Below are 1,153,433 nucleotides of genomic sequence, written 5' to 3' on the forward strand. Positions count from 1 at the left end.
CTTCAGGGAACAGGAGGCAAGCTCTACCCAAGCCCTTCGATAGCACTTCCCAGCACAGCCAGAGAGCAGCAAGGCAACAGAGCAACAGCAAGGCAGCAGTCCCTCTCAGAAAAGCAGTCCCAGTGAGTCCTTTGGGCAGCCAGGCAGTTCCTCTTGGCAGGTCTGGTTCATTGATTCTTCACCAGCAGGTTTCTTGTCCAGAGGTGGCTGTGAGGTAGTGTGTCTACCCCAAGAAGTGTCTAAAATCTGTGGTTTTGGGTGCTCTTTGTATACCCATTTTGGCCTTCGAAGTAGGCTTACTTCAAAGAAAAGTCTCACTTGTTTGTGAAATCCTGCCTTTCCCAGGAAAGGCCTCAGACACACACCAGGGGGTTGGAGACTGCATTGTGTGAGGGCAGGCACAGCCCTTTTAGGTGCGAGTGACCACTCGTCCCCTCCCTCCTATCACAGATGGCTCATCAGAATATGCAGGCTACACCCTAGCCCCCTTTGTGTCACTGTATGGAGAGACGTACAAACAGCCCAACTGTCAAACTAACCCAGACAGGGAATCCACAAACAGGCACAGTCACAAAAATGGTTTGAAAAGACTGCCGAGGTCGTAATGACCCCCATAGAGTACTAAGGCCCGTATCTATACTTTTTTTAGCGCCGCATTTGCGCCGCTTTTTGACGCAAAACGGCGCAAGCCTACAAAATACAATGGTATTTTGCAAGTTTGCGCCGTTTTTGCGTCAAAAAACGACGCAAATGGGGCGCAAAAAAAGTAGAAATACGGGCCTAAATATTGAAGTGTTGGAAAAGTTTCTTTAACAATGGCTGAGACATGTGGTTAGTGTATAGATTAAGATCCCTGCCAATCTCCATGCTCCAATTCACATTGTGCTTGAAATATTTTCTGATAGGCAGCTTTGGAGGTTTAGGGGAAAATTGTATTCATGAGGTGTGGGAAATTCCTTTCGATTACAAATATATGAGCATGAAAAAGGAAGTCTTTCTCGTGGTAGTGTTTGTGAAATTTCTGTAAGCCACTCTATTATTTGTAAACAAGTGACATTGCGTTTCTAATGCATCAGCAGCTAGTTTAGCTTGGTACTTGAAGGGAATTTCTGTCCCCTTGAATTGCCCAGTGTTTTAGATGATTCAGATGGAATGTTGAGTGATCAAGGCTACTGTGGGGTGAGATCAGGTGTCCCATATTTGATTTCTTTTTCTCAAACAGTGACCTTCTGTGGTAATGTGTTATTTCCTCAGAAGCATTAGGTTAGGGTAGCAAGTTTGTGGTCTTCCTTTCCTACATATAATGTTAACTTTGACAAGTTGAGGTGACTAAACAAGTTTCAGAAACAAGTGGCGCTTACATCTGCTGGTGAAACATTTGAATTGTAAGTGGCAAAGTGATCCGCCGAGATAGTTGGGGCCACTCGGGGTGATCATCGGACTGCCACGGTAGTGGCCGTCCGGTCCGCCACATTCTGACTGCGGCCAAAACACCACGGCAATACCGCCAACATGGCCAGGCTGGAGTCAGCCTCCTGCATGGCAGTCCCGCCGGTCCCGGAGGTTGTGATCCACCTGGGCAGCGCTGCAAGCAGTGCTGCCCACCGTTTTACGAGTTCCATTCCGCCAGCCTTTCCATGTCGGTTCACACCGCTGTGGAAAAGCTGGTGGAATGGAGTTCTGGGGGGCCCTATGCACAGCCCTGTTGTGCATTTCACTGCCCGAATTATGGGCAGTGAAATGCGCAACAGGTACTGCTGCACCCGCTGCACCGCCACATTGACACCAGCTCGATTCTGAGCCGGCGTCAATGTTAAGGCCCTCTTCACCGCAGGGGAGGTGGGCAGGAATACTGATTCCGCCTACTGGCCCTGCGGTGAAGTCGGAATAGGTCTGGCAGTATCCTGCCAGCACCAGCAGTCAGGTGGCGGCCTGCCAAACTCAGAATGACCCCGACAGTCTATCTTAAACTTTTCAAGGTCCTTCTGTGAACTTGTGAGACTCATTTTTTATGCTTCAAATGCTGCTGGTGTTGTGCATTTTTTTAAAGTAACTGAGTCTGTTTTTTCAGAACTTTCCAGTCTGTCTTTGATGTGATACCATTATTATACACTCTTTGTTTTCCAGTGTTTTGTGGGACATATTTTTCTATTGTTATTTTTTTTTGCTTAATGGATGTTCCATCTGTAAGCTGATTAATTTTGTCACTGCCAAATGTCCAGCTGTGTCATGAATGCATGGTAAAGCACTTTGGTGTGTCTTTGTTGCTGGAACTAAACAACAACTGGTCTTTGCCCTCTCAAGCAGTACAGTTCTACTGTATGCAACCTGTGGCCCACTGTCTTTAGTGCCCTTTCAAGTGTGCAGTGGATGTGTGTTTTACACAGCTAATCATATCATCTACAGACATGGTTCTTGTGCTGATCCCACTGAGGGTTAATTCCTGGAATTGTCCTAAGAATGTACAGTTGCTTTAAGATGCCTTTTATGAACCATCCCATGTGGATATGGCCGTTATGGCTTCAAGTATGTTTTCATCTGGCTCAACAACTGTGGCCATTGCACAGGATGCCACTTCTTCAGCGGACGCTGAGTTTCTAGATCATGTATGTTCTCTCGACTTGCTCACTGAGGCTTTGATGGTTGTGACATCTGCGGATGCGAGATCATCCTTGGACTCCCTTTCTACAGATTTTTGGATGAAATCATAAATGCCTCTGATTACTTTTAAATTTGCCCTTTGTTTTGGACCCAAATCAACTACTTTTAATTGGCTCTTTTAATGGTTTGCTCTGGTTGTTGGTGGTAACATTTTATTGCTTTTAGGATTTTAGATGTTTTTATTAGTGTAGTACTTTTAGATGGGTTTTTAGAATATGTCTTCTATAACTGGCAAGAGGAGGGTATCATGAGGACTTCTAAGGCTCGGGTTGGTCACCGCTGTTTTATCTTTATTTTTGTGTTCCTATTTTATTCATTTTAGTAAGACTGCTTTCAGGGATGATTATTACATATTTTCATCAGCTGTCTTTTATTCAGGAACATGAGGAACAAGCTGTTTGTTTAGTTAGCCTTTGCATAACATGTAATCTGTACCTTCTGTCCAAGGCTAAAGAACTCTGTAGATTATAAAATGATTTGTTTTGCCTGCTCAAAAGACAGCTTCTACCACCTAGACATAATATTGTATTGGAACTGTACTTCCAATTTGGCATGGTTTATTATATAAGTGATGCACTGACCCAGAAGGGGCAGAGGGCATTCCAGCCACAACTGTTCTCGGGCTCATGCTGTGCGACACGCAATGTGGCTGACACTAATCTACCAGCCTCCTGAGGTGATTGCCATCCACATCACTGACTAACTCCTGCCACTATTCCAGGTATGGGGTTGGGGCTAATCCCTTAGATCAGGCTTGGCAGATGGGTACACCCACTATGCTTTCAGTGTAGACATAGTGTTAGGTATTAACTTCTTGAAGCTCTAGAACATCTTGAATCACATACATCAGATTTGGATTAATTATCTTCTTTACCATGTTCGTGATGCTGATTACCTTACTTTGTTTTAGCTTCCTAATTATCGCAGCTCACTCTATATATGCTAGCTTGTGAGCGTTTCAATGCATGCATTGAAAACTCATCCAGCAGCTTTTGTGTCTTGCCTTGGCATGAATGAATAGAAGTAAAAATGGGGTAAGATCTTTTTCACGGCTTCTGTGGGGACGCATAATGCCATGTTCAGATTGTCATAGTCACCCTTCACCCCAGGAGGTTTGTGGCCTGGGTGAGGCACTGTTAGCTAGCCAGGAATTAGGCCAACAGTTATGAATGGGGTGGATAGTACCTAGTCTCCTTCACTATGCTGTTCTGCCATCCTAAACATGCAGTCCTATTACCAAATTATGAGCCGCAGAACAAAGTCCTGAAAATGCTTGACTCACACTCGGGCTGATGGTGGAAATCAGCTTTGGTAGATGAGTGGCTGCTGCCATGAGCTACTATGTTCTAAAATAATGTATTATCCCCTGTTCTGTCGGTGATCATCCATCTGCCAATTAGATTTTGCTTTGGGCAGCACTGACTTGTAATTTCTCCTTCACAAAATTATTTGGTCAAATCTTTGACTTTAATAAACTTAATTAAGGCCACCTTTACTTGACTACATTGGTTGGTGGGCCAAGAATGATTAGGTTTCTTTTTAGGCGGTCCTTTACATTCCCTGGTAAAGAACCTACGAAGATAGTCAAATAAAGTTTCATGAGATTCCAATAGTAGATTCACTCCTTCGCTCCTTTATTTCTCATTTACACAGTGATATCTGACACTTTACTATCAATTTGGAACATTGTACTTGGTTGGATTTTAGATGAGACCACTTTAGTGTCTGCTTATTATTCAACAGGCTTAAATCTTCATGATGTATGAAATTGTGAACATGAGGATTAATTACCAGGTACCCTCTCACCATTAGGTATAGGGTGTTCCGCTCACTGTCAAGTCTCTCAAAGATCTTCATCCTGTTCATATGTGGCAATGGTTGAAGGGCTAGTAAGATAGAGTATATTCTACTTGACTGGTGTAGACTCCTAAATATGTTAGCACCTACTACATTAGAGGGTCAGTGGCCATTGAAAGCTCTAAGTTCTAGAAGCATTGTCATACTCAGTAGTAGAATAGAAAGGACTGACTGTTTTTTTTACTAGTGGAAGTACAGTTGAGGAATGCTCCAAATGGCATCTTCGTCCTCTGTAATGGCCACTTGGGAATGACCGAATGGCTCAAAAACTGATGTTGAAGTCACCTGTAACTACTACTGGTCCTAATGAATTGTCTAAATCAACATAGACTCAAAATAAATGAGTGTGCTCCACATTCTGACCATGATTGCTATTGTAGACATTGAAATACATAAATTCTTGACATTGGGTGAATTGATCGATAAACTATCCAGGGAGTTTATAGAAAACCTTCTGATTCTACAATTAATTGTAATAATCATTCAGATCTTCAGCCCGCATGCTGATCTCCCTTTCCCCTGCAAAGCAGCTTCATTGGAAAAGCTAGTAAAACGTAATCCATAGACTGGTTCTACACACCAAGCTTCCTGCAATAGACAAATGTCAATTGAGTCAGTAAAATAACCCCAGTTTGGATCTGACTGTTTGAATTCGAGGCTGGCAGTATTCCAGGAAAGAATGTTCCATTCATCATCAGATTTAAAGAAAGATAGTCAGGACAGATTTTGGGGTCCCGACATGCAGAATCAATCCACTCTTTCTACAGTTGAACAGGATTCCTCTGAGAGGTCGTGGAGTATGATGTCTCTAGCGTGTTGGCACTCATCCCTTCACATGAGTGGGTTATACTTCAAACAGACAGAAGTGCATTTGTGAATGTCTTGAATCCAATGAATCACTTGGTTAATCAATGAGTCGCTACCGTCTCTTGGTCCACATGAAAGCCTGGTCGCATTGTGCATGTGTACAGCCCTCCCACTCCCTGTATGAGCATCATAAGTGCAAAAGGGCTTAATAGGGGAAGGGAGGGTTCTGGCACTCACACAGGGGTAATGACCCCTTGATCATATGTGAGTCGGGCGACTAATTCAAGCAGGTATGGGAGAGTAGGCATATTTTCCCTCACAAATTAATTAATTATTTCCTGGTGAATGATAAGTGGGTTTCTGTATGTGACCTGACTTTTACCAGTATTAGCAGTTTTCCTTGATGGAGGCACCACCTTTCGAACTGGCCTCAGGTATTCCAAATAGCCTTTTCGCTTGGAGCAGTGTGAGCAGTGGTTGACTATTGTTCCTGGGCTATAACCACCACATTGTTGGGAAAGCATAGTAGATTGATGGTTTAGAAAAACAGTTGTTGGAAACAAGGTGTGATCGCTCACAGTTCGTAGTTAATGACTTGACCTAGCCTTGAGTTCTGCCAGCTCAAACGTAAGGTCGTTCACAACCTGAGACATGTCGCAGATAAATCAGATTCATTGAGTGTTACTGTTGCTGGATGGGGAGTTATTTGTATTAATAGGATTTCACAATGTAACAGATTCTGGCTTGGTCATGATAGCAAAGAAGCTTTCAGAAACCACAGTAGGTTCATAAGGAATCAAGGTGGAAGTTGTCACACACAATGACTCAATTTGGAGGAGCTTTGTGACAAACATTCATAGCAACAGAAAGAGGGTTCTCTGCTGCATAGATGTCTTTCATAGTTTGCCTGGCTTCCTTGCAAATATTTTTGCTACTCAATTGCTTCTGGGAAGAGAGCTGCGAATAGTAGATGGATTCAGGATGGTCTACACATCCTCTATTAAGTCATTCATTTCTCTCAGTGTCTTGCTCTTAGAAGACTGCTTCTCAGATTGTTTAGATGATGTCATTTCCACCAGGGCATCAGCTGCATTTCTTTTCCCTATTTTTACTGGCAAACTCTCACTACGGACTCCACTCACTCACACCTCAACTAGAGATGTTCTTAAAGATTGCTGAAGCACAAAGCGTCCACCTTATCACTGAAACAATTGTGTATGTACAGAACACATGATGTTGGCAAACCACTAACCTTTCATGACCAATATACAACCAAGGGGTATGGCTAAGCCAAGCCTCCTCCAGTCAAGGACGGTGAAGACAAACCAACTTCAAGCCCGGTCTTCACCCAGGCATGCGCTTGGGGGCATCATGTGTTGAGGGCAGAAAGCTTTGGTACTGCCTCCTCAGATGACAGCACTATGGGCAGTATGGGCTTTGAAGTCCTGCCTCAGCCCAGTGAAGTGAAGGGTGAGTCCCATGCTACAGGCAAAAAGTGTTGGCTTTAAAGGGCCTAGGCCCACCTCCTGAAATGACAGCACTATGGGTAGTATGGGGTTTGAAGCCCTGCCACTACTCAATGAAAAAGTATGCAAAAGGCATTGAATATAATGCTTGATTTAATCTCAGCCACTGGTAATTACTTAGGCTGCATCCCAACCCATCGTTATTTTGCTCACCATGCTACCTCAGTTGAGACCCAACTATATGCAAATCAGCCTTGACCCTGCTCCAATGATAGCAGTGCTGCCCACACTGCCAAGCAAGGTCCTCCCTGAACTGGAGCACAAGCAACCCAGGACCAGTTTCACCATTCGTACAGGCTCATCAGCTGACTATAGCTTGGTTCCAAGTGACACTGTGTGCACTGGACCCACATCTGGGTATACTCATCCCACTTACGGGCGATATAATAAAGTATACAAAAAGTGATGGATGGAATGCTTGAAATAATCTCAGCCACTGGTAATTACTCTAGGCCACATCCCAGCACATTGTTATTTTGCACACCATGCCATCCTCTATTTTGACCCAGCTATATGCAAATCAGTCTTGACCCTGTTACAATGGGAGCAGTCCAGCCTGAACTGCAAGCCAGGTCCTCCCTGAACCTGAACGCAAGCAACCCAGGACCTGTTTCGCCTTTATTAAGGGCTCATCAGCTGAGTATAGCATGGATCCAGTGAGACAGTATGCATGCAATGTTTTCATTTCTCCTTTCTTTTCCGACTTTGCATGTGTGCTGCACTGTGCAGCACACATACAACATGGTAAACATTTTAAAGTGTTTCTAAGCATAGTATTTTGTACTGGAAGGGTACTCTTCCAGCAAAAACCCTATGCTACACTCATGCACACACCCTTGCACACACAGCAGCTAAAATCAGTGCTGACGCTAGGGAGAGGGTAGGAGAGAGCCATGTCTCTGTAGATAAGGCATTTTACTGCTCCCTCCCTGCCACACAGTGCAACAAGAAGACATTTGGTGCTGCCCTATGCCAATTCCCCATAAATAAGCCCCTCTGAGTCCTTAGACATAAAGTCAATGAAAGGAAGCCTAATCTCCAGAGAAACGTTCTGAGCCTGACTTTCAGCCTGACATAGTTTTAGAGCACCTGAAGCTTGTAAATCAGGCAGTCTGATAATGTCAGATGCCATGTAGTGCAATAATAAATATGGGCAGATAGGACAGCATTTAATATTACCACCTTATGCGAAAAGGAGAACAAATGGGGGATTCTTTTTGAAACATGAATTGGCCACTGCTTTAACTTGATCACAGAGTAAAAGCATAATCTACTTTATTTTAACCCCTACAAATTTTCAACAAGCCAGGGAAATTGTTGCCTGGTCACATTCTACTTTGCCTTAATGTGAACTTATGAAAGCTTCATGATAGCTAGCAAAGGAAAACCAACATTTCATTTTGTATTTCTCTGTAAAAACCTCCACAATATTTTTGGTCTCCTGCCTACATTCCACAAGTAGCTGAGAATAATACAGCATTAAAATATTTCCATTTCTGAGTTTAGGAATTTCTAGTTATGTTTCCTGTATTTCAGGCAGAATAAATATAGATTTATAAAATGTCAGTTTCTGTACAATGTAATCTGTACTAAATTTGTTTGTGTAAATACACCTGAATTGCTTCCAATAATGTTGCTGTTATGTCGCTGTGCTTTATCTATGATCTCTTGAGTAAGATGCATATTGCGATTTTTTTTATTGCATTCCCATTTCTAAGTCCACAGAGGGAAGTGTAAACTACAACATATTTTGTAACAGGCATAAATCCCAGAATATGCAATATTTATCTTAGGCTGGTATACAATTTTCATTACTAACTATTACTGTAGAATATACAATTATTTCTCAAGAATCTTCCTTCTACCTGTAAATGTCTTTTAAGTCTGTTATCTTTTTTATTCTGGTCAGTAAAGCCAATCTGGCTCAATGCCCTCAGGTAGATCAAGACATTCCCAGTGTGTTCCACTTTTCAAGCAGAGTAAAATAAAATAACAAAAGATTTTTCCTACAGCCTGAAATATCATGCATTGTGAACATCAACAGTAATATAAAATTGAAATGGATATTACATTGTGTTGCTTTTTGGATGGGTTTAGTTGTGTTGCGCTTCCATTCACATCAATATTGAGTGACCGCCCACTTTTTTATTTATAGACATCCCCAAAGGGATACAAGCAATTCTTTTACCAGCAAGCAAAAATGGGATAAAATTTGGAGATACTGTGTCCATGAGGTGTACAGTTACATCCAGTTACCCTTTTGTATCTGGATACACCTGGTACAAAGACGGGTATGAAATACAGACCCAATCATTGTCAGACTTGATGATGAAGAACTTGAAAGCCACTGACTTGGGAAACTATTCATGCGTGGCTCATAATGCCATTGGATCATCACTTTCTTCTCCTCCCATTAAAATCGATGTGAATGGTAAGTGCGGAATGAGTGGTGTAATACTGATCTCCATTTTTTAAAGTCGGATACTGCTTTGTCTAGGCTATTCTATATTATTAGCAAGCAGCCAAAGTCCTAGCTTCCTGCAGTCGTTTTGCTAATGGACAGTTATCCGGTGTTAAAAAAGGATTGTAGTCTTCCTAAAGTGTAAACTCCAAGATTAAGAACTGATCTGTGGATCACATTAGTCATTACAACCTCGGTACACCTTCACTGTTTTGTTTCTTGGTTACTGGCAAATGGATACTCCATGGAACTCGATGAATTGCATTAATATTTAGGTATACAGATTAATAGTCAATCATATTAAAGCCATTTGCATCCATGGGCATCTTGCTGTGCCCTCCAGACAAAATGTGACCCTCACCTAATTATAAGGAAATGCATTCTAGTTCCAGTTAACAGAAGAAGCCCTCAGTCAGGCATGCCCCACCCCAGTTCTTTCTACATATTCACTCATAGTATCTCATCCTCAGAAAAATGCCATTAATCAGTCATCTCCTTCAGTTCACTTTCCTGTTGTCAGTCAGAAGGACACCTACATCAAAAGGCGAGTGAAAATGAAATTTGAAACCCAAAGAGCAAGCAGAACTTAAAATATCTATCACCAGTAAACCTGCAAGGAACCTAAACAGCAAGTTAGCACTATCAATTCATATCCTTGAATCTTCTCAGAGAAGGTGTGAATCTCCACCTGTCTTCTTATAGTTTTCTTAAATCAAAACACCTGCATTCTACTCTTCATAACCTCCAACAAAGATATACACAGCCTTGCAGCTCTTAACAAAAAAAAGTAATTCTCTGTGGTAGTGTCATTGAACATTTAAGAGATCACAACCTCTACAGTCTCCTTGCTCAGGGCAGGATCTTGTCTTTCCTAACTCATCTCCACCATCTTGCCACAGTAGTCACCATCAGAAAGCCTTTCTCAATAGAAAGCACATCAGTGTGATTTCTTGGAAAACAGAGATTTACTTAATCATAAAATAAAGGGAGCTCCTAGGACCATATCTTTGAATCATAACCACTGTCATTGAGAAATTAAGACTGCATCATGTCCTAAACTTTGAATCCAGTCCATCCTGTATCTTAAACATAGGTGAGATTTTCACCTCAACTCCTTGAGGTGCAAATTACAATATTTGTCTCACTCTAGTATATATCACCAACGACATCTGGTAGAGTCAACTTAGAATCATTAGGAATAGTTAATAATCTTTGATTTATCACCTTCACAGTCTGAGCGTGAATGATGATATATCAAGATGGTAATATTTTATATGTCACATGGGTAAAAAGAGCTATACCCATCAGCCGAGTATAGCATGGATCCACTGAGACAGTATGCACACAATGTTTTTTCATTTCTCCTTTCTTTTCCGACTTTGCATGTGTGCTGCACTGTGCAGCACACATACAACATGTTAATTGTTTTAAAGTGTTTCTAAGCATAGTATTTTGTACTGGAAGGGTACACTTCCAGCACAAACCCCATGCTACACTCATGCACACACACGAGCACTATGGTGGAAAGGTGCATGCTTGGCACACAGCAGCTAAAATCAGTGCTGACGCTAGGGAGAGGGTAGGAGAGAGCCATATCTCTGTAGATAAGGCATTTTACTGCTCCCTCCCTGCCACACAGTGCAAAAAGAAGACATTTGGTGCTGTCCTATGCCAGTTCCCCATAAATAAGCCCCTCTGTGTCCTTAGACATGAAGTCAATGAAAGGAGGCCTAATCTCAAGAGAAATGTTCTGAGCCTGACTTTCAGCCTGACATAGTTTTAGAGCATCTGAAGCTTGTAAATCAAGCAGTCTGATAATGTCAGATGCCATGTAGTGCAATAATAAATATGGGCAGATAGGACAGCATTTAATATTACCACCTTATGCGAAAAGGAGAACAAATGGAGGATTCTTTTTGAAACATGAATTGGACACTGCTTTTACTTCATCACAGAGTAAAAGCATAATCTACTTTAACCCCTACAAATTTTCAACAAGCTAGGGAAATTTTTGCCTGGTCACATTCTACTTTGCCTTAATGTGAACTTATGAAAGCTTCATGATAGCTAGCAAAGGAAAACCAACATTTCATTTTGTATTTCTCTGTAAAAACCTCCACAATATTTTTGGTCTCCTGCCTACATTCCACAAGTAGTTGTTGAGAATAATACAGCATTAAAATATTTCCATTTCTGAATTTAGGAATTTCTAGTTATGTTTCCTGTATTTCAGTCAGAATAAATATAGATTTATAAAATGTCAGTTTCTGTACAATATAATCTGTACTAAATTTGTTTGTGTACATACACCTGAATTGCTTCCAATAATGTTGCTGTTATGTCGCTGTGCTTTATCTATGATCTCTTGAGTAAGATGCATATTGCGATTATTTTTATTGCATTCCCATTTCTAAGTCCACAGAGGGAAGTGTAAACTACAACATATTTTGTAACAGGCATAAATCCCAGAATATGCAATATTTATCTTAGGCTGGTATACAATTTTCATTACTATTACTGTAGAATATACAATTATTTCTCAAGAATCTTCCTTCTACCTGTAAATATCTTTTAAGTCTGTTATCTTTTTTATTCTGGTCAGTGAGGCCAATCTTGCTCAATGCCCTCAGGTAGATCAAGACATTCCCAGTGTCTTCCACTTTTCAAGCAGAGTAAAATAAAATAACAAAAGATTTTTCCTACAACCTGAAATATCATGCATTGTGAACATCAACAGTAATATAAAATTGAAATGGATATTACATTTAGTTGCTTTATGGGTGGGTTTAGTTGTGTTGTGCTTCCATTTACATCAATATTGAGTGACCGCCCACTTTTTTATTTATAGGCATCCCCAAAGGGATACGAGCAATTCTTTTAACAGCAAGCAAAAATGGGATACAATTTGGGGACACTGTGTCCATGAGGTGTATGGTTACATCCAGTTACCCTTTCATATCTGGATACACCTGGTACAAAGACGGGTATGAAATACACACCCAATCAATGTCAGACTTGATGATGGAGAACTTGAAAGCCACTGACTTGGGAAACTATTCATGCGTGGCTCATAATGCCATTGGATCATCACTTTCTTCTCCTCCCATTAAAATCGATGTGAATGGTAAGTGCGGAATGAGTGGTGTAATAATGATCTCCATTTTTTAAACTCAGATACTGCTTTGTCTAGGCTATTCTATATTATAAGCAAGCAGTCAAAGTCCTAGCTTCCTGCAGTCATTTGCTAATGGACAGTTATCCGGTGTTAAAAAATGATTGTAGTCTTCCTAAAGTGTAAACTCCAAGATTAAGAACTGATCTGTGGATCACATTAGTCATTACAACCTCAGTAAATCTTCACTGTTATGTTTCTTGGTTACTGGCAAATGGATAGTCCATGGAACTTGGTGAATTGCATTAATATTTAGATATACAGATTAATAGTCAATCATATTTAAGCCATTTGCATCCATGGGCATTTTGCTGTGCCCTCCAGTCAAAATGTGACCCTCACCTAATTATAAGGAAAGACATTCTAGTTCCAGTTAACAGAAGAAGCCCTCAGTCAGGCATGCCCCACCCCACTTCCTTCTACATATTCACTCATAGTATCTCATCCTCAGAAAAATGCCATTAATCAGTCATCTCCTTCAGTTCACTTTCCTGTTGTCAGTCAGAAGAACACCTACATCAGAAGGAGAGTGAAAATGAAATTTGACCTCCAAAGAGCAAGCAGAACTTAAAATATCTATCACCAGTAAACCTGCAAGGAACCTAAACAGCAAATTAGCACTATCAAGTCATATCCTTGAATCTTCTCAGAGAAGGTGTGAATCTCCACCTGTCTTCTTATATTTTTCTTAAATGAAAACACCTACATTCTACTCTTCATAACCTCCAACAAAGATATACACAGCCTTGCAGCTCTTAGCAAAAAAAAGTCATTCTCTGTGGTAGTGTCATTGAACATTTTAGAGATCACAACCTCAAAAGTCTCCTTGCTCAGGGCAGGATCTTGTCTTTCCTAACTCATCTCCACCATCTTGCCACAGTAGTCACCATCAGAAAGCCTTTCTCAATAGAAAGCAGATCATTGGGATTTCTTAGAAAACAGAGATTTACTTAATCATAAAATAAAGGGAGCTCCTAGGACCATATCTTTGAATCATAACCACTGTCATTGAGAAATTAAGAATGTATCATGTCCTAAACTTTGAATCCAGTCCATCCTGTATCTTAAACATAGACGAGATATTTACCTCAACTCCTTGAGGTGCAAATTACAATATTTGTCTCACTCTAGTATATATCACCAACGACATCTGGAAGACTCAACTTAGAATCATTAGGAATAGTTAATAATCTTTGAATTATCACCTTCACAGTCTGAGCGTGAATGATGATATATCAAGATGGTAATTTTGATTATGTCACATGGGTAAAAAGAGCTATACCCATAAGCCGAGTATAGCATGGATCCAGTGAGACAGTATGCATGCAATGTTTTAATTTTTCCTTTCTTTTCCGACTTTGCATGTGTGCTGCACTGTGCAGCACACATACAACATGGTAAATGTTTTAAAGTGTTTCTAAGCATAGTATTTTGTACTGGAAGGGTACACTTCCAGCACAAACCCTATGCTACACTCATGCACACACACATGCACTATGGTGCAAAGGTGCATGCTTGGCACACAACAGCTAAAATCAGTGCTGACGCTAGGGAGAGGGTAGGAGAGAGCCATAACTCTGTAGATAAGGCATTTTACTGCTCCTTCCCTGCCACATAGTGCAACAAGAAAACATGTGGTGCTACCCTATGCCAATTCCCCATAAATAAGCCCCTCTATATCCTTTGACATGAAGTCATAGAAAGGAGGCCTAATCTCCGGGGAAATATTCTGAGCCTGACTTTCAGCCTGACATAGTTTTAGAGCACCTGAAGCTTGTAAATCAGGCAGTCTGATTAATGGCAGATGCTATGTAGTGCAATAATAAATATGGGCAGATAGGACAGCATTTAATATTACCACCTTAAGCGAAAAGGAGAACAAGTGGGGGATTCTTTTTGAAACATGAATTGGCCACTGCTTTAACTTGATCACAGAGTAAAAGCATAATCTACTTTATTTTAACCCCTACAAATTTTCAACAAGCCAGGGAAATTTTTGCCTTGTCACATTCTACTTTGCCTTAATGTGAACTTATGAAAGCTTCATGAAAGCTAGAAAAGGAAAACCAACATTTCATTTTGTATTTCTCTGTAAAATCTTCCACAATATTTTTGGTTTCCTGCCTACATTCCACAAGTAGTTGTTGAGAATAATACAGCATTAAATTATATCCATTTTTGAGTTTAGGATTTTCTAGTTATGTTTCCTGTATTTCAGGCATATTAGATATAGATTTATAAAATGTCAGTTTCTGTACAATGTAAACTGTACTTAATTTGTGTGTGTAAATACGCCTGAATTGCTTCCAATAATGTTGCTGTTATTTCGCTGTGCATTATCTATGATGTCTCTTGAGTAAGATGCATATTGCAATTTTTTTTATTGCATTCCCATTTCTAAGTCCACAGAGGGAAGTGTAAACTACAACATATTTTGTAACAGGCATAAATCCCAGAATATGCAATATTTATCTTAGGCTGGTATACAATTTTCATTACTAACTATTACTGTAGAATATACAATTATTTCTCAAGAATCTTCCTTCTACCTGTAAATGTCTTTTAAGTCTGTCATCTTTTTTATTCTGGTCAGTGAAGCCAATCTTGTTCAATGCCTTCAGGTAGATCAAGACATTCCCAGTGTGTTCCACTTTTCAAGCAGAGTAAAATAAAATAACAAAAGATTTTTCCTACAGCCTGAAATATCATGCATTGTGAACATCAACAGTAATATAAAATTGAAATGGATATTACATTGTGTTGCTTTTTGGATGGGTTTAGTTGTGTTGTGCTTCCATTTACATCAATATTGTGTGACCGTCCACTTTCTTATTTATAGACATCCCCAAAGGGATACAAGCAATTCTTTTACCAGCAAGCAAAAATGGGATCAAATTTGGAGACACTGTGTCCATGAGGTGTACGATTACATCCAGTTACCCTTTCGTATCTGGATACACCTGGTACAAAGACGGGTATGAAATACACACCCAATCAATGTCAGACTTGATGTTGGAGAACTTGAAAGCCACTGACTTGGGAAACTATTCATGCGTGGCTCATAATGCCATTGGATCATCACTTTCTTCTCCTCCCATTAAAATCGATGTGAATGGTAAGTGCGGAATGAGTGGTGTAATACTGATCTCCATTTTTTAAAGTCAGATACTGCTTTGTCTAGGCTATTCTATATTATAAGCAAGCAGTCAAAGTCCTAGCTTCCTGCAGTCGTTTGCTAATGGACAGTTATCCGGTGTTAAAAAATGATTGTAGTCTTCCTAAAGTGTAAACTCCAAGATTAAGAACTGATCTGTGGATCACATTAGTAATTACAACCTCGGTACATCTTCACTGTTTTGTTTCTTGGTTACTGGCAAATGGATACTCCATGGAACTCGGTGAATTGCATTAATATTTAGGTATACAGATTAATAGTCAATCATATTTAAGCCATTTGCATCCATGGGCATTTTGCTGTGCCCTCCAGTCAAAATGTGACCCTCACCTAATTATAAGGAAAGACATTCTAGTTCCAGTTAACAGAAGAAGCCCTCAGTCAGGCATGCCCCACCCCAGTTCCTTCTACATATTCACTCATAGTATCTCATCCTCAGAAAAATGCCATTAATCAGTCATCTCCTTCAGTTCACTTTCCTGTTGTCAGTCAGAAGGACACCTACATCAGAAGGAGAGTGAAAATGAAATTTGACTCCCAAAGAGCAAGCAGAACTTAAAATATCTATCACCAGTAAACCTGCAAGGAACCTAAACAGCAAATTAGCACTATCAAGTCATATCCTTGAATCTTCTCAGAGAAGGTGTGAATCTCCACCTGTCTTCTTATATTTTTCTTAAATGAAAACACCTGCATTCTACTCTTCATAACCTCCAACAAAGATATACACAGCCTTGCAGCTCTTAGCAAAACAAAAGTAATTCTCTGTGGTAGTGTCATTGAACATTTTAGAGATCACAACCTCAAAAGTCTCCTTGCTCAGGGCAGGATCTTGTCTTTCCTAACTCATCTCCACCATCTTGCCACAGTAGTCACCATCAGAAAGCCTTTCTCAATAGAAAGCAGATCATTGGGATTTCTTAGAAAACAGAGATTTACTTAATCATAAAATAAAGGGAGCTCCTAGGACCATATCTTTGAATCATAACCACTGTCATTGAGAAATTAAGAATGTATCATGTCCTAAACTTTGAATCCAGTCCATCCTGTATCTCAAACATAGGCGAGATTTTCACCTCAACTCCTTGAGGTGCAAATTACAATATTTGTCTCACTCTAGTATATATCACCAACGACATCTGGAAGACTCAACTTAGAATCATTAGGAATAGTTAATAATCTTTGAATTATCACCTTCACAGTCTTAGCGTGAATGATGATATATCAAGATGGTAATTTTGTATATGTCACATGGGTAAAAAGAGCTATACCCATCAGCCGAGTATAGCATGGATCCAGTGAGACAGTATGCATGCAATGTTTTAATTTTTCCTTTCTTTTCCGACTTTGCATGTGTGCTGCACTGTGCAGCACACATACAACATGGTAAATGTTTTAAAGTGTTTCTAAGCATAGCATTTTGTACTGGAAGGGTACACTTCCAGCACAAACCCTATGCTACACTCATGCACACACACGTGCACTATGGTGCAAAGGTGCATGCTTGGCACACAACAGCTAAAATCAGTGCTGACGCTAGGGAGAGGGTACGAGAGAGCCATAACTCTGTAGATAAGGCATTTTACTGCTCCTTCCCTGCCACACAGTGCAACAAGAAAACATGTGGCGCTGCCCTATGCCAATTCCCCATAAATAAGCCCCTCTATGTCCTTTGACATGAAGTCATAGAAAGGAGGCCTAATCTCCGGGGAAATATTCTGAGCCTGACTTTGAGCCTGACATAGTTTTAGAGCACCTGAAGCTTGTAAATCAGGCAGTCTGAGAATGGCAGATGCTATGTAGTGCAATAATAAATATGGGCAGATAGGACAGCATTTAATATTACCACCTTAAGCGAAAAGGAGAACAAATGGGGGATTCTTTTTGAAACATGAATTGGCCACTGCTTTAACTTGATCACAGAGTAAAAGCATAATCTACTTTATTTTAACCCCTACAAATTTTCAACAAGCCAGGGAAATTTTTGCCTTGTCACATTCTACTTTGCCTTAATGTGAACTTATGAAAGCTTCATGAAAGCTAGCAAAGGAAAACCAACATTTCATTTTGTATTTCTCTGTAAAATCTTCCACAATATTGTTGGTTTCCTGCCTACATTCCACAAGTAGTTGTTGAGAATAATGCAGCATTAAAATATATCCATTTTTGAGTTTAGGATTTTCTAGTTATGTTTCCTGTATTTCAGGCATAATATATACTGTATAGATTTATAAAATGACCGTTTCTGTACAATGTAAACTGTACTTAATTTGTGTGTGTAAATACGCCTGAATTGCTTCCAATAATGTTGCTGTTATTTCGCTGTGCATTATCTATGATGTCGCTTGAGTAAGATGCATATTGCGATTTTTTTTATTGCATTCCCATTTCTAAGTCCACAGAGGGAAGTGTAAACTACAACATATTTTGCAACAGGCAAAATTCCCAGAATATGCAATATTTATCTTAGGCTGGTATACAATTTTCATTACTAACTATTACTGTAGAATATACAATTATTTCTCAAGAATCTTCCTTCTACCTGTAAATGTCTTTTAAGTCTGTTATCTTTTTTATTCTGGTCAGTGAAGCCAATCTTGTTCAATGCCCTCAGGTAGATCAAGACATTCCCAGTGTGTTCCACTTTTCAAGCAGAGTAAAATAAAATAACAAAAGATTTTTCCTACAGCCTGAAATATCATGCATTGTGAACATCAACCGTAATATAAAATTGAAATGCATTTTACATTGTGTTGCTTTTTGGATGGGTTTAGTTGTGTTGTGCTTCCATTTACATCAATATTGTGTGACCGTCCACTTTCTTATTTATAGACATCCCCAAAGGGATACAAGCAATTCTTTTACCAGCAAGCAAAAATGGGATCAAATTTGGAGACACTGGGGGTGATTCTAACCCTGGCGGTCGGTGATAAAGCGGCGGCCAACCCGCCAACAGGCCTGCGGTCAAAAAAATGCATTTCTGACCCTGGCGGGAACCGCCAACACAGGCCGCCGCTTTAACACTCCGACCGCCACGGCGGAACAAACAAACAGCGCGGCGGTCACCGCCAACAGCCAGGCGGCAGACAATGTACCGCCCACCCTATCACGACCCACCAATCCGCCACCTTTTCCGGGGCGGGAGCACCGCCGACAAAAACACGGCGGAAACAAACTACGAACGGGAAAACGCTCACCTCTACGCACTCCACGAGGAAGAAGGACAGCATGGAACCCGAATTAAACATCATACCTGCTCTCGTCTACCTGCTCATCTAACACGAGTACAAACTCCGGCGCAGACGTCAACGGTGAGTACTGCACCTACGACACACGGGAGGGGGAGGACGAAAGGTTACGGGCACACACATATGCGACCCCCCCCCACCCCCCCAATATGTACACACCAATGCAGAGCAAAAAGTCACAGTGACACCACACAAAACACCCGTAAAAAATACAATGACATAACCAAATTTGGAATAAATATTTATGTACAAAAAAAGCTCCTGAAAATTATTGTCCAACCGTGAAAAATATTTACAATAAAATTAAATATATACACATCAGTGTATAACTGAAGTAACAAGTCCTGCACATCCTACGAATTAAACATGTCCGTGGGCCAAAGTTTTGCGAAACAAGGGCAAAGCCCACACAGGAGACCTGAGTCCTTTGGAGAGAACACTGCAGGGGCATCTGATGTAAAAACTACAGGCACCTCAGGGGGAAGGGAAGGGGAGAGCACCACAGCCACATGAGTCCACGACGCCAGATCCACGAGGAGCCACCATGCCCACTGCACCATCCTGGGGAGTGCAAAGCCACAGTCTCTCAATGTCTCTACAGTGGGTGGGCTGCCCACTGTACCATCCTGGGGAGTGCAAAGCCACAGTCTCTCAATGTCTCTACAGTGGGTTGCCCACTGTACCATCCTGGGGAGTGCAAAGCCACAGTCCATCAGGTGGATGACAGTCTCCACTGGTCAAGGAGGAGGCATGGTGGGCACAGTGAACCATAAACAGTTCTTGAGATGGCAGTGCCCAGCGGAGCGGTGCTTGACAGGAAGGGCCCAGCGGAGCGGTGCTTGAGATGAAGGGCCCAGCGGAGCGGTGCTTGAGAGGAAGGGCCCAGCGGAGCGGTGCTTGAGATGAAGGGCCCAGCGGAGCGGTGCTTGAGAGGAAGGGCCCAGCGGAGCGGTGCATGAGATGAAGGGCCCAGCGGAGCGGTGCTTGAGATGAAGGGCCCAGCGGAGCGGTGCTTGAGACGGCGGTGCCCAGCGGAGCGGTGCTTGAGATGAAGGGCCCAGCGGAGCGGTGCTTGAGATGAAGGGCCCAGCGGAGCGGTGCTTGCAGGAAGGGCCCAGCGGAGCGGTGCTTGAGATGAAGGGCCCAGCGGAGCGGTGCTTGAGATGAAGGGCCCAGCGGAGCGGTGCATGAGATGAAGGGCCCAGCGGAGCGGTGCTTGAGATGAAGGGCCCAGCGAAGCGGTGCTTGAGATGAAGGGCCCAGCGGAGCGGTGCTTGCAGGAAGGGCCCAGCGGAGCGGTGCTTGAGATGAAGGGCCCAGCGGAGCGGTGCTTGAGATGAAGGGCCCAGCGGAGCGGTGCTTGAGATGAAGGGCCCAGCGGAGCGGTGCTTGAGAGGAAGGGCCCAGCGGAGCGGTGCTTGAGATTGTCGCGTGGGCTCTCATTATCTGAAATGAGACTACTGGATTTCTAGGCGGCAAGATCTATAACGGTGTGGGGGACTGAGTCTGACCCACGTGTAAAGAAATATGTCACCCTAAATCCGTTTTTTGCTCCGGCTAACTAGCAGTGCCTCATTTCTCCCACCGGGAAGAGATGATTGGGCAGCCGAGCGCATGACATCTTTGGAACTTCTCAGGGAAGTCGTGGTCACTCAGATCCAGACAAAACTCTCTCATTTACAATATGATCTCATATACAAATGACAAAGACAGTATAAGTTTTATAATGTTTTAATAAAACGACTGTATTTTAGAGAATAAGGCATGAGCCGCGATAACCAGAACCATACAACACAGTAGGATTGAGATAGTTACCAGGAGAGTAAAACATAAAAATAAAGCAATCATTGTATATTAGAATTTCTACTCTCCCTCTGCTTAATTTATTTAGAGCACTGCATGTTAAGTGTCTAACTTGCCTATCGGTATCACTGAGGAGACATTAGTCTTCATACCTGAGCAAAGGCCTGTGATCTTGGTTCAGCATCTGCAACGAGGCAATCAGCATCTAGTTGTGGTTCCCTGGTAGGAATCTCCCTCTGCCGTGTATTGGGACAGAGAAGTTATTTTATAACCTATATGTCAAAGTGATCACCAAATACGCAGAAATACCAAGTCTAAACTTCAACCACGTCTATCGGCAATGTACCAGACTATATCCTTGACTGAAGCACAGAGTGAGTGTGTTATGAAGAACATCAGTGCTGAAGTATGCAAAACAGTGTGATATGAATAAAAAACAACACCGTAGAACTGGCTATCTGAAAATAACAGTACTTAGAAAAATAAAAGCACGCAGAGCAAAGTGCACAGAGGCTCTAGGCTACTAGCAAATGAAATAAAATACATCCAGGGCAAAATGCACAAAGGCCTAATGCCCAAAGCTAACGCATAAAACCAACCATACTACACCCTCCCCTTGTCGGTAGCAAGTGGTTCTAAAAACATAATAATATGCCCTAAATATAAGTGAATTTTGAAATTACAGATCCATTTCGACAAGTTCAGAGAACAAAAAACTTTAAATTTTTTATTAATAAGCCTAATAGAATGTCAATTTAGTAGTGATTGAAAAAAATCCAATTGTTCAAATAGAAGCAATAGAGAGAAGGAATTCCTCCACTTCGACGTATGTTAAGATCGGAAGATTTACGCCACAAAGAATCATGGAGCAGGTATGTTCCAAAGTTCCAAAACCATTCAGTGCGGCACCCCGTGTAGGGTCAATGATCGAGACAAACCCATCTTCCTCCTAGAAGGGAATCTCATAAACTGCCTCACGAAGCAAACGCAACCGAAGTGCACAAGTCTGGGAATGAGCCCTAATCGGGAACATCAACAGATCAAGATTGACCACCTGAGGGCGCTGCAGTGAGAGACAGAGAGCCAGTGCATGTTCAAACGAGCACCAAAAGCACCGAAACACGGGTTGCACACAGTCCAAGACCGGTCTGAATGACAGAGACCAGTCACACTCCAGGTTGCCCAAGAGTGTTGCTCCAAAATGCTGCATCATGCGTTCGCGACACAGCTGTGCTGATGGGAGCAGCAATAGTGGATCTCGTTGCGGTGGGACAGCCATTGCGAAGGAAGAGCAACAGCAGCAAAACTCCAGCCGATATAGCCAAAGTAATTGGGAAACCCCCAAAAACGCTTCCGAAAATCGAATGTATAGCCGCAGGTATCAAACCGAATATAGAGAATATAGAGGAGAAGGTGTGAGCGAAACCAACACCAACGGCCTGGAAAAAATGTGCAATACCAGTAGCTCTGGATGCATTAAATATACGTCCAACAAGTTCACCGAAGTGACTCGGAAAGTTAGTATTCAAAAGGGACTGTATTTCTGCCGATGACCTTGCCACTTGAAGTGCGTAGGTCTCGCTAGCAGATGTAAGGGCTACATGCTTTTGAAACAATAAAGCTTTCAGTCGACTCAACTTGTCGAAATTAACCTTGGAAGTAGCAATATGAGGCCAGATGTCCGCTACCTCCCTAATTTGAGTGGGGGGATACAACACATTCCCGCAGCATGTAACGGCCTTGCTGACAACGACAATGTAAACTATTCCGGGACGCAAGCCACAGCAGCGCTCGCTGTTGAGAACAATGTAACTGCTGTTAGAAAGCACCTAGAAAGTGTTTTTAATCACGGGGACTGGAACTCCCTTCAGATAACAAGCTAAGTTAGCAATCGAAGCATTACAAGCTCCGTGCAGTGACAGCTGTTTACAAACCATGAAATGGCTGACAGAAGCTTCGCATTCGCTTCCACTAAGAAAAACCTCCTTCAAACCATTGACACATCTGTACTGAAAGGGAAGGTCCCACACCTCATGTATATAACTGTCTCCCAATAGTTCATATCTACCCACCGGAATATGTTTCAAACATGATGTAAATTGTAGAGTGGAAATAGGCATATTGATAACTCCATGTATCAACCATTCAGCTGACGGAATCTCAGCCACCGTAAAAGGCAGTTTTTCCAATTTTTCAATATTTAACATAACATAAGTCGCTTCCTTTTTAGCCATCAGTTGTTGTTGACAAGTCAAATTAAACGAGATAAAAATCTCCTTGGTGCGAATATGCTGCCATGGAACGCGACCTGCCTTCAAGGTCTGAAGAGTCCAACCCAGCTGCATGATGGACCGTGTTTGACTCTGCCCATGATATAAAGAAGACATATCTGATTTAATAATGTCGATAGCAGAGGAAACAATGTTGTCAATCGTGTAAACTCGGTCAGACAGCGTATGCATGCCATTGTCAACAACAGACAAAGCTTTCATCAAATTTTCTTGATCAATCTGCCGTAATCGGGCCGCAGCTTCCTGTTGTGAAAGTTTCCAAATCTCATTATAAACCTCATATATGAACCTCTTCTTTCGTGGCACCCTGGGACCTGACAAGAAATCTTGTAAATCAGTATCATTAGACAGTAACGTGAGGTGTAACTTAACTGCATCCAGCGTGGACGTCTTCAACCATTGCTGACAAAGCTTTCCCACGCTGTATGTAGTTATAATATCAGCATGCTCTGGTGAAACATAGCGAGGGTCTGCCCTACTAGTCCTGAACCCCCCTGAAGAGGTGACAAAACGTTGATGACACTCATTAGTGTCTACAGGCCATAGTAACCACCCGCCGGGATGCAACAATGAAGTGTTAAGCGTACCATTCTGGACCCAGTGTGTAAATTCACCAAAAGTAGCGTTCACATAGTGCTGCCAATTCTTTAATTTAGAAGGGACCGGTATTCCAGGCAAATTCAACTCTCTAATTGTAGCCAAGCCTAGACAACTAGTTTGTTGTACTGTGTCATTGAGGAAAATCATTTGCACAGGGATTATGCACGCCCTAAATAATGTGTCCCTGCCTTGCATTTGCCAATTTTTTGTTCCCCAAACACTTTTTAGATCAATAGTCCTAAACCAATACTCATATCCTTCGACCGAAAGTTTTGAAACAAACATATTGGAATATAACAATTTAGTATCGGTCAACAACATTTGCTTATTAGAATATGGAGTAACTTTCAAATAGTAAGACTTAGCATTACGTTGATCATGCCCAGAAAAATATGCAAATTTATCATAATAAGTTTCCGAACTTCCTTGTGGAGGAGTTGAACAATGTTCCCATTGCACATAATTAAAAATGGACTTAGGGCTACTAGCTTTGTGAATAAAATAGTGTCCATAATAGTTGTAGCAAAACATGTCACCATGATTATCTCTAAACTGGTAAGCATCTTCATCATCATAAACAGTATAATACTGCAAGTCTGATAACATCGAATCTACTGTCTTCACATCCCAATCATCAGAAACAATGCCTGGGATAACAATATCATTCATTGACAACTTGAGGACATACGGTATTTGAATTAATTCAGTCGGACCATATATATCAAACATTACTTTATCCCACACAATCCCATCCGGAACCGGTATCGCAGAAATGTTTACATTGGAAAGATCTCTTCGAACCATGTGAGATGAAAAATGTGGTTTTAGCACAGTCTTGACGTGTTCAATGTCAGAACGATCAGGAAGAAAATGACCATGTATTACTAGAAAAAAGGTAACTACAAACCCCAACCATAAAAATATAGTCATGAAGGCCATAAAAAACCACAAATAGTTCCAAGGAAAAACAAAATAATTGTATTTGAGCCAGGACAGTAGCTTACGTGGACCTCGGACCGAAGACACGGTGGACACAGAGTCGGACATGACATCATCAGTGTTATTAAAGCAGCCAGAGGCAGTTCTTGCAAAAGGTGCCACTGTGAACATAGAAGCAGATGGAGGCTCCCGCCGAGGTACACTATAAACCACATGTTCAGCAACATCAGTTGAACGAACAGCAATCTGATCGCAAGATTCCAAATTAATCGTTGTCTGTGGAACAATCGCAAGATCATCTTCCACCCTCCCCATGCACGGAGAGGTAACAGTATCGGTGTAAATCACCTGCAGCGGGACTTCTTCCTCAGTAGTGAGAGGGATTCCGGAACTACTGGGTGTCCCTCTTGGTCTGCTGTGCAGAATCGGCCACATGTTGTAACTTGACATTATCAATAGAAACACAACGATTTCCTTTGGCCCCTCGCAGCGGTGGTAAAATCACAGTTCTTGTGCCGCTTACCCCCAACACGGGTACTGGTGCTCGATAAGAAGGACCAAATTCTTTCTTTACTGCGACCTTTTCACGCACTAGATCCCCAATCCTGGGTATCCAACCAGTAGGTGTTACTGGCTCGTCCTTAATTCCTGAGGAGGCAGCATTCGCAGAAGAGTTATCTTCACGGAATTGTTGTAAATCCTGCAAAACAGTGACACGATCATTTATGTCAAAGGGCGTATCTGCCGCCTCCACACCAGGACCATCTAGATCAGGAACATACATTCGTGTTCCAAACAGGCACTCATATGAAGTACGACCCCCCAGTGACCTTCTAGGCAAGTTATTAAGTGCTCTTTGTACTCCATAAAGGTGGGCTAGCCAACTACGACCCGTACCTATAACTCTGGCCGTTAAGGATTGCTTTAAATCACGATTTAATCGCTCCACTACAGAATTTCCCGCGGGATGAAATGGAGACGAAAATTGGAGCTGGACCCCCAACGAAGCCATGGCGTCCCTGAATGCCTTAGAGGCAAAAGCAGGGCCCTGGTCCGAATGAAAAGCCGCAACTGCAAATGTATCGACAAAGATGCGCAAATCTTTAATAACAGTTCGAGCGTCAGCCGAGCGTTGTGGCCAGACCCACACAAATCTGGAGCACGAATCTACAGCAACCAAAATATATTTGTATGCACTATCTGGTGTCAGTGGACCACAGTGATCTAAGTACACGCACTGTAAAGGTTTATTTGAAATCAGAAGGGGCGTCTGCTGCGGGCGTTTAGCCGACGAAGCTTTAATTTGTTGACAAATGTCACAACAAAGGACATACTGCTTTGTCTCCTTATATAGACCAGGCCACCAATAACGGGCCTGTAACAGTGAAATTGTGGCTGCCACACCAGCATGTGCAGATGCCGCCCCCTCATGTGCTGCAGATATTAATCGAGATCTCTCAATTTTATTTGGTATTTCACGTACACCAACGCCTGGGATTTGAACAACAGCGTTCAGTGTACTATTTAAGCAGTAACTATATTTGGAAGGAAATCCTTTAGGAAACGGCTTGCCATCAGCAGAAGCTTGTATGGCAGCCGAAATCTCTGTGTCTGGTTTTGAACTTGAACGAGTTACAGCGCCCACAGTAGCTACAGCCACTGCTGATTTCGCGGCTTCATCTGCCATTGTATTCCCAGCAACGTGTATTCCAACACGCTGGTGTCCAAGTGTATGTACAACATGGACATTAGGAAGCGTCTCCTTTAGATCCGCAACCTTACCCCACAACAATTTATGTTTAATGGTGTTACCTTTGGAATCTCTAAACCCATTCATTTTCCAATAGTGAAGATATTCATTGAAAGACTGCACACAATAGTAGGAGTCACAGACCAACAAGGTCAACATCGTTGGCTCTGCATGCTCCAACGCTAACAATAGAGCTTTGAGCTCAGCCAGCTGTGCCGTACAATCTCCCAAGGTTTTAGTGTAAGTATGTCGGGGGCAGAACATGTCCCCCTCCATCGCGCCACTCACCACTGCACATGCAGCAAAATACTGTTGTTTAGTCCCCACCGCTGGCTGTGCAGAGCCATCAGTATACATGACCACCTGGTACTGGTCAATAGGCAATGTGCCAGCAGGGACTGGGTATTCTATTTCATATTGTAGAAATTCTTGAGTCTGCAGTTTTGGGTCAAATACATAATCTACATCAGAGGCTGTTAAAGACGTAGCCCATTGTATCCATCGCGGGTGTAAAGCTTTTGAATTAGGAACACTCGCTTTAGTAACAGCCTCTAGGGCCGGTACTGGGGAAACGACAATGATGCGTTGACCCTGGGCAAGCGGTCTTTCTTTAATCACAGCCATCTGTACTGCAGTGAGTATTTTTTCGGTTTGTGCAAAGCGTTGTTCTGCAGAAGAATACAAGTGAGACTTGTATGCTATCGGGACTGTCTCACCTTCATTAAAAGTGACATACGTAAAACCCAAAGCCCCAGGTATTACCCTGATGACTAAATGTGTCTTATTGTCCCGTGTATGTAAGTGTTTTACTGATAAAAGATCAGTCTGTAATTCTCGTAATATTTGTGTATGCTCAGTCGTCCAAAATCTACTTGAAAAATTCGGACGAATCAATTCGTACAAGGGTTTTATACGCATTGCATATTCAGGAATGTACGTTCTGCCAAAATTCAGAAACCCCAACAATGACTGGAGTTTCCGAACCGTATTTGGAGGCTGCAATAGAGCACACTTCTCCAGAAAATGTGGCGCTAAGCTCTTGCCCTCACTTGATAACTCATATCCCAGGAAAATGACACTGAGGAAGGCAATGTGTGATTTTTTTAAATTAAATTTATATCCAATATCTGCAAACCCCACAACAATGCGCGATACACGCCTTAGATGTTGTAGAATCTCATCGTCCGTCAGATATATGTCATCAACATATGATAACGCTTCAGGGTCCAACTCGTGCAGTATTTCTGTCACACGAGCTGAAAACAGTCCTGGGCTGTTTTTATACCCCTGAGGCAAACGACAACATTTTTTCTGGGAGCCAAACGCACTAAAACTGGTATAGTCCCGACTTTCGGGTGCTATATTTTGGCAGAAAAAACCATTCGAGATATCTAACGTAGTTTTGTATTTTTTACGCACTATATTGTTCATAAGCGCTGCACTATGTGAATTTTGTATCGCATATGTGCGTGTATGACTATTCAAATGTCTGTAATCCACCACTATCCTATATGAATGGTCCGGTTTAGAAACTGGAAATAAGGGATTATTATATATCGGCGAGACACAGGGCTGAATTACACCCTGATACTCTAGTTCTATCAGAATTTGCCTAACCGATGCCCTAGCCTCAAATTTGATAGGATATTGCGGTTGTGGCTGAGGTTCGCCTTTTACTGGAATTACATGATAAGGTGATTGTTTATCCCACCCCACGTTATTTCTATACAAGGCGGGAGCTTGTGCCAGAGCCCACAATTTACTATAAGACTCCACTAGTTCTCTTGGAACAAGTGGTGAGAAGGAAAGTTCAATAACATCCTCCCCAACCGAACAGTCGCGAACAAAGTCAGGTGGCCAATCCTGTTCGGCCAGTAGAACATCATATGATTTTACCATATGGTCCCAAAAAATGGCATGTATAATGCGGTCAATGTCCCCTTCTAATTTCAGAGTCACTAAATATACTCTATCAGGATCAGAGACTCGCATATCCGCCGTTTCGACCTGTATGAAGTCATCAGTTGCTTTCACCTCCAGATGCTCTTGAAGACTCCGGCGAACTATTGTGACCTCTGCCTCGCTGTCTAACAGTGCTAACGCCCATGTCTTGTTCGTCAAGAGAACTCTCTTCTTGAGCGGCATGTCTAACACAGACTGCTGCCACCTTCTTCTTTTTAAACTGCTGTTTTTGTTGCATCGGTTTCTCTTCTTGTTTAACAGAAACCTCCGCTGAGCGTTGTGAATCCTGTCTTGGTTTCACGTACTCCGTTCTCCGCTCTGACCGCCCACCTCTCTCACTTCTCTTCTCTGAGGAGTCCTGAAAGGAACGAGATTGGCGTGTATCAGTACTTTGATATCTATCAGGCGTTTTCAAATTATCCCTATTCCTGAGATTATACCTATTCTGTGGGGTCTCCGTTTGTGGAGACTGTCCCTCATTTTGTTTAGGTGTTTGCTGTTTCTTTTCCCAGCGCTTTTTTGTACCCTCAGATTGTTGTTGTTTAGCATTATCTTTACTATTTTTATTCTGCAACTGAGGTTTTTGCGGTCTAGCCCCTAGGCTATCGCGACCGATACTAGAATAGGTTTCTGCTATTATTCTCGGAAGTTCCCTCTCCTGATTAATCTGTGGAACCTCCCGAAGACGCATTCGCACAGCTAGCGCTACTGCCTCTCCCTTGAGATTACTCAAAATAATAGAAGAAACTGTGGCAAAATTGCCTAACAACTGCATACCCAAATCCAAGGCTGGTGCAGCTCCATATTCATCTTGAATTTGTTTAAGTACGTCCGGTAGATTAGCTAATGTCGGCGTACCATGTGCCGTTGTGTAGAGCGCAGCAAAAACCGTGCCCCATGTATTACAAAGGTCCATCGGAGGAACCATCCCATACGGCAAACACATCGTTAATATTCTATGTTTATCCTGAGGGCCCGTATGGGGAAACACTGCTTCCAGCGTATTGATTTTTTGCGCCAGCCAAAATGGAGTTTCCTCTCGCTTAGCTGGTATCTTACCCATAACTGAATGCACAGTGGCCGGATTAATACCCGGAACCATTGCCTGTGGGTGCGCTGGAGCAGCTCGGGCTGCATTTGTATTCAAGCTTTGCATTACAAACTGAACTAATCTTCTATATATATTTGTTAACTCTCCATATAAACGACGGACATCAACCACTGCCAAATTACCAACCGCAGGATATGGTGTATAAGTGGCCAATAAAGGCCAGGTTGGACCATCATTACTTAACGGACCTAGCCTAACTTGTGCCACAGTGTGGGGGAGGGCGCCATCAAGCCAATTATGGTGTTCTTGATAAGAGAGAGGTATCTCTAAATATGCATATGCCCTGTATTGTCCAGGGGCATTCGCAACTGTATATTCATGAAACGTATTCGTACCCCCATCAACTGCTGGAAAAACGACCCAAGAATAAAAAAGTTCTGATCTATAGGCTGCATGAGCATCCACCACAAAGGTGACTGGACCCCCTTGGACAGTTAGTCCATTTGCCAGCAAGTGTCCTGTGAGTGGGTGACGCATATTGATAGCTATATTAACTACAACAGGGTTCGCCATTTGTTACAAATAGCTCGAGATCAAAAAAGGGCACACCAATATCGGGGTTTTTTCCTTTCAAAGTTCAAGCTTGAACAACCAACCACTTTCGTGGTGGCGGAAACCCTCAGCCCACGGACGTCTCCGTTTACGGAACCGAGGAGGCAAATTATATATGAGATCGAGAGAGTCAGTCAGACCTAAACATTAGAGCCAGACCAAAACGTTGGCGGCGCCATGTCGCGTGGGCTCTCATTATCTGAAATGAGACTACTGGATTTCTAGGCGGCAAGATCTATAACGGTGTGGGGGACTGAGTCTGACCCACGTGTAAAGAAATATGTCACCCTAAATCCGGTTTTTGCTCCGGCTAACTAGCAGTGCCTCATTTCTCCCACGGGGAAGAGATGATTGGGCAGCCGAGCGCATGACATCTTTGGAACTTCTCAGGGAAGTCGTGGTCACTCAGATCCAGACAAAACTCTCTCATTTACAATATGATCTCATATACAAATGACAAAGACAGTATAAGTTTTATAATGTTTTAATAAAACGACTGTATTTTAGAGAATAAGTCATGAGCCGCGATAACCAGAACCATACAACACAGTAGGATTGAGATAGTTACCAGGAGAGTAAAACATAAAAATAAAGCAATCATTGTATATTAGAATTTCTACTCTCCCTCTGCTTAATTTATTTAGAGCACTGCATGTTAAGTGTCTAACTTGCCTATCGGTATCACTGAGGAGACATTAGTCTTCATACCTGAGCAAAGGCCTGTGATCTTGGTTCAGCGTCTGCAACGAGGCAATCAGCATCTAGTTGTGGTTCCCTGGTAGGAATCTCCCTCTGCCGTGTATTGGGACAGAGAAGTTATTTTATAACCTATATGTCAAAGTGATCACCAAATACGCAGAAATACCAAGTCTAAACTTCAACCACGTCTATCGGCAATGTACCAGACTATATCCTTGACTGAAGCACAGAGTGAGTGTGTTATGAAGAACATCAGTGCTGAAGTATGCAAAACAGTGTGATATGAATAAAAAACAACACCGTAGAACTGGCTATCTGAAAATAACAGTACTTAGAAAAATAAAAGCACGCAGAGCAAAGTGCACAGAGGCTCTAGGCTACTAGCAAATGAAATAAAATACATCCAGGGCAAAATGCACAAAGGCCTAATGCCCAAAGCTAACGCATAAAACCAACCATACTACAAGATGAAGGGCCCAGCGGAGCGGTGCTTGAGACGGCGGTGCCCAGCGGAGCGGTGCTTGAGATGAAGGGCCCAGCGGAGCGGTGCTTGAGATGAAGGGCCCAGCGGAGCGGTGCCTGAGATGAAGGGCCCAGCGGAGCGGTGCTTGAGAGGAAGGGCCCAGCGGAGCGGTGCTCTTCTGCACGGCGGGCCCTGTTCAGCGGTACCTGTCTTCACGGCGGGGCCCTGTTCAGCGGTACCTGTCTTCACGGCGGGGCCCTGTTCAGCGGTGCTCTTCTGCACGGCGGGCCCTGTTCAGCGGTACCTGTCTTCACGGCGGGGCCCTGTTCAGCGGTACCTGTCTTCACGGCGGGGCCCTGTTCAGCGGTGCTCTTCTGCACGGCGGGCCCTGTTCAGCGGTACCTGTCTTCACGGCGGGGCCCTGTTCAGCGGTACCTGTCTTCACGGCGGGCCCTGTTCAGCGGTGCTCTTCTGCACGGCGGGCCCTGTTCAGCGGTACCTGTCTTCACGGCGGGGCCCTGTTCAGCGGTACCTGTCTTCACGGCGGGCCCTGTTCAGCGGTGCTCTTCTGCACGGTGGGCCCTGTTCAGCGGTACCTGTCTTCACGGCGGGCCCTGTTCAGCGGTGCTCTTCTGCACGGCGGGCCCTGTTCAGCGGTACCTGTCTTCACGGCGGGGCCCTGTTCAGCGGTGCTCATCCAGTAGGTCAAGGGAGCCAGACCTGGGCTGGACTCCCTGCTCAGTCGCCCTCGGACCATGACGTTTCTGGACCCTTCGGGGACCGAGTCCTGGGCTCTTTAGTGTCCTCCTTCGCAGCTGGGATGTGACATGTGGGGCCCACCTGCTCCGCGCTCCTGCTGCCCTTCCGCTCCTTAGATGGGGCTCTCGGGCCCTTGCCTCCCCTAGATGTTGTGGCTGGTGAAGTGGGCGCACATTGCTCCTTGGGGGCAGCCGTGTCAGTCCTCGCACGGCGGCCCTTGTGTTTGCGGGTCCGCTTGCCGGGGGGGGGGCTGGATGTGTCCTTGCTGCTGATCGAAGTGTCACTGCTGGCAAAGGGTGGACTCCAGTACCCATGCACAACAGTGACACTCAAAGCTGGGCTGGTGGTGGCTGTGGTGCTCTTGGGACTCTTTGCAGATGGAGGGGGTAGGTCATCGGAGGGAAAGAGGTTAAGATTAGACAGGAAAACTTTTTTAGGTCCAAGGTAAAGGGTAGGAGAAGTGGTGATGGGAGTGGAGGAAGAGGATGTGGTTGTAGGAGAGTCAGGTGTGCTGTCATTGGGTGAAGGTGCTGGTGCTGTAGGCTGTCGTGAGGTGGATGGCTGTTCAGCGGTACCTGTCTTCACGGCGGGGCCCTGTTCAGCGGTACCTGTCTTCACGGCGGGGCCCTGTTCAGCGGTGCTCTTCTGCACGGCGGGCCCTGTTCAGCGGTACCTGTCTTCACGGCGGGGCCCTGTTCAGCGGTACCTGTCTTCACGGCGGGGCCCTGTTCAGCGGTGCTCTTCTGCACGGCGGGCCCTGTTCAGCGGTACCTGTCTTCACGGCGGGGCCCTGTTCAGCGGTACCTGTCTTCACGGCGGGCCCTGTTCAGCGGTGCTCTTCTGCACGGCGGGCCCTGTTCAGCGGTACCTGTCTTCACGGCGGGGCCCTGTTCAGCGGTACCTGTCTTCACGGCGGGCCCTGTTCAGCGGTGCTCTTCTGCACGGTGGGCCCTGTTCAGCGGTACCTGTCTTCACGGCGGGCCCTGTTCAGCGGTGCTCTTCTGCACGGCGGGCCCTGTTCAGCGGTACCTGTCTTCACGGCGGGGCCCTGTTCAGCGGTGCTCATCCAGTAGGTCAAGGGAGCCAGACCTGGGCTGGACTCCCTGCTCAGTCGCCCTCGGACCATGACGTTTCTGGACCCTTCGGGGACGGAGTCCTGGGCTCTTTAGTGTCCTCCTTCGCAGCTGGGATGTGACATGTGGGGCCCACCTGCTCCGCGCTCCTGCTGCCCTTCCGCTCCTTAGATGGGGCTCTCGGGCCCTTGCCTCCCCTAGATGTTGTGGCTGGTGAAGTGGGCGCACATTGCTCCTTGGGGGCAGCCGTGTCAGTCCTCGCACGGCGGCCCTTGTGTTTGCGGGTCCGCTTGCCGGGGGGGGGGCTGGATGTGTCCTTGCTGCTGATCGAAGTGTCACTGCTGGCAAAGGGTGGACTCCAGTACCCATGCACAACAGTGACACTCAAAGCTGGGCTGGTGGTGGCTGTGGTGCTCTTGGGACTCTTTGCAGATGAGGGGGTAGGTCATCGGAGGGAAAGAGGTTAAGATTAGACAGGAAAACTTTTTTAGGTCCAAGGTAAAGGGTAGGAGAAGTGGTGATGGGAGTGGAGGAAGAGGATGTGGTTGTAGGAGAGTCAGGTGTGCTGTCATTGGGTGAAGGTGCTGGTGCTGTAGGCTGTCGTGAGGTGGATGGCTGTTGGGTGGGTGTCTGCCTGCGTTTGTGTGTCTTGGAAGAGGGGGTGACAGACACAGTGGGAGAGGACACAGGGGACGTGTAAATGGCTGTGGGGGTGGTGACTGCATGTGTGAGGACTGTAGTGGAGGGTGAGGTGGTGATGGAAGCACTGGCTGATGTTGGGGTGCATGCAGGTGTGAGTGTAGACGTCACAGGGAGGGAGGAGGAAGACGAGGAGGAGGGGGACACAGAGGTGGTAGTGACTGTTGGAGTGTCTGCATCTGTGTGTTGCTTGGGTGAGTGTTTGTGGGATCTGTGGTGCTTGTGTCTGGATGAGCTGCCCTTGGGTGTTGAGGTGTGTGCAGGCTGGTCTGATGGTGTGGATGGGATAGGCTGAGGAACAGGAGACAGAGACAGGCTGGAGGCAGACAGAAGAGGGAGGCTGGAAACAGGGACAATGGCTGCCGTCAGTGCTGAGGCCAGAGCAGTGAACGCTCGTTGTTGGGCAGCCTGACCCGAATGAATGCCCTCCAGGTACGCATTGCTCTGTTGCACCTCCCTTTGCACACCCTGGATGGCATTAAAAAGGGTAGTCTGCCCAACAATGAGCGTCCTCACGAGGTCAATGAGCTCCGCACTGAGGGCAGCAGGGGTAACAGAGGCAGGGTCTGAGGTGCCTGGGGCGAAGGAGACGCGCGCCTTCCTGGGCGAACGGGCACGGAGCGAAGACTGAGGGGCTGCTGGGAGGGCGGTGCTGGTGCGCTGGGTGGCGGCTGTACCTGTAGAGGCGGGGGGCACGGATGTTGCCGCCACCGCTGGGGAGCACCCATCCGAGGACGTGTCTGTGTCGCTTGTCTCACCACCGGTCCCCGTTGTGGTGCTCCCCTCGCCCTCCGGATCACTGGTGCCCTCGTGTCTGTTCCTGGGCCCACCGGGGCCTTGTGACCTGCAGCTCCCTCGTGCTCCGATGCCAGATCTCCTCCGCCTGATGATGCTAATGCACACATGCACAAGAAGATGAAGAAAAAGGGTGGGGGGAGAAAAAAGAAGACCAGGTTGAGTGCATGCAATGTCAACACCGTTGGCGGAGAGGACAGACACAGGAGCCTCATGCACTAAGCCGCGCATTCGGGGTTCACTACTCAGTACTACTGACTAGGACAACAGGTCAAGAGACGTCAAACGCGCACATGGGTGATGCTGGACCATCAATGGCTGTACTTGTCACCCTACAGAGGTGGGGGCCGGGGGCACAGGGCCATGCCTAAGGGAGAGGACTACCCTACAGAAAGCGCCCTGGCCTAATGTCACCCACAGCCCTCCTCCCCCACCCAGACGCCTCCAGTGCGCATAAAGATAGGAGAATGTGCTGATACTCACCCCCTTGTGTCTGCTGTGCTGTCCTCAAGCGCCCATCCAAATCAGGGTAGGCCACCGCCAGGATCCGGGACATCAGGGGGGTCATGGTGCGACTGGCACCCCTCCTAGGTTGGGAGGCCATCCCCAGCAGTGTTTCTGCGGTCTTCCTTGTTCCGCGGCGGATGTCCTCCCACCTCTTGCGGCAGTGGGTGCCCCGTCTGTTGTGGACCCCCAAGTTCCGGACTTCCTTGGCGATGGCACGCCAAATATCGATTTTCTGATGGGCGCTCACCTGTTTGACATGTACAGGGTGGGAAAGAGAAAACGTCACATTTCTGCATGTTTGGAGTACCTGGCCCCCCCTCCCCAACCTTGCCATGTGGCCCATTCTCTCATCTGTTGTGCGTTGCACTCCTCATTTCCTCCCCACCCCAGCAACTTACATCCCCCCCACTCCACACAGGCATGACCCATTCAATGTGCACTCAGTGGACTTACCTGTTGGTCTGGAGGACCGTAGAGTAGCGCATACTGGGGGAGGACCCCACAAGTTTGTCCAACTCTTCAGACGTGAAGGCAGGGGCCCTTTCCCCAGTCGCAGCAGCCGTTGTCACTTCCAGACTGAGTTCACAGCAGCACTTGGAGTATAGGTCCTCTCCTGTGGATGATCAGGTCTCGAGTGATTAAGCAGATAGGAAATGGCGGTCACACCCGCGGCGGTGCGTACCGCGGCGGTGCGTACCGCGACCGCCGGCGCACATCGTCATTGGCTCATGAATCCCATAGGCTTCAATGTTAACCAATGCGGCTTTGCGTCGCGGTCTTCGACCGCCTACCGCCACGGTGTGCCCCGCCAGCGCAGTGACCTCACATCCCATTGTCCCACTTCACAGGTCAGGCAGCCGCCATTTCAAGGGCCCACATGGCTTAATTTCTAATGCGTCACACAGGGCTAGGCCTTGCTTTGGCACACATACAAACATAGCAACCCATACATTTACCTGTACTGTGCAAGCTGTGTTGTACGTACCTGTGAGTGGATTGACTCTGTACTCCATATTCTCCTTCCTAGGCACCGTCCGCTGGGACTTGCGATGAGAAGGAGGAATCCTCGCGTGTACCGGCCGCTGGTGGACCTGTCGACAATGGAAGAACGCCATATTATACTCCGATACCGACTTGACCGAGCCACCATCCATGAACTGTGTGCCCAGCTGGAGCCAGCCCTGATGTCCCCCATCCGCCAACCCACAGGAATTCCCCCTCTAGTGCAGGTTCTGTCTGTCCTCCATTTTTTGGCAAGTGGCTCATTCCAGACAACAGTGGCCATGTCATCTGGAATGTCTCAGCCTATGTTTTCCAAGATCTTGTCCAGAGTGTTGTCTGCCCTGATGAAACTCATGGGGAGCTACATCATTTTCCCAGAGGAGGGTGATTTGCCTACAGTGAAAGCTGATTTCTATGCCCTTGGACACATCCCCAACATCATTGGTGCAATTGATGGGACCCATGTGGCTTTAGTCCCCCCAAATGACGATGAACAGGTGTACAGGAACAGGAAGAATTATCATTCTATGAATGTGCAGGTGGTCTGTTTGGCTGACCAGTACATCTCCCATGTAAATGCCAAGTTCCCTGGGTCAGTGCATGACGCGTATGTTATGCGAAATAGCAGCATTCCCTATGTGATGGAACAGCTACAGAGACAGCGTGTGTGGCTAATAGGTGACTCTGGTTACCCCAACCTGCCGTGGCTACTGACCCCAGTGAGGAATCCCAGGACCAGGGCAGAGGAACGGTGCAATGAGACCCATGGGCGTACTAGGAGGGTGATTGAGCGAACCTTTGGCCTCCTGAAGGCCAGGTTTAGGTGCCTGCATATGACTGGTGGATCCCTAATGTACTCACCAAAGAAGGTGTGTCATATCATCGTGGCGTGCTGTATGCTTCACAACCTGGCTTTGCGACGCCAGGTGCCTTTCCTGCAGGAGGATGGTCCAGATGGTGGTGTTGTAGAAGCCGTGGAGCCTGTGGAGAGTGAAGAGGAGGAAGACGAAGAGGACGACACAGACAATAGGGACAGAGTGATACAACAGTATTTCCAGTAGCCCACAGGTAAGAATCACCCACTCCATATCACAATTGCTTATAGCCTCCTGCATCTGTACTTTCTGTAGTTCCCCCCAGTTCTTTTTAACTAATTTTTGGTTTTCCCTTCCCTTCTCAGTGCTGTATGACTCAGTGCGTGACTTCTGCTTGGTTTGCCCATGAACTACATCGTATTGAAATTGGTATGTTGTCATGACTAATTGACAGAACAGATATTGAACAGTATTGTGTAATTCATTTGTTAATAATACAGCATGACTCAAAACTGATTTGTGTGCAATATGTGATTTATTTACAGTGCTAGATATTGGTACATGTGATTATAAGGGTGATGGGTGGGGGTGGAGTAATGTCCATGGCAGAGTCCAGTTCTCAGTCTCACAGGTGCATTGTCCTTTTGCCTGTGGAAGGATGGAGCATAGGCAGTTCATGGTTGGACAGGGTGGCAATGTGGGACAGTGGGAAGACTTCAGGGGGTATGTCCTGCTGGCGGGGGTCTTGACATCCTACTCTGTCGTTTTTTTGGATCTCAGGCTCCTCTTACGGGGTGGTTGTTCTTCAGCAGGAGGTGGGGTTCTGGTGGGCTGTCGTGGTGTTGGGGCCTCCTGTCCACTAGCGCCGGCGGAGGAGGTAGGCAGTTCCTGGTCCGGGCTAGTGACAGGGGCCCTGTGTGGTGCCACATGGTCCCGCAACGTGTCTTCGATCCTGTTGAGGGCCAGGACGATGCTCCCCATTGCAGTCCCGATGTTTCTCAGCTCGTCCCTGAACCCCATGTAGCGTTCCTCCTGCTGTGCCTGGATCTCAGTGAACCTGGCCAGTACCGTCGCCATCGTCTCTTGGGAGTGGTGGTAGGCCCCCATGATGGTGGTGAGGGCCTCTTGGAGAGTGGGTTCCCTGGGCCTCTCCTCCACCCCCTGTCGCACAGCAGCCCTCCGAGCTGCCCGGTTTCCCCCGGCCTCTGTCCCCTGGACGTTGTGCCCGCTACCACTGCCCCCAGGTCCCTGTTGTTGTTGGGGTGGTGGGTTAGCCTGGGTGCCCTGTAGTGGCAGACACACCGCTGATTGACCTGTCCTAGAGACAGAGGCATGGGCCCGCTGGGTGGGAGCTGTGCTGGTGTTGGCAGAGGGGGTCGGGTCTGGTGTGGCCTGTGGCTGCCTGAGGGGAACCGACTGCCCAGAGGTCCCCGATGGTCCGGGCTGGTCATCAGGTTCAGTGTCGACAGAGCTGCTGTCCTCACTGTGGGCCTGTTCCGGGGGTGGGATGGACATTTCTGGACCCTCCTGAGCGGTGTGTTGGCGTTCGGGTCCTGCATGGGGTAAGAGAGTTTGGTTATTGTTTCTGTGTGTGCAATAGCGTGCGTGTTATGGGTGCCCTTGTCCCCCAGTGCAGGCATTCCCTTGAGGGAGGTGTTGTGAGGGTAGTTAGTGGGGGGGGATGGGTAAGTGCAGTGGTCATGCTTAGGTGATGGGTGTCCATGGTTTGTGTTAGCATGCAGGGGTTGGTGTTGGGATGGGTGGGTTGTGCTGGTGAGACATTGTCAGGGAGGATGTGTGCTGGGGGGTTGGGGGTGAGGGTGGGGGTGTGGGTTGGCATGCTGGTGGGGTGGGGGGGATAAAGTAGTTGAGATTGGACTTACCAGAGTCCTTTCCTCCGGCTACTCCAGCGAGGCCCAGAGGATGCAGGATGTTCAAGACCTCTTGCTCCCATGATGTAAATTCGGGAGGGGTGGGTGGGGGTCCGCCGCCAGTCTTCTGGACCGCGATGTTGTGCCTGGAGACCATCGAGCGGTCCCTTCCCCCGTAGGTCGTTCCATCGTTTGCGGATGTCCTCCCTATTTCTGGGATGCTGTCCCACCGCGTTGACCCTGTCCACGATCCGCTGCCATAGCTCCGCCTTCCTGGCTATACTGGTGTGCTGCACCTGTGAGCCGAAGAGCTGGGGTTCCACTCTTAGGATTTCCTCCACCATGACCCGGAGTTCTTGGTCCGAAAAACGTGGGTGCCTTTGGGGTGCCATGGGGTGGTGTGGGTGAGGTGTGGGGTGGTGTATGTGATGATGAGTATGTTGGTGTGTGGTGCTTTGTGCTTCTATGTGGTGTGTGTGATGGTGTAGTGTGCCTCAGTGTGTATTGCTATAGATTGTTTGCTGTGTCTCTCGCTCCTTCTCTCAATAATTGTGGTCGTAGGGGTTTGTGGGTGATGTGGGTGTGTGTTTTATAGTTGATTGATTGTGTGGGAGTGGTGTGTGTATGTGTATCAGGTGTGTGTATTTCGAATTGTCCAATGTGGCTGTGTTTTGGTGCTGGGTGTGTATTTTGACCGCGGCGGTGTGTACCGCCAATGGAATACCGTGTTTGAATGACCGCTGCGTGGATTCGTGGGTCGTAATGGCATGGGCGTATTTCTGTTGGCGTGACGGTGGAGGTTTGGTCATCTCCAGTTTATCGCTGCCCGCTGATGTGGCGGGCTGCAGTGGAGGTCGGATTTTTGGAGGTTTGGCCGTTGTGGGTCAGAATGACCGTGGTGGCTTACCGCGGCCGCGGCGGTGTTATGGCGGTCTTCTGACCGGCGGTAAGCGCCTTTTACCGCCGAGGTCAGAATGACCCCCACTGTGTCCATGAGGTGTACGGTTACATCCAGTTACCCTTTCGTATCTGGATACACCTGGTACAAAGACGGGTATGAAATACACACCAATGTGAATGGTAAGTGCGGAATGAGTGGTGTAATACTGATCTCCATTTTTTAAAGTCAGATACTGCTTTGTCTAGGCTATTCTATATTATAAGCAAGCAGCCAAAGTCCTAGCTTCCTGCAGTCGTTTGCTAATGGACAGTTATCCGGTGTTAAAAAATGATTGTAGTCTTCCTAAAGTGTAAACTCCAAGATTAAGAACTGATCTGTGGATCACATTAGTAATTACAACCTCGGTACATCTTCACTGTTTTGTTTCTTGGTTACTGGCAAATGGATACTCCATGGAACTCTGTGAATTGCATTAATATTTAGGTATACAGATTAATAGTCAATCATATTAAAGCCATTTGCATCCATGGGCATTTTGCTGTGCCCTCCAGTCAAAATGTGACCCTCACCTAATTATAAGGAAATACATTCTAGTTCCAGTTAACAGAAGAAGCCCTCAGTCAGGCATGCCCCACCCCAGTTCTTTCTACATATTCACTCTTAGGCCCTCATTCTGACCTTGGCGGTCTTTTCGCAAGACCGCCGAGTTACCGCCGTGGTAAAGACCGCCGACCGCGGCGGTATGCCGCTGCGCGTATTCCGACCGCTGGGAGCGTTCCGCCGGAATACCGCCAGCAGCCACACTGGCGGTCGGCGGGAAAGTGGAGACTGGTCAACCTCCACCGCCACGCCAGCAGAACACCGCCCCCAGAATTACGACCCACATTTCTGTGTGGCGGTCTTCTGTTGGCGGTCTTCTGTTGGCGGTCACGTCCCTATGGCTCCCGTCGCCTCCCGGAGGACCAACGCACAAAGTAAGTTGATCGTCCGTGAGGGGAGGGGGTGGGGGGGTGTTGTGTGATGTGTGCGTGCATGGGGGTGTGTAGAGGGGGTGTGTGAGTGCGTGCATGCGGGCGGGGGGTGCTGCTGTGCCTTTGGGCAATGTGTGTAGTTCGGCGGGTGCGCATGTCGGCATGTATGTGTGCGGGTATGTGCCCCCGTTGTGTATGTGTGTGTGTAGGGGGTGTGCATATGTGCATGTTGGGGGTGCGTGCATGTCGGGGTGCGTGTATGTGCATGTCGGGGTGGGGGGGGCAGGGGGTTCGTACCACCTCTGGGGGGTGGCAGGGGGGTGGAGGGTGTGGGGGGAGGACTCGTGGGGGGCAGTGAGGGGTGGGGGAGACCCCTATCAGTGCCAGGGAAGGAATTCCCTGGCCCCAATAGTGCCTACCGCCATGGTTCGCATGGCGGTTCCCGACCGCCAAAAACCGCGGCGGTAAGCAGGGTCATGATACGGTTGGCGGTCTAGGGTCGACCGCCGGGCCGGAGTGTGCAAACTCCAGCCCGTCGGTCATGACCGCCGTGGCGGTCGGAGTGGGGAAGTGGTGGTCGATCGCGGCGGTGACCGCCGCGGTCAGAATGCCATTTTTTGGACCGCCGGTCTCTTCGCGGTCCGACCGCCGCCTCTCCGCCGACCGCCAAGGTAAGAATGAGGGCCTTAGTATCTCATCCTCAGAAAAATGCCATTAATCAGTCATCTCCTTCAGTTCACTTTCCTGTTGTCAGTCAGAAGGACACCTACATCAGAAGGAGAGTGAAAATGAAATTTGACCCTCAAAGAGCAAGCAGAACTTAAAATATCTATCACCAGTAAACCTGCAAGGAACCTAAACAGCAAATTAGCACTATCAAGTCATATCCTTGAATCTTCTCAGAGAAGGTGTGAATCTCCACCTGTCTTCTTATATTTTTCTTAAATGAAAACACCTGCATTCTACTCTTCATAACCTCCAACACAGATATACACAGCCTTGCAGCTCTTAGCAAAAAAAAGTCATTCTCTGTGGCAGTGTCATTGAACATTTTAGAGATCACAACCTCAACAGTCTCCTTGCTCAGGGCAGGATCTTGTCTTTCCTTACTCATCTCCACCATCTTGCCAAAGTAGTCACCATCAGAAAGCCTTTCTCAATAGAAAGCAGATCATTGGGATTTCTTGGAAAACAGAGATTTACTTAATCATAAAATAAAGGGAGCTCCTAGGACCATATCTTTGAATCATAACCATTGTCATTGAGAAATTAAGAACGCATCATGTCCTAAACTTTGAATCCAGTCCATCCTGTATCTTAAACATAGGCGAGATTTTCACCGCAACCCTTTGAGGTGCAAATTACAATATTTGTCTCACTCTAGTATATATCACCAATGATATCTGGAAGACTCAACTTAGAATCATTAGGAATAGTTAATAATCTTTGAATTATCACCTTCACAGTCTGAGCGTGAATGATGATATATCAAGATGGTAATATTTTATATGTCACATGGGTAAAAAGAGCTATACCCATCAGCTGAGTATAGCATGGATCCAGTGAGACAGTATGCACACAATGTTTTCATTTCTCCTTTCTTTTCCGACTTTGCATGTGTGCTGCACTGTGCAGTACACATACAACATGGTAAATGTTTTAAAGTGTTTCTAAGCATAGTATTTTGTACAGAAAGGGTACACTTCCAGCACAAACCCTATGCTACACACAGGCACACACACGTGCACTATGGTGCAAAGGTGCATGCTTGGCACACAGCAGCTAAAATTAGTGCTGACGCTAGGGAGAGGGTAGGAGAGAGCCATAACTGTGTAGATAAGGCATTTTACCGCTCCTTCCCTGCCACACAGTGCAACAAGAAGACATGTGGCGCTGCCCTATGCCAATTCCCCATAAATAAGCCCCTCTATGTCCTTGGGCAAGGAGGTCTTCCAGCAGCGAACAGGAAGGGGTGCTGCTACTGCCAGCAGCGCCCCACCAGCAGAACACCGCCATGCTGCATTACTGGACATAATATGGCTGGCGGCGTTCTACTGGCGTTGCGGCACTGGTGGTAGCGGCGTTAGCTTACCACCGTCCACCACCATGAGCACTGCCAGGTTTTCACCCTTATTATGGCGGAAGTGAGGCAGTGCTCATAATATGGCGGATGGATGGTAGCCACGGTGGCGGTATGTTGGCAGCCATCCCCGAGGCGGTAGGTGGTTTTTACCGCCAATGTCATAATGATGACCTGTGTTCTAATGTATTAGTGTATTAATGGGATTAGGGGCACTTGTATTTTCATAATCATAAGCTCATTGTTTGTGTATTTTCAATTGCTGAGTGATCACTGCCATGGAGAGAAGAACAAAAAAAAGGTAAAATATTTTATTTACAAAGGTTACATCATAAAATTGCCCCTCATTGGTGCAAAATGTTAATTTACAATTTACTTACCTGAGCAAAACGTGTTTGACTTTGGAAACTACCTGAAAGTAACACATTGTGGCACCAAGATCCCCTTTACATTACTTTGTGTCAATGGGGCACACTGTGGGTGGCACAACCTATGATTTTGATGCACAATCCTGTTTACTAAATACAAGTAGACAGGGTTATGCATCAAAAATAATACCCTTTTAACATAGGTTCTATGTTTCTCCTTTCTTTTCCAACTTTGCATATAGTCATCTGGGGTCGATTTGAAATGTCTTCTCCTATGATAAGGTCATTCCTGAGAAGATGCCAATGTTAGATGAGTGCTTTTCTTTGACTTGAATATTGGCTGTGGAACGTTGTTATATGTCTGACTCCCTGCCTACTACTGGGGCTGTTTCTTTCATGCCTTGACTGAAAAGGAGCTCCTCGGTCTTACACTTGGAAATTTTAGATTTTGCTAAATTCAAAGTGTTCTAAGAATAGTTGCAACCTGAATATTGTGTCTTGCTATCTGTTTTAAAAAATGTTCTGATCGCTACAGATACGCTTGGTGCGCATTAGCTACCCAAACAGGATACTGTTTTTCAGAGCCACTTGGTGAAAGCTACTGGCATGCAATGTACTATTCCCAGCGCATTCCACAGCCAGCATGCATGTATAAGAAACACCAAACATTGGCATCTTGTCATGAATTACCCTATCATAGGAGAACACATGATCACTCTACCCCAGATAACTATAATAAAAAATATCAAAAAATATAAAAATATAATAAGAAAAATATAAATATATCATCTAGTCACCACTAGATGGTTATAGTTAGATACTAGTTTCAATAGAAAAAGTGTTTATGTACTTGCCTATATCTTTGGCGCTGGTTGACGAATCTTCACAGATCACATTTATAGTAACGCTCATGTGAGCTGCTGTCTGGAAGGTTTTGGGGGATCTATCAAGCGAGAACTGAGAAAAAGGGGGGTCCCAAAATGCTTCTTCCCCTTTCATCTTTCCATAGGGATTTTGAACAGCGATAGCGCCTGAACCACTGCACGGAATTACACGAAATTTGGCAGAAAGCTAGGTCATGGTCCAGAAAGCACAATCATGTGTTTTGATATGAATCCATTATGTGGTTTTCTTGTCATTAAGTGGAGAACAAATTTGTATGTATAGGGAGGTGGATCAGTCACGACTCCTATGCAGAGCATCGTGACTCCTCATTGAAGAAGAAGCAGAGTGATTGGCTAGCCACAATCTGTGCAGAAATTTGCAGGTACCATTTTGTGAACCGGGCAACGGTCCCGGGGGAATGGAATTAGAGGCTGCAAACAATATAAGGGGGTCGGAGTAGAGGTACTCTGACACCTTGAGGATGATTAATGGGTGTCTCCTGGACCACTTATTAGTTTAAACAGTTTAAAAAAAAAAATTTGGGGTCGTAATCATGGATTTGCGATTCAATTGTGGTTCTCAGCGCAACCCCCATCGTGTAACACTGCAACGGAGTTGCGAACCATGATGAAAATAAAAAACCATATCAAGATTCACACACTCACTCACACACTAATGCATGCACTGTCAGACCCATTTAGACGCTCAAACACCCACTCACAGCTCCACTCAGACACTTATGCACCCACTCAGAGACCCACTCAGTCACTCATACACCCAATCATAGACCTACTGACACACTCATGTACCTACTCACACACCCATTTATACACTCAGACACCTACTCACAGACCTACTCATGCACTTATACACCCACTCAGAGACCCACTCAGTCACTCATACACCCACTCACAGACCCACTGACACACTCATGCTCCTACTCACAGACACAGTGATACTTATACACCCACTCAAATACCCACTCAGACACTCAGATACCCACTCAGAGACCCACCCGCACTCACACGCACCCACTCACAGATCCACACAGATATTCAAGCAACCACAGAGAGATGTACTGACCCTCATGCAGCCACTCATAGACACACTCAGACAATCAGACACCCACTTACAGACCTGCTCAGACACTTATACACCCACTGAGACCTACTCAGTCACTCATACATCCACTCAGAGACCTACTGACACACTCAGTCACTCATTCACCCACTCACATACTCATGCACCTACACACAGACACAGTGACACTTATACATCCACTCAAATACCCATTTACACACTCAGACACCCATTCAGAGACCCAGTCACACAGACATACAAGCACCCACAGAGAGACATACTGACCCTCATACACCAACTCGACGACCATTCAAATACTCAGGCACCCACTCACAGACACGCTTAGACACGTATACACCCACTGAGAGACACACTCAGTCACTCATGCACCCACTCACAGACCTACTGACACACTTGTGCACCTACTCAAAGACACATTGACACTTATACACCCACTCAACTACCCACTTAGACACTCTTACACCCGCTCAAATACTCAGACACTCAGACGCCCACTCACAGACCCAATGACAGTCTCACATACTGTCAGGGAATCGAAATCCTCTGGGTTTGCGCCTGTTTCCAATATGTCCACCTCTTGGCAGCTCCAAACTGTACTAGCCATTATAGCACAGAGTTCAAGAATGGCCAAGTGGGGGAAGGGGTTTTAGGTTGAGAACAGCGTGGAAGGAGACCTGTGTAAGGAAAAGTTAAAAACACAATAATCAGATTATACACTTTGACTTTCATGAGCTTTGTTCAGGATAGCTATGGACTGATAACATGAATGATCAAGAGCCTTCATATATCATAACCTTATTAGCTCTGAGTACCTGGAAAATAAATAAGGATTATGCAAGCTTTCATATGAGTGATTCTTTAGAATACAATCTGAGGCTCTAAACCTTGAACTAACTCAAGTTATTCTTTGAATAGAAACTACTTAATAACAGTGATCAATAAACACATTAGTTTTCAGGAATAATCTGCGTTAGGTTCATGAATGATACTGCAAAGGCACACTATAACAGTAATCAATGAACACATTGTTTTTTTGGAATAAACTGTGATAAGCTCATGAATGAGACTGCAAGGAAACACTTTGTCTAGATCTTCAAGATTCAATTGCTTAAGAATTATTATACACTTTAAATATCAAAGCTGTGCATCAAGATTTCAATGTCTAGAAAGGATTGTGCTTTCCGCCGATCTGAAACACAAGGGTTAAATGGCAAGAATGACTTTGGCACTCTGCCATTGATTCAACCATCAGGATCCAAATGTCAAAATACGATCGCACACCCTGCCGATCTGAGTTGCAAGTTTTAATTGACAAAAGCGAATCGTGCACACTGCTGCCAATTCAATCAACAAATGTCAAAACATGATCGCACACACTGCCGTTCTGAACTACAAGCATTAAATGGCAAGAATGAATCATGCACACTGCTGCCGATACAACCACCAAGGTTTAAATGCCAGGATGCGATCAAACACTCTGCCGATCCGAACTGTGAAAGTTAAATGCCAAGAATGAATCGTGCACACTGTTGCTGATTCAACCATCAGGGTTCAAATGCCAGAACACGATAACGCACACTGCCGAACCGAACTGTGAAAGTTAAATGCCAAGAATGAATTGAGCATTCTGTTGCTGATTCAACCATCAAGAGTTAAATGCCAAGATACGATCGCGCACACTGCCGATCTGAACTGCAGGAGTTAAATGCCAAGAAAACCATCGCACACGCGATGTAACCAAAAGGCCCAAAATTCAAGTATTTCTGAAAACGGAGTCGGGGGCCGACCTCCGCCTTACCGCCCTGCTTGAAGATCACAAAGGAAATGAAGACAGGGCCTGGAAATCCTAGGTATGCCTTCGGAACAGAAGCTCAGGAAAATGCTGCTGTTCTGCACCAGGACCTCTGAATAGTGAGCACGTAGAGCTGGGCTGGGTCCCTTAAATAGACCCAGACCAAGCCCACGTGCCACACCCAGCCAGGCTGCAGGAAGGGATTCTAGAAAGGCTTTAAATAGGGACCAGACCCTAACCACACCCTGTAATACTGCAGATAAGCCTTGAAAATGAGCAATACATTGCAAACAGCATTAATGATTTTTCGACATGAATCTCTGCAATGCAAAAGGTTAACATACTGCATTAATACATAATGCATGAATTATTACATTTTATAAGAGTTAGTGTATTGCATTACATCGCCCGTAGAGCATGCACTGTCCTGATGTTGACACACACTCACTCACAGACCCACACTGACACTCATGCACCCACAGGGAGAGACCCACTGACCCTCATACACCCACTCACAGTGCCATTTAGTCACTCTGACACCCACTCACAGACCTATTCAGACATTCAGACACCCACTCACAGACCCACTCAGACACTTATAAACACACAGAGAGACCCACTCAGTTACTCATACACCCACTCACAGACCCACTGACTCCATCAAGCACCTACTAACACACATAGTGACACTCATACCCAAATACACACTCAGACACTCACACACCCACTCAGAGACCCACTCAGACACTTTTACACCCACTCAGAGCGCACTCCACAACGCCAGACCAGCCTACCTGAACAACAGACTCAACTTCTACGCCCCCACCTGCCAACTCTGCTCTGCCAACCTCGCTCTCGCCATCGTTCCCCGCATCCAGCGCAAGACCTCCGGTGGCAGATCCTTCTCCTACCTTGCCGCCAAAACCTGGAACACCCTCCCGACCTCCCTGCGACAAACCCAGGACCTTCTCACCTTCAGGAGACTTCTCAAGACCTGGCTCTTCGACCAGTAGCAGCTCCCCTCTCCCCCACCCTTCAGCGCCTTGAAACCCTAACGGGTACGTAGTGCGCTCTACAAATGTTGTGATTGATTGATTGATTGACTCATGCTCTCACACACCCACTTGCAGACCCACACAGACATTCATGCACCCACAGAGAGATGTACTGACCCTCATGCACCTACTCAGAGACTCATTCAGACACTCAGACAGCCACTCACAGACCCACTCAGTCACTTATACACCATTGAGAGACCTACTTAGTCATTCATACACCCACTCACAGACCGACTGACACGCTCATGCATCTACTCACAGACACAGTGACACTCAAACACCCACTCAAATACCCACTCAGTCTTACATCCACTGAAAAAACTTATCAGACACTCAGACACCCGCTCACATACCCACTCACACAGTCATGCACCCACTCACAGACATACTGAAATTCATACATCCACTGAAAGAAAGAAGTATGAACAATATGTTGGGTGGAGTGCTTTGAATTTGTGCTTTAGGCTTGCAAATCCGTGATGGAGTCGCAACGCTGAATTTTGTTTAAAACAAATCCGATTTTCATAAAAATTTGCATAGTGTTAGGGATAAAGGGTGGCTCTAAGAAGAGCCTTTGTGTTTAATATGTGTATATGATTAGTACACATAAGAGAGGATGCAGATTTTCAAGTTGCTCAGAAACACATTATTGCCTTCATCTGTGATGTGAACACCATCTTTTCTATATATCCCATCCATGTCAAAGTGCAGATTATTATTGTAGAACAAGCCCATGTTATGTTCTCTTGCTGAAATAGTTTTATTGATGTGTTTCCTGGCTTTGTCTATTCGTGGACAGAATTTAACTGACCACCTCCATCTCTGGCATATATTGAGAACACAAAGGAAGTGTGAGTGAAAGGATGCATTAATTGAACAAAGGTATCCTTCATTAGGATTTCCAGTCTTACCCCAGTCAGCGTGCCTAGGTCATTACCTCCACAGTGTACAATCATGATGTTAGGTGGTTGGCAATCTCCAATGATTTCAACCAATTGAAGCAATTAGTGTCTCTTTAAGCCTCTCCGGCCAACCCAAGTAATATCCACATTAGGCAAACCCAGGTCCCTGTCAATGTCACTCTTTCTAGCATACTCACTAGCCCAAAAAACATAGCTGTGACCTACAATCCACACTGTAACCTTTTATGAAAAGAAGGAGCAGGCTGGAGATGAATGCAGTAGTTTTCAAAATGTGAGGTGGGTAAAATGGGGGGACTAGTGGATTCAAAAAGCAGCACAATTTCTATTGGATATTGTAGATAGCTTGGTAGACAAAACAGGTTGTGATTAAAATTATGAAGTACATGTATCAGTGATTGGTTCTTATTTTTTATAATGAAGTAAACCCATTTTTGATATGCTAACATTGTGTAATAGTCAACCACACCTGCTACAGCACACATTGAAGCTACTATGCTGCTAAAAAATGCTATGAATTTTTGAACTACTTGCATTGTAGAGAGGTCTAGAAGAGGCAGCTAAGGCAGATGAGGAGAAACAGTGTGGGGGAAGGTGAATTTTTAAATCACACATATAAGTTTATAATAAGAGAAGTTTTGGTATGCAAGGAAGTTTGAAAAATAAATTTTCTGATTGAGTATTATCACTAAAGTTAAAATGTAGCTGAAACTGTGCCAGAAGATAATGGGAAAATATTTTCAAACCCCATACTGGATGTGGGATAACATTAATAACAATTAAAGGCCGTTTGTGATTTGCTAAATAGCACAGTATCAATGAGAGCAAAGGAGAGCAGGTTGCCATTACTGGTTCCTTGGTCTACGAGTGGTGTACCATCCTTCTTCTGAGATTTCATTATTATACAAAGAAAAGAGTCATAGTAATATTGTGACAGTACTTTATCTATTAATAAAAGCATTAATAGGTATGTGAATTTGAGTATTGGTTTAAAACCAAGCTCTATTTGTAAATAAGACTGCTAAAAGTGTGTATGATTTACATAAAACTATATTAACTTAGATATAGTCAGAGAGATATTGATAATTTTATTCATATGTGTAGTAATGTATTTATCATTTTAGAAAATGATTAAAAGTAGAAGATTTAAAAGCTTGCTTTTTCTGTAGTACTATAGATTTTATGTGCACACTTTAACTTGCAAGTTGAGTCAGAATTTTTACACACTTGGAAACAGTCATTGTTAATTTTTTCTATATAGAGGTCACATGTAAATTAGAATGTATCTTAGTTATAGGGAGGATGTTATGTGTTTTTAATGTAAGACATATGGGGCTCTACTTACAAGGCCCATGGAGTAGGGCAACATAGCAAGTGCTTGCTGGGACACTCTACCCCACTTTGAAAGGCAGAATATGTGCTGTAGTCACAAGATAGAGTGCATTTCTGTCCTCTCCCCCGTGCTGGTGCACAAATTGCTGCTAAGTGCTACAGCAGGCAGTCTTGAAGTATGGTGCGAGGTGGACTGCATTCTGGGGATGATTGTTTTTGTGCGGGGGAGCACCTTCCTGCACAAATACATTTACGAGAAGTGCATTCCTATTTCTCTGTGTGGTGCAGAATGTAGGACAGAATGTGGGACAGATAGAAAGAGGAAAAACAGGGAATACTAAAAATAAATAACAAAACACATTTAAAAAAAATGTGTTTTAGGAATCTGATGCATTCCTAGACTTGTGAATCTGGGAATGCATCATATTTCTGTGACTTCCACATAAAAACACCCTGATGGATAAAGTAATACACCATGGGCAGATTTATGTACACACTACCACATAAAATGACACACTTACATAGAGAGTGATACACCTAGTCATAATATAATCCATGCAGTAACTCAGGGAGCAAATTACTTATACATACAATTACACACCCAGGCATAAATGGACACATCTGCTGACACACCCAGGGTCACAGTTACGTAGAGGCTAATGTACCTAGAGAAAGAGTAATGTAGCTGATAAGATACCCAAGTATACACTAATACATACCATACCACAGCGAAGCACACATTCATGGATAAAGTGAAAGACTGACAGTCATGCCTATGATAACACAAAGAGGCGTACTCTTCTTTAAATATGAAAAGTAACACATGTAGAGAGTGAGAACATAGTAGTGCGATTGTTTTTATTGCATTGATATACCTATGATATATAACTGAACAGTATATGATAGAAAGGTATACATACTGCTACTTTTTTCATTTTCCGAGATCTATTCCTGCATTACAAGACCCTAAAAACTGCTGAAAAAACCACAAGCGCAAAAACAATTGAAGAAAATATACTATCTACTTACAACACAGACACAAAAAGGACATGTGGACAATTATACAAAGAGAAAAGAACTGCTTTTAAGAAAACCAAAACATTTTTTAAATCTGAATGTGGGAAACTGAAATAATTGCAAAATGAAGAACATAAAAAAGAATCAGCCAAACAAACAAAAAAAGCTTGTCAAATTATAAGCAATAAATCATTGAAGAAGGCCAATAGCTTAACCAGAAGACAGCAACAGTTCAAACAAATTAAAGTGAGAATGTTTCACACAAGTGTAATTCGGAAACTTATAAAAAATGTGAGACAATACAAAAGGAGAAGAGAGGTATTGAAACAAAAAGCATTTGTTAAGTCTGTAGTTGATACGGCATTTGCCTTGAAGAGGAAGCTTTTTATTTTGAATATTAGTAAAATGAGAACAGTGGATAAAACAGTACTGGTTATGAAGAGATGTAGCCAAAGAAAAACACTTGTTTATAAAAGTAATTTTTGTAAAACCTTTAGCATTGAATGGAAGCATACCCCCAGTACAGAACCCTTCTTTAATGAAGACGTTTATTTGGAAGAGAACATATTAGTTCATGCAGTTGACTCAACTGGTGAAGGATGAAAGTACCATGGAAAAAGAGATTAGTTCTCGAAATATCAAAGAGATGATCGCAGAAGAGGTTCAAGCAAGGCATAGACAGGGCCCTGTTTACAAATGAAACTGTAGCATTATTTGCAGCATTCAGCAGCAATCTATTGATTTATTACAAACTTTTGTACATGACTTTCCATGTAGCGGTCTCAAGCAAAAAAATTACATTTTGCGAGCCTTAGATCCATGCAAAGTAGGAAAGTATAATAATTTAAAAGGACATTTACTAGCATGTTTTTCCATGAAATTGTGCCAACGCACCTTTCATCACTTTAGAATGTTGGCAGTTCATCATTCAAAAATATGAAGTTTAGTTAGGAGGCTTTACTATGTGAAGACTTCAGCATTGTGTTTAGGAGAGATGAATAGAGTACTTGTGCATGGTACCATACAAGAGATAGAAAAAGTTTGTGAGGATGTGAAGTTTTGGTTCTTTGGTCCTGAAAAGGATTTTAGGGAGAACAAGGAATTTGTAGGAGCAGGTATTGAGGAAGAGAGCACAGGTATTGCTACTGGGAAGTTTGAACAAGAAATTATAAAGTTTAACACAGCTTATTCAGAAAAAACAAACTGTTTGCATTTCCTGCAGATGCACTCAAAAGTCAAACACGAAATGAAGTTGTATTTTCCAAAACAGAGAGAAGTGGCAAGAATGTCCTACTTATTTATTTGTAGAAGAGCACTTTGACCTGTCTAGGCAGCAGGTTATATGTAAGTATTGCTATGATAAGTAAGAGGATCAGAAAACACCAGATAGAGCAGTGCATAATAGGTTAGAACCGGTGACTATTCCAGTATAACTACAAAATGTAAATGTATATGAATCTATCCTTAACCAATCCATATATCCATTTCAAGCAATTATGACTGGATCCAAAACAGGTAAATTGCATCCAACTGAGTTATTGAAAGGCCTTAAATGAAGAGTAGTGTATTTGCCATTAGACGTTTAAAAATGGTGAAACTATAGGAATAGAGAAAGACAATGAAGAGCCACTTATTATCCTGGTAGACAAAGAATAAAACAATTTGTTAAGAGTTAGTTGTTCATCAATAAAGTTAAACAAGCAACAGTATACCTGACACAAAATAATTTGTACTATAAAAATGTTGATGTAGAACCTTATATACCAACTGTTGTTGATGATGATAGTTTGCCAGGAAGTGGACAAATAGAAAAAGTAGATTCCTCCCAAGTAGAACAAATTTATGAGTGCTATAGCATCCATCAGTTACATTCCAGAGAAGTTATTGATGATGCTATTGACCTTTTCCAAATAAAGCAAACTAAAGGAGCTCCTCTTAATGTTTGGGAAAAAAGTTTGGAGGCTCGCAGTTTTCCCCACTTGTTTCCCACAGTAGTAGGAGGTCGGTATGATGACTGGCCCATGCAATACCAGCAGCTGAATACTGATCAACGTGATTATATTCAGACGATCCAAGATCCAGACAGTGTATCCCATACATTTTCTACCTTCTCTTTGGGAGTGACTTGTCCAGATTTTCTCTTCAAAATCTCTCTGCAAGAGATTTTCTTAACAAACTTCATGAAAAGGACAAGAACTTAGAATACTACTAGATGTATTTAATGGCTTGCAAACAGGGCACTAACAAATGTTTCATCATGGAGAACTGAAGTGTATGCTGAGAAAACTGGGTTCACCAAAGTGGTTTCTGACACTGAGAGAAGCAAACTCTAACCTAAAAGACATTAATTTAAAGACAGTTGGACAACTTTGCTTATTAGATCCTGTTAATGTTTGTAGATATTTCAACCACACGTATCAAGCTATGCTTGCTTTTATCTGTATCAAAAACAAAAGCTATCCTCTTCTTGGAGAAGTAAGTGATTTCTTTTGGCGGAAAGAGTACCAGGCAAGAGATGCTCCTCATATTCATGTGCTACTATGGATAAAAGTGGCACCTAAATTTGGAGCAGGTCGTGATGAGTCTGTGTTATGTTTTATAGAACAGAATGTGACATGTACCATACCAAAACACAGAGTTGAAAAAGGCCTCAGAGAACAAGTTTTACGTTTTCAAACAAATAGATGTGGGAAGTACTGTCATCATAGATACAGGCCCTAAGCAAAATTTTACACAAGACGTCTATTTGAACTTCTATGACCTGTCAAAAGGAAGAGTAAACAGCTTCTTGACTTCAGTCAGGCATACTCTGACATAGCACTCACTAAAGAACATATATCACCAAAGATTCCATATATATTAATGACTACAATCCTATGATTTAAAAAATGTGGAATGCTCATAAGGAGATACAATTTGTTACAGACAATTCCATCGCTGTGGCTCGGCATGTCACATCGTACATCACGAAATCTGAAAAAACTGAGATGAAACAGATGTGGAAGGAGCTTTGGGCAGAGAAGACACTTAGCAAGAAATTTTATTCCTTCAGCCTGAAAATGCTTTCCCATAGGGAAATGGAGTCCTATGAAGCCTTTGACAGATTGAGTTCGGCCAATTGTCTGGGTAAGCCTTTGTCTAGCTAGTACAAGAAACATAGGCCCTCATTATGACATTGGCGGAAAATTCCACTTACCGCCATGCTGACTGCCGCCAGCTATACCGCTGCTGCGGTGGATATTCGTTCACCATATTATGACACACACACACCTTCCGTCACTATTCAGCCACAGACACAACTCCGCCACACCAAAGGTCAGTGATAAACTGGCGGTATCCAAACCCACATCGTTACACCAACAGAACAACGCCCATCACACTATGACCCATGAATCACCACAGCGGACATTCAATGGCGCTAAACCATTGGTGGTACATACCGCTGCACTCAAAATACACACACACATACAAAAAAACATTACATTGGACAAATCAAACTACACACACCTGATACACATACACACACCACACACACACACCCACATCACTATAAAACACCCACCCACATTACCCACAACCCTTCACTATTACAATTGCCACGAGATAGACACCACGACCACAGATAAGACCAGAGCCATACACCACCATCACCTATACACCACCCACACACCTCACAACACACACCCCAAAACATCACCCTATACACCCTCACCCACACTACTCACACAACACCCATGGCACCACAACAACACCCCAGATTCTCTGAGGAGGAGCTATGAGTCATGGTGGAGGAAATCATCCGGGTAGAGCCACAGATATGTGGAGCACATGTGCAGCAGATATCCATTGCTAAGAAGATGGAGCTATGGCGTAGGATCGTGGACAAGGCCAATGCTGTGGGACAGCGCCCAAGACCAAGGGATGACATCAGGAAGAGGTGGAACGACCTACGGGGGAAGGTACGTTCCTTTGAAGCAAGGCACCAGCTCGCGATCCAGAGGACTGGTGGTGGACCCCCACCTCCTCCCCCACAACTACCAACATGGGAGGAGCAAGTCTTGGCAATCATGCATCCTGAGGGCCTGGCAGGAGTAGGAGGAGAACTGGACTCTGGTAAGTCAACTCTTTACTACTTTCACACCCCTACCTGCATGCCATCACATACCCCCACCCTCACTCCCATCATTCCACTCCATCCCACACACCCCATCATCACAACTCACTCATCCCAATGCCAAGCCCTGCTTGCCATACCAATGCATGGACACCATTCACAGACCTGCATGGACAACTATCACTAAAGCATGCACACTAGAGGGAATCAGCTAGCCCAACACATACCAGCTCACACAAGTTAAGGCTGCCATGGCAAATACAAACAAAGAGGGCAACCCACCCATGCACAATATGGCAGACACATAAACAATAACACTGCATTTACATCCCCACATGTGTCCCAACCAATGTCAGCGGAGAAGAGGTGCCAGCACTATCCAGTCCCCCCCCAAAGAAGAGGCCCACAGTGATGACAGCGACTCTGGTCGCCTGGATCTGGATGACCAACCTGGCCCATCAGGGACCTCCAGACAGTCGGTTACCCTGGCACAGACACACACCACCACAGAGCCTCCCCCCTCAGGAAACACCACTACAGCACCCACCCAGCATACCATACCTCTGTCCCCAGGACAAGTCAATCAGCGGTGTGTCCACCTCTACAGGGACCCCAGGGCACACCTCGCACCCAAGACAATCAAGGACCTGGGGTCATTGTCAGTGGGCACACGGTTCAGGTAACAGAAGCACAGGACAACGGGAAGCTGGGAGGACTGCTGTGTGCCAGGGGGAGGACAAGCCCAGGGAAACGACTCTCCAGGAGGCCCTCACTGAGATCCTGGGAGCATACCAACATTCCCAGGATATGCTGGGCCAGATTCTAGACAATGTGAAGGAGAACAGGCGGCTGCAGGAGGGACAGTACCAGGGGATCAGGGAGGACTTGAAGGCCATTAACACCACCCTGGTCTCCATTGCAGGGGTGCTGGCAGACATGGGCAACATTATGAGGGAGGCAGTCTTACAACAGCGGGCCCCTGCCACTAGCCAGACATCTGAACACTGAACAGACTTCCACCTCTGCTGCCACAAGTGGACAGGAAGCCCGCCACAGGACCAACAGGGATCAGCACCCCTCCCCCTGAAGAAGGAGAACCACTCCGCAAACGCTCCCTGCGATCCAGGCAGAAGCCAGAGACTATTGCCAAGACCCCTGCCAGGAAATGAGACTCTCTGATTGTCACTCTAGTGTACCACTCTGTCACCCCGTCCACCTTGAACTTCCATTTCTCCCCTTCCTTTGGCCCCTTGAACACTGCACCTGTGCTACAAATAGACTGGAACAATACCCTGGACTTTCCTCCATCATCACCCCAGCCCATTGCACTTCCCCCTTTTCTTCTTAGCACTGCAATAAACACAAGAAGTAAATACAAGTATGGAGTATGTCAAATAATTTAAATATGTATTTGTTTAACAAGGTTCAAACATTGCAATTCAACTGTACAGTAATGTTCACACAGGAAAGACCTGCAGATGGCTGCAGTGAACACACCAGGAGTGATAGTGGGGCACCAACATCTGCAAAAAGAGTTGCCAAAAGGTACAGTGAGTGGGCATAGAAGTGGGAATTCACAGCCTGCAAGTGACAATGTTAAACAAAAAAATTACAATGAAATGTGAAGTTACACTGTCCTACCTGTGTGTCATTTGAAGTATTGACAAATTATTGCACTTCTGTTGTCCTCATCCTCTGCTTCCTTATCTTCACTGTCTACAGGGTCCACTGCTGCCACACGGCCATCTCCAGCCTCCTCCTCCTGCAGAAACGGCACATGGCGTCTCAAGGCAAGGTTATGCAACATGCAGCATGCCACAATTATCTGGCAGACCTTCTTGGGTGAGTAGCACAGGGATCCACCTGTTAGATGGAGGCACCAAAACCTGGCCTTCAGGAGGCCAAAGGTACGTTCAATGATCCTTCTTTTTCGCCCATGTGCCTCATTGTAACATTCCTCAGCCCTTGTCCTGGTATTCCTCACAGGGGTCAGTAGCCGTGATAGGTTGGGGTAACAGGAGTCACCTGCAAATATGGAGGGACAACATTTAGACACACACTATCCCTTATGGCCCACACCATACCCATACACCAACATCCACTGGGTGGGAACCAGGGATCACTTTTAGCCACACCCTGTGCCTCTGTAGTTGCAACACATTTGGGATGCTGATATTCAAAAGGATAAATGCATCATGCACGGACCCAGGATACTTTGCATTGACGTGGGAGATGTACCAGTCCGCAAGGCACACATCTGTACATTCATTGAGTGAAAACTCTTTCTATTTCTGAAGACGTGTTCATTTTGCCGGGGGTGGGAGGTGACAAATGCAATATGTGTTTCATCAATCACCCCACTGATGTTGGGGGTATGTCCCATTGCACAGAGGTCAGCATTCACTGTGGCCAAAACCTCCACCTGAGGGAAAACAGTGTAGCTGCACATGTGTTTAATCAGGGCAGACAACACGTTTGAGAACATTGGCTGTGACATTCCTGCTGCCAAGCCCACTATCACTTGGAAAGTACAAATTGCCAAGAAATGGAGCATAGATAGGGCTTGCACAAGAGGGGGAATCCCAGTGGGGTGACATATAGCAGATATGAGGTCAGGCTCCAGTTGGGCACACAGCTCCGTGATTGTGAACCTGTCAAGTCTGTAGGTGAGGATAAGGTGCCTGTCCTCCATTGTTGCCAAGTCTACCAGGGGTCTGTACAAGGGGGTATGTCTCCATCTCCTATTCATTCGCAGGGGTTGCAATCTATGGGGCAAAAGAGTGAGGAGCCGGTCTTAAACTGTACAATGCATGATGTTAAATTGAGATGTATAAGTGGCTTTTGTCCTCTATGTACAATTGTGAACTGTGACACAGTTGTAATCCAGGGCCTGCCCCCCCCCCGAATTGGCGTCCACCTGCCCTGTGTGGAGGGGCAGGTGGAAGTGAGGTAATTCCGCTGGCGTAGTGCGCCATTGCAGGAGGCGGTCAAGAACCAGAGTGCAACGCCTCATTGGATAATATTGGGCACTATGGGTTACAGTGGCCAATCGTGATGTACACCGGCTGTGACGATATGCACCACCGTGGAAGTCACCGCCATTTTCTATCTGTTCACTACTTGCTTCCTGACCTTCAACAGGAGAGGACTTGCACTACATGTGCTGCTGTGACTTGTGTCTGGAACCTACCATGGACGGTGTGACTGGGGTGAGGCCCCTGCCTTCACCTCGGCGGAGTTGGAGTGACTGGTGGATGGGGTCGTACCCCAGTACGGACTGCTGTATGCGCCTCACGACTAACCGGTGAGTACAGTGTGAGCACGATGCATGGGGCATGAATGCATGGAGTGGTGTGTGTGAAGGCCTCGTGTAGGGGGGATTGGTGGATGTCCCCTGGGCGGCATGCAGCTTGTGTGCTGGGCCATGTCTGTGCAAATTGGGATGGGAAGGGGTCGGGTGGGCCATGAGTGTAACAGGCAGGACGGTCTGACTAATACCTTTCCCTGTGTGTATATCCTCTGCAGGTCAACGGCCATCAAAAGAAGGGTATTTGGCGTGCCATCGCCAAGGATGTGTGGACCCTGGGGGTCTATGGCAGGTGGAGCACCCACTGTTGGAAACGGTGGGAGTACCTGAGACAGGGGGCATGGAAGACGGCTGTGGCCCAGTGGGGATGGCTTCCCATCGAGAAAGGGGTGCCTGTCGAACCCTGACACCCCTGATGGCCCGTATACTGGCGGTGGCCTATCCGGAGCTGGTTGGGCGCTTGAGGGCATCACAGCAGCAAAAAGGGGGTGAGTACAGTGCCCATCATTACAACTTACACATGGTGGGGTGGTATCCGGGTGGAGGATGTGTCTGTGGGTGCCCCTAGGCCAGGCCTGACATTGTAGAGTAGGTCCCATGTTGGGCAGGGTTCTGATTTGATATTCCTCCTACCTAACTAGTAGGCATCCACTACTGGGCAGAGCTGTGTGGGTCCCAGGTATGTTGCAGTTGGCGGTATGTGTCCCTCCCCATGCCCTGGTGACTAGCATTGTTAATAGTAGTGCATTGCATAGTGTGTAGGGCTGTTCCCTGTGTGTGAGGGTGCTGTGTATGCCAATGGTGGTGTTGGTGCAGCCATTGACCAAGTGTTTCCTTTGTCTCTTCTCCCCCCTTTTAGTTTTTTCATCATGTCCTTATGTGCATTAGCATCATCTGGCTGAGGAGCAGGCGCACTGGCGACGGAGGGAGCAGCATCCCACAGGTGCACCGACGGTGGGGGCACCAGTGGAACGGGGGCGAGGAGAGCACCACGGCGGAGACTGGAGGGGACAATTCGGACACAGATACCTCCTCCGATGGAAGCTCCCTGGTGGTGGTGGACACCTCTGTGCCCACTCCAGCTACAAGTACAGCTGCCACCCCAGTACCAGCACTGCACTCCCAGCAGCCCCTCAGCGAGTTGCCCGTGCCAGTTCACCCAGGAGGGTGAGCATCTCCTTCGCCCCAGGCACCTCAGGCCCTGCCCCAGTTAGCCCAGTTGCCCTGAGTGAAGAGGCTATTGACCTCCTGAGATCCATGTCTGTTGGGCAGTCAACCATTGTGAATGCCATCCAGGGGCTGGCAGCCGAAATTCAACAAACCAAAGCATTTCTGGAGGGCATTCAGACCGGCTTGGCGGCCCAACAGAGATCAATTCAGCCTCTGGCCTCCTCTCTGATGGCAGCCATTGCCCCTGTTTCCACCCTCCAAAGACCTCTATCCAATCCCATTCCCCTCAACCCCAAACTGTCCCAAGCACACAGGCAGACCAGCATGCACACAAGACAACACACAGGAGTGGCACAGGAAAACACAAGCATCACACTTCATCCCACAGACACTCACATAAACACCATGCAGATGCAGACATACCAACATCCACTGCCTCCACTGTGTCCTCCTCCTCCTACTCCTCCACCTCCCTCCGAGTTGCGTCTGCACTCACACCTGCATGCACTATATCCTCATCCACTCCCGCCATCACCAGCACACCTATCAGAACATACACCTCACTGGGAGACACCACCCGAACAGCCATGCACACGTCCCCTGTGTACTCTCCCACTGTGTCTGTCCCCCCTCCCAAGGTACACAAACGCAAGCACTCAGACACCCAACAGCCATCCGCCTCAGAACAGCATCCATCCCATGCACCTGCACCCAAACACAGCAGACAGACACCTCCTACAACCACTCCCTCTTCCTCCACTCCGAAACCTTCTCCCTCTCCCCACCCCAATGTGCCTAATACATTTTTCCTCTCCACCATTGACCACTTCCCTACCCCTACCCCCGTCCTTCACATCTGGCCAGGCTGGGTAAAACCCGGGCAAGCACCTCAGCCACCCAGTCTACGGGCCCAGTAGTGTCCACAACTCGTGGTGGGAAAGGATCCAGGGCACCAGGCAGCCTCACAGAAAGGGTGCCTGCCCCAAGTGCTGGCCAGAAGGGCAAGGAGCCATCCCCAGCTGCTGCCAGGAAGGGCAAGGAGACATCCCCAGCTGCTGCCAGGAAGGGTAAGGAGCTATCCCCAGCTGCTGCCAGGAAGGGCAAGGGGCCTGCATCAGCTGCTGCCCTGGAGAGCTATAAGCCATCCCCAGCTGCAGCCAGGAAGGGTAAGAGGCCTGCACCAGCAGGCAGGAAGGACAAGGGGCCTGGTATGGGACTCAGTTGGAGCCCCCACTACCAACCATGGTGGTGCAGCCGTCTGAGGCTGCAGGGGATGGGCAGAAGCTTCCTCCCACCACCACCACCACTAGCAGCAGCACCATCAAGGGGCAGCCGTCCAAGGCTAAAGGGGTTGGGCTGGAGCCTCCCCCCACTACCACCAGCATCAGCAGGAGCACCACCACTGAGCAGCCGTCCAAGGCTGCATGGGATGGGCAAGAGCTTCCCCCCCCACCAACAGCAGCAACAGCAGCAGCAGCTGCACCACCACTGAGCTGCCATCCGAGGCTACAGGTGATTGGCAGGAGCTTCCCCCCACCACCACCACCAGCATTAGCAGCACCACCACTGGGCAGCCATCTGAGGCTGCAGGGGATGGGCAGGATCTTACCCACACCACCAGAAACAGCAGCAGCACCAGTGTGCAGCTGTCCGAGGCTGCAGGGGATGGCCAGGAGCTCCCCCCCCCCACCACCACAGCCAGCTGCAGGAGCACCAGTGGGCAGCCGTCCGAGGCTGCAGGGGATGGACTGGAGCATCAGCAGAACCAACACTGAGCAGCCATCACCGCCGACCGACAGTCTGTAGTCCTGCATCCATAGGCTGTTGTGCGACCTGAGAAACTGTAACCTTGCACTCCCCAATATCTGCATCACAGGGCTCGATGCCCCCTCCAGAACTAGTGGGTATGGCACCCACTCACCCCATCCTCCACAGTATGAAGATCCCAAGGCACGATGCCCCCTCCAGATCCAGAGGGGAAAACACCCACTTACCCCATCCTCCCCAGGACGAAGACCACAGGACACGATGACCCCTCCAGAACCAGTGGGAAAAACACCCACTCGTCCCATTGTCCCCAGGATGAAGTTCACAGGGCACGATGCCCCTTCCAGGACCAGTGAGTATGGCACCCACCCGAGAGACTGTGGCCTTGCACTCCCCAGGACCAAGCAGTGGGCAAATCACCCACCCAAGAGACTGTGGCCTTGCACTCTCCAGGATCAAGCAGTGGGCAATTCACCCACACGAGAGACTGTGGCCTTGCACGCCCCAAGACCAAGCAGTGGGCAAATCACCCACTTGAGAGACTGTGGCCCTGTACTCCTCAGGACCAAGCAGTGGGCAAATCACCCACTTGAGAGACTGTGACCTTGTACTCCCCAGGACCAAGCACAGGGCATGTTGCCCCCTACAAAACCAGTGGGGAAGACACCCACCTCAGAGACTGTGCCCTTGCACTCCCCAGGAGCAAGCACAGGGCATGTTGACCCCTCCAGGAGCAGTGGTGTTGTTCCATCTGCCGGCTGAGGTGCCCCCCGTTTCGCCTCCTCCTGAGGTGCCTGCCTATTTTCGAACTGATGCCACTGCATTGTTCTTTCCAAGTTGTTGCAGGAGACAAGTGGGGCCTTGGACTTTGTCATGTGGCCCTGTGGCCTTCGCAGATTGAGGACTGGGCAGTGTCCCTTGATTTGTACATATGTATATACTTTTAGATTGGATGTGCGTATTTTTGATGTATTTATATTTTTACACTCACTTTCATCTATTCAGGTTGTCCTTGCCTTATTCCTGAGGGGGATGGAGTATGTATGTTTTCTTACTGCATCTGATTGTGTTTATGGTGTTCGTGGTGGGTGTGTGTGGTGTGTGTGTGTGTCAACATTGACTTCCGCCTGGCTGTAGGCGGCTACCACCGTGGTGGCTGTTGTTTCCGTCCTGGCGGTCGGTGTGGTAAAGTGGCTGGCTTTCTGAGCTCTTTCTGCCATGGTCATAATTTTGCGGTATTTACCACCAGCCTGTTGGCGGTATTACCACCATTTTATCACTGAATGCCAGGGTTGTAATGAGGGCCATAGTGTGAAAGTGTTCCTTGAAATTCAGTACACTCATCTCTTCTAAAGAAAGTGAAACTGTTTCTTCCAGAAAGGGACTTAAGAACTGCAGTTGTAATCCTTATACCCTTGCATTTGCACTGGCACCACTTCCCCGTAGGGCATTTTACACTTTGCAGAATGTCTCATCCAGGGCCCAGAGAAATATGACCTCATCATCCCATCCTGATGGAACTCCATTGCCCTCCTCTTGCTGGCCGCACCATCTTCAAAACCAGAATCATCATTTGCAAAGCCATCATGAATAACCCTCTTGCTTATCTTGCAGACAAACTCACCACCTCTTGTGGTTCTTATCACACCCTATGCAAGAACACCATCAGAGAGCAGACTAAGAAGTGTTTAAAAGAAAAAACAGCAGGTATTTTCCATCTACGCCACCAGCATCTGGAACCGCATCTCCGTTTCCACCAGGACCTCTCTCTGATGCTCCAATTTAGAAAAAAGTTGAAGATGCATTGATTTAAAGAAGATTACATCCCAATGTGTTAATAATCCACATACCAGCTACATCTTCTTTAATTCATTCACCTTGTATAGCACTCAGCTGCTTTTAGTACCTCATACATGCATACCTAATGTTAAAAGTGAAAACTCAAGCTTGGCTAAAAAGCATTTTTATATGTGATGTGGAACTACATGGAAGCTATGGCATGCATTCACTCAATAACTTGAGAAAACAATAAACTGTTTTTGGAAACACTGAGTCACATAGAAAAACAGTGGCTAACCCCTTAGTCACACAAACTGTCAGATGCGAACTAGGCCACTCAAGAGCCCAAACAAGTTGTTTATCCACAGCACAGAAACCCTCCTAAAATATTTTTACTGTATTATGCAGGCTTTAAGATCACTGTAAGAGACCTTGGGCTCAGTCACAGAATATTCCTTACACTTTCACAGCCCTACAATGCTTGCAGTGGAAGCTCCCAGAAGTGGGTACCCCCAATAAAGAATGCTTGTGTAATCCCCAATTGTTCATCAATCAATCAATCAGTGATTTCTAAAGCATAGCTAATCACCTTGGGCTCAGTCACAGAATATTCCTTACACTTTCACAGCCCTATAATGCTTGCAGTGGAAGCTCCCAGAAGTGGGTACCCCCAATAAAGAATGCTTGTGTAATCCCCAATTGTTCATCAATCAATCAATCAGTGATTTCTAAAGCATAGCTAATCACCTGTAGGATCTCAAGGTGCTGGGAGTGGTGCTCAATCAAAGAGCCAGGCCTTGAGGTCCTTCCTGAAATGCTTTAAAGGTGCTGTCTGCCTGAGTTTGAGAGGTAGCGTGTTTGATGTCCGGGCTGCAAGGTAGGAGAAGGATCTTCCTCCTGCTGTGCTTTTACGGATCTTGGGAATGGCTGCGAGGGTGAGCTGGGAAGAACGGAGATGTCTGTTGGGTATGTAGAAGGCGAGGTGGTGGTTGAGGTATGCTGGTCCTATGTTGTGTAGTGCCTTGTAGGTGTAGATCAGTATTGTGTATGTGATGGCCTTGGTGAATGGGAGCCAGTGTAGGTCTTTGAGGGGGAGGAGATGTGGCTATGTTGGGGGATGTCCTGGATGTGTCTGGCTGCTGCATTCTGGATTATTAGTAGTTTTGATTGTAGTTACTTGTGGATGCCAGCATACAGTGTGTTGCTGTAGTCCACTTTGCAAGTGACAAGTGCGTGGGTGGCTGTCTTCCTCATGTCAGAGGGGATCAACTTGAAAATCTTCCGAAGGAGTCAGAGGGTGTGGAAGCATTACAATGAGACAGCGTTGACTTGGCATGTCATGGATAGAGAGGAGTCCAGGATGATGCCCAGATTGCGTGCGTGGTCTGTGGGAGGGGGGCATTTCCCAGTGCAGTGGGCCACCAAGAGTCGTCGGGGTGGAGCCGAATATGAGTATCTCCATCTTGTCCGATTTGAGTTTGAGGCATCTGGCTTCCATCCAGGCGGCGACTGCTCTCATCCCATTGTGGAAATTTCTCTTGGCCTTTGCAGGGTCATTGGACAGGAAGAGGATCCGTTGGGTATCGTCAGCGTAGGAGATGATGTTTAGCCTTGTTGTTTGATAATCTTGGCTAGGGGGGCTAGGTAGATGTTGAAAAGCGTTGGGTTGAGTGATGATCCTTGGGGCACTCCGCAGCATGTGTCTTTGGGTTCTGACGTGAACTACAGTAGTCTGACACTCTGTGTTCTTCCGGTGAGGAAGGACCTGATCCATTCAAGTGATTTATCTCAAACGCTGGCATCATAGTCTGGTGCAGAGGATGGGGTGGGAGACGGTGTCAACCGCAGCAGAGAGGTTGAGAAGGATGAGTGCGACAGTGCCTCCATGGTCTAGTATGGTGTGTATGTCATTGGTGCTGCTAAGAGTGTTGTTTCAGTGCTGTGGTTGCTTCTGAATGTAGATTGGGATGGGTCTAGGATTTGGTGTGTCTCGAGGAATTCAGTAAGTTGCTGGTTGACGGCCATTTCTGTTACTTTGTCTTGGAAAGAGAGCAGAGAGAAGGGTCTGTAGTATTTCAGCTCCCTTGTGTCAGCGGTGGGTTTCTTGAGCAGCGGGATGATCTCGGTTTGCTTCCAGTCTGATGGGAATGGTGCGGTCTCAGAGGATCAGTTGATAGTTTGGCAGAGCTCGGGTGCTATGGTGGTGCTGGCCAGGTTGAAGATATGATGAGGGCACAAATCTGAGGGTGCTCCCGAGTGGATGGAGTTAAGCTGACATAGAATTCAAGGTAGTCAAAACAGTTCCCAAACTTTTTGGTAAAGAAAAACCTTTCCAACACAGTTAATGTCAACCTTGGGTTGCTTCAAGTTAAAAGCCAAGAAGTAAGCAACTTACACTGTGAAGATCAGTTTAATTTGTATTTGTTTTTCATATAAGGCGTGTGCATTATATTCTACATGCAGTTACCTTTAGGCTAAAGTTCAATAATATAGTTACAGAATGTTTATTATATTTTTTAGTTATCTGTATTACCCCACCCACTGACTCCACCCCCCATGTGCTTATGATCATATTTTGTTTATGCACTTTCACTGCTACATATAGGCAGTTAATGGGGAAGAAAGCATTGCACCTTGTGCCAAATACAGCGGTGCATAAGCATGAAGAAGTCTAGGTCCAATGAGCCAAACTCTGACTGTTTGTAACCTGAAGCTCACACGTTTGACACTCCAAGCAGCAGACTTGGCCTTTCAACCTGGTGAAGTCAAAATGAGTACCATTATGTAGGGAAATAAATGCAATTGTTATTTGCAGTGGTATGGAGTGTTAACTGTGGTAATAACTGTAAAACTGAAAAAGAGGCAGATATATTCACATTATCCTTAATTTTCTTTGCCAATAATAATAATATTATCAATAATAATGATGATGATAATAATAATAATAATAATAATAATAACAATAATCATCATCATCATCGTCATAATGGTATAATTTGTACTGCACAAAATGTTGCCTGCACAACATTATAGTCCACTGTATGACCCTCCACTCTATGCCACTCTACCTCACTCACAACACTCTATAACAATCCACTCCACAATATGCGACTCTTTTACAAAGCACTCTGTGACACTAGACTCTGCAACACTCTTCTCCACTCTATTCTATGAGATTCCACTCAACAACACTCCACTGTATGACACTCTAATTTAGTAAACTCGCCAGCTACACTACATAAACTATAACTGTGCCTTCTACCACGCACGTTGTTCTTATAAATTATGTCATTTGAGATGTCATGGGTCTTGTTTGGAATGCTATCATTTAAATGCTATAAGTAATGTAGGGCCTGATTCAGATATTGGTGTACGGGTTACTGTGTCACAACAGTGATGGATATTTCGTCCCCCAAAATATAAATCTAATACGACATAACGGGATTTAGATTTCGGCGGCTGGGATATCCATCACTGTTGTGACAGAGTAACTTGTCCGCCAATATCTAAATCAGTCCCTTAATATTAAAGGGTTTAAGCAGTACATGGGGAAGGTGCAAGTTATAGTTAATGTAGTGTGGCTACTGAGTGGACAAGATTGTGTGCAGAGGTGCCTGAGTTCTAGTATGTTTCGACCGTGGCACAAATTATAACTAAGACTTATCCCAAACAAACCTCTGCTCTCTCCAATCAAATGATATGTTAATACCTTTAGATAATACCTATGTTAGGGTGACAACATGCTTTGTAAAGTTCTGGGGTGTAATACTAACCATGAATTGTGACAAGTGAGTGAAGCAAGTGAGAAAGACCTCTTCCAAAAGGGTTCAGGGAGACTTGCCCAGGAGAAAGATTGAGAAAATGGGGTTTAGTATTGCATTTTAAAGTACACCTGCCACCTGAATTTCTTAAAAATGTCATAGCCTGTGAAAGAACACTTTTTGCATATATAAGTCCTTGCATGGTATTCCAAGCCAATGAAACTTGACACTACACAGAAGTTGATCCTGTTTGCCAAAATTACCTCCATTGTGCTAGGGTCAACATTTTGTCTTGGATGACCACTTTGGCCAGGAATTGCATACAATATGCCAGAGCCAGAATTTTGCCCTTAATGTCATCCATATACCATGACCCTTATGTCAAACATTACCTCAGTGTGTCAGGGCCAGAATTTTCTCATGGCTGCTACACTGCTATATGCCATGGTTGACCTTCATTATGACTATAATCACCTCCAATGTGGTAGTGCCAAACTTTTTACATTGGTGCCCTATATGCCAAGAATTGCTTTAGGTATGTGAGTATCTCTGTTTTCCCATTATCCCAAGAACTGGCTACAGTACTAATTATGTCCAATATGCCAGTGCAAGTAATTTACCTTTATGTTAGGAATTTTCTCCAGTCTGCCCGCATTTTGTCACAAGTGTGTGTCATGCTAAGAACTACCATTGCCAGTATTTAACCACGTTTGCCTTTATAAAAGAAAAAGTACCTTCACTATGTTAGGTCAAGCACAGACTCACAAGCATAACACTACATTCTCGCTCACGCTCACTGAGTTTCACTAATACTCCCATCTCACTCAATAATTTTCACTAACTTGTACTCACTGATTCATTGTCACTCACTCTCTTGCACTCACTCTTATCCTCACGCAATAATGCTCACTCACTGCCACTTATTATCACTGACTCTGACTCACACATACTCATTTTGATTGGAACTCACTCTTACTATGACTTAATCATACTTTGTCACTCACATAAACTAGCACTTACTCTTACTCTCTTTTCACTGGCACTCTCACCCATTCTTTCTCAGAGTGATTCTCAAACTCTCTCACACCCTTTCACCCTCCCTTATTCTCCCTCACTCACTTGCAGACACTCCTCATCTGACTCAAATTCACTTTCACTTACCCATACTCACCTACTGACACTCAATCTCACACATCACTCACTACTTGTCACCGACTCTCACTCATAAACACATCACACAAACACACACACAACACATACACACAGCTTCTCTCATAAAAACACAATCACTGGCAAGCATCCACACAACATACAATTAAAAGATGTTTTTACTCACCTCAGATGCCAGGGAAAGGTCCAATTCCAGCTACTTGAACTAGTAGTTATAATATAATAGTATTCATTCTTAGTGTAAAAAGAAAATGGCAGACACACAAGAAGAATAGAGGCCCAACTCACACCCATAAGGGAGAACTTTCTCTGTTTCCCTCACACAGATTGAGCCACCCCTGAGGCCAGGGGTCACAAAAGCAGTGCCCAGTGTTGCAATGGGCAAGCCAGAGGTCCCCTAAATTATGTCTTTGAAAGTGAGATCAGTGGACTGCCCAATGGAAAGTAATTCCTTCCAAAATCATTTCTTGCTTGTGCTAGGTATTGTTGGGTCAGCAGGGGCTTGCATGTTCACTGCAATACATGACCACTGTTTATTTCATAAGCATCATACTTATGACACCAAAGGCTCATTTTGATGTCTCAAGCCAGTGAAATGCGGAGAACACTCAGTGAGCTTGCATGAATACAAGCTCACCAAGGGGAAAATATAAAATACAGGGCCCAAAAATGTCTAAGAGAGGAAAGCATTGCTTACTAACTGTGAAAAAAGGCCTCTTTTGACATGGTTAGCCCCCCACGTTTTGCCTGGTAAATGATGTACCCTCAAAGGTGTTAGTGCCCAGGGCCTCAGCTAACCAGGTTCCCTGTGCCAGATGCCTTTCCCCAAAACTGTTGTCATGCACTGGCACAATTGGTGACACCTTTCGTTGCCACTACTAAATGGTACTTAGCTACAAATGGCATGGGATACTATGGGTAGGCCCCCTGAGGGCAGTAGCAGTAGCAGTGATTGTGCCACCCTCAAGGGCTGTGCACTCAGATGCACCAAGCACTGCCATTGGAGGCTGAGTGTCCTGATGAAAACCCAAAAGACACACTCGACATGGCACAATGCCTGTGTGCCCTGTCCACTACGCACTGCATTCAGTATAGGTAAGACACCCCTCTGGCAGGCCTTCCATCCCTCAGGCAGGAGGATGCACTATTTGCCATGTGTGGGTATAGAAGCATCAACAATATGCACCTACTACGTCCTTGCCCTATGTGGGACATAGTAAGTGAACAGGGAAGCCACTGTAATAAATCTGCTGGACACTGGTCAGTACGAGTTTCCCAGATACATGAGGGCTACCCTGAACCCTTGGTTGTTTGGTATCAAACAACTCAGAATGATAAATCCAAATTAGTACCAGTATTAGATTTATTACAAAATATATCTAGGGGTCACCTTAGAGGTGCCACCTGCAAAAGCTAACTACCCTGGCATGGCGGCTGGTCAATCACAACCAGCCTGCCACTACCAGATCAGAGTCTGAATCCCTGGAGTGAGAGTTCCTGCGCTCTGAGATCCAGGATAAAGCCATTCCTGGGTGGAGGTGCTAACACCCCTTCCCTCAGGAGCATGCACTGCCCTGTTGGTTAAGCTTCAAAGGGCTTGTCATCCTTGAAACCGTCCGGTGGCAGGAGCAACAGCGGGATACCAGACAAAGGGTAGAAGGAGTTGTCAGTCCATGCTTACACCACCTTTCAAGTGTTGCATGCAAGATTCATTTTCCTCCATCTTGCATGGAAATAAAATAGCCAATCAGGTGTAGGGAAGGGACCTCTGCCCACAGGAAGCGGCCACCCTAACGTAGATGACCCATTGGTCACTACTTGGTACCCCCTAAAACTCCCACTAAATAAAATATTTAGTAGGCATCCCAAGACCAGGAAATCAGATTCTAAGGGCAAAAGAAGACCAGCAACAACGAAGATCCAAGGTTCGAGAACTGAAGTCCTGCAGCATCAAGAAAAGGTGCTGAAGCCTGCCCAGGACACAACAATTGCTGCTGAGTGGTTGCCTGGATGTCAGACAGAGTCTACAAACCCCCTAAGGACTGCCACTCTTCAAAAATCACCAAAATACCCCTCCAAAGTGAAGGCATCACTCTGCAACACCAAAGAACCACATACCCATTGAAGGCCACTTCACTGATCGGCTGCTGACCAAGGAACCAGATGCTACAGCCAGACTAAACTCAGCCCGTCGGACCATGAGGACAAAACCTACCAGTTTGATGGCACTGCGCTCTCCAGTAGCCAGACCATGCAATAGCCCTAGGTACTGGTCACCTCACATTCGCCACCCAGAAGGACAGTCCATTTCAGACTGAAAAAGGACCAAGAGGGAGCCCCAGTCGAGGAACTTCAGTAACCAACTGGGCCTCCCACTAGAGTACCCTTGCTAATCTGCAAATGACCCTCAAAGTAACTTACCTCCTGTTTCAAAGGGCACCTTCGTGGTCAGCACCTGGCTCACCGATTTGCTCTGCACCTGGCCACCCTGTGCCCTTCACCAAAGACCAAGCTGTGGCCTAAGGGTCCCCCACCCCTTGCAACCTTGACACCCCAAGTGGACTCAACAGACTTACCTTTAAGTCCATCTGTGCATTGCTTTTCCAAGTGGTCCCCAGCAGTGGCCTGGCACAAGCTCCATCGACTTTCTGCAGGTGATCCGTCCGGAACCAGGAGTCACCCTAACTTCTCCAGCTGGGTGCCCACTGATTACCTCAATGTACCTGCAGAAGGAGACATTGGTAAATGCATTGCCTAATTTACTGTGAATTTTTAAAGTATTTTTACATTGATTCCTACTATGATGCGTGAGTACACTGAAAGAGACTAACTTTAGTAAAACTTAGAAAATTCATAACTTAAACAGTACTTACCCAATTTCTTTGGTCTTGGTGTTACAAATTTTACAAAAATCTGAAGTATTTTTGTAGATTGGTCTTGAGTTCTTCTTTTGAGTGTGTGCCTCGATTTACTGATGCTGTGAGTTCAACAAATGCTTTGCACTTCTCCAAGATTAGCCTAAGGAGGTCATTACGACCCTGGCGGCCGGCGGTAAGGTGGCGGTAACACCGCCAACAGGCTGGCAGTGTTCCGCCAGCAATTATGACCGTGGTGCAAAAGCCACGGCCATACCGCCGGCCCCTCCAATTCACCGCCAGGTTTCCCCCTGGCAGCCATAATCCCCAGGGCAGCGGTGCAAGCACCGCTGCCCTGGGGATTATGAGTCCCCGACCGCCAGCCTGTCCGTGGCGGTAAACACCGCCATGGAAAGGCTGGTGGTAAGGGGACTTGGGGTGCCCCCGGGGGCCCCTGTACTGACCATGCACTTGGCATGGGCAGTGCAGGGGCCCCCAGGCATAGCCCCGTCGCGCATTTTACTGCCCGAATTTCGGGCAGTGAAATGCGCAACGGGTGCTACTGCACCCGCTGCACATCAGCATTGCCGCCGGCTCTATTACGAGCCGGCAGCAATGTTGATGTGACATTTCCGCTGGGCCAGCGGACGGTAACACTGTTAATGGCAGTATTCTGTCTCCCGCAGCCTCAAGTCAAGACCGCCGAGGTTGTAATGACCCCTTAACTGCTTGACCAAGCTACCATAAAAATTAGAGCATTAGGTGGTCTAGTTTTTACCTCTGTAAACCAATGTGTGCTTGCCTGGACCCCCTGCACAGTGTGTGTAGCTTTGCTCATTACATAGAGGGCCACCCTACTACACTAACCGCTTTGTGGAATGCATATAAAAAGGCTTTTTGTTAGAAATGGCTGACAGTCAGGTTACCCCCTGTTCAAGCAAGGGCCCTCACTCTAGTCAGGGTAAAAGAGAATTACCGTCAGCTAACCCCTGCTTACCCCCTTGGTAGCTTGGCAGAGCAGTAGGCTTAACTTGAGAGTGCTCAGTGTAAAGTATTTGTACCAACACACACAGTAACTTAATGAAAACACTACAAAATGACACAACACCAGTTTAGAAAAATCGGAAATATTTATCTAAACAAAACAAGACCAAAAAGACAAAAATCCACAATACACAGGTCAAGGTATTAATAAAAATGCAAAAAGAGTCTTTAAGTAGTTTCAAACACACACTAACGCTGTTAGCATGAAAAAATACCTTGGGTGTGTCAAAAATAACCCCGCATTGGCGGGTGTGTGTCAAAAAGGGGTGGCGATGCATTGATTCCACTCAGGAGCGGGACCTTGCCTTGTTTCTCCTTTCGTCGGGTCCGGTGCGTCGTTTCTTCTCTCCGCAGGAGAGCGATGCGTCGATCTGGTCAGCACTCTCGGGTTCGGGCAGGCCTTGTGTTGTTTTTCCAAGCGCAGCAGTACTTGAGTCAGAAATCCAACTGCACGATGATCCGAAAACCCCGCAGCGCTGGTTGTGATCTTCCAGCCTCCGTCAACGATGCTGCGCGTCGTTTCTCCTGCTCCATGCGTTGATTCCTCAGTTGCATTTCCTGCGAGCATCGATTCTTAGCTGCAGAGCTGGCGGAGCGTCATTTCTTCAGCCGCAGATCGGAATAGCGTTGATCTTTTCCCCGCACAACACTGTGCATGGATTTCCTTGTCTTTAGGCTGCCAGCTTCTCCTTTCAGGGTCCTAGGAACTGGATGGGCACCACAGGGCGGAGTAGTAGTCTCTCCAGAGACTCCAGGTGCTGGCAGAGAGAAGTCGTTGCTGTCCCTGAGACTTCAAACAACAGGAGGCAAGCTCTAGATCAAGCCCTTGGAGATTTCTTCTCAAGATGGAAGGCACACAAAGTCCAGTCTTTGCCCTCTCACTCTGGCAGAAGCAGCAACTGCAGGATAGCTCCAGAAAGCACAGTCACAGGCAGGGCAGCTTTCTTCCTCAGCTCTTCAGCTCATCTCCAAGCAGAGGTTCCTCGTGTTTCCAGTAGTGTTTCTAAAGTCTGTGGTTTTGGGTGCCCTTCTTATACCCAATTTCTCCTTTGAAGTAGGCCTACTACAAAGTAAAGTCTCTTCTGAATGTGAAATCCTGCCTTACCCTGGCCAGGCCCCAGACACTCAGCAGGGGGTTGGAGACTGCATTGTGTGAGTGCCGGCACAGCCCTTTCAGGTGTGAGTGACCATTCCTCCCATCCCTCCTAGCACAGATGGCTCATCAGGATATGCATGCTACACCCCAACTCCCTTTGTGTCACTGTCTAGTGTGAGGTGCAACCAGCCTAACTGTCAAACTGACCCAGACAGGGAATCCACAAACAGGCAGAGACACAGAAATAGTATAAGCAAAAAAAATGCTCACTTTCTAAAGTGGCAGTTTCAAACAATCCAGGCCCTAATTACAACCCTGGCAGAAAATCCCACTTACTGTTGAGCCGACGGCCGCCAACATACCGTGACCGCGGCGGTATTCTGCTACGGGTATTATGACCCACACAGAGAAATCTGCCACAATACAGACACCCACACAAGTCTGCGAGACCAAAGGTCAGTGATAAACTGGCAATAGCAAAACCCACACTGTCACACCAACAGGAATATGCCCACAGTATCACGACCCACGAATCAATGCAGCAGTCTTTCAACCGCGGTAAACCATTGGCAGTACACACCGCTGCGCTCAAAATACACACACACTTACAAAACACAACCCCATTGGACAATTCAAAATACACACACTTGACACACATACACACACCAAACCCACACACCCAATCCAATATAAAACACACACCCACATTCCCCACAACTCCTTACAGCAAAACAATTTGAACAAGCAGAGAGAGAGAAAAGCAAAGACCACACCATCATCCAGAGGCACAGAACACCATCACACATACACCATCCGCGTACCTCACAGTACACACCCCAACACATCACCCCACACATCACCTCACACATTACTCACACCACATCAGGGCACCTCAAAGACACCCCAGGTTTTCTGAGGAGGGGCTCAGGGTCATGGTGGAGGAAATCATCCGGGTAGAGCCACTGCTTTTCGGATCACAGGTGCAGCAGACGTCTATTGCAAGGAAGATGGAGCTATGGCAGAGAATCGTCGACAGGGTCAACGCAGTGGGACAGCACCCCAGAACACGGGATGACATCAGGAAGAGGTGGAACGACCTACGGGGGAAGGTGCGGTCCGTGGTATCCTGACACCAGATAGCAGTACAAAGGACTGGAGGTAAACCCCCACTCCCTCCCTCAAACTAACAACATGGGAGGAGCAAGTCTTGGCAATACTGCATCCTAAGAGCCTAGCAGGAGTAGCAGGAGGACTGGACTCTGGTAAGTCATATCTTTGCTACTACATGCCATCACATACCCCCACCCTCACCCTCACCTCCATCACTCCAACACGTCACATATGCCCCACCATCACAACCCACCCATCCCAATCCCAAGCCCTGCATGCAACACCTCTGCGTAGACACTCATCACCAAAGCATGTCCAGTACAGATACCCACCCAGACCCCAAAATCACTAATCACACAAGGGCAAACACAATAATGCAAGCACAGCAGTAGAGGGTAACTAACCTATTGCACAAGATGGCACACACAGATACAATACCTATGCATTTACACCCCAACAGGACCCCTACCCAACGTCACTGGACAGGACATGCCAGACATATCCAGTCCCCCCACAGAAGAGGCCCACAGAGATGACAGCAGCTCTGCACGCCTGGATCAAGATGACCAGCCCGATCCATCAGGGACCTCTGGACAGTCGGTTCCCCTGCCAGAGTAACAAACCACCACAGAACCTCCCCCCTCAGGAAACACCAGCACAGCACCCACCCAGCGGGCCCATGCCACTGTCCCCAGGACACATCAATCAGCAGTGTGTTCATCACTAAAGGGACCCCAGGTAAACCTACCAACCCAGGATGATCAGGGACCTGGGGTCAATGGCAGTGGGCACACGTTCAGAGGAGAGATGCACAGGATAACAGGGAAACTGGGAGGACTGCTGTGCAACAGGGGGAGGGCAGGCCCAGGGAACCCACTCTCCAAGAGGCACTCTCCAACATCATGGGAGCATACCATCATTCCCAGGAGACCATGGGCACGGTACTGGCCGAGTTTCAGGAGATCCAGCGGCTGCAGGAGGGACTCTACCTGGGGATCAGGGAGGACTTGAAGTCCATCAACACTGCCCTGGTCACCATTGCATGGGGGCTGGCAGACCTGGCCAACACCATGAGAGACACAGTGGCACACAAACGGGCCCCTTACACTAGCCTGAACGATGAACAGCCCTCCACCTCCTCCGGCGCTAGCGGACAGGAGGTCCCGCCACAGGACCAACAGGCCCCCAGCACCCCACCCCCTGCAGAAGGAGAACCGCCCCGCAAACGGTCTCTGAGATCCAGGAACAAGACAGAGAATATTGCCAAGACCCCTGCCAGGAAATAACACTCTCCTGATTGTCACCCTTTTGTCCCACTTTGTCACCCTGACAACTTTGAACTGCCATTACTCCACTTCCTATGCCCCCTTGGACAATACACCAGTGCAGGAGGCTGGCCTGGCTTATAGTGGGTACCTGATGGTAATTACACCTTGAGCCAGGTGCAGCTATCCCTTATTAGTATATTAGTAGTGTTCTAGCAGCTTATGCTGATAGAGGTAGCTATAGCAGAGCAGCTTAGGCTGAACTAGGAGACATGCAAATCTCCTACTGTACCACTTATATCATATAGCACTATATTATAAGAAAACACAATACTCAGAGTTACTAAAAATGAAGGTACTTTATTTCAGTGGCAATATGCCAAAAGTATCTCAGAAGATATACTATCTTTGGAGGTAAATAAAATACACAAAATATACACACAAACCAAAATCAGATAAGTAAACAGTTAGAAAAGTAGTGCAAAAACTGTAGAATACAACAGGAGACAATAGGCTTGGGGGCAACACAAACCATATACTTCAAAAGTGGAATGCGAACCACAAATGGACCCCAGGCCAGGTGTAATGTGTAGAGGGTCACTGGGAGTGTAAGAAAACACTAAGAGTGCCCAAGATACCTCACCCCAAGACCCTGAAAAGTAGGAGTAAAGTTACCCTACTACCCCAGAAAGGAAGTAAAGTCGAGATAGGCGATTCTGCAAAGACAACAACTGACTGCAGAGCACTGAAGACGGATTCCTGGACCTGAGGACCTGCAAAGGAAGGGGACCAAGTCCAAGAGTCACGCAAGTGTCCAGGGGGGCAGGAGCCCACTAAACCCTGGATGAAGGTGCAAAAGGGTTGCCTCCGGGTGGTAGAAGCTGAAGATTCTTCAACAACAGAAGGTGCCAGAAACTTCTTCCTTGGTCAAAAGATGTCCCATGGCGAGCTGGAGGATGCAGAGTTGTTTCCACGCAGAAAGACCGCAAACAAGCCTTGCTAGCTGCAAGAGTCACAGTTGAAGATAATGGGTGCTGCCTGGGCCCAGAAAGGACCAGGAGGTCGCCCCTTGGAGCAGGAGACAGAGGGGGCACTCAGCAATAGGGAGAGCACATGCAGAAGCAGGCAGCACCCACAAAAGCACTTGAACAGGCGTTCAAGAAATCTGAGCACAGCAGTCCCACAAAGCCGGTGGTCAACTCAGTGAGTTGAGCAATGCAGGACGGAGTGCTGAGGGCCTGGGCTGTGCTGTGCATGAAGGAATCCTTGCAAAAGTGCACAGAAGCCCTAGCAGCTGCAGTTCACACAGTATACAGGATTCCTGTCTGGCGTGGGCAGGCAAGGACTTACCTCCACCAAATTTGTACAGAAGGACCACTGGACTGTCGGGGTCACTGGGATCCAGCTCCTGTGTTCCAGGGACCACGCTCGTCAAGATGAGAGGGGACCCAGAGGACTGGTGATGCAGAAGTTTGGTGCCTGCGATAGCAGGGGGAAGATTCCGTCGACCCACGGGAGATTTCTTCTTGGCTTCCAGTGCAGGGTGAAGGCAGACAACCCTCAGGGTATGCACCACCAGGAAACAGTCGAGAAAGCTGTCAGGATTAGGCGCTACAATGTTGCTGGTAGTCTTCTTGCTACTTTGCAGTTTTGCAGGTGTCCTGGAGCAGTCAGCGGTCGATCCTTGGCAGAAGTCGAAGAGGGAGATGCAGAGGAACTCTGGTGAGCTCTTGCTTTCATTATCTGAAGAGGAACCTACAGGAGAGGCCCTAAATAGCCCTCAGAGGAGGATTGGCTACCTAACCAGGTAAAAGCCTATCAGGAGGGGTTTCTGACGTCACCTGCTGGCACTGGTAACTCAGAGGTCTCCCTTGTGCCCTCACACCTCTGCATTCAAGATGGCAGAGGTCTGGGAAACACTGGAGGAGCTCTGGGAACCAGCCCTGGGGTGGTGATTGACAGGGGAGTGGTCACTCCCCTTTCCTTTGTCCAGTTTTGCAGTTTTGCACCAGAGCAGTGGCTGGGGGATCCCTGAACCAGTGTGTACTGGCTTATGCAAGGAGGGCACCATCTGTGCCCTTCAAAGCATTTCCAGGGGCTGGGGGAAGCTACTCCTCCCCAGCCCTTAACACCTATTTCCAAAGGAAGAGGGTGTAACACCCTCTCTCAGAGGAAATCCTTTGTTCAGGCTTCCTGGGACTGGTCTGCGAAGACCCCAGGAGGGCAGAAACCTGTCTGAGGGGTGTCAGCAGCGGTAGCTGCAGAGAAAACCCCAGAGAGATAGTTTGGCAGTACCCGTGGTCCATGCTGGAGCCACGGGGATGCATGGGATTGGCACCCCAGTACCAGATTTGGCTTGGGGGGACAATTCCATGATTTTAGACATGTTACATGGCCATGTTCGGAGTTACCATTGTGAAGCTACATATAGGTATTGACCTATATGTAGTGCACGCGTGTAATGGTGTCTCCGCACTCACAAAGTCCGGGGAAATTGCCCTGAACAATGTGGGGCACCTTGGCTAGTGCCAGGGTGCCCTCACACTTAGTAACTTTGCACCTTACCTTCACTAAGTGAGGGTTAGACATATAGGTGACTTAAAAGTTACTTAAGTGCAGTGAAAAATGGCTGTGAAACATGCACGTTATTTCACTCAGGCTACAGTGGCAGTCCTGTGTAAGAATTGTCCGAGCTCCCTATGGGTGGCAAAAGAAATGCTGCAGCCCATAGGGATCTCCTGGAACCCCAATACCCTGGGTACCTAGGTACCTAGGTACCATATAGTAGGGAATTATAAGGGTGTTCCAGTGTGCCAATTAGAATTGGTAAAAATAGTCACTAGCCTGCAGTGACAATTTTGAAAGCAGAGAGAGCATAAACACTGAGGTTCTGGTTAGCAGAGCCTCAGTGATACAGTTAGGCACCACACAGGGGACACATATAAGCCAGAAACTATGAGCACTGGGGTCCTGGCTAGCAGGGTTCCAGTGACACATATCAAATACACTGACAAATAGGGTTTCCACTATGAGCACTGGGGCCCTGTCTAGCAGGATCCCAGTGAGACAGTAAAAATACCCTGACATGAACTCACAAACAGGCCAAAAGTTGGGGTAACAAGGCTAGAAAGAGGCTACCTTCCTACAACCTGTGAGACCAAGAGACTGGACTCTACCATGGACATTCCTCCACCATCACCCCAGCCCATTGCACCCTCCCCTCCACTTATTTGCACTGAAAAAAAACAGCCTTGAATCACAAATCAATCTGTAGGTTCACAAATGTATAATTGCAACCTCTCAGAAATATAGCAATGTGAATGTTCATGTTCACATACCAATGTTAGACAGTTGTTTGGCAGCAGTAAAGATAGCAGAAGGCCGAAAGTGGGACCCAGATCTGTGAAATGGAAAGCCAAAGTGACATGTCAGGGTCCATACACAGAGGTAAAAAGGCAGATTTATGCAATGTCCTACGGTAGTATGATATGAGAGAAGCAGTGCCATCCTCTTACCTGTGTCTCACTGGAAGTATTACATGATGATGTTGTTTCGGTTGTCTATATCTCCTTCATCTGCCTCCTCTTCTTCACTGTCCACAGGCTCCACAGCTGCCACAAGACCAACATGAGGCCCATCCTCCTGCAGAAAAGGCACCTGGTGTCGCAAAGCTAGGTTGTGCAACATACAGCATGCCACGATGATCTGGCACACCTTCTTCGATGAGTAGTATAGGGAGCCACCTGTCAGATGAAGGCACCGGAATCTGGCCTTCAGGAGGCCAAAGGTGCGCTCTATTATCCTCCTAGTTTGCCCATGTGCCTCATTGTAGCGTTCTTCTGCCCTTGTCCGGGGATTCCTCACTGGGGTCAGTAGCCATGACAGGTTGGGGTAACCAGAGTCACCTGCAAATAGACCTCCCCTCTCCAACTTCCACTATCCAAGCCCAATCCCCTGTACCTCAGCCTATCCCAAGCACACCATCAGACCAGCATGCACACTCATCAACACACAAGAGTGGACATGGCAAACATAAGCACCACACAGGCACTCACACAAGCACCATTCCCATGCAGACACACCAACATCCACTGCCTCTACTGGGTCCCCTTCCTCCACGACCTCCTCCTCTTTGCCAGTCTCGTCTCCACTCACACCTGCATGCACAACATCCTCAGCTACTACCTCCATCACCAGCATGCCCATGACCACACACCGCTCACGTGCAATCACCACCCCCACTACCATGCACACGTCCCCTGTGTCCTCTCCCAGTGTGTCTGTGAACCCTCTTCCTAAAGTACACAAACACAGGCACACACCCACTCAACAGCCATCCACCTCACAACAGCCTCCAGACCATGCACCTTCACCCAACTTTAGCAGACATACACCTCCTACAACCACTACCTCTTCCTCCACTTACAAACCCCCGCCATCTTCCCGTCCCAGGTTGTCTAAAAATCTATTCCTGGCTAACATTGACCTCTTCCCTACACCTCCCCCCGTACTTCTCCTAGGGCCAGGATGTCCAGATCCCAGCCCAGAACCTTAGCCACCAAATCCTCCACCACCACCTGCACAGCCACCTGCACGTCTGCTGCCTCAGTAACAATCCCCAGCATCATCTTCAGTGGGCAGCCGGCTGAGGCTGCAGGAGACGTCCTGCTGTCTCCCCCCACAGGTGCTGACACATGCACCACCAGCAGCATCTCCGCCACAGACACCGCCGCAACCATTGCCACCAGCCCCGCGACGTGCACAGACAGTGCCACCACAGCCGACATGGACAACATTCCCAGTGGATAGCCGTCCGAGGCTGCAGGAGACTTCCTGGACCCTGCACAGCGTACATGAGGCACCACAACCAGCACTGTTAGTACCAGCAGTTGGCAGGCAAAGTTGCAGCAGGGTGGAGTGTGTCTCTGAGTCAGTGGAGTATCATGCTACCTGTTCCCAGGCAATGTCCTGGCATACACACCCAGGTGAGAGAATGGGACCTGCCACACAGCATGTGCAGCACTGTGGGCACAAAGCCCCCTCCAGACCCAGTGGAGAACTGCATCCACTACCCCAGTCCTTGGCAGGATGAAGCACTCTGGGTACAAAGCCCCCTCCAGAATCACTGGAGAACTGCATCCACTACCCCAGTCCTTGGCAGGATGAAGCATTCTGGGCACTAAGCCCCCTCCAGAACCAGTGGAACATGTCACACACTTGAGAGACTGTGGCTTTGCACTCCCCAGGATAAAGCAGTGGGCAACCCACCCACTTGTAAGACTTGGGAGACTGTGGCTTTGCACTCCCCAGGATAAAGCAGTGGGCAACCCACCCACTTGAGAGACTTGAGAGACTGTGGCTTTGCACTCCCCAAGATAAAGCAATGGGCAACCCACCCACTTGAGAGACTTGAGAGACTGTGGCTTTGCACTCCCCAGGAAAAAGCAGTGGGCAAACCACCCACTTGAGATACTTGAGAGACTGTGGCTTTGCACTCCCCAGGACCAAACAGTGGGCATGGAGCCCCATCGTGGAGCAGTGGCGTTGTCCCTTCATTTGGCTGAGGTGCCCCCCCTGCCGTTCCCCCTGAGGTGCCTCTTTATTTTGGACCTGATGCCCCAGCAGTGTTCTCTCTGTTTAGAGCCAGGTATCATGTGTGGGCTTCGCCCATGCATTTTGGGACCACTGGTCCACGGACAATGATTGGAACACTATCCGGACTTGCGTAGTTGCTGTACATATTTGTATATAATGATCTGTTACAGACCTGTTTCCATATCTGAATTTTCAATGATCACACTCGTTACAATAATTTAATTTTGTCCTTGCGTTCTTCCACTGGGTGACGGGGTGTATATGTAATGTTGCGGCCTGTATTTGTGTGTACGGTGTTGTGGGTGAGGGTTGGGGTGGGGGTGTTGCATGTTGCGTGTGTGTGTGTCACTCTCTCTTTCCTCCCCCCCCACTGTGTGCTAGGTGCAGTACTCACCGTGATCGTCGCTGCCGTCGTTGCTGCTCCTGGTAGAAGAGGAGGTGAGCTAACATTGGTATCATCCGTAACTCGGGATCCATGGCATCCTGGTTCCTCGTAGGGGTCGAGATGTGAGTGGTTTCCGTTCCAAAGACTGTTTCCGCTGTGCTTTTGATGGCGTTGGTACCGCCCCAGAAAAGGTGGCAGATTGGTGCCTTGTAACACAGTGGGCAGTACATTGTGTTCCGTCTGTCTGTAGGCGGTTACCGCCGCAGGGTTTGTTTCTACGGCTGTGGTGGTCGGAGTGTTAAAGTGGCTGTCTGTGTTGGCGGTTTCCGCCATGGTCGTGATTCCATTTTTTTTACCGCCGGCCTATTGGCGGTCTTACCGCCGCTTTAACACCGACCACCATGGTTGTAATGAGGGCCTAGATGTCCTACCTTAACCATACACTGCACCCTGCCCTCGGGGCTACCTAGGGCCTACCTTAGGGGTGTCTGACATGTAAGAAAAGGGAAGGTTTAGGCCTGGCAAGTGGGTACACTTGTGAGATCCAATTTACAGTTAAAACTGCACATACAGACACTGCAGTGGCAGGTCTGAGACATGATTACAGAGCTTCGTATGTGGGGGGCACAACCAGTGCTGCAGGCCCACTAGTAGCATTTGATTTACAGGCCCTGGCACCTCCAGTGCACTTTACTAGGGACTTACTAGTAAATCAAATATGCCAATCATGGATAAGCCAATTACATACTCATTTTGTAAAGGAGCATATGCACTTTAGCACTGGTTAGCTGTGGTAAAGTGCCCAGAGTAACAAAAACAGTAAAATCAGAGTCCAGCACACATCAACAACCTGGGGAACAGAGGCAAAAAGTTAAGGGAGACCACGCCAAGGATGAAAAGTCTAACAGCTTTCAGTGAGGAACCAGTATAACTGGTGAATTTAAGGATAGTTTTGGATTTTTGTTTGCTGAATTATAACTAACCTTTACTTTTATTTTTATTTACTATATAAGTACCCTCTGTTGTGCATTATATGGTTATTGCAAGTCACAGAGGAGTTCCATTACCATATAGGGGAAGGAGGCCAAAGGGGATGAAACTCTAAGATGGCTTGCAATATCCTCATAATGTTCTCGCATAAAATACATTGTCAAATCATCATCTTTCACATAAACCACTTAAAACCTTTGTGCATAGCTCTTTCATATGAATGAGTGAGCATGGCTGCAGTCATGAAGCATAGAACGTCTAGTGCAAAATTAATCACAACAAAAACCTGTCACATAGTTGTTGCAAGCAGATATTAGAAACTGTTCAATATGTCACAGGGAGTCTGCTTTTGGAGAACTGTGCCATGGGACAACTGAACGTCAGTGTGCAGTGTCTGCACCACTTCTGCCAAATCAGTATTATCATACCAAAACACCTGACTAGCTCACAGTGCCTTACCTGCCCTCCTAGCCTTACAGAGTGACAAGTAATTGTGGTAACCCAAAAGACACAACACTCTAGCCCCCTCTCAGGGAGCAATGGAAAAACAGGCCAGTACTTGTCATACATTACCTCAGTCATGCATTTCCATAGCAACATAAAAAAACACAATGAAAGCACACAATATTTTTATTGCAAATAATTTAGTCTATTATGAAGCAAATTAGATGTGATTACAATAATAGCAATAACTATAAAACTCATAATAGCAGTTGAAAAAATAACTTAAATAGTGCCACCATAAAGCAGGTCTAGTGGTTTGAGCCTACCCTGTAATTGTATGCTCAGGCAGACTATTATTATTATCTGTGATCTATGGGGCCGGAGAACCCCATACCTCTATTTGCAAAGTCAAGCAGTCCTCATAGGATAGTGTAAACTCAGTTTACATAGGCTGCATATCACTGAGGGCATCTGCTCCACAGACTAGTCAGCTCTACTAGAATCCTCCTCACTCGAAAATAAACACTATGGAACCTAATTTATTATGTTAGCTTGATACAGTGAAAAAATACTGAGTTAAATCTAAAGGAGCCTGGATGGACAGAAAACAACACCTGGCACTTGTTGTGCCCACTGAGTATTCGGAAAATGTACAGACAGAATCTCAGGCAATTGGATGCACAGCAAGTGACATTACACTGTGTTTCAAATCAATACCAGGAACAAAACAATGTGGAATGTACGACACTGCAAAGCAAAGACATTGTGATTTCTAGAGTGGTAAAAAGTAAGGCATTACTATAGTGAGTCCATGGATAGGCCTCATGACAAATACCGTTTTAAAAAAAATAAAAGCTGCAGTAGCTCTGAACGTTTAAATGGATAAAGAAAGATTCCAGATGTTCTCTATCTAAGGAGTGCAAAAATAAACATATTCTCTCTGCTTGGTACTGTAAGCTATTAAAATGGAGAACTAAGAAAACCAACATTCAGTTTTTGTTGCTTTAACCAGCTGCTCCATTTATGCTCAGTGACCTGGCCTGCCTTTCACCTTGGCCCTAGCTAGGGCAGCAGGCATTGTGATGTCACAACTCGGCTGGAATAACCTCATAATAGCCTCACAATGGACTTTTGATGTCTTTTCTTTATAATCGTTTACTTGGTGCATCATAAATCGCCGATTCCTTTTTATACAGGGATTACAGATTCCCATGTACTATATGTATAAATAATGGCCCTGATCACGACTTCAACAGTCTTTTCCAAGGCCAGTGCTGGTGGTCTTAAGACTGCCCTAATATGACTAATCATTTAATTCTGCCCGAAATTGGGTGGAATTCCGAGACCAGTCGTGCTCGTGGTAGGTAGGTACTGGCATCAGTACCGCCACGCCAAAAAGAAACTGCACACGGTATTACAACCCGTAGTACTGGAGTGGCATGTCCAGCTAGTGAGGCGCTGCCGGCGGTGGAAGCACCCGGACCCGTCCCCTTCCGGACAACCTCCTCGACAGACGAGGTAAGTGGATCATCCGACAGGGGAGGGTATGTGTGTATGTAGGTGCGTGTCTGCATGTGTGATTGCGTGTCTGAATGTTGTGAATGCGGGGGAGGGGGTGTTTGTGGGTGCATGTCTGCATGTGTGAGTGATTGTGGAAGGGGTTGGGGTGAGTGAGTGTTTGTGTAAGGGGTGGGGTGTAAGTGAGTGCTTGTGGATGGGGAGAAGGAGTGAGTGAGTGTGGATAGTGTGAGGGTGAGTGAGTTTTTGTGGATGGGGAGGGGGCGAGTGAGTGTTTGTGGATGGGGAGGTGGGTGAGTGGTTGTGGATGGGGAGGAGGGTGAGTGCGTGAGTTCGTGTGTACGGGTGTGAGTGATTGAGTGTGTGTGGGTGGGTGTCAGCAATTGAGTGCGTGAGCGGTATTGAGGGGATGGAATGGGTAAGTATGTGTATCCGTGTGCATGTGTATGTAAGTGGATGGGAGGGGGTGAGTGTTTGTGTAAGTGGGAGGGGGTAAATGTGTAAGTGGATGAGGAGGGGAGTGAATGTTTGTGTGAGTAGACAGGGGAGGGAGGTGCGTGGTTGTGTGAGTGAACGGGGAGAGCGGGTGAGTGCGTGTATGTGGTACATGGGGTAGGGGTGTAAACGTATGTATGCGGTGCAGAGGGGAGGGGTGTTATTCTATGTATGCGGTGCAGGGTGTGGGGGTGGGGGTGTGAATATATGCATGCCGTGCAGGTGGAAGGGGTGTATGAATGTATGTATGTGGTGCAGGGGGGAGAGGGTGTGAATGTATCTATGTGGTGCAGGGGGGAGGGGTCTGCTAATGTATGTATGCGCTGTCAGGGAGGGGGAGTAAATGCATGCATGAGTGTGGTGTTTGTGTATGTATGTTAGTGTGAATGGGGGTGTATGACACGAGTGCATGGGTGAGTGGGTGTAGGAAAGTACTGTGAGAAAGTAGCCTCTTTCTAGCCTTGTTACCCCCACTTTTGGCCTGTTTGTGAGTGTATGTCAGGGTGTTTTCACTGTCTCACTGGGATCCTGCTAGCCAGGGCCCAGTGCTCATAGTGAAAACCCTATGTTTTCAGTATGTTTGTTATGTGTCACTGGGACCCTGCTAGTCAGGACCCCAGTGCTCATAAGTTTGTGGCCTATATGTATGTGTTCCCTGTGTGGTGCCTAACTGTCTCACTGAGGCTCTGCTAACCAGAACCTCAGTGGTTATGCTCTCTCTGTACAAATTGTCACTAACAGGCTAGTGACCAATTTTACCAATTTACATTGGCTTACTGGAACACCCTTATAATTCCCTAGTATATGGTACTAAGGTACCCAGGGTATTGGGGTTCCAGGAGATCCCTATGGGCTGAAGCATTTCTTTTGCCACCCATAGGGAGCTCTGACAATTCTTACACAGGTCTGCCACTGCAGCCTGAGTGAAATAATGCCCACATTATTTCACAGCCATTTTCACTGCACTTATGTAACTTATAAGTCACCTATATGTCTAACCTTTACCTGGTAAAGGTTAGGTGCAAAGTACTTAGTGTGAGGGCACCCTGGCACTAGCCAAGGTGCCCCCACATTGTTCAGGGCCAATTCCCTGAACTTTGTGAGTGCGGGGACACCATTACACGCGTGCACTACATATAGGTCAATACCTATATGTAGCTTCACAATGGTAACTCCGAATATGGCCATGTAACATGTCTAAGATCATGGAATTGCCCCCTCTATGCCATCCTGGCATTATTGGTACAAATCCATGATCCCAGTGGTCTGTAGCACAGACCCTGGTACTGCCAAACTGCCTTTCCTGGGGTTTCACTGCAGCTGCTGCTGCTGCCAACCCCTCAGACAGGTTTCTGCCCCCCTGGGGTCAAGCCAGGCTTGTCCCAGGATGGCAGAACAAAGGACTTCCTCTGAGAGAGGGTGTTACACCCTCTCCCTTTGGAAAATGGTGTGAAGGCAGGGGAGGAGTAGCCTCCCCCAGCCTCTGGAAATGCTTTCTTGGGCACAGATGTGCCCAATTCTGCATAAGCCAGTCTACACCGGTTCAGGGACCCCTTAGCCCCTGCTCTGGCGCGAAACTGGACAAAGGAAAGGGGAGTGACCACTCCCCTGACCTGCACCTCCCCTGGGAGGTGTCCAGAGCTCCTCCAGTGTGCTCCAGACCTCTGCCATCTTGGAAACAGAGGTGCTGCCAGCACACTGGACTGCTCTGAGTGGCCAGTGCCACCAGGTGACATCAGAGACTCCTTCTGATAGGCTCCTTCAGGTGTTAGTAGCCTATCCTCTCTCCTAGGTAGCCAAACCCTCTTTTCTGGCTATTTAGGGTCTCTGTCTATGGGGAAACTTTAGATAACGAATGCAAGAGCTCATCAGAGTTCCTATGCATCTCTCTCTTCACCTTCTGCCAAGGAATCGACTGCTGACCGCGCTGGAAGCCTGCAAAACTGCAACATAGTAGCAAAGACGACTACTGCAACTCTGTAACGCTGATCCTGCCGCCTTCTCGACTGTTTTCCTGGCGGTGCATGCTGTGGGGGTAGTCTGCCTCCTCTCTGCACTAGAAGCTCCGAAGAAATCTCCCGTGGGTCGACGGAATCTTCCCCCTCCTACCGCAGGCACCAAAAAGCTGCATTACCGGTCCCTTGGGTCTCCTCTCAGCACGACGAGCGAGGTCCCTCGAATCCAGAAACTCTGTCCAAGTGACTCCCACAGTGCAGTGACTCTTCAGTCCAAGTTTGGTGGAGGTAAGTCCTTACCTCCCCACGCCAGACTGCATTGTTGGAAACGGCGTCTTTTGCAAATACTCGGGCTTCCGTGCACTTCCGGTGGAAATCCTTTGTGCGCAGCCAAGCCTGGGTCCACGGCACTCTAACCTGCATTGCACGACTTTCTAAGTTGGTCTCCGGCGACGTGGAACTCCTTTGTGCAACTTCGGTGAGCACCGTTTCACACATCCTTGTAGTGCCTGTTTCTGGCACTTCTCCGGGTGGTACCTGCTGTTAAGAGGGCTCCTTGTCTTGCTCGACGTCCCCTCTATCTCCTGGTCCAATTTGCGACCTCCTGGTCCCTCCTGGCCCACAGCAGCGTCCAAAAACGCTAACCGCACAATTTGCAGCTAGCAAGGCTTTTTGGCGTTTTTTTGGCGGGAAAACACTTCTGCACGACTTTCCACGGCAAGAGGGATCCGTCCACCAAAGAAGAAGTCTCTAGCCCTTTTCGTTCCTGCAGAAACCTCAGCTTCTTCTGTCCAGTAGAAGCTTCTTTGCACCCACAGCTGGCATTTCCTGGGCATCTGCCCATCTCCGATTTGCTTGTGACTTTTGGACTTGGTCCCCTTGTTCCACAGGTACCCTAGATTGGAAATCCACAGTTGTTGCATTGTTGGTTTGTGTCTTTCCTGCATTATTCCTCTATCACAACTTCTTTGTCTTTTGGGGAACTTCAGTGCACTTTGCACTCACTTTTCAGGGTCTTGGGGTGGGCTATTTTTCTAACCCTCACTATTTTCTAATAGTCCCAGCGACCCTCTACAAGGTCACATAGGTTTGGGGTCCATTCGTGGTTCACATTCCACTTTTGGAGTATATGGTTTGTGTTGCCCCTATCCCTATGTGTCCCCATTGCATCCTATTGTAACTATACATTGTTTGCACTGTTTTCTAAGACTATACTGCATATTTTTGGTATTGTGTACATATAACTTGTGTATAATTGCTATCCTCATACTGAGGGTACTCACTGAGATACTTTGGCATATTGTCATAAAAATAAAGTACCTTTATTTTTAGTATATCTGTGTATTGTGTTTTCTTATGATATTGTACAAGTGACACTAGTGGTACTGTAGTAGCTTCACACGTCTCCTAGTTCAGCCTAAGCTGCTCTGCTAAGCTACCATTATCTATCAGCCTAAGCTGCTAGACACCCTATACACTAATAAGGGATGCCTGGTGCAAGGTGTAAGTACCCCTTGGTACTCACTACAAGCCAGTCCAGCCTCCTACCTTGGTTGTGCAGTGGTGGGATAAGTGCTTTGAGACTACTTACCACTCTTGTCATTGTACTTTTCATAAGAGAAAAATATACAAAACAAGTTCGGTGTGTGTACACAGTGCTAAAAAGTTTTGCATTTCCTCTTTTCACTCTCTTCTAAGTGCTGAAAAGTACTTCTAAACTTTCAAAAAGTTCTTAAAAGTTTAAAAAGTTTTTTTTCTGTCTTTCTAAAAAGTTCTGAAAACTTTTTTCTCTTTTTCTATCACTTTAACTCTCTCTAAAAATGTCTGGCACAGGCCAAAATGTTGATCTGTTCAAACTTGCATATGATCACCTTAGCTGGAAAGGAGCAAGGAGTCTCTGCATAGAGAGAGGTTTGAGTGTAGGGAAGAATCCTTCCTTGGAATTGTTAGTTAACATGCTTGGAGAACAAGATAAGGCCATAAGTGCCCCATCTGTTGAAAAAGTACCTAATAGTTCCCAATCTGATTCAGGGTCTCCCCCAGGAAAAGATTCAGGAAAGAAACTTCCTAGCCTGCCCATTACTAGACAGTCTAGCATAGTTGGTAATGATGATGAGCCACACCATACAAATAGTGTTGTCTCACATCATAGCAAAAGCATTTATTCTCACCACACTGGTAGTAATGTTTCTGTTAGCCAAGCTGTTAGGGTGGCTTCTGTAAGGGACAGGTCTCCTTCTGCTCATTCTTCTGTGTCTAAGAATGTCCCTCCCACCAACCCTGTTGACAGAATGTTAGAGAGGGAACTCAACAAGTTGAGAGTGGAACAAACCAGACTGAAGCTTAAAAAGCAACAGCTGGATTTGGATAGACAGTCTTTTGAACTAGAGAAAGAAAGACAGAAGTTGGGTTTTGAAACCCATGGTGGCAGCAGCAGTATTCCCCATAGTCATCCTGTAAAAGAGCATGATTCCAGGAATCTGCACAAGATAGTTCCCCCTTATAAGGAGGGGGATGACATTAACAAGTGGTTTGCTGCACTTGAGAGGGCCTGTGTTGTACAGGATGTCCCTCAAAGGCAGTGGGCTGCTATCTTATGGCTATCATTTAGTGGAAAAGGTAGGGATAGGCTCCTTACTGTGAAAGAAAGTGATGCCAAGAATTTCCATGTTCTTAAGAATGCACTCCTGGATGGTTATGGCTTAACCACTGAACAATACAGGATAAAGTTCAGAGAAACCAAAAAGGAGTCTTCACAAGACTGGGTTGATTTCATTGACCGTTCAGTGAAGGCCTTGGAGGGGTGGTTACATGGCAGTAAAGTTACTGATTATGACAGCCTGTATAACTTGATCCTGAGAGAGCATATTCTTAATAATTGTGTGTCTGATTTGTTGCACCAGTACTTGGTGGACTCTGATCTGACCTCTCCCCAAGAATTGGGAAAGAAGGCAGACAAATGGGTCAGAACAAGGTTGAACAGAAAAGTTCATACAGGGGGTGACAAAGATGGCAACAAGAAGAAGGATGGTAAGTCTTCTGACAAGGGTGGGGACAAATCTAAAAATGAGTCTTCATCAGGCCCACAAATACACTCTGGTGGGGGTGGTGGGCCCAAATCCTCTTCAAATCAGAACAAGGAAAAGAAACCATGGTGCTATTTATGTAAGATAAAAGGCCATTGGACAACAGATCCCAGTTGTCCAAAGAAAAGCACCAACACTCCTACCACTACAACCCCTACTGCTACACCTAGTGTCCCTACTAATAGCAGTGGTGGTGGGAGCAAACCTACTAATAGCCAATCCAAGGGAGTAGCTGGGCTCACTATTGGTAACTTAGTTGGGGTTGGTCTTGTTAGGGAGACCACAGAGGCTGTGTTAGTCTCTGAGGGGGCTATTAATTTAGCCACCTTAGCTGCTTGTCCTCTTAATATGGATAAGTACAAGCAGCTACCCCTAATAAATGGTGTTGAGGTTCAGGCCTACAGGGACACTGGTGCCAGTGTGACTATGGTCATAGAGAAACTGGTCCACCCTGAACAACACCTACTTGGTCACCAGTACCAAGTAACCGATGCTCACAACAACACACTTAGCCACCCCATGGCTGTTGTTAATCTCAACTGGGGGGGGTTACTGGTCCAAAGAAAGTTGTGGTAGCCTCAGATTTACCTGTAGACTGTCTACTAGGAAATGATTTGGAGACATCAGCTTGGTCAGATGTGGAGTTGGAGGCCCATGCAGCAATGCTGGGCATCCCAGGGCATATTTTTGCTTTGACAAGGGCTCAGGCCAGAAAGCAAAAAGGACAGGGAAGCTTGGATCCTGGAACAATGGACCAAGTGCTCCCTAAAGCTAGGGCTAGTAGAAGCAAACCACTTCCTACTATCCCTCCCTCTACAGTGGATTCAACTTCAGAGGAAGAAGAATTCCCTCCCTGTGCAGAACCTACACCAGAGGAGCTGGAAGCAGATACTGCTGAGCTTTTGGGTGAAGGGGGGCCTGCCAGAGAGGAGCTGAGTGTGGCACAGCAAACCTGTCCCACATTAGAGGGTCTGAGACAGCAAGCTGTCAAACAGGCTAATGGGGATGTCAGTGACTCTCACAGAGTTTACTGGGAGGACAACCTCTTGTACACTGAGCATAGGGATCCTAAACCTGGAGCTGCCAGGAGATGAGTGATTCCTCAGGAGTACAGAAAGTTCCTCCTAACTCTGGCACACAACATTCCCCTAGCTGGGCATCTAGGACAAATGAAAACTTGGGACAGGCTTGTTCCCTTGTTTCATTGGCCTAGAATGTCTGAGGACACAAAGGAATTTTGTAAGTCCTGTGAAACCTGTCAAGCCAGTGGCAAGACAGGTAGCACCCCAAAGGCACCCCTTATTCCACTGCCTGTGGTTGGGGTTCCCTTTGAAAGGGTAGGGGTTGACATAGTTGGCCCCCTTGACCCTCCTACTGCATCAGGCAATAGATTTATCTTGGTGGTAGTGGACCATGCCACAAAATATCCTGAAGCTATTCCTTTAAGGACCACTACAGCTCCTGCAGTGGCAAAGGCCCTCCTGGGAATATTTTCCAGGGTGGGCTTCCCAAAGGAAGTAGTATCAGACAGGGGAAGCAATTTCATGTCTGCATACTTAAAGGCCATGTGGAAGGAGTGTGGTGTAACTTATAAGTTCACAACACCCTATCATCCACAAACAAATGGACTGGTGGAGAGATTTAACAAAACTCTCAAAGGCATGATTATGGGTCTCCCTGAAAAACTCCGCAGGAGATGGGATATCCTTTTACCATGCCTCCTTTTTGCCTACAGGGAGGTACCCCAGAAAGGAGTGGGCTTCAGCCCCTTTGAACTTCTTTTTGGACACCCTGTTAGGGGTCCACTAACACTTGTGAAGGAGGGTTGGGAACAACATTTAAAAGCTCCTAAGCAGGATATTGTGGATTATGTACTTGGCTTCAGACCAAGGATGGCTGAGTATATGAAAAAGGCCAGTAAGAACCTTCAGGCCAGCCAAGAGCTCCAGAAGCAATGGCATGATCAGAAGGCTGTTTTGGTTCAGTACAAACCAGGGCAGAAAGTGTGGGTCTTGGAGCCTGTGGCCCCAAGAGCACTCCAAGATAAATGGAGTGGTCCCCACACAATTGTTGAGAAAAAGGGTGAAGTCACCTACTTAGTTGACTTAGGCACTGCAAGGAGTCCCCATAGGGTACTCCATGTAAACCACCTGAAACCCTACTATGACAGGGCTGATCTCACCCTGCTCATGGCAAAAGATGAGGGACAGGAAGAAGACAGTGATCCTCTACCTGATCTCTTCTCTTCCACAGAACAAGATGCTCTAGTGGAAGGTGTAGTTTTGGCTGATTGTCTTACTGCTGAGCAGAAAGACCATTGCATAAATCTCCTAGATCAATTCTCTGAACTCTTCTCTACTGTGCCAGGTACCACTTCTTGGTGTGAGCACACTATAGATACTGGAGACAGTTTACCTGTCAAAAGTAAGATGTATAGGCAGCCTGACCATGTCAGAGACTGCATAAAGCAAGAGGTCCAGAAAATGTTAGAACTAGGAGTGGTTGAGCACTCTGAAAGTCCATGGGCTTCTCCTGTGGTACTTGTACCAAAACCCCATTCCAAAGATGGAAACTCTGAAAATACATCTTCACATTGTTGCTTAGCTAAAAAACTTCAAACAGGGTGGTTTACATCCCCACAGGGAAGTAACCATATACAGTAGTGGACGATAAAGGGAGTAACCAATCTATTGCAGAGCTACTCTCTACTTATCACCACTTAGACAATAAAGTCTCAACTGGCCAAGGTTAGCCTTATTGTCCTTCGTTTGGGGGGGGGGGTTGTGTGAGAAAGTAGCCTCTTTCTAGCCTTGTTACCCCCACTTTTGGCCTGTTTGTGAGTGTATGTCAGGGTGTTTTCACTGTCTCACTGGGATCCTGCTAGCCAGGGCCCAGTGCTCATAGTGAAAACCCTATGTTTTCAGTATGTTTGTTATGTGTCACTGGGACCCTGCTAGTCAGGACCCCAGTGCTCATAAGTTTGTGGCCTATATGTATGTGTTCCCTGTGTGGTGCCTAACTGTCTCACTGAGGCTCTGCTAACCAGAACCTCAGTGGTTATGCTCTCTCTGTACAAATTGTCACTAACAGGCTAGTGACCAATTTTACCAATTTACATTGGCTTACTGGAACACCCTTATAATTCCCTAGTATATGGTACTAAGGTACCCAGGGTATTGGGGTTCCAGGAGATCCCTATGGGCTGCAGCATTTCTTTTGCCAGCCATAGGGAGCTCTGACAATTCTTACACAGGCCTGCCACTGCAGCCTGAGTGAAATAATGCCCACATTATTTCACAGCCATTTTCACTGCACTTATGTAACTTATAAGTCACCTATATGTCTAACCTTTACCTGGTACTAGCCAAGGTGCCCCCACATTGTTCAGGGCCAATTCCCTGAACTTTGTGAGTGCGGGGACACCATTACACGCGTGCACTACATATAGGTCAATACCTATATGTAGCTTCACAATGGTAACTCCGAATATGGCCATGTAACATGTCTAAGATCATGGAATTGCCCCCTCTATGCCATCCTGGCATTATTGGTACAATTCCATGATCCCAGTGGTCTGTAGCACAGACCCTGGTACTGCCAAACTGCCTTTCCTGGGGTTTCACTGCAGCTGCTGCTGCTGCCAACCCCTCAGACAGGTTTCTGCCCCCCTGGGGTCAAGCCAGGCTTGTCCCAGGATGGCAGAACAAAGGACTTCCTCTGAGAGAGGGTGTTACACCCTCTCCCTTTGGAAAATGGTGTGAAGGCAGGGGAGGAGTAGCCTCCCCCAGCCTCTGGAAATGCTTTCTTGGGCACAGATGTGCCCAATTCTGCATAAGCCAGTCTACACCGGTTCAGGGACCCCTTAGCCCCTGCTCTGGCGCGAAACTGGACAAAGGAAAGGGGAGTGACCACTCCCCTGACCTGCACCTCCCCTGGGAGGTGTCCAGAGCTCCTCCAGTGTGCTCCAGACCTCTGCCATCTTGGAAACAGAGGTGCTGCCAGCACACTGGACTGCTCTGAGTGGCCAGTGCCACCAGGTGACGTCAGAGACTCCTTCTGATAGGCTCCTTCAGGTGTTAGTAGCCTATCCTCTCTCCTAGGTAGCCACACCCTCTTTTCTGGCTATTTAGGGTCTCTGTCTATGGGGAAACTTTAGATAACGAATGCAAGAGCTCATCAGAGTTCCTCTGCATCTCTCTCTTCACCTTCTGCCAAGGAATCGACTACTGACCGCGCTGGAAGCCTGCAAAACTGCAACATAGTAGCAAAGACGACTACTGCAACTCTGTAACGCTGATCCTGCCGCCTTCTCGACTGTTTTCCTGGTGGTGCATGCTGTGGGGGTAGCCTGCCTCCTCTCTGCACTAGAAGCTCCGAAGAAATCTCCCGTGGGTCGACGGAATCTTCCCCCTGCTACCGCAGGCACCAAAAAGCTGCATTACCGGTCCCTTGGGTCTCCTCTCAGCACGACGAGCGAGGTCCCTCGAATCCAGAAACTCTGTCCAAGTGACTCCCACAGTGCAGTGACTCTTCAGTCCAAGTTTGGTGGAGGTAAGTCCTTACCTCCCCACGCCAGACTGCATTGTTGGAAACGGCGTCTTTTGCAAATACTCGGGCTTCCGTGCACTTCCGGTGGAAATCCTTTGTGCGCAGCCAAGCCTGGGTCCACGGCACTCTAACCTGCATTGCACGACTTTCTAAGTTGGTCTCCGGCGACGTGGAACTCCTTTGTGCAACTTCGGTGAGCACCGTTTCACACATCCTTGTAGTGCCTGTTTCTGGCACTTCTCCGGGTGGTACCTGCTGTTAAGAGGGCTCCTTGTCTTGCTCGACGTCCCCTCTATCTCCTGGTCCAATTTGCGACCTCCTGGTCCCTCCTGGCCCACAGCAGCGTCCAAAAACGCTAACCGCACAATTTGCAGCTAGCAAGGCTTTTTGGCGTTTTTTTGGCGGGAAAACACTTCTGCACGACTTTCCACGGCAAGAGGGATCCGTCCACCAAAGAAGAAGTCTCTAGCCCTTTTCGTTCCTGCAGAAACCTCAGCTTCTTCTGTCCAGTAGAAGCTTCTTTGCACCCACAGCTGGCATTTCCTGGGCATCTGCCCATCTCCGATTTGCTTGTGACTTTTGGACTTGGTCCCCTTGTTCCACAGGTACCCTAGATTGGAAATCCACAGTTGTTGCATTGTTGGTTTGTGTCTTTCCTGCATTATTCCTCTATCACAACTTCTTTGTCTTTTGGGGAACTTCAGTGCACTTTGCACTCACTTTTCAGGGTCTTGGGGTGGGCTATTTTTCTAACCCTCACTATTTTCTAATAGTCCCAGCGACCCTCTACAAGGTCACATAGGTTTGGGGTCCATTCGTGGTTCACATTCCACTTTTGGAGTATATGGTTTGTGTTGCCCCTATCCCTATGTGTCCCCATTGCATCCTATTGTAACTATACATTGTTTGCACTGTTTTCTAAGACTATACTGCATATTTTTGGTATTGTGTACATATAACTTGTGTATAATTGCTATCCTCATACTGAGGGTACTCACTGAGATACTTTGGCATATTGTCATAAAAATAAAGTACCTTTATTTTTAGTATATCTGTGTATTGTGTTTTCTTATGATATTGTACAAGTGACACTAGTGGTACTGTAGTAGCTTCACACGTCTCCTAGTTCAGCCTAAGCTGCTCTGCTAAGCTACCATTATCTATCAGCCTAAGCTGCTAGACACCCTATACACTAATAAGGGATGCCTGGTGCAAGGTGTAAGTACCCCTTGGTACTCACTACAAGCCAGTCCAGCCTCCTACCTTGGTTGTGCAGTGGTGGGATAAGTGCTTTGAGACTACTTACCACTCTTGTCATTGTACTTTTCATAAGAGAAAAATATACAAAACAAGTTCGGTGTGTGTACACAGTGCTAAAAAGTTTTGCATTTCCTCTTTTCACTCTCTTCTAAGTGCTGAAAAGTACTTCTAAACTTTCAAAAAGTTCTTAAAAGTTTAAAAAGTTTTTTTTCTGTCTTTCTAAAAAGTTCTGAAAACTTTTTTCTCTTTTTCTATCACTTTAACTCTCTCTAAAAATGTCTGGCACAGGCCAAAATGTTGATCTGTCCAAACTTGCATATGATCACCTTAGCTGGAAAGGAGCAAGGAGTCTCTGCATAGAGAGAGGTTTGAGTGTAGGGAAGAATCCTTCCTTGGAATTGTTAGTTAACATGCTTGGAGAACAAGATAAGGCCATAAGTGCCCCATCTGTTGAAAAAGTACCTAATAGTTCCCAATCTGATTCAGGGTCTCCCCCAGGAAAAGATTCAGGAAAGAAACTTCCTAGCCTGCCCATTACTAGACAGTCTAGCATAGTTGGTAATGATGATGAGCCACACCATACAAATAGTGTTGTCTCACATCATAGCAAAAGCATTTATTCTCACCACACTGGTAGTAATGTTTCTGTTAGCCAAGCTGTTAGGGTGGCTTCTGTAAGGGACAGGTCTCCTTCTGCTCATTCTTCTGTGTCTAAGAATGTCCCTCCCACCAACCCTGTTGACAGAATGTTAGAGAGGGAACTCAACAAGTTGAGAGTGGAACAAACCAGACTGAAGCTTAAAAAGCAACAGCTGGATTTGGATAGACAGTCTTTTGAACTAGAGAAAGAAAGACAGAAGTTGGGTTTTGAAACCCATGGTGGCAGCAGCAGTATTCCCCATAGTCATCCTGTAAAAGAGCATGATTCCAGGAATCTGCACAAGATAGTTCCCCCTTATAAGGAGGGGGATGACATTAACAAGTGGTTTGCTGCACTTGAGAGGGCCTGTGTTGTACAGGATGTCCCTCAAAGGCAGTGGGCTGCTATCTTATGGCTATCATTTAGTGGAAAAGGTAGGGATAGGCTCCTTACTGTGAAAGAAAGTGATGCCAAGAATTTCCATGTTCTTAAGAATGCACTCCTGGATGGTTATGGCTTAACCACTGAACAATACAGGATAAAGTTCAGAGAAACCAAAAAGGAGTCTTCACAAGACTGGGTTGATTTCATTGACCGTTCAGTGAAGGCCTTGGAGGGGTGGTTACATGGCAGTAAAGTTACTGATTATGACAGCCTGTATAACTTGATCCTGAGAGAGCATATTCTTAATAATTGTGTGTCTGATTTGTTGCACCAGTACTTGGTGGACTCTGATCTGACCTCTCCCCAAGAATTGGGAAAGAAGGCAGACAAATGGGTCAGAACAAGGGTGAACAGAAAAGTTCATACAGGGGGTGACAAAGATGGCAACAAGAAGAAGGATGGTAAGTCTTCTGACAAGGGTGGGGACAAATCTAAAAATGAGTCTTCATCAGGCCCACAAATACACTCTGGTGGGGGTGGTGGGCCCAAATCCTCTTCAAATCAGAACAAGGAAAAGAAACCATGGTGCTATTTATGTAAGATAAAAGGCCATTGGACAACAGATCCCAGTTGTCCAAAGAAAAGCACCAACACTCCTACCACTACAACCCCTACTGCTACACCTAGTGTCCCTACTAATAGCAGTGGTGGTGGGAGCAAACCTACTAATAGCCAATCCAAGGGAGTAGCTGGGCTCACTATTGGTAACTTAGTTGGGGTTGGTCTTGTTAGGGAGACCACAGAGGCTGTGTTAGTCTCTGAGGGGGCTATTGATTTAGCCACCTTAGCTGCTTGTCCTCTTAATATGGATAAGTACAAGCAGCTACCCCTAATAAATGGTGTTGAGGTTCAGGCCTACAGGGACACTGGTGCCAGTGTGACTATGGTCATAGAGAAACTGGTCCACCCTGAACAACACCTACTTGGTCACCAGTACCAAGTAACCGATGCTCACAACAACACACTTAGCCACCCCATGGCTGTTGTTAATCTCAACTGGGGGGGGTTACTGGTCCAAAGAAAGTTGTGGTAGCCTCAGATTTACCTGTAGACTGTCTACTAGGAAATGATTTGGAGACATCAGCTTGGTCAGATGTGGAGTTGGAGGCCCATGCAGCAATGCTGGGCATCCCAGGGCATATTTTTGCTTTGACAAGGGCTCAGGCCAGAAAGCAAAAAGGACAGGGAAGCTTGGATCCTGGAACAATGGACCAAGTGCTCCCTAAAGCTAGGGCTAGTAGAAGCAAACCACTTCCTACTATCCCTCCCTCTACAGTGGATTCAACTTCAGAGGAAGAAGAATTCCCTCCCTGTGCAGAACCTACACCAGAGGAGCTGGAAGCAGATACTGCTGAGCTTTTGGGTGAAGGGGGGCCTGCCAGAGAGGAGCTGAGTGTGGCACAGCAAACCTGTCCCACATTAGAGGGTCTGAGACAGCAAGCTGTCAAACAGGCTAATGGGGATGTCAGTGACTCTCACAGAGTTTACTGGGAGGACAACCTCTTGTACACTGAGCATAGGGATCCTAAACCTGGAGCTGCCAGGAGATGAGTGATTCCTCAGGAGTACAGAAAGTTCCTCCTAACTCTGGCACACAACATTCCCCTAGCTGGGCATCTAGGACAAATGAAAACTTGGGACAGGCTTGTTCCCTTGTTTCATTGGCCTAGAATGTCTGAGGACACAAAGGAATTTTGTAAGTCCTGTGAAACCTGTCAAGCCAGTGGCAAGACAGGTAGCACCCCAAAGGCACCCCTTATTCCACTGCCTGTGGTTGGGGTTCCCTTTGAAAGGGTAGGGGTTGACATAGTTGGCCCCCTTGACCCTCCTACTGCATCAGGCAATAGATTTATCTTGGTGGTAGTGGACCATGCCACAAAATATCCTGAAGCTATTCCTTTAAGGACCACTACAGCTCCTGCAGTGGCAAAGGCCCTCCTGGGAATATTTTCCAGGGTGGGCTTCCCAAAGGAAGTAGTATCAGACAGGGGAAGCAATTTCATGTCTGCATACTTAAAGGCCATGTGGAAGGAGTGTGGTGTAACTTATAAGTTCACAACACCCTATCATCCACAAACAAATGGACTGGTGGAGAGATTTAACAAAACTCTCAAAGGCATGATTATGGGTCTCCCTGAAAAACTCCGCAGGAGATGGGATATCCTTTTACCATGCCTCCTTTTTGCCTACAGGGAGGTACCCCAGAAAGGAGTGGGCTTCAGCCCCTTTGAACTTCTTTTTGGACACCCTGTTAGGGGTCCACTAACACTTGTGAAGGAGGGTTGGGAACAACATTTAAAAGCTCCTAAGCAGGATATTGTGGATTATGTACTTGGCTTCAGACCAAGGATGGCTGAGTATATGAAAAAGGCCAGTAAGAACCTTCAGGCCAGCCAAGAGCTCCAGAAGCAATGGCATGATCAGAAGGCTGTTTTGGTTCAGTACAAACCAGGGCAGAAAGTGTGGGTCTTGGAGCCTGTGGCCCCAAGAGCACTCCAAGATAAATGGAGTGGTCCCCACACAATTGTTGAGAAAAAGGGTGAAGTCACCTACTTAGTTGACTTAGGCACTGCAAGGAGTCCCCATAGGGTACTCCATGTAAACCACCTGAAACCCTACTATGACAGGGCTGATCTCACCCTGCTCATGGCAAAAGATGAGGGACAGGAAGAAGACAGTGATCCTCTACCTGATCTCTTCTCTTCCACAGAACAAGATGCTCTAGTGGAAGGTGTAGTTTTGGCTGATTGTCTTACTGCTGAGCAGAAAGACCATTGCATAAATCTCCTAGATCAATTCTCTGAACTCTTCTCTACTGTGCCAGGTACCACTTCTTGGTGTGAGCACACTATAGATACTGGAGACAGTTTACCTGTCAAAAGTAAGATCTATAGGCAGCCTGACCATGTCAGAGACTGCATAAAGCAAGAGGTCCAGAAAATGTTAGAACTAGGAGTGGTTGAGCACTCTGAAAGTCCATGGGCTTCTCCTGTGGTACTTGTACCAAAACCCCATTCCAAAGATGGAAACTCTGAAAATACATCTTCACATTGTTGCTTAGCTAAAAAACTTCAAACAGGGTGGTTTACATCCCCACAGGGAAGTAACCATATACAGTAGTGGACGATAAAGGGAGTAACCAATCTATTGCAGAGCTACTCTCTACTTATCACCACTTAGACAATAAAGTCTCAACTGGCCAAGGTTAGCCTTATTGTCCTTCGTTTGGGGGGGGGTTGTGTGAGAAAGTAGCCTCTTTCTAGCCTTGTTACCCCCACTTTTGGCCTGTTTGTGAGTGTATGTCAGGGTGTTTTCACTGTCTCACTGGGATCCTGCTAGCCAGGGCCCAGTGCTCATAGTGAAAACCCTATGTTTTCAGTATGTTTGTTATGTGTCACTGGGACCCTGCTAGTCAGGACCCCAGTGCTCATAAGTTTGTGGCCTATATGTATGTGTTCCCTGTGTGGTGCCTAACTGTCTCACTGAGGCTCTGCTAACCAGAACCTCAGTGGTTATGCTCTCTCTGTACAAATTGTCACTAACAGGCTAGTGACCAATTTTACCAATTTACATTGGCTTACTGGAACACCCTTATAATTCCCTAGTATATGGTACTAAGGTACCCAGGGTATTGGGGTTCCAGGAGATCCCTATGGGCTGCAGCATTTCTTTTGCCAGCCATAGGGAGCTCTGACAATTCTTACACAGGCCTGCCACTGCAGCCTGAGTGAAATAATGCCCACATTATTTCACAGCCATTTTCACTGCACTTATGTAACTTATAAGTCACCTATATGTCTAACCTTTACCTGGTACTAGCCAAGGTGCCCCCACATTGTTCAGGGCCAATTCCCTGAACTTTGTGAGTGCGGGGACACCATTACACGCGTGCACTACATATAGGTCAATACCTATATGTAGCTTCACAATGGTAACTCCGAATATGGCCATGTAACATGTCTAAGATCATGGAATTGCCCCCTCTATGCCATCCTGGCATTATTGGTACAATTCCATGATCCCAGTGGTCTGTAGCACAGACCCTGGTACTGCCAAACTGCCTTTCCTGGGGTTTCACTGCAGCTGCTGCTGCTGCCAACCCCTCAGACAGGTTTCTGCCCCCCTGGGGTCAAGCCAGGCTTGTCCCAGGATGGCAGAACAAAGGACTTCCTCTGAGAGAGGGTGTTACACCCTCTCCCTTTGGAAAATGGTGTGAAGGCAGGGGAGGAGTAGCCTCCCCCAGCCTCTGGAAATGCTTTCTTGGGCACAGATGTGCCCAATTCTGCATAAGCCAGTCTACACCGGTTCAGGGACCCCTTAGCCCCTGCTCTGGCGCGAAACTGGACAAAGGAAAGGGGAGTGACCACTCCCCTGACCTGCACCTCCCCTGGGAGGTGTCCAGAGCTCCTCCAGTGTGCTCCAGACCTCTGCCATCTTGGAAACAGAGGTGCTGCCAGCACACTGGACTGCTCTGAGTGGCCAGTGCCACCAGGTGACGTCAGAGACTCCTTCTGATAGGCTCCTTCAGGTGTTAGTAGCCTATCCTCTCTCCTAGGTAGCCACACCCTCTTTTCTGGCTATTTAGGGTCTCTGTCTATGGGGAAACTTTAGATAACGAATGCAAGAGCTCATCAGAGTTCCTCTGCATCTCTCTCTTCACCTTCTGCCAAGGAATCGACTACTGACCGCGCTGGAAGCCTGCAAAACTGCAACATAGTAGCAAAGACGACTACTGCAACTCTGTAACGCTGATCCTGCCGCCTTCTCGACTGTTTTCCTGGTGGTGCATGCTGTGGGGGTAGCCTGCCTCCTCTCTGCACTAGAAGCTCCGAAGAAATCTCCCGTGGGTCGACGGAATCTTCCCCCTGCTACCGCAGGCACCAAAAAGCTGCCTTACCGGTCCCTTGGGTCTCCTCTCAGCACGACGAGCGAGGTCCCTCGAATCCAGAAACTCTGTCCAAGTGACTCCAACAGTTCAGTGACTCTTCAGTCCAAGTTTGGTGGAGGTAAGTCCTTGCCTCCCCACGCCAGACTGCATTGTTGGAAACCGCGTCTTTTGCAAATACTCGGGCTTCCGTGCACTTCCGGTGGAAATCCTTTGTGCACAGCCAAGCCTGGGTCCACGGCACTCTAACCTGCATTGCACGACTTTCTAAGTTGGTCTCCGGCGACGTGGGACTCCTTTGTGCAACTTCGGCAAGCACCGTTTCACGCATCCTCGTAGTGCCTGTTTTTTGCACTTCTCCGGGTGCTACCTGCTGCTAAGAGGGCTCTTTATCTTGCTCGACGTCCCCTCTATCTCCTGGTCTAATTTGCGACCTCCTGATCCCTCCTGGGCCACAACAGCATCCAAAAACACTAACCGCATGATTTGCAGCTAGCAAGGCTTGTTGGCATTCTTTTGGCAGGAAAACACTTCTGCACGACTTTCTACGGCAAGAGAGATCCGTCCACCAAAGGCAAAGTCTCTAGCCCTTTTTGTTCCTGCAGAAACCTCAGCTTCTTCTGTCCAGTAGAAGCTTCTTTGCACCCACAGCTGGCATTTCCTGGGCATCTGCCCATCTCCGACTTGCTTGTGACTTTTGGACTTGGTCCCCTTGTTCCACAGGTACCCTAGATTGGAAATCCACAGTTGTTGCATTGTTGGTTTGTGTCTTTCCTGCATTATTCCTCTATCACAACTTCTTTGTCTTTTGGGGAACTTCAGTGCACTTTGCACTCACTTTTCAGGGTCTTGGGGTGGGCTATTTTTCTAACCCTCACTATTTTCTAATAGTCCCAGCGACCCTCTACAAGGTCACATAGGTTTGGGGTCCATTCGTGGTTCACATTCCACTTTTGGAGTATATGGTTTGTGTTGCCCCTATCCCTATGTGTCCCCATTGCATCCTATTGTAACTATACATTGTTTGCACTGTTTTCTAAGACTATACTGCATATTTTTGGTATTGTGTACATATAACTTGTGTATAATTGCTATCCTCATACTGAGGGTACTCACTGAGATACTTTGGCATATTGTCATAAAAATAAAGTACCTTTATTTTTAGTATATCTGTGTATTGTGTTTTCTTATGATATTGTACAAGTGACACTAGTGGTACTGTAGTAGCTTCACACGTCTCCTAGTTCAGCCTAAGCTGCTCTGCTAAGCTACCATTATCTATCAGCCTAAGCTGCTAGACACCCTATACACTAATAAGGGATACCTGGGCCTGGTGCAAGGTGTAAGTACCCATTGGTACTCACTACAAGCCAGTCCAGCCTCCTACAAGTACCCTCTTTCTTGGCATGATTACCTCCTTTTCTGCCTGATGTCAGTGTGTTTGACTGTGTTAACTTGGATCCTGTTAAACCAGGACCCCTGTGATTTTGCTCTCTCTCCCAAAACTCTGTATTTCATCCCACAATTGGCATACTGGTTCCCCCATGTAAGCCCTAGGTACCCAGAGCATTGGGGTTCCAGGGGATCCCTATGGGCTGCGGCAGTTATTCTGCCACCCATAGGAAGCCAATGCAAAGGGTTCTGCAGGCCTGCCGTTGAAGTCTGCATGAACCGGGTGCATGCATCCATTTTCACTTTAGGTCACTGCACCAGGTCACTGTAAGTCACCCAGAACCTCTCAGTCAAAGGGCAGGATGCATGTATCTGTGTAAGGGCACCCCTGCACTAGCAGAGGTGCCCCCACAAACTCCAGTCCCATTTTACTAGACTTTGTGAGTGTGGGGATGCCATTTAACACATGTAGGTCACTACCTATGTGCAGCTACATAATGCTAACACTAAACCTAGGCATGTTTGGTATCAAACATGTCAGAATCATACCCCAGTACTTTTCCAAGTATTTCTTGTATGATCATATGCATTCTGGGGGCAACTTAGAGGACACCCAGCATTGCTCCGACAGCCTTCTCAGGTTTTCCAGGCAACACCAGATGATACCACTGCACAGACAGGTGTCTGCTCTCCTGTTGCTTGAGCAGCTCAAGCCCAGTAAGTCAGAACAAAGGATTTCCTTTGGTAGAGATGTGTTACACCCTCTCCCGTCAGAAATAAGTGTTACTGGACTTGGTATGGGTAGCCTTCCAAAGCCACTGGTATGCTTTGAAGGGATATTTGGTGCCCCCGTGCATAAACCATTCCACACCAGTTCAGGGACCTCCAGTCCCTGCTCTGGCATGAAACTGGAAAATGGAAAGGGGAGTGACCACTCCCCTCTCCATCACCACCCCAGGGGTGGTGCCCAGAGCTTCTCCAGAGGGTCCCTGAGTTTTGCCATCTTGGATCCAAAGTTGGCAGGGAACTCTGGGAGCATTTGAGTGGCCAGGCCAGGCAGGTGACATCAGAGCCCCCTCCTGATAGGTGGTCACCCAGCTAGGTGACCAATCCCCCTTTCAGGGCTATTTAGGGTCTCTCCTTTGGGTGGTTCCTCATATTCAGCTTGCAAGATTCAAGCATCCCTTACTTCAACATCTGACCAAAGAAACTGCATCTGGACTCTCAAGGACCCGATAATCTCCAACAATGACGAAGACTTCGCCTGCAACATTGTTTCCACGGCTCCTTCCAGCTTCGGCAACATTTCCCTGGTCATACATCCTCTGAGGACAGCCCGTCTCCAGTCAGCACAGGAAAAAAGAAGGAACTTCCCTTGGAGTGAAGGAGTCACTCCCCTGCATCTGCAGGCACAAACTGCATCGACAACCGGCTGCGTGGATCCCCTGTCTTGCTGACCTGCATTGATCCTTCAACACTGGTGGTGGTCGTAAGTGGTCCAAACAGTCCTCTCTACGAGCTGTCCAGCTTGGGCGGAGGTAAGCCCATGCCTTCCCATGCAGGACAGTAACCCGGGGCACCGCATCCTTTGCAGCTGCCAAGGCTTATTGGCATTATCCCCAAGGGGTCTTCAGATTCCCTGTAGATCCAGCCGCCAGCACTTCATCCTGCAAACACCCAGCTCCCTGAGTGGCTCTCCTGCGGCGCAGGACTCCTTTTTGTAGTGCTGCGAAGGCTCCATTTGCACCTTCTGTGTCTTCTTCCTGGTGGACACTGGTATGTGTTACCTGTTCTTCTGTGGGCTCTCTGTGACGCTGAGGGCCCCCTCTCACTTCCCCTCCCCGGGTTGAGTCCTCCATGGCCTTGCTGGTCACCGACAGCACCACTTTCCGCCAATTGTGAGTTTTGCCTTTGCCAAGGCTTGGTGGTGGAATGCAGACAAGCAAACCTGACTGCAATCTTCCTTTCAGCGTGGGCCATCACCTGCATCCTCCAGAAACTCAACTCCGACTCCAGGGCTGCAGTGCTGACTCTTCTTCCTCACCGTCGACCAACTCCTGCATCCTCAGCTTGGTAGGTAGGGGCTCCTACCCCCAGTGGACTCTCCTGTGTCTTCGGGACTTGCTCCCCTCTCTACACAGGTCTGCTGCTTTAGGAAACCACCATTGGTTTCTTGCATTCATCTCTGGTTTGCATTTCTGTTCTTTTCTTTTAAGTGTGTGTTCTGGGGAAATTCTAGTAATTTACTCCTACTTTCCTGGTTGCTGTGAGGTGTTGTGGTACTAACCTTTTTCCTTTCCTGGTTCCCCCATCGCCCCTCTACACACTCAACTTACCTAGGTGGGGGTACAACTCTCGTATTCCATTTTTTTAGTATATGGTTTGTGCTCCTCCTAGGATCACTATTCTCTATTGTGTTTTCAATTACTTTCCACTGTTTTCTAACTATTCTTATGCCTATTTTTAGCAACTAGTATATATATCTTATGTATTTCTTACCTTCTAAAGGAGTATTCCCTTTATAATATTTTTGTTTTTTTGTTACCATAATAAAGTACCTTTATTTTTGTGGCAGCTGGTGGTCCCTTCTTGCCCTTGCCAGCTGGTGCAGACACACTGCCAGTGCTGATGGGTGTCTCCTTGGAGCCTCTCACACCTGCAGTAGCTGCCAAAACTACAGTGGCCGTGGACTGGGTGGCTGAGGTGCTGGCCTGGGTTCATCCTACCCTGGCCGGAAGTGAAGGATGGGGCAGGGGCAGGGACGAGGTCAAGGGTGGAGAGGAAAAACTTTTTAGGGTCACTGGTGCAGGAAGAGGGTGAAGGTTTGGGAGTGAAGGAAGAGGGAGTGGTGTTTGGAGGTGTCTGTCTGCTGTGTTTGGGTGCAAGTGCATAGGCTGGATGCTGTTGTGAGGTGGATGGCTGTTGGGTGCCTGAGTGCTTGCGTTTGTGTACTTTGGGAGGAGGGGCACAGACACACTGGGAGAGGACACAGGGGACGTGTGCATGGATGTGGGGATGGTGACTGCCAGTGAGGGGTGAGTAGTGATAGGCGTGATGGTGATGGAGGTAGTGGATGAGGATGTAGTGCATGCAGGTGTGAGTGGCGACACCACCGTTGGCGTACACAACACACAGGGGACAGCCCTATGCACTAGGTGATGCACTACCAGTCACAATGCTAGTCACCAGGCCATGGAGAATAAGCCTAACGTCAATAGCAGCATACCTGAGACCCACTGAACCCTGCCCAGTAGTAGATGCCAACTAGCATGTGTGGGGGTGGATTTCAACAGACCCTGCCCAACATGGAAACTACCCTGCAATGTTCGACCTGGCCTAGGGGCACCCACAGGTCCACACCCCCCACCCAGATAACACCCCACCACGCGCAATTTGCAGAATTGGAAACTGTACTCACCCCCTTGTGGCTGCTGTGATGTCTTCAAGAGCCCATCCAACTCCAGATAGGCCACCGCCAGTATGCGGAACATCAGGGGGGTTAGGGTTCGACGGGCACCCCTTCCTCATTGGGAGTCCATCCTCAGCTGGGCCTCCGCTGTCTTCCTTTCCCAGCATCTCAGGTCCTCTCACGGTTTGCGACAGTGGGTGCTCTGCCTGTTGTAGACCCCCAGGGTCTGCACATTCTTGGCGCTGGCACGCCATATACCCTTTTTCTGATGGGCGCTGACCTGCACGGTAATAAACATAGAATAATGCTATCAGTCATACCGTCCGGCCTGTTACAGTCATGGCCCACCATCTCCCTCCCATCCCCTTACGCACATACATTACCCACCAAACATGCAGCACTCTGCCCAGGACCCCTCAACCAGCTCCCCCTTTAGACGAGGCCTTCGCACACAGCACTCCATGCATTCATGCCCCATGCATCATGCACACAGTGTACTCACCTGTTGGTCTGGAGGACCATATAGCAATCGATACTGGGGTAGGACCTCATCCACCAGTCTCTCCAACACCTCCGATGTGAAGGCTGGGGCCCTTTCCCCAGAGACTTGAGCCATGGTCGCTTCTAGATACAGGTCACTGCAGCACTTGCAGTGTAGGACCTCTCCAGTTGAAGGTCAGGTAGCAAGTGAGTGAACAGATAGAAAATGGCAGTCACATCCGCGGTGGTGCGTACCGTCACCACCGGCGTACATCACCATTGGCACCTCGAACCCATAGGGACCAATGATAACCAACTGGGAGTTACACGGCAGTTCTCGCACAACGTCGAAGTACCTTTATTTTTGTAACACTGTGTGGTTTCTTTCATGTGTATACATGCTTTGTAACTACAGTGGTATTGCATGAGCTTTGCATGTCTCCTAGATAAGCCTTGGCTGCTCATCCACAGGTACCTCTAGAGAGCCTGGCTTCTAGACACGGACTACATTTCACTAATAGGGGGTACCTGGTATGGTGTAAGTACCTTAGGTACCCACTACACATCAGGCCAGCTTCCTACAGTGGGGGTGTGTTTGTTTGTGTATGGGAGTATGTAAGTCCATGTGAGCGGGTATGTGGACATGTGTGCAAGTGTATCCTGATGACAGGAATGCTTATTCCTGCCTCCAGGGTGCAAGAGTGCCAGCTTTTTGTTCTGGTGCGACCAACAGAAAATGCTGGTCGGTCTCCCGCCTCGTGATACCACTAGCGGTATCACGCCTTCCGCCATGCTGGAGGTGCTCATCTGCAGCCCGGCGGAACACGGTGATGTAGTGGAACAGGTGGAGTCTCGGCGGTTTGGCTTTGATGGTATTCACCGCCAGCCTGTCGGAGGTGACACCGCCACAGCAGCACTGCCGTTCTTCGAACTGCCAGGCTCATAATGAGGGCCAATATCTAACTCCGCCTGGTTTGTAAGGAGGGCCAATATCTTTGAGTGGTTTTATTGCATTAAATACAATTGAATAGAAAGCCATATTTTTAAATAGTAATGAACAGAATATTACACGCAGCATATTTATATAAAGCTGTATATATACCTAGTACTGTTCATTTACAGTCTGTAGCCGTGTGTTTGTTCTTTTCCTACAACTGGCTGAAATGAATGCATCTGCATTAAATCTGGCAGAACTGTAAACATTTGAGCTCAATTGTGTTCCTCATTTTATGGTGTATTTTGGTAATAGGGTACAGCCATTATTACATAGTACCACTCACGGGCATGCATATTAAATCCCATGTTAATATCTAATCCCTCCCACCGCAAAACCTACTGGACATATTTTTAAGAAAGACATGAAAAAAGAGTGTGTATCACAAAAGTGTATGTACAATAGAACCCTCTTGTGCTTTTGTGTAAATATGTTTAGTTTTATTCTCTAGCTATTCTATGAAGTACTTTTTTAAATGATTGACTTTGTCTACCTCTCGTTTGTGAACTCACACTGATGGCTTGTGAACTGAAACCCATCAGGCTGGACCTGAAGGACTGCAACATTTTTTTGTCTGCCATTAGGAGGTTTGTTAACTGGCATTGAAGCACTACAAAATCTTTATAAATAATACATACAATGGAAATCTGGTCACAAATGAACTTCAAAGAGGATGAAGTATTAGAAAATGGGTTAAATCCATAAGAAATATGGTCAGAACATAGGATAAGATATCTCCAGGAGTGAAAAATATTTTCATGAGTCCTGACCCTAAGATATACGTTCATAAAGTAGAAGTCAGCGGAACAACAAATATTGTTTGTGATCATATAAAGGTCACAAACCAATTGAGTTGGTCTAAGAACCTCTGCCATATTTACAATTATAGCATTCATCGACTGTTTGTGAACAAGCATAAAAATGTTAACAAACTAGGGGGCAGATTTACGAGAGCCTCCACATTGGTGCCATTTTTTTACGCTAATGTGGCCCACAAAGCCAAAATTGCTGCGCCAGATTTACAAATTTGCGCAATGCACTGTGCAACTTTGATAGCCCTTGTGCCACATTATGCCTGCGCCAGGCATAATGTAAACAAGGGGGGTGTTTTCCCATTAGTTGGGCAGAAAAAATGGCACATGTGCCATTTTTTGCAGCATTTGTAACGCCTGTACATCCCTTGACAGTACATCAATAGCGTCCGAAATTCTGATGCTATTGCTTCCTACCCCATGCTGTGGTGTGCCATATTTTAAATACGGCGCACACATGGTGGTTGTAGGTGGGCGCAAGGGACCGCAAACAAATTGGGGTTAGATGTATTGTAGCGCCACTTTCCTTAAGCCTGGCTCCAGAAGTCATAATAAATAGATTATTGTTAGTCAACCGCAAGTTTACCCATCCTGAAAACAATTACAAAGAAAATATCATTCATATACTATGAAAGTACACTGAGGGAAAGAATACTGAGGGACGAACTATGATGTGATGCAATAAGTAAACTTCTTGGTAAAATTGTCCACTTGTGGATATTAACTTAGGTAACACAACTCCAGGCCAGATATCTCATAAGGAAGTGTGTGATTGTGGTGTGTTTGCAGGGTAGTGCTATCCATAATGCTAACTGCCTAATGTCATGATTCTTAATTTTTATATCTCTAACATAACATCCTTTAGCAAAGGTATTCACATTTTTTGCAGTGATTTCTGCATATCTATAAGAATTTCCTCACTGCCTTAACAATATTTTCTTGTGCTCTGTTCTAGATGGATTGTTCAGGAATGGTCATGGTTTGAAGAGGTCTAACTCAGCACTTTGGACTGGGATCTCCTTGGCAATGGTGGTGACAATATCCATTGTTGTGGCTGTGCTTATGTGGCGATATCTCAAGTACGAATTCATGCCATTTTTACTCTGTGTTTATCTCTGAAATAGCATAGAGCGCACATTAAGCACAGACATTTTCTTTACTATATAACCGAGTCCCTACCCACCAGCAAAGTAAATCAGTTTGTAAATGTTCACCCAAGTGTGGTAGCAGGGAACAAAATATGTTCTGGTGATAGCTGTATTTGAAACTGTAACAATTCTAAAATGATCCGAAAAAAGATCTTTCAGTGTAACAACTAATATTAATCAATGTACCAATGTATGTACTAGTGGCATCCAATGCACCACATGTAATTAAACAAATCATGTTATGTTATGTGGTTTGTAGAGTGCCGCTAATCACCTGTGAGGATATCCGTAGGGCAGGCCCATGGTGGTGTGGGGTGGAGATCATGCCTGTTCTGCCTGGAAGAGCCATCTCTTGAGGTTCCTTCGCAAGTTCATGTGGGAGGGGGAGGTTCTAAGTTGTTGCAGCAGGTCTTTCTAGGTGCTGGCTGCGAGGTGTGAGAAGAATCGTCCTCCGCTTTTAGCCTTCTTGATGTGAGGGAGGTGTGCTCTTCCCTGAGATGCACATCAAAGGTGTCTGGTGGATTAATAGAAGTTGAGGTGGTAGTTGAAGTACACTGAACTGGTATTGTGGAGAGCTTTGTAGGCATGGGTGAGTAGCTTGAAATGACATCTTCTCCTGGGATGGGAGCCAGTGGAGATTGTTGATGTGAGGAGAAATGTGATTTATTTGCAGAATGTTGAAGATGAGTCTAGCAGCGTTCTAGGTGGTTTGGAGTCAACATAGAACATGGGCTGGGATTCTGAAGTAGAGCACATTTTTGTAGTCAAGTCTACTTGTGATAATAGCCTGGTGTAAAGTGCGATCCACTTGAAAACCTTGCGTAGCTTCCGCAGGATGTGGAAGCATGATGAGGCAACAGCTTTAATCTGTCCTCTCATGGAGAGGTTGGTGCCCAGCACTGTCCCCAGATTTTCGGCATGGTCCGTAGGGGTACGTGGCAGGCCAAGAGGAGTCCTATGGGGAGCAGTTGTTGTCAAAAATAAGGACTTTAGTTTTGTCTTTGTTGAGCTGGAGGCAGTTGTTTTTCATCCTGTCAGCGAAGTTGCTCATGGAGTTAGGGAAGTTGCTTTGATAGTATTAGTTGAGTTAGTAAGGAGGAGGATGAGGTGTGTGTCATCGGCGTAGGAAATTATGTCAATCCTTACGGAACTGCATAGATGAGTTTCCTGGGTTCAGAGGTGTTGGGGGAAGTCTAACTCGTTGAGTTCTGTCCATGAGTAAGGAGAATATTTTCTTGAGGGTCAGTTCACAGATACCCAGGTGCTGAAGCTTTATGATGAGTGAGCTGTGGAAGACTGTCAAAAGCTGAAGAGAGGTCAAGGAAGCTGAGTCTGGCTGCTTCTTCTCGGTCGAGGATGATTCTGATGTCATCCATGGCCACAGTGAGGGCTGGATCCATGTCATGGTTGTTGCAAAAACCAGATTGACAGCTGTTTAGGAGTTGATAGAGTTCTAGATGGTCTACGAGTTGGGAATATCCTGGAAATTACCAGGGCCAACACCCCCCAAACAAGGGCCTCAGATGTTAAAAATGTAGCTATTTTTCTAATACACCAAAGCATATGAAAGATGTTTGCCACCACTGTTCCAATCTGAGTTTTCATTGAGCGACTATAGTCAGTGGTCACACCGAGGATCCAAAATGACTTCTTAGGGATAGGGGGGGATCCCATCTCAGAATGCCAAAATGATGCAGTCCAGTGAGCAATATTTCCTTTGATGATAACAATTAGTCTTATCAGAATTCAATTTGAGGGGGTTGCAATACATCCAATCCCAGATAAAAAGAAATATTTTGATTCTGAAGAGTTGTCAGTTTTGAATAGGACCAGCATATCATCTGGATAGGTGTTAATAATGCACTTCCTTTGATTAAGAAGATAATTAGGAGGGCAAATATATAGATTGAATAGATGTGGGGACAAGTATCATCCCTGAGGGACACCACAATCCAGTTGGCCCCCAACTGATCTATAAGGTGATAAGCAGACTGACTGAGTCCAATGGGTAAGAAAGGAGGCTTTACAATCCCTTGCTGAGCCCCCTCATCCTGCGGCCTCAACATGGTCCAATAGAAGCTTATGATCAACTGTGTCAAAAGCTGTGGAAAGATCTAAAGGAAAAAAGGCCACAGTGGAATCTTTATCACTCTCTTAACAAAGATCGTCTATCACTGATAGGATGACTGTTTCAGTGGAATGCGCTGGGCAAAAGCCGACCTGACGAGGGTCTAGATGTCCAGTATCCTCTAAGAAAGTGCAAAAACTTTTAGCTATATGAGCTTCTAATATGTTAGCCTAGAATGGCAGCAGGGAAACGGGACGGTAGTTTTTCAACAACTTCCGCAAGCTTCTTCTGCAGGGTTACCACAATTGCTTCTTTAACGTTGCTCAGTACTGACCCGGTACAGATGGAGTGATTGAATATGAAGAGAGTCATGTCAGGGAATTTGGAAAACACTAGTTTCAGGATTGTGGTGGAGCACACATCGTTTGTAGAGCTGGATTTTACTTTGAAAAGAATTTCCTTAAAATTATCCTTGTTAACAGGTGAAATGGGGGTAGTGTATTAGGGATCTTGTCTGTTGACAATAAGCTGCTTTTATGAGGACATATTTGGGAATGCTGTCTTTGATAATTTGTATTTTTTTCAATGAAAAAACTGTTCAGAAGGTCACATAGAGTATGAGAAGGTGTAACTGGTAGAGTGACTGTCTGGGTTGGACACACTATTGCAAAAATTGCTTTGGATTTATTTTGGACTGTAAGAGTTTTGCTGGTGAAAAATGTGGTATTTGCTTGAATAACACGTATTTTATATTCTTTCTAGCATTTAGAAAATATCTCCTTTGCTTCTGGGTTGTAGTTTCTTTGCCATTTCCGTTGAGAGCATCTTAGCTCAAGCTTTGCATTTCCCAGTTCCTCAGTAAACCATTATGTGGCATTATGCCGTCTAACTAGTTTGGAAAGATGAAGGAGAGCTTGACTATCACTGGCTATGGTAAGCCAGTCAAAAAGAGCTTTAGCCTGTGTGTCGATGTTATTAGGCGGCCCTGGTAAGGTAGTGGCTAAATCCTCACAAAAATAATTCAAGTGGACCTTAGACCAGCATTAGTGTTTTTGGTAAAGATGGAGGTTTTAGTGGGGACCTGACTGTTAGTGAGAAACAAATAAGACTATGATCGGACCACAGACAGAGGACCACTGTTAATTTAGCAATTGCTGTGTTAGAGGACCATACTTGATCTAATATGTGGCCCTTAATATGGGTAGGGGAGTGAACATGTTGTTGAAAATGTAAGTTTTTGAGACGGTCATCAAAGTTGACAGCTAGTTGTCCTTCTTTATCATTGTTAGCCAAATAATTGGAGTCTCCAATCAAAAGTATATTTGGAAAATGTACACAAAAAGGAGAGATACATTCATAGAACATCTGAATATAGTGTGGGGGTCTGTATGTGTGAATCCATTTTAATGTTAAGACCATCTACTGCAGTTATATCAAGAGGTTTTAGTTTTGTAAATCTTAGAGGTTTCTTTATTATTGGGGGTACACCGCCACCTATTTTACCCATTGATCAATTTGCATGAAGGATATAGTATTTATCAGGTGTCAATTCTACAGTTACCCGTGTTTTTGTGAATAATAGTATTTCTGGAGATTTAAAATCTAGTAATTGTAGATTTCTAATTGATGTTTCACCATGGATTGAGTACTTAGGTACAGGAAGGTTAGATGATCGAATGTGAAGCTGTGGGTGCAGGAGCTTACATCAGATGTTGTATTTCCCGTACCTGAGACAAGATGATTACTTACTGTGGATTTCAGGTCAAGATCTGAATTAGCCTATTTCATCCTTGAAAATCCTTTTCTGATTTGCACCAACAAAATACAGCACAATACAATTACACATCAAATGTTTCATTAAATAGAGATCAATAAGTCAATAGTTGGGTTGCTTGTATGACACGGTTCATGTTACGCAAGATGTGCCCATGCACTGAATGTACCCACTGCTCCTAGTCAGACTCTGTGAAAATGCAGTGTGCAGGGTAGAGTTGCACCATGTAGACTAACCATCCGTGTTCACTTTACAGACTGCAGAGGTCTGCCTATTCCCTTCCTCAACATCACCAGAGGATCCACTATCATTTTCACAGGCCTTAAATAATCTTGGTGTATTCATCTCTGCTTGTTGGCATTTCCTGAGTATTGTCCATAACGGTCTCTGACATGATTTAACCTATATCTTAATGTTAGCGGCCCAATCTCTAAACTGCCAATACACACCATAAACATTCACCCATACCTAAGAGGGTGGACCTTCATTAGACGTCACTCTTTTCATAAACTTCTTGAAACAAAATGATTGCCTAATCAGGTCTCCTCATAGTATTTGAAATCTTCCAAACTCTTCGTATTTGTGAGAATGGTTAGATCAACTGTGATATTTTTTTCATATTGTGTCTTTATTGAGGAACAAGAGGAAAGGCAATGCCACGGGTTCCACAGAAGTGCAAGTGCAGCAGAGGTCCAACCATGACGGGGTGAGTGCCGAAACATGTTACATGTGTACATATTTATTCTGTGTAATGCCATTAACAAATGATGGTGTCATTGCATTTACTCAAAGGTATACTGCTCATTCAGACAATAGTTCTAGAATGCATGTAGTGTGCACTTTGGGGCATATTTAAGAGCCCTTTGCGTCGCCTTAGAGTTTTTTTTTTTTACACTAAAGTGACCTTTTACCCACACCATATTTACAAAGTGGTGCAATGCATGCATTGCGCCACTTTGTAACCCATTGCACCACATTATGCCTGCACCAGACATAGGTGGTCATTCTGACCCTGGCGGTCAAAGACCGCCAGGGCGGAGGACCGCGGGAGCACCGCCGACAGGCCGGCGGTGCTCCAATGGGGATTCCGACCGCGGCGGTAAAGCCGCGGTCGGACCGGCACCACTGGCGGGGTCCCGCCAGTGTACCGCGGCCCCATTGAATCCTCCGCGGCGGCGCAGCTTGCTGCACCGCCGCGGGGATTCCGACCCCCCCTACCGCCATCCAGATCCCGGCGGTCCGGATGGCGGTAGGGGGGGTCGCGGGGCCCCTGGGGGCCCCTGCAGTGCCCATGCCACTGGCATGGGCATTGCAGGGGCCCCCGTAAGAGGGCCCCTACATGTATTTCACTGTCTGCTGCGCAGACAGTGAAATACGCGACGGGTGCAACTGCACCCGTCGCACAGCTTCCACTCCGCCGGCTCGATTCCGAGCCGGCTTCATCGTGGAAGCCTCTTTCCCGCTGGGCTGGCTGGCGGTCTGAAGGCGACCGCCCGCCAGCCCAGCGGGAAAGTCAGAATTACCGAAAGACCGCGGAACGGTAACCTGACGGCGGGACTTTGGCGGGCGGCCTCCGCCGCCCGCCAAGGTCAGAATGAGGGCCATAATGTATGCAAGGGACTACGATCCGGCACTAGGAGGCCCACAAAAATGTTGCAGTGAAATTTAACAGATTTCACTGCACCATTTTTGACGTCATTTTCAACGTCTGCTCAGAGCAGGCATTAAAATGACACACTCATAGAAACCTATGGGCCTCTGTGCACTTTGCGACACTAGCTTCAAAATTCAAAGCAAAGCGCCACAATAGCATCAAACGTTTCGACGGTATTGTGCTAACAACCGGCATGGTGCACCATATTATAAATACGGTGCTACCATGGTGTTGTTAGGTGCCAGTAGGGGGGTGCACAATAAGTGGGGCATCAGCTATGATGCGCCACCTTCTCATAAACATGGGCATTGCAGGAGGCTGGCCTATAATGGGTATCTGATGGTACTTACACCTTGTGCCAGATCCTGTTATCCCTTATTAGTAGATTAGTAGTGTTCCAGCAGTTTAGAGTGATAGAGGTAGCTATAGCAGAGCAGCTTAGGCTGAACTAGGAGACATGCAAAGCTCCTACTATACCACTTATATAGCACTACATCATAAGAATCACAATACTAAGAGTTACTAAAAATAAAGGTACTTTATTTTAGTGACAATGTGGCAAAAATATCTCAGAGGATATACTCACTTAGGAGGTAAATAATATACAAAAAATATACACACAAACCAAAATCAGGCAAGTAAACAGTTAGAAAGGTAATGCAAACAATGTAGAACACAATAGAATGCAATAGGAGACAATAGGCCTAGGGGCAACACAAACCATATACTCCAAAAGTGGAACGCGAACTACGAATGGACCCCAGGCCTAGTGTAGTGTGTAGAGGGTCACTGGGAGTGTAAGAAAACACTAAGGGTGTCCAAGATACCCCACCCCAAGACCCTGAAAAGTAGGAGTAAAGTTACACTACTACCCCAGAAAGACAGTAAAGTTGAGATAGGGGATTCTGCAAAGGCAACAACTGACTGCAAAGCACTGAAGATGGATTCCTGGACCTGAGGACCTGTAAAGGAAGTGGACCAAGTCCAAGAGTCACGCAAGTGTCCGGGGGGGCAGGAGCCCACTAAACCCCGGATGAAGGTGCAAACGGGCTGCCTCTGGGTGGAAGAAGCAAAGGATTCTGCAACAACAGAAAGTACCAGGAACTTCTCCTTTGGTCAGAAGATGTCCCACGGCGTGCTGGAGGATGCACAGTTGTTTCCACACAGAAAGACCGCAAACAAGCCTTGCTAGCTGCAAGAGTCACAGTTGAAGATTTTGGGTGCTGCCAGGGCCCAGGAAGGACCAGGAAGTTGCCCCATGGAGGAGGTGACAGAGGGGGCACTCAGCAACAGAGAGAGCCCACGCAGAAGCAGGCTTCACCCGCAGAAGCACCTGAACAGGCATTCAAGAAATCTGAGCACAGCGGTCGTCTCAGCAGAACAAAAGAGTGTCCCACGAAGTCGGAGGTCAACTCAGTGAGTTGGGCAATGCAGGACGGAGTGCTGGGGACCTGGGCTGTGCTTTGAACGAAGGAAGTCTTGCAAAAGTGCACAGAAGCCCTAGCAGCTGTAGATTACGCAGTACACAGGATTACTGTCTGGCGTGGGGAGACAAGGCCTTACCTCCACCAAATTTGGACAGAAGGACCACTGGACTGTTGGGGTCACTTGGATCCAGCTCATTTGTTCCAGGGACCACGCTCGTCAAGATGAGAGGGGACCCAGAGGACCGGTGATGCAGAAGTTTGGTGCCTGCGTTAGCAGGGGGAAGATCCCTTTGACCCACAGGAGATTTTTTCTTGGCTTCCAGTGCAGGGTGAAGGCAGACAGCCCTCAGAGCATGCACCACCAGGTAACAGTTGATAAAGCCGGCAGGATTAGGCGCTACAATGTTGCTGGTAGTTGTCTTGCTACTTTGTTGCGGTTTTGCAGGCGTTCTGGAGCAGTCAGCAGTCGATCCTTGGAAGAAGTTGAAGAGAGAAGTGCAGAGGAACTCTGGTGAGCTCTTGCATTAGTTATCTGAAGAGAACCCCACAGGAGAGACCCTAAATAGCCCTCAGAGGAGGATTGGCTACCTAACCAGGTAAGAGCCCATCAGGAAGGGTCTCTGATGTCACCTGCTGGCTCTGGCCACTCAGAGGTCTCCATTGTGCCCCACACCTCTGCATTCGAGATGGTAGAGGTCTGGGACACACCCCTCTCCTTTGACCAGTTTCGTGCCAGAGCAGGGGCTGGGGGATCCCTGAACCGGTGTAGACTGGTTTATGCAAGGAGGGCACCGTCTGTGCCCTTCAAAGCATTTCCAGAGGCCAGGAGAGGCTACGCATCCAAGGCCTTTAACACCTATTTCCAAAGGGAGAGGGTGTAACACCCTCTCTCAGAGGAAATCCTTTGCTCTGCCTTCCTGGGACTGAGCTGCTCAGGCCCCAGGTGGGCAGAAACCTGTCTGAGGGTTGGCAGCAGTGGTAGCTGCAGAGAAAACCCCAGAGAGTTAGTTTGGCAGTACCCGGGGTCCATGCTGGAGCCCCGGGGATGCATGGGATTGGCAACCCAATACCAGATTTGGCTTGGGGGGACAATTTCATGGTCTTAGACATGTTACATGGCCATGTTCAGAGTTACCATTGTGAAGCTACACATAGGTATTGATCTATATGTAGTTCACGTGTGTAATTGTGTCCCCGCACTCACAAAGTCCGGGTGAAATTACCTTTAACAATGTGGGGGCACCTTGGCTAGTAACAGGGTGCCCTCTCAGTTAGTAACTTTGCACCTAACCTTCACTAAGTGAGGGTTAGACATATAGGTGACATGTGTAAAATGGCTGTGAAATAACGTGGACGTTATTTCACTTAGGCTGCAGTGGCAGTCCTGTGTAAGAATTGTCTGAGCTCCCTATGGGTGGCAAAAGAAATGCTGCAGCCCATAGGGATCTCCTGGAACCCCAATACCCTGGGTACTTAGGTACCATATACTAGGGAATTATAAGGGTGTTCCAGTGTGCCAATCAAAATGGGTGAAAATAGTCACTAGCCTGCAGTGACAATTTTAAAAGCGGAGAGAGCATAAACACTGAGGTTCTGGCTAGCAGAGCCTCAGTGATACAGTTAGGTACCACACAGGGAACACATACAGGGCTCATGTTATGAGCACTGGGGTCATGGCTAGCAGGATCCCAGTGACACAGGCAAAAACAAACATACACACAAGTAAAAATGGGGGTAACATGCCAGGCAAGATGGTACATTCCTAAACTGCCTACCTGCCATGGCCCAGCTTGTCTGGTCAACATAGACTAGTGTCAACTCTTTTGTGAGTGTGCTCATGCAGAGACTTTGTGATGTGCCATAGGTGACAGCTCCTCTCACTCATCACATCAGAGATGGACTGTGCTGCCAACACCTATGATCCTTTGACTCACTGTCTGGGAGCAATGTTTAAAGAACACTGCTAGCTGAACCTAGTTATGTGACCCAGGAAACAGGCTGCAGGCACTAAATGGTTAGGACAAGAAAATGCCAACTTTCCAAAAGTGGTATTTTCAGAATTGAAACTTAAAATCCGACCTTATCACTAAAGAGGGTTTAAATTTCCAATTCTTTAGACACCAAACTTGACTTTCCTGCTTGCTCCCAATTGAAAGTTAGTATTTATTAAATATAATAAAGCTACAAAATTATCCCATGGGAGAGTTAGGCCTTGAAAGACAAATGTAAAAGTTTTTCAGTACCAGGACATGTAAAACTTAAAAGTACATGCCATACTATTTAAATATACTGCACCCCGCCCTCTGAGCTATCCAGGGCCTACCCTAGGGGGTGAGTTATGTGTATGAAAAGGGAAAGTTTAGGAGTAGTACAAGGTCTATTTTACCAGGTCAAAATGGCAGTTTAAAACTGCACACACAGGCTGCAATGGCAGGCCTGAGACATGTTAAAGGGGTACTTAAGTGGGTAGCAAGATCAGTGCTGCAGGCCCACTAGTAGCATTACATTTAGAGGCTCTGAGTACATATAGTGCTACTTTAATAGGGACTTAGAAGTAAATTAAATCTTCCAATTACAAGTAAATTAAATTTGCCAATTAAATCTGTCAGTGGTACTATGTTTAAAGGAGAGAGTACATCCACTCTAGGACTGTTTAGCAGTGGGAAAGTGCACATTGGCCTAAAGCCAACAAAAGCAAAAATGGGGAAGTAAGGGAAAAAGTTTAGGGGAAGTCCACTCTAAGGCTGACAGGTCTACCATGTGCTTTCCCACCGGCTTGAAAGTCGGGAACTGCCCATCCTCTTGGAGTTCTCATCACTAAGGTGGAAGAATCTGGGAGACCATCCCCACTGGTGTGGTCTGACCCAGGACGGTGTTCTACCATAAAGTCCATTCCCTGTTGGGAGATGGACCACCTGTACAGTTTGGGATTCTCACCCTATTATTTGCATGAGATAACTGAGGGCCTTTGCTCTATCTCAACCGAATGTTAGTCCTAGGTAGGTATGGTCTCCATTTCTTCCGTGCCCAGGCCACAACAAAGGCCTCCTTCTCAATAGCACTCCGTCTCTGTTGCCAAGGAAGTAACCTTGTGCTAATAAAGGCTACAGGTTGATCTAAGCGCTCCTCATTTAACTGTGCTAAGACAGCCCCTATGCCATGCTTTGAAGTGTCCATCTGCACAATGAACTCTTTGGAGAAGTCATCAGTATTGAGTACAGGTGCTATACACATGGCTTTCTTGAAGGAGTCAAAGGCTTTCTGACAGCCCTCTGTCCAGTTACCCTTTTTTTGGCTGCTTTTTGGAAGCCAGCTCAGTTAAGGAAGCAACAACGGTGCCATAGCCCTTAACAAACCTTCTGTAGCATCCAGTGAGACTCAGGAGGCCCTCACTGCAGTCTGGCCAGGCTGCCAGTTTAGGTTAGCCTCGATCTTAGCCTGGATGGTGCACCTTGCCTCCGCCCACCGTGTGGTCCAGATACACCACAGTACTCTGCCCTATCTGGTACTTACTGTCTTTGAGCAGGAATGTTCTTTTAACCAAAGGGCATCGCCCAGAACTGGAAATGGCCCACTGGAGCCAAGAAATGCTGACCACTCTTTTGCCCCATCAGTTGGAGCATCTCACTACCCCCCTTGATGTGAGATGAAAGGTACTGAGGAACTTGGCATGGCCCAGCCTGTCTATGAGCTCAGCAGTTCGAGGGATGGGGTTAGCGTCAGTGTATTAGTGACAAAGTTGAGGCCTCAGTAGTCTACACAGAACCCCAGTTGTAGGGTGGCACCTGGTGGGGCATCCTAGAGTGTCAGCACAACTGGGTGGGAGCAGGGACTGTTGGAGGGCTCAATCACCCCTAATGCCAGCATCTTGGAGACTCCTTCCCTGTTACTGTCCCTCACCTTATCCAACAACCTGTACATTTTGCTTTTGACAGGCATACTGTGTCCATTATCTATGTTGTGGTTACAAAAATGTTTCAGCTTGAGGGTGAGAGAGAACAGAGATGAAAACTGCAACAGTAACCGGCAACAGTCATTCTGCTATTCTGGGGTCAGAGTAGGGGAGAGGTTCACACCATTTACTAACCTATTGTGCTCCTTGGAAGCCAGCTTAGGGAGACGTTCACTCTCCTCTTCCATTCCGTCATCTGTCACCAAGAGCATGGTGACTTTAGACCTCTCAAAGTGGGATTTGAGGTGGTTTACGTGGAGCACCCTTAAGGGGTTTCTAGGGATCTTGTGATTTGTAAGTGGCATCCTCCTTCCACTACTTCACCTCATATGGACCTGTCCAATGGTCCAGAAGTGCTGCATCTGGTTGGGTAGTGTGAGCATATAACTGATTACATCTTAAGGGGGTTCCTTTGAATCTTGCTTCCACCCTTCTCATCACAAGTCTGAGGGGTTCCATAACAGGGCTCCCAGGGGGAGCTCAATTGGGCAAAACCCAACTCACTTCTTTGGCGCTCTCTGTAGGCAAACAGCAGACAAGAATGTCACACTTCTGCCACACTATATTAACTATAACTCACCCCTTCTCCATGCACCAGCTATACACTTTCATATTACAGAAGTTGGAGCATGTTAAATCATTGAATTAATAACAAAACTTTTAATATCATAAATGATATGATTTGCCAGAACACAGTGCATGGTACTGTAGTGAGTTATAGTTAATGTAGTGTGGCATGTGAGGTGACAAGACTGTGTACGGAGGTGCACGAGTTATAATATTTGAAAGTGGTGTGTAAGTATAAATGTGTTATAAATAACGAGAAAGTAGTGAGTAAATGATAAATTTAAGACATAACTTTAATTTTTTAATTCCTAATGTTTGCATAGTTGAAGTTGGGTTTGTCACAAATAATAAATAAACAAGTGTGTAAGTGGTGTGTAAATCAAATATTACAAGCAATAATTATAACTTGATTATTTGTAATGTTTGTGCAGTTTAGGTTGGGTTTTTATACCAACCATAAATACAGTTATCAATATACCAACTGGACAGTTATAGTTAGGTCTGCTTTTCCATAGACAGAACACATTTTGGTTTGTTAATTACTTTGGCGCTGTTTACTTTAAAAAAAAGTTTATCAACATCAGGGCCTTCCTGGAAAGTCTAGGGGTCATTCGTCAAGTGGGGCCAGGAAAATAAGGTGGGGGCCAAACATGCAGTCCCCATTCATTTTCCATCAACCTTTATAGGCAGTGGTACTTCAAAAACTGCTGAACAGAATAACACTAAATTTGATATTAGATATTGACCCAGAAGAATGTTTTTGTGGTTTGCTGTAAATCCATTCAGAAGTTTTAAATAAATTAAGATACAGAAATATTTGCCTGTTAGGGCAGCTGGGTTCAAGGGACTCCTGCAGAAGCAAAGCTCTGATTGGCTGCCAGCAACATTAGGAACATGAAGACAAATGCTTCTGGCAGCCAATGCAGGACTCAGAAACGTATTAAAAAAGAATAAGGGGAAGAGTAGGGATACCCTGCCCCCAGGCCTGGTTTAAAAAATGTTTACAGAGTAGTGCAATACTATCTAGAAAGTACTGTGGGACTTAAACATTTTTAAAACAATGACATTTGTGAAACAAAATCAAAAATATACTGTGCTACACTATATTTCATAAATGTAGTGTACTATGGTGTATTTTAATTTTTTTACATACGTTTTTCTGTAACTAGTGCAGTGCTTTCTAATACAGTAGTACTGCAATCTTTCCTAATACAGTAGTACACTATACTATACCTTGTAATGTGGCTGATGGGATATCTGTCACATTTTTGATAGATTAACCCCTTCGCAAAACTCTAAATCAGGCCCTAAGTGTGGTAAAAAAATATGACTACCTCTTAATTTTAGAATGGTTTTCCTTACCCAATTATATAATATGTTCTCATTGCAATATACTGCAGTATACTGTAAAGTTACCACAGTATATATAAATACTTGTTTGTGCCTCATAACTTTAACTGTACTGAACCAGTTTAGACCTACTACCAAAAAGTACCCTTTCCATTGCATAATCTATATTCCTGCAAAACGTCATCTACATCTGTCAGCCACTTTCTCACTAGGTCTGTTTAAACTACATTCAATGACACAACACGCCACTCCACTCCACTGTACGACATGTCACTCCGCCCTCTGACACATCACTCTGCTCTGCCATGTCACTCCACTCTACGACACGCCACCCCACTATGCAACAGTCCCCTCCACTCAGTGGCACTCTATGCCACTTCACTCTACCGCATGCCACTCCACTCTACGGCATGCCATTCTAATCTAACACAAATGTAACTTGTAGGAGGCTGGCCTGGTTTGTAGTTGGTACCTTGGGTACTTACACCTTAGATCAGGTCCAGTTATCCCTTATTAGTGAAGTAGTAGTGCTCTAGCAGCTTAGGCTGATAGAGGTAGCTAGAGCAGAGCAGCTTAGGCTGAACTAGGAAACATGCAAAGCTCATGCAATACCACTTATAGTTACACAGTACTTATACAGAAGTAAAGACAATACTCAGTGTTACCAAAAATAAAGGTAGTTTATTTGAGTGACACAGTACCAAAAATATCTTAGAGGCAATACTCCTTCTGGAGGTAAGTATTATACACAATATATACACTAGACACCAAAATAAGGTAAGTAATTAGGCATAGTATAGTGCAAACAATAGGAAATGCTATAGAATGCAATGGGAAAAAATAGGTCTAGGGGCAACACAAACCAAATACTAAGAAAGTGGAATGCGAATCACAAATTCCCCCCCAGTCAAGTGTAGTGTGCGCAGAATCACTGGGAGAGTAAGAAAACAGTAAAGGTAAGTAAATTACCCCACCCCAGAGCCCAGAAAAGCAGGAGTAAAGTACTGCGTTTCCTTAGGACACACTACACCTCATGATTGGAATTATTGCAAGACCCAACCAAGTCTGCAAACAACAAACAGTGGATTTCCAAGTCCAGAAGTCGAAAGAAGTTCCAGGAAGGACAGGAGCCCCTGCCAACCCAGGCGAGGGTGCAAAAGAAGAGTCCCTGGTTGGACGAAGACTGCAGAGAAGCACCCTAGGAAGATGCCAGCGGGTTCCTGCATGTTGCAAAGGATATCCCACATCGTGAAGATGGATGCAGGCGAGATTTGGCACTGGAATTCTCCAACAAGCTTTGGTTCCGGCAAAGTCGCGTTTAGCATCAACCAGTCACTATCTGGACCCAGGAGGGCCCTGGTGGCCTCAACTCTGTGTGAGGAGGAAGAGGGGTCTCTCAGCACTTCAGAGAGCCCTCAGAGCACCAGATAGCACCCGGGGAGTCCCAGGACACGGGCACAAAGGAGGAGCAAAATGCAGTTGGTACAGCACTACACAGGAAGCTCCCACACCGCCGGAGTTTAAACTCAGCGAGTTGAGCGTCACATGATGCAGTGCTGGGGACCTGGGCTAGGCTGTGCATGAAGGAATTTTGCAAATAATGCACAGAGGCCTCAGGAAGTGAAGAAGAAGCGGTGCACAGGGGTACTGTCGTTCTGGGGGAAGGCCAGATCTTACCTCCTCCAAATTGGCACAGCAGGAGCTCAGGACAGTTGATGTCGATGGAGTCAACCTCTGTGCTCGAAGGAGCACTCTCGTCGCTGTGAGAGGAGTCCAAGAGAAATGGTCGTCGACTTAGAAGGTGCCTGCATGAGCATCGGAGTGACTCCATCACCACATTGGAGATTTTGTCAGTCCTTCTGGTGCAGGGTGAAGACAGGGAGTCCTCAGAGCGTGCACTCCATGGAAACTGTTGCAGTTGCTGGCTGGAGCTGAAGTTGCAGAAGAAAAGTATCCCTTGTGGATACTTTTCTGCTGTTACAGCAGTTCCTGGAGCAGGCTGTGGTTGATCTGAGGTCAGAGGATGAAGCAGTAGTTGCAGAGGATTCCTGCTGGAAACTTGCAAGTAGATTCTGAAGAGAACCCACAGGAAAGACCCTAAATAGCCCTGAGAGGGGGATTGGCTACCGTATCAGGTAAGGACCTATCAGAAGGGGTCTCTGACGTCACCTGCTGGCACTGGCCACTCAGAGCGATCCAGAGTGCCCCCACACCTTGCAAAGCAAGATGGCTGAAGTCTGGGACACACTGGAGGAGCTCTGGGCACCACCTCTAGGGTGGGGATGGACAGGGGAGTAGTCACTCCCCTTTCCTTTGCCCAGTTTCGCGCCAGAGCAGGGGATAAGGGGTCCCTGAACTGTAGTAGATTGGCTTATGCAAGGAGGGCACCATCTGTGCCCTTCAAAGCATTTCCAGAGGCTGGGGGAGGCTATCCCTCCCAGGCCTGTAACACCTATTTCAAAAGGGAGAGGGTGTAACACCCTACTCCGAAAGGAAATGCTTTGTTCTTCCTTACTGGGACTGAGCAGCTTAGACCCCAGGAGTTCAGAACCCTGTCTGTGAGGTGGCAGCAGCTGCAGCTGCAGTGCAAGCCTCAGAGAGCTGGTTTGGCAGTACTGGGGGTCCACAGTGGAGCCCCCAGGGATTCATGGAATTGGCTCCCCAATACCAGATTTGGAATGGGGGTACAATTCTATGATCTTAGACACCTTACATGGCCATATTCAGAGTTACCATTGTGAAGCTACATATCAGTATTGACCTATATGTAGTGCACGCGTGTAATGGCGTCCCTGCACTCACAAAGTCTCGGGAAATGGCCCTGAACTATGGTGCAAGGGTGCCCTCACACTCAGTAACTTTGCACCTAACCAGCAAGAGAAGGTTCAACATGTAGGTGACTTATAAGTTACTTAAGTGCAGTGAAAATGGCTGTGAAATAGTGTGTGTACTATTTCACAGAGGCCGCAATGGCAGGCCTGTGGAAGGGTTTGTCTGAGCTCCTTATGGGTGGCAAAAGAAATGCTGCAGCCCATAAGGATCTCCTGGAACCCCAATGCACTGGGTACCTAGGTACCATATACTAGGAACTTATAAGAGGGTTTCAGTGTGTCAATTGAAATTGGTAAATGAAGTCACTAGCCTATAGTGATAAATTTAAAAGTGGAGAGAGCATAAGCACTGAGGTTCTGATTAGCAGAGCCTCAGTGACACAATCAAGCGTTATACAGACACACCCATTAGCTCATAAACTATGAGCACTGGGGTCCTGACCAGCAGGATTTCAGTGAGACAGGCAAAAACATACTGACATACAGGTAAAAATGGGGGTAACATGCCAAGAAAGATGGTACTTTCCTACATAACTCCTCTGTGCAACATGCCACTCCGCTCTATGACACTCTACACCACTTCACTCTGACACGTCGCTCCACTCTATCACCCACCATTTCACCATACGACATGCTACTTCACTGTACATCACTTCACTCTACGACATCCTAGTTTACTCTACCCCACTTAACTCTATTCCCCTCCACTCTAAGACACTGTACCACACCCCATTCTATGACACAGCACTACTGCCACTCTACTCTAGGCCATTCCAATATACAACATGCCACTCCACTCTAAGTCAGTCCACACCACAGTTTGACACTACACACAACTCAAATCTTTACCACATGCCACTCTACTCTATGTCATTCCATTCCAATCTACGACCCTCTACTCCAGTCTATGCCATTCTGAGACACTCTACTGCATTCTATGGCACCTTACAACACTCTTATCCACTCTACATAACTCCCAATATGCCACTCCACACTATTTACTTCAACCTACTATATGAAATACTACTCCAATCTACTCCACTTCTTCACTCTACGCCACTCCACTCTACACCACTCCACTGTAACACATTGTATTATGCACAGTGTTGTCACAAATGATGATTGTTTCAGATGTCATAAGTGTTGTTATGAATGCTATGCTTTCACATGTTATAAGTGATGTAATATGAAAGGGTGTCATTAGTTTATTGTAAAGGCGCAAGTTATAGTTAATGTAGTCTGGCCAGGGAGTTTACAGCACTTTGTAGGGAGTAGTGTGATTTATAATAATTTGAAGGCGGTGTGTGAGTTCTCAATTTGAAATACAAATATATCTTTAGAATTTGTAATGTTTGTGTAGTTTAAGTTTAGTTTGTATAGAAAGAATGCATACAATTATATTGAAGGTGGTGGGTATATTATAACGTTAGAGTTTATTATGTTTGTGTAAGTTAAGTTTTCCTAACTATATATATATATATTCAATGAAAAAAGAATGGTTAAAATGACATTATAGTTAGGTGAAAATGTCAGTTCCACAGTAAACTTTATCATTAATAACATTGCAGTGATATTATCAATAATGTCATAGAGTCATGTAATACGTGAGGTAATTAGGAGTGCATGACAAGGGTACGAGGTATAGTTACTACACCCTCCCTCCCTCTCCAGGGCCACCCCCCAACATACACGCACCTTCACGCACCATCACACACACTCATACACACGCTTATACCCACATGCACCCATGCATGCATCCATCCATTCACACACACATCCAAACACATACATACATACAAGCACACATTCATTCACACAACACAAGACAACATACACACATGCACACACACATACAACACGCAAATCACACCCGCATTTACGCACACACATCATATACACACAACCCCACACACACACAACACCCCCACCCCCCTCCCCTGTTGGAGCACCCAACTTACATGATTTCAGAGGGTCCTCCGGTAGGAGACAGGACGGGGCGACAGCAGAACACCGCCAGGCCATATCATGTGTCATGATACGGTCTGCGGCGGTCTACTGGCGTGGCGATGCTGCTGGCAGCAGCGCCACCTTACTGCCATCCACTGCCATGACCGCAGCCGGAAATCCGCAATCCTTTTGGCAGAATTCCAGCTACGGTCAGAATATGTCAGACAGCTGGTAGCCACTGCGATGGTCTTTTGGCGGCTGTCGCCACGGCGGTAGGCGGTTTTTACCGCCACTGTCATAATGAGGGCCTTAGTGTTTTTTTAGTTTAAAACATTATGTTGTCACTGAAATGTTTCCCTAACTACAAACTCACTTTAATCTTTAGTTTTTAAGTGAATTTCTAGTGTTTTTTCAATGTAGAGTAATTTTTTATTACCACACATAAAGCTGACCCTCTGCCTGTGGCCAGGTCTTATGGCCATCCTTTAACAGCAAGCAACCCCATGCCGCATGTGGCTTTTGGCCGTGCACGGCATGAGCCACATGAATTTGGCCACAGGACTTCATCTGCATTCAACTCCACGTGGGCGTGCACAGCATGGGGTTAGTCACCTGCGGCCAGGTCCAGTAGCCAACACCTTACGGGCAGCCAGTCCCCCACTTCATATGGCTTTCATCTGAGTGCAGTATGGGGTTAGCCGCAGGGTCTGACAAAGTCAGTAAGTCTGCCTGAGTGTGGCAAGGACCTTGTTGTGATGTTGTTCTTTTTACTTATTACTTATGTACTAGGGATACGTGTATGGAAGGCCTGAATTGGGTTAGGCCTGGAACCTCGTTGCCTTCTATGTTCCAGGACTTGATTCTGGAGCCTGGAGAAGCCAGAGGTTCCAGGAGCGACGGTTGGAGAGTGAAGACTGTGGTGAGACGGAGTTCACACGGATCCTGTTGGGTTGGCCATATATCTAATAAATCTAACCAAACTTCTACGATATTTGTTGTATCATAACACTGGCGACGAGGGGCTAACCCTGAACCCACGGAGTTACCTGTATGAAGATTGGATCCACGTTGTGGTGACAGCAGGAGGAAGGATTATTGCCGTGAAGACATCCTCGCTTCCAGTCCGGGCAGGAAAGAAGACCACCGGGCCCCTCCTTGTTACATGGGCGCTGATGCCTTGAACAGGCATAAATTCTATCCCGACGAGTGTGTACGTTTTTCTTTTCCTCCTGTTGCTGCTGGGCACGAGACAAGCTTGTGTTCCCTCCGCGCACACGTTCCTTTCCATTGCTGCCAGACACGAGACAAGCTCGTGCTCTTTCATCGTATTCTCATTCTCTCCTGACGCAGTGTTTTGTGGAATACTTACTTCCTGTTTCCTGTTTCTGCGGTCTGGGCTTGGAATCTAGACCGCTCACCGTGCTACGGCTTCAGCTGGAAGGAAAAAAAAAAAAAAAAAGACTACAATAAGACTGGTTTTATTTTCTTCATTTCATGAGCATCGCTACTCTTGTTAGTTTCGATGAAGGAAGTTGAAATTACATTATTATTATTAGTAATTAATTTGTTTCATTTCTGCATCATTTGACTCCTATGCAGAAGAATTTTTTTTTTATTTATTTTTATTGTTTTCTCTTTCACACCCCTGTTATAAGCATAGGAAAAAAAAGAAAAAAAAGAAAAAGAAAAGCTAACTTCTTCACTTCTACCACCATGGCTACACCTACTATGTCACAACCACCTCCTTTTTTGTCGGACAAAGGTGACCCCATTCTGCCCTGGAAACAGTGGAAAAACCTTTTTGACTCTTACTTAATAGCCATAGGTGGAGAAAAATTCTCTCCAGCCAGGAAACAAGCAGTTCTTCTATATAATCTTGGTATCGAGGGCAGGAACATATATGACAGTCTTGAACCTTTGAGCATTGGTGGGGAGGACGGTAAACCCAGGGATGTTTATGAGATGTCTATAGCAATTCGTGCGGCACATTTTGAATCCAAACTTAATGTAGTGTTGGAAAGACATAAATTCTTCGCCAGATCTCAGGGTAGTACAGAGAGCGTAGGGAATTTTGTTGCTGCCTTACGCACATTAGCACGCACTTGTGATTTTGGTGAAATCACAGATTCACTGATTCGTGACCAGCTTGTGCGTTGTACCAATAACAAAAAAGTCCAAGAGAAACTGTTAACAAAGAACCCTGATTTGAGAGAAGCAATTGCTATTGTCGAGGGAATGGAGAGTACCAGCAATTGGATCAAAGAAATGAACCTTACTGATGGAGACGGTCTCTCTGTTGTGCAATTACCAAGGAACCAAGAAGAAATTTTGAAGATTAGCAATGACAATAAAACTCAAGGGTCTTCCCAAGAAAAGAGGAGAGACATTAAAGTGTTATGTTGTTATCGCTGTGGCAACATGGGTCATACGGCGAATAGTACTAATTGTTTTGCACGTAATTCGTTATGTAGGAAGTGTGTGAAGAGAGGCCATTATGCTAGAGTTTGAAATAATGACAAAAATAACGTAGATCTGGTCACAGAAAATGTCAATAAGATGGTTTTATATGTAGGACAAGAAATTGATCATATCAAGCATGATTCTAAAAGTTGTAGATGAGGGACCTGTGATTATGCCTGAGTGCACCATAAAACTTGATGATAGAACTGTTTCTGTCCTAGCAGATTCAGATTCGCCATATACAATGGTTGGTGATAAGAACTGGCAAGATATTTTTGGAAAGTCTCCCATTCCCCTTATTAAGCCTAATATCAACCCGGTCAGTTATGGGGGTGCCAGAATTGAGGTGATTGGTTACAGAGTGATGAAAATCCAATTCCAAGATAAAGTCACCATTGGTAAGGTTTACGTAGCCAAACGTGATAATAATTTTAGGATGGCGACACCAGCGGGACATGGGTATTAAATTAGACCCTAATTCTGACAATCAAGTGATGGTGGTAAAGGATGCCAGTGACTCATTAGGGATTTGCAAAGAGTTCCCTGGTGTTTTCGGTGATAACTTAGGGTGTTTAGCTAATTTTGAACACAAAATCATTCTAAAAAGAAATACTGTATCCGTTGTACACAAAGTCAGAAGAGTGCCGAGAATGATGTTGGAGCCTCTGAAAGCAGAACTCAAGAGGTTACTTGAGGCAGGGGTTATCGAGGAGATTGAATCTTCGGAGTGGTTGGCTCCAGTAGTTTTAGCACCTAAGGACAATGGGAAGCGTATCTGCATGTGTGTGGATCTCAGAGACCTTAACAAAAACATATGGATAGATCCTCAACCTTTACCTAACATAACAGAAGAGTTGTCATGTTTGGGTGGTTCGAAGGTGTTTAGTGCATTGGATCTATCCTCTGCTTATCATCAAATTGTTTTGCACCCTGAGTCCAGGCACCTCACTTCCTTTGTCACACCTTTGGGGGCTTATCAGTTTTTGAGGATGACTTTTGGTCTAGCCTCTGCGGCTGCGTGTTTTCAACGCGTCATGAAAAGAATTTGGGAGGAATCGATGGTACGTTATGCTTTCAGGCTGACATTTTGGTGCATGGCAAAACTGTGGATGAACATGACAAAATATTAAGGTTAGTTTTGAGCAAGCTAGCAGAGGCCGGGCTTACTGTCAAGAAGGAAAAGTGTAAGTTTAGAGTTACCTCTGTGACTTACCTAGGACATACCATTTCTGGTGAGGGAATCAAACCCAAGTTATAACTTGTTGATTCTATAGTTCGCGCGCCTGAACCCAAAGACAAGGACGATGTGAGGTCATTCCTAGGTTTGGCGGAGTTCTACTCCAAATTCATTCCCAACTTTTGCTGACGCAACCTTTAAGAACTCTCTTGAAAAAGGGTTGTGAGTTCATCTGGGGGAAGGATTGTGTGGCAGCTTTTTCTTTTGTGAAAGACTGTATTGGAATGATGCCTACCTTAGGGCATTTTGATGTGTGTGCGAAAACCTTTTTGTACACTGATGCTAGTGTCAAGGGTTTGGGGGCTGTACTGATCCAAAAGGTAGGTCAAGAGGAGAAAGTAATAGCATTTGCTTCTCGTTCCCTCAAGGAGGCTGAACAACACTATTCGGTCATAGAAAGAGAGGCACTTGCCTGTATGTGGGCGATCAAACACTTTAAATTCTTCTTGTGGGGCCTACCTTTTGTTGTAAGAATAGACCACAGACCGCTCGTCCATATTTTTTCTCCAAAAAAAAATGAGGAGCTAACCCCGAGAATTCATAGGTGGACTGAAGGGTTGTTAGAGTACAATTTTGTTGTGGAATACGTACCTGGGCCGAAAAACGTTGTAGCAGATTTCTTATCCCGTTCTTCGGTTGATAGTGAGGAAGAGGTAGAGGATGAAGTTACTATCAACTGGGTAAGAGAGATGTCTATCAATAGAGAGGAGTGGGAAATGGCTCTGGAGAGGGATCCGGACAGGCATAAGCTTAGAGAATTCATTGGTAAGGGATGGCCAGAATTTAGAGATGTTCCTGATTCATTGAAGGGCTATTGGAATGTGAGAGATTAACTTTCTTTGAATGGAAGTGAATTATATAGGGGAGACAAATTCGTACCTCCTAAGGATTTAAGGAACAAAATTTTGAATTTAGCTCACGAAGGGCATTTAGGCAGGAGTTTAACCAAATCTAGACTTAGAGCCATTTATTGGTGGCCAGGGTTAGATAGTGAAGTTGAAGCGATTGTAAAGGATTGTTTGGACTGTGCGCGTAGCGATAAAAGCAAGAGGGTGGTTAGAGCGCCACTCTCCCCTGTTGAGGTTCCAGAAAAACCCTTTTGCCTTTTGCTTTTTGCTTGGCCTAGATTTTATGGGTCCTTTCCATCTTTTACCACCGAACGAACGTTATGTTTTACTCATGGTGGATTACGCATCCAAATGGGTGGTGACCAAATGTGTGAACGTAGTTGATACCAGTACAATAATTGAATTTCTGGAAGAAGAATTCTCTAGAGAAGGTATTCCCAGTCATTTAGTTACGGACAATGGGGTACAATTGACATCACTAGAAATGAAACAATTCTTAGATTCCCTGGCTATTGTACACTTGAAGACAGCTTTGTATTTGCCATTAACTTCACTGAATTAACTTCATCCAAATAGAAGTAGGAATTTTCCAGTTCTTCCAGATTCAGCCGACACGTGTTTCGTCCTGCACGGGACTTTATCAAAACTCCCGAAGACTCTGTGATTATCAATCTTCATTGCAAAAGAAATGTTGCTAACGGTGGAAGCCGTTACCGAAGGACCGACGTGAGGACGAAATACACCCTTTAGAGGCACTTTGGATTTGGATATCATGTTTAATTTGGACCTATAGCAACATTTCTTTTGTAATGAAGATTGATAATCACAGATTCTTCGGGAGTTTTGGAATTTAATGCGTCCCGACATTTCGATTTCAAATAATAACTATAACAATAAGCAAGGCACTTTGGATTTGGATATCATTTATAATTTGGACCTATAGCAACATTTCTTTTGCAATGAAGATTGATAATCACAGAGTCTTCTGGAGTTTTGGAATTTAATGCGTCCCGACATTTCAATTTCAAATAATAACTATAACAACAAGCAAGCCTTGATAAAGTCCCGTGCAGGACGAAACACGTGTCGGCTGAATCTGGAAGAACTGGAAAATTCCTACTTCTATTTGGCTGAAGTTAATTCTTTCCGCTTCTCAATCGTCCGAGTGGAATATTTGTATTCCCCTAACCATCTCTTTCATTTTAATGGACTTTGAATGATCATAATAGGGGACAAACCACTCTCTTGATGACTAAATGCTCAATTGTGTTTAATGTCGGTTAAATGTTTGTATATATGTATAAGTTAATTTTCATAAGACTGTACTTTGTGTTGTCAACTGTCTATGGCTTTCTCTCACATTAAATTCAATGTTTAAGATTTACTCATTAAAATCATAATTTTTGGGTTTTTTGAACTTTTGTAATGATCACACTTTGCACTGATACCTTTTTAGTGGAAATTTATATTATGTTTTCTTCATATGACTAAGTGTGCGATGACTATGTGACAATAGAGGGATACTACTCTTTGTGTGCCCCATTCTTATTTTTCTATAGATTTAACTTGTTGGTACGGGTATTCCCTGTCCCGATACACATGCTGGACAACAGGCATGTTTTGAATGTATGAGCACCTAAACAATACTCGTTATTATAGGAATGTGTGGCTAGTTCTAGGCTTTTTTGTTGTCCAAATCCTTTAATGATAAAAAGACCATACTGAACATGCCAGAAAGCTGTGCACGGCGTGGAGTTGGTGTACTGAGGGGTGGGACACAGGGCCTTGCGGCAGGGCAAGCCTTGTGGCCAACCCCATGGCGCATGGGGTCGCATGTTGGTTACGCATGGCATGGGGTTGTTGTTACACATGGTAGCAAATTATTACTTTATGTTATAAATCCCTAGAATTTCAATGAAAAAAACAAAGGTTAACGTGGTGCTATAGTTAGGAATTGTAATTATATCTTACTTTACAATATAAAAAAGGGTACAGTAACATTTTAGTTAGGTGAAAATTTCAGTGACAACGTAACGTTTAAAACACAGCAGCATTACTATGGAAGATTCCTTGTCAGGCATCTATCTCACATCATTTGAAAGAGTTGCACTGGCTGCCAATTAGGGAGATAATGCTAAAGTATTGGTCCTGATATGCAGAGTGATCTATTGTACTGCCCCTTCCTATCTGTCAAATAGATGAACCCAATACTGTCCTGCTAGGACCCTCTAATTCACAGATGCTGGAATGATGTGCATTCCTAAAATTAAACACAAATATGGGGAGACTCTGCCTTCTCCTTCCTCATGGCTCAGTCCAGGAATCACCTCCCCTTGCACTTTGCAAAATAGAAAGTGAAGGTCAAATTCAGAAGACCTTGAAATCCTGGCTTTTGAGGTCGCTTATTAAGGTTGGCATCCTGGGTTGATTGAGGTGGGATATGCTGGGGTACCTATCAGTGCTGGGACACTCTCTGAGTAGCCATGCACTTTAGGAATTTGTGATTGTTTGATTGAAAACACTACAGAAATTTACCAGTTATAGTTAATCTCTAGTAACTACGACTCATCCCCTCAACTATTACTCAAGCCTGCACAAAGCACTGCTAATTACCCCACATATAACAACACTCATGACCTGGTCTAAGACATCATTGATAACATGGTTGCAACATCTGAAATGGCATGTTTGATGACAAAACTGCGCATGGCAGGGACTATGTTCTAAAACATCTGTGTCCTTAACAATGCAGTGCAAATTTATTCACTGAAAAAACCTATTTAAGAACAGGGAAATGTCTAAGGGTTTTATATTTAACATTGTTTATAACATTTGAGCTTGTATGCCATATATTGTAATAGTACTTTAAGGATAGATAATTATTATATTTTAGCTTCATGCTTCATGTTTCTCATTTCTTGAAAGTCTCCCTGAATCTCTTAAGACTTCATTATATGCTAATCGTTGGGTTTAAAACATCTTGTTTCCACAGGGTATTTATGAAAATGTGGATGATCACTACATAGCACTGGACCAATCCCAGATCTCCCCTGAGTATGAATATCTTCAAAGATAGCACCATCATGAGCCTGTATACAAGATTATTGAATGTAAGAGTCAGCTTATCAGTTATCCTGGGACTTGCGTGGAGACATGAACAACACCTACATTTTTATTCCATGGACTAATCCTGTGGTTCTTTGTGTTATATATACTTTATACATTGTTTCAACCAATTAATGTCAGTTGGATGTGCCCACTTTGTACACAACTAACAGGCATTGGTCAATGTTTTCATTTTATCCAAATTCACTAGGAATAAAGATCTGCCTGAGGCATATGTGGAAATTGTTGATTCAAAGGGCCTGTGCTCATAACACATTTCAACATGGTACACCTTTACAAGCAATCAATCCTGATGAGAATTGACATCATAGTCAGTAACTGTCCTGATAAATCCATCCATCAATTTCACGCTTTGCGGGTCAACACTGGACTTTCCCTCTTTGCTTCTTTGTCACTGCACTTAGCAGCTCTTTACTTGCTTGGGATATTTTAGGGCATATTATAAGTGGACCATTAAGGTGTCAGATTTTGTGATATCTAGAATACTATTGTAGTGCATCTTTTGTATAACAATCCTTCTTAGAAATTACAAGTATACTAGGCATTTTAATTAAGATATTGTTAATAAAATAGCAAATAAAAAGCAAAACATGGATGAGAGGATGAGATTGTGGTTAACCTAATTTTCTCATAAAGCAATGCAGATAAATGTATTTTTTAGCATTTTAGAGATGATAGAATCAAGCAAAAGGAAAGGAAAAAATTAAAACGAATGCCTTTCAAGTTCAATTGTATTTTCACACTTAATCAATCAAGTCATGCTCATAGAGCACAGTGTGTCACCTGCAAGGGTATCCATGCGCTTGCTGCCATCTCAGTCAAAAAGCCAGGTCTTAAGCCATTTCTTAAAGATGGTAAGAAAGGGAGCAGCGCAGAGGTGGAGGGGGAGGGTGTTCCGGGTTTTGGTGGCGAGGTGGGAGAAGGAGCGTCCTCTGGCGTGGCTATGGCATATGGGGGTATCTCTGCCAGGATTAGGTGCATGGAGTGGAGGTTCCTGGGTGGTCATTGAAAATGCAGGTGTTGATTCATGTAGGCAGGTCCTAGGTCATGGAGGGCTTTGTAAACATAAATCAAGAGCTTGAGATGGCATCTCTTCTGGAACGGGAGCCAGTGGCAGTCCTTCAGGTGCTGGGTGATGTGGGTTCTTTTGAACAGGTTGAGAACTAGTCTGGCCGCTGTATTATAAATTGATAGGAGTCTTTTCATGAGTTTGGTGGAGGTGCCTGCATACAGTGTGGTGCCACAGTCACGTCGGCTGCTGATCAGGGCCTTGTTGGAAATGGGGTCTCTGGCTGACAGTCAGTTTGCACTCTGTCCAAGCAGGGACCCTCACTCTAGTCAGGGTAAGGTAGCTTGGCACATCAGTCAGGCTTAGCTCAGAGGCAATGTGTAAAGTATTTGTACCAACACACAGTAATACAGTGAAAACACTCCAAAATGGACACCACACCAGTTTAGAAAAATAGGTAATATGTATCTAAAGCAAACAAGACCAAAATGACAAAAATCCAACATATACAAGTACATTTCTGAATTTTTAAAATAATAGATTCTTACTCCATAGAAAACAATGGCAACATTGTTGTTGCACAAGGTACCTTGGCCCGTATTTATACTTTTTGACGCAAAACTGCGCTAACGCAGTTTTGCGTCAAAAAAATTAGCGCCGGCTAACGCCATTCTGAAGCGCCATGCGGGCGCCGTATTTATTGAATGGCGTTAGCCGGCGTTAGCCGACCGGCGCTGCCTGGTGTGCGTGAAAAAAAACGACGTACACCAGGCAGCGCCAGCGTATGGGAAAATGGCGTTTGGGCGTCCAAAAATGGGGCAAGTCAGGTTGAGGCAAAAAAATCGCCTCAACCCAATTTGCGCCATTTTTTTACGACGCCCAGGCGCCATTAACATGACTCCTGTCTTAGTAAAGACAGGAGTCATGCCCCCTTGCCCAATGGCCATGCCCAGGGGACTTCTGTCCCCTGGGCATGGTCATTGGGCATAGTGGCATGTAGGGGGGCACTAATCAGGCCCCCCTATGCCACAAAAAAAATATAAAAAAAATACTTACCTGAACTTACCTTAATGTCCCTGGGGTAGGTCCCTCCATCCTTGGGTGTCCTCCTGGGGTGGGCAAGGGTGGCAGGGGGTGTCCCTGGGGGCAGGGGAGGGCACCTCTGGGCTCATTCTGAGCCCACAGGTCCCTTAACGCCTACCCTGACCCAGGCGTTAAAAAGAGGCGCAAAAGCAGGTTTTTTTGACCCGCCCACTCCCGGGTGTCATTTTTGCCCGGGAGTATAAATCCGACGCATATGCATCGGAGTCATTTTTTTAGACGGGAACGCCTACCTTGCATATCATTAACGCAAGGAAGGTGTTCACGCTAAAAAATGACGCTAACTCCAAGAACTTTGGCGCTAGGCGCGTCTAACGCCAAAGTATAAATATGGAGTTAGTTTTGCGCCGAATTTGCGTCGAAAAAACGACGCAAATTCGGCGCAAACGGAGTATAAATATGCCCCCTTGTTTGTGTAAAAAATAAAGTCACACGGACGAGCGTGCATCGAAAAAGTCAGTGATGCATCGTTTTTCCCTCCCTCAAGGGAACGATGTGTTGATATCCTTACGGGGCACCTCAAGTCCATGCAGGTTCACGTTGATTTTGATGCCAAGCCATGATGCATGCGAAATCCAGCTGCACGGTGATGGAAAACCAGGCTGTGTGGGGTTTGCGGCGATTTTAGCAGCCGCAATGCAGGTGATGCGTTAATTTCCCAGAAACGATGCAGGTGGTGCTTCGATATCAGCTGCGAGGTGGTGGCACATAATTTTTACAGCCGCATTGAAGGTAGTGCCTCAAAATTTTCCCTGCACAGTTTCTTCTGAGTGGATTTCAGTCCTTGTTCTACCAGCTTCACCTCTCAAGGACCCAGGGACTGGATAGGGCACCTTTTGGCAGGGAAGGAGTCTCAGCGGAGAGTCTAAGTGCTGGCAGAGGAAGACTTTGATCCCCTGAGACTTAAAAACAGGAGTCAAGCTCAGTCCAAGCCCTTGGAGACACTTCACAAGCATGAATATACCACAAAGTCCAGTCTTTGTCCTCTTTCAGGCAGAAGCAGCAACTGCAGGCCAACCCAGCAAAACACAGTCAGGCAAAGGGGTACTTCTCCTCCTCCAGCTCTTCAGCTATTGTCATTGGCAGAAGTTCCTATTGAATCCAGAAGTAAACTGAAAATCTGGGGTTTTGGGTCCACTACTTATATCACTTTCTGCTGTTGAAGTAGGCAAACTTCAAAGGAAAGTCTCTGTTGTTCATAAGATCATGCCTTGCCCAGGCCTGGCTGCAGACTCACACCAGGGGGTTGGAGACTATATTGTGTTTGGGCAGGCACAGCACATTCAGGTGTAAGTGTCAGCTCCTCCATCCACTCTAGCCCAGATGACCTATCAGTATATGAAGGGTACATCCCAGCTCCCTTTGTGTCAGTGTCTAGTGGAGATTCAAAAACAGCCCAGCTGTCAGTCTGACCTAGAAAGGGAATATACAAGCAGGCAGAGTCAAAGAATGGTTTAAACAAGAAACATGACGACTTTCTAAAAGTGGCATTTTCAACCTGACAATCTAAAACCCAACTTCACCAAAATATGTATTTTTAAATTGTGAGTTCAGAGACCCCACACTCCTAATCACTATCTGCACCCAAAGGGAAACTATACTTAAAAGATATTTAAAGGCAGCCCGCATGTTAACCTATGAGAGGGATAGGCCTTGCAAAAGTGAAAAATGACTTTAGCAGAATTTTACTTTCAGGACATGTAAAACATATCAGTACATATCCCACCTTTAACATACAGTGCATCTTGCCTATGGGGCTACCTTGGGCCTATCTTAGGGGTACCTCACATATACAAAAAGGGAAGGTTTGGGCCTCGCAAGTGGGCACATTTGCCAGATTGAATTGGCAGTTTAAAACTGCACACACAGGCATTGCAGTGGCAGGTCTGAGCCATGTTTGCTGGGCTACTTATATGGATGGCACAACCAGTGACGCAGGCCCACTAGTAGCATTTGAGTTACGGGACCTGGGCACTTCTAGTGCAGTTTACTAGGCCTCACTAGTAAATCAAATATGCTAATCATGGAAAGGCCATTCATCACTACAATTTATACAGACAGCAAATGCACTTTAATGCTGGTTAGCAGTGGTAAATTGCCCAGAGTCCTAAAGCCAACAAAAACAGATGGGGTCTAGTGTGTGTCCTGCTTTGAGTGTAGGGTCCACTCCTAGCTGCTTGAAGCTGACATTGTCTAGTCTTTCCAGGAGGTCCATGTAGCTAGTGTCAGTTGTATCATCTAGGGGGAAGTTTAGGTCTCCCAGGAAAATGTAGTGTTCGGATTTGATGGTGAGCGGGGTGTTTAATCCTGTGATGGTTTCTCTGAGGCCAGTTCGCGGTACTAGCGGCCTGTATGTTGAGGGTGCCTTTGATGGTGGTGTTGGCGTCAGTGTAGAGCTCAAAATTCATGTGTTCCATGATTGTGTGGCGTCGTTGTTGGCAGTAGAGCAGGGGATTGATTCCTTGTGTATTGTGGCAATGCTGCCGCCGTGTCTGTTGGTGTGGTCTCTGTGTATTATTTCGTAGGCAATGTGAGTCGCCGTGGCGATATCTGGGTTGCATGCTGGAGTGAGCCAGGTCTCCGTGATGAAGGCTACAACTGGGGAGAGAGTGGAGATGGTGTCTCAGATTTTGATAGTGTGCTTGCAGAGCAATCTGGCATTGAGTAGGAGACAGGTGATATGTCTGGGTGGGATCTGGTTTTCAGGTGTGGGGCTGGTTGGAGTGGCGGTGTTCGGTGTTCTGGTAGAGGTGCAAGGCAGCAGTTGACATTGTAGCTGGAGTCCAGGGCACGAAGCTCTGCTGTGGAGTACCTGCGGGTGTTCTGAGCTCCAGGGTTCCTAGCAGTGGGCATGGTCCAGGAGCAGACAGGTACAGGCGGGCTTGCCTTTGATGTGCCTTCGGCATGCCAGTAGTGTGCTTCCTACACAGCGGCACAGCAGCCTCCATAAGGAGTCCTAGGGTTGGAAGGGGGTTAGCGGGAGGCAGGTGCGGGAAGAGTGGGAAACAGCACTCAACAGATGCGCACTACAGCCTAAACCGAACTGGCTACAGATTCATTAAATTAGCCGAAAAGGCATAATTTAAGAAATAAAATGCAAGAAGAACCTGAAAATACCAATGAGGCAAAAGATGAACTGCAGGCTCTAGCAGGGAGCTGTGTACCCAGGAGGCAAGTCCCGGTCTCGAGGTTCCAGACAGGGGGAGTGGCACACAGACCAGAGGTCAATGGTTAATATCTATCATACAATAATGAGAACAATAGTATTGGTATTGTTGTGTATGACATACACATTGTTCTCCCTTGTTCTCCAGAGCTGAGACCCGGATCATAATAATGAGTTTACATTTTTTTAATTATTTAATTAGTGTAGGAAGGTATCAGTTTAGTCCGTGCAAATATTGTAATGGACAAGTTCAAAGATGGTCAATGATTTTTTGGAAAATATGGTCAATTTTTTGTAAGCAAATCAAAGATTTTAGATAGGGCCAAAAACTAGGGCTGGTCTAGTTGCTGATAATTGACCCTTTCATGCATTGTTGTTATTGACATATATTTCAGCCAGTCCTCAGCCAGATCTTATCCGTAGGTGGAGATTATTGTCTTCATCTTCATCTTCTCAAGATACACATCCAGCTAAGGCTGCATCATATCAACCCATATCTTGAGTTGCCAGGTTATTCCCTTGTGTCACCAAGCTATTAACATTCACCTCACCACCTTGATCTATTTCAGTGGCATACAGCAATTGGTAGAATCTGGCAAACTCTTCTGAAATCTTGCGTGGTTGTTAATGAGCATGTCTGTTGAGGAAATGATAGCTGGAATGGAGTGAGTGAATTCAGATTTTTTTATTTACAGAGCCAAGAGTATGCTTGCTTTTTCACCTTCCTAATTTTGCTTGAATTTGACTCTGAACAATGTTTTTTTAGATTTTAAGGTTGAGGGCTATTTGAGCTCAAGTTTGGGTTGTACGAGAGATTGTAGTGCATCTTGTGAATTTGAAGTCCAATATCCAATAGTCCATTTCTGGATATGAATACCCAACTATTTATGTGGCCTTCCAGTTACTAACTGCAGATCAGTTGTGTATTCCCTGGGAGCAGAGCCACTGGAAATATGCAATTGTGTGGCGATTTTCGCGTACTTACACATTTTTCTCATTTGCCACATAATCTGCTGATTTTCACAAAAGAAAATCGGTTTTAGCTAAAACGGTTCAAATGTTACTAAAAATGTAGACAGGCATGTTGCCTCACAGTGGAAGGCCCTCTGCAAAGCTGGGATAATCACCTATTGCTTATTACTATCTTTGTATGTTAAACTGATACTATTAAGGTGTAACCAATGCCCATGTAGTGTGACCAAGTTTAAAAATGAGGAAATATTGAAGTACCACTGTTAGACCTGACAGCCTTAGGGAGGTCATCCCCCCAACTTTATTGCCTGCCTCACTCCATTTTTTACTTCATTTTTACTGGCTTTAGGACTCTGTGAAACTTACCACTGCTAACCGATTCGTTTTTCACTACTGTGAAGCCTACCTCTCTTATAGGTGAACATTGGGAATTGCTTATTCAAGCTGTAATTACGATTGAGAAAGAGTAGTTATATCATGTTTCATATAATTGGAATGGCAATGATAAATCCTCTTTACTGGTAAGGTATGATTTAACATTACTATTTTAGAAATGCCACTTTTAGGAAGTAGACATTTTGTGCTCTTACAGCTCTGTGTGCTTGCAGCATGTCACGAAAACACACCTGGGGTGGGTCACAGCTACCTTTGGTGCATTCCCTCTAGGCAGCCACAAATACAGGAAGGTTAGGTGTGTCTGATCACTCATCTGCATTCTGATGGCTCTTCCTGGGCAGGAAGGGAGCAGAGAGCTTCCACACCTGAATATGCAGTGCCTGTCCTCACAGAAAGGGCTGATTACCCCTACTGATAGTTTGGAGCCAGGGCTGGGAAGAAGGGACCTCTGTTCACTTCACAAACCCTTTTTTGAAGTCTCCCCCACTGCACAGGCACAAGTGGGTATAGGTACTGGGTCTCTGACTCCACCAAATCAGTACACTTCTGGACATGTGAAGTCCCTGCCAGGAAGAAGGGCTGCTGTGCTGCTTAAAGGACTGCTACTCTGCTGGATCCCTGCCTTGCTGGCAGCCCTGCTGCCTTGCTGACCAGCCCTGATATCTGCTATTCCCCTGCCTGGGTGAGAGGACTGAACCTGCACCACTTTAACCCAGAGTGACTCCAATGGCTTGCTGGTTTGCCTCCTGTTTCCTGAAGTCTCAGGAACACAAAAGAAGTCCAGCAACCATGCTCTAGCCCATGTACTCTGCCAAATGAGTGTCCTGCCCTGCCAAGTGATGCCATCCCAGTCCTGGCCCCTTGGAACTGTTTTTTGCTGCTCCTGCAAAGAACCCCACATTGACCGCACTGCACCAACCGTAACTGATGTATCACTTTCGCCGCCGACACTTCACTACTGCAGTGGCATGAGGATCAAGGACAATGCATCGCTTTTGGCGACAATGCGCCAATGGAGCGATGCATCATCCTCTCTGCGTTGGCCAGAATTGAAGCATCCCTCTCATCCTCTCATTTTCTGGATTGACGCTGAGGCATCGCTTTACTGCTTCTTTAGAGCAGACTCAAATCCGACTCATCAACATCATTGCGCCGGTCAGAACCAACACATTTGAAGGACCAGGTTACTCTTGTTCAGTTGGCCCTGCGTGGGTCTTGCAACCTACCTGCGTTCAATCATGGTTGGCCTGAACTCTTGACTTTGGCTTTGGCCCAGATGGCCCCAGTTGGTGCTTTCTACTTCTAACCACTATGGTTTTGTTTATTCTTTAAAAATTAATATCTTGACTTTTACTTTACCAGTAAAATAGTGCTCAATGTTTCAAGCCAGGTGTGGTGTCTTTTGTGTGGTGTTTTCACTGTTTTACTGTTTGAAGTGTTGCACAAATTCTTTACACATTGCCTCTTAAATTAAACCTGACTGCTCTGTGCCAAGCTACCAAAGGGTGAGCACTAGTTAATTTACGGTGTGTATCTGACTTAGACACTGACTAGAGTGGTGGTCACTACTTAGGGTAAATACCTCTGCTAACTACTGACCCTATTTCTAACAAATACTATTACAAAATATGTCTATTACAAAATATGTCACTTTATGCCGCATAAATTGGCTGTTCTTGTTGCATAATTTATTCTACCCTGCCCCATAATGTGACCCTCTCCTGCTGCATAATTCCAGTGGCCATGTCTGAGAGTCAAATATCTTTGTAATAGTAGATATAATTTCATTTTTTTACCTCTGGATTGTTGTATTTTAGCATTGGCATTTTCCAGTATTGGGTTCAGAGAGTTAGAATACCAAGTCCAGTTGCTACTTTTAAAGCCGAGTAGTCAGAAATGCCTTTCCCCAATATTTCACAAAATGCCTATCTTTTGGATAAAGTGAAAGCCATGGATCGAGAACAGCGAAGTCATTTGTTAAATTTATCAATAGTCTTCGTTCATATTCTGGACCGAATTAAGGGGAACCTGATCTCAGTCCGTAGTCCCTAGGGGCCGTACGGCTGGGAGGCCTCGGTTAGTCCATAATAATGTTGCCCCCTTAATCGACTCCGGCAGCTGAAGTTTCTTGCAAAAAAAACCTCCTCTAATGCACTGCATTCAACGTCAAACGAATACAGAAAAGCACAAAAGCTGTTCTCTCAGCGGTGTGTCTAGGAAGAGGTGGAAATTCATGAAAGTCTGGCTTTCCATCATTTATCAGAAGGGAGTTTGATTTCCCAGGTAGGCGCATTCAACATCTTTAATATCTGACTTTTTTCTGAATCTAGAGCATAGCTCTTTGTGTTTCTGGATTTTTGCATTGCAGCTCCCCCTTTGCATTTTCGATTTTTCTATGTCCGTTCGAATTCTTTTCTTTATGTTAACGTCATCTTGCCACTTTTCCGCATAGTGCTTGTTACGCAAAATGATTGTAATTCCGTTCGAGTAAAATGTCTATTGCTGGACTATGGAAACAACATGAACGAACATTGCCCCAGCTGCTATTTCATGTATCAAAGCAAGTCTGCATTGTTTTCTAATGAAATGGATGCTCGCTTCCAAAAATAAATGCAAAGCCTTGTCTGCAGTATTGCTGAGCTTCTTTTTAAAAAGAAAATAAAAAATCGAAGGCTTTTAGAGTTCCAAAAAAAAACAAAACCTTTTTTATAAACTTAGGGACAGATTTATAGTTTTTGCGGCAAACCTGCGTTAGCGCAGGTTTGCGGCAAAAAGTATAGCGCCGGCTAGCTCCATTACTAGACGCCAGCCAGACTCCATATTTAAGGAATGGCGCTAGCCGGCGCTAAGGCCCTGTTAGCGTTGTTTGAAAGGACGCAAACAGGGCCTGGGAGGCGTAGGGGGAACTGGGGCTTGTGCGCCAAATTATGGCGCTACACTGTTTAGAGGCAAAAAAATTACCTCTAAGCAGTGTAGCGCCATTTTCTGGCACACAAGCCCCATGGACATGAATCCTGTCTTAGTAAAGATAGTAGCCATGCCCACCACCCCAATGGCCATTCCCAGGGGACGAATGTCCCCTGGGCATGGCCATAGGGACCAGCGCAGTGCAGGGGGCCCCAAGTCAGGGTCCCCGAGGGGCATAGTATAGAAAAAAAGAAAAACCTACCCAGACTTACCTTCAGATGGGTCCCCCATCCGTGGGCGGTCTCCTGGTGTGGGTAGGGGTGGGTGGGGGTGTCCCTGGGGACAGGGAAGGGCACCTGTGGGCAATTTCCATGGTCTCTGACCATGGAAATCTGCCTCCAGGCCCCTTTACGCCTGCCCTGACCCAGGCATTAAATAATGGCACTGGGCAGGCTTAGTGCCATTATTTAAGGCCTCCCTCCTTCCGTGCGTGATTTTTGCATGGGAGGATAAATAAGACGCTAGGGCCTTTGAGGCATTTTTTGCCCAGGAACGCCTCTCATTGACACAAGGTAATTTTCCGCTGGCAAAAAATGTCGTTAACTCCAATATTTTGGCACTAGACATGTCTAGCGCCAAAATATAAATATGGAGTTACATTTGCGCCGGATTTGCATAAAAAAATGACGCAAATTCAGCGCAAACCGAGTATAAATATGGGCCTTAGAATCTATTAAGATTTTTTAAGAGACCCTCATTCACCAGAACCCAGGGGTGGCTTGCTTTGTCATCGACTCGGCACTCAGGCACTTATTGTGACTGAGTGCGCTCAACATCCTAATGGCAGGAGCACTTCTAAGTGAAAATGTCAGTCAGATCTGTGAAGTGTGTGTTACAATTACCTCTTATATCCTTATTTGGTTGTATTATGTTTCTGGGAATCAGGGTAAGGATAAGATACAATGGAGCAGATTTCAGCAAAGTGGCGCTGCACCTGGTGCAGCACCTCTTTCCTTGTGCCCCTTAGCGTCCCCTTCCTCCACCATGTGTGTGCAATATTTAATATACGACGCACCATGGCACAGGGTGGGGCAAAAGCGGCATTTTATATGATGCTATTGATGAACTCTACAGGAGTAGCACCAAAATGCTGGTACTAGTCCTGCAGAGTTCATAGGGGCCCATTTTAAATAATGGTGTGCCCCCTTTTAATGCCTGCTCTGAGCAGGCGCTAAAAGTGCTAGAAAAATGGCACAAGGAAATCTCATAGATTTCCTTGCGCCATTTTTTCAGTCCCCCTAATGGGGGAATGCCCCCTTGCATACATTATGCCTGGCGCAGGCATAATGTGACGCAAGGGTTTACAAAGTGGCACAAAAAAGCATAGCACCACTTTGTAAATACGGCGTTTGGGAAATGCCACCCTTAACGCCACATTTGCATCAAAATAAATGCTGAAAATGTGGCACAAGGTTGTTATAAATATGCCCCAATGGACATATATAGGAAAGACAATGGTTCCTGACACCATCTAGCTAATTGTGGTCTACATGTATCAGCAACCCGAAAAGGGTCTCATGGCTTTCCTAAGGACCTCTTTGTGACAGATCCTGAAGTGTTTAGGTATCGGACACTATCCAATACTAGTTATACCAGCGATCACTTCTTGTGAAATGTAAGTGAAAAATAAAGAGTGAGATAAATCTGCCAACTCATGCAAGTCGTTGACCTCCACAATTCCTGGGCACATTGTGGCCCAGTACTTTCAGACAGGGCTCAGTACGGCCCCATAAAGCAACTTAGAGACAGGTGGACCCTATAGACACACATTAGTCAAGGGCGTTGGCCTGACCAGAATACCTACTCACACCTGTACACCCTGCTTCTTTTTAAAAAGTTATTTCAGGCACTTCATAGCATAGGAAAGGCGCACTTTGAGAGTACAGATATTCCTCGACGTTTAAACTTGTGTGGACAACCTTTATACTTTCTCTGAAAAAGTGGTAACTCTTCTCAGAGCGTTACTACACAATCACTATAGAATTGTATCAACACTTTAAAAGAAAGGAGGGAATGTTGTACTTTAAAATGGAGAGTATTTTGAAAGTTTCTGCACTGGGCAATTCTGCAAGAATCGTACTTTGTTTGGATAAACAGATATTAAAGGTTTGGTCTTTGTCCTAACCTAAGCATCTCTCTGAAATAATTAAGTGTTTGATGGTTAAATCTATCTCTGCTAAGAAGCTCTTCGACATCAATCGATACTGAATATGTTGGATTTGTTTTTGCAGTGCTCAATTCTCCTTGGTGTAGTGGGGTGTTAATGCCATCCCATGATGCACAGGAAGTGACATCTCTGGTTTCCCATCAAAACCATCTTTAAAAGAAGGAGCCAAGCAAGAGGACTTAATTTCCCATCACCAGTCACTGGATTTCTCATCTTCCATCTGCACAAGCAGTGATTTCATTGGTTTTCTTCCCATGACACCTTGCACTTTTCAACCTCCCTGGACTGACTTAATGGTAGCCGCAGTGCAGACGCACCCTGCAGCACCCAGTGAGCTTGTCACTGGCACTCTGAAGACACGCCAAAGGTAAATCTGTCTGCACCTGTCAGGTCCTACTCTTCCTCACAGAACAATGGCTATACCCAGTCTCTACATCGAATATCATACAGTCATCTCTTTCGGCTACAAGATCGACAGGCAAGACCGTCAGCACATGCCAGAAGGTGGCGTTGCATCCCTCATCACAGACCTCATTGCACCCCTCATCACCAATGCTAGTACCTAGATCCTCATTGAAGACCTTAACTTTCACCTGGAAGACCACACTAACCCAACCTCTAAAGCCCGTCTACAAAACCTCTGACATTAGGCCACACTCTGCACCTTACCAACCCACCCACACCAATTGGACCCAATTTTCTCCTCAATCAGCAACATCACAGGCATCAAGTCAGCAACTATGACCTGGACAGAAAACACATCAGTTTCAGCATACCTATCCCACACCACCACAGACCTACCACTACTCGAACCACCTGCTGCTGCCGGAAAAACATCACAGAAGAAGAGTGGGCTTCCCCTGCTCTATGCTCACCAACCCAAGCACTCCAGCAACTTGCCCAGAGCCGTCAAGAATATCAACAGCTGGATCACTGCATGTGCTAAGACACTGGCTCCCCTCAAACACTACGCAAAGGCAGGAGCTGATGAAACACCACTGCAACCAACTTGAGGGCAAATGGAGAACAAATCAAGACACCACAGATAAAGACAACGTTAAATCTACCCTAAGATGTTACCACCAGCAGATACAGAACACCAAATACACAGCTTTTGCCAATCACAATTATGCCAGCAGCAAGGAAATGTTGGCCATCATTGAAGATTTCACAGTGTCTCCTGCTCCGTACACCCCATCACAAGTCCTTTATAACAAGCTCTCGGAATTCTTCTGTAATGAATCCACCTTCATCTATAGCAACTTTGACCCTAAACCGAACTCCGTCACCGCTGCAACGCAACTTTCCATCATGACCAAAGAATTAACCCTGACCTCGTAATCTGCAATCACCATGATAAAATTGCTGCTATGACGACCAGACACTTGTTGAACCTATCTGGACAGAGATCCTAGAGAAGCTAATCAACCAATGCCTCACCGACCACAGCAGCAACCACTAGCTCCTCGATGCCACACCTCCCTCATTCATTCTCAAGCACAGCACAGCAACAGCAAGGCACCCCTCATTTTCTTGGACCTCTCAACTGCATCTGATATGGACTCACATCCCATCCTTATGAGATGCCTGCACAAGATTATTATCAAAGGACCCGCTCTCCAATGAATCTGCTCCTTCTTAATGGATAGAGCACAGGCTGTTTGCCTGGCACATTATTACTTGGAAGCCCACAAACTTATCTGCAGAATACCCAAAGGTTCATCACTCAGCCCCCCCTCTTCAAAGCATGTGCAAAGTGAATGTCATCAGCGCACACAACTTTAAAATTCTCTCCTATGCTGAAGACAGACAACTCATACTCTCACTCTTGGATAAGACCCCAGAACAAGAAACAAGTTTACCAACAGCATACCCAAAGTCTCTAGCTGGATGAAAGCCAACAGTCTCAAGCTCTACACCTACAAGACTGAAGTACTGATCTTCAACAAGAACACCGGACTCCAACTGGTGCCCGGCTGAACTTGGACCCACATCCAGCACCCAGGCCAGGAACCTCAGAATAATCATCAACAGCAAACTTAACATGACCACACAAGTTATCACCGTCACTGCATCCTGCTACCACACCCTGAAAATGCTGAGGGTGATCTTCAAATGGCTCCAACCCAACACTAGAAAGGCTGTCACTCACATCCTACTCAGCAGGAAGGTGAACTACAGGTGCACCCTCTATGCCTAGTAATGCACAGCAGTCCCCCTGCAAGTAAATATTTTCTATTTTCAGTACACAAGGCAGACACCCATGCTTTCTAAATTTACGAATCAGAAAACTCCATCCCTGTCAAACCAACGTTAGCTCCCAAGTGGGTACCAACATGCGGAGTCTATGTATGGACCTTTTATTTGTTAAAAAGAGAAAGATATCTGCTCTTTATGAATAGTTGCACCTTGTCCTGCATACACATGAGAGGTAGAACGCAAGCAGCAGCTATAAAACAGGTCAACATAGAACATGAACCTGGATCCAAACCATGAAATCACAACCTTGTCTGTTAAGGTTCCTGTGATTGGAAATGGAACTAGAGTCCCCAGTCAGGCCACATGAATCTTCTGTACCTATCCCCGGTGCTGCCTGTAACTTTTGAGAGCACATGCCCACTGCCCTCATTACAAGCTGACCCAAACAGGGGGATAGCATTTACCATTGCCCTGGGGGGGGGGGGGGGACGGGGGGGGGGGATTTTCTGCAAAATCTGAATTAAACGCACCCACAAAACAATTTGACAGGTTTGACCTGCTTAAACCTATCCAGGGAAAACTGCGAGTGTGTGATATTTGTGAAATAATTCATAATTTTGCTCCCTGAGAAAACTGAGGTTCGCACAGTGAAAATAATTTAGCACTTAGCTTTTCACAAGGTCCTTGGTTTGTGGCTGCATTTACTGTATGTACTGCACTTACTTTCAAACACAAAAAGTGGAGAGAAAGGGGAAATATACAGAGCAGTCATATCTCCCCTTCTATCAACAAGCAAAGATGACTGTTCCGAATAGGGAAACCTAATTCCGGTTCCCAAATCAAGGAATCCACCAATCGAGGTTAGTTATTGCTCTCTCATGCCATTTATGGAAGAGGAAACCCCACACACCTCGACTTCCTCTCCCCGCCCCGGCAGGGACAATGCCACCAGTGTGGCTATAATGAAAGATAAGCAATTGTGGGCCACATTTACATGCGGCTTGCGCCGTCGGTGCATCACTTTTTTGATGCACTAACGGCACAGGCCCATATCTACGAGCCTACAAAAAGCCACTTTGTGTGGCTTTTCATGACCCTGTGGATATGGAGTAAGGTAATGCAGCACAAGTCGCTGCGTTGCCTTACTCTGCGTCAAAGAGGCGTTCCATTCACATCACCCATGGATTTTGACGCATTCCCAGATTTACATGGTTTTGTAAACCTGGGAATGCGCCAAAAAAAGCACATGCCTCCTAAGGGGAGTCTTAAGGGAGGCACAACGAGGAGAAATACCTTTATTTCTCCTCGCTTTTTCCTTTTTCTATGTGTGCTGCATTCTGCAAGGAAAAGGAAAATGCCTCTCATGATTCTTTCTGTACAGGAAGGTGTGCATTCCAGAACAAAAACAATCATCTCTGCAATACAGGAACCCTTGCACCCTTGTAAATATGGCCCTATGTTTTTTCCATTTGGAAAATGTATCTTTTATTTTATTCTCGCTTTAGTGTCTTCATGCAGTGAGCAGAAAAACAGCTTGTGTTTTGCCGCATCCAGGCACTTACACCTAGGGACTTTTTACAACAAGGAGAAATCCTAAATGACCAAACACAACACTAACACTCTAAGAAGAAATCATGCTTAGAATAACATTTTTATGTAAGGTGATTAGCACTCTGTAATCTTTTTTCATATTTAACAATAAGAGCCACATCACAATCGATTTAGTAATAAACTTTATAGGTATAATACAGCCTGCAGGGCCTCAAGTTAACATTCTCGCCATGTTGGCAAATGGACTGGAGAATTACTAACAAAAATTCGAAAAAATACAGGGATTTAAAAATTTAGAAGCGGTAAAATCTGGCAGTCAGGTGGAAGTGAAAATACTGAGGAAAATCGTGTTAAAAATCCATCTATTTTCTCACATATCTCCCCATACAAATCTTTTTTTCTAGCACCTAAGTGTTTCAATGATAACATTTAGGCCCAAATTTATACTTTTTTAATACCGCATTTGTGTCATTTTTTGACGCAAAAGAGGTGCAAACTTACAAAATACAATTTTATTTTGTAAGTTTGCACCGCTTTTGTGTAAAAAAGCAGCGCAAATGTGGCGCAAAAAAAAGTATAAATATGGGCCTTAATTCGTCATTAAGATATTTACCAGGGGAATAAACCTGATATTCTCTATCGAATTAACTATGGAATCATCTACCAAAAACAAACTCCTGCTTTGGGAGTTTGTTTTTGAAAAACAAAACAAAGTTAAAGGGTGGGTGATCTAATAACCTAAAAGCCCACCACAGTTTGCTATACCGACCCATAAAGTCCATCTGACTTGCTATATAACACTGGAGCAGGCATTTATTTATAAATATGGCATAAATCATACCTCAATCATAGAACGTTCCAAGTATTCGATGGTGACTGTAGATCAGATCCCAGGCCCTAAGGGATCCTCATTGAGCCCCACTCTTTTAAATGTTTATAAGCTCACTTTGGCTGAGGTCGTCCTTGCACATGGTATCTCGCTAGTATCGTATGCTGACGATACCCAATTTATGTTTTAGTGAGCCATGTAAAGGACGATCGACCTCCCTCTCTTGGCTCCTGCATTACGGATGTAGCTAATTGGATGAGCCGTTTCGCTCTGAAACTCAATGGAGAGAAAACAGCACTCCTGTTTCTAGGTAGCCCCTCTCCAAATAAGACAATTCTGGGATGGCCTAATGACTTAAGCACCCCTCCAACACCAAAGCCGGAGGTAAAAATTCTAGGGGTTTGGCTGGGCAAATATTTTACCATGAACACCCAAGCAACAAAAGTGGCTGCTACCTGCTTTGGGATGTTGAGAGCTCTTAGGAAAATGTTCTACCTTCTCCTGTCCTTGTCCAAAAGACTAGCTGTCCAAGCACTCATTCTAGCATGACTAGACTATGGAAATGTGCGATATTTGGGCCATCCAATTCAACAGTTAACAAATTATAAGTGGTGCAGAATGCTGCTATGTAACATCACCAAATTTCACTCTGCCCAACAAGCTCTAAAGTCGCTTTACTGGCTGCTGGTTACTCAAAGAATTAAATTTCCATCCCTATGCACTGCTCGCAGATCACTCACCCAGAGAGGCCCCAAAATGGGAATGCATGGATCACTTATTATATTCCTACAAGACGGTTGCTTTCTTCCAACTCCTGCCTAGCTATGGTACCACCGATCCAGAGAGTGAGAAGAGGCAGACAATCTTTCAGGTACAATGTTTCCAAGATATGGAATTCTATGCCTACTACCTTGCAGACTACTAAATTGGAATTGTCATTCCACAAACAGCTCAAAACCTGGCTGTTCACACACTCTTGTTGATCGCCTGGCTCTGATGGCAGATGTTTAACTTCATCACTGCTGTGTAATGTGTAGCACGCTATAGCGCTGTGATGCCCTAGGGTAGATATGTGCTCTATAAGTGCCTGATATATATATATATATATATATATATATATATATATATATATATATATATAGTTAGACCTGGCATCCTTGGAGTGGCCTCCCCTGTCTTTTTTGCCTCTGCTTCCATTAATGGACTCCGTTTTTGCTGCTTTTGGTGCTCTAGGCACTTTACCACTGCTGACCAGTGCTAAAGTGGAAGTGCTCCTGTGTAAAATTATATTGGTGATTGGCTTTTTCCTGATTGACATATTTGATTTACTAGTAAATCCCTAGTAAAGTGCACTAGAGGTGCCCTGGGCCTGTAAATCAAAAGCTACTAGTTGGCCTGAAGCACTGGTTGTGCCACCGCATTAGTAGCCCTGTAAACATGGCTCAGACCTGCCACTGCAATGTGTGTGTGTGCAGTTTTAAACTGCCAATTCAACTTGGCAAGTGTATCCACTTGCCAGGCCTAAACCTTTTCTTTTCTTACATGTAAGGCACCACTAGGTAGGCCCTAGGTAACCCCGTGGGCAGGGTGCAGTGTAGGTTAAAGGTAGGTCATTTACGTGTGTGGTTTTATATGTCCTAACAGTGAAATATTGCTAATTTTGGTTTTCACCCTTGCAAGGCCTAGCTCCCTCATAGGTTAACATGGGGGTTGCCTTTAAATATCTTTAAAGTTCAGATTCCCTTTGAGAGCAGATAGAAATATGGAGTCTGGGGTCTCTGAGCTCACAATGTAAACACACATCTGTTAGTGAAGTTGGTGTTTAGAATGTTAGTTTGAAAATGCCACTTTTTAGAAAGTAGGCAATTTCTTGCTTTAACCATTCTGTGACTCTGCTTGTTTGTGGATTCCCTGTCTGGCTCAGACTGGCAGTTGGGCTGTTTGTGAATCTCCTCTAGACAGTGACACAAAGGAAGCTGGGGTGTAGCCTGCATATCCTGATGAACCATCTCAGCTGGAGTGGAGGGAGGAGTGGTCACTTGCACCTGAATGGGCTGTGCCTGCCCTCACAATGCCGTCTCCAACCCCCTGATGTGTGTCTGGGACCTGACTTGGGCAAGGCAGGAGCTGGTAAACAACAGAGACTTTCCTTTGAAGTTTGCCTACTTCAAAGGCAGAAAGGGGTTTAAGTATTGGAACTGGTAACGCGTCCTTCTATGTTAATTTATACACATTAGGACTCGTTTTAGGCCGATGAATCTTTTGACCCAGTGGTGAGACACCGTAAGACGAGGTAACTGATCAATATGTCAAGCAATATATCTATAATATCATCAACATATATCACCACAATATATCTCACTTTAGACATTAGTTAAACCGTCGGCGCAACTATGACCTTTCAGTCATGAATAACCACACCTTTATTGAAATTTTGTGAATTTGATTCCCTATTGATTACAATCTAATAGCAAATGTATTAATTTCCAAACCAAGAAGCAAAAGAGCATAGTCACAATATGGCAACTGTGGTAAGATTTTGACAATTCGAAAATGACAAACATTAAAACACTAATATATGATATACATAGATCAGAGTACATAGAACATAATATACGTCCCAGTTCAGCATAGCACAACGTCAGTCACGTCCGTTTGTGTAAGTCAAGGTGAACCCCTAGTCTATCCACTAATTAGCATTAGCATGTTGGACTTCATGCAAACAATTTAGAACACCAATTTGGAAAACATCTAACTAAGGTGTCTAATCAAAAATACAGCAGTTGGTACCTAGAAAGGAAAAGCATGTAGACAAATCACAAATTGTCATAATTACCTTCCTCTGAATGAGTCAGCATTCAGGATCAGTCTTCGTCTTCAGGACATCAGTTAGATCATCCTCAGTCTATCTCGTTTAAAGGCTGGGGGCACTTTCCTCATAAGGAGGAAAAGTGTAATGGGGCAAACTAAGGGTGAGGATGGTTTTATTAAGTCTCAAGTCACCAGACAGAGTGACAGAGTTTCTGGATGCAATTGATATAATTCCCTACCTAGTTCTCTCGAGTCTTCTGTGTCATGGGTTTTTATCCCTTTTTCGCAATACCTTCCCCCAAATTTCTATTGGATAGTCGCTACACCCCACTATCTTTAACCTATCAAATTATACATTAAGTAATGCACTTGTCATTCCATGATAATTCATAACACTTTGATTGGTCTTCATAATTGACGTTTTTCGTAGGTGGCACATCCGGGGTTACTTCATTTTCTGGCACATTCTTCGGGTCAAAAGTTCTCTTTTCCATGGTCGAATGTCCTTGAATGTTTCAGTAAGTGTTGCAAAAAAGTATAAAACTTATACTAAAGCAGCTAGCATGCGAATGGGAGCAAACTTAAGTTTGCTACATAAAACAAAGAAAGAACGCATGCTGGGTCATGGCCTTTTGCGAGTCAGCACACTGGAGAAACAGAAAAATATGCTTTAATATGAGAGCTACACAGCTAAGTTTTTCAGCTCACGCTAACTTAAGACTTATGGATTCTAATAAATGCAATCTTCGTAAATGTTAACATATCTAATTAATGCAAACAATTATTTCTTATAGTCGACATTAGTATATGTGCACAATAATTCTCTACTATTATAAGTATGTTTAGAATACATTCGAATAATATTTTATGATTATTACTACAGCATTTGTTAAGTATAAGCAATTCACATCTAATGTATGTAATATTTAAACTACGCTCTCTCAGTCCCTCCTCTGATGACGCTCGTCATCACACCAATTTTCCTTTGATCCTCCATTTCTACTTTTTCACCTTGCGCATAATGCGCATTTCAACATCTTGCCCTTTATGTGAGCTTTCCCATATTTCATTGAACATTTTCTCTCTTTCACTTTCTTCACTTTGTCTTGTTCTTTTGGTCCAATTTCTTTTTACTTTATCATTTATTTTACATGCTCCCCATAATCCTAATAGACAGATCAAAATAATTAATAGACCCATTAATATTTTTGCAAGTACCCCATTCCAAATGTTGGTAAACCAGCTTCCCACTCGGGCAATTCCTTTCCCAAACTTCTCCCAAACACCAAGTTCTTTCAGATCTTTCAAGTCTGTACTATCTCTTGTAAGGTTAGTAAGCATGCTCCTAATTTTCTTACTGTTATCAGGTATGAATGAGTAACAATGACGCTCATTAAGTATTTTGCAGACACCTCCACTCTTTGCTAAAAGAATGTCTAAAGCAAGCCAATTTTGAAGAGTCATAGCTCTTTCTGCAGCAAGTTCAGAATCCATCAGGAGTATAGCCCCTGTAAAATTTGTCAGCATGTTATCCACTATAGTGGACAACTTTTGAATTTTCATAGAATTCAAGATAACCCCTACTGATGGGATTACGGCTCCAAATATATCCCCAATGACAGCCGCAACTGATTCTCGTTTTCGTCTAGAATGTTGTAATTCAGATGTTTTAGGTATTTGTTTTAAGTCATCAATCTGGTATATCTTTGGGAATACTATCCCCAAATAACATGTCCCATACCATCCCTTAGGGAGACGGTAATAAGCGTTTAGCCCACAGATGTAATAGATTCCAGGGATCGCTGGATCTTGTCCATTCAGCATAAAGGTCCATTTACTCTGAAACAAAAACACATGCCTACACTCACTCGTACCCACAAACAAATTGTCTTGATCAGATTTTGGTCTATATACACAGAGTCTACCTACGTGTAATGCATCTATAGCTAGTTTGCCTTGTGTTTTGATTGCAGTATAAGCATAATCATTTGCATATGTACGTTTTTCGAATCCTTTTTCTAGCCTTTCTTTCAATGCTTTGCGTCTATCATCTGTATGATCTAAAAACCTTTTCTCTACAGGTGACAATAAGCAAGTCAAATTATTGCGATGTGCATAAGCAGTCCCAAATGTAAGTGTTGGCTCAAAGAATCCTCTAACTATTTTTATATTGTGCTCTTTAGCTAATTTATTCAAACATTCAATCACAGGCACAAAGGAAAACACAACATCCAAGTTCGAATAAAAGGATTGCACATGCTCTTGATTATAGAATCTTGTTAGTAGCAAACTGCAACTAATTCCATAAGTGAGAGGGAGGCTATGATAGGTAACTCCCTCCTGTACAGACGAAGGAATATTAGTACATACATAACAATCTTTCGCATCCATGGTTTCCACATATTCGTTTAGTAAGCGATAGGAAACATTAGTAGAAAGTTTCCCCTTTGCATTAGTTCCCTCATGCATGTGTCTTGCATCCTACTCAAATCTCTCCCATGGTGTTAGTTTAGTAGTAGTTTCAGGTTTTGAAGTTGCGTTAATAGTTTCTTTCTTTTTCCACGGCATTCCCACAATCACTCCTACAATCATCACTGCGCACACAACACCTATTATAAGGCCTAACCAACCACACACCTTACTTCCCTTGCTACTATTTCTATTATAAGCCATGTTTGTATAGAATCAGAATAGCAGATCGACAATCAACTTAAGAATCAACTTTCTTTTTTTTTTTTTTTTCTTCGTATTTTACAGCGTCTTCACTCACTCCAGGACCCCCTTTTGTCAAATCAGGTTAGCAGCTTGTCGTAATCGGTTTCTTTAAAAGTCAATTCCGGGTTTAATGTTACTCCCAGTAGTTTATAAAGTCTCTCTTTCAGTTTTAAATTTCAAATTTAGCCAAATCTTCCTTGAATTTTTGTTCAGGTACCGTAATATTGGCCTGGTACTTCTCGATCAAAACAGAATGCTAGGAATTCTTGTTGCCATTCAGAGGTTGTAGCATACGCCCATTCAGGACCTGTATATCTTCTGTTCGCGATTCTTTTTCTTTTTAGTCTTCGTTCACCTTGTTGTTCTCCTTCACTCAAATCGTTTGCTTGTGAGGTATCACTCTCTTCTATTATTGTGTCATTCGATACCTCCCTTATCTTGGGGTGTTGCTTGTATGGCCAATTGTCACCTCTATGTGTCTTTACTCGATGTTTTCCTTCAGAACATTGGACGGCATCCTCTTCTTGTGATATGATGTTTTCTCTTGACGGACCTGCAACTGGTTCAGGAAACTCTGTTACGTTTTGATTTGTATCTATAGTTTCTCCTTCTCTCTCTTCTTCTGGTTCGGTGTTGGGTTCAGATTCTAACCCGTATTCGTCTACTTCTGGGAGAACCTCTCCTTGGCTTAGTTCTCCTGATGCTTCTACTGAGATAGGCACTCTGTCACCTCTCTCGAACTCATTGACTGTTTGAGGGACAAGGCTGTTCTCAGTGGGCTCTCCGGTAGTCTCAGTTCCTTCTTGACTGTTTTCTGACTCTGAGACTTCTCTTCCTGAAGTTGCTGTACCGGAAACTTCAAGTTCCTCTTCAACAGGACACGTTACCTTTTTCGTGTGACTGGCATGTATCCAGTTGGGAACCCCGGCACACTTCACAGCAGTGGTAGTCGTCAATATTACTTGATACGGTCCTTTCCAACGTGGTTCTAGACACAATTTTCTCACGTGCTTCTTGACAACCACCCAGTCACCGGCTTGTAGAGAGTGACCTGGATCGCCAATCGGTGGCAACGTGTTAGCTTCCACCTGGTGAGAAAAAGAGTGAATCACGTCAGCCAAACCTTTGCAGTAATCCAACACCATATCATCTGTAATATTCACTAGTGCATTTGCAGGTACTGCTGGTAATCTCATTGCTCTGCCCATGAGGATTTCATGGGGAGGTAGTCCTGTTTTCTTGTCAGGGGTATTTCTCATTGACATCAGTACTAGAGGAAAGGAATCTGGCCACTTCATATTTGTTGCTGCACACATTTTTGCCATCCTCGATTTCAGAGTACCATTCATTTGCTCAACTAGTCCTGATGCTTCAGGGCGATAGCTACAATGCAGCTTTTGTTCAATGTTGAGTGCGGCACACAGAAGTTTAATCACCTCATTGTCGAAGTGTCTTCCTCTATCTGATTCTATAGAAACCGGAAACCCGAATCTTGGTATCAGTTCCCTGAGTAGTAGTTTTGCAACTGTAAGACTATCATTCCTACGTGTGGGATATGCCTCAATCCAATGACTGAAAACACACAGAATCACCAACACGTACTTCAATCCTCCACAAACAGGCATTTCAATAAAATCCATTTGCATTTTGTTGAATGGACCTCCAGCTCTCCCAATGTGGCTCAAAGTTACCACAGTCCCTTTTCCAGCATTCATCTGTTGACAGATGACGCATCTGTGGCAAGTTATTTCTGCGGCATGTCTGAAATTTGGATTAAACCAATCAATCTTAAAGGCTCTGATCATGGCATCTCTTCCTAGATGTGCCTGCCCATGATAGAGCCGGGCAAACTGTGACAAAAGGCTATTTGACAAGACCAATTTTCCCTCCTCTGAAACCCATAAGTCATCAGCTCTTTGTACACATTGCATTCTTTGCCAAGATCGTTTTTCTTCTTTGCTCGCACGACGTAATGTTTTTAGTTCATCTAAGGTGTCGATCACTCGTAATGCCAGATTTAAACATGTGTCATTTTCAGATTGTGGTAATAATTCCCATTGTTCTTTAAACGATATACAGTTCAATGCACAAAATCTTGCGACTTGATCTGCATAGCCGTTTCCCATAGATACAAAATCTTGTGATCTGATGTGAGCACTGCACTTCACCATGGCAATTTCTTGAGGTAACTGAATCGCGTGCAAAAATCTCTTATTTGTTCACCGTTTTTCACAGGAGAACCACAGGAGGTCATAAAACCCCTCTGTGACCATAGTTGGCCGAAATCATGCACAATTCCGAATCCGTATCTGCTATCAGTATAGATAGTGACTTTCAAATTTACAGCTGCGTGGCATGCCTTAGTAAGGGCAATTAATTCTGCCACTTGTGCAGAGAACACTCTCTCGAGCCAGGAGGCTTCGACAATGCCAGTTATTGTACATACCGCGTATCCGGCTCTCAATGTTCCTGCCGAATCTCTTAGACAGGACCCATCAACAAACACAATGCAGTCATTTTCTTTTAACTGGGTATCCTGTATGTCTGGACGAGGTTTGGTACAGAGTTCAGTCACTTCAAGACAATCATGTTCGAATTCTTCCCCATCTTTGACTTCAGTATTTTCATTAGGAAGTAAAGTTGCCGGGTTCAGTACAGTGCATCTTTTAAGAGTGACATTCGGCGACCCCAGTATGATCGTCTCATACCTAGTGAGACGTGCATTTGTCATGTGTTGAGTCTTAGTTCGTGTCAACAGAATTTCCACTGAATGTGGAACCATTACTGTCAAAGGGTATCCCATGACTATGCCTTCACATTGTAAAAGGCTCTGACCAACTGCTGCAACTGCACGCAAACAACCCGGTAAGGCTGCTGCGACAGGGTCCAAGGTAGCTGAAAAATATGCTACAGGGCGATTTGCATCTCCGTGGACCTGTGTTAAGACAGACAAAGAACAAGCATCACGTTCATGACAAAACAACAGAAAAGGTTTCTCGTAGTCTGGCATTCCTAATGCTGGTGCCCTGCACATGCATTCTTTTAATTCTACGAATGATTCAAGCTCCTCTTTTGACACAGTTATTGTGTATGGTTCATCTTTGACTTCCTTTCCTGTCAATTTTATTAACGGCTTTGAGATGATTGAGAAGTTGGGTATCCACTGACGACAGTAACCCACCATTCCCAAAAACATCCTAACATCTTTTTTTGTTGTTGGGGGATTCATTTGCAAAACCGCTGTTATTCTTTCTTTTGATATTCTTCTGGACCCTTTCTCAATCAAATGTCCCAAGTATTTTACTTCTTTCTGACAATATTGTAACTTTCTGGGCGACACCTTGTGTCCATTCTTTCCCAGATGATTCAATAATGCAATGGTGGCGTATTTACAACTGTCTCTGGTTTTGGATGCAATTAGCAAATCATCGATGTACTGCACAAAAGTTGAATTAAAAGGCAGCACAAGAGGTTCCAAATCCTTCTTCAATATCTGATTGAAGATGGATGGTGACTCTGAGAACCCTTGAAGAATTCTGCACCAACTGTACACCTTATCCAGGAATTTGAAACTGAATAAGAATTGGCTGTCCTCATGAAGAGGTATTGAAAAGAAAGCGTGCAATAGGTCTACTACAGTAAACCATTCAGCATCACAGGGAACTTGGAACATTATTACTGCTGGGTTGGGTACCACAGGACAACATTTTATCACAATTTCATTTATTTTCCGCAAGTCCTGCACGATTCGAACTTTCCCACAGGGCTTCTTTAAACCCATTATTGGAGAGTTACATGGACTGCTCAAGACTTCCTTCAGGACTCCCTGTCTGAGAAAGTCTGCAATTATTTGTGACACCTCTATAAGGACGTCTTGGGTCATGTGATATTGTGACACTTGTGGGAATACTGCATTTGGTTTTATCTGAACTTTGACTGGGTCAACTCCTTTTATCAATCCAACTTCCTTCCCGGTCAAATCCCACACTTTCTCTGTCACTGTTCCTTGTAATTCGACAGGTAAGTCAATCAATGTATGCATCGGGAATAAAGTAATTAAAGGGTAGTCTTCATTTGTTCCTGCTTCTTCTTCTATAAATTGACTCTTATCTCCCTCATCGTCACTATTTGTCTGTACTTCAATTCCATCGTTGGAACAGGTAATTTAATATTTTGTCTTGCACAATAAGTCCCTTCCCAGTAGGGATACTGGACTTGAATCGCATACAACAAATCTATGCAGCCCTTGGAAATTGCCAATTTCAACTTGTACCGGATCGGTAATTGGGTTAGTCAGATACTGATTGGCTACTCCAACCCCTCGTATAGTACGCCCTGGGAGAGGTAACCTTGGGACTTCTGCACTTCGAACTGTAGAGCGTGTAGCTCCTGTGTCAACCAAAAATGAAACCTTATAGCCCATCACCTTTCCCTCTACATATGGGCCTCTCTGATCTACCTCTAGGGATGCTGCAAGCCTGCACTCTTCACTGTCTGAGCTATCATCTGACCAGTCCTCATTCATGGCATTTCCTCCCCGTAATGGAAACTGTTGTACAGTGTTGTTTTGATCTGTTAACTGACCTGTGACCTGTTGAGGAAGCATCACCTGTTGCTGTCCCATCGGAGCCATTGGTAATTGCATTTGCTGTCTAGCCACCATAGGAATCTGCTGCTGCATTGGTTGCACTTGTATTGACTGGAAACGCAGCATTTGCATCTGCTGCATGGGCTGTACCCCTTGCATTTGTACCAAATTATTCTGAAAATTTGGGTTTTGATGTCTCACCTTTGGACCTCGTGAATTTTGTAATGTACCAACATTAGTGCTCTGCTGAACTGCACCATCCTGCACCATATTCGGACATTCCCGTTTCCAGTGCCCCACGCCCCTCGCACGCGTGACATGGTGACATCTTTTTCACCCCTTGAACATCATTTTGGACAACAACATTATTCATATCCGAACCGCGGTTTACAAACCCTCGACCTCTGCCTCTTGGTTGTGTCTGAAACACACCATTCATTTGCGGTTGTTGTTGTATCATCTGCTGAACTCCATTTCCCTGTATTCCAGCCTGTGCAGCCCTTATCTGCATCACCATCACCTTTTCCTTTAACTTTTTCTGCTTCAACTCAATCTCATCACTACAGTACTTTGTATACTGCAAGACCTCATCAATCGGTTTAGCTTGCCAACAAATCAAATGATTCTTAATCATTTGGCTAACCTCCGGTCTCAACCCTTCGACGAATCTAAACACAAGGTGATTCATGTCTTTTGGTTCAATTGTCTCAGTACCACTGTAATGCTTAAACGCTTTCAACAATCTCTCGTAATAAGCATGAATTGACTCTTTAACCTCTTGAGAGGTCCGATCGCTTTTCTGCCAATCAGTCACCTTCGGCGACACCTTCTGTTTTAAAAACTCAATCACTTTATGGTAATATTTCATCACCTCTTCTGAGGGTGCTCCGGTCACTTTCTCTCTCGCCGGCTCCTTCGTCGGCCAATCTACCCCTCTCTTGCACTCGAGCCACAAATCAGGCGGAACAATGATCTCGAACAAAGTATTCAAGTCTTCCCAAAGACACTTTGCAAGTTTCACAAACCTGTCCGTTTGTTGATACCACTCGATCGGCTTCTCTCTCAGTCTAGGATAATCATTAGTAAAAGATCAAATGTCTCCTCTAGTCCATGGCACATGTACTAAAACACCACCAGCTGTCTCTCTCATAGGTAATATTTTTACTGAATCCAAATCAGGTGAGGTCCTAGCTTGATTAGACCCTGGACTATCACTCTTTCCCTTATCCCTTTTCTTTGCCCATCTGCCTTCCCACTTTTCCAATGCACCCCACATCTGTGCACTTTGCAGCAGTTCTCTCAAATGTGCTTTCATGCCCGCAGATCTCATGTGTTCAAAATCTTTTCAATCGAAATCTAATCTGTAACTCCTTTTCAAATGTTTAGTATTTCCAATATCGATATTGTATTTGTTTGCTAAATTTGCCAATCTCTGATGTAATTTGCCTACCTCCTTGGTAATTTTGGGACACAGGTATCTTAATTCTGCTTCTGTGTATGACTCCAATCTATTTACTCCCATTGTCCCTTCCACTAACTCAGCAGCTTCTGCCCCTAGTCGTACAAGGTTCAGGTATTCATCTGGTTTTTCTTTCTCAGGTTCAACTGTAGTCACTACAGCCTTTTGTGAAGTATAGGTTTTCTCTAGCCATTCATTTAACTGCTGTACTGTAAAACCATGTAATGAAATGTTTCCTGGATGTATCATTGGAGAGTGTGAAGTATTCGTACTCATAGTTTGGGGAGTTAAAACTCCCAAACCTGCTTGACGCATTGCTTAGAGAGGTGCCCCCACTGGACTAAGATCCATTAAAGGTCTCGGTGGCTCATTTACTTGCTCTCCAGGGGCCATTATCTGTGGAGTTCCCATAGACCCTCCTCTTATCGCTTCCTGAGTCATCACCCCCTGATCACACACCCCTGCTTTACCTTGTGCATACAACGGTACGGGTGGACCAACAGTAATGGGTAATGATATAGCGGCAGGTGTCTGACCTGGACCCAGACTTCTTGGAGCTTCGACACCATAGGTCTGTTCCAATGTACTCAGAACAGGCACTAACGGCGGTCCCGCTACAGGGTTATACCCTGGTATCAATTGTGGTGGTTGGGACATTAATTTCAGAGTTGATTCAATCTGTATTAATTTTGGCTTCGTGTATATCGGGTCTGGCGGTACTATCAGGTTTGTGGTAGTTTCAAGCACTGGGACATCAGGATAGATTCTCTTTATCTGTGGTGGAGGTTGTAACTGTATCGGCATGTCGGGTGCAGTGGGTACACTGACACTATTCTGTATCAAAGCTGTATCGCCAGTCTGTACCGTATCAGTAACTCCCTTTTCCTGCGTCTGGTTCCCAGGATCTATGCTAGTGCTTGGAGCACTGTCGCTCACCGCATATGGTGGCGGACGATCATGTAACAGTCTATCCATGAATTCTTCATCGTCTGAATCATCGTCCTCTTCCCAAGAGTTCTTATTTTCTTTAGATTTGCCTGAGTCTTTGTCGGTTTTACAAGAGGCTTTCTTTCCCTGTGTCTCTTCTCCCTGAGTTAATGCCGGGAGTAACTTCAACCCGTCTACAATTCCCCGTCTCCACATTTTGCTCTCATTATCTCATCTGGCCTCTGCATAAGATTTTTCTGCCCTTCTCAGTCTTCTCTGAAACCTTTCTTGTCTATGTTTAAGAGCCATCAAGTCCCAAATTGCTAAAGCCCCATATTGTGCCGGTCTCGGAGGTGGTTTTTGTGTACTTAACATCCACCTCAGATTTTCTAGTACTTTTGGATTGAACGTCCCATGTTCTGGGAACGCTAAACACCCTTCTTTCTCTGTTAATTTGCGCCACTGTTTCATCCATAAGCAAGGCGCGACACCTTTTTCTTCCATAACCGTATAAGCTGGTGTACCCTCAGGTGGTGTAGGTTCCCCATCGGTTGCTACAATATATACATCTCCCTTTAGAGCGCTCTTGAATGCTTTGACAAAATTCATTTTGCGATTCCCTTATTTCGTATTTAATCAGAAATGGCTTAGTTCCCAGGACACTCTTCACCTGCCTTTCCCAACCTATCGCCTCTCACGGACGGCAGCCAATCCGTGCGCGACCTCTCTCGACATCTGACCTATCTCAGCGCGGCACCATTGTCGTCACACTCACACACACTGCAGCTGACAAAGTCTTGCGGCTTGTCCGCTCTTCACTGACCCTTACAATCATACAAACTAATGCAAATTATTGCGAGCACCTTAAAATGTCAACACAAATCTGCTGGTTTACTACAGGAAGGGTAACACATTCGCTTCAGAACTTTACAGAGATTTCACTTGAAGCCTCGGCCGCTACTTTCTCCTTATCAGTCCCCACATACGCAAGCAGAATTCGACCCGCAAATTCTACTCTCGACTTGTCAATGACTCCCTCTAGTGCACTTTAGAGTTTGTCAAATCTCCATCGAAGGTTTCATACGCACATTATAACTCAAACTTGACTCGTCAACCATGCCTGATTGACCTATTAAACCGCACAGATTACAACAAAGACCACATTTATCTTCATACTCCGGAGTCTTAGACCTCGACAGGTCCGTACACAACAACCAACCATGTGGATAATTTTGAGCAATAAGCGCTACATTCACATGAAGTACGCCGACTTCCCTACTCTTATACTGTGGGGTACGCCTACTCCTACTAAACAATACTTAATATGGCCTAAATACACACACAGATTTTCACAATCACCTGCAAGTTTGCATAAGCTTAGGCAAGCGCAAAAACCCTAACCACATACATTATAGCGCCGAGAACATTCCCAACTCATTTAGGCAGGCTCCGAGGTCCCAGGAAAGCCATGGTGAGCTTAGAAACCCATCATACCTCCAAATTGCATTATCACAGAAAAACAAATTAAACAATGAATCTCCGTCTTAGGGCCCCCAAGGGCCAAACCGTTGCTCTGCTACTAGAACTGGTAACGCGTCCTTCTATGTTAATTTATACACATTAGGACTCGTTTTAGGCCGATGAATCTTTTGACCTAGTGGTGAGACACCGTAAGACGAGGTAACTGATCAATATGTCAAGCAAAATATCTATAATATCATCAACATATATCACCACAATATATCTCACTTTAGACATTAGTTAAACCGTCGGCGCAACCATGACCTTTCAGTCATGAATAACCACACCTTTATTGAAATTTTGTGAATTTGATTCCCTATTGATTACAATCTAATTGCAAATGTATTAATCTCCAAACCTAGAAGCAAAAGAGCATAGTCACGATATGGCAACTGTGATAAGATTTTGACAATGCGAAAATGACAAACATTAAAACACTAATATATGATATACTGTACACAGATCAGAGTACATAGAACATAATATACGTCCCAGTTCAGCATAGCACAACGTCAGTCACGTCCGTTTGTGTCAGTCAAGGTGAACCCCTAGTCTATCCACTAATTAGCATTAGCATGTTGGACTTCATGAAAACAATTTAGAACACCAATTTGGAAAACATCTAACTAAGGTGTCTAATCAAAAATACAGCAGTTGGTACCTAGAAAGGAAAAGCATGTAGACAAATCACAAATTGTCATAATTACCCTCCTCGGAATGAGTCAGCATTCAGGATCAGTCTTCGTCTTCAGGACATCAGTTAGATCATCATCAGTCTATCTCGTTTAAAGGCTGGGGGCACTTTCCTCATAAGGAGGAAAAGTGTAATGGGGCAAACTAAGGGTGAGGATGGTTTTATTAAGTCTCAAGTCACCAGACAGAGTGACAGAGTTTCTGGATGCAATTGATATCATTCCCTACCTAGTTCTCTCGAGTCTTCTGTGTCATGGGTTTTTATCCCTTTTTCGCAATACCTTTCCCCAAAATTCTATTGGATAGTCGCTACACCCCACTATCTTTAACCTATCAAATTATACATTAAGTAATGCACTTGTCATTCCATGATAATTCATAACACTTTGATTGGTCTTCATAATTGACATTTTTCGTAGGTGGCACATCCGGGGTTACTTCATTTTCTGGCACATTCTTCGGGTCAAAAGTTCTCTTTTCCATGGTCGAATGTCCTTGAATGTTTCAGTAAGTGTTGCAAAAAAGTATAAAACTTGTACTAAAGCAGCTAGCATGCGAATGGGAGCAAACTTAAGTTTGCTACATAAAACAAAGAAAGAACGCATGCTGGGTCATGGCTTTTTGCGAGTCAGCACACTGGAGAAACAGAAAAATATGCTTTAATATGAGAGCTACACAGCTAAGTTTTTCAGCTCACGCTAACTTAAGACTTATGGATTCTAATAAATGCAATCTTCGTAAATGTTAACATATCTAATTAATGCAAACAATTATTTCTTATAGTCGACATTAGTATATGTGCACAATAATTCTCTACTATTATAAGTATGTTTAGAATACATTCAAATAATATTTTATGATTATTAATACAGCATTTGTTAAGTATAAGCAATTCACATCTAATGTATGTAATATTTAAACTACGCTCTCTCAGACCCAACACCCCAGATTTCTTCAAGATCACTTCTGGATTCAAGAGGAACCTCTGCCAAGGAGAAGAGCTGAAGAGCTGAGGAGAAGTGCTGCCCCTGCCAGTGACAATGCTTTGTTGGGCTATCCTGCAGTTGCTGCTTCTGCCTGTGAACGGGGACAAAGACTGGACTTTGTTGTGCATTCCTGCTTGAGAAGAATCGCCAAGGGCTTGAACTGAGCTTGCCTCCTGTTTTGAAGTCTCATGGACATCAAAGACTTCCTCTGCCAGCACCTGGACTCTCTGCTGAGACTCCTGCCCTGCCAAATGGTGCCCTATCAGGTCCCTGGGCCCTTTAAAGGTGAAGTTGGCAGAACAAGAGCTGAAGCAGGGAAATTTTCGATGCACCATCTGCAACATGGCTGATAAATGACACACGGCTGGCTTCGTAGCTAAAATCAATGCTCCACCTGCATCGCGGCTGGGGGATCGACGAATCGCGGCTGGAGAAATGACGCACAACACCCGCTTGCGGCTACTGATAACGACACCAACGCCACCAACGCGGTTTTCTAACACTGTACGACCGGATTTCTCACTCATCGTCCCTGAACTTCAAAATCATCCTGACCCTGCACGGATCCGAAGTGCCCCGTGGGAGGCTGGCCTGGTTTTTAGTGGGAGCCTATGGTACTTACACCTTGTACCAGGTCCAGTTATCCCTTATTAGTGTAGTGTGGGAAGTGTCTGGTAGCTCTCTAGAGGTAGCTGTGGATGAGCAGCAGAGGCTTATCTAGGAGACATGCAAAGCTCATGCAATACCTCGGTAGTCACACTGTACTCATAAACATGAAATCAAAATAAAGGTACTTTATTTTGGTGACCCAAATAGCAAAAATACCATAGATGCTATACTCCCTTACACAAATTATAGAAACCAGTATGCAGAAATAGGCATAAAACAGTTAGAAAACAGTGCAATTAGTGAAAGTCACAGTAGTTAGAAATGGGCCTAGGGATAACACAAACCATATACTAAGAAAGTGGAATGCAAATGTCAGTTTCCCACCTAGGCAAGTGTAGTGTGTAGAGGTGAGATGGGAGTACTAGAAAACCCGAAAGGTAAGTTCTAGAACCCACCTCAGTGCCCAGGAAAGCAGGAGTAAAACACTGCAACTTTCCCAGAACATACGCAGAAATGAAAAGAAGGATTATGCAAGAACCAGAAGAGACTGCAAGACACTGACAGTGGATTCCTGGACCTGAGGACCTGTGGAAGAAGGGGACTAAGTCCAAGAAGCACAGAACAGTCCAGGAAGAACAGGAGCCCATGCTAACCCGGATGAAGGTGCAAAGGAGGAACCACTGGTGAGGAAGAACAGTCAGTACTGCACCCAAGAAGACGGAGTTGGGTTCCTGGTCGATGCAAATGATGTCCCACGCTGGATGGAGGATTGCTGTCTGGTTTATGTCGCTGCAGTCTGCCAACAAGCCTTGGCACATGCAAAGCTCGCGGTTAGTGAAAATAGAGGATACTTTCCTTCACAACCCACCCAAACCAGGGACAATAAGGCTAATCTTGCCCAGATTAGGCTTCATTGTCTAAGTGGAAATATATGGAGAGTCCATCTGCATTGGAGTGGTTACTCCCAGGTCTATGTTCCACTTAAAGTCCATACGCTGTAGGGAAATGGACCACCTAAACAATTTTAGGTTTTCTCCTTTCATCTGCTTTAGCCATAAGAGAGGTTTGTGGTCTGTTTGAACAATGAAGTGATTACCCAAGAGGTATGGTCTCAACTTCTTCAAGGCCCAGACCTCAGCAAAGTCCTCCCTCTCTATGGCTGACCAACACTTTTCTCTCTGGGTCAGCCTTCTGCTGGTAAAATCAACTGGTTGGTCCTGGCCCTCTGTATTAAGCTATGAAAGAACTGCCCAAGCCCCTACCTCTGAAGCACAGTTTGCACTATGAACTTCTTGGAGTAGTTTCCGCTTTTAAGGGCAGGTGCAGAGCACATGGCCTGTTTTAACTCCTCAAAAGCTTTTTGACAGCTGGCTGTCCATAATACCTTTTTAGGCATCTTCTTAGAGTTGAGGTCATTAAGAGGGGCAACAAAGGTGCTTAGATACTTGGCATATAACAGTGTATCTATTAGCTCATCTGCCCTGGGTATAGGCTGAGCATCAGTCTTAGTGACTGTATTGAGCCCTCTATAATCTACACAGAACCACATCTCCTTTTTCTCATTTTGTGAGTGTGTTTTTGGTACGAGCACAACTGGGCTAGCCCAGGGGCTGTTAGAGTGCTCAATCACTCCTAGGTCAAGCATCTTCTGCACTTCAGCCTTGATGCAATCCCTAACATGATCAGGATGCCTATAAATTTTACTTTTAACAGGCAATCTGTCTCTTGTATCAATGGTGTGTTCACACCATGTATTCTGACCCGGTGTTGGAGAGAACAGTTCAGAGAACTGGCCTAGGAGGTTCCTGCAGTCTTCCTTCTGAGATTCAGTAAGGCAGTCTGCTGGAACTAGTCCATCCACTGAGCCATCAGCTGCTGTGTTGAAGAAGAGATCAGGGAGAGGGTCACTCTCTTCCTCCTGTCCCTCATCAGTGGCCATGAGCAGAGTTAAGTCTGCCCTGTCATAGTAGGGCTTTAGGCGGTTCACATGAAGTGCTCAGAGAGGTCTTCTAGAAGTGCCACGGTCAACTAAATAAGTGACCTCACCCTTTTCCTCCACTATAATGTGTGGTCCACTCCATTTGTCTTGGAGTACCCTTGGTGCTGCAGGCTCCAGGACCCACACTTTCTGCCCTGGTTGGTACACTGTCAGGACAACCTTCTGTTCATGCCATTGTGTTAGAAATCTGGTCTTGGTTGGCAGTCAGGTTACCCCCTGTCCAAGCAACGACCCTCACTCTAGTCAGGGTAAGTCACACACAATCCAAATTATCCTGTGCCCACCCTCTGGTTGCTTGGCTCTGAGCAGTCAGGCTTAACTTTAGAAGGCAATGTGTAAAGTATTTGTGCAATAAATCATGCAATAACACAGTATAACACCACAAAAATACACCACACAGTGTTTAGAAAAATATATAACATTTATCTGGTTAAATGCAGGTCAAAACGATTTGATGAGTATGCATTAAAATATCACTTTAGAGAATGATAAAAGGAGTCTTTAAAAAGCAACAAGTGTCTCTTGCAAGCACAAAGTACCTGGTTTGGGTTCAAATTCTCCACACTGGACCGCAGAGGAGGAGATGCGTGGAAAACAGGGAGGTGTGCGTTGGTTTCTCAGGGTGCACACAGGTGATGCGTCAGTAATTTTCCACGCAGGGAAGGCTTTGCGTTGATATCCGGCACGCTGACTTGGATCCTCTTTGGGTTACAGGGTTTTCGGACGACCAGGGGACGATGCGGAGAAATCCTGGGCGTGCAGGACGAAGTCACAGGAGCTGCATCGATCCGGTGGAAGGCGCTGCGTCGATTCTTCTTGCAGGAAGTCGGGCTACATCATTCCGGCTTGGCTATGCATCAATCCAGTGGGCCGTGCGTCGAAGTTTTGGTTACAATGCTGGCGCTGAGTCTAGCTCCTCTCGGGGAGCTGGGCTGTGTCATTGGTTTGGGCGTACGGTGATTTTCTCACCACAATGCATGCTGTGCGTCTTTTCTGGCAGGCTGTGCATCAAATTTTCACCGCTGAAGGAGTTCTTTTGCAGGAGGAAGTCTTTTTGGTCCTAAGACTTCATGGAACAGGAGGCAAGCTCTATCCAAGCCCTTGGAGAGCACTTCTTAGCAGAGCCAGAGGGCAGCAAGGCAGCAGGGCAGCAGTCATTTGCAGAAAAGCAATCAGGTGAGTCCTTTGGCCAGCCAGGCAGTTCCTCTTGGCATGTTGCAGGGTGTGGTTCAGAGTTTCTTCACCAGTGGTATCTTGTCCAGAAATGTGTGAGTTGGTAGGGTCAGAGGCCCCGTTTAAATACCCAAATGTTCATCTGAAGTGGGGGAGACTTCAAGGAATGGCTTAGAAATGCACCAGGTCCCCTTTCAGTTCCATCCAGTCTGCCAGGTCCCAGTAAGGGGTTTGGCAGTCCATTCTGTGAGGGCAGGCCACTGTCTTTCAAATGTAAGTGTCAGGCCCGCCACCCTCCCAGCCCAGGAAGACCCATTCAGTATGCAGATGTATGCGGGTGTGACTGAGCATCCTGTGTTTGGGGTTGTCTGAGTAAAATGCAGAAGGGAGCTGTGAACTAACCCAGCCAGATGTGGATTGTCAGGCACAGAAGGATTTAAGTGCAGAGAAAGGACTCACTTTCTAAAAGTGGCATTTTTGAAATAGTAATATTAAATCCAACTTCACCAGTCGGCAGGATTTTGTATTACCATTCTGGCCATACTAAATATGACCTTGTTACTCCTTTCAGATCAGAATCTACCACTCAAACAGTATATAAGGGTAGCCCTAATGTTAGGCTATGAAAGCAGCAGGCCTCACAGCAGTGTAAAACGAATTTAGGTGTTCTACACTACCAGGACATATAAACTACACAGGTATATCTCCTGCCTTTTACCTACATAGGACCCTGCCCTATGGGTTACCTAGGGCCTGCCTTAGAGGTGACTTACATGTAGAAAAAGGGGAGTTTAAGGCCTGGCAAGTACTTTTAAATGCCAAGTGGAAGTGACAGTGAAACTGCACACACAGGCCTTGCAGTGGCAGGCCTGAGGCATGGTTAAGAGGCTACTAATGTGGGTGGCACAATCAATGCCACATGCCCACTAGTAACATTTAATCTACAGGCCCTGGGCACATGTAGTGCATTTTACTGGGGCCTTACAAGTAGATGAAGTAAGCCAATTGGGTATGAACCAATGTCACCATGTTTTAAGGGAGAGAAAATATGCACTTTAGCACTGGTTAGCGGTGGTAAAGTGCACAGCGTCCTAAAACCAGCAAAAACAGTGACCACCCTAAGGCTGTCAGGTCCAACACATGGCTTCTGCAATTCTTGGCTTGCCTGAAGGTTCTTAGTTGCCTTTTTCATGTACTCAGCCATTCTGGATCTTAGGCCAAGCACATAATCCACTATATCATATTTAGGGGGCTTCAGGGGCTGCTCCCAACCATCTTTTACAACAGCTAATGGACCAATAACAGGGTGAACAAAGAGGAGTTCAAAGGGGCTGTGGCCCATTCTCTTTTGGGGTACCTCGCTGTAGGCAAAACGGAGGCATGGGTATAGGACATCCCATCTCCTCCTGAGTTTTTCAGAGAATCCCATAATCATGTTTTATTAAAACACTCGACCAACCCATTTGTTTGGGGATGGTAAGGTGTGGTGAATGTATAGTTTACACCACACTCTTTCCACATTGCTGTAGTGGTCCTAAGAGGTATGGCTTATGGATACCTGGTGGCATGGTCTACCACCACCAGAATGCATCTGTTTCCAGAAGCTGTAGGAGGGTCAAGAGGGCCAACAATATCAACCCCTATTCTTTCAAAGGGTACCCCAACCACTGGCAGTGGGATTAAGGGGGCCTTTGGTGTGCCACCTGTCTTGCCACTGGCTTAACAAGTGACACAGGAGCGACAAAACCCCTTGGTATCTTCAGATATGTGAGGCCAGTGTACATGAGGGACCAGTCTGTCCCGGGTCTTACTTTGCCCGATTTGTCTAGCAAGGGGAATATCATGTGCCAAGGTCAACAAAAATTCTCTGTATTATAAGGGAATGACTAGTCTCCTGGTGGCACCAGATGTGTGGTCCTTTGCCTCAGAATATAAGAGATTGCTCTCCCAGTACACCCTGTGGGTGCCACTGATATCCCCTGCCTCAGCTTGCTGTCTCAAACCCTGAAGTGTGGGACAAGTCTGTTGAGCCACACTTAACTCCTCCCTGGCAGGCCCCCTGGCACCTAAGAGTTCAGCGGTGTCAGCTTGAAGTTCTTCAGGTGTAGGTTCTGTCCAGGGAGTTGACTCCTCCTCCTCCTCAAAGGGGGAATCATCAGTGGAGGGAGGGATAGTAGATAACATTTTACCCTTTTTACCCCTTCTTTTGGGAAGCTCTTGGTCCATATTTTCAGGATCCAAGTTTCCCTGTCGTCTGTTCTTGGCCTGAGCCCTGGTTGAAGCAAAGTTATGCCCAAAAATACCCAGCATGGCTGCATGGGCCTCCAACTCCACTTTAGCCCAAGCTGAAGTCTCCAAGTCATTCCCTAGTAAACACTCTACAGGTAGATCTGTGGATACCACAACCTTTCAGGACCAGTAACCCCCCCTCAGCTGAGATTAACAACTGCCATGGGGTGGCTTAGAGTGTTGTCATGGCCGTTAGTCCGTTAGTACGGATGACCAAGTAGGTATTGCTCAGGGGCCACCAGTTTTTCAGTCACCATTGTGACACTGGCACCTGTGTCCCTGTAGGCCTCAGCCTGAACACCATTTATTAGGGGTTGTTGCTTGTGCTTATCCATTTTAAGGGGGCAAGCAACAAGGGTGGCAAGGCCAATGCCACCATCAGAGACTAAAACAGCCTCAGTGGTTTCCCTAACTAAACCAACCCCCACCACATTTCCCAGAGTGAGCCCTGCTACACTATTGGACTGACTATTTGTAGTGTTAGTTTTCCCACCACCACTGCTATTGCTAGGGGCACTAGTTGTAGCAGTGGAGGTAGTGGTGGTGGGAGGCTCTGGCCTCCTCTCTGATGGCAGCCATAGTCCCTGTTTCTACCGTCCCCCCTCCAACTTCCACTGCCCAGTCCCATTCTCCTCAACCCCAACCCATCCCAGGCACACATACAGATGAGCATGCACAGAAGACAACACCCAAGAGTGTCACAGGCAAACACAAGCACCACACTTCTAGCCTTGCCTGAAAACCACCGTCCGAACCCACCAATCCTGCCCTCGCAGCCTGCAACCTCTGGCGCTGGATCGGCGACTGCGCCAACACTCTCAACCCGCTTAATAAACCCTCCTACAGAGGCACCAACAAGAGAGCCAGCTGGTTCACCTCGGACCTTCGAGCCTCCAAGCAAACTTGCCGGAAAGTGGAGAGAAAATGGCTCCATGAACAGACACTGGACAACCATGCTGCCTTCAAGAACGCCATCCACAAAAAAAATCACCTCATCAGATCTGCCAAGAAAACCTCCTTCAAAGACCGCCTTGACAACAATGCACACAACAGCTAGGAGCTCTTCAACATCGTGAAGGAACTCTACAACCCCAGATCCAGCACAAACGACATCCCACCATCACAAGACCTGTGCAACTCCCTCACCACCTTCTAACACCACAAGATCACAGACATCCATGACACCTTCAACAGCCAGACCACCCCATCAACCACCGACTCCTCAGACTCTCGACCCACCTTCAACTATGACCCCCTGCTCGTCTGGGCCAACATGAACGTAGACGACACAATCAAAACCATGAGCACTGTCCACTCTGGATCACCGTCAGACCCATGCCCGCACCACATCTTTAAAAAAGCAAGCGCCACCATCGCACCCCACCTCCACAAAGTCATCAACATCTCCTTCAAGACTGTGACCTACCCCGAGAGCTGGAAGCATGCTGAGATCAATCCCCTACTCAAGAAACCCATGGCGGACCTGAGAGATCTCAAGAATTTCCGTCCTTTCTTCCTGCTCCCATTCCCGGCCAAGGTCATCGAGAAGATCGTCAACAGACAAGTGACCCACTACCTTGAAGAAAACAACATCCTGGACCCATCCCAGTCAGGGTTCCGCAGCAACCACAGTACTGAAACTGCCCTCACCGCCACCACCGATGACATCAGGGCCCTGCTTGACAATGGCGAAACCACAGCTCTCATCCTCCTGACGGATGGGATCACTTTGCCTATTCTTCAATACTACGATACTCCCTCTCAGGCTACCAGCACAGTGGTGTAACACAACACAAAATGATTGCCCCCCTGCAGAACACAATGAGAGGCCCCTGAATCTCCTATATCTCACAGTTATACATGGGCCTTGGGAACAAATGGGGCACCCTGAAGAATTGGTGGTCCCCTGATGTCCTGGGGGCCCCTCTTGTGTTGCAGGGTCTGCAGGGGCATGCCTTTGGCCCTTGAGAACGGATATTTCTGAGTGTGAACCTAAGCTCATTTAAACATGAGTATATCTCCTTGAATTCTCAGATGGCGGGAGATTCTGCATATTCAGTGCATCCTAGAATGACTGGTAATGTCTGCACAAATAGACACTGCGCTAAAGTCCATTATGGGTTCAGTATTGTACTGTACTCTGACTCAGGAGGCCTTAAGACCCTTCTCAAAGCTTGGAGCCATCTGCACACACACACACACACACACATACACACACACAAGGAGCTGCGACCCCTGCCTGACTATATCCTGCAGAGTATAGCGAAGAAGCGCTTACTAACTCAGTTTGGAATTGAGGTGAATTTAACAATGCAGTGCTCGTTCCCAGCGTGCTTGTGGCAAATGTGGTTCTGGTGAGATATTGCTCAATCCAGTGCACCCCATGATCACCTAGTCCCAGGAGCTGAGTTTCTTGAGAACCCCAACTTGTAGAAGATCACCTGTAGTGACTGACTTGATTCCAGAAAAGAAGACAGGATTTAAGGCCTAAGCTTTTAGACACAGGGCACAGCGCCTGATTTAGTGAGGTTCATTAATAGGACTTAGGTCTAAAAAGGTGAACATCCTGCTTGGTTTAATCTCAGTATACCTGCCTCTATTACAGCAGTGTGGAGGGTGGTGTTCTTGATTGTGAAGACTCTGCTATTCTACCACTTGGTAGGCAAATTTCAGACCTGTCGACCAGTTTTGGGTAGCCAGCCTGCCACCATGTCATGCATTGTCCTTTCTGTACAAGACCATCATGGTGGGAGAAGGGAGGATTCTCAGCACCTCAGACACTCTCTTAATGTATGTAAGTAAATTTACCTCAGAATTGGGGGTGCATGTCCACTACCAACATTCATTATGGCAGGCTCATGACATGAGTCTTTCTTGACCTGCAGCCATCGACATTTTACTCAAGAAATGACCACAGCCATGGAGGGTGGAGAGGCTTTTGCGGAACAAATCTTTGGCAAGGAACCTAGATTTTGGAAGCCCATCTCCTCTAATATGCGTTCAGTGTGCTGGTTGTCTGCCAAATTTTAAATTAGGTCCACATGTCTGTAGTAAGTGCTTGAAAGCTAAATTCAGAAATGCAGGTACTCACTGTGCCGGAGTATCTGTTTTCTAATGAGAGGTCTGGGGACTGTGCCTTTAAGAGTATGGTAACCCCAGTGAGAACTGGTGGAACTTTCTCTTCCAAATTAAAGAGGTGCAGGTACTTAGGGGCAGATTTAAGAAAAGTGGCACTGCACTTAGTGCAGCTCCACTTTTCTTGCGTTCCTTAGCGCCATCCTAATGCCACCATGTGTGTGCTGTATTTAAAATACGGCATACTATGGCGCAGGCTAGGGAGCAATAGCGTAATTCTTTTGACGCTATTGATGAACTCTGCAGGAGTAGCATCAACATTTTGGCGCTACTCCTGCAGAGCACATAGAGGCCCATTATAAATAATGGCATGCCCCCTTTTAATGCCTTCTCCGAGCAGGTGTTAAAAGTGCAGAGAAAAAAAGGTGCAAGGAAATCTCTTAAATTTCGTTGCACCATTTTTTTGGCGCCCCTAATCGGGGAATGCCCCCCCTGCATGCATTATGCCTGGTGCAGGCATAAGGTGGCACTAGGAGCTCTTAAATCTGCCCCTTAGTGCCTGAGAGCATCTATATATTTAAAGCACTGTCTGCTGTACAGCCATTTGCTGGACCTTTGGCTCCACTCTTCCCCCTCACCCATGAATCATCTGAGGCTTTATCTCTGCTGAAGGACATCTAACAATTGCAAGTGACGACCGGCTGGAGAGCCTTGAAGGCTGCGTTCTGACACCTGCAGGAGACACAGAAAGCACACTCACCTTCTCAGATTCTCCGGATGTTAGACTTACAGTAGAAGAAACGCTTCAACGTCTTCTGGTGGGTCTCATGCAAACCACAGTTGCTGCTCTCATCTCCTAGGTAAATTATTTGCCAGCTACTGAGATGGAACGGAGCTACTTCCTCTTTCATTGAAACTGCTGAAGAAATTCTAGCCTCAGTGCCACAGAGTGAGCGGCGGTGGGGAGGCAGGTCTTGGACCTCCAGTGAGGAGGGAAGAATGGGACGTGAACAAGTCAGAAGGTAACCCATGACCATGGCAACCGTAGTTCTGTTATTGCTGTCTTTAACCCACCAAGAGGGGTCGTTTCTATCAATGGGTGAATGTTAGAAATGTGGAGTTCTCAGGGGCCCTGCGTCCTGATCACGGGGTGGAAATAGACGAAAATTGTGTGATCTTGGCTAGATCGAGGGCTAAAACTGGTGGAAATGCCACCCCAAACATTCCTTCAGAATGGAGGGGATCCCGCCTACGAATTCCCCACCTACCAGCAATTAAAGGGCTTTTAGAGCTCCCGGTCTGATAGTATTTGTGTATTTTGACAATCCCATCTCCATTTAGCCATATTTATTTTTAGCCCATGATAAATATATGTATCTATATTTATTGTATGTTTGGTGTAAAAAATGAAGCAGCAATTTGAATATTTCCACATTTATTTAACCATGAGGCTTCAATATCCAGCGACTTTTAGTCATTTACTGTATATATAGTGCCATCATCTGAAAACATTTATGTTGTAGAACATGTTAAAAAATAGTACCTCTGCAGTTATTTAAACTTAATTAGGAAATATTTTTCTCTCTTTTTTAACTACTTTACTTGCTAATCTGTGCACTTACCTGTTACTGTATCCGTGGTTGACAGTAATGAATATTACCAAAAAGAAGAGCTGTTTTCAATACTTTAAGGTATTTAAAAATAAATACAGACAGGGAAATAGATGAATTTCTGTCGGTATTTATCTGGAACAGTCAATAAAAATAATGTAGGAGGCCCTGTTTTAATTTACCATCTGACATCAGTTTCTTATTCTCTTATTCCTAAAAAAATACTAAATATGTTGAATGTAATTTAAAGTAGCTTAAATCTCATTTGACACACTAGAGGTCAGATTGTTTCCTCCCCCCAATGTATGTAGTGTGCTCTCAGTTCATCTCTATTAAAAAAAGCAACATAAACATAAATAAATGCTATTTTGTCCTTCATTTCAAGTCAGGCAGAGTGGTAGTCCCACGGGGTTCACTGCCACGAAATCAGAAATCGCATGTGGAGCTGCATCAGGTACTTCCAGATCCTCTATGTTATTCCTCATTCTGTGCCCCACATCCTGGAATGCCCTGTGTTTAGGGTAAAATACCATTGGAATCGGAGTCTGTGCACCTGGCATTTTCTCCTCCAACTGTCGAACATCTCTAAATGGGACTCATGGAGAATTCTTAGAACTGAAAATGACATTAAGATTAGATGGAGAGCAAAATTCTCATAACATATTCTTGTACTTTGAAAATGGCGATTTGTTCCAGGGTTTTCGGTTGTCAAAGTGTGCTTAAGGGCATAATTATTTTCATGTATACCTTCCATGAGCTCAACAAAGGATTCCTGGTAGGTGTAAATAGATCTACCACTGCAAATTTCTGCATACTTACTGCAGAGAAATCTGCAGTGGTAATTCACAGGCAATAGTTGGTAAATTGGTGCTAGAAGGCATGATTAGACTTGTGAATTTGTGTACACTCAAAACGTGTACATTCGTGGGCATTCACAAACTGACCCTAACCTGTCCCAATTTAGGGTATTTCTCCAACAAATGGATGTAGCAACTCCCCTTCCATTGGGATGGGAGAAGGGATTACCCCACAGGTTAGCTGGAGGTGGGAGGCACAGTTTACTCCAGAGGGGATCATGTGTTCCCTTCAGGTGTGCACATGCACAAGAGGCTCCATTCACCCTGTGCTTAAAGCCCTGTGATGAAGGTTAGCCCACAAGGCAATAGGAGTACCTGGCACGTCATCTGACTTTCCCAGTAGTAGGCTAGGACACCTCCACCTATCCAGCTGACCTGTGGTACTACTGGAAATGTTTGTGAATTCCCAAAAGTAGTAATCCCGAAGCAGTACGTAGGCATACTTCACACTTTTCCAGACTGTAGGGCCCAAGGTGTTCAACCCTTGGGCGCCTGATAAGTGTCACATTGTAAAGTTTACCTTGACAATCAATTCACACGACACGCATGATTCACCAGTGAATCCCCTCCCTGCGACCTACACAAACCAACACAAGACTTAATATATGAGAACAGACGAAGAATGTGTTACAAACTGAAGGGCAGGGTAAAAACTAGAGCTTTATGGAGAGGGTCGTGACTCTGTGAAGCATAACACAAACACCATATATTCACTAGTAAATGCTCACCCTGCTTCAAGGCTAGATTCCCCAAACTAAAATACAGACACTAGAAGGGGAAATCCACTGAAGGCAAACTGCAAAAACATCACCAGAAAACAGGAAGTAGGTGTGATGGGTGAGTGACTGCACTACTTGTAAACCGAAAGAAGAGTTTAGAGTTCCACTACCAAACTAACAAGTTGCACTGAGCGCTGCACGCAGCTTTCAAACAGAAGTTGGCTAATTCTTTTCATGTAATCCAGTGAAGGATCCAAATATCATGTGCTTCCTTCCTCAACTGGAAAAACAGAGCACAGGGCCATATCAACAGACTTTGGCCTGAAGCTAGTGTCATCACATTCACTGGTGCACAAATAGGTGAGTGTGCACTGTCTAGCATAGGATTTGTGTGGAAGCTTACTGTCCCAGTACACATTTGTACACAAAATGAAAAGATTTCCACTCATTGGCTGTGTGCTCTCCTGCAGCATGCATGAAATGAGTTATTTGGAGAAATGCCCGGGTTGGTTATCTCAGTAGATCCGGCTTTGCATCAAAACCGACGGATGTTTACATTGAGCGATCCTAGTAATGCCCCCCTTGATGCAAAGCCCACCTTTCCAGAGCAAAACAACTTTTGCGCTTGGTTGTGAATAGTATGCCCTTCTTTGAGACCACTTGCACCATGAACGTCAATTCATCAAAATGCCTGGGGTACCGGAAGTGACATCACACGCCCTTTCACCTCCATTCACACATACTTACAGATACACACAGGCCCATATTTATACTTTTTGACGCTAAACTGCGCTAACGCAGTTTAGCGTCAAAAAGTTTTGCGCCGGCTAACGCCATTCTGAAGCGCCATGCGGGCGCCGTATTTATTGAATGGCGTTTGCCGGCGCAAGCAGACCGGCGCTGCCTGGTGTGCGCGAGAAAAACCACGTACACCAGGCAGCGCCGGCGTAGGGGGAAAATGGCGCATGGGCGTCTTAAAATGGGGCAAGTCAGGTTACGTCGAAAAAATCATCGTAACCCGACTTGCGCCATTTATTTTCGACGCCCATCCCCCATCAACATGACTCCTATCATTGTAAAGATAGGAGTCATGCCCCCTTGCCCAATGACCATGCCCAGGGGACTTCTGTCCCCTGGGCATGGTCATTGGGCATAGTGGCATGTAGGGGGGCACAAATCAGGCCCCCCTATGCCAAAAAAAATTATTTAAAAAAAAAAAAAAATACTTACCTGAACTTACCTGAATGTCCCTGGGGTGGGTCCTTCCTGCCTTGGGTGTCCTCCTGGGGTGGGCAAGGGTGGCAGGGGGGGTCCCTGGGGGCAGGGGAGGGCACTCTGGGCTCATTTTGAGCCCACTTGTCCCTTAACGCCATGCCTGACCCAGGCGTTAAAAAGCGGCGCAAATGCGCCGTTTTTAGCCACGCCCACTCCCGGGCGTCTCTTTTGCCCGGGAGTATAAATACCACGTAAAGGCCTGGGAGTCATTTTTTAGACGGGAACGCCTCCCTTGCATATCATTAACGCAAGGAAGGGGTTCACGCTAAAAAATGACGCACATTCCGGGAACTTTGGCGCTATACGCCTCTAACGCCATAGTATAAATATGGCGTTAGTTGGCGTTAGTTTAGCGTCGAATTTGCGTCGAAAAAAACGACGCAAATTCGGCGCAAACGGAGTATAAATACGGCCCACAGATTCATACTTACATACACTCTCACTCACAAAAACACACTCTCACCCGCAAACATGCAGACAACGTATATTTAAAAGCATTTTTAACTTACCTCAGCTGCCACGGAAGGGCACATTCCAGCTAATTGTGCTCCATTTTTATTACACTAATGGTGAATAATGTTACTCACTATTAGTGTAACACAAAAATTCACAGAAAATAAAGATAGTGGAACCCTAACTGACGTTCATAAGGAGGAGCTGCCCCTGTTCCTGGCGTCGAATTTGCCACTTCTGGGGCCAGGGGTCGCAAAGGCAATGCCAGGGGTTGCAACGGGACTCATACATGACGTCAATGACTAGCTCCGCGAAAACCCTTAGTAACCCTATGCCGTAGTGTTTAATTGGGGGTACGACGAAGCTGTACAGATTGAGCCTCGTGCATCACTGAGGTGAGGCGTGGCAGCTCAGTGTGCCTTGTGTACATGCTGCAGTTTGATGGGTACACGCCTACATCATGAGATTGACATTTCATCATGAGTTTGACATTTCATAGTAATAAATACATTTCAAAGGGGGCGGGTTCTAGAATACTGCACTCATCTTGTGTGTGCAGGGGGCGTTGTTGGGGTGATGAGGCTAAAGGAATTAAGTTGGAGCGGTATGAACTGGCAAGTTTGATGTTTTCCACTATTTCGTGTAAAAGCAAGGCAAATTGTTTATTAACTTTGAAAATAATTTTGCAGAAGGGAGGAGTAAATTTGTTACCTAAATGACAACATAAAAGTTTTTTTTGGTGCAACAAATAATCTTAATTCCCGGAAACAAAAACTTGGGGCCGTATTTATACTCCGTTTGCGCCGAATTTGCGTCGTTTTTTTCGACGCAAATTCGACGCTAAACTAACGCAAACTAACGCCATATTTATACTATGGCGTTAGAGGCGAATAGCGCCAAAGTTCCCGGAATGTGCGTCATTTTTTAGCGTGAACCCCTTCCTTGCGTTAATGATATGCAAGGGAGGCGTTCCCGTCTAAAAAATGACTCCCAGGCCTTTACGTGGTATTTATACTCCCGGGCAAAAGAGACGCCCGGGAGTGGGCGTGGCTAAAAACGGCGCATTTGCGCCGCTTTTTAACGCCTGGGTCAGGCATGGCGTTAAGGGACAAGTGGGCTCAAAATGAGCCCACAGTGCCCTCCCCTGCCCCCAGGGACCCCCCCTGCCACCCTTGCCCACCCCAGGAGGACACCCAAGGCTGGAGGGACCCACCCCAGGGACATTCAGGTAAGTTCAGGTAAGTATTTTTTTTATTTTTTTTTATAATTTTTTTTGGCATAGGGGGGCCTGATTTGTGCCCCCCTACATGCCACTATGCCCAATGACCATGCCCAGGGGACAGAAGTCCCCTGGGCATGGCCATTGGGCAAGGGGGCATGACTCCTATCTTTACAATGATAGGAGTCATGTTGATGGGGGATGGGCGTCGAAAATAAATGGCGCAAGTCGGGTTAAGACGATTTTTTCGACGTAACCTGACTTGCCCCATTTTAAGACGCCCATACGCCATTTTCCCCCTACGCCGGCGCTGTCTGGTCTACGTGGTTTTTTCCCACGCAAACCAGGCAGCGCCGGTCTGATTGCGCCGTCTAACGCCATTCCATAAATACGGCGCCCGCATGGCGCTTCAGAATGGCGTTAGACGGCGCAAAACTTTTTGACGCTAAACTGCGTTAGCGCAGTTTAGCGTCAAAAAGTATAAATATGGGCCTTGGTATTTTTATCAACAAAGTGCCTGTTTTGTCTCAAAGAACAGCTTTTCATCTTTTCATTGAAACCTGTTGGTTCTCCAATTGTCACTGTGTTGTTTTTGAACTCACATGAATTATAGAGATTTCTTCTAGATGTCCTCATACCACTCTCCTATGCGATGAAGGCTCATCCCAGGATATCCTTCATTACACCAGCAATGGCTTTATGTGTGACACAGGCTCCACAATCCGAAACGAAAACTACCTTGACATGCCATGGGTGACCAGCATTATTCTGGGGTGGACACTGCCACGCTATGGATGCCTGACGTATGGCAATAATGACCACCACTATCCAAGGGCTAGCATTATGCAAAGTGTGTGCAACACCATTCTACTGATGGCCAAAATATGTGAGGAATAAACAGCATTATGCCACCGGTGGACACCAACATGACAAGACTGCTTGCAATATGCCACAACACACACACCGTCATAGTAGTTGCAGTATTATTTTAGAAATAGATTTCCTAAAGGAAAAAGTGCTCACAACATGGCAAGAATAAATGCCATTATGTCAGGGTTGATCTCCTCCATGCCATGAATGCTTGCAGTATATTCAGAAAGACTCCCACTAAGCTAGACTCAAGAATGCTTAATAAATGGTCAACAGAATTCCAAGAAGACGATGCTCACCATCATACTAGTGATGAAAATAATTTTCAAGGACACCCAGAGTTTTACCAGGAGCCAGTGCCATCGTTCCAGAGATACCTTCAATATTCCAAGAATGGCAGCCATTATGTCAGAGGTGAGTTCCACTATGTAGAATTGGAGTCAAGGAACAATAGGATGCCGTAAATAGTATGTGTGGGTGGCAAGAAACAATCAGATGCCATGGATGGTGAGGTTAGGAGTCAGGTGGAGGTGACTAGAAGGGAGGGGCTTTGCCAGACCAAACGAAGGCTACACCATGCACACTCTCTTTTTCTCATATACAAAAATGCAAAGAGGCATCCATGTAGAAACCCATCCAGATACACAACCCATAGTTATACCTCCTATACCATACCTTTTCATGACCCACTCAATGCATCTGACAAGGGCTAGATGGGAGAGCCTCTTGTGGGCTTATCTGTGGCTTGCCCCAAGTATGAGCGACTCCTTCCAGTAGGCACAGTTCCTTCATTCGATAGAACAGTTGGTGACTGCTAGAAAAAAAACACAGTTCTTGGAGGGAAAATCCTGGTGTCATTAAAAACTCCTGAAGAAACACCAACATTAGAAGAAGAGTAACATTAGAAGAAGAGTCTAAGGAATGAGAAAAAAGGGATTTGATCAGAGCAAAAAACAGGGAGAAAACTTTAAGACTTTAAAAGAGCATGAAACTCTCGAACTCCTACTGCATCACGATGTAGTGTGCGTCACAAAAAGGCCTCTTTTGTATGATCCAGGTAGCAATAGCAAGGTTATTTTTTTGCCTCACACTTTTTGCTTCACACTTTCTGCCTTTCAATAACGCTGCCACCCTCCGCGCCCTCAACACCGACCGCTCTCCCACCTGCCTTCTAGCCTCCCCGTAGACAACCCGCAGACCCTTTTCCTGCCAGAACTGCACCTTCACCAGCCTCCAGACCAACGACACACCCACCAAGGCAGTACGCAACCATCTCAGATGTATCGTCCTCAACTCCCACTCCGACCACAAGCACACAGTAGAGCTATGGAATCTACTCGACTCTGCCTCCCCAGACATCGCATTCCGGACCGAGACATGGATGAACCCATCCTCCGTGCCTGACATCACCATAGCCATCCTGGACAGCTACAAGATCACCCGCAGGGACCGCTCCAATAAACCAGGAGGAGGCATCACCATCATCCACAAGAACACCCTCAGGATCATGACCAACACCGAAGACACCCTCAGTACCGCTGAACTCCTGCACTTCCAAATCCACACTGACCCAAACTCCACCCTTTGAAGGACCCTCGTCTACAGGCCCCCCGGCCCACAACAACAGTTCAGCGACTCTATTACTGACATCATAAGCACGCATGCTCTCGCATCCACTGATAACATACTCCTTGGAGACTTAAACTTCCACCTCAAGAACACCAACGACAACAACACTGCCACCCTGCTCAACAACCTCTCCAACCTCAACCTTAAACAGCTCGTCACAACACCAACCCACACTGCAGGATACACACTCTACCCTATTTTCTCCGCCAGCAATCATGTCTCTTTCACCCACCACCGAACTCCACTGGACAGACAACCGCTGCATCCAATTCTCCTTCAAGATCCCACAACACACCACCACCCACAATGGATCCCCACCGCAGTTGGAACAAGGTCACCGAAGACCAACGTATCACGACCCTCTCCCAGAACCCCCCCATTGACACCACTGACACTGATGCAGCTGCCTGCAACTTCAGGCAATGGGTCAACACCTGGGCCAATACTCTCACCCCAATCAAGAATCCCTCCAACAGACGCACTGACAGAAAAGCCTTCTGGTTTACCACTGACCTCCACGGATCTAAGCAAAGCTGCAGAAGACTTGAAAAAAAGTGGCACCAAGATCAGACCCTGGACAACAACACAGCCTTCAAAAACACCATCCGCAGACACCACCAACTCATCCGAGCCGCCAAAAGAACCGCCTTCAAAGACCGAATCCACAACAACGCACATAGCCACAAGGAGCTCTTCAACGTCGTGAAGGAACTCTCCAACCCCAACTCCAGCTCCAACGTCAACGCCATCCCGCCATCCCAAGACCTCTGTGACTCCCTAGCCTCCTACTTCCACCGCAAGATTGCAAACATCCACGACAGCTTCAGCACCCAGACCCCCCAGCAACCACCAACACTACAGATTCACCTCCGACCAACCTCCTGCTCTCCTGGATCCCTGTCAATGGCAACAACACCATCAAAATTATGAACACCATCCACTCCAGCTCTCCATCTGACCCCTGCCCTCACCACATCCTCAACAAAGCAAACTCCGTAATCGCACCCCAACTACTGAAAATCATCAACAGCTTCTTCGAGTCCGCCACCTTCCCAGAGAGCTGGAAACGCACCGTGGACCCAAAGGACCTCGAGAACTTCTGGCCTATCTCCCTGCTCCCCTTCCCGGCAAAAGTCATCGAGAAGGCCGTCAACAGACAACTAACCCGCTTCCTAAAGGAGAACCGCACCCTGGACCCTTCCCAATCCGGATTCCGCAGCAGCCACAGCAACGAAACGGCCCTCATCGCCGCCACCGACGTCATCAGAACCATACTGGACAGTGGCAAAACCATGGCCCTCATCCTCCTGGACCTCTTTTGCCCGCATTCAACATCGTCTGCCACCACACCTTATGATCACACCTTAGCAAAGCTGGAATCCGCGACAGAGCCCTGCACTGGGTCACCTCCTTTCCCACCGGCAGAACCCAGAGAGTACGCCTCCCCCTATTCCGCTCGGAGGCCACCGAAATCATCTGCGGCGTACCCCAGGGTTCGTCCCTCAGCCCGACCCCCTTCAACGTCTACATGGCCCGCTCGCTAACATCACCCGATCCCACAACCTCAAAATCATCTCATACGCCAGCTGATCCTCTCCCTCACCAAGGACTCTGCCAAGACCTACTTCAACAAAGGAATGAAGGCCATCGCTGAATGGATGAAGAGCAGCTGCCTCAAACTCAATTCGGACGTCCTTATCTTCGGCTCCATCCCCTCCGCATGGGATGACTCCTGGTGGCCTGCCAGTGTCAGAACCGCTCTGACTCCCACCAACCACGCACGCAACCTAGGATTCATCTTGGACCCCTCACTATCCATGACCCAGCAAGTCAAAGCCATCTCCTCCTCCTGCTTCAACACCCTCCTCATGCTCCGAAAGATCTACAAATGGAAATCTCTGATTGATTGAATCAACTAACTATATTTCTTAGCAGCATTACCTTCTACCAAAACTCCTAGTTCTCAGAGTGATAGAAAGCCACTATGTTTTTGACACCCAGCCCCACATACATTTTCCCAGGCTGACTATAATCAGTCTCTAATTTATCCAGGCAACCTATAAGCTGTTCCTGCTACAGGCTGCCTCTCAGTCACTCGCGGATGGAACATGGCTGCCTGTACCCACTGTATTCTTCTGACTGCACCTCTGCTACTCATGGTGGGACCCTACAGAGCTTTTAGCCTGACTGCCTGTGACCAGCTCATGTTGTGGACTAATCATCTGTCGCTCCTGAGTAGACTCTAGCAAGCAGTTTAAAGTCAGCCTGCCATGGGTTGAAAGTTTTATGCATTAGCTGAACATTAGGTCATAGCCCCTTTGATTTGTGTTTGGCCTCAATTGTTTGCCTCAGTTTGTTTAGATTCAGTAAGGCCCAACACGTCCACCTGACCTTGGAGCCTTGGATGCAGATTACAATGCACCTATGTCAGAAAACAGGTTTGATTGCAGAGGCCCCCTAACCTTTTGCCCCCATTTTTTACTATTTGCTGGTGTTTTCCTGACTCTGAATGTGCCCTGGGTACTGCTAACCAGTCCCAAGGCCTGTGCTCTGTATAAAATGAGTATGCAAATTAGGCTAATTATAATTGGCTAAGTCAACCTACTTATAAGTCCCTAGTACATGGTAGGGCATGTAGGTTTAGGGACCCCAGCATAGATGGTGCACCCATAGGTGCACTGCTGAGGTGCCCAGTGCCATTTTAAAGGCAGGCCTGCGTTGCTGGCTGCTTTTAAATTAAAGTTACATGCAAATTAGACTTTGGAATTAAAAGTAGTTCCAAAGTCTTAAACTACCTCATTTTGACATATAAGTCACCCCTAAGGTGGGGGGCATGGTATGATCAGCAAGATGGCGGACGCGTGAAACTCTCGCTCCGCTCTGGCCCGATAAATAATCCCGCCATTACTGCCCCGCCGGGGACTGGGGACCGTCACCGACATCGGAGAAGGGACGGGTACCCAGCAGGGAGACCTGCAGTGCGGCTTGGGGCTCCCCGGGGCGCTCTGCAATTAAATCGGAAGCCCAGAGGAGCGGACTGCGACTTACGCGGTGCGCGTCTGGAGAAAGAGCCCGCCCAGGCAGGGACTGGCGCGGTGAGAGAGGCTCGGAGACAACAGCCGGAGAACAGGTGGGCTGTGGGGAGCCACCAGATAAGGAAAATACTGCACCCAATGGAATATGCGGAGGGCCGACGGAGAGGCGCAGCGCCCTCCCGTCGACAAACGTGGGGGACGGCGATGGCCCTAACGGAAATGGCCCATGACATGCAGAGGACCGGAGTGCCGTGTTGGATGTCAGTGGCTTGCAGTGAGGAGCGGAGGGGCGGTGGTTAACTACCCACGAGTCGGTGGTGCACGCCGGGTGACCGGGAAGTGCTGTGGATGTGGGGCGACCCTAATCGGGGGGGCCCTCTGCCCACAGGGGACTTGGCTGCTAAAATTGAGGACCTGGCCCCCTAACAGACCACTGAAATCATTGCAAGGTGGGGTGGGGGTCGGCGGGCCCCCCCCCTTATAGTCCTAGGCAACAGATCATACATACGCCCCCCAACCCCCACACCAGAGAGGAGTGAGCGGAGGACCGGGGAAGGGCCTCTTTAACGACGGTCCACACAGTAAAATTGAACCCCCATGGACTAGTCCAGTCCTGAAGGAATGACATGTACATCTGGAAAAAGACACAGGGGCGGCAACAGGGCGCTGTCTAGGGGTGCCGCTTGCGGTGGCGGATGACCACCAAAAATCGGAACAGGGTCAAGGCGCAGGGCCGCTGCCTCACTAGTGACATGGCCCAATCGGACATGACGGATCCCATCCCGCACTCCCTCCAAGTCACGTTGGACAAGATCCTGGGAGCCATAGAAGAGTCCAAGACAACACTACAGCGGGAAACTGGGCTGCTGTCAGCAGAACTGGGCCTGCTGAGAGATGACCACAAGAAATTAGTGGATAGGGTCTCGGGCACCGAGACCACACTTGCGGATCTCTCACCGGCGCAACAGGAAATCAAAGCCACCGTCCTCCAACTAACGGACCGTGTCCAACTCTTGGAATGCCAGGCTGAAGATGCTGAAATCGAAGGAACAATGTGTGAGTTATCAGCCTCCCAGAGGGCGTTGAGGAAAATGACATGGTGGCCTACCTGGAGAAGTGGTTCAAATCAGAGGGGGCTCCGGAACAACTTACTCCCTTCTTTGCACGGGAGAGGGCACATCGCGTGCCGTCGAGACCACCTGCCCCGGGCAGACCCCCGCGGGTAGTTGTGGATAAGCTACTACATTATACGGACAGAGACGTGCTACTACAATGAGCCAGGGAAGCCGGACCCTTCTGTGTGGAGAATGGAACAGTAACTCTATTCCCGGATTTCACAGCGGAGGTCCAGAGCAGGCGGGCCTCTTACGTAGCAGTGAAACGGGCACTCCGCGAGGAGGGCATTCAGTACTCCCTCCTATTCCCAGCCAGACTGAGAGTGATCATTGATGGGCACACCATCTTCCTCCAAACACCTGAGGAAGCGTGGGAATGGCTAGAGTCACAAAAAACGGGTGGGGACCCTCACGCCAAGCTGAGACAGATTCTGAACTGGCATCGGACCAACCCCAGTGCAGAATGAGTCGGACAGAAAGGCGGCCCTGGAGGCAGTGGCATCACTACGGAATGCAGACCTACCCGAAGATGTCGGTGAGAGAGATTCTGACCAACATACCAGTTCCTCAGATGCAGACTCCTGTCATACTGAGGAAGCCCAAAGAGTGACTCCACAAACAGCTGATGACCTAGTTGACTCTAACTGAGCGGTCCTGATCCCTCGGTGAGGGTCCACATCTGGAAATGGGGCCTTGTCGGCTACGGACCCTCTCCAGTTTCTCTGCCGCAGCAGCACGAATGGCGAGAACACAGCACGATCTAATGTGACTGTTATGTTTGTTTTGCACAAATTGGGCAACCATTGGTTGGAGTGTTGCCCTGGGGATGGGGGGTTGGGGATTGAAGTTCCACGTTTTTGTTAAGCGCAGGAAAATGGGCGTTCCTGATCTAAGGTTGACTCTGGTGCTGGGGGACTGGGTGGTGGAACAGAGAAGTGGCTGCAGTTGGGGGGAGTCGCTGTCACTTAACGATACTGTCCTCATACAATGGCAGACTATAAGCTGTTAACATGGAATATCCGAGGGATGGGGACGATGACCATGCGACATAAGGTCCTGACTTATGTGAAAAGAAGGGGGATACATATAGCACTGTTCCAGGAAACACACATCACCTCCAGGGAAGTAGACAGGCTCAGGCGTAGATGGAGAGGACATATATTCGCCACCACATACTCTGCATTTGCACGGGCGCGCTGATATGGCTGAGAGCGGGGGTCCGCTTCAAGGCCATCTCAATAAACATAGACCGGGACAGAAGATTCGTAATAGTAGAAGGCAGATTGCATGGTAGACATGTTGTACTGAGCTGCGTATACGCCCCTAATCAGGAGCAGATCCCTTACTTACAATCTCTTTCGGGCACCTGTCTCATCCCCCAGGAGAGCGGTTACTGATTGGGAGAGACTTTAACTGTGTGCTTGACACTGAATTGGACCATTCCCTCCCTCCTCTGCCTGGAGCGGTCTCGCACAAGACGGCTAAGGGACTGATGGAATGGATGACACACTGGGGACTGGAGGACATATGGCGGATACAACACCCAGGAGACAGGGACTCTTCATTCTATTCTGGTCTGCACCAGTTACATACTAGGATAGACCGGATGTTGAGTACTGGAAGCATAACCCCCGAAATACCCCACTCCGAGTGCTTAGGCCGCACTATCTCCGATCATAGCCCAGTGATTATTACCTGGCGTTGTGCCAAAGCTAAGGCTCCCATTACAGCATGGAGGCTCCAGCCGATAGCACTCGAGGACCCGGCCTACAGAGAGGCACTTAGGTCTCACCTTTCTGAACATATTAGTATCAACAAAGGCACCACTACAACACGACACATAGAATGGGAAACCTTAAAAGTAGTGACACGAGGCTGTTGTATGGGACAGACAGTAGGGGTTAGGTGGGCCCTAGAGCTTGAACTTAACCAATTGGAAAATATAATTCACGATGGAGATAATACCCAGAGCACAGATCAGGTCACACAGCAGAGACTCCTTGAAGCTAAGGAGTTCTTTGCTCAGACCCTGGAGAGACTACGATGTCACAGTTACCAGACACACCTAGCAGCGCTGCACGCAGAGGAGGGCAGACCTGGTAGAATGCTGGCATGGCTGGTGAGACCTAATGGGGAGGGTGCCCCGATCACAAGCGTCCGAGGGAGAGAAGGGGACCTAGTACATGCACCGTCCGAAATAAACGAGGCATTTGAACTGTACTACGCCTCACTCTATAGACAACCGGAAGAGGACTTGCCACGATCGTTGGGTCCCCATCTGCAGTCTCTGCCATTGAGAACCCTGCCCCCCAAGGACAGAGATCCCCTGGGGGGCCCGGTGACTCTGGAGGAGGTAACGGCCGCTATCACACAATTGGCAGCAGGTAAAACGCCAGGCATGGATGAACTCCCTATGGAGTTTTACAAGAGATACTCAGATTTTATTGCACCCCCTATTGGTCGAGCTATATACGGAGTCATTCAAGCGGGGGGTACTCCCGGAGACGATGAGAGAGGCATTGGTGATTCCTCTCCCCAAGACCACGTCGTGCGAGGCCTCGGTGTCTGACTTTAGACATTTGTCCATGCTGAACAGTGACTTCAAGATCCTAAGTAAAGTCCTGGCTGACCGTATGATCCAGCATGTTCCCCACCTCGTACACGAAGACCAAGATGGCTTCATACCAGCGCGCACTACCTCCCTGAACCTCAGATGATTATTCTCACTCCTCCACATGCCGCAGGCTAATAGACCCCCTGGCGTGGCACTTATCTCAGTTGACCTCGAGAAAGCGTTCGACTCAGTACGGTTGGATTATTTATGAGCGGTGATGCTTCAAATAAGACTGGGGGAGAAATGGGTGTGCTGGGTAGAATTGCTGTATTATCTCCCTGTGGCGAGGGTGCGAACAGGTAGAATAGTGTTGAATACCTACCCCATATTCCGAAGCACAAGGCACGGCTGCCCTCTCTCTCCCTTGCTGTTTGCGCTTGCTATCAAGACCCTTGCAGCTCGGTTCCGAGTGGAGGGGTGGGGCAAGGGGGTGGTGTGGGGTTCAGTGGAACATAACATATCTCTCTACGCAGATGACATACTGATTTACCTTTGGGATGATACGCCTGGGATCCCCTGGGCGCTCGCTTTGCTCGTGGAATTCGGTGGCCCCTCGGGCCTCCGACTGAACAGGAGGAAGACATATGTCTTCCCCTGGAAGGCAGGCGAGGTGCGTCCCCCCTCCTTCCCTACTGACATCACCTGGTCCCCCGCACTTTTAGATACCTAGGAATACATGTGTTCCATGATATAGGACCTTTGAGACAACAACTTGGGTAGGACGCTTAGAGCCTTAAGATCATGCGTGACGTTCTGGCGTTCTGTTAAGCTCTCCATGATGGCCAGAATCTCCTTTTCCAAGATGATTATGCTGCCCTGCCTTCTATATTACTTCTCCAATCTACCAGTTAACGTGCCGACGAGCTGGTTCAGGGATCTGAATGCGCTCCTCCGAGAGCTCCTCTGGGATGGGGGTTGACAACGAATGTCCCTTTCCATCCTGCAACATCCCACCTCTGGAGGTGGGCTGGAAGTACCAGATTTTGAATTATATTATTTGACGTTCCACCTCCAGTGGGTTGCCAGATGGTTCGCGGGTGAAAGTCGACTGGACCTGATAAGAGCCCCGGGGGAGGTAGGAAGCGACCTTTTACTGGCGCGGTTGATTAATCCTCGAATCACACTGCCGGCGCGAAATATTATGCTGACGGTAGCCCTCTCCTGTTGGAAAAGATGCCTAAGACGCACAGGTACGACAGTGGCCTATTCCCCTGAGATACGGCTGACGGCCTTGCCTTTGGGATCCCCGAACCGTATAACATTGCAGAACCAGATGAGGACTTTGACCCGGGCAGGTGTATTGACCCTGGGGGGCTGCTTCCAGGGCAATTTCCTGAGACCCTTTGCAAATCTGGTAGAGGAGAACGGAATCCCAAGAGGACAATTCCTCTTACACCAGTCACTAGCTCACGCTATAAGGGAATTATGGCCTATAGTGAACGCGGAACCTGAGATGCATAGTATTCTCCAACTCCTATTAACCACAGGAGACGACACGCACCTTATTACTATACTTTATAGAGCCCACAATGAGGACACACAGGAATCCCTGCAACCTCTGAGAACGAAATGGGAGGGGACACTAGGTAAGGAGTTGACGGACACAAAGTGGCAGAGGGTACTGGCAGGTCCCGGTAGAGTATTGCGCAACACACGTCTCCGTTACCTCCAATTCAATTTCATACACAGAACCTATCTCACCCCCACAGACTAAGGGTAATATATGGAGGCCAGGTCATGTCCCAGATGTAGTGCAATGGACGCAGACTTAGATCACATGCTATGGGAATGTCCTGAGATACAGAGTTGTTGGTGGAGTGCCCTAGACGACTTGGGAGGAACACTAGACTTGTGGCTGGACTTGGACCCCTCCTTCTGTTTGCTGGGCTTACACTCCAGACCTGCCTCTAAGAAAGTTGGCAGCAGGTTTCTGGACCTAGCCCTGGGGCTGCTCAAGCAAAGAGTTGCCATGGCCTGGAAATCCCCTAGGGGCCCCTCTCTGATGGACTGGAGACGGGATGTCTCGAACTCGGCTAGTACCGAGCTACATGCACTAAGAAGGGAGGAGGCTTGTGGAATCCGTGCACAACCGATTGCCCCATTGTGGACTGAGGTCCTAGAGGCCTGGGAGAAGCAGATATGTGAATCTGCTGTGACCCAGGTACCTGGGGAGAGTGAGCCAGACACTAACCAAACCGTCACCTGACCAGAGGGGGAGGGGAGATATGTAAAGAACGGGCTAAACGATGGGAAGAGGCCATGACGCTAGCACCATGGGAAGTGAGAGATCGAAACCACAGGGCAGATGCTAGCATGTCTGCACGAACCCCTCTGATTAACGGTGGACAAGGACCGTAACAAGCTGCTGTGACCGCGACCCACTCAACAGACTACAAGGAGAAATTGTAGCACTAACATTGACATCCCTAACCCAGCAGCTCGGGTAACCCAGACCACAATAACCACACCACAACACAGAAATGTTCCTCTAGCGCACTGTTCTTTCGTTTTTTTCTTTTCAGTTTCTTAGCATTAGTTAGATATGTTCTTAATGTAAATGGTACGTGCCTTGACATAAGCGACCTCCCACTAACTGCAGAAAGACAAGGACCACTGAACTGTATAATGAAAGGCAGACCTGTTGAATGTATTTCAATTAATAACATTGTATCTAACAGAACCACGATCATTATACATTATTGTTTATCATCTAGCTGCACAGTTTGAATATGTATTTTTACCATGTACAAAAAACTCTGTAGCCGGCAGCATAATATGATTTCATGAAAATACCAATAAAGAAAGTTTTTTTAAAAAAAAGTCACCCCTAAGGTGTGCCATTTACCATAAGCAGGGACCTTATAAAAATAGTTTATAAGCCCTGTTGAGGTAAAACAGCCAAATTCGTTTTTTTCCCCATTGTAGTGACCGCCTCCATAGTCTAGAATGGGGAGACTATATTTTAATGTATAAAGTCCCCTTAAGTGTCAGATACCTTAAGTTTGGTACCAAATTAACTTACAATTGTTGGATTTAATACAACTTGTTTAGGTAAAGAGTTTTAAACTCTACCTAAAAAGTTGCCGACTTCAGCCCTGTAGTGCTCTGCTCTGATTGGCCAGCCTCTGGCAGCCTGGCCAGGCTGCCTTGTTGAGGTGTGAAGTAGCCTGGGTTAAACACAAAGAGATGTGCCTGGGAGAGGAGTACTACCCTGAGCAGATGGAAAAGCAGGAAGGGGGAGGGCTGCCAAACTGGTCTTGAAAGGCAGGGAAGGACATTTGGCGCAACCCAGCACCTCCCTCACATCCTGCAAACCCAGACAAGTAGGTGTCCCCCTGATTAGATTAGGAGAGGCCAGGAGAAGGGTGTGTTTAAGATTTTTAGCCACACCGGTGAGTAGACTCAGCCAGATGTAACCTCCAAAAATCACTTTCAGCCATGATGGACTTTAGAGGAATGTTGCTCCCTGGCATAGATTTTAGTCACACTTCCCAGGAAGTGGTCATCACAGGGGGAAGGACCCGGCACCTGATTAGGGAACCAGGACTCCCCTGTTTTTCACCCAGGAGCAAGGATAAAAGTGGCAGACCTGCATCCACACATTCCAACAAGGAAGAACTACAGGAGAAGAAGGACTGCCCTGCTGGACCCCTGACCTGTACCTAGACATTGCACTCTGAAGGACTGCACCAGCTGCACACTTGGGCTTCCTCACAAGAAGGACTTTCCCTGGCTTGAACTGGTTCAAGGAGGGACTCCCAGTTTGTTACAGGTGGAAACATGCTAACCAGAGTCCCCTGCACCAACTCCTGAAGAAACTCACCAGCTGACCACTGTCCAGTGGCCAAATTGGAGTATGCACCATTTGCATTCTCGGAGTTGTAGTCTGCACCCTCAAGGAGCATCTCTGAGCTTCTGTAACCTTGGGATGAGCTGTGGACCTCAAAAGAACCTTAAAAGAAGATCTAGAAGTTTGGAGAACTTTTAGAAAAAATCTCCAAAAAAGGACTGACCCGTGGGGCAAATCTAGCCAGCTTGCCTCAACCGCAACCCAACCTAACTTGAAGGTTCATCCCAGTGAAGAAAATCTCCGAAAAAGTAACTAAGTCCGAACATAGAAAGTTGACCTCCCAGGCAGTGTATCTGAAGAGGGCTCCAGGGATGTCGGATCAAGATTCAGGTTTGCCCCGGTCGGAGGATTTTCACCTCGAAAAGACGACTAAGTCCGAAGATAAAAATCTCCATGAGGGCTCCCGTGACGCGTATCCGAGGAAGAGTTCCAGGAGGTCGGATTGGACTGGTGACTTGGTACCACTGAAGAAAATCTCCAGAAAAATGACTAAGTCCTAAGGCAAACTTTTGACCGAGGCCTCCTGCGGACTATAGCTAAGTAGGGCTCCTTCAAAATCGGCCTTAAACTTTGTCTTTGCTCTGGTCGATATGCGCCCAGATTGGCACTATTAATTTCTAGGCACTAAAAAGCAGTAATTCTTTAAAAATTCATATCTGCGATTTCAATTGTTTTGCTGTCATTTGAAAGATAAAAATAGAATCTATTTTTATAAATTGGTGTTGGATTTAAATTGTGTTTTGTGTTTTACTTATTTGCTGTTTTGTGATTTTTAAATGCTTTACACATTTGTCTCCTAAGTTAAGCCTTGTCGCTTGTTGCCAAGCTACAAAGGGTTGAGATGGGTTTAATTTATTGAGACCTAACTGGACCTAAGTGGAGGTTAGTGGCCTATTGCTAAGTGTAGGTACCTACCTGCCCTTACCAATAACCCATTTTCCAACAACCTAGACATACTCTCCTTCTCTTTGGTCTCTGTTCCTTCAGTGGTATCATCATTGAGCAGTTGGCCATCACCCTTACTTTGTTCTACTTCATCACTCCACCCATGGTGCCCATCATGGACAACCCATTAATTGGCATTGAATTTAGAGGCATCCTCCAGTGGTTGGCCACCTGTGTCCATTGCATCCTGTGGGTCATTCCCCTACTGCTTCAGTAGACCTTTACCTCTGCCTGCCTGTCACCAGTGTATCCCAAAGGGTTGCTTCTAGGTTGCCCCTAATAACATTTAGATGTGCTGGTCACTTTCTTGCACTGGGATGCACTCTCCTGATCATTTTCTTTGGCTGGTTGTATAAAGTCCATGCCTGCCACCACCCATATATCGCTGTGTGGGTATTATCCAAGGTTTGCAACATGACTGCCTCTATCAGGTGCATACCATGGTTGACTGCTACTCTGTTGCTCCTGGGTAGATTTTGCAGAGACCCCCCCCACCCACCCTCCACAACACACATAATGCACAACATTAATTTAAAGTGCATGCTTCCTAAATCTCTTGTCTATCCCACTATCACACCCCTACACCCAGTGCACCATGACAAGATGGGAAAACCCTCTGGCTTCTTAACACATGAACACAACATGCTTCACATTCAGGTCACACGACAATGCAAAACTGTTCCAACCAAGCACTACTTCTCATCTGCTAGTGCATTTCGCTATATGTAAATACTAATACAATTCAAAATTCTCTATGTCTCTCTTTTGGCATGCTCAACGCTGTGTTCACGGACTCAAGAGTTAGAGGTTTGCAGCACGGTCATTAAAGTTGTGGCAGTAGTTGTATGGTGAATGTCCATCTTATAGGCCTCTTGCTCTCAATCCCAATACCTGGATGAGTGTTGGGATCTGTCTTTGGCTGGTGGGCCTTCTAGTGTGAGGCACATCAAGTCCAGTACATGGTCACTCTGTAGGCAAGTGGGACCTGCCAAGCAAATGAGCCCTGCTCAAGCTCAATTGCTCTTTCACTATTATGTATGCCCTAATACCAGCCAATTTGTTTTAGATATGGATTCAATGTACTTAAGGACTTCTGGTGTTTAGGATTGTGGCTTCCACTCAGCATTGCTATTGCTTGTACCAAATGGTAAAGTCTTCTATTTTTGTAGCATAATCTGGGACTTTAGTTCGCTTACACCATTCTATTCTTGACATTTCTAAAGTGCATGGCTATCCCAGTGGGCCTCCCAGAGCTAAGCAAAATGTACAGACACTATTTCACAAAAATAGAATGTAACAGAACTTCCAATTACCTGAAGCAAAACCAAGGGACAATAAAAATAGCATGGGGGTTGAGGGCACAAAAAAGGCGTGAATGTGTTGCAATGCATTTTTCAATTGGAAGTGCTTCCATATACATGCTTGAAACAGGAGCTAACATCACATTAAAAGGCTCTTCTTCATCTTACATTGTGAACCTCAAATAACATCCTACGGACAGACCGTGATGGGAAGAATGGATTATGAGTCTGGTCATTGCAAATTTCCTGAAAGACATGGTGTCCGTTCAGTTAAAAAGAGAAACAACCCGTCATCCTTCATTTCATGATAAATTCTGTAGTCCTGCTGCCATTTATGTCTGGCATTCCGGACAGCTTGTTTTTGTCTAATAAATGAAAATGGGAACCTCGAATTACATCCTATGGAGAGATGATGAAGGGAAGGGCAGGTTATAAGGCTGGTCCACTTACATTTACTGAAAGTCATGGCATTTTATTGGTAAATGAAGAAGCTCCAGTTTCTCTTCAGCAGAATTATTTCGTCCCATTGCAACTCCATATACTTAAAGAACACCCCTAACGGTGACTGTGAGCATGGATGGGCCAGATTGGTCTGGGCAGTGGAGACACTCAACCATGTACTGGGCTCCACGAGAAATGATCTACACAGCAGCACACAGAATGTTTCATCCTTTCCTAGATGCTCTTAGCCTCTGGAAAGTTCTTTGCACTGCTATTGGCACAGATGTATCGGTTGTCCAGCGGCAAAAAAGGAAGCTTAGCCTTGAGATGAGCACTCAAAGTCTTGTAAGATCTTGAGAGAACTTTGTCACGCAGCTTGGAATCGAGCTGTCTGATCTTCAAGAAAAAACACCCCAAACATCTGGGGGGGTTAGGAAGGCACGTCCTATAAACAAGCAGTAGCAAAGTCAATTAGTCTGGTTTTAATGTTTAACACCCTGCCAATAGAGACATGCATAAATGAATGCAAAGGATTTCCCCCTTACCGTGCTTTCTATGGCTGTGACATGTTTTTCAATCCCCAATCTTGCGGGGTTTTAAATTCCCTAAGATAATGGTACTGGTGTCCTGCAATCAAATGCAATGGGTGCTTAAATCTAGCATTGTATTCTTCCATACATGCAACTTTTAATATTGGGTCCACACCATTCACTACCTTTAGGTTAATAATATAAATATATAAATGTATATACTGTAAAATGCAGTTTTAAGAGCTTTGTAGGTTATTTTATTTTTTGAGATAGTATAGTCATTATTCTTTACATACCACCAGGAGAGTAAGATACTATTAAATAGTTACGTTATATTATGCTTCTCTAATATGGCGGGGAGGTCATTCCACACTTTAGGAGTGATGTAAGAGAATGCCTATTCTCCTGATCTGGTTTGTGTATGTATAGAATGTGTGCGAGTAAGAGTACTGCAGAGCAGAGGTGTCTTGGTGATTGGTGGAAGGAGATGAGACTGTTCAGGTAGGTGAGACCTATATTTGTGATGAGTTTGAAATTAGTTTGATTGTGTATCAGGAACCAGTGGATTTCCCTATGGCATGGTGTTATGTGAGTTCTGTGTGGCATGTTAAGGATGAGGCTGGCTGGCAAGTTATGGATGGTTTGTAGTCTTCTGGTAAGTTGCTGGGTGATCTCGACTTCAAGGGTGTTCCCATAGTCCAACTTGCTATTGACTAGGGCATGAGTGACAGTTCTTCTAGTGTTGTTTGGGAGACATTTGAAGATCTTCATCAGCATCTTCAGTGTTGGACCTGGCTTTTTTTGACAGGGACATCCCCAAACTTTTTGCCTCCTTCCTCCTATTTTTTCAGACCTGTTGTTGTTGGCTTTTGACCTCTGAGCACTTTACCACTGCTCACCAGTGCTAAAGTGCATATGCTCTCTGTGTAAATTGTACTATTGATTGGTTTATCCATGATTGACTATTTAATTTACTTGTAAGTCCCTAGTAGAGTGCACTACATGTGCCTAGGGCATGTAGATTAAATGCTACTAGTGGGCCTGCAGCACTGGTTGTGCCACCGACCTCAGTAGCCCCTTAACCTTGTTTCAGGCCTGCCATTGCAAGGCCTGTGTGTGCAGTTTCACTGCCACTTCGACTTGGCATTTAAAAGTACTTGCCAAGCCTAGAACTCCCCTTTTTCTACATATAAGTCATCCCTAATGTGTGCCCTAGGTAACCCCTAGAGCAGGGTGCTGTGTAGGTAAAAGGCAGGACATGTACCTGTGTAGTTATATGTCCTGGTAGTGTAAAACTCCTAAATTCGTTTTCACACTACTGTGAGGCCTGCTCCCTTCATAGGCTAACATTGGGGCTGCCCTCATACACTGTTGAAGTGGCAGCTGCTGATCTGAAAGGAGCAGGAAGGTCATATTTAGTATGGCCAGAATGGTAATATAAAATCCTGCTGACTGGTGAAGTCGGATTTAATATTACTATTCTAGAAATGCCACTTTTAGAAAGTGAGCATTTCTTTTCACTAAAATCTTGTTGTGCCCTTCAATCCACGTCTGGCTAGGTTTAGTTGACAGCTCCTTGTGCATTCACTCAGACACACCCCAAACACAGGGTACTCAGCCTCACTTGCATACATCTGCATTTTGAATGGGTCTTCCTGGGCTGGGAGGGTGGAGGGCCTGCCCTCACACAAAGGACTGCCACACCCCCTACTGGGACTCTGGCAGACAGGATTGAACTGAAAGGGGGCTTGGTGCATTTCTTAGACACTCTTTGAAGTCACCCCCACTTCAAAGGCACAACTTAGTATAAAACAGGGCCTCTGCCCTACCTCATCAGACACTTGCTGGAGAAGAAACCTGAACCAGAAACTACATCCTGCCAAGAAGAACTGCCTGGCTGCTCAAAGGACTCACCTGTCTGCTTTCTACAAAGGACTGCTGTCTTGCTGTTGCTCTGCTGCCTTGCTGAACTCTTGTCTGGCTGTGAAAGTGCTCTCCAAGGGCTTGGATAGAGCTTGCCTCCTGTTCCCTGAAGTCTCAGGACCAAAAAGACTTCTCTCTTTTACTTGGACTCTCCGTGCTGCGAAAATTTCGACGCACAGCTTGTTCGGCGGCGAGAAAAACGCCGCACACCGACGCTGATCGACGCGACGCTCTTGGGACGATCGAAAATCCGACGTACGGCCTCGCAAGGACAACGCCGCCCGACCTCTAGAGGAGAAATCGACGCAACGCCTGCCGTGAGATCGTAATTTCAATGCGCAGCCCCGCAGATCGACATCCAGAGGAGAAATCGGCGCGACGCCTGCCGTGAGATCGTAATTTCGACGCGCAGCCCCGCAGACCGACGCGCAGCCGGAGAACAAGCAGGAAAATCCACGCACAGACCCAGGACATCTGGTAATCCCCGCGATCCACAGAAAGAGACTGTCCGCGCGCCGGAAAACGACGCCGACTTCCCCGCGTGGAATATAACGACGCAAGTCCGTGTGTGCTGGGGAGAAATCGACGCACACACCCCTTTTTCCGCGCACCTCTTCTCTTGTGGCCCTCTGAGGAGATTTTTCCACTCCCAACCAGGTACTTGTGCTTGAAAGAGACTTTGTTTATATTCTAAAGACTTAAGACACTTTATATCACTTTCCAGTGATATCTTTACAACTTCATATTGCAACTTTGATCGTTTTGACCTGCAATTACCCAGATAAATATTCTATATTTTTCTAAACACTGTGTGGTGTATTTTTGTGGTGTTATACTATGGTGTTGTATGATTTATTGCACAAATGCTTTACACATTGCCTTCTAAGTTAAGCCTGACTGCTCGTGCCAAGCTACCGGAGGGTGAGCACAGGCTGATTTTGGATTGTGTGTGACTTACCCTGACTAGAGTGAGGGTTCTTGTTTGGACAGAGGGCAACCTGACTGCCAACCAAAAACCCCATTTCTAACATTGGTGATCAGCGGTGAGGATAGGACTTGTGTTTGTGCAGTGACATACAGTAGCTAAGTATTTCACTACCTACCCACAGTTGAAGGTCAACTTGATTTTTCATCTTTTTTTGGCTTTTGGTTCTCTGATGTCCTCCTGGATATACTATTGATATTTTGGACTTTGGATTTTGGTTTTTGCCAGTAAGACTTTGTCAGCAATGAGATTGCTTACCTACTCATTCTTTGTGCCTACTGACCACCTCACTAAGGCTGACCTAAGGAAGCTTTGCAGAAAATGGGGCCTTCCTGTAGCAAGGAGATCTACAAAGGCGGAGATGCTACATGCCTACATAGTCTGGGGGGAAGAAAGATGGGCAGAGAGAGAGGCAGCAAGAAACCAAATGACTAAGTACCCCTCAGATGAAGAGGAGGACTACTCACATGAGGAGGAAGACTGCTCACATGAGGAGGAGGACTACTCAGATTTGGACAGTGACCCAGAAATAGAGGAATGGCTCCGAAGTCAAAGGTGACAGGAGCAACAATTAGGGAGTATCTTGCAGAGGTTGAGGCAAAAAGACTCTTAGCCCTGGAAGAAGAAAAGATTGCAGCTCAAGAGCTGAGCTGTAAAGAGCTGAAACTGGAGGCCGAAAGGGCTGAGTCCAGTTCAGATGGTGGCAGCAAAAATCTTGCATCCAGTACTGCTGAAGAAGGGCACAAGCCCAGAGATGTGGTGCCCAACTTGAAGAAGGGAGTTGACACACCCCAGGTGGTTCAAGAGTATGAGATAGTTCCCGTTATGCACAGGGTCCCTGAGAAGGATTGGGGAACTGGCACAGGGAGTCATATTCCTACTGGGGGGAGGGACACTTTACTGACTCTAGCAGAGAGTGACAGAGAAAAGGGTTCCCCCCTGGTGGACGACCTGGATATAGAGTGTAGAGACATCCCAGAAGAGTATGGGTTGAGTGTCAGGGACAGGCAGATACTGTCTCACCAGTCTCAGGAGGGTGATGTAGAGTGCTTTTCCAAGGCTGAGTTACTGGGTGGTTGGGTGAAGGGTACTGTGGTTAATACATGTGAAAGGCCGAGTGATGTAATTGCTGGAGAGCATATGTCTGGTCCTTATTTTCCAGAGCTACGCCAACACCAGGTGGAGTGTGAGTTCTCTGACCCCAGGGAACTTACAATGGAGGCAGACTTCTGGGTGAGTACCAGAGAGTCTGAAGAGGCATTTGGGGGTGCTCCTGAAGGGAGTGGTCTAGGTGGTTCCCGACCAAGTGAGTTGGGAGAGGATTGTAGTGTCCCAGGTAGGTCTCAGAGCCTAACCTGTACCGTAGGGCCACCTTTTGAGGGAAGCCCCGCAGTGTCAGAAGAACTTGGGGGGGTGACTGTAGACAGCATCCCAACAGTTCTGGTGTCTGGCAGTACCACTCCTAGTGAGGGGGTGCAGAAGTCCAGACATAGGGTTAAGAGGGGGTGGCAGACCCCAGTGGAGGATCTTGAGAGTCAGGGGTCAGCTCTGAGAGCAGAGCCCCCCAGGAATGACCCAGGTGAGACCGTTTCTGGTTTGGGGGAAACCCAGACTCTGCCGGATGGGCAGATGTCGGGAGACCTGCGCCAACCAGACTCTTGTGTGGCCCTTGGGGACGTTGTGTCCCTTGTGGGGGGTGAGAGTGCCCCCAGGAAGTCCTGGCATGCCAGGCAAAGATTGAACCTCAGGGTGGTGACTCTGGGTTGGATAACCGGGTTCAGAGGTTAAACTCTGACCTGGTGGGGGGTAGATGTGCCCCCCAGAAAGTCCTGGAATGCCAGGCAATGGCTCAACCTCAGGGTGGTGACTCTGGGTTGGCTAACCAGGTTAAGAGGTCAAACTCTGACCTGATGGGGGGTAGGTGTGCCCCCCAGAAAGTCCTGGTATGCCAGGCAAGGGTTCAACCTCAGAGTGGTGACTCTGGGTTGGATACCCCGGTTCAGAGGTTAAGCTCTGACCGGGTGGGAGGTAGGTGTGCATCCCAAGAAGTCCTGCTGTGCCAGGCAATTGTCCAACCTCAGGGTGTTGACTCTGGGTTGGATGGCCAGGTTCAGAGGTTAAACTCTGACCTGGTGGGGGGTAGGTGTGCCCCCCAGAAAGTCCTGGCGTGCCAGGCAGTTGTCCAACCTCAGGGTGTTGACTCTGGGTTGGATGGCCAGGTTCAGAGGTTAAACTCTGACCTGGTGGGAGGTAGGTGTGCCTCCCAGAAAGTCCTGGGGTGCCAGGCAATTGCCCAACCTCAGGGTGGTGACTTTGGGTTGGCTAACCAGGTTCAGAGGTCAAACTCTGACCTGGTGAGGGGTATGTGTGCCCCCCAGAAAGTCCTGGTATACCAGGCAATGGTTCAACCTCAGGGTGGTGACCCTGGGTTGGAGAACCAGGCTCAGAGGTTAAACTCTGACCTGGTGGGAGGTAGGTGTGCCTCCCCGAAAGTCCTGGCCTGCCAGGCAATGGTTCAACCTCAGGGTGGTGACTCTGGGTTGGATATCCAGGTTCAGAGGTTAACCTCTGACCTGGTGGGGGGGTAGGTGTGCCCCCCAGAAAGCCCTGGTGTACCAGGCAGTTGTCCAACATCAGGGTGGTGACCCTAGGTTGGAGAACCAGGTTCAGAGGTTAAACTCTGACCTGGTGGAGGGTCAGTGTGCCCTCTAGGAAGTCCTGGCGTGCCAGGCGATTGTTCAACTTCAGGGTGGTGACTCTGAGTTGGATGGTCAAGTTCAGAGGTTAAACTCTGACCTGGTGGAGGGTCAGTGTGCCCTCCAGGAAGTCCTGGCGTGCCAGGCAATTGTTCAACTTCAGGGTGGTGACTCTGAGTTGAATGGTCAGGTGCAGAGGTTAAACTCTGACCTGGTGGGGGGTAGGTGTGCCTCCCAGAAAGTCCTGGTTTGCCAGGTAGTGATCCAGTCTGAGGGTACAGACCCTGGGCTGGAAGACCAGGTTCAGGGTGTCCTTCTGGACCTGGAGAGAGTGCCCCTACCATGTTGTCTTCTGAGGAGGCCACTCCTAGTTGGAGGGTGCTGGACCCCAGAAGGGAGGGCAGGGGGAGGGAAGCCTCACCCCGGGCCCTAGTCCAACCTGAAGGTACAGACCCCAGGTTGGAGGGCCAGTTGCAGGTTAACAGCCCTGCACTAGTGGAGGAATGGTACAGGGCGACTTCTATAAGCACCCTGACCAGGTTGGACTCTGGGGGTATCGCTCCAGGAGGGAGGGTACAGAGCCCCAGAGGGGAGGACCAGGTTCAGGCTGTCATCCCTGACCTGGTGGAAGGGAGAGTGGTTAAAGGGTGCCCAGCACCTGGGGCTACCGCCCCCCACTCTCCACAGCCACAGTGGGGGGAGAGCTTTGAGAGGCCTGGGGCCTGGCTCTCATCCCTGGCAACTGTCAGTAACCACTGTGGCTTGCTGTCCGGGTGGACAGAGTTCTCCCTGGGGAGGGGACAAGTGTCACACCCCGGGGGTAGAGTGGGCAACACCACTGTGTTGGTCATGGTGGTACTATCCTGCTCCTGGGATCCATCTGTGAGCAAAGTAAGGTTAGGTGCTGCACAGATGGGATCCGCAGGTAAGGAGAAAGGTTCCCCATGGGTTGGCTTAGTGGGCCCTGAGAGTATGGACAGAGGGATCCAATTGGAGTCAGGAGGGCGAAGAACTGGAGCATGCCCCTGCTGTTGTGGGCCTGGGTCCTTGTTCTGTTGCCTCAAACAGGGAAGTACATCAGGATAGTGATTGTTCTCCCCTGGCTTTAGGCTGGTAGGGGGTCATGTTGGACCTGGCTTTTTTGACAGGGACATCCCCAAACTTTTTGCCTCCTTCCTCCTATTTTTTCTGACCTGTTGTTGTTGGCTTTTGACCTCTGAGCACTTTACCACTGCTAACCAGTGCTAAAGTGCATATGCTCTCTGTGTAAATTGTACTATTGATTGGTTTATCCATGATTGACTATTTAATTTACTTGTAAGTCCCTAGTAGAGTGCACTACATGTGCCTAGGGCATGTAGATTAAATGCTACTAGTGGGCCTGCAGCACTGGTTGTGCCACCCACCTCAGTAGCCCCTTAACCTTGTTTCAGGCCTGCCATTGCAAGGCCTGTGTGTGCAGTTTCACTGCCACTTCGACTTGGCATTTAAAAGTACTTGCCAAGCCTAGAACTCCCCTTTTTCTACATATAAGTCATCCCTAATGTGTGCCCTAGGTAACCCCTAGAGCAGGGTGCTGTGTAGGTAAAAGGCAGGACATGTACCTGTGTAGCTATATGTCCTGGTAGTGTAAAACCCCTAAATTCGTTTTCACACTACTGTGAGGCCTGCTCCCTTCATAGGCTAACATTGGGGCTGCCCTCATACACTGTTGAAGTGGCAGCTGCTGATCTGAAAGGAGCAGGAAGGTCATATTTAGTATGGCCAGAATGATATATAAAATCCTGCTGACTGGTGAAGTCGGATTTAATATTACTATTCTAGAAATGCCACTTTTAGAAAGTGAGTATTTCTTTGCACTAAAATCTTGTTGTGCCCTTCAATCCACGTCTGGCTAGGTTTAGTTGACAGCTCCTTGTGCATTCACTCAGACACACCCCAAACACAGGGTACTCAGCCTCACTTGCATACATCTGCATTTTGAATGGGTCTTCCTGGGCTTGGAGGGTGGAGGGCCTGCCCTCACACAAAGGACTGCCACACACCCTACTGGGACTCTGGCAGACAGGATTGAACTGAAAGGGGGCTTGGTGCATTTCTTAGACACTCTTTGAAGTCACCCCCACTTCAAAGGCACAACTTAGTATAAAACAGGGCCTCTGCCCTACCTCATCAGACACTTGCTGGAGAAGAAACCTGAACCAGAAACTACATCCTGCCAAGAAGAACTGCCTGGCTGCTCAAAGGACTCACCTGTCTGCTTTCTACAAAGGACTGCTGTCTTGCTGTTGCCCTGCTGCCTTGCTGAACTCTTGTCTGGCTGTGAAAGTGCTCTCCAAGGGCTTGGATAGAGCTTGCCTCCTGTTCCCTGAAGTCTCAGGACCAAAAAGACTTCTCTCTTTTACTTGGACGCTCCGTGCGCCGACAATTTCGACGCACAGCTTGTTCGGCGGCGAGAAAAACGCCGCACACCGATGCTGATCGACGCGACGCTCTTGGGACGATCGAAAATCCGACGCACGGCCTCGCAAGGACAACGGCGCCCGACCTTTGGAGGAGAAATCGACACGACGCCTGCCGTGAGATCGAAATGTCAACGCGCAGCCCCGCAGATCGACATCCAGAGGAGAAATCGACGCGACGCCTGCCGTGAGATCGTAATTTCGACGCGCAGCCCCGCAGACCGACGCGCAGCCGGAGAACAAGCAGGAAAATCCACGCACAGACCCGGGACATCTGGTAATCCCCGCGATCCACAGAAAGAGACTGTCCGCGCGCCGGAAAACGACGCCGACTTCCCCGCGTGGAAAATAACGATGCAAGTCCGTGTGTGCTGGGGAGAAATCGACGCACACACCCCTTTTTCCACGCACCTCTTCTCTTGTGGCCCTCTGAGGAGATTTTTCCACTCCCAACCAGGTACTTGTGCTTGAAAGAGACTTTGTTTATATTCTAAAGACTTAAGACACTTTGGGGGTCATTCTAACCCCGGCGGGCGGCGGGAGCCGCCCGCCTGGAGGGAACCGCCAGAATACCGCTGCGCGATCAAAAGACCGCCGCGGGTATTCTGGGTTTCCCACTGGGCTGGCGGGCGACCGCCAAAAGGCCGCCCGCCAGCCCAGTGGGAAACACCCCTCCATGAGGATGCCGGCTCCGAATGGAGCCGGCGGAGTGGAGGATGTGCAACGGGTGCAGTTGCACCCGTCGCGAATTTCAGTGTCTGCTAAGCAGACACTCAAATTCAGGGTGGGGCCCTCTGACGGGGGCCCCTGCAGAGCCCATGCCATTGGCATGGGCACTGCAGGGGCCCCCAGGGGCCCCACGACACCCCATACCGCCATCCTGTTCCTGGCGGGCGAACCGCCAGGAAGAGGATGGCGGAATGGGGTGTCTGAATCCCCATGGCGGTCCAGCAAGCTGCGCTGCCATGAGGATTCAGCAGGGCAGCGGAAAACCGGCGGGACACCGCCGGTTTTCCTGTTCTGACCGCGGCCATACCGCCGCGGTCAGAATGCCCTGCGGAGCACCGCCAGCCTGTTGGCGGTGCTCCCGCCGACCCCGGCCCCGGCGGTCCTTGACCGCCGGGGTCAGAATCACCCCCTTTATATCACTTTACAGTGATATCTTTACAACTTCATATTGCAACTTTGATCGTTTTGACCTGCAATTACCCAGATAAATATTCTATATTTTTCTAAACACTGTGTGGTGTATTTTTGTGGTGTTATACTATGGTGTTGTATGATTTATTGCACAAATGCTTTACACATTGCCTTCTAAGTTAAGCCTGACTGCTCGTGCCAAGCTACCGGAGGGTGAGCACAGGCTGATTTTGGATTGTGTGTGACTTACCCTGACTAGAGTGAGGGTTCTTGTTTGGACAGAGGGCAACCTGACTGCCAACCAAAAACCCCATTTCTAACATTCAGGTTGTGGAAGATGGATGCATTGAAGCTGTTGACTTGTGCGGTCATGTCCAGTTTGCTGTTGATGATAATTCTGAGGTTCTTGTCAGGAGTAGTGATCTTTGGCAAGAACACCTCACATTGAACTCTAACAGAAGACTGCCCAAACTCAGACACACAGCCACACCAAGCAATGTTGTTTGAATGTGCAAGATCAAAAGGATTACTATTTGTACTCTTCTCAAAGTTCTAATGTGTCCCTATGTATTGTGCAAATTCCACAATACTGAATACCTCCAGTTCCTCACTTACTCCTTTCTCTCACAATCACGGCCTGAATGGACAGGTTCTTCCACAGGTCTTACATCTCTTTCAATATTATCAATCCCTTCATATCATCCGCTTCCTTCTCTTCAAACGATCCATCTTTTATCCCTTACTTCCTCAGCCAACTACTATCATTTCTCTACTCCATATGTTTTTTCCTATGGTACCAAGCTCTCCCCAATAGATGTGCAATAGAAACTGTCACTGAGTGACACCCGCCACTCCCACGCAGGCATCTGTTATTTGAGTTACTAATCTCCTATATAAATTCATAATTTCTCATCAGTATTGAGGCCTACTGCCATTTGTCTGTAAAACAATTATATATCTTGATTCCAGTTGCCTCAACCTTCGAATCCTATTTCCTCCTCTTTAAGAACCATTTTTCAAATAAGGTGACTTGCCCTGGAGGGTACCTCTTCAGAAGAGAGCAAAGGGTCATAGTAGCATATGTGAAATCAAAAATAACACTAAACGATACACACGGCCAAGATAGCTGTCATGCTTGAACCTGCACCAGTAACAGGCACTTTGTTTTATGTGAAGGCTTTGTCTTTCTTTTACTTCTGTGTATTCATTACTGCAGAATTTGCACAGTGTGTAGGGGTTCATTAGAACTGCTGGAGGAGTACATACAGTAATCCTTTTGTTCTCGTACAGATTGCACTATAGTATGGAAATGCAATATGTACCTTTAATTATTGTGTCTTTATTATTACTGAATTTGCACTGAGGTTCATTCGAGCAGCACAGATTCCACTTCAGTATGGCAATGTCAAACCATAAATTTCCCTGCAAAATTTCATTTTTAAATCATTAATTGTGCATAAGACACCAATTTTGTGATTTTCTCTTTTTTTCTATTTAAGAACCATTGTTCAAATAGCGTGACTTGTCCTGAGAATGTACCTCCTAATGAGAGAGGAAATGGTCAGGATATCATATTTGAATACCACAAAACGATACACAAGCTAAAGATGGCTGCCATGCTTGAACCTGCACCAGTAACAGGCACTTTGGGCCTGATTTAAGAGGCCCTAGCGCCACCTTAGCCCCGACATAGCTTCATGTTTGTTACTCTAAGACGGAGGTAAAGTGGCTTATTACATGTGCCATAATTACATAGAGGTGCAATGCATGCATTGCTCCACTTTGTAAACCCTTGTGCCACATTATGCCTGCGCCAGCCATAATGTATGCAAGGAGGGGCATTTCCCATTAAGGGGGGACAAAAAAATGGCACAAGGAAATTTAAGAGTTTTCCTTGCACCCTTTTTTTGACCATTTTAATTCCTGCTCAGAGCAGGCGTAAAAAGGGGGCATGCCATTGAATACATTGGGCCCCTATGTACTCTGCAGGAGTAGCGCTAACATTTTGGCACCACTCCTGCAGAGTACATCAACAGCGTCAGGCATTCTGACGCTATCACCCCCTACCCTGTGCCATGGTAAACCGTATTTTAAATACGGCACACACATGGTGGTGGTAGGGTGATGCTAAGGGGCACAAGACTTTGTCCGTCATCTGTTTTTATGGTATTTACTATTGGATGAGTGTTTTAATAGGGCAGTGTGACTCTGAGCACTGACATTAATAAAGGCAGAGAGCCAAATGCATCTGCACCTCTGTACCTCTTTTTAATAAACTATTTATGAGACATAAGCCAGAGATCTTTTTGAAGCAGCCAGTGCACATATATATATATATATATATATATATATATACACACATATATATGAATTAATAATTCTGAATCAGACCATGTACACTACACACTTAGGGCCTGATTTAGAGTTTGGCAGACGGGTTGCTCCATCACAAACGTGACAAATATCCCGTCATCCGTATTACGATGTCCATAGGGCATAATAAAATCATAATACAGCTGATGGGATATATGTCACGCCTAACGTCTGCAAACTCTGAATAAGGCCCTTAGTCTCCAAATAAACCTCACAGCTTGATGAAATACAACAACCTGAATAATATAAGATTATATTATTTTATTATACTATAATATAAAAAATATTCCTAATTAAAATAATTTAAAATCATACATTAAAATGCAAATCCACACTACAATATTTTAGTATGCATTATCTTTAAAATTTATATTTTTAAAAATAAATGATATCCTTACCCTTGATTAACTCTCACTCGATATTTTCGAACCACGAAATTATATGCAACTGTATTTTAGAGCTAATCTTTAAATTCAAGAGTGATATTTCCATAGAAACTATTGTCCTTAATAATTCATGCTCTGAGTTTCTGAGTCTGGTAGGTAGATGTGCTGCCATTAATTGTTCCTGGCACCAGGCGCGCAGGATCCTATTACAAAAGTGTGATCTAGTTGTTTAAGCAAGAGACTACCACCTAACTATTCTCAGCATGCTTTTTACAGCTAACATGTATACTTGACATGCTACATATATGTCAGCAATTTCACCTTTGATAATTCTGTACCCCATAATCAATTTTTGAACTAAACCTGGATGTCCACATGTGCATCAGTGGACCTTATAGGTATTTTGCATATCAAATTAATTTACCGGCCTCTGCAGCCTAAGTTGTGTATGTGACCTCAATGTGTTACTGTGCTCATGAAGGGATGTTTTAATCAAATGATTACTTCAACAGAAGTTGACCGGAGTATAATCCTTCCTTGACCTCCATTCTGTCGTATCAAATAAGAAAGAAGAGGCCTCATGTGGAGGTTGGCGGTTTGGTTACTCTCTCACAAACGGGATGGATGTCCCTTCTCCCCTATTGGCGTAGGATATAATGTGCTTTTTAAAAGGCAGAGGAGATATGCATAACGTTTGTGACAGAGTAACCCGCCTGCCAAACTCCATATCAGGGCCAAAGTGTTAAGTCAGCAAACAGTATGCCCTAACCTAGCTTTCCGACTTACTCCATATTTCTATATATTACTCTCAAATCTTTAAAAGCCCCTGGGTGCTTTCCTATTTTGATTTGAAATCAATGTAGTTAATCTATAATACATGGGATTCTGCAATCCCTATATAAAAGCCTGTTAGACCTGGCATCCTTGGTGTGGTCTCCCCTGTCTTTTTTGCCTCTGCTTCCCATGTTTTGACTGTGTGCTGGACTCCGTTTTTGCTGTTTTTGGTACTCTGGGCACTTTACCACTTTTGACCAGTGCTAAAGTGCAAGTGCTCCCTGTGTAAATTGTATGTGTAATTGGCTTTTCCATGATTAACATATTTGATTTACTAGTAAGTTCCTAGTAAAGTGCACTAGAGGTGCCCAGGGCCTGTAAATCAAATGCTACTAGTGGGCCTGCAGTACTGGTTGTGCCACCCACAAGAGTAACCCCGTAAACATGTCTCAGACTTGCCACTGCAGTGTCTGTGTGTGCAGTTTTAAACTGCCAATTCGACCTGGCAAGTGTACCCACTTGCCAGGTCCAAACATTTCCTTTTTATTAATGTAAGGCACCCCTAAGATAGGCCCTAGGTAGCCCCATGGGCAGGCTGTAGTGTATGTAACAGGTGGGACATGTACTGATGTGTTTTACATGTCCTAACAGTGAAATACTGCCAAATTCAGTTTGCACTGTTGCAAGGCCTATCTCTCGCGTAGGTTAACTTGGGGGTTTTAAGTGAAGTTTCCCTTTGATAGTAGATAGAAATTTGGAGTTTGGTCTCTCTAAGCTCACAATTTGAAAATTTGGTGAAGTTAGTTTTGAAGTTGTCAGTTTGAAAATGCCACTTTTAGAAAGTGGGCATTTTCTTGCTTAATTCATTCTGTGACTCTGCCTGCTTGTGTACTCCCTGTCTCAGTCTGACAGTTGGGCTGTTTGTGGATCCCCTTTAGAATCCCCTTTGGACAGTGACACAAAGGGAGCTGGGGCGTAGCCTGCATATCCTGATGAGCCCTCTGGGCTAGAGTGGAGGGCGGAGTGGTCACTTACATCTGAATGGGCCTCACCTGCCCTCACACAATGCAGTCTCCAACCCCCTGGTGTGAGTCTGGAGCCAGGCCTGGGCAAGGCAGGATCTTGTGAAGAACAGAGACTTTCCTTATAGGTTTGCCTGCTTCAAAGTCAGACTTTCTCACGCATCATCGCTGGGTGTCAAAATCAATGTGAACCTTTGCCGATCCGAGGTGCCCCGTCCGTAAATAGACACACCGCTTTCTTGCAGGAGAGACCATCGCCTACCCGAACAGAGAAGAAACAACGCACAGCTTTATTTTTAACGCAAACCAGGCACTTTGTGTAACAACAACATTTCCATTATTTTCTGTGGAGTAAGACTCTTATTATTTTAAAAATTCATATCTTGACTTGTGTATGTTGGATTTTTTTCATTGTGGACTTGTTTGATTTAGGTAAATATTGCCTATTTTTCTAAACTGGGGTGGTGTCCATTTCGTAGTGCCTTCACAGTATTACTCTGTGTGTTGGTACAAATACTTTGCACATTGCTTTGAGATAAGCCTGAATGCTTGTGCCAAGCTGCTGAGCTGCGGTTGTCTTAAGAGTGTAAGCCCTTTACCCTGACTAGAGTGAGGGTCCCTGCTTGGACAGAGTGCAAACTGACTGCCAACCAGAGACCCCCTTTCTAACATTTCTTTTACTCGTGGGGAGCGACCCCTTAGGCAAGGTTCTCTCCCCTGGGGGCAAATTCTTTTTATGCCATTTCTGCCCCCCTTGGGCCTATTTTTATTTCCAATCTGCCCCACTGAGGGTCAGAAACCACTAGACACCAGGGATTTTTTTTTTAAATCAGTTTCGCTCAAGGGGAACAATGCTTTAGGCAAGGGTCGCTCCCCTGGGAGTCAAATTTATTTTAGGCCACTTCTGCCGGGAAGATTGACCCATTTTAATTAGGCTGATCTGCCCCCAGGGGGAAGAAACCACTAGCACCAGGGATTTTTTTTAAAATTATTTTTTACAGATGGGGAGCGACCCCCTAGTCAAGGGCCATTCCCCTGGGGAGCAAATTTATTTTAGGCCATTTCTGCCTCTCTTGAGGGCAGATCAGCCTATTTCTATTAGGCCGAAACCACTTAGGCACCAGGGATTGGTATGTGTCACCGAAATGTGAGGAAAAAGTTTTTTTTTTTGTCCAATTTTGAGGTTTGCAAAAGATTCTGTGTAACAGAACCTGTTGAGAGCCCCCAAAGTCAACCCATCTTGGATTCCCCTAGGTGTTTAGTTTTTAAAAAATCCACAGGTTTGGTAGGTTTCCCTAGGTGCAGGATGAGCTAGAGGCCAAAATCCACAGCTAGGCACTTTGCAAAAAAAAGCTCTGTTTTCTTTGGGAAAATGTGATTTGTCCACGTTGTGTTTTGGGACATTTCTTGTCGCGGGCACTAGGCCTACCCACACAAGTGAGGTACCATTTTTATCGGGAGACTTGGGGGAACACGGGTGTAAGGAAATTTGTGACCCCTCTAAGATTCCAGAACTTTCTGTCACCGAAATATGAGAAAAAAGTGTTTTTTTTTGGCCACATTTTGAGGTTTGCAAAGGATTCTGGGTAACAGAACCTGGTGAGAGCCCCACAAGTCACCCCATCTTGGATTCCCCGAGGTGTCTAGTTTCCAAAAATGCACAGGTTTGGTAGGTTTCCCTAGGTGCCGGCTGAGCTAGAGGCCAAACCCCACAGCTAGGCACGTCAGATTTCAATGTAAAAATGTGATGTGTCCATGTTGCATTTCCTGTTGCAGGCACTAGGCCTGACCACACAAGTGAGGTACCATTTTTATCGGGAAACTTGGGGAAAAACAGAATGGAAGAACAAGTGCTATTGCCACTTGTCTTTCTCAGCATTTTTTCCTTCGAAATGTAAGACAGTGTGTAAAAAAGACGTCTATTTGAGAACTGCACTGTAATTCACATGCAAATATGGGGACCCAAGAAATCAGAGATGTGCAAATAACCACTGCTTCTCAACACCTTCTCTTGTGCCCATTTTGGAAGTACAAAGGTTTTCTTGATACCTATTTTTCACACTTTATATTTCAGCAAATAAATTGCTGTATACCCGTTATAGAATGAAAACCCATTGCAAGGTGCAGCTCATTTATTGGCTCTGGGTACCTAGGGCTCTTGATGAACCTACAAGCCCTATATATCCCCGCAACCAGAAGAGTCCAGGGGATGTAACAGTATATCGCTTTTAAAAATCTCCAGACAGGCCTTGCAGGAAAAGTTACAGAGTAAAACGTGGAGAAAAATTGCTGTTTTTTTCACCTCAATTTCATAATTTTTTTTATTTCAGCTGTTATTTTCTGTAGGAAAACCTTGTAGGATCTACACAAATGACACCTTGGTAAAGTCAGAATTTTGTCTACTTTCAGAAACGTTTAGCTTTCTGGGATCCAGCATTGGTTTCACACCCATTTCTGTCACTAACTGGAAGGAGGCTGAAAGCACAAAAAATAGTAAAAATGGGATATGTCCCAGTAAAATGCCACAATTGTGTTGTAAACTGTAGTTTTCTAAATCAAGTCTGCCTGTTCCTGAAATGTGAGAAGATGGTGATTTTAGCACCGCAAACCCTTTGTTGATGCCATTTTCAGGGGAAAAAACACAGGCCTTCTTCAGCAGCCCTTTTTCCAATTTTTAAAAAAAAAAACATTTTTGCTGTATTTTGCCTAATGTCTTGGTCTCCTTCAGGGGAACCCACAAACTCTGGCTACCTTTAGAATTCCTAGGATGTTGGAAAAAAATGATGCAAATTTGGAGTGGGTAGCTAATGTGGACAAAAGGTTATGAGGGCCTAAGCGCGAACTGCCCCAAGTAGCCAAAAAAAGACCTGGCACCTGAGGGGAAAAGGCCTGGCAGCTAAGGGATTAAACTGATTCTGATATATCTTTGCATCAAAATGTAACTGCTTTTCACAATTTTAAATTAACACGAAGATATTCAAATGTTATTCTTCATGTTCTTCATGTTTACTGTTAGACCCGTCAGCTCTAGGTATTGGTTTCCCTGTAATTTTTTCTTCTTGTTTTTAGACCCTGTGCTATAATTCGTTTTTCCTGGTTTAGATACTCTGGGAACTTTACCACTGCTAACCAGTGCTAAAGTGCAAGTCCCCTCTGTCTAAATTGTATTGGTGATTGGTTATCAATGATTAACATATTTGATTTTCTAGTAAGTATCTGGTAAAGTGCACTAGAGATGCCGAGGGCCTGTAAATCAAATTCTACTAGTGGGCCTGCAGCACTGCTTGTGCCACCCACATGAGTAGCCCTGTAAACATGTTTCAGACCTGCCACTGAAGTGTCTGTGTGTGCAGTCTTGCACTGCTAATTTGACCTCACAAGTGTACCCACTTGCCAGGCCCAAACCTTCCCATTTTCTACATGTTGTTCACCACTAAGGTATGCCCTAGGTAGCCCCATGGGAAGGGTGCAGTGTATTTAAAAGGTAGGACAAGTACTGGTGTGGTTTACAAGTCCTGATAGTGAAATACTACCACATTTGTTTTTCAATGTTGCAAGGCCGATCACTCTCATGGGTTAACACGGGGATTGCCTTTAAGTATCTTTTAAGTGTGGTTTCACATTGGGAACAGATAGAGTTATGGAGTTTGGGGGTCTCTGAACTCACATTTAAAAAATACATCTTTTGGTAAAGTTGGTTTTTAGATTGTCTGTTTGAGAATGCCACTTTTAGAAAGTGGCATATTTTTGCTTAACCATTGTGTGTCTCTGCCTGCTTGTGTAATCCATGTCTGGGGCAGACTGACAGTTGGGCTGTTTGTGAATTCTTACTAGACAGTGACACAAAGGGAGCTGGGGAGTGTCCTGCATATTTTGATGAGTCTCCTGGGCTACAGTGGGAAGGGAGGAGCTGACACCTGCACCTGAAAGGGCTGTACCTGTCTTCACACAATGCAGTTTCAATCCCCCTGGTGTGTGTCTGGGGCCAGGCCTGGGCAAGGCAGGATCTTGTAAAAAATTAGAAATTTGCCTACTTCAAAGGCAGAAATGGGTATAAGTAGTGGACCCAAAACCCCAGGCTTTTAGTTCACTTCTGGACCAAGAGGAACCTCTGCCACGGAGAGGAGCTTGATGCTTGAGCAGGACCTGCCACTCTGCCTGTTGCTTTGCTGTGCTGGCCTGCTGCTGCTGTTTCTGCCTAAGAGGGAAAGGACTGAACTCTGCTTTCTGCAATCTTGCTGGTGAAGTGTCTCCAAGGGCATGGACTGAGCTTGCCTCCTGTTAAGAAGTCTCAGGGACAGCAAATACTTCACATACCAGCCTCTGGCTCTACTTGCTGTGGATACTAGCTCGCCAGGCGGTGCTTACTCCAGCCTCTCGGCCCCTGGAAGTAAAAGCTGGTTGAAAGACATGAAAAACCACTGCACCGACTCCAGACGACAGCCAGACCAACGCCACTGCTTCAGCCCTCAACATCGCCTGCAATTGAAGCAGTGGTCAGCGCTGGGGTGCAACGACCCTGCCAACATTGTAGGCCTGACGCCGCTGCAGCTCTGCTGACGTCCGATGACTTTGTGAGGCCTGAGTGTGTGTCACTGACGTCCGTGACACCCTACTCTGCCACGGTGCCCGCAGTCCCATGGCACAACCGTAACCCCGTGACACTGCATCTTGATCCGCCAGACCTCAACCCTGCCAGAGCCGAAGGAACCGATGCTTCGCACCATCACCACATCATCTCCCCTGCTCTGTAGTAACAAACCAACACTGCACCGGATCCAGCGACACCTTTCTACTCTGACTCTATGCACCGGGTTGTTTCATTACCAAAGGTACTGCACCTGGGGGTCCGTGTGACTACATGACCTGCGCCATTGATGTCAGGTTGTTGGGAACATCTCCGTAATGACACCGTGATAACTCTAAATTTAAGCATTTGTGTTTCTAAGTGCTATATTCAAGTTTAAAGTTTGAAAATTCATAACTTTGCTGTGTATGTTGGATTTTTTATTGTTTTGTTCTTGCTTGATTTAGTTAAATATTGGCTATTTTCCTAAACTGGTGTTGAGTCCTTTTGTGGTGTTTTCACTGTTTTACTGTGTGTGTAATACTTTACACATTGCCTTTGAGATAAGCCTGACTGCTTGTGCCAAGGTACCAAGGGGCAGAGCAGGGGTTATCTGAACTGTGTATCTCCCTTACCCTGACTAGAGTGAGGGTCCCTGCTTGGACAGAGTGCAGGCTGACTACCAACCAGAGGCCTAATTTCTAACATTGGTGATCAGCGGTGAGAATAGGACATGTATTGTTAATTGACATACAGTGATTGGTGTACATACTGTTTCATTGCAGACCATTACACAACCACATGTTGTTTTTTCTCCTTGGTATTTTTTTTTATTTTTCCTGTGTTGGGATTTTTACATCCTTTTAAAGTTTGCACCTTCGTTGAACCTTCTCACAATCATGTCTCAGTCTGGTTAGCCATCAGTTAGAGATGTAGTTGTATTGTTTGAGCAGAAGAGACTGGACACCTATATGGTGCCTCACCTCAAAAAGTTCTGTAGAGAGTTTAGATGTCCTGTTAAAGCCTCACTAAAACAGAGAAGCTGCAAAGGGCATTGAGGGCCTGGCTGGCAGCAAAGGAGGCTGATATGCCCACAGAGGAGGAGAATGGCACTGTGGAGGTGGAGGTACAAAACATCCATGATGTTTTGTTGGACAACCAAGGCCTGTCTGGAGGGAGGGACTACAAGACAGGCAGCTCTGTGAACTGGGGGACAGGTGGGAAATCAGGAGGTACCAACTGGAAATGGAAAGGCTCAAGCATGAAAGGGAACTGGAGCTGGCTAGGATGAAGAGGGAGAAGGAGAAAGAAGAAGTTGCTATGGAAAAAGAGAGAATTGCTATGGAAAAGGAGAAAATGCATTTAGCTTCGGAGCTGAGCTTGAAGGAGCTGGATTACAGGAGCAGGTCCAGCACATATAGTGGCAGCTTTTCTTCAGTGCAATCTGATAGGAGAGTACACCTTCCCAAGAGTGTAGGGAAGGAGCAAACTAAGTTGGTTTCAGGGCTGTGAGGCAGCTGTCCACATGTACGGGGTCCCTGAGAGGAATTGGGTGGGGAAGGTCTGTTGAAATACTTCACAGTAGAGGGAAGGGACACTTTGTTAGCACTAGGGGCAGTTAGGGAACTCATCTATTCTAACATAATGGATGCCCTCATCACCAGGTATGGCCTGGCACCAGAAATGTACAGATGGAAACTTAATTCCCAGATCTGGCTTGAATGTGTGGATTCTTTTTGCAGAGCACTGGATGGTTGGGTGAAGGGCAGTGAGGTAACAGATTACAAGGGGCTTTAAAATTTGGTTGTATTGGAGCACTTGTCTAGTCTGTGTTTTCCAGAACTGCACCAGCACTTGATTGACAGAAGGCTTACTGAACCCATGACCATTGGGTGATTACCAGGGTCCACAAAAAGTTGTATGGGGGAGACTTTGTCAAGGTGTGGCATGGCCCCAAACAAAAGAAGGAGGGGAGGAACAAGGATAGAAGTAAGGAGTTCTCTAAAGGCCTCCAAACTAGTTTCCAGGGTAAGGCTTCCCAGCCTCCCGTTGACAGGAAGAGTTGGTTCCCTTCAAGTGAGCTCCAAGGTAGGGACCCATCAGGTGCTTTTCCTGTTGTCAGGAAGGGCACATTAGAGGGGGTCTCAAGTGTCCTAATCGGGCACAGCCCCCCTACTGGTGGGCTGACACATGGGGTAGCCAGTGTAGTACTTAGGGAAGAGTTGGCCCCAGTTAGTGGTGAGGAGCCAGCTGAGGTAACTCTAGTCCCCCTGAGTGAGGCTAGGTGGTCCAGAGAACCCTCATGCATGATAATACAAAGAAGTACAGGCAGTGAGTGACCATCAGTGGAGCTGGGTGGAGGCTCTTAGAGACACAGGAGCCAGTATGCCAACAGTCTGCTTTCATCTGGTGTCTCAACAGCAGGTAGTCCCTAATGTGGTCCACCAGGTTGTAGCAGTAGCCAACAGTGAGTGCCAATGCTTGGTAGCTCAGGTTCCGTTTGAATGTGGGGGAGGTCTCAGGTTCCTTAAGGGTAGCTGTCAGTCCATCCATGGCTGCTGACTGTCTGCTAGGGAATGACCTAGAGCATACTGTCTGAAAGGAGGTGGAGCTCAGGTTCCATTTGGAAATGTTGGAATTGCCAGAGTCATTGTGCATGACCACACAGTCCATGTCTGCCAGAGAGGGTAGTCAAGAGGGCCTGGAGCCTGAAACAATGGCCCAGGTGCCTGCCAAGGAAGGAAAGGGTGTGGGAAACCTACTCCTGAAATTCCCATGGTCCAGGAGGAGGCTGAACCTGAGGGAGACGCCCTGGAACCTACAGGGGAATAGGTGGCTGAACTGGGGGACCTGCCTGAGCTGACCCATTGGCAGCAGGAAGGAGACCCCACCAGGGAAGAGACCTAAGCAGCGCATAAATCATGCCCCTCCATTGAGGGTCTTCGGAAACAGGCTGAGGCCCAGGCAGCTGGTGACACCTCTGGAACTCACCTACTTTACTGGGAGAATGATCTCCTGTATAGTGAGACCAAAGTTGCTGAGCCTGAGGCAGCCAGTGTGCTGGTAGCACCTCAGTGTTTCAGAGCCTTCCTACTGGGCCTGGCTCATGATATGCCACTGGCAGGTCCTTTGGGGCAGGGAAAGACCTTTAACAGGCTTGTCACCCACTTTTTCTGGCCTCAAATGAGAAAGCACTCAGATACATTCAGCAGGACTTGTCAGACCTGATAGGCAAGTGGCAAATCTGTTCAGAGGTGCAGGGCTCCTCTTCAACCCTTTCCTGTCATGGGCACCCCCTTAGAGTGGGTGGGCATTAACATTGTGGGGCCTCTGGATCCCAAGACAGCCATGGGCAACAGGTTTATCCTGGTTTTGGTGGACCTTGCCATCTGGTACCCAGAAGCTACCCCTTTGAGGACTGGGACTGCGCCCACAGTGCCAGGGCACTGATGGGGATCTTTAACCATGTGGGTTTCCTCAAGGAGGTGGTATCTGACTGGGGTACCAATTTCATGTCACTGTACATGAAGGTTTATGTGGAAGGCGTGTGGTGTAACATAAAAGTTTACCACACCTTACTACCCCCAAATGGGTTGGTTGAGAGATTTAACCGTACACTGATGGGCATGATTATAGGTCTCTTTGAACCCATATGATGTAAGAGGTACATCTTGTTACCATGCCTGTTGTTTACCTACAGGGAGGTACCACAGAAGGTGGTTGCCTTCAGCCCCTTCGAACTTCTGTATGGGTACCCTGTGAGAGGGCCTCTCAGTTTGGTGAAGGAGGGCTGGGAGCAAGCTCCCAAGAAGCCCGCCCATTATTTATTCAGTTACATGCTGGCCTTCAGGAACCAGACAGCCCGCTTCTGGCAACTCGCCCAAGAGAATCAGGAAGCTAGCCAGGAAGACATGAAATGCTGGAATGACCAGAATACCACTCAGGTTGAATTTCAGCCTGGCCAGAAAGTGTGGTTGATTGCTTCGTTAGTGCTCTGTGCTCTCCAAGCCCGTTGTTCTGGGCCATTTGAGGTGAAGGAGTGCAAAAGTATTGTCACCTACTTGGTGGACATGCAGGCTCCTAGGAACCCTTTGAGGATGTTACACATGAACGGCCACAAACAACACTTTGGGATGTCTGAGTTGACCATGCTCTTAGTCACAGATGATGGGGTGAAAGAGGAATGTGAACCTCTCCCCAACCTCCTATCTGCCAAAGAACAGGATGGGTCAGAAGAGGGTGTGATCATCTCCCCTAATTTCATCCTAGAATAGCAGAGGGACTGTCACCAGTTCTAATTCACTCCTGGGGTCAACCCTGGGTGCACCCACGATATTGACACTGGGGACAGTCTACCTGTCAAGCACAAGTCTTACAGGGTTACTGACAGAGTGGGAGACAGCATCAAGGAGGAGGTTCTGAGATGCTGGAGTTTGGGGTGATTGAGCACCCCAAGAGCCCTTTGGTCCAGTCCTGTGGTTCTGGTTCCCAAGGCGCTCCACCATTGGGTTTCGACCCTGAACTTAGGTTCTTTGTTGACTACAGGGGGCTCAATGCTGTCACCCGGACTGGTGCACACCCCTTCCCCAGAGCTGATGAGCTCATTGACCAGTTGGGATCTACCCAGTACCTCAGCACATTTGATCTGACATCTGGGTACTGGCAGATTGCCTTAACTGAGGTTGCAAAAGAGAGTTCAGCATTCTCAACACCAAAGGGATACTACCGGTTTTGTGTCATGCCCTTTGGGTTGAAGAACGCCCCTGCCACCTTCCAGAGAAGGATCAACCAGGTCTTGGCGGGGTTTTAGAACTTCAGTGCCGCCTACCTAGATGACATTTCTGTCTTCAGCTCCATCTGGGAGGACCACTTGTGCCACCTGCATGAAGTGTTGAAGTCCCTCTAAAGTGCAGGCCTCACTATAAAGGTCAGTGAGTGCCAAATAGGGCAGGGTTCTGTGGTATACTTGGAACACCAGGTAGACAGCGGCCAGGTGGCACCCCTACAGGCAGAAATTGATATCATTCTGGCTTGGGCACCACCCAAGACCAAGACTGAGGTGAGGGCCTTCTTAGGACTCACTGGCTATTACAGGAGATTTGTCAAGGGGAATGGCACCATTGTTGCTCCCTTGATGGAGCTGACTTCCAAGAAGTAGACTGTCAGGTGATCTGGAAAGAGATGTTCCAGACTGCTTTTGACACCCTAAAGAAGGCCATGTACAGAGCACCAGTGCTCAAGGCTCCTGCCTTTTCCAACGAGTTTGTGGAGTAGACAGATGATTCAGAGCATGGTGTGGGGGCTGTGCCTTCACAGCTAAATGAAGAGGACCTAGACTAACCTGTAGCCTTCATCCCAGGGAACAGAAGTGGAGCGCAATAGAAAAGGAAGCTTTTGCTGTGGTCTACGCACTGAAGGAGCTAGGACCCTACTTGTTTGGGACTCACTTCCTAGTTCAGACTGACCACAGGTCCCTCGGATGGCTAATGCAGATGAGGGGTGAGAATTCTAAACTGTTGAGGTGGTCCATCTCCCTACAGGGAATGGACTTTATGGTGGAACACTGCCAAGGAACAGAGCACACCAACGCTGATGGTCTTTCCAGATTTTTTCGTTGGCAGTTGGCAGCTCTTGGTGTGGTTTCCCTGTACTTTTTTAATCTGACCTCCTGTTTTTGGACCATGTGCTGTAATTTGTTTTGGCTGGTGTTGATACTTTGGGCACTTTATCACTTGCTAAAGCGCAAGTTCTCTCTGTCTAAATTGTATTGGTGATTGGTTATCCATGATTGGCATATTGTAAGTCCATAGTAAAGTACACTAGAGGTGCCTAGGGCCTGTAAATCAAATGCTACTAGTGGGCCTGCAACACTAATTGTGTTACCTACAGGAGTAGCCTTTTAAACATGTCTTAGACCTGCCACTGCAGTGTCTGTGTGTGCAGTCTTGCACTGCCAATTTGACCTGGCAAGTGTATCTACTGCCAGGCCCAAACCTTCCCTTTTTCTACATGTAAGTCACTCTTCAGGTAGGCCTTGGGTAGCCCCATGGGCAGGGCACAGTTTATTTAAAAGATAGGACATGTACTGATAGTGAAATACTGCCAAATTCGGTTTTCACTATTGCAAGGCCAATCTCTCTCACAGGTTAACATGGGGATTGCCTTTAAATATCTTTTAAGTGCAGTTTCTTATTTGGAACAGATAGATATGTTGAGTTTGGAGTTTCTGAACTCACAATTTAAAAATACATCTTTTGGTAAAGTTGTGTTAGAAATAGGGTCTTTGGTTGACAGTCAGGTTACCCCTTGTTCAAGCAAGAACCCTCACTCTAGTCAGGGTAAAAGAGAATCACCCTCACCTAACCCCTGCTTACCCCCTTGGTAGCTTGGCAGAGCAGTAGGCTTAACTTCAGAGCGCTAGGTGTAAAGTATTTGTACCAACACACACAGTAACTTAATAAAAACACTACAAAATGACACAACACCGGTTTAGAAAAATATTTATCTAAACAAAACAAGACCAAAACGACAAAAATCCGACATACACAAGTCAAGTTATGATTTTTTAGAGATTAAACTCAAAAATAGCGCTTAGAAACAAAAATGCTTCGATGAGATGTTAACACGGTGTCGTGACGAAATCGTTCCCAACAAGTCAACACCAGCGGCACCGGACATGGAGTCGTGTAAACCCCCAAGTACAGTACCTTTGGTGAAGAGTGAAAACAAACCGATGCACGAAGTCGGGGATCGCGGCGTCTGTGCGAAACGTTGAATCCGTGCACTTCGAGCGACGTCGTTCACGACGTAGTGCGGCGACTTCCACGGAGTCCTGAACTTCAGCGGGGCTGCAGCGGCGTCAGGCCTGCGAAGAGCGTTGCGTTCCAGCGAGGGTCACGGCGTCGGGTGCAGGCGGCGTTACCGGATTCGGCAGCGGCGGCGGTCGGAGTTGTCCGAAGTCGATTTCCTTGGATTTTCACCAGCTTTCCTTTCAAGAGCCCAGGAACTGGATAGGACACCACTTGTCAGAGCAGGAGTCTCTCCAGAGACTCCAGGTTCTGGAAGAGAGAAGTCTTTGCTGTCCCTGAGACTTCAAACAACAGGAGGCAAGCTCTAACTCAAGCCCTTGGAGATTTCTTCACAAGATGGAAGGCACACAAAGTCCAGTCTTTGCCCTCTTACTCTGGCAGAAGCAGCACTGCAGGAAAGCTCCACAAAGCACAGTCACAGGCAGGGCAGCACTTCTTCCTAAGCTATCAGCTCTTCTCCAGGCAGAGGTTCCTCTTGGTTCCAGGAGTGTTTCTAAAGTCTGTAGATTTGGGTGCCCTTCTTATACCCATTTTAGTCTTTGAAGTCACCTTTCTTCAAAGGGGACTCACACCTACTTGTGAAATTCTGCCTTGCCCAGGCAAGGTCTCAGACACACACCAGGGGGTTGGAGCCTGCATTGTCAGAGGCAGGCACAGTCCTTTCAGATGAGAGTGACCACTCCACCCCTCCCTCCTAGCAGAGATGGCTAATCAGGAAATGCAGGTTACACCCCAGCCCCATTTGTGTCACTGTCTAGTGCGAGGTGAAAAACAACCCAACTGTCAAACTGACCCAGACAGGGAATCCACAAACAAGGCAGAGTCACAGAATGGTTTAAGGAAGAAAATGCTCATTTTCTAAAAGTGGCATTTTCAAACGCACAATCTTAAAATCAACTTTACAAAAAGATGTATTTTTAAATTGTGAGTTCAGGGACCCCAAACTCCACATGTCCATCTACTCTCTAGGGGAATCTACACTTTAATCATATTTAAAGGTAGCCCCCATGTTATCCTGCGAGAGAGACAGGCCTTGCAACAGTGAAAAACGAAGTTGGCAGTATTTCACTGTCAGGACATATAAACTACATTACTATGGGGGTCATTCTGACCATGGCGGTAATTACCGCCATGGCGGAGGTCGGCGGTAGCACCGCCAACAGGCTGGCGGTGCACCGCTGGGCATTATGACCGCGGCGGTTCAGCCGCGGTCAGAAACGGAAAGTCGGCGGTGTACCGCCGACTTTCCGCTGCCCGTCTGAATCCTCCGCGCGCTCCGCCGCCATGGGGATTCTGACACCCCCTACCGCCATCCTGTTCATGGCGGCTCTCCCGCCATGAACAGGATGGCGGTAGGGGGTGCCGTGGGGCCCCTGGGGGCCCCTGCCGTGCCCATGCCAGTGGCATGGGCACGGCAGGGGCCCCCGTAAGAGGGCCCCAAAAAGTATTTCAGTGTCTGCCCAGCAGACACTGAAATACGCGACGGGTGCAACTGCACCCGTCGCACCTTCCCACTCCGCCGGCTCAATTCTGAGCCGGCATCCTAGTGGGAAGGTTGATTTGCCCTGGGCTGGCGGGCGGTCTTTTGGCGGCCGCCCGCCAGCCCAGGGCAAATGTCAGAATCACCGCCGCGGTCTTTCGACCGCGGTGCAGTGTTCTGACGGCGGTACCTTGGCGGAAGGCCTCCGCCGTCCGCCAAGGTCAGAATGACCCCCTATATGTCCTACCTTATCCATACACTGCACCCTGCCCTTGGGGCTACCTAGGGCCTACCTTAGGGGTGCCTTACATGTAAGAAAAGGGAAAGATTAGGCCTGGCAAGTGGGTACACTTGCCAAGTCGAATTTACAGTGTAAAAATACACACACAGACACTGCAGTGGCAGGTCTGAGACATGATTACAGGGTTACTTATGTGGGTGGCACAATCATTGCTGCAGGCCCACTAGTAACATTTGATTTACAGGCCCTGGGCACCTCTAGTGCACTTTACTAGGGACTTAACAGTAAAACAAATATGCCAATCATGGAGAACCAATTACATGCACATTTTAAACAGGAGCACTTGAACTTTAGCACTGGTTAGCAGTGGTAAAGTGCCCAGAGTAATAAAAACAGCAAAATCAGAGTCCAGCACACATCAACAACCTGGGGAACAGAGGCAAAAAATTAAGGGAGACCACGCCAAGGATGAAAAGTCTAACACGTGTCCCCTCAGCTAAAAGTGGGGAGCAACTACCCAACCTCATGGGAGTTCTCATCAATAAAGGGGGAAGAATCTGGACAGACCATCAGCATTGGCGTGTTCTGTACCAGGACGATGTTCCTCCGTAAAGTCCATCCCCTGTAGGGAAATGGACCACCTCAACAGTTTTGGATTCTCACCCCTCCTCTGCATCAACCATCTGAGGGGCCTGTGGTCGGTCTGAACTCGGAAGTGAGTCCCAAACAAGTAGGGTCTTAGCTTCTTCAGTGCCCAGACCACAGCAAACGCTTCACGTTCTATGGCACTCCACCTACGTTCCCTGGGTAGTAACCTCCTGCTAATGAAGGCTATGGGTTGATCTAGGCCCTCTTCATTAAGCTGTGAGAGTACTGCTCCAATACCATGCTCTGAGGCGTCTGTTTGCACAACAAACTCCTTGGAGTAGTCAGGTGCCTGCTGCACAGGTGCTGTGCACATGGTAGCCTTCAGGGCATCAAAAGCGTTCTGGCAAGCCTCTGTCCAGATCACTTTCTTGGTTTGCTTCTTAGAAGTCAACTCAGTTAAGGGGGTAACAATGGTACCATATCCCTTAACAAATCTCCGGTAATATCCTGTGAGACCTAAAAAGGCTCTCTTTTCAGTCTGGGTCTTGGGAGGCTCCCAAGCCAGAATCTTGTCAACCTTAGGCTGTATGGGTGCCACCTGGCCACTCACCACCTGGTGTCCTAAGTACACCACAGAACCCTGCCCTATTTGGCACTTGCGCGCCTTAATAGTGAGGCCTGCCTTCTGCAGGGCCTCTAACACTCTCCAGAGGTGTTGCAGGTGTTCCTCCCATGTGGAACTAAACACTGCAATGTCATCCAGGTAGACGGCACTAAACTCATCCAGTCCTGCCAATACCTGGTTGACCAACCTTTGAAAGGTGGCAGGGGCATTCTTCATCCCAAAGGGCATCACGTTGAAGTGGAAGTGCCCATCTGGGGTAGAGAATGCTGACCTCTCCTTTGCCCCCTCAGTTAAGGCAATCTTCCAGTACCCAGATGTTAAATCAAACGTACTGAGGTACTTGGCAGCTCCTAACTGATCATTGAGCTCATCAGCTCGGGGGATGGGGTGTGCATCAGTCTTGCTGACCACATTGAGACCCCGGTAATCCACACAGAACCTAAGTTCTGAAGTGGCACCAGGAGCAGCAGCCTTTGGGACTAAGGCCACTGGGCTGGCCCGAGGCCTGCTGGAGTGCTCAATAACCCCTAGGGTTAACATTTTGGAGACTTCCTACTTAATGCAAGCCCTGACCCTGTCAGTAACCCTGTAAACCTTATGTTTAACAGGTGTACTGTCCCCAATGTCCACATCATGTGTGCACAGGTGTGTGAATCCTGGGATCAGGGAAAACAGCGAGGCGAACTGTCCCAACACGTGGCGACAGTCCCTCTGCTGTGCCTCAGTCAGGGAGGGGGAGAGGATCACTCACTCCACAGACCCATCTTTCTCTCCTGCAGACAGGAGGTCAGGAAGAGGCTCACTCTCTTCCTCCACCCCGTCATATGTCGCTAGGAGCATGGATAGCTCAGTTCGATCAAAGTGTGGTTTGAGGCGGTTGACATGTAGGACCCTCAAAGGGTTCCTGGGGGGTCGCAAGTCTACCAGATAGGTGACCTCGCTCTTTCTTTCCACCACCTCAAAAGGCCCAGTCCAATTATCTTGGAGAGCCCTAGGCTCCACTGGTGCCTTGAACCACACTTTTTGTCCAGGCTGAAACTCAACCAGAGTGGCATTCTGGTTTTACCACTGTTTCATATCCTCCTGGCTTGCTTCCAGGTTCTCCTGAGCGAGACTCCTGAAGCAGGCAGTCTGGTTTCTTAGTGCCAGCATGTAGCTAAATACATCCTGGGGTGGTTTACTAGGAGCTTTCTCCAAAGCCTCCTTCACCAGACTGAGCAGTCCCCTCACAGGGTGGCCATAGATGAGCTCAAAGGGGCTCAAGCCAAGTCCCTTTTGAGGCACCTCCCTGTAAGCGAACAGAAGGCATAGCAAGAGGACGTCTCACTTACGCCTCAAGGGCTCTGACAGACCCTGAATCATGCCTTTCAAGGTGCGGTTGAATCTCTCAACCAGACCATAACTTTGGGGGTGGTAAGGGGTGGTGAACTTGTAGGTTACCCCACACACCTTCCACAGAGACTTCATATAAGTAGATATGAAGTTTGTACCTCTATCAGATACCACTTCCTTGGGGAACCCCATGCGGGTAAAAACTCCCATCAAGGCACGTCCCACCACAGGGGCAATGACCGTCCTTAGAGGAATGGCTTCTGGGTACTGTGTGGCATGGTCCACCAAGACCAGGATGAACCTGTTGCCCATGGCTGTCTTGGGATCCAGAGGCCCCACAATGTCAATTCCTACCCTTTCAAAGGGAGTATTGACTACAGGTAAAGGTTGTAAAGGAGCTTTGCATTTCCCCCCACTCTTGCCACTTGCTTGACAAGTCTGACAAGACCTACAATAAGCAGCTGACTGCTTGTGCATCAAGGGCCAGTAAAAGTGGGAGGCAAGCCTCTTATAGGTCTTGTCCTGCCCTAGATGTCCTGCCAAAGGCACATCATGAGCCAAACCCAGTAGGAAGGCCCTGAAGCACTGGGGTACCACCAGCATACGAGCTGACCCAGGCTCAGGAACCTTAGGCTCACTATAGAGGAGGCCATCCTCCCAATATATCAGGTGAGTACCTGGCGCCTCTCCGACAGCCTGGGCTGCAGCCTGCTGCCGCAGCCCCTCAAGAGTAGGGCACTCCTTCTGCACTGTGCAGAATGATTCCCTGGTGGGTCCCCCTTCCTGCTGCCACTGTGACAGCTCAGGGACCTCCCCCAGTTCAGCCACCTGCTCCCCTGTAGGTTCCGGGGTGTCACCCTCAGGTTCCGCCTCCTCCCGGACCGTGGGAACTTCGGGGGCCGGTTTCCCGTGCCCCATGCCCTTCCTCTTCCTGTCAGTCCCCTGGGCCACTGTTTCAGGCTCCAGGGGCTCTTGACTGCCCTGACTGGCTGCCATAGACCGGGTGGATATGCATACCCACCCAGGCAGACCCAACATCTCCAAGTGAGACCTGTGTTCCACCTCCTTCCAAGGGGAATCCTCCAGGTCGTTACCTAGCAAACAATCAACAGGCATGGTTGGACTCACAGCTACTTTCCAGGAACCTGAGACCCCCCCCCCATTCAAAGGGAACCTGCACCACTCTGCAGAGGCGCTCAGAGTTGTCTACCGCAACTACTTGGTGAAGTACCCAGGGATCAATCTGCTCTTCAGACACCAGGTGACTCCTCACTGTAGTCACACTGGCTTCTGTGTCTCTCAGAGCCTCCACCCTCTGTCCATTGATGTTTACCCATTGCCTGTACTTCTTAGTGTTTTCAGGCACTAGGTTTCTCTGGACCATCTCACTGTCCCCTAGTGAGACAAGGGTCATTTCTGCTGGTTCCCACCCACCTGAAACCAACTCCTCCCCAAGCGCTACACTGGCCAAACCCTGGGACGGTGCACCAGTGGGTACGGGTGAACTTTTGGGGCATTTGGGGTCCCCCCTCACATGACCCACCTGGTCACATGCATCACACTTACGTGGGGGACCACCTGCCACTGGCTTCCCTTTGGACAACCATGGCTTCTTTTCACTGAGGGGTTGGGAATCCTTACCCTGGGAATCAGTTTGGGGCCCTTTAGAGAACTCCCCCTGTTTGCCCTTACCCCCCCCTTTCTTCTGAGAGGGACCCTGCCCACCCATGGCGTGGTCTCCCCCATACCTCTTTTGGAACCTGGTGCTCTCCCAGCGGTCTGCTTCCTGTGCAAGCTTCCTGGGGTCAGTCAGCTTGCTGTCAATGAGGTGCTGGAGCAGCTCTGGAAAACATAAACTGTACAAGTGCTCCCAAGCAATTAAATTGTAAAGCCCCTCATACGTGTTTACCTTACTGCCCTTCACCCAACCATCCAGTGACCTGCAAAAAGAATCAGCACATTCCAACCATGTTTGGGATTCCTTTCTCTTGTAGGATCTAAACTTCTCCTTGTACTGCTCAGGGGTGAGACCATACCTGGTGAGTAAGGCCTCCTTCGTGACAGGGTAGGTGACATCCTGAGCATCCCCTAAGGCTGTCAGTGTGTCCCTCCCCTCTGCCTCAAAATGCTTCCACAGCTGCCCCCCAATGAGCTTCAGGGACCAGGTTCATGTGGAGAGCTGACTCATAACCCTTGAACCACAAGTAGATATCATCCTCCCTCTTATAATCCCTCACAAGGTCTTTTGGGATGTGTACCCTTCTATCAGGCTGCACTGTAGGATTGCTGCCACCATCTCTACTGGACTGGCTTCTATGATCCATCTCTCTCAAGCTAAGCTCATGAGCCATCGCTAACTTCCTCTCCTCAAGGGCTAGCCTCCTCTACTCCCTTTCTGCCTGTCTGTCCTGTAACTCCTCAGGTGTCAGACCCTTGGATGAGACACTGCTACCTGCCCTGGAGACCTTCTCCCTGGAAATAACAGGCCCACCCACAATACCACTGTGTACTGAACACTCTTCCTCATCCTCCTCATCTCCCTCATCCTCTGTGTGCCCTTCAGTGCTCTTGGCTGTCACCCAGTCCCTCAGCGCCTTTTGCAGCTCCTCCTTCCTGGATGAGCTCTTAATGGGACAGTCAAAACTTTTACAGAACTGCTTCAACTGAGCTTTGGTGTAACTCTCCAACTTCTCAAGGTCAAAGTCAGCTCCAACTGCCAACTGATGCATCTCCAGCATGGGACATGATGAAGATTCAAAAACAAGTGTAAAGTTCCAAAGGCAGAAAAACAAGTTCCCAAATGAAGTTCCAAAGAAAGTCAATCAATGAATCAGTGAGAAAAAAATGAATGCAGAGCAAAAACAGTCCAAATAGAAAAAATACAAAAATCACAAGACTAGTAGTATGTGGTCACGTAGTGGTCTGAGATCAAAACAGTAGTGTACACTTAATTACTGTATGTCAAGTATAAATACAAGTCCAAATCCCAACCGCTGATCACCAATGTTAGAAATGGGGTCTTTGGTTGACAGTCAGGTTACCCCCTGTTCAAGCAAGGACCCTCACTCTAGTCAGGGTAAAAGAGAATCACCCTCAGCTAACCCCTGCTTACCCGCTTGGTAGCTTGGCAGAGCAGTAGGCTTAACTTCAGAGCGCTAGCTGTAAAGTATTTGTACCAACACACACAGTAACTTAATGAAAACACTACAAAATGACACAACACCGGTTTAGAACAATAGGAAATATTTATCTAAACAAAACAAGACCAAAACTACAAAGATCCGACATACACAAGTCAAGTTATGAATTTTTAGAGATTAAACTCAAAAATAGCGCTTAGAAACAAAAATGCTTCGATGAGATGTTAACACGGTGTCGTGATGAAATCGTTCCCAACAAGCCGACACCAGAGGCGCCGGACATGGAGTTGTGTAGGCCCCCAAGTACAGTACCTTTGGTGAAGAGTGAAAACAAACTGATGCGCAAATTCAGGGATCGCGGCGTCTGTGCGAAACGTTGAATCCGTGCACTTCGAGCGGCGTCGGTCACGACGTGGTGCGGCGACTTCCATTGAGTCGCGGACTTCAGCGGGCTGCAGCGGCGTCGGGCCTGCAAAGAGCATCGCGTTCCAGCGAGGGTCACGGCGTTGGGTGCAGGCGGCGTTACCGGATTCGGCAGCGGCGTCGGTCCGGCGTCGTCCAAAGTCGATTTCCTTGGATTTCCACCAGCATTCCTTTCAAAGGCCAAGGAACTGGATAGGGCACCACTTGTCAGAGCAGGAGTCTCTCCAGAGACTCCAGGTGCTGGCAGAGAGAAGTCTTTGCTGTCCCTGAGACTTCAAACAACAGGAGGCAAGCTCTAACTCAAGCCCTTGGAGATTTCTTCACAAGATGGAAGGCACACAAAGTCCAGTCTTTGCCCTCTTACCCTGGCAGAAGCAGCACTGCAGGAAAGCTCCACAAAGCACAGTCACAGGCAGGGCAGCACTTCTTCCTCAGCTATCAGCTCTTCTCCAGGCAGAGGTTCCTCTTGGTTCCAGAAGTGTTTCTAAAGTCTGTAGATTTGGGTGCCCTTCTTATACCCATTTTAGTCTTTGAAGTCACCTTTCTTCAAAGGGGACTCACACCTACTTGTGAAATCCTGCCTTGCCCAGGCAAGGCCTCAGACACACACCAGGGGGTTGGAGTCTGCATTGTCAGAGGCAGGCACAGTCCTTTCAGATGAGAGTGACCACTCCACCCCTCCCTCCTAGCAGAGATGGCTAATCAGGAAATGCAGGTTACACCCCAGCTCCCTTTGTGTCACTGTCTAGTGCGAGGTGAAAAACAACCCAACTGTCAAACTGACCCAGACAGGGAATCCACAAACAAGGCAGAGTTACAGAATGGTTTAAGCAAGAAAATGCTCACTTTCTAAAAGTGGCATTTTCAAACGCACAATCTTCAAATCAACCTTACTAAAAGATGTATTTTTAAATTGTGAGTTTAGGGACCTCAAACTCCACATGTCCATCTACTCTCTAGGGGAATCTACACTTTAATCATATTTAAAGGTAGCCCCCATGTTATCCTATGAGAGAGACAAGCCTTGCAACAGTGAAAAACGAAGTTGGCAGTATTTCACTGTCAGGACATTTAAACCACATTACGATATGTCCTACCTTATCTATACACTGCACCCTGCCCTTGGGGCTACCTAGGGCCTACCTTAGGGGTGCCTTACATGTAAGAAAAGGGAAGGATTAGGCCTGGCAAGTGGGTACACTTGCCAAGTCGAATTTACAGTGTAAAAATACACACACAGACACTGCAGTGGCAGGTCTGAGACATGATTACAGGGGGTGGCACAATCATTGCTGCAGGCCCACTAGTAACATTTGATTTACAGGCCCTGGGCACCTCTAGTGCACTTTACTAGGGACTTAACAGTAAAACAAATATGCCAATCATGGAGAACCAGTTACATACGCATTTTAAACAGGAGCACTTGCACTTTAGCACTGGTTAGCAGTGGTAAAGTGCCCAGAGTAATAAAAACAGCAAAATCAGAGTCCAGCACACATCAACAACCTGGGGAACAGAGGCAAAAAATTAAGGGAGACCACGCCAAGGATGAAAAGTCTAACAAGTTGGTTTTTAGATTGTCTGTTTGAAAATGCCACTTTCAGAAAGTGGGCATTTTCTTGCTTAACCATTCTGTGCCTCTGCCTGCTTGTGTAATTCATGTCTGCGTCAGACTGACAGTTTGGCTGTTTGTGAATTCCCACTAGACAGGGATAAAAAGGGAGATTGGGAGTGTCCTGTATATCTTGATGAGTCTCCTGGGCTAGAGTGGGAAGGAAGGAGCTGACACCTGCACCTGAAAGGGCTGTACCTCTCCTCACAGAATGGAGTCTCCAACCCCCTGGTGTGTGTCTGGGGCAAGGCCTGGGCAAGGCAGGCTCTTGTAAACAACTTTGAAGTTTACCTACTTCAAACCCCAGACTTTTAGTTCACTTCTGGACCAAGAGGAACCACTTCCAAGGAAAAGAGCTTGATGCTTGAGGAGGACCAGTCACTCTGCCTGTTGCTTTGCTGTGCTGGCCTGCTGCTTTTGCCTAAGAGGGAAAGGCCTGGATTCAGCTTTCTGCAATCCTGCTGGTGAAGTGTCTCGATGGGCTTGAACTGAGCTTGCCTCCTGTTAAGAAGTCTCAGGGATAGCAAAGACTTCACTTACCAGCCTCTGACTCTCCTTGCTGTGGATCCTAGCTCACCAGGCAGTGCCTACTGAAGTCGCTGGGCCCCTGGGAGTGAAAGCTGGTTCAAACACAAGAAAAACAAGTGCACCAACTCCGAACAATGCCCAGACCGACGCCGCTGCTTGAGCCCGTGACATCACCTGCAACCAAAGCTGTGGTCCCCGCTGAAATGCAACGACCGTGCCAACAGTGCAGGACTGATGCCGCTGCAGCCCGGATGATATTCAGTGATTTTGTGGGTCCTTATTTGTCTTTTTAGGCCTGTTAGGCCTATAGATAGGTTCATCGGTCTTGAAACATCACATAAAAAAATACATACACATATACGTACATAAGAGGGCTTTGGGTCAGCCCTCTTCATCCATTGGTCTGTTCAACTATCATTCCCATTTTGTGTTTGCCCACCACTACATACAGCATGGGGGAATTGGGTCAGCCAACTTCAGCTGTTGGCTGTCTTGCAGTGTGAGTTTGCCTGATCAAATATGCACATCCACATAAAAAAAGTGCACGCACATGATACGTCTGGTGGTCTAGTACTTGCCAATTCTTTTTTCTTTCCATTCTGTTTTTTTTAAAGTCATCTTTGTCTCTTTAAACCATGTTTTAAGCGATAGTAACTCAAAGCATGAATCATATTTGCCTGTGATGTGCATTCCAACTAAAAACGTGTTTGCCTATCTTCTCTAAGTACAGCCATACTTTTCTATTAAAGTTACATACAATGATTAGCATTTTATTCAAATTTAAGAATTGTATTGAAACGAAAAGTGTATGTTCACCATGTTGCGATGGCAGCACACTTTCTTTACAGTGGCGGTCGGCAGTTTTAACAGGGATGGGGTGGGCGGGAAGCACACTCACATTTTCACACATGCATGCACGTACATCCATTAACAACACTGATCAACATTCAAACATACATGCACACACCAAACATTCATTTAAAATGATCACACACACCTCTCTTCAGCCCAGCAAAGTTCAGCTCAGGCAGCCAGGAGTCTGCGCAAATTGCACGTCTGCTCCTGCCTGCCTGACCTGAACATGAAGAGTGTTTGTCAGGCTGACCTTTGCTCAGCCTGACAGACACTCTTCATGAGGGCCGAAAGGTGGGTGGGGGCGTGGCACCTCCACCCTAAAGGACGGGCATTGTCTGTTTTTTAAATCCTTTAATTTCTGTCTAATATATGTTTCCAACACAAATAAATTAAAAATAATTATAACATCAGTTTACAAAAGTCAAAATTATTGGTTTAGCCTGTTCTTGATTTTTGTAACATCCACTTTTCAGATGCTTTTGTCCGCACTCCCTCTCCACAAATGCCGCACAAGTATCAAACTAATGGATTTGACAATGCTTATTTATATCCGCATTTAAGCTCTAACGTTCATCTTTGTTTGGACTATCTAAGCATAGGGCTGACTTCCGTCCAAATGGACCAAATGTACCAAAGGTGTTCTGAATTGACAGCTTGCACAAGCTTGAAGGCACTTCTCGTAGAGAGAGCTTCCGTCAGTGCACAAGGTTTTAATCTCTCAGTGGGCTTGGAGGCCTTCTCCATGAACTGTAACACTTCTGTAAAACTAAAACATGCCTTATTTATCTGTTTAGTAAAACTGTAATAGGTGCCTGTCCTTACCGTGGGGGTCTCTAGAGTGTGTGATTCTTCACTGTCCCATGGCACTGGATTCGCGTCAGCCTGTTGGAATTCTTGGGCCAGGCTCAGTCTGACTCTAGGCTTGAGAACGGTGCATGAAGAGGAAGGTAGAGTGCAAACCAGCTGTTACACGCCCCTCTTATCCACACCCCAGCTGCGCCCCAGCCTCTTTCGGAGGAGCTCAGGCATGGCCGCCAGCTGATGCGTGCTCTGGCAGGTTCATTCAAGCGTGGCCATTCAAAGACACTGAGCTCCGCCTCTGTGTACCAGTGCCAAATCTCACTTCCTTTTCCTGGAAACTGTGAGAAGAAGTTGCCTCCTAAAATAGCAGTGTTTCGTGCATGGGTCTCTTTGTCACCCACCATTGCATTCTGCACTAACCAGCAAATGGCTGCCCCAGAACACAAACCGCGATTTGACTGGCCCAGCACTAGCAGACACCATCTCAGAGACGCTAGCGTTGAGTGTCCACTCTTGTTACGGCTGATGCACGTCTGGTCTGCTCCAAGAGAACCCGCACTGAGTGTGACTGGCTGATAGACTTCTGCGAGCTGGTGACCATTGCAAGACTGCAGCCGGATTCTCAATGATGGAGCCGGAATTACATTAGGTGTTTGGTGACCTGTGATTGAAGATGTGGAGGTGATGAACCTGTAGATTTAACAGTGTGTTTTAGATATCCGAGGCAGCCCAGAAACAGGATAATGAAAATTATGGCACAGTGACTGTGACGAGCCCTTAGTTGTTAGAGAGTAAGAAGTATTTTCTAGAAATTAAGAGCTGTCCAGCCTCATCTATAAGGTTTCCTGTACAGTTAAAAGTAGACTGCGGTGGGAAAAGTATGTGTTTAATGGGCTAGAGCGCTTCTTGGGACTTTGCCTTCCAACACAGAGAGAAGGCGACTCTAGGCGGTGCACTGCATCTTTCGAAGAGGCTTCAGGGCTAGAAGGGAAGATGCCATTTAAAAGGTGACCCAAGTTCCTCCTTTGGGGATGGAGTATTAGTAGAGAGCAAGTATGTTTGAAGGGGTAATCTACTTTTCTTCCTTATATTTTGTCTTGTATCTTTTTTCCTCAAAGGCCAGCAATGCCACACCGGTTTTAGATTTTGAGTGAGATGTGTTGAGTTTAAATTTGAATCAGCTCTGGTTTCATGTGGTATTCACTGTGTTGGTATCACTGTGAATGTTTAGGTAAGGCAATATTTTGATGAATAAACATACTTAAACCATACACTAACCGGGTTGACCAGAGTTTGTTAAACAAAATGATTGTTAATTTGTTAGCAAAACCACATGCCTTCTTGTGTCTGCAATGTGTAAGAAAAGTAAAGCATCAAAGAGGTTATTCTCAGCTCACAGTTTTAGGGAAGTTACAGAATTTGAAGGATATAACTGGACATTTGTGGCTGGAATTGGACAACAAATAATGACTGGATGGAATATGATGGCTGTCCTATGGTATGTGATGGCTGTATCCATGACATATCATTGTATCAACTGAGTTACTATCTGTGGATTAAATAAAATAGACTTTACGTGTTCTAGCAAAGTTTTGGTTACTTTATTTTTGTATTTTTTTCTTTTACTTTTGAAATAGCAGTGATTGCATCAGGGTCAAAGGGTCACTTGACACGACTTCCTGAAATGTCACCAAGGCCGAGATTAATGTCATGTCACTCGTTGTAATGTCAACACAGGTCAAGTTGTAAGGTGTCGCTTCTGCTACATGCGTTATGTGTGCATTTTGGAGAATCACCATCAATGGCTTGGTATTGGCAATCAAATCTGTGCTAGACTTTAGTCATTTTACAGGACAATATTTATACCTTAATTCTACCTTCAAGATTATTACCACATTATTCTCAAACAAGTAATGTACTTGTTTAGGTATTATGCAGACTGTGCCAGTCTTGTAATTAGGCTGGAAAAAATATAAAGACCATGCAACAAGGGTACTGATGATAATCTTTAAATTCTCTGTGCTTGCTATCATAGGCACAGTACTGATGACGCTCCGAGCATTGTGTGTTTATTACTATTGGAACTAGTGGGGTTTCAGCAGGTTCATTCCCAGCTTTTTGCCTTTTATTGCTGAACCCGTTTTTTATTGGCATTATGACTTTGTGCACTTTCTTCCTGCTAACCAGTGGTAAAGTGGTTGTGCCCTCTCACAAAACATGGTACCGTTTCAGGGACGGCTGCCCTGCTAATGTGGAGGAGCGTCACCCCACTGGATTGTGGGAGAAAATAAAAATAAAATGATTATAACGATGTGTTATTATCATTTTATTTTTCCTGGGAGAAGGGGTGGGGCATGGCTGGGCTGGAGGGAGGGGGCTGAAGGTGGGCTTTGGCTGCACAAAGTGCGCATGTCTGTTTGGCCAGCCGTTTTGGGCCTGTCAAACAGACATGCGCACTTTGCATGTTCTCTACCCGGCTGTATTGCACATCTGAGTGGAGAACATGCTCAGGCTCCCAGTCTGAGCAACGAAGCAGGCCACTCAGACCAATCACGATGATGCTGTCAAGCTGGTGACAGCAGTGTCATGATTGGCTGGAAGCCTGTGTGAGCCAGGAAGAGGACGAGGATGGAGGGGAGACGAACGTGTCTCCCCCACAGGTAAGCGTTTTTTAATTTTTTTCACTCCGGACTCCCCTGCCGCGCCCCTCCGCCCCGCCACCTCCCTTGTGTGGCAGCTGCCACTGGACAATTTGAATATACATGCTTGGTACATTTAATTTACTTTTAAGTACCTTGTAAGTGATACTATGTGTAGTTACATACACCCAGGGCTACTAGGGCTACTAGTAGTGCCACCCACTAAAAATAGCCTTCGAAAACATGTTTCCGGCTTGGCACTGCAGCCTGTAGTGCTACTTTAAACTGCTGTTTCAAGTTGGCAAAATACACGTATTTTCCCAGGTCTAAAGCTTTCTTGTTTAATACTTATAAGTCAACCATAAGGTAGGCCCTAAAGGCTCAGAGGCAGGGTGCACTGTACTTAAAAAGTAGGACATGTGTACTTAAGTTCTATGGGGGTTGTTACAACTTTGGAGGAGATGTTAATCCATCCCAAATGTGACGGATATACCACCAGCCGTATTACGAGTTCCATAGGATATAATGGACTCATAATACGGCTGGTGGTATATCCGTCACTTTACCGTCACTTTTGGGACGGATTAACACCTCCTCCAAAGTTGTAATAACCCCCTATATGTCTTGGCAGTGAAAAACTTCTAAAGTCATTTTTCACTGTTGCAAGGCCTCTCTCTTCCACAAACTAACAATGGGTTTCCTTATTAAATTTTAAAAGTGCTAACTTTGGATTGCATGTAGAGATATGCAGTTTACAGTCAAATCCCTCTTGGTGAAGGCAGATATTAAGTTATAATTTTGAAAATGCCTCTTCTGCATTTTATTTACCTAACCATCTGTTCCTTTTGCTAGTGCCCTGGGTCACATGACTGTGAATGGCACTACTGTTGCGGTCTGTGTATTCTCTCTCTAGACAGTGATACAAAGGATGCTTTATTGTGGACAGGATACTGGGGAAGGATATGTAGCCTGCCTCACTTACACTTCAAAGGGCTTTGCCACCCTCACCCACGAAGGAAACTGACAGCAGACCTGCCTGCCTTTTGTTACCCCTAGAAAGTGTGGTACCTTGACGGGGAAAGGAGAAGAACTTTCCAGAACCAGATGTAAGGGTAAGACAGGGAGTCCCCCTACACGAAGGCTGGAAAGAGATATAAATGTTGGACCTCCAAAGCCACTCTTCAGAACATTCCTTACCTATGGAAGATACACAAGGACTGCTGCTAGAGAACTGCCCTGCTGCCAGAGATGGAAGAGTGGGCATGCTTACCTTCATCATTGGCTAACCCAGAGTGTCTCAAAATGTCAGTTGGCTGACCTCCTGCGCAAGATACAGGGACACACCAAGCTCCACAGACCTCCCTGCAACTACCCAGCTAACCTGCAGCATCTGGACCTGCAACTGAACTTGTCTGAGCCCTGCTGGCCTCTGGTGGAGTGAGTACCTGAACCTCCCCGGTGCCTCCCCAAGTTCTGGACATTTGGCTGGCATCAGATTGAACTCTTCTTCAAGAAAAGATGAAAATCCTGAAGTTGGGCTCTTTGGGACAGCAAACGGGCCCATTCACACCAAGACTGTGACGCACATATCGACTGACAACGTGAAGCTCCAGTGAGACCTGATCTTTAAGTAACAGCGGCTGCCAGCGATGACCAGCAACACAAGACCCACACTTTGCACTGCAACAACACCCCCAGTAACCGCCAACATGATGCCACCACAATGACTGACCATGACGCCTGACGGGCTCTTCGCGCTACATTGACAGCACCCCATGATGGCCAGGCTGCTCTTCATGATACCGTGACAATTATTTGTGAATCTCTATCTGCTCCTAATGGCCTCCCCTAATGGGAACAGAATTCTTTGCAATGTACTCAGAAAGTAACTCTTCAGTGGGACTAACCTGGTGCCTGTATATGATCCGCGCTCAAATGCGGTTGGCATTCCCATGGTCTAGCACGACCAGATGAGAGCCAGTGGCACTTGTGCTTCTAGGCATTTTTTTCACTTAAAGGTTTTAAAATGTAATATTTCTTGTTCTACTGATTGGAATTTTGTTATTCTGGTATAATTTTATTTATTACAATTTACTCTATTTTTCCAAATTGGTTTGAGGTGTTGTGTTTTACTTTAATATTGTGTGCCTGCTACATATATACTTTTCAAGTTCCTCTAAGTTAGGCATGACTGCTTCTGTGCCAAGCTACCAGAGGGTTCAGCACATGTTAATTTAGTTACTTTTGAAGTTCACCCAGACAAGGATTGTGGTTGTTGCCTGAGTGGGACTTCCACCCCCCTCAACCAGTGTCCCAATTTCTTACAGTTACAAGTAAGATACATGACACCATTACACCTACAAGTATTATGCACTTTTTGGCTTGTACAATACTCAGGAACAGCTTTGATAATTTGGCCATTAGCAACTTAATACAGACACTCTGGGAAGGTGAAAATACAGCTCTTTGTGAATCTCTGCACAACCCCTGGTAGGTGTGTGTTATGTTCAAGCAGGGCCAACAATTTTAGAGTACAGAACATAAGGCAATAAAATTTCCAAACAGATTTAGAAAAAACAGACAAAAAATTAATGAATGAAAAGACATCAAAATAATTCAGATCATGTGAGGGTAAGCCTATATATTATTTCTATATTGTAAGGCAAAGAGCACTTAAGAGAAAAGATTAGTGCTATTGTAAAATATCAGTTTGCCATTGACCCGGGCCTATGTGTGATTTTAGTCTGGCTGCAGTGGAGTGAAGGTGTGATACTCCAGGCAGATTATCCTGGTCAAACATTTCACCTTCAACTTAGTCTTTCCTATGGAAGTCAAAATCCTTGAGTGGGGCAAGGCTGTGCCCTGCGAGGGTCTCTCTAAGTCAAATGTCATCCTCAACATACTAGTAAAAACATTAGTTTTGGTGCCAAAAGTTCCAAGCAGGACAAAATTGAAATTTGGAGCCGCTGAAGTCGCCTTGCGGGTCAGATATAGTTGTCACCCCACCACATACCAAGCTGCAACTTGGCAGGTCTCCATAAGGCCAGATACCTTTACAGTGAGGTCCCTCTGAACCCTTCTCCACTGGAACTAGCCCAAGTAAAAAATAGTGAAAATGCATAGCAGAGGACAGTGCACCTGCCCAATTGGAAAGCAGTGAATCATGCATAGCAGAATACATGGCATCTGCCCAACTAGAAAACAATGAAACATACATAGAAGAGCACATTGCATCTTCCCAACTATAAAATGGTGACAACACATGGGGAACACACAGCACAGCAGGCCACAGTGCGACAAGCACCTTGTCCTGGTCCTCTAGAGAAGGAAACCAATTAAATCACACTTTTCTTTGACAGTTTGGACAGCTGTTTCTGGACCACCCTACAGCTGCCAGCCCGCCGAATTACGAGTCCATTTTATCCTATGGAACTCGTAATACGGCGGGTGGGATATCCGTCACATTTGGGACGGAGTAATCCCCTCCACCGAAGTCGTAATCAGGACCTATATCTCTCTCCAGCCAGGACTTTTTCATGAGTCAGGAGTCCTTCTGGATTTTAGCAAACAGGACGTCAGCCGCATCACTCTTGGGAAGCAGTTTCAGTCCTAGGGAGCTAACAGGAGTTAGAAGTCTCTGAGTGTTCTTCTTCCAGAAGGAGTCAGCAGTCCTTGAACCTTTTCTTTCAGCAGGAATCAAATGTCATTAAGTCATTTTATTCAGCAGAAGTCAGGTGTTTCTTTTCTTCAAACAGAGCATCTTCTTCAGATGCAGTTTCCCAGGTTCTATGAATGTTTACAGTAGATGGTGGTCGAGGTGTATCTTGTGCTTTAACCAGTGATTGGTTAATTCTGACATACAATTCTATTTCCTCACATTCCCTATCTCATTTTTCAGCACTTTGCCTTTGTTTTGCTGTTAAAGGACATGACCCTGTGCAGTTCTCCAGCCACCATCCTAATTAGATGTGCTCGCCTCAAATCTAAAGAGGTGAAGCCGGTTCTCTTGCCCACTGTGTTTGGAGCAGGGCAGTCTAGGAGGGTTCAGGGATGGTGGAAGATGCCCTTTTTGGTATCTTCAACTGAAAATAAAAAGGGCCAGGGCTGTCCATTTTTCTGCCAGGTGTTCCTGTCCACGTCCAGATAGTGAATACCTGCTAAGCGGTCAGTACTTAACAATTCCCTGTTCTTTCAGGCTCTTAGGTAGGCTATTGTCTTCTGACCCAGGGTTGTTAAAATTGCCAACTGGGTATGTATTCAAGCTCTGAGATGGCTGAATGGAAAATTGGCTTTGGAATAATCTTGTCTCAGGCAACACAAAGCATACATTTACAAAGATACTTTTTCTTTTAACATTATATAAAATCTGATTACATCATTAGGCCAGATTTTGATAATTAAGTGGGGAATGACTTTGAATATCTCCTTAGCATTTTCTCAAGTGGAGATGAAAAGTAAGGGCCTGACTTATCATAGTTTTATGTTGCCCTTGCACCAGAGCAACAGAAAACCTGGATTCACATTTACCAAGCCACGCAAGGCAACCCTGTATGGCCCTACATGGCTTGGTGAATCTGTTGTAACTCAAGGCAACAGAAGTCACTGCCTTGCGTGCACTGAATGTTGGGGGTGTTACATGGGTGGAGTGTTGGTGTTCCCATGCATCAACCTATGCATTCTGACACATTCCCAACTTTACCAACACTGGTGGACCTGGGAATGTAGCATAACTGTATGTCTTCCCACCAGAGGTACAACAAGGAGAAATACCTTCATTCTCCTCACTGTTTCCTCATTCCAAGTGTGCTGTATTCTGCAGGTTCCTTAGGAAGTGGAAAATGCCTTTGAGGATTGTTTTCGTGCAGGAAGATTACCCTTCCTGCAGAAAACAATTCTGCCTACAACCAAGGTACAAGGGTGTCTGCGGTGGCACAAGGCAGCTCATTGTGTGCCACTACAGGCAGAGAGCAGGTATGTGCAATAAATTGGTAAATATGGTGCATTCCTGCTCTCTCCCTTTAATGAAGTGCAGCAAAATGTATTGCTGGTTTGGATTGCATGAAAGTATGATAAAATTGCCCCATAATATTTCATCACACCTAGGCATGTTTGTGATAGCACAACCTCTACAGTCAAACTCGCTTTTGGGTTTGAACTCACTGGGAGGGCACATCAAACACAGTATGTAACTTGCTCCTATTAGCCATGTTTGTAGGTACATATGTGGATGGTTTACACCACAGCTCACATATAATTTCCCCTGCCATAGATCTATTTTCCTATGCACCATTTACAATGGTCGTGAACGTCTCAATTTTGTATTGTATGTATTGCTCCCATTATAGCTAAAGTTGAAAGTTCTATGTTTTCACTCCGGTACAATAAAGCATGGTTTATGGAATATGGTGATCACTAGGTTTTGTTTTCCTAACCCTATAAGTATATTTTGAATGGATCTATGGGTGTTGGAGCACTTTTTTATTATATGTTCTTGTTTTATAAACATTTGGAATTTTTTTTTTGTGGGGCACTAGGTGTTTTTGGGATAATGGTTTTTTCATAATTTTTACTCTTGGTAATTTTAGTATAGAAGCTTTTAGTGATAATCTGTGATTCGATAGACATATGGAAGAGGTTGTATAATAATATTTTCTCATATTGACATCTAATAAGTCTTGAGAAAGTTCTGGAAGGGGACGAAACACGTGTCGGCTGAAGTTTACATCCATTGGTTCAGAATTTAAAAAGATTTAACATTTGAGATCTGCAACCACTTTTCAATGAGATTCTATATGAATTGTTTATAATTATGTATTTGTATGAGATCATATATTTATGAACGTGAATATATTTATTTATAAGCAATTTTGTTATATCAACTATGAGTGTGAATATTTATAGTACTTTTGTAAATAGAATCAGTAAAGATAAAAAGAACCTTAACGTTTTACACCCTTTTGGTTATGTATTGACTTTTCTTTTTCATTTATCGCCTTTTTTATCTGTGCACATATGGTTATAACAAATACTATTCCACAGTTTGATGTTAAATAATTGTGTTACAGTGTGCTACACTATTTGTTTTGTGATTAACCGGTTTGGTCATCCGATTCCAGTTTGTACATGATAGCAACAGATGTATTTTAGGTTCTTTATACCACCCTTCTTTCCATGGCCCCATCCCCGGTACCATCCTTCCTCTCACCCTAACTTTATACCATCATTCCTTCTGTGGCCTATCCCCAGTACCATCCTTCCTCTTCTGTGGCCCATCCCCAGTACCATCCTTCCTCTCACCCTAGCTTTATACCACCCTTCCTTCTGTGGCCCATCCTTAGTACCATCCTTACTCTCAACCTAACGTTATACCATCCTTCCTTCCGTGGCCCATCCCCAGTACCATCCTTCCTCTCACCCTAACTTTATACAATCCTTCCTTCTGTGGCCAATCCCCAGTATCATCCTTCTGTGGCCCCATCCCCAGTATTATCCTTACTCTCACCCTAACTTTATACCATCTTTCCTTCCGTGGCCCATCCCCAGTACCATCCTTCCTCTCACCCTAACTTTATACCATCCTTCCTTCTGTGGCCCATCCCCAGTACCATCCTTCTGTGGCCCCATCCCCAGTACCATCCTTCCTCTCACCCTAATGTTATACCATCCTTCCTTCTGTGCCCATCCCCAGTACCATCCTTTCTCTCACTCTAACTTTATACCATCCTTCCTTTCGTGGCCCATCCCCAGTACCATCCTTCCTCTTACTCTAACTTTATACCATTCTTCCTTCTGTGGCCCCATCCACAGTACCATCCTTCCTCTCACCCTAACTTTATACCATCCTTCCTTCTGTGCCCATCCCCAGTACCATCCTTCCTCTCACTCTAACTTTATACCATCATTCCTTCTGTGGCCCATCCCCAGTACCATCCTTCCTCTCACTCTAACGTTATACTATCCTTCCTTCTGTGGCCCATCCCCTACACCATCCTTCCTCTCACTCTAACTTTATACCATCCTTCCTTCGGTGGCCCATCCGCAGTACCACCCTGTATCCCCAGACCGCGCTAGCTATGAGTAATCTGCAGACCCGGAGACTGAAGAAGCCCACTGATAACCAATGCAAGCCTCAGTGGGACCATCGGGTTTGTGTACCCCCAGGCTGTAGCTGCCGTGGTGTGGGCGCTGGGAAGGTTTATCAGTCGAATCTCAGGCCGCCTTGTTCACTTTCTTTTCTTTTCATTTTAGGGCTGGGCAGTTTCCGTGCAGCAGGAGAACAATGATTTCTTTGTTTCTGATGTGTTTATTCCAAGGTAAGTAAGGTTGCAGCTCCCTTCCTTTGTAATGTGGAAGTAAGGACCGCGTTAGAAGTGAACGCCACCTGGTCCAGTAGTTTGGTAACTCGCCGGGTGTTGTCGAGTTTTAAGGCTGCCGCTTGCAACATTCAACAGATATAAACAGTAGCGCCGAACAATTTCACTCACATTTTGGAAAAGTTGCACAACAGTCCACGCGGAGCCCAGGGATTCTTTCACACTTGACTTTTGTCCCATGCAAGTTCTGGCTCGCGGACCCCTGCCACTGAACTGTTGCAAGGAATACACACCGGCAGGTTCACGTGGGCGTTTTCTTCGTGTCACTATTGGTCCTACACATTTTTCACTGCAAGAAGAAAAGACTCGAGCACCCTCATTCGAGTTTCCTTTATAACTCCTTTGTCTCAAAAACTGACGAATGTTGTGTGGTCACAAGTATTTTTAAATGAAGAGTTGAGAGAATATTACTCTTAACTGTAGTGGCAATTCTGTGACAGAGCACACCCCCTTTTTTTGATTTTCAGGTATGTCTCTATCCATTTAATGACTTCCCTATTTTCTTGTCCTCCGTGCTCCGGGTAACATTTACTTCTAAAATTATTGATAGTGAGATGAATATAAACGTTCGAGTCAGCGGCGTAACAAAGGCCCCCGCAGCCCACGCGGTGAGGGGAGGCCCCGAGCTCCGGGGGTCCCCCTCCGCACAGTACTCTGGTCTCAGAGCTCCTGCGTGAGTCTGAAGGGGGACCCTCCAAATACTGTGCAGGGGGGCCCTTCCAGTTTCATTACGCCACTGTTTCGAATCAGCCACTTTTCATAGTTCAGTTTTTCACATATGGTCCGGATCATTGTGCAAACATATACGTTTCCTTATGCATGCAAGATGACGACAGGTTAAGGTATCTTTGCGTCCTGAACCTGCACCACGGTTGCCAGACTGTGGTCCAGTCCTCTCAGCAGCAGAGACAGTCTAGCATCATCAAAGCTGGGAAGCAGATTTCACCCACTAACCAGGTCACTGGTTCTCAGTCTCTGATATAAAGGTGGCGCCCAAGTCTTCTTGACTCTAAGGGTAACTTGATCAAGCAGCCCCGACCAAGCTCAAAGGGTTGAGTGCAGCGGAACTTACCCCTCTTGCAATAAAGCTGGACATGGCTAGACAGGGCTGTTATTTTACAATCATGACAACGTGTTAGTAATACCTCGAAACTGTTGTACTAACAATACTTCGCAAATATTGTTCAATTTACGAAAACATATAACTTAAATAAGCAATAAATCACATAATGAAATGCAGGAACAAAGCCCAAGTTACACAAACAGGAATACTTGTAATCTCCAACTGATCAAGAATGCTGACCAGGTCATGCAGAAAGAGAATAGGGGTGACCACAGCTTTCCAACCAGCTCTTAGCAATACTCTATACACTGTTTAATGTCTATAACCAATTACCAGCTATCTTCTGATGTAGTATATGTACAGTACAAATAGGACTACTTATAAAAGAAGTCAAGAAGGTCCTACAATAGTAAAATCACATAATTCAGAAACCAGCGCTGTTATGACACCTTCATGGCTAAGTTTAACAGGTCCCTTCAGATTTGGACATCTTGAGGACTGGGAATGTTAGCAATTCCAGGTCAGAGATTCTACACTCATAGAGGACCACCCTCAGCATACATAACAGGCCCTCAAACATGGCCTCCCCAAAGGAGTATACATCACCTTCTATTTGAAACCAAATCCAGACACAAAACATTCCATAGTGTCCATTAACTTCTGAAAATTTGGGCTGTGATCCCTCCACCATCCTGAATCCATTCCTAACTAATAAGATCCCTCAGCTTTGATCATGTTAGCTTTTTGAGAACTGTTGCTGACTCTTTCAAAAAATCCCCAACCTTCTAGATAGATCTCATGATTTGTGTGTAGGCGTGCATGCATACATGTGATGTTCATGAAGATTTTCAAACTAAGGGTTTGATTTAGAACTCAGCAGACAGGTTACTGTGTCACAACAGTGACGGATAGCCCACCTGCCGAAATCTAAAGGCCATAGGATAGAATGGGATTTAGATTTCGGTGGACAGGATATCCGTCACCGTTGTAATGGAGTAACCCCTCCGCCGAGATCTAATTCAGGCCCTAAATCTTCACTGGGTTCAAGGCATTTCCTATTCCTTTCCCCTTCATGCGAGTGAGACACTGCTTTGTCTTCTCTTTGCAAAAGATTGGGATATCTCCCAAGTTATCTGCTGTATCCAGGAGAGGCATTTCTCCTTCTCTCGCAAACTCTTTCCCACTGTTTATCTAAAACGTTTGCAGTATTAACTGATGCAACAGTCAATGAGTCTGTATCACACGTTTGACTTGCATGTGTAATGTTGTCGCTCAGCTTGTCCATCAAAAGTACAAACAGCAAGGTTGTGGTATTTGAGATGCACTTGCATGGATGTTTCAGTTTCAGATAAGCATGTTTATACACCACCACAGGGTCACTGAGTCAGATAATAACTAAACATTACCTATTTGATTTTGCAGGATGTACATGCAATACGTTTGTCAAGGAGGCAAGGTTTGCCCCATTCGTCTATGCCTGGGATGGTGCTTGTGCTTTACTGAAATGTGAATATATTCTGTACGGACAAGGGAAGCAACTGAGCAACTTGACCTTGTACAAGAATCCAGTCTATAATGATGAAGAAAAGAAATGGGAAGGAACTATAGTGTATACACACTGGGGAAATAGACGAACCAGCACAGAGTCTTTCAGGAACCGCGCTAGGTTCCTAGGGAATGTAGAAAGCGACTGCACACTACTCATCCAGGAAGTACGGGTGAATGACAGCGGCCAATATGGAGTCAGGCTGGAAGAAGGCACCAGCAACAAGTGGATGGTACAACCGTTTCTATCTCTTAACATCACTGGTAAGACTTCTGGCATGTGATTAATATCTTCATGCGTTTTTGTCTGTACAGTCAGGTATAGACAAAAAAAATTAAAACTGCATATACTGAAAATAAATGACGACATACTAATGACAGGAAATTATGTTGCTGGTATTTCACAAATGCCACAGCCCAAGTAACAGTTCCGATTCACTGATCCTATTTGAAACTTGGTGCACCCTTAACTGGGATCTCCCGGCACAAATGCGACAGTGCGCTTCATTACAACAAAATCGTTAAGGACCACAAAACTACCATTCAAAACTATAAGAAATGCTGGATGAATCAAAGGGACGGGAGTACCTTTCAGAAAGCATGGAAGTTTGCGAACTCCGCATTGCAGAAACCTTGAAGTGACACTTGCTTGCAGATCATTTAGGGCTAGAAGTATGAAATGATTTTGCACTCGCAAACGGTAAAATCGGCCGTTTGCAAGTGCAAAACCGTGGTCTGCGATGCATGAAATGCATTCACAGCCCACAACTAAGAAATCGCTAAAATAGCGTTTTTTTTGCATTGCGACCTGGAAATTGCGAGTCGCAATTTGCGATTCGCAATTTCCAGGTCGCAAGGCTATTCAGGAAAAAATCGCAAATTGCAATTTTCCCAAACATGGCAGGTGGTAACCTGGTTCAAAATGTAAAAATGCAGTTCAACTGCATTTTTAAAAAACATGTAAAGCACACATGCCCTTTTGGCATGTGTGTACCTTACATGTTCAAAATAAAAAAAATTGGGGTGCAGGAGAGGGGGCCTTAGGCCCCCAGCACCCTGGCATTTTGCATTTCCAAAATTGCGATTTCTGTTTCAGAAATCGCAATTTTGGAAATGCAAAACATTCGCAGCTATGGGCCAACAGACCCATAGCTGCGAATGGGGCCGGTATCGCAATTTGCGATTCGGTAATAGCATTTGCGATTTTTAAGAAATCGATATTACCGATTCGCAAATGTGATACATGGCCCTTTGCGAGTCGGTAATAGCGATTTCTTAAAGATCGCTAATACCGAATCGCAATGGGCCGTGATCACTAACAGTAGTCTCACATTCCCTTCCCCTGAGAAAGACATCTGTTTCGGAGTTCAGACATTTGAACTCAAAGGGTAAATCTCACTCTTCTTTTATATAGCTATCTCTGAGCCGCTCATATCTGCCCATAGAAAAATGTTTCAAACATCTGTGAAAGGAAATGTGGAAATTGGCAGATTTACAACTCCCTATACTAGCCATACCTTTGATGGTGTCTCTCCTACTGTGAAAGACAGTTTTTCTAACTTGTCTGTGTTAAGTATGGTGTAACTTACTTCCTTTTTAGCCATTACCTGTTGCTATCTGCCTAAAGTAAAAGCAGCAAACAAGTCACTACTGTTGATGTATTTTCATGGGACGTGGCCATTTTTCTGAATCTTTAATGTCCAACTCAACTGCATGATCAAATGCAGCTGACTTTCTCCATCTTGTAAAATGCAACTGACTTTGTTCATCTTGTAAAAGGGACTTGGCATTCTGAATGATGTCAATTGCAGAAGACACAATATTATTAAGTGTATATATTCTGTTGGACAGAGTATTCATGCCATTATCGACAACAGCTAAAGCCTTTTCCATATTTTCCGTTTCTATCTGCCTTAAACCTGCAGCCAAATCCGTTTGAGAAAGCTTCCAGATCTCATTGTACATGTCATACAGGAATTGTTTTGAGCATGGTTTTCTTGGACCTAACAAGAAATCCTGCAAGTCTACTTCCTCTGATAGGAGACTAAGATGTTCTTTAACTGCTGCTAACGTGTTAGTGTGTAACAATTGTTGGCACAGTTTACGCACACTGTTTGTAGTAACTATACCCAAGTGTTGACCCGAGACATAGCGAGGTTCTGGCCAGCTAATCTTGAAACCCCCTGAGGAATTTACAAAAAGTGCCTGACAATCATTGGTGTTCAAAGGCCACAATAACCGCTCGGTGGGGCATGAAAGTGTGGGATTATAGGTGCCATTCTGTACCCAAGCATTTAGGGTCAGATTTAAGAAAAGTCCAATCTTGTATGAGAGCGAGTCACTGCAGCAACAGAAGCGGCAGCTACTGCAAATTTGGCATCCAAAGTGTTTCTAATAATGTGTAATTCTACACATTGGTGGCCTAATGTATGAATTACATTAGCATCTGGTAGCTTATCCTTAAGATCAGCCACCCTTCCCCACTGATGTCTCTGTTGTATGGTGTTCCCCCTTGAGTCTCTGAACCTGTTTATCCACCAATATTACGATAGTCATTGTAGGACTAGACACAGAAGTATGAAGTCACACACAATCAATGTGAGCTGTTCTGGATCCGTATGTTCCACTGCCAAGATAAGAACTTTAAGCTCAACCACCTGAGTGTTGCAGTCCCTCAGGGTCTGAGTGTAGGTATGTTGAGGGTGGAATACACCATCGTTCATCACTCCGCTCACAACTGTGCAAGTGGCTGAGTATTGATGTTTTATACCTACAGCTGGTTGTGCTGAACAAAGTGTAAATTACAGTATGATATCTGTAAAGTGGCAAGATGTTAGTAGGTGCGGAGTACTCCTGTTCATATTGGGGAAAATCTTGTGTTTGAAGTTTTGGGTCAAAAATGTAATCAACATTAGTGACAGTCAGGGAGGTTGCCCACTGAATCCAGCGTGGATGTAATGCTTTAGCGTTAGGAACTCTTGCTTTGGTGACAGCCTCTAAGGCCAGCACGGGGTAACGTGAATGATGCCTTTCCCTTGGGCAAGTGTCCTCTCTTTGATGACAGCCATCTGTACAGCAGTCATACGTTTTCTGTGGATGCAAAGCATTGTTCTGCATTGGAGTACAAATGTGAACCCAATGGCACCAGCAATTATTCTGATGGCCAAATTTGTTTTGTTGTCACGTGTGTGTAAGTGTTTTGCTTCTAGCATGTCTTGCTGCAATCCTATAAGGATGCATATGTGTTCAACTGTCCGGTGTCTGGTTGAGAAATCTGGGCGAATTTAACCACAGAGTGGTTTTATGCATTGTGCATAATCTGTAATGTGAGCTCTGCCAAAGTTAAAGAAACCAAGTAAAGACTGCAGTTTCTTAATTGTGTTTGGTGGTTGAAGATGAGCAAATTTTTCTAAAAAGTGCATGTAGGCTATTGGCCTCATCTGATAGCTTGTATCCCAGGAACACTACACTGAAAAAGGCTATTTTAGTTTTCTTACAATTGAATTTGTTGGCAAGGGCTGCAAACCCTAAAACAATCCAATCAACCCTGGCAATATGAATGTTGAGATCATCATCTGTGAGATAGATGTCATTCACATAGGACAACGCTTCCGGATCAATATCATGCAATATTGATGTCACAAACAAACCTGGGCTGTTCCTATAGCCCTGGGGCAGACAGTAGAAAGAAACATTTTTGTTAGCCAAATGAAAATGCACTCAGGTCCTTACTTCCATGGGCTAAATTCAGGCAGAAAAAGACATTGGAAAGATCCAAGGTTGCTTGTATTTTTTACGCACTATGTTGTTAATTAGTGGGGTGCTGGGTGAGTTTTGTATTGCATAGGTGCATGTATAGTTCTTTAAGTGTCTGTAATCTAAGGCTATTGTATATAAATGGTCTAGTTTTGCAACGGGGAATAATGGATTATTAATTGCAGAGACTCTGTGCTCTGTTACTTCCTGGCACTTGAGCTGAGTGAGGATCTCTCTCACTGGTGCTTTAGCCTCATGTTTAACATGACATTGGCTCTGAGACGGGGGTGTAGACCTGATCGGTATTACATGGTAGGGATAGTGCTTATCCCAACCTACGTGGTTGCGGTATAGCATGGGTGCCTGCTCCAAAGCGCAGTCAACAGCATAGGCTTTTTTTACTGCATCCGGAACAAGATCTGAGAAAGAAGGCAAAATGACATCTTCCCCATGTGGGAGCTTGAGGATGTGTTCTGATGGCCAGACTCTTTCTGCCAATAGGATATCACAATTAGGTTCTTCCCCAAAAATTACACTAATAGTGCACTTTAGATCTCCCTCGATTTGAATATTTAAATCATAGAACATGTCGGGTGGGAGAACGTGCCCATCCACAGTCCTGACTGAAAGAAAGTTGTTAGGGACTGTCGCATCCAGATGATCCTTCAGACTCCGGCGACATATTATGACTTCTGCCATGCTGTCCAGCAGGGTCACCACCTACGTATTTTTCCTCAACAATGTTTTAAAGTTTGCTGGCATATTTTATAAAAATTGCTGCCACCTTTTTCTTTTTTAGGATAGACTGTAGTGTTTGTGGGTTAAATCCCAGTAATGACCAATTGGTGACTAGCTGGTACAACCCATGCTGGGGTGGTATCCAATGTTTGCATAGCGAATTGTACCAATTGTCTCTAAAGGTGTGCTAGCTCATAATAAAGTGCACATACGTCAGCTATTTACATTTTCTGTATGGCAGGATGTGGTGCGTGTGTAGCAAACATGGGCCACTTTGGTCCGCCATTATTATAGGGACCTAGGGCAAAGTTTAAGAAGGGCCTAGCACCACCTAGCATCACATTAGCATCATTTTTCGACACTAATGTGGCGTTAGGTTGGCAAAAACACTGCACCAAATTTACAAAGTGGCGTAATGCATGCAGTTGTGCCATTTTTCTAAATCCTTGCGCCACATTATGCCTGCACCAGGCATTCAGGGTATGGTCTCTGTTGTTGGCAAGATCCTGCTTTGCCCAGACCTGGCTACAGACACACACCAGGGGGTTGGAGACTGCATTGTGTGATAAAAGGCACAGCCCATTCAGGTGTAAGTGTCAGCTCCTTCCTCCCCACTCTAGCCCAGAAGACTCATCAGAATATGCAGGCTACACCCCAGCTCCCTTTGTGTCACTGTCTAGAGGGAATTCACACCAACCCAACTGGAGGTCTGACCCAGACATGGAATACACAAGCAGGCAGTGGCACAGAATGGTTTAAGCAAGAAAATGTTCACTTTCTAAAAAACAACTTTACAAAAAGATGTAATTTTAAATTGTGAGTTCAGAGACCCCAAACTCCATATCTCTATCTACTCCCAATGGGAAACTGCACTTAAAAGATATTTACTGGCAGTTTCCATGTTAACCTATGAGAGAGATAGGCCTTGCAACAGTGAAACAGAATTTGGCAGTATTTCACTGTCAGGACATGTAAAACACATCACTTCATGTCCTACCTTTTACATACTCTGCGCTTTGTCCAGGGGGCTACCTAGGGCCTACTTTAGGGGTGCCTTACATGTACAAAAAGGGAAGGTTTCAGCTTGGCAAGTGAGTACACTTGCCAGGTTGAATTGGCAGTTTAGAACTGCACACACAGGCACTGCAGTGGCAGGTCTGAGCCATGTTCACAGGGCTACTCATGTGGGTGGCACAATCAGTGCTGCAGGCCCACTAGTAGCATTATAGTTACAGGCCCTGGGCACCTCTAGTGCACTTTACTAGGGAGTTACTAGTAAATCAAATATGCCAATCAGGGATAAACCAATTATCAATACAATTTGCACAGAGAGCATATGCACTTTAGCACTGGTTAGCAGTGGTAAAGTGCCCAGAGTCCTAAAGCCAACAAAAACAGGTCAGAAAAAATAAGAGGAAGGAGGCAAAAAAGTTTGGGGATGACTCTGCAAAAAGAGGCAGGTCCCATGTGTGGAATCTATGAGTTTCCACTGCGCCATTTTTCTTCTAATGTTTAACGCCTGCTCAGTGCAGGTGTTAAATTGAGGCACACCATTGTTTATAATGGGCCTTCATGTACTTTGAAGGATTAGGACCAAAGGTTTTGGGGCTAATCCTTCAAAATACCACAATAGCATCAGAAATTATGAAGCAATTGATCCTAACAAGCAACATGGTGCGCCGTATCATTAATAGGGTGCACACATGCTAGCATTAGGAGGGGCGTAATGGGGCGCAAGAAATGTGGTGCTTCATGTAATGTAGGTCCTAATCTCACAGATTGTATTACATTGAACATTGCGCCATTGAACACATTTTGATGTTCTTGATATGAATGCGGTATCTCAAAATACCAGTAAGCTTGGAACCGCTGCGGTACGTTTGCTATTTTATATGTATGAAATGTCTGTGATCTGTCATTTTCTTCTGGAAAGGTGACCCAAGAATAGAATGTTTCTGTTTGGTAAGCTTCATGAGCTTCCATTATAATGTGACATTCCCGCCCTCATCTGTTAAGCCATGGGCTACTAAGTGATGTTTTAATGTGTTTCTGACATTTTCTGAAATGTCTATGGTGTTAGCCATGTTGAATAATAGGTACAGAGAGGGAACACCAAATGGGGAGAAAGTCCTTTTAAGAGTTAACTAGAACAGCCTACAGCCTAGTTAGGTACTCCTTATTCCGCTGATGATGATTATCCCTAAGACCAAGGATGTCTCCGTATAATGGTACTTAGGGTACCTGCTGTTTGTAAGACAGAGATACTCAGGATATCAGAAAATTAGTACCAAAACACCATTGTTGGTGGTACCATGTCGTAGTTGAACCCTCAATTCTAGGCGAGACTGCTGGTTTAGGGATGACAGCACTTTTGTTTGTGGACGACTAAGTCACTCCTTCAACAAGTCGCAACTGTCGCCCAACCCTCCCGGCTCACAAGCAGTACCTCACCAAAACTCAGAAAGCAAAGGTGTTTTCGAGCAGCCTTACGCATGGACTCTAGATAAGACCTCTCAGGAAGGTCGTGGTGGAATGAAAGTTACTCTCTTCTCTTGTTAGCAATAAGTCTCAGTCACACACAGGCAACAAAGGAGATGCAGGAAAGTTTTTAATATATTAATAGAAAAGACTGCAATCTTCAATAAAAATGCATGAGCTACAATGATTAGGATAATAAACAGTAAAAGGAGCATAATGCTGTGCTTGACCATGCTCACTAGTGTAGTATATCTTATCTAGGTATTTGTGATGAAGCTGTCTGCACCTTTTGTTTAAATAAACTTCTTTGATTTCATGAGTGTAGTACATCTTATCTAGTTATTTGTGATGGAGCTGTCTGCACCTTTTGTTTAAAGAAACCTCTTTGGTCTGCGCACAACAATAGTCCCATTGCTTGTCAGAGATCTCAATATCCAGATCCAAGGACCACAGGCCTGGGCAAGCAGTTCATAGTGCAAGTTGCACATAGCACAACATTCAGGTGATTAAGTGTTTGGGATTCTGGTTTGCGAATAGGAACAACAAGAGTTCCCAGTCTGTCGATCTCTACGGTAATGCAGGGATCAGGGTTTTCAGCATATATCTGAGACTGTAATACCCTAACATGTCTAAGGCTAGGGCCTGTGCCTCACCCAGAAAGTCCACAATGAGCCGGATCTTCTTGCACCTTAATATCGTGAGCAGTGTAGTGTTATGGTCTGAGTGAGCATGCAAGTATTGTGTGAATTTGGCATAGTCTGCTTATACAGATTGAACATTCACTGTGTGAATATTGCCGCCTGGGCAGAGTAGTCTCTATTACAGGTTAGCCTGAATATGAACCAGCTCTGCCAATCTGCACTCTAAGTCATAGTCTGCGGCCTGTCTGTGGTTATGGAGCCAATGGTGAGAGAAGTAGGCCTACACTACAAAATAATAAATCCCCAAATTCTCCCCTGTGGTTTAATGTTTGCAACCTGGATTAGCTATTAAGTAGTTGCTTGCTGGCCCAGGCCAGACTAATCACAAGTGATCGCAATTGAGTAAAGAACTCTCCTAAGAGATGTAGGAATGTTTTGGAAGAGGTACATCAATTTTAGCAGAACTATCATTTTCATCAGGGTGATCCTACCAGTTTTTGTGAGGGGAAGTTTTATCCACTTCTGCAGTAAGTCTATGATAGTAGATAGGAATGTCCCATTATGCCAGGGTGTCTGGCTGGGTCTGTAGTCCAGCACATCGGTGATTCAAGCTCTAGCAGGACTGTGGCGCCCATGAGTGGCTTTAGTATGAACTTGTTCCAATTTGTTTGTAACCCTGGCCATGCACAATATGCTGCCACATCTCATATAATAGGATGAAAGATTTGGGCCGGTTTCCCAATGGAGAGGAGAATGTCATCTGCATACATTGATAGGATGAGCTACGTCTAACAAATTGGATTCTATGATGATGGTGGCACTCCATCAGAAGGCAAGCTAGGCGCTCCATGAAAATCGCAAATAGGATTGGGGACAGCAGACACCCTTGTCTCTTCCCCCTAGTGAACTTGAACAGATCTGACAATAGGTTACTAATCTCTAGTCTAACCTTGGAGGGGCAGTATATTAATTTGATCCTCTGTAGGAAGACCCTCCCATTCCCATCCTCTCTATCACAATGAACAGGAAGGGCCACAGTTAGGTTCTTAGACTAGCGGGTGGCTAGCAGGTTGGACAGGAGGCTCAAGCTCTTTATGAGGGAAGCTAGAATGTTAGGAATGGAATGTGCTTGAAAAGAAAACTGTTACCGCTCTCCCAGCTTCCCCGCTGGTCAAGTATCTTGGGGCTTAATAAATCTCTTCTAGCGTACCTGTTCGGAGTCTTTTTTATTAACTGAAGACAACGCTTCAGTTGGCAACCACTTGGAGGACCTACTTGAGTGGACCAGCGGGGTGACAGACCTGATTTTACTTTGCGCTGCACCATTTTTCCATTGTTCAGTGATGCTGGTGCCTGCACAGCGAGGCAGAGGTTGATTATTGGGAGAGAACAAGAGGATCCAATTGTCATTGTTACCCGGCAGTAAAGGATCAGATTAATCAGATTTGGAGTTCCCCAGGAGGTTGGGATACCGTTGGGAACATGCATGTCAATGGCGCTGCGTTCCACGAGTAGGATGGTGGGCTGTGCCTACGGTAGCCTGGTGACGTCCGTCTTGACCGCCAACCTTCCCTGTATACCATTCACAGTTTGTTACTAAGCAACGTGTATGCTGACTGTTCATAAATATAATATCACTTGAACTGATCAGCTTTCGGCTGTGTCAGCATGAGCCAGTGTATCAAGTGTGTTTCACGGTGATGCACACCGATATGCATTGAGCCAGGTGCGTTCCACGGTGATGCGCACACCTATAATGGTTATGAGTTTTTCTGCAACTTTGTGAGTTTCACAGTGATTTGCACACACTAAAATCGAATTAACCACTTTGTTCCCAGTAATGGCACTAGTGATTTTTTAATTATTATGCACAGTTTTAAAGTACTGGGCATATTATTGACAGTGTGCTGTTGAATAAATCTGTAATTGTGCTACAGAATTTTTGGGCAAGTCACACTTCATTCATCTTGACTCACATTTCAGCTGTATTGGAGATTGTTTTGGTACTGTACTTGACTCTGATTCAAAGTGACTTCTTCAAACGCGTTTTATTCTGGTTACAGCAACATTAATAGTTGTGTTCTAGGTGGAAGGTGAGATTTACAGTACACCATGCAACAATCAGTCATGCCACCTAGTGTTTTTTTAGCATTGCCTGGGATACCCCCACTGTAATGGGAACACCGGATGGAGGGTTTAGATGCCTATTTGGATGCTATAGAAGGTGAAATATTTACGCAGAAAAAGAAGTTTGCGCTATTGAGACATTCCTTAGGTATGGAAGGAAGGAAAGTGTTAAAGAATTTACTGTATATGCCAATTTTAGGGGAAGGTGATGAGGTGGATGAGTATGCATCAGCCATGAAAGCACTGGAGGTACGTTTTGAAAAGACAAGAAATGTCATAATGGAACAAGATCAATTTTTTAAGAGACATTAACTGCCAGGAGAAACAGTAGAGAATTTCGTAAGTGTCTTAAGGATGTTGGCATCTACATGTGAATTTAACACCTTTGAAGATGAGGTAATTAGGGACCAGGTAGTGGAACAATCTAGTAGTATGAAGGTACAGGAACAATTATTGACCACTGAAAATCTGACTTTGGATAAACAATATAAATTGCAAGTAGCGTTTGAGTCAACAATGAAATTCATGGAACAAATGAGTGTGAAAGGAGAGGTAGACTTTCTGTCTCAAAACAAACAAAAGGAAAAGAAAAGAAAAAAGGGCCTACGAGTGAAGATAGAACTGATATGAGAAAACCTTTTGACTGCTATTGATGCGGTAGTAAGAAACATGTAGGGAATTCACCAATGTGTCCTGCAGTGGACAAATCGTACAGTAGGCGCAAAAAAAGGGCATTTCATGGTGGTGTGTAGGATAAAGTAGGATAAGTAAATAAAAAATGTTAAGACTGCCAGTACGATAGAAAACCACATTGAACAAAAGGGTCAAAGTGACCCATTGGAAGAATGGATTATATTCATGATTGAAGATAAGGAATGAAAGGACATTTCTGTAGATGGGGGACAGGTAGCTACTTTGAATGAATCACCCATTAAAAAAACATTTTGTTAGATTGGTGTAAATTTTAACATGAGGGCAGATTCAGGCTTCTGGTTTACGTTAATAAATGAGAACAAATACAGGAAAATACATGAGGTGCAATTGCGAAAGTCAAAAGTGAAGCCGGAGGCTTATGGAGGAAAACCCATAGAGGTGATGGGTGAAATTGATGCCAAGCTGGTATTTAAGGGGAATGAGGCAGAAGGTATTGTATATGTGGTGAATGATGGCACCAATTTATCTGGCTGGCTGGACCAATGAAATCTGGGTTTCATGGTAGACCCTAATAGTCCAGAACAGAAAGTGTTGCATAATGGCATGGTGGGAGAAATATCTAGAAAGGCATATGACTGAGCGGATGTCCAATGACACTTTGGGTAAGATCTAAGGATTTAGTCACGAAATACAGTTGAAGTTAGGAGTCCAACCAGTGTTCCATAAACCAAGGCATGTTCCTATAGCCATGAGGAAAGAGTTAAAAAAGGAGTTAGAAAACATATGCAGTCAAGATAAATAGAACCAATAGAAAGTTCTGAATGGCTGTCTCCGGTGATTCTTGCCAGGAAATCTAATGGAACTTTAAGACTGTGTAATGACTTGAGAGACCTGAAAGAACGGATATGGGTCGATAGACATCCGTTGCCTAATATCACAGAAATGTTGACCACCCTCAAAGGAGCTTTGTACCATCAGCTCAAATTACACAAAGAACTACGTAATTTAACATAATTTGTCACATCCAATGGTGCATATGGGTTCAAAAGAATGCTTTTTAGTCTGGGTTCAGCTTCATCTGTATTTCAACATGTAATTGAAGCTATATTCAAAGCGTTAAAATGTAATATGTTTCTAGGATGACCTTCCAGTTTATGGAAAGGATCTGAATGAGCAGGACAAAACTTTGGCAATGATGTTAAGTATTTTGAAAGCAAAGGGGATTAGATTGAAAGCTAATAAATGTCATTGTGGAGTAAAAAGTGTGGAATATTTGGAATACAAGTTATCTGACAAAGGGGTGGAAACGAAGGAGAGTTTGGTGAAAGCATTTAATGACTTTTCGCTCCCCAGGATAAGGATCAGTTAAGATAAAAAAAAATTTGGGGGGATGCTGGAGTTTTATACAAGGTTCATACCTAAGTGTGCAGAACAAACAGAAAGCATACATGAATTGTTGAGAAAGAATGTTAAGTCTTTTTTGTTTTTTTTAAAACTTCATTTTGGTTTTTGATTTGTCATCAAACAACAAACATTACAAACATGCGCACCATCACAGTGTTCATAGTAAAAATATCACTGTGGCCAACATCTGGAATTACATAGCAATAATTCCATAACAATTGAGTAGTGAATTGAGGGTAACATGACAGAAGGGGCAGAACATCTGTATCGCACATCAATGGTAAGTGTGGCTCATCCATTAGGAAGATTGAGAAAGTCTCATGTACTGGCCTCTGACCCTTCAGTAGCACTGTCTGCAAGTGTACCACCTAGTTGGAGGGTCTGGAAGGTTGTATCATGAAGTGTTGAATCAGTGTTGCTCGAGTCCGCCATTTGTTGGGAGGTTAGGGTCGATAGATAGTGGTTGCCATATAACCCTAGGTCAGAAGGACAGCGGCTGTAGAGCCACATAAGTGCCACAGGTGGTATCACAATAGGACAAATCCCACAGCCATGCAGACGAGTTAGTGATTATATTGCTACCACATCTGATCGTGATCTGTCTTTTAGCGAGAAGGAAGGCTAATGCGGCAAAGCACCAAGATGACTGAGGTAATGGTTGAACATAGCCCAGCATAGCGAGCCGTGGGTTAGGAGTGAGTTGATGTCTATTATTTGTGTGAGAATTGTATGCACTGAGTCCCACAAAGCAAGGGTTGGGGGGCAGTTCCAGATTAAATGAACAAAGTCAGCATTCGCCGCCAAACACTTCAGACAGGTATGCAGTCGGGATGGGTCAAGTTTGGCAAGTTTTTGTGGTATCATGTAGGTGGAGGTATTTGTAATGCAATAGTTTGTGCCTCTGTTTGCTGGAGATGAATTTGGTCTGTGCAATAGTACCACTGCTTATCTGATAAAGAATGCCCCAAATCCTTCTCCCATGCATTATCTAGAGTTCTGCACACCCACGGATTTTAGTTGAAGAGAAGCACAATAAAGTTGAGACATCAGTTGTGTGTTGTCTGGGGCTACTATAAGTAATGATAGTGGATGGAAGTCAGTAGGTTCAAGTGGGTAAGTAGACAGTAGAGTTCATAGGGTGCTGTGGAATCAGTGTAGGATAAAGGTATCTAAATATGTTGTAGCGTCACCTTCATTTAGCGTTGCAACCGTTTTCAGCAAGGCCTCTTTAAAAAGGTCACCTATCATGTGTAAATGGTGGGAAGTCAATACTTTCTGAGTAAGCCACTCCAATGTAAGTAGGAGTCATGAGTTTGCCAAAATTGGGAGGTGTGGAGAGTACAGCATATTATAAACTACGTACTGGCGTAGCTTGAGCCAAGCCCAACATGTAACTCAAATTGGCTGGATTTCAGCTGGGGTCCTGGGGAGGCCTTGCTGCAAAAGCGAGAGAAAAAGGGGGAGGGCTTGTGATTGTTCAGGTTTAAGAAATTGCAGCCGTGTGTCTGGATGGTAGCAGAAGTTAGCAAAGTGTGCCAGTGCTACTAGATAGTAGAGTCAGAAATTAGGGACTGAAAAACTGCCCCGTTCATACTCGAGTGTCAGTGTGTCCTAACACACCCAGGGGCATCTGCCAGCCCACACAAGTCATTTGAGTAGGCTGTGAAGCGTATCAAAGAAACTACAATATAGCAGAATCGGAATGTTTAAAAACAAAATATAAAAAGTGGGGGAGGACCACGATTTTTATAATAGCTATCCTACCAGCCATTGAAAGGAGGAGTTTAATCCAGCGCTCTTTTTGGGATGTGAGTTAATCTATCGCTGTCCCATAGTTTAGGCGAACCACTTCAGCGATGTTTCTATGCAAAAAAAACCAGGTTCCTAGGCGGATCCTCACACCAATGTAACGGATATTCCATAGAACAGGATGGCGTTGCATCAGTTAACGGAAACAATTCCAACTTGCCCCAGTTTATAGCCAGCCCAGAAAAGGCGTCAAATCGAATCATCTCCCTTATAAGGGGAGGAAGATTAAGGGAGGGGTTTCAGACAAACAAAAGAATAAAAGAAAGGTTCCTCTTGAATCCAGAAGTGATCTTGAAGTAATCTAAAGTCTGGGCTTGGGGTCCACTACTTACACCCCTTTCTACCTTTCAAGTTGGCAGACTTCAAAGGAAATTCTCTGTTGCTCACAAGATCCTGCCTTGTCCAGGCCTGGCCCCAGGCACACATCAGGGGGCTGGGGACTGCATTGTGAGAGGGCAGGCAAAGCCCATTCAGTTGTAAATGGCCACTCCTCCCTTCACTCTAGCACAGATGGCTCATCGGGATTTGCAGGCTACACCCCAGCTCCCTTTGTCTCGCTGTCTAAAGGGGATTCACAAACAACCCTACTGTCAAATTGACCCAGACAGTGAACCCACAAATAGACAAAGTTACAGAATGGTTTAAGCAAGAAAATACCTACTTTCTAAAGGCGTTAAAAGTGGCATTTTCAAACTAACAATCTAAAAATCAACTTCACTAAAAGAAGTATTTTTAAATTGTGAGTTCAGAGACCCTAAACTCAATTTTTCTGTATGCTCTCAAAGGAAATCTACACTTTAATAATATTTAAAGGCAACCCCCATGTTAACCTATGAGAAAGATAGCCCTTGCAACAGTGAAGACTGAATTTAGCAGCATTTCACTGTTACAGCATTTAACACACATCAGTACATGTCCCACTTTTAACATACACTGCACCCTGCCCAGGGGGCTACCTAGGGCCTACCTTAGGGGTGCCTTACATGTAGAAAAAGGGAAGGTTTGGGCCTGACAATTGGGTACACTTGCCAAGTCAAAGTGGTAGTTTAAAACTGCACCCACAGACACTGCAGTGGCAAAGCTGAGCCATGTTCACAGGTCTACTAATGTGGTGGCACAACCAGTGCTGCAGGCCCACTAGTAGCATTTGATGTACAGGCCCAGGGCACCTCTAATGCACTTTACTAGGAACTTACTAGTAAATCAAATATGCCAATCATGGATAAACCAATCAACAATACAATTTACACAGATAACATATGCACTTTAGTACTTGTTAGCAGTGCCTAGAGTCCTAAAACCAACAAAACCAGGTCAGAAAAAACAGGAGGAAGGAGACAAAAAGTTTAGGGATTACCCTGCAAAAAGGGCCATTTCCAACAGCGCCTGATATGGAGGGCGTAGTGGACGGAGAAAGAATGTTGAGTTTGAATGGACAAGTGAGAATAATAAAGAGTTTTGCACTATAGAGAAGTGGCTGAGGCTTTTCCACTTAAACTATTTAATACTCAGGATCGCAGCATTGTAGTAACAGATGCCAATCAATATGGACTGGGACCTCAAGGTCTTACTAGGGGCAGAAGCAACATGTTCAGTCAAAGAAAGTGAAGCGTGCTGGTGGGGAGTGAGTTATTTCAGGAAGTATCTATGGGGTACAGAGTTCACGTTACATATGGATCACAAACCGTTGGTTTAATTTGTTTTCCACAAAAGAGGCTAGAAAGGCAACTCCTAGGATCGCGAAACGGTACTATAGACTACAGGAATTTCAATTCAGTTTAGAGTATAATCCAGGTGTGAAGAATATTTCAACAGATTGTTTGTCGCATCTGCTGGTAAAGGTAAGCGAGGAGGATAACACAAAGGAAGATTTTGAGATGGTGGCGTGCAATATGGTAGAGGAAAAGGAATGATTAAAAGAAAAGAATTGTAAGGAGGTGTTAAGTCAGTATGACGTTCTACAGAAATTGATTTCATGGTTAAGTGTAAGATGGCCTAAGTGAAAGGTGCATGAGTATTTGAAGGGGTATAAGGAGGTTTTCAATCAATTTAGCTGTGTTGGTGGTGCCACAAAAAATGTGTGGTAAAGTAATGCATTTGGCTCATGAAGGACATGTAGGCATGAGTGCCAGGAAAAGGAGGTTTAGAGAAACATTTTGGTGGCCAGGTGTGGATAGAGAAGCGGAGTGAGTGAGAAGATGTGTAGAGTGTGCTTTGAGTGACAAATCCCAAGTGACAGTCGCATTGAAGCAGTACAGGTACCAGACAAACCATGGGTCAAATTAGGTATGGATATTATTGGACCACTCAATATATTGAAGGAGAATTGTTGATCTGGGACTGTACTGGTAGATTACTATTCACATTGGCCAGAGGTTAAATTTGTGAGAACAGACAATTTAAAGGATGTGATGACATTTATTTGTGGGTTGTTCTTGAGGGAAGGTGTTCCGTCAGAAATTGTAACGGATAATGGAGTCCAATTCACATCAAGAGAATTCAAGGAGTTCATGAGCAACTGGGGAGTGAAGCATGTGACAACTTCCACGTATCATCCTAGAAGTAATGGTTTCATAGAGAGGTGTAACAGGGTGATCAAGGACAATGTGCAATAGTTGTTGGTGAATGGATTAGCATGGAAAGAAGAGATGGAAGATCTTGTGTGAGAATTACCCACCACACCAAGCTCTGTCCCAAGAATGTCATCATTTGCCCTACTCAGGGGAGAGAGGCAGGAAAGAAGTTGGTGGACCTGTGGATGGTTGGTTTGGAAGTGTCAAAGGAGAAGCAGTTGAAGTAGAGTGAGAAACGAGCAAAAGCACAAAGAAAGTATGTGAGTGGAAGGAAGACTAGGGAAGGTGAAGGAAGGTGACTCGGTTAGAGTCAAATTACTGGGCATAATCACAAAAGGAAGTTCTAAATAGTTAGAGCCCAAGAAAGTGGTGAGTGTCAAGGAGATTGTAGTCAGGGTGAATGATGGTAAATGGTGGAACAAAGACAGGTTAGCCATACAGAATGAAGTAAGTGAGGTGGCGGGTCTCGCGTCGGAATGTGAAGTGGACGCAGCTGTGGTCGGTCCAATGAAGGGCGGAGGCGTGGCTGAAGAAGACGTGTTTGCTGGCGGAGAAGATAGGGTCGAGTGTGTGTCTGGCGATGTGGGTGGCAGTGTTCACCAGTTGTTTGAGGCCGAGGTTGGCGAGGTTGTCGAGCAGGGTGGTGGTGTTGGGGTCGTTGTTTTGTTCCACATGGAAGTTGAGGTCGCCTAGGAGGATGTAGTCCGGTGAGGCAAGGGCGTGCGGGGAGATGAAGTCGGCGATGGCGTCGCTTAAAGGGGCGCGAGGTCCGGGAGGACGGTAGACGAGGGATCCTCTGAGGGTGGTCCTCGGGTTGGTGCGAATCTGAAAATGCAGGTGTTCAGCGGCGAGAGGGGTGTCTTCGGTGGAGGTGGTGACGCTGATGGAGTCTTTGAAGACGATGGCGATGCCTCCTCCTACTTGGTTGGTGCGGTCTTTCCTGGAGATCTTGTAGCCTCCGGGGATGGCGGGTGGCGATGTCTGGAGCAGAGGAGGCATTCATCCAGGTCTCCGTGATGAAGGCGACGTCCGGTGCTGTGGAGTCTAGGAGGTCCCAGAGTTCAACGGCGTGTTTGTGAACGGAGCGAGCGTTGACTAGGATGCACTTGAGGTGGTTGATGGCGCGTGGGCTTGTGGTCGTGGTAGTTGCGTGGTGGAAGATGCGTTTGCAGGAGTTGCAGGCGAAGGGTCCATGGGTGCGTTTGGGGTGAGCTTGGAAGCAGGTGTTGGAGCGTCCTGGGTTGAGGGCATGGAGGGTGGTGGGGTCGTAGCGGATCAGCGGGGCTTGGGAGAGCTGGGGACCAGGGGTCGTGGCGCTGGGCGCGGGCCAGGCGCAGACGGGCTTGCCTCTGGCGGGCCTCCAGGGCACCAGCGGCGCGCCCGCTGCGCGGTCGCGGTGCGGCCACCATATGTTAGAAGGGGGGGAGGGGTCAGCTGGGGGTGAATGGGAACTGGGGGCGGGGGCGTGCAGGAGGTTGCGGTGGGAAAGCGCGAGGTAGGGGGGGACAGGTAGAGTGAGAAGAGCTGGGGGAGGGGGGTTAAGGGTGGAGGGGGGTGAGTGTTAGGAGGTTTAGTAGCTTAGGGAGAAAGATAGGTGTAGGGTTGTGAAGATAGGGGAGGGGGGGTTGTAGAGGTGGGTGAGGGTGAGAGGTAGAGTGAGAGGATAGGAAGATAGGTAATAGAGGGGGTGGCGGGAGGGGGGGGAGAGATAGAGAAATAGGTAGAGAGAAAAGGTAGATAGAGAAATCGATAGATAGGGAAATAGATAGAGAGATAGGAAGATAGGAGGAGGTGGAGAGTGAGGGAGTTGGATAGTGGGATAGAGAGATGGAGAGATAGGTAGATAGGAGGAGTGAAGGAGGTAGAAAGTGAACGGGTTAGATAGGGGAGATAGAGGGGGGGATGCGAGTGGGGGAGGGGGATGAGGCAGGAGCAGGAGGGCAGGCGCGGGGAGAAGAGGACGGAGGAGGCAGAAGAGCCGAAGGCAGAAGACAAGAAGAAAAGAAGAACAGAAGAAAAGAAGAACAGAAGAACAGAAGACCGGAAGGACTGAAGACCGGAAGAGCAGAAGACCGGAAGAACAGAAGAAACACAGAAGAACACAGAAGAACAGAGAAGAATACAGAAGAACACAGAGGAAGACAGAAGAACAGAGAAGAATACAGAAGAACACAGAGGAAGACAGAAGAGCACAGAGGAAGACAGAAGAGCACAGAGGAAGACAGAAGAACACAGAGGAAGACAGAAGAACACAGAGGAAGACAGAAGAGCACAGAGGAAGACAGAAGAACACAGAGGAAGAAAGAAGAGCACAGAGGAAGACAGAAGAACACAGAGGAAGACAGAAGAAGACAGAGGAACACAGAAGAACACAGAAGAACACGGAGGAAGATACAAAAAACGAAGAAACAGAGGGCAGAAGACCACAGCAGAAGATGAGGAAGAAGAGAAGAGGAGAGAAGACAGGGAGAAGAGGAGTACAGAAGAAGAATACAGACGAGGAGCGAGGAGGAAGAACAGAGAAGAAGAAAAGAGGAAAAGAAGCAGGAGAGAGGGTGAGTAGCGCGGGGCAGAGCGAGGGGCTGGGAGGTGGGGGGGTACTTACTGTGGGGTGGGTCTCAGGAACTCAGGAACCTGGAGGAGCTGCAGCGGCAGGGGGAGCGACCTACCCTTGGGTCAAGGGTCGCTACCACTGTCGCGCAGCGGCCGCCATATGAGGTAGGAGGGGGGGGAGGGGTCAGCTGGGGGTGAATGGGAGCTGGGGGGCGGGGGCGTGCAGGAGGTCGCGGCGGGAAAGTGCGAGGGAGGGGGGGACAGGTAGAGTGAGAAGAGCTGGGGGAGGGGGGTTTAAGGGTGGAGGGGGGTGAGTGTTAGGAGGTTTAGGAGCTTAGGGAGAAAGATAGGTGTAGGGTTGTGAAGATAGGGGAGGGGGGGTTGTAGAGGTGGGTGAGAGGTAGAGTGAGAGGATAGGAGGATAGGTAATAGAGGGGGTGGCGGGAGGGGGGGAGAGATAGAGAAATAGGTAGAGAGAAAAGGTAGATAGAGAAATCGATAGATAGGGAAATAGATAGAGAGATAGGAAGATAGGAGGAGGTGGAGAGTGAGGGAGTTAAATAGTGGGATAGAGAGATGGAGAGATAGGTAGATAGGAGGAGTGAGGGAGGTAGAAAGTGAACGGGTTAGATAGGGGAGATAGAGGAGGGGATGCGAGTGGGGGAGGGGGATGAGGCAGGAGCAGGAGGGCAGGCGCGGGGAGAAGAGGACGGAGGAGGCAGAAGAGCCGAAGGCAGAAGACAAGAAGACAAGAAGAACAGAAGAACAGAAGACCAGAAGGACTGAAGACCGGAAGAGCAGAAGACCGGAAGAACAGAAGAAACACAGAAGAAACACAGAAGATCACAGAAGAACAGAGAAGAATACAGAAGAACACAGAGGAAGACAGAAGAACAGAGAAGAATACAGAAGAACACAGAGGAAGACAGAAGAGCACAGAGGAAGACAGAAGAACACAGAGGAAGACAGAAGAACACAGAGGAAGACAGAAGAGCACAGAGGAAGACAGAAGAACACAGAGGAAGAAAGAAGAACACAGAGGAAGACAGAAGAACATAGAGGAAGACAGAAGAACACAGAGGAAGACAGAAGAAGACAGAGGAACACAGAAGAACACAGAAGAACACGGAGGAAGATACAAAAAACGAAGAAACAGAGGGCAGAAGACCACAGCAGAAGATGAGGAAGAAGAGAAGAGGAGAGAAGACGGGGAGAAGAGGAGTACAGAAGAAGAATACAGACGAGGAGCGAGGAGGAAGAACAGAGAAGAAGAAAAGAGGAAAAGAAGCAGGAGAGAGGGTGAGTAGCGCGGGGCAGAGCGAGGGGCTGGGAGGTGGGGGATACTTACTGTGGGGTGGGTCTCAGGAACTCGGGAACCTGGAGGAGCTGCAGCGGCAGGGGGAGCGACCTACCCTTGAGTCAAGGGTCCTTGGCTGGTACTTGGTGTGCCGGAGGTGTCTATCTCTGTGACCCCAGTCACAGCTTCAGGGAGGAGTGTAGACTCCACTAGGTCCTCTAATGGGGTGGATGGTGCCTCTGTGGTTGGACCGCCTCCTGTGCCCCTGGCCTCCTGCAGTCTTCTTGCCACCCTCTCCTTCGCATGGGACCGCAGGTCATACCATCTCTTCTTAATCTCGTCGACCGAGCACTGTGCCACTCCAGTTGCGCAGATTTTGGATTGAATATCTGCCCAGAGTCTCCTTTTCTCACTCTCCGGCACCTGGAGTGAGCTTTTCCCAAAAAGGCGTCATGGCTCCTGACCACCTCCTCTGTCAGCACCTCAAGCTCTTGCTCTCTGAATTTGAGCTTCCTCTTTCTCTCTCCCTTCTCCTTTCCTTTGACTGAGGTGTCCATCCTTGCTCAGGTATGCTGCCTCCTTCAGAGTGTTGCTCAGTGTGGCTGGGCTGCTCTCTCTGGATGCTGGTTTGGGTGTGGCACCTGAAACTGCCTGGGATGACTCACTTCCTGCTTGTGATGTCATCAGGCTCCTCCAGATGTGCTTTCTCAAACTTTCTCGCAATTTGCGATTTTCAATTACTGAATCGCTATTTGCGAAAATGCAAATTGCAATTCGGTAAATGGGCCTCGCAAACCACAAATAGCGCTTTTTAAGAAGTCGACAATTCTGATTCACAATTATGTTACATGGCCTATTGCGACTCGGAAATAGCGATTTCTTAAAACTCGCTATTTGCGATTCGCAAGGCCCTTTCTTCATACATATGGCCCTTTGTGGGGTAATCGCCAACTTGAAAATCGGCAACACACCTAAAAGCAACTGCTTTTGAGCTGAATTTTACAAACCATTTGCAGACGACCTGACCACGATGTTGTTCCTGCCTATGAGAAGGTGTTTCACAAAGGTAAACTTACCGACACAACAGTTGAAGCCACCATCATTATGCTCCTTGATCCAGAGGAGCCTGCCAACCGATGTAGGTTATATCGCCACTTATCCCTCATCAATGTTGACGGTAAAATGTTCACACCATTTCTGGCCATTATGCTATTGCCACTAATGCCTGCTGTGGTGCGCCCAGATCAGTCAGCATTTATCCAAGGCCACTCCACAGCGAAAAAGTTAACAACACTTTTTAGGCTCACTATCCAATTGGACCCAGGTCTGAAGGTGGTGGTGACATTCCTAGGCACCGAAAGGCATTTGATTCCATTCAGAGACAGAAACGATGTCTTCGGTTAATAAATAAGACTCCGAACAGGACGCTTGAAGAGAATGATTAAGCACCAAGATACATGACCAGCGGGGAAGCTGGGAGAGCTTTAACTGTTCTTTTTTCAAACACATTCCATTCACCGCATTCTAGCTTCCCTCATAAACACCTCAAGCCTCCCATTTCACTCGCTAGCCACCCGCTAGCCTAAGAACCTAACACATCAGAAAAACCGTGACCCACGCCCTCGTCACGAGCCGCCTGGACTACGGCAACACCCTCTACGCCGGGACCACAGCCAAACTCCAAAATCGCCTACAACGCATTCAAAACGCCTCGGCCCGCCTCATCCTCGACGTACCCCGCAGCAGCCACATCTCCGCACACCTGAGACACCTGCATTGTCTCCCAGTCAGCAAAAGGATCACCTTCCGACTTCTCACCCACGCACACAAAGCCCTCCATGACAAGGGACCGGAATACCTCAACAGACGCCTCAACTTCTACGTCCCCACCCGCCCCCTCCGCTCCTCTGGCCTCGCACTCGCTGCCGTCCCTCGCATCCGACGCTCCACGGCGGGTGGGAGATCTTTCTCCTTCCTGGCGGCCAAGACCTGGAACTCCCTCCCCACCAGCCTCAGGACCACCCAGGACCACTCCGCTTTCCGGAGACTCCTAAAGACCTGGCTGTTCGAACAGCGATAACCACCCCCTTTGTCCCTAGCGCCTTGAGACCCGCACGGGTGAGTAGCGCGCTTTATAAATGCTAATGATTTGATTTGAAGGTAAGTGCAATATTGAAATGTAACCCCATATGTGTATGCACAAAAACCCCTTAGGAATTAGCAAGTAATGTAAAACATTGTGAGAAGTAGTCCATTCCACATCTTAGAAGCAGCACAGCAATGCATTTTGGGAGTGGCAGTCCACAACCCAGAGCTGAAAGTAGCACGTACAATGTAATTAAGTAGAGCAACACCCAGAGGAACGCACCACCCACAACACAGTGAAGAGAAGTACCTGTACCTTTATTAACATTGTGTACCCTTACTTGCAACAAACCTAACTGACATGCTGAATATTGTTGTTGCAGGTGGGCCAGGCCCCGCAGCCACAGCATCAGCCAGCGTAGGCGAGACTGACACCCATCCAGCCTCTGATTCTAACACAAGTGGGTCTCTCACCATTGCACCAGTCTGACGCAGGCCCAGGGCACTGCCACTGCCAGAGCTCAGCCAAGACTCAGATGAGCAGCAGGAAGGGCCAATTACACCATCCCCAACTGGCAGGCGCACCCAGATGCAGGAGGCCAGTTGTCAGCAGACCACAGCACCCCGCAGGATGGCGACAAATGCCGGTGCACAGCAGAATGAGGCAGGTGAGGGTCCCTCCTTCTTTGGTGGACTGGAAGCTGCTATGTTGCAGCATCAGCGCCTACAAAACAAAAGGATCCTTGGTTTACAAAAAAATATCCAGCAACATAACACCAACATGGGGGACCTGCATCACCAGCTTAAGTGCCTGTGTGCTAACATAGAACTGCTGCATGAGGGACAGGTGCAGGCATCACAGGACACAAGAGAGCTCACTTGTGCTGTGCGTGAACTATGCCAGGAGCTGCGCCATGAGAGGGTGAGCCACCGCAGACAGGAGCACAGATTCATGAACATGTTCGGGGGCTTCTGTTGCTCTGTGAACAGGGTGGCTACTGCAACCTCACTGATTGCACGTTGTGCAGTGGCTGCACAGGTAGAGGCAGCACACAGCAGCAGGGATGTGGCTAACAGACTGGTACAAATCACTAATGTGATTGATAACATCATGGGACAGAGGTCAGCCACACCTAGTGAGCTTGCACTGGGGGACACAGAGGACACTTCCACCTCAGCAGTCTAGCTGTACCCGCAATGGACACCAGACGGCGCAGTGCCAGGCACAGCACTGCCACTAAGGCGGACAATCGAGGTGCCAGTGAGGTAACTGTTGTGGCCAGATGGGTAATGTGTTCACTATGACGTAATAGTGCATTACTCTGAACTTCTATTGTCTCTAGTTTTTTTACATCATTTTTTTTGCTATTCGTTGAACGAACATTACCTGACATTAAGGTAATACATTTAATTCACTACAGATACAGTTGTCAGTGCATTTGTGTTAGTCATACTTACATCTGAAATGGTTGTGTGTGATGTCAGCACGCCTTTGCCTTCCCTCTGCTGCACTGGTCCTGTCTGCTGGCTGTAGGGGTGGTATGGGATCATCATCCTCATCAGATTCAGTATCACATATTTCTACAGGTATGCCCCTGGTGGTAGCTATATTGTGCAAGATTGCACAAGTAGCCACTATTCTACATGTGGTCTCTGGGCTGTACTGTAGTGCCCCTCCACTTTTGTGGAGGCACTGGAAGCGACTCTTCAGCAGTCCAAAGGTGCGCTCCACCACGTTGCGGGTCGCCATGTGTGCTGCATTGTATCTCCATTCAGCAGGTTTTGCAGGATTGAGGTAGGGCGTCATCATGTAGGTGCGCACTGCGTAGGCACTTTCTCCTGGAAGGGACAGAGGGTATGATGAGTAACTGAGCCATCTGTCATCAGCACGCCATCAATGTGCCATTGTATAGAGGGACAATACCTAGTAGATATCCTTCTCCCCAGCTAGCAGTCTTGTGTGAATGCCGCTATGGCGAAAGATGTAGGAATCATGTGTGCTCCCTGGGTACCTGGCCACAAGATCAGTTATGATGTAGGAAGCATTGCAAATCACCTGTATATTCATTGAATGTTGGTATTTCCGGTTGCGGTACACATACTCTGTGGCTGATGGTGGGCAGATTGCAACATGTGTCCCATCTATGGCACCTGGGACGTGGGGGAACTGTGCTATCTGGTAAAAATACATTTTTGTTTGCTGTATTTCCTGTGGGGTGTGGGGGAATCTGATGTACTGGTGTAGTTTGCTCAGCATGGCATTGATAAATGCATTGAAAAATCTAGAGAGGGTACTCTGTGACACCACTCCAGCTGCTCCTATGCCCCTTGATAGCTCCCTGAAGCGAGTAGGTGGAGGGAGCATAATACCTGCACATGGGTGGGTATGCTGTGAGTCCTTAGTGTTCTGCGCTGCAGTATGGGTTGTAGCTCAGCTATCAGATCAAGTATCATGGCTGAGTTCAACCTATACCTCTCATATATTTCCTCCTCTGTCAGGTTAAAAAGTGCAATGCACACTGTGAAAATGCACTCCTGTCTCCTCCTCCCTCTCCTCAAACCTGCCAAGATCCTCATCCTCCTCGCCATGACGTAGAGTGCAGCCATTCTGGAAAAGAGTCTGAGGCATTCTGGGCCTCTTTATATTGCACCTGCTTACCACCTGGTTTCACTTAGTGGTATTTTGCATGTGCAAAATGCCATTCTGTGAAAAATCGCAATTAACGATTTTTTGATGCATCTATTTGCGACACGCAATTTTCTACTGGAAATACCGAATTGCAAAATGCGACTCAAAAAACCAGGTCGCAACGCAAAAAATAGAAATTTTTGTGATTTCTTATTTTTGGTCTGCGAATGCCTTTCATGCATCGCAGACCACGTTTTTGCACTCGCAAACGGACGATTTTTGCGATTCGCACCATTTGCGAGTGCAAAAAAGTTTAATACATCTGGCCCAAAGTTCCTTAGCTGTAATTGGGTGACAGAGTGCATCACATTAGTCAAGGTCTAGCAATTTTAAACATGCATCGTTAAGGAATGCATGGATTCCCCTTTCAGATTCCATGTATCTAGAACTGTATATGTGTTTGTAGAAGGTAGTAAAGTTCTCCAGGGAATAGCCTGAGCCATTTATCACCTGTCCTGTTGTGAGCCTGATTACATTATTTGCAGCCTAATTCCATTTTGTCGGACATGCCAGGGTATGTTGAGGCAACTCTCCCTCTCTAAATGCGAGTGCTTTCTTATATTTACTCCAAAATGGATTTTCCTGTTTTCGGATTCCCTGTATTCCTGGATTTTGGATTGCAGCGGTTCCAGCAGTGCAGTCCCACCTCCGGGGTCATATTGTTTCTCCAATACATAGGCCCTCATTCTAACTCTGGCGGGCGGCGCCATTTGGCCGCCACGCGGCCAAAATGCCGCTTCCCGCATTCCGACCTTCCCGCTGGGCCAGCGGGCGCTAACAATGTTAGCGCCCGCCGGCCCAGCGGGAAGGGGGCCTGCAACATTGAAGCCGGCTCCGAATGGAGCCGGCGGTGTTGCAGGTGTGCGACGGGTGCAGTTGCACCGTCGCGCTTTTCACTGTCTGCTAGGCAGACAGTGAAAAGCAGGCTGGGGCCCTGTTACGGGGCCCCTGCACTGCCCATGCCAGAGGCATGGGCAGTGCAGGGGCCCCCAGGGGCCCCAGGACACCCGTTCCCGCCAGCCTCTTCCTGGCGGTGTAAACCGCCAGAAACAGGCTGGCGGGAAGGGGGTCGGAATCCCCAGGCTGCCCTGGCGGATTCGCCCAGCCGGGGCAAAAACAGCGGGAAACCGCCGGCCCCGGTTTTCCGACCGCGGCTTTACCGCTGCGGTCGGAATGGGCTTTGAAGCACCGCCAGCCTGTTGGCGGTGCTTCCGTCGTTCTGCGCCCTGGCGGTCTTCAGAATGACCCCCATAATCTCTCCCTCTAACTTGGCCAGATCGCCCCAAATGGATTTTAGAATACCATTACTTTTAGCCATATATTCCCCATCAATAACTCTTTTGTATCCCTCCTAGACTGTGCTAGTAGGGTCTACAGAATCGTTGTTCTCGATTAAAATAGTTTCTAGTGGTAGTTCTTGAGTGCGGGCCTCGGCAGTGAGAGCAAGGCCCAGGACCACTGTGGAGTGATCTGATCGTGCACGGAAAAGGTGTTGACAGTGAGCAGTCCACCCCATGATATCATTTGTGCTAAACCTGGCATCTAACCTAGAAGAGTCATGTACTGATGAGTGAAAAGTGTATCCCTGATAATAGGGATTGTGTTCTCTCCAAATCCCTACCATATCCCTATCCAGTTGGATGGTGACAAGGGTGTGACCCGCCTTGTTATGTTTATGGTAGGAACTCTTAGTGCAAGGCAGTAATAGATCTAATACTGCTTTGTGGTCCCCTCACCATATGACTGAATGACTATCAAGGGAGTGGACCTGGGATAATAGATGGGTAAAGAATTTAAGACTGTCAGTGTTCAGAGCATAGAGGTTGACCAGTGTGACATGTATGTGTCCAAATAATCATTGATCTAGTAAATAGTGCCTTTCATGTCTGCAAACACATGAAGGTGGCATACGTTGCCTGACCTGTAATTAAGATCTCAAAACCCCTCGAATAAGTCAAGTAGGATGCAAAGCAGCAGTGTTCTCCCCAATATTTAGCTAAGGAGTGCATGGGAGCCAGGTATGTCTCCTGGAGAAACACTACATCAGTGTGGTGCAGTGATAGGTAAGCCTGAATCTGATGACATTTCCGTGGATTGCCTAACTCCTTAACATTCAATGACATACATTTTCGGGTCAAAGTGAGCAGAGTTTGCTAAATAGCGCGATCCAGCTGTGTTGGACCCTTGACCTGTTTTGAGGTCTGATCGCTCCCCACGCCCCGCAGCTCCACTTGACTGTGCCCGTGTCTGCTTTCCTGCTCTCGATGCTGCTGTGAGTTCGAGGCCCTCCTCCACCTGCAGGCTCCTGCCTGCGCATCATCCCTGGTGGCCAGTGGTAAGCCTGTAAGTATTTTTGTGTCTGCCTTTTTGTTTGCAGTTGTCTTTTTCTGCCTTCTTCACTGTTTTCTGCTTTTTGCCTTTTCACGGTTTCTGCTTCTCTCTCTGTGTCTTCTTTTGCCCTCCCCTGCCTTTCGCCAGATCCCCCTTTGTTTTTCCCGCTGCTGCATCCCCTGCGGCCCCGCCCCCCTTGTTCTCTCATTCGCGCTTCGCTCCTGCCTCCCAGCTGCTCCCCCCTCCCACCTCCCCTTCTTAATGGTGCGGTGAAGAGAGCGACCCTTGACTTGTTTTTAAGGTCAGATCGCTCTCCACGCTGCGCAGCTCCACCTGACTGTTCCCGTGTCTGCTTCCCCGTTCTCGCTGCTGCTGTCAGTTCGAGGCCCTCCTCCACCCGCAGGCTCCCGCCTACCCATCATCTCTGGTGGCCAGTGGTGAGCCTGTAAGTATTTTTGTGTCTGCCTTTGTGCCTGCTGTTGTCTTTTTCTGCCTTCTTCACTGTTTTCTGCTTTTTGCCTTTTCACGGTTTCTGCTTCTCTCTCTGTGTCTCCTTTTGCCTTCCCCTGCCTTTCCTCAGCTCCCCCTTCGTTTTTCCCGCCGCTGCGTCCTCTGCGGCCCCGTTCCCCTTGCTTGCTCATTCGCGCTTCGCTCCCACCTCCCAGCTGGTCCTCCCTCCCGCCTCCCCTTCTTAATGGTGGCCGCACAGCGGCTGCGCCACTGGCGTGCCAGAGGCGTGCCAGAAGCAAGCCCATCTGCATCCGTCCGCGTCTGGAACGCGCCCAGTGCCAGACCCCATGGCCCCCTCCACTCCCTCAATGCTGTCCGATCAGCCACCTGCTTCCATGCCACCCCGAATCTCTCCACAGACCCTTCTCCTGCCGGAGCTGCAGCTTCACCAACCCTCAAGCCGCCGTACCACCAGCCAGAGACGGACGCAACCACCTCAGATGCATCCTTCTGAACACCCACTCCATCCACAAGCACGCCATGGAACTCTGGGACCTACTCGACTCATCCTCCCCGGATGTCGCCTTCCTGACGCAGACTTGGATGAACCCCTCCTCAGCACCTGACATCGCCGTAGCCATCCCGGACAGCTATAAGATCACCCGCAGAGACCGCACCAACAGACCGGGAGGAGGGATCGCCATCGTCCACAGGAACACCATCAGAATCTTGACCAACCCCGAAAACACCCTCAGCACCGCCAAACACCTGCACTTCCAGATCCACATCGATCCCAAGACCACCCTCAGAGGAAACCTCGTCTACAGACCCCCCAGACACCGGCCGGAGTTCAGTGACTCCATCGCCAACGTCGTCAGCACGCACGCCCTTGCTTGCATAGACTATATCCTCTTTGGAGACCTGAACTTCCACCTCGAGAACACCAATGACAGCAACTCCACCACCCTCCTTGACAATCTCGCCAACCTCGGACTCAAACAGCTCGTCACAACAACCACTCACTCCACCGGACACACGCTCGAACCCACCACGCACCATCACCCGCAACGGATCCCCCGCCGCAGCTGGAACAAGGTCACCGAAACCAGCTGATCTCTGCCCTCACGAGCCCCACCAGCCGACACCACCATCACCGACACAGCTGCCTGCAACCTCAGGCAATGGATCGACGACTGCGCCAACGCTCTCGCCCCGATCATGAAACCCTCCAAAAACCGCACCGACAGAAAGGCCATCTGGTTCACCGCTGACCTCCATGCTTCCAAACAGACGTGCCGAAAACTCGAGAAGAAGTGGCGCCACAAACAGACATCGGTCACCCATATGGCCCTCAAGAAGGACATCCACAGGCACCATCAGCTCATCCGGACCGCCAAGAGATCCTCCTTCAAGGAATGCATCGACAACAACGCACACAACAGCAAAGAGCTCTTCAGCATTGCAAAGGAATTCTCCAACCCCAGGGCCTGCTGACCTTCAGGAGACACCGCAAGACCTGGCTGTTCGAGCAGTAGCAGCTACTCCCCCTGCTCAACGCCTTGAGACCCTCACGGATGAGTATCTTTGCTTTACAAATGTATTGATTGATTGACTGTGAGTGAACAGTGGTCTTTACTGGTAGTGTCCCAGTCCCTTTTGTGTGCTGGTCTTGTATGATGAAAATCATAAACAACCCCAACCACTTGCCATTTTGGGACTCAACAGCCTAGCGACGTCTCTCCAATTGACCCATCCAAATGGTCTAGGGATAAACACAAATACTAGCAAAAAAATGTAGCAATGAGATCAAATGGCTTCTTGCGTAGAGGGCCAGGAGAAGCAATAAATATGAGATATGTCCTCGCAGATGGAGTAGTCCAATTTAGACTCCATCCTTTTACACATTATCATTGCGCAATTAGGCATTTCTTTTTTACATTATATTTACTGTGCCTTAATAATAGTAACACGTGTGAACATTTAACCACAGGATGAAAAAACGGAAACACTATCAATGTGTGCACTAATGTTCACTTAAATTTCAATCATGTACTCATTATTCATGTGTCATATTTACACTTCAAGCTGTGTTTGCAGAAATAATATGCATTTCTTTTATTCATGTTTTGCATTTATATTGGAAGATATACGTCTGCATGTATAATCATGTATTTGAAATGCACATTTAGGCCCTCATTTCAACCTTGGCGGTCGGCCTTCGACCGCCAAGGCTGAACCGCCAGTCGGCCACCCATGCGCCCGGAAACCCGCTGGCCGCATTTGGACCTCCCTGCTGGGCCGGCGAACGTAACATTGCAGCCGGCTCCTAATGGAGTCAGCGGCAATGTAGCGGTGTCGGCGGGTGCATCAGCACCCGTCGCACTTTTCACTGTCTGCGGTGTCTACCGCCATAGACAGGCTGACGGTAAGGGGAGTCAAAATCGCCAGGGCAGCGCCGCAAGCAGCGCTGCCCTGGCAGATTCTGACCGCCGGGACATAGATGGCGGTAAACCGTCAGTCCCGGGTCATAATATGGCAATTCGTATCGCCAGCCTGTTGGCGGTACGAACGCCACTTTAACCCTGGTGGTCGGTGATCGCCAGGGTTGTAATGAGGCCCTTAATGTTTAGTTAAAGTTAGCTTGACTAAATACCTTATTTTTTTTTATGTATTTTGCTTTGTTAGTGTGTTTTTCTTTTGTGGGTGCATTTTCATGATTTCATTAGCTAGAGAAAATTAATTCTGTTGTATGGATTAGTTTACTGATAGTAAGGCCTGAGAAGAGACGTTTTGACAAGAGACGTGGAAACCCTAATGAGCAGATGAAGACTCCTATTCATCTCGTGTCAGGAACTGGAGATGCTAAATGTTGCAGTATCTATCCAAATTCTGTGGGACAGGAATTCAGGTGATTTTGCAAATGCACACCATGAGAAGTGAAATGATTGGTACCTAGCGGGGTGGAAAGAGATACGATTGTTGCTGAAGTTTCTGCTTGTTTCTAAATAATGTTCACATCACATCTGAAGTTTCCCTTAGCTTTTAAGGGGCACAGACCTCTCTGCTCCCTTTATTCTAGCAAAAATGAAGCTTCATGCTAAACACATTAATATTTTAGAAGATGTCTCTCACTTCACTATGGTGACACCTTCCCACATTTTTTGAAGTTCCTTGAGACCTCTTCTTGGACCATCCTCATACACTAATTTAGAACTTTGATTTGATGCATTTAGAACTTATTTATGTTTGGTAAAAAGAATCGGAGTTCCTTTATGGAACACCTTTTTCCAATTCTTAGTTTCTGTAGTGCTGCTGCTTGACTATTTTGTATCTTATTCTATTGAGACTCAACCTATTGCAATATTTCAGCTTGCCGGCTGTAATCTTGTATCTTTTGATCATTCTCTTGACATGCTTATACACTGGACTGATTATTATTTGGTAAAAAATAAGTTAGCTTCAAATACTGATTCTTGGTCCTTATTGTGTGTCCATGGAAATATTTTATTATTGTTAGCTCCCTTTGTGTTTCAAACAACTTAAAAAGATCCAACAAATGATGCACCTGTACGCTCTCGCAGTCAGTAAACAATAAGAGTGTATTAAGGCGAGAAGCCTGTGAGCGGAAATGGAAATGTCATAGTGGTGCATGTCCCTGGATCCTGCACAGAGTGAGGGACAGGGAGTCAATGCAGACATCTTCCAGGAGGTATCAGTAGCTGGCAGAGTATGGGTTTGAGGTTGGAGATGGAAGGCCACGTTGGTTATACAACATCATCCAGTCCATGTTCCAGTGTATTCTGTCTCACCAAAGGGAGCTTACCCTTTTCTTTGTTGTCTTCGTTGATAAGAGAGACTGCTTCTTTTAGTTCAGAATAGATCAAGGTTTTACTTTTCAGAGAGAAGCAGAGCCTGACTCTGTAGAGCATTGCGTACTGGACCCTCATGTCCTGTAACTTTTTCTTATAGAAGGTAAATTTTTTACAAATGTCTTGTATTCTCTGAGTGAACTCTGGAAAAAAGGACAGAGCCATACCTTCATATTCAATATTATTCTTTCCTCGTGCCAGTCTCAGTATTGTGTCTCTAGAGTTTTGGAGTTTCCCAATTTTGTGGAGTAGGTTGCTGCAGGGATTTGTCTGGCTGCCTGCACATCATGTGCTCTCTCCGCTGATAACACGTCCAGCCCTTATAAATTACCTGTACCTGGACACGTTGGAGGTCGGTGAACCTTTTAGCCGAGTTGGGCTCTCCTCATCCTAGAATAGTCAGATCACTTAAATCAATAATCAATAACTATTGTAATCGATACCCAATACTCTATTACTAGATCAAAATAACACATTAGGAATCAAATAACAGTCGATATTTGACGCAACATGACCTTTCAGTCATGAATACCCACACCATTTTTTAAAAAGTTAATGAGTTTATTTCCCTATATTAATAAAAATAAAACGATATATATGAGTCTCAAAATCAAATGGTATATGTATACAAACATTACTAGCTGTCCATAGCGGCAGAAGAAACGCAATCTACGCAAAATCTGAATTATAATACACTCGGTTATGGCAATGCAAATCACTAATACGAGTCATTGAATTTGACTAATTGCATACATCGGTCAGCATAACAAGATTTCAATTCAAAATGGTGCATTAAGTGAATACCTCGACTAACTTCTAATTAGCATTGGCATGTGGGGCTTCGTGCAAAATGAATTTAGTCAACACAAATTTGGAAAACTTATAGCTTGGGCCCTATCAAAATAGCAGTTGGTACCTAAAAGGAAAAACACAATGCATAATACAATTACCCTTTCATAATTACCAAATACAATCAGCATTCAAGAAAGTCTTCGTCCTTCAGGTACCAGTTCGATCAGCATGGGGCAGATTTCAAAGAGGGCAGAGTTAAGGGCAAGTTTCCTTGCAGCAGCAAGGAGAATGGGGCAAAGTTACTACATGGGCAAGACGGGGCAAATTAAAGTTAAAGTCTCTAGGGTGAGAATTCTTAAAGTCTCTTTCTCTGAAATAGAGAAAAGGGCATCAAGATGTCGTCCAAGATGGCGTCTGGCATTTGGCTTCAAAGATGGCATCAAGGAAAAATGGCTGACTTCTCTTTGTCCAGTGGGTTTAAATAAGAAACATTCCAAAACCTTCAGGGTCTTCCATTGGAGGGTTCATAGGGTGGCTTCAAATTGACCAATGAACAGTGTCTTTCTCCTAGTACTCATTTATGCATACATTGTCCTTGGAGCCTTGGAACACAAGTTGCAACAAAGTTTGCCAATTAATTTGGTATCAGTGCTTTTATTGCCGCACCTGCAGGATCTGACCTTGTATCAAAGGGGATGAAACCGGCCTAGCACGAAACCTTGGAGATAAGTGTATTAGTAATCTTCTACTGGAAAAATACAGAATAAGGTATTTTTTGTTAATCAAAGTGAAACCACGCAGTTATATTTGAGACCAGGTGACTAGGCCAAAGCCTCTACTACATTTAAGCTAAGCATAAGACAGTTTCAGCAAGAAATCATAGCACATATTTGCAATTATGACGGATTACTACATTTTTCAATTCTTCATGATTAATTACGCTCGTTTATAATAATGGCGAACTACTCCGAGGGCACAATTTCCCACGTACATTGTTTTCTTTACTAAAATCACACTACATTATACGATTTTGGTTACATGATATATGAATATATGTTGGTCCTTCTTTTTCTGCGTCATCACCGCCACTAGCTTGTTTGAGAGCGTGACCAATACAATAATGTCTCTGAGAAGTTTTCCAGCGTTGTCTTGCATTCTCCCCACTGCTGTTGATTTGGCCACATCAAGAATTCTGATGTTGCTCCTGTGCAAGCATGTTTCCAGGTCTTTGTTTTTCAGTTTGATTTCACAAACCATCTCTTTTAACACTATGCTGTGCTGTGCTGAGTCATCCTCCAGGTCTGAAATTCTGCATTTGGACATATCTATGCGCTCATGTGGACAGTCAAGCCGTTACATCATGTCAGCTGAATGGTGGGTAAGCAAGTCTATTTCTGAGTCAATCGACAATAAGCTGTGTTTCATCTATTGCAATAGTGTGGCGACTTCCTGAGAGGGAAGTGAGTCCTCTCTTAAGTGATCCCCCTACACAGTATCCCGATGATCAGCATCCTGTTGCTGTCCATGGCTTTTGCAGGCCTCAAAGTTTAAGCAGTATTGCTTATCAGATTTGCACATGGTAAGAGTAGGTATGGTACAAGGGAGCTCAGCTGATCTGATTAATTTGCATCATGGTGTAAACCTTTCCTTCCTTTCTAAAAGTATCTCATTTGTTGTGACATAATTTATGGAGTTAATGGAAAAGAGCAAACTCTTTGATTGAAGCCAATCAAGCTTCAGGATTGGATGCAGTACAGAAACAAGAATATGTCAAATTGACAATTCTATGTCAGGACCGGAGGCTCCAATTATGCTTTCTCTTTCTTTACTTACTTAAACAGCAGCCAATGAAATACAAGTAACAGAAAAAACTGCAATACCCAGGACACCTAATATCCTGTCACATGGTCCAATCACCATCCATGTCCTTGTTATAAGTCCTTTGACTATGAAGTCACTTCCTCTTTCTTTGCTGCTTCGCAGCAGATAAGTACATGATTCTTTTCTCTCAGACATTATCGATGTTTTATGTATGTTATTGCTTATATTTGTGTTCCTGAAGCGTCGCGATTCAGCGTGCTATTACTGTTGTAATTTAAGCGCTCTCGCGCTTCGTTTTATGGGCATTTTGCCGAAATTTAGCCCGAGTCATTGTGGAGTGGGAGCAGGAGCTGGACCGCCCTCGAGCAGTCTATTTTCCATGTTTAGCGCGCACACGCGCGCGCACGCATTTCGAGCTGATTTCTTTCTGTTTAAGAAATCGATCGACTCGTGTGTGCTGCATGCTCGTCTGGCTCTCCTTTTTCCCCACTGACAAATTGCTCCTGACGCCCAGCAGCCTGATAGCTGACTGGGTTGTAAAACAAGTACCAGGCTTCTGCCTAGAGTGTCTTTCAGGTCGCTCCATCCACACTTTATTTGAAGGGCTCATTTATTTCCTGACCTGATTTTGGGGCTTTTTGGCACTGCCTCACTTGGTATCTGCAAACAAATAGTATTAAATAATTTCTTTAAACAAAATTATTACTACTCACCACATCATGGCTCAATGGGATGAACATGAAGCTGAATACTACCCAGAGGAGCTGGGCAATCAACTTGAAGTTGATCTGGTCGAAGCCCTTGATACCAGGGTCCAACAATCTGTCAATGATGCTCTAGTGAGAGCTTTAGGCCCATTCTCTGGGCAAATATTTGATCTCGCTCAATCACAAGCTTGGTCTCAGAGACAACCAGAGCCAAAAAAGGTAAAAGATAAGGCAAAAAATCTGGAACCAGGTGCAGAGGTCAGTGCTATCCACGCGGACGCTTTTGAGAAACTGCAGAAAAAACGCAGTGGTGAACATAATTATAGTTCGAAAAAAGGAACTCCCCTTTCTACCTCTTCCTCCGATAAGTCCTCCTCTTCAGACGACTCAGATGACTCTGACGAACCGGTTCAGAGTAAGAAAAGCAAGAAAATGCCCCCCACGTCCCAAGTCCTGGACTTTGACCCTACAGAAATTATTCACCCTAGATCTTCTAACTGGCTTCCCCCTCCTGAAGTAGCACAGTATGTCCAATCCAACTTACGTAAAAGTTTTGATAAAGAGGTTAGATCGCGTCTGAAAGCTGAGTGTCCCAGACCTGATCTGGAAGGTAAAGTTTCTGAGACTCCAGAGATAGACCCCACTATGGTCACTTTTATGAAGAAGTTCGCTAAGGACCCTAAAAAAGGTTTAGACCCGTCATGGCGTAGCTGCCAAGACAAACTACTGGACTTGTCCGGACCTTTGACTAAGATCCTGGAACTGGCAAATATAGCCAAGGAATCTGGTACCCCGGTGGACACCGATGTCCTTATCGGGTGGGCACAAAGAGCGGTGTGTCTGTTAGGAAATTCCAACTGTGCCATTTTGGCAGAACGAAGGAAATCAGTGCTTATGCGCATTGATCCCAAGCTATCGGATCTGGCATCCTCAGAGGCGGGACCTTCGGCTGAAGGACTGCTCTTTGGATCCTCATTCATCAAGGACTTAGCAAAGTTCTGCTCCACTTTTTCTTCCCTTGACAAAGCACGAACGTCACTCAAGAAAGTTTTCAGGCGAGGCCTTTTTGGCAGGGCCGGTTGTTTCGGAGGACGTATGTCCGGCCGCAGCTCCTTTAACAGTCCCCAAAACTACTATCCTAGAGGCAGGGGTGGTTGGTACGGAGAACAGGATTCCACCTTCTACCCCACTAGACACAGAGGTGGTCGTCCCCGCTTCCGCAGAGGCCATCGCAGGGGGCAGCAAGGAGCCATCCAAGATTCTAGTTTCACAGGTGAGCATTATTCATTATTCTCAGGTCAAACTTGGGGGCAGAATTGCATCTTGCTTAATAAATTGGAAACGGATATCCAGAGATCCTTGGATTCTTCAAACAGTAGAGGGTTTTCGTCTAGAGTTTGTCAGTACCCCCAAACAACTCTTCCCTCCTTTACAAATTTGTTTTTCCCAAACAAATCAAGATTTTATAGACAAAGAAGTGCAAGCTCTCTTAGACAAAGGAGCCGTACAATTTGCCTCCCCTCACCCTTTCGGTTTCCTCAGTCCTATTTTTGTAGTAGACAAAAAGGGAGGAGGTCATCATCTAGTCTTGAATCTAAAAGATTTAAACCAGTGGATACTATACAGACACTTCAAGATGGAGGGTATCCACATGCTAAGAGACATCCTTTTAGAAGGGGATTGGATGGTGCGTCTGGATATAAAAGATGCCTATCTTTCAATTCCAATATTTCCTCCGCACCGGAGGTTTCTGCAATTTCAATGGAAGGGTCAATGCCTAGAATTCCTTGCTCTCCCATTCGGTCTATCGTCAGCCCCTTGGTGCTTCACGAAGTTACTGAGACCAGTGATGGAATATCTCAGAACCAAAGGAGTCAGATTGATTATATATCTGGACGATATCCTACTGATGGCTCAGTCCCCTCAAGTCCTAATCTTGCACTTGGATTGGACCATCAGTCTCCTACAAGATCTAGGTTTCCTGATCAATGTACAGAAGTCGTTGTTGAAACCTTCTCAGATAGTAGAATTTCTGGGATTCCAGGTAAATTCCATTTTATGCCAACTTCTTCTTCCCTCTCAGAAGATTCGCAACATCAAGCGGGGACTGAGATCAGTCTTGACATCCCAGACTGTATCATTGAGGACCATAGCCAGGGTAGTGGGCTTATTAGCTTCATCTATTCAGGCGATTTTCCCTGCTCCTCTGCATTATCGGGCACTTCAGAGGCTCAAAATCAGACACTTACAACAGGGTCTGAGCTACTCAGAACAAATTCCGTTGACTACCGAAGTGAGATCGGAAATTCAATGGTGGCTTCATCAAATGGAAGCATGGAATGGCAGAGCGATCTTCGGCTCTCGCCCGGAAGTAGTGATAGAATCCGATGCCAGCAGATGGGGATGGGGAGCTCGTTGCAACTCCCTAGTGACGGGGGGCAGATGGTCAGAATGGGAACAGTCCCTTCACATCAATTGCTTGGACCTTCTAGCGGGATCTTTTGCTATGAAGAGCCTCTCTCTGCAGAAAACAGATTGTTGCATACCACTACGGATGGACAATATATCAGCAGTGAGGTATGTCAACAAGTTGGGAGGCACGAAGTCCAGAATTTTGGCAGAGATTGCCAAAGATTTCTGGCATTTTTGCCTAACTCAACGTTTAGTGGTCATAGCGGAATATCTTCCTGGAGACCAGAATGTCATAGCGGATTGGAACTCCAGGTACCTATCAGATTCCAGCGACTGGATGTTGGACCCTCTGATTTTTGCCCAGATAGCTCAGGAATGGGGCAATTGCGAAGTGGACCTTTTTGCCTCTCGCCTCAATTGCCAGATTCAAAAATTTTACAGTTGGCGTCCAGACCCTTGTGGTCTAAAGACAGATGCTTTTCTGCAGGACTGGTCCCAGTTTCGAGGTTATGCGTTTCCTCCGTTTCTGATGATTGCCAGGGTCCTGGCTCAAGTGCGGAGACAGAAAACAGAGATTGTTCTGGTGACTCCGTTCTGGAGAGCACAGCCTTGGTTCCCCAGTGCTCTACATTTAGCTTGTGCCTCTCCTCTTCTGATTCCTCCTCATCCAAATCTTTTTTTGAGTCCAGAGGGCCTTCAACATCCTCGGATCTTGTCAGGGAAGTTGACACTTCTAGTTTGGTTAATTTCAGGTTGAGATGGAATACCCCAGATGTTTCGCAGCAAGCTGCGGACTTCATTAAACAGGCCTGGTCCAGTAGTACCCATAAGAAATATGATTCAGCCTGGCGCAGATGGTCTAGTTGGCGTGATGGTTTGGGTGCCAATCCTATGGAAGCACATATTGGCTTGATTGTTAATTTTCTCGCAGAATTAGCCAGCTCGGGATTGGCCTACCGGACGGTCAATAATTTTAGATCTGCCATTTCAGCAGGACATTCACAGCTAGAGGGTAAACCCATTGGTAAACATCCATTAATTTGTAAGCTTTTGAGGGGTATACGTCTTTCTAAACCGCCTCAAGCAAAATATTCTGTTTTATGGGATGTTAATATTATATTAAATTTCCTTGATTCTTGGCCTGCCAATAGATATTTGTCTCGTAAACAGATTTCAGCTAAGTTAACCATGCTGTTATGTCTTGTCTCTTGTAAAAGAGTATCGGACGTCAGAGCTTTAGATTTAGCAGGTAGAACTTTTTCACCAGAAGGTGTCTCATTTTCAGTGACAAGAAGAACTAAAACGAATTGCAGGTCAGTATCATATCCGATTTATACGGAAAATTCAAAATTATGTGTGGTTCAATGTTTGAAAGATTATGAAGTTGTCACAGAAGAATTTAGACAGGATTCTAAAGGTCAGTTGTTAATTGCTTTACAAAAGCCTTTTAAACCAGTTTCCTCAGCTGCTTTAGCTAAATGGATGAGATGGCTGATGAGTGAAGCAGGTATTGATACCTCTATATTTGGGGCCCATTCTGCTAGAGGGGCTATGGCTTCAAAATCATGGGCTTTAGGTTCTCGATTAGAGGACATAATGAAAGCTGCAGATTGGTCTTCAGAAAATACTTTTCGTAAGTTTTATCATAAACCTGTATTGGATGTAGCTAGTGTGGTGATGGAACAGCTTTAAACTAGCATAATCGGAGCCTCAGGTCCTGACATAGAATAAAAAAAATTCTAGCTATCGCGTCAAGAATTTTCAATTCTATTAAGGACACGGAGGCGAGGATTATCCCTCCCTTATTATATGTATGCAATATTTGTTATTAATTAATATTTATATCTGATGTGATATTGTCATTTATCCCCCCCATTATATACATTAACAAAGTTTGAGATAAGTATATTTTATGATATATTACCTACCTGTTTATTGTTACAGCTTCTGATCAGAAGAATGCCTGAAAGTCGTAGCTTCAAGAGAAGTTTGAGTTATGTATTCTACCGATTGTTCTCCGGCATGGAGCATTTCAAGTTTCGGTTCTTCAGTTTGGAGAAGAAGTTCATGACTCCAGATCCGGACTGGCGTAAGAAGTTTGCGTTTTCAAGTTGACATTATCTATATGAACAAAGAAAGAGGAAGTGACTTCATAGGTCAAAGGACTTATAGCAAGGACATGGATGGTGATTGGACCATGTGACAGGATATTAGGTGTCCTGGGTTTTGTAGTTTTTTTTGTTACTTGTATTTCATTGGCTGCTGCTTAAGTAAGTAAAGAAAGAGAAAGCATAATCCTGGCCTCCGTGTCCTTAATAGAATTGAAAATTCTTGATGCAATAGCTAGAAAATTTTTTACTCTCTCCAAAGCTGAAAGCAGCTCCTGTCTTCTGTCTCCTCAAACTTGTTAGTGACGTCTGCCAAATTAAACATCCTACATTTCTGAAAGTACTTGAAGAAGCAATGGCAAAACCAATGCGTCTGTTTTAATGTACCAGCAAATTCAAACAAAAGCCTTCACAAACGCTGTTCACATACTTTGTGTGCACAAATATTGTTTATCACATTAAAGCCTGACCTATTGTTTTTGCTAATGTTAGGAAAAAGTAGCACAATGTTCCTTCTACCTATAATACATATTGGGAAAAAAACGGAATTTAAAAATGATCACAGTTGAGTTTCCAATAAGATGTACAATTGTCCCTAGTTTTTGCATTCCAAGGAAAGCACTTTCTTGAAGGTGAAATTATACACTTCCATCAAGTAGCATACACTGAGAAAGTAATATCCCTCTGTGTGGAGCCAAGTCAAAGCCCACCTATATTTGAAAGAATTTATAATAATCTGGCATCCAGACGGATGTGCTATCAAGCCAGACCTACAAAGGGAAGTTTAGCTTACACAGATAGGCCCTTCCTACAGAAAATGTAGAATAGGCATACACCAATATTTGGTATATTTTTCTATTCACGGACATACTCCTTTGGGGGGTCACTTGGAATATGTCAGAAGTGTAATAAACGTGAAATGTATTTAAAGTGTTATCAGTGTATTTAATGCTATTCTTGCATTTAGAGAATAGTACTGCATTCTGTGCCCTTTAGACCTGGAGCACAAGCAAAATGTTGGTGCTAATTTTGCTTCAATAGCTGCAGAAAACCGACAGAAACAATGCTTGCATATATATCACAAAATTTACTGTAATGTCATAATGAATTGCTGGTTGTGGTAAGGCTGTTACTGAATCATTGTATAAAAGAGAAAGGTCAGAAATGCTCTAAAAGACTCCTTAAGTCTGGTGGTGCTCATTTCTCCTGAATGGAAATCAGCAGGGCTCCACTGTACAGACACTGCAGACTGTACTCCATCAGGATATTGAAAGTGCTTCCACTTATACCCTAAAAATAATTTGTTTAAAGAAGTAAGTTCTTTGTGTTGTTCCTGACCACAAGAAGCCCTATAACGACATCGCTGACATCAGTCAGTAACTCCATCCCAGTGTGGATGATAACCGGTGAATTGATAAGTGGCCTCAGGGTCCCTTTAAATGTGAAATTACTTGTGGAATCAATCATTCGGTTCTTGATTTTTTCAAATAATTCCCTCTAGGCTCTGATTTCTACAGTCCCTGATTGAAACACAGAGGGCCTCATTACGAGGCCCTTGCACCACAGGAGCGTCAGTTTTAGCGACACTCCGGTTGCGCAATGCTCTGCACCATATTTATAAGGTGAAGTTTAGCCACTTTTGGTTGGTTAACGCAGCCTCGTGAATACGGCCCCTTTACATGCATCACTGAAAGAGGCGTGTAATGGGTGTTGATGTGGGCATTCCACTGCAACACCCATTGCATTTTGACACTGCCCCAGATTTACGAGAAATCGTAATCCTAAGGCAACTCCAAAACCCAACGTCACCCCAGGGGTGGTGTTAGAATTGCTCAACGAGGAGTTTTTGCTTTTTCTATGTGTGCTGCTTTCCGCAGCACATGTAGAAAAGCAAAATGCCATGAATGATTGTTTATGTGCAGGAGGTGTGCCGCCTTCCTGCACATAAACAATCAGTAAATAATTACAATTTGCTACTTCTTTGTGTGCTGCATTGTGCAAGGGTACCTTCGTTGGCGCTAGGCAGCTAAATTTAGAGCCAGCGCTAAGGAAAACAAAGGGGTGTTACCATGGATCACCTAATCTCTATGTGGATTTTAACAGTGACTTTGTAACAAGGCCCTAAGTCCTCAAACAGTGTGTAAGGCACTTTTTCATTTCTAAATTTGGCTGGGGAAGCAAGCAAACTGAAGACAAAGTTATGGAACCAGGAGGTTAAGCCCCGTGACATACAAGTGAAGACAGATACATACTACAGACACTTGCTGCTCTGTAGAGCAGATTTGGGGCCGCAGATCATAACATTTTATTGTGCCAAGGGTCCCCCCGTTAATATGAAGTGTGCCATGCTGGTCTGTGTAGGTAGGAAGAGGGAGAAGAGAATGGGGTGTGGGTACCTGATACTGAGTGAGAGAGTGCAACAGTGAGTGAGAGTGAACATAGGTAGATGGGTATCTACGCCGTTAGATTCATAAATTAGACTCAGCACTAGCATGGTTACAATAGTTCATAAGGAATCAACACTGGGCACAGTGGGCAATGATCTGGGCACAGTATAGGCTAGCTACACAAAACTTACCAGATAAAACTGGTCCATGTAGGTGAGATGTTTATTTGAAATTTTAAGGAGATGCAGAGTTATTGGCAGCAATGAAAAGTAGCAATTTAGAGTTTCCACTCTCTGTTTTAGAAATAACTTCTAAACAAAATTATTGGCATGAAGATAGGACTATACTCTCTCTAATTTTTGTTTGGTTTGGTGTGAAATCATTCTGTTTTTGAGATAGCTGTGTAGCAAAACGTGCCGGATGGGGTTTGGAAGTGTAGATGTTTAGGCCCATATTTATACTTTTTTTGCGATGCATTTGTGCCGCTTTTACATCAAAAAAGTATGCAAATTCGGCGCTAAAGAAGTATAAATATGGGACTTAGTATTTTTGGAGCATGACAAGCCATTAACAAACCAACAGTCCATGAATGGTCATTTACATGAAAAATTATTCTGGTTGGCGTAAGATAGCTGTTTGGCTATTCAGGCACTTTCGAATCGGAGGACCTAAAAGGAGTTCGCAGAACATTGTGATCTACTGGGTTTCCATGGACAAAACATTTTGATGCAGCTGCTCTTCTCTCAATGTGATGAAATGCTGATGGCACACAACCCTGTGTTGAGAAAGGAAAAGAGTGAGCTCATGTCTGCAGTGAGACTGTACCGTCTATGTGGAGAGGGTAAGGAGGCCCAAAAATAAAAAAATCTGCATCTCCCAAAAGGCAATAGCTGTGGTTACATGACTGAAGGCCTGGGAGGCCCAGTTGCTGTAAGCACTTCCAGTAAGCCAGCTTTCCTGTTATGGTCACAACCATTTTAAAATGCCAGAACACAACTTCCATGTTTGAAATAGTAGCCATTACTTATAGTTCCTCAGTGGGTTCTGAAGAAATAGTAAATGGACTACGCTGACCATCTCCATCTAGGTCATTAAGTATATTGCTTTCAATCCTAGAATTGTGTGTCACAGTCTAATGAATTCTGGCTGTTGTAGTCTTGTTTGCTGCCTTTGACCAAACAAGATTAGGCACTTGAAGGCAATGATTTGTAGGTAAGAAGTTAAGGAATGAGGACAGTGCCCATGAGGACCTAGAGTGAGGTGGTCACTCTAAAAGTGCCTAGAGTGTTGTACCACGTTCTGTGCACAGCGCCAACTGTACACAGGTAAACATGGCTTGTGTCTTTCAGGGCACAGATATTGTGTAAGGGGCTTCTCTGAAAGTAATGCCCTGCAGAAGCAAGGGGCACAGCACCTCTACCCAGGGATTCAGCCACGCACCAAGCAGGTTCATCAAGCATTTTACAGTGCCCCAAGCATTAATACAGGGCCACTCTGTGCACTGTACCTGCTGCACACACTCCAACACCATGCGCTCACTGCCATATGCAGCATCCCGGCAATTCAAAGCCCACATCCTGCTCTCACAACCCATTTCACTTTGCCGAAGACCATGAGCAGTGGCACATGGGAGATGCTCACAGAAAATGTTCTATCTCCTGTGTTGACGTTTTTGTGGCATGGGGCATGGGATCAGGGGAAGTCCACACTCCTTGTACCAATACTGCAGACAATGTAGAAAGGGTTCAGACTTTGGCCTAGGGCCGAAATCGATTATATCAAAACAAAAAGAAATACACTGACAAAAGCATGGTTAGCAAAAAGTTATGATTCTTTACTCATACCTGTAAATAATATCTGTTATAAACAAAAGATGGAAACTTCCCTCAAAACTTTAGTTCAAGGGATATAAAAGTCATGATTTAAGTCCTAGAAAACACTGAAATTCACTGACATTCATCATTTTTGTTGAGTTACTCAATCAAAACTTTGCCCAGTCCCTCAGCAAGAATCACACACTATTGATGCCATCACTGGTGACATTACAAAACACATAATCAGCCATGGGGAATCAGGGATGATGAGAGCTGGCCCTTGCACAAGACTTGTGCAATTTCCCAGTCATGCTAGCGCCTGCAAGAACCCAGTTTGCTCTTGTTTCCTTGTCCTGATGAAGACCAGTGTTTAAGGTTTTTGTTGACCTCCTTTGTTTTTGGGTCGAAACGTCAATACTTTTCTTCTATAGCCTGTATGTAATTGATTATCCACCAGTGACAATATGACTGAAAAGATGTCTCTTGAGAGCGTTATGTATTTCTGTTAAATAATGTATCAGACAGGCAATATTGACAATAAGGTTTAATGTACATTTTGTTGCTTTTCTTCTCCTTTATGAACTTAAACACAAGCACTTTTTCTGAGCAATCTATATTTCTCTTTTTTTTTTGAGTGACATAATTATTTTTGTATGTAAATTATTGGCTTTGAATAATAACATTTGTCGTGATTAGATCAGTGTGATTTATCTACCCCTCTCTTTCAATATTTTGGAAAGGTTCTTTGTTATGGGATGTATTATTTAAGTTAATATACCCTGCTCATCTGTTTGGACCAGTTGTCGTGTGTACTTCTCGAAAGTGGGCATTTCTCTGTTCCATAAGTCTTTTTGTGTGCCTTATTAATTTAACTTCTTTCCACAGAAGGTTGGAGGAAGCACATCTCCGCATTCCCCAGCTACAGCTATAAAATATGGGCAACTGGAACTACAGACCTCTGCCATTTGAGGGCCTGGGTGGATAGATTGGAGGGAGAAGTTTTGACACTTGGCCTCTCGGAGCCAGATCATGGCCCCACTAAAGATTAAGATCTGCCTCCACAGCCCCATGGCAGCCAGGACTGACATTTAGGGGAGACATCTGTGATTCAAAGGGGAACCCTCTCAACCACCCCCAACTTCAAAGGCTCACTTAGGTACAACTACTGGTACAGCACTTCAGCGACTTAGAGTTACACTTGCAGGAACGTGGGACAGAGACCCTGGACTTCTTGAGGCATGCTATCAGAGGATCTGTTGAGCACAAGTAGCAATTACTGCCCTAGGAGGGCACCGAGCACATTGTGGCTGGCCTAGGCAAACTTGTTGCTGCTGTTTGCCACTCTTGTTGGCTTGCCCCCTGTTCTCTGGTGGAGGTCTCAGAGACATGAAAGACCTCCCGCCTACACCTTCTACCTGTGTCGTCTGGAGAGCAGTGCCCTCTTAAGTGCCTACATTGTTTGCTGGATGCCACCTGGTAGCAGCAGTGTGAGCGTGGAACTAAGTATTGTTTGTGGAGACTGGATTTGTCTTGTGCAGAGCCTTCAATTTTCACCCGCATCAAAGGAGTGTGTCCCTTCGTTGTGGGGTCATGACACGCATAAGCTTCTGGCTGGTAGTGAGCAGATTCACCGATTGCGGGACCCCGCATGGACTGCTTTTACTAGGCATGCCTCATTTCTCTTGTGCAAAATCTGACTGCATGCTCATTGTGTGTGGTGTCCAATGCACTGGTTGTGACCCTCGGAGGTGGGGGCATACCCGGAGCAGTGCTGCATTCTACATCATCCAGCACCGCTGAACCTGTGGCTCTGTGTGTGTGACCAGATTTGTCTGGTGTGGCTCAAGTCTTCATGCACCAGACGTTGTGCCTCATTCAAGGGAGGTAAAGGGTTGGAACTCTTCATGTGTGCAATCAGGACGGTCTGGAGCGACTCAAGTCATTGCACCTCAAACGTTGTGCCCCCTTCCAGTGAGGTGCGGAATTGGTAACTATTTGCGTATTGGAGTGCCTGGCTTTGCAGGACATCATAGTGAACAGCGTGTGTATCAAGGTGACCGTCCCCATGTGTTTTGCAGTCCCGGTACTGCATCAACTACCTGCTACGCTAACTGACCTACTGGATATAAGTGCACCACATTAGGGTGCTGGGAGTGAGTGTGTGTGAATGCCTATAATGCTAGAATGCCTGATATCTGTGGCACTGCTTAGTGGTGCAGACAAGTGTGCGGGAGTGATTGGCTGTGATTGATTACACCGCACAGCAGTGCTGCCTTCCACGTTGTTTCTTTGTCAGAGGACTATCATGGATGACATTGGGTTTTACCTGTGAGGCCTAGAAGTGCTGCAATTTTCTGTATGTACACATTGCTGCTATTGTTGTGAACCAGGGTGAACCCTATACCTGTGTGATATTGAATTGGGGTAATCACTAGGGTGGGTCTCATGCTGGCAAGGTTTTTGCACCACTCAAGGATCCTGGGAGGGAAAGTACAATTTTTTTCACATCTATATACTGCTGATGTTTTAACACAGTTGGGCCTAGTACTGCTAATGGTATTTCTAAATGTGATTTATGCCTCAATTTACATGATGTTCACTTCGCGTTAACTAAAGTGTGTGTTAAATACAAACTTGTTTTACATAAACGTTGTGTAATGTCTCTTTTGTGACACTCAGTGTATTTGTTGCATGGTAGTGCTGTGCCATGGCTTTACACATTGCCCCTGTGAAAAGCCTGACTGCTCTGTGCCAAGCTACCCAAGGGTGAGCGCAGGTTATACAGAGAGTGTAATTACCCACCCGAACAGTAGTGGTGGGTTCGGCCTGGCTAGGGCCTTATCTAAGCCAACCTGCCACCTCCAACATCAACTAATGGATATTAAATTAAAAGTCCAATTCAATGAATGGTGAAGTCAGACGTTGTCTAAATATTAGAGAACAGTAAATAAGTTACTTTTGCCTTGCCTGAAGTCACTGGAAGCTAAATCTGCATTTTGCTCTCCCACTTTGGCCAGCCTGTAATTAGCATTTAAATTAGGCACCAGTGAAATTGTAATCATGCTGGATTATTCAGAGTAATGCAAATTTTTATGAAAAATTAACAAAAATTACACGATTATGTCCGTTTGCATAATTATGAGTAATTTATCACCAAAGTCCTACCCCAGGAGTACAGGAACAATGAACTTAGTTGACATCGATGTATAGGGATTTATAGAGTGTGAAACTACTCAGAGAGTGTCCCAGCACTATACAGTCCAGTAACGGTAGATAGAAGCAGGGCTACTGAACAAAAAGACACTTTTTGAACTTTTCCTGAACAATCTTTCTTTCTATATCTGATGAACTCTAAAGGCAAATTGTTCCAGCCCGCGGGCCCAAGAAGGAAAAAGAACGCCAGCCAGACTTAGCCAGGTGAATCCAAGGAATTGTAGTCAGAAAGTTATTAGTGGAATGCAGGGTTCTGGAAGGGATGTAGTAGGACAATGATGAAGTGTTCTGTGCATCAAAAGGGATGTCTTGAAAAAGATCTGCTTATTGACAGGAAGCCAGTGCAAAGTTTGCAAAGGTGAAGAAATATGCTCTCTTTTGGACAGACTGAGAGCAAGCCTGGCAGCGGCATTCTGTACAGTCTGCAGTTTCCTCACTGGATACTGCGGCAGACCTACATATAGAGCATTGGCATAGTCCAGCCTGGAAATCATGAAAGCCAAGGCCACTGAAATCCTTATTGGGACTGAGAGGAAATGCAGGAATTTCTCTACCATGCGCGGAATGCCAAAGCACAAGCCTACCACAGAGTTTATCTGATTGTGAAAGAACAACATTTTTTGTCAAATTTGACCCCCAGGTGCTTTACTGTTTCAACTTGGGTATTAGGTGGGGAAGCTTCTTCTGGCTAGGGAACTTACAGATTAAGATCAAAAGTGCATCCTACGCTGAGAAACTCAGTTTTTACTATATTAAACTTCAAATGATTAAGGCTCATCCAGCGAAAGACAGCAGGAAGACAGGGCACAGTGAGCACAAGCGGTTGCTGTCTGCTGCTGTTCATGTTCTCTTGCATGTACCACTATTTTCTTAGCATATAATGCATCCTCTGGTCCACTTTGGACACAAGGGTGCATTTTGTTTTAAGAAAATTATTCTAAATGCTGTGTTATAATCCTTATATGATTCTGCATAATCTTGCATATTTTCCTGTAATTTTGCATAATTATGCTACAGCAAATTACATGAACTACACCCATCCATAATTTAAATAGGTGTGAATGAGGTGTGAACCCCTCCCCGGAATAAAAAATTAACTTACCTGAATGGGTAGAAAAGGCCTATCTGGGCCTTAAAGAACATGCAGGGGAAGCAAGGAAGATCCTTTTTGACTTTAAAGTGTCAAGTCCTGCTTGACTGTCTGCAGTAATAGGACACAACCTCTGGTAAGTTGGGAGAAGTTTACTTTTATTAGGAGTACAATCCTAGGCGTCCAGCAGGGCGGCTAACAGGACAGCAACTGCCGGCCCTACCAGCATTCTCTAAACACCCTTCCAGATTCCATTCCACTGTTGTCATGCGCAAGACATGAGCAAGGTAGCTCGTAGCATGTCACATGCCATATACAACACATATTCCCCTTTCAGAAAAATTGATAATTTAACTATAAAAAAACAAAAACACAAAAAAACATATAAAACATGAAGAAACAGTATCCTCAAAAAAATGTGATTCCCTGTGATGTAAAAACTGAACAACATTAGATACTAACACTATGATGAAACCTACTAATATACCTGTCTAATCTGCGTCCCACAAATGTAACAAAACATTGTATAAGCTGCACCCCACTATTCGACATACTCTTGTAACCATGTTGGTTTTCTCTTTTCCCTTCCTGACGTCCTACACTCCTCCCTAAAATCATCCACTACTTTCTTGTCCATTACTTCTTTCTCATTTACCATCCTGGAATTTCCACACTCATTCCTCTGAACAGCCACTCTCTCTTTGTTCCACCATTTGCCATCCTCCAACTTGACCACACACCTTTTCACCTCAACCACTCTTTTAGGCACTGAAAATTTAGAACTCCCTTTGACAACAATCCCAGGTAATCTGATGCAAACCCAATCTCCTACCTCACCATCTTTCTTCCTTCCCCTTCTCTCTTCCACATATTTACTCTGAGCCTGCTCACGTTTCATCATCACATACTTTTTTTCTCTTCCACACACTCCATATTATTCATCCATGGCTGAACCAACTTGTTTGCAGCCTCCCTGCCTTAGAGTAAATCAAACGGTGACACCCCAGTGATAGCATTAGGCGTTGTCCGCAATGCCCATATTAATTCCTCCAATTCTTCCTTCCACTCCAACCCATTCACCAAGGACAGCTGAATATTATCCTTTATAACTCGATTACATCGCTCTACCAAACCATTACTTCTAGGATGATAAAAAGACGTCAACACGTGCTTCAGTCCCCAGTTCTTCATGAATACCTCAAATTCCTTAGAAACAAATTGCACTCCATTATCAGTGACAATCTCAGTGGGAACACCTTCCCTCATGAACAAATCCCTTAAAAACCTCACCACTTCTGTAGCGTTGGGTACTCTGACCCATTTGACTTTAGGCCATCGTGAATAATAATCCACCAGCACAATTCCAAATCTGCAATGTTCACACAACATACTCATAGGCCCAATTATATCCATTCACAACTTACTCCAAGGTTTTTCTTGACACAAAACAGCCTCTATCGGACTTGGCGTGGTTATCTGCGACTTGTCACTCAAAGCGCATAATACACACTCTCTCACCCAATGTTCAACCCGTCTATCTACCCCTGGCCACCAAAATGTTTCCTTTACCCTCCTTTTCATTGCACTCATCCCAACATGGCTTTCATGTGCCAAATTCAACACTTTTTCCCCTACCCTTTGAGGCACCACCAGCACATTTCCCCTTCTTAAAACACCATCAGAACAACTCAACATCTGAAATATGTCCTTATACTTTTTCACCTCGTCACTCATTTAATTCCTGACCCGTCCATTACTTAAATTCTCAGTCAATTCCTGCAATACCTTATCTTGTCTCATGGCATTTTTCCACTCCTGCTCAACAATACACCCATTCTCATCCAGCATAGTGCACGCAACAACCTGAAGATCATCACTAATTACCACATCATTCACATTATCCACAGGAAAGTGCGATAAACAATCAGCAAAAACATTTTTAACGCCAGCAGTATATTCCAACTTGAATTGGAATTCCTGCAACCTATAATGCCACTTGGCAATTTTGGGTGTAGCCTTGTATGCCCCCTTCGTAGAAAACAAATAGACCAACGGCTTGTGATCAGTCCTGACAATGAATTCAGTCCCCCACAAGTACTTCCTAAAATGATTCACTCCCCACCAACACGCCAAAGCTTCTTTCTCAAAGAACGAATAAGTACATTCAGCCCCTCGTAACAGTCTAGAACCATATGCCACAACCTCATCTCTTCCATTCCTGGATTGCATCAACACAACCCCCAAACCATACTGGCTGGCATCTGTTACAATTATGCTAGGATCACTTGTATCAAAAGGTTTCAAGGGGATAGCAGAAGCCAATTCCACTTTGATTTTATTGAACTCCTGATTCCTCTCTTCTGTCCACTCAAACTTGGACTTACTCTGTAATAGTTCCCGCATTCCTCTCGTCCGATCAGCACTCTTTGAAAGAAAACGTGAAAAGAACTCTACCATTGCAAAAAATGATCTTAATTGATCCCTGTCAACTGGTTCAGGAAATTCTCTAATTGCTCTCACCAATCTTTCCTTTGGTTCAACACCCTTTTCAGACAACGTGTGACCCAAGTAATCCTCACTGTTCACACTAAATTTGCATTGCTTATCTCCAAGGTGACACCTTTATCTCTCAAAATACCTAACACCACTCTCAACCTTTCATTAAGTTGTTTCCTGTCCATTCCCCAAATCAAAATATCTTCTTGAAAACACTTGATCTTCTCCAAACCCTTGAACATTGCCTCCATAATTCTCTGGAAAACTGATGACGCAGACGCCAAACCAAGTGGCATGCGTTTAAAATGATATGCACCATTTAGTGTAACGAATGATGTCAAATGACGTGAATCCTTGTGCAAAACAACTTGATGGTAAGCTGAAGACAAGTCTAAAGTTGCAAATACTTTTGCCCCCTTAATCATGGACAGCATTTCAGTGATGTTGGGCAAAGGCTGCCTGTCAACCCATATCCTTTCGTTCAAATCCTTCAAATCAATGCACATTCGTAATGCTCCACTGGCTTTTTTTGCTAAAACAATGGGGAAAAGCCATTCAGAACACTCAATAGGCTAAATCACATAATTTTTACAAAGCCTTTCTAATTCTTTGGTTAATTCCTCCCTCATTGCTAGATTTATGGACCACAGGCACGACCCCAGATTTCAACTGTATTTGATGAACAAACCCTTTAATTCTTCCTAATCTATTACTAAAAACTTCTGGAAACTCCTCAGCCCATTTGATCTTCTCCTTAGATATTGAACTTATCACCTCTTGGCGTAACACCACTTGTTCATCAGTGTTAGGATCAAATAAAATCTCCAATTTTTTCTGGTCCATCCACCCCAACAAATTGTCTCCTGTATGTGCCACATAAACTGTTGTTTGGGTTTGGTTACCTTTAAAATCCAACAAAGCACAGAACTCTCCTACCACTTCAATAGGTTTACCCTCATACACCACCGGTTTGACCTTAGATTGTTTTAATTGGACACTTTGTAACTTATTATATTCCTCAAAATTTATCAGGGTGACGAAAGAACCAGAATCAGCCATCATGCTGTAATTGATTCCATTAATCTTCACCGAACACAAAGGTTTCCTGAATTGAATCTGTGACACCTCTACCGTGTCCTTACCAACCACTGTATCCTCCCCCACTAGAAGCACTATATTCTCATCACTTGAATCACTATGAATACTTTCCACAGAAGAAGATTCCTCGGCGTTCACCGACATTGGACATTTAGAATCCTTGGCCCACTCCCCCTTACAAACTCAGCTTTGTTCTACCAGACGTCAGTTTCTGAGGTTGTTGTGGATACAGAGACCACCTAAAACATGATTTTTCATGTTAGGTGTCAGAGGACACTAGGATTACCATAGTACGTCCCCCCCCCACACACACACGCTCACACTGAGCACACAGAGCCCAAATTTAGTGTTGTGGAATACTTCAGTCATTCATCTTGAAAAGTGGGGAGGGTTAGCCCATGAACCTTTACCTCATTGGTTAAGGCATCCGAGGGGTCATTCCCACCCACTATCTTAGTGGGTGGGAATGACCTTTACCTCATTGGTTAAGACATCCCAGGGGTCATTCCCACCCACTATCTTGTGTCAAGTAGGTTTATGGTATCTCCAGGCAACCAATTCAGAACACTCCTAAACCTATAGAAGATAAGAAGATGAGTGGACCTGCTATCTGCAACTTAAGAAGAGCATTAGAGGATTGGCCATGTTCTCTCTCTTGTACCCAGGACAAAGCGGTTGACTCCAAGGGTCATAAGACTGATCTCCTGTTAAAGCTACAGGGACACAATAAACTACAAGAGGCCTTTTCCTGCATATGCCCAGCTGACCAGTGGCAACTGGTGCTGGACAGGGCCCTCCTGTTGGCCCCTGCCACCCCATGAGTCTCTAAGGGACCCTTCCCCGAAGTCCTGTGGGGGTTTACAAGTGTAATCTTACAGAGGATTAGGACTTACAGGGCTAAAGTCACAAGGTAAAACTTTTGATCAGGATGCACCTGGTTAGTGTATCCTACTCGCGCTCCATTGCGGTCAGCATCAAATTGCACCTAGGTCCTATTCTCCAGAGATTCCTTTTAGGATTTTTATTGTTTTGCATTTCAACTCTATTACTGTTTTACTATTGCATTAAAACTGTACCCATTGCCTTTGAGTTAAGGCTGTGTTCTCTGTGCCATAGCTACCAAGGAGTTGAGCTCAGGTTTATTTAGTGACCTTGTGGTTAACCCTGACAAGGATTGTGGTTATTACTTGAGGTGGGCACTTTCTCAACTAATACCCCAACTTTTTACAAGCAGCTACAGATATTCCTGTTCTGTGAGGGTCGATTCTTTGGCCTACTAGAGACATCTTATTAGAGAGAATATGATTTGTCATCTGAGATGGTTATTCATGTTGTACTGTCAAATTCAAACTGCTTCCACTGCTTCCATCTTGATGGGTCAGGGAGGATCCTTCTCTTCTTTTATCAGCTTATGAGCTAATGCAGATTCCGCTCCAGCTGCACAGAATTGGACAGTTGATGGTACCACGCCAGGATAAGGATGTCATTCAGGGACATCCATGAATTATTAAGGGGTAGGTGCTAGAGAATGAAGGACCTGCATCCTTGAATCAACTGTGCTTGTATCTCTTTGGGGTAATTGTTGCTAGTGCAGGTACTGGCCCACTTCCTCATTTAGTCATGCATAAAAGCTGTTGATGGGTTATCCTTTCTTTTGCTTGGCCAGGCAAAGCACAAACCTCCATAATTTACATTATGCTGAAGGTTAGAGTGCACTTCGAAAGCACCAACTGCTGCTTTATAGTCATTGCTGATGTTAAGCAGGTTGAAGAAGGGTTTGTGGATTTTCTCACCCAAATAATGTAGCAAGAGGGATTATTTGAGCATGGGGTCATTTTCTCTCATGGCCACAAAGTAATTTTTTAAATGGCCTATCCAGATTGTATAACAGAGAGTAGGTATCCTTCTATTGTTTGCTGCACAAGAGAGTATTTTATTCATTTATATGTATGTGTTGTAAAGTGATTTGTTTGTTTCCCCAGTAGAGTAGCCACTGTCAGCACCTGCCATATACAGCAGTATTGGACCCTGATGCATGCTGTCTTGTTAGAGTTAGACAATTCACTCAGATCTCAAAGCTTGGTGGGTGCAGTAACAGGTGATGGACATAAGAGGGCACACTGACATGCTTCAGAGACTCGCAATTAGTTACGGGAGTGTCATGCAGCATCTGGCAATGTGGGCAAGGGCAGGCAGCAGCAGGGTCTATGAGTTATGAAGCACCAAAGAAGGCAGGTACTCATGGGTAATGCCCTATGAGGAATGAAGATAACACTTGCTGTATCTTAAAGGAAGGCTGCACTCCCTAATAAATGCCTATACTGTACACTCAATTCAGGTGTGAAACTACAGATTTTGTAAGCCAAAAAGGACACTATTTTGAATGTCCCGTTCTGAAATTGCCTCTTTTTCAGTAGAAGTCAATGGGAGAAATACAATTTCCTGATCATTTTTTTTTAATTTCCCACTTTTGTCTTCTAAAACTATTGGCATATATGCCTTCTGTTGATATTTCCATGCCTTTCCTCTACCTTGGGACATCAAGCCTGAGTAGGATTGCTGTAATTCAATCAATTAATCAATCATGAATGTTTATGTCTCACTTAGCACCTGTGAGGCTATTTAGGTGTCGTGTCGGCTGCATAAGACTCAGTTGGAGAGCTCGTACAAAGAGCCAGGTCTTGAGATGCTTTCTGAAATCCTGGATGGAGGCAAAGGTCCCTAGGTGGATAAGGAGATTGTTCCAGGATTTTGGTAGCAGGTAGGAGAAGGTGTGTTCTCTGTAGTTGCTCCTGCGGATGTGGGGTGTATAGACAAAGTAGAGCGAGGTGGAGTGCAGGTGTCTGGAAGGGTGGTGAAAGTTCAGTTGGTTATTAAGGCAAGCTGGTCCTTGGTTATATACGATGGTGTAGGTGATTGTCAGTAGCTTTTAATTGGCATCCTTTGTGTATGGGGAGCCAGTGTAGATTCCTGAGGTGTGGGTATATGTGGGCCCGTCTTGGGAAGTCGAGGATGAGCCTGGTTGCCTGCATTCTGAATCATTTGATGCCTTTTCGTGAGTTGTGTAGTGAGACCAGCATAGAGAGAATTTCTGTAGTCCAGGTGGCTGGTGATGAGGGCCTGTGATGTGGTGCACCTGGTGTCGATGGGGAGCCACTTGAGGATCTTCCGTAGCAAACGGAAGGTGAGGAAGCAGGTAGAGAATACTGCCTTGACCTGGTTCTTCATGCTTAATTTGTTGTTGATGATGAGCCCTAGGTTACTGGCATAGTCAGTCAAGATGGGGGGGATCCTACACCTGCAGACTACCAGGAATTGCCCCCAGGTGAGGTGAAATTTCGGATCAGCAGAACTTTGCTTTTTCACAGTTGTCCTTCATCTACTCAGATATGCTGTTCATGCAGAGATAGAAATTGGTCTTTGCTATGGAGTGGTCTTTGGTTAGCGAGAAAATGAGCTGCAAGTCGTCTGCGTAGGAGATGATGTTTAGTTCGTGGTCTTGTATGACATTGGTCGGGGGGTCATGTAGGGGTTGGGGCCTATTTAGTCTTGTCATCAGTATAGTTTTGTCGCTATGGCAGGAAAGCCACAAATAAGAGACACAGATGGTCGACAGGGCCATAGACTGGGCTCTAGTTTACCAACTCCTATATATATTGATGAAATTACATGCAATCTAGAGGTGCTAGTTGGCACACTACACTCCCTCCCCATTTTGATGGGAAACCACAAGTGAAGGGACAAAATCCTGTTAGTGTGGTGTGTGGCCCCAGTGGCTGATGCTAAATGCATGGTGGGTGGAAACAAAGTGTGAATGACACCATGTGACAGTGTAGATGAAGAGGTCATTCTCAAAAACTTTTCAACGTAACCAATAATTCTTCATTCTAGAGTAAGTTGACTGAACTTAAAATGCTAAACTGATACTCAACTGGCAAATTCGCAGAGGGTGGGGGTGGTTCTCCCTTCCTTTTTAGCTCTTTATTAGTATTTGATAACACACTGTGACGCAAAGCACCCGGCTATGCCACTGAACTAAAGCACTTATAATATGTACTCTAAAGTGTACTGCCTTAATAGAGTTCATCAGTGCAGTCTGATATGTAACTGACTGACTCATCCACATCATATTGGATTTCAAGGGACCAAAAAGTATGCTCTTGAAATATATCTTTGGGCGCGGAGACAGGTGGGATCAGAGACAGTGTTAAACCTCAATTTTATGAGGCAACGTGTCTCCCAGGTTAAGGCACCTCCCAGTACATGTAAAATACAGTCAATTAGGTAAGGGATCAATCACAAACTGAGTTCTAGATCAGTGGAATACATGTAATGAATGTATTGCAATTTTTAAAATCTATAGTACAGAGGTACATGCAAAATGTCAAAGTTAATGCAATGAAGGATCTCATCTCAGGGACAGGTCATACAGAATATAAAGCAGTCAGAATAATTATAATTCTCAATTGAGCAGGAAAATCAGTAGAGAAATAGAGAGCATACTTGGTAGCATTGGACAGTCTACTGGCATACCCACAACATCAGGGGATCATAAATAGCATTTTTGTTGATTAACTCATTAAACTGTAAAAACTTTATGGTGTGAGCAACAATGTTATCTTCTCAGCGAATCAGAGCACAACTTTAATAAAACGTCATATTGCCTTAAACCCTAAGCACTATCCCACTAGATGAATAATGATTCTGCCCACTCTATGTTAATGTCTTCACAAGATGGAAGACAGAGTAGCTCTGTGAATAACAGCAAACTCTAATGAATATATAGGGTGCAGCGAGTTAGTGGAAGGGCCATGGAGATGAAACATTATTGTGACCATGCTGGAAAGTTTTCATTGAGACCAACAAAAACATCATCGATGGAAATATACAAAAATGACTTTCTTTCACTGGGTTCTGCAAAAATAACGAACAGTGAAATGTGCAGGCGGATACATCCATTTGGAGCAAGACAGGATCAGGGCCTAAATTGAGGCCCAATGAAAAAGAGCAATGAAAACACACCTCTATGTGCCGCAGCATCATCATTTCAAAGGCATTACCACTATACCAGTGTGGTCCTGTAAAATCAACATTTTACACATTTTTAATAATGCAAAGAAATATAAAAAGCACAACAGCTGCTGTGCTCATGCTACAATGGATGCTCCTTGATTATCTATTGATTTACTTCATATTGAAACCTAGAATATTTTTCCTGATTTTGCTTATTATTGCTTTACTGATATGTGAATTACTCCTGTGACTGATAGCCTTCAAAGCAAGTGGTTTACATGCCATTTGACTGATTCAATAACATTGCTGCTGCATTTGCATGTTTCTGTTTTCGGTATTGCACTTACATTTTAATAAATCTCCATGGTGTATCATAATTACTGATCTCAAACTCCCTTTTTGAGCCAGCCTTTTCTTACTGACTGTATTTTGAAATGCTGTTTTGAATCTTGTCTCTAGGGGTATTTACCTCATAGTCCTTGAGGTGGACATCCTCCCTATGCTAGCCTCCACTGCACCCGCAGAAACATGAAAGCTGCAGCTACAAAGGGTCCCATGCCTTAGTGCAGAGGAGAAAATGGGACGCCATTTCCGTCTACATCTCTGTGATGGTGCTTACTGAGGTTGAAGACGAGACTGACAACTGTCAGTGTTCCCCCACAATGTAACAACCAATTAGATCTGACCACACTCTGTCGGAAATGCTAAATTATCAGATTTCTAACTCATTGGTATAGCTTGGAGGTAAATAACAAACAAACCATAACTTGATTCCTCCCTGGGTTGATAGCGAGCAGGAGTCCTCTCCACACAAAGGCGAACGTCCCTCTGGACATGGCCAGATCTGTTTAGACGGGAGTCAGAGAAACAGCATGACTGTCATATCAGACATAGCACACAAAACCATGTCTCAGTTATCAGCCATTCAGGAAGCAGAGGTGGCCAATTACATTTCAGCCATTCCAGTCGCTTTGTAGGTGCAAGGGATTGATGTCAAACCTTCCATTATCATTCAGACATCATTCTCAGAGGCAGTGTACAAAGGCACACAGCGGCACCCTGTGGTCGAGTACTTAGGCCAACTCGTTGTGGAAATATTACGGCAAATCTATTAAGCAGAATTACGCCAAAGTATCGTAACAATGGACTGCAGTAGGTAGGTAGTCAACCTTATTGCATGATTACTTAAAATCGTTGCACAGAATACAATCAACACACATAAAGTAAAATACATCTTGTCGTATGTTATGATGAAATACAAAAATCACAGCAATGAAAATGCAGATGCCAATGGAGACTGTCCTAAAAATCTAGTATCAAATCAATCATTATAAAATTCTGAATCTTAGAAGTGAAAGTGCAAGTGCCATAAAATACTATAAACACAGCAATAGAAGTGCAAGTGCCTATGAAAGCTATCCAGAGAGTCTGGTATCGCATCTGTCATAATAAAATTCTAAGAATCGTAGGGGTGGCAGAGCAGAGACCTAAGCCAATATTTCCATCCATTTTCACACTAAGAGATTTGTAGATAATTTCCTGTTGGTCAACTCTTTTATTATATAGTGTACTAAGAGTGTAGGATCGCAATAAAATAAAAGGTGAGTCCTACCTCCCATGGTAGTCAAATACTGCAGAATATATTCTGTCTGTCAATTCACTTGGACGTACAGTGATGGAGCTAAGCCCAGCTTGAACAATTATCATATTATCATATTGCACATCAACATATGTATCTAGAATCCAATAAATTGCATGTCATAGTACAGTGTGAACCACCAATTTCATTAATGAGCATATGTTATCCTAGACAGATTAAACAGAATATAAGGAAAGGTGATGGTGTTTCAGAATAGACACACAGAGAGGTGACTGCAAAATCAACACATTAAAACACAGAGGCATGTGCCATCATAGATATGATAAAAAGTTGACATAAGGGTGAAAACAAGATAAACAGGATATGAAGAGTAAAATTATGAAGTAGAATAAGACAATCCAAAAGTTCAAATGAGATTCCCCTATCATATCTGCTGCGCCATAGCCTTGAACATAGAGGTCAAAAGCCATTATAGGTGAAAGTAAGATTAGGATGGAGGTCAGAGCCATTTCTATGTTTCTTAATAACATGCATAGGAGATTGCAGGTAGTACTTTTGCTTTAATAACTCTCCCGATTGCCTCTGATGTTGGTGATGGGAGCCGGTGATGGAATTTTGCTAAAACATATGTAGTTCTCTCTGCCTCAGTTCTCAGTGCTGCTACCTGATAAGATATTTTCCCCGTGTTTGATAACCAAACTCCAAAGTAGAGATACTTTTCTTTTGTTTCTATTTTTAACGGGCTGAGTTTCCGAACTCTTTGATGTTTTTTGGTCTGACATCCAAAAACCAAGACCTTGCTTTTTGCCACGTTTGCCCTTAATGCATTTTTTTTGTTGGAGCTATGTAATATATCCAGGCCCCTTTTCAACCCTATCCAGATCTGAGCAATTAAGGGGAACACTGTCTTACACAATTTCGGGGGGAGTGTATTTCCTCTGACCAATTCCACGCTGAGGTCAGCTGTGTACAGATTAAAGAGAGTAGGGGCGATGACACAGCCTTGCTTTAATCCTTTGTTGGTATTCATTTTCTTGGTAGCATGTGTATTTGTGATCTTGATTCTCACCCAAGTGTCGGAATAAAGTGCAATTATAGATGCTAACAATTTCCTTGGTATTCCCCAGGCCGCCAGTTTCTTCCAGAGGCGGTAGCGTACCACACCATCAAAATCCGCACTATAATCAATAAAACAAGCAGAAAGTGGCTGAGCTATTGATTTCAGTGCTTTCTGACCTAGGTACGAGAGAGCAAGAACATTATCTAGGGTGGAAGAGCTAGGTCTAAAGCCAGTTTGGAATATAGGAATATAGGTATGATGTTATTTTCAGTGATCCAGTTTTCAAACTCTTGAAGCAGAACCCTGGCGTAGGTCTTGTCATCCACATCCAGTAGGGCTATTAAACTGTAGTTTTCTGGAAGAGTGGAGTCTCCATTTTTGTAGATTGGGTGCAATATTGAGCTTTTCCAGGCATCTGGGACCACAGAGTAGAGTAAGCAGTCATTAAAAATAGTGGTCAAAGGTTCAGCCCAAAGGTCTTGATGCTCTCTGAATATGCTCCCTGGAAGGCCATTTGGACCTGGTGCTCCATCCCGCCTAATGCTGCTGAGCACCACTTTCACTGATTTGACAGTGACAATTAATGCTGTACTTTCTAGGATGTCTAAATCATGTTGCAACCCGAAGTACCCTGGGCATCAGCATACTCTGGGTCCACATAGAGATTGCCCACATGGCTTTCCCAAACACTAGCAGATATCACATTGTCCTTACTTACAGATGCATGTAGCAAAGAGTTGACATAGTCCCAAAATTCTCTGCTTTTGTCGGGTGGCAGCAATGCATGTAAATGGGTCCAGCAATCTTTTGCTCCAATTTCCATATTTCTCCCTTGTACTTAGTCCAAGCTTGTCTTCTAAAAGCTTCCACTGCAGGGGTTTTATTCCTTCTTCATCACATTTCTGCCTGCCTGCATTTTCTTTTGCTCTGTATATATTCCCTAGTTGCTGAAAACTTGTCAGTTTTTTGCCTTTTGCTCCCTACAAACCCATGCTGCCCTGGACTACATAGAGAAACGTGTAAGTTCTTAATCACACTTGCCCAATGGTCACTCATCTTGCTTGTCTCGGTTTTAAAGTTTAATGGGCCATTGGCCTGCTTCCATAAATCATATTTTACCATCCAGGCCATGCTCCATTTGATCCTTTTTTTGTCAATGGGCATAAGCTAATTGATAATTTCTGTCCACTGGCCTTGTAGGACTGATGTGTCACTGCACCAATATTGATTTCTATTGCTACGGGTTGTGGTCACTTTCATATCTATTGATCATCTTATGACTTAAACATCTGCACAATAATGCTGGTCCCAAGACGATGTAATCTAGTGTGGGGATATTTTTGAACGTCAGGATGAGTGTGCCCACTAATGTGTTGCTGCAATTGGTCGTTCTCAGTTCATATTCCTAAAAAAAGGGCTAATCTTATAGACTCTCCAGGGAACCCCACCTCCAGACCAAGGTGTCGGATACTAAAATCTCCTGCAATCATAGGTTCATGATCCAGATTCTCGTATAAAAATTCCTTTAATAGGGACAATTCGATTTAACCTTCACCTGTTTATTTTCCAGAGTGGGATTTATGTACAAGTTTATATCTGATGTCAGCATTGTTTTTTTGGTGAGGGTGTTGGAGTGTGTAGTCTTTAAAGCAATATTAATACAAAGCTTGGAATATGATGTGCGATAAAGCTGCATAGAAATGTGTTACCATAGAAAAATAATGCGCTCACAGGGAGTGGCTACCAATGCACACGAATACTAACGAAAAGAGTTTATTAATGATGAAATGTTATGCAATGATGTTTGAATTTGTACTAATATATCATACTTTATTTTATATGTTAAGAGTTTGCTTTATTAATTAAAATGGGTTTAAATTAACAAGGGCTTGGGCCTAGCTGCCTGGCCTCATATTTTGAATTGCTTTTCTAATGTGTAGTGTGCTGTTTTGCTGAAGGACACGAAGCTGTACTTTTCCAGGAGTTATGTGTGTGTAACCGTAGTAAATTCTCATGAGAACCGACTTGCTCAAGGCTATGTTCTTGATAAATGCAACAGTGTAATTCATAACAGGTGCAATATTAACTTCCCTAGGCAAAGACAATGGAGACACTGACTGAAGCGCGAAGTGTAACTTTTTCTACCTGACATTCCAACCGTTGAAGACGTCAATAACCTGGACCAATCCGTGACATGAGAACTGCAAATTGAGGAAAATTCTAGTAGGGGACTTACATTGCGATTGGATAGAGATACTAACGCACCAAAAATTATCCAATGAGGAACTAGGGAATAGTTAGACAGTTTTGATTTAACGGCATGACCCAAGGAGGAAACAGGACATTATGCCATGAACATTTTGCCATATCCATATTGCCACTTATTCCTTGTGCTATGAGACTTTTGCTAAAGACTTTTGCCAGTGGCCATACTTTAGTTTAGTTTGACCCCTTCTGATAGGGGCCTTAGTTTAGATGTTTTCTAAATTCGTGTTCACTAAAACGTTTTGTATGAAGCCCAACATGCTAATGCTAATTTGAGGTTAGTTAAGGCGTTCACTAATATCTGATGCAAATAGATGAATGACTGGGTTCTTGCTTTGTTGAATCATGTACTAATGAGACTCTGCTAAATTGATTTATATTAATGATGTGCTTCAATTCTGAATGATCATAATCTATGCATTAATTAAGTTTTGTTCCGATTGCCAAGTAATAGTGGTTTTGATGTGCTTATTGCTATTGAGACTAATAAACATTTTATTAGATTGTAACAAATAGGGAAATAATATCCTAACACTTAACTAAACTGGTGTGGTTATTCATGACTGAAGGGTCATGGTGTGTTCGGTTATTGATTCTTATTGATTGGGTATTGATTAGTGATTAGTCTTATTGATTTGTATATTGATCTGTTGATTGATTATGACAAGAAAATAATTAGAACTGGGAAGTCTCCAAACGTGGTCAAAAGGTTTATTGACCTAAACGCGTCTCCTTGTAAGTTTACTTATTAAGGCTCTGATGCGCTAACAAGGGCTAGGCCACATATGGTTATCACATGGACATCACTAGTTGATGTTTTCCAAGGCACCAATTTAACCGCTAAGTCTCATTTAACATATTTTGAAAGACCTCCCAAATGTCTTCCAAACAAGTTTTTCTTTTGTGCTGGGGACGGAGGTGTTATGAATCCCAGTACGGTTTGTGGCTCCGTCGTCCAGGTTTCCTGAAAGCACATAATATCTGCGTTGTTTAAGAAGCCCTAGATGCTGGGGCTAGCAATGAGAAGGCCAGTCCAGCCACGTTCCAGCTGATTATCTTAATCACATTATTTGATTTGTTTAATGAGGGCCCTTTATGGTTAAAGATATATTTTCCCATTGGTGGTCAAAGCTGCTGGAATATTCTCTCAACCATGCTTTTGGTCAGTCCATGTTGTTAGTGTAGATTCTCTCTGGCTGATCCATGCATAAGTGTTGTAGTTTACAGCTGATTGTAAAGATTCACAAGTGATGGTATATGATGCAGCAGCCGCAGAATATTAGACCTATTAAGTATATCCCATGGTCCCTGTGATGCATATAAAGGGGTGAATATTATTGCGAGCTGTTCATTGGTTTCCTGAAAGTTTGCAGTGTTTGTGTTCAATGTTCCATTGTGCTCCTGCTCATACTCTGATCTATGTGTAATGGGATATTCTAGAGTAGTTATATAAACAGGCGATTGGTGGCTTAGTTCTCTGCTCCAGGCATGCTCCTGACCCCTCTCCATTACCTTTGTGAGTGGAATGATTTTTTGTGTAGGTTTATGTTCCTGGTAGTCACATTTTTGCTTTGCTTTACGTGATGTCAAGGGACTTGCCTCCCGCATCCCTTTAGATTCTGTCCTGTATGATCGATTATTGGATCCTTATGTGGATTCTTCCTGGGCTCGTTGCCAAGTTGCAGGGATCTTCATACTCTCTCTACTGCATTTTTTTGTAGAGTTGGATCTGCATTGTTTGTATATAAGGTTGACCCTGCTACCTTGGCCCCTTTGGAGCCCCTCCTCCCCTCCAGATCTGACTGATATATTGCGGGTTTCTTCTTGGGGATAGCCACTCCCTTAGACTCATCATCCCCCTCAGCCACAAGGAGCTGCTCTAGGCCCATCGCAGACTCTAGCTCACCAGTCTGTGAAGATGCTTGTTTTGTAATGGGATTGAGTCATCTATTTCCTCTTCGCAGCCTTTGCCTTTGGGGTGCACCTGGTCAGTATCTTCTGTAGGTCCTGCTAGCCGGGTGATATGAGTACTTTCCACATTTTTGACCGTTTGAGAATTATAACCTCCTTTGCTGCCTGAGTCTTCCCCAGTTACAGGGGTGATGTGTGCGTGGGAGAAGATTGCAGGTGCCAAAACAGATAACTGTCTCTGCTGGAAAATCAGGTATGTCTCAAACTGTACTGGCAAATTACCAGATACCTGTGTGCCTTTTCCAGTGCAGTTCAGTCTATTGTTTTTTTTGTGGCTTTGAGGGTTCTTTTTAACTTCTTCTTCTGTTTTCTTGTTAGTTGTAATGGTTGATTATTCCCAGTAACAAACTCATGCGGTGTCTTGGAAGTTCCTTCCAGTATTTGCTCTTCTGAGCTTTTTTCAGAAGCATTAGTGTCTGGAGAGATCAATAGCGTTGGATGTACAATGATAGATTGCCTATTGTTTGATTCTGTCTCCCTATTTCCTTCCTCATCTTCTATGGTTGTGGAAGATCCCCCTTTATGGGTTACTTCGATAGGCACTATGGGGGTCATTATGACCCCGGTGGTCAGCGTTAATATGGAGGAAAGTACTACCAACAGGGTGGCGGTACTTTTCTCCATATTATGACATTGGCGGTTTGGCTAAATCCAAACTCCGAATGTACCACACCGACCGCCACGGTGGTAATGACTGCCGGCTGGAGACTTCACTCTCCAGCCCGGTGGCCATCACTTGCCCACCTGCGGTATTATGACCCCACCTACCGCCATGGTTTTCATGGCATCCTTACTGCCACAAAAACCATGGTGGTAGGCACTATCAGTGACAGGGAATCCCTTCCCTGTCACTGATAGGGGTCTTCCCTGCCCTCCTCCCCCTCCTCAGGTTTCCCCCAATTCCCCTTCCTCTCCAGACCCCCCTCATACCCGCCCCTCCCTTCACACATGCACACACTCATAAACACACATTTCCAACATTCATCCACGCATGCATACATCCATTCACACACACATCCACACACACTTACATACATACATGCACTCACGCATTCACACAACTCAACATACACACGCTCACACGTCCTTACATGCACACACACAGAACACGCAACACACACCCACATACACGCACAGACATACACCCCCACCCCCACACACACACACAACACTCCCCGCCCCCCTCCCCTGTCGGAGCACCCGATTCTCATAACACGTCAGGCAGCGGTCTACTGGTGTGGCGCTGCTGCTGGCAGCAGCGCCACCTAACCGCCATCTCCCGGCATGGCCACAGACAGATTTCCTCCATCCTTCTGGCGGAAATCCAGCTGTGGTCATAATCCGGTGGACGGCTGGTAGCCACGGCAACGGTCTTTTGGCGGTCGTCGCCGCGGTGGTAGGTGTTTTTTACCTCCAGGGTCAAAATGAGCCCCTATGTCCTGCTGCTATTCCCCTGGGATCCCACCGCTAAGTTTTTTATTAGTTACATCGCCTACTTTACAATGATGGATGAGGCTAGTTAGCAAGTCTGGCAGAGCCGATAGCTTGTCTATTATTTCATAATTGTAGCTCCCTTTCACCTCATTGCCATCTTTCCATCTGTTACCCCACTTGTCTAGCTTTCCATTTAGTGAGTTCAATTTGTTATCTAACGTAAGTACACTTTGAGCCAGCATGCAGGTTAGTTCTAGATGGATCTCCATCTTGTGTGATTGCTAAGTACTTTAACTGCAGCTAGGAGAGAAGCACAAATGGTATTTATAATATAGTCTAATCTGCCCACTTCGCCCAGCCCCTCTCTGGATGGATTTTCCTCTCCCATGTCCTCCCCATAGGCCCCCTAATCTCATCTTCATGGCCTTGTACTTTCATGCTTGTTTCTTGCAATGTCCAGCCACCATGTCCTATTGCAGTGAGAAAAGCCTGGAGAAGTTCCTTTGTGCCTTGTAGGGGGGTAGAGCAGGACTGGCGATTGCCGAAGATTTCTTGTGCATGGGATTCCACTAGTTGTGATTGTGCTGACTGATGGATCTCTACCACTGTTTGCCATTTGTTGTTACTTGGAGATACAGGCTGCCCCCTACTCAGCTGTCTTAATGTTGCTTCCATGGGACCTGACTTGGTTACCTCAGATCTGCAGTCAAGTCCTACTGGGCTGATGTTGATGCTAGTTGTCAAATAATTGTTGTTATGGTTGTTCCTGCTTTCTCCTAGGGCAGTATCTGCCAGTTCTATCAATTCCTCAATAATTGAAGCATCCAGACTGGAGCCTGTAGCACAGCGAACAATGCCTTGTGCTTGCTCAGTTTGTGTAGATCTTAGTAAAGGATCAAGCTCCAATATCAGAGTAGGAGGAACACTGGAATGAGCAGTCTGTGTAACTTGATTATCCATAAGTTTGGTGGATTCCCCTACTCCACGCCTCACTCTTGTAAAGTAGTTATGTATATAAATTGTCCTAGAATGTGGAGCCTTTTGCTTAAGACCCGTCTTGTGATCCTTCTTGGCTTTAAGCCCATCTACCAGCAGCTGACCTGCCTCAGCGTCCGGCTCGTTGTCTTCGCTGTCATGTCGATTCATTTCTATGGGTTCTGTATTGATTGCAGTAATCTTGTAGAGCTTATGGAGCTAGTGGGGTACCCTCCTTCATCTTCTTTCACAGCTCTGATTTTGAGCATGTTGAAATGGTCGAGCGACCTCAGTACCTTGTGCATGGACTGAGGCTGGAGCTGAGGCTGTCGTGCTGTTACGGGTTGTCTCCTCAACTTGCCATAAGCCTTACATATGGAGACGATCCTATGAGCTGGTTTCCAGCTGCCCCTGAATATTTTGAGAGCCCTTTGTTCTTTAACATGTTTCAGTTTTTTCTGCACCCTTTGTACCTCAGATGCCAGCCTATGGGGATTCGAAGTCCCAGGCGGATTTAGTGTCGATGACTGGGTTGTCGTTATTTCTCCCCACCTTGCCTCCAACTCCTGCTCCTGTACGTGCCCCCCTCCCAGGGGAGACATAGGCCAATTTAGCACAGTGTTTTACTCAAGGATTTTATCTGGGGGCTGGCTGGAAGCCCTGGGAGGAGTCCTGAGTGGTGTGCTGAAGGTGAGCTATCAGTATGGCTTGTCTTACCGTAACACGTTGAATATTTCCATTAGATATTTGCTTGCTTTCTTAAGTGGTTGCATAGATTTTCACAGTAAAGAGAATGTTAATCAGTTTAGCCACTTGCCACTTGCTTCAGCACAAATTGAGCGCTGCGTCACCCCCTGCATACCGGCTCTCTCTGTTTCACCTTCTCACCACAGGCCGCAGGGGCACGAGCACGCTCAAAGCTACATTCTGTTCTGTTGCAATTGCTGTCACAGTTAACTACTGGCAGTGCAATGCAATGTTGCTGGTCTGAGGAGTGCTTATGGAGCCCATTATAGCTCCACTGGCTCTTCGGATTTGCAATCTAAGGCCACATTTATACTTTTTGAAGCAAAACTGCGCCAAAGCAGTTTTGCGTCAAAAAGTTTAACGGCATTTCTTTGCACCGCTCGGGCGTCAAATTTATACTTTGATGCACGGCGGCGCAAACCACTGGTGTGAGTCTTTTTTTTTAGTCAAACCAATGCGTCACAACCTAAAGAAAAACGACGTTAATGTGGCAAAAATGACTTTGATCTAGTTTACGATGTCGCAAACCGGATACGCGCCTTTTTTTGATTGCGTCAAAAAGCAGCACAAACACAGCAAAATGTGCAAAGGAGAGTCAAAATGGATCCCATGAGCTTTAAGAGACCCCAGGAAGATGACAACAGACCAGGAACCAGCCAGGAGGACCCACACAAGGCCCAGGATAGGGAGAAGAAGAAAAGGAAGTGTCGGTGGAGTCCAGAGGAGTAGGAAATACTGGTGAAAGAGGTGACGGAACACCAGAACCAACTTTTTGTCACCTCTAAATTGCCTATTAGTAGGAGAGAGGCAATAAGGCAACAAATTGTTGACAAGATAAACAGTGTGGCAGAAGTACAGAGAACAGTCATCAAGTGCAAGAAACGCTGGCATGACTGCAACCGCAGGTCCAAGGAAAAGATGGCCAGGAACAGGAAGGCAGCACTGCAGACTGGAGGTGGGAGTCCAGCACCACAGGAGTGGCAACACAGATGCAGGGTAAGTGTCATGGGGAACTAAAAAGCACAAATGTTAACTGTCAACGGGGGGTGGACATACCTACTACACAATGCATGTAAGTCATGATATTCAGGGAGTGGAATGGGTAAAGGGGCACGGCACGGGGGCATGGCCTGTTCAGAGGAAACCTGGGGCACAGTACTACACTACACCAACAACCTTTGCATGGGGGTATGCTGCCATGCCAAGGATGTTGGAAAGTTAAAGCCAGTCCAGGATGGTAGGGTACAACGTAAAACTGGCCTGCTGTCACACGACAGCTAGTATTCTCCCTACATGAACTAGGGCTAAATTAACAGTCTCAGCCAGATCCGCAAGTGGAATGTAACATTGACAACAGTTGCCACTACCAACTCTGCTGTGTGTGCAGATAAAGTAGCTAATGGCAGTTACATGCCTATGGACCAAACACACCCAAATTAGAGGGTTCAGGATGACAACTTTATCAATCCCCTGTAGTCAATACAAATGTGCTAATCCTGTCAAATGTGAATATCCATAGTTTCTACAAACATCAGACATTGTCATAAACATTATGAGGTACACAGCACTAATGTCATACCCATGCTGCATATGTCAGGGTCCACCCTGTGCCTGGGTCACAATAGCTGCAATGACACCATGCAACATCCCAACTGGTATACTGCTCAGACAACAGGATTGAGGGGGAGGACATATGTCACCGGCTAGTGAAATACACACGCACAATCAGAAGAGGAAATGGAACACTGCAAGGACCATCAGTGCAATCCTATGTAGCACACATTCCCCAACATCAACAATACTCACTACCAATGCTGACATTTGTAGCTTGCCATGCCAATGCTATACATAGTATATGCTAAGTCTCAGCATCATATAGCTGGATGTGAAATATCAGCGACTGGGGCAGTTCCAGATTGTTAAGTGTGGTGCAAGTGCCATCAGAACACCATCAGCCAGTGCAAGGCCACAACATGAGACTGGAAGTAGACGGAGGGTTGAGTAGGACAAGAAGGTGGCAACATACAATTTGGGCAGAACCTACACCTAGAGGATGTGACGCTGACAAGTCCCCAAACTGTCCACAACACATGTGACATGCAGGTGGGGCATAGGCCTGGGAGAATGCTAATATTAAATACAGGAACAATGAACAGGAACTAATATCACAATGTGAAACTAATAGGAAGGCAGGCACGTCACATTACAAATGCCACAACACAGGCACACTAATTGTACAATATCTCATGGCAGAGGACGATGGCTCTCCTGGGGATATGCCTGTACTGGACTTCCCTGATGACATTGATGACAAGCTGACAAACATCAGCCAGCAGTCCCTCCAAGATGTCCTGGGAACCCTCCAGACCCCACCTTCAGTCGCAAGGAGGAGCACAGATACAGCAGCCATCACAGAGGAAACACACACCACCCCAATTGTACAACCTGCCAGCTCCAACCCAGCTGAGGACTCTGACGACACTGGCACCAGCTTTGAGAGGACTGTAGTTGGAGTACAGCGGGAGCTGACCAAGGAGGTGCTGGTGGGGATGGAAAATATGGCAGCCAACCTAGAGGGGGTGCGTTCGTGCATGATGCGACCTGGCTGCCTAACACAGTGATATGGCTGCTATCCATAAGAACCAGCAGCTCCTCTTTGGTGCAGTACTGCCATTAATAGCCCCACAGTTAGCAGCTACCGGGATTTCTGAATCCAGGTCTTCAAACACTGAAGTGTGTGTTGCCCCTTCACACCCACCACCACCAAGGGCAGAGGAGACAACACACACATCAGAAGATGAAGACGTGGAACAGATCACCTTCACCCGTAAGAGTACCCAGTAGCACTAGTCCCTGCCACCTGGCCACTTATAATCAAGGTCCTGTGCTTTGTAACATGACAGTCTTGCAACAGCTGCTCACAAGCACTGTTCTCCAGCCCACTATTTATCTTGTCACTATGCCCTGTGATTGTCTCTCACTACCTCATTGGCAATTCATGTCCCTCTGCACTGTATGACACTTCACCCCAACATGTCCAATGATATGTCCTTTTGCACTTGTGTAGGATCACAATGGAAGGTGTCACACTAATGGACTCACAATCATGGACTATGTAAATATAGCACAACAGCACTTTAAAATAAATGGCACTTACGCAACCACTTGGTCTCTGTAATGTGACACATCAAACGTGAGGGAGATTAGTGATGTTTGTCTCATGTCAAGGACCATAGAATGTCAATACAACTGCCTTGAAAGATTGCGGGCTGATAACTATGCACAGGGGTCTGGATTGTACCATCATCTGCCCTTCCTGAGGGTTAATGCCGAGGAAAATAGAAAATACACAGTGTAATGCTGTGCCGGACAGAATAAGTCTTCGTCAAGGGATTTCTAAGCAGAAAAATATTGCCTTCTAATTTTATTTCCAGACAATCTTTACGTATGTGACATTTGACTCAAATTTTTCATCAAACACACCATACAGCAGGAATGGATGTGTATGAGTGTACGTACAAATAAGTAACCTGGCTGTACAATGTAACAAATGTTAGGTGTTAGTCATGTATACTATACTACATGAGATTATACCACCACTCACCTTATCAGGGTACAAATGAACATCAGGCTGCAGGCAGAGATATCACAGTGTCCTCAATACCAAATCTGGTCTCAAAGTATGTCAGATTGAAAACATACATCCAAACCTAACAACACATTGGGATCCATAGTTACTGTGAGTGGTGGGTTCAATGGATGGCAGATGCACAGAGAAGTAACTTTAGTGTAGCTGCCAATGTGACAGCTCAATTGGGATTTGGATGCAGGATGGAACACAAATGCAAATACTAAATTGACACTGTTCACCCATGCCAAGGCCCTGATCCCAAAGCATATGACACAAACTGTAAAGGAGTACCTAAATATTTATTGAACTGTAAAAAAGGATACTAAAACTAGGGGAAGCACCTTAACTAGCCTAACCTATCCTAATAACACATTACCCACAACTGTCCCTAACTACCCTAACCTAAACTTATTTATCACATTTAACTAAACACTCTAAACATCAAACCCCCACCCCAATTATATGACGGGACACATGGAGGACAGCATATACTAACCTAAACACATACTATTTTATGCTAAACAAATATATATGTATATATATATGTATATATATATATACATATATATATGTATATATATATTTTGTATACACAAAAACCCCTACATCATCCCCCTCCGACCCACCCACACACATAAAAAAAACATGTAGAGAGATCATACCCTCCACCCCGACCCACTACTACTAACTAAACTAACAGCCTATTCTAACCTAACACTAAGCCCTTTAAACCCACTAATTAAAAGAACCAGGAAAGAGGAGGGAGGGAAGGGAATCATGGGTGGGGGTATTATAGTCACAAGTTCACCCTCTGCAGGGTCTTCTTAATGGCATGCACCCTCTTATTTACTTGCAACACCTCCTGCTGCAGCCTGTCCAGTTGGTGCAGCATCTGTTGCATGTCACGTTGCAGAGCACGAAAATTAGCAGTGTCAATGACTGCAGCAGGAGTGGTCTGAGTCCCAGTTGTTGTTAGTTGTCCACTTGGTGGTGCCATGCTTGGAGGGGGAGGTGCTGCTGTCAGTGGTCCTTGAGCTGAGGAAGTTGAAGGTCCTGCAGTGATTCCTGAGATCCTTGGTGCCACCTGGGTCGAAATGGTGGTGCTGGTGGTGGTGGCTGTTGTGGACACAGAAGGGCTCCCTTGGGCAAATGCCCTCCACACCCCTGAGGCTCTTTCATGGCGATAACGCTGTGCCATGTGGCGGAACCCAGACTCCACATCCAGAATGTGGCGATAACGCATCGCCCGGCTGAAATTCACGGATCTGGCTGGCATCCATGTTGGCTGCAGTTAAAAAAGATAAAGTCAAACATTAGGTACATCATTGTGTGATACAGCTATTGATGAGAATCAGACAATACATCTAATGTCGCTGAAACAGGCCATATCACCATACAGATCACAGATTCTCCCTGAGGAAGTACATGCCAGCGCAGCCTACACATGTCCTAGCTAACAGCAGAGAAATGCTCTAAAAGATGTGTACCAACTTAAATGATCTAAGCATCATTGTTCAGCCATTAGTCACATAACAAATGCTGCAAGTCCTCCACATGTGCCAGGGCAACTAATGACTATCAAGGGCCACAAGATCTGTGATTTGTAAATGGAATTGCCAGGATGGTATGCAGTTGCAAATCAAGAGTGGGTATCCTAGGTTTGGACAAGTGATTTACAGATTTTACATGTCTGTGTACTACACTTGGATCATCACACCTAGGTACACATTTCATAACCCTAAGCCTGTGCCTCGGGGGGATGGACAAGAGACACATACTTTCAAACATCAAGGACAACCACAAAGCTTTGGACAGCTGTACATGGGTTTAGTAAGTCCACCACAGGTAAGGAGGGCGTCCAACTAGGATAGACACAAGCCTTGGACAATCCCATACACATTTGTTTGTAATTGCAGGCAATTGTCAACATGATTTGATACCACCAATACCTCTCCTACAACAAGAAGATAGATACAACCACACATCTGGGTAGGAGCTGCATGCACACCTATAACATTGTACTCAAGTGCCACATACACATAGCACAACATGTGGAGCTAGATGCTGCTAGGTAGTCAGACATACATATAAACATGGGTAGTGAGTGGTAAGAATGCCGCACTTCCGTTCCGTTACAATTCTTATTAAGGTAACACAATAAGTTAAATAAGAAAAAGAGGTGCCACTTGGTCGGGTGCCCCACTACCCTGGTGGGCACAAAGATTTGTGTATCAGGGTACACAAAAACAGTAAGTACAGTTAGACCAAGGCACACAGAGAAGTAAAAGTTCAACAATGTTTATGGGACGAAAGTAGAGCCCAAGTACAATGAATCCAAAGGCGAAGAGTAAAGCGATGATTCCGGGTTGGTGTTATAGGTAGAGTATTTATTCACAGGTGTAGGTTTGTGTCGTCTTACAGGAAACAGCCAACACGTGTTTCGTCACACAAGTGACTTTATCAAGGCTGTGAAGAAGTAATAAAAACACACCAATATGTACAGTTGGTCTGAAGACATAAAATATACAGAATTTTACAATGTATATTAAACCCGTAATCACCAATGAGAAGATGCATGTGCGATTAGATGTAAGTGAGAAAAAAGTCATGCGGCATGGCAAAAATGGATGCTGTTATGTGGATCCAAACACAAGTGCGAGTTAAAGCAGAGACTGTGTTCAGTGAGTTCGGTGCGACGCGTCTATATTGGATACCTACGAATATGGTGATCTTATCGTGAAGTGAACCCGAATACTAGTAAGATAGAAAACAAGGAGGTAAGGTTATAACAGTGGCAACAGTGATTATGTTGGTAGAATAAAGTATAGTACCACGTGAGTAGGTTTGACAAGAGACAACGCTCAGAGAGAGTGGCAAGATGGATATGAGGTAGGTTGCCGGAAAGGAATTAAGTTCAGAAAAGGGGAAAAACAGAAAAAATTGAAAAAGAGGGGGGACGTGCTAGGGGGTATTATAGGAATTAATGCAAAGGTAAGTCATGCTAAAACATACCTGGGCCCGTCCGGCCAGAGGCACAAGAAGACAGTAAGTTCAGTAAATAAAGAATCGATGATTCCAGTGGTCGAGTGTAGGGTGATATCAGAGCCCTGATAAGCCCAAATATGTGAACCTAATTGGGTAAACAGAATCGATGTCAGAGAAAGTTGAAGGGGTTAAGATCTCCAAAAATGGCTTAAGGTGTAAAGAGTGGGAAAAATTAAACCCCGAAATGGCCCGATTGCTGGCAGTGCGCATTGGACCGCTAATATATATGTTGCGAGGTAGTACTATCAATGCCCTGAAAAGATAATAAGTCAGAGCCAATGTAAGGCATTAGGTGTCAGCGTGTCCGTAGGTAGAAGTGAAAGCCGGGCAGAATCACCACATTTTATACTGGAGTATGCCTACGTTGCAAAAAAGTGGGTAACACCCCCTCGGAGAGTAAAAGCAAGAAGCTTGCTTGTATGTGAATCGAATAAGTCGATGACCGAGTTGTAGTGAACACGGAGTGTCAGTTTACATAATGCTGATTGACTCAGTATGGCGTATGAAATCATGAAAAATCCCCCCCAGCAGTATAAGCAACGTTAGAGGGGTCCCGAATACCTGATTGCTGGTCCGGGAGTGTCCTGTACGGCGAGGCGAGTCAAATGCTCTACGACGCGCGTTCAATTTGAGCTCATTTCAGAACGGGTAGAAATAGAAGAGGGACTATGCTAAACAGTGGTAGGGAGGTGGGTGGTTAAAACCATAGGAAAACGGAAGAGAACGAAGGCGGCCATATTGGGAAGGATACTAGTGTGAAAGAAATACAGTAGAAAAGTCTGAGAGACGATTATAAAAAATGGAAGTGCAGGAGAGACTGTGAAAGAAGCAAGTCAATGTAAGTGGGCAATCAGAAGCAGCAAAGAAAGGAAAAAGGATAGTGTGTTACAAAAAGGTATTTGTACTCATGATCGGAAAGGAGACAGGTATTTTTCAATGTAAGTGGACAATCAGAAGCAGCAAAGAAGGTAAACAGATAGTGTGTTACGTGGGTTAAAAGAAGTGAAGACTGAGATAAAGTGTGGTGTGTGTAGAACACCGAGAAAGTCACACGGCAATGTGGAAACGTATATGTAATAAGGGATGGAAAAGTTAAAGCAATTAAAAAATGTTAAAAAGATATATATATAGCCCGTGAGTGCTACTGAGCTTATACAGGATACATATTGTGTACCAGGTGTCATGTCGTATAGGGTGGTTACTCAATATTAGAAATAGAGTAGTGTAGCAAATGCAACTGCGAAAAACATTGGAAGAGTTTATAAGTTACATGGTGATAGAGAAGTCAGGGAAAACAGTTCAGACTAGTGGTAGAAACAACAATGTTGAGATATTCTAGGCCAGGTTTCCCTGAGCCAGTCAAAGCGTAAGGTACAGTGTATACACAAATATAGTCACTTTCTGTGTAAAGCGGGTACCAGGACAGAGCAATGTGTAACAAGTATTGGGAAAGCTGCAGTGATATGTATTACACAATACAAAAAAACATTACAACATAACATAACATTGATGGTAAAAACATTTTACGTGAGGAAGAAATGCAGTTCGTGGTCAGTGTTGAGTCCAAATTCAACTGCACGGAGTTTGAGAATCCATTTGGCCTCGCACTTGCGGAGGTCCCTGGTTCTATCACCCAGTCTAGGTGATCCTGTGACTTGAGCAATTCCGTGAAATTTGATGTTGAGGATGTCCCTCTCACCATGTGAGGTGTTGAAATGAACAGCCAGCGGGTACGCAATGTTGTTGTTTCTGATAGCCCTAATGTGTTCCTGAACACGTTCTTTGAGTGGGCGTATAGTACTGCCAATATAGATGCGGCCACATGCACAGATGATACAGTATACTGTGTATCTAGTATTACAGTTGATAAAGCTCCTGACATTGTAGACCGTCTTAGTATTGTAAGAGAAAGAAGTAGTTCTGTTGAGAGCCATTTGGCAGGAAATGCAGCCCCCACATTTGAGGAATCCATTGGGTTTCGTAGGAACCCATGTTGGGGGGCGTGTTTGTGTATGGGGCATGAGAAAGCTAGGGCATAAGATGTTCCTAAGGGTGCGTCCCCTGCTATGGGTCATGGTTGGTGAGCTGTTGATGTAGTTTCTAAGACCTGAGTCTAGGAGTAGTAAGTGCCAGTGTCTTTTAAGGATGTGAAGTACAGTTTTACTGGCAGGGCTAAACTGAGTAATGAAGGAAACGGGACGTTTGTTAGATGTTTTAAACGTTCTTTTTGGGCCCCTGATGAGAAGCGAGTGTTGGTTCATAGTAGAAACACGTTTGGTAGCCGTTGAGATGAGCTTCTCAGAGTACCCCCGTGCTCGGAAGCGGTGTGTTAGCTTCTTGAGTTAATCTTTGAAGATGTCAGTATCGGTGCAGTTACGTCGAACTCTAATCATTTCCCCATATGGAATTGCTTTGATTTGTGTCAAGGGATGGGCACTCTGCGCATGTAGGATAGAGTTGCAGGCTGTTGGTTTTCTGTATAGCCTAGAGGTAATCTTATTGCTGGTAGTATACAGAAGAAGATCTAGGAATTCAATTTGTGTGCGATCTGTCTTATGTGTGAAGGTTAAATTGAAGTCATTGTTGTTGAGGTGAACTATGAATGTGTCTAGATCAGGGATACTGCCTGTCCAACTTGTGTTTGGATCCACATAACAGCATCCATTTTTGCCATGCCGCATGACTTTTTTCTCACTTACATCTAATCGCACATGCATCTTCTCATTGGTGATTACGGGTTTAATATACATTGTAAAATTCTGTATATTTTATGTCTTCAGACCAACTGTACATATTGGTGTGTTTTTATTACTTCTTCACAGCCTTGATAAAGTCACTTGTGTGACGAAACACGTGTTGGCTGTTTCCTGTAAGACGACACAAACCTACACCTGTGAATAAATACTCTACCTATAACACCAACCCGGAATCATCGCTTTACTCTTCGCCTTTGGATTCATTGTACTTGGGCTCTACTTTCGTCCCATAAACATTGTTGAACTTTTACTTCTCTGTGTGCCTTGGTCTAACTGTACTTATAGTCAGACATACAGTTGAACATGTTCATTAGTGAACAGAAAGGCTCAAGTCTGTCGGAAAGACTTTGGCATCCCTATTCTGACTTGCTGACTAAATCATGGATATGGCCCTCTGCTAAATTTTCTTTACTATAAATTTAACAAGAAATGTCACCCCATTCACATGGCTATGCCTACAGGGCTGCTCATCAATCCCAAAATATGACTATACACCATTGTTTGTCCAACTCAAATATGGAATAAAAAGTGAAACTCCAGTCAAGTTACATTTCAGATCCTGTGCCAGCACATCATACCTTGCTATGTGTCCAACACACAGGAGTCAATCACACAACAGCTGCAAACACAACACAGAACAGAAATATCAACACTTACTGGATATGTCTGGGTCCGCAAATTGAGCCACTTCACCAGTTGTGTAAGGGGCAGGTGCACCTGTAAAGCATGGACGGGTGAAATGTGCTCAATGTCTGTGCACTGCACAACACTTTCAAATAAAATAACTGTGTGTGACAGCATATCTGAAAGTCCAGCCTCTCAGGCATGATGATACTCCAACATATGTAGCACAGCAAACATATATAGACCCTGTCACTCCAGTGGGTGATACACACACATATGCACACATGCAGTGTCCTTAACTATCATGTGGTGACAAACATGATCCATCAATTGGTTGCAGACTCATTTATGGAGTGTACTCCTTTCATCATTTGTAGTAATGAGAGACATGAAAAGCCACATTACTGGAGCACTGCAATACCAGTCACTCGGGTATTGAGGCTTGAGCATCAAGGGACAATCAGTTACTGTGTGATTCTCATGTGGGTTGATTGAAGGTCATGATTTATTACGCTTTCTATGGTCCCTTACATGTAGGGCCTGTGTTGTGTGTAGATAACATATGCTACATTAACAGTGTATCCTGAGCCACATATGCCCCCTATGACACCATAATGGCAGGGATCCTGTGCGTTACATGGTGACAATTTGAGGCAAAACATGGATTGGCCATTTTCAATATTTAGATACAACAAGGAAATATATACTGATAGTGTATATTGTGGTCATTCATGACAGAATGCAAGGGCACATATGTGGAGTGATTGCACCTGAAATGTGTCACTCATTGCCCTGTGTACACATAATGGGTTTTGGAAATCACAGTTAGCCACATTCATCATCTTACATTTGCCAAGTTGGGAGATCAGCAGGTATACATCAAACTGACACTGTCACAATATTGAAACATGGCTTAGCAAATGTACTACTGTGTCAATCATGATGATGTAGGTTTCAAATTGTACGTACCTTCAAAATGGCAGCAGTCACAGCAAGGCTAGTCGTCTGATCCTAGCATACACCCATGTCTGTGATAGCCTCCATACTGGGATGTTAGTTATTGTACACATGCTGCCCTAGATCAGCAGGGGTGTACCAAACGTAAACTAGCAAAGTATTAGGGGAGTTCATATGTATGATGGAATTGGTCAGTGGTCCCTTGCACGACATCATGCACGTAATACATTGTGACCATGCATTCCCCAACGTCAGGTATCCCATGATGACCCCATAACTTATGAGAAGTGCATGGCTATAGAGTAACACAGATGGGAAATGCATTAGCTCTGTTCCAGCTATTGTGCCCAAGATCAATTTAAAACACACAGGTACAATGAACACAGGGCCAGGGATAGTTGTTATTCCTCACTTTGTATCATTTGATTCATGTTATATGCTACAGCTATCTAAAGTAGCACCAGATATTTAGAGATGAACCCTTATGCATTACTTTGGCCTACATACCTAATTTAATTGCGGCACAGCCAAGTCAAACTTTCAGCCTTAGATATTACCAGAGGTTAGAAATAAATTGGTACGTATGGGCCAGAATACAGTTCAGACATGTATTCCAAATAATTTGGGAACACATTAATTCTTTGAATTAGCTGGTGAAAAACATCTCTTTCCTGGTACACTCACAGACCATGGATAAAACACGTGTTAGAGCCGCATTAGCATCATCTATTGACGTGAAGGCAGCACTAATTTACAAGCTCCAGTTGTATTTTGTAACCTAGTGCAGCTGTTGCGTCAACAAATGACGGTAATGTGTAGCAATTATTGTATGACTCAGGGCCACTGTATGTTTAACTTGCATTCCACATGTCCAAAAACATTGCCTGCAGCATATCAACAAATCTGCTACTGTCACTACAGAGTATTTAAATGTGCACATTACTCTGAATTGTACTCACCAACAGGTCCACCAATCACAATACCCAGGTGGTCCAGCATGTCTTGCTCTCTGGCAACAAGGTCAGCCCAGCAGTGCTTTAGTTGGTGGTCATTGCGCGGTGTGTTGTAGACGCAACGCAGATGGTACAACACCTTTGACCACCGGAGCCTACTTGCCTCTGTGTGATACCCCTGCATCACCCTGCCACCTGCTTCGATCATCAAGGGGAGGAAGTGGCACAACAGCCAGATGAATCCCCCCAGCTACTCCTCACCCATTCTCCCCAGATGTGGCATACCCAACATAACAAAAATAATATGAAAATTAAAGGGTACAGGGGATAATAAAGGGAAAGGAGGGAGGAAAATGAAATAAAAGTAACCCTAAAACAGCCCAACTATCCCCAAACTAACAAGACCCACAACAGACTCTCAACAGTACAAAGACAAAATTAGACACCAAAAATGACAAATAAACACTTACAATGAACAACTGAGACAATTACAAATAACACAGATGACAAATTGGATGGCACACAGGAGACAAGTTCACAATTGGAACAGACAAAGCTCTAAGCACAGCCACACAGTCTAGAAAAATCAGACTGCAAAGTGAAAGTGAAAGTACACCCACTGTACCAATTCTGTAAACAGGATTTCCTATTACATCACTTCCTGCCTCAAACGCGGTGCGTTTTTATTATGATGCGTCAAAAATATAATGATGCTTACAGTCTGTGCGTCAATTTCTTTTACGCACATGCTTAAAAATTACCCCGCATCCATAGTTCCAAATATTTCGCTTTGGCAACCAATTTCATGGGGTACAGTGTAGGAATTTCTGCTCGGAGCCAATGGATGTATCATGGCTGTGAGCGTATTTTTTCTACGCATATGCAGCGATTTTTGATGCATATGCGTCTTCTTTGACGCGCATGTGTCAAAATGTATGTTTTTGGCTGGGTTTGGGTCATTTCTCACATTATTATAGTACATGACAGCTGTAACTTTACAGAGATAGGCTGTTTGCACCTACATTGTGCATTCCAGTGTTTGGGCACATCTGGCAGATCACACTACTGCAGACCATGATCCTCTAGTTGTTGTACCGGATTAGCAGTCTTCACTGACGCAATAGATACCCAAACTTTTGGAATACAAATTGGTATTACCCAGTTTGAGCAGGTTGTGCATCAATAGGGGATAGCAAGGCTACGCAATTAATACATTAACTCATTGCCTGTGTGTCAATGTCTGTGAATTGGCTATTTCAATTTTAGTTGGCCCTCTGTGTGAACATCACAAGACGTGTTTTCATAAATGTGCTTGTATGCATGTGTTGTAAATGTGGATAACCATCAGATGCTATTCAGTGTGGACATGAGTCAGGAAATATGTTTGTCATACACGAAGCAACTAATGCTGTGCGAACTTCCCTGACTTTCGGGACAAAAGCATCTCCCATGACAAACTATGCACAGGATAGATAGAGGACGGTTGATAATGGCAATGTTACAAGACTAAGCCATCACATGTACTGGAATGTTGGATACCACTTCCTGGTCACTTGTTTGGATACTACCTATGAGTCAGGCATTTGAAAATGCTATGTAAGTACAGTGTTTGTGACACAGAGTCCCAAAACCAATCCAAAAATGTAATGTCACTCCACAGTTTGAGTCATATAAATGACCTATGTTTCTCTTGTGGCAGTGGAGGACCAGCAGACCAAGCAGCATGCGTTCACATATTTTCAGTGGTTAATTGCACAAAGGTGTCCAGTTCAAGTGTGTCACCATGTGTACCCTGTGTCATTATTGGGGTCCGTGTTGTCACAGTTACATGGAGTTCTAGTCATGAGTCTGTGAGCCATTCCCTGGATTAACAGAGTATCCTTTAAAGTAGAATTGAACGAAAGCCAAAGAGGAATTGAAAACACACATGGGGATAGTCCAGCTATGGCACTGCAGAAGTTTTATGAGACTGACAACAGGGCAACCTTGGTGTGCTCACAAAGTTGATGAATCAGTAATTTTAAACTGGCAGGTTTCATCACAACATTTGTACACAGGGTGGCCTCTAAAATTCCCACTGCAACTGGGAACATCAGTGCCTCTGTGCTGATTAATCTCACAGCTATTCACCACGCAAGCCCCATCAATAGGTTGGGGCCGACGTGAATCTGTGTGTGGACCGTCAGGGAACAAACATGGTTTGTCCTTTCATGCACATTAGCAAACATTGTTTGTTGTGCTGGAGGGACCATACCCAATCCATGCATACAGCCCTGGTACACTGTCACTGTTTGTCACTCATGCATACATGAAACCCAGACAAGGGATGGGCCGTGATTAGGCTATTGAAGACATGTCCCACACCATGATATGATAAGTAAACTGCTTATGCTATACAATCTATTTGAGGATTCATTGTAGACTTTCCAGACACAATACCCCAGGAGGAAAGTGAGGGCATCGAAAGCAACTATGAGACAAATATAGCCACAGGGAACCTTTATAGTAACAGAAAGACATGAACCAATCAGGCTAACAGGATGGAGGCCCTGTCAGGAACTAACATGAACAAGGCAAATACACAGTGAGCAGACTGAGACTGGTAAAAGCTGGAACAACACTGTGGAAAATGAAAACTGTATTTGTCATGTGGGCTGCAACATTACACAATCGCCCAAAGCCTGTGTTACAAGTGATTAATACAGCAATGCATAACAAGGATATACATATAATGGCAGCTTCTAAGCCGTTCCAGGCAGCAGCCAGGGCAGTGCAGGTTCAAATGGCTGGTCTGCATGGAAGTGCTCACAGGTGTGTGCAGCTTCAGTCTCTCACAAGTCCTGTAGGTGAGAATCAAGTTCAAAGGGCCAACAGTACCTTTCACATGGCAAGCAATAGACAGCTGATTACAGGTCCTATAGACTACCAGGCAGTGTGTTATCTGACCTGAAGTCCATGCAGACAGATGAACTGTGACTATGGCATGCCATACTAAAGAGGGAAGCACACTGGAGTCAGAATGTGAGTCTGGGTGTGTGTAGATGAAGGATTATCTGGGTACAAATAGTCCATTTACAGAGCCCCCCAGAGAAGGGTGGCAAGAGACTGAAAACATGGCAGGGACAGGACTTATGACCTTGGATGGACTGCGCAGGGCATGTTTTGTGAGCAATGCTTGTCATACCAGGGGGAACTCGTGCTATCCATTTCTTGTCAAACTTACCACTTGCAGAGATAGCTGATGTCACACTTACTTCTGTCAAGGGTCTGATCATACCTTCCTGTTACTAATGCAATAGCACATCCACTGCCTCATGTATGAAGCAGTTTTTTTACCTTATGAATGATGGTGTCTTAGTTGTGTGCCATATGCTGCAATAAACCATGTTGCCAACATGTATGTGTGCCATAGCTGTGGTCCTCTGATATTGACCTTCAAATGTGAAATGGACAGGATATATGTTATTTACACTGTGTGTGAAGTTGGGTGTACATTCATACCTATCAAATGTGATATGGATGTTTCAGTATCCTAATTTGTATATCTGCAATGCTCCATGAGGCTAAACTCTGATTATGAATCCTAGGTATAATGTGATGCATAAATAATTACCCAGACCATGATTTAGTGATTAGATTATGTGTTTAATGACATATGATAAGACAGTGGTGATGGTGACTAGAGTTAAAAGAAGTTTTGTACAAATGTGTTGTCTCTGACGCAATCCTGCTGCAGTGTTTGGATGGTCCCCCTCATGTTGATGGACAACATCCTCCTTTTCCTCCTCTTCAGGCATTTGTGGGTCTGGTTCATAGAGGAGAATGTTCCTCCTTACACAAATGTTGTGCAGGATGGCACAGGTCAAAATGATCTTGCAGACCATTTCAGGTGAGTATAGGAGGCTGCCTCCGGTGATGTCGAGGCACTGGAATCTTGACTTCAGGATGCCAAAGGTCCTCTCTACTATGGTGTGTGTCCTCCGATGTGCATCATTATAGGCATGCTCTGATGCTGTGATTGGGTTTGCAAATGGGGTCATGATCCATGGCTGGATCCCATACCCCTGATCAGCTGAAAAAAAAGAGAAAATGAGTGAAAAAGTTTAATGGAGCTTGTACCATGATTATCACTTTGCATGGCAGTTGTTCTCTTGTGTTGTCTGTGACTCATCTGTGTTTGTGTTATTGTGTGGAATCCTAGGCTCCTAGGATGTACCATTGGCATTGGGATGTTTAATTATCTGAACTGGTGTTTGTCTGATTGACCGGATGTCAGCGCTATTTTTGTAGACTTGCAGTACATTGTGTACGCCCATGCATTATGTCATGCGAAAGAGGTGTCCATGTGCCTTAACTGGGGGTGACATGATACTTCCATACACAGAATTAATTCCACAGTGGTGGTAATACGGTTGCATCTATATGGCCTGGAAATGCCATCCAATTTAACATATGAAATAGAATTTGTTAAACATCAGTGAGGCCCTCTGATTTGGCTAGGCGAACAATGTACAACACATCTCCATAAGTTGCCAGCACTGACGTGTTCACAATTGACAATGCACAAATATCCCATGTGTGGCAAGTTCTCTGCAGACCTATTTATCTGCCCTTACCGAGTTGACTCATGCTCAAACGTGTACCTACACTACTGAACCTGGTCCAGGATAGCTGGCTAACTTGGTTTTGGGGGTGAAGGTTTAAGTGTCAGAAGGTCCATATGCCTGTACATCAGTTGTGTATATGTGTTACTGTCCCAACCGTATTTGTAGGAATGTGCACATTGCAATATTGTCACATCAATATGTGTTCTTAGCACAGTCCACTTGCTTATTGGTAGTGGGCAATGTCAGACCAGGAGTGATGTGAGATGTTGGTACAGCCTCAATGATTCCATGTCCCATTCATTAGAGTCATCATCATCATGCTATGAGTGTCATGGTGTTATACCTGCAGCGAAACACATTGCATACCCCTTACACTGTACATATTGTTTGGAAGGGTGTGTGATTGAGTGGAATTGATGTGATATTGTAAGATTAATCTTCCAAGTTGTACTGGCAGTTAAGGCCATGTCATTGTCACTGTGTGGTTTTAAATTGTTCCCTTGTGTCTGGGGCCTAGCATCTGTTGTTATTTGCATCTGTCATTTGTCCATAGATGTGTATCCCATTGGGTCGGGATATCAAACATGACAAGCAGTGTCACAACCTCAGTGTCTTCCTGGCCAAGTGTCAATGTAGTGGTGTATGTGTTGTGTGTCCTACAGGGTTGCTGTGCTGTGTGTTTATATAACTAGGTTTCTGTACTTACCAACAAGTAGGTCATTGCCATATCGTCCATCCTGTAAGTGTTGATTGATGGTGCAGTGGCAAAAAATGAATGAATCATGTACACTCCCAGGATACTTTGCCGCGATGTTGGTGATCAAACACCGGTGATCGACAATGGCCTACACATTGATGGGGTGTGTGTGCTTCCTGTTGCAGTATAGATGCTCAGTTGCAGCAGGTGGCACAATCCATACATGTGTGCAGTCAATGGCACCAAGCATGTGTGGGAAGCCATTGATTTGGTAGAAGCCCTGTTTGGTCTCCTGCTGCTTCTGCTGTGTGTTGGGTAAGCTGACGGTAAGGGGTTTGAGGGAGATGATGGCATCCAATACCTTGGGTAGGAAGGCAGAGAATGAGGGCTGTGACATCCCAGCGAGCAGGGCACCAGTGGTTTGAAACGAGACACTTGCCAACATGTGGAGGACAGCTGGCAGCTTGGTCTCTGGTGGAATGATGTGGGGTGTCTGCAAGGTGGGTGCCAACTGTGGCTCAATGTGGCACTGCAGCTGCTGAATGGCTTGCCAGTTGAGTCTGTACATCTGGATGATGTCTTGTTGCCTGAGTCCCAGAAGGGTTGTCCTGGTCCTGAATATCCTCTCCTGCCTTCTGCGTTGCCTTTGGGGTCCCTGCTGGTGTGGTGGAAACTGCTGCTGTTGCTCCTGTGCTCTGCGTCTTCATGCATGCTGGATGAATAGCACCTCTATGTCTTCCTTTTGGAGCTCTGATATTGCTTCTGTGTGTTTTCCTTAAGTAGTGGTGTGTTTGCCCCATTTTAATGCCTGCCCTGACCCAGGCGTTATTTTTTGATGAAAATCGGGCTGTGCGTCATTTTCTGACTGCGCCTCCCAGCTGTGTGGGATTTTTGCACGTTAGGATAAATATGGCTCAAGGGTGTTTAAGTCATTTTTTGGACGGGAACGCCTACCTTGCATGTCATTAACGCAAGGCGGTTTCACGCATCCAGAAAATAACATACACGGCGGAAATTTGGCATTTGCGGGGTCGGGCGTCAAACTATAAATATGGTCTAGGGTTTGCGCCGAATTTGCGTCAAAATTTTTGATGCAAATTCAGCGCAGGCAGAGTATAAATATGCCCCAAAGTCTGTAATGTAACGTAAATTGCAAGATGCAAAGAGCAAAGAACAGAGTCTAATCACTGCGCTCTACTTGTTCCACTCCCCAGGCCCCCTCTGTGCTCCTTCTGTACCTTCTGTGCCCTTTATGTGCACCTCGGAACTGTCACAGAAGCAGCACCAACAGGCCTTGCAGGCTCAGCAAGCATGCCAAGGTTTGGTGGGGTTTATTGGGGTGTTGGCAGAATGTACTGCTCGTACATATGGCCCCTAAACCCTAGGCTGTGGACGGCAGTACACCACACACATACTCATAAGGGCCAAAACGAAATGTATTCATCCACTCCTTCATAAATTAAACCTCATTTTAACATGAACATGTTTGGGATGGTCAGTGTTCACCTATGTATGGGTTTCTATATAACGGCAATACGTGATGGATGAGTGACTCACAAGGGATTCCTCTCAGAGGGATAATATCTGTTACTTTATTTTCACAGATTATGCTCCAAAACCCCACATAGTTGTTGCAGCCGCCGGGATTACAGAGAAACAGCCCACGACAATTACTTGTTCCATAGATTATCACTGCCCGGAGTATCCAATACAGCTCCACTGGGAGGGGCCTGTGCAAGGAGCCAATGCCACTCAGTATCAGGGGTCCACAAGCGCTGTGAAGACAACAAATACACTGAGCTTTGTTCCTTCCTGGCAACACGATCAGAGAGTACTGAGATGCCTGCTGAGCAGCGTGAAGGACACCAGGACAAGCTCGGAAAGTGAGATAACGCTGGATGTGAAACGTGAGTCTTCCATTCATACTTGTGGAACACTGTTATATATAGAATGTAAACGTGTTTTATGTGCCGCCTCCTACTGCGCACCTGTCCTGTCAAAGTGTCTGCATAACATGTTGTAATTACGCAGTGGGAGTCAATTTACCGACCTCTGACCAATGGAAGTCTGATCGCCTCCTTGGGAGTCACTCTGTAGGCTGTGGGATGCGACTGGCCTACGGTCTCAAACGTCCAGTGTTCACACAATCCTTAACACCAGGTGGGGAGCGCTTAACCCATCACTAAAAGTGCCATATGTTTGCAGTTCAGATCATGATCAAATGGATCAGGAGAATGAATGATGCACCAAAATCAGAAAATGCTCTTTGCGTTTATATTTCTCACACACAGCAAGATGTGCACTTTGTTTCGTATGACGTGTTACTCTCAAGGAAATGTTTTACTACTTTCCAATGCTCTTCTAATGGACCAGGAGAATGAATGATGGACCAGAATCACACAATGTGGTCAAGTGGGGAAGATATGATTACATCCGGGGCATCCCGTGCCCACAGTGTAACTGCTCCCGTTATTTCCTATAACTATGAATCCCTTTTTCATCCCAAAGTCTGATATGGAGTTCAGTTGGGATGGAACATTCTCCAGCCTCTAGAAAATTGCTAATTCAGGAAGATCCACTGGTTGATTCTTCGTAATACTAAGTATTTTCTTCCAGAAAATAGAAACATTTCTCTCAGTGAGGAATGGGTGGAATGAGCTACTCTTGTGCCAGCCGTTACTGTCAGGGCCTTTAGAAGGTAATTTCCTTATCGGCAATTGAATTAAATTAATTACACAGCCTGACCACTGACTGCATCAAAACAAGATCCTAGCAGGGAAGCCTGTGTGTGGTGCCTTCTGCCTGTTAGGGTACAAGGAGGACCCCTCAGAACACGTTTCCCTGCTTGTGGAAGTTGATTTCAAAAGTACACTCAGGGGACCAGACAATTCAATTATCAGTAAGGTAACTCGACTACCATCTCCTTACATTGCTCCAGAAATCAAATGTGTTTGGTTTTAATATGTTTTTTGGTCTCAGCTCAACTCCAACACTGAGAAAATACCAAGGTTTGAGAGTGATCATGTTGCAGGTTCTAGTTAGTTCCCAGGTCTATCAACGGCACCCGGAAGTGATTTGCTGACAGGTCAGCTGGATTTTAAACAGCTCCTTACTCCTCGAAACACAGCTCAGGGGAAGAAGTGGATAAAGTAAGACAGTCTACCAGCTACTAGGTTTAACCCGAAAGGTGAGGTTTTTCACAACACAGTGCTCCTGCCAAAGGGCAATAACTACCAGAACATCAGGAACATTGATTTTTAGGCCTGGCTTGACAAGTTTATCTGTCTGTTATATGTCTTCTGAATAATACACAGAGGGCGTGCTTTGGGACTCCCCTCTTCAGCCATTAGCTGCTTTGGGTCAGTCTCCTTCATGCAGTTTTACGAGACAATTTCAATTCCCAGAATACTATTTTTTCTCTGGCATGCTAATTAACATTGTGGCATTATTTCTCTTCGAATGAGTCTTTGCATTACAATGCATAAGGTGTGCTGTTTTCAGGATGAGACATTAGTCTACTTCGAAGTTTCCTCTGCTCCAGACATCCAATATCTCAAACAGCCCTGCACATAATTTAGAGCTGATTGATAACATCCACCTGAAACTCAATGACACCAAGATAGCATTGGCTTGTTATTGCCAAGACTAACAAACAGTAGGCCTAATCTGGATCAGTGACATAAACCATTCCCAATATCCACCTAATGTCACGCCACTTGCATTAACCCTGGACACAGAACTCACCTTCAAGCTACACATTTTTAGAAAAAGAAAGATAGCTTGGTACTTGCTCTCTACTATAGAAAGTGAAATCATTCCTCCCAGCAAGCAACTGCAGAACTGGTGTTCACATTCTACTACCCCCAGACCTAGATGATGGCAGTGCCCTGCTCCATGGCCTCCCAGACTACATACTTCCATCCCTAAAGAGCATCCTACACCCCCAGCATGTTTCATCCAGGCCCTGAAGAAATCTGGACACGAGTCCCATCCTGGAAACTCTCCGCTGGCTTCCCTTAATGGCTCTCAATATCTGCAACCATATGCATCATTTACACCGCCATCACGAACAGCACCCCCACTTATCTGCCTGACAAACCCACCATCTCTGGTGGCTTCTGCCCAAAGCCAGCCCACCCTCAGACTGAATGTAAAGAAATGTAAAAAATAAATAAAATAATGAAACATACATTCTCCCATGATTTTGACCAATATGCCTGTATCCATCAGGATCACTCCAACCATGCTCTTATTCAGGAAAGAGCCAGAGAATTAAAGAAATGTCCAGAATGATGGACTAACACTCGCTTTCTGCTCCCATGAAACCTGCTACCACTTCAAGTATTTGTTAAATGTGTCTTTGGTTTTCGTCCTGTACAGTTTTTTTGGTAGGTTCATGTTATACAAACATCACAAATATAATAAGGACAATTGTTGAGTGAAGGAGCCATCACAGAAAAAATGCTTCCTCATTAAAAGCTACCCTTCCTGCACGATAACCATATATTTGCTTGAAGTATGTTGTGAGATTAATTGTTCTTTCTTCTAGTCTTGGGGTGTGATAGAGACTTCTGAGCCCCCCCATGTTATGTATGTATATATTATTCTATATATTATTCCAACTCAAAGTCAGAAGCTTCTGCCCAACCTGTTCCAGAATGGTAGTCCTGGAATTATCCTGTTAATCTGCTGCTGTGTACCTACTACTTCCTAATTGTGAATTCAGATACTGGTTGTTGGAGAGCCTCTATATTCACATTTTAGCAACCAAGCTAGTTGCCTCCAGGTATTATCTGACTCTTTATGACGTTTTGCCATGTATATTTTATAATCTGTATAATTTTTTTTTTTAGTAGGGCTGTGTACCACTCTCTTTTCTGTTGAAGTTCATCAAGGAAGTCAGGATCTTGAACAGTGTATTTCCTTAAGTTATCCAACAGTGTTTTCATCGCCCTCTCAGTTATTTACTGACTTCAGTTGATGTTTTTTATGCAGTGATCTTTGATCACCACTTTATAAGCCTCCTATTCATCAAAGCATCTGAGGTTGTTACATTATTATTTGTGAAATAATGTTGTATCTCATCCCCTATTCACCTCTTAAGGAATAACCTTCCAGTTCAGTAGCTTCTAAGCACCATGCAGGAGTGCCTCTCTACTTGTGATCTGACATAATTCTAAAAGGATCTTCAGCTTGTGTGACTAAGATATGCAGCTATGAAGGTATGTGGAGCAATTCTGTTGAAATTACCATCTTATTTGTGGTATTTACCCACATGTTTGCCTTATTCTGCTGAACTCATTTTTTGTTGGCCATAGGATTCTGCACATTCTACCCCGGCTAATTTGTTAACATTGGTCTACACGTGACTGGCATATTTTATTTACTTCTAAAACCCTGGTTTATTGTACTACATGTATCACAGGCCTGTAAATAAAACAATGCCAGGGAGCTGCATCACTCATTGTGTGACCACCTACTAAAGTAGCACTGCAAACCATACCTCTCGGCCTGGCACTGCAGCCTGGGTGGGCAGTTTTAAGATGTCATTTTGACCTTGTAAAATAACCCTTTTGGCAGGCCTAAACCTTCCTTTTCAATACTTCTAAAGTCATCCCTAAATTAGCTATTAAAGGATCATAAGTCACTGTTTATGGTATTTAAAAAGTAGGTGCTAGACCTGACAGCCTTAGGGCGGTCACCCCCCAACTTTTTGCCTGCCCGCCTTCCTCGACTTTTCTGACACAGTTGTTGCTGGTTTTAGGACTCTGCACACTTTACCACTGCTAACCAGTGCTAAAGTGCATTTGCTCTATCCCATAATAATGGTAACATTGCTTCCTACCCAATTGACATATTTCATTTACTTGTAACTCCCTAGTAAAGTGCAATACATGTGCACAGGGCCTGCTACTAGTAGTGCTGCAGCACTGACTGTGCCACCCACATAAGTAGCACCTTACCCATGTCTCAGGCCTGCCATTGCAAGACCTGTGTGTGCAGTTTCACTGCCACTTCAACTTGGCATTCAAAACTACTTGCCAAGCCTTAGACTCACCTTTTTCTACATATAAGTCACCCCTAAGGTAGGTCCTAGGTAACCCATAGGGCAAGGTGCTGTGTGAGTAAAAGGCAGGGTATGTACCTATGTGTTTTACATGTCCTGGTAGTGGAATACTCACAAGGTTGTTTTCCACTACGGTGATGTCTGCTCTTCTCATAGACTAGCATTAGAACTGCCCCTCATATACTTTTGAGTGGAAGATTCTGATCTGGAAGGAGTAGCCAGGTCATATTTAGTGTGGCCAGAATGGTAATAGAAAATCCTGCTTACTGGTGAGGTTGGATTTAATATTACTATTTTGGAAATGCCTCTTTTAGACAGTGGGCATTTCTCTGTACTTACTGCCATCTGTGCCTTACAGCTTGTCTCCAATCCGTGTCTGGTCTGTGCTCGTCGACAGCTCCCCTTGTGCATTTCACCCAGACAACCACAAACACAGGACACTCAGGCACAACTGCATTCATCTGCATACTGAATGGGTCTTCCTGGGCTGGAAGGGTGGAGGGGCTCTCACTTACATTTCAAAGGCCAGTGGTTTGCCCCCACAATAAGGACTGACAACCCCCCACAGGGACCCTGGCAGACATGACTGGGCTGAAGGGGGAACTTGTGCACTTCAAAATCACCCATTGAAGTTTCCCCCATTTCAAAGGCATTTTGGGGTATATACCCCACCAGATCAGACACTTCTGGACCTACACCTGGACTCTGTCAGAGAGGCTAGGTGGCTGACCAAAGGACTCAACTGGACTGCTTTGTTAAAGGACTGCTTTCCTGCTTGTTGCTCTGCTGCCTGGCACTCCTGAACCTGCTGGAAGGACTCTGCCTTCCTCCTATAGTGCTCTCCAAGGGCTTGGATTGAACTTGCCTTCTGTTTTTGAAGTCACAGGCCCAACAAAGACTTCACCTCTTCAAGAAATGTTCATGCATAAAAATATCAATGCATTGCTGCAGAAATTGATGGAACGACTGCATTGCAGCTGGGAAATCGCTACACTGCTGACTGGAACGAAGCAGCGCCTGCCTGCGATGGAAAATGTGACCGATTGCATACCGGATCAACGCAGCGCCTGCTCCTTCTACCAGCGCATCAAGGATTTTCATTGCATCGTCCCTGGGCGTCAAAATATCCCCACATCGCAGTGGAACCCAGACTGTGCTCCTGAAAAAACAATGCAAACCCTTGCAGCATAGAAAGAAATGACGCATTTTCTGTGCCGCGCCGGAAAATCTGATGCAACACCTTATTTTTCTATGCAACTCCTCAGCTGCGGTCCCTGTGCGTCCCTATTTTTGATGCATCCCAGGTACTGTGGGTTACAAAGAAACAACTATTGATTTCTAAGGATTGAGACTCTTTTAAATCTTTCAAAAGTGCCATTTCAACCTGTGCTTATCGGATCTTTGTCATTTTGACCATATTTTATTCAGATCAATATTATCTATTTTTAACCTGTGTGGTGTATTTTTGTGGGGTTTTCACTGTGTTAAAATATGATTTCTTGCAGAAATACTTTACACATTGCCCTCTAAGTTAAGCCTGACTGCTTGGTGCCAAACTATCAGAGGGTGGGCACAGGATAATTTGGATTGTGTTGTAACTTACCCTGACTAGGATTGTGGTCCCTACTTGGACAAGGGTGTACACCTCTGCCAACTAGAGACCCCATTTCTAACAGTAGGACATACGTAGTCAAGTTTTAAAGGTCCTGTCACTGTAATAATGCCACTAAATAAGTGATAACTTCTGTCTGGAAACAGATAGAGAAATGCTTTTTGCATTGTAATTTAAAATTCCCTCTAATGTTACGATTCAGAAAATACCACTTTTAGAATCTTGCAATTTTTCTGCCTAAACCAAATATGCCTTTCTGCTTTTCTGCCTTTCTGCCAGTGTACAGGGTCACTTGACTTTGAAGGACTCTCCTCAGGTATTTTCTGTATTCGTTCTAGATATTGGGACATAAGCTCCTTGATCCTTGGAGAGGGCAGTCCTCTCTCGAGAAGGATATCTGAAGGGTATTCACCCCTTCTTAAGCTTCAAAGAGTAGACACAGGGCTATACCCACCGCCTTCCTGACAATCCAGGCCTACCTGCCCTTTAGAACAAAACTCAGGAAAGAAGGAAGGTTAGGTAAAGAGGAAATCCCCACCCACAGCGTTGGCACTGGGTGTAAAAATAGGACCTTCTGAAACTCTCATCAGAACACTCCTGAACAGTGAAAGATTCAAATGAAGGGCTGCCCTGCTGTCTAAAGAACAAAGACTGGACCTGCTAGCCTTGAACCCAGGCTCCTCAGAAGAGACTCTAAGGGGCAGTTGGCTGACATACTTTTTGAGGTACAAACACACAACAAGCTTTTGGCAGTATTCTGCAACTAGCCAGTCGTCCAGCAGCACCTGGACCTGCCTGAGCCCTACCATTGGCCTCTGCTGGAGTGATCTCCTGATCTTTAAGCGGTGCCTCCCAGGTCCTGGTCCCTTGGCTGGAATCAGAGTCCAGAAGTTTTGGATTCTGCAACTGTGAAAAGACTCCTGGCAGCAAACAACAGCCATTTGTAGTGCCCACTTCCACGAATCTCGAGCGACAATAGCTTATTACACCCACCACAACAGTCCATGTCAGCAGCAACAGTTCACTTCAACCGTCAACACAAAGCACCAGCTATGACTGGCTCTTTGTGCCACATCAGCGACCATCTGCTTTCCTAGGCTTGCACATCATGTCATCAATTTACTCCTGGCTGTCCCTGCCAACATGAAGCTGCACATGATGCTTCTCCCATGGACACAAAGTCAAACAAGATAAAATGGTTCACCGTGATGAACCTGGTCCCTCTGCGCAACCCGCCCCCTATCGTTATAGACTGGAACTTGTAACTTTGACCTGGTCCACCACGACCAGATACCCACAAGTAGAGCTTTGGGCTTTTTGGCTCAATTTTCACCTACATGCTAAAAAATCATAACTCTGGTCAGATCAGAGTTTTATTATTTTGGTGTAATTTTATTTATTACTGTGAGTAACTGGGTTTTTGGTTGACTGAGGTGTGAACCCTGGTCAAACAACATGCACAATCCCTTGCAGAGTGACCACAAAAGGTAACTGATTCAACCTGTGCATAAGGTTGTGCATAACCTGTGCCCGGTAGCTTGCCACAAAAAGCAGGTAGGATAAACTTAGAGGCAATGTGGTAAGTAATTATGCAGTACACAGATAGCAACACAGTGAAAACACAACAGCATAAAAATCCCAGACCAGTTTAGAAAGATAAAGATCATTTTAATAAATTATTTGACACCAAAACAATAATAATCGAAATAGTAGAACCTGAGTTATTATTTTTTAAATTTTAAGGTTCAAAGTAGCAAGTCCTCGGTTTTAGAAAATGGCCACCTGGGCACCTTTAGAACCACTACCAAGAGTTCAGGAGTGAATGGAGACCTCTTGGGGGTGCAGTACTCACTCAGGCTAGGTTCAGGTGTAGGTTAAGGATGGTGCGAGCCTGTTACATCCCTGTGGCTCAGAACAGGAGGCCATCTACACTAGCCCTGGGAGTCACTTCTGAAGTCCTGGGTGTAAGTGGTGATGCAGGGCCCCGCAGCAGGGCTGGCCTTTGATAGTTCCAAGCAGGCAGCAATGCAGGTACAGTAGAAGTCTGGCAGAGTGCACAGCAGGTCACAGCAGCAGGTAATCCTCTGAGAGTCCTTCTGCAGGTCCAGTAGTGAACTGTGGAGCAGGTCTGAGAGTTCTTTTTTTATACCTTGGTGCCCTGCTCTTAGAAGTTGGGTGAGGTTTTCACAAAGGTTCTCTGAAGTTCCTGGAATTTCCTGCTTCCCCTTCCCTGGCGCCTCGCTGGCTTCACTGGCAATACAGGGTTGTTAAGCCTATTGTGTGGTGGCAGAGTTTACCTATTCAGTTGCAAGTGGGGCTGTGCCCCCCATTAAGTCAGTTAAAGGCCAATTCAGGCTCTGCTAATCCCCCTATTGTGTGACTCTCTTGGTGAATTCACAAAGTCCCAACTGCCAGTTACATCCACTCATGTGACCTAAGGCAGGGTACAGACTCAGAGAGCTAAGGACTGGAAAATGCCATCTTTCTAAAAGTGGCATTTTCAAACTTGTAGTAATAAATCCAAGTTTATCATTATAGAGGGTTTATTAGTATAAATATAGATACCAAAAATGACATCTATTACCTCTGGTTTGGGAATTAAAACTAATTGTACAATGGAATAAACCTCTCAGTAGTGAGAAAATGAATTTAGGAGTTTATCACTACGAGGACATGTGAAACTGAAAACCACATTTCTTACCTTTTAATTACACTGCTCCCTGCCCTATTGGCTACCTAGGGGTGATATTTAAAAAAGGGGAGTTTAAGTCTTGGTAAGAGGTTTTAAATGCCAGGTCAACATGTCAGTGGGACACCGCCTTCAGGCTGCAGTAGTAAGCCTGGGCCAGTTTTAAGGTGCTACTCATAGGGGTAGCACAACAAGTGCTGAAGGACCACAAGTGGTATTTAATTTATAGGCCCAGGCTATATGGTATACCTATCTACAAGGGTCTTGCATGTAAATTAAATATGCCAGTCAGGCATATGCCAATCAAACCATATTTAGGGGAGTGAGCACATGCACTTTAGCCCTGGTTAGTGGTGGCAAGTGCACAGAGTTCTAAGGCCAGCAAGCCAAAATCCAGCAAAAAGAAGGAGGAGGAAGGCAAAATGTTTGGGGGTGACCCTGTAGAGATGCTAATTTCCAATAATTACATTTTACTCGATTTTCTGAATTGGTTTGACATTTTTATTAGGATGTGTTTTCACACAAATAGTGTAAGACTGCTGCACAAATACTTTACACATGGTCTCTAAGTTAGGGCTTACTGTTTTTGTTGCAAGCTACAGATGGTTAAGCACATACTTAATTATTGACTTTTCGTGGTTCCCCCCCGGCAGTGATTGTGTGACTGGAGCATCCACCCCTCTCAATTAATAACCCATTTTTTACACAGGCCGTATTGCTATATAAAGCAGGGTTCATGACACTTAAAACTAGGGCATGTAAAAATGAATGTTCTATGTGTCTTGGCACTGATAACCCTTAATTGCAGTTTGGGAGCATCTAATAAAATGATCCAAGGGCTTGTTTTAATGATGATTTAAAATTCAAAGTAATCATAAACTCTGATTTTATAGTACTATTAGGGAAAATGTGGTATTATAAAGTTATCTATTTTCTGCATTACACCAAAAGGCCTTCGTGCCAGTGCCTAAACGGTGAACAATAGGCCTCAGGTGTGGGGAGGGAGTTGGCATCATCGCCTGGGGGGGTGGGGGGGCTTCAAATGATGCCTTCTAGGTCACTGCCAAGTGAAAATCATTCATAGGCCTACCTCCTTTTTGTTTTTCTAGTCTGACTGGCTTCAAACACAGTGGGAGGAGAGGAGCTGCCTAGAACTAGGTTAGAGGATGGACAAAGGATTGCCCCTAAACATAACAGGCTGACACTGGGAATAATTGTGCCATCCCTAAAATACTTGTGAAGAATCAGAAGAAGCACTGCTCTGCTTCCGTCTGAATAACCTTAAGGAAGACTGTATGTGCTTGCCTAGAACCCAGGTCCCCAGAAGTGGCCCCTAAGGTCAGTTGGCTGACCTCCTGCTTGAGGTACAGGGACACAAAAAGCTTCCAGAATAATTTTCAAGTTTTTCAGCTTCCCAGCCCCAAATGGACCTGACCTGGCCCCCTCTGCTACCTTCTTGGACCTCAAGTGCTGTCCCAAAGGTCATAAATGTGCCGGAATTGCATTTCACTCGCACTCCCGCCTGATTTCTTTCAGCAGACTATCACTATTACTAAGTTATCAAGTGAATCTATACATTATAAGGCCTTTAACTGACACAATTGCTCTGCCTCTCTGAAATATTGAAATTGAGATTGGTTCATAACTACTTCATTTTTTATTCTCATTGAGTCTCTCAATAAAACCCTATTAACACCTCTGTCCTGGGGATGGGCTTGTGTACATAGGACTTATAAGATCACAACGGCGATGCTGCTCCAACTCTCATTTGTGATATACTGTATCCTTAAACTTTTGGAGATAACTTGTGGACTTTCTCTCAGCTATCAGGAGAGTGGAGATCACATACAGTGGTCTATGCCCTTGGAAAAATCCTTGCAAACTGAGTGAAAGATTAATATGTATAGGGCTTTTGTTAAGTTTCTATGTGCCCTTGGACTTATGTTTTTGTATTTTATCCAAGCATATGATTTACGCTTATACTTTTGCTTACGTCTGTTTTTGTTGGTTTTCTGTTTTTTCATTAATGTTACTATATACCTATAGCTAAATCTTTTTATGAAATATTTCCCCTTTTTAGCATTTTTACCCCATATATCACATATACCGAGGCTTTATGGCGTTTTTGATCCGCCATCTTCATTTACATGAAGTGACTTCAAGGCGCTACAGAAGGCACATAACATAAACTTGTTTAACAGACTAGCACTATAGATGCTGGTTAAAGTCATGATGGGCAAATAAAACCTTCTTAGAAACTTTTCTAAATCTCAAAACTTTTGGTAATGTACTTCTACCATTGTAATTGGACTCTTACTTCCAGACGAGACTGCTGGTTTAGGGATGACATCACTTTTGTTTATAGGCAAGTAGGCCAATCCTACAACTAGTCACAACTGTCAGCCCAACCCTCCCGGCCCACAAGCAGTATCCCACCAAAAACCCATATAGTAAAAGGTGATTTCTGGCAGCCTTACGCATTTATTCTAAAGTCCATCTCAGGGGAGTCCTGGTGGAACAGAGATTTCCCTTTTTCACATTAGCAATATGTCTCCGTTACACACAGGCAATTAGGAAGATGCAGGAAAGTTTTCAATATATATATTGAAATGACTGCAATCCATGGTAAAATGCATGAGCTGCAATGATTATGATAATGAACAGTGCAAGAAGCATAATTGTGAAGATGAGAGTAGTGAATAAAAATACCCCAATCATCTTGCATAAACATGAGATTTAGAAACCCTAGCATGAAGAACCTAACCTCCAACCCAATGAGAGCTAAGTATGATAAACCTAATCTGCCAGTACCATGTCCATGAGAAGTGCCCCCTACCCTTGTTACCTTGGAATGAGATCTCTAGATCAGACTCCGTGCTGACACGAAGGCTGGGTCTGCATTAAGGTGACAGGCAGCTTAGATGGCATTGATACCATCTGGTAGGAATCCCTCTGAAAACGCCGTCTGTGTGAGGTGTATTTATACAGACCATGTAGGACCCTTGACGCAGGTATGTTCCCAAACAATAAATAAGAAGGCATACTTGTGCTGGCAATTATGTAATTATGTAAACAATCCACAACAAGTCTACATTATGTTCCTGTCACCCATAAGGGAGAAGGGGACATGATGTGAATACCTATGTACATCACTTTATTATGACGCTGATAGTGACGCCTTCACAGTGTGGCACTGATAAAGCAAATCAAAACATTTCTCTAACTGTAAACAAAGGCAGCCATTTTAAAAGAAATAATCAAATAAATAGGTTAAGACAGAGCAGGCTAAGTAGGTTAAAAGTCAGTAGGTGAAGGGGTTGCAGGCCTGCAAGCCAGAAGGCTAAGCTATTTCTAACAGTGGGCAATTGCTCAGGGCCCCCACTCAGGAATGCGCTCCCTTGGAAAGCGAGCATTCTCTCTTTTTGACTACATATGTTTTATATTATCTTTTTAAACCTCTCTCTGCTCACTGCTACCTTTGAATTTGCCTCTACCCCATGTCATATTACGGATTTTGGGGGTCTAAGTGAAGACATACTTTGTGTGGCTATGTTAAAGTTTAACACATTACTTAGTACTGTTTGGCTAAATGAGAGCTTGAGTTAAGAAGAAATGGGTAATAAATTAAAAATGTGCCTCTTGCAAGGCCTCAAATATGTCTTGCCTAGGGCCCCCAAAATCATTAAGACAACACTGCCATTTGCTTTCATTCATTTCCCTAAAACATGGAAGGAACCAGACGTTTTCAGAGATTCGGCTCAACTCCATTTGCCAAAAAAAATGTCCATGGTGACAATTCCTGCTCTTCGATAAATCCAGATGTGTATTAATTGGAAACTAGAGTGTCATGAAGCCTGTGAGGCAGGGACCGACCTTTGCAATTACTCGAGGCCCCACCATTAAACGAGATCGAGCCTCTTTTTGGGATTAAGCCCTGGTCAGTGGCTTCCAGAAACACCCTCCGGGCACCTATCATGTTGGAGATCACAGATTGGGCCTTCTCACTGCTACGGTCTGTGCTAGCTTGGGGTGTTTGGTGTTTGCTGCGTGTATTATTCAAAGTGATCCCTTGAAACCACACCTAGGACACTGGCAGTTGGGGTCCATGTGTTCATAGTAAAAACACTCCACAAAAACTTTACAGTTATTAACCAGTTTGACCCTAGAAAAACGTGTGCAACTCTCAAGGATACTAAGGTAGAAGGCAGCATTAAAACAGATCAGTGCTACAGGTGTATGTCTGTAACATCCAAGACAGATTTGAGTAACAGCGGGAAAGACTGACACTTTCACCTTTTTGAGGTGGATGAGTGTCCTTAAGTTGGATATCTTTTAATATCCATATTTCAACCTGTAAGAATTTCCGTGTGGTAATGCCTTATTAGCACGAACCGTGATAGTCACGACCACACGCCTGCGCACATCACATACGACAAACTTTAGCAACAGGGCATGATGCAAAAACATCTATCTCGGCTTTCAGGGGACAACAAAGAAAATAAATAAAAAATAGTAAATCATTTTGAATATTTATTCCAGAATATACGAAGCATTCAGAGTTCTGTCCAGCCTCAAACCATTAACATATTCGTTGTACAAAAAGAATCCCTGAGGCAGCACACATAGAAAGATATTTCTCCTTGTTATGCTTCCTCTGAGAAGGCATAGTATTTTGGTGCATTCCCAGGTTTACCAATTCTGGTTAACCTGGGAATGTGTCAAAATACATGGAAGTTGTGTGGGAATGCCCAAGCAACATCCACGGAATGCCTTCCCAGAGCAGAGCAAGACGATGCAGTGATTTGCTCTGAGTTGCTGTACCCCAGATGTATGGCTTCATTAATTGCATTTAAAGTTTGCACAGGGCATATACCACATTGTGAGATACAAAGAGGGGAGACCAGTACCAAAACTGGTTTTCCCGTGGGTGTGTAGCCCACAGGTACCCACACCTCTAGGGTGAGCTATCAAGCTCCTAACATCCAAGGAAGGGTGCACACATTTTAGGAGTAGGCAGATTAGTGCACTCTGGAATTGCTAAATGCCACACAGAGCCGATAGCCTTCAAAGGGTGAGAGGGATCCTTGTAGCTCATTGACTAGTGGCCGTGTCATGCCTCCAGTTTACTTTCTGGGCATCAATATGGCACCCTGAAACTCAGATCATGCCAAAATTAGAGAAAGGATCAAAGAAGGATCAAAGAAGTACTGCCTTGCTGACTACTGGACTTGGCAAGAAAGGCTGCACTGTCTGCTGGACTGCACATGCTGCACCTTGGGCTAGCAAAGAGAGGACTTTGCATGTGGCTCCTTGCTCATGGCTCCTTGCTCATGGAAAAGTCACTTTCGAGCCCCAGACCAAAGAAATGACTCCAAAGGTCAGTTGGATAGCTGCCCATAAACCAGGGCCATCAAAGCTAAAGAAGCCCAAGTCAGTAGCCACTTTGTATGAAGCACTGCTGACACCCCTGAGTCCCGCAAGAGACCGATCATTGAAGGCCCAACATTGCACCACAGTCTGCTTGACCCAGGAGTGTCATCTGAGTCCAGCCAGCCTTCACCAAAGAATACTGCTTGGCCCATTGAGTACTGAGATCGTTAGCCAGCCATAGCTAGACGTCCGCTGTCTCAAAGTGGACTTCAAGAAACTCTGACCCCTGTGGTCAAAGTCTCCCCATCTTACCCATGGACCAAAGAACACCCCATTGACCACACAGCACCCAGAGCATCCTTCAGCATCCTCAGCATCCTGCATCCCCATCATCAAGACCACTCCATTGAATCCAACGGTGGTCTTCCTGTAAAGTGTGGATTTGACTTGAGACTGCTTTGGTAACCATGTAACTGTCCAATACTCCTTTTTGGCTGCCCTGATGTTGTCCCTGCTGGATTTGGTCACCCAGATCAGTCCTGTGTAGCCAAACATAACTAATTCAAAGTTTTTAAAAGTTTTTAAACTTCACAGTTAGCCAATGCTTGTTTGCGCTTTGGACTAAAAAGCTGAGATTTAGATTTTACTTAAAAATCTATTTCTCCAAAAATATTGCTTTTTTGGTGTCTAAAAATTCATTAAAATGTAATCTATTGTTATAAATTGGTGTTGAATTGCTTTTGTGTTGTGTTGCTTTCTTATTTTATTGGTTGGTGATTCTAAATGCTTTTCACTAGTTCCTCTGTTTAAGCATTGCAGCTCAAAAGCCACAGCTACCCACAGTTGAGCTAAAGGTTTTACAAACTAGTCTGACTTGACCTTATTCACTCTTACAAGTGTATAACACAGTAAGGTCACACAACCACACCATGTAATACACCACAGTTCTCACAACAGCCAGTCTCTACGTACACTGGGTTGCCCTCCCTTTAAACATCCCTTTGTCAGGCTAACTGCATTTCTATGAATAGTGGCCGATTAGTTGAGACCCAAAAGAAGGCACAACCTCTTGTAGAGATGAAAATCTTCTTCCTTGGTGTCCTGTTGCTCATACCCTCTCCCTGTCAGTTTCTGACTGTCCTTTTACCATGTTGCAATTAGCTGCCTTCCTTTCTGTGCTGAGCCTTTTGAGGGCTCCCTTTACCCAGTTCCTCAAAGCCCACACTCTCACTGTGATCATCACTGTGCTCTCAGTCCCCAGGGTCCAGTTTGCTCAGTGTAGGAGGGGGCACAGTTTATTTATGCATTTATTTATTTATGCATATTTATATAGCTTGGAAATTACCCAAAGGTGCTAGGGCGCTTTACAGGAGAAATATTTTGTTACATGAAAATACAGCTGTAAGTAATTACAAGGTTGAGTGTACATAAAACAGAATGTGCAAAAGCTATATAAGGGTTAAGGTAGTATGCAGAGTGTACCAAATGTATATGTCTGTAAAAAGCTTGAGGTACAATTCAGGATTAAAAAGGTTGAGGAGGTCAAGAGGTCTGTGCCAGGAGTTGATTACTGTATTTTACCTAAAATACTGTTGGAAAAAAAGAGCTTTCAAGTCCATTTTGAAAGTTTTCAGTGTGGTGTTTGTGTGCAGATTTGGAGGTAGTGAACCCCAGATTCTATTTGCACTCCCTGATAAGTGTGCCATCAGTAATTTTCGTTTTAAATATATAGGGTTCAAGGTGCATTGCTTCAGTGTCTGTGATGGTCTGGAGCAGCCTGATGGCATAGCTTGAGTTTGTCCACCAGTTAATGGGGAGTGGACGTGTGCAAGGATTTATGGGTGATGCAGACAATCTTGTAGATAGCCTTTGTTTCTAATGGCAACCGTCAGAGAGTGATCAGCATGGAGGTAATGTGGTCATTTCTTTTGTGCCTGTAGACAAATTGTTTTTTAGTGGGTGAAATTTAAGACCTTTTTCTGGCATGTAACAAGGGATTCCCCACAGAATACCTAGTTGATAGTGAACGTTTTTGGCAATGATGCTGATTTAGAATGTAGGGTGAGTCTTTTGTCTAGGACAGTGGTTCCCAACCTTTTCACTTCTGTGGACCCCCACTTTATCATTACTGGAACCCGGGGACCCCCACTGAATCATTATTGGAATCCAGGGACCCCACAGTGAGTTATTACTGAAAGCTGGGAACCTAATCTGTTAATATTATTTAATTTTCAAAGCAGTCGTGGACCCCCGGACAAGGCTGTGCTGAACCCCAGGGGGCTCTGGACCACAGGTTGGGAACCACTGGTCTAGGATGATTTCCAGGGACTTGTCACTGTTGACAGTGGTGGGTTTACTGTTGAGGATATTTTGTGTATCCATCCAGGATTGCAGCAGAGGTGTTGATTTCAAAGGGGAGATAAGGAGAAATTCAGTTTTAGGGGGTTTAGCAGTAGGGTATGGGACTTCATCTAGTTGTGAACAGTGTTTAGGGTAGTGATTAGTGAGATGTCATTGTATGAGGAGACCCTTTCCTCTGTAACAGAACAAAATAGTTACCAAGTCCCTTTGGATTTGCACGCCAGCTGAGAGAACATCATGGTGAAGAACATCATGGTGTAGAAGCCTTTGAACACTGGACTTGAAAGAACTGTAGAAACTCTTCTGCTTTGGATGGTGGGTCTTCAAATTTTCTGGGTGTGGGGTTTTTGGCGGTTCTGATCTAAGAGTTACTTCTGTTAGGTCTTGGCTGAGTCCAGCAGGGTCCTATGTTGGTTGGATTTTGCCCAGAAGATATGTTTTTTCTACTAGGAACTAGCATTTTTGAGTCAGATGAAGTTGCTGGTGGAGAGTGGCTGTCTTCATTTCTTTTTTAAGATCCTTAATGTTGTCCCTTGCTCATAAGGCACCTTGTTGAACCATAGTGCTGATGGTTTAGGATGTTTCTTTCTGCTTTGGAGTGAACCTGCAATGTCAAGTGCATCAGAGAGGCATGAAAAGCTGTGAGGGAAGATGTTCACAATTGTGAAGGGGCAAGTGGGGGCAAGTATCTTCTGAACAGTGTTGCTAAGAGTAGTGATGTCTATGTTTTTGGTGTCTCGAAACAAGGTAATTGTTCATTTCAATAGACCCATTGTGCGGTATGAGAGAGTCATATGTGAAGGGGATGAGGGAGTGATTGGACCAATCTACTGGGATTGGATCATTCACTGAGGACATGTCATCGTTATTGCTTATTAGGGCTAGTATGGAGACTTTACTGTTTGTAGGCTTCAGGTTATGTTGGATCAAATTGTTGTTGAAGAGAGTCATGGTTCACTGTGGTGTTTTCAGTGATGCCCCTGTGAAGGTGGAAGTCTCCCAGAAGACTCACTGTGTGGTTTGGTCAGTTATGAGGTCAGTGCATTCTTCCACAAAGGCCATGGTTACCTGGTGGGATGGATATTGCATTTATTCTGAAGGGAGAGTTGTGTGGAGCATATATATCTAGAGTGAGGCATTTAAACATTGAGGAGGAGCCATTTGGTATATCCTTACATAGCAGTGAATCTTTGTAAATGACTGCATTACCACCCCGATCCTGCCTACTTTGTCTTTTCTAATGATGGAGTAGTTTGGAGATAATGGAAGATCGAATGTGTTTTTGGATGTATCATTGCACTAGACCTGAGCCAGAATTAAGAGATCAAGCTTTTATTTAGAGATGGAGTCAGAGATCTCCAGTTTGTGCATTATAACAGATCTACAGTTGTGAAGCATGGCTCTTAGAGAAGAGGTAATTTTCTGTAAAGGTTGTCAAGGTATTTCAATATTATAGAACAACTTTTCCTGAGAACAGGCATCTGTTTTGGGCGAGACTTGTGTTTGAATTGGGTGAGGAGGATAGTTGGGATTCTATGTTGGCTGGAGCTGTCTAGGGTTGAGGTGGTGGTATAGGAGATTGGAGTAGCTGGGTACTGTAGTTTATAAGAATGTCGGCAATGTTAGATTGGGAGACAATGGGCGTGAATCTTGTTGAGTGAGGTAAACAAATACTCCTAGGTACTGAGTGAAGATAGTGTGTCTTCAGCCGGGGAAGGATAGTCCAGAAGAGATGATAGTTTGGTGTTTAGCTGGAATACACTCTGTGAGAAAACAGGGCTGATTGCAGAGGCCCCATAACTTTATGCCCCCATTTTCCTCTTTTTGCTGGTGTTTTCCTGACTTTAAAGGTGCCCTGGGTACTGCTAACCAGTCCCAGGGCCTGTGCTCTGTGTAAAATCAATATGCAAATTAGGCTAATTATAATTGGCTAAGTTAACCTACCTATAAGTCCCTAGTATATGGTAGGGCATGTAGGTTTAGGGACCACAGCATAGGTGGTGCACACCTAGGTGCACTGCTGAGGTGCCCAGTGTCATTTTAAAAGCAAGCCTGCCTTGCTGGCTGCTTTTAAATTAAAGTTATATGCAAATTCGACTTTGGAATTAAAGGTACTTCCAAAGTCTTAAACTACCTTATTTTTACATATAAGTCACCCCTAAGGTGTGCCCTATGTGCCCCTAGGGCTGGGTGCCATGTAACTATAAGCAGGGACTTTATAAAAATAGATTTATAAGCCATGGTGAGGTAAAAACAGCCAAATTAGTTTTTCCCTCATTGAAGTAAATGGCCTTCATAGGCTAGAATGGGCAGACTTTATTTTAAATTTTAAAGTCTCCTTAAATGTTGCATACCAAGAATTTGGTATCAAATTAATTGTTGTAATAAATCCTACAACTTCCAGTTGTTGGATTTAATATAACTAGTTCAGGTAAAAAGTTTAGACTTTACCTAAAAAGTTGCCAATTTCAGCTCTGCATTGTTTTTGCTGCTGTGCTCTGATTGGCCAGCCTGCAGCAGCTTCTGCCAGGCTGCCTTGATGAGGTGTGAAGTGGCCAGGCTTCACACAAAGGAATGTGCTTGGGGGAGAGAATCTCCCCTCAGCAGATGGTGAGGCAGGAAGGGGGAGGGCTGCCAAACTGGTCTTTAAAGGCAGAGAAGGACATTTGCAGCACCCAGCAACACCCCCACATCCTGCAACCCCAGACAATTAGGTGCCCCCTTGATTAGATTAGGAGAGGGCAGGAGAGGGGTGTGTTTATGATTTTTAGCCACACCAGTGGGTGGGCTCAGCCAGATGTAACCTCCAAAAATCAGATTCATCCATGTTGGATTTTTAGAGACTGTTGCCTTCTGGGATGGATTTTTGCCACACTTCCCAGGAAGTGGTCATCACAGGGGGACGACCCTGTCCCTGATTGGAGAACCAGGGCCCCTCTGCTTTTCACCCAGGAGCAAGGATAAAACTGGCAGACCTGCACCCACGCCTCAGATCCCCTCCAGAATTCAACAAGAAAGGAACTAAAGAAGAAGAAGGACTGCCCTGCTGGACCCCTGGCCTGCACCTGGACCCTGCACTCAGAAGGACTGCACCAGCTGCACACTTGGGCTTCACCACAAGAAGGACTTTGCCTGGCTTCAACTGGTTCAAGGAGGGACTCCCTGTTTGCTACAGGTGAAAAATTGCTAAACCAGAGTCCCCTGCACCAACTCCTGAAGAAAGCGACCAGCTGACCACTGTCCAGTGGCCAAAAAGGAGTTTGCGCCAGGTGCATTCTGGGAGTTGAAGTCCGCACCCCCCAAGGACCATCACAGAACTTCTGGACCCTTGGGGTGAGCTGTGGACCCCAAAAGAACCTTAAAAGAACATATGGGTGAAGCCCCAGAAGTTTGGAAAAGATTTGAGAATTTTTGGAAAAAAGCTCCAGAGAGGGACCGACCCGCCGCGGAAATTCTAGCCGGCTTGCCTCAACCGCGACCCGGCCTGACTTCGTGGTTCGTCCCGGTAAAGAAAAACATCCAAAAAAGAGACTAAGGGCCTCATTCCGACCCGGACGGGCGGCGGACGCCGCCCGCCGGGCGGAAACCGCCCAAACACCGCCCCGCGGTCAGAAGACCGCGGGGGGCATTTCAACTTTCCCGCTGGGCCGGCGGGCGATCTGCAAAAGATCGCCCGCCGGCCCAGCGGGAAAGCGCCTTCCACGAGGATGCCGGCTCCGAATGGAGCCGGCGGAGTGGAAGGTGTGCGACGGGTGCTGTGGCACCCGTCGCGCTTTTCAGTGTCTGCTAAGCAGACACTGAAAAGCAATGTGGGGCCCTGTTAGGGGGCCCCTGCAGTGCCCATGCCATTGGCATGGGCACTGCAGGGGCCCCCAGGGGCCCCACGACACCCGTTCCCGCCAGCCAGGTTCTGGCGGTGTAAACCGCCAGAACCAGGCTGGCGGGAAGGGGGTCGGAATCCCCATGGCGGCGCAGCTTGCTGCGCCGCCATGGAGGATTCCCATGGGCAGCGGGAAACCGGCGGGAGACCGCTGGTTTCCCGTTTCTGACCGCGGCGTTACCGCCGCGGTCAGAATGCCCATGAATGCACCGCCAGCCTGTTGGCGGTGCATTCGCTGCCCTCGGCCCTGGCGGATTCAATCCGCCAGGGTCAGAATGAGGGCCTAAGTCCGAACGTAAAAAGTTGACCGGGACCTCCCAGCCATCGTATCCGAGAAGGGCTCCATGGACGTCGGATCAAGATCCAGGTTTACCCCGGTCGAAGGATTTTCATCTCGAAAAAACGACTAAGTCCGAAGGTAAAAGTCTCCACCGAGGAAACCCACATGGCGTATCCGGACAAGGGCTCCAGGAGGTCAGATTCAACTGGCAGGTTCGTCCCGGTGAAGAAAAACTTCAAAATAAAGACTGAGTCAGAAGGTAACTTTTTAACCGAGGCCTCCCGCGACCTGTAGCCGAGCAGGGCTCCATCGCGGTCGGCCTGAAAGTTTGACTTTGCCCCGGTCGAGGTGCAACCAGATGACCCGATTGGCGCTTTTTGTTTCTAAGCGCTAGAAAAGTAATAATTCTTTAAAAATTCATATCTCCGGTTCCCCTGAACCGATTTTAATCGTTTTTGTGTCATTTTAAAGATAAAAATATAAACTATTTTTATAAATTGGTTTTGGATTTTTAAACTGTTTCCTGTGTTTTATTTAATTACTGTATTGTGATATTTGAATGCTTTACACTTTGTCTCCTAAGTTAAGCCTTGACGCTCGTTGCCAAGCTACCAAGGGTTGAGCTGGGATTAATTTACTGAGACCTAACTGTACCTATGTGGAGGTTAGTGGCTTGTTGCTAGGTGTAGGTACCTACCTGCCCTACCAATAACCCATTTTCCAACATAATTGGAAGCAGCGACGGGAACCTGTACTTGTGTTCAATATCACGTTACAGTTTTAGGTAAAACAAATTAAAAATCCTTTAAATTGTCCTAGTGCAAAAATTGTTTTTAATTTTTAATTTGGATTAATTTCAATTATTGAATTTTTGTAATTTTTCTAAATTCTTGTTTCCAATTTTTGCAAAAAGTTTTTGTTGACACAAAACTAGGGAACCATGGAGCTTGATCTGGCTAGCCTACCCACACTGACAGTAGTCCAGCTTAGGGGGTTATGTATTGAAAGAGGGTTGCCTGCAACCACTGATCTCAGGAAGCAAATCCTGATCACATCCCTGACAGCATGGGCTGAGGCCCAAGAGGTAGAGTCAGAAGAAGCTCCAGAGAAGGGAGAAAGAAGGGAGGATGCAAGCTCTAACCACTCAGGGGAGGGAAGGCATCTGAGCCCAAGTGAGGATGAGGAAGAACGGTCCTCAGTAAACACAGTCACTAGGGGCAGATCCAAAGCTGGTGGTGGGAAGGGGGTCCTTTCAGGAGGAGAGAACCCATCCATCAGAGAAAGAGAGCTGGAGGCCCAGCTAGCATACATAGCTTTGGAAGCAGAGAAGCTGGCCCTAGAAAAGAAAAAGTGGGCATACAAAGAGAAAAGAGATGGAAGCAGCGATAAAGAAGCTGAGGTGTCCATGGGTGGGGGAGTTTGCCCCAGATTACCCAAGGGGGTAGTTCCTGCTTATGTAGAGAGGGATGACATAGATAAGTGGCTAGGGGCCTTTGAGAGGGCACTCCAAATGAGAAGGGTTAGGCCTCAATACTGGGGTTCCCTTTTGTGGGAGTTGGTCCCCAACTCAGGGAGGGATAGGCTTCTGACCTTAAGGGGGGAGGAGGCAGATTCATACCCTAGTATGAAGAGGTGCTTAGCCAAGAAGTTTGGTCTGACCCCAGAGCAATATAGAATGAAGTTCAGGGACACCCAAAAGGTCAGTACCCAGTCTTGGGTTGACTTTGTGGACATTTCACTAAAGGCACTAGAGGGCTGGATTATTGGTAACAAAGTAGATACTTATGAGGGGTTATACAATCTGATCATGAGAGAGCACATCTTGACCAATTGTATCCAAGAAAGGTTACGCCAGCATCTAGTGGACTCTAAGCAGACCAACCCTAGAGAGCTAGGGGAGGCAGCTGATGAGTGGTTGAGAACCAGGGTGGTTGTCAAGTCCCAGGGGGGAGACTCCAAGAAGGGGGGGACAGGTCCCCAAAAACCTAAGGAGGGAGGTGGTAAGCCCACCACAGAGACTCCCTCTGTACCCCAGAACCCTAAGAAGGAGGAGAGTAAATCCCACTCCCACTCTGACAAGCAGAAACAGGGAGACCCAGGGTTAAAAAAGCTCTTGGACAGTAGGGCTTGCTTTGACTGTCAGCAGACAGGTCACTTCAGAGGAGATGCAGCCTGTCCAAGGAAGGTGGTTAGCACTGGGCTGTCCAGTGTAGCCATAGAGGAGGATTCCTCAGATGATGAAGTCCTCCTAGCATTGTGCTGGGAGACAGGACCAGATGGTAAGCTGGTGATCCCTGAGGGTGGGAGTAGGCACTTCCACCACATTCAAGTGAATGGGATCCCTACCACTGGCCTGAGAGACACCTGTGCCAGTCACACTATAGTGAGTGACCGGTTAGTGACCCCAGACATGTATGTCCCAGGAAAGACAAAGAAAGTCAGGATAGCCACAGGGGAGGTCACCTCCAAACCTGTAGCCATAGTGCCCCTAGAGAGGGAGGGTATCCTTGACTGGATTAGGGTGGTAGTCAGTGCTGACCTTCCCCTAGATTGTATCCTGGGCAATGACCTCCCAGAGGTGAGTCTGGTCACAGATGGGGTGGTCGCCCAGGGCGCCCCCCCAACCCAAAGTCCTGGGGAGTCAGTCCCTACAGTTAGGAGACAGGGGTCCCCAAGAAAAGGAAAGAAGAAAAGGAAGGGTAGGCCACTCTTAAAGAGAGTTCCAGGGAGCCAAGGGCCTTCTGCCCCAGTAAGGGGGGAGCCCAGAGTTGGCACTGGTGAGGCCTCACCTGACCCCAAGGAAGTCCTGAGTAGTCAGGCAGCTGTCCAGATGCAAGGTGTTGCCCCTGCACTGACAGAAGAGAGAGTGGAAGGAGGGTGTCTGCCACAGGAGGTGGTAGCCCCCCACTCTAGACAGCAAGAGGGGTGCCAGGACCCCAAAGTTGCCCCTAAAGCAGCTCAGCCACCTGTCAGTGGAGAGCTTAGGGTGTGGTTCTGGGTACTGACAGCTGTCAGTAGCCTCTGCTGGGTGCTAGCCTTCCTGGCAGCACTGTACTTGGCCTGGGAGGCAGACCCCAGGGCCAATAGTAAAGTAGGCCCTCTGACCCTATTGGTCATGGTGGGGTTGCTCAAGTGTTGGGTGACCTCTTTGGGTAAGCTAGGTGTTGCCCTAGGAAAGTTTGGAGTAGGGGAGGTGGGCACCTCACTACCCAAGTTGGCAGAGAGAAAGGAGGAAGACCCCCCTAGAGGGAAGATTCAGTTTGAGTTGGGTCCTTTTACTGTTGGGATGGCTTCACTACCCATAGGGAGTGACCCTGACCGGAGGATATAAGGCAGAGTAGGCCCTGCAAAGGGACAGCCAGTTTTCTTCACTGTCTTCCTCGCCTAACAAGCCAGGAAGACTCTCCCAGGGTTGGGCTGAGTCTCCTGGGCGTGTGGGCTGGTGGGGGGTTGTGTGAGAAAACAGAGCTGATTGCAGAGGCCCCATAACTTTTTGCCCCCATTTTCCTCTTTTTGCTGGTGTTTTCCTGACTTTGATGGTGCCCTGGGTACTGCTAACCAGTCCCAGGGCCTGTGCTCTGTGTAAAATCAATATGCAAATTAGGCTAATTATAATTGGCTAAGTTAACCTACCTATAAGTCCCTAGTATATGGTAGGGCATGTAGGTTTAGGGACCACAGCATAGGTGGTGCACACCTAGGTGCACTGCTGAGGTGCCCAGTGTCATTTTAAAAGCAAGCCTGCCTTGCTGGCTGCTTTTAAATTAAAGTTATATGCAAATTCGACTTTGGAATTAAAGGTACTTCCAAAGTCTTAAACTACCTTATTTTTACATATAAGTCACCCCTAAGGTGTGCCCTATGTGCCCCTAGGGCTGGGTGCCATGTAACTATAAGCAGGGACTTTATAAAAATAGATTTATAAGCCCTGGTGAGGTAAAAACAGCCAAATTCGTTTTTCCCTCATTGAAGTAAATGGCCTTCATAGGCTAGAATGGGCAGACTTTATTTTAAATTTTAAAGTCTCCTTAAATGTTGCATACCAAGAATTTGGTATCAAATTAATTGTTGTAATAAATCCTACAACTTCCAGTTGTTGGATTTAATATAACTAGTTCAGGTAAAAAGTTTAGACTTTACCTAAAAAGTTGCCAATTTCAGCTCTGCATTGTTTTTGCTGCTGTGCTCTGATTGGCCAGCCTGCAGCAGCTTCTGCCAGGCTGCCTTGATGAGGTGTGAAGTGGCCAGGCTTCACACAAAGGAATGTGCTTGGGGGAGAGAATCTCCCCTCAGCAGATGGTGAGGCAGGAAGGGGGAGGGCTGCCAAACTGGTCTTCAAAGGCAGAGAAGGACATTTGCAGCACCCAGCAACACCCCCACATCCTGCAACCCCAGACAATTAGGTGCCCCCTTGATTAGATTAGGAGAGGGCAGGAGAGGGGTGTGTTTATGATTTTTAGCCACACCAGTGGGTGGGCTCAGCCAGATGTAACCTCCAAAAATCAGATTCATCCATGTTGGATTTTTAGAGACTGTTGCCTTCTGGGATGGATTTTTGCCACACTTCCCAGGAAGTGGTCATCACAGGGGGACGACCCTGTCCCTGATTGGAGAACCAGGGCCCCCCTGCTTTTCACCCAGGAGCAAGGATAAAACTGGCAGACCTGCACCCACGCCTCAGATCCCCTCCAGAATTCAACAAGAAAGGAACTAAAGAAGAAGAAGGACTGCCCTGCTGGACCCCTGGCCTGCACCTGGACCCTGCACTCAGAAGGACTGCACCAGCTGCACACTTGGGCTTCACCACAAGAAGGACTTTGCCTGGCTTCAACTGGTTCAAGGAGGGACTCCCTGTTTGCTACAGGTGAAAAATTGCTAAACCAGAGTCCCCTGCACCAACTCCTGAAGAAAGCGACCAGCTGACCACTGTCCAGTGGCCAAAAAGGAGTTTGCGCCAGGTGCATTCTGGGAGTTGAAGTCCGCACCCCCCAAGCACCATCACAGAACTTCTGGACCCTTGGGGTGAGCTGTGGACCCCAAAAGAACCTTAAAAGAACATCTGGGTGAGGCCCCAGAAGTTTGAAAAAGATTTGAGAATTTTTGGAAAAAAGCTCCAGAGAGGGACCGCGGAAATTCTAGCCGGCTTGCCTCAACCGCGACCCGGCCTGACTTCGTGGTTCGTCCCGGTAAAGAAAAACATCCAAAAAAGAGACTAAGTCCGAACGTAAAAAGTTGACCGGGACCTCCCAGCCATCGTATCCGAGAAGGGCTCCATGGACGTCGGATCAAGATCCAGGTTTACCCCGGTCGAAGGATTTTCATCTCGAAAAAACGACTAAGTCCGAAGGTAAAAGTCTCCACCGAGGAAACCCACATCGCGTATCCGGACAAGGGCTCCAGGAGGTCGGATTCAACTGGCAGGTTCGTCCCGGTGAAGAAAAACTTCAAAATAAAGACTAAGTCAGAAGGTAACTTTTTAACCGAGGCCTCCCGCGACCTGTAGCCGAGCAGGGCTCCATCGCGGTCGGCCTGAAAGTTTGACTTTGCCCCGGTCGAGGTGCAACCAGATGACCCGATTGGCGCTTTTTGTTTCTAAGCGCTAGAAAAGTAATAATTCTTTAAAAATTCATATCTCCGGTTCCCCTGAACCGATTTTAATCGTTTTTGTGTCATTTTAAAGATAAAAATATAAACTATTTTTATAAATTGGTTTTGGATTTTTAAACTGTTTCCTGTGTTTTATTTAATTACTGTATTGTGATATTTGAATGCTTTACACTTTGTCTCCTAAATTAAGCCTTGACGCTCGTTGCCAAGTTACGAAGGGTTGAGCTGGGATTAATTTACTGAGACCTAACTGTACCTATGTGGAGGTTAGTGGCTTGTTGCTAGGTGTAGGTACCTACCTGCCCTACCAATAACCCATTTTCCAACACACTCTAATGAAGCTGGGAAAGTTATGATCTACGTTGTGCTCTACGCTGTGGGTTTCAAGAGACAGGGGATAGAGAGAGGAGTTTGACAGGATAATGGGAGGCAGTGTGAGGTTCATCAGATTAGAGATGGAGAGAGGGTTTTGATAGGAAGATGGGGGGCATGTGACGTGTTGTGTTGGTGTATGGAAAGGGAGTGCATTGTGTGGGTGACTGTGGGTGATTGAGGCTGAGAGGAGTGTAAGGTGCAAGGATGCAGAGCACTGTGTTGTGATGTATACTGTGTTGTCTCAGTGGGTTGTGAAAAGTGTTGTTAGTGGTTATAAGTAAGTAAGGTGAGGTTGTTTGCCAGTTACTGTGTGCTGATGACATGTGAAGAAAAGTTAGCGATTGAGGGAGATGCGTAGCCAGAGTGAGTGAAGGGTGACAGTGAGGAAATCCAGAGGTGTGTTTGTAAGTGTGCGGTTTCAGTAAGGAAGGAGAGTTCTTGTGAGGTAATAGGACGTGTGGTTGGGGAGGTGAGGTGTTGAGATCTGGAGCCACCAGATGAGGCGACACAATAGAAGTATAGTAGTTAGGAAATAGACCACATTGGGTCAGTGAAGTGATGAGTGTGGAAAGTGGTTGGGTGTAGCTTGGTGGTTGTCATTATGGAGTAGGGGTGTTCTGTGTGTGGGAATGGAAGGCAAGAAGGAGTGTGAATTGGCATGAGAGGGTGAGTAATGGTAAGATAGGCTAGTCTTTGTGTGATCCAGCAGGATAGGAATGGGGTTATGTCAATGGGGTCTGCTTAAGGTTGTAGCCAGATGTGACAGGTTGAGGGGAAGTAAATTATTGGGGAAAGAGGAGGGTGTAGGGGATGGGAAGATTTTGGGGGGTGTAGTGAACATTGAGGGGTATGAGGATACCCTGTTAGGAGTAAATACCACTGGTAGTGTTTTGGAGGGGGTTGGGAAATCATTGGGTAGATTGTGTCGGGTTAAGTTATGACAATAATAACATGTTCTCAGTACATCTAAAACAAGGGCACAATATATTATAAACACAGCAAGAAAGAATAAAAACAACATTTCTAACATGTTTAGAATGTCATCTTAACCCTAACACCCTAAAACCTACTTCTATGTGCTACACTGAGAGAGTGTGGATAGCAGAGCAACTTGCAGTTTAGAGTTTCTTGGTAAGAAGAGATGCACTGCTTGCCCTGTTGACTGCAAGGGCTGTGGTCAGTGGAGGCGTGAAGACCGTGATCCCCGTGAAGGGCAAATATGGGCTGCGGTAGTGGCCTTCCTCTGGGCTTCGACTTTATCAGCACTGACCAAGATGTAGCATATTTGAAATGCGCTGGCAGCAGGTGAGACCGTCTTCTGGCCGAATACACTACAATTACCTGGACGATGGACCTCTCTTGACAAGTGGTCAAATGCAGTCCTTATATACTAGGGTTTTTACACAGGGCAGCACAGCGAAGGCCTAATTTAGGTCTTGGAGGGGAATACTACATCCACCTTATTATGATCACATAATATGGTATGCAGATTGTAATAAGGTGGACAGGATATTCATCTTGTTTGTGATGGAGTATTCCCTCCGCCAAAATCTAAATCATGCCCTAAGCCTCCTCGCTGGTCTGCCCTGCATTACAGGCAAAGGGCAGTAATGCGCTGTATTTAAGGTATACAACACATTCCTGTACATTGCAGGCACCATGATGCAAGGGTGCCTGTGTTGCAAGCAGGATTGTTTTTGTACTGGAAGTGACACCTTCCTGCACAAAAACAATCCTGGGAGTCTTTTTCCTCTTTCTATGTGTGCTGCATCTACATGTGGAAGAGGAAAATACAAGGATAAATAATGATATTTCTCCTTGTTGCACCTCACCTGGGGTTTTGGTGCATCCCCAGGTTTTCAAGGTCTTGTAAATCGGGGAATGTGTCAAAATCCATGGGAGTTACTTGGGAATGCCACTGCAATGCCCATAGAACTCCTACCTAGTGCTGAGTAGTGCTGAGTAGTGCAACGCAGCGACTTGCACTGTGTTGCACTACTCCAGATTTATGAAGCCACTCAAAGCCATGCAAAGTGGTTTTGAATGTCTTCATAGATCTGACTTGCGTCACATACGTACCACTTTGTTTGGTGCAAATGTGATGCAAAGTTCTGATTGATATGCCCCCAAATCTTACCAGAGATTGGAATTTCTGACACGTTTTGGAAAGTCTGACATAGATTATCTGCATCAAAGTGTCCCTTCCAGACATTTCCCTATGAACATATAAAGAGTGGCATCAATTCAGACTACACTATTTTGGCTATATGTCTGTACTTGTTCGTATTTGATCTTGAAAAGTAGACATTTAACCCAGACTGATGTTGCATCAGGTGTTATATTTATGTAATTATTTGAATGATTGGGCCCTTTCACAGTTACCTGTCTACTTATCACCATGTCAAGGTCAAATAAAAACATGCCCCTTTTTGTCTCTACTCTACTCAAATCTCTCCTCTTCTGAGCTGTCTCCTCCAAATCTCCTTCTTACCTGTCTATCCTTTTATTTCTGTCCTACTTACATTGCTTCTTTCTTATCATTTACTTTTTCTTCCCATTCCTTGCTCCTACCTTTTTCCATTTCTCTACCCTCCCATCTTTCTTTGCATTCTGTCCTTCTTATCTCCTTTGTGCACTTTCTCACAATGCCCCTCCTTTTTCTTTAGTCTCTCTGTTTCATATCTCGTCTCCAAATCTGCCCTCCTCCTTCCAACCTCTTTCTATCAATCTCTTTCATGTTCCACCCATCTGTTTTTTTCATTCCTGCTGCCTTCTTGCTGTATCTATCACTTTTCACCCTGTTTCATTTCTTTTATGTTCCTTTCATTTATTTTCCTAAGCACCTTGCTTGTCAGATGTCCTCAAATCTTTAAGATGATAATTTAGCACTCTGCAAGAATCATGAATAAATTATCTCTGCTAGAGAAGTTTTAGATCCTAAAACCCTGAAACATTTCTACTTAAATCTAGCATACTCAATGGCAGGCACAAACCATCTTTCTCTCATAATTTAAACGCCCTTGCTCTATGGCCTCCTCAATGCCTCCTGGTTTTACATAGTACAGCAGCATTTGCTCTGCATATGTTGTTTGGTAACCTTGCACTAACTTGCAGTAAGACCACCAATCTTAGTAGTAATATTTTGACAAGTACCACTTTATAGATCCTGGTCCAGATTTATTAATACTGCTCTGGGTTTGCACCACAAAAGTGAAACAAACCCTGGACAAAGTGTTGTGGGATTTACATTCCAATGCAAATTGTGATTTGAATTGGAAAACTGCCTAAAGCAATGTCACTCCCTACCCCTTCAGCTCACTCCTGCAGCTTTCTGCTTTTTCCCTTTGTGACACTTTTTAGTTTTTCTCTTCCTCCGTCTTTTCCATATGTGTCTTTTGCTCGCAGAAAGTGCTTGAGGCAGAAAAATAAGTGCTGGCCCTCAAAAATAAGTGCAGGTGCCCAGCACTGGAAACAGCAAGACAAATTAAGCACTGGGTGGAAGGGTATTTGTGTTGGCTCATGAGAGCCTAAAGTGCTCCAGTGGCTGGGGCAAGTGAAAAACAGTGCCACACCCAAGTACACATGATGGTTTTTCTGAACCTTTGATGCAACGCAATGCAGCAACTCGGTTGCTCTGCTGCTTGGTGTCATAACATAGTAAATCTGCCTCCTCCCCGGTATCTCAGCCCGAGCAGCAGAGTTACTAAATTGTTGGTTCTGCTATGCAGAAACCGCGCCTCCAGTTCCTTTAACAGTTTCAAACTAGCTTCCTCAGTTTAGGGATAACCAGCTTTAGAAATGGAATTTTCATTAAGGGGCAGCAAATCAATAAATATAATTATACAATAAGGACTGTGCAAGTCCAGAGTCGGATTCGGACAGAAAATAGGCCCAGGCCTCATTAGTGAATGAGATAGCTAGAAAACATTGGCAAAACCAACACACTTCAACTATGTGAGATCTATTGGCTTTGTCAATGTTTTGATACAAACAGCAGTGGGTCTTGGGGTAACGAAACAGGCCACTGGAGGGGGGTGCAAAACAGGAGGAGTGCAGTGTGATGAGAAAGGAAACGGACAGTGTTAGGAGGGCGGTGTTGGTGGCGAACAAAGCAAACAGTGGGGTGTGAACACAAGTGTGCTTTGGGGAGGGGAGGATCATCACTGGACAGTCGGAGGAGGGAGGGGATGGGAAGACCTTATAGTGCCATTCAGTCTGAAAGAGTGGTAGGATAAACCTAAAAAGTAGCTCATGTGGGCAAATTGTGGCATCTTTGAACTTGTAAGGGCATGCTTTAGAAGTCTTTTATGAGAGTTGAAAGACAGCACGGGGTTTGAGCTTGCTCAAGGCAATATTTGTTTTAATATCAGGGAACTCAAGAGTAAAAACCAGCCAGTAGTGCATAAAACCCTCCACAAACAGCTGGGCCCGTGAGGGTGAGGGCGGGATCAAAGTCATGGCCAAAAAGAACAAACAATTATCTAATTAAATTAGTTGGTATTTCACCTTCAAGTAACTGCACATAACATAGCACAGACCTTTAATGAAAAACCAATGCATGTTAAACTAATCACTGAGAGTTGCATTATTTTACATTGGTTACTGTGATCACTGCAGATGTCTGTGTGTGTAACCAGGAGAGCCACAGAAGGTAATTCTGGTTGGTGCAGTGGGAAATAATGATGTGTGTTTTTAACCTTACGAAGTCCCATTCTCTGACAGAAAGCACTGCAAATGTGTGCTTCATTATTTTAAACTCCCATTACACACTGTATATTTAGGATACTACAAAGTGCACAAAACGATTTAGGTTCAAGATAAAAAACTGCATCCAAAATGTATATCTGTGTAATAGGTAAACTGTGCCTAGTGCAATTTTTTTTAATAACTAACCATTAACAGGGCACACTCCACAGCACATCAGGTCACCTTACAATATCTCTCTAAAAGAATACTCTGATTGATCCATTAATTAAAGCCAATGGCAGCTTCCACGCAGCCTTTGCACTTGCAGACTAACCAATGTGTACATTTAAATTACTTTCAGGCAGCAGACACCCTGGCAAGAAGGTGTGTTTCTTTTTTATCTGACTCTCCCTTCCTTGGCTTCACAGCACTGAAGACTCACCCCCCATCCACTTCAGCTGAGGCATAGCAAACATCTGAATTAACCGTTTGCCTATCACACAGGAAACAAGAAGCGATCATGCCTGCCTCTTCCTTGAACCCCTTTGGTGCGGAAATCCTCTGCACAGGTTCTCATGTGCTGAGGACGGCTCCAGGCTGTCCTAGCACCTGTGGCAGGGAATCCACCCCTGAAGGGATTTCCTTTTACTTAATTCAGCCTCAGGAGCTAGAGAAGAGCTTACCCAGCACCAACACCAATAATCGAAGACGTCTCCTATGAGTACGTTACCACAACGTCGCCAATTTGTGAAGACGAGTAGCCAGTAAGTATTCTATATTCAAAGTATTTATTGTAATCGGGGGAGAGCACAGAAGTACCTCTGCAGCAGACAAGTACAGCCTTCCAACTGCCAGCCTCCCACTCTAACATTCCAACATATACCCTTAACAATGGTGCTGTGTACCATAGCAACCTAACAACACCACACCCTGTGCTGCTATGCCAACTGCTATTGGACTGCACCACATATTTTGGTTATCAATATTGCTACCTATCCTCACTTTTCACAATGGACGCTTATGGAACATAACTTTTATTGACAGTGGGACTTGCCTTTAGTGGAGTAACGTCAGCTATGAGGGATATACCATTGGGAATACATGTCTGCAACATGTGGGTCTTCCATGGTGATATATGTTAACATTCTACTTGCCTATTTGCACTAGGGAGCTCGACAATGTACTGCATTTGTGTTGGATGTGCAATATTGACTCCTATCATGATGGTTGTCCCTGTCTTGGTCTATTAGCAGGTCTGTTGGGTGGTGCTACTCTGGTTCCTGCCTTGACTAGTGGCTCCCTTGACACAAGATTTAGGAATATGTCTGTTCTACTGTCATACTACCTGCACATTGCACCCCCAGTAAATCTTACTTGTTACAATAAAGACAGATAAGCAGTAGCTGAGAACAATGCTGTTTATTGTGATACACAAGTGCAATGGGTGATGAGTGGGGCCATGGTGGATGTAGTGGGACCAGCTGTGATTAGTCCAGGTCCAGTGTCCAAGGGGCCATGGGAACATGGAGACATGACAGTGGACAGTCAACAGGGTGTCTTATTGGCACGCAAGGGAGGATGTTCGAAAGAGAGTCACTTCCTGACAGTGGTGTTGGTCTTGGCATCAGGTCCTGCAGGATGTCTGGATGGACGACCTTTTTTGCGTGGGGGCTTCTCAGCTACAGAGGGAGGGGTACTAGAGGTCTGTGGATCCTCTGGCAGGGACACCTTTCCACTAGCTGCAGCAGCAGTGGATGGCTCAGTTGGTATCTGGCTAGTGGAAGGGGCCTGCTGGTGGGTGGAGTACACAAGCAGGATGGTAGTAAGTTCCTTGAGCACCCCTGCAATGGAGGCCATGTTGGCATTGTGAGTCTTCCACTGCTGTATGGCCTCCTGGTGGTATTCCCTCTGCAGACTCTGGTTCTCCTGCAGGGTTGAGAGGATCTGGCCCATCTTGTCCTGGGATTGCTGGTATACTCCCAGGACTTTGGAGATGGGCCCCTGGCCAGTCATTTCCCTTTGGGGCCCCTTCCCTTGGCCCACAGGTGCCCTCGAACTACCTCTGGCCCGCTGTGCCTGTGCCCCTGGCACAGTGTGTCCACTCCCAGTTACACCAGGACCTTCATTGTCTTGGGTGTGAGATTTCGACTCTGGTCCCTGTACTGTGGGGCACACTGCTGATTGACCAGTCCTTGAAACACAGGTTTGGGGACAAGGGGTTGGCTGTGCTGTTGTTACCACTTGGGTGGGGCTGGTGGTGGACTGACCAGTAGTCCCAGATGGGTCAGGTAAGTCGTCATAGTCCAGACATCCACTGGGGCCTTCATCCTGGGGAGGGCTGGCTGTCTCTGGCATCCTCTGCAGGGTGGCAGTGACGGGGTACCCGTGGATGGAGAGGGAGAGAGTTACTTTTTGGAGGTGTACTTCTTTGTTTCATAGTTTGGTGCATACATTGGCTTGACTTGCTTCCCAGTGATGGCAATGACAGATGCAGCACTGCAGACAATGTCTGTGGGACATGGATTGTGACATTGGTTCAGTGTACAATTGAGGGTTGTGGATAGTGGATAGCATTGCTGTCATTACCATGTGGTAGTATGCAGTTGACACATCCCGTTGGTGTAGTTGGTGCAATGCTTTTATGTGCAGGTGTTTCACTGTGAAGTGGATATTGCAACTTTTCATGAGCTATGCATTGTGGGAGTTGTAGTGCTTGCCACTGTGTGAGCTATCCATGCACAAGGGAGGTACTGTGAGGGGATAGTGGCAGTGGGGTGGTTTAGAATGCTGAGGAGGGGCATTAGGGGACTGTGGGATGCAGAAGTGTGAGTTTGGGTGAATTGGGGAGTGATAGGGTGATGGGGACCCATGCTGTATAGGAGTCGGTGCCAGGGGAGCGTTGTTGACTTACCAGAGTCCAGTCCTCCGGTTATTCCAGTCAGGCCCTCTGGATGCATGATGTCCAGGACCTCACCTCCCACGATGTGAACTCTGGGGGAGGAGCTGGGGGTCCACAGCCAGTCTTGTTCATGGCAAACTGGTGTTGTGAAGCCATGGAACACACCTTCCCGTGAGGTCATTCCACCTCTTCATGATGTCCTCCCTTGTGCGTGGATGGGTGCCTACTGAGTTTACCCTGTCAACTATCCTCCGCCATAACTCCATTTTCCTGGCTATGGACGTTTGCTGGACATATGCTCCCAACAGTTGTGACTCTACACTGACGATTTCATCTACCATGACCCTCAACTATTCTTCTGTGAATCATGGGTGCTTTTGAGGGAACATGGTGGTTGTGATATGGTTTGGGGGGTGTTGTGTGCAAGGGTGGGGTGTTTGGGACTTGATGGGGGCTGGGGGTGCTTAGTTTTGTGTGCTGGTGTGTTGTGGTGTTTGTGTGCAGTTGTGATGTGTGTATGGTGTTGATGGTGCAGTTGTGTAGTGTTTATGTGCCCATGGAGTATTAGTGGTAGATGATGGGTTTGTGGCTCCTCACTGTCTGCCTGTGGCTGTGGCTGCAAAGGATTGTGGGTTGTGTGGGGGGTGTTTTATAGTGGTGGGTGTATGTAGTGTGGGTATGTGTGTCAGGTGTGGTGTATTAATACTGTCCAATGTGGTGCTGGGTTCTGGTGGAGGTGACAATTTGAGCATGGTGGTTGCACCGCCAATGGTTTTCCGCTGTACAATGACCACTGTGCTGATTTGTGGGTCGTAATATGGATGGCGGGATGTTGTCGGCTGGGTGGGGCTGGTGGTGGGGCCGCTTCTCTCTCACCCTTGGTCGGCCTGGCGGTCTCAGATTTGTGACTGTTTTTAGGTGGTCTTCAGTATGTGACTCGTAATACGGGGGTCGGGTACCACCAACACTAAAGGTCTTTAGGCAGACGTCAGCACAGTGGTTTTCCAAAAAGACTGCCAAGTTTGTAATGAGGGCCATAGTAATTTTTATTACTATATGTTAATCCAACCAGTACCGAAGCCGGCCTTTGGCTGTGCGAGGTGGCGGTTGGCCACAGGGCTTGGCCTTTGGCCAGACCCTGAGGCCAACCCCCTATAAGTAGCCAACCGTGCACATCCTTCACCCATGTGCAGGGGAGGTTGTCCTCAAGACCTGGCCTGCAGCCAGACCCTGCGGCTAACAACCCCCAACCACTCAAACCCTTGCTGTGCACAGTCCTTTCAAAGTTAGCCACAGCTTCTATGTGTGTGAGAATAGCTGTTGGAGGGTGTATCTGGGGATGAGAGTGGCTGTTAGATTGTCTGTCTGGGTGTGAGTGCATACATCAGTGTTTTTGGTGGATTTAACAGAAAAATGTATTTTATATTTTTTAAACAAATATAATTTTTACCCCCAGGACATAACAGGAACCGGCCCTGGTGGTGGTGGTCCCCAGGGCCATCTATGGCTCCACGAAACGGCCCCCATCCAACGAGAACTTAGCCCTGGGGGGTGGTGGTCTCCTGGGGTGCAGGAGTCTCATAGGGACCCCTTTTTGTTTTATAAACATTTGCCCCGGGGGTTGTGGTCCCCAGGGCAGCGGGGGGCCACGCAGCCCTCCCCCCAATTCAAATATAGTGTTGACCCAGATGGCTAGAAGGCTGACAACATGTCAACAGCTTCTGTTGCTGAAGTGTTATTGGCCAATCGGATCTTTGAACGAGATCATTGGGGGTCGCGAATCCTTCGCGTCCCTAGATATACAAATTTGTTTTCCCCTTAATGTCTCATAAACTACTAAATAGACTCACACCAAAACATAAAAGCACTCTTTCTGGACCGGGACCTACCTTCCTGACAATTTTAGTGTAATTCCGTCCAGTAGTTTTTGTGCTATCGCTGTTCAAAATCCCTAGGGAAAAATGAATGGGGAAAATGTGTTTAGGGACCCCCCCTTTTTTTCCATCCCCCTGGACGGATCATCTCGAAACTTTCCAGGTAGCAGCTGACGGGAATAGCACATTTTATGAGAAGGTTTCGTGCAGATTCGTCCAACGGTACCAAAGATATAGGCAGGTAAAAAAAAAGCTTTTGGTATAGAAACATAATCCTACCTATAACAGCCTAGTGGCGACTGCCACTAGGTAATATATATATATCCACCATTTATCTTTCAAACAGTCGTTGAAAGAAATGACCAGCACTCCAGATTTCCTTTGAAACACAACAAAGTTGTTTAATTCTTCATAAGTTCACAAGCATCTCTCGCAGCTAACGCACTTCAACCTCTCGGTCTTAATCATAGCCCGTGATTCAATGCAATGACTGCATTAAATCATACTTGCTTTTGTTTACTAATTAGGGTAGAGCCTGCGTCGCATGCGCTTGCGCATGCGTTTCGCTAGCGAGACGCTTTAGGAATTAAAAAGGGCTCGGAGCCCCGTCCACGTCACGTCAGTGTCTTTCATTAGTTCGTGGACTTGCCTGTTAGAATCTGTTTGCTTTCATTAGTGGAAGGCATGCACACGTCATGCCTTTTCCTTTTCCGGTGGTCAACCCTCGTTGAGCGCATCGACCAAGTACAGAAAACATGCGAGGCTCGCTGTTTTCTGTCTGGCTCATGGACTACTTTTTCTCTGTTTTCGCAGCGTGATCTCGCTTGGCAGAAGTTGAGCGCTTTGCATAATATTTTAACTTTTTGTTCATTTCTATTTTCCAAGCCGGAGTGCTTTGTTCACGAGCATTCTCTGTGCCATAGTCTTGACAGGAAGCTGGGTTTGTGAGGCTCGGCAAGTTTTTCCCCTGCACGACCTGGCTCCAGGAGCAGGCCCGAACTGGGTGAATGTTTTCGTTATAATGGCTAAAAGGAGCGCTAGCAGCGCTGTTTGAAAAAGCATGACTTCAGTTTACTAGGGTTTGTAGGGTAGAAAGGGGCAGAGCTATAAATCTTATCTGGGGCAGTACTGGTGAGTAAACAAAGGTGTGTGTAGGAGACCTAACTATGCCGCTGCTTGTAAATGATCGAACTCTGCAGCACAAATATTCGAGGCAGCACAGATCCTTAAAAAAGAAGCCGAAATTCAGGAATTGTGTATTCAATTTGGTTGAAAAAAGGCAAACTGTGCATCCTTACGCAGAACCTCGGCTTTCCTTACGCTTCCGATTTGATGATAGTGACTTGACTCCCTCTACTCATCAACTTGCCCCGTGTCCATTTTTTTAAGTTTATACCCATGGGAGCACATTCTTTGTGTGCACATTGGCATATTGGATTGAAGAAAGGGTTTACTGGCTGGGCTGCTTCCATGATTATAGTTTTAATGCAGGTGCCCTTTCACTGTTCATTCTGCAACTACGTATTCTGCCATTACAGTCAGTTAATTAGGACTTTAATCGGAGCCCGCGGATTTGTTCACTTATGTCAGTTGCAGAAATGTTGGCCCTGTTAAGAGTTACAAAAACGGGAATTTTTTCAAATGCAAGAAATGTTCAATTTAAAAAACTGCATGCAATTTTCTAAATGTTTAAAATCTTTGTGAAATCGTATGTGTTTTTCATTGAAAAATCAGAATCAATTATATGTGTAGGTGGGAGGTGAGGGGGAGCGAGGTGCCTCATCTCATGTGGCCACTCGTAGTTTTAAACTAGATTTGATGCCTGAAAAGCTGCCTTTGTTATGATGTCGTGAGGGGCTTGTGAGGCACACAAAATAACAAGCCGCAGACTGCGAAGAAAAGAACAAGCTTGAATGGCCTTCTCACATCTCTCAGGGGTCAGTCGTTTGAATGTCAAATTAGCAACAGCAGTGCCGCCAGATGGCGACATGTCACCGAGGGCACAACGTTCCACCTGACTACAGCTCCCGAAATGCAATATCGTGTTAACATTTTGGGAATGGAACATTTTATCCTATGTGTCATAAAACCACTTTCGAGCACTACTTTAGAAGCAGGTCATTAGTGGGGGAGATAACCTGCTCATGATTTTAGTTGCCTGAAACTTTCAACGTTTTCTTTAGTGCTGATGTGGTCAGTAACATCATGCTGGAGATGTATGGATTTCAACAAGAGGATCATAGCTGTAGGTTGTGTTTTGTAGCAATTTCAACCTGGTTGTTCAACTTTAAAAATAAAAAAAAAGACATTCTGTCATCCCCAGCAGAGAACAGTAGCTCTGGTCTTCGTTTTTATGGGCGAGCACAAAGTGCTCATCCATTCTGTTATATCTCTTTGGGCTTGAAACCACGCCCATGACACGTCAGTCACTTCTTTCATTGGTTCGTGGGCTAGCCTTTTAAAATCCGCTTGCTTTCATTTGTGAAAGGCATGCATACGTCATGCCTTTTCCGGTGTTTAGCCCATCTAAACAGCACCGGTAAAGTACCAAAAACATACGAAGTTCGATGTTTTCAGCTTGGTGTTCGGACTACTTTATCTGTTTATTTTCCACGCAGCGCGATGCATTTTTTGCTTTACAACGCTAATAGCTCTAACTCGAACAAATGCGAGACCCGTTGCATTGAAAATGCTTGTTTTTTATAGTGAACTCCATGCTTTTCTTTATTACGTGTGGTTTGAACCATTTTGGGGGGGTGGCAACAGGGTCTGGTTGCAGGCCAGGTCTTGTAGCCAACCCCTTCATTGCATTTTAAAAAAACCATAGAAATTCACTGAAAAAAACATGTGTTACAGGGACATTACAGTTAGGAAAGAGAATTAAAACAACACCTTAGAAAATCACTGAAAAAACATCAATGGTGTTACAAGGACGTTGTAGTTAGTCTGACGTTTCAAATGTACAAACACAACAGTTATAGTCACTGTACCCAGCTATAACTTACACCCCACAATGCACTGCTTATGACCTCACATATTACATTATTCATGACATAGTCAGTGACATCATTGATGACATCACTGATGACAGTTAGATCTGTATATACCCCAAATTCTTTTGAGATCACTATCACCAGTGTGGGGTCAAAGGGATCAATAACATTACTAGTTACATCCATTTTTATTTTACTGCTTAGTTCATGATGAGAATACAACAATTTGATGTCAACAGTAATACATTTAAAAGTTCCACTTGAAAGGTATTTGCAGTTTGAACAGTATCCTTTTTCATAGCATGTTATTTAGCTAGTTTTAGCTTTTGAGTGAAATTAAACAGATTCTACACACATTTGGGCATAGCCTTTTGAGACATCAGGGCAAACGGAGAGTGCCAATCTCAACCTCAGTTCATACCCACGGAGAAAGGGTAATTACTGTTAATTTTTCCTATTGTTCCATTACTGCTTTATCTGTCCTCCTCCTCTGGTCCCCATGATGGTTCAGCTGCCTTTTTCTGTGTTGTCAGTGTTTTTTTGTGTTTTTTTTTTTTTCACCTTTGACAATCCATTGCGTGTTTTTGTACTACTGTTCGTTGTTGTGTTGTCGTGTTGGAGGAGCCAGAAGCTGTTGTAAAAGGATATTTTATTTGAAGGAACTGGTGCCAAATCCTCATTTGACCCCAGATCTGTACTCCCAACTTTTTTATCCATTGATTGTAGGGTTTCTTCAGTTTGTTGATTTGAGTTGTCACTTCTTCTGTGTTCTTCTTAGGTGTGCTAAGTTAATATTCTCAACATGCCCTGCAAACACATTTTAGAGTTCACCGCCCACTCATTGAGCAATTGGGGCTTAGGGTTTAATAAAGTGGGGATAATAAAGATACGCAGTTCGTGAAGTATGTGCCCCACATCCAGGTACTTTTGTAGCAAGGCAGTCTCCAACCAACCATTAACCTCCTTTCATCACAGTCTCTCTAGTAGGTTTACTTGTTGCTTGTGGTTTAAATTGCCATTTGGTTCAACACCTGCACTTGAATTTGAAGGACATGCTGGTTCACAGTTTCTTGCTGCCAAAACAACAGATATATCTCAGGTAGAATATGGGGTTCAAACGCATCTTTGTTTTTCTTCTGCAGTAAAGTAGGTGCTGAAGATGCGCTGGCTGGTGTGGCCTATCTTTTCTACCTTGCAGGAGGTTGATGGAACTGTGGAATATATACAAGTAGGTAGTAATAGTTAGGACGTAGTTTCCATAAGAAATGCATTTTTTTGTTTGCTAATAACGTTGGCACTGTTTGAAGAATATTCACAAAACTTTCCACCTCTGCTCCTTCCTGGAATGTTTTGGGGTGATCTGTCAAACGGGGACCTAAGAAAAAAGGAGGTCCCCAAAATGCAAAACCCCTGTGCATTTTCATAGACTTTTTGTGACTGGTTTTAGTTCAAAACTAATTGTCTATTTTGAGAGTTGGGCTTGAGAGAGTCCTGCAATCCTCCTGTGAGAGTGTCAAAGTTATTAGCAAACCAAAAAACACTCTATCTTTGGGAAGCAGCCCTAACTATAACTACCTAGTGGTGACTGCTGATGTTGGGACAAACAAGCAGAGAAGAAAAATGGAAACACCACTAACTGATCATTACATCAAAGTTGTTCATACTGTAATTCTTCACCGTCCAATTGTATCAGTTAAACGTCTTCCATGTGACTTGATCTGATCAAGAGGCTGGGAGGAGCTTTGGTTCAGCATCAACATATGAACTCTCAGAATCCATGAATGCTGTAGCTATATATGGTTTTTATTTTGTGAATAATTTGCAGACAATCATTTGTTATTTAGAACAATACTCCAGTGGCTGTCTTGTTTCATCACCCACAGACCTCCTCTGATCAAATGACCCTGCTCTCTTAGATTAAATAGTTAATTTCAAAGAACCTATACCTTTGCTGACCTTGAGGGAACTGTACTGTGTTCTGACAATTGACTTGCTTTCAGGAGACTTTAATTTGGACACTAGAATGTTAATCTGTCTTTGGTTAGCTAAGGCACAAGGATTACTAGGTCCACATTTCTCATGTGCATCTCATATTGCTTGATTTTATTTCAGATACTCCGAAGCATGTTGAAATTTCCTTGGAAGGGAAAGCCCAAACAATTAAAGAAGGCGAGAGTCTGACTTTAAAGTGTCTTGTGATCAGCAGCAATCCACCTGTCAGTGAATATAACTGGTTTAAGGAAGGTGATACACGATCTAAGCAGAAAGGGCAGCTATTCAACATCAAACGGGTTTCTGCAAAGGATTCTGGAAAGTATTTGTGCGAAGCTAGTAATTCTTTTGGAACAACAAAGTCTTCATCAATGGACATAGATGTCCAATGTGAGTATCCTCTTCAGTCTACAGTCAGGAATATTTACCTTCTCACTGTCACAAGGTATTACTTGGTAACCATAAAAGTATGAGATACTGTATGTCCTTCATGAACATATGGCAGAGTTTGTTTGTGATTTAATTGAAAGAAACATTTTTTAAAGTACTAAATGAGAGATCACAAGATATTCTAGGAAAAAGTCAGCTTTTAGCATAATCAAAATTGAAAGTAACATGGTAAAAACATCACACGCTCAGGTAAGGAACACGATAAAAAAAATCCCAGAAAATTCAAATATTTACTCAAGAAGACAGAACCAGATTATATTCTTTTATAAAAGGAAATGTTTATAAAGGAAAACACAGTAAACAATAAAGGTGTACTCACATTCCTTTTCAAATTCCTGTTTGAGCTAAATAGTATTTATATAATGCTTTGATATAATCCTACTTCTTGAATGAAAGCTAGGATCAAATGTGTTCATAACATTAGATTAAAAAACTTGCTGAATGCCATTAATGTTGTAAATTTTGAAGAAACAAGTTAGATTAATTTGAGGACACAGTGACCTTGGGACCCACATCTGGTCATACACATCTCATTTAGGGCATCAACTGCAACAAACAACAAGGTGATGTAAGAAGTGCTAGAAGGAATCTGAGCAAGTGAAGATCGCTTGTGACAAAATCCAGTCCACTGTTTTCAGCCCGACTGTGCACTCTATACAAAGTCTCCTTACGCAAATCAGTGCTGACCCAGATCCTCAATGAATGTTCTATCCCGAACTGCCAAGCAAGGCCACCTTCAAAAGGGTACACAAGCAACCCACGACCACTCACTTTTTGGTTTTTCTCAGTACAACACCCTAAATGCAACTGGTGTGCCCAAACTTGGGTCCCATCCTCACTGTGCCACTGGAACCAAAATGCACCCAACTGATGAGTTCCCAATAGGCCAAAGGTAGCCTGGGTTTGCTGTATTTCAGTTCATAGCGGACTAGGCCTGGCAGATTGGGCTGGACTGTTCCTATTGCAACAAGACAAAGACTGACTTTCATATGGCTGGCTCCTATCTAATATGGCATGGTGGGCAATAAAATGATAGAATGAAATGCAGCTGAGTAGTTACCTGTGGCTGAAAGTAATTCAACCATTCTACCCCTCTGTTTTTTGCTTGTTTTTTATCAGTGTGACACCATACGCACAGGGCATGTGCCTAGAAATGGGTCCTGTGCATATTGTGCCACTCAAATCAAGCTGCACCCTACGGAAGAAGCCCAGATACCCTAAAACTGCCTGGGATATGCTTGTGCTCAGGTTGGGAGGGTACCTATCCAGTAGTTTAGGCTTAACATTTCCTGCTGGAGCAGTACAAAGGCTGAATTGCATTTGATTGGTTTCTGTTTTAAGTGACAAAGAAATTATGTACAGGAATATGTCCCCTAGTAAATACCAGTGGATAAGATTAATTCAGGAATTTCAGCCATCACCTTTTTGTTTCCTATGAAAAGTATTTTTCTTTCTGAAGCAGAAGCACTGTAAATTGACTTTGAGATATTTAATGGTTGATATTGAATGGTTTGTTGAGTCTGAAACCTAAAACCACCTCCTTGAGTAAGCCTTTGTTCACCTGACTATGCTGCTATGAGGGTAAAGTGCAAAGGGGTGTGTTTGGTACTTAGGTTTTTAAGAGTAAGGTGACGTTCAGGACACCAATGGTCAAAAGGCCTGATTGTCACAATCTCGATTGTGTATCCTGTCTTCCTAGAACCCTGAAAACATTCGCAAAGTTCTTGTCTTCTTACATGTCTAATTTTTGTGTTTATGTTTACCAATATATAAACTCTGCATGTAGCGTCTTCTGTACCTGGTTTCTACTGAATGTTATTTGTGTTTGTGATAACCATAATAATACTTTTGGTATCCATGTATTTTTCTTTACTCCATAGAATGAAATTCTTAGCTGTCTACTTATAGACTAGATTGGTTTTGATACTAGCTTTGAATTTGGTTATGTGAAATTCTCCTTTATTCTTTCTTCATCCACACAGACAATAACATAATCACACACAATGCTATTTATAATAAGATCTCTAAAGCAGCTCACAAGTAGTAGAAGGGTACAAGCATAATAATGTAACACAAGAAAGAGGATAGCATTAACATGCATAAATAAATGAGAGGAGGTGGTCTGATTTGGATGCATGATCAGATTCCTATTCTGTGCAGATATTGTACAACAGGATTGTGGTTGTCATAGTGTGCCTGGTTTTGGGTGATAGTGTTTTTGCTTCAGAATTTTGATATCATGGGGAAGTCAGCAATGAGTCTTTACTTATTGGTGATGGCTGGGCATAACATATTTTTCTTGAGAAGTATTATGAGGGATCTGCATTTTTTTCTTCTTCCGTCTGACTAGTACACAAGATGATTTGTGGGCAGGGCTAAATGTCCATACAAACTTCAAGCCTTTTGAGGGTACAATGTAAATGAGGGAGGAAATTTCCTTGAGTTTGAAGAAGATGTCTTGGTGGTGGTTTTATGGACTCACATGGGAGAAGGGAGATTTTCTCGGATTGTTTTATGTGGTATCATTCGAGCTATTGGGCTTTAAGTTGTCACCAACTTTAGGGTCATTGTCAATAATAGGATAGAAGCATTGTTGCAGAATTGTTCATTTGCATTTGGTGTTTAACAATGTGAGGCTTTCAGCATGAATGATAATTCACAGGGATGATTTGTGACATTGGTGAATTTCGTGTGATTTTAATTGCATATTCAAAAAATAGTAATTCAACTCACTGTCTATGCCAAGAATAAGCTAATGATTTATGGAATTGATGTGTGATTAAAAACTACATTTATGTAAAAGTTGTGTGATTGGGCTTCTGTGTCCAATAAATATGGCAATCACAGAATACAAATGGCTAGTAGAGGTCATAGTATAAACCATACAAAATATGGGGAAGAATTCTGTACATATGTAAGATGTGTGATTGAAACTCTTTATCTATAAACATTAGTATATAAAACACAACAACTGGACTTTGTGTATATAAAGGATTGTATTTACAATTCCATGTACATACACAATTTCATGATTGTATTTTCACACATTGCATGAAATTGGGTTGTCAGCTGAATGGGGTGTGATCCGGGTCAAGCGACTGCCACAATCTGTGGCTGGGTGAACTACAAAAAGTCATTAAATTAACCAGTGCTTAACAGTGGATAGCTTGGCACCAAAAGCAATCAGGCTTAACATAGTGGCAATGTGTAAAGTAGTTATGCAGCACACAAACAGCAGTAAGGGGAAAACACAAAACAAGAAGAATCCAACGCCAAATAAAATAAGTAAATATTAATAAATTATTTAACACCAAAATGAGAAAAGTCCAATCAGTAGAACCAGAGTTATGAATTTGTAAATGATTTAGTAAAATGTAGCGCCTAAAAGATCAAAGCACCAAGTGTAGACATCTAATCATGTGAGACTGGGTCAAAGTAAAAAAATATGGCTGAGTGTGATGGAACGCAGGTGGATACAAGAAGTTGATTGGGCCCCATCAGCGCTTACCTTTGGACTTTTCAAGAACATTTTTCGGAGAAGGTAAAGTTCAGTGGGGCAAAGCTGCAGGTGGTATTTGAGGAAGGAACGTCCTCATCGGGGAGCCACTAATCAGTGTTGCAGTGAAGAATTCTAGTTCAACTTAGGACCTGATGAAGATTTTGGCAGTGGGGTTACTCCATCACAAGAATGATGGATATCCCGTCCGCTGAAAGCTAAATCCATTGTTTCTTATAGGATTTAGATTACAGTGGATGGGTAGCCCAAGGTCGGCAGTTTTTTTTTAAATTACTATTCCGGTGAGTCCTGAAAGATAGCAGCAGAAATTGCCATTTTTTTCAATTTTTGCCCAGGATGGGGTCCCTTTGAGGAGGTCCCTCTAGGTCCCCTAATGGGGTTTAGGGCGATGGGTGTCTCTACTCTGCCCCCTTATATCACTGTTTTTTAAGTTCAGGATAGGGGGCTAATACCCCGAGCCCTGTAGTGGCTGGCAGCAACATTTTCTGATATTGCTGGCAGCCAATCAGAGCACTTGCTCCTGTGGGAGTCTGACTCCAGCAGGAGTGAGTTGGCCCAAGGAAAACAATGCTCCCAGGGTCAATCAGAATGCTACATTTTTTTTAATTGGATTTGAGGGACTCTTAAGAAAATCCCTCAAATCCAGTTGTCCAGATATACAAATGTTTTTAATCCAATGTCTCAAACACTACTGCACAGATTTACATCAAATCACATAGACACAGTCTGCAGATCGAGATCTACTGTCCTACCAAATCTGATTTAATTCCTTTCAGCAGTTTTTGTGATAGTGCTTCTTAAAGAAGTCTATGGAAAATGCATGGGCATTTTGAAATTTGGGACCCCCTCCACCCCTTTTAACTCAGCCCCTGCTTAACAGATCAACCTGAAACTTTCCATGAACAAATGGGAAAGCTTCATTAAGATTCATCAAACAGTGCCAAAGTTATCAGCAACTCAAAAAAAGAAATACATTTCCTATGGAAACGCTGAGCTAACTATAAATACCCAGTGACAGTGACTCGCATTTTCCTTTATCTGTAATTTAAGATTTTGGCGAGAGTTGTTGTTGGTGTTAGAGAATGGTTTGGCCAGTCTTTGGAGAGTGTTTGGTCTGCTGACTCAGGCCCTCATTACGGCTTTGGCGGTCTTTCTGAAAGCCGCTGCAGCCAACAGACCACCAGTGCTTACGGTCTGCTGACTGCCATATTAGGAGTCGTTGGAGGACTTCCGCCCATTTATGGGTGGAAGTTCGACTCCAAAGAGGCGGTGCATTGCCAGCACTGCCACGCCACCAAGACAGAGTTTTGACAGTGCAAAACTGCCAGGACCCATCCCCTCCCGGACGACCAGCTTGCCGGAAAAGGTAAGGGGGGGTGTTGGGTGCATGTGTGTGGTGTGTGTGTGTATATGTGTGCGAATGGGGGTGTATAAGTGCGTGTTTGTGAGCGAGTGAGTGGGGGTGTCTGAATGCAAGTCTGCGAGCGAGTAGGGGTTCATGTGTGCAAGTGTGGGTATGTGGAGGGGGAGTGTGTTAATGTTTGCGAGCGTGGAGGGGGTGGGGATCTGCATGAATGCGGAGAGGGTGGGGGTAGGGGTGTAAATTATTGTGGATGGGGGTGCGTGTGTGAGCAATTGTGAAGGGGAGGGGGTGAGTGAGTGTTTGTGGATGGGGAGGTGGGGGTGTTGGTGTTGGTGCGTGTGTGCATGTGCATATGTTTGCATAAGTGGACAGGAATGGGGTGCATGTTTGTGTGAGTGAATAGGGAGAGCGGGTGAGTGTATGTATGTGGTGCAGGGGGAGGGGGGCTAAAGTGTTTGTATGCAGTGCAGGGGGAGGAGGGAGTGAGGGTATATATGCGTTGCAGGAGGAGTGTGGGTGAAGGTGTTTGGATGAATGTGTACGATTGGGGTGTTTGTAAGTGTGTGGGCGGGCGGGGAGGTGCATGGAGGTGTGAGGACATGTGTGCATAGGTGCGTTACCGCCAGGGTTTTTGTGGAGGGCTGACCGCCACAAAAAGCCTGATGGTCTGCATGATTGTAATCCGGCCGGCAGGCTGAAGCCAGCCACCTGGCTGGAGGTGCTCACCGCCGGCTGCGTTGGTGCAACTGCACAGGCAGGCCAGACGGCGTTGTGTCAGTATGGCTTCTGCACAAATTGTAATGCAGCGGTCCTTACTGCTGGGTCCATGGCGGTAAGACCGTCACAGCGAGGCTGGCGATCTGATGACCGCCAGCCTCGTAATTGTAATAGTATTGTAATGTAATAGTATTTATATAGCGCTTACTAACTCTGACGAGGCGTCAAAGCGCTTTTCGGCGAGTAGCATGCTACTCCGAAACCCAACAAGAATTAGTGATGGATTAGTATTGGGAAATATGAGTACAGTTTTAGCATTATTATGAGTTAAGTTGAGCCATGGATATGAGAGTTTGTTAGTTAGATTGACTGGAGTAATAGAGGGGTGGAGGAGGAAAGAACTCCAGAAGTGTTAATTGGGAGTATATCCCTCATTTACTCATCACAAAGGCTTGGGATGAGTAAAGGGGGATGGAGGAGTGAAGATCCTGTGGAAGGGTTAGGGAGATCATAGTAGCAGGGTGAGATAAATGAGGGCGAATTTAGTAGGGTTGTTTGGGAGGTCATGGTAGTAGAGTGAGGTTTGGTGAGGTAGATGTGGAAGCGGAGGGAAGAGCTTAGGCAGAGTTATTTAGGAGATTAAATTAGTAGAATGGATTTAGGATGAGTCAGAGAGGGAATGGAGGATAGATTAATAGAGACATGACATATGATGATGAGTAGATAAGTGTGATAAGATGAGAGCAGGGATTCATAGATATCTAGTATAACAACCCACCCAGAAGTCATGCAATGACCCACGAACATGCCAAGCACAGAACAACATACACACATACATACATATATATATATATACACACACACACACATACATACACACATGAATACACACACATATGCACACATATATGTACATACAATACATAATTAGAACCATGGGTAAATATACTTAGTTAAACAGGTTTAAAGAGTGTGTGTGTATTTTATTGTTATGACATAGTAGCGCTACATATTTTCTAAAGAAGTATACATAACTAGAAATATACACATAATCAGAAAAAATATTTATCAACATAGGCGTATGCACTCCATAGTTGTTTGAATATAGTGGTTATGAAGGAAAGAGCCAACTCTTGAGTAGTTTTCGGAAGACAAGAAAGTTATCTGTGGCTCTCATAGTTGGGGGTAATGAACTCCATAGTTTGGCTGCTTGAATGGAGAAGGATGTATCACCTATAGTCTTTTTCTTGTATGGTGGTGTTCTAAGGCGGGGTGCCAATCTTGAGCGGAGATTTCTTTGTTGGAAGTATTTGGTTATTTTGTTTCTGATAAAAAGCGGTCCTGTTCCATGTATAGCTTTGTGGGTGATACAAAGCAGCTTGAAAGTACATCTTCAGGCAATGGGTAACCAGTGTAGTGCTCTCAAGGCAGGGGAGATGTGGGCTTGCGGCTTTACATGTAATAGTAGCCTGGCTGCGGAGTTCTGAATACGTTGTAGTTTTTTCATAATAGATAAAGGTGATCCATGGTATAGGCCATTGGCATAATCCAGTTTGGATAGTACAAGCGAGATAGTAGCTTGCACCTTGTGTGGAAATCCGAGGTGGGGGAAGATGCGCTGTAGAGTCTTCAAGGTGATGAAGCTTGTTTGTGCTAATTTTTCCACTTGGGCATTCATAGTTAACTTGGAATCCATGGTGATTCCAAGGTTTTTAACTTCCTTGGATAATTGAGGAGGTTGTCTGAGATCGTCAGGCCAGACGCACAGAGAGTCATAACTTTTCCAGTCACCACATAGGCGTATTTCTCTTTTGGAGGTATTTAGTTTGTGATGGCTCCAGGTCATCCACTGATCAACGGCTCTGAGGCAACTGAAGATTTCTGAGTTTTCTATGTTTTTGGGGCATTCTAATTTAAGTAGTATTTGTGTGTCATCTGCATAGTTGTAGCATGTGAGATGAAAATCATTGATCAATTAAGGTAATGATATCATGTAGCTGTTGAAAAGCAAAGGTGAGATGATTGATCCTTGGGGGACCCCTGCTAATGTGAGTTAGGGTTTGGATGAGAAGGGGGGAGAGTAGATGATATTAGATCTTTTTTGAAGATAGGAAGTAATCTAGTCAAGAGCAGTCCCTTGTATGCCAGCTTCGTGGAGTCTTTGAATTAGGGTGTCATGGTCAACCGTATCAAAGGCAGCCGAGAGGTCCAAGAGAAGTAGTGCAGGAACTCCATTGAGGTTGACTTTGGGGCTCATTCTGAGCCCGGCGGGCGGCGGGCACCGCCAAAAGACCGCACCGCAGTCAATAGACCGCAGGGGTAATTTTGACTCTCCCGCTGGGCCGGCGGGCGATCGCCAGAAGATCGCCCGCCAGCCCAGCGGTAAAGCCCCTGCAACGAGGAAGCCGGCTCCGAATGGAGCCGGCGGATTGCACCCGTCGCGATTTTCACTGTCTGCATAGCAGACAGTGAAAATCATGGTGGGGCCCTGTTAGGGGGCCCCTGCACTGCTCATGCCAGTGGCATGGGCAGTGCAGGGGCCCCCAGGGGCCCCACGACACCCGTTCCCACCATCCTGTTCCTGGTGGGTTTTACCGCCAGGAACAGGATGGCGAGAAGGGGGTCGGAATCCCCATGGCGGCGCTGCAAGCAGTGCTGCCATGGAGGATTCTCTGGCCCAGGGGAAATCCGGCGGGAAACCGCCGGATCCCCTTTTCTGACCGCGGCTTTACCGCTGCGGTCAGAATGGGCACTGAAGCACTGCCAGCCTGTTGGCGGTGCTTCCGTTGCCCGTGGCCCTGGCGGTTTAGGACCGCCAGGGTCAGAATGAGGGCCTTTGTTTTTAAGATCAACCCAGATTGCTATGAGTGCCAATTCAGTGCCTCTTCCTGGGTGGAATCCAGTTTGGAAGTCTGAAAGTATAGAATTGTCTTCAATGAATTGTGAAATCTGGGCGAATGCTGCTCTTTCTATCAGTTTGCCCAGGAAAGGTCCATTTGAGGTTGGTCTGTAGTTGTTGGGGTCCTGCGGATCTGGGTTTATTGTCTTTAAAAACGGTTGTATATATGCCTTTTTCAGGTCTACAGGAAAATTTCCTGTAGTTAAAGAGTTGTTGATGATTCTTCTTACAGGTGTGGCAACAGAAGTAGATAAAATAATGTTCTTGAAGATTGTGGTGGACAAGGGTCAGAAGGGCAACTGGAAGGCCTGCTTGCTTTGACCAAATCCATAAATTCACCTTGGGATATTTGTTGGAAGGACTGTAGAGGCTGGGTTGGTTTATTCTTAGAGGGTATTTTAGGAAAGGGGTTGGTGCTGATGGTTTTCTTCTGTTTTAAATAGGAGTCCAATGTGTCTGCCTTGGTTGTGTAGTGAGTTGCCAATTTGTTTGTGAAATCTTGAGTAGTAGGATGACTTCCTTCCATGCATGTAGGTTTTCAAAATTCATTGAGAATTTAAAAACATTCCTTGGTTGTAGATTTAGCATTTTGAATTCTGTCTGAGTAGTACCTTTGTTAGCTTTTTTGATTGATGATTTGTATATTCTGTTAAGTTTGTGTAGCTGCAGTTTGTCTTGACTGTTGCTTGTTTTGAGCCAGGTCCACTGCAACTTTCTGATTTGTTGCTTTATCTTTTTAAGTTCTGTGTTTCTCCAAGGTGTTGGTTTTCTTTTGTCGTGTTAATTTTTTTTGAGTGGTATTAGGATATCAAAATCTTCCTGTAGCCACGCATAAAGTTTTGGAACAGAATTAATTGTATCAGGATCTGTGTTGGCTGTTAGTTGTGTTTCTAAGTCATCAAAATTGAGTTTGCTCCATGGTCGATAGGTGCATGTATGTAAGTAGTTGTGAGGTGTGTTGATTTGTGGAGTTTTATGTTGAAAAGTTATCAAATGGTGGTCTGACCTAAGTGATTGGCGTGATGCTATGAACTGTAACTAGTTCAGGCTTAGCAAACATGGCATCTAGGTTGTGTCCAGCGATGTGTGTGGGACTGTGTACAATCTGATGTACGTTCAATGCAACTAGGCCAATGGTGATAGCTTTTGGAAGGGGTATATTGGGTTTGTCAAACCAAATGTTTAGATCCCCAAGAATGCATAGGTTGGAGTACAGTGTAATAAGGTTTCAGCATATATCTAGAAAAGCATCTGGGAATGTGGAGTTGTTAGGTGGAGGTCTGTAAAGGAGGAGAGAGTTACAGGAGGAAGTTGGAGTAGGGTGGCATCTGGTGAGGAGGGCTTCACAACCTCGTATGGAAATGTTGTCGGTTTTACTGAGGTTTATTGCCTGTTTGACTATAATAGCTAGTCTACCACCTCTCTTGCCTATATGGTTTTGTGTGATGGTTTGATAGCCCCGAGGAAGGGCTTCGTGCAACACTGGGGCCATGTAAAGAATAGTAAGTCAGGTTGTGTGTCTGTGAGCAGGTGGTAGATGTGGTGCTTGTTTTTTGAGAGTGATCGAGCATTTTTGAACTGGCAGTTTAGAAAAGGTATGTTAGTGGTAGTGTTGTTTTTTTTAGGAGAAGGGTAAGTAGTATAATATGAGCTTGAAGCAGGAGTGTTGCTAGTTGTGATAACTGTGTGAGGCTCACAATAGTCTTGCTTTTCAATATAGTGTTCCTCTTCCAGCAGGTTAAGGAGGCATTTTGTTGGGTCTGTGTATGTGGGTGGTGGACTTGGTGGCTGAGAGAGACATAAAGAGTGTACTATTTTTTGTAGGGTAGTCTTATTATGTAATAGACAAGGGGATGCGAGGTTGTTATGAGTGGCATGTTGTTTATTTTGTTTGTGTCTGTTTAGTGTGGATGGAGTATGGGTTAGGGGTGGTGGAGGAGCATGTGGATCATGATGTAAGGCTCTAAATTGTGCAATGGAGGAGAGGCAAGTGAATGAAAGTTGCTGGGTTGGGGTACTTGTGGTAGGTGTTTGTGAAGAGTGAGAAAGTATGGGTAAAGATAGGACGGGACTTGTATTTTTTGTGTAGTCCTGAGGGTGGGAGTGGGTGTGGCAATAAGTATATTGAATGGTTGTATTGATTTGATGTGCTGATGTGTGTGGTCTGTATTGTTTTTGTGGAATAGTGAGAGGGTATATTGATGTAGTTGTTTTTGGTGAGGGATTTGTATGTGAGTTAGTGCTGGTTAGTGGAATTAGAGTGTTAAATTGGGTGTTGATGTATTTTGGAGATAAATGTATGAGGTGTGCAAGAGGCATGGGATGTGTGTTAGGGGAGTTAGTGGTAGTTGTGATGACTGGAAGAGATAATATGTGTGGTGGAGTGAAGTGTGGGGATTGTATGGTTGTGTGTAATGGTTGAAAAGCAGGGAAGGGTGTTTCTATATGTGTGTTGGAAGGCTGGGTTTGGCTATTGTTATGATGAAAGGTGGTCTGTGTGGAGCAAACAGAGGATAGTGTTGTTGGTTAGTATGAACATGGAGTGTGTATCTGGAAGGCTGAGAGAAATGTATAGTGTGGTTTTGTGTTGTGTGGGTGATGGCAGGTTTTGTTAGTGGGAGTGGACAGAGAAGTGTTTGCTGTGAGAATGAAGGTGTTTGACTGTTATAGTTGTGGAGGATATGTGTATATGTGTTATATAATGGGTATTGTGTTGGGTGATGGGACATTGCAATCTGTCTGCGGTCAGTTTGTGATGCATGAGTTGGATGTCTTTGCAGATAATATGTTTGCATGTTGATGGATATGTAGGGACTGTATTAATTCCTGGTCAATAGAGAACTGGACAGCATTTCTGGCCCTAGTCCCTAGGCCCTACCAATCCCGAACAGGCCCAAACAGGCAACTGCCCGTGTCCTCTCTGGCCTTTGCTGAGACACCCGGGCTGAGTCGCCTTGAGGCCTATGCTTAAATAGCCGTACTGGCCAATAGGAACCTGGTCCTAACCCAACAAATCCGCTTTGTAACCCTGATTCAAGCAACTAATGGGAGGCCCAGCCCTAATCACCATTCATACCCCTAAATCTGACCACCAATCACAGCCCCAGCCCTAGAACCAGCAACCAATCAGATTTCCGGCCCTATCCACCAATTACAGCCCTAGAACCAACAGCCAATCAGAATCTCTGCCCTATCCACCAATCACAGCCCTAGAACCAACAACCAATCAGAATCTCAGCCCTATCCACCAATCACAGCCCTAGAACCAACAACCAATCAGAATCTCAGCCATATCCACCAATCACAGCCCCAGCCCTGGAACCAGCAACTAATGGAAAGACCAGCTCCCAACAACCTATCACAACAACATATGCAACAACCAATAGGAACCTATATAAGTAGCAGGTTAACTGAAGTCCAGTCCCAGTGGCCAGGGAGGAGGCAGCTGCTGCTCTATTCAGAATCTCCTCGGATACAGACAGGCTGAATCCACACTTCCAAGCTAGCAGAGTCTATTTTCCAGGTAAGGGAGAGATTGTTTAAAAACAAACACTGGAATACTGCTTGTCGCGCATTCTGAAATGTGGCTTTTTTTAAGGCAAAAAACAAGGGGAGCAGACAGTTTCTAAACACAATTTAAGTCACAGAAACAGATTAAACAGTTTCCTAAAACACACTCTGCAAGATGTATGTAGCCTTTTTACTTAGAAAAGAGGGGGGGGGGGTTATGAAGTCATGTGCCACAAACTAGAATGGGTATTGTGTTGGGTGATGGGACATTGCAATCTGTCTGCGGTCAGTTTGTGATGCATGAGTTGGATGTCTTTGCAGATAATATGTTTGCATGTTGATGGATATGTAAGGACTGTATTAATTCCTGGTCAATAGAGAACTGGACAGCATTTCTGGCCCTAGTCCCTAGGCCCTACCAGTCCCGAACAGGCCCAAACAGGCAACTGCCCTTGTCCTCTCTGCCCTTTGCTGAGACACCCGGGCTGAGTCGCCTTGAGGCCTAGGCTTAAATAGCCGTACTGGCCAATAGGAACCTGGTCCTAACCCAACAAATCCGCTTTGTAACCCTGATTCAAGCAACTAATGGGAGGCCCAGCCCTAATCACCATTCATACCCCTAAATCTGACCACCAATCACAGCCCCAGCCCTAGAACCAGCAACCAATCAGATTTCCGGCCCTATCCACCAATTACAGCCCTAGAACCAACAGCCAATCAGAATCTCTGCCCTATCCACCAATCACAGCCCTAGAACCAACAACCAATCAGAATCTCAGCCCTATCCACCAATCACAGCCCTAGAACCAACAACCAATCAGAATCTCAGCCATATCCACCAATCACAGCCTCAGCCCTAGAACCAGCAACTAATGGAAAGACCAGCTCCCAACAACCTATCACAACAACATATGCAACAACCAATAGGAACCTATATAAGTAGCAGGTTAACTGAAGTCCAGTCCCAGTGGCCAGGGAGGAGGCAGCTGCTGCTCTATTCAGAATCTCCTCGGATACAGACAGGCTGAATCCACACTTCCAAGCTAGCAGAGTCTACTTTCCAGGTAAGGCAGAGATTGTTTAAAAACAAACACTGGAATACTGCTTGTCGCGCATTCTGAAATGTGGCTTTTTTTAAGGCAAAAAACAAGGGGAGCAGACAGTTTCTAAACACAATTTAAGTCACAGAAACAGATTAAACAGTTTCCTAAAACACACTCTGCAAGATGTATGTAGCCTTTTTACTTAGAAAAGAGGGGGGGGGTTATGAAGTCATGTGCCACAAACTAGAAAGGTAATTCACATGAGGGCCTCAGTGTTTTTATGTGTATCATTTGTCAGTCATATACCCTATGTTTTCTGTTTTACAATTTGAGTCAATTTTCTCTTTGATAAGTAACTATTAGTGAGCTGTATTTGATGTTTGTTGTGTCTATGTTTTTGTCATTTGTGGCATTATGCCTTATGGGTACAGGGAAAGGAGTGCCCATGGAGGCATTTGCTCCATGTGAAAGAAAACAGCACTGAGAGAAAGGGCAGTACCTTCAATCAGATGGTTCCATGTTAGAGTAGGCCCTCTAGAAACTTCAACATTGAACAGCTGATGTGGTTTCAAAGGAGGGAGGCATTCTCCACCACCTTAGGAGTTTAATAAACAGCAACGATGATGAGTAATTTTTGTTTACCTTGTTAATTCTGTAAAACATTTTAGACTAAGATGTTCACATTATTGATCATGAATGTCACAAATATTTTAACTGCATTACTTATAATTAGAAATATGCTTTGAAATAAATAAAAAAATCTTTAACAAATTGTATTTTTTTTAAGTTAGGTTAATAATTTGTATTGACTGAAGTATAAATAGTATTATGAAATATGGAAGGGTTACTAGAATATTTTATAGAAGAAATCCATAAGCAAATCGCATCACAAAATGTTTTGCTTTATATTTTTGTAAATCCATAATAATTTGACCCTTAAGCATTATAACAAAGTAGAATATAACACTCCAGATATCATAATGTTAGTAACTAATTGGTAAATGATACGTGCATATACCATATTTATGTTCTACAAGTTCACAGCTAACAATGACAAATATTGGAATTTCAGAATACAAAGTTTTGTTAACATTTATTGCCACTCATAGGGCCACATAGGGCCATATGTGCAAACATATTTTCACATAGAAACAGAATGGGTAAAACTCTTTGATACATCTGGCCCATAGTTCAATGATCCAGCACCATACGCTCCCTCTACCTCTATTTCCCCCCTGCAGTTTGCAATCACTGTTTAAACCTTCCTCATTGTTTTGCTGCCTTTCAATATCTTGTTGATGGTTAAAGCCTAATGGTGAAAAATACTTCATGTCTAACAAACAGTTGACTGCAGGCATAACACTCCTGCAACCACCAGCAAACATTCAGAATTACTAAAAATATATCAAATTAAGTGAATCATGTTGTGGTAGATATCTCATTCACCTTAATGAAAAATTACTGTTAGGTTTAATTTACCTCTGTACATAGACATGAAACTAATACATACATCTGCGTGTGTGTGTGTGTTGTATTAAGATGTGTTTAAAATTCATGTTAATTCCATTATTAATTTACAATCATGTATTTTTTAAATTTAAAACAGTGATGTGTTTAATTGTTAATTAGATTTAATGTTCACATTTTCACTAAAACCAACACCTCCACATATATTATGGGGAACACTTTAAATATAATAAAACATATTACTTTAAAGTATGTTTTATATTTTGCCCATGCAGAGTAAAAACAATGTACAACTTTATATTTTAAAAACAGCTAAAAACATCCAAGGTCATATATACTTCTTAAATACATTTCAAAGAGTCAATTTATCAATTAGTATTTGTATAGCACGCCACTATCACCCGTAGGGATATCTTTATGTAATTTATGGAACTAGAATGATCAAAGCACTTCTGTGTAAACAATATTTAATGTGCCAGTCATCAATATCTATTTTTTAACATAGACTTGTGTGATCGTTTTGATTAGAGAAATTTAACATCAGTCTGATATACTCATACTATACAATTAATGTTAGCTTTTGTAATGTAATTTTAATGATTTATGTTTGATTTACATTGGTTAGTGAGTGTTGTTTCAGACAAAGATATTTTACAAAAATATATTATAAAATATTGGGGCTAATCTCAGGCCTGTAATTGCAGCTTGACTGCAGTGTCAGACTGCCATATTGACTTGAAATTGACCCCCCCCTGTCAAGCTTTGAACTCCCTTTTATTAAATTTGTCATCCCTAAGGTAGGCTGTAGGTAGCCCATAGGGCAGGGTGCTGTGTAAATAAAAGGTAAAACACATATTTTTAATGTTTACATATCCTGGTAGTGAACAACTCCCAATTTCATTTTCACTGCTGTGAGGCCTATCCTTCCCAAAGGCCAACATTGGGGATTCCTTATTAGATTTAATAACCTGTAATTCCTAAATGAGATGGGGTAGTTGTGTCATGTTTGGTACCTATGTAATTGTAATGATATATTATCTTAATTGGTAAAATCAGATTTATCATTATAATTTTGAAAATGCCACTTTTAGAAAGTTGGCATTTTCCTACCCTTAGCCCGTTGTGCCTGCAGCCTGTCTTGGGTCACATGAATGTGTGTAGCTGACAGTAAGACTTTGTGAATTCCTCCCAAACAGTCACAGAATAGTAGTTCTACCTTAATGGGCCATCAACTGGCTTGATGGGGTTGCGGAGCTAAGCACAGCCAGACTTGAATCTGAAAAGGCTGTGCCCTGTCTCCTCACAATAATAATAATGGTGTATTTTCACTGCAGCCAGCTTGAAGCCATGGCAAGGGAGTCAAGAAATGTAAAGGACTTCAAAGAACCTTTCCAGAAATGTCTCCCTCATTCTAGGTGAGGGGCACCAGGGTATAAATTTAGGGCTCTCATACCCACTTTTCAGTTCACTACTGGATCTGCAGAAGGACACTCAGACGGCTGTCTGATGCTGTGAACTGCTATGCCCTCTACCAGACTGCTGCTGTACCCCGGAAGGACTGTTTTGCTGCCTCGATCCTGCCTTCAACCCCCAGAGGCCAGCCCTGCTGTTGAGCCCTTCTTCTGCACCTGCACCCAGGAGTACCATATGTTACTCCAAGGGCTCGTTTTCAGAGCCACAGGGACATAACTGGCTTTCACCATCTTGAACATGCACCTGGACCCAGCCTGAGTAAGTCCTGAATCTCCAAGAGGTCTACATTTATTCGTAGACCGTTGTTTAAGGTTGTAAATGTGACCAGATTTCTGAAATGAAAAAAAAATCCAATCTGTAGAACAGGAATTAGGAATTGGTAAAGTTTTTAGCAAAGATTAGTGCCTAAAAATTGAAAGCACCAACTGCAGGCATCTAGCCATGTGAGACAGGGCAAAAGTAAAAGAACTATGGCTAACTGCAATAGAGCGTGGTTTGGATTTGCAAAGGGGATTAGGCACCGTCAGATCTTATCTGACCAAAAATGTCTGAGAAGGTAAAAATCAGAAGAACATGGCTGCAGGAGGTGTCTGGAGAGGGAGCATCATCGTCAGATAGCCTTGGTGGAAGCAACAATGAAGATTACAACATCATCTTCCTCATCAATATTCATGAGGTGGGTCACAATTTGCAACCCATTGAGAATGGCCTGTATTCACAGGGATGGTGGCCTGCTGAAGTCAGCAGACAACCACGCCTTTGATTGCTTTTTAAATGAAGTTTTTGTTAAAGGAAAAAAGGATACATTTCAAAAACAAAAGTGAACAGTTTTCTTTACATTTTTTAAGAGTAGGCATTGGCATGTGAGAAATGTTTGCACCCACATTCACAAAGGTGACAGGGTCCCTTGGGGACCCCTTCCCATTTGCAAATGAGTTATCACTAACTTGAAGTTGGTGGTAAATTGAGAATGTGTTGAGACTGCATTCCGGTCGCAAAACATTCAGACATCCCCCTGTGAATTGCTATTAGGAAGGGATGCCCTTAACATGCCCCATCCTAATACTGACTCACAAACCTATTTTGTGATTTGGTAATATATTACTGAATCGCAAAATAGGCTTTCTTCATCCCAAAATAGCTTTAGCAGTCGCAAATAGCCCAATTCTCTGAACTGGACCACTTGCGACCTCTAAAAACCTTTGCACATGTGGCCCTTAGTCTCTGAAATGAAAGTCAAAAATATACAGCAGGATGATGTAGAGGGCTGTACCCAAAGACAATTCCACGCGGTGGAATACCCTTTCTGGTAGGGACTACTGGATAGGATTTGCTGCTGCAGAGAAGAGCATAGCGGTAGAAGCTGCATAGTCAATCTGACCAGTGATGTGCCTAAGGCGGATAGGCGAGCAGTTTAGTCTTGAGTTCCTCCAGGTAATCAGAGCACTTTTTAGCTGAAAAGGTACTAAACTAAATTTTCTGGGTACATATATAACCACTTCCAAGGGTCCAGGACTAGTTCAAGATGGAAAAACCCATATGTGTCCCTGTGGCGCTGACCAGGAGGTGAGCAAGCTAGCCCTTGAGAGTCACCTCGGAACTCCTGGGACAGATGAAGATTAGTCCCTGTACCCAGGCAGAAGGTAGTAGCAAGGCAATAGGACAGCAATCCAGAAGAGCAGCAGTCCTTCTGAGGAGAATTCATGCACAGCGAGACTCCTTCCAGCAGCTCATCAGTCCTTCATCCTAGCAGAGTATCCACAGGTCCAGAACTATACTGAAGAGTAGATCTGAAGGTCCTATTTTTATACTCTGGTGTCCATCTCCTCAAAGGTGGGGGAAGCCTATTAGAAAGGTTCTTTGAAGTGCAGAGCATTACCTGATTCACCTGCCCTGGCTCGAAGCTGGTTGCAGTGACAATGTAGGTTGGCTAGGCCATTGGTGTGAAGGCAGAGAACACGCAATTCAGTTGCAAGTGGGGCTGAGCTAATTTCCGCCCCCTCCCATCCTGCCAGCAGATGGTCCATTCAGGTACACCTAATCCCTCTGTTGTGTGACTGTCTGGGATGAATTCATAAAGTATAACTTTAAGCTACATCAAGTCATGTGAACCAAGACAGTCTGCAGGCACAAAGGACTAAGGGGAGGAGAATGCCAATTTTGTAAAAGTGGCATTTTTAAAACTGTAATGAGAAATCAGATTTTACCATTAAAGAGGGTTTATCTTTACAATTTTGTTGACACCAAACATGACTTACCCACCTGCTCCTAATTGGAAATTACAGCTTATTACGTGTAATAAGGAATCCCCAATGTTATCCTATGGGAGCATTAGACCTCTCAGTAGCGAAACATTTATTTGGGTTTTTTCACCACCAGGACATGTAAACTTTAGCACTGGTCAGCTGTGGCAAAGTGCACAGAGTCCTACGCTCAACAAAAATTAATTTCAGCAAAAAATGAAGGTAAGTAGGCAAAAACTTTGGGGGAAAAAACACCCTAAGGCTGACAGTTCCAACACCGAATTAATTGAAAACATGCACTCCTATTTTGTTCTACTTAGTAAACGCTGCTTTAAAAGACATCACTAGTTTGCGCAAGAAAACGGCGACACAACAGGATGGCAAATGCAGCCTCAGTTTATTGTTATGATTGCATCATCAGTCTGTGGCAGAGACATGGTTCACTTCTGTGTTCTGAATCAGATAGCCCATTTTGGGAATGGCATCATGATTATTTCCAGGTTTGCATGATCCCCAGCACATTCTCCTCATACGAATCCATGGTGTTTCCAAACTAATACCATTTCAAATAATGTTAGTGAGTCTTCTCTACTACTCTTGGAGTATGGACAACTTGGTTTATAGGTCTTCAGCCCAGCAGCAGGGAAGCTTTTAGTGCATGCATAAGGCCATAACTGATTATGTCACCAACCTAGGTAGCAGAATAACCTCTGCTTCTTACGGCAGGACATGTTTTTTTTTTTATGCACAGTGCACAGTGATCTGATGACATAAAACAGATTTGCAAAAGCTACCAAGTCACTTCAGCAACAGATAGGGTATCAATTATTGGAGGCATTGTTCCGTCCCCCAGAAAGGGCCTCCTTAATGCCACATTAGCTTTAAACAATATGATGCTAGTGTGGCGCTAAGAGGCACTAGGGCCTTGTAAATCTGGTTTCTTTTGATTATGGCTGTAGTATATGTTCCTGGTATCGGCCAACACCTAGAGAATCATACCAACCCAGGGCATGTCTTATAACCCAGACTCAGGGGAAGCCAGAGTGGTGTGGCTTAGGTAACCCCAGCACGTCTGACTAATAACAAATTGCAGACTTTAAAACCATATCTAAAAAAGCTGAAATTCCACAAAGATTCTATAGAGGACAGCAGCAGAATTCGGACAATGGCTTGTCCAGCATCCAGGAACCATCCCAACTTTGGGAATTTCTGTAAACAAAAGACCCCTGTGAATTCCGTGGTGATATGGCTTGAATGAATCCCAGCATCTCTGATTACCCATAATGGCAATATCAAACTATGGGTAAAAAATCTTTTCTGTGGCAGAAAACCCTAGAAAATCTAACAAATTGCAAAGGTCTTACCGTCCAATATTCATAATTTTGTCTTATAACAACATCTACAATTCTGGGTGGGTCAATCATGCAGTGAAATAATAGGCTAAAACATTGACCATGCAAAGACCATATTGATGCTAAATTGACTCTATATTGGCTTCACATAGTCACAGTTTTGGCCTATTCCTGTCTGACAATAGACCTGCAATTGGTGTACTTATTTTACTGAGAGAAGTGTGAGAATGTTGGGTTGTGAGATGTTTGCTGTTAGTCTTAGAATCTAGTGCTGGGCAGAACTCATAAAGCTTCACTCTGTGGAATTCCGTGAAGCTACAGAAAAACTGTGAGACTCTGCAGAATTCAGCCAGTGGGTAGAAAATATGCAACTCACGCTTCTTGTGCTGCCGTTTAGTTTTGGTAGTGGGAGTAGTGGTGAAAATCAGTGCAAACTGCACCATGTGTTGCGCAAGAGCCTACACTCAATTGAGTTGATTTAGCTGCTGCTCGAGTAAAAAATCTACTAAGCGGCAGCAAATCTACTTCAATGGTAGCCCCTTGACCGCGACAGCTTGCGAAAACCAGTGACCACCCATGTTAGAATATCACGCTAGGGGATGCTAAAATCTCAGACATACCAGCCTGCATATTCTGGAGCCTTGCAGTAGAAAAAGTCTGCCGCATGGAATGTGGCCAACATTCTGCTAATTCTGCAGTGGAGAAGAATATTTCACCCACCCCTATTACATTCTCAAAAAGTCTATCTCAGAAATTTACAGAAAAATCTGATTCTTTGAACAAAAGATTAACGTTTGCAGGGTTTCTCTGTAACAAAAATGGGGGACATCCACACAATTCATACAACTCTAGAAATGTCTTTGGCTTGTTAGGTTTCCCTGAGTGGCGGGCAACCTCAAATCCAAAGACCACAATTGTACACATCCCAAATATAGACCTAATTACAAGCTTCTTTCTTGCCCATTCCATGGTTTCATAGCACTCCTGAGCCTTTCCTGCCCTAAGTGATGAGCTACTTACATGTACTGCTTTATTTAAAAGAATCATGGAACGAAAGGATAGTAGGACATCTGCTGTTATCTACTGAATTTCTTTAAATGTCTGACTTCCTAATCTATGTGAGTTTTCACAAAGATACTGTATAAGAAAAAAAAGCTCATCATAATCAACTAGAATTATGGGAAAGTGAACCATCTTCAAAAGGAGGCAAATACATTGTAAACCAAGACTTGATTGTTGAATCTAGCTATTATGAGTTTTCAAAAACATTCTAAGCACTATACATGTCTGTGGGTACAAGAGTCATGAATTAATGCACAGTGTATTATTTTCGGAGAATGACCATCTGTGCAAAAATTCGCAAATGAAAAACTTGTTCCATATTTAACTTTTGCTTCCATTTATAGTGCAGTTCATTTATTTGAAAAAAACTTCAGCAACCTACACAAATGACTCCTTTGTGAATTCAAAAGTATTTCTTCTTTTGAAAAATAAATAGATTTTTGGATCTTCCATGGGCTTTACACCTGTTCTGTTCTGCCCATGACTCACAAGTTGGTATGAAACACAAAAGTAAGAAATATTGTTTTCGTGGATAAGTAAAAATAGAAACTGAGTCTGGCTCCTTGTTGGGGCACGACACAAAGCTCTTCCTGCGCGCAGTGCATCTTGTGGATATGTGGAGAGCAAGACTAAGTGCAACTACCTCATGCCTCCTAAGTAGTGCAACAGGAGGTTGTGCATGGTAGCACATGCTGTCCCTTCCAAAGAAACAAGAGTTTCAGTACTGTGCCTCACACCACACAGTTCAAAGCGTCACAAATCCTTAAACTGTGTCTCACATGACCAATCCAATGTACCAACCACTGCCACTCACATCACCAATGCCAGGTAATTGTTATGATGCACCCAATGCTAATTTAGTCAGGGTACCTTGAGTCAGTATTCTGTGCTGGTACACTGCCAGGGACCGAACAAGAGGTCTTTATGTGATGTCTTCAACAGACCCTTGGCATAGTCACAATACCCGGACATATTCACCAAGAACCAGAACAATGTGGCCATTGCCAAAGCTTGTGCATAATGAAACAGGATGATGCGTTTTAAGTCCAAGGAGTGGACGACAAGTCTGTGAAATGCAAGATCCTCTACAAGGAATCTTTAAGCTGGAAAAACAATCTGTCTGATAGGTGGGGTACATATGCACCTTCTTCTCACAGTACTTCTCTCTCCATGAGAAGCATTATGAAAAGAAGGCGCTTTAGGTCTGTGCAAGCAGGGGCACACCCACACATAGCTCATTCCTCCCACAATGGTTCTCTTGCCATGACAAGTATTTCTAGAAGAAGGAGCTATGTGTCTGTGCACTTGAAAAGAACCATAGATTGTCTGATGTTTTCGTAGTCAAAACAGTGCATTTGAAAATCAATAAATCAATTAAGAAAAGCTGGAGGCAGTTACAAAGTCCCCTATCCTCTCTGACAATGTTGTTGACTGGCCCAATTCTGTGAAAGAAGACTACAGCTTTTCACTTTGTTCTCCGTAATGGCCTTCCGATGCCTCAGGGCATAATATGGGTATTTTCTAATGTCCTGCAATTTCAAACATGGCAAAATAAGATGATGATGCTAACAGAGCATTTTTGAATGCTCTAATTCTGAGGCAGATGACTCTTTGGATCCGTGCATGGGGTTTAACCGGGGAATCATGTAACAATCATTAAACAATTAATTACAGTTTAAACAATTTGGCCACATAATAAAACCGTAAATCAGAAATGAGGTTAAAGGGTGTCAGTACAAATTAACACTCAGGTTAATGTAAACAAATCTCAAGATAATACTGCAGCAATACAAAGTTACCATAGCTTAAGTGAAACATCTAAAGAAATTTAAACAAGTTAACATGAGGCACACTTACAGCAATGCAAAATATCAAAAGAAGGATTTGAAAGCAATTGATAGGCATTTCTCTTACACATGAGTACAAGTTAAGTTATCTAGCTAAGTTGAACTACAGACAATTGAAGTGAGTCCCTTAAGGATCTAACCTATTAAAAAGCCCGACAAACCTAACTAAAGGACATAAGGACTAAAGGTGAGAAAAAATAGGACAGCAAGGTTTTGGAAAAGTTAGTAGAAATGTGTCAGCATTTCAGAAGCTTGTTCAAGAGTCTTCTAAGCCACACTCAGGAAAGTATGGGACAAAAGGGGGAAATAAGAGGCCTGTACCACTCAAAGTCAGTCAGACTCTGCTCCTAACAGCGATTAGTAAAAGCCGTAGTTAATACAAAAGCTCTCTAGGTAACATCTTCTTGGGCACCCCACTACAAGCTCCTTCATATTCTCCTGTCTCACGGTGTAACTTTTTACATTACTTGCAGCTTTCTACAGCAGTCCTAGAAACACTGCTGTCGTTGGTCTTCTGGACATCCTTTGCAACATGTATGAATAGAGGACAGTCAGCTTACTCTCAATTTCCTCATGTTCCACCTTTAAGGACTTTTTCTCTGACTCTCTATTAGTAAAACAATGGTACATCTATTTTCAAACTAACCTTTCATGAGAATACACCTGCAATGAAAAGCAAAATGAAAAACAGTTTCTCCCGTTAACGAAATTCACTCCTAGTCAAGCTAACGTTAAGCTAATGCACGTTTAACTCCAAACTATACAGTACACATATTATTTTCTACATTAATAAGATTAGAAATTACATTCTCTCAATCAGGATTGCACAAAACAGTTAATATAAATGCAGATTTTACCCATGCATGAACATAGATGTGATGCAGACGGACTTTTAAACATTAAATTTGAACATTAGTACACACATTTCATAAAGTTTTTAAATGCAAATACATTCAATGAATATGAGGATGGTTATGTAAATATATTCATTGGTTACATTCCATTTAGTAAGCCTATGGCATATAATACATGATTTTCCCTAACACTACAGTGAATGCACTTTATCATTGACTTCAAGAGCACCACTTTACATTAGTGAACTTTTAAGGCACGCATTATTTTGTCATCATTAATGCACATAAGGCGTGAGCTATGGCTTCAGGGATGGCAGCCAATTCAACTCTGCTCCAGTCCCCCCCTTTGATGGAAATCAAGCTATCCCATAAATCTGTAATCTCTTATCAGAGAAGCAAATCAGAATCTCAGAGGCTCATCCAGAAAAGATCTTCTGGATTCCTCTAACTGTTATGTCACTATAATATATGTTTTGTCTGTTCTCAAGTGCTATTTCTGCTTTTTTCCGCTTGTCTCATTTCTTCCTCTGCTCTCTGATTTACAATTTTCAACATCCATAGATGACTAATTTACACAGGGCAATAATCAAACAAATTTCGCAAGATACCCTAAATATTCCACTGCCTAGACTTCCAAATCAATTGGTAACAGCTGAAAATCCTCTCCCTATAGCTTCTCATGCATCTAACTTCTGTACATCTCCTTTCAAGTCAGTAATGTTCTTAATGCGTTTCTTCAATTCCTTTCTATTAACTGGGATAAAAGTGCAACACTGTTGAACTTTCAACATCTTGCAGACTCATCAATCCTTTGGGAGAAGGATGTCTAACTCAAGTCTGTTTTGCAAAATCATTGATCTTATGGCAACCATCTCAGAACCCACTAGTAAGAAGGCACATGTTGAACTAGTGGACAACGTGTCTACAATTGTTGACAACTTTTTTATTTTGATATCATTCAGAATCAGTCCTACAGATATAGGGCCTTTCGACCCTAGCAGTTTCAAACCGCCAGGGTGGAGGCCAACGGAAGCACCGCCAACAGGCTGGCGGTGCTTCCTGGGCTATTCTGACCGTGGCGGTAAAGCCGCGGTCAGAAAAGGGGAACCGGCGGTTTCCCGCCGGTTTTCCCCTGGCCCAGGGAATCCTCCATGGCGGGGGATTCCGACCCCCTTCCCGCCAGCCTGTTCCTGGCGGTAAAACCCGCCAGGAACAGGATGGCGGGAACGGGTGTCGTGGGGCCCCTGGGGGCCCCTGCACTGCCCATGCCACTGGCCACTGGCATGGGCAGTGCAGGGGCCCCCTAACAGGGCCCCACAAAGATGTTCTCTGTCTGCTTAGCAGACAGTGAAAATCGCGACGGGTGCCACTGCACCCGTCGCACCCCTGCAAATCCGCCGGCTCCATTCGGAGCCGGCTTCCTCTTTGCGGGGGCTTTCCCGCTGGGCCGGCGGGCGATCTTTTGGAGATCGCCCGCCGGCCCAGCGGGAAAGTTGTAATGACCCCCGCGGTCATTTGACCGTGGTGCGGTCTTTGGGCGGTTTCCGTCGGAATAACCCCCATAATCATTGCACCAAAAATATATCCTACACTTTTTTAAGCACTAGCATCACTCTTGGTTCTTGTAAATGCTTTTGTTTCTCATACAGGATCATCTGTATCTTCCACGTGATAAATCCTTGGAAAACCTATACCTAAATAGCATATCCTATGCCATCCTGTAGGCAACCTAAAGGATGCACAATCTCCACAAATGAAATACAATCTAGGTATAGCATAACATAAAGGTCCAGCTAACATGAAGGTCCAACTGTTCTTGAATTCAAATACATGTTCACATTCACTCTTTTCCAAAAACTTTGTGTCAGTTGCTGATTTCACTCTAAATATGCATAGTTTCCCCTTAAACGTCCAATCTAAGGTCAAGGCAGCTTGGTTTCCTGAATCTGAGTGTGCTTCTTCTTCTCATCCCCAAATTTGGACCAGTATATCCCCTACTGTGTTCTTTTTCATTCCTCCTCTCCTGTCTTCCACTAGATTCAGAACATCATTTTCAACTTGTGTCAAGGCACAGGTTAAGTTGTTTTGATAGCATAAATTGTACCAAATGTCATGTTAGGCACAAAGAATCCTCCACATTTTTTCTATGTTCTTTGTTTTAGCAATCTTGTTTATATGTTTTTGCATTAATCCCTCTGCAGTTGATGCAGGCAATTATGTACACACGTAGCAATTCTTTGCATCCATAATATCAATGTACTCATAAAGCAATTTATAGTATACATTAAATGTAAAATTTCCTCTAAAAGTATCTACATGTAATTCTTTCTCACTTAATGAATACATTCTGCTGTCAGCCGGGACTGGGTGTAGTAGGGTCAATTGTGGATCAAATGTTTTCTACTCTTGAAAGTATAGGTAAGCTCAATCCTATAAGCAAAGCAATCAGTACTGTAATTGATACAACTGACACTCCTATACATAAGTATTTGCGTCTATTATGGTTTCTAGGTTCCATGGTTTTTCTCAATTTAGACTGTTTAATAAAAAGCATCAGTAATAGCAATAGTTTATTTTAGTCTTTCAGTTGAGCAAAGCAGTAGCAAGCAATTGTCTTTGTTACAAAGTCCAAATGTTAATTTCTATCTCTGCAGTAGTCTTCCTTACACCTATTCTGTGTTCTTCTAAATGACAACCCTACAATTAATTCTGCATACTTGGACTTTGATACTCTTCTTTCATTCTCTATAGAGTTTATCAAATGGCTCTAATAAATGTGCAGTTCAAATTCATTAATGTTCACATCCAGAATATTATATTTCAGTCTGACAAGTGGCAATGCAGTTTCAAAGCTCAGTTCTGCTTCAAAGTTCAACTCTAAAATGCTCAGCTAGATTAGAATTGTTAAAACAAAATATTGCAAATTATCTCTCCCAGTCATTGACAGCAAGATATGTTTATTCAGGTGTGGCGTACCTGTGGCAAGGTACCTTTGCTCACTTTGATCGTCGGACCCTTCACTAACACTGTCACTTTGGCCAGACTCCTCAATTTGTGGAACTTGGACTTCAGGCACAGTCTGTTCTCCAGGCCACTGATATCTAGGCACAACGTGTTTTGCTTAGCACTAGCACTAGGTTCTACATTAGCCTCTCAGTTTTGCCTAATCAAGCCTTTCATGTCTCGACCACCCTGAACCAATTAAACCTGTTGACTCAATCAGACCTCCCTAAGACTGAGCATGTGCTGTCCCACTCACTTGCTCATCCCCAGCAGTTTAGCTAGCCTGCTCCCTTTGTCTTGCTGTAATCAGCCCTTCAGAGACAGCTATGTTGTATCATTTAAGGGGACATGGGAGTCTACAAGTGTCTGCTGCATGTTTCCAGTTGGGAAGACCTCCACACTTAACAGCAGTCGTTGTGACCAATATCGCCTGCAAAGGCCCCTTCCACTGAGACTTCAAGCATGACTTACTCACATGCTTCTTCACCATAAAGCTTCAACCACACCTGAGACAGAACAGACTGAGTAGGCAGCTCTCAGGTTTCCTTCATGGTCTCTCAAGCAGGACCCATCAACAAACATCACATGATCTGATTCAGAAAGTGGCATATCTTGTATGTCAAGTTTCAGTTTGGTGCACAGTTCAGTGACATCTATATACTCATGCTTGATCTCACTGTCAACATTCTGGTAATTTACAGGCAATGGCAACAAATTGGCAGGATTCAATGTTGTACATCTTTTCAAAGTCACATTTAAAGCAGCCAAAATTGTCTGCTCGTAGCATGTTATCCCACTGCTTGTTAGGTGCGGCATCTTTGTTCAAGTCAACAGAATCTCAACAGAGTAGGGAACAAAAAACTTCAGTGGATGACCCACAACAATGCTTCTGCACTATTCAATGTTGACACCTGTGGCTGCCACAGCTTTCAGATAGCAGGGCAATGCAGAAGCTACTGACTGAAGTGTAGCCAAAATATAAGCCACTGGCCTGTAATGCAACTCAGTTATCACTGAACATTTGTTGTAATCAGGCATTCCCAGAGAAGGGTCACAATAGAGACTTTCTCTGAGCTCTGACACAATAGAGACTTTCTCTGAGCTCTGAGAAGGCATGCATGCAATTGTCATCCAATGATATGACATCCTTGTGTCTCAGCCTCTGTAAAGGCTTTGCCAAAAGGGAATTGTTGGGAATCCACTGATGGCAGTATCCCACCATTCCCTAAAACATCTTGACTTCTTTTTGTGTTGTTCGCGGATTCATTTTCAGAATTACTGAAATTCTCCCTTGTGCCATCTTCCTTGCAACTTTCTCAATATGATGTCCAAGGTATAGGACTTCTCTCTTACATTACTGCCATTTATTTGGGGATACTTCATGTCCATTCTTAGATAAGTGGTTCAACATGGCAATTGTGTCTTGTCTGTAAGCTTCTTTTGTACTTGGTGCCTCTAATAGGTCATCAATGTACTGAACCAGACTGGTAGGGCATCTCAAGGGTCTCCAGATTCTTTTTCAGAACCTGAATGAAGTTTAATGGATTCTCAGTATACCCTTGTGGGACTCAGCACCATGCCAAAACACAGCTGCCAAACTGAAATAGGAAGTGGAATTGACTTTTCTCTTGCAACGGTATGGAAAAAAAATATTTGGCATAGGTTGATCACAGTGAACCACTCGCCCTCACATGGAATCTGAAACAAAATCAAAGCTGGATTCGGTAACACTTGTGAAAAAGCAGCCACAATGTTGTTTATCTTTCTGAAATCCTGGACAAGTTGTTATTTTCCTTTAGGCTTCCCAGTCCCATGATGGTTGAGTTACATGGACTTCCTATAGTTTATTTTATTATTCCTTGCTCAATCATTGAGTCAGTCACTGAAGTAATCACTGCAATTGTTTTAGGGGTCATGTTGCATTGTGGGATTCTCAGGTATTCAGCACCTTTGATGAGACCAATATTTTTCTCTGAAAAGTCTCAGATAGAATAGTATCTCTCAGGTCTGCAGATAAATCATCTATTGCCAGCATGGGATACAATGTGACATCAGGAGTCTGAGTCACAATTTTAGAATTAGTCTGTATCTCTATGCCTCTTGGAGTGCAATAGATGGAGCAATTTAGCTTACATAGGAGATTGTGTCCAAGCAGACTCATAGGACTAGAATCACACACCACAAGTCGCGCTTCTTTTCAAATTACACAATTTTTACAGGTACAACGTCTGTGACGTGTCTTGACAATTGTTTATTCACAACTTGAATTCTTTTTCCTGAGAGGGGTTCTCACACTAGAGTGGGTAGCACCTATGTGGACTAAAAATGGCACATGGTGGCTATTCACCTCACTATCTACAAATGGATCACTCTGGTCTACCTCTAAGCTAGCACTGAGAACACATTCCTCCTCCCCTCTCAGACACAGTCATTGGGATTGATCAGAGTTGTAATTCTCATTCATCGGGCTCATAGGTTACTGATTCACAGAGGCATTGGTATTTGCCTTTGAGATTAGATTCAGGTTTGACCTTGGAAGATTTACGCTTTGCTGTGGCATCAAAGATTGTGGAACTTGCATCGTATGACCTTGGGATGCATCAAACTTTGTACTTAACTGTGTCTGTATTTGCTGTGACTGAACTGGACTGTGTCCCAGAGACTGCACAAATCCTCCATTGTTTTACCTGATTCTCATTTGCCAAATTATTCAGATTAAAACAACATCCCCTCTTCCAATGACCAACCTTGCCACCCATGTGGCACAGATTAGTCCCTTTCAGGGTCATCATACCCACACAACCTGCACATGGGTCTGTTGGTACACCTTGTCTTTTGCCCATCTTTTGGAATCCATTACCTCCTTGCATCATCGGACCTCCTTACTGATAGACTTGGTGTATCGCACCAGTATTCCTTACAAACTATGTATTGGATTCTGGCTCCTTTTTGCAGCTTTCAGCTGTGCTACCATTAAATTTCCAGCTCATCGCTTTAGTACTCAGCATATCTCAAAATCTCATCTATCAGCTAACTCTATCAACAAATCAAATACTGCTGAATCATTGAACTAACTTCAGGCTTAAATCCTTACACATATCTGAACACAAAACGTCCCATGATTTTCTCCTCAATTTTCTTTGTAACACTGTACTATTTGAACGCCTGCAACAATCTTTCATAATAGAAATGTATAGACTCTTGGTACTCTTGGGTCTTTCTGTCAATTTTAAACCTTTCAATTTCAAAAATAAAATCATCTGATGATACTTCTTCATCACTATCAGAGATAAAGCTTTTGTCACTGGGTGTTTCATAGGTACTTTCTCCGGCCAATCAACAGACACTTTTTATTCAACTCACAAATCACTTGAACAAATGTCAAGCAAAGAGTTCAAATCTTCCCTCAAACCTTTTGAAAGTTTCACAAATTGCTCAACCTGTCTGTACCATTCCACGGGCTTCTCTCTCAACTTTGGGAAATCCTTTGTGAATGACACAATATCTTTCCTAGTCCGGGGTGTATGAACACAACTTCCACCTGGAACTTCTCTCATTGAGAGCATTTGACATCTTTCTTATCCTCGTATGCCCCAGTCGGAGGCATCTCCAACTTCACTTTCTTTGGATCTGTCTTCTTAACCCATCTCCCTTTACATTTATATAATTCACTCTATTTTTTAATGTAACCAATAAATTCCCTGATGGGTAATTTCACTCCCAAATGTCTCATGTTTGTAATATCTCAATCACTAAAGTTCAAGCAATAGCTTCTCTGTAATGCCTTGGACTTATCCAAATCAATTCCATATCTCTGGGCCAATTCAGCTAATCTCTCAGGAGCTTGTCTTGTAATATCTTTACACATGAACAGTAGTTCATCATCTCGATAAGTGTCTAATTGAGCTGGGTCAAAAGTTCCCATTATCATTTCATTTAATTCCCACTTCAATTTGGATACATCTATTGTCCTTTCTCTCTCCGAGGTTTAGAATGTCCACCCATTTATCCTGGATCTGCAGCATCATTAGGAACATCATTTCCCTTAAGCCAATCATCTAAGTCTTGAGCACTAAGACCCTGTATTTCTGTTGAAGTATTGAGTAGTATCTCCTCTCAGGAAGTGTTTGGAATTGCATTGTCTGGGGTATTTGCAAAGGACCTTGCAGAATTGCGAGTATTGCACAGTATTCCTCTAATAGGAGTACTAGAGCCAGCATTTAGAATAGTATTACTTTGGGGAAGGAAAAATGGTGATGAACCCTGAGGAAACCTAGCATTGAGAGTAAATCCTCCCTGACTTGTTATCAGGTCTGGGCCTGTAGGGGTTACCTGTCTTGGGACTGAGGGAAGTCCCCTCATTGTCGGATTCCTTGAATTACTATTATTCGGGACACTCCTTTCTGCATAGATATTGGTAACAGCCAATGCAAGGGCCTCATTTACACATATTTGGTGTGAGGCAGTGCCACAAGCCTTTTTGCTGTGCTGCCCTGCGCCAAATCGAAAGGGCAGTAATGCACCATATTTACGAGATACAGTGCATTCTTGTTCATTCAGCCAGTACTGCCACAGAAATTACTGCAAAGTGCCAATGCAGGTACCCTTGCGCCATAGCGCATTGTTGGTAGGATTGTTTTTGTGCAGGAAGGGACATCTTCATCCAAAAAACAATCCATGGAGGTGTTCTCCTAGTGCTATGTGTATTGCAGAATGCAACACACATGGAAAGAGGAAACAACGAGGAGAAATTAAGAAACTTCTCCTCCCTACACCATCCCTGGGGAGGCATAAGGTTTTATAGCTGCCTGAGGTTTACATGATCTTGTAAATCTAGGGCAGCGTCAAAATTCATGTATGTTGTGTGGTAACACCCATCGTAACACCCATGGAAAGCCTCCTTAATGCAGAGCTAGGCAACGCAGCATTTTGCACTGCCTTGCTACATATCTATGCGGCCATGCAGAGCACCTCATGGTGGCTTTGTGTCAGCTCATAGATATGATTGAGAGTCCTGCATCACTGGAGCATCTAAAAATCATGCTCTGGTGGTGCAGGACTCTTGTGAATGAGACCATATGTGTGTGAAGTCCCTCTCCCTCCTGAACCATATAGTGGCACAACAGGACGAATTGTCATGGGAACTGTTAATGCGTCTGGATTAGCTAAAACATTTGGACTTGATTGATTGATTGATTGACTGGTCCCTTCTTTTTTATGATTTGGTTTTGTCCTTCCTTCTTCTTTCACTAGTCAATGCTGGATATAATCTAGTTCCATCAATTATATCTGCTCTCCAAGCTTTTTGTTAATTGTCCCATCCAGCATCTGCACAAGTTTGAAGCACTTTCTTAATCTTTCCCTCTTATTCATCTTTCTGTCTCTGGGTTTCCAAGCATTAAGTGCTTCAAATTGTGCAGGCCCAGGAGGCGGTTTCATTTTATACAATAGTCGCCTCAAATTTTTAATAATTGTTGTATAAAGTGTTCTGTAATCCCAGTGCACCCTCTATCTCAGTGATCTTTTGCCATTGTTCAAGCCAAAGACATATGTGAATTCCTACATTTGGCGCCATACAATGACCTGGTATACCTTCAGAAGGAGTCTCCACTCACTCTCTAATTGGTATAAATGCATCTCTCATCATCTCACTTCACAATCCTTTAAAGAATTTCATTTTTCAAATCAAATTGCAAATTTCACAATCATTTTTCATTTACGATCAGAAAATAATTCTTCACCCACACACCTCAGTTTGGCATTCACAACCAATGCCAGCACAAGTTTCTGTGACATACTCTACAAATACCAGCACAGCTTTACACCAACCGACCTATACTAGTGAGGTACAATGTGATGTCAACCTCATTCTTTGCAGCAGCGTATCCTGCTTTACAATTTCGCTTGCAATCACATTCTCACTCAAACCTAAATGCAAAAACAATGCAAACAACCTTTCACAATCCCACATAAGAATGTCCCTTATTGATGGTACTGTCGACGACGTCTCACGAACAGCATCTCTGACAAAGCAAACAGGAATAACAAGTGTTTTCTACACTTTTCCCAATATAACAGGGTCTTAGGTCATGACCGATCTAATACCCATCAAATCATCTTTGCAATAAGCACCATATTCACTTCACAACTTCAGATTTCTCCAATCAACCCGTCACAATCACCATAAATCACTGCAATCTAAGCATAAGCAATGCAACACGCAACGCTATTAATACTAACACTTCTGCTGCATTTGAGCAAGGCTGGAGCTCCATCAATCCTCCAAATGAGGTTTGGGCTGAGTTTGGAAAACTCTAATTCCCTATCTCTATCTCCCCAAGGACCAAACCATAACTTCCTATCTCTCTTTCCCTGAGGACCAAACTGTCCTCTGCTACTAGCTTTGATGGAGTATTTTTGTATGCTCTAATCTTTGGATTCATGCATAGGGTCAAACTTGGGAATCAGGTAACAATCAATAAATATTTAATTACAGTGTAACCAATTTGGCCACACAATAAAAACCCAAGTTGTAAATTAGATTAAAGGGTTTTATTACAAATTAACACTTAGGTTAATGTAAACAAATCTCAAGAATATAGTGCAAAAATACAAAATCACCATATGGTAAAAAAACATTTAGAAAAATGTAAAGAAGTTAACTTGAGGCCAACCAGAAATTCAGATACAGCAATACAGAATATCAAAAAAGTATCGGATGCTCTGAAAAAAAACACGGGGTATTTCTCTTAGACATGAGTGCAAGTTAAGATATCTAGCTAACTTGAACTACGGACAATTGAAGTGAGTCCCTTACGAATTTAATCTATTTAAAAGCTTGAAATTCCTAACTAAAAGACATAAGGACAAAAGGTGAAAAATAAAAATAGGACAAAAAGGACTTGGAAAAATGACAGGAAAGGTGTCGGCATTTCAGAAAATTGGTTAACAGTCTTCATAGAGAGTTAAGTGCAAGCCTAAACCACTCACAGCAAAGCATGGGTAAAAAAAGGGGTAAATCTCTCATTTTCAGTCAATACTCTTTCGGCAAATTGCTATAACAGAACATGTACATCAATAAAATCACAGTCAGATGAAAACATACCTAAAAAATACACATGTTCCAATTATTATTGATAAAACGATCAAATGTATATATGTATATATAAAAAAGAGAAAAAGAAAATCACAGGCTATTAGCTGACTATACTGTATTCCTTCTCCTGACTCTCCAGCCACCATAGATGAAACGCTATTTGTAAAGTACAGATGGTGGCAAAATAGCTCAAACATGAAATGCAGGTCAACCTTTAGGTGACTAGCAATCCATTTACAAGACGATATGGACCTATTTAACCGCACCATGGTTCTATCTCACTGACCCCTGCAGTCAGTCAGATAGAACACATCAGTTGTCACCAATAAAGAGTCCCGATTCCAGCGCAGAACTGATCTAACTGGTTATCCAAGCGCAAGGCAAACAGATCAACCGAGAATGAGCTTCACCTGTCCGATTGTGCAGCAAAAGCCTGAGGGCGCCTTTTTCCTCGTATTCGAAACGTGGAAGTGATGGGAGTGCCTGATTTTCCTGCCCTATGCTGTCACTGAAGTGTGATGGCCCAGGAAATATCACCAGAAATTATTTGCTAAATCAGACAGAACTTTGGACCGAGTGCCCTCTAGGTGGTTGGCGTAACGTACCACTGACATATTGTCCATCTTGATGAGGAGTGAAATGGGCTTTTACCATGAGCCGCCACATTGATAGTAGATATCTTGAAACTGTGAATACTATAAATTGACTATAGTCAGTTTGTAAAATTCTATAAACATCCATATGCTGACTGGTTTTTAAGTTCCTGAGTACAGGAATTATTCCCTTTGCCCTAATAATATTGTATTCTGGGCAGAAGAGCGCATGTGCCACTGTTTCTGTGTATGCCCCACATGACAGGCAAGCCCACTCTAGCAGTGAACATGTGCAGTGACAAAGTCCCATATCTGATTTGCATGTATTGCTTTTGGGCCTGGGCGAGTTCTATTTCTATTTCATCTAAAAACTCTTCTGCTTTGTTGTTGTCCTTGAAATGAAGTAAGAAATCTGTCAAGGAACCTGCGGCTGGCTTAGCCACTAAGTTAAACTCTTTAACATTCCTTTTAAGGCAGTTTTGATAATCAGAGGCGAACCCCCACAGGATAATCCCCCAGTCTATCTTTCCTGGTATTCCTCAGGGTCTCCCTAACATATTTTAACCAGGGGAGATCACCTGATCTCAGGAGACCAAGAAACGCTACTCAAGTCAATCTCTTCAGAGATTGGACTGAGCTCCACATCCAGCCTTAAAGGAAGCAGAGGGTACTAAGAGAAAGACTCAATTGGTGCCTCAAAAAATTATTTTCTGAGATCTGCAGAGCGTTAACATTCTTGTGTCCCCACAACCATGCACCATATAAAGCAGTGCCTAATGCTCGGTGAGTGTATATTTGACTCGCAGGGGAGATTGGTTAAAATAAGGAGTTTTTTTGTAAGTTCAGAAAGGATTTAATTATAAATCATTAGAGCAAATAAAAAAGAAATAAAAAATCACTTATGCAAATAATCTGTATGTATCTTACCTTTTGGGTGGGTGAATTTGGCCGTGGAAATCAAGGCTGACACTTCCCCCGCATGGACCATTTGTTTGTTCCTAAATCCATTTACCCGGGTCCACAGGTTTCAGGGTTTGTCCCTTATTTTGTTAGATAACCTAGGACAATCAGCACATATGGGAGAATATATTTGGCACTGTGCCTTTAAATCTAATCTAGCGGCCATCTCAGATTCACCTGGGACTCAGGGTGGTAGTCCGCTAGGAGCACTTTTCTAATAGCCTGGTGGACTGCCTGTCTCCTACTCCCCTCTTGTCATTGCCTGGATTTGCTACTTCCTTCCCTTTTTACCATTATGTGGGATCACGCTATTATCCACCAGTAACATTCAGTCAATCAACTCCTTCAAGCACATCAAATTGATTCTTGATGGGAATTTTGTATGCCACCCTGTGATACTGTGGACCAAATATTCTATCTACATCTGCAGTCAAGAATTATACTTAACAAAGGAGCTAGGTTTATATAAATAGCCCAGAGGTAAAAGAATAATTTTGTTCCCCCTTCCTGATTACTCGCATGATCAAAAACCAACTTGCGTACCAGGTGTGGGTCTTTGAAGTTAGTAATTATACAATCCCCTGGTTGATCCACCGGCCCACCCCTAATCCACCCTATGGGTAAAAAGTATCTTGTTAACTGGTTAGTTCTTGTTTTGAACTAGCCAGGTCAGTGTCTTGTTGGTAACCTCCTCATGGGATTCTCTCTGGTCTTCACGTAACCGTTGGACTCCTGTCATAATTGCCACATAGAGACAGGAGGCAGATGGTAAGTTTATCACAGGGAGATTGCAAATTCGAGATGGACCACAGAAGCCGAATAACCCACTGGTGTTTTCTTTTTGACAGGTTTCCCCTCGGAGTCTCCCTTTAGAGGAGGCTCCTGGTGATAGCAGGGAGGCACCAGATTGCACTGGGGGGATGGTGATGTTGTGCATGTGTAGTCACAAATTCAATCAATGCTTAGGGGAGGAATGTTAAAGTTAAAATTACTAGGCAGACTTTTCATTCTGCCTTTAGTGACTAATCTGAATGCATTCTGGAACTGCATTTTGGTAGTATCATTCAGCACTGGATCCATGACCTGAAGGTGCACCAATATTGGCATGAGTTCTTTGCACAGGATGACCTTAACCTTGGTTACCAGCTCCTCCCCCATTCGGCCAGCCAGGGGGGCTGAAAATTGGTGACCCTTCCTGATATGTTACTTGGAAACTGTGGATCCACTGGGCAAGACAGAACGAGGTCAACTTAGATGACAATTTCAATATATTTATTCCTGACCATCGTCTGAGGCCTCCCAGCTTCTGCAGGAGGTTGTTTGGACTCCACATGGCACCCCCTCGGGGGGGACACATTCCATGGGGTGCAGAAATTAATTGAGCTACCACCCACCACTCTCATTGTGGCCAACGTTTGGAGCACTAGTGGCAGTCAATGTGTCCGAAATGGGGTTGAGGGATGGGGAATCAAGCTTGAGCCCAAGGACAACCTTCTTTCAGTCACTTTAATCTTTGCTGTAATTACTCCCATTGTCATCTGCAACATTCTGTCTGCTGATGTAGTTTTGGGAGGTGAGGATACAGCTGTGGCCCCTCTGGCACATTTCCTCTTGCCCATGTTGCCTGTACTAGATAGGCACTAGCACTCGCATACGTTGAATGGTTCAGTGGTCCTTCATGGCCTCCAATGTTAGATCCAACAGGACCAACCACTTCCCTAGGGTAGCCTCCCTTCATGAGAGAGACACCCACACTGCCGGCGGGACAGGGAAAACAGGGAAATAGAGGTAGTCCGCTCAGCCAGGCAGCGATGCACAGCCTTATGTTAGACTTGGAAATGCATGTCATCTTGAAGTGTGCAAACCAGAATATTGGAACAGTGATAGAAGGATGCACTCCTAATTCTTGGGTAGATATTAAGGGGTGGCCCAGCCTAGCCTCCTCTGGGCTCTGATGGCACAGAGGGGCCCACTCTTGCCCGGTCCTCGTCTGAGCTGGAGTGCGGATGTGTCCCACACAATGGAGAGTGTGCAGCCTTTTTATTCTACCACTGCTGATGTTTGGCACCTGTTGTTGTCCAGCTGCAGTGCACCTTTGGTGTTGTAGACCGCCCTTCTGGTCCATGGCAGTGTGCCCCATTTTTAAGCTTGCCTCAATATAGTGCCCCCGTAGAAGTTGTACCAATGTCCCTGGATGATCGAGCACACACAGAGCTTAATCAAAGGTCTGTACCTCTCAAAGTCCAAAGGGAATCTGCTCCTAACATCGATCAGTGAAAGCCCTATTTAATACTTCAAAAGTCCATTAGGTAATGCCTTCCTGGTCACCTCACTACAAGCTCCTTTATAGCCTCCTGTCTCATGGTTTAACTTGCAACATCATTCACAGCTTCCCATACCAGTCCAGGGAACACTTCTCTCCTGGACATCATTTGCAACATCTATGAACAGAGGACAGTCATCTTGATCTCAAGCTCCTTAAATTCCACCTTCAAGGACTTTTTCTCAGACTCCCTATTAGTAAACAATAGCACATCTATTTCCAAACTAACATTTCATGAGAATACACCTGTAGTGGAAATTACACCTTAGCAATTGAAAAACAGTTTTTCAGGTTAAGAAAATGTAGTCCTAGTCACGATAACATTAAGCTAATGCACATTTCATTCCAAATTATACTGTCCACATATTATTTTATACATTAATAATAATAATAATGGGACTGACATTCTCTCGTTCAGGATTGCACAAAGGAGTTATATATACATTCAGATATTACCCATATATGAACATAGATGTGATGCAGACATGAATTTAAACATTAAATATTGTTTTCAATGCAAATACATTAAAAGAATATGAGGATAGTTATGTAAATACATTTACTGGTTACATTCCATTTAGTAAGCCTAAAGCACATAATACATGATTTCCCCTAACACTACAGTGAATGTACTTCATCATTGACTTTGAGTGCACCACTGTACATTGGTGAACTGTTAAAACACACCATTATGTTGTTAATGCTCATGACTTTAGGGGTGGCAACCAATTCTACGCTGTTCCAGTCCTCCACAGGGATCAGTCTGCAACAGGAGACACAAGTTTAAACTCTAAAAATGTATGAGGAGATATTGTGTCAAAAGGTAAGGAAAAGTGACTTAAAATTGTACAGAATGTCTGTGACATCTCAGCAGTTCAGAATCCCACATTGGTGGGGGCACAGATCACAGGGAAATGGTGCCTGTTATAAAAGCACAAGTTTGCTTCTGGTGAAGTCACATCATTTCATTCTGACCCGAATATCACCACCTATAGATTTACATTCTTATTTAATGTTTCTAGATCAGTTGGTCTTCTGAGGAAGAGGTGTCAAGTAAGAAATGCATAGGAAAAGGCACCAATTAGAAGTGATCCTAGTTGAAAACCTGTATGAATTTCTGTTGAGGTGAAGGATTTGTAGCAATGCTTTGGAATTCTGTAAAAGTAAGAAATATACACCAAATGCATAGAGAATTATAAATAAGTATTTTTTTTACTTTATTCAATGCTTGGAAGATGGATGTTGATAGTAAATTTTGTTATTTAAGAATTCACTTCTAGAGACATAACACAGTGACTCCATATGAATATGTCTGTGGACTCCCTATGATCATTATTTATTTCATTCGGAGCAATTCACATGACGTCTAGGGAAGTATGATGTAGACTAAACACAGAGAAAACACTTGCACTCTAAAAATTGAAATGATCAATCAATATGAGGTATGATTCTGTATCCGCTAATAATTGTCGCAGAACAGAGTATTTCCTAATTATTTTTTTTTTAATGAAAACCATATTTTCTTTAATTTCAGTTGGTCCAAAGAAAGCAGAGTTGAAGTTAAATGTGAATGGAAATATTAAAGAAGGGGACTATGTGACTATAACCTGCAATGTTCAGTCTAATCCTTCAGTCACAACCTATCATTGGTACAAAGATGGTCGTTACCTCTCCCAGACTACAAGTGTCCTGTCGCTTCAACAAGTCAGTGATGATGATTCTGGGTATTATGAATGTAGGGTTTACCACACTATGGGAAATGCCAGCTCCCCTCCTGAACGACTAAATGTGCTGTGTAAGTATGAAAAGCCTGTAGCAATCAGTTATGGCAAAAAAAAGACATTTGTAATGACACAATACAAACTTCACCAAAATATCTAAGCATTTCTATATTGATGAGAATGAATAAAAACAAAATATTAAATAAGGTCTTGATGTCATCAAAGGCCAACCCTCCGGTGCATCTCAGTGTTCAGAAGAGGTTTCTCCTTTCGGATAGTTTGGATCTGCAAGTGAGAATGAATAACACATATCCTTATCTCCGGACACTGGTACTCTGAATGAGGAGACCAAACTGTTGTTTCATCGGGAAGAAGGCAGCTCCAATCACATATTCAAGATGTTGAGTTTGAGAACAATAATTAGATAGGAAAAAGTTGGTGAAAACACTAAAAAAGTCCCAGATTCAAAATGCGGTAACAGGGTATTTCTTTTCCACCCCAGATATACCAGGCAACCTCACTCGTGGTCAACATGAACTGGATAATTTCCTCTCACTTTGTGAAATTATGTTCAAAACTATAATGATTGGAAAATATATAATATTTACATTCGTGGTTGTAATTATTCAGTTAGAGTTAACAAGATTCTCATAGATTCCTAATTCATTATATTATCACAATAATATTTGTGTGGTCTGTATGTATAAAATAGAAACCTGGCATGGCTACAGTCCTTTAAAACCATTTGAAGTGTCTATGGTCAAACAGTTCCTTTTCTCATTATCCGTTTATATCTAATCCACCATTTAATGTGTAGCACATACTAAGAAAGTTGATTATTTAGATCTTGCTACAACATCTAGTATATCTAGAGGTGGACCATTAGGCATAGGAAGAATGAAACATTCCTTGCTATTATTCTTAAGGCCACAAAGCCTTTTTTGTGATCGCAAACAGGCCGATTTGCAGAATCGGCTCATTTACAAATGCAAGAAGGCTTTTTTAAATATACAAAGCCCTATTTGTGATTCGGTAACCTATTACCAAATCACAACTTGGGTTTATGATTTGGTATTGCGAAGGGGCATGCTTAGAGCGTCCCTTCCAAATACGAAATCTCAATGGTATGTGTGAATGTTTTGCGACAAAAATGCGATCGTAGGTTGGAACCCATTCGCAAATGAGAAGATGTCCTCAATGGACCCCTTCATCTTTGTCAATATTTGGAACATTTTTTAAGAGCAGGCTGTTGTCCCATGCTGACCCCAGCAGGCCACCATCCCTGTGATTTTAGTGATTCCCAATGGGTCAGAGACACATTTGTACTTTGGTGTTTGTGATTACCAAATGGTGAATCTTCAAAAATCTGCTATTTGATAATCACAAACATGTTCACAAACTAGTTCTTAGTCATGTCGCTCTGAACCCATAAATAGAAGAATATTTTGCAAACTTGCAGGATTTCCAGAATACTTTTTAAAATATATTTTTTTCAAGTGAAAAAAAATGAAATAATAGACAACATTGAAATAAGAGCCAACACTTATTTCCTTTTTGTTTAGAAATGTTGCCTTTGACATAGGCTGTGCACACAAACTACATTCACCTTTAAGAATGTTTACAGCTACCAAAGATGTGGCTTATTACTGCATTTAGATGTTGAAGCTCACTCCCCCTCATCATTGAAGTAATGACCACAGAAAACCTACTTTCTATGACAGATGTTGGCCATCAGATTTGTTAATTGGTTCAAAAGGAGGTCCTGTTATCCAAGAGATAACAATATTTAACTCCAATGTGAAAGCATTCTAACACAAATGATAATTTTATTAATGCCTTCTAGAAAAATACTTTAGCACAAAAACAGTGCCAAAAGATTTCTAAGATGTTAATGTGAGCCTTGATCACAGAGAAAAAATGTCTGGACAGGTGAAATAGGTCTTGGTGCAGGTACCACTATTGTTCAGCCAAAGCACGATCATTGTTATTTTGGGTAGGCTTGACTTTGCAATCACTTTGTGAAGGAGGGAGGAAGCGAAGCTGAAAGTCTTCAAACCGTTGATCGAAAGGTTGTTATCTATGATTTGAGATTAAAAAAATCCAGATGCAAACCAGTGGCATTTCATGTTTTTGGTGATGTTGAACAAGTCAATGTGTGGAATTTCCCAGTCCTTGACAGGACATCATTGTCATGCTGCCACTTGAGCTCTGCCATGAGTATTTTGATGAGCTTGCCTGCCTCCCAATTCTAGAGACGTCAGAAGACTATAAGCATCAAAAGATGTCCCTTGCCAGACACCAGGGTCAGGTAATTTGTTCTTCTGTTAAAATGACTCCAGAACTGGTTCCCCCTTGTTTGTTGAACTAATGCACTGATGTCGTGTTGTTGGTCTGAAAGTAAATGCAGAAGGTGGATATTGATAGGATCGCTAGAATGTTAGTGCTAATGGACTTATTTCATTTCCACGTTGTACTGCTGTAGGAGATCTTTCCCTTGTGCGCAGCACTTGCCCCTGTGAGCAACCCATTCCACCCTCCCCATCCAGACATATATCACAATGGTTTGATTTACAGATGGGTTCTGATACAGGACCCCGTGATGCATGTTTCACTATGATAAAGAATGAATGGTACTGTTGATGTTTTGAAACTCCTCATCCCAGTTCTGTTGGATCACTTGTCCTATAAATACTCTGAAGAGGACATGTACAGCCTAGTGTAGAGGAGAATGCAGAAGCATAAAGCTATGTTGTCCAGATGAGAAAAGGCTTATCTGCTTGTTAGATTGGTATTCATCTTCAAGAACCAAATATTAATTTGTTTAAATCATCACTGTGTTGCCCCAAAGAAAAAATGTTTGTGCCCAGTGCTGTCTAACTACTGGATAACCTAGTTCGGATGTATTATTAACATGGAAGAATTGATTTGCAAGCCCATGCTCAGACGAAAACCAAGGGTCAACTGGAGGTTGTATTTTTGTTGAGAAACTGGCTTTTACCACCTAATTATTTAGGTATGGATATGTGAAAATGGACTTTCATCTTAGGGCTGCCCTATCACTGCCATTCACTTAGAGAACACTGAATGAACTGATTTGAGGCAGAATGGCAGGACCTTGTACAAGCGGTGAGAAGTCCATACCCAAACACTCAGCTTACTGTGATCCTTGCATTCTGAAATGTGAAAGTATGTGTCCTGTAGATGTAAGCATGCCAACCTTTCTCCATCATGAAGATGTGAGAAGGTTTGATTGAGAGCAAGAACCTTGAATCTTTCCTTCTTGACCCATTTTTTGGCTTACGTTTAATCTAGGAATCATTGCTATTCCAGGCCATGTTTATATGCTAATCTGTATCAAGTAAATGCTCTAGTTATGCTGGTGACTGGGAAATGGCTCCACAGGATCCTTTGTGTACCATAACAACAATAAGAAGAATATTTTACATAGAGGTTTGAATTGCATTTCTGCCAATTCTAGGCACTATAATTAACAAATGTTACTTTTATCAACTGTGATATGACTCCGGTCAGTATCACTGGAAAAATGAGAGTCAGCTTTTCTAGCATAGGAACTTGTGACCTGTAGAGAATTGCATATCCAAACAGCGAGTATTTGCCCCACTGAGTCATCAGTCCAATCTTTTTTCATAAGCATGTAGGCAGTAGAATAAAGTTCAATAAAAAGCCTTAGCCATTAAATGTTTTTGATTTTGGACAAAAGTAAGTTACATAGGTGAAACCAATAAGAGCATCTTCTGACAAATTCCCCTAGTCAGCCAGTCTGCAGAATCAAAATAATTGCCAATCCATTGGCGATCATGTGTGTTTGAAGTTGTCCCTCTTCAAACTTGGGGACAAGCTCCTTTAATCTGTCTTGGGAATGCCATAATTTATTGTTACATCCTACTAAAAGGGTTAATGAAAGTGCCAGTAGTTTAGGTTTCTTTTTTCCAATGTAGTGCACCTTCTTTCTCTCTTGTTTCTGTGGTGTGTTAGAAGTTGAGTTTAAGGCATAGTAGTACTTGTTGGATGCAGAGACGATTAGGAAATTTGGTGAGGTAGTCCCTCAGAAGAATGGGCTTGTCAGAAGGGCTCTAGTTTTTCTATAAGCATCTCTCAACAAGGTTTATTAAAAATTGTGTCAAGTGAGTGGATAATAGGCCATAGAAGCACTGGAAAAAAGTCACCACAGGCCTTACTTGAGGTATGGCGAGAAGAGTCTCAAAAACACGGCCACCTAATACACTGGAGAGATAGCTTTGTGCTGACCTCCTTCATTTTTCTGTTGATCATTTTATGGAAAATAATCCTTTGATTTTCCGGTGGCACCTGAAGTGGAAGGATACCTTAGGAAAAAATGGTATCGCCACAGTGTGTCAAGTGAAGATAATAAAAAATAATTTTCTGTCGCAATATAGGTTTGAGAATAGCCTTGTGAAAGACAGCTGCATTTGCGGATCGTTGTTAGCGGGCAAAAAAAATGTAACTGTCTGACCACAAAAATAGGCAGTTGTGGGAATTTTTAAATGTGCAGTCTCACTTGGTACTGTACATACAGATGTGTTGTAGGCTACATTTGTTCTTTACTTTTTATGATAGAAAATACTAAAAACTATTATTTCAGTCAAGTAAACTATAGGATTGATTATCACTTGGTAAATACACTTTCCTTTACTTTTCCCTCTATCTGGTGGAAGGGTGGCAAGGGTGGGCCTTTCCAGCACCACAATAATGTTCTTCAAAGTTTCTGGATGAACAGAAGGGACCATTGTTTATGGCACCAATAAACAGATCATTGCAGAATAGGATCTATACCAACACCTTGCAGAAAGATGACCAAGATGTTCACTGCAAGGTGATACCCTAAGAGAGGAAAGGGGCAAGCATGCACAATAAACCTATGACAAAATGTTCAAATATCAAAACAAAACAATGGTACAAAAAACACAATTAGCAAGCTTAATGACAATGATTTTCCAAAACAACAAACAGATAAATGTCAAATAGGAAGTTCTTAACAGAATGGAAACAAGGGAGTAAGGGCCAGAAGTACGAAGCAGTTTTCAAGTCGTGAATTGGCCTTTTTGCGACTTTAAAAATGCTATTTGGGATGTACAAAGCCCAAAATGTGGTTCAGTAACTTGTTACCAAATCGCAGTTTGGGTTTTGTGATTCGGTATTAGGAAGGGGCGTGACAAGGGCGTCCCTTCCTAATACGAAATCCAGATGGTATGTATGATTGTTTTGTGACCACGAATGGGGTTGCAAAACAATCGCAGTTAGCACCAGTTTCAAAGTGGTGCTAACCCTTTTGCATACGGGAAGGGGTTCCCATGAGACCCCTTCCCCTTTGTAAATGGTAGTGAAAATATTTTTTCAGAGCAAGCAGCGGTCCCACGGACCACTACCTGCTCTGAAAAAATGAAAAGAAAACTTTTCATTTTTGATTTTGAAATGCATCTCGTTTTCCTTTAACACCTTCTTTGCTGGGGATGTAATGGTTACGTCCACCGGCACAGTGTTCCTGTGCCGAGGACGTAACCATTATATACTCGGCATGGAGCTCAGAGCTCTGTGGGCTTTCCTCCCACCCACCCAAGGCAGGGATGGAAGGGGAAGCCCATCCCCTTCCACCCTGACCCCTCAATGACGTCTGATGCGCTGATCGGAAGAGAAATGCTTTGCTTTGCATTTCTCTTCCGATCATGTGATGGGGCCTGAGAGACTTCAAAGGGAAGGAAAGGAATTTCCTTCCCTTTGAAGTCTCTCAGAGCATTTCAGAAGCCAGATCGTAAAGTGATCCGGATTCTGAAATGCCCACTAGACACCAGGGATTCATTTTAGAAATAGAAATTGGCATATGGGGAGCGACCCTTTGGGCAAGGGTCCCTCCCGGGGGGGGGCATTTTTTCCAAGGCTTTTTCTGCCCTCCCCTGGGGGCAGATCAGCCTATTGTTATTAGGCCAATCTGCCTCCGGGGGGCAGAAACCACTAGGCCAAGGGATCATTTGTTTGTGTTTTTTTGTTTTTTAGAGTTGGGGAGCGACCCCTTAGGCAAAGGTTGCTCCCCTAGGGGGAGAATTATATTTAGGCCATTTCTGCCTCCCTGGGGGGCAGATCGGCCTATTTTTATGAGGTCAGTCTGCCCCCAAGGGGGGAGGAAACCACTAGACATCAGGGAGTCCCCTTAGGCAAGGATCGCTCCCTGTGGGGATTTGATCAGCCTATTGTTATTAGGCGGATCTGTCCCCGGGGGGGGCAGAAACCTCTAGGCGCTAGGGATGATTATTTTTTTTTTTTTTCAGAGGTGGTGAGCGACCCATTAGGCAGGGGTCGCTCCCCTGCCTAAGGGGTCATTTTTTGGTCATTTCTGCTCTCCTTGGGGGCAGATTGGCCAATTTTTGTTAGGCCAATCTGCCTCCAAGGGGGCAGAAACCACTAGGCACCAGGGATTGGTGTGTGTGTATGTGTGTGTTTTCTTTAGGGGGTAAGGGTCGCTTCCCATGTGCGGAACATTACTGTTGGCCATATCTGCCCCATCTTGGGGGCAAATTGGCCTATTTTTGGAAGGCCCATCTGCCCCCAAGGGGTGGCAGAAAGCCCACCAGAGACCAGGGAAGTTTTTTTTCCAAAATAAGAGGGTGGGGGTGTGGCCACAATGCCCACAATGCCCTGCAAACCTCCAACTTTGCTGAAAATCACAGGAATCCACAAATTTCCTACCACCCAGCATTGTCTCATCTATACCGGTAAAAATTCTGCTGTACTTGACAGCCTAAAAATGTTTTTTTTCAAACTGCCCTTTTGGACCCGTTTTGGTTCCCCCGCAATTTCAACATGTTTTTGGCTCTTCCCTGTCACCAGCACTTGGCCCACCTACACAAATGAGGTATCATTTTTACCGGGAGACTGAGTGGAACTTTGGGTGGTATGTAATTCGTCCCGGTGTGGGGATCCCACACAGAAATGTGGGAAAAATGTGATTTTTTAGCAAAATTTGAGGTTTGATATGGATTCTGGGTTAGAAAACATTGGGGGATCCACACAAATCACACCTCCCTAACTCCCTCGGGTGTCTAGTTTTCAGAAATGTCTGGGTTTGGTAGGTTTCCCTAGATGCTGCTGAGCCCAGGACCAAAAACGCAGGTGCCCCCCCCCCACAAAAACAGGTAGTTTTGTGTTTGATGATTTTGATGTGTCCAGATAGTGTTTTGGGACATTTCCTTTCACGGGCAGTAGGCCTACCCACAAAAGTGAGGTACCAATTTTATTGGGAGACTTGGGGGAGCGCTGGGTGCAAGGAATTTGTGACTCCTCTCTGATTCCAGAACTTTCTGTCACCGAAATGAGAGGAAAAAGTGTTTTTTTCGGCCAAAGGTTGAGGTTTGCAAAGGATTCTGGGTAACAGAACCTGGTCAGAGCAGCACAAGTCGCCCCCTCTAGGATTCCCCTAGGTGTATGTTTTTAAAAAATGCACAGGTTTGCTAGGTTTCCCTAGGTGCCAGCTGAGCTAGAGGCCAAAATCCACAGCTAGACACTTTGCAAAAAACAGCTGTTTTCTTTGTGAAAATGTGATGTGTCCACGTTATCTTTTGGGGCATTTCCTGTTGCGAGCGCTTGGCCTACCCCCACAAGTGAGGTGCCATTTTTATTGGGAGACTTGGGGAACTCTGGGTGGAAGGAAATTTGTGGCTCCTCTCTGATTCTAGAACTTTCTGTCACCAAAATGAAAGGAAAAGTGTTTTTTGGGGCCAGATTTTGAGGTTTGCAAAGGATTCTGGGTAGCAGAACCTGGTCAGAGCCCCACAAGTCACCCCATCTTGGATTCCCCTAGGTGTCTAGTTTTTTAAAATGCACAGGTTTGCTAGGTTTCCCTAGGTGCCGGCTGAGCTAGAGGCCAAAATGCACAGCTAGACACTTTGCAAAAAACAGCTCTGTTTTCTTTGTAAAAATGTGAAAGTGTCCACATTGTATTTTGGGGCACTTCCTGTTGCGGGCGCTAGGCCTACCCCCACAAGTGAGGTACCATTTATATTAGGAGACTTAGGGGAGCCCTGGGTGGAAGGAAATTTGTGGCTCCTCACTGATTCCAGAACTTTCTGTCACCGAAATGAGAGGAAAAAGTGTTTTTTGGCCAAATTGTGAGGTTTGCAAAGGATTCTGGGTAACAGAACCTGATCAGAGCCCCACAAGTCACCCCATCTTGGATTCCTCTAGGTGTCTAGTTTTAAAAAATGAACAGGTTTGCAAGGTTTCCCTAGGTGCCGGCTGAGCTAGAGGCCAAAATCCTCAGCTAGACAATTGGCTAAAAACAGCTGTTTTCTTTGTGAAAATGTGATGTGTCCACGTTGTGTTTTGGGGCATTTCCTCTCGCGGGCGCTAGGCCTACCCCTAGAAGTGAGGTGCGATTTTTATCATGAGACTTGGGGTCACGCTGGGTGGAAGGAAATTTGTGGGTCCTCTCTGATTCCAGAACTTTCTGTCACCGAAATGAGAGGAAAAAGTGTTTTTTTGGCCAAATTTTGAGGTTTGCAAAGGATTCTGGGTAGCAGAACCTGTGTCAAAAGCCCACAAGTCACCCTATCTTGGATTCCCCTAGGTGTCTAGTTTTTTTAAAATGCACAGGTTTGCTAGGTTTCCCTAGGTGCCGGCTGAGCCAGAGGCCAAAATCCACAGCAAGGCACTTTGCAAAAAACAGCTCTGTTTTCTTTTGAAAGTGATGTGTCCACGTTGTGTTTTGGGGTATTTCCTGTTGCGGGCGCAAGGCCTACCCCCACAAGTGAGGTACCATTTATATAAGGAGACTTAGGGGAGCCCTGGGTGGAAGGAAATTTGTGGCTCCTCACTGATTCCAGAACTTTCTGTCACCGAAATGAGAGGAAAAAGTGTTTTTTGGCCAAATTGTGAGGTTTGCAAAGGATTCTGGGTAACAGAACCTGATCAGAGCCCCACAAGTCACCCCATCTTGGATTCCTCTACGTGTCTAGTTTTAAAAAATGCACAGGTTTGCTAGGTTTCCTTAGGTGCCGGCTGAGCTAGAAGCCAAAATCCTCAGCTAGACACTTTGCAAAAAACAGCTCTGTTTTCTTTTGAAAGTGATGTGTCCACGTTGTGTTTTGGGGCATTTCCTGTTGCGGGCGCTAGGCCTACCCCCACAAGTGAGGTACCATTTATATTAGGAGACTTAGTGGAGAGCTGGGTGGAAGGAAATTTGTGGCTTCTCTCTGATTCCATAACTTTCTGTCACCAAAATGAGAGGAACAAGTGTTTTTTTGGCCTAATTTTAAGGTTTCCAAAGGATTCTGGTTAACAGAACCTGATCAGAGCCCCACAAGTCACCTCATCTTGGATTCTCCTAGGTGTCTAGATTTAAAAAATGCACAGGTTTGCTAGGTTTCCCTAGGTGCCGGCTGAGCTAGAGGCCAATATCCACAGCTAGGCACTTTGCAAAAAACAGTTCTGTTTTCTTTGTGAAAATGTGATGTGTCCAAGTTGTGTTTTGGGGAATTTCCTGTTGCGGGCGCTAGGCCTACCCACACAAGTGATGTGCTATTTTTATTGGGAGACTTGGGGGAACGTTGGGTGGAAGGAAATTTGAGGCTCCTCTCTGATTCCATAACTTTCTGTCACCGAAATGAGAGGAAAAGGTGTTTTTTTTGGCCGAATTTTGAGGTTTCCAAAGGATTCTGGGTAACAAAACCTGGTCAGAGCCCTACAAGTCACCCCATCTTGGATTCCCCTAGATGTCTAGTTTTTTAAAATGCACAGGTATGCTACGATTCCCTAGGTGCCGGCTGAGCTAGCGACCAAAATCCACAGCTAGACACTTTGCAAAAAACAGCTCTGTTTTCTTTGTGAAAATGTGATGTGTCCATGTTGTGTTTTGGGGCATTTCCTGTCGCAGGCGCTAGGCCTACCCCCAAAAGTGAGGTGCCATTTTTATTGGGAGACTATGGGGAATGCTGGGTGAAAGGAAATTTGTGACTCCTCTCAGATTCTATAACTTTCTGTCACCGAAATGAGAGGAAAAAGTGTTTTTTTGGGCCAAATTTTGAGGTTTGCAAATGATTCTGGGTAACAGAACCTGATCGGAGCCCCACAAGTCAACCCATCGTAGATTCCCCTAGGTGTCTATTTTTTTAAAATGCACAGGTTTGCTAGGTTTCCCTAGGTGCCGGCTGAGCTAGAGGCCAAATTCCACAGCTAGGCACTTTTCAAAAAACAGTTCTGTTTTCTTTGTGAAAATGTGATGAGTCTACGTTATGTTTTGGGGCATTTCCTGTCGCGGGCGCTAGGCCTACCCCCACAAGTGTAGTGCCATTTTTATTGGGAGACTTGGGGAACGCTGGGTGGAAGGAAATTTGTGGCTCCTCTCTGTTTCCATAACTTTCTGTCACCGAAATGAGAGGAAAAAGGTTTTTTTGGGCCAAATTTTGAGGATTGCAAAGGATTCTGGGAAACAGAACCTGATCAGAGCCCCACAAGTCACACCATCTTGGATTCCCCTAGGTGTCTAGTTTTTTTAATGCACAGGTTTGCTAGGTTTCCCTAGGTGCCGGCTGAGCTAGAGGCCAAAATCCACAGCTAGGCACTTTGCAAAAAACAGTTCTGATTTCTTTGTGAAAATGTGATGTGTCCACGTTGTGTTTTGGGGCATTTCCTGTCACGGGCGCTAGGCCTACCGCCACAAGTGTGGTGCCATTTTTATTGGGAGACTAGGGGAATGCTGGGTGGAAGGAAATTTGTGGCTCCTCACTGATTCCATAACTTTCTGTCAGCGAAATGAGAGGAAAAAGTTTTTTTTGGGCCAAATTTTGAGGATTGAAAAGGATTCTGGGTAACAGAAGCTGATCAGAGCCCCACAAATCACCCCATCTTGGATTCCCCTAGGTGTCTAGTTTTTTAAAATGCAAAGGTTTGCTAGGTTTCCCAAGGTGGCGGCTGAGATAGAGGCCAAAATCCACAGCTTGGCACTTTGCAAAAAAACAGCTCTGTTTTCTTTGTGAAAGTGTGATGTGTCCACGTTGTGTTTTGGCGCATTTCCTGGTGTGGGCGCTAGACCTACCCCCACAAGAGAGGTACCATTTATATTAGGAGACGTGGGGGAGTGCTGGGTGGAAGGAAATTTGTTGCTCCTCTCTGATTCCAGAACTTTATGTCGCCGAAATGAGAGGAAAAAGTGTTTTTGGGCCAAATTTTGAGGTCTGCAAAGTATTCTGGGTAACAGAACCTGATCAGAGCTCCACAAGTAACCCCATCTTGGATTCCTCTAGGTGTCTGGTTTTAAAAAATGCACAGGTTTGCTAGGTTTCCCTAGATGCCGGCTGAGCTAGAGGCCAAAATCCTCAGCTAGACTCTTTGCAAAAAACAGATGTTTTCTTTGTGAAAATGTGATATGTCCATGTTGTGTTTTGGGGCATTTCCTCTTGCAGGCGCTAGGCCTACCCCTAGAAGTGTGGTACGATTTTTATCATGAGACTTGGGGTTACGCTGGGTGGAAGGAAATTTGTGGCTCCTCTCTGATTCCAGAACTTTCTGTCACCGAAATGAGAGGAAAAAGTGTTTTTTTGGCCAGATTGTGAGATTTGCAAAGGATTCTGGGTAACAGAACATGGTCAGAGCCCCACAAGTTACCCCACCTTGGATTCCTCTAGGTGTCTGTTTTTCAAAAATGCACAGGTTTGCTAGGTTTCCCTAGTTGCCGGCTGAGCTAGCGGCCAAAATCCACAGCTAGACACTTTGCAAAAAACAGCTCTGTTTTCTTTGTGAAAATGTGATGTGTCCATATTGTGTTTTGGGGCATTTCCTGTCGCAGGCGCTAGGCCTACCCCCAAAAGTGAGGTGCCATTTTTATTGGGAGACTAGGGGGAATGCTGGGTGAAAGGAAATTTGTGGCTCCTCTCAGATTCTATAACTTTCTGTCACCGAAATGAGAGGAAAAAGTGTTTTTTTGGGCCAAATTTTGAGGTTTGCAAATGATTCTGGGTAACAGGACCTGATCAGAGCCCCACAAGTCAACCCATCTTAGATTCCCCTAGGTGTCTATTTTTTTAAAATGCACAGGTTTGCTAGGTTTCCCTAGGTGCCGGCTGAGCTAGAGGCCAAATTCCACAGCTAGGCACTTTTCAAAAAACAGTTCTGTTTTCTTTGTGAAAATGTGATGAGTCTACGTTATGTTTTGGGGCATTTCCTGTCGCGGCCTACCCCCACAAGTGTAGTGCCATTTTTATTGGGAGACTTGGGGAACGCTGGGTGGAAGGAAATTTGTGGCTCCTCTCTGTTTCCATAACTTTCTGTCACCGAAATGAGAGGAAAACATTTTTTGGGGCAAATTTTGAGGATTGCAAAGGATTCTGGGAAACAGAACCTGATCAGAGCCCCACAAGTCACCCCATCTTGGATTCCCCTAGGTGTCTAGTTTTTTTAATGCACAGGTTTGCTAGGTTTCCCTAGGTGCCGGCTGAGCTAGAGGCCAAAATCCACAGCTAGGCACTTTGCAAAAAAACAGCTCTGTTTTCTTTGTGAAAGTGTGATGTGTCCACGTTGTGTTTTGGGGCATTTCAAGTCGCGGCGCTAGGCCTACCGCCACAAGTGTGGTGCCATTTTTATTGGGAGACTAGGGGAACGCTGGGTGGAAGAAAATTTGTGGCTCCTCAATGATTCCATAACTTTCTGTCAGCGAAATGAGAGGAAAAAGTGTTTTTTTGGCCAAATTTTCATGATTGAAAAGGATTCTGGGTAACAGAAGCTGATCAGAGCCCCACAAATCACCCCATCTTGGATTCCCCTAGGTGTCTAGTTTTTTAAAATGCAAAGGTTTGCTAGGTTTCCCAAGGTGGCGGCTGAGATAGAGGCCAAAATCCACAGCTTGGCACTTTGCAAAAAAACAGCTCTGTTTTCTTTGTGAAAGTGTGATGTGTCCATGTTGTGTTTTGGGGCATTTCCTGGTGCGGGCGCTAGACCTACCCCCACAAGTGAGGTACCATTTATATTAGGAGACTTGGGGGAGTGCTGGGTGGAAGGAAATTTGTGGCTCCTCTCTGATTCCAGAACTTTATGTCGCCGAAATGAGAGGAAAAAGTGTTTTTGGGCCAAATTTTGAGGTCTGCAAAGTATTCTGGGTAACAGAACCTGATCAGAGCCCCACAAGTAACCCCATCTTGGATTCCTCTAGGTGTCTGGTTTTAAAAAATGCACAGGTTTCTAGGTTTCCCTAGATGCCGGCTGAGCTAGAGGCCAAAATCCTCAGCTAGACTCTTTGCAAAAAACAGCTGTTTTCTTTGTGAAAATGTGATATGTCCATGTTGTGTTTTGGGCATTTCCTCTTGCAGGCGCTAGGCCTACCCCTAGAAGTGTGGTACGATTTTTTATCATGAGACTTGGGGTTACGCTGGGTGGAAGGAAATTTGTTGCTCCTCTCTGATTCCAGAACTTTCTGTCACCGAAATGAGAGGAAAAAGTATTTTTTTGGCCAGATTGTGAGATTTGCAAAGGATTCTGGGTAACAGAACATGGTCAGAGCCCCACAAGTTACCCCACCTTGGATTCCTCTAGGTGTCTGTTTTTCAAAAATGCACAGGTTTGCTAGGTTTCCCTAGTTGCCGGCTGAGCTAGAGGCCAAAATCCACAGCTAGGCACTTTGCAAAAAAACTGTTCTGTTTTCTTTGTGAAAATGTGATGAGTCTACGTTATGTTTTGGGGCATTTCCTGTCGCGGGCGCTAGGCCTACCCCCACAAGTGTGGTGCCATTTTTATTGGGAGACTTGGGGAACGCTGGGTGGAAGGAAATTTGTGGCTCCTCTCTGTTTCCATAACTTTCTGTCACCAAAATGAGAGGAAAACGTTTTTTTTTGGGCCAAATTTTGAGGATTTCAAAGGATTCTGGGTAACAGAACCTGATCAGAGCCCCAGAAGTCACCCCATCTTGGATTCCCCTAGGTGTCTAGTTTTTTTAAATGCACAGGTTTGCTAGGTTTCCCTAGGTGCCGGCTGAGCTAGAGGCCAAAATCCACAGCTAGGCACTTTGCAAAAAACAGTTCTGATTTCTTTGTGAAAATGTGATGTGTCCACGTTGTGTTTTGGGGCATTTCCGGTCGCGGGCGCTAGGCCTACCGCCACTAGTGTGGTGCCATTTTTATTGGGAGACTAGGGGACCGCTGGGTGTAAGGAAATTTGTGGCTCCTCACTGATTCCATAACTTTCTGTCAGCGAAATGAGAGGAAAAAAGTATTTTTGGGCCAAATTTTGAGGATTGAAAATGATTCTGGGTAACAGAAGCTGATCAGAGCCCCACAAGTCACCCCATCTTGGATTCCCCTAGGTGTCTAGTTTTTTAAAATGCACAGGTTTGGTAGGTTTCCCAAGGTGCCGGCTGAGATAGAGGCCAAAATCCACAGCTTGGCACTTTGCAAAAAAACAGCTCTGTTTTCTTTGTGAAAGTGTGATGTGTCCACGTTGTGTTTTGGGGCATTTCCTGGTGCAGGCGCTAGACCTACCCCCACAAGTGAGGTACCATTTATATTAAAAGACTTGGGAGAGTGCTGGGTGGAAGGAAATTTGTGGCTCCTCTCTGATTCCAGAACTTTATGTCGCCGAAATGAGAGGAAAAAGTGTTTTTTGGCCACATTTTGAGGTCTGCAAAGGATTCTGGGTAACAGAACCTGATCAGAGCCCCACAAGTCTCCCATCTTGGATTCCCCTAGGTGTCTGGTTTTAAAAAATGCACAGGTTTGCTAGGTTTCCCTAGGTGCCGGCTGAGCTAGAGGCCAAAATCCACAGCTAGGCACTTTGCAAAAAACAGTTCTGATTTCTTTGTGAAAATGTGATGTGTCCACGTTGTATTTTGGGGCATTTCCTGTCACGGGCGCTAGGCCTACCGCCACAAGTGTGGTGCCATTTTTATTGGGAGACTAGGGGAACGCTGGGTGGAAGGAAATTTGTGGCTCCTCACTGATTCCATAACTTTCTGTCAGCGAAATGAGAGGAAAAAGGTTTTTTTGGCCAAATTCTGAGGATTGAAAAGGATTCTGGGTAACAGAAGCTGATCAAAGCCACACAAGTCACCCCATCTTGGATTCCCCTAGGTGTCTAGTTTTTTAAAATGCACAGGTTTGCTAAGTTTCCCAAGGTGCCGGCTGAGATAGAGGCCAAAATCCACAGCTTGGCACTTTGCAAAAAAACAGCTCTGTTTTCTTTGTGAAAGTGTGATGTGTCCACGTTGTGTTTTGGGGCATTTCCTGGTGCGGGCACTAGGCCTACCCCCACAAGTGAGGTACCATTTATATTAGGAGATTTGGGGGAGTGCTGGGTGGAAGGGAATTTGTGGCTCCTCTCTGATTCCAGAACTTTATGTCACCGAAATGAGAGGAAAAAGTGTTTTTTGCCCAAATTTTGAGGTCTGCAAAGGATTCTGGGTAACAGAACCTGATCAGAGCCCCACAAGTCACCCCATCTTGGATTCCCCTAGGTGTCTGGTTTTAAAAAATGCACAGGTTTGATAGGTTTCCCTAGATGCCGGCTGAGCTAGAGGCCAAAATCCTCAGCTAGACACTTTGCAAAAAACTGCTGTTTTCTTTGTGAAAATGTGATATGTCCATGTTGTGTTTTGGGGCATTTCCTCTTGAAGGCGCTAGGCCTACCCCTAGAAGTGTGGTACGATTTCTATCATGAGACTTGGAGTTACGCTGGGTGGAAGGAAATTTGTGGCTCCTCTCTGATTCCAGAACTTTCTGTCACCAAAATGAGAGGAAAAGGTGTTTTTTGGGCCAGATTGTGAGATTTGCAAAGGATTCTGGGTAACAGAACATGGTCAGAGCCCCACAAGTTACCCCATCTTGGATTCCTCTGGGTGTCTGTTTTTTAAAAATGCACAGGTTTGCTAGGTTTCCCTAGTTGCCAGCTGAGCTAGAGGCCAAAATCCACAGCTAGGCACTTTGCAAAAAAATTGTTCTGTTTTCTTTGTGAAAATGTGATGAGTCTACATTACGTTTTGGGGTATTTCCTTTCGCGGGCGCTAGGCCTACCCCCACAAGTGTGTTGCCATTTTTATTGGGAGACTTGGGGAACGCTGGGTGGAAGGAAATTTGTGGCTCCTCTCTGTTTCCATAACTTTCTGTCACCGAAATGAGAGAAAAAGGGTTTTTTTTGGGCCAAATTTTGAGGATTGCAAAGGATTCTGGGTAACAGAACCTGATCAGAGCCCCAGAAGTCACCCCATATTGGATTCCCCTAGGTGTCTAGTTTTTTTAAATGCACAGGTTTGCTAGGTTTCCCTAGGTGCCGGCTGAGCTAGAGGCCAAAATCCACAGCTAGGCACTTTGCAAAAAACAGTTCTGATTTCTTTGTGAAAATGTGATGTGTCCACGTTGTGTTTTGGGGCATTTCCGGTCGCGGGCGCTAGGCCTACCGCCACAAGTGTGGTGCCATTTTTATTGGGAGACTAGGGGAACGCTGGGTGTAAGGAAATTTGTGGCTCCTCACTGATTCCATAACTTTCTGTCAGCGAAATGAGAGGAAAAAAGTATTTTTGGGCCAAATTTTGAGGATTGAAAAGGATTCTGGGTAACAGAAGCTGATCAGAGCCCCACAAGTCACCCCATCTTGGATTCCCCTAGGTGTCTAGTTTTTTAAAATGCACAGGTTTGCTAGGTTTCTCAAGGTGCCGGCTGAGATAGAGGCCAAAATCCACAGCTTAGCACTTTGCAAAAAAACAGCTCTGTTTTCTTTGTGAAAGTGTGATGTGTCCACGTTGTGTTTTGGGGCATTTCCTGGTGCAGGCGCTAGACCTACCCCCACAAGTGAGGTACCATTTATATTAAAAGACTTGGGAGAGTGGTGGGTGGAAGGAAATTTGTGGCTCCTCTCTGATTCCAGAACTTTATGTCGCCGAAATGAGAGGAAAAAGTGTTTTTTGGCCACATTTTGAGGTCTGCAAAGGATTCTGGGTAACAGAACCTGATCAGAGCCCCACAAGTCACCCCATCTTGGATTCCCCTAGGTGTCTGGTTTTAAAAAATGCACAGGTTTGCTAGGTTTCCCTAGGTGCCGGCTGAGCTAGAGGCCAAAATCCACAGCTAGGCACTTTGCAAAAAACAGTTCTGATTTCTTTGTGAAAATGTAATGTGTCCACGATGTGTTTTGGTTCATTTCCTGTCGCGGGCGCTAGGCCTACCACCACAAGTGTGGTGCCATTTTTATTGGGAGACTAGGGGAACAATGGGTGGAAGGAAATTTGTGGCTCCTCACTGATTCCATAACTTTCTGTCAGCGAAATGAGAGGAAAAAGTTTTTTTTTGGCCAAATTTTGAGGATTGAAAAGGATTCTGGGTAACAGAAGCTGATCAGAGCCCCACAAGTCACCCCATCTTGGATTCCCCTAGGTGTCTAGTTTTTTAAAATGCACAGGGTTTCTAGGTTTCCCAAGGTGCCGGCTGAGATAGAGGCCAAAATCCACAGCTTGGCACTTTGCAAAAAAACAGCTCTGTTTTCTTTGTGAAAGTGTGATGTGTCCACGTTGTGTTTTGGGGCATTTCCTGGTGCGGGTGCTAGGCCTAACCCCACAAGTGAGGTACCATTTATATTAGGAGACTTGGGGAGTGCTGGGTGGAAGGAAATTTGTGGCTCCTCTCTGATTCCAGAACTTTATGTTGCCGAAATGAGAGGAAAAAGTTTTTTTCGGCCAAATTTTGAGGATTGAAAAGGATTCTGGGTAACAGAAGCTGATCAGAGCCCCACAAGTCACCCCATCTTGGATTCCCCTAGGTGTCTAGTTTTTTAAAATGCACAGGGTTTCTAGGTTTCCCAAGGTGCCGGCTGAGATAGAGGCCAAAATCCACAGCTTGGCACTTTGCAAAAAAACAGCTCTGTTTTCTTTGTGAAAGTATGATGTGTCCACGTTGTGTTTTGGGGCATTTCCTGTCGCGGGCGCTAGGCCTACTGCCACAAGTGAGGTGCCACTTTTATTGGGAGACTTGGGGGAACGCTGGGTGGAAGGAAATTTGAGGCTCCTCTCTAATTACATAACTTTCTGTCGACAAAATGAGAGGAAAAAGCGTTTTTTTGGCCAAATGTTGAGGTTTGCAAAGGATTCTGGGTAACAGAACCTGGTCAGAGCCCCACAAGTCACCCCATCTTGGATTCCCCTAGGTGTCTAGTTTTTTTTAAATGCACAGGTTTGCTAGGTTTCTGTTGGACTTTTGCTTATGCAGGGTCATCCCCAGTCTTTTTGCCTCCTGCCTCCTATTTTTTTCTGACCTGTCGCTGTTGGCTTTTGAACTCTGAGCACTTTCCCACTGCTAACCAGTGCTAAAGTGCATATGCTCTCTGTGTGAAATTGTATGTGATTGGTTTATCCATGATTGGCATATTTGATTTACTAGTAAGTCCCTAGTAAGGTGCACTAGAGGTGCCAGGGCCTGTAAATCAAATGCTACTAGTGGGCCTGCAGCACTGGTTGTGCCACCCACATAAGTAGCTCTGTAATCATGTCTCAGACCTGGCACTGCAGTGTCTGTGTGTGTATTTTTACACTGTAAATTCGAGTTGGCAAGTGTACCCACTTGCCAGGCCTAAACCTTCCCTTTTCTTACATGTAAGGCACCCCTAAGGTAGGCCCTAGGTAGCCCCAAGGGCAGGGTGCAGTGTATGGATAAGGTAGGACATATAGTAATGTGGTTTATATGTCCTGACAGTGAAATACTGCTAAATTCGTTTTTCACTGTTGCAAGGACTGTCTCTCTCATAGGATAATATGGGGGCTACCTTTAAATATGATTAAAGCGTAGATTCCCCTAGAGAGTAGATGGACATGTGGAGTTTGGGGTCCCTGAGCTCACAATTTAAAAATACATCTTTTAGTAAAGTTGATTTTAAGATTGTGCGTTTGAAAATGCCACTTTTAGAAAGTGAGCATTTTCTTGCTTAAACCATTCTGTGACTCTGCCTTGTTTGTGGATTCCCTGTCTGGGTCAGTTGACAGTTGGGTTGTTTTTCACCTCACACCAGACAGTGACACAAAGGGAGCTGGGGTGTAACCTGCATTTCCTGATTAGCCATCTCTGCTAGGAGGGAGGGGTGGAGTGGTCACTCTCATCTGAAAGGACTGCGCCTGCCTCTAACAATGCCGGCTCCAACCCCCTGGTGTGTGTCTGAGGCCTTGCCTGGGCAAGGCAGGATTTCACAAGTAGGTGTGAGTCCCCTTTGAAGAAAGGTGACTTCAAAGACTAAAATGGGTATAAGAAGGGCACCCAAATCTACAGACTTTAGAAACACTTCTGGAATCAAGAGGAACCTCTGCCTGGAGAAGAGCTGTTAGCTGAGGAGGAAGTGCTGCCCTGCCTGTGACTGTGCTTTGTGGAGCTTTCCTGCAGTGCTGCTTCTGCCAGAGTAAGAGGGCAAAGACTGGACTTTGTGTGCCTTCCATCTTGAGAAGAAATCTCCAAGGACTTGATCTAGAGCTTGCCTCCTGTTGTTTGAAGTCTCAGGGACAGCAAAGACTTCTCTCTGCCAGCACCTGGAGTCTCTGGAGAGACTCCTACTCTGCCCTGTGGTGCCCATCCAGTTCCTGGGACCCTGAAAGGAGAAGCTGGCAGCCTAAAGACAAGAAAATCCACGCACAGAGCGCCTTGCGGGGAAAAGATCGACGCAAATCCGATCTGCGGCTGAAAAACGACGCGCCGCCCGCTCCGCAGCTGAGAAACGACGCTCGCAGGAAACGCGACTGAAGAATCGACGCACGGAGCAGGAGAAACGACGCGCAGCATCGCTGACGGAGGCTGGGAGATCGCAACCTGCGCGGCTGGACCTTCGCCTCATTGTGCGGCTGGATTTTTGACTCGAGTACCGCCGTGCGGAGTTATTTTCGACGCACGCCCGCCCGTGCGGGGTTATTTTTGACGCACACCAGGTACATTTTCACTCTAGCAGCGCTAGTGTGTTTTTAAAACTACTTAAAGACTCTTTTTGATTTTTAATTAATAACTTGACTTGTGTATGGTGGATTTTTGTCGTTTTGGTCTTGTTTTGTTTAGATAAATATTTCCTATTTTTCTAAACCTGTGTTGTGTCATTTTGTAGTGTTTTCATTAAGTTACTGTGTGTGTTGGTACAAATACTTTACGCCTAGCACTCTGAGGTTAAGCCTACTGCTCTGCCAAGCTACCAAGGGGGTAAGCAGGGGTTAGCTGAGGGTGATTCTCTTTTACCCTGACTAGAGTGAGGGTCTTTGCTTGAACAGGGGGCAACCTGACTGTCAACCAAGGACCCCATTTCTAACATTGGTGATCAGCGGACAGGATTTGGACTTGTATTTGCACTTGACATACAGTGATTAAGTGTACACTACTGTTTTGATCTCAGACCACTACGTGACCACATACTACTTGTTTGGTGATCTTTTGCTTTTTCTCTTAAGGACTCCTTTTTGTTCTACTTCCATGATTTTGCTGATCCCTTGACTGATTCTTTTTACTTCATTGGGAACTTATTTTCTGCCTTTGGAACTTTGCACTTGTGACCATCATGTCTCAATCTGGAGATGCAACAGCTGGAGCTGTGTTTGAAATGGAGAAACTGAAGGAGTACTCAGTTGCTCAATTGAAACAGTTCCTTAAAGATCTTGACTGTCCCACTAAGAGCTCCACCAGGGAGGGGGAGCTGCAAAAGGCACTGAGGGCCGGGGTGACAATCAAGAAGGCTGGAGGGCACACAGAGGAGGAGAATGTGGGTGGGGAAGTGCAGAGGATACACAGTGGTGTAGTGGAGGTCCCTGTTACGCCTGGGGGGAGGGTCCCCAGGAGGGGTAGCAGGGTGTCGTCTAAGGGTCTGACTCCTAAAGATGTGCAGGACAGACAGGCAGAAAGGGTTCGCCGGTTGGAGGCAGAAAAGTTGAGGATGCAAAGGGAGTATGACAAGTGGGAAAGGGACTTCGAGATACAAAAGATGATTTATGCTTACAAGCTTAAATTGAAACCGCTGGAAGTCATGAGGGCTGAATCCAGCTGGAATGGTGGCAGCAACAATTTTATATCTAGTGCTGCTGAAGAAATGCACATGCCCAGAGATGTGGTGCCCTACTTGAAGGAGGGAGTTAACACACACCAGGAGGTTCAGGGGTATGAGGTAGCTCCAGTGATGTGCAGGGTCCCTGAGGTGGATTGGGGAACTGGCATGGGGAGTCATATTCCTACTGGTGGGAAGGACACTCTACTGACTCTAGGTGAGAGTGACAGGGAGAGGGGTTCCCCCCAGGTAGAAGTCCTGGTTATGGAGTGTGAAGACATCCCAGAAGAGTGTGGGTTGAGTGTCAGGGACAGTCAGGTACTGTCTCACCAGTCTCAGAAGGGTGATGTGGGGTGCTTTTCCAAAGCAGAGTCACTGGATGGTTGGGTGAAGGGTACTTTGGTTAATTCATGTAAGGGGCTGAGTGATGTAATTGCTGGAGAGCATATGTCTAGTCCTTATTTTCCAGAGCTACGCCAACACCAGGTGGAGTGTGAGTTCTCTGACCCCAGGGAGCTTACAATGGAGGCAGACCTCTTGGTGAGTACCAGAGAGTCTGAAGAGGCCTTTGGGGGTGCTCCTGAGAGGAGTGGTCTAGGTATTTCCCAACCAGGTGAGGTAGGGAAGGATTGTAGTGTCCCAGGTAGGTCCCAGTGTAGTGGGATGGGTGAGGGACCCCATGTCCAGTCTCTGAGGAGAGGGAATGGGGATGGGCTGAGGTACAAGGTGCCCGAGATCCGGTCCCAGGTCCTGGAGGGTTCCATGAGGGAACACCAGGAGGGGAGCCTAGCCTGTACCATAGGGCCATCTGTTGAGGGAGACCCCACAGTGTCAGGAGAACTTGGGGGGGCGGCTGTAGCCAGCGTCCCACCAGTTCTGGTGTCTGGCAGTACCACTCCTAGTGAGGGGGTGCAGAAGTCCAGACAGAGGGTTGAGAGGGGGTTGCGGACCCCAGTGGAGAACCTGGAGGGTCAGGGGTCAGCTCTGAGAGCAGAGCCCCCCGGGAATGACCTTGGTAAGACCATTTCGGGGTTGGGGGGAATCCAGACTCTGTCAGATGGGCAAAGGTCAGGAGACCTGCGCCAGCCAGACTCTTGTGTGGCCCTTGGGGACAGTGTGTCCCTTGAGGGGGGTAAGTGTGCCCCCCTGGAAGTCCTGGTGTGCCAGGCAGTGGTTCAACCGCAGGGTGGTGACCCTGGGTTGGATGACCAGGTTCAGAGGGTAAACTCTGACCTGGTGGGGGGTAGGTATGCCCCCCAGGAAGTCCTGGGTTGCCAGGCAGTGGTCCAGTCTGTGGGTACAGACCCTGGACTGGAGGATCAGGTGCAGGGGGTAAACCCTGACCTGAAGGGGTGGGCGGTTTGCCCAATCACCCCCCCTGGTGTGATTTCAAGGGGTACTCTCCCTGAGGGGGGGGTGCAGAACCTTGAGAGTAGGGACAGGGGAGAAAGAGCCTCACCCCTTTCCCTGGTCCAACCTGAAGGTACAGACCCCAGGTTGGCGGACCAGTTGCAGGTTAACAGCCCTGCACTGGTGGAAGAATTGTGCAGGAGTGCTTCTACAAGCACCCTGACAGTTTTTGAATCTGGGGGTGCCGCTTCGGCAGGGAGGGTACAGAGCCCCAGAGGGGAGGACCAGGGTCAGGTTGTCATCCCTGACCTGGTGGAAGAGAGAGTGGTCAAAGGGTGCCAGGCACCTGGGGCTACCGCCCCCCACTCTCCGCAGTCACAGTGGTTGGAGAGGCCTGAGGTCGGGCTCTCATCCCTGACAGTTGTCTGGGGCCACCGTGGCTTGCTGTCCTGGTGGACAGAGTTGCCCCTGGGGGGGGGACGAGAGTCACACCCCGGGGGTGGAGTGGGCAACACCACTGTGTTGGCCCTGGTGGTACTATCTGCCCATTGTAATTCATCTGTGAGCAAAGTAAAGTTAGGTGCTGCACAGATGGTGTCTGTAGATGTGGAGAAGGGTTCCCCCTGGGTTAGCTTAGTGGGCCCTGAGAGTATGGACAGAGGGATCCAACTGGAGTCAGGAAGGCGTAGAACTGGAACATGCCCCTGCTGCTGTGGGCCTGGGTCCTTGTTCTATCGCCCCAATCAGGGAAGTACATCAAGGTATTGATTGTTCTCCCCTGGCTTTAGGCTGGTAGGGGGTCGTGTTGGACTTTTGCTTATGCAGGGTCATCCCCAGTCTTTTTGCCTCCTGCCTCCTATTTTTTTCTGACCTGTCGCTGTTGGCTTTTGAACTCTGAGCACTTTCCCACTGCTAACCAGTGCTAAAGTGCATATGCTCTCTGTGTGAAATTGTATGTGATTGGTTTATCCATCATTGGCATATTTGATTTACTAGTAAGTCCCTAGTAAGGTGCACTAGAGGTGCCAGGGCCTGTAAATCAAATGCTACTAGTGGGCCTGCAGCACTGGTTGTGCCACCCACATAAGTAGCTCTGTAATCATGTCTCAGACCTGCCACTGCAGTGTCTGTGTGTGTATTTTTACACTGTAAATTCGACTTGGCAAGTGTACCCACTTGCCAGGCCTAAACCTTCCCTTTTCTTACATGTAAGGCACCCCTAAGGTAGGCCCTAGGTAGCCCCAAGGGCAGGGTGCAGTGTATGGATAAGGTAGGACATATAGGGGGTCATTCTGACCTTGGCGGTCTTTTCGCAAGACCGCCGAGTTACCTCCGCGGTGAAGACCGCCGACCGCGGCGGTATGCCGCTGTGCGCATTCTGACCGCTGGGAGTGTTCCGCCGGAAAACCGCCAGCAGCCACACTGGCGGTCGGCGGGAAAGTGGAGACTGGTCAACCTCCACCGCCACGCCAGCAGAACACCGCCCACAGAATTACGACCCACATTTCTGTGTGGCGGTCATCTGTTGGCGGTCTTCTGTTGGCGGTCACCTCCCCATGGCTCCTGTCACCTCCCGGAGGACCAACGCACAAGGTAAGTTGATCGTCCGTGAGGGGAGGGGGGGGGGTGTTGTGTGATGTGTGCGTGCATGGAGGTGTGCGTGTGAGTGTGTAGAGGGGGTGTGTGAGTGCGTGCATGCGGGCGGGGAGTGCTGCTGTGCCTATGGGCAATGTGTGTAGTTCGGCGGGTGCGCATGTCGGCATGTATGTGTGCGGGTATGTGTCCCCGTTGTGTATGTGTGTGTGTAGGGTGTGTGTATATGTGCATGTTGGGGGTGTGTGCATGTCGGGGTGCGTGTATGTGCATGTCGGGGTGGGGGTGGGGAGGGGGTTCGTACCACCTCTGGGGGGTGGCAGGGGGGTGGAGGGTGTGGGGGGAGGACTCGGGGGGCAGTGGGGGGTGGGGGAGACCCCTATCAGTGCCAGGGAAGGAATTCCCTGGCCCCGATAGTGCCTACCGCCATGGTTCGCATGGCGGTTCCCGACCGCCAGAAACCGCGGCGGTAAGCAGGGTCATGATACCGTTGGCGGTCTTGGGTCGACCGCCGGACCGGAGTGCGCAGACTCCAGCCCGTCGGTCATGACCGCCGTGGCTGTCGGAGTGGGGAAGTGGCGGTCGGTTGCGGCGGTGACCGCCGCGGTCAGAATGCCATTTTTTATACCGCCGGTCTGTTCGCGGTCCGACCGCCGCCTCTCCGCCGCCCGCCAAGGTCAGAATGACCCCCATAGTAATGTGGTTTATATGTCCTGACAGTGAAATACTGCTAAATTGGTTTTTCACTGTTGCAAGGACTGTCTCTCTCATAGGATAATATGGGGGCTACCTTTAAATATGATTAAAGCGTAGATTCCCCTAGAGAGTAGATGGACATGTGGAGTTTGGGGTCCCTGAGCTCACAATTTAAAAATACATCTTTTAGTAAAGTTGATTTTAAGATTGTGCGTTTGAAAATGCCACTTTTAGAAAGTGAGCATTTTCTTGCTTAAACCATTCTGTGACTCTGCCTTGTTTGTGGATTCCCTGTCTGGGTCAGTTGACAGTTGGGTTGTTTTTCACCTCACACCAGACAGTGACACAAAGGGAGCTGGGGTGTAACCTGCATTTCCTGATTAGCCATCTCTGCTAGGAGGGAGGGGTGGAGTGGTCACTCTCATCTGAAAGGACTGTGCCTGCCTCTAACAATGCCGGCTCCAACCCCCTGGAGTGTGTCTGAGGCCTTGCCTGGGCAAGGCAGGATTTCACAAGTAGGTGTGAGTCCCCTTTGAAGAAAGGTGACTTCAAAGACTAAAATGGGTATAAGAAGGGCACCCAAATCTACAGACTTTAGAAACACTTCTGGAATCAAGAGGAACCTCTGCCTGGAGAAGAGCTGTTAGCTGAGGAGGAAGTGCTGCCCTGCCTGTGACTGTGCTTTGTGGAGCTTTCCTGCAGTGCTGCTTTTGCCAGAGTAAGAGGGCAAAGACTGGACTTTGTGTGCCTTCCATCTTGAGAAGAAATCTCCAAGGGCTTGATCTAGAGCTTGCCTCCTGTTGTTTGAAGTCTCAGGGACAGCAAAGACTTCTCTCTGCCAGCACCTGGAGTCTCTGGAGAGACTCCTACTCTGTCCTGTGGTGCCCATCCAGTTCCTGGGACCCTGAAAGGAGAAGCTGGCAGCCTAAAGACAAGAAAATCCACGCACAGAGCGCCTTGCGGGGAAAAGATCGACGCGAATCCGATCTGCGGCTGAAAAACAACGCGCCGCCCGCTCCGCAGCTGAGAAACGACGCTCGCAGGAAACGCGACCGAAGAATCGACGCACGGAGCAGGAGAAACGACGCGCAGCATCGCTGACGGAGGCTGGGAGATCGCAACCTGCGCGGCTGGACCTTCGACTCATTGTGCGGCTGGATTTTTGACTCGAGTACCGCCGTGCGGAGTTATTTTCGACGCACGCCCGCCCGTGCGGGGTTATTTTTGACGCACACCAGGTACATTTTCACTCTAGCAGCGCTAGTGTGTTTTTAAAACTACTTAAAGACTCTTTTTGATTTTTAATTAATAACTTGACTTGTGTATGGTGGATTTTTGTCGTTTTGGTCTTGTTTTGTTTAGATAAATATTTCCTATTTTTCTAAACCTGTGTTGTGTCATTTTGTAGTGTTTTCATTAAGTTACTGTGTGTGTTGGTACAAATACTTTACGCCTAGCACTCTGAGGTTAAGCCTACTGCTCTGCCAAGCTACCAAGGGGGTAAGCAGGGGTTAGCTGAGGGTGATTCTCTTTTACCCTGACTAGAGTGAGGGTCTTTGCTTGAACAGGGGGCAACCTGACTGTCAACCAAGGACCCCATTTCTAACAGTTTCCTAAGGTGCCGACTGAGATAGAGGCCAAAATCCACAGCTTAGCACTTTGCAAAAAAACAGTTCTGTTTTCTTTGTGAAAGTGTGATGTGTCCACGTTGTGTTTTGGGGCATTTCCTGGTGCGGGCGCTAGGCCTACCCCCACAAGTGAGGTACCATTTATATTAGGAGACTTGGGGGAGTTCTGGGTAGAAGGAAATTTGAGGCACCTCTCTGATTCCAGAACTTTATGTCGCCGAAATGAGAGGAAAAAGTGTTTTTTTGCCAAATGTTGAAGTCTGCAAAGGATTCTGGGTAACAGAACCTGATCAGAGCCCCACAAGTTACCCCACCTTGGATTCCTCTAGGTGTCTGTTTTTCAAAAATGCACAGGTTTGCTAGGTTTCCCTAGTTGCTGGCTGAGATAGAGGCCAAAATCCACTGCTAGGCACTTTGCAAAAAAACTGTTCTGTTTTCTTTGTGAAAATGTGATGAATCTACGTTATGTTTTGGGGTATTTCCTGTCACGGGCGCTAGGCCTACCCCCACAAGTGTGGTGCCATTTTTTTGGGAGACTTGGGGAACGCTGGGTGGAAGGAAATTTGTGGCTCCTCTCTGTTTCCATAACTTTCTGTCACCGAAATGAGAGGAAAAAGGTTTTTTTTGGCCCAAATTTTGAGGATTGCAAAGGATTCTGGGTAACAGAACCTGATCAGAGCCCCACAAGTCACCCCATCTTGGATTCCCCTAGGTGTCTAGTTTTTTTAAATGCACAGGTTTGCTAGGTTTCCCTAGGTGCCGGCTGAGCTAGAGGCCAAAATCCACAGCTAGGCACTTTGCAAAAAACAGTTCTGATTTCTTTGTGAAAATGTGATGTGTCCATGTTGTGTTTTGGGGCATTTCCTGTCGCGGGCGCTAGGCCTACAGCCACAAGTGTGGTGCCATTTTTATTGGGAGACTAGGGGAACGCTGGGTGGAAGGAAATTTGTGGCTCCTCACTGATTGCATAACTTTCTGTTAGCGAAATGAGAGGAAAAAGTTTTTTTTTGGGCCAAATTTTGAGGATTGAAAAGGATTCTGGGTAACAGAAGCTGATCAGAGCCCCACAAGTCACCCCATCTTGGATTCCCCTAGGTGTCTAGTTTTTTAAAATGCACAGGTTTGCTAGGTTTCCCAAGGTGCCGGCTGAGATAGAGGCCAAAATCCACAGCTTGGCACTTTGCAAAAAAACAGTTCTGTTTTCTTTGTGAAAGTGTGATGTGTCCACGTTGTGTTTTGGGGCATTTCCTGGTGCGGCGCTAGGCCTACCCCCACAAGTGAGGTACATTTATATTAAAAGACTTGGGGGAGTGCTGGGTGGAAGGAAATTTGTGGCTCCTCTCTGATTCCAGAACTTTATGTCGCCGAAATGAGAGGAAAAAGTGTTTTTTGGCCAAATTTTGAGCTCTGCAAAGGATTCTGGGTAACACAACCTGATCAGAGCCCCACAAGTCACCCCATCTTGGATTCCCCTAGGTGTCTGGTTTTAAAAAATGCACAGGTTTGCTAGGTTTCCCTAGATGCCGGCTGAGCTAGAGGCCAAAATCCTCAGCTAGACACTTTGCAAAAAACTTCTGTTTTCTTTGTGAAAATGTGATATGTCCATGTTGTGTTTTGGGGCATTTCCTCTTGCAGGCGCTAGGCCTACCCCTAGAAGTGTGGTACGATTTCTATCATGAGACTTGGGGTTACGCTGGGTGGAAGGAAATTTGTGGCTCCTCTCTGATTTCAGAACTTTCTGTCACCGAAATGAGAGGAAAAGGTGTTTTTTTGGCCTGATTGTGAGATTTGCAAAGGATTCTGGGTAACAGAAGCTGATCAGAGCCCCAAAAGTCACCCCATCTTGGATTCCCCTAGGTGTCTAGTTTTTTTTAATGCACAGGTTTGCTAGGTTTCCCTAGGTGCCGGCTGAGCTAGAGGCCAAAATCCACAGCTAGGCACTTTGCAAAAAAAATGTTCTGTTTTCTTTGTGAAAATGTAATGAGTCTACGTTTTGTTTTGGGGCATTTCCTGTTGCGGGCGCTAGGCCTACCCCCACAAGTGTGGTGCCATTTTTATTGGGAGACTTGGGGAACGCTGGGTGGAAGGAAATTTGTGGCTCCTCTCTGTTTCCATAACTTTCTGTCACCGAAATGAGAGGAAAAAGGTTTTTTTTGGCCAAATTTTGAGGATTGCAAAGGATTCTGGGTAACAGAAGCTGATCAGAGCCCCACAAGTCACCCCATCTTGGATTCCCCTAGGTGTCTAGTTTTTTTAAATGCACAGGTTTGCTAGGTTTCCCTAGGTGCCGGCTGAGCTAGAGGCCAAAATCCACAGCTAGGCATTTTGCAAAAATCTGTTCTGATTTCTTTGTGAAAATGTGATGTGTCCACGTTGTATTTTGGGGCATTTCCTGTCGCGGGCGCTAGGCCTACCACCACAAGTGTGGTGCCATTTTTATTGGGAGACTAGGGGAACGCTGGGTGGAAGGAAATTTGTGGCTCCTCACTGATTCCATAACTTTCTGTCAGCGAAATGAGAGGAAAAAGGTTTTTTTGGCCAAATTCTGAGGATTGAAAAGGATTCTGGGTAACAGAAGCTGATCAAAGCCACACAAGTCACCCCATCTTGGATTCCCCTAGGTGTCTAGTTTTTTAAAATGCACAGGTTTGCTAAGTTTCCCAAGGTGCCGGCTGAGATAGAGGCCAAAATCCACAGCTTGGCACTTTGCAAAAAAACAGCTCTGTTTTCTTTGTGAAAGTGTGATGTGTCCACGTTGTGTTTTGGGGCATTTCCTGGTGCGGGCGCTAGGCCTAACCCCACAAGTGAGGTACCATTTATATTAGGAGATTTGGGGGAGTGCTGGGTGGAAGGAAATTTGTGGCTCCTCTCTGATTCCGGAACTTTATGTCGCCGAAATGAGAGGAAAAAGTGTTTTTTGGCCACATTTTGAGGTCTGCAAAGGATTCTGGGTAACAGAACCTGATCAGAGCCCCACAAGTCACCCCATCTTGGATTCCCCTAAGTGTCTGGTTTTAAAAAATGCACAGGTTTGCTAGGTTTCCCTAGATGCCGGCTGAGCTAGAGGCCAAAATCCTCAGCTAGACACTTTGCAAAAAACTGCTGTTTTCTTTGTGAAAATGTGATATGTCCATGTTGTGTTTTGGGGCATTTCCTCTTGCAGGCGCTAGGCCTACCCCTAGAAGTGTGGTACGATTTCTATCATGAGACTTGGGGTTACGCTGGGTGGAAGGAAATTTGTGGCTCCTCTCTGATTCCAGAACTTTCTGTCACCAAAATGAGAGGAAAAGGTGTTTTTTTGGCCAGATTGTGAGATTTGCAAAGGATTCTGGGTAACAGAACATGGTCAGAGCCCCACAAGTTACCCCATCTTGGATTCCTCTGGGTGTCTGTTTTTCAAAAATGCACAGGTTTGCTAGGTTTCCCTAGTTGCCAGCTGAGCTAGAGGCCAAAATCCACAGCTAGGCACTTTGCAAAAAAATTGTTCTGTTTTCTTTGTGAAAATGTGATGAGTCTACGTTATGTTTTGGGGCATTTCCTGTCGCGGGCGCTAGGCCTACCCCCTCAAGTGTGTTGCCATGTTTATTGGGAGACTTGGGGAACGCTGGGTGGAAGGAAATTTGTGGCTCCTCTCTGTTTCCATAACTTTCTGTCACCGAAATGAGAGGAAAAGGGTTTTTTTTGGGCCAAATTTTGAGGATTGCAAAGGATTCTGGGTAACAGAACCTGATCAGAGCCCCAGAAGTCACCCCATCTTGGATTCCCCTAGGTGTCTAGTTTTTTTAAATGCACAGGTTTGCTAGGTTTCCCTAGGTGCCGGCTGAGCTAGAGGCCAAAATCCACAGCTAGGCACTTTGCAAAAAACAGTTCTGATTTCTTTGTGAAAATGTGATGTGTCCACGTTGTGTTTTGGGGCATTTCCGGTCACGGGCGCTAGGCCTACCGCCACAAGTGTGGTGCCATTTTTATTGGGAGACTAGGGGAACGCTGGGTGTAAGGAAATTTGTGGCTCCTCACTGATTCCATAATTTTCTGTCAGCGAAATGAGAGGAAAAAAGTATTTTTGGGCCAAATTTTGAGGATTGAAAAGGATTCTGGGTAACAGAAGCTGATCAGAGCCCCACAAGTCACCCCATCTTGGGTTCCCCTAGGTGTCTAGTTTTTTTAAATGCACAGGTTTGCTAGGTTTCCCAAGGTGCCGGCTGAGATAGAGGCCAAAATCCACAGCTTGGCACTTTGCAAAAAAACAGCTCTGTTTTCTTTGTGAAAGTGTGATGTGTCCACGTTGTGTTTTGGGGCATTTCCTGGTGCAGGCGCTAGACCTACCCCCACAAGTGAGGTACCATTTATATTAAAAGACTTGGGGGAGTGCTGGGTGGAAGGAAATTTGTGGCTCCTCTCTGATTCCAGAACTTTATGTCGCCGAAATGAGAGGAAAAAGTGTTTTTTGGCCACATTTTGAGGTCTGCAAAGGATTCTGGGTAACAGAACCTGATCAGAGCCCCACAAGTCACCCCATCTTGGATTCCCCTAGGTGTCTGGTTTTAAAAAATGCACAGGTTTGCTAGGTTTCCCTAGATGCCGGCTGAGCTACAGGCCAAAATCCTCAGCCAGACACTTTGCAAAAAACTGCTGTTTTCTTTGTGAAAATGTGATATGTCCATGTTGTGTTTTGGGGTATTTCCTCTTGCAGGCGCTAGGCCTACCCCTAGAAGTGTGGTACGATTTCTATCATGAGACTTGGGGTTACGCTGGGTGGAAGGAAATTTGTGGCTCCTCTCTGATTCCAGAACTTTCTGTCACCGAAATTAGAGGAAAAGGTGTTTTTTTGGCCAGATTGTGAGATTTGCAAAGGATTCTGGGTAACAGAACATGGTCAGAGCCCCACAAGTTACCCCATCTTGGATTCCTCTAGGTGTCTGTTTTTAAAAAATGCACAGGTTTGCTAGGTTTCCCTAGTTGCCGGCTGAGCTAGAGGCCAAAATCCACAGCTAGGCACTTTGCAAAAAAACTGTTCTGTTTTCTTTGTGAAAATGTGATGAGTCTAAGTTATGTTTTGGGGCATTTCTTGTCGCGGGCGCTAGGCCTACCCCCACAAGTGTGGTGCCATTTTTATGGGGAGACTTGGGGAACGCTGGGTGGAAGGAAATTTGTGGCTCCTCTCTGTTTCCATAACTTTCTGTCACCGAAATGAGAGGAAAAAGGTTTTTTTTGGCCAAATTTTGAGGATTGCAAAGGATTCTGGGTAACAGAACCTGAACAGAGCCCCACAAGTCACCCCATCTTGGTTTCCCCTAGGTGTCTAGTTTTTTTAAATGCACAGGTTTGCTAGGTTTCCCTAGGTGCCGGCTGAGCTAAAGGCCAAAATCCACAGCTAGGCACTTTGCAAAAAACAGTTCTGATTTCTTTGTGAAAATGTGATATGTCCACGTTGTGTTTTGGGGCATTTCCTGTCGCTGGCACTAGGCCTACCGCCACAAGTGTGGTGCCACTTTTATTGGGAGACTAGGAGAACGCTGGGTGGAAGGAAATTTGTGGCTCCTCACTGATTCCTTAACTTTCTGTCAGCGAAATGAGAGGAAAAAGTGTTTTTTTGGCCAGATTGTGAGATTTGCAAAGGATTCTGGGTAACAGAACATGGTCAGAGCCCCACAAGTTACCCCACCTTGGATTCCTCTAGGTGTCTGTTTTTCAAAAATGCACAGGTTTCCTAGGTTTCCCTAGTTGCCGGCTGAGCTAGAGGCCAAAATCCACAGCTAGGCACTTTGCAAAAAAACTGTTCTGTTTTCTTTGTGAAAATGTAATGAGTCTACGTTATGTTTTGGGGCATTTCCTGTCGCGGGCGCTAGGCCTACGCCCACAAGTGTGGTGCCATTTTTATTGGGAGACTTGGGGAACGCTGGGTGGAAGGAAATTTGTGGCTCCTCTCTGTTTCCATAACTTTCTGTCACCGAAATGAGAGGAAAAAGTTTTTTTTTGGCCAAATTTTGAGGATTGCAAAGGATTCTGGGTAACAGAAGCTGATCAGAGCCCCACAAGTCACCCCATCTTGGATTCCCCTAGGTGTCTAGTTTTTTTAAATGCACAGGTTTGCTAGGTTTCCCTAGGTGCCGGCTGAGCTAGAGGCCAAAATCCACAGCTAGGCACTTTGCAAAAAAAATGTTCTGTTTTCTTTGTGAAAATGTAATGAGTCTACGTTATGTTTTGGGGCATTTCCTGTCGCGGGCGCTAGGCCTACCCCCACAAGTGTGGTGCCATTTTTATTGGGAGACTTGGGGAACGCTGGGTGGAAGGAAATTTGTGGCTCCTCTCTGTTTCCATAACTTTCTGTCACCGAAATGAGAGGAAAAAGGTTTTTTTTGGCCAAATTTTGAGGATTGCAAAGGATTCTGGGTAACAGAAGCTGATCAGAGCCCCACAAGTCACCCCATCTTGGATTCCCCTAGGTGTCTAGTTTTTTTAAATGCACAGGTTTGCTAGGTTTCCCTAGGTGCCGGCTGAGCTAGAGGGCAAAATCCACAGCTAGGCATTTTGCAAAAAACTGTTCTGATTTCTTTGTGAAAATGTGATGTGTCCACATTGTATTTTTGGGCATTTCCTGTCGCGGGCGCTAGGCCTACCACCACAAGTGTGGTGCCATTTTTATTGGGAGACTAGGGGAACGCTGGGTGGAAGGAAATTTGTGGCTCCTCACTGATTCCATAACTTTCTGTCAGCGAAATGAGAGGAGAAAGGTTTTTTGGGCCAAATTCTGAGGATTGAAAAGGATTCTGGGTAACAGAAGCTGATCAAAGCCACACAAGTCACCCCATCTTGGATTCCCCTAGGTGTCTAGTTTTTTAAAATGCACAGGTTTGCTAAGTTTCCCAAGGTGCCGGCTGAGATAGAGGCCAAAATCCACAGCTTGGCACTTTGCAAAAAAACAGCTCTGTTTTCTTTGTGAAAGTGTGATGTGTCCACGTTGTGTTTTGGGGCATTTCCTGGTGCGGGCGCTAGGCCTAACCCCACAAGTGAGGTACCATTTATATTAGGAGATTTGGGGGAGTGCTGGGTGGAAGGAAATGTGTGGCTCCTCTCTGATTCCGGAACTTTATGTCGCCGAAATGAGAGGAAAAAGTGTTTTTTGGCCAAATTTTGAGGTCTGCAAAGGATTCTGGGTAACAGAACCTGATCAGAGCCCCACAAGTCACCCCATCTTGGATTCCCCTAGGTGTCTGGTTTTAAAAAATGCACAGGTTTGCTAGGTTTCCCTAGATGCCGGCTGAGCTAGAGGCCAAAATCCTCAGCTAGACACTTTGCAAAAAACTGCTGTTTTCTTTGTGAAAATGTGATATGTCCATGTTGTGTTTTGGGGCATTTCCTCTTGCAGGCGCTAGGCCTACCCCTAGAAGTGTGGTACGATTTCTATCATGAGACTTGGGGTTACGCTGGGTGGAAGGAAATTTGTGGCTCCTCTCTGATTCCAGAACTTTCTGTCACCAAAATGAGAGGAAAAGGTGTTTTTTTGGCCAGATTGTGAGATTTGCAAAGGATTCTGGGTAACAGAACATGGTCAGAGCCCCACAAGTTACCCCATCTTGGATTCCTCTGGGTGTCTGTTTTTCAAAAATGCACAGGTTTGCTAGGTTTCCCTAGTTGCCAGCTGAGCTAGAGGCCAAAATCCACAGCTAGGCACTTTGCAAAAAAATTGTTCTGTTTTCTTTGTGAAAATGTGATGAGTCTACGTTATGTTTTGGGGCATTTCCTGTCGCGGGCGCTAGGCCTACCCCCTCAAGTGTGTTGCCATTTTTATTGGGAGACTTGGGGAACGCTGGGTGGAAGGAAATTTGTGGCTCCTCTCTGTTTCCATAACTTTCTGTCACCGAAATGAGAGGAAAAGGGTTTTTTTTGGGCCAAATTTTGAGGATTGCAAAGGATTCTGGGTAACAGAACCTGATCAGAGCCCCAGAAGTCACCCCATCTTGGATTCCCCTAGGTGTCTAGTTTTTTTAAATGCACAGGTTTGCTAGGTTTCCCTAGGTGCCGGCTGAGCTAGAGGCCAAAATCCACAGCTAGGCACTTTACAAAAAACAGTTCTGATTTCTTTGTGAAAATGTGATGTGTCCACGTTGTGTTTTGGGGCATTTCCGGTCGCGGGCGCTAGGCCTACCGCCACAAGTGTGGTGCCATTTTTATTGGGAGACTAGGGGAACGCTGGGTGTAAGGAAATTTGTGGCTCCTCACTGATTCCATAACTTTCTGTCAGCGAAATGAGAGGAAAAAAGTATTTTTGGGCCAAATTTTGAGGATTGAAAAGGATTCTGGGTAACAGAAGCTGATCAGAGCCCCACAAGTCACCCCATCTTGGGTTCCCCTAGGTGTCTAGTTTTTTAAAATGCACAGGTTTGCTAGGTTTCCCAAGGTGCCGGCTGAGATAGAGGCCAAAATCCACAGCTTGGCACTTTGCAAAAAAACAGCTCTGTTTTCTTTGTGAAAGTGTGATGTGTCCACGTTGTGTTTTGGGGCATTTCCTGGTGCAGGCGCTAGACCTACCCCCACAAGTGAGGTACCATTTATATTAAAAGACTTGGGGGAGTGCTGGGTGGAAGGAAATTTGTGGCTCCTCTCTGATTCCAGAACTTTATGTCGCCGAAATGAGAGGAAAAAGTGTTTTTTGGCCACATTTTGAGGTCTGCAAAGGATTCTGGGTAACAGAACCTGATCAGAGCCCCACAAGTCACCCCATCTTGGATTCCCCTAGGTGTCTGGTTTTAAAAAATGCACAGGTTTGCTAGGTTTCCCTAGATGCCGGCTGAGCTACAGGCCAAAATCCTCAGCCAGACACTTTGCAAAAAACTGCTGTTTTCTTTGTGAAAATGTGATATGTCCATGTTGTGTTTTGGGGTATTTCCTCTTGCAGGCGCTAGGCCTACCCCTAGAAGTGTGGTACGATTTCTATCATGAGACTTGGGGTTACGCTGGGTGGAAGGAAATTTGTGGCTCCTCTCTGATTCCAGAACTTTCTGTCACCGAAATTAGAGGAAAAGGTGTTTTTTTGGCCAGATTGTGAGATTTGCAAAGGATTCTGGGTAACAGAACATGGTCAGAGCCCCACAAGTTACCCCATCTTGGATTCCTCTAGGTGTCTGTTTTTAAAAAATGCACAGGTTTGCTAGGTTTCCCTAGTTGCCGGCTGAGCTAGAGGCCAAAATCCACAGCTAGGCACTTTGCAAAAAAACTGTTCTGTTTTCTTTGTGAAAATGTGATGAGTCTAAGTTATGTTTTGGGGCATTTCTTGTCGCGGGCGCTAGGCCTACCCCCACAAGTGTGGTGCCATTTTTATGGGGAGACTTGGGGAACGCTGGGTGGAAGGAAATTTGTGGCTCCTCTCTGTTTCCATAACTTTCTGTCACCGAAATGAGAGGAAAAAGGTTTTTTTTGGCCAAATTTTGAGGATTGCAAAGGATTCTGGGTAACAGAAGCTGATCAGAGCCCCACAAGTCACCCCATCTTGGATTCCCCTAGGTGTCTAGTTTTTTTAAATGCACAGGTTTGCTAGGTTTCCCTAGGTGCCGGCTGAGCTAGAGGCCAAAATCCACAGCTAGGCATTTTGCAAAAAACTGTTCTGATTTCTTTGTGAAAATGTGATGTGTCCACGTTGTATTTTGGGGCATTTCCTGTCGCGGGCGCTAGGCCTACCACCACAAGTGTGGTGCCATTTTTATTGGGAGACTAGGGGAACGCTGGGTGGAAGGAAATTTGTGGCTCCTCACTGATTCCATAACTTTCTGTCAGCGAAATGAGAGGAGAAAGGTTTTTTTGGCCAAATTCTGAGGATTGAAAAGGATTCTGGGTAACAGAAGCTGATCAAAGCCACACAAGTCACCCCATCTTGGATTCCCCTAGGTGTCTAGTTTTTTAAAATGCACAGGTTTGCTAAGTTTCCCAAGGTGCCGGCTGAGATAGAGGCCAAAATCCACAGCTTGGCACTTTGCAAAAAAACAGCTCTGTTTTCTTTGTGAAAGTGTGATGTGTCCACGTTGTGTTTTGGGGCATTTCCTGGTGCGGGCGCTAGGCCTAACCCCACAAGTGAGGTACCATTTATATTAGGAGATTTGGGGGAGTGCTGGGTGGAAGGAAATGTGTCGCTCCTCTCTGATTCCGGAACTTTATGTCGCCGAAATGAGAGGAAAAAGTGTTTTTTGGCCAAATTTTGAGGTCTGCAAAGGATTCTGGGTAACAGAACCTGATCAGAGCCCCACAAGTCACCCCATCTTGGATTCCCCTAGGTGTCTGGTTTTAAAAAATGCACAGGTTTGCTAGGTTTCCCTAGATGCCGGCTGAGCTAGAGGCCAAAATCCTCAGCTAGACACTTTGCAAAAAACTGCTGTTTTCTTTGTGAAAATGTGATATGTCCATGTTGTGTTTTGGGGCATTTCCTCTTGCAGGCGCTAGGCCTACCCCTAGAAGTGTGGTACGATTTCTATCATGAGACTTGGGGTTACGCTGGGTGGAAGGAAATTTGTGGCTCCTCTCTGATTCCAGAACTTTCTGTCACCAAAATGAGAGGAAAAGGTGTTTTTTTGGCCAGATTGTGAGATTTGCAAAGGATTCTGGGTAACAGAACATGGTCAGAGCCCCACAAGTTACCCCATCTTGGATTCCTCTGGGTGTCTGTTTTTCAAAAATGCACAGGTTTGCTAGGTTTCCCTAGTTGCCAGCTGAGCTAGAGGCCAAAATCCACAGCTAGGCACTTTGCAAAAAAATTGTTCTGTTTTCTTTGTGAAAATGTGATGAGTCTACGTTATGTTTTGGGGCATTTCCTGTCGCGGGCGCTAGGCCTACCCCCTCAAGTGTGTTGCCATTTTTATTGGGAGACTTGGGGAACGCTGGGTGGAAGGAAATTTGTGGCTCCTCTCTGTTTCCATAACTTTCTATCACCGAAATGAGAGGAAAAGGGTTTTTTTTGGGCCAAATTTTGAGGATTGCAAAGGATTCTGGGTAACAGAACCTGATCAGAGCCCCAGAAGTCACCCCATCTTGGATTCCCCTAGGTGTCTAGTTTTTTTAAATGCACAGGTTTGCTAGGTTTCCCTAGGTGCCGGCTGAGCTAGAGGCCAAAATCCACAGCTAGGCACTTTGCAAAAAACAGTTCTGATTTCTTTGTGAAAATGTGATGTGTCCACGTTGTGTTTTGGGGCATTTCCGGTCGCGGGCGCTAGGCCTACCGCCACAAGTGTGGTGCCATTTTTATTGGGAGACTAGGGGAACGCTGGGTGTAAGGAAATTTGTGGCTCCTCACTGATTCCATAACTTTCTGTCAGCGAAATGAGAGGAAACAAGTATTTTTGGGCCAAATTTTGAGGATTGAAAAGGATTCTGGGTAACAGAAGCTGATCAGAGCCCCACAAGTCACCCCATCTTGGGTTCCCCTAGGTGTCTAGTTTTTTAAAATGCACAGGTTTGCTAGGTTTCCCAAGGTGCCGGCTGAGATAGAGGCCAAAATCCACAGCTTGGCACTTTGCAAAAAAACAGCTCTGTTTTCTTTGTGAAAGTGTGATGTGTCCACGTTGTGTTTTGGGGCATTTCCTGGTGCAGGCGCTAGACCTACCCCCACAAGTGAGGTACCATTTATATTAAAAGACTTGGGGGAGTGCTGGGTGGAAGGAAATTTGTGGCTCCTCTCTGATTCCAGAACTTTATGTCGCCGAAATGAGAGGAAAAAGTGTTTTTTGGCCACATTTTGAGGTCTGCAAAGGATTCTGGGTAACAGAACCTGATCAGAGCCCCACAAGTCACCCCATCTTGGATTCCCCTAGGTGTCTGGTTTTAAAAAATGCACAGGTTTGCTAGGTTTCCCTAGATGCCGGCTGAGCTACAGGCCAAAATCCTCAGCCAGACACTTTGCAAAAAACTGCTGTTTTCTTTGTGAAAATGTGATATGTCCATGTTGTGTTTTGGGGTATTTCCTCTTGCAGGCGCTAGGCCTACCCCTAGAAGTGTGGTACGATTTCTATCATGAGACTTGGGGTTACGCTGGGTGGAAGGAAATTTGTGGCTCCTCTCTGATTCCAGAACTTTCTGTCACCGAAATTAGAGGAAAAGGTGTTTTTTTGGCCAGATTGTGAGATTTGCAAAGGATTCTGGGTAACAGAACATGGTCAGAGCCCCACAAGTTACCCCATCTTGGATTCCTCTAGGTGTCTGTTTTTAAAAAATGCACAGGTTTGCTAGGTTTCCCTAGTTGCCGGCTGAGCTAGAGGCCAAAATCCACAGCTAGGCACTTTGCAAAAAAACTGTTCTGTTTTCTTTGTGAAAATGTGATGAGTCTAAGTTATGTTTTGGGGCATTTCTTGTCGCGGGCGCTAGGCCTACCCCCACAAGTGTGGTGCCATTTTTATGGGGAGACTTGGGGAACGCTGGGTGGAAGGAAATTTGTGGCTCCTCTCTGTTTCCATAACTTTCTGTCACCGAAATGAGAGGAAAAAGGTTTTTTTTGGCCAAATTTTGAGGATTGCAAAGGATTCTGGGTAACAGAACCTGATCAGAGCCCCACAAGTCACCCCATCTTGGTTTCCCCTAGGTGTCTAGTTTTTTTAAATGCACAGGTTTGCTAGGTTTCCCTAGGTGCCGGCTGAGCTAAAGGCCAAAATCCACAGCTAGGCACTTTGCAAAAAACAGTTCTGATTTCTTTGTGAAAATGTGATATGTCCACGTTGTGTTTTGGGGCATTTCCTGTCGCTGGCACTAGGCCTACCGCCACAAGTGTGGTGCCACTTTTATTGGGAGACTAGGAGAACGCTGGGTGGAAGGAAATTTGTGGCTCCTCACTGATTCCTTAACTTTCTGTCAGCGAAATGAGAGGAAAAAGTGTTTTTTTGGCCAGATTGTGAGATTTGCAAAGGATTCTGGGTAACAGAACATGGTCAGAGCCCCACAAGTTACCCCACCTTGGATTACTCTAGGTGTCTGTTTTTCAAAAATGCACAGGTTTCCTAGGTTTCCCTAGTTGCCGGCTGAGCTAGAGGCCAAAATCCACAGCTAGGCACTTTGCAAAAAAACTGTTCTGTTTTCTTTGTGAAAATGTAATGAGTCTACGTTATGTTTTGGGGCATTTCCTGTCGCGGGCGCTAGGCCTACGCCCACAAGTGTGGTGCCATTTTTATTGGGAGACTTGGGGAACGCTGGGTGGAAGGAAATTTGTGGCTCCTCTCTGTTTCCATAACTTTCTGTCACCGAAATGAGAGGAAAAAGTTTTTTTTTGGCCAAATTTTGAGGATTGCAAAGGATTCTGGGTAACAGAAGCTGATCAGAGCCCCACAAGTCACCCCATCTTGGATTCCCCTAGGTGTCTAGTTTTTTTAAATGCACAGGTTTGCTAGGTTTCCCTAGGTGCCGGCTGAGCTAGAGGCCAAAATCCACAGCTAGGCATTTTGCAAAAAACAGTTCTGATTTCTTTGTGAAAATGTGATGTGTCCACGTTGTATTTTGGGGCATTTCCTGTCGCGGGCGCTAGGCCTACCACCACAAGTGTGGTGCCATTTTTATTGGGAGACTAGGGGAACGCTGGGTGGAAGGAAATTTGTGGCTCCTCGCTGATTCCATAACTTACTGTCAGCGAAATGAGAGGAAAAAGGTTTTTTTGGCCAAATTCTGAGGATTGAAAAGGATTCTGGGTAACAGAAGCTGATCAAAGCCACACAAGTCACCCCATCTTGGATTCCCCCAGGTGTCTAGTTTTTTAAAATGCACAGGTTTGCTAAGTTTCCCAAGGTGCCGGCTGAGATAGAGGCCAAAATCCACAGCTTGGCACTTTGCAAAAAAACAGCTCTGTTTTCTTTGTGAAAGTGTGATGTGTCCACGTTGTGTTTTGGGGCATTTCCTGGTGCGGGCGCTAGGCCTACCCCCACAAGTGAGGTACCATTTATTTTAGGAGATTTGGGGGAGTGCTGGGTGGAAGGAAATTTGTGGCTCCTCTCTGATTCCGGAACTTTATGTCGCCGAAATGAGAGGAAAAAGTGTTTTTTGGCCAACTTTTGAGGTCTGCAAAGGATTCTGGGTAACAGAACCTGATCAGAGCCCCACAAGTCACCCCATCTTGGATTCCCTTAGGTGTCTGGTTTTAAAAAATGCACAGGTTTGCTAGGTTTCCCTAGATGCCGGCTGAGCTAGAGGCCAAAATCCTCAGCTAGACACTTTGCAAAAAACTGCTGTTTTCTTTGTGAAAATGTGATATGTCCATGTTGTGTTTTGGGGCATTTCCTCTTGCAGGCGCTAGGCCTACCCCTAGAAGTGTGGTACGATTTCTATCATGAGACTTGGGGTTACGCTGGGTGGAAGGAAATTTGTGGCTCCTCTCTGATTCCAGAACTTTCTGTCACCAAAATGAGAGGAAAAGGTGTTTTTTTGGCCAGATTGTGAGATTTGCAAAGGATTCTGGGTAACAGAACATGGTCAGAGCCCCACAAGTTACCCCATCTTGGATTCCTCTGGGTGTCTGTTTTTCAAAAATGCACAGGTTTGCCAGGTTTCCCTAGTTGCCAGCTGAGCTAGAGGCCAAAATCCACAGCTAGGCACTTTGCAAAAAAATTGTTCTGTTTTCTTTGTGAAAATGTGATGAGTCTACGTTATGTTTTGGGGCATTTCCTGTCGCGGGCGCTAGGCCTACCCCCTCAAGTGTGTTGCCATTTTTATTGGGAGACTTGGGGAACGCTGGGTGGAAGGAAATTTGTGGCTCCTCTCTGTTTCCATAACTTTCTGTCACCGAAATGAGAGGAAAAGGGTTTTTTTTGGGCCAAATTTTGAGGATTGCAAAGGATTCTGGGTAACAGAACCTGATCAGAGCCCCAGAAGTCACCCCATCTTGGATTCCCCTAGGTGTCTAGTTTTTTTAAATGCACAGGTTTGCTAGGTTTCCCTAGGTGCCGGCTGAGCTAGAGGCCAAAATCCACAGCTAGGCACTTTGCAAAAAACAGTTCTGATTTCTTTGTGAAAATGTGATGTGTCCACGTTGTGTTTTGGGGCATTTCCGGTCGCGGGCGCTAGGCCTACCGTCACAAGTGTGGTGCCATTTTTATTGGGAGACTAGGGGAACGCTGGGTGTAAGGAAATTTGTGGCTCCTCACTGATTCCATAACTTTCTGTCAGCGAAATGAGAGGAAAAAAGTATTTTTGGGCCAAATTTTGAGGATTGAAAAGGATTCTGGGTAACAGAAGCTGATCAGAGCCCCACAAGTCACCCCATCTTGGGTTCCCCTAGGTGTCTAGTTTTTTAAAATGCACAGGTTTGCTAGGTTTCCCAAGGTGCCGGCTGAGATAGAGGCCAAAATCCACAGCTTGGCACTTTGCAAAAAAACAGCTCTGTTTTCTTTGTGAAAGTGTGATGTGTCCACGTTGTGTTTTGGGGCATTTCCTGGTGCAGGCGCTAGACCTACCCCCACAAGTGAGGTACCATTTATATTAAAAGACTTGGGGGAGTGCTGGGTGGAAGGAAATTTGTGGCTCCTCTCTGATTCCAGAACTTTATGTCGCCGAAATGAGAGGAAAAAGTGTTTTTTGGCCACATTTTGAGGTCTGCAAAGGATTCTGGGTAACAGAACCTGATCAGAGCCCCACAAGTCACCCCATCTTGGATTCCCCTAGGTGTCTGGTTTTAAAAAATGCACAGGTTTGCTAGGTTTCCCTAGATGCCGGCTGAGCTACAGGCCAAAATCCTCAGCCAGACACTTTGCAAAAAACTGCTGTTTTCTTTGTGAAAATGTGATATGTCCATGTTGTGTTTTGGGGTATTTCCTCTTGCAGGCGCTAGGCCTACCCCTAGAAGTGTGGTACGATTTCTATCATGAGACTTGGGGTTACGCTGGGTGGAAGGAAATTTGTGGCTCCTCTCTGATTCCAGAACTTTCTGTCACCGAAATTAGAGGAAAAGGTGTTTTTTTGGCCAGATTGTGAGATTTGCAAAGGATTCTGGGTAACAGAACATGGTCAGAGCCCCACAAGTTACCCCATCTTGGATTCCTCTAGGTGTCTGTTTTTAAAAAATGCACAGGTTTGCTAGGTTTCCCTAGTTGCCGGCTGAGCTAGAGGCCAAAATCCACAGCTAGGCACTTTGCAAAAAAACTGTTCTGTTTTCTTTGTGAAAATGTGATGAGTCTAAGTTATGTTTTGGGGCATTTCTTGTCGCGGGCGCTAGGCCTACCCCCACAAGTGTGGTGCCATTTTTATGGGGAGACTTGGGGAACGCTGGGTGGAAGGAAATTTGTGGCTCCTCTCTGTTTCCATAACTTTCTGTCACCGAAATGAGAGGAAAAAGGTTTTTTTTGGCCAAATTTTGAGGATTGCAAAGGATTCTGGGTAACAGAAGCTGATCAGAGCCCCACAAGTCACCCCATCTTGGATTCCCCTAGGTGTCTAGTTTTTTTAAATGCACAGGTTTGCTAGGTTTCCCTAGGTGCCGGCTGAGCTAGAGGCCAAAATCCACAGCTAGGCACTTTGCAAAAAAACTGTTCTGTTTTCTTTGTGAAAATGTAATGAGTCTACGTTATGTTTTGGGGCATTTCCTGTCGCGGGCGCTAGGCCTACGCCCACAAGTGTGGTGCCATTTTTATTGGGAGACTTGGGGAACGCTGGGTGGAAGGAAATTTGTGGCTCCTCTCTGTTTCCATAACTTTCTGTCACCGAAATGAGAGGAAAAAGTTTTTTTTTGGCCAAATTTTGAGGATTGCAAAGGATTCTGGGTAACAGAAGCTGATCAGAGCCCCACAAGTCACCCCATCTTGGATTCCCCTAGGTGTCTAGTTTTTTTAAATGCACAGGTTTGCTAGGTTTCCCTAGGTGCCGGCTGAGCTAGAGGCCAAAATCCACAGCTAGGCATTTTGCAAAAAACAGTTCTGATTTCTTTGTGAAAATGTGATGTGTCCACGTTGTATTTTGGGGCATTTCCTGTCGCGGGCGCTAGGCCTACCACCACAAGTGTGGTGCCATTTTTATTGGGAGACTAGGGGAACGCTGGGTGGAAGGAAATTTGTGGCTCCTCGCTGATTCCATAACTTACTGTCAGCGAAATGAGAGGAAAAAGGTTTTTTTGGCCAAATTCTGAGGATTGAAAAGGATTCTGGGTAACAGAAGCTGATCAAAGCCACACAAGTCACCCCATCTTGGATTCCCCCAGGTGTCTAGTTTTTTAAAATGCACAGGTTTGCTACGTTTCCCAAGGTGCCGGCTGAGATAGAGGCCAAAATCCACAGCTTGGCACTTTGCAAATAAACAGCTCTGTTTTCTTTGTGAAAGTGTGATGTGTCCACGTTGTGTTTTGGGGCATTTCCTGGTGCGGGCGCTAGGCCTACCCCCACAAGTGAGGTACCATTTATTTTAGGAGATTTGGGGGAGTGCTGGGTGGAAGGAAATTTGTGGCTCCTCTCTGATTCCGGAACTTTATGTCGCCGAAATGAGAGGAAAAAGTGTTTTTTGGCCAACTTTTGAGGTCTGCAAAGGATTCTGGGTAACAGAACCTGATCAGAGCCCCACAAGTCACCCCATCTTGGATTCCCTTAGGTGTCTGGTTTTAAAAAATGCACAGGTTTGCTAGGTTTCCCTAGATGCCGGCTGAGCTAGAGGCCAAAATCCTCAGCTAGACACTTTGCAAAAAACTGCTGTTTTCTTTGTGAAAATGTGATATGTCCATGTTGTGTTTTGGGGCATTTCCTCTTGCAGGCGCTAGGCCTACCCCTAGAAGTGTGGTACGATTTCTATCATGAGACTTGGGGTTACGCTGGGTGGAAGGAAATTTGTGGCTCCTCTCTGATTCCAGAACTTTCTGTCACCAAAATGAGAGGAAAAGGTGTTTTTTTGGCCAGATTGTGAGATTTGCAAAGGATTCTGGGTAACAGAACATGGTCAGAGCCCCACAAGTTACCCCATCTTGGATTCCTCTGGGTGTCTGTTTTTCAAAAATGCACAGGTTTGCCAGGTTTCCCTAGTTGCCAGCTGAGCTAGAGGCCAAAATCCACAGCTAGGCACTTTGCAAAAAAATTGTTCTGTTTTCTTTGTGAAAATGTGATGAGTCTACGTTATGTTTTGGGGCATTTCCTGTCGCGGGCGCTAGGCCTACCCCCTCAAGTGTGTTGCCATTTTTATTGGGAGACTTGGGGAACGCTGGGTGGAAGGAAATTTGTGGCTCCTCTCTGTTTCCATAACTTTCTGTCACCGAAATGAGAGGAAAAGGGTTTTTTTTGGGCCAAATTTTGAGGATTGCAAAGGATTCTGGGTAACAGAACCTGATCAGAGCCCCAGAAGTCACCCCATCTTGGATTCCCCTAGGTGTCTAGTTTTTTTAAATGCACAGGTTTGCTAGGTTTCCCTAGGTGCCGGCTGAGCTAGAGGCCAAAATCCACAGCTAGGCACTTTGCAAAAAACAGTTCTGATTTCTTTGTGAAAATGTGATGTGTCCACGTTGTGTTTTGGGGCATTTCCGGTCGCGGGCGCTAGGCCTACCGTCACAAGTGTGGTGCCATTTTTATTGGGAGACTAGGGGAACGCTGGGTGTAAGGAAATTTGTGGCTCCTCACTGATTCCATAACTTTCTGTCAGCGAAATGAGAGGAAAAAAGTATTTTTGGGCCAAATTTTGAGGATTGAAAAGGATTCTGGGTAACAGAAGCTGATCAGAGCCCCACAAGTCACCCCATCTTGAGTTCCCCTAGGTGTCTAGTTTTTTAAAATGCACAGGTTTGCTAGGTTTCCCAAGGTGCCGGCTGAGATAGAGGCCAAAATCCACAGCTTGGCACTTTGCAAAAAAACAGCTCTGTTTTCTTTGTGAAAGTGTGATGTGTCCACGTTGTGTTTTGGGGCATTTCCTGGTGCAGGCGCTAGACCTACCCCCACAAGTGAGGTACCATTTATATTAAAAGACTTGGGGGAGTGCTGGGTGGAAGGAAATTTGTGGCTCCTCTCTGATTCCAGAACTTTATGTCGCCGAAATGAGAGGAAAAAGTGTTTTTTGGCCACATTTTGAGGTCTGCAAAGGATTCTGGGTAACAGAACCTGATCAGAGCCCCACAAGTCACCCCATCTTGGATTCCCCTAGGTGTCTGGTTTTAAAAAATGCACAGGTTTGCTAGGTTTCCCTAGATGCCGGCTGAGCTACAGGCCAAAATCCTCAGCCAGACACTTTGCAAAAAACTGCTGTTTTCTTTGTGAAAATGTGATATGTCCATGTTGTGTTTTGGGGTATTTCCTCTTGCAGGCGCTAGGCCTACCCCTAGAAGTGTGGTACGATTTCTATCATGAGACTTGGGGTTACGCTGGGTGGAAGGAAATTTGTTGCTCCTCTCTGATTCCAGAACTTTCTGTCACCGAAATTAGAGGAAAAGGTGTTTTTTTGGCCAGATTGTGAGATTTGCAAAGGATTCTGGGTAACAGAACATGGTCAGAGCCCCACAAGTTACCCCATCTTGGATTCCTCTAGGTGTCTGTTTTTCAAAAATGCACAGGTTTGCTAGGTTTCCCTAGTTGCCGGCTGAGCTAGAGGCCAAAATCCACAGCTAGGCACTTTGCAAAAAAACTGTTCTGTTTTCTTTGTGAAAATGTGATGAGTCTAAGTTATGTTTTGGGGCATTTCTTGTCGCGGGCGCTAGGCCTACTCCCACAAGTGTGGTGCCATTTTTATGGGGAGACTTGGGGAACGCTGGGTGGAAGGAAATTTGTGGCTCCTCTCTGTTTCCATAACTTTCTGTCACCGAAATGAGAGGAAAAAGGTTTTTTTTTGGCCAAATTTTGAGGATTGCAAAGGATTCTGGGTAACAGAACCTGATCAGAGCCCCACAAGTCACCCCATCTTGGTTTCCCCTAGGTGTCTAGTTTTTTTAAATGCACAGGTTTGCTAGGTTTCCCTAGGTGCCGGCTGAGCTAAAGGCCAAAATCCACAGCTAGGCACTTTGCAAAAAACAGTTCTGATTTCTTTGTGAAAATGTGATGTGTCCACGTTGTGTTTTGGGGCATTTCCTGTCGCGGGCACTAGGCCTACCGCCACAAGTGTGGTGCCACTTTTATTTGGAGACTAGGGGAACGCTGGGTGGAAGGAAATTTGTGGCTCCTCACTGATTCCATAACTTTCTGTCAGCGAAATGAGAGGAAAAAGTTTTTGGGGTCAAATTTTGAGGATTGAAAAGGATTCTGGGTAACAGAAGCTGATCAGAGCCCCAGAGGTCACCCCATCTTGGATTCCCCTAGGTGTCTAGTTTTTTAAAATGCACAGGTTTGCTAGGTTTCCCAAGGTGCCGGCTGAGATAGAGGCCAAAATCCACAGCTTGGCACTTTGCAAAAAAACAGCTCTGTTTTCTTTGTGAAAGTGTGATGTGTACACGTTGTGTTTTGGGGCATTTCCTGCTGCGGGCGGTAGGCCTACCCCCACAAGTGAGGTACCATTTATATTAGGAGACTTGGGGGAGTGCTGGGTGGAAGGAAATTTGTGGCTCCTCTCTGATTCCGGAACTTTATGTCGCCGAAATGAGAGGAAAAAGTGTTTTTTGGCCAAATTTTGAGGTCTGCAAAGGATTCTGGGTAACAGAACCTGATCGGAGACCCACAAGTCAACCCATCTTAGATTCCCCTAGGTGTCTAGTTTTTTAAAATGCACAGGTTTGCTAGGTTTCCCTAGGTGCCGGCTGAGCTGGTGGCCAAAATCCACAGCTAGGCACTTTGCTAAAAACAGTTCTGTTTTCTCCTTGAAAATGTGATGTGTCCACGTTGTGTTTTGGGGCATTTCCTGTCGCGGGCGCTAGGCCTACTGCCACAAGTGAGGTGCCATTTTTATTGGGAGACTAGGGGGAACGCTGGGTGGAAGGAAATTTGTGGCTCCTCTCTAATTCCATAACTTTCTGTCGACGAAATGAGAGGAAAAAGCTTTTTTTTGGCCAAATGTTGAAGTTTGCAAAGGATTCTGGGTAACAGAACCTTGTCAGAGCCCCACAAGTCACCCCATCTTGGATTCCCCTAGGTGTCTAGTTTTTTAAAATGCAGAGGTTTGCTAGGTTTCCTAAGGTGCCGGCTGAGATAGAGGCCAAAATCCACAGCTTGGCACTTTGCAAAAAAACAGTTCTGTTTTCTTTGTGAAAGTGTGATGTGTCCACGTTGTGTTTTGGGGCATTTCCTGGTGCGGGCGCCAGGCCTACCCCCACAAGTGAGGTACCATTTATATTAGGAGACTTGGGGGAGTGCTGGGTAGAAGGAAATTCGTGGCTCCTTTCTGATTCCAGAACTCTATGTCGCCGAAATGAGAGGAAAAAGTGTTTGCTGGCCAAATTTTGAGGTCTGCAAAGGATTCTGGGTAACAGAACCTGATCAGAGCCCCACAAGTCACCCCATCTTGGATTCCCCTAGGTGTCTGGTTTTAAAAAATGCACAGGTTTGCTAGGTTTCCCTAGATGCCGGCTGAGCTAGAGGCCAAAATCCTCAGCTAGACACTTTGCAAAAAACACAGCTGTTTTCTTTGTGAAAATGTGATATGTCCATGTTGTGTTTTGGGGCATTTCCTCTTGCAGGCGCTAGGCCTACCCCTAGAAGTGTGGTACGATTTTCATCATGAAACTTGGGGTTACGCTGGGTGGAAGGAAATTTGTGGCTCCTCTCTGATTCCAGAACTTTCTGTTTCCGAAATGAGAGGAAAAAGTGTTTTTTTGGCCAGATTGTGAGATTTGCAAAGGATTCTGGGTAACAGAACATGGTCAGAGCCCCACAAGTTACCCCATCTTGGATTCCTCTAGGTGTCTGGTTTTAAAAAATGCACAAGTTTGCTAGGTTTCCGTGGTGCTGGCTGAGCTAGAGGCCAAAATCCACAGCTAGGCACTTTGCAAAAAACCAGTTCTGTTTTCTTTGTGAAAATGTGATGAGTCTACGTTATGTTTTGGGGCATATCCTGTCGCGGGCGCTAGGCCTACCCCTACAAGTGAGGTGCCATTTTTATTGGGAGACTTGGGGAAAACTGGGTGGAAGGAAATTTGTGGCTCCTCTCTGTTTCCATAACTTTCTTTCACCGAAATGAGAGGAAAAAGTATTTTTGAGGCCAAATTTTGATGATTGCAAAGGATTCTGGGTAACAGAACCTGATCAGAGCCCCACAAGTCACTCCATCTTGGATTCCCCTAGGTGTCTAGTTTTTTTAAATGCACAGGTTTGCTAGGTTTGCTAGGTTTCCCTAGGTGCCGGCTGAGCTAGAGGCCAAAATCCACAGCTAGGCACTTTGCAAAAAACTGTTCTGATTTCTTTGTGAAAATGTGATGTGTCCACGTTGTGTTTTGGGGCATTTCCTGTCAAAGGCGCTAGACCTACCCCCACAAGTGTGGTGCCATTTTTATTGGAAGACTAGGGGAACGCTGGGTGGGAGGAAATTTGTGGCTCCTCTCTGTTTCCATAACTTTCTGTCAGCGAAATGAGAGGAAAAAGTTTTTTTTGGGCCAAATTTTGAGGATTGAAAAGGATTCTGGGTAACAGAAGCTGATCAGAGCCCCACAGGTCACCCCATCTTGGATTCCCCTAGGTGTCTAGTTTTTTAAAATGCACAGGTTTGCTAGGTTTCCCAAGGTGCCGGCTGAGATAGAGGCCAAAATCCACAGCTTGGCACTTTGCAAAAAAACAGCTCTGTTTTCTTTGTGAAAGTGTGATGTGTCCACGTTGTGTTTTGGGGCATTTTCTGGTGAGGGCGCTAGGCCTACCCCCACAAGTGAGGTACCATTTATATTAGGAGACTTGGGGGAGTGCTGGGTGGAAGGAAATTTGCGGCTCCTCTCTGATTCCAGAACTTTATGTCGGTGAAATGAGAGGAAAAAGTGTTTTTTGGCCACATTTTGAGGTCTGCAAAGGATTCTGGGTAACAGAACCTGATCAAAGCCCCACAAGTCACCCCATCTAGGATTCCCCTAGGTGTCTGGTTTTAAAAAATGCACAGGTTTGCTAGGTTTCCCTAGATGCCGGCTGAGCTAGAGGCCAAAATCCTCAGCTAGACACTTTGCAAAAAAACAGCTGTTTTCTTTGTGAAAATGTGATGTGTCCATGTTGTGTTTTGGGGCATTTCCTCTTGCAGGCGCTAGGCCTACCCCTGGAAGTGTGGTACATTTTTTATCATGAGACTTGGGGTTACGCTGGGTGGAAGGAAATTTGTGGCTCCTCTCTGATTCCAGAACTTTCTGTTTCCGAAATGAGAGGAAAAAGTGTTTTTTTGGCCAGATTGTGAGATTTGCAAAGGATTCTGGGTAACAGAACATGGTCAGAGCCCCACAAGTTACCCCATCTTGGATTCCTCTAGGTGTCTGGTTTTAAAAAATGCACAAGTTTGCTAGGTTTCCCTGGTGCTGGCTGAGCTAGAGGCCAAAATCCACAGCTAGGCACTTTGAAAAAAAACAGTTCTGTTTTCTTTGTGAAAATGTGATGAGTCTACGTTATGTTTTGGGGCATATCCTGTCGCGGGCGCTAGGCCTACCCTACAAGTGAGGTGCCATTTTTATTGGGAGACTTGGGGAAAACTGGGTGGAAGGAAATTTGTGGCTCCTCTCTGTTTCCATAACTTTCTTTCACCGAAATGAGAGGAAAAAGTATTTTTGAGGCCAAATTTTGATGATTGCAAAGGATTCTGGGTAACAGAACCTGATCAGAGCCCCACAAGTCACTCCATCTTGGATTCCCCTAGGTGTCTAGTTTTTTTAAAAGCACAGGTTTGCTAGGTTTGCTAGGTTTCCCTAGGTGCCGGCTGAGCTAGAGGCCAAAATCCACAGCTAGGCACTTTGCAAAAAACAGTTCTGATTTCTTTGTGAAAATGTAATGTGTCCACGTTGTGTTTTGGGGCATTTCCTGTCAAAGGCGCTAGACCTACCGCCACAAGTGTGGTGCCATTTTTATTGGAAGACTAGGGGAACGCTGGGTGGGAGGAAATTTGTGGCTCCTCTCTGTTTCCATAACTTTCTGTCAGCGAAATGAGAGGAAAAAGTTTTTTTTGGGCCAAATTTTGAGGATTGAAAAGGATTCTGGGTAACAGAAGCTGATCAGAGCCCCACAGGTCACCCCATCTTGGATTCCCCTAGGTGTCTAGTTTTTTAAAATGCACAGGTTTGCTAGGTTTCCCAAGGTGCCGGCTGAGATAGAGGCCAAAATCCACAGCTTGGCACTTTGCAAAAAAACAGCTCTGTTTTCTTTGTGAAAGTGTGATGTGTCCACGTTGTGTTTTGGGGCATTTTCTGGTGAGGGCGCTAGGCCTACCCCCACAAGTGAGGTACCATTTATATTAGGAGACTTGGGGGAGTGCTGGGTGGAAGGAAATTTGCGGCTCCTCTCTGATTCCAGAACTTTATGTCGGTGAAATGAGAGGAAAAAGTGTTTTTTGGCCACATTTTGAGGTCTGCAAAGGATTCTGGGTAACAGAACCTGATCAAAGCCCCACAAGTCACCCCATCTAGGATTCCCCTAGGTGTCTGGTTTTAAAAAATGCACAGGTTTGCTAGGTTTCCCTAGATGCCGGCTGAGCTAGAGGCCAAAATCCTCAGCTAGACACTTTGCAAAAAAACAGCTGTTTTCTTTGTGAAAATGTGATATGTCCATGTTGTGTTTTGGGGCATTTCCTCTTGCAGGCGCTAGGCCTACCTCTGGAAGTGTGGTACATTTTTTATCATGAGACTTGGGGTTACGCTGGGTGGAAGGAAATTTGAGGCTCCTCTCTGATTCCAGAACTTTCTGTCACCGAAATGAGAGGAAAATGTGTTTTTTTGTCCAAATTGTGAGATTTGCAAAGGATTCTGGGTAACAGAACGTGGTCAGAGCCCCACAAGTTACCCCATCTTGGATTCCTCTAGGTGTCTGTTTTTTAAAAATGCACAGGTTTGCTAGGTTTCCCTAGGTGCCGGCTGAGCTAGAGGCCAAAATCCACAGCTAGGCACTTTGCAAAAAACAGTTCTGATTTCTTTGTGAAAATGTGATGTGTCCATGTTGTGTTTTGGGGCATTTCCTCGTGCAGGCGCTAGGCCTACCCCTAGAAGTGTGGTACGATTTTTATCATGAGACTTGGGGTTACGCTGGGTGGAAGGAAATTTGTGGCTCCTCTCTGATTCCATAACTTTCTGTCACCGAAATGAGAGGAAAAAGTGTTTTTTTTGGCCAAATTTTGAGGATTGCAAAGGATTTTGGGTAACAGAAGCTGATCAGAGCCCCACAAGTCACCACATCTTGGATTCCCCTAGGTGTCTAGTTTTCTAAAATACACAGGTTTGCTAGGTGTCCCTAGGTGCCGGCTGAGCTGGAGGCAAAAATCCACAGCTAGGCACTTTGCAAAAAATATCTTGTTTTTTGTGTGAAATTGTGATGTGTCCACGTTGTGTTTTGGGGCATTTCCGTTTGCGTGCGCTAGGCTTACCCCCACAAGTGAGGTACCATTTATATTAGGAGACTTGGTGGGCGCTGGGTGGAAGGAACTTTGTGGCTCCTCTCTGATTCCAGAACTTTCTGTCACCAAAATGAGAGGAAAAAGTATATTTTTTCTTCCAAATTGTGAGGTTTGCAAAGGATTCTGGGTAACAGAACCTGATCAGAGCCCCACAAGTCACCCCATCTTGGATTCCCCTAGGTGTCTGTTTTTCAAAAATGCACAGGTTTGCTAGGTTTCCCTAGGTGCCGGCTGAGCTAGAGGCCAAAATCCAAAGCTAGACACTTTTCAAAAAACAGCTGTTTTCTTTGTGAAAACGTGATGTGTCCATGTTGTGTTTTGGGGCATTTCCTGTCGTGGGCGCTAGGCCTACCCCTAGAAGTGAGGTGCGATTTTTATCGGGAGACTTGGGGTTACGCTGGGTGGAAGGAAATTTGAGGCTCCTCTCTGATTCCATAACTTTCTGTCACCGAAATGAGAGGAAAAAGTTTTTCTTTTGGCCGAATTTTGAGGTTTGCAAAGGATTCTGGGTAACAGAACCTGGTCAGAGCCCCACAAGTCACCCCATCTTGGATTCCCCTAGATGTCTAGTTTTTTAAAATGCACAGGTATGCTAGGTTTCCCTAGTTGCCGGCTGAGCTAGCGGCCAAAATCCACAGCTAGACACTTTGGAAAAAACAGCTCTGTTTTCTTTGTGAAAATGTTGTGCTTTGGGGCATTTCCTGTCGCGGGCGCTAGGCCTACCCCCACAAGTGAGGTGCCATTTTTATTGGGAGACTTGGGAGAATGCTGGGTGAAAGGAAATTTGTGGCTCCTCTCTGATTCTATAACTTTCTGTCACCGAAATGAGAGGAAAAAGTGTTTTTGTGGGCCAAATTTTGAGGTTTGCAAAGGATTCTGGGTAACAGAACCTGATCGGAGCCCCACAAGTCAACCCATCTTAGATTCCCCTAGGTGTCTAGTTTTTTAAAATGCATAGGTTTGCTAGGTTTCCCTAGGTGCCGGCTGAGCTAGAGGCCAAAATCCACAGCTAGGCACTTTGCAAAAAACAGTTCTGTTTTCTTTGTGAAAATGTGATGTGTCCACGTTGTGTTTTGGGGCATTTCCTGTCGCGGGCGCTAGGCCTACTGCCACAAGTGAGGTCCCTTTTTTATTGGGGGACTTGGGGGAACGCTGGGTGGAAGGAAATTTGTGGCTCCTCTCTAATTCCATAACTTTCTGTCGAAGAAATGAGAGGAAAAAGCGTTTTTTTGGCCAAATGTTGAGGTTTGCAAAGGATTCTGGGTAACAGAACCTGATCAGAGCCCCACAAGTCACCCAATCTTTGATTCCCCTAGGTGTCTGGTTTTCAAAAATGCACAGGTTTGCTAGGTTTCCCTAGGTGCCAACTGAGCTAGAGGCCAAAGTCCACAGCTATGCACTTTGCTAAAAACAGTTCTGTTTTCTTTGTGAAAATGTGATGTGTCCACATTGTGTTTTGGGGCATTTCCTGTCACGGGCGCTAGGCCTACCCCCACAAGTGAGGTCCCATTTATATAAGGAGACTGGGGGGAGCGCTGGGTGGAAGGAAATTTGTGGCTCCTCTCTGATTCCAGAACGTTCTGTCATCGAAAAGAGAGGAAAAGGTGTTTTTTTGGCCAGATTTTGAGGTTTGCAAAGGATTCTGGGTAACAGAACCTGATCAGAGGCCCACAAGTCACCCCATCTTGGATTCCCCTAGGTGTCTAGTTTTTTTAAAATGCACAGGTTTGTTAGGTTTCCCTAGGTGCCGGCTGAGCTAGAGGCCAAAATCCACAGCTAGGCACTTTGCAAAAAACAGCTCTGTTTTCTTTGTGAAAGTGTGATGTGTCCACGTTGTGTTTTGGGGCATTTCCTGTTGCGGGCGCTAGGCCTACCCCCACAAGTGAGGTACCATTTATATTAGGAGATTTGGGGGAGCGCTGGGTGGAAGGAAATTTGTGGCTCCTCTCTGATTCTAGAACTTTCTGTCACCGAAAAGAGAGGAAAAAGTGTTTTTTTGGCCAAATTTTTGAGGTTTGCAAAGGATTCTGGGTAACAGAACCTGATCAGAGCCCCACAAGTCACCCCATCTTAGATTCCCCTAGGTGGCTAGTTTTGAAAAATGCACAGGTTTGCTAGGTTTCCCTAGGTTCCGGCTGAGCTAAAGGCCAAAATCCACAGCTAGACACTTTGGAAAAAACAGCTGTTTTCTTTGTGATAATGTGATGTGTCCACGTTGTGTTTTGGGGCAATTCCTCTCGCGGGCGCTAGGCCTACCCCTAGAAGTGAGGTGCGATTTTTATCATGAGACTTGGGGTTATGCTGGGTGGAAGGAAATTTGTGGGTCCTCTCTGATTCCAGAACTTTCTGTCACCGAAATGAGAGGAAAAAGTGTTTTTTTGGGCCAAATTTTGAGGTTTGCAAAGGATTCTGGGTAGCAGAACCTGTGTCAGAGGGCCACAAGTCACCCCATCTTGGATTCCCCTAGGTGTCTAATTTTTTAAAATGCACAGGTTTGCTAGGTTTCCCTAGGTGCCGGCTGAGCTAGAGGCCAAAATCCCCAGCTAGGCACTTTGCAAAAAACAGCTCTGTTTTCTTTTGAAAGTGATGTGTCCACGTTGTGTTTTGGGGCATTTCCTGTTGCAGGCGCTAGGCCTACCCCCACAAGTGAGGTACCATTTATATTAGGAGACTTAGGGGTGCGCTGGGTGGAAGGAAATTTGTGGCTCGTCTCTGATTCCATAACTTTCTGTCACCAAAATGAGAGGAACAAGTGTTTTTTTGGCCTAATTTTGAGGTTTGCAAAGGATTCTGGGTAACAGAACCTGATCAGAGCCCCACAAGTCACCTCATCTTGGATTCTCCTAGGTGTCTAGATTTAAAAAATGCACAGGTTTGCTAGGTTTCCCTAGGTGCCGGCTGAGCTAGAGGCCAATATCCACAGCTAGGCACTTTGCAAAAAACAGTTCTGTTTTCTTTGTGAAAATGTGATGTGAACACGTTGTGTTTTGGGGCATTTCCTGTCGCGGGCGCTAGGCCTACCCCCACAAGTGATGTGCCATTTTTATTGGGAGACTTGGGGGAACGCTGGGTGGAAGGAAATTTGAGGCTCCTCTCTGATTCCATAAGTTTCTGTCACTGAAATGAGAGGAAAAAGTTTTTCTTTTGGCCGAATTTTGAGGTTTGCAAAGGATTCTGGGTAACAGAACCTGGTCAGAGCCCCACAAGTCACCCCATCTTGGATTCCCCTAGATGTCTAGTTTTTTAAAATGCACAGGTTTGCTAGGTTTCCCTAGTTGCCGGCTGAGCTAGCGGCCAAAATCCACAGCTAGACACTTTGCAAAAAACAGCTCTGTTTTCTTTGTGAAAATGTAATGTGTCCATGTTGTGTTTTGGGGCATTTCCTGACGCGGGCGCTAGGCCTATCCCCACAAGTGAGGTGCCATTTTTATTGGGAGACTTGGGAGAATGCTGGGTGAAAGGACATTTGTGGCTCCTCTCTGATTCTATAACTTTCTGTCACCGAAATGAGAGGAAAAAGTGTTTTTGTGGGCCAAATTTTGAGGTTTGCAAAGGATTCTGGGTAACAGTACCTGATCGGAGCCCCACAATTCAACCCATCTTAGATTCCCCTAGGTGTCTAGTTTTTAAAAATGCACAGGTTTGCTAGGTTTCCCTAGGTGCCGGCTGAGCTAGAGGCCAAAATCCACAGCTAGGCACTTTGCAAAAAACAGTTCTGTTTTCTTTGTGAAAATGTGATGTGTCCACGTTGTGTTTTGGGGCATTTCCTGTCGCGGGCGCTAGGCCTACTGCCACAAGTGAGGTCCCATTTTTATTGGGAGACTTGGGGGAACGCTGGGTGGAAGGAAATTTGTGGCTCCTCTCTGATTCCAGTACTTTCTGTCACCGAAAAGAGAGGAAAAAGTGTTTTTTTTGGCCAGATTTTGAGGTTTGCAAAGGATTCTGGGTAGCAGAACCCGTGTCAGAGGCCCACAAGTCACCCCATCATGGATTCCCCTAGGTGTCTAGTTTTTTAAAATGCACAGGTTTGCTAGGTTTCCCTAGGTGCTGGCTGACCTAGAGGCCAAAATCCACAGCTAGGCACTTTGCAAAAAACAGTTCTGATTTCTTTGTGAAAATGTGATGTGTCCATGTTGTGTTTTGGGGCATTTCCTCTTGCAGGCGCTAGGCCTACCCCTAGAAGTGTGGTACGATTTTTATCATGAGACTTGGGGTTACGCTGGGTGGAAGGAAATTTGTGGCTCCTCTCTGATTCCATAACTTTCTGTCACCGAAATGACAGGAAAAAGTGTTTTTTTTGGCCAAATTTTGAGGATTGCAAAGGATTTTGGGTAACAGAAGCTGATCAGAGCCCCACAAGTCACCACATCTTGGATTCCCCTAGGTGTCTAGTTTTCTAAAATACACAGGTTTGCTAGGTGTCCCTAGGTGCCGGCTGAGCTGGAGGCAAAAATCCACAGCTAGGCACTTTGCAAAAAATATCTTGTTTTTTGTGTGAAATTGTGATGTGTCCACGTTGTGTTTTGGGGCATTTCCGTTTGCGTGCGCTAGGCTTACCCCCACAAGTGAGGTACCATTTATATTAGGAGACTTGGTGGGCGCTGGGTGGAAGGAACTTTGTGGCTCCTCTCTGATTCCAGAACTTTCTGTCACCAAAATGAGAGGAAAAAGTATATTTTTTCTTCCAAATTGTGAGGTTTGCAAAGGATTCTGGGTAACAGAACCTGATCAGAGCCCCACAAGTCACCCCATCTTGGATTCCCCTAGGTGTCTGTTTTTCAAAAATGCACAGGTTTGCTAGGTTTCCCTAGGTGCCGGCTGAGCTAGAGGCCAAAATCCAAAGCTAGACACTTTGCAAAAAACAGCTGTTTTCTTTGTGAAAACGTGATGTGTCCATGTTGTGTTTTGGGGCATTTCCTGTCGTGGGCGCTAGGCCTACCCCTAGAAGTGAGGTGCGATTTTTATCGGGAGACTTGGGGTTACGCTGGGTGGAAGGAAATTTGAGGCTCCTCTCTGATTCCATAACTTTCTGTCACCGAAATGAGAGGAAAAAGTTTTTCTTTTGGCCGAATTTTGAGGTTTGCAAAGGATTCTGGGTAACAGAACCTGGTCAGAGCCCCACAAGTCACCCCATCTTGGATTCCCCTAGATGTCTAGTTTTTTAAAATGCACAGGTATGTTAGGTTTCCCTAGTTGCCGGCTGAGCTAGCGGCCAAAATCCACAGCTAGACACTTTGGAAAAAACAGCTCTGTTTTCTTTGTGAAAATGTTGTGTTTTGGGGCATTTCCTGTCGCGGGCGCTAGGCCTACCCCCACAAGTGAGGTGCCATTTTTATTGGGAGACTTGGGAGAATGCTGGGTGAAAGGAAATTTGTGGCTCCTCTCTGATTCTATAACTTTCTGTCACCGAAATGAGAGGAAAAAGTGTTTTTGTGGGCCAAATTTTGAGGTTTGCAAAGGATTCTGGGTAACAGAACCTGATCGGAGCCCCACAAGTCAACCCATCTTAGATTCCCCTAGGTGTCTAGTTTTTTAAAATGCATAGGTTTGCTAGGTTTCCCTAGGTGCCGGCTGAGCTAGAGGCCAAAATCCACAGCTAGGCACTTTGCAAAAAACAGTTCTGTTTTCTTTGTGAAAATGTGATGTGTCCACGTTGTGTTTTGGGGCATTTCCTGTCGCGGGCGCTAGGCCTACTGCCACAAGTGAGGTCCCTTTTTTATTGGGGGACTTGGGGGAACGCTGGGTGGAAGGAAATTTGTGGCTCCTCTCTAATTCCATAACTTTCTGTCGAAGAAATGAGAGGAAAAAGCGTTTTTTTGGCCAAATGTTGAGGTTTGCAAAGGATTCTGGGTAACAGAACCTGATCAGAGCCCCACAAGTCACCCAATCTTTGATTCCCCTAGGTGTCTGGTTTTCAAAAATGCACAGGTTTGCTAGGTTTCCCTAGGTGCCAACTGAGCTAGAGGCCAAAGTCCACAGCTATGCACTTTGCTAAAAACAGTTCTGTTTTCTTTGTGAAAATGTGATGTGTCCACATTGTGTTTTGGGGCATTTCCTGTCACGGGCGCTAGGCCTACCCCGACAAGTGAGGTCCCATTTATATAAGGAGACTGGGGGGAGCGCTGGGTGGAAGGAAATTTGTGGCTCCTCTCTGATTCCAGAACGTTCTGTCATCGAAAAGAGAGGAAAAGGTGTTTTTTTGGCCAGATTTTGAGGTTTGCAAAGGATTCTGGGTAACAGAACCTGATCAGAGGCCCACAAGTCACCCCATCTTGGATTCCCCTAGGTGTCTAGTTTTTTTAAAATGCACAGGTTTGTTAGGTTTCCCTAGGTGCCGGCTGAGCTAGAGGCCAAAATCGACAGCTAGGCACTTTGCAAAAAACAGCTCTGTTTTCTTTGTGAAAGTGTGATGTGTCCACGTTGTGTTTTGGGGCATTTCCTGTTGCGGGCGCTAGGCCTACCCCCACAAGTGAGGTACCATTTATATTAGGAGATTTGGGGGAGCGCTGGGTGGAAGGAAATTTGTGGCTCCTCTCTGATTCTAGAACTTTCTGTCACCGAAAAGAGAGGAAAAAGTGTTTTTTTGGCCAAATTTTTGAGGTTTGCAAAGGATTCTGGGTAACAGAACCTGATCAGAGCCCCACAAGTCACCCCATCTTAGATTCCCCTAGGTGGCTAGTTTTGAAAAATGCACAGGTTTGCTAGGTTTCCCTAGGTTCCGGCTGAGCTAGAGGCCAAAATCCACAGCTAGACACTTTGGAAAAAACAGCTGTTTTCTTTGTGAAAATGTGATGTGTCCACGTTGTGTTTTGGGGCAATTCCTCTCGCGGGCGCTAGGCCTACCCCTAGAAGTGAGGTGCGATTTTTATCATGAGACTTGGGGTTATGCTGGGTGGAAGGAAATTTGTGGGTCCTCTCTCATTCCAGAACTTTCTGTCACCGAAATGAGAGGAAAAAGTGTTTTTTTGGGCCAAATTTTGAGGTTTGCAAAGGATTCTGGGTAGCAGAACCTGTGTCAGAGGGCCACAAGTCACCCCATCTTGGATTCCCCTAGGTGTCTAATTTTTTAAAATGCACAGGTTTGCTAGGTTTCCCTAGGTGCCGGCTGAGCTAGAGGCCAAAATCCCCAGCTAGGCACTTTGCAAAAAACAGCTCTGTTTTCTTTAGAAAGTGATGTGTCCACGTTGTGTTTTGGGGCATTTCCTGTTGCAGGCGCTAGGCCTACCCCCACAAGTGAGGTACCATTTATATTAGGAGACTTAGGGGTGCGCTGGGTGGAAGGAAATTTGTGGCTCGTCTCTGATTCCATAACTTTCTGTCACCAAAATGAGAGGAACAAGTGTTTTTTTGGCCTAATTTTGAGGTTTGCAAAGGATTCTGGGTAACAGAACCTGATCAGAGCCACACAAGTCACCTCATCTTGGATTCTCCTAGGTGTCTAGATTTAAAAAATGCACAGGTTTGCTAGGTTTCCCTAGGTGCCGGCTGAGCTAGAGGCCAATATCCACAGCTAGGCACTTTGCAAAAAACAGTTCTGTTTTCTTTGTGAAAATGTGATGTGAACACGTTGTGTTTTGGGGCATTTCCTGTCGCGGGCGCTAGGCCTACCCCCACAAGTGATGTGCCATTTTTATTGGGAGACTTGGGGGAACGCTGGGTGGAAGGAAATTTGAGGCTCCTCTCTGATTCCATAAGTTTCTGTCACCGAAATGAGAGGAAAAAGTTTTTCTTTTGGCCGAATTTTGAGGTTTGCAAAGGATTCTGGGTAACAGAACCTGGTCAGAGCCCCACAAGTCACCCCATCTTGGATTCCCCTAGATGTCTAGTTTTTTAAAATGCACAGGTTTGCTAGGTTTCCCTAGTTGCCGGCTGAGCTAGCGGCCAAAATCCACAGCTAGACACTTTGCAAAAAACAGCTCTGTTTTCTTTGTGAAAATGTAATGTGTCCATGTTGTGTTTTGGGGCATTTCCTGACGCGGGCGCTAGGCCTATCCCCACAAGTGAGGTGCCATTTTTATTGGGAGACTTGGGAGAATGCTGGGTGAAAGGAAATTTGTGGCTCCTCTCTGATTCTATAACTTTCTGTCACCGAAATGAGAGGAAAAAGTGTTTTTGTGGGCCAAATTTTGAGGTTTGCAAAGGATTCTGGGTAGCAGAACCCGTGTCAGAGGCCCACAAGTCACCCCATCTTGGATTCCCCTAGGTGTCTAGTTTTTTAAAATGCACAGGTTTGCTAGGTTTCCCTAGGTGCCGGCTGAGCTAGAGGCCAAAATCCACAGCTAGGCACTTTGCAAAAAACAGTTCTGTTTTCTTTGTGAAAATGTGATGTGTCCACGTTGTGTTTTGGGGCATTTCCTGTCGCGGGCGCTAGGCCTACTGCCACAAGTGAGGTCCCATTTTTATTGGGAGACTTGGGGGAACGCTGGGTGGAAGGAAATTTGTGGCTCCTCTCTGATTCCAGTACTTTCTGTCACCGAAAAGAGAGGAAAAAGTGTTTTTTTTGGCCAGATTTTGAGGTTTGCAAAGGATTCTGGGTAGCAGAACCCGTGTCAGAGGCCCACAAGTCACCCCATCATGGATTCCCCTAGGTGTCTAGTTTTTTAAAATGCACAGGTTTGCTAGGTTTCCCTAGGTGCTGGCTGACCTAGAGGCCAAAATCCACAGCTAGGCACTTTGCAAAAAACAGTTCTGATTTCTTTGTGAAAATGTGATGTGTCCATGTTGTGTTTTGGGGCATTTCCTCTTGCAGGCGCTAGGCCTACCCCTAGAAGTGTGGTACGATTTTTATCATGAGACTTGGGGTTACGCTGGGTGGAAGGAAATTTGTGGCTCCTCTCTGATTCCATAACTTTCTGTCACCGAAATGACAGGAAAAAGTGTTTTTTTTGGCCAAATTTTGAGGATTGCAAAGGATTTTGGGTAACAGAAGCTGATCAGAGCCCCACAAGTCACCACATCTTGGATTCCCCTAGGTGTCTAGTTTTCTAAAATACACAGGTTTGCTAGGTGTCCCTAGGTGCCGGCTGAGCTGGAGGCAAAAATCCACAGCTAGGCACTTTGCAAAAAATATCTTGTTTTTTGTGTGAAATTGTGATGTGTCCACGTTGTGTTTTGGGGCATTTCCGTTTGCGTGCGCTAGGCTTACCCCCACAAGTGAGGTACCATTTATATTAGGAGACTTGGTGGGCGCTGGGTGGAAGGAACTTTGTGGCTCCTCTCTGATTCCAGAACTTTCTGTCACCAAAATGAGAGGAAAAAGTATATTTTTTCTTCCAAATTGTGAGGTTTGCAAAGGATTCTGGGTAACAGAACCTGATCAGAGCCCCACAAGTCACCCCATCTTGGATTCCCCTAGGTGTCTGTTTTTCAAAAATGCAGAGGTTTGCTAGGTTTCCCTAGGTGCCGGCTGAGCTAGAGGCCAAAATCCAAAGCTAGACACTTTGCAAAAAACAGCTGTTTTCTTTGTGAAAACGTGATGTGTCCATGTTGTGTTTTGGGGCATTTCCTGTCGTGGGCGCTAGGCCTACCCCTAGAAGTGAGGTGCGATTTTTATCGGGAGACTTGGGGTTACGCTGGGTGGAAGGAAATTTGAGGCTCCTCTCTGATTCCATAACTTTCTGTCACCGAAATGAGAGGAAAAAGTTTTTCTTTTGGCCGAATTTTGAGGTTTGCAAAGGATTCTGGGTAACAGAACCTGGTCAGAGCCCCACAAGTCACCCCATCTTGGATTCCCCTAGATGTCTAGTTTTTTAAAATGCACAGGTATGTTAGGTTTCCCTAGTTGCCGGCTGAGCTAGCGGCCAAAATCCACAGCTAGACACTTTGGAAAAAACAGCTCTGTTTTCTTTGTGAAAATGTTGTGTTTTGGGGCATTTCCTGTCGCGGGCGCTAGGCCTACCCCCACAAGTGAGGTGCCATTTTTATTGGGAGACTTGGGAGAATGCTGGGTGAAAGGAAATTTGTGGCTCCTCTCTGATTCTATAACTTTCTGTCACCGAAATGAGAGGAAAAAGTGTTTTTGTGGGCCAAATTTTGAGGTTTGCAAAGGATTCTGGGTAACAGAACCTGATCGGAGCCCCACAAGTCAACCCATCTTAGATTCCCCTAGGTGTCTAGTTTTTTAAAATGCATAGGTTTGCTAGGTTTCCCTAGGTGCCGGCTGAGCTAGAGGCCAAAATCCACAGCTAGGCACTTTGCAAAAAACAGTTCTGTTTTCTTTGTGAAAATGTGATGTGTCCACGTTGTGTTTTGGGGCATTTCCTGTCGCGGGCGCTAGGCCTACTGCCACAAGTGAGGTCCCTTTTTTATTGGGGGACTTGGGGGAACGCTGGGTGGAAGGAAATTTGTGGCTCCTCTCTAATTCCATAACTTTCTGTCGAAGAAATGAGAGGAAAAAGCGTTTTTTTGGCCAAATGTTGAGGTTTGCAAAGGATTCTGGGTAACAGAACCTGATCAGAGCCCCACAAGTCACCCAATCTTTGATTCCCCTAGGTGTCTGGTTTTCAAAAATGCACAGGTTTGCTAGGTTTCCCTAGGTGCCAACTGAGCTAGAGGCCAAAGTCCACAGCTATGCACTTTGCTAAAAACAGTTCTGTTTTCTTTGTGAAAATGTGATGTGTCCACATTGTGTTTTGGGGCATTTCCTGTCACGGGCGCTAGGCCTACCCCGACAAGTGAGGTCCCATTTATATAAGGAGACTGGGGGGAGCGCTGGGTGGAAGGAAATTTGTGGCTCCTCTCTGATTCCAGAACGTTCTGTCATCGAAAAGAGAGGAAAAGGTGTTTTTTTGGCCAGATTTTGAGGTTTGCAAAGGATTCTGGGTAACAGAACCTGATCAGAGGCCCACAAGTCACCCCATCTTGGATTCCCCTAGGTGTCTAGTTTTTTTAAAATGCACAGGTTTGTTAGGTTTCCCTAGGTGCCGGCTGAGCTAGAGGCCAAAATCGACAGCTAGGCACTTTGCAAAAAACAGCTCTGTTTTCTTTGTGAAAGTGTGATGTGTCCACGTTGTGTTTTGGGGCATTTCCTGTTGCGGGCGCTAGGCCTACCCCCACAAGTGAGGTACCATTTATATTAGGAGATTTGGGGGAGCGCTGGGTGGAAGGAAATTTGTGGCTCCTCTCTGATTCTAGAACTTTCTGTCACCGAAAAGAGAGGAAAAAGTGTTTTTTTGGCCAAATTTTTGAGGTTTGCAAAGGATTCTGGGTAACAGAACCTGATCAGAGCCCCACAAGTCACCCCATCTTAGATTCCCCTAGGTGGCTAGTTTTGAAAAATGCACAGGTTTGCTAGGTTTCCCTAGGTTCCGGCTGAGCTAGAGGCCAAAATCCACAGCTAGACACTTTGGAAAAAACAGCTGTTTTCTTTGTGAAAATGTGATGTGTCCACGTTGTGTTTTGGGGCAATTCCTCTCGCGGGCGCTAGGCCTACCCCTAGAAGTGAGGTGCGATTTTTATCATGAGACTTGGGGTTATGCTGGGTGGAAGGAAATTTGTGGGTCCTCTCTCATTCCAGAACTTTCTGTCACCGAAATGAGAGGAAAAAGTGTTTTTTTGGGCCAAATTTTGAGGTTTGCAAAGGATTCTGGGTAGCAGAACCTGTGTCAGAGGGCCACAAGTCACCCCATCTTGGATTCCCCTAGGTGTCTAATTTTTTAAAATGCACAGGTTTGCTAGGTTTCCCTAGGTGCCGGCTGAGCTAGAGGCCAAAATCCCCAGCTAGGCACTTTGCAAAAAACAGCTCTGTTTTCTTTAGAAAGTGATGTGTCCACGTTGTGTTTTGGGGCATTTCCTGTTGCAGGCGCTAGGCCTACCCCCACAAGTGAGGTACCATTTATATTAGGAGACTTAGGGGTGCGCTGGGTGGAAGGAAATTTGTGGCTCGTCTCTGATTCCATAACTTTCTGTCACCAAAATGAGAGGAACAAGTGTTTTTTTGGCCTAATTTTGAGGTTTGCAAAGGATTCTGGGTAACAGAACCTGATCAGAGCCACACAAGTCACCTCATCTTGGATTCTCCTAGGTGTCTAGATTTAAAAAATGCACAGGTTTGCTAGGTTTCCCTAGGTGCCGGCTGAGCTAGAGGCCAATATCCACAGCTAGGCACTTTGCAAAAAACAGTTCTGTTTTCTTTGTGAAAATGTGATGTGAACACGTTGTGTTTTGGGGCATTTCCTGTCGCGGGCGCTAGGCCTACCCCCACAAGTGATGTGCCATTTTTATTGGGAGACTTGGGGGAACGCTGGGTGGAAGGAAATTTGAGGCTCCTCTCTGATTCCATAAGTTTCTGTCACCGAAATGAGAGGAAAAAGTTTTTCTTTTGGCCGAATTTTGAGGTTTGCAAAGGATTCTGGGTAACAGAACCTGGTCAGAGCCCCACAAGTCACCCCATCTTGGATTCCCCTAGATGTCTAGTTTTTTAAAATGCACAGGTTTGCTAGGTTTCCCTAGTTGCCGGCTGAGCTAGCGGCCAAAATCCACAGCTAGACACTTTGCAAAAAACAGCTCTGTTTTCTTTGTGAAAATGTAATGTGTCCATGTTGTGTTTTGGGGCATTTCCTGACGCGGGCGCTAGGCCTATCCCCACAAGTGAGGTGCCATTTTTATTGGGAGACTTGGGAGAATGCTGGGTGAAAGGAAATTTGTGGCTCCTCTCTGATTCTATAACTTTCTGTCACCGAAATGAGAGGAAAAAGTGTTTTTGTGGGCCAAATTTTGAGGTTTGCAAAGGATTCTGGGTAGCAGAACCCGTGTCAGAGGCCCACAAGTCACCCCATCTTGGATTCCCCTAGGTGTCTAGTTTTTTAAAATGCACAGGTTTGCTAGGTTTCCCTAGGTGCCGGCTGAGCTAGAGGCCAAAATCCACAGCTAGGCACTTTGCAAAATACAGCTCTGTTTTCTTTGTGAAATTGTGATGTGTCCACGTTGTGTTTTGGGGCATTTCCTGTCGTGGGCACTAGGCCTACTGCCACAAGTGAGGTCCCATTTTTATTGGGAGACATGGGGGAACGCTGGGTGGAAGGAAATTTGTGGCTCCTCTCTGATTCCAGTACTTTCTGTCACCGAAAAGAGAGGAAAAAGTGTTTTTTTTGGACAGATTTTGAGGTTTGCAAAGGATTCTGGGTAGCAGAACCCGTGTCAGAGGCCCACAAGTCACCCCATCTTGGATTCCCCTAGGTGTCTAGTTTTTTAAAATGCACAGGTTTGCTAGGTTTCCCTAGGTGCCGGCTGAGCTAGAGGCCAAAATCCACAGCTAGGCACTTTGCAAAATACAGCTCTGTTTTCTTTGTGAAATTGTGATGTGTCCACGTTGTGTTTTGGGGCATTTCCTGTCGTGGGCACTAGGCCTACCCCCACAAGTGAGGTACCATTTATATTAGGAGACTTGGGGGAGCGCTGGGTGGAAGGAAATTTGTGGCTCCTCTCTGATTCCAGAACTTTCTGTCACCGAAAAGAGAGGAAAAAGTGTTTTTTTGGCCAAATTTTGAGGTTTGCAAAGGATTCTGGGTAACAGAACCTGATCAGAGCCCCACAAGTCACCTCATCTTGGATTCTCCTAGGTGTCTAGATTTAAAAAATGCACAGGTTTGCTAGGTTTCCCTAGGTGCCGGCTGAGCTAGAGGCCAATATCCACAGCTAGGCACTTTGCAAAAAACAGTTCTGTTTTCTTTGTGAAAATGTGATGTGAACACGTTGTGTTTTGGGGCATTTCCTGTCGCGGGCGCTAGGCCTACCCCCACAAGTGATGTGCCATTTTTATTGGGAGACTTGGGGGAACGCTGGGTGGAAGGAAATTTGAGGCTCCTCTCTGATTCCATAAGTTTCTGTCACCGAAATGAGAGGAAAAAGTTTTTCTTTTGGCCGAATTTTGAGGTTTGCAAAGGATTCTGGGTAACAGAACCTGGTCAGAGCCCCACAAGTCACCCCATCTTGGATTCCCCTAGATGTCTAGTTTTTTAAAATGCACAGGTTTGCTAGGTTTCCCTAGTTGCCGGCTGAGCTAGCGGCCAAAATCCACAGCTAGACACTTTGCAAAAAACAGCTCTGTTTTCTTTGTGAAAATGTAATGTGTCCATGTTGTGTTTTGGGGCATTTCCTGACGCGGGCGCTAGGCCTATCCCCACAAGTGAGGTGCCATTTTTATTGGGAGACTTGGGAGAATGCTGGGTGAAAGGAAATTTGTGGCTCCTCTCTGATTCTATAACTTTCTGTCACCGAAATGAGAGGAAAAAGTGTTTTTGTGGGCCAAATTTTGAGGTTTGCAAAGGATTCTGGGTAACAGTACCTGATCGGAGCCCCACAATTCAACCCATCTTAGATTCCCCTAGGTGTCTAGTTTTTTAAAATGCACAGGTTTGCTAGGTTTCCCTAGGTGCCGGCTGAGCTAGAGGCCAAAATCTACAGCTAGGCACTTTGCAAAAAACAGTTCTGTTTTCTTTGTGAAAATGTGATGTGTACACGTTGTGTTTTGGGGCATTTCCTGTCGCGGGCGCTAGGCCTACTGCCACAAGTGAGGTCCCATTTTTATTGGGAGACTTGGGGGAACGCTGGGTGGAAGGAAATTTGTGGCTCCTCTCTGATTCCAGTACTTTCTGTCACCGAAAAGAGAGGAAAAAGTGTTTTTTTTGGCCAGATTTTGAGGTTTGCAAAGGATTCTGGGTAGCAGAACCCGTGTCAGAGGCCCACAAGTCACCCCATCTTGGATTCCCCTAGGTGTCTAGTTTTTTAAAATGCACAGGTTTGCTAGGTTTCCCTAGGTGCCGGCTGAGCTAGAGGCCAAAATCCACAGCTAGGCACTTTGCAAAATACAGCTCTGTTTTCTTTGTGAAATTGTGATGTGTCCACATTGTGTTTTGGGGCATTTCCTGTCGTGGGCACTAGGCCTACCCCCACAAGTGAGGTACCATTTATATTAGGAGACTTGGGGGAGCGCTGGGTGGAAGGAAATTTGTGGCTCCTCTCTGATTCCAGAACTTTCTGTCACCGAAAAGAGAGGAAAAAGTGTTTTTTTGGCCAAATTTTGAGGTTTGCAAAGGATTCTGGGTAACAGAACCTGATCAGAACCCCACAAGTCACCCCATCTTAGATTCCCCTAGGTGTCTGGATTTTAAAAATGCATAGGTTTGCTAGGTTTCCCTAGATGCCGGCTGAGCTAGAGGCCAAAATCCTCAGCTAGACACTTTGCAAAAAAACAGCTGTTTTCTTTGTGAAAATGTGATATGTCCATGTTGTGTTTTGGGGCATTTCCTCTTGCAGGCGCTAGGCCTACCCCTAGAAGTGTGGTACAATTTTTATCACGTGACTTGGGGTTACGCTGGGTGGAAGGAAATTTGTGGCTCCTGTCTGATTCTAGAACTTTCTGTCACCGATATGAGAGGAAAAAGTGTTTTTTTGGCCAAATTGTGAGATTTGCAAAGGATTCTGGGTAACAGAACATGGTCAGAGCCCCACAAGTTACCCCATCTTAGATTCCTCTAGGTGTCTGTTTTTCAAAAAAGCACAGGTTTGCTAGGTTTCCCTGGTTGCCGGCTGAGCTAGAGGCCAAAATCCACAGCTAGGGCCTTTGCAATAAAACTGTTCCGTTTTCTTTGTGAAAATGTGATGAGTCTACGTTATGTTTTGGGGCATTTGCTGTTGCGGGCACGTGGCCTACCCCCACAAGTGAGGTGCCATTTTTATTGGGAGACTTGGGGAACGCTGGGTGGAAGGAAACTTGTGGCTCCTCTCTGTTTCCATAACTTTCTGTCACCTAAATGAGAGGAAAAAGTTTTTTGGGGGCCAAATTTTGAGGATTGAAAAGGATTCTGGGTAACAGAAGCTGATCAGAGCCCCACAAGTCACCCCATCTTGGATTCCCCTAGGTGTCTAGTTTTTTCAAATGCACAGGTTTGCTAGGTTCCCCTAGGTGACGGCTGAGCTAGAGGCCAAAATCCACAGCTAGGCACTTTGCAAAAAACAGTTCTGATTTCTTTGTGAAAATGTGATGTGTCCACGTTGTGTTTTGGGGCATTTCCTGTCGCGGGCGCTAGGTCTACCGCCACAAGTGTGGTGCCATTTTTATTGGGAGACTAGGGGAACGCTGGGTGGAAGGAAATTTGTGGCTCCTCTCTGTTTCCACAACTTTTTGTCAGCGAAAAGAGAGGAAAAAGGTTTTTTTCGGCCAAATTTTGAGGATTGAAAAGGATTCTGGGTAACAGAAGCTGATCAGAGCCCCACAAGTCACCCCATCTTGGATTCCCCTAGGTGTCTATTTTTTTCAAATGCACAGGTTTGCTAGGTTCCCCTAGGTGCCGACTGAGCTAGAGGCCAAAATCCACAGCTAGGCACTTTGCAAAAAACAGTTCTGATTTCTTTGTGAAAATGTGATGTGTCCACGTTGTGTTTTGGGGTATTTCCTGTCGCGGGCGCTAGGCCTACCGCCACAAGTGTGGTGCCATTTTTATTGGGAGACTAGGGGAACGCTGGGTGGAAGGAAATTCGTGTCTCCTCTCTGTTTCCACAACTTTTTGTCAGCGAAAAGAGGGGAAAAAGTTTTTTTGGGGCCAAATTTTGAGGATTGAAAAGGATTCTGGGTAACAGAAGCTGATCAGGGCCCCACAAGTCACCCCATCTTGGATTCCCCTAGGTGTCTAGTTTTTTAAAATGCACAGGTTTGCTAGGTTTCCCAAGGTGCCGGCTGAGATAGAGGCCAAAATCCACAGCTTGGCACTTTGCAAAAAAACAGCTCTGTTTTCTTTGTGAAAGTGTGATGTGTCCACGTTGTGTTTTGGGGCATTTCCTGGTGCAGGCGCTAGGCCTACCCCCACAAGTGAGGTACCATTTATATTAGGAGACTTGGGGGAGTGCTGGGTGGAAGGAAATTTGTGGCTCCTCTCTGATTCCAGAACTTTATGTCGCCGAAATTAGAGGAAAAAGTGTTTTTTGGCCAAATTTTGAGGTCTGCAAAGGATTCTGGGTAACAGAACCTGATCAGAGCCCCACAAGTCACCCCATCTTGGATTCCCCTAGGTGTCTGGTTTTAAAAAATGCACAGGTTTGCTAGGTTTCCCTAGATGCCGGCTGAGCTAGAGGCCAAAATCCTCAGCTAGACACTGCAAAAAAACAGCTGTTTTCTTTGTGAAAATGTGATATGTCCACGTTGTGTTTTGGGGCATTTCCTCTTGCAGGCGCTAGGCCTACCCCTAGAAGTGTGGTACGATTTTTATCATGAGACTTGGGGTTACGCTGGGTGGAAGGAAATTTGTGGCTCCTCTCTGATTCCAGAACTTTCTGTCACCGAAATGAGAGGAAAAAGTGTTTTTTGGGCCAAATTGTGAGATTTGCAAAGGATTCTGGGTAAAAGAACATGGTCAGAGCCCCACAAGTTACCCCATCTTGGATTCCTCTAGGTGTCTGGTTTTCAAAAATGCACAGGTTTGCTAGGTTTCCCTAGTTGCCGGCTGAGCTAGAGGCCAAAATCCACAGCTAGGCACTTTGCAAAAAACAGTTCTGTTTTCTTTGTGAAAATGTGATGAGTCTACGTTATGTTTTGGGGCATTTCCTGTTGCGGGCGCTAGGCCTACCCCCACAAGTGAGGTGCCATTTTTATTGGGAGACTTGGGGAACGCTGGGTGGAAGGATATTTGTGCCTCCTCTCTGTTTCCATAACTTTCTGTCACCGAAATGAGAGGAAAAAGTTTTTTTTTGGCCAAATTTTGAGGATTGCAAAGGATTCTGTGTAACAGAACCTGCTCAGAGCCCCACAAGTCACCCCATCTTGGATTCCCCTAGGTGTCTAGTTTTTTTAAATGCACAGGTTTGCTAGGTTTCCCTAGGTGCCGGCAGAGCTAGAGGCCAAAATCCACAGCTAGGCACTTGGCAAAAAACCGTTCTGATTTCTTTGTGAAAATGTGATGTGTCCACGTTGTGTTTTGGGGCATTTCCTGTTGCGGGCGCTAGGCCTACCGCCACAAGTGTGGTGCCATTTTTATTGGGAGACTAAGGGAACTCTGGGTGGAAGGAAATTTGTGGCTCCTCTCTGTTTCCATAACTTTCTGTCACCGAAATGAGAGGAAATTATTTTTTTAGGGCAAAATTTTGAGGATTGCAAAGGATTCTGGGTAACAGAAGCTGATCAGAGCCCCACAAGTCACCCCATGTTGAATTCCCCTAGGTGTCTAGTTTCTTAAAATGCACAGGTTTGCTAGGTTTCCATAGGTGCTGGCTGAGCTAGAGGCCAAAATCCACAGCTAGGCACTTTGCAAAAAACAGCTGTTTTCTTTGTGAAAATGTGATGTGTCCACGTTGTGTTTTGGGGCATTTCCTGTTGTGGGCGCTAGGCCTACCCCTAGAAGTGAGGTACGATTTTTATCATGAGACTTAGGGTTACGCTGGGTGGAATGAAATTTCTGTCTCCTCTCTGATTCCAGAACTTTCTGTCACCGAAATGAGAGGAAAAGGGTTTTTTTGGCCAAATTGTGAGATTTGCAAAGGATTCTGGGTAACAGAACATGGTCAGAGCTCTACAGGTTACCCCATCTTGGATTCCTCTAGGTGTCTGGTTTTAAAAAATGCACAAGTTTGCTAGGTTTCCCTAGGTGCTGGCTGACCTAGAGGCCAAAATCCACAGCTAGGCACTTTGCAAAAAACAGCTCTGTTTTCTTTTTGAAAATGTGATGAGTGCATGTTATGTTTTGGGGCATTTCCTGTCGCGGACGCTAGGCCTACCCCCACAAGTGAGCTGCCATTTTTATTGGGAGATTTGAGGGAACGCTGGGTGGAAGCAAATTCGTGGCTCCTCTCTGATTCCATAACTTTCTGTCACCGAAATGAGAGGAATACGTTTTGTTTGGGCCAAATTTTGAGGTTTGCAAAGGATTCTGGGTAACAGAACCTGATCAGAGCCCCACAAGTCACCCCATCTTGGATTCCCCTAGGTGTCTGGTTTTAAAAAATTCACAGGTTTGCTAGGTTTCCCTAGATGCCGGCTGAGCTAGAGGCCAAAATCCTCAGCTAGACACTTTGCAAAAAAACAGCTGTTTTCTTTGTGAAAATGTGATGTGTCCATGTTGTGTTTTGGGGCATTTCCTCTTGCAGGCGCTAGGCCTACCCCTAGAAGTGTGGTACGATTTTTATCATGAGACTTGGGGTTACGCTGGGTGGAAGGAAATTTGTGTCTCTTCTCTGATTCCATAACTTTCTGTTACCGAAATGAGAGGAAAAAGTGTTTTTTTGGCCAAATTTTGAGGATTTCAAAGGATTTTGGGTAACAGAAGCTGATCAGAGCCCCACAAGTCACCACATCTTGGATTCCCCTAGGTTTCTAGTTTTTTAAAATGCACAGGTTTGCTAGGTTTCCCTAGGTGCCGACTGAGCTAGAGGCAAAAATCCACAGCTAGGCACTTTGCAAAAAACAGCTCTGTTTTTTGTGTGAAAGTGTGATGTGTCCACGTTGTGTTTTGGGGCATTTCCTGTTGCGTGCGCTAGGCCTACCCCCACAAGTGAGGTACCATTTATATTAGGAGACTTGGGGGGGGGGGCGCTGGGTTGAAGGAAATTTGTGGCTCCTCTCTGATTCCAGAACTTTCTGTCACCAAAATGAGAGGAAAAAGTGTTTTTTGGCCAAATTGTGAGGTTTGCAAAGGATTCTGGGTAACAGAACCTGATCAGAGCCCCACAAGTCACCCCATTGTGGATTCCCCTAGGTGTCTGTTTTTCAAAAATGCACAGGTTTGCTAGGTTTCCCTAGGTGCCGGCTGAGCTAGAGGCCAAAATCCAAAGCTGGACACTTTGCAAAAAAAAGCTGTTTTCTTTATGAAAACGTGATGTGTCCATGTTGTGTTTTGGGGCATTTCCTGTCGTGGGCGCTATGCCTTCCCCTAGAAGTGAGGTGCAGTTTTTTTCGGGAGACTTGGGGTTATGCTGGGTTGAAGGAAATTTGTGGCTCCTCTCCGATTCCAGAACTTTCTGTCACTGAAATGAGAGGAAAAAGTGTTTTTTTAGCCAAATTGTGAGATTTGCAAAGGATTCTGGGTAACAGAACATGGTCAGAGCCCCACAAGTTACCCAATCTTGGATTCCTCTAGGTGTCTGGTTTTAAAAAATGCAGAGGTTTGCTAGGTTTCTGCCGGCTGAGCTAGAGGCCAAAATCCAAAGCTAGACACTTTGCAAAAAACAGCTGTTTTCTTTGTGAAAACGTGATGTGTCCATGTTGTGTTTTGGGGCATTTCCTGTCGTGGGCGCTATGCCTACCCCTAGAAGTGAGGTGCGATTTTTATCGAGAGACTTGGGGTTACGCTGGGTGGAAGGAAATTTGTGGCTCCTCTCTGATTCCAGAACTTTCTGTCATCGAAATGAGAGGAAAAAGGGTTTTTTTAGCCGAATTTTGAGATTTGCAAAGGATTCTGGGTAACATAACATGGTCAGAGCCCCACAAGTTACCCCATCTTGGATTCCTCTAGGTGTCTGGTTTTAAAAAATGCAGAGGTTTGCTAGGTTTCCGTAGGTGCCAGCTGAGCTAGAGGCCAAAATCCACAGCTAGGCACTTTGCAAAAAACAGTTCTGTTTTCTTTCTGAAAATGTGATGAGTCCACGTTATGTTTTGGGGCATTTCCTGTCGCGGGCGCTACGTCTACCCCCACAAGTGAGATGCCATTTTTATTGGGAGATTTGGGGGAACGCTGGGTGGAAGCAAATTCGTAGCTCCTCTCTGATTCCATAACATTCTGTCACCGAAATGAGAGGAATAAGTGTTTTTTGGGGCCAAATTTTGAGGTTTGCAAAGGATTCTGGGTAACAGAACCTGATCAGAGCCCCACAAGTCACCCCATCTTGGATTCCCCTAGGTGTCTAATTTTTTAAAATGCACAGGTTTGCTAGGTTTCCCTAGGTGCCGGCTGAGCTAGAGGCCAATATCCACAGCTAGGCACTTTGCAAAAAACAGTTCTGTTTTCTTTGTGTAAATGTAATGTGTCCACGTTGTGTTTTGGGGCATTTCCTGTTGCGGGCGCTAGGCCTACCCCCACAAGTGAGGTGCCATTTTTATTGGGAGACTTGGGGGAACGCTGGGTGGAAGGAAATTTGCGGCTCCTCTCTGATTCCAGAACTTTCTGTCACCGAAATGAGAGGAAAAAGTTTTTTTAGGCCAAATTTGAGGTTTGCAAAGGATTCTGGGTAACAGAACCTGATCAGAGCTCCACAAGTTACCCCATCTTGGATTCCCCTAGGTGTCTCGTTTTCAAAAATGCACAGGTTTGCTAGGTTTCCCTAGTTGCCGGCTGAGTTAGAGGCCAAAATCCACAGCTAGATACTTTGCCAAAAACAGCTGTTTTCTTTGTGAAAATGTGATGTGTCCACGTTGTGTTTTGGGGCAATTCCTGTCGTGGGCGCTAGGCCTACCCCTAGAAGTGAGGTGCAATTTTTATAGGGAGACTTGGGGTTACGCTGGGTGGAAGGAAATTTGTGGCTCCTCTCTGATTCCAGAACTTTCTGTCACCGAAATGAGAGGAAAAAGTGTTTTTTGGGCCAAATTGTGATATTTGCAAAGGATTCTGGGTAACAGAACATGATCAGAGTCCCACAAGTCACCCCATCTTGGATTCCCCTAGGTGTCTGTTTTTCAAAAATGCACAGGTTTGCTAGGTTTCCCTAGGTGCCGGCTGAGCTAGAGGCCAAAAACCACAATTAGGCACTTTGCAAAAAACAGCTCTGTTTTCTTTGTGAAAATGTGATGTGTCCACGTTGTGTTTTGGGGCATTTCCTGTTGCGGGCGCTAGGCCTACCCCCACAAGTAAGGTGCCATTTTTATTGGGAGACTTGGGGGAACGCTGGGTGGAAGGAAATTTGTGGCTCCTCTCTGATTCCATAACTTTCTGTCACCGAAATGAGAGGAAAAAGTGTTTTTTTGGCCAAATTTTGAGGTTTGCATAGGATTCTGGGTAACAGAACCTGATCAGAGCCCCACAAGTCACCCCAACTTGGATTCCCCTAGGTGTCTAGTGTTTTAAAATGCACAGGTTTGCTAGGTTTCCCTAGGTGCCGGCTGAGCTAGAGGCCAAAATCCACAGCTAGGCACTTTGCAAAAAACAGCTCTGTTTTCTTTGTGAAAGTGTGATGTGTCCACGTTGTGTTGTGGGGCATTTCCTGTTGCGGGCGCTAGGCCTACCCCTACAAGTGTGGTACCATTTATATTAGGAGACTTGGGGAAGCGCTGGGTGGAAGGAAATTTGTGGCTCCTCACTGATTCCAGAACTTTCTGTGACCGAAAAGAGAGGAAAAAGTGTTGTTTTGGCCAAATTTTGAGGTTTGCAAAGGATTCTGGGTAACATAATCTGATCAGAGCCCCACAAGTCACCTCATCTTGGATTCCCCTAGTTGTCTAGTTTTGAAAAATGCACAGGTTTGCTAGGATTCCTGTTAGAAATTGGGTCTTTGGTTGATAGTCAGGTTACCCCCTGTTCAAGCAAGGACCCTCACTCTAGTCAGGGTAAAAGAGAATCACCCTCAGCTAACCCCTGCTTACCCCCTTGGTAGCTTGGCAGAGCAGTAGGCTTAACCTCAGAGTGCTAGGTGTAAAGTATTTGTACCAACACACAGAGTAACTCAATGAAAACACTATAAAATGACACAACACCAGTTTAGAAAAATAGGAAATATTTATCTAAACAAAACAAGACCAAAACGACAAAAATCCGAGATACACAAGTCAAGTTATGAATTTTTAGAGATTAAACTCCAAAATAGCACTTAGAAACAAAAATGCTTTGATGAGATGTTAACACGGCGTCGTCATGAGTCGTTCCCAACAAGCCGACACCAGCGGCGCCGGACACGGAGTCGTGTAGACCCCCAAGTACAGTACCTTTAGTGAAGAGTGAAAACAAGCCGATGCGCGAAGTCGGGGATCGTGGCGTCTGTGCGAAATGTTGAATTCGTGCACGTCGAGCGGCGTCGGTCACGACGTGGTGCGGCGACTTCCACGGAGTCGCGGACTTCAGCGTGGCTGCATCGGCGTCGGGCCTGCTAAGGGGGTTGCGTTCCAGCGAGGGTCACGGCGTCGGGTGCAGGCGGCGTTACCGGATTCGACAGCGGCGTCGGTCCGGAGTCGTCCGAAGTCGATTTCCTTGGATTTCCACCAACTTTCCTTTCAAGGGCCCAGGAAATGGATAGGGCGCCACTTGTCAGAGCAGTAGTCTCTCCAGAGACTCCAGGTGCTGGCAGAGAGAAGTCTTTGCTGTCCCTGAGACTTCAAACAACAGGAGGCAAGCTCTAACTCAAGCCCTTGGAGATTTCTTCACAAGATGGAAGGCACACAAAGTCCATTCTTTGCCCTCTTACTCTGGCAGAAGCCGCACTGCAGGAAAGCTCCACAAAGCACAGTCACAGGCAGGGCAGCACTTCTTCCTCAGCTATCAGCTCTTCTCCAGGCAGAGGTTCCTCTTGGTTGCAGAAGTGTTTCAAAAGTCTGTAGATTTGGGTGCCCTTCTTATACCCATTTTAGTCTTTGAAGTCACCTTTCTTCAAAGGGGACTCACACCTACTTGTGAAATCCTGCCTTGCCCAGGCAAGGCCTCAGACACACACCAGGGGTTTGGAGCCGGCATTGTCAGAGGCAGGCACAGTCCTTTCAGATGAGAGTGACCACTCCACCCCTCCCTCCTAGCAGAGATGGCTAATCAGGAAATGCAGGTTACACCCCAGCCCACTTTGTGTCACTGTCTAGTGCGAGGTGAAAAACAACCCAACTGTCAACCTGACCCAGACAGGGAATCCACAAACAAGGCAGAGTCACAGAATGGTTTAAGGAAGAAAATGTTCACTTTCTAAAAGTGGCATTTTCAAACGCACAATCTTAAAATCAACTCTACTAAAAGATGTATTTTTAAATTGTGAGTTTAGTGACCCCAAACTCCACATGTCCATCCACTCTCTATGGGAATCTACACTTTAATCATATTTAAAGGTAGCCCCCATGTTATCCTATGAGAGAGACAGACCTTGCAACAGTGAAAAACGAAGTTAGCAGTATTTCACTGTCAGGACATATAAACCACATTACTATATGTCCTACCTTATCCATACACTGCACCCTGCCCTTGGGGCTACCTAGGGCCTACCTTAGAGGTGCCTTACATGTAAGAAAAGGGAAGGTTTAGGCCTGGCAAGTGGGTACACTTGCCAAGTCGAATTTATAGTGTAAAAATACACACACAGACACTGCAGTGGCAGGTCTGAGACATGATTACAGAGCTGCTTATGTGGGTGGCACAACCAGTGCTGCAGGCCCACTAGTAGCATTGGATTTACAGGCCCTAGGCACCTCTAGTGCACTTTACTAGGGACTTAACAGTAAAACAAATATGCCAATCATGGATAAACCAATTACATACAATTTACACAGAGAGCATATGCACTTTAGCACTGGTAAGCAGTGGTAAAGTGCTCAGAGTTCAAAAGCCAACAGCAACAGGTCAGAACAAATAGGAGGCAGGAGGCAAAAAGATTGAGGATGACCCTGCATAACCAAAAAAGTCCAACACGACCCCCTACCAGCCTAAAGCCAGGGGATAACATTCAATTCCTTGATGTACTTCCCTGTTTGGGGTGATAGAACAAGGACCCAGGCCCACAACAGCAGGGACATGTTCCAGTTCTATGCCTTCCTGACTCCAGTTGGATCCCTCTGCCCATACTCTCAGGGCCCACTAAGCTAACCCATGGGGAACCCTTCTCCACATCTGCAGACACCATCTGTGCAGCACCTAACTTTACTTTGCTCACAGATGTATCCCAATGGGCAGATAGTACCACCAGGGCCAACACAGTGGTGTTGCCCACTCCACCCCCAGAGTGTGACTCTCGTCCCCCCCGGGCATCTCTGTCCACCAGGACAGCAAGCCACGGTGGCCCCAGACAACTGTCAGGGATGAGGGCCCAACCTCAGGCCTCTCCAACCACTGTGACTGCGGAGAGTGGGGGGCGGTAGCCCCAGGTGCCTGGCACCCTTTGACCACTCTCTCTTCCACCAGGTCAGGGATGACAACCTGACCCTGGTCCTCCCCTCTGGGGCTCTGTACCCTCCCTGCAAAAGCGGCACCCCCAGAGTCAAAAACTGTCAGGGTGTTTGTACAAGCAGTCCTGCACAATTCTTCCACCAGTGCAGGGCTGTTAACCTGCAACTGGTCCGCCAACCTGGGGTCTGTACCTTCAGGTTGGACTAGGGCCAGTTTTGAGGTTTGCAAAGGATTCCGGGTAACAGAACCTGATCAGAGCCCCACAAGTCACCCAATCTTTGATTCCCCTAGGTGTCTTGTTTTAAAAAATGCACAGGTTTGCTAGTTTTCCCTAGGTGCCAGCTGAGCTAGAGGCAAAAATCCACAGCTAAGCACTTTGCTAAAAACAGTTCTGTTTTCTTTGTGAAAATGTGATGTGTCCATGTTGTGTTTTGGGGTATTTCCTGTTGGGGGCGCTTGGTCTACCCCCACAAGTGAGGTACCATTTATATAAGGAGACTTCGGGGAGCGCTGGGTGGAAGGAAATTTGTGGCTCCTCTCTGATTCCAGAACTTTCTGTCACCGAAAAGAGAGGAAAAACTGTTTTTTTGGCCAGATTTTGAGGTTTGCAAAGGATTCTGGGTAACAGAACCTGATCAGAGCCCCACAAGTCACCCCATCTTGGATTCCTCTAGGTGTCTAGTTTTTTAAAATGCACAGGTTTTTTTGGCCTAATTTTGAGGTTTGCAAAGGATTCTGGGTAACAGAACCTGATCAGAGCCCCACAAGTCACCTCATCTTGGATTCTCCTAGGTGTCTAGATTTAAAAAATGCACAGGTTTGCTAGGTTTCCCTAGGTGCCGGCTGAGCTAGAGGCCAATATCCACAGCTAGGCACTTTGCAAAAAACAGTTCTGTTTTCTTTGTGAAAATGTGATGTGAACACGTTGTGTTTTGGGGCATTTCCTGTCGCGGGCGCTAGGCCTACCCCCACAAGTGATGTGGCATTTTTATTGGGAGACTTGGGGGAACGCTGGGTGGAAGGAAATTTGAGGCTCCTCTCTGATTCCATAAGTTTCTGTCACCGAAATGAGAGGAAAAAGTTTTTCTTTTGGCCGAATTTTGAGGTTTGCAAAGGATTCTGGGTAACAGAACCTGGTCAGAGCCCCACAAGTCACCCCATCTTGGATTCCCCTAGATGTCTAGTTTTTTAAAATGCACAGGTATGCTAGGTTTCCCTAGTTGCCGGCTGAGCTAGCGGCCAAAATCCACAGCTGGACACTTTGCAAAAAACAGCTCTGTTTTCTTTGTGAAAATGTGATGTGTCCATGTTGTGTTTTGGGGCATTTCCTGTCGCGGGCGCTAGGCCTACCCCCACAAGTGAGGTGCCATTTTTATTGGGAGACTTAGGAGAATGCTGGGTGAAAGGAAATTTGTGGCTCCTCTATGATTCTATAACTTTCTGTCACCGAAATGAGAGGAAAAAGTGTTTTTGTGGGCCAAATTTTGAGGTTTGCAAAGGATTCTGGGTAACAGAACCTGATCGGAGCCCCACAAGTCAACCCATCTTAGATTTCCCTAGGTGTCTAGTTTTTTAAAATGCACAGGTTTGCTAGGTTTCCCTAAGTGCCGGCTGAGCTAGAGGCCAAAATCCACAGCTAGGCACTTTGCAAAAAACAGTTCTGTTTTCTTTGTGAAAATGTGATGTGTCCACGTTGTGTTTTGGGGCATTTCCTGTGGCGGGCGCTAGGCCTACTGCCACAAGTGAGGTCCCATTTTTATTGGGAGACTTGGGGGAACGCTGGGTGGAAGGAAATTTGTGGCTCCTCTCTGATTCCAGAACTTTCTGTCACCGAAAAGAGAGGAAAAAGTGTTTTTTTTGGCCAGATTTTGAGGTTTGCAAAGGATTCTGGGTAGCAGAACCTGTGTCAGAGGACCACAAGTCACCCCATCTTGGATTCTCCTAGGTGTCTAGTTTTTTAAAATGCACAGGTTTGCTAGGTTTCCCTAGGTGCCGGCTGAGCTAGAGGCCAAAATCCACAGCTAGGCACTTTGCAAAAAACAGCTCTGTTTTCTTTGTGAAATTGTGATGTGTCCACGTTGTGTTTTGGGGCATTTCCTGTCGTGGGCACTAGGCCTACCCCCACAAGTGAGGTACCATTTATATTAGGAGACTTGGGGGAGCGCTGGGTGGAAGGAAATTTGTGGCTCCTCTCTAATTCCAGAACTTTCTGTCACCGAAAAGAGAGGAAAAAGTGTTTTTTTGGCCAAAATTTGAGGTTTGCAAAGGATTCTGGGTAACAGAACCTGATCAGAACCCCACAAGTCACCCCATCTTAGATTCCCCTAGGTGTCTGGTTTTAATAAATGCACAGGTTTGCTAGGTTTCCCTAGATGCCGGCTGAGCTAGAGGCCAAAAATCTCAGCTAAACACTTTGCAAAAAAACAGCTGTTTTCTTTGTGAAAATGTGATATGTCCATGTTGTGTTTTGGGGCATTTCCTCTTGCAGGCGCTAGGCCTACCCATAGAAGTGTGGTACAATTTTTATCACATGACTTGGGGTTACGCTGGGTGGAAGGAAATTTGTGGCTCCTCTCTGATTCCAGAACTTTCTGTCACCGAAATGAGAGGAAAAAGTGTTTTTTTGGCCAAATTGTGAGATTTGCAAAGGATTCTGGGTAACAGAACATGGTCAGAGCCCCACAAGTTACCCCATCTTGGATTCCTCTAGGTGTCTGTTTTTCAAAAAAGCACAGGTTTGCTAGGTTTCCCTAGTTGCCGGCTGAGCTAGAGGCCAAAATCCACAGCTAGGCACTTTGCAAAAAAACTGTTCTGTTTTCTTTGTGAAAATGTGATGAGTCTACGTTATGTTTTGGTGCATTTGCTGTTGCGGGCGCTAGGCCTACCCCCACAAGTGAGGTGACATTTTTATTTGGAGACTTGGGGAACGCTGGGTGGAAGGAAATTTGTGACTCCTCTCTGTTTCCATAACTTTCTGTCACCTAAATGAGAGGAAAAAGTTTTTTTGGGGCCAAATTTTGAGGATTGAAAAGGATTCTGGGTAACAGAAGCTGATCAGAGCCCCACAAGTCACCCCATCTTGGATTTCCCTAGGTGTCAAGTTTTTTCAAATGCACAGGTTTGCTAGGTTCCCCTAGTTGCCGGCTGAGCTAGAGGCCAAAATCCACAGCTAGGCACTTTGCAAAAAACAGTTCTGATTTCTTTGTGAAAATGTGATGTGTCCACGTTGTGTTTTGGGGTATTTCCTGTCGCGGGCGCTAGGCCTACCGCCACAAGTGTGGTGCCATTTTTATTGGGAGACTAGGTGAACGCTGGGTGGAAGGAAATTCGTGTCTCCTCTCTGTTTCCATAACTTTTTGTCAGCGAAAAGAGGGGAAAAAGTTTTTTTGGGGCCAAATTTTGAGGATTGAAAAGGATTCTGGGTAACAGAAGCTGATCAGGGCCCCACAAGTCACCCCATCTTGGATTCCCCTAGGTGTCTAGTTTTTTAAAATGCACAGGTTTGCTAGGTTTCCCAAGGTGCCGGCTGAGATAGAGGCCAAAATCCACAGCTTGGCACTTTGCAAAAAAACAGCTCTGTTTCTTTGTGAAAGTGTGATGTGTCCACGTTGTGTTTTGGGGCATTTCCTGGTGCGGGCGCTAGGCCTACCCCCACAAGTGAGGTACCATTTATATTAGGAGACTTGGGGGAGTGCTGGGTGGAAGGAAATTTGTGGCTCCTCTCTTATTCCAGAACTTTATGTCGCCGAAATGAGAGGAAAAAGTGTTTTTTGGCCAAATTTTGAGGTCTGCAAAGGATTCTGGATAACAGAACCTGATCAGAGCCCCACAAGTCACCCCATCTTGGATTCCCCTAGGTGTCTGGTTTTAAAAAATGCACAGGTTTGCTAGGTTTCCCTAGATGCCGGCTGAGCTAGAGGCCAAAATCCTCAGCTAGACTCCTCAAAAAAACAGCTGTTTTCTTTGTGAAAATGTGATATGTGCACGTTGTGTTTTGGGGCATTTCCTCTTGCAGGCGCTAGGCCTACCCCTAGAAGTGTGGTACGATTTTTATCATGAGACTTGGGGTTACGCTGGGTGGAAGGAAATTTGTGGCCCTCTCTGATTCCAGAACTTTCTGTCACCGAAATGAGAGGAAAAAGTGTTTTTTGGGCCAAATTGTGAGATTTGCAAAGGATTCTGGGTAAAAGAACATGGTCAGAGCCCCACAAGTTACCCCATCTTGGATTCCTCTAGGTGTCTGGTTTTCAAAAATGCACAGGTTTGCTAGGTTTCCCTAGTTGCCGGCTGAGCTAGAGGCCAAAATCCACAGCTAGGCACTTTGCAAAAAACAGTTCTGTTTTCTTTGTGAAAATGTGATGAGTCCACGTTATGTTTTGGGGCATTTCCTGTCGCGGGCGCTAGGCCTACCCCCACAAGTGAGGTGCCATTTTTATTGGGAGACTTGGGGAACGCTGGGTGGAAGGAAATTTGTGCCTCCTCTCTGTTTCCATAACTTTCTGTCACCGAAATGAGAGGAAAAAGTTTTTTTTGGCCACATTTTGAGGACTGCAAAGGATTCTGGGTAACATAACCTGATCAGAGCCCCACAAGTCACCCCATCTTGGATTCCCCTAGGTGTCTAGTTTTTTTAAATGCACAGGTTTGCTAGGTTTCCCTAGGTGCCGGCTGAGCTAGAGGCCAAAATCCACAGCTAGGCACTTTGCAAAAAACAGTTCTGATTTCTTTGTGAAAATGTGATGTGTCCACGTTGTGTTTTGGGGCATTTCCTGTTGCGGGCGCAAGGCCTACCGCCACAAGTGTGGTGCCATTTTTATTGGGAGACTAGGGGAACTCTGGGTGGAAGGAAATTTGTGGCTCCTCTCTGTTTCCATAACTTTCTGTCACCGAAATGAGAGGAACATTTTTTTTTTGGTCCAAATTTTGAGGATTGCAAAGGATTCTGGGTAACAGGAGCTGATCAGAGCCCCACAAGTCACCCCATCTTGAATTCCCCTAGGTGTCTAGTTTCTTAAAATGCACAGGTTTGCTAGGTTTCCATAGGTGCTGGCTGATCTAGAGGCCAAAATCCACAGCTAGGCACTTTGCAAAAAACAGCTGTTTTCTTTGTGAAAATGTGATGTGTCCACGTTGTGTTTTGGGGCATTTCCTGTTGTGGGCGCTAGGCCTACCCCTAGAAGTGAGGTACGATTTTTATCATGAGACTTAGGGTTACGCTGGGTGGAATGAAGTTTCTGTCTCCTCTCTGATTCCAGAACTTTCTGTCACCGAAATGAGAGGAAAAGTGTTTTTTTGGCCAAATTGTGAGATTTGCAAAGGATTCTGGGTAACAGAACATGGTCAGAGCTCCACAGGTTACCCCATCTTGCATTTCTCTAGGTGTCTGGTTTTAAATAATTCACAAGTTTGCTAGGTTTCCCTAGGTGCTGGCTGACCTAGAGGCCAAAATCCACAGCTAGGCACTTTGCAAAAAACAGCTCTGTTTTCTTTGTGAAAATGTGATGAGTGCATGTTATGTTTTGGGGCATTTCCTGTCGCGGACGCTAGGCCTACCCCCACAAGTGAGCTGCCATTTTTATTGGGAGATTTGAGGGAACGCTGGGTGGAAGCAAATTCGTGGCTCCTCTCTGATTCCATAACTTTCTGTCACCGAAATGAGAGGAATACGTTTTGTTTGGGCCAAATTTTGAGGTTTGCAAAGGATTCTGGGTAACAGAACCTGATCAGAGCCCCACAAGTCACCCCATCTTGGATTCCCCTAGGTGTCTGGTTTTAAAAAATTCAGAGGTTTGCTAGGTTTCCCTAGATGCCGGCTGAGCTAGAGGCCAAAATCCTCAGCTAGACACTGTGCAAAAAAACAGCTGTTTTCTTTGTGAAAATGTGATATGTCCATGTTTTGTTTTGGGGCATTTCCTCTTGCAGGCGCTAGGCCTACCCCTAGAAGTGTGGTACGATTTTTATCATGAGACTTGGGGTTACGCTGGGTGGAAGGAAATTTGTGGCTCCTCTCTGATTCCATAACTTTCTGTTACCGAAATGAGAGGAAAAAGTGTTTTTTTGGCCAAATTTTGAGGATTTCAAAGGATTTTGGGTAACAGAAGCTGATCAGAGCCCCACAAGTCACCACATCTTGGATTCCCCTAGGTTTCTAGTTTTTTAAAATGCACAGGTTTGCTAGGTTTCCCTAGGTGCCGGCTGAGCTAGAGGCAAAAATCCACAGCTAGGCACTTTGCAAAAAACAGCTCTGTTTTTTGTGTGAAAGTGTGATGTGTCCACGTTGTGTTTTGGGGCATTTCCTGTTGCGTGCGCTAGGCCTACCCCCACAAGTGAGGTACCATTTATATTAGGAGACTTGGGGGGGCGCTGGGTGGAAGGAAATTTGTGGCTCCTCTCGGATTCCAGAACTTTCTGTCACCAAAATGAGAGGAAAACGTGTTTTTTTGGCCAAATTGTGAGGTTTGCAAAGGATTCTGGGTAACAGAACCTGATCAGAGCCCCACAAGTCACCCCATCGTGGATTCCCCTATGTGTCTGTTTTTCAAAAATGCACAGGTTTGCTAGGTTTCCCTAGGTGCCGGCTCTGCTAGAGGCCAAAATCCATAGCTAGACACTTTGCAAAAAAAAGCTGTTTTCTTTGTGAAAACGTGATGTGTCCATGTTGTGTTTTGGGGCATTTCCTGCCGTGGGCGCTATGCCTACCCCTAGAAGTGAGGTGCGATTTTTATCGGGAGACTTGGGGTTATGCTGGGTGGAAGGAAATTTCTGGCTCCTCTCCGATTCCAGAACTTTCTGTCACCGAAATGAGAGGAAAAAGTGTTTTTTTAGCCAAATTGTGAGATTTGCAAAGGATTCTGGGTAACAGAACATGGTCAGAGCCCCACAAGTTACCCAATCTTGGATTCCTCTAGGTGTCTGGTTTTAAAAAATGCAGAGGTTTGCTAGGTTTCCCTAGGTGCCGGCTGAGCTAGAGGCCAAAATCCAAAGCTAGACACTTTGAAAAAAACAGCTATTTTCTTCGTGAAAACGTGATGCGTCCATGTTGTGTTTTGGGGCATTTCCTGTCGTGGGCGCTATGCCTACCCCTAGAAGTGAGGTGCGATTTTTATCGAGAGACTTGGGGTTACGCTGGGTGGAAGGAAATTTGTGGCTCCTCTCTGATTCCAGAACTTTATGTCACCGAAATGAGAGGAAAAAGTGTTTTTTTAGCCAAATTTTGAGATTTGCAAAGGATTCTGGGTAACAGAACATGGTCAGAGCCCCACAAGTTACCCCATCTTGGATTACTCTAGGTGTCTGGTTTTAAAAAATGCAGAGGTTTGGTAGGTTTCTGTAGGTGCCAGCTGAGCTAGAGGCCAAAATCCACCGCTAGGCACTTTGCAAAAAACAGTTCTGTTTTCTTTCTGAAAATGTGATGAGTCCACGTTATGTTTTGGGGCATTTCCTGTAGCGGGCGCTAGGCCTACCCCCACAAGTGAGGTGCCATTTTTATTGGGAGATTTGGGGGAACGCTGGATGGAAGCAAATTCGTAGCTCCTCTCTGATTCCATAACATTCTGTCACCGAAATGAGAGGAATAAGTGTTTTTTGGGGCCAAATTTTGAGGTTTGCAAAGGATTCTGGGTAACAGAACCTGATCAGAGCCCCACAAGTCACCCCATCTTGGATTCCCCTAGGTGTCTAATTTTTTTAAATGCACAGGTTTGCTAGGTTTCCCTAGGTGCCGGCTGAGCTAGAGGCCAATATCCACAGCTAGGCACTTTGCAAAAAACAGTTCTGTTTTCTTTGTGTAAATGTGATGTGTCCACGTTGTGTTTTGGGGCATTTCCTGTTGCGGGCGCTAGGACTACCCCCACAAGTGAGGTGCCATTTTTATTGGGAGACTTGGGGGAACGCTGGGTGGAAGGAAATTTGTGGCTCCTCTCTGATTCCAGAACTTTCTGTCACCGAAATGAGAGGAAAAAGTGTTTTTTGGGCCAAATTGTATGATTTGCAAAGGATTCTGGGTAACAGAACATGATCAGAGCTCCACAAGTTACCCCATCTTGGATTCCCCTAGGTGTCTCGTTTTCAAAAATGCACAGGTTTGCTAGGTTTCCCTAGGTGCCGGCTGAGTTAGAGGCCAAAATCCACAGCTAGACACTTTGCCAAAAACAGCTGTTTTCTTTGTGAAAATGTGATGTGTCCACGTTGTGTTTTGGGGCAATTCCTGTCGTGGGCGCTAGGCCTACCCCTAGAAGTGAGGTGCGATTTTTATAGGGAGACTTGGGGTTACGCTGGGTGGAAGGAAATTTGTGGCTCCTCTCTGATTCCAGAACTTTCTGTCACCGAAATGAGAGGAAAAAGTGTTTTTTGGGCCAAATTGTGAGATTTGCAAAGGATTCTGGGTAACAGAACATGATCAGAGTCCCACAAGTCACCCCATCTTGGATTCCCCTAGGTGTCTGTTTTTCAAAAATGCACAGGTTTGCTAGGTTTCCCTAGGTGCCGGCTGAGCTAGAGGCCAAAAACCACAGCTAGGCACTTTTCAAAAAACACTCTGTTTTCTTTGTGAAAATGTGATGTGTCTACGTTGTGTTTTGGGGCATTTCCTGTTGCGGGCGCTAGGCCTACCCCCACAAGTGAGGTGTCATTTTTATTGGGAGACTTGGGGGAACGCTGGGTGGAAGGAAATTTGTGGCTCCTCTCTGATTCCATAACTTTCTGTCACCGAAATGAGAGGAAAAAGTGTTTTTTTGGCCAAATTTTGAGGTTTGCAAAGGATTCTGGGTAACAGAACCTGATCAGAGCCCCACAAGTCACCCCAACTTGGATTCCCCTAGGTGTCTAGTTTTTTTAAATGAACAGGTTTGCTAGGTTTCCCTAGGTGCCGGCTGAGCTAAAGGCCAAAATCCACAGCTAGGCACTTTGCAAAAAACAGCTCTGTTTTCTTTGTGAAAGTGTGATGTGTCCACGTTGTGTTGTGGGGCATTTTCTGTTGCGGGCGCTAGGCCTACCCCCACAAGTGAGGTACCATTTATATTAGGAGACTTGGGGAAGCGCTGGGTGGAAGGAAATGTGTGGCTCCTCACTGATTCCAGAACTTTCTGTGACCGAAAAGAGAGGAAAAAGTGTTGTTTTCGCCAAATTTTAAGGTTTGCAAAGGATTCTGGGTAACATTAACTGATCAGAGCCCCATATGTCACCTCATCTTGGATTCCCCTAGGTGTCTAGTTTTGAAAAATGCACAGGTTTGCTAGGATTCCTGTTAGAAATGGGGTCTTTGGTTGACAGTCAGGTTACCCCCTGTTCAAGCAAGAACCCTCACTCTAGTCAGGGTAAAAGAGAATCACCCTCAGCTAACCCCTGCTTACCCCCTTGGTAGCTTGGCAGAGCAGTAGGCTTAACCTCAGAGTGCTAGGTGTAAAGTATTTGTACCAACACACATAGTAACTCAATGAAAACACTATAAAATGACACAACACCAGTTTAGAAAAATAGGAAATATTTATCTAAACAAAACAAGACCAAAACGACAAAAATCCGAGATACACAAGTCAAGTTATGAATTTTTAGAGATTAAACTCCAAAATAGCACTTAGAAACAAAAATGCTTTGATGAGATGTTAACACGGCGTCGTCATGAGTCGTTCCCAACAAGCCGACACCAGCGGCGCCGGACACGGAGTCGTGTAGACCCCCAAGTACAGTACCTTTAGTGAAGAGTGAAAACAAGCCGATGCGCGAAGTCGGGGATCGTGGCGTCTGTGCGAAATGTTGAATTCGTGCACGTCGAGCGGCGTCGGTCACGACGTGGTGCGGCGACTTCCACGGAGTCGCAGACTTCAGCGTGGCTGCATCGGCGTCGGGCCTGCTAAGGGGGTTGCGTTCCAGCGAGGGTCACGGCGTCGGGTGCAGGCGGCGTTACCGGATTCGACAGCGGCGTCGGTCCGGAGTCGTCCGAAGTCGATTTCCTTGGATTTCCACCAACTTTCCTTTCAAGGGCCCAGGAAATGGATAGGGCGCTACTTGTCAGAGCAGTAGTCTCTCCAGAGACTCCAGGTGCTGGCAGAGAGAAGTCTTTGCTGTCCCTGAGACTTCAAACAACAGGAGGCAAGCTCTAAATCAAGCCCTTGGAGATTTCTTCACAAGATGGAAGGCACACAAAGTCCAGTCTTTGCCCTCTTACTCTGGCAGAAGCCGCACTGCAGGAAAGCTCCACAAAGCACAGTCACAGGCAGGGCAGCACTTCTTCCTCAGCTATCAGCTCTTCTCCAGGCAGAGGTTCCTCTTGGTTCCAGAAGTGTTTCTAAAGTCTGTAGATTTGGGTGCCCTTCTTATACCCATTTTAGTCTTTGAAGTCACCTTTCTTCAAATGGGACTCACACCTACTTGTGAAATCCTGCCTTGCCCAGGCAAGGCCTCAGACACACACCAGGGGGTTGGGGCCGGCATTGTCAGAGGCAGGCACAGTCCTTTCAGATGAGAGTGACCACTCCACCCCTCCCTCCTAGCAGAGATGGCTAATCAGGAAATGCAGGTTACACCCCAGCCCACTTTGTGTCACTGTCTAGTGCGAGGTGAAAAACAACCCAACTGTCAAACTGACCCAGACAGGGAATCCACAAACAAGGCAGAGTCACAGAATGGTTTAAGGAAGAAAATGTTCACTTTCTAAAAGTGGCATTTTCAAATGCACAATCTTAAAATAAACTCTACTAAAAGATGTATTTTTAAATTGTGAGTTTAGTGACCCCAAACTCCACATGTCCATCCACTCTCTATGGGAATCTACACTTTAATCATATTTAAAGGTAGCCCCCATGTTATCCTATGAGAGAGACAGACCTTGCAACAGTGAAAAACGAAGTTGGCAGTATTTCACTGTCAGGACATATAAACCACATTACTATATGTCCTACCTTATCCATACACTGCACCCTGCCCTTGGGGCTACCTATGCCCTACCTTAGGGGTGCCTTACATGTAAGAAAAGGGAAGGTTTAGGCCTGGCAAGTGGGTACACTTGCCAAGTCGAATTTATAGTGTAAAAATACACACACAGACACTGCAGATAGTACCACCAGGGCCAACACAGTGGTGTTGCCCACTCCACCCCCAGAGTGTGACTCTCGCCCCCCCCAGGCATCTCTGTCCACCAGGACAGCAAGCCACGGTGGCCCTGGACAACTGTCAGGGATGAGGGCCCAACCTCAGGCCTCTCCAACCACTGTGACTGTGGAGAGTGGGGGGCGGTAGCCCAAGGTGCCTGGCACCCTTTGACCACTCTCTCTTCCACCAGGTCAGGGATGACAACCTGACCCTGGTCCTCCCCTCTGGGGCTCTGTACCCTCCCTGCAGAAGCGTCACCCCCAGAGTCAAAAACTGTCAGGGTGTTTGTACAAGCAGTCCTACACAATTCTTCCACCAGTGCAGGGCTGTTAACCTGCAACTGGTCCGCCAACCTGGGGTCTGTACCTTCAGGTTGGACTAGGGCCAGAGGTGAGGCTTCCCTCCCCCTGCCCTCCATTCTGGGGTCCTGCACCCCCCAACTAGGAGTGGCCCCCTCAGAAGACAACATGGGATGGGCACTGTTAGCAGTAGCCCCTTCCTTCAGGTCAAGTGGGACAACCTGAACCTGATCCTCCAGTCCGGGGTCTGTACCCACAGACTGGACCACCGCCTGGCAACCCAGGACTTCCTGGGGGGCATACCTACCCCCCACTAGGTCAGAGTTTACCCCCAGAACCTGATCATTCAACCCAGAGTCACCACCCTGCGGTTGAACCTTTGCCTGGCACACCAGGACTTCCAGGGGGCACACTTACCCCCCTCAAGGGACACACTGTCCACAAAGGCCAAACAAGAGTCTGGCTGGCGCAGGTCCCCTGACCTCTGCTCATTTGACAGAGTCTGGATTCCCCCCAACCCAGAAATGGTCTCACCAAGGTCATTCCTGGGGGGCTCTGCTCTCAGAGCTGACCCCTGACCCTCCAGGGTCTCCACTGGGGTCAGCAACCCCCTCTCAACCCTCTGTCTGGACTTCTGCACCCCCTCACTAGGAGTGGTACTGCCAGACACCAGAACTGGTGGGACGCTGGCTACAGCCGCCCCCCCAAGTTCTCCTGACACTGTGGGGTCTCCCTCAGCAGATGGCCCTATGGTACAGGCTAGGCTCCCCTCCTGGTGTTCCCTCATGGAACCCTCCAGGACCTGGGACCGGATCTCGGGCACCTTGGGCCTCAACCCATCCCCATTCCCTCTCCTCTGAGACTGGACATGGGGTCCCTCACCCATCCCACTACACTGGGACCTACCTGGGACACTACAATCCTTCCCTACCTCACTTGGCTGGGAACTACCTAGACCACTCCTCTCAGGAGCACCCCCAAATGCCTCTTCAGACTCTCTGGTACTCACCCAGAAGTCTGCCTCTATTGTAAGCTCCCTGGGGTCAGAGAACTCACACTCCACCTGGTGTTGGCGTAGCTCTGGAAAATAAGGACTAGACATATGCTCTCCAGCAATTACATCACTAAGCCCCTCACATGAATTAAACAAAGTACCCTTCACCCAACCATCCAGTGACTCTGCTTTGAAAAAGCACCCCACATCACCCACCTGAGACTGGTGAGACAGTACCTGACTGTCCCTGACACTCAACCCACACTCTTCTGGGATGTCTTCACACTCCATAAGCAGGACTTCTACCTGGGGGGAACCCTTCTCCCTGTCACTCTCACCTAGAGTCAGTAGAGTGTCCCTCCCACCAGTAGGAATATGACTCCCCATGCCAGTTCCCCAATCCATCTCAGGGACCCTGTGCATCACTGGAGCTACCTCATACTCCTGAACCTCCTGGCGTGTGCTAACTCCCTCCCTCAAGTAGGGCACCACATCTCTGGACATGTGCACTTCTTCAGCAGCACTAGATATAAAATTGTTGCTGCCACCATTCCAGCTGGACTCAGCCCTTATGACTTCCAGCTCCTTCATTTTGAGCTCATAAGCCCAAATCCTCTTTTTGATCTCTAAGTCCCTCCTCCTTTCTTCCAACTCCTTCTCCCTTTGCATCCTCAACTCCTTGAACTTCAACCGGCGAGCCCTCTCTGCCTGTCAGTCCTGTAACTCTTCAGGAGTCAGACCCTTGGATGACACCCTGCTACCCCTCCTGGGGACCCTCCCCCAAGCGTAACAGGTACCTCCACTACACCACTGTGTATCCTCTGCACTTCCCCACCCATATCCTCCTCCGTTGTGTGCCCTCCAGCCTCCTTGATTGTCACCTAGGCCCTCTGTGCCTTTTGCAGCTCTCCCTCCCTGGTGGAGCTCTCAGTGGGACAGTCAAGATCTTTAAGGAACTGTTTCAATTGAGTAACTGAGTACTCCTTCAGTTTCTCTATTTCAAACACAGCTCCAGCTGTTGCATCTCAAGATTGAGACATGATGGTCACAAGTGCAAAGTTCCAAAGGCAGAAAATAAGTTCCCAATGAAGTAAAAAGAATTTGTCAAGGGATCAGCAAAATCATGGAAGTAGAACAAAAAGGAGTGCTTTGGAGAAAAAGCAAAAGATCACCAAACAAGTAGTATGTGGTCACGTAGTGGTCTGAACTCAAACAGTAGTGTACACTTAATCACTGTACGTCAAGTACAAATACAAGTCCAAATCCTGTCGCAGCTTCCAATGTTAGAAATGGGGTCTTTGGATGACAGTCAGGTTACCCCCTGTTCAAGCAAGGACCCTCACTCTAGTCAGGGTAAAAGAGAATCACCCTCAGCTAACCCCTGCTTACCCCCTTGGTAGCTTGGCAGAGCAGTAGGCTTAACCTCAGAGTGCTAGGTGTAAAGTATTTGTACCAACACACACAGTAACTCAATGAAAACACTATAAAATGACAGAACACCAGTTTAGAAAAATAGGAAATATTTATCTAAACAAAAAAGACCAAAATGACAAAAATCCGACATACACAAGTCAAGTTATGAATTTTTAGAGATTAAACTCAAAAATAGCGCTGAGAAACAAAAATGCTTTGATGAGATGTTAACACGGCATCGTGACGGAGTCGTTCCCAACAAGCCGGCACCAGCGGCGCCAGACACGGAGTCGTGTAGACCCCCAAGTACAGTACCTTTGGTGAAGAGTGAAAACAAGGCGATGCGCGAAGTCGGGGATCGCGGCGTCTGTGCGAAACGTTGAATCTGTGCACTTTGAGCGGCGTCGGTCACGACGTGGTGCGGCGACTTCCACGGAGTCGCGGACTTCAGCAGGGCTGCAGCGGTGTCGGGCCTGCGAAGGGCGTCGCGTTCCAGCGACGGTCACAGCGTCGGGTGCAGGCAGCGTTACCGGATTCGGCAGCGGCGTCGGTCCGGTGTCGTCCGAAGACGATTTCCTTGGATTTCCACCAATTTTCCTTTCAAGGGCCCAGGAACTGGATAGGGCACCACTTGTCAGAGCAGGAGTCTCTCCAGAGACTCCAGGTGCTGGCAGAGAGAAGTCTTTGCTGTCCCTGAGACTTCAAACAACAGGAGGCAAGCTCTAACTCAAGCCCTTGGAGATTTCTTCACAAGATGGAAGGCACACAAAGTCCAGTCTTTGCCCTCTTACTCTGGCAGAAGCAGCACTGCAGGAAAGCTCCACAAAGCACAGTCACAGGCATGGCAGCACTTCTTCCTCAGCTATCAACTCTTCTCCAGGCAGAGGTTCCTCTTGGTTCCAGAAGTGTTTCTAAAGTCTGTAGATTTGGGTGCCCTTCTTATACCCATTTTAGTCTTTGAAGTCACCTTTCTTCAAAGGGGACTCCCACCTACTTGTGAAATCCTGCCTTGCCCAGGCAAGGCCTCAGACACACACCAGGGGGTTGGAGCCGGCATTGTCAGAGACAGGCACAGTCTTTTCAGATGAGAGTGACCACTCCACCCCTCCCTCCTAGCAGAGATGGCTAATCAGGAAATGCAGGTTACACCCCAGCCCCCTTTGTCACTGTCTAGTGTGAGGTGAAAAACAACCCAACTGTCAAAGTGACCCAGACAGGGAATCCACAAACAAGGCAGAGTCACAGAATGGTTTAAGCAAGAAAATGCTCACTTTCTAAAAGTGGCATTTTCAAACGCACAATCTTAAAATAAACTCTACTAAAAGATGTATTTTTAAATTGTGAGTTCAGGGACCCCAAATTCCACATGTCCATCCACTCTCTAGGGGAATCTACACTTTAATCATATTTAAAGGTAGCCCCCATGTTATCCTATGAGAGAGACAGACCTTGCAACAGTGAAAAACGAAGTTAGCAGTATTTCACTGTCAGGACATATAAACCACATTACTATATGTCCTACCTTATCCACACACTGCACCCTGCCCTTGGGGCTACCTAGGGCCTACCTTAGGGGTGCCTTACATGTAAGAAAAGGGAAGGTTTAGGCCTGGCAAGTAGGTACACTTGCCAAGTCGAATTTATAGTGTAAAAATACACACACAGACACTGCAGTGGCAGGTCTGAGACATGATTACAGAGCTACTTATGTGGGTGGCACAACCAGTGCTGCAGGCCCACTAGCAGCATTTGATTTACAGGCCCTAGGCACCTCTAGTGCACTTTACTAGGGACTTAACAGTAAAACAAATATGCCAATCATGGATAAACCAATTACATACAATTTACACAGAGAGCATATGCACTTTAGCACTGGTAAGCAGTGGTAAAGTGCTCAGAGTTCAAAAGCCAACAGCAACAGGTCAGAAAAAATAGTAGGCAAAAAGATTGAGGATGACCCTGCATAACCAAAAAAGTCCAACAATTCCCTAGGTGCCGGCTGAGATAAAGGCAAAAATCCACAGCTAGACACTTTGGAAAAAACAGCTGTTTTCTTTATGAAAATGTGATGTGTCCACGTTGTGTTTTGGGGCATTTCCTGTCGCGGGCGCTAGGCCTACCCCCACAAGTGAGGTACCATTTATATTAGGAGACTTGGGGGAGCCCTGGGTGGAAGGAAATTTGTGGCTCCTCTCTTATTCCAGAACTTTTTGTCAACGACATGAGAGGAAAAAGTGTTTTTGGGCCAAATTTTGAGGATTGCAAATGATTCTGGGTAACAGAACCTGATCAGAGCCCCACAAGTCACCCAATCTAGGATTCCCCTAGGTGTCTGGTTTTCAAAAATGCACAGGTGTGCTAGGTTTCCCTAGGTGCCGGCTGAGCTAGAGGCCAAAATCCACAGGTATGCTCTTTGCAAAAAACAGTTCTGTTTTCTTTGTGAAAATGTGATGTGTCCACGTTGTGTTTTGGGGCATTTCCTGTCACGGGCGCTAGGCCTACCCCCACAAGTGAGGTGCCATTTTTATTGGGAGACTTGTGGGAACGCTGCGTGGAAGGAAATTTGTGGCTCCTCTCTGATTCCATACCTTTCGGGCACCGAAATGAGAGGAAAAAGTGTTTTTTTGGGCCACATTTTGAGGTTTGCAAAGGATTCTGGGTAACAGAACCTGGTCAGAGGCCCACAAGTCACCCCATCTTGGATTCCCCTAGGTGTCTAGTTTTTTAAAATGCACAGGTTTGCTAGGTTCCCATAGGTGCCGGCTGAGCTAGAGACCAAAATCCCCGGCTAGGCTCTTTGCAAAAAATAGCTCTGTTTTCTTTGTGAAAGTGTGATGTGTCCACGTTGTGTTTTGGGGCAATTCCTGTTGCAGGCGCTAGGCCTACCCCCACAAGTGAGGTACCATTTATATTAGGTGACTTTGGGGAGTGCAGGGTGGAAGGAAATTTGTGGCTCCTCTCTGATTCCAGAACTTTTTGTCACGGAAATGAGAGGAAAAAGTGTTTTTGGGCCAAGTTTTGAGGTTTGCAAAGGATTCCGGGTAACAGAACCTGATCAGAGCCCCACAAGTCACCAAATCTTTGAGTCCCCTAGGTGTCTGGTTTTAAAAAATGCACAGGTTTGCTAGTTTTCCCTAGGTGCCAGCTGAGCTAGAGGCCAAAATCCACAGCTATGCACTTTGCTAAAAACAGTTCTGTTTTCTTTGTGAAAATGTGATGTGTCCATGTTGTGTTTTGGGGTATTTCCTGTCGGGGGCGCTAGGCCTACCCCCACAAGTGAGGTACCATTTATATAAGGAGACTTGGGGGAGCGCTGGGTGGAAGGAAATGTGTGGCTCCTCTCTGATTCCAGAACTTTCTGTCACCGAAAAGAGAGGAAAAAGTGTTTTTTTGGCCAGATTTTGAGGTTTGCAAAGGATTCTGGGTAACAGAACCTGATCAGAGCCCCACAAGTCACCCCATCTTGGATTCCTCTAGGTGTCTAGGTTTTTAAAATGCACAGGTTTGCTAGGTTTCCCTAGGTGCCGGCTGAGCTAGAGGCCAAAATCCACAGCTAGGCACTTTGCAAAAAATAGATATGTTTTCTTTGTGAAAGTGTGATGTGTCCACGTTGTGTTTTGGGGCATTTCCTGTCGTGGGCACTAGGCCTACCCTCACAAGTGATGTACCATTTATATTAGGAGACTTGGGGGAGCGCTGGGTGGAAGGAAATTTGTGGCTCCTCTCTGATTCCAGAACTTTCTGTCACCGAAAAGAGAGGAAAAAGTGTTTTTTTGGCCAAATTTTGAGGTTTGAAAGGATTCTGGGTAAGAGGACCTGATCAGAGCCCCACAAGTCACCCCATCTTAGATTCCCCTAGGTGTCTAGTTTTGAAAAATGCACAGGTTTGCTAGGTTTCCCTAGGTGCCGGCTGAGCTAGAAGCCAAAATCCACAGCTAGACACTTTGGAAAAAACAGCTGTTTTCCTTGTGAAAATGTGATGTGTCCACGTTGTGTTTTGGGGCATTTCCTCTCGCGGGTGCTAGGCCTACCCCCACAATTGTGGTACCATTTATATTAGGAGACTTGGGGGAGCGCTGGGTGGAAGGAAATTTGTGGCTCCTCTCTTATTCCAGAACTTTTTGTCACCAAAATGAGAGGAAAAAGTGTTTTTTGGCCAAATTTTCAGGTTTGCAAATGATTCTGGGTAACAGAACCTGATCAGAGCCCCACAAGTCACCCAATCTAGGATTCCCCTAGGTGTCTGTTTTTCAAAAATGCACAAGTTTGCTAGGTTTCCCTAGGTGCCGGCTGAGCTACATGCCAAAATCCACAGCTATGCACTTTGCAAAAAACAGTTCTGTTTTCTTTGTGAAAATGTGATGTGTCCACGTTGTGTTTTGGGGCATTTCCTGTCGCGGGTGCTAGGCCTACCCCCACAATTGAGGTACCATTTATATTAGGAGACTTGGGGGAGCGCTGGGTGGAAGGAAATTTGTGGCTCCTCTCTTATTCCAGAACTTTTTGTCACCAAAATGAGAGGAAAAAGTGTTTTTTGGCCAAATTTTCAGGTTTGCAAATGATTCTGGGTAACAGAACCTGATCAGAGCACCACAAGTCACCCAATCTGTGATTCCCCTAGGTGTCTGGTTTTCAAAAATGCACAGGTTTGCTAGGTTTCCCTAGGTGACAGCTGAGCTAGAGGCCAAAGTCCACAGCTATGCACTTTGCTAAAAACAGTTCTGTTTTCTTTGTGAAAATGAGTGTTTTGGGGCATTTCCTGTCGCGGGCGCTAGGCCTACCCCCACAAGTGAGGTACCATTTATATCAGGAGACTTGGGGGAGCGCTGGGTGGAAGGAAATTCGTGGCTCCTCTCTGATTCCAGAACGTTCTGTCACCGAAAAGAGAGGAAAAAGTGTTATTTTTGCCAGATTTTGAGGTTTGCAAAGGATTCTGGGTAGCAGAACTGGATCATAGCCCCACAAGTCACCCCATCTTGGATTCCTCTAGGTGTCTAGTTTTTTAAAATGCACAGGTTTGCTAGGTTTCCCTAGTTGCCGGCTGAGCTAGAAGCCAAAATCCACAGCTAGGCACTTTGCAAAAAATAGATATGTTTTCTTTGTGAAAGTGTGATGTGTCCACGTTGTGTTTTGGGGCATTTCCTGTCGTGGGCACTAGGCCTACCCCAACAAGTGAGGTACCATTTATATTAGGAGACTTGGGGGAGCGCTGGGTGGAAGGAAATTTGTGGCTCCTCTCTGATTCCAGAACTCTCTGTCACCGAAAAGAGAGGAAAAAGTGTTTTTTTGGCCAGATTTTGAGGTTTGCAAAGGAATCTGGGTAACAGAACCTGATCAGAGCCCCACAAGTCACCCCATCTTGGATTCCTCTGGGTGTCTAGTTTTTTAAAATGCACAGGTTTGCTAGGTTTCCCTAGGTGCCGGCTGAGCTAGAGGCCAAAATCCACAGCTAGGCACTTTGCAAAAAATAGATATGTTTTCTTTGTGAAAGTGTGATGTGTCCACGTTGTGTTTTGGGGCATTTCCAGTCGTGGGCACTAGGCCTACCCCCACAAGTGAGGTATCATTTATATTAGGAGACTTGGGGGAGCGCTGGGTGGAAGGAAATTTGTGGCTCCTCTCTGAATCCAGAACTTTCTGTCACCGAAAAGAGAGGAAAAAGTGTTTTTTTGGCCAAATTTTGAGGTTTGAAAGGATTCTGGGTAACAGGACCTGATCAGAGCCCCACAAGTCACCCCATCTTAGATTCCCCTAGGTGTCTAGTTTTGAAAAATGCACAGGTTTGCTAGGTTTCCCTAGGTGCCGGCTGAGCTAGAAGCCAAAATCCACAGCTAGACACTTTGGAAAAAACAGCTGTTTTCCTTGTGAAAATGTGATGTGTCCACGTTGTGTTTTGGGGCATTTCCTCTCGCGGGTGCTAGGCCTACCCCCACAATTGAGGTACCATTTATATTAGGAGACTTGGTGGAGCGCTGGGTGGAAGGAAATTTGTGGCTCCTCTCTTATTCCAGAACTTTTTGTCACCAAAATGAGAGGAAAAAGTGTTTTTTGGCCAAATTTTCAGGTTTGCAAATGATTCTAGGTAACAGAACCTGATCAGAGCCCCACAAGTCACCCAATCTAGGATTCCCCTAGGTGTCTGTTTTTCAAAAATGCACAAGTTTGCTAGGTTTCCCTAGGTGCCGGCTGAGCTACAGGCCAAAATCCACAGCTATGCACTTTGCAAAAAACAGTTCTGTTTTCTTTGTGAAAATGTGATGTGTCCACGTTGTGTTTTGGGGCATTTCCTGTCGCGGGTGCTAGGCCTACCCCCACAATTGAGGTACCATTTATATTAGGAGACTTGGGGGAGCGCTGGGTGGAAGGAAATTTGTGGCTCCTCTCTTATTCCAGAACTTTTTGTCACCAAAATGAGAGGAAAAAGTGTTTTTTGGCCAAATTTTCAGGTTTGCAAATGATTCTGGGTAACAGAACCTGATCAGAGCCCCACAAGTCACCCAATATTTGATTCCCCTAGGTGTCTGGTTTTCAAAAATGCACAGGTTTGCTAGGTTTCCCTAGGTGACAGCTGAGCTAGAGGCCAAAGTCCACAGCTATGCACTTTGCTAAAAACAGTTCTGTTTTCTTTGTGAAAATGTGTGTTTTGGGGCATTTCCTGTCGCGGGCGCTAGGCCTACCCCCACAAGTGAGGTACCATTTATATCAGGAGACTTGGGGGAGCGCTGGGTGGAAGGAAATTCGTGGCTCCTCTCTGATTCCAGAACGTTCTGTCACCGAAAAGAGAGGAAAAAGTGTTTTTTTTGCCAGATTTTGAGGTTTGCAAAGGATTCTGGGTAGCAGAACCTGATCATAGCCCCACAAGTCACCCCATCTTGGATTCCCCTAGGTGTCTAGTTTTTTAAAATGCACAGGTTTGCTAGGTTTCCCTAGTTGCCGGCTGAGCTAGAGGCCAAAATCCACAGCTAGGCACTTTGCAAAAAACAGCTCTGTTTTCTTTGCGAAAGTGTGATGTGTCCACGTTGTGTTTTGGGGCATTTCCTGTTGCGGGCACTAGGCCTACCCCCACAAGTGAGGTACCATTTATATTAGGAGACTTGGGGGAGCGCTGGGTGGAAGGAAATTTGTGGCTCCTCTCTGATTCCAGAACTTTCTGTCACTGAAAAGAGAGGAAAAATGGTTTTAGGCCAAATTGTGAGGTTTGGAAATGATTCTGGGCAACAGAACCTGATCAGAGCCCCACAAGTCACCCAATCTAGGATTCCCCTAGGTGTCTGTTTTTCAAAAATACACAGGTTTGCTAGGTTTCCCTAGGTGCCGGCTGAGCTAGAGGCCAAAATCCACAGCTATGCACTTTGCAAAAAACAGTTCTGTTTTCTTTGTGAAAATGTGATGTGTCCACGTTGTGTTTTGGGGCATTTCCTGTCGCGGGGGCTAGGCCTACCCCCACAAGTGAGGTACCATTTATATTAGGAGACTTGGGGGAGCGCTGGGTGGAAGGAAATTTGTGGCTCCTCTCTGATTCCAGAACTTTCTGTCACCGAAAAGAGAGGAAAAAGTGTTTTTTTGGCCAAATTTTGAGGTTTGAAAGGATTCTGGGTAACAGGACCTGATCAGAGCCCCACAAGTCACCCCATCTTAGATTCCCCTAGGTGTCTAGTTTTGAAAAATGCACAGGTTTGCTAGGTTTCCCTAGGTGCCGGCTGAGCTAGAAGCCAAAATCCACAGCTAGACACTTTGGAAAAAACAGCTGTTTTCCTTGTGAAAATGTGATGTGTCCACGTTGTGTTTTGGGGCATTTCCTCTCGCGGGTGCTAGGCCTACCCCCACAATTGAGGTACCATTTATATTAGGAGACTTGGGGGAGCGCTGGGTGGAAGGAAATTTGTGGTTCCTCTCTTATTCCAGGACTTTTTGTCACCAAAATGAGAGGAAAAAGTGTTTTTTTGGGCCAAATTTTGAGGTTTGCAAAGGATTCTGGGTAACAGAACCTGGTCAGAGGCCCACAAGTCACCCCATCTTGGATTCCCCTAGGTGTCTAGTTTTTTAAAATGCACAGGTTTGCTAGGTTTCCCTAGGCGCCGGCTGAGCTACAGGCCAAAATCCCCAGCTAGGACCTTTGCAAAAAACAGCTCTGTTTTCTTTGTGAAAGTGTGAGGTGTCCATGTTGTGTTTTGGGGCATTTCCTGTTGCAGGCGCTAGGCCTACCCCCACAAGTGAGGTACCATTTATATTAGGTGACTTGGGGGAGCGCAGGGTGGAAGGAAATTTGTGGCTCCTCTCTGATTCCAGAACTTTTTGTCACCGAAATGAGAGGAAAAAGTGTTTTTTGGGCAAATTTTGAGGTTTGCAAATGATTCTGAGTAACAGAACCTGATCAGAGCCCCACAAGTCACCCAATCTTTGATTCCCCTAGGTGTCTGGTTTTCAAAAATGCACAGGTTTGCTAGGTTTCCCTAGGTGACAGCTGAGCTAGAGGCCAAAGTCCACAGCTATGCACTTTGCTAAAAACAGTTCTGTTTTCTTTGTGAAAATGTGTGTTTTGGGGCATTTCCTGTCGCAGGCGCTAGGCCTACCCCCACAAGTGAGGTACCATTTATATCAGGAGACTTGGGGGAGCGCTGGGTGGAAGGAAATTTGTGGCTCCTCTCTGATTCCAGAACGTTCTGTCACCGAAAAGAGAGGAAAAAGTGTTTTTGCCAGATTTTGAGGTTTGCAAAGGATTCTGGGTAGCAGAACCTGATCAGAGCCCCAAAAATCACCCCATCTTGGATTCCCTTAGGTGTCTAGTTTTTTTAAAATGCACAGGTTTGCTAGGTTTCCCTAGTTGCCGGCTGAGCTAGAGGCCAAAATCCACAGCTTGGCACTTTGCCAAAAACAGCTCTGTTTTCTTTGCGAAAGTGTGATGTGTCCACGTTGTGTTTTGGGGCATTTCCTGTTGCGGGCACTAGGCCTACCCCCACAAGTGAGGTACCATTTATATTAGGAGACTTGGGGGAGCGCTGGGTGGAAGGAAATTTGTGGCTCCTCTCTGATTCCAGAACTTTCTGTCACTGAAAAGAGAGGAAAAATGGTTTTAGGCCAAATTGTGAGGTTTGGAAATGATTCTGGGCAACAGAACCTGATTAGAGCCCCACAAGTCACCCAATCTAGGATTCCCCTAGGTGTCTGTTTTTCAAAAATGAACAGGTTTGCTAGGTTTCCCTAGGTGCCGGCTGAGCTAGAGGCCAAAATCAACAGCTATGCACTTTGCAAAAAACAGTTCTGTTTTCTTTGTGAAAATGTGATGTGTACACGTTGTGTTTTGGGGCATTTCCTGTCGCGGCCACTAGATCTACCCCCACAAGTGAGGTGCCATTTTTATTGGGAGACTTGGGGGAACGCTGGGTGGAAGGAAATTTGTGGCTCCTCTCTGATTCCATACCTTTCTGTCACCGAAATGAGAGGAAAAAGTGTTTTTTTGGGCCAAGTTTTGAGGTTTGCAAAGGATTCTGGGTAACAGAACCTGGTCAGATCCCCACAAGTCACCCCATCTTGGATTCCCCTAGGTTTCTAGTTTTTTAAAATGCACAGGTTTGCTAGGTTTCCCTAGGTGCCGGCTGAGCTAGAGGCCAAAATCCACAGCTAGGCACTTTGCAAAAAAACAGCTCTGTTTTCTTTGTGAAAGTGTGATGTGTCCACGTTGTGTTTTGGGGCATTTCCTGTTGCGGGCGCTAGGCCTACCCCCACAAGTGAGGTACCATTTATATTAGGTGACTTTGGGGAAAGCTGGGTGGAAGGAAATTTGTGGCTCCTCTCTGATTCCAGAACTTTCTGTCACAGAAAAGAGAGGAAAAAGTGTTTTTTTGGCCAGATTTTGAGGTTTGCAAAGGATTCTGGGTAACAGAACCTGATCAGAGCCCCACAAGCCACCCAATCTTGGATTCCCCTAGGTGTCTATTTTTTTAAAATGCACAGGTTTGCTAGGTTTCCCTAGGTGCCGTCTGAGCTAGAGGCCAAAATCCACAGCTAGGCACTTTGCAAAAAACAGCTCTGTTCTCTTTGTGAAAGTGTGATGTGTCCACGTTGTGTTTTGGGGCATTTCCTGTTGCGGGCGCTAGGCCTACCCCCACAAGTGAGGTACCATTTATATTAGGAGACTTGGGGGAGCGCTGGGTGGAAGGAAATTTGTGGCTCCTCTCTGATTCCAGAACTTTATGTCACCGAAAAGAGAGGAAAAAGTGTTTTTTTTGGCCAGATTTTGAGGTTTGCAAAGGATTCTGGGTAACAGAACCTGATCAGAGCCCCACAAGTCACCCCATCTTGGATTCCCATAGGTGTCTAGTTTTTTAAAATGCACAGGTTTGCTAGGTTTCCCTAGGTGCCGGCTGAGCTAGAGGCCAAAATCCACAGCTAGGCACTTTGCAAAAAACAGCTCTGTTTTCTTTGTGAAAGTGTGATGTGCCCACGTTGTGTTTTTGTGGTATCTCCTGTTGCTGGCGCTAGGCCTACCCCAACAAGTGAGGTACCATTTATATTAGGAGACTTGGGGAGCGCTGGGTGGAAGGAAATTTGTGGCTCCTCTCTGATTCCAGAACTTTCTGTCACCGAAAAGAGAGGAAAACGTTTTTTTTTTGTCCAGATTTTGAGGTTTGCAAAGGATTCTGGGTAACAGAACCTGATCAGAGCCCCACAAGCCACCCCATCTTGGATTCCCATAGGTGTCTAGTTTTTTAAAATGCACAGGTTTGCTAGGTTTCCCTAGGTGCCGGCTGAGCTAGAGGCCAAATTCCACAGCTAGTTACTTTGCAAAAAAACAGCTCTGTTTTCTTTGTGAAAGTGTGATGTGTCCACGTTGTGTTTTGGGGCATTTTCTGTTGTGGGCGCTAGGCCTACCCCCACAAATGAGGTACCATTTATATTAGGTGACTTCGGGGAAAGCTGGGTGGAAGGAAATTTGTGGCTCCTCTCTGATTCCAGAACTTTCTGTCACCGAAAAGAGAGGAAAAAGTGTTTTTTTGGCCAGATTTTGAGGTTTGCAAAGGATTCTGGGTTACAGAACCTGATCAGAGCCCCACAAGCCACCCAATCTTGGATTCCCCTAGGTGTCTATTTTTTTAAAATGCACAGGTTTGCTAGGTTTCCCTAGGTGCCGGCTGAGCTAGAGGCCAAAATCCACAGCTAGGCACTTTGCAAAAAACAGCTCTGTTTTCTTTGTGAAAGTGTGATGTGCCCACGTTGTGTTTTTGTGGTATTTCCTGTTGCTGGCGCTAGGCCTACCCCCACAAGTGAGGTACCATTTATATTAGGAGACTTGGGGAGCGCTGGGTGGAAGGAAATTTGTGGCTCCTCTCTGATTCCAGAACTTTCTGTCACCGAAAAGAGAGGAAAAAGTTTTTTTTTTTGTCCAGATTTTGAGGTTTGCAAAGGATTCTGGGTAACAGAACCTGATCAGAGCCCCACAAGCCACCCCATCTTGGATTCCCATAGGTGTCTAGTTTTTTAAAATGCACAGGTTTGCTAGGTTTCCCTAGGTGCCGGCTGAGCTAGAGGCCAAATTCCACAGATAGTTACTTTGCAAAAAAACAGCTCTGTTTTCTTTGTGAAAGTGTGATGTGTCCACGTTGTGTTTTGGGGTATTTTCTGTTGTGGGCGCTAGGCCTACCCCCACAAATGAGGTACCATTTATATTAGGTGACTTCGGGGAAAGCTGGGTGGAAGGAAATTTGTGGCTCCTCTCTGATTCCAGAACTTTCTGTCACCGAAAAGAGAGGAAAACGTTTTTTTTTTGTCCAGATTTTGAGGTTTGCAAAGGATTCTGGGTAACAGAACCTGATCAGAGCCCCACAAGCCACCCCATCTTGGATTCCCATAGGTGTCTAGTTTTTTAAAATGCACAGGTTTGCTAGGTTTCCCTAGGTGCCGGCTGAGCTAGAGGCCAAATTCCACAGCTAGTTACTTTGCAAAAAAAAGCTCTGTTTTCTTTGTGAAAGTGTGATGTGTCCACGTTGTGTTTTGGGGCATTGCCTGTTGCGGGCGCTAGGCCTACCCCCACAAGTGAGGTACCATTTATATTAGGAGACTTGGGGGAGCGCTGGGTGGAAGGAAATTTGTGGCTCCTCTCTGATTCCAGAACTTTCTGTCACCGAAAAGAGAGGAAAAAGTGTTTTTTTTGGCCTGATTTTGAGGTTTGCAAAGGATTCTGGGTAACAGAACTTGATCAGAGCCCCACAAGTCACCCCATCTTGGATTCCCCTAGGTGTCTAGTTTTTAAAAATGCACAGGTTTGCTAGGTTTCCCAAGGTGCCGGCTGAGATAGAGGCCAAAATCCACAGCTTGGCACTTTGCAAAAAAACAGCTCTGTTTTCTTTGTGAAAGTGTGTTGTGTCCACGTTGTGTTTTGGGGCATTTCCTGGTGCGGGCGCTAGGCCTACCCCCACAAGTGAAGTACCATTTATATTAGGAGACTTGGGGGAGTGCTGGGTGGAAGGAAATTTGTGGCTCCTCTCTGATTCCAGAACTTTATGTCGCCGAAATGAGAGGAAAAAATGTTTTTTGGCCAAATTTTTAGGTCTGCAAAGGATTCTGGGTAACAGGACATGATCAGAGCCCCACAAGTCACCCCATCTTGGATTCCCCTAGGTGTCTGGTTTTAAAAAATGCACACGTTTGCTAGGTTTCCCTAGATGCCGGCTGAGCTAGAGGCCAAAATCCTCAGCTAGACACTGCAAAAAAACAGCTGTTTTCTTTGTGAAAATGTGATATGTCCACGTTGTGTTTTGGGGCATTTCCTCTTGCAGGCGCTAGGCCTACCCCTAGAAGTGTGGTACGATTTTTATCATGAGACTTGGGGTTACGCTGGGTGGAAGGAAATTTGTTACTCCTCTCTGATTCCAGAACTTTCTGTCACCGAAATGAGAGGAAAAAGTGTTTTTTGGGCCAAATTGTGAGATTTGCAAAGGATTCTGGGTAAAAGAACATGGTCAGAGCCCCACAAGTTACCCCATCTTGGATTCCTCTAGGTGTCTGTTTTTCAAAAATGCACAGGTTTGCTAGGTTTCCCTAGTTGCCGGCTGAGCTAGAGGCCAAAATCCACACCTAGGCACTTTGCAAAAAACAGTTCTGTTTTCTTTGTGAAAATTTGATGAGTCCACGTTATGTTTTGGGGCATTTCCTGTCGCGGGCGCTAGGCCTACCCCCACAAGTGAGGTGCCATTTTTATTGGGAGACTTGGGGAACGCTGGGTGGAAGGAAAATTGTGCCTCCTCTCTGTTTCCATAACTTTCTGTCACCGAAATGAGAGGAAAAAGTGTTTTTTTTGGCCAGATTTTGAGGTTTGCAAAGGATTCTGGGTAACAGAACTTGATCAGAGCCCCACAAGTCACCCCATCTTGGATTCCCCTAGGTGTCTAGTTTTTAAAAATGCACAGGTTTGCTAGGTTTCCCAAGGTGCCGGCTGAGATAGAGGCCAAAATCCACAGCTTGGCACTTTGCAAAAAAACAGCTCTGTTTTCTTTGTGAAAGTGTGATGTGTCCACGTTGTGTTTTGGGGCATTTCCTGGTGCGTGCCCTAGGCCTACCCCCACAAGTGAAGTACCATTTATATTAGGAGACTTGGGGGAGTGCTGGGTGGAAGGAAATTTGTGGCTCCTCTCTGATTCCAGAACTTTATGTCGCCGAAATGAGAGGAAAAAGTGTTTTTTGGCCAAATTTTGAGGTCTGCAAAGGATTCTGGGTAACAGAACCTGATCAGAGCCCCACAAGTCACCCCATCTTGGATTCCCCTAGGTGTCTGGTTTTAAAAAATGCACATGTTTGCTAGGTTTCCCTAGATGCCGGCTGAGCTAGAGGCCAAAATCCTCAGCTAGACACTGCAAAAAAACAGCTGTTTTCTTTGTGAAAATGTGATATGTCCACGTTGTGTTTTGGGGCATTTCCTCTTGCAGGCGCTAGGCCTACCCCTAGAAGTGTTGTACGATTTTTATCATGAGACTTGGGGTTACGCTGGGTGGAAGGAAATTTGTTACTCCTCTCTGATTCCAGAACTTTCTGTCACCGAAATGAGAGGAAAAAGTGTTTTTTGTGCCAAATTGTGAGATTTGCAAAGGATTCTGGGTAAAAGAACATGGTCAGAGCCCCACAAGTTACCCCATCTTGGATTCCTCTAGGTGTCTGTTTTTCAAAAATGCACAGGTTTGCTAGGTTTCCCTAGTTGCCGGCTGAGCTAGAGGCCAAAATCCACACCTAGGCACTTTGCAAAAAACTGTTCTGTTTTCTTTGTGAAAATTTGATGAGTCCACGTTATGTTTTGGGGCATTTCCTGTCGCGGGCGCTAGGCCTACCCCCACAAGTGAGGTGCCATTTTTATTGGGAGACTTGGGGAACGCTGGGTGGAAGGAAATTTGTGCCTCCTCTCTGTTTCCATAACTTTCTGTCACCGAAATGAGAGGAAAAAGTTTTTTTTTGGCCAAATTTTGAGGACTGCAAAGGATTCTGGGTAACAGAACCTGATCAGAGCCCCACAAGTCACTCCATCTTGGATTCCCCTAGGTGTCTAGTTTTTTTAAATGCACAGGTTTGCTAGGTTTCCCTAGGTGCCGGCTGAGCTAGAGGCCAAAATCCACAGCTAGGCACTTTGCAAAAAACAGTTCTGATTCCTTTGTGAAAATGTGATGTGTCCACGTTGTGTTTTCGGGCATTTCCTGTTGCGGGCGCTAGGCCTACCGCCACAAGTGTGGTGCCATTTTTATTGGGAGACTAGGGGAACTCTGGGTGGAAGGAAATTTGTGGCTCCTGATTAAGCAGAAAATGAAGGTTTTGATTTATTAACGCTTAAACGTAGTGCTGGAATAATCATGTGTGACATTAACCGAACTAATTAAGATTGTACGGGGACAAAATGTGCCCTCAGAGTAGTTTGCCATCATTTATACGCGTGCTTTATATAACGTGGTGTATTAGAATTGCACTAATCCGACATAATCATAAACGTGTGCTACGATTTGCTTGTTTGAAATGTTTGAGCTTAGCATTACTTTAGCGGAGGCTTTGGCCTAGTTGCCGGGTCTCACGGTTTAGATGTTCGTATTTTTCCACTGTGCTATTAAACGTGTATCTTTGCTTGAAGCTGTACTTTTCCACAGAAACCATTCACATGCTTATCTTAAAGTTAGTGCCAGCCTGGCATATTTTCTCTTTAATTCAAGGTCGACTTGCAGGTGCGGACAATGGAGGCTCTGAGAGTAAGCTAATTGGGAAACAATGTTGCGATTTGCGTACCCATCTCCAAGGATAATGTATGCTTAAGTAAAAGCTTGAGAACTGTCGTTTTTGATTGGTCAATTTGAAGCTAACCTATGAACCCTCCAATGGAGACCCTACAGGACTCGAACTGTTGTCTATAAAACCCAGGTGCACGAGAAGAAATCAGATCATTACGGCCATTACCCGGACACTACGCCATTTTGACTTCGTAGCTATTATGGCCCACTTTGCTGCGACGCCATTTTGAGAGACTTTGATTCTTTCTCTAATCAAGAGAAAGAGACTTTAAATGATTCTTGCCCTAGAGACTGTAACTTTGATTTGATCCCTTTGCATGAAGTAATAGTTTTACCTTGCCGCCGTGAGGCATTTGCCCCGTTCACCCCTGCCCCTTTGTCCCGTCCCATGCTGATCGAGAAATGGTACCCGTGATGACCGAAGAATGGTACCTGTGAGACGAAGACTTCCTTGTATGCTGATCGTAATTGGTAAATATGAAAGGAAATTGTAAAATTGCATTGTGTTTCTTTTAGGTAACCAACTGCTGATTTTGGTAAGAGCCCTAGTTAGGAATTTTTCTAAATTAATGTTGCTAAATTGTTTTTGCATGAAGTCCCACATGCCGATGCTAATTTGAGGTTAGACGAGGTTTCCATCTGTTGCACGATGCAATTTGAGATCTTGTTATGCTGACTAAATGTATGCCATTAGTTCATTACAGATTATCGTATTAGTGATTTGCATTGCCATTATTGAATGCCTTGTGATTCAAATGCTTCATAGATTACACTTGTTTCGACGTTATGGACAGCTATTAATGTTCATATATGTTTATCATTTGGTGTTAAGACACATTTACATTGTGCTAGCTTTGTTAATATAGGGAAATAAATTCACTAACTTTGCAATAAACTGGTGTGGTTATTCCTGACTGAAAGGTCAGGGTTCGCCGAAATGTATTCTGGATTAATTGTTAAGTGTTATGTTGTTCAAGGTGTTGCTTATGTTCGTTATTGATTATTGATTTTGATGAAATCGATCGTTTAAGGGTACAGAGAGTTCCCACTAAGTCAAAAGATTCATCGGCCTAAAGAGCGTCCAAACGCAGGTAAATTTGTTACCACGTTTCGCTCTATCAGTAGATGGTAGCAGAGGATGGTTTCGTCTTTTGGGACCCTGTACTATTAAAGTACATGGTGTTGGATTGACGGTTACGCATTTTGAGACCCCACTCGGGAAGTTGAATTAGATTTTCTTGGATAAAACGAATTGACAAGATGATGATGGGCTAGGTCCACCGCGACTTTCCCGGGATCTCGGAGCTTGCGAATGGAGAGAAAGGAGGTGTGGAATCTGCGCTGGCGGTACTAGTGATGGTATGAGTGAAGTTAGGGTTTTGCGCTTGCACAGCTTATTGCCGCAGGGTGTGTGAAAAGGTTGCGAGGATTTTCTTTTTAAGGATAGCGGAGGTGCGACTCCGAGTGTAGAAGTAGAGAAGTCGTCGAACTTCATAGAGATAGCGGAGGTGCGGCTCCGAGTGTGAGAGTAGGGAAGTCGTCGAACTTCATGTGAGTGTGGCGCTTTGTGCATAAAAAGGTCCACGTGGTTGTTGTTGTTGAGATGGGCCCTGCGAGGTCAAGAGACTCCGGAGTATGTTGATCTATGTTGTGGTCTGGGCGGTGTAGTAGGTTGATCGGGCGTGGTCAACAAGTCGGTACGTGTGTTAGGGAGTGAAAGAAACTTCGACTTGGGGCTTTGACAAGATTCTAAGTGCACTAGAACAGATCATTGACAAGTTGAGAGTAGGTCTGCGGGTCAGATTTGCTTGCGAATGTGGGGACCGAGAAAGACCGAATAGCGGCCGAGGCTGGTGAAAGAGATCGAATAGTGGTCGAGGCTGGTGAAAAGTCCCTAAGGTCCTGAAGCGATTGCGTTACCCTTCCTGTAGTAAACCGACAGATCTGTTTTATTTTTGGTAGCTCGCAATATATGCAGAAGTTGTTACGAAAAGGGGTGAGTGAAGGAAGACTAGCCGCGAGGCTTTGTCAGCCGCAGTGTGAGTGAGTGTGACGTCACTAAGAGCCGCGCTGGGATAGGTTGGTTGCAGAGAAGGGTCGCGCACGGATTGGACGCAGTCCGTGGGACTCGATTGGAAGGGGGAAAGGCAGGTGAAGAGTATTCCGGGAATTAAAGTCACCTATTGATTACAAATTTTGTGGAACTAAACTTACCTATTGATTAAAGTTTGTGGAATTGAAGTCTAATATTGGTTGTAAGCTTGGTTAAATAAAAGACGAGAAAATGAAATTCTTTAAAGCATTCAGGAGCGCGATGAAGGGGGAGTCTTACATTAAAGCGAGCGTAGGAGAAGAGACGCCGCCTGAGGATACACCAGCTTATATTGTAATGGAGGAGAAGGGGGTAGCTCCGTGCCTTTGGCTAAAACAATGGCACAAGTTGACAGAGAAACATGGGAGCGTAGCGTTCCCGATATACGGGACATTCAATATAAAGATTTTAGAGAATTTGAGATTCACGATGTATGACATGAAGGTGCCTCCAAGGCCAGCACAGTTTGAGGCTCTAGCAATTTGGGAACTAATGGCCAGACAGCAACAGCAAAAGAAGTTCGAGACTAGAATGAGGAAGGTAGAAAAGACACTAACGGACGCTAGGTGGGATAATGCACAGAAGGTGTGGAGGTCAGATGTATTGCAGGGGATAAAATTGTTTCCCGCAATTACTAAGGAAGAAGAGGAGACAGGGAAGAAAGCCACCTGTAAGACAGACAGAAAGTGTTCCAAGGATAAAGAGGACGAGGAAAAGTTGAGAAGGGAAGAGGAGTTAGAGGATGAGGAGTTGATAATGCAATTGCTGAACGACCGTCCACCGCCTTATGCAGAGAATGGACAAGGTCCAAGTACCAGTTCTGCTCCTCCAGCACCGGTACAGAGCAATGAAACACAGAGTCCAGGAACGTCATCGGGATCTAAGGACCCGAGTTTATTGTTCACCCCGCAGATACCGCAGGTTAGGAGAATATATCCAGATGTGCCCGTGTTGAAACCAGCAGAAAATTATCAGCCGCAGATGCCAGGGTACTACAACAGTGATAACAGTGCAGGAATGATTCTAGATCCAACAGTAAAGGGAGTACAGAATGGTTACAACCCAACAATGGGACAAGCTGAGTCAACTCAGTTTTTGATGCCTCAAAAGCAGATGCAGGGAGGAAACGCACATGCTCAAATGACGGGGAGCCAGATGGGCATGTCGGCAATGATGACCCATGGTGTGGGAATGAACATGCCTCAGAACATGGGGAATGGACAGAACCCAGACGCGATATCCTTACCCATTACTGTAGGTCCAGTGGTACCTCTGTATAGTCAGCCTAATTCGGGTCTGAACAGTCAGGGATCAATGCTGCAAAATGGGACAGAAAGAAGGTGCATAGAAAACATTCCAGGGATAACTCCGATAGCGGCTCAGCCAACTGGGTCTGGGTCCTTGATGGAGTTTAGTCCCATATGTGCTCAGTCAACACTGGTGAGGTCGAGCCCCCCACTGATAATACCTCTCACATCGACCACTGAAAAGCTGCCGCAGCCATCGATGGCAGTCGATGTAAACGCTACCCTGATGGGAGTGAATGCGCAACAGTTGACACAGTGGTTCAACAGTCTGAATTCCACACAAAGTCCAGCTAGTGGGAAAGGAGAAGACTATATGAATAGGGTCAGGTTGAACATGGAAGCACAAGAATTGGTGGAAGGGACTATGGGTGTGAACAGGTTAGAGTCCTACACGGAAGAAGAGCTGAGGTATCTATGTCCCAGGATTACGAAGGAAGTGAACAAGATACACAGGAGCTTGCAGGAAGCAGCTGACAGAAACAGGGTTGACATAGACAAGACGAAACACTTGAGCAGGAGCTACAGGTTGGATTTTGGGACCACAGATTTTGAACACATGAGGTCAGCAGGCATGAAGACACACCTTAGAGAATTGTTGCAGAGTGCACAAGTGTGGAGGTGCTTAGACAAATGGGAAAGCAGGTGGGTAAAGAGGAAGGACAAGAGGAGGGACAGTGCTACAGAACACAATGAGAAAAGACCGCAGAGTAGTGATACAGTAACAATGTTACCAATGAGGGAGACAGCAGGGGGAAAATTAGTACATGTACCATGGCACAGAAGCGACATTCAGTCCTTTACGGATGATTTTCCCAAACTAAGAGAGAAAACGATTGAATGGTATCAGCAGACTGACAGGTTTGTGAAGCTTGCAAAATGTCTCTGGGAAGACCTGAACACTCTCTTTGAGATTGTGGTTCCGGCAGATTTGTGGGAGGATTGCAAAAGAGCTGTAGGTTGGCCGACAAGTGAACCAGAGAGGAACAGGGAGACAGGTGCACCATCACCTTTGGTGATGAGCTTGTACTATAAGGTGATTGAGCATTTGAAAACGAAGGTACCCGCGAAAAACGTGGATTGGCAGAAGATTGACCGAACTGCCCAAGAGACTAAAGAATCGATTCATAGTTACTATGAGAGGTTGTTGAAGGCGTTCAAGAATTACAGTGGCACGGAAACAATAGAGGCGAAGGACATGCTCCATTTTGTGTTCAGATTTGTGGAAGGGCTGAGACCAGAAATAAGCCAAATGATAAAGTCGCATTTGATTTGTTGGCACTCGAAACCGATTGACGAAGTCTTGACTTATGCGAAATATTGTAGCGATGAAATTGAGGTAAAACAGAAAAGGTTGAAAGAGAAGGTGATGATGATGCAGCTTAAGGCAGCTCAAACAGGTTTGCAAGGTCTGCAAGGCTTGCAAGGGATGCAAGGGTTCCAACAGCAGGTACCACAACCGCAGTTGCAGTTGCAGGGAAACATGGCGTTTCAGCCACAGGCCAGAGGCAGAGGTCGAGGAGGTTTTGTGAATAATGGTCCGGATTTGAACACTGTTGTGACAGGTGTACAGGCAATGAAGAAGGTGATGCCGTGTCACGTGTGCGGGATCGTCGGTCATTGGAAACGCGAGTGCCCGATGGTGGTGCAGGAAGGTGCAGGTGTAGGTGCAGGTGCAGGTGCAGGTGTAGGGGTTGGTCAGCAAAACAATGATGTCAATGCATTTCAGACAATGAGAGGACCGAAAATGAGAGGTCCATACACAAATTTTCAGACTGTAAATCAATTGCAGGGATTACAACCTATGCAGCCGCAGCAGATGCAGATGCCCCGTGTGCAGATGACGCAAATGCAGCCGATGCAACAGCAGTTACCTATGGTACCTAATCAGCAAATGCAAATACCCTTGGCACCAATGAGTCAGCAGCAAGTGATGGTTCCTCCACAGGTAACGGGTCAGGTAATGAGTACAAATGGCACCGTACAACAGTTCCCATTACACAGTGAGAGTGGAATAAACAACGTATGGGAGAGCGAAAGTTCAGGAGAAGAAGGAGATTGTGTGCTTGCGGCATCCTTGGAAGTTGATCAAAGGGGTCCGTACGTAGAGGGAAGAGTAATGGGTCATCGTGTCTCATTCTTGGTTGACACGGGAGCCACACGTTCAACAGTTAAGAGCAGTGAAGTTCCAAATTTGCCACTCTCAGGGAGGACAGTTCAAGTGGTGGGAGTAGCAAACAGACACCTGACGAACCCAATTACAGATCCGGTTCCAGTCAGCATCGGTAACTATCAAGGGGTACATCAGTTTGTGGTGTGTGACTCAAGCCCGATAGCACTGTTAGGAAGAGACCTATTGTGTAAATTGGGTTGTTCGATAATGTGTTCAAACGAAGGAATAACAATAGAAACGAGCAATGATGGGGAAGAAGAGGACAGTGTAGAGGGGGATGAGATGGAAACAGTCGACGAAGAGTATCCCTTGATTTGTCTTTTCCCGATGATAACTGAAGAAGATATCCCAGCAGAATTACGGGAAACAGTCGGAAAGGAAGTGTGGGACATGACAGGGAAAGAGGTGAGATTGATGAAAGGAGTGGAACCAGTAAAAGTGATGGTAAAACCCAATGCGATCTTTCCCCAGACCCCACAATACCACATGCCACAAGATACTCTCATGAAAGTTGCTCAACTCATTGACGAATTCGTAAAGCAGGGAGTACTGAAAGAAGTGCTAAGCAGTCCATGTAATTCACCGATAATGGGACTAATAAAGCCAAGTGGGAAAGTCCGACTTGTGCAGGATTTGAGGAAAATAAATGACATCATAATAAAGTGCTGCCCTGTTGTGCCGAATCCATCTGTGATAATGTTTCAAGTTCCTTGCGATGCTGAATGGTTCTCAGTCATCGATTTGTCACAAGCATTCTTTTCTGTGCCTCTTCATGAGGACAGCCAATTCCTCTTTTGCTTCAAATTCCTGGACAGAGTATACAGTTGGTGTCGAATTCCTCAAGGGTTTTCTGAGTCACCGTCAATATTCAATCAGATTCTAAAGAAAGATCTGGAAGCATTAGAATTGCCATTTGAGTCAACCCTAGTACAGTACATTGATGACTTACTGGTTGCATCAAAGACTGAAAGTGGCTGCACAGCCGATACCATTGCTCTGTTGAACCATCTGGGAAGGAATGGACATAAGGTGTCTCCTTCCAAACTACAGTTCTGTCAGAAGAAAGTGAAATACTTGGGTCACCAAATAGAGAAAAGGTCACGGAGAATAATGAAGGAAAGAGTTACAAGTATACTCCAAATGAGTCCACCAAAGACAAGGAAGGAGGTGAGGAAGTTTTTGGGAATGGTGGGATATTGTCGCCAGTGGATTCCCAACTTCTCGTCTCTAGCAAAGCCCCTACTGAAATTGACCCAAAAGGATGCCTTGGACGAAATTGAGCTGAAAGGAGACGAGATGGATGCTTTTGTTGAACTGAAAGAATGCATGTGCAGGGCTCCAGCTTTAGGTATGCCTGACTACACGAAGCCTTTCACATTGTTTTGTCATGAACGTGATGCATGTTCTTTGTCTGTCTTGACCCAAGCCCATGGTGGCGTAAACAGACCAGTAGCGTATTTTTCAGCTACTTTGGATCCGGTTGCAGCAGCACTTCCAGAGTGTTTGCGCGCCGTAGCAGCAGTTGGTATCAGCCTCACTCAGAGTGAAGGAATAGTGATGGGACACCCAGTAACAGTCATGGTCCCTCACTCAGTTGAGATACTTTTGACCCGCTCCCGAACGCAGCACATGACAGGAGCAAGACTTACAAGGTATGAAACGATAATTTTGGGCTCACCGAATGTGCAGCTGAAAAGGTGCACTACGTTGAATCCAGCAACCTTGCTTCCTGGAGAAAATGCTGAAATTGAGAACGCTGAAGACGTCGAGCATGACTGCCTTCAGGTGACTGAATTTTGCACAAAACCCCGACCGGACATCAAGGATACTAAGCTTGATGAAAATGACCAAATTCGTTTTGTTGATGGTTCATGTCTAAGAGACGGGATGGGGATTTTGAAAGCAGGATATGCTGTATGTACTGTAACAGGTGTCTTGGAAGCGGGATGGCTTCAAGGAGTCTATTCTGCACAAGTAGCAGAACTTGTAGCCCTTACCAGAGCATGTCAACTGTCTGCATTGATGAAAGTCACCATTTACACTGATAGTCAATACGGGTTTGGGATTGTGCATGACTTTGGACAATTATGGTCACAGAGAGGGTTCCTGACTTCTTCAGGATCTCCAGTAAAGAATGGGGAAAGAATAAGGGAATTGTTACATGCCATTCAAGTGCCAGCCGAAGTTGCAGTGGTAAAGTGTAGTGCTCACACGAAAGGACAGGACTATGTGTCTCTGGGAAATGCATATGCGGATCAAGTCGCAAGATTTTGTGCTTTGAACTGTATATTGCTAAGGGATGATTGGAACACAATAAATGAACCAGAGCTCGAACCAGCTGAAGCGTTTGCCTTGAAGGTTGTAGATACAATAGAAGAACTAAAAGCACTACAGAACAATGTCAGGGAGGATGAAAGAGATTCCTGGATTAAATCACAATGCATAAAGAGACAAGACGAGTTATGGGTTTCACATGAGGGAAAATTTGTTTTGCCAAATAGTCTCTTATCACAGCTTGCGCGGTTCTATCATGGGCAAGCTCACCTAGGGAGAGATGCCATGATAAGATTGTTCAAAATTGATTGGTTTAACCCCAGATTTCGCCAAGCTGCAGAAGCAGTTTGCCATCGATGTGTCACTTGCCAGCAGATGAACCCAGGAAAGGGAACAGTTGTGAGCGCGAGTCACATTGGTAGGGCAAGCGGTCCTTTTAGCCGAATGCAGATGGACTTTATTGAGATGCCTGTGCATGGGGGTCTGAAATATGTGTTGGTGATTGTGTGCATCTTTAGTCACTGGATTGAGGCATACCCTACACGTAGAAACGACAGCCTTACAGTTGCCAAGCTATTGTTGAGGGAGTTGATACCACGTTTCGGATTCCCGATCTCTTTAGAATCAGATAGGGGAAGTCACTTCAATAATGAGGTAATGAAGTTACTTTGCGAAGCACTGAACATTGAGCAAAAGCTGCACTGTAGCTATCGCCCTGAAGCCTCAGGACTGGTGGAGCAGATGAATGGTACGCTGAAATCGAGAATGGCAAAAATATGTGCATCGACAAATTTGAAATGGCCTGACGCATTGCCCTTAGTGCTAATGTCAATGAGAAACACTCCTGATAGAAAAACTGGATTGTCTCCGCACGAAATTCTCATGGGCAGGGCTATGAGACTTCCTGCAGTTCCCGCAAACATGCTTTTGAATATTACAGATGATATGGTGTTAGACTACTGCAAAGGACTGGCTGACGTGGTTCGCTCTTTCTCTCACCAGGTGGAAGCGACCACCTTGCCACCGATCCAAGGTCCAGGACACGCACTGAAAGCAGGTGACTGGGTCGTGGTAAAGAAGCACGTGAGAAAGTCGTGTCTTGAACCCCGTTGGAAAGGCCCTTTTCAAGTGATCCTGACGACAACTACCGCTGTGAAGTGTGCGGGGGTTCCCAACTGGATTCACGCCAGTCATACAAAGAAGGTGTTGTGTCCCACAGATGAGGAAGTTGAAGCGCTGAAAGTACCAGTGCCTGATAAAGCAGTGCCGAGTGCCGAGACAGAACAAAAGCGAACTGAAAGCGAACAGGCAGAAGCAGGAGAAAAAGAGATATTCTCTGACGACGAAGACACCAATTCACTTGGGGGAGACCAAGGAGAAAGTTCAGACAGCGACGAAGAAGCTGCAGGTGACAAAGAGCCTGAAGCAGCTGAGGGTAGCAAAAAACCTGAAGCAGCTGAAGGTGACAAGGAGCCTGAAGCAGCTGAAAGTGATAAAGAGCCTGAGGAAAGTAAAAGTGACGAAGGGCTCGAAAAAGGTGAGGAGGCAGGAGAGCCTGATCAGAGGAGGGCTTTCCCAGAAGCAGACGATACAGAAAAAGACAAAGAGAACATGATTGATTCCCCAGAAGGAGGGAACAAGGCAGAACAGAACGAAAGAGTTCAAGCCTCTACAGAAAAGATCGCAGGTCCATCAAATGGACATGGTGCAAAGAGAAGACTGAGTATCTCACCAATAAAAGAAAAGGGTAAAGAAATTTTGAACGAAGGAGGAAGGCCGAAAGTGAAAGAGAAAAGAAAAGAAGTGACTGTTGTGGATCAATCGTCAAGTGAAGAAAAAGACTTGACAAAAGAGGAAAGTACCAGCGAAGCAGAGTCGAAAAGGGAAGCAAAATTGAAAAGGAAAAGGATACCAAACAGGAAGTATTCTGGTCCTGAATGGGCATATGCAGTAAATGATGATTGGACTGATGAGTTTGTATCTCTAAGCATCGAGAACGAAGAAGAAGAAGAGATACCAATAGAAAAGAAAAGTTTCATAGACTCTGTCGATTGAAAGAGTAAATGATATTGCTTGCTACAATACAACGTGAAAGAAACAACAAGCTGAGACATTATTAAACCGGATGAGACACTTGCTAAACTGATAAAGACTGAGTTATTGCCGATTTGAGACAAATGCTGCTAACCGATAAGTGACTGGCCTTTTGAAGAAGACGGTGTGAACATTGTGCTCGTTCAGCTTTGTAACTGAATTGCTAAATAGTTTCATTTATAAGTGCTTCTAGCTCTCTGATTCTATACAGATCATGACGCAAACCAATAGAAAGAAATATTGTAAATACGTGTGTATAGGCTTGGTAGTTACATGCGTAATAATAATAATGGCAATTGTATTTGGAATGCATGGAAAGGGTGAAAGTGAGAATATCGAGGCTTCTACTATTGCTCCTGTTACTGTCACTGAACTAACACCATTGAAAAGACTAGCATTGGATGAGAGACTCTTGCACGATAAGAAAGAACTTTCGTATAACGTTTTCTATCGCTTACTAACAGAGTATGTTGAAACTATGGATGCGAAGGATTGTTATGTGTGTACACAGATACCGACATCAGTAAAGGAAGGGGTGACTTATCACCACATGCCTCTTACATACGGGATTACATGTAGTATAGTAATGTCTAGATTTTATGGTCAAACTAACATACAGTATTTTTACTCGAATTATGATGTTACCTTTGCTTATGTTCCTATAATAGCGCAGCTTAGCCAGACTGCAAAATATTGGGATTATAAAATTATGGGGGAATTTTTCGAGCCAATGAAACCTTTTGAAACGGCTCATGCTCATAGGGAAAACCTTACTTGCTCAGTCTCTGCTGTAGAAATAAGCTTTTTAGATCGCACGGATGATAGAAGGGCTCAAATGAAAGCGAAATTAGAAAAGGAGCTACATAAGAGGACTTCAGTAGATAATTATGATTTTGCTGCTATAAAAACACAAGGGAAAATAGCTTTAGATGCTTGGCATGTAGGGAAGTTTTGTATATATCGAGGTGAATCTTATTATGACAATATTTTTGTAGGAGCGAGTGAATGCAAACATACGTTTATTTTTAAGGCCAAATGGACATTCATGATGGACGGACTTGACCCTGTCATTCCAAGTGTATATTACATTTGTGGGCATAATGCCTATTATCGTCTTCCAAAGGGATGGTGGGGGAGATGTTATTTGGGAATAGTGTTCCCAAAGGTTTATCAACTGGATGACGTATCGATGATTCAAAAGACATCTGGATCCCATCGTATCCAGAAGAGAGAGACCGCAGCTGCTGTGGTAGGTGATATATTTGGAGCCATGATTCCTTCATTGGGAGTTGTGTTGAATTCCATCAAGATAAGAAAGTTGTCTACTATAGTGGATAACATGCTGACAAAGTTTTCAGGTGCTATAATCCTGATAGATGCTGAGCTTGCAGCGGAAAGAGCTATGACTCTTCAAAATAGGCTTGCTTTAGACATTCTTTTAGCAAAGGATGGAGGCGTTTGCAAAATGATTGGTGCACGTCACTGCTGTACCTATATACCGGATAATAGTGTGAAGATTAAAACCATGCTTGCTAATCTAACAAAAGAAAGTGCAGATTTGAAAGAACTGAAAGAACCAGGAGTGTGGGAGAAGGTTGGAAAGGGAATAGCTTCAGTGGGACATTGGATTGGGGGAATTTGGAATGGAATATTATTGAAAATAATAGAAGGAATATTAATAGTAATAATGTGTGTATTTGGAATTTGGGGAATAAAAAGGGGAATAATAATGATTATGGAAAGAATGAAAAGAAGAAAGGAGGAGACAATTATGAAAAGAATGGCAGAAGAATACAAAGCGCAAACTAGGGGAATTAAAAGGAAAAGGGAACTGACAGAATTTTAATGAAATAAAATTTGTGGGCGTGGTTTGGTGTGATGACTAGTAGTCATCAGAGGAGGGATTGATGAAGCAGAAAATGAAGGTTTTGATTTATTAACGCTTAAACGTAGTGCTGGAATAATCATGTGTGACATTAACCGAACTAATTAAGATTGTACGGGGACAAAATGTGCCCTCAGAGTAGTTTGCCATCATTTATACGCGTGCTTTATATAACGTGGTGTATTAGAATTGCACTAATCCGACATAATCATAAACGTGTGCTACGATTTGCTTGTTTGAAATGTTTTAGCTTAGCATTACTTTAGCGGAGGCTTTGGCCTAGTTGCCGGGTCTCACGGTTTAGATGTTCGTATTTTTCCACTGTGCTATTAAACGTGTATCTTTGCTTGAAGCTGTACTTTTCCACAGAAACCATTCACATGCTTATCTTAAAGTTAGTGCCAGCCTGGCATATTTTCTCTTTAATTCAAGGTCGACTTGCAGGTGCGGACAATGGAGGCTCTGAGAGTAAGCTAATTGGGAAACAATGTTGCGATTTGCGTACCCATCTCCAAGGATAATGTATGCTTAAGTAAAAGCTTGAGAACTGTCATTTTTGATTGGTCAATTTGAAGCTAACCTATGAACCCTCCAATGGAGACCCTACAGGACTCGAACTGTTGTCTATAAAACCCAGGTGCACGAGAAGAAATCAGATCATTACGGCCATTACCCGGACACTACGCCATTTTGACTTCGTAGCTATTATGGCCCACTTTGCTGCGACGCCATTTTGAGAGACTTTGATTCTTTCTCTAATCAAGAGAAAGAGACTTTAAATGATTCTTGCCCTAGAGACTGTAACTTTGATTTGATCCCTTTGCATGAAGTAATAGTTTTACCTTGCCGCCGTGAGGCATTTGCCCCGTTCACCCCTGCCCCTTTGTCCCGTCCCATGCTGATCGAGAAATGGTACCCGTGATGACCGAAGAACGGTACCTGTGAGACGAAGACTTCCTTGTATGCTGATCGTAATTGGTAAATATGAAAGGAAATTGTAAAATTGCATTGTGTTTCTTTTAGGTAACCAACTGCTGATTTTGGTAAGAGCCCTAGTTAGGAATTTTTCTAAATTAATGTTGCTAAATTGTTTTTGCATGAAGTCCCACATGCCGATGCTAATTTGAGGTTAGACGAGGTTTCCATCTGTCGCACGATGCAATTTGAGATCTTGTTATGCTGACTAAATGTATGCCATTAGTTCATTACAGATTATCGTATTAGTGATTTGCATTGCCATTATCGAATGCCTTGTGATTCAAATGCTTCATAGATTACACTTGTTTCGACGTTATGGACAGCTATTAATGTTCATATATGTTTATCATTTGGTGTTAAGACACATTTACATTGTGCTAGCTTTGTTAATATAGGGAAATAAATTCACTAACTTTGCAATAAACTGGTGTGGTTATTCCTGACTGAAAGGTCAGGGTTCGCCGAAATGTATTCTGGATTAATTGTTAAGTGTTATGTTGTTCAAGGTGTTGCTTATGTTCGTTATTGATTATTGATTTTGATGAAATCGATCGTTTAAGGGTACAGAGAGTTCCCACTAAGTCAAAAGATTCATCGGCCTAAAGAGCGTCCAAACGCAGGTAAATTTGTTACCACGTTTCGCTCTATCACTCCTCTCTGTTTCCATAACTTTCTGTCACCGAAATGAGAGGAAATTTGTTTTTTTGGGCCAAATTTTGAGGATTGCAAAGGATTCTGGGTAACTGGAGCTGATCAGAGCCCCACAAGTCACCCCATCTTGAATTCCCCTAGGTGTCTAGTTTCTTAAAATGCACAGGTTTGCTAGGTTTCCATAGGTGCTGGCTGAGCTAGAGGCCAAAATCCACAGCTAGGCACTTTGCAAAAAACAGCTGTTTTCTTTGTGAAAATGTGATGTGTCCACGTTGTGTTTTGGGGCATTTCCTGTTGTGGGCGCTAGGCCTACCCCTAGAAGTGAGGTACGATTTTTATCATGAGACTTAGGGTTACGCTGGGTGGAATGAAATTTCTGTCTCCTCTCTGATTCCAGAACTTTCTGTCACCGAAATGAGAGGAAAAGTGTTTTTTTGGCCAAATTGTGAGATTTGCAAAGGATTCTGGGTAACAGAACATGGTCAGAGCTCCACAGGTTACCCCATCTTGGATTCCTCTAGGTGTCTGGTTTTAAAAAATGCACAAGTTTGCTAGGTTTCCCTAGGTGCTGGTTGACCTAGAGGCCAAAATCCACAGTTAGGCACTTTGGAAAAAACAGCTCTGTTTTCTTTGTGAAAATGTGATGAGTGCATGTTATGTTTTGGGGCATTTCCTGTCGCGGACGCTAGGCCTACCCCCACAAGTGAGCTGCCATTTTTATTGGGAGATTTGAGGGAACGCTGGGTGGAAGCAAATTCGTGGCTCCTCTCTGATTCCATAACTTTCTGTCACCGAAATGAGAGGAATACGTTTTGTTTGGGCCAAATTTTGAGGTTTTCAAAGGATTCTGGGTAACAGAACCTGATCAGAGCCCCACAAGTCACCCCATCTTGGATTCCCCTAGGTGTCTAGTTTTAAAAAATTCACAGGTTTGCTAGGTTTCCCTAGATGCCGGCTGAGCTAGAGGCCAAAATCCTCAGCTGGACACTGTGCAAAAAAACAGCTGTTTTCTTTGTGAAAATGTGATATGTCCATGTTGTGTTTTGGGGCATTTCCTCTTGCAGGTGCTAGGCCTACCCCTAGAAGTGTGGTACGATTTTTATCATGAGACTTGGGGTTACGCTGGGTGGAAGGAAATTTGTGTCTCTTCTCTGATTCCATAACTTTCTGTTACCGAAATGAGAGGAAAAAGTGTTTTTTTGGCCAAATTTTGAGGATTTCAAAGGATTTTGGGTAACAGAAGCTGATCAGAGCCCCACAAGTCACCACATCTTGGATTCCCCTAGGTTTCTAGTTTTTTAAAATGCACAGGTTTGCTAGGTTTCCCTAGGTGCCGGCTGAGCTAGAGGCAAAAATCCACAGCTAGGCACTTTGCAAAAAACAGCTCTGTTTTTTGTGTGAAAGTGTGATGTGTCCACGTTGTGTTTTGGGGCATTTCCTGTTGCGTGCGCTAGGCCTCCCCCACAAGGGAGGTACCATTTATATTAGGAGACTTGGTGGGGCGCTGGGTGGAAGGAAATTTGTGGCTCCTCTCTGATTCCAGAACTTTCTGTCACCAAAATGAGAGGAAAAAGTGTTTTTTTGGCCAAATTGTGAGGTTTGCAAAGGATTCTGGGTAACAGAACCTGATCAGAGCCCCACAAGTCACCCCATCGTGGATTCCCCTAGGTGTCTGTTTTTAAAAAATGCACAGGTTTGCTAGGTTTCCCTAGGTGCCGGCTGAGCTAGAGGCCAAAATCCAAAGCTAGACACTTTGCAAAAAAAAGCTGTTTTCTTTGTGAAAACGTGATGTGTCCATGTTGTGTTTTGGGGCATTTCCTGTCGTGGGCGCTATGCCTACCCCTAGAAGTGAGGTGCGATTTTTATCGGGAGACTTGGGGTTATGCTGGGTGGAAGGAAATTTGTGGCTCCTCTCCGATTCCAGAACTTTCTGTCACCGAAATGAGAGGAAAAAGTGTTTTTTTTGCCAAATTGTGAGATTTGCAAAGGATTCTGGGTAACAGAACATGGTCAGAGCCCCACAAGTTACCCAATCTTGGATTCCTCTAGGTGTCTGGTTTTAAAAAATGCAGAGGTTTGCTAGGTTTCCCTAGGTGCCGGCTGAGCTAGAGGCCAAAATCCAAAGCTAGACACTTTGCAAAAAACAGCTGTTTTCTTCGTGAAAACGTGATGTGTCCATGTTGTGTTTTGGGGCATTTCCTGTCGTGGGCGCTATGCCTACCCCTAGAAGTGAGGTGCGATTTTTATCGAGAGACTTGGGGTTACGCTGGGTGGAAGGAAATTTGTGGCTCCTCTCTGATTCCAGAACTTTCTGTCACCGAAATGAGAGGAAAAAGTGTTTTTTTTGCCAAATTTTGAGATTTGCAAAGGATTCTGGGTAACAGAACATGGTCAGAGCCCCACAAGTTACCCCATCTTGGATTCCCCTAGGTGTCTAGTTTTTTAAAATGCACAGGTTTGCTAGGTTTCCCTAGGTGCCGGCTGAGCTAGAGGCCAAAATCCCCAGCTAGGCACTTTGCAAAAAACAGCTAGGTTTTCTTTGTGAAAGTGTGAGGTGTCCATGTTGTGTTTTGGGGCATTTCCTGTTGCAGGCGCTAGGCCTACCCCCACAAGTGAGGTACCATTTATATTAGGTGACTTGGGGGAGCGCAGGGTGGAAGGAAATTTGTTGCTCCTCTCTGATTCCAGAACTTTTTGTCACCGAAATGAGAGGAAAAAGTGTTTTTTGGCCAAATTTTGAGGTTTGCAAATGATTCTGAGTAACAGAACCTGATCAGAGCCCCACAAGTCACCCAATCTTTGATTCCCCTAGGTGTCTGGTTTTCAAAAATGCACAGGTTTGCTCGGCTTCCCTAGGTGCCAGCTGAGCTAGAGGCCAAAGTCCACAGCTATGCACTTTGCTAAAAACAGTTCTGTTTTCTTTGTGAAAATGTGTGTTTTGGGGCATTTCCTGTCGCGGGCGCTAGGCCTACCCCCACAAGTGAGGTATCATTTATATCAGGAGACTTGGGGGAGCGCTGGGTGGAAGGAAATTCGTGGCTCCTCTCTGATTCCAGAACGTTCTGTCACCGAAAAGAGAGGAAAAAGTGTTTTTTTTGCCAGAGTTTGAGGTTTGCAAAGGATTCTGGGTAGCAGAAAATGATCAGAGCCCCACAAGTCACCCCATCTTGGATTCCTCTAGGTGTCTAGTTTTTTAAAATGCACAGGTTTGCTAGGTTTCCCTAGTTGCCGGCTGAGCTAGAGGCCAAAATCCACAGCTAGGCACTTTGCAAAAAACAGCTCTGTTTTCTTTGCGAAAGTGTGATGTGTCCATGTTGTGTTTTGGGGCATTTCCTGTTGCGGGCACTAGGCCTACCCCCACAAGTGAGGTACCATTTATATTAGGAGACTTGGGGGAGCGCTGGGTGGAAGGAAATTTGTGGCTCCTCTCTGATTCCAGAACTTTCTGTCACTGAAAAGAGAGGAAAAAGTGTTTTTGGGCCAAATTGTGAGGTTTGGAAATGATTCTGGGCAACAGAACCTGATCAGAGCCCCACAAGTCACCCAATCTAGGATTCCCCTAGGTGTCTGTTTTTCAAAAATGCACAGGTTTGCTAGGTTTCCCTAGGTGCCGGCTGAGCTAGAGGCCAAAATCCACAGCTATGCACTTTGCAAAAAACAGTTCTGTTTTCTTTGTGAAAATGTGATGTGTCCACGTTGTGTTTTGGGGCATTTCCTGTCGCGGCCACTAGGTCTACCCCCACAAGTGAGGTGCCATTTTTATTGGGAGACTTGGGGGAACGGTGGGTGGAAGGAAATTTGTGGCTCCTCTCTGATTCCATACCTTTCTGTCACCGAAATGAGAGGAAAAAGTGTTTTTGGGCGCCAAGTTTTGAGGTTTGCAAAGGATTCTGGGTAACAGAACCTGGTCAGATCCCCACAAGTCACCCCATCTTGGATTCCCCTAGGTTTCTAGTTTTTTAAAATGCACAGGTTTGCTAGGTTTCCCTAGGTGCCGGCTGAGCTAGAGGCCAAAATCCACAGCTAGGCACTTTACAAAAAACAGCTCTGTTCTCTTTGTGAAAGTGTGATGTGTCCATGTTGTGTTTTGGGGCATTTCCTGTTGCGGGCGCTAGGCCTACCCCCACAAGTGAGGTACCATTTATATTAGGAGACTTGGGGGAGCGCTGGGTGGAAGGAAATTTGTGGCTCCTCTCTGATTCCAGAACTTTATGTCACCGAAAAGAGAGGAAAAAGTGTTTTTTTTGGCCAGATTTTGAGGTTTGCAAAGGATTCTGGGTAACAGAACCTGATCAGAGCCCCACAAGTCACCCCATCTTGGATTCCCATAGGTGTCTAGTTTTTTAAAATGCACAGGTTTGCTAGGTTTCCCTAGGTGCCGGCTGAGCTAGAGGCCAAAATCCACAGCTAGGCACTTTGCAAAAAACAGCTGTGTTTTCTTTGTGAAAGTGTGATGTGCCCACGTTGTGTTTTTGTGGTATTTTCTGTTGCTGGCGCTAGGCCTACCCCCACAAGTGAGGTACCATTTATATTAGGAGACTTGGGGGAGCGCTGGGTGGAAGGAAATTTGTGGCTCCTCTCTGATTCCAGAACTTTCTGTCACCGAAAGGAGAGGAAAAAGTGGTATTTTTTGTCCAGATTTTGAGGTTTGCAAAGGATTCTGGGTAACAGAACCTGATCAGAGCCCCACAAGTCACCCCATCTTGGATTCCCCTAGGTGTCTAGTTTTAAAAAATACACAGGTTTGCTAGGTTTCCCTAGGTGCCGGCTGAGCTAGAGGCCAAAATCCATAGCTAGACACTTTGGAAAAAACAGCTGTTTTCTTTGTGAAAATGTGATGTGTCCACGTTGTGTTTTGTGGCATTTCCTGTCGCGGGCGCTAGGCCTACCCCCACAAGTTTGCTAGGTTTCCCTAGATGCCGTCTGAGCTAGAGGCCAAAATCCACAGCTAGGCACTTTACAAAAAACAGCTCTGTTCTCTTTGTGAAAGTGTGATGTGTCCATGTTGTGTTTTGGGGCATTTCCTGTTGCGGGCGCTAGGCCTACCCCCACAAGTGAGGTACCATTTATATTAGGAGATTTGGGGGAGCGCTGAGTGGAAGGAAATTTGTGGCTCCTCTCTGATTCCAGAACTTTTTGTCACCGAAATGAGAGGAAAAAGTGTTTTTTGGCCAAATTTTGAGGTTTGCAAAGGATTCTGGGTAACAGAACCTGATCAGAGCCCCACAAGTCACCCCATCTTGGATTCCCCTAGGTGTCTAGTTTTTTAAAATGCACAGGTTTGCTAGGTTTCCCTAGGTGCCGGCTGAGCTAGAGGCCAAAATCTACAGCTAGGCACTATGCAAAAAACAGCTCTGTTTTCTTTGTTAAAGTGTGATGTGTCCTCGTTGTGTTTTGGGACATTTCCTTTTGCGGGCGCTATGCCAACCCCCACAAGTGAGGTACCATTTTTATCGGGATACTTGGGGAACGCTTGGTGGAAGGAAATTTGTGTCTCTTCTCTGATTCCAGGACTTTCTTTCACCAAAATGAGAGAAAAAGGTGTTTTTTGGCCAAATTTTGAGGTTTGCAAAGGATTCTGGGTATCAGAACCTGGTCAGAGCCCCACAAGTCACCCCATCTTGGATTCCCCTAGGTGTCTAGTTTTCAAAACTGCACAGGTTTGCTTGGTTTCCCTGCGTACCGGCTGAGCTAGTGGCCAAAATCCACAGATATGCACTTTGCAAAAAACAGCTCTGTTTTCTTTGTGAAAATTTGATGTGTCCACATTGTGTTTTGGGGCATTTTCTGTCACGGGCGCTCTGCCCACCAACGCAAGCATGGTACCATTTTTATCGGGAGACGTGGGGGAACACAGAATAGCAAAAAAAGTGTCTTTGCCCCTTGTCTTTCTCTACATTTTTTCCTTCCAAATGTAAGACAGTGTGTAAAAAATACATCTATTTGAGAAATGCCCTGTAATTCACATGCTAGTATGGGCACCCCGGAATTCAGAGATGTGCAAATAGCCACTGCTTCTCAACACCTTATCTTGTGGCCATTTTGAAAATACAAAGGTGTTCTTGATACCTATTTTTCACTTTTTATATTTCAGCAAATTCATTGTTGTATTCCTGGTATAGAATGAAAACCCATTGCAAGGTGCAGCTCATTTATTGGCTCTGGGTACCTAGGGTTCTTTTTTTTTGTTTTAAGATCTCTTTTATTGCTTTATATTTGCATGGAAACGCATACAGAACAAAATAACTTCCCATCTTTTTGTGACGCCCCTCCCTCTTCCCTTCTGCACATTCCATCAATTACATAGAAGTGTTTGTTCAGTTCACAAATGAATTACATATTTGGTTCCTTGTACAATCTTCAATGGGAATATCTTAGTCAGCTATACATGGTCTGGTTCTGATATATTAGCCTCTGCATCAGAGCTAGAAGTGTCGGGTGTTCTAAAATTGTCCAGTATCGTGTTCCAATGCTGAGCATTGTCTCTAGTTCCTAGGCCCCTGAGTGCCTCTCTTAGTAGTACTGTCCCTTCAATTTCCGCCCATTTAATTAATGCATTTCTCCAACGATTTATCTGTGGGCCCTTCGGGTCTTTCCAGTGCGAGGTTATTTCTCTCCTTGCCAGTATCAAGGCCAGGTCTCTGAATCGGTTTGTAATTTTATGCTTGCTAGGACGAGGGAAATCTCCCAAAACCACCACTATGGCTGATCGGGGTAATGTTCTGCCCGTGCAGGTGGAGAGTGCCTCAAATATCCCTGTCCAGTATTCCCTGATTAGTGGGCAACTCCAGAGCATGTGCAACAACTCTGCTGCTAGTTCTGCACATCGAGGGCAGCTGGCATTTTCTACACCATAAATCTTTGATATCATATAGGGGGTTAGGTAAGCCCTATGAAAGACATATAAGTTTATTAATTTAAACCTGGCATTTCTGGAAACTGTATATATGTGTGAGGTTATTCTGGACCACTGTGCGTCGTCTATTGTAATATCCAGCTCCCCTTGCCATTTGGTCCTAAGTTTATTTAAGGGAAGACATGTGCTGATTAGTAGATGTTAGAAATGGGGTCTTTGGTTGACAGTCAGGTTACCCCCTGTTCAAGAAAGGACCCTCACTCTAGTAAGGGTAAAAGAGAATCACCCTCAGCTAACCCCTGCTTACCATCTTGGTAGCTTGGCAGAGCAGTAGGCTTAACTTCAGAGCGCTAGGTGTAAAGTATTTGTACCAACACACACAGTAACTCAATGGAAACACTACAAAATGACACAACACCAGTTTAGAAAAATAGGAAATATTTATCTAAACAAAACAAGACCAAAACGACAAAAATCCAACATACACAAGTCAAGTTATGAATTTTTAAAGATTAAACTAAAAAATAGCGCTTAGAAACAAAAATGCTTCAATGAGATGTTAACACGGCGTCGTGACGGAGTCGTTCCCAACAAGCCGACACCAGCGGCGCCGGACACGGAGTCGTGTAGACCCCCAAGTACAGTACCTTTGGTGAAGAGTGAAAACAAGCCGAGGCGCGAAGTCAGGAATTGTGGCGTCTGTGCGAAACGTTGAATCCGTGCACTTCAAGCGGCGTCGGTCACGACGTGGTGTGGCGACTTCCACGGAGTCGCGGACTTCAGCGGGGCTGCTGCGGCGACGGGCCTGCGAAGAGTGTCGTGTTCCAGCGAAGGTCACGGCGTCAGGTGCAGGCGGCGTTACCGGATTCAGCAGCGGCGTCGGTCCGAAGTCATCCGAAGTCGATTTCCTTGGATTACACCAGCTTTCCTTTCAAGGGCCCAGGGACTGGATAGGGCACCACTTGTCGGGCAGGAGTCTCTCCAGAGACTCCAGGTGCTGGCAGAGAGAAGTCTTTGCTGTCCCTGAGACTTCAAACAACAGGAGGCAAGCTCTAACTCAAGCCCTTGGAGATTTCTTCACAAGATGAAAGGCACACAAAGTCCAGTCTTTGCCCTCTTACTCTGGCAGAAGCAGCACTGCTGGAAAGCTCCTCAAAGCACAGTCACAGGCATGGCAGCACTTCTTCCTCAGCTATCAGCTCTTCTCCAGGCAGAGGTTCCTCTTGGTTCCAGAAGTGTTTCTAAAGTCTGTAGATTTGGGTGCCCTTCTTATACCCATTTTAGTCTTTGAAGTCACCTTTCTTCAAAGGGGACTCACACCTACTTGTGAAATCCTGCCTTGCCCAGGCAAGTCATCAGACACACAGCAGGGGGTTGGAGCCGGCATTGTCAGAGGCAGGCACAGTCCTTTCAGATGAGAGTGACCACTCCACCCCTCCCTCCTAGCAGAGATGGCTAATCAGGAAATGCAGGTTACACCCCAGCCCCCTTTGTGTCACTGTCAGGTGTGAGGTGAAAAACAACCCAACTGTCAAACTGACCCAGACAGGGAATCCACAAACACGGCAGAGTCACAGAATGGTTTAAGCAAGAAAATGCTCACTTTCTAAAAGTGGCATTTTCAAACGCACAATCTTAAAATCAACTTTACTAAAAGATGTATTTTTAAATTGTGAGTTCAGGGACCCCAAACTCCACATGTCCATCTACTCTCTAGGGGAATCTACGCTTTAATCATATTTAAAGGTAGCCCCCATATTATCCTATGAGAGAGACAGTCCTTGCAACAGTGAAAAACCAATTTAACAATATTTCACTGTCAGGACATTTAAACCACATTACTATATGTCCTACCTTATCTATACACTGCACCCTGCCCTTGGAGCTACCTAGGGCCTACCTTAGGGGTGCCTTACATGCAAGAAAAGGGAAGGTTTAGGCCTGGCAAGTGGATACACTTGCCAAGTCGAATTTACAGAGTAAAAATACACACACAGACACTGCAGTGGCAGGTGTGAGACATGATTACAGGGTTACTTGTGTGGGTGGCACAACCAGTGCTGCAGGCCCACTAGTAACATTTGATTTACAGGCCCTGGGCACCTCTAGTGCACTTTACTAGGGACTTAACAGTAAAACAAATATGCCAATCATGGAGAACCAATTACGTACACATTTTAAACAGGAGCACTTGCACTTTAGCACTGGTTAGCAGTGGTAAAGTGCCCAGAGTAACAAAAACAATAAAATCAGAGTCCAGCACCCATCAACAACCTGGGGAACAGAGGCAAAAAGTTAAGGGAGACCACGCCCAGGATGAAAAGTCTAACACGTGTCCCCCCCAGCTAAAAGTGGGGAGCAACTACCCAACCTCATGGGAGTTCTCATCACTAAGGCGGAAGAACCTGGACAGACCATCAGCATTGGCGTGCTCTGTACCAGGACGATGTTCCACCGTAAAGTCCATCCCCTGTAGGGAAATGGACCACCTCAACAGTTTTGGATTCTCACCCCTCATCTACATTAACCATCTGAGGGGCCTGTGGTCGGTCTGAACTCGGAAGTGAGCCCCAAACAAGTAGGGTCTTAGCTTCTTCAGTGCCCAGACCACAGCAAACGCTTCGCGTTCTATGGCACTCCACCTACGTTCCCTGGGTAGTAACCTCCTGCTAATGAAGGCCACGGGTTGATCTAGGCCCTCTTCATTAAGCTGTGAGAGTACTGCTCCAATACCATGCTCTGAGGCGTCTGTTTGCACAACAAACTCCTTGGAGTAGTCAGGTGCCTGCAGCACAGGTGCTGTGCACATGGCAGCCTTCAGGGCATCAAAAGCGTTCTGGCAAGCCTCTGTCCATATCACTTTCTTGAGTTGCTTCTTCGAAGTCAACTCCGTTAAGGGGGTAACAATGGTACCATATCCCTTAACAAACCTCCTGTAATATCCTGTGAGACCTAAAAAGGCTCTCACTTCAGTCTGGGTCTTGGGAGTCTCCCAAGCCAGAATCGTGTCAATCTTAGGCTGAAGGGGTGCCACCTGGCCACTCCCCACCTGGTGTCCTAAGTACACCACAGAACCCTGCCCTATTTGGCACTTGCTCGCCTTAATAGTGAGGCCTGCCTTCTGCAGGGCCTGTAACACTCTCCAGAGGTGTTGCAGGTGTTCCTCCCATGTGGAACTAAACACTGCAATGTCATCCAGGTAGGCGGCACTGAACTCATCCAGTCCTGCCAACACCTGGTTGACCAACCTCTGAAAGGTGGCAGGGGCATTCTTCATCCCAAAGGGCATCACATTGAAGTGGAAGTGCCCATCTGGGGTAGAGAATGCTGACCTCTCCTTTGCCCCCTCAGTTAAGGCAATCTGCCAGTACCCAGATGTTAAATCAAACGTACTGAGGTACTTGGCAGCTCCTAACAGATCAATGAGCTCATCAGCTCGGGGGATGGGGTGTGCGTCAGTCTTGCTGACCGCATTGAGACCCCGGTAGTCCACACAGAACCTAAGTTCTGGAGTGGCATCAGGAGCAGCAGCCTTTGGGACCAAGACCACTGGACTGGCCCAAGGACTGCTGGAGTGCTCAATAACCCCTAGGGTTAACATTTTGGAGACTTCCTCCTTAATGCAAGCCCTGACCCTGTCAGTCACCCTGTAAACCTTATGTTTAACAGGTGTACTGTCCCCAGTGTCTACATCATGTGTGCACAGGTGTGTGACTCCTGGGATCAGGCAAAACAGCGAGGCGAACTGTCCCAGCGCGTGGCGACAGTCCCTCTGCTGTTCCTCAGTCAGGGAGGGGGAGAGGATCACTCCCTCCACAGACCCATCTTTCTCTCCTGCAGACAGGAGGTCAGGAAGAGGCTCACTCTCTTCCTCCACCCCGTCATTTGTCGCTAGGAGCATGGATAGCTCATTTCGCTCAAAGTGTGGTTTGAGGCGGTTGACATGTAGGACCCTCAAAGGGTTTCTGGGGGATTGCAAGTCTACCAGATAGGTGACCTCGCTCTTTCTTTCCACCACCTCAAAAGGCCCAGTCCACTTATCTTGGAGAGCCCTAGGCTCCACTGGTGCCATGACCCACACTATTTGTCCAGGCTGAAACTCAACCAGAGTGGCATTCTGATCGTACCACCGTTTCATATCCTCCTGGCTTCCTTCCAGGTTCTCCTGAGCGAGACTCCTGAAGCGGGCAGTCTGGTTTCTTAGTGCCAGCATGTAGCTAAATACATCCTGGGGTGGTTTACTAGGAGCTTTCTCCAAAGCCTCCTTCACCAGACTGAGCGGTCCCCTCACAGGGTGGCCACAGATGAGCTCAAACGGGCTAAAGCCAAGTCCCTTTTGAGGCACCTCCCTGTAAGCGAACAGAAGACATGGCAAGAGAACGTCCCACTTACGCCTCAAGGGCTCTGACAGGCCCTGAATCATGCCTTTCAAGGTGCGGTTGAATCTCTCAACCAGACCATTACTTTGGGGGCGGTAAGGGGTGGTGAACTTGTAGGTTACCCCACACACCTTCCACAGAGACTTCATATAAGTGGATATGAAGTTTGTACCTCTATTAGATACCACCTCCTTGGGGAACCCCATGCGGGTAAAAACCCCCATCAAGGCACGTCCCACCACAGGGGCAGTGACCGTCCTTAGAGGAATGGCTTCTGGGTACCGTGTGGCATGGTTATCTTTTGTCATTCCTTTAATTCTTTCAGCAGCTGTATATTGTTTTCTCATACGACTTTGAATTATCAATGGATATTTAACAGTCCTTATAAGGCTTTTTCTCTGAAGTGTATCTGTTACTTCAGATATTATATTATTTAGGTAGCTCACGTTGTAGTTTCTCTTAACTGTATTTTTCCCTGATTGAGCTACTGTTACTCTATTAGGGCATCCCCATATAGTTTTTCTCTCTAAGTCACACACAATCCAAGATTATCCTGTGCCCACCCTCTGGTAGCTTGGCACGAGCAGTCAGGCTTAACTTAGAAGGCAATGTGTAAAGTATTTGTGCAATAAATCATACAATACCACCATATAGCACCACAAAAATACACCACACAGTGTTTAGAAAAATATATAATATTTATCAGGATAATTGTAGGTCAAAAAGAATAAAGTATGCAATGGGAAATTGTAGGGATATCACTGAAAAGTGATATACAGTGTCTTAAGTCTTTAGAATATAAACAAAGTCTCTTTCAAGCACAAGTACCTGGTTTGGAGTGGAAAAATCTCCTCAGAGGGCCACAAAGGAAGAGGTGCGTGGAAAAAGGGTGTGTGCATCGATTTCTCCCCAGCACACACGGACTTGCGTCGTTATTTTCCACGCGGGGAAGTCGTGCGTCGTTTTCCGGCGCACGGACAGTCTCTTTCTGTGGTTCGCGGGGATTACCAGATGTCCCGGGTCTGTGCGTGGATTTTCCTGCTTGTTCTCCGGCTGCACATCGGTCTGCGGGGCTGCGCGTCGAAATTACGATCTCATGGCAGGCGTCGCGTCGATTTCTCCTCTAGACGTCGGTCTGCGGGGCTGCGCGTTGAAATTACGATCTCACGGCAGGCGTCGCGTCGATTTCTCCTCTAGAGGTCGGGCGGCGTTGTCCTTGCGAAGCCGTGCGTCGGATTTTCGGTCATCCCAAGAGCGTCGCGTCGAGCAGCGTCGGTGTGCAGCGTTTTTCTCGCCGCAGAACAAGCTGTGCGTCGAAATTTTCGGCGCACGGAGCGTCCAAGTGAAAAAGGGAAGTCTTTTTGGTCCTGAGACTTCAGGGAACAGGAGGCAAGCTCTATCCAAGCCCTTGGAGAGCACTTTCACAGCCAGACAAGAGTTCAGCAAGGCAGCAGGGCAACAGCAAGGCAGCAGTCCTTTGTAGAAAGCAGACAGGTGAGTCCTTTGAGCAGCCAGGCAGTTCTTCTTGGCAGGATGTAGTTTCTGGTTCAGGTTTCTTCTCCAGCAAGTGTCTGATGAGGTAGGGCAGAGGCCCTGTTTTATACCCAAATGTGCCTTTGAAGTGGGGGAGACTTCAAAGAGTGGCTAAGAAGTGCACCAGGTCCCCTTTCAGTTCAATCCTGTTTGCCAGGGTCCCAGTAGGGGGTGTGGCAGTCCTTTGTGTGGGAGCAGGCCCTCCATCCTCCCAGCCCAGGAAGACCCATTCAAAATGCAGATGTATGCAAGTGAGGCTGAGTACCCTGTGTTTGGGGTGTGTCTGAGTGAATGCACAAGGAGCTGTCAACCAAGCCCAGCCAGACGTGGATTGCAAGGCACAGAAGGATTTAAGTGCAAAGAAATGCTCACTTTCTAAAAGTGGCATTTCTAGAATAGTAATATTAAATCCGACTTCACCAGTCAGCAGGATTTTGTATTACCATTCTGGCCATACTAAATATGACCTTCCTGCTCCCTTCAGATCAGCAGCTGCCACTTCAACAGTGTATGAGGGCAGCCCCAATGTTAGCCTATGAAGGGATCAGGCCTCACAGTAGTGTAAAAACAAATTTAGGAGCTTTACACTACCAGGACATATAACTACACAGGTACATGTCCTGCCTTTTACCTACACAGCACCCTGCCCTAGGGGTTACCTAGGGCACACATTAAGGGTGACTTATATGTAGAAAAAGGGGAGTTCTAGGCTTGGCAAGTACTTTTAAATGCCAAGTCGATGTGGCAGTGAAACTGCACACACAGGCCTTGCAATGGCAGGCCTGAGACAGGGAAAAGGGGCTACTTAAGTGGGTGGCACAACCAGTGCTGCTGGCCCACTAGTAGTATTTAATTTACCAGCCCTATGCACATGAAGTGCACCTTACTAGGGACTTATAAGTAAATTAATAGTCCAATCAGGTATGATTCCAGGTTACCATGTTTTAAGGGAGAGAGCATATGCACTTTAGCCCTGGTTAGCAGGGGTAAAGTGCGCAGAGTCTAAAAACCACCAAAAACAGTGTCCAAAAAGTGGAGGGAGGCAGGCAAAAAGTTAGGGGTGACTACCCTAAGGCTGTCAGGTCTAACACACATCATGAGCCAAACCCAGTAGGAAGGCCCTGAAGCACTGGGGTACCACCAGCATACGAGCTGACCCAGGCTCAGGAACCTTAGGCTCACTGTACAGGAGGCCATCCTCCCAATAAATCAGGTGAGTACCTGGCGCCTCGCCAGCCGCCTGGGCTGCAGCCTGCTGCCGCAGCCCCTCAAGAGTAGGGCACTCCTTCTGCGCTGTGCAGAACGCTTCCCTGGTGGGTCCCCCTTCCTGCTGCCACTGCGACAGATCAAGGATCTCCCCCAGTTCAGCCACCTGTTCCCCTGTAGGCTCCGGGGCATCACCCTCAGGCTCTGCCTCCTCCCGGACCGTGGGAACTTCTGGGGCTGGTTTCCCGTGCCCCCTGCCCTTCCTCTTCTTGGCGGTCCCCTGGGCCACTGTTTCAGGCTTCAGGGGCTCTTGACTACCCTGATTGGCTGCCATAGACCGGGTGGATACGCATACCCACCCAGGCAGACCCAACATCTCCAAGTGAGACCTGTGTTCCACCTCCTTCCAAGGGGAATCCTCCAGGTCGTTACCTAGCAAACTATCAACAGGCATGGTTGGACTCACAGCTACTTTCCAGGAACCTGAGACCCCCCCCATTCAAAGGGAACCTGCGCCACTCTGCAGAGGTGCTCAGAGTTGTCTACCGCAACTACTTGGTGAAGTACCCGGGGATCAATCTGCTCTTCAGACACCAGGTGACTCCTCACTGTAGTCACACTGGCTCCTGTGTCTCTCAGAGCCTCCACCCTCTGTCCATTGATGGTCACCCATTGCCTGTACTTCTTAGTGTTATCAGGCACTAGGTTTCTCTGGACCATCTCACTGTCCCCTAGTGAGACAAGGGTCATTTCTGCTGGTTCCCACCCACCTGAAACCAACTCCTCCCCAAGCGCTACACTGGCCAAACCCTGGGACGGTGCACCAGTGGGTGCCGGTGTACTTTTGGGGCATTTGGGGTCCCCCCTCACATGACCCACCTGGTCACATGCATAGCACTTACGTGGGGGACCACCTGCCACTGGCTTCCCTTTGGACAACCATGGCTTCTTTTCACTGGGGGGTTGGGAATCCTTACCCTGGGAATCAGTTTGGGGCCCTTTAGAGAACTCCCCCTGTTTGCCCTTACCCCCCCCTTTCTTCTGAGAGGGACCCTGTCCACCCTTGGCGTGGTCTCCCCATACCTCTTTTGGACCCTGGTGCTCTCCCAGCGGTCCGCTTCCTGCGCAAGCTTCCTGGGGTCAGTCAGCTTGCTGTCAATGAGGTGCTGGCGCAGCTCTGGAAAACATAAAATGTACAAGTGCTCCCAAGCAATTAAATTGTAAAGCCCCTCATACGTGTTTACCTTACTGCCCTTCACCCAACCATCCAGTGACCTGCAAAAAGAATCAACACATTCCCACCATGTTTGGGATTCCTTTCTCTTGTAGGATCTAAACTTCTCCTTGTACTGCTCAGGGGTGAGACCATACCTGGTGAGTAAGGCCTCCTTCATGACAGGGTAGGTGAGATCCTGAGCATCCCCTAAGGCTGTCAGTGTGTCCCTCCCCTCTGCCTCAAAATGCTTCCACAGGGCTGCCCCCCAATGAGCTTCAGGGACCAGGTTCATGTGGAGAGCTGATTCATAACCCTTGAACCACAAGTAGATATCATCCTCCCTCTTATAATCCCTCACAAGGTCTTTTGGGATGTGTACCCTTCTCCCAGGCTGCACTGTAGGATTGCTGCCACCATCCCTACTGGGCTGACTCCTCTGATCTATCTCTTTTAAACTGAGCTCATGAGCCATTGCAAACTTCCTTTCCTCAATGGCCAGCCTTCTCTGTTCCATCTCTAGACTGAGCTTTTTCAGCTCCAATTGGTACTCCCTCTCTGCCTGTCTGTCCTTTAACTCTCCAGGTGTCAGACCCTTGGAGGATACACTGCTACTTGCCCTAGAGACTCTTTCCCTGGGAATAACAGGTCCCCACACTATACCATTATGTACTGATTGCTCTCCCTCCTCATCCTCATCCTCCTCCTCATCCTCAGTGTGCCCTCCAGTGCTTCTGGTTGTCACCCAGGCCCTCAGCGCCTTTTTCAGCTCATCCTTCTTGGAAGAGCTCTTAATGGGACAACCAACATTTTTACAAAACTGCTTTAGCTGAGCCTTGTTATAACTATTCAATTGCTTCAGGTCAAAAACAGCTTCAACTGATGCATCTCCAAGTAGAGACATGATAAAAGGTTAAAAGAGTGCAAAGTTCCAAATGCAGAAAAGCAAGTTCTCAAATGAAGTTCCAGAAAAGTCAACCACCGGATCAGCGAAAAAAGAAACTGAATGCAGAGCAAAAACAGTCCAAATAGAAAAAAAAAAAATCACAAGACTAGTAGTATGTGGTCACGTAGTGGTCTGAACTCAAACAGTAGTGTACACTTAATTACTGTATGTCAAGCACAAATACAAGTCCAAATCCCGTCCGCTGATCACCAATGTTAGAAATGGGGTCTTTGGTTGACAGTCAGGTTACCCCCTGTTCAAGCAAGGACCCTCACTCTAGTCAGGGTAAAAGAGAATCACCCTCAGCTAACCCCTGCTTACCCCCTTGGTAGCTTGGCAGAGCAGTAGGCTTAACTTCAGAGCGCTAGGTGTAAAGTATTTGTACCAACACACACAGCAACTTAATGAAAACACTACAAAATGACACAACACCGGTTTAGAAGAATAGGAAATATTTATCTAAACAAAACAAGACCAAAACTACAAAAATCCGACATACACAAGTCAAGTTATGAATTTTTAAAGATTAAACTCAAAAATAGCGCTTAGAAACAAAAATGCTTCAATGAGATGTTAACATGGCGTCGTGACGGAGTCGTTCCCAACAAGCCGACACCAGCGGCGCCGGACACGGAGTCGTGTAGACCCCCAAGTACAGTACCTTTGGTGAAGAGTGAAAACAAGCCGAGGCGCGAAGCCAGGAATCGTGGCGTCTGTGCGAAACGTTGAATCCGTGCACTTCAAGCAGCGTCGGTCACGATGTGGTGTGGCGACTTCCACGGAGTCGCGGACTTCAGCGGGGCTGCTGCGGCGACGGGCCTGCGAAGAGTGTCTCGTTCCAGCGAAGGTCACGGCGTCAGGTGCAGGCGGCGTTACCGGATTCAGCAGCGGCGTCGGTCCGAAGTCATCCGAAGTCGATTTCCTTGGATTCCACCAGCTTTCCTTTCAAGGGCCCAGGGACTGGATAGGGCACCACTTGTCGGGCAGGAGTCTCTCCAGAGACTCCAGGTGCTGGCAGAGAGAAGTCTTTGCTGTCCCTGAGACCTTGAACAACAGGAGGCAAGCTCTAACTCAAGCCCTTGGAGATTTCTTCACAAGATGGAAGGCACACAAAGTCCAGTCTTTGCCCTCTTACTCTGGCAGAAGCAGCACTGCAGGAAAGCTCCACAAAGCACAGTCACAGGCATGGCAGCACTTCTTCCTCAGCTATCAGCTCTTCTCCAGGCAGAGGTTCCTCTTGGTTCCAGAAGTGTTTCTAAAGTCTGTAGATTTGGGTGCCCTTCTTATACCCATTTTAGTCTTTGAAGTCACCTTTCTTCAAAGGGGACTCACACCTACTTGTGAAATCCTGCCTTGCCCAGGCAAGTCATCAGACACACAGCAGGGGGTTGGAGCCGGCATTGTCAGAGGCAGGCACAGTCCTTTCAGATGAGAGTGACCACTCCACCCCTCCCTCCTAGCAGAGATGGCTAATCAGGAAATGCAGGTTACACCCCAGCCCCCTTTGTGTCACTGTCTGGTGTGAGGTGAAAAACAACCCAACTGTCAAACTGACCCAGACAGGGAATCCACAAACACGGCAGAGTCACAGAATGGTTTAAGCAAGAAAATGATCACTTTCTAAAAGTGGCATTTTCAAACGCACAATCTTAAAATCAACTTTACTAAAAGATGTATTTTTAAATTGTGAGTTCAGGGACCCCAAACTCCACATGTCCATCTACTCTCTAGGGGAATCTACGCTTTAATCATATTTAAAGGTAGCCCCCATATTATCCTATGAGAGAGACAGTCCTTGCAACAGTGAAAAACGAATTTAACAATATTTCACTGTCAGGACATATAAACCACATTACTATATGTCCTACCTTAACCATACACTGCACCCTGCCCTTGGGGCTACCTAAGGCCTACCTTAGGGGTGCCTTACATGTAAGAAAAGGGAAGGTTTAGGCCTGGCAAGTGGGTACACTTGCCAAGTCGAATTTACAGAGTAAAAATACACACACAGACACTGCAGTGGCAGGTGTGAGACATGATTACAGGGTTACTTGTGTGGGTGGCACAACCAGTGCTGCAGGCCCACTAGTAACATTTGATTTACAGGCCCTGGGCACCTCTAGTACACTTTACTAGGGACTTAACAGTAAAACAAATATGCCAATCATGGAGAACCAATTACGTACACATTTTAAACAGGAGCACTTGCACTGTAGCACTGGTTAGCAGTGGTAAAGTGCCCAGAGTAACAAAAACAATAAAATCAGAGTCCAGCACCCATCAACAACCTGGGGAACAGAGGCAAAAAGTTAAGGGAGACCACGCCAAGGATGAAAAGTCTTACAGTAGAGATGTATATATCCCTGAGATCAAACTCCCTTGGTCTCCTAAAGTGCATATTTGGTCGCAGGTAGTATGTCTGGGGGGGTTCTCCAGCCCTGTGCTCCATTGTCTACGAAGAGTTCTGGCAATCGCGTTAAAGGTTAGGAACAGCCCTGGCGGTAGCTGGAACCTTTCCTGCAGTTCGGCATAGGAGCACAGTTTCCCATTATTATATAGAACCCCTATGGTGTCGATCTGAAATGCCATGAATCGGTTGATACCCCCTATCACATGATTTCCTGCAACAGCTCCCACACAGATCACCTTTGGTGAGTACGGTGTTCTGGTGTGTGTTCGTTTTAGGTATTGTTCCCAGCAGTGACGCAATGCCTCCCATTCCACCGGAAGCGGTTTATTCTGTTTCTTGGGGTTTAGTAGAATGCCCAGAATTCTATCTCGGGATCAGTGGAGAGGGGCTCTCAGTGCTTCCCCCACTGTGGGAGCTCTGATAAATCGCACCAGCCATTGGAGTTGGCTCGCCCAATAGTATAATTCGAAGTCAGGAACAGCCAAACCACCCTCTGCTGTTGTTCTATGGAGGGTGCGCAATGCTGTCCTTTGTCTGTTGGTTCCCCATATAAATCCTGTAATCAAGGATGAGATTGTTTTAAATACCACCCTCGGTATTATGAGTGGGATGGTTGCGAAGTAATATAACACTCTAGGTAATACTATCATCTTAATCAGTGCAACTCTCCCAGTGACCCCTAGTGGAAGTGTCTGCCAGAATACCATGCTGTTTTTAATACTCCTAATCGTGTTCTGTATGTTCCCTTCTAGTAGATAGATATTAACCCCTAGGTATTTGAATGTGGACGGGGACCACGGGAGGCCCCGATTGTCCATTGGTTCTTCGATACCCCTAGTAGCTGGAAAAATGGATGACTTCCCCCAGTTTATCCGGAGCCCGGATGCATCCCCAAAGTTGTCTAACATTGTCATTGCTCCTGGTAGGTCGGCCTCCACGTTCCGGAGAAAGAGTAACATGTCATCCGCATATAAAGCAATATGATGTGTCCAGGCATTGATTGTGATGCCTTCATAGAACCTCTGGGACCTAGCCGACTGGGCGAGAGGCTCATCTGCCAACGCAAAAAGTAAAGGTGATAGCGGGCAGCCCTGTTTTGTGCCCCTACCTATGGCAAAGGAAGGGGATATTGTACGGCCAGTGCGCACTCTCGCTGTGGGGTTTGTATAGAGAAGCGTCATCCATTTGACAAACCCTTCCCCTAGACCTAGCTGCAGCATGACTCGTTCTAGGTAGTCCCACCGTAGGCTATCAAAAGCCTTCTCGACATCTATCGAGATGATTACTGCTCTAGTTGCATCAGAGGGCAGAGCATGAAGGAGTGAAATCAATCAACGAATGTTTTGGGCAGTGCTTCGCTGTGGGATAAATCCTGATTGGTCCTGATGGATTAAGGAGGACATGTACTGTAAAAGTCTGTTAGCTAGCACCCTGCTTAGTATTTTATAATTTAAGTTCAACATTGATAGTGGCCGATATGATCGAACTTCTGTGGGGGATTTGGTGGGTTTCAGAAGAGGAATCATGGCTTCTGTAGTGGAAGGAGGCAAGCTGTTGTTATTCCATGCCTCCGCGTATAGTATGCTGAGCTGGGGGGGGTAATGAATCCTGTTACATAAGGTAGAACTCCAAAGAGAGACCATCTGCTCCTGGTACCTTGCCCCTGGCCATACTCTGGATTGCAGTCTTTATTTCTCTAAGCTATATGGGAGTCGCCAGGGCTATTCTATCCTCCCCTCCCAGTGCCGGGAGGTTGAGGCTTCCCAGATCTTGTAATTGAGCGTCTCTGAGTACTTCGGTGGGGGGGCATATAGCTCTGAGTAATATTTAAGAAAGGTGGTATTGATCTCCTTCTGCCCATATACTTTAATACCCGGGGTGGTCTCCAACTCCACCACTATGGTTTGATGTTGGAGTGGTTTGGCCAACCAGGACAGTAGGGCACCTGCTCTGTCACCCTCTACATGTTGCTTCTGCAAGAATTGCTTGTAATCGAAACGAGACAATCTAGTGTTAGTTTCTGTTATTCTAGCCCTTGTCTCTTCTAGTTGTGTTGAGAGGTCGGGTTGTGTCGGATGCTTACGTTCGAGATCCCTAAGGGAGTTCTCGAGATCGCCTAGTTCTGTCTCTAACACCTTCCGTACTCCCACAGTTGTGCTAATACAATATCCCCTGATCACTGTTTTAAAGGACTCCCATTCGATGGATCTGGACAAAGCAGTTCCAGCATTGTTCCCAAAGAAGTCTGTGATCTGCGTATTCAGTTGAGCCCTAAAAGCCTCGTCTTCAAGTGACTCTGCTCTTAGACGCCAAGTGGGAATCAAAGGTCTCTCGCCGCACCAGGCCAAAGAAATCAATAAGGGATTATGATCTGAGATGATGCAGCCAAGATACTCGGCCTTCCACACCACAGATTGCACTTCCTGAGATGCCAGAAAGGTGTCCAGTCGTACATACAGGTCGTGAACTGCATAATAGAAAGAGTATTCTCTATTGGGGGGATTAAGTTGGCGCCAACAATCCGTTAGTTGCCAGTGTTTTTGCCACTGCTGGAAGTGCAGTGCTGTTTTATGGCTTGCGGATTGTGACAGTGGTGGGTGCGATCTATCCATTGCGGTATCCATTACACAATTAAAGTCTCCTCCTATTAATGTGGTGCTGGTGAGGAGTGTGCTCATGACCAGTGATAGTCGGTCTAAGAATCTTCCTTGTTTGTGATTTGGGGCGTATAGTCCCGCAAGGGTTACCTCTCTCCCGTCCAATCTACCAGAAATCACTACATATCTCCCCTCAGTGTCGATCAAGGTATGGAGAACCTGTAATGGAATGCCTGGTCTGATCCATATCAACACTCCCCTCACAAACGCTGAGTGGGTAGTGGCGAATATTTGTCCCCTCCAGTGCTTTTTCAAGGCCTTGATCTCCTGCTCTAACAAGTGAGTTTCTTGTAAGATAGCTATGTGCACTCCCCTCTGTTTAAGAAAACTGTAAACCTTGTACCTCTTGGACATGTTATTTAGGCCCCTGACATTCCATGTGATTACCTTGTATTCTGTGGTCATAATTTAAGGAGGGATATAGAGGCGGCCTACTGACGCCGCTCTATTACTACCACTGGACAAACCCATTGAGTTTCGTAATCTACGGTGTGAGATAGATGTGCCTGATATACCCTTAAAACAACAAAAACAAAATCAAACCCCCTTTGTAACTCCCTCTCCCCAGGACCGGTACCTACAACTCTCCCGTCCAAACCATTACAATTAGTGTAATCTTAATTATCAACCTATTGGAAGGAGGCATGCCAGAGACCAAGAGGCAGCGCCCCGGGCCCTTCCCCAGGCCCGATCACGTGTGATGTGCCAGTTAAGAAGTGACATCCAGGGTTATATCACTGTATATTCACGGTTGGGATCCAGCAAGGTCCCCAAACAGAGTGAGGTTCCCCCACAGTCGTCAGCTCACTTGCCAACTTGTTCTTTCAACGAGGTCAAATAATCTCGTCCGCTGTTCTTGGTGTGATCGATGGCAAGCCGATGAGAGTGTCCTGGGAGGATATTGAGGAGTGTTTGCAGTTTGAATCAACATCCGATGTAGCATCTGGGGTCCGACGTGTATGGAAGTCTCCTCCGCTCAACGCTGCTGCTGTTTCCACCGCATCACGCATCTCCTGTTTTGACTGACGTTTCGATGGAGCCGCTTCTGTAGTCTTCTTCCGGGATCTACTATGTTTCTTCCAGGGGTTTCGAAATGTTCAGTCGCGGGTTGATCTGCAGTGGATGTTCAGCGATTCGAGCCATTCCATCGCCAGCTAGGGTGTGAGAAAAAAATGGGTCCTGTTATCGTATTCCACTCTGAGTTTTGCCGGAAAGAGCATGGCATACTTTATACCATGCTCACGCATGGTACGTTTTACTGCAATGTAGGACGCCCTTTGTGCCTGTGTCTCTCTCGTAAAGTCTGGGAATATAATGACCTTTTGGCCATCCAATTGAATCTCTCCTTGCTGGTGGGATTGTGAGAGTACGTAGTATCTATCTTTGTGTGGAGTAACTTAGCGATTATTGGTCGTGGCCTGACTCCCGGTGGAGGTGGCACGCCGGGGACTCTGTGGGCTTGTTCCACTGCAAAAAATAGTGAGAAGCCCTCTGATGCCATTGAGTCTCTAAGCCACTGTTCCAGGAATATTTCAGTATTAGCTGCAGTGGACTCCGCCCCCTCCGGAACCCCCACCAGTCTTAAATTGTTCCGTCGGGCTCGGTTTTCAGCATCTTCCGCCCTTGCCTCCAATGTTTTCAGCCAGGTGGCCAGGTCTTTAATTTCTGAGGATGTGTCTTTGTGCGCCGCTAATACCTCTGTCAGCGTAGTCTCGTGCAAACCCACTGTTTCCTTTAATTTACGGTGGTCGTCTCGTAGAAGGGAAAGGTCTGCGTGAGGTTATCGATTTTACGCTCAAGCGCTTCGCGGGAATCTTTAATGGCCAGCAGCACAGTGTCCAGAGTAGTTTCTTGTTCTTCGTGCCCCGCTTGTGCTTCTCTGGCGGGCGTTGGGGGTGGATTCTCAGTGGGCGAGGAGTCCCCCGCTGGTGGTTTGTCGTGTTTTTTGGGTTTTACCATTGTAATAGGTCTCAGGTTGGCGAAGGCCGTACGTATTAGTGGGAGGTGATATCGTTCGTCAGCGTCGTCCAATCTGTGTGTCGCCTATCTCAGTCCTGGTGCTCTCACATGAGGAGTACTGTTAGAAGTTCACCGTTTTGAGCTGTTTGACCACGAGGGGGTTCTCTCAGAATTATGCACGTGTTGGTCGCCTGCAAGGGCAGCTTGTGAATGCCGAAAGACAATGTTACAATCTCACCTCTGGCCGGGCTTCGGATGTCGGCATTTGCATACTGTTCTGATAACAGGGTGAAGTTCTGTACCGGTGTTCCCGAGCTCCCCTTCCAGCACGAGACCGCGGTCTCCGATTCCCCTCAATGTGCCAGTTTTAGTTCCCGTCTTGGCCGGCGGCCTCTGCGTTCTCCCTGGCCTCGCGGTAGCCGGTAATCCCACTCATCGGAGTCGTCTCTCTCTCACTCGAAGTTCCCAGGGCTTCGCTCCTCATCTGCTCCTCTCCACTCCCTCTGACTTCGCTGATGTTCCACTTCGTATTGTTGCTCTCGCCGTTGGTGGCGAAGGTGTCTGGGCCCCTTGCGCTCCTCTATGGATGATGGGGGGTCCTCACCTCCACGGGACCTTCGTATCCTCCTAGCCGAGGGCCGCGGTTGCAACGGGTTCACTGTTCTGTTGCAGCCGCCATTTTGGAACGCGGTAGGCGCAAAGTTGCCGGGGTGTTTTCCGGGTAAACTCTACCTCAAAGTGGGTCGCCACGGTCTCTACTCGTGCTGTATGTTCTCCGATCACTTCTCTTCTATTTTTAAGACCTCCGTTCGTTATTATGGCAGGATTTAAGCTTCGGGCCTGGATTTTTGCCCGAGAGCGCCGCACTTCGCGTGCAGCTCCATCGGTCCCAGGCCACGCCCCGTACCTAGGGTTCTTGATGAACCTACAAGCCCTATATATCCCCGCAACCAGAAGAGTCCAGCTGACGTAACAGTATATTGCTTTCAAAAATCTGACATCGCAGGAAAAAGTTACAGAGTGGAGAAAAATTGCTGTTTTTTTCACCTCAATTTCAATATACTCATATTTCAGCTGTTATTTTCTGTAGGAAACACATGTAGTATCTACACAAATGACCGCTTGCTGAATTCAGAATTGTGTCTAGTTTTTCAGAAATGTTTAGTTTCTGGGATCCAGCATTGGTTTCTCACCTATTTCTGTCACTAACTGGAAGGAGGCTGAAAGCACAAAAAATTGTAAAAATAGTGTATGTCCCAGTAAAATGTCAAAAGTGTGTTGAAAAATGGGGTTTTCTAATTCAAGTCTGCCTGTTCCTGAAAGCTGGGAAGATGATGATTTTACCACCGCAAACCCTTTGTTGATGGCATTTTCAGTGAAAAAAACTACAAGCCTTCTTCTGCAACCCTTTTTTCCCATTTTTTTAAAAAAAACAAGATTTTCGCTGTATTTTGGCTAATTTCTTGGTCTCCTTCAGGGGAACCCACAAAGTCTGGGCACCTCTAGAATCCCTAAGATGTTGGAAAAAATGGACGCAAATGTGGCATGGGTAGCTTATGTGGAGAAAAAGTTATGAGGGCCTAAGTACAAACCTCCCCAAAAAGCCAAAAAAAGGCTCGGCACAGGAGGGGAAAAGCCCTGGCAGCGAAGGGGTTAAGGAAAACGGGCTGCATTTAAAAAAAAAAAAAAATTGCTTTATTTCAAAGCAGTCACGGACATGGTGGTCTGTTGTCTCCAGCAGGCCACCATCCCTGTCACGAGTCTCAAAGCCTGATTCTTGTACATGTGGCCCTAAACTTCAAGGGGTGTAGCATATAAATAAAATGGAACCATAAGCGTTGGGAAACAAAGAATCCCCTTTTATTGTATCAGTGCTGATGCTGATAATGTCCTTGGTAACACAGCATTACCTTCCCATCATGTTGGATTCAGATAAGCCCAAAGGACTTAATAATACTGCCTGTAATGATCCCTTCATATTATGTGGCCATTCATTGAACAGATAATGCTAAGGAACACGTCTTCTCTTAGCCAGTCTTCAAAGCCCAAAATATTTGGCAAAAGAGGAATGAAACACTATCTCTAGTGCTATTTAGATTGTCACGATCCGTGCAAAATAAAGAGAAGGTGGGTCTGTATTAGAAAAGCAACTGAGCACTGTGAGGTAAGGGCAGTTTGTGCCCACATCTTTGAGTCTGTTGTGCAACTCTGACATGGATAGTTAGGTAACATATCTTAAGTTAAACAAAAACCAAGCTGTTGCCAATAATAGACTGTTTCCTTTTTTAATGCTTTTTCACATGGAATATGTTATAAACATTATTTTGGGGATCTCATACATACTTGGAGCCCTACTGTTTATGTTTATAATCTGTTTATTTCTGAATATTTCCATAAATCATCCAAACAATTCATAAAAACAATCAACATATATTATCAATATAAACAAGGTTGCAGATTGATCTACATGTATAATTCAGATTGAAGAAAGCAAATTTACGTTTAAAGGTTTAAAGGTTTATATTCAGGATGAAAAAACACTATCTAAAATTCTCCTCTTTGGAAACAATACCAGAAAATCTACAACCAAAGGAGCTATTATTTTGTAAATGATATTAATGCCACAAAGAATATCTGTATAAGGAATCAGAGCATAGATCAACACTTTTTTATGGCAGTGCATAATTTTACTGTGAAATTCTAAATTCTCCGTTTTAGTGCAAATGCTGCAGAAATTATGTGCCACATGCATGAAACGTTTTTGCCCTCGCATACGGCCTGATTCGCAGGTTTGCATTGGTATGTATAAATATTTTACTCCGAAATGCAGTCGCAAATCATTCTCCTCATTTTACCTCCAACTTGAAGTTGGTGGGTGTTTTTTTGGGTTTGTAGCTTTTTATTGAGTATACAGTACATCTTGGTACAGTTACGTAGTGGTACCCAGTATAAGAAAATGACAATATTACATTGCAGAAGAAGAGACTTAGAGAAATGAAATGGGCATTTGGGTAGGGGAGGTCAGCCTTGAGAAGGGTGAGGGAGGCCTCAGAGCTCAAAGTTGAGGTTGTGGAGTGCCCGTTGCAGGGTCCATAACTTCAGGCTCAGAGCTCAAATCTCAAATCCCCCTTCTTAGATGGATGGCAGCCCTTGATGGGTCATGTGGAGGTGGGTGGATGAGTGTTCCATTCACCGGACATGGCCTCGGTTTGAATAGTTAACTATTGGGGCATAGAATCCTTATACAGAGACAGTGTCCATTTGGGCTCATGGATGGCCATTAGGTGCATAAGCGAAGGGGAAGCCTGCAGAGGCAAGAGATGGGGAAAGTGCCTCATTGGTCGGCGGGCATATGGGATCCACTGTTTCCAAGGCAATCTTTGAGCTGCAGCAGGTCCTTTGCACACTCAGGAGCGGCTAGCTGTATGCCAGTCACCGGTCTGTGGGGGCAGGGTTTGGGGTGGGGTAGGTAGGACAGTGGAAACGGTAAGGGCAACAGCTGGGGCAAGATAACCGATTCTCCCATTATCCATTTATCTCTGATGAAAGGCGCCCAGGACTGTGTGAAATGTGTCACCTGATCCTGAAGAGCATATATAGCCCTCTCATGGGCCGCAGTTCGTATCATTGCTATAGTCCATTCCTCTGTGGTCGTAGGGGTGGAGGACCTCCAGTGCCTTAGAATGCAAGTCTTGGCCACCACAAGGGCCGTATGTAGAAGGCTTGAAGTTGGTGTTAACCCATTTGCCAAGGAGGAGGTATTCCCAGGGGACCCCTTCCCCTTTGAGAAAGGTTAAAACATTTTTTTTAAAGACAGCCAGGACTGCCTACTGTTAAAAAATGAAAAGAAAACTTGACTCCAGCAGGCCACCATCCCTGTGATTATTGCGATTCCTAATGGGTTGCAAGCTGAGACCTACCTCATTAATATTAATGATGTAAGACTATTTGTGACCCACTAGAAATCTCAAAAAGTGTAAAATACACTATAGTACATCTGGCCCTAAATCTCCGTGACATTGCGTAGAGGTGACCTTTCCCTGTCCCAGGCTGTGCTGTCTGCACACATGTGCGAATTTGAGAGATAACTGTGGTGATTATCAATTTGTATACATTTCAGGCACACACAAATATTTCCAGTTTTGCTCTAGATGGAGTGAAATCTATTTTATCTTAATGCACAAGCCAGTCTCAATGGTTTGCGTGCTGCCTTTGTTTGGGTCCATGCCACGTACTCATGGGCTGAATGCTTCTGAACAAATTCCCTAGGATCATAAAAGTGTACCCTCACTTTCAGATGCCCCAAAGAGAGTGGCCGTGGCCGTCCAAGCTCGAGACAAGGCCTGGATTAAGGAAGGAGACCGGGTGCAGCTGGACTGTACCTGCAACAGCAGCAATCCAAAGGTCTCTTTGATCACGTGGTATCGAAATAACCGGCAGATCCCGGCGGCGGAGAAAAAGGTGTTTGCGAGCATTACAGCAGAGGAGTCTGGGAAATATGTCTGTGAACTTCAAAATACTGCAGGCAATTCCCGCTCTCCAGAAGTCCTAATTGATGTGAAATGTGAGTATACCCCCTTTAAATCACATTTATAATAAATGATGTATGTATGCAGTACAATGGAATGAATATCGTTTTTGTCAATACCAGCTCTAAAAATCTGGAAACATGTAATTTATAACTAGGTAGATTGCGTTGAACTTCTAAAGTCGGGCCAATTTGAATAAAATGCACTTGGACCAGTATCAGTTATACAAACACACTCATTGGCCCTGGTGTCAGAGACAGGGGCGACTGGCATTCATGGGCACAAGGGGTGCTGCCCTGCCACCCTCGGGGGAGAGAGAGAAGAACAGGGTAAAACACAGAGCAGCTGAAAAGAAATTACTGCCCTGTGCTGAATCTCTTGGGCGAACTCTAGTGAACTTCTTTTTGACCTGCATGCACAAGCTTCAGCGGTGAAAGAGAGTGCCGAATAAGAAAGTAAGTGATCTGGTTGTTTTTTGGGGCGCATAAACAGTGGCCCTGGGAGGAGATACAAAACTCAGTTTACTTCAGGGACTTGGTGTGGGACAGGCTGATGAGACAAGGAGGGACTGGGTGGTAACAATTTGTTGGTTATCACGGAGGGGCTGACTGTAGAAGGGGCGTGGGGGCTGCTCACTTGGCAGTAGCACTGTTTAGTACTGAATTTGCTTTCACTTTGATTATGGAGCTGAGCATGGCAGATTGCGCCATATCTCGACCGTGGAGGCCCGCGAGAAGGAAGAAACCAGCTGTGGACAACAATTGCACTAGTAGACTAAGAGGTAAGTATGCAGAGAAGCTTCTGCATCAGGAGCAACATCACTCTACCTCCCCCTCTCCGCCCCACCTCACTCTATTCCCTGGTTTAGCAGCTATGTGAGGGTGGGGTTCGAAATGGGCCTCTAAAGTCTGCAGTTCAGCAGACAAAGGCTCATAATTAACTTGAGAGGGTGAGTGAGTGAAAGAAAGGAAAGGTGGATGGATGGATGAAATGTGGATGGATAGATGCATGGATGAATGAGTGTAAGGATGGATGGGATAATGGAAGAGTGAAACAGAGAGAGGGTGTATGAGTGAAAGGGAGGGTAGATGTATGGATGGATGGATGATGGATAGGTGAAATTGATGAATGGAAGTGGAAAAGGGTGGATGAATGGATGGAGTAGAAATATGGATGGATGAGCAAAAGGATGTAAAAGTGAAAGGGTGTAAATAAAATGGATGAGTAAAACAAAGGATTGATAGGGGAAAGGCAGGGTAGATGAATGTCTGGATGGAAGGATGGATGGATGATTGAAAGAGTGAATTGATAGATGATGAATAGGTGGATAGATGGATGAGTGAGTGAAAGGATGGACGGTTGAGTGAAAGGGTAAATGGAGGGATGTATGAGTGGATGGATTGATGGGGTGAAGGGTGGGTGGATAGGTGTAAGGGTGGATGGCTGTCTGAGTGGGAGGATGATGGAATGGGTGGGGTGAAAGGATGGGTAGATGGAGCGAAAAGTTAGATGGATGAGTAAAAGGATGGATGGATGGATGATTGAAAGGATGAATTACTGGATGGATGAAAGGGGTGGATAAGTGAAAGGATGGAGGGATGAGTGGAAGGATTGGTTTGTTGGAAGGTTTCCCCTGGGCCAGTGGAAGCTCTCTTTTATGGGCTCCACAACTACTATAAACTCTCTTTGACTTGTAGTCCATTTTTATTGTAACAAGAGTGAATAATTATTCACGCGTGGTATAATAAAAATAAATAGCAGACCCGTTTCGGGTGCAACAACAAACTAAGGGAGCTAGTGGCATTGTTTAATTGCTGACACAGGTGCATTAAGGTACATGCTCCAGCCATCAGAGATACTGTTCAGAGCTGGTGAAATACCAACACTGTGAGCATGTCTGTGTGACTATGCACATAGGTTTAAGTGAGAGGGAGTCAGTGAAGGAGTTAGTCAAAGTGAGTGAAATTAGTGTCAGTAAGGACGAATATGTGTGAGAATGAATGTGAGTAAGGGAGATTGACAGTGAGTGTAACTGAGTGTTACTGTGTGTGAGATTGAGAGAGTCACAGTAAGACTAGGTAATTCAGAATAAGTGAGAATGAGTGGGACTGAGTGAGACAGAGTGCATCACAGTGGAATGAGTGAGACTGCGTAAATTGGTGAGACAGAGTGAGACTGCGGGAGTCAGAGTGCAACAGTAAACTTAGGGGGTTATTTACAAGGGCCTGTGCCACCACAGCATCACTTTTTTAGAAGCTTCGGTGGTGCAGGCCTCTCAATCATATCTATGAGGCAATGCAAAGCAACCCTGTGTGGTTTTACATGGCCTCATAGATAAGGAGTAAGGGAAGGCAGCGCAAAGTGCTACCTTGCCTTACTGTGCATCAAGGAGGTATTCTATGCGCATTGCAGTGGGTGTTCCAACGCAATACCCATGGATTTTGATGCATGGAGCAGCACCAAAACCGTACGCCTTTCCAGAGCAGGCATAACAAGGAGAAATGTTTTAATTTTTTCCTAATTATTTCCTCTTTCCATGTGTGGTGCATTCTGCAGCACACATAGAATGAGATGAACGCCTCCATGGATTGTTTTTGTGCAGGAAGTTCTTCCTTCCTGCACAAAAACTATCCTGCCAACAACACAGGCACCCTTGCACCATGGTTTGAGTGTACCTGCATTGCGGCTAAGCACCAAATTGTGCACCAATGCTGGCTGAAAGGACAGGAATGCACCACATCTCGTAGATACGGTGCATTGTTGCCCGTTTGATTTGGCATAGGGCAGAGCAGCAAAAAGACTTGTGGCACTGCCCTACGCCAAATCTCAAGGTTGTAAATGAGGCCCTTAGTGTAAGAAAGTGTGAGCAAACCCTTCAAGAAGAAGCTTATTGGAATTGGAGCCAAGGATTATGCCACACCACTTTTAAAGGTCACCAGCCACCACTGGCCAGAGAACTGAAAAATAAGGGGTTTAGTTCAGTGGCTTTACTGAACAGAATAGCTTGAGGCTTATTCCACCCTTTTTCCTTCTGAAAAGCAGGGGAAAGTGAGAAGGGCAGTGCGCTCCAGTGTGGAGCACTCTGAGGCTCTGGATTAGACTGCTAAGTGTTAAAGAGCATGTGTCAAACCCCCTCCCCAAAACTCACATCAACAGCTTACTAGCCAGAGAAGTGCAGATGGCCCAGTATCAAGTGGACCCACCCCACCAACTCATACCACGGTAGCTTATAGGGAGGACAGACCACACAAAGATTGAGGGATATAGTTGTACTTGTCCTGCCAGGTGAATGTGTGAGTAAATTAATGTTCAAACTAGGTTATCAGGGTGGGTACTGACGGGGAGGGTGACAGTGCTCTTGAAACTGGACTCCTGTTGGTCCTTATGCGTCAGTGATGTGGGAGACCTAGAGGTGGATGGTTGTGAAGGCCCTGGAGGGCATTGGTGCTGGAACAGTTTTCAGAGCAGGAGCGCTGCCATTAATGTTATATCACTAAAGCCATAGGGCTTGGAAAGATCCAAGTGTCATAAAACAGATGTAGCAAATGTGCCATACCAATTTAGCAGGAGTGGTAATGGTATGGTATGTAGCTGGTGGTGCATTTTGGATCACTGGTGAGGAAGTGCACTGTCATTTACAGACAGCAACTTTTCCAATGAAATAACCACTAAATTTGGCTAGATGTGCAGTTTTACTGATCAGAATATGTATAGCAAACACAAATATGTGTGGAAGTCGGATTTCAGTGAATACGTATCACTTGAGCATCACCAGTTAAATTGCCTTGATTTATTTTGCTCCTATTAAAATATTTATTTCCATCACGCTTCTGAATTACAAAAAAGTAATTCACTTGTGCCTCCCTAATTGCTGATATAATTTGAAGTATGTGTATATTTCATTTCCCGATATTTAAATGTTGTGTGTTAGAAAAACCTGACATGCTAGAGCCTTTCCCTTCGTTTCCTGTACCCCCGCAGGACTGGCGCCTAGATCACTTTTATGAAATCCTCTCACTGTGCAGTTAGAGTAATAAAAGTACACCCCAGTTTCCAAATAACCAGTAATTTGTTAGAAGATATAGCCTGATATTTGACCTTTGTCTTTGAACACACAGCAAATGTGACAGGATACACACAAAATTTAAAGCCATCTTTGTTGTTTATTCCCCTCCTGAACTATTGCATGGTAATTTCTAGGGGCACTGTAGCATCTCCAGCGCCACCACTTCCAACTTTATGCTGTAGGGTGAAGAGGCCTCTCATAAGGAAGAGAGTGTGAATATTTAGTAGTGAGTGTACTTCAGCACTAAACGTATCTCGCCCAGGAGGACCCCTGCTTGAAAGAGATGAGTGTGGTCCATGGCAGGGAATGACTGTGCCAGGCAGGTGGATATTCGGCCCATTTGAGCATTATGTGGATAGTACCCATAGGGTGCATAGTGTCCCTTGGCTTTGTTAGTTTGGAGTGGCCTAAGCATCCATATGTGTTGCAGTAATATCGGAGACCAAAAAGTGTAAATGAAGTGGGTAAAATGATGGGGCCAAAACATATGCTACCCACTCTGTTGGATGACTCGAGTAGTTAGGCAATCTGCTACCTTTTTTCCAGGGTGAGTTCTGGCACCAGTGTCTAGCAGTGAAACCAACATGCAGGGCATAGGTTTATTATGAAAGGGGTACGCTGTTATAAATAAAATCTGAATCACAAAGTGGAAAACACAAAAGGTTTATAAACCATAAATTTACAGTAGGAAATCACCATTCATTACAGCAGGCAGTAGTGGTTTCAACTCACTCCACTAGAAACCTCACCCACAGTTTTGTTCCAGGTGATACTTGTAAGCTTCTATACAGGCATGATGTTACCTCAAGATTAATATTACAACAAATCTTTTCCCCAACAATAAAAATGCTAAATGTAAACTGTTACATGGTGTTAGAAATGGGGTCTTTGGTTGACAGTCAGGTTACCCCCTGTTCAAGCAAGGACCCTCACTCTAGTCAGGGTAAAAGAGAATCACCCTCAGCTAACCCCTGCTTACCCCCTTGGTAGCTTGGCAGAGCAGTAGGCTTAACCTCAGAGTGCTAGGTGTAAAGTATTTGTACCAACACACACAGTAACTTAATGAAAACACTACAAAATGACACAACACCGGTTTAGAAAAATAGGAAATATTTATCTAAACAAAACAAGACCAAAACGACAAAAATCCAACATACACAAGTCAAGTTATGAATTTTTAAAGATTAAACTCAAAAATAGCGCTTAGAAACAAAAATGCTTCAATGAGATGTTAACACGGCTTCGTGACGGAGTCGTTCCCAACAAGCCGACACCAGCGGCGCCGGACACGGAGTCGTGTAGACCCCCAAGTACAGTACCTTTGGTGAAGAGTGAAAACAAGCCGAGGCGCGAAGTCAGGAATCGTGGCGTCTGTGCGAAACGTTGAATCCGTGCACTTCAAGCGGCGTCGGTCACGACGTGGTGCAGTGACTTCCACGGAGTCGTGGACTTCAGCGGGGCGGCTGCGGCGATGGGCCTGCGAAGAGTGTCGCGTTCCAGCGAAGGTCACGGCGTCAGGTGCAGGCGGCGTTACCGGATTCAGCAGCGGCGTCGGTCCGGAGTCGTCCGAAGTCGATTTCCTTGGATTTCCACCAGCTTTCCTTTCAAGGGCCCAGGGACTGGACAGGGCACCACTTGTCAGAGCAGGAGTCTCTCCAGAGACTCCAGGTGCTGGCAGAGAGAAGTCTTTGCTGTCCCTGAGACTTCAAACAACAGGAGGCAAGCTCTAACTCAAGCCCTTGGAGATTTCTTCACAAGATGGAAGGCACACAAAGTCCAGTCTTTGCCCTCTTACTCTGGCAGAAGCAGCACTGCAGGAAAGCTCCACAAAGCACAGTCACAGGCAGGGCAGCACGTCTTCCTCAGCTATCAGCTCTTCTCCAGGCAGAGGTTCCTCTTGGTTCCAGAAGTGTTTCTGAACTCTGTAGATTTGGGTGCCCTTCTTATACCCATTTTAGTCTTTGAAGTCACCTTTCTTCAAAGAGGACTCACACCTACTTGTGAAATCCTGCCTTGCCCAGGCAAGGCCTCAGACACACACCAGGGGGTTGGAGCCGGCATTGTTAGAGGCAGGCACAGTCCTTTCAGATGAGAGTGACCACTCCACCCCTCCCTCCTAGCAGAGATGGCTAATCAGGAAATGCAGGTTACACCCCAGCTCCCTTTGTGTCACTGTCTGGTGTGAGGTGAAAAACAACCCAACTGTCAAACTGACCCAGACAGGGAATCCACAAACAAGGCAGAGTCACAGAATGGTTTAAGCAAGAAAATGCTCACTTTCTAAAAGTGGCATTTTCAAACGCACAATCTTAAAATCAACTTTACTAAAAGATGTATTTTTAAATTGTGAGTTCAGGGACCCCAAACTCCACATGTCCATCTACTCTCTAGGGGAATCTACGCTTTAATCATATTTAAAGGTAGCCCCCATATTATCCTATGAGAGAGACAGTCCTTGCAACAGTGAAAAACGAATTTAGCAGTATTTCACTGTCAGGACATATAAACCACATTACTATGGGGGTCATTCTGACCCCGGCGGTCTTAGACCGCCGGGGCCAGGGTCGGCGGGAGCACCGCCGACAGGCCGGCGGTGCCCCGCAGGGCATTCTGACCGCGGCGGTAAAGCCGCGGTCAGACCGGCAACACTGGCGGTCTCCCGCCAGTGTACCGCCGCCCCTTTGAATCCTCCAAGGCGAGGGGATTCCGACCCCCCCCTACCGCCATCCAGTTCCCGGCGGTCCGCCCGCCGGGAACCGGATGGCGGTAGGGGGGATCGCGGGGCCCCTGGGGGCCCCTGCAGTGCCCATGCCACTGGCATGGGCACTGCAGGGGCCCCCGTAAGAGGGCCCCTACGAGTATTTCACTGTCTGCTTGGCAGACAGTGAAATACGCGACGGGTGCAACAGCACCCGTCGCACCTTCCCACTCCGCCGGCTCGATTAAGAGCCGGCTTCATCGTGGGAAGGACGGTTTCCCCTGGGCTGGCGGGCGGCCTTTTGGAGGCCGCCCGCCAGCCCAGGGGAAACCTCAAAATACCCACCGCGGTCTTCCGACCGCGGTACAGTATTTTGGCGGCTCCCGCCAGGCGCGCGGTGACCGCACCCGGCGGGAGTCAGAATGACCCCCTATATGTCCTACCTTGTCCATACACTGCACGCTGCCCTTAGGGCTACCTAGGGCCTACCTTAGGGGTGCCTTACATGTAAGAAAAGGGAAGGTTTAGGCCTGGCAAGTGGGTACACTTGCCAAGTCGAATTTACAGTGTACAAATACACACACAGACACTGCAGTGGCAGGTCTGAGACATGATTACAGAGCTACTTATGTGGGTGGCACAACCAGTGCTGCAGGCCCACTAGTAGCATTTGATTTACAGGCCCTGGCACCTCTAGTGCACCTTACTAGGGACTTACTAGTAAATCAAATATGCCAATCATGGATAAACCAATCACATACAATTTCACACAGAGAGCATATGCACTTTAGCACTGGTTAGCAGTGGGAAAGTGCTCAGAGTTCAAAAGCCAACAGCGACAGGTCAGAAAAAAATAGGAGGCAGGAGGCAAAAAGACTGGAGATGACCCTGCATAAGCAAAAGTCCAACACATGGTAACTCCCTGCTAACACGTAACAGCAAAAGCAATACATTGAACCTTAATTCATTACAAAATCTTGGCACCATTTATGCTTCTTCTGAGTAATTATATATTTTTGAAATTTGACATTGAATCAGTACCAATAGCAGCATTCATTTGAGCTCCTCTACCATTTTTTTTATCAATCAAAACAGATTGTAGGAAAGTGGAGTATTAGGGGTTGTGGGGCTTAATCCTCACCATGTAATACTCTCACAATACCCCAGAGATGGTCCTTGGATTCACACTAGCAAATCCCTAGCTCTGTCCTGGTATTGTGGCTAAGAGCAGTGAGACTCTACTTTGAGGAACATGTGTTAAGCATTTCACAGCACAAACAAGGACAATACGTAATTGACACAACTTGAAAGAAATCCAACAACAATATATAAAAATAGGACTTATTTTTAAAATAAATTGTGACTCCAAAATGACCAATATAGGTTCGGGAGAACCGGAGATATCAGTTTAAGAAGCAATAGAAAATAACTGCAAAAATGGCATTTAAACATTGCATTGAAGTCAATGGGGAAATGTCATATATAGTACAAATTCACTTCAAGATCGAGGTACATTGAACTCTTGGGGGGGGGAAGGTTAGGCTACTGCAGTCCCTGAGCCCACATCACGATAGTCAAAGCAGGTCTACCTGGCCCATGGAGTCAGGTGCACAGTGGTTCTGCTGTCCGTGGTGCTGAGCAGGACTATCCTTATAGTCAATGGCAGGGATGCAACTGGTGACGAATGACCACTTGGAGGTTGAGCTGTAGAGAACCCTTGCAGGGTTAAGGTTATGCAGGCCCTGGGACCAGGCCCCAGCAGGCATTTATCTCCTGGCAGGTCCGTGGGGTCCGGTTGCAGACTTGTCATGGCTATCCATGGTGCTGAATGGGGCTTCCTGATTTTACAAACACACAGTGCTGCGACAATAGGGATGCAGAAGCTCAGCTATGGGGTAGTTGCAGACATCAGTCACAGATGCTAGGCAGTGCTCCCCTCCTGCACCGAGTTAAGGGTTCAGTCACCTGGCTGGTGACCAACAAGCCTTTGTAGCGGTAGTCACAGCAAGACAATATGAAGAGATCTGGAGGTCTGGGAGAGTGTATTATACTCCCCTGTTGCTTTGTGGAAGGTCGGACTATGACTCTCACAGTGCTTCACCAAATGAATCAGGTTGATCCCTCAGCAGGCCCTGGTGGCCAGAGATTCTTTGGTTCCAGACCATCTTTTTACCTGCAGTTTGCAGAGGACTGGTGCCACCAATCCAAGGAGACTGAGGGTACTTCTGGCTTCCAGGGGGGTCCCTCTGGTCCAGAGTGACGAGTCTCAGCTAAGGACGAAAGACAATTACGCAGTTCCCAGTATGTTGCCTCAGGGACAGTGCTTCCCTCTTTTGCTTTGGAGCACTGGCTGTGTCTGGTTGTCAGTGATGCAGAGCTTCTTCTCGTCCTTCTGTGAAGTTAGTACCTCACTTCTGAGGTTCTGATGTCAGGGGAGTCCCTTAAATCCTGAATTTAGGGGAGTTAGCAGTGTGGAGACCAGTGGCTAATGGACAGCTAGCTCCTACAGGTAATCTGTCCCGTAGGTAACCACACCCGGTGAGACAGGTCACATTTAGCTACCCAGAACCCTCTATTCTGCCACTGCTAAGATGCCAGAAACTAAAATTTCGTGCACATACCGGGCTGCTCACATTAGAGGTGTGGTCAGCCTGCTGGGAGTATGCACAGACCTGCTTACCTAATTTCCCCCCTGTCCATGAGCAAATGTGCCTGGGGAGGGTGAGGACTGTTTCCTTGCTGGGGAACAGCACTGATGGCTATCAGGGGTGAGGAAGCCTTTGAAGTTCACCACCCTGATGGCCCTTTGTTCTGACCTTCAGGTGCTTGTAGGCTGCCTGGCAGAAGGTCAAAACTCTGTATTGGCAGCAGCAAGTACGTGACAAAGCATGGGTTGCTCAGTCAGAGCCCAAAGGAAGGTGACAAACAGATGGGCGTCATCTGGGTGCATGTCGGCAGACCTTCGCCGCAAGATTTGTGATGGGGGAGAAAGCACATTGTTTGACACCAAACTCAACATATCAAGGTGGTACCATAATGGAGCTAGCAGCCCTGCTCAACCGGGGCTTACGTTCCATGTTATCCCATGGACTGCACTTATAGTGTACCTTTCAATGGAAAAGGTGCTACAGAGGGATGTAAGCTCGTGCTTATATGCCTGCACCTCAAATATAATGCACCCTGCTCATGGGCTGCAGACGCCTTCCTCCAGGGTGGCACAACCTTGTGCTGCAGCCCTGGGGACCCTTTTACCCCTTATGCCCTGGGTACCATATACCGAAAAGTGTAAGGTTTTGCCAAATAGGAACTCACCATGTTGACATGACAATTTAGAGAGAGAACAAACACATCCACTGTGGCCTGGCAAGATGATATCAGTGCACTGTCAGAGTAAAAAAAACCTTACATCTATGTGTTCCAATGGGGCAAAAAGTGAGGGAGCATCTGTAAAGAGCTCAGTTTTTTGCAGCGGCTAATCACCTGCAAGGGTATCCATACACTGCGAGTATTGCTGCTTAGGGGGCTTAGTCGAACAGCCAGGTTTTGAGTCCTTTCCTGAATTCCCAAAGAGAGGAAGAGGTTCATTGGTGAAGTGGGAAGTTGTGGGATTTTGCCACAAGATAGGAAAAGGAGCATCTTCCACTCTTGTGTTGTGTGTGTGTGTGTGTGAGGGAGAGGAAAGACAGGTCTGACAGGTCAGTGTGTGGGCACTTTATTTGGTTGTTTGTAGACCTGCATTATCAGTTTTCACAGTTGATTTCCCTGATATTACCAAACACTGCCTACAACAAGCTCAAATTCATGCAGTCTTCCATACCTTACAAAACCCCTTTTATAGCGTAACTTGGCTATATCAAAACAGCTGTGATTTGCAAAAATAGGCCACTTGGTCAGTTGTCTCATTTACTAACGGAGGCGACTTCTATTTTTTTGGCGCCAGGGCACATTTTCTGTCCCAGTCCGACAACCTTGTCTGCATCCCAAAGTAGGGTGTTCACTTTCTTAGCATGGCCACTTTTCATCATCCCCTGTTCTCAACAGCAGTGCAAGCAAATTGCTGCTGCCATGCCCAACCCACTGCATGTCAGAAGACCTGTATTTAGCCCTGGGCTGTCTCCCATCCAAATCACTGCTAGCAGGTGCAGTAAGCCACTTCAAGCAAACCAAGACTACAACTCCCAGAATGGATGGTTTGAAGTCAAAACCCAGGGCTGAAACCATGGTGTCCTGAAGTAGGAGTAAGGTTGCAAACTTAGGCCCTCATTTATGGGGATTTGGCATAGGGCAGCGCACCAGTCACCTTGCTGCTCTGCCCTACCACAAAGTAACGGGGCAGGATTGCATCGTATTTATGCATTACGGTGCATTCCTATCCTTTCATCTTGCGCTGGCGCTGTTTCTGCAGCCTAGCACCAATGCAGGCACCCTTCACCACGGTGCTAGGGTGCCTGTTTTGTCTGCAGGATTTTTTTGTGTGAAAGGGGCAACTTCCTGCAAAAAACAATCCTGAGAGGCGTTTTCCTCTTACAATGTGTGCTCTATATGTATTTACCGTCGATATTCTGCCCTTATAATAGGGTAGTGTGTATCGATATTCTTTGCCCAATCGTGTCTCGCTATCGTTCCCTAATTGGGCAGAGTTTATATATCTTTTTACCCAAAACATTTCTTAGCATTTTTTTCGGAGTTGCCAGGGCTCCTCTCACTCCGAACCTTGTGCTTGTAACATCCAGGTGAAGGTATTGCTGTCATCTGAAGCTGCTTGAAGCATTAGTACAAGTTACATCCAGAACCGGGTGCGGAAACTGGCGCTCCTAGCAAGGTTACCTTTCAGAAAACGATTATCTCATACATGCAACGAAAATCGGAAAAATCCCTTCAGTTTATGCAGAAGAGGAGACAAAGCTTATTGCAATTCTGCACAAAACGAAATATTATTCTGTCAGCCTTCCACCACTGAAGCAAGACACTGCAAGAAGCTCATATTCATTTTAAGGACTCGACATCAGGGATTATGCAAAGTTCTTCATCGTGGACACACACAATTCACAATTACAAACCGTGCTGATGTTTATTAAATCCTGCGATGTACATAACATCCTGGAGCATCTATGGGAGAGGGTTTCATGCCACACTAGTAACATTTACCCAGTAGCGCTCTGCAAGTAAGAACTGATGGAGGCTGCATCGAGTGGTGTCAAGACATGGCAAGAGCGCCTTTTGAAACTGTGTGTATTCTGGAATTGGGTTGAGTGAGCCATCACGGTTTAATCCAGGGAGGGGGAGGGGGGGGGGGCTATTTTTGTTTTGTTTTTACAAATAGTCAAATGGCCAGATTAATCAGATTTGGTTAAGGGTATTCTGTCCTTTCCATAACGTGTTTCGTGTCCTACAGTAAATAAACGCAAACAGATCCATGAAAAACTACAACTGATCTGGGTAATATGTTTAGTTATTAAGAGCATATCATTGGGGAAGGGCCAGTGGTTACCTTTGTAGGCTCTGCACCTTATTGCTTTTGGGTTCAAGCTGGTTCTGAATGGTACAATGAGGAACCTTGTTATGGCAGGAGAATTGTGTGAGCTTAAAGGACACACTTCTGTCATTCCAATTATAGAATGTATACCACAGAGGAAGGCCAGGTTTAGGTCACGTTTACAATTTAAGTGTCAATTGCATGTAATTTTATACATTATTTGTAGATGCCCCAAAGGATGTGAAACTCCACCCAACACCATCGCCAAAGCTTGAAGAAGGAGACGCTGCTCAGCTCCACTGTACTGTACGGCAGAGTAACCCCGAGGCTAATGACTACAAATGGTACAAGGATAATGAGATATATCAAGGAAGCTGGGGCTCAGAAATACATTTTCCAAGCCTCAAGTCCTCAGATTCTGGTAGTTACATCTGCGAAGCTGCAAACGATGTCGCTGCCACCAAGTCCAATACCATTCTGCTGATCGTCCAGTGTGAGTGGCGTCACGGATTGTGCATCTATTGGCTTTTTTGTTACCTTCATCATCAAAGCTGTTGTCTGCTCCTCTTTCACACCTGCCTCTGGTTCCCTGGTCATGTAATGAAGGTCGCTTGTGGACCAGATCTCCAGTGCATCTCGTCCTTGGTTGCTTCATGTCCTCCAAGCTGACTCATGTCTTTGTGGCATCTCTCTCTTTTGATTCATCTTCTTTAATTTGTCTTTTTGATTTGAAAGCCGCTCTTCCATGTTTCATCTCCTTTTGTTATTTCAACCATTAGCTTTCTTTGGTAGCAACTGTCCATTCTTGTTCATTGTTACGTATGAGTTTCGTTAAAAGAGTCTTCTATCTAAAGAGAGATAGTCCCACAAAATATATAGAGTAGCGTTGTCCTTCAATAGGTTGAGAAATGCCAGATCCATGTCAGATCTTGAGCACATCCATAAAGGATACTTCTACATGCAGTGACCATAAATGGTATCCATTTAGATGGTGAGTAGCTAACCTGCCCTCCTGGTCTTGAGCTCGATATCACTGTGCTGGGACCTGATAGTGGGAATAGTCATATGAGTTCCATCTCTGTAATGAATACATTCCCTCCCACAAGCCCTATTGCATATGGGGTCATTACAATCAGACATGATACTAGGAAAATACGTCCCCTAACTTCTCAATGACCTTACCCAAAAACAGGGGACCCAGGCAGCCTCTTCACCATATGAGAACATGAACATGTCATTCATCCTCCATGCCAGGAGAAGTTGCAAACTCTACTGTGGCTTCCCTGATCGGTTTTGCACCCTGAAGGGACAAGTAGACAAATATTTCCAGTCCAGTCGGGAGATGCAACCCACAATATCAGACAGAACAATGCAGGGAAAATTCAAGAACTAATACAGCCATCTGTGGATATTGGAAAACCATGTCGGCGGTATGCCCCCCTCAAGATAACTATGCATCTCTCTCCTTAAGGGGCACCACTTATAACTCTACCTTCCATTTATTGCACGTTTTGATTTCATTGTTCATGTTTGCCTCAAAATATCTGAGTGCATTGTCACCGCTGGCTGTTTCTATGCTATGTTTTCTATATGTTTTTCGAATGTTTGCTTTTTATGTGCTTTTTGCACCTAATTATTTTTTGTAATATTTTTCCATATTTGCCTTCACGGAGCTATTTTTCCCAGTTTACCCTATCTGAGCTGATTTACATTGCGCTTTGTTTCTAAAATAGTGTCCCATGTTTGCTGTTTCTGTTTTTTTTCTGACACAGCTTTTTCATGTACGGGTTTGTGGGGGCGACTGTTTTTGGCACATTATCTATGGTTTGTTTTATTGCCATTTCCGTGTTTGCTGTTTTAGTTCACCTGCCATTTTTGGTACTATGCTTTTACAGCCCCATTTGTTGAGGAATTATTTCCCATGCTGGTATTTGCTGACTACTTTTCCTTGCTCTGATTTTCGCTTGCACTTTATATGCACGCTGTTTTTGTACTTACTTTGTCCGAATGAGATGTTGGGCCTGATACACAAAGGAATTCAAGCCTGTGTCTAAAATTATTCATGGCACATGCCTCTTATGTATATCAGATGTAATATTTTTAATTCACAAACTCTTTTTGGAGTAGTATTACTACTTGTTTATGCATAATATGACTCCCTGAATGTGTAATATAGGACATTCACAATTTATTACCTAAGTGCAAATGTGGAAGTTCCCAAGAAGGGGGCACCAGCTAAGGAAATATGGGCAAAGCATATGGAACTTGCAGTAGTGGTAGATGAATTCAATTCAATACCACCGACATACATTCAGTGACACACCCACAAATAAGTAAGTCAGCTTGGAAACTTTTCAAACTGAAGCAACCGCACCTATTCAAGTAGTACTCCTAACTCAGGTGGCTCAAAGTTACACCTAACCAGGTTTGAAGTAAAGCAAACTACACCCGCTGGCCACTCACTGGAAATGCAAAGAATACACCCCAATAAAAGCAATGAATGCAGTACTTTCGACACAAAGAAACAATACCAACACACTACAGGCAAAAAAGAAATGTGAAGAAAAGCAATTGCACACATGCAATGATTTGAAAAGGACACAACATCTAAAAACCATTGTACAACATGACATGAGAACACATAGCATTGTTGTTAGAAATGGGGTCTCTGATGGGCAGTCAGTTTGCACTCCGTCCAAGCAGGGACCCTCACTCTAGTCAGAGTAAAGGAGATACACACTTGGATAACCCCTGCTCACTCCCTTGGTAACTTGGCACAAGCAGTCAGGCTTATCCCAAAGGCAATGGGTAAAGTATTTATACCAACACACACAGTAATACAGTGAAAACACTACAAAATGGACACCACGCCAGTTTAGAAAAAAAACCAATATTTCTCTAAATCACACAAGACCAAAATGACAAAAATCCAACATATACAAATAAAGTTATGAATTTCTTAAATAATAGAATCATACTTCTTAGAAAACAATGAAAACTTTGTTGTTACACAATGTACATGGTTTGTGTTACAAATAAAGCCGCACGGGTGAGCCTGGATTGAAAAAGTCAGTGATGTGTCGATTCCTTACTCGCAAATGAGGCCGTACATCGTTTCTTCTCCGATCGGGTAGGAGATGCATAATTTTTTCTCTTCTGCGAAAGAGTGATGCATTGATTTCCAGATGGGGCACCTCAGATTGGCAAAGGTTCAAGCTGATTTTGACGCCCAGCGATGATGCATGCGAAATCCGGCCACACAGTGATGGAAAACCGTGATGCATGGGGTTTGCGTCGGTTTCAACAGCCGCAAGCGGGTGTTGCGTCTTTTTTTCCAGCTGCGATGCAAGTGATGTGTTGATTTCCCAGCCACGATGAAGGTGGTGTGTCGATTTCAGCTGCGTTGCAGGTGGTGCGTTAACATTTTCCCTCATGGCTGCTGTGTGTGGATTTCCACCTTAGTTCTACCAGCTTCACCTCTTAAGGGCCCAAGGACTGGATAGGGCACCACTTGGCAGGGCAGGAGTCTCAGCAGAGAGTCCAAGTGCTGGCAGAGGAAGTCTTTGATGGCCCTGAGACTTCAAAACAGGAGGCTAGCTCAGTCCAAATCCTTGGATACCCTTCACAAGCAGGAATATCCACAAAGTTCCGTCTTTGTCCTCTTCCAGGCAGCAACAGCAACTGCAGTCCAACCCAGCAAAGTACAGTCACAGGCAAAGTGGCAGTACTCCTCCTTCAGCTCTTCAGCTCTTCTCCTTGGCGGAGGTTCCTCTTTGTTCCAGAAGTAATCAGAAAATCTGGGGTTTTGTGTCCACTACTTATACCCCTTTCTGCCTTTTTAGTAGGCAAACTTCAAAGGAAAGTCTCTGTTGTTCACAAGATCCTGCCTTACCCAGGCCTGACTCCAGACACACCCCAGGGGGTTGGAGACTGCATTGTGTGAGGGCAGGCACAGCCCTTTCAGCTGTAAGTGACCACTTCCCCCTCCACTCTAGCCCAGATGGCCCATCAGGATATGCAGGCTACACCCCAGCTCCCTTTGTGTCACTGTCTACTGGAGATTCAAAAACAGCCCAACTGTCAGTCTGACCCAGACAGGGAATACACAAGCAGGCAGTCACAGAATAGTTTAAGGAACAAAATGCCCAATTTCTTAAAGTGGCATATTTCGAACTGACAATTTAAAAACTGTTAGACCTGACAGCCTTAAGGTGGTCACCCCCAATGTTTTGCCTGCCTCCCTCCACTTTTTAGATACTGGTTTTGCTGGTTGTAAGACTCTGCACACTTTACCACTGCTAACCAGTGCTAAAGTGCATATGCTATCCCCCTTTCAACATGATAACATTGGATCATACCCAATTGGACTATTTAATTTACTTATAAGTCCCTAGTAAAGTGCACTTTATGTGGCCAGAGCCTGTAGATTAAATGCTACAAGTGGGCCTGCAGCACTGATTGTGCCACCCACTTAAGTAGCTCCTTAACCTTGTCTTAGGCCTGCCATTGCAAGGCCTGTGTGTGCAGTTTCGCTGCCAATTCGACTTGGCATTTAAAAGAACTTGGCAAGCCTAAAACTCCCCTTTTTCTACATATAAGTCACCCCTAAGGTATGCCCTAGGTAACCCATAGGGCAGGGTGCTGTGTAGGCAAAAGGCAGGACATGTACCTGTGTCGTTTACATGTTCTGGTAGTGTAAAACTTCTAAACTCGTTTTACAGTGCTCCGAGGCCTGCTTCCTTCATAGGCTAACATTGGGGCTACCCTCATATGCTGTTTGCGTGGCAGCTGCTGATCTGAAAGGAGTAGTAAGGTCATATTTAGTATGGCCAGAATGGTGATACAAAATCCTGCTGACTGGTGAAGTTGGATTTAATATTACTATTTTAGAAATGCCACTTTTAGAAAGTGAGCATTTCTCTGCACTTACAAGTCCTTCTGTGCCCTACAATCCATGTCTGGCTGGGTTCAGTTGACAGCTCCCTTGTGCATTCACTCAGATCCCCCCCCCCAAACACAGGATACTCAGCCTTACTTGCATATATCTGCATTTTGAATGGGTCTTCCTGGGCAGGGAGGGTGGCGGGCCTGGCACTTGCACGTCAAAGGACAGTAGCCTGCCCTCACATGAAGGACTGCCACACCCCCTACTGCTACCCTTCCAGACAGGACTGAACTGAAAGGGGACCTTGTGTACTTCTAAGCCACTCTTTGAAGTCTCCCCCACTTCAAAGGCACATTTGGGTATTTAAACAGGACCTCTGCCCCTACCAACTCAGACACTTCTGAGGTAGACACTCTACCTGACAGACACTTCCTGGAGAAGAGAACCTGAACCAGAATCTGCAACCTGCCAAGAATAACTGCCTGGCTGCCCAAAGGACTCACCTGACTGCTTTCTGTGAAGGACTGCTGCCTTGCTGTTGCCCTGCTGCCTTGCTGCTCTTTGGCTGTGCTGGGAAGTGGTCTCCAAGGGCTTGGATAGAGCTTGCCTCCTGTTCCCTGAAGTCTCAGGACCAAAAAGACTACATCTCTAAAAGAAGGACTCCTTGTGTGGTGAAAATCGACGCACACCCTTCCAGAAACGACGCACAGCCTGCATCGCGGTGAAAAATTAATTGCACGCCGAACTCGAACGACGCAGCCTGACTTCGCAACAATAAGATTGACGCAACGCCAGCGTAGCGACCGGAAATTCGACACACAGCCCACTCAATTGACGCACAGCCGAGCTGGAACGACGCAGCCCGACTTCCAGAGCAGAATCGACGCAGTGCATGCTGTGTAGTAGAAATTTCCATGCAACGCCCACCAGATTGATGCAGCCCCTGTGACTTCGTCATATCAGCGCCGGAAATCCACGCATCTTCCCCGGGGCATCCGAAAACCCCGCAACCCGAAGAGGATCCATGACCGAGTGCCAGAATTCAACGCACAACCGTCCCTGCTTGAAAACTGAATGATGCATTGCCGTGTGCGGCCTGAGAAATCGACACACACCTCCCTGTTTTCCACGCATCTCCTCCTCTGCAGTTCTTTGCTGAGATTTTGAACGCAAACCAGGTACTTTGTGCTTGAAAGAGACATTCATGGCTTTTAAAAGACTAAAGACTCTTTATACCACTTTTAAAGTGATATCTCAACATATAATAATTGCATCTTAATCGTTTTGACCTGTCTTTTATCAGATAAATATTATATATTTTTCTAAACATTGTGTGGTGTATTTTTGTGGTGCTATACTGTGCTATTGCAGGATTTATTGCACAAATACTTTACACATTGCCGTCTAAATTAAGCCTGACTGCTGAGAGCCAAGCTACCAGAGGGTGGGCACAGGATAATTTGGATTGTGTGTGACTTACCCTGACTAGAGTGAGGGTCCTTGCTTGGACAGGGGGCAACCTGACTGCCAACCAAAGACCCAATTTCTAACAAAAAACAACTTTTCCAAAAGATGTATTCTTAATTTGTGAGTTCAGAGACCCCATACTCCATATCGCGATCTGCTCCCAAAGGGGAACTACACTTAAAAGATATTTAAAGGCAGTGCCCATTTTAACCTATTAGAGAGATAGGCCTTGCAACAGTGAAAACTGAATTTAGCAGTATTTCACTGTTAGGACATATAAAACACATCAGTACATTTCTTTCTATTAACATCAACTGCACCCTGCCCATGGGGCTACCTATGACCTATCTTCGGGGTGCCTTACATGTACAAAAAGGGAAGGTTTGGGCCTGGCAAGTGGGAACACTTGCCAGGTCGAATTGGCAGGTTAAAACTGCACACACAGACACTGCAGTCGCAGGTCTGAGCAATGTTTACAGGGCTACTCGTGTGGGTAGCATATTCAGTGCTGCCAGGCCCACTAGTAGCATTTGATTTACAGGTCCTGGGCACCTCTACTGCATTGTACTAGGGACTTACTAGTAAATCAAATATGCCAATCATGGAAAAGCCAATTACACATGCAATTTACACAGGGGGCACTTGCACTTTATCACTGGTCAGCAGTGGTAAAGTGCCCAGAGTAACAATAACAGCAAAAATAGAGTCCAGCATACAGAAACAACCTGGGAAGTAGAGGTAAAAAGTTAGGGGAGACCACTCCAAAGATGCCAGGTCTAACAATACTACAATGATCCCCAAGCATATCAATATACACTGGTATCACTTCAATCCTTGCAAGCCAATGGCAAAGCTAGCTGGATGGACAAAATGGCTGCAAGACACGTGGTCAAATAACAACAACAAGAAGCAAGGTGGCATGAAGAACAAAGAACACATGCAAGCCTATGACAAACGCACACTGGCTGGATGCACAAAATGGAGCAAGGAGGCATAGGGGAGCAAAGGACACATGAAAGCCTATGCTAAAGGCACACTGGTTACATGCATAAAATGTCTGTCAGCCACATGGTCAAACAACAACAAGGAGCAAGGAGGCATGAGGAAAAAAGAACAAAAGCAAGCCAATGGCAAAACTGGTTGGATGTACAAAAATAGCTGTCAGCCACAATATAAAACAACAACAAGGAGCAAATAGTCAAGGGGAACAAAGAACACATTCAAGCCTATGCTAAAGGCACACTGGTTACATGCACAAAATGGCTGTCAGTCATATGGTCAAACAACAACAAGGAGCAAGGAAGCATGAGGAAAAAAGAACACAAGCAAGCCTATGGCAAAAAACACTGGTTGGATGTACAAAAATGGCTGCCAGCCACATGATAAAACAACAACAAGGAACAAATAGTCATGAGGAACAAAGAACACATGCAAGTCTAAGGCAAAGGCAAACTACCTGCATGCACAAAATGGCTGCAAGCCATGTGGTCAAACAGCAACAACAAGGAGCAAGGAGGCATGGAGAACTGTTAGAAATGGGGTTTCTGGTTGGCTAGGGTATGCACCTCAGCCAGGCAGAGCTTACCCACTCTAGTCAGGGCAACGGAGTTACACGTCCAAGATAACCCCTGCTCACCCCTTTGGTAGCTTGGCACGAGCAGTCAGGCTTAACCCGGAGGCAATGTGTAAAGCGTTTGCACAACACACACAACACATGTGACGCAATATCCCCACCACAAAGGAAACACAACACCAGATTATATGAAAATATACTGTATTGTACACAACGCAATTATCAGACCAAACATCACATATCAGTACTATCCTGCTACCTTAGCAGTTGTCAGAACGTTACACATTAGTTACTCTGCAAATTAGCAGTAGTCACACATAACACACAGGTTACTCAGTATTCTGCAACATAAGCAGTAGTCAGGACACATGTTATCACATTAGAACACTTGTCATAAGAATATCATAAAACGCCCCCAGTAGGAACATTAGAAAATCTATGGCAGGTTAGGTAAACATATTAGCAAGTCATGCCCATAAGAGGAACATTTGCACATATATGTAAAAGCATCATAGAACTGGCAGGCAATATATCACAATTAGCAAAGTCTTTAGAGAGAACTTCGATTATAATTCTATTGGTCCTTTTTAAAGTACCTGTCTTTATGAAGAGGCACTTCCAGTGCCTAGAACGAACAATGGGCTCCCCGGCGCTCCTCTGCGCAAAATAGGGGCCTCCGGTGAGCAGTGGGGACCGAGAGAGGCGGCACGCACCCTCTCCGAATTCCTGACGGGCCCCTTCTGGGACCAGTGATCACTGGGGGCCCCCGGGCCTCCACCGGCCCTCTCCAGGGGGGCCCAGGTCAGGGAAATCCTGGGAGTAAGGAGGGGGGCACCACACACTCCCTCCGAATTGCGAACGGGCCCCTCCGGGGACCCGCAAACTCCTGGGGTCTCCCTGGGCCTCAGTGGGCCCTTCCACGAAGGGAGACTCCTTCACAATTGCCCTTGGCCCACGAGGGGGCCCACCAGAGAGTCTGCAGCACGGGCGAGCCTCCGATGAGGCTGCCGCCCCGCCTGCGCGCTCAGGGAGAGCCCTCCGGGGCTTGAGCAGGTGAGGGAGAGGTGTCCTCCTCTCCCTCCTGCTCGGGCGAAACGCTGGCACAAGGTCGGGCCGGCCGGTGCCCCGGGGGTGCTCCTTGGAGCGATCCATACCCCGGGGGCACCGCTAGGAGCAGGCTTGCTCCTGATTCTTTCCGCGTTGGTTTTCTCGTGCCCCGGGGGCACTGAGCTGAGCGCGATCCTCGTGCTCCGAAGCAATTAAACAACCCGGCTGCGGCGGTGGAGTTCCTGGACCAAAAGTAAAGCGCTTTTCAAAGCGCCAGGACACCTCTACAGCCTGGGCTGCGGCGGTGATCTTTTTAGCCAGAATCTGCTGCCTTGAAGTGCCTGAGGGCACCGAAGAGCGCTCTCTCAGCGCAAAGGCAGCACTCCCCGTGCAGGGAAAAGTTCAGGGGTCAGGGGCCACGCCACCCTGCCCCTGGGAACAAGGAAGCAGGAAGGAGCACAAGGCTGGTGGGTCCAGCTACAGGCCAGCACAAGGGGTGCAGATGATGGCAGTTCCTCCTAGTGACCAGGCAGGTCACAGGTTAACACAGCAGCAGCAGTCCAAGGCGGTTTCCTGGTTAGTCCATTCATCAGCGTTCTGTGTCCAGTTTCAAGTTCCAAGAGAGTTCAAATTGTGGGGAAAATTCCCTTGTACTTATAGTCAGTTCTTACAGTGTTTTACAATGGTAGGGAGAGGAGGTTCCAGCCAGTTACAACTGGTTCTGGGAGTGCCCCCTCTCTCCTTTCAGCACAGGCTCCAAACATCAGTGGGGGGTTAACGACCCTATTGTGTGAGGCCAGAGCACAGCCTTTACAAATGTAGGTGTGCCCTGCCTCTCCCTTCTCTCAGCCCAGGAAGACTATTCAGTATGCAGATGCACCTCTGTGACACCTCCACCCTCCCTGTGTACAGGCTGTCTGAAAAGTATGCACAAAGCCCCAACTGTCACTCTGCCCAGACGTGGATTAGAGTCAAGCTGCAAAACACTAGAGCCATAAGCACAGATAAATGCGCACTTTCTAGAAGTGGCATTTCTGTGATAGTAATAAAAAATACACCCACACCAGTAAGCAGTATTTATTATCACCATCACAACCATACCAAACACGCCCACGCTACCACTCATAAATCAGACAATACCCTTTACACATAAGGCAGGGCATTTCTAATGCAATCCTATGAGAAGGCAGCACTCACAACAGTGAGACACCAAGTTAGGCTGTTTGTTACTACCAGGACATTCCATGCAATATGGTACATGTCCTGCCTTTCTACATACATGGCACCCTGCCCATAAGGCTAGCTAGGGCGTACCTTAGGGGTGACTTACATGTAGTAAAAGGGGAGTTCTGGGCCTGGCAAGCAAGTTTAGATGCCAGGTCCCTGTGGCAGAAAACCGCACACAGGCCCTGTGCTAGCAGGCCTGAGACAGGTTTGAAAGTCTACTTCAGTCGGTGGCACAAGCAGCGCTGCATGCCCACTAGTAGCATTTAATTTACAGGCCCTGGGTATAGAGATGTCACTGTACAAGGGACTTATAGTTAGGTTAAATATGCCAATTAGGTATAAGCCAATCATACCAACTTTAGATGGGAGAGCACCTGCACGTTAGCACTGGTCAGCAGTAATAAAGTACTCAGAGTCCTAGAGCCAACAGCGAGAGGTCAGAAAAACCAGGAGGAAGGAGGCAAAAAGACTGGGGATGACCCTGCGTAAGGCAAAAAGTCCAACAAGAACAAATAACAAATGCAGTCCTATGGCAAAGGCACACTGGCTGGGTGCATACATTGGGTGCCAGCCACATGGTCAAACTACAGCAAGGAGGCATGGAGAACAAAGAACACATGCAAGCTTATGGCAAAAAGACACTGGCTGGATGCACAAAATGGCTGTCAGCCACGTGGTCAAGCAACAACAACAAGGAGCAAGGAGGCATGTGGAATATATAAAGAACACATTCAAGCCTACGACAAAGGCACACTGACTGGATGCACAAAACGGCTGCCAGCCACATGGTCAAACGACAACAAGGAGCAAGGAGGCTTGGGGGAACAAAGAACACATGCAAGCCTATGGCAAATGCACATTGGCTGGATGCACAAAATTGCTGCCAGCCACATGGTCGAACAACAACAATAACAAGGAAAGAACTCATGTAAGCCTATTGCAAAGACACAGTGGCTGGATGCACAACATGGTCACCAGCCACATGGTCAAACAACAACTGCAAACCAGGAGGCATGGAAAACAAAAAATACATGCTAGCCTGTGGAAATAGACTACACAAAATGGCATAGAGAAGAAAGACAAATGGTGGACGATGAGAAACACACACACACTGGCCTTCAGGAGGCCTGGTGGTAACACTGAAGAAAAAACTAACAATTTAGCAATGCAAACCACGAATATTAACTGAACTGTAAAAAATTCACAACACACATCCTCCTATGCCATCAAATATTACCCCACAACATATACACCTTTTGCAACAAAAAAAGTGAATTGCAAGCAACAGCAAACATTGTTAATTTAATCCAATGTCTTTTCATCCCTAAATGAAGTTTTAAAAACATATACCACTGAAACATTTATTTCATGCACTGATGCCTACTAGTACTGGGCCTACTGTCTAGATGGTCATTTCGTAAAATAATACTGCAAATGTTACAAACATGTAGAAAAGGTACTGAACTGTTCAACAATTTTCTTTTACAAAAAATAAAAAAATCTATTAAATGCATAATAAAGAATAATTAGGCCCATATTTAAACTCCAGGCCATTTAAAGAAATACTAGTGCATGCCCGAGCAAACAAACAGCACCCTAATACAATAGTGTGATTTCACAAAAAACAAAGGGCCTCATTACGTGTCAGGCAGTTTTAAGACCGCTAGACTCGCAGTGGCGGTCGAAACGCTGCACTCCTGGTGGTTCAAAAGCCCAATTACAACTCTGGCAGTCGGACCACCAGGGGACTGCTGCCACTGCCAGGAGCATGGTTCCCGATGGGGTGGTGGGGGTCGGAGTTGGCTATGGTGGCGCTGAGTTCAGCACGCCATGCTGATCACAAGTCCACTTTCTGCTTGCTCGGTGGCGGCCCAAGAGTATTGAGCGCTTGCAAGAGAGCACCACAAACATTGCACGCACGCGAACGAACTCCGCTCCACACAGCAGGGCAGAATTCGGGAACTCCATGCTACTCCACCTAACAGAAAGTGACTAAGGGCCATATGTACAAAAGCTTTTTCCCATAGACACAGAATGGATAAAATCCTTTCGTACATCTGGCCCTAAATTCTGAAAGCAGAGTGGAGTTCTGCCCCTGGGCCTAGTTATGATGCTTGGAGATATTCGCATATGGTAACCTTGTTCTCTGGAAGAGAGAGATGAGCCTTTAGCAAGTGATATGTAGCTTATGCTGTGATTATCCACTGGAGTTAAACACATAAGTTTTCCAGGTCTAACATCAGACATAGCAGCTGCGACCTGTATCCTTCTACATCACACGTTTCTCTTTATGACATTTTTATCTTCATGCCTCCTATTGTGCAAGTCTACACGCTTATTTTTATTTACCATGTCAGAGAGCTCAGGCCACAAGGCCTGCTTGTCTGCCAAACCTAGGGTGTGTAAAGGCAGACTGAACAATTTCAAATAGCAATCAGTTGCATGGGCCAGCTTAATTCCTTTCTTTTTCCCAGCAAGATGTATCTTGTTCTTTAGGGGTGCTGGTCCCATCTTCTAGGTCTGAGCCAATTACAAAGTGCATCTGAAATGGAATAGGGTGAGTCTTTTCCAGGAGTAGCTATTTGTGTGCTTGGGTGTGTAGATACTGCCCGATGAGTGTGATTGATGTCAAATGTTGCTGTTTTCCTATTGAACCCATGTATGATATTGCATTTTGAAAGTAACACAACAATATGGTTCTGTTATTTTGGCATAATATTAAATCCAGGGCAATTGGAACTGTGCCACAGTGGAGGACAAAATTATACAGAATGATGAACTATATTATGTGCCAGGAAAATGTGAAATCTGTGGCATTCTGCAGCACATTTTGTTACAGTATTACTTCATTATTTTGTCATTTTTAGGTCCCGCCTGAGACATCATGTGCATGCTCTGTCACTTGCGAGACATTTCATTTATTAAAAGGGTGTTGGTGGCTACTCATTGCTTACCATTTGTTGGCTTCATTGTCACTCCATTTTGCTGCCTCCTTATTCGTGAGCGTGTACCAGGTTCACTTCCCCTTCATTCATATTTCCTTTCCATTGTGCATTGGTTCATTTTGATTTGTTTCCTTTCGCTGCTTGCACTGTGATTGAGGTACTCTTTTTTTATTTTCTTCTTCCCCTGTCACATTGTTGTTGCTTCTTATCTCCCACCCTCCTATTGCCTGTGTTGCTTCTACCCTTTCACCTCCCAACCTCTGTTGTCTATATTTCCCAGCTCACCTGCCACGAGAAAAAAAGCTCCGTAATGCAGCCAGTGCTGGCCACATCATAATGCTTTTTTATCCTCCCTTTGTCCGTGTTGCTTGTTGTCTTCCATCTCCCTTTGTTCATGTTGCTTGTCTCCTCCCACCCTACTGTTGTCCATGCTGCTTGTATTAATGTTGCTAGCACCTCACAAGCACCTCTGCACCACTTGTTTATGCAGTGTAACATGTTGCAAAAGGCAAATCCAGACCATAGTTTCAAGTTAGGGTCACACGTGTGATGCAAGAGACATGCTTTGACATGCTCATAACCTGTTCTGCTTTCCCCTTTCGGGATCCTGGATATAAAAAGCATTGCCAAAGCCAAGAAGTCTTGACTATGCAATATCTATTGGCTGTGTCAATACTTATTTTCAACCATGCTTGAAAGGGGAAAAAGCAATAGGACACTTCCAGCATTGAATGTGTCATGCTGCCAATTTTTCACTTTCATCCTGCTGCACAGAAGTCATGCTGCTATGGTTTCACCTCATTAGTACCAGTTTATCACCCACAGACAGCCATAAGCAATGGAAAGGTGAGAAGTCAAACTTTGCGAAGGGTCTTCCATTTCCTGGCAACAAGTGAAACTTCATTTTAGTATCTTTTGCTGTTTGAGCTAGAAACACCATTTTTGTTACAATTTGGAGATTGAGCAGCAGGAGATGGATTGTGTGGCAGATGTGGCACATACAAAATTATGAGAATAATGCTGCAGCCACAAAATCACATGATTCTTGTGGCCGTGATTAAGACAAGTCTCAAATTTGCATCACTAAAAGTCCACACTTAGTAAAAGTTGCACACCATCTCACACATTATCTATATATGCAACAATGTAGTGGGGGGGCTGCCTTTAGGTGATTTAGCCAATACCTTTTGTTTTTCCCAATAATATACTTATAGTGGGTGCCATGTTGATGGCTGGGCACTATATTTTAGAAATCAAAAGTACTGTCAATCATCACACTATTTGACACATTTAATTAGATATGTCAAACATTTGTACAACAAGAAATCCTTTGATTTCTTTTCACACTTTATATTTCTGCTTCGTTCTTTACGTTTGTTTTTCTTGGTCACTTTCCATCTTTGCAGTTTGGAAGACAATTTTCCGTCTGACTGGTTTGGGGCTATTTGCATATTTAGGTCTATTTGTTTATTTATTGCGAATGTAAACACAATGGGCCAGATGTATCATCACGGCCCTTTGCAATTCTGAAATTGCGATTTTTAAGAAATCGCTATTTCCGACTCGCAGAGTGCCATGTATCACATTTGCGATTCGGTAATAGCGATTTCTTAAAAATCGCAAATGCTATTACCGAATCGCAAATTGCGATACCGGACCCATTCGCAGCTATGGGACTGATGGCCAATAGCTGCGAATTTTTAGCATTTCCAAAATGGGGATTTCTGAACCAGAAATCGCAATTTTGGAAATGCAAAAGCCCAGGGTGCTGGGGGCCTAAGGCCCCCTCTGCTGCACCACAAAATCATTTTTTGCAACATGTAAGGTACACACATGCCAAAAGGGCATGTGTGCTTTACATGTTCAATTTAAAAATGCAGTTTAACTGCATTTTTAAATTTTGCACCAGGTTACCACCTGGTTTCATATCATGGTATTTTGCATGTGCAAAATGCCATTCTGCGAAAAATCGCAATTTGTGATTTTTTGCAGCATCGCCTTGTGATGTGGATTTTGCGAATCGCAAATTGTGACTCGCAAAATCCAGGTCGCAACGCAAGAAATCGCAATTTTAGAGATTTCTGCTTTGTGGCCCGCGAATGCCTTTCATGCATTGCAGAACACTTTTTTGCACTCGCAAATGGCCGAATTTAGCGTTTCGCACCGTTTGCGAGTGCAAAATATTTTCATTCATCTGGCCCAATATCTTTTGTTTGTTTCAGACCCACGTGTCCTGCTTGCATTTTCCGGAAAAATATCTAACTGTTTATTTTTTACTTTCTCTCCTTGTTTTCTATTTGATTTTGTGTGGATCAATTTTCATTGAATACTTTTTTAGGATTTTTTAGGATTGTCCACATATTTGCTGTTGAAGAACTTTCAAAGTTTATTGGGCTCAATCCATGTTTTTAGTTTCAATGTTATTTTTTTACTTTTCGTTCTTTCTGTGCTAATTACATTTTTGCTCTTCGTTTGCCTCACTCTACCACGCCATGAGTTGCTACTATTCTAGTCACTTCTCAGAAAAATGTAATTCCCTTTTGCTTGTTCCACTAACATGCCACTTGCTTTTCTTACTTTCATCTCCCGTTCACACACATCTTTGACCTTGGCATGCCCCTCATCTTCCTGTCACTAAGCCTTCAAATAGTTGGAAGAAAATACTTAATCTGGATCTAATTGCAGATGGTCCGCGCAATGTTGTGATTTCTCTGGATCCTTCAGTGTCGCTCATTGAAGACGCTAACGTCACCCTGATCTGTGATGCTGATGCTCTTCCCAAAGCACATCAATACTTCTGGTACAAGAAGAGCCAGCACTTCAAAACTACCTACAGTAACAGACTGCTGCTGGGAAAAATCAAAAAGGATGAAGCAGGATTGTATTATTGTGAAGCTATAAATGATATTGCAGCAAAGAGATCCAACGTGATCACACTGGACATTTACTGTAAGAATATACATGTGTTTTCTATTATTCTACAATATGCATTGTTGTGTCTTGAAACAAAGACAGATGTCACCAGGGGAAAAAGTGGAAAGGTGGGGTTAGTATTGATGATGAGATACAGGTGATGACGAAGGAAAGGGCAGGAGTTTTCAATGCAGAAACATTCAAGCAGTGCCAGAAGCCTGTAGCTGGTAAAAGACCTAATTAGTTAATTACTAGAAGTTGAGATCTTTGTGTAACCTGTAGGCCAATGGTTTGGGTTTCTGCTTGATTAACTCTACATAGCATCAATCCAAGAACCTCTGAGTCTACTCTGCGTGTGGGACAGTGCATCAGAGCCTTAATAAGTAAACTTACAAGGAGACGCGTTTAGGTCGATGAACCTTTGGACCACGTTCGGGGACTTCCAAGTACGAGATGTCTTTTTGGTATCACAAATCAATAGATCAATAACCCAATCAATAACCACAATAACTAATCAACAAGCTAATCAACAACATTTAATTAAGAATCAATACGTTGAACACACCATGACCTTTTAGCCATGAATAACCATACCAATTTAGTAAAGTGTTAGGATATTTATTTCCCCATTAGTTACAATCTAATGTAATTTCTGTTAATCTCATTAGCAATTAATCTCATTAGGAACTCAACTAATTAGCAATTAGATCGCGATCAATCAATGCATAGAGAATATTCATTCAGTATTTAGGCACTTCATTAATATGAAGCAACTTAGCAAAGTCTCAGTAATACATGATTGAACAAAGCAAGAACTCAGTCATTTGTCTATTTGCGTAGGATATTTGTGAACCCCTTAATCAACCTCAAATTAGGATTAGCATGTTGGGCTTCGTGCAAAGCATTTTAGCAAACACGAACTTGGAAAACATCTAAACTATGGCCTCTCTCAAAAGAGCAGTTGGTACCTAGAAAGAAAAGGCAAACAGTCAATTACAATTTTGCATCAGATAGTTACCAATCCAACGGATCAGCAAACAGCGTCAGTCTTCATCTTCCGGACATCAGTCGATTCACCCTCAGCAGAGATAGGACGGGGCAAAGTCTCGATATAGCATAGCTAAGGAATAGGACCTTCCCTCATATGGAGGAGAAGTAAGCATCAGGTAAGAATGGGTAGAGGATGGTTTAAAGTATCAGGACAAAGCAAAAGAGTGAAAAGTCTCAGTGAGTGAGTGAAGTCTCTCCCTCGAGCTCCGTTTCTCTTTGGGTCACTCCATTAAATCAAAACTGTCTAATTAGCCCTTAACTCCTCATTGGATAATAATTGGTGCATCGTTATCTCTGTCCAATAATTTTTCACGCATCTTGCCAGAATTTTCCACAAACCACAGTTCTCATGTTGCGGATTGGTCCATGTTATTGACGTCTTCATCGGTTGGAATGTCAGGTAAGAAAAGTTACACTTTGCGCTCCAGTCAGTGTCTCCATTGTTTTCTCCTACTACAGCTAACCTTGCACCTGTTACGAATTACACTGCTGCATTCAGCAAGAACGTCTCCTTGAACAAGTCGGTTCTCATGAGAAAGAATTTACTACGGCTACACACACATAACTTCTGGAAAAGTACAGTTTCGTGTCCTTCAGAAAAACAGCACATTTACACATTAGAAAATGCAGTTTAATATGACACCAGGCAGCTAGGCCCAGACCCTCGCTAAACTAAGTCCATCTAATTTAAAAAAAGCAAACTCTTAATACATAACTCTAATTATGTTATGCTAATACAAATTGAAAACATTAGTACATAATTAGGTCAATATTCACATCTTTTATTAGTCTTCGTATACATTGGTAGCCACTCCCCGTGGGCACATTTCAAACTTGTGCATTATTTTCTATGTGAGCACATTTTCTCTGCAGCTTCATCACACGACATATTGCAAGCTTTTCATGTTAATATTGCTTTTAAAGGACACACTCCAACACAGTCAGGTCACATATCACTGGCAAGGAAGCAGTAAGGGGCTGCAAAGAATGGCAAATAGAGAAAGCACCACCACATGGTGTCCATATTCATGTGCACCACAATATGGTGACAATTACAGTCATAAATTACCATAGTTAAGAGCAGGAACGCTGAACTAGTACCTGGCCCTGGACCAGCAAACACTGGCATACATTAAAGACTACATTTAACTTGTATTTATATAATCTGGAAAGTGCAGCAGCTTTTATTGAGGAACCTTAAAATAAAGGGAGAAATATGGAACTGTTTGATCGTTCGCTCTTAATAGAAGCCTGAAATCCTAACCAAAAACTCCCCATCTTCTGTACACCACCTCTAAACACAACTGCAGAAATTCCCTGTTCCACTGTAGAGTTTGCTATTGCTTCTCAACGATCTATGCACTATTAAGATACGAACACAAACATGCAATACAGTGGGTGTGAATCAGTTTTCCAGTAGAGGATGTTCATGATGTCAGGAACATTCACAGAACTATTCGGACCCAATGTACTTTTCGACTGCTCCCAAATAACACACTTCAAAATATTAAACAAGAAACTCTCGAGAGGTGTATGAGAAATGGGGCTGATGGATGGCCATAAAAAGTCATTTGAAAGATGATAAGAAAATAATGTCAACCATGCTTGAATTATGACAACAGACTTTCTCCTGCATCAAATTTTTCTGCACAGCAGATGTCACAAAGTGACTTACGGCCTGCTTTAGAGTTTGGTGTATGAGGTTACTCCATCACAAACATGACGGATATCCCGTCTGCCATATTACGATTCCATTATATCCTGTGGAGGAAGTACTAAGGCATACAGGATCTCATGACAGAGTAACCCATCCGTCAAACTCTAAATCAGGCCCTTAGACTTTTCTCCAGCTAGCATTAAAGTTCTCAGCATCTGTTAACTTTACAAATCGTGTTGTGACAAGGCAACTCTGTCAGAAGTCCCAGTCTTATAACAAGTGATTTTTAAGTTAAGATTGTTAGGTGAAAAATATATTACTCTAATGTTCCAGGCTTGAAAATTAAGATTTTCAAAGTTAACTGAGAAGATCTAGATTTCATGAAAGACGCAGAGCTGTTTATTTTGTGCAGTGTTCCTTTACTGCCACTACAAACAGCAGCTCTATGACCAGAGCAGCAGAACAAAACATAATGGGCATTCCTCACTGAAAACCAGGCGCCTATTTTTGCTGCTTTCAAATATGAAATTAAATGAATTGTTGGAATAAAGTTTAACTGTCTTCTTATAATGAACTGAATTATCCACCCCAATCCGCTTCTTCGCCTTAGTTTGACAAAGTAATCTGTAGTTATCCTTCAACAGAAAAGAACAAGAACACAATGCAAGACAAGTATCCCCTCAGGAGATATTTCACATTCAAGTAGATTAATTCTAATTCCTAAATAGTCTTTTTATCCCAGACCTAACACAAAAAACATGTAGAAAAATGTGTCCATAAAAATAAGGAAGGGTAATAGTTGATGGGATATTTTGAACCTCTGTGCCTTTAATTTTGGTGTCACTTAAGCTATGAAAATTACAATGTTATGTCAAAAATTGGAGGCTCTTTTATGTGCAAATAAAAGCCCTTCCACAGCCAATCTAGCAGTGCTCATAACATATGTGAAATAAAATGTAGTCAACACTGAAACATTCAACCAATCCGCTGTTTAAAAATGACAACCCACCAGCCCTCTGCTATCAGCCTAAATCATAACACCTGCGCTCCATCCCACAGTAGTTGCTGAGGTGGCCAGATTAAATGGTTGTCTATATGATATCAGAAATTCATGTCTCCCAAAATGTCTTTCTTCTGTTGTACAAATTTCATATTCCTTCACACCTCATTACAAACAACTTTGACTCTTCATGAAACACTGGAAACTCTATCAAACTAAAATGGGTGCCCTAGTATTTTTAAAGACAGCCTTATAAGGGAAGCAAATAATACTATCCACATTCAAAGCCCTCATTTCTTCTACTAGAAACCAAGGCTAATAACCTTGAGCGTTTATAAGTGAACTGTGTTAAAATTAAGGGCCTCATTACAACCCTGGTGCTCACCGACCGCCAGGGTTAAAGTGACGTTTGTACCACCAACAGGCTCGCGGTATGAAATGCCATATTATGACCACGGTGATACCGCCGCGGTCACACCGCCGGGACCGGCGGTTTACCGCCATGGATGTCCCGGCAGTCGGAATCCACCAGGGCAGGGCTGCCCTGGGGATTTTGACTCCCCTTACCGCCAGCCTGTCCATGGCGGTGTGGCTGGCAGTAAGGGGAGTCACAGGTCCCCTGGGGGCCCCTGCACTGCCCATGCACTTGTCATGGGCAGTGCAGGGGCCACCAGGCACAGCCCCATCGTGACTTCCACTGTCTGCTTGGCAGACAGTAGAAAGCGCGACGGTGCTGCTGCTCCCGCCGCATCGCCACATTGCCGCTGGCTCTATTAGGAGACGGCTGCAATGTTACGGCCCAGCAGGGATGTTGTAATGCGGCCAGCGGGGTTGCAGCCTTTAGGGAGCCTTTAGGCGGTTCAACCGTAATGAGGGCCTAAATCTCTATGATTTGGCCAACTTTAACAAATAGCGTGGAACTACTTGTACATCCTAAAACAAAGAGTATTTTGGTTTGCTCGGTCTCTTAAAAAAATGTGTTTCCATCAAAAAACAGACCAACAAATTCTTTCATACCGAAACTCCCTCCATTAACTGAAATGCGGCTGCAGTTGCAGATGTGTATGATTTATAGTAGATTACCTTAATCCTTTACTAAACAAATTAAATACTAAATGTTTGACTAAAAAAAAACATCTGATCAAAACCACATTCGAAATGCAAACTATCGTAAGCCTCTGAGCTGAAATTTACCTCGTCCTATGTTTTCTGACACCAAAGCCTCCCTGACCAAGACCGAATCTTTTTTAAGAAAGACCTGCAGTTACCCAGGGACTCCCAACAACTTTCAGACTATTAGCTCCAAATGAACTTGCAAAGTGACAGGAGACCCGTTGAAAACAATGGGAGCCTCAGTTTAACACCTGCCTTAGACAGGCGTTAAACATGACACTAGAAATGGCGTAGTGGAATCTCCGAAATACTACTGCACCATTTTTCTAGGGCCTCCTAATGCCGGAACACCCCCTTACATACATTATGCCTGGTGATGGCATAATGTGGCTCAAGGTTTTGCAAAGTGGCGCAATGCATGCATTGCGTCACTTTGTAAATATGGTGCAGCGTTGTTGCCAAACTAACGTCACATTAGCATCCAAAAAAATGATGCTAATGTGTCACAAGATGGCGCAAATGACTTCTTAAATCTGGCCCATGGTTCTTAGAATCCACTCCCTCAAATACTTCATGTCAATGGGGAAGTCATTCAAGTTTGCCTATTACAACAAATCCAGATTTCTAGTCACAGGTCCCACAACATCCAGTAGCTTATGTTGACATGCATTCAGATATTTCTCGAAACCTCTTTTAGGGCCTTTGCCCATTCTTATCACAAACTTTACCCCCTTGTCTTCTATAATTTGTCTACAGCACTGATCTAAGGACATTTCTCTCATCTGTCTACAGGGTCTTTGTCACTTTTGCATGAATACATTCTGAGAAATGCTCAAGAGGTCACCATTTTATTCACCTTGAATGATTGTTTGAACATCTTCTCCCTTTAGAGATGCATAATGGCATCTCCTTTAATAACTTCCACCTTGACAAGCCCACCTTCCTCTGAAGAGCTACTATAAAGATGAAGTTCCCTACTTGGGGTTTCTGCATTTTCAATATACACTTTCTTCTTATCATCTCATAAACTCTCTCCTGTCTTTAATGGATTTGCGTTTAACAGCAACCACTTTCAGTGTTTTTGTCAATAGCAGATACATCTTAGTTCATTCATTCATTCAAAATACTTTATTCGGCTACATATAAGCCATAAAAGGTGCATCAAAATCGTACAGCCTTACAGACAATAAAACCATTAACATCTTTAAACAATAATTACATATTACAAAATTATTAATAAATAGAAGGCATTCTTAAAGTACTTAGAATAAAATTCAAGACAGCCATAACCACATCTTCGTTGCCCCATCTCTGGAGATGAGCAAAGGCAGCTATATGGGATCTAAAGCCAGCTTACCACAAAACTGGGTGCAGAAAACGGAGGTGAAGTGTAGATTGCTTAGCTGGGGCTTCCCAGTAGCAAGAGGGCAAGTTTAAAAAACACATCCCTCTATTAGGGAAAGGCAGTAAAAAGTGTATTGTTTTGAGCCGGAATCTTGTCAATAAAAACTTGTGGCTCTCATTTCCTATAACTTGCAAACAAAGTGCCGGGCGTGCTAACATAGTATCAATTCCACCCCCACACCCCTCACAGCCAATTCGCGTACATACCCTGTGCGTCTGTTCTTTAAAACGTTCTTTCACTTTGCTCACTGGGATACTCAGCAGACTGTCCGGATTACAAAAACGCTGGGGTCCCCAGCCTCTCAAAACTCTTCCTGACATATTTTATCCACGGAATCTCTACAGCATTATTCATCTTCATAGAATCTGTCATGATAAGTCTACCCAGATGGTCCTCAGGGTTCTTCCAAATGCGCGTCCATTATAAAAGTGGTTGTAGTTTAATAAAATCCTCTAAGAAGGTCAGTTCCACCTCCTCATGATAAGATAATATTGCTGAACACTGTGGGCTTGTCAGCAGCCTTCGTACATACTGCACAGTCTGCAAAGAAGTGCAATTGGTGTAACCCCAATTACCTGCACACAACAAGGTGATAGATGCACATTTACTGTTATATATACAGAGTAACTTGCTTACTGATATGTGGCCCAACCTTTTCGAAAACCTAAAGACTGCATCTATTGACTTTTGAAATTGAGGTACCCATGCATTCTATAAAAACGTCCAGTTAAAATCAGTATTGAACGTAATACCTAAGCATGAGGTTTTTTTAATTTCTTCCCCTCCAAGTAAAATCTTTCTCAACTTAGGTCCACATTTCATTATAAATGATGTACGAAAATGCAATTTTGCAATTCTTAACTAGTGACTTCATAGAAATTGCTATTTAAGAAATGCAAATTGCAATGTACAGAGATACTGATTTCCTAATAGCGATTCCTACAAAGTAGGAATTTCTATTAGAACATCGGTATTAAGAAGCCCCATTGTATTTGAGTCAATGGGCCAGTATTGAATTTCCTAAATAACAATTTGTTATCAAGAAATTGTTATTTAGGAAATGCAAAACCAGAGATAGTAATGGGAAAAAAAAAACCTTGGTGCCCTGCAAAAATAGGGGTGCACCTGCAGAGCACACATGTGCCTAAGGGGCATGTGTGTGCTCTAGTGCAATTTATAAAAGCACATTGGGGTGCATTTTTTGAATTGCACCTGGTTACCACCAACTTCAAGTTGGTGGTAATTGCATCTCTAAAATTCCCAAATTGCATTTTGGAAATGCCTGGTACCTCAGAATATGAAATCCAAATAGGAAATCCCTTTTGTGTTTCCTATTCTGGGAATAACAGGGTAGAAATTGCAATTTCTAATTCCTTAAAGTTCTTTGTACATTAGAAAAGCCCAGCTTGGATTTCTTAATAGCCCGAAATACTGATTCGGACTGTTAAGAAATGCAAACAAGCTTCGTACATCTGGCCCTTGGTGCAGTTAGTTGTTAGGCCTAGATTACCCATAAAAGAATGACAGTCATTTAATAGAGACTGGAGGCCATTAGCTGTCTGCGCTATAAAAACAGCCTTATCTGCATAGAGTAAAACTGGTACTTCCCGGGAGCTGAGCTTAGGGATGTCTTTCCCAGCCCCAACCAAGTGATCTCCAAGGGCATTAATATAGATCGGGAAAAGAAATGGCACAAGGGCACAATCCTGTCTTGCCCCAGAGGCTATTTTTGAAATCTTCAATGAGGTCTCCATCCCTTGTATAGCCAACTCCATAGTATCCACATGCAGTCTTTGAAGCAGGGAGATAACTACACTATCTATGCCTGATTGTGACATTATCTCTCACAGCCCAGAGCAGACCACTGAGTTGAATGCGCAAGTCAAGTTCATAAAAGCAGGGAGCACGCTGCCTTTTTTCAACCTTGGTTTACTTTTGGATGATAAGAGACAAGTTTAAGGCCTGATCGACTATGACAAGACGTGGGCGAAACCCAAACTGTAGGTCTGAGGGCCCACAATTGTCTTGAGCCTAACTTTCCAATTTGACCTGTAAGAACTGGGGATTCTGGTTGGCTAGGGTATGCACCTAAGCCAGGCAGAACCCACCCACTCTAGTCAAGGTAAGGGAGTTACACATCCAAGATAACCCCTGCTCACCCCCTTGGTAGCTTGGCACAAGCAGTCAAGCCTAACCCGCAGGCAATGTGTAAAGCGTTTGCACAACACACGTTACACAATATATACACCACAAAGTAAACACAACACCAAGTTATATAAAAATAAACTGTATTGTACAAAACATAATTAGACCAAACATTACATGTCAGTAATATCCTGCTACCCTAGCAGTTGTCAGAATGTTACACAGGTTACTAATACTCTGCCAGAATAAGCAGTAGTCACATTAGTACTCAGGATTCTGCAACATAAGCAGTAGTCAAGAATTACATCCAATAAATGCACTTGTCATTGAAATATAATAATTGCTCATACTAATAGCATTATAAAAACCTATGGCAAGTCATAAATACTTCAGCATAGAAAGCAATGCCCATAAAAGTAATGTTAGCAAACATGTATAAGTCCCATCATGCCCAAGAACTGGTTAGCATAATAGTCCTCTCAAGCTCATAATAGGAACGTTAGGAAACAAAGTACCTGTCCTTGTGATGAAAGGCACTCCTAGTGCCAAGAAGCTGGATATGAGGGGGTCCCTGGCGCTCCCAGGCGCAAAACGGGGGCCGTTTATATCAGGGGAAGGGGGACGGCACGCTATCAAAACACCTTCGGCTGGTCTTCATGTCTCTGGGGGTTCTAGTCAATTTTCTTTTCCATATATTCTTTGAGGGAAGTGAAATCCTTAATAACATCATGGGGGTGAAGGTCCTCCTGGAGGATCTCATTGATCTAAGATTGCTTATGTGTAAGTAAATCATTATGAAAAGCCTCCTTATTTCTACTAAAACTAATGGGAAATTGCTGAGTTTTTTGAACAGCACCAGACAAAAATGATTTTTTAAGCTCCAGCTATAAGGGGTTGTGGCCGCCTCTAGATAAGGCTACACTTGTTTTATACGCTACCAAAACCTGTAGCAACTGATTGGAAATTAAAATGTGATCTATAAAGAAACAAAGGAATCTGAGTAGCCTCCCAAGTCCCATGTTCTTGGGCGAACATCAGATCATGAGCAAGGAATACTTTATTTAGTCCTTCACCATAAAGGGTGTGTTTAGAATGTCCAAGCTGGTTATCAAATTCATCACAAATGCCACATTTTGTACTGGAACTATTACCACAAAGTTCAATATTAAAATTGCCCACCCACATAATTATGGCATTCAGGGTCTTGTGAAAAGCGTCCCCCAGGTTGTCAATAATCTTTATTCCTTTGGGGTCAAATATATTATGGTAAAAATTTACCAATAGCAAATCAAAAGGCTTATTAAGTGAAAACAAAAGTAACTACTAACGTGGGTAGGCAGCCAGTTCTGATACTTTACCCACCTTTAAAGATTGAACGATGAATGTCACCATGCCACCCTTAGTACGACCTGAATTAGATGGAATGGCGGCAACATAGTAAATAATAAAACCATCCAAATGAGGCGGGTCCTGCAACCATGTCTCTTGACAACAGATAACTTGATAACGGCTCACCAAATGTAACCACTCTGGGGTCTCCAATTTCGTACGCAGACCTGCCACATTCTAAAAAAAATAATTTAATATCCCCGTCTTGTGGCAGGTTTTCTCTTAGTAGCTAACAAAGTTGAGCCTTCCAGCGATTGCTGCTCACCAATTGAGTACAAAGTTACCTTTAGTGCCTAGTTGTGCTCCTGAGAGAGGTAGTCAGTCCAACTGCTCTAGATAGGCCAGTGCAGAAAATCCATTAAAGACGGGAACAGCAATATGCGGATGATTACCCATCACGTCTTGCACTGGTCCCTGGTGAACAAACTGACATGGAACGGGGGCTGGTCCCAATGCGGTAAAAGAAGCCCAATGGAAGGGTTTTAATACCCCCCTATCAGGACGAGATTGACTAAGTGAATATCACAAGGACTGAACCGGACATGGCACTTTAAAATTCACATTTATGCAGTCATCTTGTGAAGCTTTCCATGTTGGGCCAATCCAAGAAACCTTTCTGGTGGAAATAATATCTTTAGAAAAATCATGAACCCAACCAGAGTACTTCCGTAGCTAATTGAGAACTTTAATATAAGGAGTACACTCTGGAGGAAATGTGGGGCCTAATATCAAATTGTTCAGATTTAGAGCCCTGGTTCTATGGGCTCTACTCCTTACTCACTGAAACCTTATTAAATAACCTTAGACCTTGTGGCCTAGCCGCAAATGCCGATGTTGAAGGATCATTGGACGTTTGCCAATTAGAGCCCACATGGATTCCAATATACTAGAGGCCCTGCCCTCGACTTCTGGCTGAATACACCTGGAGGCAGTCCTTAATTTGTAAATAAAAAGGTGCTGTGCCCAAAGTCTTCCTCTTAAACACGCGGCTGTGGCAATTAAATTTGTGGGAGCACGGAATACTGAGGCAGCGTAATCCTGAAGCCATCTCAGGCCTCTTCAAGCCATTTAAAGCCACTTGCTGTCCCTTCAGCTCACTCTAGCAGCTTTCTGCTTTCTCCCTTTGTGACGCTTTTTCATTTTTCCGTTCTTCCTTCTTTCCCATATGTGTCTTTTGCTCGCAGCAAATGCTTGAGGCAGAAGAATAAGCCCAGGCCCTCATAAATAAGTGCTGGTGCCCAGCACCGGAAACAACAAGCACAAATTAAGCACAGCCTTGAGGGCCAACATGCGGCATTACTATGAGAGACTGGCGGGCCTCAGTAAGTACTTCCTGCACCAAATGTGGACATCTGGTCAGTGCATCAGGGCTAGAATAACACAAATCAAGAGATTGCAAGGCCTCCCCCCAAACATGCCTCAAGTCTCTGAGCTTCTTAAGTTCTAGTTCAATTAGCCCCAAACGGTCTACAAGTGGCTTTAATTTGGAGTCCAATGCAGCATTTATCACATCTTTTATCACATCTTTCAGAGTGTCCTGGGCTATAACCGGCACTGGCTTGTTCCCCATAGATGACGCATTCTGCTTTGGGGTCTGAGTGGTATTAACCCTTTATCATTTAGCAGTCTTAACAGGCGCCTCTCTCCTCCCCCCACAGACTCTTCTCCATTCATGGGGGTGACTATCAAAACTTCGGGCTCCACAGAGACAGAAGGTTGAAAAGTCTGTAAGGGTGTGGACTTAACCCCATTAAGATGCAACCAACCTTGATCTTCATGAGGGGAGTCCAATGAGGGTACGGATTGCAGCGCAGCCACATTTTTATGGATGGTGCATCGTCTATAACTCTTAGGGGAGAGGAACGTTGGGATGAGACTGAGAGACGGCATTCTGCCAACTCAATTTCTTTATTAATAATGCCAAACGGCCACAATTAAAAAAATATTTGTGCTTGTTTTCTGAAGTCCTGGCGTGGCGCCGAGGGCAGCCTTTTGCTTCCCTGCTTGAGCCTTTGGCATGTTATAATTACAATACACTGATAGCGCCAGGGATGAGCCACGCAAAAGAAAAATAGAAAGAATCAGTACCTCTTCATAACCAACTTGTGGAAGGCCTGTACAGCCAAGGGGTTGCCCAGCCTCCGGGCGCGTGTGATGTCAGGGCAGCCCTCCTGCTGCAATGGTGGCTGGGGGTTGAAGTTTGAGGCTCCCCAGGGTCTGCAAAACAAATGTCCCGTGCAGTGGGACCAGTGCGCTGTTCTTTTGTCCCTCCAGGCCTGTGTGGTGTCAGGGCTATAGATCTGGGGCACATATCTACCCCCCTCTTGTACGTCCGCTATAGCATTTAGCATGCAAGATTCCATAGGTCACCCCAGGAAGCCAGTCCAACATTGTTGCCACCCCTGCAAATCAACAAAGGTTAGGAACTGTCCCGGATCATCGTTAAATTTTGTCTGGCTTACTCGAGCATTAGGAAGATTGTGCCCTCATTGAAGACTCCCAACTGTCGGCAGACTTGGTAAGTATTCTTAATCATGATTTGAAATATCTGCTCACTTTTAGCACCTTGTTTTAAAATCATAGTCGGTCGTCATTCTTTCACCTCAAGGGAATGTCTTCTTTTGCGTTTCATACACTGGTTCCCTCAAACCACTATTCCTAAACATTTTTGCTCACCTACAAACATCTGTAATGTATTTTTCAGGCACTGCCCTAATGATCCCTCACATTCAAGAGTATAAGCTTCATATAGTACATTTGAGTCATTGCGCTGAATGTGCCTTGCTCATTTTAGAACTTCCTTCATTAGATAACTTTTAAATTCAGGATGTAAAGTGGGCTGCATATGTGACCATTACTTGAGGAGATAAGATATTGATATTCATAAGATAAGATAAGATATTGATAATTTCTTAATCCAAATATCTGCCTTTTGAAAGCCCTGAAAATAACAAGTATGCACATTATTGGTACACAGGTATCCACCGAGAAAAGGCAATCTAATTTCCCCTGCTGTGATTACAATTCTTGCTTGATGTGTCAGTCAGTGTCAGCATCAATTCTTCACCCGAGACTTATTCCAGGCTATGAAGATTAAAGAAGCAATCATGAAAACACAGATCTCCACAAATTCCCATGACATGCTGGAAAGTAGATGTTTTGCCGTCTACAGTGGTTTTAATTGATTCAATATGCTTTGAATTGGAACACCTGAAGCAAAACATCACCCTGTAAACATTTACATGTACAGTCCATCTGCCAATGTCTTGTCTTTTGCATGGAAATGCAGGGTAATTCCAATAGGGGTGTATACTATACGTATAACAGAGATGACAGAGAGGAGCATTTCTTTTATAAATAAATACATCGAATCAGATCATTTGAAACATTTAGAGATATTTAGATTTTAATATTTTGAGGCGAATCTCAGCTAACCTACCACAAAATGTAAATCGAAAGTCAAAATTTCTTTAAAAAATGATTATGAAAATCAAATATATGTTAAGTGATCTAAATTTTCTTCTTCATTGCATATTCCAGACAGCTCACATTCAATAGCCAAGTTTGTTGCTGTGGCACTTGGGGTTGTCTTCTTCGTTGTCCTGATGGTGGTGTTGATTGTCCGATTTGAAGTCTGGTAAGCACAACCCTGTTTTATACATGAATTAAAAAAAAGTAAGCACCTTCAACTTTTTCTGATAGTTGAACAAGGAGAGCTAAATTCAATTTAACATCCCATATTGAAAAATGTGTCTAGTGAGGAACCTGTTGAACCTGAATCTAGTAGCAACAGGCCACTGTAAGTGAAGTAGGTGAGCACATTCATCACTGGCGAACAGGCAGAATCATCACTCTTTGGGCAATAAGTGTGCTTCAGTGATGTCAGGGAACATGTCATTAACAAACTCCAGGTGGAAGAGGGAAAATGCTTTAATGGTGTCTTTAAGACACATTTTTATTCAACACAGACATAAGAGTTACTGCCTGGCTGACTGGGTCTATTTTTTTAACAACTGTATTTAAACTTTTAACAAGCTAACCCAAGACATCGCCTGTTCACATCTTGCTAAACATATTTGGTTATATCTGCTTAATACAATATAGATACTCTTCACATACGGATACAGGCTCCATATCTTCTGGGACATAATAGCCCCATTGTCCAAGCTCACTCTTTGATCTTCCCAGCCTTTATCTGTTTTACCCTGGGGTAGGATATCTCCTAGACTCCCGGAGACAGGAGTTGTACAAAAGGTGTTAATCAACTATCTCAGCCATGTGCACTAATGTAGGAGGACCAGGTGCACATATGTCCATCTTAACATAGATGTGAAAAGGGGTTCCATACCCTGGCATATATGGGGAGTGTGTCCCTCAGCATGGCTGTAAGTTTCTCCATTGGATGGATCTTCTACACCTTGGCCCCCCAGAGTTCCATGGTCAGCAGTCATGGCCTATTCCATCATTGGGCAACCACTAGTCAGGCTGCCAACGGTGAGTCAGTACTCTGCCGGAGGGGAAAGACAGGGGAAACCAACACTCATTACCCATCAAACCCAAGAGAACTGACGGGCTGTCTTCGGTACTGTGACGTTAGTTATGTCCCTAATAGCCTCTAGCACCTCACACCAAAATGGAAGAATCACAGATGCAGTTATGTTTTCCTCTCCCCACATCCCCTCCAGCAATCATCCGAGCTGATGTTAAGCGCCTTGAGGCAGACTGGGGTCATGTACCACCTAAGCATGCTCTTAAAAGCATTGGCTCTCTGTTGTAAACATATAGAAGATTTCTCTGCTGTCCTATAAATCAGGGTCCAATCCGGCTTGGTCAGGTTGAGCCCAAAGTCCTCAGACTATTTTTTAGTGTACACAAGATCTGAGAGAGAGAGGGGCTTGTTGAATGTCTTATAGTACCTTGATAGTGCAAGCGCACCTTGTCCTCAGTAAGTAAACTTACAAGGGGACGCGTATAGGCTGATGAACCTTTTGGATCGCATGAAGTATCCTAGCTATGTAGTAATCGATGAACATCAATTATCAATGTAATCAATCAACAACCACTAAGAGAATCATTAAGCATAAGACAATAAATTAACATTCATGAATAACCACAACTCAATTATACATTGTATGAATTTTATTTCCCTATTAGTTACAATACTAAGGCGGTCATTCTGACCGCGGCGGGCGGTGGTCGCCGCCCAGCATGCGGTTACCGCCGAATGACAGCACCGGTCATTCCAACTTTCCCGCTGGGCCGGCGGGCGACCGCCAAAAGGCCGCCCGCCGGCCCAGCGGGAAAGCCCCTGCAACGAGGAAGCCGGCTCGGAATGGAGCCGGCGGAGTTGCAGGGGTGCGACGGGTGCAGTGGCACCAGTCGCGATTTTCACTGTCTGCAAAGCAGACAGTGAAAATCTTTGTGGGGCCCTGTTAGGGGGCCCCTGCACTGCCCATGCCAGTGGCATGGGCAGTGCAGGGGCCCCCAGGGGCCCCACGGCACCCGTTCCCGCCATCCTGGTTCTGGCGGTGGACAACGCCAGAAACAGGCTGGCGGGAAGGGGGACCGAATCCCCATGGCGGTGCTGCAAGCAGCGCCGCCATGGCGGATTCCCTGGGCCAGGGGAAAACCGTCGGGAAACCGCCGGTTCCCCTTTTCTGACCGCTGCTTTACCGCTGCGGTCAGAATAGCCCAGGAAGCACCGCCAGCCTGTTGGCGGTGCTTCCGCCACCCTCCGCCATGGCGGTCATGGACCGCCAGGGTCGGAATGACCCCCTAAGTCATCAGTTTAGATCAAACTTTATTCAATCAACTCAGAATTAGTTCATTAATGACCACCAATAACATAATCTAATCAGAACTTTGAGAAAACATATGCTCGAATGCTTCAGCTTAAGCCAACAAGGATGAATATAACAGCATTAATAGCAGAGTTTATAAATCAGTCCGTCAATCATTTGTCACTGTCAACGTCACCCAGAGGACCCATACCTAACCCAGATTAGCATTTAGCATGTGGGACTACATGCAAAAACAATTTAGAAAACGTGAATTTGGAAAACATCTAGCTAAGAGAAAAACTATAAAACAGCACAGTTGGTACCTAGAAAGAAAGGCATAAAAGTTATCCAGTCACATTGTCATAGCTACCTATCCACAAAATGGATGAGCAACAAAGTCAGTCCTCTTCCTTAGGCCATCAATCGATCAGCAACGCATCAGGCTCTCAAGAGCATGAGCCCAATGACAGAATCTTGGACTGCGTCTCTTGACGTCATCAATTCTCCCCTCGCATCTCAATTTTGCCTTTGCATCTGAGGTTTTAGCCCCTTGTCATGACTTTTTATTAGAGTTTTTCAGTCCATCCCCCTAATTCCTAATTGGTCAGTCAATCAGCAGATATGACTCTAACCTATAATATTCATTTTACAAATCTATGAGTTCTAATATTTCTCCATCCCCATTTAGTTGATTGGTTCGCTGTACGATGCCCTCATCATCCGGCTCATCAGGTATCGAAAATGTTGCATCTTCTTCTCCAGTCAGTGCTTCTATTGTTCTGGGAAAGTACATTGAGTCTGTCTTACATCAAACTTGTAACGTTTCCTAGTCCCTCATCTCCTGTTTGTCGGTACATTGCAGAAAATTCCAGCTAAGCAAACTTTAACAGTGGGTGGTTCAGGGTCAGGTTAACATTGTCGCTTTCCTCCAGCATGTTCTAATAATTCAGCTTCTGCATGAGGCCTGAAAAAAAATGGGCCACAACTTTGGCTAAGTTAATTCTACAAATTAATGCAAAACATAGGTTATGCATCTCAATATGACATATTACTACATTATTCTTATACATTTTTATTATTTCACACATTTCTTAGCTCTGTTAGTACAAGTTCGTATAAGTGGCTGACATACCCAGTGGGCACATTTTCAAACATGCACATTAATTTTTTCTCTACGATTAATTTCTCTATGAACTTTCATAAATCATAACATATAAGCATTTATTAATAATTTCTAATTAGCATATCTGCATCAACAATAGCATCTTCGTTGTGTTACAGTCAGATAACATACACTCAATCTTTGTAATTTCCCTCATCTGTGAGGCCTGGGCCTCTGGTCTACAAACCCAGTGTAGGAAGTGTGTCACCATGCATAAGTCGCTTGGATGAAGCAAGAAGTCATTGGCACATTTATCCCTGGAATCTCTGCTCCTGCCCAAGCACAATATCCTCTGTCCATCAAGCTGAGTGGGAATTCTGGTTTCCCAATCACTGCGGTGAAATGGGCAGGGTAAGTTGTCAGTCCCTGGGTCTAGAGGGCAACATTCTAATGAAATAACCTCTTCTCAGTGGCCCAACAAAATGGTCCCCGAATGCTACATGCTCCAGGAGGCAGCCAGAACAGCTGGTGAAGTGGCAGCTTGCTACACTTCTTTTCCAGTGCTTTTTAAGTGCCCACGGTTTGCCTTCATCCAGGGAACACCACGCCAGGACTGGGGTTATCTGGGCCTCTAAAAGGTAGCATGCAGTGTCATTCCCCTTCTTCTGTGCTCCTGATCAGAAGGGATATGGCAATTTGGGGTGTTTATTTTCCATATAAATGACCGCAGACTTTGTGTTATGGATGTCAATGTGTCTGGAGAGATCTGCACTGATAAAGAGCATAACAAGTAGAGAAGTCTCTGCAGGAAGTTTATTTTGAGTCAGTTAATCCTACCAACCCATGAGATCTTGATGCAATCCCATCAGTATAGGTCTTTGAAAAGGGTTGTGAAAAGCAGGGGCACATTACAATGAAACACTTCTGTCACAAAACAGGGGATAACCACTCCAAGATAGTTCAATTCTGCAGGGGCTAGCGAAAGCCATAGCCGGCTGCGACTTGGTCGCTATCTTACAATTTACCTCCCACCTCTGTTGCCTGTGATTTGTGGGGGCTTTATCTTGAATCCTGCTACCTCCCTGAGACAACCCAGCTCTCACATCAGCACCAGGCAAGAGACTGAGGGATTAGTGAGAAAGCAGAGGTCATCATCTGCGGAGAGGGACATTTTAACTTGTCTCTCACCCATCTGTAAGCCTGTAATATCAGGAATGGCCATCAGAGCAACAATCAAGGGAGAGAGGGGGGAGCCCTGGAGCATGCCCTGGGCTGACAATGTGGTGTCAGAGATACAGGTGCAGATTCGGATCTAGGCCGTTAGGGTCTTGTAGTTAGATAGGATAAAAGTCTTCATAGGGGGACCCACAGCCATCCAGTCAAGTGTTTTATTGAGGAATTCCCAGTCTATTCTGTTGAAGGCTTTCTCTGCATCCAGAAATAGCAGGAGAAGCTGCACGCCTGCCACTTTTGCTCTGCCTACTATCTAACGAGCTAGGCAGATATTAGCACCTGTGTGCCTATTTCTAATGAAAGCAGAGTGGTAAGATGATACCAGAATTGGCCAAACCTCATTCAAACGAGCTGCACAATTTTAGTATAAATCTGCATCCCACTATTCAATACAGCCTTAGGACAGTAGGACCCACACTCCTGGGAGTCCTTGCCGTTGCTTTAATTTCAGAATTAGGAGGGATTCCATCATTGAGAGCGTGACATGTGTACTGTCTAAGAAAGAGTTATAGACCTTTTTCAGGTAATGGGCTAAACGTATTGCAAAAACACTGTAAAACGAATTGGGGAACCCATTGGGACCTGGGGCTTTATTAGTGGGAGGTTTCTTGAAGGCTTGTTGAACCTCTTCCATTGTTATCAGTCTGTCCGGGTCCCATGCCATAAATGGGAGTAGCCAGATGTAGAACTGGGCGTTATTATTGTTAGGGCCATAGAAAGAGGTTATTGAAATACTCTTTCACCTGTAGTTCCAGTATGCAGGACCACCCGGCCTTCCTGACCCTTTTGCATGGATTAAAATTGAAACGGTGTGGAATTATTAATTATGATTTTGCCAAAAGATGAGTCTCCTATAGAAGCGCAAAGTCAGCATGCATAATATGGAATCAGTGTACAAGGGACTTCCTTTTGACCAGGGAATTACACCCCTGAACATTCAGGCTTAATAAGTTCAACTTAGCTTGTGTGTAATGTGGTGTGAGTGCGTAAAGCATCTCCGATTGAATAGGGAGGCCCCAGATTGGCCCTGACCCAGATAAGAGGGTCCATCTTCTGTAGCTGTGATAGAGCCACGGTTTTGCCCTAAGGTGAGTGACCATATAAAACCAAAAAATACAAAAGCTAAAACTTCAAAATCATAAACCAGAGGGACTCATTAGTGGGTTAACCCCAGACCTCTCTGCCACTCAGTCGTCCCTGATCACCACCGTAGACACGAGGGCAAAGTCTGCTATTGGAAGCAAGAGATGATATCAACAGCCTACTCTGGAGGCAAGCTCCCTAGGGTTCTAGTGAGAAGTTTGATCCCCACCACCTTGTGACCTGCTTAGAAATTAGGAACATCATGTAACTAAAAAGAACACCCAATGGTAGACAGGACTGCCTGTCCACACAGGCAACAGCACAAAAGGATATCAGTTAAGAAGTCACATCCAGGATTGGGTACCCAGCCCATCAGAATAAAGCTCAGGACTTCAGCCCTCCACATTCTGTTGTTGGAGCGCATGGGAGGTCGCCCCACCAGGATGCCTGTTGACCCTGCAACATCCTACGCATCTTGTGTCCCTTGGTCCTCTTGTCCTGGTGTTGCCGCCATTAAGGGAGGTAAACACTCAGCTGTGTACTGTGTTCCTCTTGATCCCCTGCCAACCAAGCAAAGAGACTATCTCCTGTTGTGTGGACAATAAAGCCTGATTTTTTCTTATAGCGAAACAGGAGACAGAATGGGAAGTCCCATCAATAGGTTATCTTCGCTTTTTTAAGAGGCTCTCTTTTGGCAAGTGTCAAGATAGCAAGTCCTGAAAGAGCGACAGGGTTGATCCTCTGAACACAATGTCTGTCCTTCTGGCCACCAGCATTATCTCCTGTTTCTGCTAACAAAAAGTGGAATTAAAAGCATCAAGTGTCAAGTTTTTCCACTGGGCTGCAGGAGGTCTTTGATGATCTGGCCTCTCAGGTTCTTCCACGTGCCTTTGCCATGATTGCCTAGATGGCAACGGTGGTCACAGCTGGCATCTTGTTCGTGGGGAAGCAGCCCTCAGCTCAATCTATCCCAAACCCCAAAGGGGAGGCCAACCATGGCTCAGGCCATGAAGACCCCCCCTAGTGTGGAAAGGAGGCAAAGGCTGTTGGTGTAAGATCTCCCAGTGTTGAGGGAGGGCAGGGGGACCAGTTGTCCTGTCTCCCAGGGCAGCCCCCAGTCAGTTCAGGTTGCGCACATCGGTCCGAGCTGATAATTCTCCCAGCTGTGCTTTGATTGCTTCCCTAGAGCCAGAGAGTATCCCTGGCAGGCACCGGGGTGGGCCCCTCTCCCCGTAAGCCAGCCGAGGACTGATTGCTGAAAGTTGGGGAGAGGGGAGGTGGGAAGAAAGCCCCAGCAACCCAGCTGCCACAGTTCTTCTTGTGCCTGTCTCCCATCACATCACAGAGCCGGCTGATGATATCTCTGCGGCCGCCATGATGCTCCAAGACCAGGCTCTACGTCACCACAATGGTGACCCTCAAAGAGAAGGTTCAGCTCAGAGTTCAGGGTGTGGTCTGAGACTGCCACATCAGTCAGAGCCAGGACTCCAAGGGCTTTTTGGGCCTCACTAGTTATTACAGGAGATTCATCAAGTGGTATAGCACTACTGTTGCCCATTCACAGAGCTGACTTCCAGGAAACAGCCACGTAAGATGATCTGGACAAAAGCGCGCCAGAAATCTTTAGACACCATGAAGGAGGCCATGTGCACAACATTCACACTAAAGACCCCTGACTTCTCCCAAAAATATATTGCTCAAAGAGACACCTCGGAGCATGGTGTAGGGGACGTGCTCTAACAGCTAACTGAAGAGGGCCTGGATCAACCTGTAGCCTTCATCAGTAGGAGTCTACTTCCCAGGGACTGGACGTGAAAAGCAATAGAAAGGGCAACCTTTGCTGTGGTCCGGGTGCTGAAAAAGCTAAGGCCATACCTATTTGTCACTCACTTCCGGGGTCAGACAGAGCACAAGCCCCTCAGATGGTTAATGCAGAGGAGGGGAAAAAATCCCAAACTGTTGAGGTGGTCCATCTCCCTACAGCATCTTGAAACAGACCACACCTATGCTGGGATGTTCTTTTGAGGCTCTGCTGCCTTAGTGAATAGAACTCCCAAGGGGTTAGATAGCTCCCCCACTTCAACTGGGGGTACATGTGTTAGACCTGGCATCCGTTGCATGGCTTCCCCTAAACTTTTTTGCCTTCTGACCTCCTGTTTGCTGACTTTATTTTTGCTGGCTTTAGGTCTCTGGGCACTTTACCACTGCTGACCAGTGCTAAAGGGCATGTGCTCTTTCCCTAAAACATGTTACTGTTGGCTTAGCCACAGCTGTCATATTTCATTTACATATACGTCCCTACTTGTTTACATTTTTTTAACAGTAATTGGGAAGAGATGGGACCCCGAGTTTGGTGTCTCTCGAATCACAATAAAAAAATAACAACTTATGGTGAAATTGGATTTTAATTTGTAATTCTGAAGATGGCACATTTAGAAATTTGGCTTTTTTATTTACTTTAAATCATCTATTGCCTTCTGTCTGTCTCTGAATACATGCCTGGGTGGCTGACAGTTGGATTCTCAAGCATTCCCTCCAGACAGTCACACACAAAAGGAGATTAGATGTGACTCAGTGGCCACCTACATGTTGATGGCCCATGCTGGGCAGGATAGGAGAGAGAAGCTGACTCTTACACCTGAATGATCTACGTCCTGAGCCCTCAAAAAGGGCTGCATAACCCCCTGTAGCATGTCTGATGCTAGGTCAGGAAGGGAAGGTGCTTCATGCACTTCAAATGCCTCTCTTTGAAGTCTACCCACTTCAAAGGCTCCACTGGCTATAAGAACTGGACCTGAGAACTTTCTGCCAGGAGGCTGGACTGCTGTGCTGCTGAAGGGACTATCACTGCTGGACTCTGCTGGAGTCCTGCTCTGCTCTGCCTACTGTACTCCTTGTCTGGGAATGAGAAGGACTGGACCTGCTTCTCTGCATCTTCAGAACCAAAGTGACTCCCAGGGCTTACTGGATTGCCTCCTGTTCTGAAGTCTCACGGACATCAAACACTTCCCTCAACTCTGCTACAGCTTCTGGACTTTTCCACTGTGAGACCTGCCCTGCCATGTGGTGCCAATAAAGTCCTGAGGCCTTGGAAGGGGATTCTGCAGGTGTCTCTAAACAAATCCACAAATTGCCGTCACTTCACCAATCAGAACCACTGCATCTCTCCTTGATGTCGACACATCACTGCTGCTGCTGAAAACAAATATATTGCAGCACCAAATACGTGGCTTGGAACCAGAGCATCACCCTCAGTCCAGTCATATCACCTTCTCATTGCTGGCTGTGAGGCTTGACGCCGGCGCATCGCCTTCATCACAAAGCATTCAACACTGCACTGCTGCTCAACGATAGTGCATTGATGACTGCACGTCTCGACAACATTGCATCCCTGACTGTTTGGATTGGAACCAATGCATCACCTTCGCAGCTTCCCACCTGCTCCTCACATCGGATCCTCAATGCCAACGCAACCATCCACACAAAGTACTTTTTTTCAGAGGGACAAGGTTGGTCGCTGTTGCCAGCCAGCGCTCCAACGCGGTCTGTCTGAACTTTAAAATTTACCAAGATCTAACGAGAACAGATAGCCTCAGTTGGTGCTTTAGGCTTCTAAGCACAATAATCACAGATATTCTTTAAAATATAATATCATGAGCTAAAATCCTAAACTCCCAAGACAGTGACTGCATTTTCTTTTTAAGGGCAGCACAAGAGAAAGAAATTAGGCCTATATTTATACTTTTTTAGCACCGCATTTGCGTCATTTTCTGACGTAACGCAACACAAAGTTTGTGCCGTTTTTGCGTCAAAAAGAGGCGCAAATGCAGCGCTAAAAAAGTATAAATATGGACCTTAATCTATGATATATACTCCTGTACCCTCGACCAGTGGGCCTGGAGGTGTCAAGCGGCAAGCATAAGGTACGCGCCCCAGTAGGAGGCCACCTCGACCTCAACTTGGGACCGACAACCCAAACCTCTCACCCCTGGGATCACAAAGGGTGCGAATCAGAGAAGACGGCACCATCCATCTTACTACTGCAATCCAACTACCCAGGGAGACTGTGCCTCCTTCTCGAAAGACATTGAGAGAACACATCCTCAGAGATTCCAAACCCCGTGACAGACGTGGTACCGGACTCTTTGTTGGAGTGCAGTGAGGAGAATGAACAGAGCTGAATTCGACTATATAGAACTAGTATTTATCTCACATTAGGCAGAAACTTTGCAAAGGGGCACCGGGAAAGAGACTGAGAAATGGTGTAATGGCTGAGAAATGGTGTAATGGAATGGTGCCTGCCGTCTGTGGGATGTGGGAGGAAGTTACAGCTGCTTGTGTGAGTCTGAAGAGCTGGGCGAACACATGTGAGAATGCTGGCACCTGGCAGATCGAGTTACATATATAACAGGGGAGAAGTACACTGACTAGTTGGGTCGTGTGGATGGCTGTGCTTGTCCTTGCACATGCATGGGGTAGAAATCAATAGACTCATGATTGATCTGTGTTTGCCCATTATGTTCACATTTGTTTGGTTTATATTCTGATAATGTTTTTATTGTCTCTACAGCAGGGTGTGGCACATACCCATAGATGATGCAATGTGACTACCGGGTACCCACCTGGAATGTCCAGGGGTTGGTTACCTGTGTTAAGAGATATAGAGCCCTTTCAATTCTCAAAACAAATAAAATAGACTTTGCTTGTCTGCAATAAACACATCTGGATGAGGAGGGGACACTATGGCTAACTAAAAAATGCAGGGGACAACTGTATCATTCCTCCTAGTCAACATATGCCTGAGACACCGTGATTTGGGTCGCCACTGGGGTCCCGTTCTCTCTCAGATACATGGAAGCCGACATAAATAGTGATATATCTTCTTGCAGGGCACGCTGGGTGGCATGAAGGTGCCCTTTATAAATACAAATGCGCCCAATAATGATGACTCTGGGTTCTTTCATGCCATGCAGGACCTGATCTCCCCTGCCCTCAACTGGTTGGGTGACTTCAACTGTTTCCTAGACCCCTGCCTTGACAAAACACCTTCCAAGACAGGGACACAGCCTAATATGACTAAAGCCCTCTCCAATGTGATGCAAAACTTAGAAACATATGATGCATGGAGACTGTCCCACCCAACACAGCAGACATTCACATGTCACTCCTTAACACACAACACTCACAGAAGACTGAACAGAGTACTGTCGGGTGGGTTATTTTGACTAGAAGACATTGAGGTCACTCATTTAACATGTTCTTTATATGAGCATTCCCCAGCTTGGACGGTGGTCGGCGATTTGTCCCGACTCGGGAGGAGGTGGTGGTTGCTGTAGACATTCTTGAAGATGCAGAGGGTTGTGAGGCCTTGGAAAAAGCCCTTATTAAATAGCTGGACACAAATTGGTTATCCACCACACATAGGTCAACGGAGTGAGAAGCACTCAAGGTGGTTGTGATGGGTGCTTGTCAAGACCCTTCATGTGGTGCATGTCAGCAGCTTCAGGCTGATATACCCAGTGAGGATATGGAACTGACTAGCATACAGGGTACTCTCTTGTCCACACCGGACCTACCAAGATAGGAGGCTCGAAGTTGTAGACGATTGGGAGATCTCTGGAACCGACTTGACAAATACACACTACAACTGTACCGTCAAAAACTCCATAGGGAAGGGGATAAATATGGCATACTATTGGTGTAGATACCGCACAGAGTGCAAGCACCACCACGCATGACCCACTTAACCACTATTGAGGGAGATAGGATCACATCTAGGGTAGGTAAAGTCCACACGTTTCAGCAACACCTACAGCAAGTTTATGCAGCAGATCATAGTATCATCACACATTGGTATGCCCCCTTTTTGGATGATGTGGGTCTCCTTAGATTGGATCCAGCAGTCATTGAGACTTTGGACATCCCACTGACACTGGAGAACTCCTGTGCTCAAAGGCTCCAGGTGGCGATGGCTTCCCACCTGAGTACTATCTAATGTTTACTGCGACTCTGATGCAGCAGCTTTTGGAGGTCTTCTTAGAGGCCCGTGAAATAAACATGTTACCACTGTCCATGACAGAAGGGGAAATTTGCATCCTTCTCAAACCGGGCAGAGATAAATCTGACCCATCCACCTACAGACCCCTAACAATGATAAACTTGGACACAAAAATATGATATAAAGCGCTTGCTACTCATCTATCAGAACATATGTCACCCCTGGTGCATGAAGACCAAAGCAGATTCATACTGGGGCATAGCACTGGCTTGAACCTGCATATATTGACTCATGTATTACATGACGTCCAACACCAGCAGCAGGAAATGGCTCTAGTTGCAATTGATCTGGAAAAAGCATTTGATAACGTTGACTAGGGGTATGTCCTAGAGGTACTGCTTATCATGGGATTTGGCCCTTAGTTTAGCGGGCGGGTGTGCTTTGTATTCCCCAAGCCTCGTGACCAGGTGTGGAGGTACCTTTCAGAACCATGGGCACTGGGTGAGGTACTAGACAAGGCTGTCCGCTCTCCCTGCTTCTATTTGCATTAGTGATAGAACCCTTTGTGATATGGGCGCAACGAGTATTGAAATGCAGAAATGATGGATGTGCACAGGGACTAACTGCATGTCATCTTGTTATATGTATATTAAGCACTTTTCTGCTTGTCTTCCCTTTGTGAATCCGTGCTGGCACTATTGGAAGACTTTGGGAACATATCCGGGCTATGACCCAATAGAGCCAAATCTTTGGTGTTCCCTCTTGACACGCTGGCTTCAATTCATTTTGAGCAATTACCTAACATGGGTCTGCAATAGGAGATGTCCCATTTCTGATACTTAGGGATCAGAGTTGCACACACTTGCAAATTACAGATTGATCTTAATCTGGGGAGGGTAATTGAGGGCTGTTTAGCCTTCGCCAAAACGGTCTTGCTTCCAGGATGCCTGTATATGCTGCAGAACTCCTTGACCATCATCCCACACAGACTAATTAGACAGTTGGACTCTATCCTTAATTCTCTTTTGTGGGCGGGAAAATGAAGTAGAGTTGCCCTGTTGACTCTGATGAGACATACAAGCAGGGAGGGTTGGAAGCCCCTCGGCTGGACTTGTATTATTTTGCTGCACACTTGCAAATGCAGCACAATGGCTGGACTGATCTGATAACTGGGAAAAATGCCTACTTTCCAGCACGGTGGATGCTGAGCGTCTGCCTAAACTCCGTATGGAGGGTTCGCGCTTCACAAAAAATGTCCCATACATAATTAGGCAGACTGTAACACTCTGGCACAGGTTCGTACAGACTGCTTTTAGGCAATCCCCATTTCATTGTGAACTCTTGTTCTAAATATTGAATACAATCAGATGCATGATGAATAAAATGTCCTTTTAACAGTGGCAAGAGGAGGGGTGTGAACTGCTCGCTGACTTAGACCCAAAAGAAACCTTCCTCATGTTTGAGGAGGCTCAGGACATTTTCTCCCATGGGCAGGGCCAGTTTCTGCATCACACAGAACTGGCAGCAACAGCAGGAAATAGCAAGGGAAGTCTGGTTAACTTACCCAGCAACCCCTAAAACAACTCATACTCTCTGGCTGTTCTTGACCTGCATCTATGCAGAACTCTGTGAAGTGACAAAAAAACTCTGCTGTGCTACGCGGAGTTCCACAAGCGGCAGAGTGCATTAGGTCATGCGGTGTGCGTTGATTTGTAGCACCCGGTGTTTGTTACGCACTGAAAAATCAGTGCAAATGGCACCACGCAGAGTAAGAGTGTGCTGCTTCTTTTCTGCTGCTCAGGAGGATTTTCTACTATAGCGACAGCCTCCTCAACGTGAACGGAAGGGTACTCAATGTGAGTGGTAGTGACTGCCCACGTTGAGAAATCTTGCTGGGAGATGGTGTGGAGTGAGATTTTCCTTGCTTGCGCACGCCAATATTAGAAAAATCTCCACTCCGCTACGCAGAACTTTTCGTAACTCTGAGCGGAGCACGTAGTAGTAAAAACTCCTCCAACTCCACAAGCAGGGTTCACTGCCCACCCCTAGTTATTATATAAAGCCATGCACTCTGATATCGAAGGCCCCCCACCACGAGCTCACTTGGCCTGCGACCTAGAATTTAACACCCCTCTTACAGATGGGGATTGGGCTCGAGTCAATAACCTCATGCACACTGTCTCCTGTAATGCCCAATTTAAATTGGTGTATTATAATCTCCTCCACAGGATGTATCTCACACCAAAAGGATTACATCAGATATTCTCTCCACTCAGATGCCTGCCCCAGATGCTGCTGCGGGGTGGGGGGGGGATTACTTACATTTAGCTTGGCAATGTAGAGAGCTTCAGAATTATTGGATGCAATACAAAGAGCTGAAGGGATAACCTTTGAATAGATAAACCAGTGCTGTTTCCTTGGTAATATCCCATGCCCAAAGGTCAGGAAAATGGCATACAAGTACTTGCACCTGCATTTAGTCCTGGCTAGGAGAAGGGTAGCCATAATGTGGATGGGGCAAAGAGCCCCAGAGTATGCTCGCTGGCATGCTGATGTACTGGAATGGTTTGTAGCTGAGGAATTTCAAATGAGAATTAGCCTCCACGAAGACAAAGCACTTGAGGGCATAGCTGATTGGAAAGAAATATGTGACGTCTTTCTTGAGCCAGAGCTGGTAATGACCTTCACAGAGAGTGAGGGTTACACCATTGTAATATGGCATTGTTAATCCTTCACAATTATACATTAGGGGGTGTTTGGGTAAAGATTCTCTATCGGATTTGTTGAATAGTTTTATCTGACCCCATGAACCACTAATAATTACCTGTACACCTATTTTGTGACACTCAATATTGCTGTAATGTTTATGAAAATAAAGGTTTTGAAAAAATCTTTACTTATTGGAATTTGGTTGTTTTGGTCTTGTTCATTACATTAAGCTCTATTTTTCTATCCTGGTGTGGATTACGTCTGTGTGATGTTTTACTGTGTTACTGTTTTAAGTGTTCCACAAATACTTTACGCATTGCCTCTGCAGTTAAGCCTGCCTGCTCTATGCCAAGCTACCACAGGGTGAGCAAAGGTTCATTTATGATGTGGATCTGACTCACTCTGACTAAGATTGTGGTTCCTGCTTTGGCAGGGTGCAAATTCCTGCCCCAGAAACCTATTTTCTAACACATCCAAACTTTTATTTGCTTTTCCCTGTTGCCTGGTCCTCTTTCCATAAGTCACCAGCTACTCTGCCTATTAGGACCTCTCCTCATCCCTTTCTAAATATTCCAAAAAATATCATTTCTTTTTACTTACAGCTTTACTAATTATGATACCGAAATATTACTCACTTACCCCATCTCTCTTGCCTAGCAATATAACATTAGGCACTGAGGGGCATATTTATACTCTGTTTGCGCAGGAATTGCGTCGTTTTTTTTTACGCAATTCCAACGCAAAACTAACTATATATTTATACTTTGACGTTAGACGCGTCTAGCGCCAAAGTCCATGGAGTTGGCGTAATTTTTTAGCGTGACACCTACTTTGCGTTAATGATATGCAAGGTAGGCGTTCCCGTCTAAAAAATTGACTCCGAGGCATTTGCGCCGTATTTACACTCCCGGGCAAAATTCACGCCCGTGAGTGGGCGGGTCAAAAAAAATGACGTACAGCCTCTTTTGCGCCGTTTTTTAGCGCCTGGACAAGGCAGGCGTTAAGGGACCTGTGGGCTCGGAAGGAGCCCAGAGGTGCCCTCCCATGCCCCCAGGGACACCCCCTGTCACCCTTGCCCACCCCAGGAGGACACCCAAGGCTGGAGGGACCCATCCCAGGGACATTAAGGTAAGTTCCGGTAAGTATTTTATTTTTATTTTTTTGTGGCATAGGGGGGCCTGATTTGTGCCCCCCTACATGCCACTATGCCCAATGACCATGCCCAGGGGACTGTAGTCCCCTGGGCATGGCCATTGGGCAAGAGGGCACGACTCCTGTCTTTGCTAAGACAGGAGTCATTTCTATGGGGGTTGGGAGTCGAAAAAAATGGTGCAAATCGGGTTGAGGCGAAAAATTTGCCTCAGCCTGACTTGCCCCAATTTTTGGCGCCCAAGCTTCATATCCCCCTACGCCGGCGCTGCCTGGTGTACGTCGTTTTTTTCCACGCACACCAGGCTGCGCCGGCGGCTAACGCCAGCTAATGTCATTGATTAAATACGGCGACGGCATGGCGCTTCAGAATGGCGTTAGCCGGCGCTAATTTTTTTGACGCAAAACTGCGTTAGCGCAGTTTTGTGTCAAAAAGTATAAATATGGCCCTGAATGCTCAATAAAAATAGACCATCGGTAGGCACGTATTTGATTCATACTCAACCCTGACTAAACAGATTGTCTGTTTTTGGCAGTCCACTTCTTAACATCCAGTTCCATCCTTATGGCCTTCATCATACTCCAAAAGTATTACAATTGCATCTACTACTGTAGCTAGACTCCAGATACTAAATTTTTGCTAGATCATCCCCTTCTGCCATTAAGTATGGCCAACGTCCTAATAAGTAACCTTATCATAAGAAGAGCTGATTACGGCCAAATTCTTATGGATGGTTGCTTCAATATTTATTTGCCCTTTTATCAACGTAAACAATTATAATGTGTAGTATTTTGTAATCAGAAACTAGAGGCACACCCTGTTGCCTATTATAAAGAGCTGACGCAGCCTCTCATCTGTGATAACTAATTATAATTGAGTTAAGACATCACAATGCCTGCTGCCCGAGCCAGCAGCGAACGGGAAAGGTAGGCAAGTCATGAGAATAGTTTAAGCATAATTAAAGCAGCTGTTTGAAAAATGAAAACAAAACGTGGCTTTTCTGTCTTCTGCTCTGTTTTTTAGCTGTACACCAGAAAGCAGAAGGGAGAATTTCTGGCGACAGGTTTAGATTTTTTGCACTCTTTATTTAGTTATAGAAAACTTAAAATCTTTTTGCATGTTTGTACATATTTCGAGATACTGCACCTTTTTTTTAACTTACTTCTAATAAATTGATTCTACTATCTTTTGCAACAAATACCTAAATGTGTTTGATGTGTTTTGTTTTGCACGACAAACTACTTTTTATTCTTCATATTTGGAAAAATGCTCTCTTTTTCACATGAAACAGCTATGCCCAAAGAGCTTAAATGGTTTATGGGAAAGGTGATGATGTGACCATATATGATAAGGAATAAAGTACACCCCCCATACATGATAAGGATATTTCAATTCACCATGGAGTTCTGTAACCTTATAAAGGAATTCTGCCTTCAGTCTTGTTCCTATGTATGGTCTTGGAACCTCTGTAATATCCTTATAATTTAAGACAGGTGGTACTTTATCCCATAAATAGCATGCAGACTAGCCTCAGACTCTCTTGGAACCCTCCTATCATTCCCTGTGACATCAAGAGTGCTTGTTATCTGTGAGGCATCGAGCACTTTCTAAGCATCAAATATGCAATAGGTATTGTCCACTCTGAATATTTAGTCATTATATATTTTGTTACTGTCCTGTAAAAGTTTTATTTTACAATGGTGTAACCATGCAAATTGTTTTGTTACAATTTTGTGTGTTACTATGAAAAGCATTATAAAGGCCACATGTTTGCACAAACAGGATGTAGCTTAAAAAACAGCATATTTCTTGTTACCAAATTTCACTTCATACCAAACAATGGGGCTCATTTACAAACCCCTTGCACAGCCGTAACGTCATTTTTTCTGATGCTATTGCAGTGGCAAAGAGGACCTTAGGAATGGTGCAATGAAATCACCAGGATTTCACTGCATCATTCTTAAGCCATATTTTAATGCCTGCTCAGGGCACAGGAGGAGCAGTGTCCAATCCAGGAGAGGGCAGGAGCCCTTTAAAAATCACGAAGCACTCCCGCCTCGTGGGACGCGCATTAGCAGCAGCAGCACCTGGGGGCTCGGGCACAGGAGGAGCAGTGTCCAATCCAGGAGAGGGCAGGAGCCCTTTAAAAATCACGAAGCGCTCCCCACTCGCTGGACGCGCGTGGGCAGCGCCCGGGCAAAGCCCGGGCCAACGGCGGGCCCGTCCTGTGCCCGTCAGAGACTAGGCTGGGCCCCCCCTCTTTCACCTGTAATAGGAGCTCAGTCTGCTACCTAAGAGAAAAAAGACCATTCCATACACTTTAAACTGAGTAGTAGCACCTTTTAGCTCTACTAATACTAGACTCTCAAGTTCATCTGTTGATACTGGTGGCTAAATTTAGGGGGGCGTCAGTAATCAAGTATATAGTTAACGAGTGTGACGCTGTTACCCCTGAGAGAGGCTTGGTAGTGCCTACCGGATTTGAAGGGGACTATAAAATCTAGTCTGCCCAGGGGCCTAGTATCCTGCACTTGGTACTTTAGGGCAAGAGCTTAGAGCCCTTTTATTAGATCTAGTAGAGGTGAAGAATTAAATAGTTGGGAAAAAGACATGGGGAAACGTAAGGCATCAGAAGCCCCACGGGGGAAGGAGAAATCCACAAAAAAACGTAGGAATGCAGGCGAGAATTGTACGATATCGGAAATTGATGACCTTATAGAGGAGGTAGAGTCTTTACTAAGTAATAGGACCGCCCCTCAGGAGGGCTCTGGAAAAAAGATAACTTCTTATTATACAAAGAAAACAGGACTAGGGAAAGAGAAATCAATTGATAGGAAAGAGAGTGATAGCCAGCAAGAGGAAAACCTACTCCCCGCTATCAGGACAACTAATCACAAAGATGATATAATGCGGGCTATATGTCATTACCCAACTACATTAGGAAGTATTAGGAAGAAGGGCCAGGTGCAGAAGAGCAACATTGAGTGTTCTAGTAAGTATGCAGTCCTGGCAGAACCCGCTACCAGCAAAGCTCATAAGGTCCAGGAGGGGAAACACGTGTGTAATTATGACCAAACTATCCCCCTTAGTACATATAGCTACAAAGAAGTCATCATTAGATAACCAAGACCCAGAAAACTGTTTAAAATGTAAAACAAGGAGTTTAACAGATCTTTATGACCTAATGATTGGATTAATGCAGGAAGTTAGAGATTTAAAACTTGAAGTAGGGACATTATCAGCTCTTGCGAAAAATGGGGGAGTATAGGAACCGATAGAGACCAGAGTACAGAGGAGACTCCAACAGTATCACTACATTCACAGGGCAGACCCATGTCCCCTCAAAGCTCGAATGTCCAATCCAACTCCTCTTCAACTACAGCCACTATTCCATATGCACCATTAAGAGGCATGAGAGGGGAAATGGGTGTAAATTGGGGTCACATAACTATTCTGTAGTTAAGGCAGGAGAGTCACGACAAGATTCCGTGAACCCCCCAAGGGAGCTCAGCTTTGAAACAGGGTCACAAGAAGAGAAGATGGAACGTACATTAAAACCCTATACTAAATTATACAAAGGTAGCATGCCCCCTATTATAAGGAGTAGACTCCCTGAGGGAAAAATAAGGCCCTCTGGGGCTGAGGTTATTTATTTGTTAAATGTCCCGAAATTGGCCCAAAATAGTATAGAGGATGAGGATTCCCTAAAGAACAAAATTATATACTTGATTAGACATAAACAACATTGCTTATCCTTAATCCGCTCAGATATTATAAGGGCGGAAAGGATGCCAGGAGAGGTTGGGAAGCAAGATGTTGTTGCTCTGATATTAAGGGATGGAAGATTAACTGAAGGTCTGATCAATATGGAACAGAGAGTCAGTGCTCCCATTAAAAATGCTATGAGGTTTAGCCTGGATCCATATACATGCAAGTATATGGTTCAGAGGAATAAACACAGAAATTGGGGAGATCAAATGAGAAAAGGAGATTCTGATCTTGAAACAGTTGATTGACTAATACAACTATACCAAGTATATTTGGGAGCGATCAGCGACCAAATAGCAGTTGAATCCCAGGATCAAAATAGTCACCAAGTTAGAAGAGTAGGGAGCATTGAGGAACACTTGCCATGTAGAAAGGAATCGACCATATCTCAGAGCCCTATTACCAATGATATGATTTCAACTGGAAGGGGATTAGTCTCTATGGCCTCTTGGAATGTAGCAGGCCTAAAAAGCAAGCTTATAGACCCTGACTGGCATGATTATATTGGACAATTTCATGTTTGCCTCTTTCAAGAGACTTGGTTAAAGGATCCACCAGATAAACTGGGGTATAAAACTTTCTTTATCAGCGCAACTGCTGCAGCAAGAGGGAGGCCGTCTGGGGGGCTGGTTGTATGGGATGAAAATTTCCCTTAATATCAAGATATGTAAACATGATGCAGAGTCTCCTGATATTCTGTGGTTGGAATTAGGGGACAAAAATAAGGTGTTATCGCATTTGTTTAATGTGTATATAAGACCCAGAAGATATAACCAGGAGTCACATGAAATAGAAATATTAGATGACATGCTTAAAAAAATCCCGGTAGAAGAGACAATTATGATAGGGGGAGATTTTAATTGTAATTACAAACCTATAATTGGCCTTGAACTTCTGGCAGAAGAGGAAGACCTAGCAAGAGCAGTCCCCCACCTATCAACTGAAGAGTCTGTCCCCAGTACGGTTGCTGCTTTGCAACTTATGGGCTTCACATTAAAGCATGGACTGAGGGTGTGCAATGGCAATGGCAATGAGTGGGGCAAGGTGGTCTTAATATGAATACTTTCCAGAGAGGTAACATAGGCTCAAAACTAGATTATATTATGCATAGCACCACTACATGGGAGAGAATAGTGACTTTTAAAATAGATAAGAGGAGGGAAAGTGATCACTTTCCGTTAGTAGTTGAACTTAGTGGTTACCTCATAGACCTGAACTGCATAGGAAAGGATAAGGTGGAGTTACAACCCACTCTTCGTAATAACCAAAGGGCAGTAAAATGGCCGGTGATAGTGGGCAACTTGGGTGTTATGATAAACATTTATAACACATATACAGAACTGCTGAAACCCCATGCCCATAAAAATTGCATTGACATCCCTATCATGGAAATTCATCAATTAATGAGTACTGCACTAAGACCCTATTTTACTAAACAGATACATCAAAAGTTTAAAAAGGGCAAGGAGCAAATCACCCCATCCAACCCCTGGTATACTACAGAATGTAGAGAGGGAAAAACAGTATTGGTAGAGGCCCTAAAACAGAAAAATGTAATAGCCGTGCAAAAGGCAAGGGCTGGTTATAGGAAAATTTTGGCTACAGCCCAAAAAAACTGGGAGGACCAAAAATGGCATGACCTCTTAGAGGCAGCCAAACGCAATGACGCCATGGCTTTTTGGAAAATAGTTACTCATGGCAGGAAAGAAGGGACATATAATGCTGAACATCATATAGATCCCAGTGCGTGGGTCAACCATTTCACGCACCTCTATTCCAATTTCTCCAATCTTGATTTATATTCCTCCCTGTACAAAGAAGTACCCTCCTGGGGCATTTTACCTGATATACAGGTTTGGAAGAAACGGTGACTGCCATTGAAGCGATTAAAACAGGCAAAGCCCCAGGTCTGGACAAAATCCCTGGGGATTTGTTCAAATATAACATATAAATTTGGGCACCCTATGTAAAGTTACTCTGTAATGCTATAGCAAAGGGAGGGCCAGTTCCTGAGACATGGAAAGGTGCGGAAATAATCCCTGTTTATAAAAAAGGTTCTAGAGAAGACTCTGGGAACTACAGGCCAATTAGCCTCATTGATGTCATGCAAAAAATATATGCTAGGCAGCTGCTGAATAGAATAGGCTGCTGGATAGAAGAAAAAAGCATTTTGACAATATACCAGGCAGGTTTCAGGCAGCAGACAAGCACTATTGACCAGGCCTTCAGGTTACTAGTAATAATGTGGAAATATACAAAATTAAAGAAGGGCCACCTTTACATTGCGTTTGTGGATTTGCGAGCGGCCTTTGATCTGGTTCCAAGAGACTCTCTATGGGCTGCGTTAGGGAACCAGCGTATGCCGGGGAATCTCTTGTACCAGACAAAGAGGTTGCACGAAAACACATATGCAAAGGTACGGTGGGGTCCAAATGGAGAGCTGACTGACTCAATACCTATTAAGAGGGGAGTAAGGCAGGGTTGTGTGCTTGCCCCAACCCTCTTTTCGTTATATATCAATGACCTGGTAGAGTATCTCAAACGGAGTAACCATGACTCGCCAAGATTGAATGGAGATCCAGTTCCCACTCTCCTGTTTGCGGATCACACCATAATACTATCACAAACCCCTATGGGTCTTCAAACCTTATTAGAAATGTTTAGCAAATACTGTAGTTTGAAGGAGCTGGAAATAAATGTAAACAAGACAAAATATCTGGCTGTCAATCTCCATAAAGCACTTAAAAGAAGTATCGTCATCAAGGGGCACGAATTGGAGCGAGTAAAAAACTTTAACTACTTAAGGATTTTACTGGATGCTAAGTTGTCCTGGACGCCGCATGTTAACAAAGCTGCAACTTCCTTAGTTCACAGCTCCATGTTGATAAATAACAACTACAAAAGCTCAAGAACCGGGATCGTTTCACCAGTGTTCGAAGTCTATCGATACAAAGCGCAGGCTGCTGCCTTATATGGTGCTGAGCTTTAGGGAATTGCAAACCTAACCTCATTAATATCTCAAGAAAACAGTTTTATGAGGGGGGTATTGGAATTGCCAACATCTACTCCACAGATTCCTCTCACTTATGATATAAACATGAAGCAAATAGGTAAACTGGCAGCTCTGAGGCCTTTACTCTATTGGTGTAGACTTTGGTAAATTCCTGAACTGATCCATTACAGACAAGCAGTAATTGAGATAATGGACCTTGACAAATCAGTTTCACTTCCGTGGCTTCATCACATAAAGTATTGGTTTTATAACCTAGGACTGAAATCTTATTGGGATGATCCCCATATACTCACGTAACAATCCAAGACTCGATTAAAGCAAGCTTACTGGGAGTTTTCTTCGATTAGTCTTTTCCGCAGCAAGGACTTGGGTAGTCTGACATCGAGTTTTTTGGACATTTAACCAATACCAAGAGCTGAGGAATGGTTAGATATAATCCACCCTAGGAGAGCGAAAGCACTATTTTTGAAGTTTCGATATGGGATCCTTCAGACCAAGGCATTCACTATCAAATGGGGTCTTCAGAGCGAGAATAGTTGTGAGGTGAAGTGTGGGTTGTGTACCATGGAGACCATTGAAACAGTAGATTATGTCTTGCTAATCTGTAAAGCCTGTGATAAGCCAAGGAAAAAATGGATTCGACCTATTTGTAGGAATGTAGGAATTAGAAATTATAATGAAGCGGCCAGACTGTTAAGGTCTAATACTACCCCATCGATTGTTTTTGGAATAAGCCGCTTTCCTCTAGCAATTTCATTTATTAGGGACAAGGAGGGCCTGAGGTTTTAATAAGTCTAGACCTAACACTTATAGATAAATTTTATGATGGTTTAAATGGTTAACGGGTTCCCCTCCTTGTAAGCTAATAGACTGTGGGTAGTTATTTTGTTTAAGACATAATTCTAGTTCTTACAATGAAGGAAGAATATAGTTTTCTTTGTATTTTAATAATATTACTTCGTATTTATTAATTGCTTTTATACAATGGTTAAACAGCTCTGTAATAAAACAATGCTATTATTTTGGGCAGGACATACATTTTAGGGATTTTTAATTTTTATGATCTTAGGAGCACCATTTGTTATTTATGCAAACTGGTTCTAGTATTTATATGATTATTTGTTACTTAAACGATGTTTTCCTTTGATTGTATTTTCCTTTTATGGCTGACAGCCGAATAAAGGTGTGTTGAACTGAACTGAATTTTAGTAATACTTTTTACACTGGCCGCCCTGCTACCAATATCTGTTGCCTTCAAATGATTTAAAATTTGGCTGCTTTGAACCTTGTTGAGAGTAAATAAATTCCTCACCTCAAGCTTCCTCCAGCTAAGAAAATCTGTTTTGAGCTGCATGTATCATGCATAAGAAGTGTCTGGTGATGGCTACACATTCCTATCTGAGTAGGAGTAGCTTGTCAAACGTACTGCTGCCCTTAACTGTGTATACCAGATTTCACCTGGCCGGATATAAAGGTGTTTAGTGGTATCATTGCAATAATAGCTGTCTACTTTGTCTTCCTTCAGGCAGAAGATGCAGCAGCGGAGGGTGTCCTCTGCTGGAGAGGCTGATGATAGAAGTGACACCTTTTTTGTCTTGAACAAGAAGGTAGGTGGTGTTTCTTCCTATCTCTCAAGAGGATCAAGGTTTAGTCATATGGTGTCCTGAGATATGTGAACTCTCTGCTCCTGCAGATAAAGTAAGCTATTGCTCCAGTGTTCCATTTTAAGGGAATGTTAATTGCTGTTTAAACTCAATCTCAATTTATAATTGCAAATCTTAGCAAATAATCCCACATCATGTTGAAGGGGATGAAGGATGATATGTTTCATCACCATGTGTGTGTTGCTTTTTACCGCATGTACAGTTTTTTCATCAGAACAAGTTTAAGGGCATGATTGTAGCCTACTTGAGCTAAAAAGAATATTGTAAGAGGCTATTTAGATGCTTTTGTGACCCAGTAGGGAGGATATCACTCTCAGTTTGGCAGAACCATAGAGGGAACAAGAAGGTAGAATTACATGCAATGAGGTGTAATGCTCACAGAAAAGGGAATAGGGGGCATATTGAATATCTTTCATTTTAGTTGCCCAAAGAGACATTGTTTTGCCTCTTACTAAATTGGATGCTTCTTGAACGTCACACAGATCAATCACGGATTTAGCCTCATGTCTGTCATAACCAACAAAAAACTTGAGGGCATATTTACAAACCCCTAGCACCACCGGAGCGTCACTTTTTTTGATGCTCCTGTGCGCTGTGCACTGCGCAATATTTACAAGGTGGCGTTAAGCTCTTGATTTCTCCTACATTTTTGCTATTTCCATGTGTGCTGCATTCTGCAGCACATAGAATGAGCAAATCGCATTTAAAGTTTGTTGTTGTGCAGGAAGGTGTCTCTCCCTTGCAACGCAGCCATCCATGCACAATGCCACAAGAGTGGCTGCGTCGGCGCTCAGCAGCCAATTTAGCGCCAGCGCAAAGAGAAAAACAGGGATGCACTGTATTCTTTTAAATACGGTGCATCCCTGTGTTTTAGAAGTGATGCAGTGCGGGGCTGCCAATTTGGGGGCAGCGCACTGCACTTTGCCACTTCTAGGGAATATGCCCCTTGGTGCCCCAGGCATTTCACGAGTAACAGACAGGCTGCTGGTGTACCCCTCTAATTCAGTATGCTGTTGGGCTAATAGACTTAAGGACAATTGGATATCTGTTTCTGAAGTACTGTAGTGTCCTTTGGTCTATGCTGCAAGACCAGCATCATGGAGCTTCTAAGACAGGGATCAGACTGCTGTATCTTTTATCAAATTCACTGCAGACCTCAAGGTCTTTCCCTCTTGACTGTGTTTCATTTTGAGAGGCAAGTAGCCCTTTTTAACATACAGGATTATATTTCCCTCCAGCGAACGAGAGATAATCAATATGATGGATTGGGAAATGCTGCCACATCATTGGATCCAGAATATGAGGAGTCTCTCAATTACTCTACGATCCAGTTTCCTTCCAGTCACATGAGAGAGGAGTCAGAGACCACCAGGTAAATGATTCCTCATTGCAAATCTGTTGTGAGGATGGCATGGTTGGCGCTATAGAATGGATTTCGGGTTGAATGTATGTGGCTAGGATGGGCTCAGGGAGACATATTGGGAAAACATCCAGGAAATTTTGGTTTGGCCCAGCTCGTTTCATGCATATTTTTTTCCAGCTTTGTGGTTATGAGAACAAGAGGAAGGTCTACTATCAAATCTGTTATCTGGATGCTCCTAGGCCAGAGGGGAAGAGAACGAGACAAGGGGGTGCACTTGCAAGTCATGCTTCAGAAATATAAACAAAAACATCAACAGGTTGAGTGGATGCACACAACCAGTAGGGGTGAAGTTGGACCCAAAGACGGGCTAGATTTGACTGCCAGCCTCCTGGCCAACAAGAGTTCCTCTGAATAAATCATACACTTCAGGATGGACTGTCCTCCTCGTTAGCTGCTCCAGCGGGCAGAAAAAAGGCAAGGGACATGACAAAAATCTGTTTTTGGTGCAATCACTAAAATGCAGCCAAATTGTGTCATGTTAGCTCTACATGTAAAATGCTGCTTGTAAAGATTAAGGGGTATATAAAGATTTCCCACATGGAACATGGCCGACAACGTAGCCAACAGTCCTAAGTGTCCAACTGTTCGAACTAAACTATGCGCAAATACTTTCTGGAGAAAAATGGGTGGAAGGGATTTAGGGCCAGATGTACAAAGCCTTTTGCATGTCGCAAACTGCGAAAAACACAGTTTGCGGCATGCAAAAGGCCGAACGCGATGCTCATCCCCAAATTGCGAGTCGGTAGTGGCTCCCAATTTGGGAATGCAACTCGCAAATAGGAAGGGATGTTCCCTTCCTATTTGTGACCGCATCGCCATTCAGAGTTGCTTTGTGACCGCGAATGCGGTCGCAAACCAACTCGCAGTTACCACCAGTGTCACACTGTAGGTAAATCATTCGCAAAAGGGAAGGGGTCCCTATGGGACACCTTCCCCTTTGTGAATGCCGAAAAAAATATTTTTTCAGAGCAGGCAGTGGTCCTATGGACCACTACCTACTCTGAAAAAAACGAAACCAAATGGTTTTGGTTTAGTTTTCATTTTGCAGCTCGTTTTCCTTTAAGGAAAACGGGCTGCAAAATGAACAAAAAACTGCTTTATTGACAAAGCAGTCACAGACATGGAGGTCTGCTGACTACAGCAGGCCACCATCCCTGTGAGTGCAGGGACTCGCTATGGGGTCGCAAACTGCGACCCACCTCATGAATATTGATGAGGTGGGTCTTTGCGACCCCATAGCGAGTCGCAGAAGGTGTCTGAGACACCTTTCTGCATCCAATTTTTCGAGTTGCAAATTGCGAGTCGGTCAGACTCACAATTTGCAAGTCGCAAAATTGGAGTTTACTACATCTGGCCCTTAGAATGGTGCCTTCAGCAGCCCTGTCTTCTCAGAACCACCAGGTCGGTAAAAGTATAAAAATACACAGAAAAACACACTATTAGTTTGCCAGCAGTCGGAACACAAACTCTCATAAGGCTTAATGACTGAATAAAGATGACCTGTCACTCAGCGTGACACCAGGACACAGGACCAGAGCCGTATGCAATGAGGAGTGTAGGGATGCACCAGCAAGGTAGACGAATGCTGTAATGATGGAGAAGGAGGTCTCTGATGAGACAGAAAGTGCTTACAACCAAAGAGGGCAGATGATAATGTTAGCGCATCGGTCCTTAGTACGTAAACTTACAAGGTGACGTGTGTAGGTTGATTAACCTTTTGATTCGCATGGAGTATCCTAGCTATGATGTGACCAATCTACCCAGTTATCAATGCACGATATTTCAATAACCATTAGATAAAACATTAATCAGTTAATCAATAAAAGCAATAAACATCACACCATGACTTTTCAGCCATGAATAACCACACCTCAGTATATGTTTTAGTAATTTTATTTCCCTTTCGTTACAATACTAAGTCATTAGAGCGATTCAAATTAATTCGATTTAGTGCAACCGAATTAATTAATCAGGAGACGCCAAGAACATAATCTAATCAAAGCTTGCATCAGAGTACATTCTAAAGCATTAGCACAAATCAATAAAAGAATCAAAGGCAATAATTCAATTCTAGTCATGAAGTTCAGCAGAACTGTCAGTCAATCATTTATCTCTGTAATCTGTCAAATCATCACATATGAGAAACCTCCTCTAACCCAGATTAGCATCAGCATGTGGGACTTCATGAAAAACAATTTAGGAACAAGAATTTAGAAAAAACGTTTAGCTAAGAATACTATATAGACAGCACAGTTGGTACCTAGAAAGGAAAAGCACAAAAATACAATTCAGTCACATCGTCATGTCTACCTAGCCACGGTATGGGTCAGCAACAGAGTTAGTCTTCGTCCTCAGGTCATCAGTCGATCAGCATCACATCAGGCTCTCAGTCAGAAAGTATGACCCCAATGACAGAATCTCGAGTCACCTCTGCGGTCTTGCAATTTCTAAAAAGGTCTGCTCTCGCAATCCTCTCCCCTAACATCTGACTTCTTTTCCCTCTGTCGCGTTGTTATATCAAAGTCACCCAACCTGTCTCCCAATTTCCAATTGGTCAATTAATCATATGTTATGACTCTATCCAAAAATGTCTATGCACCAAATCTATGAATTCTAATATTTCACAGTTACATATTGTTGATTGGTTCGCCTTGTTCTCATCATCCGGCTCGTCAGGTATCAAAAATGTTGCATCTTCTTCCCCAGTCAGTGTCTTCATTGTTCGGGTCCTGGGAAAATACATCTCAAGCATGTTATACATAAAAATGATACAGTACTAGTAACTTCATCTCCTGTCTGTCGGTTCTCATAGGAAGCATCGACTTAGCATTTTACTAAAACAATTAGCAGGTCATGGTAACTTCATTTTGTCAGCATTTTCCATCAAGCGTTAAGTAATACAGCTTCTGCATGAGGCCTTGTAAGACTAGGCCAAGACTCTCACTAACTTAAGGCCTACAATTAATAAAGAACATAGGTTATACCCCTAAATATGACATATTACTACATTATTCTAATACATTTTCAATATTTTGTGTATGTTAATCACTTATTTAGTATATTTCGTGAATACTGGTGCCCATTCTCCGAGGTCACACTTTCAAACGTGCACATTATTTTCCTCTGTTATTAATGTTCTACTAAATCCATTATTCAAACTACATAATCATTCATTAATACAGTTCTAATTAAAACATCTGTGTTAACAATAACAAGGGGGGTAACAAAGGGAGCTAACAAGGACCTAGGGAGTTGCAAAGGGAAGACAATAGAGTGCAGAAACAAAAGAATAAGTCAGAAACTAAGCAAGAGCAACATAGAGCCGAAACATTAGAACAATGTTGTCAGGCATTGTAATTTTGTTAATCTAAACCTTACATAAAGCTTTTCACACTTTTATCCAAGAAGTGCCACCACAAAAACCAAAGTAAGAGAGTTTAGAAGATCTAATTCTTCTAGCTTCCACGCTCCAGTTCTGCAGACTATCTAATCCTGGCCTCTTTTGATCTTATAATATGGCCCAAAGCTTTGGCTTTTAGATGGAACCACGCTGCCTTCTTTCCCAAACCTGATGCTGCGACCCTAAGAATAGGAATCCAGTAGTTTAAAAAAAACAATTCCCTAGTAACAGGGTTCAGGAAGTAGTTTTGACTGACCTTGATGGAGGATTCCAGTAGGATGAGAACTATTGGGAGGAGAAGGAACGAAAGGAGGACAATGGATACCTGGAAAACCAGGACCAAGAGAGCCAGTAGTCCCAGGACATGGGACTCATAGATCTGGTCTCTCTGGTCATCTTCCTCCTGGTCTACCTGGTAGTGGTGTCCCTGTCCCTACATTCAATATCCCAACCCCCTGGTTCCCCTGGTACTGGTCATCATAGCTGCACTGTGGTTCTGGTCCTAACCCTGGGTCAGGTCAGGATATTGGGCAAGAGTTCCTGAAGATTATAACTAAGAGAGCTTCAGGAGACTCAAAACGAGTAGAACCAAGGTCAGGAGTGACAAGTCCAGAAGATCCGGTTACAGGGGAGCAATAACCATGAGAGGAAAAATAGGGCAAGGACTAGACAGACCAGGACCAGGGGCACCAAGAGAAACATGAAGACCAAGAGGGGAGGAACATGACCATGAATGCCAGGATGTGTTGACTAGGATGTCAAGATCCAAGAGGACTATGAGCACCAGTGAAAGGATAAAGAAAACATTTGCATGGCCCGGAAGAGAAAGCACCATGCTTAGGAAAACATATCCAGGAAGACAGTGCCAGGAGAACCAGGGCCAGGAAGAACAGAAGGACCAGTTCTAAGGAGCAGGGGGGCCAGACCAGGGACAAGGTAACCAGACCAATAGTAAAGCAGTCATAGCTAGTAGGTCCAAAAACAAGGGAACCATGAGGACCATTATGAAGTGGACCAGGATGACCATGATGAGAAAATGAGGCAAAGCAATGGCACAAAATGTACAAGTACCTAACACACACAAATATTTAATATAAGTGTTATTTTATACCTCTAATGTTGATTCCACTGAGGCCGAGTAAGTAAGACATATGTTGAAGAAGCTGACCACATCAAAGGCAATGTAGACAGTAACCATTCAGGGACTGAGACATAGGGCCAGATTTAAAAGGGCCTTGCACCTCCTTGGGCCACACTAGCATAATTTTTGTTAGGCTAATGTGGCATTAAGGAGGCCATTTTCGTGCGCCATATCTAAAAAGTGGCACAGTGCTTTAATTGTGCTACTTTGTAACCCCTTGCGCCACATTATGCTTGCACCAGGCATAATGTATGCAAAGGGGGTGTTCCCACACAGGGAGGTCATAAAAAAATGGGGCAGAAAAATCTACAAGATTTCACTGTGACATTTTTTCTCTCTTTTTTAACACAAGAAAAGCGGCACATCGGTACCAATATGCTACTTTCTCGTAAATATTCCCACCTAGACTACTTGTAGATGCTACTGTATATACCAAATTGAAACATTTGTTTGAAACTTTATATCCACTCTAATAGGGCCTGATTCACAAAGGCAAGTTACACCTTTGAGTACCTTTAAACATCTGAGTGCATTTACTGGATTTTGGTACCCAAGAACTACACTTTTGTAGTGACTTATACTTTTGTAGTAACAAACTTTCGTAGGAGTCCAGCACCATACATAGCCACGACCTAGTATTGCAATACCATCCCTTTTTAAATAATGGAGGTAGCATTAGGAATTATTACCACTAAAGTGATGGGATACCTGAGCACATGAGGGGCTGATAATGAAGCAACTGAGGCCTGCAAAGGGAAGGGAGAGCAGAACTCAAACATATTTTTTTAAACAAAAAACTGCTTTTGTCTCTTAAAGGGAGAGATACTGTCTAAAAATATTTACAGGTAAGGAAGATATCAATAGGGTGATCTTCTGGAGCACTGTCAGCTCCCGTTGAGGCCATCTCACAGTGGCACAACCTTGCTTTACAGTTGTAAATCCAATGATTTTGCAAAGTGCAGGCTCTGCAACGTAAATGTGTCTTTGTACAGCTAGCCCTTAGTTAATTAAAAATCAAAAGCTGGTGCTCCTGGAATAAATTAGCATATGCTTATAAAAATGATAAATGGTGGGGACAAAAACATTTAGAATTAGTGTATTTTAATAACTGAAAAACTCATATTTTTAGATAAAATGTGTGTATGTACAAAATAATTCCAGATGAAATTGTAGTGATAATTTATTCATTCAAATAGATTCTTCACTCATTCATCATGGCATAATTCCTGTATTCAAAGAGTCCTTGTTCTGGCTGTGTGGTGATGGTGGCTATTTCTTAAACTATGTGGAGGCATGATAGCTACCGTTGGACTCGGCCCTCTCTGCAGGGTCATCCACAAACATTTTGCCTTCCGCCCATCTATTTTCGGAACCCATTTCCTTCGCGTTTAGAACTCTATGGACATTACTACCGCTTACCAATGTTGAAGTGCTTGTGCTGTCTCCCTCAAACATGGTAAAAGTGACTTTGACCCAATTGGCACAATGAATTTACTTGTAAGTCCCTAGTCAATTCGTACTATATGCACCCAGGGCCTGTAAACTAAATGCTACCCGTGGCCCTGCAGCACTCACTGTGCCAATACTTACGTTGCCTTTTAAACTTGTCCCAGGCCTGAATTTGCAGCCTTTGTGTGCAGTTTAAACTGCTTTTTCGACCTGGCAAAATGATCTTAGTCACCCCTAGGGTAGGCCCTAAACAGCCCATAGAGCAGGGTGCAGTGTATTTAAAACATTGGACATGTACTTTTTAATTTTTACATGCCCTGATAGTAAAAAACTCTTACAATAATTTTTCACAACTGCAGGTCCTGCCTCTCAAATAAGATGACATTGGGTTACCTTGTTACATTTAAAAAGTGATAACTTTCAATTGGGAGTAGCTACAAATGTTGAGTTTGGGGCCTAAAGAACTGTAATTTAAAACCCTCTTTAATGGTAAAGGCAATTTTAAGTAACAATTCTGTAAATTCCACTTTAGGAAAGTTGGCATTTTCTTGTTGCAAACTCTTGGTGTTTGCAGTCTGTATCCTGGATGACATGACTAGGTGTAGATGGCAGATGCTTTTTGTATACTGTTCCCAGACAGTGAGACAGTGTAGGTGTGGGCAGGAAAGGCCATCTCTGACTTGATATGGGGCCGAGCTAGAATCTACCACACATCACAAAGGCTTTGCCTCTGCAAACTCACAAAGGGTTTCACACTAGTATTCTGTACCCCCAGACATGCTAGGGCCAGGTGAATGGGGAGCACTCCAGATTTTCTCAAACTTCTAAATGGGCACCAGGTTTAAACATTGGACCTCATACCCAACGCTTCAGTACGCATTTGGACCTGTGGAAGGCTCAAAAGGACTGACGTGCTCAAGAAGGACTGCTGCCCTGCTGCTCTGCTGCACTGCTGCCCTGGGGCCTCAGTGATAAGGACTGGACCTACATTTTGAAACCAGGAACATCAGAGTGACTCCAAGGGCTAGTTGGCTGGCCTCCTGAACAGAGACTCATGGACAGAAAAGTCTTCAACCACCTTCAACGTTGCACCTGGGCTCCATCTGCTGTGAGTTCTGCCCCCCCAAGTAGTCAACCCCCAGTCTTGTACCCTTAAAAAAGGGCCAGAAGGTGCTCAGCTAGCTCAGCTGTGGTCTTTTTGGCAGAATCGACGCTGTGCGACACATCACTTCACAGTTTCATATCGGAGCCACCACTGCATGACGCATCCCTGACACCATTCCCTACAGCTCTTCAGAACAGCTGTTGGTCAATGCCTCCTCGATACAGGACCTCACTTTGCATACCCGCATCCTTGCGGGTGCATCCTTGACACAGGATCACACATGGCATCCCCACAGCTGCCCGGAATCTGCAGTGCATGATGCATCCTCGACACAGGACCTCGCATCACAGCCCACAGATTATCAGAACCACTGCTGCATGATACATCTTCAACAAGAGATCTCAAAATGCTGCACAACCAGGATTTAAGGTACTTTTGTTTACCGGGCCTGACTTAGTCCCCGTGTGTGGTCCACGCTCCATCTCGGTTGTCCTGAACCTATTACTTAGTCTCGGTTTGGTGTGACCAGATGACCACAGTTGGCACATTGTGCTTTTAGGCACTTTTTTACTTACATTTTTTTAAATTACATATCTCCGGATCTATCAACTGGATTTTTGTGCTTTCATTATCAAATAGTCTATTAAAATATACTCTGTTTTTCTACATTGGTGTGGTATGTTTTTGGTTTGTGTTTTCGCTTTATTACTGTCGGAAGTGCTGCATAAATACTTTACACATTGCAGGGAAGTTAAGCCTTGCTGCTTTGTGCCACTCTGCCAGAGGATTGAGCTCAGGTTAATTTTGGGTTTGCTTGTGTTTTACCCTGACAGGAGTTGTGGTGGCTGCTTGAGTAGGGTTTCGTCCCCCACAACCAGTAACCCAATTTCCTACAGCTACTCATTACATAGTTGAATATGGTTTTTGCAAACTGATCCTATATATTCAGCTCTGCTGTCTAAGACCTGACCTATTTTAGTTTAATATTCCCCATTCTTTTTCTTTTAAGTAGATTCTCATTTAACTTCATAGGCATCTTGGGGCTGAATCTGTTTCAACCTGGCGTGTTCTTTTTTTCTCTGGCTCTCACAATGCTACCCTTTGACTCAAAGGGCATGAAGGCAGTATCAGCTTCAGGGGCCCATTTGCTCTCTATAGTTATCCCTACCCGTCCTCTCCCTATCCTGTGACCAGTAAGTAAGAGACTTTTGAGGGGATGGGTTGGTGAATAGGGGCAGACAGCTGTAAAAGGGTGTGATACCATATCTGTTACCCTTTGTCTTTTTATAAGTTGACATCCATATCTAATTAGTGAGACAGATTATCTATATGAAAATGGGCAGGATAAAAAAACAGAAGGAAGTAAAGGACTATTACTTTCTACATTTTTAAAATGACAGGATGTCCCTCGCTGGTTGGGGAAATTATGCTGTAAAACTGTGGTACCCAACCTTTTGACTTCTGTGGACCCTGACTTTGTCATTACTGGAACCTGGGGACCCCCACTGAGTCATAATTGGAATGTGGGGATCCCCGCTGAGTCATTACTGAGAGCCGGGGACCCAGGCCTGTACAATGATGATGATTTGAACTGCAGAACAATACACACAAAAATACAGAAACAAGCTCTCCACCAAACACATACACAAATTAAAACACATTTTATTTAATTTTGATTGGAAAGTTAGAGCTTTTAAAATTCAGTCCATAATATATTTGGTTTGATGCACCTGCACTGCTCTCACGAATCACTTTGAGGATACTAATTAAATTTTTAGCCTCCAATTTAAAATTTCTTCACATTTACAGTATGTTTAAACATTTTCAATTTTACATTAAGCCACTTTATTTATATACACTGTATAATCTTTTAAGATTAGTTAGTTTTCTAAGCAGTCACGGACCTCCTGAGAAGGCTTTGCAGACCCCAAGGGCTCCCCCAACCACAGGTTGGGAACCACTGCTGTAAAACGTATTGCAGGACTCAGATGTCTAAAGCTTTTATTGGGAAGGGGTGAAGACCCATTAAAAAATGACTGCAGCTTGTCATACACTGTAAGCAGAACATGAATAATTGGAATATTTATTTTTGCTTATTCATAACTTCCTGTAAACCTGTGTCATTTTTGTTAATGTCCTTGAAAAATTAGCCTGTAAAATTCAGCACTTAGGGCCTGATTTAGGTCTTGGCAGAGGAAATACTCTGTCACAAACATGACACATATCCCATCAACTGTGTTACAATCCCCGTAGGAGATAATGGGATTGTAACATGGTGGACAGGATATCTGTCATGTTTGTGACAAAGCATTTCCTTCACCAAGATCTTATTCAGGTCCTTAGTCTCATTTCTTTACCATTTTCCCCATATCCTGATCCTAGTTATGGTTTAGGCCTTTATCACTTCGCACAATTCCACATGGAATTTCTAACCCATCTGTTTAAAAGTTAATCAACTGCCAATGGTGAAGTGATGTATTTTGACTAGTGCTTCGGAACGTAGATGATACTTTTATGTGAAATGGCATTCTGGCTATGACACAGCAGTTTATTGTAATGTGCATAAATGTGTGTGAGTATGTGATGTGCCCGGTCACACAAGGGATGCTAGGAATTAAAACTGAGGCATGAAAGTGTGGTATGGTTAGTGACGCTTCTCCATAGAGGGCTCTGGGGGTGGGGGGTGGCCTGACGCTGATGCCGTAGGATGCAAGGCATCCCGGCTGAACAGTACCATCAGGGCCCATCATGACCCGTATACCTAGCACCAACCCTAAATATTGTGGACCTGGTCACCGCGCTACCCACAGTGTCCAGGTCAGGAAGTTTGAGCGGTTAACATCCTCCCTGGTTCGTGACTGGAATGGCCGCACCAAACTCAGCATAGCTGCATTCATCAAACTGGAGGCCGGAGCAGTGTAAAAGGCAGCTGGGACTCAGCACTGGCCAGTACTGAGATAACAGTGCACACCACAAAGAGAAAATGAGAACACCTGAAGACCCATCCTCGACTGCAGAGACCAAGTCTACGCTGAACAGCTGGACCCGGCGGCCAGAGCTGGTGACGGAGGTCTAGAGCGCTGCGGAGACTGCAGGAGCCCGCTGTGACAAGAAAACAACCAGTAATGAACCCCGGATGAGATGGCGCAGACTAAAGCTGAGAAACGCAAAGGCTGGGAAACCCTCCCAGCTGGACTGGGCCTACCACCCTGAAGTAACCATTTGCAGTATCTGACTCAAGGCATAACTTTTTCTTATCCCAGCCCCCCAACTCACTGGTACAGTTGGGGCAATGGCGGAGGGATCCATGTTGAGGCCCTAAAATGACTGCTGACAAGAGAGGGGGATCAGGAGTTTTGGGACCGTGTGATACAACCTATTGGTGATTATATCTCGTAACAAGTGGTGGGTGCCCCCTGCTGAGGACGGCACCCCAGACAGCTGGGAGAGCCCTTTGATTGAGGAATGTGACCTAGCTCCCTGAGACAGGGGCATCTGCTTACCCATCGGGATCCCATGGTTTGGAGGAGATCATCAGGCCTCCCCACAGAGTGTACTGAACATGGCTGCGCCAGCAGTGAAACTTGCTGGTGCACCCCTACAAACACCTGTATCCACACCAGTGATGTGGGAACTGGGGGCTCAGTGAATTAACTTGGCTACTGAACCTTTTGCAGACTTGCCATGGTGGCTAATCTACTGGACATGATATCCAGAGATCATGGTGATTATCCTGGCCTGCCTTCAGCCTACTGCCAACCTAAAACCATAATAATACTCCAAAAAGAGAGAGTTAGTGATCCCAGCCCCACTGCAGAGTAAATGGCTTTGACAGTGGAGCCCAATCACAGAGGTCACCATGGCACGGACCTGGACACTATCCTCCAAGCTATATCTGCATCGAGAATCTCTTGAGCTTAAAATTGATACCATGGTGACAGACTGGGTGTGACAGGACGGTTCTGACTATCTGTCCTGCCCTGAGTTTTTTTGCTTTTGGATGACCTGGTGTTTGACCTTTTACTGTGAGGGAGCCTCATAGTTTGGGACTCATCCACAGTATACTCATGGTAAAATGGACAGTGCATGTTTACTGAAGATGTTGCCTTGTTAAGAAAAGGCTGCTATGATGCCGCAAGGGTAGGAATCCCAGGGCTGGTAGCATGTGATCAGGTATGCTCATGCACGTGCATCCTTGTGAGGACTGGCGGGGAGGATTCCTGACTTGCACAACGCTTTGGTATCCTGGCATAGAAGGGACCATGCAGAGTGGGATGTGACTTGGAGTAGTCCTTATGAGATGGGTATACATATGTGAGGGATAGTCAGTGTGCACACTGTCTTGATTGTAGTGACACTCCATTATATGTCAATGGGAAAGGCTGGCCTAGGGTGCAACTCCAGTTCCCTTGGGTCCACAAACTCCAGTGTTGCACCAATGTACACTGTAACCTGTATTAAAATAATGAAGCAGTAGGTTACAAAAGCATACTTGGACAGCTTATGTGTCATATAGGAATGTCATCTTTCTGACTCAGCTCAGGATTAGGGCCAATTACTGCTTTGACCAGCTGAAGGAGCAGGGACTTGCATCAATCAGTCAGCTGTCATTCCATGCCAGGAATGAGGCCTGCCCCAGGCCCCTGAGAAAGGAGGGTCTTCTTGGAGGAATTGCTAGAAGAGGCCTGGGTAGGAATGTCAGGGAGGAGGGGCTGAGTCTCTCAAAGCACATGTGGAAACTGACTCCTGGACGACACCATGTTGAGCTATTCCAAAAGACTGTGCAGGAAGGTTGGGGTAGGGGCAGAGAAGTGATATGGCACATCAGGATAGGCCAGAGGTGCCACCCTGCTTTACACTTCCGCCCCACTTAAAAGGTCTTGCATAGGGGAGGGCTCTCTTTCTTGGCTACGCTTCTCTGCAGAACACTGGGACTGAAGACTGACATCATGGACAACTGGAAAGAAGAACCCCCTCACTGCCAACTGGGGCAAGGCCTCTGCCCTGGCATGACTCCAGACCCAGTGTGGAACTCCCCAGGACTAGATAACCTGGACCCCCTACATCCCCTGAGGACCATTTGTGGGAAAGACTAGGCTCTGGCGCAAGGACAGTGTGCGGCCCAGAAGAAAGGAAGGCACCCAGATGAAGGGCTGGCTCCCTACTGAGTTAGGAAGCTTCTAGGCCAGAGGCGTAAAGAAAAGGGCCCAGGTGGCAAGGGCTTGCCACTAGGAGCAAAAGGAGCTGAAGATCATTGAGAATGGCCACCTGGGGCCCGAGACATCTTCCTCCAAAGTTTGGCAACCTTTGACCTCTGTCGATCGGCGAAGCGTGTGGGGCTCCACTGCCATGCTGGATTCCTGCCCCAGGGGTGTGGCCAGGAAGCGTTGTCACGAGTTCCCAGCAAAGAATGCTGTATTGAGGAAGTACTGTCACGCCACCTCGAAAATTGGTGTGACAGCATCCCATCCCGTGGCCCCACAAAGAAGCAAAGTTGGGGGATGCCATCACTGCCCTGCAAAGATGATGAGAGAGGCCCCGGACCACATCCCGGGGCTCCACAGCAAAGTAAAGTCAGGGGACACTATCGAGCCTCTCGCAAAGGTGAAGAAGGGGGCCCCGGACCCCATCCCTGTGCCCCCGATGGCCAGAGAAGGAGGGGAGTACCACCGCACTCCACCATACAACCAGCCTTGCTGCAGCATCATACGCGTATGCCCATGGGAGCGGTCAGACTCAAAACGAAGAGCCGGCTCCCGCGGCATCACTTGAGGGTGCTGGCCTGGCAGGGAACTGGCCAGAGCTGCTGGGGGTGGCCTCCTGGAGCTGCTCTCCAACATGGATACAGGCCGCGGGGTGTCCCTTGGTGGGACCGGGGTGTCTGGGTGGGACCGCACATCCCTAACCATACCCCAGCCCACAAAGGAAACCCCCACAGAGGAGTGGGAGAGCCACTCATTTGTTATGCACCCTTCAGAGGGAGCGCCCCAAAATGCCCTGTGGTGCTTGCCAAATTCCCTGGGCAAAAACACTCATTTGGCATGGTGGTGACTCCTAGGAGAGGGGTCACCACCAAAATGATCACCACTTGTGGGGGAGCTGCAGATGGAGCACAGCCTTCCCCCCAGGGATTTATCAAATGTCCCCAACCTCAGTTTCAAGGGACTTGAAACGATAACCCCTCAATGGTTCCAATGTATTTTCAAGCTCTGTCCCAGCTGGAACTTTTCTTTCAGTGTGGTGGAACTGCACCCTTTAGGGGTGAAGATCATGGCTGCAGAACTTGTGGATTGAATGATGATAACGGATTAGTACAATGGTGAACACCCTCTAGAGGTGAAAGGCTGTAATTACAAGTGTTTTTATACAAATGGGGGACTACGGTTAAAGTGGTAGCATTTTATGCTAAATTTGATTCAAAATGTATGGCTGCAGCGTTGTGGCCAATGATATGGCATGTGTAGTGTCATATGAAAAGGCACCCTCTAGGGGTGAAAGATGATATTAGAGATTAACAATTAAGTGATGTCCTTTAGGGACTGTGTCAACTGTGCAACATTTGTATACTGAATGTTTCAATGTGGAATATGATGAACCTTGGCCCACACCCTTTCAGGGTGTGTGTAGACTGTGTATATCATGTTGAGGGTAATCCTAACAGTGAAACCCACTCCAACCTGCCTATGTATGTTCCTTGGTGATGCTTATTTGAGAATGAGACTGGCAGCCACTAGTGATAAAACTAGATGTACTTTTTTTGCCAGTATTATGTACTCTCACTCCAAGTTACAGTGAAATATTGCGTTGGAATACAAGTGAATGATATGCCATATGGGTTGTTGATTTATGTCTCCCTTTGGGAGAGATAAGAATGATTACGCAACATCATCCAAAAGTAATTCCATCACCTTGTGTATATTTGTAAATTGTTGCATAGTATTGAGTACTGTGTGTAATAAATGTACTTTTACTTTGTCAAAAGAAAAAGCACAAACTTGACAATCATTGATTGAGTGTTATTCTTGTGTGTTTGTGAATAGCAATTGCTAGCCCACATCACCTCCCTTGAGTAAGCCTTGGACTGCTCTGCAACGCTACCTTATAAGTGTCAAGTGCTACAATGGGGTGTTTGGTTCTCAGTGGTGGTCGAGTGTGGACCCATTACTTGTGCAGGCCACACAACTAATGACAAACTTCCCAACACTTGGGGTTACTACATGACGATCATCATTGTTTGGCAGAGATATACTACAACAGAAGGGACAATAGATGACCTTAACTTAGATGTCACCAACATGCGATAGAGACTTGAGAAAGTAGAGGGGAAAGTAAAAACACTAGCACTCCGAGCAGAAGAGGAAGAGAACAGGGCTTGATGAAATAATATCCATATTATTGGAATGTCAGAATTAATCAAGGGTCTTGGAGGAGACATGACCTGCTTTTTGGAGAACTGGCTTCGCAGTGACGTGGCCCCAGAGGGCTTTTACTCATTCTAGTAGAGCTCAACGGGTGCCGGCCAGACCCCGATGTCAGGAGCAGGCCGAGGCTGGTAATCACCAATGTATTGCACTTCAAAGACCATGACCATATTCTGGCCCAAGCCCACACTAAGGGGAACATCACTGTAGAGAATCAGAGGGTAATGATTTCCCCTGACTTTATGAGAGAAGTGCTAAAACAATGGGCCTCATTCACAGATACCAAAAAACAGCTTCAAGTATGCCATGTTGTTGCAGGCAAGGATTTGGGTGACACATGACGATGCAGTGTATTTCCTTACTCCCCCACACATGCTCTGTGACTGGATTGAGAAACTGCCACGGACCGAGGCGAACCCTTCCTCAGAAGACCACAGGGGCATCCGGAATCCCTTGAAAAGGAGGACAACTGCATTAATGCAAACCGGCCCGGCTATCTCGCACATGTTGGAGGAGTGCCACAAAGTGGTAGAGGTGGTGGTGGCCCTGACTGGAGCCAGTTCTATCCAAGCATCATAGCAATAAGATTTGGAGATGGAGGACTCAGACTCACATTACACTTGGGAGTCTCCCTCCCCCAGGTCACACCTGACACTGCAACAAACTTATTTGATGAACATGAAGTGGACACCAGGTAGCGAGCATGCATGGAAAAGACTGCTGCTGGGAAAACAAAGTAGGGTCCTGCTCCAACATGGTCCTTGACACTTGGGGACTGGGCTGTGAAATTTTCTTTCCAACGGAGGGTGAGATGTGATGCTGCTTGAAGTCACCTTCCTCTGTGAGAGCTGATATCAAACCCCACTGGTAGATCTGTGATAAAATCAATCAATCAATCATATGTTTTAAAGCGCACCACTCACCCATAGGGTCTCAATTGCTGAGGGGTGTTTCCTCAGAAATCAGTTGAAGAAACAGGTCTTGAAGTCCTTGCTGAACTGAGGCAGCGATGGCGACTGTCTGAGATGAAAGGGTAAGGTGTTCTAACCTTTTGCTGCCAGGTATATGAAAGATCTTCCTTCAGCATAGGACTTTTTTTATGCGGGGTACATTGGTGAGTGACTTTTGAGACAAACAGAGGGGTCTGCAAGGGGAGTACCAGGTGATGCGGGGGTTGAGGTAGCCGGGTCTGCTGTCATGGAGGGCTCTGTAGGCCTGCAGGAGGAGTTTGAAAATTATCTTCTTCTGGACTGTGAGCAAGTGGAGGTTTATCAGGGGTTCTGTGATGTGCCCTCTTGACAAGGAATGTTTAGGACGAGTCTTGAGGCAGTATTCAGAATTTGTTGCAGCTTGCTTAAATTCTTCGTGACAGTTCCAGCATAGAAGGTGCTGCTGTAGTCAAGTCTGCTTGTGATAAGTGCGTGTGTCACAGTTTTTCTGCTGTCAGTTGGGATCCATCTGAAGATCTTTTGTAGGAGTCGGAGGGTGTGGAAGCAGTTGGAGGTGACGGAGTTGATCTGTCTGGTCATGGTGAGCGTTGAGTTGGGGTGACGCTGAGGTCACATGCGTAGTGAGTGGGTTGTGGGGGCCCACCAAATAATGAAGGCCACCAGGAGTTATCCCAGGTTGAGGAGGAAGGTCCCATGATGAGGATCTCGGTTTTGTCGGAGTTCAGCTTAAGGCAGCTCTCCCTCATCCAAGTAGCGACTGCTTCCATCCCATCCCTGAAATTCTTCTTGACTGTTGAGGAGTTCTCGGTCAGGGAGATGATCAGCTGGGTGTCATCTGTGTAAGAGACGATGTTCATGCCGTAGTTCCTGACTGGGGCAAGCGAGGTCATATAGCAGTTGAACAGAGTGGGGCTCAGCGATGATCCCTGAGGTACTCCACAGCTGATGTCTGTAGGTTCTGACAAGTGCGGCAGGAGTCTGACTTTCTGTGTTCTGCCTGTTAGTAAGGAGTGTATCCATCGAAGGGCCTTGCCTTGTATGCCTGCTGTGTGGAGTCTAGCGCATAGGGTGCGGTGGGATACTGTATCGAAGGCCGCTGAAAGATCAAGTAGGATGAGGGCTGCTGTATGTCCACGGTCGAGGATGCAGCGGATGTTGTCTGTGGCGCGAGCAGGGTGGTTTTGGTGCTGTGGTTAATTCTGAATCCTGATTGGGAGACGTCTCGGAACTTGTTGTCCTAGATGTGTTGGCGTAGCTGAGTGTTGATTGCTTTCTCAGCAACCTTAGATGGGAAGGGCAGCAGGGAGATAGGGAGGTTGTTCTTGAGATCCGTTCGGCTGTGGGTTTCTTCAGGAGTGGTCGAATCTCAGCATGGTTTCAGTCTTCTGGGTAGGTTGCTGACTCTAGAGCAGTTGATGGTCTTGTGGAGTTAGGGCGCGGACAAGCCTCTGGCCTTGTTGAAGATGTAGTGGGGGCAGAAGTCGGTAGGGGCTCAGGAGTGGATGCTGCTGATGATTGAGTGGGTCTCATCCATCGTGAGGGGGTGTAGGTGTGCAGGAGTCTTTGGGGTTCGGAGGGTCCAGGCAGGGGTGTCTTTGGTGAGTTCAGCGTGTTTTGGGGTCCAAAGCTTTTGTAGATGTCTTTGATCTTCTGATGGAAGAAGGAGGCAAGTCTGTTGCAGAGATCCTGAGAGGGTAGGATGTTGGTGGTCTCGGCTTCTGATTTGGCGAATTCTTTGATAACGTTAAGAGTTCTTGAGTGTTGTGTGTGGTGGTGCTGATGCAGTCCTGTGGGCGGTCTTCCTGGTGGACCTGATGAGGCCATGGTGGGATCTAGTGGCGGATTTGAACAGTGCAAGGTCTTCCGGGGATTTGCTGTTCCTCCACTTCTTCTCCAGCCTCCGGCATGTCCGTTTTGATTTCTTGAGTGCATGGGTGGGAGGAGGACCTTGCACACCCTCTCACGGACACTGACTTGGACAAGATTTTGATGAATACACACAATCTCCTGCAACCCCAGGTTTAAACTGTTAAACTCCTGCTACCTACATAGAGCATATCTTACACTGGCTAAAATAAAATGAATATTTGGGGCACAATAAACAACCTGTCTCTGAAGCGGTGAAGATGGGCAGAAATGCTTCATATGATATGGACCTGTCCAGCTCTGACTACGTTTTGAGAAGGGGTAGTAGAATGCATCAACAAGGTGATGGAAAGGATGATCCCTCGCTCCCCCTTGGTGTGTTTATTGGGAGGATATCCATGGCCCACTAAATACAAAGTGACCATTAAGCTTCTGGACCTCACCCTCATACTTGCCAATCGCGCAATTTAGATGCGCTAGAAGGCAGCCAAAACCCCTCAGGTGAATAAATGGAGAGAAGCTCTCCTGCTGTGAGCGGGCTATGAAAGTGCTGTCTTGTTCAGGGAAACAAAACATGGCTGTTGCACAATGAATAAGGCCAGGGCATAGGATAATATGGTATCCCCTGACAGCTCCCTACTATCTGATAATGGAAAAGACATGGCTGTGGCCAAGACAGATACACTTACAAGCTTGCCTGGGCTGAATGTTGTTAAACTCTGGTCTACATGATGTATCATCACTGTTCAATCAATATAGTCACGTGCACTGTTAGGGGTTTGCAAGGGAGGCAGAGATTAGAAGAGGGAGGTGGTGGGAAGTTCAAATTGGGAACGATGGGAACAAGTTGATGGCAAGATATTATCCTGGGCACTTCTATATTCTGTACACCTACCTGATGTATTCAACATATCCCAAAAGTACAATAGAAAGTATGCTTTCAAATGTTTACTGATGTCAACTTGAATTGCTATGTTGTCTGATAATTTGAAAATGGAACAAAAATGTTGTTTAAAAAAACTATAGAGGGCTCCAGAGCATCGCCCTTCTGCCTTCCTCTGCAATTAATTGCTTAATGTGTAATAATATTGGATCGTCTGTTTACATATAAAAGATGGAGGGCCATATTTATACTTTTTGACGCAAAACTGCGCTAACGCAGTATTGCGTCAAAAAAATTAGCGCCGGCTAACGCCATTCTGAAGCGCCATGCGGGTGCCGTATTTAATCAATGACGTTAGCCGGCGTTAGCCGCCGGCGTTAGCCGCCGGCGCTGCCTGGTGTGCGTGGAAAAAAACGACATACACCAGGCAGCGCCGGCGTAGGGGGATATGGAGCTTGGGCGTCAAAAAATGGGGCAAGTCAGGCTGAGGCAAATATTTCGCCTCAACCCGATTTGCACCATTTTTTTCGACTCCCAACCCCCATAGAAATGACTCCTGTCTTAGCAAAGACAGGAGTCATGCCCCCTTGCCCAATGGCCATGCCCAGGGGACTTCTGTCCCCTGGGCATGGCCATTGGGCATAGTGGCATTTAGGGGGGCACAAATCAGGCCCCCCATGCCACCCAAAAAAATAAAAAAAAATACTTACCTGAACTTACCTTAATGTCCCTGGGATGGGTCCCTCCAGCCTTGGGTGTCCTCCTGGGGTGGGCAAGGGTGACATATAAAAGATGGAGGGCCATATTTATACTTTTTGACGCAAAACTGCGCTAACGCAGTATTGCGTCAAAAAAATTAGCGCCGGCTAACGCCATTCTGAAGCGCCATGCGGGTGCCGTATTTAATCAATGACGTTAGCCGGCGTCAGCCGCCGGCGCTGCCTGGTGTGCGTGGAAAAAAACGACGTACACCAGGCAGCGCCGGCGTAGGGGGATATGGAGCTTGGGCGTCAAAAAATGGGGCAAGTCAGGCTGAGGCAAATTTTTCGCCTCAACCCGATTTGCACCATTTTTTTCGACTCCCAACCCCCATAGAAATGACTCCTGTCTTAGCAAAGACAGGAGTCATGCCCCCTTGCCCAATGGCCATGCCCAGGGGACTTCTGTCCCCTGGGCATGGTCATTGGGCATAGTGGCATTTAGGGGGGCACAAATCAGGCCCCCCTATGCCACCCAAAAAAATAAAAAAAAATACTTACCTGAACTTACCTTAATGTCCCTGGGATGGGTCCCTCCAGCATTAGGTGTCCTCCTGGGGTGGGCAAGGGTGACAGGGGGTGTCCCTGGGGGCATGGGAGGGCACCTCTGGGCTCCTTCCGAGCCCACAGGTCCCTTAACGCCTGCCTTGTCCAGGCGCTCAAAAACGGCGCAAAAGCGGCCGTATGTCATTTTTTGTTGACCCGCCCACTCCCGGGCGTGAATTTTGCCCGGGAGTGTAAATACGGCGCACATGCCTCGGAGCCAATTTTTTAGACGGGAACGCCTACCTTGCATCTCATTAACGCAAAGTAGGTGTCCACGCTAAAAAATGACGCAAACTCCATGGACTTTGGCGCTAGACGCGTCTAACGCCAAAGTATAAATATGGAGTTAGTTTTGCGTCGGAATTGCGTAAAAAAAACCGACGCAATTCCGGCGCAAACAGAGTATAAATATGCCCCGTAATATCCACTTTCTGGCAGAAAAGGGCTCTACTGGCTGTGTTGCCCATGTGTCTGGCAGTGGCTGTTATAGCAAAGCCTCGCACAGTCAAAATAGACATCTGATTTGCTGTTCTAGTGTCGGGCAGTGCAGCACATCAGATAATGGAGTTTCAAGGCGTACCAATAATGCAGCCTTTTCCCTTATCAAAAATTTAAAATGAGAAAAATAGTTTACCTCTAACTCTATCCCAGCTTCTGATTGGGTAGAAGATCTTAGACCCGACTGATGTGATGCTTGCCAGAGGTACAGGATTCTGGAATCGTGGATGTGATCAAAGAGCATGCAAGCTCAGGTCAAAGAGGTCTGCCACAGGTAAGTTTTTTTAAGCAGTTTCACTTTGTAGGAGAGCGTGTGCATACGTGTTTGTCTGTGTGCTAGGGGACTGTGCATGTATGTCTTTGTGACTGTTTTTGTATGTATGTCTACTCTGGGTGGATCTTGCGTGGATTGAAAGGATGAGAGCGTGAATGCTGTAGTGTCCTGCTGGACACGTTCTAGTGTTCCACCAACCACTCGGCTGAGGGATGGCTTTACACACACACTACACACCCATCCAACATAGACGTCACCGGTCAGGTTACCCTGCCAATAAAAAGGGCTGGGTGCACGTGCTCGAGGCCAGTTAACAAAACCCAGACTATGTGTATGTGTCACCTCATTTTAGTAGCATGAGGGCCTAAGGCCCCCAACACTACAAATGGCAAGTGGAACCGACGTTCGATCTGCTTCACAAATAGATAATAGGAGGAGGATGAGCGAAAATATAAAGAAAACTCATCCGAACCCCACTGTGGTCCAAAGTAATTTCCTACCATTTTATTACTGCACCCCTCGCTCCCCCTGCAAAATCATCAGATTTCTGTTCTACAGCTTTTAAAAATTGTTTTGCAGGTAGTAGGGTGAAAGAGGGTATGGTAAATGAATTTCTTGAACTAGTCTGGTAAACTTGTGAAATAATCCAGGCCATAAAACAAAAAAACTGTGCAGTATATGTAGAGCTTTCAAGTTTTCCCATTCCATAGGTGGCTGTTTTTAGGGTCGAGTGCAAAGTGCTCTGTCCCTGGTGTAATCTCTCTTTGGGCTTTTAACCACACCCACGCCAAGCCCATCCGTTTTGTGTGGTTCATCAGCTTGCCTTTTAAATTTAGTTTGATTTCATTAGTGGAAGGCATGCATACGCCATGCCTCTTCCAGTGTTTAGCCCGCCTCGAGCACACCGGCCAACTACTGAAAACACACCAGGCTTCATGTTTTCCGCATGGTTTCTGCACTATTTTTCCTCTTTATTTCGTAGGTAGCGCAATCTCTCTGGGCAGAAGTCGAGCGTTTTGCATGACATCGACCATGTTACATGGATATTTGCACTTTTGCCAATATGTTTTGCTGCCAGCAGACTTCTGTTCCCTTTTGTGTGTTTGCTTTGTGCTCGCTTGTGTGAAACTGTTTTACTTTTCAGTTTATGTGCTAAGAAAAGTCAGGTTAGGAGTTTACAACGCTAATAGCTTTAACTCAAGTAAACGCAAGACCCAATGCACTGCAAATTCTTGTGAAATAGATTCTATCCAAGTCCCATTGTTTTATAGGGCCCTAGTCTGCTGAGTAAAAACTAAACGAAGGAAGATGTTTACCTTTAGATGAGGATGGTGCCTCTCAGGAAGGCACTGTACTGTACTCAGTTCAGAGTCCCTTTTTCTCGCAGAGGAGGAAGTGGTTTAAACATGTTCTTCAGGGAAGCGCGTTATAAACAGAAAATGTTTGAGCGTTATGCACACGCAAATGCAATGAACATATCAGACCGAGGACCCAGTACAAAGGGTTCTATGTCACCCCCTAAAGTACAAAGGACTCCATATTCCGCTACATAGAATCTACTACACTGAAATGAACAGGGATTACCACTCCTTAGGTTACCACTGCTGTGATTACTACCTCTGAGATTTCCAGTGCAAAGATTACCTCTGCTGAGATTACCACCTTTGAAATTACCACTGCAGTGATTGCCACTGCTGAGATTACCACTACTGTGGTTACTATCGCTGAGATTACCACTGCAGGGATTACCACTGCCGAATTACCAATGTTGTGATTACTACCTCTGAGAGTACCACTGCAGGGATTACCACTGCTGAGATTACCACTGCTGTGATTACTACCTTTGAGATTACTCCTGCAGGGAGTACCACTGCAGAGATTAACTCTACTGTGACTACTACCGCTGATATTACCACTGCAGGGATTACCACTGCTGAGTTACAACTAATATGATTACTACCTCTGAGAGAACCACTATAGGGATTACCACTGCTGAGATTGCCACTACTGTGATTGCTAACTATGAGATTACCACTGTTGGCATAACCCCTACTGTGATAACTACCTCTGAGATTACCCCTGCAGGGGTTACCACTGCTGAGGTTACCACTAATGTGATTAATACCTCTGAGATTACCAGTGCAGGGATTACCTTTGCTGAGATTACCACTGTTTAAAATTATCACTGCAGGGATTACCACTGCTGAGATTATCAATACTGGGATTACTAACTCAGAGATTACCACTGCAGGGATTACCACTGCTGAGATTACGATTGATGTGATTACTACCAATGGGATTACCACTACTGATATTACCACTACTATGATTACTACCACTGAGATTACCACTGCAGGGATTACCACTGTGGAGATTACCACTTCTGATATTACCACTACATTGAGTGAGATAGATTCAAAGTAAGTGTACTGACCCTATGCTAACCTACATCTTAAAATGAAACCTTACTTTATAACTACCCACCACCCTATCTTTATGGCCATACAGTGCCCTCTCCTTAACCCAGTGCTTATGTTGCGCCGGGGGCTGCCAGTTGGACCACCAGTACATATTTTGGAGAACCAGAACTCTTCCACTCTGTCCCATGGTGGTCCTATTGGTCTTTACAATGCATGGGCCTGCCCTGTCCGTTAGTCCCTCCCAAGCCCAGGCATAGACATGACTGTAGCATTCTCAAGTGGCAGGGACACCAAGTTATTCATTTTTCTGCATTCATTCTTATGTTAAATCATTCTGTGGCCAGGCAAAGACACACTTTCATTTTCATAAAATAATATTTTGCACCATGTAACAAGTCCAGCATTTCAGGCTTTTTATGAGTATTTCCTTGTTCTTTGTCCATGTACACAGGCATGCTATCAGTGTTAGGTGGACCAGCCCCTTTGATATTTTAGAACTTGCTGCTTTGTTTCACTCTTTGTCTTTTTTTCGGTAGAACACTAAAAAGGTGTTCCCATAACCTATTACATGGATATTTGCACTTTTGCCAGTTACATGGATAATTGCACATTTGCAGTTATATGGATAGTTGCACATTTGGGGTTACATGGATAATTGCACTTTTGCCGATAAGTTTCACTGCGAGGGGACTTCTGTTTCCTTTTGTGTTTGCTTTGCGCTCATTGTGGCCATCGGCTCACTTATGTGAAACTGTTTTACTTTTCAGTTTATGTGGCAAGAAAAGTGTGGTTCGGAGTTTACAACGTTAATAGCTTTAACTCGAGTAAATGCAAGACGCATTGCAAATGCTTGTTTGCATTGGTAATAATCCTGAGCATTTCTCTGTGAAACGACCACCACACATACCAGAAGGCAAAGGAAAAAAAAAGAGGAACTGCTAGAACTTGAGATGGAATTTGAGAGCTATCCTTGTACATCAAGGGTGTAGCTATCGATGGTGAGACAGGTGGTGTGGAAATAATGCCCTGGAGTGTGAGGGACCCTCTTCACCCAAGTAAATTGCTGTTTTCACAACCAATCTGTCGAAGAGATGCTTAATTTTCTCATTTGCATTAGGGTTTAAGGTGGCCGTAGAACGGAGGCCCAATTTTCTTGCTTGAATTAGGGATAAGTTGTCCTTGCTACGCCACTGTGGTTTTGTATTTTGTAAATCAAGGAAAAACTATAATCCTGTCTGCACAATGCATGTTCTGGTTGCAGTTTTTAAAATTCTCCCTCTCTCCTCTTTTCGCACTGTCAAAGGTCAAATTGTCACTTCTGACACAGCACAGGCATAATTTTGAAACCTCAAAAGCTGTAATACAGGCATTTCCCACTCCTGGAAATGTAATTGCCTCTGTTAATGAGCCAGTCACATACCTAGTTCCTGCTGTTTCAAAGTCTGAGATTTTAGGATATTTGAATCATTCCTCATCAGATCTAGAGTGCCAGATAATTTATTTGAAATTGCCATGAATGCACTTTGGCATCTACTTTTCTGATAATATTTCATGCTGGGAGAAGATAATCCTTAAACACTAGCCGCGGCCCACACTTTAGGGCACCTTTTGCCCCTCATGAAGAGTTTCGGTCAGTCTGACCAAAGGTCAGACTGACCGAAACTCTTCATTTTCAGATCAGGAAGCCAGGAGCGAGACATGCGTGGTTTGCACAGACTCCTGGCTGCCTGAGCTGAACTTTGCTGGGCTGAAGAAGTCACAGCTCCTATGGACGTGACCTCCTCAGCAAAGGTACCTCGAGGCCCTTCCCCTCGGTGACGAGGAGAAGCGTCACCCATTGACTCTGACCTGGATGCTTCAGGTTTATGCCCTCAAGTGCCTGGGGTGTGTGTCAATCAGAGACCCCTCGTCACAGAGTGGGGTGGGGTCAGCAGTTTCACGGACCCCATCTCACTCTGTGACGAAGTTAGGACTGCTGCCTTACCTCACTGGCTGACCTAAGGTCAGTCACTGAGGTATGGCAGCAGTCCCAACCCTCCTGGGACCTCTGAAGCAAAGCTGGAGGTAAGTGTGTGCGTTTTTTTTTAAAATTAATGTTTGGTGCGTGTGTGCGTGTATGTCTGAATATTTGATGAGTGTTGTGAATGGATGTGTGTGCGCGCGTGTTTGTGAATGAATGAGTATGAGTGTGCTTCCCGCCCGCCCCCTCCCTCCTAAAATTACCAGCCGTCACTGCTAAACACACCTAAAAGCTTCGGGCTCGCTTGCTATGGTCGCTCAGGACCATTCTGTGCAGGCATTCATGCCATGCCTATTTGAACGTTCAAAAGCCGCCGTCACTGGGGATGATTGGAGGGTTGACTGTGAGTGGACTGGAAGAATGTCTGGGGATAACCTCTGGGTAAGCAACCTTTCAAGGTCATTTGCACTGTTCATGGTACATGACATAACCTGACAGACTTACTGCAGTCCATCTTTATTTAGACATCTCATTATGGCACACCTATATTGAAGTATTGTTGGTAGCTATCTTTGATCTTCAAAAGTGTTAAAAGTCATCCTATGAATTAACTGCCATTCAGAAGAATTCCCTCTGCTAGAGTGAAACACATCAGGCTGAAAAGAAACCATATCACTGAACAACTATAATCTTTTGTGAGCAATACATGTTTATACCAATTAATGGAAATGTCCTCCCAACATGAGTTGATCAAGCAACGCAGCCAAATGCACAGCAAAGCATAATGAATACATCTTGTGGCCTTGTGTAATTTTCTTCAGTGCTCTTTGAAGTCAGTAGCATGTGATGTTCACCGCTAACTGAAATATTCTGCTAAAAACACTATTTGCAAATGTTGCAGGGCTAGCATCAACCACCGGAGCAGTACGACACCGAAAAGAGATGATGCATCGGCTATCTATAGCCTTGTTAAAAAACCGTGCAAGGCCCCACAGGTAACCTTGGTTTGAAGGTCCACTGATACCCATTATGCTGAGAGAGGAAAACAGAATGCATACAAATTTGACTAATAATAGTACTGTTCTTATAGAGTTTTTAAATGCTTCAATCTTGTAGTAAAAAATATGCTAATTTTTCTAAAGACCTAAAAGTAGAGAGGGCGTTATGTTTATTACCCGTAAGTCTTCTGGTACTAACATCTTTAATAAACTCTGGCTTGCAACTCCGAAATGCCTATAACTTTTTACTCATTCTTGCTTCTGCTTTCAATTCACTGTCCTCAAAAACTGGCTTCTCATCTTTACAGTGTAGATAGATTTCTAAGAAATAGGACTGTCTCTCTGATCATTTTTCTTTGATCAAACATTTCCTTAACAAGAAAATCAAAGCCTCAATATTACTTCAAGTTACTACATCTTTGTATTGCCAACAGAATAACAAGATATACCGAAGCACTCAAATATTGCTTAAGCACTGGGAATATTTCAGAATTATGTTGGGCTGCTGAATTATTTTCTGGCTATTTCAGGAAAAACTTTTATCATTTTCTAAATTAAGTGATAGACTTTTAAAGTATTTATATTTGTATATGTCTAGAATAGCAGTATTATTCTTGATGAATTGTCTTCAACTATTTTTTCTTCCTGAGTTGTAATAGTTTTAATTAATTGAATACAATAAAATGTATTCACATTTGTATTGCTTGCCCACCTCTGACCGCTCTTGCCAATTCAGAAAGATAATAAACTTCCTTGCTCAATAAGAATGTAACTTCTGGGAGAGGCGTGGTCTGGCCACAAGCATAATGGTTGCTTGCTGAAAGGGCTCTGCGCGCATGAGGAAAAAGAAGGGACATGTAACCCCACTGCCCAGCTATTTTGGTCTCTTCGGCTCCTGCAATACTGGGCTAACACTGGTCAAGAAGTAATGATGTATGGGGTGGCAAGAGTCTTTAACTGCATCCTGAATCTGGTTCCCTTCCTATTTTAAGGGTCATTGCCACATTGGCTCATCCGGATATGCACCTGCAGGGCTATATTAGCACACCCCTTCGGCACAGTCCACCAACAGCTAAAGGCAGTCAGTCCATAGGCCACAAGCAGCAAGGCCAGTGACCAGAATTGACTTTCCGCAGCTGGGGGTGGGATTCAGAGCTGTCATGCCCTCGAATAAATTCACTGTAAACCTGCTCATCAGCTGCTTTTTTCAGAGGCTCTTGCCCAACTACATCTTGGACCCCACCAGCAACTACCGCCTGTCGCCAAGGTGCCAGACACCCACCTAGGCACACAACCAGACTCCACGATGGAACGCATCCTGCAGGAAATCACAGTGGTGGGTAAACGCCTAGATGGTATGGACACCAGGATATTGGAGTAGACCTCGGACTCCAGTTCCCTCCTTTCAGATATAGCTGGATTCCAGGACAGAGTGATGGGGCTTGACCAACACCTAACTCTAGTGGAGGACAAACTTAACCAACCAATGGTTAAAGACCAGGAACTGCAATACCTAAGAGACAAACTCACAGACCTGAAGGATAGAAGTCATAGGGATAATTTCCACTTCTTTGGGATCCTGGATCAGGCAGAAGGCACAGATGTCAGAGCTTTCATTAAGGATATTATTCCTGTTAGACTTTTCATCCTTGGCATGGTCTCCCTTAACTTTTTTTGCCTCTGTTCCCCAGGTTGTTGATGTGTGCTGGACTCTGATTTTACTGTTTTTGTTACTCTGGGCACTTTACCGCTGCTAACCAGTGCTAAAGTGCACGTGCTCCTGTTTAAAATGTATACGTAATTGGTTCTCCATGATTGGCATATTTGTTTTACTGTTAAGTCCCTAGTAAAGTGCACTAGAGGTGCCCAGGGCCTGTAAATCAAATGTTACTAGTGGGCCTGCAGCACTGGTAGTGCCACCCACACAAGTAACCCTGTAATCATGTCTCAGACCGGTCACTGCAGTGTCTATGTGTGTATTTTTACACTGTAAATTCGACTTGGCAAGTGTACCCACTTGCCAGGCCTAAACCTTCCCTTTTCTTACATGTAAGGCACCCCTAAGGTAGGCCCTAGGTAGCCCCAAGGGCAGGGTGCAGTGTATGGATAAGGTAGGACATATAGTAATGTGGTTTATATGTCCTGACAGTGAAATACTGCCAACTTCGTTTTTCACTGTTGCAAGGCCTGTCTCTCTCATAGGATAATATGGGGGCTACCTTTAAATATGATTAAAGTGTAGATTCCCCTAGAGAGTAGATGGACATGTGGAGTTTGGGGTCCCTGAACTCACAATTTAAAAATACATCTTTTAGTAAAGTTGATTTTAAGATTGTGCGTTTGAAAATGCCACTTTTAGAAAGTGAGCATTTTCTTGCGTAAACCATTCTGTGACTCTGCCGTGTTTGTGGATTCCCTGTCTGGGTCAGTTTGACAGTTGGGTTGTTTTTCACCTCACACCAGACAGTGAAACAAAGGGAGCTGGGGTGTAACCTGCATTTCCTGATTAGCCATCTCTGCTAGGAGGGAGGGGTGGAGTGGTCACTCTCATCTGAAAGGACTGTGCCTGCCTCTGACAATGCAGACTCCAACCCCCTGGTGTGTGTCTGAGGCCTTGCCTGGGCAAGGCAGGATTTCACAAGTAGGTGTGAGTCCCCTTTGAAGACAGGTGACTTCAAAGACTAAAATGGGTATAAGAAGGGCACCCAAATCTACAGACTTTAGAAACACTTCTGGAACCAAGAGGAACCTCTGCCTGGAGAAGAGCTGATAGCTGAGGAAGAAGTGCTGCCCTGCCTGTGACTGTGCTTTGTGGAGCTTTCCTGCAGTGCTGCTTCTGCCAGAGTAAGAGGGCAAAGACTGAACTTTGTGCGCCTTCCATCTTGTGAAGAAATCTCCAAGGGCTTGAGTTAGAGCTTGCCTCCTGTTGTTTGAAGTCTCAGGGACAGCAAAGACTTCTCTCTGCCAGCACCTGGAGTCTCTGGAGAGACTCCTGCTCTGACAAGTGGTGCCCCATCCAGTTCCTGGGCCCTTGAAAAGAAAGCTGGTGGAAATCCAAGGAAATCGACTTGGGACGACTCCGGACCGACGGCGCTGCTGAATCCGGTAACGCCGCCTGCACCCGACGCCGTGACCCTCGCTGGAACGCGACACTCTTCGCAGGCCCGACGCCGCTGGAGCCCCGCTGAAGTCCGCGACTCCGTGGAAGTCGCCGCACCATGTCGTGACCGACGCCGCTTGAAGTGCACGGATTCAACGTTTCGCACAGATGCTGCGATCCCCGACTTCGCGCATCGGCTTGTTTTCACTCTTCGCCAAAGGTACTGTACTTGGGGGTCTACGCGACTCCGTGTCCGGCGCCGCTGGTGTTGGCTTGTTGGGAACGACTCCGTCACGACGCCGTGTTAACATCTCATCGAAGCATTTTTGTTTCTAAGCACTATTTTTGAGTTTAATCTCTAAAAATTCATAACTTGACTTTTGTATGTCGGACATTTGTCGTTTTGGTCTTGTTTTGTTTAGATAAATATTTCCTATTTTCCTAAACCGGTGTTGTGTCATTTTGTAGTGTTTTCATTAAGTTGCTGTGTGTGTTGGTACAAATACTTTACACCTAGCACTCTGAGGTTAAGCCTACTGCTCTGCCAAGCTACCAAGGGGGTAAGCAAGGGTTAGCTGAGGGTGATTCTCTTTTACTCTGACTAGAGTGAGGATCCTTGCTTTAACAGGGGGTAACCTGACTGTCAACCAAAGACCCCATTTCTAACAATTCCCATCATCAATGGCCTTTCATTTTCACCTCCACTGGAACTCCAACAGGAGCACAGGATAGGCCCTCAATGCAAGGATGCTCATGGGAAGCCTCACCCGATAATAGCCATTTTCTCACAACATGAACAGGTGCAACAGCTCCTCCCTGCAGCCCGGACTCATGGCCTCTATGACTACAAAGGCCATGAGCAGCGTCTAGCCCCTGATTTCTCTCGGAACACAAACGAGAAACAGAAAGCCTTTCTAGCCATGCGGCCACAGCTCTGACAATTTGACATTAGATGTGGCCTCTTCGAACCTACCAACATGTGGATTACCCAGGGGGTCACTCCAGAGACTTTTTTGATACTTCTGCACTACACAGGTTCCTGGGCGATCTCCCTTCACAACCAATGGACCATTCCACATTGGGGTCCCAGGATGACCCGCACTCGTTGGAGGCCACTCCCTCCACATCTATCTCTGAAGACCAATGGACCACCGGTAGGCATCAGAAATGGGACAGACAAATGGACAGACAACATAGATCTCAGGAGGTCAGAGTGACTGCTAGACAGGCAGTAGCGATTCTCACCCAAGACCAGACCAGGGACAAATCCAGATCACCGCTGAAACCCTTGGCTACGGAAACCTGACTTTGACCCCCCTTTTTGTAACCCTGCACGTCTGCCCTGCTGGGTCCAGGGGCAATGGGTCATCCATCAGCTGCGTCAACTGGCTGAGTTCTCTATTACTTAATGTTTAGTGTTACTGGATGTTTGCTTATTTTGTGCAGGCATGTTCTAACTACTTCATCATTTTGGGACCTCTTCTTTGGTATGTCCTTAGAACCCCCGCAAAACACTGCCGGCCAGGACAAAGACAACCCTTTCGGCCCTCTGCTCCTCCATGAGTTATGGATGCCCTGCCTATAGGGCTATGGCCCATCCTTCGGGCATATCAATGCAGGGTCAGTTTACCTTATTTTATATGACTGTTGGGGTTCTCCCTGTTACTTTATTGGTGTGTATAATTATGTGACCCTACTCAACAGTCAGATCTCACATATGAGTCCTCTAACTGCAGGGACCAAATGATTGTATTATTCCTCCTTTTTTCCCCCTTGGGTTAAATAGATGTCTCTCTGCATTCTGCTTCTTCTATCCACCCCTCCAGACCGACCCCTGTTAGCCCCCTTCACAGGTCAAAAATCATATCTTTCTCTTGCACCTCTCTGACTGCACACTGCCCCTCTTCGTGGCTCCCAGTAGGGTGACGCTGGGACTCGCCATCCTTGGTTGTCCTTAACCATGGGGTATTACCAAAGGCTGGAGCTCAGAGCTGTCTTCTTTATGTGGCTCCCCTGGCCCCCATCCTTGCAGGGACTGAACACCTTTTTCACATCAGAGGGGCAGGCATATCCTCTATCAGCTCGTCTCAGGAATAGTTGTCTGGTAATCTTTTCTCACCCATTCTGTACTATAGACGATTCTACACCTATCTCATGCCAAATCCTGTAACAGTCTATTGTTGGCCGCCTGAGATTTGCCCAGCTTACCTTAGAGAATAGGATGCTTTTTAAAGATACACCCCCACCTGCCCATAAGAGTGAATGCTAAGCATGTGTGGGCTTGGGTTCTGAACTGCAATCCCTCATGGACTTCGTCATTCCCCCTTCACATTTGCCATGTAGTCCCGACAATTTTAGGCATAATTCCTGGTGCACTTAGATGCAGCTCCACCTAGACCAGGGTTCTGTAAAGTCGGTCCTGGAGAGCCGGGTCCATGCCAGGTTTTTAGCATATCCACATTTAGAATAAAGATGTTTCAGAAATCTACATTTTAATAAATGTGGATGTGCTAAAAATCTGGCATGGACCCGGCTCTCCAGGACCGACTTTGCAGAACCCTGACCTAGACATAATCCATCCTATTTAATGTCCAGAAGTTACGAATGTGACCTCACATCCCACACACATTCGCCAGGCTTTGGACTTGTGTATGTGGATGGGTATATCCACCTGCCCACTAACATTCCCATTTGCACCACCCGTTCGGTTATATGACACATCACTCTTCGCACGTGAGTTGAAAATGTGTGACATCCTTCCTTTGCTCCCTGGCTGCCATAGCTGGCTTTTACCATTAAAAACGGATGTTGCCTCCTTCACCCACCCCATGTTGTGGGTGGGGACCTCAGGCACGTGAGCAGAGCAAGTTTAGAACCGCATTCAGAAGTTTTTAGACTTGTGCCAGGGCTTCCCCTCCCTGCTTCAGAGTCAGTTTCTTGTCCATTTTGCCCCTTTTCACTTCCTTTCCTCCCCCCTCTCCTTACCACTATATCTTCCCTTTCTTTTTTTCCTTAGCCGCTTGGCGCATTGTCTCGCCTCTTCCCGCACTCAACCTCAGTGAAGATGGGTATCCTCCCCACCCCTGTGACCAAGGGGCCCCCCACTAAGCCTAGCCCCTCCCTTTCCCTCCCACTCTCCCTCCACCTTTTTTGTTGGGCATCCCTAATTGTTGTTACTGGTTCATATACACTTACCACTAGGGGTATACTTCCAAGGGCTCCCAACCATGTCCACGCTATCTCAAACATCTGGGAATGTTAATGGCCTCACCCACTACATTAAAAGGAAAAAGGCATTAACTATTTGCATTCCCAGAAGGTAGACATAGCTCTTCTACAAGAAACCCACCTTTCCTCTTCAAATCAGAAAAGTTGCAACGTGACTAGGTAGGCTGGGCAGTACATACCAGCTGCCCAACAACTTTGACCCCAAACTCAGGCGTGTCCCAGAAATGCGGCATAGCGATCCTCATGCGCATATCCTTACCCCTTGGAGGAAAGGCATGGTTACACCATTTACTGCCTGATGTCAGTGTGCTTGAATGTGTCTACTGGGATCCTGCTAATCAGGACCTCATTAGTTATGCTCTCTCCTTTTTAAATTGGCTGTTTGTTACTGCTAACACAGTATTTCACCCACAACTGGCAAACTGGTGCCCCCTTATAAGTCCCTAGTATATGGTACCTAGGTACCTAGGGCATTGGGGTTCCAGGGGATCTCTATGGGCTGCAGCATGTATTTTGCCACCCATAGGGAGCCCATGCAAAAGCTTCTGTAGGACTGCCATTGCAGCCTGAGTGAAAAGGTGCAAGCACCCTTTCACTGCAATTTACACTGCACCAGGTAACTTATAAGTCACCCCCATAGCAGGCCCTCCAGCCCTGAGGGCAGGGTGCAAAGTACCTATGTGTGAGGGCACCCCTGCACTCGCAGAGGTGCCCCCACGACCTCCAGGACCATTTTTCAAAACTTCATGAGTACGGGGACGCCATTTTACGCGTGCACTGGACATAGGTCACTACCTATGTCCAGCTACATAATGGTAACTCCGAACATAGGCATGTTTGGTATCAAACATGTTGGAATCATACCCAAGGCTTTTGCAAGCATTGGTTGTATGATTCCATGCACTCTGGGGGCTCCTTAGAGGACCACCATTATTGCTATTCCAGCCTTCTGGGGTTTTCTAGGCAGTCCCAGTGGCTGCCACCTCACAGACAGGTTTCTGCCCTCCTGTTGCTTGAAAAGCTCTACCCCAGGAAGGCAGAACAAAGGATTCCCTTTGTGAGAGAGGTGTTACACCCTCTCCCTTTGGAAATAGGTGTTACATGCTTGGGAGGGGTAGCCTCACAAAGCCACTGGAAATGTTTTGAAGGGCACATTTGGTTCCCTCCTTGCATAAACCAGTCTACATCGATCCAGGGACCCCCAAGTCCCTGCTCTGGTGTGTAACTGGACAGAGGAAAGGGGAGTGACCACTTTACTGTCCATCGCCACCCCAGGCGTGGTGCTCAGAGCTTCTCCAGAGGATCCCTGGGTTTTGACATGTTGGATTCAAGATTGGCAGAGAACTCTGGGAGCATATGAGTGGCCAGTGCCAGCAGGTGACATCATAGCCTTCCCCTGATAGGTGCTTACCTGTTTAATGACCAATTCACCTTTCAGGGCTATTTACGGTCTCTCCTTTGGGTGGTTCCTCAGATTCGGATTGCAAGACTCCCGCAGGAATCCTCTGCATCCTCCACTCCGAATTCTCACTGAAGAAACTGCATCTGGACTCTCCAGAAACTTTATAAGCTGCAACAAAGAAGTAAGACGCCTTCTTCAACATTGTATCTCCGGCGCCTGCCAGCAACTGCAACTGTTTCCCGGTGGTGCATCCTCTGAGGAGAGCCCCTCTTCATCCTGCACCAGAAGATCGAAGGTTCTCCCTTGAAGTGAAGGAGTAACTCCACTGCTTCTGCAGGCACCAACTGCAACAATGACCGGCTGTGTGGATCCCCTCTTCTTCTGAGCTGCGTGGATCCTGCATCACGGGTGGTAGACTGAAATGGTCCCGAAGGTCCTCTCGTCCAACTGTCCAACTTTGGTGGAGGTAAGAGCTTGCCTCCACACGCAAGACAGTAGCCCCGTGCACTACATCTTTTGCAGCTGCCAAGGCTTGTTGGCATCCTTCCTCCAAGTTCTTCATGCATCTTGTAGCTCTGCCCCCCAGCACTCAATCCTGTAACGCACAGCTTCCTGAGTGGTTTTCCGGTGGCGTGTGAGCCTTTGTCATAATGCTGCATGGGCCTCTTTTGCACCTTTCTTGTCCCCGTGCTGTGGGACTCCTGTGTGCGCTGCCTGGTCTTCTGGGGGCTCTCTGAGCTGCTGAGGGCCTCCTCTGGCTCCCCCTCCTGGGTACAGTCCACCTGGTCTATCCTGGTTCTGGGAAGCGCCATTTTCTGCTAACCCCAATCTTTGTGTGTGCCAAGGCTTGTTGGCAGACTCCGAGAGCCTGGCTTCTAGACACTGCTTACATTTCACTAATAAGGTATAACTGGACCTGGTAAGTACCATAGGTACCCACTACAAACCAGGCCAGCCTCCTACACCTCTGACCTTCCTTAAAACTCGGACGGATCCAAATGTTCATCATGCACTTGTTAAACTAAAGGTCGGTAACAATGTGCTATGTGTTGGTTTATGCCTCAGTAGGGACTAAATGGTCCTTCTTCCTACAGTTCAGTTGTCTCCTTACAGAAATTGGGGCTGTGCAATTTCTACTGGGAGGAAATTGAATGTGGTGCATGACCCAATCATGGATCGAACAGGTTCCTTTATACCATTGTAATGCAACTGACAGTGCCCTAATGAATTATATTTTTCTGGATCATGGCTTGACTGGTCATTGGCACCTTCCACATCCAGCGAAGCAGGAATACACCTTTTTGTCTCCAGTACATGCCATACATTCCCAAAGTGACTACTTCCTGATAACCCAAAGGACTGTGGCCCACATTACGGACTCCTGTATATTGGTGGCTGCACTATCCGACCAGCGTGAGCGTCCTCCTCACCCTTAACCTGGGGCTAGCCAACCTGGGGCACAAGCCGTGGCGTCTTAATATCTTGCGCTGCCGCACACCTTAGGGCAAAGAACAACTTAGAACCCATGTCGCCACCTATTTGGAATACAATAGGGGATCAGTTACTTCGGGAAGGGTCCTGTGGGCTGCAGCCAAGACAACCATTTGAGGTCACCTGATGAAAGATGTGGACGTAGCAAATGCTAAAAGTCACATCCAACAAACAGAATTAGAGCAGGCGATATTGACCCTCACACAACACTATGCCAGAACCCTCCCCCCTGTTCTACGCTTCTGACTCAAAAGGGCCAAAATAGAACTTGACACCCTCTTTACCTCCAAGGTGGAGTATGCCCTCAGCAGAATGAAGGGCTGTCACTACGAACAAGGGGAGAAAGCAGGCCATCTTTTGGTGGCCTAGCTGCATCAACAGGAGGCTGCTCTAGCCATATCAACCATACGCTCTGCGACTGGCGATACCCCCACACACTCCCAGGAAATTGTTAAAGAATTTGCAGCCTTCTACTGCTCTCAATATGCGCCCAAAACCGCAGTAGATCCCACACGCTTATCCACCTTTTTAACCGATGTCTCCCTACCCAGTCTTAATGACAATGGCAGGAGTATGCTGGAGGCTGAGATAAGCAAGGACGGCTTTGCCCAGGTGATCTCTAGACCATGCTACCATAAAGCCCCAGATGAAGATGGATTCCCCAAAGAATTGTATAAGTGGCAGGAGAGGATGTAGTCACATCCCTGTATGAATATGAAGCCTTGAAGGATACAACACATACTGGTACCTGGGTCCCATTTCCAACAAGGCATTCATAACATTCCTTCTAAAACAGGGGAAAGACCCCCTCCTTTGGGGAAGCTATCGGCTCATTTCCCTCTTGAATGGGGACATCAACATCCTGGCAGGAGTACTGATGACTCGATTAAGCAAAGTCATCCCCTCTCTTATCCATCACACTCAAGTGGTATTTGTACCCGGCCGTTTATCCCTTAACCACCTCCGCACTTTGGCGCATACCTTATGGCCATCCAGGGATTTCCAGGCAGAAGCCCTTGCTCTATCCTTGGATGCAGAAAAAACATTCAATAGGATTGAATGGGTGGTATCTGTTTGAAGTCCTTAAAATCTTCGGTTTGGGAGATGACTTTATTGCCAAGGTCCGATGGCTTTATGACTCACCCACTGCGCAGGTGAATGGCAGGGCTTCCTATCGGATCCGTTTCCCATCAACCATGGGACCCACCAGGGCTGCCCGCTGTTGCCCTTATTGTTCCTTCTGGCCATGGAACCCTTAGCCGCCACAATCCGTCAAAACCCAGAGATATCAGGAATCCCGATTTCAGGCAGTACTTCTACGCTATATCTATATGCGTATGACATCCTTTTTACACTTACGGATCTTCCAGGTTCTCTCCCAAGCTTGCAGGGCATCCTCAAGACTTTGCAGCCCTATCAGGCTATAAAGTAAATTGGGACAAAAGTGAGGCCTTACCAGTATCCCGGGTCACCATCAAGTATGTCGTTGTGGGTCTACCAAGCAACTGGACACCCTCTCATCTTACGTATCTGGGGATTTACATCAGCAGAGGCCTGGAAGACATGGTCTCAGATAATCTCGAACTACTGCTAGCACGAACATGATTAGACTTTGCCAAGTGGTCCAAACTTGGTCTTTCCCTGTGGGGGAGGATTCAGGCGGTGCACATGGTAACACTACCCCGCTTTGCCTATGTTCTGGGTATGCTGTCCTTGCTGACACCCCTACCTTTATTGCGTTCGGTAGACAAAATCAAACGCTCCTCCATCTGGGGATCTGCCCATCCCGTCTAACCAAAGCCAAACTACTGGCCCACCGCTCTTGTGGTGGATTAGGCTTACCCTCAGTAGAGATGTACGTGCTTTCACTGCACCTTTCCCAACTGGTATATATGCTTCCCGGGATGAAAGACCCACCGCAATGGGTGCAAAAGGAACAGGACTTGTTACACTACCCGAGGGGAACGAGCCCCCTCTATGGGGATGGGAAATCTGGAATGCATCCCCGCAACTCCATGATGGAATCCACAATGGAAATGCACCCACAAAGCATTTGGTATTGACGCTTATCTTCATGACCATGCCCCATTTTGGGGTAACACAACGCTGAGAATCAGAGGGAAGATGCTGGACTGGAGTGTATGGCGGATGGCTGGCATCACACAAATCGGGCAGGTCCTGAGAGATAGAGACTTGAAGTCCTGTGCTAGACTGTGAGAGGAATTCAACCTCCCCACCCAGCAAGCTTGGTGATATACTCAACTCCGACACTGCCTCGCTGGTAGCCTGTGTCCGCGCCCCTGTTCCCTGCCATCCTCACCATTGGCTTCTTGTCTTTGCACATGGGGACACTATCCTGGCATGATGTCTACCATACATGCCCTCTTGATCTGACACCTCTATTCCATACCCCTTCTCCACAACCTCAGCACCTCCTGGCAGTTAGAGCTCCAAGCAGAATTTGACCAGGAAGATTGGGCAGATAACATAGAAGCCTGCCTCCGAGTAGCGAAGGAAGCTCGGATAAATGCTCCACAAGTGCTATTGGACGCCTGTTGAATTAAAGACAGCAGGCCTCCTGCCTCATGCACAATGTTGGCACTGTCCCCATGCCCACTGCGATCTCCTCCATATCCTATACTACTGCCCAGCGATTACCACATACTGGGACGCAGGGGGGCGCAGACTGCGGGAAACACTACCACTGCTGAAACCGCTGCCACGTTCGCTATTATTTCTCCAGGACTTTACAGGTTCCCTGGATCTGACGCATCCCCAAAAGCGTCTCTCTCACACTGCACTTGCCACAGGCAAAACCTGCACCCTTCGACATTGGAGATCTACGATACTCCCCATGCATGGAGAATGGCTGTTGGCAAGGTACCACACAGCATCATATGAGTGTGTCATTTAGAATATGCAGGAGCAGGTGGACCTATTCTCTCACACTTGGGCCCCCTTTCTCTAGGCTGAGGTGGACCCCCAGTGAAACACTAGTTCTTGCATTAATTGCTGCTTCTTCCTTGTCTTCATTTGCTGCCCTCTTCCCCCACCCAAATCCTGCTACCTCCTCCTGGTCCTATCTGCCCCCCAAGTCATGCTAGACCCCACCTGACTTCCCCACTGATCCCCACCTTCTTGTTCTTTCAACTGCTACCCTTCACTCATTAGGCATTTTCATCCCCTATAATGCTATTCCTGTCCTTGTTTTACCCTGCCCCAAGCCCTATTTTTCCTCTCCCTCATCTCTGTTACAAAGATACTATTTCCTTTCCCCAGTCCCAATCTTGATACATCTATGGCGCCAGGACTCTGTATTTTTTACAGCAAGATCATTCTATCTGCGGTCTTCCATACTGTCCTCCTATCTCCTCTACTATTACTATTTCTTGGCATCCACAAAGATGTTGACATAAACTCTACAAATTACATACTATAGATTTCCAACCCACTAGCACACCCTCAAACAGTGCCAGCGCTAGGTTACTTTCCCCTAGTGCCTTCCTGTGATAACATGACTTGCCTCCACCCCTTTTCCCACTATACATGCCTTTTAACCATCACCACAGTTTTGATGTCTGGTTTACTGTTGGGACTCGGCGCCTTTTGACCCCATTACCCCAGAACCACTTTGCACTGGCAGGGTACACACCTTCTAAGTGCTCAAGCTTTCCTGCCTAATCTAGGAGTTGCATTATCCCCTTCTCCCTGTATGATTCTTTTCACACTCGCCCAACTCCTCTGAGTTCCCAGGCTAGGAAGGAGTAGCCTCCTTTCTTATTGCACTGAGGGTCCAGTTCTCTTTTGTGCACCAAAGAACCATGTATGAATAATGTAGTCAATGTTCCTTCAAAAGCTGTAACAAATCACATTCTCTTGGCATTAGTGGTATTATGTTATTTGTGATTTTCTTCAATAAACAATTGTGAAACAAAAAAAAAATGTAATGTCTTTCTTCCCCAAGGAGATTTCTAAAGTTCTGCAGGTATATCAAAAGGCAGCACTCTTGAGTCTCTAGCTCAACTAACACTGCAGATCCTCATATTCCCATTGTAGGTAGCCAAAATCCATTGCTTCTCACATATCAATTGTCTATTAGATAGGTTAACTTGAACAACCTAATTAACAGTAGCCTAAAGCCTACCCCTACTAACAAAATAATAATCTCCTCCTTAAAATGCCTTTTTCTGCAATATCAGATTGGTTAGGCGATCTCTTACAATATTATCACTCAATAGTGACATTATACTTTTAGCTGAATCCTAGCCTATCTATTCACAACCCACCACTGATGTCCTGCCTCCAACTATTCTATCATATGGTTGGATGTTTAACAACGTATAAGTGGCCAAATTACCTTGGTCCATGAACAACGCAAAGAATTGTAAACATTGTCCAAAACCTTTCCCATATTTCAATGCCTGATTTTAGAATTCAAGCCTATTGGCTCTCCTTACTAAAAGTTGAACATTTTTCCCACCCTGAAGGGTATCATAAAAATGTTGTATCTAAAAATAATATTTTTTGTAGGTTACTTCAGTCTACAATGGATTATTTGAATGGCCACCCACCTCTTCTCTTGTCCCGTCTCCTCATTATCAGCCTGACTAATGTGGAGGAGGTCATCCTACGCCTCATTATTTACAAAAAGACAGGCTGCAGGCTTTCTGTCTGATGGCTTCTTTCCTGGTAATTGGTCACAACGTTCACAAATTTCTTTTATTGCTATACTTTTGCATATTCAAAACATAGATCGAACTAAAAGTTGAAAGACCATAGTCTGCAACAGCAAGAATCTTGGTCTCACAAATTTAGCCACACAAGTCGTATCTAGCCTGCCCCAAAATATATAGGTTGTTTAGGATATTGTCACTTCCACATGCAGTAAACCCTTGTTTCCCAGGAAATGTCATAACTCCAAAGAGTTAAATGAAGAAAAGACAATTCTGAAAACAAGGGAACACTGATTACTGAAAACATTACTGCTGGCAACAAATCACCCTCTTAGTAAGAAATCACCTACAACTGGTCTCACCTCAAACAGATTATGGATCTTGAAGTTATCAATACCCTAAACCATAATAATCTTCTAAATAATTCTCAGTTCTCATTCCTGTCTTCTCAGCCAAAGAATGTAACCCCCAGCTAACTTAATGTAACCCCAATCAAAATAAACTTCCTTCCTCCTAAGGGGTCTTCTTAGATTGTTTGAACTGCTGCTAAAATAAAAACCTCCATGGATTCCTATGATCCCTACAAGTTTCATTCAGTTTTTGGTCCCTCGCTTTTCTTCAACATTCTGGGCAGGTAGTTCTGTAAATAAACAGGTCAAACACTTCATAGCTGGCAGCAATCCTTTGGATAGTTCAGCTTTACAGCACCTAACAGCACCACAACTGACATTTTCCAATTCATAGACGATGACGTGCTTTGATGGTGGCTATTCCTGTCTGCTGTTTCTACAGGAGGGTGCATGGTTCTGCAAAAGGGTGAGCAATATATTTGAATTTCCACTCCTATTTTGCTCTGCATGTGAACTTTATCAAAATGACGGGGTTCTGCCTCTTTACATTTTTAAATCTTTCGCCCTACCCTAGTTTGGAAGATACAATTTTGAACAGTTTGAATCGTACCTCACTATTCAAGCCCCACAAATCAAAACAGGTGATGTACTCTCTAACCCATTTCCTCTTTCTCAGAGTGCACTGAAAGGCTCCCCTATATCACCTCCCAGCGTTATCCTGCATCTAGAAAACCAGGTGACTACTTAAAGATATCAGCATCTCATATCAACAATAAGAGGAAGATACACAACTCTTGTTGAAAGTCGCCTTCCACATACATTTCTTTGGACTAGGCAATAGGCAGTATTCAGTCCTGAGTGGCTCTCTCCTAAACAAAACTATGTTAAACAAAACTCTGACTTAATTCGTTTTTTCACTCCTCTTTTCCTTTTTAGGACTCTATCAACATACTTCACTGTAAACAAACTAAAATTGACTGCTATGCATCCTATGTCGAAGTATCACACAATATACAGCGCACCTCACTGAGGCTTTTGAATGCCTAGTTCCTTACATATACAGAGATACTGTATCACCTTTTTGTTCTCCAGCCTGTGTTGACTGATTTAAAGTCACTGTCTCTTGGAACTAATTTCTACAAGGTGACTTTTCACACTACTGGTTTTGACAACTGATGATCTCAGTTTAAGCATCTTTGCAGGGCAAATGAAAGATCTAAGAGGTTCTGATCATGAGATTAAATACTGGCCCTCTTGAGGCAGTAGTTGTAATTTTTCAGAACTTCAAGGTAAATCTTTAACAAATTTAACTTCTGTCCGTTCTGTCCAAGACAAGTGATACCATGCAGTCATGACAAAAAATATCTAAAATGTCCTTCCATGATAACAAAACCTGCTACCATTTTAGGTTTTGCTGTGCTTGTGAGGTCTTTTGTAAGTAAACGGGGCTATCATCCAGCCCCTTACTTACAATTTGTTTTCCCGCTAGTAACATTGTTTTCCTTGGCTTTTATTGGTTTTTGAAAGTTAGTTACTGTAGGTTTCTGTTGAGGTTGTTTGTTTTTCATGTGTTTTCTGTTCTGTGGAGCCTGGATCAAAGTACTCCTCTCTTTGGCACATTTTGATCGTTTTATGGGAGCCATTGTTTTTTCTTTTTAATCCAGCTAGAATGTTGCCTGCACATATTCTTTGGAGTTTAAGGTACTAATTGAGCTTCTTCCTCCACTCTGCTGTTGTAGCTACTTTGGAAGATATTCTTTTTAATACATTGTTGCCGACTTCCTCCATTCAATATTTGTTCAATGCGACTTGACTTTTCCTGTGAATGGACCTTATAATAACGGTTGTTTGGCCACTGGGAGCTGTGTTGAAGACATCTATTGTTTTGTTACAACTACCGATTAGTTAAACAAGCGATATTTAAGTGTATATTATAACAAGGTTTTACTGACAATAGTTTTGATGATTTTAAACAGGGTGTATATTTCATATGCTTACCAAATTTGCTATTTGCCATTTTTAAACATTGTTTTCTTAGGACTACTGATGATTTAAACAAGCCATATGTTCATGCATGATGAAACACAACATTTGACAAATTTGCAGATTTGAAACGAGGTTTACATTTCATTTACTTACCGATTTCGTTATTTGCTATTGAATTTATTTGTCATTTTTTAAACATTGTTTTCTACTGATGAGTTAAACAAGTGACCCGTTCTTGCATGATGTAAAAAGGGTTTCAATGATGACAAATTTGTGGTTTTGAAATTGGGTTTACATTTCATATGCTTACCAATTTTGTTATTTGCTATTTTAAAGATTCTAAGCCTATTTGGCAAGTGAATAAAATCAGTCTTGCATTGCATTTGGCAGTAATACAGCTCTTTTGTTTGTTTGCCCATACAAAATAATATTGTATGTGAGCACAATAGTTAGAACACAGGGCGGGTTGCAGCCTATAATTACATGAACTAATTAATGCAAGAAAAGTGTGATTAATGTTGCCGCTATATATTTTGAACTGCATTACCAAATTGCTTTCAAACGAAAACATTAATTTCTGTTTAACGGAGTTACAACATTAGTAGTAGCTGTTTTATTAATTTTAGGCATGCATTTCATTTAAATGTAAGTGTCAATCGATTAAGGGCCAGATGTATGACAGTCAGCTTTTGCGACTCGCAAATTCGATTTTTAGCGACTCACAATTTGCGAGTCACAAAAGCTGATGTACAGCAGTGTCTCAAACACTGTTTACGATTCACAAATGGGTCACAAGGGACATGCTTCATTAATATTCATGAGGCAGGTCGAAATTTGCAACCCATTTGGGAATGGCAAGCACTCACAGGGATGGTGGCCTGCTGGGGTCAGCAGACCACCATGTCTGTGACTGCTTGGATGCAATAAAAAAAAAAAAGTTTCCTTTTAATTTTTTCAGAGTAGGCAGTGGCTCCTGAAAAAATGTTGGTCCTTTGGGGTCCCCTTCCCATTTGTGAATGGGTTACCACCAACTTGAAGTTAATGGTAAACTGTGAATGTTTTGCAAAACATTCTCACATCCTCCATGCGACTCGCTATTATGAAGGGGTGCCCTTGAAACGCCCCTTCCTAATAGCAACTCGTAAACCCTCTTTTGTGAGTCGGTAACAGGTTACTGACTCGCAAAATAGGGCTGATACATGCTACAACCCTTTTAAGCAGTCACAAACGGCCTGATTCTTCTTTTGCGACCACTAAAAACGGTCATACAGCTGGCCCTAAGTCATGTACTTACGTTTTTGTCCTTATTTAAAGAACTCCATAATTTGTTGTTTGTATTAACAAGCCCTGCAACATTTTATACAGATTTTATTTACTCCATTTTCCAGCCCAATTTTAAGTAAAGGCAGCAATGTAACAGTTACTTTTTGTAGTGTCTGACAGTATTACCACACAAAATACATAAAACATAGTGATGTAACTAGCACATTATGATGTGAACACCGTCTTTAAAAGTATTGCCATTTTTCTTTATTTTTCCCCTTGTTGGCACAAGCGCTGTTGCACATTCATTTATTTTCTGAGTGCATCTATTCCGTTTTATTGCATACATACAATTTTATCGTATGCACGCAAGTCTTTATATTTGTAGTTAGTGCGCACAGGAACAGCACTGGCAAGATAGTTATTAAAAAAAAAAATCTTTTTGTCAGAGCTGGGAGAATTCTAATAGAAAACATCTTTTGGAGCCTAGGTGTCATCTTAGCGTTTTTTTGTGCTTTGGGGGCAATACACAGTTTTTAGTGCCCATTCATTTTGTAATTTTCTGATTAAGGAGCAAGTCAGCCAGGCTGTTGCACTGTTTCAGCAGTGTCTTATTTGCACATATTTGCTTTGATATCCTAAACACATGCTTTCGGCTTACGACCTATGTGTTAAGTACTGTTTTACATTCACTTCTTTTACAGCTTGCTAGCCATTTAAAAAAAAAAAACTTTGTAGCTATCCCCTGAAATTTGGAGAAAATAAATTGTGTGTTGTTGTTTAGTTTTAATATCAGCTAGGTCCTCCCAGTGTGTTAAAGTAAGATACTGTGGGCCAGATTTATTCTGGCCTTGCGCCATTCCCAAGCCACTTTAGCATCATTTTTTTATGCTAATGTGGCGTTGGAAGGGGAAAAACATAACCCCTTGCGCCACATTATGCCTGCACTAGACTTAGTGTATGCAATGGGGGGAGTTCCAGCACTAGGGGGCCCATAAAAATGGGTAAAGGAATCTATGAGATTCCTTTGAACCATTGTTATCCGCATTTTTTAATGCCAGCTAAGTACATGTGTTAGAAAGAGGCTCCAATGATTACAATGGTGCTCTGGGTGCTTTGCAGGATTAACGTCATAATATTTTACACTTATCCTCCAAAGCGCCGGCCTAGCATAACAAATGATGATGGTAGTCACCTAACTACCGTCGTGGTGCACCGTATTTTAAATATGGTGTAACCATGGTGGCTTTAGGGGGGGCACTAAGGGGCACTAGAAAAGCGACACTTTTCTTAAAACTGCCCCTCTGTGTTTCAACTAGGCCAGAAAATTTCCCCTGCTTGCAGGATCATTTACCGAAATATGTCACATGAAGATGTTGCAATCCATTTGCAACCCATCTGACTAAACTGGATTATGATTTTTTTTCAGGTGACAGAAGCCAGCATAGACTATGAAAACAGTGCAGACAAAACGGAGGATGACATTAAGTATGCAACGATCATCAACCTGGCCTGCAAGCCCAAAGGGATGGAATTGGAGTCCGAGTCAGATTCTGAGGTGTTCAGCGTGGAGTATGCAGAACTGAAGCTTTGAAAGGCCTTGTTTAGAGCATGATACTGGCACAGCATGATGACCAAAGGACATAAACATGACGTCTCACATGCTTGACATGGTTCAAACCCAACATTACAACTTGATCGTAGATGTGAAACTTGCCATAAAATTGACCACACATGAACTTGACTTGACAATGAACTTCACAGAGGTTAAACTTGACTGGTATGAGTCCAACATTTTTTTTTTTTTTTTTAATCAACATTACCTTGACTTAATGGTTCCATGCACATGACATCATAGACATGGTACCAACTTGACAAAACATGAACAAGCTATGAAATGATTCCAACCCCAAAGATGTCTTTAAAATTCCATGAGAAATTTGGTAAGACATGATCTTCACATGAGGTTTGCTTGACATAACACTGGCTACCTGCTTTAGCATACCCTCTTAGTTTAAGGACTGGGAGGGCTTAAAGGGGACGAGAGAGCAGGGATGAATGAAAATCATTATTTTTTGTCTGCCTGATCAGGTGGTGCCCGATGGGGAACTGGACACGCCTGTGGGGGAGGAAGGGTAATCAAGTAATGAAGATTGCTGATTACTAATAGACAATTACAAGAGTTCTCATGGGAACCTGTGACATCATCAGACTTTGAAAAACATCTTTGGAAATTCGACAACTGAATTTATTTTGTTTTTTAAATCTCAAAATGTAAAAACTTTTCTCAGTAGTTACACTCTTTTTCCTCGACCCTCATCAGTGTTTGGAGAGTACCCTCCCCACTTCCTCCTTTGATAGTTATTCCAACTGGTATTGATAGTAGTACATCTTAGCTCTCTTCTTGTGCCAGCCAAGAGTGTATGCAAATTTGTGGATATTCGTCTTTTTAGGCAAGCATCCCTATTCTGCATCACACAGAACTATCTACACGAATCATGTTGTAATGTCCTAACATTATGTGTTAGGAAATCCATTTACTGGTATAAAGTCAATTTTATGAATACAAAATATTAGCTGCCACTGGTAAGAAAACGACTATTCTTTCATAGAGACTATTGATTTAGACCTTTATCACTGCAGTTGTGAAACATTTCATTTTATTGGGAAATGTTAGAATTTAGATACTCAGGTATGTTGAAATGGAAGTGTAAGTACATTATGTCAATTTTCCCAAAAATGTTTTTTTTATTTTTCTAAAGTATTATTTTTTTGTATACATATATGAATATATATAATGCTTATTTCTTTTATCAGTTGCTATACTTTTGGTGGAAACACACTGTAAGCAAATTTCGCAATGTTACATAGTTTATTGCGATTTGAAATTGTCTATGGAATTCTTTGCAGCTTTGCAAAATTTATGACATTGTCTTTGCAACATTCACCTCCAAAGTACGACTTTTGCAATCATTTATGTACCTATTGCAAATAAAATGGTTCTGAAAGACATTCTCATCAAAAAACTGCGAGAGGTCGTCTGTCATGTAATGCTGCTGTGCACATGAAAGTTATTAAAAAATAATCTTACACTGGGACATTCAACATACATTTTCCAGCAAATTGGGGTTCAATTAGCATGAAAGATACATTACTATGAAACTGTGGACGGGCAAAATTAAGGTAACCATGGAATCTTTGCAAACTTTGCCAAAGGTGATATTAAGATCTTCGCAAACATAAATACGTTGCATTCCACAGGGATTTACATTGCACTTTAAAAATATGATGAATGAAGGCCTAAATACTTTGTTTCGGTTTTTGATATTCAGTTTTATGTCTGTATGCCGTTTTTAGGGACATAGTTTAGGTAGGAATACGATAGACTTAAGTGTACACCGTGAGGACATTACAAATGAAGTCATATTTAAAAGAAACCATCAATGTACCTTACCATGGTCATGGGACCCATATATGATATTATGAAGAGATGCAGGTACTTTTCGAGGGTACCATATAATGTATAGTGTTCAAGAACAAAAATTGTTTGCATTGCTATAAATGTGACGCAAGATGAGATTTACATGAAATGCTATGAACTTGACATAAGCCTGATATGAAAGTTTGACATACTGACAAGTCCTCCACTTGACATGACAGCTCAACTTCAACTTCACATGATGTACCTGACATTTCAGATTAACTGTTGATATCTGCTCATAAGTTATTAAAAGTGGAAAGAGAGTTATTTTTTAGTAATGGCTAGGAACCTCCTTCTCATTTGTAGTGGCATCAATTGTGTTTCATGCATTGCAGCACCTACGTTACTTGTGTGTAGTTTCATGCCTCTAAGGAGATGATGCACATCCAGCCTTAAACCCATGCCAATACTGCAAGAGAGTTTAACTAAGTTCAAAGATTGTTCCAAAGATTTATGCACATAGTCCAAGCATGTATTCTCATTTGTGATGAAAACTACAGACTGTTTAATTCTGCTTCGGATGTTTGTGTTCCAGAAATATGATGATATGCTTATGGGTGATGCAATGTGTGTTTTACGATGTAAACCTACTAGATTCAGTATTTTCTTCTATGCTTCATATGTTATGCACAAGAGACAAGTAAGGTAGTGTTGCAGATCAGTAGACTACACATTGCCTGTTTGCTTATGCTGCCACGGCACCACTTAGGTGAGCCAAGGGACATACAGAAGGGGCTTTGAGTCTATACTTGGGTAAGAGAAAGTATATCAATGTACAATAAAGATTTTCTTTTTACAAGAAAAATACACATTGGCATATTTATACTTTTTGTCTATGATTAGGCATGTCTGCAAATTAATTTCTGCTTCAATCATGTTGGTTGTGAGGTGAACATCATAGGGTTTCCAGATCGTGCTGGACCTTTCCTTCCAGGAGATAAAATCAATCTGTAAAGAGAAGACAAATGACTGTTTTGAGTATAACCTGGATTTTATGGACTGGGATGAGACCCAATGATGAAGCATGACACCAATAAAGTGGGTGAGTATCTACCAAAAAAACACATGGGATTTTTGGTGCAGGGGAGCATTGCAAACCTTCTTGCGGTGCTGCCCTGGATCAAAAGTAAAGGACAGGAATGTGCCATATCTGTGAGATACAGAGCATTCCTCTCCCTTTCCCCTGTACTGGTGCACAATGGGCTGCCATGCACCAATGCACGCACCATTGCACCAGGGTGTAAGGGTGTCTGTGTTGCAGGAATGATTGTTTATGAGCAGGATGGGACACATTCCTGCACAAAAACAGCCACAAGAGGCGTTTTACTCTTTTTATGTGTGCACCAAAATGTATCACAAATAGAAAAGGAAAAATGAGGAGAAATACAGGTATTCCCTCCCATATGCCTCCCCTGGGGAGGCATAGTCTTTTGATGAAATCCCAGCTTTTCAAAATCTTGTAAATCTGGGAATGTGTCAAATGGCAAGGGTGTTATGCGGGAACACCCACGGCAACGCCCATGACACGCCTCACTGGGTGAGACAATGTAGTGACTTGTGCTGTGTTGCTTCAGTCCATATTTACAAAGCCATGAAAAGCCTACAGTGTGCGCAGTCGGACCGTCACTAAAAGGGACGTTCTGTCAGCACAGATGGGCTCGTAATAAGCCCCGTGTTTTTTCCAGATGATAGAGTGATACAATACTTGACAGTCGGGTGCTCCACCCTCTGCTCCCTCACTGACTGGGCCCTTTGGAATTGGATTTGAGTCCAGTAGGTATAAGTTTGATACTGGTGGACACATTGGCATGGAGGAGAGAGACGGATTTTATGCACAATTGTCTCAATCAAAATATTTTCTTGAGAGCAGGGCTAAAGCACAAAAAATTGGCTGTGCATTGGGCCTCTGTCTTGTAACTATCAGCATGTATTAGAAACACTAATACCAGTGGTGGACGGGTACAGGAGATTGTGGGCAGGGAGTAGTGCTTGTTATAGTACGCATGTCTGTACTCGTGAACTGCTTGGCTGCAGATGTACAGCAGACATTACACATCTCTTCTTGTTCTTTATGTATAGTGTGCAAGGGTACAGAGAGATCATCACGTCATGGGGGCTAACTTTGACGGTGGCTGTTATTCTTCTGCAGGTGTCACACTGTCTTTTGTTTCACTCAGAATCACCATCTTCCATCTTGTTTGCCAAACCTTTGCAGTGCTTCCTGGGAGTTATGGGAGGTTTCATCCTTCCTGTGTTCAGGACATGGCTTTTTCAAGCACATGATTAAGGTCTGTAAGGTGTTTAACAGATTGAAGCACTGACTCCCCACAACACTGACTATTATTACAAATGGTGCAATGGGTATGAAAAATATTTTAATTTTCTGTTGAACAAGGTGGTGTAATCACTTCAGAGAGCCTCTTAAGTGGAAAAGTCTCTTTATATGAAACTGGTTGATGCTACATCATCAAAAACCTGGCCTCGCACCTTACCACCTACAACAAATGGAATTGCTAATAACTTCCTACAGAAACTAATCCCCATATTTAAATGCCTAGCTTTTTCAGACTAACATTTGCACCTTTTTTTAGCTCCTAGAAGTTTCCTCAGCAAACCGCTGTCCACCTAGTAAATGTTAAAAGTATTTCTTGTACTAACTAGGTCTCTGCCCTGACCTTGACCTAATCCATTTAGTTACCTCTCCTGAAAACATCTCAGCTCACCTTCTCCCTCCCACGAGCTCCACTTTGCCTATCTATCTGAAAACCTAGACAACCTTTCTGTGATCCTGCAAAGTGCCAATAACTCTGCACCCAGGAAAAACCTCTCCAAGAAGTTTTCATCTGGAACAACTCCTTTTTAGGGTCGAGCCTGCTTTGCATGTGCTCGCGCATGCGTTTCGCAGCGAGACTCTTTTGTATTTAGAAAAGGGCTCGGAGCCCTGTCATCTTCACGTCAGTGTTTTTTATTGGTTGGTGGGCTTCCGTAATACAATCTGCTTGCTTTCATTAGTCATAAGCACACATATGTCATGCCTTTTCTGGTGGCTAGCCCTCCTCCAGCGCAGCGACCAAGTACAGAAAACATGCGAGGCTCGCTTTTTTCCATCTGGCTCGTGGACTTTTTTTTCTCTAATTTACGAGCCCCATCTCGCTTGGCAGAAGTCGAGCGCTTTACATACTTGATTTCACTTTTTCGGGTTATGTACATAAATGCACTTTTGACCGATAGGTGATAAGTCGGGTTAGGAGTTTACAACGCAATCAGCTCTAACATGAGCAAACGCAAGACCGGATGCATTGTAAATGCTTGTTGTTTTTGTATCCAGCCCTTTCCCCTTTTAAACTCTTGCCAATAGTTCCACCATACTTTGTCACCCAATAATCTCCCTGTTTGCCCACACCCACCAGGGATCTTTACATCCCACTTCCTTCCAACTTGCCTTTTCTCCCCTTGTTGGTAGTCCCATTGACCAAATGACTGACACACTGGTGGTTCCACCAGTCATCCTCATCATGTATTATGACTAGAATGGAAAGGAGAGTGAGAAAAAGTATACAGGTGTAAATCTTCCACAAAGGCATACATACCTTCTGCTAGAATTCAACCCCACCACACACAAACCCTCTATGGGGTTTCTGAAAATCTTCCTGTTGGTCCTTTAGCGATAATGATTGTAAATGTATCTAAAGACAACCAATTACTGTTGCACAAATAGCTACTGTGATTCTGAACATATGTACACCAAAATGCAACTCACTAAGTAAATTACTCACTAAGTAAATCACTACCTAAGTAAACCTGAGATCAATACCTGCAGTAGGTGGTGTCCCATAATTGGGTTTCCCCAATGTGCAGGCACAGTCAGAAAGAGGAAGTCTTAGTCTGTGCATTCAAATGCTCGCTCGACCCATTACCTAATGGTTTGCAAATTCTTTGCATACTGACCTATATGCATGAAAATCCAGGTGGGAATGCGGGACCAAGTCTAAACCCCACTCCCAGCACTCTCTCATTGTGTACCATAACACAAATGTAATGCAACCAAGGGTGTGCACCTGGCATTGTTCCTACAGTTCCCCTTTTAGGCAACGCTTGACACAGATGGGCCTGTCAATGGGGCAATTTATTGAACAAGCATCAAAAAGTGTATGGCCGTCAGATGGCTGATGAACAGAAACAGGGTTGTAAGTGCATTATTTGAGCTACCCGGCCAGGAACTGCTTGAACACCTCATGGCTCACATGGGTTAATTCAGAATAATTTCAAAACCCCTCAAGAAGGAGTGTTGACCCAACAAGCAGTCTGCGCCTGCTGGCTCACCAGGTGCAGTGGCTCCACTGAAGGCATCGACATATGCCAAGGAGGGGCCATGTTTTTTGCAACACTTGACAATGTTTTTGATTTTCAAGAAACAAACTCCCAACACAGGTGTCTGTTTTTTTAAAACAATAAAAACAATGACTCTCACATGCATGCAGTTTTCACCCTTCGTGATTTATTGGTCTTTATTGGACTTCCTTTACCCAGGACTACAAGTGCATGGGTGACAGAGCTAGGCAGGGAAACTGAGTGAGGGTTGGTCTGCCCCAACAGTGTGGGATGAAGATTATTATGCTCTGGCCAGTGCTGGGAAAAAAGTAAAACAAATGTTTTCTGTATGGACTTCATATAAGAGGAAAGAACAGACAACATGTAACAGCATGATGATTTAATATACTTTTAAGATGTAAAATAACTGCCCATGTCTTGGGAAATTACCTCTCTGAAGGGTCACCCCAAACTTTTTGCCTGCTTCCTCCTCTTTTTCTGACCTCATTTTTGCTGGCTTTAGGATTCTTGACACTTTACCAATGCACACCATTGCTAAAGTGCATATTCTCTCCCTAAAAACTGGTAAGATTGGCACATACCCAATTAGTATATTTAATTTACTTGTAAGTCCTCAGTAACATGCACTTCATGGGCTAGTAAATTAGATACTACTAGTGGCCATGCAGCACTGATTGTGCCATCCACATAAGTAGCCCTTTAACCATGTCTCAGGCTTGCCATTGCAAGACCTGTGTGCAGTTTCACTGCCACTTTGACTTGACTTTTGAAACTACTTGTGAGAAAACAGGGCTGATTGCAGAGGCCACCTAACTTTTTGCCCCCATTTTCCACTTTATGCTGGTGTTTTCCTGACTCTGATGGTGCCCTGGGTACCGCTAACCAGTCCCAGGGCCTGTGCTCTGTGTAAAATGGATATGCAAATTAGGCTAATTATAATTGGCTAAGTTAACCTACCTATAAGTCCCTAGTATATGGTAGGGCATGTAGGTTTAGGGACCACAGCATAGGTGGTGCACACCTACGTGCACTGCTGAGGTGCCCAGTGTCATTTTAAAAGCAAGCCTGCCTTGCTGGCTGCTTTTAAATTAAAGTTATATGCAAATTCGACTTTGGAATTAAAAGTAGTTCCAAAGTCCTAAACTACCTTATTTTTACATATAAGTCACCCCTAAGGTGTGCCCTATGTGCCCCTAGGGCTGGGTGCCATGTAACTATAAGCATGGACTTTATAAAAATAGATTTATAAACCCTGGTTAGGTAAAAACAGCCAAATTCGTTTTTCCCTCATTGAAGTAAATGGCCTTCATGGGCTAGAATGGGGAGACTTTATTTTAAATTTTAAAGTCTCCTTAAATGTTGCATACCAAGAATTTGGTATCAAATTAATTGTTGTAATAAATCCCACAACTTCCAGTTGTTGGATTTAATATAACTTGTTCAGGTAAAGAGTTTTAGACTTTACCTAAAAAGTTGCCAATTTCAGCCCTGCATTGTTTTTGCTGCTGTGCTCTGATTGGCCAGCCTGCAGCAGCTTAGTCAAAGCTGCCTTGATGAGGTGTGAAGTGGCCTGGCTTCACACAAAGGAATGTGCTTGTGGGAGAGAATCTCCCCTCAGCAGATGGTGAGGCAGGAAGGGGGAGGGCTGCCAAACTGGTTTTCAAAGGCAGAGAAGGACATTTGGAGCAACCAGCAACACCCCCACATCCTGCAACCCCAGACAACTAGGTGCCCCCTTGATTAGATTAGGAGAGGGCAGGAGAGGGGTGTGTTTATGATTTTTAGCCACACCAGTGGGTGGGCTCAGCCAGATGTAACCTCCAAAAATCAGATTCAGCCATGTTGGATTTTTAGAGAATGTTGCCTTTTGGGATGGATTTTTGCCACACTTCCCAGGAAGTAGTCATCACAGGGGGACGACCCTGTACCTGATTGGAGAACCAGGACCCCCCTGCTTTTCACCCAGGAGCAAGGATAAAACTGGCAGACCTGCCCCCACACCTCAGATCCCCACCAAATTTCAAGAAGAAGGAACTAAAGGAGAAGAAGGACTGCCCTGCTGGACCCCTGGCCTGCACCTGGAACCTGCACTCAGAAGGACTGCACCAGCTGCACACTTGGGCTTCACCACAAGAAGGACTTTGCCTGGCTTCAACTGGCTCAAGGAGGGACTCCCTGTTTGCTACAGGTGAAAAATTGCTATCCAGAGTCCCCTGCACCAACTCCTGAAAAAGTGACCAGCTGACCACTGTCCAGTGGCCAAAAAGGAGTTTGCGCCAGGTGCATTCTGGGAGTTGAAGTCCGCACCCCCCAAGGACCATCACAGAACTTCTGGACCCTTGGGGTGAGCTGTGGACCCCAAAAGAACCTTAAAAGAACATCTGGGTGAAGCCCCAGAAGTTTGGAGAAGATTTGACAAATTTTGTAAAAAAGCTCCAGAGAGGGACCGACCCGCCGCGGAAATTCTAGCCGGCTTGCCTCAACCGCGACCCGGCCTGACTTCGTGGTTCGTCCCGGTAAAGAAAAACATCCAAAAAAGAGACTAAGTCCGAACGTAAAAAGTTGACCGGGACCTCCCAGCCATCGTATCCGAGAAGGGCTCCACGGACGTCGGATCAAGATCCAGGTTTACCCCGGTCGAAGGATTTTCATCTCGAAAAAAAGACTACGTCCGAAGGTAAAAGTCTCCACCGAGGAAACCCACATCGCGTATCCGGACAAGGGCTCCAGGAGGTCGGATTCAACTGGCAGGTTCGTCCCGGTGAAGAAAAACTTCAAAATAAAGACTAAGTCAGAAGGTAACTTTTTAACCGAGGCCTCCCGCGACTTGTAGCCGAGCAGGGCTCCATCGCGGTCGGCCTGAAACTTTGACTTTGCCCCGGTCCTGGTGCAACTAGATGACCCGATTGGCGCTTTTTGTTTCTGAGCGCTAGAAAAATAATAATTCTTTAAAAATTCATATCTCCGGCTCCCTTTATCCGATTTTATTCGTTTTTGTGTCATTTTAAAGATAAAAATATAAACTATTTTTATAAATTGGTTTTGGATTTTTAAACTGTTTCCTGTGTTTTATTTAATTACTGTTTTGTGATATTTGAATGCTTTACACACTGTCTCATAAGTTAAGCCTTGACGCTCGTTGCCAAGCTACCAAGGGTTGAGATGGGATTAATTTACTGAGACCTAACTGTACCTAGGTGGAGGTTGGTGGCTTGTTGCTAGGTGTAGGTACCTACCTGCCCTTACCAATAACCCATTTTCCAACATTTGTGGTGGCAGCGGTGGGATCCTGTACTTGTGTTCAGTATCACGTTACAGTTTTAAGTAAAACAAATTAAAAATCCTTTAAATTGTCTTAGTACAAAAATTATTATTTTTTAATTTTTAATTTAATTTTATTTTTATTAATTTGGATTAATTTCAATTATTGAATTTTTGTAATTCTTCTAAATTCTTGTTTCCAATTTTTGCAAAAAGTTTTTGTTGACACAAAACTAGGGAACCATGGAGCTTGATCTGGCTAGCCTACCCACACTGACAGTAGTCCAGCTTAGGGGGTTGTGTATTGAAAGAGGGTTGCCTGCAACCACTGATCTCAGGAAGCAAATCCTGATTAAATCCCTGACAGCATGGGCTGAGGCCCAAGAGCTAGGCACAGAGGAAGCTCCAGAGGAGGAAGAAAAAGGGGAGGATGCTAACTCTAACCTCTCAGGGGAGGGAAGGCATCTGAGCCCAAGTGAGGATGAGGAAGAACGGTCCTCAGTAAATAGTCACTAGGGGCAGATCCAAAGTTAGTGGTGGGAAGGGGGTCCTTTCAGGAGGAGAGAACCCATCCATCAGAGAAAGAGAGCTGGAGGACCAGCTAACATACATAGCTTTGGAAGCAGAGAAGCTGGCCCTAGAAAAGAAAAAGTGGGCAAACAAAGAGAAAAGAGATGGTGGCAGCGACAGAGAAGTTGAGGTGTCCATGGGTGGGGGAGTTTGCCCCAGATTACCCAAGGGGGTGGTTCCTGCTTATGTAGAGGGGGATGACATAGATAAGTTTCTGGGGGCCTTTGAGAGGGCACTCCAAATGAGAAGGGTTAGGCCTCAATACTGGGGTTCCCTTTTGTGGGAGTTGGTCCCCAACTCAGGGAGGGATAGGCTTCTGACCTTAAGGGGGGAGGAGGCAGATTCATACCCTAGTATGAAGAGGTGCTTAGCCAAGAAGTTTGGTCTGACCCCAGAGCAATATAGAATGAAGTTCAGGGACACCCAGAAGGTCAGTACCCAGTCTTGGGTTGACTTTGTGGACATTTCACTAAAGGCACTAGAGGGCTGGATTATTGGTAACAAAGTAGATACTTATGAGGGGTTATACAATCTGATCATGAGAGAGCACATCTTGACCAATTGTACCCAAGAAAGGTTACGCCAGCATCTAGTGGACTCTAAGCAGACCAACCCTAGAGAGCTAGGGGAGGCAGCTGATGAGTGGTTGAGAACCAGGGTGGTTGTCAAGTCCCAGGGGGGAGACTCCAAGAAGGGGGGGACAGGTCCCCAAAAACCTAAGGAGGGAGGTGGTAAGCCCACCACAGAGACTCCCTCTGTACCCCAGAACCCTAAGAAGGAGGAGAGTAAATCCCACTCTGACCAGCAGAGACAGTTAGACCCAGGGTTAAAAAAGCTCTTGGACAGTAGGGCTTGCTTTGACTGTCAGCAGACAGGTCACTTCAGAGGAGATGCAGCCTGTCCAAAGAAGGTGGTTAGCACTGGGCTGTCCAGTGTAACCATAGAGGAGGATTCCTCAGATGATGAAGTCCTCCTAGCATTGAGCTGGGAGACAGGACCAGATGGTAAGCTGGTGATCCCTGAGGGTGGGAGTAGGCACTTCCACCACATTCAAGATAATGGGATCCCTACCACTGGCCTGAGAGACACCTGTGCCAGTCACACTATAGTGAGTGACCGGTTAGTGACACCAGACATGTATGTCCCAGGAGAGACAAGGAAAGTCAGGATAGCCACAGGGGAGGTCACCTCCAAACCTGTAGCCATAGTGCCCCTAGAGAGGGAGGGTATCCTTGACTGGTTTAGGGTGGTAGTCAGTGCTGACCTCCCCCTAGATTGTATCCTGGGCAATGACCTCCCAGAGGTGAGTCTGGTCCCAGATGGGGCGGTCGCCCAGGGCGCCCCCCCAACCCAAAGTCATGGGGAGTCAGTCCCTACAGTTAGGAGACAGGGGTCCCCAAGAAAAGGAAAGAAGAAAAGGAAGGGTAGGCCACTCTTAAAGAGAGTTCCAGGGAGCCAAAGGCCTTCTGCCCCAGTAGGGGGGGAGCCCAGAGTTGGCATTGGTGAGGCCTCCCCTGACCCCAAGGAAGTCCTGAGTAGTCAGGCAGCTGTCCAGATGCAGGGTGTTGCCCCTGCACTGACAGAAGGGAGAGTGGAAGGAGGGTGTCTGCCACAGGAGGTGGTAGCCCCCCACTCTAGACAGCAAGAGGGGAGCCAGGACCCCAAAGTGGCCCCTAAAGCAGCTCAGCCACCTGTCAGTGGAGAGCTTAGGGTGTGGTTCTGGGTACTGACAGCTGTCAGTAGCCTCTGCTGGGTGCTAGCCTTCCTGGCAGCACTGTACTTGGCCTGGGAGTCAGACCCCAGGGCCAAAAGCAAAGTAGGTCCCCTGACCCTGTTGGTCATGGTGGGGTTGCTCAAGTGTTGGGTGACCTCTTTGGGTAAGCTAGGTGTTGCCCTAGCAAAGTTAGGAGTAGGGGAGGTGGGCACCTCACTACCCAAGTTGGCAGAGAGAGAGGAGGAAGACCCCCTAGAGGGAAGTTTCAGTTTGAGATGGGTCCTTTCACTGTTGGGATGGCTTCACTACCCAGAGGGAGTGACCATGACAGGAGGATGTAAGGCAGAGTAGGCCCTGCAAAGGGACAGCCAGTTTTCTTCACTGTCTTCCTCGCCTAACAAGCCAGGAAGACTCTCCCAGGGTTGGGCTGAGTCTCCTGGGCGTGTGGGCTGGGGGGGGCTTGTGTGAGAAAACAGGGCTGATTGCAGAGGCCACCTAATTTTGGCCCCCATTTTCCACTTTATGCTGGTGTTTTCCTGACTCTGATGGTGCCCTGGGTACCGCTAACCAGTCCCAGGGCCTGTGCTCTGTGTAAAATGGATATGCAAATTAGGCTAATTATAATTGGCTAAGTTAACCTACCTATAAGTCCCTAGTATATGGTAGGGCATGTAGGTTTAGGGACCACAGCATAGGTGGTGCACACCTAGGTGCACTGCTGAGGTGCCCAGTGTCATTTTAAAAGCAAGCCTGCCTTGCTGGCTGCTTTTAAATTAAAGTTATATGCAAATTCGACTTTGGAATTAAAAGTAGTTCCAAAGTCCTAAACTACCTTATTTTTACATATAAGTCACCCCTAAGGTGTGCCCTATGTGCCCCTAGGGCTGGGTGCCATGTAACTATAAGCAGGGACTTTATAAAAATAGATTTATAAACCCTGGTGAGGTAAAAACAGCCAAATTCGTTTTTCCCTCATTGAAGTAAATGGCCTTCATAGGCTAGAATGGGGAGACTTTATTTTACATTTTAAAGTCTCCTTAAATGTTGCATACCAAGAATTTGGTATCAAATTAATTGTTGTAATAAATCCCACAACTTCCAGTTGTGGGATTTAATATAACTTGTTCAGGTAAAGAGTTTTAGACTTTACCTAAAAAGTTGCCAATTTCAGCCCTGCATTGTTTTTGCTGCTGTGCTCTGATTGGCCAGCCTGCAGCAGCTTAGTCAAAGCTGCCTTGATGAGGTGTGAAATGGCCTGGCTTCACACAAAGGAATGTGCTTGTGGGAGAGAATCTCCCCTCAGCAGATGGTGAGGCAGGAAGGGGGAGGGCTGCCAAACTGGTCTTCAAAGGCAGAGAAGGACATTTGGAGCAACCAGCAACACCCCCACATCCTGCAACCCCAGACAACTAGGTGCCCCCCTGATTAGATTAGGAGAGGGCAGGAGAGGGGTGTGTTTATGATTTTTAGCCACACCAGTGGGTGGGCTCAGCCAGATGTAACCTCCAAAAATCAGATTCAGCCATGTTGGATTTTTAGAGAATGTTGCCTTTTGGGATGGATTTTTGCCACACTTCCCAGGAAGTAGTCATCACAGGGGGACGACCCTGTACCTGATTGGAGAACCAGGACCCCCCTGCTTTTCACCCAGGAGCAAGGATAAAACTGGCAGACCTGACCCCACACCTCAGATCCCCACCAAATTTCAAGAAGAAGGAACTAAAGGAGAAGAAGGACTGCCCTGCTGGACCCCTGGCCTGCACCTGGAACCTGCACTCAGAAGGACTGCACCAGCTGCACATTTGGGCTTCACCACAAGAAGGACTTTGCCTGGCTTCAACTGGTTCAAGGAGGGACTCCCTGTTTGCTACAGGTGATAAATTGCTATCCAGAGTCCCCTGCACCAACTCCTGAAAAAGTGACCAGCTGACCACTGTCCAGTGGCCAAAAAGGAGTTTGCGCCAGGTGCATTCTGGGAGTTGAAGTCCGCACCCTCCAAGGACCATCACAGAACTTCTGGACCCTTGGGGTGAGCTGTGGACCCCAAAAGAACCTTAAAAGAACATCTGGGTGAAGCCCCAGAAGTTTGGAGAAGATTTGACATATTTTGTAAAAAAGCTCCAGAGAGGGACCGACCCGCCGCGGAAATTCTAGCCGGCTTGCCTCAACCGCGACCCGGCCTGACTTCGTGGTTCGTCCCGGTAAAGAAAAACATCCGAAAAAGAGACTATGTCCGAACGTAAAAAGTTGACCGGGACCTCCCAGCCATCGTATCCGAGAAGGGCTCCACGGACGTCGGATCAAGATCCAGGTTTACCCCGGTCGAAGGATTTTCATCTCGAAAAAACGACTAAGTCCGAAGGTAAAAGTCTCCACCGAGGAAACCCACATCGCGTATCCGGACAAGGGCTCCAGGAGGTCGGATTCAACTGGCAGGTTCGTCCCGGTGAAGAAAAACTTCAAAATAAAGACTAATTCAGAAGGTAACTTTTTAACCGAGGCCTCCCGCGACTTGTAGCCGAGCAGGGCTCCATCGCGGTCGGCCTGAAACTTTGACTTTGCCCCGGTCCTGGTGCAACCAGATGACCCGATTGGCGCTTTTTGTTTCTGAACGCTAGAAAAATAATAATTCTTTAAAAATTCATATCTCCGGCTCCCTTTATCCGATTTTATTCGTTTTTGTGTCATTTTAAAGATAAAAATATAAACTATTTTTATAAATTGGTTTTGGATTTTTAAACTGTTTCCTGTGTTTTATTTAATTACTGTTTTGTGATATTTGAATGCTTTACACACTGTCTCCTAAGTTAAGCCTTGACGCTCGTTGCCAAGCTACCAAGGGTTGAGCTGGGATTAATTTACTGAGACCTAACTGTACCTAGGTGGAGGTTGGTGGCTTGTTGCTAGGTGTAGGTACCTACCTGCCCTAACCAATAACCCATTTTCCAACACTACTTGCCAAGCCTTAAACTCCCCTTTTCTACACACAAGCCAGCCCTACGTTAGGCCCAAGGTAACCCATAGGGCAGGGTGCTATGTAGGTAAAAGGCAGGACTTGTACTTATGTGGTTTACATGTCCTGGTATTGAAAAACTCATAAAATCGTTTTCCACTACTGCGAGGCCTGCTTCTCTCATAGACTAGCATTAGAACTGCCCTCATATACTCTTAAGTGGTAGATTCTGATAAGGAAGTAGGGGCATGTGTTTGGTATTGTCAGAACGGTAATAGAAAATCCTGCTTACTGTTGAAATTTGGATTTAATTTTACTCTTTAGAAAGTGGGCATTCCTCTGCACTTATCGCCGTCTATGCCTTACAGCCTGTCTCCAACCCAGGTCTGGTCTGTGCTGGATGCCAGCTCTCCTTGTGCATTGTGCCCAGACAACAGGACACTCAGTCACATCTGCATTCATCTGCATACTGAATGGGTCTTCCTAGGCAGGAATGGTGGAGGGGCTCACACTTACATTTCAAAGGCCAGTGGCCTGCCCTCACACAAAGGACTGATAACCCCTCACAGGCATCCTGTTAGACAGCACTGGGCTGAAAAGGGAACTTGTGCACTTCAAAACCACTCTTTGAAGTTTCCCCTACTTCAAAGGCATTTTTGGGTGTATAAACTGGGTCCCTGACCCCACCAAATCAAACAGTTCTGGACCTACACCTGCATTTGGTCAGAGGAACTGCCTGGCTGCTGAAAAGACTAACCCGGACTGCTTTTCTGAGAAGGACTGCTACCCTGCTTGTTGCCGTACTACCCTGCTAGCCTCTGACTATGCTGGCTTCCTCCTGAAGTGCTCTACAAGGGCTCGCATTGAGCTTGCCTTCTGTTTCTGAAGTCTCACTGCCAACAAAAATTTCAAGATACTGCTTGTTCATCAAAAATAGTTGCAATACCTGCAAAAATTGGCATAAACCGCGTATAGTGGCTGGCAAATCACCACACCGCTGACACTGACGACGCAGCACTGACTTCCCGACTGAGAATTGGATGCATTGCCTACTGGATCAACGCAGCGCCTGCTCCTTCTATCAGCGCATCAAGGATTTTCAACGGATTGTCGCTGGGCGTCTAAATATCCCCACATCGCAGTAAGCGCCCAAGACTGCGCAGCTGAAAAACTATGCAATCCCTTGCAGCGGGGAAAGAAACAACGCATTGTCTGCGCCGCATCCGAAAATCCAACACAACACCTTATTTTCCACGCATCTCCTCCTCTGCGGCCCGCGCACATCATTAATTTTTGACACATGCCATGTACTGTGTGTAACAAAGAAACAACTGTTAGTTTCTATGGTTTGAGATCCTTTTAAACCTTTTAAAAGTGATATTTCAACTTGTGTTTATTGGATTTTTTGTCGTTTTGACCTTATTTTATTCAGATAAATATTATCTATTTTTCTAAACTTGTGTAGTGTATTTTTGTGGTGTTTTCACTGTTACTGTATGATTTATTGCACAAATACTTTACACCTTGCCTTCTTAGTTAGGCCTGACTGCTCAGTGCCCAGCTACGAGAGGGTGGGCACAGGATAATGTGGATTGTGTTGTGACTTACCTTGACTAGGATTGAGGTCCCTACTTGGACAAGGGTGTATACCTCTGCCAACTAGAGACCCCATTTCTAACACCATGCATTCCAGTAGAAACACTTCTTGGAAGGGGGACTGATATGCCAAATAGCCAATAGCTTGAAAAATGTAAGTATGACTCCCCTGGGTGGAGCCAAATGTATATTTAAAATAATTGTTAACAATACATCAGAAGACAACTATGCTGTCAAGTCAGACCTAAAATAATTGTTAAAAAATAGGCATATTTTATTGCAAACGTCTGCCTTATTTTGCAGGCCTTTCATTAAGCTAATGCCCAGCTGCTTACAAACAGCCATTTCTCCTTCCGATTATCTGACCACACCAGTGGCCAAAGCTCACAGGGTGTATCCTTCCACCCGTCTGCCATGCCATGCAATCTGCTTACATAGTAAAGTGGACATCGAAAGGACACTCAACCCATGAACCTTGAAAAGATCTCGAGGAGTGAGAACACATCATACTTTTGGTTGCTTCATATACGGGCATCGCATCCATGGCACATGCTACCAGGGTCACGTTGGACTGAAAGTTGGCATGGGAACCAAAATAAAAGAGCCCACCATTGGCAATTCAGATAGCTAGAAATGAGGCCCACAGTCGGAAATCAGGAACTTTTTGAACGTGTAAAAACACAGCGAATAGAAGTTTTGCAATATACTGGAGACTGAATAAGTTTGTGCTTGCTGCGGACACTCTTTGCGATATTTTCATGAAAATCAGCAGTAAAATAGCCCCACCAGAACGCAAAACAAGCCTACAAACTGACAAAAACTCGTTCCACACACTGAGCTGTCAGTACTACCCTTCTGGCACTGCCAGATTACCCTACATGATAGTCGGACCCTGCCGGCCACTTAGATGCAGTACACCAGTGTTTAATTTGAGCGGGTGGTTTCCGGTGTGGGGCACCAGCGCTTATTTTTGAGGGCCAGCACTTCATTTTCTGTATCAGTAATTTATAGCGAGCAAAATACATATATGGGAAAGACCGAGGAAGAGAAAAACGAAAAAGCGTCACAAAGGGAGATAAATGAAAGCTTCAAGAGAGAGATGAACGGGCAGGGAGTGGCTGTAAATGGATTAAAGAGGTCCGAGACAGCTTTACGATTACACTGTCTCAGTATTCTGTGCCGGCAGCAGCCGCGTGTTTCAAAGGAGAGTTTACAAATTAAGCACTGCAGTACACTCCTGGGAATAAAGCCATCGGATGACGTCATAAGGCACGCTCCTCGCGTATGAGGCTCACCTGGAGCACAGCCAAACAAAACCCTCTCATGTCCATATAAATAACTCTAACATGACGGAAACCAACGGAAACCCCAGCACTAGCACACTTCCCGTTTACATCACTGAGCCAGCTGGGCTGCAATCAGTTACTTCATGCACGTCAATGCCAGCTAATACCCTAGAGCTGAAAGCCCCCGACACCGCTCCGGTGCCTGTATCTGGGGTACTTGTGCAGTTAGCGCCCTGTCACTGAAGTAATTACTTGAAATATTAAAAAGAATACGGAGATAACCGAATGCTAATGAATTCTGGAGGGTGCCTCGTCATTATGGATAGTAAATATTGTAATTACGATATCTAGAACGGAGGGTTGGTTATTTATATTTGATATTATTACTTACACAAACAAGCATTGTTTGCAGGAGATACCATGTCATCATGAACAAATTAGCATTATAATAATAACTTTTTTTCCAAAGCACTACCAAGCTCTGGAACATTAACAAATGTATTTGTAGATTATCCTGGTGCAGCTAGTTAGTTTGTTTCTGTAACTCCCATCTGTATCCATACGTTTCTAGGCACCGATTTAGTGTATTTCTTCATATATGTAGTTGTTTTGCAGGACCAGGACACTGCTGCCAACAAGCATTGACAATGTCAGTTAGTCTGGCTTATAAACGGAAGGTCATTTTGTGTCATTGATGGTGTTCGGCCCTCAATAAGTCACCAATCATTCATTCATTCTGTCACTTATCTTTGCATTCATGCATCCATTCATTTATCCAGTGGCTTTTTCTTGATTTCACCCTTGACACAACTGCAATAAAGCACACACAAAGTCAACACCATGTGCAAGATAATTAATAGATTAGAAATTGAAAAAGAAAACATACTGGATGTTTCATTGAACAAGAGCAGCCCATACACTGGTGGGAAACCAGGCATGTAACATATATAAAAAGCAGTGGTTCACAAAAAAAATATTAGATCAGATTACTGTTTAGCTGGAAAAAACAATGTACACATTTATTCAGGGGTGTAGGTTCAAGGGGGTTGTTTGGGGTGTTTCCCCCCTCTAATAATTTATTTTGTGATAAATAGTTGGGTGCAGGTGCTTTCAGTCAGGTATGGTGAGGTGTCTGTTGAATTTCCCGATAATTCTTTTCATATACGGATAAAAGCACACATACACACTCTCCTCTCTCTTTGATAAGACTTCAAAAATGTTGGTTATTGCACAAAGTAATGTGCTTTCTCTCACTTGGGACCATATTTATGGAAAAGGACGGAGCGCGACGCTGTGCCAAAATTGGCAGCCCCGTGCTCTGTCATTTTTACACCGCAGGGATGCGCTATATTTAAGTGAATACGGTGCACCCCTGTATTGTCCCTTGCTCTGGCGCTAAATTTAGCTGCCAGCACAAACACAGGCATCCTTGCACCATCGTCCAAGGATGTCTGCATTGAGGGGTGTGATTGTTTATGTGCGGGAAGGTGTCCCTTCCCGCACAGAAACTATCACTAATGACGCTTTGGAACTTCTGTGTGTGCTACAGAATGCAGCACACACAGAAGTGTTAAAGCGCCATTTTCAAATGATTGTTAATGTGCAGGAAGGGACACCTTCCCACACATGAACAATCATGTCTGACATTTTGCTCTTTCTATGCGTGCTGAGAATGCAGCACGTATAGAAAAAGCAAAAAACCAGGAAGAATAAAAGTATTCCTCCTCGTTGTGCCTTCCTAATGCCACACCCAGGGTGGCGTTAGATTTGGGCGCTGCCTCAGGTTTACAAAACATTGTAAATCTGAGGCAGTGTCAAAATGCAATGGGTGTTGCTGTGGCACAATCACAGCAACACCCATTGCACGTCCCTCTGACATAGACAACTGTGTCGGAGGGGCCCATATTTACAAGGAGGCATAACGCCACAAAAAGTGGCATTACGCAGCCCTGTAAATATGGAGCAGAGGTTAGCGCCACTGGAGCGTCACGTAAAGTGATGCTTCAGTTGTGCTAGGGGCTCATAAATATGCCCCTTACTGCCCCTACCAATCCTCACTCCTCTCCCTTTGCACTGCCTGGTAAGCCCCTTTTGTGTGCCCTGCTTGTTGTATAATATATTTTAAAATTATATTCCAGCCTGATTATTGGAAAATCTGAAGCTCACACCCCTCATCCCCCACAATCCTACTGACTAAGCTACGCCCCTGCATTTAATGTTAAAAGATCTAGCTTCATGAATTACTCAATTTGTGAAAATTATGATCAGGAACAGCTATCTAGTTTGCATACAGATTAAATGCACTTTTTAATTGAGGTACGCAGGTTCAGAGTGTTCTAGTGAGAGAAACACATAGAGGTGAGCAAATGATCATTACATATATAGAGCAAAACTTTTCAGTATGTGTTCTCAATAAACACACAGCTAAAGTCATTTTTTATTGTAAATTATTTTAGCTAAATTAGTTTGTGTGTAACAGGGTTGAAGGCATTTCAAACTCGTTTGTAGTACTGATCTCTCCTCAGAGCTGTTGATGAAAGGGACACTTCGACTCGGGCATTTAACGCGGGAGTGGGCCTTTAATAGCCGGTAGAGCCTGCTACGGGGGGTTCTAAGGCTATAGAAGTCACCTATATTAAGTGAGCAAGCTTGGCATTTATGGTGAGTATAATAAAAAACAACTAACTTGGAAAGTCAGTTATTGACCTGCCAATACATTAAAAGAACTAGAATACCCCGCTAATTTATAAGTAGGGCATGAGCAGTGACATAACATGAGGAGTTCATACAAAACTCACCCTTTGAGTAGGGCCACTTTCTGTATCTAGAGTGTGGGCCCTGAAGTCACAATTTGGATTTATGGAGAACCCGCAAACTCATAATGCCTTGCGGGTAAGGAATATCTGGTCGGATCAGGAACTGGATCAGTTAACAAAGCTTAAACGTGGCAGTAATATGTCCAAGACCCAGGAGATGCGGAAGCAAGCGTCCCCTCACAGTCTCTAAGGGGGAATCCTCAGAAGTCAGTGTGGGGAGGGTAAGAAAGATGGCTGTCTCTCAGATCGAGGCTTGAACTGCTGGGATTTGGACTATTACTAAGATTGAATATTCACAAGTATTGGAATCTAAACTGGATGGTCTTTCGTGCTTTTTATACTAAATAAAAATGAAGTCCATTTATAGAGGTAACAAGGAGGGGTGGAGTATACAGAATTAATACATGACATGAACATAATCATAGTCATAGTCAAAGATTCTTTCAGATGCTTAAATAACATTATAAACAGTTAGTACTAGTGATTATATACATCACCCAAACACAGGGCATATGATAGAATAGAATATTCCTTAGCATAGTTCATTCATCATTAAAATATCCTGCATGCCCTGCTTCAGAAGTCATATGTCAGATTAACTTAATCATAGAACATCTGATCACTGGACAACAGTGGACTTATATTAGAAAGTTCATGTAAGAAATTGAGTTATTGGTTGAGGTGGGTAGAAGCCCCACCCAGGCAGGAACCACAATTCTTGTCATAGCGAACCACAAAAAGTCACTAAATTGGCCTGTGCTTCACCCTCTGGTGGCTTGGCAGAACAGAAGTCAGGCTTGATTTGGAGGCAATGTGTAAAGCATTTATGCAGCACACACACATCAATAAAGTGAATACACACAACATGGTAATAAATCCCAAACTGATTTAGAAAAAACATAATACATTTTAATAAAATAAAAGAGAAGGACCGGAGATATGCAAACTTAAACTTTTTTGTGAAAATAACACCTAAAAGCACAAAGCACCACTCACGGTGATCCGAATGCGGTAGACTGTGGGGAAGTGACAAGTTCTGGTCGACCATAATGCCGCATGAACAGGCCTGTTTGCACCCCAACTTCAGGATTTTTTTCCATTTTTGTAGGAGCAGTACACTCTGATGCCAGTCAAGGGTCCAGACCTGGGTAGGCACCTCTTTAGTTTTGGGACTTGCTCCAGCAGTGGTCAGAAGGGCACCAGCAGGTCCAGTTGCAGGTTTATTTGCAGCAGGTCAGCTGAGCATTTGCAAGGAGCCCTTTAAAACTTGCTGTGTCCTAATAGCTCACAGAAGAAGTCAGCTAACTGACCTTTGGAGTCACTCTGGTAAGCCTGGGGTGAATACAAGCATGTCCTTCTTAGACAGCAATGCAGTCCTTCAAGCAGCAGGACAGTTCTCTGGCAGCAGGACACTCCTTCTTCTGTGACCTCCATAAGGTCCAGGAGTGTTCTTATGAGTGGCTCTGAAGTTTCAATATTTAAACCTGGTGCCAGCCTTTATCTAAGGGGACCTGCTGTCCTACCTCCACATTTGGATCTGGAAAGTTTATCCCCTATGAAGTCTTCAAAGTGACAAAAGGCAGAGCAGGCCAGTGTCAGATTCCTTTGTGTGGGCAGGAGGCAAAGCCATTTGAAGTGTAAGTGGGGCTGGATACAGCCACTCCCCAGTCATCCTGCTAGGATAATGCATTTTCTCCACACCTGAGACACCTTTGTGTCACTGTCTGGAAGGACTACACACACCCCAGCAACAGAGCCACTCACATTCATGTGATCCAGAACACTGGCAGAAAACACAAATGGTTGGGACAAGAAAATGTCCAGCTTTCTAAAAGTGGCATTTTCAGCATTTTGATTTAAAATTTGACTCTACCATCAAAGAGGACTTGAAATTACAGTTCATTTAAGTGTAAACACCATGGCCCTCATTACAACCCTGGCGGTTGGTGCAGAAGTGACGGTAATACCGCAAACAGGCCGGCGGTAAAAAAAAATTACTGCCATGCCAAACCACCACTTCTCCACTCCAACCGCCAGGGTGGTAATGACCGCTCGGCTGGAGACTTCAGTCTCCAGCCTGGCGGCCGTCACTAGACCGCCGGCGGTATCACGATCTCCCATACTGCCATGGATTTCATGGGGTTCTGTACAGCCACGAAATCCATGGTGGTAGGCACTATTAGTGCCAGGGTATTAGTTCCCTGGCACTGATAGGGGTCTCCCCACCCTCTCCCCTCCCCAGAGTCCTCCCCCCAAACCCACGACCCCCCTACCAGCCCCGAAAGGTGGCAGGAACCCCCTCCCTACACCCCTGCAAAACATGTACACACACACACCCCACCCCCTACAATCACACACCTACTACACATACACGCACACATACATGCACACATGCACACAGACATAAACGCACAAATTTCCTATACACACAACACACCCCCCTCATGCATACACGCAATCACACACCCCATCTACACACTCACACACACACCTCCATGCAGGCACACAACACACAACATCCCCCAGCCCCCTCCCCTAACGAACGATCACATTACCTGGACTGGTGATCCTTCGGAGGGAACGGGATCCATGGGAGCTGCTCCACCGCCAGCTCCCTGTCACCAGAACACCGCCACACTGAATCATGGGTTGTGATTCGGTGGGCGGTGTTCTGATGACGTGGCGGTGGAGCAGCCTCCACTTCACCGCCGACCGCCAATATGGCTGCTGGTGGCTCTCCGTCCGTAAAAAGGTGGAGGGCTGCCAGCAGTCATGTCTCCTGTGCAGAAAACCGCCTGCACTTGCGGTCTTCAGCACGGCGGTACCTCGAGGTCCAAATGAGGCCCCATTTCTCTAAATGCTCCCAATCCAAAGCTAGCACATATTAAACGTAAGCGGGTAAACCAGTGTTTAGGAATTTTTCACTACCAGGACATATAACACAATACAAATATCCTTCTTTATAAATAAAATGCACCCTCTCCTTTGAGCAATTAGGGCCTAACTTAGGGGTGACTCATAAGTATTAACAAGCATTTGCAATGCAACAGGTCTTACGTTTGTTCGAGTTACAGGAATTAGCGTTGTAAACTCCTAACCTGACTTTTCCTGCCACATAAACTGATAATGAAAAGTAAAACAGTTTCACATATGCGCACCGATGGTTGCCATGAGCGTGAAGGAGATACAGAAAAGGAAAGAGAAGTTAGCTCACAGTGAAACGGATCATCAAAAGTGCAATTATCCATTTAACTAGCAAAAGTAGAATTATCCAGGTAACAGGGTTGATGTCATGCAAAGCACTCAACGACCGCCCAGCAAGATTGCGCTGCGTAGGAAATTAAAAGAAAAAGTAGCGCAGAAGCCATTCGGAAAACACAGAGCCTCATATGTTTTCAGAAGTTTACCGGTGCTGTAAAGGAGGGCTAAACACCGAAAAAGGCATAAGGTATGCATGACTTTCACTAATGAAAAAAAGCTAATTTTAAAAGGCAAGCCCACGAACCAACCAAACTGACGGGAATGACATGGGTGTGGTTAAAAGCCCACAGAGAGAATACAACAGGGACCAGAGCGCTTGTGCGCACTCAACCTCAAAACGAAGGTTTAAATCTGCTAAAAGCTATATTTTGCTAGGTCAAATAGTAGTTTAAAACTGCACTACACGACAGGCAGCAGTGGCAGGCCTGAGACATGTTTTTAAAGTGCTGCTTTGGTGGATGGCACATTGAATGCTGCCTGTCAACTAGTAGCATTTCACGGACAGGCCATGGGTACAGGTGGTGCATTTACTAAGAACTTACAATTACATTAACTGGTATTTAGGTGTAAGCCCATTTTACCATGTTTGAAGGAGAGATCACAAGCACTTTGGTACCTGGTTAGCAGTGCTGCAGTGCAGAGTCCTAAAGCCAACAGAAACCAATTCATTAAAACAATAGGGGGAAGGCAAAACATTTTTCATTTGGGGGAATACCAGCTAAGCATGTCAAGTCCTAGAATTCATATATCGCAAGAGAAAATGTAGCTTTTCTGCTTTTCCAATGTGTTCAAGTATTTTGTGTTCAAGTTGCATTGTTCAATCCATTGGCATTCCAGTCATTGTAGAACTGCGCCCAGTTTGTCTCTGTTCTCCAGGACACAAACCATCTTCATGATTTGTCATTTTATATCATCAGTGTTTCAAAATGGATTCCAAACATTTAATACGTCCAGATTCTTCAGCTTTTTGGATTATCTGGGTTTGGACTTTTTACAGTGGGCGAGTCTCACCACATCTGTCTAACTCGTGGTAATCACATGGCAAATTGACCTCACATGTTCACCGCCAGTGTCCACCTTTAAAGATAAGGCTGCTGTAACACAGCTGGGTAAGGGGTACTTGGCTCATTACATGTGAACACTTTTACACATGTGCACGTTTGTGCGGGCTGTGTGTGTGAGACACCGTTGTGCGCAGCCGGTAACTGCACGCAGGTAGGATGGAGCAGAGGGGACTCTGAAGGGTTAGATATTGACCCGGGATACGCCTTACAATACCTGCAAACACATAGGTAAAATCAGTGTGATTTACTGTTTTGTCTGCAGTGATTATTATATACAAAGGGGGAAATCTGTCTTAGAGTGCATGTTTGCTTCCCTTAGGCCTTCCCTAAGTCCCCTGAGCTGTGAAACTGGGGTGGAAAAGATGTGTCCAGTTCATATTTGCAAGTCACAAGACCATACATGTACATTTATGGGTCATCCAGAGTTGTCATATTTCTCTGGCTAAGCTCAGGATCAGAGCCCAGGCCTTTTGCCACCCAGCTGGGCCATGTTAATTACATTACTCCCTAGCAGAGGGGCCAAATGCTGCACCATACAAAAGGAGGAAGGGTTTGGGATGAAAATCTACATCTGTTAATTACCTGTCACACTATACCAGGGCTGAAAACAGCCCAGCCCACTGAACAAAAGCGGAAGCCCAGACAACTGGAGCAAACACAGAAGCAGACTCCTCCTTAAAGTTTTGGCAGGAAAGGCCCTGGTGGTGTTGTCAGCGAGGGAGGGAGCTGGACCCCTAGAGCCAGGCCTTTTGTCAATCTACTTACTCCTGGATGATGCCATCTCGAACTGTCTCAGCATGCTGTGTAGGAAGGTTGGGATAGGGGTGATATGGCATACTGGGATTGGCCGGAGATGTCTGGCTTCTAGAATCTTCCACCCCCTGTAGGAAAGTCCTCCTTTTTGGCCTGGTCACCCCCACACTTTTTGGACAGGTACTGGTGGTTACTGACTCTTGGCTGTGCCCTGGGTACTGCTTACCAGTCCCAGGGCCAGTGCTCTGTGTAAAATGGATATGCAAATTAGGCTAATTATAATTGGCTAAAATAACCTACCTATAAGTCCCTAGTATATGGTTGGGCATGTAGGTTTGGGGGCCACAGCATAGGTGGTGCACACCTAGGTGCACTGCTGAGGTGCCCAGTGTCATTTTAAAGGCAGGCCTGCCTTGCTGGCTGCTTTTAAATTAAAGTTATATGCAAATTCGACTTTGGAATTAAAAGTAGTTCCAAAGTCTTAAACTACCTTATTTTTACATACAAGTCACCCCTAAGGTGTGCCCTATGTGCCCCTAGGGCTGGGTGCCATGTAACTATAAGCAGGGACTTTATAAAAATAGATTTATAAACCCTGGTGAGGTAAAAACAGCCAAATTCTTTTTTCCCTCATTGAAGTAAATGGCCTTCATAGGCTAGAATGGGGAGACTTTATTTTAAATTTTAAAGTCTCCTTAAATGTTGCATACCAATAATTTGGTATCAAATTAATTGTTGTAATAAATCCCACAACTTCCAGTTGTGGGATTTAATATAACTTGTTCAGGTAAAAAGTTTTAGATTTTACTTAAAAAGTTGCCAATTTCAGCCCTGCATTGTTTTTGCTGCTGTGCTCTGATTGGCCAGCCTGCAGCAGCTTAGCCAAGCTGCCTTGATGAGGTGTGAAGTGGCCTGGCTTCACACAAAGGAATGTGCTTGTGGGAGAGAATCTCCCCTCAGCAGATGGTGAGGCAGGAAGGGGGAGGGCTGCCAAACTGGTCTTCAAAGGCAGAGAAGGACATTTGGAGCACCCAGCAACACCCCCACATCCTGCAACCCCAGACAACTAGGTGCCCCCTTGATTAGATTAGGAGAGGGCAGGAGAGGGGTGTGTTTATGATTTTTAGCCACACCAGTGGGTGGGCTCAGCCAGATATAACCTCCAAAAATCAGATTCAGCCATGTTGGATTTTTAGAGAATGTTGCCTTCTGGGATGGATTTTTGCCACACTTCCCAGGAAGTGGTCATCACAGGGGGACGACCCTGTACCTGATTGGAGAACCAGGACCCCCCTGCTTTTCACCCAGGAGCAAGGATACAACTGGCAGACCTGCACCCACACCTCAGATCCCCACCAAATTTCAACAAGAAAAGAACTAAAGGAGAAGAAGGACTGCCCTGCTGGACCCCTGGCCTGCACCTGGAACCTGCACTCAGAAGGACTGCACCAGCTGCACACTTGGGCTTCACCACAAGAAGGACTTTGCCTGGCTTCAACTGGTTCAAGGAGGGACTCCCTGTTTGCTACAGGTGAAAAATTGCTATCCAGAGTCCCCCTGCACCAACTCCTGAAAAGTGACCAGCTGACCACTGTCCAGTGGCCAAAAAGGAGTTTGCGCCAGGTACATTCTGGGAGTTGAAGTCCGCACCCCCCAAGGACCATCTCAGAACTTCTGGACCCTTGGGGTGAGCTGTGGACCCCAAAAGAACCTTAAAAGAACATCTGGGTGAAGCCCCAGAAGTTTGGAGAAGATTTGAGAATTTTTGTAAAAAAGCTCTAGAGAGGGACCGACCCGCCGCGGAAATTCTAGCCGGCTTGCCTCAACCGCGACCCGGCTTGACTTGGTGGTTCGTCCCGGTAAAGAAAAATCTCCGAAAAAGAGACTAAGTTCGAAGGTAAAAAGTTGACCGGGACCTCCCAGCCATCGTATCCGAGAAGGGCTCCACAGACGTCGGATCAAGATCCAGGTTTACCCCGGTCGAAGGATTTTCACCTCGAAAAAACGACTAAGTCCGAAGGTAAAAATCTCCACCGAGGAATCCAGCATCGCGTATCCGGACAAGGGCTCCAGGAGGTCGGATTCGACTGACAGGTTCGTCCCGCTGAAGAAAATCTTCAAAATAAAGACTAAGTCAGAAGGTAACTTTTTAACCGAGGCCTCCCGCGACTTGTAGCCGAGCAGGGCTCCATCGCGGTCGGCCTGAAACTTTGACTTTGCCCCGGTCGAGGTGCAACCAGATGACCCGATTGGCGCTTTTTGTTTCTAAGCGCTAGAAAAATAATAATTCTTTAAAAATTCATATCTCCGGTTCCCTTTATCCGATTTTAATCGTTTTTGTGTCATTTTAAAGATAAAAATATAAACTATTTTTATAAATTGGTTTTGGATTTTTAAACTGTTTCCTGTGTTTTATTTAATTACTGTTTTGTGATATTTGAATGCTTTACACACTGTCTCCTAAGTTAAGCCTTGACGCTCGTTGCCAAGCTACCAAGGGTTGAGCTGGGATTAATTTACTGAGACCTAACTGTACCTAAGTGGAGGTTGGTGGCTTGTTGCTAGGTGTAGGTACCTACCTGCCCTTACCAATAACCCATTTTCCAACATTTTTGGTGGCAGCGGTGGGATCCTGTACTTGTGTTCAGTATCACGTTACAGTTTTAAGTAAAACAAATTAAAAATCCTTTAAATTGTCTTAGTGCCCAAAAAATTTTTTTTAATTTACATTTTTTTTTTTTTTTTTAATTTGGATTAATTTCAATTATTGAATTTTTGTAATTTTTCTAAATTCTTGTTTCCAATTTTTGCAAAAAAGTTTTTGTTGACACAAAACTAGGGAACCATGGAGCTTGATCTGGCTAGCCTACCCACACTGACAGTAGTCCAGCTTAGGGGGTTGTGTACTGAAAGACGGTTGCCTGCAACCACTGACCTCAGGAAGCAAGTCCTGATCAAATCCCTGACAGCATGGGCTGAGGCCCAAGAGGTAGGCCCAGAGGAAGCTCCAGAGGAGGAAGAAGGAGGGGAGGATGCTAGCTCTAACCACTCAGGGGAGGGAGGGCATCTGAGCCTAAGTGAGGATGGGGAAGACCGGTCCTCAGTACATACAGTCACTAGGGGCAGACCCAAAGCTAGTGATGGGAAGGGGGTCCCTTCAGGAGGAGAGAACCCATCCATCAGAGAAAGAGAGCTGGAGGCCCAGCTAGCATACATAGCTTTGGAAGCAGACAAGCTGGCCCTAGAAAAGAAAAAGTGGGCAATCAAGGAGAAAAGAGATGGTGGCAGCGATAAAGAAGCTGAGGTGTCCCTGGGTGGGGGTTTTTCCCCCAGATTACCCAAAGGGGTGGTTCCTGCCTATGTAGAGGGGGATGATATAGATAAGTGGCTGGGGGCCTTTGAGAGGGCCCTCCAGATGAGGAGAGTCAAGCCTCAGTACTGGGGTTCACTTCTTTGGGAGTTAGTTCCCAACTCTGGGAGGAATAGGCTCCTAACCATGAGGGGGGAGGATGCAGACTCATACCCCAGTATGAAGAGTTGCTTGACTAAAAAGTTTGGTCTGACCCCAGAGCAGTATAGGCTCAGGTTTAGGGACACCCAAAAGACAAGCACCCAGTCCTGGGTGGACTTTGTGGACATTTCAGTAAAAGCACTGGAGGGCTGGATACAGAGCTACAAGGTAAGTACCTTTGAGGGGCTGTACAATTTGATTATGAGGGAGCACCTTCTAACCAATTGTGTCCAAGAGAAGCGCCGCCAGTATCTAGTTGACTCTAGGTTGACCAACCCCAGAGAGCTGGGGGAGGCAGCAGATGACTGGTTAAGAACTAGGGTTAACCAGAAACCCCCAGGGGGTGATCAGAAAAAGGGAGGACATGGTTCTTCTCAGGGGAAGAACCAAGGGAAAGATGATAAAAAGCCCAAAGAGTCCTCACAAGAGTCCCCAAAAACTTCTCAGGGTGGGGGAGCCCCGAGCCATTCCACTTTTAAGGGGAAAGGGTATCAGGGAAAGAATTATGATCCTGCTAAAGCGGGAAAGTTTCAGGAGCTTGCTAAGGCCGGCAAGTGTTTTGAGTGTCATCAACCTGCACACAAAAGAGGAGATGCTATCTGCTCCAAGAAGCCCTCCACTGGTGGGCAATCCCAGGGGATTGCTAGTGTAGGGTTGGGGGTGGAAGTTGGCCCAGGGCTGGAATCAGGGTACACAGAGGTCACCTTAGTATCCGTGGGTGGGGTGGACATTGCAACTATGGCCACCTTACTTCCCATCATGGAGAGGTATAGGCAGAGGCCTAAAGTCAATGGGACTGAGGTGGAAGCTCTGAGAGATACAGGAGCCAGTGTGACAATGGTCACAGAGAAGCTGGTTTCTGCAGAACAGGTCTTACCTGGTGTCTTCCACCAGGTGACTTATGCAGATAGCAGAACCAAACTCCATCCCATGGCCGTGGTGAGTCTGGAATGGGGAGGTGTGACTGGCCCTAAGAAGGTAGCTGTAGCTCCTGCCCTCCCAGTAGAGTGTCTGCTGGGAAATGATCTTGAAGCATCTGAATGGTCAGAAGTGGAGAGAACGGTCCATGCACAGATGCTGGACCTCCCTGAATGGGTGTGTGCTGTGACCAGGTCACAGGCAGCACAACAGGGAAGTGCTGGACACTTGGGCCCTGGAACAATGGGCCAAGCCTCCAAGAAGAAGAGAAAGGGCACTGGGTCTGGCTTGCCAGCCCCTACAAGTACAGAGGGTCAGGAAGAATCCAACCCTGAGGGGGAGGATCTGAACTCTGAGGGAGGGACACTTTCCCTGCAAACTCTGCCTGACTTGGCAGAACTGCAAGGGGCAGGTGGGCCCACCAGAGAAGATTTGTGCCAGGGACAAAGAGAGTGTCCCACTCTTGAGGGCCTGAGGCAGACTGCTGCCAGGCAAGAACAAGGGGATACCAGTGGGACCCACAAGGTTTACTGGGGGAATGGAGTTCTCTACACTGAGGCAAGGGCCCTCAAACCAGGGGCTACCAGGAGAGTAGTGGTCCCCCAGAAGTATAGAAAATTCCTCCTTACCTTAAGCCATGATATCCCCTTAGCTGGACACTTGGGACAGACCAAGACCTGGAACAGGCTGGTCAACCATTTTTATTGGCCCCAAATGTCAGAAAAAGTCAAGGAGTTTTGCAGCTCCTGTGTCACCTGCCAAGCCAGTGGCAAGACAGGGGGCAAGCCAAAGGCTCCCTTGATACCACTGCCAGTGGTTGGGACTCCCTTTGAGCGGGTGGGGATTGACATTGTTGGTCCCCTAGACCCACCAACTGCCTCAGGTAACAGGTACATTGTGGTGGTTGTGGACCATGCCACCAGGTACCCTGAGGCAATACCCCTCCGGACAGTCACTGCTCCCACAGTGGCTAGGGCCCTACTTGGTGTGTTCACCAGAGTGGGGTTCCCAAAGGAGGTGGTCTCAGATAGGGGTACAAACTTTATGTCAGCCTATCTAAAAGCCATGTGGGATGAGTGTGGTGTTACTTATAAGTTCACCACCCCCTATCATCCACAGACCAATGGGCTGGTGGAAAGATTTAATAAGACCCTGAAGGGCATGATCATGGGTTTGTCTGACAAACTCAGGAGGAGATGGGATGTTCTCCTCCCATGCCTGCTGTTTGCCTACAGAGAGGTGCCACAGAAGGGGGTTGGATTCAGCCCCTTTGAGTTACTGTTTGGGCACCCAGTAAGAGGCCCATTGTGCTTGATGAGAGAGTCTTGGGAAAAGCCTCTCAAGGAGTCCAAGGAGAATGTGCTAGATTATGTGCTGGGCCTGTGGTCACGCATGGCTGAGTACATGAAGAAGGCAAGCAGAAACCTGGAGGCCAGCCAGGAGCTCATGAAGCTCTGGCATGATCAGAAGGCTACCATGCCTGAGTATCACCCAGGACATCTGTTGTGGGTTTTGGAGCCCATGGCTCCTAGGGCACTACAGGCCAAATGGACTGGGCCCTATCCAATTCTGGAGAAAAAAGGTGAGGTCACCTACTTGGTGGACCTTGGCACCCCCAGGAATCCTCACAGGATCCTGCATGTTAACAGGATGAAACCCCACCAGGACAGGGCAGACATGACCATGCTGATGGTCACTGATGAAGGGAAGGAGGAGGAGGGTGAACCTCTGCCAGACCTCCTGTCCTCAAAGGCACAAGATGGGTCAGTAGAGGGAGTGGTACTCTCTCCCAAGTTGACAGACCAGCAACAAAAAGACTGCAAACAAGTTTTGGAACAGTTTGCTAGTCTGTTCTCCCTGACCCCTGGACTCACTAATTGGTGTGTCCATGATGTTGACACTGGTGACAGCTTGCCTGTCAAGAACAAGCTGTACAGGCTGTCTGACCAGGTCAAGGCCAACATCAAAGCTGAAGTGGCTAAGATGTTGGAGCTCAAGGTAATTGAGCCCTCTGATAGTCCTTGGTCCAGTCCAGTGGTACTGGTGCCCAAACCTAATCCCCAAGGTGGGAAGAAAGAATTGAGATTTTGTGTGGACTACAGAGGTCTAAACGCAGTCACTAGGACTGATGCTCACCCCATACCTAGAGCTGATGAGCTCATTGACAGGTTGGGGGCTGCCAAATTCCTGAGCACATTTGATCTGACCTCAGGATATTGGCAGATTGCCTTAAGTCCAGGAGCTAAGGAGAGGTCAGCATTTTCCACACCAGAGGGCCACTTTCAGTTCAAGGTGATGCCCTTTGGCATGAAAAATGCTCCTGCCACCTTCCAACGGTTGGTGAATAGAGTCCTGTCTGGGTTGGAATCTTTCAGTGCAGCTTATCTGGATGATATAGCTGTATTTAGTTCCACCTGGAAGGACCACCTGGTCCACCTGAAGGAAGTGCTTCAGGCCCTGCTTCAAGCAGGCCTGACTATCAAGGCAAGTGCCAGATAGGGCAAAGCTCAGTTGTGTACCTGGGCCACCTTGTTGATGGAGGCCATGTACAACCTCTCCAGCCCAAGATCCAGACTATCCTGGATTGGGAGGCTCCTAAAACCCAGACTCAGGTCAGGGCCTTTCTTGGCCTGACTGGGTACTACCGGAGGTTTGTTCAGAATTTTGGGACCATAGTGGCCCCTCTGACTGAGCTTACCTCCACGAAACAGCCCAAGAAGGTCATTTGGACCCCAGAGTGTCAGAAAGCTTTTGACACGCTAAAACAGGCTATGTGTTCAGCACCAGTGTTACTGGCCCCTGACTATAGCAAGGAGTTTATAGTGCAAACAGATGCTTCAGAGGAAGGGATTGGGGCAGTGTTAGCACAAGTTAATGAAGAGGGCCAAGATCACCCAGTTGCCTTCATCAGCAGGCGACTACTCCCCAGAGAGAAAAAATGGAGTGCCATTGAGAGGGAGGCCTTTGCTGTGGTCTGGTCCCTGAAGAAGTTGAGGCCTTACTTGTTTGGCACTCACTTCCGTGTACAAACTGACCACAGACCTCTCAGATGGTTGATGCAGATGAGGGGGGAGAACCCAAAACTGTTAAGGTGGTCCATTTCCCTACAGGGGATGGACTTCACAGTGGAGCACAGACCTGGGACTGCCCATGCCAATGCAGATGGCCTTTCCAGGTTTTTCCACTTAGCTGATGAGGACTACCAGGGTGTAGGTTAGTACCCATCACCTTTCATCTGGGGGGGGGCAGTGTAGGAAAGTCCTCCTTTTTGCCCTGGTCACCCCCACACTTTTTGGACAGGTACTGGTGGTTACTGACTCTTGGCTGTGCCCTGGGTACTGCTTACCAGTCCCAGGGCCAGTGCTCTGTGTAAAATGGATATGCAAATTAGGCTAATTATAATTGGCTAAAATAACCTACCTATAAGTCCCTAGTATATGGTTGGGCATGTAGGTTTGGGGGCCACAGCATAGGTGGTGCACACCTAGGTGCACTGCTGAGGTGCCCAGTGTCATTTTAAAGGCAGGCCTGCCTTGCTGGCTGCTTTTAAATTAAAGTTATATGCAAATTCGACTTTGGAATTAAAAGTAGTTCCAAAGTCTTAAACTACCTTATTTTTACATATAAGTCACCCCTAAGGTGTGCCCTATGTGCCCCTAGGGCTGGGTGCCATGTAACTATAAGCAGGGACTTTATAAAAATAGATTTATAAACCCTGGTGAGGTAAAAACAGCCAAATTCGTTATTCCCTCATTGAAGTAAATGGCCTTCATAGGCTAGAATGGGGAGACTTTATTTTAAATTTTAAAGTTTCCTTAAATGTTGCATACCAAGAATTTGGTATCAAATTAATTGTTGTAATAAATCCCACAACTTCCAGTTGTGGGATTTAATATAACTTGTTCAGGTAAAAAGATTTAGACTTTACTTAAAAAGTTGCCAATTTCAGCCCTGCATTGTTTTTGCTGCTGTGCTCTGATTGGCCAGCCTGCAGCAACTTAGCGAAGCTGCCTTGATGAGGTGTGAAGTGGCCTGGCTTCACACAAAGGAATGTGCTTGTGGGAGAGAATCTCCCCTCAGCAGATGGTGAGGCAGGAAGGGGGAGGGCTGCCAAACTGGTCTTCAAAGGCAGAGAAGGACATTTGGAGCACCCAGCAACACCCCCACATCCTGCAACCCCAGACAACTAGGTGCCCCCTTGATTAGATTAGGAGAGGGCAGGAGAGGGGTGTGTTTATGATTTTTAGCCACACCAGTGGGTGGGCTCAGCCAGATGTAACCTCCAAAAATCAGATTCAGCCATGTTCGATTGTTAGAGAATGTTGCCTTCTGGGATGGATTTTTGCCACACTTCCCAGGAAGTGGTCATCACAGGGGGACGACCCTGTACCTGATTGGAGAACCAGGACCCCCCTGCTTTTCACCCAGGAGCAAGGATAAAACTGGCAGACCTGCACCCACACCTCAGATCCCCACCAAATTTCAACAAGAAAAGAACTAAAGGAGAAGAAGGACTGCCCTGCTGGACCCCTGGCCTGCACCTGGAACCTGCACTCAGAAGGACTGCACCAGCTGCACACTTGGGCTTCACCACAAGAAGGACTTTGCCTGGCTTCAACTGGTTCAAGGAGGGACTCCCTGTTTGCTACAGGTGAAAAATTGCTATCCAGAGTCCCCCTGCACCAACTCCTGAAAAGTGACCAGCTGACCACTGTCCAGTGGCCAAAAAGGAGTTTGCGCCAGGTGCATTCTGGGAGTTGAAGTCCGCACCCCCCAAGGACCATCTCAGAACTTCTGGACCCTTGGGGTGAGCTGTGGACCCCAAAAGAACCTTAAAAGAACATCTGGGTGAAGCCCCAGAAGTTTGGAGAAGATTTGAGAATTTTTGTAAAAAAGCTCCAGAGAGGGACTGACCCGCCATGGAAATTCTAGCCGGCTTGCCTCAACCGCGACCCGGCCTGACTTGGTGGTTCGTCCCGGTAAAGAAAAATCTCAGAAAAAGAGACTAAGTTCGAAGGTAAAAAGTTGCCCGGGACCTCCCAGCCATCGTATCCGAGAAGGGCTCCACGGACGTCGGATAAACCAGGTTTATCCCGGTCGAAGGATTTTCACCTCGAAAAAACGACTAAGTCTGAAGGTAAAAATCTCCACCGAGGAATCCAGCATCGCGTATCCGGACAAGGGCTCCAGGAGGTCGGATTCGACTGGCAGGTTCGTCCCGCTGAAGAAAATCTTCAAAATAAAGACTAAGTCAGAAGGTAACTTTTTAACCGAGGCCTCCCGCGACTTGTAGCCGAGCAGGGCTCCATCGCGGTCGGCCTGAAACTTTGACTTTGCCCCGGTCGAGGTGCAACCAGATGACCCGATTGGCGCTTTTTGTTTCTAAGCGCTAGAAAAATAATAATTCTTTAAAAATTCATATCTCCGGTTCCCTTTATCCGATTTTAATCGTTTTTGTGTCATTTTAAAGATAAAAATATAAACTATTTTTATAAATTGGTTTTGGATTTTTAAACTGTTTCCTGTGTTTTATTTAATTACTGTTTTGTGATATTTGAATGCTTTACACACTGTCTCCTAAGTTAAGCCTTGACGCTCGTTGCCAAGCTACCAAGGGTTGAGCTGGGATTAATTTACTGAGACCTAACTGTACCTAAGTGGAGGTTGGTGGCTTGTTGCTAGGTGTAGGTACCTACCTGCCCTTACCAATAACCCATTTTCCAACACCCCCTTTTTAAAAGCTCTTGCAAAAGGGAATGAAACAGCTGTTGCTGCTGTGCTTTTTTGCTACTGGACCCTGGTACTGTGACAACCACAGAGAACTGGAAGGAAAAAACCCTGCATGCCCAAAAGGACCAAGAACTCTGCCCTAGTTGACCAATGGGTCTCTCCAAGGGCCACTGAGGAGGGCCAGCTAGGGGATAGATATGGACTTATATGCCCAGAGACAAAGACCTGGATGAGAGCAGGCACTTGGAGCCAGTGGAACCAGCTCCATACGAAGTACACCACATTGGAGGTAAGGGGTCTGCTAAAGCTGCTCCTGGTGGCTAGACCTCAACTCCAGGAGTAAAATGAGTCCAAGATCATTTACATCGGCTCCATGGGGGCCAAGTTTACTGCACCAGGAGTAAAATGAGTCCAAGATCATCCACGTCAGCTCAATAGGGCCCAAGTTATGGCATTTTTAAAATTAGGAAACTTTGACACTTTTCAAGAAACAGAGCCTGTAATGCTCTGTTGCACCATCCATCATTTACCCCTGGCTCAAGAGACCTGGGGATCCAACCCCTGGGCCAGTTTTTGTACTGGGGCACTGCATTGCAACTCCCCACCACCCTGGCACCAGGATGGTGAAGTGGGAGTGCCTCCAAACTCCCCCAGCAGAGGTGGGTCTACACTGCTCACCATGCCCATGTCTGGGGGAAGCTGGCACTCACCACTGAAGAGAACTCCCAGACCACAGGAGTGGGCAGGGGAGAAGAGTTGCGGGCTCCTGCAGCAACATCTGAAGATGCTGCCTATGTGGGGAGCTGGCCGGGGCAACCAGGTTGGCCTCCTCAGATGTCCCCAACAAATGAAAGCTTGCCCCAAGAAAAAAAAAAGCATTGCAGCCACAATTAAAATATTCACTGCTTCTGATTGGAGCGCCCTTTAATGCCCTGTAGGGGAGGCCAATGTGTATATCTTTCTTGCCTTGTGTTGGCCCCAGGAAGACAAGGGAACCACCAATTAATCTGGAAACTGGTGTGGGGGTGTAGGAGTTACAACAACCCTCCGGGAGTAATCTTTGCAAATCTATCTTTGTGGGGTCAAGGAATCCATGACCCTCATGGATTTCCAATTAATTTTTTTAATCACTCTCCGTGGTAGAGCTTTTGCTCTACAGCTGACAGTGCAGTGCTCTCTAGGGGCTTCTTCTACAGCTGCATTTTATGTGGTCTGAAAATGGTGCTTTCTTGGGGGTGTTTTTATGGTTGTCTTTTTTGTGGTTTGAATGTATATAAAAAGCAGACAGACATGTTATGTTTATTCAAAATACTTTATTGATATGATAATAATTACTGATCAAGGTTGAAATGCTTTATTGATATTGATAATTGTATATCCCCATGGTTATTATTAATTACTGCACATATTCACAAAATGATGGTGTTTTTAACATATGTTTTGTTGTTTTTGTAATACAGTGAACCCTCGAAAAAGCCAATAGGCCTGTTTTTTTTTAAAGTGTCATCCACCTAATATTGTGATATGTTGTCTGGTAAGGTTAGAGGGCACTGTGATTTTTTCATGATCTGCTGAGGTCAAATGTGATTTTGTCACATAATCCAAGGTATTTTTGATCTGTTTTATGAACATATTTGTAAATTAATGTGTGGTATTTAGTAGTGCGGGTCTAATAAATGTACTTTTACTTTTCTAAAGAAAAACCACTGACTGGACAATCATTTATCAACTGTTATTATTGCATGCCAGCGAACAGTGATTACTAGCTTTACTGTTGAGCTCTATCTAGGGATACAAGTGGGGCATTAGGGACTTTACACTTAATCCTGCTCCTGTGCTGTCCTATTCATAGTTTACTTGCTGGGTTGTTTACTCAGTATAAATAAGGGCACAGGGACACCAAATGCAATATGCCAACTATGGGTGAATTTCTTAGTGTTCACAGTGAACCGGTAGGTAAAACAATGTGAGTATTTAAAATATGCCAATATAGGTGACAATTCCTACCTGTCTACTAATGTGAACTTTATGATGAGTATGTCTGCTTGCTGCATGTACCCCATGGTCTTTTACATTTTACCTCTCCGACATGAGACAACAGAAGCTCATGTGATGCATTATAAGTTTGCAAAATGGCCAAAAGTTTTTTATTATGATTTTGAGTACAAGGTTTGAAGATGGAGTAATGGTGGTGACACGCGCAAATTCATCCTGTATCTTTTTTAAGGTTTTAAAAGTTTTTCCCATAGGGAATACCCAAGTCGTCTTTATTGCTATCTTGTGCGATTTCCAGGGGTATTCTCTCTCCATCAATTTGGACATCTGGATATTGGTCTCAGAGAAGTAATCCATCTTTTGACTACAGTTGCCTCTCAGTCAGAGAAATTGCATGGAGGGTAGGCCATCTTTAGGTGCTCTAGGGTGGAAACTTTGATATTTAATAGGGTAGTTCTCTCAATGTGTTTACTAAATTAACCAGTTATTAACTTCCCTTCGTCAAATTTCATGGTTAGATGGTGAAAACGTATTTGATCAGAGTCATTATTGGTGGTGACGCAGTGTCATCATCATTTATTCTGTACTTAATGATATGTTAGCATGTAGCCCAAACTTCCAGATCAAAGCTGATGCCAAAACCACCATCAGAGGAACCCTCTTCTACAGACTCCCTGGACCCCACCACAGCTTCTGCAACTCCATCCCTGACTTTATTGCCTCCCCCAGCAATCAACTCCAACCTCTACGTCTTTCTGGGGGACCTGAATTTCCACCTAGAAGACCAGGATGATGCAAACTCGACCGTTCTCCTTGAAACATGAGCATCATCAGCCTCTCACAATAGGTCACCGCCCCCATGCACACCACAGGAAACATACTGGACCACATTTTCCCACACCACAGAGGTAACCTGGACAGACCACAACATTGTCCACTTCACCATCGACAGCCAGCTAGAAGTCCCAGCGAGATCCTCCACCCTTCCTCACTGTAACTGAGGCAAAGTCACGGACACCTACAGGATTGCTACCCTCAAAGAAGCTAGACCCATCCCCGCAGACACCCTAGAGCTCTGTGTTCAAAACTTCTCTAACTGGACTGCCTCAGCTGCTGACACCATCGCCCCCCTGGAGAGGATCACCAGCAGTAAACCCACCAAGCATGTCAAGTGGTTCATCCCAGAGCTTCTGAGCCTCAGAGACATGTTAAGAAACTAGAGAGACACTGGTGGTCCAACAAACCCCCCGTCAACCTTTACTCCTTCAGGTCCGCTCTCAACAACTACCCCACCGGCTTGGGGAGACTAAAAAAGAAGCGCTAACCACCTGCATCGAGGCAAGCGCCAACCACAACAAAGAACTTCTCAGCATCATCAGAGAATTATCCTGCCCTCTGCCAAGGAGAACACGATCCATCCCCCAACCCCTCTGTGACAAGCTATTTGACTACTTTCACCACAAGATCTCTGACAGCTACAGCAACTTCGACCCACGGCCCACTGACCTCAACCACCTCCACACCCAAACCTACACCTCCCCCCCCAACTGGATCACCCACTGGAAGCAGTTCTCTACCTAGGACACCATCTCCATCATGAACACCATTCACTCCGGATCCCCCACAAACCCTTGCTTGCACCACATCTACAACCTAGGAAGAGAAGCAATCTGAGGCTCCCTCGCAGAAATCCTCAACACCTTCATCACCACAGCCACCATCCTCTATGCCTGGAAGTATGCCGAGGTCAAGCCCCTCATGAAGAAACCCTCAGCCAACCCCAATTAACTAAAAAATTACCACCTCATCTTGTTCCTCCCCTTCCCCACCAAAGTCTTGGAAAAGGCCATCAACTGCCAGCTCGTGGAGTACCTCGAAGAAAACAATTTGCTTGACCCATCCCAGTCCGGCTTCTGGCCAAATCACATCACCAAGACTGCCCTGATCACAGCAATCGAGGACATCAGGTACACCTCCTCGACTGGGGTGGAACAGCTGCCCTCATCCTCCTCGACTTCTGGGCAGCCTTCTACACAGTCACCCACCATACTCTTGTGACCAGACTCCACCGCATTGGCATCCAAGGCAATACACTCAACAGGATCTCCTCCTTCCTCTCTGGCTGAACACAGAAGATCCACACACCATCCTTCACCCCTACACCCAAAGACATCATCTGCAGTGTCCCCAAGGGCTCCTCCCTCAGCCCCACCTTCTTCAACACCTACTTAGCATTGTCTCCTAGGTCAGCTCGTTCTGTCCCTCACAGATGATGCCGTCACCACAAGAACCAGCTTCCAAAAGACCATGACTGACATTGCCACCTGAATGAAGCCCAACTGCCTTAAACTCAACTCGCACAAAACAGAGGTCCTCATCTTCTGGAAAAAGCCCTCCCTCTGGGATGATACAAAGTGGCCCTCCGCACTTGGACCCCTAGCTACCACCACCAGCCATGCACGCAACCTCAGAATTATCCTGAACACCCAACTGACCATATAGCAACAAATCAATGCCTTCTCCTCTGCATGCTTCCACATCCTCCACATGCTTTGCAAGATCTTCCGATGGATACCCAGCTCAACCAGGAAGACAGAAAGAAAGTCACCCAGGACTTTTTTTCCAGCCAACTCGATTACGGCAACGCGCTCTATGCCACAACCACGAAACAGCTCCTGAAACACCTCCAGACTCATCTTTGATCTACCCAGAAGATCCAGCATTGCTCCCACTGGCTCCCCGTCCAGCAAAGATGCCTCTTGAAGCTCCTCACACATGCCTACAAAGCCGTCCATAACTCCAGATCCACCTACATCAACAACCACCTGACATTCCATCAACCGACCAGAGAGCTCCACTCATTCACCCTCACCCTGGCCCATGTCTCTGCACCCTTTGTGACCAATGCGGAGGTCGCTCCTTCTCCTACCTTGCTGCCAAGTCCTGGTAGCACCTCCCCTTCACCTACCCATCTCCACATCTCTGAAAGACTTTATAAATCAGCTCAAGACTTGGCTCTTTGACCACCATCACCATCCGGCCGAGGCTCAGACAAACCTACCAGCACCTAGAGACCTCTTGGGGTGGCAAGTGGCTCTCTACAAGTCTCGTTGATTGATAACCCGCATATATGCTTCTCACTTGATTTACACATGATGTACACATGACATTGATTTTCACAGATTATTTCATACTTTTTTTTTTTTTTTTTTTTTTATTTATTTAGGTTTAGTAAACTGAATAGACCACATTTTTTCATTAACTTTATTGAGCATATGGGCATGTTAGCATTATCATTATCATGATATCACTAGGTGCCTCAGCAATAGATCATGTGGACGCACCAATCCTGCCACTGAAATACTGTGTCCACATCCAGCCAGTCATGACATATGAGACTAGAAACTGTGGCATCCACAGGAGCGCCATCTATTGGTGATGGTCGATTTCTCACCACCCATATGCCCTGCTTCACTTGGTAATATTGGCAATAAGCTGGTGTCAGTTTCACACTGTTATTGGTATATATTGTACCGTGGTTTGTTCCCCAGAATCATATCTCCTTTGGCCACACTAACTTTACACTGGTGGCTTAAACTATGAACCAGGCAATCGTTCCTATCTAGAAATCTCCCTTTGTTTAACCCATTGTAATTTTGGGTGGTGAATTCAGGGCAAGAAGCTCAAAAACTCTAAAATATTACCCTTCATTTTACACAAAGAGCCATAGTGAACGAAGAACAAAGGACACCCAAATCATAGTGCCTGGAAATTCAGTCTGGCAGCTATATTCGTTAGGGAACAAAGGGCCATATTTATACTTTTTGACGCAAAACTGCGCTAACGCAGTTTTGCATCAAAAAAATTAGCGCCGGCTAACGCCATTCTGAAGCGCCATGCGGGCGCCGTATTTATTCAATGACGTTAGCCGGCGTACACCAGGCAGCGCCGGCGTAGGGGGATATGGAGCTTGGGCGCCAAAAAATGGGGCAAGTCAGGCTGAGGCAAATTTTTCGCCTCAACCCGATTTGTGCCATTTTTTTCGACTCCCAACCCCCATAGAAATGACTCCTGTCTTAGCAAAGACAGGAGTCATGCCCCCTTGCCCAATGGCCATGCCCAGGGGACTTCTGTCCCCTGGGCATGGTCATTGGGCATAGTGGCATGTAGGGGGGAACAAATCAGGCCCCCCTATGCCACAAAAAAAAAAAAACAAAAAAAAAAAAAACACTTACGTGAACTTACCTTAATGTCCCTGGGATGGGTCCCTCCATCCTTAGGTGTCCTCCTGGGGTGGGCAAGGGTGACAGGGGGGGTCCCTGGGGGCATGGGAGGGCACCTCTGGGCTCCTTCCGAGCCCACAGGTCCCTTAACGCCTGCCCTGACCAGGCGCTAAAAAACGGCGCAAAAGCCTCCGTACGTCATTTTTTTTGACCCGCCCACTCCCGGGCGTGTAAATACGGCGCACATGCCTCGGAGTCAATTATTTAGACGGGAACGCCTACCTTGCATATCATTAACGCAAAGTAGGTGTCCACGCTAAAAAATGACGCCAACTCCATGGACTTTGGCGCTAGACGCGTCTAACGCCAAAGTATAAATATGGAGTTAGTTTTGCGTCGGAATTGCGTCAAAAAAAACGACGCAATTCCGGCGCAAACAGAGTATAAATATGCCCCAAAGTTGGTAATAAAATCACTCAAATCCAAAGATTCTTTAAGATTCCTAAGGGCTTTCATTCTACATCCCAGGACATACTTTTGGCCCTAGACTTCAATGTTATTGCAGAGATAGGCTCTTACTTCTGGAGGTTTGTTTTTTCATCATTTTATCTGCCCTGCTAATTTACGTGTATTTACAGATCTGTTCTTTATAAATGTAATAGCATCGAGTGATTAAGGAGCTCATGCCATGCCACTTTCACGTCAGACTGTACCTAGCGTCGGTGTGTAGCTGAGTATGTCACACTTCAGTAAGTGTAGAGTATTCATTCCCACTACCCTTGAAGACTCAAGTGCACAAAGGCGAATCTTTGTTTTCCACTTGGGGGTGTTCTGCTACTAGAGGCCCTCAAATCCTCATAAAAAGCACTACCCACCCCTAGGCGTAGATAGTGCCAAGAAGCCATGGGTGTAAGTGGGTGCCTGCATGTTCTTCGCCATGTACCAGTGCCTATGTGAATGAATGCCTGAAGGTGTATTGGTCTACGCACGATGGGTGACTGTGAGCATGCACTATGCAAAAGTCAAACACTTGGCTTGGTTAGTGCTATTCTTATGCAATCCCTCAACATATTACGCCATGCACCATCAGTTAACGCAGCCTACGTTCATCTCCTTTGCATATCAGCAGCGTATCCAAATATTAGTGGGCAGCTCAGCATTTGTGCCCTGTCCTCCAATGGTGTATTTGTACTGGTGCCAAATGCTGACTGTCAGCCATGACACTTTGTTCCCATGCTTAAAAACACATCTGTGTGTGGCACGAATGTGCCCCCTGAAATAAAAGCCTTTTAATAGCCCGGGAAGAAATCGCTTATGACTTTATGGCTTTATGGGCCGCTCATGAAGAAAGGTATTGCAGCTCAACTGCTCTAAGTGACGAGTCATTAGCAGCTGTACCAATCTTTCTGGACCATTTACCCCCAGCTAGTACACAGAGTAAACAAGACTATTGTTTGACTGGCAACCTGCCATGGGCTTTTACCATCATCTTTATTGTTTGTCTGCTTGTGCTGCCTTGTACTTTGCAGAGTGTGACCAACCAGAGGGTCAGTCGAGTGTTTCAGAGGATGAGCATTGACACTCTGGAGAAGAGCTGCCTTTTTGTGCCACGATCACACAATGCTTCACAATGGATAAAGCACTGGAAATATTGTCCCTGGTGATTTACTTTGTGACCTTCATCTTGGGGTTACCTGCCAACATCTTTGTGCTCTATGTCTTCTACAAGAAAGCTCGAAGCAGGCTGACGCCCAACTTGATCTACATGATAAACCTCTGCGTCTCGGACCTCATCTTCATCGCGTTCCTGCCTGTCAAGATCATAGCAACCTTTTATAAGCAGTGGAGCCTACCACCGCTGCTGTGCCCCATCTACCAATTTTTCCACTTCAGCACCATCTATGCCAGTGTCTACTTCCTCACCAGTGTAAGCGTTGGCCGATATCTGGGAGCAGCCTACCCCATCATGTACAAGATCTACAAGAAGCCCAAATACTCCTTTTGCATCTCTATTGGTCTCTGGTTCTTTGTCATTGGCCATTCCTCCTTTGCGATCTTCCTCGAAACTAAGTATGGCACCAACGATACCCTTTTCGTCAAAGAGACTGACGATGGTCTTGAGTGTTATGAGAACTTCACGCAGGAGCAACTAGCGATTTTAGTGCCGGTGAGGCTGGAACTGTCCATTGTCCTCTTCCTGGTGCCATTGGCAGTCACCATCTTCTGTTATGCCCGCTGCATACTGATCCTGATGCAGTCACGCATGCACGCTGCCCAGAAGAAGAAAGCTATCCGAGTTGCCGTAATCACCGTAGCCATCTTTATCCTGTGCTTCGCTCCCTACAATGTCTCCCACGTGGTTGGGTTTGTGAAGTGGGAAAATGTATGGTGGAGGAGGGAAGCTCTTCTACCCAGCACCTGCAACGCCTTCCTGGACCCACTCATCTTCTACTTCCTCTCATCAGCAGTGGACAAGGGTGTTGTTCACTTCTGGAAGTCCTTGCAGAAAACGTATATCTCCACCAAGCACCGGCTCTCATCAGTCTTTGGGGAGGAGGTGGTAAATGCCAAACCTCAAATAGCGACTACACTGTCTACTGCCATCTGACGGTGACTGGTGGGTGACAGCCCACGCCTGTGCTTGAACCTGATCTGGATAGAACCATGAGGAAGATAGCCAGAGGGGCAGTGTTATAGCCAGTCAAGCAATCAATCAATCAGAGATTTATAAAGAGCAGCTATTCACCCATAGGGTATCCAGTCCAGAACCGCCCACTGCATGGCCAAGCAGCGTTGTGAAATTCACCTGTAATGCTTCTTTAAACACACTGCATAATGGATATTTTTCAACAGGGTGGCAGTGCTGTTGCTTAAGAGTTGAATGGAAAAGTTGTGATTAATCAGAATGGCTTCTTCAGGCACATCGTATAACATTGCTTTATTGCAGAAGAGTGCCTTTAAAGGGGACAATCACATGCCAAATCAATCCTGGACCTGCTCCATCAGAAATAGCCCAGCGCATACTGAGAGTGCATGATCTGAAACAGAACTGTGCCAGCCTGTGCCCTATGTCATTAGATTCATGACATGTAAGCCATCATGATGAGTAGTCCAGTAAAAGGGGTGGATTATTCCCAGCCCCGAAGTAAGTAATTCCAGAGGTACCAGTAACTCCAGGGGAGAGGAAAATCCAGACCATTAATAGTTGGACCCTAAGGATCTACTAAGAAATGAGGAATAACCAAGTGAACCAGTAACTGTGTTTCTAATAACCCTGGTAATCTCTTATTTTGGTCTGTACTGAAAGTATTTGATAGCAATGGGGCCGGTAAGGAAGATTTAGGTATGAGTTTTCCTGATAGAACACATTAATATTGTGCTTGACAGGCTCGCCAGGATTTACATAGAAGATCTCATTGGTTCTGCACATGCAAGCATGATGTACAGTAAAGCAGTCAAGACCAGGCCTTGCAGGTATTCACGATAAACCACACACAATCGAGCATTGCAACCACGTTATGAGCAGGCATGCAAACTAGGATCTCAGACATGTAATCGTGCATTCGTTGGCACAAATTACGCTTACAGCCATGCACTCTTTTATAAGCACATGCATTTAATAGTTGAAGGCGTGTAATTGTATACAGAAGTACAGTCACACATCACAGCCATGCAGTCATGAAAAGACACAGGCAATGAAAGAATACAGTCACATATTCTTGTACAAATATGTGCAACTCAGGATAAAGAGATGTAATAGACTTGTTGCAACACATGTGTATTCCAGGATCAGAATCATGTAATGATGTATAGACATGTTTCCAGGGTGACTGCCAGGTCATATTGTATACTCATGTGTAATCCAGGATCACTGCCATGCATGGATGTATAGGTGGGTAATCTAGGAATATTGTGCAGAGTAGAGTAAAGATGTAATGGCAATGAAAATCAAACCTGTTGTATTGTCGCATGTGTACAGTGTTTCCTAGGTCCGTTATATTTCATGGTGGTGTGGTAGCCAGCCACACTGATTGTTGTATGAGACTGGTAGTGTGTGGATTCACTGTATGGTCTTTGTGCGAAGCGTTTTGTGTCCAAAATTAGGTTTGTGGTGGAGCTCCAATTGTGTCGCTGAGAACTAGTTGCAAATAGACATAAAGGGCCTGATTACAACTTTGGAGGAGGTGTTAATCCGTCCCAAACCACCAGCCGTATTACGAGTTCCATAGGATATAATGGACTCATAATACGGCTGGTGGTATATCCGTCACTTTACTGTCATTTTTGGGACGGATTAACACCTCCTCCTAAATTGTAATCAGGCCCAAAGTGTTGGAGAGCGGTGGAATCCAGATAGAGTTGTGGTTGATCATACAAAGCACCTTCCTGCCTGAGTGGTGTGTGATCCAGGTATTCACTACGCTCCAAAATTCAAGAAGGTTGAGCTAGATCCTTATTCTTGCTGGGAGTGAGTTTCCTGCAGGAAGGAATGGTTGGGAACAGGGCCATTCATGAACTGGATGGGGCTTTATTGTGAGTAGGTAATTCTTCATACACATCTCATTTCCAGGAATACAGATAGAGAAGGTGCACAAATAAATCTCATCCTGGCTCGCAGCCATGTAATGATTCTCTCGATGTACAATCCAGGATCACAGCCCGAGGGCCGATGTATAGACACAGGAAATCCAGGATCACAAACTTGTAGTGATGTATAGGAATGTGCAAGCAAGGATCGCCATCGTGTAATGACGTTTAGATGGAAGAAATCCAGAATCACAGGCCTGTGGTGATGTATACACATCCATCCGGGAGAACAGAAATGTACTGATGTATAGAAATGTGTAAGCCAAGGTCAATGTGTAATGATGTATAGACCGGTGAAACCTAGGGTCACTGACATGTAGATAGTTATACTCACATCTAAACTACAATCACAGCCATGTAGTCATGTATTGCCACGCGGAATCCAGGATCACAGTCCAGGAACGATAAATGAATAGGGGAATTTCTAGATTTTAGCAGCGTAAGAACGTAAAGACATTTATAATTCCACAAAAAGGGGCTGTGTCAGGGACAGACCCCCGGAAACACTGTTGAACTTGATACAAAACCAGATAAGCTAAATTAGCCTGACCATGATTGCCCTCAGACCCCCAGGACAAGTGAGACCAGGAGCAAACTAGAGGCAATCAGTCGGTATGCCGAGAAAAGCCAATGTGTAACATTGGTGATTTGTGCATCATGCTCAATGACCATATCTCGTGCCGGTGTCTGAATGTCTACATTTGTACTGGTGATACCTCTGACTCTCCTCAGCATCAGCGCACAAGGTTGAGCTTTGCACAGAACATGGTGCTTTAGTGTGAGAGCCAACAATTACGTCATCGACATGCGACCCTTATTAAATCTAGCTCCCCACACTTTTATATTCTTTTGTGAGGGTGGGCGCAGCATTTGTCACACGCAGCTCCACTGTGTGAGGCTAGAAAAGATAGGTGTCTGAGTTATGGAGAAGTAAATTGCCCAGGATCGCACAGAGCGTCGGTATGTAGCTGAGCATCCCTGACACTAAACCCACTTTCCTAGCCTTTTGGCCAGGGCACTGATCATTCCTCAGTAGAGAGACGATGCTGAAACGTGTCGGGTCCTGCATCTAACCATGTGGATTGCTCGGGTATGGGGTGCACACTCCTCTCAAGTACCGTGGAAGGGATACCACAGTCCCTAAGGCAAGGAAGGACCATGGGATCCTCTGCCCTCTCTTCAGAGACCAATATCTAGCCATAATTGGGCTACAGTGGCCCCCAGGCTTTTGCCTAGGTGCCAGCATCTGCTGCACTGATGATAGATACTGCTGTCCCTCCTGCAGAACCCCAAGAATACTGGCCTCTGGTCTTGTGCGCCAAACAATTGCTAATAGCCAACCACAAGAGGAACCCAACCTCCTCGTATTAAAAACCTTAACCCCTTCCACCCCAGATATTGCCGAATTCCTCTCCATTCCATGGGCACTCTCTTTGACTCGCACTGATCTGCAGTAGAAGTCGCGAGCCACTTAAAGCTCAAGCCAGGCTCGAGCAGGAAGCCGGGCTCTGGCTCGGCTTGAGGTCATGTTGCAACCTCGAGCCAAGTTTCATGTGGCTTTCATGTGGCATTACAGACATAGATGCAGAATGGGGAACTAGGGGAGCAGGGTCCGGTCTCAGAGCCAGCTCAACCTGTGATTCCTCGCAAATTACTTAGGGCCAGATGTACAAAGCTTTTTTTGTTAAAAAATGGTCCGATTCTCACGATCTGGATATTTTGCGCATAGAAAAAAGCATTTTGGTATGTACAATTTTATTTTGCAATTCGGTAATCTATTTACCGAATTGCAAAATAGGTTTGCAACTCGTAATTAGGAAGGCGTTAGAAAGGGGGATGCCAAGGGCGTCCCTTCCTAATTGCGAGTCGCATTGCTATGTATGATTGTTTTGTGACCATAAATGTGGTCGCAAAACAACCGCAGTTAACACCAATTTCAAATTGGTGTTAACCCATGTGCAAACAGGAAGGGGTCCCCAAGGGACCCATTCCCCTTTGTGAATGGGGGAGCAAACAATTTTTCAGAGCAGGTGGTGGTCCCACGGATCACTGCCTACTCTTGAAAAATGAAACTAAAATGTTTGATTTTTTTATTTTTAAACGCATCCAGCGTTTAAAAAAAAAGATTGCTTTATTTAAAAGCAGTCACAGAGATGGTGGTCTGCAGATTCCAGCAGACCACCATCCCTTTAATTTTTGTGATTCCCAGTGGGTCGCAAATTGCGACCTACCTCATTAATATTAATGCGGTAGCTCTATTTGCGACCCACTGGGAATCGCAGAAGAAGCTCAATGGAGTTTCATACATTTGAAATTCCAATGTAATAATTGCGATTTGCATAGAATCGCAAATAGGAAATCACAACTCCAAAGGTTCTTACATGTGGCCCATAATCTCTACCTACCTATAAACATGTATCCTTATGTGCGGCGGTGGTCATGTAGAGTTACAATGCTCTAATACCTTAAAGTCAAGGCCCCGTGTTTTGAAAAGTGCACTGAGGTAAAAAGGAAGCCTTATTGTGAGATAAAACAAATACATACCCATTTACTGGCTTATTTGTACAATGTGAAACCAGAAACCCTGGATAAATTGCTGCTTCCCTGCATAAACTGAGTGATCTTAGGCAAATATGTTATTCCCTCAAAACTCTTTTTTCTTCATTATGGAGTATGAAGGCAATTTTAAATACGTGATCTCAGGCTCCCACTTGTACAAAACATTCACTTGAAAAAAAGTACCTCCCAGTCCAGTGCTATCATATGCACTACTAATGTCAAAGTTTTCATATGTCAAAGAAAGTCACTTTTTAAATTTGAATAGACTTTTTCTATTTTACGTGTTGTTTTTTCTATGGTTTAAATAGCAAATAATTCCAGGGCTCAGCTTCTGCACTGGATCTAAGATCGCTTTCCCTGTTAATTTTTAGGCTCGCCCGCAACTACTATTCAATAAAGAAATGGAAAGTTTCAGCAAAACAAATAGGAGGCTTTCCGCAAAATTAGACAGTCCAGAATTGTGTGTTTGTGACATGGGAATGTATGCGTATCTCTTCCACCGTCGCGGCACTTTAGAGTATGTGACTGTCTAACAGGGGACACTGTTCCCAAGCAGTTTCTGTGTTATCGGCCCTGCAAGGATGAAAGGTAGAAGTAGGTCAGCTGACATTCGAACCTGTGGCTCGTACACTGTTCAGATATACCCACAGAAGCCACGCGCAGCCCTCAATGCCAATAACACCATTTGGAAATCACAAATATATTTTGCAAAATCTTATAAAAGCTTTTTTTTAAACGATTTAAGCTCCAGTATTGCACATAAGTATGGCTCCGCCATTTCCCCTAGCCAGCGCTGCTGGTCTCGGACGCGATTGGTTATTCCGAGAGCGCTGCTTGTTGGCCTCGTGCGATCTGTGTAGGTTTAAAGTCCTTCGCAGACTTGAAAGGAACGTCGACTCATTTCTGTGCTGGTAAAGAACCGTTCACTTTTCACCCCTACGACACAATTTATTCATTGGCCCGTCCATGACAATGCGCCAATCGCTTACAGGAATGTTTTACACCTGAAAATGTAAACGGACCTATAATTTTGTATGGGGGTCTGAAATGCTCTTGCACGTTTTTCTTAATCCTTGTGAATATGAGGATTAGTGCATTTAGGGACGAATTTAAGAAAAGTGGCACTGCATCCAATGCAGTGCTGTTTTTCTTGCGCCCCCGAGCCCCCTTAACGCCACCATGTATGCGCCGTATTTAAAATAGGGCACACCATGGTGGTAGTTAGAACAATAGCGTCCATATTTACAAAGTGGCGCAATGCATGCATTGAGCCACTTTGTCACCCTTTGCGTATGGAACGGGGGCGTTCTAACATTAGGGTGACTGAAAAAATGGAGCAAAGAAATCTAAGAGATTTCTTTGCGCCATTTTTTTCTGCACTTTTAGGCCCATATTTATACTTTTTGACGCTAAACTGCGCTAACGCAGTTTAGCGTCAAAAAGTTTTGCGCCGTCTAACGCCATTCTGAAGCGCCATGCGGGCGCCGTATTTATGGAATGGCGTTAGACGGCGCAATCAGACCGGCGCTGCCTGGTTTGCGTGGGAAAAAACCACGTAGACCAGACAGCGCCGGCGTAGGGGGAAAATGGCGTATGGGCGTCTTAAAATGGGGCAAGTCAGGTTACGTCGAAAAAATCGTCTTAACCCGACTTGCGCCATTTATTTTCGACGCCCATCCCCCATCAACATGACTCCTATCATTGTAAAGATAGGAGTCATGCCCCCTTGCCCAATGGCCATGCCCAGGGGACTTCTGTCCCCTGGGCATGGTCATTGGGCATAGTGGCATGTAGGGGGGCACAAATAAGGCCCCCCTATGCCACCAAAAAAAAATATAAAAAATAAAAAATTATACTTACCTGAACTTACCTGAATGTCCCTGGGGTGGGTCCCTCCATCCTTGGGGGTCCTCCTGGGGTGGGCAAGGGTGGCAGGGGGGGTCCCTGGGGGCATGGGAGGGCACCTGAGGGCTCATTTTGAGCCCACAGGCCCCTTAACGCCTGCCCTGAGCAGGCGTTAAAAAGTGGCGCAAATGCGCCGTTTTTAGCCACGCCAACTCCCGGGCGTCTCTTTTGCCCGGGAGTATAAATACCACGTAAAGGCCTGGGAGTCATTTTTTAGACGGGAACGCCTCCCTTGCATATCATTAACGCAAGGAAGGGGTTCAGGCTAAAAAATGACGCACATTCCGGGAACTTTGGCGCTATTCGCCTCTAACGCCATAGTATAAATATGGCGTTAGTTGGCGTTAGTTTTGCGTCGAAATTACGTAAAAAAAAACGACGCAATTTCGGCGCAAACGGAGTATAAATATGGCCCTTAAAGCCTGCTCAGGGCAGGCGTTAAAAGGAGGCACACCATTGATTAAAGTGGGCCTCAATGGTCTTTGCAGGATTAGCGTCGACATTTTTGACGCTAATCCTACAAAGGTCCGGACTAGCGTAAAAAATTCTGACGCTAGTACCCTAACTCCCGCCATGGTGGTCGTATTTTAAATATGGCGCACACATGATGGCATTGGAGGGGCGCTTAAGGGTGCATTACATTTTAAATATGCCCCTAAAACCTATAGAAGGGCAGAAAGGCCCATAATCTGCATCTAAGCGAGAGTTTGCTACTGTAATAAAAAAAAAGAATACGCTGTTCTGATGTGCCTAATCGCGATATCAGCAAATTCTGATGTAAATCCACGCATATTTCCTGTTATTAGGTTTATATTTATTCAAATAATGAATGTGACGGGTATCTGCTGCGTGAAATAAACATTGACTTCCTCTGTCCCTGCTCGTGAGATAGTTTCATGAAGATCGGTTCATTCCCGTGGCTGTGTTTTCATTTCACATCTGTGGTGTTTTTCAGTTCCACGAACACGCGCGTGAGGGCAGTATTGCACAAAACATCCTCAATGTATCCTCAATGCCACATTCTTGATGAAGCTCAACAGGAAGGAGGACCAGAAAACGCTAAATCAACAGTATTTTCGTTGCAAGCTATAGTTTAATTTATAAAAAAGTACCCTGGTGTTAGCTATGAGCTTTGGATTTTACTCAAATTATATATACACATTACTTTTAGGGTCTTTCAGTCAGCCCTCTGCATCCTTTTAAACGTTGTTGTGTCAAAATGTTTCTTCCTCTCACTACAGCATACAACATGGGGCAGAAGGTCAGCCCATGTCAACCACTGGGTAACTTCAGAGTGAGTGATGGCATCCTGCCCTTTCACAAGAAGCACCTTATTAGAAATGGGGCTTCTGATTGTCAGAGTATGGACACTGTACACACAGGAACAACCACTCTATTCAGGGTAAGTCAGATACATACTTAAGAGATAACCCCTGCTCATCCTCTGGTAGCTTGGCACATGGCAGTCAGGCTTATCTAAAGAGGCAATGTGTAAAGTGTTTCTGCAACACACACAGAGCAACACAATGAAAACCTCACAAAAAATACTCCACACATGATTAGAAAAATAAATTATATTTTTATGAGTAAAACAATACCAAAACAACAAAAATGCAATCAGTAGAAGTTGAGCTATGAATATTTAAATATAACCCCAAAATAGTGCTTAGAAGGCAATAGTGCTAAAAGGTTACTTGAGGTTGTGCTAGACCAGGATAAATACAAAGTTCAGGCCAACCGTGATTGAGGGTTGGCCAGCTACAGAAAACATGTAGCGGTTGCTGAGAAAGTACCTTGGATGGAAGAAGCATCAATTTCGAGGACTTGATGGGTGGAGCAGAGGAGGAGATGCATTGCTGTTAATCAAGGAGATGTAGGCAATGTGACGGTTCCGAGCTGCGCAGCCTCCAGGATGCATCGAAGATCGGGTAGTGTTGGGCATCGAGGCAATGCGCTGCAGTTGAACAGCTAAGTTGGAGCAATGTGTTGCTGCCAAACACAAGGTCAAAGATGCGTCAGGAGCCAGGGATGATGAGCTGCACAGTCGGCAATATCGTGTCGGAGGCTCTGGCAGCAGCAGTGATGCATTTCCATACACCGATTCCGATCAGCGCAACATCATCCATGCAATGCTTTGCTTGAGTTGCAGGGCAGCAGATACTCACTTCCAAGGGCTAAGGACTAGCCTGACACTTCTAGACAGAATAGAACTCAAAGCAGAGAGTATAGGTGCGGGTTGTAGGGTGCAGGAAGATTTTGACAATTCTAGACAGAGCAGAGCTCTTGGCAGACACAGTCCAGGTGCTAATTGCAGGGTGCAAGAAGTCTTTGATGTCCTTGAGACTGCCGGAGAAAAGGGGGCAAGCTAACAAGCCCTTGGAGTCACTCTGGGTTCAGATGAGAGGGGTCCAGTCCTTCCTCAGCAGGGCAGAGATCATCAGGCAGGAGAGTAATTCATCAAAGCAGAGAGTAGTCCATTTTGGAAAGCAGTCCACTAGAGTGGCTTCTTGTAGCACAAGAGTCCTTACTCCTGGCAGAGTTCTTCACAGGTCCAGTAGTGTACCGATTTGGTAGGGTCAGAGACCCAGTTCTTATACCCAAATGTGCCTTTAAAGTTGAGGTGACTTCAAAGAAGGTTATTTGAAGTGCACAGAGGTCTTTTCTTCCTAGCCCTGACTCCAGACGATCAGTAGGGGTAATCAGCCCTTTGTGTGGGGACAGGCATTCCTATTCAGGTGTGTCATCCTCTCCCGCCCTACCTGCCCGGGAAGAGCCATCAGAATGCAGATGAATGCAGATGGGTACTCAGACACACCTAATCTCCGTGTTTGTGGCTGTCTAGAGGGAATGCACAAAGTGTCACTGTTACCCACCCCAGATGTCTTTTGGAGACAGGCCGCAAGGCACGCACAGCAGTATAAGCAGAGAAATGCCCACTTTCTAAAGGTAACATTTCTAAGCAAGTAATGTTAAATCCAACTTTACCATTGAAGAGGATTTAGCATTACCATTCCAAAGATCTGAAACATGATGCAGCTACTCCTGTCTAATTAGGAGTTACATCTTAAAAGTGTATTAAGGAATTTTCAAAGCTAGCCTATGAGAGGAGTAGGCCTCACAGTAGTGAGAAACTAATTTGGCTGTTTGTCACTATCAGGACAGGTAAAACTTAAAAGTACATGCCTTACCTTTTCCGTACACAGCACCCTGCCCTTAGGGCTACCTAGGACCTACCTAACGTGTGACATTTGTAATAAAAGGGGAGTTTAAGGCTTTGCAAGTAGTGTTAAATGCCAAGTTGAAGAGACAGCAAACTGCACACACAGGCTTTGCAATCTGAGGGCCTGAGACAGATTTGAAAGGCTATTTTTGTGGGTGGCACAATGAATGCTGCAGGCCCTTATTATATGTTATACCACACTACAAGAGACTTATAAATACATTGAATATGCCAGTTTGGGATACACCAATATTATCTCTCTTTAGCAATGGTTGGCAGCGGTAAAGTGCAAAGAGTCTTAAAGTCAATGAAAACAAGGCTAGAAAAAGAGGAGGAAGGCAAAAAGTTTACGGTGACTCTTCAGAGAGGGCCATTTTCCATCACACATCCACATATAAAATCAGGTTGTTCTTTTCAGTGCCGAGGACTAGTATGGAAAAATGCGCTTGTTGAGACCTGAGCATATTTTTATTTTTAGTTAATGTTTTTTTTTGTTGTTTTTTTACATTGACAAGGGCCAAAAAAAAGGCGTTTTTCTAAAACCATGGCAATACAAAAAACAAGCAAATGACAAACCCAAAAGGCTGACAGCCAACAGTAGACCCATTGGTTTTGCCAATCAGTGTAACAATTGGGGCTGACACTTTCTCTTGAATCTATGGGCCAGATGTATGAAGAAACCACATTGCGATTCTCTAATAGCGATTTTTAAGAAATCGCTATTTCTGATTCGCAAAAAGGTATGTATCATATTTGCGATTCGGTAACAGCGATTTTAAAAAAATCACAAATGCCATTACTGAATCGCAAATAGCGATTCTGAGCCCATTCGCACCCTTTGGGCCTGTAGGCCCATATTTGCAATTTTTTTGCATTTCCCAAATTGCGAATTCCTATCTGGAATTCGCAATTTAGGAAATGCAATACCCCAGGGTGCTGGGGGCCTAACGCCCCTTCTGCTGCACCCCAAAAAATGTTTCAGGACATGTAAGGCGCACACATGCCAAAGGGACATTTTTAATGCATTTTTAAAATTTGCACATGGTTACCACCAAGTTTTACTTGGTGGTAATTGCGATTCCTTAATGCCCAATTCGCATTAAGGAAAAGCTTGATACATGTGCTTAAGAAATCGCAAATGAGGATTCCTTATTTGCGATCTCTTATTCAGAGAATCGCAATTTGCGATTCTCGAAACGGGCTCGCAATTTTAAGGAATAGCTATTATAGCGATTCCTTAACATTGCATAGCGAATGCCTTTCATACATAATGGAAGGCATTTTGGCATTCGCAAACGGCCATTTGCACCGTTTGCGAAAGCAAAAACGCTTGCTACATCTGGCCCTATATCTGGAATTTAAGACCTGAAAGTGACACACGTCCTGTAGATTTTGTTTTCCCTAAAAGTACCCCATTCCAACAATTTGAATGTTTTTATATACAGTCTTGCAGTTTAGTAGGAAAGGTAATCGGCGCTTTTTTTTCCCAGCTCAGGGAAGGCTATTTTACTGTCTCTGGAAGATTAAATGACTTGGTTGACCGCAACAAAATTCAGAGTGCTTGCCTTGAAGTCGCCCTCAGTTTATCACAATAGGAACATTGCATAATGTGCTTCCTTAGCAGCTATGTTTGCTGTCCAAGTGTACCTTATGGTTTGATACCTTAGATCAGTGGCTCTTAACCTGCATTCTAGGAACCCCTGTGGGGGGGTCCATGACGGCTACTCATTGGGGCTGTGACTGCTTAGAAGATTGAATAATATGAACATATTAATGAAGTGTATACAAAAAATGTAGCAAAAAGTCAAATTAAACATATTAAAATGTTCCTTAAATGTAAATTAATTTGAATCTCAAGATTAAAAATTAAGTTGCTGTCCTCAGATTAATTTGTTGGACAAGAGCAAATGCATCAAACAAAATATGGTATGGGTGATGGGTGGCTTCACATGAATTTCACAAAGATCCAGCCTTTCTATAAAAATCGAAATGTTGATTTCTTATATTTGTTTGTGAACTAAATAAAATATTTCATTTGTGTATTTTCTCCTCCATTTGTTTTAGTATTTGTTTCTGTATTTTTGTGTATTGTTTTTAGGTTAAAATTCTTAAACCTGCTTTAGCCATCAGCTTCCAGTAAGGACTCATTAGGGGTTCCCTGATTCCAACAAGGATTCAGTGGGAAATTCCAGTAATGATTAAGAGGGGCGAGGGGCACAGAAGTCAAAAGGTTAACAACCACTGGCTTGGATGGATAAAACACCTATGGGCATATTTATACTTTTTGATGAAAAACGACACTAACGCAGTTTTCATCAAAAAGTTTAGCACTGGCTTGTGCTACTCCTGAGCACCAGCTGGGCGCCATATTTATGGAATAGTGCAAGCCGTTGCAAAGGGTGGGATAGGCAAAAAATGCCTCTTACCAGCCTAGCGCCATTTTCTGATGCAAAACCATCCATACCACATGACTCCTGTCTTAAAAAAGACAGGAGCCATGCTCACCACTCCAATGGCCAGCAAAGGGGACCAGTGTCCCCTGGTCATGACCACTGCATGCTGTGTCATGCAGGGGGGGTAAGTTGGCCCCTATTTAATAGAAGAAAAAAAATACTTACCTCTACTTACCCTACTTACCTGGGATGGGGTCCCTCATCCTCCAGTGCCCCTCTGGTGTGGGTGGGGGTGTTGTTGGGGCCTGAGGAGGGCACCTGTGGACCCATTACATGGTCTTTAACCATGGAAATGGGTCAACATGTCCCCTAATGCCTGGTCTGACAAAGCTTTGCACCATTATTTAGCCCCTGCGTCATTTTAGCAAGGGGGTGAATATGGGGCTATAGGGTTAGCATTATTCTTTAGGTGGGAACGCCTAACTTGCATCTCATTGGTGCAATGTAGGTTCACGCATCTAAAAAATGGTGCAAACTCCAATATTTTGATGTATATATAGAGCTGGTTTTGCGCCGAATATGAATTAAAAAAAAGACGCAGATTTGGCACAAATGGTGTATAAATATGCCCCCTACTCCAGAGATTTGCCTTTATGCTGCAACTCTGAGGCCTTCGTTAAAAAAACATGCTGGACCATTTGTACTGAATATTGGGATTTTGGCAATTGCTAGCTGCACTAAATTGTCCCAATATTTTTGTGCATTTCAGAGGGAATGGGGAATAAGATGTAAAAATGTCAAACTTTAATGCATTTGTCAGTGCAAGGTTTGCACTAGGTCAATCTAACCGGCATGGATTTTATGTGCATTGAAGTAGCATTAGCACAATAACTGATGAAGTTAAACCACCTCCATTAAACCATAATTTCACCTACATAAAATGAGTTAAATGCACAGAAAACATTTTCCACACATATGGCACACATTTTCCACTTTTCAATGATCTTTAAATGACGGTCACAGGTTATGTCTCAGGCAATGTCAACATAGTGTAGGTGATTAAAGCAAATGATATCTCTGAGAAATCTGCTGAATGCAAGTTTGAAAAGTTATAAATTATCTTCGAAAGTTAAGTGCCTGTTGCAAATCAAGGTGTGTAACATGCTGGTTATATATGTTCACTCTCAAAAAAGACAAAGAGCCTAAAAGGATCAAACATATTTTTGCAAATATCTTAATTTCAGCTGCTGCTCACAAATTCCTCATGGTAATTACTTTCGTCGTTTTGAGCCTGCTAAAAATCTGCCATGTACACTGTCATTAGTTAGCGCACACTTTATAAAGATGGTCTTTAATGGGAATATGGTTAAAAAAAATGACATGTTTTTTAGGTCTCGCTAACAGACAGGAACATACAGAAAGAAGTCTTTGAATAACCATTTACGTTTGCTGCTCCTGTGGTTTAGTAGGCCTTAGGAAATGACTAAGCAAACTATTCTTTAGCAGTGGTATCCTCCATTTCTTGGATGAAAACACCATGAAAGTAGCTCCACACATTTTAAAAAATTCATAAAGTTAGACCCCTGAGGGCCTCTTCTCCCCACACTCTATTTACTGATGCCTCCCCACCCCAGGTCTCCAGGCTTGCTCTTTGCTCCATGTCCCTCCTTTTTTTAAACTTCTTTTCCATGCTCCTGCATACAAGGAACTTGGGGCCAGATGTACGACAATTTCCTTTTGCCACCAGCAAATTTTTGTAGCTCGCAATTTGTGGGTCGCAAAAAGAAATATACTAATGTGTCACAGACACATTAAATGATTCCTAATGGGGTCGCAATTTACCTGCCTCATAAATATTCACAAGGCAGGTTGCAATTTGTGACCCATTGGGAATGGGCAGTAACACAGGAATGGTGGCCTGCTGGGGACAGCACATCACCATGTCTGTGTTCGCTTTAAAATAAAGTCACTTTTTTTTTTAATGCAGCCCATTTTTCTTGAAGGAAAACAGGATGCAGTTCAAAAAGAAAAATGTAACATTTCTATTTCATTTTTTAAGGGTGAGCAGTGGTCTGTGGGACCACTGCCTGGTCTTAAAAAATTTTTTCACTACCATTCTCAAAGGGTCTCCTGGGGACCACTTCCTGTTTGCCACTGGCTTACCACCTACTTAAAGTAGGTGGTAAACTGCAATTGTTTTGCAACCGCATTCCGGTTGCAAATCAATCTTACATCCCCCTGAGACTCGCTATTAGGAAGAGATGCCATTGGCACCCCCTTCCTTACAGGGAGTCACAAACCTTATTTTGCGAGTTGGTAGTAGGTTACTAACTCACAAATTAAGGTTTGTACATGCCAGAGGCCATTTTAGTGGTCGCAAACAGGCTGAATCTCTGTTTGCGACTGCTAAAAATGGTAATATATCTGGCCCCTAGATGCTTCTCTGAAGACCAGAGCACCTAGTGTGGCTCCTCCTTGCACCCAACATCTCCTCTTGCTGGACCACTCATTACTAGTGTACGGCCCATGCTTATGGACTTTTGGCCCAAGGCAGCGCAACAAGTCACCTTGCTGGCTGTCCTGCTTCTAATTGTTAAATTATTCGCCTCCCGCCTTTCCGATCCACAGCCACCGACATCATCTGCGGCGTACCCCAAGGTTCCTCCCTCAGCCCTACACTGTTCAATATCTACATGCCCCCCCCCCACACAAACGGCCCACCAATACGACCTCAACATCATCTCCTACGCCGATGACACTCAACTCATCCTCTCCCTCACCAAAGACCCACACACCACCAAAGCCAACCTCCACGAGGGCATGAAGTCCATCGCCGAATGGATGAGGAACTGCCTGCTGAAGATGAACTCGGACAAGACAGAGGTCATCATCCTTGGAACCACCCCCTCAGCCTGGGACAACTCATGGTGGCTGACCACACTGGGAACCCCTCCAACTCCCACCAACCATGCACGAAATCTAGGATTCATCCTCGACTCCTCCCTCTCCATGGCCAAACAGGTCAACGCGGTCTCCTCCTCCTGCTACAACACCGTCTGCATGCTCCGCAGGATCTACAAGTGGATCCCGACTGAAACAAGAAGAACCGTGACACAAGCCGTCAGCAGCAAGCTAGACTACGGCAATGCTCTCTACACAGGCATCCCTGCCAAACACCTACGACGCCTCCAACGCATCCAAAATGCCTCTGCCCGACTGATCCTCAACATACCCAGCCACAACCACATCTCCCACCATCTGAGAGACCTCCACTGGCTCCCTGTGGACAAGAGGATGACTTTTAAGCTACTCATCCACGCACACAAGGCCCTCCACAACACCGGACCTGCCTACCTTAACAGCAGACTCAACTTCTACACCCCCGCCCGCCAGCTCCGCTCCACGAACCTCACCCTGGCCACTGTCCCCCGCATCCAGCGAAAGACCTCCGGCGGCAGATCCTTCTCCTACCTCGCCGCCAAGTCCTGGAACTCCCTCCCGACCAACCTACGCCAGACCCAAGACCTCCTCGCATTCAGAAGACTCCTCAAAACCTGGCTCTTCGATCAGTGAACAGCCCCCCCCCCACCACCCCCCCCAGTGCCTTGAAACCCTCAGGGGTAGGTAGTGCGCTTTATAAATCTTATGGTTGATTGATTGATTGTTAGGGCATCAATGCACTGTATCTATGGCATATGGCACATTTCTGTCCTTTATCACTGCACTGACGCTGTTTCGACAGCCTAGCACCAACACCAGCGCTCTTGCACAACAATGCAAGGGTGCCAGCAATGTAGGTATGATTGTTGGGAGTTTTTTCCTCTTTCTATGTGTGCTGCTGATTTGCGCTGCCTTACGTTACTCCATATCCATGAGTCCACGAAAAGCCACTCTGTGGCCTCAAAGATATAAGTTCAAGGTTTGCACTGCCATTGCTTTACAAAAAGTGATGCAACGGCAGCACAAGGGGCTCATAAGTATGCCCCTAAGCATGCCACAATTGTGTAGTGAGCGCTGGAAGAGATGTGTGAACTGACTGTTCACAGTTTTGCCAGCACTCCCTTCACAGTCGTGAAGTGAACAATTGAGCAATAAAGTCCTTGCAGCAACCCCACTTCACAATTATGTAGTAAATGCTGGAGAGCTACCAGCCACTCACAGTTCGCCCTTGAGCCACACAGAAGGAGGCAGGGCGATGCAAAATCTAGAATGAGATTTACCACCTCAAAGGACTTTTTTTGTGCAGAAAGGTGCCCTTTGCTACACATAAACAATCCTGTCTGCAACGCAGGCACCCCTGCACCATGGTGCAGGGGTGCCTGCATTGGTGCTAGGCACCCAAACCTATCCCAGCTCAAGGAGCGAGCAAGAATACACCATGCCTTGATAGATATGGCACATTCCTGCCCTCTCCCTTTCACGTAGCAAAGAGCAGCATTGAGTCTTGTTGCATTACATGAAAAAATGATGACTATCGCCCCAAGTGTGGAATTGTGAAGTGAGTGTAAATCACGTGGCTGCAGGGGAACCAGTGATGCTTCTCTTCCTCAATGTGTTCACTTTGCATATATCCATATTTGCTTTTCCATTTTTGGACAAAAACGTGCCAGAACAAAATCACTCTTCACATGTGTTCAAAACAATGGCGTGTTGACTATTCATAAGGATGACTGTTCAAGTAGGTGCTATAAAGCCATCATGGGTCTGCTTGTCACTAAATATATCTCATCTGTTAATAATTACATGCTTTTATTTGGCAATTACTAAAGTCCTTATGCAATTTAGTACTTGATGTAAATGGGTGCTATAATTACCCTATCAGCTTTGCAAGGACGGTAGGTTGGAATAGTCATGCCTGTGTCAAAAGGCAGGTCACCCACTCCACGGTTCAAACCTTTAATTCGAAAGCTACATGCAGAAATCAGCAGCCCACACTTGATCAGACATGGTACCTCGCCCACTGCACAAAGTGAAATGTCTCTGAGCCACAAATTCAAAATTATTAAAGCTAGACTCCCCCATCCTTCCATCAGCAGTGGTGGGCTGGGGCTGCTGGCTGAGATCCTCAGTACCATTCAAATTGTATATTTACTCTGCCCATTGCATTTGCTCTCTGTTGGAAATTACCATATTTTTCATGGTATTCCCACCAATTTGTGCCTTCCTTTCCAGCACACATTTTTGGTGGCCATAGGACTCTCTACACTTTACTCCTACAACCAGTAGTGGTGCTTATGCTCTCTTCTTTAAAATGTTATAATTGACATACCCCCAATTGGCACATTAAATTTGCTTGTAAGACCCTTCTATATGGTACCACTTGTACCAGAGGGCCTGTAAATTAAACACTACTAATGACCTTCAGCACTCATTGTGCCACCCACTAAAGTATGAATGAATTTGTATCTGCATGATTAATTAGAATCTTTGCAAAAATGTAATACATAGAAAGTTCTCTAGGACTACTACACACTGAAAACACACTATGGGGGTCATTCTGACCCCCGCGGGCGGCGGAAGCCGCCCGCCTGGCGGGAACCGCCAGAAGACCGTACCGCGGTCAAAAGATCGCGGCGGTCATTCTGACTTTCCCGCTGGGCTGGCGGGCGACCGCCAAAAGACCGCCGCCCGCCCAGCGGGAAAGCCCCAGCAACGAGGAAGCCGGCTCCGAATGGAGCCGGCGGAGTTGCTGGTGTGCGACGGGTGCAGTTGCACCCGTCGCGATTTTCAGTGTCTGCCAAGCAGACACTGAAAATCTTAATGGGGCCCTGTTAAGGGGCCCCTGCAGTGCCCATGCCAGTGGCATGGGTACTGCAGGGGCCCCCAGGGGCCCCACGACACCCGTTCCCGCCATCCTGTTTCTGGTGGTGAAAACCGCCAGAAACAGGATGGCGGGAAGGGGGTCGGAATCCCCGTGGCGGCGCTGCTTGCAGCGCCGCCGTGGAGGATTCCCTGGGGCCGCGGGAAACCGCCGGTTTTCCTTTTCTGACCGCGGCGGTATGGCCCCAGAAGCACCGCTAGCCTGTTGGCGGTGCTTCCGCGGTCGTTGGCCCTGGCAGTCCATGACCGCCAGGGTCAGAATGACCCCCTATGTCAGGGAGGGTGAAATCCTCACAGACCATGTCCATACCCCATTATGTAAAAAGTTATATTTTTGAAAGTATAAAATCACAGCACACCACACCTTAAAGTTGTTGTTATAAAGGGTTATAAAACTGGGTACCAGTAACTTAATAAAAGTCTAAAATCACAATTTGCCACACACTGCATGTTGCAAAGTATTATACAACTCTGGGTCTCATCAAAATGTAATGTTTAATTCAATTATGACCATGAAAGTGATTTAAGACAATTGTCCATAATATGTGTGCATTACAGTGAACTTATATAAAACCTTTACAAGCATGATGTTCAATTGGGCATTAACTATAGTAGCACTTTAAAACATTTCTCCAAGCCTGCCACTGCAGCTTGGATGTGTAGTTGTAAACTGCTGTTCCAGGCCTAAGCCTACATTTGTAATACTTATAAGTCACCCCAAAGGTAGGCCTTTAAAGCACATAGGGCAAGGTGCTTGGTATGTAAAAAGTAGGACATGTATATTCAATGTTGTACGTATCCTGGCAATTAAAAACTTTCAAAGTTGTTTTTCACTGTGGCTATTCTGACTCTTCAGTTGGTTAACACTGGTTTATGGTATTACCTTTAATAAGAGCTAAATTCAGTTTGGGAATAGCTGTAAAATGGTTCAAGGATTCAATTTAATAGTAATTTAAAAGCTAACTTAACAGTCACACCAGATTTTGTATTAGTATTTTTGGAAATTACACTATCAGAAAGTTGTAATTTTCCTACATAAAACCAAAAAGCTTTCCTGTCAGTGTCCAGTGTTACCTGATTGTTAAATTGTTCCCCTATTGCAAGATTTGTATTGATCCCAGACAGTGTACAAAGGGCTCTTGGTTTTGGATAGTAACTCCTTCCTTGATAAGATGACATTTGGGAGATGTGTCCAGACCATTCCTGAGCTTCCTGGACGCCTACCTTGTCACTGGCAGATGAAGCGCACACCTAGGTTTGTCTCCAATTTGTCTCTGTAGTCAGGCTTTCACCAAAACAAGTGGGAGTAGAATAAATGACCAGACAAAAGCTTTCCCTCCATCCCAGTTGCATCGGAATAACTTTAAACGTGATGGGGCATAAGACAAGACCATGCATTTGTCTGAGAAAACGAGCTCAGCACAAATCTATTGATCTGCAGCATTTTATTGATAGAGCAGCAGCAGTTGTTTTGTATTTTCCTTTCACACTTAATATGAGAATGAGACTGCACAGATCTGTGTTCAGTGTGCTGTTGACTGTGTTAGCGCGTCAGACCTTAATAAGTAAAGTTACAAGGGGACGCGAATAGGTCGATGAACCTTTTGACTCGCATTTAAGATGTTCCCACCATAACTCCAGTACATGTAGATCAATAATCAATAATTAATCAATAACATCAATAAACAATGATAATCAATAGCACTAGTAATCAATTGGAGTCACTAATTGTCACACCCCATGACCTTTCAGTCATGAATAATCACTCCTTTTAGTAAAAGTTAGAATATTTATTTCCCTATATTAACAATGCTAATGTAAAGTAAAATAATCTCAAAATCAAATGATAAACACACAGAAACAATACTGGATGTCCAAAGCGGTGAAAAGAGCATAATCTATTCAAGCTTGAACAAATGCACATTCTAAAGTTATAGTGCAATTTAATTAACAAGAACAATTGTGCAATCGATATCACATACATTTAGATTCAGCAAAGAAAGACATCAAACATTACTCCATATAGTGAACTTCATTAGTGAGGAATCCTATCTAACATCAGGTTTGAGATTTGCATCTGCATGTTGGGTTTCATGCAAAATAATTAGTAAACACAAATTTGGAAAACATCTAACTATGGCTCCATCAAAAGAGTGTGGTTGCTACCTGGAAAGAAAAAGCAAATAGTCTTAAGAAACACATCAGTAAAAATACACCTCTCCTCAAATTAATAAGCAAGCCAAGATAGTCTTTGTCATAAGGACATCAGTTCAGTCAGCAAGGCATCAGGATTCAACATCAAAGTTCAGAAAACACAAAGGCCCTCATTACAATCCTGGCGGTCGGTGGAGAAGTGGCGGTAACACCGCAAACAGGCCGGCGGTTTAAAAATTGAAATGACAAGAATGGCGATGACTGCCATGCAAAACCGACTCTTCTCTACTCCGACCGACAGGATGGTAAAGACCGCCGGGCTGGAGACTTCGGTCTCCAGCCCAGTGGCCGTCACTACACCGCCGGCGGTATCACGACCCCGCATACCGCCATGGATTTTGTGGGGTTCTGTACTGCCACGCAATCCATGGCTGTAGACACTATCAGTGCCAGGGAATACATTCCCTGGCACTGATAGGGGTCTCCCCCACACCCCTCCCCCCAGAGTCCTCTCCCCAAACCCACAACCCCCCTACCACCTCCCAAAGGTGGTAGGACCCCCCTCCCCACATCCGCCAACACTGACACACACACACACACCCATACGCACACTCACACAACAACTACACATACACGCACACATACACGCACACATACACACAGACATGCTATGCACACATTATCCATACACACAACACCCCCCGCATGCATACATGCACTCACACATCCCCTCTACACACTCACACACACAGCCCTATGCACACACACAACACACAACACACACACACCCCCCTCCCCTAACGGACAATCACCTTACCTGGTCTGGTGATGCTCCAGGAGGGAACAGGATCCATGGGGGCTGCTCCGCCGCCAGCTCCCATTCACCAAAACACCGCCACACCGAATCATGGGACGTGATTCGGTGGGCGGTGTTCTGATGACGTGGCGGTGTAGGTGGAGCAGCCTCTACTTCACCGCCGACCGCCAGTATGGCTGCTGGGGGCGGAGGGCTGCCAGCAGTCATAACACGCTGTGCAGAAAACCGCCTGCACTGGCAGTCTTCAGCACGGCGGTACTTCAGAGGTCTTGCGAAAAGACTTCTGAGGTCCAAATGAGGCCCAAAGTCTGTAAGCAGTAAAGTTAAGCATGTCTCTTGTCAAGATGCTCAAGAAAGTAATGGCGGTGGCAAAAGGCAAAAGCACAATGGTGACTTATTCTCAGTGTAGTCCGGCTAAGCTAGATTTCCTAAAAGTACTTCCCAAGTCCCTATTGGTCAAGGGATCGCATGGTCACACTTTGTCCAATAAAACTAAAATATAAAATCTATAATTTCTACTAGTACTCGGTTCACATGTCGCTAAGAGAGAGGTCCTCATCCTCGGCCCCACCCCCTCCGCCTGGGACGCCTCCTGGTGGCCGACCTCACTGGGAGCCACAATGAAGCCCACCAATCATGCACGCAACCTAGGTTTCATCCTTGACTCATTGCTCCCCAGGACCCAGCAAGTCAACACCGTCTCATCAACCTGCTTCAACACCCTTCTGCGTGCTCCACAAGATCTACAGGTGGATCCCTACCGAAACCAGAAGGACGGTCACCCAGGACCTCGTCAGCAGCAGACTAGACTACAGCAACGCTCTCTATGCAGGAACCACAGCCAATCTCCAGAAAAGACTGCAACGAATACAGAACGCCTCCGCACGCCTCAGCCTCGACATCCCCTGCGGCAGCCACATCACAGCCCACCTGAGAGACCTACACTGGCTCCCTGTCAACAAAAGGATCACATTCAAGCTCCTCACCCACGCCCACAAAGAACTCCACAACGCCAGACCAGCATATCTCAATGATCCACTCACCTTCTACACCCCGAGCCGACAGCTCCGCTCCGCCGACCTCGCCCTCGCTACGGTCCCACACATCCACAGGACAACAACCAGTGGCAGATCATTCTCCTACCTCGCAACCAAGACCTGGAACACCCTCCCCGTCCACTTACGACAGACCAAGGACCTACTGAACTTCGGAAGACACCTAAAGACCTGGCTGTTCAAGCAGTAGCAGCCCCCCTTACCCCCACCTCTCAAGCACCTTGAGACCCTCACGGGTGAGTAGCGCGCTCTACAAATATACTGATTGATTGATTGATTGTAATGTCCTCACCATCCGGTTAGTCAGGTAACAATATTGTTGCAGCTTATACTCCAGTCAGTGTATCCATTGTTCTTCTCCTGAGAAAGTCAGTCTTCCGCACATTACATTTGTTCTGTTACATTTTACAAGAACATAATCTTATAGCAAGCGGTTCTCATGAGAAAGACTTTTAGCTAAGAGCACATTTAGTCAGCACAGTAGAAAATCACAATTTAATTATCTAAGCAAACATTTTATTAATCGTTTTAGAAATACAACTTGACATGAGGCCATGCAACTAGGCCAAGACCTCCGCTAAGTTAAGGCTTGTAATTAATAAAGCTTAATACATACTGCATAACCCTCAACATGATGTATTACTACATTAATCAAACAAAAGATCCATGTTTCATATTAATAAGTCATTAATAAGTGTACTTTGTGAGGATTGGCGGCCACTCATGTGGACACATTTTCAAATGCGTGCATTATTTTTCTCTATATTATTACATTTTCTATGCAAATCCATTACTCAGAAAGCATGAATATTCATTAATAGTTTTATTAAAACACCTGCTTTAGCAACTGTGACGTAAGGTCTGAGACGAAGTGACTTCAATATCTGCAAGAAAATATAATTCTTGAACATTGCCAGCCCTGCTGATGGGCAGTGCAGTCGTGATGCCCAAAGTAAAATAACTAGCAGATGCCTACACCAGACCAGAATAAACTCATGTGGAGCAGTTAGCCTGGGCCGGATACTGGTGCAACACGAGGTGGCATAGGAATCCTCTTATTGTTTGTACCCCAAAGCTTAGCTCTGCCTGAGTGTCTGCCACAAACTGCTGTGGCACACATTCCACCTGTCCACTGCACATGCCCGCGGCTGCCTCCATACTGTCCCTGACACATTATTTGCAAAAGGGCTTTTTCACTACTGCAGGCACCTGGTAGATAGAGGTTGATAGGAAAGGAGAACAGGCAGGGTACACTGGCAACAGAACCATCACACATTATGGGGAAATCCGAGAGAGACAGTTTGATGCCAACAGGGGGTGAATACATTGTAACTAAATCCCAAGTACCAGCATGCAGAAGTTGGGGTGTCAGATCCAGAGACCACAATATTGAGGGGTGGGGGGCAGGAACTGCTGGTGGAGGCACAATTGTATGAGAATAGAACAGCTCTGATATTCACATCTCTAAAAGTGTGAGATCTTGGGAAAACCAACCTTTTTCACGCACATGCCATTCAGCGGGGACTATACACGAGTAATGTAATGATCTATATACATTGTCGATGCTTGTAATTATTTAAGCTACATTAAACTGCACAGCTATAAAAAAAATCCATCCTCCTTCTAATCCAAACCCAGCCCCATTCGACCTAGCTTCTCAGGCTACAACCACAGTATACCACTCTGACACAAGCAGGGGCCTGGTTCATTTGTGCTAAATAAAACCGCACCAGAAAATAAATAAAGTAACAGTTTTTAAAAAAATAATCTCTGGAATAGAAAAGTCTGTTTGTAGGTGTGTACATGGTAACAAATGAAAACTAGTTTTTGGTTCAAAAGCTGACAAGTCTGGGAGCACCAGGCAAAGGCAACAGAAAGAGCTATATAAATCAGACGTTCTTGCACTCCATAATTTCAAGATTGAAAAGAATATTTTTCACTTGTGCAACTTGGATTTCCTTGTCGTCATCTAACTGAAACCATGATGATTTCAATGCATTCTTGTATCATGGCAGCTGAAAGAACAGCAGCAAACACCATGATGATGGAAGGAACACCTGAAATAACTGCAGCCACTGGCGATCACGCAGGACGCATTTCAATTGGTCAATTTTTGCCTATCTTGCCACGCTAGACAGAGGCCTGCCTTATGCAAATCAGTACTGACCATGCTTTTCATAGAAACATTCCCTCCCGAACTATCAGGCCTTGTCCTCTCAAGAAGGAAGAGTAACCAACCTCAGACCAGTTTTGGCCTACTTGGGCCTCCTCAGTAGGGTACAGCTTGAGTTCAGTGGCACAATGAGCACAGTAGCACAGGAGCACAGGACCCCCATCTGGGCCTCACCCTTGCACTTAGGCCATCAACTGGAATGAACAACAAGGTAATGTATGGATTGATTAATTACTGTCACCCGGTGGCGATCACTCAAGGCCGCATTCCAATCCATCATTTCTTGCCCACCATGCCGTTCTATAGAGAGGGTCCAGTGGCATGGGCGTAGGAAGTGTGGGGGATGCGGGGGACGTATCCATCCAGATTTTGGAGGATGGGGGACACGGGGACGAAGGTGGGGGGGACAAGGGGACAAAATAATTTCCCCTTTTACATTTATTATTCAGAGCGCACAAAAGCGCTACTTTTAATAGCCCTGTAGGGACCATCCTCCAATCTGATGGTAACAGAATGAAGGTGAGTCAGGAGGCCCGCTGCCGTTTTGTTTGGCCTGTTCACAGCTGTGGGCATTAAGGGTGCTCATAAGAACAAAGGGCACGAGGAGGAGAAGAGTTTTGGATGATTACTGTCTGCATCACCTGCTGCCGCCTTGAATAGGAGCACTGCAGGAGGCCTTTAAGAGGAGCTGCAGAACAATGAGGAAGATCTAAAGAGGAAACAGAGTCCCACTCAGCCTGGTGCCTGCAGGCTAGAAAGGAGACTGTGAAACACAGTATTTGTATTTGCCTAAGATCACACCAGTTGGTGAAACAGTAAAGTCAAAATTGGGCCCAGATTTTACCCTTTCCCACAACAATTTAGGTATTAGAAGGGTATATTTTTCGAAGATTTATGTTTAATGCTTTTTTATCTAGGTAATGAAGGGCTTGATTATAGCGTGGCTAACAGGGAGAAGCCATATTTCATTTTGGGCTGTTATACCTAGCGTTATTCTTTATGTTGTTGTTATCGTTACATACTTAAGCACATTGAAGTATAAAATCTTTTCTTTATCTTTTCTTCACTCTACTCTGAAACAAACTACCCTATGCCACTGCACACTACACCACTTTTCTCCACTCTGTGCTACTCTACGCCACTGAAATCTATGCTGTACCACTCCACTCTACATCACTCTACTCTGCAGCACTCTACACTATGCCACTGCAATCTATGCTATTCTACTCTAACCATTGTACACTACACCCCTGCACTCTGCCAGTGCACTCTTCACCACTTTACTCAAAACCAATGCACTCTATGTCACTGCACTCTGCACCACAGCAGTCTATTCCACTGCTTTCAATGCCACTGTACTCTGCACCACAGCACTCTAGGCGACTGCACTCTATGCCACTCTACAATACACCACTGTACTCTGCGACCCTCTAATCTGCAACATTACACTCTGCCACGGAACTCCACTCCACTCTACTCTGCACCACTGCATTCAATGCCACTGTACTCTGTCCCAATGCACTCTTTTCTGCACCACGGCACTCTAATCTACTCTACACCACTCCACTGTACGCACTTTACTTTGAAATCATCTCCTCTATGCCACTGCAATCTACGCAATTCCACTCTTTGCTATGCCAGGCTAATCTACCCTGCACCACTCCAATGTACCCTGCGCCACTCCAATCTGCTCTGCACTGCTCTATGCTACTGCACTCTACATCACTATGCTCCACTCTGCAACAATCTACTCTTCACCACTATACTGTACTCTGCAGCAATCTACTCTATGCCACGGCACTCTATGCAACTCTATTCTACTCTGCACCACTGTACTCTAAGCCACTCTTCTCTACTCTGCATTACTCTACATCACTGCACTCTACACCAATGCATTCTATGCCACTCTACTCTACACCAATGTACTATATGCCACTACACTCTATGCCACTCTACTCTGCATCACTGCACTCTACACCAGTCTACTCTACCTTGCACCACTCCACTCTACCATGCACTGCATCACTCTATGACACACCACTCTGAACCACTGCAATCTATGCTGTGCCACTCCACTCTGCTCCCCTCTACTCTTCACCACTCTACGCTACTGCACTGTACGCTAAACCAGTGCAGTCTTCGTCAATGCACTCTACACCACTTTACTCAAAACCAACGCACTCTATACCACCACACTCTACACCAATCTACTTTGCACCACTGTACTCTATGCCACTTCACTCTAGACCACCCAAATCCACTCTATGACACTTCACTCTGACATTACACTCCATGATAATAGACTCTGACACTCTGTTCCATTAAACTCTAACACTTTCTCCACTCTGTAACTCCCTACACAACTCCCTATACGCCACTCCATTCTACTTTACTCCACTCTATGCCACTCCACACCACTCTATGCCACTTCAATCTATGATACTCTACAAGTTCACGTTACTTTACTTCACTCTACTCCAGTTCACTCATATTTATGCCTTTCCACTCTACGACACTCTGCCACTCCACTCTATGACACTCTATTACACTGTGGCACCACTCCACTCTACTACTACTTTATGGCATTGGCGCTTGATTAGAGATTCAGATCTCCATTGATTGCCTTGTCACTCATATGAGACGTGAGTCAGATTTATCTTGGCCGTTTTGGTTACAAGCACTCTGTAACCCTTTTAACTCAAGCTTAACAAAGGCTTAGGATGATCCTGATACTTGTCTAGGGGATCAAAATATCATCGGCCAAAGTACCTTCACTTGAATTTGTGATATTGTACATAAGTTGGCATAAGCATAGGTAATATGAGCTAATGGCTTCTTGATTCACTATTTGAGTCATTCATGTAAAAGTGGGTGTATAAAAGCTTGAAAATCATTATTGTGGATGCTTACCTTGTAGGAAAGTAGCCTCTTTCTAGCTTGGTTACCCTCACATTTGGCCTGTTTGCCAGTGTGTTTGAGTGTGTCTACTGGGATTCTGCTAATCAGGACCCCAACAGTTATGCTCTCTCCCTTAAATTATGGTTGTTGCATACTGGTAACTCAGTATTTCACCCAAGATTGGCATACTGATGCCCCCTTATAAGTCCCTATTATATGGTACTTGGATTCCCAGAGCATTGGGGTTCCAGGAGATCCCTATGAGCTGCAGCATTTAATTTGCCACCCATAGGGTGCCCATGCAAAGGCTTCTGCAGGACTGCCATTGCAGCCTGCGTGAAAAGGTGCATGCACCCTTTCACTGCCAGTTACACTGCACCAGGTCACTTATAAGTCACCCCTATAGCAGGCCCTCCAGCCCTGAGGGCAGGGTGCAGAGTACCTGTGTGTGAGGGCACCCCTGCACTAGCAGAGGTGCCCCCATGACCTCCAGGACCATTTTCCCAGACTTCAGGAGTGCGGGGATGCCATTTCTAATATTCCCTGCGCCCCTCTACACACCACACTTGCCTAGGTGGGAAACCGCCATTCGCATTCCACTTTCTTAGTACATAGTTTGTGTTTCCCCTAGGCCCATTTCTAACCATTGTGATTTTCACTAATTGCACTGTTTTCTGTTTTTATTGCTATTGCTGCATACTAGTGTGTATAATTGGTGTATTACTTACCTCCTAAGGGAGTATAGTCTCTATGGTATTTTTGGCATTTGTGTCACTAAAATAAAGTACCTTTATTTTTGTAACACTGAGTATTTTCTTTCATGTGTGTGAGTACTGTGTGGCTACAGTGGTATTGCATGAGCTTTGCATGTCTCCTAGATAAGCCTTGGCTACAGCCACCCCTAGAGAGCCTGGCTTCTAGGCACTGCCTACATTTCACTAATAAGGGATAACTGGATGTGGTATAAGGTGTAAGTACCATAGGTACCCACTACAAACCAGGCCAGCCTCCTCCAAACTACTGTACTATATAGGTTACTGTTAGAAATGGGGTCTTTGGTTGACAGTCAGGTTACCCCCTGTTCAAGCAAGGACCCTCACTCTAGTTAGGATAAAAGAGAATCACCCTCAGCTAACCCCTGCTTACCCCCTTGGTAGCTTGGCAGAGCAGTAGGCTTAACCTCAGAGTGCTGGGCGTAAAGTATTTGTACCAACACACACAGTAACTCAATGAAAACACTACAAAATGACACAACACCAGTTTAGAAAAATAGGAAATATTTATCTAGACAAAACAAGACCAAAACGACAAAAATCCAACATACACAAGTCAAGTTATGATTTTTTAAAGGTTTAAAATAAAAAGAGTCTTTAGGTAGTTGTAACAACACACTAGCGCTGCTAGCGTGTAAATGTACCTGGTTTGCGTCAAAAATAACCCCGCACGGGCTGTGCGCGTCGAAAATAACCCTGCACGGTTATATGCGTCGAAAACAACTCGGCACGGCGATGCGCGTCGAAACAGCCAGCCACGCGACGGTCCGAAAGTCCCGCGGCGCAGGTTGCGATCTCTCAGCCTTCGTCAGCGATGCTGCGCGTCGTTTCTCCTGCTCCGGGCGTCGATTCTTCGGTCGCGTTTCCTGCGGCGTCGTTTCTCAGCTGCGGAACCGGCGTCGCGTCGTTTTCTCAGCCGCGATCGGATTCGCGTCGATCTTTTCTCCGCACGGCGCTCGGTGCGTGTATTTTTGTCCTTAGGCTGCCAGCCTCTCCTTTCAGGGTCCCAGGAACTGGAAGGGCACCACAGAGCAGAGTAGGGGTCTCTCCAGAGACTCCAGGTGCTGGCAGGAAGAAGTCTTTGCTATCCCTGAGACTTCAACAACAGGAGGCAAGCTCTACATCAAGCCCTTGGAGATTTCTTCTTCAAGATGGAAGGCACACAAAGTCCAGTCTTTGCCCTCTTACTCTGGCAGAAGCAGCACTGCAGGAAAGCTCCACAAAGCACAGTCACAGGCAGGGCAGCACTTGTTCCTCAGCGATCAGCTCTTCTCCAGGCAGAGGTTCCTCTTGATTCCAGAAGTGTTTCTAAAGTTTGTAAGTTTGGGTGCCCTTCTTATACCCATTTTAGTCTTTGAAGTCACCTTTCTTCAAAGGGGACTCACACCTTCTTGTGAAATCCTGCCTTGCCCAGGCAAGGCCTCAGACACACACCAGGGGGCTGGAGACAGCATTGTCAGAGGCAGGCACAGTCCTTTCAGATGAGAGTGACCACTCCACCCCTCCCTCCTAGCAGAGATGGCTAATCAGGAAATGCAGATCACACCCCAGCTCCCTTTGTGTCACTGTCTGGTGTGAGGTGAAAAACAACCCAACTGTCAAACTGACCCAGACAGGGAATCCACAAACAAGGCAGAGTCACAGAATGGTTTAAGCAAGAAAATGCTCACTTTCTAAAAGTGGCATTTCCTAACTCACAATCTCAAAATCAACTTTACTAAAAGATGTATTTTTAAATTGTGAGTTCAGGGATCCCAAACTCCACATGTCCATCTACTCTCTAGGGGAATCTACACTTTAATCATATTTAAAGGTAGCCCCCATATTATCCTATGAGAGAGAGACAGACCTTGCAACAGTGAAAACGAAATTGGCAGTATTTCACTGTCAGGACATATAAACCACATTACTATATGTCCTACCTTATCCATACACTGCACCCTGCCCTTGGGGCTACCTAGGGCCTACCTTAGGGGTGCCTTACATGTAAGAAAAGGGAAGGTTTAGGCCTGGCAAGTGGGTACACTTGCCAAGTCGAATTTACAGTGTAAAAATACACACACAGACACTGCAGTGGCAGGTCTGAGACATGATTACAGAGCTACTTATGTGGGTGGCACAACCAGTGCTGCAGGCCCACTAGTAGCATTTGATTTACAGGCCCTGGCACCTCTAGTGCACCTTACTAGGGACTTACTAGTAAATCAAATATGCCAATCATGGATAAACCACTTACATACAATTTAAACAGGAGAGCATATGCACTTTAGCACTGGTTAGCAGTGGTAAAGTGCTCAGAGTTGAAAAGCCAACAGCAACATGTCAGAAAAATATAGGAGGCAGGAGGCAAAAAAGTCTGGGGATGACCCTGCATAAGCAAAAGTCCAACACGACCCCCTACCAGCCTAAAGCCAGGGGAGAACAATCAATACCTTGATGTACTTCCCTGATTGGGGCGATAGAACAAGGACCCAGGCCCACAACAGCAGGGGCATGTTCCAGTTCTACGCCTTCCTGACTCCAGTTGGATCCCTCTGTCCATACTCTCAGGGCCCACTAGGCTAACCCATGGGGAACCCTTCTCCACATCTACAGACACCATCTGTGCAACACCTAACTTTACTTTGCTCACAGATGTACTGCAATGGGCAGATAGTACCACCAGGGCCAACACAGTGGTGTTGCCCACCCCACCCCCGGGGTGTGACTCTCGTCCTCCCCCCCCCAGGGGCAACTCTGTCCACCAGGACAGCAAGCCACAGTGGCCCCAGACAACTGTCAGGGATGAGAGCCCGACCTCAGGCCTCTCTAACCACTGTGACTGTGGAGAGTGGGGGGTGGTAGCCCCAGGTGCCTGGCACCCTTTGACCACTCTCTCTTCCACCAGGTCAGGGATGTTAACCTGACCCTGGTCCTCCCCTCTGGGGCTCTGTACCCTCCCTGCAGAAGCGGCACCCCCAGAGTCAAAAACTGTCAGGGTGCTTGTAGAAGCAGTCCTGCACAATTCTTCCATCAGTGCAGGGATGTTAACCTGCAACTGATCCTCCAACCTGGGGTCTGTACCTTCAGGTTGGACCAGGGCCAGGGGTGAGGCTTCCCTCCCCCTGCCCTCTCTTCTGGGGTCCTGAACCACCCAACTAGGAGTGGCCCCCCCAGAAGACAACATGGTAGGGGCACTGTTAGCAGTAGCCCCTTCCTCCAGGTTAGGGGGGACACCCTTAACCTGGCCTCCCAATCCAGGGTCTGTACCCACAGACTGGATCACTGCCTGGCAAACCAGGGCTTCCTGGGGGGCATACCTACCCCCCACCAGGTCAGAGTTTACCCTCTGAACCTGGTCATCCAACCCAGGGTCACCACCCTGCGGTTGAACCACTGCCTGGCACACCAGGACTTCCTTGGGAGCACACCTACCCCCTATCAGGTCAGAGTTTACCCCCTGAACCTGATCATTCAACCCAGAGTCACCACCCTGCGGTTGAACCATTGCCTGGCACACCAGGACTTCCAGGGGAGCACACCTACCCCCTACCAGATCAGAGCTTACCCCCTGAATCTGGCAATCCAACCCAGAGTCACTACCCTGCGGTTGAACCACTGCCTGGCGCACCAGGACTTCCTTGGGAGCACACGTACTCCCCATCAGGTCAGAGTTTACCCCCTGAACCTGATCATCCAACCCAGAGTCACCATCCTGCGGTTGAATCATTGCCTGGCGCACCAGGACTTCCAGGGGGGCACACTTACCCCCCTCAAGGGACACACTGTCCCGAAGGGCCACACAAGAGTCTGGCTGGCGCAGGTCTCCTGACCTCTGCCCATCTGACAGAGTCTGGATTCCCCCCAACCCAGAAATGGTCTCACCAAGGTCATTCATGGGGGGCTCTGCTCTCAGAGCTGACCCCTGACCCTCCAGGTTCTCCACTGGGGTCCGCAACCCCCTCTCAACCCTCTGTCTGGACTTCTGCAACCCCTCACTAGGAGTGGTACTGCCAGACACCAGAACTGGTGGGACGCTGGCTACAGCCGCCCCCCCAAGTTCTCCTGACACTGTGGGGTCTCCCTCAACAGATGGCCCTATGGTACAGGCTAGGCTCCCCTCCTGGGGTTCCCGCAGGGAACCCTCCAGGACCTGGGACCGGATCTCGGGCACCTTGGGCCTCAACCCATCCCCATTCCCTCTCCTCTGAGACTGGACATGGGGTCCCTCACCCATCCCACTACACTGGGACCTACCTGGGACACTACAATCCTTCCCTACCTCACCTGGTTGGGAACTACCTAGACCACTCCTCTCAGGAGCACCCCCAAATGCCTCTTCAGACTCTCTGGTACTCACCCAGAAGTCTGCCTCCATTGTAAGCTCCCTGGGGTCAGAGAACTCACACTCCACCTGGTGTTGGCATAGCTCTGGAAAATAAGGACTAGACATATGCTCTCCAGCAATTACATCACTCAGCCCCTCACATGAATTAACCAAAGTACCCTTCACCCAACCATCCAGTGACTCTGCTTTGACAAAGCACCCCACATCACCCTCCTGAGACTGGTGAGACAGTACCTGACTGTCCCTGACACTCAACCCACACTCTTCTGGGATGTTTTCACACTCCATAACCAGGACTTCTACCTGGGGGGAACCCCTCTCCCTGTCACTCTCAACTAGAGTCAGTAGAGTGTCCCTCCCACCAGTAGGAATATGACTCCCCATGCCAGTTCCCCAATCCACCTCAGGGACCCTGTGCATCACTGGAGCTACCTCATACCCCTGAACCTCCTGGCGTGTGTTAACTCCCTCCTTCAAGTAGGGCACCACATCTCTGGGCATGTGCACTTCTTCAGCAGTACTGGATACAAGATTTTTGCTGCCACCATCTGAACTGGACTCAGCCCTCATGGCCTCCAGCTTCAGCTCTTCACAGCTCAGCTCTTGAGCTGCAATCCTTTCTTTTTCCAGGACTAAGGCTCTCTCCTCCTCAGCCCTCTCAAGCTCTGCATCTAGCTCTTCCAGACTCCGGATTCGAGCTAGGAGCCACTCATCTCTTTCTGTTTCCTCCTCTTCGGAGTAGTCATCCTCCTCAGACTCATTTGGTGGTGTTGCCTGACAACGTTTCAATTCATACTGAAACAGGGCTGACTCAAGATCCTCCCTTCTGGATTTCTTGTTCACAGCCAGTCCCCTTTCCATGCAAAATGCTTTAAGCTGCCACTTTTTATACATAAATAGGTGCCAGAAATTGACTTCCATTCTGCAAAGGCTTCACAACCAAAAAACAAAGTCCAAAAATATTATCAATACTTCCAGGAGGACATCAGAGAACAAAAAGCAGAATCACAAGACAAGTAGTATGTGGTCACGTAGTGGTCTGAGATCAAAACAGTAGTGTACACTTAATTACTGTATGTCAAGTACAAATACAAGTCCAAATCCCGACCGCTGGTCACCAATGTTAGAAATGGGGTCTTTGGTTGACAGTCAGGTTACCCCCTGTTCAAGCAAGGACCCTCACTCTAGTTAGGATAAAAGAGAATCACCCTCAGCTAACCCCTGCTTACCCCCTTGGTAGCTTGGCAGAGCAGTAGGCTTAACCTCAGAGTGCTGGGCGTAAAGTATTTGTACCAACACACACAGTAACTCAATGAAAACACTACAAAATGACACAACACCAGTTTAGAAAAATAGGAAATATTTATCTAGACAAAACAAGACCAAAACGACAAAAATCCAACATACACAAGTCAAGTTATGATTTTTTAAAGGTTTAAAATAAAAAGAGTCTTTAGGTAGTTGTAACAACACACTAGCGCTGCTAGCGTGTAAATGTACCTGGTTTGCGTCAAAAATAACCCCGCACGGGCTGTGCGCGTCGAAAATAACCCTGCACGGTTATATGCGTCGAAAACAACTCGGCACGGCGATGCGCGTCGAAACAGCCAGCCACGCGACGGTCCGAAAGTCCCGCGGCGCAGGTTGCGATCTCTCAGCCTTCGTCAGCGATGCTGCGCGTCGTTTCTCCTGCTCCGGGCGTCGATTCTTCGGTCGCGTTTCCTGCGGCGTCGTTTCTCAGCTGCGGAACCGGCGTCGCGTCGTTTTCTCAGCCGCGATCGGATTCGCGTCGATCTTTTCTCCGCACGGCGCTCGGTGCGTGTATTTTTGTCCTTAGGCTGCCAGCCTCTCCTTTCAGGGTCCCAGGAACTGGAAGGGCACCACAGAGCAGAGTAGGGGTCTCTCCAGAGACTCCAGGTGCTGGCAGGAAGAAGTCTTTGCTATCCCTGAGACTTCAACAACAGGAGGCAAGCTCTACATCAAGCCCTTGGAGATTTCTTCTTCAAGATGGAAGGCACACAAAGTCCAGTCTTTGCCCTCTTACTCTGGCAGAAGCAGCACTGCAGGAAAGCTCCACAAAGCACAGTCACAGGCAGGGCAGCACTTGTTCCTCAGCGATCAGCTCTTCTCCAGGCAGAGGTTCCTCTTGATTCCAGAAGTGTTTCTAAAGTTTGTAAGTTTGGGTGCCCTTCTTATACCCATTTTAGTCTTTGAAGTCACCTTTCTTCAAAGGGGACTCACACCTTCTTGTGAAATCCTGCCTTGCCCAGGCAAGGCCTCAGACACACACCAGGGGGCTGGAGACAGCATTGTCAGAGGCAGGCACAGTCCTTTCAGATGAGAGTGACCACTCCACCCCTCCCTCCTAGCAGAGATGGCTAATCAGGAAATGCAGATCACACCCCAGCTCCCTTTGTGTCACTGTCTGGTGTGAGGTGAAAAACAACCCAACTGTCAAACTGACCCAGACAGGGAATCCACAAACAAGGCAGAGTCACAGAATGGTTTAAGCAAGAAAATGCTCACTTTCTAAAAGTGGCATTTCCTAACTCACAATCTCAAAATCAACTTTACTAAAAGATGTATTTTTAAATTGTGAGTTCAGGGATCCCAAACTCCACATGTCCATCTACTCTCTAGGGGAATCTACACTTTAATCATATTTAAAGGTAGCCCCCATATTATCCTATGAGAGAGAGACAGACCTTGCAACAGTGAAAACGAAATTGGCAGTATTTCACTGTCAGGACATATAAACCACATTACTATATGTCCTACCTTATCCATACACTGCACCCTGCCCTTGGGGCTACCTAGGGCCTACCTTAGGGGTGCCTTACATGTAAGAAAAGGGAAGGTTTAGGCCTGGCAAGTGGGTACACTTGCCAAGTCGAATTTACAGTGTAAAAATACACACACAGACACTGCAGTGGCAGGTCTGAGACATGATTACAGAGCTACTTATGTGGGTGGCACAACCAGTGCTGCAGGCCCACTAGTAGCATTTGATTTACAGGCCCTGGCACCTCTAGTGCACCTTACTAGGGACTTACTAGTAAATCAAATATGCCAATCATGGATAAACCACTTACATACAATTTAAACAGGAGAGCATATGCACTTTAGCACTGGTTAGCAGTGGTAAAGTGCTCAGAGTTGAAAAGCCAACAGCAACATGTCAGAAAAATATAGGAGGCAGGAGGCAAAAAAGTCTGGGGATGACCCTGCATAAGCAAAAGTCCAACAGTTACTTTTTAAATTTTTCTTGTAATTGGCGACATTGGGTCATCCAGATAACTTGTGTAATGCCCGAATACCAGTCTTTCTCGATTTCCCCTGTTGATGTTTTCCCACTACATTTGATCTTCTATATTTTGATTGAATAAATGCATAAAACATTCCATTTGCATACAACTTTATTATCATAGTTTATGGGAGTGGTGTTGCATTGTTTTCCAGGGACCCCTGTTCCTTCAAAGTTAAGTTTACTGCTCCATTCTAGGACACTCTACTTACTCCATGATACTATGTCACACCAGTCGATGACACATCATTCTCCTTAATGCCATTAACTTTGAGCCATGCTGAATAGTAGTCTCACTAGTGTACAGCATGGCTAAAACACATTGGCAAAGGCAATAGAACTTACATAGGCGAGACCTATTAGCTTTGCCACTGCTTGTTTATAAGGTCTGAACTTTAAGGTGACTTGCAATATCCTTATGTACACAGGGGGTATTTTACCCCATATAATACATGGTCACACCACCAACTTTCCCTCAAACCACTTAAAACCTTAGTGCATAGGTTTTGTCATTCCAAGCTATTAAAGTAGAGCAGAAGAAAGAAAAGCAACATTCAATTTGTTGCTTTAAACAGCTTTATTAATTATGCTCCTTGACCTGATCTGCCTTTTACCTTGGCTGCTCGCTCTGGCAGAAGGCATTGTAATGTCAGTACTCGACTGTAATAACCCTATCATAGTCATTTTCTGATGTCTTTTCTTTATAATCAGTGAATGTCTTTTCTTTACACGCTGTGACTTGGTGCATCACAAACAGCCGTTTCTAAAGAAATTAGTGACTGCAGTTTATACAGAGATTGGAGAACCCATGTTTATATAGACTGTAACTCCAAGAGTTTCTTCAGTTGAAATGCTTCTAGTTATGCCTGATGTGGAGCTGAGCTTCCCAGGATCACACACAGGAGTAGAAGTGTTATTAGAACTATGGTTTCCGAGCACAGTTTACAACTATTGTACCTAATCACTTTTGATCTCTCCAGTGCGGTTCCAATTGGCATGAGGCGAAGGGCATGATGGGTGTGGGGCGCAAAGGGTATGTTCTTCCTTTTTACCCCCCTACCTTGATTTGCTTGGTGCATGAAGATGCAAGGTTAACCAACATGTTATTTTCACAATTGAGCTAATTACTTTGTGAATATAAATAACAATAAAAGATACTTTCAGACTGTGTAAACATGCCTTCCTTTCTCCCTATTTCACTTCCATTATATATGATTGTGTATATTTATCGGAGCCTGCAGTTCGTAAACAACGGGCGATTTATATAGGGTTGATTGAAAGTCCCCAAGGCTGTCCCTGTCCCCTCCAGAAATGTATTGTCTCCTACGCCCCTGTCCAGTGGTGTAACAAAGGCGGGGGGGGGGGGGATGTTTGGGGGTTGGCTCCAGGGGGCCCCCTCAGCACACTAGACTGGCCTGAGAGCTCTTGTGTTAGTTCAAGGGGGGTCCCCTCCATGTATTTTGCAAGGGGCCCTCTCAAGTTTCGTTACCCCACTGAGTCTTATGTAAAGCAGTACTGACTTAGCTGCTCATAGTTCACTGCCGTGCGTGATCTTTGCGTAAAATAGGCAGTCTGTACAGGTCACAAACACGAATCCTCAAGGCCTCCCCCACCCTTCCTTTTTCCACCGTGCGGTAAACCCAGTGCCATGGCAAAATAGCGTTACATTTATTTCTGGGAAATACATTACTCTGAGTGCTTTCTCTCCATTACTGTCACTACTCATGAGCGACCATCCCCTCTGACAGACGTTCTGCTGTTCTTTATCTCCCTCATATACATATCAGTACCTGAAAGATCCCCCCGATCGATAAAAACACTCCCACTCAACGACATCCTGAACATTTGAAACGTCTTACTATTACACGCCCGCAATTGCCATGTACCTTTCCTACTGACCGGAACAAGGAAGAAAGGACGCCGATTAATGAAATTACCCGGAAGCAATGTTAATATCACTTCAACGTCCACGTTCTCGTTTCAGTCGATACGTTTTTGAGGCATGTCAAAGCTATAATGCAGCATTTGGGACAAAACTAAACATGAATAAAACCAACCATTCAAAATCTTCAGTGACGCAACACTCATGAAAATTATTCAGTATTGTTCTGGGTGAAACTGAGCATAACGCAACAGAAAGTACTTTGACTCAAATCTCCCGTAACCTATACCTTCACATCCATAGGGTTATGAGTCATGTGTAAAAGTAACTAATTAAGTTTCAGTTCTACAAATCTTGAAAATGAAAGTATACCGCTGGTTGACCTCCCTTGAACCCCACAAGGGCAAGGTAAAATGTTTTCTCCATAAAGAGTAGCAGTAGTGGAACAAATCCAATAACTCGAGGAGGGAGTAGACGGTTTCAAGCCTCTCCTACCTGGGCCATAAACGATAAGAAAAAAAATCCACTTTGTTGAATGATGACACACTTTCTAAGTAAGTTAAAACTCGTATTTTGACACATAACCGATGCAAAGCTTCCTGTTCTTGGACAGATAGGACCAGGAAAAAACACTTAGGTAAAGTGACCTGTTCAAAATGAAAGGAATAATCGTTCACATTGATGGATTGGTTCTTTCTAAGAACGAGTTTATCATAAACATCTTCATAGAGGAGGTCTATAAAGAAAGTAAGGAGCCTAATTCACCCAATCTCCTGGCTGTGGTAGATGCCACCTGGACGCAGGTGTTCAATGTCAGCAAGTGAGCCAGGTCTGAAACCGTTCAAAGAGATGGTTCTGAAGTGTGAAAAGTTTCCAAGTGATGAGAATTAGAATGTAGAGTATAAGGTGTCTTAGAAGCCTTAATAGCTAGAGCGAAATTTCTAGAGACCCTTTCAATTACCAGGCCATCAAGAACAGACCTGATGATAGTCTCTGGCTTAGAAAAGGGGGCAGGAGGAAAGATAGAAGCATTAGAAAAACGCATTCAAAACCCCTTGTGATCTACAGAAGAGGGGAAACCAAGGTGACGTGCCAAAATGAAACACCCATGCCCACCCAAGCTTTCTCCCTGGAAAAAATAAGAGAAGCCTCTTAACGCCTCTTACAAAACACATCTATCACCAAAGCTCTCTCTTCATTGGGCCTTGGGCAAACTTTGGACAAACAGCCTTCCCCTTTCTGGCAAGAATGTCTAGAGTTGGCTGGCCTAATCTTCTGTAGATATTTCTGTAAATTAGAGGACGCAGACAGTAAATCTGGGAAAATGTTGTTCTGATCACAGGTGTATGGATTAATCCAATTTTGGAGGAATAGATGAGATGTCTTTGTTGTAGCTGTTTTGCAACATATAAATATCTGCAGATCAGAGACATCCACTTCCAAGATAATCAAAAATTCTTACATACAACATCCTACTGGCGCTACCACAATGGCTAAACTCCAGAAGTGTGGAGCACTGATTCTTCTAATCTGATGACTGCTGGACCTGTATCTTCGTCTGTGATTAACAATGTGGAAATGCTTCCTCCTATTAGCTAGTTTACAGTTATCCTTGTGATCACCCGTATAAGGAGGGGACTGCTTTCTTTCTGAACCACGCTCTCTCACTGATCTCCTAAAAGTTTTACATCACAGAACAAAGTTTCCAAAAGTGATGAATTCTGTGAATTTTCAGTCTTCCAATCTCTTACCTAGAACTGATAGTTGCTCCAGCAGCCAAGGAGGCTTTCAGACCGATAACAAGCTGTAGCTGAGAGGAAACATTTTTGTTGCTTCATGATGGTCAGCAGTTCATAACAGTTCTTACCATGTTGCATTTTTCTAACTATGCTATCACAATCCTTAATTGATATTTGAGCTGTGTTAGCTGAATACGTACCAGCCCATAATCCCTAATTACTGCCTGCAAAAGCCATTTTAAGGCTGGCTGACTGCTGATCTACCATACCTGAAGAGGTACTCTCTTTGGGAATAATATATGTTTTTACTGATAATGCTGCTTAACCCCTTCTGTGCCGAGGACGTAGTAACCACTACGTCCTCGGCACACAGCCCAGAGGGAGCGCTCTCGCTCCCTCTGTGTGCTTCCCTCCCACCCCCCAAAGTCGGGGATGGAAGGGGAAGCCCTTCCCCTTCCACCACCGACCCCCCCACCCCCCCCATAATGACGTCAGCGCGCGATCGCGCGCTGACTTCATTATGGGATCCTCGCCGCACAGGAAGCCATTTGCTTCCTGTGCGGCGACGAGTCAAGAGGTGAGTTCCTCTTCCCGGTGGGTGGGGGGTTGGGGCTAAAGAGGCACCGGGGAAAAGGAAAGGCTTTTCCTTTTCCCCGGTGTCTCTTTGAGCATTCCTGCTGCCCGATCGCATTGCGATCAGGCAGCAGGAATGCCCACTAGACACCAGGGATTTGTTATCTTTATTGTTTTTTTACTGTTTTTGGCACGCGGGGAGCGGCCCCTTGGGCAAGGGTCGCTCCCCTTTATGGGGGCAATTACTACGGCCATTTCTGCCCCCCTTGGGGGCAGATTGGCTACTTTTCAGCCAGATCTGCCCCCAAGGGGGGCAGAAAACACTAGATCACCAGGGATTATTGGTTTTTTTTGCATTTATGTGTTGGGGGTGCCCCCTTGGGCAAGGGGCGCCCCCCCCAAGGGGGCAGAGAACTGTTGGCCTTTTCTGCCCCCCTTGGGGGCAGATCGGCCTATTTTTTTTAGGTCCATCTGCCCCCAAGGGGGGCAGAAGCCACTTAGGCACCAGGGATTGTGTGTGTAGTGGATGGGGGGGCGCCCCCTTGGGCAAGGGTCGCTCCCCTTTGGGGGGCATGTCTTTTCGGGCCATTTCTGCCCCCCTTGAGGGCAGATTGGCTACTTATTAGCCAGATCTGCCCCCAAGGGGGGCAGAAAACACTAGATCACCAGGGTTTTTTATTTTTATGTGTATTTGTGTGGGGGGGGTGCCCCCTTGGGCAAGGGGCGCCCCCCCCAAGGGGGCAGAGAACTGTTGGCCTTTCCTGCCCCCCTTGGGGGCAAATCGGCCTATTTTTTTTAGGTCCATCTGCCCCCAAGGGGGGCAGAAGCCACTTAGACACCAGGGATTGTGTGTGTAGTGGATGGGGGGCGCCCCCTTGGGCAAGGGTCGCTCCCCTTTGGGGGGCATGTCTTTTAGGGCCATTTCTGCCCCCCTTGAGGGCAGATCAGCCTATTATTTTTAGGCTGGTCTGCCCCCAAGGGGGGCAGAAACTACTAGAACGCCAGGGATTTTTTTTTATTTGTTTATTTTTGTGGGGGGGGGCGTCCCCTTGGTCACGGGGCACCCCCCCAAGGGGGGCATTGACCTGTTGCCCATTTCTACACCCCCTGGGGGCAGATGGGCCTATTTTCTTAGGCCCACCTGCCCCCAAGGGGGGCAGAAGCCACTTAGACACCAGGGATAGTGTGTGTGTGTGTGTGTGTGTGTGTGTTAGTGGATGGGTGGGGCCTTGGGCAAGGGTCGCCCCCCACTTTGGGGGCACATGTACCCAGGCCATTTCTGCACCCCTTGGAGACAGATCAGCCTATTATTTTTAGGCTGGTCTGCCCCCAAGGGGGGCAGAAACTATTAGAACGCCAGGGATTTTTTTTTATTTGTTTATTTTTGTGGAGGGGGGAGTCCCCTTGGTCACGGGGCGCCCCCCCAAGGGGGGCATTGACCTGTTGCCCATTTCTACACCCCCTGGGGGCAGATGGGCCTATTTTCTTAGGCCCACCTGCCCCCAAGGGGGGCGGAAGCCACTTAGACACCAGGGATAGTGTGTGTGTGTGTGTGTGTGTTAGTGGATGGGTGGGGCCTTGGGCAAGGGTCGCCCCCCACTTTGGGGGCACATGTACCCAGGCCATTTCTGCACCCCTTGGAGACAGATCAGCCTATTATTTTTAGGCTGGTCTGCCCCCAAGGGGGGCAGAAACTACTAGAACGCCAGGGATTTTTTTTTATTTGTTTATTTTTGTGGGGGGGCGTCCCCTTGGTCACGGGGCGCCCCCCCAAGGGGGGCATTGACCTGTTGCCCATTTCTACACCCCCTGGGGGCAGATGGGCCTATTTTCTTAGGCCCACCTGCCCCCAAGGGGGGCAGAAGCCACTTAGACACCAGGGATAGTGTGTGTGTGTGTGTGTGTGTGTGTGTGTTAGTGGATGGGTGGGGCCTTGGGCAAGGGTCGCCCCCCACTTTGGGGGCACATGTACCCAGGCCATTTCTGCACCCCTTGGAGACAGATCAGCCTATTATTTTTAGGCTGGTCTGCCCCCAAGGGGGGCAGAAACTACTAGAACGCCAGGGATTTTTTTTTATTTGTTTATTTTTGTGGCGGGGCGTCCCCTTGGTCATGGGGCGCCCCCCCAAGGGGGGCATTGACCTGTTGCCCATTTCTACACCCCCTGGGGGCAGATGGGCCTATTTTCTTAGGCCCACCTGCCCCCAAGGGGGGCAGAAGCCACTTAGGCACCAGGGATAGTGTTGTGTGTGTTTTTTTTTTTTTTTTTTTTTTTTTTTTTTTGAGGGCTGTCCCCTTTGGCAAGGGTCGCTCTCCATGGGGACACACTACTAAAGGTATTTTCTGGCTTCCTTGGGGTAGACAGGTCTATTTTATTAGTAGGCCCATCTGCCCCTATGGCAGAATCCACTTAGGCACCAATTTCTAAATGTTTGATGGTGGGGTGTTTGTCAACTGAAGAAGTCTTTGCATTTGTGATAAAAAATGTTTTCCTCCTTTTTGTTCTAGTTCAAAGCTTTTGCTTTATTTGCTGTGGCTCCTTGCGGTTTTGGCGGTGGTTGACCTGCAGTTTGCACAGTTGCATGTTTTAGGTAAGTAAAAACAATTTACTCCAAAGGAGTATTGTTGCCATGCATGAATTACATGTTTGTAGGGGGTGTACTAAATGCAGGATTGTGTGTGAAATTGTCCTTAGGTTTGTGCACAATGATATTTGTTTTGTCTTATTTCTAATTTGCCTTTCTTTCTTTATTTTTAGTGGGATATCATTGGTGATTGCTGTGTAGTTGCTGGTGAATCAAGCTTTTTCAGGCAAGTGAGCGGTATAGTTTTTGAGTTTATAACTCTTACTAACAAAGCTACACTTTGTCACTTGTCTTACACAGTGCTGGTTGTTGGTCCACCGCTCAGCAGGTGGTTGGTATGCTTTTTGAGTCACAGTCTGATCATGACTATGAGACAGACTCTGCATCTGAGGCAGAGGAGGAAGTCAGAGATTCTGGCAGTGATGTTTCTCTTGGAGGGGAATCTTCTGATGATGAAGCCACACTCAGTGCAGATGAAGGGCCTGTTGTAGAGGAGGACATTGATGTGCCAATAGTGCAGCAACCTGGGGCTGAAAGGTTTCCCGTTATAAGACCTGATGTCTGGGTTGCCCCAAACATGCAGCAGCCAGAGTTGCCTGCCTTTACTGGTCTCCCGGGGTGTAACGCCAATACAGAGAACTTTATGCCTATCAATTTCTTTGAGTTATTCATGGATGATGTGTTTTTGGAAGAGATTGTTGAGCAGACTAATTTGTATGCGGAGCAGCATTTGAGGGACAACGCTGCTAGACTTAGGCCACACTCTAGAGCTGCCCAGTGGATTCCCACAAATTTGGAGGCATTAAAAAAGTTTTTGGGTTTGACTTTTTTGATGGGGTTGATAAGGAAGCCGTCACTGGCTTCTTATTGGTCTACTAGTCCCTTGATGGCAACAGCTATATTTCCAGCGACCATGAGTCGTAATCGGTATTTGCTTCTTCTTAGGATGCTGCATTTTGTTGACAATGCATGAGCCTTGCCACGAGATCACCCAGATTCTGACCGTCTTTTTAAGATTAGGCCTGTCCTTGATCATTTTGTAGATCGGTTTTCGGAGGTCTATGTTCCAGGCAAAGAGATAAGTGTGGACGAGTCTTTGGTCCTCTTCAAGGGTCGTTTGGTTTTTAGGCAGTACATTCCTAGCAAAAGGGCACGATATGGAATTAAATTGTATATGCTGTCTGAAAGTAGGACAGGATATGTGTATAGTTTCCGTGTGTACACTGGCAGGGATTCCAATATTGACCCCCCTGGTTGTCCTCCCACTTTTGGAGTTACTGAGAAAATTGTGTGGGATCTTGGTAGACGACTGTTCAACAAAGGTCACCATTTGTATGTTGATAACTTCTACACTGGTGTGCAATTGTTCAAGGAATTGTTTAGAGTGGACACAGTTGCTTGTGGCACAATCCGTTCTAACCGGAAAGGCTATCCAAGGGAGCTTGTCTGTAAAAAACTTGAGAGAGGACAGTGCTGTGCCTTGCGGAACGAGGAGCTGCTAGCTTTGAAATTTTCAGATAAGAGGGATGTCTACATGCTAAGTACCATCCATGATGAGAGTACTTCCCCTGTGACTGTTTGGGGCCAGGTTGCTGAAGTGCGCAAACCTGTGTGCATTTTAGATTATAATAAGCACATGGGAGGTGTAGATAGAGTTGACCAGAGGTTGGAACCTTATACTGCTATTCGTAAGTCTTATCTTTGGTATAAGAAGTTAGCACTTCACCTCTTCCACTTAGCAACCTTCAATGCTTTTATTGTGTTTAGGGATAGGTCTCCAGAGTCAAAGATGACATTTGTGAAATTTCAGGAGTCAGTGATAGAGAGCCTTATTGTGGTGGAACAGGCCAGAGTTCCTAGAGAAGCAGTGGTGGAGGATGTGGCTAGATTGAAAGATCGCCACTTTGCTGAGCACATTCCTCCCACACCCAAAAAAGACTTTCCAGCTAAGAAATGTAGAGTGTGTTTTCGAAGAGGTATCCGGAGGGAGTCTCGAATGTACTGCCCGGATTGTCCTTCAAAGCCTGGGCTGTGTGTCGGTGCTTGTTTTAAGAATTACCACACCCAGAAGAATTTCTGGGAACAACCATGAGTGTAAACTCATGTCTGTTTTGTATTTTCATGTGTTTAGTTTCATGGTTAGCATTTCTGTCATGTTCTTAGTTAGAGCTTTTGTGTTTGTAGTTTTTTAATTCTTTCTACTTAGTTAGGGGTTCCTCTGTTAAAAAAAAAAAAAAAATGATGCCATTGTGGGTGGAGTGGGGCTTGGCTGAGAGTGTACATATTGACTTGCTGTTGGCTACTGCAACACACTGCCAGCCAAACACCAGTCCACACACTGCCATCAGCTGGTGTGATTGTTGTATCAGGCACGTGGGCGTATGTAAGTGATGGGCCCTTGAGTGGCGCTGTCTGTCGATGTGAGTGTTGTAATGTGCTGGGCCCGTGGCTGGCGGTGTGAATGGCCTTGTGTGTGTCATGTATGAAAGTTGTGTGAATGGACTGTAAAGCGGTTGGTGCCTTGTCGCGGCTTTACAGCTCACGAGCTGTGAGTCATTGGTTCAGTTTTTTGCCTTTCAGTTACTAACAGTGCATTTCATTTTTGTGAAAGCTCTTGTTAATAAAATTTGATCCACTGAACCATCACTCACCCTCGTGCCAAATCCAACCAGTATGTGTGGTAAAAATGACAAAACCTGCTCCGCTGTAATCAGGCGTCGCAGCACACCTGTGACACGCTAGGTGCCTCAGGTGGGACCCCGATGATGAAGCATGCCACCAACTTGGTTGGTGGGTGAGGGGTCTTTTTCACATAACCTAACTGTGTTTCTTTTCAAAATTTTAGTGTTTGGCACATCACGGACGTATGTGGGCACATCAAAACGATATATTACAAAACTACCTGTGTTTGGGGGGGAGAGGGCACCTATGTTTTTGGTCCTGTGTGCGGCCTTCATCTAGGGAAACCTACCAAACCCAGACATTTTATAAAACTAGACACCCCAAGGAGTCCAGGGAGGTGTGGCTTGCGTGGATCCCCCAACATTTTCTTACCCAGACTCCTCTGTAAATCTCAATGTGCTTAAAAAAAGCATATTTTCCTGACTTTTCTTCGTAGGATCACCACTCCAGCACAAAATTCCTACTCCCCAGTGTTCCCCTCAGCCTCCCAAGTAAAATGACACCTCACTTATGTGGGTCCCCAAAGCAGAGTCAGTTTAAAGATGTATAAAAGAATATGTCCTTATAAACTTGCTGTGCTATCCCCTCTATCTCTACAAGTTTTGGGCCTTATTCTGTTGCAGGCACCTGGCCCACCCACACAAGTGAGGTATCATTTTTATCGGGAGACTTGGGGGAACGCTGGGTGGAAGGAAATTTGTGGCTCCACTCAGATTCCAGAACTTTCTGTCACCGAAATGTGTGGAGAATGTGTTTTTTTAGACAGAATTTGAGGTTTGCAAAGGATTCTGGGTAACATAACCTGGTCCGAGCCACACAAGTCACCCCATCTTGGATTCCCCTAGGTCTCTAGTTTTCAGAAATGCACAGGTTTGGTAGGTTACCCTAGGTGCCGGCTGAGCTAGAGGCCAAAAGCTACAGGTAGGCACTGTTTTCAATGAAAAAATGTGCTGTGTCCACGTTGCGCTTTGGGGCGTTTCCTGTCGCGGGCGCTAGGCCTACCCACACAAGTGAGGTATCATTTTTATCGGGAGACGTGGGGGAACGCTGGGTGGAAGGTAATTTGTGGCTCCTCTCAGATTCCAGAACTTTCTGCCACAGAAATGTAAGGAACATGTGTTTTTTTTGCCAAATTTTGAGGTTTGCAAAGGATTCTGGGTAACAGAACCTGGTCCGAGCCACACAAGTCACCCCATCTTGGATTCCCCTAGGTCTCTAGTTTTCAGAAATGCACAGGTTTGGTAGGTTTCCCTAGGTGGCGGCTGAGCTACAGGCCAAAATCTACAGGTAGGCACTTTGCAAAAAACACCTCTGTTTTCCTTCCCCAATTTGGCTGTGTCCACGTTGCGCTTTGGGGCGTTTCCTGTCGCGGGCGCTAGGCCTACCCACACAAGTGAGGTATCATTTTTATCGGGAGACGTGGGGGAACGCTGGGTGGAAGGAAATTCGTGGCTCCTCTCAGATTCCAGAACTTTCTGCCACAGAAATGTGAGGAACATGTGTTTTTTTAGCCAAATTTTGAGGTTTGCAAAGGATTCTGGGTAACAGAACCTGGTCCGAGCCACACAAGTCACCCCATCTTGGATTCCCCTAGGTCTCTAGTTTTCAGAAATGCACAGGTTTGGTAGGTTTCCCTAGGTGGCGGCTGAGCTACAGGCCAAAATCTACAGGTAGGCACTTTGCAAAAAACACCTCTGTTTTCCTTCACCAATTTGGCTGTGTCCACGTTGCGCTTTGGGGCGTTTCCTGTCGCGGGCGCTAGGCCTACCCACACAAGTGAGGTATCATTTTTATCGGGAGACGTGGGGGAACGCTGGGTGGAAGGAAATTCGTGGCTCCTCTCAGATTCCAGAACTTTCTGCCACAGAAATGTGAGGAACATGTGTATTTTTAGCCAAATTTTGAGGTTTGCAAAGGATTCTGGGTAACAGAACCTGGTCCGAGCCACACAAGTCACCCCATCTTGGATTCCCCTAGGTCTCTAGTTTTCAGAAATGCACAGGTTTGGTAGGTTTCCCTAGGTGGCGGCTGAGCTACAGGCCAAAATCTACAGGTAGGCACTTTGCAAAAAACACCTCTGTTTTCCTTCACCAATTTGGCTGTGTCCACGTTGCGCTTTGGGGCGTTTCCTACCGCGGGCGCTAGGCCTACCCACACAAGTGAGGTATCATTTTTATCGGGAGACGAGGGGGAACGCTGGGTGGAAGGAAATTCGTGGCTCCTCTCAGATTCCAGAACTTTCTGCCATAGAAATGTGAGGAACATGTGTTTTTTTAGCGACATTTGGAGGTTTGCAAAGGATTCTGGGTAACAGAACCTGGTCCGAGCCACACAAGTCTCCCCATCTTGGATTCCCCTAGGTCTCTAGTTTTCAGAAATGCACAGGTTTGATAGGTTTCCCTTGGTGGCGGCTGAGCTACAGGCCAAAATCTACAGGTAGGCACTTTGCAAAAAACACCTCTGTTTTCCTTCACCAATTTGGCTGTGTCCACGTGGCGCTTTGGGGCGTTTCCTGTCGCGGGCGCTAGGCCTACCCACACAAGTGAGGTATAATTTTTATCGGAAGACGTGGGGGAACGCTGGGTGGAAGGAAATTCGTGGCTCCTCTCAGATTCCAGAACTTTCTGCCACAGAAATGTGAGGAACATGTGTTTTTTTAGCAACATTTTGAGGTTTGCAAAGGATTCTGGGTAACAGAACCTGGTCCGAGCCACACAAGTCACCCCATCTTGGATTCCCCTAGGTCTCTAGTTTTCAGAAATGCACAGGTTTGGTAGGTTTCCCTAGGTGGCGGCTGAGCTACAGGCCAAAATCTACAGGTAGGCACTTTGCAAAAAACACCTCTGTTTTCCTTCACCAATTTGGCTGTGTCCACGTTGCGCTTTGGGGCGTTTTCTGTCGCGGGCGCTAGGCCTACCCACACAAGTGAGGTATCATTTTTATCGGGAGACGTGGGGGAACACTGGGTGGAAGGAAATTCGTGGCTCCTCTCAGATTCCAGAACTTTCTGCCACAGAAATGTGAGGAACATGTGTATTTTTAGCCAAATTTTGAGGTTTGCAAAGGAATCTGGGTAACAGAACCTGGTCCGAGCCACACAAGTCACCCCATCTTGGATTCCCCTAGGTCTCTAGTTTTCAGAAATGCACAGGTTTGGTAGGTTTCCCTAGGTGGCGGCTGAGCTACAGGCCAAAATCTACAGGTAGGCACTTTGCAAGAAACACCTCTGTTTTCCTTCACCAATTTGGCTGTGTCCACGTTGCGCTTTGGGGCGTTTCCTGTCGCGGGCGCTAGGCCTACCCACACAAGTGAGGTATCATTTTTATCGGGAGACGTGGGGGAACGCTGGGTGGAAGGAAATTCGTGGCTCCTCTCAGATTCCAGAACTTTCTGCCACAGAAATGTGAGGAACATGTGTATTTTTAGCCAAATTTTGAGGTTTGCAAAGGATTCTGGGTAACAGAACCTGGTCCGAGCCACACAAGTCACCCCATCTTGGATTCCCCTAGGTCTCTAGTTTTCAGAAATGCACAGGTTTGGTAGGTTTCCCTAGGTGGCGGCTGAGCTACAGGCCAAAATCTACAGGTAGGCACTTTGCAAAAAACACCTCTGTTTTCCTTCACCAATTTGGCTGTGTCCACGTTGCGCTTTGGGGCGTTTCCTGTCGCGGGCGCTAGGCCTACCCACACAAGTGAGGTATCATTTTTATCGGGAGACGTGGGGGAACGCTGGGTGGAAGGAAATTCGTGGCTCCTCTCAGATTCCAGAACTTTCTGCCACAGAAATGTGAGGAACATGTGTATTTTTAGCCAAATTTTGAGGTTTGCAAAGGATTCTGGGTAACATAACCTGGTCCGAGCCACACAAGTCACCCCATCTTGGATTCCCCTAGGTCTCTAGTTTTCAGAAATGCACAGGTTTGGTAGGTTTCCCTAGGTGGCGGCTGAGCTACAGGCCAAAATCTACAGGTAGGCACTTTGCAAGAAACACCTCTGTTTTCCTTCACCAATTTGGCTGTGTCCACGTTGCGCTTTGGGGCGTTTTCTGTCGCGGGCGCTAGGCCTACCCACACAAGTGAGGTATCATTTTTATGGGGAGATGTGGGGGAGCGCTGGGTGGAAGGAAATTCGTGGCTCCTCTCAGATTCCAGAACTTTCTGCCACAGAAATGTGAGGAACATGTGTATTTTTAGCCAAATTTTGAGGTTTGCAAAGGATTCTGGGTAACAGAACCTGGTCCGAGCCACACAAGTCACCCCATCTTGGATTCCCCTAGGTCTCTAGTTTTCAGAAATGCACAGGTTTGGTAGGTTTCCCTAGGTGGCGGCTGAGCTACAGGCCAAAATCTACAGGTAGGCACTTTGCAAAAAACACCTCTGTTTTCCTTCACCAATTTGGCTGTGTCCACGTTGCGCTTTGGGGCGTTTCCTGTCGCGGGCGCTAGGCCTACCCACACAAGTGAGGTATCATTTTTATCGGGAGACGTGGGGGAACGCTGGGTGGAAGGAAATTCGTGGCTCCTCTCATATTCCAGAACTTTCTGCCACAGAAATGTGAGGAACATGTGTTTTTTTTAGCCACATTTTGAGGTTTGCAAAGGATTCTGGGTAACAGAACCTGGTCCGAGCCACACAAGTCACCCCATCTTGGATTCCCCTAGGTCTCTAGTTTTCAGAAATGCACAGGTTTGGTAGGTTTCCCTAGGTGGCGGCTGAGCTACAGGCCAAAATCTACAGGTAGGCACTTTGCAAAAAACACCTCTGTTTTCCTTCACCAATTTGGCTGTGTCCACGTTGCGCTTTGGGGCGTTTCCTGTAGCCGGCGCTAGGCCTACCCACACAAGTGAGGTATCATTTTTATCGGGAGACATGGGGGAACGCTGGGTGGAAGGAAATTCGTGGCTCCTCTCAGATTCCAGAACTTTCTGCCACAGAAATGTGAGGAACATGTGTATTTTTAGCCAAATTTTGAGGTTTGCAAAGGATTCTGGGTAACAGAACCTGGTCCGAGCCACACAAGTCACCCCATCTTGGATTCCCCTAGGTCTCTAGTTTTCAGAAATGCACAGGTTTGGTAGGTTTCACTAGGTGGCGGCTGAGCTACAGGCCAAAATCTACAGGTAGGCACTTTGCAAGAAACACCTCTGTTTTCCTTCACCAATTTGGCTGTGTCCACGTTGCGCTTTGGGGCGTTTCCTGTCGCGGGCGCTAGGCCTACCCACACAAATGAGGTATCATTTTTATCGGGAGATGTGGGGGAACGCTGGGTGGAAGGAAATTCGTGGCTCCTGTCAGATTCCAGAACTTTCTGCCACAGAAATGTGAGGAACATGTGTTTTTTTAGCCAAATTTTGAGGTTTGCAAAGGATTCTGGGTAACAGAACCTGGTCCGAGCCACACAAGTCACCCCATCTTGGATTCCCCTAGGTCTCTAGTTTTCAGAAATGCACAGGTTTGGTAGGTTTCCCTAGGTGGCGGCTGAGCTACAGGCCAAAATCTACAGGTAGGCACTTTGCAAAAAACACCTCTGTTTTCCTTCACCAATTTGGCTGTGTCCACGTTGCGCTTTGGGGCATTTCCTGTCGCGGGCGCTAGGCCTACCCACACAAGTGAGGTATCATTTTTATCGGGAGACGTGGGGCAACGCTGGGTGGAAGGAAATTCGTGGCTCCTCTCAGATTCCAGAACTTTCTGCCACAGAAATGTGAGGAACATGTGTTTTTTTAGCCACATTTGGAGGTTTGCAAAGGATTCTTGGTAACAAAACCTGGTCCGAGCCACACAAGTCACCCCATCTTGGATTCCCCTAGGTCTCTAGTTTTCAGAAATCCAAAGGTTTGGTAGGTTTCCCTAGGTGGCGGCTGAGCTACAGGCCAAAATCTACAGGTAGGCACTTTGCAAAAAACACCTCTGTTTTCTGTGATGTGTTCACGTTGTGTTTTGGGGCATATCCTGTCGCGGGCGCTAGGCCTACCCACACAAGTGAGGTATCATTTTTATCGGGAGACTTCGGGGAACATAGAATAGCAAAACAAGTGTTAGTGCCCCTTGTCTTTCTCTACATTTTTTCCTTCCAAATGTAAGACAGTGTGTAAAAAAGACGTCTATTTGAGAAATGCCCTGTAATTCACATGCTAGTATGGGCACCCCGGAATTCAGAGATGTGCAAATAACAACTGCTTCTCAACACCTTATCTTGTGCCCATTTTGGAAATACAAAGGTTTTCTTGATAGCTATTTTTTACTCTTTATATTTCAGCAAATGAATTGCTGTATACCCGGCATAGATTGAAAACCCACTGCAGGGTGCAGGTCATTTATTGGCTCTGGGTAGCTAGAGTTCTTGATGAACCTATAAGCCCTATATATCCCCGCAACCAGAAGAGTCCAGCAGACGTAACGGTATATTGCTTTCGAAAATCTGACTTTGCTGGAAAAAGTTACAGAGTAAAACGTAGAGAAAAATTGATGTTTTTTTCACCTCAATTTCAATATTTTTCTTTTTCAGTTGTTATTTTCTGTAGGAAACCCTTGTAGGATCTACACAAATGACCCCTTGCTGAATTCAGATTTTTGTCTACTTACCAAAAATGTTGCGGTTTCTGGGATCCAGCGTTGGTTTCATGCCCATTTCTGTCACTGACTGGAAGGAGGCTGAAAGCACAAAAAATCGTAAAAATGGGGTATGTCCCAGTAAAATGCCAAAATTGTGTTGAAAAATTGGGTTTTCTGATTCAAGTCTGCCTGTTCCTGAAAGCTGGGAAGCTGGTGATTTTATCACCGCAAACCCTTTGTTGATGCCCTTTTCAGGGAAGAAACCACAAGCCTTCTTCTGCAGCCCATTTTTCAATTTTTTTTGAAAAAAACGATATTTTCACTGTTTTTTGGCTAATTTCTTGGCCTCCTTCTGGGGAACCCACAAAGTCTGGGTACCTCTAGAATCCCTAGGATGTTGGAAAAAAAGGACGCAAATTTGGCGTGGGTAGCTTATGTGAACAAAAAGTTATGAGGGCCTAAGCGCGAACTGCTCCAAATAGCCAAAAAAAGGATCGGCACTGGAGGGGGAAAAGGCCTGGCAGCGAAGGGGTTAAGTAAAAGGCTTTTTGGGGCCGACACACAGGGTTCAATAAATATACCTGGACTCAGTATATTAACTATGGCACACAACAAACAGGCTCGACATACGAAAATGTGTACAAGGTATTTAGCACCCCCAAAACAACTAAACAGTTAAAATCAAAATACCACAGAAATGCTACAACCACTATCTAGAAATAGAGGAAACACTTAATAACAAAATTACATCAAAATGTCTAAAATCCAGAAAGAGAACCAGAGGCATTAGTTTTCAGAATTTTAGGGCAAAAATATAGCAATCAGAAGTCACACAGGTGACTGGAACGTAGTTGTGATTTCAGGCTGATCGCTCAAATAAATTGTCTGGGTGGAAAATGTTACCTTCTGACTTAGGTCCTGATTACGACCTTGGCAGATGGGATTGTCCATCACAAACGTGACGGGCATCCCGCCCACCACTTTACAAGTTCCATAGAAAATAATGGAACTTGCAATACGGCGGACGGGGTATCCATCATGTTTGTGACTGAGTATTCCATCCGCCAAGGTCGTAATCTGGCCCTTAGTCTCTGAAATAAATCAACATCCACCAGAGGGGCAAGGTTACAGGCTTTATCTGGTGAAGTCAAGTCGAAGTCAGATAGCCATTAATTAGTTCCAGCTGTTTCTGGTTTTGCAGAAGACGCTCACAGTGTTAAAATTCAAATTTCTGTGCCGCTGCATTCCACTTGTTGGGCTTTCTGCACCTTCTTCCGGTCAAGATTTCTACCGCCAAACATTTTTGAAGCTCAAAATACTCCAATGGGGCAAACCTATAAGCTATATTCGACAAAGATCTCTCAAAGTTAGGACCCTTTGCTGTGGGTCAAGCGACTCTAGAGGTTTTGGAAGTCTGAAAATTTCCTAAATCCCAACTTTCAGACTTTCTAGAGGTATTCATTTTCATTACTTGTAATGCTCCCAGAACCTCAAGGGCATAACTAACAAGCTCGGTCTCATCCAGCAGCGGCCATCATCATGGTCCAGTACAGGGCAATTTTTTACTGGTCAATTGTGAACCAATGGAAAAAGGCCTCCTGCAGCTTGGTTTGTCTCTCTAGCATTGCACCTAACTATAACATCACTTTGGGCCAGATGTATCATTTTATTAATTTGCGATTACCTAATTGCGATTCCCTGCGACTTAGACAATCGCTATTCTAATGTATGAAACTCAGGGAGTTTCATTTTGAGTTTCCTAATGGGTCGCGAAGTGGCCTACCTCTTTAATATTCATGAGGTTGATCACAATATGCGACCCATTAGGAAACGCTAAAATCAGGGGGATGGTGGCCTGCGGGGCTCAGCAGACCGCCATGCCTCTGATTGCTTTTAAATAAAGCAATCTTTTTTTTTTTAATGAAGCCCATTTTCCTTAAAGAAAAATGGGGTGCATTTAAAGGAGAAAAAATTAAAATTTAATTTCAGTTTTTAATAGTAAGCAGTGGTCCCACATGCTACCATTCTCAAAACACGTTTGCAAATGAGTTACCACCTACTTCAAGTAGGTGGTAAAATGTGAATGATTTGCGACCGTATTTCTATCACAAAACATTCCTACATACCTCTGCGATTCAGTATTGGGAAGGGATGCCCTGAACACGCCTCTTCCTAATACTGAATCAGTATGTATGTGCAATTCCAAATTGCAATTCGGTAACATGTTACCGAATTGGAAATTGGAATTAATACATACCAAAATGCATTTTAGTTTTCACAAATGGCCCAATTGGGCGGTTTGGGACCGCAAAAAAATGCATGATGCACATCGCTCTTTATGCCTTATTTTTTTAGTGAATTTCTAGTTTTTTTTTAATGTGAGCTAAGACCGTGTTACCATACCTAAATATAACAGCTCTTTAACCTTATTAATATGTTTGTGCTTTTTAATCATATTCAAAGATGAGCATGCTCTCACCTCCAACCACTTTGGGCAATCCTGGCAGTTAACCTTTGTTTTTTCAGCAAATGTCTGTGAGGCATTTTTTATCATACCCATAGATGAGCATATTCCCAACACCCAAGCCCCTCTTACAAACCCCTTAACACTGGCTGTGCACTGCCTTTGGACAGAATCTCCACCCAAATCCCCATGAGCCAAGCCTACGCCCCTACACCTGTGAATGTTTAAACCCCACTGTGCAGGGCCTTTAACAAAAAGACGAACTTAACCCTTGCAGTTAATCTTTGTTTTGTCAGTGAATGTTTATGTGTTTTTTAATCATGTTCAAAGATGAGCATACACCCACGGCATACCACCTTTGGCAGTGAGCAAAAGTGATTGAGGACAGGGCCTGGGAGTAGGGCCCAGCTTGGCTCCACTGCAAATTGAGGGTACAGCACTTGTGGGTCTCACATGCTGAGTATTGGATATAGGGATTTGTTGTAGGCCAGGTTCTGCACCCATTCTCTGCTGCACAAAACCAAAGGCATCTCTGGGGATTGGGTGAAGGTCCCGATAAGAGACTAGGCCTTGCACCAAACCTACAACGCAAATGGCTGTGACCTGAGATTATTTTTTTTACTTAAAAAGAGGGTCCATTAGGACTCCAACATGTGGCCCTGGAGGTTAGAGATTGCCCATCCTGCCTCATTATGTGGCCTTTCATTGACTAAGCACCAAAGTCCTATAATGGCTCCCACAGCATAGTCTCTAGGTTGTGGTCTGCCAATCAGCATTTGCCCATCCAATTTATAATGGCCAATCTGAGCATATTTGGACACCAACGGTCCAGAGATCTCTAATTTGTCATCAGCGTTAACCCTTTATGCCCACTCACAGCACCATTTTAAATGCTAATTTCTTGAAAACCGCTGAATGGATTTACACTACATTAAAAAAAACACACTTTCTGGAATAAAGTCTTAAGTTTTTGTCAAAATTGGTATAATTCCAACTTTTTCTATATCAGAGAGAACCTTTTCCCATGAGAATCACACCCCCCTCTATTTTCTTGGCTCCCACTTGATAGATCACCCAAGACTTTAGATTTAGGAGCCAAAGTGGATGAACTTTTTATGTTTTTTTGGAAAGTTTTGTACAGATTCATTAGACTGCATCAACATTATAAAAGAAATAAAAAAATGCCTTCCCTATGGAAACTGTGACCAAACTGCAAATGGTCAGTTCAGAGTGGTGACTGCCAGACAGTCACTGTGTAGTTAATATATTAATATATGGATTAATAGATAGATAGATAGACCTTAGAAATTCACTAAAAAACAAACTAAAGGTTACAGGGATGTTATAGTTAGGTTCAGACAGTACACACATAAAAATATATAAATTCAGCACTTATAGTTATACTTATGTTAAGAAACTATTACTTGTGCCCTTAGGTAACTATAACTCAGGCACCTGCCATGCACAGTTTTCTCATCAATAATTTGATTGCAAATGTAGCAGTGATGTTATCAAAGACGTTATAGAAGATATCATGACTAATGTAATATGTGGGGGAATAAGCAGTGCATGGTGAGGGTGCGAGCACCCAACCTCATGCTGCGTATGGCCAGGCCCTCTAGCCAACCTCCCGCATACAGCCAAACCCAAGCTGTGAACAGCCTAAGGCCCGGCCCTGTGTCCTACCTCTTCCATGCAACCAACCCCACGCTGTGGTTCTGTGAGTGGGTGTGTGAGTGGCTGTGTGGGTCTGTGAGTTGGTGTGGTAGTGTGTTTGAGGGTCTGTGAGTGGGTGTGTGAGTGTGCGAATGGGGGCATGAGTGAGGCCAGGCCCTGCCGCTGACCCCCGCTACACACATCCAAAGGACGTGTGTGGGTGGGTTAGATTAAAAAAAGGTCACTAAATATTATTTAGCATTAAAAAAACATTGAAATTTACTGAAAAAAACAAAGATTACAGGGACTTTATAGTTAAATTCAGATTTTACGTGCACCAAACCATAGAAATTCAACAGTTATAGTGATATTTATCTCAAGGAACCATAACTCGTGCCCTAAGGTAACTATAACTTGTGCCATCTCCATGCACTGCTGTTAGAAATGGGGTTTTTGGTTGGCAGTCAGGTTACCCTCTGTCCAACCAAAAGCCCTCACTCTAGTCAGGGTAAGTCACACACTATCCAAGATTATCCTGTGCCCACCCTCTGGTAGCTTGGCACGAGCAGTCAGGCTTAACTTAGAAGGCAATGTGTAAAGTATTTGTGCAATAAATCATACAATACCACCATATAGCACCACAAAAATACACCACACAGTGTTTAGAAAAATATAGAATATTTATCAGGATAATTGTAGGTCAAAAAGAATAAAGTTGCAATGGAAAATTGTAGAAATATCACAGGACAGTGATATAAAGTGTCTTAAGTCTTTAGAATATAAACAAAGTCTCTTTTAAGCACAAGTACCTGGTTGGGAGTGGAAAAATCTCCTCAGAGGGCCACCAGAGAAGAGGTGCGTAGAAAAAGGATGTGTGCGTCGATTTCTCCACAGCACACACGGACTTGCGTCATTATTTTCCACGCGGGGAAGTCGGCGTCGTTTTCCGGCGCTCGGACAGTCTCTTTCTGTGGATCGCGGGGATTACCAGATGTCCAGGGTCTGTGTGTGGATTTTCCTGCTTGTTCTCCGGCTGCGCGTCGGTCTGCGGGGCTGCGCGTCGAAATTACGATCTCACGGCAGGCGTCGCGTCGATTTCTCCTCTGGATGTCGATCTGCGGGGCTGCACGTTGAAATTACGATCTCACGGCAGGCGTCGCGTCGATTTCTCCTCTAGAGGTCGGGCGGCGTTGTCCTTGCGAGGCCGTGCGTCGGATTTTCGATCGTCCCAAGAGCGTCGCGTCGATCAGCGTCGGTGTACGGCGTTTTTCTCGCCGCGGAACCAGCTGTGCGTTGAAATTTTCAGCGCACGGAGCGTCTAAATAAAAGAGAGAAGTCTTTTTGGTCCTGAGACTTCAGGGAACAGGAGGCAAGCTCTATCCAAGCCCTTGGAGAGCACTTTCACAGCCAGACAAGAGTTCAGCAAGGCAGCAGGGCAACAGCAAGGCAGCAGTCCTTTGTAGAAAGCAGACAGGTGAGTCCTTTGAGCAGCCAGGCAGTTCATCTTGGCAGGATGTAGTTTCTGGTTCAGGTTTCTTCTCCAGCAAGTGTCTGATAAGGTAGGGCAGAGGCCCTATTTTATACCCAAATGTGCCTTTGAAGTGGGGGAGACTTCAAAGAGTGGCTAAGAAGTGCACCAGGTCCCCTTTCAGTTCAATCCTGTCTGCCAGGGTCCCAGTAGGGGGTGTGGCAGTCCTTTGTGTGAGAGCAGGCCCTCCACCCTCCCAGCCCAGGAAGACCCATTCAAAATGCAGATGTATGCAAGTGAGGCTGAGTACCCTGTGTTTGGGGTGTGTCTGAGTGAATGCACAAGGAGCTGTCAACCAAGCCCAGCCAGACGTGGATTGTAAGGCACAGAAGGATTTAAGTGCAAAGAAATGCTCACTTTCTAAAAGTGGCATTTCTAGAATAGTAATATTAAATCCGACTTCACCAGTCAGCAGGATTTTGTATTACCATTCTGGCCATACTAAATATGACCTTCCTGCTCCTTTCAGATAGATCAGCAGCTGTCACTTCAACAGTGTATGAGGGCAGCCCCAAGGTTAGCCTATGAAGGGAGCAGGCTTCACAGCAGTGTAAAAACGAATTTAGGAGTTTTACACTACCAGGACATATAACTACACAGGTACATGTCCTGCCTTTTACCTACACAGCACCCTGCTCTAGGGGTTACCTAGGGCACACATTAGAGGTGACTTATATGTAGAAAAAGGGGAGTTCTTGGCTTGGCAAGTACTTTTAAATGCCAAGTCGAAGTGGCAGTGAAACTGCACACACAGGCCTTGCAATGGCAAGCCTGAGACAAGGTTAAGGTAGCTACTTGAGTGGGTGGCACAACCAGTGCTGCAGGTCCACTAGTAGCATTTAATCTACAGGCCCTAGGCACAGGTAGTGCACATTATCAGGGACTTATAAGTAAATTAAATAGTCCAATCAGGTATGATTCCAGGTTACCATGTTTTAGGGGAGAGAGCATATGCACTTTAGCCCTGGTTAGCAGGGGTAAAGTGCGCAGAGTCTATAAACCAGCAAAAACAGTGTCCAAAAAGTGGAGGGAGGCAGGCAAAAAGTTAGGGGTGACTACCCTAAGGCTGTCAGGTCTAACATGTGTCCCCCCCAGCTGAAAGTGGGGAGAACTACCCGACCTCCTGGGAGCTCTCATCGCTAAGGCGGAAGTACCTGGAGAGACCATCAGCATTGGCGTGGTCAACCCCTGGGCGATGTTCCACCGTAAAGTCCATCCCCTGTAGGGAAATGGACCATCTCAAGAGTTTTGGATTCTCACCCCTCATCTGCATGAGCCATCTGAGGGGCCTGTGGTCTGTCTGAACCCGGAAGTGAGTCCCAAACAGGTAGGGTCTTAGCTTCTTCAGTGCCCAGACCACAGCAAAAGCTTCTCTCTCAATAGCACTCCACCTCTGTTCCCGTGGTAATAGTCTTCTGCTAATAAAGACTACCGGTTGATCTCTGCCCTCCTCATTCAGCTGTGCTAGGACTGCCCCTATGCCATGCTCTGAAGCGTCTGTCTGCACGATAAATTCCTGGGAGTAGTCAGGGGCCATGAGTACGGGGGCCGTGCACATGGCTTCCTTCAGGGCGTCAAAGGCTTTCTGACAAGCCTCTGTCCAATTCACCAACCTAGGTTGTTTCTTGGAAGTGAGTTCTGTCAAGGGTGTTACAATGGTACCATAGCCCTTGACAAACCTGCGGTAGTATCCTGTGAGGCCTAGAAAGGCTCTCACCTCAGTCTGTGTTCGTGGGGGTTGCCAGGCCTTGATAGTTTCAATCTTGGCCTGGAGTGGCTGCACTTTGCCACCACCCACTAGGTGTCCCAAGTACACCACGGAACCCTGACCAATCTGGCACTTACTGGCCTTGATGGTCAGACCTGCCTGTTGCAGGGCCTGAAGCACCTCCTTGAGGTGAAGCAGGTGTTCCTCCCAGCTGGAACTGTAGACAGCTATGTCATCCAGGTAGGCTGCACAGAAGGCATCCTTGCCAGCTAGGACCCCGTTAACCAACCGTTGGAAGGTCGCGGGGGCATTTTTCAACCCAAACGGCATCACCCGGAACTGGTAATGGCCATCAGGGGTGGAGAATGCGGATCTTTCCTTGGCCCCCTCAGTCAGGGCGATCTGCCAGTACCCTGAAGTAAGATCAAACGTACTCAGGAACTTGGCAGCGCCTAGTCTGTCCACGAGCTCATCAGCTCGGGGGATGGGGTGAGCATCAGTCCGTGTGACTGAGTTGATACCCCAGTAGTCCACACAGAACCGGAGTTCTGGCTTCGCACCTGGGGCAGTAGCCTTAGGGACCAACACCACTGGGCTGGCCCAGGGACTACTGGATTTCTCAATAACCCCTAGAGTCAACATCTTGGAGACCTCCTCCTTGATGCTGGCCTTCACCTTATCCGACAAACCTGTAAATTTTGTTTTTCACAGGGAGACTGTCACCAGTGTCAATATCATGAACACAGAGGTGGGTCAGTCCAGGAGTAAGGGAGAACAGGGGGGAGAACTGCTCCAACAGCTCATAGCAGTCTCCTTTCTGATTTAGAGTCAGGGAGTCAGACAGAATGACCCCGCTTACTGACCCATCACCTTCTTGGGCAGAAAGGAGGTCGGGGAGAGGTTCACTCGCCTCTTCCGTTCCTTCATCTGTGACCAGAAGCATGTTGATCTCCGACCTCTCAAAATGAGCTTTTAGTCGGTTCACATGGAGCACCCTTAGGGGATTCCTAGGGGTTTGGAGGTCCACTAGGTAAGTGGCCTCCCCTTTCCGCTCCTTTATTTCAAATGGGCCAGACCAGCGGTCCTGGAGAGCTCTGGGCTCTACTGGCTCCATTACCCACACTTTGTCTCCAGGTTGAAACTCTACCAGGGTGGCCTTCTGGTCATACCATTGTTTCATCACCTCTTGAGTGGCCTCAAGGTTATCTTGGGCTTCTTTCCAGAAGCGGGTCATCTGGTTGCAGAGGGCCAACATATAGCTGACCACATCCTGAGGGGGTGTCTTTGGAGCTTTCTCCAATCCCTCCTGGACAATGCTTAAGGGTCCCCTGACAGGGTACCAGTAGAGAAGTTCAAAGGGACTGAACCCTACCCCCCTCTGGGGGACCTCTCTGTAAGCAAAGAGAAGGCATGGTAAGAGGACGTCCCACTTACGCCTCATGGCCTCAGGGAGGCCACCAATCATGCCTTTCAGGGTCTTATTGAATCTCTCCACAAGACCATTAGACTGGGGGTGATAGGGTGTGGTGAACTTGTAAGTTACACCACACGCATCCCACAGAGACTTCATGTATGCAGACATGAAGTTAGTGCCTCTGTCAGACACTATTTTCTTGGGGAATCCGACACGGGTAAATATCCCCATCAGGGTTCTGGCCACCACCTGTGCAGTTACGGTCCTCAGAGGGATTGCCTCTGGGTAACGGGTGGCATGGTCCACCAAAACCAGGATGAACCTGTTGCCCAAGGCAGTTTTGGGGTCCAAGGGACCAACAATGTCGATGCCCACCCTTTCAAAGGGGGTGCCAACGACAGGAAGTGGAATCAGAGGGGTTTTAACCCTTTTTCCTGCTTTACCACTGGCCTGGCAGGTAGGACAGGATCTGCAGAACTTATCTGAGTGTGTCCTCATTTTTGGCCAATAAAAGTGGGTGACAAGCCTGTTAAAGGTCTTGCCCTGCCCCAAATGTCCTGCCAGGGGAATGTCGTGAGCCAGACCCAGTAGGAAGGTTCGGTAACATTGGGGGACCACCAGCATACGTGCTGCCCCAAAGCCCGGAACCATAGGCTCACTGTAGAGGAGATCATTCTCCCAATATAGGTGATGATCGCCAGAGGCGTTGCCTGCTGCCTGGTTTGAGGCTTGTTTCCTCAAACCTTCCAGAGTGGGACATTCTTTCTGCGCCTTGCAGAATTCCTCCCTGGTGGGCCCACCCTCAACTTGCCAGCCAGCAAGCTCAGGTAAGTCACCTAGGGCGGCAATGTCTTCCCCAGTTGGCTCGGGAGCCTCCTCCTCAGGAGCCCCGTCAGCCACTGTGGGAACTTCTGGGGCCGGTTTCCCGCACCCCTGGTCCCTCCTCCTGGCAGCTCTCTGGGCCATCGTTCCAGGCTCAAGATGCCCTTGACTTCCCTCTCGGTCAGCCATGGACCGTGTGGTCATGCAGACCCACTCAGGTAACCCTAACATCTCCAGGTGAGACCTGAGCTCCACTTCTTTCCAAGCAGTATGCTCAAGATCATTGTCTAACAGACAATCTACAGGCATGGCAGGACTCACAGCTACTTTCAGAGTACCAGAGACCCCCCCCCACTCAAAGGGAACCAGAGCCACCGGTAGGTGACTCTCGCGATTGTCAGCGACCCTGACCTGGTGGAATGTATTAGGTACTATCTGCTCTGTTGACACCAGCTGACTCTTGATAGTAGTCATACTGGCTCCTGTGTCACGCAGAGCCTCCACCTTCTGCCCATCAATGGTGACCCACTGCCGGTACTTGGAAGTATTTCTGGGCATGTGGGCCTTGGGCACCATTTCTCCTTCTCCCAGGGACACTAGGGAAATCTCTACCTGCTCCCCAAAGCTATTTGGGTCCATCTCCCCCCCGAGCGCTACACTAGTCAACGCAGGTGCCTGTCCGGTAGTGGACGGTGCCCTCTTGGGGCACTGTGGATCACCGTTGTAGTGACCATACTGGTAACACTCCATGCATTTGGGGCTAGATTTCCCTGACTTGTCATATGTCCCTGGCTATTTCCCAAATTTGGAAAAGGAAGGGTTGCCACCCCCTCCCTGGGAATTCTTTTGGGGGCCTTTAGAGAGTTCCTTATCTGCAAGTTTATCTCCGCCCTCTTTCTTCTGTTGGGAACCCTGACCACCTTTGTGGGAGTCCCCCCCAGGTACCTTCTTGGACACTCTGGTGCTAACCCAGAGGTCCGCCTCCTCAGCAAGCTTCCTGGGATCAGTCAGCTTACTATCCACTAGGTGCTGGCGCAAATCTGTATAAGTAACATTAAGCATATGCTCTCTCAGAATCAAGTCATATAAACCTTTATAATCTGCTACTTTGTTGCCCCGCACCCATCCATTCAGTGCCTTACTGGAGAAATCAAAGAAATCTACCCATGTTTGTGTGGTTTGTTTGGTGCTGTCCCTGAACCTCTGACGGTATCCCTCAGGGGTCAGCCCAAACTTGGCAAGTAAAAAGGCTTTCTGAAGTGGGTATGTGTTTTGATCAGGTTGATCCAATGTGAGAAGTGTGTCCCTCCCCAATGGCGGCACATAACCCCACATAGCTACCCCCCATTGCCCTTCAGGAACCTCAGGAGCCCTTAGTGCAACTTCATAAGCAGCTAACCATTTATCTATGTCATCTCCCACCACAAAACTGGGCACCACATTTTTGGGTATACAAACCTTCTTTTCTCCAGCAGGTCCTGTCTGTATGCTGCCACCATTATTGCTGGATTCAGACTGTCTCGCCTTGATCTCCAGCTCCTTGAGACTCAGTTCATGAGCCAACAATAGTTTCTTTTCAGCCAAAGCTCTTTCAGCTTCCACTTGTTTGGCTGCTCTTTCAGCTTCTGCTTGTTTGGCTGCTCTTTCAGCTTCTGCTTGCTTGGCTGTTCTTTCAGCTTCAATCTGTTTGGCTGCTCTTTCAGCCTCAGCTTGTTTGGCTTCTCTCTCTGCCCTTCTCTCCTCCTGTTGAGCCTCAATTTTCAGTTTTGCCATTTGCAATTGGAACTCCCTTTCCTCTCTCCTTTCCTCTGCGGTCAGGCTTTGCATAGAGACACTGCTCCCTGGTCTGGAAGGGGGCCCAATTGCAGTGGTAACACCATCCACAGATAGTGAAAATTCCTCTGAGGTGCCATTTTCTGGCTCCTCTTCCTCATCATCCTCTAAATGGGCTTCTGCCCAGGCCCTCAGCGCCACTTGAAAGTCCTCCTTTCTGGAGGCCCCTTGGGTGGGTACCCTCAGTGCCCTGCAGAATCCTCTTAGTTGTTTGACCGTATCTGTATCCAACTGGACTAGGTCAAAGTCCTCTGTCTGAGACCCAGTCAGAGACATGTTGAGTGAGGATTTAGTTTTGGAAAATTGTCAGGAAAAAAATCAGGTTTTCAAAAAGAGATAAAAACCAAGTTGACCTTCAACTGTGGGGAGGTAGTGAAATACTTAGCTACTGTATGTCACTGCACAAATACAAGTCCTATCCTCACCGCTGATCACCAATGTTAGAAATTGGGTTTTTGGTTGGCAGTCAGGTTACCCTCTGTCCAAGCAAAAGCCCTCACTCTAGTCAGGGTAAGTCACACACTATCCAAGATTATCCTGTGCCCACCCTCTGGTAGCTTGGCATGAGCAGTCAGGCTTAACTTAGAAGGCAATGTGTAAAGTATTTGTGCAATAAATCATACAATACCACCATATAGCACCACAAAAATACACCACACAGTGTTTAGAAAAATATAGAATATTTATCAGGATAATTGTAGGTCAAAAAGAATAAAGTTGCAATGGAAAATTGTAGAAATATCACAGGACAGTGATATAAAGTGTCTTAAGTCTTTAGAATATAAACAAAGTCTCTTTTAAGCACAAGTACCTGGTTGGCAGTGGAAAAATCTCCTCAGAGGGCCACCAGAGAAGAGGTGCGTGGAAAAAGGATGTGTGCGTCGATTTCTCCCCAGCACACATGGACTTGCGTAGTTATTTTCCACGCGGGGAAGTCGCGTCGTTTTCCGGCGCTCGGACAGTCTCTTTCTGTGGATCGCGGGGATTACCAGATGTCCCGGGTCTGTGCGTGGATTTTCCTGCTTGTTCTCCGGCTGCGCGTCGGTCTGCGGGGCTGCGCGTCAAAATTACGATCTCACGGCAGGCGTCGCGTCGATTTCTCCTCTGGATGTCGATCTGCGGGGCTGCGCGTTGAAATTACGATCTCACGGCAGGCGTCGCGTCGATTTCTCCTCTAGAGGTCGGGCGGCGTTGTCCTTGCGAGGCCGTGCGTCGGATTTTCGATCGTCCCAAGAGCGTCGCGACGATCAGCGTCGGTGTGCGGCGTTTTTCTCGCCGCGGAACCAGCTGTGCGTTGAAATTTTCAGCGCACGGAGCGTCTAAATAAAAGAGAGAAGTCTTTTTGGTCCTGAGACTTCAGGGAACAGGAGGCAAGCTCTATCCAAGCCCTTGGAGAGCACTTTCACAGCCAGACAAGAGTTCAGCAAGGCAGCAGGGCAACAGCAAGGCAGCAGTCCTTTGTAGAAAGCAGACAGGTGAGTCCTTTGAGCAGCCAGGCAGTTCTTCTTGGCAGGATGTAGTTTCTGGTTCAGGTTTCTTCTCCAGCAAGTGTCTGATGAGGTAGGGCAGAGGCCCTATTTTATACCCAAATGTGCCTTTGAAGTGGGGGAGACTTCAAAGAGTGGCTAAGAAGTGCACCAGGTCCCCTTTCAGTTCAATCCTGTCTGCCAGGGTCCCAGTAGGGGGTGTGGCAGTCCTTTGTGTGAGAGCAGGCCCTCCACCCTCCCAGCCCAGGAAGACCCATTCAAAATGAAGATGTATGCAAGTGAGGCTGAGTACCCTGTGTTTGGGGTGTGTCTGAGTGAATGCACAAGGAGCTGTCAACCAAGCCCAGCCAGACGTGGATTGTAAGGCACAGAAGGATTTAAGTGCAAAGAAATGCTCACTTTCTAAAAGTGGCATTTCTAGAATAGTAATATTAAATCCGACTTCACCAGTCAGCAGGATTTTGTATTACCATTCTGGCCATACTAAATATGACCTTCCTGCTCCTTTCAGATCAGCAGCTGTCACTTCAACAGTGTATGAGGGCAGCCCCAAGGTTAGCCTATGAAGGGAGCAGGCTTCACAGCAGTGTAAAAACGAATTTAGGAGTTTTACACTACCAGGACAAATAACTACACAGGTACATGTCCTGCCTTTTACCTACACAGCACCCTGCTCTAGGGGTTACCTAGGGCACACATTAGAGGTGACTTATATGTAGAAAAAGGGGAGTTCTTGGCTTGGCAAGTACTTTTAAATGCCAAGTCGAAGTGGCAGTGAAACTGCACACACAGGCCTTGCAATGGCAAGCCTGAGACAAGGTTAAGGTAGCTACTTGAGTGGGTGGCACAACCAGTGCTGCAGGTCCACTAGTAGCATTTAATCTACAGGCCCTAGCCACAGGTAGTGCACATTATCAGGGACTTATAAGTAAATTAAATAGTCCAATCAGGTATGATTCCAGGTTACCATGTTTTAGGGGAGAGAGCATATGCACTTTAGCCCTGGTTAGCAGGGGTAAAGTGCGCAGAGTCTATAAACCAGCAAAAACAGTGTCCAAAAAGTGGAGGGAGGCAGGCAAAAAGTTAGGGGTGACTACCCTAAGGCTGTCAGGTCTAACAACTGCTTATTACCCCACATATTATTATATCAGTAATCGCAAGCCCTTCTCAATAACTTTTTGCATCATAGAAATTGTCTCAAAGATAATACAGACAAATGCTTCTAGCCAAACACATTGCAACAAAAGCATTTAATTAGTTTCCAGTTAGAAATAGGACATCATAAAGGCAGGGATATGGAAGTAAAATATTTAAACACAAAATGCATGTTTAGTTAAGGAAACAAATTCTAAAGAACCTATGCACATATTGTTTTCAAATGTTGAGAAACGCTTAATTTGCAATAAAACAGGAATGCTAAAATAAGTCAAGATGATGGTGGTATTTTTACGTAACAAATCAGTATTTTGTAAGAGGTATGGTCTTCCTTTGCTTTGGTCTGAGGAATCACATTTATTTGCTTTATCATCACCATGCTTGCCGATGCCAATGCTTGATGAGAAGAACAAACAGTCTACAATAAGTTTCTTTATTAAGCTTACAATCAACAGGGCAGCAACTGACTCCAGTAAATTCAGCCTCTTTAAATTACCCCATCCTATTTAGAACATTGGAAAATTGGGAGCACTATTGAAGGCAATGTAGTGGCCCAGAGCTTATAATGGCTTCTGCTCCAACATTCCAATGGTTGTCTTTCTATGTCTACATTTTTAATTTAGAACATTCAACCTTCTGTGGGTGATATGTTCTAATAGCCTTATAGGCATTCTACCTTGGACAATACACGTTGTCAAATGCCATCTCCCCTGTTAGCGGTCCTCACCTGCAGCTCGGGCCTATAACTCGGGTTTCAGGCCTTTAACAACTGGTATAGCCCTCAGCAATTAACTATAAGGGTATATGATAACCTGTTACCACATTAATGTTAGACCCAACAGAGTCTATCACAACCTGCCAGTACATTGTGGGGGCGTGGGAGGTATGTGAAAGATCACTGTTGTTGTTGTAATTACAGTGGACACTTGGGGGGGTCATTACAACATTGGCAGTAAAAGCTGCTTACCGCCGTGCAGAAGACCGCCAACACACCGCCGCGGCCGCGGTAAACTGCCACGGTCATTATGACCCACAACTCGGAAACCGCCAAAATACAGACACCCACAGAAGTCCGCCACACCAAAGGCCAGCGATAAACTGGCGATAACCAAACCGACACCGTCACGCCAACAGAAATACGCCCACACTATCACGACACATGAATCCATGCGGCGGTCTTTCAACCGCGGTATCCCATAGGCGGTACACACCGCCGCGCTCAAAATACACACACATCTCCAAAACACAGCCACATTGGACAAATCCAAATACACACACCTGATACACATACAAACACCACTCCCACACACCCAATACAATATAAAACACACACCCACATCACCCACAAACCCCCACCACAAAAAAATCGGGACGACGCACAGAGAGAGAGACCATATAGAAGAATCGAGCACCCAGACGCACATATTACCATCACCCACACAAATACCACGCACTTCACACAACACACCAATACACATCACCACACTTATCACCACACATTCCACCCCACACATCACCTACACCACCCCATGGCACCGCAAAGACACCCCAGGTTTTCGGAGGAGGAACTCAGGGTCATGGTGGAGGAAATCATCTGTGTAGAGCCACAGCTATTTGGAGCACAGGTGCAGCAGACGTCCATTGCAAGGAAGATGGAGCTATGGAGCAGAATAGTCGACAGGGTCAACGCAGTGGGACAGCACCCAAGAAATCGGGATGACATCAGGAAGAGGTGGAACGACCTACGGGGGAAGGTGCGTTCCGTGGTATCCAGACACCGGATTGCAGTGCAGAAGACTGGCGGCGGACCCCCACCTCCTCCCCCAGAATTTACGACATGGGAGGAGCAGGTCTTGGCGATCCTGCGTCCTGAGGGCCTCGGCGGAGTATCTGAAGGAATGAACTCTGGTAAGTCACATCTTCACTACTTCATCTCCCCCACCCCACCTGCATGCCAACACATACCCCCACCCTCAGCCTCACCCCCATCACTCCTACTCCTTGCAAATGTCCCACCATCACAACCCACCCATCCCAACACCAAGCCCTGCATACGACCACAAAGCATGGACACCCATCACCAAAGCATGCCCACTGCGCATACCCATACCCCCCCCAAACCACCGACACAAAAGCCCCCACACAGGAATGCAAGCCTCGGGGGACACGGGCACCCACCCATTGCACACCATTCCACACACAGATGCATTAATCATGCTTTTATACCCCTGCAGGACCCCTACACAATGTCACCACACAGGAGGGTCCACAAATGTCCACCCCCCCCCCAGAAGAGGCCCACAGTGATGACTGCAGCTCTGTCGACCTGGATCTAGATGACCAGCCCGGCCCATCGGGGACCTCGGGACAGTCGGTTCTCCTCACACAGCCACAGGCCACTGCAGACCTACCCCCCTCTGGAAACACCAGCACAGCACCCACCCAGCGGGCCCACACCTCTGTCTCCAGGGCACGTCAAGCAGCAGTGTGTTCACCACTACAGGGCACCCAGGTTAACCCACCACCCCAACAACAACAGGGACCTGGGGGCAGTGGCAGTGGGCACACGGTCCAGGGGACAGAGGCCCAGGGAAACAGGGGAACTGGGAGGGCTGCTGTGCGACTGGGTGGGGACAGGCCCAGGGAACCCACTCTCCACGAGGCCCTCTCCTCCATCATGGGAGCATACCACCACTCCCAGGAGACGATGGCTACGGTACCGGCCAAGTTTCAGGAGACCCAGCGCATGCAGGAGGAACAGTATTTGGGCTTCAGGGAGGAACTCAGAACCATCAGCTCCGCCCTGGGCACCATCGTAGGGGTGCTGAATCTGGTAGTGACCACTTTGAGGGACACTGTGGCACCACAAAGGGCCCCTGACACTAGCATGGACCAAGAACTGCACACCACCTCCGCCGGCGCTAGTGGACAGGAGGCACCGCCACAGGACCAACAGGCCACCAGCACCCCACCCCCTGCAGAAGGAGAACCACCCCGCAAGCGGTCCCAGAGATCCAGGAAGAGGACAGAGTAAGATGCCAAGACCCCCACCAAGAAAGGATACCACCCTGATAGTCATCCCACTGTCCCACTTTGTCACCCTGTCCATCCTTAAACTGCCCCAGCTCCACTTCCCAGACCCATTTGGACAATGCACCTGTGAGACTAATAGACTGGACTCTGCCGTGGACATTCCTCCACCATCACCTCTCACCAATTTACAACCCCCCTCCAATAATTAGCACCTTAATAAACACTGTTATTGCACAAAACAATCAGGAGTCTGTCTGTGAATGTGAATATATTTATCTGTAATTACAGTGCCAAAATGCTTATTTACATTGTGATGCCAACATACCAATGTCACACAGCTGTAGTCCATGGGGAAACAAAGCAGATGTCACACTGTGGGACCCAGATCTCTGAAATCGTAAGGGAAAGTGACAACTCAGTTACCATACACTGGGTGAAAAGGACAGACAGTACAGAGGTAGTAGTGTTTAATTACATGTAGTAGGCTGCTTTGTATTCTTACCTCTGTTCATTGGAAATATTGCAGTATCACCGTGTTCCTGTTGTCTATGTTGTCTTCTTCGTCTTCCTCCTCTTCACTCTCCACAAGCTCCACAGCTGCTACAACACCACCATCTGGACCATCCTCCTGCAGAAAAGGCACCTGGCGACGCAAAGCCAGGTTGTGAAGCATACAGCAGGCCACTATGATCTGGCACACCTTCTTTGGTGAGTAGAATAGGGATCCACCTGTCATATGGAGGCACCTGAACCTGGCCTTCAGGAGGCCGAAGGTCCGCTCGATCACCGTCCTAGTTCGCCCATGGGCCTCATTGTAACGTTCCTCTGCCCTAGTCCTGGGATTCCTCGCTGGGGTCAGCAGCCATGACAGGTTGGGGTAACCAGAGTCACCAATTAGCCACACACGGTGCCTCTGGAGCTGACCCATCACATAAGGGATGCTGCTATTCCGCAGGATGTAGGCGTCATGCACTGAGCCAGGGAACATGGCATTCACATGGCAGATGTACTGGTCTGCCAAACATACCATCTGGACATTCATGGAATGATAATTCTTCCGGTTTCTGTACACCTGTTCACTCCTGTGGGGGGGGACCAAAGCCACATGGGTCCCATCAATGGCATCTATGATGTTGGGGATATGTCCAAGGGCATAGAAGTCACCTTTCACTGTAGCCAAATCCTCCACCTCAGGGAAAACGATGGAGCTCCACATGTGTTTCAGCAGGGCAGACAACACTCTGGACAACACGTTGGAAAACATAGGCTGGGACATCCCTGATGCTATGGCCACTGTTGTTTGAAATGACCCACTTGCTAGGAAATGGAGTACTGAAAGCACCTGCACTTGAGGGGGGATTCCTGTGGGATGGCGGATAGGTGACATCAGGTCTGGCTCCAGCTGGGCACACAGTTCCAGAATAGTGGCACGGTCAAGCCTGTATGTCAGGATGAGATGTCTCTCCTCCATTGTCGACAGGTCCACCAGCGGTCTGTACACCGGAGGATTCCGCCATCTCCTCACATGTCCCAGCGGACGGTGCCTATGAAGGACAACAGCGAGCACAGAGTCAAACATCTCAGAGGTACGTAACACCAGCTTTAAAAAAACATGGATCTTAACCCATCGAATGGCTTGTATGAGTGTGGATGCAAGGCCTAGGTATGTGTGACGCAGTACAAAAAGTAAGGCATGTGGGCCCCTGAAATGGCTGCTGCCTGACCTGTAAAGTGTGACAATGGGATGTGAGGTAACTGCGCTGGCGTTGCACACCGTGGCGGTAGGCGGTCGAAGACCGCGGCGCAATGCTGCATTGGTTAACATTGGACCCTATGGGTCTCAGGAGCCAATGACGATGTGCGCCGGCGGTCGCGGTACGCACCGCCGCGGACGTGACTGCCATTTTCTCTCTGTTAATTCACTCGATACCTGATCTTCGTCAGGAGAGGACCGACACTGCAAGTGCTGCTGTGACCTCGGTCTGGAAGGGACAATGGCTCATGCGACTGGGGAAAGGGCCCCTGCCTTCACATTGGAGGAGTTGGAGAAGCTTGTGGATGGGGTCCTCCTCCAGTACGCGCTACTCTACGGTCCTCCAGACAAACAGGTAAATACACTGGGAGCATGCTGTATGGCTATGCCTGTGTTGAGTGGTGTGGATGAAAGATGGGGGGGGGAGAGATTGAGGCATGCTTGAAACGACGGTGAGTGCATGTGCCACATGGCAAGGGTAGGGATGGGGGGCCACTCACATTGATGGTGCAGAAGGTAATTACTTTTCTTCTCCCCCTGTACATTTCATATAGGTCAGCGCCCACCAGAAGACGGATATATGGCGTGCCATCGCCAAGGAAGTCCGGACCCTGGGGGTCCACCACAGACGGGGCACCCACTGCCGGAAGAGATGGGAGGACATTCGCCGCTGGAGGAGGAAGACGGCGGAGGCTCAGCTGGGGATGGCCTCCCAACGTGGGAGGGGTGCCTGTCGGACCTTGACCCCCCTGATGTTCCGGATCCTGGCGGTGGCCTACCCCGAGTTGGATGGGCGCGTGAGGGCATCACAGCAGACACAAGGGGGTGAGTACACTCACATTCTGCTAACTTTGCGCGCTGTGGAGGTGTCTGGGTGGGGGAGGAGGGCTGTGGGTACCCCTAGGCCAGGGTGAGTTCCGTAGGCTAGGCACCTCCGTAAGGCACGCCCTGTGCCCCCACTCCCCACCTCTGTAGGGTGCCAAGTACAGCTATTCATGGCCCTGTGGCACCTATGTGTGCAGATGTCGTCCATAGCCTTGTAGGCCATGTCCCAGGGATTGCAAAGTGGACCCCAAGTGCGCGGCGTAGTGCAGGGGGCTTCTGTGTCTGTGCTGTCCGCCAACAGTAGCGGGAATGCATGCACTCAACATGTCTTTCTTCTGTTCCCCCCCCCTTTTTGTGGTCTTCCTGTTCATGTGTGCATTAGCATCATCAGGCGGAGGAGCAGTGGCACCGGAGCACGAGGGAGCTGCATCCCACATGGCCATGGAGGGCCACACTACCGACTCTAAAATCGCCAGTGGGACGGAGGGTGAGGGGAGCTCCACGGTGGGTACACGAGCGGACATTAGTGGATCGGACTCGTCCTCTGATGGGAGCTCCCTTGTGGTGGCGGCAACATCTCTGCCCCCCGCAACAACAGGTACAGCCGCCACCCCCGCACCAGCACCGCCCTCCCAGCAGCCCCTCAGCGTTTGCCCCGTGCCCGCTCACCCAGGAAGGTGGGCATCTCCTTCGCCCCAGGCACCTCAGGCCCTGCCCCAGTCACCCCTGCTGCCCTCAGTGAGGTGGTCATTGACCTCCTCAGGTCGCTCACTGTTGGGCAGTCTACCATTTTGAATGTCATCCAGGGTGTAGAAAGGGAAGTGCACCAAAGTAATGCATACCAGGAGGGCATTCATTCTGGTCAGGCGGCCCTTCAGCGAGCCTTTCAGACTCTGGCCTCAGCACTGATGGCAGCCATTGTCCCTGTGTCTAGCCTCCCCCCTCCAACTTCCTACACCCAGACCCAATCCCCTGTACCTCTGCCTATCCCAAGCACACCATCAGACCAGCCTGCACACACCTCAACACCCATGGGCAGCTCACGCAGACATAAGCACCACACATCCCACAGGCAGTCAACCAACATCCACATACAGACATACCAACATCCATTGCGTCCACTGTGTCCCCCACCTCCACGTCTCCCTCCTCCCTGCCAGTCTTGTCTCCACTCACACCTGCATGCACAGCATCTTCAGCCACTACGTCCCTCAGCAGCACACACACCAGAACACCCCGCACACGTGCACTCACCACGCCCACTGCCATTTACACGTCCCCTGTGTCCTCTCCCAGTGTGTCTGTGCCGCCCCCTCCCAAGATACACAAACGCAGGCAGCCACCCACCCAACAGCCATCCACCTCACGACAGCCTACAGCCCAGGCACCTGCACCCAAAGCCACCCCACTTACACCTCCTACAACCACAACCTCTTCCTCCACTCCCATACCCACTACACCTACCCGCCCCACTGCTCCCAAAACATTTTTCCTGTCCAAACTTAACCTCTTTCCCTCAACTCCCCCACCCCGTCCATGTCATAGGCCCAGAGCTAGCACCTCAGCCACTACATCACCGGGCCCGGTGGTGCATGTCGTACATGGTCACTGGAGTGCACCGCCCACCAGGGCAGTCAGTCTGGTACGGAGCCACAGCACAGCCACCCACCCCCCCACCCCCCCTCAGAAACATCAACAAATTGCCAGTGCACGGCGGCAGAGGGTCAGGACACCAGGGACAAAAACCCCTACCAGGGCTCCCGGCGGGAGTGTCGAGGCAGCTGGGACCCCGGCCAAGGTGGGGAAGGGCCACAGGAGAGCAGGAAAGGCTGGGAAGGGCAGCACGCCCGACAACACCGCCATCAGACCAGCTGGCCAGGAGGGCCCCGCAAGCCCCATCCCAGCTGGCCAGGAAGCCACCAAAAGCCCCAGCACAGCTGCCCAGGAGGGCCCCGGCACCCACAGGACAGGTGGGCAGGAGGGCCCTGCCAGGCCCAGGCCAGATGCCACATGAGCACCCCGGCATGGCCAGCACCGCTGAACAGGGGACCGCCATCTGAAGCACCACTGAACAGGGCACGGCTATCCCAAGCACAGCTGAACAGGGGACTGCCATCTCAAGCACCGCTGAACAGGGGACCGCCATCTCAAGCACCGCTGAACAGGGGACCGCCATCTCAAGCACCGCTGAACAGGGGAACGCCATCTGAAGCACCGCTGAACAGGGCACGGCTATCCCAAGCACCGCTGAACAGGGGACCGCCATCTGAAGCACTGCTGAACAGGGCACGGCTATCCCAAGCACCGCTGAACAGGGGACCACCATCTCAAGCACTGCTGAACAGGGCACGGCTATCTCAAGCACCGCTGAACAGGGGACCGCCATCTCACGCACCGCTGGCCCATGAGCGGCAGGGGCAGTGCCGCATCTGTGTCGGACAGGGCTGCACGATGCACTCTGGGCACCAGGCCCCCTCCAGAACCAGTGGAGACATGCATCCACTACCTCATTCCTGCACAGGAAGAAGCACTCTGACCAACAGGCACCCTCCAGAACCAGTGGAGACTGTTATCCACTTGAGAGACTGTGGCTTTGTACTCCCCAGGATGGAACAGTGGGAAACCCACCCACTGTAGAGACTTGAGAGACTGTGGCTTTGCGCTCCCCAGGATGGAACAGTGGGAAACCCACCCACTGTAGAGAATTGAGAGACTGTGGCTTTGCACTACCCAGTATGGAACAGTGGGCATGGATCCCCCTCGTGGATCTGGCGTCGTGCACTCATCCGGCTGAGGTGCCCCCCCTTCCCATTCCCCTGAGGTGCCTGTAGTTTTTCTATCTGATGCCCCTGCAGTGTTCTCTCTGTTTAGGTCAGGTATCCGGTGTGGGCTTTGCCCATGTTTTTTGGGCCCAGTGGTCCACGGACAATGCCTGGTACAATGCCTGGACTTGTAAATTTGGTGTATATAATAGTTTTTAGTGTGTGTATATTTTTGATTGCTGTATTTCAATATATTTCAATAGTTACAGTCATTTCCTTTTGTCTTTGCATTCTTCCAGGGGGCCTGGGGGGTGTAACTGTGATGTATAGATATGTATTAGTGTGTGTGTTGTAGTGGGTGAGGGTGGGGGTGGGGGTGTTGCGTGTGTGTGTCACAGTTTTTTCCCTCCCCCCTTCCCTGTGTCGTAGGTGCAGTACTCACCGTTGTCTTCTGCGCCGGCGTACGTGCTCCTGGTAGAGGAGCAGGAAGACTATAGCTGGGAGGATTTGGAGTTCTGGGTCCATGGTGTCCTCGTTCCTCGTGGGGTGTGTAGAGGTGAGGGTTTTCCCTTCGAAATGCCTGTTTCCGCAGTGTTTTTATCAGCGGTGAATCCGCCCCGGAAAAGGTGTCGGATTGGACTGTTGTGATACTCTGGGCGGTACTTTGACTCCCGCCTGTCTGTTGGCGGTGACCGCCGCGCTGTTTGTTTGTACCGCCATGGCGGTCGGAGTGTTAAAGTGGCTGTCTTTGTTGGCGGTTTCCGCCACGGTCGTGATTCAATTTTTTTTCCCACCAGCCTGTTGGCGGTTTTACCGCCGCTTTAGCACCGACCGCCAGGGTTGTAATGACAACCTTGGTGTTTTTCAATTCCCTGCACCCACACCCATTTTATGCAAAGAGTTCCTTATCTTTAGTGCCTTCCAACAGATTAAAGGCAGTAATAAAAAGGGTTATTGGCAAGGTGTCTAAAACAGTCCAAAGAAATATAACCACAATAAAACCATTACATTCTGCCCATCCTGGCAAATGAAGTAGAAAGATGACTACAATTTGATAACAATTGGAGCGAAGTGTGCTAGGGACCAGAGAAGCTGAGATGAGATCTCAAATACTTCTTACTCTTGGGATTTTTGTAAGTTGCATCTGAAGTGAGATCACAAGATGAGGGGTACCACTAGATTTTTTTTTCACTCTACATTTTGCTAGCTAAAATGTAGGAGGATGTGTTTGTGTAAAACACTGCACATTCTCAGTTTTTGAATAGATGAAAAGGTAATATTACTGTTTTATCCCATGTTCCCAGGTACAACATGAGTTATTTTTTCACGCCTCAAGAGTCAATTTCGTTTGTGGTGGCGTGGGTGGCATGTAAAAGATTACTGTTGTTTTTGTAATTACAGTGGACACTTGGGGGCATATTTATACTCTGTTTGCACCGGAATTGCGTCTTTTTTTTTTACGCAATTCCGATGCAAAACTAACTCCATATTTATACTTTGGCGTTAGACGCGTCTAGCGCCAAAGTCCATGGAGTTTGCGTCATTTTTTAGCGTGGACACCTACTTTGCGTTAATAATATGCAAGGTAGGCGTTCCCGTCTAATAAATTGACTCCGAGGCATGTGCGCCGTATTTACACTCCCGGGCAAAATTCACGCCCGGGAGTGGGCGGGTCAAAAAAAATGACGTCCAGCCGCTTTTACGCCGTTTTTTAGCGCCTGGTCAGGGCAGGCTTTAAGGGACCTGTGGGCTCGGAAGGAGCCCAGAGGTGCCCTCCCATGCCCCCAGGGACACCCCCTGCCACCCTTGCCCACCCCAGGAGGACACCCAAGGCTGGAGGGACCCATCCCAGGGACATTAAGGTAAGTTCAGGTAAGTATTTTTTTAAAAAAAATTTGTGGCATAGGGGGCCCTGATTTGTGCCCCCCTACATGCCACTATGCCCAATGACCATGCCCAGGGGACATAAGACCCCTGGGCATGGCCATTGGGCAAGGGGGCATGACTCCTGTCTTTGCTAAGACAGGAGTTATTTCATTGGGGTTGGGAGTAAAAAAAAATGGCGCAAATCGGGTTGAGGCGAAAAATTTGCCTCAGCCTGACTTGCCCCATTTTTTGGCGCCCAAGCTCCATATCCCCCTACGCCGGCGCTGCCTGGTGTACGTCATTTTTTTTCACGCACACCAGGCAGCGCCGGCGGCTAACGCCGGCTAACGTCATTGAATAAATACGGCGCCCGCATGGCGCTTCAGAATGGCGTTAGCCGGCGCTAATTTTTTTGACGCAAAACTGCGTTAGCGCAGTTTTGCGTCAAAAAGTATAAATATGGCCCTTGGTGTTTTTCTGTTCCCTGCACCCACAGCCATTTTATGCAGAGTTCCTTATCTTTAGTGCCTTCCAACAAAATAAAAGCAGTAATAAAGCGGGTTCAAGGCAGGCTGTGTAAAATAGTCCAAAGAAATATAACCACAGTAAAAACAAAAGATTCTGCTCATCCTGGAAAATGAAGTAGAAAGGTGACTACATTTTAATAACAATTGGAGCGAGGTGTGCTAGGGACCAGAAAAGCTGAGATGAGATCTCAAATACTTCTTACTCTTGGGCTTTTTGTAAGGTTGCATCTGAAGTAAGATCACAAGCTGAGCGGTACCACTAGATTTATTTCACTCTACAGTTTGCCAGGTAAAATCTAGAAGGATGTGTTTGTGTAAAATACTGCACATTCTCAGTTTCTGAATGGGTGAAAGGTAATATTACTGTGTCAGTCCATGTTCTTAAGTGTGTACCTCACAATAACAAGGAAGTACTGTGCCAGGTAAATACTGCACTAGTAGTATCAGTGTTTATAAGATGCAGCATTACCTTTTAACCCCAAACATACAAAAGGTGAGGGGAGGAACGCTTGCAATTGTCTAGCCACTGGCAATCACTCAGGGTAGCATCACAACCTGTGGTTCTTTTGCTCACCAAGCCACCACAGTTTGGACTCAGCCAGATGCAAAAACAGCCTTGACCCTGCTCCTCATAGGAACAATCCAGCCTAAACTGCCAGGCTAGGTCCTCACAAAACCAGAACACAAAAAAACAGTTGTATGTCTATACACCCACTGTAATTATATACATATAATTACAGTTATATATATATATATATATATATATATATATATATATATATATATATATAATACAATTACAGTGGCTGTAGCTATCATGTAGTTCTAGCTAGGGTTACTAGAGTTAAGAATGCCTCTGATTTTCATGCTCAATAACTCTGTGCTGATTTGGCAAACCTCCACGAACATTTCCAGACCTGTTGCTTTTTTTACATTGGTGGAGGATGGAAGGTTTCGTAGTGATTGGTCAAAGTGGAGCAAAGGTAAAAGGAGGTTCCAAAAAGTGTTTGGGCACCAGTGCATTTTTCCATACACTTTGTACTCATGTGTAGCAGCCAAATAAACAAATGGATTACCATGAAGTGCAGCAGAACTACACATCATGGTGTGTATTAGTACTGCAGGTAAGTAGATTAAGTATTTCTTTTAATTTCTAAGACATTTTTACTTAGTCATATATGTGGCAGCAGTATTTTCACTAAATTTCGCTGTATTTCATGGTATTTTGCAGAAGTACCCCAGTACATAGAAATTACAAGTCATAATATGATTGGTTATTGACTGCCTTTACAAAAGTTAAAGGCAGCCAGGTTGCTTTTAGGTACATTTTGGCTGTGTTCTGTGTTTCACCCTTAAAACTAGGTAGGTATTAGGGTTGATATTTTCCCCTACTTATTACTACTTTATTACAGTGGTAATAGGTAGGGAAAATATTTATAAGTTTCTATATATTAAAAAAACATCTACAGAGTACTGTGGGACTACCTTGGGAGTACCACTGTGTCAAAGCGTAATTTAAAAATAAAAATGCTAAAAAACGTAAAAATGCACTGTAGGTCCCTACATTTTACAGATACAGTGTATTATAGTGTATTTGTTTATTTTTAACATATTTAGATGTATGGTTAAAACGCTAGAGGTAATTGTAGCAACACTTGCAAATTACCACCATACTTAACATTTTTTTTTTAAACAATAAAAAATGGGCAGATCTCCCTTTATAGCTGTAAGAAATATACCAAAAATTATTCATATATTTCTCTACCTCTTAACACTTTAATAAAGTTTTAATATGTATGGAACAGAAATAAAACCGCTACTTACTTAGATCTAAGACCCTTCTCTCAGAATGCAGCAAAGTGCAGAATGCATACAAAATGTGCCAAAAACTACAAGGCTGCCTTTTACCTTTGGTAAAAACAGCTATTAATCAATACTTACTGCCTTATTATGTGCTTGTACTGCTTACCACTGTATGCCACAGCACAATATACAGCTTAGGATCTCATTTACAAGAAACTGGTGCATTGTGATTGATGCACCATTCTTCCTGCCCTACCCTGCGCCCCCCTAATGATGCCATGAGAGCATTGTATTAATAGTACAGTGCTCTGTGGTGCACAGTATCCACTGTACAACACTCCTCTCTATGGTATCCCACTGTACTTCACTCTACCCCACTACACTGTATATCACTCCAATCTATGCTACTTTAGCCTAAACTATTCCACTGTATGCCTCTCCACTCTACCCATCTCCGCTCTACACCACCCCACTCTACCTCACTCTAGAGAATGCTGTTCCAATGTATGCTACTCCATTTTACAGCATTCCACTTTATGCTATTCTATTGTACGGCACTGCATTGCACCTGACTCCACTCTACATTGTTGCACTGTACAGCACTCTATTCTATGCAACTTCATTCTACTCCAATTTACGTCAGTCCACTCTATTATACTTAACTCTACCCTATGCCACTGTATGACCCTTCATTCTACACCACTCTACTGTGCAATTTTGCACTATATGCCACTCCACTCTGCATCACTATACTGTACGCCAGTTACACTCAACACTATTCCACTCTACACCATTCCACTGTACACTACTCCACTGTATTCCACTCCACTCTAAGCCACACCACTCTGACACTAGATGCTATGCTATTTCACTGAACAACAGTCTCAATCTAGAAAACTCCATTCCATGCCACTTAACAGTATACTATTACACTGTACACCGCTACAGTCAACCCCACTACACTCTACCCCGCCCCACTCTACAACATTCCACTGTACAAGATTCCACTTTCAACATTCTACTCAATGCTACTCCAGTCTACGCTATTACTCTATATGTCACTACACCATACCCTTCTCGACTCTATGCTAGTCCACTGCAATGTACCCTACTACACTGCACACCACTCTACTCTATGCAATTGCACTGTATGAAACTTCACTGTAAGGCACTCCACTATATGCTATTCCACTCTATGCCACTCCACTCTATGTCACTCTTTTACAATTCCACTCCATGAGAGGGAAAGGGCAGGAAAGCTCATATTTATGGCATACAGTGCATTGCTGAATTTTGCCCCTGCACTAGTTCACATTTGACTGCCTAGCACCAAATGTAGACACCATGGTGAAGGAATAAGGAGAAATAGTGATAATTCTCTTTCTTATGCCTCCCCTTGTGAGGCATAAGAATTTGGCACATCACCAGGTTTACAAGTTCTTGCAAATCTGGGAATGCTTCCAAATCCACAGGAGCTTTGCGCGAAAACCCACACAAAACTCATGGAACGCCTCCGTAGAGCAGAGTAAGGCAATTCACAGCATTGCCTTGCTCAGGATTTTTGAAGCCACTCAGAGCCACGCAAAGTGGATTTGCATGGCTTCAAAAATCTGACTTAAGGTTTGCATCGCTCTCGCACCACGTTTCGAGATGCTAGAGTGACGCACACCAGGTCATAAATATGGCCTTCAAGGCATAACTTTAACTGAAGAAAACTGACCCTTGATTTTATGGAATGCTCCCTTTGAACAACCCCACAAGGTAGATAAAGGGTATCGTCTAGTTGTTAGATTATTAAGCAACATCTATTTCTGCTTGTGTTGCAAGCATTCAAAATATGGCTCTCAGTGGTCTTCTTTTTTGTGTCACTGTGAATAAACCTATTTTTAATCTGCAGTTGCTTGAGGGTTCTGCTTAGTTCACTGTTTCCATATCTGATGACTCTTAAAATAGACAACTTCTCTTTTCCATATGACATGTTTTCAGACTTTCACAGGGAGACATGGCAGGAATGCACTGTAAAGAATTAATATAGTGCATTCCTGCCCTTTCTCTGTGACACAGAGCAGCACAGCCCTGCGCCACAAAGCCCATAAATATGGGCCCTGTATAAAAATTCAATAGATACTGGCCACTAGCGTTGGCAGCATTTTTCCCAGGCCTTCTACACTAGCTGCATGTCTTTATCTTCAAAGTCTCTAAGCTTATGGCAGAACCACCTATTTAGCCATGGTAGTGTGGAACAGCTTTTGACTGTTTTTTTACTCTTACCTAGTTTCAGAGCAGAAGCCTATCAAGATACTTTTTAAAGTGTTGAAATAACATGATTTCTGATTACTTAAATATTTCCATATGTGAGCCAGAATGTATTTATTCATATATTACGCTTGATTAATTCTACTTTTATTGCAAGGTAGGAGATGTGATATTATTCCACCATCCTCTTGTTGATTCACTCAACTACTTGCAATAATTAGTTGTACAAATATTTCCTGTATGGCAGATAGTCTGCTGATCCACCAGGTCAAAGGGTTGTCCTATGTGGACTGCTGGAAAACCACTCCCCATACTTAAAAATCTCAGCTAGGCAGATGAGGATCTCTGTGACTTCAGCTGTGATGCTGCTGGTCTGCTGAAAGTACTGAAGATGTGCTAAGAGAACACCACTTTTAAGACACTGTGAGGGATCTTAGAACCTTAAGTAAGGTGCTAAAGTTGTTCTCTAGAGATAAGCAGAAGATCACAATCTTCCTCTTGAATTATAAGTATGCCATCAAAAGGAGGAAAGCTTTTGTTGAGGAAAGAGGCATGGGAGCAGCTAAAGAACGTTGCCTGTCTAGCAGACAGCGTTTATTTTGGGAGATAGGTCGCCAGAGAGACCACAACTATGTTCTTATATTACAGCTGATAGGTGGGTTGGTAATTTTTCTGAAATATTCGCTTCCTCCACTCCTCTCATATAGGTTAGCCTATTAGCCCTTCCCCCGATATCTCTTCCCTGAAGTTTGCGGTAGAAGAAGTCAATATCAGAATTTTAGGTTTGTCAAGAAATAAGGCACCTGCCCTGGATGAGATCCTAGCAAATCTATTTTTGAGTGAACCAGAGATCTGGGCCCCTGTACTCACACAAACCCTGCTTTGGGCTATCAGGGTCGGCCCTTTGCCCCATGGTCCTTTTCAATTATTGCCCCGATTTTCAAGAAGGCGGATAAGGAGGACCTGGAATGGTACTCTTTGATAGACTTCGTAGTGATGGTGGTTCTTAATAGCCTATTTACTTGGGCAGAAGAGAATCATATTTTATCAGACCTGCAGTATTGTTTAGATAGCGCCTGAGAACAATCAATCAATGTTTGAATTTGCATTCCGTGATCTCTAAATACACAATTGCTAAACCAGACACTATTTGCATGACCTTCATGGATTTAACACAAGCCTTCAATAGAGTTAACCGTGATAAATTATGGGCCAGGCTCTTAACTATGGGGGTCGGCCCTAACAATTTTGTCCTCATTAGAGATTTGCACAAAGGCTTGTCAGAAGCAGTTCTCTATAATTTTGACGGATCCTGCTCCAAACTTTTTAAGGTGCATAATGGGGTCTGACAGGGGTGCATCTTGGCACCTTTCCTATTATGCTATTTGTAAATGGCCTAAAAAATCAGTTATTGAAAGATGGTCAGGATCTTTTATCGGTGGGGACATGGCCCACCTGACCCTTCTATATGCAGATGACTTGTATTTTTTAGGCAGAATAGGTGTGGCTTGCAAAAGTTAAATAACTCCTTTGTGTATTCTTTAGAATTGCCAACAATCTAAAGTAAGCCCTTCGTGATGGGTAAAGGAGCTGGCCAGTCAAGAGCCAAAACTATATACCCTCAGGTCAACTTGCTGTTCATGATCTGTTCTTTCCCTTACCTAGGAGCCAAGTTTGATGATCCTCGATCTTGACTCCTCTTAAATACTTTCAAGAGAAATTTGTTTACAAGAACCATTACTGTTGTTTCAAACTTTGTTACAAGACTGGGCAAGAAATCACTTCTTAAGATATAATAGGCCATATAATAAGATATAATAGGCCACATAATAGGCCAAAAGTGTCTTGGCAGGGACATAGGGTAGTCACATATGGGGTCGCACTGGCCTCTTGGCGCTTTAGATAGCCAAAACCAATTATTTAAGATGGCTTCTCTGTATTTCTCAATGCACACCTGCTTTTGTTGCCCACCAAGAGCTAGGCATCCAGTATAGGGCAAACACACCAGCTCTCCATTGCTTAATGAGATGGATTGCAGTTTGGCTGCGGTCGGTGACTAAGGCCCTCATTATGACTTTGGCGGTCTTTTGCAAAGACAACCAAAGCCACGTGTGACAGAAGACCGCCAGTGCTGGTGCTCTTCCACCCGCCATATTATTGTTACCCAGGGATTTCCACCACACTTTGGGTGGATATCCGGCAGTAGCCATGCTGGCGGGCGGTGGAGTGCTGGCGTTGCTACCACCTGCACTGCCCCGCCAGTAGGACCCGCCAGCCGTGTTATGTCACTTATTTATGGTCCCGCCAGCCGTGTTATGTCACTTATTTATGGTCTGGCGGTGTCCTTCTGGCGGGGTGCTGCCGGTGGTGGCAGTGCCCCTTCCCGTTTCCTTGCCAGACTACCTCCTGGCCGGACAAGGTAAGTCGGGCTACCGACAGGAAAAGGGGTAGGAGGGTGGGGGGTGTTGTGTGTGAGTGTGTGGTGTCTGCGTGTGTGAATGCGACTGTGAGTGTTGTGGTGTATGCGTGGTTGTATGCGTTTGAGTGCCTGCATGTATGTATGATGAAGTGAGTGTATGTCTGCATGTCAGTGTGTATGCGTGTGAGTATGCATGTTTGGATGTCTGTGTGTATGAGTGCCTGAATGCATGTGAGTATGTATGAATGAATGCATGTATGGATGAGTGTAAGTATGTATGAGTGAATGCGTGTATGGATGAGTGTGAGTGGATGCGTGTCTGAAAGTGTAGGTGAATCGGTGTATGGGTGGTGTGTTTGGGTGTCTGTGTGCATGTATGGCTGTGGGGGAAGTTGTGAGGTGTGTGTGTGTCTGCGTGTGTATGAGTGGGTGTTACAAATGTGAGTGTGTGCATGTCTGTGCGTGTATGGGAGGGTTGGGAGTGTGTGCGTGTATGGGGGTTAGGGTGTTAGTGTATGGATCAGGGGTAGGGTGTTAGTGTATGGATTGGGGTGGGGGCTCCTACATGTTGGGGGTGGGGAAGTCGTCTACTGGCGCCAGGAATGCAAATTCCTGTCGCCAGTAGCTTTTCCACCAGGGATTTCGTGGTGGTGATACCGTCACAAAATCCCTGGCTGAAAGGGGACTCATAGTACCACCGGCTGTCATTGCAGGACCGCCGGGTCAGAGATGCTTATCTCTGGCCCGGCAGTCCGACTACCCTGGCAGTACCGGTGGTGAGCTGGCTGTGTTGCATAATACAGCGGTCCACACCGCTGGACTGTTGGCGGTCGGAACGCCAGGGTCATACTGACCCCCCCAAAGTTAAACAACGAAATGACATGGGATTGCTTAGCCCTCTATCATGCTTTGGAATTTCCCTGTTTCAATCACATTAAATCCCTTTTTACATCCCTGGACCACCATTAATTGTTTGGAAACCCCGAGATGATAGTAAAGTCAGTCATGATCTCAAGGCAAAAAAAGATTTACTACAGTGCGGCATCAAAAAAGAGAGGTGATGGAACTTGTGAGACCAACAGTTCAAGCTCATTATATATTAAAAACAGTTCAGTGTATGGAACCCTATCTCATTAGGATCAGTATATCAAAGCACTGCTTTCTGCTGACAAGGTTCAGGCTGAATCAATTACAGTGGCTGTTAGCCTCAACTTTGGGTCGAATCTTAGGCCTTGTGGTTGTGATTCTATCTCTGCCCAAGACACTGTACATGTTGCTATGTTTTGCAAGTTCAGTTACTGGGAGATGATTCTATATGTTTTCTCATCATAAGCTTCCTTGCAGATGCAGTTAAAATAAGGCAATCGCTCCCTGATTGATTGCCTATTAGTTTGTAGACGTATGAATTTATTGCTTTTTGTAGAAATATTTTAATATATGCTGGGGTCACCCATCACTCGGGGGTATTATTTATTCAAGCTATCTATTCTGTTATTGTGATATTCGAATGAAATGTGGAATATTGAATCTGTATTTATCTAGATTGTGTTATTCATATTTGACTTTTTATAGAATCAGATGTAGTCCAAAATAAAGAATAAAGAAGAGTCAATATACACAATCAGCAAAGTCTTTTATTTTTCAAAAACAAACTACCAAAACAGGAGGTTGGTATTGAAAGATGTGTATGAGAGTAAATTGTTTGGCTTCCCATTGGGCACTCTCATCATTTCTTTGGTGGTGTAAGAGAATATGAACTGTCAAATCCAGTTGATCTTTCCTTTGTAATGCAAGAGTGGCAATCTATTGGATTTGCCAATGCTTGTTGTAAAGCATGGCTTAAAAAAGTAAAAGAAAAAATCAGAGGTATTGAAAGAAAAGCATACACCTTTCTTAAAGTCCTTCAAAGCTGAACCTTGAAATCAATGTTTTCATTCAATATCAGAGGTATGATTTATTTTTCAAATAATGTTGACACCAGCAACTCGGAACAGAAATAAAAATATGACAGAGGACTTTGTGTGGGACTAGTGCAGGTACTTAAAAGAACAGAATAGCTGTCTGGCACCATGAAATAGGAAGTGTAAGAAGTTGAAGAAAAGCTTACTAAGTCCTAATTCACATGACTTGAAAAATGCTCCGGGCATTTGTTTATCTGCAGCAGCTTAATAAAGGTGCCTTTGTATGCTAAGTGCTTGAATTTCATGCAATTTATGGATTTCAGGTGACAAAATAAATATATCCTGCTAACGTCTGCTCTTTAGATAAAAGCCAGCAAGTATACACGTGTTGATGTGCTTTTACAGACAAGCTTGGAGGCGGAACAACACCCGGAGGACAGGGATTTGAGTAGAGAAGTAGTGCATGGGAATAGAGCAAGATAATACACGCTCTCCTAGAAAAATAATAGTTCCCTGGTGTGAGCTACAGAAGAATACAAGCAATCCATTTGTCAAAAGGATGGTAAGAGGCTATGCTTCAGGGCAGGGACAAAAACAAGAAGAAGAAGGGAAGCTACCAAATAAAAACACACAAAGGGGGAATGACAAGAAAGCTCACCAATACTAAGCTATTGCATGGTCAGCAGGGGGGCCCAATGCAATAAGGGCCATATTTATGAGCTGATTTGCTTTGCATTTGCCTAGCCAAGGTGAGTTGCTTTGCCAAGGTGACTTGCTGCGCTGCACTGCTTGACTTCCTTGTAAATATACCCCTAAACCCACCTACAGCAAACCCATTCCAGAGTAGAAAAGGCTGTCAGTGTTGGACTGCCTGGTATAAGGCCTCATAGGTGTAGACAAGATACTACGCAATGGTGTCCTGATGCAGTGCTTGAACTCTTAATTTGTTTGCTGATAGTAGCGGCAATTGTACATCATTAGGTATAACTTTCCTCATGTTTCACTGTACCTTTGATAGGCAATTGTTCTTGAATGTTACAGTCAAGACCTTGTTACTTGGATTCAGGTTTTGGTTTTACAAAGAACAGATGCGTCCTAGAGAATGGTTTTTAAATTCAGAGAAGTATTCTGAAAATCAAGTCAGGCTGAGAAAAACACTTTGAACTGCTTTGGACATTTGACTGATCATTGCTAAAGACTTCAGGAACTGTTGTATTTAAATATGGGATTTGATCCTGTGAAGGAACAGGAAAAATTCTCAGGTCAAGATAACGGTATACATGATGTGTATATATGATTATATGTATGGTGTTATAAGAGTTCTTAGCAACAGATTTATGTATCACAAACATTAGGAACCACCAAACGTTAATGTATGGCAACTACTTTTCCAGTGGTACAAGAGTCAGGCAAAAACAAAGCTTAACATCAACAGAGAAAATGCATAATCTGGAATCTTGACACAATTATTTTACCAATAAAGGAGTAGAGTTTATGAACATATAAAAAGGTGTTAATTGCTTGGAATGCTTCATTTTCAGGAACAGAACGTTTCATACTAGAACATCAATAAAGGGTTTGTAGAGATAATAATAAGGTATATACTTTTCACTTTTAAGGATGAATCCTCCCTGTCTAGGCTCCAGTGGGTGTGGGTTGACAAAAGGCTAGTGTGAAGTTCTTTGTGAGTGTGCTGAGACAGCTCCTTTGAAATGTAAGTGGGCATGCAACATCTCTGCCCCACACATCCTGGCAGGAGGGCACAATGCCTAGTCTCCCTTAGTCTTGCAAGTCTAAATGCCATGCTAGTGACAGTCATGTGACCCAGGATGTAGGCTGCCAGCACAAAATGGTTAGGACAAGAACATTCCACTCTTTTAAAAGTGGCATTTTCAGAATTGTGTCTTAAAATCAGGCTTTACCATTACAGAGTTTTAAATTACAATTCTTTAGAGTCCAATATTGATAGTTCTGCCTGCTCTTATCCAATAATTAAATATAATAAGGTAAGCCAATTGTATTGCACAGGGAGAGGTAGGCCTCAGAGTACTGAAGTACAAATTGAAGAGTTTTCCCTACCAGGAAATCCTAAAACGTAAACGTACATGTCCAAATGTTTATTTACAATGCACCATGGCCTATGAACAGTATGGGGCCTACCTTAAGGGTGATTTATATGTATTAAAAAAGAGGTTTATGCATGGCAAATGGGTTACTTAGTACTTTTAAACTACACACAGGGGGTTATTACAACTTTGGAGGAGGTGTTAATCCATCCCAAAAGTGACGGTAAAGTGACGGATATACCACCAGCCGTATTACGAGTTCCATAGGATATAATGGAATCGTAATACGACTGGTGGTATATCCGTCACTTTACCGTCACTTTTGGGACGGATTAACACCTCCTCCAAAGTTGTAATAACCCCCACAGTCTGCAATGGCAGGCCTGAGACATGTTTTGAAAGGCAACTTTAGCGGTGGCACTGGTAGCATTCAATTTTGAGACCCTGGGCAGATATTGTACAACTTTTTTAGGAACACATAAGTACATTAGCTGTACCATTCAGGTGTAGGTTAATGTTACCATGTTTTAAGAAGTGAGCACAATCACTTTAGCACTGGTTAGCAGTGGTAAAGTGCCCAGTGTCCTTAAGCAAACAAATTGAATTTCGGGAAAAAAGGAGGGAAGTACGGAAAACATTTGGGGGAAGACCACCCTAAAGCTGTTCTCGTGTGACTCTCTCCAAAATAACAGGACTACTGAGTCTTGGGCGGCAGCACCACCGAGTTATGGGGAACTAAGGGGCATATTTATACTCCGTTTGTGCCGGAATTGCGTCGTTTTTTTAACGCAATTTCGACGCAAAACTAACTCCATATTTATACTTTGGCGTTAGACGCGTCTAGCGCCAAAGTCCATGGAGTTAGCGTCATTTTTTAGCGTGGACACCTACTTTGCGTTAATTATATGCAAGGTAGGCGTTCCCGTCTAAAAAATCGACTCCGAGGCATGTGCGTCGGATTTATACTCCCGGGCAAAAATCACGCCCGGGAGTTGGCGGGTCAAAAAAAATGACGTACAGCCGCTTTTGCGCCGTTTTTTAGCGCCTGCAAAAGGCAGGCGTTAAGGGACCTGTGGGCTCTGAAGGAGCCCAGAGGTGCCCTCCCATGCCCCCAGGGACCCCCCCTGTCACCCTTGCCCACCCCAGAAGGACACCCAAGGCTGGAGGGACCCATCCCAGGGACATTAAGGTAAGTTCAGGTAAGTGTTTTTTTTTTTTTTTTTTTGTGGCATGGGGGGCCTGATTTGTGCCCCCCTACATGCCACTATGCCCAATGACCATGCCCAGGGGACAGAAGTCCCCTGGGCATGGCCATTGGGCAAGGGGGCATGACTCCTGTCTTTGCTAAGACAGGAGTCATTTCTATGGGGGTTGGGAGTGAAAAAAAAATGGCGCAAATCGGGTTGAGGCGAAAAAATTGCCTCAACCTGACTTGCCCCATTTCTTGACGCCCAAGCCCCATTTCCCCCTACGCCGGCGCTGCCTGGTGTACTTCGTTTTTTTTAACGCACACCAGACGGCGCCGCCGGCTAACGCCGGCTAACGTCATTCAATAAATACAGCACCCGCATGGCGCTTCAGAATGGCGTTAGCCGGCGCTAATATTTTTGACGCAAAACTGCGTTAGTGCAGTTTTGCGTCAAAAAGTATAAATATGGGCCTAAGTCCGGTCCCAAATGGTGTGGTATCCGTTGTCCAATCCTTTTGGCTAGCTAACAGCACCTCAGAGATACTGTAGAAAAAAGTGATTTGTGGCAGCCCATCACATGACACTCTTAGAGTCCTCAGGGAAGTCGTGGTGGAAACAGAGCACACCATGTTCTCTCAGATACATAAGTCTCACACATGTAATGACAGGCATGAAATGTGATTATAAGGATAATGAAACCAGACACTATTACAACAGTGACTAAGAAAGTGAAACTTAGTAACAGTCCCACCATATTTGTCACAATAGTATCACCAATATTCCTACACACACTACTAAGATTCCTACATGAGAGCAAGTAGCAGTGATAGCTCTTATCTGCCCATCTAGTCCCAGGAGAGTAGCACAAAGCACAAGCCCTATACCTGTGTTGCGGGTAAGGGACAGGTTGGTTAGTCTGATGGAAATCCTCCTCCTTGACAGAAGAGAAAGCACTAAGTTTCTGCCGAAACTGTAAAGGCAACGGGCAGCATAAGATGACGATTTGACTAGAATGTCCCCTCTAAGGATTTTAAGTGATGGGTCACAGGCCTCAGACATAAGCTAAATTAGACAAAAATAAGTGTGAATATGTGCCTAATGATTAACTTCACGACACCCTCACCATTGTTGGTTCATGAGTGCTGTGTAGCTAACAATAAAACCCTACAATTCATGAGCTACAAAATTAATTAAAACATGCTAAAAAATACACATGAATAGAGACAAAAATGGCCATCTTGACAAGCCGGCCTATCAAGAGTGAGCCAAATTATACAAAAGGACAATTTAGAACTTTAGAATTGATGCAAAAGAGCCATCAAAAAATGAAAAGCCAAATATCAGATCACTGACAATAATCATGATCCTGTAAAAAATACCAAAGGTCTTCAGATGTAAATAAATTTAGAGAGGACTCCACTTCGACAGATGACAAGTTAACCAGTTCAGTCAGAAAGAAGGCGAGGGCGCACTCATGTTCTGGTGCTTCAGCCAGTGGTCCGGCCAAAGCGGCAGCATCCTCTGAAATGCAAGGTGTAATAGCATCTTGTGCAACTTGGTTCACAAATGGCAGCTCATAGGAAGCTTGTTGTAGCAATCGCAATCTCAATGTGTACTTCTGGTGATAAGCCCTCATCAAGAACAACAACAGACCTGGGTCCAAAGCAGGTATGTGCTGCATAGCAAGATACACATCAGGTGCATGTTCCAATTGGCACCATTGGTAATAAAGATTGTACTGCTCCAAAATAATGCATTATGCATTGATGACACAGTTGGGCTAGTGGAAGCACCATCAGTCCTTCTTGTTGTGGTGGGGCAGCCATTGCGAAGGAAGAATAGCAATAGCAATATTCCATCATTCAAAGCCAAAGTCATAGGGAATCCCCCCAAAACACTAAACAATATGGAGTGTATGTCTAGAGCTATAATCCCAAATATAGTTTGAAAGGCGCTGACAAACCCAGAACCAACAGCCTTAAAGAAGTATACAGACTCTGTGGTGTTAGAAGCATTAAATATGCAACCAATCAATTCACCAAAATGTTCAGATACATTTGTATTTGCTAGGGGACATATCTCTGGGGATGACCTTGCCACTTGAAGAGCATAGGTCTCATGGGTGGACGTCAGCACTACATGTTTTTGGAATGAAAAAGCTTTTAGTCTGCTCAGCTTGTCAAAATGTAAGTTTGAAGTTGCGATGTGAGGCCACATTTCTGCAACTTTTTTTCTCTTCAAGGGGGGAAAGAGCACATTATCGTAACAAGTCACAATTCTGGAGACTGAAACGACATAGCCAATTCCGGCTCACATTCCACCACAGTTCTTCCCATTCAGGAGGAAGTAGCTGCCATTTGATAGCACTTGGAAAGCCGGGTGAATCAAAGGGAAAAGAAACTCCTTCAGATAAAAGGCTAGATTCCAATCTGAAGCATTGCATGATGGTGGAAGGACAGCTGCTTACAAATTATCGAATGGCTCCAGGAGTCTTGCATTCGCTACCAATAAGAAAGACTTACTTGAAGGGCAGCTCCCACACTTCATAGATATAACTGTCTCCTAATTTCTCAAATCTGCCAATGGGAATGTGCTTTAAAAACAAGGTGAATTGTAGTGTTGAAATGGACAAATTGATAACCCTATGTATTAACCATCCCGCAGTAAAAGGCAACTTTCCTAACTTCTCAATGTTTAACATTATATATGTGGCTTCTTTCTTAGCCACATTTGCTGTAGCCACGTTAAATTAAAAACTGCAAATAGGTCTCGTGAGCTGACATGCTTCCAGTGAACTCAACCACTTTTCAGAAACTGTCATGCCAACCTAACTGCATAATGGACCTAAGTTGACTCTCTTCATGTGTAAGAAAGACATATCAGTTCGCATGATGTCTATTGCAGAAGAAACAATGCCCAGATTTAATGCCATTCCAATGCGACATTAGCATTTTTTTTAATGCTAATGTGGTGTTGGAAGGCCAAAAACGCCACACCATATTCACAAAGTGGCACAATGCTTGCATTGCGCACTTTGTAACACCTTGCACGACATTATGCCTGCGCCAGGCTTAATGTATGCAAAGGGGACATTCCGGTGCCAGGGGGGTGAAAAAATGGCACAAAGAAATCTAAGAGATTTCTTTGCATCATTTTTATCTCATTTTAATGCCTGCTAAGGGCAGGCGTTAAAGGGAGGCTCCCGTTGTTTTCAATGGGCCTCTGGGTGCTTTGCAGGATTAGCGCCAAAATTATTGATGCTAATCCTGCAAAGCGCCGGACTTGCATCAGAAATTATGACGCTAGTACTCCTGACTACCACCATGGTGCACTGTAATTTAAATATGACACACACATGATGGCGTTAGGGGGGGTGCTAAAGGGTGCAAGAAAAGTGAAGCTGCACTAAATCTGCCCCATTGTTATTTAAGGTGTAGATGTGGATGGACAAAGTGTTCATACCATTATCTACAGTGGCTAAAGCTTTCTGAATAGTTTCCTGGTCTATTTGCCTTAACTGGGCTGCGGCTTCCATTTGCGAACATTTCTAAATTTCATTATAAATTGAACACACAAAGAGCTTTGTGCGTTGCTTATGGATACCTAACAAAAAATCTTGTGAATCGGTCTTTTTAGATAGGAGACTTCCCAACCTTTTGAATCCATCCTGTTGCTGTTTTTGGTGTGTCCCTCATTCCCAAAGCAACAGCACATGCAGATAAATTTTCGTCACAGAACGGTTGTAATTCCTGAAAGATAGTGACACTTTCATTTATGTCAAAAGATATGTCTGCTGCCAAAGCATCAGGACCATCAAGATCTGGGACATACATAGGTATCCCAAAACGGACCTAACATGGACACGCCCTCCCAGGAACCTTCTGGGCCGATTATTAAGTGCTCTCTGGACTCCATACAATACAACCCATACCTAATACTGTTGCTGTTAAGGTCTGCTTTACGTCACTGTTTTCCACTCCAATACCAAATTTCCCTCGAGATGATAGGGTGACAAGAAATGGAGTTAGAACTCCATTGTAACCATGGTGTCCCTGAACGCCCTTGAGGCAAAGCAGGGCTCTGGTCCGAATGGAGCGTCATAACTGGATATATACAGATGAAGACTTGACAGTCTTTAATAACAGTTCGAATGTCAGCTGATCATTGTGGCCATACCCATAGGAATCTAGAGCCAGAATCAACAGTGACTAAAATATATTTGTATGCACCATCAGATGTTAGGGGACCACAGTCTACCAGGTATACACACTTAAAAGGTTTGTTAGAAATTAGAAAGCTTTCGTGGTGGATCCTTTTATTTGCTGGCAGATGTCACAACAAAGGACATACTGTCTAGTCTGGTTGTATAGACCCAGCCACCAAGAGCACTTTTTGCAATAGAGAAATGGTAGCCGTCACACCTGCATGGGCAGATGCAACCCCCTCATGAGCTACTTTAATCAAGTCTTGTCTTTAGCCTTGGTTGGAAATCACACAATAACCCACTCCTAGCATGCTGACAAAAGCAATATTTGGGGCACTTAGATGATAGAAATATTTAGTGGGATATGCTTTTAGTAAGGGCTTGCCATCAGCAGAAGGTTTCACAGCAGCCAAAGTCTCTGCATCAGATCTCGACATGGAAGGAGACACCGCTGCAACAGAAGCCGTAGCAACTGCCGGCTTTGCTGCTTCATCAGCCAGTGTATTTACAACAACGTGTATTCCCACACCCTGGTGGCCCAGAGTGTGAACACCATGGGTATTTGGTAGCATCTCTTTTATATCTGCTGCTTTCCCCTACAGGAGCCTGTGTTTAATGGTGTTCCCTTTTACTCACTGGATCTATTCTGTTGCCAGTAATGCAGGTATTCATTGAAGGACTGGACACATTAGTATGAATCACACATTATGAGTGTTTTTAAGTCAGGATCATTATGTTCCAGTGCCATCAGGAGAGTCTTAAGCTCAGCCAGTTGTGCAATGCAGTACCCTAGGGTCTGTGTGTATGTGTTCTGGGGGTGGAACTGGCCATCCTTCATTACACCACTCACTGCTACACAAGCAGCAGAGTAATGTTGTTTAGTGCCTACTGCTGGTTGTGCTGAATCATCAGTGTAAATGATTATCTGATATTGGTCAAGTGGCAAAATGTTAGCAGGCCTTCTAGTTCATATTGGAGGAACTCTTGTGTCTGTAACTTAAGGTAAAAAAAATGTGATCATTTGTGACTATAAGAGAGGTGGCCCATTGTAGCCAATGTAGACTTCATGCTTTTGCCTTTGGAATGCTGGCTTTGGTAACAGCTTCAAGAGCTGGTCTAGGGGTCACGACCACAATGCATTTCCCCTTGGCCAAAGGTCTCTCTTTAATGACAGTCATGTGAACAGCAGTTAAAATCTTTTCAGTGGGAGCAAAGCGTTGTTCAGCTATGGAATATGTTAGACTTTTCATCCTTGGCGTGGTCTCCCTTAACATTTTGCCTCTGTTTCCCAGGTTGTTGATGTGTGCTGGACTCTGTTTTTGCTGTTTTTGTTACTCTGGGAACTTTACCAGTGCTAACCAGTGCTAAAGTGCAAGTAATCCTACACAAAATGTGCATGTAATTGGTTCATCCAAGATTGGCATATTTGATTTACTGGTAAGTCCCTAGTACAGAGCAGTAGATGTGCCCAGGGCCTGTAAATCAAATGCTACTAGTGGGCCTGCAGCACTGGTTATGCCACCCGCATTAGTAGCTCTGTAAACATGGCTCAGACCTGCCACTGCAGGTAAATTCGACTTGGCAAGTGTACCCACTTGTCAGGCCTAAACCTTCCCTTTTCTTACATGTAAGGCACCCCTAAGGTAGCCACAATGGTAGGGTGCAGTGTATGGTCAAGGTAGGACATATAGGGCCTGATTCTAACTTTGGAGGACGGTGTTAAACCGTCCCAAAAGTGGCGGATATACCACCTACCGTATTACGAGTCCATTATATCCTATGGAACTCATAATACGGTAGGTGGTATATCCGCCACTTTTGGGACGGTTTAACACCGTCCTCCAAAGTTAGAATCAGGCCCATAGTAATGTGTTTTATATGTCCTGACAATGAAATACTGCTAAATTTGTTTTCCACCGTTGCAAGGCCTGTCCCTCTCATAGGTTAACATGGGGGCTAAATATGATTAAAGTGTAGGTTCCCTTTGGGAGCGGATAGACATGTGGAGTTTGGGGTCTCTGAGCTCCCAATTGAAAAATACAAATTTTAGTAAAGTTGATTTTAAGATTGTGTGTTTGAAAATGCCACTTTTAGGAAGTGAGCATTTTCTTGCTTAAACCATTTCTGTGACTCTGCCTCTTTGTGGATTCCCTGTCTGGGTCAGTTTGACAGTTGGGCTGGTTGCACCTCTCACTAGACAGTGACACAAAGGGAGCTGGAGTGTAGTCTGCATTTCCTGATGAGCCATCTTTGCTAGGAGGGAAAGGAGGAGCGGTCACTCACACCTGAAAGGGTTGTGCCTGTCCTCACACAATGCAGTCTCCAACCCCCTGGTGTGTGTCTGGAGATTGGCCTGCGAAAGGCAGGACTTCACAAACAAGAGAGTCGTTCCGTTGAAGTAAGCCTACTTCAAAGGGCAAAATGGGTATAAGAAGGACACCCAAAACCACAGGCTTTATAACACTTTTGGAAACCAAGAGAACATCTGCCTTGAGAAGAGCTGAGGAAGAAGAGCTGCCCTACCTGTGACTGTGCTTTGTGGAGCCCTCCTGCAGTTGCTGCTTCTGCCTGTGCTAGAGGACAAACACTGGACTTTGTGTTGCCTTCCTTCTTGAGAAAAACTCTCTAAGGGCTTGATTTAGAGCTTTCCTCCTGTTGTTTGAAGTCTCAGGGACAGCAAAGACTTCTCTCTGCCAGCACCTGGAGCCTCTACTGAGACTCCTACTCTACCAAGTGGTGCCCAACCAGTTCCTGGGGCTCTGAAAGGAGAAGCTGGCATGCCAAGAGTGAGAAATCCATGCACCGACCGCCGTGTGGGGAAAAGATCGACGCAACTCCAATCTGCATCTGAAAAATTGACGCGCCGCCAGCTGCTCACCTGCAACGCAACCGGAAGATCGACGCTCATGGCTAGAGAAACGACGCGCGGCATCGCTGACGGACACTGGTGAGATCGCAACCCTCGCTGCGTGCTTTTCGGATCATCATGCGCCAGGGTTTCCGACGCAACATCGCTGGACATGTAAAAAGAATGCCAGGCCTGCCTGGACATGAGAGTGCGGTTCAAATCGATGCATCACTCTCCTGTGGAGAGAAGAAACAACGCACGCTGACTCGACTGAAGGAGAAACAGCGCATGGTCTCGCTCGTGAGTGAAATCGACGCATTGTAAGCCCTTTTTGACACACACTCACCCATGCAGGGTTATTTTTGACAAACCAAGGACATTTCCACGCTAACAGCGTTAGCGTTGTGTTTAAAATTACGTGAAAACTCTTTTGGTTTTTTTAATTGATAAATTTACTTGTGTATTGTGGATTTCTGTAGTTTTGTTCTTTTTTTGCTTAGATAAATATTTTCTATTTTTCTAAACCTGTGTTGTGTCATTTTGTAGTGTTTTCATTAAGTTACTGTGTGTGTTGGTACAAATACTTTACACCTAGCACTCTGAAGTTAAACCTGCTGCTTGTGCCAAGCTACCAAGGGGGTGAGCAGGGGTTAGCTGAGGGTGATTCTCTTTTACCCTAACTAGAGTGAGGGTCCTTGCTTGGGCAGGGGGTAACCTGACTGCCAACCAAAGACCCAATTTCTAACAGAATATAAATGTGATATTTATGCTACTGGGACAGTATCACCTTTGTTGAATGTTACATAGGTGAACCTGATGGCACTAGAAATTACTCTGATGATCAAATTTGTTATGTTTTCCCATGTTTGTAAGTGTTTTGCCTCCAGCATGTCTTGTTTTAAAGCACTGAGTATGCATGTTTGTTCCAATGTCCAGAATCTACTTTTGAAATCTGGACATACCAGATCGTACAATGGTTTTATGCGCTGTGCATAATCTGGAATATAAAATTCTGCCAAAATTTAAAAAGCCCAATAATGAATGCAGCTTTTTTATTGTGTTTGGTGGTTGTAAATCCATGCACGTTTCTAAGAAATGCAGCGCTAGGCTCTTTCCTTCATCTGATAACTTGTATCCCAAAAACAGGACACTGAGGAAGGGAATTGTTGTTTTCTTGAATTTGACTTTGTAACCAAATTCTGCAAAACCTAGCACTATACGGTCCACCATTCTTATGGTGTTGGACCAGATCATTGTCCAGTAAGTAAATATCTTTGACGTAGGACAATGCCTCAGGAACAATGTTGTGCAGTTACAAGCGCTGAAAACAGTCCAGTACTGTTCTTACACCCTTGTAGGAGTCATAAAAATTACCTTTGAGAGCCTAATGCACTAAAGGCTGCCTTCAGGCCCTATATTTTGACAGAAGATCCCATTGGAAATATTCAGGGTCATTTTGTATTTTTTGCACAATAAATTATTGATAAGTGCTGTGCTGTGAGCATTTTGTATTGTAAATGGGCATGTGTGGCTGTTCAAATTTCTGTAATCTAAGTGTGGGAGTTTGGTTCGGGAAAGAAGCTTCGGAGGCCTTATATGGTGTAAAATTGTGGCAGATTTTATTGGTTTCTGGCTTATGCAATAACAAAACAGAGTAAGTTATTGTTTTTAGTTTATTTCGTCTTGGAATCTCTTTGGAAAAACAATGTTCTTTGGAGTGTTTATGATATATGCTACTTCAATGTTTGTCTTCTTTCTTCTCTATTTAGGTGCATTGGGGCAGGAGTCGGGGACAACTGCTGAAACCACGAATGCCACAGTTCTCCAAAACTGTGGTGGGGATTTGGGCTTCTCCGGCTGAGACCCATGATTCTGCCTCAAACAATGCTTCTTGCTCCTCTCTCCACTTGTCTCTTCGTCCTCGCTCCTCTCGTCAATCATCTTCTTCTGGTCCTCGCTCCTCTCCCCAATCATCTTCTTCTTGTCCTTGTTCCTCACTCCAATTGTCTTCTTTCTCATCCTCGTTCCTCTCTCCAGTTGTCTTCTTCTTGTCCTCATTCTTTTCTACAATTGTCTTCTTCTCGTCCTTGTTTTTTTTCCCTCCAATCGTCTTCTTCTTGTCCTCGTTCTTTTCTACAATTGTCTTCTTCTCATCCTCATTCTTATACCCTCTGGTAGTCCGTTCCTCCTTACCTCTCATGTCCCCTTATCTCTGGGCTCTGGCTCTTTCCTTTTGGTGTCCTTGGCTCATTTTCTGTCCTCTCCTTTTCCCCGTCTCTTGTCCTCCCTTTCTTTTTCTTCTCTCCTGGGTTTTTCTGGCTTCATTCTTTCCTCTTCTGGTTCTACTTTCGGTCTGACTTTGTTATGAAAAACAATATCCGGGGTCAGAACTTCTCTCTCAACCATTTTGCTTTCTGTTTTGATAGTCAGAGGTGGCATCACGGACCCCAAGGATGGACTCCCTGGTAAGTGTGTTTGGTGGGTGGGAGTTGCATCACACAAGACTATTCTGTATGAATTCCAGCTTCACTACAGGGAATAAAGGGCTCTTCATAGGCGATACACAGGGTTCTATCACACCCTGGTGCTCCATTTGTGTGAGTATTTCTCTCACAGGTGCTTTTGCTTCATGTTTAATTGGACTTCTTGGTATACTGTATTAAATCTTATCGGTATTATGTGGTAGGGGGAACCCCTATCCCAACTTACATGGTTGCGAAACAGTGTGGGAGCTTGTGCCAAAGCCCAATCTACTGAGTAGACTTCTCTTAATTCCGTAGGAAAGAGAGGTAAGAAAGAAGGTATAGTGACTTCTTTTCCACACAGAAGATTGCAGGCCAATTCTGGTGGCCAATCCTTTTTTGCCAATAGGATATCATAGCACAATGTCAATTTTTCCCAGAATAATACTTTAATTATGCACTCAATATCTTCTTCAATTTGCAATTTAAATTTGTAAACTCTCTCGGGGGAAGACTCGCATGTCTGCAGTTTCAACTTCTAAGTAGTTGTTAGTTGCTGTCACATCCAGAAGCTCTTGAAGATTCCGGCAAACTATTGTGACCTCTACCACGCTGTCTAGCAGAGAAAGTGCCCACTTTCTGTTCTTCATTAAGGCCCTCAAAATGTGTGGCATTTCGGTACGAAATAGCTGCCATGTTTTTCTTTCTAAACTGGGCTTTCTGTTAGGAAGGTTTCTCTTCCTTTTTTATGGAAGGTTTAGCTGAGCATTGTGAATCATTTCATGGTTTCACATACTTGTTTCGTTGTTCGGAACACCCACCTTTCTCACAGCATTTAGCTGGTGAATCCTCCAAGAAACGAGATTGGCATGTTTCAATATATTGGTGTCTATCAGAAGTTTTACAAGTTTCTCTATTTTTAAGGTTGTAGCATTTTTCAGAGGTCTCCGGATGTGGATGTACTCCTCTTTGTTTAAAATTATCTTTATTTTGTTGTTCTTTATCCTGGTGTTTTTTAGAACACTCAGCTGCATGCTTGGTAGAATACTTATTGGATTTACCTTTATGTTGGAGGTTACTCAGTCTGGCCCCCAGACATTGCTGACCCATACTATTATAGGTCTTGTATTAATCTTTGGCAGCTCACGTTCTTGGTCCTGTACATGGCTCGATGGGGCAGTATTTAACATCTACATTACAAATTGAATTAAGCGTCTATATATTTCTTCTAAATTTGTGTATATACAGCACATTTCTTCTACAGCCATTGTATCTACCTGTGGATGTGACTTATACGTGGACAATTCTGGCCACAATGGTCTGTCAATACTTAGTGGACCTAGTCTAGCATCCTGTTTGATGTGTGGTAGGGCACGATCAACCCAATTCTGATGTTTTTGATAAGAAAGAGGTATTTCTAAATATGCATATGGTCAGTTTTGTGGAAGTGTGTTTGCTGAATTATAATGATAAAATGTATGTGTTTTACTATCTGCTGCCGGAAAGGTGACCCATGAGTAAAAAAATCCTGTTCTGTAAGCTGCGTGTGTCTCAACCATGAAGGTTACTTCTCCCTTCTCTTTGAGGCCATGTTGCTTAAGTGCGTCTTGGGGGGGAGTCTCATATTAGCTGCAATTTCAACCCTATTAGGTTCTGCCATTATAACACATGTAATAATGGAATACCTCGTTCAGAGATAAAAATGCCAAGTGGGGAGAATCCTTTTTAAAAGGTTCAAGCTTGAGCAACCTGCAGCCAAAAGTAGGTACTACCTACTTAGCTGAGGAGGATGTCCCTAATACCACAGATATCTCCAGATATGGTAAATTAGGGTGCCTATACATGTAGTGAGACAGAGATACCTGGGAACTCCATAAAATCAGTGCCCAACCAATGCTGGTGGTGCCATGTTGTGTGACTCTCTCCATAGTATTGAGACTACTGAGTTTTGGGCGGCAGCACCACTGAGTATGGAGAACCGAGTCCAATCCCAAACCATGTGGAAGCTTTCATCCAATCCTTTTGACTAACTAGCAGCACATCACAGGCACCATAGGTAAAAGTGATTTGTGGCAGCCCATCTCATGATACTCTTAGACTCCTCAGGGAAGTTGTGGTGGAAACAGATCTTACCCCGTTCTCTCAGTTACATAAGTCTAACACACACAGAAGTCAGTTAGTCTGCTGGAAATCCTCCTCCACGACAAAAGAGGAAGCACCAAGGGGCATATTCCAAGTGCCCTAGCGCTACCTTGCGCCACTTTAACATCATTGTTTTTGACGTTAATGTGGCCCAACGGGCCGAAATCCCAGCGCCTCATTTACATGGTGGCACAATGCAGAAGTAGCGGGGTGACACCTTGTGGTTTGGGGCAGGCTTAGCTGTCCACTGGCAAGCAAAGGGACGCCGAGGCCACAATGTTTTCTTGGCCATGGCCCTTTACCTCAGGATTGTGGTGAACAGCAGAAGTGGCACGTGAGCCTCCGTTTCCAAAAAGTGGGCTGAGGCAGTGATGACATAATCGGTAAACTTCCCTTTGCCGAAGCAACACATCTGAAAGGAATGTGACTTGTTTTCTCCTCCCACAGCTCAAGGCGCCGCTCTGAGTTGAAACGTTGCTACAGGTTGGATATGAGGTGCTTACAGGTGGGGCACAAAGTTCTGGTTTTTCGTAGAGTGAAGCGCTATTCCTCACAGAACAGATCACTTATCATTTGGAGACCGAAGCGCTGCTCCTCACAGAATGGAGCACTTTTCATTTGGAGAGTGATGCGTTGGCCTTATTGGTTTCAACTGCAGGACTCATAGTTTCCAGAGTCCCACAGAGAAGTCTTTGTTGTCCCTGAGAGAACAGGAGAGGACAGGAGGCAAGCCAGCAAGCCCTTGGAGTTACTCTGGGTTCACTGAGATAGGTCCAGTTCTAGTCCTTAGCAGGGAAAGATCAGCAGGCAGCAGGGCAGTTCAGCAAAGTGGATAAGTAGTTTGTTTGAACAATTAATCAAGGAGCAAAGGAAACCCCTACAACATGGCAGTCTTTACTCCAGCAGAGTTCTTCCCGGGTCCAGTAGTGTACTAATTTGGAAGGGTTGGAGCCCCAGTTCTTATGCCCAAATGTGCCCTTGAAGCAGAGATGGCTTCTAAGAAGGGTTTTTGAAGTGCACCGAGATCTTTTCTTCCTATCCCTGGCTTCAGATCACCAGTAAGGGGTAATCAGCCCTTTGTGTGGGGGCAGGCACATCCCTACTCATGTGTAAGTGTCAGGTCCCCTCCACCCTTTCTGCCTAGGAAGGCCAATCAACATGCAGATGACTGCAGATGAGTCTTTTGTCACATTCACCCTTCCTACGTTTGTGGCTGTTTAGAGGGAATGCACAAAGTGCAGCTGTCACCTAGCTCAGACGTGTATTGGAGGCAGACTGCAATGCACACAGAGCAGTAAGAGCAAAGAAAAGCCCACTTACTAAAAGTGGCATTTCTAAAATAATAATGTTAAATCTTACTTTACCACTAAAGAGGATTTAACATTACCATACCAACGATATGAAACCTGATAAAGCTACTCCTTTCTGATCAGGAATTATAGCTTAAAAGTATGTTAAGGAACTCCCAATGCAATTTAGGAGAGAAGTGGGTCTCACAGAAGTGAAAAACATCTTTGGGAGTTATTTCCAAACAGGACATGTAAAACTTGAAAGTATATGTCCTACCTTTTATTTAAATAGCATCCTGCCCTGTGGGCTACCTAGGGTCTACCTAACGGGTGACATATATGCAATAAAAAGGGAGTTTAAGGGTTGGCAAAGGATTTTAAATGCCAAGTCAAAGTGGCAGTGAAACTGCACACACAGTCTGTGCAATGGTAGCCATTAGACATGTTCACAGGGCTACTAAAGTGGCTGGCACAATCAGTGCTGCAGGCTCACTAGTAGCATTAAATTTACAGGCCTTGGGTATATGGTATACCAGTTTACAAGGACTTACGAGTACATTAAATATTACAATTGTGTATACACCAATTTTACAATGTTAAGAGAAGAGAGCACATGCACTGAAGCACTGGTTAGCAGGGGTAAAGTGCCCAGAGTCCTAAAGCCAACAAAAAGATACAGCAAAAAGTGGAAGGTAAAAGACAAAAACTTTGTGGTGACCCTGCAAAAAGGGTTATTTCCAATAGGCCCCCTCAAGTTTTGCTACGCCACTGCTTCGCTGGAAGTGATTTATGAAAATTCAGAGAGGTGAGAAAAGGTGAGTTATATTTCTCCAGTTGTGCTGTTCAACCCTGGAACCACCTCCCAAGCAAGATTCCTACCCTCTGGTCTGAGCTACAAGTTTGCAAGAGAGTCAAAACCTGGCTGTTTTCCTCTGCTTCATGTGATGTTGGCTCTTGTTTCTACAATTTCTTAGTGCGGGGTGCTGCTAGGAGCAGCTGTACACTTTACAAACCACCTCATTCATTCATTCAGTATTTTTCACATTTTGCATGCCTTCACAAATGGAAGAGCTTCCTCAGCCTGTGCAGTAAGTGGTACTTTTGAATTATGTTGCTGCAGAAACATTGTAAGTTATCTATTTTGCACATCTCACTGCTAAATATTATTCGGACATAGTAGTTTCTAAGGCACCTTGCACAGGTGACATCTACATTCAACTGTAGGCCTATAAATACAGCTCTAAATGTTTTGATAGATTTAAACATCTAGGGCCTGATTTAGATCTTGAAGGAATTGGTCCTGTTGTTCTTTTTCCATCGGATAATCTGTAGACCAACTAGGCGGTCCACTGTCTTTACTTAGATGTTGGTAGGCCCATAGATGATAGTCGGTCAGCGACCCACCATCACTACCAGAATTTTACAACCGCATTGACGAAACTGTAGGCAAAAGCAACTAGAGGAGGGACCATGGCCAGTTTTTCCATTGGGCTAATCACAGTGTGCCTTCCTGCCAATGTAACTGTAGCAGGGAAACCTCCACACCTGAGTTGGTGGACTGGAAGGCATATAAGTTCGAAAATGTCATTTTTTTCTTCTTTTCACTTCCCTTTCCATCATGAACCCAATTGTACAAGTCCTTGATTTGCTGTTGTTACCTGACAATGACACAAATAAACACTGTCATCACCAGACTCAAATGTAAGTGTCTTTTTGTACCTGTTACCATCAGAATTGTCTGTTTACATTAACTCTGGACTTGTGCATTTTTTATTCATACTTCCAAGCAATAGTATAATCATGTGCAGTGCATATGTGCGTAACGTGGTCATTTAAGACATTTAAAGAAACACACCTCTATATTTAATTTACATTTACAAATTTGGTCCAAACTGCCTTCATACTAATAGACACTTACACAAAAAGACACATTACTCCCAATTTCAAAACATATCCATACAGGTGTGTTAATCATTTTCCCAAAACTATTAAATCAGATACATACACATTACACATTATTGAAACAACATACATTTAATAAAATGTGGAAATTGCACTAAAGAAGGCAAAGTTTTGGTTTACAAGAAATGGAAAAAATGGTGTTACTTCTAAACTTAAAACATCTCATATATGTATTAATGTCACATTTCCCCTTGTATAGTGGATTTTCTGTAAATCATTATTTTCTTTTAACTCTAAATGTAATGCATATGTTTTTATGTTTAACACTTATCATTTTTCAATAGCACACCTGTACTAACAAGTTAAAACAATTTAAACATGTTTAATTTTGGTGTAAGCATCCATTATCATGATGAATGTTTGCACCACAAGTATCATGTCCATTACAAATGTTAATCACTAATGTATGCACTGTACAAATATTTTATCAATAAAACCTTTTCAGTTCACTATCAGTTCAAATTAATTTTATGTTACATGTTCATAATTAACATGATTGTTAATTAATGACTAGCAAAGAAACAATAATGCCAGGACAAACTTTGTGAAGAGAAACATATTTCATTTGAAAGTGGGATACTTCTCTCAAAATCTTTATTAATGATTAAATAGTATTTGTCCCAAAAACATTATGCACAGCATCAAGCCTTAGATTTTTAGCCCAGAACGAGCCTCCTAATTACACTGCCAAGGTATAACCTCCTCAGGAAGGGGCAACAAGTGGGCGCAGAGCAGCCTTCGCAAGGATCCTTCTTGAGAGGAGTGGGTTTGAGTTTCACATGGTCAGGGACAGGTAAAATGTAATTCAGTTTGAGAGGGATCGGTAGGAGTGGTGGGAGAGGATTGGGTTTGGGAGGTAGAGGGAGCTGGACTGGGTGATGCGTGTGTGTCTGTCTGTTTTGCGGTTGCATAGGGGTCTGGTGTGTGTAGTGTATGTTTGGGTGTGTGTTTCTTGGAAGGTGTTTGGTTTTTGGGTGACTGTGTGTGTGCGTTTGGGTGTTGTTACGTGTGTGCCTTTGTATGAGTGTGTTTGTTTGGATGAGTGAGCTGTTGAGGTTCTTGGAGTGGCTGCCATGCATGTGTCTGTAGGTGTCTGGTGTATGTTTGAGTGTGTGTGGTTTATGAACTGTGTGATATTCGGGCGAGTGTGTGCATTTGGATTTGGTGGGTGTTGTTTAATGTTTAGGTGTGCAGTTTTTTAATTGTGTTTGCTTGGATGAGTGTGCTGTTGAGGTGGATGGTCTGGTTGGGGTGCTTATTGGTGTGGTGGTGCTTACAGTTGTCGGTTGCTGTGGTTGTGGGTGTGTTGATAGTTGTTATGAGTGTGGATGCACTGGTGGTTGTGGGTGTGATGATGCTTTTGGCAGTGTTTGTAGTGCTTGTGAAAATGGTGGTAGGTGTGGTGGGTATGGATGTGGTAATGGTTGTGGTGTCTGTGGTTGTGGTAGTGGGTGCGGTGATCGTGGTGGTAGTTTTTGTGCCTGTGTTTGTAGTGTCAGTAGTGCGTGTATATTGGATGGGTGTTTGTATGTTTGTGTTTATGTGTGTGAGTATGGGTCTGTTGCTTGTGTCTGTTAGAGTGGGTACCTGCAAAGAAGTGACTGTGCATGAGATTCGGGTGGGAGTTGGTATTTGGGATGAGGAAGGGACCAGTGTAGGGGCACAAGATTGGGCTGGTTGGGGTGTAGCGGGCAGTGCAGAGGCTATTTTTTAGAACGATCTCTGCATGACAGACGTTGAACTGTGAATGTCATCCAGAGATGCAACAATTTGAGCATTTGGCAACTAAGGCCCTACAGAGATGCTGCATAGGAGGTCAATAGCCTCCTCATTGAGGGCACCCGGGGAACATGGGTGAGGGGGAGGTGCCTGCAGCAAAGGAGCCCACAGACCTTTTAGGAGGGTGGGCTTGGCCAACTGGCGTGTAGCACAAGGGAGGGTGGTGATGGGAATCTGGGTGGCAGACAAGGATGCAGAAGATAATGGTCCTATAGGGTCTGCTACTGCAAGGGACTTGTTGCTTGTGGAGGCCTCTGAAGAGGCTGATGAGTTGGTGGTCTCCGTTCCAGTCACCTCACCCTCCATGCCAATTTGTCTATCGATGTTCGAGGTCACACAGTAGGAAGCTGCTTCCCATCTTTTGCGGCCAATGTTCCGTTAGTCTACTCCAGAAGGTGCTGAAAAGACAGATACAACATTTCTATTGGATCTGTGTGAATAAAACTGATCATGAGGTTTTTCAACAAAACATTTACTAATTTTCATATTTCACCTGCTTCTAGACTTTCCAAAGTAGGTATACTTCACCATTACCTCATGCATGTAGGGAACACTTTCAGGACTCATTTGCTCACAGTTTTGTTATTTCACATCATTACTCGCATTTAATCTTAATCATTTTCAATTTTCTTCAATAATTGATTAACACCTCCCAATGGTACAGATTGGTTGTTTTGAATAGTGAACTCATGTCACAAAAATCAACATCCAGCAAAAAATCCTTTATAGATTGTACATTGTCCATCTGCATTAGTGCATTTCACTGATCTCTTTTTCCTCAATATCGATTTGTCATTTGGATATAACAAAGGGCATAAACAAGTTGTTTTTGGGTGTGTGTTACCCTGTCACTAATGTGTACACATTCCTGTCTGTATTTTACTAAAATGTATGTCTACCAAAATCATGTTGAAAACACAGACTGGCTTACATGCACATTTGCTAAGGAGTAAATTATCATGGCAATCAGCAACTTTGAAAATAAATTGATTTGAAAAGTATTTTTGTGAAAACATATGTGTAACCTGTTTTTACAAAAAAAATGACATTTTTCTCACATTTCTAGTCATTTTCACTCACATGCTGACTATTGTTTGTCTATGATACCAACTCACCAATGTGACATTTGGAACATCCACTGTATCAAACATCCATGTTATGCTATGTCACCTGCAATTCAGCCAATGTAACCTCCTCCGCAATTATGATGGAGTATCACACCTGAGACAATCATAAATTGTGGCCTGTTTTGTACGAGTCCCCCTTATAATATCAAACTAATTCATTTACCTCTTTTTTATTAGGAAGGCCATTTACCTCTTTTTTATTAGGAAGGCACATGTGTGCCCAAAACAGTCTTTTGGTAGTGATCAGGAAAATTGTGTTACCGTGTTCTGAAACAACATATGCAAAACACATCATCATACACCTTGTGCTAAACATACACCTTCCAGAACTTTTCTGTTGATGCGTCTCATCATTTTAGAAAGAATATTTTATAACACACCACTTTATGTTGGTTGTGATATTCCACCAGATACAGCCACAGTTTATTGGAATGATCCTGTGGCCACAAAATGTAATACTGCCATTATTGTCACTATTGGTGTTATTGATATGGGACTTCAATTGAGAGGCAGGAGATCTGGCTCTAGCTGATGACATGAATCAATAATAGTTTGCCTATTGAATCAGATTTTTAGGATTATATCCTGTTCTTCAATGGTGTCAAGGTCTGGAACTGTAAATTTAACAAGCATTGGCAAAGCCAATTAGGTTTCGCCCATGCACAATCTATTGATGTGTCATTTTTTTTATCATTAGCAAAACCAAGAGGTCTCGGCAATCTGAGAGCTATTGGCTTGTAGACTGTTAATGTCTTTTAGCCATGTTGAATAGCAGCATGCCTGCTATTCATGATGGCTGAAAACGAAGTACAAAGCCTGAAGCCTGAGCATGTAGACATGTAAAATGGCTGTAGGTGTGAGCGTGTGAATAAACAGGATGTGTAATAATGTTTTAATTGCAAAATTGTTAGAAAAGGTACAGAAATCATGCCTATTTGAAAATGCATTCCAGAGTATTCCGCAAGAAACCAATTTTTTTGTTTTTTGCAGTTTTACTCAGCGCAAACGCGACCCAAAGGTATTGGAGTGCTGTCCATGGGCATCAGTTGAATTCATTCATTTTACTGTGTGACACATTGTGTGGGGGCAAATATATTTACAGCGCCAAGTGAGCTGTCCCTTTTGAGGCCACAGTGAGGATATATGCCAATTGTCCATCATGACAATTTCTTTTTGTTTTCACCATCATGTGCCTCCGGATGCTGAGTGAAGCTGCGCTCCTTGCTCAGACAAAAAATGCTGACTCTCACTAAGGGACTCATTTACAAGGAACTGGCTCATCGATCACGATCCACCAGTTTTCTTGCACTACCCTGCACACCCCCAAGGATGACATGGGAGCGTTGTATTTAGTATACAATGCTCCATGGTAAAAGTGTCCACAACGCTGTTGTGGCGCTAAACCTTTACATTGGTGGGCTAGCGTCAACATTTTAGAAATGGTGCTTACTGGTGTAGGTGTATTTTTTATTACTATTACAGAAATGCCACTTCTAGAAAGTGAGCAGTTCTCAGTGCTTATGACTCTGGTGTTTTGCAGCTTGACTCCAATCCACGTCTGGGCAGACTGACAGTTGGGGCTTTGTGCATACTTTTCAGACAGCCTGTACACAGGGAGGGTGGAGGTGTCACAGAGGTGCATCTACATATTGTATGGCCTTCCTGGGCTGAGAGAAGGGAGATGGGGGGCACACCTGCATTTGTAAAGGCTGTGCCCTGGCCTCGCACAATAGGGTAGTTTACCCCCACTGATGTGTGGAGCCTGTGCTGGAGGAGAGAAGAGGCACTCCCAGAACCAGTTGTAACTGGTTGGAACCCCCTCTCCTCCTCATTGTAAGAGACACTGCAAACTGAGTATAAGTACAGGGGAATTTTCCCCACAATTTAGACATTCTTGGGACTTCAGAAAACTTACCTGGAACTGGACACAGGACGCTGTTGCGAGGACTCACAAGGACCACCTTGGACTGCTCCTGCTGTGCTGACCTGTGACCTACCTGGTCATTAGGAGGAACTGCCACTGCTTGCATCCACTTTTTTGCACAGGCCTGTAGCTGGGTTCGCCAGCCCTGTGCCCCTTCTTTATTTGTGTCTCCAGAGGCACGGTGTTATGACACCTGACTCCTGTAACTTACTTCAGTGCGAGGAGTGCTGCTGGGAATGGAGAAGTGCCTAGGGGAGCACTTCCTTCAGCTCCTTTGCGCATCCTGTGCACTTGCTGGCAGAAAAGAAATCACCACCACAGCCGGGGCACTTTTAAAAGAGCTTTCTAGTTGCCAGAGATCACCGCCGCAACCCGGGCGCTTGTTTGTGCCTCCTGCACCTAACAAGCGCTTTCCTGGCTGCTGTGATCACCGCCGCGGCCCAGGCATCCTTAATCACCAAAGCGCGTCGGAGCGCGCTGTGTTTTGTGCCCCAGGTCACTCTGACGATGAAGAGAGGAGCCGGTGCGCTCCTCCAAGTGCCCCCGGGGACCCGGTAATCTGAGCGGCACCCCCAGGGTACACACCAGCCCCTTGTTGCCAAGGAGATTACCGCCACTACCCAGGAGACTCACAATCGACTCCAGAGAGGAGCGCAGCATGTTGGAAGAGGTGGCGTCCTCTCCCCTCTTTAAACAGGCAACCGCACCGAGGACGAGGGCGGCTGCCTCCAATATTGCAGGGCATGGGGGCGGAGAGGGAGTTCCTTTTCCCCCCGGCCACTGCCTTAGGGGCGCGGACGCCCCGGCGAACTTTGGGCATTTAGGAGCCCACAGGATTCTTGCAGCCCCCGAGAGGAGAGCGGGCTGCAACCTCTTCTCTATGACGCTTGTGTGGGGAGCAGGAGCCTCACCAGGGGCCCCACTTGTTAGTCTTTTGGCCCTTGTTGTTGTTTGGGCTTGCCTGGCCCCCCACCTTTGTTGGAGGGCGAGTGAAGGCCCAGGGGAGGCCCACAGAGATTGCGGGCCCCAGGAGGAGCCCGTTATAAACATCAGAGAGGGTGCCGACCGCCTCTCTCCCCCAGGAGCACCACATGGCCCTCATTTCATGCATATGAGCACCTGGGCCCCTCTGTTCCTCTTCCAGGCACTAGGAGTGCCCTGTTCCACCAAATAACTGACTTTTGGGGACACTGCAAGGGTGGTATGCTCCAGGGTTGTTTTTATAATAATATATATTGACTATATGTTCCTATTATGGTCATGTTAGGCTGATGTATGTTTATTTGCTCATGACTTGCCATATAATTTTGTAATGTTCCTGATATAGGCCCTTATGATATTTTCCATGGCAAGTGCATAGAATTATTTACTGTATTATTTGCAGAATCCTGAGTACTTACGTGTTCTAATGTGACAACTGCTTATTCCTGCAGAGTATTAGTAACTTGTGTAATGTTCTGACAACTGCTAAGGTAGCAGGGTATTACTGACTTGTAATACTGGTCTAATTATGTTTTGTGCAATACAGTTTATTTTTACACAGCTCAGTGTTGTGTTTACTCTGTGGTGGACATTTTGAGTCACGTGTGTTGTGTACGTTGTGTGTGTTTTGCAAATGCTTTACACATTGCCTCTGGGTTAGGCCTGACTGCTAATGCCAAGTTACCAAGGGGGTGAGCAGGGGTTATCTTGGACGTGTAACTCCCTTGCCCTGACTAGAGTGGGATCTGCATGGCTTTGGTGCATACCCTAGCCCACCAGAAACCCCATTTCTAACAGTCATCTTTTAATGGGTTTTCCAGATCTGAGTGCAGGTAGGCAATGCTCCAGATACACATTGTGTTCCAAGCCCACATCAGTCAAAACCTAAAATGTTGTCAACTAAGCTTGAATTGAGTTAGAGCTTTAAATACAGGAGCAGTTTGGTTTGTGGCCTTGTACTTATTTAGAGATTTCTTGGATTCATCAATTTTAGAAACAGGCAGGGGGATGGGGTCGGGGGTGGTACAAAACAAACGTTCCCTGATTTTTAGGTTGATCATAGCAGCGTGCAAGCGCTACTTTTCCGACGTGTTGGTATGTATGTGGGCTTTTAACCACTCCCACCACACGTCTATCACTATCACTCGTTCATGGGCTTCCCTTTCATAAATCCTTCCTTTTAGTTGGTAAATGCATTAAATGTGTACCTCCTAAGGGCAGGTTTGTTGACGCCTTGGAAATCGGCCCTGTTACATGGATAATTGCATGTTTGCTGATAACTTTGACTGCGAGTGAACTTCTTTTTCGTTTGTATGCCTTCTTCACTCTCACAGCAGCTCTTTGAATTGGCTCGCTTATGTCAACTGTTTTACTTTTTATTTTCAGTTTGTGTGACAATAGAAGTCCAGTTAGTAAAAATACAACACTAATAGCACTATTGCAAATGCTTGTTATCAATTTTAGCAGTGGACGGTGGGAGCAGAGAGTTTCAGAGTGTTGAGAACTGAGTGGTGGGAGGAGGGGTGCTGGGAAACAGGCTATTGCCAGAACAGGACAGTGATGTAGGACGAGAGCTGGCAAAGAACCGACATGGACGGAGGGTGGGAAGACAACAGATTGCTCGTTAAGACCAAATTCATGAAACTAATGTGCCAAAAATTTAAAAAGCGCAAAGCACACCAGTCCTGCTTTGGAATGAGACACAGCAATAGGACTATCATAAAGAAAGAGTTAACAGACCCGTTCATCCTCTTCTCGTTACCCCACGTCTGTGAGCTCTTACTAATAATAACCAAGCACTTTAGCCTACACATAAAAATCAGCACAGCGCAAGTGAGAGGCTCAAAATTCTGTACTTATTTTTTTTTTTAAATGGAAAACAAAGCAAGCACTGTGCAGGCAAGAACCTAAAATAAAGTGTTCCACAAAAACAGATGAAAACAGTACTTGGTCCTCGGGACGCTGATAAGAGAAAACACAAGAGGACCAAGCATTGGTAAATGTAGGAAATATAGATTGAAGAAAAGAAAGTGGCCAGCCCCGGAACCAATGAAAAGCAAGGGGTGGGATGTAAGCCTCCTTTAAGATATATATCAACAATAGATTTTTGGTGAAACCTAAAAATGGCACAGAGTATTTGGGTTATGCATGCTTTGTAAATGTTTTTAGAAAGTATTACAAACAATTCTTTATTGCAATTGTATGAAAATATGACTTTTAGATTTGCTGTATTTGTTATATTCTCAGATCTTTGAAAATGGGAGAAATATTACCTACAAAGAATCTTTTTTTGTAAAGCAAGCATTTTCATTATTTGCATTTTAACTTGTATGATGGAAGGGAAAAAATAAAAACATAGTACAAGAAATACAACACCTGTCCTTGACTTTGCTGTTTTTTAATTTATTTTACAGACCCAAAAAACTGTAACAGAATGAAAACAAAAATATCAAATGAAAAAAAATAAAAAAAGTTGATTATGGTGAATGAAACTATTATTATAGAGCGAAAGCTGTTTGAAATCCAAGGCACAAAATAGAACTGGCATCTACAAGGTAAATGTGTCAAGATAATAGTCCACAGGGTGAATGGTAGTCACACTGGAAGAAATTTGATTCTGCGTCTCTTGCTGGTGGTGGTGGAGGTCTTGTCATCATCTACTAGTGGTCTGGATGCACTTGTTTCTTCTTGTGGAAGGGCCTCCCTTTATGTAATTGAGGCAGGAGTAATTGACCCAGATGTTGTAGGACCAAAGACAGGGGTAGATGTTGCTGGGAAAGCCATGCATATATGATGGTAAATGTCAAAGAGCACCCCAATCAAGCTCATATTAGTGTTTAGATTCTGCATCTCTACATTGTGCTCCCTCTGCAACTGCTTCATGTCCCAGAGCTCTGCACGGACCTGGCCCATCATGACTTGGGACTGATGTAGGGATCCTAAAACTTAGTCAATAGTGGACTTTGCTGGCCCAGAGATTCTCTCTCACGATTACCCTGTGTCCATGAGCCAATGTGCCCATCCTTCTGGGTCCTGCCTGAACTGGAGGTAGTGGTGTTGTTGGCTCAACAGCAGCCAGGACCGGGGGGCACAAAAATGGGGTGATTTTCCTTTTGATACAGAAAGTGGAAGTATCCATAGGCTAAGGTGTGATAACAGATGGGATAGGAGGTGTAGGTATTGGCTGAGTGAAGCTCACTGCAGCTGTTTGCACAGACAGACCAGATAGACCAGGCAGCTCATCATCTTCCGGACTTGCAGGAGTGGAGTCTTTACTAAAGTCTTGATCTTGGTCTGGAGTAGAGGTATCCTGAATGGCTGATGGTTGGCCATGTACTCTAGGTGTTGGTCCTAAGATGAATTACAAGAAAAACAAATTGTAAAGGTCTGGACATTAAATCAAATGAGTTTTGAGCTACACATGAAGCAACCTAAAAGTTAAAAAAAATATTAAATAACAGTATGATCAGACTTTTCGGTGGAATTTTAGTAATTGCACAGTTTAAATTACACCCATGCAAACTTTTAAAAATGCAGGTGAAGAGGTGTCCTGAAAAGAAAAAGAAGCTTAGAAAGTGCTCATAAAATACACCAAACATTCAGCCCAACACAGTAGAGAGGATGCATGTGAACTCTACCATTCCAAGGCCTAGAAGGCTAAAATTCAGACAAGTATACAGCTGAATAGATTTAATACCATTAGTCATCATATAAACATTGCAAAGTACACTTATTATAATTCCAACTAATATTACACATACAGCATAACATAAAGGAAATAATTCCACATACTTTGATTTGTGAAACTAATTACATAATTTTAATGAAATAACAAGAAAGTGGCAACATACAAAATAAAATAAAATAGTGACATTGTAATACCTATGGCAGAAAGGAGACAATTACCAATATGACAGATACATAAACAAGGCATCATGGTAGTTGTAGACAATTCAATTTAACATTAACAACACTTGCAAAATTGTAAGTTGAACATTCCTAATAAAATATTTGCAGTGAAGATGTACACACACATATAGGGCCTCATTACAACCCTGGCGGTCGAAGACCGCCAGGGCTGTTTTGGAGGTTGCACCGCCAACAGGCTGTCGGTGCAAACTTGGGGATTACGACTGCGGCGGAAGCGCTGTGGTTGCACCACTGGGACCGCCGGTTTTCTGCCGCGTTGGTCCCGGCGGTTTTAATCCGCTGGGGCAGCACTGCTTGTAGCGCTGCCCAGGGGATTACGAGTCCCCTTCCCGCCAGCCTTTTCATGGCGGTAGGAACCGCCATGGAAAGGCTGGTGGGAAGGGGCATCGCAGGGGCCACCTGGCACAGCCCCACAGCCTGCATAGCAGACAGTGAAAAGCGCGATGGGTGCAACTGCACCCGTCGCACGGCTGCAACACTGCCGGCTCCATTTGGAGCCGGCTCCCATGTTGCGGCCGACATCCCCACCGGCCCAACGGGGATACCATAATGGCCACCGCGGGAGTGTGGCCGCATTGGTGGCCGCACGGCGGTTAGAACTTGGCGGGCGGCGGTTGACGCCCGCCAAAGTTGTAATGAGGGCCTTATTGTATAATGTCATATGTGAAATATGTTAATAGATGACAAATCACCTAATAGCACCATACCTTCATGGTATAATAGATGGAGTTTGGAGCCTGTTATATTTACTACAGCACAATACATTCAAACAAACAAACAGACAAGTCAAATGCAAAAAATGATCAATGAAGAGCAACACATATATTGAGAACACATATTGCCCAGTTGTAAAACAAGAGATAGTACCATAATGCTACTAATGTCATGATAACATTAGATTTGTGAACTTTAAATTTGGGCTTTTATGTTTTACAAAGGCGGAAAACACATTATCAACAGCCAAGGTAAGAGTAAAAACTACATTCATGTTTAGTGAAACATTCAGAAGTCTAACTTACCAGACTCCACTCCACCAGGGATTCCTGTCAAGCCTTCAGGATGTAGGACGTGCAAGTCCTTTTCCTCTCAGGGATATAGTTGTAAGGGGGGGGCTGGGAGAAGGACTACCAGTCCTCTCGGCCACCAGGTGATGCATGGAGGCTAGGAAACACACTCTCCCCACACGTCATTCCACCTCTTCCTAATTACCTCCTGTGTGTGCAGGATCTTTGGTACAGTATTCACTATGGCAACTATTTTGGTACTCATTTGCCTTTTCTGTGCTAGAGTTGTTTTTTGGACTTGAGTTCCAAACAATTGTGACTCTACTCTAATGATTTCATCCACCATGACTGACAATTCTCCCTCTGTAAAATGGGGATTTGTCCTCTCTGTCATTATGAGTAAATACAATTAAATGAAATAGAGGACCCACAAGTTAAAGTATAAAAAAGACAAACGAAAAATAAACAGAGGGAGTGAAAAAAATAACCTGACTTCTGTGTAGCAGTTTCTACAACAAAATGGTGTTGTGCAGTGGAATGAAAAAGGATCATGGTCTGAAATGGAGTGTGTTTTATAATGTGGTATGCTGGAGTTCACAATTAGGAAAAATACATAAGGTGTGTTCTGCCAGCAACCATCCAACAGCCACAGACATAGCACAATGTTGACCGCGTCCCACAAAAGAACTCCCGCTGTCAGTGATCCAAGACTAGAACAACACCAGCACAAGGGTGAAATCTAAATCTGCTTGGCTCAATGCCACCACACTGACAGCGATGCAGTATAGTTAGACAGCATAGGAGTCCATTGCGTCGACAGCCGGAAACCGCTTACATGACGGACTACACTCTGTCAACGTGGATGGAGGTTCAGCTGCCGTACATCTAAATACTGCAGTCAGAAATCTGTCACCTTTTTGGAGTACTTAAACTGCCACCAATGAGGGACGACAGATGTCCCGTCAAGATCTAAATCATGCAATTAGTGACTCAATGCTGTTTGGTAATTTCGATATATTATATAATATGAATACATGCTTTCAAAACATTCTAAACGATTAAAAGGTGTAAAAGGCGGTATTTAAATATAATCAGGATCACAAAGGATTTCTTCGTAGATAAACATTTAATCATCACTGTACACCCAGACGCCAGGGTGTAAATTAATATAGCTGGATTGGATACCCCCCAGTCTTGACAGACTATATAAAATGCTGATCTATCACGTTCTTTCGTTTTATGTCAATAATAAACATCCCCTTCTGGCATAGCAGCCTTTTTGGCATGTTTCTCAGTGGGTTTGCTCTGTCAGTAACAGGAGCACAATAGAGGTATAATTATATGATTGATGAAAGAACCCCTGCTGTTAGGTACTAGACACCATGGGTGCAGGTACCCAGAGACAGCGAGGAGGCAGCAGCTGTATCAGCTAAGTGGTCTGCTCTTGCTTGGTGCACCTTCTGCTGTGCGATTTCCTACATCCCAGCACTCTGTTTACATCAACTACTTCAGGCAACAAGCCAACCAATACAGCTCTTCAGACGTGGAGGGAAGTCTAGTATAGGGTGACCAGAACTGGCCCAAAAACGGGACAGTTCAAAAACATAGAAAAAGGACTACAATTTTACCTCAACCTAGCGGACAGAATGGCAGAAGCTCATCAGCTTAGAATTACAGCAGAGGCACAAAGGACATAAACAAATTGCAACATTTAAAGTCAGCATCATGTCTGTTAAATAAATTGCTTTCTTATAATAGCTGCTAACTATCACTGCATTTGAAAACATAAAAAGGCACCTCCCATCATTTTCAGTCGGCCCTCGCTAAAAACTTGGACATGAGCTAAATTTCCCAAAATCTGCTGGAAAAACTAGTGAAAAACCAGGACTATCCCGGCAAATCCAGGATGCCTGGTCACCCTAATTTAGTAGCCATCCTACTGGCACCTAGCAGCCATCCCCCCAGCATCTAGCAGCCATCCTACCAGCATCTAGCAGCCATCCTACCAGCATCTAGCAGAAATCCCACCAGCATCTAACAACCATCCCACCAGCATCTAGCAGCCATCCTACCAAAATCTACCAGCAATCCTACCAACATCTACCAGCCATCCCACTAGCATCCCGCAGCCAGCCTACCAACAGATATAGATGTATCGCATCAGGATCACCATCAAATAAACTCTTTCCCAAGCAGCACACATCCAGAGCGAGGCAAGCAAGGGTAAGATGAGGAGCACATTGGCTTGTTAGCAGTTGTGGAGAGGAGCATTTACATGTCAGCGGTTAGCCTACGTAAGGCTGCTTTGTCTGGGCCCATTTTCTTAACCTTTCATTTTCATCTTTTCTGTTGTTTTTGCACTGCATTTTGTTTTTAAATTGCCTTAATACCTGCATGCATTTAATCAAATGCTTGTTCTTTTCCTGGTCCCCAGTTTTTTGGAATAGCTGATTCAGTTTAGGGACTATGAGCCTTATCTATTTCTGGGGGCACACAGCGTGCTAGTGAAACAGGCCCATAAAATGTAATGTGTGCAGTGGGCATGCCAATGGTGCGCCAAAGGCGGAACAAAGGCAAGCCCATCTGTTCCCATCTGCGCCTGTCCGCTCCTGGACTGTACCATTGAGTTTTTTATTCAAAAACGGCACGCACTTAACCTACTCCAGAGAGCAGCTTCTGAACTGGAAACATCACATGAACGCCACCAGTTGGTATTCTCCCATTGAATGTAGTGAACCCTCTCATAATATAGCTAATTTCTGTCCTTCCTGAGGATTTAAGTTCGCTAGCACAGATATTGTCCTTACCAAGAACTCAATGTCTCCCTCTAGTAGGAAAGGGACTGGTCTCAGGGAGCCTGGCTACTGTGGATTTCTTATTAATGCAAGGTCCTTAGTCAGAAACAAAGCAAAGATTGCAGAATTTATTACGACTCATGAGTCTGACTAGGTCTTCATAACAGAGGCCTTGGCTAAGCAGTCATCTTGTCTGGCTTTGGTAGATGCCATTCTCCCAGGCTATACTATCGCTAGACATGACAAGCTTAGCAGAGTAGGGGGTGGGCTGGAAGTTATATGTCAGACCAAGTATACATGTCTGATGGAACCTTTTTACATCTCAGCCCCTTGTGAAGCAGTATATTCTTTAAAAATACAGCCTTCCTGTTCATTTTTGGGGGTTCTAGTTTACAGACCTTCTTGACCTAGGGGTGCCTTCATTTTAGATTTTACAGGGTTAACTGAACCCTACCTAGGTAAACACAACATCACATTTCTGGGGGACTTTGACTTTCATCTAGAAAATTATGGCTCTGATTATAACTTTGGTGGTAAAAAATGCCTACCGTCGCAGCAACGGCCGCCAAAAGACCGTCACCACGGCTACCAGCCATCTGCCATTTTATCACCACAGCCAGATTTCTGCCACAAGAATGGCGGCAATCCGGGTGTGGTCATACCAGCGGAGGCGGAAAGGTGGCACTGCTGCCACAGGCAGCGCCACGCCAGTAGACCGCCGTCAGCCATATTATGAGAAATAATACAACGTGGCGGTGTTCTGCTGGCAAGCACTGCTGGCGGTAGCAGCGCCCTGTCCCATCTCCTGCTGGAGGACCCCCTGGATCCAGGTAAGTCGGGTCTCCGAAAGGGAAGGAAGGTGGAGGGTGTTGTGTGTGGGCGTGTGTGAATGCATGTGTGTGTGTGTGAATGCGGGTGTGTGTTAAGTGTTGAATGCGTATGTGCATTTGCGGATGTGTGAGTGCGTGTATGTTGTGAAATGTTAATGCGTGCCTGCGTGTATGTTTGGAAGTGTGTGCGGATGTGTGTGTGTACGGATGCATGCTTGCTTGTATGTATGTGTGAATGAGTGTGTGCCTGCATGTGTGTGTAGGGGGCGTGGATGTAGGGGAGGTGAGTGTAACTGGAGAGGTAGAGGGGGTGAGGAGTTACTGGAGAGGTGGGGTGGGAGACCCCTATCAGTGACAGGGAAGGAATTCCTTGTCACTGATATGGCCTACCACCATGGTTTTCGTGGGGTTACGAATGCCACGAAAACCATGGCGGTAGGTGGGGTCATAATCCCGCAGGCGGAACAATGGTGGATATCTCCAGCCCGGCGGCTGTTACCGCCATGGCGGTCGGAGTGGGAAGCCATACCGCCAATGTCATAATGTGGCGGTAAGAACCACCAGCCTGTTGGCGGTACTAACAGCCACATTATCGCCGACCCCCGGGGTTGTAATGACCCCCTATATGTGTAAAGACTCTGTGGCTTTAAAAGACATGATGACATGCTGTGGTTTTTCTCAACTATTAATGTCACTAACCCATGAAGCGGGCCATACAATGGGGGGGATCTTTTCTAATGACCTTCGTCTTAAGGTCTCGGATGCCTTGCCCCTCATATGATGCGACCACTATGCGATCCTCTTTTCTCTCTCCGTGCCACATACCCAGGAGAACCCTAATTGGGGTAGTAATAGAATGCTTCAAAGAAATTGGAAAAGTCCCTATCTCATTCCCTATATAGCTGCAGTTGGGTAGATCATGAAGAATTAGAATTAGTTGCAGTAGAGTTCTCTTCCTGGAGGAGAAAGAAACCAACATCCCCATGGTTCTCTGAGAGACTCAGGGGCAGATCTAAGGAAAGTAGCATTGCACCTAGTGCAGCTCCACTTTCCTTGCGCCCCCCCCTACTGCCAATATGTGTGCGCCCTATCTATGTAACCGCGCACCATGGCGCAGGGTGGAGGGCAATAGTGTCAACATTTTGATGCTATTGATGTACTGTTTAGGGTTAGCGCCATAGTTCTGGCGCTAACCCTGAACAGTACATAGGGTCGCATTGTAAACAATCGTCTGCCCCCTTTTAACGCCTGCTCTGAGCAGATGTTAAAAATGCTGAAAAAATGACACAAAGAAATCTCTTAGTGCAAAGGGTTACAAAGTAGAACAATGCATGCAGTGATTTTGGCCTTGTTGGGCCACATTAGTAAAAAGAAAATACGCTAATGTTGAGCAAGGAGGTGCTAGGCCCTCTTAAATCTGGATGGAAGACAGGCCTGCTGCTAGCAAGAATGCCAGCAAGGGCTTGGCATAAGTGCTATGATCCATCTGAAAGAGCCAGGTATAAGGCTACCTTAGTGGAATACAAAGCCATTATTAAGTCTCTTTGCAGTTCTAAAAAGCTGGCAACAGCGAGGTCCTCTAACGATCTCATTAGTGTAGTCAACCAGTTGTCCGCTCCTTCGGTGACTCTCGTCACTGAGGGATCCCAGGATTTTTGGAACCAAATGGAAACCTTTTTTCATACTAAAATCCTCAAAATCAATGAAGAACTTAATAGCCATAATTTTGAGCCCTCCTTCTCTTCTCAATTCGACATTCATGCAGTGTCAAGATTTATCAGACTATGTATAAACCAAAGAGAACTCAATAGCCGTTCTCTCCTTTTTTTCCACTTTTAAACTGACGGAGTCTTATCGTATGAGTATTAAGTCTGCCTCTCCTCTTGAACCTTGCCCTCCTATAATCTTGAAGTTGGGAGCTAACAGTATTGCTCCATATCCTACTGCTACTCTGAGCGAAGCTATAGCTTTGGGCTGCTACCCAAAATTTGGGGGGAAAAACACAATGACGCCTCTACTCAAAAAAACGAATCTAGACCCCTCTGACTTTCAAAAAAACTATTGGCCTATTTCCCTGCTGTCTGTACCTTCCAAAATCCTGGAAAAACATCTGGGTCCAAGTTGATGGCCCATATGGAACAACATGAGCTGTTGGATGCCTCTCAGTTTGGGTTTAGGAGCAACCACAGGACCAAAACTAACTTGGTATCAGCAATTAACAACACTCGATCCATGGTTGATGCTGGGCAAGCTGCAGCCTTGATCCTTTTAGATCTATCCACAGCCTTTGATACCATTTCTCCTACTCTGCTGGGGGGTCAGCTGCATAAGCTCAGCATTGAAGCTTCCAACTTCTTTTTTGAGTGATAGGTGACAGACAATAGTTGTGGATCAACTCTGCTCAGAGGCCATCACCTTGCCATGTGGGTGCCTCAGGGCTCTGCAATGAGCCCAACCCTATTTAATTTGTATGTTTCCCCACTGGCAAAGATTAGAGGGTCTTTTGGATTCCAGGCTCTGTCTTAAGCTGATGACAAATAATTGTGTCAATCTCTAAAGATATTGAAGCAACTGCCACCAACTTCAAAAACTGCTTGTCAGGCAGTTGCTGTGTGGATGGGTTAAAAGTACCTCAGACTCAATGGAGATAAGACGGAGGTCTTGATCTTTGGTAGCCAGCCATCCATTTGGACCAATTTGTGGTGGCCAGATATGTTGGGTACCTTATCCACCCCAACTGATTCTGCAAAGAACCTCTGAATACTGGTTGATCATAACCTGTCATTTGACCTTCAGGTCAATTGAATGGTTTCAACCTGTTTCTGGATTATTAGGACTCTCAGGACAGTATTTCCCTACATTTCTTTCCAGGCGCTTAAGCAAGTGGCCTTGGCAAAGATTTCTTCAAGGCTAGATTACTGTAACGTGCTGCAACTAGACATTACTAAGACTTCATTAGACAAATTGCAACTGGCTCAAAACGCAGCAGCAAGAATAATTTTTGAAGTGGCTAAAAATCAATCAGTCTCGGCAGGTATTTGGAAGCTCCACTGGCTACTGGTGAACAAGCGCAATATTTTTAAAGCTCCTTGTATTGGTCACAAAGCCTTGCACAACATTGGGCCTGACGGAGTCAGAACCATGTTTCAGTGATACATTCCTGCCAGACAGCTTCGATCTTCAAGCTGGAATCTTCTATAGGTCCCCAAATATAGAATGGCAAGGTGGGGAGGTAGAGCCTTTTCGGTGGCTACATCCAAGCTCTGGAACTCTCTCCCTGGTTCCATCTCCTATCTTTATGCCCATACACTATTCCATAAACCCTTCCAAACCTGGCTGTTTACTCTTTAATGGGTGGTATGTATATCTAGATAAGGTTATGTTTTTCCTTTTGCTTCTTTCCTTCTGTTGGATAACTGTTATAAGTGCCTAGACACCTCTGGACATTTGTCTGCACTTTATACATTTTATTCATTTATTTCATTTAATCAAAGCTGCTCAGAATGTCCTCTCAATGCTTTTTGCTGCTTTTGTTGTGTGGACTGCCTGCTTTGGTTGTGTGCTTGCTTTGACCCAATGCTTGACAAATAAGACCCTTAAGATGACGTTAGGTGGGACTTGAAACTGAGCCCTTAGCTATAGGGGAGGGGTCTCACCATCTCCGCCTGGAGAATGATTGGAAGAGGGCAGGCATGGATGTGATAACCCTAGGGCCAAATATACATTTATAATGTCAACGCACGCTTCCAGAGGAGAACACTTCTTTCTCAGGACACCATGTCAATGTATGAGTTGGGTATCACCTCCACTGATGATATTTCTTTGGCCCTTGCTATTTTATGTGTCATCAGTGAACTGGTTGATTTGCATTGCCAGAGCCTTTGCAAGCAGTACAGAGCCCTGGAAAGGCTCTTAGCAGGCTGGGCAGAGTGGTATCAGAGCAGCATCAGCAGAAGTATTTGTTCCAGCAGTGGCGTGTCGCACTTCCTTAACCCCTGGAGGAAGTGGAGTGCAGGAACTCTACTCACAGGTTCCCAGACTCCCCCATCAATGCTTCATCTGGGGGAGGGCCCTGGATCCTTGCTATCCCATGAGGAGGGCCCCTGGGGAAAACATGATTCAGTAAGATTGAAAACAGGTTCATATGGGTGGTCGCCCAGAAGCTTGGGAGTTCTCATACAAGCCAGAAGTGACGACGAGCTAGAAACCCCTAGGGTGGGGCAGGGGTACATCATGAGACAGAAGTCGTCAAGGAAGGTTAGAGGCAGTTCACAGGGGACGTTCCCCAAAAAGAGAATACTAGTCAAAAGGGAACACTGCAAACAACACTCTGCTGAAGAACAAAAGGCGGAGGGAGTACCCATCCATCCTCAGTGCTGTCAGAACTAGGGCAGGAATGCATGGCACCAAAGCTGACGCTGGGTTCAGGGAGCATCAAGGCAGTCCTTCTTCCATCCTCTCTTCAGTACAGATGTGATCTGAAGTCTGGGTGCCAGACATGCAACTTTTATTCCTGCTACAAGCTTAGCGGTATGTTATGACTAACTAGCAAAGGGGCTACTGATGACGCGGAAATGAAGGTTTTACATTTATTAGCGCATAAACGTAGTGCTGCAATAATCAAGTGTGACTTTAATCGGAATAATAAAGATTGTACGGGGACAAATGTGCCCTCAGAGTAGTTTGCCAACATTTATAAGCGTGCTTTATATAACGTGATGTATTAGAATTGTACGAATTTGCCATAATCGTAAACGTGTGCCATGATTTGCTTGTTTGAAATGCTTTAGCTTAGCATAACTTTAGTGGAGGCTTTGGCCTAGTTGCCTTGTCTCACGGTTTAGATGCTCGTGTTTTTCCAATGTGCTAATAAACGTGTATTTCTGCTTGAAGCTGTACTTTTCCAGTGAGATCGGTTCACATGCTTATCTTTAAGGTTTCGTGCCAGCCTGGCATCTTCTTCTTTGCTCCAAGGTCAATCTGCAGGTGCAGACAATGGACGCTCTGAAAGTGAGTTAATTGGTATAATATGTTGCAACTAACGTACCCGTCTCCAAGGATAATGTATGCCTAGGTAGAAGCTTGAGAACTGTTGTTTTTGATTGGACAATTTGAAGCCAACCTATGAACCCTCCAATGGAAGACCCTACTGGATTTGAACTGTTGTCTATTTAAACCAGGTGCACAAGGAGAAAGCGGATACTATTATTCGCCATTTCGCCATTACCAGCTTTTACCCGCCATTTGCAGGACATTGCAGCTATTATGGCCCATCTTGCTGCGACGCCATTTTGAATGAGACTTTGATTCTTTCTCTAATAGAGAGAAAGAGACTTTAAGAAATTCTCGCCCTAGAGACTTTAACTTTGATTCGTCCCTTTGCATGAAGTAGTAGTTTATCTTGCCGCCGTGAGGCAATTGCCCCGTCCACCTTGCCCCTATGCCCCGTCCCATGCTGATCGAAACCGGTATCCATGCTGATCGAAACCGGTACCTGTGAGACGAAGACTTCCTTGAATGCTGATTGTAATTGGTAAATATGAAAGGAAAATGTACAATTGCATTGTGTTTCTTTTAGGTAACCAACTGCTGATTTTTGAGCCCTAGCTAGGAGTTTTTCTAAATTAATGTTGCTAAATTGTTTTTGCATGAAGTCCCACGTGCAGATGCTAATTCGAGGTTAGATGAGGAATCATTGGTGCACGATGCAATTTGAGACCTTGTTATGCTGACTAATGTATTCAATTAGCTCATTACAGATTATAGTTTTAGTGGTTTGCGTTGCTATTATCGAATGCATTGTTATTCAAATACTGCATAGATTGCATCTTTTCCGCCGTTATGGACAGCTATTAATGTTCATTTACATATATCAATTGGTGTTGAGACACATCTATATTGTGCTAGCTTTGTTAATATAGGGAAATAAATTCATTAACTTTGAATAAACTGGTGTGGTTATTCATGGCCGAAAGGTCATGGTTCGCCGAAATGTATTCTGGATTAATTGTTAAGTGTTATGTTGATCAGGGTATTGCTTATGTTCGTTATTGATTATTGATTAGATTAAATTAGATTAAATTGATTGATCTCGGGTGAAGAGAGTCCCACTTAGTCAAAAGATTCATCGACCTGAAGAGCGTCCAAATACAGGTAAATTATTAGGGAGGAACGCTCTATCACTACCCTATCTCTCCTACCTGATGACAACTTCCTGCAAAACATCTGGCTATCCCAGGGTGCACTGTCCTAACCGTTCTTAACATGCCAGCATCCTTCTCTTGGTGTGTGCACCTCCCTAGCACAATTTAGAGATGTGACTACAAGGGGTCACACTCTCCTTGACAAAATAGTTTGACAAATGCTTTTCCACTTCTGGCTGAGATGCCAGCCTGCCTGCCTAAAAAAAAGTACTCCTGTATTAGTGTGACTACCATTTGCTTTTCATTTGCAGCTTCCCCTCTGAAGCTCACCTTTTGAGCTCATGGTCTCCCTGGCCATCCAGCCGGAAGGATGTCACACCTTTTCCCTCAGCAGGTCGTTTATTCCTCTTCCTTACAGTCATTCTCACATCTCCACAGGAGGGCAGCAGGCTTACTAGTGGACAGCAGCTGTGTGCAACCATAAATATTTACTGGAAACTTCGGCCTACAAATCGGCGATTTTATAAAGCTGTCATTTGGAAAATACTAAATAGTTATATTAAATTCAACTTGAGCAACTTGTCAGGTTTAATGCAACAATTCTTTTCATATCTTGAAGTACCATATTTAGTAGTCCCATTTACAAGTCAGCCCTACTGAGTTGCCAGTGTGCAACTCCATGCTCACCAAAGGGGCTACTAGCTTTAACATAGTTAATGCAACAATGCAGGGATTTCATTGTCTGGTAATTTAAAGTTAACAAACCACATGTCCTTCTTCTTAATATAATGAACTGTGTCTTTAGGGCACACTATGCAGGCGTGACTTACAAAGAAAGAATAACAAGTAAGATGTAGGCTTTGCATTAGTGTTAAGTGGCAAAGTTGAGGCTGCAGCGTAAAAAATGCTCTACCAGCCTGCAGTGACAGACTGGGAGTCATGCTCTGCATCGTCACACCCTTGCAGGCACAATAAGAGCTACAGTATACAAGGGGCAATTAACTTCTAGCCTCTATGTACCACTGGTTCTATATGCTAGGGATTTAAAAGTAAGTTAATTTATGCCAATTGTGGGGAAGCCAATAAGACATATACATTTTAAACGTCAGAGCACTGCTAAAGAGCCCTGACTAACAGGATTCAGTATGCTTTCAGAGTTGAAAAACCAGCAGTATTAGTCCAAAGTTTTGGAGGTGATTATGTAAAAAGAGGCATTTCCTTAAAGGCAGGAAAGAGGTGGCAGTGGAAGAAGATGTGCCTCACTATCTTGATGATTTTGGCATTGTATGGAAGGGTGAACACAGTGTGCAAGGCTTTCACAAACGTTTGAAGAATTGACAGCCCACATGGTAGCATCACTGGCAGGTAAACAGACTGAGGGTGCAACAATGAGTTTTACTTTCCTGGGCAAAAAGTTGGTTTCTGAGGATATGAAGTTGCTGGCCTGCCGAAAACATAAAAATATTGCAAGAATTACTAGAACATGTGCTAAGGAAGAACAAATATGAATTATTCTTAATTCAACAGATATTGGGTCACCACAATTCTGCATGCAGGGTGGTGGTCCCTGGTAGAGCTCTGACTAGGAACACTTTTGTAATGAAAGGGCCAGCTAAGTCCCACCAACATATGCTTATAACAGAATGAGTGAGTTTTTTTTACTACGGCAGCGATCTATTTCAATATACAATGGTGTCACTGTGTGGCAACAGGTAAATCAGGTGCACTGATCAGTGGAAGGGTTTAGTTTATAGTAAAAAAGGAAATTGGTCTGCAGAGGATTGGCCACAAAATGGAAGAAAGAACAGTTTTTTTCAGTGTTGGTAGCAGTAAGATTGGAAGGTGTGGAACTGTCAGACAAAAACGTACTGTTCCATATCAACAAGTATATCGCACATGTGATAAACAAACGGACCATGAAGGGCCATCCATGTACTTCTCTTACTGGGAGAATTGATTTTAATGTTGGACCTGGCCCATTTTGCAGGGTCATCCCCAAACTTTTTGCCTCCTTCCTCCTATTTTCTCTGACCTTTTTCTGTTGGTTTTTGAACTCTGAGCACTTTACCACTGCTAACCAGTGCTAAAGTGCATATGCTCTCTGTGTAAATTGTACTGTTGATTGGTTTATCCATGATTGGCATATTTGAGTTACTAGTATGCCCCCGATAAAGTGCACTAGAGGTGCCCATGGCCTGTAAATCAAATGCTACTAGTGGGCCTGGAGCACTGGTTGTGCCACCCACATAAATAGCCCTGTAAACATGTCTCAGACCTGTCACTGCAGGGTCGGTGTGTGTAGTTTCAAACTGTAAATTCTACTTGGCAAGTGTCCCCACTTGCCAGGCCTAACCCTTCCCTTTTCCTACAAATAAGACACCCCTAAGGTAGGCCCTAGGTATCCCCATGGGCAGGGTGCAGTGTATGGTTAAGGTAGGACATATACTGATATGTTTTATATGTCCTGACAGTGATATACTGCCAAATTCGTTTTTCACTGTTGCAAGGCCTATCTCTCTCATAGGTTAACCTGGGGGCTGCCTTTAAACATGATTAAAGCGTAGATTCCCTTTGGGAGCAGATAAACATGTGGAGTTTGGGACCTCCGAAATCACAATTTAAAAATACACCTTTTAGTAAAGTTGGTTTTGATATTGTTTGTTTGAAATTGCCACTTTTAGAACGTGGGCATTTTCTTGCTTAAACCATTTTTGTGACTCTGCCTGTTTGTGGATTCACTGTCTGGGTTACTTTGACAGTTGGGCTGTTTGCACCTCTCTCGAGACAGTGACACAAAGGGGGCTGTGGTGTAGCCTGAATATTCTGAGGAGCCATCTGTGCTAGGAGGGGGGGGAGGAGTGGTCACTTGCACCTGAAAGGGTTGTGCCTGTCCTCACACAATGCAGTCCACAACCCCCCTGGTGTGTGTCTGATGCCTTGCCTGGGCAAAGCAGGATTTCATAAACAAGTAAGACTTTTCTTCGAAGTAAGTCTACTTCAAAGGCTAAAATGGGTATAAGAAGAGCACCCAAAACCACAGACTTCAGACACTTCTCCGGGTAGACACTCTACCTCACAGACACTTCCTGGAGAAGAAACTTGTAACCAGAACCTGCATGCTGCCAAGACAAACTGCCTGGCTTGGCTGCTTGACTGCTCACTTGACTGCTTTCTGTGAAGGACTTCTGCCTTGCTGTTGCCCTGCTGCCTTGCTGCTCTCTGGCTGAGGTGAAGAAGTGCTCTCCAAGGACTTGGATAGAGCTTGCCTCCTGTTCCCTGAAGTCTCAAGACCAAAAGGACTTAATCTCTTCAAGAAGGACTCTATGTGCGTCCAAATTCGATGCACAGCCTGCCAGAAACAATGCACAGCCTGCACTGTGGTGAAAATTTCATAGCACACCGAACCGAACGATGCAGCCCGACTTCGCAACGAGAAGATTGACGCAGCACCAGCGTAGCGGGTGGAAATTCGATGCACGGCCCACTGGATCGACGCATAGTCGAGCCGGAACGATGCAGCCTGACTTCCAGAGAAGAATCAATGCAGCGCCTGCTGTGTGGTAGAAAATTCGACGCAACGCCCACACGATCAACGCAACTCCTGTGACTTCGTCCTGCCAGCACAGGAAAACACTCACCATCCCCAGAGCATCTGAAAACCCCACAACCCGAAGAGGATCCACAACCGAGCACCGGAAATCGACGCACAGTCATCCCTGCGTGTAAACTAAACAACGCATCGACGTGTGCGGCCCGAGAAATCGGCGCACACCCCTTTGTTTCCACGCTTCTCCTCCTCTGCGGCCCTTTGCAGAGATTTTTCACGCAAACAAATACTTTGTGCTTGAAAGAGACTTTGGTCCTCATTTCAACCCTGGCGGTCACCGACCGCCAGGGTTAAAGTGGCGTTCATACCGCTAAAAGGCTGGTGGTACGAAATGCCATATTACTGCCGGGACTGGCGGTTTTCCGCCATGGAGGTCCCGGCGGTCGCAAGCAGCGCTGCCATGGGTATTTTGACTCCCCTTACCGCAACACCTGTCCATGGCGGTGGACACCTCCATGGAAAGGCTGGTGGTAAGGGGACTCGTGGGGCCCCTGGGGGCCCCTGCACTGCCCACCTTAACTTCATGCACCTTTGTACTCAAGTTTCAAATGCTGTAATTTGTGTGGCACAAAAATAAAATTATCTGCCTGCACTTAACAAACTGCTGAAGAGCACCAATGATTTACAGTACTTGCTGAGAAGCCAGCGCCTCACCGGTAACCCCTGCTCAAGGAGTAAAGCTGGCCATCAGACGAACCTATCTGAGCAAGATTTACTGCTGGAGAGAAAGCATGGAGTCTACGTGACACACTGTGGCACTATGGGCCTTATTTCGGAGGCCCTAGCTGCACACTGTGCCACCGGAGCGTTATTTTTTTAATGCTCCAGTGGCACAGTGTGCAAGCCCATATTTACAAGGCCACGCAAAGCCACATTTCATGGCTTTTCCTGGCCTTGTAAATATGGACCCCTTTTACCCATAACACTATGTGAAAGGGCGGATCCATCAGTGTTGTTTAGGGTAGTGGTTCCCAACCTGTGGTCCGGGGACCCCTGGGGGTCCGGGAAGCCTTCTCAGGCGGTCCGCAAGAGCTTAGAAAATTAAACAATATTAACAAATATTGACAAATGAGGTCCCCAGCTTCCAGTAATCACTCAGGCGGGGGTCCACGGATTCCAATGATGATTCAGTGGGGGGCCCTGGGTTCCATTAATGTTAAAGTGGGGGTCCACAGAAATCAAAAGGTTGGGAACCACTGGCTTAGGCTGTTCCCACGCAACACCCATGGAACACAATGGAATCTGATGCATTCGCAGATTAACAAGTCAGGTGTGCACTGGTGAATGCAGGCTCATTATGTACAGGGTGCACAGGTGACGGTGTGCTACTACAGACAGCGTGCATTCATGACAGCAGGCTCACTGCAGGCAGCGTGCACTGGTGAATGTGGGCTCACTGCAGGCAGTGTGCACTGGTGAATGCAGGTGAATTACATACAGGGTGCGCAAGTGACAGTGTGCCCACTAAAGATAGCGTGCATTGATAACAGCAGGCTCACTGCAGGCAGCGCGCACTGGTGAATGTGGGTTCAATGCAGACAGTGTGCACTGGTGAATGTGGGCTCACTGCAGGCAGCGTGCACTGGTGAATGTGGGCTCACTGCAGGCACACTGGTGAATGCAGGCTCATTATGTACAGGGTGCACAGGTGACAGTGTGCCCACTACAGACAGCGTGCATTCATGACAGCAGGCTCACTGCAGGCAGCGTGCACTGGTGAATGCAGGTGAATTACATACAGGGTGCACAAGTGACAGTGTGCCCACTACAGATAGCGTGCATTAATAACAGCAGGCTTACTGCAGGCAGCATGCACTGGTGAATGTGGGGTCACTGCAGGCAGCGCGCACTGGTGAATGTGGGCTCACTGCAGGCAGTGTGCACTGGTGAATATGGGCTCACTGCAGGCACTGTGCACTGGTGAATTGAGGCTCATTACATACATGGTGTACAATTGACAGTGTGCCCACTACAGATTGCGTGCATTGATAACAGCAGGCTCACTGGAGGCAGCGTGCACTGGTGAATGTGGGCTCACTGCAGGCAGCATGCACTGGTAAATGAATGTGGGCTCACTGCAGGCACTGTGCACTGGTGAATGTGGGCTCACTGCAGGCACTGTGCACTGGTGAATTGAGGCTCATTACATACAGGGTGCACGGGTGACAGTGTGCCCACTACAGACAACGTTCATTGATGAAAGCAGGCTCACGGTAGGCAGCGTGCACTGTTGAAAGCGGATTCAATACCTGCACTGTGCACAGATGAAAGTGGGCTCACTACAGGTAGTTATAATCGTTGACAGCGAGAGTTGAAAAGCCCACACGTGTCAGCAGGCTCACTATGGGTCAGATGTAGGAAAATTGCAAATTGCGACTTGCAATTTGCGAGTCCTTCCGACTCGCAAATTGCAAGTCGCAATTTGCAATGCAGAACGGTGTCTCAGACACCGTCTGCGAGTCAGTATGGGGTCGCAGAGACCCACCTCATTAATATTAATGAGGTGGGTCGCAAATTGCGGCCCCATACCGACTATAGGCACTCGTAAACATGGAGGCCTGCTGTAGTCAGCAGACCTCCATGTTCGTGACTGCTTTTAAATAAAGCAGTTTTTATTTTTTAAGTGTAGCCCGTTTTCCTTAAAGGAAAACGAGCTGCACTTAAAAAAAAAAACGAAACCTTTAGTTTCGGTATTTTTTCAGGGCAGGTAGTGGTCCCTTGGACCACTACCTGCCCTGAAAAAATAGTTTTGGGTCCATTCACAAAGGGGAAGGGGTCCCATGGGGACTCCTTCCTATTTGCGAGTGGGTTACTATCCACTTCAAGTGGATGGTAACTGCGACACCATTTGCGACCGCATATGAGGTCGCAAATGGTATTGCATACCACTACGAATCGCAAATAGGAAGGGAACACCCCTTCCTATTTGCGATTCTGAAATGCATTTTGCGAGTCGGTCCCGACTCGCAAAATGCATTTCTGCATTGGAAACACGCATTTGCGAGTCGCAAACGGCAGATTTTGCCGTTTGCGACTCGCAAAGTGTTTCCTGCATCTGGCCCTATGTGTAGTTTGAACCGGTGAAAGTGAGAGTTGCAAAACCCGCACAGGTGACAGGGGGCTCACTACAGGGAACGTGCACAGGTGACAGCGGCACGAGCTGGGAAAAGCAGGCTGTGCTCAGCTGGGTGTGATGATGATTCATGCCGTCAAGTCGCTGCATGCTCCTTGCTCACTGCACCATTACTGCTGCTGGAGGTGGACACCGCAGCCCAGCTGAAGGGGGTTTACCTCACTGAGAGGTCCTCGGCAGTGGGAACTCGACACCCTGATTGGACTACAATAGTGTCAGAGGTTGTTTAGTACACAATAAAACTATTTTGGCTCTATGTGCACCTGACAGGGCCCCCTGCTGACCTGCCCACTCCCAGTGCCGCTGAACTTGCTCCCTGCCTCTGAGCGTGCTGTATTAATCAGGGAATCAAGCTCCTTGTGAGTATGCCTCCAGCTGCACTGAGCATGAGCCTCGGAGGAAGCTTTTGCCATTGTAAATGCACAATATTGTTGTACCTGCCAGCTAGAGGTGCGCAAGCATAGTACACAGGTATTCTATCCATGCTCATGTGTTATAGTACCCTGCATGCGTGGTCCCACCGAACACACACTAAAGAGTGGTGCCCTTATTCATCTTTCACGCTCGTGCTAGGCACAGCGCATGGTAGGGAGTAGTATTTCACATATGAGCATGCATTGCATGTGCTGCTTGTGTGCTCGCTCGATGCATGTCCTAATAAGCACTGATCTGCAGATTAATTTTGCCAAGCCTGCACAGGCCATTGAGGGCCATTATAAATAATGGTGTGCCTTCTTTTAAAGTCTGTTCTGAGCAGGCATTAAAAGTGCAAAAAAAATGACGCAAATAAATCTCTTAGATTTCTTTGCACTATTTTTTCAGCCCTCCTAACGGGGGATTGCCGCCTGCCAAAGTTGTAATGAGGGCCAAAGTCTCTTCAAGAGTAAGGATAAATAACAGCATCAAAGTGGCATGGAGGAAGGCTAGGAATGGCTCGGTAATGGCTGAGTAAGAATGGCTGATTTCTCCTTGTGTCACGTTGTTATATCAAAGTTGCCGGACAAGTCTCTAATTTCCAATTGGGCAATATTTGGTGCATCGTTATCTCTGTCCAATAATCCGTTGCCCAGCTTACTAGAATTTTCACCTAAGACAGTTCTCATGCAGTTTATTGGCTCCCGTGATTGACGTCTTCCACGGGTAGAATGTCAGGTAGGAAAAGTTACACTAGTCACTCCAGTCAGTAGTTCCATTGTCTTCCCTTGGTTTAGGCGACCTTGTACCTGTTGCGAATTACACTGTTGCATTCGGCAAGAATGTCTCCTTGAGCAAGTCGGGTCTCATGAGAAAGAATTTACTACGGTTACACACACATCTCTAGCTTCTGGAAAAGTACAGCGTCATGTCCTTCAGGAAGACAGCACATTGTACGTTAGAAAAACGCATTTAATAAGAGACTAGGCGGCTAGGCCCAGATCCTTGCTAACTAAGGCCTAGTGATTAATTTAGCAAACCCTAATACATAACTCTTAACGCAAATACAAAATCATACATTACTACAATATTTAATTCATCAATTTGTCAGTTTCATTAATCATCGTATACAGTGGTGGCCATTCCCCGTGGGCACATTTCCACGCGTGCATTAATATGTATTCTACCACATTTTCTATGCAGCATCATTTATACATTATTTTGCAAGCTTTTCATGTTAACATTGATTATAAAGGTCACACTCCAACACCACCCATCCCTACTTATAGGTCAGCATGGCTGAAATTTGTCTTGGATTAAACTGGCCTAAGATTAGGACAGGAAGACGCAGTTTGTTATGTCTCAGCAGTGATAGAGAAGCAATCCTCGTCAGTGACTGTGCCTGGAAAAATGGTTGGTTGTGAGAGCTTTTTGTGCAGTGTTTTTGAGGCTAAGGCCCCAGTAGGGGTGAATTGGTATGCAGGTTTTTGGAAGGCTGAGCGAAAGAACATGGAAGGCAGAAACACTATTCGTGACCCATGATGGAAAATATATTGAGAGTTGTGTTGTAAAGGAGAGATCTGTGTACGCATCCAATTGGAGAATGTTTTGTTCAGTTGTTACAGCAATGTTTTTTTTTGTAGACTTAACAGACGTGCATATACAAACAACAAAGGTGTGGGTACCATTACTTAGGAGTAAAACTGATCAAAGAATAGAAGAGTCTGTCTCTTTTAGAAATTGGGTTTTTGGTGTAGTGTGGTGAGAACCCTTCTCAAGCAGAAACCACAATCCCTGCCAGGTTGAACAACAGAAGTAAATGAATTAACTTGTGCTTAACTCTCTGGTAGCTTGGCACAAAAGCAATCAGGCTTAACACAAAGGCATGGATAAAGCATTTATGCAGCACAGTAATAAAAAGAAAACACCATTTAAGAAAAAAAACCACACCAATTTTAAAAAATGGAGTAAAAATGAGGAACTAATTGACACCACAACAACAAAAGTCGAATCAGTAGAAGCAGAGTTATGAATTTTTAAAGTATATAGTAAAAACTGGTGCCTAAAATATCAAAGCACGAACTGTGGACATCTAGTTGCGCAAGATCGGGGCAAAGTTGAAAGTTATGGCCAACCATGATGAACAGCTGTCCGGATACATGAGTTTGATTGAGCCCGGTCTCTGCTTTCCTTTGAGGTGTCCGAGGAGGAGATATCAGTGTCAGGAAGTTGCTAGATGAAGTTGCAGTGGTGATTTCTATGTTCAGACTTAAGGCCTGATTTTAGATCCTATGGGGTTTATATTTCGGCATATGAGCTATCCGTCACTGTTGTGACAGAGTAACCATCCGTCCTAATCTTTGTCTGGCCCTTAGTTTTTTTTAGAAGTTGAAAGTCTCCAGTGGGACAAAGCTGCAGGCTGTAACCAATGATGGCTCCACAAGGCTGAATAACTGCTGCAGAGAAGAACGTTGCAAGAGCTACTATGAAGTCAGCCCGAGTGGCAATGCTCCTTGGTCAGTGAGCAGGTATGTCCTGGTCTCCTCTCAGTTCTCGGGGCACTTTTTGGCTGAAAATATTCTACTTCCCAAGTTTTGCATTTAGGATATTTGGACAGGTTGAGCACCACTTTCAAAGGTCTAGGACTAGGTGGACACCACTTGGATGGCTGGACCACTTCAGGTATGGTCCAGGTTCAGGGTTCAAGTTGTTGGAGGTTTTTGTGTCTCTATATCTCAGAATAGCAGGCTAGAAGAACAGGAGGCCTGCCAACTAGGCCTTAGAGTCAAGCTTGTAGTCCTACGTTCAAGCAACAAGGCAGTCCTCCAGCATCAGAGCAGTCCTCTGATGGTTCAAAGCAGCAGGGTAGTCCTCTGAAATACAAGACAGGCCTCAAGCAGGGCAGTCCTCTGAAGTGCAGGGAAGGCCTTATGAGTATCTTCTGCAGGTCCAGAAGTGAACTGACGAATGGGTCGGGGTTCTATTTTAACACCAGGTGCTAGTGCCTGAAGTGAAAACAAAATCTGTTGTTTTCCCCCCACAAATGGTTCTTGAATTTCCTGCCTTCCTGCCAGGCTCCAAAGTGTCTAGGGTCACAAAAGGCCATTGTGAAGTTCCCTGTGCATGTTCTGAGGCACCTCACATTGTAACAGGATGGCCCATCTTGCCAATACCTAGTTCCACTTTGTGTCACTGTCTGGAACAAATATACAAAAGACAACTGCCAGTCACCCCTAGTGATGTGACCCAGGTCACAGGCTATTGGCACCAAATGGTTAGGACAAGAAAAGGCAATTTTCTAAAAGAGGTATTTTGAGAATGTGACTTAAAATCTGCCTTTACCATGGAAGAGGATTTTAAATCACAATTCTTTAGACACAAAACATGACATTTCTACCAATTCCCAAGTAAAAGCTATCACTTATTAAATGTAGCAAGGTAAACCAATGTTATGTTATGGGAGAGATAGGCCTCATAGTAGTGAAAAATGAATTTGGGAGTGTTTTTACTTCCAGGACATGTAAAACAAGTGCATGTCCAACATTTTAAATACAATGCACACTCCTTTATAAGATGTTTAGGGCCTGCCTTAGGGGTGACAAATATATATGAAAAAGCAGGTTTTAGGCCTTGGCAAATGCTGTATTTTGCCAGGAGAAATTGACAATTTTAAAACGCACACTGCTGCAACAGCAGTGCTAGTACTACTTAATTTACATACATGTTGGGTACATCTTGTACCGCTTTACAAGGGACTTAAAAGTAAATTAAATGTTCCAATGATGTATAGGCCAATTTCAACATGATTTAAGAAGTGAGCACTGGTTAGCAGTGGTAAAGTGCACAGCAAACTAGAGGCAAGAAAACATTTGGGGACACCACCCCAAGTCTGACAGGTCTAACAGTCTCCATACATAAAACAAAGAGATTGGTTACTTGCCCTGTGAAGGCATTAAAATAATGGTTGGAAGAAAGAGGGCAAGCAAATGGAACATTGTATGTGCATGTGGACATAATGGAACTGAAGTTTACATAAGTGTTTTTTGTTTTATTACTTTGTCTACACAATGGTGGCTTGAAAAGGTCCAACTTTGAAGTTCACTATTTTAGGGTAGTGGGCTCAACAAAAGTTTTCCAAAAACATATGGATGAGAGGGAGTTAAAACGTTTGCTGAGGTGAAGGAGGGATGGCATGTGGGGAAATGTGAACTAGAGTTTTTGATCAATAATTGTTCCTTGCCTAACAGGTGGGCAAAGGGCAAGCAACCATAAGAAAGAAACTTGGATATTTGGCCTCTCCACTATAAAATGGGCTGGAGTAGAAGAGGAACATTTGCAGGAAGGAGTGCAGCTGGGAGTTGATGCAGACAAATAAATAGTGAGCTGGTTCTTGTTACCTGTAATGAGATGGGAATGTTGATGTCAGTGCTATTGCAAATTCAAGACCTTTTGCCCAGCTGGATGACATGATAATTTAAGGCAGAAAATAATGACCTTGTAAATTTTGCAGGCCTAGAGCTATTGAAAATTATGAAGAGTGATTTTAAGACATTGAAGGAATGCTAGGAAACGGGCTATTAGCTGTGTGACATGCAGTAGTAATGGGTCCTCATTTGCCCTCCACTGGGAATCAAACAACCCATTGTAGCTCTTGACTCTCAGGGTAGTGAAGCAGAGCAGTCCAAGGCCTATTCAAGGGAGTTGGCGTGGGCTAGTGATCACCATTAGCTGGCAGTCAGTAATAATACTCAATAAATAATTGTCCATCCTTTTTTTTTTTTTAAAGGAAAAGTACATTTATTACTAACACAATACTCAATAGTATGCCGTAATTTACAAATATACATGAGGCTGGTGGAAATACTTCTGATGACATTGTGTAATCAACTCTGACCTCCTGGAGGGATCAAGATCAATACGCTCATGTCAAAACATCATCATTTTAGGAGTAACTGCAATAATCAAAAACAACCATCTGTGAAACCACTTATTAATGTTAATAAAGCCTAGGCACTTTGATCAATACTCACTATCAGCATTATTATTTCAATAAAGTATTTACAGAATTAACTTTCCATGGGTATGTGTGCTTCTATGTACTATCAACCATTGAGAACGCAATTATAAAAACAGCTCTTAGAAGGCATCACATTTTGAATACAAAACATGTACTATAAACTTCAACCCTAGAGAGTGCTGCACAACATACATTCTTTTAGATCCCTTTAGGGCACAATAACTGTGATCCTTAACGCAGCCCCTTCAGAGTGCTGCACTCTCAGCTGTAGAGCACATGCTCCAGACTTGGAGTGCTTGAAAACTCAAAGAAAATCCTGGATTGGAATGCCTTTGGGACTCTTCAGACTTTGGAGCAACACTTTTAAATATGTCTTTGGGCCTCCTGAGGGGAAGTTGCCGTGCTCCTGCACCCTCCCTGTATTATTTTTGTGTCCTGTGGTTACCATGAGGATAAAGAAAATGTGCAAAGTCAAAGAGCCTCAAAGGGACATTATGAGGTGCTCCACCGGAGCAGTGAATATTTTATGAGCGGGTGAGCCGCTACCTTTGATAAAGCCATGTGTCCTTGCACCGCACAGCATGCATTTTTCATAGAGATGGGTGCCATGTCTATATTTGGCCCCCCTGCATGTCTCTTTTGTTGGGGGGCAGCCCGGGGTGGCTTCGGGCCGGCTCCCTATGCAGGCAGAAGTCTTCCATGTTGTTGCAGGAGCTGGCAGCCTTATTATCCCCTGCCTGCTACTGCAGGCAGGGTGCTTTTCCCAGTTGCAGCCGCCTACTCCCCCGAGGTGCGGGCACCATTAGCGGGGCTTGCTTACCACTTCTGGGGTAGTGTAGCAGCACTTTCCCGATGTCCTCTGTCATTGCCTGGAGTTGAGGATCCCAGGCTCCACCTCCCGGGAGAGTGCTACAGCACTCTCCCATCCTTCCTGGGTGTCCCTAGCCCAGAGCTGGGATTCTGGGCACTCCAGTTTCAAATCCAGCTTACGGCCTGGGATCCCTGGCTCACTTGATGCTGGGGAGGAGGCCACACACACTTCCTCTCTTGGAAATAAAATGGAGAATCCCTCATGGCGCACCCCCCTTGGCCCTGGCCTACCAAGGTGGTTTGGAACAGATGTGCAGTGGAGCTCCATGCATTCCAGGACTGCACTGAGGGACAAAAGTCAAATCCTTTCTCTTGTCATATCTTGGACCCTGTTGGGTTGTTTTGCACACCTGTGGGCTCATTTTATTCCTGGCGGCAAGCCCACTTTCATCATGCCTCCTGGCACCCAGCACCAGTCTTTCTACTTTCAATTCCCCGGGGTTCTCTCCTCCTTATTGTAGAAGTCCGTTTTTTCCCCCACCTAGTCATCAACTGTAAGGGAACCAGCTTCCCTGGTCCTGAGCAGAAGCCCACTGCTCCTGGAGCCAACAGTAGTTACAGTCCTTGGTCAAGACGTATATCAAGGGGTTCCTCGTTTCCATTGTTTGTGGCTGCCTCCAGTCCCAGTGTCCAGTGGAGAACCACAACCAAGAGAGAGCTCTCCTCCTTGTGTAAGACCTTTTAAGTGGGGGTGGAAGATTCCAGAAGTGAGGCATCTCTTGCCTATCCTAGGGTGTCACCTCCTCCACCCCAGTCCCAACTCTCCTCCTCAGCCTGGTGAGACATTTCAGAATGGTTTCCCCCAGGAGTCACAGGCCACATCTGCTCTGGGGGGGCTCTGCTCTGCCCTTTGCTGACATCACTGCCAGGGCCTTTCCCACTGAGTCTTCAATGGGAAGCACCTCCTGTGTTGACTCCAGAGGTCTGGGCTCCTTCCTTTGTCAAGTGGGATTGGGCAGGCCCATCCCTGGCACAGTGTGACAGCTGATTGATTGATGCAGATCATTCCATCCCACTCCTTTCCTCCTCTGCAGCTGAGTCAAACAATGTTAATTGCCCCCTTTGTTTACAGTGGCCTTTGTTCCTGCTGTTGTAGAGCAGTGTAAATAACTTGGCACAGCAGGGTGACAAAAGGCTAAGGCTCTGATCCTGAGATAAACCAAATAAATATGAAATTCCTGGATGACCCATAAGCTGTACAGATATCTTCTCGGAACACTCATTTTCTGGTTTGGTTCTGCCCCTGTTCGACACATCACTGACCTCTATTTGCCAAAGGGATGCAAAGCTGCATTCTAAAGCTGTCTTTCCCATGGGTTTTAATGGAGTGTCACTGCAGACAAGACAGTTAACCACACTGACTTTCCATATGAGGCTACACTAACATTAAGAGGCCTACCCTGGGACAGCATCCAATCCTGCAGAGTCCCTTCTACACCAAGCTAACTGTGCACAGTTACTGGGTTACCGCACCACAGGAGTCGCCCCTGTGCAGCCCTGACATCTGTACACACGTGAGCACACATGTTCCCGTGTAACCAGCCAAGTTCTCCTTAGCCTCTTAGCCTGGCTGTGATGCAACCTTATCTTAAAAGAAGGGCACTGACGGTAACCACACGCAGTCCATTTACCATGAGTTTACCATGGGGTAGTCAACTGTTATGATGTTCATGCACAGTAAAAGGTCAAAAACCAGGTGATCAAAAAGCAAACAATCCTGGTGGATTAGATGGACGGAACCCACCATCTCACACCAGCCAAAGGCTCAGATTGGTGGACTGAGTTACTAATCACAGTGTCTGGGGGTGACCAATGATAACGCGTCCAGCCCTTATAAATTACTTGTACTTGGACACGCTGGAGGTCGGTGAACCTTTTAGCCTAGTTGGACTCTCCTCATCCTAGAATAGTCGGAACATTTAAATCAATAATCAATAACTATTGTGAGCGATACCCATTACTAGATCAAAATAACACATTAGGAATCAATAACAGTCGGTATTTTGACGTAGCATGACCTTTCAGTCATGAATAACCACACCAGTTTATTAAAAGTTAATGAGTTTATTTCCCTATATTAACAAAGCTAACACAATATATATAGTCTCAAAATCAAATGATATATGTATACGAACATTATTAGCTGTCCATAACGACGGAAGAAACGCAATCTACGCAAAATCTGAATTATAATGCACTCGGTTATAGCAATACAAATCACTAATATCAGTAACTGAATTTGACCAATTGCATACATCGGTCAGCATAACAAGATTTCAATTCAACATGGTGCGTCAAGTGAATACCTCGACTAACCTCTAATTAGCACTGGCATGTGGGGCTTCATGCAAAACGAATTTAGTCAACACAAATTTGGAAAACTTCTAGCTTGGGCCCTATCAAAATAGCAGTTGGTACCTAAGAAGGAAAACACAATGCATAATACAATTATCCTTTCATAATTACCAAATACAATCAGCATTCAAGAAAGTCTTCGTCCTTCAGGAACCGGTTCGATCAGCATTGGGCAGATTTCAAAGGGGCAGAGTTACTGCATGGGCAAGACGGGGCAAATTAAAGTTAAAGTCTCTAGGGTGAAAATTCTTAAAGTCTCTTTCTCTGGAATACAGAAAAGGGCATCAAGATGTCGTCTAAGATGGCGTCTGGCATTTGGATTCAAAATGGCATCAAGGAAAATGGCTGACTTCTCTTTGTCCGGTGGGTTTAAGTAAGAAACATTCCAAATTCTTCAGGGTCTTCCATTGGAGGGTTCATAGGGTAGCTTCAATTTGACCAATGAATAGTGTCTTTCTCCTAGTACTCATTTATGCATACATTGCCCTTGGAGCCTTAGAACACAAGTTGCAACAAAGTTTGCCAATTAATTTTATCTTAGAGCCTTTATTGTCTGCACCTGCAGGAGCTGACCTTGCATCAAAGAGGATGAAACCGGCCTAGCACGAAACCTTGGAGATATGTGTATTAGTCATCTCTACTGGAAAAATACAGCTTTAGAGTAAAATAATGTCTTTGCTACTACAAGTGAAACCACGCAGTTAAAATTTGAGACCAGGCGACTAGACCAAAGCCTCTGCTAAATCTAAGCTAAGCATATAACAGTTTCAACAGAAAATCACAGAATACATTTGCAATTATGACAAATTACTACATTTGTCAATTGTTCATGATTAATTAAGCTCGTTTATAATAATGGTGAACTACTCCGTGGGCACAATTTCCCACGTACATTATTTTCTTTGCTAAAATCACACTACCTTATACGATTTTGGTTTCATGATATATGAATATATGTTGGTCCTTCTTTTTCTGCGTCATCACCAACAACCCAGCTGCAGTCAATAAAGCCCGAAGGAAGATCACCACAGAAATGTCTAATGTTTTGAAGTACTCAATACTAGTTTATGATAGCCCAGAGCTATTTAAAGAGAATGTAATTCATTTAGCTTCTTTTACAAATTGCTATTACATTCAGGCACTGTTGCTGGTTCTGATGACATCACCAAATAAGCCTTAAGAATTGTGGTCACCAAATAAGCCTTAAGAATTGTGGTTACCAAGGGGGAGGAACCCAAGGAAGAAGGTACTTCTGGTGGCAGCTAGATAGGTGCTCAAGAAAGGATTTGGGGTATCAACTAGAGGAGAAACCTTCCCCAATGGGGATTTGTCCTGGGCAGTGCATCCATCACCAAAATGAGTTCCTTCTGCCTCACGCCAAGCTTCCCCACCTTTTTCCTTTATTAAGTGCAATAAACAAAAAACTAAGTTCAAACAAAGAGAGAGACACATCATCCAAGCAAACCATGACATACACGCAATGTCTCCTTTCAAGCCGTAGTAAGTAAGTATGACACTAGTGGACCCATATATTTTGAGGCCTAGACGCTTGCAGAAGTTCCTGGGCATACAGTTCAAGCTGCTCCTTACAATAGGTTAGGTATTTTAGCCAATCTTCAAAAACAGGAGCTCATTTCCCTCCACAATGAATAGCCACCCTCCTCTTCACCAGTAGCAGAGCGATTACTGTTAATCTATGACTGGCTGGCTGTAGTGGCTGCATTTACACCAGCAGACAATTTTCGGGGGTGCATGCCACCTCGTCCGTCATAATTTCCATTCAGGCCTGTGTCACCCGAGTCTAAAATTCCTGTACTCGATCACATGCCCAGACTTAGGGTCTGATTATGACCCTGGTGGACGGCGGAGGCCGTCCGCCAAGGTACCGCCGCTGAATGACCGCACCGCGGTCAAAAGACCGCGGCGGCCATTTAGACATTTCCTCTGGGCCGGCGGGCGCTCTCCAAAAGAGCGCCCGCCGGCCCAGAGGAAATGCCCCTGCAACGAGGACGCCGGCTCAGAATTGAGCCGGCGGAGTTGCAGGGGTGCGACGGGTGCAGTTGCACCCGTCGCGTATTTTAGTGTCTGCTTAGCAGACACTGAAATACTTTGCGGGGCCCTCTTACGGGGGCCCCTGCCGTGCCCATGCCATTGGCATGGGCACGGCAGGGGCCCCCAGGGGCCCCGCGGCACCCCCTACCGCCATCCTGTTCCTGGCGGGCGAACCGCCAGGAACAGGATGGCGGTAGGGGGTGTCAGAATCCCCCATGGCGGCGCAGCAAGCTGCGCCGCCATGGGGGATTCTAAGGGCAGCGGTAAACCGGCGGGAGACCGCCGGTTTGCCTCTTCTGACCACGGCCGAACCGCCGCGGTCAGAATGCCCTGCGGGGCACCGCCGGCCTGTCGGCGGTGCTCCCGCCGACCCTGGCCCCGGCGGTCTTAGACCGCCAGGGTCAGAATGACCCCCTTAGTGTAAAAAGCCAGCTCCAATAGCGCTACATCTAGGGGACTTTGAGTCCTCCCTTAGCCCTATGTAACTGTAGTGGAATGTAGTATGCACGATGCAGATATTTAAAATGTATTATTCTTAAATTGCAGTTGGGGGTAAGCTGTTTAGTCTGCGCACAACAGTATTCCCACTCTTCCAACGTGAGTGGGCTCCCCAGTAATGCATTCCACTTGTCCAGTGCCGGGTGGGAATGTTGTGGGCTTTCTGCTTGCGATGCATTCCATAACTTAGTGATAACATTTCTGTGTTTCCTACTTGTAAGCAACGTCTGTAGGTTGCCCAGAGCAGGCAGTTCCTCAGGGAACTGTGGCTATAGAGATCTGACATCCTCCCTGAGCCCATAGTATATGAATAGTGACAATGCATGGGGCGCAGGTGTTAAAATGCATCTTCCGCCATGACAAATGTGCTATTCAGGTCTAAAGCGCCTGCAGTATGAAAATTTGGTGTGGCTAAGATGGAAAGCGCCTTAGGCTCCTGAGTGACAGTAAGAGCTGGGTGTAATAGTGGCATCACATCAGCATACAATGGAGTCTTGCTTGCACATGCAGAAAGTGTGTGCCCTGCTCTCACTGTGCTTTGTATTGTGTTAATTTCTTGGCACCGTATATCTCTGCATACATGAGGCAAAAGAGCAGTGAGTGGTAGGGTGCACGTATCCTCTCATTCTATCTAGGCAAGTGTTTAAGCGGGGAATACCAGTAATGTGCAAATTGCTCCTGTGCACATAAATAATACAAATAGAAGTCAGGGGTGTCAAAACCACCCTGTCTGTGTGGTTGTGTGAGTGTATCCTAGCTGACATGTGGCTGCTTGCCCATCCACGTCAGTGTCCCCAGGTAAGATTTAAACATTACAAAGGAGGCTTTAGTTAATACAATAGGACTGTTGATGAACAGGTACAAGAACTTCTGCAGTATATTCATTTTCATTCGTGCAATCCTGTCAACCATCGAGTGACCGGGGCTTCTAGGTTAGTGATGGCCACGCCATAGTTTTGGCGTATAATTGTATCTGGATCGGGGTGTATCCAGACGCCCAAATATTTAACTGGCTCTTCCTTCCATTCCAGGGTGTATTCCAGCATGCAATGCCTCGTGCTAGGCGTAAGTGACATAGAAGTGGATTTGGCCCAATTAATACGGAGGCCGGCATCCCACTCAAAATTTACATATTCCCGGATTAAGGGGATAGCTGCTTCTCAGGGTCCCTCACATACAATGCCATATCATCAGCGTTGAGAGATATAACCAGACACAGCGCAGCCTCCCTATGCTTTTGCCTTATTAAACATGCCAGGGGCACTAGTGCCAGTGCAAACGATAATGGCGATGGAGGGCATCCCTGAACGATCCCACTGTGAATTGTAAATTGATTCAACTACCCCATTTACTCACACCCGCGCTACTGGGTCAGTGTACAATAGTCTAATCTAGGGTAGAAATGTCTGTGGCATGCCCATGCGGTGCAGTACTGTCAGCATATATGGCCATTGTGTGGAATCAAATGCTCTTGCAGCATCCAGTAGGACTGCTGCGCTCGCATTGAGGGATTTATTTGGTGAAGGACAGAAAAAAGCGTTTGCAGATTGTGTGCTGTAGACCTCGCCGTTATAAAGCCCACTTGGTCCGGCAGGATTAGTCTGTCAAGCAGGGGACGTAGTCGCACTGCTGTTATTTTAGCTAATATCTTAGAATCTTTATTGATCAGTGACAGGGAGTGGTAAGATTCACACATATCCTCCGGTTTATCATTCTTCAACAGTGCAATTATTAAAGCCTCATGTAAGGAGGTGGGTACTGTGTGCCTCTCATAGGCCTCTATGTACATCGACAGAAGAGGTGGGGCCAGTATATTCTTATACTCTTTATCAAATTCACTCGGGAGGCCAGCTTTGTCATGACCTCCTTTATCTCGTCTATAGTCATGGGTGCATTAGAAATTCCCGTTGCCCTGGGGAGACCCAAGCTAATGCTATATCCCCAAGATGTTCTGCTATCTCCGCTTCAGGTGTGGACTCTCGAGCACTATATACGTCTGCATGGAATTCCACAAAGTATCTAAGAATAGTTGGGATGTCAGAGGCCTTTTCCCCCTCCTTCGCTGTGATACTCACTATCTGATGCGAGGCCCTCGGCTCTTTCATTTTCTACGCTAACCTGTGACTTGGCAGGCCCCCCTCCCGATATGTTCTTGCCACTCATCGCCTTGAGACGTTCTGTATCTCTTGTGTAGCTGTACCGTTATACTTAGTAATCTGCTCTCTAATGGCTGCAATTTGTAGAGGTGCTAGGTTCTGTTTTGTATTGTTGCTCTAGGCATTGCAGTTTGCCCTCAATCATATGCAGGATCATATGGATTTCAGGAACGCAGCTTGAAGACCAATAGACACCCCCGTATGGTTACTTTGAATGCTTCCCGTGAAGTTCCTGCACTATCTACTGACCCAGTCTTTTTGTCAAAGTATTGTGTTGCTCCCTTATGTAGCCCTTCCATAAACACTGGGTCTAGCATGAGTTGTAGGCGCCAGCCAAACTGCAATGGCGCATGTGTTGGGATCGCTAGTTCCAGTAGCACTGGGGAGTGGTCCGACAGGGTTCGTGGTAAGTGTTTATTGTCCATCACCGATGTGCATTCCTCACTTGTCGCCAACCAGTTTGGACCATGACTTGTGGACTTTGGAATAAAAGGTTCCCTCCCTGTCTGTGGGATGGCGAAGTCGCCAAACATCCAAGAGTCTGCACTAAGTCATACCATCTTGCAACACCTGCACAGCATTTTTCCCCTGCCAGTCTGCAGTAGTGGACCTGTCCAATAATGGGTTTAAAAAGACATTGAGGTCCCTGCCCCACACCATCGCAGAGGGTTGCAGGGTGTGCAACATTCCCCACATGCAGGTATAAAACTCGGGGTCATCTCTCTAAATACTGTAGGAATTGATCATGGTGATAACTGTCCCACCCAGAATACCCTGGGCAATAATATATCTGCTCTGATCATCTGTCTCATAATGGGCTGGTGTAAAGGGGTCCCTTCTTGACCAGCAGGAGCACTCTTCTAGAGTATGAGGAGTACGAAGAGGCCATTTGGATGCTGGTCCATTTCCCGCCTATCGTCGACTGTGCCTTGGGGGCTAGATGTGTCTCCTTCAGCAGTGCTATCCGGATATGATGTCTATCTAGGTAGCTGAAGATCTGACAGATTTTTCTGGGGTCATTGAGGCCTTGCACATTCCATGTTAGTAGTCTAATACTCTCCATAAGATCTGACAGGCTTTTAGTCTTGTCTAGCCCTGTATTCTGCACATGTGACATATTCTCCAATCCTGATGTCACATATGTAGTAATGAATATTTGAGTCACTGCCCAACTGCAATCCCTACCCCCGCCCCCTCGCATTTCAGCATCCCAAATGCGCTAAAGCCATGCCTTTTCCCATAACGCACCCCAAACCTAGAGCAAAGAAAAAGGAACATGCTTAACAATAAGTTGGTAACTTTCGGCATCTGGTGGGGCACTCCCTCAGTGAGCCGCTAGAAGCCTTGAGCCCTTCAGTGTATGGGGGCTGACAGGGATTAGCATTTTACAATGACATATGTTCTGTCAAAATGTGCGTAGGCAAGATCTCTGAGGCACCTCCTAGCCACAGTTCCACCAGGAATGGTCACAAACAGAGGATCTCACAGTTTCAGGCAGCTAGACGTATCCAGAACCCAGAGTCTATCTCCACTGTCTCCCCCTTGAGAGGTGCCAGTGGTGTCATACGAACAGTCAGCCATGTGGTTGTGATGTATAGCTAGGAACATGGGTTGTAGTTATATTAAATGTTTATAAAGCAGTGGTTTACATTGTTGTCTGTTAGTAATGGGGTCTTTGGTTGGCAGTCAGGTTACCCCTGTCCCAGAGGCAATGTGTAAAGTATTTGCACCAACACACACAGTAATACAGTGAAACACTACAAAATGGACACCACATAGGTTTAGAAAAATAGTAATATTTATCTGCATAAAGCAAGACCAAATACATTAAAAATCCACCATACGCAAGCAAAAATATGCCTTTAGCATTTAAAAACACAAAAATAGTGCCTTGAGGCACAAATGCTGCAATCTTATGTTAAAGCAGTGTCATGACAAAGTTGTTTCCCACAATGAACCATAACTGGCACAGTTTCAGGAGTCACACGGACCCCAGCACTAGTCGGGGAGTGAGGCGTCACTGGATCCAATGCGGCAATGGTTCCGGTGCTGCAGGGCGAAGGAGCAGAGGCATCACTAAGAGGCATTGGGTCTTTGCTGCGGAGCAGTGGAGGTGAGGCGGCATCTGTTGCGAGGAGTTGGTCCCTTGGCACCTCCGGCAATGACGAAGTCGCAAGACTGTGGGGCGTACAACACTCCAACTCACAATTTCATGTGGACGTCAGCAGGGTTGGGCTACATTGACCGTTGGGTCGGCATGCCTCGGCGAGGTCCACGGTTCCAGGTGCAGGTGGCCTCATAGGCTTTATGCAGTGGCATGCTTAACAAAGTCGCACAGAGTTGCGCGGCGTAGATTCACAGGATTTTCACTAGAAATTGACTTCCAGGGCCCCAAGAACTGAAATGGCACCCTCTTGCAAACTAGAGTCTACAGCATGCAGACTCATAGACTGGTTGGTGAAGCCCTTACTGTCCCTGAGGCTTCAAAAACAGGAGGCAAGCTCAGTCCAAGCCCTTGGAGATACCTCTCAAGCAGGAATGCACAATAAAGTCTAGTCTTTGTCCCCTTTCACAGGCAGAAGCAGCAATTGCAGGAGAGCCCAACAAAACACCCCTTTGCGACTTGAAAAATTCTTCGTACATCTGGCCCTTAGTTACCAGGAATGGGATGGCTGTAGATGATTTTTCTGTTTTCCCTGGGCACCCTTTCAAATGTTTTCATCAAATGGTTGCATTTTTCATGTCCGCCTTTCCTCCCCATCAACAGAAAATCATTGCAGTAATGCAGTAAAGCGTTATGTTATGAATATGATATTTCTTCCTTTTTAGGTATCCTCTTCCCTTTTAGGTATCCTTTCTAGTACTTTATATAGTTGTATAAATGTTTGAATACTCAATGTACATTTAGCCATTTTATTATTGACTACAACCCAAAATCAAGTCTGCTTGAATATATTCATACTATTTTGTGTGAATCAAATTCTTTGTTATTTCAGTTCTTTAAATAATGAACAAAGGTTCATGGAAACTGAAATAATTTCTCATTTATTGTTCTTAAACAAAAGACTTGGCTACTTAGAATGGAAGCAGTTGAATGACCTCTTCTACTATTTCTTCTGAAAGGTTTAAGAGCGATCAGATATGTTACAAATGCTCTGTGAAAGACAGAGGGGATCTTAGTTTGATGAAGGCTACTGGGAGGAGCGCACAGCCTTCACATGATTTGCTTGTCCATCTGCCTGATAATGCACACAAGAATAGCAAATGCTGCCATTTAAATGAACATTGGCTTCATTGTTCAGACAAGGTATGCCAGTGTGAACCTTCTCTGATAGTCGATTTAGGCTCCTTTCTTTGGTGCAAAAATCAGATTACAGAGCCAAGAAGAAGAGGGAGGGGCTGTAAATATTGATATAAATAAAGCTTCATGATTTTAAATAAATAAAGGTTTATGATTTGATGTACTAGGATAGCCTTTTGATTTTGAAATAGTTCTTTGAAATGTATCCCTGGATTTCCGGTGTACTTGAGTGTATCTTTACATAATGGAAGAGGGTGAGGGTTCCAATAACTGAAACTCATCTCATTCAGATAATATTCAGTGAGTTGCAGTGTGGTTCCAATCTCGCTTGATTTCTGCATCACGTTGGTACATTGCCAAAGTCCTGAAGGTCTAGAAAGCCTTTTTCCAGGCAGTGTTCTGGAGAAAAAATCCAGAAAACATAACAGCTTTATTCATCACTGCCCATCCCAAGAATGAACTGAGGGGCATATTTACAAGCCCCTTGCGCCACATTAGCGTAATTTTTTTGGGTCACTATCCTTCTGATTCTGGTGGGTTCCATCTGTAGATCTTCCGAAGCATGTGGAGGGTGTTGGAGCATGAGGAAGAGACGTCATTGACTTGCTGGGTCATTGATAGCGATGAGTCCAGGATGAATCTCATGTTGCGTGTGTGGTCGGTGGGTGTCGGCGCGGTTCCCGGTGTGACAGGCCACCAGGAGTCATCCCAGGTGGAGGAGTTGGAGCCGAGGATGAGGACCTCAGTCTTGAGAGAGTTCAGTTTCAGGCAGCTGGTCTTCATCCATTTGGCGATGGATTTCATTCCTTCGTGGAGGTTGGTTTTGGCGGTGGTGGGGTCCTTGGTGAGAGAGAGGATCAGCTGAGTGTCATCGGCGTATGAGACGATGTTGAGGTTGTGTGATCGGATGATGTTTGCGAGCAGTGTCATGTAAATGTTAAAGAGGGTCTGGCTGAGGGAAGACCCTTGGGGTACACCGCAGATGATCTTGATGGCTTCAGAGCGGAATGGAGAGAGGCGGACTCTCTGGGTTCTGCCGGTGAGGAAGGATGTGATCCAGCTCAGGGCTCTGTCGCAGATCCCTGCGTCGTTGAGGCATGTGCGTAGGGTGTGGTGGCAGACGATGTCGAAAGCGGCAGAGAGGTCCAAGAGGGTGAGAGCCACGGTTTCGCTGTTGTCAAGTAGGGTCCTGATGTTGTTGGTGGCGGTGATGAGGGCGGTTTTGGTGCTGTGATTGCTGCAGAATCCGGATTGGGATGAGTCCAGAGTGTTCTTCTCCTCGAATAAGCAGGTCAGATGCCTGTTGACAATCTTTTCGATGACTTTTGCCTGGAAGGGGAGCAGGGAGATGGGCTGGAAGTTCTTGACGTCCTTTGGGTCCGCCTTGCTTTTCTTGAGGAGGGCGTTGACCTCGGTGTGCTTACAGCTCTCTAGGAAGGTGGCGGTCTTGAAGGAACTGTTGATTATCTTCCGGAGTTGGGGTGCGATGACGGAGCTCGCTTTGTTGAAGATGTGGTGAGGGCAGGGGTTGGATGGTGAGCCAGAGTGGATGGTGTTCATGATTCTGATGGTGTCGACGTCGTTGACGTGGATCTAGAGGAGCAGGAGGTTGGTGTTGCTGGGGTGAGGTGAGTCTGTGGTGTCGGTGTGGGGGGTCTGGGTATTGAAGCTGTCATGAATGTCTGTGATCTTGCGGCAGAAGAAGGTGGCAAGGGAGCCACAGAGGTCTTGCGATGGTGGGATGTTGGCATTGGAATCGGGGTTGGAGAGTTCTTTCATGATGTTGAAGAGCTCCTTATAGCTGTGTGCGTTGTTGTCGATGTGTTCTTTGAAGGAGGTTCTTTTGCTGGTTTGAATGAGTTGATGGTGTCTGCGGATGGTGTTCTTTAGGGCTGTGTGGTTGTCCGGTGTCTGTTCTTGGTGCCACTTCTTCTCGAGTGTTCGGCATGTTTGCTTGGATTTTTGGAGGTTGGCGGTGAAACAGATGGCCTGCCTGTGGGTGCGTCTGTTTGAAGGTTTCTTGATTGGGGCGAGAGTGTTGGCACAGTTGTCGATCCATTGCCTGAGGTTGCGGGCTGCTGTGTTGATGTTGTCGATTAGTGGGTCCCAGGAGTGGGTGGTGATCAGCTGGTCTTCGGTGACCTTGTTCCAGCTGCGGCAGGGAACCCACTGCGGGTGGTGGTGCATTGTGGGTTTCTCAATGATGAAGTGGATGCAGCGGTGGTCAGTCCAGTGGAGTTCGGTGGTGTGGCTAAAGGAGACGTGTTTGCTGCCGGAAAAGATGGGGTTGAATGTGTATCCTGCAGAGTGGGTGGGTCGTGACGAGCTGCTTGAGTCCGAGGTTGGCGAGGCTGGCGAGCAGGGTAGTGGAGTTGTTACTGTTGATGTTCTCGAGGTGGAAGTTCAGGTCCCCGAGGAGTATGTAGTCTGTCGATATGAGGGCATGTGTGCTGACGACGTCGGTGATGGAATTGCTTTTGTAGCTGTCCGGGGTGGCCATGGTGATGTTGGGCGTTGAGGAGGGGTTCATCCAGGTCTCGGTCAGGAAGGCAACGTCTGAGGAGGCTGAGTCGAATAGGTTCCAGAGTTCGATGGCGTGTTTGTGGATGGAACGAGTGTTGAGTAATGAAAGCATTGCACCAATTTGTAACCCCTCGCTTTACATTATACCTGCAGCAGGCATAATGTATGCAAGGGGGGCATTCCCCAGTTAGGAGAGGCCAAGAGAAATGGCACAGTGAAAGTTAAGAGATTTCACTGTGCCATTTTTAACGTGACTTTTAATGCCTGCCTTAGGCAGGCATTAAAGTGACAATCTCATTGTATTCAATTGGCCTCCCTTGACTTTGGTGGACTAGCGCCATCATTTTTGGTGCTAATCCACCAAAGCCCCACAATAGCTTCAACATTTTTTAAACTATTGTCCTATCATGCACCATGGTGCGCCACTTTGTAACTACGGTGCACACATGGTGTCATTAGGAGGGGCTTAATGGGGTGCGGGAAAAGTGGTGCATCATCTATGATGCACAACTTTCTTGTGAATATGCCCCTGAAAGTCTTGAAAACTGTGCAAGCAACTAAACAAACTGTAACCATAGCTTTGTTGACAAACACTGTCAAATTAAGTCATTAGCAAGTGAAGCCATCTGGATAACCAGGTAACAGAAGCACCTTTTATTGCGCTTAGGAGCAATTATAATTGCCTTGTCAATAAGTCCTCATTCTGAATAATGTAGTCATTAGTCAACTTGCCTTGAGGGCCAAGAATAGTAAGTGACTCAACCTGAATTCATATTTTATCTTTGTTCTTCTCCTAATTTGTGATAATAGGAGGACTACAAGCAGAATTTCTCAAAAAGGGCACGTCATTCTTCCTTTTTGTACATCTTTAATCAATTACTCTCTATCCCATTTCTTCTACGGCTAAACAAGAATTCTCCTGTCGTCTGCCCGCTGAAACAATGCACCAACATTTGGAACACTCATACTGACACTTGCATGGCAACCTAAAACATGTCCTTTTATTGAAGTTCTAGCATGCCCTGAGCTTTCCACTTTTGTGTTGCTATATCATGTGTCCCTACCCCTTTACCATTTATCTTGATAGCTCCACCATTGTCCAGTATTCATGTACTTCCGTCACCCTCAGTATGTCATGCTGCCTGCCTTCCTCTCCTCCACCTTTTACCCCTGTCTTTTCCGCCCAACCTGCCCTGTGTGGCCGCTCCGCTCTAGGAATTGTTCCCAGTACTCACAGCATGCTTCTGAAATGATGTGAACATTAAACTCCTATTGTCCCAGCCAAACCCACACTCCTAACTTTCGATTGCCCTATCATCAACCCTTTTCTGCCCCATACTTCTGATCAAGCTCCCTCATTCACATTTTCTGCTGTCATCATACCCCACAGGTTGGCTCTTCACCAACTCGATCGCTTCACAATTGCCTCTTTCCTCTCAGGCACTCTTCCTTGTGACAGCTGCTTCTTTACTCTCCCTCGTGTAGATCCATTCTATTGCTGATAAGGCCCACATGTCTTCTTGCTCTTGTGGCATTCCCTAACTCTTAAACTTCCATGACACTGTCCCGACTGATTTTCTGTGGAATCACAATTACTCATGTCACATTGCATTAGTGACACTTTCCTCATCGCACTTCTTCACCTTTTTCTGATTGGCATTCTTCCTCCTCTTAGGACACTTCTCTTGCTCCTGAATGTTATCTCTACCTCCACACTGCCCAAGAGCTAGTCTAGTGTTAATGAGCCACTAGCGTCTAATATTTGCTCTCTGATCCTCCTTTCATATGTCCTATGCCTCTCCTCTCTGCATCCGAACCCCAACATGATATCCTGTCCCTACCAGAGTGTTCCACTACAAGTACTTCATGAGGTAAAGAGTACTCTGTTCACCTCCACCCTCTCTTCTCCCTGTATGAGTGTCCTTTCTTTGCTATGCCTCTGTATGCGCTGAGCCTGAAATGGATGCTACTGTGACCTTTCCTCACCTAATCACCTAATCAGTATCTCGGACTTGAGTTGGTGCACTTTTTCCCAGAGGTGCCAACCCTTGCAACTGTCCTTTCAAACTCTGTGATGACTGCAGGGTCCCTATTGCTTCCTCTCTAACTGACTTTGCATGCATTCAGGTCAGGAAACTGCGGTCCCTCTCCATGGCCCTTTTCACTGGGACTTCAGGGACAATGTATTATTGAGGTAGAAACATGCTGTGTTCTCTGATGTGCTTTTGGGGCTGGATCTCCTGGCCTGCCTCTGCCGACCTTTAGCCCATGTTCTGGCACTTGTATTTTTTCTCAAACTACGTACACCCTTCAATTTTGGATCCAGCCTGCTAATCTCCCACCTCCTGATTCCTGCACGCAGAAACCTGATTCAGAGTTTCGCAAATCTGCCAAAAATAAAATGTTTGTCACGCACACTTCAGTCTCTTCCTCCAAATATTACCTCTGACATTAAAAGTTAATGCTTTGTCCTTAATTCTTGGAGGGGGAGATTAGAGTGTGACAGGCTTCAACATTTTATTTTTGGCAGTTTTACATAGTGCAAATTAAAAACAGAGTTTAGAAATGTTTGTTTGCGCTGTGTTATTGAACTGCCAAAAATCAAATGCTGATTGTCTGTCACCATAAATACCAATAGACCTAATCCCGGCAGATTGCCTCTGCTTCAATATAAGTCAGTTGGGAAAATACAGTTCCCCGACTACTTAAAAGAAAAACTCCTTTTTTTTTAAATCTCCCACTTGTCCACTCTAAAATGTTGGCATGTATGGGCTTGAGGTACCTATAGTTCTTTTCTGCCTGCTTCCTTACTCTACGAACGCTCAGAAAGGCCTTCAGATGGCTCCCACCCAACACCAGGTGAACTGTCACGCAAGCCCTCATCACCATCACACTTGACTACGGTAACTCCCTCTACGTAGGAATTACCACCCAACTCATGAGGAAACTCCAGACCATCCAGAACGCAGCAGCCAGACTCATACTTGACATTCGCAGACAGAAGCACATCACCCCTCACCTCAGGAAACTCCACTGGCTACCACTTGCAAAGAGATGCCAGTTCAAGCTACTCACCCATGCATACAAGGCACTACTCAACGAAGATCAACGTACCTCAACAATAGAGTGAATTTCCACCAACCGATCAGAGAACTCCATTCCAGATCCCTCCCCATTGCAACCACCCAGCACATCCGCTGGGCCAAAAGTGGAGGCTGCTCCTTTTCCCACCTGGCAACTAAGACCAAGAACACCCTTCCCCTGCAACACAGAGCCTTACCATTGCCCAAACTATTCAGAAAGGACCTCAAGACCTGGATGTTCAACCAACAGGACCAGGCAGCGTGATCCCATATCACAACCCTTTAGTGCCTGGAGACCCTCAAGGGTGAAGTAGCCATGCTATATAAATCCTGAATGATTAAATGATTGATTGATTTATTTTAAGTTGTACAGGGTGCTCATACTCAGTATTGAAAGAGTCGCAATCCTTCCCCTCCTTTGGGAAGAAACGCATTGTGCACACTTCTAGTCACAGGACCACAGCTGGACTGGCAGAGCACCTTTAGGCCCACTTCCAAGGGTCTGGACTAGAGTAGTACCACTTGGGGGGCAAGTGGGACGTACAGAAAACAGACTCTAGATGCAGGGTTCATGATGGTTGGAGACTTCTATCCCTAAGGCTTTGGTCGGGAGGCCAGCCAACTAGCTCTTTGAGTCACTCTGTTGGACCTGGGTTCAAAATGTAGGTCCTTTCCTGAGCAGCAGGCAGGAGGGCCACAGAGGAGCAGTCCTTCTTGCAGAGTAGCACAGCATTCCTCCTAAGTCTTCCAAAGGTCAGCAGTGTATTGAAGAGTTGGGTTAGAGGGTCCACTATTTATACCTCGTGCCTACTTTGAAGTAGAAAATGTTTCTAGAGAATTCCTTTTGAAGCCCTTGAAGTTTCCTGTTTCTCCTCCCCTGGCTCCAAGCTGACTGCATGAACAATGCAGTGGGGACATGTCCTTTGTATGAAGGTAGGGCACAGTCTATTCAGTTGCAAGCGGGGCTGTACCCAGCTTGGCCCCCTATTCTGCCATTTAATGGTTCATCCAGGCAAAGCTAATTTCTCCACTGTGTGGCTGTCTGGTAGAAATAAACATAGTCCAACTGTGAGCTGAACCCAGTCATGTGACCCGGAAAGAGGCTACAGTCAATAAACAAAGCACAAATTGGCAACTTTCAGAAAAAAAGTCACAGTTGTAACTTAAAATCTAACATTGCCATTAAAGAGGATTTTTAATTGCAACTTCTCAGGCACCAAACATGACATTCATATTTGCCCACAATTCAGATGTATCTCTGATTAAATCTAATAACGTAGCCCAATGTTATAATTTGGGAGAGGTAGGCCTCAAAGTAGTGAAAAGTGAAATTAAGCCTTTTTCACTACTAGGACATGTAAAACTTAAAAGTATATGTACAACTTTTTAAAAATATTGCACCATGTACTCTGGGCTGTGTGGGGCCTACCCTTAGGGTGACTTAGGTGTCTTAAAAAGGGGGGTTTGGGCCTGGCAAGAAGTTTTTCTTCCCAGGTCAAAAAGGCAGCTTATAACTGCACACACAGGCTAAATGGCCTGAGACGTTCAAAGGGCTACTTACATGGGTGACAAAATGAGTGCAGAAGGCCTACTAATAACATTTAATTTTCCTGCCCTGGGTACATGTAGTACCACTTTACTAGGGTCCTACAAGTAGATTAAATATGCCATTTGGGTGTAAGCCAATGTTACCATGCTTAAAGGAGAGAGAACAAGCACTTTTACACTAGTTAGGAGTAGTAAAGTATACAGAGTTCTAAAGCCAGCAAAAACAAAGTCAACAAAAACAGGAGGCTGGAAGGAAAAAAAACTTTTAGGTAAACCACGCTAAGAATTTCAGGTCCAAGAAAGTGAAATTCAATTTTGATTTTCTTCTTCTCACATTTGGTGTGTGGGTTCAAGGGTAGGGATTAAATGTATGCGTAGTCTTCTGACAAATTCCTGCTTCTTCCTACATGGGGACTAGTATTTAACTTTCTTTATTTTACTGCAAATTGTGAGAATTTTGTAAAGTGAACTATGTGTCACTATTGATGGTTGAGAGGTTGTAGAATGTCATTGTTCATTCTAACACACACACAATTTAAATACCAATAAATGAACTGTACAAATATTTCAATGTTAAACAACATTTAGGAGAATACAAATGAAGTGATGTTATTCTAATAGATGTTAGTCTGAAATGTGATGGAAACAAAGATTTTAATATAATCAAAACAAATCAAGACACCAGTTGATACACAAATGACAAATACTCACTAAAACCCAATTTCCACAAATTGTTTGTGCACTATGTAGTTTAATCAATACAACTATATCTGTGTGCACACATAGGCCCTCATTACAGCCCTGGCGGTCGGTGGTAAAGCGGCGGTAAGACAGCCAACAGGCTGGCGGTAAAAAAAATGGAATTATGACCGCGGTGGAAACCGCCAACATAGACAACCACTTTAACACTCCGACCGCCACGGCGTTACAAACAAACAGCATAGCGGTCACCGCCAAAAGACAGGCGGAAGACAATGTACCACCCACACCATTATGAGAGGCCAATCTGCCACCTTTTCTGGGGCGGATTCAACGCAAACAAAAACACGGCGGAAACAGGACTTGGAAGGGAAAACTCTCACCTCTACACACCCCACGAGGAACCAGGATGCCATGGAGCTGGAACTCCAAATTCACCCTGCGATAGTCTTCCTGCTCCTGTACCAGGAGCACGACTGATGGCGGCGACGACCACGGTGAGTACTGCACCTACGACACAGGGAAGGGGGGAGGGAAAAGAGAGTGACACACACATGCAACACGCAACACCCCCATCCCCACCCTCACACACAACAACACACACACCAATACATGCTGAAACATTACATTCCCCCCCCCAACCCCCACTGGAAGAACGCAAGGACAAAAGGAAATGAGTCGAACGATTGTAATCAGAAAAAATCCATTACTCAAAAATAAATATACACTATTAACAAATATGTAGACCAAGAATTCAAGTCCATGTACTGCACCTACATAGTCCGTGGACCACTGGGCCCAAAATGCATGGGCGAGGCCCACACTCAATACCCAATCCAAGCAGAGAGAACAGTGCAGGGGCATCAGATCGAATTAAAACAGGCACCTCAGGGGGAATGGAAGGGGGGGCACCTCAGCCGGATGAGTGCACAATGCCAGCTCCACGAGGGGGCTCCATGCCCATTGAGGTATCCTGGGTGGTTTGTCCACTGCTTTATCCTGGGGAGTGCAAAGCCACAGTCTCACAAGTCTCTCCAGTGGGTGGTTTGCCAACTGCTTTATTCCTGGAGAGTGGAAAGCCACAGTCTCACAAGTCTCTCCAGTTGGTTGTTTGCCCACTGCTTTATCCTGGGGAGTGCAAAGCCACAGTCTCACAAGTCTCTCCAGTGGGTGGTTTGCCCACTGCTTTATCCTGGGGAGTGCAAAGCCACAGTCTCACAAGTCTCTCCAACAGTATCCACTGGTTCTGGAGGGGGCTTTGTGCCCAGAGTGCTTCATCCTGCCAAGGACAGAGGTAGTGGATGCCTTTCTCTACTGGTTCTGGAGGGGGCTTTGTGCCCAGAGTGCTTCATCCTACCAAGGACAGAGGTAGTGGATGTGATACTCCACTGGTTCTGGAGGGGGCTTTGTGCCCAGAGTGCTTCATCCTACCAAGGACTGAGGTAGTGGATGCCTTTCTCCACTGGTTCTGGAGGGGGCTTTGTGCCCAGAGTGCTTCATCCTGCCAAGGACAGAGGTAGTGGATGTGATACTCCACTGGCTCTGGAGGGGGCTTTGTGCCCAGAGTGCTTCATCCTGCCAAGGACTGAGGTACTGGATGCCTTTCTCCACTGGTTCTGGAGGGGGCTTTGTGCCCAGAGTGCTTCATCCTGCAAAGGACAGAGGTAGTGGATGCCTTTCTCCACTGGTTCTAGAGGGGGTTTTGTGCCCAGAGTGCTTCATCCTGCCAAGGACTGAGGTAGTGGATCTGACACTCCACTGACAGTGGGGCAACATGGAAGCTGTCCAGGCCCCTAGAACTGGACACCAGCCTCGTACGAATGACCACTGGAGACGGCAACTATGTCTGCGGTGGTGCCACTGGCACAGGATGTGGCTTGGCCACTGGGGGTGCTGGCGGTGTGCTCAGTAGCGGCGGTGCTTGCGGCGTTCATTGGGCAGCGGTGCTGGTGGGGGCTCACTGAGCGTGCTGCTGGCGGCAGTGTCCTGAGCAGCGGTGCTGGTGGGGGGCTCACTCAGAGTGCTGCTGGCAGCGGTGTCCTGAGCAGCAGTGCTGGTGTGGGGCTCACTGAGCGTGCTGCCGGCGGCGGTGTCCTGAACGGTGGTGCTGGTGGGGGTCTTACTGAGCTTGCTGCTGGCGGCGTTGTCCGCAGTGGCAGTGCATGTGGCGGTGCCAGTGGCGGTCTTGTCCGCCGTGCAGGTTGGCGGCAACTTCCCTTTCTTTCTCTGGCCCTTCCCCACCTTAGATGTGGCGCAGCTGTCTTGCCACTCCCAACTGTTGTCCTGGCTGAGCCCTTGGTGGCAGGTGTTTTGTCCTTCTCCCTCCGGGATGTGGGCAACTTCTTTTGTTTTGGAGGTGGGGGAATGTCCTTGGCCTCGCTCCTTAGGACACTGGCTGCCCTGCTGCTTGGCGCACTCCAGAAGCTGGTTACTGCTGGCACCACTGTTCCCAGTGATGTGGTGGCTGAGGTGCTGGGTTGGGACCTGGAAAGGCGGGCCTTAGGGGACGGAAGGGGTGGGGGAGGTGAAGGGAAGTGGTCAAGGTTTGACAGGAAAAGTTTTTTGGGACGGGTAAATGGAGGGGGTTTGGGAGTGAAGGAAGAGGTAGTGGTTGTAGGAGGTGTTCATTTGCTGACTTTGGGTAAAGGTGCATGGGCTGGAGGCTGTCGTGAGGTGGATGGCTGTTGGGTGGGTGTGTGACTGCGTTTGTGTACTTTGGGAGGAGGGCTCACAGACACACTGGGAGAGGACACAGGGGATGTGTGAATGGTAGTGGGGGTGGTGAGTGCACGTGAGCGGTGTGTAGTGATGGGCGTGCTGGTGATGGAGGTAGTGGCTGAAGATATAGTGCATGCAGGTGTGAGTGGAGACGTGACAGGGAGGGAGGAGGGAGATGTGGAGGAAGGGGACACAGTGGAGTCAGTGGATGTTGGTATGTCTGCATGAGTATGATGAGTATGATGCTGTGGGATGTGGGGTGCTTATGTTTGCCAGAGCTATCCTTGTGTGTTGAGGTGTGTGCATGCTGGTCTGATGGTGTGCTTGGGATATGCTGAGGTACTGGGGATTGGGTCTGGGTGGAGGAAGTTGGAGGGGGGAGGTTGGACACAGGGACAATGGCTGCCATCAGTGCTGAGGCCAGAGTCTGAAATGCTCGCTGTTGGGCTGCCTGGCCAGAATGAATGCCCTCCAGGTATGCATTTGTCTGGTGCAACTGCCTCTCTACACCCTGGATGGCATTCAGAATGGTAGACTGCCCAACAGTGAGGGATCTGAGGAGGTCAATGGCCTCCTCACTGAGGGCAACAGGGGTGACTGGGGCAGGGCCTGAGGTGCCTGGGGCGAAGGAGATGCCCACCCTGCTGGGTGAGCGGCCACGGGCCACATGCTGAGGGGCTGCTGGGAGGGCAGTGCTGGTAAGGGGGGTGGCGGCTGTACCTGTAGATGCGGTGGGCAAAGAGGGGCCCGCCACCGCAAGGTAGCTCCCATCAGAGGAGGAGTCGGTGTCGCTGGTCTCAGCTCCTGTCCCCGCCGTGGAGCTAAGTCCGTAGTCTCGCCCTCCAGGGCCATGTGGGATGCAACTCCCTCCTGCTCTGGTGGCACAGCTCCTCTGCCTGATGATGCTAATGCACACAAGAACAGGGAGACCACAAAGGGTGGGGGAGAAAGTAGAAAGACATGTTCAGTGCAAGCAATACCGCTACCGTTGGCGGACACTACAGACACAGCAGCCCTCTGCACTATGCCATGCACTTTGAGTTCCCTAATTGATCACAGGGACGTGGGGTACAAGGCCTATGCCCGATTGCTGCACACATGCAAGTCACAGGAGCCTGACTAGGTGTAGATGGCTCTTGCCACTGGTGGGGATGGGGTGCCACTGAGCCTGCCTCACAATGGGTCCTTGCCTACAAGGCTCGCCCTAGCCTAGGGGCACCCACAGCCCACCTCCCCCACCAGGACACCTCCAATGCGCGCTGAATCAGATGGATGTGAGTGTACTCACCCCCTTGTGGCTGCTGTGATGCCCTCAAGCGCCCATCCAACTCCGGATACGCCACCGCCAGAATCTGGAACATCAGAGGGGTCATGGTGCGACGGGCACCCCTCCCACATTGGGAGGCCATCCCCAGCTGGGCCTCCGCCGTCTTCTTGCTCCAGCGGCGAATGTCCTCCCATCTTTTCCGGCAGTGGGTGCTCCGTCTGTGGTGGACCCCCAGCGCCCAATTGTCCTTGGCGATGGCACGCCAAATATCCTTCTTCTGGTGGGCGCTGACCTATAGGAATAGTACAGGGGAAGAGGAAAAACTATAACCGTCCGGACCGTCACAGTCATTGGCCCACGTTCCCACCCTTGCCCTGACGCACATCCACTCACTGTCATTTCATGCACGCCTCAGTCCCCCCTTGTATCTTCCATCCACACCACTCCAAACAGGCATTGCCCATACAGCATGCTCATAGTTTACTCACCTGTTTGTCGGGAGGACCGTAGAGTAGTGTGTACTGGGGGAGGACCCCATCCACTAGTTTCTCCAACTCCTCCGATGTGAAGGCAGGGGCCCTTTCCCCAGACACTTGAGCCATTGTCGCTTCCAGACTGAGGTCACAGCAGCACTTGCAGTGTAGGTCCTCTCCTGTCGAAGATCAGGTATCAAGTGAGTGAACAGAGAGAAAATGGTGGTCACGTCTGCGGCGGTGCGCACCGTCACCACCGGCGTACATCGTCATTGGCTCCTGGGACCCATAGGGTCCAATGTTAACCAATGCAGGATTGCACATGACAGGTGGTTCCCGATAATATTCACCGAAGAAGGTGTGCCAGATCATCGTGGCCTGCTGTATGCTGCACAACTTGGCTTTACGACGACAGGTGCCTTTTCTACAGGAGGATGGTCCCGAAGGAGGTGTTGTGGCAGCTGTGGAGCCTGTGGACAGTGAAGAAGAAGAGGCAGAAGAAGAGGACATAGACAACGAAAATGCTGTGATCCATCAATACTTCCAGTGAGACACAGATACGAAGACATCACTGCCTTCTACATCTGATAAAATTGTTCGACCTCTCATCTATCTGTCACTTTCCCCAGTGTATGGACCCTGATTTGTCACTTTTCCTTTCGATTTCACAGATGTGGGTCCCACTGTGTGACCTCTGCTATGTTACCTCATGGACTAGAGCTGTGTGACATAGGTATGTTGACAATACAGTGGACATTGCTATTTCCCTCAGTTATTGCAAATACACAATTGTGAAAGCACAGACTGACTCCAGATTGTTTTGTGATTTAAGGGTGTTTATTTAAGTGCTAAATAGTGGAGGGGGTTGTAAAATGGTCAGGGGTGATGGTGGAGGAATGTCCACGGCAGAGTCCAGTCTATTTGTCTCACAGGTGCATTGTCCAAAGGGGCATAGGAAGTGGAGCTAGGGCAGTTTAAGGATGAACAGGGTGACAAAGTGGGACAGAAGGATGACATTAAGGGTGGTATCATTTCTTGGCGGGGGTCTTGGCATTGTTCTCTGTCTTTGTCCTGGATCCCAGGGACTGCTTACGGGGTGGTTCTCCATCTGCAGGGGGTGGGGTGCTGGTGTTGTGGTCCTGTGGTGGTGCCTCCTGTCCACTACCGCCAGGGGAGGTGGTGGGCAGTTCATCGTCCATGCTAGTGTCAGTGGCCCCTTGTTGTGCCACAGTGTCCCTCCTGATTTTCATGAGGTCCTTCAGCACCCCAACAATGGTGCCCAGGGTGGTATTGATGGATTTGAGTTCCTCCCTGAACCCCAAATACTGTTCCTCCTGCAGCTGCTGGGTCTCCTGAAACTTGGCCAGTACAGTTGCCATCGTCTCCTGGGAATGATGGTAGGCTCCCATGATGTTGGAGAGGGCCTCATGGAGAGTGGGTTCCCTTGGCCTGTCCTCCCCCGTCGCAAAGCAGCCCTCCCTGTTCCCCGGTTTTCCTGGGCCTCTGTCCCCTGAACCGTGTGCCTACTACCACTGCCCCCAGGTCCCTGCTGTTCTTGGGGTGGTGGGTTAGCCTGGGTTCCCTGTAGTGGTGGACACACTGCTGCTTGATGTGTCCTGGGGACCGACGTTTGGGCCCGCTGGGTGGGTGTGGTGCTGGTGTTTCCTGAGGGGGGTGGCTCTGTGGTGGCCTGTGACTGTGTCAGGGGAATCGACTGTCCGGAGGTCCCAGATGGGCTGGGCTGGTCATCTAGATCCAGTTGGACAGAGCTGCTGTCATCACTGTGGGCCTCTTCAGTGGATGGAGTGGACATGTCTGGAACCTCCTGTCTGGTGACTTTGGGTAGGGGTCCTGCAGGGGTGTAAAGGCATGATTATTGCATCTGTGTGTGCCATGGTGTGCAATGGGTGGGTGACCCTGTACCCCAGTGCGTCCATTCCTGTGTAGGACCTTGTGTGATAATTGTTTAGGGGTCTGTGTGGGTATGTGTAGTGGACATGCTTTGGTGATGGGTGTCCATGCTTTGTTGTTGCATGCAGGGCTTGGTGTTGGGATGTGTGGTTTGTGATAATGGGACATATGTGAGGAGTTGGAGTGATGGGGGTGAGAGCGAGGGTGGGGGTATGTGATAGCATGCAGGTACGGTGGGGGATGAAGTAGTTAAAGATTTAACTTACCAGAGTCCATTCCTCCAGCTACTCCTGCAAGGCCCTCGGGATGCAGTATAGCCAAGACCTGCTCCTCCAGGTTGTTAGTTGTGGGGGAGGAGGTGGGGGTCTGCCACCAGTCCTCTGAACCGCAATGTGGTGTCTTGAGACCACAGAACGCACCTTCCCCCGTAGGCCGTTCCCCCTCTTTGTGATGTCATCCCGTGTTCTTGGGTGCTGTCTCACTGTATTGACCCTGTCCACGATTCTGCACAATAGCTCCATCTTCCTAGCTATGGTGGTGTGCTGCACCTGTTATCCGAATAGCTGTGGCTCTTCCCGGATGATTTCCTCCACCATGACCCTGAGCTCCTCCTCAGAAAATCTGGGGTGTCTTTGCGGTGCCATGGGGTGATGCGGGTGATGTGTGAGGTGTGTGTGTTGTGATATGTGGGGTGATGTTTAGGGGTGTTTGGTGTTTTGTGTTTGGATGTGTATGTGTGATGGTGTTGTGTGCCTCTGTATGCTTGTGTTGTCTTTGCTATGATGTCTCTCTGGCCTTCTTCAAAAAATTTGGTAGTAAGGGTTTGTGGGTAATGTGGGTGTGTGTTTTATATTGTATTGGGTGTGTGGGAGTGGTGTGTGTATGTGTATCAGGTGTGTGTATTTCAATTTGTCCAATGTGGTTGTGTTTTGTATATGTGTGTGTATTTTGAGCGCAGCGGAGTGTACCGCCAATGGAATACTGCGGTTGAAAGACCGCTGTGTGGTTTCGTGGGTCGTGATTGTGTGGGCATATTCCTGTTGGCGTGACGGTGGAGGTTTTGTTATCGCCAGTTTATCACTGACCTTTGGTGTGGCGGACTTGTGTGGGTGTCTAGATTTTGGCAGATTCTGAGCTGTGGGTCGTAATAGCAATGGCGGACTTCCGCGGCGGCATGTTGGCGGTCTCCTGCACGGCGGTAAGCGGCATTTACCATCAATGTTTTAATGAGGGCCACAGTGGCTAATTCAGTAGAAAATATGAAATCTGTTAACGGATGTCTGCTATCACTCTGTGTTTTAGTATTATACTTGTGACAGTGGGCTCCTAAATGCTACATCAGCTACATATTATAGGAATTGGTGTAAATGGTTAAATTCCTTGTCTATTGTGGCACCAAACTGATACAGTGGTATCCAGCTCCCTGTGCGCTCTCAATCTAGGATTACGCCTACATCCACCACCTGCCTTCCTACTACTGAGTGGGTGTGGCTTATTTGCTACACTTGTTCTTCATGTGATGCTTCGATTTTTCAGAAAACCTATGAGTTCAGTAATGCAACATTATTGGCAGCCCCCCCATTTTGAACATTCTTCCAGCATCACTGATACAGCATGCATGTCTGTGCCATGCATTATCCACATTTACCATCCAGGAAGTGGTCACAGCTTCCAGGACCAGATGCTGGGAAGGAGACAGAAATTCCCCTGTACACTACAGCCTACCATTCTTATCAGCAGGTTTGCTCACACGGGAGGCTTGTAGTGTACATAGGGAAATTATTATACACATTGGTTCACCTAGGCCATTGATTACATAGTTATATTTCTAATGCAAGCAGATGGTGACCCATGTTGTCCATCAACAGTTCAAAAGTCCACAAGTGAGTATGCGCCTCACCTCTTATGAGTTTTTTTTAAAATATTGATTTGGTTAAAACTGGACTGTTACATCTAGTTTAATAAACAGGGCATTGATCAACACATTTTTACCTACTGTAAATTATAAACCATATCTAAATCTTAAGTAATATTCGATCAAATACAGAATTTCTACCTGGCAACTATTTTTATAACAGTGAATTTTTGACAGTCCTGTTTTTTCAGTAAACGACACAACGCATGCTGGGATTTGTAGCTTTTTTTTCAAGCCATTATATTTATGATCCTAAATATACCCGCATGGTTAATGCCGTTGGCTGAAAAACACACTTAATATCATAATGTAATAAAATAACGGCCAAGATATAGCTGATTGGAGGAGGAGGATTTGGTTTCTTTAATAAACATTTTAAAATAGAGCAGATAATACAATCTCCTCGAATTATGCTGTTGACTAGCTTTAATGTCTTTCCAAATCTTGTTTGTATAGATCAATCTTGTAGATTAAGATTTATTAAGTAAATACATGCATGCCCTGCAAAGGCAGTACATAGCCTCAAGACTCCTAAAATAGGGGTAATTCCTTGTCTATTGTGGCACCGAACAGATACAGTGGTCTCCAGCTCACTCTGTAACTGTTTTGCCCTCTCAACTCCCAGAGATGCCAAAAGCTCCTGTAGGATTGTAAAGGCTTAGAAATCAATTAACTTGCAATTTCAAGTGAAAATCTGTCGAATAATGTAGGTCTCTAATACCTAACAAGCACTGACAATGCCAATAGGGCTGGCTTATAACTGTGTGACTTCAGTCACTGAGTTTAGGCATTCAGGGGCATATTTATACTCCATTTGCAGTGAATTTGTGTCATTTTTTCGACACAAATTCGACACATAACTAACTCCATATTTATATTTTGACGTTAGACACGTCTAATGTCAAAATATTGGAGTTTGCACCATTTTTTAGATGCGTGAACCTACTTTGCGTCAATGAGATGCAAGGTAGGCCTTCCCATTTAAAAAATGGTGCTAACCCCTTAGCCCCATATTTATCCCCCCTTGCTAAAATGACACACGGGAGAGAGGAGGGGCTAAATAATGGTGCAAAGCTTGCTTTGCACCATTATTTAACGCCTGGATCAGACCAGGCGTTAGGGGACCTGTGGACCCATTCCATGGTGGAACACCATGGAATGGGTCCACAGTTGCCCTCCTCAAGCAGCAGGAACACCCCCACCCACACCTGAGGGACACCAGAGGATGGGGGACCCCATCCCAGGTAATTATAGGTAAGTATTTTTTCGTTTTTTAATTAAAGTGCCATCTGGGGTCCAACTTGGGGCCACCTGCATGGCACAGGGTGCAATGGCCGTGCCCAGGGGACACTGGTCCCCTGTGCTGGCCATTGGGGTGGTGGGCATGACTCCTGTCTTTTCTAAGACAGGAGTCATGCGGTATGGATGGTTTTGCGTCAGAAAATGATTCTAGGCTGGTTAGAGGCATTTTTTTTGCCTCCAACCAGCCTAACGTAATTTTTGGGTGCAAAACTCCCTTCTCCCATACCGCCACCCCCACCCGGCTAACGTAATTCTTTTTTTACGCTGGCCCACCCTTTGCACCCGCTTACACCATTCCATAAATATGGTGCGCGTCTGGCACTCAGGAATGGTGCAAGCCGGTGCTAAACTTTTTGATGCAAAACTGCATTTGTCAAAAATGATTAATATGCCCCTGAATAAAAAATCCTAAACAAACTTTGTCACTCATTTTAGCACACATGCATCCATCCATTTATCTAATGAACCTGTCTTGTGTTCATAAGCTGAAATGATTCTTAGTCAACATAAACAGGCTCCCTGGGATTAACCTCTTGGTTACCGCGTTTCTGGGACGAGACCAGCTTGTCCTGCACCCGGCCCATGGCAGAGCGCTAGCGCTCCCCGTGGGCCTCCCTCCCACACCCGCCAGTTGGGGAGCCAAATTATTTTTAGGCCATTTCTGCCATTTCTAATATCATTAGGCCGATCTGCCCCCAGGGGGGTCAGAAACCACTAGACACCAGGGATATTTTTTTTTTATTCATTTTTATTTTTTTTTAAATGTGGGGAGTGACCCCTTAGGCAAGGGTCGCTCCCCAGGGGTGGGGGGCCAAAATATTTTTAGGCCATTTCTGCCCCCGGGGGGGCAGAAAACCCATAGACACCAGGGATAAAACATTTTTATTTATTTATTTTTTTATATATGTGAGGGCCGCTCCCCGCGGGGGCAAAAAATATTTAGGCCTTTTCTGCCTCCACTGGCAGATTGGCCTAATATAATTAGGCCAATCGGGGCAGAAACCTCTAGACACCAGAGATTTATAGATTTTATTTATTTACTTTATGTTTCTATGTTTGGAGAGAGACCCATTAGGCAAGGTCGCTCCCCTGTGTGCAAATTGTATTTAGGCCATTTCTGCCCCCCCATGGGGGCAGATCGGCCTATTTTTGTTAGGCCAATCTGCCCCCAATGGGGCAGAAACCTCTAGACACAAGGGATTGGTGTGTGTGTGTTTTGTTTGGGGAGGCAGCCCTTTGGGCAAGGATCGCACCCCATGGGGGTGGGTACATAACTGTTGGACATATCTGCCCCCCTTGGGGGCAGATCAGCCTATTTTTGGAAGGCTCATCTGCCCCCAAAGGGGGCAGAAAGCCCACCAGAGACCAGGGAATATTTTTTTTTCAAAATAAGAGGTTGGGGGTATGGCCATACACCCGCCCCAAATAAATGGGGCCAAAGTTGTTCTGCCCACCAGTGGGCAGATTGGGGAATTACCCCCGATCCACACCCAAGGGGGGCAGAACGTCTACTAGATGCCAGGGAGTAAAAAAAAAGAAAATTGTGGGGTGGTGGCTACCAACCAGTTTGGGCCTGGTTATGCCCCCACCCCAACTGAAGGGGGTAACAGTCTTTCAGCTCTCCTCAACACACTAAAACATCTTATCCCACGGCAAGCAAGAGGACATTTTATTATTTTGGCTTTTGGTTTTACATTTGGGCCATGAGAGCTGGTAACTCTCAAAATTGTCCCACTTGGAATGGTGAGGGCTGCAGTTTTTTGACTTTGGGACGCTGCCATGTAGAAAAATCCACAAGACCTAGACACATCTGAAAACTAAACATCTGGTTGATTCCAGGGTGGTGTGCTTCACATGCACCCCACACCATTTTCTTATCCACAATGCCCTGCAAACCTCCAACTTTGCTGGAAATCACACATTTTTCCCATATTTTTTAGATGGAACCTTCCGGAATCTGCAGAAATCCACAAAATTCCTACCACCCAAAATTGTCTCATCTATACCAATAAAAATTCTGCTGCACTTGTCAGCCTAAAAATGTTTTTTTACAAACTGTCCTTTTGGACCCGGTTTGGTTCCCGCTCAATTTTGACATGTTTTTGGCTCTTCCCTGTCACAGGATCTTGGCCCAACTACACAAGTAAGGTATACAGTTTTACCAGGAGACTGAGGGGAACATTGGGTGGTAGGAAATGTGTCCTGGTGTGTTGATCCCACCACAGAAATGTGGGAAAAATTTGATTTTTTAGCTAAATTTGAGGTTTGCTGAGGATTCTGGGTAAGCAAACATTGGGGGATCCACGCAAGTCACACCTCTCTGGACTCCCTCTGGTGTCTAGTTTTCAGAAATGTCTGGGTTTGGTAGGTTTCCCTAGATGACTGCTGATCCCAGGACCAAAAACGCAGGTGTCCCCTCCCGAAAAAACAGGTAGTTTTGTATTTGATAATTTTGATGTGTCCAGATAGTGTTTTGGGGCATTTCCTGTTGCGAGCACTAGGCCTACCCACACAAGTGAGGTACCATTTTTATTGGGAGACATGGGGGAACGCTGGATGGAAGGAAATTTGTGGCTCCTCTCAGATTCCAGAACTTTCTGTCACCGAAATGTGAGGAAAAAGTGTTTTTTTGGCCATATTTTGAGGTTTGCAAAGGATTCTGGGTAACAGAACCTGGTCGGAGCCCCACAAATCACTCCATCTTGGATTTCCCTAGGTGTCTAGTTTGAAAAATGCGTAGATTTGGTAGGTTTCCATAGGTGCTGGCTGAGCTAGAGGCCAAAATCCACAGCTAGGCACTTTCCAAAAAACAGCTATGTTTTCTTTCGGAAAATGTGATGTGTCCATGTTCTGTTTTGGGGCATTTCTTGTTGCGGGCGCTAGGCCTACCCACACAAGTGAGGTACCATTTTTATCGGGAGACTTGAGGGAACGCTGGGTGGAAAGAAATTTGTGGCTTCTCTCAGATTCCAGAGCTTCCTGTCACTGAAGTGTGAGGAAAAAGTGTTTTTTTGCCAAATGTTGTGGTTTGCAAAGGATTCTGGGTAACAGAACCCAGTGAGAGCCCCACAAGTCACCCCATCTTAGATTCCCCTAGGTGTGTAGTTTTCAAAAATGTGCAGGTTTGATAGGTTTCCCTAGGTGCCAGCTGAGCTAGAGGCCAAAATCCACAGCTAGGCACTTTGCAAACAACAGCTCTGTTTTCTTTGGGAAAATGTGATGTGTCCAGGTGCTAGAGGCCGAAATCCACAGCTAGGCACTTTGCAAAAAACAGCTCTGTTCTTTGGGAAAATGTGATGTGTCCACGTTGTGTTTTGGGGCATTTCCCGTCAGGGGTGCTAGGCCTACTCACAGAAGTAAGTTACAATTTTTATTGGGAGACTTGGGGAACGCTGGGTGGAAGGAAATTTGTGTCTCTTCTCAGATTCCAGAACTTTCTGTCACCGAAATGAGAGGAAAAAGTGTTTTTTTGCAAAATTTTGAGGTTTCCAAAGGATTCTGGGTTACAGAACCTGGTCAGAGCCCGACAAGAAACCCCATCTTGGATTCCTCTCAGTGTCTAGTTTTAAAAAATGCGTAGGTTTGGTATGATTCCCTAGGTGCCGGCTGAGGTAGAGGCCAAAATCTACAGCTAGGCACTTTGCAAAAAGCACGTCAGATTTCAATGTAAAAATGTGATGTGTCCATGTTGCATTTCCTGTCATGAGCATTAGGCCTACCTAAACGAGTGTGGTACCATTTTTATCGGGAGACTTGGGGGAACACAGAATAGCAAAACAAGTGTTATTGCTCCTTGTCTTTCTCTACCTTTTTTCCTTCCAAATGTAAGACAGTGTGTAAAAAAGACGTCTATTTGAGAAATGCCCTGTAATTCACATGCTAGTATGGGCACCCCAGAATTCAGAGATGTGCAAATAACCACTGCTCTTCAACACCTTATCTTGTGCCCATTTTGGAAATACAAAGGCTTTCTTGATACCTATTTTCCTCTTTACCTTTCAGCAAATGAATGGCTATATTCCCGGTATAGAATGAAAACCCATTGCAAGGTGCAGCTCATTTATTGTCTCTGGGTACCTAGTGTCCTTGATGAACCTATAAGCCCTATATATCCCCGCAACCAGAAGTGTCCAGCCGACGTAACGGTATATTGCTTTAAAAAATCTGACATCGCAGGAAAAAGTTACAGAGTAAAACATAGAGAAAATTGGCAGTTTTTTCACCTCAATTTCAATATCTTTTCATTTCAGCTGTTATTTTCTGTAGGAAACCCTTGTAGGACCTACACAAATTACCCCTTGCTGAATTTAGAATTTTGTCTACTTTCAGAAATGTTTAGCTTTCTGGGATCCAGCATAGGTTTCACACCCATTTCTGTCACTGACTGGAAGGAGGCTGAAAGCACAAAAACATAAAAATGGGGTATGTCCCAGTAAAATGCCAAAATTGTGTTGAAAAATTGGGTTTTCTGATTCAAGTCTGCCTGTTCCTGAAAGCTAGGAAGCAGGTGATTTTAGCAACTCAAACCCTTTGTTTATGCCATTTTCAGGGAAAAAACCACAAGCCTTCTTCTGCAGCACTTTTTTCCCTTTATTTTGAAAAAAACAAAATTGTCGCTGTATTTTGGCTAATTTCTTGGCATCCTCTAGGGGAACCCACAAACTCTGGGTACCTCTAGAGTCCCTTGGATGTTGGAAAACAAGGACGCAAATTTGGCCTGGGTAGCTTATGTGGACAAAAGGTTATGAGGGCCTAAGCGCGATCTGCCCCAAATAGCCAACAAAAATGCCTGGCACCTGAGGGGGAAAAGGCCTGGCAGCGAAGGGATTAAACTGCAATGAACAAACAGTATGAGAGAAGGTTGACTAAATTACACAAAGATAGGTAAGCTAGGATGTACTTTCTTCTCATCTATCAGTTTTGACCAGTGACACAAATTCATACAAATATTAACTGAGGATAAACATTTATAAAAATGCAATATATTCTATTTGAAATTGCATTCTCTATCGGCCATGTTGAATGGAGGAGCAGATGAACAATTTTATTGATAGTCTTGAATTTGATTGGTAACACTCACTTGATGATGGATATTGTAAGGCTGTTGAGCATGGCAAGAAGCACTGACTGAGAGCCAGGTCAGGAGATAGTCACTTTTCAATTACGGTGAGTCTAATCAGAGGACAGACCTGAGAGTTCATTTCGCAAGACTACTGGAAGGCACTTGCTTTTCAGTTTGGCAGGAAGCAGTAACGTTGAGGTCGGTCTGGTATATCTGACAGCAGGTGCTGCTGAGTAGTAGCACTGGTGGTAGTCACTGCCGACACTTTGATCTGATGGGTCTGGTGGAAGGCACTTCCTGAAGGCAGCATGTGGTGGACCTCACAGGAGAGTTGGGTCTAGAGGGACACACAATGCACTCATGTGGCTGAAGGCACTGACCGATGGTTGTGTTGGGTGAGCCTGGTGAATCTTTGACTGGTGCTGGGGTTGTAATGGTAAAGTTCATGGGATGCACTATGCTGAATAAGCATGTGTTACATGTCACCAGACGTTCTCTGGCCAGAAAGAGGTACACAACCACAGACCTGCCACTTAGTTAAAATCCTGGATTTCGAAGGAGATTTGCAACATGCTCATGAGATACACTTGGAGACATGGTGTTTCTCTTAATCTCTCTCTACACGCAGGCAACAGGCTTATTTTTTGTGATGCACAACAATTGCCAAGTGCCCAACTTCAACGTGCAGAAAACAATACAATCATCAAAATAAAACGTTTGAGATTAAGGAGCTTCCTTTCTGTTTACCTAAATAACATGAGCAATGGTTATTTATCTACTATGAAACAACGGGTTTTGTATTGTGAGTAAAATGTTTAATCATTTTAAAACATAAATATTATCCCTCATTTTACAAAATACATTCTTTCTTCCAGGTAAAAAGTTGCGGGGGTCCTCGGGACATGGATACAAAGTTCCTAGGCTTGTTGGCAGCTATGAGTTGAAAAAGTACAACCTTGCTACTCACAGGGGGCTCTGCAGAATAAAGTGACCCGCAGGAAGCCCCGGTTGACCTGAAGTGCAGTCATGCTCGCTGCAGCGTGGTTGCGCAGGAATCCCCAGCATTCATTTAAAGAGTATTGGCTTAGAATGAAGTGTGAACTGTCATGATCACTCTTTCCAGCTTTTCCTGAGAAATGAACATACCCAAGTCAAAAAGGAAGCTGTTTCTGGAGTCATTCGGAATTCATCTGATGACATCAGATGGGCTACTCCTGCAATGACCTGGTGAGTCATCCGAAACCATCCTGAAGTATGTGTATAGGGCAAAATATTTAAATCAGATGCCTCCAAAATCAGTGGAGGTTGGAAAATGGTATGAACAGGTGTTGGAGACTGGTTAAGAATAATATTCAGAGTAACTGCAATGTGAGTGATGATTCTTGGTTTAGAATATGAACTTTGAGCAGGTGACAAAAATGGATGTGTTGCAATTGGCTGTTTTATATGGCTGGTGTTGTGTGGTTGTAGTGAATGAACAGTGTGAAAAGCTAGAACTGGTGGTTGTCTGTGAGCAGAGGGACAGTACAAGTGGTGTAGTGCTGTGGGTGCCAATGCAGCCCCTAGGATAGACAAATAAAAATAAGTCAACAAAGAAAAACATTGACATAATAATGTTCATTGACATTTTTCATTTGCAACATTTACCCAAGAGTTAAATTCATGCTGAGTATAATTCTACCATGAAAGCAAGGAGGGGATGGGAAGGGTAAATTGAGCTACACCTGAAGCACAAAAACAGGCATTGGCAGTGTCAACAGGTTTGTGTAGTACGTGCACACAGAACTAAGCTATGCACATTTACAGTGATGGAAACTTCTGTTTAAAACCCAGCAAGGACGTCTCAGTCTTTTATCCTTGCGAAAATGATAAACTGTGGAAAATGCAGTCTGGTAATGATAACATCTGCCATTCACAGTGCTTAGAAATGGAAGAATTGCAGTATTTAGTATTATTTTTAGCCCGGGGCATGGCTTGGTCAGTAAGATTGGGGGAGTGTGAGCTTCCGATTTGCCAGCAGTCAGGCTGGCACATAAAGATAAAATATGTTATATAACAAGGAGGGGCTTAAAGGGGAGTGGAAAGGGAGAGGAATGCAGATTTGTATGGGTACTAGGTGAGAAATAAAAAACTATTTTGTAAAATAACCAATATTTTTGATGTCTTTACAAATAGAGAGAGAGAAAGAATGTGTTTTTGCCTTTGTTTCTGTGTGTGTAAAACTTCCTGTTGCAATCTGACAGTCTCCTCACTATACCCGCCTGAAAGCTCCTGTACCCAACTATTGATCACAAAATACATTAAGTGAGGGGTGTAAGACCCCAAACGCTCCCCCCCAAAACGACACCTCTGTTTTTAGCAAATTTACATCTCATAGACATGCAAACCTACAGTAGAACATAGACCACCACACGTACCAACCGACTTACTCAGTTGCACCTACACAAACATAACAAGAGACATGCTTGTAAACACATACCCACATCGAGATATATAACTGGCCCAACACTTAATAGGAGCAAATCACTAATAATCACATATCCACACATTTATTATCACAGTCAAATGTCAAACTGAAGTTTATTGAAACAGTGCAGCAAAACCGATGTGAAAAAAACATTTTTACAGCCTTAATGGTTGTATGAAACAACTATTTTCAAAAGAAAAACAACTCTCCTAATTAGTCATGAGGTTTCTTCAATGCGATTTCACCTTGTTTCACAAATTAACCCTTAGTTTTGGAGAAATATCTTATGTTAATACAAATGCATGTGCAAAAATGCCATGGCATAATTCATATATGTGGATACAGAGAGCATCATATGCTTTTTATTACAGTGCAGAGGGAAGGGACTCTTGTGAAATATGGGCCCGCCTACACACAACAACAATAATAAATAGCATAATATACTTTGCACTTATGCATATATTACATTCAACTGAAATTGATAAGGGATACATCAAGAGCAAAGTCTATCCTACACGCTCTATTTCTAAGCTCATAAAGAAGTATTTAAAGACATTTCCAACTTAAAATCTATAGGCTTATGAATAATGACAATGTTCATTTTTATCACACGTTAAAAGTGCTTAGGAAACCATTGAGTGCTAATATCTCCGAAACCCAATGGCACAGATATATGTACGATCTTTCAAAACTAAGGGCTAATCTACAAATTATTTTCGTGCATCATCATAAAATGGAAAATCTTGGACTTCAGGCAGGTGAAAGATATTCCATGAGACATTATTTGTATGATACTAAAACACTCTCTAACATAGTATAATATATTTAACTTATAATATATTTTTGAAAGGGCATAAAACCTATTAGATAGACATATATAATTACAATCTGTAAAGAAAAGTGGGAAGAAATGTAATGCTAAATTATGACATGTGAATGTTGAGAGTGTCATTGAAGTAGTCTTCACCATCAACCGAGTCTGTAACTCTAGAGAGACGTTCTTTGGGCCACAATGCAATATTAATACCCTCTAAAAAAAAGCTTAATTGGCTTAGCCAATCAGAATGCATATAATGTCTCTGTCTACACCTTTCTGACTTCAGAAACGTTCGAAAAAAGAGTCAAGAAGCTAAATAGAACTGTTGCTAGGGCTATCTGAGGTGAAAATGGGCAAAGGATGCTAACAGCCTTATACCGGAAGTTCTGCTAAGCATTAATGTGCAATATTCAGCCTTCCTCCTCTTCATGACGCTTGTCCTTGGTGCTGACCTTAACTGTGTGGCTGGCAATTATTCATTGCAAAAACTGATACCAGAGGGTAATAGTGCTTAATTATTGAAAGTATTGTAAAGCAATTCAGTATGTGGTTTGTGTTGTTTAGACAGTCAATATTTGTTACATTATATGACCTTGTATACAGACAGCCACACTAACCCAACAAAGTCACTGTTGAATACAGCACAAAGGGCCTCATTCTGACTTTGGCTGGCGGCGGGCGCCGCCAGCCAAACGAGAACCGCCAAATGGCCGCTCCGCGGTCAGAAGACCGCGGATGCCATTCTGGCTTTCCCGCTGGGCCGGCGGGCGACCGCCAAAAGGGCGCCCGCCGGCCCAGCGGGAAAGTCCCTGCAACAAGGAAGCCGGCTCCAAATGGAGCCGGTGGAGTTGCAGGGGTGCTACGGGTGCAGTAGCACCCGTCGCGATTTTCACTGTCTGCAAAGCAGACAGTGAAAATCTTTATGGGGCCCTGTTAGGGGGCCCCTGCACTGCCCATGCCCACATGCCAGTGGCATGGGCAGTGCAGGGGCCCCCAGGGGCCCCACTACACCCGTTCCCGCCATCCTGTTTCTGGCGGTGTAAACCGCCAGAAACAGGTTGGCGGGAAGGGGGTCAGAATCCCCATGGCAGCGCTGCAAGCAGCGCCGCCATGGAGGATTCACAGGGCCAGGGGAAAACCGGCGGGAAACTGCCGGATCCCCTTTTCTGACCGCGGCTTTACCGCCGCGGTCAGAATGGCCCTGGAAGCACTGCCAGCCTGTTGGCGGTGCTTCCGTGGTCCCCGGCCCTGGCGGTCATGGACCGCCAGGGTTGGAATGACCCCCAAAGTCTCTGGAAGTACGGGTGGAGGGGGTGCTGTAGCACCCCCAGAATAAGGATACTAGAGTCCTGGAGGTGAATGAGTAATAAAAGTTATAAGTGACTTTAAATTGTATTTGCATTCTGGTCAAATTTGCTGTGTGCTCAAAGGCAGACGTTAAATTTTGTCTAGCCCTAGGTCGGCTCCTTCGCAATGGCGAATGATCATCGCCCCCCTGGCTTAGACAGAAGCTGAAAAATAAAACAATATTTCTTTATTGCTTTATCTTTCAGTCAGCAGCATGTGAAGGGAGGGGCCGGCTGGGCCACAGGGGAGGGGGAGGAGAAGGAGGAGAGAGTGCACCTAAGTGCGCATGTGTGTTTGGCTGGCCGCCCTAGGCTGGCCAAACATGCATGCGCACATAGGTTTCTCCAACCCGGCTGTGTTGAACAGCCAGGCTGGAGAAACTGCACAGACCCTAGGGCAGGGTCTGAATGGCAGTCCAAGCTGATCAGACCAATCCTGACACTGCTTTCATGATAGGCTTAACATGAAAGCAGGGCCAAGATTGCTGGGGAGCCTGTGCTGGTGTCCCAGTAAATGCTGGGACACCAGAAGAAGAGTAGCGAGTTGGCAGGAGGTGGCAACAATGGGAAGAGATATGTTTTATTTAATTATTTTTTTATTCTCAACCCCCCCCCCGTCCACATCCCTCCCCACTGCCCACCCTTCACCTTGAGATTTGTGCTGCCGCTGGTCTAGTCTTCTGACAAATTGCTGCTTCTTCCTGCACGGAGACTGGTGTTTAGTTTTCTTTCTCTTCTTGCAAAGCGAGTGGATTTTTTAGCGTGAGCTATGCAACAGTCTAGATGGTGTGATAGGAGAGGGTGTTGGACATGGCTTTCATTTAACCCACCACAAAATGTAAATGCCTATAAATAAACTGTAGAAAATATTTCAAAATAAATCAACCTGAAAGCACAAATGTAGCACTTTTATTCTAATTGTGCAGTGTGATGGAAACAAAGATTTGAATGTGATCAAAACTAATGAAGACACTTAGGGATGCGCAAATGACAAGTATTCGCTGAATCCCAAATTCCACACATTACTGTTTGTGTACTGCATAATGTAATCAATAAAACTGTAGGTGTGAGCAAATGTAGTCGTCATTTCAATAGAAAATGGGCAATACGTAAACAAAAGTGTGCTACCACTCTATGCTTAATTAATAAATTGTTGACACTGTCCTCCTAAATGCACCACCAGCTACATCCTACACCATCCCCACTCTGCTGAATTGATGTGGCTTATTCGTGACACTTGTTTTTGCGTCTTGCTTGTATTTTCCAGAATCCCTTTGAGTTCAGTAATGTGAAATCAACAGCAGCATCCCCAGTCTAAAAACTGTCCCAGCATCACTGAGAGAGCATGCACGTGTCAGGCAATAGCCCAGTTTACCATCCAGGTAGTGGTCACAGCTTCCGGATCAGATGCTCGGAAGGAGGAGGAAGTTCCTCTTGTACACAAAGAGGCAAGCATTCTTATCAGCAGACCTTTTCACACAGGAGGCTGCCTAGCGTACACAGGGAAGTTATTTCACATACTGGTTCACCCAGTCCAATGATTACATAGTTCCGTTTCAAATACAAACAGATGGTGACCCATGCTGTTCATCACCAGTCCAAAAGTCCACGCAACTCGCGTCTTTAATAATGAGGGCCTTGCTTGACCCATTTTTCTTGCTTTAAATTCTAAGCCATACCCCAATCGTACTTCATATTCCATAGAATACAACATTTCTAGCTGTCAACTCATTTTAAGACATTTTAGGGAATTTTAGACAGTCCTGTTTTTCCACTCCATGCATTCTGGGATTTGTAGTTTTCTACTCAAGCCATTGTATGTATGAGCGTAAATATACCACAATGGTAAATGGTAAATGTCGATGAAAAATGCATTTAATACCATAATGCAATAAAATATAATAACTGTCCTGCTGTAGCTAATTGGAAGAAGAGGATTTGTTTTTCCTACAAGCATTAACAAAGTAGTTTGGGGGCTTGCAGACGTTTTGTCTGCTGTGGAATGCCTTTAATGCCTTTCCAACTCTTGTTTGTATAGATTAAGTTAGCAGATTAGGCATTATTAGGTAAATACATACAGGCCTTGCGAAGGGGGAGAGGACTTCAAGACTCCTCAAGTAGGGTCATTTCCTTGTCTACTGTGGCACCACAGCTCTGTCTGTGCGCTAAAACTAGAATGCCATCTCTGCCCACCACCTGCCTTCCTGAACTCTGTAACTGTTTTGTCCTTTCCCCTTCCAAAGAAGCCAAAAGCTGTTGCAGGACTGTAAAGCTTAGAAGTCAAATTCACTGGCACTTTGAAGTGAAAAGCTTTATTATAAAGTAGACCACTACAGACCCAACAATCATTGCCAATGCCAATAAGTCTAGGGTATAACTGAAGGTTAACAGAAAATGCACCATGATGGGAGAAAGCAGAAGCATGTAAGAGTGAGATAACCGGGCAGGGAGTGCCTGGCAGCAAATTAAAGAGGCCTCAGTTGAAGTCAGGACAGCTCACCCTTGCTATGCGTGCTTTGACATTTTACAGCACCAGCCATGGATGCCTGAGCACCGTTTTGGGCACCGGCACTTCCTATTTTACAAATAAAGCACTGCAATACTGCGTTGCTATATAGTTTATACCTGTTTCATAGCCTCTTTGTATCTCACTGTCCTAGTATTGCTATCGTAAAGCACCCTGACACTTTTAAGGTACAGATTGCACTTTATCAAAAACTACAATAAACAAATGAACCAATTCAACCACAGATGAGTTTTGAATTAGAGTGGCCAAAGAACGGACTAGCTCGGGCAGTGCTTAATTTGGTAGTGGGGTAATCCGGCACTCCTTTTCCCTCTTCAGCTAATGACCGCCAGAAAGAGAGAATCACAAATGAGAAAAAAAGACAGAAAAACAGATGCAAAGGGAGTAAGCAGGAACAAGGAAAGGTGAGATAAAGGGACAGAAGTGTCTGGTAGTGGTTTAAAGAGTCCTGAAATGAATTCCACAATTCAGTGCGGCAATTTTTAATGGCACCTCCAGAACAAAGCGTTGAGTAGAGACACTCATTCTTTTACCAAAATAAGCACTGAGCTCGGGTCCCTCTCACCTTCCACAGTGGCATCCTTTAAGGAATTAACAGTGACTTGAAAATCCACACTGAAGTTCCTGCCAGACACAGAACTCTTCGACAAGCATTTCAGTTCTAACTCAAGGACATGCTTCACCTGCTACAGCGAATGTCTGGGGCATGCCCTCTTTGCTGACTTACAAAATGAAACATTAAAGGACGCAGTTAGCTGTGGTTGGTACAGGGAGAACCCCGGGGGCTGCCAGTCTTAGAAGGGGTTGGTCTGCGGAAGCAGAGATTTTACTGATAGAAATATCTGATTAATATGTACTAATTTTCGATGAACTAATGTGTGGTTTTAAAGATGTTAACAACAGGGATGTGTTTTGTAAATGGGCACCGTAATCCATTTTGTTTTCTTGTTATGTCAATTTAAGCTTAAATGGAATAGTTTTTCCTTATTCAATGCTCATACAACAAGAGTGTGCTTTAATAGTTTATAGATGTGTAAACAGCTACCCCTAGTGATATTTTTCAGTAATATTTACAAGGCTAAAGAGTGATGTCATTTTCTAGAGTTTGACTGTTCTTATTGTTTAGAAATGTCACTAACGTGTGTGTTTTCCTCGAGGATGGTAGTAGATGATACATTCTCAAAATATTCTTCCTGAGTATGAAGTTTTGTCAAAGATGGAACAATGGATCCATTTAGTTAGAGTTTTTGTCAATAGAACAGTGGCAAATCAAAACTTAATGTACTATGAATGATTAATTTCTAGATATCTGTCAATGCTAAGATTGGTTAAATGTTTAACACCCCATGTTCTGACCAATTGGGGGTTTTGGGGAATTTTATATAAACCGTTGTCATTCTTATCTGGGGGAGAGTTGGAGATTTAGGAGAGATTCTTTTGGTTGTTCTTCTTAAAGGAGTGAAGGGCCTTCTTATGCCTTATGTACTTTCTATTCAAATGGTTTAGTGCATTTTATAATCCAAATTCTAAACCATTATCTCTTTACTGTATACTGTTATCGGTAGCTGATGGGGTCCCTCTGCTGAAGTGATTCCTGTTGTCCGTCTGTATACGTTTTGGTAAAATATTAAATGTGAATTGTTATGTGTCTTTTGTTTTTCAGGTACAAGCTGCAACATGATAAATAATTGCTACATATTATTTTTGTATAACCTGAGTTAGTATGTTTTCTAAATTTGTGTTACTAAGGGGCATATTTATACTCCGTTTGCGCCGAATTTGCGTCATTTTTTTCGACGCAAATTCGGCGCAAAACTAACGCCATATTTATACTTTGGCTTTAGACGCGTCTAGCGCCAAAGTATGAGGAATGAGCGTCATTTTTTTGCGTGAACGCCTTCCTTGCGTTAATGAGATGCAAGGTAGGCGTTCCCGTCTAAAAAATGACTGCGACGCAAATGCGTCGTATTTATACACCCGGGCAAAAATCACGCCCGGGAGTGGGCGGGGCAAAAAAACCCGCATTTGCGCCTCTTTTTAACGCCTGGGTCAGGGCAGGCGTTAAGGGACCTGTGGGCTCAAAATGAGCACACAGCTGCCCTCCCATGCCCCCAGGGACCCCCCCTGCCACCCTTGCCCACCCCAGGAGGACACCCAAGGATGGAGGGACCCATCCCAGGGACATTCAGGTAAGTAGAATTTTTTTTTTTTTGCATTTTTTTTTGGCATAGGGGGCCTGATTTTTGCCCCCCTACATGCCACAATGCCCAATGACCATGCCCAGGGGACATAAGTCCCCTGGGCATGGCCATTGGGCAAGGGGGCATGACTCCTGTCTTTGCTAAGACAGGAGTCATGTAAATGGCGTCTGGGCGTCGTTAAAAATGGCGCAAATCGGGTGGAGGCGTTTTTTTTGCCTCAACCTGACTTGCCCCATTTTAAGACGCCCTAACGCCATTTTCCCCAACGCCGGCGCTGCCTGGTGTACGTGGTTTTTTTCCACGCACACCAGGCAGCGCCGGTCTGCTAGCGCCGGCTAACGCCATTCAATAAATACGGCGCCCGCATGGCGCTTCAGAATGGCATTAGCCGGCGCTAATCTTTTTGGCGCAAAACTGCGATAGCGCAGTTTTGCATCAAAAAGTATAAATATGGCCCTAAATCTTTTACATGAAGCCCAACATGTTAATGCTAATTAGTGGTTAGTGAGGGATTACCATACTTCACATGCTCATGACATGTAGTGATGTCCTTTGATTTTATTGCTTAGATGTATTCCATTTCCTTGGCACAGATTTTGGTGCTATTGATTTCTGTTATAACTCTTGAGTTGATGTTTTGCTTGCTTTGATTAAACTCAGATATATAAGACGTTCTAATCAACCTTTAATGACTATTTATGTGTATCATTTACATTTGAGAATTATCTTTGTGACTTTAGCATTGTTAATATAGGGAAATAAACTTTTAAACCTTCTTGATAAACTGGTGTGGTCATTGTAGAGTAATTAGATTGTCTGATTCCTGGTTACTATTGTTTATGTGATGATTGTGACGTATGCTATTTGACATCCCATCAATTCCATGTCGGGTCGGTCCATAGGCCTAAGGCATGAAGGGCCAGATGTATGATTCTGGCCCATTGCGATTCGGTAATTGCGATTTTTAAGAAATCGCAATTACTGACTCGCAAAGGGCCATGTATCACATTTGCGATTCGGTAATTGCGATTTCTTAAAAATCGCAAATGCAATTACCGAATCGCAAATTGCGATACTGGCCCCATTCGCAGCTATGGGCCTGTAGGCCCATAGCTGCGAATTTTTTGCATTTCCTAAATTGCGATTTCTGAACCAGAAATCGCAATTTGGGAAATGCAAAACTGCAGGGTGCTGGGGGCCTAAGGCCCCATCTCCTGCACCCCAATTTTTTTTTTTTTACAATGTAAAGTACACACATGCCAAAAGGGCATGTGTGCTTTACATATTAAATTTAAAAATGCAGTTTTACTGCATTTTTAAATTTTGCACCAGGTTACCACCTGGTTGCAGACAATTGTATTTTGCATGTGCAAAATACCGCAAAATACCATTCTGCGAAAAATCGCAATTTGCGATTTTTTGCAGAATTGCCTTGCGACCTGGATTTTGCGAATCGCAAATTGCGATTCGCAAAATCCAGGTCGCAACGCAGAAAATCGCAATTTTTGCGATTTTCATTTTGTGGTCTGCGAATGCCTTTGATGCATTGCAGACCACGATTTTGCACTCGCAAACGGACGATTTCGCAGTTTGCGAGTGCAAAATCATTTGATACATCTGGCCCAAAATCCACTATTCAGTCTGAGATTATAACTCGGATATCTCCGCTCTGAAGCAGGTCTTACGTGCTCTGGCCAGAGGAACAGGAGGGAGATCAGTCCACCTTTGAGTTCTATGTTCTGGAAGCAGTGACTTTAGGGTAGGAGAAGATGAGGGACCTGACCGGTTCAATGCTGCAACCAAGGTCGAACGTATACCTCACTTTACTGTTTCGGCTAGTGCTGTCCTTTTCAGGTCTGAGATTAAAAACAAGACACCACCCAAACTGCATCAAGCAGATGGCCTACCAAAAGGAGTTCAAAACAAAACCACCCCCTCAGTTTATAAACAGATGCATGCCACAGGTAGCACAACCAAAAGCCAAACAAGCATTGGCAATGCCAATATGTCTGGTTTTAAAGGAATGTTGCATGGTAATGTGAAGCATTACTAGTAAATAGCACAGGAATGAATATGTATTTGTGTGGAAGCAAAGAACTATAGAATATTATTGGTGTAGGTTCAAAGATTAGGTGACAGTTGCACCTTCAAGCCCGACCTTAAAATCCATATATGTTAATGACTGCACTAATCCCATAAATGCTCCTGCCAGAGGAAAACACCATAACTTATCCAATTCTCGAAGACACTTTAACAGGATTACAATGTCATATGTGTGCCACTGAAATTCATGCTCAGCCAGCTCAATGGACCTTGTGGTGGGTTAGCACATTTCTATTGTGAAAGCCCATAACGTCTGCCTAATCAAAACATGTACTCCTGGCTTCCAACATGTGGGCAGATTCAAAGCCCATTTTATGATTGTTGCTCATATAATTGTCTGGCCACAGGTGCACTGTCAAGCCAGACCATAAAAGCTGCCTGCCAGCACTCTAGTGTTGCCATCAAGAGCACGGGCTCATCCTGCAGAGAATAATCCATACAGTCGACTGTACATTGGACAAAATGACAGATGTATTGATGAAAGGAGACAAGGAGGAATGGGGAATGGCCAGCAAGGGTGCTTGCCATGAAAATTCTGCAACCATACTGCAGTTGGCTCAAATAGCAATACCACCACATTGTATTGTGGATGGCTTTTCCCTTGTATGATGCTGTGTTGTTACGTTTGAGCGCAGTGGGCATGCTAGGTGAGGGAATACCCTCACCTATAATGGGTGCATTATAAGCAGTTTTTTGGTGAAAGTTTACAATGTGCGCCCAATCAAATTCTGTACTCAATGTAATCAACATGTGGGTGGGGCAAAGTCCCTCTGTCAGTAGTGCTTCTTAGAGCTATTTTTCTATTGATCACATAAGGAGAGGCACAGACCTAAAACAACATGGCTACTGGATTTCTATCACAGCGGAATATAAAATTAAGGTCGAAGGTTTGCCAAAAAATGTGGCAAGAAAATATTGTTATGCAGGATTATGCAGAAAAGTCTATGCACACAGAGTACAACGATTTTAAAAACCTTTGCTTTGTCAAGACAACACAACAATCTTCCACACGAGCATGTATTGAAGAGTGAAGATTAGCATTCTGGTTAGTGGGTGTGGTATTCCTGCATCCCAAAGGGCTCTTCTATGACTCTAGGGGCACACAGAAGTTCTACCTCGTTAACCCAGGTCTTTGAGTAGTGCCATATTTGCTGGGTGTTTGATCCCACTTATTGGATGATTACAATTTTACTGTAGTTCCAGCAGGTCTGGAGTCCTCATTACTTTATGCTACATGTTCATTACCTAATGCCCATAGAGGAGTTCCTTAATTACAGCTAGTGAGCATGCTTGGCCATGTGTAAATATCATACCCTTGACTGCCATCTACAATTACCATTCTAAATGCATCTCAGTGATATGGGCCTCTTGATTTTTTTTTGCCCTGAGTGGATATATATTAGGTACCGTTACCATTCCAGCAAAAATACTGCATCCCCATCTCGTGACCAGAGCTATGTGCCATTGTAGCAGCTACCAGACCATGGTTCTCTGTCCAGTTGAAACTGATACTTTATTTTAACCGGCCCGGAATCACCCTAACCTTTTACCTTAGGTGGGAACGTTGTGTGTTTCAGATGATATAGTTTTGAGTCACTTGTTTTTTTATTGTTTGGTAATGCTTTATTAAAGAGAATTGAAAAACATTACATGAGAAGAAAAACATCATAAATTATCCAAGCATTATAAATATCAAGTGAGATATGGCATTTAACTTGACAGAATGAAAATTGATAAATTGCAAATATGTGAACTATAAACCACAATGCTTAAATAGAGGGATATAACAATGAGGAAACCAATAGCACTTTAAGAATTTTTAAGAACATAAAGAAAGGAAAAGACGGAGGAAAATGAGAAGAAGAGAAGAGGGGAGAATAGAAAGAGAAAGTATATTCTTAAACTAGGGTGGCGATTAACAACAATATTCTGATAACTATAGCAACTTTATATTCCATATAGACATCATGGGGAGTCAAAATTGATAGGGTTAGATGTGCAATGCACAACTTGTCTGGATAAATAGGAAGTGAGTGGCAACCATAACAAGTCTCTTTCAATCATTAGCGGGAGTGAGGTGGAATTTGCTCTTTCCATTCTGTGATGATGACAGAATAGATTCCACCAGCAAATAAAAGTAATATTTGTGGTGACTTTCCAATTTGATGTGATAATTTGTAAGCCAATTGCAATTCCCCATACCAACAATACTTTGAGTTAGACATAAGGTGGAAGAGTCTCCTAACAAAAGGTGTAGAATATTGAATGGTATATCGGTAGACAAGAATTCATTCACTTTACCCAATATGAGTAACCAACATTTTTTAACCAAGGGAAATTAAAAAACACATGCAGAAGATCACTGTTATTATGAGAACAGGACCATTTGCTTTGCAGACAGTGCTCATTCCGATGGTGCTAGTGTGCTACGGTATTGGTCTCAACTCCCCTAAGGGAGCCAAAACCAACACTGTAGCACTGTTCCCGCCGGTCAGTCTGGCGGGAACGGTGCAATACAATGTTCCCACTGGTCAGCCCAGCAGGAACATTGTAATACGCTTGAGAGGACACCACTGTCATGGCGGTGGTGTCCTCCCTATGAGTATAGCGGTCGGCTTGTCTGACCGCCAAACTCATAATTAGGCACTTGGTATCTTTCGAAAGCTTAAATCTATGTAGACACCTGGGGGTAAGGTACAATGTATTAAAAAAAAAAAAAATGTTTGAGTTGTGCTGGCTCAGCGGGAAGTGGTGTGTATCTTGGCCCATACTGATTTCCAAGTTTGAAAGGGAAGTTCTTGGTGAAGGTCCATTTCCCATCGTAATTCTGTATTGGATATTATTCTTCGTATAAAGGAAGAATTAGAAATATTGTATGTAAAGGATGCTTTAGCTTGTGAGGAAAAATCCGGAAGGGAAGAGGAAAGTTGTGAGTTGGATACATGAAGAGAGGATTGTGTGAAAAAATTAAGAAGAGTAGTTCTAATGTGATGATATTGAGCAGCATAATAGGGAGATATTGCTATAGTTTGTTGAATATCATCAAATTCTAGAAGGGAATCATTAGAGAGTATGTGACCTATGTTTATAATTCCTTTATGTATCCATTCTATCCATGAGAGAACTTGATTTTTAAATTGCATGGGCTTGTTGCACCATGTAGGTGTTTGTGCAAGAGTTTCTGAGGGGTAATTAGAATTGATAATTAGAGGAGTGGCAAAAGATATATAATGAGTAAGTATGGGTGAAAAAAAGCCTTCATGGGTTGAGAAGTGTAAATTGCTTCCCTTAGTGAAAATCGTGTAATCTTTGCATGTTCCAATTCATTCCCAACTGTTGATGAATCAGGGGGAGTAGCCAAAAGAAAGGTCCAAATTTGCTTATGTGTGATCGAAGAGTGGAATTGCCTGGGGTTTGGGAAGCTGATCCCTCCATTGTCCTTGAGTTGTTTGAGTTTTGCTAGCGAAATTCCTGGCTTGCATTTATTCCATAAGAATCGTACCAATGAACGATTAATAGCTCTAAAACATGTGAGCAGAAGTGTTTCTAAGAGCATGGACAAATAGAAATTGATTATTGATAGCATCATCATTTTTATCTTGGCTAATATACCCCCCAGGACACACATAGAGGAGATCAACCCTCAGCCAAACTCGAGATTTTTTTATTAACTTTTGTGAGATTAATTTTAATGGTTTCTTTCTTGGTATTTGAGTATAGAATACCTAAACATTTATGCCCTCATTATGACCTTGGGGTAAAGCCCACTTACTGCCATGCTGACTGCCTCCAACATACCACTGACACAGCAGATTACCGCCACCCATATTATGACCCACACATAGCAATACCTCACTATACAGCCACACACACAAGTCCGCCAGCCCAAAGGTCAATGATAAACTGGCGGTACCAAAACCCACACCGTTACGCCAACAGACCTATGCCCACAGCATTATGACCTACAAAACACTGCGGCGGACATTCAATGGTGCTAAACCATTGGCGGTACATACTGCTGCGCTCAAAATACACACACTCAAACAAAACAGCACCACAGTGGACAATTTGAATAACACACACCTGACACACCTACACACACCACACCCACACCACTATAAAACACCCACCCACATTACCCACAGCCCTTTACCATTACAAACAAGTGCCACAAGAGAGATAGCAAGACCACAGACAAGACCACAGACACACACCACCATCACCTATACACCATCCACCATCCACGCACCCCACATCACACACCCCAACACAACACACCCTCACCCACACCAGTCACACTACACCCATGGCACCGCAACAACACCCCAGGTTCTCTGAGGAGGAGCTAAAGGTCCTGGTGGAGGAAATCATCTGGGTAGAGCCACAGCTATTCGGATCACAGGTGCAGAAGACGTCCATTGCAAGGAAGATGGAGGTATGGCGGAGAATAGTGGACAGAGTCAACGCTGTGGGACAGCACCCCAGAAAAAGGGATGACATCAGGAAGAAGTGGAACAACCTATGGGGGAAGGTACGTTCCACAGCAGCAAGACACCAAATAGCTGTACAGAGGACTGGCGGTGGACCCCCACCTCCTCCCCCACAACTGACAACATGGGAGGAGCAAGTCTTGGCGATCGTTCATCCTGGGGGCCTGGCAGGAGTAGGAGGAGGACTGGACTCTGGTAAATCAAATATATATTACTATCACCTCCCCCCACCTGCATGCCATCACAAACCCCTACCCGTACCCTCACTCCTATCACTTCACCACCTCCCACATACCCCACCATCACAACACACTCATCCCAATACCAAGCCCTGCATGCAACACCAATGCATGGACACCCCTCACAGACCTGCATGGACACCCATCACTAAAGCATGCACACTAGAGACAATCACCTAGCTCACAAAATCACTACTCACACAAGGCAAAGCTGCCAGGGCAATAACAACCATACAGGGCAACACACCCATGCACAAGATGACACACACAGAAACAATAACACTGTATTTACATCCCCACAGGTCCCCATCCAACATCACCGGAAAGGAGGTGCCACCAACTTCCAGTCCACCCCCAGAAGAGGCCCACAGTGAGGACAGCAGCTCTGGACGCCTGGATCTGGATGACCAACCTGGCCGATCAGGGATCTCCAGACAGTCGGTTACCCAGGCACAGACCCATACCACCACAGAGCCTCCCCCTCAGGAAACTCCAGCACGGTACCCACCCAGCGGGCCCAGATCTCTGTCCCCAGGACACGTCAATCAGCAGTGTGTCCACCACTACAGGGACCCCAGGCCACCCCACAAACACAGGACGATCAGGGACCTGGGGTCAGTGGCAGTGGGAACACGGTTCAGGGGACAGAGGCACAGGACAATAGGGAAGTTGGGAGGACTGTTACGTGAAAGGGGGAGGACAGGCCCAGGGAACCGACTCTCCAGGAGGCACTTACCAACATCCTGGGAGCATATCACCATTCCCAGGAGACGATGGGCCAGATACTGGACAAGTTAAGTTACAGGAGACCCAGCGGCTGCAGGAGGGACAGTAACTGGGGATCAGGGAGGACGTGAAGTCCATAAACACCACCCTGGTCACCATTGCAGGGGAACTGGCTGACATGACCAACACCATGAGGGAGGCAGTGGCACACCACCCAGACCCTAGCACTAGCCAAACCGATAAACACTGCACTGCATTACATGGTGTGACTGTAACACAAGATTTTTGTATAGGCCCAAATGATGCATATGTGTACTGTGATGCAGTTAGGTGCATAGCCTGCCCTCCCACCTGAAATGGCATCCGCCTGTCCTGTATGGAGTGACATGTGGAAATGAGGTATTCCACTGACGTTGTGCGCTGTTGCAGGAGGATGTTGAAAACCGCTGTGCAACTCCTCATTGGATCTCATTGGGTCCTATGGGTTACAGTGGCCAATGGTGATGTACGCCAGCGGTGACGGTATGCACCGCAGCGTACGTGACCACCATTTTCTATCAGTTCACCAGAGAGGACCTACACTGCAAGCACTGCTGTGACATGTGTCTGGAACCGACCATGGCTCAGGTGACTGGGGAAAGGGCCCCTGCCTTCACCGCTGCGGAGTTGGAGCGACTGAGTGATGTGGTCCTACCCCAGTACCGAATGCTGTACTGGTCTCCAGACCAACAGGTGAGTACACTGTGAGCACGATGCATGGGGCATGAATGCATGGAGTGCTGTGTGTGGGGGCCTCATGTAAGATGGGGTTGGTGGAAGGGTCCTGGGTAGCGTGCTGCATGTATGGTGGGCAATGTCTGTGCCTAAGGGGATGGGAGGGCTATGGTGGGACATGACTGTAACAGTCCAGACGGTCTGACTGATACCTTTTTTCTATGTGTATTTTTCTGCAGGTCAGCGGCCATCAGAAAAAGGGTGTATGGCAGGTCGCGCACCCACTGTCGGAAACGGTGGGAGGACCTGAGATGCTGGGCAAGGAAGATGGCGGAGGTCCAGCTGGGGATGGCCTCCCAACGAGGAAGGGGTGCCTGTCGAACCCTGACCCCCCTGATGGCCCGCATACTGGCGGTGGCCTATCCGGAGCTGGATGGGGGCTTGAGGGCATCACAGCAGCCACAAGGGGGTGAGTACAGTTTCCCAATATACTACTTAGGCGTGGTGGGGTGGTCTCCGGGTGGGGGATGTAGGCCTGTGGGTGCCCCTAGGCCAGGCCAGACATTGCAGGGTAGGTCCCATGTTGGGCAGGGTATGATGTGAACCACCTCCAACCAAGCTAGTAGGCATCCACTACTGGGCAGGGGTCTGTGGGTCTCAGGTATGCTGTTAGTGGCATTAGGTATTACTGTCCATGGGCTGGTGACTAGCATTGTGACTGGTAGTGCATTGCCTAATCCGTAGGGCTGTTCCCTGTGTGTGTATGTGTGTCGTGTACGCCAACTGTGGTGTTGTAGCAACCATTGACCAAGTGTATCCTTTGTCTCTCCCCCCCCTTTTTGTTTTGTCACCCGGTCCTTCTGTGCATTAGCATCATCTGGCGGAGGAGCAGAGGCACCGGCGACGGAGGGAGCTGCATCCCACAGGGTCCAGTAGGCTGAATCCACTGACGGTGAGGGCACCAGTGGGACGGAGGGCGAGGGGAGCACCATGGCAGAGACAGAAGTGGACAGTTCGGACAGTGATACCTCCTCCGATGGAAGCTCCCTGGTGGTGACGGGCACCTCTGTGGCCACCCCAACTACAGGTGCAACCGCCACCCCCGTACCAGCACTGCCTTCCCAGCAGCCCCTCAGCGAGTTTCTTGTGCCCGGTCACCCAGGAGGGTGAGCATCTCCGCCCCAGGCACATCAGGCCCTGCCCCAGTTAGCCCTGCTGCCCTGAGTGAGGAGGCTATTGACCTCCTGCGATCCATCTCTGCTGGGCAGTCAACCATTGTGAATGGCATCCAACGGCTGGCAGCCTATTTGCAACAAACAAATGAATTCCTGGAGGGCATTCACTCTGGCATGGTGGCCCAACAGGGATCAATCCAGGCTCTGGCCTCCTCTCTGATGGCAGCCATTGTCCCTTTTTCTAGCCTCCCCCTCCAACTTCCTCTACCCAGTCCCATTTCCCTCAACCCCAACCTATCCCAAGCACACAGGCAGGCCAGCACACAGAAGTGGTTCAGGCAAACACAAGCACCACACATTATCCCACAGGCACTCACACAAACACCATCCAGATGCAGACATACCAGCATCCACTGCCTCCACTGTGTCCCCCTCCTCCTCCTCGTCCACCGCCCTCGCAGTAGCGTCTACACACACACCTGCATGTACTACATCCTCATCCACTACCTCCATCACCAGCATGCCTAGTACTACACATCCCTCACTGGCAGTCACCCCCCCCCCACATCCATGCACACGTCCTGTGTGTCCTCTCCCACTGTGTCTGTGCCCCCTCCTCCCAAAGTACACAAACGTAAGCACTCAGACACCCAACAGCCATCCACCTCACAACAGCATCCAACCCATGCTCCTGCACCCAAACACAGCAAACAGACACATCCTACAACCACTTCCTCTTCCTCCACTCCCAAACCTTCACCCCTCTTCCAGCCCCAATGTCCCTAAGAAGCTTTTCCTCTCCACCGTTGACCTCCTCCCTACCCCTCCCCCCGTCCTTCACATCGGGCCGGAGTGGTCAGAACCCAGGCGAGCACCTCAGCCTCCCAGTCCACGGCCACAGTAGTGTTGACAGCTTCTGCAGGTGGGAGATGGTCCAGGGAACCAGCCAGCAGTACTGGAAGTGTGCATGCACCAGGGGCATCAAGGAAGGGCAAGGAGGCACCACCAGCTGAGAAAGGGAAGGGCAAGGAGGCACCACCAGCTGTGAAAGGGAAGGTCAAGGAGGCACCACCAGCTGCAAAAGTGAAGGGCAAAGAGGCACCACCAACTGCGAAAGGGAAGGGCAAGGAGGCACAACTAGCTGCAAAAGTGAATGGCAAGGGGCCAGCACCTGCAGGCAGAAAGGACAAGAGACCTGTTGCTGGGACTCATTAGGAGCCCCCACCACCAACCATGGTGGTTCAGCCGTCCACAGCTGCAGGGGAAGGGATGGAGACCCCCCACTTCCAGCCCCGCCACCAGCACCACTGCCAGCAGCAGCAGGCCCAGTGGGCAGCCGTCAGAGGCTGTAGGGGATGGGCTGGATCTTCCCTCCACCACTCCCAGCACAGCCACCAGCACCACTGCCAGCAGCAGCAGCCTCAGTGGGCAGCTGTCCGAGGCTGCAGGGGAAGGGCTGGAGCCTCCCCTCACTGCCAGCCCCGCCACCAGCAACACCACCAGAACCACTGCCAGCAGCAGCCGCCCCAGTGGACAGCTGTCTGAGGCTGCAAGGAATGGGCTGGAGCCTCCCCCCACCACTGCCAGCACCGCTACCAGCACCACTGCCAGCAGCAGCAGCCCCAGTGGGCAGCCGTCCGAGGCTGCAGGGGATGGGCTGGAGCCTCCCCCATCACTGCCAGCACCACCACCAGTACCACTGCCAGCAGCAGCAGCCCCAGTGGGCAGCCGTCCGAGGCTGCAGGGGAAGGGCTGGAGCCTCCCCCCACTGCCAGCCCCGCCACCAGCACCACCACCAGAACCACTGCCAGCAGCAGCCGCCCCAGTGGACAGCTGTCTGAGGCTGCAGGGAATGGGCTGGAGCCTCCCCCCACCACTGTCAGCACCGCCACCAGCACCACTGCCAGCAGCAGCAGCCCCAGTGGGCAGCCGTCCGAGGCTGCAGGGGATGGGCTGGAGCCTCCCCATCACTGCCAGCACCACCGCCAGTACCACTGCCAGCAGCAGCAGCCCCAGTGGGCAGCCGTCCGAGGCTGCAGGGGAAGGGCTGGAGCCTCCCTCCCCACTACCAGCCCCGCCACCAGCACCACTGCCAGCAGGAGCAGCCCCAGTGGACAGCCGTCTGAGGCTGCAAAGAATGGGCTGGAGCCTCCCCCCACCACTGCCAGCACCGCCACCAGCACCACTGCCAGCAGCAGCATCCCCAGTGGGCACCCGTCTGAGGCTGCAGGGGATGGGCTGGAGCCTCCCACCACCACTGCCAGCACCACCACCAGTACCACCACCAGCACCACTGCCAGCAGCAGCAGCCCCAGTGGAAAGCCATCCGAGGCTGAAGGGGATGGGATGGAGCCTCCCCTCACCAGCACCACTGCCAGCAGCAGCAGCCCCACTGGGCAGCTGTCTGTGGCTGCAGGGGATGGGCTGGAGCCTCCCTCCACCACTGCCAGCACCGCCACCAGCACCACTGCCAGCAGCAGCAGCCCCAGTGGGCAGCCGTCTGAGGCTGCAGGGGATGGGTTGGAGCCTCCCCCTACCACTGCCAGCGCCGACACCAGACCCGCCTCTGCCATCACTGAGCAGCCGTCACCGCCGGCAGGCAGTGTGTAGTTCTGTCTCCATGGGCTGTAGTGCGTCCTGGCCCCTGCTAATCCTGTAGGTCTGACACCCAGGTGAGAGACTGTGACCTTATAGTCCCCAAGATCTGCATCACAGGGCACAATGCCCCCTCCAGAACCAGTGGAGGAAGCCATCCACTTACCCCATCCTTCCAAGGATGAAGCACACTGGGCACAAGGCCCCCTCCAGAACCAGTGGAAGAAGCCATCCACTCATCCAATCCTTCCCAGGATGAAGCACATTGGGCACAAGGCCCCCTCCAGCACCAGTGGAAGAAGCCATCCTCTCACCCCATCCTTCCCAGGATGATGCACACTGGGCACAAGTCCCTCCAGAACCTGTGGAGAAGCCATCCACTAGAGAGACTTTGGCCTTGCACTCCCCTGGACCAAGCAGTGGGCAATCCACCCACTTGAGAGACTGTGGCCTTGCACTCCCCAGGACCAAGCAGTGGGAAATCCACCCACTTGAGAGACTGTGGCCCTGCACTCCCCAGGACCAAGCAGTGGGCAAATCACCTACTTGAGAGACTGTGGCCTTGCACTCCCCAGGACAGCGCACAGGGCATGTAGCCCCATCCAGGACCAGTGGCGTTGTACCATCTTACGGCTGAGGTGCCCCCGTTCCCCGTCCCCCGTCCCCCTGAGGTGCCTGTGTATTTTCGACCTGATGCCCCTGCAATGTACTCTCCGTGTTGGCCTATGTGTTGTGGCCCTGTGGCCCACGGACATTAAGGACTGGGCAGTGTCTCTCCATTTGTAAATATGTATATCCGTTTGTATTTTCATGCACTTATTCATGTTATTTTATCGTATTACACTCACTTTCTTCCAATCTTTTTGTCCTTGCATTATTCCTGAGGGGTAGGGGGCGAATATATAATGTTACTGCCTTTGGTTGTGTGTATGGTGTTGGGGGTGGGGGTGTTGCGTGTGTGTGTCACTCTCTTTTTCCTCCCCCCTCCCTTGTGTGCTAGGCGGCTGTACTCACCGTGATCTTCTTCACCAGCATTGATGTTCTTAATGCAGGAAGAGGTACACGAGCATGGGGAAATGTGCAACTCGGGCTCCATGGCCTTGTGGTGGTTCCCTGAGTGTCCAGAGGTGTGTCCTTTGACTTCTGTGTTCTGTTTCCACCGTGCTTTTGATGTCATTAGTACCACTCCAGAAAAGTTGGCAGATTGGCCTGTCTTAATACAGTGGGCGGTACATTGTCTTCCGCCTGGCTGTTGGTGGTTACTGCTGTGGTGCTTGTTGCTACCGCCGTGGCGGTTGGAGTGTTAAAGTTTCTGTCTGTCTGAGTGGTTTTCGCCGTGGTCATATTTCCTTTTTTTTTTTACCGCCGGCCTGTTGGCGGTATTACCGCCGCTTTATCACCAACCGCTAGGGTTGTAATGAGGGCCTTAATATGCTTAGAATTCCATGCGAAGCTAGGATCTATGAACATATTGGGAATACAATATTTATCTAATGGGATAACCTGTGATTTTCCTACATTAAAAAATTAAGTTAGTGTGGTATGTGGATTGGATACGTATAACAAAATATCATCAGTGTAAACCATACATTTTACTTCCATATACTTGTATTGAAAACCTGACAAAGTTGGGGATCTACATATTTTTTCATAAAAAGGTTCTAAGGATAAAATAAAAAAAGGGGGGTATATACTTGTATGGGATGTATGATGGAACAACGCATGTACTTACAACGCATGCCTTTACAACGCAGTAAGTAAAATGCATGGTCATTACCACGCATGCATTTAGCACGAAATGTTTTTACAATGCATATGCTTTTATCACGAATGTCTTTACCACGACAATTTTGCAGTAAAGGCAAATGCATGGTAAAAACTAGAGGTAAGTATAACATACATGTTATATATATATATATGTGTGTGTGTGTGTATATATATATATATATATATATATATACATATATATATATATATGTATATATATATATATATATATATATATATACATACAAACACACCTTTCCACCCAAAAACCCTACCTACCCTAAACCCTAAACATTACCTTACCACCCCAAAACCCATCCCCACCCCTAAAACCTAAACACCCCTTACCACCCCAAACCCCATACCCACCCTAAAACCTAAACACCCCTTACCACCCCAAATTCCATACCCACCATAAAACCTATAAATACCATTACCACCCCAAAACCCATGCCCACTCTAAAAACCTAAAAAAACCCTTACCACCCCAAAACCCAAACCGAAACTAAAACCTAAACATGTCCTTGCCACCCCAAAACCCATACCCACCCTAAAACCTAAAAATAACCTTACCACCCTGTGACAGACGCTGTTACATCAAGCGGATCCGTCTTGCCGAGAGGAGAAAACTGCTGCTGCCTCTTCCGACCCGGAAGAGCAGACAGCAACGCTCAATCCCCTTGCACTTCCAGGTACAGAAAGGCAGGGGAAGCCGATGCGCGCTGAGCTCGGAGGTAAAAAGGAGGACACTGAGACGGTTGGGGGAAGCGGAGAAGAAACAGGCAAGAAGAAAGAGACCAGAAGACATACCAATGACGACCGAGAAGGAGGAAGAGGCTTTGTGGCATCAGACTGCAAATCCGAGGGACTGTCCAAAGAGTCCGTGGCGCGGGAGGCGCCCAGCGCAAACTCCGGCCACGCTTGAGGGAAAGCGGGGCCATTTCGGGTGCGTGACGATACTAAACTGGAGGGGGGAGGGAAAATGAAGACAGCACGGGAACAGGGAAGAGCCCAGTAATTGTTTTGGTTTTGTAGTAGTTTGGTTGGGAAAAGGGTCGGGCCGATCAAAACAGGAGGGGACACAATACCTGGTTGCTTGACATTGTCGGGTGAAATAATACAGGAGGGGTATAGCAGGATACACTAACCAATCCAGGGGACAGGGCGAGGAGGCAACGAAAAGGGAGAACGTACATATGAGGGACTATGGTCCAGGCATTATAACGAATAACCATAAACAACAAACCGGAGCCGCTAGAGAGAAACAAAGAAGAGCGAAGGAAGAACTACGGGTCCAGACAGAATCCCTTAGAGAAGAGAAGCAAGTGAACAGGCATGGACTGAGGAAAATACGGGGTACAGCTCTAGAAAAGAAAACCCAAAGCACACCCAAAAGAGAGAGAACGAAAGAATAGAAGAAAAAAGGAGGAGGCAGACAGGACAGGTCACAGGGAAGGAGAAGGAGAGCCAGACAGGGATACAGAAAAGGACAGAAAGAGACAACAGGAAAAGAAGAGAGAAAAGAGTGACCATAGGGAAAGAGTAGGAACATAGCAAAGGACCAACCACTTACCTGTATTTCTCTCATTCTTGTTCCCATATGCGCCTCCTGGGAGCCCTGTAACGAGAAGACGAAGGGAAGAATTAAAGAGACATTCATCATCCCTACGGGAAAACCTGCACTGTGTGAAACGAATCTAAAAACCTAATAAAACTCACCATCACATCTGCCACTGACTACTTGTCCTCATTACGCCGAACTGTCACAAGTGGTGTCAGAAGTTGGATTAGGACTTCGATGTAATGGAAGAAAAACCCACCCTTGCAGGCATGATAGCTCAGCTGGCAGAAGGACAGTGACACCTGCAGCTGGTATGAGAACAGCAGTTAAAAGAGGCCAAGGAGGAAAGAGAAGCCCTACAAACTGCTCTGAAAAGCCAGGCCACTATCATGGCGAATAACCAACTAATCCATGAAAATGCTTTGGGAAAACTAGCAGATAACATCGCTCACACCAAGGTACAGCCCAACGTCCCGAGCAGCGTGCTCCAAAAGTATCAGGAAAATGAGGGTCCTGACTAATTTTTTACAAACTTTGAACTAGTACGACCAATGGGCCCATGGATAAATGGGGACAATATATCACCCCCCTCCTTACTGGACATCTCCAGGCTGCTTACCAGGCAGTAAATCCAGGCGGGGTGACACCTTATAATGAAGTAAGGAAAGCGATATTAGAACGCATTGGTCTGGACCAAGAAAGCTATAGAGTAAAATTTTGACAGAACAAATGGCAGTCTCAGGAAAACACTTGCACTTTGTATTATCGGATCCATCATGCATGTGGAAAATGGCTACATCCCACTGAGACCACAAAAGATGACAAGTTCGATGCTATCATACTTGAACAATATCTGGAAGCTCTTCCAACCACTACCCGCAATTGGGTCAGATAACATCCGGATCTGACCAACCGCACAGCCATAGACCTGGCATGTGCCTTCCACTGGGCACCCGAGTTCTGAGGGGCCCATTCAAAACCCACCCCCTTGTCGTCTCGGATGGCCGTAGGGAAAAATGTACACCCTCGGCCACTGGCTACTCCTGGTCCGGAACGAGCATCAACTCTGCACTCCTCTTCCCATCGAGAGGCCCTAACCGGACCACAGTGTTTTCATTGTTCCGACTGGGGACATATTGCCCGCAATTGTCCTTTGAAGAAGGAAACAGAGGAACCTATGGAGATAGGTATGATGAAGGGAAGGGTGCACTGGTCTGGAAATAAGAAAACTAAATACATTACCATACTAGGTCTCAATGGGGAAGCACGAAGGGCGCTGATAGACTCAGGGTGCAGTCAAAGTGTGGTGAACCAGGACCTTGTAAAACCAGAACAATGGAGTCCAAGCACCCAAGTCCTCATAACCTGTGTTCATGGGGATCAAAAACTGTACCTCATAGCTACGGTCTCCATCAATTGGAAAGGTTCGGAGGAACATCTCTCTGTGGGAGTAATCCCTAATTTGGGGGAAGACGTGATAATAAGCACTGACTATGAGGACTTTGTACATTTGCTGACAAAAACCAGTCAGGAACATCCCACTACTACTTGGTGGGAAGAAGCACCTTTTGTCTCTTCTGAACTGGAAGCACCCAAAGACAGACAGAAACTAAGCAAGAAGAAAAAATGAGAACAGCACCAAGACTTTTATAACTCTCATAAGGAAGTCTCCGCTCACACTACCCACCCACCCATGTCAGTGCTGACAGCAGCAGGTAGTTTTCGTCCGGCCCAAAGGGAAGACCCCACCTTGAAGAGTGCCTGGCATCATGCTTTAGGCCCGGACGAGTCATCGGTAGGTCCCACCTTCTCCATCACCAATGATCTGTTGTATAGGACCTGCCCTAACAACCCGGGAAAACCCCCTCAGTTAGTTGTTCCCCAAACTCATAGATAGCAGGTCCTCCATTTGGCTCATGGGGATAACGAGGAAGGACATCTAGGAAGGGAAAAAACAGAGGCCGCAACACTCCAAAGATTTTATTGTCCCAGCATATACGGGGATATTAGAAAACACTGTCAGGAGTGTCCGAAATGTCAGCTTATCAACCCCTCACCCAACCCCGTGGCTCCCTTGCAGCCACTACCCATAATAGACATACCATTCACACGGGTGGGTATGGATATTGTGGGACCTTTGACTCCGTATGTCAAAGGACATCAATATTTATTGGTACTGGTCGATTATGCAACTAGATATCCTAAGGCCATACCCATTGCCAGCATGAACACGAAGACCATAGCCCAGGCCATGATTGAGTTCTTCTCACGAGTATGGTTTCCTAAAGAGATACTCACTGATCAGGGAACCCCTTTCATGTCCCGCCTTATGGCTGAAATATGTCACACTCTGGGGGTGGAACAGATGCGTACCTCCGTATACCATCCACAAACAGATGGTTTAGTCGAACGATATAATAAAACCATAAAAACGCTGTTACGAAAGGTCATCATCGAGTCAGGAAGAGACTGGGAAAATAAATTACCTTTGGTCCTACATGCCTTGTGTACCCATATACAATCTTCCACTGGGCACAGCCCTTTTGAGTTACTCTTTGGCCTGCAACCTCGCACCCTCCTAGAAATGTTAGCCGAACAGTGGGAGGAATCGGAGGAGGAAGTGAGGGATCTCCTCACGTAAACTAAAGACCTTAGAGACAACCTACATACCCTATGGGAGGAGGCCCACAAAACCTTAAGAGAGGCACAGGCCAAACAGAAAGCCTACTATGACACACATGGTGCTCCCCGAAGCCTAAGGGTGGGAGATAAGGTACTCATATTATTACCCACCAGCAAAAACAAGCTCCTCGCGCGTTGTCAAGGTCCCTATACAGTATTAGGAAAAATCAACCCCACCACCTATAAGATTGAGATACCCCAGGGGACAGATAGATAACACATTTATCATATTAACCTTTTTAAAAAAATGGAATGAGAGACCTGAGGCCCCCCCTTCTTTGTATATTACCACTGAAACTGACCAAGACATATCCATGTATCAGGGCCCGGGTACCCGTCCGGAGGAGATTCTACTACCCCAGATGAACAACTCCCTCACCCAAGAACAAAGCAAACAACTTAAATGCCTAGTCCTTTTGGGCCTGGTCGTATTCTCTAAAGTACCCGGTCGCACCCCATTGATACAGCATAATCGAGCCCTCTTCCAGCCCCTGGTGTTCCCCAGTGGTCTTGGTTCCAAAACTGGATGGCAGCACCAGATTTTGTATTGACTTTTGGCAGGTCAACGCATTATCCCATTTTGATTCCTATCCCATGCCACAAATTGACGAACTTTTAAAACGGTTAGGACAGGCAACTTATATGTCCACCCTAGATCTGACCAAAGGATATTGGCAGATTCCCCTTAGAGCAGAAGACAGAGAAAAAACTGCATTTGCTACTCCCTCAGGTCTCTATCAGTTCACAGTCCTGCCATTTGGTCTTCACGGGGCCCCTGCTACCTTCCAACGCCTCATTGATATGATCCTTAGACCCTTCCATAGATATGCTGCTGCATTTCTAGATGATATTGTGGTGTATAGTTCCACTCGGGAAGAACATCTCAAACATTTACGTTACATAATACAAGCCCTGCGTGAGGCCAAATTAACTGCAAATCCAGAAAAATGTAAGTTAGGTCATACTGTCATTAAATATCTGGGCTATGTCATAGGGGACGGGAAGGTTCGGCCCCAAGTAGAGAAATCCAAGCCATTACCCATTTACCAATCCCACGTACCAAGAAAGACGTTCGTGCCTTCTTAGGAATGGTGGGCTACTACCGCCGATTTATACCTCGGTTTTCCACACTCGCAGGACCCCTTATGGACTTATTAAGAAAATCCAAACCCAATCGTCTGGTCAACCTTTCTCCAATGGAAAGACAAAGCTTTGAAACACTCAGGGACCTCCTAACTTCTGAATCGGTCCTCTGTTGCCCGGATTTCGCCAAACCATTTCTGGTTCAAACAGATGCCTCTGATGTGGGACTAGGAGCAGTACTGTCGCAGGCAGATGAGGAAGGTTCCTTGCACCCCATTGTGTACATCAGCCGACAGCTGTTACCAAGGGAATGTCACTATCTCACTATTGAAAAGGAGTGCCTGGCTATCAAATGGGCTGTAGAGTCCCTGCGTTATTATTTGGCCGGGCGCCCGTTTATGTTAATCACAGATCATGCCCCTTTGACCTGGCTTGCTCAACATAAGGACACTAATGCTAGTGTTCTCAGATGGTTCCTCTCACTACAACCTTTCTCCTTCCAGGTCTTGCATGCCCCTGGATCTCGCATGCTCAGTGCTGATTACCTGTCCCGTTATCCAGTTACGGAGTGGCTCTATCAGCCACGTGCTAGGGGGAGTGACTGTGACGGACCACTGTTACATCAAGCGGATCCGTCTTGCCGAGAGGAGAAAACTGCCGCTGCCTCTTCGACCCGGAAGAGCAGACAGCAACGCTCAATCCCCTTGCACTTCCGGGTACAGAAAGGCAGGGGAAGCCGATGCGTGCTGGGCTCGGAGGTAAAAAGGAGGACACTGCGATGGTTGGGGGAAGCGGAGAAGAAACAGGCGAGGAGAAAGAGACCAGAAGACATACCAACGATGACCGAGAAGGAGGAGGAGGCTTTGTGGTGGCAGACTGCAAATCCGAGGGACTGTCCAAAGAGTCAGTGGCGCGGGAGGCGCCCAGTGCAAACTCCGGCCACGCTTGAGGGAAAGCGTGGCTATTTCAGGTGCGTGACGATACTAAACTGGGGGGGGGGGAGGGAAATGAAGACAGCACGGGAACAAGGAAGCGCCCAGTAATTGTTTTGGTTTTGTTGTAGTTTGGTTGGGAAAAGGGTCGGGCCGATCAAAACAGGAGGGGACACAATACCTGGTTGCTTGACATTGTCGGGTGAAATAATACAGGAGGGGTATAGCAGGATACGCTAACCAATCTAGGGGACAGGGCGAGGAGGCAAAGAAAAGGGAGAACGTACATATGAGGGACTATGGTCCACGCATTATGACGAATAAACATAAACAACAAACGGGAGCAGCTAGAGAGAAACAAAGAAGAGCGAAGGAAGAACTACGGGCCCAGACAGAATCCCTAAGAGAAGAGAAGCAAGTGAACAGGCATGGACTGAGGAAAATACGGGGTACAGCTCAAGAAAAGAAAACCCGAAGCACACCCAAAAGAGAGATAACGAAAGAAGAGAAGAAAAGAGGAGGAAGCAGACAGGACAGGTCATAGGGAAGGAGAAGGAGAGCCAGACAGGGATACAGAAAAGGAAAGAAAGAGACAACAGGAAAATAAGAGAGAAAAAGAGTGACCATAGGGAAAGCGTAAGAACACAGCAAAGGACCAACCACTTACCTGTATTTCTCTCATTCTTGTTCCTTCTGGGAGCCCTGTAACGAGAAGACGACGGGAAGAATTAAAGAGACATTCATCATTCCTCTGGGAAGACCTGCACTGTGTGAAACAAATCTAAAAATCTAATAAAACTCACCATCACATCTGCCACTGACTACTTGTCCTCATTACGCCGACCTGTCACACACCCCAAAACCCAAACCCACCGTAAAACCTAAAAATGCCCTTACCACCCCAAAACCCATTCCCACCCTAAAACCTAAAAATGCCATACCACCCAAAAAGCCATACCCACCCTAAAACCTAAAAATGCCCTTATCACCCCAAAACCCCATACCCAGCCTACAAATGCCTGTACCACCCCAAAACCCATGCCCACCCTAAAACCTAAAAATAACCTTACCACCCCAAAACCCATTCCCACCCTAAAACCTAAAAATAACCATACCATCCCAAAACCCATGCCCACCCTAAAACCTAAAAATGCCCTTACCACCCAAAAACCCATACCCACCCTTAAACCTAAAAATGCCCTACCTCCCAAAAAGCCATACCCACCCTAAAACCTAAAAATGGTCTTACCACCCCAAAACCCATACTCACCCTAAAACCTAAAAATGAAATTACCATAAAAATATATATATCAACCCGCCTAATACTTACCTGTACTTATCTTTAAAAACTTTACCACGCATACACCTTTACCATTCATGCCTTTACAATGAAATTCGTTGTAAAGGCATGCATGGTAAAGGTATATTCCTGGTAAAGGCATGCGTGTCAAACACATATGCGTTGTAAATGCATCGTGATAAATGCATTTCGTTGCATTCACCGCGTTGTAAGTGATGTTTCCCTTTGTATGGTTCCTCTATGAAGAGAAAAATAACTTGACTGTTTGCCATTAACCAAAATGGAATTAGAAGGCTCAGAGTATAATAAGCGAATATATTTAAGAATGTGGGGACTAAAACCATGCCATTTCAAAGCTATGAACATGAATTCCCAATTAACCTGGTTGAATGCTTTTTCAGCATCTAGGGTTATGGCAGCTAAGGGGTATTTTGATTTGGAGTCATGTGGATAATAATAAGGAGAGTTCTGGAATTATCAGAGACGTATCGTCCCTTCACAAAACCCGCTGATGTTTGCTCAATAAATCAAGGATTACTTGATTATTAATGCATAAGCCAAGTATTTTAGTAAACATCTTGCAATCATTGTTAATGAGGGAAATGGGTCTATAATTACCGCAGTTAGATAAATCCTTACTTTTTAGGGAGCAAGCAAAGCATACCGTGGGGGAATGTACTTTGCATTTGTCCTTCTGTTAAAAAGTGGATGATTAAAAGTAACAACTTTTGAAACTAAAGGGTGCTTAAAATGAGAGTAGAATTGGACTGAGAAACCATCAGGCCCAAGAGCTTTATCCATTAGTAATGGCTGTTTTAATCTCTTGCTCGGAGATTGCAGTGTCAAGGGAATACAGACCTACGGTACAGTCAGATGTTTTAGGAATTGATTGAAAAACTCATCTAATTGTTTAGTGCTAGGAGAAGGCTCAGGGGTGCATAGTTTAGTATAGTATTCTGTGAAACACTTGAGTATTTTAGAATCGCTAGTGTGTGATCCCGTTGATATCTGTGTTGAGTATTATCTTGGATTTTTGCTTCTTGATTTTAAGGTAATTGGCCAGTAATTTTCCCGCTTTGTTGCGGCCACTAAACATTTTGTAATTAAATTTAGGTAAGCTGCCGCAAGCGTTGTCCCAGGATTTTTTTATTATATTGCAAGGCAAACAGTGTACATCCTAACGGGGCTGGCCCCTGCACCCATCTCTGTCAGCCTTTTCATGGCGGTAGTACCGCCATGAAACCGCTGGCGGAGAAGGGACTCGTAATCCCCAGGGGAAGCAGCGCTACCTGGCAGACTAGGACCGCCTTCACCGCCAGACTGACGAAAACTCGTAATCTGGCAATGCTGGTGGTCCGACCGCAGTGCTACAGCTGCGGTTGTAATGTGGCAGTCGGACCACCACAGTGGCGGTGGTCTGACAGCCACCACGACCCTGGAGGTCTTAAGACCGCCAGGGTCGTAATGACCCCCATAGAGTCCAAACCAACATGTTACAAAACTGATTTACCATATACGAAAAGAAAAGTATACAGTGGACAGTGGACAGAATGTGAACACTAGAACATAAAGACATTTAAGGGTACAACATTTTGATCCCTTTGGCTGGGGGTGACCGGGGACCTGCAAAATAAAAGAATTAAAGGTAATGAAATTACATGAAAACCATGCTGAGGTTTACTGAGTTCCATGTCTTCTCCCTTGTGAGCTTGAATATATTTCTCAAGTGCAGTTGATGTTTCCTTGTATGTGACCTTGAAGAAACAAGGATAATTGAGGCCATATTGCGCTTTCGTAAATCATAGCATTGGTCTGAGGTCTAAGAATTGTTTTTGTCACATAGCAGTTGCTTTGGAAATGTCCTGGCTCAAGAAAACCTTGTGACCTGACCAGAACATTTGCCTATATTGTTTGGCTGCTGTTAGCACTTCCATAAAGACATATTATTGAAGAAATAAAGCAGTAATACCTCTCGGTCTGTTGGAATTTGAGGCATGAGAAGGACCAATCCAGTGTGCCCTCTGAATGTTAAGTTTAACGGATTTTTGTAGGCCTATTTTTGGAATATGAAGTTTCAAGAAGTTGATCATGTCAGGCCTTTCTGAACACTCTGGTATGACATAAATGCACAAAGTATTAGGTTGATTGCAAGGTCTTCTGTTAGTTCTTTCAATTGGGTTACTTCCTTAGTCAAAAAATCCACTTTTGCTGTGACATCCTGTGCATCACTAACTCGCTGTTTGACCTCTTTAAGTCTTGAATCGAGTACAGACTATTTCTCCTCAGTTCTCTGGAGTGCTTCACTTGTCTCCACCATAAATGGTCTCATATTTTTGAGTTAGTTAGTTATTCCAGCATCAAAGTCAATGGTGATTTAGGAGGGCAAGGTGGATGTTTCTTAACCCTCTTATCGGGGCATCGACTCCGACACCCTTCTTTTGGTGTAAAAGGCCATTTATTAGGAGAGGCTTGCTCAGAATATACATGTCAACAAATACAAACCTAACGTAATACAAAACTTTATTTTAACCTTGTAATCCCCTTTCATCCACTCGCATTTCAAACCTCCACTTATCCTTCGCATCTCACCAACTCCACTTCTATTTCCACGCATCTCCCTTTTCCTTTTTCCCTTTGCCTGACTCTGACCTCCCCCGTCTGTCATCCTTCCTCTGCTCCTTTCTCCCCCCCTGGAAGGGTGGACAAGCCCGCATCTGACTCTCCACCCTCCCCCATCCACTGCACGTAACAAACAGCCTGCCCTAAAACTGGCAAGAGAAATGACCCCATTCCTACCCCCCCATCCTCGTCTCCCCTTCACACTACCTGACCTTGCTTCCAATAAAACTTCCCCCTTTATATTTTGCATATATATATATATATATATATATATATATATATATATATATATATATATATTTTTTTTTTTTTATTTGCAGGGCGGGTGGGTGGCCAACTCAATGCGCAGCGTGACTCCGCTGGCGCACAAAGAGGCTGATCACCCAACCTACCCCTTTTATGCCCTCCCTCATGTCCCACCCCCGCCCAGCAAACCGCCTATCTGCTCTCAGACCGTTTACATCCGGCCCAAGAGCTCCCAGGAATAGACTGGACTGCGTCCAGCTATTCGCGGGGCCCTATCGGGACATAGACTCCGACACCCTTCTTTTGGTGTAAAAGGCCATTTATTAGGACAGGCTTGCTCAGAATATACATGTCAACAAATACAAACCTAACTTAATACAAAACTTTATTTTAACCTTGTAACCCTCTTTCATCCACTCGCATTTCAAACCTCCACTTATCCTTCGCATCTCACCAACTCCACTTCTATTTCCACGCATCTCCATTTTCCTTTTTCCCTTTGCCTGACTCTGACCTCCCCCCGTCTGTCATTCTTCCTCTGCTCCTTTCTCCCCCCCTGGAAGGGTGGACAAGCCCGCATCTGACTCTCCACCCTCCCCCATCCACTGCCACACAGCAAGAACCCACTTGGCGTTTTGCTGCCCCACCAGCGACCCCACTGCAACTACATGCGTCCTTTTTCATGATCCCCGCCAAAAACTTTCTCCCCACAAGTCTGTGAGCAAAAACCTAAGCTCCATCAAATAATGTGCATTCCCCATATCGGAGAAATGCACACAGTCACCCCTGAAAAACACCTGCTCTTCTTCCTTCAAACCTTCATGCCTCAAAACCTTAATGTCATGGGCTCCACAAAAAACTTGCATGGCCCTGTTTAGCTTACTACTTGCTTTCTCAATTGCCCCATGTTTCAATGCCCCATGCCATATTCTTCGTGGCACAAATTCCGTCCACACTAAGCAAGTCCCATGCATGTTGCGCCTCATCAGGACCACGTCACACTGCATGTTTTGCAGTAGGGTGAGCCCTGAAAGGTGTACCAAATCATTTTCCCCGAGGTGTATGACCAGCACATCTGGAAATCCCCAAGTCGGCAAAATTGAAGTGAGAAAAGGAAGCAGATTGCCCCACCTCATGCCGCTCTTCCCCCACCACTGCACCTCCTGCCGGCTACTCGGTAGTCCCAAAGATCATCCGTAGATCTGTTTTTCTGCATACTTGGCCACCCAGTGCATGAAGGAGTGTCCCACCAGCCACGTGGTTGACTTCATATGTTCCGGGCCCCTCACGCAACCTGAAACGAGAAACAAAATTAGCCCTGTTGCCACCTGTTCCCCGTCCCTCCAGCTCACAGCCCTGGCCCCCCGAAGACCTCACTGTGTTATCCCAATGCCACTAAACTCAGACATACCGTTCGCAACACTTAGAGCGCCATCGGCCAATGCGTCTGATCTTATCCCAGTCCCACCCCAACTTGGCTGCTTCTGTTGCTGCCCCTATTCGAAATGAATGTGTACCAAAATGACCCACCTGTCTACCCAAACGCCTCAAAGACATCCTCAAAACGCACAACAACTGGAAAGCTGTAACCTTGGTACCATTCCTATGCTGAAAAATCCAGATCTCCTGGCTCTTACTGCCTGCAACAAAATCGTCCCATTCTCGCACCGGACAGGCATCCAGCACTCCTCCTGCTTCCAACCACACCCACTTACCCTTGCCCAACTGGTCCGTTTTGGAACGCCTCAACCAAATCCCCAACCTGTCCCCTATGCGCTGCACCTCACATCTCTTTACCCCGCATGCAGTGCCTACCCCCAACCACTCAGACACTCTGAAAGCACCAAAAAACATCCACATCATGCAGAGCCGGAATAACGCCACCTCATCCGCATTAAAACAACACACCGGCAAAACATGCAGTATCTCTAACAACAAATTGAACGTGATGGCTTCCCGAACAAAAACTGAACTAGAACGAACCCTCCCCCAACTCTTCAGCATTTTTCCCAGAATATCGTTCTTTGCCGGATCCCAACCAAAAAACAACTTCCTGTATAAGGACACCTCTGCCAGTTTGCCCCCAATCGTAGTGGGCAATAGTCCCTTGTGAATCAAAAACAGAAGAAAACGCATCACTCGTGCCTCCAATACCACCTGCTCCCGGCTCCAAAATTGCCCCCTGTAAGCTTCAAAATCCTGAAACTCCAACCACGTGAGATGATAACTCCTAAGGGTGGATTCTGCCAGCGACCTCTCCACCAGTTCCATGACCATCACGCCCCCCATTCCCAAATGTCCTCTGGAACTGTTGTCTTGAATTCGTCTGCGCCAGGTGCCAATTGTCAAAAACGCTGCCACTGCAAACGAGATAAGGAATCTGCGATAGAGTTGTTTACCCCAGGAATGTGTGCCGCCTTGAATATTATGTTCAGAGTCAAACAACGCAACATAAACATTCTGAGCAATTTCAATACTCCTACATCCCTTGCTTTCTGATTGTTGATCAACTCCACAACAGTCCGATTGTCCACATGAAAAATCACCGTCCTGTTTGCCAATTCGTTGCCCCATACTGCCAGCGCAACCAAGAGGGGAAACAATTCCAGGAATGCAATGCTCCTGCCTTGGCTGAGCCATTGCCCGGGCCACTGTTCTGCACACCAGCGCCCATCCCAGAAAAGACCAAAACCTGCTGCATCAGCCGCGTCTGAAAAACTCTGTACCTGCCACACTGTGTCCTCATCTCGAAAAGCCATAGAGACCGCGTTGAATTGTGTCAAAAAGTTTCCCAAATCCTGATGTCCTCCCTCAAACCTACCGTCAACCTTATCCCGTGGTGTGGGAGCGACGCCCCGACATGGCTAAGCCCATGCGCCTACAAAAAGTCCTGCCACCTCGAACCACCCTACATGCGAAATTCAGGTAGCCCAGAAGCTGTTGTGCCACTCGAAACTCGATTTTATGCCTCACCCTGACCTCCCTTAGGAAAACCAGCATCTCCCCCACCTTTTCCTCAAAGCAAACAAGCAATGAAACCCCTTGTGTCCAGTTCAATCCCCAAAAATGGCAAAACTGTACTGGGTCCCTCAGTCTTCTCCGGCGCCAGAGGTACACCGAACTCCTGTGCCATATGTTCGAAAAACCTAAGTGCCCTGCCACATGAACCTGACTGCGCTGACCCGACAAACAAAAAATCGTCCAAATAGTGTGACACCGTCCGGTGCCCACTGCGCTGTACAAAAACCCACTGCAAAAAAGTACTGAAAGCCTCGAATAGGGCACATGAGATCGCGCACCCCATAGGAAGGACTCTATCCACATAGATCGCACCTCCCAATTGCATTCCTAGCAAAGAGAAATCTGCTGGATGTATTGGTAGCAGCCAAAAAGCTGCCGTGATGTCACATTTTGCCATCTCTGCGTGCCTTCCACATCCCAAGATGATCCGTATGGCATCATCCACCATGGCGTATACCACCTTAGTATCCTCTGGTGCGATAAAATCGTTCACCGACGCCCCTTCCGGCCAAGACAGATGGTGTATCAGCCTAAAGTCCTCCTTGCTCTTCTTTGGCACTACTCCCAAGGGTGAGATCATCAAATCCTCCAAAGGCCACCCGTAAAAGGCGCCCACAATTCTACCCTCCGCTACCTCCTTCTGCAATTTCCTTGACACTACCTCAGGCATAGATTTTGCAGACTGCAGGTTCTCAGCCCATCTCTTCCGCCGTGGACCCTAATAACCCATCAAAAGCATTCTCTAAAACCCCACTTTAATCTTAGCGCTGTGTCCGTGTCTGGGTACACACACAACCAATGCAGTAACGCCCCAATTCTAATTGGAGGTGGAGCCCTTTGGTGCAGCAGCGCCTTGACTCCACCTGCCCCTTGCCGCTCTCCACTGCTCTGCCGGGCTAATGAGTGCGAAACATTGCATGACCGGATGTTTGCCCCCACATTTGGAACACTCATGCTTAAACCTACAAGGGTGCCTAGAGCAGAATCCCTTGTTAAAATTCCAGCAGGCTCCTGATGTCGCTCCCTGCACTCTCTGAGACCCCCCCGTCCCTCCCTGAGCGGGACGCTGCTGAAAAGGCTTATACACCACTGGAAGGCCACTAGCTGTATGCGTTGATGCAGCCGAATGTGACGAGGCCATCCACTGCATCCATAACTCAGAATCTACATCCCCCCATGGCTTCTCTGGGTTGATACTAATTCTGGCTCGGAACTCCTCATCGTAATTGAGCCAGGCAAAACCCCTGAAACGTAGCTGAGCCTTCCTAATTATGTCCATGTATTTAAACATGGCAATAGCCCGACCAAGATATTTTTCACAGTATATACTGGCATAAATGAGGAAAGCCGAAGTCCGGTTATCCATGGTTATGAGAACCCTTGGCCTCCGCGCCAACTCCCATTCCTCCTCTTTAGAGCCCTCTTTAGCTTGAATATCCCTATGCAAGAGCTTGAACACATTGACATACTCGTGCTTCCAAATGCTTGCCTTCGTCTTGTCAGCCACGTGGCACCCTAAAGGCATCGCAAGACCCATATAGGGTAACCTCTTCTTGTGCCCCGCCCCCCGTTTCCTTCTTCTTCCTTGTTGCCCTCTTCCCCTTTTTTCTCGCCCCCTTCTTTTTTTTTGCCGCTACTGCATCCTTCCCCTTGTCTGCCTCACTTGCCGCACCACTTCCAGATTCCAAATGGGAATGCATCGAGTCCTCCCCCACCCCTACCGACTTATACTGGGTTGCGCCCCCTGGCCCTTTCTTGGCCTCCAATGGTGCCCACCATTCTCTTTCACCTTGGAGCCCACAAGCCGTCATTCCAGCCTCCGACTGTACTTTGCGCCTGACACCTTCCTTGAGGGGCACCATGTGTCCTTGCTCCGACGAATGCGCCTGTAAAACAGAAACAGCAGAGGGGGTTGCGCCGCTCCTGCACTCTTGCCCCTTCCCTTGTACCCCGCTCACCTCTTTCGCCTGAATCTCGCCTTCCTCCCACTAATCTAGCTCATCCTCATAATCAAGCTCAAGCTCCACTTCTCCATCCATTCCCATACCTTCATTTGCACCACTTGCTTTCTCCATGCTGCATTCATAACCCGCTCTGGAACACCCCAGGCACAAACCAGTTGCGTCCTTCTTGCGTTCCCACGGTGTAGAGAAGGCCGCCGGGGACCCCTCTAGTGCTTCCGACCAACATCCAGGGGCCGTATTGTGCCCCGTTGGCTTCGCCACCCTTTTGCCCACCTCTGATGTAGGCATGGACTCTTTGTGCTGCGACTGGCTGTGTGCGCCAGACGCTGCTGTCACGCTGCCACACCCTCCGGCCGCACCAGCCTCCTGTCCTATGCCCTGCTCTTCCTGGGGTATCCATACCCAGCTGCCTTTCTCTGTCCCCTAGGACTCGACAGGGCAACCGCACGCCTCCCCTGCCTTCCTCTTCGCCTTTTTGGACCTACCTTCCGCCTCGCTCCTAGCCATGCACAACTGTTCCCACCTCCGTTCCGTCTCCTCCACCAACTGTCTTTGCTCTAGGATTCACGCCTCTATGTCTATGGCTGCCCAATCCGCAAATGGTTGGCGGCCAGCCACTCCTGTTCGTCATCGGGGGCCCAAATTAGCAGCACCCCCTTCCTCACTCGCGTTGCCTGGGCTACTCGCTGCACCTACTATGCCTCCCCTGAACTTCTTCCCTTACGACCAACTCAATGCGCAGCGTGACTCCGCTGGCGCACAAAGAGGCCGATCCCCCCCCCAACCCACCCCTTTTATGCCCTCCCTCATGTCCCATCCCCGCCCAGCAAGCCGCCTATCCGCTCCCAGGCCGTCTACATCCAGCCCGAGAGCTCCTCCGAATAGACTGGACTGCGTCCAGCTATTTGCAGGGCCCTATTCGCATTTTCATCTGAATCTTTGTGTCCGTTAGCATTGGAAGTCATAGAAGCATAGGCCTTGGATGAGTGCTCAAGTTCCATTTTACTTTATAGTAATGAAATTCGTAGCCTATCAAGGTCCCTCTGAGAGGGTCAATTGAAACTACTAGTGAATAATGGTATTTAGAGTGCACAGCAAAGAAAAAGAAGCCAGCGGATGGAGGATAATTCTCATGAGGTATAAGAAAATGTTAGAAGAATTTCAGGAATTGCTTGAAATAATATAGTGTTCATTCAGAGAAGGCAAACAAAAGGAATGGCAACTGTGTTTTAAAATTAGCTTTATTGACAACGAATGCACAGAGCTGGGTAACTATGTAGTTGCGCATTGAATTCTTATGTCTTTGAAAAAGGAAAGATCCAGTAATAAAACTCTGTTCTTGTTATTAAAATAACAGAAAAGAAGATGTTTGACACATAACTAGGGCCCGTATTTATACTTTTTTTGCGCCGCATTTGCGTTGTTTTTTGACGCAAAAACGGCGCAAACTTGCAAAATGCCATTGTATTTTGTAGGTTTGCGCCGTTTTGCGTCAAAAAGCGGCGCAAATGCGGCGCTAAAAAAAGTATAAATACGGGCCATTAATATACATTCATAGTCCCGTTTTGATCATTTTGAACGTTCGTGCTCCATTCTGACTAAAAACGAGCTGGGAGCATTGCAAAATGGCAGCTATAATTGAATGTGGGAAGGGAGTGGCGGGCTTAATGCAAATGACATTGCTTAAAGAACATGGCAGGGTCTAGTAACTTACCCCACCCTTCCTGATAACTTTCGACGTCATTGGAAGAAGCAGAAAGGAGCGTGGATGAAGAAAAGCGCACATTTTGTGATAGCATTACGTCCTTATCTTGCCATTTTTAGGTCTCGCCAAACAACGCACATGTGATGTTGCTACAAGGAGAATTGTATGCAGTAAAGAGCTTGGAGCCTCGCCATCACTCACCATTTGCAGGCTCAATTGTCACTGTTTGTACCTGCTTCCTAATTGGCCATTATATGTCTGACATCACTTCCTTTTGTTTTTCTGGTGCATGGGCAAAGTACTAATTAATTTAATTTAATTTGTGTCCTTCTGCTATTTGCGTTGTACCATGACTGTACAACATTACCTAAAAACATATTGACAAAACCAATAAACCTATTGGCTTTGCCAATGCTTGTTACATAGGTTAACACTGTCTGGACAAAGGTTTCACTCCATTAGTAACAGTTGAACGTGCCAGTAGAGCAGTTGGCAACAGAAAGGGGGGCAGTCATCCTTTGCAAGGGCCTTCCACATTTAATTTAAAATGGAGCCTTTAACTTGAGGCCTACAGTGACTATGGCTAACTGAATGCGAACACGCTTTATCTATAGTCAACAGTGGATGTAAACATCACTAATTATGTTCCATATTAATATGAAATTGTATGGAAGTAAATACAAGTAATAATTATACTTTTCATACATGTGTATGTCACTAAACGCAAATGAAAGACAGTGACAATGTGTCAGTATCAGTCACTTCAGGAACACACAAATAACGCATGTCCATCAGATACACAGTGATGTGTAGCAACACTAAACCTACATATCCAACTCCAACAGAGGAAACATGTTTCTATGTAAACAATCATCTGCTTTATTCTTCCACAAGCCTATGTGTGCACCATTGCAAGAATCAATGGCAGCACTCCACTTCATGCTGCCAGGGAACAAGATGAACAGGCCCCACAGCTCCCCCCAACTCATGGTCGGACAAGCTGACCACCAAACCTACTGGGAGGATGCCACCGCCATGGCAGCGGTGTCCCCCTGAGTGTATTGAAACGTTCTTGCCGGGCTGCCCGGCGGGAACAGTGCTACAATATTGGTCTCGGTTCCCTTAAGTACAATAAGTACAAGAACACCTTTGGAATGTGCACAGCAGACAGTGCGCATTCCGACAGTGCTGGGCAAGGGCGTCCCTGGTCCCGGCGGAGATGGTGGTCCCCTGGGGTGTCCGCCCACCAGGGTTGTAATGTGGCAGTTGGACCACAGCAATTGCAGCGTTCAGACCGTCACCGCGAGGCTGGAGGTCCTTGGACCGCCAGCCATGTAATGAGGCCCTAAGGGCCTAGGTTTTATGTTGGTGGTATGTATACTCCATCCCAAGTGCATTGTGTTTTCCGCACTATTTCAATGCATCAGACGTACACATCAACCATCCCTCCACCTCATTCCGAGTCCCCATGATGACCCACTCCCAGGTTGATCCTTATAGTAAACTATGAATAGGCAGGCCCCACCCTTTAAAGTAAATTAGAATCCTGAAGCTTCCCAGCATCCTGGACTGAAGGTGTCCCCTACCACGCCCATGCCCACACCCTTCCTGTCACCAGGTCTAAGACATGTTCTCTACTTTAGAGTGAAGTTTTCAGACCTCGCTAAGATTTTTGCTAAATGTGCCAAAAATACTTTTGACATCACCTATACTTTTCTCAAAAACCTACAAACACTTGAAAATGGCAGACCAAAAGGACACCAAAGAATTCAAAGATCAAAAAGTGAGCCAAAAGAGAACAAAATCAGAGCCTCCTGTTCCTGATTCCCTATTAAAAACAGAGGTGAAACTACTAAAAATCAAGAACTGATCTTAGATAAGTTACATTCCCTACATAACATGCCAAGATGCAAAAAACATACACCAACCTTCTATAGCTAGAAATGCAATTTCTCAGGAAAGAGTTTCAGAACTTATCTGCCAGAATTGTAGAATCGAAGCAGCAGAATTAAGAATAATTAAAGATAAATGTCAACAAACTTCCAAAAAGAAAAGATGGGTCCTAGCTGCAAAGAAAGTTGCAAACATAGAAAAAGATTACAGGAACAGAAGAGGCAACCTTAGAATTTTTGTCCTACCCGAGAATGTAGGGAAAGATGAAGGCTCCTATGCCTCCTTATTAGAAATATGGATATTACAAACTTTAGCTGCCTCTTTCACAAAAACAAAATTGAGAGAGTTCATACAGACACAGAAGACAGCTGTGTTACTCAAAATCCCCTAGACCAGAAATCCTTAGGCCCTGGAGCAAATGAGGAAAAAACATCTATTGTTTGAAAAGTGTGCAAGATTGGAATATCACAGGACTATGAAAAAGAGACTGTAGACTGCAAAAAAGGGCTCTTAGCACTAAGGCACAAGAAGAACATTTCGAATATATCTTTGGGTGCCCTTCGAAGATGAGGATCATCGCAAATGGGAAAACATAATTGTTTGATGTTGTGTGAATCTTTCTTTGACATAAACCTAAATGGAGTTGTAATGTATGCAGTGTACATGTGTTTCCATTTTGCCTCTAATTGATGTCTTATACACTGAATTATGCCTTACGTAACTGTTTCCCACCATCTGGGTGGCTCTACACTGTCATATTAACAATCTGTGCACTAACCATTTGCACACTACTTTTTATTGTGTCCGCATGTCTAACGCAAGACGTTTCCTATAGTCTTAATAGCATATTAATTACTGCTCATCCAAACTTTCACTCTTCATTTTATAATCAGCTAGTCCAATCATATCTATGCCCCATGTTAGCATAAGACTAGTTAGCGTCCTTACCTCTAAAAAATCACTAATACATTAGTTGTCTTACTTTTACCTGTACTCCACTTCTATCTATACCAAACTCGTAACATGTCTACCAATGGGTGGCATATACTCTCAATCTTAAAATAAGTAAATACTTCACTTCCCTCACGTCACTCATAGGCTTATTCAAAGATGATCTTGTTGATGTTGTTTACCTTGATCAGACATTTTTCTTGATACTGTTGTCAACTTCCAATATTGACTTCATATGTTCAACTCACATTTATATCTTGCAATCGTTAAACTAAGAAATGTCTTATATTGGTACTGATATCCATTATTCATTACCAGCCAGATGCTCATCGACAAGTTTAAAATGACTCAAAAGTGTAACATATCACCTTGCCATATCTTCAACATCATTTGCTATTCTAGGTTATAGGTGGCTGCCTCACTTGTGCTTGCGTTGTTCGAACAGTTTCTCTAGCTACTGATTTTAATAAGCAAAATTAGCCTTCTTCATCCTACTTAAATTTAATTCTAAGGACTACTGAACTAGGAGAGAACTTATGGTTGTAGTTATTGCGGTACTAGTTTTCTATACACGATATTAACCTGATGTTAAAGTTGTTCCCACTTCTATAGTTGCCTACATGTTACGCTATGACATTACATAAATGTAAGTAGCTCTCCTTTGTTTGTAGCATTGATTAGAGCGTCCTGGGACTCAGTCTTCCGTGGCCTCTACCACTCCACAACATCCTGGATGGGATCGGGATGGGTCTATTTTTGATGATTTATTTTGTCTGGTCCTTTTACTTCTTTCCAAATACCAATCTTTCTCCCTTTGCTTTGGTGACTATGGCCCTCATTATGACACTGAAGGTAAATCCAGCTTACGGCCACGCTGACTGCCGCCAACATACCACCGCGGTGGCGAATATCCGTTTGCCATATTATGACAGACCAATCTGACAGAATACAGCCACATACACAAATCTGCCAGCCCAAAGGTCAGTGCAAAAGTGGGGATCCCAACACCTGTACCGTTACACCAACAAACAACGGCCATCACATTATGACCCACGAATCACCACAGCGGACATTCAATGGCGGTAAACCATTGGCGGAACATACCACAGCGCTCAGAATGGACACCCACATACAAAACAACACCACATTGGCCAATACTAAAAACACACCCTGACACACACACACCACACCCACACCAATATAAAACACACACTCACATTACCCACAACCCTTTACGAATACAAATCATTGCCACTAGACTGACAGCAAGACCACTGCTACAACTAGGCACACACCACTTACACCCATACATCCCTCACTCACCCCACATCACACACCCCACCACATTACTCAACACACTCTCACCAACACACACCACACAACACCACACAATACCCATGACCCCACAAAGGCACCCCTTTTTCACAGATGAGGAGTTAAGGGTTATGGTAGAGGAAATTGTCAGAGTAGAGCCACAGCTGTTTGGAGCACAGGTACAGCATATATCCATTGCAAGGAAGATGGAGCTATGGTGGAGAACCGTGGACAGGGTGAACGCCGTGGGACAGCACCCAAGAACAAGGGACGACATCAGGAAGAAGTGGAACGACCTACTGGGGAAGGTACTTTCCATTGCAGCAAGGCATCAGCTCGCCATACAGAGGACTGGTGGTGGACCCCCACCTCCTCCCCACAGCTCACAGCATGGGAGGAGCAAGTCTTGGCAATACAGCATCCTGAGGGACTCGCTGCAGTAGCCGGAGGACCGGACACTGGTAAGTCAACATTTACTACTTATCACCCCTCATACCTGCATGCCATCTCACACCCTCACCCTCACTCCCATCACTCCACCCATCACACATACTGCACCTACTTATATGACTAACTCCAATGCCAAGCCCTGCCTGCTATACCAATGCATGGACAGCCCTCCCAGCCCTGCATGGACACTCATCACAAAAGCATGCACAGCATAGGGAAACTAACAATGCCACAATGTATCACCATATACAGCAAAAGGTGGCCGAGCAACACCAACATTAGAGGGGAAGCCAGGGATGTACAATATGTCATACACATGAAGCATAATACATCACTTACATCCCCATATGTACCCCAGCCAATGTCAGCGGAGTGGAGGTGCCATGACTATCCAGTCCCCTAAAAGAAGATGCCCTCAATGATGACAGTAACGGCGGTGTTCTTCTTCCCTGTGTCTCCGATGGTGAGTCTTTTCTCTTCAGTGATATGTTTCAGTCACAATAGCGTTGGTACCGCCCCGGAAAAGGTGGCGGTTTACAGTGTCTTAATATGGTGGGTGATACTTTGTCTTCCGCCTGGCTGTTGGCGGCTACAGCGTGGTGATTATTGTTTCTGCCCTGGTGGTTGGTGTGATACATTGGTTGTCTATGGGAGTTATCACCGCCATGGTCACAATTTGGCAGTAATTACCGCCAGCCTGTTGGCAGTATTACCACCACTTTATCACTCACCGCCAGGGTCGTAATGAGGGTCTACATCTTCCCCAGTTCTTCTCTCATCAATGAGATGCTATCCCTGAGCCAAACACATTAGGAATACCTCCACAATCAGGATGCAGCTTAGACTCATTAACATGATTACAACTCCACAATACTATCCTAAGAAACCCTCACGTGATCTAACAAGGTTTCCACACCACAATGTTACAGCATGGAAACCTTATAAACAGGATATCTTTGTTCCTTACCCCCTTCGCTGCCAGGCCTTTTCCCCCTCCTGTGCCAGGCCTTTTTTTGCCTATTTGGGGCAGTTCGCGCTTAGGCCCTCATAACTTTTTGTCCACATAAGCTAACCAAGCCAAATTCGCGTCCTTTTTTTCCAACATCCTAGGGATTCTAGAGGTACCCAGACTTTGTGGGTTCCCTTGAAGGAGGCCAAGAAATTGGCCAAAATACAGTGAAAATTTCGTTTTTTTTTAAAAAATTGAAAAAGTGGCTGCAGAAGAAGGCTTGTGGTTTTTCCCCTGAAAATGGCATCAACAAAGGGTTTGCAGTGCTAAACTCAGCAGCTTCCCAGCTTTCAGGAACAGGCAGACTTGAATCAGAAAACCCAATTTTTCAACACAATTGTGGCATTTTACTGGGACATACCCCATTTTTGCAATTTGTTGTGCTTTCAGCCTCCTTCCAGTCAGTGACAGAAATGGGCATGAAACCAATGCTGGATCCCAGAAACCTAAACATTTCTGAAAAGTAGACAAAATTCTGAATTCAGCAAGGGGTCATTTGTGTAGATCCTACAAGGGTTTCCTACAGAAAATAACAACTGAAAAAGAAAAATATTGAAATTGAGGTGAAAAAAACATAAATGTTTCTCTACGTTTTACTCTGTAACTTTTCCCTGCAATGTCAGATTATCGAAAGCAATATACCGTTACGTCTGCTGGACTCCTCTGGTTGCAGGGATATATAGGGCTTGTAGGTTCATCAAGAACCCAAGGAACCCAGAGCCAATAAATGAGCTGCACCCTGACGTGCGTTTTCATTGTATACCGGGTATACAGCAATTCATTTGCTGAAATATAAAGAGTAAAAAATTGCTATCAAGAAAACCTTTGTATTTCCAAAAAGGGCACAAGATAAGGTGTTGAGGAGCAGTGGTTATTTGCACATATCTGAATTCCGGGGTGACCAAACTAGCATGTGAATTACAGGGCATTTCTCAAATAGATGTCTTTTTTACACACTCTCCTATATTTGGAAGGAAAAAATGTAGAGAAAGACAAGGGGCAATAACACTTGTTTTGCTAATCTATGTTCCCCCAAGTCTCCCGATAAAAATGATACCTCACTTGCGTGGGTAGGCCTAGCGCCGGCGACAGGAAACACCCCAAAGCGCAACGTGGACACGTCCAAAATTTTGGAAGAAAACAGAGGTGTTTTTTGCGAAGTGCCTACCTGTAGATTTTGGCCTCTAGCTCAGCCGGCACCTAGGGAAACCTACCAAACCTGTGCATTTCTGAAAACTAGAGACCTAGGGAAATCCAAGATGGGGTGACTTGCGGGGCTCGGACCAGGTTCTGTTACCCAGAATCCTTTGCAAACCTCAAAATTTGGCTAAAAAAACACATGTTCCTCACATTTCTGTGGCAGAAAGTTCTGGAATCTGAGAGGAGCCACGAATTTCCTTCCACCCAGCGTTCCCCCAAGTCTCCCGATAAAAATGATACCTCACTTGCGTGGGTAGGCCTAGCGCCGGCGACAGGAAACACCCCAAAGCGCAACGTGGACACGTCCAAAATTTTGGAAGAAAACAGAGGTGTTTTTTGCGAAGTGCCTACCTGTAGATTTTGGCCTCTAGCTCAGCCGGCACCTAGGGAAACCTACCAAACCTGTGCATTTCTGAAAACTAGAGACCTAGGGGAATCCAAGATGGGGTGACTTGCGGGGCTCGGACCAGGTTCTGTTACCTAGAATCCTTTGCAAACCTCAAAATTTGGCTAAAAAAACACATGTTCCTCACATTTCTGCGGCAGAAAGTTCTGGAATCTGAGAGTCGCCACAAATTTCCTTCCACCCAGCGTTCCCCCAAGTCTCCCGATAAAAATGATACCTCATTTGCGTGGAGAGGCCTAGCGCCAGCGACAGGAAACACCCCAAAGCGCAACGTGGACACATCCAAAATTTTGGAAGAAAACAGAGGTGTTTTTTGCGAAGTGCCTACCTGTAGATTTTGGCCTCTAGCTCAGCCGGCACTTAGGGAATCCTACCAAACCTGTGCATTTCTGAAAACTAGAGACCTAGGGGAATCCAAGGAGGGGTGACTTGTTAGGCTCGGACCAGGTTCTGTTACCCAGAATTCTTTTGCAAACCTCAAAATTTGGCTAAAAAAACACATGTTCCTCACATTTCTGTGGCAGAAAGTTCTGGAATCTGAGAGTCGCCACAAATTTCCTTCCACCCAGCGTTCCCCCAAGTCTCCCGATAAAAATGATACCTCACTTGCGTGGGTAGGCCGAGCGCCCACGACAGGAAACACCCCAAAGTGCAACTTGGACACGTCCAAAATTTTGGAAGAAAACAGAGGTGTTTTTTGCAAAGTGCCTACCTGTAGATTTTGGCCTCTAGCTCAGCCGGCACCTAGGGAAACCTACCAAACCTGTGCATTTCTGAAAACTAGAGACCTAGGGGAATCCAAGGAGGGGTGACTTGCGGGGCTCGGACCAGGTTCTATTACCCAGAATCCTTTGCAAACCTCAAAACTTGGCTAAAAAAACACATGTTCCTCACATTTCTGTGGTAGAAAGTTCTGGAATCTGAGAGTCGCCACAAATTTCCTTCCACCCAGCGTTCCCCCAAGTCTCCCGATAAAAATGATACCTCACTTGCGTGGGTAGGCCTAGCGCCGGCGACAGGAAACACCCCAAAGCGCAACGTGGACACGTCCAAAATTTTGGAAGAAAACAGAGGTGTTTTTTGCGAAGTGCCTACCTGTAGATATTGGCCTCTAGCTCAGCCAGCACCTAGGGAAACCTACCAAACCTGTGCATTTCTGAAAACTAGAGACCTAGGGGAATCCAAGGAGGGGTGACTTGCGGGGCTCGGACCAGGTTCTGTTACCCAGAATCTTTTGCAAACCTCAAAATTTGGCTAAAAAAACACATGTTCCTCACATTTCTGTGGCAGAAAGTTCTGGAATCTGAGAGGAGCAACAAATTTCCTTCCACCCAGCGTTCCCCCAAGTCTCCCGATAAAAATGATACCTCACTTGCGTGGGTAGGCCTAGCGCCCGCGACAGGAAACACCCCAAAGCGCAACTTGGATACGTCCAAAATTTTGGAAGAAAACAGAGGTGTTTTTTGCGAAGTGCCTACCTGTAGATTTTGGCCTCTAGCTCAGCCGGCACCTATGGAAACCTACCAAACCTGTGCATTTCTGAAAACTAGAGACCTAGGGGAATCCAAGATGGGGTGACTTGCGGGGCTCGGACCAGGTTCTGTTACCCAGAATCCTTTGCAAACCTCAAAATTTGGCTAAAAAAACACATGTTCCTCACATTTCTGTGGCAGAAAGTTCTGGAATCTGAGAGGAGCCACAAATTTCCTTCCACCCAGCGTTCCCCCAAGTCTCCCGATAAAAATGATACCTCACTTGCGTGGGTAGGCCTAGCGCCCGCGACAGGAAACACCCCAAAGCGCAACGTGGACACGTCCAAAAATTTGGAAGAAAACAGAGGTGTTTTTTGCGAAGTGCCTACCTGTAGATTTTGGCCTCTAGCTCAGCCGGCACCTAGGGAAACCTACCAAACCTGTGCATTTCTGAAAACTAGAGACCTAGGGGAATCCAAGATGGGGTGACTTGCGGGGCTCGGACCAGGTTCTGTTACCCAGAATCCTTTGCAAACCTCAAAATTTGGCTAAAAAAACACATGTTCCTCACATTTCTGTGGCAGAAAGTTCTAGAATCTGAGAGGAGCCACAAATTTCCTTCCACCCAGCGTTCCCCCAAGTCTCCCGATAAAAATGATACCTCACTTGCGTGGGTAGGCCTAGCGCCGGCGACAGGAAACACCCCAAAACGCAACGTGGACACATCCAAAATTTTGGAAGAAAACAGAGGTGTTTTTTGCGAAGTGCCTACCTGTAGATTTTGGCCTCTAGCTCAGCCGGCACATAGGGAAACCTACCAAACCTGTGCATTTCTGAAAACTAGAGACCTAGGGGAATCCAAGGAGGGGTGACTTGCGGGGCTCGGACCAGGTTCTGTTACCCAGAATCCTTTGCAAACCTCAAAATTTGGCTAAAAAAACACATGTTCCTCACATTTCTGTGCAGAAAGTTCTGAAATCTGAGAGGAGCCACAAATTTCCTTCCACCCAGCGTTCCCCCAAGTCTCCCGATAAAAATGATACCTCACTTGCGTGGGTAGGCCTAGCGCCCGCGACAGGAAACACCCCAAAGCGCAACGTGGACACGTCCTAAATTTTGGAAGAAAACAGAGGTGTTTTTTGCGAAGTGCCTACCTGTAGATTTTGGCCTCTAGCTCATCCGGCACCTAGGGAAACCTAACAAACCTCTGCATTTCTGAAAACTAGAGACCTAGGGGAATCCAAGGAGGGGTGACTTGCGGGGCTCGGACCAGGTTCTGTTACCCAGAATCCTTTGCAAACCTCAAAATTTGGCTAAAAAAACACATGTTCCTCACATTTCTGTGGCAGAAAGTTCTGGAATCTGAGAGGAGCCACAAATTTCCTTCCACCCAGCGTTCCCCCAAGTCTCCCGATAAAAATGATACCTCACTTGCGTGGGTAGGCCTAGCGCCGGCGACAGGAAACACCCCAAAGCGCAACGTGGACACGTCCAAAATTTTGGAAGAAAACAGAGGTGTTTTTTGCTAAGTGCCTACCTGTAGATTTTGACCTCTAGCTCAGCCGGCACCTAGGGAAACCTACCAAACCTGTGCATTTCTGAAAACTAGAGACCTAGGGGAATCCAAGGAGGGGTGACTTGCGGGGCTCGGACCAGGTTCTGTTACCCAGAATCCTTTGCAAACCTCAAAATTTGGCTAAAAAAACACATGTTCCTCAAATTTCTGTGGCAGAAAGTTCTGGAATCTGAGAGGAGCCACAAATTTCCTTCCACCCAGCGTTCCCCCAAGTCTCCCGATAAAAATGATACCTCACTTGCGTGGGTAGGCCTAGCGCCCGCGACAGGAAACACCCCAAAGCGCAACGTGGACACATCCAAAATTTTGGAAGAAAACAGAGGTGTTTCTTGCGAAGTGCCTACCTGTAGATTTTGGCCTCTAGCTCAGCCGGCACCTAGGGAAACCTACCAAACCTGTGCATTTCTGAAAACTAGAGACCTAGGGGAATCCAAGGAGGGGTGACTTGCGGGGCTCGGACCAGGTTCTGTTACCCAGAATCCTTTGCAAACCTCAAAATTTGGCTAAAAAAACACATGTTCCTCACATTTCTGTGGCAGAAAGTTCTGGAATCTGAGAGGAGCCACAAATTTCCTTCCACCCAGCGTTCCCCCAAGTCTCCCGATAAAAATGATACCTCACTTGCGTGGGTAGGCCTAGCGCCGGCGACAGGAAACACCCCAAAGCGCAACGTGGACACGTCCAAAATTTTGGAAGAAAACAGAGGTGTTTTTTGCGAAGTGCCTACCTGTAGATTTTGGCCTCTAGCTCAGCCGGCACCTAGGGAAACCTACCAAACCTGTGCATTTCTGAAAACTAGAGACCTAGGGGAATCCAAGATGGGGTGACTTGCGGGGCTCGGACCAGGTTCTGTTACCTAGAATCCTTTGCAAACCTCAAAATTTGGCTAAAAAAACACATGTTCCTCACATTTCTGTGGCAGAAAGTTCTGGAATCTGAGAGGAGCCACAAATTTCCTTCCACCCAGCGTTCTCCCAAGTCTCCCGATAAAAATGATACCTCACTTGCGTGGGTAGGCCTAGCGCCGGCGACAGGAAAAACCCCAAAGCGCAACGTGGACACGTCCAAAATTTTGGAAGAAAACAGAGGTGTTTTTTGCGAAGTGCCTACCTGTAGATTTTGGCCTCTAGCTCAGCCGGCACCTAGGGAAACCTACCAAACCTGTGTATTTCTGAAAACTAGAGACCTAGGGGAATCCAAGATGGGGTTACTTGCGGGGCTCGGACCAGGTTCTGTTTCCCAGAATCCTTTGCATACCTCAAAATTTGGCTAAAAAAACACATGTTCCTCACATTTCTGTGGCAGAAAGTTCTGGAATCTGAGAGGAGCCACAAATTTCCTTCCACCCAGCGTTCCCCCAAGTCTCCCGATAAAAATGATACCTCACTTGCGTGGGTAGGCCTAGCGCCCGCGACAGGAAACACCCCAAAGCGCAACGTGGACACATCCAAAATTTTGGAAGAAAACAGAGGTGTTTTTTGCGAAGTGCCTACCTGTAGATTTTGGCCTCTAGCTCAGCCGGCACATAGGGAAACCTACCAAACCTGTGCATTTCTGAAAACTAGAGACCTAGGGGAATCCAAGGAGGGGTGACTTGTGGGGCTCAGACCAGGTTCTGTTACCCAGAATCCTTTGCAAACCTCAAAATTTGGCTAAAAAAACACATGTTCCTCACATTTCTGTGGCAGAAAGTTCTGGAATCTGAGAGGAGCCACAAATTTCCTTCCACCCAGCGTTCCCCCAAGTCTCCCGATAAAAATGATACCTCACTTGCGTGGGTAGGCCTAGCGCCCGCGACAGGAAACACCCCAAAGCGCAACGTGGACACGTCCAAAATTTGGGAAGAAAACAGAGGTGTTTTTTGCAAAGTGCCTACCTGTAGATTTTGGCCTCTAGCTCAGCCGGCACCTAGGGAAACCTAACAAACCTGTGCATTTCTGAAAACTAGAGACCTAGGGGAATCCAAGGAGGGGTGACTTGCGGGGCTCGGACCAGGTTCTGTTACCCAGAATCCTTTGCAAACCTCAAAATTTGGCTAAAAAAACACATGTTCCTCACATTTCTGTGGCAGAAAGTTCTGGAATCTGAGAGGAGCCACAAATTTCCTTCCACCCAGCGTTCCCCCAAGTCTCCCGATAAAAATGATACCTCACTTGCGTGGGTAGGCCTAGCGCCGGCGACAGGAAACACCCCAAAGCGCAACGTGGACACGTCCAAAATTTTGAAAGAAAACAGAGGTGTTTTTTGCGAAGTGCCTACCTGTAGATTTTGGCCTCTAGCTCAGCCGGCACCTAGGGAAACCTACCAAACCTGTGCATTTCTGAAAACTAGAGACCTAGGGGAATACAAGGAGGGGTGACTTGCGGGGCTCGGACCAGGTTCTGTTACCCATAATCCTTTGCAAACCTCAAAATTTGGCTAAAAAAACACATGTTCCTCACATTTCTGTGGCAGAAAGTTCTGGAATCTGAGAGGAGCCACAAATTTCCTTCCACCCAGCGTTCCCCCAAGTCTCCCGATAAAAATGATACCTCACTTGCGTGGGTAGGCCTAGCGCCCGCGACAGGAAACACCCAAAAGCACAACGTGGACACGTCCCATTTTTTTAAAGAAAACAGTGCCTACCTGTGGATTTTGGCCTGTAGCTCAGCCGGCACCTAGGGAAACCTACCAAACCTGTGCATTTCTGAAAACTAGAGACCTAGGGGAATCCAAGGAGGGGTGACTTGCGGGGCTCGGATCAGGTTCTGTTACCCAGAATCCTTTGCAAACCTCAAAATGTGGCTAAAAAAACACATGTTCCTCACATTTCTTTGGCAGAAAGTTCTGGAATCTGAGAGGAGCCACAAATTTCCTTCCACCCAGCGTTCCCCCAAGTCTCCCGATAAAAATGATACCTCACTTGTGTGGGTGGGCCAGGTGCCTGCAACAGAATAAGGCCCAAAACCTGAAGGGATAGAAGGGATAGCACAGCAAGTTTATAAGGGCATATTCTTTTATACATCTTTAAACGGACTCTGCTTTGGGGACCCACATAATTGAGGTGTCACTTTACTTGGGAAACTGAGGGGAAAACTGGGGAGTAGGAATTTTGTGCTGGAGCGGTGATCCTACTAAGAAAAATCAGGAAAATATGCTTTTTTATGCAAATTTTGAGGTTTACAGAGAAGTCTGGGTAAGAAAATGTTGGGGGAGCCACGCAAGCCACACCTCCCTGGACTCCTTGGGGTGCCTAGTTTTTAAAAGTTTCTGGGTTTTGTAGGTTTCCCTACATGAAGGCCGCACCCAGGACCAAAAACATAGGTGGGCCCTCCCCCCCAAACACAGGTATTTTTGGAATATATCACTTTGATGTGTGCACATACGTCCGTGATGTGCCAAACACTAAAATTGTGAAAAGAAACACACTTAGGTTATGTGAAGAAGACCCCTCACCCACCAACCAAGTTGGTGGCATGCTTCATCATCGGGGTCCCGCCCGAGGCACCTAGCGTGTCACAGGTGTGCTGCGACGCCTGATTACAGCGGAGCAGGTTTTGTCATTTTTTACAACACATACTGGTTGGATTTGGCACGAGGGTGAGTGATGGTTCAGTGGATCAAATTTTATTAACAAGAGATTTCACAAAAATGAAATGCACTGCTAATAAATGAAAGGCAAAAAAGTGAACCAATGACTGACAGCTCGTGAGCTGTAAAGCCGCGACAAGGCACCAACCGCTTTACAGTCCATTCACACACCTTTCATACATGACACGCACAAGACCATTCACACCGCCAGCCACGGGCCCAGCACATTACAACACTCACATCGACAGACCGCGCCACTCAAGGGCCCATCACTTACATATGCCCACATGCCTGATACAAGAATCACACCAGCTGATGGGAGTGTGGATTGCCGTTTGGCTGGCACCGCCAGCCAAGCGCCACCCCACGCACACCGCCAGCCAAGCGCCACCCCACGCACACCGCCAGCCAAGCGCCACCCCGAGCACACCGCCAGCCAAGCGCCACCCCACGCACACAGCCAGCCAAGCACCACCCCAAGCACACCACCAGCCAAGCGCCACCCCACGCACACCGCCAGCCAAGCGCCACCCCACGCACACCGCCAGCCAAGCGCCACCCCAAGCACACCGCCAGCCAAGCGCCACCCCACGCACACAGCCAGCCAAGCGCCACCCCAAGAACACCGCCAGCCAAGCGCCACCCCAAGCACACCGCCAGCCAAGCGCCACCCCACGCACACCACCAGCCAAGCGCCACCCCACGCACACCGCCAGCCAAGCGCCACCCCAAGCACACCACCATCACTTTTTTTGTTTATAAACAACAAAGAAACCACTAATTATAAAATAAGCACAAAACTACAAACACAAAAGCTCTAACTAAATACATGACAGAGATGCCAACCGTGAAACATATGAAAATATAAAACAGACAGCTTACGCTCAAGGTATTTCCCAGATTTTTTTTTGGGTGTGGTAACTTCTGTAACAGCCGGGAACACACAGCCCAGGCTTTGAAGGGCATTCGGGGCAGTACATCCGGCTCTCCCTCCGGATTAATCTCCGGGCACATACTCTACATTTCTTTGTGGGCATGTCTTTTTTGGGAGTGAGAGGAATGTGATCTGGAAAGTGCCGATCTTTCAATCTAGCCACATCCTCCACCACTTCTACTCTAGGAACTCTTGCCGGTTCCACCACAATAAGGCTTTCTATCACCGACTCCTGAAATTTAACAAATGTCATCCTTGACTCGGGTGAACAATCCTTGTATACAATAAAGGCATTAAAAGTTGCCAAATGAAATAAATGTAGGGCCAACTTTTTATACCACACATGACTTACGAAGAGCAGTGTAAGGTTCTAACCTCTGATCTACTCTATCAACACCACCCATGTGCCTATTGTAGTCCAAAATGCACGCAGGTTTGCGCACTTCCGCAACCTGACCCCAAACAGCCACAGGGGAAGTACTCTCATCATGGATGGTCGATAGCATGTACACATCCCTCCTGTCTGAAAATTTCAGAGCTAGCAGCTCATTATTCCGCAAGGCACTGCACTGTCCCCTCTCAAGTTTTTTACAGACAAGCTCCCTTGGATAGCCTTTCCGGTTAGAACGGATTGTGCCACAAGCAACAGTGTCCACCCTAAACAACTCCTTCAACAACTGCACTCCAGTGTAGAAATTATCTACGTACAAATGGTGACCTTTGTTAAACAGCCGTCTAGCAAGTTCCCACACAATTTTTTCGCTAACTCCAAAAGTGGCCGGACAACCAGGAGGGTCAATACTGGAATCCCTACCAGTGTAGACCCGGAAATTATACACATATCCTGTACTGCTTTCTGACAGCAGATACAATTTAATCCCATACCGTGCCCTCTTACTAGGAATGTACTGCTTAAAAACTAAACGCCCCTTGAAAAGGACCAAAGACTCATCCACACTTATCTCTTTGCCTGGAACATAGACCTCTGAAAACCGATCCACAAAATGATCAAGGACAGGCCTAATCTTAAAAAGGCGGTCACAATCAGGGTGATCTTGTGGCAAGGCTAAAGCATTGTCTACAAAATGCAGCATACGAAGAAGAAGCAAATACCGATTACGTGTCATAGTTGCAGGAAATATAGCAGTTGCCATCAAGGGACTAGTAGACCAATAAGAAGCCAGTGACGGCTTCCTGATCAACCCCATCAAAAAAGACAAACCTAAAAACCTTTTCATCTCTTCCAGATATGTGGGAACCCAATGAGTAGCTCTAGACTGAGGCTTAAGTCTGGCAGCGTTGATCCCGCAAATATTGCTTTGCATACACATTTGTCTGCTCCACAATCTCTTCCAAATATACATCGTCCATAAACAAGTGAAAGAAATGGACAGGCAGAAAGTTTTCCGTATTAACTCTACACCCTGGGAGACCAGTAAATGCAGGTAACTGTGGCTGCTCCATGTTTGGGGCAATCCAGGTGTCAGGTCTTCCAATGGGAAACCCTGCAGCCACAGGCTGCTGCACTCTTGGCACATCAATGTCCTCTAAAACAGGCCCTTCATCTGCACTGAGAGTAGCTTCCTCATCAGAAGAATACTCTCGGACAGAAAACTCACTTCCAGAATCTCCTGCTTCCTCCTCTGCCTCAGATGCAGAGTCAGTGTCGTAATCATGGTCTGAAGACGACTCAAAGAGCATGCGAACAACCTGCTGAGCGGTAACTTTGCGGCTAGCCATGATCCTAACAACAAATGGATTGCCAACAACAACTAGCACTAAAATAAGTAATAAACAAAGTGTAGCTTTATCACAAAGAGTTATGTACTACAAAAAACTAAACCACTCAGTTGCCTGAAATAGCTACTCACCAAGCAACTACTCTGCACAGACAGCAATCACCAATGATATCCCACTAAAAATAAAAAATAAAAAAGCAAATTAGACATATGACAACACAAACATCACTGTGCTCAAATCTAAGGACAATGTCAAACACACAATACTGCATTTAGTACACCACCTACAAACATGTCAACAATACTCCTTTGGAGTAAATTGCTTTCACTTACCTAAAACATGCAACTATGCAAACCACAGGACAACTACTGCCAAAACCACAAAGATCCACAGCAAAGGAAGCAAAAGCGTTGAACTAGAAGAAAAAGAAGAAATAAATTGTTATTATCACAAATACAAATACTTTGCCAGTTGACAAACACCCCACCACCAAGAACTTAGAAGTTGTCCCTGGTACCTAAGTGGATCCTGCCCCCCTCGGGGGTAGATGGGCGTAAAAAAATTGGCCAATCTGCCCCCAAGGGGGGCAGAAATGGGCAACACCTCTGTGCCCCCTTTCAGGGGGCGACCCTTCCCAAAGGGGGCACCCCAGCACAACACAAAACAAAACAAAAAAATCCCTGCCGTATTGGTGGTTTCTGCCCTCCTTGGGGGCAGATGGGCCTACAAAATTACGGGCAGAGATGGCCAATACAAATTTTCCCCACCTTAGGGGGGCGACCGTTGCCCAAGGGGTGCCCCCAAACACACACCACACACACAACACAATCCCTGGCACCTAGTGTGCTTCCACCCCCCCCCGGGCCAGATCGTCCAAAAAATGGCTGTCTGCCATCGGGGGGGGCTGAAACAGAAAAAAAAAAAGCGACCCTTGCCCAAGGGGTCGCCCCCAAAATACACATAAATAACAATATCCCTGGTGTCTAGTGGTTTTCGCCCCCCCCCCCCCGGGGGCAGATCTGCCGAAAAATTGGCAGATCTGCCCCCGGGGGGGCGAAATACAAAATAAAATGGCCCCCGGGGGGGGGGCGACCCTTGTCCAAGGGGTCGCCCCCAAAATACACGTAAATAAACATATCCCTGGTGTCTAGTGGTTCCCCCCCCCCCCGGGGGCAGATCCGCCGAAAAATCAGCGGATCTGCCCCCAGGGGGGGCGAAATACAAAAAAAAGTGGCCCCCGGGGGGGGCGACCCTTGCCCAAGGGGTCGCCCCCAAAATACTTATAAATAACAATATTCCTGGTGTCTAGTGGTTTTTGCCCCCCCTGGGGGCAGATCCGCCGAAAAATCAGCGGATCTGCCCCCAGGGGGGGCGAAATACAAAAAAAAGTGGCCCCCGGGGGGGGCGACCCATGCCCAAGGGGTCGCCCCCAAAACACACATAAATAAACATATCCCTGGTGTCTAGTGGTTTTTGCCCCCCCCCCCCCCCCGGGGGCAGATCCGCCAAAAAATCGGCGGATCTGCCCCCAGGGGGGGGGCGAAATACTAATAAAAATTGCCCAAGGGGTCGCCCCCAAAATTACCAAAAAAGAAAATCCCTGGTGGCTAGTGGAGATTCCTGCTCCACGATCGCGGGCCCTGCCCGCGATCGTGGAGCAGGAATCTTGTGAAAACAGACACAGGGGGAAAGGAAAAACCCTTTCCTTTCCCACCGTGTCTGTTTTCACCACCCCCGCCCCCCAAAAACGGAGAGGACTCACCTTTAGCGTCCTTCTCCTAAGACGCGCTGGAAGCAAATGGACGTGGGGGGGGGCGGGGGTGGAAGGGGAAGGTCTTCCCCTTCCATCCCTGCCTGGGGGGGGGGAGGAGGGGGGTGCACGGGGGGCGTGCTAGCGCTCCCCCAAGTTCCCCTGTGCCTAGGACGAGATGATCTCGTCCAAGGCACAGGGGAACTGTAGCCTTGGACGAGATCATCTCGTCCAAGGCACAGAACCGGTTAAACATAGAGTAATACTAATAGAAAACAAAATTTGACAATAAAATGAAAAATTATGGGTCTGATTATGACCTTGGCGATGGGATACTCCGTCACGAACGTGACGGATGTCCTGCCTGCTGTTTTACAAGTTCCATAGGATATAATCGAACTTGTAATATGGCGGGCGGGATATCCATCACGTTTGTGACAGCGTATCCCATCCGCCAAAGTCATAATCAGGCCCTAAATCCTTTAAAGATGGCGAATGGATTGTTAAAAATTCTCTCCCTTAGTACCATAGGAATTAGCCATCCTGTTCAAAGGAAAACACTTCAGGAAAACTGGCTAGAACTTAAAGTTGACATAATTCTTCTACAGAAAGCCACAGTAGGTGTCCAATGATCAAACAGAATGTAACATCACTGGATCCCAACTTTGGTGTGCTCCCTAGCCCATAAGAAATGAAACAGTGTCATAAGTCTAGTATAAAAAAAGTGGACCTCAGAATCCTAGAAAATTCCCATGATAGTGACAGCAGGTGGTTACTCACAAAAATAGCCAACAACAATTAAACATTCTATATAGTGAATATTTATGGCTGACTGCTGAAAACTGAAAATTCTGGATTACCCAAAGATTCAGGTATCCTAGTACCCAAGACTTTAATCTTCTCTGGGCCATCTCCTTAGACAGAAGCTTCTTTGTAATCATCACTGACCGAATGACGAATGACATATGGTGCCTTTCTGATCCCACTGGGATAACATGTATTTTCTACTCCCATCCATACAACACACTTTCAAGAACTGATTACATCTTGGTAAATACCATCCTTACACCCAAAGCTAGAAATCCCACTATTGAGCTAAATGTAATCTCTGACCATAACTGTATCACCCTAGAACTACAAATATATAAGAACACTTGTTCGAAATTAGGTCTCTAGTTGGCCTGTCCAAATAGGGACCCTCACTCTAGTCAGGATAAGGGAGATACCCAGCTCAGATAAACCCTGCTCACCCCCTTGGTAGCTTAGCACAAGCAGTCAGGCTTATCTCAGAAGCAATGTGTAAAGCATTTGCACATAACACACAGTAATACATTGAAAACACTACAAAAGGCACCACACCAGTTTTAGAAAAATAGCCAATATTTATCTGTCTAAAACAAAACCAAAACGAGAAAAATTCAACATACAATAATAAAGATAAGAATTTTGCAAGAATTACTTAAAAATACAGTTCCTTGAAGTCAACAGCTCCGTCTGGGGCTATCACGGCATTGTGAACAACAAATCCAACAGTTCAGGCCAGCTGCGGCTTCGCAGGCCAGCTAAGGTGACGGGAAGACCCGCAAACAGTACCTTGGAAATGTAGGGCATCGTGATCCTCGTGATGAGATCCAGAGTGCGGCTTCGCTGGCATTGGTTCCCCTAGTCGGTGCGGGGTCGTCAGGCCCTTGAAGTCACACGTGTTGCAGATCAAACTTCAGACTGATGACAAAGTCAGGAGCGCTGGCATGGATGGCATCGGGGCTGCGATGAGAAGCGGGACGATACAACATGTGGTGCCCACAGGTCATGGTGCAGCAGCAACACAGTGACGGCATCCTGAGACGTCAGTAAAACAAGGGCTGTAGTGTGAAGCAGGGCAGTGCGACGTGCGGTGTCTCTAGGTCACGGTGCAGGCAGCGGTGCATCGTTGCTCAAGTGCTGTCATTGATAGGCCCAAGCCGGGGGTGCAGCGTGAGATGGGATCCGTGTGACACCCATGGGTCATTGTGCAGACAGTGGCATCTGTTGATGACACAGGAGTCAATGGCATTGGTGCCGGTGGACTGGGGCTGTGGTACGGGATGGTACGGTGCTTCATGTACCTCACAAGCGGTGTCCAAGGCCACGGTGCGGCCAGCTGCGTGGGTGTCGGTGTAGAGCGGAGGCATCGGGTATGTCAAGGCTACGGTGTGAGCAAGGCGATGCAGTGCGGGGTCCATGGGTCACGGTGCAAGCAGCATCTCGGTGATGGCGTCAGGTGTAGGCGGCAAGACCAGGGTTGCAGTACGATGTGGGTCACAGCTCTGTGTGGCATCATCAGGTCACAGTGCTGTCAGCGGCGCCGTTGACAGCGTTGTAGTGGTTTTTCTTCTAGTGCAGCACAAAACACAAAACACACAATTCCCAGTGCTTTAGGCAGATGACGCTGAAGTCTTTGATATCCCTGAGACTTCCAACAGGAGGCAAGCTCTACTCCAAGCCCTTGGAGAAAATGTCCAAGAGGGATACACAGCAAAGTCCAGCCTTTGCCCTCTTTAAGGCAGAAGCAGCACTGCAGGCCAACCCCACAAAGCACACACAGCAAAGGGGCAGTACTCCCCTTCCAGTTTGTCAGCTCTTCTCCTTGGCACAGATTCCTCTTGATTCTGCAGTGTTCTAAAGTCTGGGGTTTTGGGTCCATTACTTATACTCTTTTTGCCTTTGAAGTAGGCATACTTCAAAGGAAAGTCTCTGCTGTTCACAAGATCCTGCCTTGCCCAGGCCTGGCCCCAGACACATTCCAGGGGTTTGGAGACATCATTGTGTGAGGACAGGCATAGCCCTTTCAGGTGTACGTGTCAGCTCTTCTCACCCCACTCTAACCCAGTAGACTCATCAGGATATGCAGTATGAAGGCTACATCCCAGCTCCCTTTGTGTCACTGTATAGAAAATGCCCAATTCCTAAAAGTGGCATTTTCAAAATGACAATCTAAAAACCAACTTTATCAAAAGTCGGATTTTTAAAATGTGAGTTCAGGGTACCCGAACTCCTGATCTCGATCTGCTCCCAATGGGAAACTGCACTTAAAAGATATTTAAAGACAGCCCCGTGTTAACCTATGAGAGAGAGAGGCCTTGCAATAGTGAAAAACGAATTTGGCAGTATTTCACTATCAGGACATGTAAAACACACCACTACATGTCCTACCTTCTAAAAACAGTGCACCCTGCCCATGGGCTACCTAGGGCTTACCTTAGGAGTGCCTTACATGTAGTAAAAGGGAAGGTTTGTGCCTCGAATCGAAGGCTAAAACTGCACACACAGACACTGCAGTAGCAGGTATGAGACATGTTCACAGGGCTACTCATGTGGGTGGCACAATCAGTGCTGCATGCCCACTAGTTGCATTTGATTTACAGGCCCTTGGCCCCTTTTGTGCACTTTGCTAGGGACTTATCAGTAAATCATATATGCCAATCATGGATAAACCAATCACCAGTACAATTTACATAGGGAGCACTTGCACTTTAGCACCGATCAGCAGTGGTAAAGTGCGCAGAGACAATAAACCAGCAAAAACAGAGTCTAGCATACCATAAAAACAGGAGTTCAGAAGGCAAAAAGACAGGGGGAAACACGCCAAAAGATGCTAGGTCTAACAATACTCTTGTAAAAGTATAGAGAATGAATCAATGTATTATTCTGGATCAATCGCCAAAAAATCAAGTAAATACTGCTATTATTAACTTTTTTAATGAAAAAAATACTGATGAAATCTCCCTCAAACCTTTGGGATGCAAAGAAGGTAACAATTAGGGGCTTGATCATTAATAATATATAGCCTTAATGTGGTTTAAATTGTATCTCTCAGGTAAAATACATCTCTCCCAAGAGACCAGAAAAGGGTGCTCACTATCACCATTACTATTTTTACTTGCAATCAAACTGTTGCTATCAGCAATTAGAATGAACACATCTATCAAGGGCATTCCTTTCGCTAAAGAAATCTACAAAATGCCATCTTACGGTGATGATGTGTTGATTTTCTGACAAGAAGCAGGGTCTGCACTTATGCAATCTTAGAAACAATCAATCAAAAGGCATATGTGTCAGGGCACTCCCTAAACTACAATTTTCTGCTCAAACAATTTATGTTTACCCTCAATACTAATTAACACAAACCTGTGCTGGCAATCAACCCAAATTAGGCACCTACGGATACAATTCAGTAGAAACCTTGAAGACACAAGAAAGCAGCCTGAAGCCAGCCATCTTCAGAAAGTAAAAGATCTACTTTCTCTGTGGTTCCCAAAATGTATTACTTGGTGGGGAGAGTAGAATGTATTAAAATGATGATAACTCCTCAAGTCAAGTTTATCACCTTTAAGCTCCCGCTTCACTTATCAAACAACTTCCTTACAAATATGGACAAACTGCTATCCGACTTCACGTGGAAAAATATGAAAAGTAGAATTTCTCTTGAATGCTGAGAATTGCTAAAACTTACAATGGAATTAGCCTGCCACAGTTCTTCAAATATCAGATCACCTTTTTAATTATTCAAGCCATATAGTGGATTCACACCAGTAATGGAAATAAACCTTTGTGGACATATATTGAAGATCATCTAACACAACCATCCTCTTTACTATCTACATTAATTATCAATTAAAACAACTTAAACATCAGCACTCCTACAATGTCATCAGAGATACTATTTTGGCCCTTACAACCCTAGACAAAACTCCTACCATTAAGATTCAAGGTTCTGAGTATTACTCGTGTTGGGGGTGAAACACAGAAATGAAGATATAGGGTAAATCTCTGATTTGGTCGAAGTGGGAAGAGAAAGACATTTCATATTTGATAGGCTTAGGTCCCTTTGCACTGCTTAAAACCTTTGCTGAGCTACAAAGTGCACACAACTTAAACAACATTGATTTCTACAGCTTCTTAAAGCTCAAAGTGGCACTGAGCAAATGCAACAGAACACTCAGCCCCTCATTACGACCCACGGCGGCAGTCGGACCACCACCAATGCGGTGGTCCTTGTGCCACATTACGACCACAGCAGTAGCACCACGGTCAGACAGCCAGCACTGCCACTTTTCCTCCACAGGATGGTGTGGCGGTGCTGGCGGTCCTAATCTGCCAGGGCAGCGTTGCCTTGGGGATTACGACCCTCTTCTCCGCCAGTGGGTTCATGGCAGTAACACCGCCATGAAACGGCTGGTGGAGACGGGGTGTAGGAGGCCCCTGGGGGGCCTGCACTGCCTATGCACTTGGCAGACAATGAACTTTGCAACGGGTGCTGGTGCACTCTGCGCTTTACAGCATTGCTGCTGGCTCTATTAAGAGCCGAAGACAATACTGTAATGGCCCCGGCAGGGAGACAGCCGCATTGGTGGCAACCTCCCTGTCGGAACTTCGGCAGACGGGCTTTTCCGTCCACCGAAGTCTTAATGAGGGCCCCAGTCTTTGTGCCTTTAGTGAATTGAAAGCAGGCTCATCAGAGCTTGCCTGTCCTGAGGCTATGCTATCAGTAAGCAAGGGTGGTTTGCGGACTGAAAAAAATAGGTGTAAATCAGTTGTCATGATCAAGCCTATAGCATCAGTTGGATGGTCTGCTGACATAAGCAATTTGGTGCAAAAATTATTGGTAAGCCCTGCAACTAAGATGTACTTATCAGATCTATCCCATGTTCCTGCTCAGTGGGGGTATATCTATGATCCACAGGCTTGCTTTCAAAGTGAAATTTCATTGCTGATTCTATGTCATTCTAGAGACTTGAGTTGTGTAACCCATAAATGTTTGCGGGCAAGAAGACCGTCAAAAGTTTAAATATTTTAAACCTCCTCAAATGCTTGAACATACAATGTTGTCAAACAAATCCTGAAAGATATTCAATTACAGAAAATGAGCGAGGGTACATTTCACACTACAAATTATGTTTGATACCTAGAGAATCCTGTTTGTTAAAGGACTGACACACATTCCTGGCACATTATGGTGGTCATTATGACATTGGTGGTTACTGTTAAAGTGGCGGTAATACCGGCAACAGGCTGGTGGGAGTTACCGCCAAATTAAGATCATGGCGGTGATAACTCCCATAGACAGCCAATGTACCACACCATACACCAGGGCGTTAACACCACGCACCACAGTGGTAGCCATCAACAGCCAGGCGGAAGACAAGGAACCGCCACCATATCATGACACTGCAAACCGCCACGATTTACAGGGCAATATCAACGCCATCAAAAGCCTGGCGGAAACACTGCACAGAAGACCAAAGACTCACCAACAGAGACCCAGAGAAGATCAACACCGCCATGGAAATGGAACTTCAAGTCTTCCCAATGCTCTTCTACCTCATACTCCACCTGGAACACCAAAGCCGACAAAGACGACGACGGTGAGTACAGCCGCCTAGCACACAAGGGAGGGAGGGAGGAAAAGGAGAGTGAAACACACAGGCACAACACACAACAGACACACACACACTATACACACAAACAGCTGCAGATGTAAACCAATGTTACAGGACACACAGCATAATAATACAACGACTACAGGTTGGCAGTACTGAAACTGTGATTGCATGGCAACACCTAATAAATGAACCAATTTTAGAACAAAGATACATGAACAATTGTCCAGAAAGGGCAAATGCCCAGTCCAAAGTACATAAGGCCCACATGGCCACAGGGCACAGTCCCCAACTTGATCCTGACTTCCTCCACACAGAACTGTTCAGGGCAACATTGGAAGTGGACAGACACCTCAGAGGGAAGGGGGAGGGGGGCACCTCAGCTGAAGTCGCCCACTGCTTCTGGAAGGGGCTCCATGCCCATTTCCCAATGCTGGGGAGTGCAAGGTCACAGTCTCCGAGGTGGGGAACTTGCCCACTGCTTCTGGAGGGGGCTCCATGCCCATTTTCCAATGCAGGGGAGTGCAGGGTCACAGTCTCTGAGGTGTGGACTTGCCCACTGCTTCTGGAGGGGGCTCCATGCCCATGTCCCAATTTTGGGGAGTGCAAGGTTGCAGTCTCTGATGTAGGGGACATGCCCACTGCTTCTGGAGTGGGCTCCTTGTACAACAGTCCCTGGAGGCTGGCCTACATGCCCTCTGCTGGAGGTGAGGGATGCATTGTATCTGCTGGGGGAGGTGTCTCCTGGGCAGCCTCTGCTGGAGGTGAGGGCTGCATTGTCTCTGCTGGAGAGGTGTCTCCTCCTGGGCAGCCTCTGCTGGAGGTGAGGGCTGCATTGTCTCTGCTGGGGGAGGTGTCTCCTGGGCAGCCTCTGCTGGAGGTGAGGGCTGCTGTGTCTCAGCTGGAGGTGAGGGCATCTTGCCTTTCATTGGTGGTTGAGTGGGAACCTTACCCATCCTGGCTGGTGGAGTGGGATCCGTCCCTTTCCTGGCTGGTGGAGTGGGATCCTTCTCTTTCTTGGCTGGAGGAGTGGGATCCTTCCCTTTTTCTGGCTGGTTGTGTGGCATCCTTCACTTTCCTGGCTGGTGGAGTGGAATCCTTCACTTTCCTGGCTGGTGGAGTGGGATCCTTCACTGTCGTGCCTCCACGACTAGGAGATGCCTCCACTGTCCACGTGGACTGTTTGGCTGAGGTGCTGGGCTGGGTCGTTGGGACCCTGCTCTTACGGGCCGGACGGGGGGAATGGGGAGGGAAGAGGTCAAGTTGGGAAAGGAAAAGCTTCTTAGGGATGGTGGGGCAGGATGAGGGAGGAGAGATGGGAGTGCAGGTTGAGGGTGTGGTTGTTGGAGGAGAACGTCTGCTAGACTTGGGTGCAGGATTATGGGCAGTGTGCTGATGTGAGGTGGATGACTGCTGGGTGTCTTAGTGCCTGTGTTTGTGTCCATTAGGAGGGGGGACAGACAGGGTGGAAGCGGACACAGGGGACGTGTGGATGGATGTTGCGGAGGAGTCTGCTAGTGAGGTCTGTGTGCTGCTTGGTCTGGTGATGCTGGCGGTGGCTGATGAAGCAGTGCATGCAGGTGTGAGTGTGGACATGACTGTGAGGGAGGTGGAGAACGAGGAGGGGGAGGCAGTGGAGGCAGTGGATGTGGATGTGTGCGTAACTGTCTATTGTTTGTGTGAGTGCCTGTGGACTGAAGTGTTGCTGCCTGTGTCTGACTGTGCCACTCTTGTGTGATGTCTTGTGTGCATGCTCGTCTGTATGTGTGCATGGGATGGGTTGGGGTTGAGGAGACTGGGACTGGGAAGTGGTAATTGGAGGGGTGACGGTAGGAACAGGAACAATGGCTGCCATCAGAGAGGAGACCAGAGTCTGAATCAATCTCTGTTGGGCCACCATGGATGCCCTCCAGGAATGCATTGCATTGCTGCCTCTGGGATGCCAGCCCCTGGATGGCATTCACAATGGTTGACTGCCCTACAGAGATAGATCTCAGGAAGTCAATAGTGTCCTCACTCAGGGCAGCAGGGTTCACTGGGGCAGGGCCTGAGGTGTCTGGGGCGAAGGAGATGGCCACCCTCCTGGGTGTGCAGGCATGGGCAAATTGCTCAGGGGCTACTGGGAGGGTGTTGCTGGTACGAAGGGTGGCAGTTGTACCTGCAGTTTGGGTGGTTACAGAGGTGTCTGCCACCACCAGGGACCTTCCATCAGAGGAGGAATCAGAGTCTGTGTTGTCACCTCCTGTCTCTGCCATGATGCTCCCCTCGCCCTCTGTCCCACTGGTTCCCTCGGCGTCCGTGGACTCTGACTCCTGGGTCCTCTGGGATGCAGCTCCATCTGTTGCCGGTGCCCCGGCTCCTCTGCCAGATGATGCTAATGCACACATTAACAGGATGACAGAAGGAGAAAGGGGGGAGGGAGAGAAAGGGAGCACTGGGTCACTTACAGCACCAAGACCACAGTTGACCTACAAAGCACCATCACACACAGGGATCAGGATCGGGCACTATGCATTGCACTGGCATTCAATTGGCTTTATGTCACAGCAGGATGAGGGCCAAACACCACCAACTGCACCTCTCCTGGGACTCACAAAGCCCTGACTGACCTGGAATGCAAACAAGCTCGTTACCTACATTTGCCATACACCCATTACCCTTGAGCTGGATCACGCTGCAATGTCTGTCCTGGCATTAAGGGGCACCGACTAACTCACACCCACCACCCGAATTCCATGCCATCTACCAATTATTGTAGTAATACATACTATACTCACTCCCTAGTGGCTGCTGTGATGCCCTCAAGCGCCCATCCAGCTCTGGGTAGGCCACCACGAGTATGCAGGCCATCAGGGAGGTCAGGATCTGATGGGCACCCCTTCCTCGTTGGGAGGCCATCCCCAGCTGGGCCTCTGCAGTCTTCCATGCCTATCGTCTCAGGTCTTCCCACAGTTTCCTGCAGTGGGCACTCTGCCTGCTTTAGACCCCCAGGGTCCACACGTCCTTGGCGATGGCAAGCCACAATCCCTTCTTTTGATGGGTGCTGACCTGCAGAGGTAATACAGACAGGAGGACAGCAATACGCATACAATCCAGCCTGTAGTGAATCCTAGTTTGTTTTAACGGGTTAACAGGAGTTAGCTTAGCCGTAGGCTTGTAAACTCGTGCCCCCGTCACCCAGTGACTTTTAACCTACTTAGCTTGCTCTGGCTTAGTCCATTTAATTATTTATTTCCTTTAAAATGGCGGCCTTGTTTATAGTTAGGCCACTTGTTATGGGTTCTTTTATCAGTGTCACTGCGCCAAGGCGTCAAGATCAAGCACGAAAGACAAACATACAGTAGGCATTCACACTTAGGAATTTTCCCTCTCTATACTTTCGAGGGATTGTTGATATTAATTGCCGTCCCAAGCATGCCTGTTATCTATTGTTATGAATAACACTTATGTCAGGGGACCTTGTAGATCTGTATAAATACAACACACTTTTAGACAGATAATCAGAGGGATTCCGACCAGAGGGCATCGCCACCATCGCTGATACCGATGCTGCAGTCATCTTGACACTGATCCAGTCTTCGTGTCCCTGCGGAGTCTGAGATAGAGACCTCATTCCAAGGTAACGAGGGTTGGGGGCTCCTCTCATGGACACGGTTTTGGCAGATTAGGTTTAACGAACCCAGCTCTTCCTTTTTAGGTAGGAGGTTAGACCTACTCTCCTTAGGGTATTAGGGCTTATTCCATCTTTTACATATACATATATTTTTATCTTATATTGCATAATGGTGGGGGTCTTTATAACAATGACTCTCCTCTTTACAATACTGTTGCTTGGTATATTCATTATCCTAATCATTGCAGTTCATGCAACTTATCACAAATTGCAGTTATGTTGAATAAAAACTATTATAACTTTACTGCATCTGTGTTATTGCCTTTGTTTGTATGAGACATTATAGATCTGTGAGAAAAGGGTAATTTCAGTTTAACCACGACAACCCTGAGATATTGTATTTTGAGTCCATGCGTAAGCGACTGCTACAAATCACCTTTTACTATTGTGTTTTCGGTGAGGTACTGCTAGTAAGCCGGTAAGGTTTGGACAACAGTTACAAATAGTTGTAGGAAGAGACTTAGGGCCAGATGTAGCAAAAATAAAAATTGCGAGTCGCATTTTGCGAGTCGATGCGACTCGCAAAATGCGAGTCGCAATTTGGTATTCCAGGAAAAAAAACGGTCCGATTTAGCGACTCGCAGCCGGACTCGCAACGCTGTGTGCGAGTCCGCAGATTGCGAGGTCGCAGTTTGCGAGTGTGCAAAAAACGAACTCGCAATTAGCGAGTAGGTGTCGCAAATTGCGAGTACCTTCAAAATTGCTTGCAGGTGCAGCAGAACACTCCAGAAAGCACACCAGAACACTGCGCAGGCGTCGCAGGGCAAGACCATCTGGATCCGGGATACTTCCTCCAACCAGCAGTGAGGCACATCTGCTGCGGGGTCAGCACCTGCAGAACAGAATATTGGGCAGGATTAGTGGGGTGCTGCACCGCTTTGTAAGAAACAACCATGCAAGCATGCAGCACCTCAACAGACGCATGGACCTGATGTGCCAGAACACTGGGGACATTGCCTTAGCCATCAGGGAACTGGCGGGCGGACTGCTGGGCCAGGCAGAGGCTGGGCGGCGCAGAGATCGCCAGATAATGCTAAGACTGGACAGGATGGCCACATCGATCGGCAGGCTAGCCATCAATACAACAGGCCTGTCGAGGAGGACAGTTGTCCTGCAAATAGAGATGGGCCATTTTGCTGGGGATGTTGCCAGGGGCCTGGGACGTCTCACACACATAATTGAACTAATGGAGACACAGGAGATGTCGAGGGCCACCGGGGAAACACCCCAAGACAGTGAGGAGGGCTCCACAGTGAGTAGTGTCTCTGCCACTGACAGTAGGGTGCTAAGGAGTGGTAGGCAGAGCACCATGGACGCAGAAGGGACCAGCCAGGCTGGCAGGAGGGGCAGGAGATCTTAGAGAACAGCCAGGAGAAATAAATGTGGCACATGGCGTTAATGTGCCACATGACTGGTTGGCATTTTCCTGCCCATGGACAATTTCATCTTGTATATAGTTCATTCATTACATTAATAAAACAGTTATTTTTCTTCCACTTAACAAAAGGAGTGTTTGGTTAATGGGTGAGTATGGTGGGAGTTTACACGTACCGTCCAAAATATTGTGTTGCAATGTGGTCCCGTCTCAGTCTGCCTTGATTAGCTAGACTCCTATTCCCATGATGGCGATGTGGTTGTTCTTGCTCTTCATCATCAGGATCTGGGTCTGCAGGGGTGAGAGGTAGCCCACGTCGGGTGGCTATGTTGTGGAGGATGGCGCATGCGACCACAATTTTGAATGCGGTAATGGGGGTGTATTGGAGGGCACCTCCACTGCGGTGGAGGCATCTGAATCTTGCCTTCAGGAGTCTGAAGGTGCGCTCAATCAGGTTCCTGGTCCTCTTATGCGCACTGTTGTATTGCCTCTCTGATTCAGTTCTTAAGGTGTTAAAAACGGAGTCATGATCCAAGGCCTTAGAGCATATGCACTGTCACCTGTTGGGCACAAAAGTACACTGTTAGGAAGTCCAGATAGTCGTGCACAGTGACCTGTGTGTATGTCTGCAAGTGTCTGTGGCTCTACCTAGGAGGTAGCCGTCTCCGAATTCCCCACGTTCCAGGCGTTGATGTATCCCACTATGCCTAAAAATGTATGAGTCATGGGTACTGCCTGGAAACTTAGCTACGATGTCCGTGATGACGTAATGGGCATCACAAACAACCTGTATGTTGAGTGAGTGGGTACACTTTCTGTTGCCGAAAATGTGTTCCAGATTAGCAGGGGGGCATATTTGAATGTGTGTCCCATCTACACATCCAATGACATGGGGAAAGTGGGCAATGCGGTAAAAGTCCAGCTTGGTGCTGTTAATTTCTGCCTCATTCCTTGGTAAGTATATGAAGTGAGACCTGTGCGTGACTAAGGCATCTAGGAATGCCCTGAGGAACCTTGACACTGCACTTTGGGATACCCCACCTGCCACGGCAATGACCCCCTGATAGCTCCCTGAGGCCAAGAGGTGCAGTGCGCATAGTACTTGCACATGCGTAGGGATGGCGCAGCCATGCAGAGTCTTGTGTTCTAGCTGTGGTTTGAGTAAATCTATTAATTCTAGAATGGCTGCGCTGCTAAGGCGGTATTTATCATAGATCTCCTCTTCAGTTTGCTGGAAAAGAGTCTGCCTGGTTCTATATATCTTCTCCTGTCTGTGGCCCCTCCTCCTCCTCTGCTGGGCTGCGTAGACTCTCCTCCTCACTGCTATCAGGTATATCTCCGCCATCTTGAGTAACCCAGATGGCTTTTGGGTCTCCTTTTATACTTTGGTAATGGTTACCACCTGCTCTGAGTTAGTGGTAAATGGGACATGCAAACTGGGCTTTTTGCGACTAGTCGCAATTTGCGAGTTGCAATTGCATATGGGTTGCGACTCGCAATTTGCGGGTCGCAAAATGGGGTCGCAACAGATGCGACTCGCAAACGGATCCCATCGCTTTTTGCGAGTCGGAAATGGGCTTTTTGCATCCCATTTCCGATTTTGCACTGTCGCAAATTGCGATTCGGCTCGTTTGCGAGTCGCAAACGTTTGCTACATCTGGCCCTTAGTCACCTACGAACGAAAGTACTGTAATCCTGAGACCAGCAGTCTTGCTCAGAGCAAGAGTCCGAACTACAACAAGCCTGTCACACATATGGCCCACAAATCCTGTTTCCAACTCCATTGGCACACACATCGCCCGGTGCACACCATGTATACTACCACCAGACATCCCTCCCCCAAATGACACGATGCCTGCACACACATCTCCATGCAACCTTCCCACATGCATCGTGCCCAAGGTGCACTCACCTGTTGGTCTGGAGGCCCATACAGCTGTTCATACTGGGGTAGGACCCCTACCACCAAATTCTCCAACTCCTCCGAAGTGAAGGCAGGGGCCCTTTCCCCGGTCACACAGGCCATGGCAGGATCCAGACATAGGTCACAGCAGCACACCCAGTGTAGGTGTTGTCCTGTGGAAAGTCAGGAATCAAGTGAGGTTACAGACAGAAAATGGCGGTCACGTCTGCGGGGGTGTACACCGTCACCGTCGGCGCTGATCCCCATTGGCCACTGTACTACATAGAGCCCCATATTAACCAATGAGGAATTGCATGGCGATGCAAGACCACCTTCCGCCACAACGCCCAATGTCGGCAGAGTTACCTCACTTCCACCTGTCCATAGATACAGGACTGGCGGTCGCCATTTCATGGTGGTAGACTACATTCAGATCTGCCATAACTGCGTCTTTGCCAAAAGTTGCACATACATTGCCATTCCCACTGTCCAATCACATTAATGTTGTATGCACACTGAGGTGGTGGTTCCATTGATCAAATTGTGACAGCCTACTCACTCTTGTGTCCCTTAGATACCTACCACTGCAGATGAATAGGAGGAGGAGACAAACCCCACTGTACAGACCCCTAGTGGACTTGGCTACACTGGAGGACATGCACATAATACTCATCTATAGACTGGACAGGGCCACAATCACAGAGATGTGTGCCCAATAGGAGCCTGACCTGATATCAGCTATCCGTCATCCCACTGGGACACCCCTCTTGTGCAGGTTCTATTAATGCTCTATTTCCTGACAACTGGTTCTTTCCAAGTGACAGTGGGCTTGGCAGCTGGAATGTCACAGCCAATGTTCTCAATCGTGCTGACAAGGATATTGTCTACCTTGGTGAAACACATGTGCAGCTACATTGCTTTCCCCCAGGTGGAAGATTTGGCCACTGTGAAGGCAGGATTCTATTCAATGGGACATATACCCAATATTATTGGGGCGATTGACGGTACACATATCACGTTTGTCCCCCCTGGCAGAATGAACAGGTGTTCAGGAATCGGAAGAGTTTCCACTCATTCAATGTGCAAATGGTCTGCCTGGAGGACCAGTACATCTCCAACGTCACTGGCAAGTATTCTGGGTCGGTACATGACGCCTCCGTTCTGAGGAATAGTAGCATCCCAAATGTGATGGCCCAACTACAGAGACACAGGGTGTGGCTAATAGGTGAGCCAGAGTCCCCAACCACTTTACCTCAGTGTATGCCTTCAGGTGTTATCCCCATAGCATTGTGTACGGCTAAGGTTTGTCCCTCAATACTTGCAGGTGACTCTGGCTACCCAAACCTATTGTGGCTCCTGACCCCTGTGAGGAATGCCAGGACAGGGGCTGACAACCGTTATAATGATGCACATGGGTGAACCAGGAGAATAATCTAACGGACCTTCGGCCTCCTGAAGGCCAGGTTCAGATGCCTGCATCTGAAAGGTGGATCCCTCTGCTACTCACCCGAGAAGATCTGCCAGATTGTAGTGGCATGCTGCATGTTGCACAACCTGGCCCTCAGACGACATGTGCCTTTTCTGCAGGAGGAGGAGACTGGCGATGACCCTGTGGCAGCAGTGGACCCTGAGGACAGTGAGGATGAGGAGGCAGAGGATGAGGATGTGGACAAAAGAACATCAGTTATATGTCAATACTTCCAATGACACACAGGTGAGATAGTGGAACTGACCATTACTCTATTGATTTATCTCTGTGGCTGTAGCAGAAAGGCATTCACTTCCTTTCCATCTCAACTTACTGTCATCCATGGCTTGTCATTTCACAGATGTTGGTGATATGACAACAGGGTCCTGATGTGTTTACTACAGACAGCTACAGGTCATTATTTGTATGCTATCACACTGTTCAGATCATTTGCACTAGATATGACTGTTCCCATAAATACACATTTTCAACACATAAAGCAGAGTCACGCAAGTTGTGTTCAAGGGTGTTTATTGTAGTGCGCATAATTGATGAGGGAAAGGTGCAATGGAATGGGGTAATGGTAGAGGAAAGTCCAGGGTATTGTTCCAGTCTGTTTGTAGCACAGGTCTGGTGTCCAAGGGGCCATTGGAAGGGGAGCAAAGGCAGTTCGAAGTGGACAAGGTGACAGGTTGGGACACAAGGGGGACAATCAAGAGAGTCTCATTTCCTGGTGGTGGTCTTGGTCTTGGCAAGTCTCTCTGGCTTCTGTCTGGGTCACAGGGAACATTTGCGGGCGGTTCACCTTCTGCAGGGGAGGGGTGCTGGTGGCCAGTGAGTCCTGTGGTGGGGCCTCCTGCCCACTAGCTGCAGCAGAAGTGGAGGGCTGGTCAATAGACTGGCTGGTGGTAGGGGCATACTGGTGTGCTGTTGATTCCCTCATGATGTTGGCCATGTCTGCCAGCACCCCTGCTATGGAGATCATAGTGGTGTTGAGAGCCTGCAAGTCCTCCCTGATCTCCTGATGGTGTTCCTCCTGCAGCCGCTTGTTCTCCTGCATGTTGGTAAGGATCTGACCCATTGTGTCTTGGGATTGTTGGTAGGACCCCAGGATCTGGGTGAATGCCTCCTGGAGAGTCAGTTCCCTGGGCCTGTCCTCCCCTAGTGCACAGCGGTCCTCCCAGTGTCCCTGCAGCCCTGTGCCTCTGTCCCATGAACTGTGTGCCCACTGCCGCTAGGCCCAGGTCCCTGATTGTCTTGGTGGTGAAATGCAGACTGGGGTCCCTGTACAGGTGGGCACACTGCTGATTGACGTGTCCTAGGGACAGAGGTGTGGGTACGCTGGGTGGGTGCTTTGGTGTTGGATACTGATGGGGGAGGCTCGGTATTTGACTGGGAGTGGGCTGGGGTGAACGACTGACCAGTGGCCCCTGGTGGGCCAGGTAGTTCATCTAGATACAGAAGTCCAGAGTTACAGTCATCACTGGGGGCATCTTCTGTTGGAGGACCGGTTTGTTCTGGCACCTCCTCTCCACTGACATTGGCTGGGGCACCTATGGGGATGTAAGTGATGTATTATGCTTCATATCTGTGACCTATTGTACATCCCTAGCTTCCCCTCTATCGTTGCTGTTGTCCTGACATCTTTGTTTGTGTATGATGATGTATTGTGGGATTGTTAGTTCTTCTATGCTGTGCATGCTTTTGTGATGTGTATCCATGCAGGACTGGGAGGGTTGTCCATGCATTGGGATAGAATGCAGGGGTTGGCATTGGGGTTAGTCATATGTGTAGGTGCAGTGTGTGGGATGGAGTGGAGTGATGGGAGTGAGGGGGTGAGATGGCATGGAAGTAGTACATTTTGACTCAGCAGTGTCAAGTCCTCCGGCTACTCCTGAGAGTCCCTCAGGATGCAGTATTGCCAAGACTTGCTCTTCCCAGGCTGTGAGCTGTGGGGGTCCACCGTGGATATTTGCTGTACCTGTGCTCTAAAGAGGTGTGGCTCTACCCTGACTATTTCCTCCACCATGACCCGCAACTCCTCATCTGTGAAACGGGGGTGCCTTTGTGGGGACATGGGTGTTGTGTGGTGTGTGTAGATGAGTGGGTGTTGGGTACTGTGGTTGGGTGTGTGAAGTGGGATGCGTGAGGGATGTTTGGGTGTATGTGGTGTGTGTGTCTAGTTGTTGCAGCAGTCTTGGTGTCAGTCTGGTGGCAATAATTTGTATTCGTAAAGGGTTGGGGGTAATGTGGGTGTGTGTTTTATAGTGCTGTAGGTGTGTGGGTGTGGTGTGTGTATTAGTGTCAGGTGTGTGTTTTGGTTATTGGCCAATGTTGTGTGGTTTAGTATTTGGGTGTCCATTCTGAGTGCGCCGGTATGTACCACCAATAGTTTACTGCCATTGAATGTCCGCTGTGGTGATTCGTGGGTCATGATGTGGTGGGCTTTGTTTTGTTGGCGTAACGGTATGGGTGTTTGTACCGCCACTTTAGCACTGACCTTTGGGCTGGCGGATTTGTGTATGTGGCAGTATTTTGTCGGATTGGTGTGTGTGTGTGTCATAATTTGGCGAACGGATGTTCGACTCCGCAGCGGTATGTTGGCGGCCATCAGCGCGGCGGTAAGCGGGATTTACTGCCAATGTCATGATGAGGGCCTATATGTCTCACAGGTTCTCTGGCACCTGTTTAAGGTATACACATGCTTTAGACAGAACAGGAACAGGGAAGTTGAACAGACCTTAAATTCTTCCAAATAAGTCTCCTATCCTCCTGCACATCACAAGCAGTAGACCTCAAGTGTTATCTGGTGTTGTCTATTGCTTACACTTAAACTACGCCATCTGGGGAAAGAGAAAATTGCAAGATAAGCAACTGCTACAGTCCAGAGGGAATGTGAGAGACGAAGGGCATCTGATTCAGCTATAAATCCAAAGGTATTTTCACTAAGGCATTCAGGGGCATATGTTAATGCGCTTATTTTATTCTATTTTTCATAATGCAACTATGCAAACTGCATAATCTCAACCCGTTTGAAGATGCATTGTTGATATTTTAGTTAGGGTTGTGTAAAGTTGTAAAGTGTTTTTGATCAGCAATTTTGCATGCCCCTATCTTGGGTTTCACATAATATGGGACACTTAACAGATTGTTTTTTTTAAACTAACTTGATAAAAAAATCATTTACTTGGTTTACTGACTATGAACAGATGTCGAAATCAAAGGCTGTTTACAAAAACACATTTCGCAAAGTACCTTTTTTATAGAACACCATCAGTGGCGGCCCATCCTTTAGGGCAGAGGGGCCTCGCCACCCCAACTTTTGCCCCTCATGAAGAGTGTCTGTCAGGCTGAACAAAGGTCAGCCTGACAGACACTCTTCATGTTCAGGTCAGGCAGCCAGGAGGAGACATGCGCGATTTGCGCAGACTCCTGGCTGCCTGAGCTGAACCTTGCTGGGCTGAGGAAGTCACAGCTCCTATGGGCGTGACCTCCTTAGCCCAGCAAAGGTGCCTTGAGGCCCTCCCCTGGGTGATGAGGAAAGCGGCACCCATTGACACTCGCCCTGGGCGCTTCAGGTTTAAGCCCTGAAGCGCCCAGGGCGAGTGTCAATCAGTGACACTTTGTCACAGAGTGGGGTGGGGTCAGCAGTCTCACTGACCCCATCCCACTCTGTGATGAGGCTGGGACTGCTGCCTTCCCTCATTGGCTGACCTCTGGTCAGCCAATGAGGGAAGGCAGCAGTCCCAACCCTGCTGGGACCTGGAGGCTGAAGGTAAGTGTGTGTGTGTGTGTGCTTTTTTAAATTGAATGTTTGGTGCGTGCGTGCATGTTTGAGTGTTATGAGTGTTAATGGATGTGCGTGCATGTGTGTGTGAAAGAATGAGTGTGTGTGATGTTTTAAAATGAATGTTTGGTGCATGCGTGCATGTTTGAATGGTATGAGTGTTAATGGATGTGCGTGCGTGCGTGTGTGAAAGAATGAGTGTGTGATGTTTTAAAATGAATGTTTGGTGCGTGCGTGCATGTTTGAATGGTATGAGTGTTGTTAATGGATGTGCGTGCGTGCGTGCGTGCGTGCGTGACTGTGTGTAAAAGAATGAGTGTTTGTGTGTGTGTGCCCCGCCCGCCCCCCTCCCTCCTAAAGCTGCCGGCCGCCACTGAACAACATGTCAATCAATCAATCAATCAATCAATCACATTTATAAAGCGCGCTACTCACCCATAAGGGTCTCAAGGCGCTGGGGGGGAGGGGGTCAGTGCTCGAAGAGCCAGGTCTTGAGCTGCCTTCTGAAGGGGAGGTGTTCGGGTATGGCGCGAAGGTGACTGGGCAGGGAGTTCCAGGTCTTCGCTGCCAGAAAAGAGAAGGATTTTCCTCCGGCGGTGGTTTTGCGGATGCGGGGAACGGCTGCCAAGGCCTGACCGGTGGAGCGCAGAGTGCGCGGAGGGGTGTAGAAGGAGACGCGGGAGTTGATGAGTTTGGGTCCGAGGTTGTAGAGGGCTTTGTGTGCGTGGGTGAGGAGTCTGAAGGTGATCCTCTTGTTGACCGGGAGCCAGTGGAGTTTTCTCAGGTGTCCGGAGATGTGGTGGTGGCGAGGTATGTCCAGGATGAGTCGTGCTGCGGTGTTCTGGATCCGTTGAAGTTTCCTCTGCAGCTTGGTGGTGATGCCGGCGTACAGAGTGTTCCCGTAGTCCAGGCGGCTGGTGACAAGGGCGTGGGTGACGGTCTTCCTGGTGTCGATGGGGATCCAGCGGAAGATCTTGCGGAGCATGCGGAGGGTGTTGAAGCATGCTGAGGTCACCGAGTTGACCTGTCTGGTCATCGAGAGGGAGGAGTCCAGGATGAAGCCGAGGTTGCGTGCGTGGTTGGTCGGTTGGGGAGTGCTGCCTAGGGCGAGGGGCCACCAGGAGTCGTCCCATGCAGAGGGGGTAGGGCCGAGGATGAGGACCTCCGTTTTATCTGTGTTCAGTTTCAGTCGGCTGTCTGTCATCCAGGTCGCTACTTCCTTCATGCCGTCGTGCAGTCTGGTCCTTGCTGATGTGGGGTTGTTGGTGAGGGATAAGATGAGCTGGGTGTCGTCGGCGTAGGATATGATGTCGAGTCCGTGTTTGCGTGCGATGTTTGCCAGGGGGGTCATGTAGACGTTGAATAGGGTGGGGCTGAGGGAGGATCCTTGGGGTACGCCGCAGATGATCTCCGTGGCTGCGGATCTGAAGGGGGGGAGGCGGACTCTCTGGGTCCTTCCGGAGAGGAAGGAGATGACCCATTCCAGGGCCTTGCCTCTGATGCCGGCGCTGCAGAGGCGGTCTATCAGGGTGCGGTGGCAGACCGTGTCGAAGGCTGCAGAGAGATCCAGGAGAATGAGGGCCACGGTTTCACCCTTGTCGGTCAGGGCTCGGATGTCGTCCGTGGCTGCGATAAGGGCGGTTTCGGTGCTGTGGTTGGCCCTGAATCCGAACTGAGTGGAGTCGAGGGAGTCGGAGGTTTCCAGGGCGGCGGTGAGTTGAGCGTTGACGATTTTCTCAATCACTTTGGCGGGGAACGGTAGGAGGGAGATAGGCCGGAAGTTTTTGAGTTCGGTGGGGTCTGCTGTAGGTTTCTTTAAGAGGGCGTTGAGTTCTGCGTGTTTCCAGCTTTCAGGGAAGGTAGCAGTGGTGAGGGAGGCGTTGATGACGTCTCGAAGGTGGGGTGCGATGATGTTGTCGGCCTTGTTGTAAATGTGGTGAGGACAGGGGTCGGAGGGTGATCCCGAGTGGATCGAGTTCATGACGCGGGTGGTTTCCTCGGTGGTGGTAGGGTTCCAGGCGAGGATGGTGGAGATGTCGTTTGCGGCTTCCGGGGGCGGGTTCATGTTGGTGGTCGTGAAGCTGTTGTAGATGTCGGCAATCTTACGGTGGAAGAAGGTCGCGAGGGAGTCGCAGAGGTCCTGTGAGGGAGGGATGGGGTTGGTTTCTGCGTCCGGGTTGGAGAGCTCTTTGACGATGCCAAATAGTTCCTTGCTGTTGTGGGCGTTGTTGTCAAGTCTGTTCTGGTAGGCTGTTTTTCGTGCGGTGCGGAGGCGTTGGTGGTGTTGGCGGGTGGTGTCCTTGAGAGCTGTCAGGTTTTCCTCTGTTGGGTTGAGGCGCCATGTCTTCTCGCGGAGGCGGCATTCTTTCTTGGAGTTTTTGAGTTCGGTGGTGAACCAGGAGTTTTTCTTGTGGTTGTTGGTGTTGGTTTGGGTCTTCAGAGGGGCCAGGAGGTTGGCGCAGTCGGAGATCCAGTTGGTGAGGTTGTTGGCGGCCTCGTTGGGGTTGCTGGTGCTGGTGGGTTGGTTCAGGGAGAGCGTTGCTGCGAGTTGTTCTGTGGTGATTCGGTTCCAGTATCTTTTTGGTGGTTGCCGGGTGTGGTGATGCACGGTGGTTTTCTTGAAGCTGAAGTGGACGCAGCTGTGGTCCGACCATGTGAGTTCGGTGGTGTGGCTGAAGGTGATGTGTTTGCTTGAGGAGAAGATGGGGTCGAGCGTGTGTCCGGCGCTGTGGGTGGGAGTGTTGACCAGTTGTTTCAGTCCCAGGTTGGCGAGGTTGTCTAGAACGGCGGTGGTGTTGTTGTCGGTGTGGTTCTCCAGGTGAAAGTTGAGGTCTCCTAGGAGGATGTAGTCGGTGGATGAGAGTGCGTGGGGGTTGACGAAGTCTGCTATGTCTTCGCTGAACTTGGTGCGGGGTCCTGGTGGTCTGTACATGAGGGTGCCTCTTAGGGTTGTCTTGGGGTCGATGTGGATCGCGAAGTGGAGGTGTTCGGCGTCGGGAAGTGAGTTGTCGGTGTGGGTCGAGATGCTGATGGAGCTTTTGTGTGCGATGGCGATGCCTCCTCCGGTGCGGTTGAAGCGGTCTCTCCGGATGATTTTGTAGCCGTCGGGGATGGCTATGGCGATGTCGGGTGCCGAGGAGGGGTTCATCCAGGTCTCGGTGAGGAAGGCGATGTCTGGGTTCGTTGAGTTGATGAGGTTCCACAGTTCGATGGCGTGCCTGTGGACGGAGCGGGTGTTGACCAGGATGCATTCGAGGTTGCTTCCGGGGGCGTCGTTCTTGGTGGTGGCGGTGTGGGTCCGTAGGCAGGTGAAGCGGCAGTTGCTGCAGGTGAAGGGTCCGTGGGTACGTTTGGGGGTGGCGCGGTAGCAGCCCGGCGCGCGGCCGGGGTTGAGGTTGGCGAGGGTGGCGGAGTCATAGGTCAAGCGGGGGGCGCGGGGGCCATGTGAAATGAATCAGCCTTTAACAAAAATTATTCAATCATGATCTTTCAAAGTGATTCATTTGTTGATTCTAGGTTTTGAGTTCAATCAACAAAAGGCAGCACAGTGGACTCGCACAATACATTATTTCTCATCCTTACAGAGAGAACACATACCTGTCACCTCTTCAGCTATTTCCACTAGCCTCTAGTAATGGGTGGTAACATGGATAATGCATGTAGGACCGCCTGTCTCACGGATTTTAAGCTGTTCAAGTATATTGGCAGTGTGATACTGTGTAGATGACAATGGTGATTGTACATACCTTGGTTATCACAAAATTATAGTTATTAAGAAAAGACTACTATGGCACGAGAAGTGTCAGTGTGTGTTCAAATGCAGATATAAATACCATATGAACAAGGAAACATGTACTGCAATCTTACAGTCAAAACCTACACTTTACAAAAATTAACATATGTTGTGGCACCTTTGCTGAGAAGGTGTACACTGATTCTCAGATATTTGCATCTGTTCTTGCAAATTTACATCAATCTTCGAATGGCATTTGAACTGACTAGTAAAACCTCTTGGCTTGTGCACTGATCTGTTAATGCCAATATTTTATCTGTGTTTGTTATCATAAATCTTTATTGCAAAATTGCCCAGCACTAATGCAAAATTGTTTAACACTAGTACAATACATAGCATCTGGCACTTGGATTCTTTCAAACAAGGAATTAGTTAAATCCTTCCTAAGAAAGCAATAATTAGCACCAGGGGCGGCTCCTTCGCAATGGCGAAGGAGCGTCGCCGCCCTGGCTAAGCCAGGAGCTGGAAGGTAAAACAATATGTGTTTATCTTTCTATCTTTCAGCTGCTGGCTCAGCCAGCAGAGCAGGGAGGGGTGGGGCTGGGCCACGGGAGGTGGGATGAGGAGAGAGTGCACCTAAGTGCACATGTGTGTTTGGCTGGCGGTCTTAGGTCAGCCAAACACACATGCTCACTTAGGCTTCTCCAGCCCAGCTGTGTTTAACAGTCGGGCTGGAAAAACTGCACAGACCCCAGGGTTGTGTCTGAGCAGCAATCCAAGCTGCTCAGACCAATCCTGATGGTAAGTTTAGCATGAAAGCAGAGTCAGTATTGCTGGGGAGTCTGTGCTTGTGTCCCAGTGAATGCTGGGACACCAGAAGTGGATCAAGGCAGCAGGAGTCAGCGACAATGGCAGTAGGTTAATTTTTTTTTTAATGATTTCTTAAATATGTGCGTCGTGGGCATTCCACCGCAAAACCCATTGCATTTCAATGCTGCCCCAGATTTACAATAAATCATAAACCTGAGGCAGTGCCAAAAACGCCACCCCAGTACGGGTGCAAGCATGGTGCAACAAGGAGAAATACTTTTATCTCTCCTCATTTGGGAAACATCCTTTTTTACGACTTTTTTATTACGAAAGTCGTGGTTAACGAAAGCGTAACAACGCTTTTTTTAACCACGACTTCGTATTTTTGTGCCTTAACTACGTATGTTCTGAACAACGAACATGCGTGGTTAAGGTACAAAGAAGGGAGTTGGCGAAGGTAAGTGGTGTGTTTAGGTTTTGGGGTGGGGTTGGGGGGGTGGGGCGTTTTTGGTTTTGGGGAGTGGGTGGGGGGTCAGGGGGTTTTAGGTTTTGGGGTGGGGTTGGGGGGTGGGGCGTTTTTGGTTTTGGGGAGTGGGTGGGGGGTCAGGTGGTTTTCGGTTTTGGGGTGGGGTTGGGGGGGTGGGGCGTTTTTGGTTTTGGGGAGTGGGTGGGGGGTCAGGGGGTTTTTGGTTTTGGGGAGTGGGTGGGGGGTCAGGGGGTTTTAGGTTTTGGGGTGGGGTTGGGGGGGTGGGGTGGGGTGGGGTGAGGGATGTAGGGTGAATGGTGCCTATTGCTAATGATTTTATCAGGAATGCCTTTACAACGAAATATTGTTGTTAAGGCATTCGTGGTAAAATCATTAGTAGTAAGGACGAGGTCGGTGTTTCCGACCTCGTTGTTAAGGTTAGTAGTTGTTTTTAATTCGGTGTTCCGTCATATAATCTCCTCTTTTTCTATGTGTGCTGCAAATTTGCGGTGAAACAACGGATCCTCACTCAATTTATTTTTTTAAAAGAGCTCCGACTCTTTTAACTCCCCTCCCTGGGGTGGACCAAGACCAGGAGGAGGTGGTGAAAAGGGGAAAGGGACATGTAACCACCCTCCCTGAGCCTGTATGAGGCCCTGGAGACCAAATGTCCAGCACCTTTTTTTAAATTTAGGGGAGGGGTTGGGGTATCTGGCTCCCCCTCCCAGACCCTCCATGAGGCCCCAGGAATCCCGTCACTCAGAGTAATTGCTTACACGGGAAGGGCATTGTGCTCCCTTCCTTGAGCCAAAGATCATCCTCTGTAACCCATTCTCTGTACCAAAATCAAACAGTGTCCCAGGACTAAATCCCATGGGACACTGTTTTTTTCTGCCCGGGAAAGTGCAGGTAGAAAACAAATCTGCCCAATTCTGCCGGCAGAAAGCACAACTTTAAACGTGCCTGGGTGGGAGCAATAAAAAATACTGCTCCTCACCATGATGGAGCAAGTGCGTGAGAAAACTTCCACCTGCACCACTATGGGTGCTGGCTGGGGATCCGGCAGGGGTTGTGGGTTGTAGTGGGTTCCTTCTGTCACCCCCAACAATGTGGCCACATGTGGGTGCCCGAGAGGGCACTAGGGAACTCACTTGAAAAGGAAAAAACAAAGGCACACTAATGCCATTGTGGTGTATGTGGAGGAGAAAAGGGCTCCCCTGACAGCCAAGTACACAGAGACATGTTGTGGATGCCCTGGGTGAGCACCAAGCCACCTAGCAAATAAAAAGGAAATGAAAAAGAAGAATATCAAATGTGTGGCAGGAGATGCTCATTTATTCTTCACTGCTCTGGCATGGACAGCCCCATAATGCCCTGCAAGGGTTTCTTATTCATGTTTTTGGATCCTGGTGATGCATCAAGAAGGGGCAGGGGCATCACCGAGCATTTTTTTTAATAATGGTGAGGGCTGCTGGCAGCACTGCAGCTTCTCAGCAACATTTAAAAAGCAATCAGTCTACTGGATGATTAAATCTATGACTCCAGGAGAGCTTACTCTATTTATAGATATTTTTTAAAACACTCCAAGCTGGAGCTCTATGCTCTTCAGCTGGAGTTTGGAGTTACCTTGTGGTTGGTTCTATGGTTAAATTTTGTGGCGCGAAAAAACGTTAAAAGTAAGACTCAAAGATGTGTGGATTTTTTAATAAGGCAATAATTGGCAATTAATAAGACCATCACTTTTATTAAACATTGCAATATGTGAATTTATGAAATATCCATTTGATCGTAAATATTGGTGATTTTTTTAACAATTACTTCTGCCATTAAAGCCAATAGGCCCACTTTTGTAGTTTTTGGTTGTAAGAAAATGCCTCTTTTTGCATGATCACCCACAAAGTTTTGGACTGAAGCTGCTGGTTTATAGACTCTGACAGGGCACTGAGGCTGCTGGTTTATAGACTTGGTGCAGGTGCTCTGATCCTTAAAAGTGTATTTTTAATTGTCTCATACCGACTAGCATAAGCTAACTTACGTATTAGCTCCTAGTATGGTACCATGGGGACCCAGAGCCTGTAAGTTAAAGTGCCTCTCGTGGTCTGCAGCACCCATTGTGTCACCACACATGTGACAAAGTAAAACATGTCTGCCAGCCTGCCACTGCATACTGGTAGAGAAGTTTAAACTGCTAACTCGACTTTACAATTTGAAATAAAAAAAATCCACACCCTCCCTTTTAGTATATATGTCCCCCCTAAGGTAACACTATCAAGTTTTAGGACAGGTTGCAATATTAAAAAGTGGAAATGTTGTTTGCATATTCTTAGAGTAAAAACACCCAAATTGTGGTTTCAACTGTAGGAATACTAGTAGCCCCATTGGCAACTACAGCGTTACATGCTGACTACTCAGCAGCGCTAACATCTGAATGGGCCCCACCAAATTTGGTACTTCAAGGTATCAAATGTATCGTTACATTACACCCAACTTTAGAAAGTTGCCACTCTGTTGCTCATGTTTTGCCCTCCTGGAAAGAGGCGTGAATGACTCCCTGGAAAGAACACAATAGGATTCTACCACTAGAGAGGTGTTACCTCCTGTGACAGGAATCTCAAACAGGGTGTGAGCCCAAAAGGACAGCTTCAAAGGAGAAAACACCTTTAAAGCCCAAATGATGGACACACTCAAGAGGGGCTGCTCTTTTGTTTTGGTAGACAGTTTTCTTGTGGCTGTGTAGCCCTCAAGTAGCCTCACCTCTAGGATGGGCTACCAACTCAACACACAGAAAGAAGGGTTCTGCCATCTTGGGAAATAGCTATATGCCACACTTTGCAAGAAGTCATCATCAGGCACTAGGGGACATGGTAGCCCACTGGCTAGTAGTCACTGTATTCTTCAAGGGAACGTTTGGGCATCAAAATGACATCCTGGCACCAAGACCTCAGATCATATCTGCACTGGAGAGAGGACCAAAGAAGGACTGCCTTGCTGTTCCCTGGACCTGCAAAGAGAGGCTACACCAAGATCTGGACTACACCGGCTGATCCTTGGGCTAGTAAACAGAAGACTGTGCCAGTAGTGCCCTGCTTGAGGGAAGTCATCACAAAGCCCCAGACAGTAGAGGTGAATTACAAAGTCATTTGGGGGGCTTCCTGTTACAGCCACAGAGCCACAAAAGCTGAAGAAGCTGCCTTGGTAAGTAGGTAGCCACAATAGATTGATTACCTCTGACCACTTGAATCACAGCCTGGGAGAACAAGTCTTTACACTCAAAGTTTTCACTCAATCTGCTGGACTCAGGGAAGTCACTAAAGTATGGTTTGGTGGAGCAAGACAGACAATAGTCTCAGTTAAAGGGAACCACTGGTTTTGATTGACCGGAGAACATTAGACCAATGGCAAATGGTTTTTGGCTGGATTCCACCTAGACTTCAAAGGTCATCAACATCTGTAACAAAAGTCACCCCACCATGTTTGTGGACTGAGAGGTGGCCCTAGCAAAAGCCTAACAATAGGATCAATAGCACACCATCTTCAGCATCCTGTTTACCTTTCATCAGGATTACTCTATTGATGTCTATAGTGATTCATCCACAGGTCCTGGAACTGCACTGGAGACTGCTTTCACTGCAAGGTAACTGTCCTTACTGGCCCTTGTGAGTTGCTCCCTGCTGAAGTTGGTCACCAAAGCTGGCCACATTCAAGTTTACAAAGGTTTTCCAACGTTTTTAGAGTAACCACGTACTGTTGTAGTTTGCATATATAAATTGGTGTGGACTTTTCTTTCTGTTGTGTTTTTTCTTATTTTATTGCTTGGGTACTCCTAAATGCTTTGCAGCTGTTCCTTTCTTAAAGCCTGGCTGCTTGAAGCCACAGCTACCCAGTGCTGAGCTAAGGTTTTACAAGCAAGCTTAACTGGGCCCAAGACAGAGGTTTGTGAGTTTATTACATGGTAAGGGCTCACAACCACAACATATAATAAACCGCATTTCCTCACATTGGTGATTGGCATATTACCTTATGTTTAAAATTCACAGGAAAAAACAAAGGTTAAAGTGACCTTATAGTTAGGAATAGTGATAATATATTTTACCTTAAAAAACTTTGAAATTTACTGAACAAAACTAAGGTTAAAGGGACATTAGAGTTAGGTGGAAATGTCAGTCAAAACATCTCATTTTAAACGAACAGTCACTGAATTTATTTATCTCAAGTAAATATAAGTTACACTGTTAGACCTCAGCCCTCGGACTTACCTGGTCCATGAACTTGGACTGCACTCTATTGTGGTCTGCCTGCACATGTCTCCCCCTCGGTCTAGCACGAGCAGATGACCTGAGTAGTGCTTTACGCTTGTAGGTGCTAGTCTTACCTGAAACTGTATATCTCTGGTTCTACTGATTGGATTTTTGTGCTTGGAGAAACTCAGAACCAACTAGAGTTTTTAGTCCCCTCTCTTCAGTTGAGGCTATATGTCAACAGCCTCCTCTTCCATGGACCATCAGACTGACCCTGTGGTTCTGAAACTCTTTCCCTCTCAGTTTGCTCCAGTGAGAGCCTAGCCTAGACCTTCTAGGTACTGATCACTGCTATTGTTTTGCAATTCTGCACTATTATTGACTTCGGACCTAACTCTCACTGGGTCACAAATGTCTTTGCTGTCTGGGAATTTTCCCTGCTCTTCTAGTCTCAGACCTTTACCAAGACCCTAGACCTACCCAAATGTTTCTGAGCCTGCTGTGCCAGAGCTCTTGGTTATTTCTTTCCATCCGATCCCCTCAGCTCTCTCTGCCTATTGTGTTTTCGAGATATGAGACCCCTATAGGCCAAGAACAGTAAGTCTCATTTCCACTAGCACTAGACATTGATGGCTGTCAAGTCACTTTCTCCTGGAACTGTATGCATTGCTGGCCTCTGATGCGTACCCTTGGCTCTCCTGCCCACCCCAGTCTATCTCACCCTGCATGCCAGTACCCTACTATATGTTATGTGCCACTCCACCTCATCCTTTCTTCGCACATCTACTGTTCTGGTTCATTTTATATCCGGAGAAACCATTTTGTGCGGCCAAACTATCTCTCTTCCATTGACATCATGTAGGGATCACCAGAGGTGCAGCTGCAACCACCAAGCTTGCTCTTTGTTAGACCTGTTAGCCTTCGATTGGTCATTCCCCAACTTTTTGCCAGCCCCCCTCAACTTTTCTGACACTGTTTTTGCTGGTTTTTGGACTTTGCGCACTTTTCCACTGCTAATGAGTGCTAAAGTGCATACGCTCTCTCCTTAAAAACATGATAACATTGGCTCATACCCAATTGGCATATTTAATTTACCTGTAAGTCCCTAGTAAAATTTACTACATGGGCCTAGGGCCTGTAAATTAAATGCTGCTAGCGGGCCTGCAGCACTGATTGTGCCACCCACATAAGTAGTCCCTAACCATGTCTCAGAACTGCCATTGCAAGGCCTGTGAGTGCAGTTTCACTGCCACTTTGACTTGCCATTTAAAAGTACTTGCCAGCCTTTATCTCCCCTTTTTTCTCCATATACGTCACCCCTAATGTAGGCCCTAGGTAACTCATAGGGCAGGGTGCTATGTAGGTAAAAGGAAGGACATGTACACCTGTGGTTTATATGTCCTGATAGTGAAAAACTCCTAAATTTGTTTTCCACTACTGTGAGGCCTGCTCCTTTCATAGGATAACATTAGTGCTACCCTCATATACTGTTTGAGTGGTATTTTCTGATCAGAAAGGGGTAACCAGGTCCTATTTAGTATGGCCAGAATGGTAAAACAAAATCCCATGTATTGGTGAGGTTGGATTTTTTATTACTATTTTTCTAAATGCCACTTTTAGAAAATGAGCCTTTCTCTTCACTTAAAATCCATCTGTGCCTTACAGCCTGTCTGACAATCCACGTCTGGGTTAGGCTGGTTGCCAGCTCTCTTGTGTATTTCACCCCGACAGCCACAAACACAGGATACTCAGTCACACCTGCACTCATCTGCATACTGAATGGGTCTTCCTGGGCTGGAAGTGTGGAGGGCCTGACACTTATATTTCAAGGGCTAGTGGCCTGCCCTCACACAACGGACTGCCAAGGCACCTACTGGGACCCTGGCAGACAGACCTGTACTGAAAGGGGACCTTGTGTGCTTCAAAACCGCTCTTTGAAGTCTCACCCAATTCAAAAGCAATTTTGGGTATACAAACTAGGTCCCTGACCCCACCAAATTAGACACTTCTGGACCAGATCCTGCAACCTGTCAAGACGAGCTGCCTGGCTGCCCAAAGGACTCACCTGGACTGCTTTGCTGTGAAAGTGACACTTGAAGAGAAGGATCAGAACACATACCTGCTCATGAAAGCCACTTTAATTGCCAAGTTTGGGATGACCCCTGACACGTACCAGCAGAGATTCAGGGACAGCACCAAACTCTCCACACAAACTTGGGTAGACTTTTTTTTATTTTTCTAGCAAGGCACTGAATAGATGGGTGTGGGGCAGTAAAATAAATAATTATGTGGGGTTGTATAATTTGATACCGAGAGACCATGTGCTCAGTGTTTGCTTTACAGAGTTGAGCCAGCACTTGACAGTAATCTGGCTGATCCTAGTAAGCTTGCTGAGGAGGTGGACCTCTGGGCTATAAGCAGAGTGTCCAAAAAGGTATCTGGGGGACACGCACAAAGGTGGACAGGGTTCCCACCAGAAGAAAGAGAGGGGAGAAAAACTTAAAAATAAGGAGTTCTCAAAAGGCCCCAAAAATAATTCTCAGAGAAGAAATGGTAGTCAGTCCCAACCTGATTCTGAGAAGAAGCCAGGATTCTTTGACAAGAAGAAATGGACCCCAATACATAGAGTGCACCAAGTATGGTCACTCCAAGGGTGACTTCAAGTGTCCAAAGAGGACACAGCCCACCACTGGAGGGCAGACACCTGGGTTGGCTAGTGTAGCACTCGGGGAGGAAGTAGTCCCAGATAGTTTTGGGGAGCAGATAGAGGTAACCCTATTGTCCCTGGGTTATGAGGAAATGGGGCCAAAAGCCCACACACCTGCCAATACTTCCAAGTAGAGGCAGTGGGTCACCATTAATGGGCAAAGGGTGGAGGTTCTGCTTGACACAGGAGCCAGTATGACTACTATCAGGAGTCAGCTGGTGTCAGCAGAGCAGGTCATCCCCAATACATTCCACCAGGTCATAGTCGCTGACAATCGCGAGAACCTTTTTCTGGTAGCTCTGGTTGCCTTTGAGTGGTGGGGGGGTGCTGGTACTGTCAAATTAGCTGTGAGCCCTGCCATGCCTGTAGATTGTCTGTTAGGCAAGACCTTGAACATACTGCCTGGAAGGAGTTAGAGCTAAGGTCCCACCTGGAGATGTTAGGTTTGCCTGAGTGGCACTACATGACCTCAAGGTCCATAGCTGCCCGGGAAGAAGATCAAGGGCATCTGGAGCCTGGAACCATGGCCCAGAAAGCTGCCAAGGAGAGGGGCAAGGGGAGTGGGAAACCGGTCCCAGAAGGTCCTATGGTGGTTGACGGGGTCCCTGAGGAGGAGGCCCCTGAGTCAACTATGGAGGACATTGCTGCCCTTGGTAACCCGCCTGAGTTTGCTGGCTGACAAGTTGAGGGTGGGCCAACCAGAGAGGAATTCTGCAAGACACAGAAGGAGTGCCCCACTCTTGAGGGTCTGAGGCAACAGGCCTCCGTCCAAGCAGCAGGTGAAGTATCTGGCGATCACCATATCTATTGGGAGAATGATCTCCTCTACAGTGAGCCTAAGGTACCAGAGGCTGGGGCAGCATGCATGATGGTGGTTCCCCAGTTCCACTGTCCTTCCTACTGGGACTGGCTCACAACATCCCCCTGGCGGGACATTTGGGGCAAGACATGACCTTCGCCAGGCTTGTCATCTACTTTTATTGGCCCCGAATGCGGGTGGACTCAAATGCTTTCTGTAGGTCCTGCTCAACCTGCCAGGCTAGTCAGGGAAAGGCTCAAGGCCATCCTGGTTCCACTCTCCGTCATTGCCCCCACTTTGAAAGGGTGGGCATCAACGTCATTGGTCCCTTGGACCCCAAAATGGACCTAGGCAACGGATTTGTCCTGGCATTGTTGGACCACTCACCTGGACTGCTTTGCTGTGAAGGACTGCTGCCTTGCTGTTGCTCTTCTGTCTTGCTGGCCTCTGACTTTGCTGAGAAGTGCTCTCCAAGGGCTCAGATTGAGCTTGCCTCCTGTTTCCGAAGTCTCAGGGCCAAAAATACTTCCTCTCTTCAAGGGAACTCCTTGTGCGGCAAAAATCAATGCACAGCCTGCCGGAAATGACACACAGCCTGCCCAGGGGCAAGAAACTTGCTGCTTTGCAGAACCGGAACAACGCAGCCCGGCTCCACAAGTGGTATGCGACACAGCGCCTGCATTGCAACTAGAACTTGGACGCACAGCCATACCGGATCGATGCACAGCCGAGCCGGAATGACACAGCCCGTCTTCCTGAGTGAAGCATAGATGCAGCGCCTGCCGTGCAACAGAAACTCTGATGCATCACCCACCAGATGGACACATCACCTGTGACTTCGTCCCGCTTGCCCAGGATTTCCACGCATCATCCCATGGCATCAAAAGACTCCACAACACAGTGAGGATCCAAGCCTGAGCGCCGGAAACTGACAAAAAGCCCTTGAAGCGTGGGAAGAAACAATGCATTGTCTGTGCCGCATCAGGAAATCTGATGCACACCTCCCTATTTCCACACATCCCCTCCTCTGCAGTTCCCATGCATGTTATTTTGATGCAAACCAGGTACTTTGTTCACAGAAGAGACAATTGCTGATTTTTAAAGACTTATGGGCCAGATGTAGGAAGATTCTGAAGTGCGACCCACAAATTGTGAGTCAGAGCGACTCGCAATTTGCAAGTCGCAATTCAGAATGTCAGATGGTGTCCCTGACACCATCTGCGATTCGCAAGGGGGTCACAAAGGCCCACCTCATGGCGGCATTCACAGGGGTGGATGGTCTGCTGCGGACATAGACCACAAGCTTTGTGCATTGCAAAGTGCTTTTTGCACGTCGCAAACAGGGAAATTCGCTGTTTGCGACATGCAAAAAGCTTTCTACATCTGGCCCTAAGACTCTTCTTAACATTGCAAAAGTGGTATTTTGACTTGAGCTTATCAAATCTTGATCGTTTTGATCTTAATTTAATCTGATAAATATCTTATATTTTTCTAAACCTGTGTGGTATTTTTGTGGTGATTGCACTGTGGTATTGCATGATTTATTGCACAAATACTTTACACATTGACTTCTAAGTTAAGCCTGACTGCTCAGTGACAACCTACAAGAGGGTGGGCACATGATAATTTGGATTGTGTGTGACTACCCTGACTAGGATTGTGGTCCTTACTTGGACAAGGGTGTATACCTCTGCCAACTAGAGACCCCATTTATAACACTCTTGCTCTTTGCAACATCTGGCACTGCCTTTGGGGCCTTTGTCCTCAGAACTGCCAAAGGTCAGTGCCAAGAACAGTATATATATAGTGGTACAATTCGCACTAATTACTTTTTTAAGCTTCTGGCTGGGAGCAGGCACATTCTTGTTTCATTTCAATGAAAAATACATTAATTGAGTTCTCACGAAGGATATTGGTTGGTACGTGGCTCTCTTGTTAGCATCTACAGCGCTAACAGAAATAGTTGAAGGACTTCAGTGGAATGTGGAGTGGCACTGCTAACATCCCTCCAAGCGTTAGACTTTTGCTGACATATGGTCACTCCTGTGATGCAGCAGTACAGCTTTTACTGTTTTTGATTCCTTGCTATTAAACCAGCTCAGGGATAGCCTTGCCAGTGTCACTGATTGTTTCAACAGAAGAAAGTGTTTTTTGTTTTGCTCGAAAAGACAGTTATTTATAAAAACAAGGCTACATTCATTTATAATTAAGGCACAATAAAATTCGTTTCTGATTTGCATAACATTTGCAAAATGGAAGTATTGAAGGAGAGCATGCAAGCACCAAAATACACTGTGGTGTATTTATGGCTTTAGTTCAATATTTTGCATGCAGAAATGTAAAACTAAATAAACACAAACTGTAGCATGGACTTCAGCCGAACTAAAATGGGGATATGTTTGGGAACTCCAAAAGGCAGTGAATTCAATACCTACTGATAAACTGTGTGACGAATCCGGACAACAAATTAGCAGTCTGACAAGATCCTATGTAATTAATGCTCTGGTCTTTTTTACGTTTGTAAAATAAAAACCAAATCAATGATTTGGGCTGCAAAGAACTCTTGAAAGTTATGAACCACCTCCTCCAGGACACCACTTCACACACTTTCAAAATTATTTAATTCATTCAGTCAATCAATCAGGATTTATAAAGTGTGGCAAATTACCCGTGAGGGTCTTAAGGCCCTGGAGCTGCTAGCTGCTTTGCGGTGTTGTGTTACTTTGAACAGCCTTGTCCTGATTCCTTTACTAAATTCCCAGAGTGATGCAGCATTCCTGAGGTACAGAAGAAGCCCATTCTAAGCTTTGCCCACAAGGTGAGAGAAGGAGTGCCCTCCGCTGTTGGATCAGCCCATCTGGGGGGGGGTATGCGAGGAAGAGGGAGGCGAATCGAAGGTTTCTGGTCAGTTGGTTGAAGGTCATTTGTTTGTTAATGTATGCTTGTCTTTCATTGTTCAGGGCTTTGTATGCATGGGGCAGCATCTTGAACTGGCATCTCGCTTGGATCGGGTGCTAGTGTAGCTTCTTGAGGTGCGTGGTGATGTGAGTCCTTCTGGGGAGGTCAAGGGTGAGTCTTGCTGCTATGTTTTATATTGTCTGTACCCTCTTCAGGAGGCGTGCAGTGTGTGCAGTTCATCCAGCATTAATTTGACTTTCATCCGATCTCAATCTGACTCCCTTTTCCCCTTTGCTGACATATGAGGGCCTTTTTAATGTTTTCAATATTTTATAACAAAAAATGTAAACCCTTTATTCTATAATCTTCTCATTACTCTTCATGTGAAATGATCTCTCCTGAGTACATTTGTTTGAAGAGCATGATATTTTTACAACAATACTTTTTATTGTTCTTGCTTATGACCATAGCTCTTTACAGTACCAAATTTGATTGCCAACATTCAAACATATTTTTAATATCTTTGGGTAATTCTTTTCAGAAATTACAGAAGGTTAAGTAATGATGACATGCATGCATAATTGAGTTTCGGATCTCTTATGTTTAAACAACTATGATGTATATGTGAGTGTAGAATATTGCATCTGTATCTGTTGGTGAGGATTAATTGAAAACATATTTTGGGTTCTGTTAATTTTCTGTTCACTTTTATAGATTTAGGGCTAATGTTTTATTCCCATAGCAAACATTTTATGTGGTGAGGGGAAGGAACTCATCCCATTCACAAGTATTGATACCTTGAACCTTTAATTAATCTCTTTTGCCTCCCATGGCACATTTCGATGTGCCTTTCATTGAAATGTGACTGACTCCAGCCCTATGTGTCAGGCTCAATTTTTGTTACAGAGGCTTGTCTGCAAAGATACCTCTTAATTTCTTGGCAGTTGGCTACTGCACCTCCTTCAAATTTGCCTTTATTTTCATGTGCTACCTTTACTGTCCTTTGGACAAGATGTCAATGCTAACCCTCTCCTGCATGACTGTTAGTCTCACTTCAGATCACACTGCAGCACAGAGACCCCTCCCCTACTCATCATAGACAATGTCCCATTGGCCACAAATGAAGATGACGCTACCTCCTGATATTTCTGGACCTGGGAGCTGCCTTTGACATAGTTGACCCTACCACCCTCACCATCACCACAGAGTCTTGAATAGGTTTTACTTGCAGTGTCTTTTGCTAGTTCTACTCCTGCCTTTCCAACTAACACAAGCGTGTTCAAATGGGCACCTCCAGGTTCAAAATGATCCATATAACCTGTGGATTCCCCCTGCTTTCAATACTTTCCCTTATCTTCAAACGCTGAAAGGAGCTGCTTGCTTTTGTGCTCATAGAAAGCAGCATTAGGATTTACCAACAGGTCAATGATACACAACTCTTGAAAGTTAACTTTGCTACAGACATCCAGTGCCTCAAACACTTCCTGCTCAGCATTCAGACCTGGATGTCATAATTCCTGTTATTTGCTAGGAAGAACAAATAAGAAATGGTACAATCTTAGCTCAATAACATGAACCTTGATGGCTTCAAACCCCAACTTTCCCAGAATTCCAACTCTCTTGGAGTGACCCTGGACACCAGCTTCACCCTCTCGGAACAAATCATTAAAAAAACACAAATATGGCATTGTACCAGCTATCTCTTCTGAAGAAAGTCAAACCATTTCTTCCAGAAAGTGTTTTCTGAACTGTTGTTAAAGCCCTCATTCCTACACCCTGGTAACACCCTGATACAGGCCCTTCCAGACCCCAAATTAGCATCCTTTAGAGGGATCTCACACACTACAGCATGCCTCATCCAGGGCCTGAAGAAATATGATCACATCACCCTCATCCTAATCCTAATGGAACTCTATTGGCTCCCCTTGACGGCCTGCACCACCTTCAAAACCAGCTGCATCATTCACAAAACTATACACAACCAGCACCCTGCTTATCTTGCAGAAAAGCTTATTATCTCTAGTGGTTCTCTGTGCACCCACAGCAAGGGTACCAACAGACTGAAGGCTAGGGAGTGTTAAAAGCAAAAAGCATGTCAGCAGGCCTCTTCCATCTAGACACCCAAGATCTGGAACAGCATCAGAATATCCAATAAGACCACTCCACTAAAGATCCATTATTAGGAAAGAGTTGAAAATGCATCTCTTTAAGAACACTACATCAGAATACATTAACCATACTGCAGGAACCTTTCCTATCGCTCATGGACCTTATGCTTGTCTTTGGTCCTGTAGAATATTCGTCTGCCTTTTGGCTAGGTAAGCACTATAAAAATACCAAACAGATACTACATACATACATCAATTTATGCAAAGCTTGCCAATGGCTTAGGTCATGCAGTTCCCCTTGTCAGGACTGTCACTTCAGTTATTAGATTTAGCATTGTCATAAGCATATCAATTTAGCTGTGAAGGGTACCATTCAAACTCTTGAATATTCTATGAAATTCTTTTGATTTCCTGCAAAATACTTGTCCTCCTAATAACAGTAAGGACAGTGACTAATCCATAAATGTCCAGCCCTGTGTCTCAGTAAAATCCAACCCACTTTTCCTTCCATTGGACCTAGTGCTACAGACAGTGACATTACCACATTAAACCTGTGTAGCTCCCAGGTATACTAATGAACAACAGTGTTCATATTCAGTCACTGTCCAGTTTAAAGTTTATGTTCGGCTAATGAGTGCCCTTACCTATGAAATAGGATGGGCACTTTTGAAAGAACTGTGGTGTCAATCCATGACATTTTGTAAATTCTTTTTGCCACAACATAGACAACAAATGCAGAAGTGAGCCAAAAACTGCCCATAAGCCATGACCTGCCTGCTTCCAGGGGAGATCAGGTAATTTTCTGCTCTGTGGCTTTTGTAGGAAACTGGTACAAAAACTCTCTGCTCTGTAGCTTTTGTAGGAGAATGGCACAAAACTCTGGAAATCCACCCATTTCCTTGGTTCACCTGCAGAGTGAGTTTGGGTCTTTTTAGGGCCTATTCACTGCAGGATATGACTGAAAAAAGAATAAAAAGTCTGCCTGCTTCATTGTTCACAAAATGTTTCACTAACCACTCAGTAACAGCACAGCCACTGTTCTTACCTATACTGAGTGTTTTTCATAATTCACTTTGGCTGGGATCTGAGCCCATCATACAATCATTTTCAGGCAGCATGTTAGCAGTGCACAATGTGAACGGCAGACACTTGCCAATGATGATCCCAGAGATTTAAGAGGGATAGGGCCAGATGATCAAAATAATTTTGTCTAGAGAATATGGTCATCTGATATGGACATCTGGGATAAAGCCACTCTGAATAGGTTGTAAGTGACATGTTAACACAGCTCAACACATGTAACCTGAGTAAGGAAGACTGTTCTGCACACAAGTAGCTTTGAGGCAGATGGGTCCAAGTCAAAATTGATAACACTCCGTTGAATGCCTGATAAGAAAAATGCTCCTTTTGTTTTGAGTGGAGTCAATGATCTGTAGTGCAGGTGGGTAAGGCGAATATGAACAGACTGTGGTCTGTTACAAAGGACCACTGGAGCACTACTGAGCAGCTGAGCCAGGTCAGTGTACTCTCAGGGTCGGCAAGAAGGCAAGCATGGTGCCTCTACCTTGAGGTTGCAGTGGGAAACAGCCTTTACAACACAGTAATTCGCATGCAGTGCCTTTACCATGCATTTTTTTACCACACACATTTGTACCATGCATATGCTTTTACCACTAATGTTTGTGTGTGTATGTGTTTGTATTTGTGTGTGTGTGTTTGTGTGTGTGTAAACACACACATACATATATATTATATATGCATACATTTAAGGGTTTAGGGTTGGGTAGGGATTTAGGGGTGGGTAAGCGTATAGGGTGGTAGAGTGTTTTTAGGGTTTAGGGATGGGTAGAGATATATAGCAGTAAAAGTGTTTTGGGGTTTAGTGGAGGGTATGGGTATTGGGTGGTAAGAGTGTTTTAAGGTATAGTGGTGGGTAGGGGTATTGGGTGATAAGGGTATTTTAGGGTAGGTAAGGGTACTGGGTGATAAAGGTATTTTAAGGTTTAGGGGTGGGTAAGGATATTGGGTGGTAAGGATGAGTTTAGGGTTTAGGGTGGGTGGGGGTACTGTGTGGTCAGGGTAATTAAAAAAGGGAGGGTTTGGGAGTCTCCCATCAAAATATATATATATAGATAAAAAAATTAAAATAATAAGGAAAAATGTATATGTGTGTGTCTATATATATATATTTATATATATATATATATATATATATATATATATTTATATGTATACACACACATATATATATATATATATATATATATATATATATATATATATATATATATATATATATCAAAACAAATCCCTTTCAGGGTTAGAGTGAGGAATACATTATGCAAAAAAGAATAGAGAACTCTGGGTAGTTCCCAAGTTTAGGTGGAGAGCAGCTCGAGTAAGGAGCACCCTGCAAAACCAGCGACACTCTAGATTTGCTCACCTCAAATGTCTGCTTATCTAGCAAAGTTTTTAAGCATTGGATCAGCACAGTGCTCTCCACACCTAGCTAGATAGTGACAAAGTATTTTGCCATTTGTACAGTAAAGTCATTAAGCATAGGTTTGACACAGGGTCAACCTTGCTGAGCTGTCAAATGCATGTGTGTGTTGCTTGCATGAGTGCCTGTGGGATGTGTGGTGCTTATGTTTGCCTAAGCTTTCCTTGTGTGGTGAGGTGTGTGCAGGCTGGTATGATGGTGTGCTTGGGATAGGCAGAGGTACAGGGGATTGGGTCTGGGTGGAGGAAGTTGGAGGGGGGAGGCTAGAGACGGGGACAATGGCTGACATCAGTGCTGAGGCCAGAGTTTGAAAAGCTCGGTGAAGGGCCGCCTGACCAGAATGAATGCCCTCCAGGAATGCATTAGTTTGTTGCAACTGCCTTTCTACACCCTGGATGGCATTCAAAATGGTAGACTGCCCAACAGTGAGGGACCTGAGGAGGTCAATGGCCTCCTCACTGAGGGCAGCAGGGGTGACTGGGGCGGGGCCTGAGGTGCCTGGGGCGAAAGTGATGCCCACCCTCCTGGGTGAGCGTCACGGGGCAAAGGCTGAGGTGCTGCTGGGAGGGTGGTGCTGGTAGGGGGGGTGGCGGCTGTACCTGTAGATGCGGGGGGCACAGATGTTGCCGCCACCACAAGGGAGCTGTCAGCTCCTATCCCCGCCGTGGAGCTCCCCTCGCCCTCCGTCCCACTGGTGAACTCAGAGTCCGTTGTCTCGCCCTCCAGGGCCATGTGGGATGCAGCTCCCTTGTGCTCCGGTGCCACTGCCCCTCCGCCTGATGATGCTAATGCACACAAGAACAGGAAGACCACAAAAAGGGGGGGGACAGAAGAAAGACATGTTGAGTGCATGGATTACCGCTACCGTTGGCGGACAAGACAGACACAGAAGCCCCCTGGACTATGCCGCGCTCTTGGGCTCCACAGTTCAATTCCTGGGAAATGGCCTACAAGGCTATGGACGACATCTGCACACATATATGACACAGGGGCATGAATAGCTGTACTTGGAACTCTACAGAGGTGCGGTGGGGTGCCACAGGGCCTGCCTTACGGAGGGGCCTAGACTACGGAACTCACCCTGGCCTGGGAAACCCACAGCCCTCCTCCCCCACCCAGACAACTCCACTGCGCGCAAAGTCAGCAGAATGACAGTGTACTCACCCCCTTGTGTCTGCTGTGATGCCCCCAAGCGCCCATCCAACTCCGGGTAGGCAACCGCCAGGATCCTGAACATCAGGGGGGTCATGGTGCGACGGGCACCCCTCCCACGTTGGGAGGCCATCCCCAGCTAAGCCTCCGCCGTCTTCTTGCTCTAGCGGCGAGTGTCCTCCCATATTTTCCGGCAGTGGGTGCTCCATCTGTGGTAGACCCCCAGGGGCCGGATGTCCTTGGCGATGGCACAGCAAATATCTTTCTTCTGGTGGGCACTGACCTACATGAAATGTACAGGGGAGAAGAGGAGTCATTACCAACTTCACCGTCAAAGTGAGTGGCCGCCATCCCTACCCTTGCCATGTGGCACATGCATTCACCGTCTTTCATGCACGCAGCACCCTGCCCCCTTCCTTCTTAAATCCAGCCATCTCCACACAGGCATAGCCCATACAACATGCTCCCTGTGTACTTACCTGTTTGTCTGGAGGACCGTAGAATAGCGTGTACTGGGGGAGGACCCCATCAATGAGCTTCTCCAACTCCTCCGATGTGAAGGCAGGGGCCCTTTCCCCAGACGCACAAGCCATTGTCACTTCCAGACCGAGGTCACAACAGCACTTGCACTGTAGGTCCTCTCCTGTCGAAGATCAGGTATCGAGTGATTGAACATATAGAAAATCGCGGTCACGTCCACGGCGCAGCATACCGTCACCGCCGGCGCACATCGTCATTGGCTCCTGGGACCAATAGGGTCCAATGTTAACCAATGCTGCATTGTGTCGCGGTCTTCGACCGCCTACCGCGACGGTGTACAACGCCAGCACAGTTACCTCACATCCCATTGTCCCACTTCAGAGGTCAGGCAGCCGCCATTTCAGGGGCCCACATGGCTTCATTTCCAAATGCGTCATTTCCATACCTAGGCCTAGACTCAACACACATACAGGCCACCTTTTGTGTATGATTAGTGTTCTGTGTAAACTGTGGGTACGTACCTCTGGGTTTTTTGACGCTGTGCTCGCTGTTGTCCTTCATAGGCACCGTCCGCTGGGACATGTGAGGAGATGGTGGCATTCTCCGGTGTATTGACCGTTGGTGGACCTGTCGACAATGGAGGAGCAACATTTGATAATCACCTACAGACTTGACCGTGCCACAATCCAGGAACTGTGTAACCAGTTGGAGCCAGACATGATGTCAGTAATCCGCCATCCCACAGGAATCCCCCCTCAAGTGCAGGTGCTGTCAGTGCTCCATTTCCTTGCAAGTGGCTCTTTTCAAACAACTGTGGCCATGGTATCTAGGATGTCCCAGCCTATGTTTTCCAACGTATTGTCCAGAGTGTTGTCTGCCCTACTGAAACACATGCGGAGCTACATCGTTTTCCCTCAGGTGGAGGATTTCCCTACAGTGGAAGGTGATTTCTATGCCCAGGGACATATCCCCAACATCATAGGTGCCATTGATGGGACCCATGTGGCTTTGGTCCCCCCCCCCACAGGAGTGAACAGGTGTACAGAAACCAGAGTTATCATTCTATGAATGTACAGATGGTATGTTTGGCAGACCAGTACATCTCCCATGTGAATGCCATGTTCCCTGGCTCAGTGCTTGACGCCTACATCCTGCGGAATAGCAGCATCCCTTATGTGATGGGTCAACTCCAGAGGCACCGTGAATGGCTATTAGGTGAGCACCTGGTAGCAAGTCAGTGGGAATGGATGTCTGGGTCTGGGGTTGTCCCTTCAGGTTAGTGTGTGTTTAACAGTTGCCCCTCACCATTTGCAGGTGACTCTGGTTACCCCAACCTGTCATGGCTACTGACCCCAGTGAGGAATCCCAGGACCAGAGCAGAGGAACGCTACAATGAGGCCCATGGGCGAACTAGGAGGGTTATCGAGCGGACCTTCGGGCTCCTGAAGGCCAGGTTCAGGTGCCTCCATATGACAGGTGGATCCCTATTCTACTCACCAAGGAAGGTGTGCCAGATCATCGTGGCCTGCTGTATGCTTCACAACTTGGCTTTGCGACGACAGGTGCCTTTTCTGCAGGAGGATGGTCCAGATAGCGGTGTTGTGGCAGCTGTGGAGCCTGTGGACAGTGATGAGGAGGAAGCAGAGGAAGAAGACATGCACAACAGGGACTCAGTGATCCTGCAATATTTCCAGTGAGACACAGGTAAGAATACAAACCTGCCTACTACATGTACTTTAACACTACTACCTCTCTACTGTCTGTCGTTTTCACCCAGTGTATGGTCACTGAGTTGTCACTTTCCCTTACGGTTTCACAGATGTGGGTCCCACTAAGTGACATCTGCTTAGATTCCTCATGGACTAGAGCTGTGTGACATAGGTATGTTGACATTACTATTTTTTTAAAAAAATGTTGTTACTGTAATTGCTAATACACTATTTGGAAATCACAGACAGACTCCAGATCATTTTGTGCTTTAGGTGTGTTTATTTAAATGCTCAAAATTGGAGGGGGTAGTGAAATGGTGAGGGGTGATGGCAGAGGAGTGTCCATGGCAGAGTCCAGTCTATTAGTCTCACAGGTGCATTGCCCATATGGGCATAGGAAGTGGAGCTGGGGCAGTTGATGGATGGACAGGATGACAAAGTGGGATAGAAGGATGACAATCAGGGTGGTCTCATTTCTTGGCGGGGTCTTGGCATCGTGCTCTGTCTTGTTCCTGGATCTCAGGGACCGTTTGCGGGTGGTTCTCCCTCTGCAGGGGGTGGGGTGCTGGTGTGGTGGTCCTGTGGCGGCGCGTCCTGTCCACTAGCGCCGGCGAAGGTGGTGGGCAGTTCATCATCCATGCTAGTGTCAGGGGTCCCTTGTAGTGCCACAGTGTCCCTCCTGGTGTTGAGTAGTTCCTTCAGCATCCCTACAATGGTGCCCAGGGTGGAGCTGATGGTTCTGAGTTCCTCCCTGAAGCCCATATACTGTTCCTCCTGCAGGCGCTGGGTCTCCTGAAACTTGGCCAGTACCATTGCCATCATCTCCTGGGAGTGGTGGTAGGCTCCCATGATGGAGGAGAGGGCCTTGTGGAGAGTGGGTTCCCTTGGCCTGTCCTCCCCCTGTCGCACGGCAGTCCTCCCAGTTCCCCTGTGCCTCTGTCCCCTGGACCGTGTGCCCACTACCCCTGCCCCCAGGTCCCTGTTGTTGTTGGGGTGGTGGGTTATCCTGGGTTCCCTGTAGTGGTGGACACACTGCTGATTGACGTGTCCTGGGGACGGAGGTATGGGCCCGCTGGGTGGGTGCTGTGCTGGTGTTTCCAGAGGGGGGAAGGTCTGTGGTGGCCTGTGCCTGTGTGAGGGGAACCGACTGTCCCGAGGTCCCCGATGGGCCGGGCTGGTCATCTAGATCCAGTTGGACAGAGGTGCTGTCATCACTGTGGGCCTCTTCTGTTGGTGGTGTGGACATGTGTGGACCCTCCTGTCCGGTGACATTGGCTAGGGGTCCTGCAGGGGTATAAAAGGATGTTTATTAAATCTGTGTGTGTAATGGTGTGCAATGGTGGGTGACGGTGTACCCCAGTGCTAGCATTCCTGTGTGGGAGCTTGTGTGATGATGGTTTAGGGGGGTGTATGGGTATGTGCAGTGGGCATGCTTTAGTGATGTGTGTCCATGCTTTGTTGTTGCATGCAGGGCTTGGTGTTGGGATGGGTGGTTTGTGATGTTGGGACATTTGTGAGGAGTAGGGGTGCTGGGGGTAAGGGTGAGGGTGGGGGTATGTGATTGCATGCAGGTAGGGTTGGGGATGTAATAGTAAAGCTTTGACTTACCAGAGTCCATTCCTCCATCTACTCCTGCGAGGCCCTCAGGATGCAGAATCAGCAAGACTCGCTCCTCCCATGTTGTTAGTTGTGGGGGAGGAGGTGGGGGTCTGCCGCCAGTCCGCTGAACCGCCAGGTGGTGTCTTGAGACCACGGAACGCACCTTCCCCGTAGGTCATTCCACCTCTTCCTGATGTCCTCCCGATTTGTTGGGTGTTGTCCCACTGCGTTGACCCTGTCGACTATTCTTCGCCATAGATCCTTCTTCCTAGCAATGGAGGTGTGCTGCACCTGTGTTCCGAATAGCTGTGGCTCTACCCGGACAATTTCCTCCACCATGACCCTGAGCTCCTCCTCCGAAAACCTGGGGTGTCTTTGCCGTGCCATGGGGTGGTGTGGGTGATGTGTGGGGTGGATTGTGTGGTGATAAGTGTGGTGATATGTAGTGGTGTGTTGTGTGAGGTGCATGAAATTGTGTGGGTGATGGTGTTGTGTGCCTGTGGATGCTGTTGTTCTTGCTGGTGCTCTCTCGCTCTGGCCTTCTTTCTGAATTTTTGGTAGTAGGGGTTTGTGGGTGATGTGGGTGTGTGTTTTATATTGTAATGGGTGTGTTGGAGTGGTGTGTGTATGTGTATCAGGTATGTGTATTTGGAATTGTCCAATGTGGCAGTGTTTTGTATGTGTGTGTGTATTTTGAGCGGTGTGTTGTGATAGTGTGGGCGTATTTCTGTTGGCGTCACGATGTTGGTTTTGTTTTTGCCAGTTTATCACTGACCTTTGGTGTGGCGGACTTGTGTGGGTGTCTGACTTTTGGTGGATTCCGAGATGTGGGTCATAATAGCTGTGGCGGAATTCCGCGGCGGTGTGTTGGCGGTCTTCTGCACGGCGGTAAGCGTCTTTTACCGCCAATGTTGTAATGAGGGCCTTTGTCACTATCTAGCTTGGTGTGGATAGCACTGTGCTGATTTCATGCTTAAAAACTTTGCTAGATAAACAGACATTTGAGGTGAGCAAATCTAGAGTGTCGCTGGTGTTGCAGGGCGCTCCTTACTCGAGCTGCTCTCCACCTAAACTTGGGAACTACCCAGAGTTCTCTATTCTTTTTTGTATATATATATATATATATATATATATATACATATATATATATATATATATATATATATATACATATATATATTTATATATATATAAATCACTTAATTGTATTATATTTGCCTACCTGGGAAAGAAATATGGGTGGTAAAAGGCATATGCATGGTAAAGGCATGCATTTTAAAAAATGCATGGTAAAGGGATGCATGTTAATTGGCAGCATTGTAATGTCATACAACAGTTGCAGTTGATAAGAGAAGAAGCAGTGGTGCAGAGGCTCTGAAGGGCTAAAGACATATTCCCTAGCTATTTTCATTGGTGACTGATGTGGTGACCTGGGATTATCACTGCAAGCTTGCTGAGATTGGACATTCTAATCTAAACTTGCTTCTTGGGTCTTAATTTTTATATCACCCATGTAGGTGGCCTGGCCATTATGACACTGCCTTCATTGTGGGGAAACAGGACCAGTGGCTGTGAAGCTACTCTGAAGTCATCTTCACACAGGAATGGCTTCACTTTGAAGAGCATGGATAGCTCATGGCAGATGCTCTTGATTTGATGTGCGTTTTGAAAGGAAAGTCGCTATTTAAATAAAGCTGTGGGTTTTGGCACAATTGTTAATTTGCGGAAAGGCGTCATGTAGGTTCATTCCATAGATCCATCCTAGGACCTAGTCTTATTTCCTAGGATTGGCACGCTTGACTCAATGGTGTGGTATCACAAACAAACACCTTAATTATATCAACAAAATGAGTTATTCACAAGTTTCCATGACCAGGCAGTTAACCTTACGCGCTAACCACTTCTAGAGGTACTACATATCCCAGACTGCTTTGTGGCCCCAGGAGGCAGCCATTTTCCACAGCATCTGCTCCCACTCGACCAGACCAACGAGCGCTATAAAGCGCGAAGGGGCACACCTCAGGGCGGGACGCACTAACCACTTCTAGAGGGACTACATATCCCAGACTGCTCTGTGGCCCCAGGAGGCTGCCATTTTCCACAACCACTGCTCCTACTTGAGCAGACCAACGAGCGCTATAAAGCACAAGGGGGCACACCGAAGCACAGGGTGTGCCCAGAAGGGGCTTTGTAGAAGTTTCTGTATTGTTATAGCCTCTGGGGATGGTTATATTGTCTTACTTTATCTTTAAGGGTTCGCCCTCTGGTGAAAGAAATTGCGATGGATAAAAGGAAAGCGATCAAGGGCTGGGGTGGGGTGGCACTCAGGAAAAAACACAAACGGCAAAAGCCTGCAGCAAGTAACTGCGTAATTGATAGGATAGACAATCTCTTGGTTGATTTTGAGGATATTTTGACTTCCTCTCTGGATAGAGCCTCTAAAGGTATTCACAGTGAGTGTTCCTCAGTAAGATCAAGGGAGGGCCACAGAAAAAATCCCAGATATGTTAAAAAAAATGTGGGTCAGAGGCTTTAGCTCCTACAGGGCAAGGCGAAGTGAGAAATGCTATTGTTCACATGCCATCACCATCAGCGAATGCGCTTCCACCTACTGGAAGTGAGGCCCTTCATTGCACCAATCGCTTCAGTCCCCTAAATGATACGTCACATGATGATCCGGACCTAGGTGTATTGATGGGTGGGATAGCAGACATAGGAGCAAAAGACATAAGCCCAGACCTGCCTAATGCTCAGTACATCTCATGCATAAAAGATCTAAAGGATTCGGTATCTGAGCTTAAATCCTTGGTTAATTCTTCAATTACAATGGTCAAACAGTTAACATCTGTAGATGTGTCGTCCAGCAGGGATCACAACAATAGCTCCACGCTCAATCCCCCAGGCCTCTCAACATTTTCAAACAAATTGCCCTCGAACATCGGTAACAAGATCTGCAATTATGCCCCTCCCCCCATTGCTGCCAGTCTGGTGACCCAAGCTGGTCATCCTATAGCAGGCAGTGGGATCAAGAACTCCTGCCAAGCTCCCACATGCAATAAACTAAATATGGGTGATGTTAGAAATCAAATTTACAGTTTAAAACTGCACACACAGACACTGCAGTGGCAGGTCTGAGGCATGATTACAGGGCTACATATGTGGGTGGCACAACCAGTGCTGCAGGTACACCAGCAACCAACATTTGATTTACACGCCCTGGGCACCTCTAGTGCACTTTATTAGGGACTTACTAGTAAATCAAATATGCCAATCATGGATAAACCAATCAACAGTACAATTTACACAGAGAGCATATGCACTTTAGCACTGGTTAGCAGTGGTAAAGTGCTCAGCCAACAAAAACAGGTAAGGAAAAATAGGAGGAAGGCGGCAAAAGGTTTGGGGATGACCCTGCAAAAAAAGGGCCAGGTCCAACACGTGACAAACAAAGACTTCACTATCACTATCAATTGCCTAGACTAATGAAAGACAATGTTCCAAATCCTGCTGGACAGCCTGTTGCTAATTGGTTTAATTCTAACAACACTGTCCTAATGGTTAACATCCCCAAATTACACCTACCAGCCCATAGGGAAGGGAGAGAATCTGTTAGAAATAAGGTGATCCATTGGCTCTGCCACATGAGGGGCTGTTATTGCATAATACACTAGAACATAATTGATGCAGTTAGAAGGCCAGATCCGGACACCTGTCTTGACACCATTGAGCTGACACATAGGGATAGGAGCTTGGTTTATAATCTGGTGGCCTTAGATGCAAGGACAAGTGCACCAAGGTACTCACACATTCAGTTTAAGTATCTCAGACTTCCCCCGCGTGACAGGGCCGGGGTCACCAACCACTCAGCAGGCATTTCTTCTACTCTAGATGATAATGACTGACTCGGTGTACCACCTGATGTCCCTGCTGATCTACCATCCCTCCCAAGCGACATAACTACCGCTGGTTTGACTTCTTCTCCTACTGCTGACATTTTAAACACTTCATCTGTGGGGAACAATTGAATGATCTCATATTTAGCACTGACCTTGCATTCTGCAACAAGATTTTCTGCCCTCCAATCCCATTTGCAACTACATTCAATGGCCAAGGGAAAAACTCTGCGACAGATTACATATTGGTTACAGCAAGGGCTGGAAATTTCATTAACCACACAATTGCATGTAGCGACCACTACACTCTGAGCATAGACTTGGATATGGCATCAAGGGATTTTTTTACCCCAAGTGCCCTTCCCCAACTACTGCACGGTGAGTGTCATGGAAATCAACAGGCTTAACGGGTATACCCTGCACTGTTCAAAGATTGATCCCCAAGAGTTTCTAAAAAAAGTTGATTTGTGGTTGTACGCAGGCTTTTGAAAATGTTTAGACCTGGGTTCTGACCCGAGGATATTATTGAGAGTTTTCAAAAGATTGCTGTGGACGTCAAGGAGGGACTAGTGACTACAGGTAGGGACAGCAGCAACAACAGGATGAGAGGATGGTTTGATGAACGTGGTACCACGGCCCATAGAATGCTGACATTAGCTCTACACAAACAACCACGCTGCATAAATGAAGTCAGGGCTGCTAGGAAGAACTATAAGTATGTTTTAATGAAGAAGAAAGCAGCATTAAAAAAAAGAACTATGGGAAAATTGCATGAAGCAAGCACTAGTAAGGACCCTGCAGCTTGTTGGTGGGTAATTAATTTGCCCTATCTCCAGCCTGAGACCGGTCCACGCCTTGAAATGGCAATTAGTGAGGGAGACTGGATTATTCACTTTTCTACTATTTATTACAATCCTATTAATGGGTTAAGGCTGACAGTAGACAACGAGACTGACAGCGACTCTTTTGCCCGCCTTATTTTCCCTATTAAGTTTGCATTTACCTTGGATGAGATCGTTGTTGCCCTAAACGCAAGTAAAGCTGGCAAGGCGCCGGGTCCAGACTTCATCCCTGTAGATCTGTTTAAAGCCAACACGACCCTTTGGGGGCCACTGCTTACTCAAGCCCTGAAAGCATGTTGTCAAGTGGGCCTACTGAAGTCTTGGAGGGAATCAATCATTGTCCCAATTTTCAAAAAGGGAGATAGACACAGCCCCACTTGTTAACGTCCTATCTCTCTCCTAGATGCGATGCTGAAAGTGGCAGGTCGCGTTATCCTGAACAGACTGCAAGAATGGGCCCAGGACAAGAATGTCTTATTGGAGTTACAGTACGGGTTCTGGGAGGGAGTAGGAACCATGGAACAGAACCTGAATCTAAGCATACTGATTGAGAAATACACCACTTTAAAACAAGGGAGATTGTACTTGGTCTTTGTTGATCTAACTGCTGCCTTTGACTGCGTCATCCACAGTAAATTGTGGGCAATCATAGGGAACATGGGGGAGCATCTCACGATCATTTAATTTCTAAGGGAAACATATCATGGGTGCAGCACCAGAGTGTGATATCAACTTAAGGGCAAATGTACCCAGCCTTTTAGTATAAAGAGGGGCGGAATGCAGGGTTGTGTTCTGGCACCCTTCCTCTTTTCCTTATACATTAATAGTCTGGGTAATGTATTATCTGCTCATTGTAACAACCTGCCCCAAATAGGGTCCGGGCCCGTTCCCGCCCTTTTATATGCTGATGATGCTTTTCTTATGGCGTGAACCCCCCTTGCACTGCAACAGCTACTAACCTGCTTTGTGTCCTATATGGAGGACCTGGGGCTATTAGTTATTAAAAGCAAGACATTTGCTATGAGGAGTAGGAAAGTGTTACCGAAAGCCCCCAGCCTGATGATAATAGATACTAGAATTGATTATGTTGCGTCCTTTTCCTACCTGGGGATCATGTTTGATGTAAAAGGGACATGGCGGATGGCAATTAGAACCAGAGGGCTACACTTCCGGAAAACTGTTGCAGCCTTGTGCAACTTCACTTGCAGGGTGGGTAAGAAACCCCCTAGGGCGATACTAACAGTGTATAAGGCAAAATGTATGTCAACAGCCATGTAACATGTCTCCCTGAAGCTGATAGAGAATGCCTTCTTGAGGTATCTTCTTTCTCTCCCACAGAGTAGTCCATCACATGTATGACACTCAGAATTAGGGGTCCCACTCACTTCAAACCAAGTTAAAACTCAACTGATTTTGCTATGAACAAGATATGGACTTCTGAGTACACCAAGCTGAACCAAGAGATTATAGGGGACTATCTTAGGTCCTCTCATGTAGGAAGAGTACAATGGTTGGGATACATAAAAAACTTTATGAGTGATCTAAGACATCCAGATTACTACCATAAATCAGAAACACTACAAGCTGTTACAAGAAAAAACCTGAAATAAGACTGCTTGTCACATTTAGAAGAACTAAGTCTATCTGTTGAACTGCTTAAGACAAGTGTACTTAAAAACCAGTTGATTTTAACCTCACTTGGCATGCAACTATACCTAAAGGAGGTGAGAAATGAACAGCATAGATTTGCCCTAACCAGGTTTAGGCTAGATTTTTTCCATCACTTGGTGAGTTTTCCAATCATAAATGACTGATCAAGGCCTATGACCTAATGCCCGTCTGACATGGCTACTGAGCAGAGTACTTTCCATACGATTCTATTTTGTTCATTGTATAATTTTCCAAGAAAGATATTTCTGCTGCCATTATTGAGATCCATGGACTTGATACAATGTCGACCAGTTTATGTGTTCTTACAGTCTTTGCCAACCATATACATTTGTAACATCATGTCTAAATTTTTATGGGCTATTCTTAGACACAGGAAATTAATACATTTTAATAATGACTGAGAAGTAAATTCTATATCTATAGCCGTATGTGACCTGTTGGGTGATTTTAATCATTTTTTTACTGTCTTATTTTTGTGTTTTTATGATTTTATTCTGAACAGATTATGGCCCTTATTATGACATTGGTGGGCGGCTCAGGCTGCCCACCAATGCCATCCCGCCATCAGGCCGCCTTTGCAGCCTGAATTTCGCCGGACCTATTATGGCTTCCCCGCTGGGCCTTAATATTGCAGCTGGCTAATGGAGCCGGCGGCAATGTGGCGGTGCTGTAGGTGCAGCAGCACCCATTGTGCATTCCACTGCCCGTTATTCGGGCAGTGAAATGTGTGATGGGGCTGTGCATGGGGGTCCCTGCACTGCCTATGGCCCCGACCCCCCCATACCGCCACCCTTTCCATGGCGGTGTTTACCGCCATGGACAGGCTAGCGGATGGGGACTCATAATCCCAGAGGCAGTGCTGCCCCTGACAGATTACAACCACCTGAAATTTTAAATCCTCTTTAATGTTAAAATTTGATTTTAGAATTCTGAAAATGCACTTTTAAAAATGTGTCATTTTCTTGTCCCAAACATTTGTGACCTCTCCCGGTGTCCTGGGTCCCAAGGCTCTTCTGTTGGGGTTTGGATCTGCTGTTGGGGTTTGTGTATTGCCTCCAACAGTAATATAAACAGGACTTAAGTGTGGGCAGGATGGGCCATCTTGACGGGACTACCTAGGAGGGGCGGTATCCAGCCTCACTTACACCATAAAGGATTTTGCCGCCTGCACACACAAAGGAATCTGAATCCAGGCCTGACTTGCCTTTTATCACCCCAGAGAGTTTGGAGCTTTGACAGGGGAAGGGGAAGTACTGTCCAGAACCAAATGTGGGACAAAGACAAAGGGTCCCTCCACACAAACGCTGCCACAAGGTATAAATATTGGACCTACAGAGACACTTTTCAGAACACTCCTGGACCTGAGGAAGTGACAGAAGAAGGACTAATCTTCTAACCTTTCTGCTGCAAGAGGGCTACCCTGCTGCTTGAAGGACTACTTTGTTGTCTGTGAAGGAAGATTTGCCTGAACTTGTGAATTTCCCCCAGTCTAGCACAACCAGATAACCGCAAGTGGTGCTTTGTGTTTTAGGCATTACTTTCAATAAAGAATTGTAATTGCGTATCTTGGGGTCTTCTGATTAGATTTTTGTCTTTCTGGTATCATTTTATTAATTAATTTTTCCAAACTGGTTTGGACTTTTTCTTGAATTGGCCTTACACTCTATTGTTTGTGTGCTGAATAAATAGTTTACACATTGCCTCTAAGTAAAGCCTGACTGCTTTGTGCCAAGCTAACAGAGAGTTAGGTACAAGTTAATTTAGTGACCTTTCTGGTTCATCCTGACAAGGATTGTGGTTATTGCCTGAGTGGGTCTTCTCCCTCTTTCAAAAAATAACCAGATTTCTTACACCAATCTAGATACAGTATTACAGCTTTGGATTGATAAAATACCATGCAAGCCATCTTGGAACCGCTAATAAGCGCAAAATGCATGTGTCAGGGACTGCTTTTATTCAATCCAGGTTGGCTTGGACAGTATTTTACCATGTTATAGATAGGTATAGCATAAGGATCTTAACTTATATTTAAAAAAAAAAAAACATACAAATGTTCTAAAAAGGGGTAATGTGATGTTATAATTAGTTATTGGAATTACACAAAAACTAACAGTTAAAAACAAAAAACAAAAACAAAACAAAAAATCATCAGTTAAAGTTTACTGAGATAGCTATAACTTGTGTCCCCACTATTTCTTGCTTATTACCTCACATATTACATCACTTATGACATGTTCAATGAGAGTACTGATAACATCTTGAAGACAAGCCCACCACACTCACAGCCAGGACCCCATCGGACTGAAGTCTAAAGTCCTGATTTAATTCTTGGCGGTAAGGAGAGTTGGTCACAATCAGGAGTGGCTTGCGTGGCTGGGCGGGGTGGGAGGTGCGGGGGGGGCGCAGAGGACACGGGATTAATATATTTTTTTTAACGTACCTGCTTTGCTCCCGTGCCACACTCCTCTCCCGTCATTGCTGAAGGCACAGGCTCCCAGCCTGCCCTGCGTCTTTTCTACTATTCGATGGTTCCTAAAATACAGAATCTAAAAACACCACTGGTATAGTGTGACGATGCATTGTCACTTCAAAATTCTGCTCAGCTCAGTTTTTCTAATCAGTAATCACACAACCTTATTCAAACGATGCATTATTAATCAGGGGTGTGGAATTTATTAAAATATCTACTTGTCCACGGGACAGGTTGCTTCTCAAATCTACTTGTCCTGTAAAAAGATCTACTTGTCCCTTTGGTGCCATGTAGTGTGGCGCCAAATTATGGCAGCAATCTCATTATGTAAGAGCTCTGATAATAGCCTCTCTGATTATGCCAGAGCTACTACCATAGTAGGGCTTGAATACTTGCAGTTTCAATCCCTACTGTAGCAATTTCCTTATTTTTCCACCTTTCTGCAGGTCTGCATACTGGGGCTGGAGGAAGCAGTAAGCAATAGTTCCAGGGCTGGAATGCCTTTGAGTCTGCAACCCTACTAACCTGCATGTTTTAAAGATTTTCACCAGCTTCTCTCTAATATTTTCCCATAATAAGAAAGGTTGGACATTTACTCCTGACAATGGCAGAATTAGAACTTCTTCCAGGGTTGGGAAGAAAGTGGCTGGAGGGAAAATGAACTTGCAAATGCTCAATAGATTTTCACATGAGCAAATCTACACATGCGTATTTACCCATGCTAAAATACAGTTCACAAATATTTTATAGGGGTACGACATATACCATGGGTGCACTTTTGTGACTTTCTTTAAGAATTTGGGGCCATGTGTAGGTAGGTTCAGATTTGCGACCCGCAAATTGCGAGTCGCAAATCCGAATGTAGGATGGTGTCCCTGACACCATCTGTAATTCGCAAGGGATTCACAAATGCACACCTCATGAATAATCATGAGGTGGGTCGTAATTTGCGACCCCCTTGCGAATGGCGGCCTCACAGGATGGTGGCCTGCTGGAGACAGCAGACCACCATGTCTTTGACTGCTTTTCAATAAAGCATTTTTTTTTTTTTTTTTTTGTAATGCAGCCCGTTTTGCTTAAAGGTAAACGAGATGCATTACAAAAACGAAAAATGAAACGTTTTCGTTTCATTTTTTCAGAGCAGGCAGTAGTCCGCAGGACCACTGCCTGCTCTGAATTTTTTTTTACAGTGACATTAACAATGGGAAAATTGTGAAATTGTGAAAGTGTTAGCACCCATTTGAAATGGGTGCAAACTGCGATTGGTTTGGGCCCGCATTCGCAAAACAATCCTACATTGCACTGCGAGTCGCAATTAGGAAGGGAACACCCCTTCCTAATTGCGAGTCGCAAACCCGTTTTGCGATTCGGTAACCAGGTTACCAAATCGCTAAATTGGGTTTGTGCATCGCAATGTGCTTTTTGCACCTCGCAAACAGCGAAAGTCGCTGTTTGCGACATGCAAAAAGCTACCTACATGTGGGTCTTGGTCCCTAATTAGGTCTGGTGTTAACAAAGACATTTTGTTTTTAATAAACTTCTATTTCTCTCTCTTTCGGCTGGCTTTACTGTGAGTGATCGCATTCTTCTCTTCCACAAGGAGCATATTGGCACACAAAGTAGTTTTGTTCAGTGTCAGGAACTACAGTGGCAATCAGTGACGTAACGAAACTGGTGGGTGCCCCTTTGCAAAGAACATGGAGGAGCCCCCTCTCCAGACTCACTCAGGGCAGGTGCTGTGCTGAAGGGGCCCCTGGAGGGCGGCTGCGGGCCTTTGTTATGCCACTGGTGGCAACGTGTGCTTTTAGAGTTCAAAAACGTTTTGGGGGTTTTTTGCCAGTGTTTGTTACAATGTTGAGGGCCTGGTAGCTCCCACAACAATAAAGTGTTACAAAAGCCATGTCAAAACAAGACACGCATTGATGAAACTAAAAGACTTATAAAAATATGTCAGATCAGTTGGCTTTGTCAGTGTTTGTTTATTTTCATGCTTCCCATAATCGTGTTGAAAATGGTTTCACTGATTTTCCATTAGAAATATTTTTGGGAAATACTAGCATGCATCAAAACATTTTACTAAATGACACTTCATTTGCATCTAAACAGAGAGCCTTCTGGGAGCATTATACTTAGCCTCATAGCTTAAACATTTCAAACATGTGTATACACATTTTTTTTTTTGCACTGGAACCAACGTCAGTAGTGAAGTGTAACCTTAAAACATTTATTTACAGCACTCACCCTAATAATGAAGGTTTTCATATAATGAACCATAAATACAAGTTCGAACAGAGTTACATTTTGGAAGCACATTACCTCAGCTGCAGAGAGTCCCACTCTCTGTAACCAGGCAGCCAAAGGGTTTGTGCTGCAGAGGGTTGGGCCTACCTGTCCCAAGGACAAAGTAAATATAAAAACTTGTTGCCCTTGACCCCAAAAAAGATGTGTCAGGCAATAGGAATTCCACATCCCTGTCATTATGAAAAAATTTCCATCAGCATTTTTTCATCATCCTGCTTTCATCCATGCTGCCATGCAGTATTAGGGAATAATGGATCAGCTTTGTAAGTGACTAATTTACAAAATAAATAACTACATAAGGAATAGTTCACATGTTTTGGGTATCAACCCATCAAAGAATATGGAATAGTCCTAAGCAAGGTGTTTTATCTACTTCAACTATTCTTAGGTGCTGTTAATAAGAGGTGTTGGTAATACTCAATGTAATAGTTCTGGTATGTAATTTACTAATCTCAGGGCCATAGCAAGCTGCTGATGGATGCCTACTGCAGTAACACTCACATATTTTATTAGCCACATCTTGTCTAAGGTCTTTGATAATTTGTCACCTTCACTGACAGCTCACAACTTTTCCTACACCTGAGACACCAGTAATACAGTTAGACGCCGTCAGAAGTCCCTAATCACTTTTGGTGCACAGGGTGACATGTCGAATAAAGCTTCTGCTCTGTGAAGGTGAAAATACTGAACATTTAATTTGGAAGATCAAGAAACCGACTTAATAGACAGTATTATGTTCTGAAGTAGACCTAGCTGAACCATTTGTGTATCAACAAATACATTTTGCAGAAAGATAATGATTATGATGGAAAAGTCTCTTGCATGGTGATGGATGTGTACCACTGCCCTGAGTGCCCAACCTCTAATGGTGTCTAGATTCATGTTATCATGAATGAACATGGATCATGCATGTCCGCCATAACATAGGCCTGTCTCACGGATTTCAGTCTTCTTGGACCAGGAGGAGCTCCCAAAGCTCTACCCTCATAGGGGTGAAAGGCTACTGCCTTTGCCAGGAGTTAATCAGCACAAGCGCAGTGGTGGTAGCTTACTGTGTAGGAGTAAATAAGTCTTTTTTACCTATGTTACTCGAGTGAGGCCTACAGGCTCACACATTTAAAGTTCCACTGTTGTGGGCTTAAATCACCCTTGGCCTACATCACATTTGTGTGTAGTGCTGCTCAGTGCGTTTCTGTTATATACATGTGCTAGGTGTATGTGTGTCTGGGAATAGTACAATACATGGAAGATGTAGTGCTAGGCAGTGCAAATATGTGATATGCATGTGCTGGGTGTATGTGTACAATACAAACTGGAGGCACATGAAGAGGTAGAGGAATGCCCCCCAGACATATTTGTGGATTGCTATGTTCCTGGAAGGGAGAGCCAGGCTCTTCAGTGTACTTCAAGGAGGTGGGGGGGTGTTCTCTGATTCAGAGAGGTCACTGGGAAGCGTACTGGGCACATCTCTGGAAGGAGATGGGACTGATAAGAGAATAATAAAGAGTAGGGCTAAGGCACTGGGGCAACCTTTTGATACACTTATCACTATGGCTTACATCCAGGTGTGAATCTCTAGTTACCCCATAGCCTGTGTTGTGGGGATATCAGATGTGGAGTTGCTCCTGCTATGACAGACAGCTTTCTGGAAGAAGGGCATGGCAGAGGGCATGGTAGAAGAGAGGGCTCTTCAATAGGAAGCTTACTCCCAACAGAAATGGACGGTAAGAAAGGAAGCTTGAGGCCTGCCCATCTCTCAGCTGGGTGAGTGAACATCATCAAGATCAGCTGTCACTGAAGCTTGGAGAACCATTACTTGCCTGCTTGCCAAGATCGCTGAGTCTTATGAGAGAGAGAGGAGAGCATTTGAGGGAGCAACGTCCAGTGGAAGATCCTCGAGATTGGATCCATGTAGCAAGGTGTGAGGAGACGACTGTAGCATCAAACAAGTCATTGCCCATGTGCTGGTTTAAATCACCAACCCCCGTATGCCAGATGAAGGCCGCCATAAAGTGAGCCATTAACTTTGCTGCACTGATCAGGTCATTGTACATGTGCAAGTTTGAAGTCGGTGACCCTGTATGCCAGGTGGGGCTGCTCAGAAGATTGCTGCAATTTTTATGGGGCCATAGCCCATGTGTGCAGCAAAGTAGGTGACTTTGTAAGCCAGCTGGGGCTACCATAAAGAGTGCTGATCGGGCCACAGTCCCTGTGCAGTGTGAGGATGGTGACCTCATATGTCAGGTGGGGCCATGGGGAAAAGGCAAGGAATGTTGTCTGGTTGAAACTGTCACAAAGAGGAAGAGGCCTTCGTGGTTACCCATGCGGACCCAAGCCCTGACTGAGGAGCATCCTCAGCAGCTTCTTATTCTCCACATGTGGGGAACTTGAGGACACCTGACTGCTGCCCTCCAGGGCCATGTGTTAGAAACTCACCGGAGACAGCCAATGCAGCTTCAGCGACCGTGAAGGGGCACACTTGGAGGATCCGATTGTGCAGGTTCTGCTGGTGCGAGTAAGACTGATTTACTGTCAGGCCTACAGAACAAAGCTCGGTCGCTGGAACAAATTTGAGGTGATAAGAGTAAGAGTGGGAATCCTGTGACTTGGACTACCTGTGAGGCTTAACATGAATGTTGCCTGCAGTAAATGGGAAATAACCACGACCACTAGCAAGTTGGATTGTAACACAGGAACCCGCATGCTAAAACACTGGGTCCTTCTCAGGAGACTGTGTCTGTTTTTTCATAAAAGAAGGTTTTTGACTGCACAAATCTTTTATTGCTGCTACTGAACGTTGTGGGTCTGTGTTCACCCCCCAATGTTTACCTCCTCCCTCGACAAGCCTTGGACTGCTCGACCCACACTACCACCGAGAGTCATTTGCTGAAAGGGTAATTGGCTCAGTTGCTCTGGATCCATAGTAGGTTGGTCCCTTGGACATCAGGACTAATAGTCCTAAATCCATACTGTTGGGCCAGTGGATCCCGCTTTCCTCTGGGGTCTTATAAATAGGGTCCTGACTGGAATATGACAAACAAATATATCTACATATGAGAGTATATTATATAGAGGACATTTTATGTCTGTTTTCCTGCCTTTCTAAAGATTGTCCATTTCATCTGGGAATAAAGCCACCCCAGCTCTGAGAAGCCAGAGATTTTGATATCTATAGCTTTTGTTACATGGGGCGCAGTTTTGTAGCAGTGCAGCAGTTTTAAAAGAGTTCCTTGTAAACTCAACAGTATTCAGGCAACAATAAAATTGCCAAGATTAATCTGGTGACTAATGTACCTGCTGGAGAGAGATCTGAGTTTGGTCCAGCAGCAGTTTTGACTCATCTAAGGTAGCGAGGAGGGTTAATATGCCTGCTGCAAAGAATGTGTACAATGCAGATCAAGGAACAGTATTTTAGGAGGATAGCTCAGTGCTTCTGTCATAGAGATCCTTTTGTTACTGTGTAGTTCATAAATTGCAATCATAATCCAGCTAGGTGAGCTATGAGCTGCCATCAAAGAGCTGCATGCAGACTGCATAGTAGAGTTTAGAAAGTTATGTTTTCCCCACTCTTTGATTATCCTAATTTTGCTAAAAAGGGTTTGTTTGGGTAGAAATAAATTGTTATTAGCAAAGTGAACCCTAACCTCTGTGTTACATTATGAATCCTGAGTTTATGCTTCCCCAGACCAAGCACTTTTAAACAATGCCAACCATTATGGATGTCATGTGAATCCTACACCTTTCAGTTTTCTTTTGTTTTTTTTTATAAGCTGAGACTGGCTCTACACCAGGCAAGTGGCCAAATTAGTGCGGGTACTCACAGAAGGGGTGAGGTCTACAAAGAAACGGCACTGATGAAATAGCTCCTACCTCCCAAGTTACCCCACATTTCTTCTTGATGGCTCTGGGCTCTGGAATGATAAGAAATATTAAAGCAGCTTTGGGCTCATGGACACTTGCATTTGCACTGTTTCATTATGAATCTAAGTGGCCTAGTGGAGTCAACGTTGTCCTCTACATTATCTTAATATAGCTCATCGAACTGAGAATTTAGTAGCTCATGGCAAAGTCCATTGAGACGGGCAAGGCTCTGTGGCACATACGACGGGGTCATGGAATGTATTATCTTGTACTTTTATCCCCAAGAAATGGGCTAATTATTGGGCCTCGAGGAACGTTAGACACGGTATTGTGCAAATGATCTAATAACCAGAAAGTACTTGTGCAGAGAGGGACAATGGAAGCTTACTTCGTGCAACAGTAGAACTTTAGGTGGTTGCACGGTTGGATTATTCTATCTGTATTTTAATGTATTTATTTAGGAGGCTATGCGATTTATGCACCCAAATGGGTTTTATGTGTTATTAAGTTGGTTAACAGTATACAATGAGAAGTTTGTCGTAGAATGCACCATTTTTTAGATTTTCACCCAACTTTTATTACAGGCGGGGAAGAAACTCCCCAAGTCCCATTGTGTTGGTCAGGCTCGCTGGCTATGCACCCTATGGGGGATGGTCTGACAAAATTTACCAGGGCCGCTTTGGGTTTCCATTCCGGCCCTGCAGGTGTCCTGACAAAACGTGCAGATAGAATCAAAGCCTATGCGGTATATTTTAAGAAAAGTGGCACTTTTCTTGCGCCCCTTAGCGCCCCCTTAACGCCACCATGTGTGCACCGTATTTTAAAATAGGGCGCACCATGTTAGTAGTTAGGGGACTAGCGTCAGCATTTTTTATATTTCTTAGATTTCTTTGAGCCATTTTTTTTTCGGCCCCGCTAAAGCGGGAACGCCCTCTTTGCATACGTTATACCTGGCGCAGGCATCATGTAGAGCAAAGGGTTACAAAATGGCGCACTGTGCCATTTTGTAAATATGGCGCAGCATTTTTGGCCATCTAACGCCACATTAGCACAGCAAAATGACGATAATGTGGCGTTAGAATGGCGCTAGGGGTTCTTAAATATGTCCCTATGTGCGCTGCCAAAGTACAGCCTTATCAGAGAGCTATCATGTTCAGTTTCGTTTTGCAATGGCCTAAACCCTGAAAACTGAAGTGGATGTTAGGAAGTGTACATCGATGTGTTAAGATGTTTGCCATTGGTGTAACAAAAAGTCCCTGCAGCCCCCACGGTGCGGGTTCAAGCTCCAGGGGAGTGCCTCAGCACAGAATACTCTACACGGGCGACAGGCCCGTGACTGGGTCCAGGAGAGAGGGGGGCCCTCAAGGTACTTTGCAGAGGCCCCCCTCAAGTTTAGTTACGCCACTGTTTTTTGCGAATACTTATGGAAAGCCACACAATGGACGCCCCTAAATGTACGTCAATCACTCGCCTGGGCACGCTGTGAAAGTGTCTCGAATGCACACAAAACACTGGTCATCGTTTGCTAGCTGATTGTTCCACTTTTTTCAGTCGTCGATCTGTTTTACACGTTGGTCGGTATCAGAGTAAATTGTTCAATAGAAAGCATTTGAAGGTGTGTTGTTTTAAACTTCTGATCTATGCTGCCACCTGCTGCTCGCTTTGGAGGCCATCAGAATTAAACGCCAAAAACTGGTATTAATATTATGTACAATATAAAATGTACAAAGTCCGCTTTCTTGGTTGAAGAAAAAAAAAGTCACCAAATAACAGTAGATGAAATTATAATTCCTTCGTAAAGTTAATCAAAGATAACACATTTGGAAGCTTCATTATTCCGTAAAGCGTGTTAGTTTGGAAAACACTGGCTGTGGGTGAAAATTGCTAGTTTTCGTTTAAGTACAGACAAAATATACTTTGCTGTTTTTTGCCATCTGAAAAATTTACATCTTGTAGATTATTACTACCTGGTATTCATGAAAACCCTGCCATGGATAACATGCCAAAGTTTTAAAAAACGTTTGAAGTTCGAGCTAGTCAACTTTATAAACTTTGCACAACCTTACATGTTTTACAATGTTTGTGAAGTTTAAAAAGATGAGTAAAGGTCCTGCAAATTTGAAATTTTTTAGAGAGAGCAAACTCGTGAAACGTTCTGCACTGCAGGAACAATATCCTGAATTATGTTTTTTTAACTCTTCCAAAGTTGTATTGGGATAAGTGTAGTGAGCATTCCCGTAATACACGTGCAACAACATTGCAGGTATCCTATAAAGAGCACAGTAATATATAAGTCAGAAGTAATAGAGGGGAGCCCGCCTGTAACATCAGTTCAACAATCCAGAAGCTGCGATGGAAACCTGCCAGAGAAAGCCACGCTCTATACATCCAATTAAAAAACACACCGTCTATGAAAAGAGCATGTTCTTCTCGTGTAAGAGGACATCTGGGGGAGCTGGCTGTATCAGTGGTCCTCTGGATCACTGCCTGGTCCCCCTGGTGGCACCTGGCATAAATCCCAAAGAGGACTCAGGGCCAGATGTAGCAAAGGTTTTTACCCATTCTGTGTCTATGGGAAAAAGTGTTCGTACATATGGCCCTCAGTCCCAAAAGTCCAAGAGAACACGATTTGAATTTTGTTAATCATTACCTAATTCTAATTACTCAGCTGGAGAAAGTCCAAATAAAACAATGGGGAAAGTAAATAAAATGCATAAGTTGTACGATCTAAGAAGGCATACATAATAAGGGAGAGAAAAAAAAAATGAAAAGTATGGGTTGAGGTAAAAACGTGCAATCACAGAAGATGTCAGAGGCATAGCAGGTTGATAGACATGTAATTGCTTAAATAAAGTTGTCATATTGTCAGCCATGCTAGGCAAACAGCAAGTTCTCAACCCTTTACATCCAAAAGAGTCTGGAGAAGACATATAGGGACCCACCGATTTCCTAGATACAAAAAGGTATTTTCAGGCAAAGAAAGAGCGTTCACCAGCATTTTTTAATTATCCAAATGGCCTATGGCCTATATCCCATCACCAAACAACACGATGAATTGGTCCTGTACCGCCAGATGTAAGCCAGACTGCACATTTACAAATCCTCTGTGCGTAGTTACACAGGCCCATAGTTATGGGCTTTGTAGCCCAGGGCAGTGCAACTTTCTGCGCTGCCGTGCCTCACAGGGAAAGGGCAGTAATGCGTTGTATTTAAAAAAATATTGCACATCCCTGTCCTTTCCCCCGTGCTGGCACCCTTTAGGCAGTAAAGCTCCAAAGCAGGCACCCTTGCACTATGGTGCAAGGGTGCCTCCGTTGCATGCCGGATAGTTTTTGTGTAGGAAGTGGCACCTTCCTGCACAAAAAAAAGAACTCCAGAAGTACTTAGAAGAAAATAGTCCAATGAACCATTCCGGAGGATGGCCTTTTTATGACAATACTGCAGTGTCACAATAAACAAGATAGTCTCCAATATAAGGAACAGTTTCGTACTAGCGCCTGATTTTAATTTCGGAGTAGGGGGTTACTCTGTCACAATGGTGATGGATATCCAATCCGCCAAAATATAAATCCTGTAGCAAATAATGGGATTTATATTTCTGCGGACGGGATATCAGTCACTGTTGTGATGGAGTAACCCCTTCTTCGATATCTAAATCAGGCCCATAATAGGGAATGTAGTTTAATGTTATAAAAGCATGAGAAATCACCCCATGCCATCATGAGCAAACCTGTCCAGCCCAACCAGGGACATTTCATGAAAGGAGCCGTATTTCATCCCTAAATCAGAACTAACTCCCTGGCTACCTTGCAATGAGGAGGTGGCCTATCACAACCCATCCCGAGCTGGGCACTGGTATTTTTAGGCCACAAAACATATAATATAACGAGTGTGCTCTTGAATGGAGACCCTCCAGTGCCCAGATTCCACTAGTATGATCAGTTAATTGTAATCATTCATTAGGCGAGTATTTATTAATAGATGAAATTGATCCAAATACCCATCATTACTTATCAGGTGAGAATTGGAATACACATCAATGCCCCACATAGATCATCCACATACTGCCATCTAAGGGGAGATGCCATAGCAGAGGTGAAGCTAAAACATGAAGTAAAGGTAAACATAGCAAAGGGAAGGTAAATCTAGAGGTAGACATTAGCTGAACATGAGGTAAACATGAGTCAAGGGTAACTCTTAACCGGAAACCTCAATCTAACTAATGACTTGTCGCCAACTATTCTTTTCTCAGCAAAACACTAGTAAAAATTCACCTTCATTCAATTTAACGATCACATGAATGAAACTAATCTGTCCACAGTTCACCAGTCCGGATCCAGAGCTGGCCATGTTTATCATACACCCTCCATCAAAATCCTTCATGACCTCCACCATATTCTGCATGGCAGTGACACAGGTCTCTTTATTCTTCTTCATCTAAGTGCCACTATCGACACTGTCTACCATGCGCAACTGAGTGCCTGACTCAGCCAATGTTTTGATGATAGAGGGTCAGTCCTCAAATGGTTTGTATCCTACATATCAAACCACTGAGAATAGAGAAACATGACAACAAAATATCTATACGATCACCTATCATCTGTGTGATCCCCCAAGGTCCCATGTAGACCTGTAAGTGAAGTCTTTGAAGTATATCTTGACACCGAGGTGTTCATCCACCATTATGTAAATTACACTAAATTCTACCTTCAAACCTCCTCTGTTGATAATGTTTACATAATATGAGCCATCTTACTAAAGATGCAATCCTGGATGTTTGAACACTGGTTATTCTGATTGCTTGCCTTGTCTGGATTCAGTGGAGCCCAGAGGTACCCCATTCAGGAGTGAGTTGTTTGTGCTATACCAAGTTTCTGTAACATAACACAACACAACACAACATAACATGCCTTTCTCACATTAAAACCTCAAAGAGCAAATTCATCCTTTTCACCCCTTCCCACGTGTCCTAATCAGCAATTTGAATTTGCCTCATCCCTCGCCCCCACAGTCGCTTCTCTTGGGATTACAGTGACTCCGACTCCCCATGCCAACAAACTAACCAATTCAGCTAACCTCTCTCCTTGCATTAAAGAGTAAACCACTCTTTCCCTTATCCCTTCTGACAGTGGCATAATGAAACTTGAGGGGGCCCCCCTGCAAAGTACCTCAAGTGGGGGCCCTCCACCCTGGACCTAGCCAGGGGCCTGCCGCTCGTGCACAGGTTACTGGACTGAGGGGGCCTCCTGGAGCTCGGGTGCCCGGCCGCACTGCGGGAGCCTTTGTGACACCACTGCCTTCTGAAATCAGCAGCACATGCCCTCATTCTACCTAGGATTGACAGACATCTTGCAGACTGGCCTCATACACCTGAAATTTGTCCTCTTCACTGATGCAAGACTTACAACATCTACTAACAAACTGGACCATTACTCCAATTGTGGCTGAGTTACAGTGGCTACTATTTGAATCCAGAATAAATTCAAATTGGAGCGTATGACAAAGAAGGCTATCCACTTCAACCCCCCACTCTACCTCGCTTTCTTTCTCAAACAATTGTGCGGAATCCAGAAGCAAATATACTACTCAAACTAACCCGCCTTTAAAACTACTCATGTCCAGCATCATTCTTCCTTATGCCCAGCCTGGCTCCTGTGGACCTTACTTACAGCGGACTTCATAGTAAAGTTCCCTAGAATGTTGTGACAGCTATTCTACATGCCTGGAATCATGTCATTCTGTTTTTGTTACAAGAGATGTTCTCTGTAAACATTGCTCCTTGTTTTATGCAAGGTGGTCTCATGTGTTGCTCCTCTGTTTTATACAAAAGTGCTAAATAAATAAACAAGCAAGCAGAGGAGATTTAGGCAACCTTACTGCAATCTCAAGAATTCAAGTTTGATTGTGTGAATATTTTGTTAAGGTAAAATTGAACATAACTTGAGAAGACATGGCTGGTAGGGGTGGTGAGCTGACTAACAAACATGCTGAGTGAGATACCAAGTGAATGAGATGCAACATGTGTCAGAGAAAGAAGGAGAGGGAAAGAAATAGATGTGGAGAGAATGGAAGGGGGAGAGGAACAGAGTGAAATGGGTGGATAACTGAAACGCAGCAGGGAGGATCAGAACATGACTGAAGGAGAGAGGGGGAATAACATAACATGAGTAAGGGAGAGAGTGAAATAAAATATGAATGAAGCAAGAGTGACAGAAGCTCACCTTTTAGGAGGGAGATCTGAGGTAGATTTAAGAGCCCCTAGCGCCTCCTTGCACCGCATAAGCGTAATTGTTTTTACACTAATGTGGCCCAACAAGGCCAAAATCGCCACACACAATTTACAAAGTGGCACAATGCATGGGTTGTGCCACTTTGTGCCACTTTGTACTACATTATGCCTTGACCCGGCATAATGTATGCAAAGGGGGAATTCCCCCGTTAGGGGGAATGAAAATGGCACAAGGAAATCGGAGAGATTTCTTTGTCACATTTATTTTGGCGCTTTTAATGCATGCTCAGAGCAGGCATTAAAAGGAGGCACATCATTGTTTACAATGGGCTTTGCAGAATGAGTGTCAACATGTTTTACGCTAATCCTGCAAAGCTCTAAACTAACGTCAAAAATTCTAATGCTAGTTCCCTAACTACCACCATGGTGCACTGTATCTTAGATACGGCGCACACATGGTGCGTCAGGGGGGCACTAAGGGGAGCATGAAAAGTGACGCTGCACTGGGTGCGGCGCCACTTTTCTTAAATCAGTCCCATAGAGAGGGCAGCTCTCTCCCTGGTGTTGGTTGACACAGCAGATGGGTGTGTGTGATCCCAGTTTTTCCCTGAATATTTTTTAAAGGTATGTCATACATAAGCATTGGCACACTCATCTCTGTCATGCAGAGACCCTTGGTAGATGACCGGGGTTTGTTTTCATTTCACTGTCTTGCTTCATGCCCGGCTCCATGCCTGTGATGTGATCTGCGAGCTATGCATGCTGCCCCACTCGCCATACTTACAGAAGCAACTGTACTGGAGTGCACAATAAATCTCTATAAAATGTAAACCTTGCAGGGTTCCCATGATCATTGAATTACGCTTCAAATGATGCTTACACTAGCTCATTATTGTAATTATTAAAGTGCAGATGTATTAAGAAGCATTTCTCTGTGTGAATCAAGCCCTCCCATCTAGTCGTGCTACGGCCATGCTCATAATGCACTGTGCAGTACTGCTAGCTGAAGACACTGGACTTTCTGCAAAACGTGGTCACATGTTTCTGTGCTAACACACACACCCACCTCCTTAGACACAGCAGTTTACTGCCAGCATTCCTGTTGCTTGAGGATGGGGCCCACACATCTAAGGGTGAAAGAATGGAAACAGGGCTCCCGTTAGAAATTCAGTGATGGCCTTGTTAGGAAGGGGCTGCTGGTTATTTACTTCTCCTGTGCACTGCAGGTTTGGTAGGTTTGAAGGGTGGGTCTGCAGTTTCTGTTGTTTAGGTGAGGAAGTTTCTATACATTCCTTTTGTGTGTCTGATTACTGCTACAGGAAGGCCAAATGACTACAAGCTCTTACATTTCATTGTGTCTGTACTGCGGGTGCTCCAGACTGGAGAAAGCCCGAGCGCTATCTGCACTGAAAAGCATTACTTTTCATAAATTCACTACAACTGACTCTGTTCTCCTTCATCCTGTCCTGATCATCAGAAGGAAAGGGGTGCAATATCTCCAGCATACAACATTCCTGTTTTGTGATTTCCTTCCATTGGATGTAATGAAAAAATAAAAACATATTTAATTACATTTTATTTAACTCTGGGTGATGGTGCTGCGTATGAACACTGGTGTTCTCGTGGCCTATGTGCAAAAAATGTTGTTTCTTTCTAGAGTTCTGCATGCTATCTACAAAAGCCTTCACAATATCACAAACATCCTGCATTGATACTTCCAATTGTCAACTCTCCTTTTTTTTAATGACTCTCCCCTTTGTTGGAGTGTGTAGTTTTAAAAGCAATATTATTACGAAGCTTGAAATATAATGTGTGATAAAGCTGCATAGAAAATGTGTTAACATAGAAAAATAATGCACGTGTCTAAAATGTGCCCACAGGGAGTGGCTACCAATGTAGACGAAGACTAATGAAAAGGATTATTAATGATGAAATATTATGCAATAATGTTTGAATCTGTATTAGTATATCATAGCTAAGGTTATATGTTAAGAGTTTGCTTTATTAATTAAAATGGGTCTAACTTAGCAAGGGCTTGGGCCTAGCTGCCTGGCCTCATATTTGAATTGCTTTTTCTAACGTGTAGTGTGCTGTTTTTTCCTGAAGGACACAAAACTGTACTTTTCCAGAAGTTATGTGTGTGTAGCCGTAGTAGATTCTTTCTCATGAGAACCGACTTGCTCAAGGCGATGTTCTTGTTAAATGCAACAGTGTAATTCGTAACAGGTGCAAGGTTAACTTTCCTAGGCGAGGACAATGAAGACACTGATTTGAGCGCAAAGTGTAACATTTGCTACCTGACATTCCAACTGTTGAAGACGTTAATAACCTGGACCAATCCGTGACGTGAGAACTGCAAATTGAAGAACATTTTAGCAGGGGACTGACCTTGCGATTGGGCAGAGACACGGATGCACCAAATATTATCCAATGAGGAATTAGGGAATAGTTAGACAGATTTGATATAACGGCGTGACCCAAGGAGAAGGATACTTTTTGACATTCTGACATTCTTTAGAGACACTTTGCCATGAGACTTGTGCTAGAAGACTTTGCCAGTTGCTATACTTTAGTTTAGTTGTCCTGTCGCCTTAGAACCATCCTCTACCCATCTTGCTCGATATTATCTTTTTCTCCATCTGAGGGAGGAAATCCGTTCCTTAGCTATGCTATCTTGTGACTTTGCCCCATCCGACTTTGCCTGATGCTGATGAACTGATGTCCTGAGGACGAGGACTGACGCTGCTTGCTGATCTGTTGGATTGGTAACTATCCGATGCAAATTGTGATTATCTGTTTGCCTTCTCTTTCTAGGTACCAACTGCTCTTTCGATAGAGGCCTTAGTATAGATGTTTTCTAAATTCGTATTCACTAAAATGTTTGCATGAAGCCCAACATGCTAATGCTAATTCGAGGTAAGTTAAGGTGTTCACTAATATCTGATGCAAATAGACAAATGACTGAGTTGTTGCTTTGTTGAATCATGTACTAATGAGACTCCACTAAGTTGATTCATATTAATAATTGTGCTTACATTCTGAATGATCATAATCTATGCATTGATTAAGTTGTGTTCTGATTGCCAAACAATAGTGGTTTTGATGTGCTTACTGCTATTGAGATTAATAAACATGATATTAGATTGTAACAAATAGGGAAATAAATATCCTAACACTTATCTAAACTGGTGTGGTTATTCATGACTGAAAGGTCATGGTGTGTTCGAATATTGTTTATTATTGGTTGTTTATTGAATAGTGATTGTCATAATTGATTGTTTTATTGATCTATTGATTTATGATGCCAAGAAAATATTTCGTACTGGGAAGTTTCCAAACACGGTCCAAAGGTTTGTCGACCTAAACGCGTCTCCTTGTAAGTTTACTTATTAAGGCTCTGACGCGCTAACAGTTTTTGGTAGCAGTGCAGATGGTTTGGCCCTTTGGGGCCCCAGTAAGAAAGATCAACAGTTTTGGTAGATATTGATGGGTTTGGCCCTTTGAGCTCTTGGTACAGATGGTACAAGGTGAAGCGGTTTGGTGGTAGGCAAGGTGTACCAAATAAATTGGGTTCTGTGGGCTTTTCTTTTTCAATGATGCAAATTGGAAAGATGATGTGTCCCTAAGTCCCAAATGACTTTCCCGGAATCTCGGAGTTTGCTGAAGGGAGTTGAGTATGTTCTCGGCGTTCTAGTGATAGTGTGAATGATTTAGGTTTTGCGCTTGCACAGCTTATGCAAATTGCAGATGAATTGTGAGGTTTGTGAGGATTTTAGTCCAGATGATGATGTTTTAGTAGGAGTGGGCGTACTCCGCAGTGTGAGAGTAGGGAAGTCGGCAAACTTCATGTGAGTGTGGCGCTTTGTGCTAAAAAATTGTCCACATGGTTGTTGATGATGTACGGACCCTGCGTGGTCTAAGACTCAGGAGTATATTGAAAAGTGTATGAGACACTTAGTTTATGTTGTAATGGTTGCAACCGCCACAAGTTCAGAGACTTTACCCTGATGTACCTATCCTAGAGACTACCACTAATCTGATGGTGCCGACAGAGCCAGTATACGGGAGACCAAAGGTGATCCAAACTGAACCAACTCCACCTTTACTGCCCCAGGTGCAACCGCAAATGATACCGAGATACACTTCGGTCACAGGACCGCAGTCAGACATGACACCAGTGATGAGCCAGAGTATGGGAGTTAGTCTTCCACAAGTTATTGGAAACAGGAAACAGGCAGACACCAGATGCCATATCTTTGCCTATTACGGTTGGTCCGCCAGTACCATTGTATGCGCAGGCGAAGCCTAGTGTATGCGATCAAGGGGTAATGACACAAAACATGACAAGAGGAGGGTTCGTAGGAAGCCCTCAAGGGGTGACTCAAGTGGAACCGACATTCGACGGATCCAGATCCTTGCTACATTTCAGTCCGATTGGGGCTCCTCCAGATGCTATGAGACAGTCAGGTTTGAGACTGCTGACACCGCAGATCTCGAGTGCGAATGTACCACATGCACCTTTAGCACAGGCTGGAAATATCTAATTGCAGGGTTTAACAGCACAACAGCTGACAGACTGGTTAGACAAGCTTAATACTCCACAGACTGCTCCTGTAGCAGCAGGGAGAGTGGAAGGGGAAGAATACCTGAACTATGTGAGGTTGGGTATGGAAGCAGGTGAACTTGTTGAAGGGAATATGGGTTGAACAGACTAGAGTCCTACACGGAAGCAGAATTGAGGTACTTGTGCCCAAAGATAACTTGAGAAGTGAGCAAGGTGCACCAGAGGTTGGCAAACTTGGCAGACAAGTACAGCATAGACTTAGAGAATACCAAACATTTGAAGAGAAGTTACAGATTAGATTTTGAGGCAAAAGATTTTGAACACATGAGGTCCCAGTAGACATGAGGTCTACTGGGATGAAAGCGCACCTCAAAGAGATACTGCAAAGTGCACAAGTTTGGGGAGCATTATAGAAGTGAGAAGGCAGATGGGTGAAGAAGAGAGATAAAAGGAAAAGTGATTGCATAGAACAATCAGCTAAAACATTACCGGATACAAGCACTGTAAGGATGTTACCAATGAGAGAAACCGACAGAGGGGTTCTTGTCCATGTACCGTGGACTAGAGGCGATATTCTGTCATTCACAAATGATTTCCCCAGGTTGAGGGAGAAACCAATAGAGTGGTATCAGCAGAAGGACAGGTTTGTGAAGCTTGCAAAGTGTCTTCGGGAAGACGTGAATACTATTTTTGAGATCATAGTTCCAGCTGATTTGTGGATTGAGTGCAAAAGGAGCATAGATTGGCCGACTGAGGAACCAGCAAGGGACAGAAGCACAGGTGCGCCGTCTCCTGATGTGATGAAGTATTATTATAAAGTGATTGAGTTTCTGAAAACAAGAGTTTCACCCAAGAATATTGATTGGCAAAGGATTGATTGAATGGCCCAGGAAGCTAAGGAGTCGATATATGCCTATTATGAGAGGTTGTTGAAAGCGTTCAAGCATTACAGTGGCACAGAGGTTGTTGAGGCGAAGGACATGATTCACCTTGTGTTCAGGTTCGTAGAAGGGTTGAGACCTGAGACTGGCCAGATGATTAAGAATCATTTGATTTGCTGGCAAGCCAAGCCGATTGATGAGGTGTTGCAGTATGCGAAGTACTGTAGTGACGAGATTGAGTTGAAGTATAGAAAGTTGAAGGAGAAGGCGATGGTGATGTAAATTAAGTCAGCATGGACAGGGATGCAGGGACGTTTTCTGCAGCCAATGGTACAGCAGCCGCAGGGAAATGGGATGTTTCAGGCGCAGGTGAGAGGTAGAGGTTGTGGAGGTATGGTGAACCGCGGTCCACACTTGAACACTGTATTAGTACACAACGATGCACAGGGAATCAAGAAACTGTTACCTTGTCATGCTTGCGGGGTCGTTGGACACTGGAAGCGGGAGTGCCCAATAATGGTGCAGGATGGTGCTGTTCAACAAAGCAATGATGTCAGTTCATTTCAAAATGTGAGAGGACCGAGGCTGAGAGGTCCAAATCCAAATTGTCAGAATAATGTGAATCAGATGCAAGGTTTTCAGTCCATGCAGCAAGTGCTGTATGTAGACAATGCAGATACAACCAATGCAACAGCAGGTCCCCATGGTACCTAGACAGCAAATGCAAGTGCCTATAGCCCCAATGGAACAGCAACAGGTGATGCTTCCTCAATAGGTCACAGGTAAAAGGATGAGTCCAAATAACACAGTACAACATTACCCATTGCATGCTGAGAAAGGAATAAACGATGAATGGTCGGATTAAAGTTCAGACGGAGAGGAGTGCAGGCTTGCAGCATCCTTAGAGGTAGATCAGAGAGGACCCTATGTTCAGGGGAATGTGATGGGTCACAAGGTTTCATTCTTGGTTGACACAGGAGCTACACGCTCTACAGTCAGAAGTGCAGAGGTTCCAAAACTGCCCCTTTCAGAACAGACAGTTAAGGTAGTTAGAGTAGCGAATCATCTCTTGACTAACCCGATCACAGATCCGGTTCAAGTTGAGCTTGGCACTTTCCAAGGATTGCACAGATTTGTGGTTTGCGATTCAAGTCCCGTATCCCTACTGGGAAGAGACTTATTGTGCAAGACGAAGTGTTTGATCACCTTTTCTAATGAGGGAATTGAGGTCCAGACAAACAGTGACGACGGAGGGGAGGAACAGGTTTCAGAGCCTGAAATTGAGACCACAGATGAGGAATATCCTCTGATTAACTTCTTTCTGAAGTTCACAGTGGCTGATCTTCCTGCATACTTATAGGGAACAGTCAAAGAAAAGGTATTGGATTTGATAGGGAAAGAAGTAGGGCTGATAAAAGGAGTGGAGCCAGTCAAAGTTAGTGTGAAGCCTAATGCTGTGTTTCCACAGATACCACAGTACCATATGGCGCAAGATGTCCTTATAAAGGTTGCACAGCTCATTGCAGATTTTGTGAAACAGGGAGTCTTGAAAGAAGTATTGAGCAGTCCATGTAATTCATCAATAATGGGACTGAGAAAGCCTTGTGGGAAAGTTCGGATTGTCCAAGATTTGAGAAAGATCAATGACATAGTGGTGAAATGTTGCCCAGTGGTACCAAATCCAGCTGTGATTATGTTTCAGATTCCATGTGATGCGGAATGGTTCACAGTAATTGATCTGTCCCAGGCGTTCTTTTCTGTGCCTTTTCATGAGGACAGCCAATTTCACTTCTGTTATAAATTCCTGGATAAGGTCTACAGTTGGTGTCGAATTCCTCAAGGGTTTTCGGAATCACCTTCTATATTCAATCAGATACTAAAGAAGAACTTGGAGTCATTGGAGCTGCCTTTTCAATCGGCTCTAGTGCAGTAGATTGACGATTTTGCTGATTGCGTCCAAAACAAGGGACGACTGCAAGTATGATTCGATTGCCATACTGAACTACTTGGGAAAGAATGGGCACAAGGTGTCCCCCAAGAAATTGCAATATTGTCAGAAAGAGGTGAAGTATTTGGGTCATCAGATTGAGAAATTGTCGAGGAAGTTATATAGGGAAAGAATAACTGCAGTGTTACAGATGAATCCCCCGACAACACAGAGAGATGTTAGAATGTTTCTGGGAATGGTGGGCTACTGTCGCCAGTGGATCCCGAATTTCTCAGTCATTTCTAAGCCATTGCTGAGGCTGACGGCCAAAGAGAGTCAGGATGCGTTAGTGTTGGAAGAGAAGGAAATTAGAGCGTTTACTGAGTTAAGGGAGAGCATGTGCAGGGCTCCAGCTTCAGGTATGCCTGTTTACACAAAGCCTTTTGTTCTGTTTTGTCAAGAACGCAATGCTTGTTCTTTGTCTGTCTTGACACAAGTCCATGGAGGTGTAAACCAACAAGTAGCATATTTTTCAGCTACTTTGGACCCAGTTGCAGCAGCCTTACCGGGTTGTCTGCGTACAGTAGCAGCAGTTGGACCAAGCCTCACATGGTGTGAAGGCATAGTGATGGGACATCCTTTAACAGTCCTGGTCCCTCACTCAGTTGAGATTCTCCTGATGCGTATAAAGATGCGACACATGACCAATGCAAGATTGACCAAATATGAAACGATTATTTTGGGGTCACCAAATGTAACGTTAAAGAGATGTACAGTGTTGAACCCGGCAACTTTACTTCCAAGTGAAAATACAGAGGTTGAAAATCTGGAAGATGTTGAACATGATTGTCTTGAGGTAACAGAAATGTGCACCAAACCAAGACCTGACACTAAAGATACCCAATTGGAAGAAAATGACCAAATTATCTTTGTAGATGGCTCATGTTTGAGAGACTCAGTAGGAGTGCTGAGAGCTGGATATGCTGTATGCACAATTTCTGGTATCCTGGAAGCATCCAGGCTTCAGGGAGTGTATTCCACTCAAGTAGCTGAGATGGTAGCTCTTACCAGGGCTTGCCATGTCTCTGCCCAGATGAGAGTCACTATCTATACTGATAGTCGGTATGGATTTGGAATTGTTCATGATTTTGGCCAACTATGGTCACAGAGGGGTTATTTGACCTCTTCTGGCTTGCCAGTGAAAAATGGTGAAAGAATTAAGGAACTGTTGCATGCGATTCAGTTACCTCATGAAATTGCCGTGGTGAAATGCAGTGCACACATGAAGTCACAAGACTTTGTTTCAATGGGGAATGGATATGCGGATCAAGTCGCAAGGTTTTGCGCATTGAACTGTATATCGTTCAAGGATCAATGGGAATTGTTACCTGAGAAAGAAAATGAGACATGCACAGGTTACGCATTGAGGGTGATTGACACGTTAGAAGAGTTGAAATTGTTGCAGGACCGTGCCAGCAAAGATGAGAAGCATTCTTGGGTTAGGATGCAATGCATACAAAGACCAGATGATTTGTGGGTTTCAGAGAGGGGGAAAATGGTCTTGCCGAACAGTCTTTTGTCACAGTTTGCCAGGTTTTATCATGGCCAAGCACATATTGGGAGGGATGCCATGATCAGGTTGTTCAAGATTGACTGGTTTAACCCAAGGTTTAGACAAGCTGCAGAGGTGATTTGCCATCGTTGTGTCATCTGCCAACAGATGAACGCAGGGAAAGGGACAGTGGTGAATTTGAGTGGGGAAGCGCTGTGACCGGAGGAGGGGCAGGAGCCCTTTAATTCTGTAGATCGCGCTCCCGCCGTCGCGGGAAGCGCTGTGACCGGAGGAGGGGCAGGAGCCCTTTAATTTAGTAGATCGCGCTCCCGCCGTTGCGGGAAGCGCTGTGACTGGAGGAGGGGCAGGAGCCCTTTAAATTTGTACCGCGCTCCCGCCGTCGCGGGAAGCGCTGTGACCGGAGGAGGGGCAGGAGCCCTTTAATTTTGTAGATCGCGCTCCCGCCGTCGCGGGAAGCGCTGTGACTGGAGGAGGGGCAGGAGCCCTTTAAATTTGTACCGCGCTCCCGCCGTCGCGGGAAGCGCTGTGACCGGAGGAGGGGCAGGAGCCCTTTAATTTTGTAGATCGCGCTCCCGCCGTCGCGGGAAGCGCTGTGACTGGAGGAGGGGCAGGAGCCCTTTAAATTTGTACCGCGCTCCCGCCGTCGCGGGAAGCGCTGTGACCGGAGGAGGGGCAGGAGCCCTTTAATTCTGTAGATCGCGCTCCCGCCGTCGCGGGAAGCGCTGTGACCGGAGGAGGGGCAGGAGCCCTTTAATTTTGTAGATCGCGCTCCCGCTGCGCGGGACGCGCCCGGGCGAAGCCCGGGCCAAGGGCGGGCCCGTCCTTCACCCGTCCTCGACCGGAAGAGGCTGGGCTGGGCCCCCCCCCTAACGTCTACTTCTTCTGCCTGTGGAATCTCCATCAGGGTGCTGTACCAGATATTGTGTGAGTTTGTTACCAAATATGGGGAAAAGAAAGTCTAATGTTCAGAAGGGGGAAGCCGGGTCCAGCTCCCTTCAGTCCTCCATTACTAGTTATTTATCCTCTGTGATGGGGGCCATTGAATCCGAACTTGAACATGTAGAAGAAAGGATTGGGGCTGTCCAAAGTACTGTTCAACACCCCCCCTTGGAACCTACCATCCATATTTCCACTTTTCCAAGGACTGGTCCTTCATCACTGATCTCGCCTCTGAATACCAGCCAGTTGGGCGCCGATATACTCCCCACAACCGACCAAATTAATTCTTCTCTCCTTTTAGCTATTCCTCCTCCTGAAAGCTCTTGCTCTCAGGCCGATTCTCCCCCTTTGAAGAAGAGGAGAGCCGGGAAAAAGCTCAAAAATACAAAAAAGTCCCTGGGCCCCAATAAGAATCTACCTACCTCCCTGGCCCATAGTGACCAACCACCAATCCCCCTGGTCTCCTTCCCCGAATGCCCTCCGAGTAAGGATGCTCCTGAAGATCTTTCTAGTTTTATTGACTTGACACTCAAATCCTTTTGTGCAACTCTTGAGGCAAAAATTTCCACCTTGATCGCTAGGAAGCTCGATTGCTTTTGTAACGATGTGACCAGGTTTTTATCTAGTTTTTTAAAACCAGGTCCTTTATGCACGGGAATACTTCATAGCCCCGAACCAGCACATCAGTCTACTCCTCCCCCTACTTTGGTATCCCAAGGAGTAAGCAATTTTTTGCCTGATCCACGAACCATCTCTGGTCAAGGACCTTTCGCTGACAACCCTGCATCAGGGTCGATAAGGGAAGTTTATTCCTCTAGATCGCATGACAAAGATCCTACTAAACTTACTAACCATGCAGACTTTTTACATTTACCACCTGCCTGCAACCCGTACGTTCTGGTTCTTTCAAATGTTCCTCCTCTGGAGTGCTCCAAACAAGAAGATACCCACTCCCTAATTAGAAAAGCTGGTCACTGGTTGAACTTCAATTTCAAATCCAATTGTTTCCACAATGATACGATTCTCATGGCCCGAAGAGTGAGGAGGGTAGGACACTCCAAAGTATTGGAGGAGGGAGACTATGTTGTTTTAAATTTTGCTAATCCTCGTTCAGTAGACAATTTTTTGACCAATTTGGACTACTGTAAAATGTCAACTAACAGGATTCAAATACATCCCCTGTATCATTTTTACGACCCTGTGCTCCTACCAAACCGCATTGTCACTAATTCTAGTATTCGCAGACCAGATTTTGAAAGGCTTCATTTACAGGTAAATGTACCCTCTAGCAACCGGTTCTCGACTCTCAGTCACCTTGACGTGAACGATTGACTATCGGTGACCCACCCCTGCTCTTCTAAAAAGGAGAGACCAAAGGCTGGGAATGTCCACGCTGAATGTATCTGGGACACAGGAAAGCCTGATTTGGACCTGAAAGCTCCTATAAATACTAAAGTTCTAATGTCATGTCCTGTGTCTAGACCATTAACTCTGCTTAGCTGGAACATAGCAGGGCTGCGATCTAAATCTGACAATTCGGACTGGAAGAGCTTCATTTCCTCCTACGATATAATCTGTCTACAGGAGACCTGGCCCAAAGATACGTTCCTCCTGAACGGTTTCACCTCTTTGTGTCAGCCGGCATTAACCTCCCAGATGGGGAGAGCTAGTGGCGGCCTCTTAGTTCTCGTTTCCGTACATCTCCCGCTTTTAAAAGTGTCTTTAATCTGGTCTTCCCTTTATTTTATGGTTGTCCTTGTCTCTATCTGTGGCCAAAAGGATATCCTTATTTTAAACTTTTATAACAATATTCCACGGGGCCTCCTTATGGGTCATTTGGAAGAGGTAACGGATTTTATAGATTCTTCGCATGCTTTGCAGAATAGTGACCTAATTATTATATGGGTGGGCGATTTCAACACTACTCTGTGCAGCAAAGAACACATGGACCTGTGTGCCTTTCCTGCTGAGGGCAGAGAGTCAGTATTTCATTTTAACCATACATCTGAAGGAGATGCCTTAAACCTTTTTACTTGTAAATTTGACTTGGTCCATGTTACAGAGAAATTGGCCCCTGACGCCTGCAATATACCAACCTTTACAGGGAATTTGAGGGGGAGTATTATCGATTTCATACTTATCAGCTCCTCTGATTTTTACGTAATTCAAGAATTCAAGATTACGCCCCACTGTGCGAGTGATCATAACCCCCTTAGTATTATATTGGACCTAAAAATTATTCAGGCACCCAATAATAAAAGCTTGAGCGCTGCTACTGTTTATAATCCAAACTGTGGCATACGTTTAAAATGGGACAAAATAGATCCAAAACTTTTTAACCAGGAAATTGTAAGAAGTAGGTCGGACTCGATTCAGATGTGTCTCTCCCAGCAGTTAGATTCTGACCGCATAGTGCGTGAATTTGAATTTTTAAGCACTGACATTTCACGCGCCTTGGCGGTGGACAGGCCTGCGAAGGGGCCGGCGGCCCACAGATGGTTCGATTCCGCGTGTTCATCTGCCCACAAAAAACTCAAAGATGCACTTAAAGCAGTTCCTCTCTCCCGTCAATTAGTTAAAATAGCCAGAGTTGATTATAAGGCTGCCATTGACAAACGGAAATCAGAAATTAGGTCCAGGGCCTGGGGCGATCTTTTGGCTGCATCTGAGCAGAAGGACACTTCTAAATTTTGGAAAGTGATTAATCACTCATACTTTTCTGGTCACCACTCTTTGGCCGATGACTGTCTTATTACTGAGGATGTCTGGTTAACTCATTTTAGGAAAGTCTTCTGTTCAGGAACCTATGAGAATTCGCTTGTAAATTCTTCTGCACTTTTCAATTTAGATTCCAAAACTAAGGCCCCAAACATTATTTTTGACCTCCACGAGGTCAAAAATGCTATTAATAGATCAAGGCAGGGAAAAGCTCCCGGCCCTGATGGGGTTCCCGCTGATCTTTTTAAATCAGAAATTGATCTTTGGGGTCCGCTAGTTACAAATGTTTTGAATAGTGTGGTAAACAGTAACGTGCCCCTTTCATGGAAATCGGCCATTATTGTTCCTATCTTTAAAAAAGGTAATAGACAAGATCCTTCCTGTTACAGACCAATCTCTCTTATTGATTCGACGGCAAAGATTTTAGGTAGAGTGATCTTGTCCCGGTTAGAAGACTGGGTGTCCGAGGCCCATATTTTATCCCCTATTCAATTTGGTTTTAGACCTGGTGTAGGCACAGTTGAGCACGTTTTAAACTTGCAGCTGATACTCAGCAAATATGTGACAGTCAAAAAAGAGTCTATTCACATGGCTTTCATTGATCTAACCAGTGCCTTTGATATGGTTAATAGGTCAAAGTTATGGCAAATTTTGGAAGCCTTAGGCTGTGATCCGCCTCTATTGGAGCTTATTAAACGCCTACACACAGACCTAACAATTTCTGTTCAGGTCGGCTCACATGGGCAGAGAACCTCCCCCATCCCGTCAACTAGGGGCGTAAGGCAGGGATGTATCTTAGCCCCTTTTCTCTTTCTGATTTATATAAATGGGCTCTATGATTCACTTTTAAAACATGCAAAGGACATACCGAAGATGGGTCAGAGACACCTTCCAGTTTTATTATACGCTGACGATGCAGTTTTAATTGCCCGTACTGCAAACGGTTTACAGGGACTACTGGATGTATTTTACGATTTTATGCTGAATCTGGATCTGAAAGTAAATTACCCAAAGACTTTTGTTATGACTTGTGGCCCACGCAACACTAAGTCTAAACTATTTTCTATGGGAGGGCACACTCTTAATAAGGTCAAAGAATTTTGTTATCTAGGCATGTACATGAGTTCTTCTTTGTCCTGGAAGACACACATTAATTTTAAACTCCAACAGTTGATAAGGAACAATGAAGCAATTTTTTGCTTTTCAAATAAACTAGGTCACAGACCCCCTGCTCAGTTGAAAACTCTTTATAATTCCAAATGCACTGCATCAGTCCTTTATGGGGCAGGCGTCTGGGGCTATAATAAAATACCGTCTCTTCAGAGTGTAGAAAATAAATTCCTGCGCAGATTATTGTTGGTTCCAAAATGCACCGCAAACATAATCTGCCATGAAGAACTGGGTCAGTGCTTTTTGGAGGACAGGGTCTTTATGGCTCCCCTACTGCTGTGGATCAAATGTTGGTCAAATCCTATGGCAAGTTTGGTCCAAGACTGTATCACTGATTGTCTTCAATTGGAATACTCAAATAGGATTCCCTGGCTTATGTTTCTGCAAAACTCCTTTGAGAACCTAGGGCTTAGATATATGTTTGATGATCCCCATCTATTAACCACAAACTCTAGGTCTGTTTTGAAGTCTACCTATTCCAAGCACATATCAGAGCTGAGATTTTATAGTTCCCTGAAATTGAAATCTTTTGATTCTTATTCTCGGATTGTGACTGTTCCATGCCTTGAACCCTATTTGTCTTGGTTTTCAAGTTTTAAAATAATTTCCTTTTTAACACTTTTTAGACTTAATCTAATTCATTTTAAGGTAGCTTTCCCTGAACCATGTTTCTGGAAAAAGGATTTACCGCTTTGTCCCTGTGACTCCAAATCAACCCAGAGCACTTTGCATTTTTTTCTTTTTTGCCCTTTATATGCTGCACCTAGAGGGGCCTTTATTTTACCCACGTTACGTCTTTTTAGACCTATTCATTATAAGGAAGTCCTGCTATACCTTCAGAGGTTGCCTAATATCCAAATTTGTCACCATGTATTAGACTTTGTCACAGCTTCTTTACGCATTAGGAAAAGGCCTATTCCTTTTTAAATATTTTATGTACGTATAGTATATCTTTTTAACGCCAACATTTGTACTTTTCTGACTTTGTGATTTTTAATCATGTCTAGTATACAGTATTTATCTATGTATGTCAAGGGGTTTCAGTTTGGATGTTCATCTGGTGCTTCCAGTAATGGTTTTTAAGTTTTATTTTACTATTTATAGATTGGGAAATGTGTCTTGGTTTGTACTTTTATGGCAATTGCCGAATAAAGTTATTTGACTGACTGACTGACTGAGCCACATTGGAAGAGATGGAGGTCCATTTAGCAGGATGCAATTGGATTTCATTGAGATGCCTGTATGTGGAGGTCTGAGGTATGTGTTGGTGATTGTGTGTATCTTTCATCACTGGATTGAAGCATACCCTACACGCAGAAATGACAGCCTTACAGTGGTGAAGCTGCTGCTTAGGGAACTGATACCGCGTTTCGGTTTTCCGATCTCTTTAGAATCAGATAGGGGAAGTTACTTCAACAATGAGGTGGTTAAATTACTGTGTGCAGCATTGAACATTGAGCAGAAGTTGCATTGTAGTTACAGCCCTGAAGCATCAGGACTAGTGGAACAGATGAATGGTACCTTGAAGTCGAGAATGACGAAAATGTGTGCAGACATGAATTTGAAATGGCCCGACGCATTACCTTTAGTGTTAATGTCAATGAGAAATACACCTAACAAGAAGACAGGATTGTCTCCACACAAGATTCTCATGGGTCGAGCTATGAGACTGCCCGCAGTGCCTGCGAATGCTCTTGTGAATATCACAAATGATATGGTGTTGGACTACTGCAAGGGTCTGGCTGATTTGGTCCGCTCTTTTTCTCACCAGGTGGAAGCCACCACTCTGCCACCAATTCATGATCCAGGACACAACCTGAAAGCTGGTGATTGGGTTGTCATCAAGAAACACATAAGGAAGACTTGCTTGGAGCCTCGATGGAAGGGACCCTACCAAGTGATACTAACGACTACTACAGCTGTGAAGTGTGCAGAAGTTCCAAACTGGATCCATGCAAGTCACACGAAGAAGGTGACGTGTCCAACTGATGAGGAAGTTGAGTTGTTGAAATTACCAACAACAGACAAGGAAGTCTCAGGGCCGGAGAGAGATCGAAGGGGAACTGAGACAGAAGGAGAGCCCGTGGAGGACGAATCGATCACTTCAGTAAGCGAGAAGGTATCCAGAGGGGTGACGGTGAGGCTATCTCAATTGAGGCAGCAGGGGAGCCGAATCGGAGGGAGGCTCTCCCAGAAGCAGACGATTTTGAGAATGAGCAAGAGTACTTGACAGACCCAGAAGGTGAAGGAGTTGAGGTAGAAGAGAGTCGGAGTGTCCAGACTCCTCCTGAGCAGATTGCAGGTCCATCAAGTGAAAACACCAAGGAGCAAAGAGAAGGAGCAGGGCTGCCACAAGGAAGATAAAAGACCAGAGAGATACCGAAAGGAGACAAGTGGCCAGAGTCACAAGTAAAGAGGGGAGAAGTGGTGGTCGCAGATGCAATGGAGAAAGAAGTAGACACCACAAAGAGAGAAGATCTAAGTGAGGGAGAGTTGCAAGGTGATCGCAAGTTGAAAAGGAAGAGAATAGCAAATAGAAGGTACGCAGGTCCTGAATGGGCGTATGCAACTACAATTGAATGGCAACAGGAGTTCTTGGCATTTTGTTTTGATCGAGAAGTCCCAGGTCAATACTTTGGTACCTGAATCTGGCTGAAGAGACTGAACTGGTATACAGATTTGAGCTAAAATTGAGATTGAGAAAAGAGACTGATAATTTACCGGATGAGACTTTGAAAACCTGAATTGACCTTTGAAAACCGATTTTGACAAGCTGCTAACCTGAATTGACAAGGGATCCTGGAGTGAAATTGCAAGCTATAAAAAATTGCTGAAAGAAGTCTTGCTTGCTTCGACTTTGCTGCGAGAGAAAGAGTTTTATTAACCATCCTTTGTTGTTGTTGTTTTAAGAATTGAACCATCCTTCACTTTCTGATTCTTTACAGATCATGGCTAATACTAGGCAGGAGAATAGAGGGAGTAGGCGCTGTAAATGTTTGGCTGTTGGCTTAGGTATTGCGTGTGTGATATTGATTGTGGTTGTGATTGTGGGTATGACACTAATGGATAAGAAAGGGACAAACAATGCTTCAGTTCCTGAAACAACTACTGTACTAACAGCTTTGGAAAGGTTTGAGCTAGATGAGAGATACTTACATGAGTGAACTAATGCAAAAGGGGAACTTTCCTCAAATGTTTTCTATCGCTAGCTGAGTGAGTATGTTGAGGCAATGAATGCAAAGGATTTTTTTGTGTGTACACAGATTCCTACTTCAGTACAAGAGGGGGTTACCTATCATAGTTTGCCTTTAACATATGGGATAAGTTGTAGTCTGTTACTAACAAGATTGTATAACCAAGAAGAGATTCAATATTTCTACTCTAACCACTATTTAGTGTTTTCTTATGTGCCTATAATAGAGGATTTGAGTGATGTAGCTAGATATTATAGTATAAAGTTAGTTAAGGGATTCTTTGAGCCGACATTGACAATTAGTACATCTTATGCTCATCGCAATAATTTAACATGCTTGCTTACACCTGTAGAGAAGAGATTTTTAGATCACACGGATGATAGAAGGAGGGCATTAAAGGGCAAATTAGAAAAAGGATTACAGCCGCAAGCTTTTGCTAGTAATGAAGCTTATGGGGCAATTAGAGAGCAGGGGAAATTAGCTTTAGACGCATTACACATAGGGAAGCTTTGTATATCTAGGCCAAAATCTTATTATGACAATCTGTTTGTGGGAATGAGTGAATGTAAGCATGCGTTTGTGTTTCAGAGTAAATGGACGTTCATTTTAAATGGACAGGATCCAGCGATTCCTGGGATTTATTATGTATGTGGGCTTAATGCTTATTACCGTCTTCCAAAGGGATGTATGGGACATGTTATTTGGGGATAGTTTTCCCAAAGATATACCAACTTGATGACTTAAAGAAGTTTCCAAGATTGTCTGAATTACATCGTACTAGACAGAGAAGAGAGACCGCTGCTGGTGTAGTGAGTGATATATTTGGGGCGATAATTCCTTCAGTGGGAGTTATTTTGAACTCAATAAAGATTTGAAAGTTGTCTACTATTGTGGATAACATGCTGACAAATTGTTCAGGAGTTATACTCCTAATGGATACTGAATTTGCTCCGGAGAGAGCTTTGACTCTTCAAAACAGGCTTGCTTTCGACATTCTTTTAGCGAAAAATGGCAGGGTTTGTAGGATGCTTAATGAGCGTCATTGTTGTGCATATATACCAGATAATAGTATTGAGATTAGAACTATGCTTACTAACTTGACTAACGATAGTACAGACTTTAAGGAATTGAAAGAACCTGGTGTTTGGGAAAAGGTTGGAAAGGGATTTGCTTCAGTGGGGTATTGGCTTAGCAACATTTGGCATGGGATATTGTCTAAAATAATACAGGGGATATTGATTGTTATAGCTTGTTTATTTGGATTATGGGTAGCTTGTAAAATTAGTAAAAGAATAACATTGAATAAGTTGAAAAATAATAAGAGGAGGGAAGAAAAAGAAAGGGAAACATTGTTTAGGGAAAAATCCAAGGTGAAGCCAATACGTGAAGAGATTGAAATAACAGAATTTTAACTGATGTAAAATTTGTGGGGAAAGGTTTTGTGTGATGACAAGAGTCATCAGAGGAGGGATTGTTGGAGTGTGTAGTTTTAAAAGCAATATTAATTCAAAGCTTGAAATATAATATGTGACAAAGCTGCATAGAAATGTGTTAACATAGAAAATAATGCACATGTTTAAATGTGCCCACGGGGAGTGGCTACCAATGTATACGAAAACTAATGAAAAGGCTTATTAATGATGAAATATTATGCAATAATGTTTGAATTTGTATTAGCATATCATAGCTAAGATTCTATGTTAAGAGTTTGCTTTATTAATTAAAATGGGTCTAACTTAGTGAGGGCTTGGGCCTAGCTGCCTCATATTTGAATTGCTTTTTCTAACGTGTAGTGTGCTGCTTTTCCTAAAGGACACAAAGCTGTACTTTTCCAGGAGCTATATGTGTGTAGCCGTAGTAAATTCTTTCTCATGAGAACCGACTTGTTCAAGGGGATGTTCTTGCTAAATGCAACAGTGTAATTCGTAACAGGTGAAAGGTTAACTTTCCTAGGCGAAGACAGTGAAGACACTGACTGGAGCACAAAGTGTAACATTTTCTACCTGACATTCCAACCGTTGAAGACGTCAATAACCTGGACCAATCCGTGACATGAGAACTGCAAATTGAGGAAAGTTCCAGCAGGGGACTTACCTTGCGATTGAACAGAGATACTAATGCACCAAATACTATCCAATGAGGAATTAGGAAATAGTTAGACAGTTTTGATATAACGGCGTAACCCGAGGAGACTAGAGAGCTTTTTGTCATTCCCTTTGCCATGAGGCTTTTGCTAGAAGACTTTTGCAGTTGCTATACTTTAGTTCATTTCTACCTGTCACCTTAGAACCATCCTCTACCCATCTATGCCTGATATTATTCTTCTCCTCCATCGGAGGGAAGGAATGCGTTCTTTAGCCATGCTATCTTGAGACTTTGCACCGTCCTACTTTGCCTGAGGATGATGAACTGATGTCCTGAGGACGAAGACTGACGCTGCTTGCTGATCTGTTGGATTGGTAACTATCTGATGCAAATTGTAATTGTCTGTTTGCCTTTTCTTTCTAGGTAACAACTGCTCTTTTGATAGAGGCCTATCTGATGTTTAGATGTTTTCTAAATTTGTGTTCACTAAATGTTTTGCATGAAGTCCAACATGCTAATGCTAATTTGGGATTAGTTAAGGTATTCACCAATATCTGATGCAAATAGACAAATGACTGGGTTCTTGCTTTGTTGACTCATGTACTAATGAGACTCTGCTAAGTTGATTCATAATAATGATGTGCTTAAATTCTGAATGATTATAATCTATGCATTGATTAAGTTGTGTTCCGATGGCCAAACAATAGTGGTTTTGATGTGTTTATTGCTATTGAGATTAATAAACATGATATTAGATTGTAACAAATAGGGAAATAAATATCCTAACACTTAATTAAACTGGTGTGGTTATTTATGACTGAAAGGTCATGGTGTGTTTGTTTATTGATTCTTATTGATTGCTTATTGATTAGTGATTGTCATTATTGATTGTCTATTGATTTGTTGATTAAATGATGTCAAGAAAATATTTCGCACTGGGAAGTCTCCAAACGCGATCCAAAAGTTTGTTGACCTAAACGCGTCTCCTTGTAAGTTTACTTATTAAGGCTCTGACGCGCTAACACAACCCTGGCGGTCGGACCATCAGGGAACCGCCAGCTCCACCAGGTTCAGAGATCCCATCGGTCTGGAGGTGGCAGCAGTCCTAATCTGTCAGGGCAGCGCTGCAAGCAGTGCTGCCCTGTGGATTGTGACCTCCTTTTCCACCAGAGGTTTCATGGTGGTACCAATGCCATGAAAATTCTGCCAGAGAATGGGTGCAGGGGGCTCCAGAGGGGCCCTTGCACTGCCCATGCACTTGGCATGGGCAGTGCCGGGGCCCCCTGGCCAGCACCCTCGCAATGTTGCGAGGATGCTGGTGCACCCTGCTCTCTAAGCTGTTTTCACTAGGCCAGTGGGCGGAAACTCAGGTTTCCGCCCGCTGACCTAGAGGGAAACTCCTAATGGGGTCGGCGGTGAGATAGCCTGTATGAAGGTAGCCTCCCTGTCAGAAGTTCAGTGGACGGTGTAAAGTGTCCGCCGAACTTATAAGGAGCCCTAATGTGTCCCTTCAGTAGAGCATCACCCATAACACTCAGATCAATCAAAATACAATTAATTAAAAATCCAATTTAAGATTAATTTGGGCCTACTCAATAACTAAGCTATAAATCAATAAAAAGTTAAAGGGTTTTATCACAAAATTTAAAAATAAGCAGCACAGTGTTAATGCATTCTTAAGGGCAGATTATTCAGAGTATGCAAAAATCTGAAAATACTCTTAGAAATACCCTAAGTTCCAATGGGCAGCAAAATCAGAAAAGAAAAAAAGTTGTATCCCTTGTAGAAAAGGAACATGTTGTCTAAAATTCAGATTGCACCAAAATCAAGAGATTTTTAAACAGAACTCTTGCATAAGAAATCAACATTTTTGGAGAGTCAGCATTACTTCAGCAAATCAGAGCACAAGAAACAAAAAAACATTACCTTAATACCCAAGCACTACTCCAGTCTTCTGAATAAGCATTCAGCACTTTCTACTCTAACGTCATCCAGAGATGTTCAACCAAATATGAAACATCGTGGAAGGTTCATCATAAGCAGAACAATAGCAGCAATGAGAATAAATGATTATGGCCCTCATTCTGACCCTGGCGGTCAAAGACCGCCAGGGCGGAGGACCGCGGGAGCACCGCCGACAGGCCGGCGGTGCTCCAATGGGGATTCCGACCGCGGCGGTAAAGCCGCGGTCGGACCGGCAACACTGGCGGTCTCCCGCCAGTGTACCGCCGCCCCATTGAATCCTCCAAGGCGGCGCAGCTTGCTGCGCCGCCGAGGGGATTCCGACCCCCCCTACCGCCATCCAGATTCCGGCGGTCCGACCGCCGGGATCCGGATGGCGGTAGGGGGGGTCGCGGGGCCCATGGGGGCCCCTGCAGTGCCCATGCCACTGGCATGGGCATTGCAGGGGCCCCCGTAAGAGGGCCCCTAAATGTATTTCACTGTCTGCTGCGCAGACAGTGAAATACGCGACGGGTGCAACTGCACCCGTCGCACAGCTTCCACTCCGCCGGCTCGATTCCGAGCCAGCTTCATCGTGGAAGCCTCTTTCCCGCTGGGCTGGCGGGCGGCCTGAAGGCGACCGCCCGCCAGCCCAGCGGGAAAGTCAGAATTACCGCCGCGGTCTTTCGACCGCGGAACGGTAACCTGACGGCGGGACTTTGGCGGGCGGCCTCCGCCGCCCGCCAAGGTCAGAATGAGGGCCTATGACTTCAGTTTAACTGTGTTCTGCAGGGTCTTTGGAGAGAGGATGTGCGAAGGGAACAGGAGGATGGGATGAAGATGATTTCGATCTTGTTCAAGATGACATTTTACACAGAAATGTGGCCTTACTAAAACACATTAAAATATTCACTTCTACACAACAGAGAAAACTTGTTTCAGAAGCATTTGTGTTAAATTAGTCTGCAAATGTGAAATTGTGTGCATAAATGCATACTGCTCATTGTTAATGATGCTTAAAACTATAAATCTTTAACAGGCTTCTCAAGGTATAAGATGTTTAATTATGCAGATGATACCAAGCTCATGTTTAATGTCAAGTACAAAATTATGTGGACGTTGGCTAACATTATTTCCATGATTGATGCAGGTATATGGTTGATGTCCTAAAATTCTCTTAAATGAAATCTTTTAGAGTGCAAAATCTGTGACAATCAGAAATATTCTTCACCTCGAAGCTCTAAACTGTGGTCTTCTTTGATGGAGGTTTGCCCTAACCCGTTGCTGTTTGCATGTGAATTTTGATTGATGCTAAGCTATGTTTAATTCCACAAATTACCACAGTCAAAAAAATTATTTTCCCACAGTTATCTGCTGCATTTCACTTTTCCGTTTCCACTATGTCCCACTGAGTTAACATTTTGATAATGTGTTAGAAATTGGGTGGTTGACTGGTCAAGCACCCACCACAATCCTAGTCAGGATAAGGAAAAACTAAACTCCAAATTAACGTATCCTAAAACCGTCTGGTAGCTCAGCAGAGAGCAATCAGATTTAATCTTCAAGCAGGCAACACTTAAAACAGTATAACAGAGAAAACACAACACAAAAGTACCCACATTGGGTTTGAAAAACATAACGCAATTTAATAAATAAAACAAGCCCAAAACAACTAAATTCCAATTAGTAGAGCTAGAGTTATGAATATTTCAAGAATAAACTATAAAATAAAGCCTAAAAGCATAAAACACTAACTAAGGATACCTGCGCGCTGGACCAGGTCAAAGTCAAATGTTCAGGTCGACCATGATGTCGGATACAATCCCAGATTAGTCCTGCTGAGGTTTTACCTCCTCAAGTTCTGAGCCAAGAGTCCCATTCACTTTAGGGAGGGTCGCTGAGAGCTAGGAAAGCATCACAGACAGCAGTCGGCATGGCCAAAGAGCAGAATGGGCATTGCAAATGGACAGGCTTTAGCTTTGCATTGGTGGTCTCCCTGGGCTGAGGATGCTGCTCTGAGAAGAGATCGACTTGCCGCTGCTTGAGCTGATTTTACGTGTGACGGGCTCGGTTCCAGTGAGAATGAAGACATTTGCAGTTGCAAAGAGCACAAAAGCTTGAATTTAAGAGCTTCAGAGCCACATCAAGGGTCTAGGACCTGAGGAACACCTCTTGGGGGTCAGGAATTGGGGAGCCTGTTACATCAGAAAAGAAGGCCAGCAGACTAGCTCTTTCAGTCACTCTGGGGTCCTGGGTTCAAGATTGTGTTGCAGGTCCAGTTCTTCTTCCCCAGGCAAAAGGGCAGCAGACAACAGGTCAGCAAATGAGGGTAGCAGTCTCTGGTAGACCAGCAGTCCAGCAGAGTGGCAGTTCTTTTAGCAGAACAGCAGTCCTTCCTGGCAGAGTATCCACAAGTCCAGAAGTGCACTGAAGAGTTGGTGTCTGTGGTCCTTCTTTTATACTCTTGACCACGGTTCAAGAAAGTTGGAGAAGCTTCTAGATGGTGACTTCGAAGTGCAGGTAATTCCCTGCCTCCCCTGCCCTGGATCCAAACTGGCCGAATACATGGCACCTAGGCCCATTGTGAGGTCACAGGACACTTCCTATTCATGAGTAAGTGAGAATGGGTCCAGCTCAACCCCCATTCTGTCATTGATGGCCTATCCAGTCACACCTAAGCTCCAGTTGTGTGTGGCTGTCTAGGAGAAATACACAAAGCCCAACTGCCAACTACACCCAATCATGTGATCGGAGACAGGCTACAGTGTTAGGACATGTGAAACACACCAGTACATGCCCTACCTTCTATATACACTTCACCCTACCATGGGGCTACCTAGGACCTACCTTAAGGGGGCCTTACATATAGTAAAGGGAAGGTGTGGGCCTGACAAGTGGGTACATGTTGGAAAATGGGTTATTGGTAAGGGCAGGTAAGTACCTACACTTAGCAATAGACCACTAACCTCCACTTAGGTCCAGTTAGGTCTCAGTAAATTAAACCTAGCTCAACCCTTGGTAGCTTGGCAACAAGCAACAAGGCTTAACTTAGGAGACAAAGAGCAAAGCATTCAAATATCACAAAAAAGTAATTAAAAAAAACACAGGAAACAGTCTAAAAATCCAAAATCAATTTATAAAAATAGATTATATTTGTATCTTTAAAATGACACCAAAACTAATACAATCGGATAAGGGGAACCGGAGATATGAATTTTTAAAGAATTAATGCTTTCTAGCGCATAGAAGCAACTAGCGCTCAAAGGGTTACAAAAAAAATGTCACACTGGAAAGGAACAAAGTCCAGAGTTCAGGCCACCCACAAGGTAACACTGTCACACTTACTTTCAGAAGTGTTTCAATTCAGGAAAGTGGTCCACAGCACCAGCCAAGGGTTCAGACGCTCTGGTGTGCCTCTAGGGGTCTGGGACTACAACTCCCACAATGCACCTCTTCAACTTATGGAGTTGCTCCAAATGTTTCCCAACTTCTGGATCTTCTTCCAGAAGTCCTTTTCGTGTCCTTGAAGTGTCCACAACTTGATCCAAGGTTCCAGAAGCTCTGAGTTGCTCCTTCGGAGTTGGCATTACAATTCCCAGAATGCACCACACCAGAATCCTCAAATGGCCACTGGACCCTGGTCAGCTGGGCTCTGCTTGCAGGACTTGATGCAGGGGACTCTGAGCAGCTCCTTTGTACCTGTAGCCAACAGGGAGTCCCTTCTTGAAGCAGTAGAAGACAGGTAAAGTCCTTTTAGTGGTGAAGCCCAAGTGTGCAGCTGGTGTAGTCCTCCCGAGTGCAGTGTCCAGGTGTAGGTCAGGGGTCCAGCAGGGCAGTCCTTCTTTTCCTGTAGTTCCTCTGTGTTGGAATCTGATAGGGATCTGAGGTGTGGGTGCAGGTCTGCCAGTTTTATCCTTGCTCCTGGTTGAAAAACAGGGGGGTCCTGGTTCTCCAATCAGGTGCAGGGTCATTCCCCCTGTGATGACCACTTCCTGGGAAGTGTGGCAAAAATCAATCCCGGGGAGCAACATTCCTCAAAAGTCCATCATGGCTGATAGTGATTTTGGGAGGTTACATCTGGCTGAGCCTACCAACTGGTGTGGCTAAAAATCCTAAACACACCCCTCTCCTGCCCTCTCCTAATCTAATCAAGGGGGCACCCAATTGTCTGGGTTTGCAGGATGTGAGGGTGTTGCTGGGTTGCTCCAAATGTCCTTCCCTGCCTTTGAAGACCAGTTTGGTAGCCCTCCCCCTTCCTTCTTCACCATCTTCTGAGGGGAGATCTCCTCTACCAGGCACATCTCTTTGTGTGGAGCCAAGCCACTTCACACCTCATCAACTCAGCCTGGCCAGGCTGCCAGAGGCTGGCCAATCAGAGCACAGCAGCAAAAACACTGCAGGTCTGAAGTTGGCAACTTTTCAGGTAAAGTTTAAAACTCTTTACCTGAACAAGTTATATTAAATCCAACAACTGGAAGTTGTGGGATTTCTTATAACAATTAATTTGATACCAAACTTCCGGTATTTGTTACTTAAGGGGACTTTTAAAATTAAAATAAAGTCTCCGCATTCTAGCCTATGGAGGCTATTCACTACAATGAGGGAAAAACGAATTTGGCTGTTTTTCCTCACCAGGCTTATAAAACTATTTATATAAGGTCCCTGTTTATAGTTACATGGCACCCAGCCCTAGTGGCACATAGGGCATACCTTAGGGGTGACTTATATGTAAAGATAAGGTAGTTTAAGACTTTGGAACTACTTTTAATTCCAAAGGCGAATTTGCATGTAACTTTAATTTAAAAGCAGCCAGCAAGGCAGGCCTGCCTTTAAAATGACACTGGGCACCTCAGCAGTGCACCTATGGGGGCACTATCTATGCTGGGGTCCCTAAACCTCCATGCCCTACCATATACTAGGGACTTATAGATAGGTTAATTTTGCCAATTATAATTAGCCTAATTTGCATATCCGCTTTACACATAGCACTGGCCCTGGGACTGGTAAGCAGTACCCAGGGCACAGCCAAGAGTCAGTAACCACCAGTACCTGTCCAAAATGTTTGGGGATGACCAGGGCAAAAAGGAGGACTTTCCTACAGTACACTTGCCAGGTCGAATCAGCAGTTTACAACTGCACACACAGACATTGCACTGGCAGGTCTGAGACATGTTCACAGGGCTACTCATGTGGGTGACACAATCAGTGCTGCAGGCCCACTAGTTGCATTTGATTTACATGCCCTGGGCACCTCTGGTGTACTTTACTAGGGACTTACTAGTAAATCAAATGTGCCAATCATGGATAAACTAATCGCCAGTACAATTTACATAGGGAGCACTCGCACTTTAGTACTGATCAGCAGTGGTAAAGTGCACAGAGACATTAAGTCAGCAAAAACAGAGCCAGCATACCATAAAAACAGGAGGTCAGAAGGCAAAAAGACAGGGGGAACACGCCAAAAGATGCTAGGTCTAACAACACTCTTAAAGAAAAAGTATAGAGAATGAATCAATGGATTATTCTGGATCAAACACCAAAAAATCAAGTAAATACTTCTATTACCATTTTTAATGAAAAAATACTGATGAAATCCCCTTGAAACGCTTTGGGATGCAAAGAAAGTAACAATTAGGGGCATGATCATTAATAATATGTCTACCAAAAATAAGAACATGAACAAAAGACTGAACAATCCCAAACCTGAAATCAAACAGCTAAAGAATAAACTATTTAGCATGAAAGACCCTGATTATTTATACAAAATGATTCCAATGAAATACAAATATAATAAAATACCTTGTACCTGTGCTCACAACTGGGTTCAAAACAGTAAGGAGAAAACATTTGAGGACTTAAACAAAGCTGGTCAATATTAGCTAGATACCATACGTGTAAGGACAACAATAATCTTACAGCTGCTATTAAAAACAATTCTGGCAACACTATTTTGGACTTTCGTGAGATAGCAAACAAATTTCAAGAATACTACCCTAAATTAAACAATCCAGGAAAGCTCAAGGCCCCATTGGCCTTCCACTGACCTTCCACAAAACTTTCGAAGACACACTACTACCTTATATGGTGACATTTTACAAACACTTCAAATTCATTGGGAAAATGCTAGGCTCAACATCAGAAGCCACAATTGTTGTTCATAAAGACTGGAAAGATCCTCTGGAGGTCAAAAACTACACACCAAGGTTTGCGTAAACAATTCTGGCACTGAGATTTGAAAACATCCTTCTCCTACTGATCCATCAAGCCCAGACTAACTTTGTTAAAAGAAGTCTTGCTGATGTCAACTTCACACTCTTCTGCCTCATAGTAGAAAAAGCCAATACATTGCCCTCACCCACAATGGCCATTCTTCTGGATGCAGAGAAGGTTTGATAAAGTTCCATGGATCTTCCTATGCTCAGCCATGCACAAACTGAACATAGGAAACAATTTTGAGCGCATGCTATTTTTACTGTATACCCAACCTTCAGCCCTAATGTGGTTTAAAGGTATCTCACAGTTAAAATAAATTTCTCCCAAGAGACAAGAAAAGGCTGCTCCCTATTAGAATTACTATTTTTTACTTGCAATCAAACTGTTGCTATCAGCAATTAGAATTAACATATCTATCAAGGGCATTCATTTAGCTAAAGACACCTACAAAATGCCATCTTACGGTGATGATTTGTTGATTTTCTCACAAGAAGAGGGGTCTGACATTTACGCAATCTTAGAAACAATCAATCAAAAGGCATATGTGGCAGGGTACTCCCTAGACCTAGATAAAACTACAGTTTTCCCCTCAAAGAATCTATGTTTACCCTCAATACTAATTAACACAAAAGTATGCTGACAATCAACCCAGATTAGGTAGCTAGAGATATATTTCAGTAGAAACCTTGAAGACACAAGAAAGCAGCCTAAAGACAGCCATCTTCAGAAAGTAAAAGATCTACTTTCCGTATGGTTCCCAAAATGTATGACTTGGTGGGGGAGAGTAAAATGTATCAAAATTATGATAACTCCTCAAGTCAACTTTATCACCCTTAAACTCCCGCTTCAACTACCAAACAACTTCCTTAAAAATCTGGACAAATTGATATCTGACTTCACATGGAATGTAGATGAAAGTAGAATTTTTCTTAAATGCTGAGAATTGCTAAAACTTACAATGGAATTAGCCTGCCAAACGTCTTCAAACATCAGATCAACGTTTTAATTATTCAAGCCGTATAATGGATTCACACCAGCAATGGAGATAAACCTTTGTGGGCATATATTGAAGATCATCTAACAAAACCATTCTCCTTATTATCTAAATTAACAATGAAAACAATTTAAAGTTCATCACTCCTACAATGTCATCAGAGATACTATTTTGGCCTTTACAACCCTACACAAAACTCTTACCAATAAGATTCAAGGTTCTGAGTATTCCTCTTGTTGGGGGGGAAAAACACAGAAATTAAGATATAAGGCAAATCTCCAATTTGGTCGAAGTGGGTAGAGAAAGGCATTTCATATTTGAAAGACTTAGGTCCGTTTGTAATGCTTAAAACATTTGCTGAGCTACAAGGTGCACACAACTCGAACAACATTGATTTCTACAGCTTCTTAAAGGTCCAAATTGCACTCAGCAAATGCAACAGAACACTCAGGCCCTCATTATGACCCTGGCGGTCTTAAGGCTCCCCGCAGAACGCTAGCCTAAAACAGCATGGAGGCAGTAAAGCAGCAATGAGCAGTTAACGGGCAGTGGGTGTGCCGAAAGGGGCGGAGGGCGAGGAAGGAACGTTTGTTGCAATGCACCATAGGTGGGATAAAAGAAGCCTTGAAGTATGCAGAGGATATAAATAGAAAGGCAAAACTAATATTGGAAGCACTTCAGAGAGACAGTTGTTTTTATGATTCAATGACTTTTGGTTCTAACTCTTATAACAGGGGGCCTTTTATCTGTGTTGATAATTACCAGGAAAAATCGATATAGTACTGAATATTGAGAACAGAGCAACCTCAGGCATAGCTACATCGCCTCCCACCTTTAAAGGGTTAAGAGAGGAAAGCGAACATCAAGCGGTGACTTTATGAGGCAAGGGGCACCAGTCCATATTATTGCGCTAGCAGATGACATTGAAGCTTGTGGCTGTCTCTTAACATTCTACACTACTGCCTCCTTGTAGGGGGCAAGGAATATTTAAAGTGATACAAGGGTCATACAGGACGTGGGGCAATTTGGGCCCTGCCTTAGGCAGCTTCAGAGGCAAGGGTGGCAGCGGAAGCGGTCTGTGTAGCATAGATGAGGCTTGTTGCATCTTGGCTTCCCTCCGGCTCCCCCTTCTATTCTGTTTCCTTGAAAGTATGAAGCGCATTACCCGGGACACTTCTTCCAAGACCCGTGCAACAGGTAGATCCTGGAGAATAAGTAAAACTAAAGGCTTGACCCCGTTACTTGCAGAAAAACAAAAAATGGGATCAAAGAAAGAATATGTTGATGGTAAGGAAGGTCCTCAGGATGGGCCAAACTCCGCCACAACATCTATGACACCCCAGCTGCCTACTCCGGTAAATCTTCATACTAACCATCAAGAAGCAGGAACGACCGGCTCGTCAGTAAGCCCGGGCTCGCTATCCTCATTATCAATGCCTACCATGGACCTAATGGGAGAGGGGTCTCTTTGCCTTTCTGTCAGCAATGGGATGGGGCCCACCTCCGTAAATATAGATACTGCTTCACCTCCTGCTTCCTTGCACATGGAGGCCCAGGCTGTAGGAAAACCCTCTTATCCCTTATTCTCAAGGTTTAATAGTAAAGAGGCCGAGAGGGAGAAAAGCTCCCTCCTGATGGAGAATGCATTAGATGATCAGCCTCTCAATAGCTCAGAGGCTCCAACGGCCTCAACCACTCCTGGCTTAATTGATCCTCTTCCTCTGGCGTCACATTTATTAGTCATTAGATATGACAATCCTACTCTACTTCCAAGCCTCCTACATCAACCAACTGTAACTACACTGTCTAATCCCACAGTTGAGACCATGTTGAACCTTATTTTAATGGAGCTACGTGACCTAAAGCTAACTTACGAACCGGCTAAAAAAAGAACTAATGATCAACTACTCCAGCTCAATTCTTACATATCACATTTGACGCCCCGGATCTCTCAAGTGAAAAATGGGGTCTCAGACCTTGAAGATACGCACCATAGATCCACAACTGTAGTGAGCCTGACGCAGACTGAACTAGAGGCACTGCTGTACAAATTGGATGATATTTAAAATAGGTCTAGACGTTCTAATCTGAGATTTGTTGGAATTCCAGAAGAGATAGAAACCGCATCCTCAGTTACAAAAGTGATAACAAATTTGATTCACAACCATATTCTTCTTGACAAGACTTTGGCTTACCAAGACCTGACCATCATGCAGGAACATAGAGTTCCGGCAGCACAGTCTCAGAACTCCAAATAACCACATACTATCTTGGTCAATTTTGGTGATTATAGGATAAAGGAACAGATCTTATCTCAAGCCATTAAAACGAGAACGTTCAATGTAGAAATTGATTTCTCTTTTAGGGTCTTTTCCGATATGTCCATAGCTACAGCATGTCGACGTCGTGAATTTGTTAGCTTGACTGATGACTTTAAAAAACTGGGGGCCCCTGCTGGTATAGTCCAACTGGCAAAGCTAAAGGTTTTTCATAAGGGCCAAGCCCATATTTTTCAAAGCGTTCAACAAGCAAAAGACCTCCTTGCCACTCTTAAGGCGTAATATGTGTGTTAGATGCATGTTAGATGCTTGTCAGGAATGTCATGAACATAAAGGGAGGGGGAAGGAAGGGAAAGGATAAGTACCTCCTGATGATCTATGATGATATATGATGTTATACGTATTACTCTATATTTTATCATTTTTCTACTGTCCCTTTTTTTCTTTTTTTTTCTTTTTTCTTTTTCTTTTCCTCACTTGTCCTCACTGGTCCACGCCTGTCACTTTTCACAGACACAGACTCAACAGGTGCCATACCAATGCACTTACTTTTGGGGGTTAGGGGTGTTCACTTTTGGGAGGTGTAGGGGTCACTGGGAGGATGAAGCTATGATGGATAGGCCTAGGATTTTTGGGTGAGGGGTGGGAGGACTTGGTGGGTGGGTCCTCACACTGGGGTGGGTGAAAGAGCAGGTCACAAACACAAGGAAACTAGCAACTCATGGTCTAGAATGATTGCGCTGAGAAAAACATGAACATGCCTTGTACTTTCTCTAATGGGTAGCAAAACCAGGTTCAGTGCCAACAGGCCCTTAAACACTCCTATCTTTTTACCAAATGAGTGATAGGCAAACTAGCACGTTCTCCTCTGGCTTCATCAAAATTGTGTCATGCAATGAAAATGGGCTGAATAATCCACATAAATTTAGAGCAATACTCCACTGGTTAAGATCCTCCCAGGCCCAGATGATTCTAATACAGGAAACTAATTTTAAACAACAGACCAACAGTCCTAGCATTCCGAACTTAATTTCTTCCTTTTTTGCCCCTGCTAATGCGGCTGTCCGTGAGGTGGCAGTTCTCCTCACACGGGACTTCCAAGGAGAAGTCCTCAAGGTCCATTGGGATCTTCAAGCAAGATGGATAGTAATTAGCATGAAGGTAGGAAGGCAACGAATGCATATTTCAAGTTTCTATGGTCCCATAGAAGATGAAACTACCTCTCTGCAAAGTCTCTATAACCTTTTGAGCATACTTCCTGGCCTCTTGGTAGTCGGCGGCTATTTTAATATTATTCAAGATATGAATCTAGATGCCTTCCACAAAAATTGTTCACAAAATAAGCCGCAAGCACACTGCTTTTTGACAAAATTTGTCCATGATCTGGCTCTCCAGGATCCTTGGCGGCTGGACCATCCACAAGAGCAATGCTTTACGTGTTTTTCAAAAAGGTTTAACTCGGAATCAAGAATCAACATTCTTGTGATAGAGTCGGTTCTGACATAATATCCAACACCTTTTTGGACCACTCCATTCCATTGGTCAACTATCTTCCTCTGATCAGCAGTGAGAAAAACCCAGGTGGTCCGTAGACAAATCTTTATTAACCAATGAAGGCTGGACCTCCACGCTCAAAGTATCAGTTGCCGAGTTTTTAACTAGAAATGAAGCAACTGCCTCTATCTTCGCTGTCTGGGTGTCATGTAAGGCACACATTAGAGGGGAAGCCATAGCTTTTAATTCCTTTCTTTAGAAAGCCAAGAAGGAGGAAGTAAACAGTCTTCAGCAGGAACTTAATTACGCCATGCGCCTGCATCAGTCACTCAGCGATCACAAGTCGTAGACTCACCTCCATGATGCTAAAACCCAATTGAAGAATCTTTTCTTAGAACAAGATATTGTCAATCATAATACATGCTTTCAGCAATATTACAAAGAGAGTGAGCATGTAGGTAAATTTTCGGCGCACTATATTAAAAAAACGTCAGAATGCTTCTTTAATCAAATCAATTTTTGACAAACCTCAGGGGCGTATGGTGGACCAGGCTAAGGAGATAGGAAAGGTGTTTCTAGCACACTACACAAATGTCTATACTCCCAAGTCAGCTGCAAGCGATGAACTCATTAACGAATATCTCGGATCAGTCTCTTTATGAGTCTTGACTAATCTGCACTGCTGCAGTCAATCACTAAAGTAGAGGTTGCAGAAGCCATTAGGGACTCCCCAAATGGCAAAGCTGCCGGGGAAGATGGTCTTCCAGCAGAGTTGTACAAAATTCTGTCTGAGCAGATTGCAGCAACACTAGCCGCACTCTTTCATGCAATATTTAATGGAGAAAAAGTACCTACTTCACTTACCCGGGCAGTAATTGTCAGCTTCCTTAAGAAAGACAAGCCTTCAGAAAAAACTGATTTTTATCACCCTATTAGTCTTCTTAATATTGATTATAAGATCCTTATGAAAATCTGGGCAGCTCGTATTACACCCTTAGCGCAGGGTCTTATTCACCATGATCAGTGTGGTTTTCTCCCGGGAAGATATATCTATACCAACACAAACTTCCTACTTCAGCCAATTGATTATTATTCCACAAATAAAATCAAAGCAGCTTTAATAGTGCTCAATGCGGAAAAAGCCCTTGACCCTGTACAATGGGAGCTCCTTTTGTAATCCTCTGAAAATTCAAGTTTCCTAATAAGATAGTCCAATTTTTTTCCAATCTTTACCAAGGGGCAGAGGCCAATGTCTCAATCAATTCACAAGTAATCGGTATGGTTTCAATATGGCGTGGGACACAGAAGAGATTCCCTCTGTCTCCGGTCCTCTTCGCTCTTTTTATTGAGCCATTGGCTTCAGCTCTGAGGCAGGATATTTCTATAAAGCCCCCAATGCCAGGTGCCCCCAAGCTAAAGCTTTTTGCGGATGATGCAATCTTATACCTTGCACCCGACTCCCAGAATATTGAAATGGCCTTTAGCAAAATTCAAACGTTTTCCAACCTGGGAGGCTATCAGATAAATAAATCCAAATCAGAGGCTTTGCTTTTTAATGCTCAAGATTCAATCTTGCCAGCCGAGATGCAAACTAATTATCGGAACCCTCACCCTATCAGATATTTAGGGATTTATGTCACTCACAACATGTCCAACCTTTACTCGATGAACTCTCTCTCTACTCTTAAGAAAGCACAGGCTCTCATGCTTAAATGGCTGAATTCACCGTTCACAATAATTGGCCGCATTACCTTGACCAAAATGATGATGCTACCTCTATTTCTATTTATATTCTCTAACGTTATGATCAAGGCTCCTCAAAAGATTTTCAAGATTCTCAATGTAATACTATGTGAATTCATTTGGTCAAATAAAAAAGCTCGCACTCGGCTGGAGACAGCTCAGCTCACTATAGAGGATGGTGGCCTAGCTTTACCCCATTTTCAAAAGTATTATGAGGCGACCTACATAGATTGTATTGTAAGTGCTTCTTCCACACATCATGTTGATTCAAACTTCTATTTGAAACAAATGCTTCTTGAAAACAACATTATTCTGTCTCACTTTCCTAAAATGCCATGGCTTCTGAAACGTACCAGATATAAGATCCCAAACCTTCTCTGGTCCAGAGGTGCCGAACTTCAACAAAACTATCATTTTACTCCATCCAACTATTCCTCTAAGAGAAGCTGTCACATTTGGGCTTCCTCTTGCTACCAAAGCTCTAAACGACTGGGAAAATCTGGGGTTGGAGAAAGCTTCAGGATTTCCTAGTAGGGGATAGTGTCATATCATGGGCACAACTCCAAAGTAGCAATCCAGCTATTCCATTACGCGTAAGCATTTTGTATTTCTGGATTCTTCACTTTATCCGGTCAATCGGTTCTCTAGGTCAAAATCCAATTGGTTCACTATCTTTCAGAATTACACAGGCCATGTGGGTTCAGAAACGGACAGGGGTCAGTAACTGGTACAGTATTCTTCTAGAAGAATTGCCAGCTAAAGCTCTCCCTCCTGCTTTATGCAGAATAGTAGCTTGCATGATTGATCCCCAGACGTGGAAGTATTATAATAACTATTCCTCCAAAGCCTTAAGAGGTGCAAATTTTAAGACAATATCGTTCCTGACAAAGTGGATGCTTTACTATACTCCCATGCAACTTAATAAAATGGATCCATGAATTCCAAGCAACTGCTTCTGATGCCAATGTGAGGTTGGGGCTTAGCTGCATGTCTGTTATCTTTGCCCTGCTGTCACTAATTTTTGGGTCCAAACTTTCCAATCGATTAGTTTGAAACTTCAGGTAGCGATAACACCAGAACCATTGGGGGCACTTTTCAGCATATCTAATCATCTCGGGCTGTCCAAATGAGCAAAACAATACTTCTTTATTGCAACTTTGATTGCCAAATCCCTGATCTTACAACAATGGAAGATCCCCCAAGCTCCATCATATTATTTCTGGGAAAAGAAAATGAGAGCAGTACAAGCTAAAGAATTTCTGCATGCACAAAGAATCAGGGCCACACGGAATTATCATTCCGTTTGGGAAAAGACTTCTTCATCCTCAGTCTGATCCAGAACTTAATCCAATCCAATGTATATTGATTTAGCACGTCTTTATGATTTACCAGATTATTATTACTATGTGAAAGAAGCACATCAAAGCTCAGAACAAAGTACTGCACTGTATCGATCTTTATGCCTGTTTTGTTATGATGATTTGTAATTTTGAAGCTAAAATGCTGTACCTGCTCATAATTGCTTAATAAAAATATATTTTTCTTAAAAAGTCTCATTTCCTCCTGCACATCACAAGCGGTACACATCAAGTATTATCTGGAGTTGTCCATTGCTTACACTTAAACCACACTGTACGGGGAAGAGGCAACTGAAAGACAGGCAACTGCTGCAGGCCAGAGGGAATGTGAGAATCTGCCGTCTAAGATTGGATTCAGCCAGATATCCAAAGGTATGTATGCCAAGGCATGCAGGGACATATGTTAATGCGCTTATTTTATTCTAATTTTCATAATGCAACTATTCAAACTGCAGAGTCTCAAACAGTTTGAAGATGCATTGTTGATATTTTAGCAAGGGGTGTGTAAAGTTGTAAAGTGTTTTTGATCTGTGATTTTGCATGCCCCTATCTTTGGTTTCACATAATATGGGAGAGTAACAGATTGGGTTTTTTAAACTAATTTGGTAAAAAAAAAATTTTACTTGATTAACTGAGTATAAATAGATTTCAAAATCAAAGGCTCTTTACAAAAACAAATTTCGCAAAGTGCCTTTTTATAGAACAACATGTGAAATGAATCATCCTTTCACAAAAATGATTCAATTGGGATTCGAAGTGATTCATTTGTTGTTTATAGGTTTTGAGTTCAACCAACAAAAGGCAGTGACAGAGGACTCACACAATGCATTATTTCTCATCCTTACAGAGAGAACACATACCTGTCGCCTCTTTAGCTATTTCCAGTAGCTTGCAGTAATGGGTGGTAACATGGATAATGCATGTAGGAACGCCTATCTCACGGATTTTAAGCTGTTCAAGTATATTGGCAGTGTGATGCTGTGTAGATGACAATGGTGATTATACATGCTTTGGTTATCACAAAATTATAGTTATGAAGAAAAGACTACTATGGCACGAGAAGCGGCAGTGTGTGTTCAAATGCAGATATAAATACCATATGAACAAGAAACATGTCTTTTAATCTTACAGTCACAACCTAAACTTTACAAAAATGTATATATATTGTGGCACCTTTGCTAATAAGGTTTACACTGATTCTAAAATATTTGCACCAGTTCTTGCAAATTTACATCAATCTTGGACTGGAATTTGCACTGACTAGTACAACGTCTTGGCTTGTGCACTGATCTGTTAGTGCCAATATTATATCTGTGTTTGTTATCATAAATCTTTATTGCGAAATTGCCCAACACCAGTACAATTTTTTTTAACACTAATACAATATATCGCATCTGGCACTTGGATTCTTTCGAACAAGGAATTAGATAAATCCTTCCTCAGAAAGCAATCATTAGCACGAGGGGCGGCTCCTTCGCAATGGCAAAGGAGCGTCTCCACCCTGGCCAATCCAGGAGCTGAAAGATAAAACAATATTTATTTATCTTTTTATCTTTCAGCTGCTGGCTCAGGCAGAAGTTAAGGGAGGGGTGCGGCTGGACCATGGGAAGTGGGAGGTGGGATGAAGCGAGAGTACACATAAGTGCGTATATGTGTTTTGCTGGCCATCCTAGGCCGGCCAAACACACACGCACACTTAGGCCCATATTTATACTCGGTTTGCGCTGAATTAGCGTCATTTTTTTTACACTAATTCAATGCAAACCTAACTGCATATTTATACTTTGGTGCAAGACATGTCTAGCGCCAAAGTTATGTAGTTAACGTCGTTTACTTGACGTGAAAACCTACCTTGTGTCAATGAGATGCAAGGTAGGCGTTCCCATCCAGAAAAGGACGATATGGCCTTAGCGCCATATTTATCCCCCGTGCTAAAATCCAGCATGGGGGGATGGGGGCCTTAAATAATAGGACTAAGCTTATTTAGCGCCATAATTTAATGCCTGGATATGGGAAGGCGTTAGGGGACCTGTAGGCATATTTCCATGGTCAGAGACTATGGAAAGAGCTCACAGGTGCCGTTCCCTGGCCCCAGGGACTCCCTCACCCCCCCCCCCCGCCCACAGCAGAGGGACACCACAGGATGGGGGACCCATTCCAGGTAAGTCCTGGTAAGTATTTTTATTTCCTTGCATGGGCGCCCTGACTTGAGGACCCCTGCATGGTGCTGGCCCCAATGGCCAGGCCCAGGGGACGTTCGTCCCCAGGGCACGGCCATTGGGGTGGTGAGCATGGCTCCTGTCTTTACTAAGACAGGAGCCATGTCCATGGGGGTTGTGTGCCAGGAAATGGCGTTACACTGCTTAGAGGCATTTTTTTGCCTCTAAACAGTTTAGCGCCATTATTCGGAGCACAAGCTCCGGTTTCCCCTATGCCTCCCCCACCCTGTTAGCGTCCTCTACAGGGACCGTAACAGGGCATTAGCACCTGCTAGCGCCATTCCATAAATATGGCGCCCTGCCGGCGTCCAGGAATGGCGCTATACTTTTATACGCAAAACTACACTAACGCAGTTTTGCGTGAAAAAGTATAAATATGGGCCCTAGGATTCTCCAGCCCAGCTGTTTTTAACAGTCGGGCTGGAGAAACTGCACAGACCCCAGGATTGTGTCGGAGCAGCAATCCTAGTTGCTCAGACCAATCCGGACACTGCTTTCACGCTAGGTTTAGCATGAAAGCAGCGCCAGGATAGCTGAGGAGACTGTACTGGTGTCCAAGTGAATGCTGGGACACCGGCAGAGGATAGAGGCGGAAGGAGGCAGCAACGATGGCAGTAGGTTCGTTTTTTGTTTTTTTATTATGTTTTTCAAATATGTGCTTTGTAGGCATTCCACTGCAAAACCCACTTCATTTTGATGCTGCCCCAAATTTACTATAAATCATAAACCTGAGGCAGCGCCAAAAACTAACGCCACCCCAGGAGGGGTGCAAGCGTGGTGCAATGAGGAGAAATGCTTTTATTTCTCCTCGTTTTTGCTTTGTCTATGTGTGCTGTAAATTTGCGGTGGATCAACAGATCATCTCCATATATATATATATATTTTTTTTTTAGAGAGCTTCCGCTCTTTTAACTCCCCTGCCTGGGGTGGACCAGGAGGAGGTGATCAAACTTATTTGTTAGGAGAAAGGGACATGTGGCCTCCCTCCCTTAGCCTGTATGAGGCCCTGGAGACCCCATCCCAAGCATTTTTTTAAAATTTAGGGGAGGGGTTATCCAGCTCCCTCTCCCATACCCTATATGAGGTCCCTGGAATCCCATCCCTCTGAGTCACTGTTTACAGAGGAAAGGCATTGTGCCCCCTTCCTTGATCCAAGGTTCGGCCCCTGTGACCATTCTCTGTGCCAAATTCAAGCAGTGTCCCGGGACTAAGTCCCATGGGAAACTGTTGTTTTCTGCCCAGGAAAGTGCAGGCAGAAAACAAATCTGCCCCGATTCTGCTGGCAGAAAACACAACTTTACTCCTACCTGTGTGGAAGCAATGAAAAATACTGCTCACCATGTTGGAGCAAAGCGTGTGAGAAAACTTCCGCCTGCAACACTATGGGTGCGGTCTGGGGAGCCGGCAGGGGTTGTGGGGTGTCGGGTGTTCCTCCTGTCACCCCCAAAGGGGGGCCACATGTGGGTCCCTGGGTGGGCATTGGGGAACCCACTTGAAAAAATAAAAAAAAAGGCATGGCTATGCCATTGTGGGGATTATGGAGGAGAAAAGGGTTCCCCTGACACCCAACTACACAGAGACATGTTGTGGATGCCCTGGGTGGCACCAAGGCACCAAGCAAATACAAAGAATATTAAATGTGTGGCAGGAGATGCTCACTTATTCTTCGCTGCTTTGGCATGGACTGCCGAATAATGCCCTGCAAGGGCTTCTTATTCATGTTTTTTGGATCCTGGTGATGCACCAAGAAGGGGTAGGGGCATCACCAAGCACTTCTTTTAATGATCGTGAGGGCTGCTTGGAGCACAGCAGCTCCTTAGCAACATTTAAAAAGCAATCAGTCTCCTGGGTCATTAAATCTATGACTCCAGGGGCGCTTACTCTATTTATAGATATATTTTAAAGCACTCCAATCTGGAGCTCTATGCTCTTCAGCTGGAGTGTGGAGACACCTTGTGGTTGGTTCTATGGTTACATTTTGTGGTGTGAAAAAAATAAAAAGAAAGATTCAAAGATGTGTTGAATTTTTTAATAGGGCAATAATTGGCAATTAATACGACCATTACTTTGATTGAACATTGCAATATGTGAATTTATGAAATGTCCATTTGATTGTAAAAATTGGTTATTTTTTAACAATTATGTCTGCCAATAAAGCCAATAGGCCACTTTTTTTAGTTTTTGGTTGTAAGAAAATGCCTCTTTTTGTATGACCTGGCCTTCTAACCAGCACTCAGTGCCAGTGCATTGATCCTTAAAAGTCTACGTATAATTGTCTCATACCCGAATAGCATAAGCTAACTTACGTATTAGTCCCTATGATATGGTACCAATGGCATCCAGGGCCTGTAAGTTAAAGTGTCTCTCGTGGGTTGCAGCACTCATTGTGTCACCACACGTGTGACAAAGTAAAACGTCTACCAACCTGCCCCTTTGGAGTGGTAGAGAAGTTTAAACTGCTAACTCGACTTTACAATTTGAACAAATGAAAAAATCAACACCCTCCCTTTTTGTATATATGTCACCCCTAAGGTAGCGCTAACAAATCTCAGGGCAGGTTGCAATATTAAAAAGTGGAACATGTTGTTTGCATGTTCTGAGATTAAAAACACCCAAATTGTGTTTTCAACTGTAGGAATAATAGTAGCCCCATTGGCAAGTACAGGGTTACATGCTGACTACTCAGCTGTGCTAACATCTGAATTGGCCCACCAAATTTGGTGCTTCAAATCAAATCAAATCAAATCATTAACATTTATAAAGCGCGCTACTCACCCGTGCGGGTCTCAAGGCGCTAGGGGAAAAAAGGGGGGGTTATCGCTGCTCGAACAGCCAGGTCTTAAGGAGTCTCCGGAAAGCAGAGTGGTCCTGGGTGGTCCTGAGGCTGGTGGGGAGGGAGTTCCAGGTCTTGGCCGCCAGGAATGAGAAAGATCTCCCACCCGCCGTGGAGCGGCGGATGTGAGGGACAGCAGCAAGTGCGAGGCCAGAGGAGCGCAGGTGGTGGGTCGGGACGTAGAAGCTGAGGCGTCTGTTGAGATATTCCGGTCCCTTGTCGTGGAGGGCTTTGTGTGCGTGGGTGAGAAGCCGGAAGGTGATCCTTTTGCTGACTGGGAGCCAATGCAGGTGTCTCAGGTGTGCGGAGATGTGGCTGCTGCGGGGTACATCTAGGATGAGGCGGGCCGAGGCGTTTTGAATGCGTTGCAGGCGATTTTGGAGTTTGGCTGTGATCCCGGCGTAGAGGGTGTTGCCGTAGTCCAGACGGCTCGTGACGAGGGCGTGGGTCACGGTTTTTCTGGTGTCGGCGGGGATCCAGCGGAAGATCTTACGGAGCATGCAGAGGGTGAGGAAGCAGGCGGAGGACACGGCGTTGACTTGCTTAGTCATGGTGAGAAGAGGGTCCAAGATGAAGCCGAGGTTGCGGGCGTGGTCTGTGGGGGTCGGTGCGGTGCTGAGGGCCGTGGGCCACCAGGAGTCGTCCCAGGCGGACGGGGTGTTGCCGAGGATGAGGACTTCCGTTTTTTCAGAGTTCAGCTTTAGGCGGCTGAGCCTCATCCAATCTGCGACATCCTTCATACCCTCTTGGAGGTTGGTCTTGGCGCTGGCGGGGTCCTTGGTGAGGGAGAGTATAAGTTGGGTGTCGTCGGCGTAGGAGGTGATGATGATGTCGTGCTTGCGTACGATGTTGGCGAGGGGGCTCATGTAGACATTGAAGAGTGTCGGGCTGAGTGATGAGCCTTGAGGTACGCCGCAGATGATCTCGGTGGGTTCTGAGTGAAACGGAGGGAGGTAAACTCTTTGTGAACGGTTTGCGAGGAAGGAGGCGATCCAGTCCAGGGCCTGGCCTTGGATCCCGGTGGAGCGGAGGCGGGTGATTAGGGTGCGGTGATAGACGGTGTCAAAGGCAGCCGAGAGGTCGAGGAGAATGAGGGCGACTGTTTCACCGTTGTCCATCAGGGTTCTGATGTCGTCTGTGACTGAGATGAGGGAGGTTTCAGTGCTGTGGTTGGTTCGGAATCCGGTTTGTGAGGGGTCGAGCAGGTTGTTGTCTTCCAGGAAGGTGGTCAGCTGTTTGTTGACGGTCTTCTCTATTACTTTGGCTGGGAAAGGCAGAAGAGAGATGGGGCGGAAGTTTTTCAGGTATCAAGTGAATCGTTACATTACACCCAAGTTTAGAAAGTTGCCACTCTGTTGCTCATGTTCTGCCCTCCTCGAAAGAGGCGTGAATGACTCCCTGGAAAGAATACAATAGGATTCTACCACTAGGGAGGTGTTACCTGACTGTGTCAGGAAGCTCAAACAGGGTGTGAGCCCAAAGGAGAGCTTCAAATGAGAAACCACCTTTAAAGGACAAATGATGGACACACTCCAGAGGGGCTGTTGTTTTGTTTTGGTAGACAGTTTTCCTGTGGTTGTGTAGCCCTCAAGTAGCCTCACTTCTAGGGTGGGCTACCAACTCAACACACAGAAAGAAGGGTTGTGCCATCTTGGGAATAGTCTAAGTATTGCATTTTGCAATAGCTAGATGCCACACTTTTCAAGAAGTCATCACCAGGCACCAGGAGACCTGGCAGCCCATTGGCTAATAGTCACTGCATTCGTCAACAGAACGTTTGGGCATAAAAGTGACACCCTGGCACCCAGAACTCGGATCATATCTGCACTGGAGAGAGGACCAAAGAAGGACTGCCTTGCTGTTCCCTGGACCCGCAAAGAGAGGCTACACCAAGATCTGGACTACACCGGCTGATCCTTGGGCTAGCAAATAGAAGACTGTGTCAGTAGTGCCCTGCTTGAGGGAAGTCATCCCGAAGCCCCAGACAGTAGAGGTGAATTACAAAAGTCAGTTGGTGGGCTTCCTGTTACAGCCGCAGAGCTACAATAGCTGAAGAAGCTGCCTGGGTGAGTAGGTAGCCACAATAGATTGATTACCGCTAACCACTTGAAGCACAGCCTGGGAGAACAAGTCTTCACACTCAAAAGTTTCACTCAATCTGCTGGACCCAGGGAAGTCACTAGAGTGTGGTTTGGTGGAGCAAGATGGACAATAGTCTCAGTTAAAGGGAACCACTGGTTTTGATTGACTGGAGACCATTAGACCAGTAGCAAATGTTTTTTTGGCTGGATTCCACCTATACTTCAAAGGTCATCAACATCTGTAACCAAAGTCACCCCTCCATGTTTGTGAAATGAAAGGTGGCCTAGCAAAATCCTAACAATAGGATCAGTACCACACCATCCTCAGCCTCCTGTTCCCCTTTCATCAGGACCACTCCATTGATGTCTATAATGATTCATCCACAGGACTGGACCTGGAACTGCTTTCACTGCAAGGTAACTGTCCTTACTGGCCCTTGTGAGTTGCTTCCTGCTGAAGTTGGTCACCCAAAGCTGGCCAGAGTAACCACACTCAACTTTACAAAAGTTTTCCAAAGTTTTCAAAGTAACTGCTAACTCTGGTAATTGCCAATGCTTGTTTGCAAAAACAATATGATTAATAACAATCAGATTAACTTTTATAAATTAATGTGGACTTTCCTTTGTGTTGTGTTTTTTTCTTATTTTATAGCTTCGCTTTTCCTAAATGCTTTGCACTTGTTCCTTTCTTAAAGCCTGACTGCTTGAAGCCACAGCTACCCAGGGCTGATCTAAAGTTTTACAAACAAGCTTAATTGGACCCAAGACAGTGGTTTGTGAGTTTATTAGATGGTAAGGGCACATGACCACAACATGTAATAAACCGCATTTCCTCACATTGGGGATTGGCATTTTCCCTTACATTTAAAAAACATAGAAATTCACAGGAAAAAACAAAGGTTAAAGTGGCCTTACAGAAAGGAATAGTAATAATATGATATTATACCTTTAAAAAATTAGAAATGTACTAAAAAAAACTAAGGTTAGAGGGACATTAGTAAATATAAGTTGTGCTCTTAGACCTCAGCCCCCACGTATTTGGCCTGTGCTCTATTGCGGTCGGCCTGCACATGTCTTCCCCTTGGTCTAGCATGACCAGATGACCATGAGTAGTGCTTTGTGCTTTTAGGAGCTAGCCTTACCTGAAACTGTATATCTCTGGTTCTATTGATTGGATTTTTGTGCTTGGAGAAACTCAGAACCATCTAGAGTTTTTGTCCCCTCTCTTAAGTAGATTGTGGCTTGAGGCTATATGCTAATAGCCTCCACTTCCATAGACCATCAGACTGACCCTGCGGTTCTGAAACTCTTTCCCTCTCAGTTTGCTCACGTGAGAGCCTAGCCTGGACCTTCTAGGTACTGATCCTGGCTATTGTTTTGCAATTATGCACTTTTATTGGCTTCGAAACTACCTCTCACAGGGTCACTGGTGTCTTTCCTAGCTGGGAATTTTCTCTGCTTTTCCAGTCTCAGACCTTTATCAAGACCCTAGGCCTACACAAATGGTTCTGAGCCTGTTGTGCCAGAGTTCTTGGTTATTTCTTTCCATCTGATACCCTCAGCTCTCTCAGCCTATTGTGTCTCCGAGATATGAGCGGGTACATTCCACTTTCATTTCAATTAAAAATACATTAATTGAGTTCGCACGAAGGATCTCGGTTGGTACTTGGCCCTCTTGTTAGCATCTACAGCTCTAACAGAAATAGTTGAAGGACGTCAGTGGAATGTGGAGTGGCACTGCTAACGTTCCTCCAAACATTAGACTTCTTCTGACATATGGCCACTCCTGTGATGCAGCAGTATAGCTTGTTTTCTCTTTTTGATTCTTTGCCATTAACCCACCTCAGGGATAACCTTGCCAGTGTCACTGCTTGTGAGTTTTCAACAGAAGAAAGTGCTTGAACAAACAGTTATTTATAAAATAAAACAAGGCTACATTCATTTATAATAAAGGTACAATATCATTCCTTTCTGATTTGCATAGCATATGCAAAAAGGAAGCGCATGCAAGCACCAAAATACATAGTGGTGTATTTATGGGTTTTGTTCAATAATTTGCAATGCAGAAATGTACCAATAAACAAACACAAACTGTAGCACGGACTTCAGCCGAACTAAAACGGGGATATGTTTGAGAACTATAAAAGCCAGTGAATTCAGTAGCTACTGATAAGTTCTGTGACGAATCTGAACAACAAATGAGCAGACTCTGACGAGATCCCAAGTAATTAATGCTAAGCAAATCAATGATTTGGGCTGCAAAGAACTCTTGAAAGTTGTGAAGCACCTCCACCAGGACACCACTTCACACACTTTCAAATTATTTCATTCATTCAATCAATCAATCAGGAGTTATAAAGTGTGGCAAATTACCCATTAGGGTCTCAAGGCTCTGGAGTTGCTAGCTGCTTTGAGGTGCTCTGTTAATTTGAACAACCATGTCTTGAGTCCTTTCCTAAATTTCTGGAGTGATGCAGCATTCCGCTGTTGGATCGGCTGATCTGGCGGGGGTGCCTGCAAGGAAGAGGGAGGCCAATTCCACGTGTCTGGTCAGTTGATGGAAAGTCATTTGTTTGTTAATGTATGCATGTCTTTCATTTAGCAGGGCTTTGTATGCATGGGTCAGCATCTTGAACTGGCATTTGGCTTGGATTTGGCGTCCTTCTGGAGAGGCCAAGGGTGAGTCTTGCTTCTTTGTTGTGTGTTGTCTGTAGCCTCTTCAGGAGGTGTGCAGTGTGTGCAATTCATCCATTCATCCATTAATTTGACTTTCATCTGGTCTCAATCTGACTCCTTCTTCCCCTCTGCTGGCATACGAGGGCATTTTTAATGTTTTCAATACTTTGGGACAAAAACTGTGAACCCTTTTTTTATATTCTACTCATTACTCTTCATGTGAAATGATCTCTCCTGAGTACATTTGTTTGAAGAGCATGATATTTTTAGACTTTTTTTATCTATAGCAATACTTTTTATTGTTCTTGCTTGTGACCATAGCTCTTTACAGTAACCAAATTTGATTGCCAAAATTCAAACATACTTGTAATACCTTTGGTTCATTCTTTTCAGAAATTACAGAAGGTCAAGTAATGATGACATGTATAAATAATTGAGTTTCAGATCTCTTATGTTTTAACAACTATGATGTATATGTGAGAGTGAGGAATATTACATCTGTATCTGCTGGTGAGGATTAATTGAAAACCTTTTTGGTTTCTGTTTTTGTGGATGTAGGGCTAGTGTTGTGTTATCCAAGCAAACATTTTTTGTGGTGAGGGGAAGGAACTCATCCCATTCACAAGTAGTGATACCTCAAACCTTTAATTAATCTCTTTTGCCTCCTATGGCAAATTTCTATATGCCTTCCATTGAAATGTGACTGACTCTTCTCCAGTCCTACGTGTCAGGCTCCATTATTGTTGCAGATGCTTGTCTGCCAAGAAACCTCCTGATTTCCTGGCAGTTGGCTACTGCACCTCCTTAAAATTTACATTTATGTTCATGGCCAAATTTTACTGTCCTTTGGACTAGATGTCACTGCTAACCATCTTCTGCATGGCTGTTAGTCTCATTTCAGATCACACTGCTGCACAGAGACCACTACCCTACTCATCATAGACAATGTCCTATTGGCCAAAGATGAAGATGACGCTACCTCCTGATATTTCTGGACCTGGCAGCTGCCTTCGACATAGTTGACCATCCCACCCTCTCCATCACCCCAGAGTCTTGAATAGGCTCCACTTGCAGTGTCTTTTGCTGATTCTACTCCTGTCTTTCCAACTAACACAAGTGTGTTCAAATAGGCACCTCCAAGTTCAAAAAGATCCCTATATCCTGTGTATTCCTCCTGCTTTTAATACTTTCCCTTATCTTCTGACACTGAAAGGAGCTGCTTGCTTTTGTACCCATAGAAAGCAGCATTAGGATTTACCAACAGGTTAATGATACACAACTCTTGAAAGTTAAGTCTGCTATAGACATCCAATGCCTCAAACACTTTCTTCTCATCATTCAGACCTGGATGTCATAATTCCTGTTATTTACTAGGAAGAACAAATAAGAAACAATCTTAGCTGAATACTATGAACCTTGATGGCTTCAAACCTCAACTTTCACCGAATTCTAAGTCACTTGGATTGACCCTGGACACCAGCTTCACCCTCTAGGAACAAATCGCTTAAAAACCACAAAGGTGGTCTTGTATCAGCTATCTCTTCTAAAGAAAGTCTAACCATTTCTTCCAGAAAGTGGTTCCTGGACTGTTGTTTAAGCCCTCATACCTACACCCTGGTAACACCCTGATCCATGCCCATCCAGACCCCAAAGTTGCATCCCTTGGAGGCATCTCACACACTACAGCATGCCTCATCCAAGGCCTAAAGAAATATTATCACATCACCCTCATCCCAATTGAACTCCATTGGCTCCCCTTGCTGGCCTGCACCATCTTCAAAACCAGCTTCATCATTTACAAAACTATTCACAACCAGCACCCTGCTTATCTTGCAGAGAAGCTTACCATCTCTAGTGGTTCTCTGTGCACCTACAGCTGGGGTACCAACAGATTGAAGGCCAGGGAATGTTAAAAGCAAAAAGCATGGCAGCAGGCCTCTTACATCTAGGCACCCAAGATCTGGAACATCAGAATATCCATTAAGACCACTCCACTAAAGATCCATTTTAGGAAAGAGTTGAAAATGCATCTCTTTAGAAACACTACATCAGAATGCATTAAGCATTCTCATTACAGGAATCTCTCCTATTGCTCATTGACTTTATGCTTATCTTTGGCCCTGCAGGACATTCCTCTGCCTTTTGACTAGGTAAGCACTATAAAAATACCAACTAGATACTACATACATACATCAATTTATGCAAAGCTTGCCAATGGCTTAGATCACGCAGTTGCCCTTGTCAAGGACTGTCATTTCGATTCTTAGATTTAGCATTGTCATAAGCATATCAATTTAGCTGTGGAGGGTACCATTCAAACTCAGACTATTCTATGAAATTCATTTGATTTCCTGCAACATTTCTTGTCCTCCTAATAACAATAAAGTCATTGTCTGATCCATAAATGTTCAGCCCTGTGTCTCAGTAAAATCCAACCCACTTTTCCTTCCATTGGACCTAGTGCTACAGACAGTGACATTACCACTATTCACCCATGTAGCTTCCCAGATCTACTAATGAACAACAGTGTTCATCTTCAATAACTGTCCAGTTTGAAGTTTATGTTCGGCTACTGAGTGCCCTTACCTATGAAGTAGGATGGGCACATTTGAGAGGACTGTGGTGTAAATCCATGACATTTTGTAGTTTCTTTTTGCCACAACATAGACAAAAAATGCAGAGGTTAGCCAAAAACTGTCCATAAGCCATGACCTGCCTGCCTCCAGGGAAGTTCAGGTAATTATCTTCTCTGTGGCGTTTGTGGGAGAATGGCACAAAAAATCTCTGCTCTGTGGCTTTTGTAGGAGAATGGCACACCCTTTTCCTTGGTTCCCCTGTAGAATGAACTTGGGTCTTTTTAGGGCCTATTCACTGCAAAATAGGACTGAGAAAAGAATACAAAGTCTGCCTGCTCCATTATTCACAAAATGTTTCACTAATCACTCGGTAACAGCACAGCCACTGTTTTTACCTATACTGAGTGATTTTCATTATTCACTTTGGTTGGGATCTGAGCCCATCATACAATCATTTTCAGGCAGCATGTTGGCAGTGCACAATGTGAACGGCAGCCACTTGCCAAAGCTGAACACAGATATTTAAGGGGGATAGGGCCACATGATCAAAATAATTTTGTCTAGAGAATATGGTCATCTGGTATGGACATCTGGGATAAAGGGACTCTGAATTGGTTGTGAGTGACATGTTAACACACCTCAACACATGTATGCTGAGTAAAGAAGACTGTTCTGCACACAAGTAGCTTTGAGGAAGATGGGTCCAAGTCCAAATTGATAAAATTCCATTGAATGCCTGATAAAAAAAAAGCCCATTTTTTTTATTTTTTATTCACTTTACCCTTTTACTTTGGGTAAAGTGAATGATCTGTAGTGCAGGTGGGTAAGGCGCATAGGAACAAACCTGTGGGGCATTCATGAGCAGCTGAGCCAGGTCAGTAGGCTATAAGGCTTGGCAAGAAGGTAAGTCTGGTGCTGCTACTGTGAAGGTGCAGTGGAAAACAGCCTTTACAACACAGTAATTATCTTGCAGTGCCTTTACCACACATTCTTTACCACACAGATGTTTACTATGCATATGCCTTTACCACCCATGGAAAGTTTATTTAAAGTAAGCACTAATATTTGTGTGTGTGTATATACACACACATATATATTTGCATACATTTAAGGGTTTAGGATCGGGTAGGGATTTAGGGACGAGTAAGCTTATTGGGTGGTAAAGTTATTTTAGGGTTTAGGGATGGGTAGGTGTATAGGGCAGTAAAGGTGTTTTAGGGTTTAGGGGAGGGTAAGGGTATTGGGTGGCAAGGATGTTTTAGGGTTTAGTGGTGGGTAGGGGTATTGGGTGATAAGGGTATTCTTAGGGTTTAGGGTAGGTAAGGGTATTGGGTGGTAAAGGTATTTTTAGGGTTTAGGGCTAGGTAAGGATACTGGGCGGTAAGGATGATTTTAGGGTTTAGGGGTGGGTGAGGGTACTGTGTGGTCAGGGTAATTAAAAAAGGGAGGTTCTGGGAGTCTCCCTCCAAAATATATATAGATAAATGTTTAAACATAATAAGAAAAGATGCATATGTGTCTGTATGTGTATATATATATGTATATCACACACACATATATAAAAATAAACAAATCACTTACTTTAATTATACTTGCCTGCCTGGTAAAGAAATATGGGTAGTAAAAGGATTATGCATGGTAAAGGCGTGCATTTAAAAAAATGCATGGTAATTGGTAGTGTTGTAATGTCATATAACTGTTGCAGTTGATCAGAGAAGAAGCAGTGGTGCAGAGGCTTGGAGGGTGTAAAGACATACTCCCTAGCTACTTTCATTGGTGACTTGGTTGGTGACCTGGGAAAAGCACTGCAAGCTTGCTGAGATTGGACATTCTAATTTAAAGTTGCTTCTTGGGTCCTAGTTTTTATATCACCCATGTAGGTGGCCTGGCCATTATGGCACTGCCTCCATTGTGGGGAAACAGGACCAGTGGCTGTGAAGCTGCTCTGAAGTCATCTTCACGCAGGAATGGCTTCACTTTGAAGAACATTGATAGTTCATAGCAGATGCTCTTGGTTTGATGTGCATTTTGAAAGAGAAGTCGCTATTGAAATAAAGCTGTGGGATTTGGCCCAATTGTTAATTTGCAGGAAGGCGTCATGTAGGTTCATTCAATAGATCCATCCTTAGACCTAGTCTTATTTCCTATTGTTGGCACGCTCGACTCAAAGGTGTGGTATCACAAATGAATACCTTAATTATATCAACAAAATGAGTTATTCACAAGATTCCATGACCAAGTAGTTGACCTTACCTTGAAACCATGGGAAACAAGGTAACCAACAATGTCTGCTGTCAGTGGATTGTAGTTTTGTAGTTTTCTCGCAGAACTTTTACTAACTGTTTGAGAGGCTGGTCTGGTTGGGATGGAGTCTGTCACTGGTATGAAGAGCTGTTAAGTCTGGAAGCTCATTTTGACGATAACCACTCTCCTGAAGCTTTCATTTCTGAAAGCGTGGAAGGGCTGGGGCACAGTCAATCGCATGTCAATGGTGCGTCTCTGAAAGTCTGGTTGCATGCATCCTCATCTTGTTGCCGATCAGTCCAGTGCCTCTGAGTGGTAAGCAGAGGAAGGTAGGAACAGAGACAGTATGGTCTGTGCCTCGGAATCATCAGAAATTCTGGAGGGGGGTCACTCACCTACCAGGACGATGGCTATGTAAAGGCTAGTGGGGATCGAATGCAGGAAGTCATGTGTCTAGCTTGGGCAAGGGCAGGGTATGTCACCAGAAAGACTGATGGACCTGCTATGGGCAGGGGGTGAAGGCGAGTGGTCTCTGGTCTTGGCATGGTGGTGGTCGAGGCAAGGTTGGTGTCTCAGGAAGTTCAAGCAGGCTGGGGTGCAGTCAGTCATGTGCTGACTCTAAAAGGCTGGTCAGCTTTGTTACCGAAGCAACCACAAAGCTAACGTGTTATCTCATTAAAAAGCTAGCAAAGTATTGGCACTGTCAGTCACATTGTGAACTAGCATCTTTTTGACAGGTCCGGGATAGAGTCAGTAGCCTGCAGCTTCTACACGACTGTTCGTATGTCAGGGTTGTCTCTTTAAAGGCAGTAGGCAGCTGGTAGCCTTCCTAAGACTAATGTTTGTGGAACAAAGAAACTGGGATGAAGAGAGAAAACCGTGCTCTCATACACACATATATATTCCTTTATGTTTTTTATATGTAGCACAAACTCCACCCAAAGGTATTGGAGCGCTGTACACGAGATCCTGTTACATTACATGAGACCACGTCCATTTCTTTCATTTTTGATTAGCCACAGGGAGATTAAGGCCCTCATTACGACCCTGCAGTCGGTGTAGAAGTGGCGGTAATACCGCAAACAGGCCAGCGGTAAAAAAAAATTAATTACAGCCATGGCGGTTACCGCCATGCCAAACCGCCAATTCTACACTCTGACCTCTGGGCTTGAGACTTCGGTCTCCAGCCCGCCGGCCGCCACTAGACCGCCGGCGGTATCATGAACCTGCATACCGCAATGGATTTCGTGGGGTTCTGTACCACCACGAAATCCATGGCGGTAGGCACTATCAGTGTCAAGGAATTCATTCCCTGGCACTGATAGGAGTTTCCCCCACCCCCTCCCCAGAGTCCTCCCCCCAACCCCACAACCCCCTACCACCCCACAAAGGTGGCAGGACCCCCCAAAACATTGACACACACACACCCCACACCCTACACGCACACTCACACAACTACTACACATACATGCAGACATACACGCAGACATACACGCACACATGCATACAGACATATACGCACACATTTCCCATACACACACCACAACCCCCTCATGCATACACGCACTCACACACCCCCTTTACACACTCACACGCACACCCCCATGCACACACACAACACCCCACCCACCCCCCCTCCCCTAACGGACGATCACCTTACCTTGTCCGGTGATCTTCCGGGAGGGTAAGGGATCCATGCGGCCGGCTCCACCGCCAGCTCCCCGTCACCAGAACACCGCCACACCGAATCATGGATTGTGATTCAGTGGGTGGTGTTCTGATGACGTGGCGGGGGAGGTGGAGCAGCCTCCACTTCACCGCCGACCGCTAGTATGGCTGCTGGCGGCTCTCCATCCGAAAAAGGGAGTAGGGCTGCAAGCAGTCATAATACGCTGGGCAGAAAACTGCCTGCACTGGCGGTCTTCAGCCCGGCGGTCCAAATGAGGGCCACAGTGATCTGCCCAGAATAACCAAATGTTGAGCCAAAATACTGTTTGCAAGCATACCATACCTGGCTGATAACGCGGATGGATCTCACAAAAGCATGATGTAGTCCCACCCTTGATTGATAACTGAATTGTCCGTTTCGTTCCTGAAACTGGGCGGAGCTGGGGTGCAGCGAGTCGAGCCATGGGTGAAGTACACACCTCCACAAACTTTGGCCTGCATTGTTTCTGATGCTGTTGTCGCTTTTGTAGGCAAAAAATACATTTGCTTATGTTTTGCATGTATTTTTATAATATAATGCAAGCCTGCCCAAAGGGCCTTGGAGTAACTTACATGAAAACTAGTTAATTATGTAATGATTGATTTATGTGTTTTTGGCCGAACAAGACATTAAGGCCCTCATTACAACATTGGCGGTATTGACCGCCTACCTCCACAGTGACACTAGCCAACATACCGTTGCCGTGGCTACCAGCCGCCCACCCGCATAATGACATAGAAGGAATATCGCCAGAAGGCTGGCGCAATAGCGTCAACAGTCATGACGCAGTAAGGTGGCGCTGCTGTCAGCAGCAGCGCCAAGTCAGCAAAACACCGTTGACCGTATCATCAGCATTGATACAGCCTGGCAGTGTTTTTCTGGTGGACGCTGCTGCTGGTAGCAGCGCAGCGACCCGTCTCCTGCCGGAGGACCCCCTACAAGCAGGTAAGTCGGGTTCTCTGACAGGAGAGGGGGTGGGGGAGTGTTGTGTGCGTGTGTGGGGGTGTTGTGTGTGTAGGGGGGTGTCTGTTTTTGTGTGGGTACATGTGGGTGTGAGTCGCTTTGAATGAGTGCGTGAATGACTGAATGTGAGTATATGTGTATGTTGTGTTTTGTGAATGCGTGTGTGTGAGACTTATGTTGGTGTGTGTTGTGGTGTGTGGGTATGTATGTGTGCATGCGTGGGTGGATGTGGGAATGCGTGTGTGTATGAGTGTGTATGTTTGAGCTAAACTGCCAATGTCATAATTTTGAAAAAGGTACCACCAGCCTGTTGGCAGGGTCGTAATGAGGGCCTAAGTGATTAGCCCAGAATCCAGAATGTTGAGACCCCACCTGGACTCGAGCCTGGTTCCAAAATTCAAATGCCACATTGTATCTCCTCTGCTATATTGGAAGGTCTACCTGGCACCATTGAGGTGGTGTTAACCTAAACTTTTTGCCTTCCGACCTCCTAATTGCTGACTTTGTTTTTATTGGTTTTAGGACTTTGTGCACTTTACCACTGCTAACCAATGCTAAAGTGCCTAACTTTCCCACTGGCAACAGTGGGTTTACTACCTTTAAAAAGTGCCAACTTTAGACTGGGAGCAGATAAAGATACACATTTTGTATTCAAATAAATTGAAATTTAAAATCCTCTTTAATAGTAAAATTGGATTTTAGAATTCTGAAAATGCCACTTTTAAAACTTTGTCATTTTCTTGTCCCAAACATTTGTGACCTCTATTGGTGCCTGGGTGTCCCAAGGCTCTTCTGTTGTGGTTTGGACCTGCTAGTGGGGGTTGTGTATTGCCTCCAAACAGTAACATAACGAGTACTTAACGTGGACAAGATGGGCCAGCTTGACAGAAGGACTGGAGACTGGCTGTATCCAGCCTCACGTACACCATCAAGGAGTTTGCCTCTTGCACATACAAAGGAATCTAAAAACAGGCCTGACTTCCCTTGTATCACCCCAAACAGTTTGGAGCTTTCACAGGGAAAGGGAAAGTACTGTCCAGAACCAGATGTGGGGGAAAGACAAGGGGTCCCCCACACAAAGGCTGGCACAAGGTATAATGGACCTACAGAGACACTTTTCAGAACACGCCTGTATGTGAAGAAGTGACAGAAGAAGGACTACTCTGCAGACCTCTCTGCTGCAAGAGAGCTACCCTGCTGCTTGAAGGACTACTTTGCTGTCTGAGAAGGAAGATTGGCCTGAACTTGTGACTTTCCCCCAGTGTAGCAGAACCAGATAGCCACGAGTGTTGCTTTGTGTTTTTAGGCATTCTTTTCAGTAAAAAAATGAAATTGCCTATCTTGGGGTCTTCTGATTAGATTTTTGTCTTTCTGGATCATAGTATTTATTAATTTTTCCAAACTGGTTTGAACTTTTTCTTGGGTTGGCCTTTCACTCCATTATTGTTTGTGTGCTTAGTAAATACTTTTACACATTGCCTCTAAGTTAATATTGACTGCTTTGTGCCAAGCTACCAGAGAGTTAGGTTCAGGTTATTTTAACAACTTTTATGTTTCATCCTTACAAAAATTGTGGTTGTTGCCTGAGTGGGGCTTCTCCCATCCCAACCAATAACCCAATTTCTTACACCAATCTAGGTACGGTATTAAAGCATTAGATTGGTAAAATACCATGCAAGCCAACTTGGAACCTCTAATAAGAGCAAAACGCATGTGTCAGGGACTGCATTTATTCAATCCAGGTTGGCTTGGATGGTATTGTACCGTGTTGTAAATTGGTGTGGTATTAGGATCTTAACTTATATTTTTTAAAAACCTTGAAATTTTCTAAAAAGGGATAATGTGATTTATAATTAGTTATTGGAATTACACAGCAACTAACATTTAAAAACCAAATAAAACTTAAATTGACCAGTTATAGTTTACTGAGATAGCTGTAACTTGTGTTTCTACCATGCCCTGCTAATCACCTCACATATTCCATCACTTATGACATGTTAAATGAGATTATTGATAACATTTTTGTTCTACATGGGTTTTGCTTGGGAATGGAATCTGTAAGGTTGGGGAGTAGAATGTTAGGGTTGGAAGTTGTGGCAGTTGCTGTTCTAGTGGCTACCCTCTTAGATGTAGAGATCATACTTGGAATAAAAAAAACTACTATTGAGAAACTCACTAGAAGTGGAACTCTTACTTATCAGGTGGCGACAAGCTTAGAACCACGTGTTCCAGCAGGGTGGCAGTTCATTGGACTTTTTCATGCTCTATTTTCCGTTTTTAAGTGTCCAGTCGATTTGGAGTTTGTGTTTTTTTTCTGTCTTTCTCTCTCGCAGAAAGACCCAGGAACTGTGCAGTTGATCGGTTGTCACTCAACCCACATGGAGCCGGAAGGAAGTTGAGTTGAATCGAAAGTTGTGGAGAGGCTGGTGCAAGGGAGCAACAATCGGCATGCACTATGCGTACCGATCACTGGTCTCTTGTGCTGACCACTCCTCTCATGCACATCTAACTCAACGCATGAGAGGAGCGGTCAGCGCGAGGGAGCAGTGATCAGCGTGCACCGTGCGTGTGCAGCATTGGATTGTGACATGCATTCTGGCTGTTTCCTGGACAATGGGTGCAATGCTGTTCTTTAAGGTCATTGCTTCCTGGTTTATGTGCTGTGTGCACATCAGTGTATCCACAGCAACCAGTTTTCAGTCCAGCGTTTCTTCAATTACTTAAGACAATGGGCTGTGTTTTGCTTCCTGGTTTACATATTGTGGTATGCTATGGTGGTATTTCCAGATGGGGGAGGCTCTGTGGTGGTGTGTGACTGGGCCTGGGTAACTGACTGTTCAGAGGTCCCTGATGGGCCAGGTTGGTTATCCAGATCCAGGCGACCAGAGTTGCTGTCATCACTGTGGGCCTCTTCAGTTGAGGGACTGGATAGTGCTGGCGCCTCTTCTCCACTGACATTGGCTTGGATACCTATGGGGATGTAAATGCTGTGTTATTGTTTCTGTGCATGACATGTTGTGCATCAGTGGGTTGCCCTATATGGTTGTATTTGCCCTGGCAGCTTTCATTTGTGTAAGTTGGTATGTGGTGGGCTAGCTGATTCTCTCTAGTGTGCATGCTTTGGTGATAGGTGTCCATGCAGGGCTGTGAGTGATGTCCATGCATTGGTGGTGCATGCAGGGCTTGGCATTGGAATGAGTGGGATGTGATGGTGGGGTGTGTGGGAGGTGGTGGAGTGATGGGAGTGACGGGAGTGAGGGTGAGGGTGGGGGTATGTGATGGCATGCAGGTAGTGAAGTAGTAGTCATAGAGAGTTGACTTACCAGAGTCCAGTCCTCCTCCTACTCTTGCCAGGCCCTTAGGATGCATGATTGCCAAGACTTGCTCCTCCCATGTTGTTAGTTGTGTTCTATGTAGAAAGAGTTGGTGTCTTGCTTCAATGGAACGCACCTTCCCCCGTAGGTCGTTCCACCTGTTCCATTCTACAGGAGGTACTCATGGAGATGAAAAAAATAGAATTGGAGGTATGCCACTAGCCAGACATCTGAACTGCCTTCCCCCTCCCCTGCTGCTAGTGAACAAGAGGCCCCGCCACAGGACCAACAGGCCACCATCACCCCTCCCCCTGCAGAAGGTGAACCACCCCGCAAACGTTCCCTGCGATCCAGGCAGAAGCCAGAGACTTTTGCTAAGACCCCCTCCAGGAAATCATACTCTCCTGATTGTCACCCTTGTGTCCCACTCAGTCACCCTGTCCACCTTGAACTGCCAGTGCTCCCCTTTCTATGTCCCCTTGGACAATGCACCTTTGCTACAAATAGACTAGAACAATACCCTGGACTTTCCTCCATCTTTACCTCATCCCAATGCACTTGCCCCTCTTCTTCTTAGCACTTCAATAAACACCCTTGGAAAAAATACAAGTATGGAGTAAGTTACATTTTGGAAGTATGTATTCATTTAACCAGGTTCAAACATTACAATTCAACTGTACAGTAAGTGTTCACATAGGAACAGACCTGTAGTTTGCTGCAGTGATCACACCAGGAGCGAAAGTGGGCACCAAAATCTGCAAAATAAATTGGAAAAGGGTACAGTAAGTGGGCATAGAAGTGGGAAATAACAGCATGCCGGTGCCAAAGATATACAAATTATTGACAATGAAATGTGAAGTAACCCTGTCTTAGCTGTGTGTCATTGGAAGTATTGTCATATCACTGCTGTTCTGTTGTCCTCATCCTCATCCTCTGCATCCTCACTGTCCACAGGGTCCACTGCTGCCACACGGGCATCTCCAGCCTTCTCCTGCAGAAAAGGCACATGGCGTCTCAAGGCAAGGTTGTGCAACATGCAGCATGCCACGATTATCTGGCAGACCTTCTTGGGTGAGTAGCACAGGGGTACATCAGTTAGATGGAGGCACATGAACCTGACCTTCAGGAGGCCAAAGGTTCTTTCAATTATCCTTATTGTTCGCCCATGTGCTTCATTGTAATGTTCTTCTGCCCTTGTCCTGGCATTCCTCACAGGGTCAGTAGCCATGATAAGTTGGGGTAACCGGAGTCACCTGCGAATATCAAGGGACAACATTTAGTCACACACTATACCATTTGCCCTCAACATACCCATACACCAACATCTACTGGGTGGGAACCAGGGCTCACCTATTAGCCATACCCTGTGCCTCTGTAGTTGGGCCATCACATTTGGGATGCTTCTATTCCTCAGGATAAAGGCATTATGCACCGACCCAGGATACATTGCATAGACATGGGAGATGTACTGGTCTGCCAAGCACACCATCTTTACATTCATGGAGTGGACATTCTTACGATTTCTGTACATCTGTTCATTCTGGCAGGGGTACAAATACAATATGAGTTCCATTAATCACCCCAATTATGTTGGGGATATGTCCCATTGCATAGAAGTCAGCCTTCACTGTGGCCAAATCCTCCACTCAGGGGAAAACAATGTAGCTGCACATGTGTTTAATCGGGGTCAGACAACACTCTGGTCAGCACTATTGAGACATTCCTGCTGCCAAGCCCACTGTCACTTGGAAAGAACCAGTTGCCAGGAAATGGAGCACAGATAGGACTTTCACAAGATCCCAGTAGGGTGAGGGATAGCAGATATCAGGTCAGGCTCCAATTAGGTTCACAGCTCTGTGATTGTGGCACTGTCAAGTCTATAGGTGAGGATGATGTGCCTGTCCTCCATTGTTGCCAAGTTCACCAGGGGTCTGTATACGGGGGTATGTCTCCATCTCCAATTCATCCACAGCGGTAGCAGTCTAAGGGACGAAAGAGTGATGAGCTGGTCACAAACTGAACACTGGAGCCACAACAGTACAATGCATGATGTCAATTTGTAATGGGTAAGTGGGATTTGTCCTGAGTGTCCACATTTTAACTGTGATGCAGTTATTATCCAGGGCCTGCCCCCCTAAAATTGCGTCTGCCTGTCCTGTGTGCAACTCCTCATTGGTTAACATTGGGCCCTATGCGTTACATTGGCCAATGGTGATGTACGCAGGCGGTGACGGTATGCACTGCAGCGGACGTGACCGGCATTTTCTATCCGATCCCTCACTTGTTACCTGACCTTCAACAGGAGAGGACCTACACTGCATGTGCTGCTGTGACCTTTGTCTGGAACCTACCATAGCCCGTGTGACTGGGGAAAGGGCCCCTGCCTTCACATCGGCGGAGTTGGAGCGATTGGTGGATGGGGTCCTACCCCATTACGGACTGATGTATGGGCCTCCAGACCAACAGACCCAATTTGGGCATGATGCATGTGGCATGAATGCATGGAGTGGTGTGTGTGAAGGCCTCATGTAGGGGGGTGTGTGGATGTCCCCTGGGCGGCGTACAGGTTGTGTGCTGGGCCATGTGTGTGTAAATGGTGATGTGAAGGGGTATGGTGGGCCAAAAGTGTAACAGGCAGGACTGTCTGACTGATACTATTTTCCTGTGTGTATTTCCTCTGCAGGTCAGCTCCCATCAAAAGAAGGGTATATGGTGTGCCATCGCCAAGGATGTGCAGACCCTGGGGGTCTAAAGCAGGCGGAGCACCCACTGTCGTAAACGGTGGGAGGACCTGAGATGTTGGGCACGGAAGATGGCGGAGGCCCAGCTGAGGATGGCCTCCCACCGAGGAAGGGGTGCTCGTCGAACCATGACCTCCCTGATGGCCCGCATACTTGTGGTGGCCTATCCTGAGCTGGATGGGAGCTTCAGGGCATCACAGCAGCCACAAAGTGGTGAGTACAGTGCCCATCGTTACAACTTACGCATGGTAGGGTGGTATCCGGGTGGCGGGATGTGTGTCAGCGGGTGCCCCTAGCCCAGGTCTGACATTGCAGAGAAGGTCCTCTGGTGGCAAGGGTCCTGAAGGGATAATCCTGCTACCTAGCTTATAGGCATCCAGAAATGGTCAGGGTTGCGTTGGTCCCAGGTGTGCTGCATTTGGGAGGATGTGCCCCTCCCCATGCCTTGGTGGCTAGTAATATAACAGGTAGTGCAATGCATAGTGTGCAGGGATGTTCCCTGTGTGTGAGAGTGGTATGTACCCCAAACGGTGCTGTTGGTGCAGCTATTGACCAAGTGTATCCTTTGTGTCTCCCCCTCCCCTTTTTTTTTGTCACCCTGTCCTTATGTGCATTAGCCTCATCTGGCAGAGGTGCAGAGGCACTGGCGACGGAGGGACCCAGGAGGCAGAGTCCACTGACGCAGAGTGCACCAGTGGGATGGAGGGCGAGGGGAGCACCACGCCAGAGACTGGGGGGGACAGTTCGGACACAGATACCTCCTCTGATGGAAGCTCCCTGGTGGTGGCGGACACCTCTGTGACCACCCCAGCTGCAGGTACAGCTGCCACCCCCGTACCAGCACTGCCCTCTCAGCAGACCCTCATTGAGTTGCCCGTGCCCGCTCACCCAGGTGGGTGTGCATCTCCTTTGCCCCAGGCACCTCAGACCCTGCCCCAGTGAGCCCTGCTGCCCTGAGTCAGGAGGCTATTGACCTCCTGAGATCCATCTCTGTAGGGCAGTCAACCATTGTGAATGCCATCCTGGGGCTGGCAGCCCAGATGCAACAGACTAATGCATTCCTGGAGGGCATTCACACTGGCTTGGCGGCCCAACAGATATCAATCCAGGCTCTGGCCTGCTCTCTGATGACAGATATTGCCCCTGTTTCTACCCTCTTCCCTCCAACCTCCTCTACCCAATCCCATTCCCCTCAACCCCAACCTATCCCAAGCACACAGGCAGACGAGCATGCACACAAGACAACACACAAGGGTGGCACAGGCAAACACAAGCACCACACATCATCACACAGGCACTCACACAAACACAATCCAGATGCAGACATACCAACATCTACAATTTCCACTGTGTCCCCCTCCTCCTACTCCTCCACCTCCCTCTCATTTCTGTCTACACTCACACCGGCATACACTACACCATATTCCACCACCAGCATCACCACCACACCTAGCAGAACACACACCTCACTGGCAGACACCTCCACAACAGCCATGGACACTTCCCCTGTGTCCTCTCCCACTGTGTCTGCCCCCCCACAAGGTACACAAATGCAAGCAAAGGATGGGCTGGAGCCTCCCCCCCACCAGCATCAGCAGCACCGCCTCCACCAGTGGGCAGCCATCCGAGGCTGCAGGGGATGGGCTGGAGCCTCCCCACACCAGCATCAGCATCAGCAGCAATGCCTCCACCAGTGGGCATCCATCTGAGGCTGCACAGGATGGGCTGGAGCCTCCCCCACCAGCAGCACCTCCACCACCAGTGGGCAGCCATCTGAGGCTGCAGGGGGTGGGCAGAAGCCTCCACCCACCAGTGGCTGCAGCAGCACCACTACCACCACTGAGCGTCTGTCACCATTGGCGGACGGTATGTAGTCCTGCCTCCATGGGATGCTGTGCAGCCTGCCCCCTGGAAATCCAGTGGCTATGACACCCACCTGAGAGACTGTGGCCCTGCACTCCCCAGGATCAAAAGCACAGGGCACGATGCCCCCTCTAGAACCAGTGGGTAAGACACCCACCAACCCAAGCCTCCCCAGGATCAAGAGCACAAGGCACAATGCCCCCTCCAGAACCAGTAAGTAAGACACCCACCAAACCCAGCCTCCCCTGGATCAAGAGAACAGGGCATGATGCCCCATCCAGAACCAGTGGGTGAGACACCCACTTGAGAGACTGTGGCCTTGCACTCCCCAGGACCAAGCACAGGGCATGTTGCCCCCTCCAGAGTATGTGGGCAAATCACCCACTTGAGAGACTGTGGCCTTTCACTCCCTAAGACCAAGCACAGGGCATGTTGCCCCCTCCAGAACCAGTGGTCTTGTTCCATCTGCCGGCTGAGGTGCCCCCGCCCCCCCATCTCCCTGAGGTGCCTGCCTAATTTCCAACTGATGACCCTGCAGTGTTCTCTCCGTGTTGATGCAGGTGACAAGTGGGGCCTTGGACTTTGGCCTGTGGCCCTGTGGCCCACACACACTGAGGACTGGTCAGTGTCCCTTGAACTGTACATTTGTGGATACCAGTTACATTGCCTTTTTCTTATTTCTTATTTATACTGTGTTGCTCTCATTACATTCACTTTTGCTAAAACGCGTTGTCCTTGCATTATTCATCCGAGGTACAGGGTAAATATGTTTTATTACTGCAGCTGATTGTGTGAATGGTGTTGAGGGTGGGGGTGTGTGTGTTATGTGTGTGTGTCACTCTTTTTTTCTCCCCCCGTGTGCTAGACAGCTGTACTCAGCGTTGTCGTCTTTGCCGTCGTTGGTGTTCGTGGTGGAGCAGCATGTAGAAAATCATTGGGAAAACATGCAGCTCGGGATCCATGACGGCGAGGTTGTTCTCTGTGTCTCCAAAGGTGAGTCCTTTCCCTTCTGAGGTCCGTTTCCACCAGGCTTTTGATGTCGTTGGTACAACCCCGGAAAAGGTGGCGGATTCCTGTCTCATAATATGGTGGGCGGAACATTGACTTTCGCCTGGCTGTAGGTGGCTACCGCCGTGGTGGCTATTGTTTCCACCCTGACAGTCGGTTTGGCAAAGTGGCTGTCTATCTGAGTTGTCACCTCCATGGTCATAATTTGGCAGTAGTTTCCGCCAGCCTGTTATCACCGACCACCAAGGTTGTAATGGGGGCCTTTATGTGTGTGAGGCTGACTTTCTCAGGAGAAGACTGCGTTTTCTGAACTTTGATGCTGAATCCTGATGCCTTGCTGATCGACTGATGTCTTGAGGATGAAGGCTCTGCTTGCTGATCCACATTGAGGATAGGTATTTTAAATGAGACTATTTACTATCATGTGTATTTGCTTTACCTTTCTATGTACCAACTGCAATGTTTTTATAGGGCCATACTTAGATGTTTTTCCAAATTTGTGTTATTAAATTATTTTGCATGAAGCCCAACATGCTAATGATAATCTGATGTTAGTTAAGGATCCTCACTAATGAAATTGTGCTAAGAGAGAATAATGCTTGATGAATTTCTTTGTTGAACTCGAATGTATAAAATTACGCAATTGACTTTGTTACTATTTTGCACCATAACCTTGGAATGTGTTGTAGTTCAAGCTTTGATTAGATTACATTTCTTCCGCAGCTTTGGACAGCCAGTAATGTTTCTGTATGTGTTTCATTTGATTTTGAGATTAATCTACATGACTTTACCATTGTTAATATAGTGAAATAAATATTCTAATTTTTACTAAAAGGTGTAGCTATGTTTGACTGAAAGGTCATGGTGTGTGGCAATTACTGACTCCAGTAATTATTGATGTTGTGTATTCATTATTGATTATTGATCTGCATGTACTAAATGTACTGGAACTATGGTAGGAACATCTTAATTGCGAGTCAAAAAGTTCATCGACCTATTCGCTTCCCCTTTTAAGTTTACTTATCAATGTCGGACGCACTAACAGAGATGGTAGGAGAGGGCGGTTAGTCTCCTTAAGAGCTTAGCATAGACGTCCAGTACAGAATAACAGTTGTTAACAGAGATGGTAAGAGAGACTGATGGTTGGTCTTCTGAAGAGCTTACCTTAGACGTCCGAGTATCAGGCGTTCACAGTGTTTGTAAAGAGAGGTGAAGATTTGTCTCATTAAGAGCCCGGGATAAATGTCCAGAGATATTATCAGATGTGAAGGTTCATTATTATTTAGATTAGGATTTTGTTTTTCAATTATGCTAATTGGAGAGAAAATGATGTTCCCTTAGGCCTAGAAGGGACTTTCCCAGAATCCTGGATCCTGGTTGTTTAAGAATGTTCTCGGCGTTCTAGTGACAGTAGGAATGAAGTAGGTTGCGCATGCACAGCTTATGTGAACAGCAGGTGAATTGTGAGGTTTGTGAGGGTTTAGGGAGTTTATGTACTCCAAATGAAGTTGTAGAAGGAGTGTGTGTACTCCGCAGTATGACAGTAGGGAAGTAATCGAACTTCATATGTGTGTGGCGCTTTGTGCTCAAACATTGTCCACGTGGTTGTTGATGTACGGACCCTGCGTGGTCTCAGACTCTGGAGTATACTGAAAAGTGTATGAGACATTTGGTTTTATGTTGTAATCTGTCTGGTTTAGTAGGTTAATCAGGTGTGGTTAACAAGTCAGAGTGTGAGTCAAAGTCGCGTTTTGCGAGTCCTATGTGCACTAGGATAGACCCCGTGATCAGTTGAGAGTAAAATTTGCGGGTCGAATTTTGCTTGTGAATCTGGGAGACCGAGAAAGTAGGAATAGCTGTAAGTGTGGGAAGAACCGTCAGTGAAAAATCTATAAGGTGTCTGAGCGATTGTGTTACCTTTCCTGTAGTAAACCAGCAGATTTGGGTTTTGGTTTTTGATTTGTGGTCACAATCTTTGTATTAGTTTGTGTGAATCAGAGTTTGGGAGGGCAAGCTGAAGACTTTGTCAGCCGCAGTACGTGTGAATGTGATGTCATTGGAGCAACGCTGGGATAGGTCGGTTAGTGAGAAGGGTCGCGCATGGATTCGCGACCGTCCATGAGAGGCAATTGGTTGCGAAAGTAGGCAAAAGGAATTTTGGGATTAAAAGCCACTTCCTGATTTGATTTTGAATAACCTTGGAATGTGTTGTAGTTCAAGCTTTGATTAGATTACATTTCTTCCGCAGCTTTGGACAGCCAGTAATGTTTCTGTATGTGTTTCATTTGATTTTGAGATTAATCTACATGACTTTACCATTGTTAATATGGTGAAATAAATATTCTAATTTTTACTAAAAGGTGTAGCTATGTTTGACTGAAAGGTCATGGTGTGTGGCAATTACTGACTCCATTAATTATTGATGTTGTGTATTCATTATTGATTATTGATCTGCATGTACTAAATGTACTGGAACTATGGTAGGAACATCTTAATTGCGAGTCAAAAAGTTCATCGACCTATTCGCTTCCCCTTTTAAGTTTACTTATCAATGTCGGACGCACTAACAGAGATGGTAGGAGAGGGCGGTTAGTCTCCTTAAGAGCTTAGCATAGACGTCCAGTACAGAATAACAGTTGTTAACAGAGATGGTAAGAGAGACTGATGGTTGGTCTTCTGAAGAGCTTACCTTAGACGTCCGAGTATCAGGCGTTCACAGTGTTAGTAAAGAGAGGTGAAGATTTGTCTCATTAAGAGCCCGGGATAAATGTCCAGAGATATTATCAGATGTGAAGGTTCATTATTATTTAGATTAGGATTTTGTTTTTCAATTATGCTAATTGGAGAGAAAATGATGTTCCCTTAGGCCTAGAAGGGACTTTCCCAGAATCCTGGATCCTGGTTGTTTAAGAATGTTCTCGGCGTTCTAGTGACAGTAGGAATGAAGTAGGTTGTGCATGCACAGCTTATGTGAACAGCAGGTGAATTGTGAGGTTTGTGAGGGTTTAGGGAGTTTATGTACTCCAAATGAAGTTGTAGAAGGAGTGTGTGTACTCCGCAGTATGACAGTAGGGAAGTAATCGAACTTCATATGTGTGTGGCGCTTTGTGCTCAAACATTGTCCACGTGGTTGTTGATGTACGGACCCTGCGTGGTCTCAGACTCTGGAGTATACTGAAAAGTGTATGAGACATTTGGTTTTATGTTGTAATCTGTCTGGTTTAGTAGGTTAATCGGGTGTGGTTAACAAGTCAGAGTGTGAGTCAAAGTCGCGTTTTGCGAGTCCTATGTGCGCTAGGATAGACCCCCTGATCAGTTGAGAGTAAAATTTGCGGGTCGAATTTTGCTTGTGAATCTGGGAGACCGAGAAAGTAGGAATAGCTGTAAGTGTGGGAAGAACCGTCAGTGAAAAATCTGTAAGGTGTCTGAGCGATTGTGTTACCTTTCCTGTAGTAAACCAGCAGATTTGGGTTTTGGTTTTTGATTTGTGGTCACAATCTTTGTATTAGTTTGTGTGAATCAGAGTTTGGGAGGGCAAGCTGAAGACTTTGTCAGCCGCAGTACGTGTGAATGTGATGTCATTGGAGCAACGCTGGGATAGGTCGGTTAGTGAGAAGGGTCGCGCATGGATTCGCAGCCGTCCATGAGAGGCAATTGGTTGCGAAAGTAGGCAAAAGGAATCTTGGGATTAAAAGCCACTTCCTGATTTGATTTTGAATAACAAGCTTTAAAGAGTGCCTTAAGGGGAGATATGTATATTAGAACAAGTGTAGATGAGGCTACACCACCAGAAGGTACCCCAGCTAACATGGTAATGGAAGAGAAGGGTGTTGCGCCATGTATTTGGCTAAAACAATGGTGCAAATTGACAGAGAAGGATAGGAACTTAGCATATCCTACAAATGGGACATTCAATTTGAGAGTTTTGGGGCATTTAAGGATGGTGCTATATAATCGAAGCCCCTTCCGAGACCAGCACAGTTTGAGGCATTAGCGATTTGGAAGTTAGTAGCCAGACAGCAACAGAAACTCAAGAGGAGGATGAGAAAGGTAGAAAAGACTTTAACAGAGGCTAGGTGGGAGAGTGCTCATAGAATTTGGAGGATGGAGACTTTGCACGGAATTAAGTTGTTTCCGGCAATTAGCAGGACAATGAGAAGAAAGGAAGGAAAGCTACTAGGAAAACTTACAGAAGCCCGTCCGAAAGTAGGGAGGCTAGAAAGTCTTCAACAGTGAAGGAAGAATCAGATAATGATTAGTTTGTTAAGCAGTTACTGAGAAATCGCCCACCACCATAAACAGCACCTGAGAGTGGTCCAAGTACCAGTGCTGATCCGACAGCCCCCACACAGGTTAATGGGACAATGAGTCCGATGCAGGTTAATGCTAGCCTGACACAGAATGCGATGCAGAGTGGTCTTAATGTGCTTACTACTCCTGTAGTGCAAAATCAGATGCAAGGCTCAGAGAATTTATCCTGATGTGCCCATTATGGAAACAAATTCGAACTTAATGGTACCTACGGAACAGGTTTACCCGAGACCGATGTTGGTTCAGACAGAACCAATTCCACTTTTACTGCGCCGAGTGCAGCCGCAGGTAATGCCAAGGTTTACTCCAGTAACAGGGACACAGTCAGATATGACTCCGATGATGAATCAGAACATGGGAGTTACTCTCCCACAGAGCGTAAGCGCCAGACTAACCCCAGAGGCCATATCGCTACCTATTACTGTTGGTCTAGCTGTACCCTTTTTTGCACGTAAGAAAACGACTGTAGGTGAACAGGGAGCAATGTCCCATAGTATAATGAGGGGAGGTCATAATGAAGATGCTCGAATAGTCTCTCTTGTGGGACAGACTTTTGACGGATCTAGATCATTGTTAGATCTTCCATTTGTAGCACTTCCAGATACTATGGCAGGGTCAAACATTAGCCAGAGTTTGAAATTATTGACACAGCAGACCCCGAACGCAGTTGCACAGCAGGTGCCACCAGTCCAAGCAAGTATCATTTCGTTGCAAGGACTGACAGCTCAGCAGTTGACTGAATGGTTAGACAAGCTGAATACCCCACAGAGTGCTCCTAAGGGAGAGGGGTATTTTAATTATGCCAGGCTAAGCATGGAAGCAGCTAAACTCATTGAGGGAACTATGGAGGTGAACAGGTTAGAATCCTACACAGAGGGAGAATTTAGATATTTGTGCCCGAAGACTACGCGAGAATTAAGCAATGTGCATCAGAAATTAGCAGACTTGGCAGAGAAGTACAGCATAGAAATAGAGTAAACGAAGCATTTGAAAAGGAGTTACAGATTAGATTTTGAGGCTAAGGATTTTGAACACATGAGATCCACCGGAATGAAGGCACAACTTAAGGAATTGCTTCAAAGTGCCCAGACCTGGGGAGCATTAGACAAGTGGGAAGGCAGATGGGTGAAGAAAAGAGACAATAGAAAAAAGGATTCTGTGGAGCTGACTGCAAATGTGCAACAAGATAAAGATCCAGTGAAAATTGTACCAATGATGGAGATTCCAGGGGGAAATTGTGTTCATGTCCTGTGGAGCAGAAGTGACATTCTTTCATTTACAAATGATTATCTAAGATTGAGAGCGAAGCCAGTAGAGTGGTATCATCAGACAGATAGTTTTGTGAAACTTGCCAAGTGCCTAAGGGAGGATTTGAACACATTACTATAAATAGTAGTTCCAGCTGATCTGTGGATCGAGTTTAAGAGGAGTGTAGATTGGCCAACAAGCGAAAGAGAGAGAGGAAAATACAGGTGCACCATCTCCTGAGGAAATGAAATACTATTATAAGGTAATTGAGTTTTTGAAAACAAGAATTTCGATTGGCAGAGGATTGACAGGACAGCTCAGGAACCAAAGGAGTCGATACATGTGTATTATGAGAGATTGTTGCATGCATTCAAGCATTACAGTGGTACAGAAACAATTGAGGCGAAAGACATGTTCCACTTTATGTTCAGATTTGTGGAAGGATTCAGACCTGAAATTAGCCAGATGATTAAGAGCCATTTGATTTGCTGGCAAGCAAAGCCTATTGATGAGGTGTTACAGTGTGCAAAATACTGTAGTGATGAGATTGAGTTGAAGCAGAAAAAGTTTAAAGAAAAGTCGATGGTGATACAGATTAAAGCAGCTCAAACAGGAGTGCAAGGGAATTTTCTGCAGCAGTTACCACAGCAGCAACAGGGGAACATGATGTTTCAGCCCCAGATGAGAGGTAGGGGTCGTGGAGGAAATATGACTTGAGGTCCAGACATACAAACTGTTGGGGTTCATAATGGTGTGCAAGGAATGAAGAAGTTATTGCCATGTCATATTTGAGGAGCTGTTGGGCATTGAAAACGGGAGTGTCCAATGATGGTGCAGGAAGGTGTCGTTCAGCAGAGTAATGACATCAATTCATTCCAGAACGTGAGAGGACCAAGAGTGAGAGGTCCTAATCCAAAGTTTCCGAATATTGTGAATCAAATGCAGAATTTCCAACCCATGCAGCAGGTGCAAATGTCACGTGTACAAATGTCACAGTTGCAGCCAATGCAACAGCAGGTTCCCATGGACAGCAAATTCAAATACCTCAAGCCCCAATGGAACAGCAACAGATGATGCTTCCTCAACAGGTCACAGGTCAGAGGCTCAACCAAAGTAGTAACACAATGTACCAATTCCCGTTACACAGTGAGAATGGAATAAATGATGATTGGACGAGTGACAGTTCTGATGAAGAGCTGTGTGTGCTTGCAACTTTCTTAGAAGTAGCTCAAAGAGTTTCATTCTTGATTGACACAGGAGCTACATGCTCTACAGTGAGAAGTGCAGAAGTTCCAAATTAGCCCTTGTCAGGTAGAACAGTTGAGGTTGTGGGAGTAGCAAACCAGTATTTGACAAACCAGATTACAGATCCAGTTCAAATTGAGATTGGCAACTTTCAGGGATTGCACAAATTTGTAGTCCACGATTCAAGTCCGATATCCCTACTGGGAAGAGACTTGCTGTGTAAAACGAAGTGTTCAATTACTTATTCAAATGATGGGATTGAGGTCCAGATGAATAGTTATAATGAAGATGACCAAGCCCCAGAGATAGAAGGTGAGACTACAAATGTGGAGTACCCTCTGATTTAATTTTTCCCGATGTTCACAGTGAAAGGGCTTCATCCAGATTTGCAGGGAACAGTTAAACAGAAAGTGTGGGATTTGACAGGAAAAGAAGTAGGCTCAATAAGGGGAGTTGAGCCAGTTAAGGTTATGCCACAGTGCCCTTTCCTCGGGATCTGCACGCTGCTGAACCAAAGGCCCACCCCCGGCGTCACAAACTCAGAAGGCCATTATAGCACAGAGTTATGATGAAGCCAGGCAAGGGGAAGGGAAATAGGGTAGGGAACTGCAGGGAGAGAGATCTGAAAAGAAACGGTTAGAACAAATATGCACACATTCATTCATAACAGTATAACTCACCAATAGACTCTTGAATAAAGGTGTTTTCGTGATATCAGCTTGAGCCCCTTTGTGAATTGGGCGTAGCCCCTTCTTTGAATCATGGAACAAGAACAAACTACAACCTCTAAACCTAGAGATGGCAAGAGCTTTGAACTATGGTCATACTCTAAATATCAATCATGTAACAATTATGCATTCATAAGATAAACCTTTGATCTAAGCCTAGAAATTCTCAAAGACTTAAATATGTATCTCACATATAATGTTTCCCAAAAAACAATGAAACTATCATTTGCTTATCTCTGAAACGTTTTCACATTTACTACCTAGGCCTGAAAGTTTACTCATTGAACTTGAAGCATTTTGTTCATTGGGCATAAGTGCCTTGCTTGTTGTTCATGAAGTGCTTTGATCATCATACATGAAGCGTTTTTTTCATTATTCCAGAGAGCGCTTTTACTTGCTTTGTCTGAAGCGCTACGCTCATTATGCGTTTTGATACTCGTGCTCAGATCGCTTTACTCATGTAGCCTGAAATGCTTTGATTGTCGTACCAAGGACCCTTTACTCTTGTACCTTGAAGCACTTTGCTCGTTGTGCTAAGGGGGCGCTTTTACTCATCTAGACTAAAGCGTTTTGATCCTCGTGCCAAGACCGCTTTACTCACGTGGCCTGAAATGCTTTGATTGTCGTGCCAAGGGCGCTTTACTCATGTGGACTGAAACACTTTGATTGTCGTGCCAAGGGCGCTTTACTCATGTGGACTGCAATGCTTTGATTGTCGTTCCAAGGGTGCTTTACTCATGTGGACTGAAACGCTTTGATTGTCGTGCCAAGGACGCTTTACTCATGTGGACTGAAACACTTTGATTATCGTGCCAAGGTCGCTTTACATGTGTGGCCTGAAGCGCTTTGCTCGTTGTGGTAAGGGGCGCTTTATTCCTGTGATTCGAAGCGCTTTGATCGTCGCGCTAAGGCCGCTTTACTCTTAGAACTGGAAATGCTTTGCTCGTTGTGCTAAAGGGCCCTGTACTTTTGGAAGTAGCCACTTCCTTAAAGATTGGGCTCATCAAGACCTTACCGCTATGAGTACGACCTACTCGTATCTGAATTCACCATGGAAACAAGGATACTTCGACTTGCTGTCAATCTGCCATGCAGGAAATCTACTCTTCTTCAGAGGAACCACCACGAGATCTGACTGCATCGAAGTCTTCAAAATAGTGAGCAAGGTGCTTGGGTGTAGCTGGGCTTTATAGGCCTGCCACACCCCAAGATGGCCGCTGCCTCTAAAAACCTGGGAATTGTAGTCCCTTCATGGAATAGCACTGATAAGTGCATCTTGTCCACCAATGTCCTGACCCTGCAGCTACATGAGCTTTACCACAAGGCAGGCGATGCTGATGACCACTTTTAGAACAGGAAGGGATGACAAGTGGTGCGCATGAAGCATCGCAAGTACCCGCAGCGGAGTTTTGGGCCGGACCTGGCCTACGCACAGCCTTATTCCGGACAGGTTACTGTGAAGCCGAATGCAGCTTTCCCTCAACTTCTGCAGTACCACATGCCGCAAGATGTGCTTATGAAGGTTGCCCAGATAATTGCAGACTTTGTAAAGCAAGAGGTTCTGAAGGAAGTATTGAGCAGTCCATGTAATTAACTGATAATGGGTTTGCAAAAGCCCTGTGGGAAAGTTAGAATTGTCCAGGATTTGAGAAAAATAAATGAGATTTATGTCAAATGTTGTCCAATGGTGCCAAATCCAGCTGTGATAATGTTTCAGATTCCATATGATGCTGAGTGGTTCACTGTCATTGATTTGTTGCAAGCCTTCTTTTCTGTGCCTCTTCATGAGGAAAACCAATTTCACTTTTGTTTCAAATTTTTGGATCAAATTTACTGCTGGTGCAGAATTTCTCAAGGGTTTTCAGAGTCACCTTCTGTATTTAATCAGATCTTGAAGAAGAATTTGGAATCGTTGGAGTTGCCTTTCGGTGCAGTACATTGATGACTTGCTAATTGTGTTCAAGACAAGGGACGAGTGCAAGTATGATACAATTGCCCTGTTGAACACTGTGGGAAAGAGTGGTCACAGTGTCTCCACTTAAATTGCAATATTGTCAAAAAGTAGTGAAATATTTGGGTCACCAGATTGAGAAGGGTTCAAGAAAGATATCCAGAGAAAGTATTACAACCATATTGCAGATAAATCCCCGACCACACAGAGAGATGTCAGGATGGTTTTAGGGATGGTAGGCTATTGTCGCCAATGGATTCCAAATTTTTGAGTCATTTCAAGAACATTGCAGAAGCTGACTCATAAGGAAGTCACTGATCATATAGTGTTAGACCAGGATGGAATGAAAGCGTTCACTAAATTGAGAGAAAGTCTGTGCAAGGCTCCAGCGTTGGGTATGCCTGATTACACAAAACCTTTCACATTGTTTTGTCATGAGTGTGATGCATGTTTTTTGTCTGTCTTGACACAGGTCCATGGAGGTGTAAATCACCCAGTAGCATATTTTTGAGCTACTTTAGACCCAGTTGCAGCAGCCTTACCAGGTTGTTTGCTTGCAGTTGCAGCAGTTGGTCAAAGCCTTACCCAGCGTGAAGGCATTGTGATGGGACATCCCCTGACTGTAATGGTGCCTCACTCTATTGAGATTCTACTTACGAGGACAAAAACCCAATATTTCACTGGTGCCAGGTTGACCAAATATCAAACGAGTATTCTAGGGTCACCAAATGTGTCATTGAAAAGTTGTACAGTGCTGAACCCGGCAACCTTACTTACTTACAAATGAAAATGTCGAAATTGGAAAAATGGAAGATGTTGAACACAATTGTCTTGAAGTAACTGGCTTGTGCACAAAACCGAGACCTGAAATTATAGACACTCGATTGGAAGAAAATGACCAAATTATCTTTGTTGATGGATCTTGTCAAAGAGACAATGCAGAGACACTGAGAGCAGGATATGCTGTGTGCACAATTACTGGTATTTTGGAAGCTTCTTGGCTTCGAGGAGTGTATTCTGCCCAAGTAGCGGAACTGGTAGCCCTTACTAGAGCATGCCATGTTTCTGCTGAGCTGAAAGTTACAATATATTTACGGATAGCCAGTATGGATTTGGAATAGTCCATGATTTTGGCCAGTTGTGGTCACAGAGAAGTTTCAGGACCTCTTCTGGTTCACCAGTGAGAAATGGTGAGAGGATTAAAGAATTGTTACATGCTATTCAATTGCCTGAAAAGATTGCCGTGGTGAAATGCAGTGCACATTTGAAGTCACAAGACTTTGGGGGTCATTCTGACCCCCGCGGGCGGCGGTCGCCGCCCGCGTGGAGGGAGCCGCCATATGGCCGCTCCGCGGTAGAAAGACCGCGGAGGCCATTCAGGCTTTCCCGCTGGGCTGGCGGGTGACCGCCAGGATGCCGCCCGCCAGCCCAGCGGGAAACCCCTCCCCACGAGGAAGCCGGCTCCGAATGGAGCCGGCGGAGTGGGTATGTGCGACGGGTGCAGTTTGCACCCGTCGCGTATTTCAGTGTCTGCATTGCAGACACTGAAATACACAGTGGGGCCCTCTTACGGGGGCCCCTGCAGTGCCCATGCCTTTGGCATGGGCACTGCAGGGGCCCCCAGGGGCCCCGCGGCACCCCCTACCGCCATCCTGTTCCTGGCGGGCGAACCGCCAGGAACAGGATGGCGGTAGGGGGTGTCAGAATCCCCCATGGCGGCGCAGGGGATTCCAAGGGCAGCGGAAAACCGGCGGGAGACCGCCGGTTTTCCGCATCTGACCGCGGCCAAACCGCTGCGGTCAGAATGCCCTGCGGGGCACCGCCAGCCTGTTGGCGGTGCTCCCGCCGACCCTGGCCCCGGCGGTCAAGGACCGCCGGGGTCAGAATCACCCCCTTTGTGTCATTGGGAAATGGATATGCGGATCAAGTCTCAAGGTTTTGCGCATTGAACTATATATTATTCAAAGACAAGTGGGAACTGTTATTGGAAGAAGATGAAACCTGCACAAGCTGTGCATTAAAAGTAATTGACACTTTGGAGGAATTAAAAATGTTGCTAAATAATGCTGACAGGGAGGAAAAACATTCATGGAGCAAGATAAAATATGTGCAAAGACAAGATGAATAATGGGTTTCAGAAGAGGGTCAATTGGTTTTGCCAAATAGCTTGTTGTCTCAAATGGCGAGGTACTATCATGGTCAAGCACATGTTGGGAGGGATGCAATGATTTGGTTGTTCCAACATGATTAGTTTAACCCAAGGTTTAGACAGGTTGCTGAAGCAGTTTGCCATTGTTGTGTCATTTGCCAACAACTAAACACGGGAAAATGGACAGTGGTTATTTTTAGCCACATTGAAAGAGCGGGAGGTCCATTCAGCGGAATGCAGATGGATTTTATTCAGATGCCTGTGTGTGGAGGTTTGAGATATGTGTTGGTGATTGTGTGCATCTTTAGTCACTGGATTGAAGCTTACCCCACACGAAGAAATTATAGTCTCACAGTAGCAAAACTATTGCTTAGGGAACTGATACCACGTTTCGGGTTTCCGGTCTCTTTAGAATCAGATAGGGGAAGTCACTTCAACAACAAAGTAATTAAACTACTGTGTGCAGCATTGAACATTGAGCAGAAGTTGCATTGTAGTTACCTCCCTGAAGCATCAGGACTAGTGGAACAGATGAATGGTACCTTGAAGTCAATAGTTGCAAAGATGTGTGCGTCCACAAATTTGAAATGGCCTGACGCCTTGCCTTTAGTGTTGATGTCAGTGAGAAACACACCGACAGGATTGTCGCCACATGAAATCCTTGTAGGCCAAGCCATGAGGTTGGTAGCGGTGCCTGCAAATGCACTTGACAACATTACAGATGATATGGTGTTGGACTACTGCAAAGATCTGGCTGAAGTGGTTCGCTCTTTCTCTCAGTAGGTGGAAGCCATCACAATGCCACCGATCCATGACCCAGGGCACAATCTGAAAGCTGGAGACTGGGTTGTGGTCTGGAAAGACGTGATGAAAATGTGTTTGGAGCCTCGTTGGAAGGGACCGTATCAGGTAGTTCTGACAACCACCACAGCTGTGAAGTACGTTAGAATTCAAAACTGGATTAATGCGAGTCATACAAAGAAAGTGGCACGTCCACTGGATCATGAGGAAGAAGAGTTGTTGAGGGTACCAACAACAGCAAAACAAGTCTCAGGGCCGGAAAGAGAATGAAGAGGAACTGAAACCAGATCTGAGCCTCAACTGTTGAGGATAGTTCAGTCACTCCTGTGAGAGACGAAGGAGAAGACCTCCAGGAGGGTGACCGACCGGCTATTTCAATGGAGGCAGCAGGAGAGCCTAGTCAGAGGAGGGCTTTCCCAAAAGCAGATGATCTTGAGAGACAAACAGAGCAATTGCCAGAGCCAGAGGGGAAAGGAGTTGAGGTGGATCAAAGCCCTTGTAATCGGACTCCTCCTGATCCGATTGCAGGTCCGTCAAGAGAAAACACTTTAGAACAAGGAGAATGTTCAAATTCGAATCTGAAGAGAACAATGACAAAAGGTCCACTGAAAGAAGATAAGTGGCTGGAGTCACAAGTAGAAAGAGGAAAATAAGTGATTATTGAGACAACAGTTGAGGAAGAAGTAGACCCAACAAGGAGAGAAGATCTAAATGAAGGAGAATTGAATGGTGATCGAAAGTTGAAAAGAAAGAGAATAGCAAGTCAAAGAAATGCATGTCCTGAATGGGCGTATGCAATTACAAGTGAATGGCAGCAAGAGTTTTTGTCTTTTTGTTTTGATAGAGGCTTTCTAGGTCAGTAATTTGGCACTTGAAGCAAGCTGATGAACTAAACTGTTGAAACAATCTGAGAGAAAACATTTTGAGAAAGAGAATGTTGAAAGTAACCGGAAGAGACATTGATAACCTGATTTGACTTTTGAAACCTGATTTTGACAAGCTGCTTACCGATTTTGACAAGGGACCCTGAAGTGAGACTGAGAGCTGTAAACAAATGCTGAAAGAAGAGTTGTCTATTTTTGCTGCAATTTTTTCTAAAGTTTCTTCTGATTTCTGATTCTTTACAGATCATGAGTGACATTAGCCAGCAGGGTCGGAATACTAGGTGCTGTAAATATATGAGCATTGGTTTGGCGATTTTGTGTGGGATATTGTTTGTGGTATTGATTGTGGGTATGTCTGTTCTTGAGAAGAGTGAAGCCAACCATTCTTCTGCTTTTGAGATGACTCCTGCACTAACGGCAATAGAGAAATTTAGGTTAGATGAGAAATATTTGCATGGGGATACTAATGCACAATGAGAACTTCTAATGTCTTTTATTGCTTGTTGAGTGAATATGTTGAGACGATGGATGCGAAGAATTGTTATGTGCTTACGCATATTCCTTTATCAGTTGAGGAAGGAATTACATATTATAGCTTTCCATTAACATACGGAATAAGTTGTAGTCTGCTACTAAAAAGATTTTACAACCAGAAATACATTCAGTACTTTTACTCAAATTATGATGTTGTGTTTTCGTTTGTACCTATATTAAGGTATTGGAGTAGAGTAGCTAAGGATAATGACATAGTAATAGTTAGAGGTTTCTTTGAGCCTACATTAACGTTTGGCACAGCTTATGCGCATAGAAATAACCTGACATGCTTGGTTACACCTTTAGAGAAAAGCTTCTTAGATCACACAGATGACAGGAGAGAAGTGTTGAAGGAGAATTTAGAAAAAGGCTTAGAGAAAAGGACTTACACAATCAGCCATGCCCATTTTACAACCCCCTCCACTTATTTGCACAGAAATAAACACACTTCAATCACAAAACAATCTGGAGTCAGTCTGTGCTTTCACAAAGGTGTAATTGCAATAACTATGGAATATAGCAATGTCAATTTAATTGTTCACATACCGATGAAACACAGCTGTATGGCTGGAGGAAACATAGCAGAGGGCACAAAGTGAAACCCACATCTGTGAAATGGAAATGCAAATTGACAAGTCAGGGTCCATACACTGAGTGAAAATGACAGACTTATGCTGGCTCCAACAATAGTATGAGATGTGTGAGGCAGTGACATCTTCTTACCTGTGTCTCACTGGAAGTATTGCTGGATAATGTTGTTTCTGTTGTCGATATCCTCTTCTTTTGCCTCCCCTTCTTCACTGTCCACAGGCTCCACAGCTGCCACAAGACCACCAGCTGAACCATCCTCCTGCAGAAAAGGCACCTGCCATCGCAAAGCCAGGTTGTGCAGCATACAGCAGGCCACGATGATCTGGCACACCTTCTTTGGTGAGTAGTAGAGAGAACCGCCTGTCATATGGAGGCACCGGAACCTGGCCTTCAGGAGGCCGAAGGTCCGTTCTATCACCCTCCTTGTTCACCCATGTGCCTCATTGTAGCGTTCCTCTGCCCTTGTCCTGGGATTTCTCACTGGGGTCAGTAGCCATGACAGGTTGGGGTAACCAGAGTCACCTGCAAATGTCGAGGGACAACTGCTAGACACACACTAACCCGTATGGACAACCCCAGACAACTATTCACACTGTATAGGGTCCGTGTCCTCACCTATTAGCCACACACGGTGCCTCTGGAGTTGCCCCATCACATAAGGGATGCTGCTATTTCTCATAATGTAAGCGTCATGGACTGAGCCAGGAAACTTGGCATTCACATGGGAGATGTACTGGTCGGCCAAACACACCATCTGCGCATTCATCGAATGGTAGCTCTTCCGATTTCTGTACACCTGTTCACTCCTGCGGGGGGTACCAAGGCCACATGTGTTCCATCAATGGCACCTATTATGTTGGGGATATGTCCCAGGGCATAGAAGTCACCTTTCACTGTGGGCAAATCCTCCACCTGAGGGAACACGATGTAGCTGGGCATGTGTTTCAGCAGGGCAGACAACACTCTGGACAACACGTTAGAGAACATTGGCTGGGACATCCCTGATGCTATGGCCACTGTTGTCTGAAAGGAACCACTTGCCAGGAAATGGAGTACTGACAGGACCTGCACTAGAGGGGGGATCCCTGTGGGATGGCGGATAGCTGACATCAGGTCTGGCTCCAACTGGGCACACAGTTCCTGGATTGTTGCACGATCAGGTCTGTAGGTGACTATTACGTATCTCTCTTCCATTGTCGACAGGTCCACCAGCGGTCTGTACACGGAGGATGCCGCCATCTCATCACCTGCCCCAGCAGACGTGCCTTATGGACGAGAACAGCCAGCAGAGAGTCAGCCAACACTGAGGTATCACAAATTGTCATTTGCACACATTTATTAATCCGCAATGTGCCTGTTACTGTGTGTATGCAAGGCCTACATTGGTGTGACGCAGTTAAAATTAATGCCATGTGGCCCCCTGAAATGGCGGCTGCCTGACCTGTAAGGTGGGACAAGGGGATATGAGGTAACTGCACTGGCGTTGTACATCGTCACAGTACGCAGTCGAAGACCGCAGCACAATCCTGCATTGGACCATTGGTTAACATTGAACCCTATGGGTCCCAGGAGCACCGCCGCGGACGTGACCGCGATTTTCTGTCTGTTCACTCACTTGATACCTGACCTTCAACAGGAGAGGACTTACACTGCAAGTGCTGCTTGACCTCAGTCTGGAAGCGACAATGGCTCATGTGTCTGGGGAAAGGGCCCCTGCCTTCAGTTCGGAGGAGTTGGAGAAACTAGTGGATGGGGTCCTCCCCCAGTACACACAACTGTACGGTCCTCCAGACAAACAGGTGAGTACACTGTGCTGCATGGGCAATGCCTGTTCGGAGTGGTGTGGATGAAAGAAAAATTGGGGGGGGGTGCTGAGGCCTGCATGTGCGGATGGTGAGTGTATGTGCATCAGGGCAAGGGTCGGAACGTGGGCCAAAGAGGATGACGGTCCGGATGGGTAAACATTTTCCTTTTCCCCTGTACTATTCCTCTAGGTCAGCCACCACCAGAAGAAGGATATTTGGTGTGCCATCGCCAAGGACGTCCGGACCCTGGGGGTCCACCACAGACAGAGCACCCACTGCCAGAAAAGATGGGAGGACCTTCGCCGCTGGAGCAGAAAGATGGCGGAGGCCCAGCTGGGGATGGCCTCCCAACGTGGGAGGGGTGCCCGTCGCACCATGACCCCCCTGATGTTCCAAATCCTGGCGGTGGCGTATCCGGAGTTGGATGGGTACTTGAGGGCATCACAGCAGCCACAAGGGGGTGAGTACACTATCATTCTGCGGACTTTGCGTGCATTACAAGTTGTCTGGGTGGGGGAGGTGGGAAGTGGATTCCCCTAGGCCAGGGTGAGCTTTGTAGGCAAGGTCCCTTGTGAGGCAGGCTCTGTGGCACCCCAACATCACTAGTGGTTAGTGCCATCTACACATAGTCAGGCTTCTGTGACTTCCAAGTGTGCAGCAATCGGGCTTAGGCCTTGTACCCCATGGGCATGTGATGAATCTAGGAACTATAAGTGCATGGCGTAGTGCAGAGGGCTGCTGTGTCTGTTGTGTCCGCCAACGGTAGTGGTGTTGCATGCACTGAACATGTCTTTCTTCTGTCTCTCCCCCCCCCCATGTTTGTGGTCTCCCTGTTCTTGCATGCAATTGCATCATCAGGCGGAGGAGCAGTGGCACCGGAGCAGGAGGGAGCTGCATCCCACTTCAACAACGGAGTCTGAAGCCACCAGTGGGACGGAGGGCGAGGGGAGCTCCACGGCGGGGACAGGAGCAGACAGCAGTGACAGCGACTCCTCCTCTGATGGGAGCTCCCTTGCGGTGGCGGGCCCCTCTGTGCCCCCGCATCAACAGGTACAGCCACCACCCCCCTACCAGCACCGCCCTCCCAGCAGCCCCTCAGCGTGTGTCCCGTGCCCGCTCACCTAGGAGGGTGGGCATCTCCTTCGTCCCAGGCACCTCAGGCCCTGTCCCAGTCAGCCCTGCTGCCCTCAGTGTGGAGGCTATTGACCTCCTGAGATCCCTCACTGTTGGGCAATATACAATTGTGAATGCCATCCAGGGTGTTGAGAGGCATTTGCAACAAACAAATGCATACCTGGAGGGCATTCATTCTGGGCAGGCAGCCCAACAGCAAGCATTTCAGGCTCTGGCCTCAGCACTGATGGCAGCCATTGTCCCTGTGTCCATCCTCCCCCCTCCAACTTCCTCCACCCAGACCCAATCCCCTGTACCTCAGCCTATCCCAAGCACACCATCAGACCAGCATGCACACACCTCAACACACAAGGGTGGCTCAGGCAAACATAAGCACCACACATCCCACAGGCACTCACAAAAGCATCATACCCATGCACACATACCAACATCCACTGCCTCCACTGTGTCCCCCTCCTCTACATCTCCCTCCTCCCTCCCAGTCTCGTCTCCACTCACACCTGCATGAACTACATCCTCAGCCGCTACCTCCATCACCAGCACGCCCATCACCACACACCGTTCACGTGCACTCACCACCCCCACTACCATTCACACATCCCCTGTGTCCTCTCCCAGTGTGTCTGTGAGCCCTCCTCCCAAAGTACACAAATGCAGGCACACACCAACCCAACAGCCATCCACCTCACAACAGCCTCCAGCCCATGCACCTTCACCCAAATTCAGCAGACGTACACCTCCTACAACCACTACCTCTACCTCCACTCCCAAACCCCCTCCATCTACCCGCCCCAGTGTGTCTAAAAAACATTTCCTGGCTAATATTGACCTCTTCCCTACACCTCCCCCCCGTCCTTCCCCTAGGGCCATGCTTTCCAGGTCCCAGCCCAGCACCTCAGCCACCACATCCCCAGGCACAGTGGTGCTAGCATCTGCGGAGACAAGAAGTGCGCCAACCATCAGGGCTGCCAGTGTGTCACGGAGCGAGGGCAAGGACATTCCGCCACCTGCCAAGGTGAAAAAGGTGCCCACATCCCGGAGGGAGAAGCCGAAAACACCTGCCACCAAGAGTCAGGGAAAATGAAAGGGGATAGTGGCAAGACATCTGCACCACCATCAAAGATGGGGAAGGGCCAGAAACTGAAGGGCAGGTCAGGAGAGAGCATGGTGGCACCGACTGAGGGACCAGTGTCACACCTTCTGTCCATGTCGACGTCAACCTGTACGGCGGAGAAGACTGCCACCTGCACCGCCACAGACCCCGCTGCCAGCACCGCTGCCACAGGCCCCGCAGCCAGCACCGCCGCCACAGACCCCGCCGCAAGCACCGCCGCCACAGACCCCGCTGCCAGCACTGCCGCCACAGACCCCGCAGCCAGCACCGCTGCCACAGAGCCCGCCGCCAGCACCGCTGCCACAGAGGCCGCAGCCAGCACCGCTGCCACAGAGCCCGCCGCAAGCACCGCTGCCACAGAGGCCGCCACAAGCACTGCCGCTACTGATACCACTGCAAGCACTGCCGCAACTGACACCGCCGCCAGCACCGCCAGGGGCCCCGTTACATCCTGAGGCAGTGGCACCACCGCAGACATGGCTGCCATCCCCTGTGGTCAGTCGTCCAAGGCTGGTGGTGAGTTCCAGGAGACTGGGCAGCTTCCATTAAGCATCACTGTCATCACAGTTGTCACCTGCATATGGAATGCGAAGCCGCAGCAGTGTGGGGTAGGTCTCTGCCTCCATGGCGTATCAACCTACCTGCACCTCAGCGATCTCGTGGCACACACACCCAGACGAGTGTATTGTTGCGGCCACAATGCACGTGGAGCACTCTGGGCACAAAGCTCCCTCCAGAACCAGTGGAGTATCACATCCACTACCTCAGTCCTTGGCAGGATGAAGCACTCTGGGCACAAAGCCCCCTCCAGAACCAGTGGAGAAAGGCATCCACTACCTCAGTCCTTGGCAGGATGAAGCACTCTGGGCACAAAGCCCCCTCCAGAATCAGTAAAGTATCACATCCACTACCTCAGTCCTTGGCAGGATGAAGCACTCTGGGCACAAAGCCCCCTCCAGAACCAGTGGAGTATCACATCCACCACCTCAGTCCTTGGCAGGATGAAGCACTCTGCGAACAAAGCCCCCTCCAGAACCAGTGGAGTATCACATCCAATACCTCAGTCCTTGGCAGGATGAAGCACTCTGGGCACAAAGCCCCCTCCAGAACCAGTGGAGTATCACATCCACCACCTCAGTCCTTGGCAGGATGAAGCACTCTGCGAACAAAGCCCCCTCCAGAACCAGTGGAGAAAGGCATCAACTACCTCAGTCCTTGGCAGGATGAAGCACTCTGGGCACAAAGCCCCCTCAAGAACCAGTGGAGAAAGGCATCCACTACCTCAGTCCTGAGCAGGATGAAGCACTCTCGGCACAAAGCCCCCTCCAGAACCAGTGGAGACTGTTATCCACTGGAGAGACTTGAGAGACTGTGGCTTTTTCACTCCCCAGGATAAAGCAGTGGGCAACCCACCCACTGTAGAGGCTTGAGAGACTGTGGCTTTGCACTCCCCAGGATGCAGCAGTGGGCAACCCACCCACTGAAAAGACTTGAGAGACTGTGGCTTTGCACTCCCCAGGGTGCAGCAGTGGGTACACCACCCACTGGAGAGACTTGAGAGACTGTGGCTTTGCACTCCCCAGGATACATCAATGGGCATGGAGCCCCCTCGTGGAGCAGTGGCGTCGTGCGTTCATCTGGCTGAGGTGCCCCCCTCCCCCTGAGGTGCCTGTATATTTTCTATGTGATGCCCCTCAAGTGTTCCTTCCGTTTAGAGTCAGGTATCTAGTGTGGGCCTCGCCCATGCATTTTGGACCCAGTGGTCCACGGACAATGATTGGTGCACTATCCGGACTTGTGTAGTTGGTGTACATAATTGTATATACTGGAATTGGAGTTTTGACTGATGGATTTTTTTTATTACAATCGTTCAAATCATTTCCTTTTGTCTTTGCGTTATTCAAGGGGGGGTTGGGGGGTGTATGTGTAATGTTGCAGCATGTGTTTGTGTGTATGGTGTTGTGGGTGAGGGTGGGGGTGGGGGTGTTGCATGTGTGTGTCACTCTCTTTTCCCTCCCCCCTCCCCTGTGCTGTAGGTGCAGTACTCACATTGGTCGTCGCCGCCGTCGTTGGAGCTCCTGATAGAGGAGCAGGAAGACCATCGCCGGCAGGATCTGCAGTTCGGGCTCCAAGGCGTCCTGGTTCCTCGTGGGGTGTGGAGAGGTGAGTGTTTTCCCTTCTGTGTACTGTTTCTGCTGTGTTTTTATTCGCATTGGTTCTGCCCCGGAAAAGGTGGCGGATAGCCGTGTTGTGATAGGGTGGGCGGTACATTGTCTTCCGCCTGTCTGTTGGCGGTGTCCTCCGCGCTGTTTGTTTGTACCGCTGTTGCGGTCGGAGTGTTGAAGTGGCTGTCTATGTTGACAGTTTCCGCCACGGTTGTAATCTCATTTTTTTTCCGCCGGCCTGTTTGCAGTATTACCACCGCTTTAACACCGACCGCCAGGGTTGTAATGAGGGCCTTAATTACTAATCTGACCAATGAAAGTGCTGATTTGAAATAATTGAAAGAACCAGGTGTTTGGGAAAAGGTTGGCAAAGGATTTGCTTCAGTGGGAAATTGGCTCTGCAACATTTGGAATGGAATACTATTGAAGATATTGCAGGGGATATTAATTGTTGTGGTTTGTCTAATTGGAATATGGGGATTGTGTGAATTATGCAAATAATTAAATTGAAAAGGTCAAAGAATAATCAGAGGAGGGAAGAAAAGAAAAAGGGAAAATTCAAAAGGGAAATAAAAGTAAGAAGGGAGTAAATTGACAGAATTTTAGCTGATGCAAAAATTTGTGGGTGGTAGTTGGAGTGATGACACATTTAGTCATCGGAGGAGGGATTGCTAGCATAGGTGTATTAATAAAAATTATTAAAAAGTGCTCATGTATTCTGAATAAGAGATTTGAGTGGAAAATATAATAATGCCTAAAAATAATGCACACATTTGAAAATGTGATTACAAAGAGTGGCCGTCAATGTTCATGAAGTGTACTTATTAATATCCTAACACTGTGAAGGTTGAATATATGTTTGACTAATGTAGTAATATGTCATATTAAGGTTTATGCAGTATGCTTTAGATTTATTAACTGTAGGCCTTAACTTAGCGAGTGTCAAGGCCTACTTGCCAGGTCTCATGTCAAAGCTGTATTTCTTAACTTTTAATAAATGGCTGTACTAGAGAGTTAAACTGTGATTTTATTTTGCATTGTTTAAATGTGCTCATAGCTGAAGTGTTTCTCATGAGAACCGACTGATAGAAGATGCTGTTCTTGTTAATGTAACATTTTGTGTGTAACGTGTGTGAGACTAACTTTCTCAAGAGAAGAACAATGGAGATACTGACTGGACTGGAAGCTGCAACAATATTGTTACCTGACAAGCTGGATGATGAGGACATTGCAGGACAAACCATTCAACGACATGTGAACGGAGTAATAGTAGAATTCATAGATTTGGAGTTTTAGTTTTATTGGACAAAGTGTGAACATGTGATTAACTGAACAATATGGATTTGGGAAATGGTTTGAGTAGTTTTGATTTAACGATACTGCACAGGAGGAAGAGAGATACATTGCTCATTTTCTTGCTGGCCGAAAGGTCAATATTTTCTTTTGTGTCTTGACAAAGAGACATGCTTAACTTTAGTGCTTAAAGACTTTGCATTTTCTGAACTTTGATGCTGAATCCTGATGCCTTGCTGATCGACTGATGTTCTGAGGATGAAGACTCTGCTTGCTGATCTACATTGAGGATAGGTATCATAAATTAGACTGTTGACTATCATGTGTATTTGCTTTTCCTATTTAGGTACCAGCTGTACTGTTTTGATAGTGCCATGGTGAGATGTTTTTCCAAATTTGTGTTACTAAATTATTTTGCATGAAGCCCAACATGCTGATGCAACTCTGATGTTAGTTAAGGATCCTCACTAATGAAATTGTGCTAAGAGAGAACAATGCTTGATGAATTCCTCTGTTGAATTCAAATGTACGAAATTACTCATTACCATTTTTCACCATAACCTTAGAATGTGTTGTAGTTCAAGCTTTGATTAGATTACGTTTCTTCTGCCGCTTTGGGCAGCCAGTATTGTTTCTGTGTGTGTTTCATTTGATTTTGAGATTAATCTACATGACTTTAGCATGGGAAATATAGGGAAATAAATATTCGAATTTTTACTAAAAGCTGTGGTTATTCATGACTGAAAGGTCATGGTGCATGGCAAATACTGACTCCATTGATTATTGATGGTATTGATTGTTGTTGATTATTGATATTGTCTATTGATTATTGATCTGCATGTACTGGAGCTATGGTAAGAACATCTTAATTGCAAATCAAAAGGTTCATTGACCTATTCGCGTCCCCTTGTAAGTTTACTTATAAAGGTTGAATGTGCTAACAGTTCTAAGCATAGCAAGCAGTGGAGATTTAAGCAACCTTACTGCAATCTCAAAAATTCATGTTTGTGTGAATCTTATGTTAAGGTAAAATAGAATATAACTTGGGAAGACATGGCTGGTAGGGATGGAGAGCTGACTAACAAATATGCTGAGTGAGATACCAAGTGAATGAGATGGAACATGTATCAGAGAAAGAAGGAGAGAGAGGTAAATAGATATGGAGAGAATGGAAGAGGGAGAGGAACAGAGTGAAATGGGGGAATAACTGAAAAGCAGCAGGAAGGATCAGAACATGAGTGAAGGAGAGAGGAGGAATAATTATTCAAAAACTGAAACAACAGGGAAAAACATAACATGAATGAGGGAGAGAGTGAAATAAAATGTGAATGAAGCAAGAGTGACAGAAGCTCACAGTTTAGGAGGGAGATCTGAGTGAATAGCTCACAAAAGACAGCTGGTGCTGGCCTGTCAAACTGGGGAGTACAGATATGAGAACATAAATGTGGAACCAGGTCTTCTCAGAGAGAGACTGTGCTGCTGAGCAGAGGTGATGAGGTTGCGCTTTGCAGAAAAGCTTTCCATTTTATCCCAACTGTAGCCGTGCCACAGTATTTTATCATCGAATTCTCAAAGCCCAGCTTGGAGTGTATTGTTCTTAAACAATCACTCAGTCACCTTGCATTTAGGGAACCCCACTTTGCTAAATTATTAATGCCTGCCCCAGGAAGGAGATTAGATAGCCTAGGGGACGTGTATGTGTGTGTGCCTCTGTGCATGTGTGGGTGTATGTGCTGGTGTGTGGTTGTGATGCATTTCTGGTATTTCGACATGACAGACTGGGAAGTCTGGGGCTATCTTGGGCGCAAGAAACTATACAGGCTTGATGTCTCCACATGTTCACTTTCTTAGTTTTCGCATCTAATTTCTGTAATGTAATGTTTAGGTGAGTTCTTGGAAAAGCATATTTGTAAGTTCATGCATAGGCAGTTCACTGAAAGTTTACATTTAAGAAAGTGATAGTGTCAACGACAGTGGGCTGATTTTTTGGGGAATAAGTTGATTCACATTTGTCAGTTATTCAGGTTCACATGACATAAACATATAGGGGCAGATTTAAGAGCCCCTAGCGCCTCCTTCCTCCGCGTTAGCCTCATTCTTTTTAACATTAATGTAGCCAAAAGAGGCCAAAATTGCCACACCAAATTTACATGCATGCATTGTGCCACTCTGTAACCCTTTGTGCTACATTATGCCTGCACCAGACATAGGGGGTCATTCTGACCCCGGCGGGCGGCGGGAGCCGCCCGCCTGGAGGGAACCGCCAGAAGACCGTACCGCGGTCAAAAGACCGCGGCGGTCATTCTGGGTTTCCCACTGGGCTGGCGGGCGACCGCCAAAAGGCCGCCCGCCAGCCCAGTGGGAAACAGCCCTCCATGAGGATGCCGGCTCCGAATGGAGCCGGCGGAGTGGAGGGTGTGCGACGGGTGCAGTGGCACCCGTCGCGTATTTCAGTGTCTGCAATGCAGACACTGAAATACAAAGTGGGGCCCTCTTACAGGGGCCCCTGCAGTGCCCATGCCACTGGCATGGGCACTGCAGGGGCCCCCAGGGGCCCCACGACACCCCTCACCGCCATACTGTTCCTGGCGGGCGGAACCGCCAGGAACAGGATGGCGGTGAGGGGGTCGGAATCCGCCATGGCGGCGCAGCAAGCTGCGCCGCCATGGGGGATTCCCAGGGCAGCGGAAAACCGGCGGGAGACCGCCGGTTTTCCTGTTCTGACCGCGGCCGAACCGCCGCGGTCAGAATGCCCAAGGGAGCACCGCCAGCCTGTTGGCGGTGCTCCCGCGGTCCCCGGCCCTGGCGGTATTTACCGCCAGGGTCGGAATGACCCCCATAATGTATGCAAATGGGGCATTCCCCAGTTAGGGGGGCTGAAGGAATGGGGCAAGGAAATCCAAGAGATTTCTTTGCGTCATTTTTTTGGACACTTTTACCGCCTGCTTAAAGCAGGCGTTAAATGGAGGCACATCATTGTTTAAAATGGGCCTCAATGGGCTTTGCAGACTTAGTATCACAGTTTTTTACGCTAATCCTGCAAAGCTCCAAACTAGTGTCAAGCATTCTGACGCTAGTTCCCTAACTACCGCCATAGTGCGTCATATCTTAGATTCGGCACACACATGGTGCATCAGGGGGGCACTATGAGGCGCAAGAAAAGTGGAGATGCACTGGATGCAGAGCCACTTTTCTTAAATTAGGCCTATAGAGAGGGCAGCTCTCTCCCTGGTTTTGGTTGACATAGCAGATGGGTGTGTGTGTGATCCTAGTTGTCCCCTGAATATTTTTTAAAGGGTTGTCATAAATATGCATTGGGACACTCATTTCTGTCACGCAGAGTCCCTTGGTAGATGACCGGGGCTTGTTTTCATTTCACTGTCTTGGTTCATGTCTGTAATGTGATCTGCGAGCTATGCCTGCTGCACCACTCGCCATACTAACAGAAGCAACTGTACTGGAGTGCACAATAAATATCCTTAAAATGTAAACCTTGCTGGGTTCCCATGATCTTTGAATTACGCTTCAAATGATGCTTACACTGGCACATTATTTTAATATTAAAATGCAGATTCATTAAGAGGCATTTCTCTGTGTGAATCAAGCCCTCCCATCTAGTCGTGCTACGGCCATGCTCATAATGCACTGTGCAGTACTGCTAGCTGAAGACACTGGACTTTCTGCAAAACTTGGTCACATGTTTCTGTACTAACACACACAACCACCTCCTTAGACAGCAGCAGTTTACTGCCAGCATTCCTGTTGCTTGAGGATGGGGCCCACACATCTAAGGGTGAAAGAATGGAAACAGGGCTCCCATTAGAACTTTAGTGAGGGCCTTGTTAGGAAGGGGCTGCTGGTTATTTACTTCTCCTGTGCACTGCAGGTTTGGTAGGTTTGATGGGTGGGTCTGCAGTTTCTGTTGTTTAGGTGAGGAAGTTTCTATACATTCCTTTTGTGTGTCTGATTACTGCTACAGGAAGGCCAAATGACTACAAGCTCTTACATTTCATTGTGTCTGTACTGCGGGTGCTCCAGACTGGAGAAAGCCCGAGCGCTATCTGCACTGAAAAGCATTACTTTTCATAAATTCACTAAAACTTACTCTGTTCTCCTTCATCCTGTCCTGATCATCAGAAGGAAAGGGCTGCAATATCTCCAGAATAATATTCAAAATACAACATTCTTCTTTTGTGATTTCCTTCCATTGTATGTAATGAAAAAATAAACACATATTTAATTAAATTCTATTTAACTGTGGGTGATGGTGCTGCGTATGAACACTGGTGTTCTCGTGGCCTATTGTGATATTGCAACATGTGCAAAAAATGTTGTTTCTTTATAGAGTTCTGCATGCTATCTACAAACGCCTTCACAATATCACAAACATCCTGCATTGATACTTTCAATTGTCAACTCTCCTTTTTTTCTGAATGACTCTCCCCTTCCTTTCCATCCTCTGCATGCCTCTTGTCTCTGAGCAGAGCCTACTCAGTTGCCTGCTCTGTCACATGCATGCTTACCCTAACCCGTATAATTGTATTTCTGGAAATTGTCTACACCTCATTTCAAAGATCACAAGCTCTCCATTAAAAGCCATACAACTGCGCCTAAGAGTACCTAATGTCCTGTCACACATGTTGGAACTGACCATGTTTTATGTGGTATCCCCCCAAATGTTTTGCTTCACTACCCTTTTTTTTGCTGAACTCATTTTGTAGGCATTGGGACGCTGTGCACTTTACCCCTTCTGACCTGTGGTAAAGTGGTTCTGTTCTCCCTTCCAAACACAATAAGATTGCCATCCACCTAACTGGCACATTTAATTTACTTAGAAGCACCTAGTATATGGCACTACATGTACAGAGCCTGTGAATTAAATGCTGCAAGCGTGCTGCAGCACTCATTGTGCCACCCACTATGGTAGCACTGACAAACATGTCACAAGACTGACATTTCAGCCTGTAGTGCAATTGTAAACTGCCATTTCTACCTGGCACACTAAACCTTTTACTGGGCTAAACCTTCTTTTTGCCCATAGGGTAGGGTGTAAAAGTAGAAAATGTGTTCTTAAGTTGTATGTGTCTTGGAAGTCAAATTCCCCCACGCTCCTTATAATGCATATACGTTTCGGAAGGACACTTGCATTATATCCTGCTGTGGGCAAATGGTGCTCCAGAATTTGTTGACCTACTCCATTGTACCAGAATATGTTTCAAGCTTCCCTTTAAAATGTATGTATATTTTTTCTGCTGTGGCAATTTGGAAAATGTTGATTCAAAATGCACTCTTTTTCCAAGTCTTTTTATAAATGTTCTTGGCAGACAGTCTACCAAAACTCTCCTCTGGAGAACTGGAATAGTACTAGGTGGATATTTACATACATCTATTACAAATTCACCTGCCCCCACAAGCAATCACAAAAAACAATTATCCGGCATTGTAAGCCTCAAACTAGTGTCAGTAAACACTAAGGGGCCTATTTACTTACATTTCACGCGCAGCAGGGCTGCACAGTTGCTGTGCTGCATGAAATGCAGAGAGCAGAAATGCACCATATCTACTATAATATGGCACAGTTCTGCTTCCGCCTTGTGCTGGTGCACTTGAGTCTGAATTGTGTCAAAGCAGACACCCTTGTGCAGTGCAGCAAGGGTGCCTGCGTTATGAACAGCATCGTTTTTGTGTAGAAAGGGGTACCTTCCTGCACTAAAGCAATCCTTAAATGCATTTTTCTTTTTCAGTGTGTGATGTGGGAAGTATCCGATGTAGAAAACAGAAGAAATGAGGAAAAATAAAGGTATTTCTCCTTGTTACACCTGAGTCTGGGAGGTGTATCATGTTGACACAATCCCAGTTTTATTGCCCTTACTAAATGTGGCATTGCATCAGAATCCATGGGTGGCTGCATGGGAACGCTCATACTCCACCTATAGAACACCTCCCTGCCCCAAAGTAATGCAATGCAGTGCTACACGCCTCCTTATGGTACTTTGTATTTACTAAACCATGTAAAGCCATGCAAAGATAAGGACTGGTGTTGCCTTACGATGATGACTTTCATCATGCACAAACAATGCAAGTCCTTTGTAAATCTTGGCACAATTGTTAGAATGATCTTTCTTTTTCAATGTTATTCTCCTGTTAGACCCTAATACAAAAACAGAGGTGCATGATAAATTCTCATTTCATAGAAAAGGGGGGACTATTATAGCAGAGATGAGGATGATCTTAAATAGGACAAACTTGTCAAACTGTTCATTCACCTTAGAAGCAGCTTTCCTCTGCCTATTCTGTCTTCCTTTTTGTGGCTCCTTTAGGCTTTTTCACAAGAACAGTGTCTAAGAGCGAGGATGGGATGTGCAAGGCAAGGTGCTACAACCTCTTCGGCTGCTGCTTTTTCAGCAATGTCACATGCATTAGAACCTGGACAATCCGTCTGAGGCTCTAAGTTAAAATAACAATTCTAGGAAAGGAGCAAAATTAGCAGCTTAACCCTATCTAGAATAACAGGTAGGAAGAACTTTGAACATGTTGTGTATTGCCTCATGGTCAGGTGACTTTGATGCCTTTTTCAAGCTGATGATGAAAGTCTATGATGTCAAGTGCTCTATAGAGATGATGAATAGTCTAATGTGAAATAGACAGCAGCACAGGCTTTGGGTCAGCATGAACCCATGGGGAGCTGAAGCTCAAAGCAGCTAGGTCATATTCTGAGCTAGCAATTAACTTCATTTTTATAGTATTTCGCTGGAAGGTCTGAACATTTTGAGATAAAGGTGCCTGATGCACACTCTGCAGCCAGGTGAGGAAAAACTCCTCCCATAATTTTGGAAGAGCCCTGGGGCTCACATTTGCACTGTTTCTCAACCCAAAACAAATTTGATCTGTTTCCTTCAACAGTGTATAAGGCACAAATCTCTTAGGTTGAGATTGAAGGACACAAACATAAGACATTTCCTATTTCCACCCTGGACTCAAAGAACTTTGCTAAGGTACGGGTAATGTAGGGTTGGGGTACCCTGATTCCCTGGTCCTTGTGGGGTGTCCCACTGGGCCTCCTGGGTTTGAAATAAAAATAAAAATTCCCATTGATCGGCATATCCACCGTAATGTCTAGTGTGACACTACTGGGTGTTAATCTGGATCCTCACATCCGTAATAACGCCCACAGGTGTTGCACTGGACATGGCAGTAGATCTGTGGATCAACGGTGCCCCCAAAAAATAAATAAAGGAGTTGGGTGCACCCAGGCATTTGAGGGAAGGGCCTAGCTGCATTTGCGGTGGGGAGACTGCTCGCGAGTGGTTGGCCTCAGAGCCTGGCTGCAGGCCAGGCCGTGTGGCCAACCACACTACAGAAGGCTGGAAGCTGAGCATGTGGCCAGGCCCCATGGTCAGCCCCCAACCTTCGGCCAGGCACATCATGGGGTTGGCTTTATATTTGATAATGAAATATTACTTTTCATTAAGAAAATAAAGTGGTATTATAGTTAGGATTGTAATGGTATCCTACTTTACATAAAAAAAAAAGTGTAAATCTACTGAAAAAAAACAAAGGTTAAAGGGATGTTGCAATAAGAAAATATCAGTTTAAGCATACCGTTTTAAACCAAAAAAAAACACTGTACTTGACTATTTATAGTTATCTCAAAGAACTATGGCCCTCATTATCACATCGGCGGTGAAAATCGCTTAACACTGAGGCGACGGCCCCCAAAAGACCGTCGCCGCGGCTACCATCCATCCACCATATTATGACCACAGCCGGATTTCCGCCATAAGAAGGGCAGAAATCAGATTGTGGCCATACTGGTGGATGGCGAAAAGGTGGCGCTGCTACCACCAGCAGTGCCACGCCAGTAGACTGCTGCCAGCTGTATTATGACAAATAATATGGCTTGGTATCGTTCTGCTGGCAGGCGCTGCTGGCGCACCATCCTGCACCCTGCCGGAAGACCCCCTGGATCCAGCTAAGTCGGGTCTCCGACATGGGAGGGAGTGCAGGGTGTTGTGGGGGGGTGTGGGAGTGTGTGCATGTATGTGTGAGTGTGTGCGTGAATGCGGGTGTGTATTTAGTGTCGATTGTATGCGTGAATGTATGGAAGTGTGAGTGAGTGTATGTGTGGAAATAGGAATGCATGTCTGCGTGCATTTTTTGCAGTGTGTGCGGATGTGTGTGTGAACGGAAGAATGCATGTGTGTATGTATGTGTGAATGAGTGTGTGCCTGCGTGTGTGTGTGTATGATTGGGGGCATGGATGTAGGTGGGTGGGGGAGTTTCTGGGGAGGTGGGGGATGTCTGGAGAGGTGAGGGTGGGGGCCTTCTATCAGTGACAGGGATGGAATTCCCTGTCAATGATGGGGCCTACCGCCATGCTTTTCGTGGCCTTACAAATGTCACAAAAACCATGGCGGTAGGCAGGGTCATAATCCCGCCAGTGACACAATGGCGGTCGCCGGGCTGGAGATGGTTATCTCCAGCTCGGCGGCTGCTACCACCATGGCAGTTGTAGAAGTACATTGGACAATGTCATAATATGGCGGTAAGTACTGCTAGCCTGTTGGCAGTACTACCACCACATTAACGCCGACCACCGGGATCATGATGACCCCCATGACTCGTGCCCCAAAGAAACTATAACTTGCGACCTTGCCATGCCCTACTAAATACCACGCCTATTACATCACTCATGACATGATTTATTGACGCAATCACTGCTGCATCTAACATTACATCATTGATAAAAACACTGTGCAGGGAAAGGGGCATGAGTTATAGTTACTTTCGGGTAAAATGTAAAAATATCCAAAGCCTACATTATCTGAATGTCTAAAAAAACATCTTAGGTAAAGGCCTAAAATGTCTTCAGCAAAAATCAACAAGCATTTGCAATGCTATCGGTCTCACGTTTGCTCAAGTTAGAGCTATTAGCGTTGTAAACTCCTAACCAGACTTTTCTTGCCACACAAACTGAAAAGTAAAGTAAAACAGTTTCACATAAGCGAGCTGATGGTCGCCATTAGCTTGAAGGAGACACAGAAAAGGAAACAGAAGTTTGCTCGCAGTTAAATGAATGGGCAAACGTGCAATTATCCATGTAACTAGCAAAAGTGCAATTATCTCTGTAACTGGAGAAAGTGCAATTATCTATGTAACAGGGTCGATGTCATGCAAAGCTCTTGACTACTGCCCAGAGAGATCACGCTGCCTACTAAATAAATGGAAAAAGTAGTCCAGAAACCAAACGGAAAACATCAAGTCTCGTATGTTTTCAGTAGTTGGCCGGTGCGCTTGAGAAGGGCCAAACACCGGAAAAGGAATGACATATACAAGCTTTTCATTAAACAAATCAAGCGAATTTTTACAAGGCAAGCTCACAAACTAACCAAACTGATGGGCGTGGTTACAAGCCCGTAGAGAGATAACAACAGGATTTTGTGAAGAGCTAATAAAAAGAAATGCTCTCAACACTTAAACATCCACTTTCAGTATTGTGGATTCTTATCACTGAATCAAACCTACCTTGAGCATTATTTTTCCAGTGGAAAACAGTTTTCATAAAGCAATTACTGAATCATATTTTAGTGTTAGATAACAGTAGATTTTCTTTTGCTTTTGTTATATTTTAATGGATGGTGTTAGAAATGGGGTCTTTGCAAGGACCCTCTCTCTAGTCACAGTAAGTCACACACAATCCAAATTATCCTGTGCCCACCCTCGGGTAACTTGGCACTGAGCAGTCAGACTTAACTTTGAAGGCAATGTGTAAAGTATTTGTGCAATAAATCATGCAATAACACAATATAAACACCACAAAAATACACAACACAGGTTTAGAAAAATATAGAATATTTATCTGATTAAATGCAGGTCAAAACGATCAAGATTTGATAAGTACACTTTGAAAGATCACTTCTGAGAATGATTAAAAAAAGAGTCTTAGGTTCTTAAAAGCAATAAGTGTCTCTTGCAAGCACAAAATACCTGGTTTACGTCTAAATTATCTGAAAGGGACCACAGAGGAGGAGATGCGTGGAAAACCGGGAGGTGTGTGTTGGTTTCTCCGGGTGCACACTGACTATGCGTTGATACGTTTCACGCAGCCAGGGCCTCACATTGACTTACAGCGCACGGCCTTGGATCCTCTTTGGTTTGCGGGGTATTTGGACTCCCCAGGGATGATGCAGATAAATCCTGGGGGTGCAGGACGAAGTCACAGAAGCTGAGTCGATCCGGTGCGCAATGCAGGGACATTTTTGTCACACGGCAGGCGCTGCGTCGATTCTTCCCACAGGAAGTCGGGCTGTGCGTTGATCCAGTTCCGGTCACAATGCTGGTGCTGAGTTGATCTCCACTTGGGGAGCTGGGCCGCATTGTTCCGGTTCGACATGCAGTGATTTTCTCACTGCAATGCAGGCTGTGTGTAGTTTCTGGCAGTCTGTGTGTCGCTGCACAAGGAGTTCTTTGCAGAGATGAATTCTTTTTGGCCCTGAGACTTCAGAAAACAGGAGGCAAGCTCAATCCAAGCCCTTGGAGAGCACTTCCCAGCAGAGCCAGAGGGCAGCAAGGCAGCAGGGCAACAGCAGGGCAGCAGTCCTTTGCAGAAAAGCAGTCAGGTGAGTTCTTTGGGCAGCAAGGCAGTTCCTCTTGACCGGTTGGCAGGTTCAGGTCCAGAAGTGTCTGAGTTGGTAGGGTCAGAGGCCCTGTTTAAATATCCAAATGTGCCTTTGAAGTAGAGGAGATTTCAAAGAGTGGCTTAGAAGTGCACAAGGTCCCCTTCCAGTTCCATCCTGTCTGCCAGGGTCCCAGTAGGGGGTTTGGCAGTCCATTGTATGAGGGCAAACCACTGTCCTTTCAAATGTAAGTGTCAGACCCTCCACCCTCCCAGCCCAGGAAGACCCATTCAGTATGCAGATGTGTGCAGGTGTGACTGAGCATCCTGTGTTGGGGTTGTCTGAGTGAAATGCACAAGGGAGCTGTTAAGTAACCTAGCCAGATGTGGATTGTAAGGCACAGAAGGATTAAAGTGTAGAGAAACGCTCACTTTCTAAAAGTGGTATTTCTAAAATAGTGATATTAAATCCAACTTCACCAGTCAGCAGGATTTTGTATTACCATTCTGGTCATACTAAAGATCACCTTGTTACTACTTTCAGATCAGAATCTACCACTCAAACAGTATATCAGGGTAGCCCTAATGTTAGCCTATGAAAGGAGCAGGCCTCACAGCAGTGTAAAACGAATTTAGGAGTTTTACACTCCCAGGACATATCGACTACACAGGTACATGTCATGCCTTTTCCCTACGCAGCACCCTGGCCTATGGGTTACCTAGGGCCTACCTTAGGGATGACATACATGTAGAAAAAGAGGAGTTTTAGGCTTGGCAAGTACTTTTAAATGCCAAGTTGAAGTGGCAGTGAAACTGCACACACAGGCTTTGCAATGGCAGGCCTGAGACATGGTTAAGGGGCTACTTTGTGGGTGGCACAATCAGTGCTGCAGGCCCACCAGTAGCATTTTATCTACAGGCCCTGGGCAGATGCATTTTAGCACTGGTTAGCAGTGGTACAGTGCGCAGAGTCCTAAAACCAGCAAAATCAGTGTCAAAAAGTGGAGGGAGGCAGGCAAAAAGTTGAGGGTGACCACCCTAATGCTGTCAGGTCTAACAATGGCCCCTTTGCAGATGTCAGCTGTTGGCTTACAAAAACGGTCTGTGAAAGCAAGTTAGATGATAAAGTTTGCATTCTAAGTGGTGAACCTAAACGACATGCACAGTGAAATGTAGCAGTGTAGATATTTTTGTTTGAACTGCTGCTAACGCTGAGGTTTAATGCAATTGTTAATGAATATCTATGTATTTTGAGTGTTGGCATTGCGTAGAAAATAACGCACGCATTTGAAAGTGTGACCACGTGAGTGGCAATCAATGTTCACGAAGGGTACTTATTAAAGGCTTATTAATATGAAATGTTGAGCTTTTGTTTAACTAATGTAGTAATATGTCATTTTGAGGGTTATGCATTATTTATTTGTTTTATTAATTATAGGCCTTAACTTAGAGGAGGTCTTGGACTAGTTGCAGGGCCTCATGTCAAGCTGCATTTCTTAGGCTCAACAAAATATCTGCTTAGAGAATTAAATTGTGATTTTCCACTGTGCTGACCTAATGTTCTCGTAGCTAAAAGTATTTCTCCTGAGAACTTCTTGCTAGAAGATGCTGTTCTTGCTAATGCAACATTGTAAATGTAATGTGTGCAAGACTGACTTTCCAAGGAGAGCACAATGAAGACACTGACTGGAGTATAAGCTGCAGCAATATTGTTATTCGATTAGCCGGATGAATGAGAACAGTACGGAAGGAGCCTCTCATCGACATGTGAATTGTGTACTAGTAGAAATGTAGATTTGAAGTTTTATTTTTATTGAACAAAGTGTAAGCATGCGATCCCTTTACCAATAGGGACACGGGAAGTAGTTTTAAGGAATCTAACTTAGTCGGACTGCACTGAGAGAAGACAACGCATTTGCCCATTTCATATCTTTCCAAAAGGCAATTACTTTCTTGAGCGTCTTGAGAAGAGACATGCTTAACTTCCTTGCTCAAAGACTTTGCCTTTTCTGGACTTTGATGCTGAGTCCTGATGGTTTGCTGACCAGACTGATGTGCTGATAATGAAGTCTGTCACAGCTTGCTGATCCAAACTGAGGATAGGTATATTGAATATGAGATTGTTTGCGATGTCTATTTGATTTTCTTTCTATGTACCAACTGCGCTATTTTGGTAGAGCCATAGTTAGATGTTTTTCCAAATTTGTGTTGACTAAATGGATTTGCACAACATGCTATTCTAATCTGGTGTTAATTAGGATCCTCACTACTGAAATTTAATATGGAGTAACATTTGATGTCTTTTCTTTGCTGAATCTAAATGTACGTAATATCGTTTGCACAGTTATTATAGCTATTAATTTGCACTGTAACTTTAGAATGTGTAGTAGCTTAAGCCTTGATTAGATTGCGATTCTTTTGCTGTTTCGGTCAACCAGTGTTGTTTCTGTTTGTTTATTAATTGATTTTTAACCTACATCACATTAGCATTGTTAAGATAGAGATATAAATGTTGTAACTTTTACAGAAGTGTGTGGTTATTCATGACTGCAAAGTGATGGTGTGTGACAATTACTGACTCCTATTGATTACTAATGTTATTGATTGTCATTGATTATTGATCTGCATGTACTGGATATGGTGGGAACATCTTAAGCGCAGTAAAAAGGTTCATCGGCCTATTTGCATCCCTTTGTAAGTTTACTTATTAAGTTCAGACGAGCCAACAGAGATGGTAGCAGAGATTGGTGGTTTGTCTCCTTAAGAGCCCATCATAGATGCCCGGTACAGGTCTGTCTTCTTGAGACCCCATCATACGGTCCAGGAAGAGAGGTAGTAGAGTATTTGGTCCCGGAGATTGTAAGCGAGAAATAATAGGTGTCCCCAGAGATGGTGGTAGCTTGATGGCCTTGTCTTTTGAGAGCTCATCAGCACCGAGATTTGGATTTATTTTTTCAATGATACAAATTGGAGGGAAAATGTGCCCCTCGTCCTTAAGATGATTTCCCCAAAATCTTGGAGCTTGCCAATGGTTGTTTGAGGATGTTCTCGGCATTCTAGTGATGGTGTGAATGTAATTGGGTTTTGGCGCTTGCACAGCTTATGCAAATCGCAGGTGAATTGTGATGTTTGTGAGGGTTTAGTGAGTTTGCGTACTCCAAATGAAGTTGTAGAAGGAGTGTGCATAGGAAAGTCGGCGAACTTCACATGGGTGTGGCGCTTTGTGCTAAAAAAGTGTCCACATGGTTGTTGATGTACGGATCCTGTGTGGATTATATAGAAAAGTGTACGAGACACTTGGGTTTGTGTTGTAATTTGTCTGGTTTAATAGGTTGATCTGGCGTGTTCGACAAGTTAGAGAGTGAGTCAAAGTGAGTGAAATAATTTTTCGACTGAGATCTGGCGAGTCTTATGTGCACCAGGACAGAACCACTGATCAGTTGCGAGTGAATTTTGTGGGTCGAATTTTGCTTGTGAATCAGGGAAAATGAGAAAGAAGGAGTAGCTGTTAAAGCGAAATGCCATGAGTGAAAAATCCATAAAGTTTCTGAAGCGATTGTGTTACCTTACCAGTAGTAAACAGACAAATTGGTTTTGATTTTGTTTCGTGCTCGCAATAATTTTGCATTAGTTTGGTGTGAATCTGAGTTTGGGAGGATAAGCCGCAAGACTTTGTGAGCCCCAGTACATGTGAGTGTGACATCATTGAAGCCGTGCTGGGATAGGTTGGTTAGTGAGAAGGGTCACACACGGATTGGCAGCCGTCCGTGAAGAACAATTGTTTGAGAAGGTGGGTGAAGAGAATTCTGGGATTAAAGATCACTTCCTGATTTGATTTTGAATAACAGAAAGGTCGGAAATTTGAAATTGTTCAAAGCTTTAAAGAGTACCTTAAGGGGAGATATGTACATTACAATGAGTTTAGGGGATATTGCACTGCCAGAAGGTCCACAAGCTTACATTCTAATAGAAAAAAAGGATATTGCGCCATGTCTTTAGCTAACGCAATGGTGCAAAGTGACAGAGAAGGATGGAAGCTTAGTGTTTCCTGCTAATGGAACATTCAATTTGAAGATTTTAGAGAATCTGAGGAGGGTCCTGTATGATCTGAAACCCCCTCCGAGACCAGCACAGTTCAAGGTATTAGCGATCTGGGAGTTAGTAGCAAGAAAGCAACAGCAACAGAAATTTGAAAGGAGGATGAGAAAGGCAGAGAAGGCACTAGCGGAGGCTAAATTGGACCATGCTCAGAAATTTTGGATAACTGAGACTTTTCAAGGGATTAAGTTATTCCTAGCAATTACGCAAGATGGTGAGAAGGAAGGAAGGAAGGAAAGCTACTAGAAAAAGAACCCTTCTGAGAAGGGAAGCTAGAAAATCTTTGACATATGAGGAAGAATCAGACGATGTTGAGTTTCTTTTACAGTTATTGAGAAATTGTCCACTACCATACGCAGCACATGAGAGTGGTCCGAGCACCAGTGCTGATCCTTCCCCTCCGACACAGGTTAATGGGACAGCGAGTCCAATGCAGGTTAATCCTAGCCCGACACAGAGTCCGATGCAGAGCAGTCTTAATGCACCTACTACTCCAGTAGTACAAACTCCGGTGCCACAGCCAAATGTCCAGAGAATTTATCCTGATGTGCCCATTGTGGAAACTGCCACAAACCTATTAGTGCCAACGGGACAGGCTTTCCCGAAACCGACGTTGGTTTAAAGAGAACCAACTCCACTCTTACTGCCACAGGTGCAGCCACAGGTAATTCCGAGATATACTCCGATAACAGGAACCCAGACTGATATGTCTGCAATTATGAGCCAAAATATGGGAGCTACGCAACCACAGAACCTGAATGTCAGACCAAGCCTAGATGCTGTATCTGTACCTGTTACCATTGGCCCGATTGTACCCTTGTTAGCACAAGAGAACCCGAATGCAGATGGACAAAGAGTTCTGAATCAGAATGTAATGAGTGGGGGACTTAATGAGAATATTCTAATAGTCTCACCTGTGGGGCAGACCTTTGACGGATCAAGATCTGTGCTAGACCTTAGTCCATTTGAAGTTCCTCTGGATACTGTGATACAGTCAAACATTAGTCAGAACTTGAAATTACTAACACCACAGACCCTGAATACAGTTGTGCAACAGGTAACACCTGCCCATGCCAGTAATATTTCGTTCCAACGTTTGACTGCCCAGCAATTGACTAAATGGTTGGACAAGCTGAATACCCCGCAGAGTGCCCCTAAGGGAGAGGAGTGCTTGAACTACACTAGACTAAACATGGAAGCAGGTGTGCTCTCTGAGCAAACTATGGGTGTGAACAGGTTAGAGTCCTACACAGAAGCAGAATTGAGATATCTCTGCTCGAAGGCTATGAGGGAAGTGAGCAATGTGCATCAAAAGCTAGCAGACCTAGCAGAGAAATACGACATAGAGATAGAAAAAAACAAAGCATTTGAAAAAGAGTTACAGGTTAGACTTGGAGGCTAAATATTTTGAACACATGAGATCTGCCGGAATGAAGGCACACCTTAGGGAGTTACTTCAAAGTGCCCAGTCTTGTGGAGCATTAGACAAGTGGGACACCAGATGGGTAAAGAAAAAGGATAACAGGAAAAGGGATTCTGCTGAGTTAGCTGCAAAAGTGCAGCAGGACAAGGATCCAGTGAAAATTCTACCAATGAGAGAGATTCCAGGAGGGAATTTTGTTCATGTCCTTTGGAACAGAAGTGGCATCCTGTCATTTACAAATGATTATCCTAGATTGAGAGAGAAACCAGTGGAAGAATTTTGACCAAAAACATTGACAGGCAGAGAATTGACAGAACAGATCAGGAAGGAAAAGAGTTGATAAATGCATATTATGAGAGATTGTTGCAGGCGTTCAAGCATTACAGTGGTACAGAAACAATTGAGCCGAAAGACATGTTTCATTTTGTGTTCAGATTTGTGGAAGGATTGAGACATGAAGTTAGCCAGATGATTAAGAGTCTTTTGATTTGCTGGCAAGCCAAGCCATTTGATGAGGTGTTGTAGTATGCAAAATACTGCAGTGATGAGATTGTATTGGAGCAGAGAAAGTTGAAAGAGAAGGCGATGGTGATGCAGATTAAAGCTGCACAGACAGGGATGCAGGGAAATTTCCCCATCTGCTCCCACAGCTACAGCAAGGAAACATGGTGTTTCAAACCCAGAAGAGAGGTAGAGGTCGCAGAGGTAATGTGAACCGTGGTCCTGACTTGGATACTGTAGTGGTTCAGAATGATATGCAGGGAATTAAGAAATTGTTGCCTTGTCACACTTGCGGAGCGGTCGGACATTGGAAACAGGAGTGTCCGATGATGGTGCAGGAAGGTGTTGTTCAGCAAACTAATGACATCAACTCATTCCAAAACATGGGAGGACCAAGAATGAGAGGTCCTAATCTGAATTTTCCAAATAATGTGAACTAAATGCAGAATTTTCAACCAAGCAAAAGGTGCAAATGCTATGTTTACAAATGACACGGTTGCAGCCTATGCAACAGCAGGTTCCCATGGTGCCTAGACAGCAAATCCAAATACCTTAAGTCCCAAAGGAATAGCAGCAGGAGATGCTTCCTCAACAGGTCACAGGCCAGAGGTCCAACCAAAGTAATAGCACAGTACTCCAATTCCCATTACGCAGTGAGAATGGAATAAACGATGATTGGGTGAGCGAAAGTTCAGATAAAGAGGAATGTGTGCTTGCAGTTTCCTTGGAAGTAGATCAGAAAGGTCCCTATGTGAAGGGAAAAGTCATGGGTCACAAAGTTTCCTTCTTGGTTGACAAAGGAGCTACACGCTCTACATTAAGTGCTGAAGTCCCAAATTTGCCCCTTTCAGGAAAGACAGTCCAGGTTGTAGGAGTAGATAATCAGTATTTGAACAACCCAGTTACAGAACCAGATCAAGTTAAGATTGGCTTCTTTCAGGGATTGCACAAATTTGTAGTCTGTGATTCGAGTCCAGTATCCCTACTGGGAAGAGACTTGCTTTGTAAAAACAGGTGCTCGATTACTTGTTCAAATGATGGAATCGAGATACAGATAAATAGTGATGTTGAGGATGACCCAGCTCCTGAGAGAGAGTGTGAAGCCACAAATGAGGAATAACCTCAGTAAAGGAGCTTCACCCTGATTTACAGGGAACGGTCAAAGAGAAAGTGTGGGACCTGACAGGAAAAGAGATAGTTCTGATAAAGGGAGTTGAACCAGTTTAAGTTTCGGTAAAGCTGAACGCAATTTTTCCTCAGATTCCCCAATACACCATGCCACGAGATATTCTTATAGAGGTTGCCCAGATAATTGCAGAATTTGTAAACCAAGGAGTTTTAAAATAAGTGTTGAGCAGCCCAGGTAATTCACCGATAATGGGTTTGAAAAAGCCCTGTGGGAAAGTTTGCATTGTCCAGGATTTGAGAAAAATAAATGATATTGTAATCAAATGTTGTCCTATGGTACCAAATCCAGCAGTGATAATGTTTCAGATTCCATGTGATGCTGAATTGCTCACTGTTATTGACTTGTCACAAGTCTTTTTTTCTGTGCCTCTTCACGAGGATAGTCAATTTCTCTTTTGTTTAAAATTTTTGGACTGAGTTTACTGTTGGTGTTGAATTCCTCAAAGGTTTTCAGAAACACCTTCCATATTCAAACAGATCTTGAAATAGAATTTGGAGTCATTGAAATTGCCTTTCCAGTCGACCTTGGTACAGTACACTGATGACTTGCTGATTGCGTCCTTGATAAGGGACGAATGTAAGTATGACATGATTGCCTTACTGAACCAGTTGGGAAAGAATGGTCATAAGGTGTTGCCACTTAAATTGCAATACTGTCAGAAAGAAGTGAAGTGTTTGGGTCACCAGATTGAGAAAGGGTCAAGGAACATATCCAGAGAAAGGGTCACAACCATATTGCAGATGAAGCCCCTGACCCCACAGAGAGATGCCAAGATGTTCCTAGGGATATTAGGCTAGTGCCGCCAATGGATTCCCAATTTCATGGTCATTTCCAAGCCTTTGCAGAAGCTGACCCACAAGCAGGTCACCGATCCCATAGTGTTAGAACAGGCTTGCATGAAAGCGTTTTCTGAATTGAGAGAGAGTCTGCGCAAAACCTCAGCTTTGGGAATGCCTGACTACACTAAACCTTTCACGTTGTTTTGTCATGAGCATGATGCATGTCCTTTTTCTGTCTTGACGCAGGTCCATGGAGGTGTAAATCGCCCAGTAGCAGATTTTTTAGCTACTTCGGACCCAGTGACAGCAGCCTTACCAGGTTGTTTGCGTGCAGTTGCAGCGGTTGGACAGAGCCTCAAACAGTGTGAAGGCATTGTGATGGGACACCCCTTATATATCATGGTCCCTCACTCCTTTGGAATCCTACTTACCAAAATGAAAACCCAGTACCTGACAGGTACCAGATTGACCAGTTATGAGACAAATATTCTGGGATCACCAAATGTGTCATTGAAAAGATGTACAGTGCTTAAGCTGGCAACCTTACTCCCAAATGAAAATGTTGAAATTGAAAAATTGGAGGACATTGAGCATGATTGTCTTGATGTAACTGACTTGTGCACAAAACCCAGACCTGATATGAGAGACACCTGATTGGAGGAGAATGACCAACTTATTTTTGTTGATGGTTCCTGTCTAAGAGACAATACAGGGACACTGAGAGCTGGATATACCGTGTGCACAATTACTGGTATCCTGGAAGCGTCTTGGCTTCGAGGAGTGTATTCTGCTCAAGTAGCGGAATTGGTAGCCCTTACTAGAGCAAGCCATGTTTCTGCTCAGCTGAAAGTTACCATCTGTATAGATAGCCAGAACAGATTTAGAATAGTCCATGATTTTGGCCAGTTGTGGTCACAGAGGGGCTTCATGACCTCTTCTGGTTCACCAGCGAGAAATGGTGAGAGAATTAAAGAATTGTTGCATGCTATCCAAATGCCTGAAAAGATTGCTATGGTAAAATGCAGTGCACATAGAAAGACTTTGTGTCAATGGGAAACGGATATGCAAATCAAGTCACAAGGTTTTGCGCATTGAACTGTATATCGTTTAAAGATAAGTGGGAACTGTTACCTGAAGAAGATGAACCATGTCCGAGTTTTGCAGTGAAAGTAATTGATACATTGAAGAAATTGAAAACATTGCAGAATAATGTTGACAGGGATTGAAAACGATCATGGAGCAAAATGAAATGTGTACAGAGGCAAGATGAACTGTGAGTTTCAGAAGAGGGTCAATTGGTTTTGCCTTATGGTCTGTTGTCTCAAATGGCTAGGTATTATCATGGTTAAGCACATGTTGGGAGGGATGCCATGATTTGATTGTTCAAGCATAATTGGTTCAACCCGAAGTTTAAACAAGTTGCTGAAGCTGTTTGCCATTGTTGCATCATTTGGCAACAAATGAACATGGGAAAAGGGACAGTGGTTAATGTGAGCCACATTGAATGCAAATGGATTTTATCGAGATGCCTGCGTATGGAGGTTTGAGATACGTGTTGGTGATTGTCTGCATCTTTAGTCACTGGATTGAAGTGTACTCTACATGAAGAAATGACAGCCTCAAAGTAGCAAAACTACTGCTTAGGGAATTGATACCTAATTTTGGGTTTCTGATCTCTTTAGAATCAGACAGGGGAAGTCACTTCAACAATGAAGTAATTAAATTACTGTGTGCAGCATTGAACATTGAGCAGAAGTTACATTTTAGTTACCTCCCCGAAGCATCAGGACTAGTGGAACAGATGAATGGTACCTTAAAGTCAATAGTTGCAAACATGTGTGCGTCCATGATCTGAAATGGCCTGACGTGTTGTCTTTAGTTCTGATGACAATGAGAAACACACCCGACAGGAAGACAGGATTGCCGCCACATGAGATCCTCATGGGCCCTCCATCAGGTTGCCAGAGGTGTCTGCAAATGCACTTGTCAACATTACAGATGACATGGTGTTGGGCTACTGCAGGGGTCTGGCTGATGTGGTTCGCTCTTTCTCTCAGCAGGTGGAGGCCACCACACTGCCACCGATCCATGACCCAGGTCACAACCTGAGAGCCGTTGACTGAGTTGTGGTCCGGAAACACATGAGGAAAACGTGTTTGGAGCCTAGCGGGAAGGGTCCGTTCCAGGTAGTTCTGACCACTGCCACAGCTGTGAAGTGCGCTGGAGCTCCGAACTGGATCCACGCCAGCCACACAAAAAAAAGTGGCATGTCCTTTGGAGGATTAAGAGGAGTTGTTGAGAGTACCAACAACGACCAGACAAGCCTCAGAGCCGGAAGGAGGAGAAAAAGGAACTGAGGCCGAATCTGAGCCCATTGAGAATGGTTCACTCACTCCTGTGATAGACAAAGGAGAAGACCTCCAGGAGGGTGACAGTGAGCCTATCTCAATTGAAGCAGCAGGAGAGCCTAGTCAGAGGAGGGCTTTCCCAGAAGTAGATGATTCTGAAAGAGAAACAGGGCAGTTGCAAGACCCTGAGGGGGTTTGAGTTGAGGCAGATCAAAGCCAATGTGATCTGTCTCCTCCTGAACCAGTTGCAGGTCCGTCAAGAGAAAATGTTGCAGAGGAAGAAGAAGTTTCGAGTTCAACACTTAAAATAGCATTGACAGAGGGTCCATTGAAAGGAGATAAGTGGCTGAAGTCACAAGCAAAGAGAAGGGAAGCCGTTGTTGAAACAACAATCGAGGAAGAAGTTGATATAACAAGGAGAGAAGATCTATGTGAGGGAGAATTGAATGGCGACTGAAAGTTGAAAAGAAAGAGAATAGCAAGTTGAAGGTACGCAGGTCCTCAATGGGTGTATGCAAATACAAGTGAATGGCAGAAATCATTTTTGTCTTTTTGTTTGGATTGAGACATTCCAGGTGAATATTTTGGCACTTGAAGGAAACTGATGAACTGAACTGCTGGAACAAAAAAACGAGAAAAGTGCAAAGGAAAAGGAACCTGTTGAAAGTAACCGGAAAATACTTTGTTTATCTGATTTGACTTTTGAAACCTGGATTTGACAAGCTGCTAACCTGATCTTGACAAGCTGCTAAACCAATTTTTGACAAGGGATCCTGGAAGTGAGACTGTGAGCTGTAAATAACTGCTGAAAGAAGATTGAAGATTTCTGTTTTTGATTCTTGCTGCATTTTCAAAATTTTCTCTTCTGCTTTCTGATTCTTTACAGATCATGAGTAACATTAGCCAGCAGAGTAGGAAGAATAGGTGTTGTAAATACATGAGCATTGGTTTGGCAATCTTGTTTGGGACACTGTTTGTGATATTGATTGTGGGTATGACTGTTCTTGACAAGGGTAAAGCCAACCATACTTCAGCTTTAGAGGCAAATACTGCATTAACTTCAATAGAGTAGTTTAGGTTAGATGAGAAGTATCTGCATGAGTGTACTAATGCACAAGGGGAACTTTTGTCTAATGTTTTCTATCGCTTATTGAGTGAGTATGTTGAGATGATAGGTGCAAAGAATTGTTTTATGTGTACGCAGATTCCTTCATCAGTCGAAGAAGGAGTTACCTATCATAGTTTGCCTCTAACTTATGGGATAAGTTGTAGTCTGTAACTAACAAGATTCCAGAACCAGGAGTACATTCAGTACTTCTACTCCATTTATGAGTGGAGAAGTGTGGCACAATGGTTAGAGCGGCAGACCCTGAAGCAGAGATCTGGCTCAAGACCAGGGTTCAAGTCCCGCTTCAGCAGGTCTTGGGCTCAAATCCCTTGGACCAGATAATTCTCGCCTCGGTGCCTAATCTAATTAATGGGTCCCACTCTGGGCAATAGCTTGCTTAATCTCCACAACGGCCCCAACAGTGCTTGGATGCCTGGCTTCACCCTGGGGGTGCTCAGGAGTGGGCACCTCACAGGAAAAAGCCAGGAGGGGTTCCATAGCGGTATGAGTACAGCTCCTTGAGACCCTAACGGGTGAGTAGTGCGCTATACAAGTGCAAAGTTTACAGTTTATGATGTGGTGTTTTCGTTTGTCCCCATAATTAGGTATTTGAGTAGGGCACCTAAGGATAATGACATAGTATTAGTTAGAGGTTTCCCCCATAATTAGGTATTTGAGTAGGGCACCTAAGGATAATGACATAGTATTAGTTAGAGGTTTCTTTGAGCCTACATTAACTTTTGGCACAGCTTATGCTCACAGAAATAACCTAGCATGCTTGCTTACACTTTTAGAGAAGCGCTTCTTAGATCACACAGATGACAGGAGAAAGGCATGGAAGGAGAAGTTTGAAAAAGGCATAGAGAAAAGGACTCACACGAATGATTATGCTTATAGTGCAATAGAAACACAAGGGAAATTAGACTTAGATGTGCATCACGTAGTGAAGCTTTGTGTATAGAGGCCTACATCTCGCACTGACTCGTTATTTGTGGGAACATGTGTTTTGGTTTCAGAGTAAATGGACATTTATGTTGAATGGACAGGATCAAGCGATTCCTGGGATGTATTACATCTGTGGTCCTAATGCTTATTACCATCTTCCAAAAGGATGGTATGGTACTTGTTATTTAGGGATAGTTTTCCCAAAAAATGTTCAACTGACGACTTAAAGAAATTTCTGTAATGACTGAGTTACATCATATTAGACAGAGGAGGGATTCTCCTTCTATCATAGTCCTTTCATAACTTGGGCACAGCGTCCTCAAGGGGTCCCAGGCCACAGTGCAAGAAAACAGGCAGTGGTCTCTAGGTAGAGCGAAGTTCCTTGGGTTTGCACTACGGTGCTTTGTAGAGCAAATTGAAAGGAGACACTTGGTGGCAAAGGCAGAGGTCTCTGGGTGTCGTGCTAATCATTTGGTCTATGCTACAGTGCTTTGGGTGCAGGCTCGCAGGGTACACCTTGTGGCTCAAGGCAGTGGTCACTGGGTGTTGTGACGATCCTTGGTCTGTGCTACAGTGCTTCGTCAGGGTGGATTTGGATTCTTGGTACCCTGGGGCTCAGCAATTGCAATGTACTGGGTTTGTTTTTCCTCCACCCCTGAGGAAGCAGGCCAACACACTGGGTAAAAGGCTACAAGGCACTCCCTCCTGGTAACATAAGCGGAATGCAGCAGGCCAACACTGCAGAGCAGAAGCTAAGTGGCAGTCCCTCCTGTCAGCACAGAAGAAAGTGTGTAGCAGGTCAGCCCAGCAAGTTGTCAAGTGGCAGTCCCTCCTTGCAACACCCCTCCTCACAGTGACAGTCTCCCCAGGACCCTGAAGTGAACTGTCTGGTGGGGTTTGGAGTCCAGCATTTATACATTGGTGCCTAGGTTCTGGAACGTAGGAGAAACTTCCAGACCTTCCTTTGAAGTTCCCAGGGTCCTTTTAATGCCTTCCCTGGCTCTACACATTATGCAGTGGGTATGGCAGGCCTTTGTGTGAGGGGAGGCACAGCCCTATTCCGACATGAGTGTCAGATCTTACCTAACACAGCACGTCCCATCTGCCTGGTAATGGGCCATCAATATGCTAATGCAACACCCAAGCTCCCTTTGTGTGTGACTGTCTAGTTGGAATGCACAAAGCCCAGCTATCATCTACCCCAGACATGTAATCAGGGACAGGCAGAACCACAGGATGGTTAAAGAAAGAAATTGCCAACTTTCTAAAAGTGGCAATTTCAGACTTGCAATTTAAAATCTGTCTTCACATAAGTTGTGATTTTAAATTGTGAGTCCAGGGACACTAAACTCCATATTTCTATCTCTTCCCATTTTAAAGTTATCCTTAAAAGAGGTTTTAAGGCAACCCCAATGCTATTCGATGGGAGAGTTAGTCCTTGCAATAGTGAAAAACAAACTTTGTTTTTTTTTTTCACTACCAGGACATGCTAAACATAAAAAGAACAAGTACAACCTTGTAAGTACACTGCACCCTGCCATTGAGGCTAACTATGGCCTACCTTAGGGGATATTTACATGCAATAAAAGGGAAACATTGGGCCTGGCAAGTTGGTACACTTGCCAGATCAAAATGGCAGTTTTAAATGGCACATACAGGCTCTGCAATGGAAGGCCTGCAGCATACTTGAGAGGCTACTGTGGAGGGTTGCACAATCAGTGCTGAGTGGTGGACCAGTACTTCCGAGTGTCAGAGACTTCCTAGGTGGTAAAAGTGAAGGAGGAGTGGTAAGTCCAGGTTGAGGGATGACTGTGTGGTAGTTTAAGAATATCATAGAAAGACAAATTGCTTCAAGAAGTCAAGAAAGATCTGTATGTCCATGGCATGGAATGGAGAACAGTAATTTCAGAATGCCAGAGGCTTGCTAAGTGCAAAAAGGGAAGGAGGAATGGCCAGTGGCATAATGAAACTTGAGCAGAGCACCTGTGAAACACATGTAGGGGGCCTCTTCCTCAGCTCACTCAGGCCAGATGCTGTGCTGAGGGGATCCCCTGGAATTCGGTGCCCCTGCACCATGGGGGCATTGGGGGCCTTTGTGAGGCCACTGGGAGTGGCTTGTTTATTGTGTTTAGTAGTAGATCAGCAGTACCAGGATGCCATTAAAAGATTTCTAGCTCAAGGAACCAAATGAAGAGCTGTATGTGTAGGGTGTTGAATAATAGAACAGTAGTTCTGGGATGTCAGAGGACTGGTAAATCAAGGAGTAGAAAAAGAAATGGTAGATCTAGTGTGTGGAATGGTGGACTGGTAGTTCCAGAATGCCAAAGGTTTGCTAGGTCTAAAGGAGGAATGATAGAGCTAGAGTGGGCAGTAGCGTATAAATAGTTTCTGGATGTAAGAGGTTTGCTATGTCCAAGAGGTGAAGGAGATCTGGTAGATCCATGGTGTGAAATGGCTGACCTTTAGGTTCAGAATGTCATAGGTTGCTAGCTTCAGGAAGTGAAGAACAAGCTGAAGTAGGTGAAGGAGGAGTGGTAGGTCTAGGTTGTGGAATGGCTGACCGGTAGATCCAGGATGTTAGAGGAGGCTGGTAGCTCCAGGAAGTAAAGGAAGATCTGTGTGTCTAGGACGTTGAATAGGGAAGAGTATTTACAGGATTCAAAAGGCTTGCTAGGCTAAAAAATGGAATGATGTTCTTAGACACCACACATTGAAGCATTTTTTTACAATAGAGCTCCATTCCACCCTCTAGCATTAGCCTTTTCGTGCAATAGTATGGTGGACCTCTATTGCAGTCCCTGCTGTGGAGTTGCCCACTTCCTTCTTCTTCATTATTGCTTGCAGTTCTTCCCTTTTTCCCCTACTCTTGCAGTTTTTTGTGGTGTGATACCCTCTAGAGGATGGAGCTGACCTTTATTCCTTCCACCGCAATGCTGCGGTGCAGCAGTGTGACTGACTTCCTCTGCGGTCTTCAGAAAGAATGCATTTCCTTCATAGACTTGGTAGTGCGGTACTGAGATTTAATTTAGGAAACTAGTGCATTCTGGGACTTGTAGTGTCAGTTATCAAACTGGCATACCTGAAAGCAATGCTGTGTAGATGCAAATCTAGGGCAGCAAATGCGCCATCCAGCAGACATGAAGGGGCTTATTTACAAGCCCCTAGTGCCACCGGAGTTTCTCTTCTAGTGACGCTCCAGTGGCGCTGTGCCCTTTTCCACATTTACAGGGCGGCGCTAAGCCACTTTGCCTGGCTTAACACTGGCTTGTAAATATGGGCCCGAGGCAGTATCCTGTGCCAGAGAGGCTTGCAGTTGGTGTTGCTGTGGACGTTTTCATGCAACACCCATTGCTTTTGACAATGCCCCAGAGTTATGAGAAATCGTAAACCAGAGGCAGTGCCAAAAAGTAATGCCATCCCAGGGATGGCATTAGAGTGGCGTATTACTACTTGTATTTGCTTTTTCTATGTGTGCTGCAATCTGCAGTTCACATAGAAAGAGCAAAACGCCATTAATTTTTGTTTATGTGCAGGAAGGTACTCCTTCCTGCACATAAACAATCATTAAATTATGATTATTTGCTACTTCTGTATGTGCTGCATTTTGCAGCGCACATAGAAGTAACAAATCGCCATTATTGATTGTTTATATACAGGAAGGGACACGTTCTTGCACAAAAAGGGGCATATTTCCAAGCCTCTTCCTTCTCCTTGCGCCACATTAGCGTCATTTTTTTTACACTAAAAGTTATGGAGGTATTTTTGTCACACCATACTTACAAAGTGGCACAATGCAATCATTGCACCACTTTGTAACCCCTTGCGCCACATTATGCCCGGGCCAGGCATAATGTATGCAAGGGGGACATCCCCCCATTAGGAGTCCCAGAAAAATGGCGCAGTGAAATCTACAAGATATTACTGCACCACTTTTAGCATCATTTGTAACGCATGCCTTGGGCAGGCATTAAAGTGGCGCACCCATTGTATTCAATGGACCTCCCTTGACTTTGTTGGATTAGCACCATCATTTTTGGCTCTAATCCACCAAAGCGCCACAATAGCTTCAAAGTTTTTGACGCTATTGGCCTAACGTGCAACATGGTGCGCCGTATTGTAAATATGTGTCATTAGCGGGGTGCAATGGAAAGCACTATGGTGCAAGGGTGCCTGCGTTGGTGCTAGGTAATTAATTTTAGCACCAGTGCAGGGGAAGAGAACAGAAATGCACCATAGCTTGTAGATACAGCAACTTTCTGCCCTTTCCTGTGGTGCTGGGCAGCGCAGCAAGACACTTGCTGTGCCGCCATGCACTAGGGGGCCTTGTAAATAAGCCCTGAAGTGTTTTGGTAACCCTGAAAGAGCCCCCTGCAAGCCTGCAATGCCTAACTCTCTGATACCTCTTAAGTGAGCTGTCACATTAATTCCAAGTTCTTTTCTCCGCATGGGTAAACATAACAAAAGAAACTTTGAGGCAAGCCAAGCCACTTTGCAAAAGCCCATAATGGTGCTTCGCACGTTTATGAAAAAGTTCTTTGTTTAGAGACAGTTGTTATATTTAGGATTTTTTTTTTTTTACAGTGCATTATCTGACTGGCTGCTTATTTAGCAAGGTAAACATTAGTGTCAGGGAAATGAGTGATTACGTTAACTGGGCATGTACTTTACACCTCTTGCCAATTGTTGAGGGTGAAAGGGCATCTGGGAAGAGACACCATGCCACGAGGGTGTGCTTTTTACAGTTATGTCAAATTTACGTTAAAAGAAAGTGCCCCCGTTTCAACCAAATATGCTGCAACCTTTTAATCTTTCTTTGGAAAGCAGAAGGTTACCTCTGCCTAAACACCATTCGAACAATGGCCTCTCATCTGAGGGCGCATTTGAGGGAGCCAACATTTGTTCGTTAAGATATTTGTATGCATTTATTTTTATGAATTGGGAAGCTAGAACTCGCCCCTACCTCGACCCTACTAACTGCTGCAGGTCTGTGTGCAGCCATCCCAGTTTCATGGAGACACATGCAGTGGGCGAGTGAACTGGGTGATGATGCAGGAGATCAAACTAGCTGCATACAAACAGGCTTTCCCCTGCCCCTAAAGTGAGGGTGTCCAGCCTGGAGTAGTATAAAGAGAAAAAGAAAATAAAGATGGCGCCAACCCTCTCCAGTGCCCTCACAAGGAAGGGGAGGGCAGGGATCTTTGCTGCAGGCCACGTTTTGGGACCCTACTGCCCTGTTAAAACTTGTTTTGAAATATTTAAACATAAGGCCTGGCCTGCTCCTTTTTGATGTAGCTAATGCACAATACCAATAGGTATTGTCAAATTCTGTCTTTTTTTGTTGTACCAACCTACTTATCTTCTTTATTATGACCTGCTCCCTGGTTTAGAGAGGCCCTTCGTGGCCCCTCTGTCCCAACAAGCTTCTGACACATCTGGTGCTCTCTGTAAACAATGGCCTGATGTCAAATCAGTTTAAACCCAGTGGTGTCCCGTGGTATCTCTTTTGAAAGATTCTGAGTTTGACCTATTGCCACTACAAACACCTTCCTCAAAATATGCTATAACTGGTGTTAGAACAGGAAAATCAATCCAGTCGTAATATATGTGGGAAGTGAATTTAGGTGGAATTAAGAAACAAGATAGCTTGAAATCTTTTAAGGGATATATTTATGTAAGGCCAAGATTTTGGCAATCTTTATTTCGCAATCTGTCTTTTAAAGAAATATATTTTTATGAAACCCTAGTTCTAGAGTAGAGACAACTTCTAGTAACACAGAAGTTATATGAATTAATGTTACAGAACAGTCATCTTTCTTGGGAAGTGGATCATACAAATGTTTGCTTTTGACCCTGGTTCGGACATTATTTCAAAATCTGAAATCCAATAGATCTTTTTCCAAGTTCTGAGGGGTGAGGAAACAGAATTTAAATTTCTCAATATCAGTTACTGTGCAACCTGCTGGCCACACATTGAATCTTGGAAATCAAATTAAAGTTCAAAGGGCTTTATTACAGATTAAAAGTTAAACAAGTCCCAAAACCATAATATCAATATACAGAATCACCAAAGGAGAATTAAATCATCACCCAACATTGAATTTAATCAGCATGTGCAGAACCAAAATTTCAATACCAATAATGCAGAAAATGAGAAAAAGCATCTGATGCATTGAATCAGTTTTCCTGTCTAACCATTAAATCTAGATTCCTAGCTCTTCTGTTATCTCTGCAATTCAGAGAAAAGGTCAACACAATAGAACTTCTGTAGAAGTTTCAGCCAAGAGAGATGTGCGTAGCATAAGGCCACTCAGGAAATAGAGTGGTAGGTCTGTACCTCAGAAAGGTCTGCTCTGACCAAAGGGTAAGGGGGATCTGATCTACCACTAGCCAAACCAAACCTAAATCTTTATTCTTCCAGAAGCTGACATCCCAGCCAAATGCTTTCACTGAACAACAGTTCTATAAATAATTTGTCTAATTGACATTTGAGTCTTTTGAAGATAAATCTGTTCAGCCTTAGTTTACTGCTGTGCTCAGGAATTTCAGATGGGAGTCTGGCTGCCACTACCAAGTTACTGCTCTTGGCCTTGGTGACACGTCTCCTCAGGTCTTCTTATCTTCTTTGCTCAATGGCCTCCTTTGTAGCTAGAAACCCGTACCATCGCACCTGCAGCTCGGGAAGATATGCAATAAAACAAGCTTCCACGTTGAGGGTTAGAAATAAAAAGAATTTGGGCCTTCACTCTGGCACTCGGGAACAAGAATACCATTTTTGGGTAAATGATTTTCCACACGTTTCTCATAGTGAAAATAAAATGATTATGAAAATAACATTTCTAAGATAGTGTAACAGAAACATACTTGCAAAACAATGAATACATGAGGTTTATATTAAAAGTTATATTCATATGTGCACTTTACTGGTATGCATTTTGGTGCACCACGTTATATGAAAAGCCATTTTCACACGTTTACATAAGGAAATACCCACTCCTTTATTTCACATTCTATGAGAAATAATGGCATAGCCAAGTTATGATCTCTCACTTTATGCAGCAGAGATATCTTTCAGGTCACTCCAAACATAAATGTTCAGGCTTCAGTTAGTTATAATGCTCAATTGACACATAACCAATGGGGTGAGGAGTTTAAAAATAAAGCAAAACATTGTGTGACACAGAAGTTACATAGTGAGGCCGGAAGAAACAGAGGCACATCACAGCCTTGGGCCAAACACCGCTGAGCTGTCTCTCATGTTTACAAATAGTTCTATTTGAACTTTATGACCTATTAATTATAAAATAGATCAAACAAAGTGTTGATCAGAATGCTGAGCAAAGTAGCAAAGCCAAATGTTTAATAACTTGTAAAAGAACACCTGACAAAGAGCTGACCACTGTCTGTTAAACACTCTTCAACTAAGACTGCCAAATCTTGTTTAGTAAACATGTGGTTTCTCTTGTTCACCACTTTCTGCCTTTGTTGTTCTTTGGAAGCCATTCCTTTGTGGCAAAAGCTGCTCCCCTGTTTTGTTCGCCACACTCATAAATCAAAGATTAGACTCACTATCTAATTGTGAGGTCATCAGTGACAGACCGAGCAATGGTCACAATTTAAGGACTCACAAACTGCGAGTTATTAAATTTAGAAATTGGGAATTGTGAATGTGACTGTATTTGCTATTTCAAAATTGCTATACTAGAATTATAACAAATTTGTTTTTTGCAAACAAGGCTGAGTTAATTATGATTTGTGATTTAGAAATTGTGACTCGATAAGAACATTTTAGTACATTAGGCCCTCTCTTTAAATTCTCTGTAAAAGAAACTGGAATAAAGTCACTGACAACTCTCATTGGACTAGGTATTTCTGTGAGCATACTCAAATTGTTTAAACATGGATCCCCAGGGGCGGTGGTCACAAAAAGAACCGCCACTAAGTCCAGTGTTTTTTTTTTTAACCAGTTACCTCACCCCTTGATTTTTCAACACAACAGAACATGATTACCACAAACTGAAAATACAAGAAGTATGGTATAACATAGTAGTTTGTATATGTTATATTCGTAGTTATAGAATTTATATATTAATGTTAAAAAAGATCCAAACATGGAGTCATGGCATGTGTATTGTGGATAAAAAAATGCCAGTCTCTTCCCAGGATGACCCTGACTCAATATTATTTCTTACGCTTCGACAATGATTACCCCACAGAGAATATTTTACTGTGTTTAACAGCTAAAAGATGGAAAGTGTCATTATTACATATTGTAAAATAGCTGGAAAAGGGTCAACGATATTCTGCTAAATAAAAACCTTTGAAGGTGGAAGCAAAAGCTTTTAGTAAAAAGTAGTGGGGAATTGTCAGGGAAGCATAAATAACAACCCAGAGTATGTGCAGTGCAATGACATTTAATTGCATTCATTGCATCTGACAAATATAAATAATAATAAGTACCAGTTATCTATTTTCACTTTCAGAGGAGTTGAAATCCATTACCTTTTAATACAGTTAGAAAACCTAATACCAATGACTTGAAGAGAGTTCTTACATCACATAATACCAGTAGTTAGTAAGATATCTGTACAATAAACACTTTATTGAAATATTTCAGTTTATTCATGTTTTACATACAACCATATAATGTGTAATAGTTTGGAGAAGAAAAGGAATAGTAGCAGAAGAGTGATCACTAAATAATATAGCAAAGCCAGCATTGGCTGAGGTTTTCAAATACCATCTTCAAAGATGTTATTTTCCACTGAGTTACAAATACAGCATAATAGATGTTCATTGGCATACAAATAGAAGTGGGATAGGAAAGTGAAATGCATACTACCTCTAAATGGATGAAGACAATTGGAATCAATAGCTTTATCTTTTTTTCAATGGAACTAACATATATGGTTCTATATGGGACTAACATATATGGTTTTAATATAAGCCAAATTAAATAAAATGAATTTCTTTAAATACATTTTTAGCATTTTAAGCTAAAATGCTAAGGGGAGACATAAAAGAATTAATGGATGATAAATACATCAAACATTATGAGAATGTAATCTAGAGTTCATAACTCTAGTTAGAATCCATTAGAGGTGATAATCTTTTTGCTAGGATCTTAGCATACATTTTAAAATGGTTGATTAATGATATATGTCTGTAAGACGTGTTTTCTGATATCTGACTTCACAAAGGCAATAATCAACACTGAAAGAACAATCAATAAAAATATTATTATGAATTTGAAGTAATAGCTGAGAAGACAACTCCATTAAAAACATTTAATGAAATTCATTCAGAATACGATGCCCTGATGCTTTTCCAGAACTAAAACAATTATTAGCAACACTTATTTCATCTATACTTATAGAGGTTTTGCCCTCTAAAGGTACAATAAACCATGATAATGATAAGAATTAGGGCCCTGATTTATACTTTTTGATACTAAAGTGCGCTAACGCAGTTTAGCGTCAAAAAGTATACTGCTGGGTAGCGCCATCCAAAAACACCGGCCGGGCATCATATTTATGGGATGACGGTAGCTGCTGGTAAGGCCCGGCTAGCGTCATAAAAAAGGATGCTAGCCAGGTGGGGGAGGCGTAGGGGGAACAGGGTGTTTAGCGTCAAAGTATGATGCTAGTATGGGCAGAGGCATAAATAATGCCTCTAACCAGACTAGTGTCATTTTCTGACTTTAAAACCCCATGGACATGATTCCTGTCTAAGTTAAGACAGTAGTCATGCCCACCACCCCAATGGCCATGCCCAGAGGACACATGTCCCCTTGGCATGGCCACTGGGCCCAGTGCCCTGTAGGGGGCCCAAGTTAGGCCTCCCCCTATGGCACTACAGGAATACATTTTTTTACTTACCTCTACTTACCCCATCCTCTGCTGTCCCTCTGGTGTGGGTGGGGGTGTCCCTGGGGCTAGGGAAGGGCACCTGTGGGCTCTTTCCATGGGCTCTAACTTCCCCTGACCTGCCCTGACCCAGGCGTTAAATAAAGCAAGCTTAGTGCCATTATTTAGGCCAGCCTCCCTCCCGTGCACAATTTTTGCACAGGAGGATAAATAAGGCGTCTGGACCTCAGAGTCATTTTTTGCCCTGGAATGCCTAACTTGCATCTCATTGACGCAAGGTACTTTTCCGTAAGCAAAAAATGACTTTAACTCCAATATTTTGACACTAGATGGGTCTAGCGTCAAAATATAAATATGGAGTTGAGTTTGTGTAAAAAAAAATGACGCTATCTCAGCGAAACAGAGTATAAAAATTACCCTAGGTGTCTTGTACTTTCTTTGCTAACTGATTACACAGCTTCAAAATTTTCACCTGATATAAAAGTTTACCCCCAACTCCCTCCCACCATCATGATCTAGTAGGACAAATTGTAAACAGAACCTGCATCCATCATGCGTCTTAGAGCCTTCTCAATACTACATTGATCACAGATTATGCTGAAATGATCACTGTTGCATTTGCTATTGTCCCGGGTTCCATTTCATTATGACATTAGTTACAAAGTAACATTAACCCTCCTAATGAAATATGCCCTTCAATCTCCATCCCTCTGCCCTAAGAACTAGTATCATTACTTTAGGTTTTATCTGGATATGGTAACCCAGTACTCTATTTAAGAGATTGACAAATTTGCCAGAATAGCTACACTATCAGACAGTCCTACCAAATATCTAAGGCATCCCCATTTTCTCCACATGCAGTCCAGCACATATGACCATATGACATATCTTAGGATACATGCAATGAAGGCAACCCATTGTGTAGTGCTGCCCGTTTAGTATCCTGTATTTCTAACAGATAAAGAGCAACCTTGTATATCCCTACTGTGAGAAATTGGTTGCTGGTTGAAGGTGGGCTGACGCCTGTTTCAGCACCAACTACAGTCCCTGTCAGAATGAATCACAAAAGTCACTAAACTAATCTGTGCTTAACCTCAGGTAGCGTGGCACAAAAAGCAGTAAGGTTTATCATATAGGCAAAGGGTAAATTATTTATGTAGCACACAAACAGTAACTGAGTAAAAACACATCATAAGAAAAATCCCACATCAAGTTAGAAAAATAGAGTAAATTTTCATGAATTTTTTGACACCAAAACAACAGAACCAGAGATATGATTTATGTTGGTCATCCCCAAACATTTTGCTTCCTCCTATTTTTCGTGACCTGCTTTTATTGGCTTTAGGACTGTGGGCACTTTGCCACTGCAAATCAGAGCTAAAGTGCATATGCTCTCTGTCTCCATTGTATTGGTGATTGGTTTATCCATGAGTGGCATAATTGATTTGCTGGTAGGTCCCTAGTACAGTGCACAATGTGTGCCCAGGGCCTGTAAATCAAATGTTAATAGTGGGCCTGCAGCACTGATTGTGCCACCCACATCAATAGCCCTGTAAACATATCTCAGACATGCCACTGCAGTGTCTTTGAGTGCAATTTTGAACTACCAGCATGGCATGGGTAGCAAAAAATAATGGATTTAGGCCCAGATCTCTGTACTGGGGGTGAATGTTTGACATTGTTCAGCATTCCGTCCATCACTTGTTCTTTTTGCAATTATTGCCCTAAATGGGATGGGTATGCCCTGACATGGGTCCTGTGCTCCCCATTCCACTGGAGTAAAGCTAGCCTGGCTAATGAGGGGTAAAACCCCAAAATCGGTCCCAGGATGCTTGTTTCCAGTGCAGGGAATACATGGCCTGGCAGTTCGGGCTGGACTGTTCCCATGGGGAATAGGGTCAAGACAGATTTACATATGGCTGGGTCCAAACTGGAATGGCTTGGGTAGCAAATAAAACGATGGATCTAGGCCCAGATTTCTGTACTGGGGTGAATGTTTGACAATGTTCAGCATTCCGTCTATCACTTGTTTTTTTTGTAATTGTTGCCCCAAGTGGGATGGGTATGTCCAGACCTGGGTCCTATGCTCTCCTTTCCAATGGAGTCAAGCAAGCCTGGCTGATGAGTGGTGAAATCCTGAAACCAGTCCCAGGATTCTTGTTTCCGGTCCAGGGAAGACCTGCCCTGGCAGTTTGGGCTGGACTGTTCCTATGGGGAACAGGGTCAAGACTGAATTGCAAATGGCTTGGTCCAACCTAGAATGGCATGGGTAGCACAAAAGTAATGGATTTAGGCACAGATCTCTGAACTGGGGGTGAATGTTTGACATTGTTCAGCATTCCATCCATCACTTGTTCTTTTTGCAATTGTTGCCATAAGTGGGACGGGTATGTCCAGATGTGGGTTCTGTGCTCCCCATGCCACTGGAGTCAAGCTATCCTGGCTGATGAGGGGTGAAGTCACGAAACTGGTCTCAGGATGCTTGTTTCCAGTCCAGGGAAGACCTGGCCTGGCAGTTCGGGCTGGACTGTTCCCATGGGGAACAGGGTCAAGACTGATTTACAAATGGCTGGGTCCAAACTGGAATTGCATGGGTAGCAAAAAAACAATGGATTTAGGCCCAAATCTCTGTACTGGGGTGAATGTTTGACATTGTTAAGCATTCTGTCTATCACTTGTTTTTTTTACTTTTAGAAAATGGGCATTGTCTTGCTTAACCATTCTGTGCCTCTGCCTGCCTGTGGAATTCATGTGTGGGTCAGACCGACAGTTGGGTTGTTTGTGAATTCCCTCTAGACAGTGACACAAAGGGAGCTGAGGAGTGTCCTGCATACGCTGATGAGTTTTCTGGGCTAGAGTCAGGATGGAAGACCTGGCACTTACACCTGAAAGGGATGTGCCTATCCTCACACAATGCAGAATCCGACCCTCTGGAGTTTGTCTGGTACCAGACTTGGGCAAGGCACAATCTTGTGTAGAATACAGACTTTCCTTTGAAGTTTGCCTACTTCAAAGGCAGAAATGAGTATAAGTACTGGACCCAAAACCCCAGACTTTTAGATTACTTCTGGATCAAGAGGAACCTCTGCCAAAGGAGAAGAGCTTGATGCTTGAGGAGGACCTGCCACTCTGCCTGTTGCTTTGTGGTGCTGGTCTGCTTCTTCTGCCTTAAGAGGGAGAGGACTGGACTTTGATTTCTGAAATCCTGCTTGTGAAGTTTCTCCAAGGGCTTGAACTAAGCTTTCCCCCTTTTCTGAATCTCAAGGACATCAAAGACTTCATCTGCCAGTGCCTGGGCTCTTCTGCTGAGAGTCCTGACTTACTAAGTGGTGCCTAATACAGTCCCTGGGCCCTTAGGAGTGGAAGCTGGTAACCTGGTGGAGAAAATCCATGCACCACTCTGTGCACATCAGAAAAATTGACGCAGCACCTGTTCCATGGTTGAAAATTCAACACAACGCCTGCCTCACGGTTGGAGAATCGACACAGCACCTGTTCTCAACGAGGACCCTTCACCAGAATTTTCCATGCATTGACCCTGAGCATCAAAATCTTCAACATCACCACACGGACTAGAGTCTGCTTGTCCGGAAATTAACGCATCCCTTCCCTGCGAGGAAAGATATGATGCATTGCTTACCAGGTGGAGAAAGAATCAACGCAGGACCTCAGGAGCAACTAAGGAATCAACACATTGCTTACTTTTACGATGCGCGCTCACCTGTGCGGCTTGATTTTTGACGCATACCAGGTACTTTTATGCTAAACAATGCATCCATTGATTTCTATGGACTAAAAATCTTTTTATTTAAAAAATGTATATCTTTACTTGTGTATGTAGGACTTTTGGTGTTTTGGTCTTGTTTGATTTAGATAAATATTGCCTATTTTTCTAAACTGGTGTGGATTCCTTTTGTGGTGTTTTCACTGTGTTACTCTGTGTGTTTGTACAAAACAAAATATTGAATCTGAGATAAGCCTGACTGGTTGTGCCAAGCTACCAAAGGGGTGAGCAGTGGCTATCCTAGATGGGTATCTCCCTACCTTGACTAAAGTGAGGGTTCCTGCTCGGACAGAGTGCAAATTGACTGCCAACCAGAGATACCATTTCTAACAATCTCTTTATTTTTTTACAAATAAAATCTAGCGCCTAAAAGATCAAAGCATCATCTTCAGAATTCTAGTCACACGAGACCAGGTAAAAGTCGAAAAATATAGCTGACCACACAGGATAGCGAGTACGATACAAGAAGTGGTTTGGGATCCATTGGCGCATACCTTTGCACTTGAAAAAAGTGTCCTGAGAAGGTAAAGTTCAGCAGGGCAAGACTGCTGGCCGTGTCTGAGGAGGGAGTCCTGTAATCTGGTAGCAACTTGACTAAGTCACTGTGAAGGTTTCTATATTCAGACACTCACGTTTTTGGAAGTCAAAAATGTTCAATGGGACAAAGCTAGATGTTCTAGCTGATGAAAGTTCCAGGAGGCAGGATAGTGCTTCGCCTCGGGACTGATGAACATAACATTGCTGCTATGGAGAAGAACGTGGTGGAAGCTGTAATGAAGTCAGGCCAACTGGTGATGCACCATGGGCAGGTAGATGAACAGGTTGGTCCTGGTACTCGGGCAGTTTTCATCCACATTTGGGACTTAGGCTACCTGGGCACCTTTAGCACATCCACCAAAGATCCAGGTTCTGGAGGGGCACCACTTGGGGGATTAGGGCTTACTTTGATGTGGTCTTGGTGTGTGTTCAACAAGGTCAGAGCCTGTTATTGTAGGAGGCTGGCCTGGTTTGTAGTGGTACCAAGGGGTACTTACACTCTGCACCAGGTCCAGTTATCCCTTATTAGTGTAGAAGAGGTGTCTAGCAGCTTAGGCTGATAGAAAAGGTAGCTTAGCAGAGACGCTTAGGCTGAACTAGTAGACGTGTAAAGCTCCTACTATACCACTGGTGTCATATGCACAATATCATAAGAAAACACAATACACAGATATACTAAAAATAAAGGTACTTTATTTTTATGACAATATGCCAAAAGTATCTCAGTGAGTACCCTCAGTATGAGGATAGCAAATATACACAACATATATGTACACAATACCAAAATTATGCAGTAATAGCAATAGAAAGCAATGCAAGCAATGTACAGTCACAATGGATTGCAATGAGGGCACATAGGTATAGGGGCAGCACAAACCATATACTCCAAAAGTGGAATGCGAATAACGTATGGACCCCAAACCTATGTGAGCTTGTAGAGGGTCGCTCGGACTGTAAGAAAACAGTGGGGGTTAGAACAATAGCCCACCCCAAGACCCTGAAAAGTGGGTGCAAAGTGCACCTAAGTTCCCCAGAGAGCACAGAAGTCGTGATAGGGGAATTCTGCAAGGAAGACCAACACCAGCAATGCAACAACAATGGATTTCCAGACGAGAGAACCTGTGGAACAAGGGGACCAAGTCCAAGAGTCACACTCAAGTCGTGAGTGGGCATATGCCCAAGAAATGCCAGCTGAGGGTGCAAAGAAGCTGCCACCGGATGGTAGAAGCTGTAGATTCTGCAAGAAGGAAGAGGACTAGGAACTTCCCCTTTGAAGGATGGATGTCCTACACCGTGAAAAAGCTTGCAGAGGTGTTTCCGTGCAGAAAGGCCGCAAACAAGCCTTGCTAGCTGCAAGGTTCCAGGGTTAGGGTTTTTGGATGCTGCTGTGGCTCAGGAGGGACCAGGATATCGCCAATTGCGTGAGGAGACAGAGGGGGCGCCCAGCAAGACAAGGAGCCCACTCAGAAGCAAGCAGCACCCGCAGAAGTGCCGGAACAGGCACTACAAAGAAGAGTGAACTGGAGCTCACCTGAAGTCACAAAGAAAGGTCCCACGACGCCGGAGGAAAACTCAGGAGGTTGTGCACTGCAGGTTAGAGTGTTGGGGACCCAGGCTTGGCTGTGCACAAAGGAAATCCTGGAAGAGTGCACAGGAGCCAGAGCAGCTGCAAATCATGCGGTACCCAGCAATGCAGTCTAGCGTGGGGAGGCAAGGACTTACCTCCACCAAACTTGGACTGAAGAGTCACTGGACTGTGGGAGTCACTTGGACAGAGTTGCTGAGTTCCAGGGACCACGCTCATCGTGCTGAGAGGGGACCCAGAGGACCGGTGATGCAGTCTTTTGGTGCCTGCGGTTGCAGGGGGAAGATTCCGTCGACCCACGGGAGATTTCTTCAGAGCTTCTAGTGCAGAGAGGAGGCAGACTACCCCCACAGCATGCATCACCAGGAAAGCAGTTGAGAAGGCGGCTGGATCAGCGATACAAGGTTGCAGTAGTCGTCTTTGCTACTTTGTTGCAGTTTTGCAGGCGTCCAGAGCAGTCAGCGGTCTATTCCTTGGCAGAAGGTGAAGAGAGAGATACAGAGGAACTCTGATGAGCTCTTGCATTCGTTATCTAAAGAATTCCCCAAAGCAGAGACCCTAAATAGCCAGAAAATGAGGTTTGGCTACTTAGGAAGGAGGATAGGCTAGCAACACAGGTAAGAGCCCATCAGAAGGAGTCTCTGACGTCACCTGCTGGCCCTGGCCACTCAGAGCAGTCCAGTGTGCCAGCAGCACCTCTGTTTCCAAGATGACAGAGGTCTGGAGCACACTGGAGGAGCTCTGGGCACCTCCCAGGGGAGGTGCAGGTCAGGGGAGTGGTCACTCCCCTTTCCTTTGTCCAGTTTCGCTCCAGAGCAGGGTTGGGGGATCCCTGAACCGGTGTAGACGGGCTTATGCAGAGATGGGCACCATCTGTGCCCATCAAAGCATTTCCAGAGGCTGGGGGAGGCTACTCCTCCCCAGCCCTAACACCTTTTTCCAAAGGGAGAGGGTGTAACACCCTCTCTCTGTGGAAGTCCTTTGTTCTGCCTTCCTGGGCCAAGCCTGGCTGGACCCCAGGAGGGCAGAAACCTGTCTGAGGAGTTGGCAGCAGCAGCAGCAGCTGCAGTGAAACCCCAGGAAAGGTAGTTTGGCAGTACCCGGGTCCGTGCTAGAGACTCGGGGGATCATGGAATTGTCTCCCCAATGCCAGAATGGCATTGGGGTGACAATTCCATGATCTTAGACATGTTACATGGCCATGTTCGGAGTTACCATTGTGACGCTATACATAGGTAGTGACCTATGTATAGTGCACGCGTGTGATGGTGTCCCGCACTCACAAAGTCCGGGGAATTTGCCCTGAACAATGTGGGGGCACCTTGGCTAGTGCCCACACACTAAGTAACTTAGCACCCAACCTTTACCAGGTAAAGGTTAGACATATAGGTGACTTATATGTTACTTAAGTGCAGTGGTAAATGGCTGTGAAATAACGTGGCCGTTATTTCACTCAGGCTGCAGTGGCAGGACTGTGTAAGAATTGTCAGAGCTCCCTATGGGTGGCAAAAGAAATGCTGCAGCCCATAGGGATCTCCTGGAACCCCAATACCCTGGGTACCTCAGTACCATATACTAGGGAATTATAAGGGTGTTCCAGTATGCCAATGTAAATTGGTGAAATTGGTCACTAGCCTGTTAGTGACAATTTGGAAAGAAATGAGATACCATAACCACTGAGGTTCTGGTTAGCAGAGCCTCAGTGAGAGTTAGTCATCACACAGGGAACACATACAGGGCACACTTATGAGCACTGGGGCCCTGATGTCGAAGTGAAAGGGCAAGCAAATAGACCTTTTTAAAAAAAAACTGTAGTTCTCACCTTTTGTTGTCTCCAGGCTTTCTGGATACAGAATCCCTAAGAGACAGTCTCTCTCTCTCTAATAATGAGTTCTTAATAAGATTAAAATCACCTTCAACAATAGGAAGGATACTGCTGAAGGTGGCGGCAGCATAGTGGAGTAGCTCCGGACCGGCCCTCAATACATCCTGAAAACTCTGGTACAGCAGCACAATAGGTGCGACAGCAGAAGCTAGAGGTCTGAGCCGACCGAGGAAGGTTGGTGGTGGCACTCCCGTAGGGCATACAACCGCAACAAAGACGCAGCAGGCCAGGATGGCAACATTGCACAGGATGGCAGGTGCAAGGCAGCCCTAAACAAACAGACTTGGGCGCCGAACATAAACTGTGGATGCAACAGCAGTATTGGCTCTCCGGCGCCTGCATCTCTGAGAGGTGAAAATAAGTTCCAGGCCCCTGGGCCCTACCGGCGAAGGAGTGGGCCGCTGACGGGTGCTGAGGGAAGCAGGTCTGGCCCACGGAATATTGGGACTCTCACCTCCCTCCCGCCCGCCTCCTGAGGCAGCCGAGCTGAAAGTGAACTGCGTGGGAGTGAGGGGCCCGCAAAACACACAAGATGTGAGGCGAGCCGGGAGTGGGGCACGGCTGGTGTGGCTTTCCAGGAGTGGCCCTAAAGAAGAAGGGTACAAATGACGGCAAACCCACCCACCAGGTCTAGGAAGCAGAGGAGGGGCAACGGGGAGCACCGCTGGGCAAAGGGGCCGTGCACCGACAGAGTGGCCTATATGTGGTGATTTTAGGGGCTGACAAACATACCCATCAGCCAAAACCATGACAATAATAATGAGTATTGGTGGCACACTTTACGGGGTCTGAGGCTACTGATACTTCACGGAGGAGTATCGCCACACGCTGCCACTCAGACTGCTACTCCGGCACCTGTGCATTCCAGGCCCTTCACACACACTGAGATGGACACAGTGAGCTGGGGGGCCCCAACCCGCCATGGCCCTACTAGACGCAGGCCAAAGATTCAAGCTGGGTGACAGACAAGGCAAGTGCAGGGATAACAAGGAACAGCAGCCCCCTGGTGGAACCCGGGGAGACCGGGAGTGGCGAAGACAACCTGGCAAGCAGGGGATATGCATTTGATTAAGAAACTGTGAGACTAGTAATAGCAACTAGTGACGGCTGTGAAGACGCTCAGGCAAGCGGTTCGGAGCTCAAAGGCACTATACTGTGGGGGAACCGAAAGAACTGCTAGGATCCAGGAATCCCTAACGGCGGAAAGGAGACCAACATTGGTGACAAGAGGCTCCCTCCCTCCCCGAACAGGAATACACAGATCAGAGCCAGCCCATGCTGTAGAGTAATCCTAACGCCCTAAACCCCAGGAATCACGAGCGGTTAGCCCAGAAATCGAGCAAAGGGCCAAGACAATGACACTGCAGATGACACCCCAGCCGCCCCAAATGTAAGACACCTTACAGAAGATCTTAGAGGCGTTTGAGTACTCTCAGAACACCCTCTGGCAAGAAACAGGGAAAGTGTCAGCCGAGCTGGGCCTTCTGAGAACTGACCACCGGAAATTGGCTGAGTAGGTGGAAAATAAAGAGGAAGAACTGAATGCAATGGGCACGTCGCATTGGGTGCAACAAGCCCAACTCTCCCACCTCACAGACAGAGTACAGAGACTGGATCACAGGGCAGAGGATGCGGACAGCCGAAGCCAGCATAACAACGTCTGTATCATAGGACTCCCGGAAGGTCTAGAGGACGATGATATGGTGGCCTACCTAGAGCCCTGGATGAAAGAACTTATGGGCAAACAACAATTCACACCATTCTTTGCCCTGGAAAGGGCACACAGAGTTCCGGCCTGGCCTCCTGTACCAGGGAGACTCCCCAGATCGGTTGTGGCCAAGCTGCTACACTACAAGGATCGGAAATTACTACTTCAGAGAGCACATGAAACAGGCCCCTCTGAATTAAAGAGCAGTAGGGTCAATATGTTCCCAGACTATACGGCAGCAGTACAGGCCTATACAGAGGTGAAAAAGGCACTAAGGACAGAAGGAGTTCGGTACGCTCGGTTATTTCCCTCGAAACTAAAGATAATATGGGACGGCCACACCCATTTCTGCCTGAGCCCAGAAGAGGCATGGTCCTGGCTTGAAACGTACAGAACCGGAAAGGATGACCAGGGAAAGCATGAGCCCCCCACTACTAGACACCAGAGAAAGAGACGCCACTCCAGGGATCAGCCTCGCAATGACAGAGTGATCAGGCCAACGCAAATGCAGACAAGTCAGGGAAAACGAGCGCCGATTATGGCAGCTGCGTCCGTGATAGAGTCCCCCACATCAGACAAAGTCAAAAATAGCCACATGGATGCATGTGGGACGGAAGATTCATCTGATCGTGAGTCGGTTGCAAACCCCCTTGGCGATCTTCCACATGTGACACCTCAGACAGCAGAATACATTATTTAGTAGATGCTATCTTACACCCTTGTAAAGAACTCCTAATATGGGAGAGGCATCCTGCATACAGACTGGGTCTGTCCTGGACACCACTGAAAATTTACGCTATTAAGACGACACACAGCGAACACACACCCCTTTCGCACCTGGACTCCTCCAGTGGGGTGAAGAGGATGGCCTGTCACAGACTGATATCACAGGTTTGGGCAGTCGGTCGTTGCCGCACTGCTCTGTAGACGGGGAGTTGGGGATGGAATAGTCCTGTTATTGTTATTGTTGATGCCCAAAGAAATGATCGGTGTGTGAGTTTGGGATTGGGGGGTGTTGTAGGGCGTTATCGGGGACCCGGGTTGGGGGGCATAATTAATCCCTGATGCATGCTGCAATCACTCTTAAATTGATGTCCTGGAACATACGGGGGATGGGCACTGTGTCAAAGTACCATACCATTCTGACATACATGAAGAGCAGAGGAGTCGACATTGCTATGTTGCAGGAGTCACATCTCACTAGGCTAGAAGCTGACCGCCTCCATAAACTTTGGCGGGGGCAACTGTTTGCCATCACTTACTCCGCATACGCACAGTGAGCATTGGTGTGGGTGCGGGCGGGAGTACCCTTTAAGCCTGTCTTGGTAGATCCAGACAAGGAGGGCCAGTATGTATTAGTAGAGGGCCGCCTGTATGGACGGTTAATAGTGCTGGGGAGTATATGTGCCCCCAACCAAGACCAGGTCGCCACCTTCATGCTGACGGACACTGAAAGGACTAAAACTTTAGCCTCTGTCACGTAATACACGACTGAAGTATATACAGTACAACTATGTGCCCAGGACCTACCTTAGTCCTTGTAGAACTAATCAGATACCTGGGGTGATGACAGGAGCATGCCCCCTGTGTTAGTTGTCTGATGCAGACCTCCGCCATATGACTTGGGAATGTCCAACATTAAGACATTATTGGGGGGAGGTGGTTGCCCATCTCAACAACATTTTAAGTCAACAACTATGGGCCAGCGTTTTGTTTACTGGGCCTTTTTGATAATCCTTTAATTAAACAAGTGGGGAATAGGTTTGCGGACCTGACATTGGTGCTGGCATGCAGGAGAGTGGCGATGGAGAGATGAGGGGACTGAGGCGCCGACCGATAGCCCCCATATGGGCAGAAGTGGTAGACACCTGGGAGATACTGGAAGTTGCCATGGATGAGGATTCTGACAGGGCACCGATCCAATATGAGTCAGAGATGGATGAGAGGTCCACAACTGGTCTACATAATGAGCGGGGCCTCCCTGCCCATCCCCCCCGTACCCATCCTCCCCGGCCCCCGGTGCTCGATCTGCCTAGTGGTCCCCTGTACTCCTCCCCCCCCCACACCTCCAAAATGCAGCCACACACCACATGGATGACTTAAAGATGTATAGGCAAGTTGATAGGTTAATTGCTTATTTAGTTATGTTTACTTATATTTCGTTATTGGCTTACACTATAGGGGAAGACATGTATACAGGTTTCCAAAGCTATCATGGGTGGACAACAACTCCCTGTCTCGCAAATATGCCACTGCGAACCTGAGAAACCTAAGAATCTGCCACTGCAATTTTATATGCTAGGGTGTGAATGCGATAAAGGTCACCTCATGATAGTGTTATTATAATGTATGTAAAGGATACTTATAGACTGTACAGTAATGTGAATAAGAAATTCGAGTATCATGCCATGGCTTTGTGAACAAAAGGATATGTACTACTTGAAATGCCAATAAACAAAATTGTTGAAAAAAAGGAAGGAGACTGCCTAAATAAATCATTTCAGAGGTGCTGTCTCCAAACAAATAAACTCTACTGCAATAGGATATATAAATACATATATATATATATATATATATATATATATATATATATATATGTTTATAAACTGAAGAATATATTTTTAATTTAACTTGGACATGCACACATCTACTCTTAGAGGCATTATGGTGATCTAATACTTAGATGTGAAGTCTTTAGAGAACATTTAGCCCTAGAAAACATGTATAATTATTAATTTGAAATTCTTCAAAAAGTCCTTATGCCAGCTTTATGTTTACCTAAATATTTGGCAATGTTCATCTTTTAAACACACAATATTGTAGCCCCTTAACTTTAAGTCAAATAATTTTTACATTGATTAAAAATGAATTAAGAGAGGATAATGAAATTAGAGACACTGCCTGATGACCAGTTAATATAAAAGGTTGTATGCATAAAAGATAGTTGTGGAGACAACACAAAACAGGATTTATGACAGGAACCACATAAAAGAATGAGATGCAGTACAGAGCTGCGAACCAAGGCAACTAACACTGCAGCTTCCTCGTAAGCAAAATATATACAGGTAATACAACTGACTAATGGAATGCCTATAAAATTAGGATTATTTGCCTCCAGCATCTGTGAATCCTTTAAAGGAGGACCATTTTGATTTAAATCAACAGCAGGTGAGTTAAAGCTTTTAGTTGTATCGTCATTCCAGATTCATAATGTATGCTAGTCAAATTCAAGTGAGTAACTACAGGTTCCTTATCATTAATTTCCCACCACTTCTGTAGCAGTTTTTTTAATAATACAAAGATGGTCATAATGGAAACCTTTAAAATGACTTGTCTAAATTTAGATTGATTTGCGTTATGGTATGACACTAAATGATATGCTTTATAAATTTCAGATTTCTCCACAACCTTATTATTCAGTATTTTCAGTAATATGTTTTGCACAGCAACTCAGCAGTTTTGTCCTTCCACATTCCTTGTAAATTAAATATGCAAAGATTTGATTGCTCATTTCTTTGCAAAGGTCACGATTAGGGAGAGACTTTTACATGGACACTAGCTGAGAAGATATTGGAGTAATTTGATCAATATTTTTTTGTTTTGTTTAGTTTTTATTTTGTTATTGTTCTCATCAATTGAGCAACTGTATTTCTTTTTGATCTGTATTTAAAGAAATTGCATGCATCCCATCTAGAATTTACCCAAGAGAAGGCTACAGTGAGCATCTCATCCAGAATTTTCCTAAGATAAGGCTACGGCAACTCTATCACTTTTGATTTATTAAGAAGTGGTGGCATTCATCCCTCACCAACATATGAGTAGGTGGAAAAGTTGTGATTGCATTAACCTAAATAATTTGTACTCATAATTCAGTTCATAACTCCTATTCCACATTGAATTAAAATTATCACTTACCTATAATACAGACTTTGAAGAAATTGATTCTCTTCATGTCAAGACTACATACAGAAACGACCAGCTCACTGTATCAAAATAATTTTGTAATTCATGAGAAAGCAAGAACGATTGGGGGGTCAATGACGGAGAGCTTATAAAATGTCTAGTTCTCTTGAGCTAAGAGACACCTGCCTCCACCTTAATCTACTTTAGGTGAACCAAAGGGAATCAAAAAGTGGTCATTCTGGATGCGAGGACCTAGGAATGATCCACGGTGACAAAAAAAGGTCAGTAATATGAGTATAAATCCCCTCAAAATCACTTAAATAGTAAATTATTTTATAGTTCGGGATAGGGTGCCTGCCCACATCAGCATGAAATTGTGGTGTTAACTGAAGCACTGCACACATATATGCTGAAGGTTGTCTACTTAACCTCAGGCATTTGTAGAAAACCATTTAGAAATGAGTACGCAACCTCAGACAATGTTGTCTATAAAGGTGTTGACACTTTGTCAGGATCAGCGAGAAAGATTACATAACTGTGGTACTTTCAAAAGTGCAGATAGGTTTCAGACTCTCTTCCAAGATCAGAAGTAGGACATCATGGTTCTTCATACTGTTTCCATATTCTCTCAATATGGCTTTTTCTCCATGTAGGTCCCTTGTTCCTCAGACCACCTTTGTCTTTATTTCCACTTTGGTTCCCATGATACAGCAGTCTATTGTTCCCTTATCTGCTTGCTGATCCGCTCCCAGTGTTGCTGTCAGTATGCTGCCTTCCTGCCACCAATGAAAAAAACATCACGGCCTCGGTATGCTGCCTTCCTGCTGCCACAACAATGTAGCAACTCCACTCCATCTCGGTAATCCTGTACGCCCCTTCTAGGCATATTTAGTTCCAGGCAGTGCTCGGCTAGGCATATTCTGGGGCTCGTCATGGCTCTTCTCCGACAAGGAAGAGTTAAGAAAATATCAACCCTTATGATGCACTGTGTGAGTATGTCTTTATTTACATAAAATCACATATTGTGTGTCTCTCTCTTTGCTGAGATTACTGAGCATTACTTCTGAGATGATCCCAAGCAGCTGTTGGCTCCATTGCCTCAACCTCATATCCTACGCCGACGACACCCAGCTCATCCTCTCCCTCACCAACAACCCCACCTCAGCAAGAACCAGACTACACGAAGGCATGAAGGAAGTAGCGAACTGGATGACAGACAGCCGGCTCAAACTTAACACAGAGAAGACGGAGGTCCTCATCCTCGGCCCTCCACCCTCCACCTGGGACGACTCCTGGTGGCCCCCCGCCCTAGGCAGCACTCTCCAACCCACCGACCACGCACGCAACCTCGGCTTCATCCTGGACTCATCCCTCTCCATGACCAGACAGGTCAACTCGGTGACCTCGGCATGCTTTAACACCCTCCGCATGCTCCACAAGATCTTCCGCTGGATCCCCACCGACACCAGGAAGACCGTCACCCACGCCCTCGTCACCATTCGCTTGGACTATGGAAACGCTCTGTACGCCGGCATCACTACCAAGCTGCAGAAGAAACTACAACGAATCCAGAACGCGGCCGCACGACTCATCCTGAACATACCTCGCCACCACCACATCTCCGGACACCTGAAGAAACTTCACTGGCTTCCAGTCAGCAAGAGGATCACCTTCAGACTCCTCACCCACGCACACAAAGCCCTGAACAATATCGGACCAAAACTCCTCAACCACCGCGTCTCCTTCTACACCGCTCCTCGCACCCTACGCTCGACCGGACAAGCCCTGGCAGCCGTGCCTCGCATCCGCAAAGCCACCGCCGGAGGCAGGTCCTTCTCCTACCTGGCAGCAAAGACCTGGAACTCTCTTCCCAGCCACCTGCGCGCCACACAGGACCACCTCTCCTTCAGAAGGCAGCTCAAGACCTGGCTCTTCGAGCACTGACCCCCCCCCCCAGCGCCTTGAGACCCCTACGGGTGAGTAGCGCGCTTTATAAATGCAAATGATTGATTGATTGATTGCGAACCAGTGCCTCTTCCTTTCGCCCCATTAATTGGCAGATTCCTAATCAATGAGTTATTATTCTGTACTTTGGTTGGAAAAGGTAGATTATTAGGATTATGACTAGTTCCTATTGGGGATTGTTCCATTTATACTAAACCCTAACAAATGTAAGCTAACATGACTTCCTCTGAATTCCCTGCAATCCTCGAAATATAAGATCTCATAACATTCTCTAAAAGCAGAAGAAATTTCATCAGTGCTTGCCTCTTCAGGCCTTGAACCATGTTTACATTTTCTATCACCTTAGATGTCAGTGAGCCACCTGAAAGTTTGAGCCTGGCTCGAGCCGGAGGCCTGGCTCTGGGTCAGCTCAAGGTCCTGTTGAAACCTTGATTCCATAATGAGCCGAGATTTAATTTGGCTGCTGCTTGCTTCCTTTATCAAGGATGTAGCATTACTGTTAGAGCTCCCAACTGTGGAACCAGGTTCAAGTCTTGCATGGCTCAACATCTTGTGGTTCTGAGCAAATCACGTAGGCCCTCATTATGAGTTTGGTGGTCCTGCCCCACCATGCCAGCGGTGGCGGTCAGACCGCCAACAGCGTGGCGGGGCAGGACCACCAAATTATGATTGCGGCAGTGAACTGGCTGCATCACAGCTAGTTTGCCACCTGTACCGCCAGGGCAGTGGGACCACCTGGCCTAAGGTTGACCACCTTCGACTCGACAGTCCACTTAACACTGCTCGCGGTATTACGAATATCCTTTCGGCCAGGGATTCTGTGTAAACAGCCTGCCACAAAATCCCTGGTGGAAAGCATATTAGCAACAGGAATTCAAATTCCTGTCGCAACAACAGGACTCCCCGAACGCCTGACCCCATCATAGGCCCCCCCAAGCAGCGAAGCATCCCCCCAGTCCATGCACTGATCCCTTCCGCACCCCCTTGATCCACACCATACTGATATACATACACGCACACATCCACGCTCACTCATTCATACACACATGACTACGACACACACCCCACTGCCTGCATACACGCACTCATAATCCTCCCACCCCCCACATACATGCATTCACACAAGCACACACTTGCACACACACGCACACAAACATACGCAACATCCCCAAGCCCCTCCATTCACACACACACACCCAATCACGCACAGAACACTCAACACACCCCCTCCCCTGTCAGACGTTCACCTTACTTGGAGGTCGCAGTGGTCGTCTGGGAGGGAACGGGGTCCATGGCGCTTGCTCCGCCACCAGGTCCCTGCCAACACAACACTACCATGTCATTTACAGTGTTGTAATACGGCGGGCAGTGTTGTGGTGACGTGGCGGTGGAGCAACCTCCATTAGACCACCAACTGCCAGTATGGCTGCTGGCAGCTTTCCACCCAAGTTGTGGCGGAGAGCAGCCAGCATTCATAATATGGCAGTCCTCAGACTGCCAACACTGGCGATCATATGGCGGGCATGAGTTCGGCTGTCTACGGAATAGACCGCCAAACTCATAATGAGGGCCTTAATCTTCCTTTGCCTATATAACAATACATGGGACCTGGTGTAGTATGATTGGTGAGCATGTAATGCGCAAGTCCGTGCTATATTTGAAAACTACAGAAAAGTGTACTGAGGTAAATACAAAGCTTTAACATAAGGAAAGACAAATAGATATACATTTTCTAGCTTGTTTTGTTTGAACAAAGTGAAACAGAAAACTTGCATAAAGTGCAGGCTCTCGTGTAAATTGTGTTTTCTTAGGAAAATATATTTGGTCAAAACTCCTATTTCTTTATTATTGCGTATGAAAGCACTTTCAATTATTTGAGTTCTAGATATCAGTTGTACAAAAATATCCCTTTTAATAATTATTTCTTAGTGCCCTGCTACAATGTGCCCAATTCATTTCAAAGCTTCTGCATGTTAAAGAAATACACTTTTTTAATTTTGAAGAGACATTATTATATTTAACAGGTTGTTTGTTGTATGATTTACATAGTCCATATTCTTAGGGCTTGGTTCCTGCATGGGCTCTAAGATCTAAGCCAGACTCTTGGCTCAACTCTGGCTCGGCTCTCCCTGTTAATTTGTTGCTTCGCCCACCTCTGCTATCAACACGCAAATTTCTGCAGCCAATGGGAAACCCAGCCACTTGCAAATATTTTGTAAAGCACGTGCCACCAGGATTGGATTGGGACCACTATTAGGCCCGTGATCCCAAAGAAAAAGTGGCCCACATTTATGGATAAGGTGTATTACACCTGGGGCCAGATGTACGTAAGTCAGAGTTTGCGACTTGCAAATTGCGAGTCTGAGCGACTCGCAATTTGCAATTCCCAAACCCAGATGCAGGATGGTGTCCCTGACACCATCTGCGAATCGCAAGGGGGTCGCCATGACCCACCTCATTAGTATTAATGAGGTGGCTCACTATTTGCGACCCCCTTGTGATTCACAGCACTCACAGGGATGGTGGCCTGCTAGAAACAGCAGACCACCATGTCTGTGACTGCTTTTTAATAAAGCAGTTTTTTTTTTGTATTGCAGCCCGTTTTCCTTAAAGGAAAACGAGTTGCAATACACAAAAAAAAATGAAACGTTTGTGTTTCATTTTTTCAGAGCCATTCACAAAGGGGAAGGGGCCCCTGGGGACCCCTTCCCTTTTGCGAATGGGTTAGCAACCATTTGAAATGGGCGCTAACTGCGAATTGCTTTGCGACCGCGTTCGCGGTCACAAAGCAATTCTACATCGCGATGCGAATCACAAATAGGAAGGGGAACACCCCTTCCTATTTGCGAGTCACATTCCCATTTTGCGAGTCGGTAACCAAAATGCGAATGAGCATCGTGATGTGCTTTTTGCATGGTGCAAACAACGAATTTCGCTGTTTGCACCATGTAAAAAGCTTTGTACATCTGGCCCCTGCTCCCTTCAGTCTGCACCGGATTGGTTATCTTTAGAGAAAATCATCACAGCATTCTACGTGTCCTAGAACGCCCTTCAGCTAAAAATCTGAAATGCACTCACAAAATCAGAATATATATAACCTGACGGTTTCTTCAGCATACATCACTTCAAATGGCGTCTACTGCTTCCGGGACCTTGACAGTCAATTGAAATGAAGGACGCCCAAAGGCTGGAGACTGTACCCTACTATCTGTTCCATTTTTTACATTTCAAAGCAGCTCCTACATCTCGCCCACCTCTTTGAGGTTCTGAATTAAACAAAATCCTGATGAGTTTCCTCCTGGAAAAAGGAATAGGTGTAAATTTTGAAAATTAGTTTTCCATGTCCAGGTTGCTAGAATGAGTTTTCCTGATGAAAATATTTTTACTTGGCTGTATATCTTGTATACCTTTCTTTTTTTTCTATTTCCATTCCACTTCCGCTTCCCATTGTTCGGGGATTCCATCATTGGGACTTCCTCTCATGCCGTAATTTGCTGTGTTGGTCAATCCCCCGTCTTTCTCAATCTGTTTGTGGAGAAGAATGTGGCATTTCAATTGTGTGGCTAGCCCTAGTGAACAAGACTTGATCAAGAGAAAACCACATTAAATACATCTAGTGAACATTCACACAAGTAGAACACTGCTTCTTTTGCTGCCTCGCATCATGTTTCCCTTATGTGTGGCAGTTATAATTTCATGGATATGTACCGAAATCTGCACAAGTTTACTTTGGAAAGAAAGAAAATCATCAAGCCCCATTATTCATGTTTATCACTCCCTTTTTTGCACATCTTTTCTCCCTCCACTGCTTTATATTTTTCTCCTTTGCTCATTTATATGCTTGCCTCCCTTGAACCCTGTCTCTTTCAACCCACCTGCTTCCCCAAAGCTACTGTCTTTGTTTATGGTTTCTTTTGTCTTTAAGAAATATTTCCACCATTCTGGCTGCAGAATTTTCTGTTCTTTGGAGTCATTTTCATAGTACTGGCTCCAAAGCTCTCTACACTCAGAGGCGTAGCTTTGTCAGTAAGGTTGGGGGTTTGTGAGCTTCAGATTTCCCAACAATCACACTGGTATATAATGCCCTGTTTACTTACCAGTAATCTCCATTACTCCGAGTCATGTCTTCCTTGCTACATTACTTATAACATGAGCTTTAACTCCCCCACAGAACTCTCCAAGCAAATGATGTGCCCCAGTCCTCCCCATCCCTCTCTAACATGGCTGACCTCCTCTACCCTTGACCTAATCATAAAAGGAGAGTCAACCCTTTCAACTTCCTGTTCCCCTCCCAAGCCCCACAAACTTGAAGCCAAAAAGAGAACAAGGGAATGGAGGGATGGGAAACCACGTATGATGAGGAAGACATGATTTGGAGAAATGAAGATTACCAGTAAGTAACCAGGGAATTACCTTCTTGCCTGTCTTCTTTGCCACATTACTTAAAACATGAGCTGATATCAAAGCTGGACTTGACTTCATGGGTACAGAAAAAACACCAGAATCAATAATGTGTGCTGCATGCAAAGCTGAATCCAGAGAACACAGGTGAAACAAAACAATACAAACAACCAGCAGTAATACGACAGCCACAGGGCACAAAACTGCTGGTGCCTGAGTCCAACACATTCAAAGCAAAATCAATGCCAGGCGTACTCCCCAAAACAACCCGATAATGGTCCAGAAACACATGGGGGAAGCTCAAGTGGTGGCATTGCAGATGTCCTGAAGAGACACCCCTTTAAAAGAAGCCCACAATACTGAAGTATTCTGAATAGACCTCCATTGCATGTGGTTCACCACATCTGATCCCTGAGTCTCATAAGCAAGCAATATAGGTGGTCATTCTGACCCTGGCGGTCTTTGACCGCCAGGGCGGAGGACCGCGGGAGCACCGCCGACAGGCCGGCGGTGCTCCAATGGGGATTCCGACCGCGGCGGTAAAGCCGCGGTCGGACCGGCACCACTGGCGGGGTCCCGCCAGTGTACCGCGGCCCCATTGAATCCTCTGCGGCGGCGCAGCTTGCTGCACCGCCGCGGGGATTCCGACCCCCCCTACCGCCATCCAGATCCCGGCGGTCGGACCGCCGAGATCCGGATGGCGGTAGGGGGGGTCGCGGGGCCCCTGGGGGCCCCTGCAGTGCCCATGCCACTGGCATGGGCATTGCAGGGGCCCCCGTAAGAGGGCCCCTACATGTATTTCACTGTCTGCTGCGCAGACAGTGAAATACGCGACGGGTGCAACTGCACCCGTCGCACAGCTTCCACTCCGCCGGCTCGATTCCGAGCCGGCTTCATCGTGGAAGCCTCTTTCCCGCTGGGCTGGCTGGCGGTCTGAAGGCGACCGCCCGCCAGCCCAGCGGGAAAGTCAGAATTACCGCCGCGGTCTTTCGACCGCGGAACGGTAACCTGACGGCGGGACTTTGGCGGGCGGCCTCCGCCGCCCGCCAAGGTCAGAATGAGGGCCATAGTCTGCTGTCAAAAACAAGCCGTCAGGCTTCTGGAAACTCATTGCCCTGTCCAGATGCACAGCAAAAATAGCCTATTTTACATCCATCCAATGCAAGACATCTTCCCTCCCTTCTGACTGAGGCTCAGGACAGAAAGCTGGAAGGATCACCTCACAGGACCAATTTACCAATGATGGAACCTTGAGCAGAACCTTGGGGTCAGATTTCAACCCAGTTCTACCTGGAAAAACCTTTGAAAAAGGGGGAGATCCAAGGAAAGATCCACGATCCCCAATCCTTCTAGCTTACACAATTGCCACCAGAAAAAAACACTTTCAGAGTTAAGAACTTCATGTCAATCTCCAGCAAAAGTTCAAATGGGGGGGCCCTAAGGGCTCGCAACAGGAAGTGGGGTGGGAGAGGAGGTAATGTTAAAATACATTATGGAACACACGGGGTGCATGAGAAGGGCCTAAGGGGCAGTAAAAAGAGTGCAGGTTGGTAGGAGTACTAAGTGAAAGAAAACACAATATTTTGCACAATAACCAACATTTTCAAGGACTTTCAAAACAGAGAGGGAGAGAGTGTATGTGCGTTTTTGTCTGGCTGTATGTAAATATTCCTGGTAAAATATGACAGACAGTTCACCATACAAGACTGAAAGCACTTGTATCCAACTATGTACAAGAAAATACATTTTATTACGGAGGTTTAACACCACAAACATCCCCCGCCCTCAAAGCTACGCCCCTGTCTGTACTCTTTCACTTAACCCGGATGCCTTCCAATCAAACCTAACTAGTGGTTACAGTTATAGGTAACCTTATTTATTTTGATTTCTATGGGTAAAGCTGTGTGTCTACACCAATCATTTTTGGAGTGTTGTGGCAGGATTATCTTAAACATGAATGGTTGAATTCCAAAGGGATGCAAGTTAAAGGCTATAATATACAAATAAGAATTAAGGTTGCAAAAGTCAAATTGGAGCCTTTGTGACCACAAAATGTGTGAAATCTGAATCATTTTTCAGTAACATGTTACAGAATCGCAATTTGGGTTTATTCGTAAATTTTGGATTTGGATTTGAAAGGGGTGTGTAAAGTGAGTTCCTTTGAAATACAGATTCTTTCAGTTTTTTATTATAGCATTAGAGCCCACCGTAGTGGGCTATCCCTCCATTAAAGGCCTGCTCCATCGTTAAAGGCCCGAGCCGAAGGCGAGTGCCTTTAACAAGGGAGCGGGACTTTAATTGCTGGTATAGCCCAGCTACGAAGGTCTATAAGGCTATTAGAACATTCTGCCACTAGAGGACAGAATGTACTAATAAATAAAACAAAGGCTTCATGGAGCCCGAGGGGTTTAAAATCCCCTCAGGCTCTGTGAGACCTCGGTTCACAGTTGTTTCTGTGAACAAAGAACATTGGAATGTTGACATTCCAGGCTTTTACTCGCCATTAACAGCCTGGGCACTCAATTGTCTCCCATGGAGCTGCCCACATTCCAATGTTCTAGTACAGCCTTAGAGCCCACTATAGCGGGCTATGCCAGCCATTAAAGGCCCACTCCAGCGTTAAAGGCTTGAGCCAAAGGCAAGGGCCTTCAACAAAGGACCTGGAATTGCCGGTATAGCCCAGCTATGAAGGACTATAAGGCTATTAGAACATTCTGTCACTACATGGCAGAACTTTCTAAAAAATAAAACAAAGTCCTCACAGAGCCTGTGTGAGCAAAGAACATTGGAATATCGACGCTCCGGACTTTTACCAGCCAGTATAAGCCCAGCACACTCCATTGTCTCCAATGGAGGTCCCAACATTCCAACGTTCTAATACTGTTTTGAGGCTTAAATCTGGTCACATTAATTTTTTATCTCAAACCCAAAGGAGGTGGTAACCATTAGCATACAGGAAGGGGATCCTTCTTTGTGAATGTGGACAAAACATTTTGGGAGCAGGCAGTAGTGCCTGGGAACACAACCAGCTCCTATAGAGTGGTTTAAACAATTTTTTTTTGTTTTTTAAATCCATCATATTTTCCTTTTCAAACAAGTGTCTGATTTAAAAAAATATATTTATTTAAAATCACTCATAGACATGATAGTTTGCTGGCCTCAGAAGGCAACAATGCCTGTGACTCTAGATCATCGAAGTGCATATTAATGAGGTAAAAATCGTATTTTGAACGGTTACAATTTGGTATTTTGTGAACCAACCTAATAATACACAGGTTGATGCACAAAATGCCAATGCATTTGGCAGAAGTCAGTGCACAAATTGCGACCACTTCTACTGAATACATTATAATACATTCCAAATCAGAAACTTGAAAATCAGTATTTTTCACAATTCATGAATTCTCATTTGGAACATTAGTACATGAGGCCACTAGTATTTTACCAAGAAATAGCATTATTGTCATTTATCAACAATTTATTAAGTGGCACAAAATAAACACAGTATGCTCTATTGGACATGGGTGTGCTTAACAACACCAGAGAGGATAAGCTTCTCCTCAAGATAAGTTAGATGCTGGTGGAGATGGATGCAGCACTATTTAAAGATGGTGCAGACCCGCAAGAGAAACCAATGGAGCTCCATCAGGATAGGAATGATGTGATTGTGGCCCTCATTATGACATTGGCGGTGACTATTAAAGTGGTGGTAATACCGCCAAATGATGACCACGGCGGAGATAACTCCCATAGGCAGCCAATGTACCTCACCAACCGCCAGGGCGTTAATAACACTCACCCCAGCGGTAGCCGTCAACAGCCAGGCGTAAAACAAAGTACCGCCCACCATATCATGACACAGGAAACCGCCACGATTTCCGGGGCGGTACCAACGCCATCAAAAGCCTGGCGGAAACACATCACAGAAGACAAAAGACTCACCTTCAGAGACACAGAGAAGGACATAGCTGCAATGGAACTGGAACTGCAAGTCTTCCCCATGCTCATCTACGCCATGCTCCACCTGGAACACCCACGCTGACGAAGACGACAACTGTGAGTACAGCAGCCTAGCACACAAGGGAGGGAGGGAGGACAAGGAGAGTGGCACACACATGCACAACACACACCATACACACACACACACCATACACACAATCAGCTGCAGACGAAAAACAATGGCACACAACACACATCATAATAATGCAAGTACAACAAGAATGCAGTAATGAGAATATATCAATGTGAACAACTACCAAATTAACCAATTGTATGGAAAACTGATATGTACAAATGTACACAAAGGGCCAATGCCCTGTCCAAAGTACTAAGGGCCCACATGGCCACAGAGCACAGTCCAAGGCCCAACTAGAAACCTGACATCATCCGGATACAACTGTGCAGGGGCATCAGTTTGCCAGTGGGCAGGCACCTCAGGGGGATGATGGGTGGGGAGCACCTCAGCCGAATATGGGAACATGCCCACTGGTTCTGCAGGGGCTCTATGCCCATTTCTCACTGCTGGGGAGTGCAAGGTCACAGTCTCTTAGGTGGGTGACTTGCCCACTGGTTCTGGAGGGGGCTCCATGCCCATTTCTCTTTGCTGGGGAGTGCAAGGTCACAGTCTCTCAGGTGGGTGACTTGCCCACTCCCTGCAGGGGGCTCCATGCCCATTTCTCTCTGCTGGGGGGTGCAAGGTTACAGTCTCCAGGTGGGTGACTTGCCCACTGGTTCTGGAGGGGGCTCCATGCCCATTTCTCTCTGCTGGGGAGTGCAAGGTCACAGTTTCTCAGGTGGGTGACTTGCCCACTGGTTCTGGAGGGGGCTCCATGCCCATTTCGCTCTTCTGAGGAGTGCAAGGTCACAGTCTCTCAGGTGGTGAACATGCCCATTGCTTCTGGAGGGGGCTTCATGCCCATTTCTCTCTGCTGGAGAGTGCAAGGTCACAGTCTCTCAGGTAGGAAACAGGCCCACTGCTTCTGGAGGGGGCCCCTTGTACAGCAGTCCCTGGAGGGTGGCCTACAGGCCCTCCGCTGGTGGTGAGGGCTGGACTTTCTCATCTGGAGGTGAGGGCTGCACTGTGTCAGGAGGTGAAGGTGCCTTGTGGGCAGCCTCTGCTGGAGGTGAGGGCTGCACTGTGTCAGCAGGTGAAGGTGGATGAAGGTGCCTCCTGGGCAGCCTCTGCAGAAGGAGTGGGGTGCACTTCCTCAGCTGGCAGTGAGGGCTCCGTGACTCCTGGTGGTGGTGGTGTCACCCTGACAGCCTCTGCTGGAGGTTAGGGCTGCACTGTGTCAGGAGGTGAAGGTGCCTTGTGGGCAGCCTCTGCTGGAGGTGAGGGCTGCACTGTGTCAGCAGGTGAAGGTGGGTGAAGGTGCCTCCTGGGCAGCCTCTGCAGGAGGAGTGGGCTGCACTTCCTCAGCTGGCGGTGAGGGCTCTGTGACCACTGGTGGTGGTGGTGGTGGTGTCACCCTTACAGCCATTGCTGGAGTCCAGGGCTTCTTCCCCTTCATGGAAGGAAGTGTGGGATCCTTACCCTTCCTGGCAGGGGTTAAGGGCTTCTTCCCCTACATGGCAGTATGTGTGGGCTCCTTAGCCTGTCTGGCAGGAGTCAAGGGATTCTTCCCCTTCATGGCAGGAGGTGCGAGTTCCTTCCCTTTCATGGCAGGAGTTGAGGTCTTCTTCCCCTTCAGGGCAGGGATCCTTAACATTCCTGCCTGGTGGAGTAGAATCCTTCACTGTCTTGCCACCACAACTAGGAGGTGCCTCCACTGTCCACATGGACTGTTTGGCTGAGGTGCTGGGCTGGGTCATTGGGACCCTGCTCTTACAGGCAGGACAGGGGGAGGGAGAGGGAAGAGGTCAAGTTGGGCAAGGAAAAGCTTCTTAGGGACGGTGGGGTTGGATGAGGGGGGAGGGATGGGAGTGGAGTGGAGGTTGAAGGAGTGGTTGTTGGAGGTGTATGTCTCCTGGATACTGCATGGGGCAGTGTGCTGATGTGAGGTGGGTGGCTGTTGGGTGTCTGAGTGCTTGCGTTTGTGTCCTTTAGGAGGGGTGAACAGACAGGGTGGGAGAGGACACAGGGGACGTGTGGATGGATGTAGTGGAGGTGTCTGCTAGTGAGGTGTGTGTGCTGCTTGGTGTGGTGATGCTGGTGATGGATGTTGATGCAGTGCATGCAGGTGTGAGTGTGGACGTGACTGTGAGGGAGGTGGAGGATGAGGGGGAGACACTGGAGGCAGTGGATGTGGTTGTATCTGCAACTGTCTGGTGTTTGCGTGAGTGCTTGTTGGATGAAGTGTGGTGCCTGTGTTTGACTGTGGCACTCGTGTGTTGTCTTGTGTGTATGCTCGTCTGTATGTGTACATGGGTTGGGGTTGAGGAGACTGGGACTGGGAAGTGGTAGAAGGAGGGGGGACGGTAGGAACAGGGACAATGGCTGCCATCAGAGAGGAGACCAGAGCCTGAATAGATCTCTGTTGGGCCGCCAATCCACCATGGATGCCCTTCAGGAGTGCATTGCATTGCTGTATCTGGGATGCCAGCCCCTTGGGCATTCACAATGGTTGACTGCCCTACAGAGATGCATCTCAGGATGTCAATAGCCTCCTCACTCAGGGCAGCAAGGCTCACTGGGGCAGGGCCTGAGGTGCCTGGGGCGGAGGAGATACCCATCCTCCTGGGTGAGCAGGCAGGGGCAACTCGCTGTGGGGCTACTGGGAGGGCGGTGCTGGTATGGGGGTGGCGGCTGTACCTGTAGCAGGGGTGGTCACAGAGGTGTCCCCCACCACCAAGGAGCTTCCATCGGAGGAGGTATCTGAGTCTGTGTTGTCTCCGCCGTGGTGCTCCCCTCACCCTCCGTTCCACTGGTTCCCTCGGCGTCGGTGGACTCTGCCTCCAGGGTCCTATGGGATGCAGCTCCCTCTGTCGCCAGTGCCCCTGCTCCTCTGCCAAAAAATGCTAATGTACTCATGGACAGAATGACAGAAGAAAAAAGGGGGGAGAGAGAGAAAGGAGACACTGGGTCAATTACTGCACCAACACCACAGTTGGCATACACAGCACCGTCACACACACGGATCAGGATTGAACACTAAGCATTGCACTGCCAGTGATTTGGCTAGATGCCACGGCAAGATGAGGGCCACACAATGCCAACTGCACCCTTCCTGGGACCCACAAAACCCTGATTGACATGGAATGCCAACAAGCTGGGTTACCTGCATTTACCATACACCCATTGCCCTTGAGCTGGATCACGCTGCAATGTCTGACCTGGCATTAAGGGGCACCCACTAACTCACACTCACCACCCGGATCCCATGAAACCTACCAATTATGGTTGTATCGCCACCTGTACTCACCCCCTTGTGACTGCTATGATGCCCTCAAGCGCCCATCCAGCTCTGGGTAGGCGGCCGCCAGTATGTGGGCCATCGGGGGGCAGGTTCCGACAGGCACCCCTTCCTCGTTGGGAGGCCATTCCCAGCTGGGCCTCCATGGTCTTCCATTCCCAGCCTCTCAGGTCCTCCCACGGT

General features: G+C 45.7%; 3 protein-coding genes across 4 annotated transcripts in view; all 3 read left to right on the forward strand.

The window, feature by feature from the left end:
• The window catches only part of LOC138246525 (B-cell receptor CD22-like), a 260,463-nt gene extending 124,516 nt beyond the window's left edge, over positions 1 to 135,947 (forward strand). Inside the window, exons 5-10 of one of the 2 annotated variants that reach the window (XM_069201180.1) lie at positions 9,007 to 9,282; positions 12,161 to 12,436; positions 15,324 to 15,599; positions 109,749 to 109,872; positions 114,420 to 114,489; positions 135,049 to 135,947. In XM_069201180.1, coding sequence (XP_069057281.1) covers positions 9,007 to 9,282; positions 12,161 to 12,436; positions 15,324 to 15,599; positions 109,749 to 109,872; positions 114,420 to 114,489; positions 135,049 to 135,132 — 1,106 coding nt within the window. In that variant the 3' untranslated portion in view covers positions 135,133 to 135,947. The remainder of the gene's footprint in view (positions 1 to 9,006; positions 9,283 to 12,160; positions 12,437 to 15,323; positions 15,600 to 109,748; positions 109,873 to 114,419; positions 114,490 to 135,048) is intronic. The other variant, XM_069201181.1, reaches the window with a different exon arrangement.
• Positions 135,948 to 177,328: 41,381 nt separating this feature from the next.
• On the forward strand, positions 177,329 to 675,405 carry LOC138246526 (B-cell receptor CD22-like). The gene is made up of 14 exons (XM_069201182.1): positions 177,329 to 177,406; positions 245,497 to 245,561; positions 248,107 to 248,493; positions 333,561 to 333,863; positions 374,762 to 375,031; positions 413,948 to 414,208; positions 560,747 to 561,013; positions 573,445 to 573,711; positions 589,048 to 589,311; positions 602,575 to 602,671; positions 626,396 to 626,477; positions 627,773 to 627,906; positions 653,530 to 653,623; positions 672,549 to 675,405. Exons 1-14 carry the CDS (start codon positions 177,384 to 177,386, stop codon positions 672,711 to 672,713), a joined length of 2,679 nt encoding a protein of 892 aa, XP_069057283.1. The 5' UTR covers positions 177,329 to 177,383; the 3' UTR covers positions 672,714 to 675,405.
• Positions 675,406 to 716,213: 40,808 nt separating this feature from the next.
• Positions 716,214 to 717,191, forward strand: LOC138247081 (free fatty acid receptor 2-like). Its single transcript, XM_069201828.1, has one exon. The coding sequence runs from the start codon at positions 716,214 to 716,216 to the stop codon at positions 717,189 to 717,191; it is 978 nt and encodes a 325-aa protein (XP_069057929.1).
• The last annotated feature ends 436,242 nt before the right edge of the window (positions 717,192 to 1,153,433 follow it).

Source organism: Pleurodeles waltl, chromosome 7, assembly GCF_031143425.1.
Source record: "Pleurodeles waltl isolate 20211129_DDA chromosome 7, aPleWal1.hap1.20221129, whole genome shotgun sequence".
Classification (NCBI taxonomy): domain Eukaryota; kingdom Metazoa; phylum Chordata; class Amphibia; order Caudata; family Salamandridae; genus Pleurodeles; species Pleurodeles waltl.

What these genes read in the sequence shown, in the direction of transcription:
- LOC138246526 (XM_069201182.1), top strand. Translation starts at nt 177,384, where the DNA reads ATGGGACGTGAACAAGTCAGAAG. An exon ending in GATAACGCTGGATGTGAAAC is followed by an intron (nt 333,864 to 374,761) that starts GTGAGTCTTCCA and finishes ATTTTATTTCAG; the next exon opens with ATACTCCGAAGCATGTTGAA. An exon ending in GAGGAGTCAGAGACCACCAG is followed by an intron (nt 627,907 to 653,529) that starts GTAAATGATTCC and finishes CAAATGTTGCAG; the next exon opens with GGCTAGCATCAACCACCGGA.
- LOC138247081 (XM_069201828.1), top strand. Translation starts at nt 716,214, where the DNA reads ATGGATAAAGCACTGGAAATATTGTCCCTGGTGATTTACTTTGTGACC.